The sequence below is a fragment of the Anabrus simplex genome, chromosome 12 (genome assembly GCF_040414725.1).
Source record: "Anabrus simplex isolate iqAnaSimp1 chromosome 12, ASM4041472v1, whole genome shotgun sequence".
NCBI classification, from domain to species: domain Eukaryota; kingdom Metazoa; phylum Arthropoda; class Insecta; order Orthoptera; family Tettigoniidae; genus Anabrus; species Anabrus simplex.
The window spans coordinates 55,189,969-56,298,743 of record NC_090276.1 but is presented as its reverse complement, the minus strand read 5'-3'; the positions used below and the strand labels follow the sequence as shown (position 1 = coordinate 56,298,743).

General features: G+C 40.9%; 5 protein-coding genes across 9 annotated transcripts; 4 read left to right on the top strand and 1 right to left on the bottom strand.

Moving 5' to 3' along the window:
- Positions 1 to 156,021: 156,021 nt before the first annotated feature.
- Positions 156,022 to 620,115, bottom strand: LOC136876209 (cell growth regulator with RING finger domain protein 1). 2 transcript variants are annotated; one of them, XM_068229884.1, is made up of 6 exons: positions 619,846 to 620,115; positions 570,062 to 570,213; positions 179,862 to 180,033; positions 169,752 to 169,893; positions 166,574 to 166,681; positions 156,022 to 156,987 (listed from the first exon to the last, which is right to left on the bottom strand). In XM_068229884.1, exons 1-6 carry the CDS (start codon positions 619,953 to 619,955, stop codon positions 156,622 to 156,624), a joined length of 1,050 nt encoding a protein of 349 aa, XP_068085985.1. In that variant the 5' UTR covers positions 619,956 to 620,115; the 3' UTR covers positions 156,022 to 156,621. The 2 variants fall into 2 exon arrangements, with proteins under 2 accessions (XP_068085985.1, XP_068085986.1); XM_068229885.1 differs by lacking the exon at positions 619,846 to 620,115 and adding an exon at positions 583,978 to 584,098.
- Positions 620,116 to 620,175: 60 nt separating this feature from the next.
- On the top strand, positions 620,176 to 633,309 carry LOC137502827 (acylphosphatase-2-like). 3 transcript variants are annotated; one of them, XM_068229887.1, is made up of 5 exons: positions 620,176 to 620,283; positions 620,373 to 620,486; positions 620,608 to 620,624; positions 622,036 to 622,145; positions 632,758 to 633,309. In XM_068229887.1, the coding sequence occupies exons 2-5, from the start codon at positions 620,429 to 620,431 to the stop codon at positions 632,870 to 632,872; spliced, it is 300 nt and encodes a 99-aa protein (XP_068085988.1). In that variant the 5' UTR covers positions 620,176 to 620,283; positions 620,373 to 620,428; the 3' UTR covers positions 632,873 to 633,309. The 3 variants fall into 3 exon arrangements, with proteins under 3 accessions (XP_068085988.1, XP_068085989.1, XP_068085987.1); XM_068229886.1 differs by lacking the exon at positions 620,176 to 620,283 and having other exon boundaries at positions 620,303 to 620,486; XM_068229888.1 differs by lacking the exons at positions 620,373 to 620,486; positions 620,608 to 620,624.
- A 45,783-nt stretch (positions 633,310 to 679,092) lies between these two features.
- On the top strand, positions 679,093 to 888,910 carry LOC136884356 (uncharacterized). Its single transcript, XM_067156478.2, has 4 exons — positions 679,093 to 679,153; positions 722,414 to 722,473; positions 881,715 to 881,832; positions 887,488 to 888,910. The coding sequence occupies exons 2-4, from the start codon at positions 722,459 to 722,461 to the stop codon at positions 887,685 to 887,687; spliced, it is 333 nt and encodes a 110-aa protein (XP_067012579.2). The 5' UTR covers positions 679,093 to 679,153; positions 722,414 to 722,458; the 3' UTR covers positions 887,688 to 888,910.
- A 36,265-nt stretch (positions 888,911 to 925,175) lies between these two features.
- Positions 925,176 to 969,224, top strand: LOC136884518 (endoribonuclease CG2145). Of its 2 annotated transcripts, none has more exons than XM_067156747.2 (5): positions 925,176 to 925,265; positions 948,615 to 948,765; positions 954,351 to 954,547; positions 954,671 to 954,903; positions 967,873 to 969,224. In XM_067156747.2, exons 1-5 carry the CDS (start codon positions 925,259 to 925,261, stop codon positions 968,104 to 968,106), a joined length of 822 nt encoding a protein of 273 aa, XP_067012848.2. In that variant the 5' UTR covers positions 925,176 to 925,258; the 3' UTR covers positions 968,107 to 969,224. The 2 variants fall into 2 exon arrangements, with proteins under 2 accessions (XP_067012848.2, XP_067012847.2); XM_067156746.2 differs by lacking the exon at positions 925,176 to 925,265 and adding an exon at positions 936,988 to 937,116.
- Positions 969,225 to 986,726: 17,502 nt separating this feature from the next.
- On the top strand, positions 986,727 to 1,099,570 carry LOC136884541 (probable 2-oxoadipate dehydrogenase complex component E1 homolog). The gene is made up of 19 exons (XM_067156792.2): positions 986,727 to 987,150; positions 992,553 to 992,673; positions 999,723 to 999,891; positions 1,004,360 to 1,004,579; positions 1,007,561 to 1,007,722; positions 1,013,348 to 1,013,421; positions 1,013,502 to 1,013,609; positions 1,019,137 to 1,019,358; positions 1,022,777 to 1,022,934; positions 1,033,273 to 1,033,408; positions 1,038,911 to 1,039,042; positions 1,042,551 to 1,042,671; positions 1,043,361 to 1,043,500; positions 1,070,942 to 1,071,098; positions 1,075,687 to 1,075,889; positions 1,079,162 to 1,079,282; positions 1,083,427 to 1,083,615; positions 1,095,944 to 1,096,029; positions 1,099,190 to 1,099,570. Exons 1-19 carry the CDS (start codon positions 986,946 to 986,948, stop codon positions 1,099,295 to 1,099,297), a joined length of 2,832 nt encoding a protein of 943 aa, XP_067012893.2. The 5' UTR covers positions 986,727 to 986,945; the 3' UTR covers positions 1,099,298 to 1,099,570.
- Positions 1,099,571 to 1,108,775: the final 9,205 nt, after the last annotated feature.

Genomic DNA, 1,108,775 nt, shown 5'->3' with positions numbered 1-1,108,775 from the left:
CGTACTAAATTTCTTCCGCTAGATTGTGCTGCTATCTTAGCATAACCTATACCCATGAACTTAAAGTACGAAGAATAACCATGTTTTAAAGCGTGTACACGTCACCTATCGATTTTGCATGCATCAAATATCGTACTAAACTTCTTGCGCTAGATTGTGCTGCTATCTTAGCATAACATGTACGCATGAACTTAAAGTACAAAGAATAGCCTTGTTTCAAAGCGTGTACACATTACCTAATGATTTTGCACGAAACGACTATCATACTAAACTTTTTCCACTAGATTGTGCTAAAATCGTGTAAGTGTGCTGCTATCTTAGCATAACCTATCGATTTTACATGCATCGACTATCATAATAGACTTCTTCCGCTAGAGCATGTAGCAATCGCTTGTGTGTATCCCTAACCCATGTGCTCGAACTTAAAGCACAAAGAAGAGCTATGTTCTAAAGCGTGTACATATCACCTATCGATAATGTATGTATCGAATATCGTACTAAACTTCTCCTGCCAGAGCGTACGACTATCGCTTGTGTGTGCGCGAACTTAAAGCATAAAGAATAGCAATGTATAAAAATCTTGTAAACAAAGCAGCAGCATTAAGTATAGCCATGTTTAAATGCGTGTACACATCATGTATCCATGATGCACGCAGTAATAAACTTATTCCATTAGAATGTACAAAGTTCGCATGTGTTTGTGCTGCTATCTTAGCATAGCCTATGTGCATGAACTTAAAGCATAAAGAATAGTTATGTGTAAAAAATCTTGTGAACATAGCAGAATGTTTACTACGTAGGTGTAGACATTGAACTTTGCATGCTGAGGCAGCATACTACGTGACCGTGACGTCACAGCCACGTGCTCTTGTTTGGTAAACATAGCCACGTGCTTTTTTGACAGCTGTCTTCTTGACGAACCCTAACCTCACTTTGAAGGACAATAGAGCGTCGCTAACCTCACTGCTGTCATCTTTATGGCGGTAAACCTCAAGGCTGCCACCTTATGCATGTTATAGCGTGGAATTTAAAATCCAACAACGGAACATTGTTAACCTCACTCTTGTCACCTTTACGGCAGTAAACCTCAAGGACTGCCACCTTATGCATGTTGTAGCGCGGAATTTATAATCCAACAACAGAACATTGCTAAACTCTCTGCTATCATCTTGAAAAGTTCAGTGTTCCAAACACTAGTTCGAAAAACGTAACTCATCGCACCTCGGGGATTTTATTAGGTAAGACGTAACCCCTAGGTTCCATTCCTTGTTCTGAACATGAAACCATTTACAAATAAAGATTAATTTTCTACACTTAACAAAGTACAAGCGTTCTTGCTGATAGCGATCGATGAGGTTGTTGCTCCTTTAGCCCTTTAGCCCATTAGCCCTTTAGCCCTTTTGCCCATTAGCCCTTAAGCCCATTAGCCCTTTAGCCAAGGAATGTGCGGTAAACTAATCTTCTTAGAACAAAGATATCCCCTGACATGTTGTATCGAGTACAGTGTTCGGTTCTACTTATTTAGTGTTCTAAACACTTCAATCAATGTTCCGATCACATGATAAAGTTAACGGCATAGAGTGCAGTTTTCGATTCCAGCCTTGTTACGTTTCTTCTGTGATTTGCAAGTCTAAACATGCTTAATGACGTCATCACTGCAGCACGTGCTTACTCTAGCTATTCCGATGCAGGTTTAAACTTGTTCGATAGAGCTATGCCTTGACATAAGAGGAGGCCTTAACAGCTTATGTATAGCCGCTATTGTCTAAAGATAGCCGCTGTGAAGAAAAAGCACGTCGAATTTTTCAAATTACCCGCCACCACATTTCAAGGGTATGAGGTTTAGTGCTGTAAAAATACCTGCACGATGCAAAGCTAGCTTTCTTCATCAGAGCAGCCACCATCTTGTGTAAGCACCTCTAGGCCGTATCATAAGCAGCTGTGTATAGTCATCGTCTTGTCGCTGCTACCTCCCGCAAGCACCCCTAGGGCGTCTCATAAGAGCAGCAGCCATCTTGTGCAAGCGCTCTTAAGCTGTCTCATAAGAAGCTATGTATAGCCGCCATCTTATAGAAATAGATAGCTGCCAATGCCAAAGGGCCTAAGTAGGAATCGAACCGTTGATCTCATCATTAGGCTACGTTTTTTTCTTGTTCCTGATACTGCAAACCTAGGTATCAGGTGGAAAAATTTTGTCCGTTTTCGAGATATTTAACATTTTGCATTTAAGCCCCAAATGTAATGAATCGAACCTGCACGGTACGTTATACTCTCTACCATAGCTAGACCTGATCATGTTACGAAGATTTGCTTCATTACAAGCTGAAACAGAGCTAATGCCAAAGGGCCTAAGTTAGAACCGAACCGTTGATCTCATCATTAGACTATGTTTTACTTGTTCCCCATACTGCTAACCGAGGTATTGGGTAGAAAACTTTTGTCCGTTTTGCTCTACGATGCACCGTTTTCGAGATATTTAACATTATGCATTTAAGCCCCAAATTTAATGAATCGAACTAGCACGACACGTTAGCCTCTAAGCTAAGAGCAGCAGCTATCTTGCGCAAGCACCCTTAAGGCGTCTCATAAGGAGTCGTGTATAGCCGCCATCTTGCGTCCGCCATCTTGCGTCCGCCATCTTGCGCAAGCATCCTTAGGGCGTCTCTAGTCATCTTGTGCAAGGACCCTTAAGCCGCCTCATAAGAGCAACCACCATCTTGCGCAAGCATCTCTAGGGAGTCTCATAAGGAGCCTTGTATAACCGCCATCTTGCGCAAGCATCCCAAGGGCATCTCATAAGAACCTATGTATAGCGGTCATCTTGCATAAGCACCTTTAAGGAGTCATGTATAGCCACCATCTTGTGCAATTAGCGTTGAGAGATGGCTGATGTAGAATTTTTCTTTTTAAATTATCCGCCACCATATTTCAAAGGTATGTACCTAAAGAGTGTAGCACTGAGCTCTATAGATTAAAGATGGCGGATGACAGCTGACAAAAAAGCGCGTGAGTTTGTTTACTAAACAAGAGCACGTGGAATTTTTCAATTTTCCGCCACCACATTTCAAAGGTATCTAGCCAACGATGGCAGCACGGTGCTCTCTTGATTAAAGATGGCGGATGACAGCTAACAGAACTTTTCAAATTGCCCGCTACTACAGAGAGCAGCACGGTGCTCTGTAGATTAAAGATGGCGGATGACAGCTGACGAAATTGCCCGCATGATAGCAGCACAGTGCTCTATTGATTAAAGATGGTGGATGACAGCTGTCAAAAAAAGCACGTGGCTTTGTTTATTAAACAAGAGCACATAGAATTTTTTCAAATTGCCGCCACCACATTTCAAAGGTATCTAGCTAAAGAGCGCAGCACTGAGGTTTGTGATGAAAGATGGCGGATGACAGCTGTCAGAAAAAAGCACGTGAGTTTGTTTCCAAACAAGAGCATGTAGAATTTTTCAAATTGCCGCCACCACATAGAGGGCAGCACGGTGCCCTCTTGATTAAAGATGGCTGCTGTCATGTGGAATTGCCTGCCACCGCAGGTATCTAGCTAAAGAGGGCAGCACGGTGCTCAAAGATGGCTGCTATCAAAAAGCATTTTTCAAATTATCCGCCACCACATTTCAAAGGTAAGTAGCTAAAGAGGGCACCACTGTGCTCTATGGATTAAAGATGGTGGATGACAGCTGCACGTGGATTTGTTTATCCTCGCGCTAGTGAGGTTAAGTTGGTAGCACTAAGGTTTAGGCCCGTTAAGATGGCAGCACTGCGGATGACAGCTGTGACGAATTTACATCTACTACGATAAAGAGGGCAGCACTGTGCTCTATAGATTAAAGATGACGGATGTCAGCTGTCAAAAAAGCACATAGCTTTGTTTCCAAACAAGAGCACGTGGAATTTGCCGCCACCACATTTCAAAGGTAAGTAGCTAAAGAGGGCAGCACGGTGCTCTCTGGATTAAAGATGGCAGATGATAGCTGTCAAAAAAGCGCATGGGTTTGTTTCCAAACAAGAGAATGTAGAATTTTTCAAATTGCCGCCACCACATTTCAAAGGTATCTAGCTAAAGAGTGCAGCACTGAGGTTTGTGATGCAAGATGGCGGATGATAGCTGTCAGAAAAAAGCACGTGAGTTTGTTTAAGAGGGCAGCACGGTGCTCAAAGGTGGCTGCTGTCAAAAAGCATTTTTCAAATTATCCGCCACCACATTTCAAAGGTAAGTAGCTAAAGAGAGCAGCACTGTGATTAAAGATGGCGGATGACAGCTGCACGTGGATTTGTTTACCTCACGCTAGTGAGGTTAAGTTGGTAGCCCTAAGGTTTAGGCCCGCCAAGATGGCAGCACTGCCGATGACATGTGACGAATTTTACATCTAAAGAGGGCAGCACAGTGCTCTGTAGTTTAAAGATGGCGGATGACAGCTGTCAAAACAGCACGTGGCTGTCAAAAAGCACGTGGCTTTGTTTACCTCGCGCTAGTGAGGTTACGTTGGTAGCACTAAGGTTTAGACCCGTCAAGATGGCAGCACTGCCGATGACAGGTGACGAAAGAGGGCAGCACAGTGCTCAAAGATGGCGGATGACAGCTGTCAAAAAAGGGCATAGGTTTGTAAAGCATTTAGAATTTGCCGCCACCACATAGAGGGCAGCACTGCTTAAAGATGGCGGATGACAGCTGTCAAAGGTAAGTAGCTAAAGAGGGCAGCACTGTGCTCAAAGATGGCGGATGACAGCTGTCAAAAAGCACGTAGCTTTGTTTACCTCATGCTAGTTAGGTTAAGTTGGTACCACTAAGGTTTAGGCCCGTCAAGATAGCAGTACTGAGGTTAGCGATGCGTTGTTGTCTGTCAAAAAGCACGTGGCTTTGTTTACAAATCTGTCAAAAAGCAGGTGGCTGTCAAAAAGCACGTGGCTTTGTTTACCTCATGCTAGTGAGGTTAAGTTGGCACTACTGAGGTTTAGGCCCGTCAAGATGGCAGTACTGTGGTTAGCGATGCGTTGTTGTCTGTCAAAAAGCACGTGGATTTGTTTACCTCACGCTAGTTAGGTTAAGTTGGCACTAGTGAGGATTAGGCCCGTCAAGATGGCAGCAGTGAGGTTAGCGATGCGTTGTTGTCTGTCAAAAAGCACGTGGCGTTGTTTACCAATTCAAATCTCGCGCCAAGATTCAAATTTCCCGCGGGAGGAGGAGGAGGAGGAGGCGGGCGGAGGCGGAGGCCGCCGAACCATCCAGTTATACTACTCTCGGCAGTTTCATTTCACGACATCATTTTGGTAAATATCAACGAAAGTAACCCTTAGGATTAATCATTTTAACCGTATTAACCTATGTAACATTCTCCAGAACTCTAAATTACGATAAATCGGCAATCAAAGTCAATATATTTTCCGTAAAGAAGTATGCATTTCTATCGCAAATAGGTCGGCGGCCAGCGCCACGTGTCGAGCTGTGTAACTATTCCAATTACAGTGCGTGGACCTGATTGTCAAGGCCGGTAACAAGGATCATGTAAGAGAAGGTAAGGAGCTAAGCGACGCATCAAGTCGGTCATGCACAAGCGATTGTCAAGGTCGATATAAGGGCGTATTAAAGTATTTGATAAGGAGCGCAGCGAGGGATCAGTCGGCCGTGGAACGACGTGTAATGTAATGTCGTATGGCTTTTAGTGCGGGGATATCCCAGGACGGGTTCGTTCGCCAGGTGTAGGTTTTTGATTTGACTCCCGTAGGCGACCTGCATGTCGTGATGAGGATGGAATGATGATGATGACAACACATACACCCAGCCCCTGTGCCATTGGAATTAACCAATTAAGGTTAAAATCCCCGACCCGGCCGGAAATCGAACCCGGGACCCTCTGAACCGAAGGCCAGTACGCTGACCATTCAGCCAACGAGTCGGACGTGGAACGACAAATAAGCATGCACACGACTGGCTAATGGCGTGCCGTGTTAATCGTCACATGGCAGCATATCTCTCTCACTTCTCAACTGGGGGAGAAGGAGTTATTCAAAATTAAAAAGCTTATTTGTCTCTCCGTCTCTCGTAGATACCATTTCTTCACTTAGGCAGACTGGCGGCGGCATTGTGTAGCTGTTTTCTGTTCGAGCTCACAATAAACTAACTCGTTAATTTGAACGAAATGCCGCGAGGGCTTTCTATGACATCATGTCATGAACCACCTCGTTCATTTGAACGACTCAAGGCTATGAACGGTATCGAGTGAACTAGTTTAAGCAAAGTTGAATACTTAACCGACAGATGGCAATACAAACCACACCTTTAGCACTCACACGGCTATTATGAAATCGAGACTTCTTACTGCTCCTTATAGTATGCGAACCAACGACATGAAAGATATTATAGACTGCTATCTGCCGACCATCTTTGAATCACTTTGAACTTCTGGCAGCCATGACACTTGTAGGCAAAAGAAACGAAAAGTGTCATGGCAGAGTGTCGGTACTTGTATAGACGTATACGTTAAATTCGTTATTCTTTGTGTTTCATGCAATAAAACCGGCCTTAGTTATGATAAAAATCTTTTTAAAATACATACCGTATATTAAATGTACAGTAGAAGTTGTGTGATGACAGTGTTTAACGAATGTGAATAATTCATTGGTTATGTGACAATAGACTGTTGGTTGTAAGATAGCTCCGGATTCCTGTAATTAACAATATTTAATGAAATAATGTTGAATGCTCAAAGTAAGTAGGGGGTTACGGTACACAAGCCAACCATCGCCAGTTCACTCGTAAGTGCCGTGAAATGCTATTAGATATGTTCATTAGGGAACAGTTTGCTAGGATATATCGGCTGTTAGCCCATATAAAAATGTAAACTAACAAAACCTCAAACTAATACAATAGGATGAAATATCTGATCATCTTGTAGGTACTTAACGCAAATATACAAAATTAATACACCATAAACCATATTATAAACACAACTTCTGTTAAAAATATCACTTCATAATTGACATAATTCTGTACTCTGTTGTACTACCTATAACCTCTAAGTACAGATGGAAAAGTTTATGCTCATTATAAAAAACCTAACTAAAATAATTGTACAAATATACACCATATTTTACACTGTGGTCTCTATATATATACAAGCAGGCCTATTCAAAAGTAGATTATAAATGCCATCTCCATAATACTTCAGAAACAATTTGCTATGATACCGTGTCGGCTGTAGCCTATATAAAAATGTAAACAAACAAACAAACTACTTCTAGTATAGTAGAATGAAATGTTTAATCCTCTTGTAGATTTTGAAAAATATACAAAAGTAATATACCTTAAACAATATTATAAGCACAGTTTATGTTGAAAATATCACTTTATAACTGACATAATGATATACTGTTTTGTAAGTGCCTACCTACTGCAGAACCTCCAAGTACAGTTGAGACAGTTCCTGATCATAATAAAAAAACTAAAACTAAAATAATTGTACAAATATACACCATATTTTATACTTTGGTATCTACATACACACACAAATAGGCCTATATAAATGTAAGGGGTTGAACTTAACATCAGATTATTAACGGCTAGTTCAGTTAAGTACAAATCAGATCATTAAAACTAATACAATATCTCAAATGAATCATCATTTCGATTTCCCCCTGTGGTTGGGGGTCGCAGATTTAGAATACATGGTATCCCCTGCCTGTTATAAGAGCCCACTAAAGGGAGCGACCAAGGGATGATATTAAACCCATGTGATTACTTGTGATTAGTACCATTATGTGCAGAACACCATGGGTCGACGTTACTTGCGACTAGTACCACCTTGCGAGGTCTACGTTACAAAGAAGCAGTACCATTATCCGAGAAACACTACAGGTCTGGGCGTTGTTTCTGATAAGTGTCATCGCGTGCATTCCACCAGTCGGTCCCACTGTGTTCAGCATGGGACTGTGTTACCTATAAGTAGTATCACGTTATAAGGAACAGCATGGGTCTGCGTTGCCCATTATGTGAGGAACACGATGGATTTGTGTTGCCTGTGGGCATTACCATAATGTGATACACCATGGATCTAAATTGCCTATGATTAGTATCACTATGTGAGCAATATCATGGTTCTGCATTGCTTGTGAGTAGAACCCTTATGTGCAAAACACCATAGGTTTGTGTTACCTGTGAGTGGAAACAGTATGTGTGACATACTATGAGTCTACATTACTTGTGATTAGTACCCACCAGTATAATAATATGAAATTTAGTGCCCATGATAGTACCATGAGCCTACGATACCTGTGATTAGTACCACTATAGGAGGAACAACATAGTCCTGCTTTACCATTGATTAGTTTCCTTAGATGTGAAGGGAAGTCAAACTTTGAGGGTACAGCATTATCCTTCAGGTATTTTCTGTCATTAGCATACCTGAAAAACATAAATAGATTTGAATTAATATTGTTTATATGCTGTATTTTACTGATCTTTGATGCCAGTTAGAGCAGTAATGAAAGAAAAATGTCATGGCACTTCAATTCTATCCCTGTTGGAATCTCAGTTTACTGGTTTCTCTGATCATAACTGAAGTGGTCACTGTGGTGGCTCAGTTGCTAAAATGCCTGCTTAGGTTAAAGCTGCTGTCAAACCTAGTTACCAGGTTCAGGATCTTATCAGAGATTTTCCCCTGCCCCTTTTTGATAAGTGTCTGGTAAGTAATAGGTAACCTGTTTCACCATTAAGGCATTCACCTCATTATCACTGACTTTAATCCTGTGAAAGACCTAGCAGTTACAACAGGAGCTTAAAGTTTAATTCATAAATGAAGAGTTTAACTTCTAGATTTAATTTCTCTATTTTACATGTTAGGCTCCACATATTGGAGGAGCTAAGCATCTTTCCCCTAATAAGGGTTAATATTGCTGTAGGCTAATAATAATTTTTACCTGAAATCTGAAGGTATAAAGTGATCTGAATATAATCTGCTTGCATTGGTTGGCTTCCAATGGTCTCTCCTTACTGCAATCAACCATTTCTTTAACAAAGGTGTATTGTTCAAAGGAAACCTTGAAGGAAAAAAATGTGTCATGATTAGAATGGCCTATGGGATATGGAATTGTGTTTAAGCCTATACTGAAATAATTCGCAAATACCGGTACCTAATTGTTCATACATACTTGTGAAATGTAACGTTAATCCCTTTCTGATGGCTATTGGTGCAGTTAAATGCTGCGCACGACGTGGGCATCTTGAAAAATAAAAACTCGTATTTTTACAACATACTACTGTTCATCTTCTTCCAACCAAACGGCCGCCAGATTTCGTGGGCTTATTTCATTAAAAGTCTTTTAATTATTAATGTCAACAGTGTCTTCAAAACGTCTGGACTCGCTATTTTTAAATAGGACTTCATTTTTGCAACAAAAATAACCACATCTACTCATGAACTGATAATACGACTGAGGCTAAAGTGACACGCGGCTTGGCCAGTCTCAAAGTGTCAAGTTCTCTTGCCTACAACTGTCATGGCGGCCGTAGTTCACTGAGCTTCAGACAGGGGCGCTGTAACGAGTATGTTTAGCAGTCTATATATCTTTAATGTCGTTGATGCGAACCTTTTCTTGAGCCCTGAACTCCATAGTGCTGAATGGGAACTAGGGCTCAAGATAAAGTTCGCGTACTAGTCTGCGTTCACAAAATACGACTCCGAGTAGAGTTGGAATAGAGTAGAGTATCGCGGAGTAACTGGTAAGGTTAACTCTGAGTAACGGTATTTCGTGAACGCTTAGAGTGAATACAGAGTAACAGAATATGGTTAATCAATATTAAGGATGGTTATATGTTTTACCATAACCTCATTTACGAGGAATTTAATGTCTAATTTCCAGGTGAGCTTTCTTCATAGCTGTGTGTTATATGAGTAAATGAGTTATTACTACTTTCCTCACCAAGTTGTGCCTTAAAACAGTATCCGTTATTCTTTATATCGTAGGAACAATCTGATGACATTGATGATGAATACTAATACATCGGCTACGCACTGGTGCACGATAAGCCATTTAGGACAACTAACTGTAAAGTACATCAGAGGGATATGTGATGATAAAAATTGGTTCATGAGGAGCCAGTATAGATTTAGGAAGAAATTTTCTTGTGAGGCACAACTGGAGGGAATAGGATTGGACGTAAGGGTTACACGTTGGGTAAAAACATTTCTAAATTCAAGGGTTCAGAAAGTCAAAGTAGGAATTAACGTATCGCAGGAAGAGAAAGTTTGGAAGGAAATTGCACAGGGTAGTATAATCGGTCCGTTACTTTTCTTAATACACGTAAATGATTTAGGGAATAATATAACATCAAAAATAAGATTGTATGCAAATGACATAATTGTTTATAGGGAAATAAATACCATTGAGGATTGTTCAGAATTACAAAGGGACCTTGAGAGTATCCAACAATGGGTTGAAGAGAATAACATGAAGGAGAATAAACAGCAACAGAGAAAATAAATGAAATGTTAGAGGGCATTCGACCAGTGCAGGTTAATGTAAATAAAAATGTGTGTGAATAAATTAATTCCATCCCCTGGTCTAAGGAGTTTGGACAGCCAAAGTAGGGGACTGCTTGTAGGGGTGAAGTACAGTGGGGACTTCGAGGGCCCTGGGACCGCTACGGTAGCTGTGAAGGCCCTTCAGGAACTCTGAAAAGTGGTGGTAAAAGGGGCTCTGGTTAAGACGCGGCAGGTCGTTATGCTACTTAGGTTCCAGAATGGGTAAAGAAAAGAAAAAGTAAATAAATGCAATGTAAATTTTAATCTTATACCAGTTGTACAGTATCATTTGAAGTAATTCCACATACTGTATATCAGTTGACTATATTTGTAAGTAGTACAGGATATATTATAAGTAGAATTTTGTAAACAATGTAAATTTAATAGAAAAAAATTGTTAGCGTAAATTATATAATATTGTATTATAGGAAAATTTTATTCTCTTGTTAATTTAACTTAATATTTAGTGCTTAACAATAATGTATTTTAGTGTACCATTTGCCACCGAGGTAGACACCTCATTTGCAAATAAAGAGATTTTGATTTTGATTATGTTGTTAACAGCTACAAGAAACTGAATTTAAACATTTCCGATTGCCGGGATCAGCATTCGAACATCTACTCAGAGTCATTGGTCCCTAAACTTTCTAAATCCAAAAATCGGGGAACAAGGAAAACCATTGCAAGACCCACGAAAAAAACTTCTGTTTGTAATTTGGCTCTTAGCACCTGATTCGTACAGATCCGTTTCGTGAGAGTTATCAGAAATACCACACAGTGCATTTATAATATAATTAAATGGTCTCATTCAGAAGGTCATCTAAAATATATTAAAAAAGGGTTACCTACGTATTATACATTTACCACGGAAATCTCATAAAGTTGAGGTCAATAAGTCAGCTGATCATTCATAACATGGGTATTCTAATAAAAATTCAATGATGTTATTTCCGCCGATTATTAAAATTGGCACAGTACCTATTTTTCCTGTTTTAAACAAAAATATCCCCTTCTTTATTCAATACATAACGCCCTTCTTTGTCAACAACTAGAAAATAATTTGAATTCATTGCCATGTCAATATACTCGCAGTTAATATTTTTGACCGCCACCAATGAATGCATTACTGCGCATGTCGAGTTAAATCTACCCACCTATTTAGGCAGAGTAAAAAGAGTATACTCTGAGTTAACGACCGGACCCGGGAACCAAGCCACCTTACCAGCCACCAGGAATAAGGACACTCCCATATATCCCATCAACCCATCCGCTCACCACCCTAGTTACTACCATTACTACCACCATTGCCACTACTCCTGCCCGCACCTACCCCTATCACAATGGTCCACTCCTCCCCCATCATGATGTCTCCCACCACCTACTCTCCCCAGCCCAACCCGGCCACCGATTGAAGAAGAAGCTCACAATGCTACCATGGAAACAGAAAGACCAACATCACCGCCACCAGCTCCCGAGTCCGAACCCAACAGAACAACGCCGCCGCCACCAGCACCAGACTCCAACACCAGCTGCGTCATCCGTGGCGTAAATCCAGCTATCCCGCCAGAACTCTTAATCCTGGAACTACGGCGAACGGGACTCCAACCGAAAAAAGCCACCAGGATCCATAACGCAGCCGGGCCTACCTGTATGGTACGGCTCCAACTCCACCTTCCCGAAGAAACCCATTGCCTCATACAACACGGGATCCAGCTCTTCGGGAAGCAACACAGGGTGGAACCATCACGCTCTCCCCCTCAACAACCCACCCGCCTCAAACCCAAACGTAGCCCATCTCAGAATCATTCCAGCCTCTCCCCCCTCCCAGCTCCTTCTACTACTACTCACCTCCCTAGCTAATATCACCTCCTTCTACCAGCAAATCATCCATCTATTCCTTCCGAATCACCGTACCCCACAATAGACTAGAATTATAAAACATGTAACTTGTAACTAATCAATAAAAAGCATGAGAGCACCCCTTAGCCAAGAGGCCGAATCTCCACATCACCAAATCAAAGCTCCCTCCTTTTTATCATCCAGCCCTATCAAATCCCCAAACCCCGCCAAATCTCCTGGCCAGAGAGAAGGCGTAACCTTCTAGGTGGCCCGCCCGAAGGGAAGGGGAATGAAAACATCCCCCTTGGTCCTTGGTATACTCTGAGTTCTGTGTAACAACCTGAAATCATTCCATATTTAGTAACGTGAATATAAAAACAGAGCCTCGGTTTTCTGAATAACTAAACCTGAAATCATTCACAATAAAACGCAAAAGAAAGCGTATTCCTTCGTATTCTAGCTCTAGATCAAACAGAGTGGTCTTTGTTATACCGAGATGCTTGTTACAAACACTGAGCTCTAATATATACTGGAGGTAGCACTGCATGATGGAAAACCGTGACGACAGAGTTAGCGGTCCGCCATGACAGTAAACGTATGTCTGTCTCTCTCTTACTCGAGTCCTGTACATAGTCATGCAAACATTACTGGAATCATAGAAAAATATTGGCCTTTTTAAACCACTATTATGAACGAATATTTTCAAATGTAAACGACTTGATGTTTTTAATGTAAGTTGTGACGAAAATAATTTAATACCAAAGCGGTTTGTTAAAATTATTCGTTTAATCTGAATCTGGTGTGAATGTACCTTGAAGGTAAACGGTAGTAAATAGTCGCATTTAAAAAAAAAAAAGCGGAAAATAGCTTTTCATTACAATCTTTGTGATATTACACTTTTCTTGGGCACTAATATTTTAATTATCTTGACGCTGTCTTAAGATTCTTTAGGCCTGTACCTGTGTTAACTACTTGCAACCAACCTTATGTGATCGCCCACCTAGGCAGGTTCGATCCTGGCTGTCCGGTGATATTTGTAGGTGTCAGCAGATTTACTGGCACGTTAAGGAACTCCTGCGGGACTTAATTCCGACACCTCGACGACTCCGAAAACCGTAAAAGTAGTTAGTGGGATGTAAAATCAATAACCTTATGTGATCAGCACACTTTTGGTAATGACTATAAAATTTGGTTGTTTGTTCTATTATTATTTAAATTTATATCTTCCAGTAAAAAAAGGGAACATTTTAATCTTCATATGTTTTAATAATAATAATACATTTATTGGCTTTAAGTCCCACTAATTACTTTTAGGTTTTCGGAGACGTCGAGGTGCCGGAATTTAGTCCCGCAGGAGTTCTTTTACATGTCAATAAATCTATCAACACGAGGCTGATTTATTTCTGCACCTTCAAATACCACCATACTGAGCAAGGATTGAACCTGCCAAGGAGGGGTCAGAAGGCCAGCGCTTCAACCGCGTGAGTCACTCAGTCCGGCAATCTTAATATATAATGTTGCTTCACATTACATTACACTCCCAATGTTCATGGCCCTTGATATTTCACAAACCCTACCTCCCTACGGTTAAATGCCCTTGTCCAATATAAGCATATATGAGAAAAGTATTTTCTATACAGTATGGGCCAGGGATTTAAAAACATAGACAGACGTACCTACATAGTTGTGGATATGTAGGATCTGGCTATGACAGCAGAGGAGAAGGTACAGATTCTGATTCCCTGAAATACATGTCCTAAATGAGTTAATTCATAATTTCAATATAAATGGAAATGATAAGTTTTCCAGCAAAGTCATTCTTGGTTGCCAGCATTTCTCCCCAGTGTGCCAATTTGGGCTCATCAGTTGGTAACTAGCACACCTACCAAGATGCATGGCTAATGCATGTAGTGGAGGCTATCTATTCAAGCTTTAATTCCTCCCCTACAGGGTGAGACAGGCCACCTAGTACGGGGGAGTTTAAGGTGATGTGTTAGATGTGGGGGAGGGTAAATAGAGATGATAGGAGTGGGAGAATGGATTGTTTGCGTCTTAGCTAGGGAGTCTTGTGGTATACACATTGTTCTGTACAATAGTCTTTCTATTTTTCTCTCTCTCTTCTGGTTTGTTAATTTTTATTTTTACTGAATTAGTTTTGTTGTCTTCTACCATCTATATGTGAACAGAAGATTTTGCTTGATTGCACATATCAAGAAACAATAATACAGGCTTATTTCTTTAACAGCAAAACCATAGAAACTTCACTATTTTCTGCAGTACTATTAATGAGAGTTATATACAAATACAAAATTAGTGTTATTAGTTATGAAACGAATGAATAAATTCGGCAACCTGCTAAGAAAATATTGAATGTTACAAAGTACTTGAACATAACATTGATCTATACCAACTATATACAATAGAATTTGGAACATGTACAGCTTGCCACATTTTAGCAATAGGCTACATCAGTTCTATACCTGGAACACATTGTGGGTTCTAATTTTGAGTTCTTGACAGCATAACCAATAGCAGCTTAGCTATTTTCGCCAACTAAATGAATAGACTTAGCCAGCGTTCTGATACATAATGTTCATTATACGTAAAGACTGTTGAAACGTACAATAACTGAAATTAAATCAACTATATGCTATGAACGTAACGTCTGAGTAAATAAATTGGTGAGAAAACATTGATCTATATTAACAACATATAACACAATTTTAGGAATATATACATCCATACAGAATGTCACGTTGTAGCAAGAAGCTGAATTTGTCTCTATGGCAGGAACACATTGTAGGTTCGAATGCTTGCTAAGTGTAACTAAAAGGGAGTGCTATTTCATGGTCAATGGTGAGGTGGTCGATGTAGTGTCTTAGGAACTGGAATATCGAAAAGTAATAGTGACCTACGAGATGGACTAGACAGCTAATGATGTGTGGAGAGGGTGTGTGAGGTACACAGTCATCTCTACAGGGGTGGCCGGTCTGTGGGTTGGATGAGGATGTGGTAAAAGTGGAGCGGGGATAAGCTATGGCGAGGGGCCTTAAAGGGTAGTGAACAGAGTGGGGATGTGACGGGGTTGTTGGGGATCAGGGCTTTATCGAGGAATCTTTGGAACAGGAGGGGGACGTGGGTGTTCAGTTTGGTAATATGATATAGTAGTCTTTGGTGCGATAGAGAGGTGGGAGACGGAGAACAATGCAAACCAGGCGACGTTCCATGGATGGAAGAGGCTGGTAGAGGGTGGGATGGGTAGTGGAGGCCACTGCGTAAGCTACTTGGAACCACAGGCAGTGCTAATGTACTATGAGAGACTTGGTCTCTTTTTACGAAAATTGATGCCTGCTAGGCCATTAAATGATTACCTTGCTAGTGGCTTTATGTCGCACCGACACAGGTAGGTCTTATGGCGATGATAGGATAGGAAAGGCTTAGGAGTTGGAAGGAAGCATTTGCCTGGTGTGAAAATGGGAAAACATAGAAAACCATCTTGAGAGCTGCTGACAGTGGGATTCGAACCCACTATCTCCCAGATGCAAGCACAGAGCCACGCGCCCCTAACCGCACGGCCAACTCGCCCAGTGTCCATTAGATGATACAAACTTTGCTTCTCATAGGGAACTTGAAATATTTGTCCCAGATGAGTAGTCTAAATTCACAATTTCTCTATAAATGGTCCGTTATTGGAAAGAATGAATTTCCCAGCAAATAATGTCCAATAACGGACCATTTATATTGGTATTATAAATTTGCTCATTCAGGACAAATATTTCAGATTCCCTATGGGAATCAACATCTATATCATCTGATGGCCAAGCAGGCATCAATTTTTAGTGATGAGACAAAGTCTCTTAGTGCATTGGCACTGCCGGTGGCTCCAGTTAGCCTACGCAGTGGCCTCCACGGTATGCACTAGCCAGCGTATTGGTAGGTGTGCTAGGTACCAACTGATGAGCCCACCCTAGCACACGAGGGCGAAACGCTGGCAACCAAGAATGAGCTAGCTGGAAAATTTATAATGTCCAATAACGGACCATTTATATTGGTATTATAAATTTGCTCATTCAGGACAAATATTTCAGATTCCCTATGGGAATCAACATCTATATCATCTGATGGCCAAGCAGGCATCAATTTTTAGTGATGAGACAAAGTCTCTTAGTGCATTGGCACTGCCGGTGGCTCCAGTTAGCCTACGCAGTGGCCTCCACGGTATGCACTAGCCAGCGTATTGGTAGGTGTGCTAGGTACCAACTGATGAGCCCACCCTAGCACACGAGGGCGAAACGCTGGCAACCAAGAATGAGCCAGCTGGAAAATTTATAATGTCCAATAACGGACCATTTATATTAGTATTATAAATTTGCTCATTCAGGACAAATATTTCAGATTCCCTATGGGAATCAACATCTATATCATCTGATGGCCAAGCAGGCATCAATTTTTAGTGATGAGACAAAGTCTCTTAGTGCATTGGCACTGCCGGTGGCTCCAGTTAGCCTACGCAGTGGCATCCACGGTATGCACTAGCCAGCGTATTGGTAGGTGTGCTAGGTACCAACTGATGAGCCCACCCTAGCACACGAGGGCGAAACGCTGGCAACCAAGAATGAGCTAGCTGGAAAATTTATAATGTCCAATAACGGACCATTTATATTGGTATTATAAATTTGCTCATTCAGGACAAATATTTCAGATTCCCTATGGGAATCAGCATCTATATCATCTGATGGCCAAGCAGGCATCAATTTTTAGTGATGAGACAAAGTCTCTTAGTGCATTGGCACTGCCGGTGGCTCCAGTTAGCCTACGCAGTGGCCTCCACGGTATGCACTAGCCAGCGTATTGGTAGGTGTGCTAGGTACCAACTGATGAGCCCACCCTAGCACACGAGGGCGAAACGCTGGCAACCAAGAATGAGCTAGCTGGAAAATTTATGATGTCCAATAACGGACCATTTATATTGGTATTACATACCACTTAGTCGAGCAGCTCTTCTTCTTTCTCTCAATTCTTCCCAACCCAAACATTGCAACATTTTTGTAACGCTACTCTTTTGTCGGAAATCACCCAGAACAAATCGAGCTGCTTTTCTTTGGATTTTTTCCAGTTTTTGAATCAGGTAATCCTGGTGAGGGTCCCATACAGTGGAACCAAACATCCTTACTACAACCCCTAAACACCCTAATAACCATGTGCAGAGATCTGTACCCTTTATTTACAGTCCCATTTATGTGATTACCCCAATGAAGATCTTTCCTTATATTAACACCTAGATACTTACAATGATCCCCAAAAGAAACTTTCACCCCATCAACGCAGTAATTAAAACTGAGAGGACTTTTCCTATTTGTGAAACTCACAACCTGACTTTTAACCCCGTTTATCAACATACCATTGCCTGCTGTCCATCTCACAACATTTTCGAGGTCACGTTGCAGTTGCTCACAATCTTGTAACTTATTTATCACTCTATAGAGAATAACATCAACCGCAAAAAGCCTTACCTCCGATTCCACTCCTTTACTCATATCATTTATATATATAAGAAAACATAAAGGTCCGATAATACTGCCTTGATGAATTCCCCTCTTAGTTATTACAGGGTCAGATAAAGCTTCACCTACTCTAATTCTCTGAGATCTATTTTCTAGAAATATAACAACCCATTCAGTCACTCTTTTGTTTAGTCCAATTGCACTCATTTTTGCCAATAGTCTCCCATGATCCACCCTATCAAATGCTTTAGACAGGTCAATCGCGATACAGTCCATTTGACCTCCAGAATCCAAGATATCTGCTATATCTTGCTGGAATCCTACGAGTTGGGCTTCAGTGGAATAACCTTTCCTAAAACCGAATTGCCTTCTATCGAACCAGTTATTAATTTCACAAACATGTCTAATATAATCAGAAAGAATGCCTTCCCAAAGCTTACATACAATGCATGTAAAACTTACTGGTCTGTAATTTTCAGCTTTATGTCTATCCCCCTTTCCTTTATACACAGGGGCTACTATAGCAACTCTCCATTCATCTGGTATAGCTCCTCCGACCAAACAATAATCAAATAAGTATTTCAGATATGGTACTATATCCCAACCCATTGTCTTTAGTATATCCCCAGAAATCTGATCAATTCCAGCAGCTTTTCTAGTTTTCAACTTTTGTATCTTATTGTAAATGTCATTGTTATCACATGTAAATTTTATTACTTCTTTGGCCTTAGTCTCCTCCTCTATCTCGATATCATCCTTGTAACCAACAATCTTAACATACTGCTGACTGAATACTTCTGCCTTTTGAAGATCCACACATACACACTCCCCTTGTTCATTAATTATTCCTGGAATGTCCTTCTTGGAACCAGTTTCTGCCTTAAAATACCTATACATTGTAACTTTCTGATGATAATAATAAATAAAATCATGAATAAAAATATATAAATAAAATTACTCAAAAACTTAATAAAATTAATAAGCATAATTAACCGAAATGTCCGTAGTATGGGCGCCAGAGTTCACCAGAATGGATCGCTCGAATTTAGATAAGAGCATGATAAACTTTATATCCCAGGGCGTGTACATAATGCTGCGTACTGGTACGTCTGCTGCAGGCCTTACCTAACCTCCTGAAAACGACTAACTAGGTAAGAACTGCACCTAGGTTCATCAATAACACTGATTCTAAAATAGCTAACTATATTCTGAACGAATTCCGTGCATGAGCACCTCATCAACATACAACATTATACATATAATACACACATAAAATATTGCTGGAAGACTCCATATTTACAACAACAACAATAATGAAAATCGTGGGAAAACGAAAGCGAGAACTAAGCTACCATTTGTAGATGGTCCGATGAACAATGTACATGTATGAAGATAAACACCCTTCACTGTCTCTATATCAATTCGACTTACCGATTCTCATAATTGGCAGTTATCACATCACACAGATACTGTACCTTGTACTACTGTGTTCACATATTTTAACACTTGTTGTAAAGATATATACACACGTCTGTCGATCCTCAACATAAATTATGGAAAGTCTGAGATAGCTTTCACCAACATATAATGCTAGGCCGCCACAAGTGCTACAATACTTAATGTGCAAGCACTCTCCACAATCAGCCACTTTCCACGAACATAACAAGACTACGCTCCACGAACGTTTGAAGTCCAGTCCATTGCAGCCGTGTCACTCCAGTACCGTGTATCAGCACCACTTCCTTCCCGTACAGTGTGTCAGTTGTAGTTCTCTTATACAGTGTCACTGGTTGTAGTTATCTTCCTTCTCGTTCCTTTACAATCACCTCGGTTGCCACCGTATGATCAACCTTTATAGACATCACTCCTCTCACATGATACATCTGGATTGGTGCTTGCCAGCCAATCATGAGTGAACCTCTTGTCAAGACCTTGCTCCCAAGAGATAATCAAACTCTGGGGTTTGCCTCGGATGAGTCAACGAACTTCCCTAATACAACAACAAGCTCATCTCATCAGGCTGGGATATATACATGACTCATGGAATATCCCGACACAAGTACATCACAACAAACACTGGGGTAGCCACATAACTCAACCAAATTACCAGAGTTATTAAAGCAATGTTTTCCCACTTGTGCAAAACAAATTACTCATACCTACATATGTGGATATCTTCCAGCTTACCAATATAAATGGCAAAATATACAAATGAAATACTGATAATAATAATGATAATAATAATAATAATAATAATAATAATAATAATAATAATAATAATAAATCGAATACTGACAATTATATCTCTAACTTCTACTTATAATTCGGGGGTGTGATATATGTACTATCACAACATACCCTTCCATTTTTCACTAAAATTTGTATGACTGCCAATTATGCTTGTCATCATGTTATCCTTAGCTGCCTTCTTTGCTAGATTCAATTTTCTAGTAAGTTCCTTCAGTTTCTCCTTACTTCCACAGCCACTTCTCTGAGTACTGTACTATTTTAAACATTGCTTCTGAAGCAAATTTAAGACCACCTCTGGAAACTTGCTGTGTAAAAGCAGTTGGATCTGATGTAGGAGTTTTAAAATAAGTATGATCTATGGTCTGGTTAATAGACACTGTCAACATTGCAGCATATTTACAGCGTTGTATGGTCTTTTTTTCTCTCTGTTTTTGCAATTGGCCTTACGTTGCACCGACACAGATAGGCGACGATGCGATAGGAAAGGCTTAGGAGTGGGGAGGAAGCGGCCGTGGCCTTAATTAAGGTACAGCCCCAGCATTTGCCTGGTGTGAAAATGGGAAACCACGGAAAACCATTTTCAGGGCTGCCGACAATGGGGTTCGAACCCACTATCACCCGGATGCAAGCTCACAGCTGCGCGCCCCTAACCGCATGGCCAACTCGCCCGGTACTGTATGGTCTTCAAAAATTTTTTAACAACAAAGCCAGCTATATAATAAACAATGTTGTTTACATAATCACACAGTTCTGCTGCATCCAGTGCATTACCGTACAATAAACTAAACATTCTGAATCCAAATAGTTATAATTATTTGATTCTGATTGCACCTTACGAGGCATGAACTGCGCAATAGAGAATTCACAGTTTGATTCTAAATTAATCACATTGGCATTTGAACTAGCTCAACAGTAATTTGAGAGCTGACTGAAACTCAGTGGCGTATACTGAGGGTTACCAAGGCTATCGGTGAAGCCCACACCTCAAATGAGAACGATGGAAATCTAAAGCACATTATAGTGTAAGCATCTGACAAATTGTTCCATTGACAAAATATCAAAGCAACTGGGGAAAAAAAAAAGTCGCACGTATTTCTGAGAGCAAGGCATCGGAGGCAGATATTGCAGCCCAGGCTCTGCGTTCCTTTCCCCTCGACCCACCTCGCGCGGCTTGCCGATGTTTGCCCGATAGGTGCAGGGACCGGTGGGGGGGGAATAGCTGTGCTAGGCTTCGGTTCATCAGATCGTCCCTGCTTACTAATAGCCATGTTTTCCTAAACAGAAATGCAATCTTTCAGGTTTAGTGTTCTCTTTTGTTGGTTGGAATCGAACCCATAATCATGGGTTGGACACCACCACTGATCTCCCGAGGAAGCTAATAAACCAGTGAATGATGTGTACGATCTCTGGTAATACTGTAAGATTCAACATTTGTATTTAATAATAATAATAATGGTCCATGGCATCTGTATAGGATTGGAGATGACCTAATGAGGATGAAATGAATGGCGAAGACGCCATAAACACCCAGTCCCCAAGCCAGGGGAATTAACGGTAGAAGGGGTTTGAATCTGAGAACTGATCCAGGGCCACTGGACCAGAGGCCAGCATTCTATCCATTTAGCCACAAAGCCGGACTTTAATTTGCTAACATTAGGCTACCATCTCCACTGATCAGGTGTTGAGTATTGACAGTAGCAGTGGCCAGGAGAGTAGCTTGTGAAGGAGCCTAGACAACACAGTAGGCTACAGCTCAAAACTCTTAAAAGGCATGAAATTCACTAAATCAACCATCGAAAAGGGGTAACGTAAGTAGGGAGTGGTAGCCCATGTCTTGGACTCAGCATATGCTGCTGCTGAAACTGTAGTGTGTCTGGATTATTATTCCAACTACCTCTAGCTTGAATACAGAAAAAAAAAAAAAACAATTCAGTATGATCTTGTAATACCTTGTATGTCAAAAAATATTTGAATGGGTCACTCTCTCTGAAAAAAAATTCTGGTACCAACATGCCTATACTTTTCATACAGAACAGGAAACCCAATGCGAATGTTTTACGGGGTTGTAACAAAACAGGACCATCATCAATAGTCGCTGACTTCAAGAAACTTTCCAGTTCATCAAAATAATTTTGAGAGAAGTTCACATTTTCTAACCATCCTACGTTGTTTGAATCCTTGACTCCTTGACTGAAGACATTTCGAGAATTAAGGATGTCAAACAACCTATCTATTTTCCTTATGAAAGAAACTGTTGCAGCTGAACCTTGAAAATCAGGACGCTTATGCGCCTCAAGGAATTCAAGTGCATCTGCAACACTTGAACTCAAGGTCTGAGCAGCAAAGGACACATCCATTTTTTGTTTGAAAATGCTGTTTGATAATGAATTGTCAAACTTTAAGCAGTCACTCTCTTGTAATGAATGACGTTTGACAATATAGTTCCATTTCATATCTCCATCCACAGTTTTAATTATTTTTTTCTTATCTGCTAGAGTATTTCTTACTAATTTCAGCAAGACATGGATCCAGTACGGTATTGCATAAACGTTACAATCAGTTGATGGGTGTTTAAAAGGAGATATACAACACACTCACCTTCATAACAGCATCCCAAGTTTCTCAGAGCTTGAAAATTAACAAAAGGACTATCACACGTAACAATACGTATCACAACACCAACTTCATAGAATTTAATATGACAAGTTTTTATTAACTGTGTCAGTAGATAAGCAGGAAACTTATTTACAAAATGATAGGCCACTAGTCACTTAAACTTTTTCCAGTGTGTCATAATTTGAAAAACTAGAGCTTCCCTAGCCAAATCATCTATCTCTATTGAAACCATCTGACCAAAATTAACATAAGCTCTTTTAACTTTATAACTATCATCACATAGTAACTGCTTTCTAATCAACATACTGTCTAACACGAAAGCACATTCTTTTTAACTTATCACAGTTTTCTTTCAAAAATTCAAACACATCAGAAACAAATCCTGGTTCACAATTCACTGATGAAATCCATGACCTAATGCGGTTAGGGTGTAGCAATGGAAACAGTGTTCTCGCATATTTGTATGCTCTTGGGGAATGAAAGTGCAATCTTAAATCAAATCGTTTCATGATATCACTGTACATTCGAACTGGTTTACCTACTTCAGAATTCTGAAACTGGTTCATTATGAAGTGCAACGGAAAGCCACTGAAATGAAATTTCAAAATGCTTTCTAAGTCAGTACTTAGATGCCCCTTATTTTTCATAACTGAAATTAATTCCGCCATGTTACTTAACTTCTTATTCCTGCTATAAACAATCATCTGAAGTCTTTTGATCTTCTTCACTGTTTTCACAGGAGATTGTGGGAGACTGTCTGTCCGAGTCTGATTGTCTATTTTCATATTATCAGGAAACTCTTGATCTTGTACAGAAACACCTGCCACTTCCTCTTATTTCTGCAATGAAAAACATCAAACATTTACATGCATAAGTATAATACCTTTGCAAAATGTATTTTTCTATTAAAAAATGTACAGGTCTCATACTAACCAGATTAAGGACTGGTCCTTTGAGAACCAGCTGTCGTCTTGTAACAATCTTTCTTTGAAGATGGCCTGGAAAATTGAAGATTGATGGCACAACATCTTCTTTCAGTAATTTTACAGGTGCGCAGTTCTTGACTGATAACTATTAAGTGTAAAATGTTTGCTGCATACTGTATTTTTTTAAAATACTATATGCTATAGGTAACCAATATTCTCTGCGTATTGCTTGAACCTACTTCTTCAGAATATCATGCCGAGAAAATGGAAACCTGTATAAACAAGCAAATCATAAAAATAAATACATAAGTAAATAGTCTTAGCCATGTACTGCTTGAGGTTGTGTCCGACATCAACCAGTTTGTTACGTGCTAAAATAACTTACCTGTGAAACTGAACTCCACATCATTTTCTCTGGAGCTCTTTACAACCATACGCCACGCAATATTTCACCATTTATAATTTGAAAAATTACGAAAACTCATCTAGAAATATATTTTCCAATAAGAATCGCGAATGACAAATTCACATTCAGTACGTACACAGTTGCCAACGTAACAAAAAAACGAACGTCACAATTTTTGCCATTTCAAAGCATAGCTGTTGTGTATCCTGTTTATATATTCATTCATTCATTCATTCATTCATTCATTCATTCATTCATTCATTCATTCATTCATTCATTTCAATTAATTCCAACGAGCCTGCAGGCTCATACATAGGAATTGTACAGGACATTACATACTGGCGGGCACTTACACATCAAAATATAGTTTGTGTATATAAGATAATTAGTAAATGGTTGAACATATAAACACATACAATATATAAAATATGTACATCATCAATATGAGGATTACAGAGAATTATTTCTGACTGTATTTACATTTACGTAACATGAAAGTTGCAAAGGTACAAGAATGGATTATGGAGTATTTTCATTTACATAAGAGTTGCTGAAGTACAAGAATAGATTTCAGATTATTTACAATTACATAACACAAAAGTTGCAGACGTACAGGAATTGATTACAGAGTATTTAGAGTATATAACATAACACAGAGTTGCAGAGGTACAAGAACAGATTACAGAGTATTTACATTTACATAACATAAAAGTTGTAGAGGTACAAGAATAGTTCCGGACAGTTTGCAAGATTGTTTGGGAGAATGCCTTAAATGACATCTGATCTTTTGATTTAAACAGCACTGTACCTTTCCCAAAAATAATGCTTGACTCTTTGTTTGAATTTTGCCAAAGTTGGTGCTGTTTTTATCTCCACAGGGATGTTATTAAATAACTGGATCGCAGAGAACTTCAAGCTGTTTATACCATATTTATAAGAGCAAACAATGTATAAGGCAAAGTCATTTGCATGCCTAGTACTATATGGATGGTTGTCAGAATTCAGAGTATATGTAGTGTTGTGTTGTATAAATTTATGTTTTATTTTATACATGAGTACAGCTGTATTGAATTCTGCACTCATGCTTAGGGGTGGTATTTTAGCACTTAGGTATAGATATTTTATTGGTGTTAAGTAGGGAAGATTAAGTACCATTTCTAACAGCTCTATTTTGTACTACCATTAGCTCATTCAAGTCGGACTTCTTACAGCGCATCCAGATTACATTCAAATATTGTAGGTGACTATGAATTAAAGAGTAGTAGATGTGGTTTAGAAGATGTTGTGGGATAAGATAACTAAGTTTCTTTAAAATTCCTGCAACAGGTGTGATCTTTTTAGTAATGTATTCAACATGGTCTGTCCAGTTATCAATCACCAACCCAAGATATTTGACAGTTCTAACTAGTTTTATTTCAGTATTCTGCATATATATTTTACTGTGTGGGATTTCATTCTGACCTTGTTTTGTCATTATCATATAATTAGTCTTTTGCACATTAATAGTTAATTTATTTGCTTGAAACCAAAAGCAGAGAGTATTGAGGTCTTCCTGCATATCCTTAACAATGGAGTCTATATTACTACCAGTATAGAACAAGTTTGTGTCGTCGGCATACAGTGTGATACGTCCTTTCAAGCGGCAAGTTGCAATATCATTGATGTAGACTAGGAAGAGAATCAGCCCTAATACTGACCCCTGTGGAACGCCATGGGTTACCCTAATTGCTGAGCTCCTACAGTTATTCAGCACTACATACTGTTTTCTATCGGACAGATAATTATCAAACCACTTCAATGCAACACCACGAACTCCTGCTCTCTGTAATTTAGCTAACAGTCTTTCATGGTCTACTGTATCAAAGGCCTTCTTTAGATCTATAAACAACCCACCAGCAAAACTATTAAAATCTATTGACTCTTGCAGCATATTTACGAGATCTACGGTTGCTATTTCAGTGTTAGAGTTCTCACGAAAGCCATATTGTGCATTGTAAAAGAAATTATTTTTGTTTAAAAAAGTGAGAAGTCTCTTTTTAACAATAGTTTCTAATATTTTGGAGATTATGGAAAGAATACAGATAGGCCTGTAGTTACTAGGATTCCTCCCGTCCCCACCCTTGAAGACAGGAACTACTTTAGCTACTTTTAGCTCACTAGGTAATGTACCAGATGCCAAGGATTCGTTAATGATATCTGTTAGCATCCCACTTAAAGAATCCTGGAATTCTTTTAGAAAGTTGGCCGTTATACCATCCTGCCCACAGCTACTCTTGTTTTTTAGATTTGATATTATAGATCTTACGTCTGTTTCATCAGTTGGATATAGGTAAAATGAGTTCAAGTAACTAGGAATTGCAAGTGTTTCAGTGCTCTGGGGAGGGATTGCTGAAGCCAGGGTTTTAGCAATATTTGTAAAATATAAATTTAATGATTCACATATTTCCTGACTGTCTGTAATTATCTTGTTATCTATTTCTAGAGATGTACAATTATCGCCTTTTGTTGTTTTTCTGTTATGTATGATTTCATTGATTATTTTCCACGTTTCCTTTGGGTTCTTGTTATGAATTCTAAATTTTTCAGAGTAATATTTGTTTTTTAAGCTCCTTTTTAGATTTGTCACATTATTTCTACACCTGCGATATTCCTGATTGAGATTGATGTTATTCTTTAGGGTGGGATTTTTAAGTTTTGCATGTAAAATGTCACGTCGCTTAATAAGGCTGAAAAGTTCAGAAGATATCCATGGCAAGCTACCAGTTCTTTGTGTTCGATGACTTTGTGCTTTCTGTTTTTGTGTACCAAGCGGTAGCTGGTCAATAAAGGAATTATACATTATGTCAATTCTACTAGTAGTGTTGTTTATGACTTTTGTGTTATGTTCAGTGATATTACTACTTTCAGGTCTATCATTATTTTGGTCTACATTAGTTGCTTTCAGCCTTTTCAGTTCAAGCGATTGTGATGGAGATTTAGAATTTGGCAAAAGAATATCAAATATTAATATATTATGGTCACTTATATAGCTACTAACATTTGATAAATAATAATATATTCCAGAATTATTTATAGACACATGATCTATTAAAGTGCTTGTGGTATCACATATTCGTGTTGGATATACATTATTGCATTGCTTGAAATCATAGCAAGAAAGCAGGTTCATGTATTTTCTTTTTAGTTGGTCACTAGTTAAGATATCAATATTCGTGTCACCCAAAAATAGGCATAAATTGTTAGTTGTTTTACTTAGAAAATATTCGAGGGATGCTAGAAATGGTATGGCATTATTCCTATTTGGGTTATATCCTGCAATTAAATCAATACTTTTATATTTACTACTACTAAATTTATCCCTATAAATTTCAACCCATATCAAGCTATGATCAAGTTCACAATTCATTTTCACATTTGCTTTCCAACAGTGCGAAATGTAAATACCTAAGCCACCTCCAGCTTTGCCGTCTCTGTGTGAAAAGATGCTTCTATACTTTGGTACGGTATATTATAGTATTTCGCCTCCTCACTTTTTACCCAAGTTTCTGTCACAACCAATATATCTACCTGGCCTATAATGTGCAACAGAATTTCTATTTCCTCAAGTTTGTTTCGGATACTCCTGCTGTTTAGGTACAAGCACCTAACCGCACTGTAAGATTTTGACGGGCCAGTAGAGCTGTTTCCGTCCAGGTGAGAAGCAACTGTATATGAACTGATGTTCTGTAAAACAAAATTATTTATGGAATCGTATTGTATTTCATAACAGCCTAATGGAAAAATGGAATATTTGTTGTAACACTTAGGTACTGCCATTAACGAGTGTTGGTATGATATCTTGGCTGTGCCGTTACACTTGTATCTTCGCTCTGCAACTTTCTAATATCATCAATGCTCCTAATTCGCACTGATCGATGGTTTTCAGTCCTTCTTACGTAGATTTTGCAGTCCCTTGTCCAAATATATTTATATCCATGTTGCCGTAGATCCCTGGCCATCTTGTGGAGATATTTATTCCCCGATGTCAGATGTTCGTTGATATATACAGCTCGGTTAGCTGCTTGGATACCTAAATCTTTTGAGCTTAGTGTTGATTTATTCTTCCTTGCTGCGAGCAGCTGATCCTTTTTTTAACCGGCTGCAAAATTTTACAAGGAGAGGAGGAGGGAGTTCCTGCTTCTTTTGGGGTAGACGACACGCATCAATATCACTGTCGGTCACTTCGACACCGAGCGCCTTGCCAAGTGCTTTCACAACTGCGACTGGATTCTCGTCACCAAGCTGAGGCAGTCCATGAATTTCTACGTTGTTCCTCCGGACGTACTGTTGGAGGTCTTGATTTTCCTCTCAAAGCTTAGAGACTTCTTCGTCTGCTATTGTCTTTTCCCTTTCGAGGACAGCAACCTTGGACTTCAATGCCGCTACTTCTGCCATAGCGTTTTTAAAGTCATCAGTTATTTTGTGCAGCTGACGCTTAATATCGTCAAAACTCTCAGCACAGAAGGTCACCGACTTTCTAATTTCCGCTTGTTCAGCTTCGATTCCTTCTAGTTTACACAACCTTTTGTGGATGTCCCTAACTACAGATTCCATATCCCCAAGCTTATGGTCACTCGGCCCTACAGCCAGATCACCATTCACACTATCACACTTGCCGCAGTACCACTTCTTTGATTTGTCCTAAATTAGTGTCTTGAATTCCCGTTTATCTGTTCAACTTCAGAACACTCCCCTTTCCGCCATTACAGATTATACAGCTGAAGGTAAAGAAGTTCACTGCAAGATATCGTAGTGATCGCAACCGTCCACACCTCTCCGGTTGTACATCCTTGAGTAGGCAACGGTGGCCTGTTTTCTAGCGTTATGTCGGTGCCGTGTTTACTTGATTATAGAAATCTGCGATACTATATAATGTTCATTGAGTAAACTGACTATATGTGATGGTGAAAAAAATATTTTTCTATGTAAAAACAGGAGGTATGAGCTTTAGTTGAAGAAATGAATTATATTCATTTGCAATCCCTACATTACTACTCCCAAGATTATAGCAAGTACGAATGCATAAATAATGACGTTTTCAAGTTTACAGCAACACCAGATTGGTCATATGCGGGAGTCCGGGTGTTCTAGACCCCTTCTCCTGCAGACCTAATTTTTGGAAGTTCCATTGAAAGGAACTTATATTACAACTGAAACTAAGTTATTTATTAGACTAATAGACTTTGTGTGTAGGAAATGTCCTGGTGCAGCCATAATTGGCTATGCTCCGGACTGCTGGAGGGATCTCGCCGTTTAGTACTTCACTACCGTTGCCTACGAGATATACAAGGCCGGAAAGTGTGCGCTAGTTCTGAGCGTGAAAAGCGTCCCCATCCAGATTCGCAGTGCCGCCGCCAAATGTCTCGACATCGTGCTGTAGTGTGTAGTGTATTACCATACCGGTATGGAGGAAAGTGTTTTTAATACTTTTACGTATATATTTCACTTACTGTTAGTGGTCAAATGATTCCAAGTAAATTTCATATACACTATAAAATATGGTATATCATACTGTAAGTCCAATTTGTCAAGAAAGGAGAACAAATGGAGTTTTCAATCATTTCCAACCGATCCAGTTTGAAAGGAGAAGTGGATAATTGCTACATCCAGATAGGAGGAACGGGGGGGGGGGGGCGGAAAATTAGGTTCGCTTTGGACGCCGGGGCCGTCATCCAGAGTCTGTAATTTACATTTTAAATATTGAAACTTCAGTTTATGGGTTACAGATATTCATTAGATCACTTCAGTGCCTCTGACTACCACATCAAAAAACACTTAACAATTAGAATAACATTCTTTATTAAAGAAACCCCTGTGGGTGGGGGCAGTAGAATAACACCCACGGTATCCCCAGCCTGTTGTAAGAGGCAACTAAAAGGGGCTCTGAACTTAGGATCTTGGTTAGGCGACCACGGGGCCCTTAGCTGAGTCCCAGCATTGCTTCCACTTACTTGTGCTAGGCTCCTCACTTTCATCTATCCTATCCGACTTCTCTTGGTCAACTCTTGTTCTTTTCCAACCCCGACGGTATTAGGTTCCCCAGACCTAGGGAGCCTTTCATTTTCACGCCCTTCATGGCCCTTGTCTTCCTTTGGCCAATATCTTCATTTTTCGAAGTGTCGGATCCTTTCATTTTTCCCCTCAGATTAGTGTTATATAGAGGATAGTTGCCTAGTTGTTACTTCCTCTTAAAACAAGAATCACCACCACCTCATTAAAGAAAACCTCCATTACGATGCCATGAATTTGAAATGCATGGAGGAAATGTAGGATCCCTTATCATAGATATAATGCCTATCAAGCTCAGAGTACACTATAATCATAATCTTGATCATCAACAATTCTGGAAATAGGCCTACTTGATGAGACGCTTGAAGGTAAGCTAATAATCAATTCGTGATTATTGTATTTTCTTTCAGATGTACTATTTTTAATAGGCCTAAAAAATCTGGATGTTTTTATTTTTTGCTATTGGTTTTACGTCGCAAACACACAGATATGTCTTATGGCGACGATGGGATAGTAAAGGCCTAGGAATTGGAAGGAAGCGGCCGTGTCCTTAATTAAGGTACAGCCCCAGCATTTGCTTTGTGTGAAAATGGGAAACCACAGAAAACCATCTTCGGGGCTGCCGACAGTGGGGCTTGAACCCACTATCTCGCGATTACTGGATACTGGCTGCACTTAAGCGACTGCAGCTATCAAGCTCGGTAAAATGAATATTACATGCATATATACATACATACATACATACAGAGCTACAGACGGTTATGCCCTTCAGGGTTCAGTCTGCAAGACTCTGTGAGTTAAATAATAATAATAACTTAGTACTTTATTGCTGTCAATGGGCATAATTTGAACATGAATATTTTGCATATTACAGCATAGTATCTTTCAGTTATTAATTATTATATATAATAAATGTACCAAACAACATTTCACTACTCACAATGGGGAGTAAATATTAGTTGCAGCAGAAACATGTCAGCGATTCTTTTCTCTGAGGACAGATAAGAGTGCGATGCCTATCACAAACTATAGCGCGTGGAGCACAGATACACTGAGGACTTGGCCCGTGGTAACTGAACGCTGAAAACTGCCCTTACTTTGTCATTCCGACAGATTTTGCTTTTCACTACCTTTACAGAGGGTTGTTCCTAGGCATTCCCTTCCTGCTTTTACTGCCGCATCTTATTGACAACCACTGAAGCTCTCAAAGGAACACCACAACAAGCAATAATCTCAATGTGGCGAGAAAAATGTCAACATTTGAGAGAAAGGATGGATCCAAAAGAAGAACTTCTTCCTGGACATTCTGAAAAGTGGACAACATGGAAGGCTCTCAATCGATTACGCTCCAGTATCACGAGATGCAAGACCAACCTACAGAAATGGGGCCTTCGTGTGGAGACAGTTTACTGCAAGTGTGGTACTAAGCAGACTAACGAGCATCTTCTACTGTGTCTTTCTTCTCCAGCCACTTGTACCATTAAAGACCTAATGAGGGAAACTCCAAATGCACTTGTAGTGGCCAATTTTTGGTCAACCAATGTTGAAAATTTCCTCGGTTTAATTTTTGTCTCATTTACTTTGTACTTCTGACATGATAAATAAAATAAATATTCTGTTTCTGTATCGTACGCCTGTATCCTTTACTCCATCACTTCCATAGGTCCGAGGCTTGCTTGAAGTGTTCCAAGCTTGGTCAATTCTGTGAAGCAGGATGCTACCTTACTTATAGTCCTAGTGAGGACCTCTCCCCTGACGGGTCCTAGCCACCTGAGCACAAGCAGGCCATGACTCGGAAAATTTTAGGGTATCTCGAGTCTAAGGACCACGTTATAGGCCACTCAGCCGTTGCCAGTTGTTCTTGAATTAGGAGGTGACTACAGTAACCCACACCCTGAACCACAAAAAATAATAATACATCTTGGGCTGTTATACAACTACTATGAAACTGATTGGTATTTCACAAGAGTTCATCATATTCTTGTAATTTATATGCTGAATTATTATAGCCTACCAGTTTTGCGTTTCATAGTACTATAGCATTGGCTTATTCAAAAAGCAATGTGTATAATTAATATGAATATTAAGTTTGTTTCAATAAACTCCTTTTTTAGGCTAAAACCCATTTCTGTGCCAACACAAAATCTTCCCAGCAGCAGCGTGAAGGGCATTTTGGGATCAAGAAAAAGTGCTGATCATTGCTGATGTGCTATAAGCTTGTATAGTTGGGATTATTGGTTGGAGGTGTTTCTCAGTTATATCTACATGTTCTGGTGATTCTATTGTTGCGAGAATGCTTCCAAATTTTTCTCGGAGCTTGGCCTTGCGCTCTTCTATGTCCTCACCTAGCCTTTTTTATTTTTCGGGGGATTGCGCAATTCCTTCAGAATAATGTCCTTTCCTTCGTTCGAAGGTGCTTCCTGAATGACTACATTTGTATCTGATTCTAAATTGTGTTCGTTAGCACCACCAATATATTTACCCACTAGGTGTATATGTTTGCACATATTAAATTTAATGAAAGAGTCGTGGCATGTACAAACATATGAATGAATGCAGGTATTGCACTCTGTACATTTCAAGTCACAGTCGCAATTCATTTCAAGTGTTTTTCTGACACCCCCTGCGGGTGGGGGACGCTCATGTAGAATACACCCGCGGTATCCCCTGCCTGTCGTAAAAGCGGCCCAAGGGGCTCTCAACTTGGGAGTGTGGATTGGCGACCACGGGGCCCTTAGCTGAGTCCTAGCATTGCTTCCACTTACTTGTGCCAGGCTCCTCACTTTAATAATGTTATTTGTTTTACGTCCCACTAACTACTCTTTTACGGTTTTCGGAGACGCCGAGGTGCCGGAATTTAGTCCCGCAGGAGTTCTTTTACGTGCAAATAAATCTACCGACACAAAGCTGACGTATTTGAGCACCTTCAAATACCACCGGACTGAGCCAGGATCGAACCTGCCAAGTTGGGGTCAGGAGGCCTGCGCCTTAACCGTCTGAGCCACTCAGCCCGGCGCTCCTAACTTTCGTCTATCCTATCAGACCTCCCTTGGTCAACTCTTGTTCCTTTCTAACCCGGACAGTATTAGAGCATTCAAGGCCTAGGGAGTCTTTCCTTTTCATGCCCTTCATGGCTCTTGCCTTTCTTCGTCCGTTACTTAATTTTTCGAAGACACGGATCCCTTCATTTTTCTTCTTTTTTCTCTCTCTCTCTACCCCCGGTGGGTGCGGGACGCAGACGAATAATACACCCACGGTATCCCTGCCTGTCGTGAGGGGCGACTAAAAGGGGCGACCAAGGGATGATTGTATTAGAACCATAAAAGTACTTTTGAGTTTAACTTTTTATTGCGCAGTGTGGTGGATATGTTTTTTAAATTGTGTTTACAAATCTTGGAATTTGTGACATTCTTGTGCACCTTTTCGTACTTTGAGCAGAATTTTTATGGAAACAAGAACAAAGTGATTTCTCGCTGTAATTTCGTCCTGGAAAAGGATTTTAATTTATGCGCTAATTAGTTTTTTAATGGTGCGGTGATTTGCTTTTCTTCCGAACAGGAAAAAAGGAGCAAAGGGACACTATCATTTCACGAATTCTCTGTAGACCAGGACAAAACTACGGAGTGGCTAAAAGCAGGTAGCACTCTCATCTGTTTCTATTTCGGGTATTTACCTTCTTTCTTTCTTTCTTTCCTATTCTGTTTACCCCTCCAGGGTTGGCTTTTCTCTCGGACTCAGTGAAGGATCCCACCTCTACCACCTCAAGGTTAGTGTCCTGGAGCGTGAGACTGCAGGTCGGGGGATACAACTGGGAAGGTTGACCAGTACCTCGCCCAGGCGGCCGCAACCTCTATGATGAACAGCGGCCTTGTGTTGGGGATGGGAAGATTGGAAGGCATAGACAAGGAAGAGGGAAGGAAGTAGCTGTGGCCTTAAGTTAGTTAGCATCTCGGCATTTTCTTGGAGGAGAAGTGGGGAACTATGGGAAACCACTTCGAGGATATCTGAGGTGGGAATCGATACCCCCCGTCTCTACACAGTTGACCTCCCAAGGCTGAGTGGACCCCGTTCCAGCCTTCGTACCACTTTTGAAATTTCAAAGCAGGGCCAACAATCAAACCCAGGCCTCCAGGAGTGGCAGCAAATCATGCTGATCAGGTATTTTTACCCATGAATTTTCTTTCATAGAATAATCCTTTAGGCGGTGTCGTATTTGCCATATGACAGCAACACAACACATTTTTATCCAAGATAATCTGAACTGTAACATTTAAACATTGACAAGTAAGAATCACTACTGCTATGACGGTAAGGCCAATGTTTGAAGTGTTGTTACCTGAGCAATGGGGCCGATGACCTAGATGTTAGGCCCCTTTAGACAACAAGCAACATCATCGAGCAGAGAAAAGTTTACAATTTATTTATTCAAAATATTTTTCTCTCACTGAATTTTTATTTAGAATTCTTCTTCTTCTTTTTCGCCTTTTGTTTTACATCGCACCAACATAGATTGATCTTATGATATGACGCCGGTGGAATAAGAAAGGGCTAGCAGTTGGAAGGAACCGGCCGTGGCCTTAACTAATTTGCAGCCTGATGTGAAAATGGGAAACCACGGAAAACCATATTCATGGCTGCCGACAGTGCGGTTCTAAGCCACTATCTCCTGGATGGAAGCTCACAGCTGCACGCCGCGTGGCCAAATTGTTCCACAGTACCGCATTTCAAGTCAAAATTATTGTCTGAACTTAGCACGGCCAACTTGCCCGATATTTAATATTCTAGTGAAAGGTATGAATGAAATGTAATATGAAACTATATATATTGAAATTAAAATTTAAACTTGTTTGAGTCAAAATATTTATCAATCAGTCAATCAATCAATACTGATCTGCATTTAGGGCAGTCGCCTAGGTGGCTGATTCCCTATCTGTTGTTTTGGAACCTGTTACTGCCTTAAAGTAACAGTACCTGTACATACTCTTCCATTTTTTACTAAAATTTGCATGACCGCCAATTATGCTTGCCATCATGTTATCCTTTTTTTTTCAAGTTGCTGTACGTCGCACCGACACAGATAGGTCTTATGGCGACGATGGGAAAGGAAAGGGCTAGGAAGCGGCCATGGCCTTTGTTACGGAGATATCCGTGGTAGGTAGAGGTGAAAGAAGGTGCGGGTGTGAATGGGTTTCAAGCTACGAAATTAACGTGCAATGAACAATTAATTTAAAATTTAACTAGGTTATATTTTCTTTTCAAAAACAAGAGATAACAATCATAACAGGTACAGAGTAGCAAAAATGTAGGTACAATATTACTGGGTTCGGGCTCAGTGCCCTTACTTCATAACTCTTGGGCAATCAGCCCCGCCTTACTCCCAAAGAAAATTTCAGCCAAGGGGCAGAAAACCCCATTCATGCCCAGGAGCACTGGCTCCAAACATTACACATAAAGCCTGCACGAGGCATTCAGAAACAAATTTCAAAGAGCGATCCGCTCTCAAAATTGTAAGCCTATCACAAGGCCACACCAAACTCTACCTTCAAGCTGTCCTCTAAGGACGTATTTACAGGGGTAAAATACCCAAACTACGGAGGTCTATTACATGAAAGGAAGGTTGATTACATGACCTCTAAAATAACAATTTGAGAGGAGGCGAACTTGCACTCCTAATACACTTTGTTTTTAAAACCTAATCTGGCTCTGGGCCACAAACGCAAGGGCTAATCCCATACTACAGAGGTGACTTAGAGAAGAACACTTTACATTACATAAACGAAGAATAGTTTGAGAAAATAAGTTCACCTCAAAACAAATGTGAGTGGGAGCTCGAGAGGGTTAGCACTCTCTATCCCAATATGTAGCTTTACAAGAAAAAGATGAAAAAAGTAATTACATTTTAGGAAAAGGTTACATGATGGAAATGCTTCGAACCCGCCGCGAGTGTTAAACTGCCGCCCTAGCAAGAAAAGAAGTTATTAATAGGCCATTACCTGGTGTTGAACGGCTGAAGAAGAAAGAGGCGCTTCCCGCCTCCTGCTATGTACTTAATACACTGAAAGATGGAACAGAAGTGGCCCGGAGACCCCAAAATCAGCAGTTTATATCCTCTCGCGGAAGATTCTAGGCGTTAGGGGAAAGAAAACACCCTCCCACAAAATCTTTATTGGCTAGGGAAAAGAAACCCCTACATAGAGGAAAAAGAAACACATTATTGGTGGAAAATTAATTAAAGAAATTCGGGATTGGCTAGATCCAAACTAAGGGGAAAAGGAGGGGTATACAGCCAACTTAAACAATGACAGAAGGAAATTTAACAAGAAACAACCTTTTGGAATAAAAATTTCTCCAACAAAATAGTTCTTTGACTCCGCACTAGGTCGCCCTATTGTTGATCTTCAGTAGTGTCCTCTAGAAGAGAAAGTTCACACTTCTTACTTCAAGCGAAACAAAAACACATCAAAAGTGACACAGTTCAAAAACTCAAAATTTTCCACGTGGTGACATCTTCTGAGAAAGTAGAGAATTAATAGAATAGATAAAGTTCAACCTTCCTCCAGAAGAGGAGTTTCAACTGGCGCAACTTTTAAATAAACGGTGTAGAGGTGTACCGCCCGGTACAGACCTCCCCCCCCAAAAGTTCCTCCAAGGGGTAACACAGAAGAACATAAGCTTTGGTTCCAAAATAAGGTCCAAGTTTTGATGTTGATATTAAGAATAATTGCGGAAGCGTTTATAAGATTTTAGTAATTTGGTTGGTTGCAATTTCAAAATTTTGTTGTTGCAGGTGCAGTAAAGTCTTTCTGTTTGTAGTAGTTGAATTTCTGAAGATAAACCTTTAATGCTTAAAAGTGAAGAAAAGTTTTGCAATGTCCACCAAATATTGTTGTTAAATTCCCAAATGTAGTTATCTCTTATAGTAACTGTCCATGTAGTTGATGTTGATGAAGTGGGATGGCCGGACCGGCCGTTGCAGCTTGCGTCCAAAAGGAGGCCGCTCGGACCCCTTAAGTACCCTGAGATACCGCTCGCCCGCACTATGAGGGGAGCAGAGGTGTTGAAGTACGCCGCGCCCGCGGTGAACAGATACAGGCTGCGGGCATGTAGTAGGTCGTGCGCCGCACATCAGCCTTGGCCAGGAGGAGAGCTCCGGCTCGCCGTGCACATGTCGTCCTCGCTGGAGAGGAGGGGGCCTATCCCCCTCCCCAGTCGCTGCACTGTGCTGCGCGGCTGCGGGGGCGCTGAAACATTAAAGCTAGGCGGCAGAATTGTGTTGGACTATCATCTTCTTTGAGGGTACAGGCTTGTGGAGAGGTTGAGGGGCCAGCGGCGTGTAGATATCCATGGCATTTACTATTATGAAGCCACAGTGTAAGGTGAAGCAGGAGACGGGAGCGTGGTAATGGCCGTGGCAAGAACAGGATGGCAGTTTAACGTTTCGGGGCAGGTTTTACACAAGGCTTACATCTAAAACCAAAATATTACAGAAGGGGCAGAATGCCTTAAAAGTGAAACTCAAAAAAAATATAACCTTCATATCCTTTCAAAATAATATGAAGCAAGTTAACACAGAAATTACACCGGTTTCACCTGGGACAGGTGAACTCTAAATATCCTCTCGGTGGCTGGATTACTTAGCAATAAGGTAACCGGCGTAAGAAAATCGAGAATGATACAAGGTCCATGAAATCTGGGGGCAAGCTTGCCCGCGGGAACAAAATTTTTGACCATAACCTGGTCACCTACCTTCAAAGTGGTGGGTCTCCGTCCACGATCATACCTTTCCCTAACCTTTTCATGAGACACTTTAAGATTGGCTTTAGCCTTCTTCCAAAGATCTTTAATGTTATCCGGATCTATTGTCTCGGGTAGAATGTCATTCAAAGACCAGAGGTTAGAGAGCGGCGAGTTGGGAACAAACTTGAACATCAAGGAAGCTGGAGTAAACTTGTGAGATTCATGAACCGCCGAATTCAAAGCAAAAGCTATCCAATGCAGGGACGTGTCCCACCTGGAAGGATCTTCATGATGATAGGCAATGAGTGCGGACCTGAGATTACGGTTAACCCGTTCAGCCAGAGATGGTTGAGGATAATAAGCAGATGTAGTTACATGAGAGATGGACAAGTCAAAACAGAATTTACGAAATAAATTAGATGTAAAAGCCTTAGCATTATCAGATACAATATATTGACACGGACCAAAAGAAGCAAAAATAGAATTTAAGCAAGTAATGGTTGACTGAGCGGTAGCCAGCTTAGTCGGGAATAACCAGGAAAATCTTGTAAAACCATCTACACACACAAAGATGAACTTGTTGGCATTGCCCTTTGACTGGGGGAAGGGTCCCACATAATCAATATACAGGCGTTCCATGGGGCGCGATGCTTGATGCGAAGACAAGAGGCCTACCTTGGTGGACATGGTTGGTTTACTGAGCAAACAAGATTTACAAGCTTTTACAAGTTCACGGATTTCACCGTCCATACCTTTCCAGATGAACATTTCACGAATCTTTTCACGAGTTTTAAAGATACCCAGATGCCCTCCTAATGGGGTCTCATGATAATACTTGAAGATCATAGGTACAAGAACCGCTGGAACAACAACTTTCATCAACTTATCATGCCTCGAAGGGCAACATAGAACACCATTCCTCAGAACATAAGGGACAACATGTTCCCCAGAAGAAAGGGTTTCCATTATAGGAGCCAGCGTCGGATCTTCACGTTGGTATTTCTCAATATCCCTAAAAAGCATGGGAGCATCTGTTAGGATGGCATTAACCTCGGATAGTATGGACTCGGAAGGTGATGAACTGTCAACCGGTTCGTGGGTTTCGACGTCGTTATGGAACATACGGCTGAGTCCATCAGCAACAACATTTTCGGTACCTCTGATATGTCGTACATCAAATCGGAAGGCAGAAATACGGATGGCCCAACGGGCTATACGACCAGTACGACGCGGCCTACCTAAGACCCAGCTTAAGGCTTGATTATCTGTCTCCAGGTCGAATTTGACATGTTCCAGATAGAGACGGAACTTTTCTAAGGCGAATAAGACTGCCAACCCTTCGAGCTCATAGATGGAATACTTGGCTTCTTGAGCCGATAGAGTCCTAGATGCATAGGCGATGGGACGCCTCCCTAGTTCAGTCTCTTGAAGAAGGACTGCAGCTACAGCTGACGACGACGCGTCCGTTTGGACGATGAATTTCTTCGAGAAATCAGGCATAGCGAGTACAGGGGCATTACAGAGAGCTAATTTAAGATCTTCGAAAGCGGCTTGTTGAGAAGGTCCCCACTCGAATTTGATGCCTTTCCTACGAAGAAGGTTTAAGGGCGCCGCTCTATTAGCGAAGTTAGGAATAAACTTCCTGAAGAAATTCACCATACCAATGAATCTAGCGATACCTTTGATGTCCTTAGGAGGTTTAAAATAACGGATGGCCTGTGTTCTAGAATGATCGACAGTTACCCCATCGGGTGACACAATATGCCCCAGGAATGACATTGAGGGCTTAGCAAAGGCAACCTTGGACAACTTAACAGTTAACCCAGCCTTACAAAGGCGATCGAGAACTTCTCGCAGATGATCTAGATGCTCTTCAAAAGTCTCTGAAAATACGACGACATCATCCAAGTAGTGATATAAGTACTCAAATTTGATGTCGGAGAAGACCCTATCTAGTAGCCTAGTGAGTACAGCTGCTCCCGTGGGGAGCCCGAAAGGCACGCGGTTGTATTCATATAAATTCCAGTCCGTGGCAAACGCTGTAAGGTGTTTAGACTCTTCGGCAAGGGGAATTTGATTATAGGCCTGATTCAAGTCCAAGATAGTGAAGAACTTGGCCTTACGAAACCATGAAAAGCAAGAATGAAGGTCGGGAAGGGGCACAGATTGCAACACCACCTTCCGATTGAGAGCCCTGTAATCAATGACAGGCCTGAAGCCTCCTTGGGGTTTCGGGACTAGAAAAATAGGCGATGAATACGCCGATTTAGAGGGCCTAATAATACCATCCTTCAACATCTGATCGATAATTTCTTTCAGAGCCTTCATTTTAGGTGGAGATAGCCTATACGGAGGAAAACGAACAGGAATCGAATCCGTGACCTCAATTTTGTATTCAATAAGGTCAGTAACACCAAGAGAATCAGAGAACACCTCGGGAAACGACTGACACAGTTTGCGAATACTATCAGCCTGCTCCTCAGGTAGATGTCTAAGGTCTAACAACATCTCATCCTGGGTAGGCGAAATAGAAGAACATGACACAGAATTACACTTTAATAGTGGTATTTTACAACTAGAAGCAAATTTGAATGTGCACGACCTAGACTGGAGATCGAGCACAAGACCAGTGTGAGAAATAAAGTCCGCTCCCAGTATGATGGGGCAAGACAAGTGCTTAGCCACAAACAGTTTAATTTTCCAGGTAAATTTAAAAATACGAATTTTGACCAGTACGGAACCTAGAATTTCTAATGGAGATGAATTAGCCGAAACATATTGAATACGAGAAGAGTCATAGACAGGTAGTTTACAAACAGATTTCAATTTCGAGTACCATACAGCCGAAATAATGGAACAAACACTGCCTGAATCTAATAGAGCTGTTATAGGCTCGTTATTTAACTCAATCTTAAGAAAAGGAACAGGTGCGGGGGTATCCGCCGCAATCCTAAGACACTCTCTGGGGCATTCAAAAAAAGAATTTGAAGATTGCTCCTTCCCTGAATTCTCGACCTTTTTGCCCGGGGCTGAGCCTTGGAAAGCAGAATTAGTCGACTCAGCCGAAGCCGCTAGTCACTTTTTATTATTGGCATAGGTGGAATTTGCACCAGAAGTTGAGCAGGAGGGGGTGCTATTTGAGTTTGGGCAATTCTTGGCGATATGTGAGAAGGCCCCGCACTTAAAACAGCCTTGTGATGACCCGGCTCCATTCCTTGTCCCACTTGACTTGATCAGTGGACATTTGTCGCGCAGATGGTCAGGCGACCCGCAAGCATAACATTTACGAGGATTGACTGGTCGGCGAGGTGGAGGCCGAGTGTTACTAAAGGAAGGCGGGGGTTCTTTCGCGACACGCAAAGAATCGGCGTATCTAACTCCTTCCGCTGAAACGGCCAATGCTTCAAGTTCAGAGAAAGTTTGCGGGCACGCCGCGAAACACAAATATGACCTATAGGGAGGTGAAATTCCCTCTACAATAGCCTGTACAATCTGATCTTCAGGAAAATGAAGGGCAAACACCCTAGTATAAAACTTAATGTCCTGTATGAAATCAGCCAAGTTTTCATCCAACCTCTGTACTCGATAATAGTATTTCTGAATCAGAGATGACCTCGCGCGGGCAGGAATGAAATTTGCAAGCAAGTGTGCGTGAAAATCTTCAATAGATGACTGTTCAGCAATGGCTCTAACTATTTTATCTGAGAGAACACCAATAGCATACGGATAGATAATTTGCAAAATCTGACAAGGGGAAAGAGAAAACACAAGGGCGTGATCCTGAAATTCCACTAGAAATCTTAAAAATGAAATTACTTCACTGGTGGTGTTGACAGAAAACTTAGAGATACCTCTTAGCAACATTGCCAATGGATGAGGCAAGCTACTAAACCCGGGTGACATAGTAGGTAAAGGTTTCAATGGCAAAGAAGTTAATTCAGAACGGATGTTACCCAACGATGCACGGCGTTCAGACTCGTTGTCCTATGGGGCAGAGATAGTTTGAGCAGCAACGGTTATCCTATTAACTTCTCCCTTGGGAGGCGCTTCCTCACTGCCTGCATTCACTATGGTGGGTTGATCAGATTTGGGAGGAGCCTCCCCCGTTAACAATAGAGTGACTTTACTAGACAATTCAGAAATAGTTTCAAGGAGCGTATTAGCTTCCTTCCTCTGAACGTCATTCACCTTTAGAGACAACAGATCATTAACTCTATTTGAAAAGTGATACAGTCTGCCTTGCACACGCTTAATTTGATTAGGAGATGGATCATTTTCATCAAAAAAACTAACTACAGAAGCTAGCCCAGTAATATTCTCCGTGATCGTGGAAAGAGAGTCGTCAATTTCTTTCTCTCCCAAATTGGGGACGGAAATGGGCAAATCAAGGGACTCTCTAAGCTTGTTAGTGTCTATTGCAACCGTGCCTCCAGATTGCACATTTCTAATAGTCAATTCATATATCAACTCCTCCTTGCGCAAATAGTTAAGAAGGAGAACATCGCGAGGGCCGGGCATGATGACAGAACGATTTTGAAAAACTCACAAATGCCAGCAACTGAGAAAATGGTTAGAGTTTGAATTAAAGCAATGTTTAACCGTCAAGAGGGGCAAAATTGAGACCCATTCAACCACGCTCTGCTACCACTTGTTACGGAGATATCCGTGGTAGGTAGAGGTGAAAGAAGGTGCGGGTGTGAATGGGTTTCAAGCTACGAAATTAACGTGCAATGAACAATTAATTTAAAATTTAACTAGGTTATATTTTCTTTTCAAAAACAAGAGATAACAATCATAACAGGTACAGAGTAGCAAAAATGTAGGTACAATATTACTGGGTTCGGGCTCAGTGCCCTTACTTCATAACTCTTGGGCAATCAGCCCCGCCTTACTCCCAAAGAAAATTTCAGCCAAGGGGCAGAAAACCCCATTCATGCCCAGGAGCACTGGCTCCAAACATTACACATAAAGCCTGCACGAGGCATTCAGAAACAAATTTCAAAGAGCGATCCGCTCTCAAAATTGTAAGCCTATCACAAGGCCACACCAAACTCTACCTTCAAGCTGTCCTCTAAGGACGTATTTACAGGGGTAAAATACCCAAACTACGGAGGTCTATTACATGAAAGGAAGGTTGATTACATGACCTCTAAAATAACAATTTGAGAGGAGGCGAACTTGCACTCCTAATACACTTTGTTTTTAAAACCTAATCTGGCTCTGGGCCACAAACGCAAGGGCTAATCCCATACTACAGAGGTGACTTAGAGAAGAACACTTTACATTACATAAACGAAGAATAGTTTGAGAAAATAAGTTCACCTCAAAACAAATGTGAGTGGGAGCTCGAGAGGGTTAGCACTCTCTATCCCAATATGTAGCTTTACAAGAAAAAGATGAAAAAAGTAATTACATTTTAGGAAAAGGTTACATGATGGAAATGCTTCGAACCCGCCGCGAGTGTTAAACTGCCGCCCTAGCAAGAAAAGAAGTTATTAATAGGCCATTACCTGGTGTTGAACGGCTGAAGAAGAAAGAGGCGCTTCCCGCCTCCTGCTATGTACTTAATACACTGAAAGATGGAACAGAAGTGGCCCGGAGACCCCAAAATCAGCAGTTTATATCCTCTCGCGGAAGATTCTAGGCGTTAGGGGAAAGAAAACACCCTCCCACAAAATCTTTATTGGCTAGGGAAAAGAAACCCCTACATAGAGGAAAAAGAAACACATTATTGGTGGAAAATTAATTAAAGAAATTCGGGATTGGCTAGATCCAAACTAAGGGGAAAAGGAGGGGTATACAGCCAACTTAAACAATGACAGAAGGAAATTTAACAAGAAACAACCTTTTGGAATAAAAATTTCTCCAACAAAATAGTTCTTTGACTCCGCACTAGGTCGCCCTATTGTTGATCTTCAGTAGTGTCCTCTAGAAGAGAAAGTTCACACTTCTTACTTCAAGCGAAACAAAAACACATCAAAAGTGACACAGTTCAAAAACTCAAAATTTTCCACGTGGTGACATCTTCTGAGAAAGTAGAGAATTAATAGAATAGATAAAGTTCAACCTTCCTCCAGAAGAGGAGTTTCAACTGGCGCAACTTTTAAATAAACGGTGTAGAGGTGTACCGCCCGGTACAGCCTTAATTAAGGTACAGCCCCAGCATTTACCTGGTGTGAAAATGGGAAATCACGGAAAACCATCTTCAGGGTTGTCGACAGTGGGGTTCGAACCCACTATCTCCCAAATACTGGATACTGGCCGCATTTAAGCGACTGCAGCTATAGAGCTCGGTCATGTTATCTTTAGCTGACTTCTTTGCTATATTCAATTTCCTAGTAAGTGCCTTTAATTTCTCCTTACTTCGACAGCTATTTCTAACTCTATTTCTTTCCAATCTGCACCTCTTACTTAGTCTCTTTACTTCCCTGTAATAATGTAGTGGATCTACATCATTCCTTACCACATTTAAAGGTACAAACCTATTTTCACATTCCTCAACAATTGCTTTAAACCCATCTCAGAGTCTGTGTACATTTTGATTTACCATTTTCCACCGATCATAGTTACTTTTTACAAACTCCCTCATGCCTGTTTTATCAGACATATGGTACTGCTAATATTCCTAATTTTAATACCTTCCTTTCTTTCACATTTATTTTTAACTACCACAAAAACAGCTTCGTGATCACTAATGCCATCTATTACTTCGGTTTTTCTATAGAGCTCACAGCACCACATCCAGAATATTCTTCCCTCTAGTTGGTTTCATCACTTTCTGTATCAGATGCCCTTCCCGTACTAACTTATTTGCCATTTGTTGGTCATGCTTTCTGTTGTTTGGATTACCTTCCCAATTAATATTTGGTAAATTGAGATCACCCGCTACAATCACGTTCCTTTCTATATCGTTTCCCAGATTTCTGAATCTGCGTCTGCGCTACTCTTTCTCGGTCTGTACACTCAAAAGACATCGAGTTGCCTATTATCTTTAGAGATGAGCCTTACACCTAGAATTTCATGTTTGTCATCTTTAACTTTTTCATAGCTTACAAATTCTTCTTTCATAAGAATGAATACTCCCCCTCCTATCATTCCTATCCTATCTCTATGATAAAAGTCAGTCGAACCAGCTCTGTCAGAACAACTAGTCTTCTTCACAATAGCCGAGGGGACATTATCAGCACGCTTTCTCACAAATTACAATCAACACTCGTGCATCAACTAATATCAAGAATGAGTGTCCCTTTTCGACCAGTAGCATAACAAGAGGCGGCAACCATAATTTAAATTAAAGGATACAACTACTTTTGCTCTGTTGAATATCCATTCTTACTTTTACAACGGAAATTAAGAAGAAAGCCGGATTAGAATAATATGTACTTTAATCATTATAATTATGTCAACATATCGTCTTCTAGATTGTTAAACAACCTTATATTTCAAAACAAATACTCATTCATAGGCGGCCACAAGAGACAGTTTAGCATCAATGATTTGTACGCAGGATTGCAAAAAGTTTCAATAAGGCAACAGTTTATTACGACCACAACCAGTTTGAAAGTTTTTAACCAGACTTTATTCAGTGTCCTAAACAAAAACAAATGTTCTCTAGTATTTAAAAAAAATCAATATAGGAATAGAATTTTAGCCATAGACATTCAGACTAAGCTTGAAAAATGGACAAGACAGTAAGTAAATTGTAATTTTTATTCATACGATCTCTTTAACAGTAAATAATCATTTCAGCCGAGGTGATTAATTAAGAACATGTAATATGGACTTCTTTAACTCTGTATAATATAGTATCTATGTAACATTTTGTACAAAATCAGGATCCTGATTAATGATATGAGGTACGAGATAAGGCTTATGATGCCCAGCTAGAGGGCGAAACATGTCCCATTAATGTTATTATGACAAGATTTAAATCTTAATTATAAGAACTTTACATTGTATTGAATAGGTGGTTTTTAATAAATAGACACGCTATTTGGACTTAATGTAAAATTCAGCATGGACCAACAATGAGAATGATTACATGTAACACACTCCAGTTCTGTGAGAAAATTTCTACATCCATTAATCATTTCTCAGCCATGAATCAACTCCTGTTACAATATCTGGTAAGAATATATATCTATTAAATTAGTTAATTATATTCCTTTCTTTACAATACTTCTACAGTTCAGCTCTAACATTTTTATGTCATCCGTACTTGACTTCCCCCTGTACCCTTATCACCGCTTCCTAGGCCACCCCGTTTCTCTCAATGTACCACCCTATAACCCTTCTAAAGAAATTTCCTAACTTATATGTACCACTGCAGTTTACGATCTAGAAATCTAACTCCCAGTTCCCCACACACCCACTCCATAGCCTCATTTAAATCCCCGTCACCTTCCAGTCGGTATGCCTCCTACACAGCATTCCACTAATAACAATCTCCACTTCCTTAAACTTACCCATGCTGCATTTACCAGATCCCACACATCTCCATTGGTACTAGTACCTGCTTGTCTTATGTTGTTAGTACCAACGTGAAACACTACCACCTTTAGGTTTAGAATCGCCATTAAAGAAAGTGTTAAACTTGGCATGAAAACGTTAGTCATACATAACACTGAAAATGGAAGAAAGTTGACGTGCCTGATCTGGTGACATGTGAACATATTCTACAAAGCTAGAGGAGGGTGCAATGAAATTGTGATGCAAATAATGATCATGGAACATAATTTAGAGTATGTTTATGGGCAAGCAGGAGAAGATAAAGAAAAAAAGTACTTGTGTTATTTCTAAATAAAGAAGTTTTGTGAGTTGGTACTGTACAAACCACACTCTATTTATAAGTTTAACTGTACAAGCTAAAACACTTTTATAATAATAACAGGTATAGTGCACAAATAGGGACTGCCTGGCCGAGGCGGTAAAGGCATGCTCGGTTCGCCCGGAAGGACGTAGGTTCGAATCCCCGTCAGGAAGTCGTAAAATTTAAGAAGCGAGATTTCCACTTTCGGAGGTGCATATGGCCCTGAGGTTCACTCAGCCTACACCAAAAACCAGCTTAATTCCTGGGGGCAAAGGCGGCCGGGCGTAGAGCTAACCACTCTACCCCATCATGTGCCGAGGTTAACAATGGTGGAAGCCTTTACCTTCCACTCCTCCAAGGGCCTTCATGGCCTGTACGGAGGTGACTTTGCTTTGCTATAGTGCACAAATGTGCAAAGTACATTTTGAGATCAAAAAGTTCCGTACAAAAAAAAAATTTGCACTGGTACATTTTCTCCACTTCACAGAGAAGCATAAGATCATGGATATGTTTTTAGACTTAGAAGATGAGAGCAAGTTCATTTGCACAATTCTGTGATGTTTTGTGTAGCGGAGGAAATCTATGAGTGAAAAGTGTGCTTGTCTGTAATGGAGCACACGAGTGTAGAGGTGTGATTAAGTATTTTTCATGAAGAAAAAGTACAATACTGATGGAATGAAACAAAGATTTGTTCACAAATTTATGTACAGTCATAGGTTGGGGTACATTAGTTATACTCGGTGTAATGGAGAATGATAGGGAAAGTACAAAACGTGCTGTTGAGTTGTTATCTGGTTTACATGGCGACTGAACACAGCATCAGCACAAGTACTACTCCTCATAGTGGAAATGGCTGGGTCATCATTTGATTCAAGGGCCAGTCTATCACACTTGAAGGAGAGAAACTCTTGACCAAGTGCTGACTTCACATCAATGTTCAAATCGCTACCAAGTATGATGGGTAGTAAATTATAATCATTCTCACAAAGCTTGCGTTCTTATAGGAATGTTGCTGGCCTAGTATACTTACATGATGAAAATGCTTGCCTCAGTTACAGTAGTGTCAGGAAACTTAGATGCTAATTCCAGATAGATTTCCAGCCCAAAAACATACCAAAGTTGCGTGTGTCACTTCTCACACATCATGACATGATATCTATCACATTATTTTTCCCATAACCAACAATTCCCTGTCTGCATCAGCCCTTGTTTAGAGCCATTTCTGATAAGCCTTCTTTTTATGTTTACAAGCTGCTCTCACTTCATCATTCCACCAAGATGTTTGTTTTTTCCCATTTTTACACACAGTTGTTCCTAGGCACTTCCTTGCTGTTTCTACTACAGTGTCCCTGTATGCCACCCATTCTCTTTCTATCCTCAACCTGCTTGCTGTCCACTGTTTGAAACTTCTCATTAATCATATCCATGTACTTCTAATTTCCTCATCCTAGATATTTTCTACTCTTATTCATTTGTAGACTGATTTCACATCCTCTATCTTAAGCCTAGAGATACTTGGATCACTACAGATCAGATAGTGGTCTGCATCATCGAAAAATCCCTGAAAATCCCATACATTCCTAACATTTCCTGAAGTCGTCCTGATATAGTCTAATATGGACCTGGTAGTGGTCCTGATATAGTCTATTATGGACCTGGTAACCCTACCCTCCCATGTGCAGTGGTGAATACCCTTATGCTTGAAGAAAGTATTCGTAACTGCTAATCCCATACTAGCACAGAAGTCCAGTAAACGCTTCCCATTGATATTAGCTTCCTTATCTTCCCCACATTTACCAATCACCCTATTGTATCCTTCAGTTCTATTTCCAACTCTTGCATTGAAATCGCCCACTAGCACTATCTTATCCTTGCTGTTGACCCTGACTATGATGTAACCCAATGCTTCATAAAACTTGTTAACTTCATCCTCATCTGCGCCCTCTCATGAAGAATTCACTGAGACAATTCTCATCCTAATTTCTCCAACTGCCAAATCTACCCTCATCATTTGCTCATTTACATGCCTAAGAGAAACTATAATACGTACAATACTATTCCTGATAAACAGCCCTACCCCACACTCTGTCTTCCCCTTTTTAACATCCCTCAAGTACACTTTATAATCTCCTATCTCTTCCTCGTTATCTCCCCTTACCTGAATATCACTTACTCCTAGCACATCCAGATGCATCCTCTTTGCTGACTCAGCCAGTTCTACTTTGTTTCTTCCGTAAGCCCCATGAATATTGACAGCTCCCCATTGAATTCCATTTTGTTCAGCAAGTTGTTTCCAAGGAGTACCTCGCCTGTCAAATGGGAGTGAGACTCCGTTACTCCCGTAGGTCCAAGGCTTGCTTAAAATGTTGTGAGATCGGTAAATTAGTGAAGCAAGATGCTACCCCACTTACACATAGTCCAAGTGAGGATCTCTTCTCGAACGCGTTAGGGACCACGGTGGACTGTACAGTCCTAGCCGCCTGAGCACGAGGGCCATGACTCAGATTATGTACTAGACGCCCACTCCCATTCCATAGCAACTGGTATCCCAACTATCAGGACCACTTAAAAGGCCACTTGTCCATGCTTCACAAATTAGGACATGACTACAGTAACCCACACCATGAACCAACTACAAATTAAAAACAAACTTAAACAATAACTTTATAAGCACAGTGCATCAGTTGCTCTGTATGTATAAAATAAACAGTAGCACCAGAAGCACGATCCATCACTTGCTCCATATGTATAAAATAAACAGTAGCACCAGAAGTATAGTCTATCACTTGCTTCACATATTTAAAATAAACAATAGCACTGGTAGCACAGGATGCAGGAGCTATGCAGATGCAAAACATACAGCACAGGACTGAGCCAGTTGGGGAAGATGCATTGCAGTGGCAAACCAGTCATTTAGAATGAATTACTCAAGGAGGAAGGAAAAGAAGAAGAAGAAGCACTGTCCATCATCTACTCCATATACATATAATAAACAATAGCACCTGACCACAGTCCATCAGTTGTTCCACCAGTAATGAGAGGTGCATGATGTATCAGTGTGGGTTTATCTTTATTCTGTTTTGTAAATAAAATTAAAATGTGAATGATAACACTTGTGTGAACGTGAAGGAAAGAAATCACACTAAAGAGAACTGGCCAAGAACTTTAACCAGCATAGTTATGTTCATTATCGCAAATGATAGAGCTGTGGATGCACTATGGTGGAATCAATGGTTTTATCCTGCACTTCATTCTTTTTAAGCTTTTTTGTAGATGACTTCTTTGTTGAGAAGAATGACTGTTTTTGAACCTTCTTGTTTGGAGGTTCACACTCTACTGTTTGTATTGGTTCATTCTTACTGTCATTAGAACAAAGTGATGCTGTAAAACCTTCAACAGATTTAAGCTGCTTCAGAACTTCTTTTAGCTTATGCTTATCATTTTGAAATAGTTCTAATTTCCCTATCGTTACCTGAATTGTTTTTTTATTTCATCCTACGGGAATAACAGAGTCCCACTTCCATTTGACAGGTGAAGGACTCCTTGGAAACAACTTTGCAAGAAATGGAATTTGATGGGGAGCTATCAATTTCAGTAGGGCTTATGGAAGAAAGTAGAACTGGCTGATTCAGCAAATATGTATGGGTTAATGATATTACGGTAAGGGTAGATAATGACAAAGAGTTAGTAAATTATAAAGTGTTCTTAATAGGTGTTAAACCCGGTCTCAAAAGCCCAGAGTAATAGCCAAGAGGATGCGTCGTGCCGACCACACGATCCCTCGTAATCTGCAGGCCTTCGGGCTGAGCAGCAGTCACTGGGCAGGCCAAGGTCCTTTCAAGGGCGTTAAGTGCTGTGGGGTTTGGGGTTTAATAGGTGTTGAAAAGGGAACGGCAGAGTGTGGGTTTAAGACTTATCCTCAGGAATACTATTGCATGTAAATGAGCAAATGATGTGGGTAGATTTAGCAGTTGGAGGAATTAGCAGGTATGAGAACTATAGCACTATATTTACCATGTGAGGATGCAGATGAGGATGAAGTTGACAAGTTTCATGAATCGGTGAGTGACATCATAGTCTGAATCAACTACAAAGATAAGATAAGATAATGCTAATAGGCGATTTTGTTGCGAGAGATAGAAATAAAACTGAAAGATATGACAAGGTGATGGGTAAATGTGAGAAAGATATGTAACAGAAAGCTAATAGCATTGGGAAACCTTTACTGGACTTCAGTGGTAATATTCAAGCATAAGGCTATTCACTGCTACACATGGGGTGTAAGAGCACCAGATCCATAATAGATTATCAAAACCGGCCTTCTGTTCAGGAAATCTGTTAGGTTGTTCAGCTATTCCAAAGATTTTTGATGATACAGACCATTATCTGATCTGCAGCGAACTAAATATCTCTAGTCCTAGGATAGAGAAAGTGAAATATGTCTTCAGACAAATAAGGGTAGAAAATCTGCAGGATGAGGCAATTAGACAGAAGTACATGAATATGATTACTAAAAAGTTCAATACAAAAGACAGTAAGTAAATTCAGGATATAGAAAGAAAATGGGTGGTGTACAGGGATGCTGTAGTACAAACAGCAATGGAATATCTAGGAACAACTATGTGTAAAGATGGGAAAAAGCGAACATATTGGTGGAATGATAAAGTGAGAGCAGCTTGTAAACGTAAAAAGAAGGTGTATCAGAAGTGGATGTTAAGATGTGTGTCACGCCATGGTGCTTCATGTCTTCCATCAACTCATTGTCGTTCAAGATAAGATGATAGTGGTAGATAACTCCACAAACCAGGTTCAAGGTTTTGTGCTCTTTCACTTTGATGGGGATTTTGCTAAAGTGGTTGCTGATCAGCTTGAAGTGGAGTGCGAGTCTTGAGTAGCAAACCACCATTGTGCACTCCAGTTTGTCTTAGACACCTTCAGTGTATCTACAGACTTCACCACCTTGAAATCTTGCCCATCAGTTCTGGTTGCACGCAGGAACCTAGGGAAGCTGTATCCCATACTTTCATGCTGCGCCTGTTCCCAAGGGGTTGCCCTCCTGAGGGAATCGCAAGTTAAAAGCTTCGGTGGCGGATGAATCTGGGCAGACCTGAGATGTTTTGAAGCCATGCCTAGAAACATTTCCCCAAATGCCACCGACTCCGATCAGGGGCTTCTGTAGCTGAACCAAGCTGCCAAGGCAATACCCACCTGGTTGTAGCAGGTATTGCCTGGGGTCCAATGTTGAACAGGCTGACTGAGGCTATGAGCAAAAGGACTCCCTTCTTCAAATCACTTGCAATAGCATGTACCCCATAGCGTACACAGAGTGATAAGTATAGATTTTTAAAAAAAGTCCTTCTGACATTAGGCTGTGCAGGGACCTGCAATGTAAAGCAGATACTACTGCTGAGTAAATGGCGCTCCCACCCAACTGGACTCTTGGGAAACCATCTGGGCTTTTGAGCATCATCACACACGTAAGAGGCCCCTCCCCAAGCTCCACACACATCAGAATTTTGATTCAGTCTACAACTAAACCTCAAGAAAAAATAAAATGATAAAGCGGGGACCAATGGCCACATGACACATTTAGTTGGTTTCTATGACAGGCAGGAACTACCTGCGGATGAATTCAGCCCCTCCCATCCACAGGGGGTACAGCACATGGTACTAAAGCCACAATCCATAATCCATTTCCGGTTGCCCCTTTGAGTCACCTCTTATTGCAAGCAGGGGATACCATGGGTGTATTCTTCATCTGCGTCCCCACCCACCGGTCTGTTTTCAATCCAACTCTGCTTTATGGAAGTGAAAGCTGGGTGGACTCAGAATGTATTATTCGTACATTGGAAGTAACAAACATGAATGTAGCATGAACGATTGCTGAAAAAAAAAAAAAAAAAAAAAAAAAACCCAGGTGGGAACAAGGGCAACAGGGCACTCAGAATGAGGAGATGAAGGCAAAGTGGACCATGTGAGGCATATGGAGGAGAATTTGTTACCTAGGAGAATAATGCACCGGTCCAGTAAAGAATCTGACCATCGCTAATTTGGGTTTCAGAAATTTTTTAACCTAGTGGTGAATCTTACCTTGTCCTAAGAAGGATCTTATGTGCAAAATTAATGATTTTTCACAATTTGTAAGTGATTATACTCGACACCTACGAGCATCAGCGCCCATATGACAGTGTGTAGGGGGGAGCCCAGACCTGGGGGTACGTAGTATTTTTAATATTTTGGAAGATAAATGGCGACTTGTATGCTGTAGTAGAATAACCCATGGTGTTCCCTTCCTGTTGGTAGGGAACGGTACTACTGCTTCTACGTAATACTGAGTTTTGAATCATTTTCTTGAAAGGAAAACACATGACTAGACTAGATTTTTGCCTTTCTCTTAGAGCTGGAGGGGGGGGGGGGGGTGTCGCGGCCCGACCTGGCCCCCGGGTATGGGCGCCCTTGCCTGCGAGGGCATAAAGGGAAAATAGAAAGAAGAAGTAAGTGATCATTAAATGAAAATATTTGCCAAGCTCTAAGACAATTTAGCCACGGTAGCCATGTTTATGATGTCATAGTTCACAGTCAACTTGATGAAGGTCACCACGATTAAATTATAACATCACAAGCCAACATATGACATTTAAATTTGCATAAAAACACAAACAAAGCACACCATGGATTACAGCAGAAAATGATTCCTTCACATCACAAACTACTAAGTTCACCACAGAGCTCACAATGTACCTTTTAAAGGACTTATTCATGGAGGATAAGAGAAGTACAGGGACACCAAGACATTGATGGTTAGACTCTGTTTCTAATGATAGAAAGATGAGATGTATGGAACTAAACGTGGTCACAGAGCTAGTTAGAAATATGGTAAGTTCACAGAGGTTTGCAGACTGAACGCTGAACAGTCTATAATGAAGATGTATGTAAATAAACTAGTGCATTGCACCATTGTGCATGTTTAAATCGCCAATGAATAGTAATTTTTTTTAAAACCATAAATTAATAACAGAATCTGAGAGAGCAAAATATGTAATTGAATGTTTGAGTGACATAGGGATTGTAGGGAAAGAAATATCTTACCTTGGAAGGAATCAAATATCAACTCTTGCTTAGAGCTATGAATTTGACGTTGTTCCTCAAGATGTGTTATTAAATCTACTTTGAAATGGAAGCTTGCAGTACACAGAGGTTTCAAACAGCGATTTATTACTTCCTCCTTCTCTCCATGGACTAATTGCATGCATATGCCCCACAATATTTTTAGAATTAATACTCGTATTTCACTGACAGCAGAAGGTCTGATAAGTTGACAAAGTCCATCCATACAGAATACAAGAGAGTGTACCAAAATTCAAATGGAGTTAAACGTAATAATGGATCAAGTGAAACATACCGAGCAAATTGATTTATTATTATTATTAATTAAAAGATCAGAGAACAGTAAATCGTGCAAATTTCATCCTGAATCCAAGACGATGTACCAAAAACCAAGCAGAGACAAGCCCAGAATAATAACTGTAAATTGAGAATTTCATCCAGAATCCAAGACAATTTTTAATGTAATAATAGATCAAGTGAAACACACACTGCCGTATACTGAGATCAAGACGTGGGCCACCATTAGACTTAGGTTACCCCTTTTTGATGGTTGGTTTAGTGAACGCCAAGCCTTCAGCGTTTTCAGTTGCAGCCAGTAGCCAACGGAGAAGCCTGCTGTGATTCAAGGCTGCTTCACAAGCTACTACCCTGCCACTGCCAATGCTCAACCCCTGATCAGAAGAGATGGTACCCTAAGGTAAGCAAATTAAAGTCCGGCTTTGTGGCTAAATGGATGGAATGCTTGTCTTTGGTCCGACGGTCCCGGTTCAATTCTCGGAATTCACCTGACTAAGGGGACTGGGTGTTTATGACGTCTTTGCCATTCATTTTGTCCTCACTAGGTCACAGCCAAGCCTATACAGATGCCATTATTATTATTATTATTATTATTATTATTATTATTATTATTATTATTATTATCATTATTATTATTATTATTCATCATCATCATCTGTTTACCCTCCAGGTTCGGTTTTTCCCTCGGACTTAGCGAGGGATCCCACCTCTACCGCCTCAAGGGCAGTGTCCTGGAGCTTCAGACTCTTGGTCGGGGGATACAACTGACCAGTACCTCGCCCAGGCGGCCTTGTGGAGGAAGAGGGAAGGAAGCGGCCGTGGCCTTAAGTTAGGTACCATCCCGGCATTCGCCTGGAGGAGAAGTGGGAAACCATGGAAAACCACTTCCAGGATGGCTGAGGTGGGAATCGAACCCACCTCTACTCAGTTGACCTCCCGAGGCTGCGTGGACCCTGTTCCAGCCCTCGTACCACTTTTCAAATTTCGTGGCAATTTTGAATTTTACTGCTGTCATACCCATTGTTCACTGGTTAATTAGCTTCCTTGGGAGATCAGTGGTGGTGTCTGACCCATGATCACGGGTTTGATTCCAACCAGCTAAAGAGAACACTGAATCTGAAAGATTGCATTTCAGTTTTAGCAGATCTACCTATAAAAAGAGAACTATATTACTCCTATAACAGCAGCCCTGCAGTGTCTTCCTACAAGGATGTAAAAGTAAACGGGATTAATACCAGCACTCTGTCATCTATATAATTAAGTCAGAAGTATGAGGTGAGGAAGTATATAGACCTACGCATGGTTGATAGTTAACTGTGGCGATCTGATATAGGCTACCGAAGCCTAGCACACATATCACCCCGGTCCTTGCTCCTATCCGATATACAGCAACAAGCCATGCGAGGTGAGTCGAGGGGACAGATACGAGAGTCTGGCCTGCAATATCAGCCTCCGATGTCTAGCTCTCAGAAATACGTGCGAAGTTTTTTCTCATTGCACTCAAGTTTTGTAAATGGAACAATGTGTCAGATGCTTGGATTATAATGTGCTTTAAACTTCCATCATTCCACACTGAGGTTTGGGCTTCACTGATAGCCGTGGTAGCCCTCAGTATACGCCACTGGAAACACATCGGACGCACAGAACGCTAAACAAAGTGGCAGGGTATTGCGCAACGCTACGAAGTACGGTACGTCCCTCTAAAAATTCAAATCGTCGACCCTTGCCGCCAAACGCTAGGAAGTAGAACGCGGTAAAAATCCAAATTCGCTAGGAAGTAGTAAGCGTTAGAAATTCAAATCGCCGGCTATTACCGCCATTCTAATAGTGTAGTTAAATGCTGACAGATGGCACATATAAACACAACTTTAGCGCTCACACGGCTATTACTGAAATCAAATACAGTAGAGACTACTGTATTTGCTGAAATCGAGACTCGAGAGGGTGTGCAGCGAGGATTCCAGGTGGCCGAGTGTTGGACTCGTATACGCTACTGGCTACTCAAATAAGCTCGCACACGAATGGGCAATGGTGTGCCGTATTAACGGTCACGTGAGAGCACACCTCTCACACTTCTCAACTGGGGGAGGAAAAGTTACACAAATTAGATAGCTTATCTGTCTCTCGTGGATACCAATTTCTTTACTTAGGCAGACTGGCGGCGGCATTGTGTAGCTGTTTTCTGTTCGAGCTCGTAATAAACTAACTCGTTAATTTGAGCGATATGCCGCGAGGGCTGTTTGTATGACCTCGTTCATTTGAACGACTCAAGGCTATGAACGGTGTCTAATGACTAATTTAAGCAAATGAACTATAGTTTAGTTGGGAGGCCTAAGATTCACCGCCATCTAGCACCACGTGTGACGTGTGACAAGAAATAATATCTTACTCCAGCACCAGCACCCGGCCGATAGACGCCAGCGGTTGCGCGCGCAATGGGACTCGCATTAATGTCATAATTTACGAAAATACTGACATGTACACTTTCACTATAGTACGCATTTTATAAATGAAATGAGATCATCCCCAGTAGTAATAATTATTGAAAATGGTTGAAAATAACTGGAAGTATATTTTAAAATTCGAAGTTTTTTTCTTCAGAAATGAAATGGCGTATGGCTTTTAGTGCCGAGAGTGTCCGAGGACAAGATCGGCTCTCCAGGTGCAGGTCTTTTGATTTGACACCCGTAGGCGACCTGCGCGTCGTGATGAGGATGAAATGATGATGAAGACGACACATATACCCAGCCCCCGTGCCAGCGAAATTAACCAATAAAGGTTAAAATTCCCGTCCCTGCCGGGAACCGAACCCGGGACCCCTGTGACCAAAGGCCAGCACGCTAACCATTTAGCCATGGAGCCGGACTTTTCTTTCGAAATACCTACAAATATAATTTTGATACTACAGTACTGTAAATATCACTTTGTCAGAAACATACTGCTCAACTTCAGCGGGTAGGAATATGCCATAAAATAATTGTATTGAGACCTTTTCTGTTAGTTTTGTGTCTTCAGTCAGAATCCTTGGAAAAATCTCTGTAAATAAAGAATATGCAAACGATATGTTTAAAATTCTGTGTATATTGTCAAAGTAAAACGAATATTCGGTTAGATATCAGTTGTCAGTAAATAATAAAATTGTACAAATAAAATACACACAGTCTTTATTCGTGAATAGCTAGTTATCTCCCTAGAAATTATGTCTTTAATTAATCTCGGTTTCAACACAAACTTCGTAATTATCTCTATTTCTGTTTATATCTCCATGATAGTGAGAAGGTGGTGGTGATCATTGCTTTAAGAGAAAATACAACTGGGCAACCATCAACGCTTAACAAACTGAACACAGGAAGAGATCCGACACTTCAACAAATGAAGGAATCGGTCAAAGAAAGACAAGGGTCACAAAGGGCGTGAAAATGAAATACTCTGTAGCATTCGCAGATGTAATACCGCCGGGGTCGGAAAAGAACAAGAGTTGATCAAGAGAGCTTGGACAGGACTGATGAAAGTGTGGAATCTGGCACAACTAAGTGGAAGCAATGCCAGGACTCAGCTAAGGGCCTCGTGGTCGCCAACTCACTCTTCAAAGATGAAAGCCCCCGGGACCCCTTTTAGCCGCCTCTTACGACAAGCAGGGGATACCGTGGATATTATATTCTACAGACCCCAAAATCTCAGAGGGCTCCATGAAAGCTATTATATATTACCAGCAATAAGCCTATACAGTACTTCAGTGAAACTTTAATATTAATGATTTCTAGATGGGATACTAATTCTGAATTTGACCGATGACCTAGCTGTTAGGCCCCTTTAAACAACAAAGAAACAAATAAACATTTATGAATTTTTTAAAATAATGTGCACAGCTATAACAGATGCAATAGGAAAGCAATAGTGCCATGAAATTTTCCTATTCTTGTTCCGTTTTACCCACATCTTGTGAAGACGGGTGCCAACTGTGCAGCACGTGTGGACTGGAGCTGCTTTACGACCGGATGCCCTTCCTAACGCCAAATATATGTGGAGGGATGTATTCAGTATTACGAGTACCGAGTTAGTTGGCCATGCGGTTAGGTTCGCGCAGCTGTTAGCTTGCATGCGGCAGATGGTGGGTTTGAAGCCCACCGTCGACAGCCCTGAAATTGCGTTAATACGACGTTAAACCACTAGCAAAAAATCCACCCAGTCCCCGAATTAAATTAACTAGACGCAGTTAAAAAGCGACCCGGCCGGGAATCGACCCTATGACGTTCTGAAATGGAGGTCTTGACGCTGACCATTGAGCTACGGAGCTAATAACAGCGTAGAATAATATGTGTTAAATAAACATTTGTACGTGTTATAGCTATGCATGTTATTTTTAAAAATTCAGAATTATAATATCCAATGCAGAAATCTTTAATATTAAATTTACACTGAAGTACTGTTTAGGCTTAGTGTTGGTAATATATAACGTTTTCATGAAGCCCTCTGAGGTTTTTAACAACTTGCTTTATGTCGCACCGACACAGATAGGTCTTATGGCGACGATGGGATAGGGAAGACCTAGGAATGGGAAAAAAGCGGCCGTGGCCTTAATTAAGGTACAGCCCCAGCATTTGCCTGATATGAAAATGGGAAACCACAGAAAACCATCTTCAGGGGTGCCGACAGTGGGGATCGAACCCATTATCTCCCAGATGCAAGCTCACAGCTGCGCGCCCGTAACCGCACGGCTAACTCGCCCGGTACCCTCTGAGGTTGCAGGGTCTCTAGAATATAATTATGTACGGTATCCGTTGCTTGTAAGAGGCGGCTAAAGGTGCATCTGGGGCTTTCAGCTTGGGGGCGTGTTTGGCGACCACGAGGCCCGCAGCTGAGTCCTGGCATTGCTTCCACTTAGTTGTGCCAGGCTCCACACGTTCATCAGTTCTGTCGAACCTCTCTTAGTCAACTCTTGCTCATTTCCGACCCCGGCCGTATTACATCTGCGAATGCTACGGAGTCTTTCATGTTCACACTAATCACCACCACCTTCTCACTGTCATGGAGTTATAAACAGAAATAGAGATAATTACGAGGTTTGGGTTGAAACGGAGATTAACTAAAGACATCATTTCTAAGGAGATAACTAGCTATTCACGAATAAAACCTGTGTATTTTATTGTACAATTTTATTATTTATTGAGAACTGGTATCTAAACGAATCTTCGTTTTACATCAATAATAAAGTTACACTGAATTTTATACGTATCGTTTGCTGCCATGAAAATATTATTTTTGAAACAGTGAATAACTATTCTTTATTTACAGAGTGTTTTCCAAGGATTCTGACCGAAAACACAAAACTACTGTAATATACCAGTTCTGAATAAAATTATTTTATGATATATTCTTGTCCCGCTGAAGTTCAGCATTATGTTTCTGACAAAGTGATATTTAATAACAAATTTATTGTGTACTTAGTATTTATATTTCTGAAAAGAAAAAGAACTTCGAATTTTAAAGTATACTTCAAGTTACTTTTAATAATGACTACTGGGGATGATCTCATGTCATCATGCGTCATCAGTGAAAGTGTATATTTCAGAATTGTCTTAAATTATTATATTAATGCGAGTCCCAGGGCGCGCGCAGTCGCTGGCCCCTGTCGGGTGCTGCAGTAAGAGCGGAGCGGAGTCGGCTATGTTCGGCTTTGCGTGACGTCACACGTGGTGCTAGATGGCGGTGAATCTTAGGCCTCCCAGTTTAGTTGAATACTGAACCAACAGATGGCATATACAAAGCACACCTTTAGCGCTCACACGGCTATTATGAAATCGAGACTTCTTTCTGTTCCTTACAAGCATTCACTTTGCTTACGAGTTGTACAGGAAAGAGCAGAATAGAGAGTGTGCAGCGAGGAATCCAGATGGCCGAGTGTTGGACTGGACTCGAATAGGCTACTCCAACCTCACCTCAACCGTTGCCTACGAGATACACAAGGCCGGGAAGTGTGCGCTAGTTCTGAGCATAAAATGCGTCCCCAACCAGGTTCGTAGTACCGCCGCCAGATGTTTCAACATCGTGCTATAGTTTTCATGTGCTGTAGTGTATTAACATATGGAGAAAAGTGTTTTTAATACGTCTACTTATAGATTTCACTTACTGTTAGTGTTCAAATGAACTCGAAGTAAATTTCATATACTCTATAAAATATGGTATATCGTACTGTAAGTCCAATTCGTAAAAAAAAAAAGAGAACAATTGGAGTTTTCAATCATTTCCAGCCGATCCAGTTTTAAAGGAGAAGTGGATAATTGCTACATCCAGAGTGGGGGGGGGGGGAGGGGAATTAAGTTCACTTTGGTCGCCTGGGACGTCATCCAGAGTCTGTTATTTACATTTTACATATTGAGACTTCAGATTATGGGTTACAGATTTATTAGATCACTTCACTGCCTCCGACTACCGCATCAAAAGACACCAATTAGGCCTATGTTGGCTTTTCGAATCGAGAAAAACTAGAATAATACCCCTCATTAAAAATCCCCCTGTGTGGGGGGCGGTAGAATAACACCCACGGTATCCCCAGCCTATCGTAAGAGGCGACTAAAAGGAGCCCCAGGGGCTCTGAACTTTGGAGCGTGGGTTAGGGACCACGGGACCCTTAGCTGATTCCTGGCATTGCTTCCACTTACTTATGCTAGGCTCCTCATTTTCATCTATCCTATCCGACTCCTCTTGGTCAACTCTTGTTTTTTTCCGACCCCCACGGTATTATGTTCCCCAGGCCTAGGGAGTCTTTCATTTTCACGTGGTCCTTGTCTTCCTTTGGCCGATATCTTCATTTTTTGAAGAGTCGGATCCGTTCATTTTTCCCTCAGATTAGTGTTATGTAGAGGACGGTTGTTTAGTTGTACTTCCCCTTAAAACAATAATCACCACCAACACCACCACCTAATGAAAGAAAATCTCCATTACGAAGCCATGAATTTGACATGCGTGGAGGAAACGTTAGGATCCCTTATCATAGATGAAATGGCTATCAAGCCCAGAGTACACTATAATCGTAATCCTGATCAGCAAAAGTTCTGGAAATAGACGAGACGCTCGAAGGTAAGCTAACTAATCAATTCGCGATTATTCTATTTTCTTTCAGATGTACTATTTTTAATAGGTCTAAAATATATGGAAGGTTTTTTTTTTTTGCTATTGGTTCTACGTCGCACCGACACGGATAAGTCTTATGGCGACGATGGGATAGGAAAGGGCTAGGAGTGGGAAGGAATCAGCCGTGGCCTTAATTAAGGTACAGCCTCAGCATTTGCCTGGTGTGAAAATGGAAAACCACGGAAAACCATCTTCAGGGCTGCCGACAGTAGGATTCGAACCCACTATCTCCCGGATGCAAGCTCACAGCTGCGCGCTCCTAACCGCACGCCCAACTCGCCCGGTAGTTTTATATTATCTTAGATGCTATTGATATTAAGGATGACACCATGCATTTTCAGAAAAACCTGTCACTCTGGAGTTGTCTTCCTTGGCCATGATATGTGGTTATCGTGTTCGAGTTGCGGAAGAAAATTCCAACTGTGAATCATGCTTGGGACAGATATCCTCGGCCACTACTGACAGTTCATTGATGTGCCTCATTAGGATGAAAGATCGTGGAGCATTACGCTACCCCTCAAAAGAATCTGTTTACTTCCTGCAAAATATGTTGAATTTTACGCGTCACTCATTACGTTATCTGGGAAATACGAATTTAGTTTAAAAACTTCACGTTTTTGTTGTTCCAAAGTTCGTTGAGGCATTCAAATGTGACGAGTGTGATCAGAGAGTACTGACTGCAACTCTCATTACAAAACTTTTAAAACCAATACTCTTCAATGAAGCTCATACAATTACAAATGTTCATGGCTTGGAAAAGAACTTCAGGACAAAGTCTTTAAGTTGGAAGATCTTAAAAATGTGAGTGATACGAGCAGTGATCACGGTAAGTCATTTTTAATGTATTACTTTTATTAATTATCGCACTTGACTTCGCCTAAAATGATTCCAAATACCACTTAAATGTGCTTTACTTCACACCCAATCACTGGTAATCACACTTAGGTGGTCCTAACATCATTATTTGTAGATTTTTACGTCTTTAGAAACCAACGTACTATTAATTGAATGTATATCGCGCGATCAGCATAGCAAGGTGTCGAGACCTCTAGCGGACGTTAAACTACTTGCGACCCGCATTTCTGTCGGTCCACTTCCCGGCCTTGTATATCTCGTAGGCAACGCCTCAACTGACAGTAAAACAACGCTCTGCATCCTAATTTTTTTTTCTGCTAATACAGCTTGAAATGTCTAGCACTTTAGGCATAACTAAATGTTAAGAAATTGTAAACGTTGACAAATAAGGGTACTGTAACAACCTGAAATCATTCCATAATTAATAACGTGAGTATAAAAACACAGCCTCGGTTTTCTGAATAACTCAACCTGAAATCTTTCATAATAAAATGCAAAAGAAAGCGAACAGAGTGGTCTTGGTGGTTATACCGGGATGCTTGTTACAAAAGAGCTATTCAACTTCAAAAACACTCCCTTTCCGCCATTACAGATTATTACAGCTGAAGGTAAAGAAGTTCACCGCAAGATATCGTAGTGATCGCAACAAATGGCCTGTTTTCTAGCGTTATGTCGGTGCCGTGCTTACTTGATTATAGAAATCTGCGATACTATATAATATTCATTGAGTAAACTGACTATATGTGATGTTGAAAAAAATATTTTTCTATGTAAAAACAGGAAGTATGAGCTTTAGTTGAAGAAATGAATTATATTCATTTGCAATCCCTACATTACTACTCCCAAGATTATGGCAAGTACAAAGGCATAAATAGTTTTCATATTTACAGCTATTTTGGAATGAAAACGAGCGGGAGTCGGGGTGCTCCTGCGCGAGATCCCTTCTCCTGCACCTCCCTAATTTTTGGAAGTTCCATCTAAAGGAACTTATTCTACATCTGAAACTAAGTTATCTATTAGACTGGTGTGTTGGAAATGTCCTGGTGCAGCCATAATTACTTGTGTCTCGGGAACGCAGGATGAGGAGCCATTCGGAACATCTCGGAACACTTCGGCTCTCTTCGGTTCCACGAACTATAGCTGGGAGCGGCTCTTTTAGGTTCATGAACTAGGCCGGACTGGCTACTTGTGTCTCGGGAACGCAGGACGAGCCGCCACAATCCTCTTTGTGAGGAGCCATTCGGAACATCTCGGCTCTGTTCGGTTCCACTCGAGATGTGGCCCTTGCAGGCTGCTTAGCGCGGCACGTTTTTACGTATGAGATTCTAATCCCGTATAATTATTTCTTCTGGCTCAGAGATTGGCTGTTAGTGTTTGTTCCAACACTTTCCTCTTAATAATATTCAGACAACGCACTGCACTTCCAACCACCGCAGAAACATGCAATAATGATTGCTAGGCCTCTGATCTTTTGGTGTTAAAAGGTTATTTTAGCTGCCTAAAAGACCCAAGTAGGTTCTAAAATACTTTTAGGCAGCTTCAATTGTACGTATTTTAATATGTATCAATTAAAATACCATACTTATTTTGCTTTTTTTTTTTGCTAGGGGCTTTACGTCGCACCGACAGATAGGTCTTATGGCGACGATGGGATAGGAAAGGCCTAGGAGTTGGAAGGAAGCGGCCGTGGCCTTAATTAAGGTACAGCCCCAGCATTTGTCTGCTGTGAAAATGGGAAACCACGGAAAACCATCTTCAGGGCTGCCGATAGTGGGATTCGAACCTACTATCTCCCGGATGCAAGCTCACAGCCGCGCGCCTCTACGCGCACGGCCAACTCGCCCGGTACTTATTTTGCTAATTGATAATAACTCGTTAAGGGGAAATAAACAACTTCACTCACCTCTTTGCTGCAAATGTCGCAGGAGCAACTCCTGTAACCACTTTTAATTAAAGAGGAGTTGGAACCTGACACTTTCGGCATAATTCACACACTGAACAAACGGGAATACCGAAATGTTTTCACAGAATGAAATGCAGTTCTTTTCTCCAGCAGATCAATGGCTACTTCCTCCTGCCTCTTGACAAACTATGGGAGTGTTGTAGGTTTTAAGGCATTTCGAGGTGTGTGATTTATAGCTTCCCGATTGTAATTTTGTTTAAGATACTGAAAACGAGTCAGCAAATATTTTATTTTCTCGGAATATACTGAAATGCATTTTTAACCGATTTAGGGATAAAAATACGACTTACAGATATAGGTTTTAACGCCAGTTTGGACATTTTTTAGGCACTATAGGACCAAAGTTTCTAACCTTATAAATACATGAAATGTGTAAATACAACTTCATTTTTACTCAATCCTTTAAGAACAAAATAGGTCTTTCCCTAAAATCCAAGGGCTGGTGATTACATCCCTCCATATAGAATTGGCATCAAGAAGGGCACTCAGCCGTAAATTAGAGTCATATCCATGTGCGAGCCAGGTCGCATCCCCTACTCCACATATATGGGAAAAGCAGTAGGATGAGAAGAAGAAGAATTTGGTTTGTTTTAAGTATTTTATTTTAATTTTTTCATCAAATAATATATTAACACAAATTTCTTAATATTCACAAACAATAGGACAATAAAAATATGTAATCAGTAGCTAACACACAATTTGACCACCTAAAACAAAAAATAAAGGACAACTTACATAAAGGCAATACTACTGTACAGCACTCAAAAATTCTCAGTTTTTGTTACATGAACAGCAGACATTGAAATTGATTAACATGAGCCCCAAACTACTAACTGCAAGAGCACTCCCTAAAATACACAAAATAAACATACCGGTACCTACGAGGCCCATTATCAGTTTTAGGAACAGTCCCACCTACAGAACTTCAATTTATTCCAAAATTTCTAATAATTTTGCAGTTACCTCATTTTTCCATTTATTACCACGATATCACCAACATGCATTTCAACATACTGATAGCTGAATCTCAATAATAATAGCAAACTGATTAAAATCGAAAGAATTCTTGTATGACTCCTTAAATTTCCTATTGACAACAACTACTTTTCTTTTACGAATACCATTTATGAACAGAATGGTCTTCGCATGGGATCCCTTTTCCAGCATATTAGCTGGTATTTATCTTCATAAATTGTTTTTCTTACAAGTTGCTTTACATTGCGTCAACACAGATAGGTCTAATGGCGACAATGGGGTAGGAAACCGCTACGAGTGGGAAGGAAGCGGAAGAGTCCCAGCATTTGCCTGGTGTGAAAATGGGAAACCATGGTAAAACATCTTCAGAGCTGCCGGCAGTGGGGATCGAACCCACTATCTTCCGAATGCAAGCTCACAGCTGAGCGCCCCTAACCACAGGCAAGTCACCCTTGGAAGTATTATTTTAAGAAGTAGTACAAGTACAACTGGGCAATCACCCCTTCTTAACACTAATCAGAAGGAAAAGAAAGTAGTGGTTTGATTCTTCAAAAAATAAGAATTAGGATTGATTAAGGGGGGTGAGGGTAAAAATATACTCTGCGTATTGCAAGCGTGATAACATTATAAGGAAGTAGAAATTATGCAAATGTTACGTGGAATTCCTTTCAGAGAACAGATGTGATAATTACAATGTCCAGAAACACATCAATACGCTCCCAGAAGTACATTTACTTTTTATAACATAATAAAGAGCAGCACTCACCATTCTCCATGGCTTTAGAAGCTACTAGCATTGCTACCGGCCAGTGTAAGATGGAGTGTGAAATAATTCCCAGCAATGATAAGAATTACATACCGTCATCAACCAGCGCATAATAAAAGCACAAGTAAATACACCCTGTAAAGGAGTATACTGTCCGCACGCCAAGAAAGAAACGTAATTTAGTAACTGTAACCTAATTTTGCACATCCAGGCCAATCTCTGTATGAGAACAGTGGCCCTTTTGGGGCCACACTCCCATTGAGAAAATTTTTTCTATGGCCGCGGTGGATAATCTCTGTACGGCAAGAAAAAACAAAAACATAATTCTGTGCTTGTCTTAGTTCCCAAGTAGACAAGTTGGCAGCCTTGTGCACCATCTGATCACGCCGTCCATGAGAGGTACGCCAACCCACACGGATCAGTAAATATATACTCACCACAACACGAATACTTACCTTGTGGACTCTACAGGAACAGGCTGAAAACTGCCTGGATCTGAACTCGTGCCTCTTAAATTACAGGGAGGAAATGGTAGAGGCATAACCCCCAATAAAAGGAAAGTGATCCAATAAAAGGGTTTATTAACATAAAAATGAAATTAAATGAGTCAATGAACAAAAGCTGGGGATACAAATAACAAATAATTTGCATATTCTGTCCAAGGAATAACGTGCATAGTCAATATTTCCTTTCAATTCTGAAAAAAATATCTTTTACAAACCTAACAGAGTTGTCATGGAAGCGTTGCGATGAGTGAGAATTACATCAATAAAACAAACCTTTTCGCGAAACATGAAGTCAAAATAGGAAACACCCCCTTTCTCTCTGTGAAAAGTAGAACAGGTGCAAAAGAACACATAACTCAGAAAATTGCATAATGGAGTATACAGCAATGATAGGCCTCAACAGCTACGTCCATTCAAAAGACGCAGGCCACTATAACAATAGCTCCATTGAGACTCACATCCCCAGCTACCAGAAAGGCACTGAGAAGCAAAACTCCGGCCGGAAAAAAAAAAAAAAAGTAGGAAGATGATAGGTAGCCATGGTTACCGAGATCAATAAATATCTCAAACAATGAAACATGTTAACTGAAAGAAAATATTTTTAAAATAAGCCGAAAAGAAATGCAATAAAGAAAATAAGGAAGGCACAAAAAATATATTTGCGAGATATGGAAACCAACACAAATCTCATCCATCAATGCACAGTCACATGCAGACACAACCTAGAGACCAATATGAGCAAATCCAAATAAGTATAGGGGTCAAGCTAGGATACGAGAATGCTCGCACTGCATGACAAATAAAACCAGAGGCTTGTGAGCTTGAACAAGATACACATATCACAATGTCGGATGGCCGCGCAGCAACCCAGGCTCACCCCAAATACAATAGTGATCCACACACATAACGCACGATACATTCCATACTCATATCACCTCTCATTTGGTGAACACGAGATGTGTATCATTAGCGTCAAAACATATAAAAATTTATAATGTCCAATAATGGACCATTTATATTGGTATTACAAGCTCAGCCAGTCGTAGACTCGAAGAGAATTAAACAGGGTCTCAAATCAAGGTCACAGGTTCACACATAATTTACACAGTTCGGTGTCAATCTCCGCTCTCGCATATAGTAAAGATACACATGGAACAAGCAATATGTAAATTAAAAAAAGAGGTCTGCAGCGACCAAAAAGATAGAGATCTGCAGAATAGAATCTCACACAACGCAAGATCACAATAACTATGACAAACCCAAAAGAAAAATGTAAATAAATACCTTAAAAGTTTTGTAGAATGAAATCTGCAGATTATGTAATAATCAACATTACCCCAGCGACAGTCATTCTGCGCACAGATGTTTGCGATACAAGTGGTGACCCGGAGCACTAATGTTCAGGTCCGCAAGATATAGTTTCAATGAATTCAGATAGGGAAGGAAACCAGTCGCAAATATATTTTTCATTTACCTGTTATCTATGGCGATATTAAATATGTTACATTATTTTAAAAAAGAAACACCTGTGTACCAATATCTTTGAACATACAGCCACCATGAAAATGTACAGTAAGTGTGATTACTGAAAGTACTTTAACGAACTCTGCAAAGTGTGATGTGTTAGTCTCACACATATATACATTCAGCTGAATAACTCTATACATTAAACGACGTCCTGAATGATTCATCTTCGTCGAGCCAAATATTTTTTATGCAATTATTTACATATGCATGATCTTCTTTGCTTTAATGTTTCTATCTCAATTCCCATTCTTTTTTTCATTTTCTTCATTCAGATAATATTTAATTAAAACATTTAATTCTTTATAAATGAACACATCCCTACAATTTACACATACAAGAGGGAGTGACACTTTTGTCTCGAGAACATGGCGTGGAGCCGCTCGGAACGTTTCAGCTCTCTTCGGTACATCACGCAGTGCGTGGAGCCACTTGGATTGTTTCAGCTCTCTTCGGTACAACATGAACCAGGCTAGACTTGGCTAGCATAAGGCGCCACTGCGAAGTAACGCGCAGGAGAAGGTTCACGCACAGTTTTTATATGTCTGTGTTCATATTTTCTAGGCTTTATTAAAGTTTTCCTGTGATTAAGAGTGCCAGGGGGCCGATGACCTCGATGTTAGGCTCCTTTAAACAACAAGGATCGTCATCATCTTAAGAGTGCCATAGTGAGTTGAAGGTATTAATACTGAAGGGATGGATAGGCGTAATTATCTTGTGTTTGTGTTCAGGTCCTCTAGGCATTTTAAAGTTTTCCTGTAATTTATAAGAGTGTCGTAGTTAGTTGAAGATATTATTACTGAACGGGTGGATAGTCGTAATTTATCTTGCAATAATGGATAGGTATAATTGTAATTTCTGCAGCGAGTCATTTAGTGTACATAAAAACTTACTGAGGCACATTAGTACCAAACACCGTGGCAACCAAAATGAGAGTTTTAAGTGCAACTTGTGTGATTTCTCCACTGCAAGACGTGGCAATCTTAAGCGGCATACATTCAGCATGCATGAAGAGGTTTCCGCAAAATTTGAGTCAAAAATACTTTCCCCATTATGTAAATATGACTGTGCATCACGAAGCGAGATGCTTCGGCATTACTCGTCGCAACATGATATAGATGTAGTTAATAGGTAGGTAGGTAAGGGTTATTCTGCCCGAAGGCAGGCCCGAACCTCCGCAGAGGTGTTCCTGAGCCGGAGTTTACGTGCGGTAGGGTGGCCAGTTCCTTTCCGCTCTTCCATTCCCTTACCCCCTACCAACAGCGTGTATCAAGCCATCCAACTCCTGACCACGCCCAATGTTGCTTAACTTCGGAGATCTCACGGGATCCGGTGTTTCAACACGGCTACGGCCGTTGGCATGTAGTTAATGAAACTGTGGAATTTTCTAGTGAGAGTGATTTCTATAACTGGAAATCTAAGGTCAAAAAAGATCATCTATGCGAGTTTGTATGCAGCAGGGGACGTTGGGTTAGAACTACAGATAACTGCTCAAAATTGTCATTCCACTGTCATCGTAATGGTGTTCATAAATCAAGAGGGCAAAACGAGCGCCACCAGAAAATATTGGGAAGTAACAAAATTGATGGATACTGCCCAGCCAGCATGGATGTCACATGTCATCCTTCTGGCGAAGTTGAGGTTTCATTCTGCAATACTCATGTAGGTCATCAGGCTGAGCTAGCCCGGTTAAGACTTTCAAAATCAGAAAGGGACGAAATTGCAAGGAAAATATCACTGCAGATTCCCTTTGACTGCATTTTAGACTCTGTTAGGTCTTCAATTAAAAGCAGCGAATTAGAGCGCAGCGATTTAATATCAAATAAAGATCTTCACAACATAGCGAGAGATTATAACTTTAAAGCCGAGGCAGTTAGACATGCGAATGACAGCACGAGTGTGTGGACTCTTGGGTGAAAGAAATGCAAGAAATAGATTCTGTAGTCTGGTTCTACAAACCTCAGGGAGTTAGTTTGGAAGCCCATCCACAGCTGCGCGAAGAAGACTTTGTCTTAATTGTAATGAATGAGGCGCAGATTGAAATGTTACGCGATTATGGAAACAATTGTATTTTCATGGACAGCACACATGGGCTTAATTCTTACGGATTTGAACTGACAACTCGTCTTTTGTTGGACGAGTTATTTCAAGGCTTTCCTTGCTCGTTCATGTTTTCGAACAGAGGAGATCTTCCGATTATGGAGATTCTTAACAGTTGTTCTGGATACTCTCCGTGCTCCACTTCAACCAAAAGTACTTATGTCTGATATGGCAGAAGTATTTCATAATGCCTGGTTGAAAGTTATGAAACCACCTCAACATCGACTGTTCTGCTCATGGCATGTAGATCGAGCGTGGAGGAAAAATCTTTGCAAGATTAAAGGACGTGAAAAACAAGCCAAAATCTATAAAATCATTAGAACGCTAATGCAGGAGAGAGATGAAGAGGCCTTTCGAAAGATGTTTGACGAGGCTCTACGGCTTCTGAAAGAAGACCCAGACACCTTAGAATTTGGTATATATTTTGAAAATAATTATCGGGCATCTGCTCCAAGCTGGGCGTATTGTTATCGTCAACTCAGGTCTCAATACAAACATGCACTTGGAGAGAATGCATGGAGTGATCAAACATATATATCTAAAGGGAAACAAGCCCAAACGATTAGATATTACCATCCATGCTCTAATGAGGTATCTAAGGGACAAACTCTATGATAGACTTATTCATCTGAATAAAGGTAAAGTGACCTCAAAGCTTTCGGCAATAAGGCAACGCCACAAATCGTCATTTCAGCTAGACCCTGAAGATGCAATATATGACAATAATGTGTGGATAGTGCAGTCAAAACATTCCAACAAACTCTACGAAATAAGGCGAATGAGTGAAAGCTTGTGCAAGTGCGAATTGCTTTGTACCGAGTGCGAGACATGCCTCCACGCATTCACTTGCAGCTGTCCAGATTCATCAATCAAGTTCAACATGTGTAAACACATTCATTTGATATGCAGAATAGCAAGTAGAGAGCCTTCGAGTGCAGCTGAATCTACAGACAATAATTTAATCATCCACGAGGCATCCACTACAGATCGAAAACAACATGCAATAATCCAAGAACTACAATGCCCTGGAGCAGCAAAGGCATGTGACAGTAAAGCGAAGAGGCGAGAAATGTTACTGGATAAATTCAGGCACATCCTAGATGAGGCTGAACCCGATGAAGACTTCGACATTAGTGATAAACGTCTGCAAAATTTATTGCCAACCATTCGGGCCCGCAAATCTGCATCTTCACTACCTCCAGTTTCACCAGCAAAAAAATCTAAATTTGAACCTCAGAAAGATTTAAGCCAACCAAGAAACCTCATAAAAAGATGTCGTTATCCATCGCAAAGCCCACAGCCACAGAAGAGCAAGACATTGCAATAAAATTACTGTTACCTAAATCTGAACGGCAGTGATCAATCATGGGTCTTCTAAACACAGTAGAAGGTGATAAATAACAATATTTATATTATAATTATTGGCAGGAATGTACTCCAAAAATAGTTCTCAATTAGCTACTAATAGACCAGTAATTAAGTTAGTGAAGTGTGTGATTTGTGAATTTAAAATCTCAAATTCATACATAGAGTATAAACTTGAAGTATGTCATCTGGAATCATTTTTCTTCAGTGGGGTTTTTCGAACTGACAACTGGAACTCAAGTCCATGATAAATATGCGCAGTTTCTGGGGTGGGGGACAGATTTTATTTGTACTATTCCTTAAGAATGAAGGAAATTCATACTTAAACATGGCGTGCTAAGCAGCCTGCAAGTGCCACACCCACCGCAACAACTGACGTACGCAGTGTATACTTCGTGGAATCAAAGAGAGAGGAAACGTTCAGAGTGGTTATACACGATGCGCTCCCGAGACAAGGGTGAACTGGTATGCTTTAGAAGAACAATATATATTGCAAGAGCTACAGTTTTATCGCTGTCAGTGAATCGCCTTCCTTTGCTCTTACGAACAAAGTTTTTCACCTGACCCTTAAAAAAATCATTTCAGTATGAGCTGCAATTAAGACTTTACTTTTCTCTAACCTGCACACCTCACCCTTCAATTTGTATAACATCATTATTAACACTTTTAGGACACCTTGCAGAAGTCTGTCTGTTGGCTGCACCTGAGCAGTACTGGTGGATGGAGATGTTCCATTTCTTCTTCTTCTCCTCTCTTCCTCTTGCGTGAACTCCCTCCTTTTCTTGATCTCAAAACGCCCTTCACGCTGCTGCCGGCAAGATTTTGTGTTGGCACAGAATTGGGTTTTAGCCTTTAAAAAAAAAAAAAAGAGTTCATTGAAACAAAGTTCATATTCATATTAATTATACACATTGCTTTTTGAATAATTCCATGTTCTAGTACTAGGAAATGCAAAACGGGCAGGCTGTAATAAAACAGCATATAAATTACAAGAATATAATGAACTGTTGTGAAATACCATTCAATTTCATACTAGATGTGAAACAGCCCCAGATGTATAATTATACTATTAATTTTTGTGGTTCATGGTGTGGGTTACTGCTGTCACCTCCTACTTCAAGAACCACAGGTAACGGCTGAGTGGCCTATAACCTGGTCCTCAGACTCAAGATACCCTAACATTTTCAGTGTCATGGCCTGCTTTGCGCTCAGGTGGCTATGACCCATTAAGGGAGAGGTCCTCACTAGGACCAGAAGTAAGGTAGCATCCTGCTTCACAGAGTGGTAGTAAATAGAAATGGCATATGGCTTTTAGTGCCGGGAGTGCCCAGGGACAACTTTGGCTCGCCAGGTGCAGGTCTTTTGATTTGACACCCATAGACGACCCATGCGTTGTAATGAGGATGAAATGATGAAGACGACACATACACCCAGCCCCAGTGCCAACTGAATTAACCAATGGTGGTTTAAATTCCTGACCCAGCTGGGAATCGAACCCAGGACCCCTGTAACCAGAGGCCATCACGCTAACCATTTAGCCATGGAGCCGGACACAGAGTGGTGGTGGTGGTGATTATTGTTTTTGTTTTTTTTTTTTGCTAGGGGCTTTACGTCGCACCGACACAGATAGGTCTTATGGCGACGATGGGATAGGAAAGGCCTAGGAATGGGAAGGAAGCGGCCGTTGCCTTAATTAAGGTACAGCCCCAGCATTTGCCTGGTGTGAAAATGGGAAACCACGGAAAACCATTTTCAGGGCTGCCAATAGTGGGATTCGAACCTACTATCTCCCGGATGCAAGCTCACAGTCGCGCGCCTCTATACGCACGGCCAACTCGCCCGGTGATTATTGTTTTAAGAGGAAGTACAAGTGGGCAACCATCCTCTATATAACACTAATCAGAGAGAAAAAAAATGGAAGGGGTCCGACACTTCAAAAAATGAAGGTATCAGCCAAATGAAGACAAGGGCCATGAAGAACATAAACGTGAAAAATGTCCTAAGCCTCCATACATAGGGCCTATTGCCGTTGGGGTCGGAAAAGAACAAGAGTTGATCAAGGGAGGTTGGATAGGATAGATGAAAGTGAGGAGCCTGGCACAAGTAAGTGGAAGCAATTCCAGGACTCAGCTAAGGGCCCCTTGGTCACGAACCCACGTTCCAAAGTTCAGAGCCCCTGGGGCCCCTTTTAGTCACCTCTTATGACAGGCAGGGGATACCGGGTTTGCTATTCTACCACCCTCAACCACAGGGGAAGTAGACTAAGCTTGGAACACTTCAAGCAAGCCTCGGACCTATGGAAACAGGCGTACGATATTGAAAGAGAATGGGTGGCACACAGTGATGCGGTAGTAAAAGCAACAAGGGAATGCCTAGGAACAACCCTCTGTAAAGATAGTAAAAAGCAAAATCTTGTCGGAATAACAAAGTGAGGGCAGGTTTCAGCGTTCAGTTACCACGGGCCAAGTATGCAGTGTATCTGCGCTCCATACGGTGGAGCTTGTGATAGGTATCGCACTCTTACCTGTCTTCAGAGAAAAGAATCGCTGACATGTTTTTGCTGCAAGTAATATTTACTCCTCATTATGAGTAGTGAATTGTTAAGTTTGGTGCATTCATTATATAATATTATTAATAATAATAATTAATTGAAAGAAACCATACTTTAATGTGCAAAATATTCATGTTCAAATTATGTGTATGTTATTCTAGTGTAACTTAAAAGAATTATGAACTGTAATTTAATCTTATGACCATTGACTGCAATAAAATACTAAATTATTTATTATTAATAATATTATTATTGCTTAACTCACAGAGACTTGCAGACTGAATGCTGAAGGGCATAACCATCTGTAGCTATGTATGTGTACTGTATGTAATATTCATTTTGTCTTCAAGCAGTAAAGGGAAGTTAAAAGTTTTATACACAAGAACTATTTATCATCATAAAGCATGAATGAAAATCCACAGCCTGTTTCCAGTCGTCCAACCGGGTCAGGAATGGAATGAAGCCCCCATCTAGGGATGAGGATAGGAATTGTGCCGGCTGCCTAAGCCTGTCGCACTCGTCTGGGGCAATGATTAATGAATGACAGATGAAATGAAATGATATTGGAGAGTGTTGCTGAAATTAAAGATGAAAGGGGAAACTGGAATACCCGGAGAAAAACCTGTCCCGCCTCTGCTTTGAGAGCGTTGAGAGGCCGGCGCGCTGCCACCTGAGCCACGTAGGATCTCATAAAGCTGAAAATTACAGGCCAGTCAGTTTGACATGCACTGAATGTAAGTTTTGGGAAAGCATTACCTCTGATTATATTAGACATGTTTGCAAAATTAATAACTGGTTTGATAGAAGTCAGTTTGGGTTTAGGAAAGGTTATTCCACTGAAGCTCAACTTCTAGGATTCCAACAAGATATAGCAGATATCCTGGATTCAGGAGGTCAAATGGACTGTATCGCGATTAACCTATGTAAGGCAGTTGATAGGGTAGATCATGGAAGACTACTGGCAAAAATGAGTGCATCTGGACTAGAAAAAAGAAAGTGACTGAATGGGTGGCTATATTTCTAAAACATAGAACTCGGAGTATTAGAGTAGGCAAAGCTTTATCTGACCCTGTAATAATTAACAGAGGAATTCCTCAAGGCAGTATTATTGGACCTTTATGTTTTTATGTGTAAAGTCCGACTCGTTAGCTGAACGGTCAGCGTACTGGACTTCGGTTCAGAGGGTCCCGGGTTCGATTCCCAGCCGGGTCAGGGATTTTAACCTTAATTGGTTAATTCCAATGGCACGGGGGCTGGGTATATGTGTTGTCTTCATCATCATTACGACGTGCAGGTCGCCTACAGGAGTCAAATAGAAAGACCTGCACCTGGCAAGCCGAACCCGTCCTGGGATATCCCGACACTAAAAGCCATACGACATTTCATTTCATATGTGTAAAGAAGTGGAGTCAGGGATAAGGCTTTCTGCAGACGATGTTATTCTGTACAGAGTAATAAACAGTGGCGTATGCTGAGATTAAGACATGGGCTGTCCGGCTCCATGGCTAAATGGTTAGCGTGCTGGCCTTTGGCCACAGGAGTCCCGGGTTCGATTCCCGGCAGGGTCGGGAATTTTAACCTTAATTGGTTAATTTCGCTGGCACGGGGGCTGGGTGTATGTGTCGTCTTCATCATCATTTCATCCTCATCACGACGCGCAGGTCACCTACGGGTGTCAAATAAAAAGACCTGCATCTGGCGAGCCGAACTTGTCCTCGGACACTCCCGGCACTAAAAGCCATACGCCATTTCATTTCATTTCAAGACATGGGCTACCACTAGACTTAGGTTACCTCTTTTCGATGGTTGGTTTAGTGAACGTCAAGCCTTCAGCGTTTTGAGCTGCAGCCTGTAGCCAACGAAGAAGCCTGCTGTGTTGTGAAGGCTGCTTTACAGGCTATTGCACCGGACTCTGCTACTGCCAATGCTCAACCCCTGATCAGTGGAGATGGTAGCCTAAGGTTTAGCAAATGAAAGTCCGGCTTTGTGGTTAAATGGATACAACGTTTGCCTTTGGTCTGATGGCCCCAGTTCAGTTTCCAGAATCAACCCCCTTATACTGTTAATTCCCCTGGCTTGGAGACTGGGTATGTATGATGTCTTTGCCATTCATTTTATCCCCATTAGGTCAACACCAAGCCTGTATAGTTGCCATGCCCCATTTTTTTTTCTATTTTGCTTTACGTCGCACCGACACAGATAGGTCTTATGGCGACGATGGGATGGGAAAGGCCTAGGAAAGAGAAGGAAGCGGCCGTGGCCTTAATTAAGGTACAGCCCCAGCATTTGCCTGGTGTGAAAATGGGAAACCACGGAAAACCATCTTCAGGGCTGCCGACAGTGGGGTTCGAACCCACTATCTCCCGGATGCTAGCCCACAGCTGCACGCTCCTAACCACACGGCCAACTCTCCCGGTCTCATTATTATTTTTATTATTATTATTATTATTATTATTATTTTACAGCAGTTGTACCCATCGTTCACTGGTTAATTAGCTTCCTCGGGAGATCAGTTGTGGTGTCCGACCCATGATCATGGGTTCGATTCCAACCAACAAAAGAAAACGCTAAACCTGAAAGGTGGCATTTCATTTTAACAGATCTACCAATGAAAATAAAACGATATTGCTCATCTAACAGCAGCCCTGCAGTCTCTTCCTACAAGGAGTAAACGGGAGTGAGGAATTCCCACACTCTCTTACCTATATCATTGAGAAGTATGGGGTGAGGAAGTATATAAGATGAATAACGCATGGTTGATAGTTAGCAGTGGCGAACTGACAGACCGAAGCCTAGCACACCTATCCTCCGCCGGTCCTCGCTCCTATCCGATATCCAGCAGCAAGCTGCGTGTGGCGAGTTGAGGGAAAAGGGGCAAGAGCTTGGGCTGCAATATCAGTCTCCGATGCCTTGCTCTCAGAAATATGTGCGATGTTTTTTCTCACTGCTTTCAAGTTTTGTAAATGGAACAATGTTTCAGATGTGCTTTAGACTTCCATCATTCTCAATGGAGATCTGAGCTTCACTGATAGCCTTGGTAGCCCTCTGTATATGCCAATGGTAATAAATAAGTTACAAGCTTGTGAGCAACTGCAAAATAACCTATATAATGTTGTGAGATGGACCGTATGCAACGGTATGATGATAAACAGGGTTAAAAGTCAGGTTGTGAGTTTCACAAATAGGAAAAGTCCTCTCTGTTTTAATTATTGCATTGATGGGGTCAAAGTTCCTTTGGGGGATCACTGTAAGTACCTAAGTGTTAATATAAGGAAAGATCTTCATTTGGGTAATCACATAAATATCATATTGTAAATAAAGGGTACAGATCTCTGCACATGGTTATGAGGGGGTTTAGGGGTTGTAGTAAGGATGTAAAGGAGAGGGCATAGGTCTCTGGTAAGACACCTACTACAGTATGGATGCAGCGTATGGGACCCTTAACAGGATTACTTGATTCAAGAGCTGGAAAAAATCCAAAGCAAAGCAGCTTGATTTCTTCTGGGTGATTTCCGACAAAAGAGTAGCTTGACAAAAATGTTACAAAGTTTGGGCTGGGAAAACTTGGGAGAAAGGAGACGAGCTGCTCGACTAAATGGTACGTTCTGAGCTGTCAGCAGAGAGATGGCGTGGAATGACATTAGTAGACGAATAAGTTTGTGTCTTTAACAGTAGGGAAGATCACAAAATGAAGATAAAGCTGGAGTTGTTTATAAGAAGAGGAGATAGGGATTGGAATAACTTACGAAGGGAGATGTTCAATACATTTCCAATGTTTTTGCAATCATTTAAGAAAATGCTAGGAAAACAACAAATAGGGAATCTGCCACTTGGGCGACTGCCCTAAATGCAATTCAGTAGTGACTGATTGATTCATAACTTACCCCTGACTATAGAGCCGAGGATTCCTAAAATCTGTGGATTGGAAGTGATCTCAACATATCATGTATGTGGTACTGAAGTAGATACCGGTAGATCCTTCTTTCTTGTAAATGTTATCAAAATCACCCACTGATCACACCTACAACAACAACAAAAACAACAAAATAAAATCTAACGTATGCCTGCAAGTATTACGCCATTGCCAACTTTCAATTTTGTACAGTAATTCATCCAAGATAAGAAAATAAGAATACTTGTTGACAACTGAATGTTAAACCTAATGTGATATTTTACAATATTGGAATTTACTTACACTGTTTTGTCTCGAGCAAAGCAGAAGAATTATGATTCCAGGTGACATACTTTAAGTTTATACTGTGTGTCACGTCTTGCAGTGGAGTAATCACATAAGTTGCACTTAAAACTCTCACTTTCATTGCCACGATGTTTGGTACTGATGTGCCTCAGTAAGTTTTATGTACACTAAATGACTCACTGCAGAAATTGCAATTATACCTATCCATTACTGCACGATAAATTACGACTATCCACCCGTTCAGTAATAATATCTTCAACTGACAACGACACTCTTAATAAATCACAGGAAAACTTTAAAATGCCTAGAGAACCCGAACACAAACCAAGATAATTACGCCTATCCACCCCTTCAGTAATAATACCTTCAACTCACTACGGCACTCTTAATCACACGAAAACGTAAGAATTCACCTACTAATCTACAACACACGCGAGTAACAGAAGAACACAAGGTACAAAGCTTCACGCCAGAGCAACCTGTAGACCTGTCAAAGTGGACCTGTAGTTGGTGACCTTCTACCACACGCACGTGAATCAAAGAGAATGACGTGAATAAAGTGTTGGTGTCCGAAATGGCGCCTTATGCTAGCTAAGTCCAGCCTAGTTCGTGAACTGAAGACAGCAGCTCACCTAGTTATAGTTCGTGGAGCCGAAGAGAGCCGAAGTGTTCCGAGATGTTCCGAAAGGCTCCTCATTCTGCGTTCCCGAGACACAAGTGCCATAATTGGCTATGCTCAGGACTGCTGGAGGGATCTCGCCGCTTAGTATATACTTCACTAAAGCGTCCCCATTCAGATTCGAACTGCCGCCGCCAAATGTCTCGACATCGTGCTGTAGTGTGTAGTGTATTAACATACCGGTATGGAGGAAAGTGTTTTTAATACTTTTACGTATATATTTCACTTACTGTTATACTGTAAGTCCAATTCGTCAAAGAAAGGAGAACAAATGGAGTTTTCAATCATTTCCAGCCGATCCAGTTTGAAAGGAGAAGTGGATAATTGCTACATCCAGATAGGAGGAGGGTGGGGTGCGGCAAATTAGGTTCGCTTTGGACGCCGGGGCCGTCATCCAGAGTCTGTAATTTGCATTTTAAATATTGAGACTTCAGTTTATGGGTTACAGATTCATTAGATCACTTCAGTGCCTCCGACTACCGCATCAAAAAGCACTAAAGAATTACGCCTATGTTGGCTTTTCGAAAGTAAAAAAAAATTAGAATAACATTCCTCATTTAAGATCCCCTTGTGGGTGGGGGCGGTAGAATAACACCCATGGTATCACCAGCCTGTCTTAAGAGGCGACTAAAATGCGCTCTGAACTTCGGACCGTGGGTTAGCGACCACGGGGCCCTTAGCTGAGTCCTAGCATTGCTTCCACTTTTACTTGTGCCAGGTTCTTCACTTTCATCTGTCCTATCCGACTTCTCTTGGCCAACTCTTGTTCTTTTCCGACCCCGACGGTATTAGGTTCCCCAGACCTAGGGAGCCTTTCATTTTCACGCCCTTCGTGGCCCTTGTCTTCCTTTGGCCGATATCTTCATTTTTCGAAGTGTCGGATTCTTTCAGTTTTCCTCTCAGATTAGTGTTGTTTAGACCATGGTTGCCTAGTTGTTACTTCCTCTTAAAACAATAATCAACACCACCGCATTAAAGAAAACCTCCATTATGATGCCAAGGATCTGACATGTATGGAGGAAATGTAGGATCCCTTATCATAGATATAATGCCTATCAAGCTCAGAGTACAGTATAATCATAATCCTGATCAACAACAGTTCTGGAAATAGGCCTACTTGATGAGACGCTTGAAGGTAAGCTAATAATCAATTCGTGATTATTGTATTTTCTTTCAGATGTACTATTTTTAATAGGCCTAAAAAATCTGAATGTTTTTGTTTTTATGTCGCACCGACACAGATAGGTCTTATGGCGCCGATGGGATAGGAAAGGGCTAGGAGTGGGAAGGAAGCGGCCGTGGCCTTAAGGTACAGGGCTGCCGACAGTGGGATTCGAACCCACTACCTCTTGTATGTAAGCTCACAGCTGCGCGCTTCTAACCGCACGGCCAACTCGCCCAGTAGTTGTATATTATCTTAGATGCTATTGATATTGAGAATGACACCATGCCTTTTCAGAAAAACCTGTCACTCTGGAGTTGTCTTCCTTGGCCATGATATGTGGTTATCTCGTTCGAGTTGCAGAAGAAAATTCCAACTGTGAATAATGCTTGGGACAGATATCCTCAGCCACTACTTACAGCCCATTGATGTGCCTCATTAGGATGAAAGATCGTGGAGCATTATGTTACCCGTAAAAAAATAAATAAATAAAATGTTTACTTCCTGCAAAATATGTTGAATTTTACGTGTCACTCATTACGTTAACTGGGAAATACGAATTTAGTTTTAAAAAACTTAATATTTTTGTTGTTCCAAATTTCATTGAGGTATTCAAATGTGATGACTGTGATCAGAGAGTAATGACTGCAACTCTCATTCAATTTTTGTTGTTGTTATTTTGCTTTACGTTGCACCGACACAGATAGGTCTTATGGCGACAATGGGACAGAGAAGGCTTAGAAGTGGGATGGAAGCGGCCATGGCCTTAATTAAGGTACAGCTCCAGCCAGCATTTGCCTGGTGTGAAAATGGGAAACCACGGAAAACCATCTTGAGGGCGGCCGACAGTGGGGTTTGAACCCACTATCTCTCAGATGTAAGCTCACTTCTGCGTGACCATGTAGTCTCCCATGATCTACCCTATCAAATGCCTTAAATAAGTCAATCGCAATACAGTCCATTTGACCACCTGAATCCTGGATATCTGCTATATCTTGTTGGAATCCTACAAGTTGAGCTTCAGTGGAATAACTGTTGCAGCCGATTTTTATATAAGTATTATTCCATCACCCTGTAGTAAATATACCTTATAGATTTCTTGGTTTCTCTATATATTTCTATTCAGCCTTTTCCCCCCACTTAGCAAGAATTCTGATTTTTGCAATGACCAGATAATGATCTGTGTATAAATCGCTGCCTCTATGTTCTCTGACATCTGTTACATCTGGGCCTAACTTCTTATTGACCATTATATAGTCAATGATTTATCGCTGTCCTCTTGCAGTCCCTGTAAATTTATGTATGTCTTTCTTCTCAAAGGTGTTAGTAATTTTTAATTGATTATAGGATGCAAATTCTATCAATAATTTAACCATTTCCACTGAAAGTTGGTTCACCTTTATTTTCCACTATGTATTTCTGCAATTGGTTTGTTCCCTACTGGAGTATTGAGATCACCAGCCAGAATAACAAAGTCACTTTTACATGTTATCTAACACTGATTGAAAAACCTCATAAAACTGTTCAAATTCTTTCTTTTTGTGTTCTTCAGGAGCACACACGGGTACCTCTCCCTACCTTCAACCTCAGCACTACAATCTTTTCATTTATAATGGTGTAGCTTTCTATTTTGTTTTTCCACTTCCTGTCTATTAATATTGCGACCCCTGCTGCAGCTCTTTTATCCTGTGTAACTCCACTATAAATCATCATCATCATCATCATCATCCTAAACCATCTCCAGTTTCCCAGGTGTGGTATATGAGCCTCCTCCATCTGATCCTGTCCTTGTACCATTCTTCCTCCACCAACTTGTCCCAATCATGACCTCTCAGCAGTACATCGCTCTTAACTAAATCTATCCATTTCCTTCGTGGCCTTCCCACGGGTCGTCTTCCTTCTACCTTTCTGTCAAATTCCTTCCTTGCAGTTCTGTTTACTGGCATCCTCTTCATGTGACCAAACCACTTCAGTCTTGATATCTGAATCTTATTGAGGAGAGAATCATCTATTCCTACTTCTTCTCTAATTTTCTCATTCCTAATCTTGTCTTTCCTGGTTTTCTGGATCATAGTGCGTAGGAATTTCATTTCAGCTGCCTGAAGTTTGGAATTATCTCTATTGGTCAGTGTTATGGTTTCGAGACTGTATGTAAGAATTGGTGTATAATAGGACTTGTACAATGTCATTTTTGTTTTCATGGGTATTTGCTCATCCCACAGCAGGTGTCTTAGCTGGTGGTAAAATTGTGTTGCCTTATTGATTCGATTGTTCACCTCATGTTTTGCTAGGTTGTCATTTGATATAACGCTACCCAAGTATTTGGAAACTGGAACACTGTCCAGTTGAGCTCCATTTAACATGACTATTGGTTCTGCCCCTTCCCCATACACTTTCATCACCACCGTCTTGGTCTTGCTGATGTTTAAACCATATTTCTTAAACTCCTCATTCCAGCTTTGTATTCTCTCTCCCAATTCCTCTTCTGAGTCACTCCAGATCGCAACATCATCTGCAAATGTGAAGGCTTTGATATCTCCATGTTCTTTCCTTTTAATAGATTTCATTACTACATCCATTACAATAATAAATAGAAGTGGTGACAATGAGCTGCCCTGCTGCACTCCTCTCTTTGTTTCACACTAGTCCGACAAACCACATCCTACTTGAATACAGCTTCTGTTCCCACTATACAACATTTTCACTTTGTCTAAGAGGCTGTCTCGCACTTGAAGTTCTTTCATGCATTGCCAAATTCTTTCCCTTTGTACACTATCGGATGCTTTCTCAATGTCCAAAAATATTAGAAATACAGGCTTGTTCTTCTCCCAGTATTTTTCCATTAGCATCCTAATTGCAAATATAAGGTCTGTAGTTGACCTTCCTGGTCTGAAACCATACTGCTCTTCTTCCAAAATTGGTTCAACAATATCTCTGATTCTGGTCTCTATTATTTTTTTCAATATTTTCAGGACATGAGACAGTATCCACTATAAATCATAGTGCATTTATCAATTTCTTTTGTCCCTTGTAATTTTGTTTTTGTCTCAGTAATTACAGCAACATTGATTTCTTTCCTAGCCAGCTCTCTATCCAGTTGTTTTTCTTTGTATTTCATGCCTCTCATGTTCCAAGTTCCCAACTTTAGTGTAATTCCAAATTGTATGTCCTTTGGTCTTGCCTTTGTCGTCATCATAGAATCCGTCCAGTTATTCATCTGAGATTTTTGAGCGAGTAAAATTTTAAGTGGAAGAGTTACCGGCTCTTTTCACAACCCCCAATCTGGAGGACCAGGGACTCATACCTTAGCCAAGGGACCCAGTTTTAAGGCGCCAGGTACTCGCCCTCACCCATCCCCATGTGGGGTAGGATTTGCTGGTTACATTAACAGATAGACTGCCAAGTGAAGCATTTCTTGAGTTTTAATGGCAGCACTTACTCGACATCAGTGCAAACCCTAAGGCTCAACAACCAGCCACTGACCCTTCTCCTTTACCCGGGCTTGGGACCGGCACTAGGAAATGTGAGTCATGAATCTGTCCGACTATACATTTCTTGCAGAGAAGTTAACTACAGCTAAATCAGAAGCATGTTTGAGGGCTTTCTCTTGCAACATTGGTTCACCTACAAGTAATCTCTTAGCACTTGCTTGATTGAATCGCTTGAAAACCACATCGCACACTTTTCCATATGGCTACTGCTGTCTTTCTTCATTAGCATTTTCTTTCTATTCCTTTAAAGTAAGAGTTACTATTTGCAAGAGAGTTTCAATTTGAATTTTTCTGCACTTAAACTGCTTTGCTATGTCATATTGGAGTTTCCTTTATTTCCATCTTTTATTACAGAAATTTGTTCTTCTGCCAATAGAACATTAAACTTTCTTCCATGCATACTTGCTACTATCTAGTCAGGGGGAAGGGGTGGACTTCTTAAGGCATGCTGACCAGCAAAAAAAACCTTTAACCTGTCAGTACATGCAGAATTTCTATCAATGGTGTTTGTCCATTTCATCAACTATTTGCAGCAGTTATGTCAAAATTATCTTGTTTGTTTTTTTAATCATTAAACTTTTGATAGAGAAGGTAGCAGGTAGGGACCTTCTTCGGAGGCAGCCCTACCCAGGGAGTGGCACCCCTGCCTATGCGAGTCCCAGAGCACATGACCCTGTGTGTAGCATCTGGTAAGGGTCTCAGCTCAGGGTTACAAGTGAAGACCTCAACGGAATCTATGATGGAGAAGGTGTACTTCGGTACGGTGAAAATGGTGGAAGATGTAGACACGAGGATAAATACGAGTATAATCTAGAGACCAATGGCTTTGGGCAGATGAGGCTCTTCAGGTCCCTTGGTGGAGGTAATACCACAAAAGGCATCTGTTTCCTTATGTTAGGGGCGGCCTTAAAAAATCCTGACAGTAGGTATTGTTTACCGTTAGATGTGGTCAGTCCATCGTACTAACAGCCTATAAAATGATCGAGTTGAGGCCTCGGAATTGTTTAGGGCGTTCCCCCAAAGCGACATGCAATTCCTGGCATTCTCATCCTTGGGGAACTTGGAAAAATAGAAAACTGTGGATTCACAACCCAACCCAGAAGACGGGAAACAGGAAATAAAGTAGAAGACTACACTTTTGCCAGAATCTTCAAGAATGGAAGAGCGAAGAAATGTGGTTCTCCAGATTTGTGTGGACATGATTGGTGACGCCAAACATATTATCCCACTTATGATTAGCCGAATGGTTATGCGGTTCCCTTAGTGCCTGCAATTCTTCCAAAAACATTTGCCTTTCTTTTCCCTACCTCCAGCCACCTCATAAACAACCCGCTGGCCAGCCATTCACTCTTCTGTCTTTCAAACCAGACCAAATGAGTTGTATTCTGTATCAATCACATCTTAACCTGTAAGTGACTACTCTGTGTTTGATAATAGCCCTAAAACACTTATTTAATCTGCTTCAATATTCACTTAAAATATCCTCCATGGTAAGACAAGGAAGGCTTTTTGTAGAAACAAGAGATCCCTGTATAATTAAATAACATACCAATAAAATTCATTCTCTCAAGGCTAGAGTGAAGTATTATTATTTGTGTTTTTGTGATAAGTATTTTGTTCAAAGATCCATTGAAGTTACAACTGTGTAAAGACACAGAAAAGCAAATGACTGACGAGACCCCATGGGATATTTTTAAGTTAAGAAGAGAATCAATATCAAATACATATAAAACTGCGTTTGTCTATAAATATCTGTGTCTGAGCATAACCTGGGAACTGCTGAACAGTTTTTAATGTGGTTTTAGTTGTTGCCTAAAGGATCTCATGGGAAAAGTTTGTGTGTGCTAAATATGAGGGGGGGGGGGGGATCAGATATAAATGGGATTTTATTTTTATTTAAATTCACTTATTGAAAAACACTAGGCAATTACAATTTATTTTTCCACATAATTTTGTGCTTTGGAAATGCATTTGTCCCAGCTTATGGGCAGCTTTTTGATGCCCTCATCGTAAATAGAACAGGGTCGTGTCACCAGCCAGTTGCGCACCAAGTCTCGTTATCTTCAAACCGTTGCCCTCCTAGAGCTTCTTTAAGCGCTCTGAACAAATGAAAATCGCAGGGCGATAAGTCCTGGCTTTAAGGAGGATGATCAAGTGTAGTCCAGTGCATTCCTGTAGCTTGGAGACAGAGCTGCGGTATGGGGCCACGCATTGTCGAATCGGTTGGTCTCGTCTTTTGCGGCAATATGCAGCAATATGCGACCCTTGCCTTGTTCAACAGCTTGCAGTAGTAAGCAGCATTGACTGTGCGTCACTCATGCCAAAAATCAATCAGCAATATGCCTCGCAGATTGAAAAAACCAGTTGCAAGAACCTTGCCAGCTGTCAGTTGAGTCTTGGCTTTCAGTGGTGCTGCCTCCCCTTTCCTCCGCCACTCCTTACACACATGCGTCCTGTGCAATCAATCTCTGGCAAATTTCCACCGCTGTAACTCCTTCACAAGCACGAAATTTTATAATTATGCGTTGCATAGTGGAGGGGTGCACCTGTTGCTCCGACATCGTGAGCGTTACTGAAGAAACGGCGGGAAATATGTAACAGCACACTCTCCCAACCCCTAGTGGTCCCGCCTAAGCATAGCAGAAGCACGGGTCCAGTCCTACCAACTGTTGATGATCATGAACAAAAATCGTGTTTATATTTGATCCACCTTCGTATTGAACTCAACTTTAATAACGCTGAGCATTAACATTTTTTGTGAAATGATGCTATGAAAAAAAAAATATCTTCTTACCTTATGCTAACTAAATCGTTACAGAAAACTAAGAACTGTATGGGTAATAAATGAAGCACATAGAAGTTCTACAAAAACTTCTGCAAGACACCATACCTGTCTTCAATGGCTTGCCAATAACAGTTAACATTAGAAACCTTGCATTAGGTACGGGAAGAGCATTCCTGAGGCATAGCTTAACCCTTGTGTTCCACTGACTATTTTATGAAGCTCAAAGGACACCTGTATTTCTTTCATTCCTTTACTGTGGGCTTCCTTTCTGTCTTCAGAGCAGGTTGTTCCAGTCTTCGTCTTCGGTCTTTCCTCTTGGTCAACTTACCATTTGTGATCTGAAGATTACCCTTTTTTGTACATCTGCTGGTGTGATTCCTGCAGGTTTCAAATTGATTTTGATTATTATTATTCTTATTATTACACTCTTTCTCTTCTTCTTCATGGCCTTTATCTGAATTTATTGGGGTCAGCACTTGATATGGGTTTGACGTAGTTTTAGGGCCAGATGCCCTTCCTGGGGCCATCCCTGTGTGGAGGGATGAATTCACTACTGCGTGTTTCAGTAGTGTGTTGTATTTAGACGAACAGTAAAATCCAGTCCCCGAGATTGAGGAATGAACCATAGTTAAAATAGCCTGTTCAGCCAGGAATCAAACCCGGGATCATCTGAACCGAAGACCAGTACAATGATCCTTCTGCCAAGGAACGGGATTATTACACTGTATTCATTACTATTATCACTGATTCATTAAAATTTAATTACAAAAAATATAAACTGTTAACAACAAGAGCTTCCTTGGCTCAGGCGGCAGCATGTCAGCCTCTTACCACTGGGTTCTGTGGTTCAAATCCCGGCCACTCCATGTGAGATTTGTGTTGGACAAAGCGGAAGAGGGACAGGTACTCTGGTTTACCCTGTCTTCTTTCATTCCAGTAAACCAAATTTCATTTCATCCGTCCCAGAGGATTGTGATAGGCTTTGGCAACTGGCACATTGCTCAGAATTTAAAAAATATGGTATTTCTGTATCAGTCGTGTCCACAGTAAAAAAAATGCATTTTTTAATTTAGCCGTAATTTCTGTCTGTCTCTGTATGTATGTATGTATGTATGTATGTATGTATGTACACGCATCACGAGAAAACGGCTGAAGAGAATTTAATGAAAATCGGTACGCAAAGTCGGGGAGTAAGGCGCTATAATCTAGGCCATAAATAATTTTATTAATACTGAGTGAAATTGAAGTTTAGGGGAAAGCCAAAAATGTAATTCTCAAATATTTATGTTTTTAGTGGTCATATCGATAAATACTACATAACTAAAGTTATATAGTATTGAATTTCCGATCATTTATGTCTTATACATTATTACCGTATAGGCTATTATCACAGAGATATTCATGAATTGGGATTTTTGTTACTAAGACTATATCAGCGCCGGGTCACAAGAAGATTGGTAAACAGAATTTAATGAAAATAGATATGTAAAGTCGGTGAATAATGAACTAAAATCTATGTTATAAATATTTTTTAAGATGCCCTAATATCACAGATTCGAAAGAAAACTAAATGTGAAGACCTACAATATAGAAAGCTCATAAAATTGATCAACAATAACATTACATTGACCGTTGTTTGTTGTGATGTGCTTTGTGTCTTCTGTTGCCAATCATCTCGGATAAATAGGATTACTGCTGCATACCGGTTTTTTATTTTTTTATTTTTAAGTTTGCTTACGTCGCACCGACACGGATAGGTCTTATGGTGACGATGGGACAGGAAAGGCCTAGGAGTGTGAAGGAAGCGGCCGTGGCCTTAATTAAGGTACAGCCCCAGAATTTGCCTGGTGTGAAAAAGGGAGACAACGGACTGCCATCTTCTGCGCTGCTGACAGTGGGGTTCGAATCCACCATGTCCCGGATGCAAGCTCACAGCTGAGCGCCCCTAAGCACACGGCCAACTCGCCCGGTCGTACCGAGTGTAACAGCCTGCCTGAATATTGGCGAGAAGTAGCTGGGGAGTTCGATAACTTTCCTCTTTAGCATGCCATTCCTGTGGTTCATAAATTTTCTGATAATATTGGTACGTAACACACTGGTTCATCATAGCATTCGAACTATTGAATCCCTACTCTGACGCACTGAATGGATTGAGCAGTGTGCATATGTAACAGAATAATGGCAGAGGAGTGTTCACGGCTCTCTGCAGCCTGGTCATTCCAGCTCTGGAACGTTGGACTGTTAGATCGGCACTGTGGTACTGTATTAAAGTTAAAAAAATTTTATTTTATAACCACCTATTCAATACAAAGATAATGCACTCAATTATTTATAACTTATTCATGAGGTACATTGGTTAATAGGACATGTTTCGTTCGTCTTTGCGAACATCATCAGCTATAAATAACAAAGCCTAAGGTCAGGGCCCTGAGTTTATTTAAATGGTTAAAAATGTCGTTATATTAAAAGAATGGTAAAATTGTGATAAAAGTAGTTGTATAGTATTAAAATTAGACTGTAACATAGTATAACGATTAGAATCAAGAATTTTTCATAAAGTACAATGAATATTGATAATCTGAAAAGTAAAAACAATCATAAGGATTATTAAATTAGAAAAGATGTAATAGTAGACATTAAAAAGACTTCGATGCTTGAAGCATGGATTAATTGTAGAGTTGTTGGGTATAAACTTGAAGTTTGAACAGTGTGAATAGGACAAGGCAGGCCACTTGTTATTGCCTCTAGTGAATTGTGTTGGGTTGAGACAGATAATATTGTAGGCACTAAAATATGTCCGTATGTGACGCGTGGATAATGTTGAAAGCATGAACTTTAAATTTTTAAATCTGCTGTGATAGAAAGGGAGTGTCCGCTGACGTTAGCTGCGTGAGGCAAACTGGCAAGCGGCTTTGTTATTGCTTCTTATAACATACCAATACAAAGTATATCAGCCATAGAACATTCTCGATATTCAACTTAATCAACACAAGAACTACAAGAGGATTGAAGAATGAATGCAACACAACATGAACTCAAATTCTAATAGACGTTTTTAAAATATACCATGTTTTAATGTGTTTAATGTGCTATATTTTTTAGTGTCTTATGATGTGGCATATATATTTTAATGTGTTTATGTACTCATGTCCATGCTCAATCAATAGGTTTTAGTTTATTCTAACCATCACCACTTTTAATCAGAGATATTTTAACGCAACATACTGCAATATATTTTACTTCCATTTTTTATCAGACATCCGGATGCTCTTACGTAACATCTTTGTAATTTTGTCCTATGACTGTAAATTTGTGTGCTAGCTGATGATGGTCAAGATAGGTCGAAACCGGTACTAGTGCTATAATTCATTCACAATAAATGTATTGATCGGTGGAACATTTTTCTTGTCTATTACAAGTACTACTCTTCATGTCCGACTCGTTGGCTGAATGGTCAGCGTACTGGCCTTCGGTTCAGAGGGTCCCGGGTTCGATTCCCGGCCGGGTCGGGGATTTTAACCTCCATTGGTTAATTCCAATGGCCCGGGGGCTGGGGTTTGTGCTGTCCCCAACATCCCTGCAACTCACAGACCACACATAACACTATCCTCCACCACAATAACACGCAGTTACCTACACATGGCAGATGCCGCCCACCCTCACCGGAGGGTCTGCCTTAGAAGGGCTGCACCCGGCTAGAAATAGCCACACGAAATTAAATTAAACTACTCTTCATAGTGGAAATGGCTGGGTCATCATTTGATTCAAGGGCCTGTCTATCACACTTGAAGGAGAGAAATTCTTGACCAAGTGCTGACTTCACATCAATTTTCAAATCACTACCTAATATGATGGGTAGTAAATTATAATCATTCTCACAAAGCTTGCGTTCTTATAGGAATGTTGCTGGCCTAGTATACTTACATGATGAAAATGCTTGCCTCAGTTACAGTAGTGTCAGGAAACTTAGATGCTAATTCCAGATAGATTTCCAGCCCAAAAACATACCTAAGTTAAGTGTGTCACTTCTCACACATCATGACATGATATCTATCACATTATTTTTCCCATAACCAACAATTCCCTGTCCGCATCAGCCCTTGTTTAGAGCCATTTCTGATAAGCCTTCTTTTTATGTTTACAAGCTGCTCTCACTTCATCATTCCACCAAGATGTTTGTTTTTTCCCATTTTTACACACAGTTGTTCCTAGGAATTTCCCTGCTGTTTCTACTACAGTGTCCCTGTATGCCACCCATTCTCTTTCTATATCCTCAACCTGCTCGCTGTCCACTGTTTGAAACTTCTCATTAATCTTATCCATGTACTTCTAATTTCCTCATCCTGGAAATTTTCTACTCTTATTCATTTGTAGACTGATTTCACATCCTCTATCTTAAGCCTAGAGATACTTGGATCACTACAGATCAGATAGTGGCCTGTATCATCAAAAAATCCCTGAAAATCCCATACATTCCTAACATTTCCTGAAGTCGTCCTGATATAGTCTAATATGGACCTGGTAGTGGTCCTGATATAGTCTATTATGGACCTGGTAACCCTACCCTCCCATGTGCAGTGGTGAATACCCCTATGCTTGAAGAAAGTATTCGTAACTGCTAATCCCATACTAGCACAGAAGTCCAGTAAACGCTTCCCATTGATATTAGCTTTCTTATCTTCCCCACATTTACCAATCACCCTATTGTATCCTTCAGTTCTATTTCCAACTCTTGCATTGAAATCGCCCACTAGCACTATCTTATCCTTGCTGTTGACCCTGACTATGATGTAACCCAATGCTTCATAAAACTTGTTAACTTCATCCTCATCTGCACCCTCTCATGAAGAATTCACTGAGACAATTCTCATCCTAATTTCTCCAACTGCCAAATCTACCCACATCATTTGCTCATTTACATGCCTAAGAGAAACTATAATACGTACAATACTATTCCTGATAAACAGCCCTACCCCACACTCTGCCTTCCCCTTTTTAACATCCCTCAAGTACACTTTATAATCTCCTATCTCTTCCTCGTTATCTCCCCTTACCTGAATATCACTTACTCCTAGCACATCCAGATGCATCCTCTTTGCTGACTCAGCCAGTTCTACTTTGTTTCTTCCGTAAGCCCCATTAATATTGACAGCTCCCCATTGAATTCCATTTTGTTCAGCAAGTTGTTTCCAAGGAGTCCCTCGCCTGTCATATGGGAGTGAGACTCCGTTACTCCCGTAGGTCCAAGGCTTGCTTAAAATGTTGTGAGATCGGTAAATTAGTGAAGCAAGATGCTACCCCACTTACACATAGTCCAAGTGAGGATCTCTTCTCGAACGCGTTAGGGACCACGGTGGATTGTACAGTCCTAGCCGCCTGAGCACGAGGGCCATGACTCAGATTATGTACTAGATGCCCACTCCCATTCCATAGCAGCTGGTATCCCAACTATCAGGACCACTTAAAAGGCCACTTGTCCATGCTTCACAACTTAGGACATGACTACAGTAACCCACACCATGAACCAACTACAAATTAAAAACAAAATTAAACAATAACTTTATAAGCACAGTGCTTCAGTTGCTCTGTATGTATAAAATAAACAATAGCACCAGAAGCACGATCCATCACTTGCTCCATATGTATAAAATAAACAATAGCACCAGAAGCACGATCCATCACTTGCTCCATATGTATAAAATAAACAGTAGCACCAGAAGTATAGTCTATCACTTGCTTCACATATTTAAAATAAACAATAGCACTGGTAGCACAGGATGCAGGAGCTATGCAGATGCAAAACATACAGCACAGGACTGAGCCAGTTGGGGAAGATGCATCGCAGTGGCAAACCAGTCATTTAGAATGAATTACTCAAGGAGGAAGGAAAAGAAGAAGAAGAAGCACTGTCCATCATCTACTCCATATACATATAATAAACAATAGCACCTGACCACAGTCCATCAGTTGTTCCACCAGTAATGAGAGGTGCATGATGTATCAGTGTGGGTTTATCTTTCTTCTGTTTTGTAAATAAAATTAAAATGTGAATAATAACACTTGTGTGAACGTGAAGGAAAGAAATCACACTAAAGAGAACTGGCCAAGAACTTTAACCAGCATAGTTATGTTCATTATCGCAAATGATAGAGCTGTGGATGCACTATGGTGGAATCAATGGTTTTATCCTGCACTTCATTCTTTTTAAGCTTTTTTGTAGATGACTTCTTTGTTGAGAAGAATGACTGTTTTTAAACCTTCTTGTTTGGAGGTTCACACTCTACTGTTTGTATTGGTTCATTCTTACTGTCATTAGAACAAAGTGATGCTGTAAAACCTTCAACAGATTTAATCTGCTTCAGAACTTCTTTTAGCTTATGCTTATCATTTTGAAATAGTTCTAATTTCCCTATCGTTACCTGAATTGTTTTTTTATTTCATCCATAATACTTTCTGGTGTAGCTTCTGCAGGTTTGTGCAACTGCTTCATGTGACATTGCAGTTCTAAGCATCCATCATTTTGTAGGGAAGAGGGCAGTGCTCGTTGAGAGGTACCAACAAGGTTTTGCGTTAAGTGCACGATACAGAAGCGGACATGTTTGCATATCATGGTTCTGGTAAGATAATCCAGGCAACTGCAGGAGAATGCATGCACACAGATTTTGCACTTATCACAGAGCAACTGACAACAGTTCTCCAGCAATTTTCTCTCAACATGGTACATGCCAACTTTCCATTCATATTCATTTTCATGAATTATTCCTTTCTGCACTGCCAATGCAGTTTCATGCCTCTTTTCAAACTCTAAAATATTTATGGTGCTTGCCTTTTATTAATTTCTGTATTCTGTCAAATTCCTTATCTTGCACTAACTGTAAAAGGGCATGTATACTCTTATAAAGTCTTTTAACACGCACACCTCCCAAATATTCATATTTTATTGTTTTGTGAACTCTTTCTAGGTGCATGTTTGTGCTTATATCACAACCTATTCTGAAGCATTTTGCCCACATCTATGGAATACTTCTATAATATCTTCCAAAATACAAACCGAAGTTTTGGGTCTCTGGAACTTGTGCACATTCTTCACAAAAATCTTCAGATGCCGATGAAAAATCCTTTTGATGAGGAAGAGACTGAAGAATCTTCAAGGAAGTCATGACCTTTTCCCGTTTTTTGCATTTTTAATTTTGGAGGAATTCTCAGTCCACGCTTTAAACACATGCCATAGACATAGCAATCTATGACCTGGCTCTCCCATGATACTCTTCCATGCCATGTAATACGTTTCAGTGATGTCACTCATAAAGAATTTGGTATATAGGGAACCAGTTCTTTCGTCAATTTTCATGAAGAGTAATTCATAAATATAGCAGTCTCTTTGATTCAAAAACATGAAAAATACAGGGAAACCTTCATTGTAGTCATCTAATACTAATACAGTTGTTAGTTCAAAGTCATAATCATTTAGGCCATGTGTTCCATCTATACAGATGGCATTCCTTGAAAATTTTATTAGCATATGCTTCTGTGCTTCATTCATCCCCCTGTTTTTTGTAAAATATCACAGGATTTTGTTCCCCAAGCTTCCTTCGTTTATTTTCGTTTATTTTCCTTTTTAAGTACTGTAGCAAGGATAGTTAGGTTTTTTTTAGGTTTATTTTATGCTGATGCCTAGGGGGGTGTACATATTGTGATATTAGCGTGTGGTCTTCGCGAGTGTGAAAATAATGTGTGTAAATAATGATCTTCCATTACGGGTGTGAAACATGGTTTTTTTTGTTTTCTTCTCAGTGCGTGATCTTCTAGCAAATATTAGCGTGTGCGTGTGTGAATATTTAATGATGTAGGAGGTATCAGTAAGGATTAGTTAGAGGGAATAGATAGATTAACCTGGCATGTCGCATGAAAGTTCATCAAGAAAATTTCCATGGCCAAAGTTTCGAACCTTGATCTTTCCGGCACATTACAGTGGGATTTTTGAAATAGATGTCATCAGTAAGTAACAGGTAGTGCTAACCAGTGAATTAAAATTTTGTGCTGTAGGAAATAAAGTGTCATTCTATTAATTTATCCGGAATATAGCTAGCTAGTATTGAAGCAGGGACCTCTAAGACACAGATTGCCAACCGCAGGGTCGAACCAATGATATTGTACAACGCCACAGATGTAAAATACCGGCATAGTGATATATGTGTTCCCGAGAATGTTGAATGAAAAAGGTAGTACAAATATACGTGAAAGATGGAACAAAATGAGATGTATTGAGAGTGTTATATATAATTAGTTACTGTTCGCACCGAGAGTAAGAATACGCAGATATTGTGGAGAAAACATATGGCTTCATTTAGAGCGGAGAGAGAGAGAATATTAAGTGGGTGCGGACAAATTAGAATGCCGTGTCAATGAAACGAGTGGGCGTGAGATAAGGCAGCAGACCGGGACGGCGTGTTGTGTATTAGAGAAGCTATGGTAGCTGTAGTAGGGTCTTATAAGTAAAATATATTACAGTCATTTGTTAGATAATTCTGTTTTGTAGAACTTAGGACAGCACAATAAAACTGATTAATAACAGATATATTTCGTGACAGTTTATTGCGGCAAGCATAATGATAGGTCACTGTAATGATGCCATGTTGAGGGTCGGAGTTCGATGCCCGGCCGAGCCAGTGTATAATGATTTTCCCTGTGACTATATGATTGAAATTATGTTGTGTTTGTTTATGTTATATGTTCTTCAATATGTGGGCAATGCAAATTTTGATTTTGCAGTTGCAATATTTCTTGTGATGTTGAATTCAGTTCACGATGGTTGTTTATACTTGCGGCAATGTGGTTTATCCCATTGTCTGTAGAATCAGTGTAGGTTAAGATGTATTTAACATTATAGTATAGGGTTTCTTGCTACAGGGTAGGCATATGTTTTGTGTATGATAAAACAGCTAATTAAGCATATGTGAGATATTTATCATTTTAATGAATCGGTAAATTAATTTAATTTATTTATGTCAGGGTTACTTTTCGATTTCGTGCGTGCGTTCCATATTATCAGCATTATATGAGGGGAGGATGGTACTGAGAAAGAATAAGTTAAATAGTTTCGGACTCAAATTTAGGGACTATTTTTATATAAAATTTGTGATGAATAATTTTATGATATATAAATTTTTGGATTGAATTACCAAATCTAACAAACGTGATTGGGTAAATTTATGATTTTCAAGGTAACAAATATACCGACATTGATAACTGCGAATTTGTAAATTATAATGAATTTAATGGATTTAATTAATTAAAAGATGAGTTGTGAATTACACGGCGGATGTTGCTTAATGAATTTACACAGTCTCATACATTTCATTTTGAAGAGTGTATTTAAATAAATAATTTGGTATTTAGTAAATGGTAACTACAAGGTTTATAATATGGTGAGGAAATAATTTAAAGGTATGGAGAGCAAATACGAATTTGTTATTCAAAGAATGAACGGAAGAAGTTTTGGTTGTATTAACATTTTAAAAAGGTACTTTGACAAATTAACAAAGGTCATGATGATAGATTATTATAATATTTTATTATTGAAAATTTTGAAATATGGTGGTACCAAAATATGAGTGGAATGGAATTGGATTAAAATTTTTGAAGTACTGAAGTAGAGTTGATGAATAAGATGAAAGGGAATTGTAATAAAGATGAAGTAATGTGTTTAGAAGGATTTGAAATCTATGAGTCATGAGGTTGATATTTTATAGTCGAGGGTGATAGAGGTTGTGAACGATATTTGGTCCGAAGAGTTTATTGTTTGTATAGAAGTATATTTGCTTTGCCAAAGTTTAGCCTTTTCAATAAATTTTGCATTCGTAAATGTTCTCATTCGGATTTTTATTTAATTATTTTATTTCTTCTCTTTTATCCTTCCCGCTTGATTAATTTTAAGGTTAGTTTATAATATCTGAAGATATCTCTGAGGGTAGTACCCAGTCAGCGACCCTGGGATGTCTCGAGCCGGCGCCACATTTCAAGGCAGGAAGGGTAGAGGGTTGAGTTGTCGCCCGTGACGTGGGGCACGATTGTGTGTTTACCCATTAAGTGAAACCAAGTTGATCATGGTGATGATAGAAATTTTGGAAAATTTTTTGGAAAATCCTAACTTTCGGGTTCCACGATTTTTGTTAGATATTTTATGAGTGACATGTAAATGTAGATTATTTTGCGAAACTGAATGAGAACAGATCGTGAGTACCATTGTTATGGACATAGGCTCATGGCAGTCACTTAATAGAAATGCCCAAAAGAATAGAGAGATTGTGTTAAATCCAAACGAGGGTAAAAAAGTCTGGTTTATTCTTCAAATAAATTCAGCCAGGGGCAATAGTTAAGAATAATTGTAGATTTTCGTGGAAGGATGAGATGACCTCGGTCTCAAGTTGTGGAAAATGACAGTAACAAATGTTATGGTGTCAGTTTACGACGATATGGGCCATTGTTTCGGTCATATCCGCCGTAATGCTGAGGGCATGTGTTTGTATACTGGCATGTACTGTATGTGAAGTACCTCGAAAGCCCAATGATAGTAGCGCGATATTCGGTGGTTCAATGTTAAATTTCTTTGGGGCTGTGTTAATTATTTGTTAGCGAATTTATTTCGGGTTTTGCTTTCTTTGTATAAAACTTTGGCAAAATGTAGATGAAATAGGGACAGCTTTTAGATGGCAATGTTTGGCCAAATTTTTGATTGATATTATCCACGGAACGTAAAGTAAAGAAGCTGGAATTAAATTATATGATAATAATTATGGAAATTTGAACTTATTCTTTCTCATATCCACGGCACATGGTTAGAGGGAAGGCCCGTTTTCTCAGTGAGATAATATGGTAGATGTGGAGGTGGTGAAGGGTCTTATGACCGAACTCATGAATGAACTGAGGGAGGACATGAATGAACAATTTAGGGAAGCGAAGGAGAGCACTAATGAACAATTTAGGGAAGTTAAGGAGAGTGCGAATGAACAATTTCAAGGTGTTAACCAACAATTTCAAGGTGTCAATGAACAATTTAAAGAAGTTAAGGAGAGTGCGAATGAACAATTTCAAGGTGTCAATGAACAATTTAAAGAAGTTAGGGACCAGATGGTCAGTATCAAGAATCAGCTATCGACAGAGATAACTATAGTTAAAGAGGGCTGTGATAGGAATGCTCAAAGATTAGAGAAGCAGATAGAAGAGGTCCGAATGGAAGCAGTTACCCGCAGTGACAAGTTGGAAGAAAAGATAGATCAGGTCGCTTTAACAGTATCGCAAGTAGATGCCAGGTTGTCGGAGAAACTGAGTCAAGTCGAAATAAACGTCGAGGGTCAACAGAAAGCTGTAAATTCGATCAAGGATAAGATGGTTGATATTGAGGAAGTGATCGTATTGACAGACGCCAAAGTCACCAAGCTACAAATAGAAACACATGAATCGTTTGTCAAGACTGCCGAGGGATTTAATGACCGGTTGTTGCAATTAAGAGATAATGTCCATGGAGAAGTTAAGAAGGTAGAAGATCAACTGAAAGAAGAGATGGCTGAAAATAGGAAGGAACTCTTGGAGGAAATAAATGGAGTGCAAGCGGATCTTCGAGCTGAAGGTTGCGAAGTAACTAAGCAAATTAGTGAATGGGCTCATAAATGCCATAAGACGGAAGTGAAGGTGGACATACACGAAGAATTAATGAAAGAAATGAAAGAGGAGATCGGACAAATCAAGGGACTTAAGGATGATGTCGAGATATTGAAATTACAGGAGACTAAGGGCGAACTGCTTATGCGATCAATGATAAATAAACAGAACGTCTTAGAGCAAGCAGGAAGCCATTCTAGTAGTGTAGGATTGGGAAATGGAGTAGATCAGACCCGTTTACCGGAAACTACCAACCAACCATTCGAAGAAAGAACTTCAACGCCACAGATTATGGGACCAATTCCATATTTTGAATTGATGAGATTATCAGAGGGAAAGCCAAGGAAATTTACGGGTGGACCCGAGATAACGCCAAAAAGTTTCCTTAGAGAGATGACGGAATATATTCAGGACAACAGAATTCATTCGGACAGACAGTTGAGAATCGTAGAGCGATTTTTAGATGGACAACCATTGATCTGGTTTAAAGCGTTTAAATATTGTTTTGACGATTACGAAGGATTCAAGCGTGCCTTTTTGCAAAAATACTGGGGACAGGAGGTTCAACAAGGACTCAGACTTGAACTGTATTCACGAAAATATCAGAGCACAGTACCCACGAGATACGCAGACTTTTTCAGTGGGCAACTTTTGAAGCTTAGGGAGTTAGACTGTCCGCCTCCAGAAGAAGAGTTAATTGCATCAATTGAAAGACAGCTACCTGTGGATGTGCAAAGGACATTGATAGCTGCGAACGTGAAAACAGCTGTAGAGGCCGAAGTATTGTTAAGGCAATTAGATCAAACATCGAGCTTGTATAATCCTAGGAGTCGGAACATTGAAACAGTCCATACCATTGACTTGACCAAGGAAGAAAATTCAACAGAGAGGAAGACCCAGGGAACCAACACGTACAGCAACAAGAACGATGATAATCAGAATAGAGAGTATCGAGGAGGATACCAGGGAAGAAATTGGAAAGCTCAATCATTTGGAAGAGGACGAGTCAACGACAGAAGTCATGAATCAAATTATAATCAGAATTATGGAGGAAATAGAAGACAAGGGTACCGATATAGATATGGAAGGTTTGGAGAGATGAGAAGACCATATCCACCATATAATAGACCAGGTGATGCAAGAGGTCGACCAAGAAGAGAAGAAAATGACAGAATGGATCTTCAAGAACGTAGGAATGAGTCTAGAAGATATGTTGAGGAGTTGGCCACGAAAGGAGTATCGTCGGACCAGTGGAAGAGTGCGATTCAGCAAGGGAATCAGGATAGAAGATGTAGAGATGAGATTGAGGAAAATCATGACATGACACAGAGAGAGGAAGCTAGGGGCTTAAATCCAAATGCTCTGGGTTTTTCCTTGGAAGGAACAGGAGTAAAGAAGAAAACACACTGTTGGTAGACGAAGATGATCTTGTAGGACATCCTGAAGAAGATGAAGGAGGAGAAGAAGACGGAGGAAAGGACGATAAAATGGAAGATGATGAGATGGAAGAAGAAGAAGAAGAAGATGTCATGTTAACCTACGATACTACATACGAGATGCCCAGAGGAGAGATGAAAGATGGAGACGAAGAAGATGTCATGCTAGCCTGCAATATCATAGAAGAAACGCTTAGAGGAAAAATGGATGGAAGTGGAAGTGGAAGTGCCAACGGAAAATATGCCTGTAAAGATTTAATGGAATTTAGAGAGAAGTTCAAGAAATTAGTTGAGCTGTTGAAGGAAAATGAGCGTCTTAAAGAAGAAAATTTGAGTCTAAAATCTGGATTTGTTAAGTAAATAATGGAAAGACAATGATATATTTGGAAGATGTGTGGTTGGAAAAATCCTTTGTCAGTAATTTTTCCAAAAAGAAAGTGGGGGAAAGATGAGCCCAATTGGCTCATATCATTGTCTTTAAAAATATTAGAAATTAAAAAAATGGCATATGAGGGAATAGCCGCAGTTACATTATAGGCCGGATGTGTGGCGCCATTTCGCTTGCCCAGGTTTAAAGATAGTTCCACGTGTCAAGGTCATCTTATGATGAAATGGAAAGCATTGGAATATTCCATGAGGTGTGATGACCAAAGTCACCAGATTTAAGTTGGCAACATTTTCAGGCAGCGAATCGCAACAGAGCAGGTTTTGGAATGATGGGGGTAAATTAAAGATGGGTGCCGCATACATGACTTCTAAAATAATTAAATCCACCAGGGGATAAGGTGAAAACAAGATTAAACCATTTTGAGAACAATAATTAAAGACGGCGTATTTGCAACAATTTATTGGAATAAATAATCGCAGGCATATGTGACGGGATGTTACATCATTGTTGATGGGGTTCCCCGAGCTCACTATCCAAGATCCAGCGTGCATGAAGGAGACGCGTGCCGCTGAGAAGAGGCACTCTGCTACGGAAATTTGAACGTGTCGGACGTACGTGTATGTGGTTCACGAGAACCCTAATCTAGAGCATTTCCTATCAAATAACTAGCTGTCGAAGATACTACGGGTCCGATAGACTTTGCATTTAACTCAATAATGACCGAAATTTTTGTAAATTCAAGAAGGTGAATTTTTACAACATTAACTGGAAAATTAGGATCGGAGCGAGATCAAACAAGGACGCATCGCAGTGCCACGTGTAAACTCGCGGAAAGCAGAGACAAAGTGTATATTACAATTGTGAATAAGTGTATGTGCTAGAATAATTTAACTATATCTGTGTTTTTTTTATATGTATTTTAGTGTAGTAAGAAGTGATGAGCGTGTGATTTCATGAAAGCAACAAGAGTGAAGACCATGGTTGTGGAGAATGGTATGGGTTCAGGTTCTCAGGCCGTTAGCATGATGGCTTAAGTACATCATGGGGCCGACCTGAAACCATGAGGCCGTGGAGCTGAGTATGGAGCGTCACCGAGTCGATAAGTACCCTGATTCATTATCTAGCATGTGCATGATTAGCTGTTAACTGTAAATAAATTAATGCATGATTATTCGTTTATTTTCCTTTTTAAGTACTGTAGCAAGGATAGTTAGGTTTTTTTTAGGTTTATTTTATGCTGATGCCTAGGGGGGTGTACATATTGTGATATTAGCGTGTGGTCTTCGCGAGTGTGAAAATAATGTGTGTAAATAATGATCTTCCATTACGGGTGTGAAACATGGTTTTTTTGTTTTCTTCTCAGTGCGTGATCTTCTAGCAAATATTAGCGTGTGCGTGTGTGAATATTTAATGATGTAGGAGGTATCAGTAAGGATTAGTTAGAGGGAATAGATAGATTAACCTGGCATGTCGCATGACAGTTCATCAAGAAAATTTCCATGGCCAAAGTTTCGAACCTTGATCTTTCCGGCACATTACAGTGGGATTTTTGAAATAGATGTCATCAGTAAGTAACAGGTAGTGCTAACCAGTGAATTAAAATTTTGTGCTGTAGGAAATAAAGTGTCATTCTATTAATTTATCCGGAATATAGCTAGCTAGTATTGAAGCAGGGACCTCTAAGACACAGATTGCCAACCGCAGGGTCGAACCAATGATATTGTACAACGCCACAGATGTAAAATACCGGCATAGTGATATATGTGTTCCCGAGAATGTTGAATGAAAAAGGTAGTACAAATATACGTGAAAGATGGAACAAAATGAGATGTATTGAGAGTGTTATATATAATTAGTTACTGTTCGCACCGAGAGTAAGAATACGCAGATATTGTGGAGAAAACATATGGCTTCATTTAGAGCGGAGAGAGAGAGAATATTAAGTGGGTGCGGACAAATTAGAATGCCGTGTCAATGAAACGAGTGGGCGTGAGATAAGGCAGCAGACCGGGACGGCGTGTTGTGTATTAGAGAAGCTATGGTAGCTGTAGTAGGGTCTTATAAGTAAAATATATTACAGTCATTTGTTAGATAATTCTGTTTTGTAGAACTTAGGACAGCACAATAAAACTGATTAATAACAGATATATTTCGTGACAGTTTATTGCGGCAAGCATAATGATAGGTCACTGTAATGATGCCATTTTGAGGGTCGAAGTTCGATGCCCGGCCGAGCCAGTGTATAATGATTTTCCCTGTGACTATATGATTGAAATTATGTTGTGTTTGTTTATGTTATATGTTCTTCAATATGTGGGCAATGCAAATTTTGATTTTGCAGTTGCAATATTTCTTGTGATGTTGAATTCAGTTCACGATGGTTGTTTATACTTGCGGCAATGAGGTTTATCCCATTGTCTGTAGAATCAGTGTAGGTTAAGATGTATTTAACATTATAGTATAGGGTTTCTTGCTACAGGGTAGGCATATGTTTTGTGTATGATAAAACAGCTAATTAAGCATATGTGAGATATTTATCATTTTAATGAATCGGTAAATTAATTTAATTTATTTATGTCAGGGTTACTTTTCGATTTCGTGCGTGCGTTCCATATTATCAGCATTATATGAGGGGAGGATGGTACTGAGAAAGAATAAGTTAAATAGTTTCGGACTCAAATTTAGGGACTATTTTTATATAAAATTTGTGATGAATAATTTTATGATATATAAATTTTTGGATTGAATTACCAAATCTAACAAACGTGATTGGGTAAATTTATGATTTTCAAGGTAACAAATATACCGACATTGATAACTGCGAATTTGTAAATTATAATGAATTTAATGGATTTAATTAATTAAAAGATGAGTTGTGAATTACACGGCGGATGTTGCTTAATGAATTTACACAGTCTCATACATTTCATTTTGAAGAGTGTATTTAAATAAATAATTTGGTATTTAGTAAATGGTAACTACAAGGTTTATAATATGGTGAGGAAATAATTTAAAGGTATGGAGAGCAAATACGAATTTGTTATTCAAAGAATGAACGGAAGAAGTTTTGGTTGTATTAACATTTTAAAAAGGTACTTTGACAAATTAACAAAGGTCATGATGATAGATTATTATAATATTTTATTATTGAAAATTTTGAAATATGGTGGTACCAAAATATGAGTGGAATGGAATTGGATTAAAATTTTTGAAGTACTGAAGTAGAGTTGATGAATAAGATGAAAGGGAATTGTAATAAAGATGAAGTAATGTGTTTAGAAGGATTTGAAATCTATGAGTCATGAGGTTGATATTTTATAGTCGAGGGTGATAGAGGTTGTGAACGATATTTGGACCGAAGAGTTTATTGTTTGTATAGAAGTATATTTGCTTTGCCAAAGTTTAGCCTTTTCAATAAATTTTGCATTCGTAAATGTTCTCATTCGGATTTTTATTTAATTATTTTATTTCTTCTCTTTTATCCTTCCCGCTTGATTAATTTTAAGGTTAGTTTATAATATCTGAAGATATCTCTGAGGGTAGTACCCAGTCAGCGACCCTGGGATGTCTCGAGCCGGCGCCACATTTCAAGGCAGGAAGGGTAGAGGGTTGAATACACACAGTCTTTATTCGTGAATAGCTAGTTATCTCCCTAGAAATTATGTCTTTAATTAATCTCGGTTTCAACCCAAACTTCGTAATTATCTCTATTTCTGTTTATATCTCCATGATAGTGAGAAGGTGGTGGTGATCATTGCTTTAAGAGAAAATACAATTGGGCAACCATCAACGCTTAACAAACTGAACACAGGAAGAGATCCGACACTTCAACAAATGAAGGAATCGTCAAAGAAAGACAAGGGTCACAAAGGGCGTGAAAATGAAATACTCTGTAGCATTCGCAGATGTAATACCGCCGGGGTCGGAAAAGAACAAGAGTTGATCAAGAGAGCTTGGACAGGACTGATGAAAGTGTGGAATCTGGCACAACTAAGTGGAAGCAATGCCAGGACTCAGCTAAGGGCCTCGTGGTCGCCAACTCACTCTTCAAAGATGAAAGCCCCCGGGACCCCTTTTAGCCGCCTCTTACGACAAGCAGGGGATACCGTGGATATTATATTCTACAGACCCCAAAATCTCAGAGGGCTCCATGAAAGCTATTATATATTACCAGCAATAAGCCTATACAGCACTTCAGTGAAACTTTAATATTAATGATTTCTAGATGGGATACTAATTCTGAATTTGACCGATGACCTAGCTGTTAGGCCCCTTTAAACAACAAAGAAACAAATAAACATTTATGAATTTTTTAAAATAATGTGCACAGCTATAACAGATGCAATAGGAAAGCAATAGTGCCATGAAATTTTCCTATTCTTGTTCCGTTTTACCCACATCTTGTGAAGACGGGTGCCAACTGTGCAGCACGTGTGGACTGGAGCTGCTTTACGACCGGATGCCCTTCCTAACGCCAAATATATGTGGAGGGATGTATTCAGTATTACGAGTACCGAGTTAGTTGGCCATGCGGTTAGGTTCGCGCAGCTGTTAGCTTGCATGCGGCAGATGGTGGGTTTGAAGCCCACCGTCGACAGCCCTGAAATTGCGTTAATACGACGTTAAACCACTAGCAAAAAATCCACCCAGTCCCCGAATTAAATTAACTAGACGCAGTTAAAAAGCGACCCGGCCGGGAATCGACCCTATGACGTTCTGAAATGGAGGTCTTGACGCTGACCATTGAGCTACGGAGCTAATAACAGCGTAGAATAATATGTGTTAAATAAACATTTGTACGTGTTATAGCTATGCATGTTATTTTTAAAAATTCAGAATTATAATATCCAATGCAGAAATCTTTAATATTAAATTTACACTGAAGTACTGTTTAGGATTAGTGTTGGTAATATATAACGTTTTCATGAAGCCCTCTGAGGTTTTTAACAACTTGCTTTATGTCGCACCGACACAGATAGGTCTTATGGCGACGATGGGATAGGGAAGACCTAGGAATGGGAAAAAAGCGGCCGTGGCCTTAATTAAGGTACAGCCCCAGCATTTGCCTGATATGAAAATAGGAAACCACAGAAAACCATCTTCAGGGGTGCCGACAGTGGGGATCGAACCCATTATCTCCCAGATGCAAGCTCACAGCTGCGCGCCCGTAACCGCACGGCTAACTCGCCCGGTACCCTCTGAGGTTGCAGGGTCTCTAGAATATAATTATCTACGGTATCCCTTGCTTGTAAGAGGCGGCTAAAGGTGCATCTGGGGCGTTCAGCTTGGGGGCGTGGTTGGCGACCACGAGGCCCGCAGTTGAGTCCTGGCATTGCTTCCACTTAGTTGTGCCAGGCTCCACACGTTCATCAGTTCTGTCGAACCTCTCTTAGTCAACTCTTGCTCATTTCCGACCCCGGCCGTATTACATCTGCGAATGCTACGGAGTCTTTCATGTTCACACTAATCACCACCACCTTCTCACTGTCATGGAGTTATAAACAGAAATAGAGATAATTACGAGGTTTGGGTTGAAACGGAGATTAACTAAAGACATCATTTCTAAGGAGATAACTAGCTATTCACGAATAAAACCTGTGTATTTTATTGTACAATTTTATTATTTATTGAGAACTGGTATCTAAACGAATCTTCGTTTTACATCAATAATAAAGTTACACTGAATTTTATACGTATCGTTTGCTGCCATGAAAATATTATTTTTGAAACAGTGAATAACTATTCTTTATTTACAGAGTGTTTTCCAAGGATTCTGACCGAAAACACAAAACTACTGTAATATACCAGTTCTGAATAAAATTATTTTATGATATATTCTTGTCCCGCTGAAGTTCAGCATTATGTTTCTGACAAAGTGATATTTAATAACAAATTTATTGTGTACTTTGTATTTATATTTCTGAAAAGAAAAAGAACTTCGAATTTTAAAGTATACTTCAAGTTACTTTTAATAATGACTACTGGGGATGATCTCATGTCATCATGCGTCATCAGTGAAAGTGTATATTTCAGAATTGTCTTAAATTATTATATTAATGCGAGTCCCAGGGCGCGCGCAGTCGCTGGCCCCTGTCGGGTGCTGCAGTAAGAGCGGAGCGGAGTCGGCTATGTTCGGCTTTGCGTGACGTCACACGTGGTGCTAGATGGCGGTGAATCTTAGGCCTCCCAGTTTAGTTGAATACTGAACCAACAGATGGCATATACAAAGCACACCTTTAGCGCTCACATGGCTATTATGAAATCGAGACTTCTTTCTGTTCCTTACAAGCATTCACTTTGCTTACGAGTTGTACAGGAAAGAGCAGAATAGAGGGTGTGCAGCGAGGAATCCAGATGGCCGAGTGTTGGACTGGACTCGAATAGGCTACTCCAACCTCACCTCAACCGTTGCCTACGAGATACACAAGGCCGGGAAGTGTGCGCTAGTTCTGAGCATAAAATGCGTCCCCAAACAGGTTCGTAGTACCGCCGCCAGATGTCTCAACATCGTGCTATAGTTTTCATGTGCTGTAGTGTATTAACATATGGAGAAAAGTGTTTTTAATACGTCTACTTATAGATTTCACTTACTGTTAGTGTTCAAATGAACTCGAAGTAAATTTCATATACTCTATAAAATATGGTATATCGTACTGTAAGTCCAATTCGTAAAAAAAAAAAGAGAACAATTGGAGTTTTCAATCATTTCCAGCCGATCCAGTTTTAAAGGAGAAGTGGATAATTGCTACATCCAGAGTGGGGGGGGGGGGGGGGGGCGAGGGGAATTAAGTTCACTTTGGTCGCCTGGGACGTCATCCAGAGTCTGTTATTTACATTTTACATATTGAGACTTCAGATTATGGGTTACAGATTCATTAGATCACTTCACTGCCTCCGACTACCGCATCAAAAGACACCAATTAGGCCTATGTTGGCTTTTCGAATCGAGAAAAACTAGAATAATACCCCTCATTAAGAATCCCCCTGTGTGGGGGGCGGTAGAATAACACCCACGGTATCCCCAGCCTATCGTAAGAGGCGACTAAAAGGAGCCCCAGGGGCTCTGAACTTTGGAGCGTGGGTTAGGGACCACGGGACCCTTAGCTGATTCCTGGCATTGCTTCCACTTACTTATGCTAGGCTCCTCATTTTCATCTATCCTATCCGACTCCTCTTGGTCAACTCTTGTTTTTTTCCGACCCCCACGGTATTATGTTCCCCAGGCCTAGGGAGTCTTTCATTTTCACGTGGTCCTTGTCTTCCTTTGGCCGATATCTTCATTTTTTGAAGAGTCGGATCCGTTCATTTTTCCCTCAGATTAGTGTTATGTAGAGGACGGTTGTTTAGTTGTACTTCCCCTTAAAACAATAATCACCACCAACACCACCACCTAATTAAAGAAAATCTCCATTACGAAGCCATGAATTTGACATGCGTGGAGGAAACGTTAGGCTCCCTTATCATAGATGAAATGGCTATCAAGCCCAGAGTACACTATAATCGTAATCCTGATCAGCAAAAGTTCTGGAAATAGACGAGACGCTCGAAGGTAAGCTAACTAATCAATTCGCGATTATTCTATTTTCTTTCAGATGTACTATTTTTAATAGGTCTAAAATATATGGAAGGTTTTTTTTTTTTGCTATTGGTTTTACGTCGCACCGACACGGATAAGTCTTATGGCGACGATGGGATAGGAAAGGGCTAGGAGTGGGAAGGAATCAGCCGTGGCCTTAATTAAGGTACAGCCTCAGCATTTGCCTGGTGTGAAAATGGAAAACCACGGAAAACCATCTTCAGGGCTGCCGACAGTAGGATTCGAACCCACTATCTCCCGGATGCAAGCTCACAGCTGCGCGCTCCTAACCGCACGCCCAACTCGCCCGGTAGTTTTATATTATCTTAGATGCTATTGATATTAAGGATGACACCATGCATTTTCAGAAAAACCTGTCACTCTGGAGTTGTCTTCCTTGGCCATGATATGTGGTTATCGTGTTCGAGTTGCGGAAGAAAATTCCAACTGTGAATCATGCTTGGGACAGATATCCTCGGCCACTACTGACAGTTCATTGATGTGCCTCATTAGGATGAAAGATCGTGGAGCATTACGCTACCCCTCAAAAGAATCTGTTTACTTCCTGCAAAATATGTTGAATTTTACGCGTCACTCATTACGTTATCTGGGAAATACGAATTTAGTTTAAAAACTTCACGTTTTTGTTGTTCCAAAGTTCGTTGAGGCATTCAAATGTGACGAGTGTGATCAGAGAGTACTGACTGCAACTCTCATTACAAAACTTTTAAAACCAATACTCTTCAATGAAGCTCATACAATTACAAATGTTCATGGCTTGGAAAAGAACTTCAGGACAAAGTCTTTAAGTTGGAAGATCTTAAAAATGTGAGTGATACGAGCAGTGATCACGGTAAGTCATTTTTAATGTATTACTTTTATTAATTATCGCACTTGACTTCGCCTAAAATGATTCCAAATACCACTTAAATGTGCTTTACTTCACACCCAATCACTGGTAATCACACTTAGGTGGTCCTAACATCATTATTTGTAGATTTTTACGTCTTTAGAAACCAACATGTACTATTAATTGAATGTATATCGCGCGATCAGCATAGCAAGGTGTCGAGACCTCTAGCGGACGTTCGTTAAATTACTTGCGACCCGCATTTCTGTCGGTCCATTTCCCGGCCTTGTATATCTCGTAGGCAACGCCTCAACTGACAGTAAAACAACGCTCTGCATCCTAATTTTTTTTTTCTGCTAATACAGCTTGAAATGTCTAGCACTTTAGGCAAAACTAAATGTTAAGAAATTGTAAACGTTGACAAATAAGGGTACTGTAACAACCTGAAATCATTCCATAATTAATAACGTGAGTATAAAAACACAGCCTCGGTTTTCTGAATAACTCAACCTGAAATCTTTCATAATAAAATGCAAAAGAAAGCGAACAGAGTGGTCTTGGTGGTTATACCGGGATGCTTGTTACAAAAGAGCTATTCAACTTCAAAAACACTCCCTTTCCGCCATTACAGATTATTACAGCTGAAGGTAAAGAAGTTCACCGCAAGATATCGTAGTGATCGCAACAAATGGCCTGTTTTCTAGCGTTATGTCGGTGCCGTGCTTACTTGATTATAGAAATCTGCGATACTATATAATATTCATTGAGTAAACTGACTATATGTGATGTTGAAAAAAATATTTTTCTATGTAAAAACAGGAAGTATGAGCTTTAGTTGAAGAAATGAATTATATTCATTTGCAATCCCTACATTACTACTCCCAAGATTATGGCAAGTACAAAGGCATAAATAGTTTTCATATTTACAGCTATTTTGGAATGAAAACGAGCGGGAGTCGGGGTGCTCCTGCGCGAGATCCCTTCTCCTGCACCTCCCTAATTTTTGGAAGTTCCATTTAAAGGAACTTATACTACATCTGAAACTAAGTTATCTATTAGACTGGTGTGTTGGAAATGTCCTGGTGCAGCCATAATTGGCTATGCTCCGGACTGCTGGAGGGATCTCGCCGCTTAGTATATACTTCACTAAAGCGTCCCCATCCAGATTCGCAGTGCCGCCGCCAAATGTCTCGACATCGTGCTGTAGTGTGTAGTGTATTAACATACCGGTATGGAGGAAAGTGTTTTTAATACTTTTACGTATATATTTCACTTACTGTTATACTGTAAGTCCAATTCGTCAAAGAAAGGAGAACAAATAGAGTTTTCAATCATTTCCAGCCGATCCAGTTTGAAAGGAGAAGTGGATAATTGCTACATCCAGATAGGAGGGGGGTGGGGTGCGGCAAATTAGGTTCGCTTTGGACGCCGGGGCCGTCATCCAGAGTCTGTAATTTGCATTTTAAATATTGAGACTTAAGTTTATGGGTTACAGATTCATTAGATCACTTCAGTGCCTCCGACTACCGCATCAAAAAGCACTAAAGAATTACGCCTATGTTGGCTTTTCGAAAGTAAAAAAAAATTAGAATAACATTCCTCATTTAAGATCCCCTTGTGGGTGGGGGCGGTAGAATAACACCCATGGTATCACCAGCCTGTCTTAAGAGGCGACTAAAATGCGCTCTGAACTTCGGACCGTGGGTTAGCGACCACGGGGCCCTTAGCTGAGTCCTAGCATTGCTTCCACTTTTACTTGTGCCAGGTTCTTCACTTTCATCTGTCCTATCCGACTTCTCTTGGCCAACTCTTGTTCTTTTCCGACCCCGACGGTATTAGGTTCCCCAGACCTAGGTAGCCTTTCATTTTCACGCCCTTTGTGGCCCTTGTCTTCCTTTGGCCGATATCTTCATTTTTCGAAGTGTCGGATTCTTTCAGTTTTCCTCTCAGATTAGTGTTGTTTAGAGCATGGTTGCCTAGTTGTTACTTCCTCTTAAAACAATAATCAACACCACCGCATTAAAGAAAACCTCCATTACGATGCCAAGGATCTGACATGTATGGAGGAAATGTAGGATCCCTTATCATAGATATAATGCCTATCAAGCTCAGAGTACAGTATAATCATAATCCTGATCAACAACAGTTCTGGAAATAGGCCTACTTGATGAGACGCTTGAAGGTAAGCTAATAATAAATTCCTGATTATTGTATTTTCTTTCAGATGTACTGTTTTTAATAGGCCTAAAAAATCTGAATGTTTTTGTTTTTATGTCGCACCGACACAGATAGGTCTTATGGCGCCGATGGGATAGGAAAGGGCTAGGAGTGGGAAGGAAGCGGCCGTGGCCTTAAGGTACAGGGCTGCCGACAGTGGGATTCGAACCCACTATCTCTTGTATGTAAGCTCACAGCTGCGCGCTTCTAACCGCACGGCCAACTCGCCCAGTAGTTGTATATTATCTTAGATGCTATTGATATTGAGAATGACACCATGCCTTTTCAGAAAAACCTGTCACTCTGGAGTTGTCTTCCTTGGCCATGATATGTGGTTATCTCGTTCGAGTTGCAGAAGAAAATTCCAACTGTGAATAATGCTTGGGACAGATATCCTCAGCCACTACTTACAGCCCATTGATGTGCCTCATTAGGATGAAAGATCGTGGAGCATTATGTTACCCGTAAAAAAATAAATAAATAAAATGTTTACTTCCTGCAAAATATGTTGAATTTTACGTGTCACTCATTACGTTAACTGGGAAATACGAATTTAGTTTTAAAAAACTTAATATTTTTGTTGTTCCAAATTTCATTGAGGTATTCAAATGTGATGACTGTGATCAGAGAGTAATGACTGCAACTCTCATTCAATTTTTGTTGTTGTTATTTTGCTTTACGTTGCACCGACACAGATAGGTCTTATGGCGACAATGGGACAGAGAAGGCTTAGAAGTGGGATGGAAGCGGCCATGGCCTTAATTAAGGTACAGCTCCAGCCAGCATTTGCCTGGTGTGAAAATGGGAAACCACGGAAAACCATCTTGAGGGCGGCCGACAGTGGGGTTTGAACCCACTATCTCTCAGATGTAAGCTCACTTCTGCGTGACCATGTAGTCTCCCATGATCTACCCTATCAAATGCCTTAAATAAGTCAATCGCAATACAGTCCATTTGACCTCCTGAATCCTGGATATCTGCTATATCTTGTTGGAATCCTACAAGTTGAGCTTCAGTGGAATAACTGTTGCAGCCGATTTTTATATGTATTATTCCATCACCCTATAGTAAATATACCTTATAGATTTCTTGGTTTCTCTATATATTTCTATTCAGCCTTTTCCCCCCACTTAGCAAGAATTCTGATTTTTGCAATGACCAGATAATGATCTGTGTATAAATCGCTGCCTCTATGTTCTCTGACATCTGTTACATCTGGGCCTAACTTCTTATTGACCATTATATAGTCAATGATTTATCGCTGTCCTCTTGCAGTCCCTGTAAATTTATGTATGTCTTTCTTCTCAAAGGTGTTAGTAATTTTTAATTGATTATAGGATGCAAATTCTATCAATAATTTAACCATTTCCACTGAAAGTTGGTTCACCTTTATTTTCCACTATGTATTTCTGCAATTGGTTTGTTCCCTACTGGAGTATTGAGATCACCAGCCAGAATAACAAAGTCACTTTTACATGTTATCTAACACTGATTGAAAAACCTCATAAAACTGTTCAGATTCTTTCTTTTTGTGTTCTTCAGGAGCACACATGGGTACCTCTCCCTACCTTCAACCTCAGCACTACAATCTTTTCATTTATAATGGTGTAGCTTTCTATTTTGTTTTTCCACTTCCTGTCTATTAATATTGCGACCCCTGCTGCAGCTCTTTTATCCTGTGTAACTCCACTATAAATCATCATCATCATCATCATCATCCTAAACCATCTCCAGTTTCCCAGGTGTGGTATATGAGCCTCCTCCATCTGATCCTGTCCTTGTACCATTCTTCCTCCACCAACTTGTCCCAATCATGACCTCTCAGCAGTACATCGCTCTTAACTAAATCTACCCATTTCCTTCGTGGCCTTCCCACGGGTCGTCTTCCTTCTACCTTTCTGTCAAATTCCTTCCTTGCAGTTCTGTTTACTGGCATCCTCTTCATGTGACCAAACCACTTCAGTCTTGATATCTGAATCTTATTGAGGAGAGAATCATCTATTCCTACTTCTTCTCTAATTTTCTCATTCCTAATCTTGTCTTTCCTGGTTTTCTGGATCATAGTGCGTAGGAATTTCATTTCAGCTGCCTGAAGTTTGGAATTATCTCTGTTGGTCAGTGTTATGGTTTCGAGACTGTATGTAAGAATTGGTGTATAATAGGACTTGTACAATGTCATTTTTGTTTTCATGGGTATTTGCTCATCCCACAGCAGGTGTCTTAGCTGGTGGTAAAATTGTGTTGCCTTATTGATTCGATTGTTCACCTCATGTTTTGCTAGGTTGTCATTTGATATAACGCTACCCAAGTATTTGGAAACTGGAACACTGTCCAGTTGAGCTCCATTTAACATGACTATTGGTTCTGCTCCTTCCCCATACACTTTCATCACCACCGTCTTGGTCTTGCTGATGTTTAAACCATATTTCTTAAACTCCTCATTCCAGCTTTGTATTCTCTCTCCCAATTCCTCTTCTGAGTCACTCCAGATCGCAACATCATCTGCAAATGTGAAGGCTTTGATATCTCCATGTTCTTTCCTTTTAATAGATTTCATTACTACATCCATTACAATAATAAATAGAAGTGGTGACAATGAGCTGCCCTGCTGCACTCCTCTCTTTGTTTCACACCAGTCCGACAAACCACATCCTACTTGAATACAGCTTCTGTTCCCACTATACAACATTTTCACTTTGTCTAAGAGGCTGTCTCGCACTTGAAGTTCTTTCATGCATTGCCAAATTCTTTCCCTTGGTACACTATCGGATGCTTTCTCAATGTCCAAAAATATTAGAAATACAGGCTTGTTCTTCTCCCAGTATTTTTCCATTAGCATCCTAATTGCAAATATAAGGTCTGTAGTTGACCTTCCTGGTCTGAAACCATACTGCTCTTCTTCCAAAATTGGTTCAACAATATCTCTGATTCTGGTCTCTATTATTTTTTCCAATATTTTCAGGACATGAGACAGTATCCACTATAAATCATAGTGCATTTATCAATTTCTTTTGTCCCTTGTAATTTTGTTTTTGTCTCAGTAATTACAGCAACATTGATTTCTTTCCTAGCCAGCTCTCTATCCAGTTGTTTTTCTTTGTATTTCATGCCTCTCATGTTCCAAGTTCCCAACTTTAGTGTAATTCCAAATTGTATGTCCTTTGGTCTTGCCTTTGTCGTCATCATAGAATCCGTCCAGTTATTCATCTGAGATTTTTGAGCGAGTAAAATTTTAAGTGGAAGAGTTACCGGCTCTTTTCACAACCCCCAATCTGGAGGACCAGGGACTCATACCTTAGCCAAGGGACCCAGTTTTAAGGCGCCAGGTACTCGCCCTCACCCATCCCCATGTGGGGTAGGATTTGCTGGTTACATTAACAGATAGACTGCCAAGTGAAGCATTTCTTGAGTTTTAATGGCAGCACTTACTCAACATCAGTGCAAACCCTAAGGCTCAACAACCAGCCACTGACCCTTCTCCTTTACCCGGGCTTGGGACCGGCACTAGGAAATGTGAGTCATGAATCTGTCCGACTATACATTTCTTGCAGAGAAGTTAACTACAGCTAAATCAGAAGCATGTTTGAGGGCTTTCTCTTGCAACATTGGTTCACCTACAAGTAATCTCTTAGCACTTGCTTGATTGAATCGCTTGAAAACCACATCGCACACTTTTCCATATGGCTACTGCTGTCTTTCTTCATTAGCATTTTCTTTCTATTCCTTTAAAGTAAGAGTTACTATTTGCAAGAGAGTTTCAATTTGAATTTTTCTGCACTTAAACTGCTTTGCTATGTCATATTGGAGTTTCCTTTATTTCCATCTTTTATTACAGAAATTTGTTCTTCTGCCAATAGAACATTAAACTTTCTTCCATGCATACTTGCTACTATCTAGTCAGGGGGAAGGGGTGGACTTCTTAAGGCATGCTGACCAGCAAAAAAAACCTTTAACCTGTCAGTACATGCAGAATTTCTATCAATGGTGTTTGTCCATTTCATCAACTATTTGCAGCAGTTATGTCAAAATTATCTTGTTTGTTTTTTTAATCATTAAACTTTTGATAGAGAAGGTAGCAGGTAGGGACCTTCTTCGGAGGCAGCCCTACACAGGGAGTGGCACCCCTGCCTATGCGAGTCCCAGAGCACATGACCCTGTGTGTAGCATCTGGTAAGGGTCTCAGCTCAGGGTTACAAGTGAAGACCTCAACGGAATCTATGATGGAGAAGGTGTACTTCGGTACGGTGAAAATGGTGGAAGATGTAGACACGAGGATAAATACGAGTATAATCTAGAGACCAATGGCTTTGGGCAGATGAGGCTCTTCAGGTCCCTTGGTGGAGGTAATACCACAAAAGGCATCTGTTTCCTTATGTTAGGGGCGGCCTTAAAAAATCCTGACAGTAGGTATTGTTTACCGTTAGATGTGGTCAGTCCATCGTACTAACAGCCTATAAAATGATCGAGTTGAGGCCTCGGAATTGTTTAGGGCGTCCCCCCAAAGCGACATGCAATTCCTGGCATTCTCGTCCTGGGGGAACTTGGAAAAATAGAAAACTGTGGATTCACAACCCAACCCAGAAGACGGGAAACAGGAAATAAAGAAGAAGACTACACTTTTGCCAGAATCTTCAAGAATGGAAGAGCGAAGAAATGTGGTTCTCCAGATTTGTGTGGACATGATTGGTGACGCCAAACATATTAACCCACTTATGATTAGCCGAATGGTTATGCGGTTCCCTTAGTGCCTGCAATTCTTCCAAAAACATTTGCCTTTCTTTTCCCTACCTCCAGCCACCTCATAAACAACCCTCTGGCCAGCCATTCACTCTTCTGTCTTTCAAACCAGACCAAATGAGTTGTATTCTGTATCAATCACATCTTAACCTGTAAGTGACTACTCTGTGTTTGATAATAGCCCTAAAACACTTATTTAATCTGCTTTAATATTCACTTAAAATATCCTCCATGGTAAGACAAGGAAGGCTTTTTGTAGAAACAAGAGATCCCTGTATAATTAAATAACATACCAATAAAATTCATTCTCTCAAGGCTAGAGTGAAATATTATTATTTGTGTTTTTGTGATAAGTATTTTGTTCAAAGATCCATTGAAGTTACAACTGTGTAAAGATACAGAAAAGCAAATGACTGACGAGACCCCATGGGATATTTTTAAGTTAAGAAGAGAATCAATATCAAATACATATAAAACTGCGTTTGTCTATAAATATCTGTGTCTGAGCATAACCTGGGAACTGCTGAACAGTTTTTAATGTGGTTTTAGTTGTTGCCTAAAGGATCTCATGGGAAAAGTTTGTGTGTGCTAAATATGAGGGGGGGGGGGGGGGGGGGATCAGATATAAATGGGATTTTATTTTTATTTAAATTCACTTATTGAAAAACACTAGGCAATTACAATTTATTTTTCCACATAATTTTGTGCTTTGGAAATGCATTTGTCCCAGCTTATGGGCAGCTTTTTGATGCCCTCATCGTAAATAGAACAGGGTCGTGTCACCAGCCAGTTGCGCACCAAGTCTCGTTATCTTCAAACCGTTGCCCTCCTAGAGCTTCTTTAAGCGCTCTGAACAAATGAAAATCGCAGGGCGATAAGTCCTGGCTTTAAGGAGGATGATCAAGTGTAGTCCAGTGCATTCCTGTAGCTTGGAGACAGAGCTGCGGTATGGGGCCACGCATTGTCGAATCGGTTGGTCTCGTCTTTTGCGGCAATATGCAGCAATATGCGACCCTTGCCTTGTTCAACAGCTTGCAGTAGTAAGCAGCATTGACTGTGCGTCACTCATGCCAAAAATCAATCAGCAAAATGCCTCGCAGATTGAAAAAACCAGTTGCAAGAACCTTGCCAGCTGTCAGTTGAGTCTTGGCTTTCAGTGGTGCTGCCTCCCCTTTTCTCCGCCACTCCTTACACACATGCGTCCTGTGCAATCAATCTCTGGCAAATTTCCACCGCTGTAACTCCTTCACAAGCACGAAATTTTATAATTATGCGTTGCATAGTGGAGGGGTGCACCTGTTGCTCCGACATCGTGAGCGTTACTGAAGAAACGGCGGGAAATATGTAACAGCACACTCTCCCAACTCCTAGTGGTCCCGCCTAAGCATAGCAGAAGCACGGGGCCAGTCCTACCAACTGTTGATGATCATGAACAAAAATCGTGTTTATATTTGATCGACCTTCGCATTGAACTCAACTTTAATAACGCTGAGCATTAACATTTTTTGTGAAAAGATGCTATGAAAAAAAAAATCTTCTTACCTTATGCTAACTAAATCGTTACAGAAAACTAAGAACTGTATGGGTAATAAATGAAGCACATAGAAGTTCTACAAAAACTTCTGCAAGACACCATACCTGTCTTCAATGGCTTGCCAATAACAGTTAACATTAGAAACCTTGCATTAGGTACGGGAAGAGCATTCCTGAGGCATAGCTGAACCCTTGTGTTCCACTGACTATTTTATGAAGCTCAAAGGACACCTGTATTTCTTTCATTCCTTTACTGTGGGCTTCCTTTCTGTCTTCAGAGCAGGTTGTTCCAGTCTTCGTCTTCGGTCTTTCCTCTTGGTCAACTTACCATTTGTGATCTGAAGATTACCCTTTTTTGTACATCTGCTGGTGTGATTCCTGCAGGTTTCAAATTGATTTTGATTATTATTATTCTTATTATTATTATTATTATTATTATTATTATTATTATTATTATTATTATTATTATTATTATTATTATTATTATTACACTCTTTCTCTTCTTCTTCATGGCCTTTGTCTGAATTTATTGGGGTCAGCACTTGATATGGGTTTGACGTAGTTTTAGGGCCAGATGCCCTTCCTGGGGCCATCCCTGTGTGGAGGGATGAATTCACTACTGCGTGTTTCAGTAGTGTGTTGTATTTAGACGAACAGTAAAATCCAGTTCCCGAGATTGAGGAATTAACCATAGTTAAAATAGCCTGTTCAGCCAGGAATCAAACCCGGGATCATCTGAACCGAAGACCAGTACAATGATCCTTCTGCCAAGGAATGGGATTATTACACTGTATTCATTACTATTATCACTGATTCATTAAAATTTAATTACAAAAAATATAAACTGTTAACAACAAGAGCTTCCTTGGCTCAGGCGGCAGCATGTCAGCCTCTTACCACTGGGTTCTGTGGTTCAAATCCCGGCCACTCCATGTGAGATTTGTGTTGGACAAAGCGGAAGAGGGACAGGTACTCTGGTTTACCCTGTCTTCTTTCATTCCAGTAAACCAAATTTCATTTCATCCGTCCCAGAGGATTGTGATAGGCTTTGGCAGCCGGCACATTGCTCAGAATTTTAAAAATATGGTATTTCTGTATCAGTCGTGTCCACAGTAAAAAAAATGCATTTTTTAATTTAGCCGTAATTTCTGTCTGTCTCTGTATGTATGTATGTATGTATGTATGTATGTATGTATGTATGTACACGCATCACGAGAAAACGGCTGAAGAGAATTTAATGAAAATCGGTACGCAAAGTCGGGGAGTAAGGCGCTATAATCTAGGCCATAAATAATTTTATTAATACTGAGTGAAATTGAAGTTTAGGGGAAAGCCAAAAATGTAATTCTCAAATATTTATGTTTTTAGTGGTCATATCGATAAATACTACATAACTAAAGTTATATAGTATTGAATTTCCGATCATTTATGTCTTATACATTATTACCGTATAGGCTATGATCACAGAGATATTCATGAATTGGGATTTTTCTTACTAAGACTATATCAGCGCCGGGTCACAAGAAGATTGGTAAACAGAATTTAATGAAAATAGATATGTAAAGTCGGTGAATAATGAACTAAAATCTATGTTATAAATATTTTTTAAGACGCCCTAATATCACAGATTCGAAAGAAAACTAAATGTGAAGACCTACAATATAGAAAGCTCATAAAATTGATCAACAATAACATTACATTGACCGTTGTTTGTTGTGATGTGCTTTGTGTCTTCTGTTGCCACTCATCTCGGATAAATAGGATTACTGCTGCATACCGGTTTTTTTTTTTTTTTTTAAGTTTGCTTACGTCGCACCGACGCGGATAGGTCTTATGGTGACGATGGGACAGGAAAGGCCTAGGAGTGTGAAGGAAGCGGCCGTGGCCTTAATTAAGGTACAGCCCCAGAATTTGCCTGGTGTGAAAAAGGGAAACAACGGACTGCCATCTTCTGCGCTGCTGACAGTGGGGTTCGAATCCACCATGTCCCGGATGCAAGCTCACAGCTGAGCGCCCCTAAGCACACGGCCAACTCGCCCGGTCGTACCGAGTGTAACAGCCTGCCTGAATATTGGCGAGAAGTAGCTGGGGAGTTCGATAACTTTCCTCTTTAGCATGCCATTCCTGTGGTTCATAAATTTTCTGATAATATTGGTACGTAACACACTGGTTCATCATAGCATTCGAACTATTGAATCCCTACTCTGACGCACTGAATGGATTGAGCAGTGTGCATATGTAACAGAATAATGGCAGAGGAGTGTTCACGGCTCTCTGCAGCCTGGTCATTCCAGCTCTGGAAATTTGGACTGTTAGATCGGCACTGTAGTACTGTATTAAAGTTAAAAAAATTTTTATTTTATAACCACCTATTCAATACAAAGATAATGCACTCAATTATTTATAAATTATTCATGAGGTACATTGGTTAATAGGACATGTTTCGTTCGTCTTTGCGAACATCATCAGCTATAAATAACAAAGCCTAAGATCAGGGCCCTGAGTTTATTTAAATGGTTAAAAATGTCGTTATATTAAAAGAATGGTAAAATTGTGATAAAAGTAGTTGTATAGTATTAAAATTAGACTGTAACATAGTATAACGATTAGAATCAAGAATTTTTCATAAAGTACAATGAATATTGATAATCTGAAAAGTAAAAACAATCATAAGGATTATTAAATTAGAAAAGATGTAATAGTAGACATTAAAAAGACATCGATGCTTGAAGCATGGATTAATTGTAGAGTTGTTGGGTATAAACTTGAAGTTTGAACAGCGTGAATAGGACAAGGCAGGCCACTTGTTATTGCCTCTAGTGAATTGTGTTGGGTTGAGACAGATAATATTGTAGGCACTAAAATATGTCCGTATGTGACGCGTGGATAATGTTGAAAGCATGAACTTTAAATTTTTAAATCTGCTGTGATAGAAAGGGAGTGTCCGCTGACGTTAGCTGCGTGAGGCAAACTGGCAAGCGGCTTTGTTATTGCTTCTTATAACATACCAATACAAAGTATATCAGCCATAGAACATTCTCGATATTCAACTTAATCAACACAAGAACTACAAGAGGATTGAAGAATGAATGCAACGCAACATGAACTCAAATTCTAATAGACGTTTTTAAAATATACCATGTTTTAATGTGTTTAATGTGCTATATTTTTTAGTGTCTTATGATGTGGCATATATATTTTAATGTGTTTATGTACTCATGTCCATGCTCAATCAATAGGTTTTAGTTTATTCTAACCATCACCACTTTTAATCAGAGATATTTTAACGCAACATACTGCAATATATTTTACTTCCATTTTTTATCGACATCCGGATGCTCTTACGTAACATCTTTGTAATTTTGTCCTATGACTGTAAATTTGTGTGCTAGCTGATGATGGTCAAGATAGGTCGAAACCGGTACTAGTGCTATAATTCATTCACAATAAATGTATTGATCGGTGGAACATTTTTCTTGTCTATTACAAGTACTACTCTTCATAGTGGAAATGGCTGGGTCATCATTTGATTCAAGGGCCTGTCTATCACACTTGAAGGAGAGAAATTCTTGACCAAGTGCTGACTTCACATCAATTTTCAAATCACTACCTAATATGATGGGTAGTAAATTATAATCATTCTCACAAAGCTTGCGTTCTTATAGGAATGTTGCTGGCCTAGTATACTTACATGATGAAAATGCTTGCCTCAGTTACAGTAGTGTCAGGAAACTTTGATGCTAATTCCAGATAGATTTCCAGCCCAAAAACATACCTAAGTTAAGTGTGTCACTTCTCACACATCATGACATGATATCTATCACATTATTTTTCCCATAACCAACAATTCCCTGTCCGCATCAGCCCTTGTTTAGAGCCATTTCTGATAAGCCTTCTTTTTATGTTTACAAGCTGCTCTCACTTCATCATTCCACCAAGATGTTTGTTTTTTCCCATTTTGACACACAGTTGTTCCTAGGAATTTCCCTGCTGTTTCTACTACAGTGTCCCTGTATACCACCCATTCTCTTTCTATCCTCAACCTGCTCGCTGTCCACTGTTTGAAACTTCTCATTAATCTTATCCATGTACTTCTAATTTCCTCATCCTGGAAATTTTCTACTCTTATTCATTTGTAGACTGATTTCACATCCTCTATCTTAAGCCTAGAGATACTTGGATCACTACAGATCAGATAGTGGTCTGCATCATCGAAAAATCCCTGAAAATCCCATACATTCCTAACATTTCCTGAAGTCGTCCTGATATAGTCTAATATGGACCTGGTAGTGGTCCTGATATAGTCTATTATGGACCTGGTAACCCTACCCTCCCATGTGCAGTGGTGAATACCCCTATGCTTGAAGAAAGTATTCGTAACTGCTAATCCCATACTAGCACAGAAGTCCAGTAAACGCTTCCCATTGATATTAGCTTTCTTATCTTCCCCACATTTACCAATCACCCTATTGTATCCTTCAGTTCTATTTCCAACTCTTGCATTGAAATCGCCCACTAGCACTATCTTATCCTTGCTGTTGACCCTGACTATGATGTAACCCAATGCTTCATAAAACTTGTTAACTTCATCCTCATCTGCACCCTCTCATGAAGAATTCACTGAGACAATTCTCATCCTAATTTCTCCAACTGCCAAATCTACCCACATCATTTGCTCATTTACATGCCTAAGAGAAACTATAATACGTACAATACTATTCCTGATAAACAGCCCTACCCCACACTCTGCCTTCCCCTTTTTAACATCCCTCAAGTACACTTTATAATCTCCTATCTCTTCCTCGTTATCTCCCCTTACCTGAATATCACTTACTCCTAGCACATCCAGATGCATCCTCTTTGCTGACTCAGCCAGTTCTACTTTGTTTCTTCCGTAAGCCCCATTAATATTGACAGCTCCCCATTGAATTCCATTTTGTTCAGCAAGTTGTTTCCAAGGAGTCCCTCGCCTGTCATATAGGAGTGAGACTCCGTTACTCCCGTAGGTCCAAGGCTTGCTTAAAATGTTGTGAGATCGGTAAATTAGTGAAGCAAGATGCTACCCCACTTACACATAGTCCAAGTGAGGATCTCTTCTCGAACGCGTTAGGGACCACGGTGGATTGTACAGTCCTAGCCGCCTGAGCACGAGGGCCATGACTCAGATTATGTACTAGATGCCCACTCCCATTCCATAGCAACTGGTATCCCAACTATCAGGACCACTTAAAAGGCCACTTGTCCATGCTTCACAAATTAGGACATGACTACAGTAACCCACACCATGAACCAACTACAAATTAAAAACAAAATTAAACAATAACTTTATAAGCACAGTGCATCAGTTGCTCTGTATGTATAAAATAAACAATAGCACCAGAAGCACGATCCATCACTTGCTCCATATGTATAAAATAAACAATAGCACCAGAAGCACGATCCATCACTTGCTCCATATGTATAAAATAAACAGTAGCACCAGAAGTATAGTCTATCACTTGCTTCACATATTTAAAATAAACAATAGCACTGGTAGCACAGGATGCAGGAGCTATGCAGATGCAAAACATACAGCACAGGACTGAGCCAGTTGGGGAAGATGCATCGCAGTGGCAAACCAGTCATTTAGAATGAATTACTCAAGGAGGAAGGAGAAGAAGAAGAAGAAGCACTGTCCATCATCTACTCCATATCCATATAATAAACAATAGCACCTGACCACAGTCCATCAGTTGTTCCACCAGTAATGAGAGGTGCATGATGTATCAGTGTGGGTTTATCTTTCTTCTGTTTTGTAAATAAAATTAAAATGTGAATAATAACACTTGTGTGAACGTGAAGGAAAGAAATCACACTAAAGAGAACTGGCCAAGAACTTTAACCAGCATAGTTATGTTCATTATCGCAAATGATAGAGCTGTGGATGCACTATGGTGGAATCAATGGTTTTATCCTGCACTTCATTCTTTTTAAGCTTTATTGTAGATGACTTCTTTGTTGAGAAGAATGACTGTTTTTGAACCTTCTTGTTTGGAGGTTCACACTCTACTGTTTGTATTGGTTCATTCTTACTGTCATTAGAACAAAGTGATGCTGTAAAACCTTCAACAGATTTAATCTGCTTCAGAACTTCTTTTAGCTTATGCTTATCATTTTGAAATAGTTCTAATTTCCCTATCGTTACCTGAATTGTTTTTTTATTTCATCCATAATACTTTCTGGTGTAGCTTCTGCAGGTTTGTGCAACTGCTTCATGTGACATTGCAGTTCTAAGCATCCATCATTTTGTAGGGAAGAGGGAACTGCTCGTTGAGAGGTACCAACAAGGTTTTGCGTTAAGTGCACGATACAGAAGCGGACATGTTTGCATATCATGGTTCTGGTAAGATAATCCAGGCAACTGCAGGAGAATGCATGCACACAGATTTTGCACTTATCACAGAGAAACTGACAACAGTTCTCCAGCAATTTTCTCTCAACATGGTACATGCCAACTTTCCATTCATATTCATTTTCATGAATTATTCCTTTCTGCACTGCCAATGCAGTTTCATGCCTCTTTTCAAACTCTAAATTATTTATGGTGCTTGCCTTTTATTAATTTCTGTATTCTGTCAAATTCCTTATCTTGCACTAACTGTAAAAGGGCATGTATACTCTTATAAAGTCTTTTAACACGCACACCTCCCAAATATTCATATTTTATTGTTTTGTGAAATCTTTCTAGGTGCATGTTTGTGCTTATATCACAACCTATTCTGAAGCATTTTGCCCACATCTATGGAATACTTCTATAATATCTTCCAAAATACAAACCGAAGTTTTGGGTCTCTGGTACTTGTGCACATTCTTCACAAAAATCTTCAGATACCCATGAAAAATCCTTTTGATGAGGAAGAGACTGAAGAATCTTCAAGGAAGTCATGACCGTTTCCCGTTTTTTGCATTTTTAATTTTGGAGGTATTCTCAGTCCACGCTTTAAACACATGCCATAGACATAGCAATCTATGACCTGGCTCTCCCATGATACTCTTCCATGCCATGTAATACGTTTCAGTGATGTCACTCATAAAGAATTTGGTATATAGGGAACCAGTTCTTTCGTCAATTTTCATGGAGAGTAATTCATAAATATAGCAGTCTCTTTGATTCAAAAACATGAAAAATACAGGGAAACCTTCATTGTAGTCATCTAATACTAATACAGTTGTTAGTTCAAAGTCATAACCATTTAGGCCATGTGTTCCATCTATACAGATGGCATTCCTTGAAAATTTTATTAGCATATGCTTCTGTGCTTCATTCATCCCGCTGTTTTTTGTAAAATATCACAGGATTTTGTTCCCCAAGCTTCAGTGATTCCTGCACAAAAATGTCAACACTACAGGAATCATTTACATGATGCTGCCCTGAAAAAATATTTAAATTGAATTCTTTTCTTATGTTGTTCAGGTCGATTCTTGTGACAAGGTCAGATCTCTTCACTTCAGAGCCAACATTGTCCTGAACAGAATTTAGCACTGTTTTGGCAGGCAGACCTAAACTCATCTGACCTGCTAAACACTCTCTCTCTGCCTTTGTAAGTTGGAATTGTTTTATTTCCTGCCCATGACCATAATGAGTAGCCCAAAACACTACATTTGTTTTTCTCCCCCACTGTCACTTTGCAATCGCTGGTGCAACCTGCATTGTCTTTGGAGATCGCTGTGCTTTAGAAGCTCTCTGCCTTGATGCTCTACATTCACGAGACTTTCCTGAGCGATTGCAGTCATAGTAAATAATTTTGGAACCATCAGTTCTTCTTCTTGTCCTGCGATAATACTGTGGTTGTTTTCTCGTTGCTTCTGTCTCAGCCACTTTTCAAAGTCTGAAAAAGAAAGAATTTAAATAACTATCACATATCTTCAAGCTCATTCATTTTGCATTATAAAATCATCTGGAATGGTTCATGGTGTGGGTTACAGTAGTCACGTCATAGTTCTTGAACTATGGGCAATGGCTGAGTGGCCAAGTAAGTGGTTCTGAGAGTCAGGATACTAGTTGCTATAGAATAGGAGTGGACATCTCGGACATATTTTGAGTCATGGACCCCCTTATGCTCAAGTGGCTAGGACTATACAATCCACCGGTGGTCCCTAATCTGTTAGAGAAGAAATTCTCACTGGGAATATGTGTAAGTAGGGTAGCATCCTGCTTCACAGAATATTTACGTAGAATGCTCAGAACATTTTAAAGCAAGCATCAGACCTACGGGAATAACAGAGTCCCACTTCCATTTGACAGGTGAAGGACTCCTTGGAAACAACTTTGCAAGAAATGGAATTTGATGGGGAGCTATCAATTTCAGTAGGGCTTATGGAAGAAAGTAGAACTGGCTGATTCAGCAAATATGTATGGGTTAATGATATTACGGTAAGGGTAGATAATGACAAAGAGTTAGTAAATTATAAAGTGTTCTTAATAGGTGTTAAACCCGGTCTCAAAAGCCCAGAGTAATAGCCAAGAGGATGCGTCGTGCCGACCACACGATCCCTCGTAATCTGCAGGCCTTCGGGCTGAGCAGCAGTCACTGGGCAGGCCAAGGTCCTTTCAAGGGCGTTAAGTGCTGTGGGGTTTGGGGTTTAATAGGTGTTGAAAAGGGAACGGCAGAGTGTGGGTTTAAGTCTTTTCCTCAGGAATAGTATTGCATGTAAATGGGCAAATGATGTGGGTAGATTTAGCAGTTGGAGGAATTAGCAGGTATGAGAACTATAGCACTATATTTACCATGTGAGGATGCAGATGAGGATGAAGTTGACAAGTTTCATGAACCGGTGAGTGACATCATAGTCTGAATCAACTACAAAGATAAGATAATGCTAACAGGCGATTTTGTTGCGAGAGATAGAAATAAAACTGAAAGATATGACAAGGTGATGGGTAAATGTGAGAAAGATATGTAACAGAAAGCTAATAGCATTGGGAAACCTTTACTGGACTTCAGTGGTAATATTCAAGCATAAGGCTATTCACTGCTACACATGGGGTGTAAGAGCACCAGATCCATAATAGATTATCAAAACCGGCCTTCTGTTCAGGAAATCTGTTAGGATGTTCAGCTATTCCAAAGATTTTTGATGATACAGACCATCATCTGATCTGCAGCGAACTAAATATCTCTAGTCCTAGGAGAGAGAAAGTGAAATATGTCTTCAGACAAATAAGGGTAGAAAATCTGCAGGATGAGGCAATTAGACAGAAGTACATGAATATGATTACTAAAAAGTTCAATACAAAAGACAGTAAGTAAATTCAGGATATAGAAAGAAAATGGGTGGTGTACAGGGATGCTGTAGTACAAACAGCAATGGAATATCTAGGAACAACTATGTGTAAAGATGGGAAAAAGCGAACATATTGGTGGAATGATAAAGTGAGAGCAGCTTGTAAATGTAAAAAGAAGGTGTATCAGAAGTGGATGTTAAGATGTGTGTCACGCCATGGTGCTTCATGTCTTCCATCAACTCATTGTCGTTCAAGATAAGATGATAGTGGTATATAACTCCACAAACCAGGTTCAAGGTTTTGTGCTCTTTCACTTTGATGGGGATTTTGCTAAAGTGGTTGCTGATCAGCTTGAAGTGGAGTGCGAGTCTTGAGTAGCAAACCACCATTGTGCACTCCAGTTTGTCTTAGACACCTTCAGTGTATCTACAGACTTCACCACCTTGAAATCTTGCCCATCAGTTCTGGTTGCACGCAGGAACCTAGGGAAGCTGTATCCCATACTTTCATGCTGCGCCTGTTCCCAAGGGGTTGCCCTCCTGAGGGAATCGCAAGTTAAAAGCTTCGGTGGCGGATGAATCTGGGCAGACCTGAGATGTTTTGAAGCCATGCCTAGAAACATTTCCCCAAATGCCACCGACTCCGATCAGGGGCTTCTGTAGCTGAACCAAGCTGCCAAGGCAATACCCACCTGGTTGTAGCAGGTATTGCCTGGGGTCCAATGTTGAACAGGCTGACTGAGGCTATGAGCAAAAGGACTCCCTTCTTCAAATCACTTGCAATAGCATGTACCCCATAGCGTACACAGAGTGATAAGTATAGATTTTTAAAAAAAGTCCTTCTGACATTAGGCTGTGCAGGGACCTGCAATGTAAGGCAGATACTACTGCTGAGTAAATGGCGCTCCCACCCAACTGGACTCTTGGGAAACCATCTGGGCTTTTGAGCATCATCACACACGTAAGAGGCCCCTCCCCAAGCTCCACACACATCAGAATTTTGATTCAGTCTACAACTAAACCTCAAGAAAAAATAAAATGATAAAGCGGGGACCAATGGCCACATGACACATTTAGTTGGTTTCTATGACAGGCAGGAACTACCTGCGGATGAATTCAGCCCCTCCCATCCACAGGGGGTACAGCACATGGTACTAAAGCCACAATCCATAATCCATTTCCGGTTGCCCCTTTGAGTCACCTCTTATTGCAAGCAGGGGATACCATGGGTGTATTCTTCATCTGCGTCCCCACCCACCGGTCTGTTTTCAATCCAACTCTGCTTTATGGAAGTGAAAGCTGGGTGGACTCAGAATGTATTATTCGTACATTGGAAGTAACAAACATGAATGTAGCATGAACGATTGCTGAAAAAAAAAACCCAGGTGGGAACAAGGGCAACAGGGCACTCAGAATGAGGAGATGAAGGCAAAGTGGACCATGTGAGGCATATGGAGGAGAATTTGTTACCTAGGAGAATAATGCACCGGTCCAGTAAAGAATCTGACCATCGCTAATTTGGGTTTCAGAAATTTTTTAACCTAGTGGTGAATCTTACCTTGTCCTAAGAAGGATCTTATGTGCAAAATTAATGATTTTTCACAATTTGTAAGTGATTATACCCGACACCTACGAGCATCAGCGCCCATATGACAGTGTGTAGGGGGGAGCCCAGACCTGGGGGTACGTAGTATTTTTAATATTTTGGAAGATAAATGGCGACTTGTATGCTGTAGTAGAATAACCCATGGTGTTCCCTTCCTGTTGGTAGGGAACGGTACTACCGCTTCTACGTAATACTGAGTTTTGAATCATTTTCTTGAAATCATTTTCTCTTAGAGCTGTGGGGGGGGGGGGGTGTCGCGGCCCGACCATGCCCCCGGGTATGGGTGCCCTTGCCTGCGAGGGCATAAAGGGAAAATAGAAAGAAAAAGTAAGTGATCATTAAATGAAAATATTTGCCAAGCTCTAAGACAATTTAGCCACGGTAGCCATGTTTATGATGTCATAGTTCACAGTCAACTTGATGAAGGTCACCACGATTAAATTATAACATCACAAGCCAACATATGACATTTAAATTTGCATAAAAACACAAACAAAGCACACCATGGATTACAGCAGAAAATGATTCCTTCACATCACAAACTACTAAGTTCACCACAGAGCTCACAATGTACCTTTTAAAGGACTTATTCATGGGGGATAAGAGAAGTACAGGGACACCAAGACATTGATGGTTAGACTCTGTTTCTAATGATAGAAAGATGAGATATATGGAACTAAACGTGGTCACAGAGCTAGTTAGAAATATAGTAAGTTCACAGAGGTTTGCAGACTGAACGCTGAACAGTCTATAATGAAGATGTATGTAAATAAACTAGTGCATTGCACCATTGTGCATGTTTAAATTGCCAATGAATAGTAATTTTTTTTTAAACCATAAATTAATAACAGAATCTGAGAGAGCAAAATATGTAATTGAATGTTTGAGTGACATAGGGTATGTAGGGAAAGAAATATCTTACCTTGGAAGGAATCAAATATCAACTCTTGCTATGAATTTGACGTTGTTCCTCAAGATGTGTTATTAAATCTACTTTGAAATGGAAGCTTGCAGTACACAGAGGTTTCAAACAGCGATTTATTACTTCCTCCTTCTCTCCATGGACTAATTGCATGCATATGCCCCACAATATTTTTAGAATTAATACTCGTATTTCACTGACAGCAGAAGGTCTGATAAGTCGACAAAGGCCATCCATACAGAATCCAAGAGAGTGTACCAAAATTCAAATGGAGTTAAACGTAATAATGGATCAAGTGAAACATACCGAGCAAATTGATTTATTATTATTATTAATGAAAAGATCAGAGAGCAGTAAATCGTGCAGATTTCATCCTGAATCCAAGACGATGTACCAAAAACCAAGCAGAGTTAAATGTAATAATAGACAAGCCCAGAATAATAACTGTAAATTGAGAATTTCATCCAGAAACCAAGACAATTTTTAATGTAATAATAGATCAAGTGAAACACACACTGCCGTATACTGAGATCAAGACGTGGGCCACCATTAGACTTAGGTTACCCCTTTTTGATGGTTGGTTTAGTGAACGCCAAGCCTTCAGCGTTTTCAGTTGCAGCCAGTAGCCAACGGAGAAGCCTGCTGTGATTCAAGGCTGCTTCACAAGCTACTACCCTGCCCTCTGCCACTGCCAATGCTCAACCCCTGATCAGTAGAGATGGTACCCTAAGGTAAGCAAATTAAAGTCCGGCTTTGTGGCTAAATGGATGGAATGCTTGTCTTTGGTCCGACGGTCCTGGTTCAATTCTCGGAATCAACCTTGTCATACTCGTAATTCACCTGACTAAGGGGACTGGGCGTTTATGACGTCTTTGCCATTCATTTTGTCCTCACTAGGTCACAGCCAAGCCTATACAGATGCCATGCACCATTATTATTATTATTATTATTATTATTATTATTATTATTATTATTATTATTATTATTATTATTCATCTGTTTACCCTCCAGGTTCGGTTTTTCCCTTGGACTTAGCGAGGGATCCCACCTCTACCGCCTCAAGGGCAGTGTCCTGGAGCTTCAGACTCTTGGTCGGGGGATACAACTGGGGAGTATGACCAGTACCTCGCCTTGTGGAGGGATGGGAAGGTTGGAAGGGATAGGCAAGGAAGAGGGAAGGAAGCGGCCGTGGTCTTAAGTTAGGTACCATCCCGGCATTCGCCTGGAGGAGAAGTGGGAAACCACGGAAAACCACTTCCAGGATGGCTGAGGTGGGAATCGAACCCACCTCTACTCAGTTGACCTCCCGAGGCTGAGTGGACCCTGTTCCAGCCCTCGTACCACTTTTCAAATTTCGTGGCAGAGCCGGGAATCGAACCCGGACCTCCGGCGTGGCAGCTAATCACGCTCAGTATAACCACTACACCACAGAGGCGGACATTATTATTATTATTATTATAATTAAATACAATTTTGAATTTTACTGCTGTCATACCCATTGTTCACTGGTTAATTAGCTTCCTTGGGAGATCAGTGGTGGTGTCTGACCCATGATCACGGGTTTGATTCCAACCAGCTAAAGAGAACACTGAATCTGAAAGATTGCATTTCAGTTTTAGCAGATCTACCTATAAAAAGAAAACTATATTACTCCTATAACAGCAGCCCTGCAGTGTCTTCCTACAAGGATGTAGAAGTAAACGGGATTAATACCAGCACTCTGTCATCTATATAATTAAGTCAGAAGTATGAGGTGAGGAAGTATATAGACCTACGCATGGTTGATAGTTAACTGTGGCGATCTGATATACCAAAGCCTAGCACACTTATCACCCCGGTCCTTGCTCCTATCCGATATACAGCAACAAGCCATGCGAGGTGAGTCGAGGGGACAGAGACGAGAGTCTGACCTGCAATATCAGCCTCCGATGTCTAGCTCTCAGAAATACGTGCGAAGTTTTTTCTCATTGCTCTCAAGTTTTGTAAATGGAACAATGTGTCAGATGCTTGGATTATAATGTGCTTTAAACTTCCATCATTCCACACTGGGGTTTGGGCTTCACTGATAGCCGTGGTAGCCCTCAGTATACGCCACTGGAAACACATCGGACGCACAGAAAGCTAAACAAAGTGGCAGGGTATTGCGCAACGCTACGAAGTACGGTACGTCCCTCTAAAAATTCAAATCATCGACCCTTGCCGCCAAACGCTAGGAAGTAGAACGCGGTAAAAATCCAAATTCGCTAGGAAGTAGTAAGCGATAGAAATTCAAATCGCCGGCTATTACCGCCATTCTAATAGTGTAGTTAAATGCTGACAGATGGCACATATAAACACAACTTTAGCGCTCACACGGCTATTACTGAAATCAAATACAGTAGAGACTACTGTATTTGCTGAAATCGAGACTCCTTACAAGCATTCACTTTGCTTACAAGTTGTGCAGAAAAGAGGGTGTGCAGCGAGGAATCCAGGTGGCCGAGTGTTGGACTCGTATACGCTACTGGCTACTCAAATAAGCTCGCACACGAATGGGCAATGGTGTGTCGTATTAACGGTCACGTGAGAGCACACCTCTCACACTTCTCAACTGGGGGAGGAAAAGTTACACAAATTAGATAGCTTATCTGTCTCTCGTGGATACCAATTTATTTACTTAGGCAGACTGGCGGCGGCATTGTGTAGCTGTTTTCTGTTCGAGCTCATAATAAACTAACTCGTTATCTTGAGCGATATGCCGCGAGGGCTGTTTGTATGACCTCGTTCATTTGAACGACTCAAGGCTATGAACGGTGTCTAATGACTAATTTAAGCAAATGAACTATAGTTTAGTTGGGAGGCCTAAGATTCACCGCCATCTAGCACCACGTGTGACGTGTGACAAGAAATAATATCTTACTCCAGCACCAGCACCCGGCCGATAGACGCCAGCGGTTGCGCGCGCAATGGGACTCGCATTAATGTCATAATTTACGAAAATACTGACATGTACACTTTCACTATAGTACGCATTTTATAAATGAAATGAGATCATCCCCAGTAGTAATAATTATTGAAAATGGTTGAAAATAACTGGAAGTATATTTTAAAATTCGAAGTTTTTTCTTCAGAAATGAAATGGCGTATGGCTTTTAGTGCCGAGAGTGTCCGAGGACAAGATCGGCTCTCCAGGTGCAGGTCTTTTGATTTGACACCCGTAGGCGACCTGCGCGTCGTGATGAGGATGAAATGATGATGAAGACGACACATATACCCAGCCCCCGTGCCAGCGAAATTAACCAATAAAGGTTAAAATTCCCGTCCCTGCCGGGAACCGAACCCGGGACCCCTGTGACCAAAGGCCAGCACGCTAACCATTTAGCCATGGAGCCGGACTTTTCTTTCGAAATACCTACAAATATAATTTTGATACTACAGTACTGTAAATATCACTTTGTCAGAAACATAATGCTCAACTTCAGCGGGTAGGAATATGCCATAAAATAATTGTATTGAGACCTTTTCTGTTAGTTTTGTGTCTTCAGTCAGAATCCTTGGAAAAATCTCTGTAAATAAAGAATATGCAAACGATATGTTTAAAATTCTGTGTCTATTGTCAAAGTAAAACGAATATTCGGTTAGATATCAGTTGTCAGTAAATAATAAAATTGTACAAATAAAATACACACAGTCTTTATTCGTGAATAGCTAGTTATCTCCCTAGAAATTATGTCTTTAATTAATCTCGGTTTCAACCCAAACTTCGTAATTATCTCTATTTCTGTTTATATCTCCATGATAGTGAGAAGGTGGTGGTGATCATTGCTTTAAGAGAAAATACTATTGGGCAACCATCAACGCTTAGCAAACTGAACACAGGAAGAGATCCGACACTTCAACAAATGAAGGAATCGGTCAAAGAAAGACAAGGGTCACAAAGGGCGTGAAAATGAAATACTCTGTAGCATTCGCAGATGTAATACCGCCGGGGTCGGAAAAGAACAACAGTTGATCAAGAGAGCTTGGACAGGACTGATGAAAGTGTGGAATCTGGCACAACTAAGTGGAAGCAATGCCAGGACTCAGCTAAGGGTCTCGTGGTCGCCAACTCACTCTTCAAAGATGAAAGCCCCCGGGACCCCTTTTAGCCGCCTCTTACGACAAGCAGGGGATACCGTGGATATTATATTCTACAGACCCCAAAATCTCAGAGGGCTCCATGAAAGCTATTACAGTATATATTACCAGCAATAAGCCTATACAGTACTTCAGTGAAACTTTAATATTAATGATTTCTAGATGGGATACTAATTCTGAATTTGACCGATGACCTAGCTGTTAGGCCGCTTTAAACAAAAGAAACAAATAAACATTTATGAATTTTTTAAAATAATGTGCACAGCTATAACAGATGCAATAGGAAAGCAATAGTGCCTGAAATTTTCCTATTCTTGTTCTGTTTTACCCACATCTTGTGAAGACGGGTGCCAACTGTGCAGCACGTGTGGACTGGAGCTGCTTTACGACCGGATGCCCTTCCTAACGCCAAATATATGTGGAGGGATGTATTCAGTATTACGAGTACCGAGTTAGTTGGCCATGCGGTTAGGTTCGCGCAGCTGTTAGCTTGCATGCGGCAGATGGTGGGTTTGAAGCCCACCGTCGACAGCCCTGAAATTGCGTTAATACGACGTTAAACCACTAGCAAAAAATCCACCCAGTCCCCGAATTAAATTAACTAGACGCAGTTAAAAAGCGACCCGGCCGGGAATCGACCCTATGACGTTCTGAAATGGAGGTCTTGACGCTGACCATTGAGCTACGGAGCTAATAACAGCGTAGAATAATATGTGTTAAATAAACATTTGTACGTGTTATAGCTATGCACATTATTTTTAAAAATTCAGAATTATAATATCCAATGCAGAAATCTTTAATATTAAATTTACACTGAAGTACTGTTTAGGCTTAGTGTTGGTAATATATAACGTTTTCATGAAGCCCTCTGAGGTTTTTAACAACTTGCTTTATGTCGCACCGACACAGATAGGTCTTATGGCAACGATGGGATAGGGAAGACCTAGGAATGGGAAAAAAAGCGGCCGTGGCCTTAATTAAGGTACAGCCCCAGCATTTGCCTGATATGAAAATGGGAAACCACAGAAAACCATCTTCAGGGGTGCCGACAGTGGGGATCGAACCCATTATCTCCCGGATGCAAGCTCACAGCTGCGCGCCCGTAACCGCACGGCTAACTCGCCCGGTACCCTCTGAGGTTGCAGGGTCTCTATACTGAAATGCAAGTCAAGAGCTTAGGAAAAGTATCCTTCCGCATGTGAGCACGTCCCCTGTTCCCCCTTCCCGTCTCGTCAGCGTTCTCCATCTCCATCTCCATCTCCGCCTTATCATTAACGCCGTGCGTCCATCTGACAAGTACAGTACTTCATTCTGAAATAGTGAAGCACCAAACGAAATCGCTTTCTTTCACGTAGCTGTACTTTGATTACGTACTATAACTATGTATTCCTTTATTGACCATGTAAAACCTACAGATTACTGACGAATTCCGAGGCAAGAGAAGCAAGGTTTATTTTTATTTCATAATGCAATTTGTGTGAGGCACATGGAGACTTACAACATAAGTATACGATTCCGCTCTCGTGCAACGACTGTCAGTGGCAGTTTCTCACAGTTAAAAAAGCTGAAAAACCCACCCGTGAGTGGGATTGCAAAATACAATGCTTCCAGGAATGTTATACATATTGTAGTCTCGTCATTCGGAAGGTAAAAACGAACTCATGATCCTCTCATGACAACATTTCTGCAGGTAGAGGGCGGTTACGAATATAAAGTAAAGTACACATTATTATTACTACTATTATTATTATTATTATTAGTATTAGTATTAGTATTATCATAATCATCGAATACGCCAAGGATCCTATTCCCATACCGTGTTAAGGCCCTTCCTGTTTAATCTACGGCGAGTGCTGAGCTGACACATCGATCTTTCGCTGGAGACTTGGATTTTCCGTGGAGTTTAAATTCCACGCGAGCGGCGTAAACACTGTACACAGGAACGCCGATCAGCTGCGCGGTCTTTTTCACGTCTTCCACAGTCCACAGTGGATTCTAACCTCGTAGGCTACTGTAAACGTTTAAAACAATTTGGTTTAGATTTTCTACTTTATTTTTCTCCACTTGTGTTAGCTTTAAAGTATTTCACAGGGGACTCAAGCGTTACAGCATCAGAAACGTCTTGCTCACAGCTGGCAGCCATTATGAATATTGAACACGCTGTTGCAGGCTGTATTGCCAACAGTTTTCTTGGATCCATCTTCAACGTCGCACATATTATGCGAACTTATCAGCAGTGGAATGAACTCGAACATACTAAGTACACAGTGCAATAAGATATCAATATCATATTAAATAATTATTATTTTGCTACATACACCACTGAGAACAATAACTATTCACAGCCATCTACGTATGAAATATAAGAGTTGGTAACGAACCCGAATAACATACAACCTGTGATATATTTTCCATATTTATGCAGGGCAAAAATTTTAATTCATCAAGTCAGTTCACCAGAATATCTAATCAAACTGAAGAAAGCTCCTGACTTCAAGAACAAGTAACAAACCTAGGGAACTATTTGGCCCTGCGGAAGCCTTTTCACCGACCAGAAGTCTGACTAACATCAAAGGGACCGCTAAGGTCTTGAGTTGACTCTCAGTATAGAATATAATTATCTACGGTATCCCTTGCTTGTAAGAGGCGGCTAAAGGTGCATCTGGGGCTTTCAGCTTGGGGGCGTGGTTGGCGACCACGAGGCCCGCAGCTGAGTCCTGGCATTGCTTCCACTTAGTTGTGCCAGGCTCCACACGTTCATCAGTTCTGTCGAACCTCTCTTAGTCAACTCTTGCTGATTTCCGACACCGGCCGTATTACATCTGCGAATGCTACGGAGTCTTTCATGTTCACACTAATCACCACCACCTTCTCACTGTCATGGAGTTATAAACAGAAATAGAGATAATTACGAGGTTTGGGTTGAAACGGAGATTAACTAAAGACATCATTTCTAAGGAGATAACTAGCTATTCACGAATAAAACCTGTGTATTTTATTGTACAATTTTATTATTTATTGAGAACTGGTATCTAAACGAATCTTCGTTTTACATCAATAATAAAGTTACACTGAATTTTATACGTATCGTTTGCTGCCATGAAAATATTATTTTTGAAACAGTGAATAACTATTCTTTATTTACAGAGTGTTTTCCAAGGATTCTGACCGAAAACACAAAACTACTGTAATATACCAGTTCTGAATAAAATTATTTTATGATATATTCTTGTCCCGCTGAAGTTCAGCATTATGTTTCTGACAAAGTGATATTTAATAACAAATTTATTGTGTACTTTGTATTTATATTTCTGAAAAGAAAAAGAACTTCGAATTTTAAAGTATACTTCAAGTTACTTTTAATAATGACTACTGGGGATGATCTCATGTCATCATGCGTCATCAGTGAAAGTGTATATTTCAGAATTGTCTTAAATTATTATATTAATGCGAGTCCCAGGGCGCGCGCAGTCGCTGGCCCCTGTCGGGTGCTGCAGTAAGAGCGGAGCGGAGTCGGCTATGTTCGGCTTTGCGTGACGTCACACGTGGTGCTAGATGGCTGTGAATCTTAGGCCTCCCAGTTTAGTTGAATACTGAACCAACAGATGGCATATACAAAGCACACCTTTAGCGCTCACATGGCTATTATGAAATCGAGACTTCTTTCTGTTCCTTACAAGCATTCACTTTGCTTACGAGTTGTACAGGAAAGAGCAGAATAGAGGGTGTGCAGCGAGGAATCCAGATGGCCGAGTGTTGGACTGGAACCTCACCTCAACCGTTGCCTACGAGCACCGCCGTCTCGATCCTCCTATAAGAGGATCGAGACGGCGGTGCCTACGAGATACCAAGGCCGGGAAGTGTGCGCTAGTTCTGAGCATAAAATGCGTCCCCAACCAGGTTCGTAGTACCGCCGCCAGATGTCTCAACATCGTGCTATAGTTTTCATCATCCATCATCCATGACGTCATTTCATTCCTCCCGAAGGGGAGGCGGGCCATCAGCTGAACAAAGCAGCTCTTCGGCCATAGGGTAAAACAATAAGTAGTAAAGGTGACATGTAGAAGGCATGTATCGTACACACCGAAAAGGGAAGAATGTAAGTGAAGTGGCGCAGGGAGACCGTGACAACAAGCCGGGACCCAGGGAGGAGCCACAAAGCACCCGATCGAGCGAAACCCCGCGAACACCAGAGAGAAGAGGGGCGAGAAATGTATTGACAGAGGAAGGTATCTCAGGCGCGCATTACAGAAAAGTGAAAGTGTTACAGTGAGTTATACAAAAGTACAGAGAGCCACAAAAGAGAGTATTACAGAGGGTGAGGTGGGGCAGGGTGGGGGTACGATGGAACAGTAGTGAAAGGAGAACAAGAGGGGTAAGATTGGAGGAGAAGATAATAGAGAGTAGTGGTGATATTGGTGATGGAGGTGGCAAGTAAACGGAGAAGTTCGAAAAAGGAAAGAGGCGGCGGGCTGGAAAGTGGGTGCGGAACAGGAGGGTAAAGAGCGTGCGACGGGGGGTCGGGTGGCGGTGTTGGTCGTGAACGGGCTGAGGGGGAAGGGGAAGGTGATCGCGCGGCACGGGGTGGGGAACGAGAAGGCTCCACACGATAAGTCCGCCGATGAAGATGGACGCCGTTGGTGATCAATCGTTGGACGTCTTCAGTGGTGGGAAGCTGAAGGCGAACCATGTACGTCGGCCCATGGATGCTGACGATGCGGAAAACTCGCCACGCCGGGACGCCTGCCTGATGGAGGTCGAGCAGGAGGTCGTGCTCAGTAATAGCTGGGTCAACGCCACGAAGAACACAGCTGAATGATGAAGACGGAGGATGTGTCGTAGTAGCGCCAGACTCGCGAACAGAGGCTGGCGGAGTGGCGCTGGCAGGAGCAACAGAATCGGCAGGGGGCTGCTGGGGACTCAGAAGAGTCGTAGATACGGAGGATACGGTGGGAGACATCAACGGAGAGGAGTGACTAGACGTAAGAGTGAGAGTGGAAGAAGATGGGGAAAGATGAACGGAAGTGGTGACGGTAGTGGTAGTAATAGTAAGAGTAGGGGAAGGATGTGAGACGGAAGTCATGGGGGGAACAGCTGTAGAAATAGGGAGGGAAGACGGTACAGAGAGAGGGAAGGCAGGATCAGAGGCCAGGTGCTGTAAAATATGGGCAGGGGTAGGAAGAACGGCATGCGCGACATTAAAGAGCACTAAGTCACCGCGAAGAAGGGCCAAAGATGCCATGTTGGGATCACTGAAGAAGACCACTATGTCAGGAGACGGCTGTCCAGAGAAGGCATCCTGAAGACGAAGGACCACTCGAACGTCAGTCCCGACGTCACAAAGCCACTTGCGAATTGCGGCGGGGGAAAAAGCAGTGTCCACATTCTGCACAAGACAAGAGGAAGTCATGGTGGGGAGGCGACAACCAACTAGGCGTCTGCCCGTTTGCTTGTTCTTGGGCCGGCTGAGGATGCGAGAAGGTGAGTGCCACCCAGCCGAAAAAACATGTGGACATACGAAGAGAGCGATGTATAGTTTCCATGTGCTGTAGTGTATTAACATATGGAGAAAAGTGTTTTTAATACGTTTACTTATAGATTTCACTTACTGTTAGTGTTCAAATGAACTCGAAGTAAATTTCATATACTCTATAAAATATGGTATATCGTACTGTAAGTCCAATTCGTAAAAAAAAAAAAAAAAAAAAAAGAGAACAATTGGAGTTTTCAATAATTTCCAGCCGATCCAGTTTTAAAGGAGAAGTGGATAATTGCTACATCCAGAGTGGGGGGGGGGGGGGGAGGGGAATTAGGTTCACTTTGGTCGCCTGGGACGTCATCCAGAGTCTGTTATTTACATTTTACATATTGAGACTTCAGATTATGGGTTACAGATTCATTAGATCACTTCACTGCCTCCGACTACCGCATCAAAAGACACCAATTAGGCCTATGTTGGCTTTTCGAATCGAGAAAAACTAGAATAATACCCCTCATTAAAAATCCCCCTGTGTGGGGGGCGGTAGAATAACACCCACGGTATCCCCAGCCTATCGTAAGAGGCGACTAAAAGGAGCCCCAGGGGCTCTGAACTTTGGAGCGTGGGTTAGGGACCACGGGACCCTTAGCTGATTCCTGGCATTGCTTCCACTTACTTATGCTAGGCTCCTCATTTTCATCTATCCTATCCGACTCCTCTTGGTCAACTCTTGTTTTTTTCCGACCCCCACGGTATTATGTTCCCCAGGCCTAGGGAGTCTTTCATTTTCACGTGGTCCTTGTCTTCCTTTGGCCGATATCTTCATTTTTTGAAGAGTCGGATCCGTTCATTTTTCCCTCAGATTATTAGTGTTATGTAGAGGACGGTTGTTTAGTTGTACTTCCCCTTAAAACAATAATCACCACCAACACCACCACCTAATTAAAGAAAATCTCCATTACGAAGCCATGAATTTGACATGCGTGGAGGAAACGTTAGGATCCCTTATCATAGATGAAATGGCTATCAAGCCCAGAGTACACTATAATCGTAATCCTGATCAGCAAAAGTTCTGGAAATAGACGAGACGCTCGAAGGTAAGCTAACTAATCAATTCGCGATTATTCTATTTTCTTTCAGATGTACTATTTTTAATAGGTCTAAAATATATGGAAGGTTTTTTTTTTTGCTATTGGTTTTACGTCGCACCGACACGGATAAGTCTTATGGCGACGATGGGATAGGAAAGGGCTAGGAGTGGGAAGGAATCAGCCGTGGCCTTAATTAAGGTACAGCCTCAGCATTTGCCTGGTGTGAAAATGGAAAACCACGGAAAACCATCTTCAGGGCTGCCGACAGTAGGATTCGAACCCACTATCTCCCGGATGCAAGCTCACAGCTGCGCGCTCCTAACCGCACGCCCAACTCGCCCGGTAGTTTTATATTATCTTAGATGCTATTGATATTAAGGATGACACCATGCATTTTCAGAAAAACCTGTCACTCTGGAGTTGTCTTCCTTGGCCATGATATGTGGTTATCGTGTTCGAGTTGCGGAAGAAAATTCCAACTGTGAATCATGCTTGGGACAGATATCCTCGGCCACTACTGACAGTTCATTGATGTGCCTCATTAGGATGAAAGATCGTGGAGCATTACGCTACCCCTCAAAAGAATCTGTTTACTTCCTGCAAAATATGTTGAATTTTACGCGTCACTCATTACGTTATCTGGGAAATACGAATTTAGTTTAAAAACTTCACGTTTTTGTTGTTCCAAAGTTCGTTGAGGCATTCAAATGTGACGAGTGTGATCAGAGAGTACTGACTGCAACTCTCATTACAAAACTTTTAAAACCAATACTCTTCAATGAAGCTCATACAATTACAAATGTTCATGGCTTGGAAAAGAACTTCAGGACAAAGCCTTTAAGTTGGAAGATCTTAAAAATGTGAGTGATACGAGCAGTGATCACGGTAAGTCATTTTTAATGTATTACTTTTATTAATTATCGCACTTGACTTCGCCTAAAATAATTCCAAATACCACTTAAATGTGCTTTACTTCACACCCAATCACTGGTAATCACACTTAGGTGGTCCTAACATCATTATTTGTAGATTTTTACGTCTTTAGAAACCAACATGTACTATTAATTGAATGTATATCGCGCGATCAGCATAGCAAGATGTCGAGACCTCTAGCGGACGTTCGTTAAACTACTTGCGACCCGCATTTCTGTCGGTCCACTTCCCGGCCTTGTATATCTCGTAGGCAACGCCTCAACTGACAGTAAAACAACGCTCTGCATCCTAATTTTTTTTTCTGCTAATACAGCTTGAAATGTCTAGCACTTTAGGCAAAACTAAATGTTAAGAAATTGTAAACGTTGACAAATAAGGGTACTGTAACAACCTGAAATCATTCCATAATTAATAACGTGAGTATAAAAACACAGCCTCGGTTTTCTGAATAACTCAACCTGAAATCTTTCATAATAAAATGCAAAAGAAAGCGAACAGAGTGGTCTTGGTGGTTATACCGGGATGCTTGTTACAAAAGAGCTATTCAACTTCAAAAACACTCCCTTTCCGCCATTACAGATTATTACAGCTGAAGGTAAAGAAATTCACCGCAACAAATGGCCTGTTTTCTAGCGTTATGTCGGTGCCGTGCTTACTTGATTATAGAAATCTGCGATACTATATAATATTCATCGAGTAAACTGACTATATGTGATGGTGAAAAAAATATTTTTCTATGTAAAAACAGGAAGTATGAGCTTTAGTTGAAGAAATGAATTATATTCATTTGAAATCCCTATATTATTACTCCCAACATTGTGGCAAGTACAAAGATATAAATATTGACGTTTTCATACTGCTATTGGAAAGAAAACGTGCGGGAGTCGGGGTGCTCCTGCGTGAGACCCCTTCTCCTGCCCTCCCTAATTTTTGGAAGTTCCATCTAAAGGAACTTATACTACATCTGAAGCTTAAGTTATCTATTAGACTTGTGTGTTGGAAATGTCCTGGTGCAGCCATAATTGGCTATGCTCCGGACTGCTGGAGGGATCTCGCCGTTTAGTATATACTTCACTAAAGTGTCCCCATCCAGATTCGCAGTGCCGCCGCTAAATGTCTCGACTAGGGATGGCAGTTTTTAAAAAAATACCGATATATCGATATTTCGATATATTGAAAACTTATTTTCGATAATCGATATTTATTGCACATAATATATCGGTATATTCAAGCGATATCGATATATCGTAACCAAAGAGTAACTACAATATCACCACCAGATCTCAATGCATATATATCAATATTGGTTTATTCTGCCTGTGCACGCGACTGGTTGGTTGAGTTTATCTTGCTACTGGAATTCGCGGTTTAATTATCCATGGAAATTATCCATCAACGGCTGCTAATTTCAGATGACCACTAGCCTGCACGGTTGCTAGGGTTATACTTCCATAACACAAATTTTCATTCACCCGCAGCCACAAGACAGCAGTCGAGGCATAGATCCTGAATAAATAGCTTTTTTAGAGTGAAAGAAGTAGTGTCAGTAATGCTTGATGTTCATATAAACCTCGTAAATTAGTAGAAATGGCTGAAAATAGTTAAGAATATGATGCAGCATCTACCGTGCAAGTATTTATGGTTTTATCATTGCATTGATAGGATAAACAAGGAAGAGGAAAGGAAGCGGCCGTGGCCTTAAGTTAGGTACCATTCCGGCATTCGACTGGAGGAGAAGTGGGAAACCACGGAAAACCACTTCGAGGATGGCTGAGGTGGGAATCGAACCCACATCTACTCATTTGACCTCCCGAGGCTGAGTGGACCCCGTTCCAGCCCTCGTACCACTTTTGAAATTTCGTGGCAGAGCCGGGAATCGAACCCGGGCCTCCGGGGGTGGCAGCTAACCACACTAACCACTACACTACAGAGGTCTTACCACGCTTACGTCTCTTGGTTAACTGTTTTGTTGAAACATTCAAATGTACGTGCAAACCAGATTCAGAATGACATAAAATCAAATGAAATTTTCCAATCATTTAGCAATACATAGAAGCAGATTCGAACAAATCAAAACATTGTTGATGGCTTCAAGCATGCTGCACATTTTAACAGACTTAAATTCTTAGCTGCCGCCTTATCTTATAAAGTAAGGAATCAATCAAATTCGGAATTATATACAAACAAGTTAAAATTTTTAATCATTCAGTATTATGTACAGATAGATACAAACAAATTGAATATTTCTTGATGGCTTCAAACAAGTTGCATATTGTTAATAGATCCCCGATTTATAGAACTTCAATATAATTTCAAATCCTTGTATTTTGGAAAAGAAATAATTTTATATCGAGATATATCACTATTTTGTTTTGATAGTAGGATAATATCGGCATGTCGATATCGAATGAAATATCGATATTTATTATATCGGAACGTCCCTAGGTGTTATCGATGCCTACAAGATAAGTAAAGGCCTCAGCATGCACGGTCTCTTCAAGTACTAAATTGACAAAGTAGCCGCAGTTCAAATATCGCCGCTGGATGTGAAGTTTTCCCTCCATTCCTCAGCACGATTCCAATTTGCATTACGATAATAATTTGCACATAAAAGCACATTACAAATATAAAACATTGCGTTTTGAGTAGGAAAGTGATGTTTCTATGATGTTTAATGAAGAAAAATAAATGTATCACCGAGTAATTCAAGATGAGCTCATACGAATCAGGTAGTATAATTGCAACCGGAAAGTACACATCCTAATAAAAATGAAAATACTTCATAGTATATTTTAAAACACTGCAGTATTCACAGAGCCTTCGTCGATGAATGCAGAGTGGGTCTCGGCCCACAAGTGGCCACGGCTGGTCCGTGGTCCAACAGCTCTGCACTCCGACCGGCCAACCGAGCAGAGGAAAGGGTGGCTCTTCGTCTCTGTATTCGGGAGACTGGACAGGGCTGGACCTCACGGCTGGTCTCCACTGTCGGTTTTCCTGAGAATGGTTTTACGTGGTTTTCCATTCTCCTGCAATAAGGCAAATGCTGGGAGGGTTCCTAGTATAGGCCACGGCCGCCAACCCCCTCACCATCTCCGAGCATCTCCTTCGCCGTAACAAATCTCCCGGCCTCACAGACGGCGTCACCATCTAAGAGGCCCGCCTCCTCCTTCAGGGGAGGAATTAAAACATTTTAGTATTAGCACGTAACCTAGTCTTGCCATGCAAATACCCTGAAAAAAAGTGTTGACATTGATTGCGACTAGTTTTAGTAGAAATGCTAAAACACGTGCTTCCAAAATGTTCACTACATACTACAGACTTCGAGGAAGGTTGCCACATGCTATTTTTCTCGTCACCGCGACATGACATAATTAAGACCCATTTTTCTCGTAGTTCCACATTTGCTCGTGGAAATAAATGCCACTACCTTTCTGAAGTTTACTTTTGCAGAATGGTGCACAGCAATAAACCATTGTTTATCACGCGCAATAAACATCTTGTGAATAGAATGTTTACAATAAATACTCTCTCGGCTCTTGTATATTTATCAATATGCACAAAACATTTTCTTAATGTAAATCCACAGCCTGTTTAGAGTCATTTGTCCGGGTCAGCAATGGAACGAATTAAGCCCCATCTAGCGGCGAGAATAGGAAATTTCCCGGCTGCCGAAGCCTGTCGCATTCCTCTGGGGCAATGATTAATGACTGACAAATGAAATGATATTTGAGAGTGTTGCTGGAATGAAAGATGGCAGGGAAAACCGGAGTACCCGGAGAAAAACCGGTCCAGCACAAATCTCATATGGAGTGACCGGGTTTTGAACCACGAAACCCAGCGGTGAGAAGTTGGCGCGCTGCCACCTGACTCGCGGAGGCTTCTATTTTCATAACTTTACGTTTATTTATAAACCATATACTCATCACAAGCTGAATACACAAATCAATGCCTTTTATAATGAATTTTAAGGCTTATCTCACCTAAACTTACCTTTTTCCTTCACAGTTTCCATATAGTCTGTGTTGTTAAATGGTGGAGGGCTAACACGAAGTCTAGCGGCGACTCTGGAACTAGAAGACTTCGATGTTTGAAGCATGGATTAATTGTAGAGTTGTTGGGTATAAACTTGAAGTTTGAACAGCGTGAATGGGACAAGGCAGGCCACTTGTTATTGCCTCTAGTGAATTGTGTTGGGTTGAGACAGATAATATTGTAGGCACTAAAATATGTCCGTATGTGACGCGTGGATAATGTTGAAAGCATGAACTTTAAATTTTTAAATCTGCTGTGATAGAAAGGGAGTGTCCGCTGATGTTAGCTGCGTGAGGCAAACTGGCAAGCGGCTTTGTTATTGCTTCTCATCAAAGTCTTTTTAATATCTACTATTACATCTTTTCTAATTTAATAACCCTTATGATTGTTTTTACTTTTCAGATTATCAATATTTATTGTACTTTATGAAAAATTCTTGATGCTAATCGTTATACTACGTTACAGTCTAATTTTAATACTATACAACTACTTTTATCACAATTTTACCATTCTTTTAATATAACGACATTTTTAACCATTTAAATAAACTCAGGGCCCTGACCTTAGGCTTTGTTATTTATAGCTGATGATGTTCGCAAAGACGAACGAAACATGTCCTATTAACCAATGTACCTCATGAATATTTTATAAATAATTGAGTGCATTATCTTTGTATTGAATAGTTGGTTATAAAATAAAAAGTTTTTAATACATTATCTTCAATACGGTCTAATTATGAGATTTATCACATGTAACTGTAGTACTGTTCGTTAAAAGTGAGAAAACGTGCTGTTATTCATTTGATCGAGTGTTTTATATGATATAACACTGCTTTTAATCGCTACAATCCTACTGACGTTTTTTATAGTGACCTATGTTGACTTCAGTTAGGAAAACTAAAAAAATCAGTATTTCTGAGAATCCCGTTGCGAAGCACGGGTACATCAGCTAGTTCATTCTATTCCTGACCCAGTGAAATGACTGGAAACAGGCTGTAGGCCTAGATATTTCTTTTCATGCAATAACAATTTTACATGGTAAGAAAAGGTATTATGGATATTTTCAACAGAACTGTGCCAAGCACTCTTAAATCTATAAATTCTATAGTTTTTAATGACCGGATAATTGGTACAGATTTATGGTCCCCTAGAACAGCTATCTTAATTAACATGCCTTAATTATTATCTTTGTGACCCTAAAGGGAAAATTTTACCTAAATAATCTCCATACCATAGAAGAACTGAAGGTCAAAATGGCTTATGCAATCTATTACTGAAGTGGAATTACAGAATGTGGCAAATAATTTGTTTAAACAATGTGTGGCACGTTGTACTGCAGAAGGAAGTCGTTTTCAATAGTACCTGAAATAAATGGTAATAAATATGTATACAGTATTTTAAATAATAATAATTCCGGGGATTTTTCGATGATACAGACCACTATCTGATCTGTAGTGAACTAAGTATCTCTAGGCCTAGGGTAGAGAAAATGAAATCTGTCTGCAAACGAATAACGGTAGAAAATCTCCACGAGGAAATTAGACAGAACTACATGGATATGATTAGTGAGAAGTTTCGAACAGTAGAAAGAGAATGGGTGGCATACAGGGTTTCTTTAGTAGAAAGAGCAAGGGAATGCCTAGGAACAACTGTGTGTAAAGATGGGGAAAGGTGAACATCTTGGTGGAATGATGAAGTGAGAGCAGCTTGTAAACTTAAAAAGAAGGCTTATCAGAAATGGCTCCAAACAAGGGCCGAGGCAGATGGGGATTTGTACACACATGGCCCGCGACCGAATTAAATGGAGACAACGAATCCACACAGCGGACCCTGCCACCAGAGGGGACAAACTCTAAAGAAGAAGAAGGAGAAGAAGAAAGAAACAGATCGAAACAAACAGATGTTCAATCCAAAAAGAAGTCGTGGGAAGATTTTTGTAATAACCTGGAAAGGCTAGGTCAAGCAGCAGGGAAACCTTTCTGGACAGTAATAAAGAATCTTAGGAAGGGAGGGAAAAAGGAAATGAACAGTGTTTTGAGTAATTCAGGTGAACTCATAGTAGATCCCAGGGAATCACTGGAGAGGTGGAGGGAATATTTTGAACATCTTCTCAATGTAAAAGGAAATCATCATGGTGGTGTTTCAAACAGCCAAGCTCATGGGGAGGAGGAAAATGATGTTGGTAAAATTATGCTTGAGGAAGTGGAAAGGATGGTAAATAAACTCCGTTGTCATAAAGCAGCCGTAATAGATGAAATTAGACCTGAAATGGTGAAGTATAGTGGGAAGGCAGGGATGAAATGGCTTCATAGAGTAGTAAAATTAGCATGGAGTGTTGGTAAGGTACCTTCAGATTGGACAAAAGCAGTAATTGCACCTATCTATAAACAAGGGAACAGAAAGGATTGCAGCAACTATCGAGGTATCTCATTGATTAGTATACCAGGCAAAGTGTTCACTGGCATCTTGGAAGGGAGGGTGCAATCAGTCGTTGAGAGGAAGTTGGATGAAAACCAGTGTGGTTTCAGACCACAGAGAGGCTGTCAGGATCAGATTTTCAGTGTGCACCAGGTAATTGAAAAATGTTACGAGAGGAATAGGCAGTTGTGTTTATGTTTCGAAGATCTAGAGAAAGCATATGACAGGGTACCATGGGAAAAGATGTTCGCTATACTGGGGGACTATGGAATTAAAGGTAGATTATTAAAATCAATCAAAGGCATTTATGTTGACAATTGGTCTTCAGTGAAATTGATGGGAGAATGAGTTCTTGGTTCAGGGTACTTACAGGGGTTAGACAAGGCTGTAATCTTTCACCTTTGCTGTTCGTAGTTTACATGCATCATCTGCTGAAAGGTATAAAATGGCAGGGAGGGATTCAGTAAGGTGGAAATGTTGTAAGCAGTCAGGCCTATGCTGACAACTTGGTCTTAATGGCAGATTGTGCCGAAAGCCTGCAGTCTAATATCTTGGAACTTGAAAATAGGTGCAATGAGTATGGTATGAAAATTAGCCTTTCGAAGACTAAATTGATGTCAGTAGGTAAGAAATTCAACAGAATTGAATGTCAGATTGGTGATACAAAGCTAGAACAGGTCGATAATTTCAACTATTTAGGTTGTGTGTTCTCCCAGGATGGTAATATAGTAAGTGAGATTAAATCAAAGTGTAGTAAAGCTAATGCAGTGACCTCGCAGTTGTGATCAACAGTATTCTGTAAGAAGGGAGTCAGCTCCCAGACGAAACTATCTTTACATCGGTCTGTTTTCAGACCAACTTTGCTTTACGTGAGCAAAAGCTGGGTGGACTCAGGATATCTTATTCACAAGTTAGAAGTAACAGACATGAAAGTAGCGAGAATTATTGCTGGTACAAACAGGTGGGAACAATGGCCGGAGGGTACTCGGAATGAGGAGAGAAAGGCTAATTTAAGAATGAACTCGATGGATGAAGCTGTATGCATAAACTGGCTTCAGTGGTGGGGTCATGTGATGCGAATGGAGGAGGACAGAGGAGAATAATGGAGTCTGGTATGGAGGGTAAGAGAAGTAGAGGAAGACCAAGAGGACAATGTTTAGTCTCAGTTTCTAGCGATTTAAAGATAAGATAAATGAGGCCACAGCATTAGTTGCAAATAGAGGATTGTGGCGACGTTTAGTAAATTTACAGAGGCTTGCAGACTGAACGCTGAAAGGCATAACGGTCTATAATGATAATGTATGTATGTATGTATGTATGTATGTATGTATGTGTATAATAATTAAACTGAAAGGCATTTTATTCTGCATTTGGTAAAAGTCTTGATTTATTGGTAATAATGGAACACACTGCCCGCTGGTGAAAGCAAGACATACAGGAAAGTGAGAGCCAGGGTTCCATTGTAATTTAGTTCCATTATTATATACACCTAGCTTCCCACGTTGCTGTTGGACAAGCAGAAGGACGGCCGGTGGCAGTGTCATGCAAAATTTCCCTGTAAAATGAAAGAACTATATAATTAACTGCTGTGAAATTGCTAGGCAGCTCGGAGCAGTTAGCTGAGGACTATCCAAAATAACCTTGTATGAGTGTGGGCACTGTGGAAATATACTGTAGTTCTATTTTAAATTTACATGAAACCCTCTGCACCAAATATACGATTCTACAATACGAATAGCATTTTACAGTTCATAAGGGCAATTTGAAAAAAGAAGTAAGCATTTTTTAACTTCTCTTATGCTTTTTGACGAATTATAATTTCCTTTTAATGGTCTTTTTGACAATGATGAGTTTTTTTTTTTTTTTTTTTTTCAGTACTGCAAATCGTGTAAGGCAAGTAATTAAATAATATCAATTTCACCTGACCAGGGGCTGCCTGGCCGAGGCAGCTCTAATCTGCTCGTCATATTCAAACCTTGGGTGTGCTCGGTTCGCCCTGAAGGACGTGGGTTCGAATCCCCGTCAGGAAGTCGTAAAATTTAAGAAACGAGATTTCCACTTCCAGAGGTGCATATGGACCTGAGGTTCACTCAGCCTACACCAAAAATGAGTACCAGGTTAATTTCTGGGGGCAAAGGCGGCTGGGCGTAGAGCTAACCACTCTACCCCATCGTGTGCTGAGGTTAACAATGGTGGAAGCCTTAGCCTTTACCTTCCGCTCCTCCAAGGGCCTTCATGGCCTGTACGGAGGTGACTTTGCTTTGCTTTGCTTTGCTTTGCTTTCACTGTCGCGAAGGACAGATGTTTTTGATAGCACTGCCTGTGTATTATACAGGATGGTAGGAAACAATGTGAAATGGCTATATGAGCATTAAAATAATAATAATAATAATAATCGTATGGCCTCAGCTACCTTGTGCAGACATTTCAATTTGACGCCATCTGGCTGTCTGCTCGTCAATTTCGACGTTCCGATTTACTCTAGGCTCCCACTAGATGGCAGACCGAGTAAACCGAAACTCTCTTGGGCGTCTATGGCTGAGATTTAACTAATTTTGCCGGGTAAACACCAAATGTGTCACCAGAGATCTTTTACATGCCGACATCGTACGACATGGAGTGTCGAATGGACTTTTTTCCGCCCTTCAAAAATCCGACTACCTCTGCCGGGTTTGAACCCGCTATCTTGGGATCCGGAGGCCGACACTCTACCGCTGATGAATAATCTGAAAAAAAAAAAGGTTTCAATATCTTGCACTTTGCATTTTATCAGCTGCTGAAGTTAGCCAATCAGATCACTTTGCAGGTGAATTCATATTACATAAAATCAGCTTCATGATCTGTATCGCACTTAAACAGATTCACAACTGAGTATTTTTTATTTTCCACCTTGTTGTTGTTGTTGTTGTTTGAGTCATCAGTCCATAGACTCATTTGATGCAGCTCTCCATGCCACCCGATTCTGTGCTAATCTTTTCATTTCTACGTAACTACAGCATCCTACATCTGCTCTAATCTGCTCGTCATATTCATACCTTGGGCTGCCCCTACCGTTCTTACCACCTACACTTCCTTCAAAAACCAACTAAACAAATCCTAAGTGTCTTAAGATGTGTCCTATCATTCTATCTCTCCTTCTCATCAAATTTAGCCAAATCATTCTCCTCTAACCAATTCGATTCAGTATCTCTTTATTTGTGATCCTTTAAGACTTCATTTCCTAATTTAATATTTCCGGCATCACCTACCTTCGTTCGATTGCACTCCATTACTTTTGTTTTGGACCTATTTATTTACATCTTGTACTCCTTTCCCAAGACTTCATCCATACCATTCAGCAGTTTCTCGAGATCTTCTGCAGTCTCAGATAAAATAACAATATCATCGGCAAATCTCAAGGTTTTGATTTCCTCTCCTTGGATTGTGAATCCCTTTCCAAATTCCTCTTTGATTTCCTTTACTGCCTGTTCTATGTAAACATTGAAAAGGAGGGGGGACAAACTACAGCCTTGCCTCACTCCTTTCTGGATTGCTGCTTCTTTTTCAAAGCCCTCGATTCTTATCACTGCAGACCGATTTTTATACAGATTGTAGATAATTCTTCGTTCTCGGTATCTGATCCCAATCACCTTCAGAATCTTAAATAGCTTTGTCCAATCAACATTATCGAATGCCTTTTCTAGATCTATGAATGCCATGTATGTGGGCTTGTCCTTCTTGATTCGATTGTCTAAGATCAGACGTAAAGTCAGGATTGCTTTCCCGTGTTCCTACATTTCTTCTGAAGCCAAACTGATCTTCTCCCAACTCAGCTTCAACTTGTTTTCCCATTCTTCAGTAAACAATACATGTTAAAGTTTTGCAGACATGAGATACTAAACTAATGGTGCGATAGTTTACACACCTGTCAGCACCGGATTTCTTGGGAACAGGTATAACAACATTCTGCCGAAAATCGGATGTGACTTCTCCTGTCTCATATATCTTACACACTAAATGGAATAACCTTGCCATGCTGGTTTCTCCTAAGGCAGTCAGTAATTCAGAGGGAATGTCATCAATACCAGGATTTTCCACCTTATCGATACACTAAATTGCTTAAGTTATCGTATTGGTTAAAAGTGCACGGCGGTGTTTCTAAATATGCGGGTGACTTAAGAACACGTTTCCGAACACCCTGCAGGAGTTTTAAGAAATAGTCCAGGTAGCATGGAATGACAAATTGCTCAAATGGTGGATTGTGTTTGACAGCATGAGCAATTCCAGAGAAAAGCAAAGTTGTCTCCTTGTTCTCTTGCCGTTTGTTTTGCTTCACCATGACTCGGAGAGGTCCTATGGTGATGATATGATGGGACAGAGGCTACATCTGGGAAGGAAGAGACTGTGGTCTTTATTGAAGTGTGAAAATAGGAAAACAATGTTCTCATGCCAACAGCAGGGTTTGAAGCTGCACACCTCGAACCATGTAACAAACTTGCTCGGTCTCTTGTTCTTGATGGTACTCGATACTGCTGTCAGGAAAGTAATGTAAAGGGATGCAATGCGGCCAATCATCTGTCTTGAGCACATGGAATATGCAGACGATTTATGCTTGCTGCTGCCTTTCAGGTTTTTTTACAAGGAAAGTATGAGCAGCTAATTGAAACTTGGCTTGTAAAAAGGAGGAACATGGTAGAATCTAAAAACTAACTGTCTTTCGGCTGGCAAAGAAGATATTATGTGATACTGCTCCCTAAAGTTGTCTATTGCAGCTGATTTGAGCATTTTCTTTGTGTTGTTTTCACGTCTCTTCATCTACTTTTGAGTACAAAAATAAGCATTGTGCCCATGTTTGTGATCATCACAAATAATTATAAACTACTTTGATTTTCTTCTCTTTCAATATTCCTGAGGAGAACTGTGATACTTGTGTTATGATTTTTTTTCTGCTTGTTTAATGTTGCACAAACACTGAAAGTTTTCTGCGATCGAAGGATGGAAAAGAGCTAGGATTTGGAATGTAGCAGCCCCAGCCTTTGTCTGATGTGAAAATGGAAAACCATGTTCAGGTCTGCCAATGGTGCACTTCAAACCCACTATCCCCTGAATGAAAGTTCACAGCAAGGCAACTAGCTTGGTGGATGCGCTCTCTGTAAAAATTCTTATGTTATCATCATGCTATCATTAATTTGCATGGTGCCATGGCTAAATGGTTAGCATGCTGGCCTTTGGTCACAGGGGTCCCGGGTTCGATTCCCGGCAGGGTCAGAAATTTTAACCATCACTGGTTAATTTCGCTGGCACGGGGGCTGGGTGTATGTGTCGTCTTCATCATAATTTCATCCTCATCATGACGCGCAGGTTGCCTTCGGGTGTCAAATCAAAAGACCTGCACCTGGCGAGCCAAAGTCCTCAGACACATCCCGGCACTAAAAGCCATATGCCATTTCATTTCATTAATTTGCACAATCCTAAATTAAACTCTAAACATAAAATATGCAAAATGCACTACACAGGTGTCGTTAAAGCGCTGTACTAGAGGTCTGCGCATCTGTGAAGAATAGGCTCCAGCATTCTGTAAATTTTTATGTGATGGTGTCGTATTTTAACGCAATTCACAACCCACTGGTAATTATAGTACTTAAGGTATGTGCTGCATTTACAATACGGTTAGGGGCTTGCATCTGGGAGATAGTAGGTTCGAACTCCACTGTCGGGAGCCCTGAAGATTGTTTTTTGTGGTTTACCCTTTCACACCAGGCAAATGCTGGGGCTGTACCTTAATTAAGGCCACAGCTACTTCCTTCCCACTCCTAGCCCTTTCCTGTCCCATCATGAGACCTATCTGTGTCGGTGCGACGTGAAGAAAATTCTAAACAATAAAATTGCAATGCAATGCAATTGGACCACTCAATAATCTACCTGTAAGTCACAGTGTAAAATTTTGAAATACTTAGGTAAGTTGTGTTGTATATGCTGATACTAGTAGTATTTCTTGCAATATTTTCTTTCCATAAAATTGCTTGTTGTACTCTTGTTGTTGTAGTAATTGTCATTGTTGTTGGGTAATGATGTTTTAACTTTACTTTATCACCATTGCCACTGGGATATTTCCCAACTGCGATGTGTTTGTTTATAACAATTGTGCTAGGGGCTTTGCATCCTGCTGTCAAGCAAAGCTTGTCCTGCCTGCCTCTACAACTGTATCCCAATCCTGCCCATCCTACATATTTTTACAGTAACTGGACAAATGGGATTGCAAACATGCAGCTATTGTTTTTAGTGTGGCGGAGATATAAAGGTGTTGCCAAGGTAAAGGTCTCATTTTCTCGTACACAGCACTTGGCTGCATTATGTTTGGTAAACCCACATACAATATCATGTCCATCCCTTTATAATATTTAATATTTTAATTGAAGGCTATTTAAAATCAGATTCTTTCCAGTGGTTACGAGTATCTCCGATGCTGTCAAAAACCACTGTTATAATTTTCTATTTACATGGAACGTAGCATCAGTCTGCTCGTACATCCCTTTCTTGTTGGTTACAAGGATAATGTCCAGATAGGGGAGGTGAGTAATACTAAAGAAGTATTGAAATTTACCTGTGATAACAATGACATTTACAATAAGATACAAAAGTTGAAAATTGAAAAGCAGCTGGAATTGATAAGATTTCTGGGGATATACTAAACGTAATGGGTTGGGATACAGTACCACATCTAAAATACTTACAGTATTTGGTTATTGTTTGGTTGAAGGAGCTATACCAAATGAATGGAGAGTTGCTATAGTAGCCCCTGTGTATAAAGGAAAGGGTGATAGACATAAAGCTGAAAATTACAGGCCAGTCATTTTGACATGCATTGCATGTAAGCTTTGGGAAAGCATTCTTTCTGATTATATAAGGCATGTTTGCAAAATTAATAACTGGTTTGACAGAAGGCAGTTTGGATTTAGGAAAGGTTATACCATTGAAGCTCAGCTTGTAGGATTTCAGCAAGATATAGCACATATCCTGGATTCAGGAGTCCAAATGGACTGTATTGCGATTGACCTATCTAAGGCATTTGATAGGGTAGATCATGGAGGACTACTGGCAAAAACGAGTGCTATTGGACTAGGAAAAAAGAGTGACTGAATGGGTGGCTATATTTCTAGAAAATAGAACTCAGAGAATTAGAGTAGGCGAAGCTTTATCTGACCCTGTAATAATTAAGAGGGGAATTCCTCAAGGCAGTATTATTGGACCTTTATGTTTTCTTATATTTATATATATATATATATATATCAATGATATGTGTAAAGAAGTGGAATCAGAGATAAAGGCTTTTTGCAGATGATGTTATTCTGTACAGAGTAATAAATAAGGTACAAGATTGTGAGCAGCTGCAAAATGACCTCAATAATGTTGTGAGAAGGACAGTGGGCAATGGTATGATGATAAACGGGGTTAAAAGTCAGGTTGTGAGTTTCACAAATAGGAAAAGTCCTCTCAGTTTTAATTACTGCATTGATGGGGTGAAAGTTCCTTTTGGAGATCATTGTAAGTACCTAGGTGTTAATATAAGAAAAGACCTTCATTGGGGTAATCGCATAAATATGATTGTAAATAAAGGGTACAGATCTATGCACGTGGTTATAAGGGTATTTAGGGGTTGTAGTAAGGATGTAAAGGAGAGGGCATATAAGTCTCTGGTAAGACCCCAACTAGAGTATGGTTTCAGTGTATGGGACCCTCACCAGGATCACTTGATTCAAGATATGAAAAAAATCCAAAGAAAAGCAGCTCGATATGTTCTGGGTGATTTCCAACAAAAGAGTAGCATTACAAAAATGTTGCAAAGTTTGGGTTGGGAAGACTTGGAAGAAAGGAGACCAGCTGCTCAATTAAGTGGCATGTTCCGAGCTGTCAGCGGAGAGATGGCGTGGAAGGACATCAGTAGACGAATAAGTTTGAGTGGTGTCTTTAAAAGTAGGAAAGATCACAATATGAAGATAAAGTTAGAATTCAAGAGACAAATTGGGGCAAATATTCGTTTATAGGAAGGGGAGTTAGGCATTGGAATAACTCACCAAGGGGGATGTTCAGTAATTTTCCAATTTCTTTGCAATCATATAAGAAAAGGCTAGGAAAACAACAGATAGGGAATCTGCCACCGGGGCGACTGCGCTAAATTCAGATCAGTAGTGAGTGAGTGATATGCCCTGTACTCAAGCCAGTTGCTACGTCTGACTTGTTCCATCCCATCCCATCCCATCCCATCCCATCCCATCCCACTTTCGGCAGTAGCCCGCGCTCATCCCATGCCCGCTCCTCTGTGAAATAGCCGTGCATCAGACCATGAAGAATCTCACATCGATACAGTTATGTGTACAGCGAATAACTTTGTGTCATACTACACGAGTGATTTGCAGCACACACATCATATCGATATCTAATTATTTAGAATTAAATGGTTTTTTTTTTACAGGTTTAAGAGTAAAGAAGAAAGATACAATAATGTCTGATCTTTCAGTCATTGAAAAACCATTATTTATTTTTCAAAAATTATTTTCAGAATTTAAAATTTTTCTTCAGTTTTAACAATAATATGTCCCATATGCCTGTTGCCTTTTGTTGATGGATGCAGTATTTTTGTATCTGTCTTTTGGCACAGGCCAGAGCAAAGTGTAGCTTCCACCAGAGTTCCAGTCTCATCCATGGCTGTCACAATATGGAAGCTGCTGGGGTATGGGTGGTGCTGAATAATGACATTTGGAGTACAACTAGTGTCTAAGTGTTATGAAAGGTGTTGCTCATAGGATCAGTTGTGCTGCAGTAGCAACTTCTTGTCCAGTGAGGAAAGCAATGGCAAACTACCTCACTCCTGTTCTTGCCTACTACGCCTCATTTTGGTGCTGCCATTGGTTTTTGCGGTTTCCCTATAACTGCATAGCCCTTGGTGGTCCTATTTGAGGATTCAACCAGCCCCTGGGCTGATGACCTAACAGACAGACAGACAATATGTCCCAAGGTATATTTATTTCTGATATTCTCATAGTGTCCTATATTAGTGTGTTTAATTTTATATTAATATGTGTTAAACTGTTCATGTGTTGATTTTTCGTAATTTGGTTAAAAAATTACAGAAATTAGTTTGAGCTGCTTCTAGCAAATCCCTGCATATAAGCTGAGTGCAAGAGGGTTAATTAAGGTACCGCCCAGCATTTGCCTGGTGTGAAAATAGGAAACCACAGAAAACCACCGTCAGGGCTGCCAATGCTTGGGTTGAAACCCACCATTTCCCGAATGCAAGCTCACAGCTACACGCCCTAGCCGCACGACTCACTCAATACAGTTCCTTTGGTAGGAGAAAAGTCAAATATAAAATTTGGTAATGCTACAAAAATATTTACTGTGGTGCTAATTTGTTTACCCAGAAAAATCTAATTTTATTGCAAATTCACGCAAAATTATTGAGCAGCTAAGGTTACAAAGAAAACTATCGTACTAACGCTGCAAAAAATTATGTTTTTTGTGATAGGTGCCTAAAACTTAATTTTTCATGCAATCAGGGATCATGAGAAGAACATTTGTTGGCTTAAACTAACCCACAGTAATCACGGTTACATGTTTCTTGAGGAGTATCCCACTGGAAATCATTTCACTCACATGCTCATGTGACTTTAAATATAGAACTCTTTTATTACAAGTTTGCAGACCATCTTTCTTTAGCACAATTACTTTCTTTCACTCACATACACACACTTCTTCAGGTACAAAGTCTCTGCACAATATACTGTACGTACAAACTATTACTTCAGTGCTTTTGCTTGTTTGTTTGTTTGTTTATCTGGCTTTGCAATTTTGTCTGTGTGCAAAATCAATTAGTTACAAACAAAATAAAGTTATAGTAAAGAAAAGCGAGTCATGTAATTATATGATTAACTATTCTACATCAAGGTTCTTGATTTTTTAAAATAAGTCTGTACAAAACAAAGTCATTAATATCTTTTTCTTTTTACAAAGCTTTAGAAGATGTATACCTGAAGACAAAATTGTTTGATGAGGTTTCTCACCGGAGATCACCGTTTATTTACAATTTACATAAAACAAAAAAGCCTACACTGTTCAATTCTCAGGCTTTTTGTCGATCTAAAATTAGTTCCTCGAGCACAAAACGTTGGTGCCGAGATGACTTGGGAAGGTTTCTTTTGACTTTTGACCCTTCATTTGGGTCTATATGACATTTTACAAGCACTTTCACTTGATCCACTAATTTCACCGTTGGAAACCTAAGAAGTCCGTGAGCCTGTCGTTGAGATCCTGAAGCCACTGCATGATGGGTGGGGGTTTCGTGGTGGGGGCACTGGTCTCCACCGGCATGTATTCTTCTCCGCGGATGCAGAAGTAGCTGCGTATAGGGCTGCGACACATGGGACAGCGGTCCAGTTTGCCGAAGCAGCTCGCGCAGATGCAGGTGTGTCGACATGGGAGGAGGGCTCGCGACAGAGGGAAGTACTGACACACCACGCAGAGCTGTTCGCTTGCGCTCGCCCACACCGAGCTGTCACTCCCGTCTGGACTGCAAACCATGGACGGATCCTCCTCATAGCCGAGGGGGTTCCCAGTTGCTAGATATAGTTGCTGCAACATATTCCACATCCAATGTTAGCTCAACCAATAATACAAGCATATTATTATTAAGCATATATACAAAGAAAATATACATATCGATGGGTTTTAGATGTTGTTTTTTATCATGAATTACTCCATTTCGGGTACTCAAGTTTCAACTTTATGAGCTGAAAATGACTTCAAGTGAACACAACGCACTGTCTATAGATTAAGTCTTACGAACTAAGGTGCACATAAATATCAAACATAAAAGAAGAAATATAATTTTAAACCGTTGGACAAACTTTCTGTATTGTGAACATTAGACGTCAACACAATGAGAATCAGGCAGCGGAAATAAGTTAAGGAATAGAACCTTTCAATTTATTAATCACAGAGTGGTTATTTCTGACATGCTTTTGTAATTCTATTATTTCTAGAGAATTTAATACGGAGCCTTTGGTTTCGGTGTTAAGACGTTTGAGGTGCTGATGGTTTATTATGAGGTGCTTAGTAATCTGCGACCGTGTGCATTTATGTAATCTCCATCATTTAATTTGTTCTTTCGTCCTGATTTTGAAGTTTCGTCCTGTCTGACTGACGTAAATGGAGTTGCAGTCTGCAATTTATATACACCACTTTTATTTCCCTTCCTGACTGTGTCCTTTATTAATTCCAATATAAATGGTCCATTGTTGGAAATGATCAATTTTACTGCTAACTCGTTCTTGACTGCTAGCGTTTCACCCTAGTGTGCCAATTTGGACTCAACAGTTGGTAACTATCACACCTACCAAGATGTATGGCTATCATTTTAAGAAATAAGAACTTAAGAACTACATGGTAGGTGTGCGACAAGTAACAATACCCTTTCTTTGTAGCAGAGTTCCTAGTTTTTCAGAAACTGGATCGTATGTGCATTTTTTCTTTTCTTGATGGAGTGATGAGTACACTGAAATATTTAATTTCTTCTGTTTTAATATCACTAATTTGTCAATTAAGTTTACTTTGTAGTCATTATTCACAGCAATTCCTTTATTATCCTGAAGTTCTTTATTGGAATCTGACCGATTTTGGGGTACGGAAGAAAGCTAACTTGTATTGGAAGGGGGTGGCATTACTAAATCTGTAGCTACTTTCCACAGCAGGATTAACAGGCTTGGGCCTTCTTTCTGTACCCCAAAATCAGTCAGATTTCGATAAAGTACTTCAGATTATTAAATTAATTACTGTGAATAACGGCTAAGAAACGAATCCTATTGATACATTAGGGACTTGAAAACAGAAGATATTAAATACAATTTCAGTGTACTCATCATTCCATCAAGAAAAGAAAAAGTGGACAGTTCTATCATACTACAGTCCAGTTTCTGAAAAAACTAAGTTTATATTTAGTTCTTATTTCTCAAAATTATCGAAAACAAAGGACACACAATCAGCAAGGAAAATAAAAGTGGTGTATATGAATTACAGTGCAACTCCGTTTACGTCCGTCAGACAAGACGAAACTTTAAAATCAGGACGAAAAAAGAATTAAAAGATCATGGAAATGACATAAATCCACAGAGTCGCAGTTCTGTAAACACCTCATAACAAACGATCATTTCTTCGATCGGAATCAGCATCTTAAAGTTCTTCACGCTGAAACCAAGGCCTCCACATTAAATTCTTTATAAATAACAGAAATACAAAATGGTGTCGAAAAATAACCATGAGACTTCCATCCATGAACACTCTGTGATTAATAAATTGTGCAGTTCCACCGTTTAACTTCTTTCCACTGCGCTATTCTCATTTGTCTGCAACGTATCTTGACGTCTAGCATTCACATCATAGAAAGTTCTTCAGATGGTTTTAAAACCTATTTCATGTTTGATATTTATATGTACCTTAGTTTGTACGGAGTCAGTATTTATGTAACAAAACTTAGCATGTTATTTGTGTTGTGCTTACAGGCTGAAGATGACTTTGAATGAAGTTTAAACTTCAGTACCTGAAATGGAGTAATACGTGGTAAAAACTACACCTAAAACACAACATTAAAGAGTAAATACCACAACATCTCTGCTAGAACCATTAAATATTATATACATATGTTTGGAATGAAGATTAACGCCTCAAAGACCAAGTGCAAAATCATCTCACAGTTTTCAAAGATTCTGCCGAACAAGTTAAAACATTCATCTACTAAGGCCGGCAAATTACCGAGGATGGTAGGTGTGCGACAGCTAACAATAGCCAGATTATGCAGAAGACTAGGCTACTGTGTACCGACCGGATAATCCTCTTCATAAAAGTTTCCTATGTACATGCCGCAGAAGCCTGCACGAGAAATGAAACCCATAAAAAACACCTGGAGGTTTTTGAAACGTGTTGTTCCTGCAAAATACTTGGAGAGATCAGATGACAAATGCTGAGGTTTTGTGTAGAGATCAAAAAAAAAAAAAAAAAAATCTCTGCTGCAATAAGTATAATCAACGTCTTTACTGGTTCAATAGCTCTTTAATAATAACAACCATCGTTGCAGGCTATGGGAAACTGCCTCGAAGAATACTTTTCCATGGTAAACTTTCACTGGAGACCCATACACTATGTTCTGTACACCACAATCACAGTGAGGAGAGAGTAGCTTATTCATCTTGTATAAAACAACTTTATTCCTTAACAGAATATAAACTTCTGCCTCCACCTGTTCAACAGACCCTTCACATTCGAACTAGGACATGGTTCGGTTCCTAGTGGCCGTCTTCAGCTACAAACATTCAATTGTTCTTGAAATGTTTAGAAACATTTTTTTCTGTCTTTAACCTGCGAGTGGTCGCTAGCCGAATTGTAACACGAGTGCTCGCATGTGAGACTTTCTCTCACATTAAACTACATTTAAAATAAATATATCTGGAATTAACCAATGAAGGTTAAAATCCCCGACCCGGCCGGGAATCGAACCTGGGACCCTCTGAACCGAAGGCCAGTACGCTGACCATTCAGCCAACGAGTCGAGCAAGAGTGAAAGGAATTACTGAAATAAGAAGTAAAGTCTGCGTTACAAGTTTGATATTTAAAAAAATTGAAATGATTAGCCTGTATTACAGAAACAAATTACTACTTGACGGGAATTAGTCATTAGTTCAGTCACATGGCAGTATGTAATATTCACAAGAGCGCCGGGCTGAATGGCTCAGGCGGTTAAGGCGCTGGCTCTATGAGCCTAAGTTGGCAGGTTTGATCCTGGCTCAGTCCGGTGGTATTTGAAGGTGCTCAGATTCGTCAGTCGTAGATTTACTGGCATGTGAAAGAACTCCTGCGGGACAACATTCCGGCATCTCGGCATCTGCGAAAACCGTAACATTGTTACTGATACAGAACTTTCTGAAAGACGCAATACAAACGCAAGATTAAAGTACCAACATTTGAGTTAGCTGGAGTTTGTAATAGAATAGCGCTTATTACCCAGCATTCTTCCTCGACTCATAAATTTTGAAGACTCATTTATGAGTAAGTAGCCTCCGTGGCTCAGGCGGAAGCGCGCCGCTGGGTTCCGTGGTTCAAATCCCGGCCACTCCATGTGAGATTTGTGCTTGACAAAGCGGAGGCGGGACAGGCTTTTCTCCGGGTACTTCGGTTTCCGTGTCATCTTTCATTTCAGCAACATTCTCTAATATTTTATTTCAACTGTCAGAGGAGTGCGACAAGCTTCGGCAGCCGGCACAATTCCTATCCTCGTCCCTAGATGGGGGCTTCATTCATTCCATTGCTGACCCGGTCGAATGACTGGAAACAGGCTGTGGATTTTAATTTTCATTTATGAGTAACTGCAAATGGATAACGTTTCGCGCGCGACTTAAGAGAACCTGTCACACAGGGCGCACGAACTCGTACGAATCTTTGTTCCGACTAGAGGAGGGGATGCTATGCTTACCCTTCACATGTGAATCGCCTTACTCACGACAGTTATCAACTCAGCTAGAAGAGGGAACATCACTGAGAAGTAAACTCACAATACAAAATAATGTGAGAGAAAATCTCATATAGCGATCACTCCTTTCGACCTTCACATTGGTTTAGTTTAGTTTACGCATGTTCATTGTATAACGTTGAACATTATTTACATCATTCTTGCACCACCGTTTAAGAATTATTTAGTCCCTAAATCATAAATTTTAGTCATGATTTCTGGGACTGATTTAATGTTCTTTGTAGTAAGGTACGTTGGCTGATAAGGCAAATGCTAGGATAGGCATCATTAGTTTAAACTTCGGAAGTTTGCGCGGCACTCGAATTAGATCACCACTTCTATGGGTATATAATGTCTTCCCTGACAATACATTTGATTTCAAAAATGATAAAATGACTAATCCACACAACATTATTAGTCCTATGATTCGGTTCAAAGTTTTCCTTTTGAATGCTCTTAACCCAATTTTGTCTTCATACTATGTCTTCTGGAAATGGGAACACTGAAGCTCTTACTCATCCAGGCACACAGCACATTAAACTACGTATAAACATATTGCATAGGTAACTAAAAATGAAGAAAAAACTTTCAGAGAAGAACACGAGAATCAACATTAACCTTATCACCACCGATATTGTTGGAATAAATAAGCTCTTTGAGAACAAATAGCTTCTTACGGCACTGAAAGATGATCTGTAACCTTCTTAAGACTATAAATAAATATAATGTACGATTAATAATATTCAAATTTCCGTAAATATTTGGTAACAACACGGCTTACACAAATCAAAACAAACGCATGCTAGCACTCCAGCTGCCGCTATTATGGACAGTTTCGATAGGTCGGTTAAGGTCTGAGATATTGTAGTTGGTCTTGCCCAACTACACTTCGTCTGTGTTTGTTACTAATTCGACAGTTACAGCAAGCCTCAGCGAAACAAATTCTTGCCCCTGAATCTCTATTTCATGTTTTCGGAGGCTATTGAGAGAACTCCTTGATTGTAAAGTGACGAAAAAGAAGAAGAAATCCAGTTAGAGGTCATTACCATTCAGGATGTACACAAGAATATTAAGGAAACGTCTCTTTTTACACATTACCAAACCATATGTTATGGTATCGCATATTTAAATAATCTGTAACAAAATCGACTTTGCCTATGTTTTGGATATCCCTTGCCCGCAGTAAAGCCAGCCTATTTTCAGTTCTTAGTTACAGTACTTCGCCTCTGTTAGTATGATATTGTAACGGCTGTTACACGAATGCGAGGTAGATGGTGAAAATCAATAAACTCTGTGAGATAACAGCTAACAGAAACTTGCAAATTTTATTGCAGACCAAAGAAACTCTAGAAAAACTAAACATACAATTAAAAACAAAGAGCAATCCCTGTTTTTCTTGTTATTTCACAATTTTGAATGTAACGGGTGTTAAAACAGTGGCAGAAAACATTATAACATTATAAGGTTATAACTGAGCAATAATTGGCAAAATGCTTATCAAATTAAAGGAGATAATAGTATGTAAGTACAAATGAATGTAAAATTGTTTGTTTAAATGAGTAAATTAAACATTTCAGCTCATAAAAAATTAACGACTTCTTAAAAATTGTTATTTATTATTTTATTATTACAGTAAATGCACATGTGTATTTATATTTATATTATATTTATTTATTTATTTATAATATGTTTATAATTAGAGATAAACTTAACATTCTTAAATTTCTATTTTTTCATTTTAAAACCTCAAAAACTGCATCTAAACTTCAATAATAATAATAATAATAATAATAATAATAATAATAAGTTCATCATTAGATATGGTTAAAATATGTACTGTTCATATTTTAAACCACTATTATTTTTTATAGTTACATGGGTGATGATGTATAAAAAATAAAATTAAAAAAACACGTTGTCGTTTGCAACTTGCAAGAACGACTGAACAAGCTGCCAACGCCCCCTTCATACTAATATAGTATATAGTTGCACAACAATAATTCAAAAATTATTTTCTGCAAAACTCTCCTGGCCAGGAGAGAAACCTCTGAGGGTGAACCCAGGGTATAGGGGGGGAAAGGGAAAGAAATTACCCCGGGTCCACCGCCCAGAGATTTTTTCACTCTCACATTCACACAGAAGGTTATACAACGGCGATTTCCATGAAGGATACGTGGCCGCAATATCCGACACGGAAATCTAGAGACTCGAACCTCAGAAGTTCTCGCCTCCCAGTCGTATAACCAACACCTAAACCACTCGGCCAAAGCAGCTAGGCGATGGGAGAGGGCGAAGTGCTGGTACTTACGTACAGCTGGCGTCAGTTCAGGGTAGCGCTACAAGAGGGCAGGCTATGTACTATGTGCGTAACAGTCTTGTTTGTACACCAACTTATTGCAACGAAATAACGGTTAAACTTTTGTATACAATTATTGTGTTATTTCTTTTGCTAATATTGTAATAGATACACCAATAAAGATTGGAAAATTTTTTAAAAATCTGTGATTTAACACAAATAAACCTACAAGCAATGTACCAAAACCGGGCGTTTCATCGTGCAATCTTGTAAAACACTTTTGTTGCCTTGAATTTCATAACCCAATGAGTATTAGACTGCCTTGCACCTTCGCTGCATGGAATGAACCAGTTTCTAACATAACTTAACTGCTCATGTGAATGAGGTTTCCTTGTATGAACCCTTCTTTTTATATCGACCCACAAATGTTCTATGGTGTTGCGAATATCAGCTGTGTGCTTGGGGTCGTTGTCTTGCTGAAAGATGTAGCGAGACCCCCAACCCCATTGTTCTATAAAATGTTTAATTGACCCCATCTGTCCATTGATAATTTCGATATTTCGCATTCCACAAGACGACATGCACCCCCAAATCATAATTGATCCGCCTCCATGTGTTACGGTGGGTACCGGTAGCGTTTATTGGCTGTATTTACTTTTCTCCACACATAACTGTTTCCATCCGAACCGTATAGAGATATTTTGGTCTCGTCTGACCAAATAACTGTTCCAGAACGTACAATTCTAGTTTTCATACTCTCTGAAAAATTTAATTCTGGCTTGTCGATTTTTCTTGGTAATAAATGGCCTTATCCGTGGTCGTCCACTGTGATAATCATATTTCCACAACACCCTACGAATTGTTTGACTTGACATTTTCTACTTCGTACTGGAGGCCCGGGTTCAATTCCCGGCTCTGCCACGAAATTTTGAAAGTGATACGAGGGCTGGAACGGGGTCCACTCAGCCTCAGGAGGTCAACTGAGCAGAGGTGGGTTCGATTCCCACTTCAGCCATTCTGGAAGTGGTTTTCCGTGGTTTCCCACTTCTCCTCCAGGCAAAAGCCGGGATGGTACCTAACTTCCCTCTTCCTTGTCTATCCCTTCCAGTCTTCCCATCCCCCCGCAAGGCCCCTGTTCAGCATAGCAGGTGAGGCCGCCTGATCGAGGTACTGGTCATCCTCCCCAGTTGTATCCCCCGACTCAGAGTCTGAAGCTCCCGGACACTGCCCTTGAGGCGGTAGAGGTGGGATCCCTCGCTGTGTCCGACGGAAAAGCCGACCCTGGAGGGTAAACAGATGATGATGATGATGATGATATTATTATTAATTAATAATAATAATAATAATCACCGTGCGAGTTGGCCGTGCGGTTAGGCTATGAGCTTGCTTGCATCCGGAAGATAGTGGGTTCGAATCCCACTGTCGGTAGCCCTGAAGATGGTTTTCCGTGGTTTACCATTTTCACACCAGGCAAATGCTGAGATCGTACCTTAAGGCCACGGCCACTTCCTTCCCACTCCTAGGCCTTTCCTATCCCATCGTCGCCATAAGACCTATCTGTGTCGGTGCGACGTAAAGCCACTAGCAAAAAAAAAAAAAAAAAAAAAAAAAAAAAAAAAAAAAAAATCTTCCTTCCCTCTTTATGCCGAATTAAAGAACGCGAGTGAAATTCCTAGCTTGGTCTAACGGCTTCTTCTTTTCTTTTTATCCTCCTCCTAAAGTCTCTTATTGAATTCGCTGTGGTGTTTTTTCCGTTCTGCCGCACACATTTTTCCAGTAGTCTTTTAAGCTTTCCCCACGAATGTGTGATTTGCAACCAGAATTCCAAATAATTTTACAACATTTTATGGAATAATAATAATAATAATAATAATAATAATAATAATAATAATAATAATAATAATAATAATAATAATGTCCGCCTGGTGTAGTGGTTAGTGTGATTAGCTGCCACTTCCGGAGGCCCGGGTTCGATTCCCGGCTCTGCCACGAAATTTGAGAAGTGGTTCGAGGGCTGGGATTCGATTCCTACCTCAGTGTCATCCTCTAAGTGGTTTTCCTAGTTTCCCCACTTCTTCTCCAGGCAAATGCCAGGATGGTACCCATCTTAAGGACACGGTCGCTTCCTTCCCTCTTCCTTGTCTGTCCGTTCCGATCTTCCCCATCTCCCACAAGGATCCTGTTCAGAATAACAGGAGAGGCCGCCTGGGCGAGGTACTAGTCCTCCTATCCAGTTGTATCCCCCGACCCAGAGTCTGAAGCTCCAGGACACTGCCCTCGAGGCGAGATGGGATCCCTCGCTAAGTCCTAGGGAAAACCAACCCTGGAGGGTAAACAGATTACGAAGAAGAAGGAAACCAATTAAATAATAATAATTACGGCACTTCCCTTTTACGACCAGCAATACAAGCAGGCAGCTTTGGCAAAAGAAATGGGGATGGGAGGGAGAGAGACATCGCTGCGTTAATTTATCTGTTATTTGCTTTACGTCCCACTAACTACTTTTATGGTTTTCGGAGACACCGAGGTGCCGTAATTTAGTCCCTCAGGAGTTCTTTTACCTGCCAATAAATCTACTGACAAGAGACTGACTTATTTGAGCACCTTCAAAAATCACCGGACTCAGCCAGGAACAAATGTGCCAAGTTGGTGTCAGAAGGCCAGCGCCTCAACCGTGTGAGCCACTCAACCCGGATGCATTAATTTCACCACGCCAGAAAGGGTGTCTTGTGAGGAATAAATGTCTTCAGTTACTGCATCTTGTTTTGTGATGAAAGTGCCAAAAGAAAAGAGCAGCTTGAGATATATATGGTACCTCTCTTAAGGATATGTTATTAAATGAGCGGGTATCCGGTAATATTGGCTATTCAACAGATGGTGCTGCCGTGAGCTATCAAGCGGGGAGAGGTTGCATGTACCACTTTAACCACATAACAGACCTCCTGACAATCTTAAATCTCTGGCAGTACCGGGAATCGAACCCGCGCATCCGAGAAGTACAGTTAATACGCTATGGAGGCGGACTACTGTCATTGGTGAAATGTGTAAAGAAATTTCAACATTAACAACATTCAAGAATAACTGGACATATTACAGCAGAGCACAGAGTAGACCCAAGTTCTCTGCTAATACATTTTCAGTCGACCTTTGTTACGCTTTAGAATGTAGCAATCTATCGTGCAATAAATTAAATACTGGCAATCCACTTTGGCCGGGTAAATATTGCCTAAATCAAAAGATCGGAAGAAGTGAATCAACTCTTGGAATAGAATTACAATGTATTTAAGAGTGGTTTTTTTTTTTTAATTTTGTGCATATTTGGAGCATTTTTGTAGTGCATAAAGATCTGAGCCGTAGGTTGTTACCTTTAGGCAGGAGAGTTGGCCGTTAGCTTGCTTCAAGTACTGAGCCAGGATGCTGGTGGGGAGGGTACAGACAGAATCCTTGATGTGGACCACGCTGATCAGTGCAACCTGCAAAACGAACATGCATACTTCGGAAATACAAACATAATACAGACAGGGTTTTCAAATTAAAATACTGCCGGCCGCAAAGCGCTCCCAGTCAATAATAAAGTAACCGCATTTTCTCGATATAGTTCTGATCCAGGCTTACGGAACTGTCTGTACCCTAAGGATACTTGCTATGTCGATCGGGAGCGCTCGCTCGCTCGCTCGCTCTGAGGTCTCTGCGGCCGGCAGCGTTTTAATTTGAAAGCCCTGCACCTTTGTTCACACAACTCTAAAAGAGAAGAGACATAGATTTAAAGTTGAATGCACGCGACAAAGGACATAACAGAATAGTCATAACCATCATCATCATAGTACCGCTCCAGTGTGCCGGATAGTGTGGTGTCGAACGGATCTTCGCCATCGTTGTCTCTCCAGAAATGTCGTCTCTCTCACCACTGACTCCCAATTCCCTTCTCTTCTCTCCCACATCGTCACTCAGTTGGTGTAGCCATCTCTTCCCAGTGGCCTTCTTCCTTCACCTGTTCTTTCTAGGCATGCATATGTTGTTCTTGTGCCAGTGTCCATGCCATGTTAGTCTCCAAGTCCTTCGCTTCTCTTCAACCGAGTCCACTTCCAGTTCCATTCTCATGTCATGGTTCGTTACAGGGTCCTTGCGTGTTTTTTCTTTCTTTCTTTCTTTCTTTCTTTCTTTCTTTCTTTCTTTCTTTCCTTTTTTTTTTTGGAAGGTAGTTCGTAGGAACTTCATTTCTCATGCTTGCAATTTACTAACTTCTCTCTCTTTCAGCGTACATGTTTCTAGACTTTATGTGAGAATGGGGACAAAGTATGACTTATACAGAGTCATCTTGGTTCTCATGGGCACTTTGTTAGCCTTACGAGGTTATTTATTTATTTATCTATTTATTTATTTATTTATTCTCCATGAAAAAGCCCTACTTTTTGTCTATCATATTAGGGCTGTAGGTTATAACTAGTTACCTTAAATAGTACAAACATATAATACAACATTTTTGAAGTGAGTGATTACACACACAATTAAACTGGGAGAAAAGTGAAACTATTCTTAATTTTTTCAAACATGAACTGCATAAACTTAATAAATTAATTCAAACAACAGATCTTGTGAAATATCCTAAAAATAGGTTTGACTAACATTACCGTACAACAATTTAATTGTCGTTCCAAAATATATCTAGCTTTGCTGAAGAATGGACAATAAAAAATAAGGTGAGTTGCAATTTCTTCATCTCCACAAACACAACTGTTATTACTACTAATTTTGAATTGATATGAATTAAATTTAAATTTTCCATGATCCAAAAGAAACTGAGTGCTGGTGAAGTTTTGTTTCAATAAACTGCAGTCCAAACGGTCCTGTACCGTGGGAAAAAAAATATTGTTCTTGCAACTTCACCCTTATTACTTGAGTTTTGACCATTCACTGATCGTGAATTTATATAAATCACGTTTCACTTTTGATATAGGGGCTCTTTTATACAGTTTCATTGTCACTCAAGGCTGCAAGTTTAGCAAGCTCATCTGCTCTTTCATTACCTTTGCCCTTTAACCCACTGAAAACAGATACGTCTTCCATACTGTGAGAGATCTGTTCTAATGCTACACACCAAAGAATTTAAATTATATTTGTTACTTATAGATTTCATAGCTGCTTGCGAGTCACTGTGTATACATGCACTAAACTTTCTTTCTTTTATCCACTGAACTGCATATTTTATAGCAAGAAGTTCTGCTTAAAATACATTTTTCTGCTTCATCTTCATACACAACAAAGGCACTTCCTACTAGATTAGTACAATCTTGAGCCATCTATGTAAACTTGTACCTCATGTGAGTGAAAACATTCAGTGATACCATAATCATAATGATATTCTGGATGACCACATTCAATAATATTTACTTTTTGCTCAATATCATATTCTTGTTTTGCCTTATTGCACTGTCTTCCTTTTTTAATGTTAGTCAATTCAGCTTTGGCTATGGCTTTCAGATGAAAACGTTCTATACCAGCTATAATAAGAGCAGCATCTATGGATATTGTTCTATAACCTCGTATTATTCTGAATATAAATCCTCTCTGAATTTATGCAAATTTGCATTGAGCCCATTTCTTCTCCAGGACATTTTGATATGCTGAAGCACAATATAATATCATTGGCACAAACGGTCCATGATATATTGTGCGTAAGATATCTGAATTCAGACCCCAAGATGGTTTACAAGCGATAGATAATCCTTGCAAGAATTTACCAGCCTTTTCAGCTAAGCACTGAAAATGAGCTCGAAGTTGGAACTGCTAGACACTCTTTTTCTTTATCTGCAGTACCCCTGCTGGAAATCATACTCCCAAGGTGTACCTGCGAACATTGAATGTTTTCACCTTCAAGTCTTATGTATCAGCCAGTATATTCCCTACTCATTTTCAGGGCAACAGTTTTTGTTGTGGTTACAGAGCAGTGTTGAAACTACATCGAGGCATCTGTTAGTAAGAGAACGCCAATGTGCTGCAGAACTGTGAAGACCTGCCACGAGCCCTCCCTGCCCCATTTGGATCGCCCGCCACTGCGTAATAGGATACACACAATGGCAGGTCACTGTGAGAGGAGAAGAGAAAAGGACAACCAATGAAAATAGAAAAGGTCAAAGATAACATCCACATCTCTCTCTCTCTCTCTCTCTCTCTCTCTCTCTCTCTCTCTCTCTGCATCAATCTCATTTCTTCTATCTTACATCCATTTCCTCCCAGTTTATGCTTCCCTGCCTTTCAAGCTGACCGCATTTCACTTCGTAATCCGCAGGCCTTAGGGCTAAGCAGCAATCGCTTGGTAGGTGGCGCCACTATTTGTTATAATAATAATAATAATAATAATAATAATAATAATAATAATAATAATAATAATAATAATAATAATAATAATAATAATAATCCGGGCAAAAAAACCGTCGTTTCTACTGAAGACACAGGGCAGCATCAAATTGTTTTAGGTTCCATTTATTTTCTTTATTTCTTAAAACAATATAAGTTGAATTAAAACAGTGTCCAAATACTCACCGTTTCGTCAGGATGCAAGGTGTGCGTGTCGCTGCGGATAAGGAAGACGACCAGAGGGTAGCACAATCTAGGAGGTGTCCCCAAATCCAGCGCAGGCTTCGGCAGGAACAACGTGACCACTTCGTCGCCGTGCACTGACTTGCTGAGAAAGTGGTTAAGGAACAAGAAAGTAATGCCTCGTTCACTAAAACATATCTATTTCTTTTTTTGTTCGAAAATATATATCTTAAACTGCCCTTAAAGATGTTCTGTTTTTCCTAGTCCCTCGACAGCTCGGAGTACCAATTTGCTGTCTGCTGTTAGTTTTCGTGAACCAAAATCTAAACTTAAGCGCTGAAATATGCTTCAACTGTACTTTGCGGATTTAGCCACAGAGCTACGTAGTAGTTATTCAAATTGAAATATGTGTATTTGTTGCAACTATACTCTTGGCTAACTAACGTCGTAAGAGTATTCGCATTTCCACGAATAGTGAAAACGAGATTATTTAACGGAAAAAAAATCCAGTATTCAACACAATATTGTTAACTGCAAAGTTCACAATTTTTGTTCGGCGGCCGATCGCGGCAGATTCGATATGAGCCCAAAGTGGACAATGCATCCAACGTTCACAAGATTTCGAAGAAGAATACAAACTGTTAGAAGAAATAAAGGCTGGGATCGTCGACATAGTCGTCAACACCCTTCACATCACTTTCCCTTTTTCCGCCTTTTTATGCAACAGCGAAATTTGTCTTTCTTTTTTGCCTTCCTGTTTCGTTTTTGCTGATAGACAGCCTTCCTTAACGGGCTGCATGTCGCTATTGTCGAAGATTTCGGGGTTTTCTCTTCTTTCCTCTGCATCCTTATGAACTCGGCGAGAATAATTTCCTTTCTTCGTTCCCTACATGCAGCAATTCTTGCTTCAGCTGTAGCAAGCCGTTCACGATCTGTCAGTGTGGATGGATGCATTGTAAGCAAATTATAATAAATTTACCGTGAATGTCAAATACATTTAATTCCGTTGGGTTACGAGTGGGCAAGCACAAGGGTAGATTAGTAGTACCAGTTCTTCTCTTCAAGATAACAAAGAAGCTTTGGTGCCAGATGGAGCAAAACATCTAGAGGAAACGTTTCTCAAGAGTGAACTTAGCACCCTCCTGGCCAGAAGGGAAGGAACTGCAGAACTTTGTGGAGAGAATAATATCGAAATATCGAAGCAGCATTTTAAGAACCAATTTGTGAGTTCTACCATGGACTTTCGTGTAGAGTGTACCGTTTTACATTTCGAATGATATGAATTCCAAGTGCTTGGCAAGGGGGATGAACTTAAGCGAAATCTTGAGCAAAGTGGTATCAAAAGATGAGCGATTTCCTATTATAGGGAAGTTGCTTCGTAGTGTGTAACTGTTATCTGTGTCATGTGTTTCTTGTGTGATAGGGTTCAGTTTAATGAAGCTACTAAAGAACAATTTGTGGTCATCAATCGGTGTCAGACAGCCTTAATAATTTAATGTTTATTAACAGGAATGTCCCATGATTAAAGAATATTGATCCATTCAGAACAGTGGAAAATGAGTATCTCAGTGCTGAAACTACAGGGCATAAAACACACACGGCTGGTTTGTTAAACTTGACATTTGTCGGCTTCATTTACTGTAATCTTCGAGGGATAAGTTTGTACTTCACATACCAGTATAACGGCAATTTACGGCCAAAATATGTAGGCCTATGTATCACACGGTGTGGTTTTCAGTGATGATGTTTATTGTTTAAAAGGGCCTAACAGCTAGGACATCGGCCCCTAATGGTACGAGGTGCAATGAAATCAAACGATAATTAAAACTTCAAAATGTTTCCAGTGAGTAAAATATAAAACGTAAGGTAAGGGTGTAATCTGCCCGAAGGCAGGTCCGAACCTCCGCAGAGGTGTGCCTGAGCCGGAGTTTACGTACGGCAGGGTGGCCAGTTCCTTTCCGCTCCTCCATTCCCTCCACCAACCCATCCAAATCTTGACCACGCCCAATGTTGCTTAACTTCGGAGATCTCAAGGGGTGCGGTGTTTCAACACGGCTACGGCCCTTGGAATGATGAAAAAATGACCATGAATCCAAAACAATCAGTGGATCCAATTCACAATGCCGTATTTTCTGCGATGATGCTTATTGTCCAGACGGGTCCAAAATCCAGGTCACCGACCCCTCATATTAGTATCTACTAATCACTGGTAAAGTAGAACAATGATGCTCCTCCCATAGTGTTACTAATCACAGGTAATGCAGACCCATGGTATGTCACGCGTAATGGCATCACTCGCCCATTCTGAATACAGGGGAACCGACACATTCCAGTGCCGATTGCCTGGCCCCCCGCTTCGGTGGGATACGCACGATGCTACTGACCACAGGCAACGCCCCGGCCCGTCATGTTCATGACTGCTCCTAGGCTCCTCACGTTTTAGTACTAATCACAAAGTAGTCTCATGGTCTACTCTCACGACAGGCACGGGATATCGTGGGTGTATTCTTCGTCTGCGTCGCCTACCCACAGGGGGCTGTGTGTTTGGTTAGCGAGAGCTATTTTATTTCGTTCAAGTCCGCCGGAGAGCCGGTTAGGACCCCTCTCCCCTAATCGCCACGTGGGATGCGCCAAGTGAGAGTATATATATCTATCACCTCTCCCCCAGCTACGACAGCGTAGTAGGTTCGTGGGATGCATTTCCTGTCACCAACTCCACGATAGACGACATGCACATGATTGGCATGACATGGGGTTTTATTGACACCAACATAAAGCTTCACTAACAGTGCCTTTTCTGGTAAAGTGAACATGCCTTGATTGCAGACGCATCTGCCGTCCTCCTTCACGGCGGCTCCTTTTATACCGTACAGGACCTCATGCGGCATCACTGACGTGTTGCTGTCCAGCGCCATCTGTTGGCCTGTTTGTGCACTCGTTGCTGGTGTCCATAAAACCACACCTCATGCCAGCGCCATCTGTTGGTCATTTTGTGTACATTATTTATTTACATTTTATGGCCAACATAGGACCACTCCACTCAAGTACACACAGAAAATTTAGCTTTTCTATGCTTCCAATATTTCTTCATCCTCTCAGATGCCGACATCCTTTCTTCAGTTTAGAACACACTACCTGTTACCCCTTTATTAATTGTGATTTGTAATTTCACATGCGAGTCGTTAAGAATCTTAATTTTGTCTGTTTTGTTCTTGAGATCATTTAGTGTTATCTGAAGTTCATTAATATCATCTTTAATTTCAGTGATCCATTTAATCCTTGTATTGCTATTCCATAATTTTTCTACTAATTGTAGTTTCCGGTGTTATAATAATAATAATAATAATAATAATAATAATAATAATAATACCGAAGATATTCGCAGTTGTTACAGTTTTAAGTTGGCAGATTTCAGTCTTGCTGAAATACGTTAGTCAGTCTCGTGTCGGTAGATTTACTGGCACGTAAAAGAACTCGTGCGGGACAAAACTGCGCCACCACGGCGTCTCCGCAAACCGTCAAAGTAGTTATTGGGTCGTAAAGTCAATAACATTATTTATTACCAACTTCCAAATACAACCTGTGACAAAGTTTGGTGAATGAAGTCAGAACGGCAACACTGGCGACACGCAACGCTACACATGTGTAGCAGCAGGTTTTGACCACCTACTTCCAACGTTGTTCAGTTTTTCATGGTGTGTGTGCCGTGTAAGACCTGTTTGACACAGTGCGTGTTTAGTGCGTTGGACCCGAACTGCGAACAGGAACACGAACGACCGAAAGATCAATGTATAGTTTTGTTGTAAGCTTGGCAGGACACCGAAAGAAACGCATGCGATACTGGTACGTGTTTATGATGATCAAGCATTGCCCTTGAAGTGTGTGTACGAGTGGTTCGCCCGTTTTCAAGGAGGCCGGGAAAGTGTTTCTGACAACCCCCGTAGCGGAAGACCGGCGACCGCCGTCAGTGACGAAAACATTGAGAAGGTGAGGACATTCATCACGAACGATCGGCGATTAACTGTGCGCATGGTAGCGGATGAACTGCAGATTAACCTTGAATCCGTGCGACAAATCGTTACCCAGAAGTTAGGGAAGAGGCAAACGTGTTCTCGTCTTGTGCCACATCACTTGACTGACGATCAGAAGCAGACACGTTTAGAGGCTTCACAGGATTTTGTCGAAACGGCGGATGCGACACCAAATTTCTTGAACTGTATTGTCACTGAGGATGAAACTCGGTGTCTCAGGTACGATCCTGAAACGAAACGGCAAAGCATGGAATGGCGTTCTCCGGGATCGCCTCGTCGGAAAAAGGTCAGAGCCGAAAAGTCACGCATCAAACTCGCTTTGAAAGGAAAGAGATTTGACGATATTCCTGACATCCAACGAAACGTGACGAGGCATTCGAACACCATCGCAAAGGAAGCCTTCTTGCAAAGTTTCCAGGATAATTTCGAAGAACAGTAAGATGACTGTCGTGCATTGTTCATGTATGTTGATAGTGCAAGACCATTCACTGCACTTTATTGTCATAGGTTGTATCTCCGAAAATACTTGTTCCATTTAAAACCTGTACACGACAACTAGTTATAGAATCTACAATTTGCGACCAGTGTTATGTCTCATACGTTTTTACCGCACAGGCTATGGTAACACACATGTATTAACCAATTTAGAGTTTTAGTACATCAGTGCCGAACATCGCTGACTTAATATTGTTCATTTTGTCATGATAAGGACCTTAAATAGCGATGACTGTCGCTGTTATCATGACTGCATTGATCATGAAGTTAAGGTAACCATCGAAATGAGACGGGAAGTTATTATTATTATTATTATTATTATTATTATTATTATTATCTTCAAATAGATCGCAATTAGGAAATATATCGGTAGCAATCATCACTTACAGTAGTCTAATGATGGAGTAAATGCGAAGAAAAAGTAACCGGAGGTAAGGTAGTTATGAAAGGATGTGGAAATTAAAAGACTCCCTTGACTTCGATCCGGAAGAAAATTAAATCCTGAACAACAATGCCACTCATTCTCTCTATTTATTTCCGGCTGCTACTCATTTTCGCAGGATGGCTTTACTGTTTTAATTCAACGAACTCGTGAATAACGGTTTCGAATAGAACCATGTTGTTTCGGTAGTAAGGGGTTACAACGCCAACTAACTTGACTAGTCTAGCTCGCTCTTCCGTAATGTAACTTCTAGGGGCTTCCACTAGGCTGGACCCCTAATGCTTATGCAGATCTCATAGCAACACTGTTGTCCGGGCTTGTAACATCAGGGCTCTAGTTTCAAAAGTTAACCGTACGTTAACTTAATTATCACTGAATACAGAGCAGAGACACCTCACAACAGATTAGAAAGTAACTCGCACCTCTTCTTAGGGCTCTACAGTCTCAACTAGCTCCCCTGTTCTTGGTAGCTGGTGCAAACTCACTGGATGAAGTGTGAACATTCATCAGTACTCCTGGGGGATGGGGGGGGGTGGGGGGAGGCTTGCTGCACCAGATGCGTGTGATCAATACAACAGCCGCAACGAGCACAGATTATTCAAATAGCCTGAAAACTATTTCACTGATACAAATTGGCGGTAGCATGTCACTTTAGTTACGGCCGCAGGATTCTTAGGGTTTCGTAGACTTACTTATTAAACTGTTTTCGCTGTTTCAATGTCTATTACGCCCTTTTCGTCTCATTTCTTTTATTCCTCAATCAGTTTTCTCGTTTCACCTCTTACTTTTGCACGGTTTTTGCCGAATCCTAATCAAATCTTTCTTCTGCATTATTAAATTCGTTATTCTATACAACTGACCACGATGTATTTGCAACGCCACGCAGAGCGTCATCTTGTGACAGAGTATGCGTGTGACGTTACATATCTAGCACAAATACTGTCTTACTTTGAAGCGCTATTTCATGAAAATTACGTTCCAGATTTTCTTTTTTTCAACAGCTACGTGTACTTAACGAGGATAAAGTAAATTCTACCCGAATGCTAAAAGAGTCTTGAAATTTTGCTTTCCACGTACCTGCTGTCCAGGTATGTAATTGTACGTTAAAATATTTCCCTCTGAAACAATATTTACCATGCCTTAAGAGAATAACAATAATATTGGTTGTACTTGGCATTAACTACTGGAGCGGTTTTTGGAGACGTCCTAGAAAGAGATTCTTTAACGTGTCGATTGTTACTTGTCTCTCGTCTTAGAACATACATCTGTTGTGCCGGTATGCCCCCAACGAGCTGTCAAAACCTCTCAACAGGCCATTACAGCGGCCTTCTGTTTGCTATTCGGAATGTTATGATTCCATTTGCGTGAGATTCTTCCAACATTCATTTATTGTCCAGAAAGCTGGCTTGGGGCAAGCTACTTCCTTATCTTCCCACGTGACTGGTTCCAGTCAGAGTACCGCCTTCTGTTTGAGGTCATCTGTTCCGTCTTGCTGTTATTAAGGGGAAATCCCTCGATATTATTTCTCGTTAGGACAGCCTGAGGGCCAGCCCGTTACTGGGACAAATAAGTCACCAAACAGTCGAGATTTGAACCATAAAGGGCATTGCAACCCAGGTCCGTAACGAATGTGCCTGCCTGCCATCATAAAAATTCGGTCCCCCTCAAAACCTATCAATAAATTAATATAATTACAGCAGGTGGACATAATGCAATGTATTGTCAAGTAATGTGAACAAAGGGATTACTCGATATTGTATAGTTATTATTAAATAATGTGTAACAGTTTAGTTTAGTTTCCAGGTTGAACACGGTTCAATCTGGAAAATAAACTGAGTAATTCTACACACCGTAGAAGCTTCACCTCTAAGATAATGTGTAAAAGGTGGTTCAACAATGGCTGAACTGCCAACCTTGCATCACTTCGGTGTTCGTACGTAACTTTAATTCGTGTCATTTTTCAGTAACTACAGAACTACACTCTGTAACAGATACAGAAGTGTCGGTTATAATAATTTATTCGATTACAACACATAAAAATATACCAACAAAATTACATCAAAAACTGTTCAAATAAAGTTTCAAAAATATGAAACCATACAATTTATAACCGTATTATTAATATCGCGCAAAAAGAGCTCGTTCAGCCAGTGTCAGGTGGTGGTGGCGATTATTGTTTTAAGAGGAAGTACAACTAGGCAACCATCCTCTATATAACACTAATCAGAGAAAAAATAGGGGTCCGACATTTCGAAAAATGAAGGTATCGGCCAAAGAAAGACAAGGGCCACGAAGGGCGTGAAAATGAAAGACTCCCTAGCCCTCGCAAACCTAATAGCGTCGGGGTCGGAAAAGAACAAGAGTTGACCAAGGGAGGTCGGATAGGATAGATGAAAGTGAGGAGCCTGGCACAAGTAAGTGGAAGAAATGCCAGGACTCAGCTGAGGGCCCCGTGGTCGCCAACCCACGCTCCATAGTTCAGAGGCCCCTTTTGGTCGCCTCTTACGACAGGCAGGGGATACCGTGGGTGTTATTCTATCGCCCCCACCCACAGGGGGATCAGCCAGTGTCATCGTAGTGTAACTGCTTTGGCGTGATCCCTCAGCTCGGAGGTCTGTATTCGAACCCCTCCCATGGCGCAGTTTTATTCTTCCACTGGTGTTCTCACCTACAGATTTAGCAACACCGCCGCGCAAAGCCCACTTGAATTCGCCCGCGAAGCGATCTGATTCAGCAGCTGATAAAATGACGATGTTCGAGATATCCAATTATTTCTTTCAAATTATTTATAAACATATCAGTCTGCAGTTATAAGAAAGGAGTGAGGCAATGTTGCAGTTTGTACCTCCCTCCTTGTCAGTGTTTATATATCTGAGAAGCTGAGGTATTATGCCGCCTTCGGGTCGGTCATGGTATAGCAACGCACTCCTACCTACTGAACGACTTGCGGCGATCATCTCGGAGTGCGTGGACCTGGCCGGTCTGCGTCGTAGTCTACAACTCCCGAATGCCATTTCCCTCATCTTACGAGATGACGAGCAGTCAGCAGACCTCGTCATCCGTTTTATGAGGGATATTGGCCTTCTTGATCGTAACAGTGTATTTTGTATTAGGATATTTTTGTTAACTACTCTTTTAGTTCGTGTTTGCGTATTTTAATGTGTGTATTTTAACGTCTAACTTGAATGATACATATCTCTGTACTTCAAGGCTATGCCTTATTCCATTGTAATATATATTTTCTATAATTTTATTAGAAAATAAGGCATTGCGAATTAGATCCAGTGATTGAGATTAAAATAATCATTTATCGTCATCATTTATTATAAATTCTAGTCAGTGGATATATTTTAAAATTTTAATTTTCATGTATTTTCGTTATGTGTCGTACCATTAGGGGCTGACGACCTAGCTGCTAGGCGTCTTCAAACAACAACAACAACAACAACAACAATAATAATAATAATAATCAGTGTTTATATAGAACAGGCAGTAAAGGAAATCAAACAGCAATTTGGGAAGGGAATCACAATCCATGGAGAGGAAATCAAAACCCAGACATTTGCTGATGATATTGGGTATTTTATCTGAGAATGCAGAAGATCTGCAGAATGGTATGGACAGGGGTACGAGATGAAAATAAACAAGTCCAAAACAAAAGATTAGGAAATTAAGTCTTGTAGGAAGTAGATGGATATTGTAACTTGAGTAGTAAAATAATTAGCGATCGCAGAAGTAAGGAGGACATAAAATGCAGGCTAGCACAAGCACAATTTAGACCCTGTGACCTAAATTCTTCGCGCAAGTCTCGGAGCTTTTCTAACATACACCATCTTATCCAAAGTATCTGGCGACATCTACAGTGAGTTTCTCTCATCGGTTGGCCGGCAGGCGCGTCCAGCTTATCTGCCTCCCGTTGACTCATCACTTCCCGTTACACAGCGCACTTCGCAGTTCAGGTCCGTGCTTGGAACGTGTATTAAGTGTTGATATGTCGCTCCAACTGTTCTCGAGTTGTGAAGTGTTACTTCGGGGTATCATTCTCATAATGCTCTCACATGTGTGCAAGGTAGAGGAAAAGTTACTTACGTACGAACTGATTGTACAAAAAAAATATCAGAACACTTTTCGTACATTTATGGCTCTGTTCTTTGCACTAAAATAATGTGTGGTTTTTTTTCTGTTTTACATTTGAAGAGCGTTTTGTGCGCAGCGCGATCACTAAGACGTTTTACTAACATCCGTCCTGCCGGTGTGGTTTCAGTCTGGGGTTCTAAATAGGCCATCAGTTTGTTCAGCTGTATTGTTGCCTCTCCACGAGTCATTGTTTCTTCTGATGGAGCGTTGGTTTCAGTTTCGAATTCACCATCAGTGAATTAATAGTGCGTTGCATTAAGAAGAACGTGGGTTCGAATCGCACATCAGCCGTCCTGGGAATGGTTTTCCACGGTTTCCCATTCTAAATTCCAGGCGAACCCCGGGACGGTACCATTGATAGATCGCGGTCGAATTACTTCCAATTCCTGTCGCTAACTATCCTTGGCGGATAAGACATTCAAGAAGAGTTGACGTCGTAAAAAAAAAATACTGTACAAGTAAAAATATTTTTTAAATTATTTTCGTTCCGGATAAACCGGAGATCCGGATTAATGCGGGCCGGATAAACGAGGTTCTTGTGTATACAGATATTGTATGATGATGATTCACAGCACTACAGTGTGAATGTAATTCTGTAATCATATAAATATACTAGGGGTGATGGTTTGGTCCTCCCTGTCAATATATTATTGAGTTTCTGGAGCCCCAACTCCCTTCATCGGCGATTTCTACCTCATAAAGTAAGATTCCCTTTATCTGAAAATATAACATCGTCAAGCTATATATATAACATCGTCAATATATATAACCTTATTTTTAACACACACACGCGTACAATAAACTTTCTTGATAATGTTTGTTATGTAATACGACATAAGAACCACCAGCTGAACTTTTTATAAGTGTTCTATTACGTATATGAACTTAGTCAATACGGACCAACTAAGGACCGAAAATGGTCAAATTCGTCGATCCTGTAATCAGTCAAAAAGATAAGACCTAGGCCAGCCAAGAATTCAGAAGGTATGGTGAAGTAAGGAAGGATACTTGAGCACTGTCCCCCGCTGCTGGTAGTGTCCCTGTAGCAGGCTGTCCTGAGACACTTGGCTCTGTAGAACGCTCCACGGTCGCCAGAGGAAGAGGTGCAGCTCTCTAATCGACACTCCCCAGAACGCTTGGAGGGTGTATGGCACTTGGCTTGAGATCAGGCACTGTAAATCTGAAACAACAGAGAAAAATACATGAGCATTTTGAAGAAAAATCTACAATTACAAATATCACAATGGAAATAACTTTGCTATATAACACTCCCATACAGTAACAAATGAGGTTGTGTGGCCTTCGGAGAGGTCGTGTGTGGTGGTGATAATGAGGTAGGAAGAGGGTGAACGCGGTGCCGGCACATAGCTTACACCCGAGGGGTCTGCTGAAGGCTGAACAGCTTCACATGACTTCACTTGTGGAGAGGTTTGGAATTGGGCCCCAGGCTTTCGGTACGCAATCTACTCATTAGAAATGTGTACCATCATCTCTCCTACCCTACGAGCCAACATTCTGGTGGTGATTTCTTTTTTTCCACTGATGGGGCTGGCAAGGTGTCAGATCACTAAAGACTTGGCGTTTAACCATCATGACCACCAGGCGGGCCTTATTAAAATAATAATAATAATAATAATAATAATAATAATAATAATAATAATAATAATAATAATAATACTTTCTATGGTCACGTGACAAGAATGATCCCTGCGGATCTTCTCCTATTTGTAAGATAAGAAAGCAACAGGGGCCTGGTTTAGTGAGGCAGAAAAAGATCTACAAGAGGCAGGCATCACACATGATAACCTGGAGCCCAACGTACGTAACGAGAAACTTCAAGACCACAAGAGTTTCCAATAAATAAATAAAAAAACCGAAGCTGAAAACAGGGAAGTCGTGGACCGAAGAAAGAAAGGAAGAACACCAACAACAAATGCGGGAGTACTGGGCAAATGTCAAAGCCTGGGGAAGGAGAACAGTTGAAATGACGTGATCCTTAGTTGGCTGAAACGACATGAATGAATAATACGTACTATGGCTTCAGCTATGGCGTGCAGACGTTTTTAGCTGACCCAATTTACGCTGCGTGAGGGCCAACTTGGACGTTGCGTTTTATTCAACCAGGTGGCAGAGAAACGAGGACTCTGATGCGCGATCTGTGGCTGAATTAGTAATTTTATGAGGCAAACAGCCTTTGCTGGCAGGACCTAGTGTTTACAGTGCACTATGTAATATGTAATAGCAACTCTCGCTCGGTGATGAAAGCAACGGGAAACTACCTCACTCCTCATTTCCCTAGTACGCCTCTTCAGTGATGCCTAGGCCGTCTATGACAGCTGATGGCAGAGCTGTTGAGGATCCCACCAGCGGAATCGCTGACGGACTGAACATACATACACATACAAACACCAAATATGTCACCAGAGATCTTAAACATGCCGTAAAAGATGTAAATTCGTATCCTCATCGGGACTCGGGAGGTGCTGCAACTCATTTCAGGCAGCTATTAGCGCTAATCATTACTCTGTCGGTATCGTAGACACGAAATGTCAAATTCATTTTTTCCAATTAACACTGCGGGGTCTGAACCCCAAATCTTGGGATCTAGAGACCGATACTCGTATCACGGATTAAGAGACAGCTATAATAATAATAATAATAATAATAATAATAATAATAATAATAATAATAATTATTATTATTATTATTATTTTGGGAAGACAAGAAGAAACGTTGTGCTAAATAAGTTCACACGCGCTCCGTAGTTAAGCATAACGAATAAAAAAAATACCAAATCTAACCGTTTTGCAGCACACTATAGGTTGTTTGAAAGTTGTTTTGTAGTACAGTAATTGTTTCTTTTCTTCAGTAAAATGTGAATTGTTTTTCGGAGTAATGAAACCTGTCACCGCATGCCACTACAAGGCGCAATATTTCAACACATCCTCGCTGCAAGAACGAAACCTTGAATGCATTGTAGACAAGATATGCTGCGGATAATGCTAAGAACATTTTATAATTAAACAATAAACATTCGTTCTCTGTTCTCCTATTTGTGCTGATTGTTTCATGTAAGAAGTACGACTGAGCAACCGTTTCCTCTCAAGGCTCACGAGAAAGTAAATACTTCTGATTCTTCGAAGAATGAAGGTGAAACAGTAAAAACCTCAAGTCCTTCCTCTACCAATGTATTCAAGTCTTTCTGAAGAGGTGGTGATAATGGGATCTTTTGAGTTATTTCGGACAGCGCAACATTGCTCGAACCGACAACATGCATTCTTAGGCACCATACAGAGTGCACAAATTATGTTAGGTTAAGAAACTAACAATATATTTAGAAACTTTATGGTATCCCCTTGAACTTCTGACTTATCTTCTCGGGTCGTCATATTACAGAAATGTAGCAGAGAAAGAGGGACAAAGGAGTTTAATTTCATTCCTTGTCGCCTACCCGGAAAACTAGAGTGTACCATCACGCACGCGAGTCGTGCGGGTGACCGTCTCTCCAGGATGAGCGCTATACAGCACACGCTCTAACAGCTCTTCAATTTATAGAACTAACACAATGAGGGTCACGGCACAATATATTGCGTCTCGCTTGCATTATTTCTGTGGTTACAACGCCATATAATGCGTGTCGAATTTGCAAGTGCCATATATTTACTCCTCTATGTTCGAGGAATGATTCAAAAATGGAAACTTGTTTAAAAGGACCTAACATCTAGGTCATCGGCCCCTAATGGCACAAAATGATACGAAATGTAAGGACAATTAAAAATCCATAATCCTCCACTGACCAGAATTCAAAACGTGAGGACGAAGAATGAATGGATGGATGGATATGAAGTTAAAACAATCAGTGGATCCGACCCGCAATGCCCTACATTTCCAGAAACTAGCATTAAACAATAGTGTTACTGACCAAGGGACTGCTTCTAAAGCACAATACTGAATCGATGATGCTTGTAGTAGAAACGGGTCCAAAATCCAGGTCATCGGCCCCTCATAATGGTACTTATCACTAGGAAAGTAGAACCATGGTATTTGTCATGTTGCGGTACTCGCGGTATTCCACACATTATGGTACTACTCACAGGTAACTCAATGAGCACATGTAACACAGACCTATGGTGTTTCGCACATTGTGTCCCTATTTACAGGCAACGTAAACCTATGGTGTTCTCCACATAAGTGGACTAACCACAGGGACTCTCACTATCCCGTGGTGTTAATCACATAGTAGGCACTAATCATAGGCAAGGCAGAAACATAGTGTCGCTCATATAGTGGTACGAATCATAGGTACTGTAAAATGCATCCTGAGCACACACTATTGCTACTAGTCACAAACCTATTGAGGACCTAACATAGTGGTACTACGCGCAAATAAAAGCGACCGATGGTGTTCCCTGTGTGGTGGTACTAATTACAAGTAGTATCATGGTTCTAATTCGTCCGGCTCCATGGCTAAATGGTTAGCGTGCTGGCCTTTGGTCACAGGGGTCCCGCGTTCGATTCCTGGCCGGGTAGGGAATTTTAACCATCATTGATTTAATAAAATCACGGGGACTGGGTGTATATGTCGTCATCATTTCGTCATCATGACGCGCAGGTCGCCTAAGGGAGTCAAATCGAAAGACCTGCACCTGGCGAGCCGAACATGTCCTCGAACACTCCCGACACTAAAAGCCATACACCATTTCATTTTTTTAATCCCTTGGTCGCCCCATTTAGTCACCTCTTATGATGGGTGCATTCTTCGTTTGTGCTCCCCACCCACAGGGAGTTGTGTGTTCGGTCCGCGAGAGGTATTTTATTTCCCTGAAGTCCGCCGACAGGCCGGTTAGGACCCCAATATCCGCCACCTGGGACGCGCCACGGGGGAGTATCACCTCTCTCCCGGCTACGCCAGCGTGGTAGAGTCGTGGGCTAGCTGACGACCGTGGCCACTCAAATTCGTGTTGGACTGTGAGAAGGTATTCGAAATGTTTATGAAAGATGGAAGTTAGGGTTCCGACTTTACTAATATCGATGAAGTTGATGACTTTCTTCCTGAAAATATCGTAATCAGGGTGAAGGAATAAGTGGTAGTTACAAAGAAAAATTAAAACCATTTCCTGCAAAGAGGTTAAAAATTTGTATCGTACACAGTTCGTGAAAAATAATTACCCAGGAATTCCTCCTTCAGCCCGACTGCAAGGATGGACTGATGTAACTGTGAAACTAATTCATGTATATTTAGGAATAATTATGCTAATGGGTATTGTAAACAAATTGACTACAGTAGTAGTAGTAGTAGTATTTATACATTCATCATGTCGTTTACATATTTACAGGACTGTTTTATATATACATAACTCTTTTAATAACATTATTACTTGAGAAATATTAATCTTGTAACTAAACCACATATATTACATAAGTAGTAGTATTATTATTAACATATTAATACTTAAAATAAATTGAACTTGTAACTATCTCTTGCACACATTAAATAAATTATTATTATTATTATTATTATTATTATTATTATTATTATTATTATTATTATTATTATTATTATAATACAAAATCACACCAACCTCAACAGAGTCGAGTAGATATCAGTAAAATACCACGTAAGGTGAAACCTTGCGTGTGGTAATTTAGAATATTAATTACATAGTGAGAAATATATTTTAAATGATGCCTGAAATACGAGTATGGGTATGAGTGAATGACGGATATGATCAACAGCACATGGTGGAGCATAGAATAGAAATTGGATATGGTGACGTGATATTCTCATTTAGTTATTTCTTCCATAACAGTTTTATTATCCCTAACAAAGGATTTAAGACACTTCAGACTCATTTTCTGACCTAATGAAGTAGTTTGTAAAGAACCGGGAAGGGCATTAAAGAATTTTGGAATGAAGTACAAGAAATTGCGCTTTGTTATGCTAAGTTTGGGTTTGTATAACATACAACGGTGGTACATCTTACTGCGTGTTGAATACTCATGTTTAATGTTATCAATTATATTTTTGTTTTTGTTAATATATTTGTATATTTCAAGGGCATAGAGCTGTTTTACATTAAATATATTTGCTTCAGCATATAATTGACTACTTGGGTATAATCTTCCTTTCTGATACATTATTCGTAATATAAGGTTTTGAACAACCTGTATTTTACAGAATAATAAGAATAGTGTTCCATCGATCTACTCATCAACACTCGTGCATTTTCTCGGCTCATGACCTCTAATCGCTATACAGCAAATCTACAGTTCACCGAGCTCGATAGCTGCAGTCGCTTAAGTGCGGCCAGTATCCAGTAATCGGGATATAGTGGGTTCGAGCCACACTGTCGGCAACCCTGAAGATGGTTTTCCGTGGTTTCCCATTTTTCCACCAGGCAAATGCCGGGGCTGAACCTTAATTAAGACCACGGCCGCTTCCTTCCAATTTCTAGGCCTTCCCTGTCCTATCGTCGGCATAAGACATATCTGTGTCGGCGCGACGTAAAGCAAAAAAAAAAAAAAAAAAAAAAAAAAAAAAAAAAAAACAATCTACAGTTCTTCGATTTCAGTGACATCAGTTCCCCACCTCAAGATGACAGACTCCTCTAAAAGGCCAGCCCAAAGGAGAACCTAGAGGACCGTATACTAGTGCAGATGCTGTAACAATATACTGTGTCCAGCACCATATTTCAAATAAATAATAATAATAATAATAATAATAATAATAATAATAATAATAATAATAATAATAATAATAATAATAATAATAATAATAATAATGGCACTGTGAAGAGGTGATAATTGTACTAATCATCCTTTCGAATACAGCTGCTATACCTAAAACTGCGGTGGAAGGACTGAATTAGTTTGATGTCAACACCGACATCTACAAGACCATGCGGAAGGCGGTGGTCATTACGACGACTGGAATTGTTCGGAAATTGATGGGTTCAAATTCTACGTAAAAATGTAGTGTAAATTAAGGTTCATTGTGCCTTGATTTCCTAAAAATATGTACAATGAATTGCTTGAATACCATTACCATTAAAGTGTGCAAAATAAATAAATAAATAAATAAATAAATAAATAAATAAATAAATAAATAAATAAATAAATAATAATGACAGATGTCCCCCAAACAAAATTCACCTTAATTGCCTAGCATTTGCTGATGACATTGTTATCCTATTCAAGAACAGACAGGAAGCAATCCAGTCTGTAGAAAATTCCAAGAATTAGCAGTCAAAACAGGACTCCAAATTACAAAGTATATGGAAGGGGCTACATTAGGTTTCAACAGTCAACCGTTAATCACCAAATATGGAAATATCGCTCAAGTAGACATCTTGGTGGAATTATTGAACCAGCAGGGTTAAATCAGCAGGCTAACAAAGGAAGACCTTCAAAATTAAAAAAAAAAAAAACATACAAAACTACTTGGAACACATTCAATAAAAGAAATATATATGTTACCGTGTTTTGGTGGTAGGTAGAGGTGAAAGAAGGTGCGGGCGTGAATGAGTCTCAAACTACGGAATCAAAGTTACTGTAAAATTTAACAAGGTTATATTTTCTTTTCAAAATTAAGTAATAACAAAGAACAGGTACTTAGTAGCCGAAACACAATTTGAAATGTACAATTACAGAGATTACAGAATTCGGGCTTCGAGCCCTGAGTTCACAATTCGTGAGCAACTAGCCCAACTTTCCGATATACAAATTTTAACCAAGGGGCAGAAGACCCCAATCAAACCCTGGAGCACTTGCTCCGAATTACACAGTAAAGCCTCCTCGAGGCATACAAAAATTGAATTCCACAAGCGCAATCTGCTCTCAAAGTGTAAGCCAATCACAGGCCACACCAAACTTCACCTTCAAGCTGTCCTCTAAGGACATATACACAGGGGTAAAATACCCAACCTACTGAGGTCTATTAAATGAAAAAGAAGGTTAATAAAATGACCTCTAAAATAACAATTTGGGAGGAGGCAAACTGGCACTCCTAGTACACTTTGATTAAGACCTACTTGGCACTAGGCCGTTAACACAAGGGCTAATCCCATACTAAAGAGGTGACTTAAGAAGAGAACACTTGTTTTACGTTATTGAAGAATAGGTTGAGAAAACTAAGTTCACCTCACAACAATATGAGTGGGAGCTCGAGAGGGTTAGCACTCTCTATCCCAATATGAAGCTTTAAAAGAGAATATATAAAAGAGTAGTTACATTTAGGAAAAGGTTACATGGTAGAACGCTTAGAACCCGCCCCGAAAGTTAAACTGCTGAGCTAGCAAAGAAAGAAGTTATTAATCGGCCATTACCTTGTGTTGAACGGCTGGAGAAGAAAGAGGCGCTTCCCGCCCCCTGCTATGTACTTAACACACTGAAAGATGGAACAGAAGTGGCCCGGAGACCCAAAAATCAGCAGTTTAAATACTCTCGCGGAAGTTTCTAGGCGTTAGGGGAAAGAAAACACCCTCCCACAAACTCTTTATTGGATAGGACCCCGCAACAGATTCAAGTTGGGGGAAGATACACCAGATTGGTCAGAAATTACTAGAAGAAATTCGGGATTGGATACATTCATAACAAGGGGAAGAAAGGGGTAAATATTGCCAACTTAAACAATGACAGAAAGAAATTTAACAAAGAACAAACTCTTGAAATTAAATTTTCTCCAAAAATATAGTTCTTTGACTCCGCACTAGGTTGCACTATTGTAGATCTTCAGTAGTGTCCTCTAGAAGAGAAAGTTCACACTTCTTACTTCAAGCGAAACAAAAACACATCAAAAGTGACACAGTTCTAAAACTCAAAATTTTCCACATGGTGACATCTTCTGAGAAGGTAGAGAATTAATAGAGTAGATAAAGTTCAGAGTTCCTCCAGCAGAGGAGTTTCAAAAGGCGCACATTTTAAATTAGCGGCGTGGAGGTGTACCACCCGGTACAATATAAAAAGGCAAAATTACGACATTATAACACAATAGTTAAAACAAAAGCACTTTATGCATCTGAAGCTCTTATAATTGGTGAAATCTCAAATAACGATGATAGGAAAACAAAGAGAGAGAAATCCTCAGAAAAATCTTTGGACCAAAATGCGAAATGGAATCTCGATAAAAAGGAAATCACACAAAATCTAATAAGTTATAGAGAAAAATCAGAAATATCATAAAAAAAACGGCGATTACAATTTTATGGTCACTTATATAGAATGGATAATACAAGGCCTTATCAACGAGAAATCAAAACAACTGGCTAAAAGAAATCAGTAAAGACCTAAAGGAAGTAGGTATTAATGAAAAAGCCATTCAAGATAGAATAAAACTCAGAAAGTTAATTCACAAACACAAATTTTTTGTAAAACCCACCCGACTAAATACAGGATGGATTGAGCAACGTAAAAAAGAACACAGCAAGAGGATGAAGAGATATTGGGAAGAGAGGAAGAAAAAGGTAATTTATCATGTACGTTGTGAGATTTTCATTACTTTAATTAACTAGACAATTAGAAATACTATATGCCTACACAGTACAGTATTTTATATTACGGTTTATTTATGCGTGTGGAAAAACCGAATTTGTGGGTCATGTTAGCGCTGACTCTCCAAGGGTTAATGTTTTCTAGTGTCCTGAGGGTGGCAACACTGGTTCAGCGAGTGTCTAAGGAGGAGCACTCAGAATGGTCACTATGACCTAGATTTCAACAGCCCAGTTCTCGCACCTCTGGAGAATTAATTCGTAGAACGGGCCAAGTGGAAACGTACCCAAGATTCACGTGACTGGCGGGGAAAAATCGATGGGTTTCGTGACGATATCTCGTACTAGCAGTTTAACACACAGCGACAAGGTGATGTTTCCGTCACGAGCACGCCTGATTTACATTCCAGATCGACAGACTGATACGGCAGACTCAAGCCAAGCTCCGACTTCCAACCCACTCCTTCCCACAAACAGAAACCCAAAAAAAAAAAAAATCGAGCATGACCCTTCAAAATATTCTTTATAAGGCTCATGGACGTCATAAGTCGTTAAAAATTCACGCTTTTGTATACCACTCCTTTGTGTAGAGGAAGCTTTCCTGAATACAAAAATATACAGGGTGATCCAGAAAGAATGCGACAACGTTATGCGAGAATGCAAACTGATCAATTTTTCAATAGGAGATCCATTTCTGAAAATGCATAATTTGGGCCTCAAAGTTTGATATCCGAGCGTCTTTTGTACAATTTGTAATTCCTCCAACATAAGTGTAATTTAAATGGCAGTAAATATGACTGTATCAATACCACTCCCCCTCAGCTCTCAATTAACATCACATCCGAAAGTAACATAAAAATCTTCAGGAACACTTTCCTCAAGAACCAGTACCTTTTGTTAATTGCCTGTATAAGCTACAACAAAAAAAATGCAAAAAAGTATCGTTTTTACTAATATATATAGTGTATGTACTGATGACTCAAACAACAACAGCTATTTGCTATACGTCGCACCGACACTGATATGTCTTATGGCGACGATGGGATAGGAAAGGCCTAGGAACTGGAAGGAAGCGGCCGTGGCCTTAATTAAGGTACAGCCCCGGCATTTGCCTGGTGTGTAAATGGGAAACCACGGAAAACCATCTTCAGTGCTGCCGACAGTGGGGCTCGAACCCACAATCTCCCGATTACTGGATACTGGCTGCACTTAAGCGACTGCAGCTATCGAGCTCGGTATTAAAATATTAGAATGGTACTAACCACCTCTTGTTTTTCCTCAAAACTTATTTTTCTTTTAATAATGTAAAATACTTTACACTTGTAAATCTTTATTGTAGGTACTAATGTTATCAACTTGTACAGGAAAGAATGACTACTCATAAATGTCTTCTTCCTGGCATTTTGCCGAATTACCTGCGGCCGAATGCCCTTCCTGACGCCAACCCTAAACTATCGCGTGTTTCAGTCGTGGTTTATCGGCGATGTGTTGTATGTTTTTGAAGACGTGTGCTAAAACAAACACACAGTCACCGAGCTACAGGAATTAACCGGCAACGATTAAAATCCCTTGCCCGGTCGGGAATCGAATCCCAGGCCTTGAGAAACGATGGTCAGTACGGTGACCACTGAGCCACGGAGCCGTACTGGAAATCATAAAGTAACATCTTCCGTGCAAATTGTACCGAAAGTTGTGGCAGAAATTGGAATCGTTAAATGTGATTTGTTGCCATTTGCACCCCTGCTGACAAACTGCTGATAAGCACGCATTTTGTCCTAGCTGATGTTTAAAAAAAGGTGAGCAAACAACTGGTTCCTAGATATGTACTGAAGACATTCAGGTTTCACGTCTAGATGCCCATAAATTGACATGGGCCATATAGAGTAACTCAGAAGGAAAGAGCATGTTATTTCTGGTCATCGTGAATAAACCACTTATGAATATGGGGTCGATACTGTTGTATGTCCGGCGCTCTCTTCTCGCTCAGCCAGCCAGCTGCACGCGCGCCTGTGTATCATTCTGCTAGCTTCGACGCGCAGCCCTCAGTGCGCGTGCCTGACCATCGAGTGTAGTATAAATAGGAGCTCCCTTCCTGCTCAATAGCCCACTTGCCCCGGTGTCCAGCTCCAGAATACACCCTACGTCGAGCACGGAGGCTACTCCTCTTGAAAATGTGCTTCGACCAGGTGGACTGAATTTCTGGCAGTACGAGGTTTCACCTCTGGTCACCGCTCCCTTACCTGTTTCCGCTGCCTATGTTCCGTAATTCTCTTACAAGCCATTTTCATTCCCTAACTTATGCAAGCTCCCTTAGTTTCGCTAGGTGGAATTTCTTCAATCAATTGAACTTGCCTTTTAGGAATTCAGGCACTTCAACAAACAAGGACTCTCTTGAACATTTATGTTAGTGTGCCAGATAGTTCTCGACTATCAACGTGTCAATTCTCAAGACTATCTTTTCAAGATAGAAGTGTATATAAAGACTGCAAACCTGTACATATTGTATAAAGACAGACTTTTCTCAAGATTCAATATTCCTTTTTGCTTCAAAATAAATTTCTGTTATTTGTGTAAATATCATAAAGTGAAGCAATAAAAGTTGTGTTCTGTAAACTTCAACCTTGGTTACAACAGATACCATATGGTTATCATATTTATTCACTTATTTATCCTGAGCCCAACTTGACAAGTTCGATCCTGCCTCAGTCTTGTGGTATTTGAAGGCGCTCAAATACGTCAGCCTCGTATCGGTAGATTTACTAGCACGTAAAAAAAACTCCTCCGGGACAAAATTCCTGCACCTCGGCGTCTCCGAAAACTGAAAAGTAGTTAGTGGGACGTAAAAACACTAACATTATTATTTATTGTCCTTGAAGTGTACATGTACAAGTCTCACGTACACAACAGTGCCACAATCTCTACCTCGATACATTTCCTATCGGTGGGTTGGGCGTGGCCACCCAGTTCTCCAGACCTTCACCCCTTGAATTTTTGCTTATGAGGTAGGGTGAAAGGTGAAGTCCACAGAAGGAAAGTAAATTAAAAAAAGAGACGAACGGCTTGTACGCATAATCAATGATTTTGCCAATGTCCAGGAACGCCACGATGATCTTCATCGAGCTGAAAAATGCATGGACGTACGAGTGGACTTTTTGAAAACTTGTAAAATCGTTGTAAACAGATTCTTCAACGTTTACATTCAAACACGTCTATCTCGATAACCGTTCGGTACAGAGTCTACGTTCATACGAACGTTTTTGTTTACAGTTACCAGTACTATTATCCCCCTGAATATTACCTGTTCCTCCTGGGCCAATCGTTTCCCACCATTCGCAAGATGAAGCTGTCCTCGACCATCACGAAATTTGCTACCAGTGGAATGTTCCTACGCTCTCTGTTGGTTGCCTCAATTATTCAAACAAGGGTCTAGCTGGTTGGTTATCTCAATTACTGAAACAAGAAGGGTCTAGCTGGTTTCCGGTCGCGAGCGAGCTTCTCAAGTACCGGCGCGGAGACGGAGTCCCCGACTCGTCCCATCTCATGCAGCAAGACTGAGTGTTATGTAAGAAATGAGTGGGTCACTACCATTCTCCCAGTTCAAAAGTGAAAGTTGTGAGCTAACACAGTTGCAGGCTGTACAGCAAGCCTGAGCAACACCAGCCAGCTTCCCTCATCTCCTCTGTCCACAATCCAGTCCGCCTGTCTTCCATTAATAATAATAATAATAATAATAATAATAATAATAATAATAATAATAATAATAATAATAATAATAATGGCGCGTGGCCTCCGAAGAGGCCTGGTACAGGTCTTTCGAGTTGACACCCTATAGGCAACCTGCGATTCTGTGAGAATGAAGCCCTTCCTACCTAGGATGAATTCTAACGCTGAAGACTACACACACACACAGTGGAATAATGGAATAACCAATGTAGGTTAAAATCCCCGACCTGGCTGGGAATCGAACCCGGCCAGCACGCTAACCGTTCAGCCATGGTGCCAGACGACTTCCAATAACACTTCCAGAAATGCAACAGAGGTCGCGGGCCATACAACTATATTTTTTGAACCAGTAAGTTCAGGGTTCAGTCTGCAAGCCTCTGTGAATTTACTAAACGCCGCCACAATCCTCTATTTGTAACTAGTTCTGTGGCCTCGTTTAGCTCTATTTCGTCTTGTTTTTAAATCGCTAGAAACCGAGTCTAACCATCGTCGTCTTGGTCTCCCTCTACTTCTCTTCCTCTCCATCACAGAGTCCGTTATTCTCGCAGGTAATCTATCCCCCCTGTGGGTGGGGGCAGTAGAATAACACCCACGGTATCCCCTGCCTGTCGTAAGAGGCGACTAAAAGGGGGATCTGAACTTTGGAGCGTGGGTTGGCGACCACGGGCGGGGCTCTTAGCTGAGTTCTGGCATTGCTTCCACTTACTTGTGCCAGTCTCCTCACTTTCATCGCTCCTATCCGACCTCCCTTGGTCAACTCTTGTTCTTTTCCGACCCCGACGCTATTAGGTTTCCGGGGGCTAGGGAGTCTCATTTTCACACCCTTCGTGGGCCGATATCTTCATTTTTCGAAGTGTCGGATCCCTTCCATTCTTTCTGTCTGATATACATGGTTGCTTAGTTGTGCTTCATCTTAAAACAATCACCACCAATCTATCCTCCTCCATTTACCTCACATGACCCCGCCATCGAAGCCGGTTTATGCGAACAGCTTCACCAACAGAGTTCGCCTATACCTCCTCATACAAAGTACCCTCTTGCCAATGTTTCCACCTGTTTGTACCAAAAATCATTCTCGCTGCTTCCGTGTCTGTTACTTCTGATAATGATGATGATTATGCTTGTTTAAAGGGGCCTAACATCTAGGTCATCGGCCCCTAATGGTACGAAATGTAATGACAATTGAAAAGTTCAAAATCATCCACTGAGCAGAATAAAAAATGTGATGAACAATGAAAGGATGGATATGAATTTAAAACAATCAGTGGATCCGACCCAGAAACTACCATAAACTGTAGTATTACTGACCATGTGACTGCTTCTAAAGCACAATCCTGAATCGAGGATGCTTGTTGTCCAAAATCCAGGACAACGGCTTCTCATAATGGTACTTATCGCCAGTAGAGTAGAACCATGGTATTTCGCATGTTGAGGTACTACTGAAAAGTAGCGTAGACTCACAAGTATTGAACGTCGCACAGGTAACGCAGACCTACGGTGTTCCTCACCTAGGTGTACTAATCATGGGTGCCGGTATTCCCGTGGTGTTCCTCGCATAGTGGGTACTAATCACAGGCAACGCTCAGGACCCGTGGTGTTTCTCACAATGATAAATCACAGGTACTGGAAACCCACAGTGAACCCCTCTCTGTTGCTACTAATCACAACCTATTGTGTACTTAACATAGTTCTACTACTCGCAAGTAAAGGCGACCCATGGTGTTCCCCGCGAGATGGTACTAATCCCAAGTAGTTTCATGGTTCTAATACAATCATCCCTTGGTCCCCTCTTTTAGTCACCTCTTACGACAGGCAGGGGATACCGTGGGTGTATTCTTCGTCTGCGCCCCCCACTTCTAGCTTATGAATAAGGTTTCCTCAGTCCACCCAGTCTCATAAAGCAAAGTTTATTTGAAAGCAGCCGGTGTACAGACAGTTTCGTCTGGGAGCTGCCTTCACTGTAGATCGCAACTGCGAGCTCACTGCATTAGCTTTACTGCACCCTGATTCATCTCACTTATTTTAATATTACCATCCTGGAGAACATACATCCTAAATACTTGAAATTATCTAGCCGTTCCAGTTTATTCCCACCCTGAGATTCAATGCTCTAACTTTTTTTTCCCAACTGACAACAATTTAGTCTTGGGAAGGCTAATTTTCATATCACACTCATTGCACCTATTTTCAAGGTCCAAGATATTACAGTAGATTGCAGGCTTTCAGCACAATCTGCCTTTAAGACTAAGTCATCAGCATAGGCCAGAATGCGGCAGTTCCACCTAACTGAATCCCCTCCTGCCACTTCGTACCTTCAGTAGATGATATATGTTCATGTAAACTATGAACAACACAGGTGAAAGATTACAGGCTTGTAAGTACCTAAGTACCTTGAACTAAGAACTCATTGTACCATCAATGCTAATCTAAATGTTTTAATTAATTACATTTTATAAATATTTTGTTCCTCGTAAGATTTGGACTTTTATACTTTCAATGTGCAAATACTGTATGTATATTGGAAATATGTTGCTCCAGTTTTCCTTCCGCATCGTGTTGTGTTCACTTGGAGCCACAAAGTCTGGCGGGGTAGTAACAGGAAGGCTGTGTGTACAAGGGGTCCGTTTATTTGTAACATCCTGTTTGACTTTGGCCTGCAGGATGAAGCTCCTTCCAAAGTCGCGCATGTTTCCGGGTATAGTCTTGACGCTCAAAGCATACCCACGCGGTATCCTCTGATCTCAAAACTTGGCCCACCCTGGTAATAATGAGGGTTGTCATTCTGCCCGCCCTAGTGATAATGAGGGTTGTCAGTCGGTTTCTTTCCTCTGGACACAAGAGGCGCGTGTCGTTTCAAAAGCAAGTGAGCTCTGTCAAAAGCAAGGTTGTCATATTTTGCGTCGATTATTTAAACATGTTAACATTTAATTTATTCTAAAGTCAAAATAAAAATATATAAACTTGATCATGAACCACAGCACACACAGATATCGCAGAATAATTTGTTTCGTGGTTAACACGTGCGGTGGTCGCAGATGTTGAAAGAAAGAAAGAAAGAAAGAAAGAAAGAAAGAAAAAACAGGAAGAAGGAATTGGCAAATAAACTCGACAAAGACTAAACTTAAATTGTACGACAGCCCCGTGTCGGTAGATTTACTGGCACGTTAAAGAACTCCTGTGGGACGAAATTCCGGCACCTCGGCGTCTCCAAAGACCGTAAAAAGTAGTTAGTGGGACGTAAAGCAAATAACATTATCATTAAACTTAAATTGATACCAAAGTAGGCCTATTAAAATATTATACGTAATTTCATGCTGCTAATATCAGTGTCTCGCTTTCAGTAAAGAAAGGAAAAGTACAACAATTATTTACAATTTGTTTTATGTCGCACCATCACAGATAGGTGTTATGGCGACGATGAGCTAGGAAAGGCCTAGGAGTGGGAAGGAAGTGCCCGTAGCCTTAATTAGTGTACTTCCCCAGCATTTTCCTGGTGTGAAAATGGGAAACCACGGAGAACCATCTTCAGAGCTGCCAACAGTGGGACTTGAACCCATTATCTCCCCGATGCAAGCTCACAGCGGCGCGCCCCTAACTACACGGCCAACTCGCCCAGCAAAGGAAAAGTAAAATCACGAACTAGGGACTGGGATGATGATGATGGTGATATAATAATAATAATAATAATAATAATAATAATAATTGTCTGCCTCTGTAGTGTAGTGGTTAGTGTGATTAGCTGCCACCCCCGGAGGCCCGCATTCGATTCCCAGCTCTGCCACGAAATTTGAAAAGTGGTACGAGGGCTGGAACGGGGTCCACTCAACCTCGGGAGGTCAAGTGAGTAGAGGTGGGTTCGATTCCCACCTCAGCCATCCTGGAAGTGGTTTTCCGTGTTTTCCCCCTTCTCCTCCAGGCAAATGCCGGGATGGTACCTAACTTAGGGCCACGGCCGCTTCCTTCCCTCTTCCCTGCCTATCCCTTCCAATCTTCCAATCCCCCACCAAGGCCCCTGTTCAGCATAGCAGGTGAGGCCGCCTGGGCGAGGTACTGGTCATCCTCCCCGGTTGTATAATTTCCATGTGTGATTCCCATGGTCTCCACATCACTGCATGAAGTGAAATGAAAAGCAACACACTTCACAAATATTAATTAACGAAGCAAAGAAATAATCCAAAACTTTCAAACAGCGAAAAAAGCAAGTGTGAATTTTCTGAGCTGAAAAAAGAGACTGACATCTGTTTAACAAGAGGTGCATTGACAACAGAGTTGTGAGGATTTCTGAAGGGAAATGCGAACTTCCGTTTTAAAGCCCACTGCCGTCATAAATCACCCCCTGCTAGGCAAGTGAGTGGCCAGGGAGATCAAACGTTTACCGAACTCTTTGAATGCCGCTGGGTGCGCTTTGCCCGTCTCAGCTATAGTTGCCATGACACCCAAGTTAAGAGTTCATGCATGGCTGAAACGTGTTTCAGATCGAAGTACATCTCCATTTCCAGAGCATACTGTGTAGTTGTTCACTGACACGACGAAACGGAGAGTAGCGGTACATTTTAAACTATCCCTTGCGCCTTCCCCAGTGTAGATATATCTTATTATTATTATTATTATTATTATTATTATTATTATTATTATTATTATTATTCCGTTACGGCCTCTGTAGGACCACGGGCAGCTTTATCATGGTGTGGGATTTTTCCTTCTCTTCGGAGAACCTTTTTATCCTCTCTCTCCTCTCCCGTTTTTGTGCCGAGATTTTGAGTACTCTTTTGTCTTGTCCCCCCTTCCCCCCATTATTCCTGTATCTTTTTCTGTCAATTGAGCTCTGGAATATTGGTTGGTGTGTATTCATTTCTCCAGTTCTCTGCCCCTTCCCAGTCCAGTCCATCCAGAGTTCGACAACCTATTTTCTTCCCGTCTTCCCTCTCGTCCTACCCTTTGTCTCCCATACTCTTCTAGTCATTCTCTCAATGTCCATAAAATCTTGCTCTTTTGAATCTTATTTGTTCGGAAATCGCCCTCACGCTTCTGTACAATTCGTTCCTCGATCTTCGTTCCCATCTATCACCTTTTTCTTTTGGGGTCCCAAGTGTAAATATAGCATTGTATCCTCCGTACTTTTATCAGTATTGTATTTACGAGTATTTTTTTCATTAGGTTAGAATGTAAACGTTTTTGAACAAGGCGCACGTATCAGCGAACCGCTCTACAGCTATGTAGGTGGGTTGCATAAATGTTAGGGGTTCTCTTAGTTCAGACTGCTAGTATTTATGCAAATCTCTCCGCAGATCCATTGTGCAGGTGGAGAACACTTGTGCCTTGGTTAAATACGTTTGCAGTCTAACTTATTCATGCCTAAGAACCATAGTCATTCTTCTTCTTCTTCTTCTTCTTCTTCTTCTTCTTCTTAATGCTAAAAATCACCCCGCGAGTGCTATGCGGTTTGGGTTAGGTATCTGTCAGCTTGCATTGGGGAGACAGTGTGTTCGAATCCCACTGTCGGCAGCGCTGAAGATGGTTTTCTGTGGTTTCACGTTTTCACACCAGGCAAATGCTGGGGCTGTACCTTAATTACGGCTACGGTAGCTTTCTTCCTACTCCTAGCCCTTTCCCATCCCATCGTCGTCAAGAAACCTGTTTGTGTCACGTAAAGCAACTTAATTTCATCCCACAGTATTCAAATCTAAAGGGACTCAATTAACTACCGTCGGCAATACTGGTGGACGATGCCACAGTCACGTTCGGCAAATGCACGCCAGCTCAAGACTACATTGGGCTGTGATGAATGGGTCCATGAGCCAGTTGGGAAACATTTTACAACATAACCGAGTCGGTGACTGATAACCGCACGTGATGGTATACAAACGTGCGTAAAGGGCTGCAGGACATTAGGGGCACGATAAGATCACTCGTCAACAACATGTCATTAAATTGCCATCAGTGTAAGACTACGTGAGGTTGTTGACTGAACCTAGGCTTGTTAACATACCTTTCTAGGAAAACAATAATTATACTGAGAAGTAGAACGGTGGAAAAATACCATATGATATGACTATGAAATGCGTATCTGGACTTTGTCTACGGCACATGTTAAATGTCTTCATTAAACGCCCGGTTTCTCCAACTCTGTGTTACAGTTCACATAACAAATTTTAACTAACAATTGTTATTAATTTAACACTTCTCTTAAAAGTTCCCTGTTCCACGAACGAATTTTCAACATGTGTTGGGAAACAATATTGTTAAAGACATATTAACACGTATCCGTGAGATTTCTGAACGCATTTGGCAGTGAGCGTCTTTTGTTTCTTTACGCACAGCGCTCCGAGCGGTATATATTGAAACTGTGAATTGTCACACATGGTTGACATTATTCCAGGTTGTGGTTAGCGGATACCTTCTTCTTCTCTTCTTTTCTAGCCTATTTCAATCCACTGCTGGATATAGGCCTCTTCCATATGCTTCCATCGTCTTCGGTCTTGAGCCACTTGGAACCAGCGTGTTCTAGCCAACAGCTTTATATCGTCGAGCCATCTCTTCTGGGGTCTTCCAATGCCTCTCTTGTGTGCCCATGGTCTCCAGTGAACAATCCTAGAGGTCCACCTGTTGTAGTCTTGTCAAGCTACATGTCCTACCCATTGCCATTTTAGTCTTGCTACTCTCTCTAGGATGTTTGTTACATCAGTTCTTCTCCTGATGTCCTCTGAACGGATCTTATCCCTAGGGCTGATCTCTAGCATCTGTCGCTCCATGGCTCGTTGTGTTCGCTGAAGCTTGCAAGCACTTTCCTTCGTCAGAGTCATCGTTTCCAGACCGTAAATAGTAACTGGCAGCACGCAGAAAATTATTTTTCATGACAATGTCAGCTTTTCTGTAATAATTTCCCCTTTGACCGTAATTCGTAATCGTAAGGTGAAATCCGTAATAATTACGGACAATCCGCAATAGTTGGCACCTCTGTAAGTAAAAATGAAGAGAAGTGTAATATGGACGGATCCTAACATTCAGACCCCGAGCCTGGCCGGGAATCGAACCTGGGGTCCTCTGAACAGAAGAAGCTAGGTAAGTCACCATCGGCCATCGATTTCTTCAAAATATTCGTCCAGCATCTCTGAACAAACTGTGAAAATCTTGGGTTCACCTCGTATACAGGGGAAGTCTCTCCTCTATGGTAAAACGCAGACTGGAGCGATAATAAAGAGGACAGGATGTCCCCTACTAACTCTGCAGGATTCTTTTTTTAAATATTCACAGCACAAATGAGAGAATGTGTCGAGAATCTGCTGCTTGTCTCTTACAATTATAAATATCTTAATATTGCTTTCGACTCCTGACAGCATCAAATAAAAAATTCCCTGGAAGGTTAAAGGGGGTGAGAAATATAATTTTCTAAAAAAAAAGTAAATGCTCTAATGAATGTTTATAATGATATCATTAGAATAAAGGATGTGTTGTGGAAAACAACCGTTTCTTTTTCATTTTTAAATACCGTAACCCTGTCGGTATTTTATGTCCTTACACCTGGGTCCTAATTCATAAAACTTGACAGGTGCGGTAATTTTGACAATTATGTCAGATTTAACAAATTTGTCAATATGGCATGTCATTTTTCTGTAAATTGTAGAACTTGTTTCATAAACGCGACAATTTTATGTCAGATCTGAAGTTTACTATATTTCGATCTAGATGATTCTGAAGAGCGATCATTGAATGCGATGCACAGACGATCGAATGCGATGCACAGACGATCGACTGTTATTACGAATTTAAGCTACAATGTGTTCCTATTCATTCAAGACAGAATGGCAAGTAATTTTAATAAGATTACGATATTAAACAGCCGATGCAGAGGAAACAAAAATTTGCTCTCGAGCTGTGAATGAATAACGTTTGTGCTTGTGGCTGCAACTGCTGTCTTATAGGGTTTACTGTATAATGTATTCAGCTGACGTCTTGCTAATACGAAATTTATCTTTGACTACAAAGTCACTGAAACTGAAGGTTAGGTTAGGTTAGGTTAGGTTGATCTGTTGTCTAAAAACCCGGCGTGGTCTCATTTCAATTTCTTGACTGCTGCTACTGCCGCTGTTGCTAGAGTTCATTATGCACAAGAGATTTTAAGTTGCAGAACATTTGCGAAAATAAACTCCCTAGCTATATACACATTGTAGGGTACGTTTGAAGGATTGATCACCTGTCACCTCCACAATGATAATTCTACAAATGAAAAAATGGCGTATGGCTTTTAGTGCCGGGAGTGTCCGAGGACATGTTCGGCTCGCCAGCTGCAGGTCTTTTGATTTGACGCCCGTAGTGACCTGCGCGTCATGATGAGGATGAAATGATTAAGACGACATACACCCACCCCCCGTGCCAGCGAAATTAACCAATGATGGTTAAAATTCCCGACCCTACCGGCAATCAAACACCATTTATCCATGGAGCCGTACAATCTACACCTTTGTAAATATGAAAAAAAAAAACAAAAAACGAATGACACATATTCTATCTGTTTCATAAACTATGTGTAGCCTACAATTTGACAAATTTGTCAGATTTTACATGTCAGTTCAAAAGTTTATATTTGTAAAATTGTCGTAGAACTCTACAAGACTTTTTTCAAATTTGTTTTAAGTCGCACGGACACAGATAGGTCTTATGGCAACGATAGGCTAGGAAAGGGCTAGGAATGGGAAGGAAGCGGCCGTGGGTTTAATTAAGGCACAGCGCCAGCATTTGCCTGGTGTAAAAATGAGAAACCACGGAAAACCCATCTTCAGGGCTGCCGGCAGTGGGGATCGAACCCACTATCTCCCCGATGCAAACAATACAATTTTGTAAACTTTTAAATGTTTATGAAACACAAAGTTGTCAACATTTAAACCTGTCTGACAATTTCCTATCACCTGTCAAGTTGTAAGTGTTGAGAACCAATTCATTGGGAAGTAATCACAAAGGCATGATGCCTTAAAAGCGACCTGCGTGTCTGTGAGGATGGGGCCTTATCTACGATGAATACTGAAGACCACACACCCAGCCTCCCCAGCCATCCGTTAAAATGAGCAGCGCGGCCGGGAATCGAACCCGGGAGGACCAAAGATTAGCACGCTAACCAGTTAGCGTTCCGAGGTAATGCAGCTTTTTCGGGCACTACCGGGAATCGAAGCCGAGCTCCTGAGGACGACAGCTAATAGTTATAACTGTTACGTTATGGACACGCTATGTTGACGAGCCCCGGGCGAACGTCTGCTCGCTCGTGGGTCACACGTACAGTACTAGCGACATTGCGACGTGTATCTAAATCATGCACACGATCGGTCGCGTTACACTGCAATTATTCATTTCGCGAATTATGTGGCGCATTTTATTAAGTCACCCAGGACGACTGCAGTGATAGTAAAGCAGGTTCCGATTAAACGCGTCTACAGATCTACAGTGGTGGTGGTTGTCGAGGTGGTGATTATTGTTTTAAGATGAAGTACAACTGGGCAACCATCCTCTATTAACATTAAGGATGGGGGGGGGCGAGCATGGAAGGGATCCGACATTTCGAAAAATGAAGGTATCGTCCAAGTAAAGATAAGGGCCACGAAGGGCGTGAAAATGAAAGACTCCCTAGGCCTCGAGTACTCTAATACCGGCGGGGTCAGAAAAGAACAAGAGTTGACCAAGGGAGGTCGGATAGGATAGATGAAAGCGATGAGCCTGACACAATTAAGTGGAAGCAATGCCAGGACTCAACTAAGGGCTCCACAGTCGCCAACTCACGCTCCCAAGTTAAGAGCCCCTAAGGCCCCTTTTAGTTGCCTCTTACATAATTTAATTTCATGGACTGCAAATGCTAAATACATGTAAGCTTTTTAGGATTTTTCAATCGTGAAATTACTAGCGTTTCGCCCCAGTGTAGCTGTGGGCTCGTCAGTTGGATTGCTACACCTTTCCAAGTCGCTGGCCTGTCTCTTATGTAGGACAACGTACTTGTAAATAAAGTGGCGGCACATGCTTCCCCTAGTGCACCGTCTCTGCATAGAGTGGTCATATTAACGAGGTTTAAATAATGATACAGATCTCTTCACATGGTTATGAGGGCATTTAAGGGTTGTAGTAAGCATGTAAACGAGAGTGCGCGCGAGTATCAGGTCAGCCTCGAATCAGAATATGGTTCCTTGATACGGGAACTGGAAAATATCCAAAGGAAAGCAGCAGCAGATTTCCGACAGATGAGTAATGTTACGAAAATATTGTAAACTTTGAGCTGGAAAGACTTGCGAGTAAGGAGACGAGCTGCTCGGCTAAGCGGTATGTTCCGAGCTGTCAGTGGAGAGATGACTGGGAATGACGTTAATAGACGAATAAGCTTGAGCCGAACTTTTAAAAATACGAAAGATCACAATATGAAAATAAAGTTGGAATTCAAGAGGACAAATCGGGATGGATTTATAGGACAAGGAATAAGGGACTGAAATAATTGATCAAGGGAAATGTTCGATACATTTCGAAGTGCTTCAAAAACATTTCAGAAAAGGCTAGCTAAAAGATTTTTGCACTGGATTTATTGCCTATTCCTCTACGTTACAGGTATCCTCCATTGTCCAGAAATAATAATAATAGTGTCGCTGTATGCATCTGAATGCCTTATCCTGTCCGAGAAATATTTGGTTGAGGATTTCGAGAGGAAAGAAAGAAAGATCCTACACACCATACTTGGCCCAAACTACAAAAATGGCATCTACATTAGAAAATCCAGGCAAGAAGTATACTCTAACCGTCTTACTAATAAAAAGTCCTTATACAGTTGTTTAACTCTTGTTTAGTTATACAGTGAATAAACCCTGTATAAGCGTTTTATATTTTTCTTACTAATAAACGTGGTATACGCATTGTATTACTATACAGCACGTATATACTCGTTCCAAGGCGTAGGAATCTCTTCCTGCAGTTCACTGGCGTTTTTCGCACGTTCACCGCCTTTATGATCGCTTCTTCTGGTTATCTACGAGCAAAACTTTCCGGAAAGTCGCGCAGTAGCACGGCAACACTAAGTGAGACAGCTGGAAATTGGCTTATACTGATATAATTTATTCAGCTTGCTTGTGTAATGAACGCCAAAAAATAAAAAAGTTTAAGAAAAGATCAATAGCTCCTAACCGGAATAGTACGGAAAACGTAAGGAATTGTAATTGAATCGGCGAGTTGAAAAGGGTACGGTACACATTCCAAAATCCTTACTTTTCAGGAGAAAGGAAAAACTGTTTTGTAGCTTAAAAGAAAGGTTTGATCAAAAAAGTTTCTATTAGGCATTTATACATCATATTCCTGCGTATTCAACTACACAGTATGGAAGTCATATTACGTACGGTTTTCAAGTTATACCATTTTATATGTCGAGGAACATGTCCCTGTTTAGGGTAGTCAAATTTGATATAGATCTTTGTAGAGGCAGATAATGTATAATAAACTCGCAATTTCAAAAGTCTATTAAGCAGTAACACATTACTACACAAAAATACGCCCAACCATCATTTCTTTTATAGCCATTCTTTGTCATTTATAGTTATTCATTGTCATTCAGTCTCTTTAAAGTGTTTTATTTTACGAAGATGTCTAGCCTCCATAACCTCTGAATGGTGTATGTCTTCTATGTTTAATAAACCGTGAAGATCATCAACGTTATCGTCCATTCTTTCAATGTGTGTTCAATGTTAAATGGATAAGTCGAATATTTCACCACGATTATATTACTGTGGACAACAAATACCACGAAAATAAACTGCTCACTCGTTTCTTTTTCCGCTACTCGCTGCTATACAGCGCTTATATGCAAGGGTCCTGGTCTGTATAAGCAATTCAATGAATAACTATAACAGATGTATACACAGGAGCACAGGAGGCTTATACGCGGTTTATTAGTAACGAATTTCACATAAACAGTGTATAAACATTGTATAAAAGTTATACACCGTTTATTTATTTTTTTTTTTTTGCTAGGGGCTTTACGTCGCACCGACACAGATAGGTCTTATGGCGACGATGGGATAGGAAAGGCCTAGGAGTTGGAAGGAAGCGGCCGTGGCCTTAATTAAGGTACAGCCCCAGCATTTGCCTGGTGTGAAAATGGGAAACCACGGAAAACCATCTTCAGGGCTGCCGATAGTGGGATTCGAACCTACTATCTCCCGGATGCAAGCTCACAGCCGCGCGCCTCTACGCGCACGGCCAACTCGCCCGGTCCACACACCGTTTATTAGTAAGACGGTAAGACAGAGAAGATCACGGACACAATGCGTAAAGGCAGAGTTCGCTTCTACGGTCATATACGACGGATGATCGACTCTCGATGGACGAAACGTATCTTCAGTATATTTGACTCAAAACCAAAAACGGCAATGCCATGGTACGTTAATGTCAAGAAAGATCTTAAAGAACTGGGCCTACAAACAGAAGATGCACAAGACCGAAATCCTTTCAGAGCAGCCATCAAGACTTTTGGGACTTTCCGAGATGAAAAACGGGCAACTTGTGCTAAATGGACAGAAGAACGTCGTGCTAAACACAGTGAGCTAATGAAGACGATGTGGATCAAGCGAAAAATGAACAAATGCCAGAATGTAAAGCGAGGCTTATCGTGGTCCCTAGTTGGCCGATTAGCGAAGTTGAATGAAATGAATGAAGTCTTATAAATCTCATATTTATTCCGTATTGGCTCAGCACAACTAAGGTTAAGTTATGAGTAGGTTCCCACCTTCCAATACTTATCAATTTCTATATAATAGGTTTATTAATTGCATAATATAAACCATATAATCTCTAGTACATGTTTCGTTCCGATTATGGAACATCTTCAGCTAAAATTTGACAAAATGGCAAGACAATTAAAACACATTGATGTTATGATGATACAAAAGCTAAAAGATATGATAAAATGGCACGAAGATTAAAACATATAATTATGATGATGAAATAAAGTTCATTCATGTTGGTTAAAAATTCAACAAGTCAGTGTTCAAATGACGAAGTAAAAACGGCGATAAGGTTCTTCTTCATGTTGGAGACGTGTACATTTTGTTAATCTTGAAGATAAATTGGAGAAATACAAGATTTTCTTAATGTATATTTATCGGGGGAACTCTTGATAAAATAACCGTAGTTGAAGTTGAGTTGTGGTTAGATTATTGAAATGAGTCTTATAGTCAGTCGTGTCGCATTTGACGTCCTCCCTTATGTCGTGTTGTTAACTGAGTCCTGTGTACGTGTGCAAGGCACTAAAAACTACTGGATATATTTCTACCAAACTTCGCGTTTAGAATCCACCAGGCCTCGGGTAGGTTTTAGGGCCAATATTGTTTCCAAATCCCTCGACAATGAGGTTTTATACTAAACCGTGATTTTACACTCCCACAAAATCTACAGAACCAAACTTAATGGAATTCTACCTGTTGTCATGCCATTTTAAGGTGGGTTAAGTAAAGAGCCATTTTACTCATTTCGACAGAACAGATAATGAGAGGTTTCATCAGTGTTCAGCCACAACACCACAATATGTAACCTAGAAATAGGGAGAACTACGCAAAACTTCAGACCAGGAACTGTACCCTTCAATAAACACTGTGATCACCCTCATTCTGTCTCACTTTGTTCAGTTTTATCGTACCTCACGTTACTACCACGCGATTTTGTACAAGAATATCAGTTTAACATGCCGTATTAAACGCTTGAATGCAGGGATATAACTTCGCATAAATTCATGAAGGAATCGCGAAATCTATTACCAATTCCCGTGCGAAGAACGGGTACATATGCTAGTATGAATAATAATAATAATAATAATAATAATAATAATAATAATAATAATAATAATAATAATAATCGCGCATCCGGGAGATAGTAGGTTCGAATCCCACTATCGGCAGCCCTGAAGATGGTTTTCCGTGGTTTCCCATTTTCACGCCAGGCAAATGCTGGGGCTGTACCTTAATTAAGGCCACGGCCGCTTCCTTCCAACTCCTAGGCCTTTCCTATCCCATCGTTGCCATAAGACCTATCTGTGTCAGTGCGACGTAAAGCCCCTAGCAAAAAAATAATAACAATAATAATCGCAATCGTACATGTAACTTTCTGAAAGTGGTTCACCCACAAGAATTAACCAGACGCGGCTACAACTGCCGACCTGGCCGGGAAGAGAACGGCGAACCCAATGAACCGAAGGCCACCGAATTCAACATTCAGCCAAGAAGTCAAACTGTTTTATCAATGACTTTATGCTAAAACAATACATTGCATTTATCGCTATATATGTCCGGCTCCATGGCTAAATGGTTAGCGTGCTGGCCTTTGGTCACAGGCGTCTCGGGTTCGATTCCCGGCAGGGTCGGGAATTTTAATCATAATTGGTTAATTTTGCTGACACGGGGACTGGGTGTATGTGTCGTCTCCATCATCATTTCAAACTCATCACGACGCGCCTGCATCTGGCGAGCCGAACTTGTCCTCGGACACTCCCGGCACTAAAAGCCATACGCCATTTCATTTCATAGCTATATATATGAGTGGGAAAGAAGTGGCTGTGGCTGCCGAGAGTGGAGTTCGAATTCACTATCTACCGAATGCAAGCTCACAGCTCCGCCTCTAACCGCACGGCAACTCGCTCTGTTTTGTTTAAATTGAGGCGTACCACATGAATCAAGGAGTACTGTAACAAAGATTGTTCTACGAGTCTTAACTTTAACTTCCGTTATTCTGACTTGTTTACAATTTGAAATTCTTTCCACGACAAAAAACTTTACGCGAAATGGAGGCATCAGTCAGCCGGAGGAGATTTCGATCTCAACAGGCACCCGTCAAGTAAAGCAACGAGCCTGTCATTCTTTTCAGAGAAAGACACGGTGCTTAGAATTCCGAGAAAGGAAAGTGACTTTAAAAGCTGTGAACTAAGAAGAGCGGTCACGCCCCTGATATACATCTCTCAAGAGATTAGAAAAGTACTGTAGTTTATGTCAGAAAAGTCAAACCACTCGGCAGAACTAGTTCCTTGTTCATAAAAATCGTAATACTGAGAACGCCAACGTCATATCGGACCTTCAAACAGGTTTCCCACCGAATGAATTGCTATATCTATGTTACAAGCAATTACAATCAATTACAAGAGTCACCTTGTCCACTTCCAGGCGAAGTCCTTCGTAACAGCATGAGCGTGTATCAGAGCAGGACCAATCATCGTGCGTCTGCATGTATAGTGATGATTAGACCTCGAATTGTAGGCAAAAGCCCATTCTGTTCCTTAAGAGAGAACGTAAAGCGAAGGTGTATTTACAAGTTCCGTGTATTTGCAAAGCTAAAAAACGGTGTTCCTATAGTGCGTAAAAATGGCTCAATTTATGTTAGAACCTGTATTTACCCACATTCGTATAATTCCTATATTTCATCCCTAAATTAATTAAAAACGCTTTTAATTCATTTCCAGAAACTAAAGTATTTCCCGACTTGTTTTAAGTATCTTGAACAGTATATTCCAGAAATATTTTTCAAACACAATCTTAAAATGGGGAAGCTATAAATCACAGTCCCAAGAAGTCCTTAAAGAACTTCCCGCAGTAAAATCTCTCCTAGTCTGTGTCGCATGTGTCCACTGACATGTTGTATCAGCTTCCTAGTCATCTTTAATTAAAAGGTTACAGGAGTTTCTCCACTCCGCATGGGACGGTAAATTATGTGCTGTGAAGTCGCTAGCAAAAGAGGTGAGTGAAATTTGTTTTATATTTCATCCTAAAGAGCTATTGTCAATTTAGCAAAATTTAAAAAATGATAAATGTCTATTAAAATGTGAAAGATTGAAGCTACTTAAAATATATTTTAAAACCTATTTTTTTCACATGTGAGAGCCTTTTTTTGGCACCTAAAATATATTTTTTTGCTATTGGTTTTACGTCGCATCGACACAGATAGGTCTTATGGCGACGAAGGGGCAGGAAAGGGCTAGGACTGAGAAGGAAGCGGCCGTGGCCTTAATTAAGGTACAGTCCCAGCATTTGCCTGGCGTGAAAATGTGAAGCCACGGAAAACCATCTTCAGGGCTGCCGACTATCCCACTATCTCCCGAATACTGGATACTGGCCGCACTTAAGCGACTGCAGCTATCGAGCTCGGTAATAAAAAAAATTAGCTCTTAAAAACCCGAGCTGTAGTGATGAAAAGGAGGCAGAGAGAAAGTGAAACCCGGTATCTGCACGTAGCCTACTCCTCTCAAATAATACCAAGGCTCAAGGCTTGACATCCCCATCAAACGTCCGACTCGTTGCTGAATGGTCAGCGTACTGGCCTTCGTTTCAGAGGGTCCCGGGTTCGATTCCCGGCCGGGTCGGGGATTTTAACCTTCATTGGTTAATTCCAATGGCCCAGGGGCTGGGTGTTTGTGCTGTCCCCAACATACCTGCAACTCACACACTACACATAACACTATCCTCCACCACAATAACACGCAGGTACCTACACATGGCAAATGCCGCCCACCCTCGCCGGAGGGTCTGCCTTACAAGGGCTGCACTCGGCTAGAAATAGCCACACGAAATTATTATTATTATTATCCCCATCAAACGGATTATCACTAAATTACGAAAGAGTGAGAGTAGAAAACTGATATTGATGATTATGATGGTCAATCAAACAATCGATCACCACTGATCTGCATTTAGGGCAGTCGACCAGGTGGCAGATTCCCTATCACTTGTTGGAAATTTATTGAACATCTCCCTTGCTATATTATTCCACTCCCTAACTCCTCTTTCTATTAATGAATATTTGCTCCAATTTGCCCTCTTGAATTCCAACTTTATACTGTGATCTTTCCGACTTTTAAAAACACCACTCAGAGTTATTCATCTCAGCTTCCCGAATGAACATATTAAATAAACATGGGAGCTATCACGAGCCTGAAGCAAACGACAGAGGGAGTGTTGATTAATGATGAAAGAATTCAATGCATCAGGTTTGCAAATTATATTGTATTAGGCCTACTAGCTGAATCCGAGAAGGAAATGAACAGAACGCGAGTGTGATGTCTTGGTTCCTTAATGAATATAGGTAAACATCAAAAAGACAAAGTAAAAACAGCACATTAGTCAAAAGAAACATCAAAATTGACAGCGCCACAATTGAACAAGTTTCTGCTAATACCAGAGCCTGATCACAGGGGATGGAGAAAGTGAGCATCCTTGCATTCTTGCAAAATAAAACAACTGACATTAAAAGAGAAAGGTTCAAAAGAGTCTGACCAAATAGCTTTCAAGGTGACGAAATTAAAGTAACCAGGTCCAGAAAAGAAAGAAAGCATTGATAATGATGATAATTCTAAAATTAACCCTAATGCATACTTACAATGCGAGTACAACATATTTGAACATTTACAATAATTGTAGAATCAACCCTGATACACAATTCTAGTCTAAGAAGAACAATATTTGACATGTTACTCACACATTCATACCTCGCGCGTCTTACAACTCAGTTTGATGAATCAAGTAAAGTACCTTCCGTAATCCACTTTAAATTTCTTGAGGGAAGTCGCATCCCTAATGATCACCTGGCGGCAGAGATTGGAAAAGAGCGGTTGTAGTACGGTAAAGGTAATAAAGGTATGGTGAGAGAGAAACCGGATCGTGTACTGTGATTACGATTTAATGAGAGGAATTTAAAATGAGTAGAAAGGTAATATGGTTTATCTGGGGAGAACAGATAATGGGTGCAGTGTAGCACGCTTTTGCACTCGAATACATGACAATTTCCTATAATAATGTCTTATATAACTATCCTAACGAAGATTAATATTTAGGCCTCCACCGTCGGCATAAGATCTATCTGTGTCAGTGCGACGTAAAGCAACGTGTACAAAAATAATAAAGAAAACATTTAGTTTGTCAAAGATCTGAACACTTATCCTAAACTAGGTGACCCCGATTTTCAAGGTCCGAGGGGAGGATCGGCTGCAACTGCGGTGCTCTTTGCGTTCCAAACACTATCTCCGCGCTAGAGGATTCCAGGGAACCCGAACGCTCATGCAGAAAAGAAACGCTTCCCCGATCTCCCGACGGCGTCTCCGGGTCATTTTGGGTTACCCAGACTCATTCGAGGGGCCCACCTAGTTACGGTTCCGCTGCCGGGTTCCGGAATAGAAATCGGATTCCCTTTCGTTCCATAACGTCCTAGCACTGTAGTCTCGGACCCCACCGGCATCTGATTTCTCCTAAGGGCTTACGATCGATTACTCGTGTGCAACGGCTGTTCACACTGAAACTCTTCTCCGCGACAGTCGTCCAGCGCCTCGCTGGCGTATTTGCTACTACCACCAAGGCGGCTCCAGACAGGCTCACGCCTAGACCCTTCTGCGCTCACCGCCGCGACCCTCCTACTAGTTAGGGCTTAACGGGGCGGACCGCCGAAGCGAAACCGTGCACCCCTCATTGCCGAGCTGACGGCAGAGTATAGGCAAGACTCTTCAGCGCCATCCATTTTCAGGGCTAGTTCGGACCAGAAGGCCAGCGCCCTAACCGTCTGAGCCACTCAGCCCGGCGATCATAAATATTGAAAAAACAAAGAATGGCCCATTACAGTCTATTTCTTCTTCTTTTCTTCAAACGCCTATACAAGACCGTAAATGCCATTGATTTACTGTGATCCATCCCAACCCACGACGTCTATAGAACTGCTGTCGTGTGCTTGCTTGTCATGAGTGAGAAGTACTGTATTCACATTCTTGTCGGAGCCGGCTAGATGTCGGGGAAGTGTGATATAAGCCTTGTGTCCACTAATACAGTGTCACGGTGCTCGACGATAGGTAACGCGAAGGAGCGAACAAGTTCTATCGTAAGGCGTGCGGGGAAAATAGTTGAGAAACGTTTCAATGGGCAGAGGGATTAGTACATTTTATTACAGACGCGTGTACACTTTAACGTCTCGTTCACTGTAACACCAACGTTGAGATTTAGAGTCGAGAGAGCCCCCCACACATAGGCCTACCACAATTTTTCAAAACTTTTTGCTGGTTAATAATAATAATAATAATAATAATAATAATAATAATAATAATAATAATATTGGCTTTACGTCCCACTAACTACTTTTTCACGGTTTTTACGAGGAAGCCGAGGTGCTAGAATTTAGTCTTCTTTTAAGTGCCAGTAAATCTACCGACACGAGGCTGATGTATTTGAGCGCCTTCAAATATCACCGGACTGGGCCAGTATCGGAACCTGCCAAGTTGGGGTCAGAAGGCCAGCGCCTCAACCGTCTGAGCCACTCAGCCCGGCGCCTTAATTGATGTAGAGCCCAATAATTTGCGTGGTGTAAAAAAAAAAAAAAAAAAAGAACCCACGGAAACACGTCTCGAGGTCTGCCGACAGTACGGTTCGAATCCACTCTCCTGCGAATATGAGCTGACTACTACAGGGGCGAAACCGCGCAGCCAACTCGCTCTGTAAACTGGTTTGCGTGGCGCATTTTGAATTCTAGAGTGAGCGCAGGTGTGATTTGAAAGTCTCCGCAGAAGCTTTAAAAATTGTCTCACAGGATACCGTGGTTCAAATCCCCGTCACTCCATGTGAGATTTGTGCTGGACAAAGCGGAGGCGGGACAGGTTTTTCTCCGGGTAAGTCTCCGGTTTTCCCTGTCATCTTTCATTCCAGCAACACTCCCTATTATCATTTCATAGCATTTATCACTCATTAATACGACCTTGGCAGTGGCGACCCCATTGTAATAATAGCCTATATGGTTCGTTCATTACATCCCTGGCCCGGTCAAAGACTGGAAAATAGGTTGTAGGTTTTAATTTACGTTCGAAACTTCTTTTAAACAAACTATTCCATGCCTACGATTACCATTTATGAAATAATATTCACATTTTATAAAAGTCTTGTAATTTATCGGGTTTGTGTATTACTCGTTTCCCGGATTCGATTCCTGGCAGGGTCGGGAACTTTAACCATAATGGTTTAATTTCGCTGGCACGGGGGCTTTCATCAAGACGCGCAGGTCGCCTACGGGAATCAAATTAAAAGACCTGTACCTGGCGAGCCGAACATGTCCTCGGACATTCCCGGCACTAAAAGCCGTACGTCATTTCATTTCATTTTATTTCATCCCATATTTTTTTTTTTTTTTGCTACTTGCTTTACGTCGCACCGACCCAGATAGGTCTTATGGCGACGACGGGATAGGAAAGGCCTAGGAGCTCGAAGGAAGCAGCCGTGGTCTTAGTTAAGGTACAGCCCGAGCATATGCCTGGTGTGGAAATGTGAACCACGGAAAACCATCTTGAGGGCTGCCGACAGTGGGATTCGAACCCACTATCTCTCGGATGCAAGCTCACAGCCGCGTGCCCCTGACCGCACGGCCAATTCGCCCGGTCACCCCTAATTTGTTAGATGTTTGATACGTCGGAAAGGGCAAGGCTATGATTTTGAAGCAAGCGGTTGTGACCTTAATTACGGTGCAGCCACCCAACCGCTTGCGAATTGTGTGAAATTGGGAAACCACGGAAAACCAATCTTTAGGGCTAGTGGTGGATGTGAAGAACATATTTTTTTGCTCTTAGAACTGTGATTTTAAAGAACAAACAAACAGCTCCTATTTTTAAGTTACATAAGATGTACTCGTGAGGAAAGCAACGGGAAACTACATCACTCCTCATTTCCCTAGTACGCCTCTTCAGTGACACCTAGGCCATCTATGACAGCTAATGGTGAACCTGTTGAGGATCCAACCAGCCTTCGGGCTGAATACCCAACATACATACAAGATGTACTCTGGCAGCATTTACCGGTATGTTCTCAACCAGTAGCGACGGACCTATTTCTGTTGGAACTTCTGCTGAGTAGGTCCGTGACCATACTGTTTGACGAGGTCACGCATACCCTTTCTGAGGAAGAACATTTCACCAGAAGACAACTATTTCTATATGGTATTCCTAATTACGTTGACAACCTTGATACGTTCAGCGAACCATACTGCTGGTTGGTGTACGTGCGAGGCGCGGAGTAGACAGAACACTTGTTGATATGAATCACTCACTTCCACTGACGAGGACAACTCTTGTGTTGTGACAGGAATGTAAAAGTCCTATTTAACTACTGTACTATAATGTTTTTGTTTGAATTAATTCTTAAGACAAGTTGTTCAAAATTGTATTTATACTGACAGGGAATTAAGTGTTCAATGAACGTTATATAATTATTAAGGGCACCTGAAAGTGGAACCTGCATGTTTTAAAGCATATTATGTAAGTTCATATGTAAGTAACTTCAAGACTTCCGAAGTTAGCCCAACTTTTACCGCCCGAAAACAAAATCCAAACCCCTTGGCCATCACTGCTCAGCCCGAAAACCTGCAGATCACGAGGTGACGCGATGTCAGAGCAACGCATCCTCTCGGCCGATACACTTTGCTTTCTAGACCGGAGTCCCTGTGTCACTGTTAAAGAGCTCCTCAATTGTAGTCACGCAGGCTGAGTCGACCTCGAATCAGCCTCAGACCCAGACCCAGATAAAAATGCTCTGCTCAGGCGAGGAATAGAACGTGGGGTTTCACGGTGAAAAGCAGGTTCGCAACTGCTAGAAAGCGGGGCGTGAACAACAACTATATATCTCCCTCAGTTCATCAACAGTGAATCAACAAATCGCATTTAACAACTCAAATTTCTGCCACAACTTTCGGTACAATTTTCGCACGGAAGATGTCACGAACCGGCTCATAGGGTCGATCGCTGCGTGCATTTTAGTGGGCTTGGCAGACTGACACGCAATAGCAACTGGGAAAGCAATGCGAAACTGCTTCACTCCTTTTTTCCCTACAATGCCTCTTAAGTGCTGTCTATGACAGGTGATGGTGGACCTGTTGAGGATCCAACCAGCCGTAAGGATGAGCACTCACAACATTCTTGAGTTCCAACTTATGACTAATATAGGCCTATCGTGAAAACAGACCGAAGTGAAGATAATCCACTTTCATTTGATCGGTGGATGGAGAATAGATTTTAGTCCACAAATGGCCACGGCTCTATCACGGCTCTACGCCTCTGTATTCGGGAGACGGAGAGGCGATGTTCCCCACAATCGGCTGTCCGGACAATGGTTTTCCGTGGTTTTCCATTCTCCTACATTAAGGCGAATGCCGGGATAGGCCAACCCCCTCACTTCCTCCGATACAGATCTCCCGGTCTGAGAGACGGCGTCATCGTCTAAAAGGAGGAATGAATATTTAGGATCTACTTGTCGCAGTTTTGTATTTCCTTCTTAACCTCTTAGATTTATTGTTAAGTGAGATCACGTTAGTCTGTAAAGGACAGAAGTATTTGCTGAAAACCCAAACTTTCTTTAACTTATCAGAGTTATTTCTGCGGTCGCTCAACAAAGTCATAGCTCATTGCAAGCTTTTGTCAGATGTTCAGGAGCGGTTGCGCGCTTCCAGACGCCACGCGACTTTTCAGGTGAATATTCCGACCCAGGATCCAAATCTCGGGCTTCTAAGTGGAAGAGCAGCAGCTAAACACCACCCTCAGTGTTTGTTAAGCAAGTTCGAAGATAAAGAACTTACGGTGTTAATCATCTCTATGGTTTACAAAACGGGACGTGTGTTCATGCGTATTGCAAACAGAACAGCAGTCGGTTACGGTACATGGCTCGTCACAGGCCATACAGCACAAGATCTGAGCTCACTTGTGCCACTATGTGCTAAATTTATGCCAGATTTGGTGAGAGCTGCTCTGGGATCATATAGTTTCCTATCATTTATTAACACAAATATGTACTTATTAGAGCCCGGATTTTGATGCATTAATAGGTTAGAGTGCAAACTTACTGAAGCCAGTAGCAAGTATCGTCTACCTTCCCAACGATTATGCTATGGGGTTTGCATATACATTAGGGGTACGGGCCATCATGACCCTATAGTTTATATTACTCTTGCTACATTATGGAAGAGCGGGTGGCCGACACTTCCTACAAACCAAATTAGTTTGCAATCTAACCTGTTACTGCATAAAAATTCGGGCTTTAGTAATTACTGTGGACGAAGAAGAAACTTCAGTCTATTCTGCCCCAAGTCAGTTCATCAATTTTGTTTAAATTTTTGCAGTAACCTACTACGATCAATGCTCTCCAACCTTTGACACTAACAAGTCAATTCGTCATAATACTGAAGAAATAGCCAAATTTTACTCCCAGATTATTCAAAAATATAGTACAGTCCTCGGTAGTGATGGGATAATCGAATATTTTTAATAATCGATTAACATCCATCCTACTGTTTAAATAATTGAATGAATTTCAAATATCATTGAGTTGTATCGCATAGAATATTCGAATGAGTCATGAATTAATTTTTCGGTTTAAGTGAGTCGGATGGATAATCGATTGAAATTAAGCGAACAGATGAACTCTTATGAAAAATAGAAATGCGCATTTTTCCAAACTGAATGGGTGAAGTAACTGTCGTAGAAACACCACTTTTCAGTCTATTATTTCGAAAGTATTCATTATTCAATTGCGTCATTCATTCGAACGAATAACCGAAAACAATCGAATAAGCTATTATTTTGTATTTGATTAACCCATCACTAGACCTCGGTAAGAATCCCGTAAGTTGAGTTATCTTGAATCAGTTAAGTTAGTCTGTCCTGTTGTTACTGTGAACGTGAACATTACTGTGTTGTGAATTCTGTCTTGCTTCGCTGTAGATGAGGAGCATGTCAACATACTCATCTGTTTGAATACATAGTGAAGAAATGACCAGCCCTGCTAGGCTGCAGACTAGTGCTCGAACGTGGCACGAATGTCCTTGTATTTGATCCTCAAATGTTAACATGTAAATAAAAATATTTAGCGCTCGTAGGATTTAAACCCAATTACCAACGGCACATGCGTCAGCACGTCTGTGCTTAGTCTATGGCACCACGGTGATCGTTGCCTCGAACTTAGCAAAAAGCGTACTTGGTGTAAACAAATTCCCATTTTACAAACTCACACATGTTTTCTATGAGTATACCGCCGCTTTTAGCTTTAATTTCATATACAATCGAAAGCATACATGTGTTTGCAAAAGTCTTGCTATGATGACGTAGTAAGTGCTTTAAAAGAGACTACAGCATGATATACGCCAAAGAAGAATCGACCATCACACCACCAGTGACGTTCGTTGGGATGCCTAACAACAGCAAAAGTCAGGCGCAGGGGACTCACGCGGTATAGAATCTTCGTAAGATCTACAGCTTCTATAGAACCTCTAACAGTAATCATACCGAGCGAGCTGGCCGTGCGGTTAGGGTCACCCAGCTGTGAGCTTGCATTCGGGAGACAGTGGTTCAAATCCCACCGTCAGCAGCCCTGAAGATGGTTTTCTGTAGTTACCCATTTTTCACAGCAGGCAAATGGTGGGGCTGTACCTTAATCGAGGCCACGGCTGCTTCCTTCCCAATTCTAGTCCTCTCCTATCCTTGCGTCTCCGAAAACCTTCGACGATGCGATAGTGCGACGTGAAACAAGAAGCAAACTCCACCCCTCCTACCAAACATCTACATTTCTTATAATTTCAATACAAAGTAAAAGGTTGGCAACATTGTAGCCGTAAGAGGAGAGCGTGTCACGAGAGTTGGAAAGTGATGTATCTCTACTTCCTGATATCCACCGCACGGTGTTCCGGCACGCTACATCACACCCGCATAGCCAGGGGCAATCCCGCCTTTCTGCATCACGAGATACCAAGCTCACTGCAGGATGGTCTGTTTTCTTTCTGTGTTTTTAACACCGGACTAGCACGTTCGGGGGATTCCATGTGACATCGGACAGAAAGAAAGCACCTTTGTTAAAAAAAAAGTGCAGTAATAGCGCAGAAAAATTACGTAGATTCATATATTCATTTCAACTTCTTTTTCTATCGCTCTTCTCACACCTGTGGGGTCGCGGGTGCGAACTGTGTTGCACATGTGGATTTGGCCCTGTTTTACGGCCGAATGCCCTTCCTGACGCCAGCCCTATATGGAGGGATGTAATCACTATTGCGTGTTTCTGTGGTGGTTGGTGGTGTAGTGCGTTGTCTGAATATGAAGAGGAAAATGTTGGGACAAACACAAACACCCATTCCTCATGCCAGAAGAATTAATCAGAGGGGATTAAAATCCCCGACCCGGCCAGGAATCGAACCCGGGACCCTCTGAACCAAAGGCCTCAACGCTGACCATTCAGCCAAAGAGTCGGACTCATATATTCATTTCAACATTCTTCGTTATACAAAATACTGTATATAGTGAGCCCATTTTTCCGACAGTCAACATTTTACAGAAATTATATAAATAATAATAGGCATAGAGTTAATTGAATTACGGTCCAACCTAACTACCTTTCTTTTGCGATTTTCGGAGACATGCAAGTCTCGTAATGTATTCCTCCAGCAGGAGGTTTTTTAACGTGGCAGCAAATCTACGGATACGGGGCTAACGTGTTTAAGCACCTTCAAATACCATCGGACTGAGCCAGGATCGAACCTCCCAAGTTGGAGACAGAAGGCCAGCGCCTCAACCGTCTGAGCCACTCAGCCCGGCTCCCTCAGTTTAATACAGTCAAAGTTTTACATCCAGCCTTTAAAATAAATAATAATGTTATTTGCTTTACGTCCCAATAATTACTTTTACGGTCTTCGGAGACGCCGAGGTGCCGGAATCTAGCCCCACAGGAGTTCTTTAACGTGCCAGTAAATCTATCGACACGAGGCTGTCGTATTTGAGCACCTTCAAATACCACCGGACTGAGCCAGGATCGAACCTGCCAAGTTGGGGTTAGAAGGCCAGCACCTTAACCGCCTGAGCCACTCAGCCCGGCCATTTAAAATCAACTGTTGATACCTTACGCATGTACAGTGGTTAGAGCTGCCGGCTTTTTAGCCAACGGCTGCGCTTTCCTTGCTCTCAAGGATTTCAGGCGTGTATTACATTCCATTGTATTGTTTTCCTGTAAATGGGAGAGAGTTAGCGCTGAAGTACGTGTTTCTTGGAAGTAAATAAAATGGGCTGCGTCAGGGTCAGGCTGCAAGTCTTGACGACACGGAACACGTGATACGTAGCATAGAAATAGAGTATTTTTTTTCTTTTTTGCTAGGGGCTTTACGTCGCACCGACACAGATAGGTCTTATGGCGACGATGGGATAGGAAAGGCCTAGGAGTTGGAAGGAAGCGGCCGTGGCCTTAATTAAGGTACAGCCCCAGCATTTGCCTGGTGTGAAAATGGGAAACCACGGAAAACCATTTTCAGGGCTGCCGATAGTGGGATTCGAACCTACTATCTCCCGGATGCAAGCTCTCAGCCGCGCGCCTCTACGCGCACGGCCAACTCGCCCGGTAATAGAGTATCTAGTCAGTCAGTAGTTTTAATTAATTTCTTGATAAAAAAGTTTACTTTTTTGAGACTAAGAAAAAAATACACATTTTCAAACGAGATCTCTAAAATGTGCGTAGTTCAGTCGTTGGGCACGATATTGATGTTAGCACCTCTGGCGTCTGACCACTTTCAACTGCTTCAATGGATGTGAAGCTCATTCCAGGCAGTTCCGACTTTGGGACCGAAGTTGTGAATTTGCACTTGAGAGATGTTATATTCCACCAACCCCACCATCAGCAGTGACGATGATTTTTACATCAGGCAAATGCAACGGCCCACGCCCCTTCCTTCTCAGCCCTAGCCTTTTCTCATCCCTGACGCTATTTGTCCACATACCGCCATTAGAGGTTACAGAGGAAAGGAAACAACAGCATACTACTACTACTACTACTACTACTACTGACGGCGCTATAGTGAGGCGGTTTTCTGTTGCTTTCCTCCCTGGGCCAGAAATATGGCTTAGACGCACTGGTCGTGCTTTGAATATCATTACCAGGCAAAAATGGCCTAAAAGGACTCAAAAGTGACTTAAAAAGAGCGAATAAATGACCCAAAAATATTAAGGAAAATATATTTACCCACTATAGTAAATACGTGCATTATCCACATTATCTAGAACTCGTAATGAGTGAATCAAATTAATAAGCCTGATCAAATAATTCTTCTCCCACCGCTTTTCCCACACTTGTGGGGTCGCGGGTGCGAACTGTGTCGCTCATGTGGATTTGGCCCTATTTTATGCCCGGATGCCAACCCTATATGGAGGGATGTAATCACTATCGCGTGATTCTATAGTGGTTGGTGGTGTGGTGCGTTGTCTGAAGATGAAGAGGAGAGTGTTGGGACAAACACAAACACCCAGTCTCCGAGCCAGAAGAATTAAGCACTCGAGATTAAAATCCCCGACCCGTCCGGGAATCGAACCCGGAACGCTCTGAACCGAAGGCCTCAACGCTCAGCATTCTGCCAAGGAGTCGGACCAAATAATGTCTGTCTGTTAGGTCATCAGCCCAGAGCCTGGTTGGATCCTCAAATAGCACCACCAAAGGTTATGCGGTTATAAGGAAACCGCAAAAACCAATGGCAGCACCAAAATGAGGCGTACTAGGCAAGACGAGGAGTGAGGTAGTTTGCCATTGCTTTCCTCACTGGGTCGGAAAGTACTATTGCAGCACGACTGACCCTATGAGCAACACCTTTCATAACACTCAGATGCACTAGTCGTGCTCTGAATGTCATTACTCAGCACCACCCATACCCCAGCAGCTTACATATTGTCACAGCCATGGATGAGACTGGGACTTCGGTGAAAGCTACACTTTACTCTGGCCTGTGCCAAGAGATGGATACAAAAGTACTGTATCCATCAAGAAATGGCAGCAGGCAAGAACAAATAATAATAATAATAATAATAATAATAATAATAATAATAATAATAATAATAATAATAATTCATATAGGATTTTATACTTCCTCAATTTGGAGATTGTCTAAAAACAAAGTATACCTAACACAACACAATATTATTTGTTCTTTTTCTTGGTCAGTATTTACATTCTCATTGATTATTTAAAAATATCCATTACAATAGCAAGTATTTGCTCCAATGTCCTTTTTCCCCATTTTTAAATTTATTTTTGGCAAATGTCTTGTATTACATTTTGTTGTTTATGTGCCTGTTTGTGGGAAATAAAGGGAAATAAATTGACTGATTTCTACTGAAATTCCATAAATAGTAGAATATTACCTAGGCCCTATTGAAAAATAAATAACTTCACTTACATTTTACTGAAAGAAGACCAAATGTCCATTTAAACGGACAGTCCTCATTTAAGCCCTTGGGTATCAATATATAAAAAAATTACTCCACAACACATTTTGCTAACCTATTACAATATATATAAACAAGTTTAATGATAATCTCTCAACCTGAGGATACAAACGAATATTGAGTAACGGAAAATAAAAGTCTATTGAATTTTAAAAGAAATCACCAAAGAATGTTTCTTAAAGTACTTATTGACGATGTCAAGGCGCGAAGTGCAATGTCAATAATAATCATTCATGTTCATTAGCTCCTCGAAAGGTAGGCGTCAGGAAGGGCATCCGGCCGTAAAACATGCCATACACATTCATCTCGCCTGAGCTCCGACCCCGTATTGCATGCCGTCAGGAGGCCGATAACCTACATGTTAGGCTACTTAAAGCATCATCATCATTTGTTGTCATACAAAATCAGGGACAGTCTGCAGTCTGTGCGTATCTAAGAGCAGCTATATTTGCTGCCTGTGTTTCCGCTGTTTTTCTAGTGTATCTAATTTCATTGCGTTGTTTTCCTGTTGGTGTTCACGGCAGAGAAAGCCTTAAAAAATCTTGAACATTTTGCATTGTCTCGAGAAGAGTTGCTCTCACACGCGCATTGTTGAGCCTCTTTTCACTCGTCTGTAATTGTATAATGGTATACGTGAGCTACGGTCACACTGCGTGCTCGCAAGGTCATGGCCCGATACGCGTCTCGTGTTGCTAAACATCTGGCTATTGGCAGAACGCAAAGTCCCCCGCAGTTTCACGTGTCTTTTGTTTCGGGCGGCCATTGCTTTTTGTTTTTTGTTCTCGTCATGCTAATTGTATTTCTTTACGGAAGAGAAGAAAGTGAACAAAAGAATTTCACCTAGATGGCAGATTCCCTGTCATCCGTTTACTTAGCATTTCCTTAAACGATTTCAAAGAATTTGAAAATTTATCGAACATACCCGGTGATAAATCATTCCAATCCTCTTCCTATAAACGTGTATTTCCACCAAGTCGTCCTCTTGAATTCCAACATTAACTTCATACTCTATTGTGATCTGTCCTACTTATTCCGCTACTGATATATCATCGCATGCCCTCCGTCCGCTGACAGCAGGCAACAAACCGCTTAGCCGAGCCGTTCGTCTCTTTTCTCCCAACTCTTTCCAGCCCAAGGTTTTGCAACATTTGTGTAACACCACTCGTTTCTCGGAAATTATCCAGAACAAATCGTGCTGCTTCCCTTTGAGTTCTAGAGGCAAATAATCCAGGTAAGGGGATCCATACACTGGAACCATACTCTAACGGCGGTCTTACCAGTGACTCGTATGCCCTCGCTATAATAATAATACTAATAATCTGTGGATTGGGGACGCAGATGCGAAATATACCCACGGTATCCCCTGTCTGTCGGAAGAGGCGACTAAAAGGGGCGACCAAGCGATGATGAATCCTAAACCACGTGATTACCTGTAATTAGTACCATCACGCGAGGAACATCATGGGTCTAACGTTGCCTACGGGGGGTACTATAATGTGTGATATACTGTGGGTCTACATTGCCTATGATTAGTCTCACTAAGTGAGGAACACCGCGGGTCTGTGTTACCTATGAGCGGTGCCACTATGTGTGACATACCATAGGTCTACATTATCTGTGATTAATACTACTATACGAGGAACACCATGGTTCTAATTTACCGGTGATTAGTACAATTATGAGGAGCCGGTGACCTGGATTTTGGACCCCTTTGGACAACAAGCATTATCTCGGAAAATACCGTATTTTGAATGGAATGTACTCATTGTTTTGGAGACATGGTCATTTTATTAATCATCATTCGTTTTAGATTGTAGTCAGTGGATACATTTTGATAATTATCCTTTCATTTCGTTGCAGCTCGTACCGTTAGGGGCCGATGACCTAGCTCTTAGGCCCCTATAAACAACAAACAATAATAATAAATTATAATAATAATAATAAATGATGATGATGATTATTATTATTATTATTATTATTATTATTATTATTATTATTATTATTATTATTATTATTATTATTATTATTATTCGTTCTTCTTATGTGAGATTTCCAATCTTGCTAACACATTATCTTACATGGCCACCGCACCGTGAATTCCAAAATACACGATATTGATCTCTACGAACACTGTCTGTAAACAAATCGCATTATTCACTGTCTGGTTGGATTCCTTGGTTCACGCATGAAGGCACTATTCCAGAAGTTGTGCTCTGCTAGATCTTTCGAACAGTCTAGCCAATATCACGAAGACGCATTCAGTTATATCGACACACATTTACCACCAGGAGACGGGAATACGATATATATATTTTTTGCTAGTTGCTTTACGTCGCACGGACACTGATAGGTCTTATGGCGGCGACGGGACAGGAACGGGCTAGGAGTGGGAAGGAAGCGGCCGTGGCCTTAATTAAGGTACAGCCCCAGCATTTGCCTGGTGTGAAAATGGGAAACCGCGGAAAACCAACTTCAGGGCTGCCAACAGTGGGGTTCGAACCCACTATCTTCCGGATGCAAGCTCACAGCTGCGCGCTCCTAACCGCACGGTCAACTCGCCCGGTGGAATATGAAAAGAGGAACGCGCGACGTCGCTCTCAAAGGCTAAACGATGGTTTACACCTAACGAGTATACTGGCGAAATGTTCGCTGTAGGCGCCTACACGTGTAGCAGAGGAGAATGAGGAAACTCTGCTATCTGAAGACGAGTAGGGGAATGGACAGAGGGAGATGTAGACTAGAAAGTGGATCCTCGTGGAATCTCCGATATACTGGAGATACAATCATGTTCAAGAGAATTATTAAAGGACCAATTTGATATGTATACTTAAAAACGTTGGTGCATACAAAACTCAATCAATTTAAAAATAATATTATGTCTTTACGTCCCACTAAATACTTGGACGGTTTTCGGAGTCGCCGAGGTGCCGGAATTAAGTCCCGCAGGAGTTCTCTTACGTGCCAGTAAATCTACCGACACGAGGCTGACGTATCTCAACACCTCGTGGCCATGATCGTTAAGTTTAAACGGTTTGACACCGAGGTTGGCAGGTTCGAGTCCCGTTGGTCGAAGGTGGCCGGAGGTGGTATACAATTTCAAATCATTAGATTGCATGCCAAAAGCCTGGATTAAATTCCAAACCTCTCCGCAGTGCTCATATGGAGTGAGGGCATATGACGCTGCTGATGGTGATTCGTCCGTCGGATGGGGATGTTAAGCCTTGAGCAAACCCCTTGGTGCTATTCGACAGGAGTAGGCTACGTGCCGGCACCCTCTCCATTCCTACTATCCTATATCGCGTCATTCATTTCATCTCATTAACTCCTCCGATGAGATTGACGTCAGGAAGGGCATCCGGGCATAAGAAACCCGCCACGACAGATTCATCTCACTACATACCCAACCCCGTAGACAAACGGGGCAAGGGTTGGACAAACAAACGTACAATTTATTCTGCATTGTTTCAAAACGAAATGTAAGTGTCGTGGTTTTATTAATGTTGGGAATCTTAATCTCTGCATGACCTGTCTGCCATTGTCGCACACAAGACACGCATTAGGAAGGATAAATCTAACTTTTACTCTACTTGCATCGCTGGCGATACTTATATCTGGTACGATGTCGTGAGAAAACCATTCACTGCCTTCGCCGGTTGGAAACATAGGTCGAAAACAAAAACGAATTCCCACTTGAATATCGATCCGGACGATACGAACGCGTTCGACCGATCGAGTCCATTAAAATATTTAAGGCATTCTCAGAACTGATAGAATTATTTGAACCGTTAATTCCCAGGTGTCAGCGGATGGCGCGACAGGAATACCACGCAGAGAGATATTTCTGCCTGTGCTGCTTTCTCTATCAAATACGTATCGCAGTAATATTCCTTAAATTAATACTGAAGGACGAAATTATAGATAGTCTTTTAAGCGGGAGGCACATAAATATATGCCTATGAAATTTCATTCTAACTCGAACAGTTTGCTAAAAAATTGCACTTTAAGTGTGTTAATAGGGCATTTCGGTACAGCTGAATGGTAACTGGTGAAACTTATATCTATACATTAGTGGTCCAAGTCCAGCAATCCTTATACTGCTTCAGTCTGCGAAGGAAAGGCAGAGCAGAGACAATGTAGACCAAGCTCAAGGAAATGTACGTCTGGGACCCTTAAAACAGAGGGGATACTTTCCCAGTTGTACCACCATCACCACGTTAAGAGATAATACATTGCCTAATGTGTTAGAAGTACAAGTAATGTTTCCTAGCTACGGTCTTGGACACGGTAACGGATGTAGAAACTAACGTGGTGGTAGTGCTGGTGGTGATTATTGTTTTGAGAAGAATAACAACGGGGCAACCATCCTTTATTAACACTAATCAAAGGGGGGAAAATGGAGGAGGTCCGACACTCCGAATATTGAAGGTATCGGTCAAAGAAAGACAATGCTTGTTTTTACGTCCCGCTAACTAATTCGACGGTTTTCGGAGACGCCAAGGTACCGGAAGTTTGTCCCGCAGGAGTTTATTTACGTGCCAGTAAATCTACCGACACGAGGTTGACATATTTGAGCACCTTCAAATAACACCGGACTGAGCCAGTATCGAACCTGCCAAGTTGGGGTCAGAAGGCCAGTGCCTCAACCGTCCGAACCATTCATTCCGGCTCCAAAGAAACATAAGAACCACGAAAGGCGGGAAAATGAAGACTCCCTAAGATTGGAAATCCTAATACCATCGGGGTCGGGAAAGAACAAGAGTTGACGAGGAGGAGTATGGCACAAGTAAGTGGAAGCAAAACCATGACTTAGCTAAGGAAATATTATATCTATCTAATCACGGTACTTAACTAAAGTTATACAAACTACAATTTCCAGTCATTTATGTCTCATACAGTTTTACCACATGGACGATGATAACAGAAATATACACGAATTTGCATTACGTGTTGTAAGTTCATGAATACTGAATCTCGCTGACATTGAACAAAATATCCATCATCATGCTGATAATTTATGGCAATCATGGTCGTTCTTGTAACTGTTTTTATAAGGTACACAACCGCTTGCTCATCAGCCCATAATGATCACAAATATAACGAAGATAAACATGGAAATGAGAAGGAAAATGCGAAGAAGAGAAAAAGGAGCCGTGAAAGGAGAGAATAATGAAAAACTCCCGTAGATTCGCTACCCACTTTACGGTCGTGTACGGGGCATTGCATAACTGGTAGGGGTTATAACAAGTCCTATCCACTAACATCTATGCAAATCTCATAGCTAAATCGTCGTACGGGCAAGAGGATACTTTATATTCATTTACATTCTAACATGTTAGCTGCATGAAAATCCGATCCCTACAGATCAGGAGAAACATTTTACCGACTTCAGTTAGTTGAGATGTGCTTTGTCTCTTCTGCTCTTACTAGGTGATATTAATCCAAGTTTTGTTTGCTTCCGGTCAAATCTAAGAGACAATCCACGACATCTCTCTTCGTCAAACACGAAACCTATTAGTAAGCATGAAAAGCACAGAAGGTGGCCTGAAGGAAGTGGATACTCTGTTGTCAGGATGTTTAGAAATGTGTACTTCCCCAGATAGCTAACCGCAGAAGCTGCCTTGTATTGAGTTAACGTGTTAAGACCGAATGCCTAGGTTTGTGGTAAGTTACTGCATTGTGTAGTGCACTGTTCATCAGAGGTATTCACTCGCTGTCTAGCTCCTCGCTTGAATGATCACTGTACTGGCGCCCGGTTCGATTCCTGGCTGGGTCGTGGATTAAATCTTATATTGTTACTTCCCTTAGCTCCGGGACTGGGTATTTGTGCTGCCTCAACAGCCCACCAACTGGCATGCCACACATAACATTATCCTTTGTCATAATATCACGCATTTTCACCATGCAGAGCAGATGTCGGCCATTCTCGTCTGAAGGTCTGCCTCACAAAGGCTGCAACCAGGCTGACAATAGCCACACAAATTATTATTATTATTATTATTATTATTATTATTATTATTATTATTATTATTATTATTATTATTATACTCATGCCTCTAGGCACATGGTGTAGGTGTTCCCAGATAATGTCTAAGGCGTATGTCATGACGGGTCTGTTTGTACGTAGACATTTTTCTCTTAGCAGCATGTACGTTATTAGAACCGCTCTGCCATCTGTTGAATATATTTAGAAGCTGGGAAAGGTTAGAGAATCAAAGAGTATCTAGCAGAGAATAGTATTATTCCGTAATCAGAGGAAGTGTATACTCTCTGGTTTGGCAGCTATACTGCTAATAATAAGAGTTGGTGCCTGACATTTCTTAGAGGGAGGTCCGTTTACTGCCTGCCGAGGCGGGATAAAGGGAGTGGCTGTGTGGTTGCCATGGAAACGAGGGTGGAGCGACTGCGGTTGCCATGGAGGTAAAACTTCAGGGCAGCTCGTCTTTCTGGGAGTTGCCAAACCTGTCACTGTCATTGATAAGAACCTGATTGTTTGTATAAGAGTGATCGCAAATGGGACGACACCACCTGGCCAGGTAGTCTACAACAGATCACAGCGGTCAGAATGAAGGAGGGAACAAGTGAGCCGGAAGCGAGGAGAAGAGTATGTAGAAAGGAATGCTGGAATGTGGCAACGTATATCAGATTATCAGTGAAGGTGTTAGTCGCTTAGCAACCTGCTAAGTACAAAATGTATTGCGGGTTAGGGTAAGCCTCGCCTACAATTATTGGAGTGATCATTAATGATTTGATTTTATGATTAATCAAAGTTGGCTGAACGTAGAAAGATATCATTGTCTCATGATTCACGGGCAGGTAATTCCAGAGAGAATAAAACAAAAATGAAGCAAACAGGTTCAGCAGAACGGACGGACGGATATGCCAAAGCTGTTTTTAGTATTTTTTTTTTTTTTTACAAGTTGCTTTACGTCGCACCGACATAAATATGGTATGTCTTATGGCGACGATGGGACAGGAAAGAGCTAGGAGTGGAAAGGAAGAGGCCGTGGCCTTAATTAAGGTACATCCCCAGTATTTGCCAGGTGTGAAAATGGGAAACCACGGGCAACCATTTTCAGGGCTGCCGACAGTGGGGTTCAAACCCATTATCTCCCGAATACTGGACACTGGCCGCAGATAAGCGACTGCAGCTATCGAGCTTACCAGATTGGAACAACAGACAGAAGATAAGATGGGCGAATACCAGGCAGGATTCCATTCACATCGATCGTGCGTGGAACAGATCTGGAACCTTAAGATGATACTCCAACACCGCTAGTCGAAACGTACAGTGGTCACTTTCGTAGATTTTAAAAAGCATACGACTCAATAGACCGTGCTACCCTGTTCAATGTCCTTCGAGAATACCGTGTTGATAACAAAACAGTCACGTTAATCCAACAAACTTTAACAGATGCAACCTCTAAGGTGAAGTTCATGGGCGAAATCTCTGCACCCTTTGAAATAAAAACAGACGTTAGACAAGGTGATGGAACGTCCCCACTTCTGTTCAACCTAGTACTGGATAAGGTCATTAAAAATGGGAGAAAGAAGTACCGGGAATAAACATGGGAACGAAAAGTAAACTGATTAGCATTAAATGCCTTGCCTTTGCTGACGATCTAGCAATAATTATCCGGACTCCCGAAGAAGCTAGGCACGCCATCGAGAAGCTTGCAATCAAAACTGGTCTCCACATCTCCTATGAGATCAATAACATCATAACATCAATAGCGACCAAATATGGCAATATTTTACAAGTCAAACAATTCCAGTAGGTACTTGGGTGAAATTATTGGTAATTTAGGCAATGAAAAAGCAGCCAACAAAATCCGCGCAGAAAAACTACGTAAAGCACACCTGATCACCTGGAACTTTTGCAATAAGAAATCAATATCCATAGAAGCCAAACTCCGACACTACCAGACTGTTGTTCTCCCTGAGGCACTCTACGCAACTGAGACATCATCACTCACCATTAACATCAAGGACATTGAGAAAACTGAACGACAGATACTGAGGAAGATATTCAGGCCCAAGTTTCAGGAGGGTATATGGATGTGAAAAAGCTCAGAAGAACTCTTATGCATTAACTGAGCGATTCACTTCAGGCGCACGCAAACGGCGTATGAAATTTTATGGACACTTAGCACGAATGGATAACTCACGACTGACTAAGAAAATATTTCTTATTATCAATGGAAACCAAACCAAAATTTCGCTGGCTAGTGGATGCACAAAAAGACCTCGCAAAAGTCGACGTTGATCCACAGGCAACCACAAGGAATACATACAGGCAAAAGATAAATTTGCACCCAAGAATCCATCTGAGAAAAGCTTGAAACTCAAAAACTCATGGACACAAGAAAGATGGCAGGCCCATAGCGACAGGATGAGGAAGTTTTGGGAAGATAAGAATAACAAAAAGATGAAGAATACCAGTGCTATTTAATGGTTCCATGTGCTCCTTAGGGGGCTAAACGAACGTATATAATAATAATAATAATAATAATAATAATAATAATAATAATAATAATAATAATAATAATAATAATAATAATAATAATAGTGCATGTTATCTGGATAGGTTTGGTGGTGATCTAATGAGGATGTAATGAATGAATGGCGAAGGCGTCATAAACACCCATTCCTCAAGGCAGGGAAATTAAGAGTACGAGGGTTGGTTATGAGAACTGAATCGGTTTGAGCTTCATTGGTAGCTTTGGTAGCCTCAGTTTACGCGACTGCGATGCGTAGGAAACTGCGCGTAATTGTAGTGGAGGATAGTGTTTTGTGTGTTGCAGGGATGTTGAGGACAGTACGAAGACCCTGTCCCCGAGCCAAGAGCCTCTGAACCGCAAAGCATTACACCGACCATTTAGCCAAGGAACCGGACGCTGCCAAGGGATGCCAAGAACTTACTTCTTCCCAAATTTAGAAAAAGAAAACTATTATTTCAAGGAACTACTGCATATGTGCGTGAATATGCGAGAGAGAATGAGTGAATGACACACCTGCAGAGTGAAAGGACTATGTGAGCGTACGAGTGAATACAATTGAGTAGTCAACTGGTCGAGCCAGAGAATTAATGAGCCATGATAATGTGTAGAGCCCGGATTTCCATGGAAATGCATGTTTTTAAATAAGCTAGTTACACATCTCAAACTTCGCAAATATTCGTTTTATGACTTAACGATTCCAAATAACTGTTCTTTTTCCCTGGATATTTGCGCCTTTTTAGGATACAATTCATGCATAATGCATATTTTGAAGATTTTGGATGTAATAGCGAATATTTGGACGTTTATATGGCATAGTATGACATTTCTTCTGACTTTGGCGCATATATAATGTTAAGTTGGATGATAATGCCTTTTATGAATTTTCGTTTGCAGAATTTGGGACCATTTTTCCACGTTATACAGTATCCGTCTTACTAATAAACGGTGTATAACTTTTATACAAGGTTTATACACCGTTTATGTGAAATTCGTTACTAATAAACCACGAATAAGCCTCCTGTGTATAAATCTGTTATAGTTATTCATTGAACTGCTTATACAGACCAGGAACCTTGTATAAGCGTTGTATAGCAGCGAGTACCGGAAAAAGAAACGAGTGAGCAGTTTATTTTCGTGGTATTTATTGTCTACAGTAATATAATCGTGGTGAAATATTCGACTTATCCATTTAACATTGAACACACATTGAAAGAATGGACGATAACGTTGATGATCTTCACGATATTTTAAACATAGAAGACATACACCATTCAGAGATTATGGAGGCTAGACATCTTCGTATAGTAAAACACTAAAGAGACGGAATGACAATGAACGACTATAAAAGAAATGATGGTTGGGCGTATTTTTGTGTAATAATGCGTTACTGCTTAATAGACTTTTGAAATTGCGAGTTTATTATACATTATCTGCCTCTACAAAGATCTTTATCAAATTTGAGTACCCCAAAAAGGGACATATTCCTCGACATAAAAAATGGTATAACTTGAAAACCGTACGTAATATGAATTCCATACTTTGTAGTTGAATACGCAGAAATATGATGTATTAATGCCTAATAGAAACGTTTTTGATCAAACCTTTCTTTTAGCTACAAAAAAAAAAGTTTTCCTTTCTCCTGAAAAGTAAGGATTTTGGAATGTGTACACTTTTCAAATCGCCGATTCAATTACAATTGCTTACGTTTTCCGTACTATCCCAGTTAGGAGCTTTTGATCTTTTCTTAAGCTTTTCCATTTCTTTTTTGGCTTTCATTACACAAGCAAGCTGAAGAAATGTTGATATCAGTATAAGCCAATTTCCAGCTGTCTCACTTAGTGTTGCCACTGCCTTTTCGATATGCCGTGCTACTGCGCGATTTTCCGGAAAGTTTTGCTCGTAGATAACCAGCAGAAGCGATCATAAAGGCGGTGAACGTGCGAAAAACGACAGTGAACTGCAGGAAGAGATTCCTACGCCTTGGAACGAGTGTATACGTGCTGTATAGTAATACAATGCGTATACCACGTTTATAAGTAAGAAAAATGTAAAACGCTTATACAGGGTTTATTCACTGTATAACTATACAATTGTATAAGGACTTTTTATTAGTAAGACGGTATGTCTATTACTGAGAGACGGGGAGAATGTATTCCTGGCATCCTATCTCACGACCAAAGTTAGTACATACGGCAGAAGTCCTATAATCCAATTAACAAAACACTTTCTTATCTGTTGCTTGAATAAACATTGATGTAAGCCAGAAGTCCCCAAGTCGATCTCTGTAATTCTTAGGAATAAGGTGTCCCAGTTATACACTGCTATAAATCGAACCTTAAGTTGTGCGTTACTCATTGACGTCTCCTTTGTTGTATCTCTTGTATCGCACTTATACGACGCCGCTTTACTGAGATAGCAGCTTACAAACCTTGATTTTGCACTGAACCCTCTTCTGTTGTTACCTACCCGGAACTCTTACTCGTCACACGTCTTTGTTATCGCAGCATGCAAACGATACCAGTTATTGAGGACTTTCAAACGTGTCTGCAGTCATCGCACGGAGAAGTAGCTGCGGCAGCTGGAGATACTGTAGGTCGAACAAAGTGATCCGTACAAATCCTGACTTTGAATTCGTCAAGCTTGTATAAGACGGACTGTGGTAAAAATGCAAAAGACGTATAATTTGACCACAATTTGTCCCAAATGACTTCATTTAAGTGTGTACCTGTCACTTCTGCTGACGTAGAAAGATCATTTTCTGTGTTTACGAATATGCTGACAGATAAAAGACGATTGACAGAGATTACGGTCGTTGTACAAAGTTTCAAAAGAAACTGAATTTTGATAGTGCATATTTTCCGGTTTATTGTGCATGTTTTGCCATATTATAGTGCATGGAAATCCGGGCTCTAACAATATGTATATACACATAACGGTAGCCGTAAATAGGAAGCGGATTCCTGGGAAGTGCGAGCGCGAGTTTATCTGTGCGAAGTCAGCTCGTCCGAAATCGTGCATACGCTGTGTGTGATCTTTGGGTACATTTTCAGTCGAGTGAATTAGTGCATATCTCAGATAATAGCGTAGGAACGAAACAATCAGACGAGAAAAAATAGAATTAACTTATGGTACGGCTACAGCCTATGATGTATAAGAGAGAAATCGGAAACTTAATTTGTCATCGTAATCTTCATTTTCCCTTTCCACCCTTTCCAGGGACCTCTATCGCTGCCCGTCTCTCCACCACTCCGACTCGTTGGCTGAACGGTCAGCGTACGGGTCTTCGGTTCAGAGGGTCCCGGGTTCGATTCCCGGCCGGGTCGGGCATTTTAACCTTAATTGGTTAATTCCAATGGCACGGGGGCTGGGTGTATGTGTTGTCTTCATCATCATTTCATCCTCATCACGACGCTCAGGTAGCCTACGGGAGTCAAATAGAAAGACCTGCACCTGGCGAGCCGAACCCGTCCTGGGATATCCCGGCACTAGAAGCCATACGACATTTCATTTCTCCACCACTCTTTTCCTTTTTTTTTTTTTTGGCTCTCTCTTCTCCCATTCTCATAATATGCCCATACCACTTTAGCTTTGTTGTTTCTATCCTGTCTTGATGTTTCAAGATTCTTGTCCTTTTCCTTCTCTCTTCATTTCTAATTCTATCCTTTCTGGTCTTGCCGTCGATACCTCTGAGGAGTTTCATCTCCTCTGCCTGTATTCTACTCTCCTCTTGTTTTGTTGTAGACCACGATCCAGCTGCAATAGGTTAGTATGGGTTCATAATAGGTTGGATATAATACTTTCTTACATTTCTTCGGGTCATCATGGTTCCACAAAATACCCTTACACTCTGGTAGAATCTGTTTGCTTATTGTATTCTTTTTTTCCAATTTCCTCGGTAATCTTTCCATCTTCTGTGATCACACTTGCCAAGTGCTTGAAACGTTTAACCACTTCCAGAATTTTACCATTCAGTTTTATGTTTCCTCTTCCTTCCTTTCTTCCTTCCTCCCTCCCTTCCTTCCTTTGCCTCGTCATCACTACTGTTTTACTTTTCTCCGTGCTTACTTTCATCCCAAATTTTTCTCTCTCTTGATTCCATACATGCACTTGGTTTTGCACTTTCGTTTCATCCTCACTCCATATTATCTGCAAACAACATAGCTTATATTGCCTGTGTTCCCAATCTCTTAATTTGTAACAACCCTAAAATGTAAAGTAGGCCAACCCAGACGAGGATATAGAAGTACTGCTATGATGCAAAAGACACTTAAAAGCTTTTCTTGTAAATCATCTTGAGACACAAAAATCAAGTGATTTAAAGTGAATTTACACATACAATGAAATGTACCAGGTTCATCCATTTTGGTCGCCGCCCATCTCCAGAACGTGATAATTAGTGAAAAGATAGCACATAGTTATTTTTATACATACATATCAGTATATGTATTTGGGGACATGAAATGATGCGAAAAAACACAATTTGTTGCACTTTTTTTTTGTGAGATTACTACATTTTCCACTCTTTCTATTTCATGCTTCAGCACCTTTCCCCACGAATTCTATCTGCGTTTTTAAAAGATTAAAGAGGATATTTTTCTCTTCTTTAACAGATTATTTTTTTCAAATATTGTTTAATCATAAGTCAAAATAGACAGTAAATATAAAAATATAATTTATGGAACCCACCAGTAATTCATATCTCAGCAACAATGACCAACTTGCAGCTATGAAATCAAATTAATATTTAAACAATGACGCTGCAACAATTTCAACTACGTTCAGTTTGTACTGGCATGAATTTAACGGTTCCACCAATCGACCGTGTTCTCTCTTGTTGGCCGTGTTAGTGTCTAACCAGTCCGGACAAGAAATATATTTTTCACAACACAAAATCATGCCGAAGGGTAAGAAAGAGAAGTTGTGTGCCCTTTCAGAAGAATTCAAGACGCAACTTAACGAAATTGATGACATCGTTCTTCGATGTGCCATCTGCGAAGTAAATATTGCAATGGACTGTCAGAAACAGTGAAATGTTGAGTGTAATTCAATATAAGACGTTTATTAACTTTCAGAACCCAGTACATGGGATAAAGAAAGTTCGCGTAACTGGTTCAAACATTAAAATTAGTTTCCTAGTGATAATTCGAGTTAGCTACGGGTTTGAGTCACGTTCCTACCTTCAGGAGATACTGGCTTCGAACTCCACTGTCAGCACCTCTGAAAGTGATTTTCCGTTGTTTCCCCATTTCCACACCAAGCGCATCTGTCCTGTCCCGTCGTCGCAATGAGCTCAGTTGTACGTCGTATAGACACATACAAACACCAAGAAGGAAGATTCTGGTTATATGTCCTATCTTGTACGAACAGTATCAGCTTTTCAACTTGCTTAGCAAAACTTCTTCGTCCGCAGAATCGAAACCTATCTGCAGGTATTTGTGCGTTCACCGAATAACAATGCCGGTTCTAACGAAGCAGTACAGTTTGACCCCAGCGATCGTGCCAGTTCCTCATTCCGCTTCCAACAGACGAGAGCCCTTTTCCATGAGACGTATTCCATGTAAGTGATATCTCGTTTTAAACACTGGTCTAGTCAACAATTTCTACGTACGGAGGCTCGTCCCCTCGTAATACTGAGAATACACTCGAATTTTCAGTATCTCGAAGTAACTTAAATGTCCAATTTTTCACGTGTATTTATTCCTCTGTTATTGGAAATATGGTTACACGAATTGCTCGATCTCTCGAAGCAAACATTTCCTCCCTTGAAGCAAAAAATACTCTGTAACTCGGATTTTGTGCAACATTAACTGTGCAATACGGAATTTGTGGTTTGTGGGGAGCAGTTAACAAGTAAAGAAAGAGTTACAGTGATGCAGGGAGCTAACATGACGGGAACCGAAAAACTAAAACTTCTAGTGATCGGAAAATCGGCGAAGCCTCGCTGCTTCTCGGGTGTGAATTAATTACCAGTCACGTACAAAAGCAACCCCCGAAATCGCGGATGACAAGCTCTATTTACGAATTTCGGCTGCGTGGAATTGACGAGAAGTTTCATCGTGAAGGGAGGAAAAGTTAACAGTAACAGACAGAAGAGACTAACAGATTTTTTCCAAAGGTGTTACAGGCGGTATGTTTCATGTTTCACTACTGTACGTACTGTATCCTGTCTTCTAAGAAGTTACTATAATAAGTGTTTAATAATGAAAGTGATGCCGTAAAATAGAGTTTGCTTGCATATTTTTAAATACTGTTAGAAATAATGTATTCAGTATAAGCCCGTAGATACGTATGATTCAATTATGCCATATACATGCTCTAAAAGGGGTATCTCTATATCTAGAAATTTCAAAATGTCTCTATATTTCGAAAAATCTTAAATATCTTACAGGATAAAAGAAACCTGCAGGGACGAAAACGGACATATGGTTAAGTCTACTTTTAGGAATTTCAGAAAGAGAATGTTTAAGAAAATATTTGCAAACAGCAAATACCGTATTAAGGAGTGATACCACCCGAGTTGCTAAATTACTGTACGAAGCTAGACGGGAAAGGAGTGGCAGCAGAAGCACCCGTACCTCACGCCTTGTCGGAGCCAAACTAATGTATGTGAAAATGTTTACTCCAAAATCTCAGTTCATCCTCTGGTTCTGAGGAGAGTAGCGCAAATGATAATTTAAAACATTAAATGTTAGTAAACTTTCAGATGCATCGTAAGATTGAAAAAATACAGTATAATATTTAAAGGGCTGTGTATGTTTATTCTATAAGAAGGAAGTCAGCTCCCGGACGAAACTATCTTTACATCGGTCTGTTTTCAGACAAACTTTGCTTTACGGGAGCGAAAGCTGGGTGGACTCAGGATATCTTATTCATAAGTTAGAAGTAACAAACATGAAAGTAGCAAGAATGATTGCTAGTACAAACAGGTGGGATCAATGGCAGGAGGGTACTCGGAATGAGGAGATAAAGGCTAATTTAGGAATGAACTCGATGGATGAAGCTGTACGCATAAACCGGCTTCAGTGGTGGGGTCATGTGAGGCGAATGGAGGAGGATAGGTTACCTAGGAGAATAATGGACTCTGCTATGGAGGGTAAGAGAAGTAGAGGTAGACCAAGACGACGATGGTTAGACTCGGTTTCTAACGATTTAAAATATAAGAGGTATAGAACTAAATGAGGCCACAACACTAGTTGCAAATCGAGGATTGTGGCGACGTTTAGTAAATTCTCAGAGGCTTGCAGACTGAACGCTGAAAGGCGTAACAGTATATAATGATAATGTATGTACGCATGTATGTATGTATGTATGTTTAATCATATAAATATGTGATCACATGAGCAAACACAGTCTCTAGTTGACGGATGTAGAGTGGTCCGTGGTCCGACAGCTCTGCACTCCGACCGGCCAACCGAGCAGAGGAGGGGTGGCCATGGCTCTACGCCTCTGTATTCGGGAGACAGAGAAGGGCTGGTCCCCACCATCGGCTGTCCTGAGAATGGGTTTCCATTCTTCTATACTAACGCGAATGCCGGGACAGTTCCTTCACCGATACAAATCTCCTGGCCTGAGAGACGGCGTCACCGTCTGAGGGGCCCGCCTCACCCCTTCAAGGCAGGAATGAAAAGTTGCAGTAGTAGCAGTACACAGTTACCTCAAGAAAAGCACGCTATCCGGCAATTTGTCTTATGCCTTATCTGATATGGCCATGCTTCATGTAAACAGAAGAAAAGTTTATGAAAAGTATTGTTATCAAGGTACTGAGGATAACTAGCACTTTGCAGAATCAACACAGCCACTTAAAGGGCTCAGATACTGACACTACTATAGAATATCAATAAATGAACAGTTCAATTGTATTTTACGAGTGAAAGTCTGGAACACGAGTTCACATATCTTGGCAGTAAAATAACAGCTGATGGAGGAAGTAAAAGAGAAATAGCCTGTCGTATCGGTCAGGCCAAAAAAGCCTTCAATTAGAAAAGTAAGCTCTTCGCATCAGTATCAAGAATGTACGTGTGGAAGTGACAAAAGACGGATTGCTCACTAGAGATCGTGTGCACGCCGACAAGCTGCCCTTCAGAAACCGTACTACCTCCTCTGTGTCTGAAGCCACGACCTGGGAAAAATCGACCCCAGTCTGAACACATTTTACTTCATACATGTTTACTTTACACATAAAATAACGCAGAGAAAGAAACAGAGGTAACTGCAATGAAATGCGGTGCTGTAAATATTTGCATGCAGCTTGCGGTCCTGAGAAACGTTTAAAAGTAACGTGACAAAAATATACGAGGGAATCATAATGATGAGTGGTTTTTCCTCACATTAAATATAAAGCCCCTACAAATACAAATAAACCAAGATGAGAGATAAACACAAGGCTGATTTTACAAGACGACATCGACAAAGATGTGAGCAGACAGTGGCACGATGGTAAACGGCAGTCAGGTTGTACGTTTCACCAAGAGGTTGTGCTGATGGGGGATCATCGTAATTGTCTGTCTGTTAGGTCATCAGCCCAGGGGCTGGTTGGATCCTCAAATAGCACCACCAAAGGTTATGCGGTTATAAGGAAACCCCAAAAACCAATGGCAGCACCAAAATGAGGCGTACTAGGTAATATGAGGAGTGATGTAGTTTGCCATTGCTTTCCTCACTGGGTCGGAAAGTACTATTGCAGCACGACTGACCCTATGAGCAGCACCTTTCACAACACTCAGATGCACTAGTCATGCTCTGAATGTCATTACTTAGCACTACTCATACCCCAGCAACTTCCATATTGTCACATCCGTGGATGTTGACTGGGACTTCGGTGGAAGCTACACTTTACTCTGGCCTGTGATTGATTTTTTTTTTTTTTTTTTGCTAGTTGCTTTATGTCACACCGACACAGATATGTCTTATGGCGACGATAATCACATTAATGAGATTGTAAAGAAAGGATACAGATAATGAAATAAATATGTAACTGGATTAAAGCCAATGCATATATCTATTTAATAAAGCCATTTTATTTTACGAGTGCACGCCTGGAAAGTTCACGTATCTCGGCAGTAAAATAACTGCTGATGGATCAAGTAAAACAGAAATAGAAACAGCTCACTATCGGAGGCAGAACTTGACATGCCATGATGAAGGCCAATGCATTTTGCCGGAAAGCTCGGCTTTATTAAATAAATAAATATATATAGTGGCTTTAATCAAGTCACACCTTTATTTCTTTATGTTAATACAATGAGCCACAAAAACGTACGTTCATTAAAGGATACAGATTTCTTCCTGTGGTTATGAAGGCATTCAGTGGTTATAGTAAGGACGTAGAGGAGACGGCGCATAAGTCTCTGGTAAGACCCCAGGTACAGTGTATGGGACCCTGACCAGGATTACTTGATACGAGGACTAGGAAAGATCCAAAGGAAAGCGGCACGATTTGTTCTGGCCAATTTCCGACAAAGGAGTAGCGTTACGGAAAGGTTGGAAACTTTAGGCTAGAAAGACTTGGGAGTAAGGAGACGAGTTAAATTATTTGCAAACATTTAAGAAAATGTCAGATAAACAATTAATACGGAATGTGCGACCTGGGCGAGGCGACACCCGTAAATGCAAATCATTGATTGATTGACTGGATGCCATACTGAACCCAATGTTCATGAAAATGAAGCGTTTGTATGAGAATGATATCTACTGTAAACCTTTCTCTGAATTCAACAACCTTGCTTGTTGTACTTATAAATGAATATCTAAAATGTTAAAAAAGAATTTTATTAATTAGCTTTTGTCACATCAGCCACGGTAATTATATAATTCACTTAATCGCTTCAAACGAACTAGTGAAAACAAGTAATTATCATCAGAACACGACGCACCATCATGGCAAGACTGAAAGTATAGCGGCAAAACACGAGATGTGGGGCGGTCAAAGCGCATTTCACATTTCCGTATCGCGTCTTTTGATTTGACGCCCGTAGCCGACCTGCGCGTCGTGATGAGGATGAAATGATGATGACGACACATACACCCAGCCCCCGTGCCAGCGAAATTAACCAATGATGGTTAAAATTCTCGACCCTGCCGGGAATCGAACCCGGGACCTCTGTGACCAAAGGCCAACACGCTAGCCATTTAGCCATGGAGCCGGACTCCGTTGAGGACTATGGAGGCGTATGCCGACCGCTGAGAGGAAGCGTGAAAACAGACAATGTCGCATCTTCAACCGCAAGGTCACAACAGGAAGACGACACATTCCACTGAAAACCGCAATTATCAAGAAACACTGCTTTGTATTGTGGTTTACTTCTTCATCACGCGGTGAGTGAGTCTCGGCCTTCACGGCTGGTCCGTGGTCCGACAGCTCTGCACTCCGACCGGCCAACCGAGCAGAGGAGGGGTGGCCACAGCTCTACGCCTCTGTATTCGGGAGACGGAGAGGAGCTGGTTCCTACGGTCAGCTGTCCTGAGAATGGTTTTTCCGTGGTTTTCCATTCTCCTGCACTAAGGCGAATGCCGGGATAGTTCCTAGTATAGGCCACGGCCGTCAACCCTCTCACCTTCACCGCAAATCTCCTGGGCTGAGGAGACGGCAGCATCGTCTAGGAAGCCCGCCTCCCCCTTCAGGGGAGGAATGAAAATATTTAGTAGTAGTAGTAGTTCTTCACGGCAGGAGACGAGATTTATTTCCTAGATCTGTTGATAATAATATTAAAACAACTCACGGTACAGGCTGGTATACTGTGGTACGGTCGCCTCTTACCTGGAAACATAGAGAAAACTCCATTAGAACATGTCTACCACTTCGTTAGGGACAGGAAGTACTACATCTCACACAGCATGTTTAGAAGGCAACTACCAAAAAACAAATCGAACAATTGAATCGGCGAATAAATAACAAACGAGTTATAAAAACAGCCACCTTCATCAAAACTCATTTTACAGGAGAAACAATCCCGAAACGTTTTCAATATACAGACATACAGACCTAAACATAACCATGTGACTTATTACTGTTACCAGTCAATATCACGATTATCAGCTCTGAAACGCGTTGTGGTATACAATAATTGTGACTGCTAACAGCACTAATTGTTTCATTACGAGACATACAGAAGGTTATATATTTTCCAAGCTCAAATTAGTTTAGTAACAGAAGTTGCAATCAGAGTTTTGTAACAATATTGTTCATTGCTTATTTTTCGATTTTCTTACAATGTAGAGATGGCTTGTTTTTATCATAAATACTTCATATATCGTTTCAAATAGAGTTAAATTTTGAAATGAATGACTCAAATAATCACAGAAAAAGTGTTGTTCTTATTTTTCTTCGAAGGTTGTTGATTATCCATGGCAATCTTTGCTTCCGAGATTGCTACGTGGGAAAAGTCGGAATTTATCACTCTTTCCGTTCACCGGTAGACACAAGTATCGAAGGCATAGAAAACACATTAATAAAATTATAAAGGAAAACATTTATCATTTTTACTGCATCAGATGCAGGCACTGAAAATGCCAATATGTACATAACATGGTCGATATTATACCCTACCTACATGAATGTTACTGCAGGTCTCTAGCTTCAGAAATCCCTTTCTGGAATAATGTTAGCATCAGAGTTAGGCTACATTCAAATATTTCTTTTATAGAAAGGCAAAAATTCACTGCAGACATGTGTTGATATCTTCAGTTTTCTTATGATTTATTGAACATTTTCCAGAGTATGCTTCCTTTTCTGACTGAGGAACCATGAGCACTTTGATAATACAGCTGTCTTTACTCTAAAAAAGAATTCATCTCACAGACAGAGATTTCTTGGTTCAGTATTCTCTGTAGTACGCAGTAGAGGGAAGTGACTTGTTCACAGTGCAAACGATGTATTTACTACGGGAGAATAGGAAACCAGAAAAGTGAATACTGAAAAAGTGGAGAAGACTAATTTCGAAATAAAGGATTCAATTGTAATGCAATACACGAACAACAACATCTAAGACGAAAGGGCTGGGAATATCCACTCTGTGGATTTTAACCCGAATTCCTTACTGTCTGATCCCCGTGTGGGCGGGGGCGGTAGAATAACACCCACGGTATCCCCTGCCTTTCGCAAGAGGCACTAAAAAGGTGCCCCAGCGGCTCTCAACTTGGGAGCGTGGGTTGTTGACCACGGGGTCCTTAGCCGAGTCCTGACATTGCTTCTACTTACTCGTGCCACGCTCCTATCCGATTTCCCTTGGTCAACTATTCGACCTCGACGGTATTCGATTGCGAATCCTAAGTAGTTTTTCATTTTCATGCACTCTTGGCGTCAAATTGAAATGTCTGCACACGGTAGCTCAGGCCATACGATTATTATTATTATTATTATTATTATTATTATTATTATTATTATTCTCTTTATTCATTTTTCGAAGTGTTGGATCCCTTACATTTTTTACCTGTGTTAATAGAGGATGGTTGCTCAGTTATATTTCCTCTTAAAATAGTAATCACCACCAACCTCTGAACAAGCGAGTTTATCCATTCCGCATGTCAGAGAGAGAGAGAGACACATTGAAACCAAATCAACCCAAACCAAACTCCATGGCACTACAGCCCTTGAAGGGCCTTGGCCTACCAAGCGACCACTGCTCAGCCCGAAGGTCTGGAGATTACGAGGTGTCGTGTGGTTAGCACGACGAATTCTCTCGGCCGTTATTCTTGCCTTTCTAGACCGGGGCCGCTATCTCACCGTCAGATAGCTCCTCAATTCTAATCACGAGGCTGAGTGGACCTCGAACTAGCCCTCAGGTCCAGGTAAAAGTCCCTGACCTGGCCGGGAATCGAACCCGGGCCTCCGAGTAAGAGGCAGGTACGCTACCCCTACACCACGGGGCCGGCTCAGACATACATGTAACTCTTTGATATTTACGTGTCTATCTCCGGAGATGATATTGTTTTTAGGCCCCTCCATGGAAGGAAAATATGTCATAAAAAAGCATATCGCTTTATGGGAACAAAGAAACAAAAGTTACCGCAGCGCTTTCAAGTGGCCTGGCACTGAAGTACGGCCTGTTGTTTTGATTCTAAACACTACCGCACTGAGCACGAATCGAACCCATCAACGAGGGCTAAGAAAGCCAACGCTCCGCTACCTCTCACTCAACCTAGCGATGGTAACGATGGCGGGGATTTGTCTCGTATAATAAAATATTGCATAATCATTTATCATTCATCATCAATATTTTGATTTTAATTCATTGTAAGGTAAGATGTCTCTGAGTCTGTGTGATATTGTTTTCGTGTAGAATTTTGTTGTTGTTGTTGTTGTTATGTAATGCATGTCCTGTGTCTTGACTGAACGATCAGCCTAGTGGCATTTGGCTCAAAGGATTTCGGGTTCCATTCCCGGCCGGATTGGGAGTTTTTGTCGTAAATGAGTCGTTCTTTTGGCTCGGGAACTGGGTATCTGCACTGTCCTCCAACATCACACTACACAATCCTCCACTATAACATCACAGTTTCCTATATACGGCAGATGCCACCACCCTCGTTGGAGGGTCTGCCTTACAAAGGCTGCATCCGGCTAAAAAGTTAACATGAAATTTTTGTACGTAATTTGTGTTTCAATTTATGAGGAGATAAAGGCAAAGTTTTTAAAAATAATTTGCTTTACGTCGCACTGACACAAACATGTTTTCTGGCGACGATGGGACAGGAAAGGGATAGCAGTGGGAGGGAAGCGGCCGTGGCGTTAATCAAGGTACAGCCCCAGCATGTGAAAGGTTAACTTAGAAGGAAACTCGATGTACGAAGCTGTACGCAAAATCCGGTTTCGGTGGTAAGGTCATGTGAGATGAATGGAGGAAGATAGGTTACCTAGGGGAATAATGGACTCTGTCATTGAAGGTAAGAGAAGTACAGGGAGACCAATACGACAATGGTTAGGCTCAGCTTTTGAGCATTTAAAGGCAAGAGGTGTCGAACTAAATGAAGCCACAGCAATAGTTGCGATTAGAGGGCTGTGGAGGCCTTTAGTTAATCCGCAGGAGCTTGCCGACTGAATGCTGAAAGGTATAATTACGCAACAACAAGCAATTCGATGGAAAGAAAATATTACAAAGAATACTACTAGCTTAACACCACAGGTCATAATAAAGTTAAATTAAGACATAATTACAGTATACATTACATATTACAGTATACAGGCATGTCTGCAGGAAATTTCCCAATTGCAATGCAGTTGTTAATAATAATAATGAAATAATAATACTAATTCAACGGCCAGGGCACAAATGGAGAATTATGAAGGTCATTGACAGAGCCTAGTGAACTGAACGCCGAAAAGGCCCAAAAGTATATAATGAATTTCATGGACTGTATTATGAAACTACGCTACTAAATTCCGACCTCACTACAATCTGAAGTAGGATCTCACTTTCTCTGCCCCGATAAGCGCCCCCGTTTGTTCAGTCGAGGGGGGACTATGGAACAATTCGCTTTGTCAGCCAGGAGGGCGCGGTCAACTTTCGCTTGTCTGGAATTACTGAGAAAGCTCCTCATCAACAGGTGATATGGCACATCTGTACAAGGGATTTCCATATTCCAAGTATAGCATGTAAGTATATCCATACAGGGCACATCTACACATTCAATAGTCCATTTCTGAAGACGTGATCCTCCTCTGAGCGTAAAAAGTAGCCTTAAATCAACAAGCCGCCCCTATTTACAGTCCAGACACCAACGGGAGAGAACTTCACTCTCATTACCGAGTGGTCAGTCCACTGAATCTCTACTGCTGCTCCAGAATTTCGCAGTATGAAGTATTGCAACTTTGATCTACCCAGAAGAGTGTGTGATAAGTAGAGCCCGGATTTTGATGCATTAATAGGTTAGAATACAAACTTACTGAAGCGAGTAGCACGTATCGTCTACCTTCACAACGATTATGCTATGGGGTTTGCATAAACATTAGGGGTACGGGCCGTCAGGACTCCTATAGTTTATGTTACTCTTGCTACATTATGGAAGAGCGGGTGGCCGACACTTCCTACTAACCAAATTAGTTTGCAATCTAACCTGTTACTTCATAAAAATCCGGGCTTTAGTGATAAGTGATGTAAGCTGTAGTGTTAGGCACTGGAAATACTTACGTTGTGAGTTAATTTGTGTATTATGATGCTGGAGTTAGAATGTTAAACAAGTAGTATTTCTTGTAATATTTTCTTTCCATCGATTTGCTTATTGTTCTGTTGTTACGTAATTAAGTTTCAACTTTACTTTACTGTAATTTAAGTTACCACTGCCACCGGGATATTTCCCAGTTTAAATGTATTTGTTAATAAGAATAATCATACAAAATATCTAGAATAAAATTCGGACCCGCGATGTCGCATGCTCTCCACAAGTAGAGCAAGTGATTGTGGTACTCGAGAAAGACTATCCAACATACTGTATAGCAGTGTTCCCGGAAAGACTACCACGGTAATCGATTTTTTGAACGTTACACCTGACTTAATGGACGATATCAAGGGACTTCGATATTGATACAGCATGTGAATTAAAGCTGCATTCTCCAGTGTGTAGGGTATTATTCCATGCAACATGGTTAATAATAATAATAATAATAATAATAATAATAATAATAATAATAATAATAATAATAATAATAATAATAATAATAGTTGAATAACTGCAACCAAAATATCTAACCACTTTTAGCTTCTCATGAATTTATGGTGATAGACTTTGCAACATTTCCTTGTTGACGACATTAATATTTTCCTCCTGATTTACGATCGGTTCACAGCCAAGGCCCTTGCGGTTTCCTGCTTGTTAGCTCGCTCTTTTTCCCCCTATGGCATATTATAATATTTCTGCGCTTTCACGAAGACGAGGGTAGCTCTTATTATTATTTTTTTTTTTACATGAATTGTTTATATGATCAATTTCGAAGTATTGATTTTAAGGTTGCTATTTTACAGTAAACCATAACTAAAAGCGCTTACCGAGGGCTACCGTTCACACCAGGGGGTGTAAATAAGCAGGCGTCCAAATAATTTCTGCAGGCCTCGAAAATTTAAAAAAATCATGGGCGACAGAATTTGAAAGAAAATCGCGGAAAATATTAAGTTGTTCATAGGATGTTTTAATTTTTAAAACATATTATTTTGCGGTGTCCAATCCGTAGCTTGGTTGTAATTCTACAAGTCAGAGCTGAACCTTCCGATACGCACCTGATCAGAGCCATACACCCTCTTCTCCGCCAGGAATCTTCGTTTACCAGTGAACAACCGAGCAGGCGATATTGCATCATTTGTATACAGTTGTGTGCCATCTCTCATTTGCGAGTTTTGTTTAAGAAGTAACGTATAACGAGTTCGTTCCATTAACCGGTGGTATCTCTCATCATATGTCCTTCTCTGGGAAGAAACGAACGATTTCCGACGAAATAGGAAGCACTGACTCGAATATTACATAAAATGTAAATGTGTTAACGTTTCCCAGCACACACATTTTCAACGAAGAGACTAAAAGTATACAGGTGACTCCATCCGAAAGCACTCCACCAGCAACGCCTAACGAAATGTGACAGAAAGTTTCGTTGTATGAATCGAATAAAATCTACCCACAGAAACACAAGCCTCAAGACGTAAGAGCCGCTAACAACTCCTATTACAGTGGACAATGACAACAATGCACCATCTTCGGGTCGGCACTCGCAGGAAATCAGATGCGAGCTCCCATTGGTTGAAACTAATATCAGACCGCGAGGAAATCCACGCGCATGCGTCCAGTTCCACATAAAAATGAAATGTGTCAAAGTTAAACACGTAGCTATCTTTAAGTATAAATATAGTAATAATAATAATTTCGTGTGGTTATTTCTAGCCGAGTGCAGCCCTTGTAAGGCAGACCCTCCGATGAGGGTGGGCGGCATCTGCCATGTGTAGGTAATTGCGTGTTATTGTGGTGGAGGATAGTGTTATGTGTGAGTTTAAGGGATGTTGGGGACAGCACAAACACCCAGCCCCCGGGCCATTGGAATTAACCAATGAAGGTTAAAATCCCCGACCCGGCCGGGAATCGAACCCGGGATCCTCTGAACCGAAGGCCAGTACGCTGACCATTCAGCCAACGAGTCGGATAATATAGTAATAATAATAATATTGTAATATATGTAAGAATTAGTTACGACATTACTGTAATTTTAGTATTGTGTTATTGGAAAAACCATGTATGTAAGAAACATAATCCTGTAAATATGTAGACAATGTAATGGGTAAATAAATAAAACTATTACTTTAGTTCTTTACATAAATTCTTAGGATTAATCCCAACTATGAGTTACAACAGAGATGCAGAGATCTCTAAAATTATTCACATGTTCCGTTTGTTAACTTAGCCTCTGTTTGGTGGAACTGCTTTGGTTTCCATCAGTGTTAGATTTGAGTAACGTGCTCCGCTTCACCGACTACACCGCAAGGCGTGGGCACAATTTTAGTGTTACTGCAGGAGCTTGTGTGTTTGTTTTCCTGGGCGCGGTGGGTGCACTCTGTTATTAATCCAATGACTGGTAACGCCTCGCCACACCTGTCAGTAGTGTCGCACAAACCCACGACTGCCCTCATTAGCTTAACGTCAGTGGATATTTCTCTTCACCAGCAAGTACTCTCGTCATTGAGACGCGGTGATTGATTGGGACAAAACTATGTTCCACCCAAGTAATTGATCCATGATTACTTTTCATTAACGCCAGACGAGTTATGGAGCGCGATCGCAAAATCAGTATAAGAAATAAAATATTCAGGGAACTACCATATACATACATAGTGAAAAGGTATACAGGAGAGATATAATTGATGACCGACCACGAGCTAGTGGCATATCTTTCGTCTTTAAGGTGTAAATTAACGAAATGTGGTCAAGTGGATTATCTCCCGCTATAAAATTTTGAAACTGGCTGGAAGGTGATCTCACAGCTGTTTTCTGTTAAAGCAGTCAATTAGGTTTTTTTTTTTTTTTTTTTTTTTTTTTGCTAGTTGCTTTGCGTCGCACCGACACAGATATGTCTTATGGCGACGATGGGACAAGGAAGGGCTAGGAATGGATGGGAAGGAAGCAGCCGTGGCCTTAATTAAGGTACAGCCCCAGCATTTGCCTGGTGTGAAAATGGTAAACCACGGAAAACCATTTTTAGGGCTGCCGACAGTGGGGTTCGAACCTACTATCTTCCGAATACTGGATACTGGCCGTACTTAAGCGACTGCAGCTATCGAGCTCCGTAGAGTCAATTAGTATAAATGTGAATTATGTGTTATTAGTATTAAGCTACCGTCTTGATAGCGTTTGGCCTCCGAAGCGATGTATACAGGGTCTCTCTTATAAACCCACACCGAACGCACAGTGTTTGTACTCTGCGCTACAGCAGCTGCCTCAGCCCAACTCACGTCGCGCGCGGCCGCCCTGCTTTAAGGTGTATACAATTTTATATGAAATCTTACCTTATAAAAGATGCTGGAAGTGTCATCCTTCATAATGAGAGACTTCATAAACACCATTAGAATCTTCTGCAAATCAATAGCGAGATTTATGACTGTTCACACGACCATTAAGATGAAACCAGGCCTCAGCTGAAAAGAACACAATCTGTGGGTCGAATAAACGATCATTCAATGATGCAAGATACCACTCACAATATCTCACTCTTGTGGCTGGATCAGCAGGTTTTAAATAATGGGCCCGTATAAACCTGTACGGTTTGATATGTAACGGCTTTGTAGCTCTATGTACAGAAGTAAACGAAACCCCTACTTGCTGTGCTAATTTTGTGAATGATATATTCGGTGGCCTTTCAAGACTCGCACCAATGTCATGTGGCTTTTCCTCAGTTAAAACGATTCGTGTGCGCACATGATTTTTATTGAACACTGAGCCAGTAGTTTCACATTTATTTATTTATTTATTTATTTATTTATTTATTTATTTATTTATTTATTTATTTATTTATTTATTTATTTATTTAAATCTGTGCTCATGAAGGTAGCACTTCACCAGGAAATTGCAGAACAAATTCATCTCGTACCCGCCGAGCCGATTCGTACTTAATGTTTACACCTGAGGTTCAGACTGGCTATTGATGCTAGGTCGAACACGAGCACGCTTCTTGTAAGGTCAAGAACTATACGCGCGCCTCCCGTACAGCTGCTTAGGTCTCGGAGAGTAGAATCGCTGCTAGACGGTCTGGGTTTATAAGACAGACCCTGTAGTTGTATTTAAGCAACATGAAGTGGAAACCTACGTCATGGGTTGAACCGGTCAATGTTGTTCGTCGACTGACGTAGGTCGACCGCCCTGCTAGACACAGGTCACATGATGAGAGAGAGAGAGAGAGAGAGAGAGAGAGAGAGAGAGAGAGAGAGAGAGAGAGAGAGAGAGAGAATCTTAAGCCGTGTCCACACTTGTATCAGATCAGCGTACCTCCATCATGATCCGCTTCGTAAAAACAAAGTTATGTATCAAGATCGTGTACCAAATACGATAATGATCAGATAGAGGATTTCTCCAGCGAGAGTCTGTTTTTTGCCGTCGCAACAAGGGGGAAGGTACGCGATACAGATGCAAACAGAGTGGACGGAGCGTTTCCGCGATCAGTACCCCGTATCATAGCCTGGTGTGCTGCGCATGCTCAGTACTCCCGTCGGTCTTTCCTTCGTCCCTGTCCTATTCACAGTCCTTTTAAAGAGAAATAAATGGATTCGGAGTGGTCCATGGAAAAAGTTCAACAGTTAAGTTATTTTATTTATCAACAAAAGACAGTTTTGTAGGACCGAAAGAATTCGCAACATTTCTCCGAGAGAGGAAGCAATGCCACTCAGCGCTACTTCTTATATCATACAATACACCGGGCGAGTTGGCCGTGCGGTTAGGAGCGCAGAAACGGGAGATAGTTGGTTCGAACCCCACTGTCAGCAGCGCTGAAAATGATTTTCTGTGGTTTCCCATTTCCACACGAGGCTATACCATATATATTTTTTTTTTTGCTAGGGGCTTTACGTCGCGCCGACACAGATAGGTCTTATGACGACGATGGGATAGGAAAGGCCTAGGAGTTGGAAAGAAGCGGCCGTGGCCTTAATTAAGTTACATCCCCAGCATTTGCCTGGTGTGAAAATGGGAAACCACGGAAAACTATTTTCAGGGCTGCCGATAGTGGGATTCGAACCTACTATCTCCCGGATGCAAGCTCACAGCCGCGCGCCTCTACGCGCACGGCCAACTCGCCTGGTATATACCATAATTAAGGCTACGGCCGCTTCCTTCCGATTCCTAGGCCTCTCCTCTCCCATTGTCGCCATAAGACCTATCTGTGTCGGTGCGACGTAAAGTAAATAGCAGAGGTTTAACAATACGGCAACTTGATGAAAATAGATGAGGACGAATTTATAACGTTTTGAAGAAGAGGAAGAAGAAAAATAATTTTCCCTTAACTGCCGTTGTGAAATACTTTACTCCGTTTAATGATAGCAGGAGCTATGTTGATGAAATTCGCAGAACAGGTGAAATATTTCCATAGATAATAGAGAATGACAATATCTGAATTAGTCATTTTGTGCCAGAACAACTTTATTTTAATTGGTGAATCATTTGATTTATCTACTGTACAAGCTCACAGTGTATTTCTGATAACTCTACCCATCATCATTGGCATATTATGACATCATCTTGCAGGCCTTCACATAATACAGAGCTGAGAGAAACGTTGAAATAACATGTTTAAGCTGTTAAATTTACAATGTTGAAGAAATAAGAAACATTTACTATTAACATGAAACAATATTGTTCAACCTCCCGATCCTTTTTTGTTTTTTTTTTTTTTGTTTTAATCTCGTCACTGACATTCCTGTATCGTAATAAATTAGTCGCATACAATTCAACAGCATGTTTGCACACAAGTGTTGCATTATTTATGAATAAGCAGTGCAGATGTAGGCGTCAGTCGTAGGCTTGGTTTATTGGAACAGGAACGGACATTGATTTAATAACTTATAACAATTTGTGCAGAGAGAATTGAATTGTTTATTTTTACGGTTGCAAGGAGTAAGACTTAAGACGGTTCATAACACAGAACTCGAGTCTCAAATAACATCGAACTTCTCAGTTTGACACATGTGAGTAATATGTGATCTACACTTTGTTCCTCTTTACATAGGGTCTGCCTTTCATTTTGAAACGGTGGGAATATCGGTTTAAGTTTCCCGTGTTCTGTTAAACCTGTGGTTATGTTTCCATGTGTTAAACACAACTATTTCAGGACGTGCACGAAAGTTCACCTGCTTTAGTGTATCTCATTCCCCCTAATACATAATAGTGTGTCTATCAACATCTACAGTGCACTCAAATAATGGACAGTAATGTTTTAACCACTGTCAGTAACCATTCTATTAAAAAGATATGTTTTCAAAACACATATTCAGAAGCAGTTACAGTTAATGCTGGAGTGGAGACAAAGCAGGACATTAAGATAAATTCTAGAACGTTAGTTCCTAAATATTAAACAGAGATTAACATAAATATTATTTCTAAATATCTGAGTGTGAATGGATAGAATCCTATGTTCTTAAAAGAACGAAACGTGTCATTTTTTGTTTAATACTGTGCATTTTTGAACCCTTGTTTAAGCATTTTTTACGGGTATGTTATAATGGTTAGAGTGTTCGATAGACTGAAGACCTTTTAAGTTGCACTGAACATTATTCAGGAAATACAATTATGCACAGCTTAAGACGAAAACTGAAATTACATTCATATTTGTTACGATTAGGTTTACATTTGGTCGATTATTTTAATAGAATCTATTAAGATGGTTTCACCTATTCCAGTGCATCTCGTTTGAACTCTTTAAAGAAATTGAGAACAACATCTGACACTGTTCCCCTTGCTCCAAAAAGAAGACTATAAACAGCAAACTTTCGATTTCCATACAAGTGAGAATTTGTTATTGTAAAAGAACTTATTTTTTCTCAGTTTCTTTCTCGTGAGGTACAGAGCATCAAATGGCTCATATCTTCTAATCAGAAGCGTGCCTTCATCTCCGAGCTTTGCGAGAACGTTCTTTTGTCATCCACTGAGGCACGATAGAACAAAGTTGCTTGTAGGCGTCTTCATTAATATGTTGGTCATTCCGGGAATCACCAGCATTTAATTTAAACAACCGTCACGGACTATGACATGGTGTCTCGTTCTGACATTGAATTTCGTGTCGACAGATGTTTCTTCCTGCGTATTTCTCCCTTTCTACCGCTAAAAGGTTTCAAACTTCGGTGAAATCCCCACAAAATAAGCATATATATCCTTTTTCTGTTGAGACATCTTGGTCACAAAGTGAACCAGTAAAAGTAAATGTGGATGGACCGGCCTAATTTTAATACAATGAGCTCTAAAATCATTCAAGAGAGAAAACGTCAGTGATGCTTGACGCTGAGTATTCTCCAAGTTATCAGACATTCGAGTGTTATAGCCCAAACACGGCAGAGGTAGTCAGTTTTGAACAGCGGGAAAAGTCTATTCCACGCTCAATTTCGTACGATGCGACCATACAGAAGATTTCTATAATAATGTTCTTGATGTAACGTCCCACTAACTATTTGATACGATTTTCGGAGTTGCCAAGGTGCCGGAATTCAGTTCCGCAGGAAATCTTTTAAGTGCCAGTAAATCTACCGACACGAGGCTCACGTATTTGAGCACCTTCAAATTCCACCGGTCTGAATCAGGATCGAACCTGCCAATCTGGGGGCAGGAGACCCGCGCCTCAATTGTCTGAGCCATTCAGACCGGCGCAAACTATTTTTGGTTACAGAACGTGTTTGTTTACCCGCAAAATAAAAAATAAAAAACATCAACAGACCTCCGCTACAGATCGCTCAGCAGAGTTCCAGTTGCTCTGACATCTGGTAGAGTAAAACGGAAGGTCGAAATTGACACGCTGTGATAGTACATATATCACACCCCCGAATTATATGTAGAAGTTATAGATATTATTGTCAGTATTCGATTTTTTATTATTATTATTATTATTAATAATAATAATTTCATTTGTATATTTTGCCATTTATATTGGTAAGCTGGAAGATATCCACATATGTAGGTATGAGTAATTTGTTTTGCACGAGTGGGAAAACATTGCTTTAATAACTCTGGTAATGTGAATGAGTCATATGGCTACCCCAGTGTCTGTTGTGATGTACTTGTGTCAGGAAATTCCATTAGTCATGTATATATCCCAGCCTGATGAGGTGAGCTTGTTGTTGTACCAGGGAAATTTGATGATTCATGTAAAACTCCCGAGTGTTTGTTTATAACTTGGGAGAAACAAGAGATCACTCATGATTGGCGGGCAAGCACCAATCCAGACGTATCATCTGAGAGGAGGGGGATGTTGATGTCTATAAAGGTTGATCATACGGCGGCAACCAGGGACATTGTAAAAAACATTGTAAAGGACATTGTAAGGGTGATTGTAGAGGTGATTGTAAAGGAACGAGAAGGAAGATAACTACAACCAGTGACATTGTATAAGAGAACTACAACTGACGCACTGTACGGGAAGGAAGTAGTGCTGATACACGGTACTGGAGTGACACGGCAGCAATGGACTGGACTTCAAACGTTCGTGGAGCGTAGTCTTGTTATGTTCGTGGAAAGTGACTGATTGTGGAAAGTGCTTGCGCATTAAGTATGGTAGCACTTGTGGCGGCCTAGCATTATATGTTGGTGAAAGCTATCTCAGACTTTCCATAAATTTATGTTGAGGATCGACAGACGTGTGTATATATCTTTACAACAAGTGTTAAAATATGTGAACACAGTAGTACAAGGTACAGTATCTGTGTGATGTGATAACTGCCGATTATGAGAATCGGTAAGTCGAATTAATATAGAGACAGTGAAGGGTATTTATCTTCATACATGTACATTGTTCATCGGACTATCTACAAATGGTAGCTTAGTTCTCGCTTTCGTTTTCCCACTGTTTTCATTATTATTATTGTTGTTGTTGTTGTAAATATGGAGTCTTCCAGCAATATTTTATGTGTGTATTATATGTATAATGTTGTATGTTGATGAGGTGCTCATGCACGGAATTTGTTAAGAATATAGTTAGCTATTTTAGAATCAGTGTTATTGATGAACCTAGGTGCAGTTCCTACCTAATTAGTCGTTTTCAGGAGGTTAGGTAAGGCCTGCAGCAGATGTACCAGTACGCAGCATTATGTACACGCCCTGGGATATACAGTTTATCATGCTCTTATCTAAATTCGAGGGATCCATTCTGGTGAACTCTGGCGCCCATACTACGGACATTTCGGTTAATTATGCTTATTAATTTTATTAAGTTTTTGTGTAATTTTATTTATATATTTGTATTTATGATTATATTTATTATTATCATCAACAAAAGTTACAACGCAGACAGGCTAAATGGCCCTCTATCGAAAGTAGTAGCATGATAGCTGAGGGATTATTATTATTATTATTATTATTATTATTATTAACAGGATTTCGTCTTTTCTACCATAGTCGGCACCTCACTTCGCGTTACCTTCAAATTTCTTTACCTCAAAATACTTCTTAGGAAAGGCTATCAAAAATAATTTACCCAAACTGAAATAAAATCACTTGGTATTTCGTTATAAAACATGTGAAAAATACTTGCAAAATGGCTAAAATAATAACATGGCCAAAAATATGCTTTTACGTAACTTTTTTAGTAAAAAATGATAACAGTAAGTGAAATATGCATTTATATGACCAATAAAAACAGTGTTTAACAAAAGCTAGAAATGTGCTTAACTTTGTAAAAAAAAAAAGAAAGAAAGCAGGATAAAAGCATGACATGCCTCAGATATCCGAGCCTTACTTATTATTACGAAAGCAGAACCTCTGCCAGTCCCAAGCCTGGGAAAGTTGGAAGGAATTTTTTAGTCTGCATCATTGTCCGTCGCCATTTTATAGCCTCTTTCGCCTATTCCGCAATTGGAAAGCATTATTTCAGGAAGGAATCGATTACCATGCAGTGCATCCTGAGAAAACTGAAGTGAAAGTTATACCAATGGCTCATTTGTACTGAAACTAAACGGATTTACATAAAGGAACCACTGGCTAGTGGCTGAGCATAAGGCGTCAATTTTCTATAACGCTGCAACTGGTGACTATGTGATTTCTTTCTTGTGGAATTGAAGTGCTACATTTCATGTCGAGAACAATGTCTAACAAGCATATTGTTTTATAATGAATGGATTTCCTCTGGAAAATTATGGGCTCTGTACAGACTGAAGGCGGATGGAAACTACAGAGCAACAAAGAAGTTTCCAGAAGGTGGAGAGAATCTCGGACGCCATGAAGAGGAGGAGGCTGGGGTTTCTAGGACATCTGTACAGAATAAACAGAAATAGACTTACCAAACAGATATTTGGTTACTTCTGGATTAAGAAGACCATTACAGCTTAGATTAAGCAAACACAGAAGGAATGGAAACATCTGGAAGGTCTAAATGTCAGATAGAAATAAATTCAGGAACACAGTCTAAGATTTGGAAGGATTTCAAGCCGAAGGGGGAAGATTGGAAGAGCCTGGACAGAAGAACAACGGAAGCAGGCCAGCCAATACATGGAGTGTTGGACACAGAGGAAATTATATACAAAGAGAAAGAATTAAAGTGTAGCTTGGTTATAAGGGGTCAATTCGCTTGAATAATGATGGAAGTGGATAAAGATCTACAGGAATCGGGAATAACAGAAGGAAACTTTAAGCATCTTCCTGATTGTTGTCCGATCCTTTAACATAAGGAGTTCCAGGACAGACTACCAACGAAGAAGACTGGCGCCCTTTGGACAAAGGAGAGGAAGGAGCAACACAGCCTGAGGATGCGCAACTACTGGACAAACATGAAAGCCCATTCCAAAATGTAATAGTTGAATGTCGTGGTCCTTAGCTGGCCTATACGAAATAATAATAATAATAATAATAATAATAATAATAATAATAATAATAATAATAATCTTAGGACTGCTTACTTTCGCTGAAAACAATGGTACACCAAAGCTGCTACTAAGTCATATAAAAATAATAATTTTGAGGGTTGTTTCTTTTCTCTTTAACGTCCAATTTACAAGCACTAGCTATCAGTTTGTTCTGCAATATACATGGTACACATGAAATTAACGACTCGTCTGATCTTATTGTGGAATGTACTGTACAAACCTGTTGAAAGACCCATTGTTTGCACTCCTGAAAATATAACTTTGTTGTCCATCACGAGATATAAAATAGTCTCAAAAGAGCAGCTGAATGCTGTCTCAGAAAGGCTAGTTCACCGAGCCGTACGTACTGTAAATAGAGATTGCGTGCCGTGTAAGTCAAGGTTTGTTGATCATCTCGTCACTTTCAGTGTGATCTAGGATCGACAGGGCTCAACATAGCTTGCGAGAGATCCGGCTAGTATCTGCACCCCGCGTGTAGGTAGACATCACCAGGCTCACTTGTGCTGACGCCGTGTTCATGTTTTGACGTCTGGGGGTCATCCGAAAATTTTTGTAACGTGACGCGACAAAATGTGTGACGGGAGTGACATCATATTAATTGTTGCCGTAGGCCTTGGTCGCCAAAGATGCTGCGGCTAAGTTCCTTTCACATAGAGTTGCAGTTCTCCTTGATATAACATTGAATTTCATTTCTTGATGGTGATGATGCTTGTTGTTTAAAGGGGCCTAACATCTAGGTAATCGGCTCCTAATGGTACGAAATGAGACAAAATGTAATGACAATAAAAGCCCAAAAACATCCACTGATCACAATTCAAAACATGAGGACGAAAAATTAATGGATGGATGGATATGAAGTTAAAACGATCAGTGGAACCGACCCACAGTGCCTCACATGCACAGATGCTGGACTGAAACAATAGTATTACTGCTTCTATAGCACAATACTGAATCGATGATACTTGTAGTCAAAAGGGGTCCAAAATCAAGTCAGCGGTCCCTCACAATGGTACTTATCGCTAGGAAAGTAGAACCATGGTATTTGTCAGGTTGTGATACTAATCAAGAGTAGCGCAAACTTGCGGTATTCCAAACATTATGGTACTAATCACAGGTAATGTAAAAGCCGTCGCGCTTTCGTTTGCTACTAATCACAAACCTATTTGGTACCGAACATAGTGGTACTACGCGCAAGTAAAAGCGGCCCGCGTGGTGGTACTAATCACAAGTAGTTTCATGTTTCTAATTTGATCATCCCTTGGTCGCCTATTTTTAGTCGCCTCTTACGACAGGCAGGGGATACCCTGGGTGAATACTTCGTCTGTGTCCTCCCACCCAGATGGGGTAATTTCATTTCTTGAAAGACATATTATTCATGATCATTAGCTTTCCTCAAAAAGGGAAACGTTTATTTTTAATACAGTTATCCAAAAGACGCACAAAATCATAATGGGTCATGGGAAAGTACTGATGGATCGTTTACCAGTTCTCCGTGACGAGTCCGAAATTCTATTTGTTTTGGTTTTTAAACATTAATACAGATGTCAGAAAATCCTTTGCAAAGTAGTTTTATGGGGTGCATTGCTTCATGGAAGTGGAAGTTGGACTCTGGGTAAACTTGAAGCTGCAGAAATGTGGATATGGCGCAACGAGCTGCATGGTGAGACAAACCAACCCGGAAGTTTTAAGGTAAGGCCATGAAAAGGGAAGATCATTAAAGGAAATGGAAAAGAGAAAATCAAAATTGATTGGCTATAAGATGACATTTGCATCATTAACATTCTTGAAGGGAAAATACTGGGGAAGAAAAGAAGAAGAAAAAGTAGTTGGAAGACATCGGGAAGAGACTAGCGTGAGCTGGGATTTAAATGAAACTCTAAAGGACAGCAAATGACAAGAGAAGAGAGTTAGTGTCGACAAGACGTTGCCTTTAGGATACGAAGGAAAACTTTTTATGTACGCAAACAGTCGACGGGATCGACCTTTTATATCCTTCTCTTCTTCGTCCAAAAGTACTGTTATTATTTATTCAACTGTTCACTGAAAACGACATGGCGGGTTTTCGCGGACGCTGCCTGCGGCACTGTGGAGGAAGGCACGTCCCAGCTCAGATCGGCGCGTTACGAGAGCAAACTACTGAGATCAGAATCAGAGACATCCGCAAGCAGCAGTCACGCTCAGCTGAAATACACGTCGAGAACAGTAAACAACGTCATTTAATTGTAAAGGTATTATATCTAAAGAACACATAAGTTAGAAATGTGTAAGTTCAAGGAGCGTCGTAAATAAAACACAGACATAAACGTGCTCGACCGTCACGTGTCTATATTTCGTCACCATCGTCCCCAACTGTCTATGGCATTATAATCGAGGTCAGATATAGTTAGGAAATGGGCCAACTAGTTGACCGTTACACCCATTACACAGAGAAAATGAAACTCTGAGATGTATTTAGGTGCACCTCCACACACGATACAGACATTCCCCGTTAGGTGGGACATTTTTCGGCCCTCATCGAACACAATCGAATTTTCTCTGCAGAGTTCGATTCTGTGTACTCATGAACAATACAGTAAAATGGAAATCTACTGTATTACGGGCCGTTTTCATCAACGAGGGTTAAACCTTAACCCCGACAGTTTTAACTCTGAAGTTGACTATTCATTCTGTTTCATCAAGAAGGATTAATTTTAATTCTAGGTTAAGGCCGGAGTTAAGTTAACTCCTCCTTTCACCAGCGTTTTACTGTTAACTGGAGGTTAAAAGCAAAATGCTCGCTGTAAATCATGCGTCTGAAGCAGAGTTGCTTTATTTAGATTTGTTAAGTGGTGTTCCTAACAGAAATAGGCCTATAATAAGAAGGAACGACTTTCAAAATCTATCTGAGAATAATTTCTGTAGAGGTATAGACCGTCAAAAGCCGTCGTCAGTGAAGTCGTCGATGCAATTCGCGAGAGGTTAGAATACACAACTGACCGAAACAGGCCTCCCTCTCCTATATTGAAGGTATTGATTGCATTAAGGATTTATACCACAGGGTCACTTCATATAATGGTCGGAGAACATAAGGGTTATTTTTCTGATTGTCAAGTAATCAGCGATTCTAACCTCAAAATTCCTTATATAGTTGCAAGATGGCGTGCAACGTGGGCAATGCTGTTGAATACTTTTCCTCATGAGTCCTCCTTTTCTTTTAATTTTACACTGTCAGTCTTCTTGCATTCTATAATGCTTTTTGGTACTCGGTGGCTAAGTCAATAAGTAATGTTTTTCCTAAAGCAGAAACTTTCGCACCCCTATTTCTCTTCTGAACGTCTTGCATTTTTCGATCACTGCGATCAGTTCGACCACGGAACTGAGGAAGAAAACAAAATGGCGCGCAAGAAATAAACAAAAGAACCACGCAAGAAGTGTGTTCATAAAGTCTGATTTTTAGTCACTGCCTCCTCGATCGGTACGGTAGCTGTTTCTGGCGAGGGTTCATACGGTGTTAATTAACCCTCTGCGAAGTAGCTTGGTGAAACGCGCGACTCGTAAGAATGAGTTAAAATATTAACCCTAAGTTAACAAACCCAGGGTAATAATATACTTAAACCACGTAAATGAAACCGGGCCTAGATGTCATATTGCTTTGTTATTGTATTTAGAATCTGTCCAGTTCGCGGACTGGGTGTTCGTGATATCTTTCATGTAATTGAAAATGTCTATTAAGACTATCACAGTGACGAACCACCACAAAAAACACGCAACGGTGAACACGTCCCTCCACAGAGGATTCACATTAGTGTGATCCTAGAAAATTGGGAAAACCGGCCAGGAAAGAAGAACTGTACTTTGCGTCTTAAAACATGACAGGATGTGAGATGCATAACACAAGGGCTGTGATTAAATAATAGTTCAGTATATTATTGACATATAGAGTAGGTATGCCGTTAACCATTTCAGAACTTACATTACTGAACTGTAGGCTTACATTGTTTAAAAAATTAAATAGGCCTACTGTATGAAATGAAATCGCTAACCTTAAGGGAAGATGTGTACGAAATATAGTTGCTTTTTATTAAATTTCCTGTAACTCTGACACCACTGGAGTTAGAATCATGAAACATTGCACAGTGATTTTATTTAAATAATCAGTTAATTTAGATGCAACGCTCTTGAAAGAAATATCCTTTTTTCAAATTTGAATTTTCGTCATATTGATGTACGTTTTTCTAAGCAACGATGAGGTGCTGGACGTTGCCCTTTTTAAAGTGTTTTCTAAGAATTTGATGATTTAATTCCTACAGGACCTTTTATAATGTCATGCCTATTTCGATTTAAAAAAATAGAATACCTTCTCAATTTGAAAAGTCCACAAAAATACATTATATCAAATTCTTAAAACAATAACATTACGTAAGTTGTAATTCCATTGCAAGAAAATGTGCGACAGTGTTTAACCTGCCTGTCTGTCAAGTATCGGGTTGATACCTTTAGTAGTTCCAGAGAAAAAGGTACTTTTGTCATGGAAAAAGGAAGTCTAGAAATGACCGTTGAATTTCTCAACACGCAACCTAGCACTGTACTTCTCAAATCAAAACCTTTCCACGGTAATCACCATGCTTGACTAACCGGAAATGAAGCTTCGCAGCCTTAAATAGTATTTTTAATTTTTTCACTTTCATTGTTAAAACTCGCAATCCTGTTTTTAAGAACACAACTAGTCTAACATATTGAAGTACAGAGTATGTTTCTTTTTTTTTTTTTTTGGCTTGCTCCGTGTGTGAGGGGAACACGCACGGAAGGCGATAGCGCGGCCGGGTGACTCATTTGCCGAGAGATATATTGCTTCATGACCGGGTAAGATGATCTAATGCAGTACGGTAGCGTACCCATTGCTTCACAGCAATAGTTTAGTTCAACATCTGTCGATCTGTGGTATTGGTAGCGTGTTCAATGTGTTAGCTTTAAAACAGCGCAGTTTCTGCAGGAATACTAATCGTGTGTTTAACGAATGATGTATACAGTAGAACAGCGTGTATTCATTGTGTTGTGTTATGCGAAGCATTCTTCTTATACAGAATGCCGCTTTCGATTCATTCGCAAATTTCCTGGCATCCTCCCTCCCCATACGAGTACGGTACGTAAATTAGTAAAGAAGTTCCGCACCACCGGGTAAATTCCTACATTCTTGACAAGAAATCACGCAGGAGATGAACCGTTTTAACAGAGGAAAAGCTTGATGAAATAGGAGCTCTCTTGGAAAGAACTCCAACAAAATCCCTGTCGCGTCTCGCCGTACAAGCTAATGTGCTATTATCTTCTGCCCACAAAGCAACAAAACTGTTTAAAGCAAAGCCGTACAAACCCACTCATGCCCAATATTTAGGAGGACCTGACAGTTTCGCTAGGGTTCAGTATTGTAACTGGTTGCTTCAGTCAGTTCACGATGGGTATGTTGACCCGGAACTTTTATTTTATAGTGATGAAACATGGCTGCACTTAAGTGGCTATGTAAATAGTCAAAACAATCGCTACTGGTGTGCAGAAAATCCCCACCAGCTGCATGTCCGTCCACTTCATGATGTAAAGATAGGAGTTTGGTGCGCAGCAAGTGCTCGCAGAATAATAGGGCCTATATTTTTCGGTGAAACTAAAAATGCTGATCAATATCTAGACCTCGTTCTCAGACCATTCTTTCAAGAGCTGACGGAAGATGAAAGGAGTAATGGTTACTTTATGCAAGATAATTCGACGGCACACACTGCTAATCGGTCTATGGAGGTAATACGGGAAGTTTTGGAAGATCGTATGGTTAATTATCCCCCTAGATCTCCTGATTTAAATCCCTGTGATTATTACCTGTGGCGGATGCTGAAGGGAAAAGTGTATGTGAACAACCCTCATACAAGAAAATAACTACAAGAAAACACTAAACAAGTGTCAGCAAACCTATTTACGAGGTGTCAGGCGTGTTTGACAGCTGAAGGACAACATTTTGAACATCAAATGTAATGCCAGGTAGGTTTTAGACTAACAGTTTCACTAGAAATGGATTTCTACAAGTGTGAATTGCCGTGAGTAGTGGGGAGGAAAAGCGCGCATTATACCGGCTAGCGATGGAGTGTCATTCCGGAGTGGTGCTGCGGAGCGAGCCAAAGAAAAAGACCCTGTACCTGACTATAAGCATACTTGACCTGAGAAATCGTTGGCAGTTCTCTGATCTTTGTTACCTACATAACAATCATGGCCATGCCAACATACTTCCCAATACACGTTCCCTCAGTCCAACACGCAACCGGCATCCATCCGCAAATCAATCAATGATCTGCATTTAGGACTGTCGCCCAGGTGGCAATTCCCTATCAAATGTTTACCTAAGTTTTTCTTAAATACTTTCAAAGAGCTTGACAATTTATCGAACATTTCCCTTCATAAATTATTCTAATCCCTTATTCCTTGTCATATAAATGAACTAGCAAGATACCAGTGCTTCGCTACGGTTTTAAACTGAAGGTTATTATTCAAAGTTTTATATTTTGGAGAGTCCACTGTCAGCTGAGTCTGTAAAACACGCCCTCAGTTCGTACGTCAAACGGTTTTGAGGAATGATTATTTATTTTAACATCCAACACCCATTTGAATCCCATACGGAATAATTTGAATGTTTTAAATCCTATCTTATTTAACATCTCGGACATAAAAGCAACCAACCTGTGAAATTTTGATTTTGTATCTCGAACAGTAGTGGAGGAATGAATGCTTTTTCAGGGGTGAATGTTTTCAAATATACAGGGTGAAGCGAAATTCGCGCACTCGGGCGTCGCAGCGCGACTCCACACATGCCAGCAAAAAAAAAAAAAAAAAAAAAAATCTCTCACAAAAATTCGTCCTGCGAGTATATCCGGGAGAAAAAGGACGTTGAAGAGTAACAATCTGGCAACAATGTAACAACATGTAGGGTAACTATCTCTGTCAGCACGTGTTAGCTGTGCTGTATAGTTGGTGCAGTGGATAGCATGCAGGAGGTCGAGGGTTCGATCCTGGGTTGAGGCGCATTTTTTATTTGCTAATTTCCGTCGGACATTACATACTGTAATACAGTGAGACACCGTTTCTTAGCTCACATGTCTCCTACATTTACAAAATTTAGTAACGCTGAACACGTTGTAACGCATCTAGTGGATGAAGTGGTGCGAATAAATTCACGCCCACGACGTGGAAGGGGCGTCTTTCAAAGCTGACCAATGAAAATGAATGCTCGTCCATTTCTAGGATCGTAGTATGTAAGTGCAAATGATTTCTAGAGGACCCGCTACAATCGCTGTTGACGATTAAGATGCCAGATACCATGCCACCTGGACTACATTTACGAAATAAAAACATACGCTTCAACGCAGGATCGACCCCTCGACCTCCTGCATGCTAACCCAAATCTCTATCCACTGCACCAACTGTACTGCACGACTAATATGTGCTGACAGAGGTAGCTACCGTACATGTGGTTACAGTGTTGCCAGATTGCTGCTCTTCAACGACCTTTATACTCGCAGGACGAACTTTTGTGAGAGACATTTTTTTATTGCTAGCATGTGAGGAGTCGCGCTGCGACGCTCGAGTGCGCGAATTTCGCTTCACCCTATATATTAAAAGATACAGAAGACCACCCTTCATTTAAAAAAAATAATAATAAGTCCGTGCTTGTAACGGTTTCGGGAGATTGAATATTGTGTTTATGAGAGTCAATCGCCATACAAACCCCTTAGGGGAGAAATATTTTGAAGTATACGATATTTTACACCTAGGACATAAAAGAAGACCCCTCTCGTAAAATTACAACTTTGTACGCCAAACGGTTTTGGAGGAATGAATAATTTCGTTTACGGAGCGAACCTCATTGAGCACTTTACGAGTGGAACGTTTAAAAATATTTCCTATTTCATACCTAGGATTCTATATGGAATTTTGTCTTCGTACGTTAAACCGTTTCGGAGGAAGGAATTAATGTATTTGTTTTCGGATCTTAACTCTCTGAGGCGTTATAGTTGTTTCAAACCTTCTGTTACTTATTACCTAGGTTATCATTTGAAGGCAACGGCCGTAGCCGTGTTGAAACACCGGATCCCGTGAGATCTCCGAAGTTAAGCAACATTGGGCGTGGTCAGGAGTTGGATGGGTTGCCACGCGCTGTTGGTGGGGGGTAAGGGAATGGAGGAGCGGAATGGAACTGGCCACCCTACCGCACGTAAACTCCGGCTCAGGAACACCTCTGCGGAGGTTCGGACCTGCCTTCGGGCAGAATAACCCCTATCATTTGAAATGTTAACTTCTAATTCAAACGGTTTTATATAAATGCATATTTCTGTCATCATTCCTCCCCCAGTCTAAACTCCTTAGGGGTGTATTGTTGTAAGTCCACTTCTCATAAAAATAACTCAACTCCTTTTACACCCCCTAAAGTTGATTATCCCCCCCCCCTGCCCATACATGTATTTATTTTTAAAGGAGATTCCAAGTACCAATTTTCACGACCGTAACATCCTTCGTTTTTGAGATATAAGTAAACTCATACAAATAATTCAACTCATTTTTAATTAATTTATCTCCTCCCCCTCAATGGAATATTTGCCCTTCTTGTATTCTAACTTCACGTTTCTACCTTTAAAATCTCCACTCAAGTTTATTTGCAGTAATGTCATTCCATGCCATCCCTCCACTGACAGCTCGGAACATACCGATAAGTCAAGCCACTCGTTTACTTACTACCAAGTCTTCCCAACGCTTTCATGGCTGTTCTCAGGGTCAGAATAAAATATATACTGTATGATATGTTGGACTAAACTGATGCTGACATAGAAAAAATTATACAGAAAGTAAGGCATACTCAATCATATTCTTAAAAATTCCCTCTCTGAAGAAGCTGAGCATTGGATTTATTAAAATTATTGATTTTTCTGTTATTTGCTAACACGCTGAATGTGTCCAATGTTAGTTTGAGTGAAAGTGTGTGAATTTGTTTTTAAAGATCCCATATTGTTTCCTTAGTCTCTGTGTTGGCTTGTTTGCCTCTAGCGACCGCCTGTTGGTGACGGTGGTAGAACACGTCGACGGTAGGCCTTACTCATGTGTCCCGTCCGCGCCTAACCTTAAAACAGCGCTCTACCTTCCACCGTCTCCCTACTCTTGGTAACTACCTGCCCGATATCGACATACTCACACCCTTTCAAACACAAAATTAAAGCATTCCTTTCGACTCCTCTCCAGATATCCATTTTCTTCCGCCCTTGCAATCTATGAGCTCTCTTCTTGCTAACTCTGCAACCGACACTACCAGTTAACGCTGCCATTCTTGTTTCATTACTATTGTTGTTAATTTACTGTTGACGCTTAGTATTGTTTACACAGACTGTTACCTTATACTTATTTAAATTTGTTATATTATTACCGTAAAATGGCCCTCTACCGACTGTATCTAATAAATAAATAAATAAATAAATAATAAATAAATAAATAAATAAATAAATAAATAAATAAATAAATACTTCCAAGTGCGGTACCGCCAACTGGTTAACAAACAAAAGAAAAGAGTTCAGCGAAGGTGACAAATAAATGCATGAAAAAAAGGCGGCGCATCACCTGATGCGCATGCGTTAGGAATTTAAATTTTTAAGTGCACTTAGGTGCTGACTTCAGCCAAATCATTTTGGGACTAGATTCCCTACATAATAAGCTAGCAATTTCAGCAATTTTAATAGTTTTGAAGGTTTTCATGTACGTCTCGCCTTCAGCGGTTCGCATTGGAGTTTCTTGTTTGCGAATAATTTCTCTCAATCGGTCATGGATTTCTGGGAAATTGTTTCTAATTCAGTTTTGTATATTGCTTCTCCTTGTTCGGTATTAAGGTATGAATTTCACCTTCCTCTTCCTAGATCTGGATATGATTCTTAACCCAGTATTTTCTATTTCTATTCATTCTCTCTCTCTCTCTGTCTCTAATTCTACGAATTATAAAAATTCTGCATTATCGTCCAAAGGCAACTCGAATTTAAAATACGAGTCCACCATATTCAATATTATATAAATCGATCATTTCTCCAAACTTTTCTCCACGTCTGTGTAACAGGCCTTAAAACCTACTTTCGAATTCCTTTCCAGGAGAATTGAAGGGGTCGTTTATAGGTACACCCACTTATCTTATCGTAAAGAGTGTGCAAGTCTCCACCCGTGTGTGTCATGTGTCTTTTGTATGTTAAATAATGGAAAGTTCGTTCACAGATAATGGTGATCATTGTTCTTGTCTGTCATAGCGGCACTGATCGATTTCGTAAGGTAAGAGCTGTGAACCCACGTGCAAGCGAGGAGACATCACTCTTCTTGCACTGGAGGGTCCTAGAGGTTATAACGCTCAATCCATCTGGATCTTAACTTCCAAGGGAACTGCTGGATTGGACCGGATCAATCAATCAATCAATCAATCAATCAATCAATCAACCAACACAGATCTGTATTTAGGGCAGTTGCCCAATTGGTAGATTTCCTAGCAGCTGTTTACCTAGACTTTTCTTAAATAATTGCAAAGAAGCCGAGAATGTATCGAATACCTTTCTTGGTAAATTATTCCAAATCTAATTCCTCCTCCTATAAACTATTATTTGAATTCCAAATTTATCTTCATAGTATGACCTTTCCTACTTTTAAAAGCTCCACCCAATCTTATTCGTCTACTGATGTCATTCCAAGCCATCTCTTGACTGACAGCTCGGAATATACCGCTTAGTGGAGCAGCCCGAATTTCTTTTGACGAAAATCATCCAGAACAAGTCGTGCTGATTTCCTTCGGATCTTTCCAGTCCTTGTATCAAGTAATCCTGGCGAGGGTCCCATACACTGGAACCACACGCTAATTGTGGTCTTACCAGTCACTTATAACACTCTCCTTTACATCCTCACAACTTAAATAGCCTCATAACCATGTGAAGAGATGTGTAACCTTTAACCCCATTTATGAGGTTAGCCCAATGAACGCCATTCCTTACATTAACACCTATGATCCCCGTAAGGAACTTTCATCCTATCAACACAGAACTGTCCCTCTTGTAAAACTTACAACCAAACCTTTCACACCGTTTATCACCATACCAACAATCCTCTAACTTATTTATTACTCTGTATAGAATAAAATCATCCGCAAAACAAACTTATCTTCTTTACTCAAATCATTTATGTATATAAGAAAACAAAGGTCCAATAACAATGCCTTGAGGAACTCCCATCTTAATCATTACAAGACCTGATAATGCTTCACCTACTCGAATTCTCAGAGTTCTATTTTCTATAAATTCACTCACCTATTCCGTCACCGTTTTGACCAATCTAATAGTTCCTATTCTGTCTATAGTCTCCCAGGATCTGCCTTATTAAAAGGCTAGGATAGGTCAATAAGTATACAGTCCACTTGACCTCACGGAACTAAAATATCTGGTATATCTTCTTGGAATCCTACAAGTTGAGCCTCACTCGGATCACCTTTCCTAAACTCGAACTGCCTTCTATCATACTGCGTATGCCTACGGTTGTTACGGACTGTCCACAGCATGACGAAACGACCGATTCTAAACAGAAATCCAGCTGTTCCCTCGTTTGTGGTAATAAAAAGTTATATTACCAGTATGCGAGTTTATATAGAGATACCATGATTTCGTGCTACGTAATTTATCTTTCATTAAAGACGATACAGAAGTATCCCTTGTCCCGTTTCTCTACGCGGTCGGGTGTGAAATGAGATGTATCATCTTGGAAAGTTCTTTACGACCGGATGCCCTTCCTGACGTCAATCTCCTCAGAGAAGTTCAGGAGATGAAATGAATGACATGGTGTACTGTATATGCTGGCAGGTAAGGAGAGAATGAAACGCGGTGTCGGAACGTAGCCTACTTCAGTAGAATAGCACCAAGGGCACTGTCAAGGCTTAACGTCTCCATCCGACGGGCGAATCACCATCAATAGTGTCATGCTCCCTTTTTGCACATGAACATTGCGGACAGGTTTGTTATTGAATCCAGGCTTTGGGTATTCATTCTAGCGATTAGAAACTGTATACCACCACCTCCCCTACCCTGCCGGCCAACATTCTGATGGTGAATTCTTTTTCGACCAACGGGACTCGAACCGGCTAACCACCGTGTCAGACCGTTTAGACTTCAACGCCTTAACGATCATAGCCAGTATGCAGTACGCAGTTTGACATTAAATGTGTAACGCACCAAGTATTAGCATCTCAGTCATATAGATATACTGTGTATGTGGTTCAGACTTGAGGCTAGTCGAAGTCAGCAAACCGGCTCGCCACTCTATTCCAACAGGACGTTCTCCGCGGCGAGTTGAATTAGCTCTGACGAGCTAGCAAGAGCGCGATGCATGCCTCTGGTTCCAAGGTACGAAGCTCGACGTTTGATTTCAACAACGAATGGATATTTGTAGCGGCGCAGCACGATGACGACTGCTTCAAAATGTCGCTACAAATACAAGACGCTGTTGACACCCAGTGTAGAGCCAGCTACTTTTGGAATATAAAGGACGAAAAGCGTTATGTAATTACGAGAACAGTTCCCGAACCTACGTTTATTACAGTCTTTCTCCTCGTATCGTCTGCAGATTGTACAACAGTTGTCAAACACCCTGCATTAGTAAACTCGGATGACTTTTCGTGCCTTCGATGCTTGAAAAATTTAACACGCATTATTATTATTATTTTGCTAGTTGCTTTACGTCGCACCGACACAGATAGGTCTTATGGCGACGATGGGACAGGGAAGGGCTGGGAGTGGGAAGGAAGCGGCCGTGGCCTTAATTAAGGTACAGCCCCAGAATTTGCCTGGTGTGAAAATGGGAAACCACGGAAAACCATCTTCAGGGCTGCCGACAGTGGGGTTCGAACCTACTATCTCCCGAATACTGGATACTGGCCGCATCGCATTATTAATAGAGAAGAATGAAAAGACTAGTGGAAATTGAATTGGGATAAGATTAATTTGGCTTCATAAGAAATGTAGAAACACGTGAAGCAAGCCTGATTTTACGTCCGATCTTAATTGATCGAATTAAGGATAAGCCAACATACACGGCTTTCGTAGATCTAAAAACGGCATTTAATAATGCTGATTGGACCAAGCCATTTGAGATTCTGAAGGTGATCTGGATCAGATACCGAGAACGAAGAATTATCTACAAACTATATAAAAATCAGTTTGCAGTGATAAGAAACGAGGGCTTTGAAAAATAAGCAGTAATCCATAAACGAGTGAGCGAATGTTTATATAGAACAGGCAGTAAAGAAAATCAAAGAGGAATTCGGGAAGAAAATCAAAACCCGGAGATTTGCCGTTGATATTGTTATTACATCTAAGCCTGCAGAAGATCTGGAGAAATTGGAATCTTGGATAAGGCATAATACAAGATGAAGATAAATAAGTCCAAAACAAAAGTAATGGAGTATAGACGAAAGAAAGCAGGTGATGCAGGAAATATTAGATTAGGAAATGAAGTCTGAAAGGACGTAGATGAATATTTTTACTCGGTTAGTAAAATAACTAACGATGGCAGAAGAAAGTGGCACATAAAATGCAGATTAGCACAAGCAAGGAAGGATTTTCTTATGAAAAGAATTTTCCTTTCTTCGAAAATTTGATATAGAATTATAAAGATTTTTTGAAGACGTTCGTCTAGATCGTGGCATTTTATTGAAGTGAAACATTTATTTTAATGGTCCAGAAAGAAAGAAAGAAAGAAAGAAAGAGAATAGAAGCCTTTGAAATGTGGTGTTACAGAAGAATACTGAAGGTGAGATGGATAGATCGAATTACGAATGAAGAGATACTGAATCGAATTGGGGAGAGGAGATCGATTAGGCTAAATTTGACGAGAAGGAGAGAGACAGAATGATAGGACACATCTTAAGAGAACCAGGGCATGTTCACTTGATTTATGAGAGAAGTGACAAGCAGATGTAGGATGCAGCACGCACGTAGTAATGAAAATGTTAGCACAAGATAGAGTGGCATGGACGACTGCATCAAACCAGTCTATGGACGGATGACTCAAACAACAACAACAACAACAGCAACAGAGGCTTATAAAATAGTCAGGCCTTTGGCGCTTTATTTTGTGTTCCGTCTGGCCGACTGACTGCGCTGTTCCGATCTAATTACGAGTTGGACCTGCCTCTTCGCCGAATCGAGAAGGATCTCTTTATTTTATTCATTAATATGCTAATGTAATCACCAGTGTGAACACTTCCATTACGTCCTGTATGCTCAAAGCTCTACAAATCTGACTTGAATTCATACATCATCACCGGTCCGGTCAAACTTCCAGGTCTTAAATAAGACTTCTGTCCTGTAAAATTCCTACAAATTTTATTCCGCTTAATGAAGACTTGCAGCATTATGACGGAAGGCTAAGCCGCCGATTTTCTGAGGTTCGAATCCCATGCAAGAATTTTCTCCTGAACGAACATGTGGAGTCAGGAATAGTTTTCGGCCTTAAACCCACTCTCAAAAATCTAACATCATTATTAATTAATAATAATTATTATTCTAATAAATAGCAAGCCCCCGTGGCTCAGGCGGCAGCCTCTCACCGCTGGATACCGTGGTTCAAATCGTAGTCATTCCATGTGAGATTTGTGCTGCGGGAAAGGTTTTTCTCCGGATACTCCAGTTTTCACTGTCATATTTAATTCCAGCAACACTCTCCATTAACATTTCATATGTCAGTCATTTATCATTGCCCCAAAGGAGCGCGACAGGCTTCGGCAGCCAATCCTCGCCGCTAGATTAAATTCAAATATTTAGGATCAATTACTGAACCGGATGGTACGAGTTCATCTGAAATTGAGAGAGGAGCGAGTAAGGGCTGGAGAACGACTGGGGCACTACATTCAGTATTATGGAGTAGAAACATTTTAAGCACAACAAACAAACAAACAAATCTACTATTCTGTAAAAAAAAAAAAAAGTCTTCTCCGTACAGCCCTTGGAGGGCTGGAAGGTAAAGGCGTCCACTATCCGTAACCTCGGCACTTGATGGGGTAGAGTAGTTAGCTCTACGCCCGGCCGCCTTTGCCCCCAGGAATTAACCTGGTACTCATTTTTGGTGTAGGCTGAGTGAACCTCAGGGCCATGTGCACCTCCAGAAGTGGAAATCTCGTTGTTTTTTTTTAATTTTCGCCTTCCTGACGGGATTAGAACCCACGCCTGTAACGCCTCGGCCGGGCAGCCCATCTGATATTCTATAGAGCATGATATTTTATTGTACGGAGCAGGAAACATGAACAATAAACAGACAACATGTCAAGAAATTATTAGCCACAGAGATGGACTTTTGGAGGAAAGCAGCTAGAAAGTGGGAATTGGATATAAAGTAAGAAACAATAAAATCATTGAGACAGAGAAGACAGTATTGGATGTGACTGAAGATTGCGGTTAGGGGCGCGCAGCTGTGAGCTTCCGTGAGAAAGTGGGTTCGAACCCCACTGTTGGCTGCCCTGGAATTGGTTTTCCGAGGTTTACGGTTTTACACCAGGCAAACGCTGGGGCTGTATAACGCCACTCCTAGCGCTTTCCTATCCCATCGTCGCCGTTAGACCTATATGTGTGTCGGTGCGGTATAAAGCAAATTGAAAAAAAAAAAAAATGTGAAAAGGATGACAGAATCTCCAAAATGATGGTAAACTGAAGCTGAGGGCAGCTGGAAACGGGGAAAAAGGTACGTAACAGTGGATCAATGGTGTAGGAAGGAGCATGGATAGAAAAGGAACATGCACAAGATTGAGAACCGTGGAATAAAAAAGTATATGGACATATGGGTTAAAGGAAAACTAAACATAATCTAGAAAATCTCTAAATTAATAATAATGTGATTTGATTTACGTCCCACTAACTACTTTTATGGTTTTCGGAGACGCCGAGGTGCCGGAATTTAGTCCCGCAGGAGTTCTTTTACGTGCCAGTAAAGCTATCGACAAGAGGCTGACGTATTTGAGCACCTTCAAATACCACTGGACTGAGTCAGGATTGAACCTGCCAAGCTGAGGAGAGAAGGCCAGCGCCTCAACCATCCGAGCCACTCAGCCCGGCAATTCCTAAATCAACAACAACAACAACAACAACAACAACAACAACAACAACAACAACAACAGGGTTGGGAATCTTCCATCCCTTCCTCTGAAAAAAATAAAAATGAAATGGCGTATGGATTTTAGTGCCGGGAAATCCCAGAGCGGGTTCGGCTTGCCAGACGCAGGTCTTTTTATTAGACTCCCGTAGGCGACCTGCGCGTCGTGATGAGAATGAAATGATGATGAAGACAGCACATACACCCAGCCCCCGTGCCAGGGAAATTAACCAGTGATGGTTAAAATTCCCGACCCTGCCGGGAATCGAACCCGGGACCGCTGTGACCGAAGACCACCATGCTAACCATTTAGCCATGGAGTCGGACATCCCTTCCTCTGATTAGGGTCAACGTAGGATGATTGACCAGTTATACTTCTTGGTATTTGTGTTAATAAGACCGATTCCTAAATGGATATACTGTACTGTACATGATCCCTTCACAACAAGGCAGGTCTCCAGCGGGATAGGTCAAACCAATATTGCCAGTGACTGCTATTAGCTGTCGTCTTCCTAATTGATTGCGCGACGTTGTGCCAGATACCTACCATGCGTCACGGATGACTTACGGCAGCACTTAACTACACCAGCCTATTACATGCTGACACCTGCGGCCGCAGCTAAAAAGGGGAAGATGTAACATCCGTCTCAATAAACTTACTGGCGTCAATTTTAGAAATACAACTTCTCCAAATGATAGAACATCCCTATCAGGAAGAAGAATCGGGGGGGGGGGGGGAGTTTTGTTTTTCACTTCTTAAAAAGAACAAGCTTTGTTGATTTTTTTTTTTTTTTTTTGCTATTTGCTTTACGTCGCACCGACACAGATATGTCTTATGGCGACGATGGAATAGGAAAGGCCTAGGAATTCGAAGGAAGCGGCCCGGCATTTGCCTAGTGTGAAAATGGGAAACCACGGAAAACCATATTCAGGGCTGCCGACAGTGGAGCTCGAACCCACTATCTCCCGATTACTGGATACTGGCCACACTTAAGCGACTGCAGCTATCGAGCTCGGTTGTTGTTGTACCTGCAACAGAAGACGGTATTGTAAAGGGTAAAGGGGTTGGGAAGATTGGAAGGAATAGACAAGGAAGAGGGAAGGAAGCGGCTGTGGCCTTAAATTAGGTACGATCCCGGCATTTTCCTGGAGGAAAAGTGGGAAACCACGGAAAATTACTTCGAGGATGGGTGAGGTGGGAATCGAAACCCCTCCCCCTCCCTCTACTCAACCGACCTCCGAGGCTGAGTGGACCCCGTTCCATACCTCGCAGCACTTTGCAAATTTCGTGGCAGAGCCGGGAATCGAAGCCGGGCCTCGAGGGGTGGCAACTAATCCCAATACATCACACGAGGCGGTCGTCTTCTTCTTCTTGGTCATTTCCCAATTTATTGCAATTATCACTTTGAGTGGATTTGGTCGAGTTTGACGGCCGGATGCACTTCCCGACTCTGTGTTGCTTGTAGACGAGATGTGTATTAAGACAAATACAAACACCCAGTCACCGAGCCAGAGGAAGTAGCCACACAGTTATAATCCAGGCCGGGAATCGAACCCGGCGCCCTCTGAACGGAAGCCCAGTATGCTGACCATTCCGCCAAGGAGACAGACTTGCAGAGCCCACCTTAATGGATACAAATGTACGTCCTCGTTGTGGATTCTTGTGTTATTAACATGCATAAAAAAATGTGACCCAAAAGAATATCTTCTGCGAAAATTATAACCTACGAGTTTGGAAGAAATTCGAATTTTTAAATGTGATATCTTGTTATTACTTTTTTAATGTCAAATTTCAAGGGGTTTTAGTGCATATTTTGAGCTTCCTGTGTTGCATAGTTTTATTCGTATTTTGCACTTTTTTTACTGGATGTAAATCCAATCCTCATTCCATAGTGCTTAATTTTAAAAGTACGAACGTGACACATTTGGCGGGAACTTGGAACGGCTGACCTATGTTGACGTGTGAGTTACGTCAGCTGATTCGAACAATGACCAATACCGCGTAAATACCGTAGACCAGAACTCACACATGCAATCTGCGAAATGTTAATATTATGTGGGTGGTCGGAAATAACATGAGCGTTAGAGGGTTGGTCACACTGATAAATAATTTTGAAAAATAATTCGATATCCCGCACTGTTGCCGTTTTATCAACTGCTGAAGTTAGCCTATCAGATGGCGGTGTTGCTAAATCTCCACGTTGACTTATGAACGGCTTGAGAGCACTTGCTATGTGTCAGCTCGGAGGTCTGTATTCAAACCCCTCTCCTGGCGAAGATTTATTCTTCGACTGGTGCTCTCATACCGGTCTCAAGCCACGTATAGATTTGGCAGCAGTGCCTTGCAAAACCCATTTGAATTACCCCGCGAAGTGGTGTGATTGGTTAACTTCACCGGCTGATGAAATGGAATTATTATTTTTTTCAAATTATTTATCAGTACGACCAAATACAGTAGAGATTTAGCCTTGTTAAAATGGGAGACAGTTCGCAAGTGGGGCTTCTAATGGCGTGTCTTGGAAATTTGCGCTGAATTCAAATATCAATGGAAATGTATATCCGGAAAAGGATAAATAAATTACGCCTAGAAAGAAAGTGTTATTAAGATATTAACTTCAAAGTTGGTAAAGCAATCCTGGATAAACGAATGAAGAATTATTTAATACATTATTATTTAAAGACTGAAATTAGATAATCAAGATGTTAAATGGACTGCTGTGAAAGGGCTTGAGCTTTCATTTATGCTTTACCTTCTTAGCCTTAGCATTCCTGCCTTAACTTTTACAGCTAGATTTGTCTTTTTTCTCATTTAAAAAAAGTTGTATCATCACACTAGGACACTTGTCAATAAAAATATCGCCACGTTCATTACACACAAGATTCAATGAATTAACATTTAAGAGCTGGACAATTTTCCTCAACTTGAAGCCTACTAACAGAAAAAAATCTATAAATTTAGCCTAAAAAACATTCAAACTTTCCCTATAAGCAATACTTGCCACTACATTGAGGTAAAGCAAATTTGCATCATCATATTTTTTCAACAAAATATGTACATTTCTTAAGTCACCCTTATTTTCTTCAGTGCTTGTTAACGAACGCATTACGGCATTTTCCTGAATTAAATCAAAACCACTGATCGCACCTACAACACCACATCGGCATTGAAGGTTAACTGCTGCACTATACAATAAAATAAGCTTATTATATTTTAAGTCAGTTAAAATATGGGTCGCGCAGGTTAGAAGGTTACGAAGTACTATAAAAATTTCGTTTCAATGGAAAAATATGTATGCAAACACAATATTTACTTACATTTTCTTGTCACGAGGGAAACGGAAGAAAGACCGCGAATCCTTCTGCACTTCATAGTTACTGCAGCCAAACACAGTACATATCTTCCCACTCATGTTGGGAGGAGATATAAAGGAATAACACACGCTACTATTTACTTACAGGGGCTGCCTGGCCGAGGCGGTAAAGGCGTGCTCGGTTCGCCCCGTCAGGAAGTCAGAAATCTCTTTTCTTAAATTTTACATTTCCGGAGGTGCATATGGCCCTGAGGTTCACTCAGCCTACACAAAAAAATGAGTACCAGGTTAATTCCTGGGGGCAAAGGTGGCCGGGCGTAGAGCTAACCACTCTACCCCATCACGTGCCGAAGTTAACAATGGTGGAAGCCTTTACCTTCCTCTCCTCTAAGGGCCTTCATGGCCTGTACGGAGGTGACTTTGCTTTGCTTTTTACTCTTTACTTCTGTCAACTTACTGCAAACGTGTAACATTGCCAAAAACTTCACAAACAAATACACGTGCCCTTATCACAGAATCATTCACTGCAGGTCACTCCGCTAGACAGCGCTCTAATCGCTGTCCGTCGATATCTCGCAGAGTGTCGCGTATTGTCTCTACTCCCCCTACCGCTCATATACCCGGTTCATGTTGTTCCCACACAATAAAAGCTAAACAGACTGCATTGGTTTTTCACTACCGCATTTACAATGAAAAAAAAAGCAGAAAACAATCTACAAGTAACTCCGGTTCAAATATCGTCAACGCAGCCAGAAGTAACATAAAAAGAGAGGGTATATCGCGCAGAACATCCATTATTTACCACACTTCACAGCTTGTGTTACACTCAGACTATGAGAAAAAATGAAAATCCACAGCCTGTTTCCAGTCATTCAACCGGGTCAGGAATGGAATCAATGAAGCTCCCAACTAGCGGCGAAGATACGAACTGTGCCGGCTGCCAAAGCCTGTCGCACTCCTCTGGGGCAACGATTAATGGAATGAAATATGACAGGGAAAACCGGAGTACTCGGAGAAAAACCTGTCCCGCCTCCGCTTTGTCCAGCATAAATCTCATATGGAGTGACTGATTTCAACCACGGAACCCTGTGGTGAGAGGCCACCGCGCTGTCGCCTGAGCCACGTAGGCACTTACACTCATACTATATAACTTCATTAATTCTTACAAACTCGACATTGCTTTCATACCTATTACTTGACGACGTCAATGTTCGTAGGGTAGTTGCTTCTCCCGAGCCCTTCATAACCTATAGCAACCTAAGGTGCCAATTTTGAAGAACGACTAGCTTTCCGTTCATTGTAGAGGTACAGAAATTCTTGTGCGTTTCTACTTTGTTCAGCATAACGAAATTCAGAAATGTATTGACACTATGACACAAAAAAACCGCTTGGCCGTGCAGCTAGGGGCGAGCACCTCTGAAGATGGTTTTCCGTGGTTTGCGATTTTCACACCAACCAAATGCTGGGGCTGTACCTAAATTAAGGCCACGGCCGCTCCCTTCCCACTCCTAGGCCTTTCCTATCTCATCGTCGAAATAATACTTATCTGTGTCGGCGCGACGTAAAGCCAATTACAAAAAAAAAAAAAACAACAACTGCACTTCAGAAGAAGTATATGCTGTCATGCTTACAAGGGTCGTTCCATTCCTTGCATATCTATTTCACTCCACATCATCACCATTGTCGAACAAAAAAAAAAAACTCGTCTCCTCATCCTGAGGTGGTGCAGCTCTTCTGAAGCACACCCCCAATAGATGTGAGCTGCATGTGCCATTACAACCACATACCACTTAGTCGAGCAGCTCGTCTCCTTACTCCCAAGTCTTCCGAGCCCAAAGTTTGCAACATTTTCGTAACACTACTCCTTTGTCGAAAATCACTCAGAAGAAATCGTGTTGCATTCCTTTGAATTTTTTCTAGTTCTCGTATCAAGTAGTCCTGGTGAGAGTCCCATACACTGGAATCACACTCTAAACACGGTCTCACCAGAGACTTATAGTAAGGATGTAAAAGAGAGGGCACATAAGTATTTATTGAAGATGAACATTACAGGCTTTTCGCCCAAAGACGTGTTCCCATTACAAAAATAAAAAATAAACTTAAGTCTACTATCTGGTCAATCACGCGGGTGGAAAACCAAGCCACATGTAAGCGCCACTGCTACATCTTCCTTAACTCTACAATCCTAACTTCAATTTGTGACCCCTCACACAGGCGGAAACCAGACCACATGTGAGGCGCCACCCCAATAACTACTGACCGGCCGTGCCATCCCGCCCTGGTAAACATCCTTACTACAACCCCTACATACTCACATGGCAATGTGAAGACATCTGTAACGCTTCTTAACAACAACCTCGTTAATTTGATTACCCCAGTGAAAATCATTCCTGATAATATAACCCCTAGGTACTTACATAGTACCTTATGGGGAACAATCACCTTATCAACACAATAATTAAAACTGAATAGTTCTCCTCTTGGTGAAACAACTTGACTTTTCATCCCATTGTTAAGGTGTCCATGCAGTCACTCAAAATCCTACGAATCATTTACCGCTCTATACACTATATCATCATCCGCAAATAGCCTTATCTGTGATTCCACATCTTTACTCACATCATATATATAAAGCAAAGCCACGTTCATTCTCTAAAAATAAACACTATAGTGATTAAACAAGAGGTGTTCACGACGATTACGTAAGTTCAAATCTCACTCTCAGCCCTTGCAATACGTGGTAATGTTACTGGTGTTATATCCCAACAACTACTTTTTTCTGTTTTCAGCGATCCGAGGTGCCGGAATTTTATCCCCCAGGAGTTCTCTTACTTGCCCGTAAATCTGACGACACGAGGGTGACATACTTGAGCACCTTCAAACATCGTCAGAATCAGCCAGTGATCGAACCTGCCAATTTCAACTCAGAAGAACGACTGAGCTATCCAGCCTGGCTCAAACCTGTAACGTGAGCAACAACTCCCTAAGCCAATCTGATGAGTGGGAACACATCTGAAAGGTTTCGACGTGATGATTCTTTCTACGTCTGGTTTCGAGTAATGGATGGCAGCAGCTCCCGCTGCTACCCCAGTATGTCGGCCTACGAGCGCACCGTGGATGTAGCAATTCTCTCGGCGAAAGGATGTTGAAATGCTTGTCTGAAGGCTACGAGGTTAGTAACGATTATTTATGCTCCGATTCCCATTCTAAACACGTTATTAGAAGTCATACATTTTACAGCACTTCCACGAACTTCTCTGAGAACAGTGAACGAGTAGGTCTATCTGTAATCATGCATTAATGGGAACTCTGAGAAATCGATGGTCTAAAAACAAAAATAATGTGCTCAAATCTGACTTCCATGGAATTGGATATTCATCTTCTAACAATGATTTATTTTCCTTCTTTGAACAACGAGCATAATGTGGCTGACTGCCAAGCGCAATCAGTTTCGACCTGACCTTAGATGATTACATCCTTATTTACCTTTTTTAATTGAAACCAAAGTAGAGGTATATTACTGTCAATAATATTATTGAAATTTATTTCCAATTAAATAAATGTGTTGATCAAATTAAAGCTGCTAACTTTTTATTTTAATGGTTTAATTCCACGAACATTTCTCAATTTATATAGTTTAAATAAAACGATGCAATACATTTTCATTGTATAAATAATATATGATTAATATTTATAAATACCTAAAAGTTAATCAACTTCCTCAACATCTTCAGTGTTGTGCTCTATATAAGCTATATAAGTATAAAAGTAACATGATTAATATAATCATTCATAAAACAAAACTATTATTCTGTCAGTTCTGAACTACCTGATAGAACCGAACAGACTGATTATAAATTAAGAACTTTCATCTTTATTTCATTATTCTCACTTATTCTATTTAATATTTTTTTTAGGATTATTCCCCTATATTTTTACAAGCTCTAGACACTTAGTGTTGACACTTGCATTAGCACTTCCTCTGTGATTATCTTTTGAGGAAGACGCGAATGTGTGTGCACTTAAGAATTTTTTAATATTTTCAAGAGCTCTTAAAGAATGTTATTATACAATTAAGGTCAGTTAATTAAGCATATGAAGAGCTATTCCGTAGTATATGAGCAATGCTTTTAGCAGTCTTGCCATTTTATGTTTTCGATGTAGATCACACCAAACTAACAACTATCTGAACATTAGTATGAGTTTTGTTACTCTGTTATTTCTATCAGAGTTTAGTTTTTTAAAGCACACTAACACAACCCAGTATTTTTAAAAGTCTGGTTATGTTGATGCTGGTGGTGATTATTGTTTTAAGAGGAAGTGCAACCGGTAAAAACGACTATTAACACGACCCAAAGAACAAAAAGGAAAGCGCCTGACTTCGCGAAGAACTAAGGTATCGACGAAAAAAGGGAAGGGCCATGAAAGGCAGAACAATGAATGTGAAAGACAGCGCAGGCTTCGCAAACCTAATGCCGTCTCGGTAAGAAATTTAAAACTGACGAGAGTGACAAGCTAGGGACATATGGTGGTCACCTACCTAACTAATCAACAAACATTAGTTGAGACTACATCGCCCTAAGAAGATGTACGTTCATTTCTCTGTGTGACTACTTTTTCATCGTTATATTTCTGGCAACAAGATAGGCCATTTTTACCAGAATTGTTCATTCTTGATACTGTCTAGTTCATATACTGTTTTTGTATCTCTGCTCTGCATTCGCTGATTATTCAGTTCATTGTCTACAACACTAGTGATTGACAGACAATTCCGGTAAGATGGTGAAGTTGAAGATTTCGACGATGGTGATCATCGGGATCCATTATGTGTTGAAATAGTTTCAATCATTCTTCAAAATCTCGTAAAAACTGGATTCGGTGTTAGTACTGCCTACACTGGGATCATATCGAGCTAACACGTTAAGTCGACTATATAATTTGCCGTAATTACTGCCCTCCCCAAAGAATTCGTTATGAACCATTTAAAATAGGTTATCGTTCTTTTGTGTCAAACAATGGGGAAACTTGCTCAATTACCTCTGCAGAACACGTATGGCAGAAAGGATTTGTTTAGTATTTCCTAGACCATACAATTAAAAGAACATCAGCAAAGCAAATACAGGTAGAGAAGGGATAAAACCAACCTTCAACGAATACAAGCGTCACGATCTCTTACAAATAATAATAATAATAATAATAATAATAATAATAATAATAATAATAATAATATTGGCTCTACGTCCCACTGACTAATCATACGGTTTTCGGAGCCTGGGATGCGACGTAGCGGGCGACACTTGGAACAGCTTCATTGATTGTCACTTCCCCATTGCTTATGAATGTAGAGCATTTTGCGCAACCTTTCGAATCACCCTATATTCATGTAGTGTCGTCTCCTCACTGAAGTCTAGCGACCTTCACTAAGTAATTCGTCCTCTTTTGTGATTTCCTGAATCAAAGTTGCCGTATGCCGGGCTGAATGGGTCACACGGTTCAGATTCGATCCTGACTCAGTCCGGTGATATTTGAAGGTGCTCAAATACGTCAGCCTCGTGTCGATAGATTTACTCGCTCGCAAGAGATCCAAATCACAGAAGCGCAGAGAAATAGGACAAGTGAAAGGATGAAGATGAAGAACGAACATGTGCTGAACAAGTCACTCCAGATAATAAGGGTCGAGACGAATACAATAAAATAAATAAATTACAGGCCGATGTTGAGGCATTTGTGAGTTAGAATGCGAGGCCACCGAAGTCAACAACAAGTACACTCTAGCCCGGACAATAGTTGTGCTATGAGGTTTGCATAAACATTAGGGACTATACTATTATAACCCCTAAAACAGAGCGTGCTAGGCGACTCATCCTACTAGACAAATTCGTTTGTATAATTAAATTATTCATTCCGGCACCTCGTTCTTTTGTGTCAAACAAGAATCTTAATCTTAGTATCGGTCCGTTTATGACTTTCGACGAGCCTTTTGTAAACAGATCTATCCCGCACAATCGTTAGTGGATACTTATCCATTTTGCAAATAGCCTTCTAATCTTCCCGTTAAGCATGCCACATTCCATATCTTCTTTGTTAACCTGTTGTCATCTAACCTTATCAAAAGTCCCTCAAAACTCAACCTTGTTTTCCGTAATACAGTTTAAATTGGTTCTACTTTCTCGTATAGTTTCTGCCTTGATCTATGCACCCATATTCACCCTGCTTTTCGATACCCTATATGTCTCTCAGGATCTTTCTTTCCTCCTTTCCCAATGGAATACAAGCTCTTTTGCCCAAAGTCATGTCCACAAGAGCATACATTGCAGCGTTCCGGATTGTCATCGCATAGTGTCGCAATTTGGCTTTAATTATTACATCGTTCTTTGGATAAATCAACAAGGAATAGCTCAAGCATTCTTCAGCACTAAAAATTGGATTTGGGTTCACGAAATCGAACAACCAACAAAATTACTACTCGTCTCTTTTTGGTCAGTTCACGATTTAGCTTACTTCTTCGCGAGCGTGCAACAATCGGACGCGACTATCTTATACAAGTGACCGCTGACCTACAACACGCTTGCCTTGGAGAGAAGTTGAACACTGTACACGTTTATTACCCGAGTTAACTTGCTGCAACTGCTCGTATGTAAAGCTTTACGACAGCTCAACGAGATCGCCTTGAGAACTCTGTGCATGTAGTGAACTGGCTCCCTGCCTGCAATAGAGATGGTGGAATGTCAAGATCATCAACACTTCTCAACATTAATCACAGGCCAGACAAGGCGGATGGATACAGCTCCCAATGCAGCCTGTAGAGTTGTTACAGGGTGCCTGAAGGCAACCCACACTGAGAAACTTTATTGCCTGAATGGTGTGCGGCAAGCTATGAGAGGACGAAGGTGGACCACACTGTTGGGTCATCGACCTCTATCTAAGAGGGTGAAGTCATGGACCAGTTTTCTCAATTGCAGCACTCCCCTGGACAATCAACTAACAACAGTTCGTCGGGACCTGTGGCGATATGGATGATGATGCCCTCTGGATCTGCATCTCCTAGATACCAGCTAGAAAGGGCAACATGAAGATCACTGAATCGCTGGAGGAGTTGCACTGGATTGCCCAGAAGCGGGGGAGGGGCAGTCTTTTTGGAGTTAAGTCCGGGGAAACTACAAACTATCGGACATATTAAGTACCGTATATAACTTGTTTATGCAAAGCTCATAGCAGAACTGTTGTCCAGGCTACAATATACTTGTTACCCGCTCTGCTCTGCCCTGCCCTGCCCTGCCCTGCCAACTGCATACTTCAAGCCTTCACTCAACAAGTCACTGAAGAGGGAATTGTTCTGACCAGACATCGTGCGAACATTGATTGTGTCGTAAAAGCCAAGCATTGCTCTGACATGAAATAATAATGATACTAATCACAAAAGAAAAGGGAAGCAGTTCTGCCTCTATCCGAATGATGAATAACGTAACAAAGGATATACTGAGAGTTATAGACTCTAATGGATGAATGAACAGATCATAATACTCTTGTCTCGCAATCACGGATGACCAGGATCTCGCGAGTATTTATTTATTTATTTATTTATTTATTTATTTATTTATTTATTTATTGTAATACTCTTAATTACTAGTGTTTGGAGTTACAATACCTCATGCTGCTACAGCTGTGGTGGACCTTGGAGCAAATACAGTAGAGACAATACGCGACACTCTGCGAGATATCGAGGGACAGCGATCATAGCTCCATCTAGCGGAGTGACCTGGAGTTACTGATTCTGTCATAAGAGCACGTGTAATTGTTCGTGAAGTTTTTGGGGTTATTTATGGGTTTGCATTAAACTGGCATAAGTAAATAGTAGCGTGTGTCATGCCTTTATATCTCCTCTCAATATGAGTGAAAAGATATGTGCTGTGTTTGGCTGCAGTAACTATGAAGTGCAGAAGGATTCGCGGTCTTTCTTTCGTTTCCCTCGTGACAAGAAAATGTAAGTAAATTCTGTGTTTGCATATATATTCTTCCAGTTACAAAGAGATTTTTATAGTACTTCCTAAACTTCTAACCTGCGCGACCCATATTTTAACTGGCTTAAAATATAATAAGCTTATTTTATTGTATTAGTGCAGCAGTTAACCTTCAATACCGATGTTTTGTTTTAGGAGTGATCTGCGGGTTTTGATTTAATTCAGGAAAATACATATGCATATGTGTGTGGCTGGTTGTGTTCCAAGTTACTCCATTTGGAATGCCGTAATGCGTTGTCAAGCACTGAAGAAAATAAGGGTGATTAAGAAATGTACGGTGCATATTTTGTTGAAAAAATATGATGCAAATTTGTTTTACCCTAATGTAACGGCAAGTATTGCTTATAGGGAAATTTTGAATGCTTTTGCGGCTAAATTTATAGATTTTCTTTCTGTTAGTAGGCTTCAAGTTAAAAGGAAAATTTTCCAGCTCTTAAATGTAAATTCATTGAATCATGTGTGTAAGGAATGTTCTGATATTTTTATTGACAAGTGTCCTAATGTGATGATACAATGCTTTTAAATGAGAAAAAAGACGAATCTAGCCGTGAAAGTTTAGGGAGGTACGCTAAAGTTAAAAAAGTAATGCATAAATGAAAGATCAAGCCCTTTCACAGCAGTCCATTTCACATCTTGATTATATGGCTAATTTCAGTCTTTAAATAATAACCTGTTAAATAATTCTTCATTCATTTATCCAGAATTGCTTTAGCAACTTTGAAGTTAATATCTTAGTAACACTTTCTTTCTGGACGTAATTTATTTATACATTTCCGTATATACATTTCCGTTGATATTTGATTTTAGCGCGAATTTCCAGGTCACTCCACTAGGAGCGCCACTTGCGAATTGTGTCCCATTTTAACAAGGCTAAATCCGGACGTGTCGCGTATTGTCTCTACTGTATTTGCTTGGAGTATTAAGCGACCGCTGCTCAGGCCGAAGTGACGCGTGCTCAGAGCGACGAATCGTCTCTACCATTATTCTTGGTCGTCTAGACCGTCTGTTAGCTCAAGTGTTCTCACGTAAGTTGAGTAGACGTCAAACCAGCCCTCAGATCCAAGCAGAAATCCATTGAGCTGGCCGGGAAATCGAACCCATGGCTTCAGAGTAATATGCAGGCTCGCCAGCCTTAGAACGCGAGGTCTAGTAGTAAACATATGCCAAATAACAAAATGTTACGATAATAAAGAAAATAAAATATAAGCAGGTATGGCGGCCAGCGAGAAGCTTGATCTACATGAAAACAAGCAGAATTTCTCTGAGGGTTTGTGCCACTGACCTTCTTTAACAAGAAACTTTATCCTTTGGTGTGCTATATATTTTCTGACGAACGGGCAATTCTATGTTGATTTAGTTACAAAACAGAGTACCTTGCCATTAGTTTGGATCAGTGGAACCCATTCACGCTTGTTGTGTGATTATGTGAACGACGATGGCACACATATACATTTCTTATAGGTATTACGTTAATATGATCGCCTCCTTATACTTTGAGTCTGGTAGTTTTGAAAAGTGTACGACGGTAAATGAAGTTTGCGGCGCGAAGCCCTGAATTATGTGTGTGTTTAAACCATTGGAAAAGTCTTCAAATTCATCTACGATTCAACCTGCCAAAGCCCCATATTATTTTTATTCTTTTTTCTTTTATCATAATTGCGGACTAGGATATGTACGGATTGACTCTAAGCTGCATTATAAATTCGTTTAATATCTTCCCGTCTTGCCATTCACAGCTTCACAGATCATCGCTTTTCCTGTTATTTGTATGGCCACTGGTACGGTTATGAGAGACAGACAGACAGACAGACAGACAGACAGACAGACAGACAGACAGACAGACAGACAGACAGACAGACAGACAGACAGACAGACAGACAGACAGACAGACAGACTATTCTTTATACTTTACGTTTTACAATAAAATAAATAAAGATTAAAAGACATTCATGTCTATAAATTGCTTTAATACTTTATTTACAACTACCTGTTGTTTGCGAGCAGTTGACTTATTTAGTTTAGTTTAGTAACGTTTTATTTTACCTGGCAAGATTAAGGCATTCAGGCCTTCTCTTCCATTTAGTCAGGCACTGAAATATACATATATTAATTACACTGTATTACTTCGCACTAATTATATTAAATACAAATTCAATTAATAATAATAATACAAGAATGGTGAGTAATTTACACGAATTAAAATGAAATAAATTAATAAAATTTTAAAAAATCTCGAAAGTAATATCCTACATGTAAAAAAGAGGTAGTACTTAAAATTTCGTAACATTTGAAAAACAAAACGGTTAAGAATTTTAAACTTTACCTCTACCAGGGCACCCATGAAAATAGAATGGTTGTGACTTTGTGAGTAGCAACATCTTTCTTTTTTTCTTTTTCCTGCCGCTTTTCCCACACCTGTGGGGTCGCGGGTGCGAACTGTGTCGCACATGTGGATTTGGCCCTGTTTTACGGCCGGATGCCCTTCCTGACGCCAACCCTCTATGGAGGGATTAAGCACTATTGCGTGTTTCTGTGGTGGTTGGTAGTGTAGTATGTTGTCTGAAGATGATGAGGAGAGTGTTGGGACGGACATATACACCCAGTCCCCGAGCCAGAAGAATTAATCAGAAGCGATTAAAATCCCCGACCCGGCCGGGAATCGAACCCGGGACCCTCTGAACCGAAGGCCAGGACGCTGACCATTCAGCCAACGAGTCGGACTGTGAGTAGCAACATCAAGTTTACAAATAGTCCTTACTGGTGCATAGAATGTCTGCAAAGTGCTTCTTTGGAAGTGCGAATAGCACTTAACCCTCTGCTACTTTCGGCAAGGAGGTTGCATTCGCGGCAGGCAATTGCTGTGAATGAATTATCATGGATGGCAGTTCTATGAGAAGGCAAAGCTAGGATGGAATTATTAGAAGATTTCGTGTTAAGATTGTGATAGGATCAGAGGTATTTGAGATATGAAGTAAGGTAAAATGGCTGTGAAGGATGAAGGATTGTATGGAGATGGCATAGGGTATGCACAGCGCGACGGATTTCTAGTCGGGGCCAAGTTAGGTGGTTATATGAAGGAGTTACATGGTCATAGTACCGTAGGTTACAGACGTATCTCACACATGCTCAATAACTTGCACCCAGCACCTCTATTAATCGCGTCACAGCAGTCGAAATGAGGGAAAACCAGAGCTTCTACCAGCATTTCTTTTAGTTTTTCAGGAAATAAGTAGTTATACCCGCGCAGCATGTGCAGTGCGGAGAATGTTTTTCGTAACATGCGTTTTCCATGACATGTCATCGTCGAAAGTAACACCTAGGAATTTTACTGATGACATGAATGGTATGGTAGTATTACATGACATTATAGATGGAATCTCTGGTAGATTTATCTTTAATACTTATCTGATTATTATTATCATCCAGCCCTGTGGTGTAGAAGCAGCGTGGCTGTCTCTTATTCCAAGGTCCTGGGTTAGTTTTTCGGCCACTTCAAAGAGTTTCATTCTGGACTGAGGAGTGGAACGAGATTCTTTTTCAAGCTCTTAGTTACAGGAAGAAAGCGCACAGTGACCTGACCTACTGCACACAGACGTACAGTGGTTGCCATGGTTACAATGATGGCGGGATACTGATGAGGCTAATTCCACATAGACCTTCACCCCAAAAACATGCCCATGTTATTACATGAAGGAACGAGCAGATCGGACAAGTAGGAAGAAAACAAAATCTGATAGCAGACAGTGCCTTAAGCCCCTAAAACTTATCAACAATAACATAAAACTGTCCGGGGAAACGGAGAGAAAAAATAAGCAAACAAAAGATTAGCCGGTGCACCTCAAGTCACAGACACCCACGTTAAAGTTAGGGACGCTAACCAGTGTAAATTGCCAACAGGCTGTCGAGATTACGTCATTTTCTCATTAAATCAGGGCCAGCGGCACAAGCATATGCTTACTTTTGACTGTTTGAACGGAATGGGCCGTGACTGCCCCTTGTTGGTGTAACAATACATTATAAGGTATTTGAAATCAATGCTTTGCTTATTTGTTTTTAATTTACTTTATTCCTAGTCTGTGAGCGACTAGAAATATATATTTCAAACCATACAACCATACGAATGAAAGACAAATTATCAGCAACAACATACGTGAAAGTACTTAAGTTTAAAATAAGAGCAGGGAGTACAACATTAAATTACAGTACAGGTCAAAAGTTTCGGATCACATGAAGAAATCTGGAAATGTCATGTAGAAAATCGTCGCTGCCGGGACAAAACCTCCTATATGATAATATTTTTGGAGGTATACTGACCGGCAGCACATACATTATGAAGAGCGAGAATGCCTTGATAATATTCACACAATATTGCACCTTAGATGACAGAACCTTACCGGCCATAGTTCTAAGCTAAAATATTTCACATAAGAGGTTTTGTCCCGGCAGCGACGAAATGAAGTTTTGCTACTAGACCTCTGTAATGCTCTTTTTATGAGCTTTTACATCTAACAGGATACATGTCGCCAGATTTCACTGAGTTAGGTCAAATATTGTTGAAGTTAAAAATGTATAACTGTTGGACGGTTACATCAGAAACTCAAAAGTTTTGGAAATGGCTACACCAAATGTAATACTCTTCCAGCGTACTACCCTATACACGTTCCTCCCCGTCCTACACGCAACCAGCGCACTCGTCACGTGTCCCGTCCGCGCCTAACCTTACAACAGCGCTCTATCTTCCACCGTCTCCCTACTCTTGGTAACTCACTACCCGATATCGACATATTCACACCTTTCGCATCCTTCAAACAAAAAATTAAAAGATTCCTTTTAAGTCCTGTCCAGGTTTCTATTTTCTTCCGTCCCTCCAACCCTCGAACTTTCTTCTTCCTAATTTCTGTAACCGACACTTGCTAGTTATCGTCGTCATTGTTGTTACATTGTTACTGTTAAAATTGTTAATTTAATGTTGTCACTTAATATACCTTTGTTATATTTTATACTTATTTAAACTACATCATCTTCTTCTTCTTCTTCTTCTTCTTCTTCTTCTTATTATTATTATTATTATTATTATTATTATTATTGTAAAATGGACGTCCACAGGCTGTACCAAATAAATAAATAAATAAATAAATAAATAAATAAATAAATACAATGTACTGTACACCCTAGTTTTTTTTTTTTTTTTGCTTTACGTCGCACCAACTCAGATAGGTCTTATGGCGACGGTGGGACAGGGAAGGGCTAGGAGTGGGAAGGAAGCGGCCGTGGCCTTAATTAAGGTACAGCCCCAGCATCTGCCTGGTGTGAAAATGGGAAACCACGGAAAACCATTTTCAGGGCTGCCGACAGTGGGGTTCGAACCTACTATCTCCCGAATACTGGATACTGGCCGCACTTAAGCGACTGCAGCTATCGAGCTCGGTACACCCTAGTTGACTGCAAGTATTGCCCCCCCCCCCAAGATTGTTTAGTAGACTTAGCAATAGTTGGGGATCATTTTAGTATAAATATAAAAACTACGAAAAAAATGCGACACCGGTTTTTGTGTGTGTGTTTTTTCAAAGCAGCGCCAAGATGGTCGATTTTTCCTTGCCTTTGTCATAGATCTCAGGGCAAGCTATCGGGGTCAGAAAGTAGATTTTGGGTGCCATGTGTAGAGTGCAAGTGAAATTGTAAGGGCAGATGAGTCCGACGCCGGTAACTCGTCCTGAGACCTATGACAAGAACAATGGAAAATCGGCCATCTTGGCGCTGCTTTTGAAAAGCCTACAAAAATAAGACTGCACCGCATATTTTCGGAATTTTCTATATTTGTACTAAAATGGCCCCCACCAATTGCTAAGTCTACAACAAAATCTTGGTGGTAATTCTTGCAATCAACCAGAGTATACACTACATTAAATTCTTCTTCTTAATCTGTTTATCCTCCAGGGTTGGTTTTTCCCTCGGACTCAGCGAGGAATCCCACCTCTACCACCCCAAGGGCAGTGTCCTGGAGCTTCAGACTGGGTCGGGGATAGAACTGGGTAGGATAACCAGTACCTCACCCAGGCGGCCTCACCTGCTATGCTGAACAGGGGCCTTGCGGGGGATGGGGAAGATTGGAAGGGATAGACAAGAAAGAGAGAAGGAAGCGGCATTTGCCTGGAAGAGAAGTGGGAAACCACGGAAAACCACTTCCAGGATGGCTGAGGTGGGATTCGAACCCACCTCTACTCAGTTGACCTCCCGAGGCTGAGTGGACCCCGTTCCAGCCTTCGTACCACTTTTCAAATTTCGTGGCAGAGCCAGGAATCGAACCCGGGCCTCCGGGGATGGCAGCTAATCACACTAACCACTACACCGCAGAGGTGGACCAGTACATTAAATTACCATTTTTATTTACAACGTATTTTTGGTGGGACCTTAAATCAGTAAAAAATTAATAACTTTTACAATACTTGGCCTAACTCATTGAAATCAGGCGACATAATATCCTATTAGACGCGAGAGCTCACAAAGAACATTACAGAGGTCTAGTGGCACTTTTTGAGGTTCTAGATGACAGTTTCCGATTTCTTTATGTGGTCCTAAACTTTTGACTGGTACTGTAAATATCTATTGATAGAAACTCGAACCCGTGCACTTTGCAATTTGGAGCCAGCACCTTGACCACCATGATATAAGAATACTTCTCTGAATTCTGGATTATATGACAACTTATAATTGGTATTCGCCACCCTGTAGTCTAAACGCAGTGTGCTAGCCTCTCATCCGGAGGTCACGGGTTCAAATGCCAGTCAGGTCAGGGATCTGAGGGGTTGTTCGAGGTCCATAACTCTGAACCTATCTGACGGAGAGGTAGCGACCTCAGTCGGGAAAGCCAAGAATAACGACAGAGAGAAGTCGTTCCCTTGACCACTTGTTATTCGTAATCTGCAGGCCTTCGAGCCGAGCAGCGGAGCTTGGTAGGGCTGTAGAGTCATGGGTTTGTTTGTATAATTGGCGTTCGAAATTTGAAACACTAAAATGAGTGAGAAGTTAAGCGCATTCGAGAGAATTTCTAGACAGGTTTTGATTTTGTACTCCTATAGTCTTACTAATAAAATCCCCTTATACATTTGTTTAACACTTAACATAGAATAAACCTCGTAAAAGCGTTGATTATTTTTCTTACTAATAAACGTGGTATACGCACTGCTCGTATAAACTAGTTTCAAGCCGTGGGAATCTCTTCCAGCAGTTCACTGGCGTATTTCTGCACGTTCACCGCCTTCACGATCGCTTTTGCTGGTTATCTATGAGCAAACCTTTTCAAGATGCCGCGTGGTAGCACGAACACAATAGAATAGAATGTTCGAATAAGCTAGAACAGAACAATAATACACATATTTCAGCGGTAGCTTATTCTCACTAGTAATAATTATGTCGGTGATAAATACTAACCTCACTCGTGTCCGTAGTGCTGTGAGAACATGAAGTTCGCAGGATATAGAGCCACCTCTTGGATCTTTCATGAAGTCATTTCTGTCTGTGCTAATGGCAATAGGAGCATAATCCATTGTCAATATATATTTCATTTTAAAATTTTCGTCATCTAGGATAAATGGGTCACTCCGACTCTTAAAGCGTTTTATTTTACGAACATGACCACCCTCCATAACCCATAATGTTCTATGCCTTCTGTGTTATAAATATCGTGGAGATTATGAACGTTATTTTTTATTATTTCTACGTGTACTCTTTAATGGATAAGTCTGCTATTTCACCACGATTATATTACCGTAGACAGTAAATACCACGAAAATAAACTGCTCACTCGTTTCTTTTTCCTGATGATGATGATGATGTTTGTTGTTTTAAGGGGTCTAACATCGAGGTCATCAGCCCCTAATGGTACGAAATGAGATGACAAATTTTAAAAAGTCCAAAATCCTCCACTGACCAGAATTCAAAGCGTGAGGACGAAGAATGGATGGATATGAATTAAAAACGATCGGTGGATCCGACCCACAGTGCCTCACATGCACAGAAGCTGGCACAAAACAACAGTATTGCGGACCAAGGGACTGCTTCTATAGCACGATGCTGAATCGATTATGCTTGGTGTCGAAACGGGTTCAAAATCCAGGTCATCGGCCCTTCATAATGGTATTTATCGCTAGAAAAGTAGAACCATGGTATTTGTCATGTTGCCATTGACAGGCAACGCAAACCTATGGTGTTCATCACCTAAGTGGACTAACCACAGGGACTCTTACTATCCCGTGGTGTTCCTCATATAGTGGGAACTAATCATAGGCAAGCCAGAACCATGGGTTCATTCATCCCATGGTGTCGCTCATATAGTGCTACAGGTACTGTAAAAGCCGTCAAGCCCTCGTTTGCAACTAATCACAAACCTATTTGCTACCCAACATAGTGGTATTACGCGCATGTAAAAGCGACCCATGGTGTTCCCCGCGTGGTGATACTAATCACAAGTAGTTGCAATGGTCTTACGACAGGCAGAGGATACCGTGGGTGAATTCTTCGCCTGCATCCCCCATCCACAGGGGGTTGTGTGTTTGGTCCGCGAGAGGTATTTTATTTCCCTCAAGTCCGCCAGCAAGCCGGTTAGGATCCCCCTATCCGCCACCTGGGACGCGCCACGTGGGAGTATCACCTCACCCCCCGCTACGCCAGCGTAGCAGGTTCGTGGTTTCTTTTTCGTCACTCGCTGCTATATAACGCTTAAGGGTCCTGGTCTGTATAAGTAATTCAGTAAATAACAGATGTATACACAGGAGGCTTATACACGGTTTATTAGTAACGAATTTCACATAAACGGTGTATAAACCTTGCATAAAAGTTATACACCGTTTATTAGTAAGACTGTTATGGATTAATCCTACTAGAATTCGACAAAGTCGGTCACTGCCACACTACAAACAACTCTTGCAAGCTTACGTACTGACGGTGGTTCCACATGAAATTAACTTCAGGCTGCTAAATATAACCAAACGCAAGTAGGTACAGGTAGTGTATTCAGGACAATTTGTTCGTCTGTTACAAAACAGCATCCCGACCAGCAGGATATCACTTTCACTGGATTACCTCATCGCAATATCGGTGAAAGTAAAGTATATCTCACATACACAGCCGCCCGCTCGGCATAACGTGCCTGTGGGCTGCCTAACCTGCGCCTTACCTGGTCTGCTCCCGATACAGACCTCGTTACATTTCGCATTTTTAAAAGCAATAATACAAACCCCTGTAAAATCGACTGCAGTGGTATAATTAACTGCTAAAAAATAGCTGGTCTGGCACATCTTCCGAAATGACAAATACAACGTGATACAACTGACAAACAAAGGAAACGCGAATGTGGGCGGAGACGGTGGTTCGATGTTGACATTAGTGGCCTAATGTTACGCCCTGCAGTGCGGGCGGATCCGGGGATTAAGGGGCCCACAGACTTCCCCACAAAGAGGAAATAAATGAAGAAATAACTATACCCCGAATGCCAGTCTGCGCGAGAAAGGATCGTTGCTTGCATCTGCCTGCAAATTATTGTTATTGCGTTGAGTCTAAGACAGCAGTCTCTCGTAACACAAACGGCACGCTCTCCTACAAGTATAATAATAATAATAATAATAATAATAATAATAATAATAATAATAATAATAATAATAATAATTTGTTCCGGGGTATCTGTGGAACGCAGATGTGAAAGAAGGTGCTTTGTAGAATGGGTCTATCTACGATATCAAAAATTGAATTAAAACTTTAAACAAAGGTTATATTTCTTTTCAAAAAACAAACTTAACGACCTTTCACTTAGTGAAATAACAATGACAAATTTGGGGATTAAAATAGAGCAGCCCAGAATAGGGAATTTAACAATTTTGGGCTTCGAGCCCTTAGTTTACACATTTACAATTTCAAAAGTGGAGTTGTTTAGACAAAGGTAGAAATCTCCCAAAATTCAGGGCTGGGAATTTTAACCACCATTGGTTAATTTCGCTGGCACGGGGGCTGGGTGTATGTGTCGTCTTCATCATCATTTCATCCTCATCAAGCCGTCAAATCAAAAGACCTGCACCTAGGGAGGCGAACTTTTCCTCGGACACTCCCGGCACTAAAATCCATACGCCATTTCAATTCCTATAGAGCAAGTGATCGCTGCACCGGAAGGCTTTCTCCGACACTCGCGCTCGGATGTCACCATACCGAGGAATCCTCATCTCAAGAGAAGTAGTCGCGGCTCTCTCCCTGATGTAACCAGCTGGCTACGTAACAGACTGCAGCGTCTGGTGAGCCTCTGGACCTTGTTTATAACAACACTAACAGCCTTTGTTGTTGTTGGGGTCATCAGTCCATAGACTGGTTTGATTCAGCTCTCCATGCCATCCTATCCTCGGCTACACTTTACATTTCTACGTACCTACTGCATCATACGCGACATCGACTGTAATCTGCTTGTCATAGTCATACTTTGGTCTACCCCTACCGTTCTTATTCCCTACACTTCCCTCAAAAACAACAAGAACTCGGTACCTTAAGATGTGCCCTACCATTCGATCTCTTCTTGTTGCCAAATCGTTATCCTTTCACCAATTCCATCTCACGTTCAGCATTCTTCTGTAACACTACATTTCAAAAGCTTCTATTCTCTTTCTTTCTGAGCTATGATCGTAATACAGAAAGATAAATTCTAAAAGTTCTTAGAGGGAGGTCCATTTACTGCCTACCTGGGTGGGAAGAAGGGAGTAGGGTTACCATGGAAATGTAGATGGGTCCACTGCTGTTGCCATGGAGATAAACCTGCTAGTGTTCTTGTAGTTGCCAAACCTCTCACTTCTGAGCGGTCTGAACGAACGAACAAGTGAGCCGAAGCGACGGAAGGAGAAAGGAATGTGGCAACACAGTGCAATGCTCCTCCTCCAGGCTTACCTGTCAGAATGCTCCTTTAAATATTACCGTTATCATTATCGTCCATGATTCACTTGCATACAACGCCATGCTCCAGACGAAAGTCTTCTAAAATATCTTAATTTCTATATTTATGTTCGAAGTGAGGAAATTTCTTTTCTTAAGAAAATTACTTTTGTTTTCGATTTATGAATTCTCATCTCGTACAGCCTTTACTTGCACAAACGTACGACAAATTCTAAAATTTTGAGATATGTAATTTTAAAATTCAGTAATAATTTTAGATATTGGCAGGGTTCTGCGCTAAGTAGACACTGACATACCTGCTGACAGCGTTGTAATCGACATAAGATTTACCGTCTTAAGAAATGTGCACAAATTGTAACCTCTGAGCCTTGGACTGTCTTCATAGCTCAGCCATAAATCGCTCAATAGAAATCAGGCTTAAAGCCCATTCACACTTGCCGGAAGGGAGACGCGGAGAGAAGACATTCCGAGAAGAATTTCTCCTGTGTGCGCTCATACGCATTGTCTATCAGTTGTGTGTGAAGCGTCGGCCCAGCCGAACGCAACTAATGAATCACATATTGCCATTGACGCTTTCACGGCCCGTACTTATTAGACATGATATAGGCTTTTGGGCTTATGCCGTGTCAAGAAAATAAGGTGAAATTCTTTATAGACATGATATACGTTTATAAACGTATATCATGTCTATAATGAGTCACATGTGAACTCTTGTTCTGTTGGTTGAAGATGCTGAAAGGGAAGACCAAAGGCGAAATCGGAGATTTTTGAGTTCACTTCTTCTTGAGGCGCCTTCTCCTAGCGGAGGTTGGCAGTCCACATAGGCACCTCCGGACGTGATGTTGCAGGATGGAAAACATCTTCTGAAGTGCAGTTGTGCCATATTCGGATGTCCTTCAGACATGAATTCCTCCTCCTGCCAACAGACCTTTTCCCCTGTATCAATGATGAGTTGTATTAGCTGGTATTTCTCGCCTCTCATGTGCCCTAGATATTGGGTTTCCTTTTTTTTTTTTTTTTTTTTTTTTTTTTTTACAGTAAGTAATAGTAATAGCTCTTTCTGTTTCTTCATGCGATGAAGCACTTGATCATTTGAAATTTTCAGCACCCAACGTATTCGGAGTAGGCGGCGATATAGATGATACATTTCAAAAGCATCAATTCTTTTTTCTAGGTTTTGGACAAGGGTCCAAGAGAAAAATGGAGAACACATAGTACCGAATCATTCGCATTATCAATTGCACACTTAGATCCGATTTTGTAAATAGCTGTTTCAATGCTAAAAAAATTGTCTCCTGGCCTGTTCAATTCTAGATTTTATCTCTCTCTTCGAATCACATTGATCATTAGCACAGTACCCACGTATTTGAAGGAGGATACTTGTTCAATCTTACTACCTTGTATTGACAAGGTTGCTTGGACTTTTCTTTTAGAAAAGACTACAACTTTGGTCTTGGAAGCGTTGACAAACAGGCCAAACTCTTCACTGTGCTGGACTAATTTGTCGATCATGCGTTGGAGCGCAGGTAATTCATTTGCTATGACAACAGTATCATCTGCGTACCATATATTGTTAATTGCCTGTCCATTTATGACTATTCCGCTGTTTTCTTTGAGTTCACTCACGGCATTATTTTATATGGAAATGTAAATGGTGAATTTTCTACATTGTTTCAATTGTTGTATTTCAACTGCTATATAATTTGACATTTTCATTAAGGAAAGTGACTTTTCAAATAATAAAATATGATTCTCGCACAGCCTAGTTCAAACGCCTCTCAGAAATGTGAATATCCGCAGAGGAAGCAAACGCCACGTACGGCATGGACTGGGCGCGATTGCGATGCAACCAATGGGAGAAGCGAAAGAAATTTTCTCGCCGAGCACCGTCGTCTTCTTCGTGCGTTTCCCCTCCAGTAGGTGCAAATGTGAACCACCACATCTATTATTTTCCTGCCTCCGCGCCGCGTCTCCCTTCCGCTAGGTTTGAGCGGGCCGTACTCTGCTAGAACGCCGTTACTGACGCGCAGGCAGCCCAAAGCGGAGTCGAATTAAAATACCTACAAACCATGTGTATGTTCACTCCTCAGCCCGAAGGCTGGCTGGATCCTACACAGTTCCACGACCGGGCGAGTTAGCCGTGCAGCTGTGAGCTTGCATCCGGGAGATAGTGGGTTCGAATCCCACTGTCGGCAGCTCTGAAAATGGTTTTCCGTGGTTTTCCATTTTCACACCAGGCAAATGCTGGGTCTGTACCTTAATTAAGGCCACGGCCGCTTCCTTCCAACTCCTAGGCCTTTCCTATCCCATCGTCGCTATAAGACCTATCTGTGCCGGTGCGTCGTAAAGCGACTGATAAGAAAAAAAAAACAGCTCCACGATTGCCTATCATAGATGGCCTAGGCTTCACTGAAGTGGCGTACTAGGGAAATGGGAATGAGATAGTTGCTTTGGTCACTGATCCAGAAGTTGCTATTGCATGTCAGTCCGCCAAGCCCATCAACCAACCCTATGAGCGACATTTTTGCACAATTCATAGCAGCGACTTGCTGCAAGAGGAATGGCATTACTAACATCGCTCAAACCTCAGTCACTTTCACATTGTCAAAGCCAAGGATGAGACTGAGACAGATCAGTGAAAGTAACAAAATTGTTCTAGCCTATACCAGAAGACATAGTGCACGGTAAACACTAGGTCTCCCCAGCAAAGCCATGCTACGACCATACTATTATTATAATTGTTTTAATGTCTTGGTGGAATACAACACTTCGGTTAGACTGACCTCGCAATGCACTTCAATATTTTGCTGAAATGTATTCAACTGCCTCCAGTATATAGCCCACTTCAATTGCTAAGTTGCATTGAGTCTAGTGTTTTTTTTTTTTTTTTTTTTTTTTTGCTAGTTGCTTTACGTCGCACCGACACAGATAGGTCTTATGGTGACGATGGGACAGGGAAGGGCTAGGAGTGGGAAGGAAGCGGCCGTGGCCTTAAGGTACAGCCCCAGCATTTGCCTGGTGTGAAAATGGGAAACCACGGAAAACCATTTTCAGGGCTGCCGACAGTGGGGTTCGAACCTACTATCTCCCGAATAGTGGATACTGGCCGCACTTAAGCGACTGCAGCTATCGAGCTCGGTATTCTAGTGTTTAAACGATAAAGACGACAAGATGATAGTATTATTAATAATAAGATGTATTTATTAATAAGATGTATTTATTTATTTATTTATTTATTTATTTATTTATTTATTTATTTATTTATTTATTGTATTCCTTAACGTCACCTATGGACCATGTTTACACAGTCCACCAGATCTATCTCTCAAACTAGCTGTTAAGCTCCATCAACAAACAAACAAACAAACAAACAAACAAACATAAAGATAACAAGAGAGAAGGAGACGCTGAGTGTTTAGATTATGATCACAGCCATCCGATCTTCAGTTAAAAGTGAAATCAGACTTTTCATTTCTAAAATTCGACATGCACTGGTTGGGCCGCCTTGATGGAAACCCGTTGACAATGTCAAAAGCTATCACACTCTCATTGAAAAGAGTAATGCTGTCGATACTGATACGTCTCTCTTTAAAGGTGTTCCGTACGGAAATTTCATTCTCAGTGTCTGTGTTTCACTTGCAGTGTTTATATCCACGGCGGAAGGTATCGACTTTCACGAGTTATCTAGTTGGTACCTTGTTTTTTACACCTCGCTCAGCCTTGACATTTGAGAGCGACATAGGAACTCTTGAGTCATGCACACTTGCACTTCAACAATGTGAGATCCAAAGTGGTGGTCTTTATGACGTGTAATGACCGACTTCCGTGTTAGAGATCACTCCTCCTTTATCCACCTTCAACGAACAGCTTAATACGTTCTACGTGACTCGAGCATCTCAAAGATACATCACTTTGATCAGTAAGATGGACATGGCACTACTTCGAACAAAAAAAATAAATAATTCTAACATGAACTTTACTAAGAACCGAAACATCAATATTGCAAAGGAACCAGTCTTTGTTAACTCTGATTTATGAAATGGGATGCCGCAAGGATCAGTTTATCACCAACCATTTTCAGTGTATATATTCGAATATCCTTACTGTACGGAAACATACATACATACATACATACATACATACATACATACATATTTATCGTCAAATTTCTCCGCAATGGTACCGGGTCATGGAAAATTAAGAGCTTTTTTATATAGTTTCAGAATTTTAGATAGTTCTATATGCCCACGAAATGCTAGTGATCAAGCTGTTGATCATTTATTATTTTACTGTGAATTACTTGAGAGAGAAAGAAGCGTCTTAATTAAAGATATTTTAGGGACAGAGTCATGCCCAATAATCAAAATCAGGTGAGTCACAAATTATTTTAAACAGTTCTTACGTTTCACGACCTCAACTTATTTGAACTGTAAAAAGGATATAGTTTATTTATTTATTAATTTATTTATTTATTTATTTATTTATTTATTTATTTATTTATTTATTTATTTATTTATTTATTTATTTATTTATTTATTTATTTATTTATGCATTTCATAACATCCAACGAATTAAGAATGTATCTCGCGTGTAGTATATTATCATGTACTGGGGCATGTTGTGACTAAATGTTAAAAAAAAAAAATACATACATACATCTTATTGAAGAGTTAATACGTGTTGGGATTTATTCCCTCTACAAATTATTAAATGTTTACATCCGTAGCGTAAAGTTTAGCGGTATTAACTGCCGTCTTCGGAGGTCGGGTTCAATTCCCGATACTGGCACAGACTTAACGAATGGCAGGAGAGCTCCTATGTGATTAAATTAGTACCTGCAGCTCACCTCCATAGGGGGTGTGCCTAAAAAAGAGTACACCAGCTTACTTCAGTCTCTATCAGACACCAGACTGAAAGTGAAAATCCACGGAATGTCTGTACAAGTAATGCAATTTGCAAATGATCCGGTAATACTGTCAGTAAATCGGTGCTCACTGCAGGCAAATGTTCTCAAAAATAACTTCGACGTTACAGAAGTAGGCAATGACATTGAAAAAAACTCCAAGACCAACTGCATTGCGATGACATCTCCAACGAATTTAAAGCTCTACGGTTCAGATATAAATGAAGTTCATCTTTCACCCACCTAGGTAAGACAATCAGTCGATGGAGGATACACAGGAGAGGTAAAATGCAATATTGGTTGAGCCAAAGCAGCTTTCACGGAAGAAAGGGATTACTATGTATTAGTGGCACTTGTGTACCCCCTCTCAAACAGATTTTTCAATTGCATCCCTTGATTTTGAAACATTACGCTGTTTTTCGTTTATAATGATATATTTGTTGAGTGCCTATCTTAACGTAAAATAGTAGAAATGAGATGGAAAAGGGACAGACCACAGATTTAATTGCACAACATTAGTGACAGAGAAATAAGCAGAGCTTCATATTACATATATGTGATCAAGTTCATCACAAAATCTTGATATAATAATACCATTTATGAATGTTACTTGAAATTTCTGTAATAATAGTTATACAGATCGCTAGAGAGAGGAAACACTGTTAATGAGATCGTTGAGCTTTCTTTAATGTACTTGTATTTTTTAAATCAGGTTCATGATGATGATACTTCTTGTTTAAAGGGGCTACCATCTAGGTCATGGGCCCCTAACGGTGTGAAATGAGACGAAATGCAATGACAACTTAAAAGTCCAAAATTCATCCACAGACCAGAACTCAAAACGTGATGATGAATGAATGGATGAATATGAATTTTAAAATAATGAGCGGACCTAACTCACAATACTGAAAGTTAAAAAATAATTACAAAATCGATCCACTGACTATTCAATAAGATGGCGATGATCAATGATTATGAACGTAGAACAATCAGTGGATCCGACCCGCAATGCCCCACCTTCCCAGAAACTATCATAAAACAATAGTATTACTGACCAAGGGACTGCTTACAAGGCACAATCCTGAATCGATGATGCTTTGTTGTCCAAAGCGACTCAAAATCAAAGTCAACGGCCTCCTCATAATGGTACTTATCGCTAGTAAAGTAGAACCATGGTGTTTCTCATGTAGCAGGTACTAATCAAAAGTAACGTAGACTCACGGTGTTCGACACATTATGGTACTACTCACAAGTAACGCGGACCCATGATGTTTCTCACATAGGTGAACTAATCACAGGCCCGTGGTGCCGAACTTTATTTTAACTCAACATTTAACTAGTCATGGAAAATTTAAATCGTATTTAGAACCCTTTAAACTTAATGTTACAGACGGCTACTTATGCTTTTGTGGATGAGTTCAGTGCACCATTTGATATTTGAGTGTCCAGTGTTTGAAATGGAGAGTTTTTTTTTTTTTTCAATGTCACTTGAATGGTTGTAACCTGGAATTTTATAAACCACTGTATCATGCACTCAAGAGACAAGGTTGTTATGTGCAGTTTGTCGCATTCATTAACATTTTTTTGTAAACCAAATTTATAAGAACATCTCTTTGTTGTGAGTTTAAACTATAACCCTAATATACCTCTGGTAAAATAGGGTTCCTGTATTGTTTTTGGATATTAAATAAATAATGAATTAACCCGTGGTGTTCCGCATATAGTGGAACTAATCACAGGTACTGTAAACCCATAGTGAACCACTCTGCTGCTACTAATCACAAACCTATTGTGTACCTAACATAGTGGTACTACTCACAAGTAAAGACGACCTATGGTGCTCCCCGCGTGATGGTACTAATCACAAGTAGTTTCATGGTTCTAATTCAATCATCCGTTTGTCACCCCTTTTTAAGCCTCTTACCACAGACAGGGGATAAAGTGGGTGTATTCTTCGTCGGCGCTCACCATCCACAGTCTGACGAGATGTAAGATACAGTCTTAAATTCTGGTTTACCATCAAGCTTGTTGCTTACTGGGTCAGCACGTATCCAGCAGTAGCCTGTGTCAAATGAGAAGCGTATCTGGCCTCGAGAGGCTAATCAGAACTGTACAAGCAAGCGGATGCTATACTGTCGCGTTATCTTCTTCTCCCCCCTGACACACGCACTGAATGCCCTACGATCAACGGAAAAAATCACTGCCTTAAATATCACTTGCGACTGGCCAAGATATATTCATTTTCTAAAAACAACCGAAAGGGAAACATATGACACACACTTATAGGCCTACTGACCGATTAACTGTTCACAGATGACCCCGAAAATATTCACACTTTGTTTCGAGAAGACGCTGCAGCGTCAGTAAACACATTTTTAACTCTGCTTCCGAAATACTGAATGTGTTCTTATAGGGTCTATGTTGTTCTGCGCTTCCTCTCTTTTTTGTTTTGCACATTTGATTTGTAGACTTCTTACCGGGCGAGTTGGCCGTGCGGTTAGAGGCGCGCGGCTGTGAACTTGCATCCGAGAGATAGTGGGTTCGAATCCCACTGTCGGCAGCCCTAAAGATGGTTTTCCGTGGTTTCCGCTTTTCACACCAGGCAAATGCTGGGGCTGTACCTTAATTAAGGCTTCCAATTCCTAGGCTTTTCCTATCCCATCGTCGCTGTAAGACCTATCTGTGCGGGGCGATGTAAAGCCACTAGCAAAAAAAAAAGACTTCATCTTTACCGATTATTACACTATTTTCCGCGTACTCCTCAATCCCAGGGATACACATACTGCCAGCGAGAGAACAGTGTATTAGCCAGTTAATTCTTTCCCTTCGACTGCGGCCATTACGCACATTTCTTTTCGTAAGTGTATTATACGCCTATAAAACATGGATACTATACACAAATTAAAGCCTTTGACATGTGGTGCTGCTGAAACTTTATCAATGCAACGCGGAGAAAGAAAATCTCTAACTACCAGGAATAAAACAAAATAGGTCCAGTTTACAAACAAGGTCGAGTCACATAATCGCCACTCAAAAATAATAATGCTGATTTTACATCCCACTAACTACTACGTTTACGGTTTTCGGAGAGGCCGATATCCCGGAATTTTGTCCCGCAGGAGTTCCTTACCGTGCCAGTAAACGTACCGACACAAGGCTGTCGTATTTGAACACCTTCAAATACCACCGCACTGAGGCAGGATGGAAATTGCCAAGCTGAGCTCAGAAGGCCAGCGCTCTACCGTCCGAGCTATTCAGCCCAGCAAAGTTAATGACAACGGTAGGAGAGGGCTTAAATGAAAAAAAAAAAGAGGGACGAAGAAGGAGGCATAGAAATTGACTGCTAAAACAAATAATGTCATTTGTCCATACAGAAAATTGTCATTAAAAAAGGCCACACGTAGTAGGAGATGTTTCCTTGTAACTGATCATTTTAGTATTTGAACTGAACTAGAAACAACATACTGAGTGACTGAGGCTACAGCGTGCAGATAGCATTCTGTAAGATACAATTACGTACCAGTAAATGTTGAGCGGAAACAGGAATCAAATGTTAAACAATCGTGTGTAATCCATATAAAATAAGTTAGCACCAATAACAGAAAGTGAGGAAGCAGAAGAGCAGACAAAACCAGAAAACGAAGTGCCGCAAGGATCTACTTTAGGACCAACAATTTCCAGTATGTACATATTCGAATCAATTTCTTCTATCAGCGTGGTGAAAGAACAGGCATTCACTGATATGTATAGGTTACGCTGTGCAGACCATAAATACTGCTATCTTATCGAACAGCGAAGAGAACCGTGAACTAATGCGCATTAAAAGCGGAGAGATTACGGAATCTATTAGGATGAAGGAAATAAACAGTAACCAAGACAGGGGATGTGGAAATGGCGAGGGAAGATGAACACCTATACAGCCTCCAAACGAAGAATTTAATACGTAGTTTGGCAATTAAAATTCCAAAAGAATTCAACATGTTGAAGTGAAGATGGTGAAATGTTGTCATAATAGCAGTTTCATTTCAAACAAAACGAAATCTACGCTGTATCGCCCAAGAAGGGGATTACTCATTTTATGTCTAGCCTCTGCAAGCTGTCGAATCATGCTGTTTATATTAGTCGAAAAAATTGGATCAAATCTAGATATATTCCATTTGTGTACCAAATATGTCCATGAGAATGAACAATACGGTTTATACTCAAAAGTTCAGAATATCTGTGTTAATGTCAGAGAAATGTGTATCCTCTTTGCAGTCCTTTTTAAAGCCTGTTGTACACGATCGAATTTTTGTCAAATTAAAGTCTTGAAAGTAAATTAGAACATGTTCTAATCGATCAAAGAATTGCCAAGTCTTTGACAGAATTGACCAATGGAATTCGAGTATTAACGGTGCGCGCTATGGCGCAAGGCATGCTGCGATTGGCGGGACGGGAATCAGAACAACAAAACTGGCTTCTTCATGACCGTGGAATGTTGTATGTGTATTCATTCCGAAGTATGAGGCACATCCCTGCTTATATTAAGTGGGTTCCGTAGAGTACCACAACAAAATGAATAAAACAGTAGCGTACGAGAGGATTGCAATAGAAATATCTCAAGGAAGTGGACAGCTTTTGTGTACGGTAATTTACAAATAAACACTGTTAGCAATGATCGATTTATGATGATCTCCGCATATAATAATCTTTTCACGAAGTAAGATAGGAATTTCCGTTGCATTGCTATCAATTTTATTCAGTTAACGTGAGTAAATGCAATGTTATGGCAGTAAATGCTTTGCAAAAATTACATTGATGATAACCACACTAATATTTTTGCCGTGAAAATTACGGTATATTATAAGTTTCTTTTAAAGAATGTAACCCACTGCTAGTCGAAACACCACAACAGCTGTTTGCCTTTCCTCCATGTTGAAACAAAATGCTATCAAAGCCTGCCATATCGTTTCAACTATTGTCAAACCTTCAGCAATGTGAACAATCTTTGACAAGATTTGACAACTTTTCTTGTGAAGTATTGAATTGAAAGAAAACTTTGATGGTGTACAACAGGCATAACTCAGGTCTATACTCTGAAGTCATTTCTTTCGAACTGCCCTTGAAGAGTTGACAAAGGACTCAAGATGAATGTGATGCAAATGAACACTTTGCGCTTTGCAGACTTCCTGATATTCGCTGACAATTCCTTCTGAACATCAACGAACTAATTAAGCAAGCAAGTTTGGCCTTAAACTAAACATTCAGAATACTAATTTCATGGTAATCAGGAAGCAGAAAACCACCAACGCTATCACTGGAGCTCGGATGTTTACGAAATATTAGGTTAGAATGCAAACTAATTTGGCTTAGAGGAAGTGACGCCTAGCCTGCCCCTCAGTGATGAAGCGAGAGTAACAATTTCTAGGAACTGCAATAGGCTGTACCCCTGATGTCTATGAAACACTCATAACAGAACTGTTATACAGGCTATGCATGGGTGGCGAACCTAATACACGTGTGCCACTAGGTGACACGCAACACGACTTCTGTGACAAGCCACACAACATACTGACATATTTTAATTCTTTTTCATGTAATAAATAGGTCGAAAATCTAGCAACATAGTATATTTTAACATTACGTTTTTCTAAAAGTATGTCACAATTCCATGGCCATATTGTTTTTTTTACAAATTATTAGGTTAAAGCAAAATTATTTTATATAAAAATTATTCTTAAAATTGACCTGTTTTTGAAATATAATTTTTAATGATGTTTGCAAAATAAAATGATGAAACATTCATAAGTAATGTAATCCAATGCCTAAATAAAGTCAAATGAGGGGTGGTTTCATGATGATTTCACGGAAAATAACCGAAGGCACACTAGACAGTAGGAAGTAGTAAGTGGTGGTGGTGATTATTGTTTTAAGAGGAAGTACAACTAGGCAACCATCCTCTATATAACACTAATCAGAGAGAAAAAAAGGAAGGGGTCCGACACTTCGAAAAATGAAGGTATCGACCATGGAAAGACAAGGGCCACGAAGGGCGAGAAAATGAAAGACTCCCTAGCCCTCGGAAACCTAATAGCGTCGGGGTAGGAAAAGAAGTGTTGACCAAGGGAGGTCGGATAGGATAGATAAAAGTGACACAAGTAAGTGGAAGCAATGCCAGGACTCAGCTACGGGCCCCGTGGTCGCCAATCCACGCTCCAAAGTTCAGAGCCCTTGGGGCCCCTTGTAGTCGTCCCTTACGACAGGCAGGGGATACCGTGGGTGTTATTCTAGTGCCCCCACCCACAGGGAATAGAAAGTAGTAAGGAGGACCTTAATTGACACGGTAGTGGGAATTGGTTTGCCATCCCCGGGCTAGAGTATACCTGTTCATCGCTTCAGTATGTTAGCATTCTAACCTATTACAGCCTAAACATCCGGGGTCTCTATCACATTGAACGGAAAAACCGACGAAGGGGTGTCACAATTCAAGTACCTAGGAAGTTGGTTAACACAGGACAGGGATTCGAATATTCACTCGAATTATTTACTATCTCGTGGCAAGAAATATTCATTTCAGGCAAGAGATCAGCAAAGCCCTCAGCACAACCCAGTACCTGCTTACACACTCTCTGTCATTGGTCACATCCATTAGACGCGTTAACACACGCACACATATGAAGAGTGAAGGAAGGTGGAGTAAACGAAGTACCGGTTCGAGGATATCTACAGTAGCATGAACGAAACACACGCGGAGGGGAAGGTACTTGCTTTCCCGCTTGCCCGCACGTCCCACAGGCTCGACAATGAAGGGAGAGGGGAATGAAAGGAGGAAGCACACGCCTCTTTCAAGGCAACAGACGTAACGTGTATGTCAACTCATTGAGGGTCAAAGTCTCCAGTTTCTTTGTAATTCTTCTGTGAGAGGTCTGGCTGAACTGTTAGCGGTCTCGACTATGACTTCATTGTCAAATGGCATCGCGCTCCACCACTCTAAGAAAGAATGACCCTTATTTTCGTCAATATAGGCTCTGTTAAATACTACTACTACTACTAATAATAATAATTTTTATCCTCAAAAACCAACGTAAAAATAACCTGGCAATAAATAATTATGGTTGTAAGAGACGCAAGGGCGTTTGAAAAACCGTATGTACAAAGTTATTGTCAGTGCTGATTACATCGTGCACACTTCATCGCAATTAAATTACAGTTAATAGTTTTCCTTGATTAGGAAAAGCTAGTATAGCCAGAATGTTTAACCATAGAAACATTTTAATCAGTTCCCGAAGAAAAAAAAAAGAACAAAAAAAGAAAAAAAAAGAAAAGAGTTGGGAGTAGCCTCTTAGTGCGCAATGTCAGAAGCCATACCTCCTGGAAAATGAACACATGTGACGTTGGCTTGGTTACTTCTCCTTCATCCTCAGGGTTGGCCAAAACCTTCGCCCAAACGTTACATGCTTTCTTTTCCACCCGAAATTCTTGTGATCACGATTGTACAAATCAAGACCAGGAATTAGAACATCTTGTGGGCATGCGTCACATTCTAATTAGCGACACTGAATCCAACCCAATAGTCAGAAAATAACTATAAAACACCACCTTCAGTATTGACAGGGGAGAAAGAGTAAGGTTGCACCCTTAGTGAATAAGCTTACATGGCAGCGAGTATAATTATTGTTATTCATCCGAGTGATGCTGAGATGGATTTAAGACATCGTTACTGTAACTACTTCCCCGAAGGTGCGCGGAATTTCTAACCGAGTTGGTGCGTGCGTGATCGGTAAACCTGAAAAGGCATAGGATTTTTTAAAGGGAGAGAGAGAGAGAGAGAGAGAGAGAGAGAGAGAGAGAGAGAGAGAGATGTCCACTAGTATGAATGAATGAATCTATGAATGAATGCTCTTCTCTCTCAGTCACGGATGACCACCAACTTGGCAGAGAGCATTCATTTACTGTGAACATAATTCACACTATTTCCCATAAATAATCCTTGGACGTATCTTTTAATTAATCATTATATAAAGTCAGTAGTTCAAGTACTTAATAAGACTGTCGGGCTGAGTGGCTCAGACGGTTTAGGTGATGGCCTTCTGACCCCAGCTTCGCAGGTTCAAACCTGGCTCAGTCCGGTGATATCTGAAGGTGCTCAAATATGACACACTCGTGTCGACAGATTCACCGGCACGTAAAAGAACGCCTACGGGGGAAAATTCCGGCACCTCGGCGTCTCCGAAAAAAGCGTAAAAGTAGTCAGTGGTACGTAAAGCGATTATTATTATTATTATTATTATTATTATTATTATTATTATTATTATTCCACAGTTTCGTTGTTCACCCTAGTGTCTTCCATTCTCTGTTTAATAATTTTACACTTGTTAAGTTCGGGTTCATTTTCGATTTTACCTATCTCCTTCTCATCAATATATTTCCCACTGATCTTTCTTGTTTCCTTACAGTATTTTAATAATAATAATAATAATAATAATAATAATAATAATAATAATAATAATAATAATGTTATTTGCTTTACGTCCCGCTAACTACTGCTTCCAAAGCACATCCTGAATCGATGATGCTTGTGAACGGTCCCTCATAATGGTACTTACCGCTAGTAAAATAGAGCCATAGTATTTTTCATGTAGCGGTACTAATCAAAAGTAGCTTAGACTTACAGGTGTTCCACACATTATGGTGCTACTCACAAGTATTGTACGTCCATACAGGTAACGCAGACCTATGGTATTCCTCACATAGGTGTACTAATCACAGGCAAATTAAGCCCGTGCTGTTCTGCATGTATCTACGTTCAGTCTTCAGCCCTAACGCTGGTTGGATCGTCAGCTGTCATAGATGGCCTAGGCATTACCGAAGAAGCGTACTAGAGAAATGAGGAGTGAGGTAGTTTTCCGTTGATTTCCTCACCGAACCAGAAGTTGCTATTACATATCAGTCTGCAAATGCATGCACCAACCGACCCTATGAGCAACATTTTTACACCATTCATAGCAGCGACTGGCTGCAGAAGGAATGGCACTACTAGTATCGCTCATACCTCAGTCACTTTCATATAGTCAAAGCCAAGGATAAGACCGAGACAGGTCAATGGAAGTAACAAAATTGCTCTAGCCTATACCAGAAGACATAGTGCGCTGTAAACACTACGTCCTGCCAGCAAGTGGTGCTCATCACAAGTACTGTGAACCCACAGAGAACCACTCTCTGGTGCTACCTAACATTGTGCTACTAATCGCAAGTAAAGGTGACTCATGGGTTTTTCCCGCGTGATGATACTAATAACAAATAGTTTCATGGTTATAATTCAACCATCCTTCGGTCGCCCCTTACGATAGGCACGGGATAACGTGGGTATATTCTTCATCTGCATCCCCCACCCACAGGGGGTCAAATGGCATTTAATTTATCAACGACAGCGCTTGATAGTCCGTGCATTTGCAAACAAGATATGCAAGTACATCATTTTCTTTGTACTTTGCTTCGCATTTACAAGAGTTACATTAGACAGTTTTCAATGAAAGATACGTGATCACCTGAGATATCGTATTATAAATGTAACAGTCATAATCATTTTGCCTTAAAATCAATAGTAGTGTTACATAGGTAAGCAAATAGCTGCGTTCTACTCACTACTCGACGCGGTTTAATCTCAATAATTCCAATAACAGTGGAGATATTGCAACAAAATTTGAACAGGACTCCCCTCACCCAACTTCTTGGCTTGTAATTCCCTGCTTATTACTACACTAATTTTAGTTTTGTTTGTACTCATCTTCATATTCCTGCTTAAGGGTCAAACTCGCATTTAAATATACCTACTGTATAGACAAAAAAGAGGCTGCCAAAATGGAACATCAGTATGGAAGGTATGAAAGAAAATAAATGCGATGAGGCCATCTAGGAAATGTCCTACCACCACGTTACACCACCGAGCACACGGAAATGCTGGCCGGAAATCTTTAACTTACAGTCTGACCGTGACAAATGAATACACAGCATTTCTTAATATTGAAGTCTTCGGTATTTCCTCCGCTCCAAACATTTGACGGTGTTGTAAACGTTTCATGTTTTCATTGGCACGAATTTCCTTATATAGTACGATACAACACATACAAGAGAATGAGTGTTTACTTCCGCTTCCAAATTCGTAAATGTTAACCATAAAGGTCACAGGCCCTGAGGTATACTGAAGTACGCAGCACGATTGATAGTTGTTATATTATGAAAAACACCCGGCCAACGATGCAGTTATGTTGATACAACCAATCCTTCGAAATCTCCAAACTTAAGTCACACTGGGTGTGCTACTGGATAGAGGAGAAGGAGGAGGGAATTATTCACCTGATGGCGTAAACTCTAGCTGCGAATGCCTGATTATGATGATGCTGGTGCTTGTTGCTTAAAGGGGCCTAACATTTAGGTCATCGGCCCCTAATGGTACAAAAAGAGACGAAATATATTTACAATTTAGAAGTCCATAATCCTCACTGACAAGAATTCAAAACGCGAGGACGAAGAATGAATGGAAGAATGAATGAATGGATGGATATGAAGTTAAAACAATAAGTGGATCCGACCTGCAATGCTCCCACATTCCCTGAAAGGAGCGTAAAACAATAGTAAGCTTATTACTGACCAAGGGACTGCTTCTAAAGGGGTCCAAAATCCACGTTATCGGGTTATCGGACCCTCATAATGGTACTTATCGCTAGGAAAATATAACCATGTTATTTGTCATGGTGCGGTATTAATCAAAAGTAACGTAGACTCGCGGTGTTCCACACATTATGGTACTACTCAGAGGTAATGTAATGCGCACATGTAACACCGGCCTATGGTGTTTCTCACATTGCGGCGCCATTTACAGGCAACGCAAACCTATGGTGCCCCTCACGTCAGTGTACTAACCACAGGGACTCGTACTATCTCGTGGCATAATCAGGGTGTCGCTCATATAGTGGTACTAATCAGAGGTACTGTAAAACCCAGCCGGAAGCACACACTGTCGCTACTAATCGCAAACCTATTGTGGACCTAACATAATGTTACTACGCGCAAGTAAGAGCGACCAATGGTGTTCCCTACTTTATGGTACTAATTTCAAGTAGTCTCATGGTTCCATTACAATCATCCGTCGGTCGCGGCTCTTAGTCGCCTCTTACGACAGGCAGGGGATACCGTGCGTGTATTCTTCGTCTGCGTCCCCCACCCACAGGAGGTTGTGTGTTGGATCCGCGATAGCTACTTTATTTCGCTCAAGTCGCCGGTTAGGACCTATCCGCCACCTGGGAGTATCACCTCTCCCCCTGCTACGCCTGTAGTGCCTCATTAGTGGCCCACCGAGCTCTCATTCAAACTAGCTTTTTTAATTACCGAATTTTTGAAAGGTAACAAAGCAAGCAACATTTCTAGCAAGATTTGGCGAATTATTTTCAGTCTTCTTAAATCATTTGCCTTCACACACACACACACACACACACACACACACACACACACACACACACACACACACACACACACACACACACACACACACACACACACACACACACACACACACAGTAAATCATATTCTGGACACCAACAGAGAAACACAACGTTAGTAGGACTACACTATGATAGTGTTACCACATTACCGGTTCGATAGTCGCATGTTCGAGGTCGGTTCCGTTCCATGATCACTTACCTAGAACAAAGAAACAAAACTCAAGGTTACAAAGTGATAATTAAAGCAAACCACATCATGTGTTGATTTTGGTTAGTTATGCTTTATCTTTTCTCAAATTATGGTATATTTTCATTTTTGCTATACGATGCAAAATGGAATGCATATATTCTAAATACGAAGTTTATTTATTTCTTAGTATTTACGAGTTTTATGAATAACTTTCTTTCATATTTAAACGTAAATCAAATGCCGTATTAAAATAATGTATTTACCGAGTGAGTTGGCCGTGCAGTTCGGGGCGCGCAACCGTGAGCTTGCATCCGGGAGATAGTGGGTTCGAACCCCACTGTCTGCAGCGTTGAAGATGGTATTCCGTGGTTTCCCATTTTCACACCAGGCAAATGCTGGGGCTGTATCTTAATTAAGGCCACGGTTGCTTCCTTCCCATTCCTAGGCCTTTCCTATCCCATCATCGCCATAAGACCTTCTGTGTCGGTGCGACGTAAAACAAATAGGAAAAAAATTTAAAAAAATGGATGGATGGATGGATGGATGGATGGATGGATGGATGGATGGATGGATGGATGGATGGATGGATGGCCAGACAGTGTTACCTAGCAACCGTGCAGGCTATGTCTTATGGCTGGCGGTCATCTGAAATTATGTCCGACTCGTTGACTGAACGGTCAGCGTACTGGCCTTCGGTTCAAAGGGTCCCGGGTTCGATTCCCGGTCGGGTCGGGGATTTTAACCTTAATTGGTTAATTCCAATGGCACTGGGGCTGGGTGTATGTGTTGTCTTCATCATCATTTCATCCTCGTCATGACGCGCAGGTCGCCTACAGGATTCAAATAGAAAGACCTGCACCTGGCGAGCCGAACCCGTCCTGGAATATCCCGGCAATAAAAGCCATACGACATTTCATTTCATCTGACATTAAAAGCCGTTGATGGACGACCATGGCCGAGAGACATAGGCCTACATTATTTATGATCATTTGAGTTTATCACAGGAAAATATGTCACCATTTTTCTCTATTTTTTCGATAAAGTGAAACATATGGGAAATGCCAGTGATGTACGTGTGAATGTGTAAAGACCAAGAGCTGATAATTAACTCTAGGGAGAGTTGCTATGGAAACAAAAGCTTTGCACATCTACCTACAAAAATCTAATTAGTGGCATTCCACTTTCTGGCTTAAAATAGTATTTTAGGAAAATATCTTCGGTGATTTTCTTTTGAAATTCAATAGGTATTTTTTCCTTTATACACTGTCAGCTCGTACAATTCTCTTTTAGGCAGCGTTTAAATTTACGAACTGTTACTATGTAAGAATTGCTGCACATAACAATACAAACCCAGTCCCGCCGTGTTAGCAAACAAGGACTGCTAACCTGCCAAAGAAGTGATTCTCTTCTATTTAAAAAAAAAAATGTGCTCCCCACAGGTTAAGTCTGTCACAGCCGGAGATCGGCCTCTTTGTTTACAATATGCATCATTACAGTCCTGTGAAATTAAGAACATTCCGGACGCACAATCTGAGTTCTTTACATAATAAGACAGAAAATGGTAGAATTCTTGTTTCTCATTGTCTGGTCTTATGTCTGAAGAAGTTAAAAGCAGATGGCAGGACGAACTAAGAGAGGAGAGATACGCTGCACAATGTTTGAAAGTCGAAGACTTCCATCTCTACGGGAAGTTGAAGGAGTTTGGGTAAGTGAAGGGTCTGGTAAGTTTGGAGGCCGGTATGGAATCATCAACACAAATGCAGGCCACCAGCTGCAACTGTCATAATGCTACGTGGAATAATTTATTCGATGGCATGAGAATGGGAGGACGACGCAGACAGCAGCCATATGATCGCCAAATTCGAACTGTCAAACAAGAAAGCAAAGAATGCAAAGTCTGCGGACCTTGATCAAGTTTACACGGAGGGGCTATCATTAAGTGACAAACAGGCGGGAAAGCAGCGACATCTCTTTAACAAGGTGTTCGATACCGCCAACATGCCATCTGACTGGCTAATGACAAAAAGCGATTTCCGTTTCCTTCAGGCACTGAATTAACGCCACACTATGGAAACTTAGGATCGGAAAGGGCAAATTGAGGACCAACGTTTGTCCGGTTTGAAAATGAGAAACAAAACAAACAGCTATTTTTGAGGCTGCCAACGGTAGTGTTCGAAGTCACGATCTCCTGAACGGAAGGTCACAGTCACATGACGCATACCGTGTAGCCAGCGCTTTGACTGTGAACTTTCATAATAAAAATATCTTATTCTTATTCCATCATGCAGTACCTATTCCTGTTTTATGTCTCCCACATCAGAGTTGCCGAACCACTATCTGATATTTTACTTTGCGGATATCTTCTACCTTGCCTTCTAAGTTCGGTCATATCAGGCTCTGTCCTTTCGGAAGATGTGCCGAAACAGGCTGCTTTCCTGCATCTTACTAGAGAAATGTGGTGTTGGCGGAGGATGCTACGAATACCTTGGACGGAGAAAACATCTAACTCCTCCGTAACAGAAGAGCATGGTGTCCCTGGTGTCTTGTTAGACGGAAAACCCTGCAGTTCTCAGGACATGTATTACGGAGAGAAAATAGCCTTGAAGAACTCGTTGTTCAAGAAAGAGTGAAGGGTATCAGGCCACGTGGAAGACATCCCAGAAGATGGAGACCGAGCTCGATAGTTGCAGTCGCTTAAGTGCGGCCAGTATCCAGTATTCGGGAAATAGTAGGTTCGAACCCCACTGTCGGCAGCCCTGAAAATGGTTTTCCGTGGTTTCCCATTTTCACACCAGGCAAATGCTGGGGCTGTACCTTAATTAAGGCCACGGCCGCTTCCCACTCCTAGCCCTTCCCTGTCCCATCGTCGCCATAAGACCTATCTGTGTCGGTGTGACGTAAAGCAACTAGCAAAAAAAAGATGGAGAGACCAGATCAAAGACGCAACTCATGGACCTCTTCGAATGTAGACGACCGAAGACAATGGCGACTGCTGGTGGACACCGTCAAATAGTACAAGTAAGCATGAGATCACGATACTCAGACATGAGAAGACGAGAGAGCCATAACAACGCCCGGTATTAGCAGTTGCGACAAGGCACGGGATAATCGAATACAAAATAATCGCTTATTCGATTATTTATTCGAATGAATGAGGCAACTGAATAGTGAATGCTTTCGAAATAATGGAATGAAAAGTGATGTTTGAAGAGAGTTAATTCACTCATTTAGTTTCAACATTTGGAGATACGTTTGGAAAAATGGCGTATTTCTATTTTTCATAAGAGAAAAATTGATTCATGACGCATCCGAATATTCTATGCGATGAAACCGAATATTTGAAATTCGTCCGATTATTTTATTTGATTAATTATTCTATTATTTAAAGAATCAAATGCAGGTTATTCGAATATTAAAAGTATTCGATTATCCCATTGCTAGTAGCGACCATTCCGGGCAGAGCCAGTCACGACACAAAATTTATAGCCTAATAAGTTACTTTATAGCAACATAAAAGCTCTTTCAATTAGTGCCAATATGCCATAAGCACGTAACACTTCACGTGAAGGTCGCTGCACATTGTATAACTCGCAGTACTTTGCTAATGGAGGTAATAAACATCCACCAGTCGCAGTCTTCTGTACTGCCGAATGAGCGAGGTCAAGTTCTGGTGTAGTTCACTCGCCCACCATTCAGCAGACTGACATGTGCATCAAGTACTATCCGCGAAACTTTTAGCAACACTTCGGTTCCCTAGTGCTGAATCGGTAGACCTCGGTTATCTTCAAGATACGGACAGGCAACCTCTGACACCAAAAGTGAATCGATTATGCATCTGTCATCTGGCGGTGTAATCGAAAACTTCGAATACCATTGTTATTTTTACAATAAAGCAAATAAATATAGGGGGAAAATGAAATTTTGAAACCTACTGCAACGGCTGAGGAAAATTCAAGTAGCCTACATCGCATGAACATCTTCGAACGCCTACTTGGAAAAGAACACCACGGTCTATACACAGTGAGGCCGGAAAGACGTAGAAGAGTGCTGTGATGCAGGAAAGAGAAAATAAACCAGTTGCTCTTCCCCTCAGTAAGGCGATTGAACGATCTGCCACAAACGGGAAAATATGTTTCCACAGTTAAGAGAATTCATTTCCTGCATCTGCACGCACACATAGTAAAAAGACGTAGGCCGCTCTAACTATTCCATTATGATTGATATTATTGTGGATAATGATTAAAAATGTGTGTGTGTGTGTGTGTGTGTGTGTGTGTGTGTGTGTGTGTGTGACGCAACTGTGGGTTTGGAAAATTCATATCGATAACACTATCAATTCAATTCAGATTTCAATTCCATTCGGTTGGCAGTTCTACTGGAAGAGTTGATTTCCTTCCTTGCTCCTCACCCCCGTAAAACGAAGTGTCACTAGTGTTTCCAAGTAAAAATTCACGCGAAATCCAACTCACTGACGCCAGGATGGCGTATTTCAACACATCTTCAAATACCACGGGAGTGAGTCGGACTCGATCCCACCACCTTTGATTCAGAAAGCCAGCGCTCTTACACTGTCCGAACCACTCAGTCCGGCCTTCGAGAACGGGAAAAGGTCCAAAGAAAAGCAACAGCACGATTCGCTCTGGCTGATTTCCGACAAAAGAATAGTGTTATGAAAATGCTGCAAACTTCGTGCAGGGAAGACTTGGGAGTAAGGAGACGAGCTGCTCGACTAAGCGGTATGTTCTGTGTTATCAGTGGAGAGATTGCATGGAATGACATTAGTAGATCAATGCAGTTTTAAAAGTAGAAAAGATTATAAAATCATGAGGAGAAACTGAGACAAATACTAGTTTATACGAAGTTAAGTTTACGGTTCTTAGATCTAGAGAAGGCATATGATACAGTACGCAGGGAAAAATATGTTAGCCTATTGGGGGACTACGAGATTAAGGTCGTCATCATCATCATCATCATCATCATCATCATCATCATCAACTAAAGGCAATGCACTGTCAATGTAGCCACATCTGACGATCTTCTGCTAGCCTCTTCGTGTTGCTCTATAAACCACAGGCCAGTTCATGGACGGAGTTCCTGATGTATGACATACCTGGTCGTCCCCTGGGTCTCTTTCCCAGCACGTGTCCAAGGAACTTTGTTTCCTTCTTCGTTAACGTATTTAATAAACATCGATTCTCCTTTACGTTATTTAGAACAAGGTCATTTTTTTTAATCCACCCAACCTGTTTTTGTAATTCTTTTCCAAAACCACATTTCTGCAGCCTCAAGTTTTGTTTCTTCCTGTTTCCCTAATGTCCAGGTTTGGCATCCATACAGTAGCACAGTCCAAACTAAGGTCTTGAGAAATGATTTTCTGGTGTCCAAACTGAGATGGTAGCTTAGCAAGGAACCTTATTTCGGAAGGCTTATTTTGCTACCGCCAACGGCCGTAGCTGTGTTGAAACACCGCATCCCGTGGGATCTCCGAAGTTAAGCAACATTGGGCGTGGTCAAGATTTGGATGGGTTGCCACGCGCTGTTGGTGGGGAGTAAGGAAATGAAGTGAGCGGAAAGGAACTGGCCACCCTACCGTACGTAAACTCCGGTTCAGGCAGAATACACCCTTACCTTACCTCTAATGCTACCACTATTCTTTTTTTTTTTCTTCCGAAATGGACCAGTTCCCAGAGGTAATTCATCATCATCACTGTCTAAAGGCAATGCCTTGTCTATGCAACCATTCTTTCCTATCCTCAGCTCCTCATTTCATTTCATTTCATAATAAGAACCATAACGGAGACTCAGTGCTAAGTCTTGAAGGAAATTTTTCCTCGGTCGTCCTCGGCCTTTCTTCCCCGTGATTTTTCCTTCCAGCAGATTGGTAAGAAAGGCATTGAGTCGCAAGATGTGGCCAGTGAATTTAGCTCTTCTCCTTTGTATCTCTTCCCTTGAATTTCTTCTAGAACGCTTTTGTTTGTTCTCTTTTCAATCCATTTAATCTTTAGCATTCGTCTCCAGACGCATATCTCAAACTCTTCCACTCGTTTCCAATTACGATCTCTAATTTTCCAACATTCACAGCCACACTCCATACAAAGGGAATCATACATTTCTCCCTAATTCCAAAATCTAAATTTGCACAGCACGGCCTGTGTTTCTCGTCGGTCTCGACTGTAACATACAGATGAAGGACGGAACATCTACAGTTTTTAAGTGATATACTCTGTATGCGCCTGCAAAAATGACCATGTGCCGATGTTGTCGGATGAATACTGACCCGCAGCACATAAAGTACGAGGATTCATTTCGTATAATTCGCACAATATCGAAACTTAGATGAAAGACCCTTTCCGGTCAAAGTTTAAGTTTAAATATTCCACATCGCGCAACGACAATGTAATAGGTATATTCGTAAGAAATACAGGCTAATGTCATTAAAAATAATCCCTTTACAAACATCTGACATGGCAGTCACGTGGCCCATGAGTTTACTGTGCGTACCTGCGCAGTAAACAAAACCACAATCCAACGTTTATGATCATAAAGCTCTCTCACTGAAGACTGAAATAGCTTTACTGTCACTGATCCGTGTGTTTATCAGCCACTGTGTAATCAGATTTACGACCAGCCATCAGCGAATGAGAGCCGTGTGTGTATGTGATGTACAGAAACAGCCACTGATCGGCTGTAGAAGGCAATACGCCAACTGGGGATACCAAAACAATTAAGAAGCTTCGAGAAACATCTCGGCCATCTCGTGCTGCTGTCCAAGTGCTGGATTCAAGCCCAGTATTAAGAACAGGTTCGGCGCACCAGTGGGAAGTCATTTGTTTACATCCATGAAGTACGTTAGTCCACAACGGTTATTATTGCGGGATTGTTCGCTGGGCTGAAGTTGTGCGTATGGTGGCAGCAATGCATCCATCTCTATCACTGCCATATTCATGTCTTTACAGTTGGACTCAAAATTATGTAGACTCAAGTTTAATCCTCATAAATACTGAGCAACTACTCCGATCTAAACTTAAAATACACAAAAATACATATCCTTTCTTTCTACGTTTAAAAGTGATATATGATATATTCTTGTATATTTAATGGTCCAGATATTTTGATGGGATTGAAAAGAAAAGAACCTGTTTCTTCACCGCCTTCAGGCGGATCTCAAATTTAAAAACAACACGTACAATAAAACCCTGTCACGCAATCACAATCAAATGTTAGTACGGTGGAATATACTGTAGATCCACATGTTCGTAACAAGCTTCTGAAATTATCTGACTTTTATGTTTACTAAAGAATTTTTTTTTGCTAGTTGCTTTACGTCGCTCCGACACAGAGAGGTCTTATGGCGACGATGGGACAGGTAAGGGCTAGGAATGGGAAAGAAGCGGCCGTGGCCTTAAGATACAGCCCCATCATTTCCCCGGTGTGAAAATGGGTTACTAAAAAAAAAAACATGGTGCAACAGCCCCGAAGGGTCTTGGCCTACCAAGCGACCGCTGCTCAGCCAGAAGGCCTGCAGATTACGAGGTGTCGTGTGGTCAGTACAACGATTCCTCACGGCTGTTATTCTTGGCTTTCTAGACGGGGCCGCTATCTCAACGTCAGACAGCTCCTCAATTGTTATCACGTAGGCTCAGTGGACCTCGAACCAGCCCTCAGATGCAGGTAAAAAAACTCGCCCACCTGGCCGGGAATCGAACCCGGGGCCTCCGGGTAAGAGGCAGGCACGCTATCCCCACGCCGCGGGACCGGCTTTATCTTTACTAACAAAGACGTTATCAATTTAGTGAAGAAACCTTTCCTCAGTATCGGCAACTCTAGATGGAATCACTAAGCTTTGTTACAAGTGCTCCAATGAGTGTTTCCATAAAGAATAATGTAGAAAGCTTAGATCGATACGGTGACTTGTTAAGAATACTTCGGGCTACGTTGCAATAAAATCTGGTTATGATCGAAAGGTCATCCTCGCTTGTTCTAGCCTCCACACCGCCATTATTGGCTATTCCACTGCTAAATAACCGTGTTCATCAACTACCTCCATGAAAAGCCCAAGTTAACACATTAACTCTAACCAGGCATGCCGGAAGTAATTAGCAAGCGGATCACATGAATGAATTCTCAAACAACCTGCGTTATGAAAGGATTGTTTCCTTATTGCAGGCCGTGAGACTTCGATGACCCCAGGCAGGTCGGGCTAACCGCTGTTTCGAGCGTTACATCACCTTCTCTGCTTCCTCTTTTCGACCGGCAGGGAACTACATGACCACGATCACACAAACCGCGGTCTTGTATAAAAAAAAAAAAAAAAACTTCTCCGCTCGTGGGATATTCTTGGAAAATAGCTGTGGCTAATTAGACTGTAGTATCTGTCTAAACCGGAGGTAATCAAAAGTGGGTTCACTAGCCAATAGTATACAAACCGATCTAATTCTTCTCAAAGTTGTAAACCGTATGACAGTGTACAATTTCGAAACGAAATACTGTAAGATACTGACCCGCAATACAAATATTATTCTTCACATTCTGTATCTTATCACAGTGCACAAATTATTGCTAAAGAGAACACGTTGAAGGAGAACACAGAACAGCATTTTAACTCTCCAGGTTCATCACGGTATGAAGAGCGGGGGGGGGGGGGGGGTTATTCTACCCGAAGGCAGGTCCGAACCTCCGCAGAAGTGTGCCTGAGCAGGAGTTTACGCACGGTAGAGTTGGCCAGTTCCTTTGCGCTCCTCAATTCCCTTACCCCCACCAACAGCGAGTGGCAACCCATCCAAATCTTGACCACGCCCAATATTGCTTAACTTAGGAGATCTCACGGGACCCGGTGTTTCAATACGGCTATGGTGTGAAGAGAACTATTAAATTAAATGAAACTTTGAACAACACTGACCCACAATATATTTCTTCTCCAGACTCATATGTTCTATTACAGCGTACAATTTCTTAAACTAAACTATGAAATATATTAACCCGTAATACAATTCTTCACTGGATTCTACTTCCTATTACAGTGCAACATAGGTACACCTTGAAATAGGCTATACTGGCCCGCATTACTATTATTCTCAGAGTTACGTATCCGATAACAGAGTACAGAAAATCTTCAAACTAAAGGAAAAATGAAATGAAATGGCGCATGGCTTCTAGTGCCGGGATCGTCCGAGGACATGTTCGGCTCACCAGATGCAGGTCTTATGATTTGACTCCCGTTGGCGACCTGCGCGTCGTGATGAGGATGAAATTATGATGAAGACGACACATACACCCAGACCCCGTGCCAGCGAAATTAACCAATTAAGGTTAAAATTCCCGACCCTGCCGGGAATCGAACCGGGGACCCCTGTGACCAAAGGCCAGCACACTAAAACTAAAGGAATATTCTATAGATATTAACCCGCTGCACAATAATTCTTCTCTGTTCTATATCCTACTATCCCACCGCTGTGTAAAACGTAATTTCCAAACTGAAGTACACTTTGAAAGATACTGATCTGCGTAACAAATCGTCCTTGTCGTTGCTGTTGGTATGTTAAAGATCTATCACACGCCAGACCTAAATCACTCCCTTAATTCGGAAATTATCTTTACACTGGGATAGGATATAGAACCTGAATGAAAAATACATTACCGAGCAAGTAGCTTTGCGGTTTGGATTACGCAGGTATACGCTTGCATTCGGCAGATATTAGGTTCGAACCTCACTGTCGGTAGCCCTGAAGATGGTTTTCCGTGGTTTCCCCATTTTCATACCAGGCAAATGTTGAGGATGTACCTTAATTAAGGCCACAGTCGCTTCCTCCCCACACCTAGTCCTTTCGCTTCCCATCGTCGACCTTTTTGTGGCGGTGCGACGTAAAGCAAACTGTAAAAACGTAATAATAAAAAAAAAGTATTGAGGGTCGGTATACTTCATAGTTTTCTGCCCCCAGAAATTCACGTGGCATTCATTTCTGGTGTAGGCTGGGTGAACCTCAGGGTTATTGCACCTCCGGAAGTGCAAATCTAGTTTCTGAAATTAACAGAAAATCAAACCCACGTTCTTCTGGGAATAGTTCACATCACAGCCTGCAAGAACACATCGAGAATCTGTACTCTAAAGCCCCTCTTTGATAACATGTCTCTCAGTCATTGGCCATCCATCAATACTTTATATCACAGCCTGCACTGTTGTCAGAGAACATCTCGCCACACATTCTGCATCGCTAATTTCGTCTCGCAAATTTTCAGATGACCCCCGGCCATGAGACATAGTTATGTCAAAAATTACAGGCTTGCTACAATCTCGATGATGGGGAAGGTTCTGGTCTTGCTGGAATCATCTTCAGCGAACAGGTTGTTGAATTAAGTGGTCCCTAGTATGCTGTTCTCCGCATGTTGAGCCCCCATGATACAATCTACGACTGCCTCGTCCGTAATACGTAACCACAGTCGGCGATTTGTGCTCACCAACTCCAGGTCTAACGAAGTCGCAGGTTGGCAACGCTGGTCAGCATAAAGAACACGGTTAAGGTTCATTTACAATTCTATTGGCAATTAGCAACTCTTGATGGGGAATAATAAGCAAGTGGAGTGGAATTAATTACTGGCCGTAAACAAATTACATTCACTCTTCAAAGTATGTGTCGTGACTCAGTCAAGATCGATGTGAGAGTTGATTTGGGCGCGTTCATTGGTCAAAACAGTTGTGACAAAATGAGCAATGGTGTAACGTCACTGGGTACCACTGGCCGACAAGAACATGTAACGTGCGTTCTCCTTGGGCACTATTTGTCCAAAGAGATCGATTCAGACTTCCTTATTACTTGTGTTTAACGAAGAACCAAGTTTACATAATTTGCTCGTTGTACTTCGCCGCTCTAACAAAAATAGATTTCTGGCGACACTAGTATAGGATATAGCTAAGACTGAGAACGCAGCGGCTCTGGCCGTATTTAAACCTTTCCTGTATCAATTCTCAGGCGCCTGTATGCCTCATTCACTAAAACTTCACTTCCATTACCGCTTAAAGATTCTATATCACTTTCGTGATGTATACTGAATTCGGTTTTTGTATTTCTACTCAAGGACGTCATCATCAGAACATACAGGGCTGATCGACAACCACGATTGTTGAAATTTTGCCCTGATTTCATTTCCTAAGCTTTCTTCATTCTACAGCATGCTAGTACAGGCAATGCGGAAACTCTAAAACTTCCAGAAGACTTGAACATGGCAGATACCGATAGTTCTTATGGTTTCGGGCGCTAGGAGCAGGAATGGGTTTAGATAATACATGCCCAATATTTTCACAACGCAAAACGGAAGGAAACTTGCATATTTACGTGACTATCGATAACATGATCACATCATCATTGAATTATAGAGAAAGTAATTAGAATTAATCCTAAAAACAAAAGGGAGTTATCGTATTCGTGAAATCACTTAATTATTCCTATGGTAGTTGCTATAGCACCAATAGCGCCAGTCAAAGGGCTATTCATTTCAAAATTCCCCGTGCATTTTCTTGGATTTTGAACCGCAGCTGCCTTCGTGAGAAACCAGTGATAAATCGCAGCCACATTTGTCTAGCGTGAAAATGGAATACCACGGACAAACATCATCATGGATACCTACTATGGCAGTGGTTCTCAAAATGTGCGCCGTGGCTGTCAAGGGCGCCACACCGAGATGGTTCTCACTGCTATATTGAGCCAAGTGTCGATCTTCATCATGCGAGATCACCGTTGTAGAGCGGAGTACAATATTCGGCTGCGGGGAACACAAAGCTGATCGCAGGAGTTCCGAACGTGTCAGCTGTTGCTTCCCAATTGGTGCCGCAGAATTTAAAAAAAAAAGATTATTTCGAGTGCTTAATTTCCGAGATATAATTTGAAGATGCGTCTTCAAAGATCCTATCCAGTGTCAATCCAACATATTTTGGGTGACTGCCATAGGGATACATTGCACTGTTCATATGAACTTCCAGTTCATAATCTGCTTATATAGTGTTTATAAGTAGCCGTCTGTTTTGTAAAGATTTTGTATGAGTCTTCACTGGATGAAATATATATGTAGTTTGTTAAGGTCAGCAGTTCAGAGTGTTCGCAGCAATTTTGAGCTCCTTATGTTGGTCAGTATAACCGAACTTCTTTGCACTGGTTTCAGGTGAATGTGAAATATAGATACTGAAAAGTACAGGAGAGAGTACAGATCCCTGAGGAATGCCATTATTTAGTTTCCTTCGTTTGTTTATTACATTACCGTGCAGGGCTCTCATTTACCCCCGTCTGGTATTGCTTGGACGTACTTCCACTTACGTCAGTCTCCTCAGTTTCGTCATTCTTACCCCATCCCCCTTGATCAACTCATTTTCTTTTACAATCTCGACGGTATTAAGTTTGCCAGGCCTTAGGGGTATTTCAGTTTCACGCCCCTCATTTGTAGACACTTTCATTTTTCGAAGAGTCGTGCCTCTTCCATTGTTTTACCATTGGATTTACATCGCACCGATATAGATAGAAATAGGAAAGGACTAGTAGTGGGAAGAAAGTGGCCGTGGCCTTAATTATGGTACAACCCCAGCATTTACCTCGTCTGAAAATGAAAAAAACACGATAAACCATCTTCAGGCTTGCCAACAATAGGCTTCGAACCCAGTATCTCCCGAATACAAACTCACAGCTGCGCGCTCCTAACTACTCAGCTAAGTCTCCACTCTCCCAAACTGAGAACCCTTGGAGCCCTTTCAGACGCGTATTTCGACTAGCGTCAACGTGTCTATTCTACGCCCCATCCAACACGACATTTTTCCGAGCAACGTGATGGATAAGCGAACATAGGCAAGTGAAAGCCTCAGCACTAAGTTTTGCATCCTTGAAGTGAACGTTCAGGAATGAAAAACAATCACCATTATCTTAAAGTTATGGTGGCCATAAATCACCTCTCATAACACAGTATTACGTTTGCTCTAGCAGGATCAGCTCGCCGAGAATGCGTGATCAAGCTTCTATGGCAACTGTCCTAGCCTCAACGTGATCTGGCTACATCACACTGGCATCCGGTAACTAATACCAGCGGAGTTTGTGTTCGTACGGCCATCAACTGTGCGCTACAAATGCTCGACCTAACTTGACACAGACATGCCAAAAGTCATGTGATAGCAGAATTTTAAGGTAACGGTTGCTGGTGCCATCCTACCGTGACGTCTTCTATCTATCAAATGCTTTCATTCCCCACCCTGAAGGGGTGGGGCGGGCCACCTAGAGGGTGTCGCCCTCTCTCTGGCCAAGAGATGCGGGCAGGTTGGGGAGATGTGAGGGAAGAAGGAGGTGGGTAAGGACTTGAAGAAGTAGGAGATGGGAGAGGATTTGCGTCTTGTCTAAGTGCTGGTATATAAGACTTTATTGATATTTTGGTGAGTTTTACAATGCAGACTGATGGATGAGGTGATACAATTCTTAAAGATGAGTATGATGTGCCTAAGTCGGTCGGACGTAGGGTTCGGGGTAGCTATGGGAGGTTAGGAACTGGAGGGTGGTGGTGATGTTATGGAGAGATAGAATGAGGAGGCGAAGAAGGTCGTATGTTTGGAGAGGTAGAGGGATGGGTCCAGTTGGGAGAGGGAACGGAGTTTGTTGTAGATATGGGGGAACACAGGGGAGAGTTGGCTGGGGGCGGCGGTGTGAATTGATCGATGGTTGGGGGTTTCGTGGAGGTAGGGGTGGGGTGTGGGAGGGCTCTACTCGATGGCGGCGACCATAGACTTGTGCGCCAGTACTGATGAGGTGCTGGGCGTCTTCTTTACTGGGCATCTGGAGGCGCATCATGAAAGTAGGTCCATGGCTGTTGTAAATTCTGATGGCTCTAAGTACATTGACTCCAGTTTTCCGTAGTTCTTGGATTATGTTTTGCTCGGTAACTTCTGGAGATATCCCACGTAGTACACAGCTGAAGACGGCTGGTGGGGGCGTCTGTTGTTGGTTTGCTGGTGGTGAGACTGCGGCGTCCGGCGGAAATTGCAGTGGTGGGGTGGCTGGGGTCTGCTGGGATGATGACATTACTGGGGATGGGTGGGAAGTTGTGACGGTGGTGAATATGTCTGGGGAGGGGGTACAAGTTGACGGAGTTATGGTTGTGAGGGTAGTAGTAGTTGTTGTTGTTGTGGGTAAGGTTGGTAGGGGCGATGGGGGCACCTGGATGATGGGGATGTGATAAGGGTCGGCTTTTATTTGGTTCAGGATGCATGGGGGGGTTGGCACCACTGCGTAGGTTTTATTATGGATGTTTCCTCCGGTGGTGAACAGGCGGCGTTGGGCTGCTTCTCCTTCTAGTTGGACTAAAACGTGAGTAGATGGTGCTGCGGTCTGACCGTCCTGTAGTCTGAAGGCGTTGAGAACTGGAACGTCGTCTGCTTGGAGGTCTTCAAATATGTGATCTTCGGGAATGTGGAGTTCCACGCCAGGGATGAGGCAGTAGGTCATGATGAGGATAGGCGACTGCCAACTAGGCGTCTGCCTGTTTGTGTTTATAGTGGGCCGACTGAGTGAGCTGTTAAAGATGATGGCCACCCAGCCGAAAAATTTCGGGCGTGTGTTATGTGTTTTCCCCTCTCCAACCAGAGCAGGTGTTCCTATTCCCAGAGCTCCTCCGTGACGTCTTTGAATTACCCAGACCTGTACCAGGTGTCATCTCGCATCTCAAGAGAGAGAAAGTTTAAACACTTTTGTGTTGATCGTGGCAAGGCGAAGTGAATTATCGTCTGTCGAACGGGGCACGATGGTAGCAGCCAGACGGATGAAACATTCTGTTTTGGAAGTTGTGCGGACATTCAACATTATCAGCCACAGTGAACAGCGCAGTGGACGACCTCTAATGTTAAATGATCGCAATCAGTAGCGTCTGGCTGGAATTGTGCGTGTGGCAACAGTCAAGCCACACTGGCTCAAACTACATCCACATACAAGGCAGGAAGTGCCAGACGCATATCCAGCAGGTTGTTTAACGTCAGTGGGATATGGGAGCAGAAGATCTACCAGAGTTAACACCACGACACGGGGCACAGCGTGTGACATTGCTAATTGGACCCTGGGGGACTGGTGACATGTAGCTTGGTTTCCATGAATCATTGTTCCAGTTGTTTCGAGCTGATAGTAGGGTTCGGATAAGGCGTAGGTCCTATGAAGTCATAGACCCAAGCTGTCACCAATGCACCATACAGACTGGTGATACGCATTATGGGCTGGATTCGCTGATCCACCTGAACAGGTTGAACTGCTTGGTGACCACTTGCGGCCCTTCATGAACTTACGACGATGAGATTCTCCAGCACGATAATGCACCGTGTCATTGTGTCCAGCTTGTTCAGAACTGGCTCGAGGAGCGTTCTGAAGAATTCCAATGACTACTGGAGCCACCAGGCTCACCTGATATGAACCCTGTCGAGCATTTTTGCGACGTAAAAGGACTATTGTAGGACAAAATTCGGGCATCTCGGTGTCTCCGAAAACCGAAAGAAACAGTTATCGGATCTAAAACTAATATACTAACATTCATCGTTCTCATTCTTACCTCCCCTCACGCAAGTTCATATGGAGTGAAAATCCACAGCCTGAATCCAGTCATGCGACCGGGTCAGGAATGCAATGAATCAAGCCCCATCTAGCGGCGAAGATAGGAAGTGTGTCGACTGCCGAAGCCTGTCACACTTCTATGGGGCAGTTATTAACGACTAACCGGGCGAGTTGGCCGTGCGGTTAGGTGCGCGCAGCTGTGAGCTTGCATCCAGAAGATAGTCGGTTCGGCAGCGCTGAAGATGATTGTCCGTGGGTTCCCATTTTCACATCGGGCAAATGCTGGGGCTGTTACCTTAGTGAAGGCCACGGCCGCTTCCTTTCCATTCCTAGGACTTTCCTATATCATCGTCACGATAAGACCTATCTGTGTCGGTGCGACGTAAAGCAAATAACAAAATAATAATAATAATAATAATAATAATAATAATAATAATAATGACTGACAGATAAAATTAAACTATATTCGAGAGAGTTACTAGAATGAAAGATGACAGGGAAAACCGGAGTACCCGGAGAAAAATCTGCCCCGCCTCCGCTTTGTCCACGTGGAGTGACCGGGTTTCGAACCAAGGAACCCAGAGGTGAGAGGCCGGCGCGCTGCCACTTGAGACACGGAGGATCTCACGGAAGTTCATATCCAACAAGCAAACTTATCAGAATATAAAAGACTCCATTAAAATATTATAGAAAACATTTTCTCTTTTGCTTCGGTCAAATAGGGTATCGAAAGATTTTAAGGTTTCAACCCACCCTTATGACGTGCATGCATTTCCCCCTCCATTGAGTCTCCTGTCGATCAGTCATATCGTGTTTCATTCTTCGTTGATTCGCATCGACAGCGGGTGAAGGCCGCATTTGACTGAAGCGAAGAGAATGTCCACACAGGAAATAACTTTCAATACCAATTACGCTAATGTTATGCAAACCTTCACATTTCCTAGCCAGTTTGTCCGGTCGATTCTCACTCACTGTATTACTGGGCGTTTTACATGGATATACCCTTCCTTTGTCCTGATGCCATGACGGGAAATCTATATGCGTACACAAAACAATCACCACCATCGTCCCCTCACCAACGAGGATATGAGGACTGAATAATAATAATAATAATAATAATAATAATAATAATAATAATAATAATAATAATATAATAAGGTGAAGTTCCACGGATGTCTCTCGCATTCCTTTGACATCAAAACAGGAGTCCGACAAGGTGATGAGCTATCCCCGATACTCTTCAACTGTGTTCTTGAAAAGATCATCAGAACCTGGCGGGTGAGATTACAAGAAACCAACTACAGTCCATTGAGAATAGGAACCAAATCCAAGGGGATCGCAACAGACTGCTTAGCATTTGCCGATGATATTGCTGTTCTCTCAAACGACATAGAAACCGCTAGAGCTCAAGTTGAAATTTTAAAGGAAATTGCCGAAAAAATTGGTTTGCAGATATCGTTTGAGAAAACAGAAGTAATGACTAACATCAAAGAGGCTCCACCAAAACTCCATACAAAATACGGGGACATCACCCGAGTAGACAAATTCAAATACCTGGGAGAGATCATCATGAAAAATGGACTGGACAAAGAAGCACTTCAGGAGCGAGTACGCAAACTGGAAATAGCCTACCAAACATCCCGCACAATCTACAACAAAAAGTGCCTTTCCCAAAACACCAAGATACGTCACTATGAAACAGTTCTGAAGCCAGTAGTTCTATAGGCAGCCGAAACCCTGTCTCTAAATGCCAACAAAGGACTGCTTGAAGAACTGGAGAAAAGAGAATACAAAATTGTGAGAGGAATCTTGGGATCAAAGTACAGAAATGGAATCCATCAAAAGAGATCCAACAAGGAAGTCTACAGCAAAATAGAGAAAATTACCGACACAATCAGAAAAAGACGGGCACGATTTTACGGTCATCTGAAAAGAATGGACGGAAGAAAATTAACTAAAGAAATCTTTCACTTTTTTTGATTCAAACCCCAAAACCACAATTGCCTGGTTTAGAAATACCAAAGAAGACCTGCAAATGCTACATATCTCAGCTGAAGACGCCCTTAACAGAGATGTCTTCCGCAAGAAAATATCGACGAACGGGCTAAACCGAGACGAGCAACCGAAGAGAAGACACGGTGCCCCTTGGACAGAGGCCCACTCACAAAGAATGTGGGAAATTTGGACTCTAAAGAAGGCCAAGTTCAGTGTCAAATGCAACAAGACTTAACGTGGTCCTTGATGGCCCCAGCGAATTATATAATAATAATAATAATAATAATAATAATAATAATAATAATAATAATAATAATAATACAAAGATTGATATAGACGTCGGCATTACCATGAGCTGTATACCACCACCAGCAGCCGGCCCTGCAGCCAGTATACTCTGACCTGCAGCAGCTGGATGACCAAACACAGTAGTTCCTCCAGGATGACTTTGAACTGGTGTCAACACATTCTGAAGCTGCAGCTGTCTTGAGAAGATCTTTAAAATAGGTAAAGATAATAAGACCCAGCCAACTTGGCTGAAGGAGCTGGAAAGGGACACACCTACAGGAGACGGCGATCACTTATGAACATATAAAAGAACACAACCCGCTCAGGAGGAAACCAAAAGATCACCAGCGTTTTCAAGAAAGGGCAAAGCTGAACACGGAGAAAGACGAGGACGGAGGAAAGAGAAGAGCAACACCGGCAACGAATGGAGGAACACTGGGCAAAGATCAAAGTCCAGAGAAGGCGGCTGAAATAACGTGCTCCTTAGTAGACCGATACGAACAGAGAAATAATAATAATGCCTGAGCTAGTGGGTGTCAGGAGCCTTATCGGAAGTCCTACTGTTGTCTAACAACGAAAGAATAATTTGGCGGACGGTTGCTGGCGGCGTTGGTGGTGATACAATTGGGCAACCATCCTCTGTACCACCTGTACACTAATCAGAATGAAAACTGAAGATACCCGACAGTTAGACAAATTGGCAAAAAAAAAAAAAAAAAAAGAGAGAGAAGGGTCACGAAGGGCGTGAAAATGAGATATTCCCTAATATCCTCGGGACCCAAAAAAAGACAAGAGTTGATCACGTGAAGTCGGATAGGAAACATGAAACTGAGAAGTCTGGCACCAGGACCCAGCTAAGAGCCTTGTGGTCGCCTACCCACGCTCAAAGTTGAGAGCCCCTGGTCCCCCTTTTACTTCACCTCTTACGACAGGCAGGGGATACCATGTGTGTTATTCTACCGCCCCCACCCATAGGGAGTATTGCTATGACCAGGGCTGGGATATCTATGTAAATACACATTGGGTTTTTTTAATTAGCTGTAGTAAAACATTTCTCATATCTTTACGAATTACGACATTTGGAGAGATTGAAATATGAACAAATAAGGGAAATGTTTTTAATCTTTTGGGCATTTTTTTTTTTTTTTTTACATATTTGAGAGAGAACGTCGCATAGACTGTATTTACATAATTTGCCAGGCTGAGGAGCTGAGACGGTTGACACGCTGGCCTTGTGACCCCAAGCAACAACAATCACACGGAGGGACAAGATTTTCGACCATCCTTCAAAAACCAGCTCCGTCATTCGGAACCAAATTCTGCAAACTTGGCATCGTGGATCGGAAACTTGAACACTGATCCACACAGGCGGTGGGTGGTGAAAAACGTCCACTAGCCAACCGAACTTTGTTAGGGGAATAAAGAAGAACGGAGCTATCGGTGGAACAGAGTGGAAACGCCACGAAGCTCGTAAAAAGTGGACACAATAAGCCTCGCCAACTTAACACCGTCGGAGCTGGAACAGAACAAGAATTGACTTTTTTTTTAGAATACGCTTTACGGTACCGACCCAGATAGGTCTTATGGCGACGATGGCATTGGAAAGGGATAGGAGTGGAAAGGAAACGGCCGTGGCCTTAATTAAGATAAACCCCAGCATTTGCCTGGTGTGAAAATGGGAAACTACGGAAAACCATCTTCAGGCCTGCCGACAGTGGGGTTTGAACCCACGATCTCCCAAACAAGGTCAGATAAGAAACATGGAAGCTGACAGGAGTCGCAGGGTCTAAATTGCCTCGTGTAATAGCCTGATACTATAAGCAGGGGACGTCGGGGATGTACTGTATCCCACCCCCTCTCCCCACTCACATTATGCATGTATAACTACAGCATGCGCTCGTGGACGTGAATGCAGCAGGTCATCGACAGACGTTTAAATGGCATTAATATTCCAAAGACAAGGTCAATGCATTTACCCTACACGTGAACGACAAGGTATATGTCGTCATACAATCAATGAATCACATAAAGCAGTTCAGCTATTAAGGTGTTCAATGTAAAGGTACCACGCATTTTTACATAATTATGATCTAGAAAACATTTTGAATCGATTAGACATCGCGAGGATAAACTTTTTCTCCAAAAAAAATGGGGGGGTTTCTTTACTCATCAAAGTTCACGCCACCCCATCTTGTATACGTGCTAGCCACGGAATCATACTACATAGAAGACTTGTATGCCCTGCAAGATTTATCGGCAACGAGGGCGGAAATCTGTGGCGGCTTCTTTTCCACTGATGCGATGATCTCCCAAGACTGGAAACGAGCAAATTACGAGCTGCGGCACGCAATGACTACATTCGCGGTGCATGGCTTCCAGCATGAGTTATGAAAAAAGATTAATGTTTCATCACCCTGATTCAGACTGTGTATGCTCTCGCTGCGGGGACGATCCTCGTTCTGGGCGACCGTCTGAATCAGTGACTGAGGAAAACATTGAAGCTGTGAGGAAAATGTTGCAGCAAGAGAGGCCGTTGACCTATCAGCACGTACAAGAGACCCTCCACATCCCTGCACCAGCTATTCATTCAATTCTACACGACCATCTCCATGTTAGAAAGGTTTGTTCCCTTTGGGTGCCCCATTCACTTTCAGAGGAACAAAGGGCACATCGAGTGAAATGGTGCTGAAATATGCTAAAACAGTTTGAAAATGGGATTTCGCGTAACGTCAATAGCATCGTTACAGGTGATGAAACTTCACTTTATTGTTACAATGTCCCAACAAAATCCCAGAACAAAGTGTGGCTGTTTGAAGATGAGGGTACTCCTGTGACTGTTCAAGTTTAAAAACTGCATATTAAATCCGTATTGAATCGAGAATCTAATGCGAACAAAAAAGTGGGCTCCACCTATTCAATACAATACAATGTTATAAAATGAATTATAACATTTTTTACTATTATTATCATTATTATGGATAATAAAAGGTTATAATTCATTTTACAACATTGTATTGTACTCGTCTTCAACCCCAAAATTTCCCCTCTGGAACTCTTTGTACCAGCGGAAAATTTTTGTCCGATGTGGACAGTCTATTTTCTAAGAAGTCTCGAAGGTTGGATTTTAGATTGTAATCTGAACGTACCATACGCTGTTAAACTGTTCACTTTGATTGTGTTGTTCTTGTTCTGTATTTTAATGTAAGATTCTGTAGTGTACTGCAATCTGAATATCAACATAATTCACTGTGTACTTATAATGACAAGTCTTGCATGCGCGCACCTTCATTTAACCCCCATCGCCCGATCCTGGCTACGTTTACTGGTAGACAACATGCCATTTCCTGCGGACAGAGACATGCATCAGTTTTGTTTGACAGAATTATAAGACTCGCTATGTATTTACTTGTACTTGTAATGCCCATTGACTGCAATTAAACTTTCATTCACAAAAATCCCATATGAATATTTGCAAACAGATTAATGAACGCGACAAACAGAAACATCAGACGAAGATGAATTACCGATACAGTCCGAGCAGGAACGGCATCGAACCACCAGTATTGACTCCCAATCCTAATAACTAACAGTAGAACTATTCCACTTCATACCCGCTTGATCAAGGAATAAACGAGACTTCGGCCTACTTGAACGGCTCATCAGATAAATTGGATTTCATGATAGGCCATCAATTTTTCACGGCTGGCATTTCTCCATTCTATCCTCTTGTCGTGAAAATTTTATGGGGTTATTTATTACATAGCCTTCCTCATTAGCTGGCAAAGTCCAAGTTTGATTGGTCACAGCCAGCCAAGAAGAATTGCTAAAGGTTGACCAGCGAACAGATAAAGAAAATTAAAAGAGATTGCCAGCTTACTCCCAGATTCCCTCCAAATGATCTGTACACTTGTGATGAAAACAAAGATCTTTATAGAAATGCTGGTAATAAAGGGTTTGTCTACTTGAATTGGTATAAAATGGAAATAAAAGAAACACGGTCTGGAGTTTTGGAGTTTTTACTTCTTTCTTTGAACTACAGGAATAACTGATCTTGTTGTTTGCCCTTTTTTCTTCTCCCCCAGAACTACATCATTTCACCAGATGTTTTGGGCCTTTTTATTTCATTGTTCCTGGAACCCTTTGAATTTATCATTCGTGGCTCGAAACCTATCTCCGTTCCAGATTTTTCAGGATTGATGGCAAATTGCTCCACGTCCTTCCTCGTTTCTTCTTCTGCAATTACTTTTATCTTTGTGATGTAGTTAAAGATTTTTTTCTTCGTTAGTTGACTCTCGTTCGTTCTCATGTAGTGCCCGTAGAAGTGTAATCTATTCTTACGTATGGCATCCTTGCTTATTATAAATATCAACAGCTGAATTTTACGAAATCGTCACAACACTTGAAATAATGTATGTTCTTATAAAAGGAGGTTAAAAAGTTAATTAACTTTATATCTAAACACTCCGATGTCTCAAAAAATACTTTTCACATTGAATAACACATTTTATAGTCTCAAGATACGGATTAGGCACTGAAATAACAAAAAATGTTAATATTACTACCATCTTCATCTTGTTCTCCTGTTACACAAAACGCCAAGAGCAACTCTTGATACTCGTGAGATATACCCTCCCGTTTGTATTTTCGTAAAATTTAACTTCAAATAATTTCAGGAGTTAAGAAAAGAAAGAACCGTACAGAGCTTTACATAAAAAGAAGCCACACCATATGGTATACTATAATGACGATCTCAGTAATAGAGGGTGGAATTTCTAAAAAATTAGAGGTGCCCGTCTTGGACTGGAGACAGAATGGTCCAAAAGAAAAATAGCAACTTTCTTTTGGACCATTCTATCTCTAGTTATCTCCTGAAACTGCAGCTTTCGAATAAACATAAACCCATCGTCTTTTAAATTCTAAAATGTCTACCTTCCCTACGCTGTTTCTTAAAAGTACGGACCGGAGCCGTTTCTTTACAAAACTCCCACAAGTCGAGCACAAATCATAATGACAAAACGATGACATGAACATTCTAGATAGAAAATTCGTATTTAACTCAATTTCGAGAAAACTTGACTTGATGTTCTTTCTTTATGAAGCAATTCACCTATAAGATGGCTCTAGAGCTCGCAAGTCTCTGACGTCAAACTAATTGTCGGAAGTGGTTTCAGACTTGAATGTCTTCCTCACTAATGCCCATTCTCTCTATATCGGTAGGTATCTTCATAAACCACCAAGGGAACAATCTTCTTTTCCCCTTCGAAATGTGTATGGAACTTTCGTGTCAACCTTTCTTAATTCATACGAAGGAAATGACTACGGAACTCTCTCCCCAATAACATTAGAGCCATAAAAAGCTAAAATTCCTTTAAGTCGTCTTGCCGTGAGCATCTCCTCGATGGGTATCGCCCGGTTCAATGAATTTATGAATCGTGTTCTATGCCTAAAGATGACAGAATACTGTCAATTTTTCCAACAACATTGCATTTGCTATCAGGACTAATTAATAATTTTAGAACTCCAAACGTTTTGCAAAATGAGGTTATTACTCTATCGTAGATCACAATGCATCAATAAGTTATAAACTATAAAGAGAAGAAACGTTATTTTGAAGGAGAAACCCATGTTCTTAAGATAGCGTTTAAATTCGGATAACGCGTATTTTATTTCTAAGGACGTATCTATAGGCATTCCCCAAATCCAGTTATATTTCTTAAAGATAGTACTTTACACAATAACCGTTATCGGCATTGCCATAACGAGATAGAAACCCTTTCTCATGGCCTGGGACACTGTCCCTGCGACTTACTAGACACCATCGCTCAGTGTTTACAAGACGCTGGTTACACTGTTCACGACGAGGTCCATGGATTGTCGGAGAACGGCAGAATCCGTAGGATTGATATAATAGCCTTCAAAAATAACAACAATGGATATATTATTGATTCTACGGTTCGGTTTGAATCGCACGCTAATTAGCCCAGTGAAGTACACGAGGAAAAGAAAACCATCTACGAACCAACTATCCCCTTCTACCGACGTGAATACGCACTGGGTAACATCAAGGTTACGGGCCACATGATCGGTACGAGAGGAACAATTGCTAAGTTCTTCGAAGAATTCTGCTCATAGTTCAATCTATCAGAGTCGTTAACGAGAAATGTGGTCCTCAAGGTCTTGAAAGGTTCATTATCCATACTGATTAATTTATATAGTTATAGTATACTTTGTACTTATGGGGGAAGTGTTTATTCCCTCCGAATATATATGTAACTTCAATTTCGAGAAATTCTTTACATTAAAGAAAATACGAAGTATTAGGCCGCGTGCACACCGAGCGCGCTGCGCATAGTGTGTCGCGTGTTGCTCAACGCTAAGCGTCACACTAAGCATAACCAGTGCTTTGTTCGTAATCCAGGTGTTCATACCGTCCGCGCTCTGCTGCGCTGAACGCCTATCTTACAGCTAAGCGAGGCGCCAGACAACGCGCAGTGTTGGTTAATTGCTTAGCGTTACCTAGCTGGTTCTGAATCCATGGAGGAAGAAATTGTTCACGCAGTGTTTCAAAGAGAAGAAATATCGAACCCAAGCCGCAAAAACTATAAAAATGTAACTGTTTTGCAAAATAAGTGGACTTAAGTATCTACAACAGTTGTATCGCATTCCTACAGTAAACATATACAGTAATATTACTTCTACTGTCACACTGGGCTTAACATTGTGACAGAATGAAATTGGGTATGGATTTTAGTGTCGGAAGTGTCCGAGGAGAAGTTTGGCTTACCACGTGCAGGTCTTTTGAATTGACGCCCGTAGATGACCTGCATCATGATGAGGATGAAATGATTATAAATACACACAAACACCCAGCCACCGTGCCAATGCAATTTACTAATTATGATCCCGACTCTGCCGGGAATCGAACCCGGGACTCTGTGACCAAAGGCCAGTACGGTAACCATTTAGCCATGCAGCCGGACACTTTGTGACAAAGTGCATAGAATCTCCCAGACTCTGTCATATCGGTTTATAATTTTGCCAATGGAGGGTGGTAACATGAAGAATATCACTCTGCAGGCTAGTAGTGGGCTTGGAAGTAAATATTTCTGTTTATTAATTATATTTGTCACACATTTACTCCACTTTTGTTACGATGATTAATTGTGTATGCTAATTGTAACAATATTGCAAAATACTATTTATAATTATTATATAAAGAGCGTGATTTAGCCAGAAATTTAATTTCCACGTGTTTGCTGCACGGTGCTCCTAGATAATTCGGAAAATTGAATTTCTCCCAATACTTCTCTGCTACTTGACGCCACATTTCAGTTGCAGGGTTTGGAAGGTCAAAGGTATTTTTTTGTCATTCTTAAGTAATCATAAAATTTATCGCGATAAAGTCTTGCACCTCTGTGCAAACGATGGAATTCTCTGAAAGTACCGTAATTCGTTCTTCATTAAATTCATGAACCCACTTTCGATTCTTTTTCCTAATTTTCAATTTTAGGTAACTGTTATCCATCAGTAAACTTTTTCTAGTTTTTAACGGCATTAGTTTGTGACCACCCTAAAACGCCTCGCACCAAACTAAGCTGAGAGCACGGCGTAGAGTTTTCGGTGTGAACAGCAAGCACGCCTTGCGCTATGCATAGCATTTCACGCTACACGCGACACACTAAGCGAAGCGCGCTCGGTGTGCACGCGGCCTTAGTCATGTTGCTATTGTTTTATTATGAATCAGTATGCGATTTCAAGCCAACGGCCGTAGCCGTGTCGAAACACCGGATCCCGTGAGATCTCCGAAGTTAAGCAACATTGGGCGTGGTCAGGAGTTGGATGGGTTGCCACGCGCTGTTGGTGGGGGGTAAGGGAATGGAGGAGCGGAAAGGAACTGGCCACCCTACCGCACGTAAACTCCGACTAAGGAACACCTCTGCGGAGGTTCGGACCTGACTTCGGGCAGAATAACCCTTACCTTTATGTGATTTCAAATCGACATTTTTAAAACAAGAGTCACAATAGTTGATTCAACTAATAAGTAAATGGTCACAAATCACACCTAGAAAATACAAATAGTCTCGAGAATGATATCTTGGTACAATCGTAATCAGTTCCGGCAGGTGCAGAATTGACATCAGAAGGAGAACTGATATGGCGAAACGTGACATGACACGATAATTATGCCCCGTAATGAAATAATAATTATCGACAGAACAAAAAGAAGTGCAATAAACACTGTTTGCAGCTGAACTTCCTCATTGAACATAATGCCAACATCTGTCAGATACTTCTGGCATCTTGCGTGACTACGTCATAGTACGTAGAGTCTTAAATCCCCTAAAGGTTTTCAATCCGTCGAACGCAAGGTACAAATTCATTACAAAGATACCTGAAAAAAAAACGTTTATTAATTCTTTTTCAGATATGTACGGTACTAGTTTTTCATCAATTTGTTCTGGACTGACCAGAAATCTTAGAGGTTATATTACCATGGTTGACAGCGAAAAGCATGACTTTCATCTAATCAAAATTGTATTATTATTATTATTATTATTATTATTATTATTATTATTATTATATTATTCTCTTCGATTTTATCCACTGTGCATCACGCAGTAACAACTACGGTATCCTGGATCATCTTTTACCTCCCCTGGCTTTGCACTTCTGCCAATGCAGCTCCTCCATTCGTTGCCTTATCTCCTTCATTTCTTTCCTCCAAAAATACCACTTTTGGAGATTTCTTTTCTATTCCTCGCAAGCCTCTGACGTCAAACTAATTGTCGGAAGTGGTTTCAGACTTGAATGTCTTCCTCACTAATGCCCATTCTCTCTATATCGGTAGGTATCTTCATAAACCACCAAGGGAACAATCTTCTTTTCCCCTTCGAAATATGTATGGAACTTTCGTGTCAATCTTTCTTAATTCATACGAAGGAAATGACCACGGAACTCTCTCCCCAATAACATTAGAGCCATAAAAAGCTTAAGTCGTCTTGCCGTGAGTATCTCCTCGATGGGTGTCGCCAGGTTCAATGAATCTTGCGGAGTGAATGTGCGTTTACTGTGCTTATGTTATCTTGCGGCATGCTACTTCTAGTCTGCAATCATAGTTTTTAAGATAATATTTATTGTAAGTGTTTGTTGGCGTTCGATTTACTTTTTAATTTGTAGCCTCTGGAAATTATGTCTAGGAATTATTCTGCCTTTTGTTGAAGGGAATACATTTTATCTTAATTCTAGTAAGGTAAGGGTCAGAACCAAAATTAGCACCCTTTTTTAACCTTGATATTCAATAAGTTACTTCCTTGTGCGATTTTCCTGATATTACAACGTGATCAATATGCTTCTCTCCAACTATGTTACCCGGCGATCTCCTTGTCTTATGTTTACGTGGGAGATGTGTAAAATTATTTGACATTAATTTTAATATGTATGTCTCACACAGATCGATCAACCTCTCAGCATTCACGTTAGTTCCATTATGGGCTGGATAGTCTCCTACTACATTGTTGAATTTCCTCTCTTTCCCAATTTGTCCAACCAAGTCTCCAAGTAGTATCTTGACAGTTTTGTCAGGTATCTTTGACATTTAATCTTCCAACAGTTCCTCCCAGAATTCTTCTTCTTATTTCGTTTCGGTCTGCTATGGACCACGCTATTTCAACCATTTTCTGTCTTGAGTATAAACACTCGCATCTTTCTTTGGTGAGTTTCCTTCCGTTCTGCGGTCCACGTCTTGCCTGTCTTCGTTTGTAAGTTTTGTTCGAAACCTCTGAAGACCTTCAACCTTCTTCCTTAAACGGCCACGTTGCAAGATATCATCACGTAAGATCCCCAATTCTTGTAAATCCTTTTCCACCTCGGTGAACCACACCTTAGTTTTCTTATTCAGAAAGTAGGCAAAGATACGAGTGAACAGTCTTTCTGGTCTTATTCGTGTTAAATGATCTTAGAAAGAAATCCTTTTCCTAATAGTGTCTTATTTTCTCCATATGCAGATATAGTTCATGATTGTGCCTTCTCTCAATTTCTGCACTTTCCTTTACTGGGGTAAGATCTTCCTCAGAATCTTCGTTTCTTTGGCTTCTACTTGTTCTGCCAGAACTTTCTTAATCATTGAGAAGCATTCAGCTGCATACAGACTGTACAGTAATGTCTAAGCTTGGATTTGAAAAATATTGACCGTCTGTTATAGATATCTCCGGTGAGCTTGTAGGCCATTTCCATCTTGTTGATTCTCGATTTGAATGCCTCTTTCTCAGAAATATTACGTTCTATCTACTCGCTTGGGTATTTTAATTTCTCTGCCCGTTTTATTTTGTTCTAACTGACCTGTATATTTCTGGGAGCTGTCTTCATGTTAGTTATGAACTGTGTTTTTCTCAAATGAAATCTGGAGGCCGGACTTAGTCGCTTGCATCTCATGTTTGTTTATTTTGTTTTTGGCTGTGCCAAGTGAAACAGAAAAAAAATCGCCAGATCATCTGCGAAGGCTAAACAATCAATTGATAGGCTCCTGCTCTTACTTATTATTATTATTATTATTATTATTATTATTATTATTATGTTTCAAAAATCCTGATGTTCACAAAGACCCGACAATTCCGTACATTCATTCAACGTAACACACTTTTTCGTGATAAGTTTGCAGCAGAAATTAGCACTGTATATGCCTAGAACGCTCGCGTACGGAGGAAGAACGGGCGAGCCGTGCCCCGACCTAGGACCACACACTTATTAATTCACGGGAAGTGCGTGCGTGCGCGCGCGCTCTCTTCGGCAACCTGCCATCATCACATGTAGACCAACCGACCTTCACCTCGAACAACAACAAGTGCGTGAACCCGCTCCGGACCACGTGTCGGTATGAACCTATCATTGGGATCACAGGAAATTCTCCACCAAAAAATGGTAATGGTAAATCTATATTCTCTGAATGGCCTTAGGTTCAAAGGACCCGCCGGGCCGGGGATTTTAACTGCTTATAGGTAATTCCTTGATAAGTGTGCCCCCAGGTCGTAAACTAGGCCAATTCCGCAATCCTGCCGACCCCAGTAAATTGGGATAAAGACCAGAAATAATAATAACAATAATAATAATTCCAAATTGAATTAGATTACGTCACAAGAGAACTGGGCTTAAATTTGAATGCCTCGCATTTGCAGATGATATAGTCTTTTTTGCAGAGAATTTGCAAATTGCAATTAAGCAGATTGAAGTCCTCAAAGAAACAGCAGACAAAACAGGATTGCAAATATCTTTTGAGAAGACGGAGTACGATGACATCAAAAGAGCTACAAAATTCAAGTGCCTAGGACAGATTTTGACTCCAAACAAGAATGAGAAAGCAGCAATTCAAGAACATGCAAGAAAGATGGAAACTGCGTTTAGATTATGTCAGAACACCTACAAATCTAAATCACTCTCCTACCAGGCCAAATTCAAGCACTACACCACGATAGTCAAATGTGAATGTTTATACGCAGCTGAGACAATAGCCACGAAGGGATTCTCAGATTTGGGAAGGAAGGAAAGAAAGAAAGAAAGAAAGAAAGAAAGAAAGAAAGAAGGTTCCTTAGAAAGATTCTTGGACCCAGAAAATAATCAGAAATTTTCGTTTCGTATGAGACCAAACCGAGAACTATACCAACAATTTGAAAACACCACCACCGCAATGAAAAGGAGGAGATTGACGTTCTACGGACATATTAAAAGGATGGAATCGGAGAGACTCGCCAACAGGATCCTCACCTTCCAGGAGAACAGGAAGACACAAGTCCCATGGGTAAAAGAAGTCCACCGAGATTTAGAAAAATGTGAGATCACGGCAGAAGATATAACAAGCAGAAAAATCTTCAGGCAGAGAGTTGCGGAGGTGAAGGACCTAGCTGATGAGAAAACGAGGAAGAATTGAGTATTCTCGGCAGAAGAACGAGCACGAGCAAGCTAACGGATGAAGGAATACTGGCGAAAGATGAAGGAGAAAGAACTTGAGGAAGCAGTGGAAGTTGCGTAATCGCAGCCCATAGATGACTGAAACGAAAAGTAGAAGAAGAAGAAGAATCTCAGTTTGGGGACAACCAACACATTCATAAATTCTCACTCACAATGGAAATGAAAAGGGGGCGTTAAAAGAGAGGGGAAGTGAGGAGGATGGAGATGGAGTAGGCCAGGCCACAGGAGCTCTGAATTTGGCAGCGTGGTTTGGCGGCCACGGGGCCTTTAGCTGAATCCTGGCATTGCTTCCACTTGGCTTTACGTCCCATTAACTACTTTAACGAAATTTAGTCCCGCAGGAGTTGTGTTACGTGTCAGTAAATCTACCGATACGAGGCTGAGTATTTGAGCACGTTCAAATACCACCGGACTGAGCCAGGATCGAACCTGCCATGTTAAGGTCAGAACCACTCAGCCCGGCGCTTCCACTTACTTGTGCCAGGCTCATCACTTTCATCTATCCTATCCGAGCTTGCTTGGTCAACTCTTGTTCTTTTCAGATCCCGACGGTTTTAGGCCTCCGAGGCCTACGGAGTCTTTCATTTTCACGCTCTTCATGGCCCTTGTCTTTCTTTGGCCGATACCTTCATTTTTTAAGTGTCGGTTACCTTCCATTTTCTTCTGTCTGATTAGTGTTATATAGAGGACGGTTGCCTAGTTGTATTTTCTCTTAAGACAATAATCACCACCACCATCAGAGTAGGCCATGATAAATACAAGTCCATCTGTATACTGGTAAGAAGGGAGTAGGGGCTGCCTGGCCGAGGCGGTAAAGGCGTGCTCGGTTCGCCCGGAAGGACGTGGGTTCGAATCCCCGTCAGGAAGTCGTAACATTTAAGAAACGAGATTTCCACTTCCGGAGATGCATATGGCCCTGAGGTTCACTCAGGCTACACCAGAAATGAGTACCAGGTTAATTCCTGGGGGCAAAGGCGGCCGGGCGTAGAGCTAACCACTTTACCCCACCACGTGCCGAGGTTAACAATGGTGGAAGCCTTTACATTCCACTCCTCCAAGGGCCTTCATGGCCTCTACGGAGGTGTCTTTGCTTTGCTTTGGTAAGAAGGGAGTACCTTTATGGAGCAGAAACACTGACAACGGTGGCAGACTCAGACCTTGATAAAAGAGAAGGGATTTCCTTCCGAAAAGCTTCGGTCCAAAGAAGTCGCAAAATGGTCAACATACACTGACTGACAGAGCAAATGCAACACCAAGAAGGAGTGGTTCGAAAGGGATGAAAGTTGGGGAAAAAACAGAGACGGCACGGACGAATAATTGATGTTTATTTCATACCGATATGCAGGTTACACAATGCGCACGGCATCGACTCAGTAGGATGTAGGACCACCGCGAGCGGCGATGCACGCAGAAACACGTCGAGGTACAGAGTCAATAAGAGTGCGGATGGTGTCCTGAGGGATGGTTCTCCATTCTCTGTCAACCATTTGCCACAGTTGGTCGTCCGTACGAGGCTGGGGCAGAGTTTGCAAACGGCGTCCAATGAGATCCCACACGTGTTCGATTGGTGAGAGATCCGGAGAGTACGCTGGCCACGGAAGCATCTGTACACGTCGTAGAGCCTGTTGGGAGATGCGAGCAGTGTGTGGGCGGGCATTATCCTGCTGAAACAGAGCATTGGGCAGCCCCTGAAGGTACGGGAGTGCCACCGGCCGCAGCACATGCTGCACGTAGCGGTGGGCATTTAACGTGCCTTGAATACGCACTAGAGGTGACGTGGAATCATACGCAATAGCGCCCCAAACCATGATGCCGCGTTGTCTAGCGGTAGGGCGCCCCACAGTTACTGCCGGATTTGACCTTTCTCCACGCCGACGCCACACTCGTCTGCGGTGACTATCACTGACAGAACAGAAGCGTGACTCATCGGAGAACACGACGTTCCGCCATTCCCTCATCCAAGTCGCTCTAGCCCGGCACCATGCCAGGCGTGCACGTCTATGCTGTGGAGTCAATGGTAGTCTTCTGAGCGGACGCCGGGAGTGCAGGCCTCCTTCAACCAATCGACGGGAAATTGTTCTGGTCGATATTGAAACAGCCAGGGTGTCTTGCACATGCTGAAGAATGGCGGTTGACGTGGCGTGCGGGGCTGCCACCGCTTGGCGGCGGATGCGCCACATGTCCCTGCGCCAACCATCTTCGCCACAGGCGCTGCACCGTGGACACATCCCTATGGGTATCGGCTGCGATTTGACGAAGCGACCAACCTGCCCTTCTCAGCCCGAACACCATACCCCTCGTAAAGTCGTCTGTCTGCTGGAAATGCCTCCGTTGACGGCGGCCTGGCATTCTTAGCTATACACGTGTCCTGTGGCACACGACAACACGTTCTACAATGACTGTCGGCTGAGAAATCACGGTACGAAGTGGGCCATTCGCCAATGCCGTGTCCCATTTATCGTTCGCTACGTGCGCAGCAAAGCGGCGCATTTCACATCATGAGCATACCTCAGTGACGTCAGTCTACCCTGCAATTGGCATAAAGTTCTGACCACTCCTTCTTGGTGTTGCATTTGCTCTGTCAGTCAGTGTACTTTCCAATTGAGAGCAAACCAGGAAGTCTATAAGACCATCGAAACAATTATGACGACGATGAGAAAAAGAAGACTGGCCTTTTTTGGACACAGTTTAAGAGGATGAATGAAGAGGTGTTGGCCAACAAAATACCTCTACAAGAAAAGTGGAAAATACAACCTGGGTGGCTTACAAAGGTGCACAAAGACCTAGCAGCAAGGGGATGTCAAGGAGGAGGAGACACAGGACACATTAACATTTGGAAAAAAAGGTTGCACATGAAAAACCACTGGCCAAGCCACGGAACATCTGAAGCCAAACACTTACGGATCTTTGGCGAGAGTGCAAAGAGAAGAGCATTAGTCAGTGACAAAAGAGCAGGTATACTGTATCGATGTATGAATTAATCAATTAATTAATTAAAAAATTAATTCCTGACGCCATGAGATTCTTGAGATGAACATCTCGAACCAGAATTGACCGGGATTCAAACCTCAGCCTTCTGGGTGGCAAGCCAGACGCTATATACTATTTCAGTAGTACAGATCCCTTTTGCGGTGCTCACAAGTAACCGATCGTGACAAATGAGCATTCAAAATATAGAGAATAGACATTAGCAGTCACGAATTGCACTCCCATTTTATAAATATCGATAATTTCTTTAAAACACGAGTTTAAAAAAATGTACGAAGTGTGCGATTTGCAAATACTGTTGCTGTAGGAAAATACGCGCCACCATTGCTGTCCAAATCATATTTTGGCCGCTGGGACGCCTGTTTGATGCCATTATAACATGATGTAATTATCAGTTAAGAAAGGAATGATCGTAAAACCAAAAATTACTTTCGGAACATTCATCATTATAATAATGCACTTGCATTTGCTTCCGTTCAAGTGGATACCACAAATGTTTTTTTAAAAAAATCAAAGATTACACTAAGTGGTAAGTAAGTCTGTCCAATTTTGTACTGATTTGTGTATTTGTTAGTTCACCAGTGGTTTACCAGGGGGCTACTCAACAACATACCTTATGAACATGCGAGATTTCTGGCACGGGTCCCCTAATAATATTATTATTAATAATTATTATAATATTAATAATAATAATGCTCCAACTACCGTGTGTAGGGTCTTTGATTTGCGTCATCTAGGCTGCCTCTTGTCAATTTCGACATTGCGTTTTACTCCACCAGATGGTAAAGAAAGGAATCCCCGCTAAACGATCTGTGGCTGAGTATTTTGTCGGGCAAATACCAAATGCGTCACCATATATCCTTTACATGCCAATATCGTAACGGCATGAAGTGCAAAAATTCGACTGCTCAAGATCTTGGGATCCTCAGGTCGGCATGCTTGAGATGCCGATCATACTGTACATCAATAACTAATATTTTACTTACCGTACACTCAAAAGAAGGTATTTCACATTTCGTAATGTTTCTTTTCATAATACTGGATTAATAACTAGAGCCCGGATGTTTAAACAGTAGCCTAATAGCCAACAAGCCTTCTAGCTCGCTCTTCCATAATGTAGCGAGAGTAACATAACTTCCAGGGGTTCTGATAGTCCGGACATGAAATCTTTATGCAACTCTCATAGAACTGTTGTGCGGGCTACGGTATACAGTACTTCTTACTTCCTATAGCAAGTCTGCATTCTAATTTATTAATGCATATATATCCGGACTCTATAACAACAACAAACAAACAAACAAACAAATTTACCTTCAATAATCACAAATAAACGACATGTTACTTTTGTTCAGTCCCCGGTAATAGAAAACGTAGGTGAACATCGATTAATATGCATACCTCGTAAAAATGAATAAAAATAAACTCCGCCATTACATCATGCTACTTCCTGTGCCACTGTGCGAGTTACAGGAGAGTCTGCCCACGGCAGTGGTCAATGACACCTACCATGCCTGGTCTACAGCCTGTAGGACAACCTATAGCCGCCATGATATGCAAGGCAGTATTGCAATCCCCTTATTTGTCTACTTACCCACGAAAACATAACAATTCTCTCCCTACCAGCCCGTACTTTGAGGGAATCTGAAAGTGTTCCAAACACAGAAATTCACATTTTAGAGCTACCAATGTTTTGTTAAAGTTTCCAATGGATTATGTTCAACTTTTCCTCAGCAGTTATTCAATGCTTGACCTTCATTTCTGCACAGTTCCATCATTCCCTTATTAAGAAATAAAATATTCTTGATTTAATCTCGTTTTTAAAATTTTAATTCGAATTTTAGAAAAAGTGATTTAAAAAGGACTAGAGACTTGTTCAACCATTTCTACCATTTTTCTTTCACCCCCACAAGAAAAGTTAACTTTAGGCCTATAATAAATAGATTTAAGTGGAGAAAATAATGATCATACATACATCGTTATAGACCGTTGTGCCTTTCAACGTTCAGTCTGCAAGCCTCTGTGAATTTACTAAACGTCGCCACAATCCTCTATTTGCAACTAGTGCTGTGGCCTCATTTAGTTCTTATCTTTAAATCGTTAAAGCATCGCAGTCTTGGTCTCCCTCTACTTCTCTTACCCTCCATAACAGAGTCCATTATTCTCCTAGGTAACCTATCCTCCTCCATTCGCCTCACATGACCCCACCACCGAAGCCGGTTTATACGTACAGCTTCATCCATCGAGTTCATTCCTAACTTAGTCTTTATCTCCACATTCCGAGTACACTCCTGACATTGTTCCTACCAGTTTGTACCAGCAATCATTCTTGCTACTTTCATGTCTGTTACTTATAACTTATGAATAAGATATCCCGAGTCCACTCAGCTTTCGCTCCCGTAAACCAAAGTTGGTCTGAAAACAGACCGATGTAAATAAAGACAGTTTCGTCCGGGAGCTGACTCCTTTCTTACAGAATACTATTGATCACAACTGCGAGCTCACTGCATTAGCTTTACTACACCTTGATTCAATCTCACGTACTATATTACCATCCTGGGAGAACACACATCCTAAATACTTAAAATTATCTACGTGTTCCAATTTTGTATCACCAATCTGACATTCAGTTCTGTTGAATTTCTCACCTACTGACATCAATTTAGTTTTGGAAAGGCTACTTTTCATACCATTCTCAGTGCACCTATTTTCAAGTTCCCATATATTAGACTGCAGGCTTTCGGCACAACCTGCCGTTAAGGTCAGACTGCTTACTACGTTTCCATCTCTCTGCCATCATTAGCAACAAAATTAATGTTCTTCAAAACTTTTCTTTTTGTTCACAATTTCCCTTACGTCGCCCCGACACAGATAGGTCATATGGCGGCGATAAATTAATATCTTAGAATCTCCTGAATATAAGTACATAATCTTAATTACCATTACTTAATAACACACGTACAATACAATGAGGTAGCGAGAGGGCGAATCCCGATGTCGGCACATGGCCTACTCTTGTCGAATAACACCAATGCTTAACGTCTTCATCCAACTGACAAATCACCGTCAACAGCATCATATAACTTCACTCCATATGAACTTTGCCGATATGCGGAGAGATTTGTATTGGTCAGGCTTACTGCCCAAATTTCACCTTCATATATATCTAAAAGTTTCTAAAGATATTTACGAAAATACAGTATCGAGAGAAAGTGATTTCAAGGTAAGACTTGCATCACCTCAAAATTTTAAAAAAGGACTAAGCGTATGTTTAAGAATTAAATACCCATGGAACATAATACAAGTATACAGCGTTTTGTTCAGAAAATTCCTGAGAATGTATTCCAACACAAAACAGATATATATTTATTTGATCCTTTCCCACTTTCCAATTTCCTTACCTAGTTCCCGTTACCCTGCCCCGCAACACGATGTCACATCCTTTGCTGCGGACGAACAAAGATTTACTTAGCTCAAGGTTAATTTCACTGAAGCGTGCACTCTTAATGGAATTTTCGTGCCCTAGTCGTTTCTTATCCGTGTGTAAAGAGCATCCGTCTTCCGTACGCCTGCACACACCGTCCCTGGTCCCAATATACTGTGTTATCCTTCTTTCAAAGAGCTAAGCCTTGCTTTTGCAGCCATAGTTTCCTTTCCTCAGCAGTCCTGTTCATCTCCAAGTAGGAAGAACACCTCATCTCATCTTTTTAAAAAAGATGTCCGTCGTGGCCTTTCCATTGTTTTCTTCCCTAAGATCCTGCCAACGAAAATGTTTTGTAAACGAGTGTCATGCCTAAGTAAATGTCCAATGATCTTTGCTTTGTGCTTTCCTATAATTTTAAGTAGCTGCAATGGACTTCTTCCTTAGCACTTGTCTTAAGATGTGTCCTATCATTCTATCTCTTCTTCTGATCAAATTTAGCCAAATGGACCTTCTCTCACCAATTCGATTCAGTATCTCTTCATTCGTGATTCGATCTATCCATCTTAGCATCAGCATTCTTCTGTAACACCACATTTCAAAAGCTTCTATGCTCTTTCTTTCTGAGCTGGTTATCATCCATGTTTCACTTCCATACAATGCTACGTTCCAGAGGAAAGTCCTCAAGAACATCTTTCTAGTTCTCATATCAATGTTCGAGATGAAAACATTTATTTTCTTAAGAAGGGTCTTCCTTCCTTGTGCTAGTTTGCATTTTATGTCCTCCTTACTTCTGCTATCATTAGTTATTTTGCTACCCAAGTAACAATATTCATTATTTCCTTTAAGACTTCATTTCCTAATCTAATATTTCCTGCATCACCTAACTTTGTTCGATCGCACTCCGGTAACTTCTGTTTTGTTTTATCATGGAAAATAATCACGAATCCAAAACAATCAGGGGATACAATTCACAATGCCTTATTTTCTAAGATGATTCTTGTTGTAGAGAGGGGTCCCAACTCCAAGCCACCGGCCCCTCATAATAGTACAATCACGGGTAAGGCAGAACCACCGTGCTCCTCGCATGCTGGAACTAATCACAGGCTACGTACACTCATGGTATTGCTCGCATAGTGGTACTAATCATAGGCAATGTAAACCAACGGTGTATCACACATGGTACTACCCATATACAACACAGATCCATGGTGTTCCTCACGTAGTAGTACTAAACACAGGCAACGTAGACCCATGGTTTTCCTCATATAGCGGAACTATTCATAGGTAACGCAGATCCATTCTGAATACAGAGGAACCAACACAATTTAGCGCGGAGCACGGTACCTACACCCGCACTGACATGAGTGCTTGCAGTCGAACACGCCCGCTTGGTGGGATGCACAAGATGGTACACCAATCACAGGCAACGTACAGACCCATGGTGTTCCTCATATAATGGTACTAATCGCAAGTAATCTCATGGTTCGAATTCCGCCATTTATTGGTGTATTCCTCGTCTGCATCCCCCACCTAAGTGGGTTTAACTGGTATCAATAAACAGGCTCCAGGGGCTGATAGACCACTCGGTATAGATGATCAAGATTTCACACCACATAATATTTTAACAGCCATTAAAACACGGTACAGAATATTATGAGATATTCACGTATAACGAACATGTTATTAAAACTGGTTTTTAGAGAGTGTAATTATTTTTGTGTTATCCAAATCTCATTTTCAGTATGAAGTGTTTTATGTAACTTTTTGTTCGAAAATTCACTAAAACAGGCTAATTAGCATGTGATGTAAATGGCATCCATTTAAAGTAGCGCAGTTATTGCAACTAACCATACTCGGATATCCATTGATATCGTATGTGGAACTATCCTCGAGTATTGAAAGCAGCAATCCTATATAGCAGAGCGAGTTTTTATTCAATATTTTATTACATATTAAGCATTTTGTGTGTTATTTTCTTGAAGTATCCAATACTCTTCTTCCCAAGAAGGTTTGAAACTTGTTGGCGTAGATGGCCTACGCTGTGCTGAACTCCCTTCCATACTGAAAATCCACAGCGTGTTTCCAGTCATTCGACCGGGTCATGACTGGAATGAATGAAGCCCCACCTAGCGGCGAGGACAGGAATTGCGCCGGCTGCCGAAGCCTGTCACACTCCTTTGGGGCAATGATTAATGAATGACAGATGAAATGAAATGATACTGGAGTATGTTGCTGGAATGAAATATGACAGGGAAAACCGGAGTACCCGGACAAAAACCTGTCCCGCCTCCGCTTTGTCCTGCACAAATCTCACATGGAGTGACCGGAATTTGAACCACGTACGCCAGCGGTGAGAAGCCGGCGCGCTGCCGCCTGAGCCATTGAGGCTCTCTTCCTTAGCAAATGCAACATTTATCGACTAGGCTTGAACGTCGCGTGGTGTGAGGATAAAGGCCGGAACACACTACTGTCACCTCACGTGAGTTCACGCGTATCGTGTCGCAATCTAACCTGTCCCGAAAGATGTGCCATACCTTTGCGCCACTGACCGTCAGTGCGTACTACGTCATGCGCTTCCCCTACTTGCTCGCTAACCTGCTCTCGCTCCTCAAGAGCGGAGAGCAAACTGGCTCCCAAGGCATTTCGCTCTCGATTGACGATGCCTGGCATAGGAGATTCCGAGAAGGGCGCACGTCACTGCCCAAGACAGGTCCATCAAGCCATTACTCCTACGCTTCAGCGACTTGGTTAGGAAACACTTCAACATCCTCTGTACATCCCTGATCTTTCACATTGTGATTTTCCCATTTTTGGCGACCTCAAGAAGGACATTTGTGCACGTCGGTTTCATTCGGGCGAGGAAGTGCGGTTGTGGATCCGTCAGCGACCTGCCTCTTTCTACAAAACTGGAATTGATCGTCTCGTTTTTGTTCGGTTTTCTTTTGACTGCCTCTTATACAAAATACATGTAAAAAAAGCCCTATTAAACAAGGAATAAATATACACATTGTTAATTTTGGCTTCCTTCTTAACAAACAAATAAACAAACAAAAAATATCAGCATGAACTCTTAATAACTGAGGATAACCTTCGTTGTCTTGTCTCCCTCTACTTCTCTTACTCACCACGGTCGAATTAATTAATTAATTAATTAATTCATTCATTCATTCATTCATTCTTTAAACCTAACAAAACTGTACCCGAAAATATAAAGTGTGGTTGAACAGATCGTGAAGAGAAGAGTAGAGTTCGATGGATATTACATGAGGATGGATAGGAAACGGCTGCAAAAACGAATCTGAGTTCCTCAGAAAACGGGAAACAGAGAGTCAAAATGTTTACTGAAGTTGAGGATGGACGTTTACCAAAACTGAGTTGAAAGAAGAAGACAAAGCAAAGAGAGAGAGATTTAAACGCCAAATCAAGGACCGTGGTCCGTAGATGACCCAAAAATTAATTTTCAATGTTCTAATAATGTCAAACCTGTGCTGAGAAGAAAAGGGAATTAATTAATGGGGAGAAGACTTAACAACTTGAGATTTGCGGATGATATTGTTTTACTGGCAAATGAGTGCGATTAACTACAAACCTCACTTAGAGATTGAAATGTCAGTGGGCTGGCTTAAACATGAAACTTTCCAAAACGAAAGTCATGTCCAATAAATTGGTCACCGGGTGAGTTGGCCGTGCGGTTAGGGCCGCGCAGCTGTAAGCTTGCATCCGGGTGATAGTGGGTTCGAACCCCACTGTCGGCAGCCCTGAAGATGGTTTTCCGTGGTTTCCCATTTTCACACCAGGCAAATGCTGGGATGTACCTTAATTAAGGCCACGGCCGCTTCCTTCCCATTGCTAGGCCTTTCCTGTCCCATCGTTGCCATGAGACCTATCTGTGTCGGTCGGTGCGACGTAAAACAAATAGCAAAAAAAGAAAAAAGTCCAGGATGGAATAGTGAAAATTAAGGACACACCATTAGAAGAGGTCAGTTAATATACCTACCTTGGCTAGATTTTTAATATGATGAGAAATATAAAACCAGAAATCTATCGGCACATTAAGCTTGAATGACAAGCTTTTGGAAAGAACTTAACAGTTTTTGTATCAAAATTTGAACAAATCCTTTTTTGATCAACCCATCCTTCCTGTTTCAACGTACGATTGGGAGACTGGGACACTAAACAAGTTTACGAAAGGAAAACTTCGGACAGCTCAGAGAGCCATGGCAAGGACAAGGAAAGAAAGGAAAAGAGTAGTTGACATCTGATCGATCACTAAGGTTAAGGACATCTTGGAGAGAGTACGCTCCTTAAAATGGCAGTGGGCTGGCTATGTTGCACGACATAATGGTGAAAGATGGACGAAGCTAGTGTTGGAATGGAGTCCGAAAGAACCTCGGAGACCTAGAAGTAGACCACTAGACAGATTGCTGGCAGCGAATCGCACAAAACCGTACCATATGGAGTCGATTTTTACAAGATTATTTAGATCTATGACTTGAAGAGGCCTCATCATTTAATGATTGATTTGGCAGATAGTGACAGTTATAATAGTCCACTTGTAGAGGGAAATTCTGAGCGTAAATCAGGTAACGCGTTGTTAAAGTTCTGAATATCGTTCGTTGCACGCCAAGCATAATACAAGGCAATTAAGGGAACGTGCAATATGAAAATGAGTATGAATTCCGTTAGTTTCAGGTCTGATACCCTAACATTTTTCTATCTGAGAAATGCTATATCTTTAGTTACCTATCCGAAGTGTCTATTCATGGCACATCCCTCGTTTAAATGGAAGAGTAGTTCTGGCCAGGTGCCATCAAACAAAAAACAAGATCCGCTAATTAACCAATAAATACTGAGAGAGAAATTCCAGAAACCAGGCTACTGAGACCGCATTCAGTCTGTAGTTAGCAAGACTGGTAGCCTTCCGTACCAGGCAACATGTGCTAAATGTCGCTAGGAAAACCAGTAAACCTACTGATGTAATGTATATTTTTAACAATGTAGCGTTCATTGTTGCCGTGCTACCTACAAGGGAGAGGGAGCTCCGATTTCGTTCAATCTGTAGGAAGCTGATCTATTACAATTTACAAATTTCATTATAATGGTCCATATTGATGTAATTTGACTAAAAACATTTCATTTGAAGTGTCCACCTAATCAATACACATCACAAGTGAAAATAGATGCAATTTTAATGTCCAAAATCACTACTGAATATCAGTACTAAATACATTGAGTACTATTGAGTACATCAACTTGTATTCTGAGGAATCATCAGAAAATGTCTGTGCGATAGTTTGTTTTGGTTACATTTTACAAAATTTCCCAAGAGTATTTTAAAATGCACAGGTAAAAGAACAACAAAAGTACATTCATTCTTTGTAAAAGCTTTGTTAAAAAACAATTAGCTGATTGTAGATTCCTGAGAAGACAAGTTGATGTATTCAATAGTATTCAATGGTGATATTCAATAGTGATTATGTTATTTTTAGAAACACGCTACGGCTGAAGAAGTCTAACACTGTACGGCCGCATTACGCTTAGACATGTATTTTCACTTGTGAAGTGATGCGTATTGATTAGATGGACACTTATTTTTTTTTTTTTTTTGAAGTTCTTAAGTTGATCTATGTCAAAAATAATGAGACAAGTTTGGCTGGGGGTTTGTGCCATTGACTCTTACGAGAACACTCCCCCTGAAGGAGGGAGTTCGCTACGTGGTTTGAGTCGCGTAGCAGTGAGATAGTGCCCCACTGTCGGCGGGCCTGGAAATTGTTCTCTGCGGTTTCCCACTCTCACACAAAGCAAATGATGGCACTGTACATTAATTAGTGTAAGACCACAGTCATTTAGTTCCCGGTCATAGGTTCAACGTAAAATGAGTTCAGCTCCTCTTGAATGACGTGCATCTCTAACTCATTTGCAATTGGTGGGGTTCACAACAGATTTGGCACATTGTTTCAGGTCTCTTCAAGGTGTGTGTGTGTGTGTGTGTGTGTGTGTGTGTGTGTGTGTAAATCCCCTAGTTCCCAATTACCTGAAACTGGACAGAGAGCATTCGCTTATGGCGATTCATTAAATTCTGTACTTACATTACATTCACATTTTTACAATTATTTGACTATTACTGATGCCTCTTGTTTAGAGAGTCCTAACATCTAGGTCATCGGCCCTAATGGTACGAAGTGTAATGCCAATTTAATAATAATAATAATAATAATAATAATAATAATAATAATAATAATAATAATGTTATTTGTTTTACGTCCCACTAACTACGTTTACGGTCTTCGGAGACGCCGAGGTGTCGAAATTAGGTCCCGCGGGAGTTCTTTTAATGTGCCAGTAAATCTACCGACACGAGGCTGACGTATTTGAACACCTTCAAATACCACCGCACTGAGCCAGGATCGAACCTGCCAGGTTGGGGTCAGAAGAAATTTAAAATAATCAGCGGATCCAACTCACAATATTGAAAGTTAAAAATAATTCCAAAATTAATCCACTGACTAGAATTTTAAAAAAGACGATGAACAATGATTGTTTTAAGTGCATAACCAGTGGATTCGACCTCCAATGCCCCGCCTTCCCAGAAACTATCTTAAAACAATAGTATATACTGATCACGGAGTTGCTTCCAAAGCACAATCCTAAATTGATTATGCTTGTCTAAAGGGGTCCAAAAAACAGGTTAATGGTCCCTCATAATGGTACTTATCGCTAGGAAAGTAAGAACCATGGTATTTCTCCTGTAGCGGTACTAATCACAAGTAACGTAGACTTACGATGTTCCACACATTGTGGTACTACCCACACGTAATGTATTACGCACAGGCAAAGCAAATCCACGGTGTTCCTCACATACTGTAGTGGGTACTAATCACAGGCAACGTATGCCCGTGGTGTTCCGTATATAGTGCTACTAATCACGGGTACTGAAAAACCCATACTGATTCACCCTCTGTTGCTACTAACCACAAACCTATTGTTTACCTAACATAGTGGTACTACGCGCAAGTAAAAGCGACCCATGGTGTTCCTCGCGTGGTGGTACTAATTACAAGTAGTCTCATGGTTCTAATTCGATCATCCCTTGGTCGCCTCTTACAACAGGGAGGGAATACCGTGAGTGTATTCGTCTGCGTCTCCCACCGACAGGGAGTATGACTATTACTACACCAAATATAATTTATTTTGTCCTAGACGTTACCAATTTTATGTAGTCTAGGACATCTTGGATCTTCCCCCTTCTTAAGCTTATTTACTGCTTACATCTGTGTCACAAGTCTTATGAAGTTATCCTACCATTGCAACAAACATTGTGACTGAAGTGAATGAGTGGATGACTGCATGAATTGGTAAATGGATGGTTTCAAGGTTGAACTGTGGTCGTGCATGAATTAATGACTCAGACGTGGCGACTTTCAAAAGTCAAAAATCAGGATGTTTTTGCGGCATATCCCAAAATGTTACGACACATCACTGATGACGTAACTTTGAAGAACATATTATACTACTCAATTAAGTATTTATTTATTTATCAATTTATTTATACTGAAATATTGCATGTATTTTATAAATACGGCGTGTATCTAAGCTTTAGAACACATGACTCTTCACACATTTCTGAACTAGATTTATGCTCAAAGAATTTTTTGATATACGCATTTATATAAGTGAAGGCACCGTCACTCCATTGTCCTACATAGGACGCTTGAAGTGGGGTCTCAACGGCGCACTAGCCACCAGCGTCTTGGAAAGTTGTAGCAATCCAACTGATGAGCCCTCTGCTACAGTGGGGCGACACGCTGGGGTATCACCACTGAAAAAGCCTCAAGACTTCATGATGCTAAAAAAACAGTCTCACAGTCGGCACTACTATGTGGACATGATAAAAAATGAAAAGCATTACGTTAGAGATTCTGTCACATTTAAGAACACTACTACCTGCGACAGCTCACATAACATAAATTCTCTCCAGCTACTTATGGAACGAGGAAAAACCTGGGATTCTGAAAAAAGAAACAACAACAACAACAACATGAATACTAAGTCTGGTCTCAAAATGGGGAGATAAGTGTCTGCGATCAGGACAGAGGGAGGAAGGGCCAAAAATAGGGAGTCCCGCTGAAATCGGGGGAGTTGACACGTCTGCGTAACACTCTTCTCACCCGGTCACGGATTGCCACTAACTGGAGAGAGAGCATTCGTTGATGAATGAGTGTGATAAAGTGAGCGCATTACTTGATGGCCTGAATTGAACATTGCATTATGAATGCGAATGAATGGATGCATGAATGAAAGCCACCAACTGAAGAGGAGTTTCATGCATTGTGAATTGATGAAATTATGCTTCCAACATTGAATTGTGTTCTTACCCGAACAAATGAATGAAACACTCTCCTCCCCCAGTCGCTGATAACATCTGTTACTAAACCGTTTTGGTAACGAACAGTTTTAAACGTGTGTTAGTAATACTCGGTGAAAACGCAGCTTCATGTCCTGCAAAGCAAAGAAGGCCCCTGAAGGGGTGGAAGGTAAAGGCTTCCACTATCCGTAACCTCGGCGGCCGCCTTTGCCCCCAGGAATTAACCTGGTGCTCATTTCTGGTGTAGGCCGAATGAACCTAAGGGCCATGTCCACCTCCTGAAGTGGTAATCTCGTTTCTTGAGTTTATCGACTTCCTGACGGGAGTGGAACCCACGTTCTTCCGGCTGAACTGGCAGCCTGCAAGGTCTTACGTAACAAGGAGAGCTGAGAGGAAAGTGGAGGGTCCCCAATACAGCCCGAGGCACTCTGCGTTGCACATTTCACGAGGCCGGAAGTGCAACAGCATTCAATCGGAGAAGTGATCAAATGATAACTAAAAACTGGTATCAAACAAGGGGAACTATGCAATGAAACAACCGAAACACTACGTAAGTACAGTAGAATTCTACAGTGATACCCTTCACCTCACAGGGCACAGCCCTATGAAAAACCACTTAGTGATTCTAAACTGTAACCTAGAATGCAGATTATGCAGAAAGAAACTATCAGTCATATAATCTGTAGCGCGCAAGGGATACGATGTACTCGCATACGTCACGCACCCTAATTTTTGATATGGAATTGAGGAAGAAAAGTAATCCCGGCTTATATTTCGCACAGGTTTTGGAAATACGGGTTGGAACGGATTTGGGAGAAGATCAATTTGGCTTCAGAAGAAATGTAGGAACACGTAAAGCAATCCTGACGTTACGTCTGATATTAGAGGATCGAATTAAGGAGGACAAGCCCACATACATGGTGTTTATGGATCTTGAAAAGGCATTCGATAATGTTGATTGGACAAAGCTATTTGAGTTTCTGAAGGTGATCGGGATCAAATACCGAGAACGAAGAATTATCTACAACCTGTATAAAAATCAGTCTGCAATGATGAGAATCGAGGGTTTGAAAAAGAAGCAGCAATCCAGAAAGGAGAGGGGTAAGACTGCAGTTTGTCCCCCTCCTCTTCAATGATTATATAGAACAGGCAGTAAAGGAAATCAAGGAAGAATTTGGGAAGGGAATCACAATCCAACGAGAGGAAATCAAAACCCCGATTTTTGGATGATACTTTTTTTCTGAAACTGCAGAAGATCTGGAGAAATTGCTGAATTGTATGGACAGAGTCTTGGGTAAGGAGTACAAGATGAAAATAAGTAAGTCCAAAACAAAAGTAATGGAGTGCACTCGAACGAAGTGCCTCTGTGGATCCGTGGTAGAGTGTCGACCTCCGGATCCCAAGATAGCGGGTTCAAACCCGGCAGAGGTAGTCGGATTTTTGAAGGGCGGAAAAAAGTCCATTCGACACTCCATGTCGTACGATGTCGGCATGTAAAAGAACTCTGGTGATACATTTGGTATTTACCCGACAAAATTAATTAAATCTCAGCCATAGACGCCCAAGAGAGATCCGGTTTACTCTAGGTCCGCTAGATGGCAGACAGAGTAAACCGGAACGTCGAAATTGACGAGCAGACAGCCAGATGGCGTCAAATTGAAATGTCTGCAAACGGTAGCTGAGGCCATACGAATATTATTATTATTATTATTATTATTATTATGTGATGCAGGAAACATTAAATTAAGAAATGAAGTCTTGAAGGAAGTGGATGAATATTGTTACTTGGGTAGTAAAATAACTAACGATGGCAGAAGTAAGGAGGACATAAAATGCAGACTAGCACAAGCAAGGGAGAGCTTTCTTAAGAAAAGAAATTTGCTCACTTCGAACATTGAGATAGGAATTAGAAAAAATGTTTTTGAAGACTTTCGTCTGGAGCGGGGCATTGTATGGAAGTAAAAACATGGACGATAATTAGCTCAGAAAGAAAGAGAATAGCAGCTTTTGAAATGTGGTCTTACAGAAGAATGCTGAAGGTGAGATGGATAGATCGAATCACGAATGATCGATTTGGCTAAATTTGACCAGAAGAAGAGATAAAATGATAGAACTAGACACCCAGGACTTGTGCAATTTTGTAGGGGTACACCAAGGTATGAATATGACAAGCAGATTTAAGATGCAGCAGTTACGTAGAAATGAAAAGGTTAGCACAGGATAGGGTGGCATGGAGAGCTGAAACAAACCAGTCTATGGACTGATGACTCAAACAACAACAGGTTTTTCTTAATGTGTCTCTATAAATACGACAAGGTACACGCATGCATAGAAATGGTGTCCCGACTTAAACAATCAGCTCTGTTCCACTCCAGTACTGAAAAGGAGTGGATGGAGTAAAGGGATAGTGCTGAAGGCACAGTGTTTGTATTACTATACATCCACCAATGTGCCCATTTCAATCACAACAAAGTCTTGTAGCGGGCTGTCTGCCAGCAGAAATGCGTTAAGCGAGGAGGTGGGGGGACGCCATGCTTTGTTTATATCGGGACACTATTTCTGTGCATGCGTGTACACACTGCGGCATGCATGCCAGCTCTCAGCTGAAGGTCGAACTGTCCCCTTATCTTAGTCGCAGCTGCTCTCTCCCCTCATTTGGTGGAAGGTGGTTAGGTAATTCCGGATCCTAAGGCATTCCCTGGCCTAATGAGCTAGATGGAATGAGTCACTGTTGAATTGAAAGCAATTCCACTGTACCAGTATGTGCGAGACATAAGGGCTAAAGATTGAGTCCTGTGTGTTACACAATACTGTAATTTGATTTTCAGCGTGATCTCCCTTATAGGAAAGTTATAGATAAGCGTTTTAAGTTTTTACTGCAGCTTTTAACATTCAAGTCATTCAATTTGCGGAGAAACCAGTTGATCCCGCCGCGGGACGAGAATTTAAGTTAACTAAGGCAATATTCAATAAACAGGTTCAGATATACCAATAAATAAAATAATATTACTATAACATTACGAGTACTGGAAGTAGGCCTAATATTTTTCTTTTCTTTTCTGTGCAATGAAATTGAAGTAGAAACAGCAGGAATATAATCGTGCAAACTTCATCACTTTTGTTAATATTCAATGACAATGTTACGGAATATAATACAAATCAATCTATTATGTAAAATCGAGAATTTCCATTACTTTTGAAAACTGTCTTAATTGTTATCAACCTTGCAACCCCCCATTTTTAAGCTGGAATTTTCAGGAAAGTTGTAGTACGAGATACACATGACTAAATATGGTATATGGTAATACACTGACTGACAGAGCAAATGCAACACCAAGAAGGAGTGGTTCGAAAGGGATGAAAGTTGGGGAAAAAACAGAGACGGCACGGAAGAATAATTGATGTTTATTTCAAACCGATATGCAGGTTACACAATGCGCACGGCATCGACTCAGTAGGATGTAGGACCACCGCGAGCGGCGATGCACGCAGAAACACGTCGAGGTACAGAGTCAATAAGAGTGCGGATGGTGTCCTGAGGGATGGTTCTCCATTCTCTGTCAACCATTTGCCACAGTTGGTCGTCCGTACGAGGCTGGGGCAGAGTTTGCAAACGGCGTCCAATGAGATCCCACACGTGTTCGATTGGTGAGAGATCCGGAGAGTACGCTGGCCACGGAAGCATCTGCACACCTCGTAGAGCCTGTTGGGAGATGCGAGCAGTGTGTGGGCGGGCATTATCCTGCTGAAACAGAGCATTGGGCAGCCCCTGAAGGTACGGGAGTGCCACCGGCCGCAGCACATGCTGCACGTAGCGGTGGGCATTTAACGTGCCTTGAATACGCATTAGAGGTGACGTGGAATCATACGCAATAGCGCCCCAAACCATGATGCCGCGTTGTCTAGCGGTAGGGCGCTCCACAGTTACTGCCGGATTTGACCTTTCTCCACGCCGACGCCACACTCGTCTGCGGTGACTATCACTGACAGAACAGAAGCGTGACTCATCGGAGAACACGACGTTCCGCCATTCCCTCATCCAAGTCGCTCTAGCCCGGCACCATGCCAGGCGTGCACGTCTATGCTGTGGAGTCAATGGTAGTCTTCTGAGCGGACGCCGGGAGTGCAGGCCTCCTTCAACCAATCGACGGGAAATTGTTCTGGTCGATATTGGAACAGCCAGGGTGTCTTGCACATGCTGAAGAATGGCGGTTGACGTGGCGTGCGGGGCTGCCACCGCTTGGCGGCGGATGCGCCGATCCTCGCGTGCTGACGTCACTCGGGCTGCGCCTGGACCCCTCCCACGTGCCACATGTCCCTGCGCCAACCATCTTCGCCACAGGCGCTGCACCGTGGACACATCCCTATGGGTATCGGCTGCGATTTGACGAAGCGACCAACCTGCCCTTCTCAGCCCGATCGCCATACCCCTCGTAAAGTCGTCTGTCTGCTGGAAATGCCTCCGTTGACGGCGGCCTGGCATTTTTAGCTATATACGTGTCCTGTGGCACACGACAACACGTTCTACAATGACTGTCGGCTGAGAAATCACGGTACGAAGTGGGCCATTCGCCAACGCCGTGTCCCATTTATCGTTCGCTACGTGCGCAGCACAGCGGCGCATTTCACATCATGAGCATACCTCAGTGACGTCAGTCTACCCTGCAATTGGCATAAAGTTCTGACCACTCCTTCTTGATGTTGCATTTGCTCTGTCAGTCAGTGTATAATAATCGAATCAAAGGAATTACATAAGGACTCATCACCGGGACTTCAAATTCTAGCTAAGAACACCAGTGTTGATATCTAACGGGGTAATACAGTAAACCTACATGTTGCAGTACATCCCGAACAAAAACGAAAGAAAAAAAAGATGCAATAATCTCCGTTTCATCCAATTCACAAGTTGTCTGGGAGGTAAGTACAAATGTTTTCTCCTGGATATTGGTAGGGCCCCGAATACATATGGCGTCTAAATAACGTCCTATTTCACAAATACAAAATATGAAGTTGAAAATTTAATGGTTGAACCTCGGGTAGATTTTAATGACTTTCCAGTGTACGTGCAACGTTTGCTTACAGCGTATGCATGCATACTACCTGATGATAATGATTGTTATTATTTCATTCATTGCGAATCAGCCATATTTGGGGTACGTCAGATCAATCACTTCTTAGATGCTTGTGCTCTTTTCTTCTCCCAATAGTTCTTCATTCTAACTGATCTCATCCTCCTTTCTTCCTCTGATATCTGAATCGGTTTTCTGGTGGTGTTTTTAACTTGGAACCGCGTAGTTTTGTCTTTGGTCACGGTTTTGGCTGTACCATTCTTTAACACGAGTTCGGTAATCTTAAGATCTCTCAGATCCTTTTCAACTTCCTTAAACCAATTGGGTTTAGCCTCTTATTTTATTTTTTTGTTTTTTTGTAAAAGAAGTCAAAGATCTGTTTAGTTAATCTGTCAGGATTCATTCGGAATATGTGCCCATAGAAATCAATCCTCCTTTTCCTCATGGTATCCGAGAGTCTCTCCAACTTTACTTTACTTTATTATTTTTAAATGGGCCTAACAGCTAGGTCATCGGCCCCTAATGCTTCGAGGTGCAACAAAATGAAAGGAAAATTAAAACTTCAAAAATATATCTACTGACTAGAATCTAAAACGAATCATGATGAAACGATCATGAATCCAAACAATTAGTGGATCCAGTTCACGATTCCTTATCTCCTGAGATTATGCTTGTTGTCCAAAGGCGTCCAAAATCTAGGTCACCGGCCCCTCATAATGGTATTGATCACTGGTAACGCAGAACCATGGTGTTCCGCACATATGGGTACCACTCGCAAGGAACGGAGACCCATGGTGTTCCTCCTATAGTTCTACTAATCACAGGCCATACTCATGGTGGTGTTCACATAGTGGTATTAATCGTAGGCAATGTAGACCCACGATCTATCACACATTATAGTACCACCCACAGTCAGCACAGACCCATGGTGTTCTTCATATAATGAACACAGTGGAACCAATCCATTCGAACGCAGCGCCGTTAGACACTAGTCTGTGCAGCCGAGCGCCTGCTCCCCCGCCTGGATGAGATGCACGCGACAGTACTATAACAGGCAAGGCCCAGACCCGCGGTGTTCCTCACCTAATGGTACTAATCACAAGTAGTCTCATGGTTTTAAGTCCATCATCCCTCGGACGCGCCTCTTACGACAGGGAGGGGATACCGTGAGTGTATCCTCTGTCTCCATCCCCCACCCACAGCGATTTATACTACCTGAAGGTGCAGTGCAGTAGTGATAATTGCTTATCGTGCCTACATTACGCACGCAGAATACGTCGTGAAACCTCAGACAAGAGATGAGGACAGCTGCAGTGCTGTGATGTACTTAGAATAATTATTGTTTCTTTCTCATTACGCATGCAGTGAAGTAATGCTCCTACGAAATGTTTCACACACATTATGCATGCATACAGCACGGTATGGTGGGTGGAATATGCCGAGCTGCAAAACCTATCTCACAAACATCGCACTCTATTTCAATTTTTTTTTTTGCTAGGGGCTTTACGTCGCACCGACACAGATAGGTCTTATGGCGACGATGGGATAGGAAAGGCCTAGGAGTTGGAAGGAAGCGGCCGTGGCCTTAATTAAGGTACAGCCCCAGCATTTGCCTGGTGTGAAAATGGGAAACCACGGAAAACCATCTTCATGGCTGCCGATAGTGGGATTCGAACCTACTATCTCCCGGATGCAAGCTCACAGCCGCGCGCCTCTACGCGCACGGCCAACTCGCCCGGTGCACTCTATTTCAAGCTCCTCCCCTCGGACAAACAAATCTTATCTTACGAACTGCGGACATTCATCCCTACCTTCCGTAAGGTTATTTTTACTCACCTCCCAAACACCCCACGCAGTGAACCTTACACTGAACAGTAAAGCAAGATGAGATTGTTGACATCTCTATAGACAAGGGACTTCCAATTTTATTTTCAAAGAGCAGATGCCCACGTTTATTAATTCAACCATGTTAGATGTTGCTAAACCCTTTATTTAAAAGAAAAAATATATATTTATTAACATGCATCGCTTTCACATTTAATACTGGTTGTATGCCTAGGCTAGCTATAAACAAAACACAACATAAATTTCACTTACTCTCGGTCAGGCAACCCGCTCATCAGACTTGTCTTGGGGTTTGCTTGCCTTCCCCTATTTTCTTTTTCACACCTTCTCCTCCCTGAGCCGAATTACAGATTGGATTTCGTTCAAACTATTTCCTAAACCCCTCTCAGGAGTAATAAGAACACCCAGAGATTTGCACCGCATGAAAATGACTGCAGAAGATCTGGAGAAATTGCTGAATGCTATGGATAGAGTCTTGGGGAAGGAGTACAGGATGAAAATAAATAAGTCCAAAACAAAAGTAATGGAGTGCAGTGGAACGAATTAAGGTGAAACATGAAATATTCCATTAGGAAATGCAGTCGAATATTGGTACTTGGGTAGTAAAATAACTAATGATGGAAGAAGTAAGGAGGGCATAAAATGCAGACTAGCACTAGCAAGGAAGGTCTTTCTTAACACAAGAAATTTCCTCAATTCTAACACTGATATAGGAATTAGAAAGACGTTTCTGAAGACTTTCGTGTGGAACGTGGGATGTATGGAAGTGAAACATGGACGATAACTCGCTCAGAAAGAAAGAGAATACAAGCTTTGGAAATGTGGTGTTACAGAAGAATGCTGAAGGCCAGATGGACAGATCGAATCATGATTTTCTTTAAATTTGCTTTAAGTCGCAACGATACAGATAGATCTTATGGTAACGACGGGATAGGAAAGGGCTAAGAGTGGGAAGGAAGCGGCCGTGGCCTTAATTAAGGAACAGGAATATTTGCCTAGCGTGAAAATGGGAAACCAGGGAAAACCATCTTCAGGGCTGCCAACAGTGGGGTTCGAACCCCACTATCTCCTGAACGCAAGCTCACAGCTGCGCGACTCTAATCGCACGGTCACTTGCTACGTCGAATTACGAATGATGAGATTACTGAATCGAACTGGTGAGAGGAAATCGTTTTGCCTAAATTTGACGAGAATAAGAGAGAGCATGATAGGACACATCTTAATTTGTTTTTGAGGGAAGTATAGGCGGTAAGAACGGTAGGGGCAGACACAAGGTGTGAATATGACAGCACATTAGAGCAGATGTAGCATGTAGTAGGTATGTAGAAATGAAAAGATCAGCGCATGATGGGGTGGCATAGAGAAGTCCGACTCGTTGGCTGAATGGTCAGCGTACTGGCCTTCAGTTCATAGGGTCCCGGGTTCGAATTACGGCCGCGTCGGGAATTATAATCGCTTCTGATTAATTCTTCTGGGTCGGTGACTGGGTCTTTGTGTCCGTCCCAACATTCTCCACTTCATATTCAAACAACACACCACATTACCAACAACCACAGAAACACGCAATAGTGATTACATCTCTCCATGTAGGGTTGGCGTCAGGAAGAGCAACCCGGCCGTAAAGCAGGGCCAGATCCACATGTGCGACGCAGTTCGCACACGCGACTCCACAGGTGTGGGGAAAAAGCGGTAGGAAACGAAGAAGAGGGTGGCATGGAGAACTGCACCAAACCAACCTATGGACTGGTGACTCAACAACAGACATCACCCTGGAGAGCGGTATGAAACTCGTCCCACTTTGAGCACAGGAAAGCACAATGTTGACGATAAAGCCAATAGCTCTACACATCGTCCATTGGCATGAACAATATTAGCTGCTAAATGAGCATTTTGTCCATAGGAGACCGGTGGCAAGTTGTGGTGCGGAAGCCTGTGGAGAGGAAGATGCTCCATACAAGATATGAGGATAAACCGTTACAGACACACACATAACAAATAGTCAATTCTATGAGAAGGAGTAAACCAGACACTATAATATGCATCGCCGATATTAAGTGAACCGTAATCACACTAGAACACACCCAGAGACAGATGTTTAGATCCGACATTCACAAATGGCAAGCTGAACAAGAGGACTAGTCCAACAAAACGACCGGAATAAGTTGGACCACAGCTCACACCAAAACAATGAAAGAAATGTGGGCACAAAGGAAGGCAAACAAACGCGTCTCACCTGAATGGGATTATTCGCAAATGATAAATATAAGTCGTCCACCGAATCGCAGTAGACTTTGAAGACATACAAGACTGACGGAATTTTGTCCGCCGGAGAGATTCTTACAGCCTAAGTTTTACCAGGAGCGAAAGTCCTCTCAAATTGAATTACTATGTTGATGGAGTGAGAGTACCTAGGTGTTAATATGATGATGATGATGATGATGATGATGATTATGATGATTATGATGCTTGCTGTTTAAAGTTACGTAACATCTAGGTCATCGGCCCCCAATGGTACGAAATGAAATGACAATTTCAAAGTCCAAAATCATCCACTGACCAGAATTCAAAAAGTGGCGATGAAGAATGAATGGATGAATAGGAATTTAAAACAATCAGAGGATCCGACCCGCAACGCCCCACCTCCCCAGAAACTCTCTTAAAACAATAGTATTGTTCACCAAGAGACTGCTTCTAAACCACAATCCTGAAACGATGATTCTTGTCTAAAGGGATCCAAGATCCACGTCAACGTCCCCTCATAGTGGTACTTATCGCTAGTAAAGTAGAACCATGGCATTTCTCATGTTGCGGTACTAATCAAAAGTAGCGTAGACTCACGGTGTTCCACACATTATGGTACTGTACTACTCGCAAGTACTGTACGTCGCACAGGTAACGCAGACATTACGGCGCCACTCATAGGCAACACAAACCCATGGTTTCCTCACATAGGTGTACTAATCATAGGGACTCGTACTATCCCGTGGTGTTCCTCGCATAGTGGGTACTAATCACAGGAAACGCAGACCTACGGTTTCATTCATATAGTGGTACTAATCACGGGCAATGTAGGCCCGTGGTGTTCCGCATATAGTGGTACTAATTACACGTACTGGAAACCCATACTGACTCACCCACTCTACTAATCACAAACAGTTTCATGGTTCTAATTCAATCATCCCTTGGTCGCCCACTTTAGTCGCCTCTTACGACAGGCAGGGGTTACCGTGGGTGTATTCTTCGTCTGCGTCCGCCACCCACAAGAGGTAGGTGTTAATATAATGGAAGATATTTATCGGGGTAATCACAATAACGAGGTTGTAAACAGAGGTTATAGACCTTATAGTTATCAGGGCATCTGTGGCTTGTAGTAAACATGCAAAGAAGAGGGAGCGTAAGTCTCTGGTAAGACTCCAGTAAGATTACGGATCCACACCAAGATTACTTGATTCGATCCGGCTGAGCAGCGGTAAGGAAATGTTGAGCTGAGAAAAAGACCTGCTCGACTAACAAGCGGTATATTCCGAGCTCTTAGTCCAGAGATGGAGTGGATTGGCATTACTGGACGAATAAGTTTGAATGGAATAACTAAAACTAGAAATTATTACAATTTGAAGATAAAGTTAAAATTCAACAGGAAAAATTGAGACAAATATTAGTTTATGGGAAGATGAGTTAGGAAATGATATAATTTACAAATGGAGATGTTCAATAAATTTCCACGTTTTTTGAAATCGTTAAACAACTGATACGGAATCTGCCTCCCGGCGACCGCACTAAAAGCAAATTAGTGGCGACTAGAATGACGACGCAATTGTCAGCCGAATGCTTACACATTCGATCCAATAACCGTTGAGCATAGGAGGTACGAGCTGACCAAGGGAGATTTCGGACATGAGACTTCAACGCGGTGCGAGTCCATCACAGGAGTGGATGGAGGGAACCGTCTAATTTTAACCTGAAAGCTAATCTGAAACGAAATCGACGTAAATGAATAATTTACGACTCAGCACGAAGTTTCAAATTGCAGACCGCATCGTCTCATGAATTACACAGAGGCAATACCTGGAACAAGCAGAGCAGCACGCACGAAGGTCTCATTGAAAACACAGTTTCCCACTCTGTAACCTATTTCGAGTGAGGCAGGAGACTTCTCCCGCGCACGATACTTCAGGTAGACAGGAAATACAATAAATGTGCCAACCTTTTTGAAATCCTTTACGGAAGGCTAGGTAAACAACTGATAGGGAATCTGCCACCTGGGCCATCCCTGTAAAATCAGATCAGTGGTGACTAGGATAAGGACATAGATTCCACGCAAATGTCAGCCGAATTACTTAACTCTAATCAGAAGGCGAAAAAGGAAGAGGCGAGACACTTCGAAGAATGAAGGCATCGGCCACGAAGGGCGACCGTCAAGGTCGGGAAAGAACAAGAGTTGACCAAGGGAGGTCAGACAGGAATAATGAAAGTGAGGAGCCTGGCACAAGTGCAAGCACTCCTACTTATTGCAAGGAGAAGGGTACTAATGTTATTTCAAAATAGAATATAATGTATAATAATACACAGGCAGACTAAAACAGCACTAATAGAATGAACATCAAAAACAAATAGAAAATTACTTAAATACCTCGTAATCTGCAGGCCATAACGCCATCTTTTCTTTTTAATCTTCTGTTTAATGTTACGCTAACACACATTGTGTGGCCTCTCCTTCCCTCTCCTGGCGAGAAAATAGGAAAGCACAGAAAAGTATTTTCAGTCCTGCAGACATAGGGGTTCGAACCCCGAATGCAAGCTTAGTGGGACATGGCCTGTGCTGCGAAACGAAGTCTCTCGCATGAGATGATGTGACAATCCTTTCCATGACATAGGCTTTTTAGGCCGCGTTTATCATACTGCAGCAACAGCTCCGCGCCTGCACTTGCGTAACGAGAACTGGCAAGCCCAACATGTTCTCGGACACTCAGGGTACTGAAAGCCATATGCTACCATTTAATGTTGACTTACGTTCCTCGACGTCCAGCTCCATGACTAAATGCTGGCGTTTGGTCACAGGGAAACCGGGTTCGATTCCCGGCAGGGTCGGGAATTTCAACCCATATTGGTTAATTCCGCTGGCACGGAGGCTGGGTGTACATGTCGTCTTCATCATCACGACACACAGGTCGCCGACGGGCATCAAGTCAAAAGACATGCACTTGCCGAGCCGAAGATGTCCTCGGATGCTCCCGGCACTAAACGCCATACGACATTTCATTTATCTACTTGCGAACGGTTTTCCGATAATCCCCAAATATTTATACCAGGACAATCCGTACTACTTGATGTCAGATTCGAATTCCATTTCTCCGCCAGTGGGCGTGATCAGCCTGACAGACACACGTTAGAAATCTTATACAATACCTATACTTATACAATACTTATACTATACTTATACTATACTCATCACTTAAGTTTACGTAAATATTATCATAAGAAAATCGATTTTTTAAAAGTATAAATCCTGAAACAAAACAATACAATAGAAATATGCGTAGTGTTCGGGCGCAATGTGCCTGTCGAGCATAAGGATGGATAATATTATTATTATTATTGTGAACATTTATAAACTGCATTATTTCAGTATCAAGCAAGTAAAATAAAAGATTCTGACGAACTGGCCGATATGGGCTTGAAGGTCACGCGGAAACAGGAAACTACTGAAAGGTGGAAGTAGCTGCCCGCCAATGACGAATACGAGATAAGATTTAACATGTGTGACAATCAGATCAGTTGCGCCCACGGAAGGTTAACACCGTGCGGAGGCTTATGCGCGACTAGAGGACACTAGATATACGGTATAAGTGAATACATTCATTAAGATATACTTCGCAATACTTCCCACTCTTTCAAGTGGTACAAAATGTCCTGGAACCAATGCCCTATACCGCTGTCACCCCAGCAACGTCGGAAATGTCATCACCGCAGCATGGCGGATATTACGTGAAACATGTCACGAGTTTGGGATGTAACCAGTGCGTGGAGGATTACGTCACATGTCATTGTGCTGGCGGACGAAAGGAAATAAGAAAATGGTTTTGTTTTCATAAAACCGGACCGAACTAGTTCCAAAACAACAGGATGGAGGAAAGGTCCTATCGCAGATAGCATCTCATCGTCACCGCGGCAGCCCTGGGGGCAGAGATTACGTGTATTTCTTTCATAATGGAAGGGAAAGTGAATTCCAGATGAAATGGACAACACGAAGAGTAAGCAGTACGGAAATGAACTTGACCAAGGCAGCAGGATGACCATGGAATAAGTTTTAATTTCACACACCAGTAACCAGAAGAGGGGTGAAACACTAACGATAAAGATGAAGGTTACGTCTGCTTTATACACTCAAGTCAGTTTTGACGTAGCAGGCCATGCAATGATGTCATTTACATGGCCTTCATACCCGAGTCATATTGCTTACGGAAGACATTCCTTTACGTTTGAAGGTTTGATATCTATATAAATAAAATCATACTTTCGTCTTTTACATGTAAAATGTTTTCTTCATACTTCCATTTTATCGTCGAAAGTAGGTTTTGTTACAGCTTTGTCTATCTGTTTGCTACATCATGTTTATGTTATTGCTTTTTGTCGCACTAACTACTTCTTTACGGTTTTCGGAGACGCCGAGGTGCCGGAATTTAATCCCGTAGGATTTCTTTTACGTGCCAGTAAATCTACCGACATGAGGCTGACATATCTGAGCATCTTCAAATACCACCGGACTGAGCCAGGATCGAATATGCCAAGTTGGGGTCAGAAGGCCAGCGCCTCAACCGTCTGAGGCGCTCAGCCTGGCAAAAATTAATATATATTTAGCCCACACTGCAAACCATTTGAGTAATTTAAATAAATGTTTCTTTGCAAGACAATAGTGTGTTGATTTATACTACGCGAGTCCGAATTACTTCGTGTTTTTAAAACGGACCTTTCATTGTTCAAAAAACAATCAAAGGGGAAATATTTTAAAGTATTCCCATCTCTCCTTAAACTATGTGATCTATTAAATTGTAATGCAATTAGTTACTATGAAATCCGTATTAAACAATTCGACAAAGATTTAGAAATACGGAAGAAGTGTCACCACATTAAGACATTTTTATAACGCCGTGTTCAGTAAATTTTGAGCAGGCTCCAGCGAAATTTCAAAGAGACGTGATACGGCGTCAATGTAACACCATTTTGTACGGCCGGATGCCCTTCCTGACGCCAAACCTATATGGAGGGATGTAATCACTATTGCGAGGTTCTGTGGTGGTTGGTGGTGTGTTGTCTGAATATGAAGGGCAGAGTGTTGGGACAGACACAGACACCCAGTCCCCGCGCCAGAAGAATTGATAAGACACAATTAAAATCCCCGGCCCGGCCAGGAATCGAACCCGGGACCCTCTGAACAGAAGGCCTCAACGCTGATCATTCAAAGAACGAGTCGGACAGCCACCTTGAGTTTCATAAGAACAGAAAAAAAAAGAGTTTCCGCGTATTCACGCCTTGGCGTGCAAATTAATTCCTATGTTTCGCTCTACATACCTTTGCGGACACACATTCTCAGTCTTGAACTTGAATAAGAGTTAACGCTTTAGGTCACATTTATTTGCTGTTGCATTGTTTCATTGTGCTAAAGCATTTTTCCCTGACATCACTAAGTTAGCGAGATCAAAGAAAAGACAGATGTCGTTCTAAACGCAGAAAAAGGACAGTTTTATTTTAGTGCATTTTTTTTCAAAGTTTGATTCTTGAATTCTGGCCCATAGTAAGATGCGCATACACCTCATTTCCCTCCATGTCTTCCCCACTTCGTATCTATAGCCTACGGGGCTCGCTGTCAGTGATAAGAGCGCCAGGAATGGCGTGCACTAGGCTAAGGTACACCGGGAAATTTTGAATAGCGGGGCAAATTTGATAATGGTAAACATTTGCGCTGCCTGCTGTCATTTCTTGATGGATACAGTACTTTTGCATCCATCTCTTGGCACAGGCCAGAGTAAAGTGTAGCTTCCACCGAAGTCCCAGTCAGCATCCATGGCTGTGACAATATGGAAGTTGCTGGGGTATGGGTAGTGCTGAGTAATGACATTCAGAGCATGACTAGTGCATCTGAGTGTTATGAAAGGTGCTGCTCATAAGGTCAGTCGTGCTGCAATAGTACTTTCTGACCCAGTGAGGAAAGCAATGGCAAACTACCTCACTCCTCATCTTGCCTAGTACGCCTCATTTTGGTGCTGCCATTGGTTTTTGCGGTTTCCTTATAACCGCATAACCTTTGGTGGTGCTATTTGAGGATCCAACCAGCCTCTGGGCTGATGACCTAACAGACAGACAAACATTTGCGAGAATTTTATCAAAACTGGAAACGCCATTTTGTGAGTGCAAGTTTAGCAGGGACCAGGTAGTATGCTTAACATATGCATAGAGTTTCTGAGAATATCTGTCAGCCTGAAAGTCTGTGGACGTATTTAGATTAACCAAGGTAAGCAGCGAAAGCTTCTCGTTTCTGTAGTTTATAAGATTAAGTTTTATCTCCTTGAGCTTTTATGAAATATGCGTAACAGAAGTGAAGTTAACGTAAGCAACCTATGATTGCCTCATACGTTAGCTGTCGCCACACCGGATAGTGGCGCATTTTGTTGCATTGGTATTCTACTACGTTATGATGTTTTCATGTCATCGCGCGCGGCAATTTGAGTAAGTTGTTCCATAACTTGGATGATGAATTCCTGGACTAATACGTATTTTTGTGTGCCAATTTAACACACATTTTAAGACACCTTACGAAGGGAAAGACTTCAGGTTTGTTCCTCTTCCCAGAACCTAGCTCTCAACATGATGTTTCTCGGCTTCCCCTCAACGTTGCCCGGCGTACGTACTGCAGCAGTCCAACAAATCCTTCGAAGTCCGAACAAGAAAGCAACTCCCACCCAAGCCAAGTCCAAACCTTGTCGTTCGACTTCACTTGAAAATATCGCCGCTGTTAGGAAGACACGTCTGCTGAGTACGAGCAAATCTTTCCACAAATTGAATAATGGCAATAAAGTCTAATATCAATGAGCTGGAGCTCATCAAGAAAACACGAGTTATAAAACAGCAATCAATGGAATTGATACCTCCAAATGGCCACGAGCAACTTACGTATAAGACCTATGTGTGCCAGTGCGATGCAAAGCCAATTGAAAAAGAGCCTTGGGTCTACGGGTACGACCCTGAGGCAAAATTCAACAATGCACACTACCGCACAATGTTTTAAAAAAACAACAACGCCACTACAACAACATCCAATGTTAACAAAGCACTGTCTCGTGGCACACCGGCTAATCAAAGTTGAAGGTAACTGCAGCTCAAACCTTGTACTGGCATCTGTTGGCGCACTGCAGAGCTAGTTCGAGAACGTTTTTGCGCATCAGGCACAAATATTGTAATTCCATGGTGCCTTCGGTTAATCTTAGTAAGAAAATTACAAGAATTCATAACTTTCTTCCGTTTTATTCTTCTTCTTCTTCTTCTTCTTCTTCTTCTTCTTCTTCTTCTTCTTCTTCTTCTTCTTCTTCTTCTTGCACCGCTTTCTCCACACCTGTTGGGTCGCGGGTGCTAACTGTGTCGCACATGTGGACGTGGCCCTGGTTTACGGCCGAGTGCCCTTCCTGACGCAACCTTATATGCAAGGATGTAATCACTATTGCGTTTTTCTGTGGTGCTTGGTAGTGTAGTGTGTTATCTGAATATGAAGAGCAAAGTGTTGGAACAAAAACACTCAGTCCCCAAGAATTAATCAAACACGATTAAAATCCCCAACCCAGCCGGGAATCGAACCCGAAACCCTCCGAACCGAAGGCTCAACGCTGATCATTCAGCCAATGATTCGAACAACTTTCTTGCGTTTATCGCAGTTATTTCTGGGATCGATAGAGCGACCCACGGTCATTTTGGCTTTGGCTACGGGTTTAAGGTCGGATGCTCGTTCTGACAGGATGCAACTTGTTAGGTGAACACCTGAACCGAGGATCGACCGGCATTCCACTTCTCAGCCTTCCTTGTCGGAAGGCAGCAGCTAAAATACTGAGATAACCCCCCTCCTTACCTCCAATTACAAGGATTCACTGAATAAATGGGATACGAACCCATTCGATTCTTACTTCGTTCACCTCTCTAATAACATTTAATATTATATTAACATTCCTCAGATTTCTCCTCAAGGCTGGAGAAAACGAGGGTGGTACGAAACATGATGATGATGATGATGATGATGCTTGTTGTCTAAAGGGGTCCAAAATCCAGGTCATCGGCCCCTCACAACGGTACTTATCGCCAGTAAAGCAGAACCATGGTATTTGTCATATTGCGGTACTAATCGAAAGCAACGTAGACTCGCGGTATTCCACACATTATGGTACTACTCACAGGTAATACGCACATGTAATGCAGACCTATGGTGTTTCTCACACTGCGGCGCCATTTACAGGCAACGCACACCTAAGATGTTTCTCACACAGGTGTACCAATCACAGGAACTCATACTATCCCGTGGTGTCGCTCACCCATGGTGTCGCTCATATAGTGCTACTAATCGCAGGTACTGTAAAACGCAGCCTTATTCACACACTGTCACTACTAATCACAAACCTATAGTGTACCTAACATAGTGGTACTACTCGCAAGTAAAGGCGACCCATGGTGTTCCCCGCGTGGTGGTACTAATTACAAGACAAGTAATCTCATGGTTCTAATTCGATCATCCCTTGGTCGCCCCTTACGACAGAAAGCTGATACCGTGAACGATGTGTGTTTGATCCGCGAGAGCTATTGAAGTCCACCGGCAAGCCGGTTAGGACCCTCCTATCCACCAGCGTGGTAGGGTCGTGGGGGGTACGAAACATACGTGATCGCTGAAACAACTTAAAGATATGGCCCCCTGATGACAGAGGCGAGCCTATCACATGTTCGTCATGTCCAGTCTCCATTGCTGATGGCTTATAAAATAATCCGTTAAAGCAAGCAGCCGAGACATCTGTACCATCACGCACTACCGTGTGAAATTAAGTCGCAGCTGAGTAAATAAAAGTAATAACCAGCTACATGACATGTTGCGTTCACCCGCAGAGCGCAATTAACTGCTTGATCGAGTTTGGAATACAGTACCTGAAGAGGTTCGTTAATATTATTAAGTCTGCCCGAGTGAGACCAACTGTAAGGTAAAATTCAGGAGCCAACTGGAGAAGAACTTCGATATTGCTACAGGGCTAAGGCAAAGAGATAGTCTGTACTCAACCGTTTTTAACAACATTCTAGAGAAGCGATTAGGGAGAAATGTTGAAAGAATCAAGGTCGGAGGGGAGAACATCGCGCACTTAACCAATGCCAATGACATAGTCCAGCTGTCCAGATCCGGGGTGGAACTGACGCGGATGTACGAAGCCACGGAGATTTCAGGGAGTACAATAGAGAAACGAAGCCAAGACTAAGTGCATTGTGAGAAATCGAGAAGAAGATGGGACAGCCTTCAGTAGCGTCCGCGACTTCAAATGCAGTCGAATCCCGCTAATCCGACGTCCTGCCGACCCGACGAAGAAAAAACAATATCGTGAATTGCTTACAGTTGTATTATTATTGATACAGCTGATATTTACATTCAATGTACAAGAAAATTAAATATTTGAGCACAAACGGATGTTGGTGTTGGCTGTCGCACATTTCCGTCAGAGGCGACTTTTCTTTGCCAGCCCACTGTCTTCCACACCGCTGTCACGTATTCTCTGTAGCTGTAACACATCAGTGCTGGAAATTTGGTCTTGTTGATCAACGCATTTCAATGCTGATTCAAGGGATTTGAATCTTTCATTATGTGTTAACTTGGCACTACCTTCTTGAACTAAGACTTCTTTGTCTTCATCAGTATTTGTTTCAAACTAGTCATCAAGGGCAAACTACTCTGAGGTCTTCATCTTTCGCATCTGCACATTCAAAGAATTGTTTCAGCAAAGGCAACATACTACGTTTCCCGTGCTAATTTCTTCACTGTCAGAAGTGTTCTCCGACTCCTCCTCACTTAACAATTTGCAATCTGTGTCGGATAAAAACGGAATGTCGGATAAGGGAAGGTCATTTAAGAACGTAAAATCAGCCGCAACACAAACACACAAGAACTTCCTGAAAGATACTGCTGAGAAAAATGGCTTACAGGTATCTTTAACGAAAACGGAATACGTCTCACAAATATTAAGGAAGCATCCCAACAGCAGAAGACCGATTATGGCAAAATAAACAAGGTGAAGAAATTCTAAGAGAAATAATACCAACTGAGCACTTCAGAAAAGGAGGCCAATCAAATGAGAACTAGGAAACCGTAAACTGCATTACAACTCACCAAATACTTGTATTTTAACAATAAAGCCATTTTTAGAACAGCAAAATTAAGACATTAGCACGCAGTAATTAAAATATACGTAAAGTGGATGTATAGAGTTGAAGTACGGTCAGAATCTTGGCATTACATGAAATGAAAAGGAAAATCATTCAACAACAAAAAAATTCTTGGTCCCAGGCAAGTCGAAGGAAGTGTAGACGAGCTTTGCAGTGAGATAGAGAAGATTACAGGTACTATGAGGTAAACGAGAGCAATGTTCCATGAACAAGTGAAGAGAATGGATTACACTAAATTAATCGTCCGACTCGTTGGCTGAACGGTCAGCGTACTGGCCTTCGGTTCAGAGGGTCCTGGGTTCGATTCCCGGTCGGGTCGGGAATTTTAACCTTAATCGGTTAATTCATACGGCACGGGGGCTGGGTGTATGTGTTGTCTTCATCATTATTTCATCCTCATCACGACGCGCAGGTCGCCTACGGGTGTCAAATAAAAAGACCTGCATCTGGCGAGCCGAACCCGTTCTGGGATATCTCGGCACTAAAAGCCATACGACATTTTTATTTACTAAATTAATTAAACAAATAGTTGAAATCTTTGATCAGAGATCTAAAACAAGCTTGAAATGATTCTGAGAAAGTAAGGATATATAAATAATGAACATAAATCAAGTTTTAATAACGGGGAGGAATTTAAAGGGAATCACTAGTCAGCTCCAAAGGTTTCCAGGTTATGGAGAACCGGTCAGACGAAACGAGGGAGGCTACCAGAAAGAAGATGCTCCAATACTGATCATTAAGCTACTTTGCGTGGCCCTAAACGTAGAACGTTATTGGTTTTACATTCCATAAACAATTCTTATGGTTTTTCGAAAACGCCGAGGTGCCGAAATTTTGTTCTGCAATGAGTTCTTTTATGTGCCGCTAAATCTACTCCCAAAAGGCTGACGTATTTGTGAGCCATTCAGGCCGGCGTTTGGAAGATTTTTTCCCTTCTGAGAAGTGTTTAAAAAAATATCGCTCAGTTGTAGCCTACTTCCCCTCAAAACAATATAATAATCACGACCACCACCGGCTCGAAATACGTCACCTCATTCATTTCCCTGGTACAGTACAACTCCAATTATCTGGATCATCAAAATATCCGGTTAGAGTTATTAGTTGCCACCTTGGAAGCCCGGGTACTAGCAGATATTTAAGAATGTTAGGAGGGCTGGTATGTGGTTAAAATGGCACATGCGGCTCGCCTCTATTGGGAATTATGTCTGAAAAGAGCTTCACCACATCCGGATGAGGCCAAGAGTGTACTTCACCAAAATATCCGGGGGTGAAACTGATTCCTGCACGCTGTGACAGATCTCTCTCTCTCTCCTAACCATGTACCCATCACAACGTGTGGTGGCACGTCATGTGTGGTTGCAGAGTTTTCTTAATGTTCACACCTGCATTAGATGCGCCGCTTGATGTAGAGATCTACTGACCAACTTCTCCATCTGGTCAATCCACCTTGCTGGAGCTCTTCCTTGGGTCCTTGTTCCTTACACTTCTCCACAGCTCCAAGTGGCATAGGTACTTGGATTCAAATACCAGCAATGAACTGAACGTCAGCGCTTGGCTGCCAGACTACCTCCTGGGAGAACTCCTGGCATATGACAAACAGATTATGGCTCAATGTAGCAGCTCGATTCAGAGCCTATTGACGAAGCCCTTGGGACCAGTTCTGAGAATCCTCCAAGTCGACATTGAGGGGATGCGTAAATCCAAGAGTGATTTCCTTTCCGAACTGTATTAAAGAAACTCACACTTCCGACGGTTCACAACTAAACTCTATTTATAGTTATAGGTTAGTTTGGAGCCACTTCCCACTAGTCCTACGGTCCTGCAACTTATGTTCGTAACTCTCTCGCCAGCGCTCATCTTGTAAGAATGTTCAAGAACCAACAATATAGAAGGAGTCGAAAGGACTTATTATAGAACAGGATACATGTACTATATAAAACTACCAACTGTCAAACTTGCAAACATGTATTTTTATCAATAAAAAATTATTTTTAAAATCTATTGAGACTTCACCCGTAATATTTAAAGATGCAAAAAAGAAATAAACAAGAACAAATAACAAAGAAAAACAAGAAAAATAGAAGATAAAGCAAAAGAGAAATAAAACAAAGAAATAGAAAAACAAAAAGAAAAACCAAAAACAATAAAAAAAATTATAAAATAAAATGAATAAAATAAGAAGGAAAAAGGAACAAGTGAAAAGAAAAAGAATAAACAACATAAAAAAGAAACAGAAAACAATAAAAATAAACAAAGAAGAAAGAAACCAAAAAAGGACAATAAGAAAAATCAAAAATAAAACAAAGAACAAATAAGTAAAAAAGAAAATAAAAGAAAAAAAATCTGATCTGAACAAATAACGATGAAGATGTGTTTACCAACCATCACAACGGAGATGTGAACATCAATAAACTTTGAACAGTGCTGAGGTCTGACTCTGTTCTTGCCACTTGTTTTCATCCTGCGGCAGTGGCGTCACGTGCCAGATTTTTAAAATCTGATGTATAGGCCGAAATTGCTCCTCGGTTGGTCAATACGTTAACAGAAGCTCAGTTAGCCTACATTGGGTCGACTCTTTGCTTCATTACGCAATAACCACGGACTCCGCGATACGTGCTGCCATCTTTAGAATTTAAAAAGAACCCCAGAGAAGGCACTGGAAGCGGGTCGGCGGTCCGTAATCCACTGCCTGCTCGATATGAACCAGCCATCGAATGCATGTCATCGAGAACGCAGTGCTGTGATCACACAGTAAATTGCGATCATATTCACCATGTCCACAGCACTGCCTCTTCAAGCTCTAGCTGTGCAATACGCCGAAGTTTGTAGTTCAAAACTGGCTTGTGATCGGCTAGCGTGGCGCGTGATTCAAATGGACACGGAAAGTGAATCGGCACTTACAACTTCGTAAATACGTTCTCAACGTACAGAAATCTTGTTCCTATCATACAATATCGTGTAGATTTCAAGAGTTTTGGGATTACCAGGGTGTTCACGTTCTCGTGTGATCCTTAAGACGAAACACGCCCCTGTCCTGTGGTATATGTCATCCTTCTGAATGGAAATGTTGGAATAATGATCGGTGTGAAGAAAGACTCATCGAATGGGCAGTGCTAAACAACATGCAGCTCATATTTGATCCCAAAGATTCCGATCCAGGGAGATGGAACTCTGAAACCGTGCTTTGTTTCTACAGATCACCTGGGACATAGTTAACCAGTTTTCCCTGATGTGCTCACTAACTTCCCACAAGACCTGTTCTCCTTGATGCAGGCATCCGGACACTGCTCACCAGATCAAAACACTCCCATGCTGCAGCTCTGATAAGGCCAACTGGGAAAAATATGCAAGTGTTCTTGACAGTAATATACGATGGATCCCACCATGTGAAAAGTAATTACTGCAGGTTTACGAAGGTCATGACTGCAGCAGCTATGAAGAATATTCCCAGAGGAAAATACAAGGTTGGAATGAAGCTTGTGAATATCAGAAGAACGAGGTAATGACGTCGCTGACGACCTCCTCCGTGCCTTAGGTAAATCCAGACTATGTAGACTGATTCAAATTATGCAGACTTCAAGCATTCCAGCAGAAAGGCTCGGAACCTTTTGAAGAAGCTGGGTAGAAGGCCTCATACTCCTCAACCCAAACCGTCAATTACACACCAACCAAGTCACCATTCCCGTTGCTAATTTGTCTAAAGAATGCCCTGATATGCACCATAAGACGAGAACTATACTTAATGGAAACACGTTGCATTTTCAACATCGTTCCTTTTACTGAAAATGGGGTTCTGCTAGCCCTGAAGGGGACGAGAAACGGAGAGGCTCCAGATATGGATAGAATACACCCTGAATTCCTCACACATTGTGGAAATAATGCAAGGCAATGGCTGTCAGTTTTTTTTTTCTAACTTACTGATAAACTTCCTCCAGAGTTCAAGTGTACCTTCCTTAAACCAGGGAAGCCTGCTGATCGTCCCGAAAGTTATTGGCCCGCTAAGTGCCCTACTGAGTTTGTTTTGTTTGTCCAACCCTTGTCCCGATTCTCTATGGATCGGGCATGAGGCGAGATCAATCTGTCGTGGCGCATTTTTAGGACCGGATGCCCTGTCTGACGTCAACCTCGTCAGAGAAGTTAATGAGATGAAATGAACGACGTGATATTTGATAGCAGGAAGGGAGAGGGCGAAACCCGGTGCCGGCACATAGCCTACTCCTGTTGAATAGCAACAAGGAGTCTGCTCAAGGCTTAACGTCTCCATCCGACGGCCGAATCACCATCAACAGCGTCAGATGGTCTCACTCCATGTGAACACTGCGGAGAGGTTAGAACTGAATTCAGGCTTTTGACATGCATTCTAGTATTTAGAAATTGTATACATCACCTCCCCTACCCTGCTAGCCAACATTCTGGTTGTGAAACTAGCTAACCTCGGTGTCGGACCGTCTTGACTTCAACGATTTAACGATCATGGCCACCAGGCCGACTAAGTGCCCTACTGAGTGTTTGTTATAAACTACTGGAACGTCTCCTTTATAATAGGATCAGTCCTCAAATTTTAACATCTTTCCAGAGAACAGGCAGCCGGGCAGGTTTCAGACAACATTCAAGTTGTGAAGACAAATTGTAGCACTGATAACTTGCATAGGGTCGGGCTTCGAAGAACGATTGAATAGTGGATCTGTGTTGGCAGACCTCACAGCAACATATGATACAATTATGAAAAATGGAGCTGTATGTAAGTTCTTTAAACTGACGAGATGCAAGTTAATGGTACAATTGTTGAGCAATAGGCTGTAAAACAGGAATCTTCAGGTAGTAATGGACAGTTCACATATTCGGAAGATTAATACTGTCCTAAATCAAACAATGCCTATTATGACAGGCACAGTTAATCCACCTTTCTCTCTCTCTCTCTGGTTGCCTGCACTTAGACACATCGAACCTCCTACGCGAAGAAGGAACAACTTGGTGCGAGATTACTCAAAAATAACAATGACCCGCGCCATCTTCCAATGAACAGCAAATTGAAAGTTCTCAATAACGGGCTCCCTCAAGGATCTGTGTTCCCACCATTGCTGTTTAAGTTGTACATTGCGGGCATGCCAGCCACTTCCTCCAGCCAGTTTGGATATGCTGATGATCTAGCACCTGCTTTTCCACACACCTCAGTGGATGAGACAGAGAGAAATATAAACAATAGCCTGACCTTTTTGAGTGTGTATTTTAGAAAATGGTGTCCGACTCCCAAGTACCAGCAAAACAGAGACCTGTTTCTTTCATCTAAAGAACAGGCAGCCAACACTATCTAAATTTGTCACTCACTGGGACTCCTCTACCTCACAATTCTTGGAGTCTCTCTCGATCAAATTTAAGTCTTTTTGTGAACATCTAACCGACAGTGCTACTAAACTGATAATGAGGAACAACATTCTTCACAAACTTGCTGGCTGTACATGAAAGAGCCTCTGCTCCCACGCTTCGCACCTGAGCCATTGAGCTGGTCTATTCAGCAGCGGAGTAATGCTCTACAGTGTGGATGAACAGCTCATATATTCAGAATATTCAAGTTGTCCTGAATCAAAATATGCGGATCATCACTGTCACAGTTAAATCCACCCCTCTCTTCTGTCTCTCACTGTCACATCGAACCTCCGAGATTATCCACGTTGATACAGCTAATGGGTTCCATCGTCTGAAGTGTAGGTCCCCACCGCTTCAAACAGCCCGAGAGCTCTTTTCAAGTAACTTCAGTGCTACAAATGAATGGCAAAGCGATTGGTGTTTCACATGGGTGGCAGTCTTTATTTAATGTACACCATCCCCTTCCTGGTTCTGATCTGCCACGGCAAAATGAACAGAGTTATTGGTTTTACGTCCCACCAACTACGGTTACTTTCTTGGGAGACGCCGAGGTGGCGGAATTTAGTCCCGCAAGAGTTCTCTTACGTGCCAGTAAATCTACCGGCACGAGGCTGACGTATTTGAGCACCTTCAAATACCACCGGACCTATTCTGAAATCGCCTTAAAGAGAATGGAACGACAAACTGAATGCTGTCCTGCGCAGATTCTTGCCGTGATACTCGGTTGTACGAGAGAATCACCCTAAAGCAACTTCGTTGCATATGTTTAAATAAGAAAAATGTTTTAGAGAGTACACGAATCTCGTCGCTACCGGGACAAAACCTCCTATGTGAAATATTTTAGCGTAGAACTTTGGCCGGTAAGGTTCTGCACTATTGTGTGAATACTGTCAAGGCATTCTCGCTCTTCATTCTGCATGTGCTGTGGGTCAGTATATCTCCAAAAATATTATCACATAGGAAGTTTTGTCCTGGCAACGACGATAAGCAAGTTTCTATTCTGTGGAGCAATATGAAGAGTTGCTTTTAATGTTTCCTTTTATGCCGGGTCGGTCTAGAAAGCCAAGAATAACGGCCGAGAGGATTCGTCGTGCCGACCACACGACACCACGTAATCTGTAGGCCTTCATGGTGAGCAGTGGTCGCTTGGTAGGCCATGACTCTTCGGGGTTGTTGCGCCATGGGGTTTGGTTTCTTTCTATGTCATATTTAGAAAAACGTCTGTGTTAACATATTTGAAAGTTGTGCTCTTTACTTTACTATCTAGTAACCTACTGTAAATTGACAATACAAGGGTATATTCGGATCATGCAAATCACCAATTACTCCCGACAATTCGAGTTCTATTGCACTCCTATTTTATTTACGACAACAGCTGGGCTGGGGAGACGAACTGCTCGACTAAGCGGTACGTTCCCAGCTGTCATCGGAGAGTTGGCGTCGGATTACAGTAGTAGACTAATAAGCTTGACTGGAGCTTTTAAATCAAAGGAAGCGTTTGTCTGTGTGTGCGCGATGCACAGCCAAATCTACAGCACGCAGAGGTCTGAATTGTTTAACATAAGCTTTTTGTTCGATGAATATTTATACAGACCTGTTTGCATGAATTGCTTATATTACTTTTAATAGTTTTATTTATTTATTTATTTATTTATTTATTTATTTATTTACCAGACAATATCATTAACTTCACACGGAACTTACACTCTGACCAAGAAGATACGGTGAGAACCATATATGGAACAACTAAATGGGTCAAGATTCAGTCAGAAAAGAGTACGGCAAGGCTGTATATTGTCACTGTACCTTTTCAATCTGTGTGCGGAACACATGAGGAATGTGTGGTTAGATGAAGAAGAAAGAGGAATCAAAATAGCTGTGTTACAATATAAACAACCTGAGATATGCACATGATACTATCCTGATGGCAGAAAATGAAGACAACTTAAAAACCCTCTTACTGAAAGTGAAAGAAGAAAGATCAAAGGCTGGACTAATGTTGAATGTCAAGAAAACAAAAATTATGGCAACTACACCTGTCAATTCGTGGCATGTAGGAGGAGAAAAAGTTGAGTAGTCTCCGTTTTCAACTATCTTGGCTCACAGATTTCTGCTGATGGTGACTGTAGCCATGAAATGAAAAGACGATTGCTACTTGGTAGAAAGGCAGTGGCCAACCTTGATAATATCTTAAGGAGTAGAAACATAACATTAACAACAAAGATCCGTATAGTAAGGGCCATAGTTTTTCCAGTTGTGATGCACGGAGGTGAGACCTGAGCCATAAGAAAAGCTGAACGCCGTAGAATAAACTCCTTTGAATTGTGGTGTTGGAGGGAAATCCTTAGAGTCCCATGGACTGCGAAGAGAACAAATAGGTCAGTTTTAGAGCAAATAAAGCCTAATCATGAAACAAAAACTAAGCTACTTTGGACACATCATGAGAAGAGACAATTCATTAGAAAATACCTTAATGCTGGGGAAGATCGAAGGCACAAGGAAAAGAGGGCGGCAAAGAATGAGATGGATTGATGGCATCACAGTACTAAATTCCAGCTTGGAAAATCTTCCGGAGGCAGTGCAGGACTGAAGAAATTGGCGTATTTTAGTTCATGGGGTCAGAGACAGAGAGAGAGAGATATTTACCCGATATTAATTTTATTCACTAAAATGTCAGAATACTACGAGGATATCAGGATATCAGCAATAAAACGTGAACCATATTTTATTTCAACTAACTCAATCTTATATTGTATTATTTTATATTTTATTCAGAGGAAACATAAGACAGATAAACAAGGAATAGTTAACCGAGGGAGCTGGCCGTGCGGTTAGGGGCGCGCATCTCTGAGCTTGCATTCGGGAGAACGTGAACTCGAACTCCACTGTCGGCAGTCCTGGAGATGGCTTTCAGTGGTTTCCCATTTTCACACCAGACAAATGCTGCGGTTTTACCACCTTAATTTTTTTTTTTTTTTTTTTTTTTTTGCTAGTTGCTTTACGTCGCACCGACACAGATAGGTCTTATGGCGATCATTGGACAAGGAAGGGCTAGGAGTGGGAAGGAAGCGGCCGTGGCCTTAATTTGCCTGGTGTGAAAATGGGAAACCACGGAAAACCATTTTCAGGGCTGCCGACAGTGGGGTTCGAACCTACTATCTCCCGAATACTGGATACTGGCCGCACTTAGGCGACTGCAGCTATGAGCTCGGTACCACCTTAATTAAGGCCACGGCCGCTTCCTTTGAACTCCTAGCCCATCGTCCCGTAAGACCTACCTGCGTCGGTGCGACGTAAAGCCAATTTTGAAAAAAAAAAAAAAAAAAAAAAAGTAGGAATAGTAACACATATACCAGTTAAGATGCCATTTTAAGTCCATGTCCCAAGAAGCTATTTTCGTTCTGTCCGTGAAATCCGGAAATGTTTGTCTCTATCTTATATTGTATTATTTTATATTTTATTCAGAGGAAACATAAGACAGATAAACAAGGAATAGTAAACCGAGGGAGCTGGCCGTGCGGTTAGGGGCGCGCATCTCTGAGCTTGCATTCGGGAGAAAGTGAACTCGAACTCCACTGTCGGCAGTCCTGGAGATGGCTTTCAGTGGTTTCCCATTTTCACACCAGACAAATGCTGCGGTTTTACCACCGATGCCCAGCCGAATCTACGGGACGTAGAGATCTGAAAGTTTTAACATACGTGGGCAGATCATTTCACCGATCACTCGTGGCTGTGTCAAAGAGCGATTTTTTCTTCAAGAAATGAAGCTATCCGGTCATCAGCAAACAACTTTTACGGTTTAATTGCATCTAAGGCGGTTGAATTAATAAACGCCGGCGAAGCAGCGGGCACATGCTAGTATGAAGATAAAATTGGAATTTGAGAGGTCAAATTAGGAAAAAATAATCATTTATAATAATAATAATAATAATAATAATAATAATAATAATAAGTGACTGGAATAATTTACCAAGGGAGGAGTTCAATATATTTCCAACTTCTTTGAAATTATTCAAAAAAAGACTAGGTAAACAACAGCTAGGGAATCTGCCACCTAGGTGTCCGCCGCAAGTGAAGATCAGTGTTGATCGATTTATTGCTTCCTGTATGCACGTACCAGGCTGGAATAGTACAAAGGAAGTCCGCTTGATCGAGATGGGTTTGTGGAAGCAGCGAAGATGTGTCTAAATATACCTCGACGCCGTGATAAATCTGAAGATGTGTTCACGTAACCTACTGACCGCAATGAAGTAAGTCATACCGGTTTACCAGCATTCTTATGGCATTGCGAACCGCTTTACCACACTCGAATACGATGCGGTCATTAGGGTTACAAAATGCTTCATAGTCTATGAACGGCTACAGACAGATCTCCTGTACCGTTAAGGAATTCTTCAACAACCATACAACACTGCGCTTGCATTTCCGAGATGTAGAACACAAAGTTAATACACGGGAGATAGAATGAATTCCTGGGACGTAAAGTGTATTATTCGAATAAATTACCGGAACGCATTATAATTATTATTCGTTTCGGCCTTCATTCTCTGCCGGTATCTTTTCATCCTTTCTCCTACTTCTTTATTCTGTTCTTCTGTATAGAACCTCCCTTTCCTCACTACGTTTCTCCAGTGTTCTGGAAACCGCGGAACTTTTTGACCAGTTGTCTAAATTTATTTCTCTCCATAATTACAATCTTCCGGAAACCCCATCTTCGTCTTCCTGAAGAATGCAAAGAGCCGATTGCAGAAACGATGACTAGTTTTAAGCCTTAGACAACGTCTACCTAAACAACATCTAAATCGAGCACGATCTTCCATTGCATAAACAGTGTTCAGCCGGTTTTTAACTAGACATCGTTTAAAGTTACAATATTGGTTGGAAAATGGAGATAGAAGTATCTTTTATGCAACTCTTTGCTTGTCGCAACCAATGAAATTCGTCGATGGGCGCGCTGAACGCAAGTCAAGCTGTTTGTCTTCCTACACATGACTCAAATATGGCTAAGCATGAGCATGTTTTGCCCACAGGTAAGAGTATCGCTTTCGGTGGAAATTAAATCTCATAATATTATCGACACTAAAGCGGCACGCCACCGTACGGAGAAGTGTAGCTTTGATTATAGCGTTGTTACGGTGAATGTAATTTACTCGTAAACAGCATCGACGAAGGGAAGATGAAACAATACTAAAGTGTAACCGAATGTGTTGTACGGGCCATTTACATGTAGCTTGCATTCTGGAGATCGTAGGTTCGAAACGCATCATCGGCAACCCTGAAGATTGTTTCCCGTAGTTTCCCTATTTTTACACCAGGCAAATACTAGGACTGTTCTTATGGGCACGGCTCTTCTTCCCCAGTACTCCTCTTTCAACAATAATCACCACCACTTACCTTTTCATATCTCATAGTCGCCGAAAACTAAACTGAATTAGCGCGACGATTTTATATATATATAACACATACAACCTTGTTTTTAGTATTCACTATTGTGTGCTTACTTGGCAGTAAATATAAGTGAATCCCTCCTGGTTGATGTATGTGACAGCCCTCTGACAACTGGGACAAGTAATTCTGACATGTTGTGACTTCCCCTCTTGGAGAACAATAATTGAACGAGAAATGCAACCATGCAAGCTAAGGGCGCCAATCTTTAAGTTGATGACTTAAAGATAAAAATTTATAATCAAGCTTGGACGGAATCTTATCACAGGGGTGGGGTGATAGTGCACTAATCATTAAGCAGGAGAATTAGAAATCAAAAGGCTAATTAAGGCAGATTGATTAAAGTAAACTAGGAAAATACTATTTATTATATTGAATATAAATGACGACGGTTTAACGAGAACTGAATTTAAAATAGGAAATGAATTTAACAAAAAGTTGAATGACTCTACTTCGCGAAAACTTGCAATATTTTTAACTCGCTTGCTCACCATGTAGTCTTGTTCTGCTGGTCCTTGGAAAGCTTCCATCCTTGTAGCTGGGACATCACCGGTCGTCTTTGAGATATCTTCATCTGCAGCTAAGTACCATTCCTGCCTTGCAAATTGCATCAACCACTAATTGGATGATGGCTTTGAAACTATCACTCCCTGTTATGCTCTATCCCATATATTGGAGATGAGCCCTAAGTCATAGTTAGAAAAACCTCCTTGGGTGATGTGGAGAGGATACTCAATTAATAATCCTTCCAACTTTACTGAAAATGTGCACTGAAGTTTCATTTCTATCTAGTTTAATACTACCTATTGTCTTAGACTGGTATAAACTGGTCTAATACAGAGCTGTTCGTACTTCCTGATGAGAGTGGCTATACACCCATCATTCAGAAATTCCTAAGTACCACGTCGTGGTAACGAAGTAATGAATGTAGAAGTGATAAACTATCACACTAGTCCACTATGGTACAACAACCATAAGATAAGTTATCAGACCTAAAGCGAAAAACAAGATAGAAGAATAATCAAGAAGATTCAGAAGAATGATGCCAAGAGCACCAACACGCCCTTTTATAACCTTTTCTGGCTCTAATTACAGGTCGCTACACGTGGTCCAATCAGTTGACACGTCTCTCCCCACTCCAGATATTAAAGTTGATGGGTCCCAACCATGATATCAACTGTTCTTCTACTAGCCCTTTCACTCAGTATCCATGGCAACATGACGCTCCTTTGAAAATATAGGCGGTGATCAGTTTGAATTATTCTGGTCGAAATACATTAGCTGTCGTTACAACGCTTGAACACGTGCTCGCTTTTCCCAGAATTTGATGTCTAAATTTGTCCTTCCTTCTTCCTCAGTGATGTGGCAAGATAGAGGAAAATCTACTGCAAGTTAAATTTAAACGAATGTCGCAAGAATCTAAGTTAATATTAGGATATTCAGCCCTCGTTTACAAGTCGTAGTTACAAAGTAATGAAATGATAGTGAGTAAATGATCAAACATGAATTATAATACAATTACATACCAAGATAAATATGATCACGTTAAATTCCTGAATTAATTACACATAATAAAATTAACATAATTACACTGTGACGTCTGGAACGTTACAATGTATGTATTCGAAGTGACCTATAAGTTCATGGAAATCATCCCATGCATAATAACATATATCGGTTGCCAAGAATTGTATTCAAGTTGACATTTACCCGCTGTCATTCTCAAGAAACAAGCGAAATCTTATTTTAAGCTCTACCTCCCCGTACATTTCAAATGAATTGCTGGGATTTCGCAGCGGGCGACCAACAGAGAGGCCGTCGGACTAACATTTCTTCCCAGAATCGTCTCAACAAGATAACACAAATTACATGTTTCATGGTACATAACCTCTGCTTGTGATTCTAGTTTTGTTTTTGTTTTTTGCTTTACGTAGCACCGACACAGATAGGTCTTATGGCAACGATGGGAAAGGAAAGGCCTAGGAATTGGAAGGAAGCGGCCGTGGCCTTAATTAAGGTACAGTCTCAGCATTTGCTTGGTGTGAAAATGGGAAACCGCGGAAAACCATTTTCAGGGCTGCCGACAGTGGGGTTCGAACCCACTATCTCCCGGACGCGAGCTCACAGCCGCGCGCTCCTAACCGCACGGCCAACTCGCCAGGTGCTTGTGATTCACTTCTCTCATTTGAGGTTAAACAGTGTTCTCAGCAGTGTTTAAACATGGCCGGTTGAACATCGGTTTTAGAGAGTGTGTAAGTGATAAATAACGTCTCTGGAAGGCGGCAGCCATACTTAGGCATTGTTTGACCATAGGCATCGTCTAAACACCGTTTCTGCAATCGGCCCAAAGATTCCCTTCGTTAGTCTGTTATTGTCCATCCTAACAAGTGTCCGTAGAACAGCAAACTTCACTTTCTCATAATTTCAACCACTCCTTCCGTTCTTTGATAAGTACAATTCTTTGTTAGATGTTATGCTTGATGGTGCTTGTTGTTTAATGGGGCCTACAATCTAGGTCATCCGACCCTAAAGGTACAAAATGTAATTATAATTTAAAAGTCCAAAATTCATCCACTTACCAGAATTGAACACGTGATTATTAAGAATGAATGGATGGATGAATATGAATTTACAATAATCAGCGGATCCAACTCACGATACTGAATGTTAAAAATTCCAAAATCGATTTAAAAAGACGACGATGAACAAGGATTATGAACTTGAAACAACAAGTGAATCCGACCCTCAATGCCCCAGCTATGGTATTACTGACCAAGGGAAAGCTTGAAAAACCTACAACCTGTTTTCCAGTCAATGACCGGGTCACAGATTCAATGAATCAAGCCTCCACCTTGCGGCGAGGATAGGAAATGTGCCGTCTGCAGAAACATGTCGCACTCCTCCGGGGCAACGATGAATGACTGACAGATATGATCGTGGAGAATGCTGCTGAAATGAAATATGACAGGGAAAACCGGAGTACCCGGAGAAAAACCTGTCCCGCCTCCTCTTTGTCCAGCACAAACGTCACATGGAGTGACCGGGATTTGAACCACGGACTGTTCCAATGTTATTAGGGGAGGGGCGAAAATTCCATATTCTAGCTCCATTCGCAACAAAGAACGGCTATATGCTGCTGACCTGCTGAGAGGGATAGCAGGGGTGCTGTATGCTGGCGGAAGGATAGGAAATTCAGTTGTGAAATAAGTAGTACGGCAAATTCTCATGTAATATTCGAAAAACTGAATCTTACACCTGGAGGAGTCTGTGCTGTTGGAATTTTAGGAGGGAAAGTTGACGAGAATAAGGAGTAAGATGAACATCATAGCGTAAGGAGAAGATAAAAGTAATACAAGAGTTCACAGTACATAATAATAAACCAAACCAAACCCCATGGTGCAACGGCCCCGAAGGGCCAATGTCTACCAAGCGACCGCTGCCCAGCGCGAAGGCCTGCAGATTACGAGGTGTCGTGTGGTCAGCACGACAAATCCTCTCGGCCGTAATTATTGGCTTTCTAGACCGAAGCCGTGAGATAGCTCCTCAATTCTAATGACGTAGGCTGAGGTGAACCTCGAACCAGCCCTTAGATCCAGGTAAAAATCCCTGACCTGGTCGGGAATCGAACCTGTGGTCTCCGGGTAAGAGGGAGGCACGCAACCCCTACATCAAGGGGATCAGTAAATAATAATATGGCATCGGCTACCTTGTGCACGCACGTTAATATGACACCATCCACGCTGCCTGCTCATCAATTTCGGCGTTCTGTTGTACTCCCCCAGATGGCAGAGTAAACCGGATCTCTGTTGGGCGTCTATGGCTGAGTTTTAATTATTTTTCTTGTGTGTAAACACCAAATGTGTTACCGGAGATATTTTACTTGCCGACATCGTAAGCATGGAGTGTCGAACGGACTTTTTCTGACTACATCTGCCGGTTTTGAACCCACGTTCTTGGAATCGTGAGGCTGACACTCTACGACTGATCTACAGAGGTCTGGAAAGTGTGTAGAGTGAATTCTTGCGGCATAAACCGTATTCATGACAAGTGCTAGGAATACATTTTTAATGTTATTTGCTTTACGTTCCACTAACTACTTTTATGACCGAGCTCGATAGCTGCAGTCGCTTAAGTGCGGCCAGTATCCAGTATTCGGGAGATAGTAGTTTCAAACCCCACTGTCGGCAGCCCTGAAGATGGTTTTCCGTGGTTTCCCATTTTCACACCAGGCAAATGCTGGGGCTGTACCTTAATTAAGGTAACGGCCGCTTACTTCCCACTCCTAGCCCCTCCCTGTCCCATCGTCGCCATAAGACCTATCTGTGTTGGTGCGACGTAAAGCAACTAGCAAAAAAAAAAAAAAAACCTACTTTTACGGTTTTCGGAGACGCCGAACTGCCGGATTTTACTCCCGCAAGAGTTCTTTTAGGTGCCAGTAAACCTACCGACATGGCTGACGTATTTGAGCACCTTCAAATGAATTGAAATCTAAATCTATATATTGCTGATCAATCTACTGCATATAGCCAATGCAGTCTAAAAATCCACTACACTATCCCCACACAGTTTCTCTACTTTTTCGGTTCTGTTTCAACTTCTCCCTTCCAGTCTCATTAAAGTCACAAGAGTCACTTTTTTCAGCCAATGTTCACGATATAATTCCAGCTTTCTCCTCCACGAATCTACTGTTAAAATGATCTTCTTCCTGTCTTTTACAATGACATATAATAGTTTCCTTCCAAGGTTCAGGCAGTCTTGTTTGAGTAAACAGTTTCAAAGCATCATATCTACTTACGCTACAGTGTATCAATTATTTTCAAAGCCATGTTCTCACAATTAAGCTGCAGTTTCCTTTCGTAATTTATGCTTTACTTGAGGAAAATGTACCAAAATAGCTCTTCCGGTTGTATAAGCGTGCGAAGAACTTGCACCGACCGCACAGCATTGAAACCCGCCTCTCTTCGCTGAGCGTGCAAACCAGAACTTGTGGTCTGGCAAAGTTAATTACCTTCCTTTTTTTCCTTTCTTTTCTCTTTTATTAATACTGTACATGCGTTCACCAATGAGTTATGCCCAGTGGCGAGAAGAATAGACATTAAACAGCAGCCCTAATGTTTGGACTTATTTGAAGCCAAATGCAGGGCTGTTTATCTAATGGACTGCTCTCAAGACCAAAAACGAAATCTGCGCTGAATCTACCACACAGTCTATTAAGCACATTGTGTCCGAATACAAGACAAGGACGTATCAAGGAGTCTTGTCCGATTCTTCAACCTTCAGTATCTACAGTCCTAGAATGGGTCAGCAAAGTAGATCGGAGACTATAAGCCCTCTTTGCTCTAGTGTTGGATCCCATTATACAGGATGAAGCGAAATTCGCGCACTAGGACGTCGCAGCGCGACTCCTTACATGCCAGCAATAAAAATGTCTCTCACAAAAGTTCGTCCTGTGAGTATATCCGGCAGAAAAAGGACGTACAAGAGTGGCAATCTGGCAGCACTGTAACCACATGTAGGGTAACTACCTCTGTCAGCACATATTAGTCGTGGTGTACAATAGGTGCAGTGGATAGAGTTTTGCGTTGGCATGCAGGAGGTCGAGAGGTCGATCCTGCGTTGAAGCGTATGATTTTTATTTCGTTAATGTAGTCTAGGTGGTATAGTATCTGGCATCCTAATCGTCAACAGCGACTGCAGCGGGTTCTCTAGAAACCATTTGCACTTACACACTACGATCCTAGAAATGAACGAAGAATCGTTTTCATTGGTCAGCTTTGAAAGACGCCCTTTCCACGTCGTGGGTGTGAATTTATTCGCTGTTGACGATTAAGATGCCAGATACCATAACGCCTGCATTACATTTACGAAACAAAAAACATACGCCTGAACCCAGGATCGACCCCTCGACCTCCTGCATGCCAACGCAAAACTCTATCCACTGCACCAACTGTACAGCACGACTAATGTATGCTGACAGAGGCAGTTACGCAACATGTGGTCACAGTGTTGCCAGATTGCCACTCTTGAACGCCCTTTTTTCTGCCGGATATACTCGTAGGACGAACTTTTGTGAGATACATTTTTTTTATTGCTGGCATGTGAGGAGTCGCGCTGCGACGCCCGAGTGCGCGAATTTCGCTTCACCCTGTATATTTATTTCCAGGAGTCTATAGAGATTCCTGCAATTAATAGACTCTTTAATATCTGGAATATAAATTACACAGCTTATCCTTATGTGCATATACCTACATGGGCGCAAAACAGAACTGTACCGCCCCCGCCCCCCCCCCCCCCGTGACGGATGACCACCAACCAGCTGTTGGATCCCACTACTGTACACGTGTTAAAAGAGACATTGACCAGGCGATTGACGTTTACACAGTTTTTTTTTATTTTACAAGTGGCTTTACGTCGCACCGGCACAGAGAGGTCTTATGGCGACGATGGGACAGGAAAGGGATAGAAGTGGGAAGGAAGCGGCCGTGACCTTAATTAAGGTACAGCCCCAGCATTTGCCTGGTGTGAAAATGGGAAACCACGGAAAACCATTTTCAGGGCCGTCGACAGTGGGGTTCGAACCCACTATCTCCCGAATGCTGGACACTGCAGCTATCGATCTCGGTGGTTTACACAGAAAAGAGATGTTTATGAACCGTGCCTCACATATTTAAGCGAATATTACTTGAACATTGGACAGCTAAAAGGATTGTTATTTGGTAGCAGGGGAGGCACAAAATACAATCAACAACAACAACATAACAGGCATTATCAAAGACTCATTAAGCATTCTACAGCTCCACCTTTATGTTTCATGATTGTGAATCTAACCCACTTTGTGTGATAATCCCCTATGAATGAGTTGCATTCCGTCAGTCCACGCAGTTCCGTAACATTACGTCTACTAGCGGTTTTGTAAAATGCGGGCTCCTTGTGCTCACATGTCTGCTGATATTCTTATGAAAATATATATTTGTACGAGGGGCGTTCAATATACAATGCAACACATTTTATTTCTCGGCCAATTTCGGTTTTTAAAAATTGGGATTTCGTTTGGGACACCTTTGAATATTCCCGCTTCGTCTCGCAGTTTCATTAATTTCTGATAGGTGGCAGCGCAATAACTAGCCTTCAAAATGGCGTCTGTAACGGAGGTGCTTACCAAACAGAGAGCAGTCCTTGAGTTTCTTTTGGCGGAAAACCAGGGCATCACAGATATTCATAGGCGCTTGCAGAACCTCTACGAAGACCTGGCAGTGGACATGAGGATGGTGAGCCTTCTCAACGACAACGCAAGACCTCGCACAAGTCTGCGCACTGGACAGGAGCTCACAAAACTTCCTCATCCACCGTACAGCCTGGATCTCGCGCTTTCTGACTTCTTACTGCTAGGCCCAATGAAGGATGCACTCCGCGGGAAGAACTACGTGGATGATGGAAGAATATATCGATGCAGCACGAAGTTGGCTCCGACATCGACCAGTCCAGTGGCACCGTGCAGGCATACAGGCTCTCACATTACGGTGGCTTACGGCTATAGCACTGAACGGAGATTATGTTGAAAAATAGGGTATTATAGTAGAAGGACTGGGGAATAACACAGTGTATTTGAATCCTCAATAAAAACAACGTGCTTTTCGAAAAAAAAAAAGAAGGTATTGAATTATATATTGAGCTCCCTTAGTACGTAATACAGCCAGACGATAAATAAAGACATACGTAACATCATCATTATGGCCAGAGTGGTGTAGGTCTGGTGCTTAATACTACTTCCTTTAAGAGTCCTTCTGTATATCGAATCTGTCGGTAGTAGGTAAACCTGATTGTAGTGCATGTGTACACGACATTGTCGAGCAGTTAGGATGATAAGACTGAAGAAATGTACGAGAAACTAGAATAACTACTCCATAAGACGAAGGCTACTGAGTTAGTCTGAAGTTTAGCGTTAGCAGCGAGAAGAATTGCTCGAAAATGGTCCGTTTACGTGGCACGATCCCAGCTCTCAGTCGTCCTCGTCGAATTATTCCGTTTGGCACAGTGTTAGTTTGAATGCTTTTACGTGTTTGTTCTCCGAATATTATTTTTGTTGTCATGAGTTTACCTTTGTTAACTAATCAGTGAATAGCTTACAATGATCTTAGTTTTATTCTTGAAGTGTTCCGTTAACCATCAGTATAACTAGACCCCGGATTTTTAGCTAGTAATAGTTCAAAATGCAGACTAAATTGTTATTAGTTCATTCCATGTTAAGAAAACAGTATTGCTCTTATGACAACAGGGTTGCCATATCGAACGTCTCTGTTCAACACCATCACGGGAAAACGGCGGCACATACATCTGTGGAATTCAGTATTTATGTTCAAGATAAAAAGCGGAAGAAACTAAGCTGAAAATTATTTTTATGAACTAAAGGGGACGGGTTATTACAGGGGCTATTTTTGGATTGTACAGAATCAGAGGTAAACTGCGGCACATACAAAAATATCAGCATTGAAGCGTACGGCGGCACATACATCTGTGGAATTCAGTATTTATGTTCAAGATAAAAAGCGGAAGAAACTAAGCTGAAAATTATTTTTATGAACTAAAGGGGACGGGTTATTACAGGGGCTATTTTTGGATTGTACAGAATCAGAGGTAAACTACGGCACATACAAAAATATCAGCATTGAAGCGTAGGGCAATTTGGGGGAGAAAAATATTTTTTATGAGCTCAAGGGATGAGGGATGCATTTAATTGCATTTAACAAATTTCCCCAGGCAACGCGGGGGTACAACTGTGCTGTCGTATCGCTCATAAAAACAATAGTAAAAATTAAATGCAGCCGTAAAAGGGTGGTAAAATCAAAATACGCTTAAGAAGAAAGAAGAGCTAAATAATAAAACCTAGCACAAATAAAACACACGGCAATTTTTTTTATCAATACAAGTTATGCCATGACGTATCGCTGCACACCACAACACCAACATCTTCATTAACAACGTCTGTGCAGTACGAAAAGAATAGAACACACAAAAATACTATACAATATACAACCAACTCTCACTCAACACGAGATAAGTACGCAGCCTAAAAATACACACGCAGCAAATAAATACTGCAGATCACTTCACTACAGAAGTGAGCTGCCGGCGGTTCACAGAGTGAGCGACTACACGGTCCTTGTACCAGAGCAACACAGAAGAAAGAAAATGAAGGAAGGCAGCGAAGCGATGGCTGTTCCTGCCACTGTGCTTCCTCCCTACGAATATATTTACGAAAAAAAAAAAAGGTTATGTAGTTATTTTAATAACTCACGGGCAAAAATGCCTCATCCTTTTTATCTGTCTTGCATAATATATTACAAAGTACAGTATAATATCCCTTAATCGCGAGGAATTATAGGCGTCTCAGAGGGGGTGTGTAGGTCCATAAGAACAATACTGTTTTCTTAACGTGGAATGAGCTCTAGTCCGCTCTTCCGTAATGTAGCGAGAGTAGCATGAAGTCATGAGCCGTACACCTAAGGTTTATGCAAAGCTCATAACACAACCGTTGTGCGAGCTACAGTATACTTGTTACACGTTTCAGCTAGTTTGCATATTGTCCTTATGACTGGCTGATGGATGTAACTTATACACTGACAGTAATTTTTATATGATATGCATTTCATGATGATAATCATGAGCAACTGATTTATTTTGTTATCGATTAAGAAGTCGCGGCGATGACGTGCTCTATCTTAAATGCCGAAATTATTACCACGAGCTTTTTTTTTTTTTTTTTTTTTTTTTTGCTAGTTGCTTTACGTCGCACCGACACAGATAGGTGTTATGGCGACGTTGGGACAGGAAAGGGCTAGGAGTGGGAAGGAAGCGGCCGTGGCCTTAATTAAAGTACAGCCCCAGCATTTGCCTGGTGTGAAAATGGGAAACCACGGAAAACCATTTTCTATTCTCCCGAATACCGGATACTGGCCGCACTTAAGCGACTGCAGCTATCGAGCTCGGTACCACGAGCTTAGGAACGGTTCAAAGCTTATTGAATTCCATTATCTAGACGTGCAAAGCCTCCGTGGCTCAGGCGGCAGCGCGTCGGCCTCTCGCCGTTAGGTTCCGTGGTTCAAATCCCGGTTTCTCCAAGTGAGATTTGTACTGGACAAAGCGGAGGCGGGACAGGCTCTTTTCCGGATACTCCGGTTTTCCCCTGTCATCTTTCATTCCAGCAACGCACTCCAGTATCATCTCATTCCATCTGTCAGTCATTATTCATTGCCCCAGAGGAATGCGACAGGCCTCGGCAGCCGGCACAATTCATATCCTCGCCACAACATGGGGACTTCATTCATTCCATCCCGGACCCGGTCACTGACTGGAAAACAGATTCTAGGTCTCCATTCACCTAGACCTGCATATTTCACTGAATTTATAGGCGGCGGTTACTATAGCAACTCAACGCACCTCGTAGTTACAGCTTTCGGCGCTAGAGTGTCAGACTTCAACTCTCAAGGGGCCCAACTATAATGGATCTTTAGCATTTCTAACTTTTTAACCAATATTGTGTGTTTAGCAGGAAGCAAGTTATTTCATTTATTCTGAACCGAGTCTTGAAGAATGTTCCAATGCGCTTTAGTAACCAAGGCAGCGGCCCTGAGGTGAGCCTCATATAATTGCTCATTCAAAAAGGTTTTTTTCTGATAAAGAAATGTTAACTCATTTTTTTTAAACAAAATGAAGCACATAGTGTTTCGAGACTATTCTATTTCATAATCTGTTGATTCTTTTAAATTCACTTTATATCATAAGTGAGCAAACCGGTTTGCGTATCTTTTTATCAGTTTATGGCATAAGACTCCCAAGCCTTGGACTTGTTGAAAATATGAACTTAGAGACAGTATTTCTTAACACTGTTTCATGTTGTTAGTATGGTTTTAAATTGTAATGAATTTGACGTCAATATAAACTTATATGATTGTCAATTTTCTACAAACTTCTATCAGCCGATGACGCAGTAGGGTGTCGAAACTAGTACTGATTGAAAAATATATGTTGTAATTACATCTACGCAACAATTTTTATGTACTGAATAAGGTGGACCCAAAATTATAATAAAAGTTGCAATCTGGGTTCAATACGGACGAACAATGAAGTTTGTTAATATAACTGAAGAAACCCACCAGGCAAAGATGGCAGCTCATCGGTTTTTGGGCTTAAGAATTAAGGTAGGAAAGATAGGCAAGGGTATAAAATTTATCAAACAATGTATCGAATTCAATCTGAGCCCAAATATGTTTAAAAGGGTATTTAAAACGAATCAGGTGCTTTCCCACCAGCGCAACGTACAGCAAAAATGTACAAGATTTTGTTTTAAAAAAATGAGTTAAAATTTCTTTATAAGAAAAAAACCTTTTTGAATGAGCAATTATATGAGGCTCACCTCAGGGTCGCTGCCTTCCTTACTAAAGCGCAATGGAACATTTTTCAGGTCTCGGTCCAGAATAAATTAAATAACTTACTTCCTGGTAAACCGTAATGGATGCTGGAATGCTCCGGCTGGAAAGAGACGAGAAGGACTCGTGGTCGGTCAAGTATGGGCTTGGTATCAGAAATGCACGATGCCCAGATCTCACAGAATTTTGTAATAACGAATGCCCGAAACATCCGTTATAACAATTCTGTCCTATTCCTTATGCAGCCAGTCCCTGTAAAGAATGGTGTGAAAATATAGCATTTCAGTGGGCTTGGCAGACTAATATGTAATAGCAAGTTCTGCCTCGGTGAGGAAAGCAACGGAAAACAACGGACAAACTATGTCCCGTGTCGGACACTTCAAGAAGTATCGAAATTCAGGAATGTCTCCCAAAACTGGGGACTGGTGGTTAGTCAGGCCAGACAGTGTGGTACTGGGAGGGGTGATTAATGTCTTGTCTCGGGAGCTTAATTAATAATCAGATAAAACAGTAACACATTACCGTTCGCTGAAGAAGAGCTCCTCACACTTGGCTGCAACTCACCTAGAACAAAGAAAAACCAAACCCAAGGTTAGGATAGTTTGAATACCAGCAGCGTTCCATAAAGAACATGATGCGTGCAACGTATACAAAGTACTCATCACTCGTCGTCTATTCTGCCAACACGTCAAGCATTTGATACACATCGTCAACACCACAGTCAACATAAGGTTCTGATCTCTATAATGCGCAACGTGAGAAATACTTTCCCACACAGTCAAAAGTGCATTCATGTATACTCCCCTCCACGTAAGCGAGTACACTAAAATGTAAATATGGTCACCCTATTTTAATACCACGTTTTGACTGTTGTGATCTTTTCAATTATGTGAGGCCACAATTGTCCCTAAGGCTAACGCGCTCAAAATGCATGTGTGAGATATATATGCAATTTTAAAAAATATGACCATGTGTCATCATCTTTCCTAGAACTAGAGTGGTCACGACTATGTACGTCGTAACCATCATACTTTCTCTTTCCTCCACCGAGTTCTTACTTCATCTTCCCCATCTTACCTTTCTTCGCTTTTCCATTACTTCTCAAATGTTTATAACACAGATGCAAGGGCTCAAACATCAAACCTCCTCGTCATTCCTCACCATTGAATTGTCGCATGAAAAAAATCATCTGTGTCCGCCGAAAGAGAATGGAACCGTTTACCGGATGACGTCAGATGAATACCAACCACAGGGTCATTTAAAATGTTAAGAGGTACAGCAGGATACGAGTGAACTGTGCATTTCTGGTGTATCATTGATCGTGTTATTACATTATCACTAGCTATTATTATAATTTATTTATCATCATCATCATCATCATCCGTTTACCCTCCAGGTTCGGCTTTTCCCTCGGACTCAGCGAGGGATCCCACCTCTACCGCCTCAAGGGCAGTGTCCTGGAGCTTCAGACTCTTGGTTGGGGGATACAACTGGGGAGAATGACCAGTACCTCGCCCAGGCGGCCTCACCTGCTATGCTGAACAGGGGCCTTGTGGAGGGATGGGAAGATTGGAAGGGATAGACAAGGAAGAGGGAAGGAAGCGGCCGTGGCCTTAAGTTAGATACCATCCCGGCATTCGCCTGGAGAAGTGGGAAACCATGGAAAACCACTTCCAGGATGGCTGAGGTGGGAATCGAACCCACCTCTACTCAGTTGACCTCCCGAGGCTGAGTGGACCCCGTTCCAGTCCTCGTACCACTTTTCAAATTTTCGTGGCAGAGCCGGGAATCGAACCCGGACCTCTGGGGGTGGCAGCTAATCATGCTAACCACTACACCACAGAGGCGGTAATTTATTTATTTATTTGTTTATTTAGTTTGTTTCGACCCATAAATTATCACATAAAGCAAATTATGATTTCTTATTTTTCTTGTTCTTCCAGAATTATTTCATCATGTCGCTATGTCTTTATTATTATTATTATTATTATTATTATTATTATTATTATTATTATTATTATTATTATTATTATAAGGATATATGCCTCACTGGGGTGGAATTTTATTTCTGTTATAAAATATGTTGATTGTTTTTAACTGTGCTTTATTTAGTATTAATTATGATAGCATTAATAATCATTCTAATGTATAATAATTGGTATAGTGTAAGAGAAGGCCTAATGGGCTTAACTACGCCAGTAAAGGCATCTATCTATCTGTATCTTTTTCTTTTTTTGGCTCATCATTGCTGCCAACTTGACTACTTACATATTCAAATCATGAGACATAACCATCAAAATCAACTTCCACGTAAACATCAAAACTGTCGGTTCCCTTACCAAAGTAATTGATAAAAGTTAAGATGAAATAAATCAAGATATTCATCGGTGTTCAAGCTCAATAAACACACCCTCTCACCCTCAGTCAAGTTAATGTTACATATTTCTGCCTTTAATTCGACATACGCATTACTATAACCGTATTACTGACAAAAGGGGATAGCCTACATCATGCAGTACGCAATTTATTTCATAAATAGGCCTATTTGTAGTGTGATTTTCGAAAGTTTCAGAAGTATATTCATGTCTTTCTTTTCTTTTGCGTGAATGATTTCTTCGCCTTCTGCAATAAACAGCAAAGGAGAGATATCTGCATATCTGCAGGCTGGTTATACATATACTGAGGCTTATCCAGAAAACTTATATGAGCACTAATGAGTAAAGAAAGCTTAGGTCAGGTTTCAAGTTCACTTAGGAATTGATTATCACAGTTTTATTGGTTTAATGTCCCACTAATTACTTCTACGGTTTTCATAAACGCCGAGGTCCCGCAATTTCTTCCTGCAAGAGTTCTTTTACGTAACGGTAAATGTAGAGACACAAGGGCAGCGTATTTAAGCGCCTCTACAGACCGCCTCTTTGCATCCATCATTGATGGTCGGAAGCATGTACTAGGTCGTACATTCAGTGAAATGATCATTAATATTTCTAAACTACAGTTTAAAAAATTACGAAACACACATCAAACACTATACATTAAAAGAAATTCAATTAAATGTTAAAAAGAAAATTGAAATAAGAGATTCAAACAAAACAAATCCACGGCGCTCAGCACTGATAGACCTTCGCCAACGAAGCTCAGCTGGAAGGCCTGCAGATTACGAGGTGACGCGTGGTCAATGAAACGAATCACATCGGCCGTTATTGGTGGCTTTCTAGACCCGAGCAGCTCATATTAGCAGGATAGTTCCTCAACTGATCTCACGGCGGCCGAGTGGAACTCGAACCAGCCCTCAATTGCGAGTAAAAATCCCTGACCTGACCGGGAACCGAACCAGACTCCTCCAGGTAAGAGGCAGGCTTGCTACAGCAAGCAAGACCGTGGGGCCGGCAAATTAAAAAAAAAAGTGATCTATACTACAAACTACTTAATATTAAACTTCAAATAATCAACAAAAATACCTTTCGTAAAGATGATGACCTTTTTAACACCATCCATTAAATTAGGCCTACTTCGTACTTAAGAAATCTCCAACTGTAAACTTGCAGACTGTGCGTGATGATCATAATGTCTTTCTTGCTACTTGTTTAACGTAATTACGATGTGTGTTCTCTGAGGATAGCAGTGTGTTAACTTAGACAGCAAAACTAATGCAGAGAGCTCGCAATTGTGATCAATAGTATTCTATAACGTAAGACAACGCCCGGACGAAACTATGTTTTATCGGTCTCTTTTCAGACCAACTTTGCTTTACGGGAGCAAAAGCTGGGTGAACTCAGGGTATCTTATTCGTAAGTTAGAATTAGCAGACATGAAAGTAGCGAGAATGATCGCCGGTACAAACAAGTGGAAACAGGTGGAAACAATGGCGGAAGGGTACTCGGAATGAGGAGATAATGGCTAAGTTAGGAATGTACTCGATGGATGAAGCTGTGCGCATAAACCGGCTTCGGTGGTGGGGTCATGTAAGGCGAATGGAGGAAGATAGTTTACCTAGGAGAATAATAATAATAATAATAATAATAATAATAATAATTGTTATGGAGGGTAAGAGAAGTAGAGGGAAACCAAGACGACGATGGTTAGATTCAGTTTCTAACGATTTAAAGATAAGAAGTCTAGAACTAAACGAGGCCACAGAACTAGTTACAAATAAAGGATTGTGACAGCGTTTAGTATATTCACAGAGGCTTGCAGACTGAACGTTTAAAGGTATATCGGTATGTATATGTATGCATGTATGTATGTATGTATGTACTAAGACATCGAAATGTTTTGGTGACGGAAAGATGGAGAAGAAGCGGCCGTGATCTTAATGTACAGCCCCGGCATTTGCGTGGTGTGAAAATAGAAAACCACGGAAAACTATATTCAGGGTTGCCGACCATCTCCCCGAATGCAAGGTCCCAGCTTCGCGACCCTAACCACGCGGCCAACACATCAGTTCCACCCACACTAATTAATGTCAATGTTCAGGAGATATATCCGTCCGCCGAGTTGGAAACTTACCGGTAAATTATTATCAGCTCTCACTATAAATATCTGGCTAAGGACGGCCAAGGTCGGAGACGGTGAAAACAAAAACACACCTACACGTGATGACGAGAAAACAGCTGCACTGCGCCGTGCGTTCACAGCTGTGCTCCCGGCTGCGTCCTAACTTAACAACCTCTTTTGTTCCGGTACCCTCAGGTACAACTCTGTCAGTAAAAACGACTGGGATATGTACATATGAGCTAAAGAACGTCAAAGTAAGGAATAAAATACGGACTACATATTTTATAAAAAAGGGGAGCAAAATAATGTAAAGAATACTACTTGTACCCAGCGCACCTGCTGGCCATGGTAGTTAAGCCGTGAAATCTAAACGGTCTGATACGGTGGTTAGCCGGTTCGAGTCCCGTTGCTCGAAAAAAAAAAAAAAAGAACCTTCACCATCAGAATGTTGGCCGGCACATAATTCCACACCTTTCCGCGGTGCTCATATGTAGTGAGAGCATATGACTCTGTTGATGGTGATTCGTCCGGCGGATGGAGACGTTAAGCCTTGAACAGACCTCTTGGTGCTATTCGACAGGAGTAGGCTATGTGCCGGCACCAGGTTCCACCCTCTTTCTTCCTACTATCATATATCACGTAATTTATTTCCTCGCATTATCTCTTCTGATGAAGTTTGACGCCAGGAAGGGCATTCGGTCATAAAAACTCGCTACGAAGATTCATCTCTCTACATATCCAACCCCGTAGAAAAACGGGACAAGAGTTGGACATACAGACTCGTATTGTACCACATTTTCATACGTATAAAACACAGTACAGTTGAAGATTTCTTGCTTAAAAATTAAAGCCACAGAATAATAATGGCATGTGGCCTCCGGGAAGGCCTGGAGCAGGTCTTTAGAGTTGACGCCTCGTAGGCGACCTGCGCATCTGTGAAGATGAGGCCTTACTTACATCCAGTACACCCAGCCCCCGAGTCATCGAATTTAACCAATTAAGGTTAAAATCCACAACCCGGCCGGGAATCGAATCCGGGACCTGTTCGAGTAAAGGTCAAACGCTAACCATTTACCCATGGAGCCGGACAGAATGTAAATGAAAGGCAGAGATATGGGTCACAGCGGGTTGAGTGACAAGGCGAAACCCGGCGAGAAAATTAAGAATGTACACGGAGCACAACTTGCTTTCCGAATTCCATTGCAATACCAGAATGTCGATTTAAATATTATTCTTATTCTTCACATGTGAGGCATCGGGTGCGAACTGTGTCGCACATGTAGATTCGGACCTGTTTTACTGCCGGATGCCCTTCCCGACGCCAACCCTATGTGGAGGGATGTAATTACTATTGCGTGTTTCTGTGGTGTGTTATCTGAATATGAAAAGGAAAGTGTTGGGACAAACATACACCCAGTCCCCAAGCCAGAACAGAATTAATCAGACGCGACTAAAATCTCCGACCAAGCCGGTAATCCAACCCGGAACCCTCTGAACCGCAGGTATCAAACTGGCCATTCATCCAAGGATTTAAAATATTGATGCTAGTAAAGTAATTGTTTTAATTATATTCTGACAAGGCTGAAACCACAAAATATGGAACATATTTAAACTAAAACGTTAAATTGTGTAAATACTGTATTACAATATGTGCTATACCCAGAGATTTGGACAAATATATAAAATACGAATATTGAATTTTCACGACCGAAATTTAAATATTTTTAATCACCCCAAATATGGCAACATTTTCACTGTAGCTAATAAACAAACAATAGCCCTGCATATTACTTTGTCTGGTGTCATAATTTACCCAATCTATACTTGCGATGGAAATGAATCGTTCACTATAGCACTTACTGCATTTATTTACAATATAATAAGACGTGTCATGACAGTTCATTGTATAATACAAAGAAAAAATAGACTGAACTGCGAACACCTTCGTCAGAATATGTTAACTGTCCCATAGACATGTTCACAGCTTTTGCATGCTGTAAATATTTTATTTCCTTTGATCAGAGAAAATCGAACATCTTCCTCACGGTTCTCCATTATTGTTTTTGAGTTGGTTTCGGATGTCCCTTTTCTTTTGAGGACATCGCCAAATTCGCAGAGTTTTATGCTATTAACAAGTGCTTCTAGCATGTGGTAAACTCAAAAACGCCGATGCACTTGCGGCATTCCTATTTCCTTAGCCAACATCAATAGAAACAGCTCTCCCTCTATTTTCCTTAAGCTTATGATGATGATGATGATGCTTGTTGTTTTAAAGGAACCTAGGCAGTTAGGTCATCAGCCCTTAATGGGACGAAACGCGCCCGAAATTTAATGACAATTTAGAAGTCCAAAATAATCCATGGACCAGAATTCAAAACGTGATGATGAAGAAGGAATGGATGAATATGAATTTAACAATCAGTGGATCCGACCCGCAATGCCCCACCTTCCCAGAAACTATCTTAAAACAGTAGTATTACTGACCAAGGGACTGCTGCTATAGCAGAATTCTGAATCGATGACACTTGTTGACTAAAGGGGTCCAAAATTCAGGTCAACGGACCCTCATAAGGTACTTATCGCTAGGAAAGTAGGATCATAGTATTTTTCATGTTGCGGTACCAATCAAAAGTAGCATAGATTCACGGTGTTCCACACATTATGGTACTACTCACAAGTATTTTACGTCACACAGGTAACACAGACCTATGGTGTTTCTCACATAATAACGCCACTCACATAGGTGTAATAATCGCAGGGACTCGTACTATCCCGTGGTGTTCCTCACATAGTGGTATTACTCGCAAGTAAAGGCGATCCGTGGCGTTCTCCGCGTGATGGTACTAATCACCATAGTTTCATGGTTCTAATACAATCATCCCTTGGTCGCTTCAATTAGTCGTCGCCTCTTACAACACAGAGGGGATACCTTGGGTGTAGGCCTATTCTTTGCCTGCGTCCCCCACCCACAGGGGGTTCTTAAGCTTATGCGGAACAATCTACAGGCGCTGACTGCGGTACAATCTATAGTATCAGAAAACATCGCTAACGGACGTTTTGTTCGCTTTCTCGCAGAATAATGACAGCCCACTTGATGGAGCGTGCCAGCACCTGGTTTAGCCGAGTTTAAGTGTATCGACAATAGGAAAATTCTAAGGAAATTACATTTACTCTACCTGAGATCATAATTTATTTTATTTTCACACTGGCTCGGTGATATCTTACAGGGCTAGGACCGAGAACGAACCGCCTATGGCCTTAAGGTTCAGTCCTAGCATCTGGCTACAGAATGGGGTGATCATAACTGACCCACGTACAACTTTTTATAATTTACGGATAAAGGAAGCGCATCGTTTGCAAATATCACCGAGAGTTCCTGGACTACCACTGCATTCTCCCGATCTCAGAAGCAACAAACTTCGTTCAAGACATTCTCTTCTCACACTTGGAAATAATCCCACTATAGCTCATTCCATGTTAAGAAAACAGTATTGCTCTTAGGACAAAGAGGTTGCCATATCGAACGGCTCTACTCAACAGCAGTATGTTCTACTACACATACAAAACCTCAGTATTCATTATTGAAGTTCAAGGCAAACTGGGAAAAAATAGACCACAGATAACGTTTTATAGGCTCGGGGTGGGGGATGCAGTTAATTTGCATTTAATAAATCTGCCCAGGCAACGCCGGATACTACTGTGCCGTCATATCGTCCCACGAAAAGAATGGTAGCAATTAAATGCGCTTGTGATAAAGTGGTAAAAATGTGGCAAAAAAATAAAATGTACTTAAGAAACAAAAGCTAAATAACAAAAATAAACACAGATAAAAATCATAGCTAATTTCTGTATTAGTTAAAGTCGTAATGTATTGCTGCACACTACAGTATCAGAATCTTCAGTAACAACTGCTGCAGCACAGTACGAGAATATAACAACACACACCTATATAAATATGACTTCTCTTCAACAGTGATAAGCTACCGGCGATTCACATCATGTACCAGAGCAACTCAGAAGGAAAATGAAGTAAGGCAACAAAGCGATGGCTGTTCCCGCCAGTGTGCTTCCTCCCTGAGAATGTATTTATTAAACAGATAATGTTAAGTAGTTATTAAAATAACTCACGGGCAAAAACACGACTCATCCATTTTCTTTCTTTCATAATACGATATAAAGTACATTATAGTATTCCTTAATTACGAGAAATTATAGGTATCTAAAGAGGGGGGGTGTTCACTCCTTGAAGATCCATAAGAGCGGTACAGTTTTCTTAACATGGAATGATCTATAGATTTAACATCGTTGATTCCTGGAGAAGAGAATGGCTTCATGTCAGCTGTTACCTTGCATCTCTGAGACGGTCCCTGGGTTTGACCTACCTCGCAAGGTGTCGGTCGAGAACAGGGCATGGAAGATATGGAGACTCCCCTTCAAGTGCGGAATGTAATCCTCACCCGCATGTGACTGCGGCGCACCACGGCAGACCATTCAACATAGTAGGGAAGACTGCAGAAACAGAGCTTACACCGAGCTCCATAGCTGCAGTTGCCTAAGTGCGGCCAGTATCCAGTATTCGGAAGATAGTGGATTCGAGCCTCACTGTCAGCAGCCCTGAAGATAGTTTTCCGTGGTTTCCCATTTTCACACCAGGCAAATGCTGGGGATGTACCTCAATTAAGGCCATGGCCGCTTCGTTTGCATTCTTAGCCCTTCCCTATCCCATCGTCGCCATAAGATCTACCTGTGTCGCAGTGACGTAAAGCAACGCGTATTTTTTTTTAAAAAAATGCTATTTGCTTTACGTCGCTCCGACAAAGATATGTCAAATCAAAGGACCTACATCACGCCTCTATTGGCGCAAGATTTAAATGCACGACGTAGAGGTGTACCTCCCGGTACAGACATGAATGTAATTTTGTACTTTTTCTCAGAATGTAATGTAACGTAATTTTTCTCACAATGTATCCAAAAATCCATACGCTAAATAAATAAAACTGAGCGATATTTTTGTAGCAAAAGTCTCAGCCCGAAGGTTGGTTGGGTCCTCAACTGCTCCACCATCAGATGCCACAGACGGACTGTGTACCACCGAAGAGGCGTACCAGCGAAATGAAGAGTGAGATACTTTACAATTACTTTCCTCGCCAAGCCAAAAGGTGCTGTTAAGAATCAGTCTGCCAAGCCTACCGAAATGTATACTCCAGCCGATCTATGAGCACCGGACGAGTTGGCCGTGCGATTAGGGGCCCGCGGCTGTGAGTTTGCAACCGGGAGATAGTGGATTTGAATCCCACTGTCGGCAGCCCTGAAGATGGTTTTTCAGGGTTTCCCATTTTCACACCAGGCAAATGCTGGGGCTGTACCTTAACTAAGACCACGGTCGCTTCCTTCCAACTCCTAGCCCTTCCCTATCTGTGTCGGTGCGACGTAAAGCCACTGGAGACCCTATGAGCAAAATTTTCAGATTATAAATCCTGGCTGCACCGCTATATTGAACTAGTCGTGTATTCAAAACATTAGAAATTCAATCCACCTTCGATGGAAGTCTCACCACCCCACACCCTAAGGAAGTGATGAGAGTAAAGCTAGGACACCTCAGTCTTCTGAGAGTTGTGAAAAACAGCTGAGGTTCTCGTGACAGACCCGCTCCTAACTTCACTTCCGAGCTTACGTAAGGAGATGGCTCCACTTCATTGACCATAACTATTTGCGCTTTCTCTGTCAGTGCCTCATCTTAACAAGATTCGTCCCGCGGTCGTAAATTGAGCAGACAGGACGGCCAGTTTGCATCCTGGGCGACACAGGAAAAATATTTTAAGAGAGGACACTTAACATGTCTCCGACTACACAATTAGCAAGAACAATATCCTCAAACTACCACCTTCACAGAAATTGGTTTAAATTGAAGGAAAAGTTCGTCTTCATTGCTGGTAAGTGGTGGTGGTGGTGGTGGTGATTATTGTTTTAAGAGGAAGTACAGCTGGGCAGACATCATCTATACAACACTAATCAGAGGGAAACCGACAATTCAGAAATTTTATCGGCCAAAGAAAAACTAGGGCCACAAAAGACCGTGAAAATGAAAGACTTCCCAGGCTTCGAACGCTTTAATACCGCTGGGGTCGGTAAAGAACAACCGTTGACTGAAGGAGGTCGGACAGGACAGATGAAATTGAGGACCCTGGCACTAGTAACTAGAAGCAATGCCAGGGCTCAGATAAATACCCAATGGTTGTCAACCCACGCTCTCAAGGTAAGGGCCCCTGGGGCGTATTTTAGTCGCCTCTTACCATAGGCCGGGGATACCGTGGATGTTATTCTACTGCCCCCACCCACAGGGGTCACTGTTGATAAGCCAACAATTCAATTAATGAAGTAACCCAATCTCTCACTGTGTAAATGTATCTGACTGCTATATACATATTCTGCACGTGGCTATTTCTTGATGCAGTATTTTTTCATAAGTTATCATAAGTTATCTGTGACCTGGATTCTAAGACGGTCTTTAAATTTTAATGTATTTTTATGTCACATAACCCATGTCAACCATTTTAAATGTATTTATAGGCAGATTTCATGTTGATTGTTGTTGAGATCCTTTTATTTATTTACTGTGAACTGATGATGATTCCAAGGGAATCTGAACCCGTTTTCACTTAATAAATGTTATGTATTATATATTGTGTTGAGTGGTGGAACATCCATCAATTAATTCTTCTTATATACAATACTTTTTGTCTCTGTCTCTTGATACAAACCTGAGAAAAGTACATAATATTCGTAAGTTAAGTTCTGTTCTGTTAAGTTCGCCCGAATGAAATAACTTGTAATGTCCTTCCCTTAAAACATGCACTTGTTGACTTCGCTCTTAAGTGGTTTTCCGTGGTTTTCCACTTCTCCTCCAGGCAAATGCCGGGATGGTACCTAACTTAAGGCCACGGCCGCTTCCTTCCCTCTTCCTTGTCTATCCCTTCCAATCTCCCCATCCCTCCCACAAAGCCCCTGTTCAGCACAGCAGGTGAGGCCGCCTGGGCGAGGTACTCGTCCTCCTCCTCACTTGTACCCCCGACCCGATGTCTGACGCTCCAGGACACTGCCCTTGAGGCGGTGGAGGTGGGCTCCCTCGCTGAGTCCGAGGGAAAAACAAATCCTGGAGGGTAAACAGATTTTTTTTTTAAACACCAAATGTATCACCAAGATATTTTTTTAAATGACTACATCGTACGACACCGAATGGATTTTGTTCCGCCCTTCAAAAATCCGACTACCTCTGCCGGGTTTGAACGCGCTATCTTGGGATCCGGAGGGCGACACTCTACCACTGATCCACCAGATAATAAAAATCTTGTGATTAATCCAGAAGTGAACATTATCCGAGTTTTGGAAATCTTAGATAATAGCAAAAGTAATTTACGTTCGTGAATACGGGCATTAGCAAGGAATAATAATAATAATAATAATAATAATAATAATAATAATAATAATAATAATAATAATAAAATATAATAATAATACGCGTATATGTAGTTACTTTATGGTGGCATTTTGATTTGACGTTATCTAAAAGTTGCCTGCGCGTCAATTTCAACGTTCTGTTTTAATTCGCCAGATGGCACAGAAACAGATTTCTGTTGGGTGATCTGTGGCTGAATTTTAATTAATTTATTTTTTCCAGGTAAATACCAAATGTGTCACCACAGACCTTTTAAATGCGGTCATCGAACAGCATGGAGCGTCCAATGGACACCCCCGTCCCCCCCCCCCTCTCTCTCTCTCTCTCTCTCTCTCTCTCTCTCTCTCTCTCTCTCTCTCTCTCTCTCTCTCTCTCTCTCTCTCTCTCTCTTCAAAAAGCCTACTGCCTCTGCCGGGTCTGAGGCCGGCACTCGACTACAGTTCCACAAGGGGGAGCTGTAGCACAAGCCGTTGCAACACCACACATACACACCCATTGACAAGAATTGTGTAAGATCGAGCAAGACTCCAGGTTTCACCACACTGCAAATCGTATTCTGCTCATCCAGTTGCGCCAGTTGAGAAAGGTTAACCAGCTCACCACTATCGCCCTGAAAACACATCTCCTAAGGACAATGTCGTCATCAACCTGGCGGGATCGCTACGTCCAGTTCCTCTGGAATGAGTGCAACAATTCTCGTATAGGAATGGTGTTCAAATTGACGGTGTTGAAAGTAAGGAGGCAGGATACTTTTTTACGCCTTTCAGTGTTCAGTCTGCAAGCCTCTGTGAATTAACTACACACCTCCCCAATGGTCTATGCCTATGTGGCTTGGTTTTGTTCCACACACCGCAACATTAAATCATTACAAAAACAGTCTAACCGTCATCACCTCAGTCTCTTTCTACTTGCCTTACCCTCCTTCGCCTTACATGACCCCACCACCTACTACCTCGTTTATGCGTACAGCTTCACCCAGTTTTAACCCTCAATCCAAGAAAACCTCCTGACACTGTTTCCGCCTGTTTTCTCGCAAACTTATTTCTAACTTGTGAACAGTATATCCTGATTCCACCCAGCTCTCACTCCCGTACAGCAAAGTCGACCTGAAAACAAGTCTACGTAAAGATAATTTCACACTCGAACCGACTTCCTAGTTACAGAATGCCGTTGATCGCAATTGCACTCCCGTAGCATTAACTTTGGGACATCTTTATTACTTGAAAGGATTTACCTGTTCCAGTTTTGTATTTTCTCCCTGACATTTCATTCTTTTATTTATTTATTTATTTATTTATTTATTTATTTATTTATTTATTTATTTATTTATTTATTTATTTTGATGTCGTACCGTCCACAAAGGAAACTTTAGGAGGGGAGTTCGGATACTCTTAATACGTGACAAAGAAGTAAAACACAAAGAAGGGGAAGTATTGCCATGCTTAGCTGTGGCCCCATACTTGCCCCCTCAGACCCTCGTCAATTACCCCCCCCCCCCCACCTCACGCACACAGACACCTATCGTATTTGTCAGTTCCTAAGGGGAGTGACGGAAGGGTATCTTGGACAGGGAAGAAACCAAGGTGGTGGTGGTGGTGATTATTATTATTATTTAATATTTTTTACAATTTGTTTTACGTCGAACCGACACTGATAGGTCTTATGGCGACAATGGGATAAGAAAGGACAGAGTGGGAAGGAAGCGGCCGTGGCCTTAATTAAGGTACAGTCCCAGCATTTGCCTGGTGTGAACATGGGAAACCACGGAAAACAATCTTCAGGGCTGCCGACAGTGGGATTCGAACCCACGATCTCCCGGATGCAAGTTCACAGCTGCGCGCCCCTAACCGCATGGCCAACTCGCCCGGTACTGTAGAAGTTATTGCCTTAATTTTTGGCTATTTATTCTTAGAATAATACAACGCCTAAATAACCTTATTCTTCTAATAGTTAAGAAACAAGCATTTTTTTTTCGTTCTCAGCCCCTTTCAACACGACAGGGTTTTTTTTTTTTTCGCGACTGTCTAAAGGTATGTCGGTGCCCTCTTCCTTGTTAATCATAATCTCCAAAGACAAAGCAGGCTGCCTTAACATACATTAGCAAACGAAAAACAAGAACTATGAAGATCTGATCGACGAGTTTACTACTGCCAACGTCAGATGAAAATCTTTATGACAGGCGAATTTATTTTCATCTTTAAAAGTTATCACGTTCTCGGGTGAAATTACTCGTACAGTGCACCATATTCTGCAGATGTTTCATGTGCTTGACAATTGTTGTTGTTGTTGTTGTTGTTCGGAGGGCGCGTACCTAGGGGCGCAGAAATGTGCCACTGGGCTCGAATGACCACGCTGCATATTTCAGTCGTAATGCTCGCTCCTGCAGTTATGTTACATTATGTAAGATGAAACTGAACAGCCATTTAGACAAACAATAAAGGTCTTGGCGCAGGCACAGCCCACTGAGCATGCTCTGAAGGAATGTAGGTGAGCGGTAGGCAGTAGGCGGTCGGCCTTCAGCAGGCCGTGGGAGCATCAACCTCTTGACATATCTGAATACCACCACAATTACGTTGTTAATAATAATAATAATAATAATAATAATAGTCGACTTTTTATGCAGTAATTTGTTAGAACATAATGTATTTAAAAAGTAAATTGCCATTTAACGGTACATACAGACTAACCCAAAATATCTATAACAAAAAATGTATCTCCAAGCTCACAAAACTAAGACATTACAATACAGTCATCAACCCAGAATATGTTCATGGACCAGAAACGCTAATTTTGAAGAGGAAAGCAGAATAGAAAACACTGAGAAAAAGGAACCAGCGCACCGACATGATTAACATGAACACAAGCATGTGAAATGCAAACATTCCTATATTAAAAAAAAAAGAACAATAATAATGGAGCTCGTTTCTCAAATACATTTTTGAACGAGTCTTATGTACGGAGTTTTCAATAATATTCTCAAGTAAACAGGAACATAGAAAGTGATTCAAAAATAAATATTTTGAAGTAATGATTTATGTACGGAAACATAAAAATAATCAATAAAAAATCTTCAGTAAAATAAATGTATTTATTCATGTTTATTATATCAACGTACTTACATGTACTGATATATTTGAAGAGCCACATACAATTCGTGACATATAACATATTTACAAAGTAAGACCCGATAAAGGCGTTTTTTTGGAACTCAACATTCGATAAGGAACTTTCATCGTGATAAGGGCGGGTTCTGCAAACGTAGCTAAAACTTTATGATAATTTTCGTCATTAATTGACATTATAATTGACATATTTTTATGATTTCAAAAAGCATGAACAATAAGAGAATTTTAATCATATTTTATGAAAATATAGAAAGATATCAATGTCAGTGATTAAACTCAATATCAAACTTAGTGTGATAAACTGGCGCGAAATTATCGGGAACAGTATTGCCAACAGTTTAAAAGAACACACTGTGAACCTGGAACTTTAAACATCGTTCGACTGCTTACTTCACAGAGTATTATTACGTTCCAGTTACGATGCCCCATGTTAGGATAAGACGGGTTTTGGAAAAGTCACCTAAATTTGTGTTACATTTTCATGGGTTCAAAGCGGGTTTAGGAAGAGTTTTCTTGTTGAAAAACATGCTACATCATATGAGTAATAGGGATAAGCTAATAACTTCAATTTTCATTTTAAAAATAATGGATAAGGCGGATTTTGGAACCGTGCGCATAAAATATTTTGAATTTATGTACGAAGATATAAAAAAATCACCAATACAAAATAGAACTTGCTTCATAAATAAATTTTGTTAATAAATATCCTATTACCGTACTGTGTACTGTTCATTTCACGATATGAAATGTGAAAAGCTCTACCGCCTGGAGTCTCCACTGGGAAATGTAATTCTCTGAAGGAATGCCGTTTTCCAATCTCATTTCTTGATATAAAATCATCCTACCACTTCTCCAGATTTAACCCCTGACCAACCTCTGAGGACTACCAAACTCCCCGTTTTAAGGGGACTTCAAGAATTTTAGGGAGGAAAAACGGCACTCTGCCCCACAAAGATCATTGGGGGAGGCGGGAGGTCAGAAAACGCCTCCCCCCAAGAAAATGTTCACGCCACTGAAAGGAACGCGAAATAATAAGAAACATTCTAGGTCCAAAACTCGCCGACGGACAATAGGGACTCAGAGGCAGACAGGAAATCAAACAATACAGTGACATTAGAAGACTAAGACAGACTTACAAAACCAACAGTCGAATTCTACGAAAACAGGACTAAAGCCAAAACATACATTTCTTCAGATCCAAACTTCACAAATGGCAAATTGACGAAGAGGTAAGACCAAAGAAGACGACTTGGAACAGCGTGGTCTGAAGACAGAAAAGAAGTCCACAGTAAAAGAATGGAAGAAATATGGGCAGAAAGGGAGGCAAATGCACGCCTCTAAGTACTTTGGGTACAGCTAATGGGCTTATTCGCATATGCCGGAATAATAATAATAAGAAGAAGAAGAAGAAGAAGAAGCCACGTGCAGATTTAGCAACACAGCACCGCCTCGCAAACCCCACCCGAAGTCGCCCGCGAGGATCTGATTGGCTAACTTCAGCAGCTGATAAAATGGCAACAGCACGAGATATCGAATTACTTGTTTCAAATTATTTATCAGCATGACCAACCCTCTAACACTGATATAGCCGGTTCATGTTGTTTTCGTGTCATCGCACTTTTCCGAGTAGCCTAGAAACAATAAATGTGGCGCTCAAAGTATTTCAGAATACAACTTGAATTCTGTTCCTGGTGCTGTAGGGGAAACGCTAATTCCCAGACGTGAACAGATATGTAAAATTGGAACCATTCTAAATGGAAAATCTTCAAATAATTTATATGAGTTACCCTTTATTACGAAACAATTAGCATCTCTAAGTACGCCCCAGAAATATCGTGTGACGTTTAGAGGAGTTTCACGGTATATATACATCCATCTTCAGAGATGACAGGCATTCTCTTAAGCTCTGCCATGTGGCTGTCGTTCTACTTCTCGACAGTATTAATATTCGTATTATTTATTTATCATAAATCTGTTCAGAAATCGGGAAGATTTAGTGAAAAATGGCGAGCCTCCATGCTCCCTAGACCTACCAAAAGATGAAATTTTATATAACATAGTTTACAATATACTTAAATAGTACTGTGCATAGTTTAGAGCATATTTTTTTTAAATGGTTAAGGATATGGATGCGTACATGTTACGTAGTTTTTTCGGGCATGAACTTCCGAGCACTAGTGATAAAACGGTAACGGAAAAACAAAAAGAAAATCACCTTTCACTTTGCAAAGATCAAATCTTCCGGCCATGGCCATCCATCAACGGCTGCTAATTTCAGATAGCAACCAGCCATAAGACATAGCTCCCCTGTGGGTGGGGGCGGTAGAATAACACCCACGATATCTCCTGCCTGTCGTAAGAGGCGACTAAAAGGGGACCCAAGGGCTCTAAACTTTGGAGCGTGGGTTGGCGACCACGGGGCCCTCAGCATTGCTTCCACTTACTTGTGCCAGGCTCCTCTCTTTCATATATCCTATCCGATCTCTCTTGATCAACTCTTGTTCTTTTCCGACCCCGACGGTATTACGTATGGAGGCCTAGGGAGTCTCATTTTCACGCCCTTCGCGGCCCTTGTCTTCCTATGGCCGATGTCTTCATTTTTCGAAGGTCGGACCCCTTCCATTTTTTCTCTTGATTAGTGTTATACAGAGGATGGTTGCCTAGTTATACTTCCTCTTAAAACAATAATCACCACCACCAGCACCCCCACCACCACCACCACCACCACCACCACCACCATAAGACATAGGTAGCGTGCACAGTTGCTAGGTAACACTGTCTGACCATCCATCCATACCTTACATCACTACCTGCACGGTCGCTAGGTAACACTGTCTGACCATCCATCCATACCATACATCACTACCTGCACGGTTGCTAGGTAACAATACCTTACATGACTGCCTGAACGGTTGCTAGGTAACAATACCTTACATGACTACCTGCACGCTTGCTAGGTAACAATACCTTACATCACTACCTGCACGGTTGCTAGGTAACAATACCTTACATGACTGCCTGCACGGTTGCTAGATAACAATACCTTACATCACTACTTGTACAGTCGCCAGGTAACACTGTCTGACCATCCATACATACCTTACATCACTACCTGCACGGTTGCTAGGTAACAATACCTTACATGACTGCCTGCACGGTTGCTAGATAACAATACCTTACATCACTACCTGCACGGTTGCTAAATAACAATACCTTACATGACTGCCTGCACGGTTGCTAGGTAACAATACCTTACATTACTACCTGCACGGTCGCTAGGTAACACTGTCTGACCATCCATCCATACCTTACATCACTACCTGCACGGTTGCTAGGTAACAATACCTTACATCACTACCTGCACGGTTGCTAGGTAACAATACCTTACATGACTGCCTGCACAGTTGCTAGATAACAATACCTTACATGACTGCCTGCACAGTTGCTAGATAACAATACCTTACATCACTACTTGCACGGTCGCTAGGTAACAATACCTTACATCACTAATTGCACGGTCGCTAGGTAACAATACCTTACATCACTAATTGCACGGTCGCTAGGTAACAATACCTTACATGACTGCCTGCACAGTTGCTAGATAACAATACCTTACATCACTACTTGCACGGTTGCTAGGTAACAATATCTTACATGACTGCCTGAACGGTTGCTAGGTAACAATACCTTACATCACTACCTGCACGGTCGCTAGGTAACACTGTCTGACCATCCATCCATACCTTACATCACTACCTGCACGGTTGCTAGCTTACACTACCGTCACACATTTTGTGACCCCCCCCCCCCCCAGCCGTAAGACATATTCATGTCAAAACGCCGCTCCGAAGTGCATTCAGCGACCTGTACGCAAGGAGCTCCTGACAGTCTTCCAACCGAGGTGCACTTTTGGCTTTCCTTAAGAGTTGCTTTACGTAATTAGAGAAAAAGCATAAGGAAGTAATTGGATGCGTTTTACATAAGATTTAAAACAGGAATGTGCAGTACTCTTCTCCCGTTATTGCGATAAACCGCTACAACCCACACCCAGTGTGACGATCTTGCTAACCGATAGGCAAACTAACGGCTCAGAACTCCACTGTGTCAGCCCAAAATACACAGCCATTAATAAGTTAACCGTTAGAAGTCACTGTCACATTTCCTGTGGTAACACCCGAGACCGGTATTGTTTCCACTTACATCAACAACTTTCTTCTGTATCATCTTTTCTGTCCATCGTTTATTTATTTATTTATTTATTTATTTATTTATTTATTTATTTATTTATTTATTTATTTATTTATTTATTTATTTATTTATTATATAATGCGTTTTGCACTCTAAGGAGCACGTAGAACCATTATTTAGCACTGGACTTCTTGTTCTGATCTTCCCAAAACTTCATCATCCTTTCACTATGGGCTCGTCTTCTCTCTTGTGTCCAAGCATTTTTGAGTTTCAAGTTCCTGGGTGTTGGGTTCTTGACTGCGAACTTATGTGAATTTATTTTCTATACGAATGTGCTCCGTGCAGTTATCAGTGGGTCAATATTAATTTCTGCAAGGTCGCTTTGAGTGTCTACCAACTCGCGTAATTTGGTTTGTCGGCTTGCGTTAATGATGAAAAAGATTGTTTTTTGGTCAGTCGAGAGTCGTCCATTCGTACTGTGTGTCCGTAACATTTCATACGCCTCTTCCGTGATAATGAGGAGAATCACTCAGTCATAGAATACAGTTCGTCCTTTCTTTCTTTCTTTCTTTCTTTCTTTCTTTCTTTACTTATTTGTTGACAAAGAATAAAGTCCTCCTCTGTGGTTTAGTGGTCAGTGTGATTAGCTGCCACCCCCCGAAGGCCCGCCCGGGTTCAATTCCCGGCTCCACGAAATTTGAAAAGTGGTACGAAGGCCGGAACGGGGCCCACTCAGCCTCGAGAGATCGACTGAGTGGAAGGGATTCGATTCCCACCTCAGCCATCCTCGAAGTGGTTTTCCGTAGTTTCCCACTTCTCCTCCGGGCAAATGCTGGGATGGTACCTAACTTCAGGCCACGACCACTTCCTTTCCTCTTCCTTGTCTATCCCTTCCAATCTTCCCATCACCCACAAGGCCCCTGTTCAGCATAGCAGGTGAAGCCGCCTGGGCGAGGTATTGGTTCTCCTCCCCAGTTTCATCCCCCGACCCAAAGTCTCATGCTCCGGGGCACTGCCCTTGAGGCGGTAGAGGTGGGATCCCTCGCTGAGTCCAAAGGAAAACCAACCCTGCAGGGTAAACGGATTAAGAAAGTAAGAAAATTATATCAATAAACTCCAGAACATTTACTCATCATCAAGGTGGCACCTGCTGCCTAGAGACATGTGTTTTGAACACAGTAAAATGTTTATTTAGGGACTAGTTTGCAGTCGCGTGTTCTGGAACTATTATCTACGAATTTTACTTCGTATGCTTTAAGACGTAACCTTGTAACCATGAGCTTGAATTAAAAAATCTCACCTGCCATCAGTCAGGGGATAACAGACTGGCTACAACGTTCGCGGCTAACCTCACAGCGCCAAGACGAATTGGGTTAGGCAAACATCATTTCTCAGAAACTGCGGGGGAGTCACAGGTGCATTGCGGGCCGTGTTGCAGTAACACAGGCAGTTCTTTCGTAAGGTGAAGGGGAGAAAGAGCCCTCATCAGGTTGGGCAATGTAACTTCTGTACCGTACTCCAGGAAGGGGAAACAAAATGTTCGCAAATAGCTGCTAATTGGTACGACAAACAAACTAACTAGGCTGGTGTTGAAACAAACACAGCCGCTTGCAGCACTAGCAAAAGTAAGTCAAATGGCTCTAAAAGGCAATGTTCCTTAACAGTAGAGCTTAAGGACGTACTTGGCTCATAAAATGAACACTACACTTAGTTACTGACATACAGGTGAGCCAGCGTATCGCACCGGTGGTACACGAAAAGAAAAGCAGAAAAGGCGGAAAGATGATGATGATGATGCTTGTTGTTTAAAGGGGCCTAACATCTAGGTCATCAGCCCCTAATAGTACGAAATGAAATGACAAATTAAAAGTCCAAAATCCTCCACTGACCAGAATTTAAAACGTGAAGACGAAGAATGAATGGATATGAATTTAAAACAATCAGTAGAACTGACCCACAGTGCCTCACATGCACAGAAGCTGGCACAAAACAATAGCATTACTGACCAAGGGACTGCTTCTATAGGACGATACTGAGTCGATGATACTTGTAGTCGAAAAGGGTCCAAAATCCAAGTCATCAGCCCCTCATAATGGTACTTATCACTAGGAGAACCACCGTATTTGTCATGTTGCGGTACTAATCAAAAGTAGCGTAAACTCGCGGTATTCCACACATTACGGTACTACTCTCAGGTAATGAAATTTGCACATGGAATACAGACCTATGGTGTTACGCACATTGCGGCGCCATTTACCGGCAACGCAAACCTATGGTGTTCATCACATACGTGTACTAACCACAGGAACTCGCGCTATTCCGTTGTGTTCCTCATATAGTGGGTACTAATTATTATAGGCAAACCACAATTATGGTGTAGCTCATATATTGCCACTAATCACAGGTACTGTAAAAGCCGGCAACGCACTCTTTTGCTACTAAGCACAAACCTATTTGGTACCTAACGTAGTGGTACTACGCGCACGGAAAAACGACCCACAGTGTTCCCCGCGTGGTGGTAACAATCACAAGGAGTTCCAAGGTTATAATACAATCATCCCTTCGTCGCCCCTTTTAGTCGCCTCTTACGACAGGCAGGGGATATCGTGGATATATTCTTCGGTTCTGGGACAAGAGGCCGTTGATGCTGATGAAATGGAAGACCCAACTTTGAGTTCAGAGCTTGACAGAGCTGTGAGAGACCTAAATAGGAACAAGGCGCCCGAAATTGATGACATTCCCTCTGAATTACCGACTGCCTTAGGAAAAAACAAGTATGGCAAGGTTATTTCCATCTAGTGTGGAAGATGTATGAGACAAGAGAAGTGCCATCCGATTTTCGCCAGAATGTTGTTATACTTATTCCCAAGAAAGCCGGTGCTGACAAGTGCAGAAACTACCGCAACCCGATACTCTGCCCTTCCCTTTCTAACATCCGTCAAGTACATTTTATAATCTATCTCTTCCTCGTTATCTCACTTTACCCGAATATTACTCACTCCTAGCACATCCAGATGCATCCTCTTTGCTGACTTAGCCAGTTATACTCTCTTCCGTAAGCCCCATTAATATTGATGTCAGGCTCCGTGGCTAAATGGTTAGCGTGTTAGCCTTTGGTCATAGGGGTCCCGGGTTCGATTCCCGGCAGGGTCGGGAATTTTAACCATCAATGGTTAATTTCTCTGGCACGGGGGCTGGGTGTATGTGTCGTCTTCGTCATCATTTCATCCTCATTACGATGCGCAGGTCGCCCACGGGAGCCAAATCAAAAGATCTGCACCTGGGGAGCCGAACTTGTCCTCGGACACTCCCGGCACTAAAAGCCATACGCCATTTCATTTCATTAATATTGATAGTTCCCTATCGAATTCCATTTCGTTCGCTAAGTTGTTTCCAAGGAGTCAAATGGGAGTGGGACTCCGTTACTTCCGTAAGTCCGAGGCTTGTTTAAAATGTTCCGAGCTCGGTAAATTCATGTAGCAGGATGCTACCCAACTTACACATAGTCCAAGTGAGGATCTCTCCTCTAACGGGTAATGAACCACCGGTGGATTGTATAGCCCTAGCCGCCTGAGCACAAGGAAGGCCATGACTCAGTATATGTCCGAGATGCGCACTACCAATCCGTAGCAACTGGTATCCCGACTCTCAGGACCACTTACTAGGCCACTCAGCCGTTGCCCATGGTTCACGAACTATTCACACCAATAATAATAATAATAATAATAATAATAATAATAATAATAATAATAATAATAATAATAATAATAATAATAATAATAATAATGGTGGACGGCATCTGTATAGGCTTAGTGGTGTCCTAATGAGGATGAAATTAATGGTGAAGACGTCACAAACACCCAGTCCCCAAGCCAGGGGAATTAACAGTACGAGGAGGTTGATTCTGAGAACAGAACCGGGGCCATCGGACCAAAGACTTTTAGCCACAAAGCGGGACTTTAATTTGCTAAACCTTAGGCTACCATCTCCACTGATCAGGTGTTGAGTATTGACAGTAACAGAAGCCAGGGTAATAGCTTGTGAAGCATCCTTTACAACACAGCAGGCTACTCCGTTGGCTACTGGGTGCATCTCAAAACGCTTAAGGCTTAACGAACGTTCACTAAACCAAACATCGAAAAGGGGTAACCTAAGTTCAGTGGTAGCCCAAGTCTTGATCCCAGCATACGCCACTGCCGTCCTGTTTATGAATTCGCCACTGTATCCACAGTTTCCTTCCCGTATGCAAACTCAGGACTACAAGCTCGCATGCATAATTCGTACAAATCACTAGTATAGTTAAAAATTTGGTCGACAAACCTACAATGTTACTCGTATTTTTATTCACTAAAAGAAGAAAATCTCCTTTGATTGACGTTATATTCATCAACGCTATGCGACAAGAGAATTGACTTATTTAAAGAGAACAGATGCTGTTGCATTTTGTACATTTCGTTTAATTAAGTTGTCGTCTTTTGTTAAAGTGTTTACATCACATCACACTTACGAAGTAGTTTTATTGGCCAGGTACATATAGCCTCCAATGCTTTACGCTTCAACTGGTTACTTATCTTACTAATAAAAAATCCTTCTGTTTAACATGTGTACAGCTGAATAAACCCCATATAAGCGATGCATATTTTTCTTACTAATGAACGTGGTCTACGGACTGTATTAATTTACACCATGTAAGTATCTCTTCCTGCAGTTCACTGACGTATTTCGACACGTTCGCCGCCTTTATGATCGCTTTTGCTGGTTTTGTAGGAGCAAAACCTCTCGAGAAGCCGCGTGGTAGCACGAATACAATAGAATGTTCGAATAAACAAGAACAAAACAGTAATACACATATTTCAGCGGTATCTTATTCTCACTGTCACAAATAAAAATTACGTATACTAACCTCATTCCGCGCTCATGTCCGTAGTGCTGTGAGAACCTGAAGTTCGCAAGGTATAATAGAGCTGCCTACTGAATCATTCGTAAAGCCATTTCGGGCATTCTTAATAACAATTCGAGCATACTCCTTCGTAAATCGATATTTAGTTTTAAAACTTTCGTCATCCAGGAGAAATGGGTTACTCCGTCTCTTAAAGTTTTTAATTCCATTTCCCGACTCTAAATGTTGTATGTCTTCTATATTAAAAATATCGTGAAAATCAACGTTATGGGTAAGTCGGATATTTTACCACGAATATATTCCTGCAGACAGTACATACCACTAAAATAACAATTGTACAACACTACTCACTCGTTTTTTTTCTTTTTTTTTTTTTTTTTTTTTTGGTCACTCGCTGCTATACAACGCTTTTACAATCGTCCTGATTTGTATAAGCAATTCAGTGAATAACAAATGTATACATAGTGCGCGTATACACAGTTTTTTTCTTTGCGTTTAGGCCATCTGTGGACCACGGTGCTTGTGTTCTAGCTGTGTTTTTGTCGTCGTCTGCCCCTTTTAGCATACTGATTTGTGTTCTTAGTGGCCTCTTGAGCCTTCCTGTTGGCCCAGTATTCCTTCACCGAGCTCGATAGCTGCAGTCGCTTAAGTGCGGCCAGTATCCAGTATTCGGGAGATAGTAGGTTCGAACCCCACTGTCGGCAGCCCTGAAAATGGTTTTCCGTGGTTTCCCATTTTCACACCAGGCAAATTCTGGGGCTGTACCTTAATTAAGGCCACGGCCGCTTCCTTCCCACTCCTAGCTCTTTCCTGTCCCATCGTCGCCGTAAGACCTATCTGTGTCGGTGCGACGTAAAACAACTAGCAAAAAAAAAATAAGTATTCCTTCATTTTCTCGCTGAATTATTTCCTGCGCTCCTCTGACCAATTCCCGGCTCCTTTGTGGCTAGCTGATGTAAGGGATGTTAGGAAAGGTTTAGTTTTGACCATTAAACGGTATGCATTTCTGTCAGTAATGGCGGCTTGATTAGTATTAAGCTCTGCAAGATCTTTGTCCACTTGTTTGGTCCAGGGGAATCCAGTAGCTTTGCCTTTGTTAGCACCCTTGAAGATCTTATGGGATAATCTATTAGGATCCATTCTGTATAGGCGTCCATAGAAAGTCAGACGTTTTCTCTTGATGGCATCTATGAGGTTTTCTTGATGCTGGTAGAGCTCATTGTTGGGTTTGATACCATCGCCTTCCATCTGGTAGGATCCTTGGCCCTATTATTCTTCTCAGGAATTTCCGTTCTTGCACTTCCAGGGCTCTCAGTGGTTTTTTTTTTTTTTTTTTTTAGTTCGGGATAGGCATTCTGCTGCGTAGAGGACTGATGGTCTGACTACTGCATTATAGTGTCTCAGTTTTACATTCTTTGATAAATGCTTTGAGGCATACAGTTTTCTGCAGGCATGGTAGGCCTTGTCTAATTTGATTCTGCTTTGTTCAAGAGTCATCGTTTCACTTAGGTCCTCCGATATCCACTCACCGAGGTACTTCACATTTTTAGCTCTCTTGATGTGTTTTGTGTCACTGACTCCCATTGTTGTAGGGGCATCTTTGATGTTGATCATAAACTCGGTCTTTCCAATGTTGATCATGAGGCCTGCTTTAGCTGCTATAGAGTGCAGTGTTTGAAGCTGCATAGTGGCCTCATGCATGTCGTTTGCTAATAAAGTAAGGTCATCAGCAAAGGCCAGGCATGGAATCCTCAGGTTGTCTGATTTAAACCCCATTCTTAATCCGGTGTTCTCAGGTAATGACCTGGTCCATTCTCTTATGATCTTTTCCAGGACACAGTTAAATAATATGCATGAGATACCATCTCCTTGCCTCACCCCTGTTTTGATTGTGAAGCTCTCTGATAATTGACCTCTAAACTTAACTTTGGAAGTGGTGTTGTGCAGGGTGGCTTGCACCAACCTATTAATTTTTTCGTTTAGTCCCAGTTCTCTTAAGGTGTTGAAGAGTGTGATCCTATCCACGGAGTCGTATGCCTTCTGGAAGTCGACAAAGATAGCTACCCACTGTCGGCATCTTTTCTTGCTATATTGAAGGATGGTCTTCAGATTTTGTATCTGCTCAGCACAAGACCTTGCAGTTCTGAACCCTGTTTGATATTCTCCTAATTCTTTATCCAGTTGTCTTGTTATGCGCTGTTCCAGAATCTTGGATACTGAAAGGAGTGATATTCCTCTATAGTTGCTGGGATCTGTTTTGCTTCCCTTCTTGTGGATTGGATGGATAACAGCTGATGTCCAATCATCTGGGAGCCTTTCCTTAGCCCATATGTCCATGTTTACTTTGTGTATGTGCCTGAATGTTTGCTCACCAGCTTGTTTCAACATTTCTGCCACTATTCCGTCTTCTCCAGAAGCTTTGTTGTTCTTGAGAAGTTGAATGGTCTCTCTTACTTCTTCATAGGTGGGAGGAGGGATGTCTTTGGTGTCCGGGTTAGCTGGTTCTCTAAATGGGAGGCGCTGCGCAGGTTCTTCAGCATTCATAAGTCCTTGGAAATAATCAGCTAGGGTCTTGATGCAGTCATCATCATTGAGACACAGTGATCCGTCTGTTCTCTGGAAGTGTAAAGTTTGAGGTGTGAACTGGCTCGTCTGTTGTTTTAGACCTTTGTATAAGTCTCTGGAGTTATTTCTTCCAAAATCCTCCCCGGCTTGCTTAATCAGTTCTTTGTTGTATTTTCTTTTCGCCCCTCTTATGATGCTGGAGGTGTTCTTTCTTTGTGTAATAAAGGCTTGTAGGTTGGTTTCGTTTTTATGATGGTTCCATTTGAGCCATGCTAGTCGCCTGGCTTCTATAGCCTCATCGCATTCGTTTGACCACCATGGGTGCTTGTTTCCTTTAGGTCTGTTGGGGATCGTCTTCTGAGCCGCGTCTCTTATACCATCCCGAAGTGGGTCCCAATTTGTAGTGGTGTTAATCCTATTGATGTGTTGGTTCAGACTCTCTTGGTAACTTGCATTGTCTTCTTTAAGTTTGGTGATATCAAGCCTAGGAATCTTCTTTTTCTTCATAAGCATAGCCTTGGTCTTATACAGTGGTTTCAGATTCATCTTAACCATGGACAGGTAATGATCGGAGTCTATGTTAGCTCCTCGTAAAACCTTCACGTTCATAATGTCGCAGTGGTGCTTCTTATCTATTGCTACGTGGTCAATTTGGAACTCGCCCATCATGCTGTTTGGGCTGCGCCACGTCATGGCCTTCCTAGGTAGGCGTTTAAAAGCCGTAGACTTCAAGAGTAATCCATACTTGGTGCACAGACTGATTAGCCGTTCCCTATTCTTGTTGGTTCTCTTATGGGCGGGGTATCTTCCTACAATCTTCCGGTATTTCTGTTCTCTCCCAATCTGAGCGTTTATTAGTAACAAATTGCACGTAAACGGTGCATAAACCTGCTATAAAAGTTATACATCCTTTAGTAGTAAAACTGTGTCCGTCTTACAAATAAAAGGTCCTTATACAGTTGTGTAACACTTGAATAGTTATACATTGAATAAACCTCGTATACGCGTTGAATATTTTTCTTACTAGTAAACGTGGTATACGCATTGCACTACTATACTGCACGCACACACTCGTTCCAGGCCGTATGAATCTCTTCCTGCAGCTCACAGGCGCATTGTCCGGCTCCATGGCTAAATTGTTAGCGTGCTCGCCTTTGGTCACAAGGGTCCCGTGTTCGATTCCCGGCAGGGTCGGAAATTTTAACCATAATTGGTTAATTTCGCTGGCATGAGGGCTGTGTGTATGTGTCGTATTCATCATCATTTCATCCTCATCACGACGCGCAGGTCGCCTACGGTGTCAAATGAAAAGACCTGCATCAGGCGAGCCGAACATGTCCTCGGACACTCCCGGTACTAAAAGCCATACGCCATTTCATTTCACTGGCGTATTTCGCACAGTTCACCGCCTTCATGATCGCTTTTGCTGGTTAGCCACGAGCAAAACTTTCCGAAAAGTCGCGTGGTAGCACGAATAAACTTAAAATATCAAAAAGGCCGTGAAGATCAGCCGAATCTCTTGTATCATTTGACAACGAAAGAAGAAAAGAAAGAAAAGTTACGATAGGAAGTTCGAATAAACAAGACTACAATAGTAATAAACCTGTTCCAACGGTATATTAATCTCATATGTAATAATGAGGTCACTAATAATAGTTACTTACCACATTCGGCGCCCATGTACGAAGTGCTGTGAGAATCTGAAGTTCGCACGATATAGTGCCTCCTCTTGGATCTTTCATTAAGTCATTTCTGACTGTGCCAATAACAATTCGAGCATACTCCTTCGTAAATAGGTATTTAATTTTAAAACTTTCATCATCCAAGAGAAATGGGTCATTCCGTCTCTTAAGTACCGTATTTTATTTTACGAAGGTTCCTAGCCTCCATAACCTCTCAATGGTCTATGTCTTCTATGTTTAAAATATCGTGGGAATCATGAACGTTATTGTCCATTCTTTCACTGTTCAATGGATACGTGTGATATTTCACCACGATTATATTACTGCAGACAGGAGAGATCCTCACTTGGACTATGTGCAAATAGGGTAGCATCCTGCTTCATGAATTTACCGAGCTCAGAACATTTTAAGCAGGCCTCGGACCTATGGGAGTAACGGAGTCCCACTCCCATTTGGCAGGCGAGGGACTCCTTGGACGTTTAGTAAATTCACAGAGGCTTGCAGACTGAACGCTGAAAATAAACTGCTCACTCCTTTCTTTTTAGTTACTCGCTGCTGTACAACGCTTATACGAGGGTTCTGGTCTGTATAAGTAATTCAGTGAATAGCCATAACAGATGTATATACAGGAGGCTTATACACGGTTTATTAATACGAAATTGTACACAAACCGTGTATAAACCTAGTATAAAAGTTATACACTATTTATTAGTAAGACTGTGTATGTTTAAAGTTTGTTCATTAGGCCCCCCCATTTTTTGTTCAGCATATGATTATACTTTATATTTGACCCCCACGGGCGACTTGCGCACCCGGTTGTGCGGTGCAAATTATTATTATTATTATTATTATTATTATTATTATTATTATTATTTGATTCGTTGTTCCCAACTGTGGAGCGCGTTTGAACTTATTTTGCACAATGTTTCTTCTTCTTTTCTTCCCAATATCTCTTCATTTTTTCACTGTGTTCCTTTTTGCGTGTTTCTGTCCAGCCTGTATTTTTTCTTCTTGGTTTCTCTCCAAATTTATGTTTGTTTACTAAGCTTCTAAATTTCATTCTATCTTGAATGGTTTCGTCCTCAATACCCATTTCTTGTAGATCTTCATGAATTTCTGCTAACCAATTGTTGCGGATTTTCAGGGTTAGAGCTAGGTTTAGAATTTTCTTTGTCAGCCTGTTGTTATCCATTCTGTGTAGGTGTCCGTAGAATTTTAGTCGTCTCTTTCTGATGGTATCTGATTTTTTCTGTGAAGTGAAAAATTTCGTGTGGTTTCTTTTTCATCCAAATTCCATTTTCGAACTTTGGTCCTAGGATTTTTCTGAGAATTTTCCTCTCTTGTTTCTCAATGCTTTTAATTTGTGACCTGCCGCCAATGATCAGTGTTTCAGATGCATAAATTGCCTCTGGGTTGATGACTGTATTGTAGTGTCGTAATTTTGCATTTTTTTAATATACATCCTTTGTTGTATCTGTTCCATGTGATTGTGTAAGCCCTCTGCAGTTTAGCACGTATTTCTTTGTTAGCTTCCTGATTTAACCCTGCTGGCTGAATAATTTCACCTAGATACTTTAATTTCTCTACTTGGGAAATTATTCCAAATTTGGTGATTAATGGTTGATTGTCGAATCATGATTTAGTTTATTAATAATAATAATAATAATAATAATAATAATAATATGTACGGAGAGGGTGACGCCCGGATTTGGCACGTAGCCTACTCCTGTAAGATAACACCAAGACGTCTGCCCAAGGCTTAACGTCTCCTTCAGACGGACACATCACCACCAACAGCGTCATATGCCCTCACTCCATATACGCACTAAGCCGGAGGTTAGAAAGTGAATCCAAGCTTTTGGCACGCAGTTTACACCACCTCTTCTACCCTGCCGGCCAACATTGCGTTGGTGACTTCTTTTTTTGTTTGCATCGATCGTCTTAACGATGATGGCCCCCAGACGGGCTACTAACGTGTTAATGACGCTAGAAAAATGAGCCTTTTAACTTTTAGAACGTTTTTTTTTCTTTCTCATTTGACTCGCATTGCTTATGACTGGCGAGGAATGAAACAACAAGGGCAAGGAGAAAAGAACTATTAAGAACAATACATGGTAATAGGGTACGTGATGCAATATACTTCTCCACCGCTGGTCATATGGGTCACGGCCGTTTCCTTCAAGTTAATTAATGACGCACAAATATCAAAACACTCAAGATATTATAACACACACACACGCGGGATAAGGAGAGGGCGGCGGGTGATGGGTAAAGGGTACGTAGTAGTGCTGGGCAAAACAGTTGCTATCCGACAACGGTTGCCGCCGAAATAGCTGCGCGGAGACAACCGTTTCATATAAAACTGTCGCAAAATAAGAAATAACGTACTCCTGCCAACATGTATACAAATGAGGTAGAACTGCGAATCCGTCTCACGACTTTCCCTGCACCGGCCAGCCAATAATCTATATTCTATCCAATGAAAATACAAAATGGCATAAAAGAAGTGCAGTAAATTCACAGTCATACAGCATAAACATTACATATATAAAGATTACAATGCGACCAAGGAGGCAATTTTCAAACCATCCTGAGCCAAATAAAAAAAAATAATGTCCGCCTCTGTGGTGTAGTGGTTAGCGTGGTTAGCTGCCACCCCCGGAGGCCCGGGTTCGATTCCCGGCTCTGCCAAGAAATTTGAGGGTATGAGGGCTGGAACGGGGTCCACTCAGCCTCGGGAGGTCAACTGAGTAGAGGTGGGTTCGATTCCCACCTCAGCCATCCTGGAAGTGGTTTTCCGTGGTTTCCCACTTCTCCTCCAGGCGAATGCCGGGATGGTACCTAACATAAGGCCACGGCCGCTTCCTTCCCTCTTCCTTGCCTATCCCTTCCAATGTTCCCATCCCTCCACAAGGCCCCTGATCAGTATAGCAGGTGAGGCCGCCTGGGCGAGGTACTGGTCATTCTCCCCAGTTGTATCCCCGACCAAGCGTCTGAAGCTCCAGGACACTGCCCTTGAGGCGGTAGAGGTGGGATCCCTCGCTGTGTCCGTGGGAAAAGCCGACCCTGGAGGGTAAACAGATGATGATGATGATGATGAAAAATAAATAATAAAAAATAAAAGAATAAAAAATAAAAATAATAAATAAATAAATAAATAAATACTGTTCTCAAGCCAGTAATTATGTATGCAGCCGAAACCCTATCCCTAAATGCTAATAAAGGACTCCTCGAAGAACTGGAGAATAAAGAGCGCAATATCATCAGAAGTATCGTGGGATCCAGTTACAAGAATAGCACTCATTATTTTAAAAATAAATCCAACAAAGAAGTGTACAGTAAAATAGAGAAAATTACAGAAACAATCCGTAAGAGACGGGCACGATATTACGGTCATCTCAAACGAATGGACGGAAACAAGCTGACTAAACAGATCTTTCACTTCTTTTAACTCAAAACCCAAAACCATGGCTTATGAACACCAAAGAAGACCTCCAAATGCTGCATATAAAACCCGAAGACGCTTTCAATAGAGATCTCTTCCGCAAAAAGATACTGACGAATGGGCTAAACCGAGACAAGCAACCGAAAAGAAGACAAGGTACCACCTGGACAGAGGAACGTAACCTGGCGCACTCACGGAGAATGAGGGAATTCTGGCCTGAAGCAAACTGCCAAATGTAACGAGACTTAACGTGGTCCTAGGTGGCCGCAACGAATAAATAAATAAATAAATAAATAAATAAATAAATAAAATAACAGCTTACTTCTTTGGAAACACAATTTGGAAATTTGTGAGCAATATGCAACATTCCATTGTATATTGTGTTAAAATATGGATACGAGCAGACAACGTGTTTACGGAGAAGCAGAGGTCGCCTCTTTAACCTGCCAGTGAATCTACCGACACAGGGCTGCTAATGTATTTTCAGCACCTTCAAATATCACCGGACTGTGTCAGGATCGAACTTGTCTAGTTGGGCAAAGAAGACCAGCATTCCATCGTCCGAGCCGTCGTGAGAGAGTCTTTATCATTACAACGACGGATTTGAAGTGTTCGTATTAGCCTGAAATGTAACGGCATCTGAACATCCATTAAGTTTGTATTAAATGACTCAGTGGAGTGTTTAGGATAACTAACGAGATTAACTCAAAATATGCTCGGCTAACTGTACCTTGCAACACTCCAGCCGTTGAATCTGGCGTAGCATTGTAGTCCTCCTCTAGGTGACGTCAGGCGCATCAGCCAATAGCAGCGTAGCTCTCCGGAAAGGCCTACCTGACCTGTGAGTTAATCTATTTTTATTTTATTTTTATAGTTACACTTAGTGGTCGAGACGGAGCGGTGCAGTTGTTGTGACGGTCATCGCCCGGTTGTACGGTTAGCGTGCTGGCCTTTGGTCGCAGCGGTCCCGGGTTCGATTCCCGGCAGGGTCGGGAATTTTAACCTTAATTGGTTAATTTCGCTGGCACGGGGGTAGGTGTATGTGTCGTCTTCATCATCATCCTGATCACTTCATACTCATCCCGACGCGCAGGTCGCCTACGGACATCAAATCAAAGGACGTGCATCTGGCGAGCCGAACTTGTCCTCGGACACTCCCGGCACTAAAAGCCATACGCCATTTCATTTATTTCTTTTTTTCCACCATAAAGTAGCGGCAAGTTTAAACACGTTATTGTTATGACAACGTAGAGGTATTTCACCCGTCTATTCAACGCCCTTTTCTCACAATATAACTGTTTTACTTAATACAGTAATTCTGTTTACTGCTGCAGAAGCCGACCTGCTCATTTCATCCTTGTGATGCCTCTTGATATGATCCCACAAATTTGATACACCACCACCCGTCGCGTAAATGCGGCCGCAAAATTTGCATTTTGCTGATTTTCATCATCAGTAATTTCAAAGAAATGCCATGAATCTGACGGTTTTCGTGGCATTTATGGTACAAATTTCTGTATAAATTTATTAAATTCCTTTAAATATTCTAAAGCATGAATACCATCTCAAATGGGATTAAATATCAAACTAATACCACAATTATTATCTAATATACTTTGCATTACCTACAAAACACAACAAGGGGAGCAAATATAGACGCAAATTTAATAAGCACAGACTGAATACAGGTACAGTACTCTTACAAGGGGAGGCCACGACGTTCGGATCACGGAGTATCTTCAAACTTTGTACACATTTAGTAGTCCATTAGGACAAAATAATGTGCAAGTAGTAAGGCGTACTACTTAGGCATTCTCGAGAAGATCGCGTGAGAAGTTTTCGCGTCCAATATGTACCGGTGCGTTGCCATCATGAGCACGAAACGGCGGAGGTCGAGTGGTTAGCGTTCACGCTCCGTAATCGCTGGTTCGAGTCCTGCTTGTGGTTTTGTTTTTCAACACTGGTCACTTAATAAAGACACAAATAAATATTCCTTCATACACGTTACAATTCAAAGGTAATATAATGAAAAAAGATGTATTTGCATGAACTTTTATTGGATTTCCAATATTATTTGGTTCCTACTCATTTTTATTATTTATTTTTTCCTCCCTTAATCTGTTTACCTTCCAGGGTTAGCTTTTCCCTCAACGGCAGTGTCCTGGAGCTTCAGACTTTGGATCGGGTATACAACTGGGAAAGATGACCAGTACCTCGCCCAGGCGGCCTCACCTGCTATGCTGAACGGGGCCCTTGGGGAGGGACGGGAAGATTGGAAGGGATAGACAGCGGCCGTGGCCATCACACGGAAAACCACTTCGAGGATGGCTGAGGAGGGAATCGAACCCGGGCCTCTGGGGGTGGCAGCTAATCACACTAACCACTCCACCACAGAAGCGGACTGCAAACAAATATATTATTTATAATTATCAACAAGTAAACGACCAAATGCACAAGGTTTCCTGAAAATACATGCCTGTCGTGATTTGCGAAATCCCTCATACCTGACTGTGAAATCGGGTACGGTACCCGGAACTGCTTTGCAACTGGACGCTCTGAGCTGCAGTATATATGAAAGAATATAACCAGTGTTGAAAAACAAAGCTATGAGCGGGACTCGATCCAGTGACCCAGGGATTACGGAGCTTGAACGCTAATCACTCAACCGTCGGAATCTCGTGCTCGTGATCGCAACGCACCGGTACACATTCGACACGAAAATTCTCTTGCTGCGATTTTCTCGGAAACGCCTAAGTAGTATGTTGACTTAATGGACTCTTAAAAGTGTACAAAGTTTGAAGATAATCCGAGATCCGAACGTCGTGGTCACGTGGTGTCGTGCGCTACACTGTGCTCTGGTCCTCCGCGAGTACTTGCAACTATAGTAGGGCCCACGAGAGTTGAAGTCTGACAGGTGAGCGGCGAAAGCTGTAACTACGAAGTACGCTGCGTTGTCATAGTTAACTCCATTTGCGGCCTACCACCCTTTCAGACAGGCCGAGTGTTTAATAAAACATGTAGGCCTAGGCCTAATGCAATTCATTTACCCTTGACCGGTTCCTAAGCTCGTGTTAATAATTCCAGCATTTAACACGACATTGTCGATATATATAAAAGATTTCATAATCACTTACAAAAACATCAGTTTCTGACAATAACCTCAACAAATGCACATGGTAATTACAGTATAGAACAACACTACCCACATTGATAGTTTTTTTATTACTTAACGCCGATTGTTAACGGTACTTGTACAATTCAGGAATAAACTACGGTATAATGAACACAATAGGAAGACGATACTTCATCGAGAAAAGAAATCAGTCAGAATATGAATGACAATAATGGAATTAAGGAGACATTTAGACTTTCCCCCGTAATTGCTCAGAAAATAGCAATAAAATGTACTGAGAGCAAGCCAACCCACGTGGTGATAGCGTCCTAAAATGTTGCAACTCTGTTATCGTTGCCATAGCAACAGGCCATTTTCGAACAGCGTTAGTCAACTTTTTCTCGCCGGTGGCGCTAAACGTCAGACTTCAACTCTCGTGGGCCCTACTGTATAAGCGGAGCGGATCGGTGGTGCGCTCTACCGCTACAACCGCATTACTCGCTCCGCTCCCAGCTGTAGTTACAGTACACTGGAAAACTCCAGTTTTAAGAAATGCAATGATTGCCAACGACGGTTTTGTATACGTACCGGTTGTAAAACTGAGAAACGGTGCTAGTGAAGAACGCAACAACAGGGTAGCACTACAACTGCAAACCGTTATTCGATTTCTTTAAACAACGGTTGTACTCCCGAAACGGCTGCGTTGCATTTGACCCAGCTGTAGTATGTAGTGATCATGAATGAGTCACTTAAAAGTATTGGCTGGCTAGATAATGTTTTAAATAAATACCTACAATATGTACACTTTCAATACCCAACTTCGGAAAAACACTGAATGCAAACACACGAATAAAAAAAAAATAAAGGGCTGAGTGAATATTCTGTGAAAGCCACTCACCGCGTGCTGTGGACTGCCTATTTATCTCCTTAACAAATTCAGTACATACCTGAAATAAAAGAGAGAAAACCACTCATTAAGACAGATTCGTAAAAACATACTAGTGTAGGCAATGTGTAGTATAATTTGTTTGTACAAAAATGCAAGCTTTGTTTAAACACTGAACTAGGTATTCAGAGGGAAGATGTCAATCATTAAACGCATTTAGTATTTGTGCAGTCTTATCTACAAGATGATAATTAAGCCCAGCTGTATGGCTGCAAAACCAGGGTCCTAACTAGGCGAGGAAAAAACTATTCATTTCTTCAAGAAAAGGCAGTCTGCGTGTGTGTTTTCTTAAATCCCTGGGGACTTTGCTACCCCTGAAGACTATGTACACGTGCTTTCACTGATCATGTCCACGCCTACAAGCCGTGATATGATGGGCGATTTGCAATTCTGATTTCCTTCAAAGCAAAGTCTTTGATCAAGGAGTTCGCTACTCCTTGCCTCCGAGGAGAGTTCTGCATCCAGCGTGATGATTGCCTGTCCAGTAACACCACGAGGTCTTATAACTCGAAATTACTTGTGCCACGCTCCTCACATCTACCCTGTCCGACCTCCCTTGGCCAACGCTGGTTCTTTTTCGACCCCGACAGAAATTAGGTCACGAGAACTAGGGAGGTTCATTTCCCCGCCATCGTGGCCCTTGTCTTCCTTTGGCCGTAATCTTCATTTTTCGAAGTATCAGATCCCTTCAAATTTTTCTCTTCTGATTATTATTAATAATAATAGAGGATGGTTGGCCATTTGTATTCCTCTTAACACATCTATCACCATCACTACTCTGAACGTCGAATCGCGACCAACAGCGTCATATGCTCACACTAAATGTGAGAACTAGTCTGTAGATGCAGAGTGAGTTTCGGCCCTTAAGTGGCCACGGCTGTTCCGTGGTCCAACAGTTCTGTACTCTGACCGGCCAACCGAGCAGAGAAGTGGCCACGGCTCTACCGTGGCTCTACGCCTCTGCATTCGGGAGACGGGACAGGGCTGGACCTCACGGCTGTCCTGAGAAGGGTTTTCCGTGTTTTTCTATTCTCCTGCACTAAGGCGAATGCCGGGAAGGTTCGTAGTATAAGCCACGGCCGCCCACCCCCTCACCTTCTCCACACATCTCCTTCACCGTAACAAATCTCCCGGCCTGAGAGACAGCGTAACCGTCTAAGAGGCCCGCCTCCCCCTTCAGGAGAGGAATGAAAACGTTTAGTAGTAGTAGTAGTAGTAGTAGTAGTAGTAGTGGTGGTGGTGAGAATTACTCCTGTGGAGCAGTGGCTGTTTGCGGATACCAAAATCGCTGATACAAACCCCGCAGAGGTACCACAGTCGAATATTTGAAAGGCGGAAAAGAAGCCCATTCGACACTCCATACTGTACCGCATCGATGTAAGATCTCTGCTGACAAATCTGGGTTTTGTCCGATTATTAGAGTCGCAGGTCGCCCAAGAGTGGTCGGTGTCACCCTGCCATACACGGACGTCGAAACCGACGAGCAGGAAGCCTAGATGGCGTAGCTGAGGCCATATTATTATTTGCTAATGGATTAACGTCGCAATGAAAGTTTTCGGCGACGCAGGAATGGAAATGGGTTAGGAGTGGGAAGAAAGCGGCCGTGGCCATAAATGAAGTACAGTTCCAGCATTTGCCTGGTGTGAAGATGGAGAAAGCATGGACGTATTATTATTATTATTATTATTATTATTATTATTATTATTATTATTATTATTATTATTATTATTATATTATTATTATTATTATTATTATTATTATTATTATTATTCCGGGAACACCATGGAACGCAGAGGTGTAAGGTGTCGGGATGAATGGGCGGACAAGGAAATGACCAGAGCATAAGTTGAGGAACTAAATTTTAAAATTTTATTTCTTTCCTCTCTTTTTTCCCCCAGGGGCTCTGAACTTTGGAGCGTGGGTTGACGACCACGGGGCCCTCAGCTGAGTCCTGGCATTGCTTCCACTTACTTATGACAGGCTCCTCACTTTCGTCTATCCTATCCGACCTCTCTTGGTCAACTCTTGTTCTTTTCCGACCCCGACGCTATTAGGTTTGCGAGGGCTAGGGAGTCTCATTTTCACGCCCTTCGTGGCCCTTGTCTTCCTTTGGCCGATATCTTCATTTGTCGAAGGATCGGTCCCTTCCATTTTTTCTCTCTGATTAGTGTTATATAGAGGATGGTTGCCTAGTTGTACTTCCTCTTAAAATAATAATCACCACCACCACCACCACCACCTCTCCTTTTTAGTTTACAATTTGATAGAAAATTTGAATAAACAACAACGACGACCCTCGCCGAAAATCTACATTTAAACCGTTATATTAGAACTATGCCTTTGCTGGCGGGACCTAGTGTTTACAGTGCACTATGTCTTCTGGTATGGGCTTGAGCAATCTTGTTACTTTCATTGATCTGTCTCAGCTTTAACCTTGGCTTTGACAAAATGAAAGTGACTGAGGTACGAGTGATGCTAGTAATGCCATTCCTTCTGCAGCCAGTCCCTGCTATGAATGGTGTGAAAATATTGCTCATAGGGTCGGTTGGTGCATGCATTTCAGTGGGCTTGGCAGACTGATATGTAATAGCAACTTCTGGCTCGGTGAGGAAAGCAACGGGAAACTACCTCGCTCCTCATTTCCCTAGTGCGCCTCTTCAGTGATGCCTAGGCCATCTATGACAGCTGATGGCGGAGCTGTTGAGGATCCAACCAGCCTTCGGGCTGAGGACTAAACATACACACAAACATACATATTAGAACTTTGCATAAAATGAAAGAGGTTTGAAACCTTCCCCTTAAGTTATCTGCCGGAGTTGTGACATGCTTAAGAAAATTCTGCCATTACCTTGTTTAGCTGGGCCTTCCCCTGCCTCCGAATAACACGCCGCACCCACAGAACTGGAAGCGATGAAGATGGCAATATGGTCTTAAAGCGCCCAGCTTTTATAGCATTTCGAGGGGAAGTTTCCAGAACTCTTAACAGATAGGCTGGATGCCTGTACACACCCCCAATTTTAATTGGCTAGGGCAAATAATCCAAAAATTCCTGATAGGTTAATAACTGAAGAAGAAGGAAGCAATAGGAGAGTTGACAACTTTGTTTTGTTCTTATGTCAATCTTCAAAAACTTGAGGTTTGCCAAACGTCACAATACAAATTTCTTAATAAATTAGAGTCCGACCAACTAGGGGGGCAACAAAACCGATGATAGAAACATCTAGCGATTGAAACTTCATGTATTTTGAATAACATTAGTTCATGTTCAATTACATAGATTACCTTATAAAAGGCACGCAGTTCAACAGGATAGAAAGGATTTACCCCCAGTACAATTATTATTATTATTATTATGGAATGAGAGCTGTGCAACGCGGCAGTAGTCTACGCAGGCCAAGGAATGACCACAATGGTCTGTCTGCACAAACGAGTGTTCTCAAGGCTAGTACACACCTAGCGACAAAGTCGCGGGACATTGTATGGGAACAGTTGCGAGACAATGTCCCGCGTCCTCATCTATAGAGCCAGTCGCACCACAGGCATCGGCGCGAAATGGCCAAAGAAACTGCTTTATGTGCTTTTAATGTTGCGAATCTTTTTCTCCAACTCGTGAATGGACATAGTGAACTTTTTAGCCAGAGACCCCATAGCTTCCCTCCTTTTGTCTCTGTTTTTATACTCGGTAGATATAACATCCCAAAGACAAAAGGAGGGTGTGTAAATCCTCAATGATTTTTAGAGTAGTTTCCATCGCAAAACAACAGAACACGAAACACAACATCTACACGTGGCGGCTATCTGCACACTGGTACCGGCGTGTCCCGGGACTTTGTCTCGCGACACGTCCAGACCACATCATGTTGAGCAACATTTGTATCATGTATCCCACTTCGAATGGGAGACCTGCGACATGCAACTTTTGTATCGCGACAGTCCCAAACACGGAAAAAATGTCGCAGGACATCCCTGGAACTTGTCGCGATCCACGTGTTCAGCAACTTTGACGCTTGGTGTGTGCTAGCCTTAAAGATGTCTCACAGAAAAAGGGAAGATCGAAAAGATCAACGGAAAATATTTACAAAGATCTGAAAAAGAGGAAGAAGAAATTCCGTACACAGCTCTGACTGGCTTAGTTCGCACAGCTGCTGCCCGCTCCACGACACACATATCGCCCTAAGCTCATTTTGCATGCATACTAAGGACATTGTCTCGCACAACAGTGTGGTGTGAGAAAGATCCGACATTGTTCCATCAAGTAGTGGGAAAACCCAGACCTAGTTCTTTGAAGCAAAGTTAAGGCAGAGAAGAGACCTTGTTCTGCTTGTGAAGTACGTTTAATAGGATTTCACTTAAAATGAAGGCATTAATTGTACCAAGGCTTTGAGTTGGACTAATTACATACAGATACTCCCATAAACATTCGGTCACTCTGATATTGACACACTTTCATTGGGTAGTTGTTCTTACACAATAATGATAACGTTTATTTGTTTTTGTTTGTTTTTTTGCTTTACGTCGCACCGACACAGATATGTCTTATGGCGACGATGGGAGAGGAGTGGCCTAGGAATGGGAAGGAAGCGGCCGTGGCCTTAACTAAGGTACAGCCCCAGCATTTGACTGGTGTGAAAATGGGAAACCACGGACAACCATGTTCAGGCTGGGTTCGAACCCACTATCTCCCGATTACTGGATCTGGTCGCACTTAAGCGACTGCAGCTATCGAGCTCGATAATGATAACGTAACATATAATAATAATAATAATAATAATAATAATAATAATAATAATAATAATAATAATAATAATAATTGTATGGGCTCAGCTACCGTGTGCAGACACTTCAATTTGACGCCATCTGGCTGTATGCTCAATTTCGACGTTCCGTTTTACTCTAGGTCTACTAGATCGCAGACCGAATAAACAGAAACTCTCTTGGGCGTCTGTGGCTGAGATTTAATGAATTTTGTCGAGTAAACACCAAATGTGTTACCACAGATCTTTTACTTGCCGACATCGTACGACATTGAGTGTCGAATGGACTTTTTTCCGGCCTTCAAAAATCCGACTACTTCTGCCGGGTTTGAACCCGCTATCTTGGGATCCGGAGGCCGACACTACCACTAATCCACAGAGGCAGCTAACGTAACATGTAGGAAAACATAATAACACGTTCTACAAACATCGCGGTGTAAGTCAAACTCTTCTGACAGTCATGATTACGCCATCTGCCGTGCATTAAATAAAAGCAATAATTCCACTACCCCCTAAAAAAATATTCGGCCACTATACAGAAAAAGCAACATAAACTCGCATAATTCGCAACCTTCTTACACAATCAGTACTTTGTAAGTCCACCCTGATGTTTTATGACCTCTTCCAGTCGATTCAGCAAACTGGCGATAACTTTCTTTACATAATCAGCGCTTAATACCGCCCATTGTTGTAGCAGTCTCCTCTTCAAGTCTGTGGTGTTGCAGAGCTGCCTTCATTTCACTCCACACATTCTCGATAGGGTTCAGGTCGGGTGATTGTGGCGGAGTCTCCAAAACATTCGGGCAATTGTACAGCCGCCACTCCCTGGCAAGGTACAGCTTGTGCTTGGCAGAACTTGAAAGTACGCTGTATACCAACTCGTTCCTCAGATTGTCCCAAATTGTTTTTGAGGACAGCAAAATAGACCTCTCTTGTCAAAGTATGTTCAGTGAAACTCAGTGCAACACCGCCGTTCGATGCAACACATCCTCACACCATTGAACTTTCTCCACCATGTTTACCGTTGCTTGTTTTCAGTTCCTCGTTACGTTTCCGTCGCACCAATTGCTTTCCATCGGACCCGAAGACGTTGAACTTGGACTCATCAACAAATAACACGTCCTCCCACCAACCGCTGGGTGTGCTTACGTAGGTTTATGCGAACTCTAGTCGCTTCTTTTTATTTACCGCACTAATGTATGGTTTTCTCTAGCTCTTCTACTAAAGAACTCATTCCTTCGCAGTGATCATTGTACTGATAATGATGATGCTTGTTGTTTAAAGGGGCCTAAAATCTAGGTCATCGGCCCTTCATAATGGCACTTATCGCTAGGAAAGTAGAACTATGGTATTGTAGCGTAGACTCGCAGTATTCCACACATTATGGTACTACTCACAGGTAATGTAATGCGCGCCATTTACAGGCAACGCAAACCTATGGTGTTCCTCACATAGGTGTACTAATTACAGGGACTCGTACTATCCCGTGGTGTTCCTCACATAGTGGGTACTAAGCATAGGCAAGCCAGACCAATCTTGTCACTCACAGAGTGTTACTAATCACAGGTACTGAAAAACTCACCCTGATTCACACACTGTCGCTACTAATCACAAACCTATTGCGTACCTAACATAGTGGTACTACGCGCAAGTGAAAGCGACCCATGGTGTTCCCCGCGTGGTGGTACTAATTACAAGTAGTGTCATGGTTATAATTCGATCATCCCTTGGTCGCCCCTTTTAGTCGCCTCTTACGACAGGCAGGGGATGCCGTGGGTGTATTTTTCGCCTGCGTCCCCCACCCACAGGGTGTTGTGTGTTTGGTCCGCGAGAGGTATTTTATTTCGCTCAAGTCCACCGGCTAGCCGGTTTAGGATCCCCTATCCGCCACCTGGGACGCGCCACGTAGGAGTATCACCTCTCTCCCTGTTACGCCAGCGTAATAGGTTCGTGGGCTCATTGAAGTGTTTCAGTACCCACTTTCTTTCCACACTCCTCTAAAACAGCTGCTGCCAGTTTCGGGGCAATATTTTCGGGTTTCGTTCCACATTCCGAAGCACAAATCGCTCCCCTCGTTCTGTCAGCCTTCTTGGTCTGCCTGTCTGAGGAACTGAATTAATTCTGTTTTCATTTTTGAACCGTCTTATTATATTTCCATCTGTTTTTCTGCTTATGTTAAGCATCTGAGGTATCTTTCTATGCGATTTACCTCGAGCATGATGGAATATCACGAGCTGGCGAAACGTGGTATTGTGTTCTCTTTTGTGCCTCATTTGGTACCAGTCGGCAACACTGTAGCAAATGAGTTCGGCACGCGTCTTGCAGCACCGTACTACACATCTGAACGTTTTGCAACGCTACTTGCCCTGTCGCCGTCAACGAACACAGCGGCAATCCCGGCCTTTCCGAGCAATCGAATAATGTATATTTGAGGCGTGTCATTTCACCCATGAACGCAATGTCCTTTAATTTACATAACACTGTACATCACTGCTCCGTGACTCTTCCAAATAAGCAACCACACACATTTGGTTTCACATTCTGCTCATGGTTGCGTTATTGCCATCACTTTTTTCGCGGATTTTATCAGTGGCCGAATATGGATGGGAGAGTGGCTGTATTTTTCTTTAAAACAATACAGTTTTCAAGTGGGTCACTCGAGCCCAACCATGACCCCAAAGTGTTGTACGAAAATGCCTTCAAATTTGCTTCTGATCTAGGTGCAGTTAATAACTTCGCTAGTAAAGGAGATACAATGTCGTCTTGCGAATACTGCAGTGCATAATGTAGTAGTAGTAAATAATATAATATTCCATTTAAGAAGACAACGCCTCTGAAAGACAGATTCTTGATTACTTATGAAGGCTGCTTAAAGAGGCTTCGCTGTAACAAATAAGCACCAAAATATGATAAACTCAGACTAGTGTTCCCATAATATCTCCGTGAAACTGAGAAAAATGATAGAAATGAAAGCCAACGAATTCAGATGCCGTAATTGCTCACTTCAGGTGGTGGTGCTGGTGATTATTGTTTTAAGAGGAAGTACAACTAGGCAACCATCCTCTATATAACACTAATCGGAGGGGAAAAAATGGAAGGGATCCGACACTTCGAAAAATGAAGATATCGACCAAAGTAAGAGAAGGGCCACGAAGGTTGCTCACTTCAATGTTATATCCATGAAACCACACTTCAAACTAGGACTCGAGTGATTACATGCACACGGCACCATTTAACTGTGTGGTTAATACGAAAATCACTTCGTGCTGAAATCCTACATTTCATGTGTAACAAATAACTTGATAGGTTCAGAAACTAATTGCTTCTTTCGTCGGTTTACAAGGCCATGAAATACGACTTCCACCGTAAGTGTTACACGAAAGAAAGAAAAAAACAGCGAGCAACGTGACATAGAGCAAGTATTAACTGTCTACCAGGTGCGGCGAATCAAGTAGAGATCGTACTTAATGAAGCGGTGGGTGGCGACATAGCGGACTCGCTCTTGGATGGATAACAGTCAAGTAAAACGGCTGACGTAATACAGTATATACACAGATAACAATAAAAACGTTTCCCCACCTCGTAAAACTTCTGATCTGCGAACAGGTTTCTCTTACGTCACACCCGAATGAATTATAACGCTCACCCAATCGCCCTTTCAAAGATAGGCCATGACCAGTGGGAGGAAGATTTAGTTCAGGAACGAAGTGGATTACTCTCTTCTGACTGGTATAGGCAGTCTACAGATTTTCTGTTTTCAAGAGCTGCAGAGTATGACGTTGGCGCTGATGTTGCGAAAAATTACGTCTTGTTGTCATGGCAACGTTGACATGCTTATGGCTCTAAACCGAGTGTTGTTTTTCTCGTGTCACTGAATCCTTTACCGACAAATTCTGTTTTGTGTTACCATAGGCCTATATACATATATTTGAGACCATATGACGCACTTTCGTTCTACAAAAAAATACTGCCTAAAATAGGTTGCGTCTTATGGTCCGAAGGTCTATCATACTAACAAGGACCAAGCTCGATAGCTGCAGTCACTTAATTGCGGCCAGTATTCAGTATTCGCGAGATAGCGGGTTCGAATCCCACTGTCGGCAGCCCTGAAGATGGTTTTCCGTGCTTTCCCGTTTTCACACCAGGCAAATTCTGGGGCTGTATCTTAATTAAGGTCCCTTTCCCACTCCTAGCCCTTTCCTGTTCCATCGTCGCAATAAGATCTGTGACCGTGCGACGTAAAGCAACTTGCAAAAACAAAAAATAAAAAATAACTTACAAGGAAACTCTTCCAACCGTAAGTCTCCAATCTGATTGAGGTTTGGTACAACGACTTCAGTAGCAATGCTTTATTGAGCCATATCAGAATTAGATGCCCAGTCGAATGTTTAGCACCTGTTTTGGGGTGTCAAAATTTGTTCATATGAGCACCGCGTAGAGAGGAGTGAGCGGCGGGAAGGAGGCAGAGGCGGGACGGCCGACCAGTTCATCTTGCACCGCTCTCACTCGCCCTCTCTAGCGTACACATGAACTCCCCACCTCTACTCTGCTTCCCGTCGCTCACTCTTGCCTATGCGGTGCTCAAATGAACAAACTTTGACACCCCAAAACAGGAGCTAAATACAGATTGGGTATCTAATTTTGATATGGCTCAATAAAGTACTCCTGCTAAAGTCGTTGTACCAAACTTCAATCAGATTGGAGACTTACAGATGGAAGTCTTTCCTTCTTAGACACTAAGTATATGTGATTTGCTACATCAATGCTCAAAACATTGTTCACAACACTCTTAGCTATTGGCCCCTTTTATTACTTTTGTTAAGAAACAGCGACTATGGTACATGCAAGCACAGAAATGGTGTCCCGACGTAAACAATCAACACTGCCCCACTCCAGTACTGGAAAGGAGGAGAGTGAGTGAACGGGTAGTTTTGAAGGCCACTTCAGTACCGAAAAGAAGGGGAAGGGAGTGAACGGGTAGTGCTGAAGGCACAGTGTCTATTGCTATACAACCTCAACAGTGTCCATTTCAATCACAACAGACTTGTAGCGGGCTGTCTCCCTGTAGCAATCCGTTAAGCGAGGAGGTGGGGGGATACCATGCTTTATTTATATCGGGACACCATTTCTGTGCGCGCGTGTACACCTGCATTTTTGTCTGACAGGAATGTGAGATGCCCGGAAATTTCTAACAAGACGGCTCGCAAGTCCTACACCGTACCAGGTGAACACGTTGACTACCGATATAGGTAAAAAGTGAAATGGCGTATGGCTTTTAGTGCCGAGAGTGTCCCGTACACAATCTCAGTTGTACAGAGTAAGTTTCTTTACGACGTAGTATTCCAGCTGTACGTCACGGAATACGCAAAATTACATGGTAATAGGAAGACAGTGCCTATTGCACCATCTACCGGTAATTTGTGTTTGTACACACAGTGAAATTATTTTTTCTCGAAATTTTCATAAACATATCGGGTGCGTCTTATGGTCTGAAAAGTACGGTATATTATTTTATCATTGTGTACGCATACAGTATTTGTATTGTCAGAATGCTTTTTATTTCATTCCACGTGTGCTGTATAGACATACTACTACTACTACTACTACTACTACTACTACTACTAACCCATTATTATTATTATTATTATTATTATTATTATTATTATTATTATTATTATTATTATTATTATTATATTGGATCTAACTACCTACTCCACTGCGACGCATTTAGTGCTGTTTACTTCTCGGCTCGAGATCTTATTACAGGAAACAATTCTACACCGGCTAGCGGCTCCGCATTCACTAGAGATACCAGTAATGCGCTATGATACCAGTTCAACATAAAACATCGCGAACATCAGCAGTGATACCCTTCCCCCTCCCTCCCAAAATACCGCAGCTATACAGTACACCATCAGAGTATACCGCAGAAAGTTTCACCACCATCCTTGAATATCCTGTCAAGTTGAAAATAATAATAATCATAAGAATAAGAAAGGGGAAATGGATGAGCTAGAGAAGAAGGAAAGAAAAGTCTTGAGAAAGATCTTAGGACCCGAAAAGAGAAAGGATGGTACATGGATGAAGAGAAGAAATGAATATCTATACAGGCAGAGAAGATCACAGAAAGACACCGAAGTTTTATGGGCACCTCACAAGAATGACCGAGAGTCTACTAACAAAGAAAATCTTTAACTACATCATGAAATTAAAAGCAACTGCTAAATGGGTAGAAGAAACAAGAAAAGACAAAGAGGAAGTCGGCATCAATCCAAAATAAATCTTTAATAGAGATATGTTTGGAGCTAAAATTGACAAATTCAAGGGGTTCCAGGAAAAGCACAAGGAAAAGTCCGAGGACATTTGGTCAGAAGAGAGCAATAGAAACCATAGCAAAATGATGAAGTTCTGGGAGAAGAATCAGCAAGTGAATTGTTTACCGTGCTCCAAAGTACAGTAGTCCGGAATCGAAGAAATAATAATAATAATAATAATAATAATAATAATAATAATAATAATAATAATAATATGGCCTGAGATACCGTGTGCAGACATTTTAATATGACGGCATTTGGCTGCTTGCACGTACACTTCGACGTTCCGTTTTACTCTAGGCCCACTAGATGGCAGAGTAAACCGAATCTCTCGTGGGCGGCATCTATGGCTGAGATTTAATGAATTTTGTCTGGTAAACATCAAATGTGTGTCACCAGAGATCTTTTACATACCGACAGTGTACGACATGGAGTATCGAACTGACCTCTTTCCGCCCTTCAAAAATCCTACTACCTCTGCCGAGTTTGAACCCGCTATCTTGGGATCCGGAGGTCGACACTAAACCACTGGATCCACAGAGGCAATGCAATTTTAAGCAACTCTCTGACGCAGTTACAATGTGACCTTTGGCGAGAGTGATGTAGAACGCATGGCACCGCACCTACCAGTCTCTATAATTAGGATGTGTACATCTGATGGGCCAGGACATTCACAGCGGACGTGCAACAGAACAAACCACAGAGAATTCTGACAACCATCCCCACAGCATAGGAAACACTACGATGACTACAGTACAGACGGTGTTTTTATAACAGACTTCGAGGGCTTGCAGTGGGGGACCAAGACGGTAAAGTTTAGCATTAAAAACTTGTGTCCGGAAACGTACCGTATTCCCGCCACCCGTAAAAAAACCACCACAGCACACGTTCAAATCGCCCGCGTTGTCGTCGCCACTGACTACAGTACGTACGTCAGTGAACGATCACGTGATATCCCATACTCCTACAGGTTTGCTGACATTCCATGCCATTCGTTTGAGAGCGTGACACTGTGTTGTATCTGTTGCTGTGTTTGTAATGTTCGTTCATACTACAGTACAGAAGTAATTCTTTACTACATACACAGCAGTGAGCTGTACGTACAGTAGTTCATCTGCACCAAAGATTTGCGCAATAGTGGGTAGGTCGTGGTGGCCCGCACGTTCACCCGACTTGACACCGCTAGACTACTGACTGTGGGATCACATGAAAACTTGATTTACGAGAGCCGTGTGGAATCTGAGGAAGACCTACTGGCGCGGGTTATGGCTGCGGCGGATGGAGGAGGACCAGGGATTGGTAGCCGTGTGTACGAGAACATGATACGTAGGTACCGTCCGTGTCTGTGTTGACGTCGGTGGTCGTCACATCGAGCCCCTGCTGTAAATGGACCCAAACGACAAGCAGCAGAAGTCGGACAGAGCTTCAAAAATCCGGGAACTGTGAAAGTGTGCTGTGGTGCTTTTTTTTTCGGGTAGCGGGACGACGGTACATTTCCGGACACAAGTTTTTATGCTAAACTTAACCGTCTTTGTCCCCACTGCACGCCTTCAAAGTCTATACTGTGAATTTAGAAACACCCTGAATACAGCACGCCAAATAAAGATCCTTTCTCTAAAAAATCACTGGAGGGAACAGGATATGCAGCGCAGTCACTAGCGCACGAGTTTCTCTGTTGAAGATTGCGGAATTTATATCCGGCAAACTTGGTGCGACGGTGTTTAAATGCCATGCAGTCACGTAAATACACCACAATAATAATAATAATAATAATAATAATAATAATAATAATAATAATAATAATAATAATAATAATAATCGCAAGGTACAATTCATTCAAATGAAGCGCCTCGAGGAATGCCATCTGAATTGAGAGGTTTGTTTTGCCCAGCAACGATATATATACACAACACATAATTTTTTTATTATTATTATTACTATTATTACTATTACTATTACTATTATTATTATTATTATTAGGCATACAGCAACAATCCGGTATAATCGGAATATAACTCGTACTTCAGCGGTACGAAGGTAAAACAGCTGGATTTTGAAATATATATTGAAATATATTACAATCAATATTTACTCCAAAATGTCATGATCACGATGACTAAACACGGTTGCAGTCACCTTATGCAAAAGAAACATGACATGAATTCGGCAAGCCATGGAAAGTGTAAGGTCACTAAGAACACGAGAGTTTAAAGCAGTGAATATTCCACAGTGATGCCATGGTCTTTGTTTTAACGGGCAGTCCTGTCCTCTGTTACGTAAAACGTTGATCAATGAGACTGGTACAAAACGAGAGCAGGCCTGCTGTGCCGTAGAAAGTGAAAGTGAAGCATGTGGCTCTGGCCGGCCGGTGAACTTGTTCGCTTTACCAAAGCTAACCATATTCTTGTACCGATGGTAAATGCAACGTGTGCAACCAGGGTGACCAACTGTTGAAGGAAGGAATGGGGGACAAGACATTAAAAAAGGAAGGGAAGGGGGGCGGAGGACATTCCACAATTCGGGGGACAGATAAATTTTTTGCAGTAATTTTCAAACGACAAAAATTTTAAAATTTCCAAAAGCATTGTGTTGCGACATTCCCTCTTTTTTCACCAAAATAACTCGTACTGAAATAATAACACAGAAAAACACATCTCATTCATCTTTTTTGTACAATTTCTTTTCCAGTCTCTAGGTTCAACACCATTCATCCATGAGATATACTGAACGTCTTCTTGCAAAGTTTACAAAACGTCTTGTCTAGATAACTTTGATCAGAAGATATGGTAAGTACGACGTGTTGATTTCCCACTTTCATGATATGCGCATACGCGATTATTTTCCCCCCTTCTGCTTTCTCGGGTTTAAATGATGACTTTCATTTTGGTGACGAGGTAGAAGTACAGTGCCATCAGTATTCCCGACGCCGAATCCATGTCAAAAATCACAAAAGTGTAAAAGAAAAGAAAAAACATCAGTCATGTTCATGAGCTACGCGCAACAGAATGTACACACACGCCACGCCAAGGACTAAAGGTAAGTCGGAAGATCTCCAAAGATGCTATAACCTGCTTCTTTACACTTTTAAAGATCATACTGTTGGCAACGGTTACGGTATGTTTAATTGAGGCTAGATGGCAGGGCAACTGCGTATTGTGAAAATTCGTACCGATGACAATAACACGAACATTCGTAGAACATTTACAAAATACCTGAAAATGCGAGACAGTTGTTCATCCCAAGAGCATCGCACTGTACCTTAAAATATTATTGACCTTAAGGGTCCTTGCTGTGTAGGAGTTCTGCCCAGGAAATGTCCACTTCTTCACCACAATTAGGCCCACAAGTTGGGATCGCTGATGCAGATTTTCTTTTATAAGAATCTGTGTTGTACCATCTCCTTCGCAAGCCCGCGTTGTTTTATGCTATCTTGAATGCCAGCCTCCCATCGTCTTATCTTACGCCCTCTACTCCTCTTTCCTGGCGGCAACATTTCCAGCATCCTCCTCCCTACATATTTCTGGTTCCTGTGCCCGTACCATGCGAGCCCGGCTTCGCTGACTGTTTAGGACTTTTGCATCACTTAAAACTTTTCTCTTACTACTTTGTTTCTTACTATACCCAGCCTTTTATGTCCTGCCGCAATTCTCAGCATTCTTATCTCTGCTACATCTGCTAATATTCTAAGTAATTAACAAGACATTAGAAACAAACGAACAAGTAATTAAATACATTCTGTGTAGAGTGGAACAGTGAAGGGGAGTGGATATTTGTGGACTAATGTATTATAGCCTGCTTGTCCGTAGGGCTTGTTCCGAACTACTGTCTTGTGGACCAATCTTCCCTTTCAATTTGTCTTGCACCTTTCTGTCACATATCCCACTGAATACCTTCCTCCAGTTCCACCATACGTATTATATCCCGCTCATTATTTCTTTCTCAAAGTCACCATCATGTTGGATGAATGCACCAAAGTATCTGAATTTCTTAGCTGTTCGGATTTCTATACCATTCATCTGCAAATCTCTTTCTTTCTCTTTCAGGCTCATTTAAACTCTGCCTTGGTTTTCCACAACCAGTGATCTCTATTCTTCTAACAATTTCTCCGGGTCATCATCGACCATGGTGCTTCTTTCCTTACACTCTCACTTGACACATGCATAACAACTGTAAACAGTAACGGACCGAGAATGGAACCTTGAAGGACTCTTACTTTAACGGGAAATGCGGTAGCGCTCTCCCTCCCTCCCTCCCTCTCTCTCTCTCTCTCTCTCTCTCTCTCATCCATGTACCGTTCACAGGGTATGGTGGTATGTCATGTGTTGTTGCAGAGTTTGCGCCATATTCTTCTATCCTGCGCTAGACGCGTCGTTGATGTAGAGACCTCCCAACAAACTCAATATGCCCAATCCACCTTGCTGGAGTTCTCACTTAGGTCCTTGTTGCTTCACTTTGCATCTACGATCAGGTTATCCATAGCTTCAGCCATCTCTGATATGTGGCCAAAGTATCTCAAATAGGCTAATCTTTATGAGCCTGTCCTTGACCTACGACAGAAGTGTTCGTCCGGTGACCCTATTACAACTCGGCGGAAGACCCACATTTACATCGCTTCAATCTTTCTCCTGTCGGCTTTATTAATTGTCCAGGTTTCGGCTGCTTATGTGGAGATGAGGAAAACTAGAGCATTTACCAGTCTGTTTTTTTGTGTTGCTAGTAATCGCTCTGTCTTTCCAGCTACCTATCTAATTAAGTTCCACAATTCTTCTTATCAGGCGAACATATTTCTCTCGCACCAGCTTTCGTCGTAGACATCTTCACATTTCTCGTCTTCGTTCACTGTCTTACGCCTTCTCAAGGTCAACAATTACCTTCCATGGACTTTTCTACCAAAACATGTTCTTTAACGACCTAGTAAATCTAATGACACTGATGTCTTGCTTTTACTGGAGACTTACTCTTCATCATAATTATATGAGTGTTTTTCTAATCAATGTCGAGGTGCCTTCAAGCTGTAATTAAAAAGGAAGGAAACCCAATGAAATACTTTTTTTAAACAGACCGGGAGACGTGTTTATGATTATGATTTTCGCAAATGGAAAAGTCGTTCTTTTTTCCTAACTTTCATTTCCACCTGTGGTTTTCGTCATAAAGTAGGAAGTCGATTATCTGAACCAACTGGCACTAGATATAGTTCGGATAACCGATCATCATAGAGCGCACAAAATTTAACTTCCGAAGATTTGGTATTAGCAAAGATTTGTTGGTTTTTTTTTTTTTAATACATAGTTTACGCCCACATTGGAGCACTTCAATCAGTCATATACAATAAAGTCTAATAGTAGAGTCAGCTTTTAGATTTCTTCTTCCGCTCCCAAAACTTCTTCATCCTATCAGATCTGGTTGCCTTTTGGTTGTTCAAATGTTATGAGTTTGAATGGCAAGTGTTTATTCCTTAGAATTCTCTTCTCTTTTCTGCCTTCAATTTTGAGCATTGATAAATTTAATTCCTCAAAATCATTTGCGATCTCTGTGAACCAAGTGTTCTTTGTTTTGATTTTCCAGAAGTAGAAATCGCACAGTTGGCTTGTGAAACAATCGCCGATTTTTCGCTCAAGACCTCCTTTCTAGCCGGCTTATTTTTTAAAAATTTGTTGATATTGTCAACTCTTTACGATATGTTTAACGAAAGATGTCCTGTCTCGTAATGCATATTAATAATAATAATAATAATAATAATAATAATAATAATAAACTCGAGCTAAAAGAAAGTAAAATTTAAAGAAAGATCATAGGACCAGGATAATAAGATAATATACGTCAAGAATGAAACACTCTACAAGAAAATTGAAAAACTCGCAGATACTTTGCGAAAAAGGACATTTTTACGGTCATCTTCTGAGAATGAACTCTAATAGATTAACCAAACAAATCTTTGACTTCTTCCGTAACCGCAAAACAAAACCCAACTGGTTTAAAGGAACTGAAAAAGACCTAGTAGAATAAAAAAATTACGGAAAATTTACTATGCGATCGAACAGCTAATGTAATAAGTAAAGACGAAAATATAAGGTTGTAAAGACAAATCTACATTAAAAGCCAAACCTATCATGTCTGAGGAAACACTGGGCACTAAGAAAAGAAGGAACATAGAAAAATAATTAATTCAACGTGAAACGAAAGAAGGAGAAAAATATTGGTTTTACGTCCCACCAACTATTTTTACGCTTTTCTGAGACGCCGAGATGCCAGAATTTTGTCCCGAAGGTAAAATACTGGAAAAGAGACCCAGGGGACGACCAAGGATGTCATACATCAGGAACTCCGTCGGTGAACTGGCCTGTGGTTCATAGGGCAACATGAAGAGGCTAGCAGAAGATAGATGTGGCTGCACTGCAGAGACAAGGCATTGCCTTTAGTAAATTATTATTATTATTATTATTATTATTTTACGTAACAGTAAATCTACCGACATGGGGCTGACGTATTTGAACACCTTCAAATACCACCGGACTAAGCTAGGATCGAATCTGCCAACTTGCGCTCAGAAAGTCAGCGCCTTAACCGTCTGAGCCACTCAGCCAGGCTACGAGAATTTACTAGTGTAAAACCTGTACGTAGTAGTCTACCTGGAGACGGGAACTTTGACTTCCCGCAAACAATAGACATTCCGATGGAGAGACATTAAGGTGGTTTTATGAAAGGTTCTCAACCGCGCTGAAAGCTAATTAGTGTCAGATGATTTCCGAGAAGATGAGTCTTTCACGTGGTTACAATGTACCGTAATCCATAACTGTTACTCTGAGCTTGGCAGCAAGGACATTTCTCAAGTTCTCAACACAGCGACAACAGAGAAAACATATCGTACCGTCCATTTAAAAATAGTCAAAAAGGAAAACAAAAACCGCGAAAATGTGAATTCGGATATTTTACGTGTCGGATAAACGTTCGGATAATCGAAGTCGTGCTGTAATTTTTAAAAAAATTGAAGATATCTGCGTGAAATTTTGCCTGGTACAGTACCGTACTTGGTTTTCATTAATTTGTAAAGCAAAGTATTAGCAAAAAGACATGTAGTGATGGTTATTCGAATATTAAAACTATTCGGTTATCCCTTCAACCGATTATTTAGATAATGGAATAAAATAATCGAATGAGTTTCCAATATCATTCAGTTGTATCGCATAGAATATTCGGATGCGTCATTAATCAATTTTTCGGTTTAAGTGTGTCGGATGGATAAACGATTGAAATAAGCGAATAGATGAACTCTTATGAAAAACAGAAATACGGTTTCTTTCTCCAAACGTTGAAACTAAATGAGTGAATTAACTGTCGTAATAACATCACTCTTCATTCTATAATTTCGAAAGCATTCATTATTCACTTGCCTCATTTATTCGAATGCAGTTTCGAATGAATGATCGAAAAATAATCGAATGGGAAATACAATCGAATAAAATGAAATAATCGAATAAGCGATTACTTTGTATTCGATTAAACCATCAATAAATACAGGCTGTAACAATAAGGCACGGGCAAACTTTCAGGACACATTCCTCACACGTAGAAGAAGAAAATATGTTAATATATGGACATGGGTCTGGAAAATCTTTATTTCCATGTTAGAACTCTTGTTCCACAACTCCACGTACCACATGAAAATCTTTCTTGCATGAAATACTCGAAGCGCCCTGATACATGCACAGACAGACACGTCAGGCAGCGGAATTCAATGCAACGGTGGGATTGATCCGTGTATTCATGATAAAATAATGAGATGTTAATGGTTTGTCTAAAAATTAGGCACTCGCTTATCGTTACAATAACATCAGAACAGCTGTTATTTAAGACTCAAGGTCTTGCCAAACTAAAGCAATAATACGCTTTTCAAAATTAAAATAACTTGTTCCTGCTCGGATAAATTAACTTTGTATAAAACTGAAATAGCTTGGAGGGGGGGGGGGGGCTGCCGGATATTTCCGGTCACTGTGATATACTTGTGCCCACTCACAGAGGTTATGTCTCAAAACTCACGACTACAAACTGGTAGCTAAAGTAAACATTCTAATGAGTCTCAAAATTCACGAATCCGGACAGCAGGTGCTAGCGATGACTGCTTGAGGGATGAGGTGCCCGGTGACTCACGCTTCCCTTCAACTCCTGTTTTTCCACCGACTTAGGGCACTCATCCTGGTAGCAGATTGCCTATCAGTTTTTATCTAGTCTTTTCTAAAATTTAAGAGCCCCTGGGGTCCCTTTTTAGTCGCTTCTTACGACAGGCAGGGGATACTGTGAATGTTTTTTCTGCCACTCCAACCCACAGGGGAAAAATAATGGTTAGTGAAAGAGAGACCGAGGTGTATTATTATCATCATTATTTTAAAATATTTTGCTGTTGTCTTAAAGCTAATATAATGCATTTTTTTTCCATTTCACATAAATTTATAATAATGACGTGTGGCCTCCGAAGAGGTCTGGTGCTGGTCTTTAGAGTTGACGCCGTATAGGCGGCCTGCATGTCTGTGAGGATGAGGCCACACTAAGATGAAGTCTAATGCTGAAGACGGCACGAACACCCAGTCCCCGAACCATAGGAATTAACTAATGAAAGTTAAAACCTCCCACCCGACCGGAAACCGAACCCGGGACCCCTGGATTCCTTGCACCAAAGGCCAGCATGCTAACAATTTATGCAATCAGCTGGACGACACAAAATTAAAGTAGATATATTGCCCGCTGCTAGTTGAAAGAAACTATCAGTTGGTAGTACTGAGGCTTAGTTCCATTATGCGGCCAGAAGGTGGCATTTACTTCAATAAGAAATTTTATTTAGATACTAGCTGATGTTCCCGTGCTTCGCTACGGGATTCTCAGAAAGACTGATTTGGTGGTTTTCCTAACTGAATTCAACATAGGTCATTACAAAAACATCAGTAGGGATGTAGAGATTGAAAGCAATGTTATCATATAAAATACTCGATCAAATGAAAAACCGCACACTTTCTCACTTTCAACGAACAGTACTATGGTATCGATCTTAACAGTCCAAAGTTCCAGAGCTGGAATAACCAGGTTGCAGACTGCCGTGAACACTCCTGTCATTCCGTTAAATATTCACACTATTCATTAAAATCAGTGCCTCAGAGTAGGGATTGAATAGCTCGAATGCTATGATGAACCAGTGTGTTACGTACCAGTAATATCAGAAAATGTATGAACCAGAGAAATGGCATGCTAAAGAAGAATGTTATCTAACTCCCCAACTACTTCCCGCCAATATACAGGCAGGTTGTTACACTCGGTACGACCAGGTGAGTTGGCCGTGTGGTTAGAGGCGCGCAGCTGTGAGCTTGCATCCGGGAGATAGTGGATTCGAAACCCACTGCCGGCATCCCTGAAGATGGTATTCCGTGGTTTCCCATTTTCACACCAGTCACACCAGACTGTACCTTAATTAAAGCCTAGGCCGCTTCCTTCACACCCCTATTCCTTTCCTATCCCATAAGACCTACCTGTGTCGGTGCGACGTAAAGCAAATTAAAAAACCTCGGTACGCTGCAGTAATCCTATCTATCGGGGATGAGTGGAATCAGGGGACAAAAAGCACATCACAACAAACAATGGTCACTGTAATGTTCTTGTTGATAAATTTTATGAGCTTTCTATATTGCAGGCGTTCACATTAGTTTTCTTTCGACTCTGTGATATTAGGGCGTCTTACAAAATTATTTATATCGTAGACTGTAGTTCCTTATTTTCAGACTTTACATACCTATTTTCACTAAATTCTCTTCACCCATTTTCTCGTGACTCGGCGCTGATATGGACTTAGTAACAAAAATCCAAATTCATGAATATCTCTGTGATTATATGCGGTACGGTAACAATGTATAAGACATAAGTGATAGGAAATTTAATAACTTCTTACATAACTCCTACTAACTTAGTATTTATCGATACAACCACTAATAACATAACTTATTTGAGAATTACATTTCAGGCCTTCCCCTAAACTACCATTTCACTCAGCGTGAATAAAATAATTTATAGCCCAGATTATAGTGGTTCATCACCCGACTTTAAATTCCGATTTTCATTAAATTCTCTTGAGCCCTTTTCTCGTGATGCGTGTACATACATACAGACAGACAGAAATTACGGAAAAGTAAAAAAATGCATTTCCTTGTTACTCTGGGCAGGACCGATACAGAAATACCATTCTTCTCAAATTCTGAGCAATGTACAGACAAAACTCTTATTTTATATACAGTAGAGTCTCGATTATCCGACCTAAACGGGACCTGGAGTACGTCGGATCATCGAAAATGTCGGATAATACAGAATAACTTCTAAAATGAACTGAAACAATCAGCAAGGCTATACTCTAGTACTAAAACAATGACATGTTTTACGGTACTCTGTTTATTGAATTATCAATTCAATTGTACAGTACATTCAGTATTGAACGAAAACATTCCAGATGTCTTACGAAAGGAAACTTTTCTCCACAGATATTAAGCTGCCTAATGCCGTACTTTTTTTTTCCACCGATCAAGCCACCCAGCACTGGCAGGAAAATTAGGGCCCCCTTCATTAAACCCCTTCTGGAAATACGCAGCCTTTTCCTGTAGAATGGGGCCAGATATTGGCAGGTCCTTCTCCCGGTGTTGAGATAACCAAATAAATAGTGCTTCACTTACTTTTTCGGACTCACATTTTTCATTTTTTCTCTGCTCTGGTAGAGCACCACTTTTAAATTTCTTCCCTCTGTTTTTTCCAGTCTGCCACAGTAACACATCCAACATCCATAATCTGGAGCCACATTTTGAAGAATTTCCCCTTTGTCCAGTCTCTTTAATGCACTCGTCTTCTATAGAAACAATCACTTTCTTCCGTTTACTCGCTATACTCACAGAGGATATGAAAACTAGAACATCCGCACCCAACCAATACTACATTGACTGAAGACTCACTGCACCTGTCCTTGAGAAAAAAACTGTCCTACCGCCAGCGGTCAGGCCAGTGCTTGTCCCATAGTCGCACCCTCCACAGCGGGTGTGCCTGAATTTAGTCTCCACCAAAAGTTCAAATTAAGTCTACCAGTGTCGGATAACACGGAATGTCGGATAAGCGAAGGTCGGATGAGCGAGACTAATTCACTCATTTAGTTTCAACCTTTGGGGATTCATTTGGAAAAAGACGTATTTGTATTTTTCGTAAGCGTTCAACTATTCGCTTACTTCAGTTTGTTATCTACCCGACACATTGAAACCGAAAAAAATATTAATGACGCATCCGATTATTCTGCGCGATATAACTGAATGATATTTGAAAATCAATCGATTACTTGATTTGATTATTCATTCGATTATTTAAATAATCGGATCGAAGTTATTTGTTTATTAAAAGTATTCGATTATCCTATCACTAACAGGGTGGACATTTATCCATTCAAAAAAGAACTGGCCCTGCTCGTGAATTTTGAGACTGGCCCAGGTAGAGAAACTTGTTCTTACTAATCCTCTTCATGGATATCGTGTGTTTTGAGACTCGTGAGTTTTGAGACGACACGCTCACAGAAATTCCCCAGCAGTCACAAGAGAGGTCGTGGTGGTGATTATCGTTTTAAGAGAAAGTACAACTAGGCAACCATCCTCTATGTAACATTTATCGGAGAGGAAAAAATGGAAGGGGTCCGACATTTCGAAAAATGAAAGTATCGGCCAAAGGCAGACAAGGGCTACGAAGGGCATGAAAGTGAAAGACTCTAGGATTCGTAAACGTAATACCGTCGGGGACGGAAAAGAACAAGAGTTCACCAAGGAAGGTCAGATAAGATAAATGAAAGTGAGGAGCCTGGCACAAGTACGTGGAACCAGTGCTAGGACTCAGCTAAGGGTCCCGTCGTCGCCAACCCACGCTTCAAAGTTTCGAGCCCCTGGGACCCTCCTTTGTCGTCTCTTACGTCACGCAGGGGATACCGTGAGTGTTATTCCACCGCCACCACCCACAGGAGGCAATCACAGGAGATTTGCGTTCACTCCAGCAGGGGTATCCCCATTATCCCCATTATCCTGCCTGGGCTCCTGCTCTCTCGCGCATTATTTAGAGAAACAATGTCAAAGTTGAAACACGTTTAAAAACGGGCACTTTTGCGTTCCACCTGCGATAAAAAAACATTAAAATAAGAAATTACACATTCTACCGTGAAATGAAACTAGGAAAATGACTGTGTTATTGAATTTTCTGTAAGCTTATTTTGGTCGACTAGAGTGAAGACCTCACTTTTCAGGAAACAGATACCTCTCGCACCTCGACCAACACAACCCGCGCACAAACACGTCTGAGTGACTCCAAATGTCCGTGATCTGTGGTGACCGCAAGATTATTATTATTATTATTATTATTATTATTATTATTATTATTATTATTATTATTATTATATTAGGCAAGACCTTGAGTCGTAAATAACAATTGTTCTCGGCGTCTTAGCTGCTGGCTTCCCACCCAGAAGGCCGAGGTTCGAATCCTGGGTCGAGATCTTCATCTTAAGAATCACGTGGCGTCGTCAGGAAGGGCATCCGGTCTTAACACCCCCCCCCCCCGGCCAAAATCAAAATGAACCTGGGAGCCTCCAGCGACCCCAGAAATAACTGGGATAAACTAAAGAAAAGTTTTTTTAAAAATTGAAATAGTTAAATATTATTTATCTACGCTACTAGGAGGCATTGTGTAGTAAACGCAAAACTATTTTAAAAAGACAATTTAAAGTAATAAAAACCAAATATTTAAAGTAATAGAAGGCTTGTATGCTTCATTCAGAGACCCCGTGCATGAACCGAAAAGCGCACTCACTAATACTTAAAAGAGAACGCAGGCTACTACGGAAGATCTTGGGCAACGGATGGGTTGACGGGCAGGGTCGACAGAAATCGAATAAAGAAGTATGTCGCAAGATGGAACCGATAACAACAGCTATCAAAAAGAGAAGATTGCACATCTTCCGTATGAATAATGACCGACTCACAAAGAAAATCTGGAATTTTCTAAAAGCAAAGGCATCTAAGTTGAGATGGTTCCAAGATTGTGAGAAAGATCCGAGAAAGGTGGACATTATGGAGGATGAAATCAATGACAGGGTTAGTTTCAGAAGAATGGTGAAAAGCTGTCAGGGTTTTATTGTGGAGACAGAGCCTAGAAGACGGAGAGGCCCTTTACCAGAGGAGCGGAGGAAAGAGCTGATCGACGGGCTCAGGAGATACTGGCAGGACGTCAAAGCCGGCAGACGAACAACACACAGACACAGAAAATGAGACTGGCTGTTAATCCGCAGTCCATAGAGACTCAATTCTAAAAAAAAAAAAAAAACACACACACACACAACACCAAAGACTAACATTTAACAAAGCTTTAAGTCCAGATTTTCTTGATATGAGGAAAATAATTTGTTTATTCAACAGTAAAAACAATGCTTAAACTTGAGATTAGAAGACTTTCTTTCTAGATTTCATATCGGACGCTCTTGATTCATAGAACTTTTAATGGTAGTTTCTAATCAGTTTTAACCGTTCATGGACTCATGATTGGAGCTCGAGGCACAATCCCTAAATTTCGTGTACAGCTATGGGATTCTCTCGGTCTCAGCCTGACACGACTTTACGACATCGCTATCGCCGCAATACGAGGTTCAAAGACCATACTCCGCAATCATCTATATCATCTATTCCTGAGCCTTGTGGTGATTTTTTAACCTGGCACACTAGCAAACTCAGCAGTAACTTATAAGACGAAATACTGTGTATTCGACATACTTTGTACTTGTAGCAGCCTCCGCATGGGGGAAGTTGTAATATTAATAATAATAAATTCAGAAAATGATATTTCAACTTTGACCACTGGAACAGTACATACATCAGGATAGCTACAAGTTAAAAATACTATATTCAATCAACAGTGGAATACCTTCCAAATATATATTTAATATGAGCTTCACTTTGAATAGGAACCACCCCGTAACTTCGGGGATCCACCGGTTGCACCAGTCTGGCTACACCCGTGCACTCTTCTTATCCACCCTTTCATTGTGCTTGCGGGAAAGTTGTCTATCAAATCAGCCACAAAAAAATCCAATATCCAATCTTTCATATCTGACTTTTCACGATACGAGCTATAATAATGGAGATGTTCACGAACATATTTTATTTTATATTGTTTTATATTAGAGTTTGTCAAGGGAAGAAACTTTTTCACGAGTTCAACTGTTGAGATTCCCTCGCTCTGCAAGTTTTATCCGAGATCCTCTCTCACGATTCCCCCTCTTGACCTTTCGATAGTTTATTTCCGTGTACCTCCCGGAGTGACTTCAGCAAACAGAGCTATCGACAGATCTTTCCGATGAAAAGGTCAGACACTTGACGCCTATAAATGTTCTGTCAGAGGGCAAGGAAGGGCAGTCAGTAGTCGGTAATGTAGTGATGTAGAAGTGTCGCTTTAAAAGACAATCACATGGTCTTATTTCACTACTGAACGTAACAGTCTGTTCCACACCATGTCTCGCCAAGACGCGGGGGGGGGGGCACGTTTAAATAGGAGTTATTCTAAAGTTCCCCTCTCCTCGCCTGCTTTTAATGTAGGAAACATTTGTTAGCAGACAAAGTAGGGGTCCCCTTACTATGGAAAACGTAAAATTAAGCAATTTTCTAAACTGCGCCATACGTTGAAGGACTAAAAAGGACTAAAAAGAATTTCGAAAAAAAATCTCCCGGCCTAAATGCAGTTCTGGAGAAACAGCCTAAAATCGATATTTTCCTTACTCGTTTTATTTTTTATTCAAATCTTAGCCAAATTATTTAAACAATTCTCTGTATAATGTGTTCCTTGGTTTAATACCCTCAGGCGTTTTTTTATTTTTTGAAAAAAAGGCCACAAGGTTGATGATGATGATGATGCTTATTGTTTAAATGGACCTAACATCTAGGTCATCGGCCCCTAATGGTAAGAAATGTTATGACAATTTAAAAAGCCATAATCCTCCACTGACCAGAATTCGAAAACGTGAGGAAGAAGAATGAATGGATGGATATGAATTTAAAACAATCAGTGGATCCGACCCGCAATGCCCTACATTCCTAGAAACCAACATTAAACGACAGGATGACTGACCAAGGGACTGCTTCTAAAGCACAATACTGTATCGATGATGCTTGAAGTCCAAACGGGTCCAAAATCCAGGTCATCGGCCCCTCATAATGGTACTTATCGCTAGAAAAATAGAACCATGGTATTTGTCATGGTGCGGTACTAATCAAAAGTAGCGTAGACTCGCGGTATTCCACACATTATGGTACTACTCACAGGTAATGTAATGCGCACCTATGGAGTTTCGCACATTGTGTCGCTGTTTACAGGCAACGCAAACGTATGGCGTTCTCACATAAGTGAACTAAGCACAGGGACCCGCACTATCCCCTGGTGTTCCTCACACAGTGGGTACTAAGCATAGGCAAGGCAGAGCCAGGGTGTCGCTCACAGAGTGGTACTAATCACAGGTACTCGAAAATGCATCCTGAGCCACACACTGTTTCTACTAATAGCGACCCATGGTGTTCCCCGCGTGGTGGTACTAATTACAAGTAGTCTCATCGTTCTAATTCGATCATCCCTTGGTCTCCCCTTTTAGTCGCCTCTTACGACAGGCAGGGGATACCATGGCTGTATTCTTCGTCTGCGTCCCCCACCCACAGGGGGTTGTATGTTTGGTTCGCGAGAGCTATTTTATTTCGCTCAAGTCTGCCGGCAAGCCGGTTAGGACCCCCTATCCGCCACCTGGGACGCGCCACGTGGGAGTATCACCTCTCTCCCTGTTACGCCAGCGTAGTAGGTTCGTGGCTTGCTTTTAATGTTGATCAAATTTCCTAGCAGACATAGAAGGGGTTCGTATACCACGAAAAACGCAAAATTAAGCAATTTCCTCAACTGTGCCGTAAGTTGAAACAGTAAAAGGCCCAGAAAGGTTTCAAATTGTGTCTTGGATAGCCCTATCAAATTAAAAAAATCGAAAATCACTTCCAACCTACATGCAGTTCTGGAAAAACAGCCTAGAATCGCTTTGTTTCCTTACTCGTTTTAATTTTTTTTTTTCAAATTCTAGCCAAATTTAAACAATTCTCTCTATAATGTGTTCCTTGGTTCAATACCCTCAGGCGTTTTTTATTTTTTTGAAAAAAGGCCACAAGGAATGTAGTTATAAGGTCTTCAGTGAAACTCTGCATTGACTCACATTAGCGCTCGTAGTGGTAGAAAAAGGCAAACTGCTAATCTAATCGACCGGATAACGATAATTAAAAAGAGGATTGTAATTTTAGGGAATAAATAAAGAATATATTTTCAAACCTCATTATATTTTATTCACTTAAAATTTCTAGCTCACATCCCTCGGATGTTTTTAACATCGAGTTGCTTGCTTGAAGGGTTAGAACTGTGGATTTTTTTAAAAATTAGACTATTCCAGCTTGTTGCAGCGGCAATATTGTTAAACCTCTAAACCTAAATACAGTTACATTTCTACAAGAAAATGCTAACTGATGCCGAAGGTAAGAAACAAGCGGAAGTTCGATGTCAACCTCTACACCAATTCTTATCGGGGGAGAGGGAGCGACAACTCACTCAGAAGAAAACACTTCGCACTGGAACATTTTCTCCGCTAGACAGAACAGCATAGAATCATGGATATGCTTTGGGATTTAGAAGGCGGAAGAGAGAGAGAGTTCATCCACATTTCTATGCTTTTCAATTTCAATTCCTCTTCCTTTCTTTCCATCATTTCGTTGTAGAGCCTCCGTGGCTCAGGCGGCAGCGCGCCGGCCTCTCATCGCTGGCTTCCGTGGTGTCACTCCATGTGAGATATGTGCTGGACAGGTTTTTCTCCGGGTACTCCGGCTTTCCCCTGTCATATTTCATCCCTGCAACACTCTCCCATGACATTTCATCTGTCATTCATTACTCATTGCCCCAGAGGAGTGCGACAGACTTCGGCAGCCGGCACAATTCCTATCCTCGCCGCTAGATGGGGGCTTCATTCATACCATTCCTGACCCGGTCGAATGACTGGAAACAGGCTGTGGATTTTCATTTATTTCATCCTTTCCCTGTGTTCTCTCTGTCTTGAAACCACTTTCTACAAGTTTTATTTTCCCCTTTGCCTTGGAATCCTCGCATATTTAAAACTTCATTTCTAAAAGAAATACATCGTTATTTCATTTCTTCTCTTACAATTTTTACTTCGTTCCAATTATTTCTCGATCCTTTAATAGCACTACTGGCATCAACATCTCAAAGCCTTCTTAGCACAAAGATGAAGCACTGGTTCCGGAGACGAGGCGGTGCACACATACATACTGCATAATAATGCTGTTTTTTCAAAATTACATCTGCACACTCGCATTAAATGTGAACGCAGCAGTTTGAAAAATGTGTAGTCCCTTTACCAGATAAATGCCCGTTACCACATAAAGGTAAAATCCGGGCGTGGTTAGTGTCTGGATGGGTGACCATCGAACACGACCGCGTATCTGAAACATTAATTACTGCGTCAGCCATACACTAAGGAATAATCATACGTGTCCTCTTCAACTGCCATTAAAAACTTTCAACATAAAAATCACTAAGCCATAGTTAAGCAACATAGGGCGTGGTCACCCATTGGATGGGTGACCAGACTCTTAATTCATTCACTAAATTACTCTTCACTAATAACTACTCTTCTCTAATAATCAAATACTCATTATGACAATCACTCAATTATATATTTCCCTAATACTATATTTAACTAAATAGCTGGGTGGGGAGCGTTTTAACGCACCGGTACCAGCAAAATTAATCAAACTCCTTCTCCCGGAAGGAGGAGGAGGAGGCTAAAATTCAGATATTGGACCTCGACTTCTTGGATCCAGATATTTACTGACTTAAAAAAAAAAAAAAGATATTTAAATTTTTTTAATAATGTGCATTCATCCATCTTAAAGATATACCCAAAACATACCATTCCTTATTGTATCCGTTATGTTTTCTATGTTCTGAGAGATTTCCTTATTACTACTTCTTAATTTGCACAATTATGTACCTTTCACTGGACCCATTATTTTTCTAACGATTCTTCTTTCTTTCAAGCTTATCTAATCGGTATTTTAACACTAGTCATTCAGGTGTTGGTGATTATTGTTTTAAGATGAAAAGGGCAACCAGGAAACTATCCTCTATATAACACTAATCAAAGGGAAATATGGAAGAGATCCGACACTCCGAAAAATGAAGACTCTCTAGGCATCGGAAACCTAATAGCGTCGGGGTCAGAAAAGAACAAGAGTTGACCAAGGGAGGCCGGTTAAGATAAACGAAAGTTAGGAGCCTGGCACAAGTAAGTGGAAGCAAGGCGCCGTGCTCGCTAACCCACGCTCCCAAGTTAAGAGCCCCTGGGCCCCTTTTAGTCGCCCTTTACGACAGCCAGGGGTTACCGTGGGTGTTACTCTACCGCCCCAATCCACAGAGAGACAGACACGCGGCTTGCTGACTGGCCTGAACCAGAATCGAACCCGTCAATTTGGGTTCCACCGCACACATCTGACAACAATACTTGTTACTGTCAACAACGAACCTCCCATTCGCTTTTCGAGCAGGCCACTTCGCTTGTTGAGAGAAGCAGACCAGCGAGGGAAGTAGGATAGCCGAGCCGGTAAAGTTCCCCTAGGAATGTGGATTACGTTCGAGCGCACGTAATAGTGCTGTAACAGGAAACCTGGCCTGTCAGACTTGTTCCTAGCTACAAACGTACATCGTGAAAGTCTTGTCCACCACTTTCTCCTCCAGCACATTAATCCCATTTGGGGATTCCACGAGGACAGACACCACTTCATATTAAAAGCCATAACAGCTGATCTTGAGAGGAACTACAATATAACACGTAATAGGCTATGAAACTCGCGTCCAGGCAGTAAAGAAAGCAAAGCAATAGACTTGGTTATTAGTTAAAGTAAACCAGCAGCTCCCACACGAGACCCACTCTTGGAGAATGAATTTAGTGGCGACCTCCTTCATTCACTTCGTTACTTTAATGATCATTATTCTGCCAAGTTCGCCCGCACATTTCAACAATGAGACAATACAATTTATTCAATCTCACTTGCTGTATAATTGGTTAAATAACCATAATGTAACGCTTATTTATATGTTATCAATCATCATCATCTTCTTCTTCTTAGCGTTTCTCCCGCTGTTTTGTAAGCCGATCTCCACTTGGTTCTATTAAGGGCATCATTTGGAACAAGACGAACATAGCTCATATCTTCTTGAAGGCGATCAAACGAGCCTTTCTTCATCCGACCACGCTGCCTATTTCCAGATGGCGTGATGCTAAGTGCCGCCAGTACAATAGATGAATCATCTCTGCGCATTACGTGGCCATACCACCGAAGTCGGGTCTCACGCATCGCATCTCACATGATTTTTCGCATTTCTAGGTTGGTTGGTGACATGATCTAGCCGTGTCAGTGTAAGTGACCAGCGAAGCATGTGCATCTACATAACATGGAGTGCTTGCTCGTGCTTGACTGTTGCTGTCCAGAATTGAGAGCCATGCAGAGCGGCTGGGCGAACAACAGTCTTGTAAACCTTGGACTTCAGGTGGATTGGCATCCGACGACCGCAGAGAACACCAGTGGTTTGCCGCCACTTCACATCCAGGCCGCATTTCCTCCTGCACGGGCGTCTGAAATAGTGTCACACCCAGCGTTGACCAAAGATCCAAGGTACTTAAACTGTTCTACTTTATTGAGATCTATTTATATATCATCAATATGTTTTTCATATAATTTGTTTTACATCGCACCGACACAGATCTCATGGCGACGATGAGATAGGAAAGGGCTAGGGGTAGGTAGGAAGCGGCCGTAGCCTTAATTACGTTACAACTCCTGCATTTGCCTGGTGTGAAAATGGAAAACCACGGAATACCATAATCAGAGCTGCCGACAGTAAGGTTCGAACCCACTATATCCCGACTGCAGGCTCACAGTTGCGCGACCCTAACCAAGAACGGGCGTGAATAGAGACGAGATTTTAGAGAAATTGTCTGTTTCTGTCTGCAACAGCTTATCTGAAGATGCGACGAAAGCGACATTTCGTAGATCGTTAGCAAGTTATTTACAGTTTGGTTCCTCTCTCGGTGATGATTAACAAATCACAATGTGTTATATTCTTTGAGTAATATCACCAGAGAGTATGAAATTATCAAAGTTTATCAGACATCTTAATATTATGTGTAACTAACTTACAACTAAAGACCGAACGACTAATTAATAGTTTACATGCATTCGGTACACTTCGGTGAAATAGCAGTTATTAGAGATAAAACAATATTCACCCTGAATCTCCCGCATAGCATCCCGCGATCTCGTTAAGGGTCGCGACTTACAGTTTGTAAAACAGTGTTCCAAGCAACGCCGTAATTGTAACTTCCAAACAGTCTTCTCCTTGCTGACCTGTGTATATACTATACGCGAACCTTTTCTTCATACCAGGTTTTACGGGGGTGAGGAGTAAGGAGGGAGCTCTCCCGGTTCCGGTTATACTACCAACTGATCGGAAATGAAATCTGAATTGAATCGATAATATGATCGATCGATATGAATTTTCTAAATTTTTATCTTAAGCGAACAACTGTGTCATACACAAATTATATAACATATAACATTCCTCAATGCGAATCTTGTTCCTAGCATGAATTCTATAGTTTGGCTTTGCTGTGTAAACAACAACTGTACTAGTACGTAAAGTGTACGCCAGATGTCTCACGGCGATGCATAACCGATTCATAGTTTGTGTTTCAAAGGTTGCCGATACGAATCTCGAATACGAGTTGCTTTACGTCGTACCGACATAGATAGGTCTTATGGCGACGATGGGACAGGAAAGGTATAGGAATGGGAAGCAAGCGGCCGTGGCCTTAATTAAGGAACAGGCCCCCAACATTTGCCTGGAATGAAAATGGGGAAACCACGGAAAACCATCGTCAGGGCTGCCGACAGTGGGGTTCGAACCCACTATCTCCCGAACACTGGATACTGGCTGCACTTAAGCGACTGCAGCTATCGAGCTCGGTACAGTATGTTCTAATCTAATAGTTGACCATATTCATACTGGCCCATCCATTCTCCAACACCACCAAAAACAGCTTCATTGCAGGCTGTCGAATCCTGTTCATTACATCCACTTATCTAAAACGTTCTGTCTTCTCTTTGCTCTCTTGTGCAACTAGTTTTCTGAAGGATCAAGCAAGCGTGAAAACGGGGGCAAAAAGGAAAAGTAATTGTTATCTTGTAATGTATCTACTATTGGAGGGGAAAAAATTCAGGAGTAGACGAATGTTGACTTTCCGTGACTATCGATTGTTTCACCATCAGCCATGAGAATACTCGAAGAAGTCGACGAGCGGAACAAATTAAATAATGGAACTCGTCAATTTTCTAGCTTCATTGCAGGTGAACATGAAACGATAATCAAGTAGGCAGTGATTGCTTTCTATCCGCTCTCTCATTACATAATTTCCTTCAGGATTGCCGTTTCAAGCTCGTTACATGCAGATTATTTGTACAATGATGACGCAATCTCATCAGCGAAGTCCCCTTCATTCCCAGCTGCACCACGATTACGGCGACAGTAGCACGTAACAGAAATAAATGCAGTTAAGTTTTAAAAAGCTCGCGGAATGTTTATATCACGAAATGAATAAAAAAACACACGATATCTCGATATCAAAAGTTTGAAGGATTCATAATGTTAAATAAGAACCAGTGCCTCAACCTCGCAGGAGCAGCTCCAGGCAGTTTTCGACGACCTGACAAAATGGGCACAATGCAAAGACATGAAAATTAATGAAGACAAAACTGTCTCCACGACTTTCAGGAAAGGAGGGAAGCAAGTTGATGTTGATGTTGTTGGATAGTACATGCTCAAAAAAGGGGGATGATTTCAAGTATTTAGGATCTTTTGCGTCTAAGGATGGCAACCTAAACATGAAGATTAACTACAGAGAGCAGTCTGCCTGGATGAACTGGGAAAAAAAAGTCTGGCATCCTGTGTGACAAAAGACTTTGCATAAGGGTTAAGGGAAAAGCCTACAAGACAACAGTGAAGCCAGCCATGTTGTGTGGTGCAGAGACTTGGGCAACAACAAAGGTACAATGTAATCAATTAGATGTTGCAGAGATAAAGATGCTAAAATGAATTAGTGGTGTCACTAGACTGGACCGCATCAAAAATGAGATATTCAGAGGAACAGTTAGTGACAGAAGTATCGAAGAAAGTACAGGAGAGAAGACAGCTATAGCATGGACACATTATGCGAAGGGATGAAATATGTAGGGAGGAGAGTGATGGATATGACAGTGGATGGGACTAGAAATAGGGAGAGACCAAGAAGGAAGTGGGCAGACAATGTACGAGAAGATCTGAAGGAGAAGAAGTTAGATGTGTTGGATAGGATAAAGTGGAAAAGACTTTGCAGAAACATCGACCCCGCTTGAAGCGGGATAAGATGAAGAAGAAGAAATGTTTTATTATACCTGACAAGATTAAGGCCTTCAGGCCTTTTCTTCCATCTAACCAGGCACTGAAATATGCGTATATTACATTACAATAATTAGATGAAATACAACATTAAATTAAATTTAATAATAATACAAAACACCGCTGGATACCGCGGTTCAAATCCCGGTCACTCGATGTGAGATTTGTGCTGAACAAAGCGGAGGCGGGACAGGTTTTCCTCCGGGTACTCCGGTTTTCTCTGTCATCCTTCATTCCAGCAACACTCTCCATTATCATTTCATATCATTTATCAGTCATTAATATCACCTTGTAATAATAGCCTATATCTGGTTCATTCATTACATCCCTGACCCGGTCAAAGACTGGAAAACAGGTTGTAGGTTTTCCTTTTCAATATACAAAAAGCCGGGCTGAGTGGCTCAGACGGTTAAGGCGCTGGCCTTCTGACCCCAACTTGGCAGGTTCGATCCTGGCTCAGTCCGGTGGTATTTGAAGGTGCTCAAATACGTCAGCCTCGTATCGGTAGATTTATTGGCACGTAAAAGAAATCCTGTGGGACTAAATTCCGGCACCTCGGCGTCTCCGAAAATCGTAAAAGAGTAGTTAGTGGGACGTAAAACAAATAACATTATTATTATTAATATACAAAAATGATGAGTGATGAAATTAAATTAAGTTTAAATAAATTAGATATAATAAAAGGAAAAATTCTTAAAACTAATATCCTACATGTACAAGAGAGGCAGTATATAAAATGTAATAACATTTGATAAAATAAAACGATTAAGAATATTCAAGTAATCTTCTACCAAGGCATTCATGACAATAGAATGGTCGTGAGTAGCAGCATCAAGTATACAGATGATCCATACTGGTGCATAAAATATCCCTAAAGTGCTTCTTTGAAAGTGAAAATAGCGTTTAACCCTTCAGGAAGGCAGGCGATCACTGTGAACGAATTATCGTAGATAGCAGTTCTATGGGTAGGTAAAGCAAAGATGGAATTATTAGTAGATCTTGTGTTAAGACTGTGATAGGATGAAAGGTATTTGAAATATGAAACAAGGTATAATGGCTTGAAGAATGAAGGATTTTATAGAGATGGCATAGGGTATGCACAGCGCGACGGATTTCTAGTCGGGGCCAAGTTAGGTGGGTATATGAAGGAGTTACAGTACATAGACATACTGCATCTCACACAGGCATTTTGACCGCGTTGCACTCTGCTCAGTAACTTGCGCCCAATGTCTCTATAAATCGTGTCACAATAGTCGAAATGAGAAAAAAACCAGAGCTTCTACCAGCATTTGTTTAAAAGTTTTTCAGGAAATAAGTATATATACCGAAGCATCATGTGCAATACAGAGAATGTTTTCTGGGTGATGTTCGTAATATGCGTTTTCCATGACATGTCATCATCGAAAGTAACGCCTACGACTTTTACTGGTGACATTAACGGTATGTACCGTTACATTACTTAGGGAAGAATCAACTCAAAGCAGTTACTAATTTCAAATATTTAGGAGTGACTTTCCAGACTCAAGGCAACAATTTCAGCTTACACCTAACGAACAGAGTGGACGCCGCAATGAAAGCTATGAATAATGTTAGATACCCAAGCAAACTATCCACTGCAACGGTCACGAAGGTTTTGATTTGAAGGTTAGACCAGTAGCTATTGTATATACGGCCTGGAAAATGCATGGCCATGCCTTCGAAAGAAACAGATGAATAATTAGAGAAAGTCAAAGCAGCAAATCTGAAAAGAGGACTGTCTAAATTCACTCCATCTCGTATCGAGTTAACGACAGAGCCTTTCTTCATTGAGGAGCTTCGTCTACACCGGCATTCTTAGACACTATGGCGTGTCTAAAGGCAAAGAAACTAGTTTTATGCAACAGATGCAATGATCAACCGTGAATGGATGCGAGGATACGACCTGTGACAAGATTATCCGGACGTGGTTTCCACTTCAAGCTTCTGGTTTGAAAAAATATCATGAGCCTGGCACAGTCTACGTGTGCAGAAGGTGTGCTCGACAAAGTGAGAGAAACCACGCCCTGACATGCAAAATGCGAACTGAATCCCTTAGAAAGTCTTGTACAAAAGATTGATTTATACTTACGTTTTGCACATTGTGCGCAATTTTAATTTATTTAATAAAAACCAGTGCCAGATTTAAACCTAGGCAGTCGGCTTTTTCTCGCATTTTTAAATGCATGGTGCAGTTGTTAAGCAGTGTACTTAATTTCACCACACTGAATACGTCAAGTGGAATTTACGCATACTAATGCTGTTCATGTCACTATCGAGTACTTACGATCGTTCAAGTAAGACACAACAGTATTAATGCAATAGAGTTCTCTCTGTGCCACATCTCGTGGAATTAGTTGTTCTGTGTATAAATCTTCAGTTGAAAAATGCACCGTACGGGTTGCAAAGAGTTTTGCTGGGTGAAATGTTAACAAGTGTGCGGTTTCATTATGCAGCCACAAGAAATGCTTCAGAGTACTTTGCACCAAGATATAGCTGAATCAAAAAGTTCAACATTTTTTGTATGCATTTTCAATTATATTCTTGATATCTGTGTCTATTTGCTTTGGTTTTAAATGGTATTGCCATGATTTGCCTGTTTTACATCAACTTGTAATTTCAGGATTTACATTTTGAAAGCATTAATAATAATAATGTTATTTGTTTTACGTCCCACTAACTACTTTTTAAGGTCTTCGGAGACGCCGAGGTGCCGGAATTTAGTCCCGCAGGAGTTCTTTTACGTGCCAGTAAATCTACCGAGACGAGGTTGACGTATTTGAGCACCTTCAAATACCACCCGACTGAGGCAGGATCGAACCTGCCAAGATGGGGTCAGAAGGCCAGCGTCTCAACCGTCTGAGCCACTCAGCCCGGCTTTGAAAGCATTAGCAACGAGTGAAGACACTAGGGTAACAAAATGAGGCGCGTCTATAGCGGTAAATGAACTACATGCAATTAATCATTACTTTTATTCGCCTTAATTTTAGTAAGAGATTGTTTAAAACACTTTTCTCGCTTTATAGACGCGAAGCTTAAAATTAAATGAAAATCCACAGCATATTTCCACTCATTCGAACGGCTCAGGAATGGAATGAATGAAGCCCCCATCCAGCGGCGAGGATACGAAATGTGCCGGCTGCCGAAGCCTGTCGCACTCGTCTGGGACAATGATAAATGACTGACAGATGAAATTAAATGTTAATGGAGAGTGTTGCTGGAATGAAAAGTGACAGGAAAAACCGGAGTACCCGGAAGAAATCCTGTCTTGCCTCCGCTTTGTCCAGCACTAATCTCACATGGAGTGACCGGGATTTGAACCACGGCATCCAGCGGTAAGAGGCCGGCGCGTTGCCACCTGAGCCACGGAGGCTAAAAAATTAAAATATAGTACATTTTTCAATTTAAAATTAAATTTGTTTCTAATCCAGTTGTTGGTTAAACATTTTGCAGGCAGAAGTTTGCTCTTGAACACCTTGGGATCGAAGCCGCATATTGTTCTCTTGTGGCATCGTTGCGGCGGAAGTAAAAGGAAAGCACGGAGCTACATGAATACTACAGTACAATAATAACGTTATTGGATTTACGTCCTAATAACTACGCCAAGGTGCCGGAAGTTAGCTCCGCAGGAGTTCTTTAACGTGCCAATAAATCTACCGGCACAGTACAAAAAATGCCTATGTTAAAACAAGAATGCATGGTTGAAAATCAAATCAGACATGTGTTCATTATTTATCGCTAAAATTTGGAACCATAATCCTACGTTACATTTCAAAAAATAAAACAATTGAATAGGAAATAAAGGGTGCACTCCATAATTCAATATAAAAAGATAACTGCGGAAAGATTTGGACTTTATTTTTCAATTTGTTTTGGGATTTTGGTCTCATGGAGAGATGCTGCGGAACACAAAGCATAACAAGATTCGGTCGCTGGCAGCAAATTCCGTCAGAAGGGTCGCCGAAGAAGTATGCGAACGTGCCGATGATGGTATCAGTAGGAGAATTCCACCACAGCCTACAAGGAATACAGGATATATTTATAGCAGATCCCATACTTCGTTTCGAAATCGCCATACACCAGCCAGCAGATACTGACGGGGAAAAGAAGCTGATCTATATGGACTGGCCATGCCTTACACTTACAGAAAAGATAAATTTGGATTGAGAGACATTAAAATGATAGGGGCTCGAGGAACTACTCCTCAACTTAGAGCAAATTTCTGGAAGCAATTTAGACTTTTCAGAATTGCAAAATATATAATTCAATTTCATTCCAGAGAAACCATTGCTAATTCTTGTATTTTTACGACATTATAATGTAATCAACAAATTACCACCGTAGGCCAAAATTATCAATTTCGTTCTCATTACATTCTTTGTGCATTGTGGCAACCTTCAACTGAGGCGAGTTTTGGAAAAAACAATCCTGTTAAAGAATTATATCGACAATGTCTATACCATTTGGAATGCTTAAAATAATCCATAACTTTTCACAATAGAAGTGTGTTTCGATAATGAGTAAAACTATGTTTAAGTAAATATGCCGATAGGTGGTACCGCATTCCTTAAGACTTTTGTAGTGAACAGCAAATCTTGAATGTCATAGATCACAATCATATGATGATTCCGCTAATTTAATGATTTAAAAAAGTGTAACATTTCATTTAAAAATAATGTAAACATAACATCATATAGCCGTTAGTAAATTATTTTCTTTCTGGTAATGGAGGGCGGGAAAATGTCCGACAGCGTACTGGCCTTCGGTTCTGAGGGCCCCGGGTTCGATTCCCGGCCGAGTCGGGGATTTTAATCGCTTCTGATTAATTCTTCTGGCTCGGACACTGGGTGTATGTGTCCTCCCCAACAGTCTCCTCATCATATTCAGACAACATACCACACTACCAACCACCACAGAAACACGCAATAGTGATTACATTCCTCCATATAGGGTTGGCGTCAGGAAGGACATCCGGTAGTAAAACAGGGCCAAATCCACATGTGCTACCCCAAAGGTGTGGGAAAAAGCGGTAGGAAAAGGAGAATGGAGGGCGGGAAAATTCGACACTGCCTAAAGGCGGGACTATACCTAAAATCCAGCGATGATGATGATGATGATGATGATGATGATGATGATGATGACTTCGTTTCGGCCAGCTATGGACCACGCTATTTCAACCATTTTCTGTCTTAAGCTTCAACACTCGCTCAGTACTCCCGAATCTTTCTTCGGTGAGTTGCCTTCCGTTCTTCGATCCACGTCTTGCCTGTCTTCATTGCAGGTTTTGTTCGATACCTCTGTAGACCTTCAAGTTTCTTCTTTAAAGGGTCACGTTGCAAGATGTCATCACGAAAGATCTCCAATTCTTCTAAATCCTTTTCCACCTCGGTGAACCATAGCCCTTTAGATTTCTTATTCAGAAAGTAGACAAAGATTCGAGTGAAAAAATGATCATAGAAAGAAATCATTCTTCTCCTAATGGTGTCTTATTTTCTCCATATGCAGATATAGTTCATGGTTGTGCCTTCTCCCATATCCTGCAATTTCCTTTACTGGGCCCAAGATCTTCCTTTTTCTGGCTTCTAGTTTTTTCTGCCAGACCTTTCTTATTAATTAAGAGGCATTCTGCTGCATATAGAGCTTCAATTCGAACTTACAGTAATATCCAAGCTTGGATTTGGAAGATATTGACCGTTTGTTATAGATATCATTGGTGAGGTGGTAGGCCATTTCTATCTAGTCGATTCTTGATTTGAATGCCTCTTTCTCAGATATATTAGATTCTATCCATTCGCCTAAGTATCTGAATTTCTCTGTCCGATTTATTTTACCCTGATTAACCTGTAGACTTGTGGGAGCTGTCTTCATGTTTGTTATGAACTGCGTTTTCTCAAATGAAATCTGGAGGCCTGCCTTAGCCGCTTGCATCAAAAGTTTATCATCATCATCATCATCATCATCATCATCATCATCATCATCATCATCTGAAACAATGTACGGAAGTATCCGGAGGACTGAGAAATTTAAGGAGGCCTACCAGGGTGAGATCCTTACTCCCAATGGCAATGAAACAGAGTCGCTAGGATGAAGAACAAGGATGGAAATGGCCTTTAAACTGTGTCATGATACCCACAGGTAAAGCTCGATCTCCTTCCAAGCAAAACTGAGACACGACTGCACAGCAGTCAGACCAGAATGCCTCCAAGCTGCAGAGACACTAGCCAAAATGGAAGATCCCACAATTGAGAAGCCAAAATGGAAGATACCACAATTGAGACAAAGGAAATGAAGTTTCTCACTCAACCTGAGGTCCAACAGCGAACTAACTGAGAGAATAGACAAGATTTGTTGCTAGTTGTTTAAAATCGCACTAACACATCGAAGTTTAAAAAACAACTCCATCAAGTAAAAAAAAATGCATAGTGCGCTATAAGGAATAAAAGGTAAATAGATTTATAGCAACGACAAGAAGAAACGGAAAGACTTCGGATCTCTCGAAGAAAGACGGTGTAGTTGAAAAACAGAGAAAGACAACGATACTGAAAGAAACCTAATAACGGAGTTATTGGCTGCGCGGTCTGGGTCACGTAGCTATCAGCTCGTATTCGGGAGATAGTCTGTTCGAACCCTACTGTCGAAAGTCCTAAAGATGTTTTATCGTGGTTTCCCATTTTCACAGCATCCAAATGTTGGGGCTGTATCTTAAGGTCACAGCCGCTTCCTTCCCACTCCTAGCCCTTTCCTATCCTATCCGTCTCTGTGCGAAGTAAAGCAAATTGTAACATTAAAAAAAAAAGCTAATATCGTCGGGCCCGTAAGACAACAAGCTTTTAACAAATACCATTTTTTTACGTCCCACTAACTACTTTTTTTTGACGGTATTCGGATACGCGAGGTACCGGAATTTATTTCCGCAGGAGGTCTTTTACGTGCCAGTAAATCTACCGACAAGAGATTCGCGTATTTGAGCACCTTCAAATACCACCGGACTGCCAAGCTGGGGTCAGGAGGCCAGCGCCTCAACCATCTGAGCCAATCAGGTCGGCGGTTTTACCAAAATTGGACAGGTGTCATACTCAGCTTGAAAACTGAAATACACAAAAATCTCGTTTATCCGGCCCTCATTAATCCGGATCTCCGGTTTATCCGGATCGAAAACAATAAAAATGTATTTTTACTTGTGCAGGATTCCTTTTACGGCGTCGACTCTGCTTGAATGTCTTTTCCGCTACGAACAGTTAAGACAGGAATTGGAATTAATTCGCCATAAAAGGTACCGTTCCAGCGTTCGCCTGGAATTGAGAATGGGAAACCGTGGAAAACCATTCCCAGGATGGCCAAGGTGCGATTCGGGCACGCTCTTCTGAATGCAACGCACTACAAATTCGCTGATGGTGAATTCGAAAATGAAACCGGAGCTCCATCAAAAGAAACAATGACTTATGGAGAGGCAACAATGACTTATAGAGAGGCAACAATGACTTATAGAGAGGCAACAATGCAGCTGAACAAACTGATAGCCTACTTAGAAACCACACCGGAAAAAAACTATTGTTAGTAAAACGTTTTCGTCATCGTGCTGGGCACAACGCTATACGAATGTAAAACAGGAAAACTCGCACATAAAACAAAGTCGTAAATGTAAGAAAAGTGCTCTTATTTTTTTTTTAATTTTACAATTGAGAAAAGATATTACTGTACAACTTATGTTAATAGATTATAATATAACATGTACTGAATTGGTTTTTTTGTCGGATTATCGGGATTTTGGATAATCCAGATCAGTTCCGGTCCCACTTAATCCGGATAAACGAGGTTCTCGTGGTACATAAGTTTGTCTGTCACAAATGTATAAATAACACTGCAAGAGAACATGCAGACAGGAGTTAATTAATGACACATTTAGTTGCTAGGTCTCACTGTTGTTTACTGCAAAGTGCTAGAAATTCTCTCATGATAACGAAAAGGCAACACTAATTATACACGAGAGGTGATTATCTTAATTGATATGTGACCTTGTCACACCTTCAACTGCAACGTAGCCTGTTCTTAGAAAACACCGTTCACTTCCTTGTCAGCTGCTTATTCTTGGACCAAATGTGAATTTGCTTATCAAGCTGATTAAAAGATGACAATCATTGTTCATTTGGTGGTATAATCAACGTATTTAGTCAATCATTCAGAACATTACAGGTCACGCCAATTGTTACGTATATGTAAAACATTAATTATAATATTCGTTAAAGTACTTTTGTCTGTTGACTAGATATAGCAAAGGGATGGTTTTTTCAGAAAACCACGGCCGCAACCATAGCAATCCTAGCACTTTCCGTTTCAACCATCACTCAAAACCAATTAGAATAACAGCCAGGTTAAACCAACTGGACGTAGTACCATAGGTCAGCCGATGTACGGCGAGACGGTCGCTTTTCGATTCAAGTGCATTCGTTCTGTATAACCTTAATTTTTTACCTGATAAATTGGAGAACGGTACATATCAAGTAGAATTCGCACAGGGACATACTTAACTAAACAAATATAAATACCAAGAAATCAACAATACAATAAAGTGATAGATTACACACAAGAAAGTAGTCCTACTACAGGCTTACCCGTTGAAAAATAATTGTCCCACCCAGTAAGTGGCTGTGCGGTTTCGGTCACATAGCTATTAGCTTGCATTCGGGTGTTAGCGGGTTCGAACTCCATTGTCGGGAGCCCTGGAGATGGTTTTCCGTAGTTACCCATTTTCACACCAGGCAAATGCTGGGGCTGTATTTTAATTAAGGCCAAGGCCACTTCCTTCACACTCTTAGCTTTTCTCTATCCCATCGTCGCCATAAGACCTATCTGTGTCGGTGCGACGTAAAGCAAATTTAAAAAAGTATATATATAAAAACTTGAAAATACACACACATGGTCTGTCTGTCTGTCTGTCTGTCTGTCTGTCTGTCTGTCTGTCTGTCTGTCTGTCTGTCTGTCTGTCTGTCTGTCTCGAATGGACTCAAAAACTACTACAGCGATCTGGCTGAAAAATTCACAATTTGTTCTTATTATTATTCGGAGGGTTTAAGAAGTGGTTTGCCGGACTGAGTGGCTTAGACGGTTGAGGCGCTGGCCTTCTGGCCCCAACTTGGCAGGTTCGATCCTGGCTCAGTCCGGTGGTATTTGAAGGTGTTCAAATACGTCAGCCTCGTGTCGGTAGATTTACTGGCACGTAAAAGAACTCTTGAGGGACAAATTCCGACACCTCGGCGTCTCCGAAAACCGTAAAAGAGTAGTCAGTGGGACGTAAAGCAAATAACATTATTATTAGGAAGTGGCTTGAACGAAATCTGACGGGTAGTTCGGCATAGGGGGGTAAGAAGGGTGAAAAAAAAAAGGGGGGGAAGGCAAGTAAACCGCATGGCAAGTCTGGTCAGTGGGTTGCCTAACAAACAGTATGTGAAGATGATGACGTGTTTCTTAAAACTTATTATTCTTCTATTTTCTTTTTCCTCCTCCTCTATGTACGGTATATAAGAATTAAAAGTCCAAGTTCAGTCCCCATACGGCGCGAGGAGTGAAGAAAGAGAATGTAGAAAATGACAGAGTACGGGTGAACGTGTGTGTATGTTTCAGCATAGGTCTCAACCAAACTAGACACACATATAACTTACTATCCGGAAAAATTACTTTTTTTTTCTTTTGCTATTTGCTTTACGTCGCACCGACACAGATATGTCTTATGGCGACGATGGGATAGGAGAGGCCTAGGAGTTGGAAGGAAGCGGCCGTGGCCTTAATTAAGGTACAGCCCCGGCATTTGCCTGGTGTGAAAATGGGAAACGACGGAAAACCATCTTCAGGGCTGCCGACAGTGGGGCTCGAACCCACTATCTCCCGATTACTGGCTACTGGTAACACTTAAGCGACTGCAGCTATCGAGCTCGGTGGAAAAATTACTGTAGGTGCAAGAGACCCCTAGCACCCCTAAAGGAAGGAGTGAAAAATAAAAATCCGACAAATGACATATTAGTGACGAATTCATAGTGTTTGGGGTAGCTGAGATGAACTATGACACTCTAGATGCCATTTGAGCCAAAGTTCATTCCCAATCGCGACTGGGGTTAGAAGGGGTGAATGTACATAGCTCTCAAGCAAACATGATACTCAAATGACTTAATGTTTGGGAAAGAAAACTGTAGGGTTCTTCTTCTTTCCTTCATAGGGCCTCTAAATATTAGTTCCTAATTAGCGTCGACCTCTAAGATCGTTTGCTACCATGTCTTTCCTTCATTCCCACCTAGATATACCTGCTCCCTTCATAAAGCTGCAGCTTATTCTTATTGGGTCTTCTTGGATTTGTTCTCTCTCTTCACCTGGTAGTCCTAGAGTGGAGAGTCTGCTTCTACCCAGCGCCTAACATTCGAAAAGTATGTGTTCAGCTGATTCCTCTGCTTCATTGCATTTCCTACATACATTGTCTCTTATTACTCCAATTTTATGTAGGTGTTTTTCCAGATGGCAGTGTCCTGTCAACAGTCCTACTTCCCATCTTATATTTTCTCTGCTGAGTTTCAACAGTTCTTTAGTATGCTTCTTGTTTGGTCCTTTTATCAGTTCCTTTGCAAGCCTGCGTCCTGGAGTATTTTTCCAGTTCTCCATTTGTTTCTTTTGTACCCATTTTCCTATGTAGAGTCGGGCTTGTCCATAGGAAATCCCGCATACAGGTTCTGGGCCTACAAAATGTGTTTCTGCCAACTGCAGGGTTAAGACGCCCCTACGGGCGGGATTAGAAAGGGGGTGAAATATTAAAATAAACAGAAAACGACCATAATGAAAAGTGAAAACTATAAATATAGTTTTTCTTTTGCATTTGATTAAACGATTTAGAAACATCTAACGCGGTTGAATTAATAAACGCGGGCGAAGCCGCGGGCAGCTGCTAGCTGTCTATATATTTAAAACACTAGGCTAATTTTTGTTAACGAGAGTTTGAGAGGACGACTGAACCGATTTACCTCAGGCAATGCAGAATAGTGGTAACAGTATATTCGAAGAGGTTCTCCTTCAGAAGTCGTCTCGCCCTCGCTGACGTCACCAAGGGGCAGCGAGCTGATACTGTTCCTGCTGACCTCCAGAATGCCCACGCGGAACTTCATCCCGGTGAGCAATGTATAATAAACACAAAACACGAGATCTGTCGTGCGATAGCACATTAGGCCCTACACGGAAGTTTCATGTTTTACGTTATGTAATAACCAGTTCAGGGCCACCCTCAGCAAGACGACAATGGATACTCCTCGCTCTAGGAAGTGGAATTTATATAACTGTCTGCATGTATGAACCCGCTGACCATGAACATTTCTGGAAGTTTTAAGTATCGGCTGGGTATTTTAGTAACAAGGAAATTCTACTTGTAATGTCTGGGGGAATAAATTAATATTGATTACAGTCGGGTTTTTTTGCGGTCGATAATTTTGGCCTGTCCTTCAGACTGGTTCCATTCCTTAGAACATGCTGGTACTAATGTTAACACATGACCTTCAATACAGGCTGTCCCAAAAGTTTAGTTTAACATCATGTAACTCTGCTTGTAACTGACACAGAAGGAGGGGGGGGGGGCACTTGATTTATTAGAATCACCAACTCAAAAAGTATTGTTCAGTCCACTGGTTGACATAGAATGGTTTCGGAACCGTACTTGGGCCGGTGGGTTTTTCGAAAACTTGAACATTTTAAATTCAAAATCATTTCTAGACACTATGTGACGACAATTGTTCGACATCTAATTTTGAAATTCACTCAAATGGATACATGGTTCATCAATTTCAACAAAAGACATTGAAAAACTGCCTCCTTATACTAAGCCCACCCTTGATCTTCGCAGTGCCTCACCCAGAGTAACGATAAGGACACCTTCCTCACATGTAGGAAATGGGTCCGGAAATTCTACAAATTTATATAGTAAATTAACCATTCGAAACACACAGATGGTGGTGCTGGTGGTGATTATTGTTTTAAGAGGAAGTACAACTAGGCAACCATCTTCTCTATAACACTAATCAGAGAGAAAAAATGGAAGGGGTCCGACACTTCGAAAAATGAAGATATCGGCCAAAGGAAGACAAGGGCCACGAAGGGCGTGAAAATGAAAGACTCCCTAGCCCTCGCAAACCTAATAGCGTCGGGGTCGGAAAAGAACAAGAGTGACCAAGGGAGGCCGGATAGGATAGATGAAAGTGAGGAGCCGGGCACAAGTAAGTGGAAGGAACGCCAGGACTCAGCTGAGGGCCCCGTGGTCGCCAACCCACGCTCCAAAGTTCAGAGCCCCTGGGGCCCCTTTTAGTCGCCTCTTACGACAGGCAGGGGATACCGTGGGTGTTATTCTACCGCCCCCACCCACAGGGGGAGATGGTGGTGCTGCTGCTGATCAGCAGCATCATCATCATCATCATCATTGTACCGGGGGTACACCTTCTGCGGCCAGTTAAACAGCGCGCCTCCTATACGGCCATTTATGTAAACAAACTTGAACTGGCGTACTACAAGATACTTTGGTCTTCAACTGTTAGATGTCTCTATCATCGGTTTAACTGCTCCCTCTAGCGGGATGAACTTAACTATTTTACAAAGGAATGTTTATTTTTGCAGTTGGCAAATCTTAGGTTTTGAGGATTGTTTTGTTTATGTACCGAAGTTGTCAACACTTTCAGCTGCTTCCTTCTATCGTAATCAACCTATCAGAAACTTGTACATACTTTCTGTAGCCAATTAAAATTGGGGATCTATCAATAAAGAGTTCTGGAAGCTTCCCGTTAAAAGTACTATAAAACGTGGACGCTTTAGGGCCGTATTGTCTGAATTGCTCCAATGTGAGGAGGGTGAATTGACGTGAACCAGGAGGCAGGGACGCGGCCTCTGTGAGGGAGGCCCAGCGACTCAAGGTAATGGCAGAATTTTCACAGATATGTGACAGCTCCTGTGGATAGTGTGAGGGGAAGGTTTCAACCTCTTATGTAATGTAAATTTCTAAATTTTATGGTTTATATTTTGGGCGAGTCTGAGGACTCTGTTCTATTGTCTACTGGGAACAAAGAGTGATTACCCTCTGTTCGTTCCCATTCAACTTGGCATGGGGTGACTATAAAAAAATGTAAACCTCTTTTGGCAGTCAGTCACCCCGGTGTAGTCCGGCCCCATGGCTAAATGGTTAGCATGCTGGCCTTTGGTCACAGGAGTCCCGGGTTCGATTCGCGGCAGGGTCGGGAATTTTATCCATCATTGTTTAATTTCGCTGGCACGGGGACTGGGTATATGTGTCGTCTTCATCATCATTTCATCCTCATCACGACGCGCAGGTCGCCTACGGGAGTCAAATCAGAAGACCTGCACCTGGCGAGCCGAACCTGTCCTCGGGCACTCCCGGCACTAAAAGCCACACGCCATTTCATTTCACCCCGGTGTAGAATAGGATTAGCCTGTGTATCGTTGGGCCATAAGCCCATTTAGGGTTTTAAAAATTTCTATGAGGAGGGCATGGTGTTTCGCCTCCTAGCCTTTTGTTTATGACCAGTCATGTTCAACCTTTTCCATTTACACTAAGGCCGCTTAGTATGGGCAATTATGCCCCTGTACATTTATTGGCGTGTTTGTGTGTGTAGAGTTTTTCTGGTGTTAGCTCCTTCTAGGAACAGTGAACTGTTGAGCAATAGGTAAGCATTCTATTGCATGTATCAATGCTAACGGAGGGTATTTTGAAATTTTCATGTAATGAAAGAGTTTCATATGGTATGCTGGTTCGTTCTGTCCCTCTGTTTTTTCCATCGTTTAGAGAGAGAGTTGTAGACAATGAGTTCTCAGAGTTTCCGGACCTGTGTCCATATAAAATACTTTCTTCTTCTACATCTGAGAAATGTCCTAAAACTTCGGCTGTATCTTATTGTTACATTCTGTATAACCGGTAACAACATCATGATCGTTTTACGAAGATTTTGAAGGGACGTGCCGCCCCAAAACCAGGAGCTAGCTCGCGAAATAAAACTGAAGTAGTCTATGTTTTAGATTTACAAACGAATGACATTGGACACAAGATATCCCAAAAATCCTACCGAAAGCAACTTCAACTTGTGCACTGCACTGTTAGTAAGACAATCCGTAACAATGTAAGGGTGCGTGAACTAGCAAGACGCTCGAATATTGATGAGGTCTATAAAAGTGCATAGCGGTCCAAGAAGAGGAAAATGAAAACCTACAACGTGTTTCCCAGTCATTGACCGGGTCAGGGATGGAATGAATTAAGCCCCCACCTTGCGGCGAGGATAGGAATTGTGCCGGCTGCCGAAGCCTGTCGCACTCCTCTGGGGCAATGATTAATGACCGACAGATGAAATGAAATGATAGTGGAGAGGTTTGCTGGAATGAAAGATGACAGGGAAATCCGAAGTACCCGGAGAAAAACCTGCCCCACCTCCGCTTTGTCCAGCACAAATATCACATGGAGTGACCGGGATTTGAACCACGGAACCCAGCGGTGAGAGAGGCCGACGCCCTGCCGCCTGAGCCACGGAGAAGAGGAAAATATAAATGGGTAAAAACCATCCTATGATCTCAATATAGAGTCCATACAGCGTCTGACGGCAATGTAAGAAGAAGTGAACTGCATGGCTGAAAATGGAAACACGAGAAGAATGGATAGTTTACCCATCGATAACGTTCTGTAATATTGCACCCCACATTACGTAGTCAGGCGAACAACAGCCGCACGATGTGCATTCTGAGAAGCAGGCAATCTACGTTCCAGTATCCAATTACATCATGGAGAAATATCATGTAAACTCAGTCACGGTTTACGGATTGTTAGTGGCTGCAAGAGGTACTATACCGGGGATGACGGCCGAGTTGCGGAAGAGGTTTGTCCTCAAGGCACGATTGCCGAAGCGGCTGTGACTGGGTCCTTGTTTCTTTTAAGGAACCGTTCATATTCCAAGACAAACTTTTTACAATGGCAAACACATTGAGGGTCACTTTCCTAAATAAAGGTCTATAGACGCTATTGTAACTAGAAGTGCACGCACATGTACAGGTACAAACTTGTTGGACACTGTATGGTCAACGAATGTTCATAACTGAATCAGTGAATTTTAAACAAATATCAGAGTTTCGTAATGAAATGCTGTCTTCTTAATTTATTGGGGTTCGGCAAAGGATGTGGATCTTGTCCAGTTTTACGATCGGATGCCCTTCCTAACCGCCAATCCTATATGGAGGGATGTATGGTTTATTGCGTGCCCCTATGGTAGATGAAGATAACTGTAGTAATACAAACACAACACACAGTCTCAGATGCAGAAAAATTAACCATCCACAGTTAAAATCCTCGACCTGCCGAGAGTCGAACCCGTGGTCACCTGACCCGAAGGCCAAACCCAGGCTGACTTGCGCGTATTTTGAATGACATACTGAGGAGCCTGTTCCACTTAGAGGTGATTTGCCTGAGCTAGCCAATACGCGCAGTACGTGACCCCAGAACATCACACACAACACGTTAAGTAAGCCATGTTTCTATAAACTGTCTCCACGATAGACATGTCGACACGTCTGTGTTGACGCTTTCTCAAGGCCACCACTACGTTATTAATAAACAGAGGATGTGGCACCGACCCCTCGTGCCTGCCTTATCCTGCGTTCAGACCTTTCATTCTTTGGATTCTCATGAAACCGTTCCTAATGTCCGTATTGCTACCAAAATTTTGGATGATCATCTTATCTGTACAAATATTCCAGAAAATACGAATTTAGATTGAAACCTTGGTAAGCCTCCGTGGGTCAGGTGGCAGCGCGCCGGCTTCTCACCGCTGGATTCCGCAGTTCAAATCCCGGTCACGCCATATGAGATTTGTGCTGGACAAAGCGGAAGCGGGACAGATTTTTTTCCGGGTACCCCAGTTCTCCCTGTTGTCTCTCATTCCAGTAACACTTTCCAATATCATTTCATTTCATCTGTCAATCATTTATCATTGCCCCAGAGGAGTGCGACAGACTTTGGCAGTCGGCACAATTCCCATTCTCGCCGCTAGATGGGGGCTTCATTCATTCCAATCCTGACGCGGTCGAACGACTGCGAACAGGCTGTGGATTTTCAATTTTCATAACAACCTTCCGATTTTTCCCTCCCCACTTCACAGACACAAGCTACCAGGCCAAAACATTTTTCATGGCTGCCCGTCAATACAACGTAGGGCCTATGTGTTAAACTTTCATTCAGCTGCTATTCTTTGTAAGAGAATTTGGAGCGCGATGACCTTTCATATTCTACAAGTTAGCGCTCGCAAGAACTCGGTATTTCACGTTCAAAGATCCAGAACATCTCATCACTTGAATTCACTATTTATTAAAATACTACATTTTGACAACACGTTTGCTGAAGGAATAGGTTTATTTTCAGAATCACAAACACAGACTGTCATTAATACACATTTAAAGACCTGTGTTTCTAATTTATAAATCCAGACGATGCTCCTTAAGGTATGTATTATTGTAGTCACTTATTACCTTAGTTTTTTTTTTCTAATTGCTTAACGTCGCACCGACACAGATAGGTCTTATGGCGACGATGGGACAGAGAAGGGCTAGGAGTGGGAAGGAAGCGGCCGTGGCCTTAATTATGGTACAGCCCCAGCATTTGCCTGGTGTGAAAATGGGAAACCATGGAAAACCATTTTCAGGGCTGCCAACAGTAGGGTTCGAACCTACTATCTCCCGAATACTGGATACTGGCCGCACTTAAGCGACTGCAGCTATCGAGCTCGGTATATTACCTTAATTGTATCCGTTTTAATTCCTATATTTTCATAGTATAGAAATATCTTTGATGTACTTTAGATCGTCATTTTCTCTGTATATGTATTTTCTTATTATTTTCTTTCTTGTTCCTTGCCTTTATTTTCATTACTTTTATTTATTATTCGTTGCATATGTATTAGAATTAGTATTGACGTATTAAGTAGGTACTGTATTGGGCCTACTGCCTGTGTACTTTCAAATAAATAAATAAATAAATAAATAAATAAATAAATAAATAAATAAATAAATAAATAAATAAATAATGGCATTACCAGCATCGGCCATTCCTCCGTCACTTTTATATGGTCGAAGCCACGGGTGAGACAAGACAAGTCAGTGGAAGTAACAAATTTGTTCTAGAGTCTAGACCATGCCCGAAGAGAAAGTGTATTCCAAATGCTAGGTATCGCCAACAAAGGCACTCTCAGTACGGAAATATACCTTTTTATTTTTGCATCTAAACTCTTTCGGCCGCAGTCTCGCAATATGGCGGCCGTGGGCTCCATCAGAAAAACACAGTCACGCTGTGCTGATTGTGCGGCCTATGGCCGAATGTATTAGGTACTGAAAATGTGTGCACGTAAGTGCGATACAGTGATAACATGAAAACGATGAGTGTGTGTTGATATAAGACAGCTACAAGTTGGTTGAAGTTCGTGATATTCGTATATCGGATTGGACACTGGAACCATCAGCTATGCCGGGCTGAGTGGCTCAGACGGTTAAGGCGCTGGCCTTCTAACCCCAACTTGGCAGGTTCGATCCTGGCTCAGTCCGGTGGTATTTGAAGGCGCTCAAATACGACAGCCTCGTGTCGGTAGATTTACTGGCACGTAAAAGAACTCCTGCGGGACTAAATTCCGGCACCTCGGCGTCTCCGAAGACCTTGAAAAGTAGTTAGTGGAACGTAAAACAAATAACATTATTATTATTATTATTATTATTATTATTATTATTATTATTATTATTATTATTATTATTATTATTATTATTATTATTATTATTATTATTATTATTATTATTTACCATCAGCTATATAGTCAATGAAATATTTTAATTTGTCATCTGACATCCAGGAACAACAATCTTCAGCAAAATTGTCACCTATTTTCTATGTAGCCAACAGCGGTAAACAACCGCAAGAAATGTGCTAAATTTGCTGGCTGGGGTTTTTTCCTTTTTTGTATAGTTTGCTTAAGTTCAATTTCTCTAATTGTCTTCAACCAGCTCGGTACTAGGGGAAAACGACATCCTCCACACACTACCTACACCGCATGGAATCCTGTATCAGTCACACAAAATACAGATGTCAATGTGCATTTACAACACTCATCCATCACATATTTCAGCGACTGGGCGTAGGTTTCATAGATTTCACTTAGAAGAAGGTAGGAAAACCAACGGTGTATAATAATTCTTATGTATTCGTCTACGAAACGTGAAAATTTGATAACATAATTTCAGGCTAGATTTACAAGTAGGTCTACCGTCGAGGAATATAGTATCCCCGTCATACCTTGCACGAACATTTCAAACTGCTTCGTTATGACACCACAAGCTCACTTGAAACAACTGCTGCATTACTGCGACCTGGAACTCAGCCAGGTGAACAACTTTCAGCGAAGCGAGTTAGTAATTTTGTAACTTAGCTCAATCAGGTGAACAACGTATTGTTCACGCACGGGAGAGCCCGTTCAAGCTTTCTTATCGTTCCTAAGCGTGGATCGTTCGATGCAATCAAGATTCAAACCAAGACTGATTTGTATTTCTTTTTCATGCGTCTCAAATGATTAACAAACTACATCCAAATCCGAGACACACCCAAAAGTAATTTATATGCCAATCAATTGAAACAAGCTTGCAGCTTAATGTGAATGTTCAAAGCCAGATCTCCGTGCAAGGCCATCAAGTACGCTTACAGCAATACACTGAGCGGCTAAATTAATGGATCACTAGAATTTTAAAGGTAAAAGCATGTAAACTGCGAAACATGTCCTTTATTATTAACACTGGTTATTTTCATGGAAAAAAAAAATATCGAAGTAATGCCATATGTCCGTTATTGCTACCCTTGGTTAATTAGGCAATTTTTCATTAAAATAATCAACGCAAATAATAAAACAACAGTTTCACAATTCAATATGCTTTTTTTTCTTTTGAAAATTCAAGTGATCTGTTAATTTTGCCGGTCAGTGTATTTCCTTCTCAAACATGAATACTTTGTAAAACCTCTGGCATATTCGGCTGTATCTTTCTACGCCTCGGTATTACACCATTCACTTCGACCTACATGGGCCCGCATTAATATCAGAAAACATTAAGTAGATCTCGTACAATTATAGAAACAGCTACATATTTTACTACATGAGAAACGAACTAGGTCCGCCTCTGTGGTGTAGTGGTTAGTATGATTAGCTGCCAACCCCGATTCCCGGTTCTGCCACGAAATTTGAAAAGTGGTACGAGGGCTGGAACGGGGTCCACTCAGCCTCGGGAGGTCAACTGAGTAGAGGTGGGTTCGATTTCAACCTCAGCTATCCTGGAAGTGGTTTTCCGTGGTTTCCCACTTCTCCTCCAGGCAAATGCCGGGATGGTACCTAACTTAAGGCCACGGTCGCTTCCTTCCCTCTTCCTTGTCTATCCCTTCCAATCTTCCGATCTCTCCGCAAAGCCCCTGCTCAGCATAGCAGGTGAGGCGAGGTACTGGTCATCCGCCGAAGTTGTATCCCCCGACCCGGTGCCTGAAGCTCCAGGACACTGCCCTTGAGGCGGCAGAGGTGGAATCCCTCGCTGAGTCCGAAGGAAAAACCAACCCTGGAGGGTAAGCAGAATAATAATAATAATAATAATAATAATAATAATAATAATAATAATAATAATAATAATTGCTTTAAGTCCCACTAACTACTTTTACGGTTTTCGGAGATGCCAAGGTGCCGGAATTTAGCTCCTCAGGAGTTCTTTTACGTGCCAGTAAATCTACTGACACGAGGTTGACGTATTTGAGCACCTTCAAATACCACCGGACTGACCCAGGATCGAACCTGCCAAGTTGGGGCCAGAAGGCCAGCGCCTTAACCGTCTGAGCCACTCAGAAAGAAAGAGAAATGAACTTACTGCAGACACAAAGTTGTCTGAGTGCAAATGAATCCGTTCGTATTTGTTACTGGTTTGGACCTTATTTGAAAATGGTCTGCAATTCTTAATTATGTCATAAAGTACACTACAGTTAAGTTCAGGGTTTAAGCTACAGATCAGAGGCCTGTTTTGTTGCCCTACATTCCGCCATTTTACCTTATATAGACAGATATAAATAGATAAGGCCTTTATTTGTGGCGAAGTTAGGGCTCAAGGCTCTCTCTAAAACTTCATCACTAAAAGAGTATGTATCTGCGTAACTTATAATCACAAATAAAAATAGCCCAAATAATATTAATAAAAATCACAATAGTAATAACATAATCCTTAATTTTAAAATATACTAAAGTATACAGTAATTACGTTAATTTATTCATTCGACGATTATCCAGAAAGTCAGCGGGATCTACTCAGCAGATGCTCGCGGCAGGGCACTTTTAACTTGCGATTTGAGGCAATGTCTCCCATGTTCGCAGGTAGCAAATACCATGATCTGGACGTAGAGGTTATGCAGGAGCGGTTGTAAGCAGTAGTGCGGTTTATAGGTATAGCAAGAGATAAGCCAGATCTTGTGGTCTTGATAGGACGATAGGTAAGAAAAAAGGTGAAGAAAGATAGTAGGGATTGGAACTCACCATCCCCCGGGTGAAAGTTCACAGCTGAGTAACCCTAAAAACAGTGCGGCCCCGCGGTGTAGGGGGCAACGCGTCCGCCTGTCACCCGACGCCGGGTTCAATTCCCGGCCGGGTCAGGGGCTTCTAATTGTAATGATTAATATCCCTGGCCTGGGGACTGGGTTTTTGTGACATCCTTAATCTTCCTTTCCTCACACACAACATTCCACACTACCGCTATTCCAATTACACGCAGGTTCATACAATATGGTGACAGCAGGGGCAAAAGATCCACATGGGTCGACGCCCCAAACAAATAACATTTTTTTAAAAACCTAACCGCAGGTCCAACTCACTCTGTATTATTTAATTTAAACAACAGAGTAGCTTCACTCACTTTCTGATGAAACAGTGTTGAATTACTGTAGCCTTTAAAAAAAATAATTAAAAAAAAGTTAAATTGGGAACACTTAGGCCGCAGACTGTGCACCGTTCCATTTCTGCCTGATATGTATTTTATTTTTTTATTTTATTTTTATGAGTAATAAAATTCAAACCGGGCCAGGACACTGGGACTGGGGCGTATGGTAAGCCTAACTTTAAGGTCTTTGGAGAAAAGGAAGATAAAGGATTCCACTATGGGGAACCTCGGCACTAACAGGGAGACCTGGCCAACGTTTCCTCATCGAGCTGGTCCTGCAGCCATGGCCGGAACTTTCACCGATTCAAATGACAAGGCGCAACTCTCCGCTTCACAAGCTCGTGATCCACGGATCGAATCTTGCCTGCCGCTCGACCAAGCGCTGTCTGTGGAGAGGATGGCAAGGATTACATTAATGATGCGGTAAACATGATCGGAGGAAACATCATAACATGAGGATCAAGTTGGAATCCAAGAGGACAAATTGGGGAAAAACCGAGTGGAGCGGCCATGGAGCCAAGCTCTGCACTCAGGAGACGAGTGGGTTCAAGTCCCACCGTCGGTCATCCTGAAAAGTTTTCCGTGGTTTCCCGTTTTCACTTCGAGGCAAATACAGGCAGAGTTCTTATTAGCATACCACAGACGATTCCCTCCGCCTTTTTACTCAATTCCATTCATCATATCTTCTTTAACTCCTCGACTGAGTATAGGTGGTATTTGACGGTGCTCAAATACGACAGCCTCGTGTCGGTAGATTTACTGCCACGTAAAAGAACTCCTGAGGGACTAAATTCCGGCGTCTCCGAAAACCGTAAAAGTAGTTAGTGGTACGTAAAGCCAATACTATTATTATTATTATTATTATTATTATTATTATTATTATTATTATTATTATTATTAGACTGGGGATGGCGACAGGAAGGGCATCCAGTCGTAAAAAGTCACGTAATTTCATCTCATCTCTCTCCCGACCCCGAATCAGAAAACGAGAGTAAGGGACAGACATGCAATTCGTTTATAAGAATAGGAATTTTGGACTGGAATAATTTCCCGACGGCCATATTTGATAAATTTTCAATTTTGAAAAATAGTTTAAGAAAAAAATAGGTAAGCAATGAATAGGGAATCTACCAGCCGGGCGACAGCCCTACATGCAGATCAGTGGTGATTGTTACTACCGGGAGTGCTAGAATGTCAAGGTTACACAACATAGGCTACACCGCTTTCTTTTGTTCGTCCTCGAATATCATGCTGTCCTTCAATAGCTCAACTCAAGCAAATCGAAAAACAATTATGTAAATTTATGTCGCTATTGGAACTCACTAAAAAGTAGACAAACTTGTGAAACATGTAACTCTCAGTGTTCCAAATAGTATCTGTAAAGTTTACAGTTTCGCAATAAGGAGCGCCGATTGTTGCATCATTTGAAAGATACTGCAACAACTTTGGTTGCCATTTGTAATTTTACTGATTCTATCTACTTGACTCGAATCTAGAGATAAATAGAGTGATAATTCGTAATGTTCGTAATGTTCGTAATTTCATGATAAATTTTATCTTCTCTGCCAGGGCGTGTACATGGCATAACCCTCTGAAAACGATTAAACTTCTGAGAATTGCACCAAGGTTATCTGCCTCAAATAAAACATCCAAAATGACTGGAATAAAATAGCTATATTCTAACATGACACAATTCAGCGAGATGAGTTTCATCAACATCTTACTTTTTTTAAGAAAAACATAAATAACCCTTCAAAATAAACAAACGAAAGACTGGAAAGTTTTCCCCTAACTCATTAACATACAACACAAATCTAAAGCTGAAATAAATTCCAGGAATGATCTCTGTAGTGACACATTCGGAGTTTACCCGATAAAATTAATTTAAAATCCCAATACACTACGGTATCTCTACCATCTGGAGCAGTAAAAGGGAATTCTGAAACATAAGAGCAGGCAGCCTAATTAGCGTCAAATGAAAATGCTTGGACACGGTAGATGAGCCGTTTGGACCTAAATAATATGTCTTATGACTGGGAGGGAGGGGATGTTCATCTGAAAATTAGCGCTGAGAAGTTAGCGTCACAAAATGTGTGACGAAAGACTACCCCTATTATTTATTTATTTATCGTATGATGTACACAGAAAGATTATATAAATAAGTATGCAATATATACACAATATATACAAACAGAAGCCTATAGTTCCAAATCAAGTCCATTGATCCATTTTAAGGCCTCCTCAGTTGCGTTATGAATGTCCTCCAAAGGACCTTGAAATGCTCTCTGTGGACACTCGACAATTACATGGTGGATGGTCTGTGAGGTAGCTCCACAATCACACCCAGGAGACTTCTGCCAGCCCCATTTATAAAGAGTATAGCCGCATCTTCCTTGATTGACTCTAATCCTGTTTAGAGTCCTCCATTGACGTCTGGGTAGATGGAATCCGGGAGGTTGAACATGAGGTAGGGTCACAAGATGTTGATTGGGAACAGAAGACTGTTGCCATTGATGTAACCAGGCGTTCGTGACGGAGAACCCAGATTCTTCCAGTGTAAGTGCAGCGCGCCAGGATGGAGATCTAGACTTAAGTCGTGGAGGGGCAAATTGATTAATATCTTGATGAACGGGGAGGTTGGAGTCCTGGCTGATCTTCTTCCACAATTTTAGAAGAGCTTCAGACCTTCTTAAGCAAGGCGGTGGAATATTGCTGAGTGTAGGCAGCCAGGCCACGTTTGTAGAGCGAATGCAACCAGTTATAATGCGCATTGCTTGATTCAGTTGAGCATCAATCTTCGCAGTATGAGCACTGTTCAGCCAAGTTGAAGCGCAGTATTCGGCAACTGAATAGCAAAGGGCTAGAGCAGTAGATCTCAACACTTGGTTGTTTGCGCCCCAGGAGGTGCCGGCTAATTTTTGAAGGATATTATTCCGACTTTTAATCTTGGCGGCTGTGTTGTTAATATGATGTTTATATGTTAGGGATCTGTCTAATGTGACTCCTAAATATTTTGGGAAGGGACAATGCTGTAAGGATTGATTTCTGATTGTTATTGAAGGCTTGTAGTTGGCAAATTTATTTCTGAGATGGAACCGTGCAAGCAGTGATGTAAGGTATGGATGGATGGATGACCAGACAATATTGCCTATCTGAAATTAACAGCCGTTGATGGATGGCCATGACCGAGAGACATATTTATGATTAGAGCCCAGATTTTGATGCATTAATAGGTTAGAATGCAAACTTACTGAAGCGAGTAGGAAGTATCGTCTACCTTCACAACGATTATGCTGTGGGGTTTGCATGAACATTAGGGGTACTGGCCATCAGGACCCCTATAGTTTATGTTATTCTTGCTACACTATGGAAGAGCGGGTGGCCGACACTTCCTACAAACCAAATTAGTTTGCAATCTAACCTGTTACTGCATAAAAATCCGGGCTTTAATTATGATCATTTGATTTTCGCAAAGGGAAAAGTGGTTTCTTTTTAGCGGATGGCATTTACTTCTGTTTATGTTGAAGGACATGCTCAACTCACCAATTCTGTAGCTGCTTCCCCGTTACACCCCATGGGGATGAGCTTTATGTACCGATGTGTGTGTGTGGGGCGGGAGGGTGTTGCCTGTGGTGTACGTGTACTTTTACGGGCTGGGGAAAGGACGAAAACGGCCGTAACCTTGAGAAAGGTACCATCGCCGCTATTTACCCAGAGGTGAAATGGGAAACCACGGAAAACCATTTCAAGTATGTTCGACGGAGAATCCGAACCCACCTGTCTCCCGAATACAGAACTAGTAACCATAACAAACGTGCCCGCAATGCACAGAGCTGTTTGGTTAACTGAGGTCATCAGTCGTTAGCGGTGAATACTTTATTTCCTCACTATCTTTTATTCGTAATCAGATAGTATGCAAAGGAGTATAATGAAAACTGCTGAATATTGAAGAAAATGGAGTTTAAAATTTAATATTAATATAACAAATGTAATTATGGGTAAAAAGGGATATACATTAAAGGAATATGGCGCTTGTATGGTATAGAATTAGAAGTAATTAATAAAATGGAATATTCAGGAATTATACTAGGACCTAAGGATAAACAGAATCAACAAATTAGACGAGCAAAACTGAAAGGATTAGCAGCTCTATCTAGCACGAAATGTCTGGAGAGGAAGATGCCAAATACCGAATATAAGTTGCGTAAATGATTCTAACTTCGCTCGTAAAATCCACAGTACTGTATGGGTTAGAAGTATGAAGAAAGCAGTAAAAGAACTAGAGCTAATAGGTGATAAGTTTTCTAAGTTAATAATGGGTCTGCCAAAATGTACAGCTAATAGTGAAATTAGAATGCTATTGGGATAAAAAGATCAAGAACGAAGATGAGTAAAAAAATAACTATTGAGAGTTAACGATTTTGAGAAAGAGATGATCATGGCAGAACGTAAGACAAAAAAACTAGATTAGAATTCTGTGAACTTATCCAAAAGTTGTCAACACATGTTTGTCCTAGAATATGTAACACTGTACAACATCCAGGACAAACAGGAAAAATTGTAAAAAGTGACTAGAAGAGGCAATAAACACTGAGTTTTTCTTGCTAGGGGCTTTACGTCGCACCGACACAGATAAGTCTTATGGCGACGATGGGATAGGAAAGGCCTAGGACTGGGAAGAAATCGGCCGTGGCCTTAATTAAGGTACAGTCCCAGCATTTGACTGGTGTGAAAATGGGAAACCACGGAAAACCATCTTCAGGGCTGCCGATAGTGGGATTCGAACCTACTATCTCCCGGATGCAAGCGCACAGCCGGGCGCCTCTAAGCGCACGGCCAGCTCGCCCGGTACTAATGAGTTTAAGTATAATGTAATGTAGTAATAGATCTTTAAAAAATGTGACAAGGAAGATCAAACGAATGTTCTCACCGCAGTTTCAGATGATCCAGAACTAGGGAATGGGAATGATTTTTTTTTTTTTTTCGCTATTGGCTTTACGTCGCACCCACACAGTTAGGTCTTACGGCGACGACGGGACAGGAAAGGGCTAGGACTGGGAAGAAATCGGCCGACAGTGGGGTTCGAACCCACAATCTCCCGATTACTGGATACTGGCCGCACTTAAGCGACTGCAGCTATCGAGCTCGGTATTCTAATCATTTATTCGTGATAATTGACATTTTCGTCTTAGTCTCAGATATTTCATGTTTTCTACATTCGTAATTCGTGTATTTTTCGAGGTATTACATTTTAGAAGCGATATGCACCGTGTCCCTGTTGTATCAGCTGCTTTCATAGCGACACAGTTCATAACGTTGGTCAACTTTAAAAGCTAACGTAAGCCATTCGGAGGATAGTTTTCTTTTCTGTTCGTCGCAAAGCATGTTGGCGTGAGGGGGGCCAAGAATCTGCGCTGCAGTGATGTAAGACAGGAGTCGTCGCTCTTGTTCCAGCAGTCTCATGAATAATGGGGGACGGAACGTACCGGCCGCTCGCTTGACCTAGAGAACACTTCACTTTCACGTGTGCCATGTGTCATCATCAGATGTAGCTCCCTTAAAGGTGACAACTTAAGACTCTTAAGGCTGTAAACCTCTGTGAATTAACAAAGTACCTCCACAATCCTATCTGAAACAAGCTCTATGATCTAATTTATTTTCATACCTGGTTTTTACCCTCCTTGTGTTCGTCTCTATCTACTTCCCTTACCCTCTTCAACTATCAATAATCTGCATTTAGAGCTGCTGCCCAGGTGGCAGATTCCACATAAATTGTTTGCTTAGCTCTTTCTTAAGCGTTTTCAAAGAACTTCGAACTTTATCGAACATTTCCCTTGAAAATGTATTCCAATCCCTTACTCGATGTCCTAAAATGAACATTTGCCCCAATTTCTCCTCTTGAATTCCAACTTCATCTTCATATTATGATCTTTCGTACTTTTAAAATCTCCGCTCAAGCTTATTCTTCTACTAATGCCATTCCAAGCCATCTCTCCACTCACAGCTCGAAACATACCACATAGTCGAACCGCTCGTCTTCCCAGACCGAAGTTTGCAACATTTCCGTACATCATCCAGAACAAATCGTGCCGCTTTCCTTTGGATCTTTCCCAGTTCTCGTATCAAGTAGTCCTGGTGAGGATCTTACCAGAGACTTGTACGACCTATCCTCCTTTCACCACATATGACCCAACCACCGAAGCCTATTCGTAACTAAGCTTTATCCATCGAAAAATCCTTTGCTTGCTGAAAATCTGAATACACGATGTTCTATTATAATTTCAATTAACTTTTGTTTTTAAATTTCGAAAACATTTAAAGTGTTTTATTGCAAATGTTTATACAGATCAAGGCAGCAGCCGTTTCTTAAGCTAGTAGTACAATTTATTTTGTAACAATATCATAGACTTCCAAGGAAGAACCACAAACGCTTCACGCTTTGACCAGTGTCTTCAATCGGACATTCCTACGCTAGTCTCTCATATCGTGCCAAATGTTTTACGCTTAAGTAGTATGCAGGAAGCGGCTCGGGTCATGAAGCTCTGGAGGTTGTATTCGGGAGATGGTGGGTTCGAACCTCACTGCCGGTAAGATTGTTCTGCGTGGTTTCCCATTTACATCCCATAGGTTAAATAAGGGCGCGGTCGCCTCCTTGCCTGTCCTAGCCCTGTTTCATCGCACAGCCACCAGGAGGCCCGTCTATACATTTTGGCTTTGTTAGTTTCTTTTTCCAACGTCACCACCTTGCTTTTCGCCATAGAGGAGGTTTTTTTTGTGGGTTTTTTTTTTGCTAGTTACTTTACGTTGTACTGACACAGATGTGTCTTATGGCGACGATGGGACAGGGGAGGGCTAGGAGTGTGAAGGAAGCGGCCGTGGCCTTACAGCCTGGTGTGAAAATGAGAAACCACGGAAAACCATCTCACCGGGAATGAGGTTCGAACCCACCATCTTCTGAATAGAACCTCCAGAGCTTCATGACCCGAGCCGCTTCCTGCAGTGCCGACAGTGGGGTTCGAACCCACTATCTCCCGAATACTGGATACTGGCCGCACTTAAGCGACTGCAGCTGTCGAGCTCTGTCCATAGAGGAGAGAGAGAGAGAGAGAGAGAGAGAGAGAGAGAGTCTAAATTTCTCTAATTCAGACGATAAAAATACTTTACTACGGCTTTTTCCGGTGGCTTTTCGTAATTCATAATGAAAATGAGAATATTATCCATTTGCCAGGTAGGAGTACATAACAGGGCTGTTTCTTTATTAGTGGCAACTATTAATTAAAACCAACACACACACACACACACACACACACACACACACACACACACACACACACACACACACACACACACACACACACACACACACACACACACACACACACACAGTACAACTCGTGGTTGTTGGTGTGCAAGCCCTAGTATCCCCATACCAGAGCCGGGTCTGTGGGTGGTGCAGAAGGAGCGATCTCTGACCTACAGAACTTGGAAGCAGCTCCTTCATCTTCATTATCAAATCAATTCACGAACGAACTGTCTCGGTTGTATCCGCTCCCAGTAACCCACCAACAAGCTTCATTCACGTCCTCGCCACTGGCCCACAGTGGCATGGTTCTGTCACGTAACGCCGAATCCCGGCACGCCACACAAGGATTTTCTTGAGAATGTCGTGCTGCAGGGCCGCGGGAATGTTCAGTTTTTAATCCAGGTACCCTGTTCCTGTTACGGCAACTTCTACAGTAAACGTTCGACTGGTCTCTGATAGACGACGCTACTCTTCGCAGCACGACGCATGCGCCCAGGAGTCCACGTACCGTGAGGCAGTTTGGGTACCGCGCGCACTGGTGTATGCGTGAGAAACATCGCCGTCTCCAGGTGTACATACGACAACATTGCCACAGATAGGGAGACAACCCTCGTATTACACTGACTGACAGAGCAAATGCAATACCAAGAAGGAGTGGTTCGAAAGGGATGAAAGTTGGGGGAAAAAACAGAGACGGCACGGACGAATAATTGATGTTTATTTCAAACCGATATGCAGGTTACACAATGCGCACGGCATCGACTCAGTAGGATGTAGGACCACCGCGAGCGGCGATGCACGCAGAAACACGTCGAGGTACAGAGTCAATAAGAGTGCGGATGGTGTCCTGAGGGATGGTTCTCCATTCTCTGTCAACCATTTGCCACAGTTGGTCGTCCGTACGAGGCTGGGGCAGAGTTTGCAAACGGCGTCCAATGAGATCCCACACGTGTTCGATTGGTGAGAGATCCGGAGAGTACGCTGGCCACCGAAGCATCTGTACACCTCGTAGAGCCTGTTGGGAGATGCGAGCAGTGTGTGGGCGGGCATTATCCTGCTGAAACAGAGCATTGGGCAGCCCCTGAAGGTACGGGAGTGCCACCGGCCGCAGCACATGCTGCACGTAGCGGTGGGCATTTAACGTGCCTTGAATACGCACTAGAGGTGACGTGGAATCATACGCAATAGCGCCCCAAACCATGATGCCGCGTTGTCTAGCGGTAGGGCACTCCACAGTTACTGCCGGATTTGACCTTTCTCCACGCCGACGCCACACTCGTCTGCGGTGACTATCACTGACAGAACAGAAGCGTGACTCATCGGAGAACACGACGTTCCGCCATTCCATCATCCAAGTCGCTCTAGCCCGGCACCATGCCAGGCGTGCACGTCTATGCTGTGGAGTCAATGGTAGTCTTCTGAGCGGACGCCGGGAGTGCAGGCCTCCTTCAACCAATCGACGGGAAATTGTTCTGGTCGACATTGGAACAGCCAGGGTGTCTTGCACATGCTGAAGAATGGCGGTTGACGTGGCGTGCGGGGCTGCCACCGCTTGGCGGCGGATGGCGGATGCGCCGATCCTCGCGTGCTGACGTCACTCGGGCTGCGCCTGGACCCCTCGCACGTGCCACATGTCCCTGCGCCAACCATCTTCGCCACAGGCGCTGCACCGTGGACACATCCCTATGGGTATCGGCTGCGATTTGACGAAGCGACCAACCTGCCCTTCTTAGCCCGATCACCATACCCCTCGTAAAGTCGTCTGTCTGCTGGAAATGCCTCCGTTGATGGCGGCCTGGCATTCTTAGCTATACATGTGTCCTGTGGCACACGACAACACGTTCTACAATGACTGTCGGCTGAGAAATCACGGTACGAAGTGGGCCATTCGCCAACGCCGTGTCCCATTTATCGTTCGCTACGTGCGCAGCACAGCGGCGCATTTCACATCATGAGCATACCTCAGTGACGTCAGTCTACTCTGCAATTGGCATAAAGTTCTGACCACTCCTTCTTGGTGTTGCATTTGCTCTATCAGTCAGTGTATACCGAAAATGTGAAATTGAAGCAGCAACCAAAATAACTCGTTGCGGATATTCATAACACGAAATACTGAACTCCAGACGTTCATAGTTATTATCATAATATTACAAAGGTAAGAATTAAACTTTCTCTACAAACTGCCCGGCTTAGTAGCTCAGACTGTAGAGCGCTAGCCTCCCTGAGCCAAAAATGGAGGGTTCGATTCCGGCTCAGTCCGGTGGTATTTGAAGGTGCTCAAATACGCGAGCTTCGTGTCGGTAGGTTTACTGGCACGTAAAAGACCTTCTGCGGGACAGAATTTCGGCACCTCGCTAGTAGTTAGTAGGACGTAAAACTAACATTATTACTGTATTTTCTTTACACAATCGTGGAAACCAAAGACTTCTGTATCAGCTGCAGTGGCGGCCGGTCAATACGTGCTACCGGGCTACAGCACGTAGCTTGGAAGTGTAAGGAATTAATTATATTCAGTACAATTATTCTGGTGTCTTTTCTTTGTTTTGAGTACAGTTTGAATTTGTGCTTTGTGAAAATCAGGGCGAGATCTGTCGAACAACTAGCGCCGTTCTCCCGCGGAACCTGGCTCGTGCTCACGAGAAATGAGCTCGGGCGTGTAGCCTGAAGGAAGCAATACGCAGGCGCAGCCAAGTTTGAAACACTCCCCGTAGCCGGTGGAGTATACCGTCAACCGGGATCAACTTTCTCTGATCCCGTCTATAGTTACTTTTTCTCCCGCAAGGGGGTAGAAATGCTCGATGCCTCTTGCTACCGTGATGTTCACGGCCGACTTGATGCGTCGCTCTAGCTAGCGGAGCGCAGTGAGGTATCCAGTCGGCCGTGTGATGTTGAACGTGATAAGCGATTCTGCCACCAGAGAGTAGCATCGTCTGGGCTCAAACTGTAACTGGGGGCAATCTATCACAAACATAATGTTGTTATTAAGGTAACCAACCAATGCTTATTAAAATATCCATCTTCCTTTTGTGTCAAAAATAAGGAATTCGTACGTGATTAAAAGAATCTTGGACTGACCCTAAATGTTATCCCGCATTAGAATGTATTTATGCTGGTAATAGAAGAGGTCTCAATGATTCTGTTGGTAGCACTTTCAGTTGCTTTGTGCGGTGTTTGATCTCGCGGTTATATTGTTGGTGCGTGTTTTTCTATCACTGTGTTGGTGCTTAAGTTCATACGGAGAATTATCCAATTATTTATCCTCTACAGTGTATATCAAGTGAAATTAAATTATTCTTAGTGAGGATTTATATTTCCATCATCCAATTTGGGAAGTGAGTATACAGCATGAATAGTGTGGACAGTTTGATGAAAGAACCATTTTCTAGGAGAACATTAGAAGAAAAAGTGAACATAAAAAGAATAGGTCGTCCCACTCCAGTCTTAAATTTAACTCAGAAGTCTTCGAGAGGGCGAAATTCCAGTTATATCAGGCATTTCAACTGTAAAGTTTACGACAATAACAGTTGGATATGTGGCTGTGATATAAGAAATGCTTTGTTTTGTTTTCCTTGCGTCTTATTTGGAAATAATGATATCTGGAGTACGAAAGGTGTGAAGGATCTGGGGCATTTGAACGAGTATATGAAGAAGCATTCGTCGAACAGAAAACACATCAATAATGTAGTGGACCTAAGTGCTCTAGGAAATGTGAATATTGCAACACAACTTAGTAGGGCATATCACGACAATTTGCAGAGACATAATGCAGAAATAGAGAAGAATAGGTATATTTTGTCTAAAATCATTGACTGTATAAAATTTTGTGGGGCATTCGAACTAGCTTTACGTGGTCATGATGAGTCTTCCGTATCTGAAAATCCAGGAGTGTTCTTGGGATTAGTTGATTTCATGAGCAGTCTAGACAGTGCCATTAAGGAACACATGGAATCCAATAAGGTATTTAAGGGCACATCAAAAACCATCCAGAATGAATTGCTAGACTGTATGCTGGAAGTCTGCCGTGAAAAGATACTGGAGGAAATACATAACTCTAAGTACACTGCTATTATAGCAGATGAAACTACTGACGTTTCTGAAGAGCTACAGTTAGCAATTGTGTTCAGATACGTATTAAATGGACAACCACTTGAAAGATTTTGGGGATTCTTTAATCCAGATGGACAAACTGCAGATGCAATATCTGAGTGCATACTGCAGCAGGTCAATAGCATTTTTCAGGTTAATCCAGATAAAATTATCGCCCAAACTTACGATGGAGCATCCGTGATGAGTGGTGAAAGAGGTGGAGTTCAAAAGAAAATCAAAGCTCACTATCCCCTAGCCAATTACATTCACTGCTACGCCCACCAGCTCAACCTCGTATTAGAACACGCGGCCTCTCAAAATCAAGCTGCGCGCGTATTTTTCTGCAGCCTATCTGCATTTCCTGCATTCTTTTCCAGATCTCCTCAACGTCTGGCAGCTTTGGAGAAAGTGGTAGCACGAAGAATTCCAGGATGTTCATCAACAAGGTGGAACTTCAAGTCTAGAACCGTCAATGTCGTGCATGAAAACAAAGATGCTTTGTTGCAATGCTTTCTGGACCTGGAACAGTCGAAATCTGTAAGGACAGTTCAAGAAGCACGTGGACTCAGGCACAATTTGGAGGACGAAGAGTTCTTATTTTGGCTGTCCTTCTTTCACAGAATTATGCCTCATGTGGATATTTTGTACTCCCAGCTACAAGCAAGATCGACAGATGCAATAAAAATAGGAAAAGCTGTTGGCATTTTTAAGAAGACTGTTGCTTTAGTCAGGGATTCTGTCGATAAAATAGCAAATGAAGTTTCTTTAGAAATGCCACAAAGCAAAAAACGCAGAACGGAATCCTACAGGACGGCTGATGCTAAGGATGTTTGTGATCGAATCACTGAAGAGTTAGATCGTAGATTTGAGTCTCTTTCTTATTTAGAGGTTGCAAATTTGTTAGATTCGATGAATTTTAGCGAATATTCAAAACAGTTCCCTGTAAAAGCAGTGAATACTGTGTGTGACGTATACAGACTCCCAGACAAGAATAGACTAATGACTGAGCTCAGCGTTCTGTATGAAAGAACTGATTTCAGAGAAATTGACGGTGCAGTTCCTTTACTTCAACTGATCCTGAAGAACAAACTGCAGGATACCTTCGCCCAGATAACAGAATTGCTCAGGATTTTGATTACGATTCCAATGACTACTTCCGAACCGGAAAGATGCTTTTCGAGTCTTAAAAGGATTAAAACGTTCCTTCGAAATACTATGTGTCAGGAACGGTTGAATGCATTAGCGATGCTATCAGTAGAGAAAAAGCTTATCTCGGAAATAAAGAACTTTAACCAAAAGGTGATCGACAAGTTTTGCAGCAAGAAAGATCGCCGTATGGACTTTGTATTTCGCCATTAGGTGAGTAAAAACAATCTTTCTCGAAATAACTATTTATCTCGTAGATAGTTGTCGAAGTATTCATCTGCTTCCAAATTAATGTTTTTGTTTGTTCTGTGTTATAAATTGTGAGAAATTATTATTATTATTATTATTATTATTATTATTATTATTATTATTATTATTATTATTATTATTATTATTATTATTATTATTATTATTATTATTATTATTAAGAAGTTTGAAGTAACTTGTGAGTTGTTCATCATGGCAATAAGCAGATTGAAAACAGCGTATTTAGGGTTTTTTGTAGCACGTAGAACGATTTTTTCACGAGCCGCCACTGATCAGCTGATTTCCAAAAATCAAGAAGATTCAATGGAACCACGTGAAAAGTAAATATTTTGAACTGTAATTTGGCAAACGCTCGAAACTAGTTTCTACAATGAGTTTCTCAACAAATGATTACACCACGTTCTTCTAGATATTGTTTTATTATTTTGTAAGCAGCAAATATTAGAGTGTCTAAGTTTTTAATTTTATGATTTCCGCGCCACATAAAATGTAGGTCTTATTTAAAGAAATTTCGTGAATGGAAGAACATCGTACAGTACAGAAACATGACAGATCAAGGCACCGTGCGCGCACGAGATTTTTAGTAGCTAGCGCCCCTAACGGAAACGTCTGCAGTCGTTTGATGGGGCACTCACGAGACCTTTGACAGTGCAGTTCATTGCAACCAGCGCAGTAAGCTTTGACTTGTGATTGTAAAATAAGGAGGTAAAGCCAGACAATGATGGCTTCGACAGTTGCAGCGACCACTATAATTTATGTAGGATTTGAGATAGTGCAACACTCAGATTATTTCCGGGAATCCACGCTAAAGAAAGGTGTAGATTTAAATAGTAGTAACTATGTCTTTGACGTGAAGGAAAGGTTAGGGCAAGGATTATACGGCAAGTGTCTAAGGCAAACGAGTATTAATCAGCCACCATACAACTTTGAAATCAATGCGTTTACTATATTTTATTCCTACTTCGAGAAATTGTTAATTATTTATTCACAATAACTTTAGTTATAAATTATTGAATCATTGCACCGGGCCATTGCATACACTGAGTCCTGTGAGAGTCGTAATCATGAATTTAAAGTCGTATGCTTTTCTGAAACAATTCTTTCAACTGAAAATCGCAGTTCAGTGACACTGGGGTTCAAACCACGGTCACTAAAGTCAGAGGCTAGCAGCTAAACTAACATAGGAAAAGCAAGCCAGTTATTCTACTATTATAAAGCAGCTAGCGATCGGTTTGCCTCAAGTTCCGGCGACTGTGGTTTAAATCCCGGCAGATTTTCAGTTTATAAATAATGAGTGAGGAAGGGCAACTTCTTCTTGAATGTACTTCCCCTGCCCAGGCGGGATAAGCTGTGAATGATGATGAGATGCTTTAAAGATTATAACAAAAATATTTAATTCTAAAAGGTGATGCGATAAATAATTCCACATTATAAGTATTTTTATTTATTTTCAGATTGACAGTAACAGGAACATTGTTGACGGTGATTGTGGATGCAAAGCAGGTCAGTCGAAACGCTGTAAGCACACTGCTGCTTTCTGTTCCTTTATTAACTCCGAGACGGACTCCTCCAAAACAACCATAGTACGACAATGGGAAAAACTGAAGTGTGCACGTAAGGATTTACTGTATATTCGAAAGGAGAGAAGATAGCAGAACTGTTGAAACCATACGTCACGTTGCTGAACAAACAGAATCAACCACTTTCAATAAAACTTGTTTGTACCAACGAGTAAAACATATTGAGTGTGCCTACATTGACATGCTTAAAGCCGAATGTGAGAGTGAAAATTACGTGGTGGCAAGTTCCATTCTACAAAACGTTATAGATGATGCTGTAGAACGTAGCGAAATTGAGGATTTGATCTAGTGTCTGAACGAAGTACAAAATCAGAATACTAATGCAGTCCATAGGTGCTATTTTGTTACGAAAATGTCCGCTGTTAGATTATCAATCAAATCCGTGAATAATCTCGATTTCTTGCCTCAAGATGTGCAACTATTTTATATCACAAACGTTACAGTTGCAACAGAACAGATGTACAAAATTGCATTTGACACAAGGTTTCAATATCGCTGTGCTGCGTGGTTCAAACAAAGAAAATTACGCTTATCTGCCAGCCAGCAAGCTCATCAGGTCATTTCTAATTTCCACATCCCTTATCACACCTGTGATGAGGTACGGTAGGAACACTGAACAACTAGCGATGGATGAGTACTGCAAACTCAATGACTGTTTTGTAAAACAGGTGGGAGTGTCCATCAAAAAAGAGCAGCCATGGCTGTGTTCGAGTCCACACGGTATAGTATTTCATCGCAATGGCTTTTCTCTCTTGGAAATTAAGTGTCCTTTTTCGTGTAAAGAAAAGCGTATTACTCAAGAGAAACGGAGCAATGTGTCGTATTTGTGTGTGACACAAGAAAGTGAAATTAATATTAAAGATAGTCACGTCTACTAAAGTGCAGATATCCATGTATGTTTTAAACATCAACTTATGTGAACTGTTTGTATATTCTCCTAAAGGAATTATCACTGTAAAAATTTCAAGGGATGAGCAATTCCTATCTACTGTCATTCCCTTACTGGAAAAGTTTTATTTTCAGTATTATCTGCCACTAATTCGGAATATGTAAAACTGTATTCTTAATCGAAGAATGGTCGTTACGGGTAGTGTCACATTGAGGGGCTCGTATGAACTTTCATCTTTTTATTTTGCTCACTGACGTACTTCAAAGTTGTCAATGCAGAAAACTAACAGTAACAAAAGTACATCGTATCAGGTCCCAAACGCTTTCAGGGGTTGAAGAGACATTGCTTTTTCTTTTTGGCCAATGTTGAGAGGCTTACCATGCTGTAAAAGCCACCTTATGTCTCATAATAAAACAGGGTGAACACAACGAGGCTACTTCATTTTAATTTGAAGGAGAAGTCCCCTTCAATAAATGTTAATGTCAATTCCTTGCTGGGAGATGAGTGAAAGTTTTGTTTGCTTTTACTCGTTCGACTCTCCATTCTTTCAGTTAACACCGACATAAACTAACTCGAGCGCTGGCCTGGAGCTTACCCCATCAAACGTTTTCTGAGGTAGTCGCAAGAGCGCACCACTCGCCATTCCCACGGTTCCTATAATTAAAGATTGTAACGCTCGGCCGTAGTTTATGGTCTTCTTATAGGCTGGCTGTCTTCTGTAAAGGCCACGAGTTCACCTCCGTGCTTCTTTTCTTAGTTTCAAATACCTCTTCATCATTTCCCGTCTGTCTTTCCTCCTCTCTTCCATCCAGATAATTTCAATAATCCTGTAAGAGAAATAATTTTAGAAGGATCAAATACTGAAAATAATTTATTCATCATTTTCAATTTACAGGCTTTATAGTTGCTCGCTTTTCCTCTTCTACTTACTTTGGAAGTGTTGTATCCTTCTCCTCACACTTCGTCTGTCTTATTGTCTTCTGTTATCCGATCTTCAATATTGTTTTTTATTCCTTGGATTCAGTAGTTGCCATTCTTATCTTATAAAAATTATTTTTTGTAAGTCTGCGTTTCTGTGGTCACGTAATGAGGATGGATTACAGCATTCTCCTCCTCCTGATCATGTCTGACAACCTTTCGTTTTCGTTGGCCTTGAACAGAACTTTATCCCCCCTATGGATGAAGTCATCTTTGAGCCTTTAAGTGGTCCCTAGATTTTCTCAGAATTTTTTTTGTCTATATTTCTCCTATTCGAATCAATGAAAAACTCTCCTCTCGCAGTCACGGATAACCACCAGCCGGGGAGAGAATATTCGTTTATTGCAATCATAACAATTACACGCAGGTTTGTTAGTATAACAACATACCAGAGATCATCAATTCCAATTAATAAAGAAAGAGGCAGTGGAAATGTGGCTATGGAGGAAGATGACAAGAACTAGCTGGATTGAGAAGAAAACTAATGAAGCAGTGCTTAGAGAAATAAACACCCAGAGACATTTAATAACAACGATAAAAAGGAGAAAAGCGTCCGTTTTTGGTCACATTCTCCGGCATAATGACTTCATAAAGAACTTGTTCGAAGGCAAGGTGATGGGAAAGAAAGGCAGAGGGAAACCACGGAAGAAGATCATTGAAGAGGTAGTTGAGATGATGGGATGCCAAGGTTATGGAGAGATGAAAAGGATCGCAGAGAGAAGAGATCAGTGGTTGCAGCGACATGGCAAAGCCTTTAGATAATGATGATGACAAGAAAGAATAACTAATCCAGCACATATCCCGTGAATATTACTTTGAAATACCTTTGTAATTTGGGCAATTTTAGCCTTCTGAGGTATTTCCTAGACTTAAACAGTCAAGGATACCTCCTCTGGTATATCCTTACCGTATTGTATGGAACTACTTTATCGTAGTAGATCTATTAGTCTGCATGTGCCCTATTTTTGCCGTATTGCCAATAGTCTGAAAAGACAATGCTGAGATTCATTGAAGTTTTGTTTGCGTTTTATATTAATATTCATTGATGTTTCGCTTTTTCTTTTTAAGTTCCATCTGTATGTATGTATGTATGTATGTATGTATGTATGTATGTATGTATGTATGTATGTATGTATGTATGTATGTTTAGTTTTCAGCCCTAAGGCTGGTTGGATCCTCAATAGCTCTGCCATCAGCTGTCATATATGGCCTAGGCATCACTGAAGAGGCGTACTAGGGAAATGAGGAATGAGATAGTTTCCCGTTGCTTTCCTCACCGAGCCAGGAGTTGCTATTACATATCAGACTGCCAAGCCCACTGAAATGCATGCACCAACCGACCCTATGAGCAACATTTTCACACCATTCATAGCAGGGACTGGCTGCAGAAGGAATAGCATTACTAGCATCGCTTATACCTCAGCCACTTTCATTTTGTCAAAGCCAAGGATAAGACAGAGACAGGTCAATGAAAGTAACAAAATTGCTCTAGCCCATACCAGAAGACATAGCGCACTGTAAACACTAGGTCCTGCCAGCAAGTAGTACTAATCACAGGTACTGTAAACCCACAGTGAACCACTCTCTGGTGCTACCTAACATTGTGGTACTAAGCCCAAGTAGTTTCATGGTTATAATTCAACCATCCCTTGGTCGCCCCCTTTTAGTCGCCTCTTACGATAAGCACGGGATACCGTGGGTGTATTCTTCGTCTGCATCCCCCACCCGCAGGGGGTTAAATGGCATTTAAATTATCAACGACACCATCTATCAACACAATTTCAACACTCATTTCAGGTTATTCTTTCTAATTTGTGTATGCTGCATGTATCACAAATTATGAAACGATTACAATAAATAATACCCTCTCCCTAATCTATGGTTTTCGATATTATGGGAGACGGGTATCTTCGATTTGATTTGTATATCCTTACCACATATTGACTACGTGTACTTTCTACTTTTTCGTCTTCTACAGATTTCTTCTCCCATATTCCTCTAATAATATTACATAATTTCGCTGTTTTTTTCCTTTTGATTTCTTCCACTTTAAATCTAATAGCTTAGCAAGTGTGTAAAGTTCACGTTATTTTTCAATTTTACCTATTAATTTCCCATCTATATGTTTTACAACAGATGTTTCACTTCCATTATGTTTATTGCATAAAATGCATTGATTGTCATATTTTCTTGTATACTTCCATCACCCATCAATTATCCCTCTCATTTCCCTTTTTGTAACATATGACAACTTAAAGTCATATTTACATTATTTTGCAAAATTACTAATGTTTCCATTCCTCCTATTTTCACACAAAGCAATACAAAAAATAAACAAATACATAATTAAATAAATAAATAAGGGCCAGAAAGACGGAGTTAGCGTATAGATGAGTACAGAGGGGAAATGGATGAGCTAGAGAAGAAAGAAATAATAATCTTGAGAATGATCTTAGGAGTCTAAAATAGAACAGGATGGTACATGGAGGAAGAGAAGAAATAAAGATCTAAACAGACAGAGAAGATCACAAACAACATACGTAAGAGGAGACTGAAGTTTTATGGGCACCTCACAAGAGTGAAGAAGAGCAGACTAACAAAGGAAATCTTTTAACTAAATTTTCAAATTAAAAGCAACTAGTAAATGCGTAGAAGAAGCCAGAAAGGCCATGGACGAAGTTGGTATCGATCCAAAATAAACATTTAATAAATATGTGTTTCGAACTAAAATTGATAAATAAACCCCTATGTGAGGGGACGCAGAAGAAGAATACACCCACGGTATCCCCTGCCTGGCGTAAGAGGCGACTAAAAGCGGAGACCAAGGGATGATCGAATTAGAACCATGAGACTACTTGTAATTAGTACCATCACTCAGGGAACACCGTGGGTCGCCTTTGCTTGCAAGTAGTAGGACCTAGGACAGGTTTTCATTCTCCTCCCCGAAGGGGAGGGGCGGGCCAACTAGAAGGTGACGCCTTCTCTCTAGCCAGGTTGCAAGTAGTACCTACCACTATGTCAGTTACACAAGAGGTTTGTGATTAGTAGCAACCGAGTGTGAATCAGGGTTGGCTTTACAGCACCCGTGATTAGTACCACTACGTGCGGAACACCACGGACTTACGTTGCCTGTAATTAGTATCATTATGTGAGGAACACCATAGGTTTGCGTTGCCTGTAAATGGCGTCGCAATGTGTAAAACACCATAGGTCTGTGTTACATGTCCGCGTTACATTACCTCTAAGTAGTGCCGTAACGTGCGGACTACCGGGAGTGTACGCTACTTTTGATTAGTACCGCAACATGACAAATACCATGATTCCACTTTACTAGCGATAAGTACTATTATGAGGGGCTGATGACCTGGATTTTGGACCCGTTTAGACTACAAGCATCATCGATTCAGGATTGTGCTTTAGAAGCAGTCCCTTGGTCAGTAATACTATTGTTTAACGCTAGTTTCTGGGAATGTGGGGCATTACGGGTCGGATCCACTGATTGTTTTAAATTCATATTCACCCATTCATTCTTCGTCATCACTTTTTGAAATCCGGGCAGTGGATGATTTTGGACTTTTAGATAGTCATTACATTTCGCCTCATTTCGTACCATTAGAGGCCGATGACCCAGGATGTCAGACTCCGTTAAACAACATGCATCATTGTCATCAAAATTGATAAATTCAAGGAGTTCCAAGAAAACCAAAATGAAAAAAAAAAAAGTCACACGAGGAGAAGAGGAAGAAGAAAGGAATAACCAGCAAGTCAATTGTTTACCGTGGTCCAAAGTAGACCGAAATCGAAGAAAGAAAACTATAAATAGATAAATAAACAAGTAAATAAATAAATATAGTACCTTCTGAGACGTACAAACACTCTGATTTTCCTTTAGTTTGAGAGTTCGAGTTTTCTCGCTCTCGATTTGTTTCCTTCCTCGCTTAGTCCATTAATCTGAATTATTTCCCCAACTTCAGTAACGTTGTTGATCTTTCCGTGCGCTGCTTTTAGTGCTGGTAGTTCGTATAATCATACTGTATGGTATTCGTAGGGAGCGTAGCCGTCTCCTACAACCCGCAGCTGCCTCACATTGTAATTTGATCAGCGGGCCATGAAAAGAGCGTTCACATTGTGAACAGACAGAGGAGGTGGAAGTTTGGGTCTCTCTCTCTCTCTCTCCCCGTTACATAACCCGCGATGGATGCGGCTGGTATAAAGGAGAGCAAAACTTGTACATTGGGAAAAGTGAAAGCGAGTCATGTTGCTCTGACCGGCCGGTAGCTAACTTGTTCATGGCTTGGTGTGCTCAAATCCCAGATTCTGTCTCGAATAGACTCAAAAACTACTGGGGCGTTCAGGCTTAAAATGTCACCATTTGGGGTGTCGCTCATATAGCGGTACAACTCACAGGCTACATCCAGACCCGCGGTGTTGCTCACATGGGTACTGGAAACCCCCAGGCCAGCCTCTTTACTGCTACTAATCACAAACCTATTTCGTACCTACTTTAGTGGTACTACTTGCAAGCACAGGCAACCCATGGTGTTCCCCGCATGATGGTACGAATCAAAAGTAGTTTCATGGTTCTTATTCAATCATCCCTTGGTCACCCCTTTTAATCGCCTCTCACGACAGGCAGGGGATACCGTGGGTGTATTATTCGTCTGCCTCCCCCACCCACAGGGGGTAAAGAGAGAGAGAAAAAAGAAAGAAGGGATCCATCACTTCGAAAAATGAAGTAAAGGACGAAGAAAGGCAAGGGCCACGAAGGGCGTGAAAATGAAAGACTCCCTAGGCCTCGAATGCTCTAATACCGTCAGGGTCGGAATAGAACAAGAGTTGACCAAGGGAGGTCGGATAGGATAGACGAAAGTGAGGAGCCTGGCACAAGTAAGTGGAAACAATGCCAAGACTCAGCTAAGGGCCCCGTGGTCGCCAATCCACACTCCCAAGTTTTGAGCCCCTTGGGCCCCTTTTAGTCGCCTCTTACGACAGGCAGGGGATACCAAGGGTGTGTTCTACATGTGCGTCCCCCACCCGCAGGGGGTCGAAGAAAAAGAAAAAATATTTTAGCGCTGTAAATTGTTGCTAATTAGAGGAGATCAAATCATATGCAATCTGAAAAGTATATTTTATGCTCAATATAATAAATAATATCGTTTGTTTTACGTCGCACTAAACTATATTTTTACGGTTTTCGGAGACGCCGAGGTGTCAGAATTTCATCTCGCAGGAGATTTTGTATGTGCCAGTAAATGTACGGACAGGACGCTGACGTACTGTATTGGAGCACGTTCAAATAAAACCGCACTTATCCAGGACCGAACCTGCCAAGTTGGGCTCTACCGCCAAGCTACTCTCATCCCGACATGCTCAATATCACGAGTTTTTCTTTATCTGGATACCAAGATACGAAGTGGCAAAACATTGCAGACATTGAACTTGACCAACGCACTTATTAGTGAGGGCATCCACAATTTGTGGAAACCCTGTTTAACCCTTTGACCGCCAGCCTCATACGCGGTGTCCATGTCCTATACCGCCAAGGCTTAATGAGCACTTTTTACCTTGTAGTAAATTAATCGCAATAACTTCTGTTCAATTTATGTAAATTGGATGGGCATTTTTTGTTTCGAAGGTAATGCTTCGGACATTTTATTAATGTAAATTAATTCACCTTTAATTTATAAATTTTTATTTTATGAAGTGATAATTGAAGTAAATATTTCCTTTCTTTAAAAAAAAAGGTATTTCATGATCAAAAACCGGTAAGAATAAAATATTTTTATTATCAAAAGCTGCATTATTTTAGAGATGTGGTGTTTCCTATGCTACATATAAAAAATAGAGCCTTATCTACAATATTACAGTTACAATATTTTATTATTATCATTACATAAACGTGAAATTTTCTAATCTGACATTATATGCAAATGCTGCAGTTCCTGGTTCGTTTTAAGTAAACAATTACTACTAATGTCTATTTCACACAGACTTAACGCTCAAAACTTCACTTTTTGCCTTAAAATATGATACAAGAAATTATTTACTAATATTTACACATGTTTATGACGTGTTCTAGCAAATATGCTTAGGGAGGCACAAAGGCTGTACACTCTTCTTACACTGTTTACAAATGTAACTGGTATTTCCCCCCCCCCCCCCCCCATTTACCACCTTGACTAGTACTAATCTTTCTGAAGACGGAACAGTTGCGTTCCTTTTTTTCGGTAAAATAGTAAGGGATTCGTTACCCGCCCGCGGGAGCTGAATGCCGCTTGGCCACCAAGCCACTCGGCAGCACGGTCCTCAACTAAACTTGTTGTATATAGTCTTATTAAATCCAATACTAGTCCAAAACATGTATTATACATTACTAAAACGAATAAATAACTTGGAAAGTATTTTTTCCGGAACGTCCGATCAATCGGACGTTGGCGTTTTTAGACTGAACCTCGAACGTCCGATCAATGGGACGTTCGCGGTTAAAGGATTAAACTGAACTTTGAAACAGTTTTGTGACAAAATATTTTCAATTAGTTTTGCCTCTACCTGTTCGTTATTTTCCAGCTCCATTTTGATAACCCTATAAATTCTGATGATACAACCCACTTTTTTTTTTTTTTTTTTGGCTATTTGCTTTACGTCGCACCGACACAGATAGGTCTTACGGTGACGATGGGATAGGAAAGGCCTAGGAATGGGAAAGAAGCGGCTGTGGCCTTAATTAAGGTACAGCCCCAGCATTTGCCTGGTGTGAAAATGGGAAATCACGGAAAACGATCTTTAGAGCTGCCGACAGTGGGGTTCGAACCCACTATCTCCCGATTACTGGATACTGGCCGCACTTAAGCGGCTGCAACTATCGAGCTCGGTAACTCACTTTTAGAACGGGATTCCTAACGTCTATATCGACTGACAACACAACACTGGGAATGGCTCTTCCGACAGACCGACTTGCAGGCATCCGAGTTCGAAAGTTCCGGCGTATTTCTCAGTGAAAAAAATACAACTAACTCGTGCGGCGGGACGTTCCCGGCTCTATTTTTTTTTTTTCCGCTCTGTCTTCTGATCCGAAGGCAGACAGTTTTACCAAAGGTCCGCAAAACTGCTCTAAGGAGACAGCACCAGAAGAACTTCAATTAAAACAACTGGTTGACCTTTTTCTACCCCAACGCCACGGTATAAGAGTTAATGCAACACGTAATTCATCCCCTCAGTCAGTTCCTTGACTAACACATTTTTGCAACATGGTAGCGAGTTTTAGACTGAAATGTTTCCGCTGCAGTTAAGGCACAATAGAAACAGGTTCTTCATATTCGCATCAGTGCGTTCTTAAAGCAGGTGGAGAAGCGCGGGAGGAAGTGGGACAAGGTCGCGCACGGCTCTGTGACGTGAGACACTCTCGCTTTCTCCGGATTACGAGGCATGGGCAGCAGCGTAATCCCCGTCACTGACCGACCACGTGCTGGCTGCACTGAGTGACCGTCTACTGAGATAATAAGGCAGCAATTCCCACCAAATCAGCGCCGGATATCCACTAGACTCCTACTAAAGTAAAATGCGCGGTCAAGGTCGTAAGACTTTTTGAGCAGACCCCTAGTGACTATCCGCCTCCACGAGTATCTGTTACGAAGATTTTGGATTTTCTTTTTCGTGATCGAACGAGAATCAGAACAACATGTGCCGATGAGATCAGCCAATATTTATTTATTTATTTATTTATTTAATTCGAATTCAGCTTCATCTGTTCCTGGGTTTAAATCCTCGTCCAGCACTTTTCACTCTGCAATCCCCTCCTTTCTTGCCATCTCCTCTTTTCTTCTGTTCACGGTGTTTGGGTAACGGATCTAATTTTTTCTTGAAAACTCTTGGGGGCCGATGACCTTAGATGCTAGGCCCCTTTAAACAACAAGCATCATCATCAAAACTCTTGGTGGTCTTGATCCTCTACTTGTAAGCATCCCTGCTGCTCATCTCCGTACCTTGTAGGCCTATTTCGATTTCTTCCAGGTCCTTCTTCACCTCTTGATCAGTGGCGACCGGTGGACTTTCTTTGCTACTGACCAGTACCACCCCACTAATTCAAGTCTTCCGCGCGCAAACAAATTAATTCACTGTTGCCAACCTTCACAAAACGCGAGATGCAAGCCAGAGGTCCAATTTGAATCAATATTCCTGGTCTCAAATGTTACATTTCAATATCATTATTTTTTTATTTTTCTTCTTAAAATATAAAGAATAGGACAAACAAGGTCATAAATTATTATTTAATTTTATTGCATGCGACAATGGAAATTTGTTTGTGAGGACATCTTTGCTGCTACCCTGCTACGGACGCAGCCCAAGTGAAACCCTCTTCCCGCACCCTTCCTCCCTCGAAACCGTCAATCGGCGCGCTTCCCCCTTATACCTCAACCCCCTCACCTAACTATATCCACGGACGGAAGCTCGAGAATCCGTGCACTATCTTCAACCTGAAATCACTTACCAGTGAACTGGGGCGTCGCAAGTCAGTCGCGTAAGTTTGATATTGCCGAACATTCTTCCTTTTTGATGAGAATTTACTGGTTTTACAATGAAATGTAATATTCTTAGCATTATTCGAGTCCAATATTTGACTTCAAATATAAAGAGAAAAGAACCTATTCGTTCTTTAGGGAGGACACCGTAAGGGAGCCCTTAAGGGCTGGCCGCTACTGCTCTTGATACTAGTGCACCATAGTTTTCTTGGTCACAAAAGAAACGTATTGTATCACTGGTCAGTTTTCCCGGGTACGTTTTGCAGGCATGTCGGAAAAACATGAATCTCCTCTTCCAGTGGTACCCAAGATCTTTTCTGTCTTCAGGTATAATTCTTGGTTCCTTTTTTCCCCTCTGTATAATCCATCCTCTGTTCCTTAGGGTCCCAGTATCTTACTCACAATCTTTCTCACCACCAGTTCCAATTTCTGAACCAATCCTGTTTTTATCAGGTTCAAACATTCAGCTGCATATAAAGCCTCCGGGCGGATGACTGTCTGGTAATGTTTGAGTTTTCCATTGATGGGGATTTTATTTATTTATTTATTTATTTATTTATTTATTGCATTTAATTTGCTTTACATCACACCAACACAGGTAAGTATTATGGCATCGATGGGATAGTGAAGGACCAGCAGTAGAAAGAAAGGATCCGTGGCCTTGATTAAGGTGCAGCCCCATCGTTTGTCTGATGTGAAAACGGGAAACCACGGAAAACCGTATTGAGGTTCGAATCCACTATCTCTCGAATGCAAGCCGACAGCTACGCGACTCGAACCGTGTCTAGAGCCCAGGCTAGTATAAATATATTCACATTAGTATACGAAACGGTTTGTTTTCACGTGCAGATAACGTGCGTCCGAATATATTACATGAAAAAAAAAACAAGATGTTTTCAATTTCATTAAATGTTTCCCCAGACTGGTGACTAACACTCTCGCAATCCCATGAAAATGAACCTGAGTTGCGCGCACGGAGGTTGCAAGATAATGAAGCTCTCCTGAATGCCAGTCATGAAATTCTAATTTCCACTTATGTAATCGCCAGGAATAATAAGCAGGAACTGAGGAGGAGGCGTGGGAGAGGAGATGGTGAGGAGTAGGAACATCGCATGCGCATGGAGAGCTTCTACAGACCTATGTCATGCTTCCATAAAATGTCCTGTCCTCCAGCAGGGCCTCTCCAAAAAACTTGATACTGAACATAAACAAAGCCCAACCACGTGCGTACAGTACTGCTGACTATTGCGAAAATATTCGCCATCTCACGGAATTGCATTCCCGTGTGAAAAAAAAAATATAACATACACAGAAATCTATAGGAAATATTCGTTTGTAAATCAGGGAACTGACGATTGGAATGTACCTACAGCTGTCTTGGAGCCTTTTCCCCAAAATTCATGATACTTCAAGAACAGACTCCAGCATTCTGTAAACAGGTGTCCATTTCTATGTGATGGTTATTGCAACGTTCAACCCACTGTAAACTGTAGTATATGCGAATTTATATATGAACGTGCTGTTTTCAGATAATAGTTAGTAATTGGACCTCCCAATCTATTGTAAGTCATAGTGTAAAATTTTGAAATACGGTACGTGTGAATTTGTACATGACGGTGTTGTAATGTTAAGCTCAACCTATAGTATTGTAAGCGGTAGTGTTACGAATCACAAGTAATCCCATGGTTCTAATGGCATCATCCCTTGGACGCCCCTTTTAGTCGCCTTCTACGACATGCAGGGGATACCGTGGGTAAATTCTTCGTTTGCGTCCCCCACCCGCAGGGGTTCTCCTTGATCTCTCGTGCTCTTTGCAGTTAAATATTGTTTTGTATTATTGCTGAACTTTATTTGATGTCTTCGTTTCGCTATTCTTTATTATTATCTTTTCACAGTTGGCTTTACGTCGCATCGACACAGATAGGTTTTATGGCGACGACGAGATCGGAAAGGAAGCGGCCGTGGCCTTAATGTACAGCCCCCGCACTTGTCTAGTGTGAAAATAGGAAACCGCGGAAAATGAAAAGTATAATAATGCACTTGCTAAGAAATCTTTCCGTGAACCACGGGTACTTCAGCTAGTTTATAATTAGAGAAGGAAGTGTTTGTCTGTGTGTCTGTGCGCGATGCCCAGCAAAATCTACAGCACGCAGAGATGTGAAGTTTTGACATAGGACAATCGCTGAAAGTTGCAGGACTCCATCTTCGAAAACGGTGCTTTTGCCATTGTCAACTGTTTGTTCAAGAGTTCGAAAGGCAAACACAATACAGTATACATCTTACCTCCAAATGGAAGGACATTAATATAGTTTATTCCGAAGCTCTAAGGAAACAATATATTTTGTATTATATAACATGGTCTTTTACATGGTTTTAATATTATCCGTACCATCCATCAACCAGCATTGAAAGAAACAATATAATTAAAAAAATGTATTTCATGAAATTTACGTCAAAAAGATGTGAGTTAATAAATGTAATACTTTAATGTGCTTTTAAATAAAGAGTTTCGAAACATCTAAAGTTGAATTACTAAACGCGGGCAAAGTCGCGGACACATGCTAGTATATTATAAAACACTAACTTTCATTAGTCACGACTGAGCTTCGAACGAGGAAACGTGCGGTTGTTCCAGTCGGTTAATAGTGCTCCCATTGTTTTTTTGTTAGTTACTGTAGCGAAAATGTTCGCGTTCTCCAATCTTCCGACATACTGGTTGAAACCTTCCTCCGCGGAGCTGTGGCAGAGTGTCGCAAGTTCAAACCCGGGCGGGGGGGTTAGTCGGATTTTTGACGGGCAGAAAAGAGTCCATTCGACATGCCACGCCGTCATGTAAAAGATCTCTGGTGACACACCTGGTGTTTATCCGACAAAGATGAATGAAAACTCAGCCACGGAACCGCCCCTCACAATTCTCCTTTCTCTGTCATCCAGTAGAGTTTAAACGAAACGTTAAAATTGGCATGGCCGGGTTGAGTGGCTCACACGGTTGAGGCGCTGGCCTTATGACCCCAACTTGGCAGGTTCGATGATGGTATTTGAAAGTGCTCAAATATGTCAGCCTCGTGTCGGTGGATTTACTGGCACGTAAAAGAACTCCTGAGGGACTAAATTCCGGCACCTCGACGTCTCCGGAAACCATAAAAATAGTTAGTGGGACGTAAAGAAAAATAATAGTAAATATGAAATTGGTATGCACGCAGCGTAAATGGCGTCAATTCGAAATTTCTGTATGACGATACCTGAGGTCACATTATTATTATTATTATTATTATTATTATTATTATTATTATTATTATTATTATTATTATTATTATTATCCATCATCATTATATAATGTTTTGACACAAGTGCTGTTATCAGTTCCGCTGACATGTCCAGGAATGCGTGTGTGCTGAGGTCGTTTGTTTTCTTCAACGCTGTGAATCAACAGCAACGTGAGCAAACACGAGTTTGACCGACCTTCGAGCCACACTGTTTACCGTTCATTAAATGTGTCGCACAAGCGCTTCCCTCTGAGTGATCGCCAGGCTCATGATGAGGATGGCAGAGAATTAAAAAACAAAACACACACACGGCATTCCTCTAGAGCAGGGATGGCGAACCTATGCCACGCGTGTCACTAGGTGACACGCGAACATGATTTCGGTGGCACGCCACATGAACATAATATTTTATATATACGTCTTGTACTATAGTGTTTCACGTGTAAGAAATAAATATCGAAAATCTCAATACTAGTTCCATTCGGACGTGCAATATGGCAACTGCTACACTGATAGGTCCGGATATCAAGTGAGATAGTGTCGTTTTCTGGTGGGTTTGTATACGGACATCGCAAACATGTTTTCGGTGCCAAAAAGAACAGAAACTTAACAAAGGTGGTGACCGTATTTTTTTTTTTTTCAAGAACTCTGGCCAAGGGAATTCGCACTGATAAACTTATGTGTTGCCTGTGTTCGAAAACAATTGTATCAACCACATTTAATGTAAAGCGCAATTTCGAGACTGGTCATTCAAATGTTTGTTGCATTTCAAATGAAGAAAGAAGAGAGTTTGTTTCACAAAATATCCAACATTACACAAAACAAACTAGTTCTTTTGTATCACCTTTCCGGCCAAGGAATAATATCAGCACGGCTGTTTCCATCTCTCACTGCATAGTACAGCATGCATGGGAAACAGATTTCTGACGGTGAATTGTTGAAAGAAAGTTTCTTATTAACGTTTGACACATTATTTGAAAATTTCCCTAACAAACAAGTAATAATTAACAGAATCAAAGGAATGCCACCCAGCTGAACTGCTGTCAAGGATAGAATAATAAGAATGAGTGAAGAAGTTTCGGAGCAGTTGAAAGCTAATTTGGATAACTCCCACATGTATGCAGTATGTTTTGATGAAAGCATGAATGTGACCTTACAAACAAGGATGGCTGCTTTTTTTTTTTTTCTTATGGAAATATGATGAAGAAGAAATTGGTTCAATTGTTGAGCGTACGAACTACAATATGGAAAGATAATGAAGCTAATGGAGGAAGTGATGTCCATTCTCAATATTAGAACTTCTGATTTTTATATCTAATAATTTGTTTTACGTGCACCAACACAGATAAGTCTTGTGACGACGATGGGATAGGAGAGCCTTAGGAGTGGGGAAACCGCCGCGGCCATAAATGAGGTACAGCCCCACGGAACATGTAATCAAATGTATTTAAAAGATATATGTATAATAAATAAATAAATAAATACATGATTGAATCAGTAAATGAATAAATAAATAACATATTGTGAAACATAAAAACATAATCCGCAATTTAGAAAGGAAGTCGCGGGGTGGGAGTTGTATGTTGTAGACATCCCGTAATGGAAATAAAAAAACAAGTGGCACAGTCAACAGATAAGAATAATAAACCAGAGTTAAAATGGCACACTAGTTGGAAAAGGTTCGCCATCCCTGCTCTAGAGAGGAGATGAGGCCTCTTTGATGAAAGAGCCTTCTATATGTCTCTTACCCGTAGTCATTCATTAATACTTCACACCACAGCCTAAATGATCACATCGATCACCTGTACTCTAACGCCCCTCTTTGATAATATGTCTCTCAGTCATGGCCATCTATCAATACTTCACATCACAACCTGCAAGACTTAGTGAAGGTCACACCAAATGGTCAAAATCTCGCTAAATTCTAGTCCATTATATGACAATTGTTACTTTGAATGTACTCTAGTGTGTTTTTACCAGTTATCTAATCATTGTTCTCATTCTTAACTAGTAATTTATACATGATGTATTGGTTCTGACAGGAATAAATAATAATAATAATAATAATAATAATAATAATAATAATAATAATAATAATAATAATAATAATCTATATATAAAAAATTAGTTTTCATCAAAGTCAGTCAGTCCGGCCATTCTATCCCGTCGATTTCCTTCATTCTTTTTTTAACTGAAAGGTATTCATGCACAGATTTGTCATCAGGTACTATAAATCACTTAACTTCCGCCTTCCTCAAATTATTTGATTTTCTCAATTTTTTGTCTCTTTGAAGCAATCATATATTTGGTTCTAATTGAAGTACGGAGTTCGTTTTGGCCTAAGAACACTCTGTGAATCAAGCTCTTTCGTTTCAGCTCTTAATTATTCAAATTGATTGATTCTGAGGACAGTTATGAGTGCACATTCAATTTGACGTCTCTTTTCTTCAACATTATTTTCTGATCGAAGCAATCATATCTTTCGTTCTAATTGAGGTACGTTTTGGTCTAAAAACACTTAGTGAATCAAGCGCTTTCTTTTGCGGTAATAACTACTTAAATTGGTAGATTCTGAGAAAAGTTATGAGTACATTTGTCTCCATAACGAACATCTTCGAAGGACTTTTTAACAGTTCGGCGCGTAGTGTTGTTCCAAGGAACGTTTAATTCAATTTCTTTGTGTGATGTATTTTCAAGTGTTTTGTTGACATAATATTACATTCTATTACCGCAGCAGATCATGTGCTTTATTTCATTAACTCGAAACTTTGCAAATACATCCGTGAGGATAGTAACGAACAATACCATACTTTGTACATTGCGGGCGGAGCCAGCGGGAAACTGATGATAATAATAATAATAATAATAATAATAATAATAATAATAATAATAATAATAATAATATTTGTTTTACGTCCCACTAACTACTCTTTTACGGTTTTCGGAGACGCCGAGGTGCCGGAATTTAGTCCCGCAGGAGTTCTTTTTACGTGCCAGTAAATCTACCGACACGAGGCTAACGTATTTGAGCACCGTCAAATACCACCGGACTGAGCCAGGATCGAACCTGCCAAGTTGGGGTCAGAAGGCCAACGCCTTAACCGTCTGAGCCACTCAGCCCGGCGGTAACCATCCTCTCTTAACACTACCGAGGTAAACAAGAGTTCCGAACCTTCGAAGAATGAGGGCTTGCGTGGCTTAAGGAGTCTCAATTTGCACATATTCTCGTTCTTATAATTCGGGTTAGTAGAGGATGGTTGCCAGAATTACGGCCGAGAGGATGCGTCGTGCTGACCACACGACCCCTTGTAATCAGCAGGCCTTCGGGCTGAGCAGCGGTCGCTGGGCAGGCCAAGGCCCTTTCAAGGGCGTTAAGTGCCGTGGGGTTTAGAGGATGGTTGCCCAATTGTACCTCCATCTCAAAAACAATAATCACCAATATTTCCGCTCCGAAACCTCTCATTAACCGACTAGGTGGTCTGCCCCACATCAATGGAAGAATCAGTGCGGCTTAAATCTCGTACAAATTATTGTGCGTAATCACATTAGTTTGTCTCTGGAGGGACCGTGGTGCCACCTGATTGTAGATGCAGAGCCGACAGACGGTGCCTTAAGGTCGCGAGTTACGTGATTTCTTCCGAGAACCTACTTGATAATGACAGGCAGGACATAGCGAGCTGGAGGCTATGTCAAATCTGGGCACGTAGCTGGTGATACTTAACAGTTTATAATTACCAGCACGCACACGCAACTTCTGGAGGTCAATCTATTGGGAACGTACGAAACAAAAAGGGCTGACAATGATACTTGCAGTTTTTAATTCGCTATTCCACTCCGTATAACATAAGCGTGCCCTATGTAAATGGAACAAAGACTGAGTGCCTGCTACGTAGCAGCAAAGATCGTACAGTTATATGAATCCAGACGCTGTCAGTAGACCGCGCGAGTAGTTTTACAAGGAGCGAGAGTCAGGTAAAACTGATAAGTCACAGTCAACTTCTCAAGTCGCGCCATCTGCCCAGACAGCTCAAGGACAGTAATCTTACCTGTGTGTTGCGTTGTACGGTTGCGAGAACTAGAGTGTCCGGAACCAGGATTACAACAGACTCCTCATTTTTAAAGGAAAATTTTGCTAAGGATATCGTGACCTGGATCAAGGGCACATCTCACGAATGGGTACACATGCATGGCCTGTGAATCTGATGGATCTTATCCCCCATGGGAGGATGATGATGATGATGCTCGTTTAAAGTGGCCTAACATCTAGGTCATAGGCCCCTTCTTCTTTAAGACGCCGTCTCAGAGCGGAGGTTGGCGATCCACGTAACTAGCTCTGATCTTGACAGCGCAGAATGGAATGCCATTTCTGAAGTACAGCAGTGCCATCTTCGAAGGTCTTTCAGCCATGAATTTCTTCTTCTCCCCTAATGGTACGAAATGAGACGAAATGGAATGGCAAATTATAAGTCCAAAACCCTCCACTGACCAGAATTCAAAACGTAAGGACGAAGAATGAATGGATGGATATGAATTTAAAACAATCAGTGGATCCGACTCTCAATGTCTCGCATTCGCAGAAACTGACGTGAAACAATAGTATTACTGACCAAGGGATTACGTCTATAGCATAATACTGAATCGATGATGCTGATAATGGTATTTATCGCAAGGGAAGTAGAACGATGGTACTTGTCATGTTGCGGTACTAAACAATCGGGAATCGAACCCGGGGCTTCAGGGTAAGAGGCAGGCACGCTACCGCTACACCACGGAGCCGGCGTGGTACTACTCGCAGGTAATGAAATTCGGACATGTATTACAGACCTACGCTGCTTCGCACATTGCGGCGCCATTTACAGGCAACGCAAACGTATGGCGTTCATCACATACGTGTACTAACCACAGGGACCCGCACTATCCCGTGGTGTTCCTCACACAGTGGGTACTAATCACAGACAAGCCAGAACCATGGTGCCGCTCATATAATGGTACTAATCACAGGCACTGTAAAAGCCGGCAACGCACTCTGTTGCTACTAATCACAAACCTACTTGGTACCAAACATAGCGGTAGTAGGCGCAAGTAAAGGCGACCCATGGTGTTCCCCGCGAGGTGGTACTAATTACAACGTAGTCTCATGGTTCTAATTCGACCATCCCTTGGCGGCCCTTTTTAGTCGCCTCTCACGACAGGCAGGGGATACCATGGGTGTATTCTTCATCTGCGTCCTCCACCCACAGGGGTTGTGTTTGGTCCGCGAGAGGTATTTTATTTCCCTCAAGTCCGCCGGAGAGCCGGTTACGAACTCCCTATCCGCCACCTGGGACGCGCTACGTGGGAGTATCACCTCTCCCCCTGCAACGCCAGCGTAGTAGGTTCGTGACCTGCGGGAGACCATTGAACAAACCAAGGATAAAGTGCCGTGATGGTAGGGTTGCCATAATTCAAAAGTCCAAAACCAGGACTATGTCGGAATTTGACAGTCCAAAAGACAGGACATAATGCACATAATAGTACGGCCGATATAAAAAAGCTTTTACCTGGAAGTCTAGATTAGAACGGAACGTCGAAATGGACGAGCAAGCAGCCAGATAAAGTCAAACTAAAATGCTTGCACAAGGTACCTGAGGCCATACGATCTTTTTTCTAAATTATTATTATTATTATTATTATTATTATTATTATTATTATTATTATTATTATTATTATTATTAAGCGTAGATCTCACTCTGCACACCGAATTGCGTGTGGCTGAATACTCCCTGCGTCAGTAAACGAGGAGGAGACATAGCCCTTGCGCTATGTCGGAAAGAAATGGTCAAGTTTTGAACACACATTGAAATACATGTTCTTAAATATTATTTTTCATTTTATAACAATTTTGCTTGACGTCGCACCGACACAGATAGGTATTTATGGCGACGATGGGGTTCGAACCAACTATCTTCCGAATGCAAGTTCACAGCTGCATGACTAACCGCACGGCCACTTGCTCGGTTTTACTTTTGATTGTGTTTGATGAAGCTAATGATGTCCACTTGATTGCACGGAACACAAGATCGTGTGTTCAATTACAGTACGTATTTTATTCCAGTTCTGACGTCCTAACTCCCTCCTTGAATTATACATGGTGTTCGACCGACTGGAAAGATTTTGACGTTCTCACTCTAAACTCTCAAATATCGACACTGGAAAGCACGGTTTCTGACCAATAGTATCATTAGAACAGCGTCAACAACTGACAACATCTAAGGAGCAATCACCAGTATACACTGATCAGCCAGAACATGACATTACGACCACCTTCTTACTATCGATGAAACCCCCGTCCAGGCGATACCAGGAATGACTGCTAGTCAGAGACACGCTCAGTGCAGGTAGCATCAGTGAGCGTGAGCTCAACATCGCAGGATGTTACTGAAGCATAATGAAATACGTCAAATCATTAAGAGTTCAATTGAGGCTCACTTTTCTGTCGCTTTATACGCATCTGTCTCTTTCTATACAGCTTACCCTCCTGATTCACATAAATATATATTTCTAAGAAAGATGACTGTAAGAAATTACAGACAATTAGGAGATGTGAAAAATCCATCTTTGAGAGGACTGAAAGCAGATATGCGAAAATGGAACAAAAAATATGACAAAAAACACGAAAATTCACGGGGAAATATGACCATAATATTAAAAATTACCTGAAAATGACGAACAATATTAAAAGAGCATATGACTTTATATTACACGTGAAAATTGCATCATTTTAGTCACCGTACATAAAAAGAATCATTAAGTTGTATTTTCTATCGAAATAATGAAGAAATAAAAAATATGACATGTCAAAAACATCCGGGCCCTATATATATATATTCTTAAAGTAAGTTAAAGCAATATTTTTAATTTAAAACCAAAAAGTGAAAGACATGTCATCAAGTAGCACCAAACTCATTCTGAAAGAATTTAAATTACAACTCAAACACTTTAAATATTATGAGTGTCTTTTGAATGATTATGTTGCAATATTTTAGCGCCCAATGTGCGGCCTACAATCAGAACTATTAAATAACGGAAAGGAACATCTTAAAAAATCATCTGACACATTACCGCTCTTCCAGGCCACATAACCGCTAATATATGGGCCACGACTCACCTGTAACAAGAAGAAAAAATCTGCGTTAAGATTACAACAAATATAAAATGAAATTAATTTGCACACACAGTCATCAAAATTCAGAATATGACAATCGCCAAAGAAAAAAAAGGAACACACAAATTCGTCAACTATTTTTCGATTTCTGAGCGTAAGAATTCGAAAACAAATATAACAAAGAGTGTCAGTCATAAGACGTATGAAAATCAAATTGTGGTGGGGGATTAAGCAGACAAGGCATAAGGACATGTCACTGAAACAATTTTTCCACCGGGAAGAAGAAATTGTAAAAAGTATAATATAAACCTGAGGTGCTCAGTTGGGGGCCCGTTGAGGCTAGCCCAGTACGGCCGGGCTGGCGTGATGTAAATGCGGGCAGCTTACGTCACAGTGAGGAGAGAGAGCCAACACACTATGCACTGACGTTCACTTGTCATTAGGAAGCTCTCCGCCACTACTCAGCGAAATGCTGACTGGAGTGAAGTGTTTGAAATAAAACGGTAAAATCGCAAGGAAAAGACCTGACTTTTTCAAGATATTCCGGACTGATTTATACCGCACTCGATATAAACAGTTTTATTTTCTTACATTTATTCATTCAAAGAAAACCGACACGTTTTTAATTTACAAAAGTATGCCGACAGGGTTTAAGCGTAGAAGCTACGATTTACTCTTCCTTGGATGGACATGACAGTATTTCCTCTATATTTGAAGTAAAATTCCTTTTATTCATTAAGCAAAAAGTAATATAATTACATACTTCAATAAGTTTACTGCTTGATTTTGCACAGTGTTGTAGTGTTGTGTGACTTTCTCAGTTCACTGAATTTCTGAAAATAGTATTTAAAATTTAACAGATGTCTGATAATGGCGGGAGGGAGTTTCATCACGAGTGAGGACAGACACTTACAATCCAAGATGAAAGTACAAGAACAATGTAAATTATCTACCAGATAGGTTATTTATCTAACTACCGAGCTCGATAGCTGCAGTCGCTTAAGTGCGGCCAGTATCCAGTATTCGGGAGATAGTGGGTTCGAACCCCACTGTCGGCAGCCCTCAAGATGGTTTTCCGTGGTTTCCCATTTTCACACCAGGCAAATACTGGGGCTGTACCTTAATTAAGGCTACGGCCGCTTCCTTCCCATTCCTAGCCCTTTCCTGTCCCATCGTCGCCGAAGGACGTATCTGTGTCGGTGCGACGTAAAGCCAATAGCAAAAAAATATATATCTAACTGGTCCGACTCATTGGCTGAATTGTCAGCGTTGAGGCCTTCGGTTCAAAGGGTCCCGGGTTCGATTCCCGGGTGAGTCAGGGATTTTAATCGCCTCTGATTAATTCCTCTGGCCCGGGGACTGGGTGTTTTTGTTTCACCCGACACTTTATTCTTCATATTCAGACAACACATTGAGTAGTATAATAGACGGGTTCGGCCGCCTCCTCCTCCTCCTCCGGCTCTCGGAAGAGGCCTCCTCCTCAGCCAGTGGCCTCCTCCTCCTCCTCAGCCAGTGGCCTCCCAGTGGCCACCTCCTCCTCCTCCTCAGCCAGTGGCCTCCCAGTGGCCTCCTCCACCTCAGCCAGAGGCCTCTTCCAGTGCTGCCAACTTAACCTAACTAGCGCGAGATAAACAAAGCCACGTGCTTTTTGACAGACAACAACGCACCGCTAACCTCAGTACTGCCATCTTGACGGGCCTAAACCTCAGTAGTGCCAACTTAACCTCACAAGCGCGAGGTAAACAAAGCCACGTGCTTTTTGACAGCCACGTGCTTTTTGACAGATTTGTAAACAAAGCCACGTGCTTTTTGACAGCTGTCATCGACAACAACGCATCGCAAACATCAGTACTACCATCTTGACGGGCCTAAACCCCAGTAGTGCTAACTTAACCTAACTAGCATGAGGTAAACAAAGCCACGTGTTTTTTGACAGCCACGTGCTTTTTGACCGATTTGTAAACAAAGCCACGTGCTTTTTGACAGACAACAACGCATCGCAAACCTCAGTACTGCCATCTTGACGGGAATAAACCTTAGTGGTACCAACTTAACCTAACTAGCGAGAGGTAAACAAAGCCACGTGCTTTTTGACAGCTGTCATCCGCCATCTTTAAACCACAAAGCACTGTGCTGCCCTCTTTATCGCAGTAGCTGCAAAATTCGTCACCTGTCATCCGCAGTGCTGCCATCTTGACGGGTCTAAACCTTAGTGCTACCAACTTAACCTAACTAGCGTGAGGTAAACAAAGCCACGTGTATTTTGACAGCTGTCATCCGCCATCTTTAATCTATAGAGCACAGTGCTGCCCTCTTTAGCTACTTACCTTTGAAATGTGGTGGCGGATAATTTGAAAAATGCTTTTTGACAGCAGCCATATTTGTACACCGTGCTGCCCTCTTTAGCTAGATACCTGTGGTGGCAGACAATTTCACGTGACAGCAGCCATCTTTAATCAAGAGAGCACCGTGCTGCCCTCTATGTGGTGGCGGCAATTTGAAAAATTCTACATTCTCTTGTTTGGAAACAAACCCATGCGCTTTTTTTTGACAGCTGTCATCCGCCATCTTTAATCCAGAGAGCACCTTGCTGCCCTCTTTAGCTACTTACCTTTGAAATGTGGTGGCGGCAAATTCTACGTGCTCTTGTTTGGAAACAAAGCCATGTGCTTTCTTGACAGCTGACATCCGCCATCTTTAATCTATAGAGCACAGTGCTGCCCTCTTTATCGTAGTAGATGTAAATTCGTCACAGCTGTCATCCGCAGTGCTGCCATCTTAACGGGCCTAAACCTTAGTGCTACCAACTTAACCTCACTAGCGTGAGATAAACAAATCTACGTGCTTTTTTTGACAGCTGTCATCCACCATCTTTAATCTATAGAGCACAGTGCTGCCCTCTTTAGCTACTTACCTTTGAAATGTGGTGACGGATAATTTGGAAAATGCTTTTTGATAGCAGCCATCTTTGAGCGCCGTGCTGCCCTCTTTAGCTAGATACCTGTGGTGGCAGGCAATTCCACGTGACAGCAGCCATCTTTAATCATGAGAGCACCGTGCTGCCCTCTACGTAGTGGCGGCAATTTGAAAAATTCTACATGCTCTTGTTTGGAAACAAACTCACGTGCTTTTTTCTGACAGCTGTCATCCGCCATCTTGCATCACAAACCTCTGTGCTGCGCTCTTTAGCTAGATACCTTTGAAATGTGGTGGCGGCAATTTGAAAAAATCTATGTGCTCTTGTTTAGTAAACAAAGCCACGTGCTTTTTTTTTGACAGCTGTCATCCACCATCTTTAATCAATAGAGCACTGTGCTGCTATCATGCGGGTAATTTCATCACCTGTCATCCACCATCTTTAATCTACAGAGCACCGTGCTGCTCTCTGTAGTAGCGGGCAATTTGAAAAGTTCTGTTAGCTGTCATCCGCCATCTTTGAGCACCGTGCTGCCATCTATGTGGTGGCGGTAAATTCCACGTGCTCTTGTTTAGTAAACAAACTCACGCGCTTTTTTGTCAGCTGTCATCCGCCATCTTACATCGCAAACCTCAGTGCTACACTCTTTAGTTGAAATATGGTGGCGGATAATTTAAAAAGAAAAATTCTACAGCAGCCATTTCTCGGCGCTAATTGCACAAGATGGTGGCTATACATGACTCCTTAAAGGTGCTTATGCAAGATGGCCGCTATACATAGACTCCCTTGGGATGCTTGCGCAAGATGGCGGTTATACATGGCTCCTTTTGAAATATGGTGGCGGATAATTTAAAAAGAAAAATTCTACATCAGCTATCTCTCGACGCTAATTGCACAAGATGGTGGCTATACATGACTCCTTAAAGGTGCTTATGCAAGATAACCGCTATACATAGACTCCCTTGGGATGCTTGCGCAAGATGGCGGTTATACATGGCTCCTTATGAGACGCCCTAGAGATGCTTGCGCAAGATGGCGGTTGCTCTTATGAGGTGGCTTAAGGGTCCTTGCACAAGATGACTAGAGACGCCCTAAGGATGCTTGCGCAAGATGGCGGACGCAAGATGGCGGCTATACACAACTCCTTATGAGACACTTTAAGGGTGCTTGCGCAAGATGGCTGCTGCTCTTAGCTTAGAGGCTAACGTGTCGTGCTAGTTCGATTTATTAAATTTGGAGGCTTAAATGCAAAATGTTAAAATTCTCGAAAACGATGCATCGTAGAGCAAAACGGACAAAATTTTTCTGACCAATGATTTAACAGCTGCTGTTATGCATGCGGTGGAGGGCAATTTGAAATTCTATGTGCTTAATCAACAGAGCGCCCTGCTGCCCTCTTTAGCTGAAATGTGGTGGTGGATAATTTGAAAAATTCTTTTGACAGCTATCATCTTTAAAAACAATGGCGACTATACATAGGCTGTTAAGGCCTTATCATGCTCCTCCTCCTCCTCCTCCTCCTCCTCCTCCTCCTCCTCCTCCTCCTTCTCTACCTCCTCCTCCGCCTCTTATGTCAAGGCATAGCTTTATATCGAACAAGTTTAAACCTGCATCGCGAAGGCAAGCGTGTGCAGCGATAACATTATTGTGCATGTTTAGACTTTCGAAACATAAGAAGAGTAGAATCAAACGCTGTACTCGATACGACATGTGATCAGAACATTGATTGATGCGTTCAGAAAACAAAATAAGTGATCAAGACTAGAATCGAACACTGTACTCAATACATCATGTGTTTAGAATATGTCATGGGATACCCTTGATCAGATTGAAACATAACAAGACTAGAATAGAACACTGTAATCGATGTTGTTAACTTCAACATGTGATCAGAACATTGATTGATGTGTTCAGAACACAAAATAAGTGATCATGACTAGAATTGAACACTGTACTCGATACAACATGTGATCAGAACATTGATCGATGTGTTCAGAACACAAAATAAGTGATCAAGACTAGAATCGAACACTGTACTCAATACAACATGTGTTTAGAACATGTTAGGGGGTACTACAACCTCATCGATCGCTATCAGCAAGAACGCTTGTACTTTGTTAAGTGTAGAAAATTAATCTTTATTGGTAAATGGTTTTATGTTCAGAACAAGGAATGGAACCTAGGGGTTACGTCTTACCTAATAAAATCCCTGAGGTGCGATGAGTTACGTTTTTCGAACTAGTGTTTGGAACACTGAACTTTTCAAGATGGCAAGAGTGAGGTTAGCAATGTTCTGTTGTTGGATTTTAAATTCTACGCTATAACATGCATAAGGTGGCAGCCTTGAGGTTTACCGCCGTAAAGATGGTAAGAGTGAGGTTAGCAATGTTCCGTTGTTGGATTTTAAATTCCTCCGCTCTAACATGCATAAGGTGGCAGCCTTGAGGTTTACCGCCGTAAAGATGGCAGCAGTGAGGTTAGCGACGCTCTATTGTCCTCCAAAGTGAGGTTAGGGTTCGTCAAGAAGACAGCTGTCAGAAAAAAGCACGTGGCTATGTTTACCAAACAAGAGCACGTGGCCGTGACGTCACGGTCACGTAATCAATCCTTAGCTCGACGTCGTTAAGAGCAGCATTAAGGTGAGCTATGCTTAGAAGTCTTGGGAACAGAGCAGCAGTATGAATTGCCATGTTTCAAAGCGTGTACACATCACCTATCGATTTTACATGCATCGACCATCGAACTACACTTCATCCGCTAGATCGTGCTGCTATCTTAGCATAACCTATACCCATAAAATTAAAATAAAATGAATAGCCATGTTTCAAAGCGTGTACACATCACCTATCGATTTTACATGCATCGACCATCGAACTAAACTTCATCCGCTAGATCGTGCTGCTATCTTAGCATAACCTAAAAGTACAATGAATAGCCATGTTTCAAAGCGTGTACACATTACCTACCGTTTTTGCATGCATCGACTCTCGTACTAAACTTCTTCCGCTAGATTGTGCTGCTATCTTAGCATGACCTTAAGGTACAAAGAATAGCCATGTTTCAAAGCGTGTACACATTAACTATCGACTTTGCATGCAACAAATATCGTACTAAACTTCTTCCGCTAGGTCGTGCTGCTATCTTAGCATAACTTATACACATGAACTTAAAGTACAAAGAATAGCTATGTTTCAAAGCGTGTACACATTACTTATTGATTCTGCAATCATCGAATCTCGTACTAAATTTATTCCGCTAGATTGTGCTGCTATCTTAACATAACCTATACCAATGATCTTAAAGTACAATGAATAGTCATGTTTCAAAGCGTGTACACATCAACTATCGATTTTACATGCATCGACCATCGAACTAAACTTCATCCGCTAGATCGTGCTGCTATCTTAGCATAACCTATACGCATGAACTTAAAATAAAATGAATAGCCATGTTTCAAAGCGTGTACACATCACCTATCGATTTTACATGCATCGACCATCGAACTAAACTTCATCCGCTAGATCGTGCTGCTATCTTAGCATAACCTATACGCATGACCTTAAGGTACAAAGAATAGCCATGTTTCAAAGCGCGTACACATTACCTATCGACTTTGCATGCATCGACTCTCGTACTAAACTTCTTCCGCTAGATTGTGCTGCTATCTTAGCATAACTTATACACATGAACTTAAAGTACAAGGAATAGCCATGTTTCAAAGCGTGTACACATTAACTATCGACTTTGCATGCAACAAATATCGTACTGAACTTCTTCGCTAGATTGTGCTGGCATCTTAGCATAACTTATACACATGAACTTAAAGTACAAAGAATAGCTATGTTTCAAAGCGTGTACACATTACTTATTGATTCTGCATTCATCGAATCTCGTACTAAATTTATTCCGCTAGATTGTGCTGCTATCTTAGCATAACCTATACCAATGAACTTAAAGTACAATGCATAGTCATGTTTCAAAGCATGTACACATCAACTATCGAATTTGCATGTATCGACTCTCGTACTAAACTTCTGCAGGTAGATTGTGCTGCTATCTTAGCATAACTAAGACGCATGAACTTAAAGTACAAAGAATAGCTATGTCTCAAAGCGTGTACACATTACCTATCGATTTTGCAAGCATTGACTCTCGTACTAAACTTCTTCCACTAGATTGTGCTGCTATCTTAGCATAACCTATACGCATGACCTTAAGGTACAAAGAATAGCCATGTTTCAAAGCGCGTACACATTACCTATCGACTTTGCATGCAACAAATATCGTACTAAACTTCTTCCGCTAGGTCGTGCTGCTATCTTAGCATACCTTATACACATGAACATAAAGTACAAGGAATAGCCATGTTTCAAAGCGTGTACACATTACTTATTGATTTTACATTCATCGAATCTCGTACTGAACTTCTTCGTTAGATTGTGCTGGCATCTTAGCATAACTTATACACATGAACTTAAAAGTACAAAGAATAGCCATGTTTCAAAGCATGTACACATTACCTATCGATTTTGCATGCATTGACTCTCGTACTAAACTCCTTCCGCTAGATTGTGCTGCTATCTTAGCATAACCTATACGCATGACCTTAAAGTAAAAAGAATAGCCATGTTTCAAAGTGTGTACACATCACCTATCGATTTTGCATGCAACAAATATCGTACTAAACTTCTTCCGCTAGATTGTGCTGCTATCTTAGCATAACTTATACACATGAACTTAAAGTACTAAGAATAGCCATGTTTCAAAGTGTGTACACATTACTTATTGATTTTGCATGCATCAAATATCGTACTAAATTTCTTCCGCTAGATTGTGGTGCTATCTTAGCATAACCTATACCAATGAACTTAAAGTACAATGCATAGTCATGTTTCAAAGCGTGTACACATCAACTATCGAATTTGCAGTTATCGACTCTCGTACTAAACTTCTGCAGGTAGATTGTGCTGCTATCTTAGCATAACTAAGACGCATGAACTTAAAGTACAAAGAATAGCTATGTCTCAAAGCGTGTACACATTACCTATCGATTTTGCAAGCATTGACTCTCGTACTAAACTTCTTCCACTAGATTGTGCTGCTATCTTAGCATAACCTATACGCATGACCTTAAGGTACAAAGAATAGCCATGTTTCAAAGCGCGTACACATTACCTATTGACTTTGCATGCAACAAATATCGTACTAAACTTCTTCCGCTAGGTCGTGCTGCTATCTTAGCATAACTTATACACATGAACTTAAAGTACAAGGAATAGCCATGTTTCAAAGCGTGTACACATTACTTATTGATTTTACATTCATCGAATCTCGTACTGAACTTCTTCGCTAGATTGTGCTGGCATCTTAGCATAACTTATACACATGAACTTAAAAGTACAAAGAATAGCCATGTTTCAAAGCATGTACACATTACCTATCGATTTTGCATGCATTGACTCTCGTACTAAACTCCTTCCGCTAGATTGTGCTGCTATCTTAGCATAACCTATACGCATGACCTTAAAGTAAAAAGAATAGCCATGTTTCAAAGTGTGTACACATCACCTATCGATTTTGCATGCAACAAATATCGTACTAAACTTCTTCCGCTAGATTGTGCTGCTATCTTAGCATAACTTATACACATGAACTTAAAGTACTAAGAATAGCCATGTTTCAAAGTGTGTACACATTACTTATTGATTTTGCATGCATCAAATATCGTACTAAATTTCTTCCGCTAGATTGTGGTGCTAAATTAGCATAACCTATACCCATGAACTTAAAGTACAATGAATAGTCATGTTTCAAAGCGTGTACGCATCAACTATCGATTTTGCATGTATCGACTCTCGTACAAAACTTCTTCAGGTAAATTGTGCTGCTATCTTAGCATAACTAAGACGCATTAACTTAAAGTACAAAGAATAGCCTTGTTTCAAAGCGTGTACACATTACTTATTGATTTTGCATGCATCAAATATCATACTAAACTTTTTCCACTAGATTGTGCTAAAATCGTGTTAGTGTGCTGCTATCATAGCATAACCTATCGATTTTACATGCATCGACTATCGTACTAGACTTCTTCCGCTAGAGCATGTAGCAATCGCTTTTGTGTACCACTAACCTATGTGCACGAACTTAATGCACAAAGAAGAGTTACGTTCTAAAGCGTGTACACATCACCTATCGATAATGTATGCATCGACTATCGTACTAAACTTCTCCTGCCAGAGCGTACGACTATCGCTTGTGTGTGCATGAACTTAAAGCTTAAAGAATAGCAATGTATAAAAATCTTGTAAACAAAGCAGCAGCATTACGTATAGTCAAGTTTAAATGCGTGCACACATCATGTATCCATGATGCACACAGTACTAAACTTATTCCATTAGAATGTACAAAGTTCGCATGTGTTTGTGCTGCTATCTTAGCATAGCCTATGTGCATGAACTTAAAGAATAAAGAATAGTTATGTGTAAAAAATCTTGTGAACATAGCACAATGTTTACTACGTAGGTGTAGACATTGAACTTTGCATGCTGAGGCAACATACTACGTGACCGTGACGTCACGTCCACGTGCTCTTGTTTGGTAAACATAGCCACGTGCTTTTTTCTGACAGCTGTCTTCTTGACGAACCCTAACCTCACTTTGGAGGACAATAGAGCGTCGCTAACCTCACTGCTGCCATCTTTACGGCGGTAAACCTCAAGGCTGCCACCTTATGCATGTTAGAGCGGAGGAATTTAAAATCCAACAACGGAACATTGCTAACCTCACTCTTACCATCTTTACGGCGGTAAACCTCAAGGCTGCCACCTTATGCATGTTATAGCGTAGAATTTAAAATCCAACAACAGAACATTGCTAACCTCACTCTTGCCATCTTGAAAAGTTCAGTGTTCCAAACACTAGTTCGAAAAACGTAACTCATCGCACCTCAGGGATTTTATTAGGTAAGACGTAACCCCTAGGTTCCATTCCTTGTTCTGAACATAAAACCATTTACCAATAAAGATTAATTTTCTACACTTAACAAAGTACAAGCGTTCTTGCTGATAGCGATCGATGAGGTTGTAGTACCCCCTAACATGTTCTAAACACATGTTGTATTGAGTACAGTGTTCGATTCTAGTCTTGATCACTTATTTTGTGTTCTGAACACATCGATCAATGTTCTGATCACATGTTGTATCGAGTACAGTGTTCAATTCTAGTCATGATCACTTATTTTGTGTTCTGAACACATCAATCAATGTTCTGATCACATGTTGAAGTTAACAACATCGATTACAGTGTTCTATTCTAGTCTTGTTATGTTTCAATCTGATCAAGGGTATCCCATGACATATTCTAAACACATGATGTATTGAGTACAGTGTTCGATTCTAGTCTTGATCACTTATTTTGTTTTCTGAACGCATCAATCAATGTTCTGATCACATGTCGTATCGAGTACAGCGTTTGATTCTACTCTTCTTATGTTTCGAAAGTCTAAACATGCACAATAATGTTATCGCTGCACACGCTTGCCTTCGCGATGCAGGTTTAAACTTGTTCGATATAAAGCTATGCCTTGACATAAGAGGCGGAGGAGGAGGTAGAGAAGGAGGAGGAGGAGGAGGAGGAGGAGGAGGAGGAGGAGGAGGAGCATGATAAGGCCTTAACAGCCTATGTATAGTCGCCATTGTTTTTAAAGATGATAGCTGTCAAAAGAATTTTTCAAATTATCCACCACCACATTTCAGCTAAAGAGGGCAGCAGGGCGCTCTGTTGATTAAGCACATAGAATTTCAAATTGCCCTCCACCGCATGCATAACAGCAGCTGTTAAATCATTGGTCAGAAAAATTTTGTCCGTTTTGCTCTACGATGCATCGTTTTCGAGAATTTTAACATTTTGCATTTAAGCCTCCAAATTTAATGAATCGAACTAGCACGACACGTTAGCCTCTAAGCTAAGAGCAGCAGCCATCTTGCGCAAGCACCCTTAAAGTGTCTCATAAGGAGTTGTGTATAGCCGCCATCTTGCGTCCGCCATCTTGCGCAAGCATCCTTAGGGCGTCTCTAGTCATCTTGTGCAAGGACCCTTAAGCCACCTCATAAGAGCAACCGCCATCTTGCGCAAGCATCTCTAGGGCGTCTCATAAGGAGCCATGTATAACCGCCATCTTGCGCAAGCATCCCAAGGGAGTCTATGTATAGCGGTTATCTTGCATAAGCACCTTTAAGGAGTCATGTATAGCCACCATCTTGTGCAATTAGCGTCGAGAGATAGCTGATGTAGAATTTTTCTTTTTAAATTATCCGCCACCATATTTCAAAAGGAGCCATGTATAACCGCCATCTTGCGCAAGCATCCCAAGGGAGTCTATGTATAGCGGCCATCTTGCATAAGCACCTTTAAGGAGTCATGTATAGCCACCATCTTGTGCAATTAGCGCCGAGAAATGGCTGCTGTAGAATTTTTCTTTTTAAATTATCCGCCACCATATTTCAACTAAAGAGTGTAGCACTGAGGTTTGCGATGTAAGATGGCGGATGACAGCTGACAAAAAAGCGCGTGAGTTTGTTTACTAAACAAGAGCACGTGGAATTTACCGCCACCACATAGATGGCAGCACGGTGCTCAAAGATGGCGGATGACAGCTAACAGAACTTTTCAAATTGCCCGCTACTACAGAGAGCAGCACGGTGCTCTGTAGATTAAAGATGGTGGATGACAGGTGATGAAATTACCCGCATGATAGCAGCACAGTGCTCTATTGATTAAAGATGGTGGATGACAGCTGTCAAAAAAAAAAGCACGTGGCTTTGTTTACTAAACAAGAGCACATAGATTTTTTCAAATTGCCGCCACCACATTTCAAAGGTATCTAGCTAAAGAGCGCAGCACAGAGGTTTGTGATGCAAGATGGCGGATGACAGCTGTCAGAAAAAAGCACGTGAGTTTGTTTCCAAACAAGAGCATGTAGAATTTTTCAAATTGCCGCCACTACGTAGAGGGCAGCACGGTGCTCTCATGATTAAAGATGGCTGCTGTCACGTGGAATTGCCTGCCACCACAGGTATCTAGCTAAAGAGGGCAGCACGGCGCTCAAAGATGGCTGCTATCAAAAAGCATTTTCCAAATTATCCGTCACCACATTTCAAAGGTAAGTAGCTAAAGAGGGCAGCACTGTGCTCTATAGATTAAAGATGGTGGATGACAGCTGTCAAAAAAAGCACGTAGATTTGTTTATCTCACGCTAGTGAGGTTAAGTTGGTAGCACTAAGGTTTAGGCCCGTTAAGATGGCAGCACTGCGGATGACAGCTGTGACGAATTTACATCTACTACGATAAAGAGGGCAGCACTGTGCTCTATAGATTAAAGATGGCGGATGTCAGCTGTCAAGAAAGCACATGGCTTTGTTTCCAAACAAGAGCACGTAGAATTTGCCGCCACCACATTTCAAAGGTAAGTAGCTAAAGAGGGCAGCAAGGTGCTCTCTGGATTAAAGATGGCGGATGACAGCTGTCAAAAAAAAGCGCATGGGTTTGTTTCCAAACAAGAGAATGTAGAATTTTTCAAATTGCCGCCACCACATAGAGGGCAGCACGGTGCTCTCTTGATTAAAGATGGCTGCTGTCACGTGAAATTGTCTGCCACCACAGGTATCTAGCTAAAGAGGGCAGCACGGTGTACAAATATGGCTGCTGTCAAAAAGCATTTTTCAAATTATCCGCCACCACATTTCAAAGGTAAGTAGCTAAAGAGGGCAGCACTGTGCTCTATAGATTAAAGATGGCGGATGACAGCTGTCAAAATACACGTGGCTTTGTTTACCTCACGCTAGTTAGGTTAAGTTGGTAGCACTAAGGTTTAGACCCGTCAAGATGGCAGCACTGCGGATGACAGGTGACGAATTTTGCAGCTACTGCGATAAAGAGGGCAGCACAGTGCTTTGTGGTTTAAAGATGGCGGATGACAGCTGTCAAAAAGCACGTGGCTTTGTTTACCTCTCGCTAGTTAGGTTAAGTTGGTACCACTAAGGTTTATTCCCGTCAAGATGGCAGTACTGAGGTTTGCGATGCGTTGTTGTCTGTCAAAAAGCACGTGGCTTTGTTTACAAATCGGTCAAAAAGCACGTGGCTGTCAAAAAACACGTGGCTTTGTTTACCTCATGCTAGTTAGGTTAAGTTAGCACTACTGGGGTTTAGGCCCGTCAAGATGGTAGTACTGATGTTTGCGATGCGTTGTTGTCGATGACAGCTGTCAAAAAGCACGTGGCTTTGTTTACAAATCTGTCAAAAAGCACGTGGCTGTCAAAAAGCACGTGGCTTTGTTTACCTCGCGCTTGTGAGGTTAAGTTGGCACTACTGAGGTTTAGGCCCGTCAAGATGGCAGTACTGAGGTTAGCGGTGCGTTGTTGTCTGTCAAAAAGCACGTGGCTTTGTTTATCTCGCGCTAGTTAGGTTAAGTTGGCAGCACTGGAAGAGGCCTCTGGCTGAGGTGGAGGAGGCCACTGGGAGGCCACTGGCTGAGGAGGAGGAGGAGGTGGCCACTGGGAGGCCACTGGCTGAGGAGGAGGAGGAGGCCACTGGCTGAGGAGGAGGCCTCTTCCGAGAGCCGGAGGAGGAGGAGGCGGCCGAACCCGTCTATTATACTACTACATTGCACTACCGACCACCACAGACACACGCAATAGTGATTACATTCATCCGTCAGGAAGGGCATACGGCCGTAAAACAAGGTTAAATACACATGTGAAACACAGTTCGCACACGCGACCCCACAGATGTGGGAAAAGCGGTAGAAAAAGGAGAAGAAGAAGACTGTATATATAACTGATGTTATTCCCGATTGTTGGTCAGTGTATCAGATAATTTAAACCCAAACAACCACAAGCCTTAGCTTGTCCGCCTTCACTATTTGTTTTACGTCCCACTAACTACTCTTTTACGGTTTTCGGAGACACCGAGGTGCCGGAATTTAGTCCTGCAGGAGTTCTTTTACGTGCTAGTAAATCTACCGACACGAGGCTGACGTATTTGACAGCACCTTCAAATACCACCGGACTGAGCCAGGATCGAACCTGCCAAGTTGGGGTCAGAAGGCCAGCGCCTTAACCGTCTGAGCCACTTGCCCCGGCACGAGAGAAATGTTTCTGAAGAACCTTAATTAATTACGTGCATTATAATAATATTTGAGGTTGCAGGCCTGTTTATTATAACCGGCCAAAATACATAAAGTGCAATTAACGTAAAAAACTTAATTTCTTACAACATAAATGTAAAATGACGTGGATTTCTGCCCTCTTTCTTTCATTATTTTCTGTCTCGATTTCAAACTCGGGTATCGCCCAACCTTCACGGTCAGTGACGTAGCCACTACGTCATTGTGACTGAATAGCATAACGCTCATCGCCTGCTTGCCCGCCCGCAGGACGGAATTCCCAGCGTGAGCACCGCTGATATAAACAAAAATAAAAGAACAATACATCAGCAAAAATATAAATGTATGTCAACACCTCAGTCCTGTTTCCCGATTGGGGATGAGGTGAAATGAAACTACGTGGCAAGGTTTTACGACCGGATGCCCTTCCTGACGCCAACTCAGTAGAGAAGCTAATGAAGTTGAAATTAATGATGGTGAATGAAATTGCGTAAGAGGGTAGAAGGATACGGCTGTGGCCTATAAATAGGCACTGTCCTGGCATTTGCCTCGAAGTGAAAATGGGGAACCACGGAAAACTATTCCCAGGGCAGCCGACGGTGCGATTCGAGTCCACTCGTCTTCCGAATGCAGAACATGGCCACTCCGCTCGGTAACACAATAAGTGTGAAATATAAATTCAAACAAACAAATCTAGAGGTTCGGTTCCTCTCAAATTAGTCCACACGTAATGCATTCATTTTTTTAAAAAAATTCGCACACTAGAAGTATTCTCGCAATTACTTTGGGGATGTTGGATGCATTGTTTGTTCAAGCTTTTATAAAAGTAATTTCGTTCATTTTTAATCTGTCTTAATCTGAGTCCAATTTCATCTTTGAGGATTGGTATTGGAGACAAACACAACAGTCATCTCTACACTCCATTACAGAGCATAATCTCAGAGAGGTTATGTCAGTTTGTGACTGGTGGCTTAGATTTAAAGATACGTGACACCACACGGCAAAACGGCGCGATGTTTACAAACAAGACAAGACTGAACGAGACCTGACGTGACTGAGCCAGACGTAAACAATAAAAACAACTCGTTCTGCGATTGATGTATTAGTCTGTTCTTTCCATCCAAGACGTTTTCTTGAATATGCCCACATATCAAAGACAGAGTGTATCCGATCATTACTCCTATGTCCTATGCCAATCTCTGTTTCTGATAAAGTGATAGTACAATAATTTGTTCTCAAATTCATGTATTTCTGTATTTTGCTGACAGTATGATTCTTAGTCCGAAAGCCATTAAAGCAAACTTAAAAAAATTAGAAGAGATCACGTCAATATTATCAGATAAAATAAAATTTAATATAATTTACTCCTGTAGACTGAAGTGCAGTTCCGCGATCCGTTAGTGAAAGCTGATCGATCACACAGTGTTCCTTTTGTTCGTCCAAAGCAGGTTCACTTAACCGCACGGCGCTAGAAGTAAAAATGAACATTCAGTCACTTCCGTATTAAGTACAGCTGGTCTGATGTTCCATGCCTAGTTGACAGTATATTTAGTGCTTATTATAGTCAACAATAAGGTAGGTATAATCTGCGTCTCCAAGATTAGTCTCTACAGCCGCCTAAGAACCCATAAAATCTGAATTTTGAAGAAGAAAATCATACTCGTTAGTGAGTGATAGCCCATCATTATCGTCAATTACTTTTCTTCCTTCCAGCTTATGTTCTTTACTGAGAAGATGGCTAGAAGATGCGATTTCGTATCGGCCCGACTTCCTGCCTGAATCATCGCGATCGAAGAGTTCGTCGAGCATAGTCGCCAAGGTCAGATCGGCCGTCTCGCTCTACACTCACTCACTACCCCGCTCAATAACTCGTATAAAGAAACATCGAATAAAGGGTCGTAAGAACCAAAAAGCCGAACACTCGTTTCAAACATCACGGCACTTGACTGACTTAAGACCCGCTTTAACTGGTCACCTCCCTATTTTTCGGCCTATTCTAAATTAAAACGCCGAGTCACTACCAAAATTAATCCCTGAAAAGGCCAGTTTGTTAAGAACCGAAGGTTTCTCCCCCCGTCCCTTCTTCTCAAAATTCCAAATTAAAGAGAGTTAACAGCATTAGAGAAGAGGGCGTTTCTTTTCTGACATGAGGTAAATACCGCCTCCATGACAGATTGTTTTCCCCCCGCCAGTGAATGTTGATTGACTGACTGATGTTTGTTGTTTAAAGGGGCATAACATCGAGGTCATTGGCCACTAATGATCCGAAATGAGACGAAATGAGATGGCAAACTGAAAGTCCAAAATCCTCCACTGACCAGAATTCAAAGCGTGAGGGACGAAGAATGAACGAATGGATGGATATTAAGTTAAAACGACGAGTGGATCCGACCCACAGTGCCTCACATGCACAGAAGCTGGCACAAAACAATAGAAGTACGGACCAAGGGACTGCTTCTATAGCACGATGCTGAATCGATTAGAATAATTATGCTCGTTGTCGAAACGGGTCCAAAATCCAGGTCGTCGGCCCTCATAATGGTACTTATCGCTAGAAAAGTAGAACCATGGTATTTGCCATGTTGCGGTACTAATCAAGAGTAGCGTAAACTCACGGTATTCCATACATTATGGTACGACTCACAGGTAATGAAATTCGCACATGTATTACAGACCTAATGTGTTTCGCACATAGCGGCGCCCTTGACCGGCAACGCAAACCTATGGTGTTCATCACCTAAGTGTACTAACCACAAGGACTCGTACTATCCCGTGGTGTTTCTCACATAGTGGGTACTAATCACAGGCAAGCCAGAACCATGGTTTCCGTCATCCCATGGTGTCGCTCATATAATGCTACTAATCACAGGTACTGTAAAAGCCGTCGTGCCCACGTTTGCTACTAATCACAAACCTATTTGGTACCCAACATAGTGGTACTACGCACAAGTAAAAGCGACCCATGGTGTTCCCCACGTGGTGGTACTAATCACAAGTAGTTTCATGGTTCTAATTTGATCATCCCTTGGTCGCCCCTTTTAGTCGCCTCTTACGACAGGTAGCGCATACCGTGGGTGTATTCGTCTGCGTCCCCCACCCACAGGGGGTGCCAGTGAACGTGATGGAGATTTTCCGACTCATCGGCATGATGAGCAGAAGGGCATAGTTTTCGTCCTGGGACTCGCATGTACTCGCTCCCAACAACAACAACAACAACCATCAATAAATAGAACAAGGTTCGAATTAGCAATCATTCTCGGAACTGAAAGACTAACTACAGGATGGCAACAATAAATATGAATGCTCTTCATACTGCCACGGTGCCGGTGATCTTGATGTTAGACACAGATAATAATAATAATAATAATAATAATAATAATAATAATAATAATAATAATAATAATAATGTGTGTCCAACCTTTGTCCCGTTTCTCTACGAGGTCGGGTATGCGGCGAGATGAGCCTCCTTAGACGATTTGGTGAGATGAAATTAATTACGTGATATATATGATAGTAGGAAGGAAGAGGGTAAAACCCAGTGCTGGCACATAGCCTACTCCTGTTGAATAACACCAAAGGGTCTGCTCAAGTCCGATGGACGAATCACCAACAGCGTCATATGCCCTCACCCCATACGAAGGCAATGATCAGAAATGTTCATCTTTCATATCCAATCTTCCTTCTTTGGCCGATACCTGCATTTTTCGAAGAGTCAGACCTTTTCCTGTTTTCCTTCTGATTAGTGTTAAGAGGATGGTTAGCCAGTCGTACTTGCTCTTAAGGAAATCACCACTAGGACCCGCCAGTGCGCCTCTGAGAAAAGGTCTGACTAACACACTTGAAGAAACAGTCAAAGAAGAGGGCGAATACAAGAGGCTACATAGCCAGGAGCTCTATAATTATATGGGAAAGATCACAGACGTAACCAGGAAGAGACATTGATCTCCTCCGGTCATATCTCGAAGATTAAGTGCGCCAGGCTGACCAACCGGCTTCTCACCTACTGGAAGTGACTAAAGACTTGTAGGGACTGGAAATAACAGGAAGCGACATCAAGTGGTGGTGACTCTTGTAAGAGGAACTTTGCAACCACCCACTATTAACAGACTACATAACAAAAATTATATATTCAACGAATCAATGAAGCCAAAACTCCATGCATGAATGCGAAAAGCCGAAACGGCATGAACACGTCAAAGGGAACGCAAATTCCGTGATTAACAGAATGCTTGAAATGTTCTTGTATTTGATCAGGCCATTCTCGCACATACAGCGAATGACGAGATCAGCAGTATTGTCGTCATCGGCTACTACGAGTTACATCTTAAGCCGGATTCACACGGAGCCGTGAACTAGTGGAGAGCACGACCCACCGGTTACGTGTCGGATGAGACCACGCCAAAATCTTGCCGCATGCGACCAATCAATCAGTCAATCATTACTGATATGTATGTAAGGCAGTCCCCGAAGTGCCAGAATATTTGCCCCATTTTTTTCCTCTTGAATTCCAACTCATACTGTGATCTGTCCTACATTTAAAAGCACCGCTCAAACTTATTAATTTACTAATATAATTTCACGTGCCAGGAAGTGACGTCAAGTGGTGGTGATTGTTGTAGCAACAAATATAACAACGTCCAGACACCAGGATATTGAAACAACTATTTGATTACTTTTTGAAAAATAAAATCAACAATAACTGGTTCAAAGAAGTTCAGGATGACTTGGATATAACTCGGCAACAAATCAAAGACAGAAAAGGGAAGAGGATTTTGAAGAACAAAAGCATAAGTCTCAAACTAAAAACAGTTGAAGGGAAACAATATACTATATCGGACACACAAAGGGCTTCCAGGTCGGAGAGGATAAGAAAGTTCTGGGCGAAGAAAAAGAAGACATTAACTCAAATGTATTGATTTAAGTGCTCCAATGTGGGCGTAAAATATGTAAATAATAAATAATAACTGAACGTGTGTTATTCTAGTATTTAGCATAGAATTACCTGACTGTACAATTACCCCCACTGTTTTAGAGTTTTTTTTTTTTTTTTTTTTTTTTTTTGCTATTTGCTTTACGTCGCACCGACACAGATATGTCTTACGACGACGATGGGATAGGAAAGGCCTAGGAATTGGAAGGAGGCGGCCGTGGCCTTAATTAAGGTACAGCCCCGGCATTTGCCTGGTGTGAAATGGGAAACCACGGAAAACCATCTTCAGGGCTGCCGACAGTGGGGCTCGAACCCACGATCTCCCGATTACTGGATACTGCCCGCACTTAAGCGACTGCAGCTATCGAGCTCGGTGTTTTAGAGTTTTGACTTTAAAATCTGTCTTGTGATGTAATGTATGCATGTTTTATTTAAACAAATGTACTCATTAATTGTTATTTATAAACCTTTCACAGAATCGTTGGGACTGTTCCCCGTAAAAGCTTATATAAGTTGTACTAATTCAGTGTGCATAATTAAACGTTGTGCGCTATTTGAACAGAACAAAGAACAATTTCATTCCCTTCCCGGTAAACAGTGCTATAAATGTTTGGCCTATTTTCTAACCTTTCCTGGTTGTGACTTAGCTTGGATGATGACGTAGCTAATAAGAAGTGGATTGTCAACACCGGTCGCATCCGGCACGGTTACAGGTTATGCAGTCGCACGCGGCACGACACCGACCCATCGGCCAGCCGGTCGTCATCACCACCTCGTGTGAACCTTCGGTAGTTGGAGTGGTGTCGTGCCGGATGCGACCGGTGTTGACAATCTACTTTTTTTATTTTAATAAGCCATGTCATCATCGAAGATAAGCGAATGTACATCAGAATACATTTTTTTTAAATGTTATTACCGGGCGAGTTAGCCGTGCGGTTAGGGGCGCGCAGCTGTCAGTTAACCCGGAGATAGCGGGTTCGAATCTCACTGTCGGCAGCCCTGAAGATGGTTGTTTTTACCTCCCACTAACTACTTTTTGACGGTTTTCGGAGACGCCGAGGTGCCGGAATTTCGTCCCGCAAGAGTTTTTAACGTGCTAGTAAATCTACCGACACGAGGCTGACGTATCTGAGCACCTTCAAATGCCACCGGACTGAGCCAGGATCGAACCTGCCAGGTTGAGGTCAGAAGCCAGCGCCTGAACCGTCTCAGGCACTCAGTCCGGCACTTAAATCGGAACCAAAAAGGTTAGAAAATAGGCTAAAAATCTACAGCATTGCTTATTAGGTAGGGAATGAAATTTTTCTTTGCTCTGTTCAAATAGCGAACTGCTATAGCCGCAAACCGTGCACATCAATCTAATTATGCATACTGAATTTGTCTTCCGGAAAAACGGCCTATATAAGCCTTTACGGAGAACAATCCCAATGATTCCGTGAAAGGTTTACACATAATAATTAATGAGTACATTTCTATGAGAATACATACAGCCAACTCAAGAACTCGTCGTTGAAAATTAAATCAGTGTAATGTATAATTATTTGGAATGCCATAAACAGAGATATTCCTTCCCCAGAGAAAACAGAGGGGTCATAAATAATGCAAGAGATATTTTAAAGCCCTAAATACGTGGGTAGGGGGTTGGTGTACAATCAGATAATCCTATACTGAATGCTAGAATAACACAAGTTCATTTATATGTTAGCGAATATTATATTTGTTTTACAGTTACCTTATCTATAAATGCACTTCTTGGGCATCAACAGGATCAGTCCCCGGAATTTTGGTAAACAGAAATGAGAGAGGAGCAACTTCCTAAGCTGCTTTTCAACAATTTACTGCGGAGTACCAGCACAATGCGCAATGTCACTTGAACCACTCCCATAGGCAGCTACTGCCCCTACTTTACGTAACACTCCTGGGGGAAACTGGTAGTTTTTGCGTTTACGTTTTATCCTACAACATGCGCACTTAGAGAGCTGCGTTTTCATGTCTGGGACAAGCTACCAAACAGGTTATCTCAGTGAGTTACGGCACTGTCTATTAAGGCTATTTCGGCAGACGGCTGGGTTCGAATCACCCGTCGGCCATCCTCCGAAATGATTTTTCGTGGTCTCCTATTTTCATCACCGGCCAAATTTCGGGATGGTACCTTTGCCATGGCCACTTCCATTCCTAACCCGTACCCACCTACACCCACAGACAACAACCTCACACAGCAGCATAGTACATATAGCTCACTCCCATGGGGTGAAGTGAGAAAAGTAGTTGAAGATCTGGCCAAGCGAATATGTCCTCGGATACTCTCGACACCGAAAATCATACGCTTAAAAATAAGAAAACGTTCCAAGTAATCATAAGAAGTGGTAGCATTTATTCAGATACTTTGAAGTTTCGTGATATCATGTGACAATCAAAGCACATTCCAGGATATACAGAATGGAAGGTAACTGACCCACCAAATTAACACAGTAGATCTTTGAGAGAGGCTCACAATGCCGAAATGTTTACGTCTGTAGCTTGCATTACACTAAGACAGGGCCTCTCAAACGCCCAAAATCTCACGCGTGCAGATCGAGGCGCAAGAGCTCCGTGCACTGTGCATCGGTGCCGCTCGGCGTGGCTCGGATCAACGCTTCGTTCTGGGCTACTCGGCTAAGCTCGGCTATACTCGGCTCAACTCAGCCCGGATTTGGAGCGCTACGGCGCAAGTGGGGCAGAGGGAGACAGGCGTAAGGAAAGAGAGAGTAAGCGCTATTGCTCCAAATTGAGGAGTGGGGGGTCTGCACTCTGGTCAACCAAGCCAAGCCGTCTTTTGCACCGTGCACAGTGCATGCACCCTGAGAGGCCCTGCACTAAGACTTGGGAGTAAGAAGATAGGCTGCCCGACTAAGCGGTATGTTCCGGGCTGTCAGGGGAGAGATAACGTGGAAGGATATCAGTAGACGAATAAGTTTGGGTGGTGCGTTAATTCAAGAAGACAAATATTCGTTTATGGGAAAAGGAGTTAGGGATTTAATTTATCCTTTCTTAACCAGTTTACCCTCCAGGGTTGGTTTTTCCCTCGGACTCAGCGAGAGATCCCACCTCTACCGCCTCAAGGGCAGTGTCCTGATGAATCAGACTTTTGGCTGGGAGAATACAACTGGGAGGGGGGGGAGGACCAGTACCTCGCCCAGGCGGACTCACTTGCTATGTTGAACACGTGCCTTGTGGGGGATGGGAAGTTTGGAAAGGATAGGCAAGGAAGCGGCCGTGGCCTTAAGCTAGGTACCATCCCGGCATTTGCCTGGAAGAGAAGTGGGAAATCACGGAAAACTACTTCGAGGATGACTCTAGTCAGCTGACCTCCCGAGGCTGAGTGGACCCTGTTCTAGCCCTCGTAACACATTTCAAATTTCGTAGCAGAGCCGGGAATCGAACCCGAGCCTCTGGGGATGGCAGCCAATGTAACCACTACGCCACAGAGGCAGACATGGGAAATGTTATATAAATTTCCAAATTCTCTTAAATTATTTAAGAACAGAGTAGGTAAACAGGCGATGGTGACTGACTGATTGGCTCATTGGTCACATCCGGCACGTAACTGTGGGATTAGGGGTCGAGCGCGCCCTTCGAAAAGGCAGGTCCTCAGATCTCCGACTGGCTGGATTGAGCACGACCACTTCAGACGTATTCCTGCCAAAGGGGTGACAACATGTCTGCAGCGCGCAGGTAATGAAGTTTGTCGAGTTGTATCGCGAAAGGTAATGTCTGTGGAAAATAAATTACGAAACGAGAAAGAACCGACATGCAAGGGACGAAGCATTACGCAGCGAACATCGTGAACTGGCACAAAAAAATAAAATAAAAAATATATCTGCCTATTATCAGCAAATTACAAAATACTACGAACTCGAAGAAATCTGTAGCATCTGCTGGTGATATATAAACTTAGGGTCCCAAGGTTTTGATGACAATGATTATTGCTGTTTAAAGTGGCCTAACAGCCAGATCATCGGCCTCTTAGTGGTACGAGCCTATAAGGCGCAATGAAATTAAAATTAAAACTGTATCTACTGACTAAAATCTAAAACGAATGGTGATGAAAAAGTGATCGGGAGACAAAAACTGTCACTATGTCTTAATTACTGCGAATATACTATCTAAAGGGGTTCAGGATAAAGGCCCCTCATAATGGTACTAATCACTGGTAAAGCAGAACTATGATGTTCCTCCTATAGTGACACTAAGCACAGGTAAAGTAGACTCGTGGTGTTTCTCACATGGTGGTACCAATCACAGGTAATGTAGACTCATGGTGTTTCTCGCATGGTGGTACCAATCACAGGTAATGTAGACTCATGGTGGTACTAATCACAGGTAATGTAGACTCATGGTGGTACTAATCACAGGTAATGTACACCCCATGGTGTTTCTCGCATGGTGGTACTAATCACAGGTAATGTAGACTCATGGTGGTACTAATCACAGGTAATGTAGACTCATGGTGGTACTAATCACAGGTAATGTAGACTCATGGTGTTTCTCGCATGGTGGTACTAATCACAGGTAATGTACACCCCATGGTGTTTTTCACATGGCAGGACTAATCACATGTAATGTAGACCCCATGGTGTTTCTCGCATGGTGGTACTAATCACAGGTAATGTACACCCCATGGTGTTTCTCACATGGCAGGACTAATCACAGGTAATGTACACCCCATGGTGTTTCTCGCATGGTGGTACTAATCACAGGTAATGTACACCCCATGGTGTTTCTCGCATGGTGGTACTAATCACAGGTAATGTACACCCCATGGTGTTTTTCACATGGCAGGACTAATCACATGTAATGTAGACCCCATGGTGTTTCTCGCATGGTGGTACTAATCACAGGTAATGTAGACCCCATGGTGTTTCTCACATGGCAGGACTAATCACATGTAATGTAGACCCCATTGTGTTTCTCGCATGGTGGTACTAATCACAGGTAATGTAGACCCCATGGTGTTTCTCGCATGGTGGTACTAATCACAGGTAATGTAGACCCCATGGTGTTTCTCGCTAGGTGGTACTAATCACAGGTAATGTAGACCCCATGGTGTTTCTCACTTTATGGTACTAATCACAGGTAATGTAGACCGCATGGTGTTTCTCGCATGGTGGTACTAATCACAGGTAATGTACACCCCATGGTGTTTTTGACATGGTGGTACTAATCACAGGTAATGTAGACCCCATGCTGTTTCTCGCATGGTGGTACTAATCACAGGTAATGTAGACCCCATGGTGTTTCTCGCATGGTGGTACTAATCACATGTAATGTAGACCCCATGGTGTTTCTCACATGGCAGGACTAATCACATGTAATGTAGACCCCATGGTGTTTCTCGCATGGTGGTACTAATCACAGGTAACGTAAATCCCCATGGTGTTTCTCACATGGCAGGACTAATCACAGGTAATGTACACCCCATGGTGTTTCTCACATGGCAGGACTAATCACAGGTAATGTACACCCCATGGTGTTTCTCGCATGGTGGTACTAATCACATGTAATGTAGACCCCATGGTGTTTCTCACTTTATGGTACTAATCACAGGTAATGTAGACCCATGGTGTATCTCATAACGTGGTACCGCAGATCCATTCTGAACACTGTGGAACACACACGATGACCATTATGACAAACAACGCCCTGACCCGTAGTGTTTCGCGCATAACGGTACTGCTCCTATGTAACGTGGACCCATTGTTTTCCTCGCAAGGTGGTACTAGTCGCCCATGGTGTTCCGCACGTAATGGTACTAATCCCAAGTATTCTCATGGTTCTAATGTCATCATCCCTCTGTCACCCCTTTTAGTCGCCTCTTACGACAGGCAGGGGATACCGTGAGTGTATTTGTCTGAGTCTCCCACAGAATTGAATAATGCATTCGAACCAGGAAAAGAGTGAAACTCAAATCTGGATTCAGAAGTTACAGAGTGAGATGGCCGTGCGGTTAGGGGCACGCACCTGTGAGCTTCAATTCATGAAGTAGCCCTATCATACTTCTGTTAAATGTATCCTTAATCCACTCCAGGACCCTGAACACTGCGTCTCTTGCTGATCTGTTCTGTGCGAATTGGTTTATGTTCAGCAAATTGTTGCTATACATACATCATATCGTAATCTGTTTACCCTCCAGGGTTGGTTTTTCCCCTCGAACTCAGCGAGGGATCCCACCTCTACCGCCTCAAGGGCAGTGTCCTGGAGCTTCAGACACTGGGTCGGGGGATACAACTGGGGAAGATGACCAGTACCTCGCCCAGGCGGCCTCACCTGCTATGCTGAACAGGGAAGATTGGACGGCCGTGGCCTTAAGTTAGGTACCATACTGGCATTTGCCTGGGGGAGAAGTGGGAAACCACGGAAAACCACTTCCAGGATGGTACTCAGTTGACCTCCCGAGGCTGAGTGGACCCCGTTCCAGCCCTCGTACCACTTTTCAAATTTCGTGGCCTCCGGGGGTGGCAGCTAATCACACCAACAGAGTGCTATGCATAACCACAGCAGTTTACCAAGAATCTGAAAAAACTCTTAAATGAAAGCATTTGTTTGTTAAACACTTTAAGAAACAGGTTTAATTATAGCATCAATGCCGAGAGTCCGCTCGAATGAGCAATCCAGCGGTTTTATTTTCTGCAAAACTCTCCTGGCCAGGAGAGAAACCTCTGAGGGTGAACCCAGGGTATAGGGGGGGAAAGGGAAAGAATTACCCCGGGTCCACCGCCCAGAGATTTTTTCACTCCCACATTCACACAGAAGGTTATACAACGGCGATTTCCATGAAAGATACGTGGCCGCATATCCGACACGGAAATCTAGAGACTCGAACCTCAGAAGTTCTCGCCTCTCAGTCGTATAACCAACACCTAAACCACTCGGCCACAGCAGCTAGGCGATGGGAGGGGGGCGAAGTGCTGGTACTTAGGTACAGCTGGCGTAAGTTCAGGGTAGCGCTACAAGAGGGCAGGCTGTGCATTTCTGCGCTCCGCACAGCAGTCAGTTCTGAAGTGTGGTATACTGTATTAAATGTTTCCGATAAGGGAAATAATAATAATAATGATAATGATAATAATAATAATAATAATAATAATAATAATAATAATAATAAGGCCAGTATCAAATGCAAGAAGACTTAACGGGGGCGTTGAGACAGCTTGTTCAGTCGTAACCTTGGCACGTTTTTGTAAACTTAGTGATTATTATTATTATTATTATTATTATTATTATTATTATTATTATTATTATTATTATTATTATTATTATTATTATTATTATTATTATAGTTTAGATGCAGTTTTTAAGGTTTCAAAATGAAAAAAGATTTTTGTAACAATATTAATGCTAGATTTTGTTTTACGTTTCTCTCTAATTATAAATATGATTCTAATGTGTATTTAATAATAAATAACAATTAAAATGCAAGGAAAATGCTTAATTATTTTACTCATTTAAACAAACAACCTTACTTTAATTTGTCCTAATATACTTTTATTTCCTTTAATCTGATAAGCATTTTACCAAGTTTTGCTCGGTTATAATACTTTCTGTCAACTGTTTTAACGCTAGTTACATTCAAAATAGTAAAATAACAAGAAAAACAGTGATTGCCCTTTTTTTTAATTATATGTTTAGTTTTCCTAGAGTTTCTTTGGTCCGCAATAAAATTTGCAAATTTCTATTAGTCCGCCTCTGTGGTGTAGTGGTTAGCGTGATAAGCTGCCTCCCCCGGAGGTCCGGGTTCGATTTCCGGCTCTGCCACGAAATTTGAAAAGTGGTACGAGGGCTGGAACGGGGTCCACTCAGCCTCGGAAGGTCAACTGAGTAGAGGTGGGTTCGATTCCCACCTCAGCCATCCTGGAAGTGGTTTTCCGTGGTTTCCCACTTCTCCTCCAGGAAAATGCCGGAATGGTACCTAACTTAAGGCCACGGCTGCTTCCTTCCCTCTTCCTTGCCTGTCCCATCCAATCTTCCCATTCCTCCACAAGGCCCCTGTTCAGTATAGCAGTTGAGGCCGCCTGGGTGAGGTACTGGTCATTCTCCCCAGTTGTATCCCCGACCCAAAGTCTGAAGCTCCAGGACACTGCCCTTGAGGCAGTAGAGGCGGGATCCCTCGCTGAGTCCGAGTGAAAAACCCCGACCCTGGAGGGTAAACAGATTAAGAAGAAGAAGAAGAAGAAGAAGAAGAAGAATCTATTGGCTGTCAAGAAAAACTCACAGAGTTTATTGATTTTCACCATCTACCTCAACAGGTGGGTTGCATTCTTGTAACACCCGTTATAGTATGTTTTTTGAATATTTAAAATACTGGGAAAATATTTATTTCAGAAAATAACAGCCCACAACACACACAAAAGTAAGAGCTATATTTCGGAAATTAATGAGATTTTGATCAATTGTTATTTCATTCTCCAAATTCGTCTTTGTAACTGTTCAACTGTGAAGCCCGCTGCAATGGAATGCCTGTAGTCCAATCACTCCTTCGATAAAGACTTCTATAAAATTCGCCGGGGGGTGGGGGGAGGTTTCACCCCCCACCGATGATTACCTTAGACATTAGACCGCATTAAACAACAAGCATGAAAGCTTCCTCCCCACCAAAACTGCTCAGGGAAGGGGGGAATCTTTCTTTATAAAATAATGAGGGAAAATGTAGAACTTTATGTCTTTTATTGTGCATATATTTATAAAAACATCAGCAATAATACACATAATATAGAAATAATAGGATGACTGCCAGACTTTGTGCAATAAAGCACAGTAGCGGTGGCAACTTCGTACATACTTCCATATTTTTCATATACCCACACCCGCCGGGTACTGCCGGGAATAAACACTAATAGTTAAGCCCTATAATCCTTCTCCTCCACCCCTGCACCACTTCTTTCTGCGTTGATGGGGTGAAAGTTCCTTTTGGGTATCACTGTAAGTACCCACGTGAAAGATCTTCACTGGGTAATCACATAAATGAGAATGTAAATAAAGTGTACAGATCTTTGCACATTTAGGGGTTGTAGAAAGGATGTGAAGGAGAGGGCATGCAAATCTATGGTAAGAACCGAACTAGAGTATGGTTCCAGTGTATGGGACCCTCACCAGGATTTCTTGATTCAAGAACTGGAAAAAATAGAAAGGAAAGCAGCTCGATTTGTTCCGGGTGATTTCCGTTACAAAAATGTTGCAAAGTTTGGGCTAGGAAGACTTGGGAGAAAGGAGACGAGCTGCTCGACTAAGTGGTGTGTTCCGAGCTCTCAGAGGAGAGATGGCGTGGAACGACATTAGTAGACGAATAAGTTTGAGCGGTGTCTTTAAAAGTAGGAAAGAGCACAATATGAAGATGAAGCTGGAATGAAGAGGACAAATTGGGACAAATATTCGTTTATAGGACGAGGAGTTAGGGATCGGAATAACTTTAACAAGGAAGAAGTACAACAAATTCCCAATATCTTTGCAATCATTTAAGAAAAGGTTAGGAAAACAACAGATAGGAAATCTGTCACCTGGGCAGATCATTAGTGATTGATGGATTTCGCACCCTGAGTCTGTCTGATGTATAGTGAGACACAGATACTGCAACTCAGTAAGTAAACTGATCAATTATGAGTGCGACTAATTTTATTATTTAGTTGTCTGGCTCCTTGGCTGAATGGTCAGCGTAGCCCTCTTCGGGCCCCGGGTTCGATTTCCGGCCGGGCAGGAGATTTTAAGCTTTTGATTCCCTTGGGTCGGGGACGAGGTGTCTGTGGTATCCCAGCAACATTTCCCCAACACCATACACGACATTATCCTCCACCACAATAACACGGCAGATGCCACCAATGCCACGCACCCTCATGGGAGGGTCTCCCTCACAAGGGCTGCACCAGGCTATCAACAGCCACACGAAATTATTATTATTATTATTATTATTATTATTATTATTATTATTATTATTATTATTATTTCTTTCTTCGTTATGCCCAACTAAGGAGCGCGACTGAAGTTATTTAGCTGAAATCGTTGCCCTTTTCTTCTCCCCAAATCTCATCTTCTCGCTGTGGCTTTTCATGCGATCTTCTGACAGATTTTGTTGGTGTTAGTGCTTGTGTGACTTCCCCTCTCGGAGAACAATCATCAAATGAGAAATGCAACCAAGCAAGCAAAGGGCGCCAATCTTTAAGTTGAGGACTTAAAGATAAAATTTATAATCAAGCTTGGACAGACTCTTATCACAGGGGTAGGGTGATAGTACACTAATCATTAAGCAGGAGAATTAGAAATCAAAAGGCTAATTAAGGCAAATTGATTACAATGAACTAGAAAAATACTATTTATTATATTTAATATGAATGACGACGGTTTAACGAGAACTGAATTTAAAATAGAAAATGAATTTAATAAAAAACTGAATGACTCTACTTCGCGAAAACTTGCAATATCTTTAACTCGCTTGCTCACCATGTCGTCTTGTTCTGCTGGTCCTTGGAAAGCTTCCCTCCTTGTAGCGGGAACATCACCGGTCGTCTTTGATATCTCTTCATCTGCAGCTCAGTACCATTCCTGCCTTGCAAATTGCACCCACCACTAATTGGAAGATGACTTCAAAACTAACACTCCCTATTATGCTCTATCCCATATATTGGAGACAAGCCCTAAGTCATAGTTAGAAGAACCACCTTGGGTTATATGGAGAGGATACTCAATTAAGAATCCTTCCAACTTTACTGAAAATGTTCTCTGAAGTTTCATTTCTATCTAGATTAAAACTATCTATTGACTTAGACTGGTTCAAACCGGTCTTATAGCCGTGCTGTACGTACTTCCTGATAAGAGTGGCTATACACCCCTCATTCAGAATTTCTAAGTATCGAGACGAAGAATCAAGTAGAAAATCAAGTAGAAGCTGTAGAATAACTCGTAGAATAATGTAGAGAGCGAATAAGAATGAATAAGTATCAATAAGTCTGATTAAGTGATGCCACGAGCTCCAACACGCTCTTTTATAACCTTCTCTCGCGCTAATTACAGGTCGCTTACACGTGGTCCAATCAGATGACACCTCTCTCCCCACTCCAGATATTAGAGTTGACGGGCCAAAATCATGATATCAACTGTTCTTCTATTCGTCCTTTCACTCAGTATCCATGGCAACATGACGCTCCTTTGAAAATATAGGCGTTGATCAGTTCGAATAATTCTGGTCGAAATACGGTAGCTTACGTTAGGACGCGTGAACACGTGCTCGCTTTTCTCAGAACTTGGTGTCTAAATTTGTCCTCCCTTCCTCCTCGGTGATGTGGCAAGATAACTGAAATCTACTGCAAGTTAATTTTAACCAACTGTCGCAAGAATCTAAGTGAATATTAGGATATTCAGCCCTCGTTTACAGGTCGTAGTTACAAAGTAATGAAATGATAGTGAGCAAATGATTAAACATGAATTATAATACAATTACATACCAAAATAAATATCATGACGTTAAATTCCTGAATTAATTACACATAATAAAATTAACATAATCACACTGTAACGTCTGGAACGTTACATACGCCCCCATGAGTTCTTAACAAATATCATATGAGTTGAGAACTCACACACTTACTCCCACATTGACTTGAAATACCTCTATTACCTGCCCATAACGAGCGACAGTATTTTCATACAATTAATTATCTCTCACTCTTTCCATCATATCTCTCTTAGACTGCTTACCATTGCGACTGTCTGTTATTTCAGTTCATCTTGAGGTTTAGATGCTAAATTATGCCCAACATGAGCAACTTTTCACTTTTGTAAAAAAAAAAACAAGATTATCCTAGAAAATATAACATAATATATATACAATTTCAGATTATAGACTCTGCCGAGTGTCTATCTGTCCTTTTACTCCCCATCTCTCCGACATTCTTTGCTAGATAGCAATAACACGTTCTCTTCCAATCTATTACATTAGAAACATGGAAAACAAATGATACAAACAATTTACACTTTTATCACTCTTTCGAATGTTTCACACTTATCTTGAAGCAGGATGTAATACACTTCACTCGAATACACACGTGATTTAAGCTCACGGTAAAATTATTGCAAGTTAGAAATGCACATACGGGAAAATTAATTATTTGCCGTCGTCAGCTTTAATTAGCCTTATGTAACCTCTCAGAAAACAAATATATAAAATTTCATGGCCTCACATACGGAAAACAGATGATCTATCGTCAATGAACGCGTAAATCTACCGCCACACAAACACTTTCCTTGTTTTCAAACACAACTAGGAAATACCACCACAATTGAGACGTAAACACATACCGCTCGAAGTCTGACATAACAAGTAGCAACTTCCCCGAGTTACTGACCTATATCTCACAATCCGGTTCAGCCACCTCACCCGACAGGTATCTCCTTAAACTACTAATGTTATATGAACCATTCATTACGCTCTCGCCATCCGCTAACTTGTAAGCACAGGGTCCAAGTTTTCTATGTACTTTATACGGGCCTTGATATAAAAGAAAAAATTTCTTCGTTACCTTATCCTCACAGTTTGACAACATGGGAACTCTCACCAAAACCATATCACCTACTTCAAAATTATCAAGTACCTTACGTTTCTGTTGTCTTTTACGTTTATCTCCAGATTGAATCAGGTTCTCCCGTGCCAGTCGGTCGTAAAATTCAACATTACGAGGTGGTTCCTCAGGCAAACCTAACACTCTCACTAGTTCATTCTGAGGCTCTAGTAAGTTACCAAATCTCACTACAAATCGTCTGAAAAAATTACATACACCAATATACGATCTGAGCTCCTTAATATTTCTAGGTGTCGTAGTATTCAATATTTTTTCAATTCTTGTGCTCTCAGGCGTCACTCCCATTGCCGATACACGGTGCCCCAAAAAAGTCACCTCTCGTCTACTGAAAACACATTTGTCAAGTTTCAGAGTAAAACCAGCATACTCTAATTTAGAAAAAACCCTCTCCAAGTGGTCCAAGTGCTCTTCAAAGGTACTAGATCCTATAACCAAATCATCGATATAAATAGTAGCATAATCTCCAGTATCATCTCCCAAGGCAATACTAAGTGCGCGAATAAGAGCTGCCGAACTCGTACGGGTCCCAAAAGGAACACGCCTAAATTGGTACAAACTATGCTTATAGCTGAAAGCAGTAAGAGGCCTGTCTTCTGATCTCAAAGGTATCTGCCAAAAACTACTCCTAAGATCTAACGTAGAAAACCAACTCTTACCCTGAAAATTCTGTATCAACTCTTCAATGGTTTGTGATCTCAACTGATCAGCACCAATACGTCGGTTCATCTCCCTGCCATCAATACACAAACGTATTGATCCATCAGACTTAGGCACAACAATTAAGGGATTAACATATTGACTGTTTGATAATTCAATCACATCGTCTGCTAACATAGCTTGAATTTGATCCTCTACGGCTTTTGCATATTTGTGTGGTATCGGATATCGCGGTCCGCTGAATGGAGTCTTATCCAGCACAGAAAAAGAATGTTCATACAGATGGGTAACACCAGGTTTCTCGGAGAAAATCTCCACGTGTTCACATAACACTTCAAATAACTTGTCCTTCTGGACTTCATTCAACTCATTTCTACTTACGGCTTCTTTCAAGCCACATATTTTATCCTCATGAATCCACAACTGACACAACTTCAGGCCCTCACTAGCCTCTTCATTTACTTTAGAAACCTCTTTCATTCTCCACACTGTACTAACTTCCGTTTTCCTCTGAATTTCCTCCTCAAACTTGACCTTAATATCCTCATTATTCCACCTCAAATTTAGCACTAGATCATTGTAATTTAACTGAGCCAATTTTAACGTTAACCAGTCAGATCCCAAGATAAGATCAAATATTAAATGCGGAATTACCAAACATATCTGAACGCTAATAAAATTATTAATACAGATCGGGACAGCTACTTGTTTACAAATTTGCTTAGACCTCTTTCCAACAGCCGTAATGATGAAAGTAGACTTAACAGGCATTTCCTCCAACTGAATACCCTGTTTCACTAATGACTCATACCACTGAGAACTAATACATGATATTTGGCTACCAGAATCAATCAAAACTTTAACCCACGCCCCCCAAACTTTCAATTTAACCACGGGATTGACTACTTTATTACTTGAATCTCCATTATTCTGCTCGGGTTCATACAACAAATCGTCTCTAACATCGAGGTCATATGGTAACACTTTCATGGCAAGACACTTCGCTACCTTCTTACTAGGCTGGAATTCTGACCTAACATTACAGCCTCTCGTTAGTTTAAAGGTTCCCTTTGTGTATTGACGTTGGACTCATTAGTACATTGCTCTGGCCTCCGTTGGGAATTTCCTGTCCTATATTCAGCTGCTCCGCTCCTGCTGTTCTGCTGAGGTCTGAACTGATTGCGAGTTTCGTGATTCTGTGTACTACCGTTATGTCTCATTCCGTTGTGATGACTAAAGTTCTGAATATTCTCCGTTCTACTCCTAAGGTTACCTAAAGCATCAAAACTGCCTAGTAGGTTCTCCATCTCCTGAATAGTTCCAACTTTTTGCATACAGGCCGCTTCTCTCACCCTATCCGGAAAATGTCTCAAAAGTAGTCTTACTACATCAGACCCCTCGGTTATACCATCTAAGTTCTGACAAATCATGACATGTGCCAGGAAGTACTCGGTCATAGTAACTCCCTCATGCTGTTTGTACCTCCCAAATACCACCCTTTCTCTCTCCCTAGCTTGTATCGCTTCATTCCAGAATTTCTCTCTAAATTTATTTCTGAATTCTTTCAGGTTCGTCATCGTCTGCCTATATACCATGAACCAAGACCGAGTTTCTCCTACAAAAGCATGGTCAATATTTTCCATAACGTCTTCCCAGTCCATAGACCCTTCCTCTAGACGCTTTTCAAATCGTTTTTCAATCAACTTAAGGAAATCTAGCGGGTTCGTTTGTTTCCCATTAAATTTAGGTAGTTCAATTTCCCTAATGTAGCTATTTCCTAGACATTGCCTTCCCGTGAAAACCTGTTTATCCTTTGCCACCTGTTTTAACTGATTTTCTGCTTTCTCCATCCGGCATTCTACATCTCTGTCTCTCCTATCAATTTCGCTCTCCAAGTTAACCTGCTTCTCTTTCAATGTCCTAATTTCAATCTTATTCTCTTCAGCTATCGCAAACCTTTCTTCACTTGCCCGGGTCTCATCTTCTATTCTAAGCTTTACCGTGTCAATCTCTTGTTGGACGTGGTCTTTAAATACCCGTATTTCCCCTCTTTGAGTCTCAACTCTCTTATCAATACTAGTGACGTGCCTCATTACTTCCTCCCTAGTAGAGTTGTTTTCCTTCCCCATTAATTCCAGGAATTCACTTCTCTGTTCCGCAAACTTTTCTTCTACCTTTTTCCCTTGCCGTACATATTCACTTTCCTGGTCCTCTAATCGCTTACTAAAATGTTCATTTTTTACCACCAGATCGCGTAACTGCTTACTGTGTTCGTCCATTCTCCGATTCGCTTCCTCCTTATTTTCCCTCATCTCCCTGCTTAATTCAGCTTTAGTTTGCTCTAACTGTTCTTTAAGTTCATATTTAATATTCTCAATTTTAGTGTTAGTTTGTTCCAATTCACTTTTAAGCTCAGATTTACTGTCCTCTATCTTACTTAACATTAATTGCATCATTCCCATTAACTGATCATTATTATTACTTTCATTGTTAGTGTTCACTTCCGCTTCGCCCCCCATCCTACTATCATCTGACTCCATACTGACTTCTTTCTGCTTGCCTTCACTCTCCATACTACTTACACTTCTATCTTCAATTTCCTCTACAAGACTACACAACTCTTCCTCTGAACTCAATACGTTATTGCCTTTTATCGCCCGTCCACTGCGCAACATCCTCTCCTCTTTCGTCTGATCAGCCATGACCCTTCCCACAATCAAACACTCTTAATGAAACGTGGATATCCAAATTTTGCCCATAATACGAATTCTGATATCGTTACTGTCATTAACTGCTCCGTACTTAATGATTTTCTCGCCACACGTTGGAGCGGCATTTATGTGACTTCCCCTCTCGGAGAACAATCATCAAATGAGAAATGCAACCAAGCAAGCAAAGGGCGCCAATCTTTAAGTTGAGGACTTAAAGATAAAATTTATAATCAAGCTTGGACAGACTCTTATCACAGGGGTAGGGTGATAGTACACTAATCATTAAGCAGGAGAATTAGAAATCAAAAGGCTAATTAAGGCAAATTGATTACAATGAACTAGAAAAATACTATTTATTATATTTAATATGAATGACGACGGTTTAACGAGAACTGAATTTAAAATAGAAAATGAATTTAATAAAAAACTGAATGACTCTACTTCGCGAAAACTTGCAATATCTTTAACTCGCTTGCTCACCATGTCGTCTTGTTCTGCTGGTCCTTGGAAAGCTTCCCTCCTTGTAGCGGGAACATCACCGGTCGTCTTTGATATCTCTTCATCTGCAGCTCAGTACCATTCCTGCCTTGCAAATTGCACCCACCACTAATTGGAAGATGACTTCAAAACTAACACTCCCTATTATGCTCTATCCCATATATTGGAGACAAGCCCTAAGTCATAGTTAGAAGAACCACCTTGGGTTATATGGAGAGGATACTCAATTAAGAATCCTTCCAACTTTACTGAAAATGTTCTCTGAAGTTTCATTTCTATCTAGATTAAAACTATCTATTGACTTAGACTGGTTCAAACCGGTCTTATAGCCGTGCTGTACGTACTTCCTGATAAGAGTGGCTATACACCCCTCATTCAGAATTTCTAAGTATCGAGACGAAGAATCAAGTAGAAAATCAAGTAGAAGCTGTAGAATAACTCGTAGAATAATGTAGAGAGCGAATAAGAATGAATAAGTATCAATAAGTCTGATTAAGTGATGCCACGAGCTCCAACACGCTCTTTTATAACCTTCTCTCGCGCTAATTACAGGTCGCTTACACGTGGTCCAATCAGATGACACCTCTCTCCCCACTCCAGATATTAGAGTTGACGGGCCAAAATCATGATATCAACTGTTCTTCTATTCGTCCTTTCACTCAGTATCCATGGCAACATGACGCTCCTTTGAAAATATAGGCGTTGATCAGTTCGAATAATTCTGGTCGAAATACGGTAGCTTACGTTAGGACGCGTGAACACGTGCTCGCTTTTCTCAGAACTTGGTGTCTAAATTTGTCCTCCCTTCCTCCTCGGTGATGTGGCAAGATAACTGAAATCTACTGCAAGTTAATTTTAACCAACTGTCGCAAGAATCTAAGTGAATATTAGGATATTCAGCCCTCGTTTACAGGTCGTAGTTACAAAGTAATGAAATGATAGTGAGCAAATGATTAAACATGAATTATAATACAATTACATACCAAAATAAATATCATGACGTTAAATTCCTGAATTAATTGCACATAATAAAATTAACATAATCACACTGTAACGTCTGGAACGTTACACTTGGATGGTGTGTAAAGCGGCGATTGTCAACTAATTTTCTGAACTTAGATCTAACACAATGTCATCTGTGATGCCTATTTCCTAAAGATCTATTCCAACTTCGAGCAGCAAATTGTTTTTCACTCTCGCTGATAGGGCAAGGTTCAGAATTATTTTGGTCAATCTCTGATTACTCATTCTGAGAATATGTCCATAAAATTTCAAACGTCTTTTCCTAAACGTGTCTGAGATTTTCTCTGAGTGTTGGTAGAGGTCATGAGATTTCCTTCATCCAAATTCTCCCTCTACAGATTGGTCCAAAAAAATCCTTAAGGTTTTTCTGTCTTGCTTTTCTACAACTTTAATAATTGATTTGCCCGAATTATTATTTATTTATTTATTTATTTATTTATTTATTTATTTATTTATTTATTTATTTATTACAAATTGTATATATATATAAAATCTGGGGATGGTGAATGGAGAAAGGTGCCGCCATCCCTACTTAAAATTACAGAATTAAATAATTACAATTATAGACTACAGAATATCTCTGTTTTCTGTTCACGCAAAAACTGTAAACTGATGACGCTAATTCATGACAGACGACCCAGTCCAAAAACATATCAATGTTCAAAGTTGACTGTTGTGGTCCTTTATTGGCCCATTAGAATGCAGAAGAAGAATAGCTGTGGCCTCAGATATCACGTGCAGGCATCTTGATGTGACGCCACTCGGGCTGCAGTTTTGACGTTCACTTTTAAGGCCGGACTACATGCTACGATTTATCATGCAATAAAAGAATCATGCAAGACGTTCGTCTTGTCGAGTGTCTACACAGTTCCGTCTTGTTACCCTTCTGTTTCCTGGCACCCATCATGGAAGAATTAATTCTGTGGTCCGTCTATGCTAGTTGCATTGCACAACACAGTGTGGAAGTAAACGTACATCGATCAAGATGAAGTAGAGAATGGCTGTTAAAGAGAGATTAATTTTTCCCGCGTGAAGCTACTACGAGAACTACGTGATGGAGCCGGAGAGTGGCGTAATTACTTGAGGATAGATGTTGAGACCTAATTGCCATTGGTTTTTTTTTTTTTTTTTTTTTTTTTTTGCTTACGTCGCGCCGACAGAGATAGGTCTTATGGCGAGGATGGGATAGGAAAGGCCTAGGAGTTGGAAGGAAGCGGCTGTGGCCTTAATTAAGGTACAGCCCCAGCATTTGCCTGGTGTGAAACCACGGAAAACCATTTTCAGGGCTGCCGACAGTGCGATTCGAACCCACTATCTCCCGGATGCGCGCCCCTAAACGCATAGCCAACTCGCCCGATTAACTGCCATCTGCCGTATTTAATGACGCCTTAGTTTTCCTTTAAACGCTGAAAACATGTCTCAGCAGACCAACTATGGTCCCGATACTAGGAAAAAGGTCAAATTAAGCAACTTCCTCAATTGTGCAGAACGTTGAAGGGCTAAAAGTTCCGGAAAGGTTACAAGTTGTGAGTCTTGGATAGCTCTATCACTATAAAAACAAATTTTAAAGGTCACTTCCGGTCTAAATGCAGTTCTGGAAAAACAGCTTAAAATCGCTTTGTTTCTTTACTTGTTTTCTTTCCGATTGAAATCCTAGCCAAATTATTTACAAAAAAATTTCTGTAATGTGTTCCTTCGTTAAATACCCTTAGGCGATTTTTTTAAAAATTTTTTTGAAAAATGTCCCCACCGAGTGTAGTTATAAGGGCTTAACTGAAATTCTGCATTCACTTGCATTAGCGCTACTAGTGATAGAAAAGGGCAAACTGCTAATCGAATCGATCGGATAACAATGATTAAGAAAAGAATTGTAATTTTTAAGAATAAATAAAGACTTATTATTCTCGAACTCTATTATATTTTATTTACCTGAAATTCGTAGCTCGTATTCCTAGTATGTTTTCAACATTGACTTGCTTAATTGAAGGGCTAAAACGGTGGGTTTATTTTTTTGTTTTTTTAAATATCTCTTTGTTGACTGATACATCTACATCTCCTTTTATTTTTCAATCATGGCCTCGTACGGCTCGCTCTCCTTATGGCGAGGAAAACTGCGATACAGCTCTATAAATTCACAAGAACACTGGCGGAGATCGGACACATGTACTAGTAACGTTACGCGATACAGACAACACTACTCGGATTATCCGTCAGAGGACAAAGAAATTGAACAAGAGGAAGATAGTCCAGACGATCCGCCTTGTATCAAATCTCTGAAATTCATCCTCTCGCTCTCAGTCTGTCGTCCAACCTCATTCCGTACGTTTTTCAGTGCACATGTTCCGTCTTGATACGATTTGTCTGAATCGGCAACACGTACGATAAACACTTCACAAAAGAAATCTGAACTGTACTGGGACTACCGAGGCACTGGGGATGGTCGAATGCTGTAGCTTCATTACACTGTTTAAGCAAAAGGCGTCTCCTCTAACATGTAACACCTCACCTCACCTCGGCAATTACGTCACCAAGAACAAGCGAATGCACTTTCTAATGGACTTAACAAGTCCGTGCCTAATAATAAATATAATCATTGCTATTACGGAAGGTTTCCATGACTAACACTCTAATTAAATTGTCCTGATAATCTAGAAGTCTTTAATTAGCCTTATGGTCGCGCTATCCTGGGCTCTGCACCGGATATGTCGACGTTATCGTTGTACTCTGTCATTCTGACCTGCGAGTATCACGTCAGTCTGTCACAGCTCGAAGAGACGATGGTATTTCAAGCAAAACAAGCTTGATGACGTACTGGACGGTTAATCGTGAGGTTAATAATAATAATAATAATAATAATAATAATAATAATAATAATAATAATAATAATAATAATAATAATAATAATTCTGTAATCAAACCTGAAGCAATACATGCATTGGAATAGCGATAGATCACTAATTAAAGCCACGGAAAAGCAAATATAAATGTGCCTCTAATCTTATGGTGGTTCATCCTATATAAGAAAATGTCTGCTTTCAAGAGGAGTTATTACTGTACGTCCAACCCTTGCCCCGCTTCTTTCCGGGGTCGGATATGAAGTGAGATGATAATAATAATATGGCCTCAGCTACCGTGTGCAGACATTTCAATTTGACGCCATCTGGCTGTCTGCTCGTCAATTTCGACGTTCCGTTTTACTCTAGACCTACTAGATGGCAGACAGAGTAAACCGCAACTCTCTTGGACGTCCATGGCTTAGATTTAATGAATTTTGTCGGGTAAACACCAAATGTGTCACCAGAGATCTTTTACATACCAACATCGTACGACATGGAGTGTCAAGTCCCGAATGGACTTTTTTCCGCCCTTCAAAAATCTGAGTGCCTCTGCTGGGTTTGAACTCGCTATCTTGGGATCCCGACACCGACACACTACCACTGATCCACAGAGGCAGCTTGAAGTTTATACGACCTTTCCTCACGTCAATCTGATCAGAGGAGTTACAGAGATGACATGAAATGAATGACGTGATATATGATAGTAGGAATGGATAGGGTGAAACCCGGTGCCTGCACATAGCCTACTCCCGCCGAATAGCACCAAGGGGTATGCTCCTGACTTCACACCCTCATCCGACGGACGAATCACCATGAACAGCATTATATGCCTTCACTCCATATGAGCACTGCGGTGAGGTTTGGAATTTAATCCAGGCTTTTGGCACGCAATCCAGAGATTAGAAATAATAATAATAATAATAATAATAATAATAATAATAATAATAATAATAATAATAATAATAATGTTCTTGTTTTTACGTCTCACATTTCTACCTGCATGGTCATCGGCGGCAGTGTGTTACAGATAAGATAAACAAATCAAGTTGGCAGTCCATGCAGTGTGGTGTGCCCCAAGGGTCGGTGTTAGGACCCCTTCCTTTTTTTTCTATTTACATTAATGATGTCTTCCAAAACCTAACGCACTGCAAAAACCATATTTACGCTGATGATGTACAAATGTACCTCCATACATCTCCAGATCTAATATTTTCGGCCATAGACAAAATCAATCAGGATCTAACATAGTTTTCTTCTTGGTCTTTGAGATGTGATCTTACGTCAAACCCAGCAAAAACGGAAGCCATCATCCTTGGATACCCGAAACTACTCGCGAAGGTCAATTGACCAGAGATTCCATCTATAAGGTTATGTAATACTAGCATACCATTCACGTCATCAGTAAAAGCCCTAGGCGTTACTTTCGATTATGACATGTCATAGAAAACCCATATTACGAACATCACCCAGAAAACATTTTCTGCATTGCACATGCTGCGCGGATATAAATACTTATTTCCTGAAAAGCTCAAGAAAATGCTGGTACAAGCTCTGGTTTTCCCCTCATTTCGACTTTTGTGACGTGATTTATAGAGACGCTGGGTGCAAGTTATTGACCAGATTACAACGTGGTCGAAATGCATGTGTGAGATACGTCTGTAACCTACGGTACTATGACCATGTAACTCCTTCATATAACCACCTAACTTAGCATATGCCATCTCCATAAAATCGTTAATTCTTCACAGCCATTTAACTTACGTCATATTTCAAATACCTATCTTCGTATCACAGTCTTAACACCAGATCTACTAATAATTCCATCCTTGCTTTACCTGCCCACAGATCTGCCATTCACCGTAATTGCCTGCCCTGAGTGGAACCTCCTTCCCGAAAGTAGCAGAGGGTTAAGCACTATTCGCACTTTCAAGGAAGCACTGTGGAGGCATTTTATGTACCAGTAAGGATAATCTGTAAACTTGATGCTGCTACTCACAACCATTCTACTGTCATGGATGTTCTGGTAGAAGATTAGTCTAAAATTCTTACCCGATCTGTTTTTCAAATGTTATTAAATTTTATGTACTACCCTCTTTTTTTTACATGTAGGATATCAGTTTTAAGAATGTATACTTTTATTATATCTAATTTATTTCATCTTAATTTAATCTTATCACTAATCATTCTCGTATTACTATTAACTTAATTAGTATTAAATCTATTATTGCAAAGTGATGCAATGTAATATATGTATATTTCAGTGCCTGGTTAGATGGAAGAGAGGGCCTGAAGACCTTAATCTTGCCGGGTAAAATAAAACGTTACTAACTACCGGTAACTGTTTTCTTTTTTTTACATTTTTCGAAAAGCCCATGGGAACAAACTTTTGGATGGCTGTTAATAATCATTTTGTTTATCGTGTGGCTTTTAGTGCTGGGAGTGTCCGAGGACATGTTCGGTTCGCCTGGTACAGATCTTTCTATCTGACATCCGTGGGCGACCTGCGCGTGTGGTTGTGAGTTGATGACAGTGAGGTATGGAGAGGCTGAAAGCCCGTGTCGGCATATAGCCTACACCTGTCGAATAATAGCAAGTGCTTAACGTCTCGACATGACGGACGGATCATCATAAACAGTGGCATGCCCTCACCCCATCGGAACACGGTGGTTTGAAATTGAATCCAGGCTTTTGGCACTCAATCTAGTGATTAGAAATTGTATACCACATCCCCTCCTCTGCCGACCAACATTCTAATGGTGATTTGTTTTTTTCCCCATCAAGGGGACTCGAAGAGACTAACTAACTACAGTGTGAGATCCACGCCAGAGATTATGGCCAGCAGCCGGGCATCGCTTTAGTGAGCAGGCTGATGCTACTCACGCAAAAGTTTCAAGAAAAAGAAAAATTGAGACCAATATGAACACCACGCATTACGTCGTATTTTTTGCTGTATTTAATGTTCCTGCTATTCCGCAAATTGCTTGTTTTTTCTTTTTTTTACTGTGTGACAGCTATTACATTAGTTCAGATGATGGACAGAGGCGCAATAACTGAAGATTAACACGAAGATAAATTGCTTTCGTTTGTACATTCCTCACACTGACGCAACAAACATTTATCAAATGTCTTTATGTGATCGTGAGTAATTATGTTGGTCGAACAACAATTTGTTACCATAACTTCTTTCGTAACCAGTCACGGAGTGTTTGGCCTTGTGGATGACTGCCAAAAATCTAGCTAATTTGTCAATAGAGCATTATAAAGGCGTAATCTTCAAGAGACCCGGATTACAAATAACCCCGCAAGCAAGTAGTCACAATTTTGTTTGCAGTCAGACAGACAAAATGTAGTTATCAGCAATGTACAGTGCAAAAACCATCACGTTCGGGCCGAGTAACACAGACTGTACAGCTCAGTCGCGAGGCTATTCCCGCACCTCTGCTTCTCGTAACAGTAGAGCGAAGTGTGGGGCGGGGACACAGACATTTATAGAAAACAAACAAGTAATATAGTAGAGGTAGAAAAGTACTGAAAAAATATCTAAGTATTATTACCATGAGCAATCCAGACCAGAAATTTGTAATTCCTTTAAAAGTACCCGATCATGGGTACGTTCCGTGTGCCTTTTACTTTACGTTTCTTAAGCTTTTCCAACAACTTTCTTAAGGTGGAAGTAGCATCTTTAGAACAGACACTCCTCGATTACACATGTGGGCAACTAAGATTTTGTCCCATCATATACCAATTGCGCTTCTACGCGATGCTGCGCGGGTCGCGACTGCGTGCTGTGGCGCTGAAACATCGGTTAGCTGCGTCAAATGACATTGTGTGCGTATTTCCGCCAAGTATTATTTTAATATTTAAAGAAATTAAAGGAAAGGATTAGGTATTGAATAACAAGTTTTGTGCAAATTGTTATTATTTAAAAAATAATTCCTACAGGTGGTGGTGGTGGTGGTGGTGGTGGTGGTGATTATTGTTTTAAGAGGAAGTACAACTTGGCAACCATCCTCTATATAACACTAATCAGAGAGGAAAAATGGAAGGGATCCGACACTTCGATCGACCAAAGGAACACAAGGGCCACGACGGTCGTGAAAATTAAAGACTCCCTAGCCCTCGCAAAGCTAATAGCGCCGGGGTCGGAAAAGAACAAGAGTCCACCATGGAAGGTCGGATAGGATAGACGAAAGTGAGGAGCCTGGCACAAGTAAGTGGAAGCAATGCCAGGACTCAGCTAAGGGCCCCGTGATAGCCAACCCACGCTCCAAAGTTCAGAGCAAGGGATACCGTGGGTGTTATTCTACCGACCCATCCCACACGGGCAAATAATTCCTACAGTTACCCAGCTCCATAGCGGAAGTCGCTTAAGTGCGGCCAGTATGCAGTATTCGGGAGGTAGTGGGTTAGAACCCTATTGTCGGCAGCCCTGAAGATGGTTTTTCGTGGTTTCCCATTTTCACACCAGGCACATGCTGAGGTTGTGCCTTAATTAAGGCCACGGCCGCTTCATTTCCACTCCTAGCCCATCGTCGCCATAAGACCTATCTGTGTCGGTGCATCGTAAAGCAAGTTGTAAAATCACTGGTGGCGCGGCCGTGGTGTTTTCGAATGAAGAAGCTCTTATTATTACGTAGATGATTCTATCAGTAAGGTATTAAGGATCTCGTCATGTCAACTGTTCTCAAATGTATTTCAATTCAACACAAAAACAGAACAGAGATATTTTCATTTTCCCTCATGACCCTATAACCGCATATAATATTAGTTTTACCGTCCAAGCACTGATTGTTGAGGCTGATGGAAATATGGGCCGAAGTTGAGAAGCGAAGTGTGATGCTATTTTACCATTTCTAAAGGGTGCATCAGCACCTCAAAAAGTCGCAGAAAACTACGCGAGTTGTGAATATGCGTTGTATTGGTGTACGAAAACACTAGGCCACGCTGTCACTAACACGCGTTGAGTCCAGGACCTAAGACCTAGGGAACGTTTTCATTGGCGAGGCACCTAGAAGGTAATGCCTTCTCTCTTGCCAGGTTGAGTCCATACATGACATCAACTCACCTTTTGGGCTATTCTGGAAGAGCGAACATCTAAAAGGACAGCGGTGTTCAGCAAGCAGTCATGTTTAAACGTCAGACATTTTACAATGATTCCTTCTACTTATGCGAAGAATGATGCCTTGCCATACCGTTAAAACAAGTATCAAGACAAATACAGAGAGAATGTATTTACGCAATAACAGCACCTGCTTCCTCATTTACTGAACCACCGTCGTAGATATGTAAGTTGTTCGATCTAGACTTCGCACGGACACAGGCAGATCTTAAAGCGACGATGGCACAAGAAAGAGGTAGAAGTTAGAAGGAAGCAGCCGTGGCCTTAATTAAGGTACAGCAACAGCATTTGCCTGGTGTGAAAATGGAAAACCACGGAAAACCATGTTCAGGGCTGCCGACAGTGGGATTCGAATCCACTGTCTGCCGAATACCGGATACTGACCGCACTTAAGCGACTAAAGGTATCGCAAAGACCGTAACATTTCTCAAGCGCAAGTTATCAAATAATAATACCGAAGTGAAATAGATTATACCAAAACTTAATTTATTTATATCAGTAGTTAAAATATTCAAAACGAGAACATTTTCATTTCTAATTACCACGATATGAAACACGCCAAGCCTTGGCTGCTACAATATTACCGCGATGAAAGTTGTGTACAAGGGAACAGCAGGGCTTTTAATCAATATGGTTTCGTTATTTAGACAGTTAATCAAAACAATCACCAGGACGATCAGTGCTAATTTACCTTCCCTAAGATAATAAAATAGGTGTGGCGTGAAGGACTCCGTTAAAAAGGCGGATGTCTCGCCATCTGGAACAACACACGCTAAGCACAGAAAGCGGAACTGCACTGTGATTTCTATAAAGTTGTCAGGGAGTATATGTAACTTTGTAAGCAACATACTACTACTACTACTACTACTACTACTACTACTACTACTACTACTACTAATAATAATAATAATAATAATAATAATAATAATAATAATAATAATAATAATAATAATAATAGACTAACAAAGAGAATCGTCGAATTCTTCAGGAATAGGAAGATAGAGCTAAAATTGTTTCCAGAAGAGAAGTTGGGCTTGACGAACGTGGGGCTTCCGGAAGATATCATGGACAGAAATCGATTTAGACAACTTGTCAAAAAGTTCCGTGGTTTCAAAGAGAGTCGGGAAACACTAGAGAGAAAAGAGAGATCTATACAGAAGAATAGACGAAGGGCGTGGGAGAAAGGGTGAAAAAATACTGGCGGAGAATGAAGGCAGAGACGGCTAAAAGTACTGCACTGTCAAAAGTGGTCCATAGACGGCCGAAACAATAAATAAATAAATAAATAAATAAATAAATAAATAAATAAATAAATAAATAAATAAATAAATACCTCATATTTTACGGGATACATAGAAATGACGGAAGAATCAAGACTAACAAGCGTAAAAAAAACATTAACCCCATGGCATTACAGCCCTGAAGGGCGTTGGCCTACCAAGCGACCGCTGCTCAGCCCGAAGGCCTACAGACTACGAGATTAACAAGCATAATGCACGGAGCCAAATCATGTAAGGAAACAGTATCACTTTGATACAAATAGGTCAAACAAGATCTTTAACTTTCAACGTCTCAGGAACATTCATAGCCGACAGAAAAACTTTCCGGAAAGCAATTCAAGAAAAATCACAAATCGAGTTTAGGACGGGGTTGCCATGAAAGAGATCAAAAATAATGTAACCAACAACAAAGCCAAAGAAAGAAAGAAAGAAAAGAAGGAAGGTGGTGGTGGTGGTGGTGGTGGTGGTGGTGGTGGTGGCGATTGTTTTAAGAAATACACCTAGACCAGTGGTCCGCAAACTTTTAATGTCGCGGCCCCCTTCTGGAACATAAAATGCTTAAGCCCGTCTTTATTCTTCCTTGCTCCAAATTATTACTAGTGTAGTTTGCACAAAAATCGGCACTTCAGAACTTCTCTTCAGGTCTATATAATAATAATAATAATAATAATAATAATAATAATAATAATAATATGGGAGACGGGGTAACACAGTCACTTCATTGCTAGCTTCCCATCCGGACGGCCGAGCTTCCAATACCTGTTACACGGGGTTGAGATTTTCCACATGAAAAATTATATGCATTCAGGTGGTGGTGGTGGTGGTGGTGGTTGATATTGTTTTAAGAGGAAGTACAACTAGGCAATCATCCTCTATATAACACTGATTAGAGGGAAAAGAATGGAAGGGATCCGTCACTTCGAAAAATGAAGTAACGGACGAAGAAAGGCAAGGGCCACGAAGGGCGTGAAAATAAAAGGCTCCCTAAGTCTCGTAAACCTAATAGCGTCGGGGTCGGAAAAGAACAAGAGTTGACCAAGAGAGGTCGGATAGGATAGTTGAAAGTGAGGAGCCTGGCACGAGTAAGTGGAAGATTGCCAGGACTCAGGTACGGGCCCCGGGGTCGCCAACCCACGCTCCAAAGTTTAAAGCCTCTGGAGCCCCTTTTAGTCGCCTCGAACGACATGCAGGGGATACCGTGGGTGTTATTCTACCGCCCCCACACACAGGGGGATATGGATTCAGCAAGGGCACCTGAGTGTACCTATATTTATGCACGACCATGAAACAATTGAGAACTTTCACTTACACTAAAACTAAATAATATCTTAAAATCACAGCAAATTTCAACAGTTTTATGCAAAATAATCTTGTAATTGTTTTACCCAAAAGGCAACAAAGATTTCATATCTAACTGGTAAATTTTAATGGTTGCATGCGCAGTAATCTGGGGATGAGCAAACAGTTCACTTCACTTCAGAAACGCTATCACTAAATCGTTCTTCGCTAGTTCGCATCTATGTTGCTTAGTTCAATCTGAAAGCTTGTGAATGTTAATAACGTTACCGAAACACGAAATATCACAATATACAACACAAAAATGTCTTCGCTAAATATGAAGTATGAGTCGCATCATTAACCCCCACGCCCCCTTACTTTGCGGTAACCATCTTCTATACAACATTAATCCGAGAGAGAAAATGAAGGTATCGACGAAGGTAAGACTAGGGTTACAAAGGGCTCGAATGGTCTAATACCGTCAGAGTCGGGAAAGAACAAGGTCAGATAAGAAAGATGAAACTGAGGCACCTGGCACAAGTGAATGGAAGCAATGCCAGGACTCAGCTAAGAGCCCCGTGGTCGCCAACCCACGCTCCCAATTTGTGAGCCCCTGGGGCCCCTTTTAGTCGCCTCTTACGACAGGCAGGGGATGCTGTCGGTGTATTCTTCGTACTGAAAATGAAAATCCACAGCCAGTTTACAGTCATTCGACCGGGTCAGGAATGGAATGAATGAAGGAGTTGTGCCGGCTGCCGAGGCCTGTCGCACTTTTCTGGAGCAATGATTACTGACCAACATATGAAATGAAATTACATTGAAGAGTGTCGCTGGAATGACAGGGGAAACCAGAGCACCCAGAGAAAAACCTGCTCGCCTTCGCTTTGTCCAGCACAAATCTCGCATGGAGTGACCGAGATTGGAACCATGGAACCCAGCGGTGAGAGGCCGGCGCGTTGCCGCCCGAGCTACGGAGGCTACTTACATCCGTGCTACAATCACTAAACACTCCTATAACCTGTAACCTTTATTTACGACCTCATTAATTTGATTTCCCCACAAAATGACCAATGACTCTTTAGACCTTCCACTTTTTACGTCCATTATTATATTTTTGCAAGCTCTTACAGATTTAAATTATTCAAGGAAGTCTTTACACTTGTTTGGGACACACCGGATTTTACTGATGGGCTCACTCCTGGAACGACGCGACAGACATATTCTACGAGGAATCTTCAGTGGAAGACTACAAACTCACCTGAGTAGGAAGACTTTGACGTCTCCTGCAGCTTGAAGGTGAAGGGGATGTGAACTTTCATCATCTTCATCTGCGGGATCTGAGGCTGTACCTGGTGTACGGAACTTCCGAACATGAGGTCGTCTCCGTGTAGTCGGAACACCATCATGTTCCTGGAACAAATACAACAACACATTAGTTTTGGTACAGTTGCATCCTATCTCTCACTACCTACTGTAAAATCGTGTCGTTCATAGCGTTAACCGTAACACGAAATGCAAACCGGCATAAGAGACAAGAACGACCTTGGGTGTCCGTAAAATCTCATATCATTTGCACGGAGAGCATAGGTAATGCCTATCTCCGCCACGTGCCTACAGTCAAGGTTTTACGTATGTACTGTACTTGTGAAACATACATAGAACCTACCACAAATAAAGAGGTTCTAGAGGCCATCCGAGATGCAAAAAGTTAAGAAAGCTTCCGGCACCGATAATATATACAATGAACACCTGAAACAAGCAGTCTGAGTCTTCCAAAAGGTATGGGCAACCATGATGACGGAATATCTAGTAATGGTATACATTCCAGACGACTGGTGATAGTCCAGAATAAAGATACGGGAATTGCACTACGAAGCACAATGTACCAAATATTCAAACAAGATTTTGACAGCACGACTCACGAAATTAGGTGAAGACAAAATACCAGAACCACAATTTAGCTTCCCGAAAAGGCAGATCTACTATACAAGTAATATCACGTCTCCTCACAGACATCAATGAAATGAAATGGCGTATGGCTTTTCAGTGCCGGGAAATCCCAGGACGGGTTCGGCTCGCCAGATGCAGGTCTTTTGATGTGACTCCCGTAGGCGACCTGCGCGTCGTGATGAGCATGAAATGATGAAGACAACACATACACCCAGCCCCCGTGCCAGGGAAATTAACCAATGATGGTTAAAATTCCCGACCCTGCCGGGAATCGAACCCTGGACCCCTGTGACCAAAGGTCAGCACGCTAAGCATTTAGACATGGAGCCGGACACACATCGATGAGGCACCGAAACACCCCAGATTAAAACTGCATACAGTTTTTCATCGGCTACACCAAAGCATTCGACTTCATCAATAAAAAATTACTGACACGGAGTACGGCGCCATGACTAAATGGTTAGCGTGCTGGCCTTTGGTCACACGGGCCCCGGGTTCGATTCCCTGCAGGGTCTGGAATTTTAAGCATCATTGGTTAATTTCTCTGGCACGGGGATGGGTGTATGTGTTGTCTTCATCATCATTTCTTCCTCATCACGACGCGCAGGTCGCCTACGGGAGTCAAATCAAAAGACCTGCAGCTGGCAAGCCGAACATGTCCTCGGACACTCCCGGCACTAAAAGCCATTCGCCTTTTTATTTCATTTTACTGACACGAAAGATGGAAACAATAACTGGGAAAGAACACTACCTAACGAAAATAATCGTGAACATTTTACACAACAATCACGTAGAGATCGACGACGTATCAGAGTATCAGGTCACATTGAACAAACAAATGGCGTGCTTCAAGGAGACCACCTGGGTCCCTTACTATTTAATATAGCAACTGCGGATATAGCTGAAACTATTCCAATAGATAACACACATTTACATTACATTATATTACATACATACATACATACATACATACATACATACAGGGTGGTGGGAAATAACGTGAACCGGGTACATTAGCGTTATAGGATTGGTCATACTTATGATTTTTTAAATAATTCTATATCTCATGCCGTTGTTATTTTATCAGCCGCTGAAGTTAGCCAATCCGATCACGTTGAGAGTTACGCCGAGAAATCAGCATCAAACAGATCGCAGCCTACTTGCTGTGACGCGATCCTGTCAGCTCGGAGGCCCGTGTTCAAATCCCTCCCCGGGTGACGATTTTCTTTATTCGATTAGTGCTCTCAAGCCGGCGTTAAGCCACGTACAGATTTAGCAACACCGCCCCGCAATGCACATTGTGCGCAATTAAATATTTATGATTATTTGTGAAACACAATGTGGAGGCCTTGGGAACGTACTGCAAGTGTAATGCTGAACAACAACCTAAGTGCAACAGAAACTAGTGAAACAACACAAAATACACATGACAATGGTTTTATGCTTTTTTTTCTTTCTTTTGCTTTACGTCGCACCGACACAGATAAGTCTTATTGCGACGATGGGATAGGAAAGGCCTAGGAATGGGAAGGAAGCGGCCGTGGCCTTAATTAAGGTACAGCCCCAGCAGTTGCCTGGTTTGAAAATGGGAAACCACGGAAAACCATCTTCAGGGCTGTCGACAGTGGGGTTCGAACTCACTAACTCCCGATTACTGGATACTGGCCGCACTTGAGCGACTGCAGCTATCGAGCTCGGTAATGGCTTTATGTGAACAGGCTGTTTACATAATCACAAAGCGAACCGGGAGTTAATGTTTCAAACGTGTAGACTATAATACAATAATTCTGACACCTCCACAGCCCAAACAATCTAATTTAAAACCGACTACTTGCTCCAGTTTTAAGTGCCTTCGACCTGGCATTCTACAGTCGAAACTCGATATCTCGAAGTTCCATTCCTCGAATTTTCAGTATCTCGAAGTAACTTAAATTTCCCGGCCAACTGTCCCATTCTTCACGTGTATTTATTTCTCTATTACTCGAAATTCGGTTACACAAATTTCTCGATTTCTCGAAGCAAACATTTCCTCCCTTGAAGCAAAAAATACTCTAACTCGAATTTAGTGCAATATTAACTGTGCAATACTTATTTGTGGTTTGTTAAAGAAAGGGTTATAATGATGCTGTGAGCTAACATGACAGAAACAGAAAAGCTAAAACGGAAAATCGGCGAAACCTCGCTGTTTCTCGGGTGTGAGTTAATTACTGGTTACGTAAGAAAGCAACCCCCGAAGTCGCGGATGACACGCTCCATTTACGAATCTCGGCTGCGTGGTATTGAGGAGAAGTTTCAACGTGAAGGGAGGAAAGGTTAACAGTAACAAACAGAAGAGACTAACGGATATGTTCCAAAGATTTTAACGGAGGTATGTTTCTTGTTTCACTACTGTATGTTATGATTAAACGGATGCCGTAAAATAGAGTTCGTTCGTATATTTTTAAATACTGTTAAAAATAATGTATTCAGCATAAGCCTACAGATACATATGATTCAATTATATACTATACATGCTTGTGTTGTATGTTGGGTATTCAGCCCGAAGGCTGGTTTGATCTTCTGCAGCTCCGCTAACAGCTGTCATAAATCGCCTAAGCGTCACTGAAGAGGCGTACTAGGGAAATGAGGAGTGAGGTAGTTTCCCGTTGCTTTCCTCATGCTTAAAACCGGTATTCTCTCTGTCTCGAAATTCCGATAACTCAAAATAAAATTTAGCTCCCGAGGTGATTACAAATATCGAGGTTCCACTGTATATCCTTAAGATTACCTGCTATCTGCTTCACTATCGGTAGGAAATGTGTTCAATTCTTCTACAAAACACGCCGGCATTTCTCGTCACTGTTCTTTTCCAGGACACTGCGCAAGAGTAACGTATAGAAACTTCTAACTCTTCGATTGCTTCACACGGGATGGTGGCGTTGGTTAATACTTCAAGGAGAACTGTAAGGGGACAATCAAGTGAAAACGGTTTAGTAGAACGTTATTTATTTATTTATTTATTTATTTATTTATTTATTTATTTATTTATTTATTTATTTAATCAGTTTACTCTCCAGGTTTGGTTTCTCCTCTGATCTCAGCGAGGGATCCCACCTCTACTGCTCTATAATAGTGGTGAAATGGTTACGGGAACGCCTCAATGGAAGATCTCAGAGGGTGCGCGTGGGAGAAAAGCTATCTTCTCCAGTAAACGTTATTGGGTCAATTCTTTTCATACTTTTCATGAATGCTATGCCTGATTCGATGAAATCGGAAGTGCGCCTCTTTGCTGATGTGTCGCAAGGAGATAAAGACAGAGGAGGACGAACTATTGCTTCAGCAAGATTTAGATACGATTGCAAAATGGGCGCGTGAAAACCGAATGAAAATCCACAGCGGGAAAAAGCAAGAAATTGAGTTTCAGTAAATAAAAATGACAGGAAAGAGGGATTACGAACTTGGGGGAGGGGGGTGGTGTTGAAGTTGATAGTTGTAAGTACTTAAGTGCTACTATTAGAAAAGACAAACTGGTCAGAGCTAGTGGAAAATGTAGTTAAGAAATCCTGAGATCGTTACATTTTATTATGCGGAATCTCAAGAAAGCTAATTCTGGTGCCAAAAGTAAAACATATAAATGTTTGGTAAGACCGTTTCTCGAATATGGGTCTGAGTGCTGGGATCCATACAGGGTAGGTTTAATAAATACCCTAGAAAAGTTCAAAGAAGAGCGACGTGTTTAGTAAAAGGGAATAGGAGGAATACTATTAACTGGGAAAGTCTTCAGTCTACAAGAACTAGAGCCTGAACCTCGAGCGGCAGCTGTGGATTTTGATTGAGATCGCCGACCTCATTGGGTCTTTTATCTCACTTTGATTTGGGGCTCTTAGAGCGTGGACATTTGGTTTTATTGGGTGCAAATATTTGTTATATACATTAGTGAATTCAAGTGTTCGCTAGTAAAATATTTAGTTTTCTAATGTATGTTTGCTGGAAGGGTCTCGGCTGGGCATGCAGTTTTTAAAAAAAAAAATTTGAAGGTAGTAGGGGAAAATTTTACTGTACAGTGTTTATGTACATAGGTGTTATGGATTGTAGTATTTACAGGTATTTACACTATTTACAATATTTACTATATTTACAAGGAGTTTTGTTTGGTTTTCTGACTACCTATGGGGTTACTGTATTTATAATATTTACATTGGAAATGGTTTGGTGTTTGGTTTCTGCTGCGTAGTTATTAATTGCTGGGTTAAGTTGGTGTATGTTATAAGGGGTATTGAGCTCGCCTGTGTGGTCTTTATAAGAGCTATACGGGAAGGGCTGCCTGGAGTAGTATTAGGAATAGGTTGGAACCTCCCTCGTACTTATCGAGAAATGATCACAAGCATAAAATTGGGGCCAGAAACCAGCATACTGATGTGGGCAAGTTTTCCTTCGTAAACAGGACCATAAGGGATTGGAATAACTTACCTGCAGCAGTCTTTGATAGATTCCCTTCCGGTATCAAATCGTTTAAGAAGATCATTAGTGCTAGTATCAAGCGAAAAGTAAAAGCTGTAAATGATGGACACTGAATTTGTCATTTTCTGCTGGATTTAGAATGTTAAACTAGTAGTACTGCTTGTAATATTTTCTCTTCATGGAATTGCTTGTACTCTTGTTTTTTTGCTATTTTGCTTTACGTCGCACCGACACAGATAGGTCTTATGGCGACGATGGGACGGGAAAGGCCTAGGAATGGGAAGGAAGCGGCCGTGGCCTTAATTACCGCACAGCCCCAGCATTTGCCTGGTGTAAAAATGGGAAAACATCTTCAGGGCTGCCGACAGTGGGATACGAACCCACTATCTCCCGGATGCGAGCTCACAACTGCGCGCTCCTAACCGCACGGCCAACTCGCCCGGTTGTACACTTGTTGTCGTAGTTGTCGGCCGTGGCCTTAAATTAGGTACCATGCCTGCATTTTGCCTGGAGGAGAAGAGGAATGCCACGGAAAAACATCTTCGAGGATAACTGAGGTGGTAATCGACCCCCGCCTCTACCCAGTCCTCTAACCACTTTTGAAATTTCGTGGCAGAGCCGGGAAAAGTAATCACAAGAACTGTTCAGCCATTTACCTCATTGGGTAATTAGATGATTAACCCCATTCTTGAAAAATCTTTCGCCAGCTGCATACGTCAACGTACGCTACAAACAGATGCCACCTTTGTCCCGGACCTGTGTACGATTTTACATCGTCGCTGGAAGTCCGGCCGCAGATGAAAATGTTCATCGCGTGTTTTCGATTCTCCTTGTGAAATGGTATTGTCTCTCAGGAGTTCTTTAAGGTGCCAGAAAATGCGAACACCTTCAAATACCACCGGGCTAAGCCATATTCATATTCATCTGAAAAGGAATGCCCCAAGAGGGGATACTGCTGTACACTTAACATATTAATCTTATTTCAGTAAAATAACTTATTTAAAAATGTCATGATAGAAAACGTGTGGTTTTTCCCTCTGGCAAATATTAAAAATTTCCAGAATCAGAAGGAACCTCTGATGTTGGCAACACTGATCTAGACTGAACTTGTGATGCACTTCACACATTTCAAAAGGGAACAGTCATTAATAACCGTTGCGCACCACCAATCAACATTATCTTCCTCTGCCCGAGATAAGGTTTCGACATGTGTTCTTGGGGCCTAATGAGCATCTATAGTTGGGCCCACGAGAGTTGAAGTCTGGCGTTTAGCGCCACCGGCGAGAAAAAGTTGACTAACGCTGCTCGAAAATGATCTGTTGCTATGGCAACGATAACAGCGATGCCACATTTAAGGAAGCTATCGCCACGTGGGTTGACTTGCTCTCAGTCGCTTTTGTGATTTTATTCGGAGTGGTACTGTGTTAGCTAATGCTGGTTTATGTCATAATTTAAGTGTTTGTTTCCTGAATATTATTATCGTTGCTAGTTTATTTTGTTGAAAGTAAATCAGTGGCTGGCTGTACAGTTCTGTTCTCTATTTAACATGTGCATTTCTTCAGGTTATTATCAGTTTAGTGAATATGACATTTCACATTTATCGGCAATGGCATTGATGAATTCTCTTGAGATACACTGACTGACAGAGCAAATGCAACACCAAGAAGGAGTGGTCAGAACTTTATGCCAATTGCAGGGTAGACTGACGTCACTGAGGTATGCTCATGATGTGAAATGCGCCGCTGTGCTGCGCACGTAGCGAACGATAAATGGGACACGGCGTTGGCGAATGGCCCACTTCGTACCGTGATTTCTCAGCCGACAGTCATTGTAGAACGTGTTGTAGTGTGCCACAGGACACGTGTATAGCTAAGAATGCCAGGCCGCCGTCAACGGAGGCATTTCCAGCAGACAGACGACTTTACGAGGGGTATGGTGATCGGGCTGAGAAGGGCAGGTTGGTCGCTTCGTCAAATCGCAGCCGATACCCATAGGGATGTGTCCACGGTGCAGCGCCTGTGGCGAAGATGGTTGGCGCAGGGACATGTGGCACGTGCGAGGTGTCCAGGCGCAGCCCGAGTGACGTCAGCACGCGAGGATCGGCGCATCCGCCGCCAAGCGGTGGCAGCCCCGCACGCCACGTCAACCGCCATTCTTCAGCATGTGCAAGACACCCTGGCTGTTCCAATATCGACCAGAACAATTTCCCGTCGATTGGTTGAAGGAGGCCTGCACTCCCGGCGTCCGCTCAGAAGACTACCATTGACTCCACAGCATAGACGTGCACGCCTGGCATGGTGCCGGGCTAGAGCGACTTGGATGAGGGAATGGCGGAACGTCGTGTTCTCCGATGAGTCACGCTTCTGTTCTGTCAGTGATAGTCACAGCAGACGAGTGTGGCGTCGGCGTGGAGAAAGGTCAAATCCGGCAGTAACTGTGGAGCGCCCTACCGCTAGACAACGCGGCATCATGGTTTGGGGCGCTATTGCGTATGATTCCACGTCACCTCTAGTGCGTATTCAAGGCACGTTAAATGCCCACCGCTACGTGCAGCATGTGCTGCGGCTGGTGGCACTCCCGTACCTTCAGGGGCTGCCCAATGCTCTGTTTCAGCAGGATAATGCCCGCCCACACAATGCTCGCATCTCCCAACAGGCTCTACGAGGTGTACAGATGCTTCCGTGGCCAGCGTACTCTCCGGATCTCTCACCAATCGAACACGTGTGGGATCTCATTGGACGCCGTTTGCAAACTCTGCCCCAGCCTCGTACGGACGACCAACTGTGGCAAATGGTTGACAGAGAATGGAGAACCATCCCTCAGGACAACATCCGCACTCTTATTGACTCTGTACCTCGACGAGTTTCTGCGTGCATCGCCGCTCGCGGTGGTCCTACATCCTACTGAGTCGATGCCGTGCGCATTGTGTAACCTGCATATCGGTTTGAAATAAACATCAATTATTCGTCCGTGCCGTCTCTGTTTTTTCCCCAAATTTCATCCCTTTCGAACCACTCCTTCTTGGTGTTGCATTTGCTCTGTCAGTCAGTGTATTTCTCTTGCAATCTCCCTCGTACGCTGTCGTGTTATTCATTTTATTATGGTACTCTGTGGAGTCCACTGAAAATAGACAGGGACGTGCCTCATACTCAGCAATTAATACACACACAACATCCCTCGGTCATGAAGGCAAAACAATTTTCGTTGTTTTGATACCTAGCGGCAAAGCGCGCACCGCTTTTTAATTCCATTCGTCAATTCTGTCAAAGTCTCGGCAATTCTTTGATCGACTAGAACAGGTTCTAATTCACTTTCAAGACTTTTGAAGTATTGAAAATTCTTTTGAAGTCGTGAATTTCACAAATATTTGATGGAGTACTAACCGAAATCGAATTTCAATCTGTTAGGTCGTGTTACGCTCATTAGATCTTTTCCAACAGAACAAAGATGACCTAAGCCACCATAGCTCAAGTGTGGGTTCGGATTCCACTGGCATCCAGTTGGCCATTTTTGTTCTGTACTTAACATCTATTCAACACGTACTATATGAACGTAACACGACCTAAAAGGTTAAAAGACGATTTCGATTACAATGAGCTCGTGGAAATCCAATATTAATTGAGTACAACAGGCTTAATAAACAACAATAAATCAGTCTCGCTCAAATTTTGGCGATAACTACCTGGACTTTTCCTTCTACGTGAGAATATTTTTCTCATCACAAACAGAACACACGTTAAAACAGAAACAGAACTGCCCGTGACATAACAATCATAACAAGTAGTCTGATTCCGGGTTATGAAACGTTCGATTTCAACAGACTGGAAAGTGAAACCAGCGCACCACGAGCCTTGCAGTCACTATATAAATCTCACTTTATGTACGTAGATGCTGTAACATGGGTTATACGAGCTTCGACCTTAGCCCCACGATATTTCTGTTTATGTATTTACTGTATTCAATTAATTATCTGACCTAAGATCCTAGGTTTGCCAAATGACATAGAAGAGTTCGCAAATTTTGATATAAAAATATGTTTAGAAAATGGATATCTTGAAGAGCAGACTTCTTAAGTACTACGCACATCACGTGCGGTACCGGTACAGTAAATGATACCAAAATACCGCTACCGAATACTTGGTAAGATGACAATTTAATCTTGTAACTCGAAAATCCACAGCCTTTTGTCAGTCATTCGACCGGGTCAGAAATGGAAAGAATCTAGCGGTGAGGATACGAAACGTGCCGGCTGCCGAAGCCTGTCGCACTCCTCAGGGTCAATGATTAATAACTGGTAAATGAAATGAAATGATATTGGAGTGTGTTGCTGGAATGAAAGATGACAGGGAAAACCGGAGAACTCGGAGAAAAACCTACCCCACCTCCGCTTTTGTCCAGTACAAATCTCACATGGACTGACCGGGATTTGAACGAAGGAACATAGTGGTAAGAGGCCGGCGCTCTTACGCCTGGGCGACGGAGTCTTTTACCTTTGCAACTTTCACCTAATAAATTAAAGAGCGGATTCGTATGAAATATATTACTGCAATGTTAATTCTTTCTATTGCCTAATTTTCCTATTTTCACTTACCCAATCTTGGAGTTCGAAAAGACATAAATAGAGAACGATATTAAAATTAGCATTTCCAAACCTAAAGTGATATCACTTGGGAAGAAAGATTAGAGGCTACGACGGCGGATCGAGAATACAAAACTGAAAATTTCTACAAAGTATCAGCAGAAGCGGATTTTCAGTGTAATAGGCTACTAGGCACATGCCTAGGGGGCAATACATTTTGACTAACACTATTTTTTTGTATGCTTTGAATAATCAGATTTAGAAATAATTCACTTTTTTTTTCTTAGACAACGACCACCCGAGTAAATTTACAACCGACACATACACACTAAATACTTGTCATTCTCAACCATTTTCATCATGACGGTTTTGTTTCTCGAGATATCGCTATTAGTTAACGGTATGTGGGCGACTCCTTCCTTAACCATAATCTCTAAAGAGGGGCGGCTTTTATGGCATCTACAGGTTTTACATTTTCTTGGAACATTGACAGTGCTATTTGGTTTACGTCGCACCGACACAGACAGGTCTTACGGCGACGATGGGAGAAGAAAGGGCTAGGAGTATGTAGGAAGCGGCTGTAGCCTTAATTAGAGTACAGCCCCCAGCATTTGCCTGGTGTGAAAGTAGGAAACCACGAAAAACCATCTCCAGGCCTGTCCACCACCTCCCGAATTCAAGCTAATAGCTACGTGACTCAAAGGCGTGGCCACTTGCTCGGTAAGTAAGTGTGCTAAGTATTTCGAATACAACCGTCATTTTAAAAGCAAACTCTACAATTTATAGGAATCAGTTTAAAAGGGTTGCGGAAATGTGAACAAACTGGGCAACTGCAGATAAAGACAAGATGTAGGAAAGCAGTGTTGCGCCACTGCCTCAAAACAAATAGTTGAAAATAAAGCGCATTTCTCCTGGCCAGAGAGAAGGCTGTACCTGCTAGCTGGCCCGCCCTAAGAGGAATTAAAACTTTTCATGATTATGCATTTCTCGTTAACACAGGCCAAACGAGCTCTACATTCCCTGGCTATCATCACAATATCAACAGGAAGCTCGATTCCAGAGAACAAAAGTGGAAGAAGAATAAAAATTAAATTTGGTTAAAACTGTGTCAATGTATGATTCCGATATCCTATTCATGACCAAACAAAATCCCATGGCGCAACAGCTCCGAAGGGCCTTGACTTACTAACTGACCGCTGCTCAGCCCGAAAAATCCTCTCGGCCGTTATTCTTGATTTTCTGAACCAGGGGCATTATTTCACCATCAGGTAACTCCTCAATTGTAATCACGCAGGCTCCGTAGACATCGCAACACTCCTGAGATCCACGAAAAATCTCTGGACTAGCCGCGAATCGAACCCGGGCTTCCGGGTAAGAGGCAGGCACGCTACCCTTGGACGAGGGACCCCACTGTGCTACTGTTTCATGATACAACCTGATTTTCAGACATTTTCAGTATCTTCCCTAAATATTAAACGCAATGCAAGAGAGACGAGATGGGCTAGAGAGAGGGCGTAACCCTCTAGGTGGCCCGCCCCACCCGTTCAGGGTGGGAAAGAAAAGCTTTTGATGATAATGATGAGACGAGATCAGGGACAATGGGAGATAATCCATGCTACTCTTTCAACTGATAGGGAATCTGCCACCAGGGCGACTGCCCTATAAATATATTGATTTATTTTGATAAGATCTTCATACATTGAGGAAAAGATCTGAGCGAGATTAGTACCGTTTTGCTGAGGTATGCGTCATAAAATGTAAGTCCTAATTACGTGTGTGGGTCCGCGTGTTTGTGGGAGCAACTCTCGAGACCTACCGAACAGGTTTACATGCAGTATTCACCGTTGTATACAGTACTAATCAACCGAGGAAGGTTTAGGTGTATGGAACATAAATCTACGAAGTAACGGAGCCGAGCAGTGGAGACTAAGTATGGAAGAAATGTGTATAAAAACCTCTACAAGAAATCTGCAACGGTATATATCTATCAATCAAAGACAGCAGTCAGTCAGTCAGTAAGAGTTCTTTAACATTAGATTTCGAGAATTGAGTAATCTTTATCACTTGAATAATCGTATTAGGATAAAAAGAAAACCTAATCTGTAATCTGCACGCACGCTTTATGAGTTAACGTCGTTTTAGGGAAAGCACAAGAACGGTTTAAATATCACATGGGAAGAAATGAACGAGGTAACAGGCAGGCAGCCCGAAGACCCTTGGAAATCGTCGCTCCAATAATAATAATAATAATAATAATAATAATAATAATAATAATAATAATAATAATAATAATAATAATAATAATAATAATAATAATAATCGTATGGCCTTGGTCCGGTTCTTTGGGTGAAAATGATCGGCGTATGGAATTCGATTTAGGTTTAGAGGGCCCCGGGGTTCGATTCCAGGCCGGGTCGGGTATTTAAACTGCGTAAGGTTTATTCCTCTGACTCGATAACTAGGCATTTGTGTTCGATTTAATACACACATTTTAACACGTCACAGTACCAACCACCACAGAAACTCGGAAAGCGAATACATCCCTCCATATAGAGTTGGCGTCAGGAAGGGTATCAGACCGTAAAACTGGGTGAAAATCCCATCAAACTCCGACCCCCATAAATTGGAATAAATGCCAAGAAGAATTAGAATAATCGTATAGTCTCGACTATCGTGTGCAGGCATTTTTAATTTGATGACATCTTGGCTGCCTACGACTCAATTTTGATGTTCTGTTTTACTCTACTAGATGGGAAAGTAAACTGGAACTCCGTTGGGCGATCTATGACTGAGGTAATTTTGTCGGGTAAGTATCAAATGTGTCATCAGAGATCGTACGACACGAATGTTGAATGAACATTTTTCCGCCCTTCAAAAATGCGACTACCTCCGGTGTGTTTGAACATGAGATCCTCTGGTCCGGAGGCCCATACGCTACCTTGAACTCCAACTTTATCTTCATATTGTGATCTTTTCCACTTTTAAAGACATCACTCAAACTTACTCGTCTACTAATGTCATTCCACGCCATCTCTCCACCGACAGCTCGGAACATACCACTTAGCTGAACAGCTCGTCTCGTTTCTCCCAGGTCTTCCCAGCCCCAACTTTGCAACATTTTTGTCGGACATCACCCAAAACAAATAGAGCTGCTTTTCTTTGGATTTTTTTTTTTTTTTCATTTCTTGAATCAAGTAATCCTGGTGAGGGCCCCTTACCCTAATTGGGGTCTTACCAGAGACTTGCATTCTCTCTCCTTTACATCCTTACCGTACAACCCTTAAATACCCTCATATAATCATGCGCAGAGATCTGTGCCCTTTATTTACAATCCCATGTCCAGTATATGATTATCCCAATGGAGATATTTCCTTACATTAACACCTAGGTACTTACAATGATTCCATAAGGAACACTCACCCGCATCAAAACTGGAATTCAAAATGAGAGGACTTTTCCTATTTGTGAAACGGACAACCTGACTTAATAATAATAATAATAATAATAATAATAATAATAATAATAATAATAATAATAATAATAATAATAATACTTAATGGTAGTAATGTCCGACTCGTTGGCTGAATGGTCAGCGTACTGGCCTTCGGTTCAGAGGGTCCCGGGTTAGATTCCCGGCCGGGTCGGGGATTTTAACCTTCAGTGGTTAATTCCAATGGCCCCGGGGGCTGGGTGTTTGTGCTGTCCCCAATATCCCTGCAACTCACACATAACACTATCCTCCATCACAATAACACGCATTTACCTACAAATGGCAGATGCCGCCCACCCTCATCGGAGGGTCTGCCTTACAAGGGTTGCACTCGGCTAGAAATAGCCACATGAAATTATTATTATGGTAGTAATGTTTTGATACTTCACCTTAGAGACATTCGACTGTATTACTTTATCAATTATATAAACATAGTAGTAGGCCTAATTGCAATTTTGTCTTATCAAGTTTAAGGAAGGGGATGCAAAATTACTTGGGCGCCAGAGGCATTGCAGTAGTTGATTTCGGCTCTGCCTATCACAATAAATTCACAACTTCGCATATGCAAAAGCGTTTCCGTAGTTTTGTAATAAAATGCAATCAAACGGAAATGTAATCTGGGTCGCGGTTGGTTAAGTTGTTTACGATTTTAAAAAAGGAACAAAGAATTAAGATGACCAGCTCCAGCAAATGATGACTGCCTACACAATCTTACCTGTAATAACGCTGTTCCATAGCGATGAAGAGCCCACACATTCAGTCGGCACGCACGCAGTATTGCAAGCAGCTCGTTCCACGTACAAACTCACAATACACACAACTCGCTCCCCTTACTGGGTCAAGACAAGTACAACACATGACGAGCGGACGAAATGGAATGGGACCGTGACTCATTCTGCTGGGGTCATTCTAAATGACGAAAAATATTGACAATGTGTGTGTAACCACCCATAAATAGAAGTGTATGTCCACATTTCCACACTTGTAGTTTAAAAAAATATTACACGTTATGTCGTAATGGATACATATGACAATGTCTAATTATGACGTACAAAATATCGGCTTGGTACGCATTTTCCTCGAATTTAGTCTGTATGGTGATAACCAGCGTGACATGTTTTTTCCCCACTAGCTTTTAACGTCACACATATAGACTTACAGTACATGTACATTTTTGGCGACGATTGGATGGGAAGGTAACGTGATTGTTATTACCTCACAACCCCGAGATCTGCCTGCTGTAAAGATGGGGAAACAACAGAAAATCATCCTTAGGACCGCCGACAGTAAGGTTCAAAACACTCGGCGGCAGTGGTGGGTTTTGTTTTAAATAGAAGTAAGATGTGACAGGGTGTGTGTGGGGGGGGGGGGTGCTTGTGGAACCTCGTAGTGTTGTCATCGGATGTAGCAACTATTTGTTTGAAGTATTCATGCAACTGGCAGTGGAACTTCACAAGATACACTATTATACAATATACTATAAAGAAGATGGCTGCCAGTCTCGTTTGAGGACGCTGAGTTTAAATCTTTCACGTTTAATATCGTAAGTTATTATCATCATTATCATTTAATCCATTTGCCATCCAGCATAGATTGTTCCCCTAGGACTCAGCGAGGGATCCCACCTCTACCGGCTCAAGGGCAGTGTCCTGGAGCGTGAGACTGAGTCAGAGGGAACACCTGGGAAGAAGGACCAGTACCTCGCCCAGGCGCCTCACCTTCTATGTGGGTGACAGGAAGATTGGAAGGGATAGGCAAGGAAGAGGGAAGGAAATGGCCGTTGCGTTAAGTTAGGTACCATCCCGGCATTTGCCTGGAGGAGAAATGGGAAACCACGGAAAACCACTTCGAGGATGGCTGAAGTGGGAATCGAACTCCCCTCTACTCAGTTGACCTCTCGAGGCTGAGCGGACTTAAAATAGATAGGTACCTCGTACCACTTTTCAAATTTCGTGGCAGAGCCGGGAATCGAATCCGGGCCACACTAACCACTGTACCACACAGGCGGACAACCCCAGACTAATATTAGCTAAAATAATAATATCTTGAAATTTCTTCCTGAAAGATGAATTTATCTCATCCCACCTTGAGTCCGCCTAGTGGCCATCATTCTTAAGGCGTTGAAGTCAGACATCTTGGTTCGAGTCCCATTGGCCGAAAAAAACGTTCACCATCAGAATGTTGGCCAGCACGGTACGGGAGGTGGTGGTATACAATTTCTAATCACTCGATTGCGTGGATTCAATTCCAAACCTGTCCGACTCGTTGGCTGAATGGTCAGCGTACTGCCCTTCGGTTCAGAGGGTCCCGGGTTCGATTCCCGGCCAGGTCGGGGATTTTAACCTTCATTGGTTAATTCCAATGGCTCGGGGGCTGGGTGTTCTTGCTGTCCCCAACATTTCTGCAACTCACACATAACACTATCCTCCATCACAATAACACGCAGTTACCTACAAATGGCAGATGCCGCGCACCCTCATCAGAGGGTCTGCCTTACAAGGGCTGCACCCGGCTAGAAATAGCCACACGAAATTATTATTATTATTATTATTATTATTATTATTATTATTATTATTATTATTATTATTCCAAACCTTTCCGCAGTGGTTCACGCCGAGGTACTAGAATTTTGTCCCGCAGAAGTTCCTTTACGTGCCAGTAAATCTACGACACGAGGCTGACTTATTTGAGCACCTTCACTTCATATGGAGTGAGGGAATATGACGCTGTTGATGGCGATTCGTCCATCGGATGGGGACAATAAGCCTGGAGCAGACCCCTTAGTGTTATTCGACAGGAGTAGGCTATGTGCCGGTACCGGGTTTCACCCTCTCCCTTCCTACCATCATATATCACGCCATTCATTTAGAGGCATTAACTCCTCTGACGAGGAAGGGCATCCGGTCATAAAAACGCGCCACGACAGATTCATCTCACCTCACCTCATGCCCAACCCCGGAGATAAACGGGACAAGGGTTGGAAAAACAAACGTATCCCATTCCACCTTACAACTAGGCAATCGAGAAGAAACTGGAAGACGCCCAAACTTTCGGAGAATGAGATCCAGTGGCGTGCGGCGAACAGCCACAAAAAAGTTTTTTTAAATATTAACAATCGTAGCCCCATTACACTCTCTAAAGTCAACATTACCATTTTATAAGGCTGTATTTTTCGTGAAAAGGTCTACCTGAGAAAGAACTTTCAAGAATATTTTCAACCACACGCTCGCACATACACTGACTGACAGAGCAAATGCAACACCAAGAAGGAGTGGTTCGAAAGGGATGAAAGTTGGGGGAAAAAACAGAGACGGCACGGACGAATAATTGATGTTTATTTCAAACCGATATGCAGGTTACACAATGCGCACGGCATCGACTCAGTAGGATGTAGGACCACCGCGAGCGGCGATGCACGCAGAAACACGTCGAGGTACAGAGTCAATAAGAGTGCGGATGGTGTCCTGAGGGATGGTTCTCCATTCTCTGTCAACCATTTGCCACAGTTGGTCGTCCGTACGAGGCTGGGGCAGAGTTTGCAAACGGCGTCCAATGAGATCCCACACGTGTTCGATTGGTGAGAGATCCGGAGAGTACGCTGGCCACGGAAGCATCTGTACACCTCGTAGAGCCTGTTGGGAGATGCGAGCAGTGTGTGGGCGGGCATTATCCTGCTGAAACAGAGCATTGGGCAGCCCCTGAAGGTACGGGAGTGCCACCGGCCGCAGCACATGCTGCACGTAGCGGTGGGCATTTAACGTGCCTTGAATACGCACTAGAGGTGACGTGGAATCATACGCAATAGCGCCCCAAACCATGATGCCGCGTTGTCTAGCGGTAGGGCGCTCCACAGTTACTGCCGGAATTGACCTTTCTCCACGCCGACGCCACACTCGTCTGCGGTGACTATCACTGACAGAACAGAAGCGTGACTCATCGGAGAACACGACGTTCCGCCATTCCCTCATCGAAGTCGCTCTAGCCCGGCACCATGCCAGGCGTGCACGTCTATGCTGTGGAGTCAATGGTAGTCTTCTGAGCGGACGCCGGGAGTGCAGGCCTCCTTCAACCAATCGACGGGAAATTGTTCTGGTCGATATTGGAACAGCCAGGGTGTCTTGCACATGCTGAAGAATGGCGGTTGACGTGGCGTGCGGGGCTGCCACCGCTTGGCGGCGGATGGCGGATGCGCCGATCCTCGCGTGCTGACGTCACTCGGGCTGCGCCTGGACCCCTCGCACGTGCCACATGTCCCTGCGTCAACCATCTTCGCCACAGGCGCTGCACCGTGGACACATCCCTATGGGTATCGGCTGCGATTTGACGAAGCGACCAACCTGCCCTTCTCAGCCCGATCACCATACCCCTCGTAAAGTCGTCTGTCTGCTGGAAATGCCTCCGTTGACGGCGGCCTGGCATTCTTAGCTATACACGTGTCCTGTGGCACACGACAACACGTTCTACAATGACTGTCGGCTGAGAAATCACGGTACGAAGTGGGCCATTCGCCAACGCCGTGTCCCATTTATCGTTCGCTACGTGCGCAGCACAGCGGCGCATTTCACATCATGAGCATACCTCAGTGACGTCAGTCTACTCTGCAATTGGCATAAAGTTCTGACCACTCCTTCTTGGTGTTGCATTTGCTCTGTCAGTCAGTGTACTTCCAAATTGATCGACACCATCATAAATTTATAGCAGATTTTAAACAATGTAGGGCTACTTACAGTTTCATCCGGTGACGCTTCGTTATGGTACAGTCATGGTTTTCACAAAAATACACTGGTACTAACTATTTGTTTTTAATTTAAAAAGCCTAATCTAAACTAACCGCAAGATTTAACTGGTATTTTACCGTCGCCGAAGTTTTATAGTTTCACTCGTATACTGAGTGTACTTGCATCAACGACAAACGAGGAAAAATACTTGTCACGATGCCACAGAACTCGCGAAACCTTCACCTACAATCCAAGAGTAACACTACAAAAATTCACTATATACCACCATCACAAACAACCATTCGCGTTTAACTCTGTGTTCATGCTGGGCAACCTGAATATTTTTCTGCGGCTATCGCAACACATACTCTACACGTGCCATCAATGAATTGATGGAAAAAAAAAACAAAAACCTGTATACATGCCGGAACCCAAGACTAAAATCTATTCTTCTATATTACAATTGATTTCATATACTGGCTGTTTTTTTATTAGCAAGACGATGTGCAAGTGGCTATAAAGATGATGATATTTTTCTTACAGTCTCTAGTGTGTGGCGCTCAAGACTTCGAGTGTCAAGTATTAAAACTAACACCCCTTACCTGAGCTAGCTGCCCTGTCGCCGTCAAATTGCTGTCGGGGAAGGGGCCACAGCTCCGCCTCGAGAAAGCTTCAAGTGCATGCGTCAAGCAAGCGACCTTAACCCTTTCGCACTCAGCGCGAGAGGTTATGGCGAAAACGCTCACGGCGCCGATACATCGGCTCTGTCTTATTTACGGATTTTGGTCATTTGCGTAGCTGTTAAATCGTAACAGCTGATCGTGACGGTACCTTAAAGTGTTGAATTTGCGTTTAACTCAACAGATATATCCACCAGCCCTACAAAATATTTTTATTTTCGACAAATGAAATATATTAACCGTGAATGTTTATGTTGTGGTTATTTGAAGTTATTGCGTGGATCTGTTTTGATTGGCTTATGAATACAACACGTTTATCTTGCTATGAGTTTTGTTTATAGTTTATTTCGTTTCTTTGGTATATCGTGTGTTCGATGTACTTCGTAAACTACAATTTTACTCCTTTTCATAACTCCGTTGTTGCACGTGCTTGCGTCATCTTTTTACCGTAATGGCTAGGCCATATTCAAGGCCGAATGAGACCGATATCCTTGAATTTTCAGATGATTTAGACAGTAGTAATGACCTTTTGCCGGAAGTGATTCCCGTTATGTGGGAAGTGACACGGTCGTAACTGCTCATCCGTGCATAGGACCGTGAGGACCTGACATCGATGACCGTTACATGTACACTGAATAACTTTGTGCAATGCTTCATGAGTGAATTGCAGCACACACATCATATTGATATCAAATTATTCAAATTAAATGTTCTTTCGTTCACGTCTAAGAGTAAAGAAGGAAGACGCAACAATGTCTAATTTTTCTGTCATTGAAAACAATAATTTATTTTTTAAATTTATTTTTGAAATTTAATAATTTTTTTTGGCTTAACCAATAACAATACATCCAAAGTATATTCATTTCTGAAATGCTCATAGTTTCCTGTAATTTTATGTTAATGTGTGTTAAACTCTTTACGTGTTGAATTTTTGTAAGTTGCTTTGGAAAATCACAAAAAATGGTCTGAGTGTCTTCGAGCAAACACCTGCATATAGGCTGAGTGCCAAAGGGTTAAATTTCGCTGGGGTAGCTCTCTATCGCGCCGGCAAGGAAACCCAGCTCGCTGGAGAAGCTTAACTGCGGTACTGCGAGCGGATTGTCGAAGACAGCTGTACTTGGCTTGGCTTAGATGTTCGCAATGTTTTAAACATTATAAAAAGCGTTCTAAGGAATAATTAGAAAATGTTAATATTAAGTTCTTTATCCCAGCAGCGCAGATGGGTTTCAGTGCACGCCACTGATGAGATCGGTGAAGGAGATGAAAATGTTCACGAAGATGGTAAAAATAAGAGACTCCCTAGGCCTCCCGAATCTAAAACCATCGGGTTCGGAAGAGAACAAGACTTGACTAAAGAAGGTCGGATAGGATAGATGAAAATGAGGAGTCTGACACAAATAAGCGGAGAGAATGCGAGACTCAGGTTTCGGCCTCGAGTTCGCCAAGGCACCAAGGCCAAGGTTACAACTTCACGCTCCCTACCGCGTACCCGGCAATTCGCTCGTTCTGGCGGGTCGTTGATGAGCTCGTGTGTACTTAGCTGATAAAATCGAGAAATTCCTCGAGCGCAGATAACACAACACACTAATTAGGTTACTGACTTAAAGGAGACACGCTGAAAAGTTAGAATGAAACCGTATTTGTATACAGAGTTATCCAATTAAGATGTTACATCAAAATAACTTTTTTTTTACAAGCTGCTTTCGGTCGCACTGACACAGATGTCTTATGGCGACGATTGGATTGGAAAGGATAGGAGTGGTAAGGAAGTGGCCGCGGACTTAATTAAGGTACAGCCTGGTGTGAAAATGGGAAACCATGGAAAGCCATCTTCAAGGCTGCCGACGGTGGGGTTCGAACACACTATCTCCCGAATACTGGATAATGGCCGCACTTAAGCGACTGCAGCCATCGAGCTCGGTGAAGATAAGTTCAAACCGTTACAAATTCACACAAGTGATTAATAAAACCGATACATCGGGCAAGTGAAATGTCAAATTCAACTTTCAATTCTAGCAGCTCAAAGTGGGTGCTAGTCTTGGCGTACCAGACAGGGTTCGCTGGTGCAAGGACGTGTGGACTGGGCATCGGAACATAATATACGATGTTCTGTTTAAACATTATTACGCAAACAACAAAAGTTTTTTCACTTAGGAACGTTGTACGCAACGAATTGTTTTCCTTCAGTACCATACCCTATACCAGCAATTCCCAAACTGTTGTCCGCGGACCCCTGGGGGAGGGGGGGAGACGATAATACTGTATTTAAATAGGGGAATGTTATTGTAGACACACAATTCATAGATCATTATTCTAAATTTAGGAACTATGTCCGTCCACCTATATTGGTCAAACAGGTAGAAACTTTGACACGAGGTATTTAGAACATGTAAATTCATGTAAATATAATAGATTCTCAGCTATGGGAAAACATATGATGGACTCAAACCATAAATTCAGAATATTGATCAAGATATAAAAATTCTTAAAAATGGTTAATAAGGGCTGTCTGCTAAATATATTTGAGAATTGTTTCATCCACCTGGATCAATTCTTTAATCCCACTTTCAACCTTAATGAGATATCTGAAAAAAACAAACCCTTTATTTGATGTATTAATTCCAATTTTCAATAAAAAGTAATTAAGTACTCTAAACCCCCTTCCAGCAATCATCCACCATTCCATATCCCTCAGCCCCACCTTAGGCATTTTTTGTTGTTTGAAACAATGAACATCTCAACACTTTCCTATCAACTTCATTCTGTTCACACTTGTTTCAGCTGAGCGGAGTTCTAGTAGATTACTCAAGTGCTGGTATTTTTAGTGTTTCACCTGGTCTTCTGTGACGTACAGTCTTCAAATTGGAGTAAAGCTGAGAGCTTGCACAGGACATGTAATTGTGATGAATGTTTCTCAAATCTTGATTTCATGTTTTCTTCATAAATTTTATCTATATTCATGTCTTGCCTTTATTTTGAACTGATGATGGTCTCTGGTAAGACCGAAACTAGTTTCAACAAATATATGTAACTTTTTAAAGGTTATAAAACATAGTATTGAATAGGTGGAAACCTTTAGCTTTTGTTTTACACTTCCATGAAGTATATTATGTAATTCTTGGTTGGCAGTATCTTGTGAAGACCTTGTATCACAACCCCAGGTCTCTGATCGACTTTTAGGTTCATGACATCTCCTATACCCTACAATTGCTAGAAACAAAATTCTGCGTTTAATGCCTCTGTGTGGTATAAGGATAGACACTATTTTGCTATTGTGTGTTTGTGTACTTTTGTATCAACACGATTGCTTGAGGAGATGCTACTTTTATCATGCCAATTTCTTTTGTTTAAGTTCGTAAAATAATTAGGTTTTGTTCCAGAACGTATTTAGTAGCGGCATAGGATTCGGTATTATTGTGCCTCATAACTGTTCATATCAGCGTTGAGTATGTTACGGCCCTAAATGCATTTTATTTCGCGCTTCATCGGTTATGACAACTTTTAAAATAATAATTAATTTTCCTGGTACACGGTGATTACAATGCATTTTGCTCGGCACATTCTATACAAACGCCCTGCTGAACACATTTAATTATGAATGTCCTCGCATGTTGGGTATTCAGCCCGAAGGCTGGTTTGATCCACCACAGCCCCGCCAACAGCTGTCATAAATAGCCTAGGCGTCAGTGAAGAGGCGTTCTAGGGAAATGAGGAGCGAGGTAGTTTCCCGTTGCTTTCCTCACCGAGCCAGAAGTTGCTGTTACATATCAGTCCGCCAAGGCTACTGAAATGCATGCACCGACCGACCCTATGACCGATATTTTCAAACCATTCATAACAGGGACTGGCTGCATAAGGAATGGTATTACTAGCATCGCTCATACCTCAGTCACTTTCATATTGTCAAAGCCAAGGATGACACTGAGACAGGTCAATGAAAGTAACAAATTTATTCTAGCCCATAGCAGAAGACATAATGCACTGTAAACTGTCCTTATACGAAAGAAAATATACATGTACTGCACAGAGTATCGTAGTCATGAAGGTGTAATGTACACCCCTTCAGGCTCGTAACAGCTGTTTCTCCTGCACGCAGAGTTGTCAGTCAGCTCGTGACCTTGACATGCCTGCCCTATACCTATAGCTTATTGCATGTTAAGAACACAGTATTGCTCTTATGGACCTACAAGGAGTGAACACACCCCCTCTTAGACACTCATAATTCCTTACGATTAAGAAATATTTATCAAATTTATATCGCATTACGAAAGAAAAAAATGGATAAGGCATGTTTTTTGCCCGTGAGTTATTAAAATAACTACTTAACATCCTCTATTTAATAAATACATTCGCAGGGAGGAAGCACAATGGGGGTAACAGCCATCCCTTTGTTTCCTTACTTCATCTTCTTTCCGACTTGCTCTGGGACGTGTTGTGAATCGCCGACAGCTTATCTCTGTTGAAGAGAAGTCATCTACTTCTTGATGAGTGCGTTCTAATATTCTTGTACTGTACAGCAGTTGTTACTGTGGTGTGCAGCGATACATCACGGTACGACTTGTATTGATACAGAAATTCGCCATGATTTTTATCTGTGCTTGGTTTTGTTATTTAACTCTTGTTTCTTAAGCGCATTTCATTTTTGCCACATGTTTACCACTTTTTCACAAGCGCATTTCTTTGTTACCATTCTTTTCGTGGGACGATACGATGGCACAGTAGTACCCGGCGTTGCCTGAGCAAATTTATTAAACACAATTAACTGCATCCTCCACCCCGAGCCTGGAAACATTATTTGTTATCGATTTTCTCCCTGTTTGCCTTGAACTTCAATATTGAGGTTTTATACTGCAGTAGTTTACCCATGTTGCTGTAAGAAACGTAATAACCCCCTCCCCCCTCCCCGGCGTCCTACAAACCATGTACCCTAGATTTCAAGAAAATAATTTGCAGCTTACGTTCTTCATCCTTTTATTTTTAACTTAAGTACTGAGTTTCACCAGTACATATGCCACGGTTTTCCCGTGATGCTGTTGAGTAGAGCCGTTCGATATGGCAACACCGTTGTCATAAGAGTAATACTGTTTTCTTAACATGGAAAGAGCTATAGAGCCGACCTAATAAACTGGAGAAAAGCTCAAGAAAAAAACTAAGAAGACCCTTCTTTACTACCTAACAGTAGTCTATTCGTCCAACGTATTAACAGTTCATATTCATGAACTTTCTTAATACAAGAAAAAAGTTTAGGTTAAATACTGCTGTCTATGCATTTCTGTATTCACATGTAGGAACGTCACTTTGTAAACAACATTATTGCTTTATTAATTTTAAAAACATAATCCTTCCTTCGCCGACTTCCGTTCACCTGTCATAAAAGCGTTGCAAACCAAAAACGGATAGCTCACACAGTGTTTACGAGACATGACTGCACTCTTCAGTACCAGTTGAATGGCTGAGCAGATTAGCGGGGATATCCGGAGATTGAGCCAATGAGGCGCTGCTGCAGTGACCGCAAATATCCTGTGACTGAGCACAAGTATATCTCAGAGCCCTCAAATATCCGGCAACCTATAAAACTACTCCATTCTCCTAAACGTGTTCCTTAAAAATTCATTTTTAAACAGTTGGAGATGAACCCGTAAGGATAGTTGAACGCGGGCAAAGCACGAGACTTTGATAAGTTATTGCACAAGGTGTTGAGAACTTGATGATAGCGATCAAAAGTCTCGATACATAATTTATAAGAATAGGATTGAAATATGTTGTGTAGTGGCCTATTTCCTTGCAACAGTCTTCTCTGTACACGTTAGCTACCACGTATTCGCTCCTAGTTAGATGGTGTGTATCTCTGCTGTGCTAGTCTGTATAGTTTTGCAGTTAGTGCACCAGGCCGTGTGTTACATATTGGGTAAAAGAACAGAGTTACGTGGCGAACTAAAAAATGTAATTGTATCTCTCGGATTGCAAGGGCATTCTCAGCGGGAATTTTTTTTTTTTTTTTTTTTGCTAGTTGTTTTACGTCGCACCGACACAGATAGATCTTACGGCAATGATGGGACAGGAAAGGGTTAGGAGTGGGAAGGAAGCAGCCGTGGTCTTAATTAAGGTACAGCCCCAGCATTTGCCTGGTGTGAAAATGGGAAACCACGGAAAACCATTTTCAGGGCTGCCGACAGTGGGGTTCGAACCTACTATCTCCCGAATACTGGATACTGGCCGCACTTAAGCGACTGCAGCTATCGAGCTCGGTGGCGGGAAATCTGACCCAAAGTAAATAAACCCGCATTCCACAATACACTATGTGTTGAACAAATTCAGATATAGAGGAACCACAAAGAATTTGCCACGGAAAGTAAAAGGAAAGATACTGATTAGGCGAGATGAACGTTATATTGTGAAACAAGTAAAACAGAACCCACAATAAGTGCGGCTAAGATCCGCGTAATGCTGGCAGGAAGTACGAAGAAGAAAATATCAATTCGTAGGGTATTGTGGAAATACGATTATCGCGGTAGACGACCACGGGTAAGGCCATTTATTACCACGAAAATTTTTGCAGAGATTATGGAAACAAGGATTGTACGTTGTGGAACAAAGTTATTTGGTCAGGTGAGAACAAAACATCTCTATACGGTTCGGATGGAAACAGTTATGTATGGAGAAAATATGCTACCCACCGTAAAACATGGAAGTGGATCAATTATTATTTGGGGGGTGCATGTCGCCTTGTGGAGTGCGAAATATCGAAATCAATGGCATCATGGACAGATGGGGTTATTTAAACATTTAAAAGAACAATGTCACACAGAGTGCATAAAAATGGGGTTGGGGGTCTCGCCAGATCTTTCAGCAAGACAACGGCCCCAAGCACACAACTGATATTCGCAAGCAGTGGCTGATATGGAACGTACCAACGCAACTGGGAACTCCTGCCTAATCCCCTGACTTGAACCCCATAGAACATTTGTGGGTAGATCTAAAAAAGAAGGGTTCATGCAAGGAAACCTCAATCACTTGAGCAATTAAGGAGTACAGTTAACGAAGAAGGGGAAAAACCGACCCAGAAAGATGTGAAAAACTGGTTCATCCCATGCAGTGAAGGTGCAAAGGCTAGAGGATACTCATCGGGTCATTAAATCCAAGGAAACAAGTGTTTTTGAGTGAAATTTTAATTTTCATCTGCAAGTGTACAAACAAGATTGTTGCACGATGAAACGCCCAGTTTTGGTACATTGCTTGTATTTGTGTAGAACTGTAAGATCACAGATCTGTTTTTTTTTATTATTTACATTGTTTATTAGTGCATCCATTACGATATGGACAATAAAATACATCACAATAATTGTATACAAAAGTTTAACCGTTATTTCGTTGCAATAAGTTGGTGTACAAACAAGACTGTTATGCACTGTATATTGTCTTCATTTGCTATAATCTTCGAGGGATATCCTGTACATTAAGTTACATTTTTTAAATTTTCATACCAGTGACTTAAGGGCAAACCATGTAGGCCTATGCTTCATGTCGTATTTGTATTGTTGCGGCACCTGTCTTTTTCAGAACTGGCGCCTAGGTTCCAGCCCTGCCTTCAATGCATTTTCATTGTGTACTTTAGGGTACAAAACGAACGCTGCGAGTAGATTCTTCGTGCCATGGCTCTAAGAATGTTTATAAGACTTCTCTGACTCTCGTTAAAATTCGACCACCCAACGTCTAAAGCCAAAAGCCGCCCCTGATTTCAGCGAGCACCGTGCACTCTACATCCACGTCGGAATGAGGGCAATGTCCTCTCCAAGGATGGTGCACGCACGATGCATAACGACCTTTAAAAAGTCGTTCTACGTCGGCTAAGTGGCATTAAAATCACATTACACTGTCGTAAATGGGATAGCAATATCCAAACTACGTGAGCACATCCAATCGTAGCAAAGCCAGCAACGCAATATCAGAACAAAAAATTAATAAAATCAATCTATCACCGAGAAGATTGCGACATATTGGTTTTCGTTAATCTATAGGCTATATATAAAATAAGAGTTTTGTCTGTACATTACTCAGAATTTTAAAAGAATGGCATTTCTGTAACTGTCATGTCCATAGTAACAAGGAAATGCACTTTATAATTTTCAGTCATCTCTGTATGTACGCGGAATCACGAGAAAATGGCTGAAGAGTATTGAACGAAAATCGGTATCTAAAGTCGGGGAATGAGGCACTAGAATCTAGACTAAATAATTTCATTCGCGCTGAGTGAAATGATAGTTTACACGAAGGCCTAAATTTATTCTCGAATATCTTTGTTTTTAGTGGCCCTATCGATAAATACTACATAAGTAAAGTTATACAGAATTAAGTTTCCGATCATATAAAGGCCAATACATCTTTTTTTGCTATTGGCTTTATAGCGACGATGGGGCAGCAGAGGGCTAGGACTGGGAAGGATGCGGCTGTGGCCTTAATTAAGGTACAGCCCCATCATTTGCCTGGTGTGAAAATGGGAAACCACGGAAAGCCATCTTCAGGGCTGCCGACAGTGGGGTTCGAACCCACTATCTCCCGAATACTGTATATTGGCCGCACTTAAGCGACTGCAGCTATCGAGCTTGGTAACCGACTATGGTAACAGAGATATTCATGAGATTCGATTTTTGTTACTAGTCTCATTGGGAGGAGAAGTGAAAGGCTATTCCCGTCGCCGATGGGTTGAAAGTAATAAAAGGGACAACAAAGGAATGGAGAACTTAACGTTTGGGCTTCTCGGAAAGTGCTGGCGGTGTCATGCCGTCTACGGCTACGCATCGGTCACGGTGCAACTATGCACTATAATTGAGGATCACATTTTAGCTTGTTATAACTTTTAAGTATTTTCTTTTTATAAGCTTACTTTCTTACTTTTATAATTCGAAAAATTTCTTTTTTGATTTTAAGTACATCTGATCTCTATTTTTATAATAATAATAAAATAATAATAATAATAATAATAATAATAATAATAATAATAATAATAATAATAATAATAATAATAAATAGCTCTTCCTTCCTTTTCCTGGTAGAGATCCTTCAGCCTCAAACAACTTCTTACAATTATCCGTTCTTTCGCAGACATTTTAGGTCCTTCTCGGGGGAAATCATTTACCCACGCAATTTTCCTGATGATGATGCTTGTTTAAAGGGGCCTAACATCTAGGTCATCAGACCCTAATGGTACGAAATCCAAAATCCTCCATTGACCAGAATTCAAACGTGAGGACGAAGAGTGAATGGATGGATATGAATTTAAAACAATCAGTGGATCCGACCCGCAACGCCCCACATTCCCAGAAACTGACGTAAAACAATAGTATTACTGCCCAAGGGACAGCTTATAAAGCACAATACTGAATCGATGATGCTTGTAGTCTAAACGGGTCCAAAATCCAGGTCATCGGCCCCTCATAATGGTACTTATCGCTAGGAAAATAGAACCATGTTATTTGTCATGTTGCGGTACTAATCAAAAGTAGCGTAGACTCGCGGTATTCCACACATTATGGTACTACACACACGTAATGAAATTCGCACATGTAACAATACCTATGGTGTTTCGCACATTGCGGCGCTATTTACAGGCAACGCAAACCTATGGCGTTCCTCACATAAGTGGAATAACCACAGGGACTCGCCCTATCTCGTGGTGTTCCTCACATAGTGGGTACTAAGCACAGGCAAGGCAGAATCATGGTGTCGTCTGGCTCCATGGCTAAATGGTTAGCGTGCTGCCCTTTGGGCAGAGGGGTCCTGGGTTCGATTCCCGGAAGGGCCGTGAATTTTAATCATAATTGGTTAATTCCGCTGACACGGGGGCTGGGTGTATGCGTCGTCTTCATCCTCAGCACGACGTGCAGGTCGCGTACGGGCGTCAAATCAAAAGACCTGCATCTGGCGAGCCGAACTTATCCTCGGACACTCCCGGCACTAAAAGCCATATGCCCTTTCATTTACCCATGGTGTCACTCATGTAGGGGTACGAATCACAGGTACTGTAAAATGCATCCTAAGCCACACACTGTCGCTACTAATCACAAACCTACTCTGTACCTAACATAGTGGTACTACGCGTAAGTAAAATCGACTCATGGTGCTAATTGCAAGTAGTCTCATTGTTCTAATTTGATCATCCCTCGGTCGCCCCTTACGACAGGCAGGGGATACAGTGGGTGTATTCTTCGTCTGCGCCCCCCTCCCACAGGGGGTCGATTTTCCTGAAACTCATTATGTCCCAGCTATCACCCATTGTAATTTTTTTTTTTTTTGCTAGGGGCTTTACGTGGCACCGACACAGATAGGTCTTATGGCGACGATGGGATAGGAAAGGCCTAGGAGTTGGAAGGAAGCGGCCGTGGCCTTAATTAAGGCACAGCCCCAGCATTTGCCTGGTGTGAAAATGGGAAACCACGGAAAACCATCTTCAGGGCTGCCGATAGTGGGATTCGAAAATACTATCTCCCGGATGCAAGCTCACAGCCGCGCGCCTCTACGCGCACGGCCAACTCGCCCGGTCATTGTAATCTTGGCTCATTTCATGTACACATGCATTTCTTAAAGCCAGGGACATTGCTTGTACGGTAAAATGTGTGAGATATAAGGGACTGGAAAACTTATTTTCTGAAATACTGTTGTCATGGAGATTTTACCGAGCGAAGTGGTGGTGGTGGTGATTAATGTTTTAAGAGGAAGTACAACTAGGCAACCATCTTCTATATAACACTAATCAGATGGAAAAATGGAAGGGATCCGACCCTTCGAAAAATGAAGATATTGGCCAAAGGAAGACAAGGGCCACGAAGGACGTGAAAATGAAAGACTCCCTAGCCCTCGCAAACCTAATAGCGTCGGGGTAGGAAAGGAACAAGAGTTGACCAAGAGAGGTCGGATAAGATAGATGAAAGTGAGGAGCCTGGCACAAGTAAGTGGAAGCAATGCCAGGACTCAGCTAAGAGCCCCGTGGTTGCCAACCCACGCTCCAAAGTTCAGAGCCCCTGAGGCCCCTTTTAGTCGCCTCTTACGACAGGCAGGGGATACCGTGGGTGTTATTCTACCGTCCCCACCCACAGGGGGAAACCGAGCGAAGTGGCCGCGCGTGTTAATCTGTGGGCTGTGCTGAGAATGGTTTTCTGTTGTTTCACAGTTTCACTTCCAGGAAAATGCCAGGGCAATTCCTATTCACAGGCTATGGCCGATTCCTTCTACCTCCTTACCCAGTCTCATTCACCATCATTCATTTAACCCTCATTAGCTTCTCTAATGAGGTTGGCGTCAGAAAGGGCATCCGGTCGTAAAACATGCCATATAAATTCACTTCATTTCACTTCACCCCTGACCCTGTATCAAGGAAGGGGACTAAGCGGTAAGATGTTACGATTTTCACTTCTTTCGAAGGATGACATTTTGCTCATCAGACTTCCTCTTCTAACCCAGGCGAGCTTCGATATCTCGAAGTGCCTACGGAGTCTGAAAATTCTTCGAGGTATAGAAACACGCACATAATACTTTGGCTCCACAAAAAAAAAATCAGCTGTACTGTTATTTACTTCCTAATTTTTGATACTGCTTTTTCTTCAACATCTACAATTTTAATATTATTCGATATCGTATTAAAATATTTATTTTCCCATAAGGAGCAACATTCTCATTTTAGAATACTTATAAATTCAAATATTTAAAAGCAATTCAGTCATTTTGATTTTAAACGCAGAAATGGAATATTTTGCCTAAAACCGTAGCTTCTTTCTTCTTTCAACCAATCCCTTTTCCAGATTCTCTCTGGGTAGGGTAGTGTACCAAAGTCCTTCACCTTACTCGATCTTTCCACCATTCCTCTTCTAGTACTTTATTGCTATCGACTCCTCTATTTGCAGTACAGTCCACAACAGAGCTCCTCATCTCATTCCAGGCCGTCCCCTAGGCCTCTTTGCAGTCTCTGTATCCATGAATGTTCTCTTTGGTATTCTCTCCAGTGGCGTTCTCATCATGTATCCACACCATTTTACCTTTGCTATATCAGTCTCTTCTTGAAGTTTACACACTCCCACGTTTCTCCTTATTTCCTCATTTCGCATTCTACCTCGTCTTGTCTTTCCCTGTATGCTCCTCATGAACCTCATTTCAGCTGCTTGCATCTTACTTTGTTTCCGCTTAGTCAACGTCCAGGCTGCTGAAGCATAGGTCAGTATAGGTTTATAATAAAAGAGTATAAAACCTTCCTGCTCTTCATTCCCACATCATTGTTCCATACAATGTCTCTCACACACTGGTAGAAACCTAACGACAGCTGTATTCTTAAATCAATTTCTCCATACAAATTTCCATCTTGCTGCCCGAATATTTAAAAATTTTCACTACTTCAAGAGGTTACTGACGTGATCAAAGTCTTACTTTTCGCAGCACTAATCTTCATTCCAAAATTTCTTATCTCCTCATTCTATAAATCAACTTGTGTCTGTACTTCCTCTTCATTATCTCCCCAAACTACGATGTCTTCAGCAAAGAGCATAGACTTTACTTGCTCACCCATCATATTCAACATTATGTAGAATTCTATCCATGATGATAATGAAGAGTAAGGGAGACAATACATTTCCCTGTCTTAAGAATGTCTCAACTCTGAAACATTCAGTTTGATCCACTTTGGTTCGAACACAGCTTTCACAATTTTGATACAATGTTATTACCATCTGCATTGTTTCATTCCCAATTTGTCCCTCATCGTCGCCATAAGACCTTTCTGTGTCGGTGCGACGTAAAGCAACAGCAAAAAAAAAAAAAAAAAAAAAAAAAAAAAAAAATTGTGCCTCTGGCAATGTTTTACACACCAAATTTTCAATATCTAGAAACGGCACTGCCATGTCCTTACCATATTCCCAATACCCTTCCATCATTAGACACAATGTAAATATTAGGTCAAATGTGGACCTGCCTCTTCTGAATCCATACTGGTGTTCTGCCAATTTTTCCTCTACTCTGTCTCGTATTCGTTTATCCAAGATTCTTTCAAGGATCTTAGCCGTATGAGGCATCAATGTCACTCCTCTGTGATTTTCACATTGTTTCCCGTCTCCTTTCTTGAAAATTGGTATAATGACCCCTTTCGTCCACTCTTTTCTCTCCATAACACTCTGAGGAGTCTATACAACCACTGTAGACCAACTGCTCCTGCTGCTATGATCATTTCTATGGTGAACTCGTCAATTCCAGCTGCCTTGCCTCGTTTCATTCTTTAGTGGCCCAGTCAATCTCTGCCACGGACACCTCGTTTTCCTTATCTTCCATCTGCGCTACATCTTGTTCTTCGATTTTTCGTTTTACCGAGGTATTTTGCACGTTATAAAGCTGTTCATAGTATTTTCCCCACCTCTGCAATACATCCTGCTTCTGTGTCATCGCTCCCTCCTGTTCATTTTTAATGAAGTTAGCACCTTCACCTGTGTTTTTCTTCTTTTTTACCCACTGCAATAAGATCTTTTTGTTCCCGGTTATATCTTCTTGCAGAGATTCAGTGAATTTTTGCCAGCATATTTCTTTTTCTCTTCTTGAACCACCTTGGAGCATTCATTCTTGCAGTGCCCGTATTATGTTTTGCATTCTGTTGTTCTGTTTCTCAGCCATCTCTTCCAAACTTGTTTCTTTTGTTGAACTATATATTTTACCCTGTCATTACACCAGGGCGTTCCTTGATCTTTCTTCCTTCCTGATACTCTCCCACAGGTTTTTTCTGCAGACTCCACCATACTATTTTAAAGTACGCCCATTCTTCTTCGACCCTTTCGATGTCTTCCTTAGGTATACTTATTTTAATATGTGTCTAGAACTCTTCATTTATTACCTTCTCGTGCAATTTCCACACCCTTAGCTTTCTCTGCCTAATCTCAGTCATCGTTTGTATCTTTCCCATCTTTAACTATGTGATCTCTTTCAAAAGATTCACTTGGAAGGACATCTACCAACATTTTCCTGTTACCTTCCTCGACCAAAATGTAATCTATCAGAGTTTTGATTTTGTTATCCCAACAACTGACTGTTTTTCTTTCGAAACCACGTGTTACCAATGATCAGCTCATTTCTTCTACAAAAATCTACCAAAATATCTCCAGCCTTGTTTCTCTTCTCATATCCAAATGGTCCTATAATCTCTTCATCTCTTTTTTTTTTTTCCTGACCTACTTCGGTATTCATGTCTCCTATGATCACAACTTGTTTGAGCTGTATGGCCTTCCAGATATTCAAGGTATTCCTCTAGATCTGTATTTCCTGTTTGTGGAGCATACCCTTGAATTATATCTGTAACGCCAGTTTCAAGTCTCAACCGTAGCTTATTTATTTTTAATCCTATAACTTCCCTGTGTTGTTTTCTCTGTATCCGTGTGCTCTCTACAACATTCTTTAAGAGATTCACAGGATCATATGCGTCCTCCTCAAACTGAGGACTTGTCAGCTCATACTGTAAACCGCTTGCTGGATATTGCTAAGTGGTCTAAAGGAGGGTTTTAAGTTACTATGGTACGTGGCTACTCAATGTCGCAAATGTTCATACGGCTACTAAAACAATACACTTTTCCAACTAAAATGTAGAGAGTGTAATTTTGTACAAGGAGACGATTTACGTTTCTCCTACAGAAACTAATTTTATCTGGGAATAATCAATTACACATTTGTGTTCTGCATATAGCCTACTTCGAATTACAGAAAAATATTTCACAACTGGCCTTCAAATATCCTTAGATATATCGAAGAATTCAAGTAATAGAACTTAGACTTAACATGAATTACACAGGATTTCGTTGGGAAAAGATATTGCTAAGTGGTCTAAAGGAGGGTTTTAAGTTACTGTGGTACGTGGCTACTCAATGTCGTAAATGTTCCACCTTTGAAATAGGCTATAGAAAATTCGAGTTACAGACGTTCGAGATCAACTATACTTCACACGGAGGTAGACATGCCGACTGTAAGGAAAGTGTATCTGGCTTGACATTCCAATACCCAGCTATTTTGAGCTTCAGTAAACAAAGATATCGGGTTGCTACGTGGAACGTTAACATCCGGAAACGAAGAAGCACTGCATATAACCTGAAATAGTCGGTCGGCAGAAGAAGAACGCTCTGGTATAGTCATTCAATTACTTCTGTAGTTCCACATTCTGCCGCTACGGCTAACTAGCAAATAATTACAGTTCTGCATACATAGCTGGACATGAGAAGGGGCCGATATAATTAGTATTCAGTTCCATTCAGCACGCGATCTGAGCCTAGTCGGAGAGCTCGCTTGCATTATACAGCAAATTAAACCGTAAATCCCTTACGTAACCGTGCAACCACCAGTTCGAACCGTTCCGCTAGTTGCTCGATTAAGCTGTTTAACGGATACAATCCAGTGAATTTAAATGCTCTTTTTAAAGTAAAATAGTTCTGTTTTACTACTGACTGGCGGTGATGGTGGCTATTGTTTTTAAGAGGAAGAAAAATTTAGTTACCGCCTTGTATTAACACTAAGCGGATTGTAAATAAAGGGTACATATTTCTGTGCATGGTTATGAGGGTATTTACGGATTGTAGTAAGGATATAAAGGAGAGGACATAAGTCTCTGGTAAGACCCCCAACTAAAGTATGGTTCATGTGTACGGGACCCTCGTCAGGATTACTTGATTCGAGAAATGAAAGAATACAAAGAAAAGCAGCTCAATTTGTTCTAGATGATTTCCGACACAAAAAAAAAAAAGGAGCGTTACGAAAATACTGCAACGTTTAGGCTGGGAAGACTTAGGAGAAAGAAGATGAGCTGCTCGACTAAGTGATATGTTTCGAGCTGTGAGAGGAGAGATGGCGTGGAATGACAATACAGTAGTAGACGCGTAAGTTAGAACGGTGTTTTTAAAAGTAGGAAAGATCAAAATATGAAGATAAAGCTGAATTCGTGAGGGAAAATTGGGGCAAATATTCGTTTACAGGAAGAGGAGTTGGGGATTGGAATAATTTACCAAGGGAGAGGTTCAATATAACTTCTTTTCAAATTCTTTGCGATTATTTAAGAAAAGACTAGACAGACAACAGATAAGGATTCTGCCACCTGGGCGATCATGCTATGTGTAGATCAGTGGTGACTGATAAATCAGAGTGAAGAATGGAAGGCAAAGGAAGTACGTGAAAACGCAAGATTCCCTAGGCCGTCGCGGTCGGAACAGAGTAAGAATTGAGTTGACGAAGGGAGTTCGAACAGGAAAGAAGAAAGAGAGGAGCCTGACAAGTGGAGCTAATGCCAGACTCAGCTAAAGGAACCGTGGCCGCCATAATTTGAGAATCCCCGGTTCCCTTTTCAGTCGCCTTTCACGACAGGCAGGGGATATCGAGGGTTCTCTGAATGAGAAGATAAGCGCTAAGTTAGGACTGAACTCGATGGATGAAGCCGTACGCACAAACAGACTTCAGTGGTTGGGTCATGTGAGGAGAATGGAGGAGGACAGGTGACAGTACCTAGGAGAATAATGGACTCCGTTATGAGGATAAGAGAAGTAAAAGGGAGACCAAGACGACGATGGTTAAATTCAGTTTCTAATGAAATGAAATGTCGTATGGCTTTTAGTGCCGGGATATCCCAGGACGGGTTCGGCTCGCCAGATACAGGTCTTTATATTTGACTCCCGTAGGCGACCTGCGCGTCGTGATGAGGATGAAATGATGATGAAGACAACACATACACCCAGCCCCCGTGCCATTGGAATTAACCAATTAAGGTTAAAATCCCCGGCCCGGCCGGGAATCGAACCCGGGACCCTCTTAACCGAAGGCCAGTACGCTGACCGTTCAGCCAACGAGTCGGACACAGTTTCTAATAATTTACTGTTTAAAGGTATGGAACCAAACCAGGCCCGGCGACAGTTTTCTAGGGCCCGTAAATCCCGGTACATTCCACCCCCTCATTTACCTCACTTAGACCAGAACTGCAAGGTAGCAGATTATTTTATAACCAAGACGTACCTGATTATCAGCCATTGGCGGTGTAGTTTACATTGCAAACATTTTTCTCGGTGCAAACGTGATGTATTCGTGGGGCTAATTTGGTGCAGAAGCGACAATGGATGTACCGATTCAACACCAATGAAAAATGCACCATAATTACACCACATATTTATTCATATTCATTTATACCATTGTTACACCAAGGAGTGACATTTTCCACCATAATTACACCAAAAATGAAGTTACATTAATCATCTAATTTCTGCACCAATTTCGCGCAAAAAATACACGATTTTTTCTTTCAACTTTCTTTATTGTCAACACCACTGTTGAACCAAATTTTTGCTTAAAAATGCTCCAAAGTTACACCAAGAATCTGGGTGCATTTGTGGAATCACCTTGATGTCATTTTTCTCCAGATTTGTGCAATTTTCTTCGTATTGTATTCTTAATATTTTTTTAATTCATGTTTTGGTGGGCTCGGGCCTCTGGGCATTTGCCCCCTTCCCCCCCCCCCCCCCGCCCTGAACCAAGCGATGCCAAAGAGGTAGTTACAGGACTGTGGACGCACTTCAAAATCGTCTATAAGGAAAATGTATGTATGCATTATTTTATCGGTCCATACTTGTATTAACAGAGGCTGCCTGGCCGAGGCGGTAAAGGCTTGCTCGGTTCGCCCGGAAGGACGTGGGTTCGAATCCCCGTCAGGAAGTCGTAAAATTTAAGAAACGAGACTTCCACTTCCGGAGGTTCATATGGCCCTGAGGTTCACTCAGACTACACCAAAAATGAGTACCAGGTTAATTCCTAGGGACAAAGGCGGCCGGGCGTAGAGCTAACCACTCTACCCCATCACGGACCGCGGTTAACAATGGTGGAAGCCTTTACCTTCCACTCCTCCAAGGGCCTTCATGGCCTGTACGGAGGTGTCTTTGTCTTTGTCTATACTTGTATTAACATATTGATGAGAATGTCAGGTGAAAAGATACCCAAATCAGATACTTAAGGAAACAATGATAGGAAAGTGGGTTAAAGACCGGCCTAGACCTACATGGAAGGACACTGTGGGGGAGTGCAGTAAAAGCAGAGGCGTCACCTTGAACAGTGTGTTGCAAGAGAAATGGTGATAGGAAAGAACAACGTAGAGTGCTTTGGTAAAGTAATTAGCAGCCGTACAACAATGACTGTTACGACTGGTGTTTGAAAGAGCGTTCGCTATAGATGAGGAAATGATGAGAGCGAAAAAGAATGCTCTCTACTGCTTCCAAAATTAATAATAATAACATTCAATTTAAGTATTTTGAAGAGATCATTTCCTTTAACCCATCACAGAAATCAGCCCTGAAATATCGGACCAAACGCACGGAAACTGCTGTTCACCTCTGCTCCAAAGTTACACCAAGAATCTGGGTGCATTTGTGGAATCACCTTGATGTCATTTTACTCCACATTTGTGCAATTTTCTTCGTATTGTATTCTTAATATTTTTTTAATTCATCAGTGCAGTTCGTTCTCCCGGGACATTAAATACCACCACTACACCGCTTGGCTCTCAATAATGTACAACGGGTGATTGTTTGGTCCGCCCTGTCAATATATTATTAACATTTGAATAATTTATACGTACATGTTTCGGGAGCCTTAACTCCCTTCGTCAGCGTATTTACATCAAAATCTACCTTACCCAAGTCTCAAGATACAACATCTTATCATATTACATTAAGCAATGTCCTGTATAACCTCAACTCTTTTTTTTTTTTTTTTTTACTAGCGGATTTACGTCGCACCGACACAGATAGGTCTTATGGCGACGATGGGATAGGAAAGGCCTAGGAGTTGGAAGGAAGCGGCCGTGGCCTTAATTAAGGTACAGCCCCAGCATTTGCCTGGTGTGAAAATGGGAAACCACGGAAAACCATCTTCAGGGCTGCCGATAGTGGGATTCGAACCTACTATCTCCCGGATGCAAGCTCACAGCCGCGCGCCTCTACGCGCACGGCCAACTCACCCGGTAACCTCAACTCTAGAACACTATATGTACACTTTGCGTTTTTTGTATAATAATGCATGTTGTAACCCAAGCACTTAAGACATGGAACATATTTAAAAACACTCTTGAATCGTCCACTCATTCCTCCTATCCTTTACACTCATACAACGTGTATCATCACCCTGGATGGATCCATTAGCTGAGTCAGCCACTGATAAAGTGTTACTCGTCACTGCTTGTATTGTTGCTGCCACTACAAAGCTACCATATTATCGTCCAATTTGATTTCCTTTGAAGTTAATACCCATATAGGTTGCATTGATATGGTCAAAAATTTAGCCATGCTTGTGCCGTCAGGGCAGGTGACGTTTGCTCGATTGTTGCAGGACCGGACTTTTTGAACCAGAGCGGAACAAACCTCCCGTTATGTTTCTTCAAATGCTCCTCTAGTACTATAAAAAAGAATAAAGAATGAAAAGCTATTTTAGCCAGTTAAAACATATATTCAAATACTTCATGATATAAAATATTAGGACTTACGTAAAATGATAAGGCGGAGGAAAACTATCCGCTTGCCGGCCAGTCACTAACTTGAGACTTGGGTAAGGTAGATTTTGTTGTTGTTGTTTTTTTTTTTTTTTTTTTTTTTTTGCTAGTTGTTTTACGTCGCACCGACACAGACAGGTCTTACGGCGACGATGGGAAAGGAAAGGGCTAGGAGTGGGAAGGAAACGGCCGTGGCCTTAAGGTACAGCCCCAGCATTTGCCTGGTGTGAAAATGGGAAACCAGGGAAAACCATTTTCAGGGCTGCCGACAGTGGGGTTCGAACCTACTATCTCCCGAATACTGGATACTGGCCGCACTTAAGCGGGATTTTGATGTAAATACGCTGACGAAGGGAGTTAAGGCTCCCGAAACATGTACGTATAAATTATTCAAATATTAATAATATATTGAGAGGGCGGACCAAACAATCACCCGTTGTACATTATTGTTATTACGAGTCAATACGGACCAATTAAGGACCGATATGGTCAAGTTTGTCGGCTTGGCCCTCAGTCACCACGGTGAGATGGAGGTCATCCAAATAAAATAAAATAAAATAATAAGAATTATTGAAAAATTACGGAACAGTAAGAACAACATTAGATGGATTATTGAAATCAAAGATGATGTGAGAGAACTACAAATTACAATAGACAAAAGACAAAATCAAGAAACAAACCAGACTACAAACCGAGATCAACAGACGGACAATGGTATGGGAGACTTCAGACGAAGAAAAAGATCCAGGAGAATGAAGAAGTAATGATTGGGCTGACAAAAAGTTGCAGAACTCTCTTTAAAAAATTGACTAAAGTGGCCCAATGAAGGCCATAAAATGTAAATTAATAAAAAATAAATCCCTACTAAAGATCTCGGCTCCCACCAAATTTCTGACAGCGAATTTCGCTTGAGATCAAACTAATAATAATACTAAATGTTACTTGCTTTACGTCCCACTAACTACTTTACAGTTTTCGGAGCCGCCAATGTGCCGGAATTTAGTCCCGCAAGAGTTCTTTTACGTGCCAGTAAATTTACCTACACGAAGCTGACGTACCATCGGACTGAGCCAGGATCGAAGCTGCGAGTTGGGGTGAGCGCCTCAACCGCCCGAGCCACCCAGCCCGGCTGGAGATCAAAAGTAAAGCTGTGCGTAAAACTTGAAAAGCTGGCACCTTCTTTGAGGAAGCGCTGTTTTGCAAATAGACATAAATGATCCACTAGACGAGAGTAACAGAAGTTTTAGCAGCCCATACTGACTAGTACATTTTTATTTTTTCACTCCATTAACAAAATCTATTCGTAATTCCCGATAAACAGATACAGGTAACGACCATTCCACTTGGCTGCTCGCTCGCTTCGAGAATAACACTTCTCTCGCGCACATTATTCAGAGACTTAAACATTCTATATCGAAATTTCCGACATCTGATCGAATCCAACTTTTATTACAATATATATTGGGATATTTCATACTTTGTTTATAAATTGCTGAATTTTATGTTTCCAAAATCATGGCAGGTTTTTGAGAAGCAATGTCTTAAGGTTGTGTTCCATCTGCGATAAAAAATATTAAAATAATAAATTATACATTCCAAACCTACATGACCTAACGTGAAATGAAACTAGGAAAATTATGGTGTTATTGCAGTTTCTGCAAGCCTATGGGTTATTTCATAAACAACCTCCCAACTCGAGTACACACAATATTTTGGTTGACCGCACTTCTTCGGCCGATCCAACCCCGGCACGAACATATCTCAGTGACCGCAAATGTCCGGACACCGAATGTTTAGGCAATACTAGGGTAGAACGCAAACTTACTGAAGGGAGTAAGAAGTATACTCTAGCCAGCACAACGGTTCTGCTATGAAATTTGCACGGCCTATTGGAACCTCTCGCTACATTACGGAAGCGTACTAGAAGACACTGCTGCTAGTCAAATTAGTACGCATTCTAACCTATAAAAATCCCAGATAGAATCATCCCCTAATGTTTGTCCAGCTTGCTTGCCGGATTTGGTCAAAATCGCATCTCTTCAGCGCTACCACAGTGACCTGTTTTCTATTATTTCTAACAGTTTAACGTAGCAATGAGGAGGGGGTGCTCCATCAACCCGTGAAATCATGTGAGGTCTTCTTAACCCTCGCAAAACGTAGTGAAGCAACCTATTTCGGTCACGATCAACTCTGATCGCCAAAAAAACACAAAATAGGAAAGCTTTTTTTTTTCCATGAAGAGACTGCACCAGAAGAAGAAGCAGCAGCAGCACTAGCACATACAGGTTTTCTGTCTTCGTGGATTAGAAGAGGGCCAGGACTGAGCACGAAGCCGGCCGGCGTGATTAAGCTTTAGCCCCGGTGATTGTCTGGTGTAGAACTACAGGGTCTTTCACCACTGCCTTCGTAATATACAGGCCGTACTGTAGAAAGCGCGCCAAGCCCATCAGCTGAACGATTGAGGCGAGCCAAGTGAATGTTACAAGTTGTACTTGTGAATGTAATCCATAAGGATTGGGGGCATTCTTAGGATAATTGTGACCGTTGAGAGACAAAAATTTATATTTAAGTATATTGCACGTTTTTATCTTTAAATCCCATCAGGATTTACGTAAACAGCTGTTATTAAGATAATGAGTCCTCATAGTTTAGGTTAGGCATGATATCTTCACGTGGTAGATAATGTAAATTCTAGGGACGTAATAATTCTCGTGTAATTTATTCATTTAATTGTTATCGTACAACACGCTTTTGTGGAAATATAATATGGTACAAATTTAAATACAGTGTGCGAAAGTTCGCATTTGCCACAACGCTGATAACTTATGCGTACTACGGCGAAAATACAACTATACAAGTAAATAGACATTAACATTTTCATTTTCTTCGTATAGAGGCAGGTAACCTTTAAGAAAAACGAAAATCCCAACCGAAAAAATAACTATTACGAAGAATAAAGGTGTATATTTCACTCATTTTCCAGAGCAGATGATGAGTTCTGCTTTTGACTTTCTTGTTTCACAGATTTACAGCAGAGCTTTTTATTGTTGGTACAGAACAAGTATAAAAGTGGACAGTAACCAATGGAACCTTCATACGGTTATTTCTTGGGTTCGTAATGTTGAGTACGCGCTGCCTTTTCTCCCCAAAATTAATGCGAGTAAGAACCATTCCTCGGCAGATTCCGTGAATGTGGGAAGTAACTAATAGATCTGGATGATCAGTGCATTAATATTTGGGAAAACATGGGCTATTCCTAAACAAAGTGATACAAATATTTGTATTGAAGAAAGGGTCTCAAGGAAGTACTCGAAGGATACTGCCAAAAGTGTTTACAATAAAAAAAAAAGCAAGAAAGCTACTGTATTTATGGCCATCTAGAGGTATAGAAGTAAAATTTATTATTGCACGTTTGTTGTCTCCATATTTGTATTAATGCATAATAATTATTTGTTGGGTACATTGACGAGTGAAACACAAGCTTTGACCGCGTAGATCGCACTTCAAACCTACTTCTCCTAAAATTACATAACCTAACTTACGACTTATGATGCGATTATAGGTTTTAGTGATCTCACCTGTAATATTAATACAACATTTGTAAATATTTCATAATTACAAAAGGTACAGACGCATCACGTCCTTGCATTACACGGGTCGGACGGAGGAAACAGTTCGCCTTTTTGTGTGACGTCATCGGAGGTACAGTACGGCCTGTACATCACGAAGGCGGGGTGCTTTCACTCAAAAACGGCCGGCGCAGCGCAGCGGATAGATGGGCGAGCTGAAGGTCAGACGAGCACATAACTCGCTGAGCTTGGGGCCGGGAGAGCGCCCGTATGAATCGCATGTAAATAGCGAACACACATAATAACGCATAATCAAAGTAAAATACTTTCTCACCTTGTCACAGAATATGTTGAAAATGTCTTCCACCCACTTCTATGCATTTCTGGCTTCATGTAAGGAAATTTTCATCCATACGCATTACTTAATCTACCAAGATAGCCTCAATTTCTCTCGTAATATTTTGAGTTCATCTACAGTGTGAAAATGGGAGTGTTGGCCGCAGTAAGCGCAGACAGGATAATAGTGTCTATATTTCTGAAACCAGAATCACTGGGCAGAGATATAGGAATACCGGGCGAGTTGGCCGTGCTGTTAGGGGCGCGCGGCTGTGAGCTGGCATCCGGGAGATAGTGGGTTCGAATCCCACTGTCGGCAGCCCTGAAGAGGGTTTTCCGTGGTTTCCCATTTTCACACCAGGCAAATGCTCGGGGTGTACCGTAATTAAGGCCACGGCCGCTTCCTTCCAACTCCTAGGCCTTTCCTATCCCATCGTCGCCATAAGACCTATCTGTGTCGGTGCGACGTAAAGCCATTAACAAAAAAAACAAAAAACAAAAAACAAAAAAAAACAAAAAAAGAAGGAGATATAGGAATGACATTCTCGTACCACTTTTAACAAATGACGGACAATGAATGTCAATCTTGACATATCCAGCAAGACTCGGCAACCGCGCATACGGCTAACGAGCCATTGACTTTAATTGAGGAAACCTATGACAACAGAGTAATTGGTAAACCATTGTGGCCCGCAAGATCCTCAGATCTTACGGTGTGCGATTTTTATTTATTTTGTGGAAAAATTGAAAAATAAGGTTTATGCAACAAACCCTCACAATCTATACATTAAAAAAATTGATGAAAACTAAAGTCAGTCAGTACGGCCATTCTATCCGGTCGATTTCCTTCATTTTTTTAACTGAAAGGTATTCATGCACAGATTTGTCACCAGGTACTGTAAATCACTTAACTTTCGCCTTCCTCAAATTATTTGAATTTTTCAATTTTTTATCTCTTTGAAGCGATCATATCTTTGGCTCTAATCGAGGTACGGAGTTCGTTTTGGCCTAAGCACACTCAGTGGATCAAGATCTTTCATTTTAGCTCTTAACTATTCAAATTGGTTGATTCTGAGGAAAGTTATGAGTGCACATTCAATCTGACGTCCCATTTCTTCAACATTTTTTTTTTCTCATTGAAGCAATTAAATCTTTCGTTCTAATTGAGGCACGCGGTTCGTTTTGGTCTAAAAACACTCAGTGGATCAAGCGCTTTCTTTTGAGGTAATAACTACTTAAATTGCTAGATTCTGAGAAAAGTTATGAGTACATTTGTCTCCATGACGAAGATCTTTCAAGGACTTTTCAACAATTCAGCGCGTAGTGTTGTTCCAAGGAACGTTTAATTCAATTTCTTTGGGTGATGTATTTTCAAGTGTTTTGTTGACATAATATTACATTCTATTACCGCAGCAGATCATGTGCTTTATTTCATTAAGTCGGAACTTTGCAAATACATTCGTGAGGATAGTAACGAACAACACCATAAATTGTACATTGCGGGCGGAGCCAGCGGGAAACTGCTAATATAGATGATACATACATACATTATCATTATAGACTGTTATGCCTTTCAGCGTTCTGTCTGCAAGCCTCTGTGAATTTACTAAACGTCGCCACAATCCTCGATTTGCAATTAGTGTTGTGGCCTCATTTAGTTCTATACCTCTTATCTTTAAATCGTTAGAAACCGAGTCTAACCATCGTCGTCTTGGTCTACCTCTACTTCTCTTACCCTCCATAGCAGAGTCCATTATTCTCCTAGGTAACCTATCCTCCTCCATTCGCCTCACATGACCCCACCACCGAAGCCGGTTTATGCGTACAGCTTCATCCATCGAGTTCATTCCTAAATTAGCCTTTAACTCCTCATTCCGAGTACCCTCCTGCCATTGTTCCCACCTGTTTGTGCCAGCAATCATTCTTGCTACTTTCATGTCTGTTACTTCTAACTTATGAATAAGATATCCTGAGTCCACCCAGCTTTCGCTCCCGTAAAGCAAAGTTGGTCTGAAAACAGACCGATGTAAAGACAGTTTCGTCTGGGAGCTCACTTCCTTCTTACAGAATACTGTTGATCGCAGCTGCGAGCTCACTGCATTAGCTTTACGATACCTTGATTCAATCTCACTTACTATATTACCATCCTGCGAGAACACACAACCTAAATACTTGAAATTATCGACCTGTTCTAGCTTTGTATCACCCACCTGACATTCAACTCTGTTGAATTTCTTACCTACTGACATCAATTTAGTCTTCGAGAGGCTAATTTTCATACCATACTCATTGCACCTATTTTCTAGTTCCCAGATATTAGACTGTATAAACGGATTAAGTGCAGAATGTGCGAGTTTTTAAGCAAAAAAGCATACAGAAAGTAAAGGTAAACCATCTTCAGGACTGCCGATAGTAGGGTTCGAGCCCACTATCTCCACAATGCAAACTCACAGCTGCGCACCCGTGACCGCACAGCCAACTCGCTCGGCAATAAGCATTTATGAAAGGTTACCAAGACGAAGGGGAACTCGCAGTACAGCAGAATATCACACCTACACAAAGTGTAACCGACAACACAATTACCGCAGTGATAATAAATCTAATCTCTTCTTTTAATGGCACTTCAGAGCACAGTGACAAGCACAGCGCAACAGTTTAAGTCAACAGCACGTCCAAGCACTTTATAGCTTCCTGTAACACGAAAGACAAAAAACAAGATCATCAAGTGATATCAAGAAGCCTGCGCTGACGCACAACCTTAAAGAAAGACCTCAACGATGCACACGGCATTCTAACGAACGAGGAATCAAACTTACGCTGACAAGGGGACGCGAGTCACAGATTTCGTTCAAATACTGAGAGGTAAAAAATTAAACAGATCGTATCCGAAGGTGTGCGCCATTCAGAGGCGTAACTAGGTAATATTATACGAGCCCACATGCAGAAATTATATTTGGACACCGCCCCCCCCACACACACACACCCCCTCAAAACATTGTATAAAACCTATCGAAAAAAAATATATATATATATTTAAATATTAAAGATCCACCTTTCCACCACAACAAATAATCCTTTGATTGTTTTATTCTTATGAAAACCTACAACCTGTCTTTCAGTTAGTGGCCGGGTCAGGGATGGAGTTAATGAAGCCCCATCTTGCGGCGAGGATAGGAATTATGCCGGCTGCCGAAGCCTGTCGCACTCCTCTGGGGCAATGATTACTGACCGACAGATGAAATTAAATGATAGTGGAGAGCGCTGCTGGAATGAAAGATGGCAGGGAAAACCGGAGTACCCGGAGAAAAACCTGTCGCGCCTCCGCTTTGTCCAGCACAAATCTCACATGGAGTGACCGGGATTTGAACCACGGAACCCAGCGGCGAGAGACCGACGCGCTGCCGTCTGGGCTACAACTGTTTTATTCTTATATTCACATGAACACTGCGGGACATGTTTCGTCCTATGTTGACATCATCAGCCGCATTCCCTTAGTACACATTAAAATTAACACAAAGTATAGGTCCTTACACTCAACAATGAACACACAGATAATTAAAACGTGTTATGCTTATCAAAGTAAATGGATACAAGTCTAATGAGTCATTTTTTCCCTTCAGGTGTGTAGCCACCTCCTGTTTGAGTAATACGTTACCAACGTGTTTAAGGGCAATTTTTATGCTCCACGGCGTGGTATATTCCGAGTCGGTGTAAAATGACATTAGGGTAGACGAATAAGCTTGAGCACCGAGTTCGATAGCTGCAGTCGCCTAAGTGCAGCCAGTATCCAGTATTCGGGAGATAGTGGGTTCGAACCCCAACGTCGGCAGCCCTGAAGATAGTTTTCCGTGGTTTCCCATTTTCACATCAGGCAAATGTTGGGGGTGAACCTTAATTAAGGCCACGGACGCTTCCTTCCCACTCCTAGCCTTTTCCTGTCCATCGTCGCCGTAAGACCTATCTGAGTCGGTGCGACGTAAAGCAACTTGCAAAAAAAACTTGAGCGGGGCTTTTAAAAGCAGAAAAGATCACAACATGAAAATAAAGTTGGAATTCAGGAGGACAAATTGGGACAGATGTTAATAAATAATGTTATTGTTTTTACGTCCCACTAACTACTATTTTGACGGTTTTCGGAGACGCCGAGGTGCCGGAATTTTGTCCCGCGGGAGTTCTTTTACGTGCCAGTAAACATACCGATACGAGGCTGACGTATTCGAGCACCTTGAAATACCTCCGGACTGAGCCAGGATCGAGCCTGCCAAGTTGGGGGTCAGAAGGCCAGCGGCTCAACCGTTTGAGCCACTCAGCCCGGTGGACAGATATTCGTTTATAAGACGACGTGTATGGGAATTTAATAATTTATCAACGGAATTGTTCGATACATTTCCTACCATACTTCCTCGCAACAATATTCTTTCTATCGGTCAAGGTAAATTTTCAATTGCTACAATACAAGAGAAAGAGTTTTGCTGACACCCGTATGCCACAAGCTTATACTTTTCGAATTGAAATCTAGCTGCAAGAGTATAGAATGTTTTAAATGCCTTTCCATAAAATATTAAAGCTAGCACACAACATGAGCGTTTCAGGAACACTTTTGCTAGTCCTTTATTGACAAAGATTATAATGCGGTTGTGCAACATTTGGACAAGTAAGACTTTTACTCCATCCAGTCATGAATGTACAGAATATACATTTGCATTCTAATCCAAACTGTCACACACGTTGCATATTATATTATCTTCTTATCGTGTTTCAGATAGGTATTTATTATCATTAAGCATAATCCAACAGTAATATTTAATATGGATACTTCTCCTTGGCCCTTTCCCAATTACCTGGTGTTGGCACTTTGAATGGATTTGGCCTAGTTTTACGGCTGGATGCCTCCGCCCTTTTAACTACTGCGTGATGGGTTGTATGTATTTGAATACGTATATTAAGACTAACACAAAAACTAAGTTCCCGAGCTATAAGTTGTAAATATAAATATATGATGCTGGGTTTTTTTTTTTTTTTTTTTTTTTTTTTAATAAAGAAAATACTGTACTAAACAAAAAAGTTTACTAACGTTTCACGGGATTCCGCTGCTTTTTCAACTTTATGAGCGACATGTGACGATGGCATCACAAAACGTTCTAAGACATCCTCTAATACATATACCGGTATACATGTTGATTTTTATTGGTCTGGTATCACAAGCGACTGCTTGCGCGGCGTAATTGGTTTGCGCATAAGGCTGGAGGTTCGGATCCTGGCGCAACTGGCTGGCAGTCTTACCCGGAGACCGGTATTCGATTCCGGCCAGGTCAGGGATTTTTACCTGGATCTGAAGGTTGGTTCGAGATTTACCCAGCATACGTGATTACCGATTACAATTGTTGAGGAGCTATGTGACGGTGAGATGACGGCCTCGGTCTAGAAAGTCAAGAATAACGACCGAAAGAATTCGTCGCGCTGACCATATGCTCCACCTCGTAATCTGCAGGCCTTCGGGATGAGCAGCGGTCGCTTGGTAGGCAAAGGCCCATTACGGATAACTTACAGAGACGTGGGCATTTTAATGCAAAAGACTAGTGTAAGATCAGTTGAACGTTAAATAATCATTTTAACAAGGTTAAAATCCGGCATTTCAATAGTAAGAATACTGACAATAGTAAGAGGCAATAGCGGACTATTGTTGCAGTTTTCATCATCATCATCATCATCATCATCTGTTTACCCTCCAGGTTCGGCGTTTCCCTCGGACTCAGCGAGGGATCCCACCTCTACCGCCTCAAGGGCAGTGTCCTGGAGCTTCAGACTCTTGGTCGGGGGATACAACTGGGGAGAATGACCAGTACCTCGCCCAGGCGGCCTCACCTGCTATGCTGAACAGGGGCCTTGTGGAGGGATGGGAAGATTGGAAGGGATAGGCAAGGAAGAGGGAAGGAAGCGGCCGTGGCCTTAAGTTAGGTACCATCCCGGCATTCACCTGGAGGAGAAGTGGGAAACCACGGAAAACCACTTCCAGGATGGCTGAGGTGGGAATCGAACCCACCTCTACTCAGTTGACCTCCCGAGGCTGAGTGGACCCCGTTCCAGCCCTCGTACCACTTTTCAAATTTCGTGGCAGAGCCGGGAATCGAACCCGGGCCTCCGGGGGTGGCAGCTAATCACACTAACCACTACACCACAGAGGCGGACTGTTGCAGTTTTACAAATGCATAAAGAACTTGGTCAAAAACTGAATAGGCTGCATGGCTCAACAGCGGTTTTGCATAGGCTACATGACTGCCGGAGATAACGCAGGAAGCACACAAGTGCAGCCTGATAACATTGCGTGATTCGGCACAACTTAAGTAGCGTTAATACTATCACTACGATAAGCAAAGCAACGTGCTTTCTCCGTTTATATCAATTAATAATAGGAAGACTTGGCAGAACTATTTCCTAACACGAAATTAATCATGCAGCATTTGTTTCGAAATAGCTGTTCAAAACCTATTTTGTCCATGTTTGTACCATACGCACAGAAGCTATTCTTTTTTACTTTTACTGCGGAACCGATAAACCATTTCACACGATACAAAAATGAAATTGATCAAACCGAGCTCGATAGCTGCAGTCGCTTAAGTGCGGCCAGTATCCAGTATTCGGGTGGTAGTAGGTTCGAACCCCACTGTCGGCAGTCCTGAAAATGGTTTTCCGTGGTTTCCCATTTTCACACCAGGAAAATGCTGGGGCTGTACCTTAATTAATGCCACGGCCGCTTCCTTCCCACTCCTAGCCCTTTCCTGTTCCATCGTCGCCATAAGCCCTATCTGTGTCGGTGCGACGTAAAAAAAAAAAAAAAAAAAAAAAAAAGATCAACCCCTAACACTGACGTTCTTCGTCGCCGTCACAAGGACATATGACCAGCTCCGTTTAAAAAGTAATTACCTATGTGTCAGGAGGGTCATTCTTATTTACATATTTTGTTTTCGTCTTGTACTTTACATAGGATTGGAACTCACAGCCCCAATTCAAAACGAGATTTGATAGTTATGACACACTGCAGTCACCGAACAAGATCTAAAATATACCTCTTACTGTCGAGAAAATAAGATGTTAGAAGTACGGTATGCACAAGCTCAAATTTCTCTATGTAAAACTGAGTGGAAGTGGGGGATTGGAAAAACACGTAATGAGACTGGCGAGACTAGCTTCCGCCAATGAGAAGTGGAAAAGCAATATTCATAGCAATTATATGCAAGGGCTACATTTAAATATAAAGTCGAAATAGACAGGGAGAAACTGACGTATGCAAATGCCAAGTTGAAAATGATAAACACGATCAGCAGAAACGAACAGATGATCACAAAATTTTAAAAACACATACACTTATTCGAATTCACTAATGATCTTGTTGTGATAAAACCAATGCAAATCTGTCACTGTCTGTGCCCATGCCTCGCTCCCTGTCAAATCGCCTTTACATGTTTCACATCACAATAGCATTTCGGAATATCGTAAAAACTAGAGCAAATAATAGTATCTGGTGACTTTCTGAGGAGAAATGAACGTGAATACAATTATAGCTTTTCAAGACATCTGTAACTACTCAATCAATTTTCAGCACGAACTGTCACAATTATTGTTTACAATTTTCATGATCATATGATCCACATAAACTAAGAACAGACACAAAATTCTCTACTTCAAATAAACAGGAAATAACGCAAGCATATACCATTAACTTAGGGATTAAATATGAAATGTTTGTTTACTCACCTCATTATAAACAGGACCATGGCACAAAAACAGATCAAAACTGCTAAAACTGAAAAAATGTTTGACAGTTCTGCCACAGACACAAGCATTGCTGTCATCCCTACCATCATTCTTAAAATTTATTATATAAAAAAACTGTAAGCACTGATGGAAATCTCGAGGAAGCCCTAAACACACACGGAACTTCGCGGTATAAGCATTTTAGCAGGCATCTCGAAGCCGACTGCCGAATGTGAAAGTATTTCAGCCAGAACTACTCCACAACTCCACCAACGAGCTGTCCTCCATTTCTGGGAACGTCATATGTTGCATCGTACGCGCTATCTACTGCCCATCTCAGTAACTACAACATTACATGGTTGACATGGTATACCAAACGTGCCTGGAGGTCACAGCTATTTTACAGAGATACAAGCGATCATGAAACTATCACTAGACGTACGTATAGAATTTCCATGACATTTTCAAATCTGGTTTTCAAACTTCAATGCCGGACGGAAAATTTATTGTGTTTGTCTTGTTGCTAGGGTTACATACCGCACATCAAGAAGAAGATTTCTGCACAGACCAAGATTTTTGTAACATGTCATCTAATAAGAAACTAGTGAAATTGGACTTCGAAGTATTTGGAATAGTTCAAGGTGTCGCTGTGACCATTTAAATTAGATACACATAATAACAGAATGATATATTGAAGTTATCTTAGTTGTGAAGTGCCATGGTAATTCTATGTCTAAAATGCCCTTTATTTGTTTATTTCAGGTGTGTTCTTTAGAAAGGTATGTACAACCTCATAACCTCAGTGTAGTTATAAAATACTTTTTGGCTTAACTTCATCTGACTTGTTCGAATAGATCTACTGGCATGTTAAAAATATACCTGACAACGTCTATTCAGGGTAAAGTTGAGTAAAAATCTCGAACAGTGATTATCACTGACAACTCGAAATAATTATACACACACCTGAATGAAGTCTAACCTCTTTTATCGAACGAATGGTGATAAGTTAATACACCCACCCACTTTTACATCTGATGTAACCTCTTATTATTAGCAAGAGACTATGACCTGAACGAGGTGTAACCTGATGTAACCTCTTATTCCTAGAAAGTGACTATGACCTGAACGAGGTGTAACCTGTTATTCCTAGCAAGAGACCAATGGTCTTGTTCCTGGCTTTCTTCCCAATTTATTGAGATCGGCACTGGATGTGGATTTGACCCAGTTTTACGTCTTGCTGCCCTTCCCGACACCAACCATATAGTATGTATTGACTTGTGCATGTTCTTCATCTGATGGTTGGTAGTGTGGTGTGTGTAGATGAAGAGACATGTATTAAGACAAACACACACACACACACACAAACAGGGAAAAAATCCTCGAGCCAGAGGAATTAACCATACACAGTTAAAATCCCCAGCCCAGTTGGGAATTGAACCCAGGGCCCTCTCAACCAAAGGCCAGTTCACTGACCGTTCAGCTAAGGAACCAGACTGAGAAACAAAATGATTGTTTATTAATATACACTCAAAACATAAACAAAGCAAAGGAAGAGACCATAATTTGACATTTCACATGAATTTATCATCACAGTTCTTTGACTAATGATGTGGCTTAACATCTTACTGTAGCTCCAGTTGATTTATTGATACTACTGCAATATGAATAATGCCTAGCAAAACTGAAAGGACTGGACAAGTTGGCCATGCGGTTAGGGGTACGCAGTTGTGAGATACTGGGTTTGAGCCCCACTGTCAGCAGCCCTGAAGATGATTTTCCGTGGTTTCCCCTTTTCACACCAGGAAAATGCTGGGGCTGTACCTTAATTAAGGCCACAGCCGCTTCCTTCCTATTCCTAGGCCTTTACTATCTCATCGTCGCCATAAGACCTATCTGTGTCGGTGCGATGTAAAGCAAATTGTAAAAAGGAGAAAAACAAAACTGAAAGGTATTAAATCACACTCCTCACTACACTGATCCAGCAACAGTGGCAAGATTTCACACTTAATCTTATGCACGGGAGAGTTTTGTGAATTGTTGCAGTAGTATTGTTGCCTAAACCAAGTTTTATTTCAAGATATAAACAAAGTAAAGATAAATATGAAGGTGTATGCAGTATATGTTTATGGGCTAGTATGAGCCTTCAGTGTTTTACAGTTTTTCATATTTTATTCTAATTTGCTGTTACAGAACACTGTGATGCAGGGCAAGAAACTGGGCCTTCGAGGATGGTGCATGAACACTTCGAGAGGCACTGTGACTGGCCAGCTTGAAGGAGAACCGAGCAAAGTGGACGAAATGTAAGTTACAGCTTCTCCATAATCCAGTGAGTGTGTTAAAATTATGAGGAAGAATTGCTTATAGCAAATCTTGAGAAAGATCCCCCCCGTCCTGCTATGAAGAGGGCTGGTGCACTCGCTGGCATTTTGTTAGAAAAGAGTTGTGGGGGCTGCTGTGGCATATTGATAAGGAACACATGGAAAACAGAAAAATACTTGTTTTTCTGTGTGACACTCTCATAGCCATTTCTTTTCACTGTTCTCCTGCAGGTTAAATTTTAACTGCTTATAACCTTCTGTGCCAGGGTTTCCCAACCCTTTTGCGTCTGAGGACCCCCTTATAATATCACATTCACGTCAAAGGATCCCCTAGCCACAGAACAGGGTACGATGCGCATTGGTATCACCCAAATATCACTATAAAATTTGTCACAAATGGAACATAATAATTGCTTTTACACATATCAAGTGAAAAATCTGCGGCAAATTAAGAAATACCGTCGTTATTTGAGAAATATGAAAACATACTTAAGGCTTGTAGACAGGACTGGTTTATGTCGTACTCCGCTGCTGGTGCCGTCTTTTGTTACTTTCTTCAGGTCCAGGGCTAGCACCGTGGAATGGGAGTGCTATGTCTGTAGATTCTCATTATCTTTGTCCATATGACTAGAGCGTCCAGTTCAAACAGCAAAATGGAGGTCAACAGAAAAATAGCATGATCCCTGGACCAATAAATATTTTTATTTCTGTTCGAACGAAAGTAGCTCGATCCCTGGACCAATAAATCACTAGTCCACTGAATTTTTCTGATGTACATTGGCCATACCATTTTGTCGCCTATTAAATATTGCATATCACGATATAATTCATGAAATTATGTCATTGACAAGTGAAGCAATGAAACGAAAGCAAAGAACTTCAGTGAACACAGATATCACACACAAAATTGTTGAAAGTGTAAAACAAAAGACATACGTGTGTCACTGTGAGCGCAACACCAAATGTACTTGTAAAGTGGTAAAGTACATATACATACTATTCTCCAAAAATCAAATATTTCTTAATTTGCTGCAGATTTTTCACTTGATATGTGTAAAAGCAATTATTGTGTTCCATTTGTGACAAATTTTATAGTGATATTTGGGTGATACCAATGCGCACTATACCCCACAGAACATAACACTGTACTGAATTCAGTGAACAAAAAACAGATTTTTAAAAAATGTTAACATGTTTGACTGTATTCGCATAATTTAGAACTAAAATTTACTTTCCTTTAAATTTAAATTTAACTTCATTTACATAAAGATACATAGATATATGCATAGAAATTATAAGACATTGTTACACTTGGCTAATAAGTACATAAGTCTGGATCTGGAAACTTACTTGAGTAAATTCACATGTAAAGTTGTTGGATCTATGGTGCTGTTTTCCAAGCGCGGTCACCCGAACCAAAGATCAGCCTCAACATTAGTTCCGTTTCTGTACTTTGTTTTCATTTATGTGAAAGCAGAAAAGGTACACTCACACAGGAAAGATGTCACGAAAAACATTAAACGTAGTATTTCCTTTCTTGAAATTTTAGGGTATAGTGGATGTTGTGGACCTAAAAGTCGATCAGAGACTGGAGTTGTGATACAAGGTCATCATAAGATACTGCCAACTTGTACCATTCATCGGCCAAGAATTACCTTACATATACTGTATGTAAGTGATACAACAGTGAAGACATATGTTCCTAAATTTAAAATAAATACTTACAGTGTACATTGTTATTGCGGACTCCTTGGATTATCATCACGGCCCCTCCAGGGGGTCCGCAGACTACAGTTTGCGAATGGCTGTTCTACGCTACATAATTCTAAGCTTGAGACTGCCCACGATTTTCAATTCATCCTCGTAACATCATAGTTCTGTTGTCTGTGGTGCTTCGGGCTATTGTGTCATGTCTTGGATTATTGAGTGACCAATGTTTCGTCATCATTGTAGTCACATTGTTATGGTTAACGGATTACCAGAGCTGAAATGTAGATGTTTTTTATATTTGGAGGTTGGACAGTTTAGTGAAAGTGCTGCCATCTGGGGTAGTGTAGGGCCTTGTGCTTGTAATGCACGTTTTGAGACATTCTCATCTCTGTTGAATTTATTTGGGTGTTTCAGAATTTCTATGGCTTCTCCAATATTTCTTTGGTAAAGGATATGGTTAGAGGCTACGAGCTTGGTTTAATTAAACAGGATGGGATGTCTGCAGTAGAACGTGTGTTCGCCTGTGGCTGATTTCAAGTCATTGAATCAAATCAGTCGCCTCTGATCTGCATCTAGGGCTGTCACCCAGGTGGCAGATTTCCTATTAGTTGTTCACATAGTCTTTTCTTAAAAGATTTCAAGGAGGTTGGAAATTTATCGAACATCTCCCTTGGTTAATTATTCCAGTCCGTAATTCCTTGTTCTGTAAATTAATATTTGCCCCAGTTTGTCCTCTTGAATTCAACTTTACCTTCATATTTTGATCTTTTCTACTTTTAAAAACTCCATTCAAGCTTATTCATCTGCTAATGTCGTCTCTCCACTGACAGCTCAGAACATAGGCCCTACCGTTTAGTCTATCAGTTCATCACTACCAGCAGTTTGTCTCCTTAATCCTGAGTATTCCCAGCCAAAAATTTGCACCATTTTTTTAACACTACTCTTTTAAGATATTTTTCTTTTTCCTTTGTAAAACACTATTCTTTTGTCGGAAATCGCCCAGAACAAATCGTCGTGCTTTCCTTTGGATCTTTTCCAGGTTTTGAATCAAGTAATTATGGGAAGGGTCCCAAACTTGCACCATACTCTAATTGTTGTCATCATACCAGTGACTGTCCGACTCGTTGGCTGAATGGTCAGCATACTGGCCTTCGGTTCAGAGGGTCCCGGGTTCGATTCCCGGCCGGGTCGGGGATCTTAACCTTAATTGGTTAATTCCAATGGCCCGGGGGCTGGGTGTTTGTGCTGTCCCCAACATCCCTGCAACTCACACACCACACATAACACTCTCCTCCACTACAATAACACGCAGTTACCTACACATGGCAGATGCCGCCCACCCTCATCGGAGGGTCTGCCTTACAAGGGCTGCACTCGGCTAGAAATAGCCGCACGAATTTAAAAAAAATAACAGTGACTCATTCGACTTCTCCTTCACGTTCTTACTACAACCCCTATATACCCTCATATTCATATGAAGAAATCTTTAACATCCTTATGGACTCATTGGACAATATTGATTTAGATTTCCAACCATGTTTATGTATCTTTGCCCACATGTCTTTCATTTTCTTAATATCGATAGCTGCAGTCACTTAAGTGTGGCCAGTATCCAGTATTCGAGGGCAGCCCTGAAAATGGTTTTTCCCGTTGGTTTCCTTTTTTTTTTTTTTTTTTTTTTTTTTTCGTCGCACCGACACAGATAGGTCTTTTGGCGACGAATGGGACAGGGAAGAGCTAGGAGTGGGAAGGAAGCGGCCGTGGCCTTAATTAAGGTACAGCCCCAGCATTTGCCTGGTGTAAAAATGGGAAACCACGGAAAACCATCTTCAGGGCTGCCAACAGTGGGGTTCGAACCTACTATCTCCCGAATACTGGATACTGGCCGCACTTAAGCAACTGCAGCTATCAAGCTCGGTGGTTTCCCATTTTCACACCAGGCAAATTCTGGGACTATACTTTAATTAAGGCCATGTCAGGTTCCTTCCCTCTCCTAGCCCTTTCCTATCCCATCGTTGCCGTACGACCTATCTGTGTCAGTGTGATGTAAAGCAACTTGTAAAAATAAAACCGTAAACCATTCTCTTAATGTGAGTATTTTTGTTGTCCTTTGACTAGGGAAGTCGTTTGGCTGGTTTGACGTCACCTTCAGGTACCGCCCAATCGTGGATTTTTTGTTTAAAGATGTGTCTATCGAGGACATCTTGTTCACTCTTTAATCGTCAGCCACTGCTTGGTGCCATCTAGGTCTGCAGGTTTGCCTGGGAGATTCCAAACTTATGTTGGAATCTGTTTTGTCAGCCTACTAACAGACATACGTAACATGTGACTGAAGAAAATCAGCCTTCTTGTCCCGATGATGTCTGATACTTTGCCCACTTTGTTATGCACTTAATATTTTTCCCATTTTCGTTCCTTTATAATGGGTTCCGAGATCTTTCTCCCTATCCTTCATTCTAGTTCCTCCAGTTCTTGTTTTGAGGTTTTATTTCTCAAGCTTGGTGTTTCTGATGCATATATAAAACTTCTGCTCTTACAACTGTCTGATAGCATCGTTTCTTTGATCCCCATGATATTGCTGTCTTATTGTATGTCTCAAGAATCTTCATGTAAGCTGACTTCACATAAAATGAATCTTGCCTCCACACCTTGTTTCTCATTATTTCTCATATCTAGCCACTCTCCAAAATATTTGAAAGTTTGACCTTTTGAACATCGTACTTTGTTGTTTTTATCTTAGATGGACTGTCCTTAATATTTTGTTGTTTCAATTGAAACCTTGAGTCCTATTTTGCCTGCCTGATGATATAGTTCCTCAGTCTTTTGGTCAGCTGCTTTAATGGGCAATGCTAGGATTGCAAAAGTCAGGAAATCTAAATGAAATCTAATTTTAGATTCCCTGAAACTGAGTCCTCTTTGGATTCTCTTTTCTTTGAGGGCTTTTCTCCATTCTGTGATGACCTTTCCTAAGGCACAATTAAAAAGGATAGGTGATAATCCACCCCCCTGTCGGACTCCAGTTTTGATGTTAAAGGGTTTTGAAATTTCACCTAGAATCGATTGTAACCTTTCTTCTTTTCCAAATTTGGCCATCTATGGACCGCATAGAACTTAAGGCATCTTGGCCTTTCTTCTCTTCTCTTGCCAAAGTCTCTTCATTCTCTCGCTTCTCATCTTTCTCTCCTCTTCGGAAATGATCCATTCGGGCCTCCGTTTTAATGGTTTCTCTTCAAATGATTTTGGACTGTCCACTCGTCTTCCGAACTCTCTTCTATTGTGGATCATCTGTAGTGTAATTCCAACTTCTTCTCCATCCCTTATGACATCTTCTACCCACTTGTAGATGGCCTTTAACTCCTTTTGGTCAGCCGTTTGTCATAAATTCTTACTTGGTGTCTGTAGAATTTCAGCCTTCATTTCTGCATTGTGTCCATGATCTTTTCAGTGGACTCGTAGAGCTCCTGATTTCTCCTTTTCTTGCAAGTTCCATCAGTAGTCTTCTTTGGTCCCAGAATTTTCCTCAAAATCTTCCTTTCTTTCTTTTCGAGTTCTTGCGGCTCTCCTTTTTTATTTAAAATAAGGCACTCTGAAGCGTACAGTTCTTCCGGTTTTATTACAGAGTTACAATGTCAGATTTTGGTCTCGTACAATATTGCCCTTTTGTTATACCTGTTTTGTGTTAGCTTGTAGGCCAGATCTAATTTTCTGGCTCTTGCCTTGTTTGCCTCTTTATCCATTCCATTGAGTTGGATCCATTCACCAGGTATTTGAACTTGTCTGTTCTTTTAATCTTGCCATTTTTTACCTCCATATATCTTTATTAACAACTTTTTTTAAAAATTTACCCCAGTGAACACCTAGGTACGTACAGTGTCCCCATGAGGTACTTTCACTCCATCAACACAGGTTTTTTTTTTTCTATTTGCTTTACGTTGCACTGACACAGATAGGTCTTGTGGCGACAATGGGACAGTAAAGAGCTAGGACTGGGAACGAAGTGACCGTGGCCTTAATTAAAGTACAACCCCAGCATTTGCCTGGTGTGAAAATGGGAAACCATAGAAAACCATCTACAGGGCTGTCGACAGTGGGGTTCAAACCCACTATCTCCCGAATACTGGATACTGGCCGCACTTAAGCGACTAACATGGTAATTAAAACTGAGAAGACTCTTCCTCTTGGTGAAAATTACAGCATGATTTTTTACCCCATTTACCATCTTACCACGGTAAAGAGTTAGTAGAGACATGATATTCTGTATACCATTTTCCATTGAAATAACTTCTCCCACTGTGAAATAGAATAAGCCATCATACTCAAACCGAAACATGTCTCACACACGATGGAAGACAGGAAGCACAAAGCTTATCTACCATATTATGTAAAATTTGTCACATAGAGGATAACCAAAGTATTGAAGAAACACAAAATATACATCATTCAGCTCTGGATTGAAGGTATGTGATCTCATCTGAAGGATAAAAGACATCCTCAAGCTCTGATGAGAAGGAGTATACAGAATACCATGCATCTGTGGAGGGGTCTAGAAGAGATGGGCCATTCCATAGCAACAAAATGGATGTAACACATTAGAGACACACCCACACATTTCTAGTAGCTCTTGAACTCAGCCAAAGATGAACACACGTCACATTGCAGACATCCTGTCTCGTTTGATTAACCAAGCTCTTAGCCTCTGTCTCTTTCGCCAAAGAAAATTTAGAGAATTCATAGAAATTCTAAAACTCCCAAATAACTTCATTGTAGATCTGGTAACTCCATACTCCCTCAGATGGCAGCACTTCCACTGCATAGTCTGACTTTCAAGTATAAATCCTTCTGCCTTTCATCTCTAGTAATCCGTAAAACTTGACAAAACCAACCTCATCAGGGACTGAGAAGAAATAGATGCAAGATTGTGATTGATGAAGAATGAGCTCATTTATTTGAAAACAGGATTTTATGAAGTAGTCGGGATTGTCCTTGTGTGTTTTCATGTTAGTTCTAGTTGTCTCCTCCTGTTGTTTGCTCTTTCCACATTGACCTATCATTTGTTTTTAGTTCTGTGGTGTGTTCCTTTTCATGTTCCCATCTTTCTTTATACGGCATATTGTGACAGAGTGCATGGATTTTCTGTGAAATATCTGGAGCTGTCCACTTGCATCTCTTCCTTCCCAAAAAATATGCTCACAGCATTCATTTTCAATTGCTGCTAGCTTTCTTCCACCTCATTTTCCAATGAAACGACTACTCTCTCCATCTTCTGTCTCGGTATTGGTATTATGACCACTTTATATGTTACTATCTTCCTCTTCCCTATCACTTGTATCTTCTCCAACCATTCTGTAATTGTGCCTGTATAATTTGAATCACATACACGGCCACATGCTAAAGTACTGGCTTGTTGTAATGTACAGTTGACTGTCAGTTACAAACCATTGATATGCAGTCACTTGAATCGTTATGAAACATAACTGGTTGTTATCATGGCTATATGGATACTTCTTTTTCTTTCTGGGCATTATTCCTGTCAAGGTTTGCAGTCCACCATTCTGCATCTTGTCCTCCATTTAATTCGATATGTGGCACCCCAGTTTCTAGGGGCTTAATAATACTTAATATAATACTGGGATGCCCTCTCTCCAGGGGTCCTCCACGGAGGAGGCAGCCCTGTACTCTGGTTAAGTGGACATTCCCTGCCAGAGGGCAGCAGGCCCAACAGTACGATGTAGTGGCATGTGAGGATGAACTTCACTAGCGGCACTACAGTGGACATAGGAAGCACAGGTGTAGCAGCCTCAATGGTTCCCACTCTGTGACGTAGAAAGGAAATGGAAGTCCTGCTGCACTATCTTTCCAAAACATTCAATATGATTATGGTAAGAGTTATTAAAGCAACGGCCCTCAGTCCGGAGCACGACTTAACGCTCTCACTACCAGACCATATTTATGTACACTATGTTCATAAAAAACAGAACACCTTGAAAGACTAGAGATAGGAAGTTCATATTCAAAGTATGTTCTGCAGAAACGATTAGCATTTCAGTCACCTAGGTTCAGCAAGTGTCCTGTTGCCTAGTAGGTATTGGGTCCTCCATGCGCACTGATAACTTGTTCAATGCGTGATGGCATCGACGCGTATAAGGCGCAAATTGCATACTGGGGTATAGCCATTCATGCTGCATTCACCTGGTTCCACAGTTCATCTTTGGTGGTTGGCATTGGATCACAGCACCGCACCCACCGTTTCACCATATCCCACACATTTTCGATTGGCGACAAGTCCGGTGATCGGGCAGGCCAGGGCAACAGTATGACAACAAGAAGGCACGTGTTCGTACAGCAACATGTGGTGGCGCATTGCCCTGCTGAAATATGGCGTCTGGGGTGTCATGCAGAAAGGGCATAGCTACGGGTCACAGGATGTCATTCACATAGATCAAACTGGTCACAGTGCCCTGGACACACACCAACTGTAATTTGTGGTTGTACCCAATAGGACCTTACACCATAAGGCCTTGAGTTGGCGCTGTATGTCTTGTGCGAATACAGTCAATGTGATACCTCTCCCCATGTCTGTGGCGAACCAAAATGAGGCCATCATTTTCAAACAAACAGAACCTGGATTTGTCCGAAAACACTATCTGCTGCCATTCCTGTCTCCAGTGACATTGTTCCATACATCATTGCAGTCTAGCATGTTTATGGACATTAGTCTAGGTGGAAAGTGGATGACGTGCCAGTAACCCAGACCGTAATAAACAGACAGACTGTCACTCCTGATAGTGTATGATGTGTTACACTGTTCCACCAGAGCCAAGGAGGATGCGGATCTGTCCTGCAATGCCATTCGGATGAGGTGTCGATCTTCTCAGGGGTGGGGGGGGTGGGGGGGTGGTCTGGGTGGTGCGACTAGACCCACCTTCTCTTGTTTTATGGCTTTCTGTGATCCATTCTCTACACACCTGTTGCACTGCCTACACACTTCATCCCACACGAGCAGCAATTTCCTGGATGGATGCATCACGTTCTCTCGTGCCAATAATGCGCCCTCTTTCAAACTCACTCATTTAGCGGTATGGTTCTCGCATACATCTGTGAGGCATCCTGCACGTCTGCTCAAGTCACACTGATCCATTACCTTCGGTTTATAGTGACAACAAGAGCTGGAGGCACATCTGACCAGTCGGCAGTGGTGCGCCAAAATATCGATGTGGACCTTGAACCTGCAGGCCAATGTGGTTCAAATTCAAATCATTTCTTCAGAACATACTAATGTACATGTCCTGTATATATGAACTTCTTATCTCTAGTCTTTCAAAGTGTTCTGGTTTTTATGAACTTGAGTGTACATGTCCCTGGAAACCAAGCATTTTCTGCAATATTAAAATTTATTTTCTCTTGTAATTATGTTACAAACTTTAATGAAAGTTATCATTTCAAAGGTCTATTCTTCTGCAATAAGTCATAAATAAATAAACACAATTATTTCCAATAAATCTCAATTTTATGGGGATTTTTCAACCACATAAATATCACAATAAAAGTCCAACAAAGGATCACTGTTCAAAGGCCCCAAAGGCCTGCAGATTACGAGGCATCATGTGGTTATAAGCTATAAATTTCGTTTTTGTTCCGTATTGAAGTGCAATTATAAGAAATAAATTGACCAGAGGGTCCACCTTTTCAATACAATATATCAAGTAAATAATATAACATCAGTCTTGGGACTAGATTCAGCCACTTAGTGGCCATCTTCAGCCAAATAAAAATTAAACAGATTATGTGATAACTAATAATAATAATAATAATAATAATAATAATAATAATAATAATGGGGTATGGCTTTTAGTGCTGGGAGTGTCCGAGGACATGTTTGGCTCACCAGATGCAGGTCTTTTTTCATTTGACTCCCGTAGGCGACCTGCGCGTCTTGATGAGGATGAAATTATGATGAAGACGACACATACACCCAGCCCAGTGCCAGCAAAATTAACCAATGATGGTTAAAATTCCCGACCCTGCCGGGAATCAAACCCGGGACCCCTGTGACCAAAGGCCCTATTTAGCCATTGAGCCGGACTATGTGATAACTAAAATAAATGTATACCAGACAAAGACTGTTGCAAGAATAATTATTATAACATTAAAATACATAAACAAAAATTATGGTTATGATGATCTTGTCATAATATGATGTCTTTTAGTTGACTTAGGACCTCAGGCAAGGAAGTAAATCTGGAAATGGTAGCCAGAAATGAATAAACATACAGAAAATAAATTAAAAAGGAGAATTTTTTTTTATGAGACTCGCTTCTAATGTTGTAGGAAGCGAGCAACATGGCCTGCTTCCTACAACAAGTCAGTGCTTGTTCTGCATCAGACATTAGATATACTGTAGATTTCACTATAGAGGTGTCTCATAAATAATTTTTCAAGAAATACTACTAGTTTAACATTCTAACTCCAGCATCATTGTATACAAATTCACACCACAACGTAAGTATTCCCAGTGCTTGACACTACTTCTTACACTATTGTGTTTCTTTGTGGTGGTTGGTAGTGTGGCGTGTTGTATGAATATGAAGAGGAGAGTGTTTGGACAAGCACAAACACCCAGTCCCCGGGCCAGAACAATTAATCAGACTGTATTAAAATCCCTGACCCAGCAGAAATCAAGCTCGGGACCCTCTGAACTTAAGGCTTCAATGCTGGCTATTCAGTCAACTTCCACTTGTTCAGAGAAGATGGTGTCCTAGTTGTACTTAGTCTTAAGACAAAAATTACCACCATCACCTATCCTTTTTCTTGTACAGCCCTCTTATGTTATTCATTTTCTTTTACCTTGTATATTTAATTGAACATAATTTGATATCTGTTTCAGGAAATATTGGTTGTCGAACATAGGCAGCAAGAATTCTCGGATCGACAAAGCCGAATTCCGAAATGAGAAAGAAATCTCTGCCTACTCTTTCACCGACTTCACCGTACGCCATTAATGGAGTGACACACCTTGCAAACATGTTTACCAAGTCGTCCCCATTTGACACATAGTTCACTGTTTAACTCTGGAAATTTGATCTTCAGTGCCCTTTTGATATTGGCATTAGGAAATAAGTATTAAAAAGTATTAGTAACATACTGTGTATTTAGTAAGAGTCATCTTCCAGAGTGAAAGTGACGTGCAGAAATGACTAAATTAATGGACTTGAAAGATGGTGAGATGCTCGATTGTTATGAGGCAGCTGATGTTTTCCTCCTTCCATGCTCAAACTCTTTATTGTTCCTGTTAAATATTTTGTATTGCCAGTTCTAGTCATAAATGTGTTGTATGGTCTGGTAGCAACTTTCAGAATAGTGAAATGCTGAAGCTGCAGTAAAACACACACTGTATTACTTGTGTATTGATGGAATAAAAGAAATTTTATGCATTGTTTGACATTTATTAATTGATAGTCATTCATATTTTGATGAGCAGAAAATTCTAAAGGTGTAACACACTTTGATTGGTTTAAAAAAAAAAAGTACAGTATAGTCTCTTTCTTCTTTTATAAAACATATATGTCGGAATTGGATCTAGAAGGAAATTAAAAGATTTACGAAAGAGAAAAAAAAGCGATGACCATGTGTTGGCGGGACATACTGTCGTCGTCTGATGAGAAGTTGCGGGAATGCGGGGTAAGAGGCGCAAGGGGTAAGCAGGTTAAGCATGGCTGCCGTGCATGCGCCCACTTCAAGGCCTGGCAATAAACATCTCTTCCGTACGCGGTGACTCTTGCGAATTGAGGTGCTTTCATGAAGTTTCACAGTGGTAGTGCTATCGTGTCTTAGTTACACATTTACTGTATAATGAACAGTTTGATCATGAATATGCATTGATTCAGAGAGCTTGCATTGTCTGTCAGGACTGATGTTTGTAGCTAAGAGTGTAGTATCTTATTCCTGCCGTACCTACAAGCTGCCACGCCTTCTTGTCAGACGCAGGTAGTATATGCTAGATGTGAAGTTACCGAATGGATTCTTACTATTTACTTCATTTTATGTTTCATTTTCATATTTACTCTTTAATCCTGTACAAATTTTGCTTCCTTTTAAATAAATCTGACCAGGTTAACTCTGTTATGGTATGGAGTAGACCGTACTGCCAGTGACTCAACGGCGAGTGTTGGGTGGCAGGAAATAACCTGGGCAGATGAACTATCTTAGGAGGGTGATGGACCATTGATTTCCATCGGGCAGCATCTGTTCTCTAGGTTAGGAGCGGCTACCAGAGGGGTCCGTGAGGTTGCCAAGATAAGCAACCCAATCGGTCCTAGACTGACCTCTTAACCTTAGTATGAGAAATCGTCCGTAAAGGCAGATGAACTGGATTGACCAGTCAGTGGCATAGAATCAGGCAGGCTAGGGGAAACCACCTGATTATCTCGTTTCCGTGTGTGCTTGTCATGAAAGGAGGCAATAATGGATTGATGTTGCTCAGTGCTACGGCTGGTAACCAGTGCTATTCTGAGTCCGGATCAGGCAATGAGAAATGGGCTAACACCCCTGTTAATGTATTATCGGCACACTTTATCTGGATGCATTTACACCCTAGTGCTGAATTGATCGACCTCGGCAATCTTCGAGATTCGTACTGGCAAACTTTGAAACAAAAAATATGAATCGCTTAAGCATCATTGTGCAACATCTGGCGTACACTTTACGTACTATTACTGTTGTTTACACAGCAAAGCCAAACTATAGAACTCATGCTAGGAACAAGTTTCGCATCGAGTAATGTTATATAATGTGTACGTGACACAGTTGTTGGCTTAAGATAACAGTTTAGAAACTTCATATCGATCGATCACATTCTCGATTCAATTCAGATTTCATTTTCATTCAGTTGGCAGCACTACCGGAACCGGGACAGCTCCCTCCTTACTCCTCACCGCCGTACACAAATGCATCCAGATAAAGTGTGCCGATAATAGGTGACCAGGCACAACACGCAAAATATATGACTTGAAGGAGAGAGAAATTTCAAGCCCGTAAAATAAGATCAAGATAGAGACTTGGAATGTGAGAGGTCTACTACAGATGGGGAAACTCCACATCTTGGAGCGAGAACTGATGAGGGAGAACATAGCTGAGACACACTGGAAGAACCAGGGACACTTCACCACAGAGAACCACGTGGTGTACATCTCAAGAGAGCAGAACACAGGCAGGAATGGAGTGGTGGTCTTGGTGAACATTAGACTGGTAAAGTGCATTCTGGCGTATGAGCCCATCAACAACAGAATTTTAAAGCTGATGGTGGAAGCCAAACTGGAAAACTTTCATGTGCTACAGATCTACATGCCTACTTTGGATGCTTTAGATAATGAGATAAAGCAGGTGTATGGCAGGATTGGAGAGGAGATTGAGAAAATCCTGATGAAGGAACCTGTCTACATCCTAGAGGACTTCAACACAATAGTAGGCTGCATCAAGATTCACCCTCATCTTCGAGATTTAGGTCAATTTGGACTTGGTGAGAGAAATGAAAGGGGAGATTGCTTGATTATCTCATTTCCGTGTGTACATGTCATGAAAGGAGGCCAAGGACAATAACCTGGTGATTGCAGTCATGTCACCCACGCGACTATCGACTTGGACTAGTCCCAACAAATAGCATAAAAAGCAGATCAGCTTTGTACTGGTGAGTAGGAGATGGAGAACATCTGTCATGAGCTCCAAGGCCAAACCTGGGACAGACAGTAGCTCAGACCATTAACTTCACATCCTGCGCGCTCAAACTCCACACCAACAGGAAGACGAAGTAGACAGTAAGGATCTGTGTCTTGAACCCAGCGGAGCTCCAATTAGGCCTATATCTCCAAAGCATGGCAAAACCTCAAACGACTGAAAACACAGTCGTGGAAGCAGGTCAAAAGCTGGATCGAAGAGGCAGCTAAGAAATGTGAACCAATTGCATTGCAGTGTTTATATGTTTCGTTGTCTTCAAAAAAGCCTTCGAGAATGTGAGATGAGATGCTCTCTGCGATATACTGTGGGAAAAGGAGAACTCCAGAAAACCTCATAAATCTAGTCAAGGCACTTTATAGTAACAACAGGTCCCATGTTCGCATCAGCGATGCTCTCTCAGGACCATTCAAGACTGAGGCTGGTGTCAAGACAAGGGTGCATCCTGTCGCCTCTGCTCTATAACATTTACCCAAGCACATAATGAGGACAATACTGGAAGACCAGGAAGAAGGCATTCGAGTGGGAGGAAAACGATCGGCAACCTGAGGTATGCAGACGATACCCTCATCGTAACATCGAGTGCCAGGGAGATGGAGATTGTCATGGACCGGCTCACAAGAGCCAGCAGGGAGTATGGAATGGAGATCAATGTTGGCAAGACAAAGGTCATGATCGTATACTGGGCAAAAAAAACCACCTTGCCATACCTGAGAGAAAGGCTTTGAGATGGTGAGCAGATACGTTTATCTTGGTGCCCTGATAACGAGCGATGGGGGCTGCTCAGATGAGATCAGGAGACACCTTGTGATAATGAAGATCTGTAAAGACAGGCATTACTAAGTACACCAAACTAATGCTGGTAAATGCTCTGGTTTTTTCCCATCGCCACATATGTATCTGAAACTTGGACAATTCTTAAAGCTGACAGGAAGGAGAAGGTTGAAGTGGTGGAAAGGTGGGTCTTCCGCTTAGTGCTAAGAGTATCCTGGACCGAGCACCAGACAAATGCTTTTATCTTAGAAAAGCTCGAGGTCAAGGATGAGCTCATGAAGATTAGTCAGGTCTATTTCTGATACTTTGGCCACATATTAAGGAGGTCTGGAGCTACGGAAAGGCTGATCATAGAGGACAAAGTGCTAGGAACAAGTACCCAAGGAAGAGCTCCAACAAGGTGAATCGACCAAGGAGGTCTCTACATCAAGCGATACATGTAGCGCAGGATAGAAGAGCATGGCAAAATCTCTGCCACTGCACATGACATGCCACCATACCCTGTTAAGTGTACATGGATAGAAGAGAGAAATAAATCCCATATTCATATGGAAGAAAGAAATCTTTGGATATAAACTTTTAACACATAGAGGGCAACATATTTGCCAATCAGAACATGTTTGTTGTGTAAAACTGTATAACATTCCAATGTCCTCATCTCAATCAATCATCATTGATCCCATTTAGTGCTGCTGCCCTACTTCTACTACTACTACTACTACTACTACTACTAAAACGTTTTCATCCTTGAAGGGGATGACGGGCCTCCTAGACGATAACACCGTCTCTCAGACCAGGGAGATGTGAAACGGTGAAGAAGATGTGCGGAGAAGGTGAGAGGGTTGGCGGCCGTGGCCTATACTAGGAACTGTCCCGGCATTCACCTTAGTGCAAGAGAATGGAAAACCATTCTCAGGACAGCCGACAGTGGGAACCAGCCCCTCTCCGTCTTATGAATACAGAGGCTTAGAGCCGTGGTCACCCCTCCTCTGCTCTGTCGGAGTACAGAGCCGTCGAACCACAGACCAGCTGTAGCCACCTATAGGCCGAAGCCCACTCTCCATCCACCGACACACAGTTCCCTATCAACTGTTTACGTAGTTTTTTTGTAAATGTGAATGATTTGTAAGTGATTTCAAAGAACATTGATATTTATCAAATATTTTCCTTGATAAATTATTCCAATACCTAATTTCTCTTCTCATAAATTAAAATGTCCTCCACTTTGTCCTTTTGAATTCCAACTTTATCTTCATATTATGATCTTTCCTACCTTTAAAAGCTCCACTCAAGCTTATTTGTCTACTATTGTCACGATAAAGTTGTTGATTCCCATAGGGAATCTGAAATATTTGTTTCGAATGAGTAAATTTATAATACCAATATAGTTGGTCCATTATTGGACATTATAAATTTTCCAGCTAACTAAAAATATATATATAATATCCAATAATGGACCAACTATATTGATATTATAAATTTACTCATTCGGAGCAAATATTTCAGGTTCCCTGTGGGAATCAACATCTTTATCATCTGATGGCCAGGCAGGCATCAATTTTTGAAAATGAGACAAAGTCTCCTATACTGCATTGGCATTGCCGGTGTCTCCATGTAGCCTACACAGTGGCCTCCACAGTATGCACTAGCCATACATCTTAGTAGGTGTGCTAATTACCAATTGATGAGCCGAACTTAGCACACGGGGGTGAAACGCTGGCAACCAGGAATGAGTTAGCTGGAAAATTTATAATGTTCAATAATGGACCAACTATATTGGTACTAATGTCATTCCATGCCATCTCTCCACCGACACCTTGGAACATACCACTTAATTGAGCGGCTCCTCTCCTTGCTCCTCTAGTTTCATTTGACGGAGCTTATATGGTAGAGTGTCAAATACGAAAAAGTAATTCATTCAGATTGACTTCTTGTTTTTATGGTCTGTCGGAGTTCCCACATCCTTCGGCCCCTCTGAGCAGGCTCTGTCCTGTATGCACTTTCACATCATGTTGACATTAAATAAGAGTCTTCACAGTCCGACTCGTTGGCTGAACGGTCAGCGTACTGGCCTTCGGTTCAGAGGGTCCCGGGTTCGATTTCCGGCCGGGTCGGGGATTTTAACCTTAATTGGTTAATTCCAATGGCACTGGGGCTGGGTGTATGTGCTGTCTTCATCATCATTTCATCCTCATCATGACGCGCAGGTCGCCTACAGGCGTCAAATAGAAAGACCTGCACCTGGCGAGCCGAACCCGTTCTGGGATATCCCGGCACTAAAAGCCATACGACATTTCATTTTCAGAGTCCTCACAAATGAAACAAGAGGAGTTCCCACAATTAAATTGCACATCAGTCCATTTCACCTACAGAGTAATAACAATTTTTTAAAGTAATTTACCCTGCACCAGCACTCAATGCAGATGATATCACTATCATAACAAGTGGTAAGGACTTAACAAATGTGGAAGATAAAAGGTTAGAGATGCTCCAGAAATCATCCAATTGGTTGCAGACTAATAAAATTATTTTTAAATAGTAACAAGACAGAAGTTATTTATTTTCACTTAATTAACCTCCTGAGGCCTGGCGTCCTTTTAAAAGGACACTGTTTAAAAATGGAATATCATGTAAAAGAAATATTTTAAAAATAAAATAAATAAAAATTGACCTTTTGTTGGTGCTCCATTTTTTTGGGAATTCATTTACCTTGGTGTGATATGCTTATCACTTTACTGTCTCCAACCAAGACACCGTTAAAGAAGTATACACTTTTAGGACATTTGACCAAAAGAGAAATGTTCTGGGCCTCAGGAGGTTAAATCAAGTTTAGATGAGAATGAACATATTTCTGTCAAATTATTGGGAATACATTTGGATTCTAAGTTAACCTGGTATACTCACACACAAAGGTTAATTAAAAGAGTGTCTAAAGGGTTATTTTTACTTCAAAGATTGAAAGAGTCATTTAGTAGTAATCAGATGTTGTGTGTGTACTATGCTTTCTTCCATTCACATTTATCATACAGTACCATATTATGAGGAAATTCGACAGGTGCACAAGATGTGCTTAAGTGGCAAAAGAAGGCAATAAGATGTATAAAAGGCAAGACCAGCAGGGAGTCATGCAGGCCTATGTTTCAAGAAACTGCTATTATGACTCTACCATCACTATACATATTTCATTGCATTAAGTCAAAGAAAATCTTCATGATCTGACATCTCGTAGAAATGTACTTTCATACGATACACAGAGAAGGAATGATTTAAATTTAACACGCATTAGATTGAAAAAGACACAAGAAAATTATAGATATAATGGGATTAAATTATTCAATAAGCTACCTACCTAGTGGAAAGATATGTCCTTAAGTAACTTCAAAACATGTCTCATAAAATGGGTGATATTAAACACTTTTTATTCACAGTCTGAATTTGAAGAATTGTCAAGGTATGTAACTGTGGTAGTTATGATCAGCTCCACGGTTACAATTCCATGATGATGATGCTTGTTGTTTATAGGGGCCTAACACAGTTACTATTTAACAGACAAGAAACCTAAAGTGTCATGATAAGCTTTTATTTTACTTTTCAGTGTTTACAGTATAAATCTTTTATATGTTTTTATGTTTTATATGTTTTATCTGTTTAATGACAGATGTATTTATATTTTTTAAACTGTAACTTATATATTATATTTGATTTTGTTTATTGCAACTGTATGTTGTCAAATGGCAATAAACTATATTATTAATATGATAATGTCCGACTCGTTGGCTGAATGGTCAGCATACTGGCCTTCGGTTCAGAGGGTCCCGGGTTTGATTCCCGGTCGGGTCGGGGATTTTAACCTTCATTGGTTAATTCCATTGGCCCGAGGGCTGGGTGTTTGTGCTGTCCCCAACATCCCTGCAACTCACACACCACACATAACACTATCCTCCACCACAACAACACACAGTTACCTCCACATGGCAGATGCCGCCCACCCTCATCAGAGGGTCTGCCTTACAAGGGCTGCACTCAGCTAGAAATAGCCACACGAAATTAAATTAATATGACAATAAGCAGTGATGGGGGAAAAGTACAAAATAAAAGTAATTGGGCTCTATTACAGTTACCTGAGAAAAATTACTCAGTTACAATAACTAATTACTTTTTCAAAAAAAAATCACTAAAATTACAATTACTTAACAGAACACAAGTTTTCAGGGAATCACTGACATTTTTGCACATGGAGATGGAATGATACCAAAGTTTGGAAGGAAAAATGCAATATTCCATTTTATTTATTTTTCTTAGTATAGAGACATTAAGTGGCTATCATCACTGGGGGAGACTAATCAGACTTTCAAAATGATTGCTCCCAAGCAATTATTTCATTATTTTCAGGATAACTTTTTTTTTTAAATAGGAGAATGGAAATGCCTTAAACCATTCATCGTCACATGTTTATTCTGTCTCCATTCTTGACCACATAACCCCTATGGGTGGGGGCAGTAGAACAACCTCCATGATATTTCCTTCCTGTAATAAGAGGTAACTAAAGGGGAGACCAAAGATTCTGAACTTGGGAGGATGCGATGGCGACCGTGGTTCTGCTAGGTGAACCTGGGATTGTTTCTACTTGTAGCATTGTCCTCGATTTCATCTTTCCTGTCTCCTTCCCTCTTTTCATACCTAGGTAGTCTTTCATTTTCACGCCCATCGTGGCCCTTTCTTTCTTTTGATGATACCTTCATTTTTTGAAGTGTCAGATCTTCTTTTTCTTTCTAATTACTGTTAGGATGGTTGCTCAGTTGTTCTTCCTCCTAAAACAATGATCACCACCACCATTTTGACCACGTAGTACTGTACATGATTATCTAAATCTCAACTAGTAACCACAAGAACCTGTGAGTAAATGAACGAGTCCACATCGTATCCTCAAATTATACCCTTACCCTGGCTCAAATGTTGCCAGGCTCTCAATGTGATGTACGTTTCTACGAAAATAGCTCAAAATATGACCTTATGACAAAAAATAGCCAAAATATGCATTTATATGACAAATAAAGATAAATTAGTTGTGACCATAATCACCTAATTTCCATGAAAATCCAATCAGGCAAGAAAATAGATACAAAGAAAAAAATCACTTTTCCTAAACATCCGAGCCCTACTCATAATTTATCTCCGAAAATAAAATTGTAATCGTTGCATTCTAGTGATCGATGTGATGCCTCTGAGAATGGTTTTCTATTCTCCTACACTAAGGAGAATGCTGGGACAGTTCCTTGTATAGGCCACGGCCGCCAACCCTCCCATCATCTCCGAACATTTCCTTCGCAGTATCACATCTCCCTGGCCTGAGAGATGGCGTTACCATCTAGGAGGCCCACCATTCCCTTCAGGGATGGAATGAAAACTTGTGTAGTTAGTTAGTCAGTCTACGGAAACATTAACATCCTTGCCCTTGATGCTGATGGTGAAGTACTTGTTTTGCGTCTTTACCACTACTAAAAATGGTCCTTCATAAGGGGGTTCAAGAGACTTTTTCACTTTACCTCAGGACAGCCAACAGTGGGGACTAGCCCTTCTCTGTCTCCCACATGCAGAGGCGTAGAACCATGGCAGAGCCGCGGCTCGGTTAGTCAGTCAGAGTCAGAGCCGTCGGACTAGCCGAAGCTCACTCTGTAACTGCCGATCCCCCCATAGACAGGTTCAAATCAGCTTATGTACTGGTGGATGAAGACACAAATCAAGGTGCAATGTCAAACCCCCAAACAAACTTGAGTGAAATTTTGTGTTCCTGAGCAACACTGTGATAAGCAGAGACAGGATAACAACTGTCAGTGCAATTAATGTGTGAAAACCTCACAAAAGGACAGAGTGGTGGTATTTCTCACTTTATCCCTTCCATCCTCCTTCAAATCCACGTCTCAAATGCTTCCAGTCTTCTTTCTTCTTTCTTCCTCTTTGCTCAGAGTCCATGTCTCATCTCCATACAATGCCACACTCCAAACAAAGCACCTCACCATTTTCTTCCTCAGGTCCCTGTCCATGCACCCACCAAGAAGCCCCCTCTTCTTATTAACAGCCTCCTTGACAACCTTCTGCTTGCATCTCATGTCTTCCATTATTATATTTCTCATATATTTGAAAGCACTTACTTGTTCTATATGTTCCTGTCCTAACTTTACAGTTGTCCTTACTTTTCTTGCACTTATCACCATACATTTTGTCTTTATCTTATTGATTCTCATTCTGAATTCCTCACAAGTCTTATTTAAATCTTCTATCATTCCATGCATATCTCTTTCACTCTCTGCCAATAACACCATATCATCAGCAAATCAAATACATTCTATCCTCCTGCCACCAAACTGCACTCCCTCTTTTTCCTTCAATACATTTCTGAATAATATGCTCCAAATACATGTTAAACAGTATTGGGGAGAGAAAACAGCCTTGCCGTTCTCCCTTCCAATTGTGCTTTCCTCTGTCATCTCATTCCCAATCTGCACTCGTATTTTCTGGTGGAGGTATACATTCTCAATCAGCCTTTTTTCTCTCCAGCCAAATCCATTTTTCCTTAGAATGTCCATTAATTTATTCCACTGTACTCTGTCAAAGGCTTTCTCCAAGTCAATGAATACGGTATAAATTTATCTTCCTCTTTCAGTGTATCTCTCACCTATAGTTCTTAACAGTCCAGTTTATCTCTTCTTTATATAACAGGATATAGCACACAGGGAGAAAAGGAAACACAATGACTGTATATTTGCAGTTCTTTGTAATATTGGTATTGTTGTATACAAAGAAACAGATTTATAAAACACAAATAAAATGTTTATTATTGAAGCTATTTTCACTCTGTTCAAAATAAAAGTTTCCCTAACTTGCTTCTTTTGCTGAATGTACATTAAATCCGTAATCTGAATAAACATGGGGATATTTTAGAAAAACGATACATATATGCAAATCTAACCTAATATGTACAATAAGTTTCTCGTTGCCAGAACACAACGCAAAACAGTATCCCTATAACTGACTGCCTATGTTGATCATGAGAAGAGTTCTAGCAGAAGATAAGTTTACAATTTTAGTACGACTGATGTCAGTAAAGGAACTGTATCAAGTGATAGAGCCATATAGAGCAGATGGAATTAGGCTAGAGAGCTTATCCTGGTGTGAAACCTCCCGGCTAGCGTTGGTCCACCAGTTTGGTGCACATTTTCAAGAGGCATGACGTCCGTGTCCAACTTACGGTGTAGGCTTAATTGTTAGACAGCTGCTAACAGCCTGCCTGTCTCTTCCGCCTGTTTGCCTATATATATACCATAGTCTCGTCTTGTCGGCGTGCTGGCTGGGAAATACGTCATGTTCCCGAAGAAACGCTGTCTAACACGCTGAATTCAAACAGGTGAGGTGACCACCACAACAATAATGGCAAGTATTAGTTATACTTTTATTTCATGAAGTTTTTTGTGCCATTATTGAGGCTATATTAATGTGAAAGGTAAATCAGTAAGTAAAGTAACAAAATACTGAATATACCGGTAGTTCCTTATTATAATAGTTTGTGCAGCACTAAGTATAATTAGTTGTTATACATAATTTATAGGTAATTAAGTTAGTGTGTTTTTGTGAAACAGTGAATGTGACGGTATTGCCCATGTCACGAGGTCAATTCTGCTATACTAATGGTATAATAGCGCTATCCGCAAATTTAATGGATAGGCCTACATATCGATAGTCTTGGATGTCAAATGCACAATTACAATTGTTTTCAGGAGAATTTTGACCACTGCATTGGGCCCACTTAGAGCAATATGTGCATCTATACCACAATTCATTGTTCTTTCCATATTCATCACATATAATACATAGATTCTTTTTTTTATTTCTTCAAATATGGCTTTCATACATGCAGATGTAAGAAATTCTCTTTAAAAAGCCATAAACCCAATCTGGACCAGCCAGCTTTGTTGTCCAGTTGAAATTATAAGCAATCCCATTTGCTTCTGTCAGATCAGTGCCAGACAACGAAGTTCTACGATGGAAAATCCATAAAACATATGTGATAAGAGCAACAGATGATCAAGAATTTCTTCTTGTTCTTCAGAAATAAAGGTTTTCACCTCAACACAGGTTTTTCTAATTTACTATCTTTGAGCCTATCTCCTAATGTTGTTCTTGGTATGTTGAACGTCTTAGACACCCTTTTAATAGACTGGCCATCATTCACTGCTTTAATAGCTTTCCACAAATTCTCTGCAGTCCATTTAATCTTTTCTGTTCTCAGTACATTTTGAGGCATCTGCAAATAAAAGAATGTAATTGCACCCACTGAGGCACACAGCTATCTTTGGATCAAAAATGCTACCTAACCAACAAATCGAACAACACAAAAGTTTATTATAAAATACTTAATACTGATCATACTTTTATAAAATATAATCATAATTTTATTATCACTAATTTAAACTACCCTTACCTCAGTTTATTTCATGTCACAAAATAAGATGATAAAGGATGATTTTATATTTTTAATCTCCACGTAGAAACACGTTTGCTTACAGGAAACTGACATACATTGCAGTGTTTCGGTAATCATCCGCTAGAGATCACGCTTATTTGCGCACATGTTTGACGTGCGGTTATTCAAATTTAACTGGTGGCAGAATTCCCCCACCTTCCTCTTTCTTATTGTATTACTCTATATAAGTTTAGGCCCATGGTGTTATATTGTACTCATGATTTACAGACATTCAATTGTTTTAAAGCATGTGTCATTGGTTTCAAACAATCTTTTAGAATTAATGATTTAACGTACAGTCATCTTTATTCCTACATATGTCTGTGCATCATCATCGTCATCACTGGTGGTCTGCCTATCGGCAGGTCTTTGCATGAATTCTCCACGTTTTTCTGTCTTCAGCCATTCTCTTTGTCTTCCAATAGCTTCTATTTACCTTTACACTGTCCACTAACTGATACCTCTTCCTTCCTCTTTTTCCTTGTATCTTCCCTTCCAATGCTTTGGTTATTGAACAATTTCATCGCAACCAGTGGCCTAACCAATTTTTCTTCCGTCTTTGAATGCATTCCAATATCGTTCTCCTTCCTTCACCCACTCTAAAATACTTCCTCATTCCTTACTTTTTCCTGCCAGCTGATTTTCTCCATCTTCCGCCAGATCCATATTTCAAATGCTTCTAGTCTTCTTCCTTCCTTCCTCTTTTCTCAACGTCCAAGTCTCAGCCCCATAAAGTGCCACAGTCCACACAAAGCACTTCACTAACCTCTTCTTAAGGTCCTTATTTAGAGGCCCACTCAACAGTGTCCTTTGTTTCATAAATGCTTCCTTGGCCATTACTATTCTAGTCTTTCTATGCATCAAAAGGTTGTTGTTGTTTTCTCAGTTGTTGTCAAACAGACATTTATTAAACATTGTTAGAACATGTATAATAATAATAATAATTATTATTATTCATTAAGTATTGTTTACCAATGTGCCCATCGTGGATAATAAAGCATTTTGAACTTTAAAATTCAAATGCCTCAGAATAATGCAAAGGTGACATTCATCGTTATTCCCCCATGTCTGCATTTGTTCAACTAGCTCCTATACATGTGAGTTTTTACTGTATTTGAAGTCTTTAAAAAATGTGATTGATAATGAATGAGAAGCAGATTTTAAGCTTCATAGTTAAGTCTGTATTGACCTCCAATCAACTTAAATTGAGATAGAGTTTCCATGTATTCAAAAATAAAGTATTGACCATTACATTATTAGTTTATTTTTCATTACGAAAGGTAAGAATAACACATTATTTTTACAATTGTTACAAACTTTAGCCATGACAAAATAACTGCTGTGCTATATTTCAGCCATCCCTACAGTAGGTAAGCTTTTAGAAGAAGGTGAAATCTGATTAGCAGCGGACCAGGTGCCCAAAATGGTCTGGAATTGGGAATTACTAAAATCATGTGTGGGTCTTTATAAAGAGCGCAATTGCCTCGCGTTGGACAGACTCAAATGGGTCAATCGTGAGTGAAAGTATGCAAATACAAGATGATCAGGAGTCTGTAACAAGCAGTTTATCGGGAGTGAGTCCATCAGACGGCTACGCGGAGTTCAACTACTAGGCTTGCTAGTTGGAACTACACTGCTCTGCTGTGGAGAAACCTTTGAAAATAATTGTTCAATAAATTTAGTAGATATACAATCAATCAATCAATCAATCAATCAATCAATCAATGACCTGCATTTAGAACTATAGCCAGGTGGCAGACCTAGACTTTTCTTCAATGATTTCAAGGAGCTGCAAACTTAGTGAACATTTCCCTTGATAAATTATTCCAGTAACATATTCATGTACTAATGACATTCCACGCCATCTCTCCACTGACAGCTCCAAACATACCACATAGTTGAGCAGCTTGTCTCCTTACTCCCAAGTAATCCCAACCCAAAGTTTGCAAAATTTTCGTAACACTATTCTTTTCTAAAAATTACCAACAACAAACTGCGCTGCTTTCCTTTGGATATTTTCCACTTCTCGTATCAAATAGTCCTGGCATGGGTCCCACAGACTAAAACCCTATTCTAACTGGTCCATGCCAGAGACTTATACAACCTCTCCTTTACATCCTTATTACAACCCCTAAATACCCTCATAACTATATGAAGAGATCTGTAACCTCTCTTTCCATTCTTGGTAATCTGATTACCCTGATGAATATCATTCCTTACATTAACAACTTACACTGATCCCCATGAGGTACTTTCACCCCATCAACACAGTAATTAAAAATGAGAGGACTTTTTCTCTTTGTGAAACTTACAACCTGACTTTTCATCTTGTTCACTATCATACCACTGTCTGTTACCCATCTCAAAACACTGACTAGGCCTCTTTTTTTTTTGGGGGGGGGGGGTCACTCACAATCTTGCAACTTACTTACTGCTCTAGGTAAACAGCATAGCATCGTCTGCAAAAAGCTTTCATCAGTGATTCCACTTCTTTACTCATATCATTTATATATGAATATTTAAAAAAATCTACAACATTCGGAGAAGAAGCTATGCAAGAACGAAGAGTGCAAGTTTACGCTTTCACCTAGAAGCAACCTGAACCCTCCCTGGGATGAAAGTATACACGTGTCATTAATGCAACAGTGCGTTTTCGCGAATTGTTGTTCCAGAAAAACACCATTGCATTCACTCGGGGGTGAGACTACACAAGTGTACAATATGCAGTAATACGTTATCATGAAAAAACTACAGATTAACCAATATAACAATGCTCTTCAGGACCTGCTCACCTGATGAGTTAAACTGAGCACTGTCCCTGCATTGCAGGAGGCCATAGCCCTTAGGGGATTTATATGGCTAATTTATTTATTTATTTATTTATTTATAAAAAACATAAATCTCTAATAATACTGCCATGTTTGTTGATGATCTAGCTCTTCTGGCCAATGATTTTCAGGAAACAAAACAACAAATAAAATCATTATAGGAAATAGCTCAAAATATTGGTTTGAAAATTTCATTAAAAAAAAAAGAAAGAAATTATGCTAACTCAACGTCTGCTTGCAAACAAGTTGGAAGACAAAAAGTGAAAATTGTAAAAAAATTTAATATTTACGTAGAATGTTTGTTCAACTTATGTTTGCATTTTTGAGGTCCGTTCGAAGTTGGTTAATCCACGATGTTGAGTTATTATTATTATTATTATTATTATTATTATTATTATTATTATTATTATTATTATTATTGCAGGGAAGAAAGATGATTTATTGTGCAACAATCAACTTCCTGGATGATCCGGTAAGTTAGCCGTGCGGTTATGGGCGCGGCAGCTGTGAGCTTGCATCCGGGAGATAGTGGGTTCGAGCTCCACTGTTGGCAGCCCTGAAGATGGTTTTCCGTGGTTTCCCATTTTCACACCAGGAAAATGCTTGGGGTGTACCTTAATTAAGGCCACGGCCGCTTCCTTCCCATTCCTATCCCATCGTCGCCATAAGACCTATCTGTGTCGGTGCGACGTAAAGCCAATTTAAAACAAAACTTCCAGAATGTATATTTTGCCACTGTGGACAAACTCGTGTGATAATTATTACATATGACGCTTTTCAAACCTGCAATCAGGATCGTCTTCAAGCAATAATTTTAACAGAATGGACTGCGATATACTGAGTAGATCAAGGCTACGCTCCATAGTTAACTCGTCAACATCTTTCTCCTTGATTCTGGAGGCCCTGGAATAAACTACTTTTCTGACAAGGTCTCTCTACCATGAGTCTGGTTAGTATGGAGTGACAGGTGCCAATACATTATTTGTTATTGTTCTGAAGACGATCCTGTGCCAGGTTGGAAACGCATCAACATAGGCCTATACTAAATATTAAATGACCTAACATCCCCAGAATGATATATTATAATGTCATATAGTGGTCGTGAAAGTCTACCTCTTAAAATTATCATTATCATTATTATTATCATCATCACCTCTGATCTAGATTTAGGGCAGTCGCCTAGGTGGTAGGTTCCCTACCTGTTTTTACCTAGTCTCTTCTGAAATATCCCCCTGTGGGTGGGGGCGGTAGAATAACACCCACGGTATCCCCTGCCTGTCGTAAAAGGCGACTAAAAGCGGCCCCAGGGTCTCTGAACTTTGGAGTGTGGGTTGACGACCACGGGGCCCTCGGCTGAGTCCTGGCATTGCTTCCACTTACTTGTGCCAGGTTCCTCGCTTTCATCTATTCTATCCAACCTTCCTTGGTCAACTCTTGTTCTTTTCAGACCTCGACGGTATTACGTATGGAGGCCTAGGGTGTCTTTCATTTTCATGCCCTTCGTGGCCCTTGTCTTTCTTTGGCCGATATCTTCATTTTTCGAAGTGTCAGACCCCTTCCATTTTTTCTTTCTGATTAGTGTTATATAGAGGATGGTTGCCTAGTTATACTTCCTCTTAAAACAATAATCACCACCACCATCTTCTGAAATAATGTCAACGAATTTGGAAATTCATCGCATATCCCCCTCGGTAAATTATTCCAGTCTCTAACTCCTCTTCCAATAAACGAATATTTATCACAGTTTGTCGTTTTGAACTCCAACTTTATCTTCATATTGTGATCAATCCTACTTTTAAAAACACCTCTCAGACTTATTCGTCTACTAATGTCATTCCACGCCATCTCTCCGCTGACAGCTCGGTACATAACACTTAAGTCGAGCAGCTCGTCTCCTTTCTCCCAAGTCTTCCCATCCAGAACTTAGCAACATTTTCGTAACGCTACTCTTTTGTCGGAAATCACCCTGAACAAATCGAGCTGCCATTTTGTGGATTTTTTCCAGTGAGGGTGAGGGTCTACTGGAACCATACTCTAAATGAAGTCTTACCAGAGACTTATATGCCCTCTCATTTATATTCTTAATACAAATCCTAAATATCATCATTACCTTGTGAAGAGATTTGTAACCTTTATTTTTTATCCCGTGTAATAATAATAATAATAATAATAATAATAATAATAATAATAATAATAAAGACTCCAGATTTCTATTCTGAAGACAAAATATATGACAAACATCTGTGATCGACCTGAATGGATGATCACTAATCTTGGAAAAATCGGTCGTGTCAAGAATTTCAGATATCTTGGTGAAGTCATCCAGCAGAATGGATTAGAAGAGGAAGCAATGAATGTCAGGATGAGGAAGTTAGACCAGGCATACGAAATGACAAAAATGAAATGAAATGGCGTATGGCTTTTAGTGCCGGGAGTGTCCGAGGACATGTTCGGCTCGCCAGATGCAGGTCTTTTGATTTGACACCCGTAGGTGACCTGCGCGTCGTGATGAGGATGAAATGATGATGAAGACGACACAGACACCCAGCCCCCGTGCCAGCGAAATTAACCAATTAAGGTTAAAATTTCCGACCCTGCCGGGAATCGAACCCGGGACCCCTGTGACCAAAGGCCAGCACGCTAACCATTTAGCCATGGAGCCGGACACCAAATGACAAAGAATATCTATAATAAAAAGTCCATGAGTATAGGGGCCAAGTTCCGACACTATAACACAGTTGTAAAACCTGAGGGATTACTGTATATGCGTCTGAAACTTTGACCTTAAGTAGTAAAGGTCAAGCTGACCGGCTGGAAAAAAGAGAGCGCAGGATCATCATCATCATCTGTTTACCCTCCAGGGTCGGCTTTTCCCTCGGACACAGCGAGGGATCCCACCTCTACCGCCTCAAGGGCAGTGTCCTGGAGCTTCAGACTCTTGGTCGGGGATACAACTGGGGAGAATGACCAGTACCTCGCCCAGGCGGCCTCACCTGCTATGCTGAACAGGGGCCTTGTGGAGGGATGGGAAGATTGGAAGGGATAGGCAAGGAAGAGGGCAGGATACTAAGAAAAATCCTAGGTAATAGGTGGGTTTATGGACAGTGGCGAATGAGACCAAATGAGGATTTGTACAGCAAGACAGAACCTCTCACAGCATCAATTAAGAAGAGACGGCTACTATTTTACGGTCATCTCTTGAGGATGACTGATGATCGACTAACGAAAAGAATATGGAATTTTATTCAGTCTAAGACAACAAGGCCGAGATGGTTCCAGGAATGCGAAAAAGATCTGAGGCAGATTGGTGAACAACTACCAAGGTTTCCAAATGGCATCAACTTCCAGGAAAGGACATTTGTCTGAAGAGCATAAACAGGCACTTGTCGCTGGGCTCAGAAGATACTGGCAGGAAGTCAAAGCCGGAACAAGAACAAGACCTATAGACACTGACATGAAGTTGGTTGTTACCACGCAGTCCATAGAGGCTCAACTCGATGTATTAAAATAATAATAATAATAATAATAATAATAATAATAATAATAATAATAATAATGTCCGCCTCTGTGGTGTAGTGGTTAGCGTGATTAGCTGCCACCCCCGGAGGTCCGGGTTCGATTCCCGGCTCTGCCACGAAATTTGAAAAGTGGTATGAGGGCTGGAACGGGGTCCACTCAGCCTCGGGAGGTCGACTGAGTAGAGGTGGGTTCGAATCCCACCTCAGCCATTCTGGAAGTGGTTTTCCGTGGTTTCCCACTTCTCCTCCAGGCGAATGCCGGGATGGTACCTAACTTAAGGCCACGGCCGCTTCCTTCCCTCTTCCTTGCCTATCCCTTCCAGTCATCCCATCCCTCCACACGGCCCCTGTTCAGCATAGCAGGTGAGGCCGCCTGGGCGAGGTACTGGCCATTCTCCCCAGTTGTATCCCCGACCAAGTGTCTGAAACTCCAGGACACTGCCCTTGAGGCGGTAGAGGTGGGATCCCTCGCTGAGTCCGAGGGAGAAACCGAACCTGGAGGGTAAACAGATGATGATGATGATGATAATAATAATAATAATAATAATAATAATAATAATAATAATAATAATAATAATAATAATAATAATAATAATAATAATCTTTCAAAATGAAACTAACGATATAAATATTGGCAGATGTCTCCAAAACAAAATTCACCTTGCTGATAGCATTGCTATCCTATTCAACAACAGACAGGGAACAATTCAGACTGTAGAAAAACTCCATGAATTAACAGCCAAAACGGGACTTCAAATTGCTTATGAAAAGACAAAGAATATAGAAGGGTTTAGATAAGGTTTCAACAGTGAACCGTTAATCACCAAATATGGAATTATCGCTCAAGTAGACAAATTTAAGTAGGTGAAAGTATTGAACCAGCTGGGTTAAATCAGCAAGCTAACAAAGAAAGAACTGCAAAACTCAAAGAGCATACAAAATCACGACATTATAACACAGTAGTTAAAACAGAAGTACTTTATGTATCTGAAACTATTATAGTTGGTGGCAAATCTCGAATAAAGGTGATCGAAAAAACAAGAAAGGAAAATAATCAGAAAAATCTTAGGACGAAAATGCAATTGGGATGAAAAAGAAATCGTATCAAAACTATCAAGTTACAGAAAAAAGTCGCAGATACCATCAGGAAACGGCGATTACAATTGTACGGTCACTTATAGAATGGATAATAACAGGCTCACTAAGAAAATGTTAAACTTAGCCTTATCGATGAAATATCACATTAATCGGTTAAAAGAAGTCAGTGAAGACCTAAATGAAATTGGCATTAACAAAGAAACCATTCAAGATAGAATAAAATCCAGAACCTTAATTGACAAACACAATTTTTGTGTAAAGCCCACACCAGACTAAATACAGCATGGACTAAACAACATAAAAACGAAGACAGCGAGAGGATTGAGAGCTATTGGAAAGAGAAGAAAAAAAGTGCTAATAAGTTTACTTGGGCGTAACGAATAAAAAAAAATCACTATGGCAGGGTACTGTTAGAGGAACTGGTGAATTTGTCCCTGAAGCTTCAGGACAGAGACATTGTAGAAACTCGGCTTGAAAAAAAAATAATCAAAAGAGCTTTCCAAATTGTTGGAACTTTGGAAAGAAATCCAGGAGAAAAGTAAAAAGAAGCGAATATGACATGCGTACTCCGCCTGACAACACAAGTGCTGTCAGTACCTTAACGTGGCCAGCGCTTCACCACTATTGCGTCACTTGGAAGCTAAATTGACTGAAGTGAAAAATAAATCCAAATGTTGACAGAGTTTGAAGTGTTAAATCTCGACACATGGCCTGAAGGCAGAGGCATAATACATATGAGATATGGTGAAAAAAAGTTATAATACAAACGTACTCACAATTTCGACTTGCTAACGTAAGGACAGCACGAAGTGGGTTTAGACGACGGTGGCAAGAATCTTTGTAACACCTTGATACACTTAAACAAACGCAGTTAAATCTACACCGTGGAGAACAGTTGTGTGTGGACGTGGTTTCAATGCTATGAACATAATCGTCAATAAACTTCAGAACAAAACGGTTGATAAGTAATCTTTCGTCAGTGATGTTCATAAAACTCGACGGACCACCAGTTTCTAAATGGAACACTGCACCATAAGTTACTGTAGGTTATGGCTATTACATCACCGTTCGGCAGATGACCACCAGTCGCGACAATCATCAGAAGGCGAACAGCTCTTTGGATTGGGTATGTCCACATAATTATTTAATTTATTTGCATGTGATAAGTGTGGATTAATAATCTTTTAGTTGCACTGCTACTATTCTTTTCGCGATGCACCGTGGCACTATTTTCTTACGCTGTCGATGTGCGAAGAAGGAGCAATAGGAGTAGGTATATTAATTAGCTCGTTAATACAACCCATTTCGCTTTCTCAGAAGAATGTCACGGCTGTTCTGATAAACTTAAGGTTCAATGTCAAGTTTATTTACAGTTTGTTCTTTTTCATTTACCAGCACTAATTTGCATTTTGTGCAGTCAGCCAGGTGGCAGATTGCCTTTCTCTTGTTTACCTTGTATTTTCTTAAATGATTTCAAATAATTTGGATATGTATTGACAATCTCTCTTGGTAAGTTATTCCAGTCCCTAATTCCTCTTTCTGTAAATGAATATATCCCCAACATATCCTATTGAATTCCAGCTTGATCTTGATGTTATGATCCTTCTTGTTCCTGCGGGACTAAATTCCAACACCTCGGCATCTCCGAAAACCGTAAAAGTAGTTAGTGGGACGTAAAGCAAATAACATTATTATTATTATTATTATTATTATTATTATTATTATTATTATTATTATTATTATTATTATTATTATTATAGAGCCTCCGTGGCTCAGACGGCAGCGCGTCGGCCTCTCACCGCTGAATACCGTGGTTCAAATCCCGGTCACTCCATGTGAGATTTGTGCTGGACAAAGCGGAGGCAGGACAGGTTTTTCTCCGGGTACTCCGGTTTTCCCTGTCATCTTTCATTCCAGCAACACTCTCCATTCTCATTTCATAGCATCTGTCAGTCACTAATAAATCACTTTGGGAGTGGCGACCCCATCGTACTAACAGCCTATATCTGCTTCATTCATACCATCCCTGACCCGGTCAATGACTGGAAAACAGGTTGTAGGTTTTCATTTTTCATTATTATTATTATTATTATTATTATTATTATTATTATTATTATTATTATTTCATAATGCCCATTCATAGAGCACGTTGGAACATCTTCATTGGCTTGAATGACTTTCGCCTTCCTATTCTTCCCAAATCTCTTCATGAACTCACTGTGTTTCTTCTTCCGTTCTACTGACCACTTTTTACCAGTCCTGCTGCTACTTTTGACCAGAAATGTGTGTTTATTTACTGAGGTCCTGAAGACTTTGCGTTCTTATTTTTTCAGTATCTGCAATTTTAGAATGACCTCCTAAAGTTAAGGTTTCTGATGTTTATAGAGCGGCCGGTAGAACTGTTTTGTAATGTTTCAATGTTGCATTATGTGACATGACTCGTTTATTGTAGTGATCCCATGTCAGTCTAAATGCCATCTGAAGTTTTGACGCCCTTTCAGTATTGATCAAACTGCCTAATCCCGAAGGAATAATTATTTCTCCTAGGTATTTAAAAAAAAGATACCTATGAAATTGTCCCCTATGCCGTTTCAATTGGATCTTTCTTGCACTTTGCTGAAAATGTTGCATGTATTCGGTGTTCTCGAATGATAGGCTATCTGAAGGCATGCCTATGATGCTATTCTGTGTAATGTCTCGATAGCATACCTAGTTTCCTCCTTGTTCTTAGTGGTGATAGCTAGGTCATTTGCGAAAGCCAAGCATTTCATTTTGATTTTGTTCCCACCAGTCCCGATGGTTATGCCTGTGATACCCTTTTCCCACTCTCTGATGACTTTGTCTAAAACCAAGTTAAACACCTCCTTGACGAACACCTGTGCGTACTTCAAAATGATCAGAACTTTCCCCCAAAAAAATCACCTTAGATATTGTGTTTGTGAGTGTCTGACGTATCAGTTCTCTGGTTTTTCTGTCCACTCGAAGTTCTTCTAGCGTGGCCAACAAGGTCTGCCTGTCCACAGAGTCATACGCCTTCTTCAGGTCCACGAAGGTGACTATCGTGTTGTTGCTTCTGAGGATCTTCAGAATCATCTTCAAATGATCTGTTTGTTTCTTTAGTCGGTTTAGGAGGGCTTTAGATAGAACATTATAAGGAACGGGCTGTAGGAATAGACCTCTGTAGTTATTCAGATCAGTTTTGTCACCTTTTTTATGCAAAAGATGAATCAACGAGCACTTCCAGTCCTGCGGGATCGCTTCTGTTTTTGCATATTTCTGCCAGGATTGCGTGAATTCTTCTAGTAAGCTCTTCTCATCCAAGTTTCAACATCTCTGAGGTAATCTTCTCCCGGTGCTTCGTTATTTTTAAGAGATCGAATGATCTCTACTCTTTCTTCCAGTGTCGGTGGATGTGAATCTGGGTCTGGCGTGGGCTTTTCAAAGTGCAATTTCTCCTTTGGTGGGTCACAATTGAGTAGGTCTTGGAAGTAATTTGCTAGAATCTTGCAAGTTTTCTTTAGTGTTTGTCTCCAGTGTACCATCTGACCTACAGACACATATGCTTGGAGGCTGATAACTGGATAGTGTCTCACGGAACGTCTTGTAGAAATTCCTACAGTTATTTTTGATGAAATGCTGTTCTATGTCTATGAGTTTGTTCCTGTCGTATGCGCGCTTCTCCCTGCGAATTATCTTAACTGTCAATTTCTGAGTCTTAATGAATGCCTCCCATCGTTCAGTCGTCTGGTGTCCGTTTCATTGTTTCCAGGCTTTGATTCTGTCTTTAATTGCTTTATCACAGGTTGTATTCCACCATCTGTATTTTCGTTTGCTCGGGAGCTGTCCTAACTTCTGTCCTGATCTTAGAATTGTATACCGCAAGTGAGGCCAATCCTTGGGATTTTGTTCTTTTATGCCCCGAAGAAATGCATTTGAGTTTTGTTTAAAGTATTCAGGATCCAATCTTGGTGTAATCTATGAAATTTTGGCTTGGGTCTATTAGGTTGGAATTTCATTTTGACTTGGGTTAGGTAGTGATCAGAATAAACCACTCCCTTATGCACTCTAACATTTTGGACTTCACACATGTTCTGTTTGGAGACTGCTAAAAGGTCGAACTGAAATTCCCCTAATAAGGGATTTGGCGATTTCCATGTTCTTTCTTGTGTGGAGGACTGGAGAAATATGTAGACATGAGTCGCAAATTAAAGGATTTACAGCAATTTATTAGGTGCTCACTATTCTTATTTGCCCTCTGATGTGCCTGATGGTGACCTACGATCCATCTATACTTTCTTTCTCCACCAATCTGTGCATTAAAATCACCTAGCAAGATCTTCACATGATGTTTAGGGATGCTGCTGATGGTTTCCCCAAGGAGTTCCCAGAAGTCTTGAACTTTCTGAGGATTTCTTTTATTGTCACTGTTTATGAGTGCATGAACATTAATCAAAGAATTTGGTTTGTTACTCGGTTTCACTGTGAGCACAGAGATCCTTTCAAAGGGGGGTGTAAAATTGAGCACTGAATTTGCTATTAATTTTATTATCAAAAAGGCTGTTCCAAATTGTGGTAGATTCTCTCTAATTTGTATGGCTGGTTTACTCTTATATATCCTAAAGTTTTCTGAATCAAAATGGTTTTCGTCTTGGAAGCTTGTTTCCTGTGTTGCTGCAATTTGAATATCAAATGTATTCAGGATGTCAATTAGTTGTTTGAATTTGCCAGTTTTCAGAAGGGTGGTTACGTTGACTGTACCAATAAGTTCTTTTTCTTGGGACGAAGAGATTTTGAGAAACTCCGACTCTTCTCAGCATGACGCTCCCGATCCCTCAGAATCCGATGATCGGGAGAATCCGAACTGTGTGGGTCCAGGACCTGGGACAGTTGCTTTGATCGACTACGATCCATCATGCCAGGTTCACAATTTGAAAGTGAGTAGTTGGAGTGATCGCTTTAGATGATCACATGATTACAACTCGATTGTTTAGATCGAGAGGTGCCTCTTGATGTTCTGCGGTTGTTTAAAATGTGTTTCGTCCGTGAGAGCTATTTCATTTCGCTCAAGTCCTCCAGTAAAACGGTGAGGACCCCCCTATCGGCCACCTGGAACGCGCCACGTGGGAGCATCACCTCTCCCCCTGCTACAGAATCGTAGTAGGTTCATGGATTATTATTATCCTTCTTAGGCCTACTTTTAAAAACTCCGCTCAACATTATTCTTCTACTAATGTCATTCCACACCATCTCTCCACTGACAGCTTGGAACATACCGCTCTGTCGAGCAGCTCGTCTCCTTACTTCCAAGTCTTCCCAGGCCAAAGTTTGCAACATTTTCGTAACACTACTCTTTTGTCGGAAATCACCCAGAACAAATCGAGCTGCTTTCCTTTGGATCTTTTTTAGTTCACGGATTATTTATTTATTTATTTATTTATTTATTTATTTATTTATTTAATTAATTAATTTATTTAGCGTATGGCTACATCACTAAAAGTCAATTATCTCAAATTACAAACTAACATCCAGGCCATGAATGTAGTCTATTGATCCCTTTGTCATAACCAGGAACCGTATTGGGTCGCTAGGGAAAGCTGTCAGAGGACATTCTGGAACAGTCTGCTTTACAGCGCCAAAGTCACAATGTTTGCAGGAAATCAGCACACCTACCAGTGCTGGTTCTTTTTCCGTCGATATGCACGGCATCTTAAATTGTTCCGTCGTATCACTGATCTCTTATGTTCATCTCCAGCACATATTAGTATTAAAGCCATTGTCAACACATCCTTGCAGTTTCCAGGGGTGGGTGACGTGAGGGAAGCCTTCCATTACTGATGGTTGGGATATCTGCACGAACAGGAAGGTGAGGTTTTTTTCTGTAGTTTTGTTGTACTTCCGTACAAGTGCACTTTCCCGCCTCATAGAAGGAGGTGGTATGTGGCTAGGTATGGGTAGCCAGAAAGTAGGCGTAGGTCCGATTGTGCCAGTGCATATGGATGGTTGTTGCTCACGTCCGCAGGTTTAAACTTCTAATTACATTGGAATCATACCCTATCAAGTAAACCTGGTGTGGCCCCGTACACTGGTACCATACCCTATCAAGTAAACCTGGTGTGGGCCCGATACACTGGAACCATACCCTATCAAGTAACCTGGTGTGGGTCTCTTACACTGTAACCATACCCTATCAAGTAAACGTGGTGTGGGCCTCATACACTAGTACCATACCCTATCAAGTAACCTGGTGTGGGTCTCTTACACTGTAACCATACCCTATCAAGTAAACCTGGTGTAGGCCCCGTACACTGGCACCACACCCCATCAAGTAAACCTGGTGTGGGCCTCATACACTGGTACCATACCCTACCAAGTAAACCTGGTGTGGGCCTCATACACTGGCACCATACCCTATCAAGTAAACCTGGTGTAGGCCCCGTACACTGGTACCACACCCCATCAAGTAAACCTGGTGTGGGTCTCATACACTGGTACCATACCCTATCAAGTAAACCTGGTGTAGGCCCGATACACTGGTACCATACCCCATCAAGTAAACCTGGTGTGGGCCTCATACACTGGTACCATACCCTACCAAGTAAACCTGGTGTGGGCCCCGTACACTGGCACCATACCCTATCAAGTAAACCTGGTGTAGGCCCGATACACTGGTACCATACCCTATCAAGTAAACCTGGTGTGGGCCCCGTGCACTGGTACCATACCCTATCAAGTAAACCTGGTGTGGGCCCCGTACACTGGTACCATACCCTATCAAGTAAACCGGATGTGGGCCCCGTACACTAGTACCATACCCTATCAAGTAAACCTGGTGTGGGCCCGATACGCTGGAACCATACACTAACTGAGATCTTACCAGTAACTTGTACACCGTCTCCTACACCCTTACTATCAGGGATGCAGTGGTACCGGAACGCACCGGAACGGAGTCTAAAACCTATCTGGAAAGGCGGATCGTGGTCTGAAAGCCATTCCCCTTTAAACTGACTGAAATTGCTTTGTTTTATGGCTTTTTTCTGTTTTAAATCTCCCACAGTATATCAAAAGCCGATAGTGAAAAACTTCTGTATGAAATCAATACTGCCAACTGTATTTTTACTTACACTGCTTCATCAAATCTCTGGAATGTGTGATATTGAATATTACCCACTTCAAATTTCTAAGCGTGACAGAACTTCTAATTTTAAAAGCATTTTCAGTAGTATAATTTCTTTCTTTCTTTCTTTCTTTCTTTCTTTCTTTCTTTCTTTCTTTCTTTCTTTCTTTCTGTTTTTTTGTGTGTGTGTGTTATTCCTTGATCCCGCTTGAGTCGATTTTTGCTTCTGGAAGTCTTGAGTCTTGATCAAGTTTATAAAGTATATAAAAAGTTAACTTTAATAAACAGCAGGTGTCTATTTCACGAAGATGAAGAAGACGTTGTTCAGTTATTTTAACAAACGGACAGACTGTAAGGAATCTGGAGAATCTACTCACAAAAATATAAGTTAGAGATGATGAGCACGTAGTTATTGTGTGTGATTTAAGTTCAGATGCCAGTAGTAGTTCTACCCGTGTAGCATCTGTAAGATAAATTTTGCCTTCATATCCAAAATACTGCAATGCTCGACAATCAGGATTTTTTTAATACATACACTTGGCTAGTTATTGAAGATCAGACAGTTTGTTATATGGTTGTCCAAAGGGAATGGAAATTCATTTCGGTGTTGAAAGAGCATCAGAGCTCTACATTTCAAAATAATAGAAAACACTGTGGTTACATATTATGGAAGCAAGAAAGGGGAAGGAAATATTTTAATCATAAAATGCCAAGGCAAACGGAACAATCTCAGATAAATTTACCCTTGCAGAGAAGCAGCACTTACAACAGCTTATTGGTCAACAACTCAGTACACCGCATGATGATACCAATAAGGTTTTTCGTACAGCATACAGTGTAGAAAAATGTTGCATTTCATATGATATAACAAATACCCTGATTTAATAAATCTACAGGTAGCCAGTGAATTAGAAAAAGGTATCGGACTCCAGAGTCCTACATCAGACTCAAGTATAATTATTTTCATTAATATTATGCGAGGAAATAGTTGCAGCTGATTCTAAATTGTCCAATATTATAGATGAATCGACAACAATATCATCATAAATACTTTTAATAATATATATACGTGCATATTTCACTGGTGACGAAATAATAATATTTTTCTTTAAATTGCTGCACAGTAATTGGAGTTTGTTCCTTCTGAGAGTATACTGAATACCTTTTCTAACTGATTTTCGTATTCTAGTGGCCTCTCACATGAATTTTTAGCAAAACATTTGATTGGTGTATGTAAAGATGGCGCGGGTTCTATGATAGGTGTGTAAAGATGACTGAGTCTGAAATATCCTACTATTACCAAGTAGTATTATAGTGTAGTGTCATAGAATACAACTGAGTGGGGGTAAAACCGTAAACTCCGTCTCTGGAGTAAATGAATTTTACGTTTTCATGGATAAAGTCTATTCATTGTACCACAGATACCCAAACAAAATCACTATCAACTGCAGGCGAACGACGTAGGACTGCGAATAGCAAAAGTAGGGAGAATTCTATATGTGCGCTGGGTAGTTTTATCTCAGAGCTGCTGATGCAACCGTAAAGAGTTACAAAGCTCTGTATGAACATGGCATCAGATGATCGGAACCACAGTTCTAAAGAACGTTCAATGTATAAAGGTCGCTCTCCTTTTATTTGTTCACACGAGTTTGTTTTTAATTTAGCATTACTGTGATTCTCAAAGTGATGCTCACAATACATTAGAGTTCAAAACACTGATTGAACAAGTCAAGTAGAGGTAGATATTCCATGGCTTGAAGGAGAGAACACATTTGCACTACGATGTTAAAGGTCCTGCATGCCATTCGAAATGGTTCTTGAAGACTTCAGGGATTTTATAAATAGTAATGGCAAATGTGTGAAAGTTAATTTGAATATACCAATTATATATCAATCAATTATTTGGCTATACCAACATATGCCAATAACTTAGCACTGTTTGTGAAATGGAATTTAGCACTTTGAATGTCATCATGTCACCATCCAGGAACCGTCTTGTGATTGAATATATGCATATATGTTAAGAAAACAGTATTGCTCTTATGGACCTACAAGGAGTGAACACACCCCCTCTTAGACACCCATAATATCTCGTGATTAAGGAATATTATAATGCACTTTATACTGTTGTGATAGTACATATATCACACCCCCGAATTATATGTAGAAGTTAGATATATTATTGTCAGTATTCGATTTATTATTATTATTATTATTATTATTATTATTATCAGTATTTCATTTGTATATTTTGCCATTTATATTTGTAAGCTGGAAGATATCCACATATGTAAGTATGAGTAATTTGTTTTGCACGAGTGGGAAAACATTGCTTTAATAACTCTGGTAATTTGGATGAGTCATGTGGCTACCCCAGTGTTTGTTGTGATGTACTTGTGTCGGAAAATTCCATGAGTCATGTATATATCCCAGCCTGAGGAGATGAGCTTGTTGTGGTACTAGGGAAATTCGTATGACTCATGTGATATACCCGAGCGTTTGTTATTGTCTTGAGACCAAAGATGAGTTCAGGGCTTGGTCTTGACTAGAGATCACTCATGATTGGCGGGCAAGGACCAATCCAGACGTATCATCTGAGTGGAAGGGGAATGCCGAAGTCTTTATATACTCCTACATCACAGCGGAAGGGAACTACGACTACAACTACAAGCAGTAACACTGTATGAAGGAACGACAACTGACACACTGTACGGGAAGGAAGTGGTGCTGATACACGGTACTGGAGTGACACGGCTGCAATGGACTGGACTTCAAACGTTCGTGGAACGTAGTCTTGTTCTGTTCGTGGAAAGTGGCTGATCAACAAATTGTGGAGGGCGTATGCATTAAGTATTGTAGTACTTGTGGAGGTCTGGCATTATATGTTGGTGAAAGCGATCTCAGACTTTCCATAATTTATGTTGAGGATCGACAGGCGTGTGTTGCTAAAATGTATGTATCTTTACAACAAGTGTTAAAGTCTGTGAACACAGTATTGCGAAGTACAGTATCTGTGTGATGTTAGAAGTGCTGATTATGAGAATTGGCAAGCAGTATTGATTCAGAGACAGTGAAGGGTATTTATCTACATGTATGTACATTGTTCATCGGACTATCTACAAATGGTAATTTAGTTCTCACTTTCGTTTTCCCACTGTTTTCATTATTGTTGTTGTAAATACGGAGTCTTCCAGCAATCTTTTGTGTGTGTATTATATGTATAATGTTGGATGTTGATGAGGTGCTCATGCACGGATTTTGTTAAGAATATAGTTAGCTATTTTAGAATCAGTGTTATTGATGAACCTAGATGCAGTTCCTACCTATTTAGTCGTTTTCAGGAGGTTAGGTAAGGCCTGCAGCAGATGTACCAGTGCGCAGCATTATGTACACGCCCTGGAATATAAAGTTTATCATGCTCTTATCTAAATTCGAGGGATCCATTCTGGTGAACTCTGGCGCCCATACTACGGACATTTCGATTAATTATGCTTATCAATTTTATTAAGTTTTTGAGTAATTTTATTTATATATTTTTATTCACGATTTTATTTATTAGTATTCATCAGAAAGTTACACTGTATTATGTAAGAAAGAAAAAAGGATGAGGTATTTTTTGCCCGTGAGTTATCAAAATACCTACTGAAGCTTTTCTGTTTCATAAATGCATTCCTAGGGAGGAAGCACACTGGCAGGAATAGCCATCACTTTGTTGCTTTCCTTCATTTTCATTCTGTGTCGCTCTGGTACATGTATCGCATATTCCCTTACTCCGTGAATCCTGGCACTTTATTACTGTTGTAGAGAAGTCGTCTATTTATGTATTGCGTATTTTTTTTAGTGTTTATATAAGTATGTACTTGTCTTACGTTGAGTGAGTGTTGGTGCAAGTGTAATAGACTAGTATACCTTGGAAACAATTCTTTAACCCAAGGGTAAATAATGGAAATATCGAGCTCGATGATGATGATTATTATTATTATTATTGTGATTATCATTATGACTTGTGTGTTGTGGCTATGCAGTTGTTTACATCTATTAGCATTAGTATTATTATTATTTACGTAGTTATGTACGGACTTTATTTGGTATTGCGACCGTATTACTTGTGAGGTTATGCCACAAAACATCTGCTGTATGTATATTAATATAAGTTTATTTAATGTAAGAACACGTAATTAATAGTATATAATTTATTATTACCTATATATAACGTATATTTCATGATGGATACAGTACTTTTGTACCAATCTCTTGGCACAGGCCAGAGTAAAGTGCAGCTTCCACCGAAGTCCCAGTCTCATCCTTGGCTGTGGGTGGTGCTGAGTAATGACATTCAGAGCACGACTAGTGCATCTGAGTGTTATGAAAGGCGTTGCTCATAGGGTCAGTCGCGCTGCAATAGCACTTTCTGACCCAGTGAGGAAAGCAATGTCAAACTACCTTACTCCTCGTCTTGCCTAGTACGCCTCATTTTGGTGCTGCCATTGGTTTTTGCGGTTTCCTTATAACCGCATAACCTTTGGTGGTGCTATTTGAGGATCCAACCAGCCTCTGGGCTGATGACCTAACAGACAGATATAATGTATACATCCAATGCAATATTGTGCAACACACGGTAATAGTCCAGAGCAATGTATCTTCGACACTAGAGAGTTACAGAAAATTCCAGTCATTGTAAATAGGCTATTGGAGATTCTCGAAATTACGAGAAAACATGTCGTGTCATATTCTTCTAGAAGCCTGCCAGGCAATGTATATAAAGTGGCAGTGGAGTTGTTAACGAGAGTTGCTAGTGAAAGTCATGAACTCATGTTGAGATTCTGTTGACATGATAATGGAGCAGTCTTCGTAGTAGTAGTAGTAGTAGTAGTAGTAGTAGTAGTAGTAGTAGTAGTAGTAGTAGTAGTAGTAGTAGTAGTAGTAGTGCTTTGTTCAAGATGGCAGTTTATTAGTGCGTGTGTGTGTGTAATATGTATATACTGTTCCTATAATTTGTAAATGAAATAGTTTAAACAATTGACAGCATTTCGTGTGTGCATCTTTGTGGTAACAACAATGTAATGTGATTAACCAGCCCACGTGTGCGACTTCTTTCTTTAATATTTGTTCTATGGATGAGGGTGAGGAAGAAACAAAAAATAAACTTTGCTTAATTTGCATCTTACTTTCTTGAACTTAACAGAGTTTTACAAATTTATTTACCGCTTTTTTCCCGTTAAGTTATAAACATCAAAATGAGCCCCTCTACCCCCTACCTCCCCCTTACCATGCAATAGAGTTCATGGATATAGTTTGCAGCTTACTTTCTTACGCCTTTTATCTTGAACATGAAAAATGAGTTTCACAAATATACGTGCCATCGTTTTCTCCTGATGCTGTTGAGCAGAGCCGCTCGAAATGGCAACCATGTCGCCATAAGAGCAATAATTCACAAATGAAGATATTTTCAGAGAAATCCAACTGCTTCAGCAAGGAAAAGCAGCAGGAAGTGATCAAATTACTGGGGAGGTATTAAAGACAATGGGGTGGTATATAGTGCCTTATTTAAAATTTCTCTTTGACTATGTCATAAATAATAGTGTGATACCAAAGGAATGGAAGGAATCTATAATAATACCAATTTATAAAGGAAAGGGTGATAAAAGGAAACCAGAGAACTACAGACCAATCAGACTGACCAGTATAGTTTGTAAAATACTTTAGAGTTTAATAGCAAAGTACATCAGAGGGATATGTGATGATAAAAATTGGTTCATGAGGAGCCAGTATGGATTTAGAAAGAAATTTTCTTGCGAGGCACAACTGGTGGGATTTCAGCAGGACATATCAGATCAGTTAGATTCAGGAGGCCAGTTAGATTGCATAGCCATAGATCTTTCCAAAGCCCTTGATAGAGTGGAACATGGAATATTATTAAAGAAATTGGAGGGAATAGGATTGGACGTAAGGGTTATACGTTGGATAAGAACATTTCTAAATTCAAGGGTTCAGAAAATCAAAGTAGGAAATAATATATCACAGGAAGAGAAAGTCTGGAAGGGAATTGCACAGGGTAGTATAATCGGTCCGTTACTTTTCTTAATATACGCAAATGACTTAGGGAACAATATAACATCGAAAATAAGATTGTATGCAGATGACATAATTGTTTATAGGGAAATAAATAATATTGAGGATTGTTCAGAATTACAAAGGGACCTTGACAGTATCCAGGAATGGGTGATTAATGGAGCCAAATCAACTGTTACAACTTTTACAAACAGGAGCTTTAAAACTGAATTTGAATATACTTTGGATGAGGTAGTTATCCCAAAAGATGGCAAGTGCAAATACTTAGGTGTGAGATTTGAAAGTAATTTGCACTGGAAGGGTCATGTTGATGACGTTGTTGGGAAAGCATACAGATCGTTACATGTCATAATGAGGCTACTTAAAGGATGCAACAAAGAATTAAAAGAAAAATGTTACTTAAGTATGGTTCGTCCATTATTGGAATATGCAAACAGTGTTTGGGATCCTCACCAAGAATACCTAATAAAAGAACTAGATGGTGTGCAGAGGAAAGCAGCAAGGTTTGTAACAGGGGATTTCAGGAGAAAGAGTAGTGTATCAGAAATGTTAAAGGAACTTGGGTGGGAAACCTTAAGTAAGAGAAGGGAGAAAAGTAGACTTATAGGATTATATAGAGCCTATACAGGAGAAGAAGCATGGGGAGATATCCGTGAGAGGCTTCGGTTGGAAAATAATTATATTGGTAGAACTGACCACAAGTACAAAATTAGAAGGAATTTTAGCAGAAGCGATTGGGGTAAATTTTCTTTCATTGGGAAGGGCGTGAAGGAGTGGAACAGTTTACCAGGGGTAGTGTTTGATCCTTTTCCAAAATCTGTACAGATATTCAAGAAGAGAATAAACAACAACAGAGATAATAAATTAAATGTTAGAGGGCATTCGACCAGTGCAGGATATTGTAAATAATAAATGTGTGTGATTAAATCAATTCCATCCCCTGGTCTAAGGAGTTTGGACAGCCCAAGTAGGGGACTGCCTGTAGGGGTGAAGTACAGTGGGGACTTCGAGGGCCCTGGGACCGCTACGGTAGCTGTGAAGGCCCTTCAGGAACTCTGAAAAGTGGTGGCAAAAGGGGCTCTGGTTAAGACGCAGCAGGTCGTTATGCTACTTAGGTTCCAAAATGGGTAAAATATAAATATGTAAATAAATTCAATGTTAATTTTAATCTTATACCAGTTGTATAGTATTATTAGAAGTAATTTCACATACCGTACTGTATATGAGTTGACTATGTTTGTAAGATATTATAAGTAGAATTTTGTAAACAATATAAATTTATTAAGGATGATGTGTGTGTTTAATAGAAAAAATTATTAGCGTAAATTGTATAATATTATATTCTAGGAAAATTTTCTTCGTCTCCTGTTAATTTAAAATTTAGTGCTTGACAATAATGTATTTTAGTGTACCATTTGCCACCGAGGTAGACACCTCATTTGCAAATAAAGAGATTTTGATTTGATTTTGATAATGTTTCCTTAACGTGGAATGATCTATAGTTTGATGTTCATCAAGTTATTTGAGCTGCGAGTTCTGTGGGATCCAACAACTTATGTAAAAGAATAAAACATAGGTCGGCTGATGACACAAGATGAGACAGTGTCAGCTTCAAGAAAATGAAGGATACAAGACTCTGTGTAAGGTAGTTTGACTGTGAGTGTTTGTATTCTATTTCCGTTTGTAAGTATTTTTCATATAAAGTCTTATCATGACAAATACTGTGCAGCTTTTAAGCTATTCTTTGTTATTTTATGTTATGTAGAACTACATTATAGGTCAGTTAAGTTGGTATTGAAATTATATATGAATTTGAAAATTACCTTCATTAATGTTTTGCTATTACTTTTATTATTATTATTATTATTATTATTATTATTATTATTAGTATTATTATTATTATTATTATTATTATTATTATTATTATTATTTACCAGATAATCTAGAAAATTAGTAAGATGTACGTATAATAACCAATTGACAATGCCAGTGGCAAATATGTCTTAACTAGCAAATGTACCTGTGCTTCACTACGGTTTTCTACATTATATATGAATTTCTACGTGAATTACTATACATGCATATAATAAGATTTTATTAAATTGTTTATCTCTTAGCGTTCTTCGAGAAACACCACGGGGAGTTTCCCATACCTTTTTTCAGATATAAGGTGCACGTTGGTGAGTTTTGATGATCAGACTCTTTTCTCTGTGGTCTACATGGTTGGCCCTATGATATTTTCTCGTATCTCCTCTATTTATGCTTTGACTGATTAGGAACTATGAATGGGGTGAAATTTTGGTACAGTTTTCACACGTTGATTTATTTTTCTTATACTTACGTGGCAACTAGATTCATAAACTTTAGCTCGCATATGGGCACTGTTTGTGCCAATGGGCTACACTCTACGGTACTGTTGAAATATTGACAGCCACCCTTAGTACTATTCGAAGACGATTGTAACCTCCAACGGTATTCCGAAAATATCCCGCAAAATGGCAGCTTGACGTCTCTCTTGCCTTGTATCCAAGGAACAACCACGAGCTCAGAGGAATGATGACGAAAATGGCATTACGTTACTTCCCCGCTGAGAAGCAGCCAGAGACGTTGCCATGGTAACCGAAAGGTTTGTTGTCGGTCTGCGAAAGAGCATGGAACCCACATGAAAATAGTAATTTTCTCCGTCATATGAAGAGTAAGCGAAATTATGGAGATAAAAAAATAGTTAAAATGAAAGGACGTTTCACATGTGGTCTGCAGATTTCACAGAAATCAATAGTGTATGAGAAAATATCAAATAACTTGTTGATCTCCCTGTAAACCCCCAGTCTGATCCGTGATTTTAGAATTATATGCGCCGGGCTGAGTGGCTCAGACGGTTGAGGCGCTGGCCTTCTGACCCCAACTTGGCAGGTTCGATCCTGGCTCAGTCCGGTGGTATTTGAAGGTGCTTAAATACGTCAGCCTCGTGTCGGTAGATTTACCGGCACGTTAAAGAACTCCTGCGGGACTAAATTCCGGCACCTCGGTGTCTCCGAAAACCGTAAAACTAGTTAGTGAGACGTAAAGCCAATAACATTATTATTCTGTCTGTCTGTTAGGTCATCAGCCCAGAGGCTGGTTGGATCCTCAAATAGCACCATCAAGGGTTATGCGGTTATAAGGAAACCCCCAAAACCAATGGTAGCACCAAAATGAGGCGTACTAGGCAAGATGAGGAGTGAGGTAGTTTGCCATTGCTTTCCCCACTGGGTCAGAAGTACTATTGCAGCACGACTGACCCTATGAGCAACACCTTTCATAACACTCAGATGCACTCGTCATGCTCTGAATGTCAGTACTCAGCACTACCCATACCCCAGCAACTTCCATATTGCCACAGCCATGGATGTTGACTGGTACTTCGGTGGAAGCTACACTTTACTCTGGCCTGTGCCAAGAGATGGATGCAAAATTACTGTATCTATCAATAAATGACAGCAGGCAGACATTATTATTATTATTATTATTATTATTATTATTATTATTATTATTATTATTATTATTATTATTATTATTAATTATTATTATTAGAATTATATGCATATCAAAACCAGCTCCTGGATGAGTATACTCTAAATATTAAGTTTGGTCGAGACCTATCAAGCCGTTTTGCCGTGATGGTGGAATAGACAGACAGACAGACAGACAGACAGACAGACAGACAGACAGACAGACAGACAGACAGACAGACAGACAGACAGACAGACAGACAGACAGACAGACAGACAGACAGACAGACAGACAGACAGACACGCAAGCTAAAAACCACTGATATAGTCTTGAGTTGACATAAAACGAATAAATATCTGAAAAATTGGCAATATAAATGAAATAGACATAGGACCCACTAGAACTTTATTTATATAGTTAAATTATATTTTTCAATCGAAAGGCTTCAAGCCAGGTGTTTACCGAAGTCATAAGAATCAGAATATTCCAGGTCTCATTTTGCGGATGGCATCCTTCTGCTCACACTGACTCCTGCAAGCATGCAGGGAAGTATAAATAAAGTAGTAAATTACTGTAAAGAGTGGAATTAAAAATTAATGTATAGAAAACTGAAAAGGGATATATATTGTGAGAGAATGAAAAGTAGTGGATGGGTGAGGCGAGCTTAGAAGTTGTCAAGAAAGTAGAGTATTCGGGTAAGATATTAAGTGGAAATGGAAAATGGTCAGAGCAGATAAGAAGTGCTAAACTAAAGGGTAAGAATTCCCTAACCACTATTAACATTTCGGATAAAAAGATGCCCAACCCGCTGATTGCGGAGTGTATAAAAATATTTTTAATGCATTAGTTAAACTAGGGCGTTGTTCGGAGCAGATATCTGGTGAGTTGAGGGGAAAGTTTATACACTTGATGCAATTACAAGTAGATTTGCTGAAATAATTATGGGACTGCCCAGTTGTACAGCTAACTGTGAAGTGAGAATGATGTGCAATGATGTAAGTCTTCAGGCATAAACATATAATCAAGTTGGATCAGGTGGCGAAGTGTTACAGATACCCTACCAACACCAAATGAAATATCAGAACCAAGGATACTGGGTGGATGGGGTACGGAACATTTTGGAAACGACAAGAATGGTATACTACTGGAAAAGGGGCTGCATAGAGCAGCTAAGAATATGTTTTTAAAAAGTTCTAAGAGTTAAGGATATTTAAAAGCAACAAATTGCTTCACAGTGTAAAAATAAGAGGTCAGTAGAGGTATTTTCCTTTCTAAAGAACCAGAGAAACAAGGAAATGCCATTTTGGTCCTTGTTTCAATGACGGTGAAATCCTGACATTCACCTCCCCGCGGTAGAGAGGAGGCGATGACTGCATATAAAAATAATATTTTATATGCAGGCGGCTAACGAATGAAGGGACCGATCATCTCCCGGTATAAGGAGATCCCCTATACCAAGTGCCAACAGTCTCTTTGAGAGTGGATGAGCGGGTATGGGTAAGGGCACTCTATTGTCCTGGGGACAAGAAATTGTTCCCAAAGGCGGAGGAACCAGTTTGGTCAACGGCATTAGGATGCAGGCGGCAACGGGAAACCACTGCATTAAAGATCCTGAGAGATATTCCAATAAATCCACATGGCATGGCTGCAACATCAAGATCGGAGCTGGCCGTGTGGATCGTCTACCTCCGTTTGGAGATGACCTCGTAAGAAGAAGAGGAATTTTGTAATGCAATGGGGAGAATGAGGATAAATACAGATAAAAGGAAATGAGGGGCATAATATGGTGGTTAATGGTGGTACACAAAAATAAAGTATACAGTATACAGAGATGGGATGGGCACACCTTATAAAAGATTGTTTGGAGACAAGGGAAATAAGAGAGAAATTTATAGATGAGGAGGATATACCGGTAAGAAAAATCGGTAACGAAAATCAGCTGTATATGATTGTAAATTTATTGAACAGAGAGTGGATCCACCCGGGAATAACTGCAAAAAAATTATTAATCATTATTAGGGGAAAGTGGAGCAGTAAATTGGTGGAAGGAAAAGACGTGATACATGTTAGTGAGTAACAGAATTGTGCCTAAGGTAACTTAGAAAATATAACTCCTTTAAAGTCGAGAATAGTTAGGTAGATTATAGTTATTGCGTATAATTAATTTATCGTCGTAGTTCTATTAGTCTGCATGTATTTTGTTTTTCTTTCGATACTCAATATTAATATTCATTTCAGGTGTCTGACATGTTATGGAGGGACTGAGGATGACTACTCTGGTGACCTCTTTGGGGGTCATGTTTCTGGGGTATCTGGTGAACCTCGATAGCATGTCCGAGAAGTTTCATTTCTTATAATAATGTGTCTAATACATTTTTCACGTCATTCTTTCTCTGTTCAATTTCTAAATCACTTACAAATGTTAATATTTTGATTCATGATGTTTTCCGGACACCTTATTCTTTATTTGTGTTTTTACAGCATGTTTTTCGGTTATACTATATTCAGTTTTGTGAAGTGCATGTATCGAAAATTAAGATTAAAATAATCAATACTCTCACGCGGATCAGTGGTTTCCGAGATTATGGAAGATGGGTATTATCTTAAATCTCCTGCTAACCCTATAGTTATGAGTTTTTATATAACCCATCAGCTACGGCTAGTACAGATAGTGTAAATATGTTTAGCCTCCTAGATTTGATTGAATATTAAATAATACTACAGTTAAGAACAGCGATGTTGAATTTTATTTAGCAAGTATGATAGGGATAGACAAAATTATCCATACATAGATTTTATGACCATCCATTTATACCAACATTTACAATTGAAGCTCTTCATCGCAACTGAACGTGCATCATTTTGTCGATTCACCGCACGTTTCTTTTCTCTTGTCAGATAGCGGGTAGAACTTCTACTAAGTCCAATCTGTCGCATCTGTAGTATGTTATAAATCCACGAAGAGCAGCAGCAGCAGCAGCAACAACTAGAGCAGAGAAAAGCATTGAAGAAACATTTTACACAACACCTTTCAGCAGATCTACCCTGAAGATATGAGAGAAAGTTACTCTGATAGCTTTCTTTATTGTGAAAGTGGTCCACGATTTTTACCCATGGAGATGATCTAGAGATTCAGAGCTTTTGTTTCCTTCCTAGAATGTTTTCGAACGCCAGTTTGGAAGTTAGGAGGAAGCTGGAAGGCACCAGCGCTCTCGCAGGCAAGGGCAGTAGGAGAATTCTTTCAGTCTTGTTCTAACTGACTATTGCAGCAAGTTGCAATGGTCGCTACCATTCCGAGAGAGAGAGAGAGAGAGAGAGTTGCGCTTTGTCTCCTTTCGGAAGCGATTCGGTCGCAGACTGATCCTCAAAACAGATCAACAGTCCTTGACCTCGTCTGGAGTTCGGCTGTCACCCCAAAGACACCACCAAATACGATGAGGGTGTCTTGCTTCCTTGACATAATGCAGGAAGCTTTCGTAGAGGTGATGGCCCCTCCCCGCCATCACCCGTGGCGACCATCCAGTATGTCGATGCGCTTTGTCGCCCCCGGAATCCTTTCGGACGCGCACCTCATCCCGAGTATTTGCTAATATCCTCGAAGTTTCAGCCATTGCCGACACTCGGGACTGAATCCCCAAACAGAGAATACCCCTGTTTTGAGGAGCAGTGACCTCGTGTCGAGTTCGGCTGTCACCCCGACGATATTAACAAGTACAGTGGGGGAGTACCAGCTACGATCGCAGCAGGCTTCCCCGTAGTGATGGCCCCTCCCCGCCATCACCCGTGGCAACCATCCAGAGAGTCAGCACGCTTGATTGCCCCCGGAATCCTTACGGACGCGTGCTGAGTGAACGGGGAATAGTGAAAATCTTCCTTACCTTCTTATATTAACTGAATGCGGACTGCACAGTAAACGACCTGTTCAACAATAGTATGCTTCTCTCGTGTCTTGGTGTTGACTGTGCACCGACTGGGCGTCGTGATGAGGATGAAATGATGATGAAGACAACACATACACCCAGCCCCCGTGCCGTAGGAATTAACCAATTAAGGTTAAAATCCCCGACCCGGCCGGGAATCGAACCCGGGACCCTCTGAACCGAAGGCCAGTACGCTGACCGTCCAGCCAACGAGTCGGACAGATCTTAAAATTATGTTACACTAACGAATAAGGTCGTAAGAAAAAATAAATGAGTTTCTCTCGTATAGGCCTATTATATTGTTTCCTACCGGAGGTTTGTTGAATTGGGCTGTGAAACTCCTGCTGTCGCATTCTATTCTGGACACACATTAATTTAAGGATATGAAATACTGTAGTAGTGTTCTACCTCAATCGTGTAGATGGTACATCACGCTCAATGATCAGTGATTACAGATTACTATATATAGCATGCATTACAAGCTGTCATTTCCTCGTATGTGTTTTTGTGGTAATAATACGTTTGTACGTTTCCTTAGAAACAAGTCCGACATATCAAGCTTCCAAAAATCGAACCGCAATATTATTTCTAGTTATTCAGAGCAGTTTCTTCGTGATATACAGGCCGTGTCGAGGCTTTCATTGACGCGAGAGTACACATGCATGTCCCATAAAATCTAAATACTCACTTAAATAGCTACAGAAAATGTTCACATATCTCACCTTATATCAGAAGTAATCATAAATAACATGTTCAATTTAACGTAATTTTAACATAATATGTACCGGCTTGAGTTCTCGCTTTCTACGTGTAATTTCAATAATCATTCAGTAGCCGCAAATTAATCCATTCCTTTCGGTAAGAACCTGTGAATTTTATTGTTATACAAGAACATGAAAGCCCCAGGGGCGCTTAACTTGGGAACGTGGATTGGCGACCACGGGGCCCTTTTGTGTCCTGGCATTGCTTCCAGTTACTTGTGCCAGGCTCCTCACTTTCATCTATCCTATCCGACCTCCATTGGCTTCCGACCCCGACGGTATTAGGTTCCCAAGGCCTATGGAGTCTTTCATTTTCACACCCTTCGTGGCCCTTGTATTTCTTTGGCCGATACCTTCATTTTTGACGTATCGGGTCCCTTCCAATTTTTCTTTTTGATTACTGTTAATTTATATTGAGGATTGTTGCCTAGTTGTACTTCCTCTTAAAACAATAGTCACCATCACAAGAACATGAAAATCATTAACATCGTCATTTTTTTGTTCTATTCTTTTGCTGGTAGACCTACAACTTTCAAAATCTACAGGAAATATTATATGTAGGGTTGGTAATATATTTGCCTTTTGAAGTCTTAAATTTAGCAACTTTTAGCGTTTATACATTTCGAATGAACTTTTTATAGTATTCTGAAGAAAGAAAATGTTAGTTCAGTAATCAAAAGAAATAATATTAACGTGAAACTAAAAATCACATTTGCACAGAGCTAACAGTAAAATAAGAATGAATAAAGTGCAGTAGAATTGTACATTCATTTTAAATTTTAAAGCATAACACAGACAAATACATACTGTATTTATAATTGACTAGCAAATGTACCCATGCTTCGCTACAGTGTACGGATTTCTACGTAAATTACTGTACGCGCAGTAAGAAAGATGATATTAAATTGCATGTCTCTTAGCGTTATCCTAGAAAAACCACGGGGCCGACCCCATACGTTGCTTCCGATGTACGATGCGCGTGGGAAGTTTTGATGATAATAGCAGGTCACGTTTCCTACTGCCGTTCACAATTGAGTGCGAGAATTTCCACTATAACGGCAGGCTCACTTGTCTAATGCCATTCGAATTGGAAATGGGGAGTTTTCATTATAAAGACAGGAATACACCGCAGAATGGCAGCTTGGCGTCTCTCTTGCCTTTTACCCAACTAACAACCACGAGTTTATAGGAACGACGAGGAAAACGGCAGTACATTTCTTCCCTGCTGGTAAGCAGCCAGAGACGTTGCCATGGTAACCAGCAAGTTCGCTATCGGTCACTCAAAGCAGAGCATGAAACCCGCAGAATATAGTAATTTTCTCCGTCATTTGAGGAGTAAGCGAAATTATAGACATACAAGAAGTTGTTTAAAATGAAGGTACGTGTCACATATAGTCTACGAATTTTACAGAAAATCAATAGTATAAGAGAGAAAAAAACTGTTCTGGTCTTCCTATAAACCCCCAGTCTATTCTGTGATTTTTAAAATCATATGCATATTATCTATACCTGCTCCTGGACAAGTATCTTCTAAATATGAAGTTTAGTCGAGATCTATCTACTGTAGCTGTTTCGCCGTGATAGTGGAACAGGCGGACAGACAAGCACGAACGCTAAAAACCACTGATACGGTCTTTTTTTTTTTTTTTTTGCTTTACGTCTCACCGACACAGATAGGTCTTATGGCGACGATGGGACAGGAACGAGCTAGGAGTGGGAAGGAAACGGCCGTGGCCTTAATTAAGGTACAGCCCCGATATTTGCCTGGTGGGAAAATGGGAAACCACGGAAAACCATCTTCAGGGCTGCCGACAGTGGGGTTCGAACCAACTATCTCCCGAATACTGGATACTGGCCGCACTTAAGCGACTGCTGCCATCGAGCTCGGTGATACGGTCTTGAGTTGACCTAAAACGGATAAATATCTGAAAAATTGGCCAAATAAACGAAATTACAGATAGAAAATCCCCAACAGCTGTATTTATATAAATATAGAAACCAACTGCAACTGACAAAGCTATTTTAAATAACTGATCAACCCTTGAGTTACGGTAACACAGCAAAATAATTCTAATATTTTGTTAAAGTTGTTGAGTACAGCTTTCTTGCCCTTCTGATTTTGTATTTTCTTAGTATATACAGTGGTATATTGAGACATTTAATTAAAATACAACTAATTTAATACAATTATTTTCCTGTTTTAATTGGTGAAAAGCCCTTCTAAGTAACCCGTCGTCATATTTACCTTGTCAGTTGACGAGTGGAGCTGAGACCTATTTCTGTTACCACCGCAACCCTGCTTACTACAACCCATAAATAAGCATATGAAGAGACCAGTGACTCTAATTTACTACCTCGTTAAAGTGATTAACCCCCTAACCGGTACAGATCACTGCACATGGTTATGATGGTGCTTAGGGGTTGTAGTAAGGATGTAAAGGAGAGGGAATTTAAGTCTCTGGTAAGTTCCTAACTAGAGTATGGTCCCAATGTATAGGACCCCCACCAGAATTACTTGATTCCAGAACTGAAAAAAGTTCAAAGAAAAGCAGCTCGATTTGTTCTGGGTGATTTCTGACAAAATTGTAGCGCTACAAAAATGTTGCAAAGTTTGGGTTGTGAAGACTTGAAAGGAAGGGGACAAGCTGCTTGACTAATAAGTGGTATGTTCCGAGCTGTCAGTGGAGAGATGGCGTGGAATGACATTAGTAGACGAATAAGTTTGAGTGGTGTTTTTATAAGTAGGACAATATGAAGATAAAGTTGGAATTCAAGAGAAAATATTGCGGGAAATATTCGTTTATATGAAAAGGAGTTAGGGATAGGAATAATTTACCAAGGGATATGTTCAATAAATTTCCAAATTATTTTCAGTTATTTAGAAAGGACAAGGTAAACAACAGATAGGGTATCTGCCACCTGGGCGACTGCAAATCCAGATACTTTCGGAACCTCCCTGTAGAGATAAAAACAGCACCAACATTGGCAACATTGAAACGAAGAATTAAGCACTACTTGTGGGAAAGATACAGTGCTGTTTAACACAAAGTATAGGATGTAATTTAGTACGTTCTCCCAAACGATCTTGTTAAGTGTCCGGAACTCCCCTTTATGTATCTCTGCAACTTTTATCGGCTTATCGAAAAGAAATGTAAATACTCTGTAAATATGCTACTGCTCAATTAATTTTGTGTGGGATATGAACTTCTTCTACTCATCATCGAGGAGAAAATTGAAGAAAAACAATCTGTGGGGGGGGGGGGGGAAGGAGGAATTCCTGGCTTAAAGACATGCGGCGCTGGTGTGGACGAACTTCCATTGAAATCTTTCGAGCGGCTGTTTCGCGAGTTATCATAATCAATTAGAATCCCAACCTTCGCAAGGATACGGCGTCCTAAGAAGAAATTTGGTGTTCTTAGACATACATAAGAAATAATTGCTTGGACTACTTCATGTTGATGATGTACAAATTTAATGTACTGTAGTATATGTTTATATGCTCAACAACTTATTAATAGGCCTATTAATAATCTATATCTAACTCTGTAAGTGCCCGCTAGAATGTAACGACCTGTACAATTCCTCTGCATTAGCCTGCAGGCTCGTTAGAATTAATTGAAATAAATAAATAAATAAATAAATAAATAAATAAATAAATAAATAAATAAATAAATAAATAAATAAATAAATAAATAAAAACAAACCCCATGGCACTACAGCCCTTGAAGGGCCTTGGCCAATCAAGCGACCGCTACTCAGCGATAGCAATACAGAGCGAGTTGGTCGTGCGGATAGGGGAGCGCAGTTGTGAGCTTTCATTCGGGAGATAGCGGGTTCGAGCCCCACTGTCAGCAGCCCTGAAGATGGTTTTCCATTTTCACACCAGGCTGCACCTTAATTAAGGCCACGGCCGTTTCCTTCCCACTTCCTGCCCTTTCCTATCCCATCGTCGCCATAAGACCTATCTGTGACGGTGCGATGTACAACAACTTGTAGGCCTAATATAAATGAAAAATAATAACTATTAAAATGGTTTTTTTTCTTCTGAATATCAACTTATTGCGTTTGATTTTTACTTGTTTTCCATAAGTGAAATGAAAGTAGTCCACCTCTGTGGTGTAGTGGTTAGTGTGATTAGCTACCACCCCCGGAGGCCCGGGTTCGATTCCCGGCTCTGCCACGAATTTTGAAAAGTGGTACGAGGGCTGGAACGGGGTCCACTCAGCCTCGGGAGGTCAACTGAGTAGAGGGGGGTTCGATTCCCTCCTCAGCCATCCTGGAAGTGGTTTTCCATGGTTTCCCACTTCTCCTCCAGGCAAATGCTGGGATGGTACCTAACTTAAGACCACGGCCGCTTCCTTCCCTCTTCCTTGTCTATCCCTTCCCATCGTCCCATCCCTCCGACAAGGCCCCTGTTCAGCATAGCAGGTAAGGCCACCTGGGCGAGGTACTGGTCATTCTCCCCAGTTGTATCCCCAAACCAAAGTCTCACGCTCCAGGACACTGCCCTTGAGGCGGTAGAGGTGGGATCCTTCGCTGAGTCCGAGGGAAAAACCAACCCTGGAGGGTAAACATATTAAGAAGAAGAATTGAAAGTAATGTTTATAACATTTTTACACAAATAATAAACATGTGGGTGGGGGCGTAAGAGGCGGCTAAAAGGGGCCCGAGGGGCTCTTAACTTGGGAGAGTGAGTTGGTGACCACGGGGCCCTTAGCGGAGTCCTGACATTGCTTCTACTTAATTGTGTCAGGCCCCTCACTTCTATCCTATCCGACCTCCATTGGTCAGCTCTTGTTCTTTTCCGACCCCGACATTAGATTGCAAGACTTAGGGAGTCTTTCATTTACACGCCCTTCGTCTTGGTCTTCCTTTGACCCTTTGATCCCTTCCAATTTTTCCCTCTGATTAGTGTTATATAGAGGAAGGCTGCCTAGGTGTACTTCTTCTTAAAACAATAATCACCACCACCACCACTTACACAGATAAACATATTTTACCTTTCATACTGAGAGAGGGAGGTAAGGGGGAGTTGCAGAGTTCTCCCACGGGTACGCTAATCTTATTTAGCTGCGTTCTATGTAGAGTTCTCAGTATATAGTCTAAAAATAAAATGCACACGTTTAAAGCGATTGTCGCGCTGCATATAGCAGCTAGTGCAATAAAAAATTCATCTCTGCTGTTGAAATGAGCGTACGACACCCGCATAATCATCGCTCTTGCCCATAGCTGAGTCAGCTCCAAGGCTGTGCGTGGGAGTGACCGCAATTGTCTCTTTAATTATTGAACACTCAGCACTCCTCGCGGTGTGCGAGGGAACTACTCGAAACAAACACCCGTCTCGCGGTGCAATATTATTGCTGGCTGCCCATTGTAGTAGTGCGTGTTTCCAAACTGTACACTATTGCAGTGCATCGTGTGTTCTCAGTTATACGGCACTGCCAAGGATTTCAGGGTAAGTAAAACACACTTTCACTTGCTGATGGAGCGGGGAAATTGAAAATAAATATCTACCGGTTTTTACTTCATGCAACGGCTCCTTGTTGTATGTATTATTGCAACCGCATATCGAAACAATGGACGGTTTAGAAGCATTTCATAAACTAGTCCATTCTCGAGCTATCATGTTAATTAATTAATTAATTCATTCATTCATTCATTCATTCATCGAAACGGCCATCTGTGAACCACGATTACACAATCGGCCTGCCCTTCTCTTTGCATTTTTGCCAAAGAAAGTGTAAGGTTCAGTCAAACAGAAAACGAACTGTCCGCGGGCGAAATGATCACATACCATCACGGACTGCGGTAGTCCAACAGAATGCGGACACGTCAGGGCAAAACAGTATGTTAATAATAATGCTATTTGCCCTATGTCCATCTAACTAATATTACGGTTTTTTGGAGACGCCGATGTGCCGGAATTTAGTCCTGCAGGAGTTCTTTTTACATGCCAGTAAATCTACCAACACGAGGCTGATGTATTTGAGCAACTTTAAACACCACTGGACTGAGCCAGGATAGAATCTGCCAAGTTGGGGTCAGAAGGCCAGCGACTCAATCGTCTGAGCCACTCAGCCCGACTCAAACCAGTAAGAAAGCAGTCGCAACCAAGTGCGTACCAATTTCATTCAATATCTTCTTTCTTGAACTCGTGTTTTTGTTTGGTTTTAATCAAATGTCCAGCTGCTCCTCTGACGAATTACTACTTCTGTTCGCTTTGAGTAAAGGAAAACGAAAAAATAAAATGGGTGCCATGAAATAATTAAAAACGAGAGAAGTGTCGTGAATTGATTTTATTTGAAGACCGATTTTTCACATTTATGTATTCAGCTGAAATAAATAAATAAATACATATTTGTATTGTACCAGTAAAAGAGCCCGACTTTAAGATTTCTTTTCAACGTAAGCATGGAATAGTTCTCAGGGCTAAACTGGATGAATACTAGCTAGGGCTTGGTACAGGAGGCAGGGTCCTATCTACAAGAAAAGTTTGAATCTGATTTGATAAGAGTTTATTCATGTAATGCATATTAAATTGCACATCACCTCATGGTAGATAGGGGTTGTCTTCCACATTGTCCTTTAAATGGCCCGGGTCTCCAGCTCACCAGGCCGCACCGGCTGGAACACGTTCCAGAAGATGCCCAAGTACTCCGTCAAGATGCGGACGGACCATCCAGGTTGGTTGCATGGAATACGCCTCAAATTCCCGATGCTCGGGATGACCTCCGATGGTTCCTGACCATGTTGCAGGTAATCACATTACCCAAGTACAATGAGGTTGATAGAATCAATGCCCACAAAACTCCAAAAATGTGTTCTTCGTCACTCGCAGAATTTATAAGTCAAAGTTCATGAAAACCTTGAATAATTAGTTTTCTCACCACTAGTAAAATCACTAGTCAATGTTCATCAATGGCAAAAATTACAAGTCTTTAAGTAATCACTGGCAAAAATCACAAGTCTGTGCTCATGAAAACTTCGAATAAATTTAGAGTTCATCACTCGTGAATATTACAAGTCTTTGAATAATCACTGGCGAAAAGTTAGAGTCCAACACTGGTCAATATTACAAGTCTTTGAAAAATCACTGGTGAAAATTTAGAGTCCATCACTGGTAAATATTACAAGTCTTTGAATAATTACTGGCGAAAATTTAAAGTCCATCACTGGTAAATATTACAAGTCTTTGAAAAATCACTGGTGAAAATCACAAGTCTATGCTCATGAAAATTTTGAATAATGTTAGAGTTCATCACTCGTAAATATTACAACTCCCATTTATAAAGACTTAGAAGAATTCAGAGTTCCTCAACACTCGTAAATATTACAAGTCCCATTTATAAAGACTTAGAAGAATTCGTTCCTCAATACTCGTAAATATTACAAGTCCCATTTATAAAGACTTAGAAGAATTCGTTCCTCAACACTCGTAAATATTACAAGTCCCATTTATAAAGACTTAGAAGAATTCGTTCCTCAACACTCGTAAATAAAGACTTCGAGGAAATTCAGAGTTCCTCAGTGAGACTATAACCACACGAAGATAGCCTCCGACGATTATGGCAGCGAGAAGAGCCACGCTGACTACTCGACTGTGACTGACTGACTGAGATATCAGGCTATATTGAGCCCTCCTTATATTCGGTTTGGGGACATCTACGTCACATATCCTGTGAAGCTGGTTATCTCCTGAATCCCTCGACGGATTTTCTTGAAATTCAAGCATTGCGACGTTTATGTGATTCCCTATAAAATGACATGTTGCTCAAGTCGCTACCATAATTATTATAGGAGGTTTACATTTTTTCTCCGTCGAATGTTCGGGAAGGTGTGACGCTTGAATCTAGAACATACGAGTTCAGGCCAGCTGCACGTGGCATGACAGGCGGGTGATCTAACTAGCCCCTGCAGCTACGTCACACATACAGCTGTCCTCAGCTTGTCGCTCGTCCCGCTGAATGTAAACAAACCAGGCTTGCACGGAGTAATACGCGTGATGATTAAATACAATTAACTCTCAAAAAATATGCATGTACATGTCGTAACCGGTACAGTATGAAATAAATAAATCTAGGCCTATTCCTTCCACGTTTCCGCCTACTTCGACATACCTTTGTAAATCGGCGTGGAATGTGTCGTAAAAGTGTTCGTGACTAAGCACTAGATCAATTAATTTCTCCGTTTCTTCACTGTTGCCCGCGCGAATTCTGTAGAAAGTTACAAGCCGAAGACTGTCCGCTGCGGTCTCGATCGCACCGCCTCGTCAGCTGGCGTAGTGTTAGTTCAGAACGATGCCATGTTGCAGGAGATAGTGCGTGCGGCATGCAGTGCGATCTGACCGCGCGGACAGTTCGCTTTCGGTGTGATTTAGTAATGGATAGTTCGCGAACGAACTAGTTCTCGGGAACTACTTCACTCCCACGAACTAACTACTTCGCGAACTGTAGAACTTGAGTGTGAAGGAAATGGGAAGGAATTTGTTCACGGACGAACTAGATACTTCAGCGGTTGCAGTGTGCTCAGGCGGGAAAATAACACATTTTGAAGTAGTTCGTGAAGTAGTTCTTTCTTGGCAGGGTTTAGCGCTACCGGCGAGAAAAAGTTGACTAACGTTCAGATGTTATAAATTGAAGTTTCAGTCAGGGGATGAAATCACCACCAAGAAAATTGTCCTCTTGCGATAACAGATCAGCGTTTAAAACATCTTCATTTTCAAGTCGAAATTTTGATTGTCTTTGAAAAGAAATAGATTTTTCCTACATTTACTTTCCTGAGGGTTTGGAGCTGGGGTGAGAGAGTGTGAACTGACATTACCGGTAATAGGAACGTTCATCTCTGTAGCATCTGTACGAATGTTACAGAGAAGTGCACCTGCTTGCTACCTGTTGTCCACTTTGTGTAGTTCCTCGTTCTGGAAAGCTCGCGAAGCGATGAAGCCTTGTGCGAAGGGAATGAGAAGAAACTTGTTCGCGGACGAACTACTTCAGCGGTTGCAGAGAAGTAGTTCGCGAAGTAGTTCTTTCTTGGGAGCGAGAGTGAATGAACTAGTTCCCAGAGGTGAACTGCTTCTTCCCATTACTAGTGTGATTGAACCTCAAGTCCTTGGCTCCTTGTTGCCACGTTGAGGGAATTTTCTCATGGACGAGGGAAAAATCGACGAAGTTAAGGAATTGTGGGAATAAGAAAAAACCGTAAAATCGTGGGATATGTTAACGTCAACGCTATCATATTAAAATAGCATATATGAATGTTTGGTCCTCAGCCCTAAGGCTGGTTGGATGTTCAACAGCTCCGCCATCAGCTGTCATAGATGGCCTAGGCATCAATGAAGAGGAGTAATGAAGGTATTTTAATATACACTTATATTCTTAAAAAATAGAACACCATGAAAGACTTTTTTTTTGCTAGTTGTTTTACGTCGCACCGACACAGATAGGTCTTACGGCGACGATGGGACAGGAAAGGGCTAGGAGTGGGAAGGAAGCGGCCGTGGCCTTAATTAAGGTACAGCCCTAGCATTTGCCTGGTGTGAAAATGGGAAACCACGGAATACCATTTTCAGGGCTGCCGACAGTGGGGTTCGAACCTACTATTTCCCGAATACTGGATACTGGCCGTACTTAAGCGACTGCAGCTATCGAGCTCGGTCCTTGAAAGACTAGAGATAGGAAGTTCATACTCGTATTCACAGAACATGTTCATTAGTATGCAGAAACGATTAGCATTTCAGTCACCTAGGTTCAGCATGTGTCCTGTTGCCTAATAGGCACTCTGTCCTCCATGGGCACTGATATGATAACTTGTTCCATGCGTGATGGCATCGACGTGTATAAGGCGCGAATGGCGTCCTGGGGTATAGCCATCCTTGCTGCATTCACCTGGTTCCACAGTTCATCTTTGGTGGTTGGCATTGGATCACAGCGCCGCACCTGTCGTTTCACCATATCCCACTCATTTTCGATTGGCGACAATTCCGGTGATTGGGCGGGCCAGGGCAACAGTATGACAACAACAAGGCACGTGTTCGTGCAGCGACATGTGGTCACGCAATGTCCTGTTGAAATATGGCGTCTGGGGTGTCGTGCAGAAAGGGTATGGCTACGGGTCGCAGAACGTCATTCACGCAGGTCAAACCGGTCACAGTGCCCTGGACACGCACCAACTGTGATTTGTGGTTGTACCCAATACCACCCCACACCATAAGGCCTTGAGTTGGCGCTGTATGTCTTGTACGAATGCAGTCAGTGTGATGCCTCTCCCTCTCTCTGCGGCGAACCAAAATGCGGCCATTATTTTCAAAGAAACAGAACCTGGATTCGCCCGAAAACACTACCTGCTACCATTCCTGTCCCCAGTGACGTCGTTACACCATTACAGTCAAGTATGTTTATGGACATTAGTCATAGGTAGGCGGAGGAGTGGACGACGCGCCGGTAACCCAGACCGTAATAAATGGTATCGGACTGTCACTCCTGTTAGTGTACGATGTGTTACACCTTTCCCCTGTTGCGCCAGAGCCGTGGCGGACGCAGATCTGTCTTGCAATGCCATTCAGACGAGATGTCGATCTTCTCGGGTTGGTGGTGGTGGTGGTGGGGGGGTCTTGATGGTGCGACCAGACCCAGACCATTCTGTACACTGTACATACCCTTTGCACTGCCTACACACTTTGTTCCACACGGGAAGCAATTTCCCGAATGGATGCTACACGTTCTCCCATGCCAATAATGCGAACTCTTTTGAACTCACTCATTTGACGGTACGGTTCTCGCATACGTCTGCGAGGCATCCTGTACGCCTCCTCAAGTCACACGAATACATTACCTTCGGTTTATAGCGACAACAAGAGCCGCAGGCACATTTCACCACTATGTGGTGGTGCGCCGAGATATCGATGTGGACCTTGAACCTGAGGGTCGGCATGGTTCAAATGTTAATCATTTCTTCAGAACATACTAATGCACGTCCTGTGAATAGGAACTTCCGATTCTAGTCTTTCAAAATGTTCCGGTTTTTATGAACATGAGTGTATAATTTGTTTAGGTAGCGCCCTAGTGTAGGCACTCCAGTATATAACACACAACTTCGCGAAGAAATATATATGAATTGTACATTAAAATTCTTTTAAAAGAGAGATGTGTTCATTACCAATGCCAGGGACTCACCAAACCCGCCGAAAAAGGTATTTTTACTTTTAAAACACAACGAAAGTTTTCACGCGCCATTGACCATTAACCGGCCAGCTACGAGCACGACCATTGGCCGACATGACGTTATTTCCATAATTCCTAACTCACTGCTATCGTTACCAACCCGCGCAGAATAAAAACACAGCAAGAAACACGCCAAGAAAAACATGTAGGCTAATTTAGTAGCTGTAGCCTATCTTAACAAATCCAGGTAAAGGTATGTCATGACGGGGGCCACACTCCCCTCGAGGGCTCTTAAATACTGCCCGCACGGCAAGGAAAAAGTAATTTAGTGGTTGTAACCTATAATAAATTTTGCAACAACAGTTCGTTGGACATTTCCTTAACAGTTGGCAACAATTCACAGATCGTAAAGGACGCTCCTATCGGCAATCCCGTGAACTAAAAACAAAAGAGCATCACCGGCCGCCGAGCTTCCGTGTACAGCGAGCGGAGTGAGTGGAGTGCCTACAGTAGGGCTATGCCTTTCTGTACATGTTTAGACAAAATGAAATGGCCTGTTAATATGATGATGATGATGATGATGATGAAGATGCTTAAAACTTATTTTTATTAGCTGTAGTGGCCGTTGTTAGCTGCACAATCATATAGCATATCTAACTCCCAAGCTGCTTTCCGCCAATATTCAGACAGGGTAGAGCCTCCGTGGCTTAGGCGGCAGCGCGTCGGCCGCTCACCCCTGGGTTCCGTGGTTCAAATCCCGGTCACTCCATGTGAGATTTGTGCTGGACAAAGCGGGGGCGAGACAGGGTACTCCGCTTTTCCCTGTCATCTTTCCTTCCAGCAATACTCTCCAATATCATTTCATTTCATCTGTCATTCAATAATCGTTGCCCCAAAGGAGTGCGACAGACTTTGGCAGCCGGCACACTTCTTATCCTCGCCGCTAGATGGGGTTACATTCATCCCATTCCTGACCCGGTCTAATGACTGGAAACAGACTGTGGATTTTCATTCCGGCAGACTGTTTTACTCGGAACGCAGCAGTAATCCCATCTATCGGAGATGGGTGGCAACAAAAGAGAGAAATCACATCACAAAAATGGTCAATGTAATGTTATTGTTGATCAGTTTTATGAGCCTTCTATATTGTAGACCTTACCTCTTAGTTTTCTTCCGACTGGGAATGTAAAGGCAATCCTTCCTTTATGTTTTTTTTTTTCATTTTTCTAATCATCTTCAGATTTTTCCTTGTCTGTACTGATCCAAGACCACGCGGCTTTACACAATAAGACAATCATGACAAAAGCCATCGCCAGTTAACACGATTAAACAGTATTTCCTTGTTAACAAGGCTTGGCGTTGACATGGAATAAGTAAGTTAACAAAAGTCTAAATTAATTAATCTACCATAGTCGGTACGGTAAAACTGTATAAGACATAAATGATTGGAACTTGTATTCTCAATAACTTTTGTTACGGTATGTAAAAAGTTTGGCTAGGACCAATAATATATATATACAGGGTGTTAGGGGTATAGTGCAGATATTAAGCTAGTCGGCAAAGAAAAATACATCTCACAATATATGCTATGTACTTTTTACCTTGTCCTATTAGTTTGCCCATAACTGAGCCAAATATTTCAGGAGCTAATGTGTTTTGAACGGCCGTAGTAGGATACGCCGGTTACGTCATTCTGTCCACGCGTAGTGGAAGTACAGTAGCAGAGTATAGGACTTGTTGAACCTGTTTCTTATCGCAGGCCAACACATGTTGTTGTGCACTTCCCCTAAAGGAGAGGTTGACTCACGTGCCTGGCCACTTGCTGTACTCGAAAACCGGTCTAGGGTAGTCTGTGTGAAAAGTACACAGAATTCTTACAGTGACGTCGAAGATCCGTACCACCACATGCATGCGAATCAAGTGTTGTGTAGTTGTGTGTGATTTATAAGACGTCATTGGCATTACTCAGTGATCCAAGCTGACAAAATTAAAGGAAATAGTTAATAAGTAATGAAAAATGGGCGCAAAATTTCTGTGCTGTTATTGCGACACTCTACGATGAACTTCTGACAATAGACAATGCGAGTTGTCTATGCTTATTCATAAACTTTTCAGGTCAATGAAAGGACGGTGGGCACTGAAAGAAAAGACTATAAGTATTCGGTGAAATTGTTATTAATGAGACAAATTTCAAAAACCGTAGTTTCATCCATCGTGAACATTGCTCGAAGGGAAAAGAGCTACTGTGGAATTGCCGCCGGGCATTTGTAATAGAAGGCTTATTCTGCCTTTTCCTAATATGTTTACCCTCCAGGGTTGTTTTTCGCTGGGACTCAGCAAGGGATCCCACCTCTACCGCCTCAAGGGCAGTGTCCTGGAGCGTGAGCCATTGGGTCGGGGATACAACTGCGGAGAATGACCAGTACCTCGCCCAAGCGGCCCCACCTGCTAGGATGAACAGGGGCCTTGCGGGGGATGGGAAGGGATAGAAAAGGAAGAGGGAAGGGAGCGGCCGTGGCCTTAAGCTAGGTACTATCGCGGCATTTGCCTGGAGAAGTGGAAAACTACGGGAAACCACTTTCAGGATGGCTGAGGTGCGAATCAAACCACCTCTACTCATTTGACCTCCCGAGGCATAATGGGCCCGGTTCCAACTTTCGTACCACTTTTCAAATTTCGTGTCAGAGCTCGAAATCGAACCCGGGCCTTATGGGGGCGGTAGCTAATCACACTAACCACTATACCACACAGGCGGACAGAAGGCTTATTACTGGACAGTGAGTGCCGATAGGTAAAGTGATGACTGTAATGGACCCGCTTAATTAGAATTTCCGTAATCATAATAATATTACTAATAATAATAATAATAATAATAATAATAATGTCTTTACGTTCCACTAACTAATTTTCACGGTTTTCGGAGACGCTGAAATGCCAGAATTTTTTACCGCAGTGTTTTTTAGTGCAAGTAAATCTACAGACACGAGACTGGCTTATTTGAGCACCTTCAAAAACCACCGAACTGAGCCGCCTTCGAACCTGTCAAGGTGGGATCAGAAGACTAGCGCTCTATCGTCCGGCATTAGAGGTTAGAATAAGTTGGTCGTGTGGTTAGGGGCGCGCAGCTGTGAGTTTGCATTTTGGTGATAGTGGATTCGAACTCCGCTGTCGGCAGCCGGGAAGATGGTTTTCCGTAATTTCCCATTTTCACATCAGGGAAATACTGGGACTGTACCTTTATTAAGGCCTCGAACGCTTCCTTCCCACTTGTATCCCTTTTCTCTCCCATCGTCGCCGTAAGACCTACTTGTGTCTGTGCGACGTAAAACAATTTGTAAGTACATGTTTCGGTAATTCCGGAGACATGTCCGCAATTATAAGATTAATAATAATTCGGACTTGTTAAAAGTTCAGTGTTTTCTGTAGTGTTTTCTGACAGAGTACCAGCTACGGAGTTTGAGTGGGGCGTTTAACTTTTATTTTAGTAATAGTTAGTAATAATGGACTAACACAGTTTTTATTATAATATTGGTAGGTGGCTTTACGACGAATGCAAGCTGACAGCCGCGCGCTCCTAATCACACGGCCAACTCGCTCAGTAATAATAATAATAATAATAATAATAATAGTAATAATAAATGTTTACGTGCCAATGGAGACGCGCGGTTTCGGAATGTTGCCCACGGGTATTCTTTAACGTGCCTGTAATTCTACCGATCAGAAGCGGACGTATTTGAGCACCTTCAAATACCAGCGGACTGAGCCAGGATCGAGCCTGCTAAGTTCATGAAACCAGAGCTTGAACCGTCTGAGCCACTCAGACTGGCAACGTTTATTTTGATACGTTCAATAGGCACTGCAAAAGCAGAATGCTTTAATTTACCATTAAACAAGTTCTTTTCATTTGGAAGCACGAAGAGGAGGTACGTTTAATTAATTTATTTTTATAACATGTCCCTTATTGATATGAAGCAAAACGTTCGATGTGCTTTGACAATTAAATTCTGATACTACTCACTTGGAAATCCTATCCCACGCATTCTTTCGTTTACGTAAGAAACTTTATTTACGTACACGTCAACACGGGGTGTTTCTGTATACGACGAGTTGGTCTCCCAAGAATCCATGGTATTGAAATCACACTGTGGGAGAATATTTCACGTAAGCAGTTTGACAAATTCACTAGACCTGTCACGTGCCGGTTTGGTCGTGTGCTGTTCCTAGCGACGGGGGTGTGGTGGGACGGGTTCCCGCCCCTACACGAAACCACCGGACTAGAGGTATGAGCTGTCTGTCTGACCTTGACCTGAATAACAGCTGTCAGAGAGGCGAATTATCGTCCGTACTTGTACGCGAGTTACTTCGTAGTAGTACGAGGGCTATTTTTTTTTCAAGGTCCGATCGGTCGCGACAGTCAAACGCCCGCGAATATATGATGAACCGCTGCGCAGATGTGTTGCGCAACGTCGTTGTATTTGAATAATTCCAGTGTATGAATACCACGAATACCATGATATGCTGCTAGTGTATCGTGTGGCAGAACAGAACACGGGTCGCCCTCCATGAATCTATCGGAAAAGGCTTCCCAACAGACGGGTGCCGAATCCAGCAACGATACTAGCTGTACTGCAGCGTATTCGCGATGCAAGTTGTGTTACATCACGCTTTCAGAAGCGATGGCCTAAACGGCCACGTGTAATTCTAGACGCGGAAGAAGACATCCTGACAATAGAAATGAAATGGCGTATGAATATTAGTGCCGGGAGATCCCAGGACGGGTTCGGCTCGCTAGGTGCATGTCTTTTGGTTTGACTCCCGTAGGTGACCTGCGCACCTTGATGATAATCAAATGAGGATGAAAACAACACATACACTCAGCCCCATGCCAGGGAAAATAACCATGATGGTTCAAATACCGACCCTGCCGGGAATCGAACCCGGGACCCCTGTAACCAAAGGCCAGCACGCTAACCGTTTTGCCATGGAGCCGGGCATCTTAATAATAGTAAACGATGATCCCGGGCGCCGTACGCGTAGTATAACACGTGCCGTTGGTGTACCAACTTGGACCATACGTAGGACACTGCATGAAGAACTAGTGCATCCTGACCATATTCAACGGGTGCAGTGTCTTTGACAGCTGAATACCATTTTCTTACGAGTTGATGTACGTCGCCACGACACAGATAGATCTTACGGCGACGACGGGACAGGAAAGGGCTAGGATGGTGAAGAAGCAACCGTGGCCTTAATTAAGGAACAGCACCAGCATTTGCCTGGTGTGAACATGGCAAACCACGGAAAACCGTCTTTAGGGCTGCCGACAGAGGAGTTCGAACCCACTATATCCCACTCATGGGCTGTGGAACATCCCCATTCAGTAGGAGAAGGCAATTTCCAGCACCGGTTATGAATTAATACCTGGATGGGTGTAGTAGGAAGTCGGTTACGTGGACTAATCATCTTTTTATTAATGTTACCTTGTTCCTGTAGATACAGTACGATACTTGACCTTTCAGAGGACGTGTCGCTTCGACTACGCAGAACCACGTGGATTTTACACGATGGTGCAGACATTTCCTCAACGGTGGACAGGACGATGTGGAACTATCAATTGGCCAGCCATATCTCCAGACCTTATTCCAATTGACTTTAATGTCTGGGGGAACATGAAACACAAACTATATCGAACTGAAGTACCCACTTCGGACGACTTCCGTGAACGTATTGTTTAAGCAGCAGAGGATATTCTGAACAACCCTGGTGAAATGAAATGAAATGAAGTGTCGTATGGCTTTTAGTGCCGCGATATCCCAGGACGAGTTCGGCTCGCCAGGTGCAGGTCTTTCCATTTGACTCTCGTAGGCGACCTGCGCGTCGTGATGAGGATGAAATGATGAAGACAACACATACACTCAGCCCCCGTGCCATTGGAATTAACCAGTTAAGGTTAAAATCCCCGACCCGGCCGGGAATCGAACCCGGGACCCTCTGAACGGAAGGCCAGTACGCTGACCATTCAGCCAACGAGTCGGACACAACCCTGGTGCCTTGGCTCGAATGCGTCGCAACTGGATTCGGAGAAGTGAAGCCTGCAGGGAAGCCCAGGGTGATCACTTTGAACAATTGCTACGAGTTTTACTTTGGTATGTCAGATGTTACGCCATTTGTGCAACGTAATGGCTTGGGAGTAGAGTACAGTATCGTTATAGTATTTTGAGTCTCGATAGGTCGATATTCTCATAAATCCGAGCAGGGAAACTTATGTACCGGTAACAAAAATTATAATCGAGAGTTTCAGTGCGCGAGTGCGGAAGACGTGCTTGTTAAAATGCTAGACATTGACCTTGAACGCATTTCGGCAGTTGCTCAATCCTACACTGCATGTTGTTTTCTTTTTTTTTTTTTTTGCTACTTGCTTTACGTCGCACCGACACAGATACGTCTTATGGCGACGATGGGACAGGAAAGGGCTAGGAGTGGGAAGGAAGCGGCCGTGGCCTTAATTAAGGTACAGCCCCACCATTTGCCTGGTGTGAAAATGGGAAACCACGGAAAACCATTTTCAGGGCTGCCGACAGTGGGGTTCGAACCTACTATCTCCCGAATACTGGATACTGGCCGCATTTAAGTGACTGCGGCTATCGAGCTCGAGTTAAAACAGAAGACACTTTGCGTTTTTAAGGGCCGATGACCTTAAAACAGCAATCATCATCATCATTAACACGTATAAAAAATTCAAAAATTGCTTGTTTTATATTCATCACTACTGAAATATGAAAATAATTCAATCAAATTAGTTATTTCATTCCCACACTCGTAGAGGGGTGGGTGGGCCGTCAGCTATACGTGTAGCTCTTGGGCCATGGAGTAAGGAAGTAGAGTTGTGAGGATGAAATAATTCAAGTTGGACGTATGTCTTGTACATACAATAAATTGAATTGAACATGTTAGTAAATACCTGAACGCACAGAGAGATAACCGCAGCAACAACACGGACCCCAGAGTAGGCCCGCAGAACATACCACCCAGGACAGAGACCCCCCCAAACACCCCGTTTATTGAGTAAATGTTCGTGGTACGATGTTGACATAGTAGGCCTACAATGTTGACATACATACCTGGGTAAATAAATAAACAAACAAACAGATAGAAGTAGTTGGCCTTGAACTTGCTGTGCCGAGTGAGACGAGTTCTTAGTCCAGATATGTGAACAAAACAAGCACTGAGGTCATTGACCATGCTACACTTTTAAAGGCTACAGAGCAGATTAAAGGCGATCTATCACAAGGCCAAACTTAAACATGTAACAGAACGTAAGATGTAACTCTGTCACATGAGAAACGAAGTATACCGGCACACGACACAAACGTTGAATTAAAGACGGAAAAAGTATTGTGTCACATGCAGCTAAACTAAATAATAAAAATAATAATATAAAAATAACAATAATATTAATAACAAAACATCAAATATGAATAACAAGTATACGACTTAAAAGGAGAGTAAAAAGAGGAATAAGACGAAAGTGTGAACAGGTGAATAATAATAATAATAATAATAATAATAATAATAATCAAACGAGAGAAAAAAGAGTAATAAGAAAAAGTTCAATATGAGTAGTAGCAATAATAATAAGACTGAATAATAATAATAATAATAATAATAATAATAATAATAATAATAATAATAATAATAATAATAATACCGGTACGGTTATTTGCTTTACGTCCCACTAACTACTCATACTGTTTCTGGAGGCGCTGTAATTTAGTCCCGCAGGAGTTATTTTTACGTGCCAGTAAATCTACCGACACGAGGCTGACGAGCTCCTTCGAATGCCACCGGACGGACCCAAGATCGAGCCTGCTAAGTTGGAAACAAGAAACCAGTGCTTTAAACGTCTGAGCAAGTCAGACTGGCCACTTTTATTTTGCTTTATTTTACCATTACACATATGCTGTTCGTTTGCAAGCACGAAATAATAATGTAATTTTTACGTCCCAATAACTACTTTGGCGGGTTTTGGAGATGCCGAGGTGCTGGAATGTTGTACCGCAGGACTTTTTTTAAATGCAAGTAAATCTACAGACACGAAACTGGCGTATTTCAGCACCTTCAAATACCCCCGAATTGAGCCTCCATCGAACCTGCCAAGATGGGATCAGAATACCAGCGGTCTATCGTCCGAGGTACTCAGCCCGGCATTAGAGCTTGGAATACGTTGGTCGTGCGGTTAGGGGCGCGAAATTGTGAACTTTCATTGGGAAGATACTGGGTTCGAACTCCACTGTCGACAGACCTGAAGATGGTTCTCCGTGGTTTCCCATTTTCACATCAGGAAAATGCTGGAGCTGAACCTCATTTAGGTCACGAACGCTTCCTTCTCACTTCTACCCCTTTTCTGTCCCATCGTCGCCATAAGACCTATCTGTGTCGGTGCGACTTAAAGCCAATTTTGAAAATCATCATAATTAGGACATTATACAACTGTCGAGATCCATAGTTATAAACGATGAGAAGTATTTTCTAGGCAGACATTATTGGCGAGTAGTCAATAATAATAATAATAATAATAATAATAATAATAATAATAATAATAATAATAATAATAATAATAATAATAATAATGGTATTTGCGTTACGTTTACGGTTTTCGGAGACGATGAGGTGCCGGAATTTAGTCCCGCAGGGGTTCTATTTACGTGCCACTAAATCTACCGGCACGAGTTGACGTATTTGAGCACATTCAAAAACTACTGGACTGGGCCAAGTTCGAACCTGCGAGGTTGGAGTCAAAAGGCCAGCACCTCAACCTTCTGAGCCACACAGCCCGACAGGAGGCACGAAATGTAGGTACGTTTAATTTATTTATTTGTATAACATGTCCATTATTCGTTTGAAGTAAAACGTTGGCTGTGCTTGCCTAATTCAATTCAATCCCATGCTTGCTTTCGTTGGCGTAAAGACATAGGTTTCCAGGTCATTTCCATACTCACTAGACCACGGGACTGACGACCACAGATATCCCATTCCCCTAAGTGACGTAACAGCAAATGAACCAGTATTAACGCTGACAATTCGATACAGCTCCAGGGTCCGAAACCGATAACTAGGGTTGTCTGACGGAAACTAAATACTAACAACAAAACCAGTCTGGCGAGAATGTAACGTAACATGGTGAACACCGGTAGCAGCCTTCAGCTGTTATCGTAGTTCAGTTGCTCGTAAACATAAAACCAGTTTGGCAAGTATATTACGTAACGTCTCGTGGCATTACAAAGGTAGCGTTCAGCTGTTACAGTAGAACCGGTTTGGTACGGATGGCGCGTGACTTGCCTGTTGTCAACGGAAAGCTATTCATTCGCAGAACAAGGCATACTACCTATTCTAAAAACATCATATCACTTTGCTCTCGAAAATAACTTCCGCGGATTACTAAAAGTTTGATATATAGTGGTTCGTCACATCGTTCTCTATTGCTACAAGAAATATCTGCACGTATACACCTAACACCCTGTATATATAAGGAAATTAGGTGCCTTCCCCTAAACTACCATTTTATCCAACGTGAATTAAAATTGTTTACATCCCAGACTGTAGCATCTTATTTCCAAACTTTACATACCGATACCGTGTGTTCACCCATTTTCTCGTAGTGCGGCATTGATATGGACTTAGCAACAAAAATTGAAATTCACAAATATCTCTGTTATCATAGCCGGCACGGTAAAAATGATCGGAAATGTAATTCTATGTAACTTATGTAGTATTTATTGAGAGTACCATTAATAACAATACTTCAAGCATTAAATTTTAGACCTTCCCCTAAACGACCATTTTACTCAGCGAGAAAACGTCATTTATAGTATAGACTGTAGTGGCCCATTCCCCGACTTTACATACCGATTTTCATTAAATTCTCTTCAGCCATTTTCTCGTGATGCGCATGCAGACAGACAGACAGATGACGGAAAATTAAAAAATGCATTTTCTTGTTACTGTGGACACAACTGATACAAAAATACCGTTCTTTTTAAATTCTGAGCAATGTACAGACAAAACTCTTGTCCTATATATTGTATATAAACGTATCGTGTGGCTTTTCGCGCCGGAGTATCCGATGATATGTTCGGCTCGCCTGCTGCACGTCTTTCTATTTGACTCCCCTGGGCGACCTGGGCGTCTGGATGTGGGATGATAATGAGGTAGGGAGAGAATGAGAGCCGGTATCGGCATGCACCTACTCCCGTGGAATAACACCAAGGGGTCTATTCAAAACTTAACGTCTCCATCCGACGGACGAATTATCATCAACAGCGTTATATGTCCTCACTCCATATGAGCACTGCGGAGAGGTCTGGAATTTAATCCAGGCTTTTGGCGAAGCTTTATCTAATCCTGTAATAATTAAGAGGGGAATTCTTCAAGGCAGTATTATTGGACCCTTATGTTTTCTTATATATATAAATGATATGACTAAACAAGTGGAATCAGAGGTAAGGATTGTTGCTGATGATGTTATTCTATATAGAGTAATAAATAAGTTACAAGACTGTGTGCAACTGCAACGTGACCTTGATAATGTGAGATAGACAGCAGGCAATGGTATGTTGATAAATGGGTTTAAAAGTCAGGTTGTGAGTTTCACAAATAGGAAAAGTCCTCTCAGTTTTAGTTACTGCACTGATGGGGTGGAGGTTCCTTTTGGGGATCATTGTAAGTATCTGGGTGTTAATATAAGGGAAGATCTTCATTGAGGTAATCACATAAATGGGATTGTAAATAAAGGGTACAGATCTCTGCACATGGTTATGACGGTATTTAGGGGTTGTAGTAAGGATGTAAAGGAGAGGGCATATAAGTCTCTGGTAAGACCCTAACTAGAGTATGGTTCCAGTGTATGGGGCCCTCACCAGGATTACCTGATTCAAGAACTGGAAAAAATCAAAAAATGCAGCTCGATTAGTTCTGGGGGATTTTCGACAAAAGAGTAGCGTTACAAAATGTTGCAAAGTTTGGGCTGGGATGAACTGGAAGAATGAAGACGAGCTGCTCGACTACGTGGTATGTTCCAAGCTGTCAGCGGAGAGATGGCGTGGGATGACATTAGTAGACGAATAAGTTTGAGTGGCATATTTAAAAGTAGGAAAGATCAGAATATGAAGATAAAGTTGGAATTCAAGAGCACAAATTGGGGGCAAACATTCATTCATAGGAAGGGTAGTTAGTGATTGGAATAACTTACCAAGGAAGATGTTCAATAAATTTCCGATTTCTTTGAAATCATTTAAGAAATGGCTAGGAAAACAACAGATAGGGATCTGTCACCTGGGCGACTGCCCTAAATGCAGATCAGGATTGATTGATTGATTGATTGATTGATTGATTGATTGATTGATTGATTGATTGATTGATTGATTAATTGATTATTAGAAATTGTGTACCAGCATCTCTGCTACCCTGCCGGACAACATTCTGATGGTGATCGCCCCTGTTGTAACTCCTCGGTATGTCTTTTATTATGCACGCAATCTTCCGCATTTTTCCTTTCCAGGTTGGCAAACCGTCCGCATTGGCACATCTCTAGGCTGATAGGTCTGCAGTTAACAATCTGGAGGTTGTTAAAGTCTTACGATGTTCAGTTTTGTGGTGAAGCAAGTAACACAATAGTGGTTTGGTTTTATTGATGTGTAATGGCTCCTAAACGTAAATGCAAGTTCAACAATACATTACCGTACGAAATTAATTTCCATTTTTAAGGGAGTACTGAATAAGGACAAAGACAACAAACCCATAGCGTTTTTAAAGTGTAATAGACCGAGCGAGTCGACCGTGCGATTGTGAGCTTGCATCCGGGAGATAGTGGGCTCGAACGCCTCTGTCGGCAGTCCCGAAGATGGGTTTCCGTGGTTTCCTATTTTCTCACCAGACGAATACCTTAATTGAGGCCACGGTCGCTTCCTTCTCACTCCTAGCCCATCGTCGCTATAAAACCTACCTGTGTCGGTGGTCATTTGGTGACATTTTTTAAAGATTGAAATTGAAAGGATTGAGTTTCATTTTTCTTGTCACGAAGTTATTCCGCTGAATTCAAACAATTTATCACTGTAATAATGCTTTGTTTGCCAATTGTAATTTTACATTTAATCCTATTTTTCTCCCATTACCGGGCGAGTTGGCCGTGCGCGTAGAGGCGCGCGGCTGTGAGCTTGCATCCAGGAGATAGTAGGTTCGAATCCCACTATCGGCAGCCCTGAAGATGGTTTTCCGTGGTTTCCCATTTTCACACCAGGCAAATGCTGGGGCTGTACCTTAATTAAGGCCACGGCCGCTTCCTTCCAACTCCTAGGCCTTTCCTATCCCATCGTCGCCATAAGACCTATCTGTGTCGGTGCGACGTAAAGCCCCTAGCAAAAAAAAAAAAAATTCTCCCATCATATTCTGCTAAATGTAACAAAATTTGTACGGTATATGTATCACAGCTATATTAAGAAACCTGCGTATGGAATTTTTGATTGCAGAATTTTTTCAAGTAGTAGGGATTTTTAAGTCCAAAATTTTAGAACGTAAAAATGATACAAACTTTAGTACGATTCTATATCTCCTTATATAAATTATGTACAGAAAAATCGATTCGTAGTGCTTTTAAAAGAAGTATTATCTACCTAATTACGAATTTGCATTCATTTGTCAATTAAATTTAATGAAAAAATATGGAATTTAAAATTTCTTCTTCTTCTTTATCTGTTTACCCTCCAGGGTCGATTTTTCCCTCGGACTCAACGTGGATCCCACCTCTACCGCCTCAAGGGCAGTGCCCTGAAGCTTGAGACTCTGCGTCGCGCATACAACTGGAGAGGATGACCATTACAGGCGGCCTCACCTGCTATGCTGAACAGGGGCCTTGCGGGGGGATGGCAAGATTGGAAGGGATAGCCAAGGAAGAGGGAAGGAAGCGGCCATGGCCTTAAGTTAGGTATCATCCCGGCATTTGCCTGGAGGAGAAGTGGGAAACCACGGAAAACTACTTCCATGATGGCTGAGGTGGGAATCGAACCCACCTCTACTCAGTTGACCTCCCGATGCTGAGTGGACCCCGTTCCAGCCCTCGTACCACTTTTCAAATTTCGTCGAAGAGCAGGGAATCGAACCCGGGCCTCCGGGGATGGCAGCTAATCACACCAACCACTACACCACAGAGGCGGACTATTAAAAATTTCAACAACAAAAACATTTTGGAAAAACTATTAATTGCATATGAAAGAAATATTCGTGATATCTCTACTTTATTTAGGTGACATTCCCACAAAATTTCGTGAAAATCCATGCATTAGGTAAAAATATCGTTTTATCTCCGGAGTGTCACCTTAACTTAAATTGGTTATTTCCGATGGCTCGGGGGCTAGGTGTGTGAAGTCATCATTAAAATCATTAAAATCCTCTGTACGGTGTCAACTCTAAAGACATGCATCAGGCCTCTTCGGAGACCACACGTCATTAAATTCACACGAGAAAATTGATTAAAAGCTCAGCAACAGATCGCTCAACAGATGTCAGTTTCTCTGCCATCTTGTACAGTAAAAGTGACAGTTAAAATTGACACGCAGGCAGCGTAAATGCCATGGAATTAAAATGCTTACACCCGGTAATTGAGGTCATTTTATTATTATTATTATTATTATTATTATTATTATTATTATTACTTTACTAGTGGCTTTACGTTTCACCGACACGGATAGGTCTTATGGCGACGATAGGATAGTAAAGGCCTAGGAGTGGGAAGGAAGCGGCCGTGGCCTTAATTAAGGCACAGCCCCCAGCATTTTCCTGGTGTGAAAATGGGATACCATGGAAAATCTTCAGAGCTGCCGACAGTGGGGTTCGAACCCACTATCTCCCAGATGCAAGCTCGCAGCTGCGCGCCCCTAACCGCACGGCCAACTCGCCCGGTCATTTTATTATTCATGGTTATTGCTTTGTCCAAGTCGCATACCTGCCAACCCTTACTATTTACCCGGAAACTTTCCGTTTTTTAACTCGTCTTCCGATTTTCCGATTTATTTTTAACCTCTTCCTATTTTTGACCAATACAACCTTCAGTAAGGTCAATACTCTTTCTCTAGGATAAAGACTTACGTGCTTGTGTAATTTACGCAAACTCATTTTCAAGCGTATTTACAGTATTTGACGAGTGATTCGTCCGTCGCTCTCCTGTATCGTATTTTCCGCTCACTATAGCAGCGTGTGTGCTTTACAGCTGCGAATTCGACGTTGTTAATCACAGTTAATCGGGACGAAAGAATGAGTTTGTTAATGTGTGGTTCGCGGGCTGTTAACATCGTTTCTGTTCGTAGTTTCGTAGGAGTTTCTTTCTTGCGGTTCAGTGCCTTTCCCCCTGTCGAAGTCATATGTTAATAATATACGAGACATATTGATCTGTTTTGTAAGTGGTATGTATGTTGGGTATTCAGCCCGAAGGCTGGTTGGATCCTCAACAGGTTCACCATTAGCTGTCATAGATGGCCTAGGTGTCACTGAAGAGGCGTACTAGGGAAATGAAGAGTTTCCCGTTGCTTTCCTCACCGAGCGAGAAGTTGCTATTGCACATCAGTTTGCCAAGTGCACTGAAATCCGTGCACCAACCGACCCTATGAGCGACATTTTCACACCATTCATAGCAGGCACTGGCTACATAAGGAATGGCATTACTAGCATCGCTCATACCTCAGTCACTTTCATATTGTCAAAGCCAAGGATAAGACCGAGACAGGTCAATGAAAGTAACAAATTTATTCTAGCCCATACCAGAAGACATAGTGCACTGTAAACACTATATCTCGCCAGCAAAGGCGTTTGTAAGTGGTAGTTTCGCATATTTCATTGCATTTGTGTTCACTCTTAGTGAGCTGGTGACAGTTTCTGGTATGTTCTCTTCACATTATGGCCACAAAACATAGCAAACGTTATCTCCAAGTGTTCAGAGATACCTATTTCCGTTCATTTTACAGTCTAATAAAGGAAACTATTATGCATTTTGTTCCCTGTTTACTACCTTTTCTCGTAACCATTTTTATGGTTTCTTAGTTTAAGATCTTAAATTTAACGGTCAATTCACATTGTAACTGTAGATATGTAAGCCTTTATCTTGTCTTTTCTCACCGAGACCGTGGCGCAAAATACGCGATGAAATTCAAGAATATCGTCCTATTTTTTATTTCTAAAAGTTGGCAGGTATGCAAGTGACTTGATGCCTTTCCTAATGGTCAGTATTGAGACCTTCAGTTCCGAGCGTCCTGGGTTCAATTCTTGGCTGGATCGAGGATGTTAGTGGCATCTGGTTAATTGTTCTGGGTGTTTGTGTTTGTCCCAACAAACTCTTTTTCATATTCAAATAACATACCACACTTCCAATCACCACACAAAGACGCGATAGTTATTGCATCCCTTCCCATAGGGTCGGTGTCAGGTAGGGCATCCGGTCGTAAAACAGGGCCAAATAAATAAATAAATAAATAAATAAATAAATAAATAAATAAATAAATAAATAAATAAATAAATAAATAAATAAATAAATAACACACAAGACGAAGAAAAAGAAGATTATTCTACTACAGAAATACCATCTCTATTTCCTTCAACAAAACAAAATAAAGAATCCTGTACGCAAAGCATATTAGAGTCTTGACCTGCCACGACGACTGCTGCCCACCTAGGTGGAGCTGCATGGGTCAGTTTGATTTTTTATTTCCCAATTTTTCCTTACGTTGCACCGACACAGATATGCCTTATGACGACGATGCCTTATGGCGAGTGGGAAGGAAGAGCCGTGGCCTTAATTATTTCCTCTTGGCAGAGTAAAGGATTGATCCCATTCTTAAGTACATTTATATTTCTTTTACGAAACAAACAATTAAATTACTTTTTCAAAGATCTTGTGAGCTATTCTGTGTCTTTCAGCAAACACGTATTAGTGAAAATCCACAGCCTGTTCCCAGTCATTTGACCGGGTCAGGAATGGAATGAATGAAGTCCCATCTAGCGGCGAGGACAGGAATTGTGTCGGCTGCCGAAACCTGTCGCACTCTTCTGGGGCAATGATTAATGACTGACAGATGAGATGAAATTATATTGGAGAGTGATGCTGGAATGAAAGATGGCAGGGAAAACCGGAGTACCCGGAGAAAAACCTGTCCCGCCTCCGCTTTGTCCAGCACAAATCTCACATGGAGTGACCGGGATTTGAACCACGGAACCCAGCGGTGAGAGGCCGGCGCGCTGCCGTCTGAGCCACGGAGGCTGTATTAGTGTCAGAATAAATTTAATTATTTATTTTCATTTTATATTTCGTATTGAGGAAGTTGTTTTCAATAGTTCTAAATCTAATTTCGCGGCACCGTGAGGCAATTTCATGGCACACTCTTTGAGAATATCTACGGTCAAGTTTCAGGAAACATTTCACCAGTTAGAATCACCTAACGTAGGCGGAACTGGTGTAGTGTCATGTGGACTGTCTCGACCTTGTTTTAAATAACACACCTGGCTGGCTCCAGACGAAACACGAGAACATAATTCACTCGTGATACTGATAGCAACATTTCTTAGAATTGTTGAGAAATACAAGAAAAAACGTTCACAACCAGTAAGGAAAATTTTAGGCTATGTTCGCTGTCCTCACGAGATTTTTTTTGTTGTTTCAACGTACAAGTTGTGAGGAACGGGGCCTAACAAGCCGAGGCGGTTAAGACGTGGGTTCGATTCCATTTAAGGAAGTCGGATTATTCAGGAACAAGATTTCCACTTCTAGAAAGGAACATGTCCCTGCGGTTCATTGCGCCTACACCAATATGAGTACCAGTTTAATTGTTGGGGACAAAGACAACCTGGGATAGAGATAACCACTCTATCTCTATTATTATTATTATTATTATTATTATTATTATTATTATTATTATTATTATTATTATTATTTCTTTATCTCTCAATCTGCTTACCGTTCAGGTTTAGTTTTTCCCTCGGACTCAGCGAGGGATCCCACCTCTACCGCCTCAAGGGCAGTGTCCTGGAGCGTGAGAAATTGGGTCAGGGGATACAACCGGGGAGGAGGACCAGTACCTCGCCCAGGGGTCCTCACCTGCTATTCTGAACTGGGGTCTTGGTGGGGGATGGGAAGATTGGAAGGGATAGACATGGAAGAGGGAAGGAAGCGGCCGTGGCCTTAACTTAGGTACCATCCCAGCGTTTGCCTGGAGGAGAAGTGGGAAACCACGGAAAACCACTTCCAGGATGGCTGAAGTGGGAATCGAATCCACCTCTACTCAGTTGACCTCCCGAGGCTGAGTGGACCTCGTTCTAGCCCTCGTACCACTTTTCAAATTTCGTGGCAGAGCCGGGAATCGAACCCGGGTCTCCGTGGGTGGCAGCTAATCGCACTTACCACTACACCACAGAGGCGGACATTATTATTATTATTATTATTATTATTATTATTATTATTATTATTATTATTATTATTATTATTATTATTATTATTGATTTTGTCCATCTACGGACCACGGAAAGTAGCCCTGTACATTCTTGACCTTTCTTTCCTTAACTTACAATAGGTCTCCATCCTTTCTTTTTACTATTTTATTTCAATTTGCTTTACGCCGCACGGACACAGATAGGTCTTATGGCAAAGGAGAGAAAAGGAAGCGGCCGTGGCCTTAATTCAGGCACAGCCCCAGCATTTTCCTGGTGTGAAAATGGGAAAGCACGGAAAACCATCTTCAGGCCTGTCAACAGTGGGGTTCGAACCCGCTATCTCCCAAAGGCAAGCTCACAGCTGCGCGACCCTAACCGCGCGACCAACTCGCTCGTTTCCTCCTCTCTCGTGTCCAGATGTTATTTGTTATCTGTCCTCTTCTCCTTCTCCTGGAAATATTCGAAATTTTGTATCTATCTTGTGGAAGTTGTTCTGTCTTTTATTATATCTTGTGTTATTCCAATCTCTGTCATCTTCTTTTACTCCTTGGATCCACTGGTTGCCATTCTTCCTCTTGTAAATTATGTTGAACTCTCGTTTTGTTGATCTACTGTTATCCATCCTCATTATGTGACCAACAAATCTACTTCTCCTCTTTCTGATTCTATCTGACATCTTTCCATTCTCCTCGTCCTTGTATAGATCTTTATTCCTCCTATGTTTAAACTCTCCTCCCTGCGTTTTCAATGGTCCCCAGATTTTATCAGCATCCTCCTCTATCTCTTCTATTTCTCCGGTTTTCATAGAGAACATTCTTTCTGTGGCATACAGACTCTCTGGTTTCATTACTGTGTTGTAGTGTTTGATATTTGTTTTCCTTGAGTGATTCTTCTTATTGTAGGTTCCTTTAGTCAGTTGGTACACCAGTTCTAGTTTGCTTCCTGACCGAGTCCATTAATCTGAATTATTTCACCTAGGTGTTTAAATTTATTAACCTTGTTGAATTTCCCGTACTGTGTTTTTATCGCTGTTGGTGAATTCCTAATATTGGTCATGAATTTAGTCTTCTCAAAAGATATATGAAGTCCAAATTTTCCTGCTATTTCTTTCAGAGGGTTGATTTGTTCTAAGGCAGTCGCTACAATTCCAGAGAAGATTGCTATGCCATCAGTGAAGGCCAAATTGTTTTGCACCAACCCCTTTATGCTTTGAACTTACCTTATCTCATGATGGATCCCCCCAACAATTTTTTAAAAGTTTTTACTTTCCATACTATTGCCCTTTCCAGGACACTGTTGAAAAGAACCAGGGAAGGGCCAACTTCCTGCTTGACACCGGTTTTAATTTGAAATTCATCTGAGATTTTTCCCATAAATTTCACTCTGGACTTTGGGTGAGAGTCTGGTTGATTATGTTGATTGGTTTTGTGTCAGTTCCAAATTCCTCTAAAATGTTTGGTAGCTACTCAATCGTACGTTTTTTAAAATTATTATTATTATTATTATTATTATTATTATTATTATTATTATTATTATTATTATTATTATTACTATTAAACAGCTTCCCCATGAGAAGGCTGCCATAAGGAAAAGTACATCGATTACAAAATGTTTTATGTCTTCGAGTTCACTGTTTCTTCTTTTTCGTCTACTGCTTTTCCCACATATGTGGAGGCGACGGTGCGAACTGTGTCGCATATATGGATGTGGCCCTGTTTTGCGACCGGATGCCCTTCCTGACGCCAACCCTACGTAGAGGGATGTAATCACCATTGCGTGTTTCTGAGGTGGTTGTTAGTATGGTGTGTTCTCTGAATATGAAGAGGAGAGTGCTGGAACAACCACAAAAACCCGTCCCCGAGCCAGAAGAATTAGACTCATTTAAAATCCCCGACCCGGCCGGTAATCGAACCGAAGGCCTTAATGCTGACTATTCAGCCAAGGAGTCGGACACTGGTTAGATTTTTTTCGTTTACAATCTGCTTTACGCCTCAGGGAGACAGACAGGTCTTATGGCGACGATGCGATAGGAAAGAGCTAGGAGTGAGTAGGAAAAGACCGTCGCCTTAATTAAGGAACAGCCCCAGCATTTTTTGGAGTAAAAATGGGAAACCGCGGGAAAGTATCGTCGGGGATGACGACAGTGGGGTTCGAACTCTCTGTATCCCGAAAGCAAGCTCACAGTTGCGCGCCCCTAACCGCACGGCCAACTCGGTTTTCATCATCTATAACATTAACCAAAAACTGTAATACTTTGAAGAGAAAAGGGGCGAAAGTGACTGAACTGGAAGTAAAAGTGTGCAAGTGATTGCAGGTGTTCACGAAAAAAAAGTTTATCTTATATAATACAAATGTAGAACACATTTTTAATTCACGTTCGCCAGAATTTACAGTAGGATCCAAGCTTTTCCCCGCTTCATTTTTGGCAGTTACACCCTTTTGCTTCTAATCCCCTCAATTATTCGATATTGTTTCATGATTCTATAGCAAAGCAAAGCAAAGTCACCTCCGTACAGGCCATGAAGGCCCTCGGAGGAGTAGAAGGTAAAGGCTTCCACCATTGTTAACCTCGGCACGTGATGGGGTAGAGTGGTTAGCTCTACGCCCGACCGCCTTTGTCCCTAGGAATTAACCTGGTACTCATTTTTGGTGTAGTCTGAGTGAACCTCAGGGCCATATGAACCTCCGGAAGTGGAAGTCTCGTTTCTTAAATTTTACGACTTCCTGGCGGGGATTCGAACCCACGTCCTTTCGGGCGAACCGAGCACGCCTTTACCGCCTCGGCCAGACAGCCCCTATGATTCTATAGGTTGTGTTAAAACTTTGTATGCACATATTTTCGTGATACTATCCCATATTGTTGAATTCACTAACCATTAAACGACTACTAAATCAATACAAGGTGTACTGCACCTTTATGACCTTGTCGTCAGCGAACATGGTAAATAAATAATTTTTAATTGTAGTACGTGTCTCGTGGAAGGTTTGGAGCAGACTATGTTACTGACATCATATCTTCGTCTCAGATAACCTTGAGGATAGTCCTCGAGTTTACTAACCTCAGCTTAAAAAAATGTGCAGTTCTAGTGTACCTGCACCATACTTCATCGCTTTCTTTCGGAACTACAGGAATGAGGAGACAAAGATTAAATTAGAAATGATCTCGATGAGGAGCTTGATGCAAGTGTAATGGACTAGTATAACTTGCAAACAATTCTCTAACCCATGGGTAAATCATGGAAATATCGAGCTCGATTATCATCATCATCATCATCATCATCATCATCATCTGTTTACCCTCCAGGTTCGGCTTTTCCCTCGGACTCAGCGAGGGATCCCACCTCTACCGCCTCAAGGGCAGTGTCCTGGAGCTTCAGACTCTTGGTCGGGGGATACAACTGGGGAGTATGACCAGTACCTCGCCCAGGCGGCCTCACCTGTTATACTGAACAGGGGCCTTGGAGGGGGATGGGAAGATTGGAAGGGATAGGCAAGGATGAGGGAAGGAAGCGGCCGTGGCCGTAAGTTAGGTACCATCCCGGCATTCGCCTGGAGGTGAAGTAGGAAACCACGGAAAACCACTTCGAGGATGGCTGAGGGGGGAATCGAACCCACCTCTACTCAGTTTACCTCCCGAGGCTGAGTGGACCCCGTTCCAGCCCTCGTACCACTTTTCAAATTTCGTGGCAGAGCCGGGAATCGAACCCGGACCTCCGGGGGTGGCAGCTAATCACGCTAACCACTACACCACAGAGGCGGCTCGATTATTATTATTATTATTATTATTATTATTATTATTATTATTATTATTATTATTATTATTATTATTATTATTATTTACATAGTTATGTACGGACATTATTTGGTATAAATAGTGATCGTATTATTTGTGTATTGTGTAACAAAATATGTGAGGTTATGACATGCTACATCTGCTGTATGTATATTAATAAGAGTTTATTTAATGTAGGAGCACGTAATTAACAGTATATACTTTATTATTACCTGTAAATATGATGTATAAATCCAGTGTAATGTTGTGCAACATAAGGTAATAATCCAGTACGACGCATCTTGTCACTAGAGTTGTTAGCGAGAGTTGCTAGTGAAAGTCGTTAGTCAAGTATGTGAACTTATGTTGTGATTTTGTTGTGTTGGTAGTTAGTTGATATGCGAATGCTGCAGTCTTCTTCTTCTTCTTCTTCTTCTTCTTCTTCTTCTGTATATAATGTGTACACAGTTGACAGCATTTCGTGTGTGCGTCTTTGTGGTTACAACAAGCTGTACGCATAACCCGGCTTCGGCGGTGGGGTCATGTGAGGCGAATGGAGGAGGAAAGGTTACCTAGGAGAATAATGAATTCGATCATGAACGGTAAAACAAGCAGAGGGAAACCAAGGAGATATTTGTTTTCAGATGAAGTATAACTCTTCCATTAATACTAATCAGAAAGGGGAACTGCTTTTGCTGGCGAGGCATAGTGTTTACAGTGCACTACAGTGTTGATCAAGACGATAAGGACACCACTCATAAAGTAAGTTCGTCCTGTCTGCATTACAGTAATAATGATTACTGAAAACTTCAGAGAATGAGCAGACTTATCGTAAAAGAAACATGGATATTGGTCGAAAAATAACGAAGTTATAGGATTCTTAAAGTTAAAAGAAGAAAATAACAATTTTCAGCATGGACATTTCATATTAAGTGTAAACTTTGGCACTAAGAGACTTGAAATCTGGCGTATCATAAGATTCTTAAAAAGCTATCAAATGTATAACCAAAAAAATTGGGAGGAAATGTGACGGCGAGTGAGAGCGTCATGTATCTCTTCGAGATATTCAGGAAAACCCCCAATTATTGATAGTCTGTTTAAAAAATGTATAAATTAGGTGCCAGGGATTAATTGTTGTCAAGGCCTGTTTGATGCACGTCTGTTTAGGCGGGAAAGGACATTTGGGAACAACAATTAAGCACTGGCGCCAACTTTACATTTTTAACAGAACATGAAAAAGTTGGGTTTTTTTCTGAATATTTGGAAGAAATATATGAGGCTCTCACTCGCCGTCATATTTTAGGCTACACGTTTGATGGGTGTTTGTGAGGTTTATTGATACGCCAGATTTCAAGTGTCTTAGTGCTACCGTTTTCCCTTCTTTTGCTGTACGGCACTTAAAACATTCAGAATGCTATAATTTTCTTGTTTTTCAACCAAAATTCATGTTTATTTTATAAAAAAAAAGCCTGTTCATTCTCTGTGTACTAATAATTCGACCGACAAGAGAAAGACTTTATGAGTTGTGTCCTTATTGTTTTGATAACACTATATGTCTTCTGGTATAGGCTAGAACAAATTTGTTACTTTCATTGACCTGTCTCTGTCTTATCCTTGTCTCAGTCGATATGAAAGTGACTGGGGTAGGAGCAATGGTATTAATGGCATTCCTTATGCAGCCAGTCCCTGTTATGAATGATGTGAAAATTTCACTCATAGGGTCGGTTGGTGCATGCATTTCAGTAGACTTGGCAGACTGATCTGTAATAGCAACTTCTGTGTCGATGAGGTAAAACAGGAAACTACCTCACACATCATTTTTCTAGTTCGCTTCTTCAGCAACGCCTAGACTTCTATCGAACAACACCAAGGATTAACGTCAACATCCGCTGGACTAATCACCATCAACAGCGTAATACTGTGTGTTCTCGCTCTATATGAACACTGCTGAGAGGTTTGGTATTGAATCTAGACTTTTTTACGCAAACTAGTGAATAGAAATTGTACACCAACACCTTTCCTCCCTGCCGACCAACAATCTGATGGTGAGAATTTTACTTCTAAAGGGACTCGAACCAGCTAACCACGGTGTCTAACCATAGAGATTTGACGCCTTAACGATCAGGCCATCAGGCGGGAATGTTGTTGATGCAGCGTTCCATGCCACCCTATCCTGTACTAACCTTTTCATTTCTACATAACTGCTGCATCCTACATCTGCTCTGGTCTGCTTGTCATATTCATAGCTTGGTCTACCCTTGTCGTTCTCGCCGCCTACACATCTCTCAAAAACCAACTGCACACGTCCTGGGTGTCTTAAGGTGTGTCCTATCATTATATCTCTTCTTCTCGTCAGATTTAGCCAAATCGATCTCATCTCACCAATTCGATTCAGTATTCCTTCATTCGTGATTCGATCTATCCATCTCACCTTCAGCATTCTTCTGTAACACCATATTTCAAGAGCTTCAATTATCTTTCTTTCTGAGATAGTTATCGTCCATGTTTCACTCCCATACAATTCCATGCTCCATACGAAAGTCTTCCAAAACATCTTTCTAATTCCTATATCAATGTTTGAAGTGAGCAAATTTATTTTCTTAGGAAATACCTTCGTTGCTTGTGTTAGTCTGCATTCTATGTCCTCCTTACTTCTGCCACCCTTAGTTATTTTACTACCCAAGTAACTATATGGCATCTACTTCCTTTAAGACTTCATTTCCTAACCTAATATCACCTGCGTGTGCTAACTTCCTTCGAGTGCACTCCATTACCTTTGTTTTGGACTTATTTAGTTTCATCTTGTTCTTCGTATCCAAGACTCGGTCAATACCATTCAGCAACTTATCTAGATCTTGTGCAGTCTCAGTAAAATAACAATATCATCGGCAAATCTCAGGGTTTTGATTTCCTCTCCTTGGATTGTGATTTCCTTTCTAAATTCCTGTTTGATTTCCTTTACTGCCTGTTCTATGTAAATATTGAAAAGGAGGGAGGACAAACTGCAGCTTTGCCTCACCCCTTTCTGGATTGCCGCTTCTTTTTCATAACCCTCGATTCTTATCACTGCAGACCGATTTTTATATATATATTGTAGATAATTCTTCGTTCTCGGTATCTGATCCCGATCACCTTCAGAATCTCAATTAGCTTGGTCCAATTCACATTATCAAATGTCTTTTCTAGATCTACGAACGCCATGTATGTGGGGTTGCCCTTCGTAATTCCACCCTCTAAGATCAGAAGTAAAGCCAGGATCGCTTCACGTATTCCTACATTTCTTCTGAAGCCAAATTGATCTTCTCTCAACTCACTTTCAACTTGAAATAATACGTATTAGAATTTTGCAGGCGCGAGATACTAAACTAATGGTGCGATAGTTTTCACACCTGTCAGCACCGGCTTTCTTGGGAATAGGTATAACAACATTCTACCGAAAATCGCATGGCACTTCTCTTGTCTCATACATCCTGTACACCAAATGGAATAACCTCGCCATGCTGGTTTCTCCTAAAGCAGCCAGTAATTCAGAGGGAATACTATCAGTTCCAGGTGTTTTGCTCCTATTTAGGTCTCTCAAAGCTCTGTCGAATTCTGGCCTCAAAATTGGGTCACACATTTCATCAGCATCAACAGCCTCTTTTTGTTCCAGAACCATGTCATCTACGTCCTCACCTTCCTGCCTTGTCTTCTTTCCCTAGAAGTGGTTTTCCATATAATAATAATAATAATAATAATAATAATAATAATAATAATAATAATAATAATAATAATAATAATAATAATAATAATCTTCCTTCTTCTACCGAGCTCGATAGCTGCAGTCGCTTAAGTGCGGCCAGTATCCAGTATTAGGGAGATAGTGGGTTCGAACCCCCACTGTCGGCAGCCCTGAACCTGGTTTTCCGTGATTTCCCATTTTCACACTAGGCAAATGCTCGGGTGTACCTTAATTAAGGCCACGGCCGCTTCCTTCATAGTCCTAGCCTTATCGTGTCCCATCGTCGCCATAAGACCTATCTGTGTCGGTGCGACGTAAAGCCAATAGCAAAAAACAAAACAAAAAAAACTTCTTCTACGGCTTTCCCCGCAGCTGTGGGGTCGCGGGTGAGAACTGCGCCGAACATGTGGATCTGGCCCTGTTTTACGGCCGGATGCCCTTCCTGACGTCAACCCTATGTGGAGGGATGTAATCACTATTGCGTAGTGCCTCTGTGGCTCAGGTAGCAGCGTGTCGGCCTCTCACCACCGGGTTCCGTGGTTCAAATCCCGGTCACTCCATGTGAGATTTGTGTTGGACAAAGCTGAGGCGGGACAGGTTTTTCTCCGGTTTTCCCTGTCATATTTTATTCCAACAACACTCTCCAATATCATTTCATTTCGTCTGTCTGTCATTAGTCATTATCCCAGAGGAGTGCGCCAGGCATAATTCCTATCCTCGCCGCAAGATGGGGCTTCATTCATTCCACCCCTGGCCCGGTCAATGACTGGAAAACAGGTTGTAGGTTTTCATTTCCAATCACTGTTGCGTGTGTTTGTGGTGGTTGGTAGTGTGGTGTATTTGTCTGAATGTGAAGAGGAGAGTGTTGGGACAGGCACAAATACCCAGTCCCAGAGCCAGAAGAATTAATAAAAAACGATCAAATTCCCCGACCCGGCTGGAAATCGAATCCGGGAACCCCTGAGTATAGGGCAGTACGCCGACCATTCAGCCAGACAATAATAATAATAATAATAATAATAATAATAATAATAATAATAATAATAATAATAATAATAATAATAATAATAATAATCTTCCAATTGACTAAAAATATCTATAATAAGAAAATGCTAAGTTTCGGAGCCAAATTAAGACATTATAGCCAGTGGTGACTCCTGACTTCTGGTTTAGGGGATGTAACCGAAAAAAAAATTGCAAACATCCGTCATTCCAAACACATTTTTCAAGAGAAAACAACAAACAAGGCCAACAGAAAAGTTTATTTAATATCTCACATCAACTAATCCAATGGTCTGTTTCATAAATGTTTCTGTTGAAATGAACACACGACTTACGACTTAAGTTGTGCAGTTACATTCAGAGTTGGACGCGGTTGTCTTTCATTTATACTTCTGCTTTTCTCCGTAAAATAAAGTATACTGAATGGTTCTCTTAATAATCGTTCAATTACATAATGGTTAGAATTCAATTCAGATTGCGCGGAAACGCCCACCTCTGTGGTGTAGTGCTTAGTGTGATTAGCTGCCACCCCCAGAGGCCCGGGTTCGATTCCCGGCTCTGCCCCGAAATTTGAAAAGTGGCACGAGGGCTAGAACGGGGTCCACTCAGCCTCGGGAGGTCAACTGAGTAGAGGGGGGGTTCGATTCCCTCCTCATCCATCCTGGAAGCGGTTTTCCGTGGTTTCCCACTTCTCCTCCGGGCAAATGCCGGGATGGTACCTAACTTAAGGCCACGTCCACTTCCTTCCCTCTTCCTTGTCTATCCCTTCCAAACTTCCCATCCCCTCACAAGGCCCCTGTTCAGCATAGCAGGTGAGGCCGCCTGGGCGAGGTACTGGTCATCCTCCCCGGTTGTATCCCCGACCTAGAGTCTGAAGCTCCAGGACACTCCCCTTGAGGCGGTAGAGGGATCCCCCACTGAGTTCGAGGGAAAAACCGACCCTGGAGGGTAAACAGATTACGAACGAGTAACAAACACAGTAAGGAAAAAATTGCCATTTTTTGGACATATCTATAGAATGTATGATAAAAGATTGACAAAAGAGATATTCAAGTAACTTAGGGAGAAAAAGTCAACAACGGACTGGATACACGAGGTCAAGAAAGAAATAAAATGAGAGAAGAGGAAACTATAGAAGAAAGAAATTTAAAGAAATAAAGTTTAATGGAAGGATTGCAAGGATGAGAGCTCGACTAAGTGGTATGTTCCGAGCTGTCAGTGGAGAGATGGTGTGGGTGGACAACAGTAGACGAATCGCGATTGACCTGTCTAAGGCATCTATAGGGTAGATCATGGGAGACTACTGGCAAAAATGAGAACAATTGAACTTGACAAAAGAGTGACTGAATGGATGGCTCTGTTTGTAGAAAATAGAATTCAGAGAATTATAGTAGGTGAAGCTTTATCTGTCCCTGTAATAATTAAGAGGGGAATTCCTGAAGGCAGTATTATTGGACCTTTATGTTTTCTTATATATATAAATGATATGTGTAAAGAAGTGGTATCAGAGGTAAGGCTTTTTGTAGATGATGTTATCTGTACAGAGTAATAAATAAGTTACAAGATTGTGAGCAACTGCAAAATGACCTCGATAATGTTGTGAGATGGACAGTAGGCAATGGTATGTTGATAAACGGGGTTAAAAGTCAGGTTGTGAGTTTCACAAATAGAAAAAGTCCTCTCAGTTTTAATTACTGCGTTGATGGGGTGAAAGTTCCTGTTGGGGATCATTGTAAGTATCTAGGTGTTAATATAAGGAAAGACCTTCATTGGGGTAATCACATAAATGGGATTGTAAATAACGGGTACAGATCTCTGCACATGGTTATGAGGGTGTTTAGGGGTTGTAGTAAGGATGTAAAGGAGAGGGCATATAATTCTCTGGTAAGACCCCAACTAGAGTATGGTTCCAGTATATGGGACCCTCACCAGGATTACCTGATTCAAGAATTGGAAAAAATCCAAAGAAAAGCAGCTCGATTTGTTCTGGGCAATTTCCGACAAAAGAGTAGCGTTACAAAAATGTTGCAAAGTTTGGGCTGGGAAGACTTGGGAGAAAGGAGACGAGCTGCTCGACTAAGTGGTATGTTCCGAGCTGCTAGGGGAGAGATGGTGTGGGAGGACATCAGTAGACGAATAAGTTTGAGTGGTGTCTTTAAAAGTAGGAAAGATCACAATATGAAGATAAAGTTGGAATTCAAGAGGAAACATTGGGGCAAATATTCATTTATAGGAAGGGGAGTTAGGGATTGGAACAACTCACCAAGGGAGATGTTCAATAAATTTCCAATTTCTTCGAAATCATTTAAGAAAAGTCTAGGAAAACAGCAGATAGGGAATCTGCCTCCTGGGCGACTGCCCTAAACGCAGATCAGTAGTGACTGATTGATTGCTGAAACCGGGGCAAAGTGGTGTGAGGAGAGAACAATGAAAAACAGTACAATCGTGAAGGAATACTGGATAGAACGGAAGAGCAAACAAAAAGGAAGGATGAATTGAATTTGGCATGTCGCTAGCTGGCCTCATCGTAAAGAATAATAGGTAATAATGATGATGATTATGATGATAACTTCGTGCAGCGAACATAAAGACGCTGATCACTCAGCCATAAAGCCGGACAAGGTTAATCAGCGAGCTAAAAATGGGAACAAGCAATCGTCTGAACGTTACTGGAATACGAAACTGCTGAACACATTGTAATCTGAGCATGTGATAGGTATAGTGTGCATGTGTCATCTCTTTCCTGGTTGGCGGCGATGGTGGGGGACAGTGAGTGTGTTTAGTTCACCTTGGATGTGAACAGGTTCTCACTGTCCGCTGTCAGTCTGCCTCCTCTTTGCCGTGCTATCGCTGTTTGTGTGAAACTGTTGACATTGTCAACCCACAAAGTCCGTGTGTGCTCCACTTTAGGAGACGAACGCTGTCAGAGATACAAGGTACAGTATTTAGTTTGTCAATCACAACGGGCATTGCAAATTTGTGCAGAAATTCTGATGATAGTGCCACATTGTAAAAAGGCTAATTTATTAGGTAACATTTTGTCGTTTTTTGCCATTTTGCATTTTTAGACCATTTTCTAAAATTATACTGTACGTCATTATTTGGTTATTTTATGGAATTTACTAGGCTATTTTATACTTATTTAATAATTTTCTTACATGTTTAATGATTTTGAATCATTTACGCGTGTGGTGTTGGATATTATCGGAATTTTAAGTAAGGAGGAATACGGAGACTTGAGAATCTTCACAACGCTTTGTCAATCTTGGAACTAAAAGAACTTTGTTCACCACTTACTTCTTCGAAATATAACATAAAAAGCTTCCACTCTATCACACACACAACATTTTTTTTTTTACAATTGGTTTTACATCGCACCGACACAGATGGGTCTTACGGCGACGATTGGATAGGAAAGGCCTAGGGGTGGGAAAGAAGCGGCCGTGGCCTTAATTAACGTACAGCCCCAGCATTTGCCTGGTGCGAAAATGGGAAACCACGGAAAACCATCTTCAGCGCTGCCGACAGTGGGGATCGAACCCACTAACTCCTGGATGCAAGTTCATAGCTGCGCGCCCCTCACCGCTCGGCCAACTCGCCCAGTCACAACAATTTCTATATAAATTATAACACTATAAACATACCTGTAAAATACACACTGTTAGGTATACAAAAAATGACAAATTTTGTTCTACAAGAACTTCCTCAGATTCTATCAAATCACTTAAAAACATGCGTATATGTTTACATTGCGTAAACTTGTCAATGATAGAGAGATAAGTGATAATATGAACAAGTGTTGACAAATAATGAATTTACAAGTATTTATATAATGAAAAAACCTTCTGTACTTTTTTGAGAGTGTTTAGTTCACTTTGAAAGTGAACAAGTTCTCAAAATACGTACTAATATGTCCTGAAATAGTGTTCGGTGACAACGGATTTAGCATCGGCAGTCCACTAATCGAGCTGGCACAGCCTATATTTATGTTATGGATATTATAATAAAATTTTGGGCTGTTGTCATGTCGAGAAATTAAGGAGAAATTCTCTACGTTTCACACAGAACTTTGCCCCGTGTCTTCAGAAGAAAATCTCGACTGTTTCCGAGGAACACTTCTCCTGGAATGTAGACATTTCCAAGATTATTTTTTTAAGAATGAAGCCATACTTTTCAGTGTCGACTTAGTAAAATGTAACATAAAAAGTTTCCAGTCTGTCAAACACACAACAATTTTAATATAAATTATAACACTATAAACATACCTGTAAAAATACACATTATTATACAAAGAATGACATGTTTCGTTCTACAGGAACATCCTCAGTTTCTACCAAATCACCGGGCGAGTTGGCCGTACGGTTAGGAGCGCCCGGCTGTGAGCTTGCATCCGGGAGATAGTGGGTTCGAATCCCACTGTCGGCAACCCTGAATTTGGTTTTCCGTGGTTTCCCATTTTCACACCAGGAAAATGCTGGGGCTGTACCTTAAATCAGGCCATGGACGCCTCCTTCCAACTAACTCCTAGGTCTTTCCTATCGCATCGCTGCCACATGACCCATCTGTGTCGGTGCGACGTAAAGCCACTAGCAAAAAATGTACTGTTAAAAATAATGTTTCAGTATAATCCATATGATCCAGTTATGTGCTATGCTCAAAAATGGTACTGTGTATATCTCGAAATTTCGATAACTCGAAATAAAATTTAGCTCCCGAGATGATTCGAGATATCGACTTTCCACTGTAGGTCGTTTTTGATTTTTTATAAATGCCACTCCTTCCCCACTCCAGCACTAGGGGTGCTACGTGTGCCCTACTCCCATGTTTAAAATGGGAAACCATGGAAAACCATCTTTAGGGCTGCCGACAGTGGGGTTCGAATCCACTATCTCCCGAATACTGGATACTGGCCGCACTTAAGCTACTGCAGCTATCGAGCTCGGTACTCGTACGGTATTTCTCTCCAGATGGTATTAAGTAATATGTGTACCAAGGTTTGCCTATAGTCACCGTCATTTTTAATCCTTTAGTGGGCCGATGGCCTAGATGTTAGGCCCCTTTAAACAACAATCATCATCAACATCAATCTTTTAGCTTCGATGTCTTTACGTACCGGTAATGATATTGCTCCTTATAGTTCCGTTTTTATGAGTTTCGACTTGACAGTTAGCCGGAAGTCAGATGGTGGTGCCAAATTGCTACAACACGAACAGAAATGTAAATACCGGAATATAAGTCCATAATCAGTTATTCTTTGTAACAACATACACGATTCACATTAGATATAGGATAAGGCTACAAGATAAAAATATGTCAATGCTCGAACAGATAAAACGTGAGAAAAATTAAATTTCTACTCACCATGTAGAAGATCTCGCGTTGCTGTTAGATTCAGTTTCCCGTAACGAAGGAAATAATCCTTCAAAGCGAATATACCACTCATTTCTGAGTCACTATCGGCATTGTCATCGTCTGTTGAGGTTTCACTCTCGCTTGACCCTAAAGAGATAATAAAGTTTTCAACATAATCGTCTGTGAGACTTCCTTTCTTCTAAGCTTTAATTATCTCGGATTTCGTGTGTCTCACAACGTTGCTCCAGTCCTTCGCACTTATACGGCCTACGGCTTCGAAAATAAGTCTTTCAACTTCCGAAACTGTGAAGAGTCGGTTATTCTCAGCTACATAATCCTTCACTTGGGCCCAAATCAGTTCTATGGCGTTAAAATGGCAATGGTATAGTGGAAGGTGAACTACTTTATGCCCGTTCCTTCTGGCTTTTTCATCCACCACATAAACTGGGCACTGGGGCTTGTTTTGTTTCAAGAGATGCATAAGACCCCCTTCCCCATGGCATCGCGAACCAAAATATTGTGCCCCTTCAACCACTTAATCAACTCATTTTTTCTAGCCGCCATTTTTGGTGCTTTGTCAAGAATGACTCTCTAACATTACAAACAATTTCTCGACCGAAGGGCTTTCTTCTCTTGGGAGCTTCATACTTAGACGTAGGCGTCAACGTGACAGAATATCAAATTCACACACGGGCCTAAAATTAACCTACTATATAACTACCGAACGAAATATTAAACTAAGCTACTATATAAACTAGATCACCTGTTATACACTATTCACAATATAACGCGTTATACTATTAAAAATACTAAACAATTCATTTATAAGCTCTACACTACGAAATATAAAAGAACAACAACCTAGCACAAAGACACACAATACAACACACAGTTGATAGCACGTGGTTACAGTAAAGAACAGATCGACAACACCGCTAACCAGAACTGGAGTCTAACGCGCTCTATCGGAGCGATCGGCTGCCTATGATTGGCTGTTGATTAATTCACTTACCCTCCGCCAAAAGGCAGCGCTCAAACGTCAAGTCGAAACTCATAATAACTGAACTATAACTGTGTGCAACCCGCTAAGTACAGAATGTATCGCGGGCTAGTGTAAGTCTTCGCCTGCAGTCATTAGAGTTGATCCTTTAATGAATAGATTTTAAGATTTCTCAAAGTTGACTGAATTTAGAGACCTAACAATACTTGATAATTCACCGATACGCAATTCCGGAGAGAATACAACAAAAATGAAGCAAATCGGTCCAGTAGAACGTACGGACGGATTGGACAGAGCTGCTCTTAGAAAACTCTTTTAATATATACAGATAATCAAATACTTGTGAAAAATACACTATTGAACAAAGGACGACACGTTTTGTTCTTGAACGAACAATCAGATTCTATCGGAATTGTTTAGAATTATAGAAACATGTATGTTTAAATTCTTGAAAGTTATATCTTGTCCGCCTCTGTGGTGTAGTGGTTAGCGTGATTAGCTGCCACCTCCGGAGGTCCGGGTTCGATTCCCGGCTCTGCCACGAAATTTGAAAAGTGGTACGAGGGCTGGAACGGGGTCCACTCAGCCTCGGGAGGTCATCTGAATAGAGGTGGGTTCGATTCCTACCTCAGCCATCCTCGAAGTGGTTTTCCGTGGTTTCCCACTTCTCCTCCAGGCAAATTCCGGGATGGTATCTAACTTAAGGACACGGCCGCGTCCTTCCCTCTTCCTTGCCTGTCCCATCCAATATTCACTTCCCTCCACAAGGCCCCTGTTCAGCATAGCAGGTGAGGCCGCCTGGGCGAGGTACTGGTCATTCTCTCCAGTTGTATCCCCGGCCCAAAGTCTGAAGCTCCAGGACACTGCCCTTGAGGCGGTAGAGGTGGGATCCCTCGCTGAGTCCGAGGGAAAAACCGACCCTGGAGGGTAAACAGATTACGAACGAACGAAAGTTATATCTTACCATACTGAAGAGTTCTAGTTGTGCTTTCTCTTTGTGATGGATTTTTTACTAGCAATTTTCACCAAGTTATATTGAAAAAAGGTATGATTTTATAGAATCTGACGATGTCCGTTCAAGTAAGAAACATATCATTCTTTGTTAATAGTGTTTTTACAGGTACAGTAGAGTCTCGATTATCCGACGTAAACGGGACCTGGAGTACGTCGGATCACCGAAAATGTCGGATAATACAGAATAACTTTGAAAATGAACTGAAACAAACAGGAAGGCTAAAATAATGACATGTTTTACGGTGCTCTATTTATTAAATTACCAATTCAATTGTACAGTACATGCAGTATTAAACGAAAACTTTCCAGATGTCTTACGAAAAGAAACTTTTCTCCACAGATATTAAGCTACCTAATACCGTACCGTTTTTGCCACCGATCACGCCACCCAGCACTGGCAGGAAAATTAGGGTCCCCTTCATTAAACTCCTTCTGGAAATACACAGCCTTTTCCCGCATAATGATGCCAGATATTGGCAGGCCCTTTTCCCGGTGTTGAGATCATCATCATCATCATCATCTGTTTACCCTCCAGGTTCGGTTTTTCCCTCGGACTTAGCGAGGGATCCCACCTCTACCGCCTCAAGGGCAGTGTCCTGGAGCTTCAGACTCTTGGTCGGGGGATACAACTGGGGAGTATGACCAGTACCTCGCCCAGGCGGCCTCACCTGCTATGCTGAACAGGGGCCTTGTGCAGGGATGGGAAGAGTGGAAGGGATCGGCAAGAAAGGGGGAAGGAAGCGGCCGTGGCCTTATGTTAGGTACCATCCCGGCATTCGCCTAGAGGAGAAGTGGGAAACCACGGAAAATCACTTCCAGGATGGCTGAGGTGGGAATCGAACCCACCTCTACTCAGTTGACCTCTCGAGGCTGAGTGGACCCCGTTCCAGCCCTCGTACCACTTTTCAAATTTCGTGGCAGAGCCGGGAATCGAACCCGGGCCTCCGGGGGTGGCAGCTAATCACACTAACCACTACACCACAGAGGCGGACCCGGTGTTGAGATACCAAAGAAATAGTGCATCACTTACTTTTTCGTACTGATATTTTTCATTGTTTTTCTCTGCTCTGGTAGAGCACAACTTTTCAACTTCTTCAGTCTGTTTTTTCCAGTCCCCCACTGTAACACGTCCAACACCATAATCTGAACCCACATTTTGAAGAATTTCCCCTTTGTCCAATCTCTTTAATGCACTCAATTTGTGTTCCATAGAAACAGTCACTTTCTTCCATTTACTCGCCATACTCACAGAGGGCCAACGGCCGTAGCCGTGTTGAAACACCGGATCCCGTGAGATGTCCGAAGTTAAGCAACATTGGGCGTGGTCAGGAGTTGGGTGGGTTGCAACGCGCTGTTGGTGGGGGGTAAGGGAATGGAGGAGCGGAAAGGAACTGGCCACCCTACCGCACGTAAACTCCGGCTCAGGAACACCTCTGCGGAGGTTCGGACCTGCCTTCGGGCAGAATAACCCTTACCTACCTACCTACCTCACAGAGGATATGAAAACTATAACATCCGCACCCAACCAATACTACAATGACTGAAGACTCACTGCTCCTGTCCTTGAGAAAAACCTAGTCCTACCGCCAGCGTTCAGGCCAGTGCTTGTCCCATTGTTGCACCCTCCACAGCGGGTGTGTCTGAATTTAGTCTCCACCAAAAGTTGAAATTAAGTCTAACAGTGTCGGATAACACGGAATGTCGGATAAGGGAAGGTCGGATGAGCGAGGCTCTACTGTATGTTGTAGTGTTATAGTTCGGCTCCATGACTAAATAGTTAGCGTGATGGCCTTTGGTCACAGGGGTCCCGGGTTCGAATCCCGACAGGGTCTGTAATTTTAACCTTAATTGGTTAATTTCGCTGACACAGGGGCTGGGTGTATGTGCCGTCTTCATCATCATTTCATCATCATCATCATCATCATCATCATCACCACCACCACCACGACGCGCAGGTCGCCTACGGGAGTCAAATCATAAACCTGCACCTGGCGAGCCGAACTTGTCCTCCGACACTCCCGGCACTAAAAGCCATACGCCATTTCACTTTTTTTTTGTAGTGTTATAATTAGTGTTTGAGGGAAGTGGCGGCGATTAGGAGGGGGAGGGGTGAAGCTGCCCCCACCCACTTTGTGGAGAAAACATTACATTTTTATTCCATTTTAGCCACCTAAAACTAGGAATTTTAAACAAAAGCAATGTGTACAAACCCTGTTTTCTTACCTAATTGTTTCATTTAATTTCTTTAAATGTTAAAAAAGTACTTAGTAGAAATACGCATAAGATGTCACTTGACGTAGCTAATCGATTCCTAGAGCGCCACAGCAAGTAATGGAGACTCGCGTTTAGAAGCGCGATTAGTATCTGACGGCACAAAACCTTAGTTGTGCACATGTGTATTAGTTCCTTTGGGGAAAATTGTATTGTATAGTAAAACCTCAGAAAACGATTATTATCGCAGTTAAGTTGGTAAACTGTCAACCTTTACCTTTCTGTAGAAATTCGCTCAGAGAGCATCAAAACCTTGCCAATTTCTAACTATTTTGTTTCAATTTTGTTGTCTACACCCCACTATATTCCCCACACCACCGGTACTTTTTCTTGTCTATAAATTTCTGTGTCCCCCTCCGACCCCTCACCCCTAATTCTCAAGCTGTTTGTAGAACTGGAAAACTTTAAATTTACTTGTTCAGTTTTGGTCAGATTTCAGTTGAGAAACTTTTTTTTTTTTTTTTTTTTTTTTTTGCTAGGGGGTCGCACCGACACAGATAGGTCTTATGGCGACGATGGGATAGGAAAGGCCTAGGAGTTGGAAGGAAGCGGCCGTGGCCTTAATTAAGGTACAGCCCCAGCATTTGCCTGGTGTGAAAATGGGAAACCACGGAAAACCATCTTCAGGGCTGCCGATAGTGGGATTCGAACCTACTATCTCCCGGATGCAAGCTCACAGCCGCGCGCCGCTACGCGCACGGCCAACTCGACCGGTGGTTGAGAAACTAATTGGAACGATACCATCGTATCAAAACCAAAGCTTACTTGTCTTTTTTTTTTTTTTAATTGGACACGCGGTCCGCCTCTGTGGTGTAGTGGTTAGCGTGATTAGCTGCCACCCCCGGAGGTCCGGGTTCGATTCCCGGCTCTGCCACAAAAATTTGAAAAGTGGTACGAGGGCTGGAACGGGGTCCACTCAGCCTCGGGAGGTCAACTGAGTAGAGGTGGGTTCGATTCCCACCTCAGCCATCCTCGAAGTGGTTTTCCGTGGTTTCCCACTTCTCCTCCAGGCGAATGCCGGGATGGTACCTAACTTAAGGCCACGGCCGCTTCCTTCCCTCTTCCGTGTCTATCCCTTCCAATCTTCCCATCCCTTCACAAGGCCCCTGTTCAGCATAGCAGGTGAGGCCGCCTGGGCGAGGTACTGGTCATTCTCCCCAGTTGTATCCCCCGACCAAGAGTCTAAAGCTCCAGGACACTGCCCTTGAGGCGGTAGAGGTGGGATCCCTCGCTGAGTCCGAGGGAAAAGCCGAACCTGGAGGGTAAACAGATGATGATGATGATGAAATTGGACACGCTCGGTTTTGGTCCGACTCGTTGGCTGAATGGTCAGCGTACTGACCTTCGGTTCAGAGGGTCCCGGGTTGGATTCCCGGCTGGGTCGGGGATTTTAATCGCTTCTGATTAATTCTTCTGGCTCGGGGACTGGGTGTTTGTGTCCGTCCCAACACTCTCCTCTTCATATTCACACAACAAACTACACTACCAACCAGCACAGAAACACGCAATAGTGATTACATCCCTCCATATAGGGTTGGCGTCAGGAAGGGCATCCGGCCGTAAAACAAGGCCAAATCCACATGTGCGACACAGATCACACCCGCGACCCCACAGGTGTGGGAAAAAACGGTAGGAAAAGAAGAAGAGGACACGTTCGGTTTTGCCTGTCAGTTCCTCAGATTACTTCAGTTAACAAAGTCTAAGCCGGGGTTGTTCCAGTGAACCCCGCAGTAAGCTTAAGACAGTGTCAGTTCTTCCTGTTACCAAGCGGGACACACGTGTTATGAACGAACACGATGATCTCCGGTTCGTGGAAGTCCGACATTCCTCTCGAATATCAATTTATGTAGCTTGACGCAGGAACACCTGTCGTTACCAGTGGATGTTTGTGCCTGTCAATTGCAACACATTTAGTTCAGATCAATACCTGTGTTCATTACTCCGTTTGTTGTTCACAGCGACCAACTTGTCGAGTCATCTTGGTGAGCCACGACCGACCACGTATGACCGAAAATACAGTAAGTTTTACAGTATTAATTATTATTTTGTCACTTCTCTGACCTTGACACAGAACTTGTGTTTGATTACTTCTAAACACACACAAATATTAAACAATTTTCACGTGCACATTTTACTGTTACTGAAAAAAAGTATCCTCTAAATTAATTTCAATTAAGGACAATGCACTGACAGAATTAATGTTCATTAGTTCTTCACTAGAATAAACAATGCTGAGTTCATTCTTTAACTTTTCTACTTCTATGAAAAGGTAATATTTACACAACATTCGCACTAATCATCAGAAAACCTACACTTTTTGTCACTGGATTTTGCCACGTTAACTAAATTGAAGCACTATTAGATGTTGTGTTTTATCACATCTTTCTTCGGCTTGCTGAAGAATTACATCGCAGCGTTCAATAGTACGTGCATTTTTATTAACACTTCTTTTCCTGTTTTCGAAAGAAACGGACCTCTCTGCTAGTGAGTTACTTATTTCATTTCTAATATTACTAACGATGTAACAAAATTTACGAAGACGTTCATTCACAGGTACCACAATCGTAACTGCAGAATGCTGTGAAACATTACGACTAAGGCATAATTCTCCTTTAAAAAATTCAAGAAAAATAGAACTTCTCATCTTTAAGAACATGTATTAGTCCAGTTGTTTCTCTCATTGATCCTGAATCCCATGAGTCATCGTCTTGAATATTTTCGAAGCACTCTATCAAGGCTTCCATTAACTCTGAAATACAAACGACACTAACCCTTAACTGAAAATTCCACCTTGTTTGACAGGCTTGAGGTAAACGTCGCTGACACACCGTATTAAGTAAATCTGTTCTCTTGCTGGATGACGGAAATAATGTAGAAAAGTTTGATAAATTAAAAAAAATCTGATGGCTGTGATAGTAGATCGCACTTGTTCCATTATGAGTTTGAGTTGGTGAGCATAACAGTGAAGAAAATAAGCACATGGATAAAAATCTCTTAGAAGAGTTTGGCCTCCTTGACGTACTCCGCTGATTCGCCAAATCATCCTTCGGCATGCTGAAGATTTAGATCGCAGCATTCAATAGCTCATGTATTTTTATTAACACTCCTTTTCCCCCTTTTCAAAACATTACACGAAACGGAGCTCTTTGGTAGTGAGTTGCTTATTTCATATAATATTAATTTCCCTTCACTTTTTTAAAAAAATTGCTGTATGTCGTACCAATACATATAGGTCTTATTTCGACGATGGGCTAGGAGTGAGAACAGTGTTGCCAGGAAATTTCAGGAGAACTCCCGATTTTTTCAACACACGAGAAAACCAGAAAAGAACAAAAAATCTCCCGAAATGTCTTCTAATCCAAAGTTAAGGAAAATGATTAATAATTATTAATTGTACATAACATATTTGTGCCGAGAAACTCTTTCCTCGTTTCACTGCGTGATGTTTTATCGATAACACCGCTCGTTAGGTACTTCCCCGTATTCATTTTAGACTCGAATTACGTAATCTCTCCCCTCTTATTGAACTCAAAACTCACGCTTGACTGCATCATTCGAAGGGAAATCCCCGACCTGCATATAGAATACCAAATCTGCATCTTGCTACGACTTCAATATTAGCACACAGTTTCTACGCCTGATGAATAAGTACATCTACAAGAAGAGTGGGGAGAAAGATAATAATAATAATAATAATAATAATAATAATAATAATAATAATAATAATAATAATAATAATAATAATAATCATAATAATCATAATAATAATAATAATAATAATAATAATACGAGGGCAGATCAACAAAGGCTGAGACTGATTTTTTTCACAGATGTTTATTACTCCATTTTAATGTTTACATGATATTTTTCAAGGTAGTCTCCCCCCCCCCCCCCAACTACTTCAATGCGTCTTTGCCAGTCCTTGAACACATGCTGCAGACCATTCTTTGTCAGGTCCTTGAGATTCGTCTCACTTTTCTTGAGCATTGCTTCGGAGTTCTCAAATAGAATGCCCCTAATCTTTGCCTTTAGTGATGGGAATAAAAAGAAATCACAGGGTGCATGATCAGGGCTATAAGGTGGATGCGGTACACAGGTAATGTTGAATCGAGCCAGAAACTGCATGACTTGATTTGCGACGTGAAGCCGTGCGTTGTCATGATGAAGTCGCCACCCAGTCCGAGAAAGCTCCGGTCGTTTCCTTGCAATGTGCTTCCTCAGTGTAGCCAATACTGCCGTGTAGTATGCTGCTGTACCAGTACTGCTCCTCTCGCGTCACCTCCATTGTCTGGTATACGAAATGCACGTAGCGTCTATACTAGACTTAACTAAAGTTGGCGTCTGACAGGTAAGGTTGGAGGGAGGAGCACTGCACGTGCCATTTCACGATGTTGCCACATTCCAGGATTCCTTTCTACATGCTCTTACCCCTCGCTTCCGGCTCACTTATTCCCTCCTTCATTCTGACCGCTGTGATCTGTTGTAGACTACCTGGCCAGGCGGTGCCGTCCCATTTGCGATCACTCTTATACAATCAGGTTCTTATCAGTGACAGTGACAGGTTTGGCAACTCCCAGCAAGACGAGTTGCCCTGAAGTGTTATCTCCATGGCAACCGCAGTCACTCCACCCTCGTTTCCATGGCAACCACACAGCCACTCCCTTTATCCCGCCTCGGCAGATAGTAAATGGACCTCCCTCTAAGAAATGTCAGACGCCAACTCTTATAATTAGCAGTATACACAATAGAGCATTACTACCAACCTACCAATACGAGAGTGCTGCCGCCTACGGACATTATACATAAAAACCCGCTCTTTTCAAATATTTATGATACAGATAGGAAATCATCACGTAAGCTACAGGAGAAAATCAGTCTCAGTCTTTGTTGATCAGCCTATGTACTTTCATTGATCTCTCTCAGTCTCATCCTTGGCTTTGATACCATTTCTTGTGCGGCCAGTCCCTGTTATGAATGGTGTGAAAATACCGGACATAGGGTCGGTCGGTGCATGCATTTGAGTGGATTTGGCGGACTGATATGTAATAGCAACATCTAGCCCAGTGACGAAAGCAACGGGAAACTACCTCCTTCCTCATTTCCCTAGTATGCCTCTTCAGTGACACCTAGGCTATCTATGACGGCTATTGGTGGAGCTTTGAAGGATCAAACCAGCCTTCGGGCTGAATACCCAACATACACACAATGGCTACACCACCATCACCGACTTCCATCCCTAATTCAAAATTGTTTCATAATATGCTATTACTTATATATTTACAGTATGTACATTGTAAAATAATACATTTGATTTCATGTTTCGTGGTCGTCTTTTGTCAATACCGCAAAATTACTTATTAGCCATGTCATTTATGTTAAGTTCATAACTTCTTGTCTTCAACAACACACGAGAAACAGTTCTGAACCAAGACGGTTTCTAACTGTTGATTTCACAACGTTCATTGTAAAAAACAGCTGCTCGTAGGCGTATGATGACCCAAACAAAGCGCTATAGCAAGTTTCTTCATGGCCGAAAACATTTTTGGCAGACTGTTCCACTTTGAAATAATAACATTAAGTTATTTATTAGGCCACCTAATCAATACAAAATCGTCTTGGATGATTTACATAAATTTGTATTGATTAGGTGGTCTAATAAATAACTTAATGTTATTATTTCAATCTAATATCATCAATACGGACCAAAAATGATATTTATTACATGTAAAGACTGTTCCACTGTTCAAGTATTGAGTTCTCCGGCTTCTGAGAGAATTTTTTTTTTTTTTTTTTTTTTTTGCTAGTTGCTTTACGTCGCACCGACACAGATAGGTCTTATGGCGACGATGGGACGGGGAAGGGCTAGGAGTTGGAAGGAAGCGGCCGTGGCCTTAAGTAAGGTACAGCCCCAGCATTTGCCTGGTGTGAAAATGGGAAACCACGGAAAACCATTTTCAGGGCTGCCGACAGTGGGGAATATTCACCATCAACAGCACACTCGATTTGCACCAATGCTTCACCAAGGTGTACGAATTTGTTTACCCATGTTCTGCTTTCTTGAAATTCAATCAACTCCATTTCCGAACTGTCAATATCTAACCACTCAAAAAAAATTGACTTTAACGGGAGGCGCCGGGTTCGATTCCCGGCCAGGCCAGGGATTTTTACCTGATCTGAGGGCTGGTTCGCGGTCCACTCAGCCTACGTGATTAGAATTGAGGAACTACCTGACAGTGAGATGGTGGCCCCGGTCTAGAAAGCCAAGAATAACCACCGGAAGGATTCGCCGTGCTGACAACACGACACCTCGTAATCTGCAGGCATTTTCGGGCTGAGCAGTGGTCGCTTGGTAGGCCAAGGCTCTTCAGGGCTGTAGTGCCATGGGGTGAGTTAGTTCTATTGATTGAATAATGAAACATTGAAAAAAACCTCCAATAGTTTATAAAGCAAAAAAAAAAAGAAAAAGAAAAAGAAAAAGCAAAGTCATCACCGTACAGGCCATGAATGCCCTTGGAGGAGTGAGGAGTGGAAGGTAAAGGCTTCCACTATCCGTAATCTCGGCACTTGATGGAGTAGAGTGGTTAGCTCCACGCCCGGCCGCCTTTGCCCCCAGGAATTAACCTGGTCCAATAGTTTATATCTGACTGAAAAACACGGAGTTGTCCTTAAATATATGAGTATTTTTGAGAAGCTTACCAAATTATAGTCCAATAAAATGAAAACTCTGCCGGAAGGAACATTTTCCATGCAACATATAAAAATAATTTGTCAAATAACTTTGCAACCACTTAACTAAACAAGTCCAATTTTTTGTTCTTTTTTTTTGCTAGGGCTTTACGTCGCACCGACACAGATAGGTCTTACGGCGATGATGGGATAGGAAAGGCCTAGGAGTTGGAAGGAAGCGGCCGTGGCCTTAATTAATGTACAGCCCCAGCATTTGCCTGGTGTGAAATGGGAAACCACGGAAAACCATCTTCAGGGCTGCCGATAGTGGGATACGAACAGTCCAAATTTTAAGTAGGGCTATACCTTCTTAACATGTGCTTGTATTTTAAACTTGGTTTTGATAAGTGGTAGCAATGATCCGTCTACGGAAGATCTGGAAAGATAACAACATCACCATTAAGACAAAAAAAAGAAGCTCGTTGAATCTCTAGTCTTCTCAGTTTTCTTGTATGGCCCAGAGACGTGGACCATCCTCAAACGTGATCGTGAACGGATAGAAAGCTTTGAAATGTGGTGCTGGAGGAAAATGTTAAGGATTCCTTGGACAGCTCATCGCACGAACACATCAATCCTGAAACAACTTCAGATAAAAGTTCGTCTATCGTGTAAGGTCGCTCAGCGGATTGTACGCTACTTTGGACATATAATGCGCCGAGATGGTAGTCTTCAAAAGCTGATTGTTGAGGGCAAAGTCCAGGGAACCAGACAACGAGGATGAATACCAACGCGATGGATTGACATGGTGAACGGCCCCCTACAGTGTTCTCTCAGAGTAACCACATTGAAAGCTTTAGGTAGGGAAGAATGGCGGAGTATGGTTCATCGGCTAGAGGGCTGAATATTATGATAGTCACGACGCCTCAGTCATGAGGCAAAACGAAGAAGAAGAAGTGAAATTGTAGAAGTTCAAACCCCCCTTAAACAACATTCCAACATTGTCGCCGGCATCTGAGCAGAGAACATTTAACTCTTGTTGAATTGAATTTCCTACAGTGATAGGGAGTTAATTACTGAATAGTTAATCGCCTAATTGTAATTATTCACTTTATGACCAGAAAGATCGCCGTGCCTAAGACTATGAGTCAGTCTGTTACAAACTCTCTTGAGTATTGTGCAGTGTCCGATCCAGTTAACAGCATTACAACATGAAGGTACAGGTTGTACCTCTTTTAAACATTTCATTTAGCATTGCTAGATTGCATCCATTATTCACCATCGCAAACCCCCTCCGAAATAAAAGTGAAGTTGACAGATTTAAACAGCATATACTGGTTTTGAAATAGCCTTCAATAAATTAGAAATATTAAAAAAGAACAAGCATTTGCAAAATAAACAAGTGATTTTAACTTATTAAACATGTGCCATCAAAAAGTGTCTCTCTGTGAATATAGTTAACAAATTTACTGAAAACATAAATGGAAATTTTAATTTTGGCGAGATGTACGAATTGGCTTTTTTTATGTTCTTAATAGTTTTTGCGAGCTTGCATCCGGGAGATAGTAGGTTCGAATCCCACTATCGGCAGCCCTGAAAATGGTTTTCCGTGGTTTCCCATTTTCACACCAGGCAAATGCTGGGGCTGTACCTTAATTAAGGCCACGGCCGCTTCCTTCCAACTCCTAGGCCTTTCCTATCCCATCGTCGCCATAAGACCTATCTGTGTCGGCGCGACGTAAAGCCCCTAGCAAAAAAAAAAAATAGTTTTTGCACAATAAAAATCAATTTCAATAAACATATAGAAATATTTTCATATCAGCCAGTGCAAGATGTTTAAAATATGAATTAAACATCTAAATATGTTTAATATTTACACTGAAACTAGGTGTTACCTTCATTTTTAAACAAATGACAGAAATCTTTGTCCAACGGACCGCCATGAATTTACCATTCTTCTTCTAGCGTTGAGTTGTAAAAGGTACTGCTCTAAAACTATTTCAATTTTTATTTCTCTAAAATCTATTTGAAAGTAAAAACATATGTGACAATGGTTTTTGATTTCGGAAGCTCCCCCAATCCTAACCCCCTTCGAAAAATGTCCTGGATAAGGCCTTGCACCATCGTTAATGATCTGTTTACATTTTGAAGTACCGTATTTTTGGAAAATACAGGGTTATTCATGTTCTGCTTCTTTTTCTGCTTCTGACTATTATTATTATTATTATTATTATTATTATTATTATTATTATTATTATTATTATTATTATTATTATTATTATTATTATTATTATTATTATTATTATTATTATTATTATTATTATTATTTCCGATGAGGCCTGCTAAGGACCACGTGCCAATTTCAATTCAGTTCTTCATACTTTGTTGTTTTCTCTTCCGTTCCTTCCAATATTCTTTCATCTTTTCACTATGCTCTTTCCTTCTGTCCTCAGACCACTTCGCACCGGGCTTCTTGTTCAATCTTCCTTGGAATCCTTCCATACTTACTACCCTCTTTCTAAAATTTCTCTGTCCATAATTTCTTCTTCTCTTATGTTATTTCTTTCTAAATAAATAAGTTACAAGATTGTGAGCAACTGCAACGTGACCTCGAAAATATTGTGAGATGTACAGCAGGCAATGGTATGTTGATAAACGGGGCTAAAAGTCAGGTTGTGAGTTTCACAAATAGGAAAAGTCCTCTCAGTTTTAATTACTGCGTTGATGGGGTGAAAGTTCCTTTTGGGGATCATTGTAAGTATCTAGGTGTTAATATAAGGAAAGATCTTCATTGGGGTAATCACATAAATGGGATTGTAAATAAAGGGTACCGATCTCTGCACATGGTTATGAGGGTGTTTAGGGGTTGTAGTAAGGATGTAAAGGAGAGTGCATATAAGTCTTTGGTAAGACCCCAACTAGAGTATGGTTCCAGTGTATGGGACCCTCACCAGGATTACCTGATTCAAGAACTGGAAAAAATCCAAAGAAAAGCAGCTCGATTTGTTCTGGGTGATTTCCGACAAAAGAGTAGCGTTACAAAAATGTTGCAATATTTGGGTTGGGAAGAACTGAGAGAAAGAAGAAGAGCTGCTCGACTAAGTGGTATGTTCCGAGCTGTCAGCGGAGAGATGGCGTGGAATGACATTAGTAGACGAATAGGTTTGAATGGCGTCTATAAAAGTAGGAAAGATCGCAATATGAAGATAAAGTTGGAATTCAAGAGGACAAACTGGGGCAAATATTCATTTATAGGAAGGGGAGTTAGGGATTGGAATAACTTACCAAGGGAGATGTTCAATAAATTTCCAATTTCTTTGAAATCATTTCGGAAAAGGCTAGGAAAGCAACAGATAGGGAATCTGCCACCTGGGCGACTGCCGTAAATGCAGATCAGTATTGATTGATTGATAAATCTTTCTTTACGCTTTGAATCCAGCTAGTTATTACCTTTTGGTCCAAAAGGTACTTGAAAATCCTTTTTGTTAATCTGGAATCATCCATTCTGTAAATATGTCCAAAAATTTGCAATCTCCTTTTTCTTATGGTTTCTGTTATGTTTTCTATGTTCCTGTATATTTCATCATTAGATCTCAATTTCCATACTTCTGTTGTTTTCACAGGGCCTAAGATTTTTCTCATGATTCTCCTTTCTAGCACCTCAAGCTTATCTAATCTATAGTTTAGTACCAGGCATTCACTTGTATATAAGCATTACGGTTTCACCACTGTAGTGTAGTGCCTTATTTTAAGATTTTTAGATAGACACTTTTTGTTATAAAAATTCTTTGTGATACCGTATGCCCTTTCCATCTTGTGTACCCTTTCTTCTACTGCAGATTTGTCTAAACCATTTTCTTGAATTGTATCTCCCAGATATTTTAATTTCGTTACTCTTTCCACTGGACCAATATCTGTTGCCAAAAATTTTGGAGCATTCTTGATGTTTGTAATAAATTTTGTTTTTTATATGGAGATTCTCAAACCTGTCTTGTTGGCTACTTCTTCCAAGAGATTGATTTGTGTTGTTGCACTTGTTATTATTTGATCGATTTTGGGCATCTTAGGACCATGTAAAATAACTCACTGCTTTCATTTCGGTTTGTTTCCTGCTGCCTTTCTTGCTTTCCAATCGTTATTCATTATTTCACTATGCTTTCTCCTCCTTTCTTCTCTCCAGATGTTATTCCGTTCCTTCCTTTCTTTCTCCTGGAAACACTTGAAATTTTGTATCAATATCCTGAAAGTAGTTCTGTCCTGTGTTATATCTGCTGTTATTCCCATCTCTCTTTATACTTTGCATCCACTGACTACCGTTTTTACTCTTGTAAACATGATTAAAAATTTGTTTTGTGAGTCTGGGATTATCCATCCTCCTTAAGTAACCAAAGAAACTTTATTTATTTTTGTATAGGTCTGCATTCTTCCTGTCTCTGAACTCCCAATTTACAGTCTTTAATGGGACACACATCCTGTTTCTCCAGCTCTTCTATTTCTCCTGTTTTCATGGAGAAAATGCACTCTGTAGCATAAAGATATTCTGGTTTAATTACAATGTTGTAGTGCTTGATTTTAGCCTTGATGGGGGGACTCTTCTAATTATAGATATCCTAGTTGACTTGGCAATCTTGTTCTAATTTCCCTGGTCTTGATTTATTTGCATCTTTGTCTAGACCATTAATTCGAATTACTTCCCCCAAGTACTTAAACGTTTCTACCGTGACAATGTTTCCATATTCTGTTATTAACACTGTAGGTGAATTTCCAACATTAGTCATAAATTTGGTCATCTCAAAAGATATCTGAAGTCCAACTTTCTCTTCAGTTTCTTCTAATTTTTTGTTGTTGTGTTGTTTGTATATTCTCAGAAATGATTGCAATATCGTCAGCGAAGGCCAAACAATTTATACCTACTCCTTTATAAATTTCGAACTTAGCCTTATCTCATGGTCGATTCTTCTTTCTTTCAGCTTTTCTTCCCATACTCGCATTACCTTTCTCAAGACACCGTTAAAAAGAATCGGGGGCAATCTATCCCCCTGTATCACATCAGTATTAATTGGAAATTTCCCTGAGATGTCTTCTGTGAATTTCACCGTGAGAGTATCACTGATTATATTGATTGATTTTGAACGTACTCCGAATTCCTCCAGAATGTGAAATAAGGAAGTTATATCTATTGAATCATAAGCTTTCCACGAAGATTGTGACGTAGTTCTTCTTACCTTTGTGAAGCTGAGATGTTTTCTATTCCGTAGACCACTTGCGACGAATCTGTTGCTGAATGGTGGGAATAAAATCCATCCATGGGAGTTGCAGCGCTGTAAACATATCTCCAGATGCACCACGTTTGGCGAGTACCTCAACATTTTCATTACTCTAAAATTCCATAGCGTCCTTTATCCCATAGAAATGCTTAATAACTAGTTCACTAGATTATCTCAGACGTAGAAGGTGAATTGGTTTAAAATGTAGTAAAGGAAATAGACAACTGTGAGAATTTGGCCTGTTAGGATATATGGATATTCTATTGGTCGTGCGACAATTCACGTTAGGAGCGCCACGGTGGACACTATATTGATCAGATTAAGATTTGGTTAATAGGATATAGCTGAACTGAATTCAAAACTTTAAAAAAAATTAATTTCGTGTGGCTATTTCTAGCCGGGTGCAGTCTTTGTAAGGCAGACCATCGGATAAGGGTGGGCGGCACCTGCCATGTGTAGGTAAATGCGTGTTATTGTGGAGGAGGATAGTGTTATGTGTGGTGTATAAGTTACAGGGATGTTGGGGACAGCACAAACACCCAGCCCCCGAGCCACTGGAAGTAACCAATGAAGGTTAAAATCCCCGGCCCGGCCAGGAATCGAACCCGGGACTCTCTGAACCGAAGGCCAGTACGATGACCATTCAGCCATCGAGTCCGACAATTCCAAACTGAAGAGTAAATATCTAAAGCACAGTCCACGATGTCATACAAGAAATCATGCCTTCGGAAATTCCAGTGAAGATTTTGTCATTTCTGAACAACACTTTGTGAGTTTGTAATGATGAGAGGAGAACTGAACCGCTTGCGTTGACAAAATCGAAATGCAGCACGTATGGCAAAAAATTTTCTTCTTTCTTTATTTCTTTCTTTCTTAATCCATTTACCCTCCAGGGATGGTTTTTCCCTCGGACTCAGCGAGGGATCCCACCTCTACCGCCTCAAGGGCAGTGTCGTGAGACTTTGGATCGGGGGGGTAAAATGGGAAGGAGGACTAGTACCTCGCCCAGGCGGCCTCACCTGCTATGCTGAACAGGGGCCTTATGGTGGATGGGAAGAGGGAAGAAAGTGGCCGTGCCCTGAAGTTAGGTACCATCCCGGCATTTCCCTGGAGAAGAAGTGGGAAACAACGGAAAACCACTTCGAGGATGGTTGAGGAGGAAATCGAGCCCCTCTTTACTCAGTTGATATCCCGAGGCTGAGTGGACCCCATTACATCCCTCGTACCGCTTTTCAAATTTCGTACAAGGGATCGAACCCGGTCCTTCGGGGTGGCAGCTAATCATACTAACCACTACAACACAGAGGCGGGATAAAATGTTTGCTGTATACATAGATGTTTCAGGCGGTAGTTTGATGACAACACTATCTCCCGACTGTTGGCGGTAGTTTATTCAGCTAAAATATTCACTTAAAATAATTCGTGAACTGTTAAAGATACTGACATCCTGTTTTCACTCTCACTGATGGTATTAAGGGAAGTGCACTACTTTTCCCAGGTTGTCAATATCTGCTGTGATAACAATACTAACTTGTTTGTTTTTTAAATTTAATGGAACTACCCTATTTTCCACACCTAAACTTAAGCGTGCGGTCATTAAAAATTCACTGCTGTGATCATTCCGTAAATCGGACAAGTACAGTGGTCTATCACATTAGTATACTCACTGTCTCCATTGTTTTAAATACGTTTGTATGTTGTTCAAGGAACAATGGAGAGGGATCAACACGTTTGTTTTAAGTAACTAACTTCTGTCTCAAACAAATATTATGTACTGTCATACTTGATACTGTCCGACTCGTTGGCTGAATGGTCAGCGTACTGGCCTTTGGTTCAGAGAGTCCCTGATTCGATTCCCGGCCGGATCGGGGATTTTAACATTGGTTAATTCCAATGGCCCGGGGACTGAGTGTTTGTACTGTTCCCAACATTCCTGCAACTCACACACCACACATAGCAATATCCTCCACGACAATAACACGTATTTACCTACATATGGCAGATGCCGCGCACCCTCATCGGAGGGTCTGCCTTACAAGGGCTGCACTCGGCTAGGACAGACACACGGAATTATTATATTACTTGTTGCCATTGATGCTTTAACGGCTTTAACGGCCCCGTATAGACACGGTACAGCGCTAGCGTTCGAAGCGGAAGCTGACGGAACCATCAGAATCAGTCTGAGAGGGTCCCCGTTCCGCGTCCGGGGAGCCATCTGGTGACGAATGAACGTGCCACTTCCACTTCTATTATAACGTTTAAATTCAAACCTCATTATTTGAGAAGCCTTTCTTGTGGACAGTCGAGATTTTGTTCTGAAGACGCAGGGCAAAGTTCTCTGCGAAAAGTAAAGAATTTCACTTTATTTTCTTGACGCGCATAAGCCCAAAAGTCTATATCATGTCTATTATATTACTTGATGCTGTTCCGTGATATAGGGCAAAATCTGTTACAATTATCACATAGTATGAGAAAATTCATGTCCAGGACTGGCCACCAAGTTCTCTCGATCTGAACCCAATAGAAAACATTTGGATGGACCATAAGAAAGAAATTAAGTGAGCAGGGGTTATTATCAGCAAGGATATGCTCATAGAAAGAATGAATGAAGCTTGGAAATAAAATGCATTTCAAGAGATTGCAGCTAAGGATGACTTCAGATAGTAAACACTTTAGTTTGTTCAGTGTGGAGAAAACTGGTGAGTATCAAATTGATTTTCTTGGAAATTTATTCTAAATCACATAAAAATATTCAAACAATAGAGGAAGTGAAATCTTTCGCCAGTCCAAAAAGTTTAGAAAATATCTTATTCTCCTTGTCAGTACAATAATTTGGCAGACAACTTTACTTCTCGAGAAAATGAAATGTATTCAAACGTGCTTCGTTTGCTTGCAGTAGGCTGGCCTCCTCAATAGAATCACAACACTGCCGCCAAAAGACGCGCTGTGTACGAGCTGTTGATACACTGGGTTCTTTCAACCTCTAATAGTTAGATAAACTCACTATGATAAATATTGTATAATTTAACATCTTCAGTATCGCCGAAGGGAACAGGTAAAGGAAAAAGAATTGCCTTTGGGAAAATGAAATGATCATAAATATGTCTTTCAGAGAAATGTGTGACGCATTGTTACTTAGCAACCGTGCAGAATGCAACGACGTAAAAATAAAGACTGCTAATCTGCTGGCCATCTTCGAATCTACTTGAGCCACTGGCGGCCATGACACTTGAAGGCAAAACATATGCTTAATTTCACTGAATCTCCCACAGACAGGATCTGTAGTTGTTGTGTGATGGAATACGGTCTTTAAGAAGGCATACAAGGCTAAAATAAATAAATAAATAAATAAATAAATAAATAAATGTAGGCTATGAAGTCAGGCGAGGGCTGACCAAGAAAGGTTCGATAGAAATATTAAAGCGGTGTGAAATGGCGAGTGTCCTCCGGAGAGGCCAGGTGCAGGTCTTTTGATTTGACACCCGTAGGCGACCTGCGCGTCATGATGAGGATGAAATTATGGTGAAGACAGCACATACACCCAGTCCCCGTGCCAGGTGAATTAACCAATTATGGTTAAAATTTCTGACCCTGCCTGGAATCGAACCCGGGACTTCTAAGACCAAACGCCAAGCACGCTATCCACATTAAAGCGGTGAAGCTGGTAAAATAGTACCGTATGTGCGAGGAATGCTACACTCAGCCAGGGTTCTTGTGGTCTCAAGTTTAGAATCTGGGGTTACCCAGCGTAGTGGCCCCTTACGACAGGCTGAGGATGCCGTAGGGACGCCGCAACCAACGGGCGTATGTGCTGTTTGTTGCACAGCATTCCTCAAAAGTAGTAAAATTCATAAAACTTAACAAACTAGACCAAGAAACAAAATTCAAAAATTATACCAGAATGACACTGAAGGTGTGGTATATTTCTCTACGCGTGCGAATTCCTCAATGAACTGCTGTACGTGTGTATGTTTAGTCATCAGCCCGAAGGCTGGTTGGATCCTCAACAGTTACGCCATGAGCTGTCATAGATGGCCTAGGCATCACTGAAGAGGCGTACTAGGGAAATGAGGAGTGAGGTAGTTCCCCGTTACTTTCCTCACCGAGCCAGAAGTTGCTATTACATATCAGTCTGCCAAGCCCACTGAAATGCATGCACCAACCGACCCTATGAGCAATATTTTCACACCATTTATAGCAGGGACTGGCTGCGTAAGGAATGGCATTACTAGCATCGCTCATACCTCAGTCACTTTCATTTTGTCAAAGCCAAGGATAAGACAGAGACAGATCAATGAAAGTAACAACATTGCTCTAGCCCATACCAGAAGACTTAGTGCACTATAAACACTAGGTCCCGCCAGCAAAGGCATCTGCTGTACGTATAACATGTCTTTCTATAGTGAATGACTTTATTGTTAATGTATCATCCTTCTGCATACGCAATTCTTCTTATAACCAAGCAAATGCCTACCGTCTTCACTGCGCTTATTTCATTGTAGCATTAATTCAACATGAAGAGTGTTTTAAAATGTCGTGTTTATTTTTAAATAAAACTTTAATTTGCAATAACAATCTCATCAACTCATTGAACTGATAATATGGCTGACTATCAAGTGGCGGCTACCATGACAGTTACAAGCGACAGTTAATTCGCTGTGGCGCTGTAACGAGTATGTTTAGTAGTCTGTATCTTTCATGTCGTTGGCAGAATGTGATTTAAAGTATTTATGGCTGGCCATGACATACAGATTTACAGCTCTCAAGGTACTGTTGCTAGGTAACATGGCGTCACGCATTTTGTGAGATGACACTATTCCGTTATACCAATTTTCGGACGTCCCCCATCCCTCATCTCTAGCACATACAAAACGGATGTGCGATGGGTTTCCTTTCCCGTCCGAGAGCGCTTACTCATCTCTTGTTCTTATCGACCAAGACTGTGTACGACGTTTGCGAGCCCTAGGGAGTCTTTAATTTCCACGCCCTTCATTGCCATTCTCTTTCTTTTGATCATTCTTTTCTTTTCCACTCTGAAATGAAATGGCGTATGGCTCTTACTGCCGGGAGTGTCCGAGGACACGTTTGGCTCACCAGGTGCAGGTCTTTTGATTTGACTCCCGTAGGCGACCTGCGCGTCGTGATGAAGATGAAATGATGAAGACGATAAATACTCCCACCCTCGTGCCAGCGAAATTAGCCAATGATGGTTAAAATTCCCGACCCTACCGGGAGTCGAACCCGGGACCCCTGTGGCCAAAGGCCAGCACGCTAACCATTTAGCCATGGAGCTGGACTTTTCCACTCTGATTAGCGTTAAGACAGCGTAGTTGCCGAGTCGCACTTCCTCGTTAAACAAAACCATCACTACCGGTACTTTCAAACATACAGCGTCATGAAATCCTCAGCCTATTTCCTGTCATTCGACCGGGCCAGGGATGGAATAAATGAAGCCCCATCTAGCGGCGAGGACAGGAATTGTGCCGGCTGCCCAGGCCTGTCGCACTCCTCTGGGCAATGATTAATGACTGACAGATGGAACGAAATGCTATTGGAGAGTGTTGTTGGAATGAAAGATGACAGGGAAAACTGGAGTATCCGGAGAAAAACATGTCTCACCTCTGCTTTGTCTAGTTCAGATCTCACATGGAGTGACTGGGATTTGAACCACGGAACTCAGCGGTGAGAAGCAGGCGCGCTGCCACCTGAACCATAGAGGCTCCTTTCAGTGTAATATATATAAATCAAATAAAGTGTGTAATATTGTGTGATTAGGCACGTTATGTGATAGTCCGACTCCTTGGCTGAATGGTCAGCACGAGGCCTTCGGTTCAGAGGGTCCCGGGTTCGATTCCCGACTGGGTCGAGGATTTTAATCGTTTCTGATTAATTCTTCTGACTCCGCGGCAGGGTGTTTGTATCTGTCCCAACACTCTCCTTTTCATAATTTCAGACAGCATACTACACTACCAACCACCACAGAAACACGCAATAGTGATTACATCCCTCCATACAGGGTTGTCGTCAGGAAGGGCATCCGTCCGTAAAACAGGGCTAAATCCACTTGTGCGACACAGTTCGCACCCGCGACCCGACAGATATGGGAAAAGCGGAGGAAGAAGAAGAAGAAGACGCGTTATGTGATAACGGCGGGTGCATTCTTGTTACCAGGCGAGTTGGCCGTGCAGTTAGGGCCACGTAGCTTTGAGCTTGCATCCGAGAGATAATGGGTTCGAACCCCACTATCGGCAGCCCTGAAGACGGTTTTCCGTAGTTTCCCCATTTTCACTCCAGGCAAATGCTGGGGCTGTACCTTAATTAAGGCCGTGGCCGCTTCCTTCCCACTCCTAGACTTTTCCTACCCCATCGTCGCCATAAGACCTGTCTGTCGGTGCGACGTAAAGCCAATTGTAAAAAACAAAAATGTATTCCTATTGTGAGTGATAGAGAGTATTATATACATATAAATAATTCAATTGCTTGTTTACAATACAGCAGATGTCTCTGTCTACGGTCTATGTTGAGCATAGGGTGAACTATGTTATTTCAGGTGCAAACTAGAAGTAGTACTTACAGAGCAGTTCTAAATTGAGCTAGTGTTTATGTTCCATGTGTAATGCACATTTCCCAGTTTGAATGAGCCACAATATTGTGCCATCGATTCACGGTGGACATACGCAAGTAGCAATACCACGCACCGCAGGGGTTAGCCAAAGTGCAGTGTCAAAAACGTGGAAAAGGTATCATGAGACCAATGATGTGACTGACAGACTGTGATACCCTCGCCTCTCATTAAGTTCCTCATTGATGCACCTGTAATTTTTGGAGATTGCATCATTGATCCCACTTATGGAGAGCATCTGCGCCCCTGTCATGGTTGGTCCGTATTCTATTTAAGGCAGACCAAATTCTGCGAGGCTGTTCAAATGCAGGAGATTTCCTCGCGATGCAGGGTAGAATTTGACAGCTTGCAGGTAATGAATATGGTGGCGAGTTCATTTTAGTCGACAACAATGCTCACCCGCTTCGAGGTGCAGCAGTGAGGAACTTAATAAGAGAGGCGAGTATCAATCATATGAATTGGCCACCTACTTCACCGGATGTGAACTGTATTGAGCATGCATGGGACAGGTTGAAAACGGCTGATTTTGATCATCCATAACCCCCACAGACAGTCTCAGGTGTCATTAGATTTGCCGAGACGGAATGGGACATTCATCCTCAAGATGTCGTCAATGTATTGATCGCAAGCATGCCATGCCACAGCCTGTCAGAGAACTGAACAGTGCCAGAGGAGGCCTTACACGGTATTAGGCAAAGTGAAGAAGGGACGAACTTTAGCTTTAGCTTCGATATCTTGACAGGAAGATATTGCTCCTAAATTGTATGCAACCTGCTAAGTACAGAATGTATTGCGGGTTAGGGTAAGCCTTCGCCTGCAATTATTGGAGTGATCATTTAACGATTTGATTTTAGAATTATTCAAATCAAATCGTTTTCCGCGGTTTCCCATTTTCACACCAGGAAAATGCTGGGGCTGTACCTTAATTAACGCCAAGGCCGCTTCCTTCCAACTCCTAGGCATTTCCTATCCCATTGTCGCCATAAGACCCATGTCGGTGCGACGTAAAGCCACTAGCAATATATATATGTAAGAGAACCCGTGCTACTCCGCAACATTCGTCATCAATAGGTCAGATAACTCGTCTTGATATGTCTGTTGTAGTAATATTGTTTTGCCTGCTCTTTTCAATGGTTTTTATGAACATTTAATAAGAAGCGCGTAATGGTAAGCCGCAGTTCGCAGTCAGAATTCATCCATTCTGACATCATCATACCGTCTGTTTGGTAAAAATCTATCCATACATTCGCTTAATGTAAAGCTTGGTATTGCGCCGTAGATTTATCTCAGAGGAGTAGGGAGAGGTATTTAGACTACGGTGTATGATCAATCACTAATGATCTGCATTTAGGGCAGTCGCCCAGGTGGCAGATTCCCTACCTGTTGTTTTCCTAGCCCTTTCTTAAATGATTGCAAAGATATTGGAAATTTATTGAACATTTCCCTTGGTAAGTTACTCCAATCCCTAACCCCCCTTCCTATAAATGAATATTTTCCCCAATTTGTCCTCTTGAATTCCAACTTTATCTTCATATTGTGATTTTTCCTACTTTTAAAGACACCACTCAAACTTATTCGTCTACTAATGTCATTCCACGCCATCTCTCCACTGACAGCTCGGAACATACCAGTTAGTCGAACAGCTCGTCTCCTTTCCCCAAGTCTTCCCAGCCCAAACTTTGCAACAGTTTTATAACGCTAATCTTTTGTCGGAAATCACCCAGAACAAATCGAGTTGCTTTTCTTTGGATTTTTCCAGTTCTTGAATCAAGTAACCCTAGCGAGGGTCCCTTGCACTGGAACCATACTCTAGTTGGGGCCTTACCAGAGACTTATATTCCTTCTCCTTTACATCCTTACTACAACCCCTAAGTACCCTCTCATGGTGTAGACGTTCTGCAGACGAACTATTTCAGCCGTGTGTTTGGGGTCAATTGTCCTGTTGGAAATAGAACTTTCCTCCTAGTCCTAGCTTTTGTCGCAATTTTCTACAGGTTTTATCGTAGGATATCTTTGTAGACAAATTCTCAATTGGTCTATCAATATAAACAAGTTCACCCACTCCAAGAATTCAATACAATACGCCCATCCCCTAGTTCTGGATCACCTGAAATTGGCGAGAGAGCATTCATTTACTGTAATACATTGCTTGTACAGGAAATACTATTTATTCATACCAAGTCCGATACATGCATGTCCACGCCGTGGCCCCTGGGCAACGGGTACACTGCGTGTACACGGCTAAGTCTTGTAAGGGCGAAAAAGTGAGTTCCCGACGCTTCAAAGTGGGGACCCACCAGCTAAGGGAGACAATCCCGAAAGAAAACATCGTCCCTCCAGGATTGCTGGGGGTTGGCGTTGGGCTGACAACCCAATCTGTAAAAAGAACTCTCGTTACGAAATCTGAAGAAGAAATAGCCGGCCTGGCCTTTTTACGACGACCTCGCAAACGTGTAAAGGACTTGAGAATTGGTTCGTGGATAACGAACCAAACATTGTTAACTATACAAAGATCAGAAGGTTGGAATGGGCAGGACATGTGCTGCGTGCTAATGATAGAATGATAAAGAAGATATTTAATGCAGTGCCAGAAGGAATCAGGAAAGTTGGCAGACCAAAGATAAGGTGGGAAGAAGGGGTGAGAGAGGATGTAAAGAGAATTGGAGGAGCTCTGCACTTAAAGGAAAAAATGGGGAAAACTTCTTCAGAAGGCCAAGGCCCTCAAAGGGCTGTCAAGCCAATGATGATGATGATGATGATGAATACATTGCTTGTACATGCATTTGATTTTCCTTGTTACAATTTTCTTAAAATCTATTACTAGATTAAATTATATTTAAATCCAATAGTGTTGGTTGCCTCTTGTAGTAATTACGTTTTTCCTCTTTGTCCTAGACGTTATGCAGTGTTACACATTCTATGAAAAGCATGTAATCACCGAGTTAGTCGGACGCGCAGCTGTGAGCTTGCTTTAGGGCGATAGTGGGGTCTAACCTTACTGTCGGCAGCGCTGAAGATGGTTTTCCACGGTTTCCCTTTTTCACACCAGTCAAATGCCGGGGCTGTACCTTAATTAAGGCCGCTTCCTTTCCACTCTTAGTCTTGTCCCATCGAAGAAAAGCATGTTTCCGATCCTTCATCATCCACTCCAAATGCTGCCATGCATCCCCAAACCATAACGCCTCCACAGTGGATTGAATATCATGCACTTCCCATTCTGTATTCTTGTTCCGCCATGCCAGAATGCGCCCACCACTGTTAAAAATGTTGAATTTACTCTCATCGTAAAGAATCACGTCCGCCTTTGAAAACTGAAGTCGTTTCTTCCTATTAACCTTATTTGCAAAATGGATTCCTTCTTGGCACTCTTGCATAGTATCCGCTGTTGTGTAGAACTCTTTGGATGCTTCGGGGGTGAACCTATTTCGTGCAATTCTTAGTGTTGGCAAAACTTTTCAAAATATCGATATATCGGTTTTTCGATACATCGGTGTTAAAATATCGATGTCATTGAAATATCGGTCTTCAAAATATCGATATATTGCCGATATATCGGTTTTTAAAATATTAGTGCTATTATCCATTATTGTAAGTCTAGTTTTACATTTAACACTATGATTAAAGGATTCATTAGATTTAATACGTCTTGACACAGATCAGAAAACAAGCTTAAAACAATGACCAAGTAACATGACTTTTTCGCTACAATGACACATTCTAAAAAACGTTTACAGCCGAAATATATTATGATACATAGAAAAACAGTATATAGGCCTACAAGGCGTCCAGTAACGAGCTAATAACTTACACCGGTAAACCATATGAAAAAAAAAACTACAAACGTATAATTTGTGTAGGAAGTACATCTGATGATTATCAGAGCTCTATAAAATAATAAAATATTTTCTTCCCAACTTCTTCCTCAGCACTGCAATTCCATTTGTTCGTGAAAATAAAAAAAACATGATGATCTCTTAGGTCAATTTCCAGTACCTCTTGGGTAAGTCATTTAAAAAAAACAGCTTGGATAACATTTTGCCATTTAATCGTTTCTCTTTTTCGTGATGGTGTTACCGGCCTTTGAAAACAGTCTCTCTGCTCAAGTACTGCCTAGCTAACGTGTAAAGCTATGCATATAAGGTATGCACGATGAATAAGTTGTGATATTATCACTGTGTTTACCGAAGTGAATTGAGAATTAAAAATGCAATTTTCGTAACTGTAGCATGCAGATATTGAAAGGGTCTGAAAAAGAATCAAATCGTAGCCAAAAGTATTAAATTAGACATAAATATCGGTATATTGGGCACAAAATATCGATATCGACAATATATCGGACCTCATAATATCGATGTCGATATATCGATATTTCCATCTCAAAATATCGATATTTCCGATATATCGATATTCGTTTGCCATCTCTAGCAATTCTGCAGTTGTCTAACGTCGCACTGACACAGATAGATCTTATAACGACCGTGGTCTGAGAAATCCTTGCTGCTATAATCTTACAGTCTTTCTGCACTAGACAGATTATATACTGGCGGAAAATGAAAACTCAACACCAAGAAGGAGTTGTGCTAAATAAACGAAATTCGGGACGCGTATTTGCACACCTGAAAGATGACGCCTACACAAATTTGCGCGCTAGTCGACGAAGAGTGACGCTAGTAGCGCCACCAAGATCATGCAACGCAAGTTTCCTTTAAATACGGGCTGTACAGTTCGTGGGCGTTATTCATCGTACGTTGTTGACGTTGCGAGATTGGGGTGAGTCAAGCATGTCTAAGGAGACAAAGAAGGCATTGCCAGCAGCTTACTGAGTTTGAACGAGGCCTTGGAATAGGACTACGAGAATGTGGATGTTCTTTCCTACAATATTGCGAGATGACTTGGCAGGGATGTATCCACAGTACATCAGTGTTGGCAGCAATGGCCTCTGGAAGGCACTGTCTCAAGAAGACCGGGGTCTGGCCGGACACGGGTCACTACAGATTCCCCGCATGGCTGTGGTGGATCCTTCTGCATCTGCAGCAGCTGTTAGAGTTTCAGTTGGTACCAGAGTAACACAGCAAGCTGTAGCAAATTTATTGCTTGAGAGACAGCTCCGAGCCAGACGTCCTGTAGTGTTCATGCCATTAACTCCGAATCACTGCTATCTGCGATTTCAATTGTGTCAAACTAGAGCTCATTGAAGGGTGGAGTTGAGATCTGTTGTGCTCTCAGATGAGAGCCGTTTCTTTCTTGGTGCCAATGATGGCTGTAGGTCGGTAAAATGAAGTCCAGGTGAGCGCTTGGAAACAAACTGTTGCTTCCTGCCATCTCGCCGATCAACTGTGCTTTTTAAACTCTTCTTCCTTCGCCCTGGCGGTCAAGCGCATACTAAAATCAATTGAAATACACGCCACGTGTCCTGCACAATCACTGCAGTCCGGTGTAGCGCCGAAAAAACATCAAATACGGTCAGGGATAACTAAAATACGAACCCGCACAATTGTGCGTACTCGGTCTGAAAGGGATACAATTGGTCAGCCTAAACTGCATTCCTCTAAAGTAATGTCTTCTTGGTGTTTGGTTTTCATTTTCAGCCAATGTAGTTCTCTTGTTCTTACTGTCGAGTTTAGGATGGCCATCCTGTTTTAACCCTTCTTACTACTGATTTTTTTGATAATTCTTAATGACAGTTCGATCTGTGTAGTGACTTCTCCTGGTAACATTTGCGGTCTCTTTGTACGATTTATGTTGACTACGAATGCATAGACTATCAGTCTCATTGTCCTTGCCGATACCTGTGGTGCATGTGTTTACCTGCGAATATGAACTAAACAAAATCTAGGCACGTTCTGTCTCGTATGCGAGGCATAGAGCACGGTGTGCTTATGCTGGCCTATCATAGAGAACCCCTGTGAGACATATCGCTGTACTATTTTGTAGTCTGTCCGCAATACAATTATCTCAATGAGCAGAATTATGCAGTATAGGACGTACACTGTTTATCAAAATACATATGTTTGTTTGGTGGGTTGTTGTTTGTATGTATGGTACTTGCTGTAGTACCCGCTCCGCTCGGGTAGGTTTTTGAATGCTTACTTTTAGGATTTGTGTTACCTGTTTGAATTTTTGTAGATTTATTTATTGTGACATTGATTGATACTTTACGAATTAGTGTCATGTGTTTAATTTCAACTTTTAGTTTGAGATTATTTAGTTTCGCGTTAAACTTTGTTCTTGCGGCAGCCCAGTAAGTTGAACCGTCTCGCTATAGATATGATGTACACGATTCTGTCACTGGGACTGTCACCAATCAGCCTAGCAAGCCCGGAAACTATGGATTCGACACTAACATCGGTTTTTTTTTAGTTTATTTTTACATGTCACCCCCTCCTCTTTGGGTACTAAGGGTGTCTTACCCCCACACGGTTTTTTTTTTCATAAAGTAAGTCATGTGTACCAAGTCTGGTTTATAGCTGTGCTGAAACATACACACATACATCCACAAAGTCGGTCATTTTGGACATTCTTTTTCTTATCTTCTCAACCCCATGCGTATGGGGACTGAACGTGGACTTAAATGATATCCGGAGTGATACGTTTCATCTCAACGACCCCGAGAACTACGGATTCGACACTATTTTCTACTTTTTACGTCCCCTCTCCCCACCCCTAACGTTAGGGCTGTCGTAACCAAACAGTATCTTTCTGGAGATAATAAGCCATAAGTGTTCCAAGTTTGGTTTAAATTGCTCCAGTGATTTAAAAGGTGATGTAGAACATGCACTCATACATCCATTTTGATATCTATATAGATTCACAGTAGATGCTGAAAATGAACTCCATCTGCCCGTAGACACATCCATACCTGCAGTTGCACTTTTTCGGTAGTTCGCCGCTGTACCTCTGAGTCAATATTGTTGATTTCGGTGACAGTATTCTACTTTAAATCGTCTATTGTTCTTAGCCGATTACGATAAACAGGATCTTTAAGGTAACCCCACAAGAAAAATCTAGTAGCGTGAGGTCAGGCGATATGGGAGGCCATAATGTTCGTGAAATTATTCGATGATCAAAGAAACTTTATATTGGGGTGAGGAAACAAACGACGTAATCCTGTGAGTCTTTCTTTGCGCTTTATTTTATTATTTCTATTTCTTCTACCACATTCGTCCCTGGTTCGTCTGATTACCTTGCTGTTACTTCGCAATGCACATACGGTGTAACAAGAAACATCTCAACTGGAGTTACATGGTGTCGTAAGCTGCCACTTGGAATGCTAGCGTACAGTACTATAGACCACTGGTAAAGCATTCTAAAATTCAAACCTTCATTATTGGGAGCTCTTCCCCGTGAACAGTCGATATTTTCTTCTGTAGACGCGGAGCGAATTTCTCTGCGAAACTTAAAGAGTTTCACTTTGTTTTCTTAACGACGTAATAATTTACGAGAAGACTGCTCTAGACGGTCCCGGACATCTTCCGCCATGTTTTGCTAACGAGATATGCGATACTTAGCAAAGAACTTGTTGCTTGCAACTTCCGTACTGTCAGGATTGTGGCTCTCTTCGGAATAACGGGTACACCATATTCTCTTCAGAATGTATTCTGTTTAGCAGTTATGGTGTTCGATTTCGAAATGAAGGAGAACAAAAAGAGTAAGGTATAGCCTATGGCGATATCACTTCCCTAGCTTGAAAACAAAAACCACCAGAATCCGTGCGGTCTGAACAAAGATAAATCCGTTTTATATGGATCACTGTACTAAAGGCAAGTGACGCTAGAAATGCTATTTCCGTGGCGGCAGGCTGTGGTATCCTTGGAGACCGTCTTCTAAGTGGGAATTTCCTAAGTAGCCGCTCACATCACTTTATCCCAGCAGTGTCGGTGCGTTTCTTCACTTTGAGCATAAAACAGCCTTAAGAACCACCTTTTATGCCAGCAGAAGAAATCCTCACATTTTCCATCAGATCCGGTCCGCTGACCTCAGAGGCTCATTGTGTATTCAGTTCAGCTCTTGGCGGAGATCCAGTGCATCCAGAAGCGCATGCCTAAGAAACAGGAATGTTCTCTTTAATTCGCATTACAGCTTTTTGAGATATCAGAGAGACTTCATTCACACTCAACGGATAGTCTCACAGATCCTTTACTTGAAATAACATAACTTGCAAATACTCGTGTAACCAGCAGTGGTGGCTGGTGATTTAAAAGTTCAGTGGTGCACAATTTTTACCATTGATATAATATGATTACAGGCTAATTTTCAAATCCAGGTACATCAGCAATACTTTTTATTATTAAAAATAAAACAAACATTTTACATTTCTATTTTCAGGAATATTACTACAACCCAGTAACTTTCTTTTTTTCATTTAAGAATCCTTTTACCATATTGAAATGAAACACTTTGAGGTAGCCTAGTTCCGATATTGCATCTGGTTTCGAAATTAAACGTCGCGTGGACCTACTCATTCGTTCCACCTCGGATTTTTCTTCGGCAGTCCGTTGCGGAAACGGCCCAGACATTAAAGACTGCACCGAATTCATGATCTGGCAAAATATCACTAACTGATAAAAACGTGCAATAATAATAACACACGCTGACACGAATGTTTACACAGTGAAATCAATAAGCTTGTACGCACATAACAAAGTTCACAACTATACTGAAGGAAATAGCGGTTTTTATTTTCAATTTTAAAGCCATTAATTATATATCCAGCAGATGAACTTCCATCCAATGTCGCTACTGTAAGTGACATCCCTATTCTATAACAGACTCTCACATTGAGCGCCAACGGTCTCTAGCCACTTTGCTATAGTAGGGCCCACGAGAGTTGAAGTCTGACAGGTGAGCGGCGAAAGCTGTAACTACGAAGTACGCTGCGTTGTCATAGTTACCTCCATTTGCAGCCTACCACCCTTTCAGACAGGCTGAGTGTTTAATAAAACATGTAGGCCTAGGCCTAATACAATTCGTTTACCTTAACCGGTTCCTAAGCTCGTGTTAATAATTCCAGCATTTAAGACAGAACACGACATTATCGATATATATAAAAGATTTCATAATCACTAACAAAATCATCAGTTTCTGACAATAACCTCAACAAATGCACATGTTAATCTCAGAATAGAACAACACTACCCACATTGATAGTTTTTTATTATTTAACTCCGATTGTTAACGGTACCTGTACAATTCAAAAATAATCTACGGTATAATAAACACAATAGGAAGACGATACTTCATCGAGAAAAGAAATCAGTCAGAATATGAATGACAAAAGTGACTGAGAGCAAGCCAACCCACGTGGTGATAGCGTCCTAAAATGTTGCAACTCTGTTATCGTTGCCATAGCAACAGGCCATTTTCGAGCAGCGTTAGTCAACTTTTTCTCGCCGGTGGCGCTAAACGTCAGACTTCAACTCTCGTGGGCCCTACTTTAGTATTTGGTTACGTAGAAACACGGCCGACTGGATCCCTCGCTGCGCTTCAAGGAGCTAGCTAGAGCGACGCATAAAGTCGGCCGTAGTAGGAGGAGTCAGGCTGATAAACTTCCATTTAAGCAATGTATAAGAAGCCACGCCTATCTTTTCCTCTCCCCGCGCACCCCTCTAGCAGCCTAAAAGCACCCCTCTGGTAGCCAAGGTTTCATCCTACCACAGGTTGACTCTCTGCAGCAAACTTTTCGGCTCCTGCAGTGAACTTCTAAGAGTACCGGCTTGTAAAGTCTCCTGTAGTCAGTATTTGCTCTTTCAAGCTCTTGAAAGGCTCGTCTTGTTCAATGAAAATATAGTTGAGTAATCAAAATTATAAAACTTTACCTAAAATAAACATAAAACATGAATGGGGGTAGCGCAAACCTGCAACCTTATGGAGAAACCGCCCCTGGTAACCAGTCTCCGAGAACGCATAGGAGTTGTTCAGATCTCTCTCTAATCGTTTTGCTCATGACTGAGCATCGTGACGTCATACATGTGGTGCCAATTTGTTCTCCACATGACCTGCTGCTTCTTTTCCATTCCAATATTCTGCCTCTCGTATGATCTTCCTTAAAGGCATCTGGGTGACCTCAGTCACCTGATCAACATATCTGCTTGGTGCTCTTCCTCTTGGCCGACATTGACTGTTTCCTGTGCTGTAGCCTTCTCTATGTTGTTGCCCCACTGTCGCCTTGTGATGTGGCCAGAATACTGCAGTACCTTCTGTTAGCATAAAACGAGAAAGGGGTGTTCTCATGCCCAACTCACTCCTGATTGACGCACTCCTTCTTTGTGTCTATAGTATTCTCAGCATTCTTCGCCAGTACCACATTTCGAAGGCGTTGATTCGCTGATGTTCTCCAGCTTTGATTAGGGGAGCAGTCACTCCAACCCCCCACATTGTGGAGAAAACATTACACTTTTATTACATTTTACCCTCCTGAAACCAGGAATTACAGGGATTATTTAAAAAAATTCAAGTTGTCCGACTAGTTGGCTGAATGTTCAGCGCACTAGCTTTCGGTTCAGAGGGGCCCGGGTTCGATTCCAGGCCGGGTCGGGGATTTTAATCGCTTCTGATTAATTCTTCTGGCTTGGGGACTGGGTGTATGCGCCCGTCCCAACACTCTCCTCATCATATTCAGACAACACACTACACTGACAACCACCACAGAAACACGCAATAGTGATTACATCCCTCCATATAGGTTTGGCGTCAGGAGGGGCATCCGACCGTAAAACAGGGCCAAATCCACATTGCTACGCGCCCGCGACCCCACAAGCGTGGGAAAAAGCTGTAGCATAAAAAAAAAGCAAGTTCTGCAAGTCCTGTGGTCTTATCAGCTAATTCTTACCTTTCATCTCTTTAATTATTAACAACATTCTTAGCGTAAATACGTACACAATGTCCTTCGTATAGCGCCACAGCGAGTAGTGGGAATTTTGCATGTGCTGTGAGGAAGGGTAGCAGGGGTATATTTTTGCCAAGGTGATGGACGCTGATGTATGTTTCTCCCTCTTGCCGCGCACATTCGTCAGTCTGGCAGTCTCTTTAGTGTCTGTTAGTTTGTTAATGTGTAGTCAAATATAAATTATTTTTATTGTATAATTACGCTATACTTCTATTTAATTGTAATGCATGCGTGATTATCCTTCCCGTTGTGAAAGTTTTGTTGTATAGTATGGAATCAAAAACTCGAAAAAACTATACCGCATAGTGTTGGCATCAGGCAACATGTAACTTTTCACCTGTCAGATTGTGGAGAGAGGTGGTTTTACGGCACACCTTTAACTGTACAGTCAAACACATATACCAGTGATGCCTTGTGGTTTTTTAAACATAAGATACGACAAAACAGCCCTACAACCAAAGGTAGTCCTTCAACCCCGTCAACATCCATGCGTACCAACCACCGTTTATTTTCCGTGGGCCCTCCTCATCACATTACCATAGGCTTCAGGAGTACCACGGGCTCAACCTCAAAGACATTACCGACCTACGGTCGTGCAAGTATTCTTGCACCTTGCAATACGTACCCATGGCCAGTAGGCAGTACTGATCAGTCTTTGAATGTTAAAAGCTTAGCGTAAAATCGCGAAAAATCGTATATATATCCCATTATGGAAAACCACATCACATACGAGTGTTCAGGTATTAGCCCCAGTCTAGGTTTGTCGACCGTGCAAGAAGATGGAAAACACGAGAGTTCGTACCAAGCAGATTTGGGTATTTCTAGATATTCGTCTGTATCGTTCAGGATTAAGCCTACATCAGTAGGCCTATACATGCACAACTTCAAGATGCGGCAAGAGATCAGTGCCACGGTCAAATCAAATCAAATCAAATTCAAATCAAAATCTCTTTATTTGCAAATGAGGTGTCTACCTCGGTGGCAAATGGTACACTAAAATACATTATTGTCAAGCACTAAATTTTAAATTAACAGGAGACGAAGAACATTTTCCTAGAATACAATATTATACAATTTACGCTAATATTTTTTTCTATTAAACACACACATCATCCTTAATAAATTTATATTGTTTACAAAATTCTACTTATAACATCTTACAAACATAGTCAACTCATATACAGTACGGTATGTGAAATTACTTCTAATAATACTATACAACTGGTATAAGATTAAAATTAACACTGAATTTATTTACATATTTATATTTTACCCATTTTGGAACCTAAGTAGCATAACGACCTGCTGCGTCTTAACCAGAGCCCCTTTTGCCACCACTTTTCAGAGTTCCTGAAGGGCCTTCACAGCTACCGTAGCGGTCCCAGGGCCCTCGAAGTCCCCACTGTACTTCACCCCTACAGGCAGTCCCCTACTTGGGCTGTCCAAACTCCTTAGACCAGGGGATGGAATTAATTTAATCACACACATTTATTATTTACAATATCCTGCACTGGTCGAATGCCCTCTAACATTTAATTTATTATCTCTGTTGTTGTTTATTCTCTTCTTGAATATCTGTACAGATTTTGGAAAAGGATCAAACACTACCCCTGGTAAACTGTTCCACTCCTTCACGCCCTTCCCAATGAAAGAAAATTTACCCCAATCGCTTCTGCTAAAATTCCTTCTAATTTTGTACTTGTGGTCTGTTCTACCAATATAATTATTTTCCAACCGAAGCCTCTCACGGATATCTCCCCATGCTTCTTCTCCTGTATAGGCTCTATATAATCCTATAAGTCTAGTTTTCTCCCTTCTCTTACTTAAAGTTTCCCACCCAAGTTCCTTTAACATTTCTGATACACTACTCTTTCTCCTGAAATCCCCTGTTACAAACCTTGCTGCTTTCCTCTGCACACCATCTAGTTCTTTTATTAGGTATTCTTGGTGAGGATCCCAAACCCTGTTTGCATATTCCAATAATGGACGAACCATACTTAAGTAACTTTTTTCTTTTAATTCTTTGTTGCATCCTTTAAGTAGTCTCATTATGACATGTAACGATCTGTATGCTTTCCCAACAATGTCATCAACATGACCCTTCCAGTGCAAATTACTTTCAAATCTCACACCTAAGTATTTGCACATGCCATCTTTTGGGATAACTACCTCATCCAAAGTATATTCAAATTCAGTTTTAAAGCTCCTGTTTGTAAATGTTGTAACAGTTGATTTGCCTCCATTAATCTTCATATTATTTTCTTCAACCCATTCTTGGATACTGTCAAGGTCCCTTTGTAATTCTGAACAATCCTCAATGTTATTTATTTCCCTATAAACAATTATGTCATCTGCATACAATCTTATTTTCGATGTTATATTGTTCCCTAAATCATTTGCGTATATTAAGAAAAGTAACGGACCGATTATACTACCCTGTGCAATTCCCTTCCAGACTTTCTCTTCCTGTGATATATTATTTCCTACTTTGACTTTCTGAACCCTTGAATTTAGAAATGTTCTTATCCAACGTATAACCCTTACATCCAATTAGTTATTAAAACACACACTACCTATTTGAAGTGTGAGCATAAAAACTGTATTGCTAAGTGCAAAGAGCATATTAAATTTCGGTGCCAAGCAACATGGCAAGTAGAGATAGCGCCAACATGCACTTTATGTACTATAAATTATTCTTCTTGTTATTAACAGATAGCGCAGTGATGTAACTTCTGGCGTTGTGACGCACATCCGTTCTACACCACCCCCTGATTGTTATAGCTCAATTGTACTATTTCCATTCCCAATACATTCTAATTATTTTCACTTATTACGTTCTAAATAATGATGACCCCTCGTTCTTATGGCATACTATGTTTTTGAGAGCATAACCTCAACCATAACATCACGCCACAAAATAGCCCTACCTTGATATGGAAGATTGAAGTAAGCACTGCATACACAGACGTAGGGGCAATCATTTGGCGCCAGCCCTGATAATCACTCATTTTTGCTAAGGGCCACTCACTCCTTAAATCTGCAACAAATGATACAAATACAATTAGAAATGTTGAAACAATATCATACAGCAGAAGGAGTAAAATAGCAGCAGTATACGTTAGTGCTTACATGCTGTATAGTTAATGTAACTTAAAAGCTTTTTAGTTTGCAACATTTTCTTAACAATACTCGTTGGTCAAAAACCACCCAGAACAAACAGTGCTCCTTTCCTTAGGATTTTTTCAGCTTTCGTATCAAGCAATCCTTTGTGTTTCATTGCCTCTGTACATTTATACTGGATAAATAAATAAATAAATAAATGAATAAACAAATAAATAAATAAATAAATAAATAAATAAATAAATAAATAAATAAATAAATAAACCTAGTGGAGCCATACTCTAATTGTGGTCTTACCAAAGAATTATACGCTCTCCCCCTCATATCCTTATTACAACCCCTAAATACCCTCATAACCATATGGAGAGGTCTGTGACCTATATGCATAACCTCGTTACTGTGATACCTCCAATTAAGGTCACAGCACTCATCATTACTTCACTCTTCATGGTTTGTTCGTCAGTTTATTTGTTCATTTCATTCATTACATATTTACATGACTCCGTTTCGCATATGCAAAGCTACACAATTCCCCTCTAACAACATTCATGTTTGGTACCTTTGTTTTTTGTTTTTTTTGCTATGAGCTTTACGTCGCACCGACACAGATAGGTCTTATGGCGACGATGGGATAGGAAAGGCCTAGGAGTTGGAAGGAAGCGGCCGTGGCCTTAATTAAGGTACAGCCCCAGCATTTGCCTGGCGTGAAAATGGGAAACCAGGGAAAACCATTTTCAGGGCTGCCGATAGCGGGATTCGAACCTACTATCTCCCGGATGCAAGCTCACAGCCGCGCGCCTCTACGCGCACGGCCAACTCGCCCGGTTTTGGTACTTTTAAGAAACTAGCTCTACTACCCAGCGTTGTAGGTTTTGTATGATTGCAGCAATAATTCCAACAACCGTCAGTTTAATGTTATTGTTGATCAGATTCATGGGAGCTTAGGGCATCGTAGGTCATCACATTATTTTGGTTTTCTTCCTGCTCAGCGATAATTAGGACATCCGAGGTCGAGGGAGTGTATCATTTCCCCCTTCCCGATTCCCTTTCTCGTGCTCTTCGAGTGATCGGTACCTCACGGGTTCGTTTATTTTTTCTGCCTACTATGACCAATTCTCTACAGCGCTTTCGGAGAACTGACGATGACCGAAACCTTGGCAAGTACGAACATGGGACTCTCAAGTGAATGGAGAATTGATATATGTACACTTTGAGGTCAATTCGGAACAGGCTTTGGTGGCGAATGTGAGGGGGAAAAAAAAGCCGTCTACTGCCCATGTGTCCATCACTTAAGTAAGAACTAACACAATAAAATTGGTTACGTATGGGAAGTAAGGAGACTTCTCTTCGGAGCCAGGGGAATTTACATCTTTCGTTAACTATTTTGAAGGATTCGTTGACAATATACTAAGCCACCATTTATATCATTACATAACAATGATTCGTTATGTTACATTTATATTATACATTTAAAAGGTTGCATTGTTTTCCGAATCCTTGTGACAATTGCGGCCGGATGTATTCTTCGTTGAAAATAAATAAAATGAAGTCTGTTGACGATCAAGCAATTCTAACAGGTTATCCAACGACGCTATAGTCAATGACGCTGAGAATTTCAAATACTGTAAGAACATATGGAATGAAAATCAACACCTCAAAAACTAAATTCATGATAATAGCACACACGCCTGTAAATCTATATATATAAGAGTTTTGTCTGTACATTGCTCAGAATTTAAAAAGAATGGTATTTCTGTATTGGTCGTGTACACAGTAACAAGGAAATACACTTTTTAATTTTCCGTAATGTCTGTCTGTCTGTCTGTCTGTCTGTCTGTATGCATGCATGTACACGCATCACAAGAAAACGGCTATAGAGAACTGAATGAAAATCTATATGTAAAGTCGAGGAATAAGTCGCTTCAGTTTAGGCCATAAATAATTTTATTCACGCTGAGTGAAATGGTAGTTTAAGGGAAGGCAAAAAATTAGGATCGATTCAGGCTCAGTCCGGTGGTATTTGAACGTACAGTACTCAAAAACGTCAGTCTCATGTCGGTAGATTTACTGGCACATAAAAGAACTCTTTCAGGACCAAATTCCGGCCCCACCTTGGCGTCTTCGAAAACCGGAAAAGTAGTTGGTGGGCGTAAAGCCAATTATTGCTTCCTTGCCACTCCTAGCCCTCTCCTATCCCAACGATGCCAGGTCTGTGCGACTTAAACCGAAATGTAAACAAAATTGCCAAGATTGAATAAAAATGAAAAAAAATATATCTTTAAACTACTCCATTTATCAAAAACCCTGCTTCTACCGAGCTCGATAGCAGCAGTCGCTTAAGTGCGGCCAGTATCCAGTAATCGGGAGATAGTAGGTTCGAGTCCCACTGTCGGCAGCCTTGAAGATTGTTTTCCGTGGTTTCCCATTTTCACACCAGGCAAATGCCGCGGCTGTACCATAATTAAGGCCACGGCCGCTTCCTTCCAACTCCTAGGGTTTTCCTATCCCATCGTCGCCATAAGACTTATCTGTGTCAGTGCAACGTAAAGCAAAAAAAAAAAAAAACTGCCAATACCTAAGCAGTTGTTTCTGTATTATTGGAATGAAGATGAAATGTAATTAAATCCTAACCCTGATTATGATTTTAGTATGGATATGGATTACCTGTCACGTAATTCTTAAAATGAGATTGTTGTGTAAAGTCACAGAGCGAGCTCTGGAGCTACGCGCGAGGTATTGAATGAGGCGGACGGGGAGGAAGAAGATGGTGCAGTCATTATTTTTCAATTGGCTTGTTCGCTCGTCCCGCCACTAGAGCATGGCCTGGTATGCAGCCTACGATATTGCGCCCGCTTGCTATCCACACGGCACGTCAGTACGTCACCGTGGTTCGACACAGCCGGCCGTGGAGTGATGAGTTCCTATCGCCAGTGCAATGGGAACAGCTGACTGACACATACGCATCATGGAATTTTCAGTCTTCCGCGGCGCCACTAAGGTAAACACCGCTTTTTCATATGACTCACTTGTGTATATATTCAACGTTCGTTATCTTTATGGATGGTGCCCTTGGGAATTTGATCGCCAGATGGTTGGTAAATTTCAAGCGTGACAGAGTTCATTTCGTATAATAAAAAATGCGGTTCATTGGTCATACTGTATTTTCTTGTTATGAGTATATCAATTAAATGAAATTGCGATGGCTGTTGAATAAAAAGACGCTTCGTTGATATTCTGTGTCTTCACGATACTGACAGTTTTAACTTCACCAACATGATCCACATTTGGCATAATAATAATAATAATAATAATAATAATCGTATGGCCTCAGCTACCGTGTGCAGACATTTCGATTCGACGCCATCTGGCTGTCTGCTCGTCAATTTCGACGTTCCGTTTTGCTTTAGGCCCACTAGATGGCAGACAGAGTAAACCGGATCTCTCTTGGGCGTCTATGGCTGAGATTTAACTAATTTTGTCGGATAAATACCAAATGTATCACCAGAGATCTTTTACATGCCGACATCGTACGACATGGAGTGACGAGTGGACTTTTTTCTGCCCTTAAAAAATCCGACTACCTCTGCCGGGTTTGAACCCGCTATCTTGGGATCCGGAGGCCGACACTCTACCACGGATCCACAGAGGCAGCTACATTTGGCACAAAACTTACGGGACACCGTGAATTCGGCCCCATAGTATATATAAAAAAAGAAATTTTATTTATGACTTTCAGCCTGGTGATGAACATAAAACCAGCACAGATACATATTCTGAAACACGTTAAAATACACAGATACACTCAACTCTTGATTAACCGGGATAATGAAAGGTTAAGGCTTCCCGGATAAGTACAATCACGATTAACCCGCAACATTTTTTTAAAAAAGAACAGGCGTACGGAAAGTACAGTTAAAATGATGATAAATGATACCACTGTATTGTTTATTATTAACCTACCCAATGCGTTGCAGCGAAAGTAGCACTTAGCACAACTAATAAATGGAAAAATAAACCGAACTTTTCGTTGAAACTAATAAGGCAAAGAAAAATATTCAGACTACCTAACTTTACTGTTTCTGAAAATAATCAGTGATGGTTTTCTGCTTTTGCACCGGGAAACACTTTTTCTTTATTTTTCTTCTCAAGTTTCTCAAAACAAGTTTTTCGGTGATGAGAACATCATCCTGGCAATATTATTCCGACCCTTCGTAGTTCTGTATTACTGTAACTCCTAACACTCGTGCATTTTTAATGTTTTTGATATCGCGGTTAAGCCGCAACGCGGTTGATCCGATTGCGGTAAATCGAGAGTTTAGTGTTCATTATTAGTGATTTAAGCCCAATAGGGAGCGCAAATGGATAGTTCTTTTTGGATGCTCGCTTTCCTTCCCAAAACCAATTGAGTCCTGTTAATAGTTTTTCCTTTATTTCCTGTGAAAGAGATTTGCGAGATTTAACAACTCTTTAGTAGAGGGGACCACGAACTTATCAATTTACAGAATTTAGGGCGGTCTGAGACATCAGTACCAGAAATCCCAGCGGAAGCTAAGTCTTTTTTTTTTACTTCATTCAGTCTAAAAAGTGATTCATTGGACATTATTTCTTGTTATGAGTATATCAATTTTATGTCTTTACAGTGTAAACACGTGATATAACAAGTGTTTATGATGAAATTGCGTTGGCTGTTGAATATAAAGACGCTTCATTGATTTTCTCCGTCTTCAGGAGACTGCCAGTTTAACTTCACCGTTTCTGAACCCAAAATGATCCACAGTTGACATAAACATGACAGATACATAAATTGTACACAATGAGAGCCTGTTGTTGACATCATGATTGACGTCCCAGATTTACATACAGACTGAGGACGTAATATGATAAATGGTCCTAGAATGTATTATAAACAGAGGCCTGTATTCTTCAGAAATGTCTGGATAGTGGAGTACACCGCAGGGCGTTTGGTAGCGAGCAAAGTTGATATTCTGGTTGGAAGTAATCCGTGTAATTCTACTATTGTCTTTAGAATTGTTTGTTGCGGATAAGTAAATGGGTTTCAGTGAAAAAAAATATACGATCTGGATTCTCCAACGACTCTGTCATGTACAGTACGGGGTGTATGCAGCATGAATACGAAATAGATGCCTGCGGAAGTTACCGTGGTTGAATCTGATTTTGATGATGGTTGTAATGTATCGCCTGTTGGAATTCCATTTAGAGAACCTGGGCTTCAGCGGTGGATGAGGCTGTATCTGGCCCCAGAGTTAAACATAAGATCTGAGAAAACATGAAAGCGAAACTCCTTTCCGATATGTACGAATTCGGCCTCAAGCTGTAATTCCGATTATATCTTGCGCGTAATCATCTTCTTCTTCTGTGAATCTGTCTTGAGACAGGTATCAGTTGGACAGCCTCCATGATTCTCTGTCCTGAGCATCTTGCTTCAGTTGTTCATAGCTTCTCCTTTGTTTGGCATCTGTTAACATTCCAAACCTTCTTCTTACTCTTCCTTTTCTTCCATCTATTTTTCCCTCCATCACCCTCTGTTGAAGACAATTTCTACGCAGTATTTGGCCCAACCAGGATATTTTCCTCTTCCTTATCGTTTTCATCAGGTGTCTCTTCTCTCCTACTTTTCTTAGCACTTCATCATTTCTCACTTTATTTGTCCACTTCACTTTTTCAATTCTTCTCCACCACCATATTTCAAAACTTTCCAAATACTTTGTTTCTTTCTTAATGTCCATGTTTCAGCTCCATATGACACCACACTCCAGACAAAACACTTTGCGAACCTCTTTCTTAAATCAATAGGGATTGCCTTAGATGTCAAAAGCCCTCTCACCTTTCCGAAGGCTTCTTTTCCCATAGATATTCTGCTTCTTATTTCTTATGTACAGCTTCCACTCCATGTCAACAAAGTTCCCAAGTATCTGAATGATACTTGCTCCAATACCTGCACAGAAGTAGATCATTTATCATGATGCTGATTGGAAACTTTACATCCAAAATAGTTAGCAATCAACATAACTTTAGGAATATTAAAATACAAGTAACATGGATGTGAAAAATATGACGTGAATGCGCGCACACGTAACTTTCATTACGCTGTCTGTTGGGTTGGCGACCACAAGACCCTTGCCTGAATTGTTTCCGGTTACTTGTGCCAGGCTCCTCGCTTACATCTATCCTATCCGACCTCCCTTGGTCAACTCTTGTTCTTTTCCGACCCAGACGCTATTAGATTTCCGAGGGCTAAGGTGTCTTTAATTTTCACGCCCTTCGTTGCCCTTGTCTTTCTTTGGCTGATACCTTCATTTGTCGAAGTGTCGGATCCCTTCCATTTTTTCTCTCTGATCAGTGTTAATAGAGGATGGTTGCCTAGCTGTACTTCCTCTTAAAACAGTCATCACCACCACCGCCCTCACTGTGCGATTTTGTTAAACATATGTGTACTGTATAATAAACCACCATAACCTAATAATATTCTTGCTTAAAGTTCAGAGTTACAAAAGCTAAACTGTTATAGGACTACCAACTCATTAATATTACAGTACAGCTGATAATTTTTGTGCAGCCATAGTAGTATGTACTTCTTGCTATACCTCGAATTTTCGATAACTCGGAAGTATTTTTAGCCTCCGCAGACACTTTGAGATATCGAAATTCGACTGTATTTAATATTACATAGCCAAACGTGCATATGACGCTGTTGAAATGTGAAATGTCGTATGGCTTTTAGTGCCGGGATATCCCAGGACGGGTTCGGCTCGCCAGGTGCAGGTCTTTCTATTTGACTCCCGTAGGCGACTTGCGCATCGTGATGAGGATGACATGATGATGAAGACAACACATACACCCAGCCCCCGTGCCATTGGAATTAACCAATTAAGGTTAAAATCCCCGACCCGGCCGGGAATCGAACCCGCGACCCTCTGAACCGAAGGCCAGTACGCTGACCGTTCAGCCAACGAGTCGGACATATGACGCTGTTGATGATGATTCGTACGGCGGATGGCGACGTTAAGCCTTGTGCATACCTCTTTGTGTTATTATTCAACAAGAGTAGGCTATGTGCCGGCACCGGGTTTCACCCTCTCCCTTCCTACTATCATATATATCACGTCATTTATTTCATCTCATTGAATGTTCAGATGAGATTGACGTTAGGAGGGGCATCCGGTCGTAAAAACTCGCTATGACAGCGTAGGGAAACGAAACAATGGTTCGACACACACATTACTTGTATGTTTAGTCCTCAACCCGAAGGCAGATTAGATCCTCAACAGCTCCACTACTACCTCTGATAGATGGCTTAGCTATACTAAACAGGCGTACTAGGAAAATGAGGAGTGTCGTAGTTTCCTGTTGCTTGCCTCACTGAGCCAGAAGTTGCCAGCTGCATAGGGAATGGTATTACAGCATCGCTCATACGTCAGTCACTTTCATATTGTCAAAGCCAAGGATGAGACTGAGACAGATCAATGAAAGTCAAAATTGCTCTAGCCTACACCAGAGTGCACTGTACCGGGCAAATTGTCCGTGCGGTTAGGGGCGCGCAGCTGTGAGATCGCATCCGAGAGATAGTGGGTTCGAACCCCATTGTCGGCAGCCCTGAAGATTGTTTCCCATGGTTTCCCATTTTCACACCAGACAAATGCTGGGCTGTACCTTAATTAAAGCCATGGTCGCTTCCTTCCCAATCCCTAGACCTTGCCTGTCCCATCGTCGCCGTAAGACCTATCTGTGTGCTTATGTGCACTGTAAACGCTAGGTTTCGCCAGCAAACACATACGTATTACAAAGTCGATCTTAACTAATATAACTACTACTACTAAAAAGTTATCATTCCTCTCCTGAAGGGGGAGGCGGGCCGCTCAGACGGTGACGCCATCTCTCAGGTCTGAAGATTTGATACGGTTAAGGAGATGTGCGAAGAAGGTGAGGGGGTTCCTATACTAGGAACTGTTCCGGCATTCGCCTTAGTGCAGTAGAATGGAAAACCACGGAAAATCATGCTCACGACAGTCGACGGTGCGGACCAGCCCTTCTCCGTCTCCCGAATACAGAGGCGTAGAACCGCGGTTGACCGGTCAGAGAGCAGAGCTGTCGGACCAGCCGAAGCCCACTCTGCAACCGCCGACAAACAGTATCGCTCTCATGACAACAGGGTTGCCATATTGAACGGCTCTGCTCAACACCATCACGGGAAAACGGAGGCACATAAATTTGTTAAATTCAGTATTTAAGTTCAAGATAAAAAGTGGAAGAAATTAAAGCTCAAATTATTTTTATGAACTAAAGGGGATGGGGATTTTACAGGGGCTATTTTTGGTTTATACAGACTCAGATGTAAACTACGACACACACAAAAAACCTCAGCATTGAAGTGTAAAGTAAATTGGGGGAGAAAATAGAAAAATAATATTTTCTATGGGTTCGAGGGGTGAGGGATGCGTTTAATTGCATTTAATAAATTTCCCCAGACAACGCGGGATTCTGCTGTGCTGTCGTATAGCTCACACAAACAATAGTAAAAATTAAATGCGGTCGTAAGAAAAGACACTGGTAAAATTAAAATGCGTTTAAGAAAGAACAGGTAAATAACACCAAGTACAAATAAAACACACGGCAATTGTTTTTTATCAGTACAAGTTATGCCATGACGTTTCGCTGCCCACCACAACACCAAAATCTTCAGTAACAACTTCTGTCCAGTACGAAATTAATAGAACACACACAAATACTATGCAATATACAACCAAGTCTCACTCAACACAAGACAAGTACGCACTGATTTAAAACCTAAAAACACCGAGCTCGATAGCTGCAGTTGCTTAAGTGCGGCCAGTATCCAGTATTCGGGAGATAGTAGGTTCGAACCCCACTATCGGCAGCCCTGAAAATGGTTCTCCGTGCTTTCCCATTTTCACACCAGGCAAATGCTGGGGCTGTACCTTAATTAAGGCCACGTCCGCTTCTTTCCCACTCCTAGCCCTTTCCTGTCCCATCGTCGCAATAACCTATCTGTGTCGGTGCGACGTAAAGCAACTAGCAAAAAAAAAAAAAAACACATTTAAAAACGCATATGCAACAAATAAACACTGTAGATGACTTCACTACAGAAGTTAGCTGCCGGCGGTTCACAGAGTGAGGCACTACACGATGCTTGTACCAGAGCAACACAGAAGGAAGAAAATGGAGGAAGGCAACGAAGCGAGGGCTGTTCCTGCCATCGTGCTTCCTCCCTACTTATATATTTATGAAAAAAAAAATGTTATATAGTTATTTTTACAATTCACGGGGAAAAAAGCCTCATCCTTTTTATCTCTCTTTCATACTACGTTACAAATTGTCTGATTTAAGCTCATCCGTTTATCTGACAGCACATTCTTATACACAGAAAATGGTCTTTCTACGTCACAAGAGAAGACAGGTGCATACTTAAATGAAGACATTTGCGACAAAGTGAGGTCAAATTGAACGTCTTTTGCACGCAGTAAGTCTTTTATAAGCTTGACGAATTCGAAATCACTTTGTTCAGCTTATCTCCAGCTGCCGCAGCTACTTCCCAGTGGGATGATTGCAGACTCACTTAAACGTCTTCGATAACTGCTAAAGATTCGAGAAGGGGTAGACCGGTACCTTCCAACTTTCTTATCGTAGCAGGCAATTTTCCAGAATTCCATTTTATGTCTTGCTGTACAATCTTTTCCCTGAATTCCACTTGCACATCTTTAATGCAAGCAGCGTCATCTATTGGAAAGCTGTCTACGACCTAAAACCGTCAATAAAATCAATTAATCAATTAATATTACTCCTAATCAGTGCTATTAAGTTCGTTGATGGCAAATTCAAAAATTGGATTAATTGGATTATAAGATCTCTACCGTATGTATTAACTTTGGTTGTCACATAGGATGCCAGGAAGACATTCTAGTACAATATAGACATATTCCAAATTATAGCACTTAACATTTAACCCTGAAAATATCCGTTTCATAAAAGCTTCTTCCTCTTCACTTTTATTAAATTCTACATTCATTTTATACCAAATTAGCAGTGAAGAGGGGGTTTCTCCTCTGGCTTGGAGAAAGAATTTGCCTTCAAGTCAGATAGTTTTCCGTCACCAGTGTAGTGAGTTGAGATTTTCCGATTCATCGGGTACTCCTAGGAAACAGATTAGTAAAAGGGCATAGTTTATGCCCTGGAATTCTCCACTATTCGACCCCCCCTTCCCTCCTCTCCGAAAACAGACGAAGAGTGTTCACGTATCACGGCTGTCTGCGGCTTGGTCATTCCAGCTCTGGAACTTTGGACTGTTAGATCGGCAGCGTAGTAAGTTACTGTTCGTTAAAAGTGAGAAAAATGTGTGGTTTTTCATTTGATCGAATATTTCATATGAAAGCATTGCTTTTATTCGCGCCATTCCTATTGACGTCATTATAAAGACCTATGTTCATTTCATTTGGGAAAACCACTAACACAGTCTTTCGGAAGATGTAAAAGGGCAGGTGGAGAGTGAGTGCCTGACATTATAATGAAAACTCCCCAACTTGATTGTGACTGATGGTAGGCAAGCACCTTACAATGAAAATTCCCTAACCCAGTCTTCGTATGAGAAAAAGACGTTTGGTGAATTCCCTGTCGCGTTTCTAGGGTAGCATTAAGAGCTATGCAATTTAATACAATCTTGCTCACAACGTGTACACCACCTAACCTAGAATTCTGTATACAATGTAGAATTCCGTAGCGAAGCACGGGTACATCAGCTAGTTATGAAATATAAACGTCCCAGTATTCACTATTAAATCCAAAATCATCAAAATATGCATTATGCATGAATTTTCTCCTAAAGAGGCCAAAACATGCAAAGATGCAGAGAAAAAGATCGATTATTTGGAACCATCAAGTCATAAAAGGATTATTTGCTAAGTTTGAGAAGTGTAAATTCGGGCTCTAGTGCTCTAATTTCCACCGACAAATCAGTGTAATTGAATCTTTTCTCTGTGTGTATTGCCTGCAGGTTGTGTGAACTAGGGCATGCAATATCTATGATGTAGCAGGTTTCCTTCGTCTTATCAACTAGCACGATGTCTGGTATATTGCGTGGTATCGTCTTATCAGTGATGTGACGGGCTGAGTGGCTCAGACTGTTCAGGCACTGGCAGGTTTGATCTTCTTTGAGTCCAGTAGTATTTGAAGGTGCCCAAATACGTCAGCCTCGTGTCGGTAGATTTACTGGCAAACAAAAAGTTCCTGCGTGACTTAATTCTCGCACCTCGGCGTCTCCGAAAACCAAAGAAGTAGTAGTTATTGGCATGTAAAGCCTATAACATTATTTGTTATTATCAGTGGTGATACTTTTATCCCATTAAGGTCTGACGTTAGTGTGTACTACCAGTAAGGTGTTGAGTGCTTAATGAGTACACATTTCCATTTATTTAGGAACACACTCCTGTATTTACAGCCTGCCACTAAGCACAATGTAAAACATATCAAATTTTCGGTACAGTTCTAGAAAACTGTAAATTATAAAAGAACAGTATAATTAGTGTGGCATGTCAGAGCTATAGCTGTAGAGATGATGTCTCAGGATCTTGATGGAGGCTTGGTGGACGAGAGTAGCATTTTCCGGAGTGAGCATCATTGGGAGTTGGTAGCACTTCCGCGTGGCGACCTAAAGTCTTTGGTGGCCACAAAGTGACGAGGTACGGGACCGCGAGCTCCGACCATTATCCCTATTACTTCAATTTCCTGAAGGTGCTACTTAGATTTGTAGTAAGGAATAGTGGGTTTGTATTTTTTAATCTTTTCTAGATTAACGTCCTCTGGCTGACCGCTATGGTGTTCGAACCTGACAATCGGATCTAACAAAGATGAATCCTCGACAACTGTTGTATTCAAAGGCTATGATACCGGGCGAACTGGTCGTGTGGCTGTGAGCTTACATCCGGGAGATAGTGGGGTTTGAATCTCACTGTCGGCAGCCCTGAAGATGGTTTTCCGTGGTTTTCCATTTTAATAATAATAATGTTATTTGTTTTACGTCCCACTAACTACTCTTTTACAGTTTTCGGAGACGCCGAGGTGCCGGAATTTAGTCCCGCAGGAGTTCTTTTACGTGCCAGTAAATCTACCGACACGATGCTGACGAGCACCTTCAAATACCACCGGACTGAGCCAGGATTGAACCTGCCAAGTTGGGGTCAGAAGGCCAGCGCCTTAACCGTCTGAGCCACTCAGCCCGGCAGGTTTCCCATTTTTACACCAGGCAAATGCTGGGGCTGTACCTTCAATAAGGCCACGGCCGCTTTCTTCCAACTCCTAGGCCTTTCCTATCCCATCGTCGCCATAAGACCTATCTGTGTCGGTGCAACGTAAAGCTACTAGCAAAAAAAAAAAAAGCTATGATGTCAATTCTCTGCGAACTACCGTTCTTGGCCAGTCCGTGTACCTCCGTATCTACATTGAATCCCTTCTTTCTCAGTTCTTCGGCAATGAAGGATCTGATCTGGTGGTGCCGCGTGTTTCATAGGAGCTCTCCGCATGTGCAGAATCCCAGTTTCTGATATCTTATTTTTGCTACTTATTTATTAAATGCATCCAAATGGCTAAGAGGGCTTACAATTTTATTTTTGACATTACTTACTTTATGTTTATTATCCAGTTTATTCTGAACAGAATTTAGTTATCGATATCGTCCTATTTTTACAATTTCCAGTGTGGTATCGGTCACAGGGCTTATCGCATGCAGTCTTCACTTGTGTCGCGGAAACGTTTGTTAACACACACCTTATGATGAAACCCGTGCACTGCGAAACACGTGACTAAACATCTTAATTCATAATTTGATTACTGCCATTCGTTTTTCCTCATAGCGTTCCTAATGTTTGAAGGGTAAGCGTGCGTTGACATAAATAAGTCATATGGCTGGAAGTCATCTGAAAATTTACCTTACAGAAGTTAGTGTCACAGGGTGTGTGACAGAAGTGTAACCTAGCAACCATGCAGGCAGTGATGTAAGGTATGAATGGATGGCCAGACAATGTTACCTACCAACCGTGCAGGCTGTGATGTAAGGTATGGATGGATGGCCAGACAATGTTACCTAGCAACCGTGCAGGCTGTGATGTACGGTATGGATGGATGGCCAGACAATGTTACCTAGCAACCGTGCAGGCTGTGATGTAAGGTATGGATGGATGGCCAGACAATGTTACCTAGCAACCATGCAGGCAGTGATGTAAGGCATGGATGGATGGCCAGACAATGTTACCTACCAACCGTGCAGGCTGTGATGTAAGGTATGGATGGATGGCCAGACAATGTTACCTAACAACCGTGCAAGCTGTGATGTAAGGTATGGATGGATGGCCAGACAATGTTACCTAGCAACCGTGCAGGCTGTGATGTAAGGTACGGATGGATGGCCAGACAATGTTACTTAGCAACCATGCAGGCAGTGATGTAAGGTATGGATGGATGGCCAGACAATGTTACCTAGCAACCATGCAGGCTGTGATGTAAGGTATGGATGGATGGCCAGACAATGTTACCTAGCAACCACGCAGGCTGTGTCTTACGGCTGGTTGCCATCTGAAATTAGCAGCCGTTGATGGATGGTCATGACCGAGAGACATATTTGTAAACATTATTTTGGCAAAGGGAAGAGTGTTTTTTGTTGTTGTTGCTAGTTGTTGGAGGTTTTTGATAGCTTTTATTGCTGCTGCTGCTGCTCTGTGTTATATGTGAATACTGAATGATCTGAGCGTTATTTGTAGAGTAATACCGAGGTACAGTACTTCAATTTTGGTGGATTTTCTAATCGTTTGTCTGATAGTGCCAGGCTGTCTTTTGTTGCTTGTTTACCTCGCTTTCTGAAATCTATTTCTGTTATCTGATGATTTATTTTTAGGTTATCTTCTTCTGCCCACATCTCAAGATCATCTGGAGCCTGCTGATGCTCTTCTATGTCAGATGATCCTACCGCCATGTCATCTGCTGTACATCATTAGTATTGCCGAACGGCTGCTGATGATCTTAGGGATGCCTGTCATCATAATGTTGACTCGTTGCAAAATCCCGTTCGTTTGCACAATTTTCTTGGATAGTGTGACTTCATCGCATATTTGGATGTAGTTGTAAATTAGAATGTCCGGTATTATTGCCTTTAGTGAGTGTGATTGTCCAATCATGAAGCTACGTTCCTTGATTAACGTTTCTTTGCTTACTAAGTCTGTAATGAATAAACACTACATGATACTTCTGTCCTATATGACGCATGGCCAAGTGCATCAACCTTGTTTCAGATTCGGCTAACCAATGATCACGTAAACTGGTTACATGGAATCGTGAAGCACCATTCTTAATCAGTGATTACTTAAGCATGTTTAGTTAGCAGTGGAATTAAACATTTTTTAAAAACTACTTGCTTTTCGTCGCACCGACACAGACAGGTCTTATCGCGACGATGGGACAGGAAATGGCTGTGAGTGGGAAGGAAACTGCCATGGCCATAAGGCACAGCCTCAGCATTTGCCTGGTATGTAAATGGGAAACCACGAAAAAACATCTTCAGGGCTGCTGACAGTGGAGTTCGAACACACTACCTCCCGAATTTAAGCTCACAGTTGCGCGACCCTAACTCGCTGGGTGAATTTAAGCACTACCGTGAAGTTTTGCTTGCGAATGGGAAGTTACTTTATTAATTGTGTGTGTGTGTGTGTGTGTGTGTGTGTGTGTGTTAGCCCGAAAATATTCCGTTTTCCATTGCTGAAAGTATGTTTATCAACATGGAGGAACAAAAGGAAGTCGTCTAATTTTCCGGTTTTGAAACCAATATTATAACAGAAGAGATATGAAATGGTTTTAGTGCCGGGAGCGTCCGAGGTCAAGTTCGGCTCGCCAGGTGTAGGTCTTTTGATATGACTCCCGTAGACGACCTGCGCGTCGTGATGAGGGTGAAATGATGATGAAGACGACACATACACCCAGCCCCCGTGCCAGCGAAATTAACCAATGATGGTTAAAATTCCCGACCCTGCCGGGAATCGAACCCGGAACCCTGTGACCAAAGGCCAGCACGCTAACCATTTAGCCATGGAGCCGGACTGTAACAGAATTAGGTATCACACACACAAAGACGTGATTGAAAATAAAAATACAGATGGAGTCACTATAAAACAGAGAGAAGAAACATGGAATAAAACCTGCAGATTGATAACAGAAACAGGATAATTTCACTGGTTTGAAAAGTGTAGCTTATTTCTGTATCGATTCCAGAAGAAATAAAACTGTTTAGATAAACGAAACCTTTCCACAAATTTTCTATGATTAAGTTCTTCAAATTGATCGCCTCTCTCCACTATTATACCTTTGCATTATTTTCCATCCTGTTTCAGATATTCCAGATACCTTCTGAATCATTTCCAAATCTGGCAGCCATTTTACGTTCATTGGTAATCACTCGTCCGCCTCTGTGGTGTAGTGGTTAGTGTGATTAGCTGCCACCCCCGGAGGCCCGGGTTCGATTCCCGGCTCTGCCACGAAATTTGAAAAGTGGTACGAGGGCTGGAACGGGGTCCACTCAGCCTCGGGAGGTCAACTGAGTAGAGGTGGGTTCGATTCCCACCTCAGCCATCCTGGAAGTGGTTTTCCGTGGTTTCCCACTTCTCCTCCAGGCGAATGCCGGGATGGTACCTAACTTAAGGCCACGGCCGCTTCCTTCCCTCTTCCTTGTCTATCCCTTCCAGTCTTCCCATCCCTCCACAAGGCCCCTGTTCAGCATAGCAGGTGAGGCCGCCTGGGCGAGGTACTGGTCATACTCCCCAGTTGTATCCCCCGACCAAGAGTCTGAAGCTCCAGGACACTGCCCTTGAGGCGGTAGAGGTGGGATCCCTCGCTCAGTCCGAGGGAAAAACCGAACCTGGAGGGTAAACAGATGATGATGAACAGATGGTAATCACTCACTGTTTGTTTGGTAACCGCTCTAAATTGACTGTTCCAGTGCGGTCGGTATCCAACATCCCGGAGATAGTGGGTTCGAAATCCACTGTCGGCAGCCCTGAAGATATTTTCCCGTGGTTTCCCATTTTCTCACGAGGCAAATGCTGGGGCTGTACCTTAATTAAGGCCACGGCTGCTTCCTTCCTACTCCTAGCCCTTCCCTGCCCCATCGTCGCCATAAGACCTATCTTTGTCGGTGCGACGTAAAGCAACTAGCAAAAAAAAAAAAAAACTTCCTTCCCACTCCCAGGCCTTTCCTATCCTCTCGTCGCCATGAGACCTATCTGTGTCGGTGCGGTGTAAAGCAACTTGTAAAAAAAAAAAATGACTGCTTAAAATCAACTGGCAATATCAGAGATTTAAATAATAATCAGCAATGATATTCCGCATCTTCATTTAAACAAGGTTTAGGAAGAATCATACACGCTGTTTACGCTAACCAAGGTTCGTGCACTTGGCCATCAATGTGTCTTCTCTCATTTTTGCTACTTATCTGTAGTCTGCGTTTGCCGATAATGTGGTGCATTGTCTCGCTGGATGTGGAGCATCGGTGACAGAGTCCGGCTCCATGGCTAAATGGTTAGCGTGCTGGCCTTTGGTCACAGGGTTCCGGGTTCGATTCCCGGCAGGGTCGAGAATTTTAACCATCATTGGTTAATTTCGCTGGCACGGGGGCTGGGTGTATGTGTCGTCTTCGTCATCATTTCACCCTCATCACGACGCGCAGGTCGTCTACGGGAGTAAAATCAAAAGACCTACACCTGGCGAGCCGAACATGTCCTCGGGCACTCCCGGCACTAAAAGCCATAGTCCATTTCATTTCATCGGTGACAGAAAACAGATTTTACCGATTGGTCCTGCAGTATATTCTTTCTCTATATCACAGTTGCAATAACTTCGTTCTGAATGGCAAACATAAAGCCTTCTGTTTCCCGGCATACTTTTGAGTGTGTCAGCCAGGCGTGCGATGCTCTGTTATCAACATCCGGCTAATCCAACCCATTCGGGTACCGCCCGTACACACATTGTGATGCTGTCTGCTCGATGGTGGCAACCTGAGGTGAGGAATATTCTGTAGCTGTGTTCAATTCTTGTCTGCGGCTATTACTACATTGTGCTTCTTTCTCTAGAAGTAGGAACTCAGTGATACAATCTGTGAGTAGCTATCAGCTTGCATTCGGAGACAGTGGGTTCAAACCCAACGTCGGCAGCCCTGAAGATGGTTTTCTGTGGTTTCCCATTTCATACGAGGCGAATGCCGGGGCTGTACAGTACCTTAAGGCCGATGGTGATGGTGATGATTATTATTTTAAGAGGAAGTACAACTAGACAACCTTTCTCTATATAACACTAATCATAGAGAAAAAATGGAAGGAGTCCGACACCTCGAAAAATGAAGATATCGGCCAAAAGAAAAGGGCCACGAAGGACGTGAAAATGAAGACTCCCGAGCCCTCGCAAACCTAATAGCGTCGGGGTCGGAAATGAACAAGAGTTGACCAAGAGAGGTCGGATAGGATAGATAAAAGTGAGGAGCCTGGCACAAGTAAAGGGAAGCAATGCCAGGACTCAGCTAAGGGCACCGAGGTCGCCAACCCACGCTCCAAAGTTCAGAGCCCCTGGGGCCTCTTTTAGTCGCCTCTTACGACAGGCAGCGGACACCGTGGGTGTTATTCTACCGCCCCCACCCACAGGGGGAAAATTAAGTCCGGTTCCATGGCTAAATGGTTAGCGTACTGGCCTTTGGTCCAGGGGTCCCGGATTCGATTCCCGTCAGGGTGAGAATTTTAACCATAATTGGTTAATTTCGCTGGCATGGGGGCTGGGTGTATGTGTCGTCTTCATCATCATTTCATCCTCATCACGATGCGCAGGTCGCCTACGGGAGTAAAATCAAAAGACCTGCACCTGGCGAGCTGAACAAGTCCTCGGACACTCCCGGCACTAAAAGCCATGTCATTTCATTTTTACCTTAATTAAGACCACTGTCTCTTCCCATCGTCGCCATAAGACCTATTTGTGTGGTGCGACGTAAAGTCAAATGTTAAAGAATACAATCGGGCCGATGACCTCGATGTTAGGCCCCTTTAAACAACAAGCAAAGAATACAATCTGTGAGTTATGTAATTTTTCTATGCCTGCAAATTATTATTATTATTATTATTATTATTATTATTATTATTATTATTATTATTATTATTATTATTATTTACACTGAGGCCTGCTAGGGACCATATCTCAATTTCAGTTCATCCTTCCGTGTTTTTTCCTGTTCCGTTCTCTCCAGTATCCCTTCATCATTGCGTTATGTTTTATTCTTCTCTCGTTTTCATTCTTGTTTGGAATCCTTCTATTCTTCAAAACCTTTTTTTTAAAATCTCTCCTTCCATAATTTCCTCTTCTCTTATTTTATTTCTTTCTAAATCTCTCTTGACCCCTTGTATCCAAGTTATTGTTGAATTTTTCTCTCAAATGTACCTCAATATCTGTGTTGTCAATCTGTTATCATACGTTCTATAGATATGTCCAAAAAATGGCAATCTTATGCTTTTATTATTGTTTCTGTTATATTTTATTTTCTCATTATTATTTTCTCTAGTACTTCGAGTTTATTTATAGTTCAAAACTAGGCATTCACCTGCATAAAGACATTCTGGTTTTATCACTGTATTTTAAGATTTTATATAAGCACTTCTTGTGAAAATTCTTAGTGATGCCATACGTCCTTTTCATCTGGTGTAACCTTTCTTCTGCAGAAAGTTTTCCTAAACTATTTCCTTGCTTTGTTCTTCTTCTTATTAATATTATAACTTTAACTTTTCGTTACGGCTGTCTGTGGACCACGTTTGACAATCTTTGCAATATTTTTTTAGCCTTCTCTGCCAATATCTTTTCATCCTTTCTCCTGTCCGGCTCCATGGCTAAATGGTTAGCAACCTGGTCTTTTGTCACAGGGGTCCCGGGTTCGATTTCCGTCAAGGTAGGGAATTTTAACCATCATTGGTTAATTCCGCTGGCACAAGGGGCTGGGTATATGTGTTGTCTTCATTATCATTTCTTCCTTTCTCCTACTTCCTTCTTTTGCTCTTCTGTATAGGATCTCCCTTTTCTCCCTAGCGCTTCCCCACTCTCCTCGAAACCGGGGAAATTTTTGACGAGTTATCTAAACCGATTTCTGTCAATTGAGCCCAAATTTCCCTCATTCTCTGTGAGTGGACCAGCTTACGTTCCTCTGTCCAGGTGCTGCCTTGTCTTCTTTTCGGTTGCTTGTCTCGGTTTAGCCAATTCGTCAGTATCTTTTTGCGGAAGAGATCTCTATTGAAGGCGTCTTCGGGTTTTATATGCAGCATTTGGAGGTCTTCTTTGATGGTCACAAACCAGGCCATTGTGGTTTTGGGTTTGGAGTCAAAAAAGTGAAAGATCTGTTTAGTCAGCTTGTTTCCGTCCATTCGTTTGAGATTCTGTAATTCGTTTCTGTAATTTTCTCTATTTTACTGTACATTTCTTTGTTGGATTTTTTAATAATGAGTGCCATTCTTGTAATTGGACCCCATAATACTTCTGATGATTTTGCGCTCTTTTTCCTCCAGTTCCTCGAGGAGTTCTTTATTAGCATTTAGGGATAGTGTTTCGGCTGCATACATAACTACTGGCTTCAGAACAGTTTCATAATTATGTAGTTTAGTATTTTGGGACATACATTTTTTGTTGTAGATTGAGCGTGACGTTTGATAGGCTATTTCAAGTTTGTGTACACGTTCCTTAAGTACTTCTTTGTCAAGTCCAATTTTCATTATGATCTCACCCAGATACTTAAATTTTTCTACTCGGTGGATCTTCCCGTATTTTGTCTGGAGTTAGTCATTACTTCGGTTTTTTCAAAAGATATCTGTAAGCCAGTTTGTTCAGCGATTTCTTTTAGAAGGCCGATTTGCATCCTAGCAGTTTCTACATCGTTTGACAGAATGGCGATGTCATCAGCAAACGCTAAACAGTGGATCATGATCCCCTTCGATTTTGTTCCCATTCTCAAAGGACTATAATCAGCTTCTAATAATTTTGTTCGCCATTATTATTATTATTATTATTATTATTATTATTATTATTATTATTATTATTATTATTATTATCTGGGAATGGGCAGTTTTACTTTCCTTTCACCGTTGATTATTATCAAGGAAATACATTCTATCGTTGTACATAAAAACTTGCCAGTCTGGCCTTGAGCAACAAAGTGTGGTCGTTACGAACGGGTTTCCACGTTGCAAGAGGATTAGAATAGCATCGTGTGCGAAATCTTACGATTTCTCTCTCACAGTCATTCGCTCATCCAGTCATACAAATTAGTCAGCTGCATTCTGCAGGTAGTCTCGGCAAGCATAGTTGGGCCCACGAGAGTTGAAGTCTGACGTTCAGCGCCACCGGCGAGAAAAAGTTGACTAACACGCCTCGAAAATGACCTGTTGCTATGGCAACAATAACAGCGATGCCACATTTAAGGAAGCTATCGCCACGTAGGTTGACTTGCTCTCAGTCGCTTTTGTGATATTATTCGTAGTACTGTGTTAGCTGCGTTAGTTGTTGCTGGTTTATGTAATAATTTAAGTGATTGTTTCCTGAATATTATTTTCGTTGTTAGTTTATTTGTTTGTTAGTTAATCAGTGGCTAGTTGTACAGTTCTATTCTCTACTTAATATATGCATTTGTTCAGGTTATTCTCAGTTTAGTGAATGTGAAATCTCATATTTATCGGCAATGACGTGTTCTGTCTTATATGCCGAAATAATTAACACGAGCTTAAGAACGGGTCAAAGTTTATTGAATTACATTAGGCAAACATAGTTGATTAAATATTCAGCCTGTATGAAAGAGTGATATGCTGCAGACTGAGGTAACTGTGACGACGCAGCGTACTTCGTAGTTACTGGTTTCGCCGCTCAGACTTCAACTCTCGTAGACCCAACTGTAGCTCTGTGGGTTCGTTTAGATTGGTTTCCATCTACTTCTCATAACCTCCATGTCAGAGTCCATTATTCTCTTAGGTAACATAATCTCCTCCATTCGCCTCGTATGATTCCATCACCGACGCGTACTGCTTCATCAATCGACTTCATTCCTAACTTAGGGCCAAAGTCATAGTCAGCACTTACACATAAGTGGAACGCTTAAGTAATAAGGGATCACTTATAATAAGTATTCAGTTATATGAGTTTACGGGCCGAATTTATAGACAGCACTTATATATAAGTGTCCCTTATAAGCCAGGTTTCATTTCATATTACCTACTTAAGTGTCCCACTTATTGCTATAAGTGGACCTCCCCCACACACTTAAGTGTCTCACTTGTGTTGCAGTAAGATGGAGGATTATGATTTTGCTGAATATGTTGCATGTCATTCACAGAATGCTTTCCGTGCACACAGTAGAGATGGAAAATCCTGTCGAAATGTTATGTGACCAACAATTTAATGAAGCTTTCGTTTTAGTAAAGTGAGAGTTATGAATATTCTTGTTCCTTTGATTGAGAGAATGAACATAACCTCTAGAGGACTCACTATCTCATCATTAATGAAGATATTGTTTTGAGATTTTATGCCACCTCTTAATTTCAGGTTATTGTTATTATTACTGTTATTATCATCACCGTCATCATTACCGGTATTTCGCTTAATTAATTGGAAACGTGTTACAAGTTGATAAGTTATCAAGACTGTAGGCCTACGGAATAGTAAAGAACTGTACTGAGTCCGAAGAAAAATGAACGTGTTGCACTACACCATTGGTTTTAAGGTTGATCTTTGCTAATTATATCAGGTTAGTCAACGAATCGTTTGCCGGATTATATCAAAAGTTTCTGAAATTATGGCATCACACATCAAAACATACTATTTGCATTTTATTGGGGAAGTAATTAGGCCTATTACAACATAATGGCTACGGATATACTTGTCAAATCATCAAAAGGGTTGCAAGGCTAGATATTCTACATTTCGATGAATATTTGTATAGGTTCGAGTACCTGGATAACTATAAACATGTTAAGAAGAAAATTAGACCCTGGGCATTTTCGTAGTTTGCATTGTCCACAACAAGTTTTTCCCACGTCATTCATATTCTGATGAAAAACTGCGTCGGTCTGTTTGTTCTATATTATGCGCAAGTTGTTGCAGGTGTCGTCTCAGCTCGCTGTTTTGTTATCCATTCTGATAACCAAATACAATATAGACGATCCTTTAACCTCAAATATTACCCGCACGGCCGTGCGATGTCCTCCGATAAACAAAGCACAATACATCATTCCACTATTCGGTAGCGAGAACTGTATGTGTACGATCCAGGAAGCATGGGCATAAAATACTGCATTGCCACATCTCCAGTGAAACTTACTGTATCAATGAGTGTGCTCTTTAAGAGCTGTCTATGAAATGTAAACTCATATAAGTGAATACTTATTATAAGTGATCCCTTATTACTTAAGGGTTCCACTTACGTATAAGTGCTGACTATGAATTCGGCCCTACATTTCATAGACAGCACTTAAAGAGCACACTCATTGATACAGTAAGTTTCACTGGAGATGTGGCAATGCTGCATTTTATGCCCATGCTTCTTGGATCGTGTAGTTCTGGCTACCGAATAGTGGGATGATCTATTGTGTCTTGTTTATCGGAGAACGTCGCGCGACCGCGCGCGAAATTTTTGAGGTTAAAAGATCGTCTATATTGTATTTGGTTATCAGAATAGATAACAAAACAGTGAGCTGAGACGACACCTGCAAGAACTTGTATCGAAGTACATGCACATAATATAGAACAAGCAGACCAACGCAATTTCTTATCGGAATGTGAATGACATGGGAAAAACTTGTTGTGGAAAATGCAAACTACGAAAATGCCCAGAGTCTAATTTTATTCTTAATATAATATGTTTATAGTTATCCAGGTACTCGAACCTATACACATATTCAACCAAATGTACAGTATCTATCCTTTCAACGCTTTTAATGATTTGACAAATATATCCGTAGCCGTTACGTTGTAATAGGCCTAATTACTTTCCCAATAAAATGTAAATAGTATGTTTTGATGTGCGATGCCATAATTTCAGAAACTTTTGATATAATCCGCCAAACGATAGGTTGACTAACCTGATATAATTAGCACAAATCAACCTCAAAATAAATGGTGGTAGTGCAACACGTTCATTTTTCTTATAACTTAGTATAGTTCTTTATTATTCCATAGGCCTACAGTCTTGATAACTTATCAGCTTGTAACACGTTTCCAGTTAATTAAGCGAAATACCGGTAATGATGATGGTGATGACAATAATAACAATAACCTGAAATTAAGAGGTGGCATAAAATCTCAAAACAATATCTTCATTAATGGTGAGATACTGAGTCCTCTAGAGGTTATGTTCATTCTCTCAATCAAAGGAACAAGAATATTCATTACTCTCACTTTATTAACACGAAACCTTCATTAAATTGTTGGTCACATTACATTTCGACAGGATTTTCCATCTCTACTGTGTGCACGGAAAGCATGCTGTGAATGAAATGCAACATATTCAGCAAAATCATTATCCTCCATCTTGCTACAACATAAGTGAGTCACTTAAGTGTGTGTGGGAGGTCCACTTATAGCAATAAGTGGAACACTTAAGTAGGTAATATGAAATGAAACCTGGCTTATAAGGGGCACTTATGTATAAGTGTTGTCTATGAATTCGGCCCTTAGCCTCTAATTCCTCATTCCGAGTACCCTCCTCCCATTGTTCCCACCTGTTTGTACCGGCAATCATTCTCACTACTTTCATGTCTGTTACTGCTAATTTATGAATAAGATATCCTGAGTCCACCCAGCTTTCACTCCCGTAAAGCAAAATTGGTCTGAAAACAGACCGATGTAAAGATAGTTTCGTCTGGGAGCTGACTTCCTTCTTACAGAATACTGTTGATCGCAACTGCGAGATCACTGCATTAGCTTTACGACACCTTGATTCAGTCTCGCTTTCTATACTATCATCCTGAGAGAATACACATTCTAAATTCTTGAAATTATCTACATGTTCCAGCTTTGTATGCCCAACCTAACATTCAATTATCTTAGATTTCTTACCTGTTGACATCAGTTTAGTTTTGGAAGGGCTAATTTCTATACCATACTCACTGCACATATTTTCAAGTCCTACCAGTAAGATATTTTACTGCAGACTTTTGGCACAATCTGCCATTAATACCAAATCATCAGTATAGGTCAGACTACTTATGCATTTTCACCTTACTGAATACCTCCCTGTCACTTAAACCATACCGTTCAGCTGATGATCCATGTAAACTGTGAACAAGAAGGTGAAACCCCTGTAACTACTTTGAACCAAGAACTCATTCTGCTATCAATTTTCACTGCAGTCCAATTGTCAACATAAATGCCTTTGATCGCATTTAATACTCTACCTTCAATCCCACAACTGCCCAGAATGGCAAATATCTTTTCCCTCGGTACTCTGTTACATGCTTTCTCTAGATCTACGAAACATATGCATAACTACCTATTCCTCTCGTAGCACTTTTTTCAATTACCTGGCACATACTGAAAATCTGATCCTGACAGCACCTCTGTTTCCATCCAACTTACTCTCAACCACTGTTGCCCCCTCCCTTCCAAAATGCCTGTGAACAACACTGATCAAAAAGATACCTCGATAGTTGTTGCAATCCTTCCTGTTCCCTTGCTTATAGATGGGTGCACTTCAAGGTAGGGGGTGCAAGTACTGCTTTCGTTCAATCAAAAGGTACCTTATTAATATTCTTTGCTAGTCATATTACTCTATGAAGCCATTTCATCCCTGCTTGTCCTATTATTTCTCACCAGTTCAGGTCTAAGTTAATCTATTCCTGCAGCTTTTGACAGTGGAGTTTATTTACCATCCTTTTCACTTCCTCAAGCGTAATTTCACCACCATAGTGCTCCTCTGCATGAGTTCAATTGTTCGCGACAACAACAGGAAGATTTCCTTTCACTTCGAGAAAATTCTTCAAAATGTTCCTTCCACCTGTCCAGTGATTCGTTGGGATCTTCCATGAGTTCAGCTGCCAGAGAAGTACTTCAGTTTCACTAGCAGTTTCCCGCTGGCTCCGCCCGCAATGCACAATGTATGGTGTTGTTCGTTACTATCCTCACGGATGTATTTGCAAAGTGCCGACTTAATGAAATAAAGTCCGACTCGTTGGCTGAACGGTCAGCGTACTGGCCTTCGGTTCAGAGGGTCCCGGGTTCGATTCCCGGCCGGGTCGGGGATTTTAACCTTAATTGGTTAATTCCAATGGCACGGGGGCTGGGTGTATGTGTTGTCTTCTTCATCATTTCATCCTCATCATGACGCGCAGGTCGCCTACAGGAGTCAAATAGAAAGACCTGCACCTGGCGAGCCGAACCCGTCCTGGGATATCCCGGCACTAAAAGCCATACGCCATTTCATTTCAATTAAATAAAGCACATGATCTGCTGCGGCAATAGAATGTTATATTGTGTCAAGAAAACACTTGAAAATACATTACACAAAGAAATTGAATTAAACGTTCCTTGGAACAACACTACGCGCCGAACTATTAAAAAGCCTTCAAAGATCTTCGTCATGGAGACAAATGTACTCATAACTATTCTCATAATCTACCAATCTAAGTAGTTATTACCTCAAAAGAAAGCGCTTGATCCACTGAGCCTTTTTAGACCAAAACGAACTGCGTACCTCAATTAGAACGAAATATATGATTGGTTCAATGAGAAAAAATGTTGAAGAAATGAGACGTCAAATTTAATGTGCACTCATAACTTTGCTCAGAATCAACCAATTTGAATAGTTAAGAGCTGAAATGAAAGATCTTGATTCACTGAGTGTTCTTAGGCCAAAACGAACTCCGTACCTCAATTAGAACCAAGATATGATTGCTTCAAAGATACAAAAAATTGAAAAAATGAAATAATTTGAGGAAGGTGGAAGTTAAGTGATTTATAGTACCTGATGACAAATTTGTGCATGAATTCCTTTAAGTTAAAACAAAAATGAAAGAAATCGACCGGATAGAATGGCCGGACTGACCGACTTTAGTTTTCATTAAAAAAATTAATATATAGATTTGCGTCCGCTGCGGGCCACCATTGTCATCAACAATACGCCGTAATGTGACGGTTGTCTGTCACTGATCTTGCCCTACAGGATCATCTATAGCCGAGCTTTCATTTCTCCAATTCCTTAACATCATGGTTTAAATTATCGAAACCAGAACCGGGAATCCAACTGAGTATATAGGAAACTAATATGTTTGTCCTTGGAGCATGCTAGTAGACTTTATGAATAGGCTGCACAGCTGTCGACATTATTTTGAGCAATAATCGATGTTTTGCTATATTTATGATACTCGCTTAAAGCTTACGGTTGAACTTCTTAGATAATTTTGCAAGAAACCTGGAACATCTGAAACCGATGTCGCAGTACTGGAATTATCCGGCCCCATAGCTAAATGGTAAGCGTGCTGGCCAGCATTAGAATTTACCAGGCCTTTTTGGAAGCCGCACCCCAATATTATTAGTACTGGAATATGGGATAATTATTTCCTTCCTCGACTCACAGGCCATGATTTGGCGCAGATTCAAGTGCTTCCTCCGCCTTGTCGACAACACATGATTAAGCTATCAAAGATGACTGGCGCATGCCATACTTTGTGTTCCATTCTGCAACACTGAACTGCTCCTGATGACTCACTTTAATACTGAAATTCTTTCTTGGCTGTGTAGAAACACTATGCATATCAATGAAGGACGGTTATGACCAGGATTGTATGTAAAAAGACGCGAAATATATTTTTCCCCATTCAACACATAAAAAAAAAAAAGTATTTATCAATAACGCTGCAACCAATCAACTACAAGAAAAACATTAACTATAATGGTCGACCTATTCAGTACATTTTTAATTGTGTAAATATTATCCTACATTACATTGCAATTCAATACGGACTACCATGATGTTTATAGCTTATGACCAATCAACTAATTAACTTCAAATTTTGTGTGGAACTATATATTTGTAATATGTGCTTGTTTTAAATTTGGTGGTAAATCTCAGAAGTTTAAAATTTTCAGTCATGACTCCCATTAAAGTCGCCCTAACACATCCAAGTTTTTTCGCCGACGCAAGGATAGGAAAGGACTCGAATTGGGAAGGTAGCGGCCGTGGCCTTAATTAAGTTCAGCCCCAGCATTTGCCTGGTGTGAAAGTAGGAACTCTCTCAGGACGAAATGGAAAAAAAAAAAAAGAAATGAGCCACCTGTTTAGGGTGTTTACTGAAAATTACGTTATAACAGATGAATATGACTGGCAGGTGGAGGCAATACCCGACTGAGCTAGAGATTCAAAGTCTCCTGTTGTGAATCGTGTTTCGAGGACTGAAGTGGGAATCTGTTCGAACAAACTCGGATGTTTAGAAATAGCCAGTCAGCTCGTTTGTCGAAGGATAATTAAACCGTTATCAGAACGACCCCAGTTTGACGGGGATCTTTGGGTCAAAGCACAGAAGTTAGAGATAAGAGATAAAAATAATTAAACGGATGCACGCCCAACGAAACTGAGCATATGATTTAGATTCAAATAATTATATCAGCAACAGTTTCTTTTCAACATGTATATATTTACTGGGATGGGTCTGTCTGCAATTAACATCACCGGCCGGGAATCGAACCTGAGACCCTCTGAACCGAAGGCCAGTACGCTGACCATTCAGCTAACGAGTCGGGCAAATATTTGTATGAAATTCGGAGTCAAATGTAGTAGGATTCAGAGCATCTAAATGGGGAAACTCACTCAGAGCCTATAAAACTACCATGAATGAAATCATCGGCTCTCTAGCTTATGTTGAGATAGGCACTCTTCGATAATATGTCCCTCAGTCAAGGCCATCCATCAATACTTCACATCACAGCCTCCAAGATCACATCGGCCATCTGTACTCTAACGCCGCTCTTTGATAATATGTCTCTCGTCATGGCCATCCATCAATAACTCACTTCACATCCCGCACGGTTGCTAGGTAACATCGTGTCACACGATTTGTATAGCAAATTTTGTGGCGCAAAATTTCAAATTACTTCCAGCCATACGACATATTTATGGCAAAAAAGGTGGACTTATCCCCTTTCCTACCCTAAGACTCTCGATTGCAAGAGTAAGGCGTGTTGGAGTGTACTATTAACTGCCGTGCTACGAATGAAGTCTAATAGCTCAGTAATTAAATCGCAGATCAATTTCTGGCAAAATCTACTGTTTACAAAGCACTATGTTTTCTAGTATGGGCTAGAGCAAATTTGTTACTTTCATTGACTTGTCTCAGTCTCATCCTTGTCTTTGGCACTGCTATCAATTGTATGAAAATGTCGCTTAATAGTGTCGGTTGATGCGTGCATTTCAGTGGGATTGGGAGACTGACGTGCAATAGCAACTTCTGGGTGGGAAAAGCAACGGGAAACTACTTTACGCCTCTTTCAGTGACAGCTCGGCCGGCTCGGTCTGAGGACTCAAGACACAACTCGGTAATTATGTTTTCCCTTCTCTGTATACTGTACAGTTTTGTCAGAAAGTTTAGGGACACATTATGAACATAGGTGACCCTGGCGGTATATTATTAGATTAAATAACAATGTTCTTAACTGTTAATTAACAATGGAAGCGAGTAATAGGCGTTTCTACGACTATGGTTATTCTTTGAAAAAATGTTTATTCCTTGTAGAAAATGTTACAGATTTTTAAACAAACAAAATTTTTGACATTTTTTGACAATAAATTACAAAATAACAATAATATTGTGGTGAAATTTTGATGTATTGCTGGATTGTTTCTAATGTATTATATTTTAAGTTAGCAAGGATGAAATGTTTCTTGAAGAATTATTTCGCAAACGGGAAGCATTTTCTGAACGAAATCATGGTATAAGTTGTTTGAAGTGACTTTTGAATGGAAGCACTTTGCACACGCGAAACTTGTCTCGCTTTCCAAGCGAATCCCAAGGAACGCTGCTGTGCCAACCGCGGCGTGCTTGATGCTTCTATTCAGAAGTTATATGTAATGAAATATACCATGATTTTCCCCCAACCTTGTCTAGAAAAAGAATCTCAGAAGATCCTTGGCCGTTTGCGTAATAATTTTTCAAGACATACTTCAAGCTTGCTAATTTAAAAATATAATAAGTTGAAAACAATCGAGCAATAAATCAAAATTGCACAACAGTTATTCGGTAATTTTTGATTTTATTGTAAAAATGTCTGTTTCTTATTTCTCCTATGTTTGGATACAGTAGTAGCTGACATCCAGACGCCATACCTGTGGAGCATCTTATATGCTGATGATGTGTTCCTTGCGGATCAATCCTGAAGGAATCTGGAAAATCTCCTGCAAATTTGGAAAAACAAGAATATGGTTTGCGTCTTAACATCAGTAAAACCGAGTACCTCTATGTGCAATGTGGCTTGCACACTACTGATACTATTCGCATCGCCGGGCAAGACCTAGTGAAAGCCAACCAATGTAAATACTTTGGATCACTCATCGCCTCAGATGGAAAGACATTACCCGACATCCGAGCGCGAGTACATGCTATATGGCTGAAGTGATGTAAGGTCACTGGCGTGCTATGTAACAAGAAAATTCCCACCCATCTGAAACGAAAAGTCTACAAATCCATGGTCCGACCAGTTGCACTCTTTGGGTCGGAATGCTGGCCTACAGCTAAGAAGCATGAGCGGGTTCTACATGGTATGGAGATGAAAATGTTACGTTGGTCACTGGGTCTGACAAGACTGGACCATATCAGAAATGAAGATGTCCGAAGGCGATTGGGAGTGGCACATATCCCAGAGAAGATGCGAGAAGCAAGACTTAGATGGTTAGCCCTGCAGACTCAATGATACATACAGCCCTTCAGTTTGATCTTGGAGGTTCTCGATCCCGAGGATTTTGCAAGAAGCGATGGCTCGACTGCATCAAGGAAGACATGCGTCTTGTGGGCATCACTGAAGCTGACACTCTTGACCGCAGGAAGTGGAAGATGGCATATTTAAAAGCGGATCCTGAACCAATGCGGGACAAAACGCTAGGAAAGAAGAAGAATTGTAAAAAATTATAAATTTTTCGTTTGCTTAAATTTGAATTTCTAGAAGAGGTAACTATCGTCATAGAAACGCCTTGTTGGGGGTGAAACACATACTCGTTTGCCATTGTTAATTAACAGTTAAAACATTGTTATTTAGCCTAATAATATAAGGACAAGATTGCCTGTGTTAAAATGGCAGTGGGTCCCTAAACGTTCTGACAAAACTGTGTGTGGAATTGAGTCGTGAGTATGGACTGGGGCTCAACTTCAGTAAGTCCAAACTCATGGGGATTGATAGAGAAGCACAGGTTGAGCTCACAGGCCGTTTGGAAGAGCTAGAGTAGTGCACGATTGTTCATATTCTTCTTCAACAAACAGTAAGTTCCGAAAAAGAGATGAGAATTTTGCTAGGACGAGTCGCTATGAAGTAAAATTTGGCAGAACTGGGAATTAACTAATAGTTCTAGTTGAGACATGTGTATTATCTGAGACCTGGACCATGAAGACTTGTGACAAAAAAAAACAGCGCAACGAAATCTTTAAAATGTGGTGCTGACGGAGAACGTCACGTGCACCTTAACCACAAGAAGAACCAGTGCGTCCATACATCAGGAGCTGAAGATTTTAAAATGCCTTTCTTGGAAAGACTCCTTCAGTTCTTAGGACACATTGCTAGACAACCTGGAGAAAACGAGAGAAGTTCTTCAAAGCCCTTTGGGTGCGGGACGCAGATGAAGAATACACCCACGGTATCTCCCGCCTGTCGTAAGAGACGACTAAATCAGACGAGTAAGGGAGGCTGGATCTTGAGCTATGAGATTACCTGTGTTTAATACCATCACGGGAGAAACACCCTGGGTCGGCTTTACCAGTGATTAGTTCCATTATGACCTGGATTTTGGACCCCTTTAGACAACAAGCATCATCGATTTAGGATTTTGCTTTGCAAGCAGTCCCTTGTTCAGTTTATATCATTGTTTTAAGTTATACTGGCGGAAAATGAAATCGTAACACCAAGAAGGAGTTGTGCTAGATAAACGAAATTCAGGAGGCGTGTTGTATTGTATTGTATTTATTCTTGAACAAAACAGGCGTTCAGCCCCAAATACATGTTCACAAAAAGACAACTTACAAAAAGAGGAAAAAGGAACAAAGAAAAACAACACGAGACTCTTAGGGCATGCCATGAGGTCCATCAGATACTCCGGAAACGTGACACTCCCTAGAGAGGGTCACCACAGCAGTCATCCTCAGTACCTACATGCCATGTCCATCGACCCCGCTGGATATAAAGTAAATAAAATAAATAAACAAATAACCAAAAAATTAAAATAAACTATCGTCCTACTACTACTGCTGTTCGGCCATGTCATCATCCCTGGTCAGAAAAAGACCGCCCCAGGAGGCGTCTTGCACGTCTGAAAGATGACGCCTATTCAAATTTGCGCGCTAGTTGACGAAGAGTAGTGCTAGTAGCGCCACTATGACTTTGCAAAGCAAGTTTGCTTTAAATATGCCTACGCGTTGTACGCTTCGTGAGCGCTATTCATCGTCTGGTATTGACGTTTTGAGGTGGGTGAGTCAAACATACCATAAGGAGACGAAGAAGGCAGTGTCAGTAGCTTACTGAGGTTCAATGAGGCTGTGTAATAGGGCTACGAGAAGGTGGATATTCTTTCCACGATATTGAAGAAAGACTTACCAGGGATGTATCCACAGTGAATCGGTGTTGGCAGCAATTGTCACGGAATGGCATTGTCTCACGGAGTAGGAAGAACACCGCATTCGCTGCATAGCTGTGATGGATCGTACTGCGCCTGTAGCAGCCATTAGAGCTTCAGTTGGCAGAAGATTGACACAGCGAACTGTAAGAAATCGTTTGAGGGACAGCTTCGAGCCAGACGTCCTGTAGGGTTCATGTGAATAACTCAGAATCACTGCCAACCACGACTTCAGTGGTGTCAAGCTAGAACTCCCCCTGAAGGGCGGAGTGAAGACCTGGTGTATTCTCAGATGAGAGCCGTTTCCGTCTTGGTGCCAGTAATGGTCGTAGTTTGGTCATGAGGAGGGCAGGTCAGCTGTCTACGGCGTCGACAAACTGGATCTACACCAAAAGTTATGGCGTGGGAAGTGATTTCCTTTGACAGCAGGAACACTCGCATAGTTCCGAAGAACAGGGCATTTTTACGTCAGACTGGTGAATGAACTGGTTGTGTTGTCATTACGCTCGTCCTCATAAAGCTCTTGTCACCCAACGTGCTCTACAGAGCGTCGACCAGTTGCCTTGGCCTTCGAGATCACCAGACCTTTCACCTATTGAGCACGTATGGGATATTATGGGACGACAAATCCAGCGTCAACCAATACCAGCATTAACCGTTTCTAATTTCACTGACCAAGTGCAACAGGCGTGGAACTCCATCCTACAAAATGATATGCAGCACCTGTACGACACAATGCATGCATGTTTGGATGCTCACATTCAAAATCCTGGCGAATACAGCAGTAATTAATGTACTACCATATCACATGTCCTCTCGCGCATACTTGAACCTGTGATCTAGTTTAATCAAATAAGTATGATATGTTGACAGTTGTTTAGCCTAAATTGCATTCTTTTAAACTAATGTCCTCTTGGTGTTGGGATTTCATTTTCCGCCAGTGGATTTTATGGGAAGGAAGGGCTTAGCGGGTCGGAGCCACTGATTGTTTTAAGCTCAAAACCATTGTCCATCGTTGTCTTTCTGAATTCTACTCAGTGGGTGGATTTTGGAATTATTTTAACTTTCAGTATTGTGAGTTGGATCTGCTGGTTATTTAAAATTCATATTCATCCATTCATTCGTCGTCATCATGTTTTGAATTGTGGTCAGTGGATGAAGTTTGGAATTTTAATTGTCTTTTCATCTCGTCTCCTCTCGTACCATTAGGGGCCGATGACCTAGATGTTACGCACCTTTAAACATCAATAGTCATCATCGGAAGTTCATCATGGGAGCGAAGGTTGAGGGCAGTAGACCACAAAGAAGTAGTGAAACCAGATGGATGGGGCAAGTGAAGACTACCACCACCTTGTCTTTCCAATGTGTCATGAGGAAAGTCAAGGACGGTTCAGTACATCAGGGATGTGACAGAGCGTAAAACCAGCCAGTCATGACCTTCAGACATGAGTAAATCAATTAGTGATGATTAGAGCCCAAATTTATTCGTAGTAAAGTGTTAGAATGCACCCTTACTGAAGCGAGTAACAGGTATACTTACTTTATCGTGCACAATTGCTATGCTATGAGTTTTGCATACATATTAGGGGTATGGATCATCAGAACCCCTAGAATTTATGTTACTCTCACTACATTAGAGAAGAGTGGATTAGACGACACTAACTTCCTAATAACAAAAGTAATTTTCATCCGAAAAGGATAAATAAATAAATAAATAAATAAATAAATAAATAAATAAATAAATAAAGTAACGAATAAATAAATAAATAATTAAATAAATAATTGAATAAATAAATAAATAAATAAATAAATGTATGAATGAAGGAACGAATAAATAAATAAATAAATAAATAAATAAATAAATAAATAAATAAATAAATAAATAAATGAGTAAATAAATAAATGAGTAAATGAGTAAATGAATGAATACATGAATAAATAAATGAATGAATAAATGAGAGAATAAATAAATAAATAAATAAATGAGTAAATGAATGAATAAATGAGAGAATGAATGAATAAATAAATTAATGAATTAATAAACGAATAAATATATAAATGAATGTATAAATAAATCAATAAACGAATGAATTAATTAATAAATGAATGAGTGAATATGATAATAAATAAATAAATAAATAAATAAATAAATAAATAAATATTACTGCCTAAAAATCCGGGGTCTGGTGCGGTTTCGTGGAACGCAATCCTCAAGTTTTGCCCAGGGGTTTCATTACATCTTGTTTATTATGCAGCATATAACTAATTAGTTTATCATGAATCACAGACGTTTGTGGACGTGAATACCGGGAACAGATTAGGCTTTCGAGGTCCTAAGCACGTCACATTCATCGTTAGTGCCGGAGGTTAAGGAAGTGCGGTACCCTTAGGGCCTCCTGCGCTACTACACCGGAATCACTGGGGAAAACAGTTAGGGAACACTCACATCTCATTATCTCATTAGCAGGAAGGTGAAGGTGCGAGTAGGTCAACGAATCGTATTGGAGTACCGTCAGTGTCAACGACAGATTTACATTCGAGAATTGCTCCTGTTTCCTCGTCAAAATCTAGTGATCCAGTGAGCAGAGTGGAGAAATAAATCATGTAAGTCATTCTTGAAGGCAGCTACATTTTTACCTTCCGTGTTATTGTATATGAATTTTAAATGTTCTCTTTGAATTTGAAAATTCCTTAAATTTTTGACGGGACCGGATGGAGTGGCAGTTCGTGTTGACCACACCGTCGGCTGTCCTAAGAACGGCTGTCTGTAGTTTCCCCTTGTTACTTCGAGGCATATCAGGGGAGGATTCTTGTTCATAGACCACAGCAGATTCCTTCCACTTCTTTACCCAATTGAATTTATTGTTATCAATTTCATCTTCATTACCTCCTCAACTGGGGTTGGCGTTAGGAGCCGAAAACACATTCCACAAAATGCCATGTGATCTGGCAGCCTGTGGTGTGAAATACTGATGGATGGTCATGGCTGAGAGATATATTATCAAGGAGGGGCATTCGAATATAGATGACCGATGTGAATCTTGCAGGCGGTGATGTGATTTCATGGTGGTAGTGATTATTGTTTAAAGAGGAAGTACATCCTCTATATAACACTAATCAGAGTCAAAAAATGAAAGGGATCCGGCACTTAAAAATGAAGGTACCTGTCAAGCAAAGACAAGGGCCACGAAGTGCGTGAAAATGAAAGACTCCCTAACCTTCCATTCATGATACCGTCGGGGTCGGAAAAGACTAGAGTTGACCAGAGAGGTCGAATAGGAGTCTGGCACAAGTAAGTGAACGTAATGCCGGGACTCAGGTAGGGGCCCCGTGTTCGGCAACCAACGCTCCCAAATCGAGAGCCCCTGGGGCCTCTTTTAGTCGCCTCTTACTACAGGCACGGGATACCGTGCGTGTTATTCCAGTGCCCCCACCCACAGGGGGATGGATGGCCATGACTGAGAGATATATTATCAAAGAGGGGCGTTAGAGTACAGGTAGTCGCTGTGACCTTGCAGACTCTGATATGAAATGTTAATGGAGGATCATGACTGAGAGTTGGTCGATGTGATGTGGCAGATTCCGAAGATATTGGGTTGGGGGCCAATGTGTATAGAACCTTTTTTCCTTAGTTTATTGCATGGTGCCTACTCTTAAAATTTTGGAACCTTTTTCTAGAACACCCTGCATACACCTTGTTCTCCACAAAACCAAGGTGTTGCTATCTATCAGCAGACGGCATGCGGCACGGATTTTGCACTGACTAAATTTTACCTAAATAAAATTGATCGGCCGTATACTGTTAATCCGATTACTGAATGTATTTGTTCAAGTAAGTCGGAAAAATTGAAATCATAGAAGTTAGTGTGGAGGACATACTGAACTTAAAAAATTGGTAGTCCTAGGAAGGACACGATTTTAATGGAAAGGCAGTCCTTAGCAGAGGACAAGAAAATCCATTCTGCAGTAGCTTCTTCATGTCAACTTATTTATGAGTAGGGCCCGGATGTTTATGCAGTAATGGGTTAGAATGCAAACTTACTGAAGCGAGTGACAAGTAGAGTCTACCTGCACGACAGTAATGCTATGAGGTTTGCATAAACATTAGGGGTTCGGTCCATTACAAGCCCTAATGTTTATGCAAACCTCATAGCATTACTGTCGTACAGGTAGACTCTACTTGTCACTCGCTTCAGTAAGTTTGCATTATAACCCTATTACTGCATAAACATCCGGGCCCTATTTATAAGTCACAAAATCCCAGTTCAATAGTTACTTGTATTTTAATTTTTACTAGATGATGTACCCGTGCTTCGCTACGGAATTCTCAGAAAGACTGTCTTTGTGGTTTTTCCCAACTTAAGTCAACATAAGACATTAACAGTGATGATGTTAGTAGGAAAGTAGCGATTAAAAGCAATGTTATCATACAAAATACTCGATCAAATGAAAAGCCGCATATTTTTTCACTTTTAACGAACAGTACTACGCTTCCGATCTAACAGTCCAAAGTTCCTGTGCTTGGAATGACCAGGCTGCAGACAGCCGCGAACAATTCTCTGCCATTATTCCGTTAAATGTGCACACTGCTCATTCAAATCAGTGCCTCAGAGTAGGGATTAAATAGCTGGATTGTTATGATGAACCAGTGTGCTACGTACCAGTAGTATCAGAAAATGTATGAACCAGAGGAATGGCATGCTAAAGAAGAGAGAGATCAAACTTCCCAGCTACTTTCCACCAATATTTAGGTAGACTGTTATACTCGGTAGGCAGTAGTAATTCCATCTATCGGAGATGAGTGGCAGCAGAAGACACAAAGCACATCACAAAAAACAAAGGCCAATTTAATGTTATTGTTGATCAATTTTATGTGCTTTCTATATTGTAGGCCTTCACAATTAGTTTTCTCCCGACTCTGTGACATTAGGGCATCTTATACAATTATTTATAACGTAGACTGTAGTTCCTTGTTCCCCGACTTTACATACCGATTTTCATTAAAATCTGTTTATCCATTTTCTTGTGTCTCGGCGCTGATATGGACTTTTAGCAACAAAAATCCAGATTCATGGATATCTCTGTTATTATAGCCGGTACGGTAAAAATGGTATCAAGTCCGCAAATTGTTTGGTTGCTGATGAAGAGGACAAGTGAAGTTCTTGAAACCAGTAGCGACGATCGAGGGGGGGGGGGGGGACATTACATTTTTATTCCTTTTTAGTCGCCTGAAAGTAGGAATTATAGGAATTATTAATAACAAAGTAATGTGTACAAGCCCTGTTGTCTTATCGCCTAATTCTACCCTTTATTTTCAATAATTATTAACAAAATTATTAGCAGAAATACGCACAAAATGTCGTGCGTCGCAGCTAATGCTTTGTATAGCGCCATAGCAAGTAGTGGACACTTTGCATGTGTTGTGAGGAAGGGTAGTAGGGGTATATTTCTTTGCCGTGTTCATGGAGACAGTGAGGTAAGATTCACCCGCTTGTCTCGCGCATTCGTCAGTCTCTTTAGTGTCTGTTAGTTTCTTAGTGTGTAGTCAAATACTAAATGATTTTTAATTGTATAGTCACGTCGTACTTCTATTGAATTGTAATATGTGTGCAACTTGGTGAAACTTTTGTCGTATAGTATTGCATCAAAATGTGAAAAAAACTTCAACCTTTACCTCTCTGCCGAAATTCGCTCAGAGAGCATGTAGCATGTTTTTCAATTTTGGTGTATATACCCCCATTACATGTTATAAACCTCATTGTAGGTCCGTATTGAAAATTTACAGTTCAACAATAATAAAGGTGTTTTTAATTTGTTCCACCTATTCAATACTTTTATTTTCACTTATAGTGGTTAGATAAATAGACTCTTAGTTCAATGGGACATGTTTCGCCCACAATTAAGAGCATCTTCAGCCTAAAAACAATCATCAAGAATACAACTAATATTAAAAGTGGAAGCTAAAAGTTTAGCCAGTTATTTATAAAAATGTGAAAAATGATACAATATATAAAGATGCTAATGGAAAACTGTCTATGATTAAACTATAATCTTGTCGGAGACTAAAACTTCTTCCATTAAAATTCTAATTAAAAATAGTTTATTTAAAATATTAGTGGAAAACCAAAGTGGTAATAATATAAAGCCAACGACATGAGGGCGTGAACACAAGTATAAACATGATTGTCATAAATACAATTTTTCCAAGGCCGCTGATGAAATTCGTCAGCAAAAAGTGAGACAGAAGCATCTGTTGAAAAATTGTAAGTGGCCCTTAGCACCGGTAGGTAATACAATTGGCTGCAACCTTGCCAGGAAATGTCAGTAGATACAGAAATAATGTTTTATGTTAGTGGAAGTTGTTATTTGTTATCTACTGTTGTGTTGGTTGCTGCCCGTCTGTTGGCTCTGAGTCTGGTGTTGTAACTGTGCTGCAGAGGCACTATATACCCCCACCCGCTATATCCCACAAACACGGGTACTTTTTGTTCTGTGTGTATTTTTTTGCCCCCCGCCCTCCCCCATTTATATTTTCCACTCTCCGCTACTGCTTGAAACATGTACGACATTTTGTGAAAATAGATTAAATAACTTTGTATAGTATTGACAAGGTGCACATAGATTTTTACCAGCGATTTATAGCAACCCTAGTTAAGAGTTGAGCGTTTCAGGACAGAGAGAAAGGAACATCATAAAGATTTCTTTGTCGAAATTGCAGGCGAAGGAACAAACCATCATGATTTGTTGCCTCTTCTTCGCAAGGAACTACGCGCACATGATGGCTACTCTTCACAAAGAACCAGCCATAAATATTGCTGTTTCAGAGACGGTGATGGTATAATGATAGGGAAAGTAGCAACCTGCCAGTGTGGAACTAATGAACGTCCCAGGTTATTATCATAAGGAAAGTTACACAACATCGTGGAGTTGCGATATGGTGAATGGAATGTGACCTCCACTAAAACACTTACCACAGGGAACTGCCGAGGAAGTAGTGTTTGTTCTGCCTCGAGTAGTATTAGCTATAGAGAGGACTGTACAGTAGGGCCCACGAGAGTTGAAGTCTGACGTTTAGCGCCACCGGCGAGAAAAAGTTGACTAATGCTGCTCGAAAATGGCCTGTTGCTATGGCAACGATAACAGAGTTGCAACATTTTAAGACGCTATCACCACGTGGGTTGGCTTGCTCTCAGTCGCTTTTGTCATTCATATTCTGACTGATTTCTTTTCTCGATGAAGTATCGTCTTCCTATTGTGTTTATTATACCGTAGTTTGTTCCTGAATTGTACAGGTACCGTTAACAATCGGAGTTAAATAATAAAAAAGCTGTTAATGTAGGTAGTGTTGTTCTATTCTGTGATTACCATGTGCATTTGTTGAGGTTATTGTCAGAAACTGATGATTTTGTTAGTGATTATGAAATATTTTATATATATCGATAATGTCGGGTTCTGTCTTAAATGCTAGAATTATTAACACGAGCTTAGGAACCGGTCAACCTAAATGAATTGCATTAGGCCTAGGCCTACATGTTTTATTAAACACTCAGCCTGTCTGAAAGGGTGGTAGGCCGCAAATGGATGTAACTATGACAACGCAGCGTACTTCGTAGTTACAGCTTTCGCCGCTCACCTGTCAGACTTCAACTCTCGTGGGCCCTACTATAGTTCAGTACTGCCCGAGCCATCTTCAGTCACAAGCCAGGGCAAAAGAAGAGCCAACACTGTAGGAACTGTCAAGTGGTGGTCATGAGAGAAGCGGGCGTGCCTGCTGCAGGAAATATTGCCAGTAAACGTTCGAAATACTTCCGTTTTTAAAAGTTGCTTTATAAGATAAGTCTTATGGTGATGATGTGAAACGACGCAATACCATCTTCAGGGCTGCCAACAGTGGGGTTCGAACCCACTATCTCCCGGATGCAAGCTCACAGCTGCGCGCCCCTAACAGCACAGCCAGCTCACTCGGTAAACTACAACTTGCCCGCAAAATATTTATAAGACTAACGCGGAGTTGATCCTTGTTAATAAACAGGAGAACCGCCCATCACAGGAAATGCTGGCAACCGTGATTTCGATGCACCAATCGGTTGCTGACAGATGTCGGCGCGTGCGCAGTGTGTGTGAGTGAGTGAGAGGACCAGACGTGTTTAGTGACAAGTTGAATGGTGCTCACGGTAAAACAGCGCGTCTTCATCGTCGGGTGTTATTTTTAAGAAAAATGAAAATCCACAGCCTGTTTCCAGTCATCGGACCGGGTCAAGAATGGAATGAATAAAGCCCCAATCTTGCGGCGAGGATAGGAATTGTGCCGGCTGCCGAAGCCTGTCGCACTCCTCTGGGGCAATGATTACTGACTGACAGATGAAATGAAATGATAGTGGAGAGTGTTGCTGGAATGAAACATGACAGGAAAAACCGGAGTACCCGGAGAAAAACCTGTCCAGCACAAATCTCAGATGGGGTGACCGGGGTTTGAACCACGGAACATAGCAGTGAGAGGCCGGCGCACTGCCGCCTGAGTCACTGAGGCTCAAGAGTTAAAAACTGGAAGTATTTTGGAAGAACCTCCAGCAAAGTGTGCAGTGCAAAACTTAGTGGCAAAATGGCGTGAAAGGGGCTCTGTAGCAAGTAAAAATGGTAACTATCCGAAAAGACTTCGAACATCAGGAAACATTGCTCAAATCAAGTAAAGTCTGGAACGAATTCCGACTTAATCTCAACTCCGTTTATCTGTGCAAGAGGGAATTACAAGATCGTTTTGTCGAGACATTATCAAAAAGGAGCTGCATCTGTTTTGATAGTACATATATTATTATTATTATTATTATTATTATTATTATTATTATTATTATCATCATTTTTTTACATCGTTATGCCCTACTCAGGAGCACGGTTGAACTTGCTTAGCTGAAGTGTTGGCCTTCTTTTCTTCCCAAAATCTCTTCATCCTCTCGCTGAGCTTCTTCCTTCGTTCTTCTGTCCAAGTTATAGTAGCTTGGTGTTGGGTTTGTCTTCAAAGTGGTGATTGTCGATTTTGGTTCTGAATTTACATCTGCCCTGTACAATGTCTTCTGAGATGTTGATTTCCTGGAGATCTGTTTCAATTTCACGAAGCCAGCTGTTCTTGGTTTTAGACGAAAGGGTCAGGTTGAAAATTCTTTTAGTTAGCCTGTTAGTGTTCATTCTGATGTGTCCATAAAATTTCAATCGTCTTTTCCGAAAAGTGTGAGAAATTTTTTCAGAATGACAATATATATCCTGGGATGATTTTTTCCTCCATATTCCATCTATACAAACTGGGCCAAACATTTTTCGTAAAATTTTCCTTTCTTGTTTCTCTATGTTTTTGGTTAAAGATCCACCACCAATGATTAAGGTTTCTGAGGCATATAACGCGTCAGGTTTGATCACTGTATTATAGTGTCTAAGTTTTGCATTCCGAGATATTGATTTTTTATTATACCTGTTCCAAGTGATCCTGCATGCTTTCTGTAATTTGGAAATTCTTTCTTTATTTGCTTCGCGGTTTAAACCAGAGGGCTGAATAATTTCTCCCAAATATTTAAATTGGTTCACTTGAACAATTTTGCCAAATTTAGTTATCATAGGTTGTCCATCTAAGTATCGTGAGGCTCCTTCCATGTACTGAGTTTTCTCATATGAAATTTGAAGCCCCGTTTTGATGGCAATTTCATGCAGTTTTTCAATGGAATGAAATGCTTCATGCCTATTATTGGAAAGGATTGCTATGTCATCAGCAAAGGCCAGACACTGCACGTGAATTCTGTATTATTATTATTATTATTATTATTATTATTATTATTATTATTATTATTATTATTATTATTATTATTATTATTATATAATTCGCTGGGGCCATCAAGGACCACGTTAAGTCTTTTTGCATTTGACACTGAACTTGGCCTTCTTTAGAGCCCAAATTTCCCTCATTCTTTGTGAGTGGGCCTTTTTACGCTCCTCTGTCCAAGGGGCACCGTGTCTTCTCTTCGGCTGCTCGTCTCGGTTTAGCCCGTTCGTCAATATTTTCTTGCGGAAGAGATCTCTGTTAAGGGCGTCTTCAGCTGAGATATGTAGCATTTGCAGGTCTTCTTTGGTATTTCTAAACCAGGGAATTGTGGTTTTGGGGTTTGAATCAAAAAAGTGAAAGATTTCTTTAGTTAACTTTCTTCCGTCCATTCTTTTCAGATGACCGTAAAATCGTGCCCGTCTTTTTTCTGATTGTGTCGGTAATTTTCTCTATTTTGCTGTAGACTTCCTTGTTGGATCTATTTTGATAGATTCCATTTCTGTACTTTGATGATGATGATGATGATGATTATTATTATTATTATTATTATTATTATTATTATTATTATTATTATTATTATTATTATTATTATTTCATTTGTATATGTATGCTTAATGTTTTAAGCTGGAAGGTATATGTGATATGAGTAATTTTACAAGCGGATGGAAAAAGGTGATATTATCGCATGTGGTGGCTTGGTGTCTTATATGTTGGTGAGAGGTATAGGGGGTACTGTATTTGAGGCTTTTCATAATTTATGTTCTGGAAAAACAAGCGTGTGTTGCTCAAGTGAAACTATCTTTAAACCAAGTGTTAGAATCAGTGAACACATAATTATAAAGGTACAGTATATGTGTGATATAACAAGTGCCAATTATGAGAATATGCCCACTGTGTTGTTACCCAGTGACAGTGAAGGGTGTTTAATAATAATGTTATTTGCTTTACGTCCCACTAACTTCTTTTTAAGGTCTTCGGAGACGCCGAGGTGCCGGAATTTAGTCCCGCAGGAGTTCTTTTACTTGCCAGTAAATCTACCGACACGCGGGGCTGTCGTATTTGAGCACCTTCAAATACCACCGGACTGAACCAGGATCGAACCTGCCAAGTTGGGGTTAGAAAGCCAGCGCCTTAACCATCTGAGCCACTCAGCCCGGCGGAAGGGTGTTTATCTGTGCTTTAGCTGCCTCTGTGGATCAGTGGTAGAGTGTCGGCCTCCGGATCCCAAGATAGCGGGTTCAAACCCGGCAGGGGTGGTCGGATTTTTGAAGGGTGGAAAAAAAGTCCATTCGACACTCCATGTCGTACGATGTCGGCATGTAAAAGATCTCTGGTGACACATTTGGTGTTTACCCGACAAAATTCATTAAATCTCAGCCATAGACGCCCAAGAGAGTTTCGGCTTACTCGGTCTGCCATCTAGTGGGCCTAGAGTAAAACGGAACGTCGAAATTGACGAGCAGACAGCCAGATAGCGTCAAATTGAAATGTCTGCACACGGTAGCTGAGGCCATACGATTATTATTATTATTATTATTATTATTATTATTATTATTATTATTATTATTATTATTATTGTTATTATTATTATTATTATGTGTGTGCTTTGTAAGAGGAAAAGAAGGTTAATAGTAAAAAAACAAACAAAAAACCAGAAGAGACTAAAGGAGCTTTTCCAAAGGTGTTAACGAAGGTATTTTTCTCGTTTCACTGCTGTATGTACTGTTACTTTAATAAGGGTTACAATTAATGTGATCCCGTACAATACAGGTTTGTTGGTATATTTTAAATACTGTATTCAGTATAAGTCCGTAGACACATGTGATTCAATATGTGCTGTACACGCTCAAAAACGGTATTCTCTATATCTTGAAATAAAATTTAGCTCCCGAGATGATTCAAGATATCGCGGTTTGCACTGTAGTTGAAGGTTAACCCTCGCCGCAAACGTAACGTATCCCTGAGGACTGACGATGCACGCTTTCATCAAAACATTTTCAAACCCAGCTGCTGCGTAGTCTAGTCTACAGTAGTGAGTTGTGTATTATCTGGTGCCAGGCCTTTCGTCGATAAGATAATACAAGGTTTGTTTTGAAGTTATAAAGGTTCTTAATTTAAATGATAAATCGGCTAACGTGTAAGTTGTACGTGTAATCTAATCTATACATATAACTGTGAAGAGCCTGTTTGTTTGGGGGCCGATGACCTATATGTTAGGCACCTTTAAACAACAAGCATCATCTTCATCATCACCGCCTGTTTCTTTGTTTGTTTGTTTCTTTGTTTGTTTGATTGTTCGTTTGTTTGCTTGTTTGATTTTTGTTTGATTGATTGTGTGTTTGATTGTTTGATCGATTGTTTGTTTGTTTGTTTGTTTGTTTGTTTGTTTGTTTGATAGGGAATAAGATTTTTAGCTTTTTATGTGAACACTGGGACCAATATTTCAAAAAGTATCTGTCGTGTGTTACCTCAGCATGCAAAACCGGCTGCTCTGATTTAAATTAATTTCATACTTAAGTTTCTGTTAGACCAGATTTCGATATACAGTATGTTAAATTTTGCTTTATTTGTTGAAACAAACTTCCAACTTATTAGGTGGTGTTGAGTCCAATACAGTACTGTACATGCCAGAGATGTTAAGTAGAAACGAAAATGTTCAACCGGGAGTCAGTCGAATCTGAACCCATAACCTGCGGCCTTCGCATCGAATGCTCTATCCTTTAAGGATCCAGAGGGTCGTAAGTTGGGAGCGTGGACTGGCAATCACGGGGCCGTCAGATGAGTCCTGCATTGCTTCCACTTACTTGTGCTACGTTAATCTTTCCTATCCGATCTCCCTTGGTCAACTCTTGTTCCTTTCCGACCCCGAAGGTATTACAGCATTTGAGGACTAGGTAGCCTTTCATTTGCCCTCCCTTTGAGGCCCTTGCCTTTTCTTTTGCCCGATTGTTTCATTTTGCTTTTTCCCTCTGATTATTAGAGTTAATAGTCAATGGTTGTGCTTCCTCTTAAAACAATACTCACCACCATCTCTGTCGGTTAAATTATGGTGGCCTAGGTTTTGTTCTGTTGGAAAGGATCTGAGCTGCAGGTCTGAAATTTGATTTTAGCAAAGCGTTCAACAGGATCAGTCATAGGCATCTTTTAGCCAAATTAATGGGGCAGATGTGGGACTGGTTCCACAGCTATCTTTCAGAACGTTCACTTGCGGTAACATATACTGGTCAGTTGTCCAAGACATTTACACCTGTATCTGGAGTTCCACAGGGATCTGATTTGGGACCGTTTTGGTTCAAACTGTTTATCAATAATATTGCTGAATATTTTGACATATTTTTTTATGTTTTGCTGATGTTTTGAAATTATTTAGAGCCGTGTATTCCGTTTGCACTTGATCGACTTGGGCAGTGATGTCAGCAAAATGATATGAAAGTCAGCGCAGCCAAAATTAAAATGGTTACCAATCATAGGCAGACTGATCTATTATTTCTGCCTACACTTTTGTTGGGGTATCTATTGAAAGATGAAACTATATTAAAGATCTTGGAAATATTTTCGTCTCATCACTGGATCCTGGTAGAGATATTGCATCATTATGTTTTAAAGCTTCACAAATGATTGGTTTTATGCTCCGCTCTGCAAAATATTGCCTGAGCAATAGAGCTTTAATTCGTTTGTGAAAGTCTCTCGTTCGCCAAACTGTAGAATATGGCTCAGGTGTTTGGTGTCCTTACTAGTGGGGTGGTATTGATGATTCAATGCATTCAGCGACGGTTCATCAGAATTCTTGAGTTTTGTTTCTGAGTCTGAAGCAAATTTCGGCCTGCAGCAGTTGTCTGAGAGGAGAATGACTGCTGATCTGTCATTTTTATACAGGGTGGTCGGCAACAATGTGAACCGCATATAAAAGCGTTAGAGTAAAATGAAATGGCGTATGGCTTTTAGTGCCGGAAGTGTCCGAACACATGTTCGGCTCACCAGGTGCAGGTCTTTCTGTTTGGCTCCCGTAGGCGACCTGCGCGTCGTGATGAGGATGAAATGATGATGAAGACGGCACATACACCCAGCCCCAGTGCCAGAGAAATTAACCAATGGTGGTTAAAATTCCTGACCCTGCCGGGAATTGAACCCGGGACCCCTGTGAGCAAAGGCCAGTACGCTAATCATTTAGCCATAGAGCCGGACAAGCGTTAGAGTACTGGTCATGCTGATAAATACGAGGGCAAGTCAGTAAGTATCTGGAATCAATTTACAATTTGTTACAAAAAGAGTACACATGTTTTATTGATATCAGTTTTCAACATAACACCCTGCTTTTCAATGCACATGGTCCACCGTTTCACAAGCTTTCTGATACCCTCTGCAAAAAGACGTTTGGTTGCGCAGCAAGCCACATATGCACCGCTTCCTTCACGTGTTGATCGGAACTGAATCGACGGCCTCTTAGAGCATCTTTAAGTGGACCAAACAAATGGTAATCCGACGGGGTGAGATCGGGACTGTACAGTATGCAGGATGCTCCAACACCTCGAAACGCAGCATCTGAAGAGTTTGGGCGGTGTGAACGCATTATCATGCAACAAAAGAACTTCTTCCGACAATCGACCTCTGCGTTTGTTTCGAATTGCAGGTTTCACCTTGTTTGCCAGCAGATCACTGTAACGTTTACTGTTAACTGTTCCTCCCTTTTCGTGGTAATGTTCCGTGAACAGTGTCCCAAAACACCGTGAGCATCACTTTCCCTGCAGAAGGTTGACTCTTGAACTTCTTTTTGACTGGGGATCCGGGAGGGTTCCATTTCCGTGCTTTGACGTTTGCTCTCTCCTTCTAAGTTTCATCTCCAGTGATGATCCGTTTCACATTCGTTAGCATGACGGTCCAGTAAGTTCTAACAGATTCTCACACAACTGCGCTTCTGCTCTTCATTGAATTGTTTTAGAAAGTTAAACCTGTTATGCACGATTTCATATGCAGAACCATGGCTAATGAGCACATGGGTTGCCACGTCATCAACAGTCACTCGTCTGTTATTCAGGATCAATCACGCACTTGTTCAATATTGGCGTCAGTTACGGCTGCAGATGGACGCCCGAATCTTTCCTCATCCTTCACGCTCGTGCGATCCCTTTTGAACTGTTCAATCCACTAGTAAACACTTCGCCGTGGCAAAACATTGTCCCCGTTTCGTGCTGAAAGTCTTCTATGAATTTCCACTCCTGGTACACCCTCAAACCACAAAAAACGGATTAAGGAACAATGTTCTTCCTTGGTGCAAACAGTGTGTGGTGCGGACATGTTTACGCAGCAATAGCGCAAGCTGTACTGATCTGATGTCGCAACAGAGCATTTGATAACGCTGAAACCTACCACAGACGTAGACGACAGTGCCATCTAGCGGCTAGTGAGCACACAACGCCACAGAGCCAACCTAAAGACAATTAAGAGTAAAAATGCAAATACTTATCGACTTGCGTACGTAATTTGAAAGAAATACGTAGTTCCATATCTCGCAACGTTGCGAAAGTTAGCCAATCGGATCGCTTCGAATTCAAATGGGCTGTGCGAGGCGGTGTTACTAAATCTGCACAAGACTTAAGACGGACTTGAGAACACCAATCGAAGAAAATATTTCGCCAGAGGTGGGATTTCAAGACTGGTCTCCAGTTGACAGGATCGCACTACGGTTACACTGTTAGAAACCCCCAGTGTGTTTGATGCTAATTTCTCGGCATCGGTTGCTGCTAGGCGATCGGTCCTTCACGGAAATCTGGCAAGGGTACAGTGGACTTGGACTCACATTGCAACGCAAGCTAGATGCGGACAGTAATTTAGTGAAAACTAAATTTTAAACTTAATTTTAAATGACTTGCAGCGTGTGAACTGCAACTTTAGTGGTAAGTAAACGATTAAGCAACACTTCAGTTTTTGCAATTTGTTTTACGTCCCACCAAACCTTCTGTGGGTGGGGGACGCATACGAATAATACATCCACGGTATCCCCTGCCTGTCGTAAGAGGCGACTAAAAGGGGCGACCAAGGGATGGTCGAATTAGAACCATCAGACTACTTGTAATTAGTACCATCACGCGGGGAACACCACGAGTCGCCTTTACTTGCGGGTAGTACCACGATGTTAGGTACACGATAGGTTTGTAGTTAGTAGCAGCAGAGTGTGATTCAGGGTGGGTTTTACAGTACCCGTGATTAGTACACCTATGTGAGATGCGCCATGGGTTTGTGTTGCCTACGAATGGCGCCATTGTGTGACCAAGCACCAAGGGGGATGTTTTCATTCCCCTCCCCGAAGGGCAGGGAGCGGGCCACCTAGAAGGTTACGCCTTCTCTCTGGCCAGGAGATTTGGCGGGGTTTGGGGATTTGATGGGGGTTTGAAGTTAAAAGGAAGAAGCTTTGATTTTGGTGATGTGGGGGGGTTTGGCCTCTTGGCTAAGAGTGCGGTGTCTGCTCTTTTGCTTTTCATTGTATTTGAATTACATGGTTTACAATTCGTCTTACATTACATTTGGTACATTACAATTATAGATGTTTACTGTTGGGAGTTTGGAAAAAGGAGGTTGAGGGTTTGTTGGTAAAGGGAAGAGAAGTTTAGTAGGGAGATGAGGAGTACCTGTAGGCAGTGATGTAGTTGGAACAAAATATTTACAGGAACTCGCCTTATTAATTCAGCAATTTCCAAATGGACTCGCATTAGGTGTCAAAATCAGCGGCCTTATCTTTCCGACAAGTTGTTTAATCAGCTGAACGTTTCCCCTTTCGTAGCCATGACTTGACATATGGTTGTGGGTTAAATATATGCAGAGGTCCAACGCTGCTTATGAAAATAAGTCCGCTTGATCTTGCAACCAGCAGCCTATTTCTCTTTTCGGCGTGGATCTCATTGTACACCCATGACGTTTCAGCGCTATGTATAGATTATAAGATGTTCTTACTGAATGTAAAAAATGTTTCGTCATTCTAAAGCGGCAAAATATTTTCCGGAACGGCGTTCCGGCCCGTTCCGGTCCAACTAAACCACTGCCTGTAGGGTGTAAGAGGTAGGAGCGGTTGTGGAGTTTCCTAGGGGGGGATCGGGATGGCTCCACTCTACGGTGGCGGCCGAAGAGTTTGACCCCCTGTTGGATTAATCGTTGGACGTCCTCGGTTGTTGGAAGCTGGAGTCGCAGCATGAAGGTGGGCCCGGCTTCGTTGTGGATCCTTGAGGCTCGTTTGATGTGAAGTCCGGCGAGGCGCAGTTCTTGGCTGATGATGTTGATCGGGATTCCTGGATTTACGCCCCTCACGATGCAGCTGGGGTTGCATTCCGGTGGTGGTGATGTTCTGATGGATTCGGGCGGTGGTGGTGGTGTACTGGTCTTGCTGTTTCAGGTGCTGTTGCTTCCTTGGTGGGTGTGGGTGGCCGAGCTGCTGGGTTGGGTGAGCTGATGGGATACATCATTATAGGGGAGGTATGGGTCTGGACTGTGGTGGTTGTGGGGGTTTTGACGGAGGTGGGGGTTAGATAGGTAGCGGTGGTGGTGGTAATAGTTGTAGTTGGAGTTGTATGTGTATAGGACGGGAGCTGTTGTGGCGGGATGTAGGGAGGTGGCTGGGTGCGAGGTTTCGGTGATGGTGGGGGAGGAGTGTAAGGAGGCGGCTGGGTTCGCGGTTTCAGTTCAAATTCCATTTCCAGATGTTTTGGGCAGGGATCCGTGAAGAATTGCCGTCCATAGATGTATATTCCATATATCAGCGCCTGCCGGACGTCGTTAGGCGTGGCTAGTTGTACCAGGAATTCTTCAGTAGGTAGGTTGTTTTCCAGTATCCTGGAGGCGTTAGTGGCTGGTACGCCGCTGTTACGGAGAGAGCGGAGGATTGACTCATCTGTTTCCCTGAGATCAACGCCTTTGAGGATGATGTTAGGCATTATGGGGAGGTCGACTTTCTTTTGGTGTCTGGCCTAATTATGCTAGTTAGGACGGCAGGGTACAGAGGTTAGAGTTGAGAGGTTCCCCTGCCGTAATAAAAATAGGCGTGATCGTTTCCGACTTTGGAGAGGCGATGCCATTGTGTGAGAAATACCATAGGTCTAAGTTACCTGTGCGACGTACAATACTTGTGAGTAGTACGATATTGTTTGGAACACCGTGAGTTTACGCTACTTTTCATTAGTGCCGCAACTTGAGAAATACTATGGTTCTACGATACTAGCGATAAATATCATTATGAGTGAGCGTGGGCCGATGACCTAGATGTTAGACCCCTTCAAACAACAAGCCCAAGTGACCGTTGACCTGGATTTTGAACCCCTTTAGACAACAAGCATCATCGATTTAGGATTGTGCTTTGGAAGCGGTCCCTTGGGTAGGAATATAGTTTCTGAGAAGGTGAGGCACTGTGGGTCGGATCCACTCATTGTTTTACATTCATTATTCATCATCACGTTTTGAATTCTAGTCAGTGGATGAATTTTGGACTTTTAAATTGTCATTGCATTTCGTCTCATTTTGTACCATTAGGGGCCGATGACCTAGATGTTAGGACTCTTTAAACAACAAGCACCATCATCGATCTAGCCACTTAGTGGCTAAATTGGCAACCCTGTCCAGTACTGTTCGATGCTCAGAAACATGTTTGTAATGTCAGTGGAATTGTTTTACCGCGTACTGTTTTTTTTGTTTGTTTGTTTTTTTTCCTTTTTTTTCCTGTTAGTGGCTTTACGTCGCACCGACACAGATAGGTCTACTGTCCTTCACACTACTTGTCTGAACCATGAATCATGTAGAGTGTTACATATTTGTTATCTTTTGAAACTTAACCCCAACATAACAACAGCAAGCATGGCTGTTGATACTGCATCGTAACCACGTGCACACCAGGTTTACATGGAATCCTAAGCACAGACACGTGATCCGACCTGCATTGACCGTATTTTGGATCACGGTCACTAAGCCGACAGCAATACCACGCTGCATATATAACACGTTCTAAGCCTCCCAAAAGAAAGTCTGTTGAATTCGAAAGAGAACAAGAATAGACCAAGAGAAGTTGAAAGTGAGGAGCCTGACACAAAAAGTGGAATAGGTATTAGAATCAGTTACGGGCCCCGTGGTGATTAGTTTTCAAGATGTAACTTACAAGCGTTTCAGTCTCTTGAACGCACTATAGAGGGGCCGGCGTAAGGTTGCACTTGACAGTTGTATTTCGTGTTGGCACCACTACAAAGAGTAAAAGAGGGACGTCACCCGTCCATCATGTTGACTAGGGTCCCAAAGTTCATGGCCTAAGAAGTGCAAAATACGCCTTCTAATTATGACCTGAGAAAATATAATATGGCTTAAACATCTCAGGGATAGGTAGCACGAATTAGAGTATTACTAATAGTAAAAGTCTCATTGAAGCGATGACATAGCAGACACACTTATTCATGCAAACAAGAGAGCTACCACGGCCGACTTGATGCGTCGCTCTAGCTAGCTGGAGAGCAGCGAGGGATCCAGTCGGCCGTGGAGCTACAATAGGTACAGTACGTTAAACCTTAATACATTCATTCAGTATCATAACAATTCTGTTTTCCTATCAAACAGTCGAACCTTATCTCGAACGAACTTCAATTTCCCGGCCGTTTGTTCTATTCTTCTATTTCTCTGTTACACGAATTTCTCGATTTCTCGAAACAAACGTTTCCTGCCTTGAAGCAAAAAAATACTCTGTAATTCGAATTTTGTACAATATTAACTGTGCAATACAGCATTTGTAGGTTTGTGAGGAACAGTTAACAAGTAAAGAAAGGTTAACAGTGATGCTGGGAGCTGATATGAGGGGAACCGAAAAACAAACTTCTAGTGATCGGAAAATCGGCGAAGCCTCGTTGTTTTTCGGCTGTGAATTCATTACTAGTCACGTACGAAAGCAACCCTGGAATTCGTTCTTACTATTCTTCTTTCTATTTTTAAAATTTTGTCTGTTATTTTTTTTACCTTAGTTTAAATAATGTTTCACTTCCATAAGTTATTTCAGGTTGGACTACAGTCTTATAATGTTTCAATTTTGTATTTATTGACAAACATTTCTTGTTGTATGTATTTCTGGTTACTTTTTGGGCTCTGGATAATAATTTATTCGTTCTCTTTGTCCAATAAATATTTTATTTAAATTGTGTTATACTTTCTCCAAGGTATTTCAATTGTTTTACAATTTATATTTCTTTCCCACATATCAGAACACTGCTTATTAAAAGGGGATCTATTGCCATTATTTGGTTTTTCAAATGAAATTGTTAATCCTATTTTTCCAGCAATAGTTTTGAGACTTGTGATTTGATTCCGAGCTTCGTTAAGGTTATTAGCTAGTAGTGCTAGATAATCTGCAAATCCTAAGCAATATAGATTAATTTCATCTTTAGTGTATCCCATTGTTATATTTTTGTTATTCTCTTTATACCGTTCTCGCATCAAGTATTCCAGAGTACAATTAAACAAAAGTGATGATAATACACACATCACCTTGTCTTATTAGTCCTGTTCTGATTGTGAATGCTTCTGATAATTCTGCTCTAAAATTCACCTTTGATTTAGTATTTGTTAAGGTTAAACTTATCGTTTTATATCTGATAGCTCCTTTTATAAATTGTTTCCTGTAGTCTATTACGTAGGCCATTCAGAAATAAAATTTCGCTATTTCTTTTTTTTTTTTTTTTTGTAAAGTAAACGTATTTAGCCGGGAAACGTAACAATCATATAGCGCCGGACAAGCCTCGCCAGGTGTCAGCAGCGCAGCAACAGTGGCTTGTAATGGCGGCACGTATTCTTTCTCCCGCCACCTGCGAGGTTCGGTCTTTGATAAAGTTTCTACGGAAATTGCCATTCAAAACAAGAGGCGTGGAATGCTCAGTGCAGGTGTTGAGCTGATACATGGCAATGCCAGGCGCTCAGCAACTGTTCTGCAGGTGTTTGATCACCCACCGTACGGTCCTAATCTTGCTCCCCGTGATTTTCATCTTTTCTTACATCTCAAAAAATTCCTGTCCTGTCAGCATTTTCACACGGACGAAGAACTGAAGACGAATGCCACACGCCGGTTCCATTCCCAAGCGGCAGACTTCTACGACAATGGCATACAAAATTTGATCCAACGGTATGACAAGTGTCTCAATTCTGGTGGTGATGTTGTCGAAAAATAGCTACATCATCACTGTATCGGGTGCCCAATAAAGTTTTTCATGTAACTATATTGTCTTTTTTTTAAGTAGGGAAACTTAATTTCTGGATGGCCCTTGTAATATTTTCTTCATTTTTATCATACGTAAATATCTATAGAAAAAAGTACTAGTGGCCAGTTTAGCAACAGCCCAATCAGACATCCAGAGCACATGCCCCGTCTACCAACTCCCGCCCCCCCCCCCCCAACATCCGTTGTAGTTACGCCCCGGACTTCAATGAGTAAGAAACTTTAAAGTACTGTTGCTACGGAGCAAACGGAAAATAGCGACAAAAAGACAGACGCGTGAAGGTTAATTTGAATTCCGAGTCTCATGAAATTCTACTGAGCCGCCTTAATTCGGCCGTGCCTGCTTTGTTCTCTCTCAGCTCCTATAATTAGTGTGAACGTACGATAGCACCTCGTCCTTATCGGTCAGGAAAGAAGAATTGCTCATGAGAACTTGAATCACTTATCAACGACTTCATGATGAATTTCTCGATATGTGAAAAAGGAACTGCTTGTGCTGGATCAGTGAAATTTGGCAGAATAACCAATTAAACTTTTCAAATCTCCACAGACTTGGGTTGTCACCTTCATCCCGAAACTACTATCGTCGGCTCAACAATGACCCGATAGACTTTCGTCGTGTTTTATTTTTACGCATTTTACTTGAATAGCTCAACTCGTTCAAAAGTATGTTTACAAATAATCAGAGGTCACTGGTTCTCATTCACTTCAATATTCCTCTTTATTATCATGTACTGAGTCTTTTGGTCGTTAATTCTGAGGCCTAATTTTAATGCTGTCCCCTCAAGTTCAATGAACATTTTCCGTATTTCAATCTCATTTCTCCCTATGAGTACAATATCATCTGCGTACGCAAGCATTTTATGATACTCTCCGAGATGTATTCCCGCCGGAACTAATTTCAGTGATCTAATAACTTTTGCAAAAGCAATATTGAAAAGAAGAGGGGATAAAGCATCGCCTTGTCTTAAACCAGTCCTGTTTTCTCATTGGCGAGAATTCTCCTTGTATTGTCATCCATACACAGTCTACACAGGTTAATGAGTTTAAACCACGAACCTACTACGCTGGCGTAGCACGGGGAGAGGTGATACTCCTACGTGGCGCGTCCCAGGTGGCGGATAGGGGGGTCCTAACCGGCTTGCCGGTGGACTTGAGGGAAATAAAATACCTCTCGCGGACCAAACACACAACCCCCTGTGGGTGGAGAACGCAGACGAAGAATACACCCACGGTATCCCCTGCCTGTCGTAAGAGGCGACTAAAAGGGGCGTCCAAGGGATGATTGGATTAGAACCATGAAACTACTTGTGATTAGTACCACCCCGCGGGGAACAGCAAGGGTCGCAATTACTTGCGCGTAGTACCACTATGTCAGGTACCAAATAGGTTTGTGATTAGTAGCACTTTATGAGCGACACCAGGGTTCTGGCTTGCGTATGATTAGTACCCACTATATATGGAACACCACGGGATAGTACGCGTCCCTGTGGTTAGTACACTTATGTGATGGAAATCATAGGTTTGCGTTGCCTGTAAATGGTGCCGCTATGTGCGAAACACCATAGGTCTGTATTACATGTGCGAATTTCATTACCTGTGAGTAGTACCAAAATGTGTGGTATACCGCGAGTCTACGATACTTTTGACTGGTACCGCGCCATGACAAATACCATCGTTCTACTTTCCAAGCGATAAGTACGATTATGAGAGGCCGATTTTGGACCCCTTTAGACTAAACCCATCATCGATTCAGTATTGATCTATAGAAGCAGTCCCTTGGTCAGTATTAGTATTGTTTTCCGTCAATTTCTGAGACTGAGGCATTGTGGGTCGGCTCCACTGATTGTTTTAACTTCATATCCATCCATTCATTCTTCGTCCTCACGCTTTGAATTCTGGTCAGTGGAGGATTTTGGATTTCTATTTTGTCATTGCATTTCGTACCATCAGGGGCCGATGACCTAGATGTTAGGCCCCTTAAAACAACAAGCATCATCATCATCATCATCATCATCATCAGCTGCCTCTGTGGATCAGTGGTAGAGTGTCGGCCTCCGGATCCCAAGATAGCGGGTTCAAACCCGGCAGAGGTAGTCGGATTTTTGAAGGGCGGAAAAAAGTCCATTCTACACTCCATGTCGTACGATGTCGGCATGTAAAAGATCTCTGGTGACACATTTGGTGTTTACCCGACAAAATTAATTAAATCTCAGCCATAGACGCCCAAGAGAGTTTCGGTTTACTCGGTCTGCCATCTAGTGGAGGCCTAGAGTAAAACGGAACGTCGAAATTGACGAGCAGACAGCCAGATGGCGTCAAATTGAAATGTCTGCACACGGTAGCTGAGGCCATACGATTATTATTATTATTATTATTATTATTATTATTATTATTATTATTATCAATGAGTTTAAAAGGGAAGCCAAATTATGTCATCAATAGTAATATTAACAACCTTTAATATCCACACTTTACTTTCACTGCTTGCCCATCTGGCTCTTTTTTCAGGAGTTAACCAGTGACAGGCAGAGATATCAGGATATCACTGCCGTGTGTCATTCTATTCTTTCTCTTATCGTTCCATGAATCTCGAAGATCGTGATCTCTGAGGAGGCTATTAATCAGTTGCCTCCAGTTCTTGCGGTGTCTGCCAGACGTGCTGCACCAAAGCGTTGTCCCGCTGGTGCAGGTCTCGGGCGTCAGCAGGTTGCAGGCCGACGATTTTTAAGTCACCATTTATCGTTTTTTGCCAACACTGCTTTGGTCGTCCTCTGGAGGACAGAGTTTGCAACAGTACCAGGCGGTGAACGCAGAGAATGTCCATACAACCAAAGCCGGTTTTCTTTCATTTCATCCACAACTAGCTGTAGTACCCGGCGTTGCCCGGGTAGCTTTATGATGTTTACCTTTTAGATTTGCATTACCAGTTAGTTATGTGTGAAGTGAATTTGTATAGAATTCCCTTTTGACTTGTTGATTGCTATTTTACGATCTATTATGTAGTTTTAAAGTTATTTAGATGTGTTAGATTTCAATTTTTAGATTATTTAATTTTCGAGTGAAACTTTGTCCTTATGGAAGCTCGAATTGACTGGGAAGTATTTGATCCTGTCAAAAATTAATAAGTGATAACTATATGCATTTAGCCGTCGCACTATAGATACGATGTACAGGATTTCAACTATCAATGAGACTGTCCCCCTCTCGCCCCCCACCTCTAAGAGATACAAAATCTGGATTGTCACTATTCATCTCACCGACCCGAAAAACTATGGATTCGACACTATTTTACATTATTTTTATAACTTACCCCCCCCCCCCGCCGCCCGTCCTTCGCCCTTAAGGGTGCTAGGGGTGTATTACCCCCACGGGATTTTTCTCCTCATACTAAGTCATAAGTGTACCAAATTTGGTTGAAATCGCTCTGTGACCTATCTGTGTCGGTGTAACAAGAATATTCTCCATTTATGGTTTTCAGCTGCCGTAGGAGTCTACCTTGGAACATATTACGTTGCCTTTAGAATTCCACGGCGATAGCATTATTGACGGAAAAGTTTAAGTTTCAGTGAATTGGATGTTTGCAGTTTTGATGAAAGATCATATACTGTATATTATATATTATTATAAAAACAATATCGTGTAAATAATATTATTTGTGTGCGTCTGAATGATGGAGTAATCCCGTTATTTCACAAATTGGTCTCACAACTTAATATGAAGATCACTTTCAAAAATTGCTGAAACTACAAATACAAAACCTGTAGATGTTTTCTCACCGCTTTACTTCAAGGAAATAATAATAATAATAATAATAATAATAATAATAATAATAATAATAATAATAATAATAATAATAATAATAATGTTATTTGCTTTACGTCCCACTAACTACTTTTACGGTCTTCGGAGACGCCGAGGTGCCGGAATTTAGTCCCGCAGGAGTTCTTTTACGTGCCAGTAAAACTACCGACACGAAGCTATCGTATTTGAGTACCTTCAGATACCACCGAACTGAGCCAGGATCGAACCTGCCAAGTTGGGGTTAGAAGGCCAGCGCCTTAACCGTCTGAGCCACTCAGCCCGGCACTTCAAGGAAAATGTAGTAAGTATTCTCCAATATTTAAGTTTTTTTTTCTCCTATTGGCTTAACGTCGCTCTAACACATAGATTTTCGGTGACGTAAGGATAGGAAAGGGCTGAAATTGGGAAGGTAGTGTCCGTGGACTTAATGAAGGTACAGCATTTGCTGAACAGGGAAAGAGGAAACCACGGAAAATCATCTGAGGACTTTGTCTAAGATATTTGATGTAGTGTAATACACAGCATGACGAATATAAGAACAAATGTGAGGACTCCTCTAAGTTCAAGCGAGCCCCGTCAGGCAGCGCTAGAGTAGGAATGACGCCAGAGGAAACGTCTTGCTCCGCAACTGATAACTGTATACACTGTCTTTTAAAAAAAACAATGAAAGATTATAATTACATTACCACGGCTGGGTACAATGGAGAATATCACACATGGAAATAAGAGCTAGGGCCTTCATCACATGTTGCGGAAAGCACAGGTTACTGGAGTGTACAGATACAGATAAATAACACATAGCTCCCAGCGCATTAAAACAAAAACCCATGGACATTAGACTGACTTTTTAACTCTCCATTCGCTGCTGCACTGCCGTCTTCAATCTTCTTTCTTCTTTTCCTGATGGTGTTTAGGTTATTTTTCCTGTTGGGAGTTTCACGGGACTTAATCTCACTTGAAACGTATTTCGGCAAATTAGGGAAAATATGACGCACTGCTTCTGGACGTAATTTCCATCTCAAACGATATATATAATACAACTGGCTTTACGTCGCACCGACACAGACAGGTCTTATGACGACGATGGGATAGGAAAGGAGTAGGGGTGGGAAGGAAGCGGCCGTGGGCTTAATTAAGGTACAGCCCCATCATTTGTCTGGTGTGAAAATGGGAAACCACGAAAAACCACCTTCATAGCTGCCAACAGCGGGGTTCGAACCCACTATCTCCTGGATGGAAGCTCACAGCTCCGCGACTTTAACCGCACGGCCAACTCGCCCGGTCTCGACGAGAGATATCCACTTTTTCAACATTCACTATATAATTATCTGATTTCACTATCAAATCATCAGATAAATGAACATGGCCAATTCTGCTATTACGTGTTAAATCCTCCTGTGGAATAGGTATGGCCCATTTTTCAAATAGATTTCTATCCTTCGGTGGTGAAAACAAAATCGCGTATTATCAACTACTCTACCATAGCCTGAGTTACAGCCAGGCACAACAAAGTACGGCATGCTGAACTATTAAATTAATCAAGCCACATAAGATACATGCTTGAAGTACATAACACACAATGAACTGAGTTTAGGAACTGAAAGCAAAAAAAAAAAAAAAATCAACATATTCACTGAAATATCTCGCATAGTAACGTCTCCCGCACTTTTCTATACCCGGATTTCCGGAACTACTGGAGCACATATTGGATATAATCGCTTGCAGTGGCGGGACCACGAACTACCATGTTATATTGGGTGAGTCCTCACAATTGCTCTTATATTTATGGTAATAGCAAACCTTTGGTTACAACATGGAGTCAAATGTTGATCACATTTGTACCGGGAGGTACACCTCAACTCCGCTCATTCAAAATAAGCACCTTGATAAACTCCTCTATCGACCAAAATGTGAAATGGCTACCACATTAATTTGAGACTTTAGTCGGAAGATGTCACCACTGAAGTACTAAGTAATTGTGTTATTGTGAAGTTTCCTAAACTGATTGAATTTCTCCTTGTTTTGTTTGCTATACATCAAGAAGTTTGGACATTTTTCCACAGATGTCACTACCAAAGACTCTGATCATGCACTCTGGTGCAAGATGGAAGAACTTATAACTTGAAGAAGTTTCGTATTCCTAGGTTTTCCATAACCGAATTTATGTTCATTTATTTTTGGGTTGACAACACTTCTTTTTATTTCCGCCAGTTTTGAATCTAGCCAATCAGGAATTTTTGTAATTAATTTTTAACCAATCCCACGTTTCTTGTTCACCTTGTGTTAACTAATAAAATTGAGAGGGTGTGGCCGGATTAGTCCTGCATTCTCTCGAACCTTCTCTGAGGGTATATAAGTTGCGGTTTTTCGAGTTTCCTTGTCAATTGATCACCGTCTTTCTAAGTATGTGTGTTAAGGCAGGAGGCGGGGCGCCTCTTTCTTCGGCCGGCAGTACATCCACAAGGTAATGGCCACGTAAATTCTATCTTTCTTGCTGTTTCCGCAAATTCATCCGAGGGGAAGGTAACTTTCTAAAATGTAAATTTTCTTTCGGCTAATGTAAAACTTCATAAAATCTTTAACTGTAAAGCGGGGAGAGAGAGTAAGTTACCCTCTCGAGCTCCCCTTTATCTTGGTTTTGAGGTGTCTACGATTTCGCAACCTTTCTTTCCTGTAATGTATTACAGTTATTTCCGTGCGCGCCACCTCAGTAGTTTGGGACTAGCCCCAATTTCATCGGCCGAGAGCCCTGTAGGGTTTAATATTTCATTATCTGGGAGCGCAGTATATGCATCCGTTCTGGTTGTGTTCGGGCCGTTTATTTAACCTGTTCTTTTTCGCAAAGGCCCTGTAGGTTGGGTACTACATACCCCTGTATAAAACTATTTCTATTTGTAATTCGTGCCTTGTGAAGGCCAGAAAGTGTAACATTTTGATGTAATAATGCCTTGAGCGGGCTGTAAGAAACTGAGAGCCTGTTAGCTCTTTTCAAAGTTTTGTAATAGTAAAGAGTGCCTCTGGATGGCTAGATATTGTATTTAGGGAGCAAGTGCTCTTGAAGTAGGGGATTTCTGCCCTTAACTAAATTGTTCCTCATTTTGAATTGAAATTTTGTAAAGTTGAGTTCGTAGCTCAGAAATTGTAAATCGAGGGCTTGAAGCCCAAACTTGTTAAATTCCCTACTCTTGGGGTGTTCCACCCTTATTTGCTTTTGTTCCTGTCATGTTGTTATGTTCACTAAGTGAAAATTTGTTAAGTTTTTTTTTTTTGAAGAAATATAACCTTCAGTTCAAGTTTTAAATTAATTTTGATATTGTAGATATGCCCATTCACCCCAGCACCTTCTTTAACCTCTTTCTGCTCCACAGGTATCCCCGGAACAACATTATTTGATCAAAGTTATTATCCAAGTTCTTTGGTAGTGTAATACCGGGCTAAGCCAATCGGATGGCCGTTTTTCTTTGACTTCCCTCACTAGAACGGCCACAAAGCAGCTCTCTTTACCGTATATTAATGTTCTATGTATTTCAAACTTCCTCAATACATTTTATATACAACAGTGAAAACAGCATTGACCTCACGACCACAGACACTCACCGGAGACTTTATTTTATTTTATAACAGGGGCTGAGCCAGGGTGTTTACTTGGGATTAGAACTCACCGCCTCCCCGCCCCCCCCCCATGGAATTTTTACAAAAAGGAAATATACGGAAACTGACAATAAACTAAATAAACATTCAGAGGCATAACCAAGAGATCCGTAATTTACTTGTATCAGTGTCCTTGTAATGACAAATCATTCATGCACCTTCATCATTTTGTAAGTATAGCCCCTCTCCCCCCGATCGTCCCCCTGTGGGTGGGGGCGGTAGAATAACACCCACGGTATCCCCTGCCTGTCGTAAGAGGCGACTAAAAAGGGCCTCAGGGGCTCTGAACTTTGGAGCGTGGGTTGGCGACCACGGGGCCCTTAGCTGAGTCGTGGCATTGCTTCCACTTACTTGTGCCAGGCCCCTCACTTTCATCTATCCTATCCGACCTCTCTTGGTCGGTCAACTCTTGTTCTTTTCCGATCCCGAGCTATTAGGTTTGCGAGGGCGAGGGAGTCTTTCATTTTCACGCCCTTCGTGGCCCTTGTCTTTCTTTGGCCGATACCTTCATTTTTCGAAGTGTCGGACCCCTTCCATATTTTCCCTCTGATTAGTGTTATATAGAGGATGGTTGCCTAGTTGTACTTCCTCTTAAAACAATAATCACCACCACCACCATCCCCCCCCCCCATCGTCTGCCCCCGTCGGCTTTTCTGGCTACGCTATTCGATAATGCAGTGGAACCTCGAAATCTCGAACCACCTTGGAAGCTAAATTTTATTTCGAGTTATCGAAATTTCGAGATATAGGCCTAGAGAATACCGTTTCTGAGCATATACAGCGCATAATTGAATCATATGTATTTAAGGGTTCATACCGAATACAATATTTTTTTTACAGTATTTAAAAGTATACTAACAAACTCGTAGAGCCTCCATGGCTCAGGCAGGAGCGCGCCGGCCTCTCATGGCTGGGTTCCGAGGTTCAAATCCCGGTCACTCCATGTGAGATTTCTGTTGGACAAAGCGGAGACGGGACAGGTTTTTCTCCGGGTACTCCACTTTTCCCTGCCATCTTTCATTCCAGCAACACTCCCTACTGTCATTTCGTTTCATCAGTCATTGCCCCAGAGGAGGGCGACAGGCCTCGGCAGTTGGCACAATTCCTATCCTCGCTGCTAGATGGTGACTTCATTCATTCCATTCCTGACCCGGTTGAATGACTGGAAACAGGCTGTGGATTGTCATTTTCATTAACAAACTCGTATTTTACATTATAGCTTTAATTACGACCCTTATTAAAGTAACTTTTTAGAAGATAGAATACAGTACATACAGTAGTGAAACAAGAAGCATACCTCCGTTAAAACCTTTGGAAAAAAATCGTTACTCTCTTCTGTTTCTTTTTGTTTGTTTCTTTTACTGTTAACCTTCTTTTCTTCCACATACTGTTCAACATTTATTGCCGTGAGAAACATTGTCATTTATATTAGACTGACTCTGTATGTAGGTTCGAAACACGCAGCCAAGATTCGTAAGTGGAACTTGTCATCCACGTAAGTGACCGATAATGAATTAACACCCGAAAAACGAGGCTTCGACGATTTTCCGATCACTAGAAGTTTCTTTCCCGGTTCCCGTCATATTAGCTCCCAGCATCACTGTAATCCTTTCTTTACTTGTTAACTGTTCCTCACAAACTACAAATGCCGTATTGCACAGTCGATGTTGTACAAAATTCGAGTTACAGAGTATTTTTTGCTTCAAGGAAGGAAACGTTTGCTTCGAGAAATCGATAAATTCGTGTAACCGAATTTCGAGTAATAGAGAAATAAATACACGTGAAGAATAGGACAAACGGCCGGGAAATTGAAGTTACTTCGAGATACTGAAAATTCGAGTAATGGAGGTTCGAGATATCGAGGTTCGACTGTATGTATAGAAGATGGAACAACAGTTCATTGAAGAAAATCCCGATCTCGGTTTACCTGCAAGATTTCATGGCCAAAGTCTGGCGAGAATCGCTAGAAACAGCTGTGTGTGTGTGTGTGTGCAGAATGCCAGTGAGTTGTTTCGTAACGAGATGAGCAAACAGAAACCTATCGCAAGGCGTTGGTGTCTTGTTTATTTACATGAAGTTGGCGTGAAGACAATATATTGTTTGTGCTCTTTAATGATCCTTGCTTTGAAGTACATTAGGAGCGAAAGGGGTACAACTTCACCTAAGGCTCACCAGCGCGGAACCGCTGTTTAATGTTCATTTGCCATTGATTAGTTTATAGTGTGACGTACCAATGTCTTCGTTGCTATGGTAATCAATAAGTTACTTTTGAAAACGGACGTCGGTGTTTGTGGACATTGCAATTAAGGTACGTCCAATGTCGGTATAAATGTTTCTTTTTTCTATATCCTTCTTTCTTTGTGTGTATGAAATAATGAACATTAAGCAGCGGCTCTGCTCTGGTGAGCCTTATGCGAAGTTATACCGCGAAAGGAGAAAAGAAGTATTATTAATTTCTCACATAGCTTGGAAGATGTTTTTTTTATTCTATCACTACTACCACTGAAAAAGTGGTAGCGTATTGTGATATGTTATTGTGTACATAAGTGACTCTGACCGAACGTAACTAAGATACGAGTGTTTGCAAGGTGTTAATGCGTTTTCAAGCATTGCTATCCTAAATGGAACGGTCAAAACACTACAGAACTTTCCACACATTGTAACACTTATTCACTGATTATGTTGTTGAATCGGTCGTGTTCTTGCTACGCGTCAAAGGTAATCTTCATCAAATGTTGTGAAATCCAATTGAATTAGAGTACTATTTCTCAACATGAAGGACGGTTTCTCAGCTGGTCTTACTTCATTTTAATATTTCGTATTTAGTATGCGCTCTTTACCAAGATGGTAGTATACTTACCAGTAGTGAAACTGAACCTTGGCGCAGCACAGATAATGCAATGAACTCTCGGACGAAGCTATATTTTGCTGTTCGGTGGTGAACATGGGTGGACTTGGGATATTTCATTATTATTTTATTAAGGAGAGTAAAAGTTGAAGGTGTTTGCCTAGGTTGGGCAATATTATTTTTCTCCATTAAGGATCGCTAAGGTAGAAAATATTGTAGATCTGGAGGGAAATAATAATAATAATAATAATAATAATAATAATAATAATAATAATAATAATAATAATAAAGACTTGGGATATCTTATTCTTAAGTGGTGGTGGTTGTGATTATTATTTTAAGAGGAAGTACAACTAGGAAACCGTTCTCTGTTAACACTAAACCAAACCAAATGAAACAAAGCTCGAAGGTCTGCGGAATATGAGGTGCCGTGTGGTCAGCACGACGAATCCTCTCGACCGTTACTCTTGGCTTTCTAGACCGGGACCGCCATCTCACCGTCAGATATCTCCTCAATTGTAATCACGTAGACTAAGTGGACCGCAAAGCAACTCGTATATCCAGGGAAAAATCCCTGACTTGGCCGGGAATCGAACCCGGGGCCCCCGGGTAAGAGGTAGGTACGCTAACCCTACACCACGCGACCGGCATTAACACTAATCAGAGGGGAAAATGGAAGTTCTGACACTTAAAAATGAAGGTATCGGCTAAAGAAAGACAAAGGCCACGAAGGGCGTGAAGATACGATACCTAATACCGTCTACGTAGGAAAAGAGCAAGAGTTGCCATACCGAGCAGGTCTGCTCAACAGCATACGGGAAAACCGTAGCATATATATTGACGAAACTCCGTACTTAAGTTCAAAATAAAAGGAGGAAGAAAGTAAACTGCAAGTTATTTCTTTAAATTTAGGTTTCAGAGGTTGTAGGAGGCAGTTAATTGCATTTAATAAATTTGCCCAGGCAAAGCCGGGTACTGCTGTGCCGTCATATCGCCCCACGAAAATAAATGGTAACAATTAACTGCGCTTGTGAAAAAGCGGTCAAAATGTGGCAAAAATAAAATGCGACTAAGAAACAAAAGCTAAATAAGAAAATCAAGCACAGATAAAAATCATAGTGATTTTCTGTAGTATATCACTACAAGTCATGCCGTGATGTATCACTGTTCACCACAGCATCAAAATCTTCAGTAACAACTGCTCTACAGTACAAGAATATTACAGTACACACACAGATAAATAGATGTCTTCTCTTCAACAGTGATAAGCTGCCGGCGATTCACAGCGTAACAGATTACACGTAACATTTACCCTAGCAGAGCAACTCAGAACGGAAATGAAGTAAGGCAACAAAGCGATGGCTGTTCCCGCCATTGTGCTTCCTCCCTGCGAATGAATTTATTAAATAGAAAATGCTAAGTACTTATTTTAATAACTCACGAGCAAGAAAAAGCCTCATCCTTTATTGTATATTTCTTTCATATTACAGTATAAAGTACACTATAAGATTTCTTAACCACGAGGAATTGTGAGTTTCTAAGAGGGGGTGTGTTCACTTCTTGTAGGTCCATAAGAGCAATACTGTGTGCTTAACATGGAATGAGCTATAGGCAGCAATCATCTCTTAACATTGATCACCGGGCGAATTGGCCATGCGGTTAGGATCGCGTAACTGTAAGCTTGCATCGGGAGATAGTGGGTTCGAATCCCATCGTCGACAGCCGTGAATATGGTTTTACTTGGTTTCCTATTTTCACACCAAGCGAATGCTGTACCTTCATTAAAGCCACGGTCGGTCCCTTCCTAATACTAGCCCTTTCCTTTTCTTGAGTTGCCGAAACTTTCGATGTGTTAGTGCGACGTTTTGGCGGTAGGCTGTCATTATTGTAACGGCTAGAGGGTTTTGTAGACTTACTTATTACAAATAAAAGACAAATATTATGTGGATAACACATTTTATTCAATAGAATGTGGGTAATAACTCGGTGTAGTACAGGGGGGTGCACTCAGCCGTGCGCAGAAGGTGTTGCATTTTCCTCGCTTAGCGCATGACGTCACGGTGGAACAGCTAGCCACGCGGGACCAGGGTAGATCGAGGCAAATTCTTCAGTTATCACATGTATCGGATGTATTCGTTTACCTTTAAAGTGCGTGGGTGTTTAAAAGAGTGTCAGAGGACCTAGTTTCTTTTTTCGTTTGTGCTGTTCAAATACATGGAATCTTTCGGCGTTAAATACATTCTCCCCCAACTTGGCAGGTTCGATCCTGGCTCAGTCCGGTGGTATTTGAAGGTGCTCAAATACGTCAGCCTCGTGTCGGTAGATTTACTGGCAAGTAAAAGAACTCCTGCGGGACTAAATTCTCGCACCTCGGCGTCTCCGAAAACCGTAAAAGAGTAGTTAGTGGGACGTAAAACAAATAACGTTAATTATATTAAATACATTCTCACAGCAAGTTTGAATCAAGATTGCCTGGAAAATTTCTTTTCGCGCCTAAGAGGTCTTGGGCATTTTTACGATCATCCATCTCCACCTGATGTGAAAAATAGCATCAGACTGTTGTTGTTGGGAGCCAATTCCAGCGATATTCCTCATTCCAATGAGTCACCTGTAGCTCCTGCCGAAGGAGGAGAATTTGTTACATCGGCTATGTTTGGCAACATCCTCCCGGATATGACAAGCTCTGGCGATGACTGAGGGTGACAAGGATATTAATGACATTGAATTGCCAGCTGTTGATAGTGATGATCTATCCTTACAGGAAAATACTGAATGTAGTGTGGAGGGATTCAAATACGTTGCAGGGTTCATCGCATATCGCTGCCGAAAATTTCACAGGTCCCTGGGCACGCCTACAGGAGAGTTGTTGATACCACCTGATGACCCAAGTCTGGGGTGGGTACACGTGCTGTTTCGGGGAGGTTTACTCGTCCCTTCCGATAGTTTTATGGAAATTATCACTAAATTCGAACTGATATTTGCTGAAGTTCATGGACGAACAGATTTGAACAGGGAACCAGAAGTTGTGAACAATATGTTTGTGAAGTTGAAAAGCCGTTTTCCTGACGTCCATCCACAAGTCTTGAAATCATGTGCTAAGATCCGAACCTTACTCCGTTTGCGATGGTTGGCTGCAAAACAGAAATAAAAAATAGAGGCTTCCCGTAATAATTAATTAATGCTATTTGCCTTACGTCCCACTAACTACTTTTATGGTTTTCGGAGACGCCGAGGTGCCGGAATTTTGTCCCGCAGGAGTTATTTTACGTGCCAGTAAATCTGCCGACACGAGGCTGACGTATTTGAAAACCTTCAAATACCACCGGACTGAGCCAGGATCGAACCTGCCAAGTTGGGGTCAGAAAGCCAGCGCCTCAACCGTCTGAGCCACTCAGCCGGCAAAGAGGCTGCCCGTAAGCGGAAAACGAGAATGTGGAATTTATCAACAAAGTAAATGTCAAGAAATGTTCGTTACCGTTGTATTTGTTGTTTTAAACTTCGTGTGCAAAGCCACGGGACCTTTGCCTTATGCGCAGAACTCGGAAAAGAACTTATTTCATACCCTATCTCGCTTTCATTGACTACGATTCGAACTGTAGTCCTTTTGATGAAAATCGGATAGATAGTGAATATACTAGACTGTGATACTCTTCTGGACTTATGTTAACGGAAAGAAAGACAAACCGTTTATTTGGTGCTAGTGTTCTAAGACTTGAAGTTATTACATATCGCAATGTATCCTGTAAGTTTTCACCGTGAAGTGTTGAACAAATTAACTGTGTTTGTGATATAAAACAAAACCCATCTGTCAGTCAGAGTGAGGTGCAGATTCCATGCATTTCGTCAACATCATCTTCACTGAGGTAAGAGTGAATAACAGTAAATAAAAATAGTCTTATTTGTCCAGAATCTGTTGATTTAAACCTAACATATCGCGCACTTCTAAGTACCTCTTATTTTGTAGCGCTACGATGTTATACGTACTTTATCTTGTACAGAATGTATGTTTCTATAGAATATATTGTATGACGTTCAAAAATTCTAAAATATCACTTCGGTATATTATTAAAATGTGAAACATTACCCGCGCGCTAATACAGTCTGCCGTCAGCGGCTACCAGCTATGTTCCATGGTGACGTCACAGCGACAGCCAATGGTAGCCCGTAACGCGGAATGACTAACCTTACTGTTCTCTATTAACCTTGGGTGTAGTATGGGTCTGTGAAATGAGAAATAAGAGGCATGATTTAAGATTTCGAGGGTAATATTAAGATAAAAATGAAGTAGAGAATCCGTGCTACTCCGCAGCATTCGTTATGAATAGGTCAGATAACTCGTCTTGATATGTCTGTCGTAGTCATATTGTTTTGGCTGCCCTTTTCAATGGTTTTATGAACATTTAATAAGAAGCCCGTTATGGTACGCCGCAGTTCGCAGTCAAAATTCATCCATTCCGACGTCGTCATGCCGTCTGTTTGGTAAAAATCTATCCATACATTCGCTTGTTTTCCTGCAGTTCTTGATGTAAAGCTTGGAAATGGTATTTTCAATAGCAGTTCTTCTTTATAGAAAGGCTGTATTGTGAGCTCATACGTTTTGTCTCGAAGGAGCGCTTTTTGCCAGGTTATCCTTCGATAGGTGTTTCCAGATAACGTCTGTTTGTACGTAGACTTTTTTCTCTTAGCAGCATGTAAGTTATTAGGAACACTCTGCCATCTGTTGAATATATTTGGAAGCTGGGAAAAGTTAGAGAATAAAAGAGTATCTAGCAGTACCTATCCTTGACAGGGAGTAATCAAACATGGCTGCATGCAATGACATTACTAAGAATGAAAATCACACATCAGAATATTAATGAAAGTGTTGGTCGCTTAGCAACCTGCTAAGTACAGGATGTATCGCGGGTTAGGGTAAGCCTTCGCCTGCAATTATTGGAGTGATCATTTAATGATTTGATTTTATGATTACTCAAGGCTGGCTGAACTTAAGAGACCTATCATTGTCTCATAATTCACCGGCAGGTATTTCCGGAAAGAATACATGAAACAAAGCTGAAGCAAATCGGTGCAGTAGAACAGACGGACGGATTTGCTAAAGCTGTTTCTTTTTTTTTTTTTGCTACTACTTGCTACTTGCTTCACGTCGCACCGACACAGATAGGTCTTATGGCGACGATGGGACAGGGAAGGGCTAGAAGTGGGAAGGAAGCTGCCGTGGCCTTAATTAAGGTACAGCCCCAGCATTTGCCTGGTGTGAAAATGGGAATCCACGGAAAACCATTTTCAGGGCAAAGCTGTTTTTAGTAAACTCTTTTAATATATAGATTGTCCAATGTGCTGGGACAATTGTTCGGCACAACATTCCAATGAAAGTGATGTTGAAAAATCAACCTCCAACTGAGCGCGCAGGTCAACACAGTGCCATTTTATAACAGAGTATGCGTGTGACGTCACATATTTAGCACAAATTTTGCCTTACTTTGAAGCGCTATTTCATGAAAACTACGGTTTTTTTTTTTTTTTTTTTTTTTTTTTTTTTTTTTTTTTTTTTTTTTTTTTTTGCAGCAGCAGGTAACTTCCTTTTTTACTTGTCAATTGAGACATTAAACATAATCGTACTGTCGGCGATATACGTGTTCTACCCAAACACTAAAAGCGTCTTAAAATGTTTATTTCCATGTACCCGTTGTTGAGGAAAGTAAGTTTACGTTAAAAGAAAAAAAGAAGACCGGGCAGTTTTACCGTGTAGGTTTGCGTATTATCCCGATTAGTGAATTAAAAAAAAAAACTTCCTTTCTTCATTAATACCGAACGGAGGACAACTCTAATTTTGGCGTCCACACCCACAAGAAGAAATGATGAGTATTTTTCAGTTTCACATAATGCATTGTTGACATGACAAAGCAAAGGCGATGTACAGTATCTATAGCTGTCCCGATAAGTGGGCCAGTCACTGTATACTTCCTTCTGAGAAGTGAAAGCTCGCTCTTTGTGTGTGCGAGGTAGTATACCGATCACCAGGCTCAGTCGTGTTGTGCGCTGTATTAAAAGTGAACGTACCACGATGGTGTGTCAGGAGCATAACTCTGTGAGTACTAAACTATACTTTCCTTTACTTTCTGTGCGCCTTCTTAAACGTAACAGAACACAGTGCGTTTTGTTGGCGGAAAACTGCTTATGTCATTATTTTTAAATCCTCTTATTGGCGACAAAAATACAGTGAACTTCTGCCGTTTCGACTACAGCTTATCCAATAAGAGAAGGGTTTTAACAGCTGCGGCCATGACGAGAATTATCTCAAGAATAATGGCGCGCTGCGTTGCGAGACACCCATCAGCTGATTTGTCTTTGAATCTCCAAATTGGTATTTCTTCGTCAGTTCTGTGATAAAACTTTGCTTAGGCTTCTTATGTTCTCTAAGGTACGAAATTCACGTATTCGACCAACCGATATCATAGATTCATAGCTATTATTACCGGTACTGTAATGACATTGTCATGTAATTCAATATTAGCTGAAAAAAATGCCATCTGATGACATAACGCCCTCAACAAAGTCATAATAACGAAGTCATAACATTCCTGAAATACATACAAGCTTTGAAATGACAAGCTGCAATTCATGAAGGCCTATACATGGAATGGCTGCCGTGAATAACAGATATTCGCCTACTTCTAAATCTGGTCAGCTCTAAAATTAAAATAAAAAGGAACTGAATTCAGAGACCTTCTATCGAATATACTTTAAATATCGAAAGAATGACCATACTTAACCTGATAACCTAAAGATTAAACTGAACTGATTCAAAAACTTTTAAAAACCAAGATAAAACGTATAACACACGAATAAACGGCAATAATACAATAACGTACTTGGAAACAATCAGGGATAATAGGCCTAAGATTAGAAGAGGGACAAGATAAAACAATACATACTTGTATTGCAACCAGAAAAACAACTTAACGTGGAAACGCACGGATAAATAACATCTGACGGAGAGATTGTAGTGCTCAAATGTCAAAACCCTTCTCTCGTTGGGCAAGCTTTAGGCATGCGTGTATTTTTAAACTCTCATTAATGCCAGATATAATGTATAAATATTATTAAGAAAGTATGTTTGGGAGTTAATGTGTATATGGAGGTAATGTTGGGAACTACGCAACCGATTTCTGTAATTATTTTACCATTAGAAACATTATTCAATAATATCTGCCTATATACAGTACAGTGAAATCTCCGTGCTGCGATTGCCGATGCAACGATAATAACCTCAATAATGATAAAATATCCTGTTGCTGGCATTAATCCAACTGATTAAATATAAAGTTCATATCTATTTAACGATACTCTCCGTGGGTTACTGTAGTCACGTCCTAGTTCGTGAACCATGGGCAACGGCTGAGTGGCCTAGTAAGTGGTCCTGAGAGTCGGGATACCAGTTGCTATGGAATGGGAGTGGGCATCTCGGACATATTCTGAGTCGTGGCCCTCCTTGTGCTCAGGCGGCTAGGACTACACAATTCACCGGTGGTCCATAACCCGTTAGAGGAGAGATCCTCACTTGGACTATGTGCAAGTAGGGCAGCATCCTGCTTCATGAATTTACCGAGCTCAGAACACTTTAAGCAAGCCTCGGACCTATGGGAGTAATGGAGTCCCACTCCCATTTGACAGGCGAGGGACTCCTTGGAAACAACTTGGCGAACGAAATGGAATTCGATGGGGAGCTATCAATATTAATGGGGCTTATGGAAGAAAGAAGGTAGAACTTGCTGAGTCAGCAAAGAGGATGCATCTGGATGTGCTAGGAGTAAGTGATATTCGGGTAAGGGGAGATAAGGAGGAAGAGATAGGAGATTATAAAGTGTACTTGACGGGTGTTAGAACGGGAAGGGCAGAGTCTGGGGTAGGGCTCTTTATCAGGAATACCATTGCACGCAACATAGTTTCTGTTAGGCACGTAAGTGAGCGAATGATGTGGGTAGATTTGTCTGTGGGAGGAATTAGGTCAAGAATTGTGTCCGTGTATTCACCATGTGAGGGTGCAGATGGGGATGAAGTTGACAAGTTTTATGAAGCATTGAGTGACATCGTGGTCAGGGTCAACAGCAAGGATAGAATAGTGCTAATGGGCGATTTCAATGCGAGAGTTGGGAATAGAACTCAAGGATACGAAAGGGTGATTGGTAAATGTGGGGAAGATATGGAAGCTAATGGGAATGGGAAGCGTTTGCTGGACTTCTGTGCTAGTATGGGTTTAGCTGTTACGAATACATTCTTCAAGCATAAGGCTATTCACCGCTACACATGGGAGGCTAGGGGTACCAGATCCATAATAGACTATATCTTAACAGACTTTGAATTCAGGAAATCTTTTAGGAATGTACGAGTTTTTCGGGGATTTTTCGATGATACAGACCATTATCTGATCTGTAGTGAACTATGTATCTCTAGGCCTAGGGTAGAGAAAGTGAAATCTGTCTGCAAACGAATAAGGGTAGAAAATCTCCAGGACGAGGAAATTAGACAGAAGTACATGGATATGATTAGTGAGAAGTTTAGAACAGTAGACAGTAAGCAGGTTCAGGATATAGAAAGTGAATGGGTGGCATACAGGGATGCTGTAGTAGAAACAGCAAGGGAATGCCTAGGAACAACTGTGTGTAAAGATGGGAAAAGGCGAACATCTTGGTGGAATGATGAAGTGAGAGCAGCCTGTAAACGTAAAAAGAAGGCTTATCAGAAATGGCTCCAAACAAGGGCCGAGGCAGACAGGGATTTGTACGTAGATGAAAGAAACAGAGCGAAACAAATAGTTGTTGAATCCAAAAAGAAGTCATGGGAAGATTTTGGTAATAACCTGGAAAGGCTAGGTCAAGCAGCAGGGAAACCTTTCTGGACAGTAATAAAGAATCTTAGGAAGGGAGGGAAAAAGGAAATGAACAGTGTTTTGAGTAATTCAGGTGAACTCATAACAGATCCCAGGGAATCACTGGAGAGGTGGGGGGAATATTTTGAACATCTTCTCAATGTAAAAGGAAATCATCATGGTGGTGTTGCAAACAGTCAAGCTCTTGGGGAGGAGGAAAATGATGTTGGTGAAATTATGCTTGAGGAAGTGGAAAGGATTGTAAATAAACTCCATTGTCATAAGGCAGCAGGAATAGATGAAATTAGACCTGAAATGGTGAAGTATAGTGGGAAGGCAGGGATGAAATGGCTTCATAGAGTAGTCAAATTAGCGTGGAGTGTTGGTAAGGTACCTTCAGATTGGACAAAAGCAGTAATTGCACCTATCTATAAGCAAGGGAACAGGAAGGATTGCAACAACTATCGAGGTATCTCATTGATTAGTATACCAGGCAAAGTATTCACAGGCATCTTGGAAGGGAGGGTGCGATCAGTCGTTGAGAGGAAGTTGGATGAAAACCAGTGTGGTTTCAGACCACAGAGAGGCTGTCAGGATCAGATTTTCAGTATGCGCCAGGTAATTGAAAAATGCTACGAGAGGAATAGGCAGTTGTGTTTATGTTTCGTAGATCTAGAGAAAGCATATGACAGGGTACCGAGGGAAAAGATGTTCGCTATACTGGGGGACTATGGAATTAAAGGTAGATTATTAAAATCAATCAAAGGCATTTATGTTGACAATTGGGCTTCAGTGAGAATTGATGGTAGAATGAGTTCTTGGTTCAGGGTACTTACAGGAGTTAGACAAGGCTGTAATCTTTCACCTTTGCTGTTTGTAGTTTACATGGATCATATGCTGAAAGGTATAAAATGGCAGGGAGGGATTCAGTTAGGTGGAAATGTAGTAAGCAGCCTGGCCTATGCTGACGACTTGGTCTTAATGGCAGACTGTGCCGAAAACCTGCAATCTAACATCTTGGAACTTGAAAATAGGTGCAATGAGTATGGTATGAAAATTAGCCTCTCGAAGACTAAATTGATGTCAGTAGGTAAGAAATTCAACAGAATAGAATGTCAGATTGGTGATACAAAGCTAGAACAGGTCGATAATTTCAAGTATTTAGGTTGTGTGTTTTCCCAGGATGGTAATATAGTAAGTGAGATTGAATCAAGGTGTAGTAAAGCTAATGCAGTGAGCTCGCAGTTGCGATCAGCAGTATTCTGTAAGAAGGAAGTTAGCTCCCAGACGAAACTATCTTTACATCGGTCTGTTTTCAGACCAACTTTGCTTTATGGGAGCGAAAGCTGGGTGGACTCAGGATATCTTATTCATAAGTTAGAAGTAACAGACATGAAAGTAGCAAGAATGATTGCTGGTACAAACAGGTGGGAACAATGGCAGGAGGGAACTCGGAATGAGGAGATAAAGGCTAATTTAGGAATGAACTCGATGGATGAAGCTGTACGCATAAACCGGCTTCGGTGGTGGGGTCATGTGAGGCGAATGGAGGAGGATAGGTTACCTAGGAGAATAATGGACTCAGTTATGGAGGGTAAGAGAAGTAGAGGGAGACCAAGACGACGATGGTTAGACTCGGTTTCTAACGATTTAAAGATAAGAGGTATAGAACTAAATGAGGCCACAACACTAGTTGCAAATCGAGGATTCTGGCGACGTTTAGTAAATTCTCAGAGGCTTGCAGACTGAACGCTGAAAGGCATAACAGTCTATAATGATAATGTATGTATGTATGTATGTCTCCATAGCGATAAATCTCACTATTACGATTGCTTTTTCAGACTTCTTTTAGTAATTTGTTTTACATCGCACCGACACAGATAGGTCTTATGGTGACGATAGGATAGAGAAGGCCTAAGAGTGGGAAGGAAGCGGCCGTGGCCTTAATTAAGGTACAGCCCCAGCATTTACCTGGTGTGAAAATGGGAAACCACGGTAAACCATCTTCAGGGCTGCCGACAGTGGGGTTCGAATCCACTATCTCCCGGATGCAAGCTCACAGACGCGCGCCCCTCACGGCCAACTCGCCCGGCTTTTTACAGACTCCAACTGACGTGCTTTTCTCCCAGTACTACGATAATACGAACCGGGAAAGAGTCAGGAGAACATATCGCCGTCATTTGAAGAGCAGAAATTTGAATGAACCACCGTTATTACCGACAGGATCTATTGCGTCCTGTAAAGCACTTACAAATTTTGTGTAGAGTTTTGTTGTGTTGCCGAGAATCATTTGGTGAATTTCGGGTGCATTAAGATCTTTGTGTGTTCCCTTGCCTGTAAAGAATATGAAACAGACACTCATTTCAGATGTTTGCAATAGTGTTGAGCAGTGCTAACAATATAATGCTGTGAATCTTGTAGCTCTTTGCTAATATGGAAAACAAGTTTGTTCAAACAGAACAAAAATGAGTTAACGTCTTAAATAACAGCCCACAGTATACTGTTGTCTATTGAAGAGGAGGTAAGCTATTCTAGTTCTCCTCAAATCTCGTCTTTGACGGAATTAAACGTTATAAATTGGGAAGTAATTAATGTAGCTCAATAGCAGGATGTTTAAGTTGGAAAATTTGTCGGTCTGGGAGCGTTAAAAATGAATACGCTGCCTCAACTGTTGATCCTAAACAGAATGGAACACACAAAATGTACTCGCACGCAGTTTTCTACAAACAAGAAGTACATATTGTTACAAATTAAACACCATTTTATTGAACTAATTTAATCGAGGATAACACAATCAGCACACACACACACACACACACACACACACACACACACACACACACACACACACACACACACACACACACACACACATATATATATATATATAATTATATTCGACAATGAATAACGACACTTCACTAACTACTATTTACAAACACCTCTTGTCTCAACCGGCCTTCGGCTGGCAGTCTAAACGTGGAACGGCGATCCTCCGTCATCTTCACTGACAGGTTTCAATTTTCACTTTCACTTCACTTCACTTCGCACGCACCACAGTCATTTTACACAGAAGTCAGTTACGAACACACGTCTGTTGGCTATCACAATAAACCGAGCAATTGGCTGTGCGGTTTTTCAATTATTATTATTATTATTTATTTTTTTTTTTTTTTGCTAGGGGCTTTACGGCGCACCGACACAGATAGGTCTTATGGCGACGATGGCATAGGAAAGGCCTAGGAGTTGGAAGGAAGCGGCCGTGGCCTTAATTAAGGTACAGCCCCAGCATTTGCCTGGTGTGAAAATGGGAAACCACGTAAAACCATCTTCAGGGCTGCCGATAGTGGGATTCGAACCTACTATCTCCCGGATGCAAGCTCACAGCCGCGCGCCTCTACGCGCACGGCCAACTCGCCCGGTGGTTTTTCATTCGGGAGATAGTGGGTTCGAACCTCACTGTCGGCAGGCCTGAAGCTGGTTTTCCGTAGTTTCCCATTTTTACACCAGGCAAATTTTGGGGCTGTACCTAAATTAAGGCTACAGTCGCTTCTTTTCCCCGCTCCTAGTTCTTTCCTATCGTCTCTGTAAGACCTATCTGTAACGGTTCGATGTGAAGCGAATTATTGTAAAATTGCTATCACAATAAACTTGGCTCGACTCCAGACAAGACCGATAACTCTCACAATCATTTCACATTTTCACTCCACACTGACCTCTCGGTGCAAGACTCGTAACTGACTGTTCAAAACATATCATTCAACAAAACAACAATATGCACAACTCTTCGAGGCGAGATAGCTCTTATGGTGACGAAAGGATATGAAAGACCTAGGAGTGGGAAGGAAGCGGCCGTGGCCTTAATTAAGGTATAGCACCAGCATTTGCCTACTGTGAAAATGGGAAACCACGGAAAACCACATTCATGGCTGCCGACAGTGGGGTTCGAACCCACTATCTCCCGGACGCAAGCTCACAGCCGCGCGTCTCTAACCGCACGGCCAACTTGCCCGGTGTGTTCTAGTTTCGGCATCCAGTAATTATATATGATATTATTCCTCATTCGGTAAGAAATTATGAAAGTCTTCTTCCTAATATTCCTCTTATGGCCCAGATTTTCGTCCGGATGCCCTTCCTGACGTCAATCCAATATCGAGCGATGTATTCGCGATTGCGTGTTTCTGCGGTGGTTAGTAGTGTGATACGTTGTCTGTAGATGAAGAGATGTTTGTGTTAAGATGAATATTAACACCCAGTCCCCGAGCCAGAGAAAGTAATCATAAGCAGTAAAACCTTCGGTGCAAAATGAGGCCCTCTGAACCGAAGACCAGTACGTTGATTATTCAGCTAAAGAGTCATATATTAAATAATAACAATAATAATGATGATGATGATGATGATGATAATAATAATTAATAATCAATGGAAAGAAAATAATTCAGAATTATTGGATTCAGAAAAGGAAGAAGCAACGAGCTCGTTGGGAAGAATCAAAGAAAGCAGAAAAGTACGAGTAACGTACCTCACTTGAACTTTGTGTACGGACTAACTAATGTACCCGTGCTTCGCTACGGAATTCTACACTGCACATGTATAGATAGCTCAATTGGATGTGCATAATTTAGATTCCATATTCGTTATATCAGTATCGTAAAGAGTGTGTCAATACCAACTTGGACTCGCCCGTTGCACGAACTTACCGATCATGGATGCTAATATCCATTATGATTTACTTTATAATCCTTTGTTGTGGTACTATCGAATTAATGCACGACACTAAGGAAGGGCGTTACCTTTCTCACTGAGAATATACGTAACTACAAGATCTTTGATGCTCTAAGCTGGTGGTTCTCAAACTAGGAACCTACAAGTAACTTACTTGGAAGAAAAAACAACGTGTGATTTGATAAACAGACAAATACTTGCAGACATTGTTAAAACTTACGGCCTCTGTCCATCTTTTGATTGGAGGTCTAATATATCTTTTCCCAGCGGGGGGCTTGCTTCCGTAACCGCCTGCAGTTTTGTCTGTGTACTGAAGCAGCGGTTGAATTCTTGAAGGTAAATTATCGTTCTTTAAGTTTTCAGGTAAAATGGTTTTCCGTGGTTTCCCATTTTCACACCAGGCAAATGCTGGGGCTGTACCTTAATTAAGGCCACGGCAGTTTCCTTCCAACTCCTAGGCCTTTCCCATCCCATCGTCGCCGTAAGACCTATCTGTGTCGGTGCGACGTAAAGCCCCTAGCAAAAAAAAAAAAGTTTTCAGGTAAAATAACATGAGTTCAAATAATTAATAAACTAATTATAGAATAGAGTACAACACTCCCATCCCACTACCTTAAATATTATAATTACCCCTACTCACTATTGGCATCCGATTTCTAAATTGTAGTTTTTTTTTTTTTTTTTTTTTTTTTTTTTCCTAGACGTTACATGTTGCCCTGGACTATATAACAATGTTATCTTTCCCCTATGTATTTGTGTTAGTGCAAGTATTTATTTGTATCATGAGTTGAACAATGTTATTCTTAGCTTACAATAGACGTTATGAATTAACTGAATGTATGAAAGAATGAATGGTGAATGAATGATGAATGAATGAATGAACGAATTATCTGAGTTGATTATATTCATACATGCATGAGTGCAAGCACGGATAGCCACCAACCGGGGAGAGAACACTCGTTAAAGAAAGAATGACTGAATGCATAAGTGATTGAATGTTCTCAGCCTACATCTATGAACTCCAGAAGATAAGAAGAGAACATTCTATGTGGATGAATGCATAAATAAATGAATGAACTGGTTTCATGCATGCATAAATAAAGGTCTATATCCCAGTAGTTTAGATTTGAAGCAGGAGCTTGATATTGACCCTTGATGTAAGATTGATTTTTTACTGATAAATTCATGAAACTACTTTTTAATTTCTTCTTCTTCTTCCTTTTCTACCACCGCTTTTCCCGGTGCTAACTGTGTCTCACAGGTGGATTTGACCCTGTTTTACGGCCGGATACCCTTCCTGACGCCAATCCTACATGGGGGGGATGTAATCACTATTGCGTGTTTCTGTGGTGGTTGGTAGTGTAGTGTGTTGTCTGAGTATGAAGAGGAAATTGTTGGGACAAACACAAACACCCAGTCCCCGAGCCAGGAGAATTAATCAGACGTGATTAAAATCCCCGACCCAGGTGGGATACGAACCCGAGACCCTCTGAACCGAAGGCCTCAACGCTGACCATTCATCCAAGGAGTCGGACTGATAAATTCATAAGACTACATAGGTTAAAAGACTAGCTAGCCAATATGAGTTTTCACTGCTATGAAGTCCGGCTCCATGGCTGAATGGTTAGCGTGCTGGCCTTTGGCCACAGGAGTCCTGGGTTCGATTCCCGGTAGGGTCGGGAATTTTAACCACAATTGGTTAATTTCGCTGACACAAGGGCTGGGTGTATGTTTCGTCTTCATCATCACGACATGCAGGTCGCCTACGGGCGTCAAATCAAAAGACCTGCACCTGGCGAGCCGAACTTGTCCTTGGACACTCCCGGCACTAAAAGCCATACGCCATTTCATTTTTTATTTTTATTTTTTTACTGCTATGAAGTGGTGTTCGAGCCATGGATAGATAGCCCTTTTTTTAATTTGCTCCTGTGAATTCTTAGAAATCATTCGAAGGGCCACCTAAATAACTTAAATAGTAACAAGAATTACCACTTGAAACTGAACTAGAGACTGATGGCGAGAAGCGGGCCAGTTATTTCCCACATATTCCTTACTTGAGTGAGAGATATAACGCAATGGATTATACAGGAGAGGTAAGGGGGTCTTCTTTCCGATGCTCGTGGGACATATTTTATGTGGCGGGTTGAGGCATGTATCAATGCTAACAGAGAGCATTTCGAACATTTAATGTGAGAAAGAGTTTAATGTGGTATGCTGGTACGTTCTGTTGCCGTGCGTTTCCCATGATTAATGTACTGTCTATAGTTGTAGAAAATGAGTTCTTACATGGAAACAATGCGTTTCCGGAACCATGTTCATATAACATTATTTTTCTGACACGTGTGAGGAATGTCACCTGAAATTTCGGTTGTACCTTGATGTGAGTGTGTAATGGACGAGTATAACTTGGACACAATTCTCTAAACCCATGGGTAGATAGTGAAAATATCGAGCTCGATTAATATATGTTATTATTATTATTATTATTATTATTATTATTATTATTATTATTATTATTATTATTATTATTATTATCTACGTAGTTATGTACGACGGTTGTCAGTACGGACTTTATTTGGCATAAATCTTAGTTGTATCATTTATTATTTGTGTGTCGTATGATCTGTCTTGTGTAAGAAAGCCTGTGAGGTTATCTTACAATACTTTTGCTGTATGTATATTAATAAAACTTTATTTAATGTATGAGCACGTAATTAATAGTATATAATTTATTATTACCTGTAAATGTGATGTATAAATCCGATGTAATATTGTGCAACACAGGGTAATAGTGACGACACATACACTCAGCCCCTGGTGCCAGCGAAATTAAGCAATAGTGGTTAAAATTCCCGACCCTGCCTGGAATCGAACCTGGGACCCCTCCGACCAAAGGCCAGCATGCTAACCATTTAGCCATGGAGCCGGATATTATACTTTAGAAATTGGCTAAAAAGAGTTAATAAGTTAAATTGTTATGTTTAATATAAGGAAATGAATGTATATATCAAAACACAATAATAATAATAATAATAATAATAATAATAATAATAATAATAATAATAATAATAATAATAATAATAATAATAATAATAATAATTACTCCCTCCCCAATTTCAGGTGATGTAAGTATTCTATTCTATTCCATCACACGACCTAACATCCCCAAAATGATGTATTATAGTATAAATTATTTTTCTGAAGGTTAGTAATCATCAGTTCAAACTAATTTTGATAGGGGAAATCAAGCCAGTCGTGTCCAAAAGTCCTCTTTCTTAGAGTTCTAGATCAGAGAACTTAGTTTGTCAGTGAAATTTTTCAGAACTCCTCTCGCAAAGTCTGGCAATTTGAACATTTCTTGCTCATGTAACGTTTAGCGGTCGACCGAAAAATAATACCGCGATCGACTTGTTGGCCAAGCCTATGCTGAACTTCACGAATGCAACCTGCCCACAGTCACCTTGACTGGGTGAAAGGAATGTTGTGTTCAGAACAAGTTTCTTCCTCAAACGCGCCTGAGTTCACTTCTCAGGAGATCGTTCTGCCCTGCATTGAAGCGATCCCGTTGCTCGCATTTCAAAACGTGAAAGTCTCAAGAAGTACTTCCTCGCCCATCAAGGAATTAGCAGACATTACAACTAGTTTTACCTTCTTTTTTCCTGCCCGTTTTAAAAGATGACCACAAACAAAGAAAGACTTGCAAATGTAGAAGTTAGACGTGTGGAGTGGTGATTAATGGGAATAAATATACAATAATGAACTAGTATTTGTTCCAAGAATGAACTCGTATCAAAGAACGGACAAGCCAATATGCTACGCCAAATTTCACTCTCATTGATTTGATGATCCCTGATATATCATGATGAGTAAGAGTATGAATGGTGTTCACTTTATAGAGATGAAAAAGCTGATTCACACAAATCTTAATGAAAGAGCTACATGTCTTAAGAATCTATAGGGTGAGAGATTCACTTAGAATCAAGAATTTACGAGATGTACCTCTTGCCATTGCCTGTTGGGACATGAACAGCAGGCAATGGTGTGGTGATAAGCGGGGTTAAAAGTCAAGTTGTGAGTTTCACAAATAGGAAAAGTCCCCTTAGTTTTAATTACTGCGTTGATGGGGTGAAAGTTCCTTATGGGGATCATTGTAAGTACCTAGGTGTTAATAGAATGGAAGATCTTCACTGGGGTAATCACATAAACAGTATTGTAAATAAAGGGTACATATCTCCGCACATGGTCATGAGGATTTACGGGTTGTAGTAAGAATGTAAAGGAGAGGACATATAAGTCTCTGATAAGACTAGAGTATGGTTATAGGGTATAGGACTCTCACCATGATTACTTGATTCGAGAACTGGAAAAAATTCCAAAGAAAAGCAGGTCGATTTGTTCTGGGTGATTTCTGACAAAAGAGTAGCGTTACGAAAATGTTGCGAGGTTTGGGCTGGGAAGACTTGGAAGAAAGCTGCTCGATTAAGTGGTAAGTTCCGAGCTGTCAGTGGAAAAAGGGCGTGGGATGACATTAGTAGACGAATAAGTTCGTGTGGTGTTTTTGAAAGTAGGAAAGATCACAATATGAACAAAAAGTTGGAATTCAAGAGGACAAATTGGGGCAAATATTCGTTTATAGAAAGAGGAGTTAGGAAGTGGAATAAATTACCAACGGAGATATTCAATAAATTTCCCAATTCTTTGCAATTATTTAAGAAAATACTAGGTAAACAACATATAGAGTATCTGCCACCTGGGCGACTGCCCTAAATGCAGATTAGTGGTCTTCTTCTTCTTGTCCGTTTCACCCTCTTTGGGGTACGATAGATCTATCACTGGTTAGTGAGTCGTGTTTTCCTGTCCTCCCAGTACTTTTTCATCCTTTCAGATCTTGCCTTCCTCTCTTCTTCAGAAATTCCGTATAGTCGTTTGGGCTTCACCCTGTCCTGAAACCTTTTTATTTTATCTTTGGTTATTTTCTTTTCAGATCCATCTACAAGCATCTCTTCTGTAATTTGGAATTTATTAATTAATTTATTAATCGATTGGTTGATTTCATTAAAATCAGGTGTGGTGGTGGTAGTGATTATTAAGAGGAAGTACAACTGGGCAACCATCCTCTGTTAACACTAATTAGAAAGAAAAATGAAAGGGGTCCAACTTCGATAAATGAAGGTATCGGCCAAAGAAAGACAGATGCCACGAAGGGCGTGAAATGAAAAACTCCCTAGGCCTGGAGTGCTCTAATAGCGTCGTGGTCGGAAAAGAACAAGTGTTGACCAAAGAAGGTTGGATAGGATTGATGAAAGTGAGGAGTCTGGCACTAGTAAGTGGAAGCAATGGCCAGGATTCAATGAATCTGTCACCCTATAGACTAAAGATTAAAAGAGAAAGAGGGAGAATGTTCTACAAAATTGTCAGCGGCAAAGATGTGATTTTTTTTATAATGAAAAAAGGTGGTAGAGGAAGCTCCCTCCGTCGATCAGTGTTGGAGTGTCGACCTCCCGACCGAGGCAGTAATCGGATTTTTGAAAGACACTCCATGTCGAACGATATCGGTATGTGAAAGATCTCTGGTGATGCATTTGGTGCTTACGCGGCAAAATTAATAACAATCTCCAATCGCCCAGTAAAGATCCGGTTTCTCGGCCATCTGGTAGTTGTCGAAATTGACACGCTGGCAAGTTAAATGGCGTCAAAATCAAAATGTTTGCAAGAAGATATGTACTGTATGTAGGGCTACATCAATTAACGAGGCCACCACACCAGCATTCTGGTGCCTTGTGATACTACTGTCAAAGGGGGACACAGGAAGTTACATGGTGTTATTTGTGGGTGGGAGCTCCACATACCATCGTGCTCCACCGACTGCTTGTTCAGTTATTAGCTTACAGTTCGCGTATGTCAATCAGTCAGGCCACACACTTGTCATGATTAGCGAATCGTGTCGCATTTAAGTCCTTGAATGCTCTGGAATCTGTTTCCTGTGCAGCAGGACCGTACCCATGGGGGAGGTTAGGAGGGGTTCAAAACCCCTCCGAAACCAAAGTAAACTTGACAAATTCAAACAGCATGCACGGGTTTTGAAATATCATAAAAACATACTTTTGCCAAATAAACAATTGAGTTTAACCTATAAAATCTGTGCCATCTTTAAATGTTTCTCTATGAATATAGTTAACAAATTTACTGAAAACATAAATGGAAATTTTAATTTTGGTGAGGATATACGGATTAGTTTATGTTATCTTAATACGTTTCGCAGCATAAAAACCAATTTCAGTAAAGATATAGAAATATGTTCATATTATCGAGCCGCTAAGAGATATTTTAAAAATGAATCAAACTTCTAAATATTTTTAATACTCACAATGAAACATATTTTTACCTCCATTTTTAAACAAATGACAGAAAACTTGGTGTCGCACTGCACGCCCGTGTTAAAGCGTGTTTCGCCCACCAGACCGCTATGGATTTACCTATCCACTTCACCCCTTGAGTTGTGAAAGGTACTGCTCTAAAACTATTTCACCGGGCGAGTTGGCCGTGCGTGTAGAGGCGCGCGGCTGTGAGCTTGCATCCGGGAGATCGTGGGTTCGAGCCCCACTGTCGGCAGCCCTGAAGATGGTTTTCCGTGGTTTCCCATTTTCACACCAGGCAAATGCTGGGGCTGTACCTTAATTAAGGCCACGGCCGCTTCCTTCCAACTCCTAGGCCTTTCCCATCCCATCGTCGCCATAAGACCTATCTGTGTCGGTGCGACGTAAAGCAAATAGCAAAAAAACTATTTCAAACTTTTTTCCTGTAAAATCTATGTGAAAGTAATTGTTACTATAGTTTTTATTTCCGAAAGCCCCTCTCAAATCCTAACCCCCTCCTGAAAATTTTCTGGATACGGCCTTCTTGTGCAGCAAGCCCTTTTCCGGGACCCTGGAATTATTTTTTTTTTTTGCTAGGGGCTTTACGTCGCACCGACACAGATAGGTCTTATGGCGACGATGGGATAGGAAAGGCCTAGGAGTTGGAAGGAAACGGCCGCGGCCTTAATTAAGGTACAGCCCCAGCATTTGCCTGGTGTGAAAATGGGAAACCACGGAAAACCATCTTCAGGGCTGCCGATAGCGGGATTCGAACCTACTATCTCCCGGATGCAAGCTCACAGCCGCGCGCCTCTACGCGCACGGCCAACTCGCCCGGTATTATTATTATTATTATTATTATTATTATTATTATTATTATTATTATTATTATTATTATTATTATTATTATTGAGCTTTTACGGCCGCATTGGACCACTGTAGTCAATTTCTGTCCGGTCTTCTATGTTGTTTTATGTTTTTTCTTTTCTATTCTTCCTCTATTTCTTCATTATTTCTGATCTCCGTTGTCGTTCTTCTTCTGAAAATACCCTTTTACTTGTTTCTCTTTTATCACATTTTGGTAGGAATCTAACTTTACTATTCTTCAATTTATTTACTTTGTTTGATTTATTCTTTAAATCCTCCAGTGTTATGACTAATTCTTTCATGTCTTCTTTTATTTCTTTTATCCAGACAGGTTGTTGTTTTTGTTTCCAAAGCTTTTTCCAAAATTCTGCGTATTAACCTGTCTTGAGGTGTTCTCAACAGATGACCAAAGAATGATATTCTCTTCTATCTTATAAAATCCGTTATAGGTTCTATTTCCTGATATACTGCTGCATTTGGGATGATGCGCCATTCTCCTTCTGTTTGGTCCTTCTTATTAATGCATGTTCTTACTATTCTTATTTCTATTTTTTTAAATTTTGTTTATGTTATTCTTTTGCTTTAGTTTAAATGTTTCACTTCCATAAGTTGTTCCAGGTTGGACTAGTCTCATAATGTTTCAATTTTGTATTTATTGACAAACATTTCTTGTTGTATGTATTTCTGGTTACTTTTTGGGCTCTGGATAATTTATTAGTTCTCTATGTCCAAGAAATTGTATGTTATAGATTCTCCAAGGTATTTAAATAGTTTTACAATTCCTATTTTTTTCCCACATATCAGAACATTGCTTATTAAAAGGGAATCTATTGTCATTATTTTAGTTTTTTTCAAATGAAATTGTTAATCCTATTTTTTCCAGCAATAGTTTGGAGGCTTGTCATTTGATTCCGAGCTTCATTAAAGTTATTAGCTAGTAGTTCCAGATCATCTGCAAATCCTAAGCAATTTAGGTTAATTTCATCTTTAGTGTATCCAATTTTTTTTATAATTTTGTTATTCTCTTTATACAAGTATCTCACAAAGTGTTACAGAGTACAATTAAACAAAAATGGTGATAGTACATCACCTTGTCTTAGTCCTTTTCTGATTGTGAATGCTTTGGATAATTCTCCTCCAAACTTCACCTTTGATTTAGTGTTCGTTAACGTTAAGCTTATCATTTTAACTAATTTAGGATGTAATCCAAAATTTCGTAATATTTTTAATACTGAAGGTCGAAAGTCTACGAAAGTGATAATCATTTCTTTCTGTCTTCTTTTGTAGATGTCCATTAGTAATTTTAGAGTTTTGATTTGATCTGGTCAACTACTTTGTATATTTATAGATATGTTTATTTTTCTTTTAATTAGAAGTAGATCCTTAAACATCTGTGAATAGAAGAAGCATCTCTTCCTCATGGATTTGGCTCATGTGATCTGTTATTTTCAAGCTCCTTATGTTCGCAGCTGTCGGATGTCATGCAAAGTACAGCTGCCACGGATTAGTCCACCATCTTGTCAGGTGCAAACATAATGACGAAACATGTTGGTCTATGTAAGATTTTCATAGAGCCAAGATGAAATTGCACCCGCCATTCCGGTGTTAATGGAAGTTTGGTTAACGGGGTACTCGACATGTAAATTCGGATGCATGGTGTACAATTACAACGCAATCCATTGTACAATTATTAGTGGCTCCTAAAAATATGGCAAGTGTCATATTAGGAAAGACTGCAATATAACATGCAAAAGAGATAAAAAGCAGGATAACATAAGGAAAAGTCGCTTATTGAAAAGTTAAAGAACTAAGTACAAGAACTGCTACTTCAAGACTACGAAGCTGATTTTCCCCTTTATCGGGCGAGTTGGCCGTGCAGTTAGGGGCGCGCAGCTGTGAACTTGCATTCGGGAGATAGTGGGTTCGAACCCTACTGTCGGTAGCTCTGAATGTGGTTTTCCGTTGTTTCCCATTTTCACACTAGGCAAATGCTGGGGCTGTACCTTAAAGAAGGTCACGGTCGCTTCCATCCCACTCCTGGCTCTTTCCTCTCCCATCGTCGCCGTAAGACCTATCTACAACTCAATTTTGTAACCTGACACACACAAAAGAAAACACTCATCGTGAATGACGTACATTAGAATAGAATCCCTAGACCATTTACAAATTATAATATTTGACTAATCAAATGAACGCGGTAACCTATAAAGCCTCGGAAAATATGGACACAAATTTCCAAAAAGGTAAACAAAGAGAGAAGAAAGGCACGGGAAGGACCAAGGACGGGAATCACAATAATGGGAGTCGCCTGAGTATAAACATTGCCAAATGCAGGAACAGTTTTATGTGATAAGTTGTACCGTCCAGGCCACAAGTTCAATCACTCACCAACTCTTGAAATTGGATATTACTCAATGTTCATTTGTTAAGAAAAAATATCACTCATATCATACTTAAAAGAAAACCGGCCACAACAATGAGGATAACTCCAAAATCCATAGGAGGAAAATAATAGTGGTAATTATAAAATAAATACTCTGTTGCTCACCCAATGCAGCAAATAAAAGAAGTGGAGCTTCCCAGCAAATACTGGGAAGTCCTCAGACGACCCTCCAACCACACTCGGAATCAGTGCTGGACTGAAGACCGAGTATGTGGGGGAAGCCTTTATACCGCTGCAGAAAGTTCCGGAAAAAAGTACACAAAACGTCGAGAAATATCGGACACTGACGTAGCAGATGACGTAACGCAGAGGAGACTCAGTGTGTAGTTAGCAGTTCACCAGGACGGATGCACGGCGCGGCAGCAGAGAAGGTCCAAGGCCGGTTAGATGAATGAAGTATCGGCGAGTATATGAACATAGATGAAGTTCCAGATGACGGTAGCCGAAAATAGGTGAGTGATCGTTACAACCACCAACAAAGCTCCAAAATATTTTGATTTACTTTAGAAGTATATTTACTTATCTGTGCAAATAAAATACAAATTTGTTGGATTGCCTATAGTTAAGTCAAAAATAGGTTCAGTTCAGTTTCTGTCAGTCATATCACGGGAAAATCGCTTAACAGAATTTCTCGAAACTCTGTGTTTAGTGCAGAACCCAACTATTCCTGGACTTAGACTTTATATCATTTGATTAATACAGTCACGAATAAAAACTGTCTTTTTTATCGATCTAATTGAATTTAGGATGACCCTGTTGGTACACACACAGTTATATTCAACCAAGAATGACCACAATTCACCAACTGGAGTCTCTCTCCTCCACACACCACGTAGTCCGTTTCGCCGGTATTACCTGGAAGGCCGAAATCCTGATTGAAAACCCACTCCACCTTGCTTTCACTTCGCCTCGCAAGTCCAGTCACTCCGCACAGCAGCTGCATGCAGACACGAATACGGGGCTTTCGGCCACCACACGACGACTGTTTCTCGGCTGAATCTGAATTGAATCGATACTATGATCGATCGATGTGAATTTTCTAAACTGTCGTTTCCGTGCAGGAGTTCTGGGTTGTTCTTGTAAAGTACTTTGATTTTCCTCACTCATGTTCAAGCTTAACCTATATTTTTACTTTGCTGTGTAATAACAACAGTATTTAAAGTGTTGCAATTATACCGCCAGATATCTCACAGCGATGCATAATCGTTTTTTGTTGTTGTTGTTGTTTTTTGTCAGAGGTTGCCAATACGAATCTCGAAGATGACAGAGGTCTACCGATTCAGCACTAGGGAGCCGGAGTACACTAAAAGTTAACACTGGCAACTAAACAGTAGTATCTCAACAGTGCTAACCAACATTACATTATTCCTCACAACGAAACTGCACCATTCCTCATACCAACTGTTGCAAATACAGACTCCAATTCGGCCTACAGTCCCCGGCAGCACACACACTGCACACCATCTTCGGTGGTACATTGATGACAGCCAGCACTACTACCGTCCCAGTCCACCTACTGAACTCGACATTCCTACAATGCAACTCCTCGTTCGGACGGCCACATATTTATATCTCGGGTGATGAAGTACTGGAATTTTCGTTACGCGGCTAGAGAGGGATGTTTCTGATTCCCCGTTCCAGAAGGCTCACGGGGAAACAAGACGAAATCACAGTATAAGGAGAAGATGGCAATGCCCTCCAGGCTGGCTGGGAGGTTCCCGGTCTGACTCACTGATCCCTTCCAAGAAATATCAAAGGGGCGACGAGAAGCCTGATGTTCGTTTAAGCACGTAACAGTATAAAGTGGGCCAAAATAGGAATTTATAGTTTGTCCTCCTTTTAATATTAGATGCATTGAAAAACTGTAAATAATATAAGTTGTGGTAAATATAATTTCCGATCCATTGTTTCACTCGTTTTAGCATACGAGATATTCGCGATTATTACATTATTCATAAACTTCAAGATATCACTCGAAATATGAAGTCTACCTAAAAACTGTACAGAATCAAATTTATTCTCTGCATAATTCTCATTGAAATGAGGATGCCGAGGCACCTAGTGAACTTGACTAAGCAACTGTACTGTTCAAATACAGTGGTGGTGAGTGTCAAAGACACTCTTTCGGATACCTCTTCAACTGCTGCTGGAGTGAGGCAGGGGTGCATTTTGTTTCCCCCCTCCTTTTCAACATCTACAGTGAGCATAATCATGAGGAAGGTCCACGAACTCCAGAATAGCGGCATCGCAGTTGATGACAAGCAAATTAGGAATCTACGTTACGCTGACGACACTCTAAAAATATCCAATGATGAATATATTAGAGACGGTCACGCGGAGTCAAGGAAATCGGAGAAGAGTACATGGATCCAAAATTAACAGTTCGAAGACCAGGTATTACTAATCATGTAGGCAACGACCAGAGTAATCATCTTAGAACACGCTGGACGCTTCCTTATGATGCTCAGATGTCATTAGGTGCACTACAAATGCTGCATCCATGATCTACCAACGCCACTGCTTGTACAACGTCTTGCCGGGCTGAGTGGCTCAGACGGTTAAAGTGGGAGTCCAACTTGGCAGGTTCGATCCTGACTCAGTCCAGTGGTATTTGAAGGTGGTCAAATACGTCAGCCTCGTGTCGGTAGATTTACTGGCAGGTAAAAGAACTCCTCCGGGTCAAAATTTCAGCACCTCAGCGTCTCCGAAAACCGTAAAAGTAGTAAGTGGGACGTAAAGCAAATTATTATTATTATTATTATTATTATTATTATTATTATTATTATTATTATTATTATTATTATTATTATTATTATAGATATGGTTTATTTTAACTGGAAAAGTTATACATGAATAACAAAAAATAAAAATATAAATACTGAACAAATGAAAAAAGAGACTGAAACAAATTACTATGCTATCCTACTGTACATAAAAACATATATTATAATACACAATATAAATTAACATTTTGCTTCCTAAGTACAATAAATTACGCTGCCAGAGAGAGGATGCTGAAGTTCTGGGCTGTGAGGAAGGCTTCCAGAAACATGTAATTGTTATCTAACGTGGTCTCTAATGGCCGTAAACGAATATATATATATATATATATATATATATAGTAATATAGATAAACCTACTAATATTTATAATTAATTTGTCCAATTCCAGAAATATATCACGTTATTAAATGTTAAATAATTAATTTATTGAAACCACCTATTCAATACTAGTAATTAAACAACATTAACAATTGAATTTCAATACGATCAATATGAAAATAATCACTTGTAATATATCACGTTGACAAAAGTTACAGTTTTCGTATGCTTACTGTGGGTGAAAAACATTACAAAAAAGGGAATTGGGATAAGGATAATTATGCAGGAAACCACAGCAGAGTACTCTCTAACACTATTGAATAATAATAATAATAATAATAATAATAATAATAATAATAATAATAATAATAATAATAATAATAACAAGAAGAAGGAGGTGGACCATGAGAAGAATAATAATTATAATAATAATAATAATAAGAAGAAGAAGAAGAAGAATAAGAAGAATAAGACGAAGACTGTCGTACTACGAACTCGTTTCATAGGGTTATTTTGAGCTCCTACTTTTAAATCTTCTGTGGTTTGATATCCCTCTGACCTGCGGAAGGAAGTTCCGTTCACGGCTGGCCACAACAGTGAAGGAATTGTTGTAGGTTGATGATTTATGCTTAGGAATAGCGAGCAAAGTCGAGCTCAGCGCTCTGGTGTTTTTATCATGTTCAGAAAGGCTATGAAATCATTCGTACAGGTAAGTTGGGAATTGTAATGTAAGGATTCGGTGCAATGAAGTCAAGGTATGCAGCTTGCGTCTGTCTTCAAGACGTAGCCACCCGAGGTCGACGTAAAACTTGGTAACATGATCTGAAATTTCTGATTACATATACATCTTACACAGGCATTCTGTGCACGTTGTAGTTTATCGCGAAGCTCTGTCTTCGCATCTTTGTAAACTATGTCACAATAATCAAATACTGGAAGAGCGAGGGTTTCAACTAGTTTCTTCTTTAAACTGAACGAGAAAGTAAATTCGTTTAATATGTGCAACATGGCAAAAACTCGTCTACTCACAGATATTGTCTGATCCGTCCACGAGAGGTGCTGGTCACTGATTACTCCGAAACTTTTTACGCTCTTGCAAAAGGGCAAAATTTGATTTTGAAGTCGTACGTCAGGGATGGACATGCGGTAAATACGGGAAATAAGTCTTGGGTAGGCAATTGCTATGGTTTGGGACTTTTTCGGGTTTAAAATAAGTCCATGCTGGGAAGACCATTTACTTATGGCCTCTAGATCCATGTCAACTGCTGTGAATACCTTTCAGTCGTCACTAACACTGGTGACTGCGAGCCTGAAATCCACAGGCACATCACAATGGCCAGAAATGCGACAGCAAAGCTGACTCGCATCTAGAAAAGTACCTCCGTCACCATCAAGACGAAACTAAGATTGATACGATCTCTTATCTTCCCCATCGCAACACATGCAGCAGAAATTTCGTCTGTGAAGATGACAGACCATCGCAGGATCGATGCCTTGCTACAGAAGGCTGTTACGAATACCATGGATGATACACCACACCAGCGAGTCGACCCTGGGACAAATCGGTGTGAAAACAAGAATGTCGGTCCTTGTGAGTCAACAGTTTTTGAAATATTTTAGGCACATTGCTAGGAGATGGAAAAATTGATCATCGATGGGAAATTTTGAGGCCAAAGATCCAGAGGACGCGTACGATCGAAATGGTATATCAACTCAAGAGCCTGCAAAATGCGATCCACTATGCTCAGGATAGGGAACCCTGGAGAAGAACTGCCAGCATGCCTTTGCATCATGATGTCCCCTTACCTTTACGTAGGGTTAGAACATGAGAGCGAATCAAATCTACAGACAATTTATCATTCAGTCTTCTATACTGGCTTTAATAATGGAGATATTTACGAATTTAAATTTGTATTATGAATTATCAGTGGCAAGTATCACTTAAACATAAATATTGATTTGTTCAGCCGTCTAGGTAACAAACTATTTGACAGTGGTTGATGTTATTCTTGTTAAAAAGTGTAAAACCTCGCGGTTGTTAGTCCTGTTGATAAGAAACATAGTGATGACTATCGAATTGAGAAGGAAAGCTTGAAGGAACCATCCCTCGAGGAATAAGGATGGGAAATAAGTCATAAAGGGAAGTGTCTCAAAGCGTAGGTCTGCAATGTTCTAATTTCCTAATAGCAAATACTTTATATGGCATACGGGACAGCTGTACGTCGAGTACATCGAGTGAAGTGTGAACAGCGATGGTTGTGACATCTAGCGGTGTGGTGTGCAAGCCCGGTAACTAGGCTTTGCTACCGTTGGATAAATGCGAAATATTTGTTTAAATAATCGGACAATATAATAATTAAGAATTATAGTTTAAATTTCACAAACACCTTCGAACTTGCCATCGCTTAAAAATGAAAAACTGAACTTCGTTTGAAGATATAGGCAGCCTCCCAATGGATAATTTAACAGCACACCCCACATGTTTTACTAAGATTTCAAAAAAGAGAAGCTCTGATTACGCATTGCAAGGAATGATGACACAACATAACAATTCATAAACGGGAAATGGTATTGTACTGCTCTTTCAATTCATCCCCAAATATATTTAATGTGCTTATGTTGAGAAGAGTTAGTGTAAGAGTGTAAGAGTTAGATACTTGTTGAGGAATGTCAAATTGTTGAAGTATTCTTGTAAAAATTGCCAGTGGGAAGAAGACTCTGTAAGTGCTCTTCAAAATACTTTATGGTTACTCAACTGATTTCAACTAAATACATCCAAAAAGGCTGTCAAATATTTTAAATAAAAATGACTGTCCTATCAATGCAGCTAGGAAGGTGGGCAAAGCACAACCGCGTTGGTAAGAGGGATGTTGAGGTGTACGGTACCTGATTTTTCTTTATTTACATTTTCTATTATAACACTGTTTAATATCCCAATAAATGTTTTGTTCCTAATACTGATCATTATAGTGTATCTTTTTGGAGTTATTGTGAACTGATATAAGCAAATGTGCTGCATCAAAAGAAGTGTGAATGGTTTCCGGTCAGATACATTTAACTATCTGCGTAGCTTCAAGTTATTTTACACTTTATGACTGGGTAAACATTCAAAAAGTGTTTCCTCTTGCGTCGATAGTACAGATTTCATGGTGTTAATATTCATCGTTATACTTTCATTGAAAACTCGTATGATTACAGAACTTAATTGAGGCGACAAATATTTTTACACGATTCTTGGTTCCCACATTCCAAGGAGCTGACCCAAACCCGGGCCTTTGCATCAGTTTGGGAAGGAAGCGGTTAAGCCACTCAATCTGCTTCCTCGTTTTTGCTGTGGTTTGAACTTTTCGTATTATCTTTCAAGATAGAAATACTGAGATAAAACGTACGTGAGTTCCGTACGGATATCGTCATCAGGCGAATTATATGCTCCTGACAAGGAAAAAACGTCAAGGATTTGCTAAAGTTCCTTTCAGAAGATAATTGCGGAGACATTCTCATAATTATGTTCTTTTGAATATGCAAATAATAGAGTGAAATAATTTTCTTACAAACCGAGAGAGTTGAGGGTCGCGCAGCTGTGAGCTTGACCTCGGCAAATGATGGGTTTGAATCCCACCGTCGGCAGCCATGAACATGGTTTTCCTTGGTTACCCATCCTGGCGTCGCCAAAAACCTTCAATGTGTGTTCTCTCTCTCTCTCTCTCTCTCTCTCTCTCTCTCGTCGTTACACTCAAGACTGAGTATCGTGACCCCAGGACTTTGTTGCTTCTTCCGGACAGAAGTACTCCGTGCCAAGTTAGTGATCTGTCTGATTTCATCAATCTATCTTTTTTCGACCCATCCTCGTGACCTTTTGCTTAGACTGTTACTTTTTCGACGTTCTCATCCTTTCTCCTCATAATGTGACAGACGAATTGCAGGATTCTCTGGTACACAACTCGGCATAGACTGTTTTGTGGGTGGGAGTGGTAGAATAACAAACACGGTATTCCTCACTCTGTGAACCGCCAGCAGCTCACTTCTGTAGTGAAGTCATCTACAGTACTGTGTTTATTTGTTGCGTGTTCGTTTTTAGCCTTTAAATCAGTGCGTAATTGTCTTTCGTTGAGTAAGAGTTATGCGATAAGCCTACGTGTGTGATTTCTTTCTTTAACATTAATACTGTGATCTTTTCTAGGGTCATCTACAATATTTATTTGTTGCGTCTGTTTTCCAGCCTTTATTGCATGGAAAAAATTATTAAATGCATTTAAATGCATCCCTCATCCCTTGCGCCCATAACAATTATTTGTCTCACCCCCAGTTTGCCTCACACTTCAATGCTGAGGTTTTTTGTGTGTCCTAATTTACATCTGATTCCGTACAAACCAAAAAAGACACTGTAAATCCCCCGTTCTCTTTAATTCATAAAATTAATTTGTAGCTTAGTTTCTTCCGCTTTTTGTCTTGAACTTAAATACTGAATTTCACAAGTTAATGTGCCGCCGTTTTCCCATGATGGTGTTGAGCAGAGCCATTCGATATGGCAACCATGTTGTCATAAGAGCAATACTGTTTTCTTAACATAGAATGAGCTATAGGGAGCCTTTCATTCTAACGCCCTTCATGGCCCTTGTCTTTCTTTGGCCGATACCTTCATTTTTCGAAGTGTTGGATCTCTTTCTTTCTTTCTTTCTCATTAGTGATATACAGAGGATGGTTGCCTAGTTGCACTTCCTTTTAAAACAATGATCATCACCACCACCACCTGCTTGTCTTGTCCGGTAGATGGCATTACTGCTGCAAATGGACAGAACATACTAACCTGTCAAGGACGAAATAAACAACAGCTTGTCATTTTTTGGATTCGTGCAGTGGCGGCTCTTTTGCCTCTCTTCCTTTTGCAGGCGTAATACTGTTACCATATGTTTTCTCTTTCAGGTACTCAAAGTTAATTTTGGCAGACTGAACAGTCTAACAGTTATAAAATTCCCTTTCTTCAGGTGAAAGGACGATTGTAGGGGGTCTTGTAACTTATAAGTCCGATCCACAAGCAACGACCTGTTTGCGCATGTTAGATCGTTGCGTGTGGATAGGAAAAACTGAGAACTTCCCAGCGATTGGAGTAGGAGTTGAGGTTTGAAAACAACAGCAAGCATGTCTGCACAAACCACAGACGAGTCGTTGCCTGTGGACGTTCCAGTTCAAATATTGTCACACATCTTCTTCAATTTGCCTAGTTTGTGTGTATGTGCACTATCAGATTACCGTTTACCTATGGCAGATCTTCATTAATGAACACTTTTTTTTTTCGGAGTTCAATGATTTATACAAGAGACTTCCGTGTTTTTGGAGTATTAAATCACGCCTATGTCGCTTTGGTGCTGAAGTACAAAGAGATTGATCAAGCGGCAAGCAGAGAAGTGGTCACAAATGTAAACTCTCAGGACTGTCTACCGAAAAGAGTGGGGAAAATGAAATAAGACAATTCTTTCAAGCGCTGGCGATAAGGACGTATATAAGCCGATCTTGAAATACAATGGGTGACCAAAAGTCATGGGAAGACACTGAATGTGATGATGATAATAACGAGTTGCTCCTCTACGAGCCCTCAAAATGGCAGCAGTGCGGCGAAGCATCGACTCTACGAGGTGTTGAAATCGTTCTGGAGTGATCTGGAGCAACGCATCTTGCACTGCATCCCACAATATTGCTCTTGTGTAGTTGGTGTGGCGTTCATGGAGTGTACACCAACATAGGCAGTATCCTATAAATGCTCGATTCGATTAAGATCGGGGGATCTGCAGGGCCAATCCATGGTCGTAACTTCGCTGGAGTGCTCCTTCAACCACCGGCGTGCCATCACAGAGCGGCGACATGGCGTATTGTCCAGCTGAAACATGGCATCTACATCAGGGCATTCTAGGGCCAGAAAGGGAAGCAGATGATCTGAAAGAATGTCCACATAACGTGCACCTGTCAGCGCTTTCTGCAGCCGGACAATTGGGCCTAATTGCGACCATGAGAACGCCGCCCAGACCAAATCTGAGCAACCTCCCGCCTGGACACAACCTTGTTGACACGCAGGATTCATAGCTTCATGGAGCATACGCCACACTCTCACGCGCACATCAGCTCGATACAACTGGAACCGGGATTCATCGGACCATACCACACCCCGCCACTGTTCTATGGCCCGTTGCCGATGTTCGTGGGCCCATGCACGTCGTTGAGCTCTGTGTCGAGGTGTCAGCAAAGGGACACGAGTTGGTCGTCGGCTGGTGAAGTCTATGCGATGCAGTTGCCTCCTCACAGTCCTAGCAGAAATGGGTTCCTGACTACCAACATTCAACTGGGCGGTGATCTGACTCACAGTAGCCCGTCGAGCGCCCAGTATGGTTCTTCAGAGCAACGTGATGTCCGTTCGTTAAACACTTGTGGTCTTCCTGTGCGGCGTTATACGCGGGTGGTAACATTCTCTCTGCGATATTGAAGATCCACCCTCGACACTGTTGACCTCGGAAATCTCAGATGATCATCCCACGTTCAAAGTCGATTAACTCGTGACGTGTTGCCCTCTTCACGACACTGGTGTCTGCAACAGACTGCTCAGCTACGACGTAGCTAGCCGCAACGCTCAGGATCCATATACGGCACATTTTCTTATGGGACACCCATTCCCGTGACTTTAGGCCACTCAGTGTATTTCGATTTGTTCCGATCTTTAAGTGACCATGTAACGGGAGTCTACAAATACAATGGATGAAGTTTATTTCCATAAAACTGAGTGGTAAAAGTGGCGTGCCATGTGGACACGTTTGGTTTTTACAGTCTTGTTTGCAACAGTCTGATTTGCGCAGACAAGTCGTCGCGTGTGGAGGCGCCGAAGATGTTGTCACTTTATAATCCCCGATCAGCACACCAGCTGTCAGGTGGAAAGAGCCGAGGTGAACAGCCTCTTGCGATATGAAAGTGAGTAGCAAACACTTTCACTGTCAGTCGTGCTGCACCCGTGAGGCCTATCACATAACGCGCCTCCTCAGGAAGAGAAATGAGTGAGTGATCTTTACACACAAAGAGTAGGTAGTGTTTCCCAAACTTTTTTGAACATGGTACGCTTTTCGTTTAAGGGAATATATTATATGGAACACTCATACTCACAGTAAAAAAATCATAACTTTCTTTGCGATAGATTTTAAAAACACACCCAAGTTATTAAATGTCGGGCTGAGTGGCTCATTTGGTTGAGGCGCTGGCCTTCTGACCTCAACTTGGCAGGTTCGATCCTGGCTCAGTCCAGTGTTATTTGAAGGTGCTCAAATACGTCAGCCTCGCATCGGTAGGTTTACTGGCACGTTAAAGAACTCCTACGGGACTAAAATCCGGCACTTCGGCGTCTCCGAAAACCGTGAAAGTACTTAGGATTATTATTATTATTATTATTATTATTATTATTATTATTATTATTAAGTTGTTTACTTAATGAAGACTGTTTTACTATGACCTCCTAGCCTAGAGTTGTGTTCTTCATTTCCGTAAGAGTTACAATTTCATTTTCAAAAATCAATCACCGGACTCTTGAGTCATATTAGTTAATGAATTAATTAATTAATTAATTAATTTTATTTATTTATTTATTTATTTATTTATTTATTTATTTATTTATTTATTTATTTATTTATTTATTTATTTATTTATTTATTTATTTATTTATTTATTTGGCGTATGGCTTTTAGTGCTGGGAGTGTCCGAGGACATTTTCGGCTCGCCTGGTACAAGTCTTCTTATTTGACTCCCATAGGCGATCTGCGCATCTGAATGTGGTGGGATGATGATCATGATGGGGTAGGAAGGGGGTGAAACCCGATGTCGGCACGTAGCCTACTCCTGTGGGTGGGAACGGTAGAATAACATCTACGGTATCCCCTGCCAGTCGTAAGAGGCGACTAAAAGGGGACCCAGGGGCTCTTAATTGGGTGCGTACCGGGCGAGTTGCCCGTGCGATTACGAGCGTGCAGCTGTGAGCTTGCATACGGGAGATAGTGGGTTCGAATCCCACTGTCGGCAACCCTGAAGATGGTTTTCCGTGGTTTCCCATTTTCACACCAGGAAAATGCTGGGGCTGTGCCTTAATTAAGGCCACAGCCGCTTCCTTCCCACTCCTAGGCCTTTCCTATTCCGTCGTCGCCATAAGACCTATCTGTGACGGTGCGACGTAAAGCAACTTGCAAAAAAAAAAAAAAAAAAAAAAAAAAAAAAAAAAAAAAAAAGGTTGCCTCCTAATAGCCGCTGTAAGACCTCGTAGCGGTCATTCCTCAGTACGTCGCCGATGGGGGAGATCTTTCTGCATGTCATTGTAGTCACGAGTTCGATGTTAGCTTTTATCCTGCTCAGCACTTCCACATTTTTGTTAGCCGAGCAACCCATGAAATCTTCAGCATTCTCCGATATTTTGTAAATATACGAGTGCCAATTTAATTTACTTGTAGTCATTTTATTTTCTATTATTTATTTTCTCTTAATTTAGCATATTTTTTAAAAACCAAGACTGGTATAATTTCCTCCACATTAGCGAATTATATTTTACAAAAATATTACTTAATTTTATGAAAATTAATGGTCTTCAAATTAGGATCAATTTTTATCAAAATGGTTTATTTTTGTCAATTTACAATCCATTTTTAACAACATTAGGCCGGCTGAGTGGCTCAGACGTTAGAACGCTGGCCTTCTGTGCTCGAGTTGAAGGGTTCGACCCTTGCTCAGTTCAGTGGTTTTGAAGGTGCTCAAATACGCCAGCCTCGTGTCTGTAGATTTAAGGTCACATACAAGAACTCCTGCGGGGCAAATTCTAGTACCTCGTCTCTCAAAACCGTAAAAGTAGTGTATCGAGACTCACATCATTATTATCGAGTTTAGTTTCACATGTTTCAAATTAGCATCTACAGGGTGTCAAAAACACCGGTAATGTACTAACACTCCGAATGACCACAAAGTTTTGTTTTTGTTTTCAGGTGTAACTAATGTAACAGCATGGCAGGAAATGAACTTAGCTTTGAAGAGAGAAAGTTTATATACAATAATAAAGTTTTATTATGAATCCACCTGTTCAATACATTATAATGTTGTCACATTTGAAGTTATTTTAAATGTGACAACATTATAATGTATTGAACAGGTGGATTCATAATAAAACTTTATTATTGTATATCAACAGATTTCAATACGGATTAAAACATGAGATTAGTCACTTGCAAAGAGATAAAGTTTATCCTTAAATGTTATTGGAAAACCGAAAACGCTACAGAAGTGCAAATGTACTGTTTCGTGGCGCTTGCGAATCCATTGGTTTGCGTTATGTGCGTTGTCTGGACAATAACGGTCATCAATTTGAACATTTGTTAACATGATTCTGTATATAAAAGTTTCTTCTGTCATTCAAGCCCTCAAACTTGTGTCCATGTCCACAAATAATGACTTTACAGTCCTTGTAAGTGTCGGAACATTATTTTAATACACCCTGTATTTAAAAATATGTATATTTTCTGAAATGTGTGTCTTTCATTCACACGCAGTTTAGTTTAATATCATAATTAGTATTTATTTTCCCTCATATTCTATTTTCATCGAACATGACATCTGTTATTTATATCAAAACTGGCCTCTATACTTTTTTCAAATGTCGAGTTTATTTTTATGAAAATTAATTTTAATTCCTTCGAATTAGCATCCATTTTTATCAAAATAAGTTTAATTTTCTTCAGATTAGCATCTGTTCTTGTCAAATACAGGATCGATGTTGATCAAAAAGCGTTTTGATTTTGATTTAAATGTAACAACTGGTATTTATATCGCGATAAGTACTTATTTTCTCAAAATATAAATCTGTTTATATCAAATAGAGCATCTATTTTTAAACTAACATTTTTTCTCCAAGTTAGCGTCTCTTTTTTATTAAACGTAGCACCTTTTTAAAAAATAATTTATTTCTAATTAATATCTATTTTTCTTCAAACTAATTACTACTTGACAGTCAAATACACGAGGGAATTTTTTTGTTTGCGATTTGATTTACGTCGCACAGACACATATAGGTCTTATGGCGACGATGGGATAGGAAAGGGCTAGGAGTGGGAAGAAAGCATCCATGGCCTTAATTAAGGTACAGGGATTTGCTTGGTGTGAAATTGGGAAACCACGCAAAACCATCTTCAGGGCTGCCGACATTATCTCCCGAATGCATGCGTAGAGCTGCGCGACCCTAACCGCACGGCATGAAGGAATTCAAGTTGCACCTTCTGACCATTACCGTTGCACTATAATGGGGATAATACCTACTCGCCATCAACATTGTTTGTCCGAGTTCATAAATACAGTATGTCGACTCCATTATTAAGCTGACATGTTAAACTCAGACTGACCCACAGTTAATGCTTGCATAACATCATGTGTATCATTTGTCATTATCTGGTTTTGAATTTCATTTTGGAGAGAATCGTATCCTGATCGGATTTCTTGACGCAAAGTGTTCTAATATTACCACAGAAGATTTTTAATCTCGTCTGCGTTATCATTGCTATTTAATATTATGTCTTATGGACATGATATTGCTATGATAATCCTCCTTCCTCTTCTCCTTGCACCACTTAAGTGAGGGATGTTGCACTCTGCCTCATTTGGACACTCGTCGAGGTTGATCTCGACAAGCTCGAGGTATTCCAAATGCAGTGTCTACGTCAGATACAGGAAATTCCTATACGCGGTCGTTTTCAAACATCGGAATATACTCAAAAGCAGCGATTGCAATGGTTCGGTCTTGTTTGTCAAATAAGCATAACTCGGCAACAGCACCGACTCCCTTGGCGACAGCGACCAACCCAATGGAAGATTGAACGAGTGCCCCTAAAGAAGACAAATCGAGGTAGATCTGAAGGCCCACCGTCTAAACACCAGTAACGCCAAGTTCTTAGTCACCAACTACAAGAAATGGAAGCATGTCATCCACATTGTCCAGAATCCAGCGGCACCCACAACAATGTTACTGGTTACGGCGCTTGCTCTGGCACCTGATTGCTCTTTAGGGTGGAGAGAGACCAGTGGAGGTGGGATGATTTGGGCAATATTTCCTTGGGACAGATTGGAGCCCATCATCTCGGTGCACAATTCCCTCTCCGGTATCTGAACGTTATTATGAATCAAGTTCAACCGTTCATATCACCATTGTTCACTGTTGGTGACGGCCGCTTTCAACTGGCCAATGCATGTGCCACTCTGCCAAGATTGTGAAGGGTAGTTTGAACAACAAGACAGTGAATTTCCCTTAACGCTGTGGTGCCCAAATTGCAGGGATACGAAACCAGTTGGGAATTTATGTTTCGACCTGGAGAAGTTACTTTATCACCAGTGTCATGGCCATCTCGGTAGGTAGTTCCGGCCTGCTACACTTGACAGTTCCATAGGGATGACGTCACACTTTTAGTGCTTCGATATGGAGGCATGAATATTGTTTTCATGATGGTTTGGTAGCATGTTATTGTTATTTCAACATTATTAGAGCTGTTCGTTGGTGTTTTAAAATGACAGCTGTACGATAAAGCTTCAGTAAAAGATGCATTTTCAGCAGTAGTATGTGTTTGTTCAGCAGTAGTATGTGTTTGCTACTACAGCAATGTAATTTGAGCAGCCTGATGTTAGGAAGCATTCTAGGTTATGTGATAGATCAAGTAAACCTACTAAACTATTATTGTCTAACGTACTTTTAAGTTTAACATTTCATTATTTATTTATGATTAGTATTATAATGTATTAGTATACGCTCCTATTTGCAGTATGTGTATGGTTTTACGTCTAACTATCCTTCATATTAGTAAGGGGGCAATCTTAACATTTGCGCGTCCTAGCGATAAGAGAAGCGAGATAAATTGCTTCATGTTATACACCGAGCTAATTTTGAACCCAGTATGCCTATATGCCTGTGTCGAACATTTTTCTAAAAATCAAATAATTCGTGTAGACTCGGAAAAAAGACCAGACGGTTCCGTTTCAACTGTGCCCAGGGGAAAGCCAAAATTAACTGACGATGCTGTGCCAACAATATTTCCTAGGCAGGCGTTATTTATATCACAACACAGTGGAAAGCATAGTGATTTTCTTTTAGTATTTTGAAAATGAAAGTTGAAGAACCTGGCCAATTTTTGTGACATGCGTGGGTGTGTGGTGTAGAGTTAATGAGTGTTGTGTCCAATATTCGTCATATTTTGGGAAACTTTTAACAGCTATTCTTAAATAATTAACAACAATACAATGTGCTCAAACAAGCATAAAACAATGCCATTATTTTGAGAGATAAAAATGTCCATAGTGACCATCAACGTACAATCCAGAGGAGTAGTCTTCATTCGAACATTTTACAATATGTAATATACCTTAAGAGCCGCCTCTGTGGTGTAGTGGTTAGTGTGATTAGCTGCCACCCCCGGAAGACCGGATTCGATTCTCGGCTCTGCCACGAAATTTGAAAAGTGATACGAGTGCTGGAACGGGGTCCACTCAGCCTCGGGAGGTCAACTGAGTGGGTTCGATTCCCACCTCAGCCATGCTGGAAGTGGTTTTCCGTGGTTTTCCACTTCTCCTCCAGGAAAATGCCGGGATGGTACCCAACTTAAGGCCACGGCCGCTTCCTTCTTTATCCCTTCCAAACTTCCCATCCCCACCCAGGCCCCTGTTCAGCATAGCAGGTGAGGCCGCTTGGGCGAGGTACTGATCATCCTCTCCAGTCTGAAGCTCCAGGACACTGCCCTTGAGGCGGTAGAGGTGGGATCCCTCGCTGAGTCCGGGGGAAAAGCTTTTTTCAATGTTATGCGTTCATGGGCTTATTATTTCATTTCTTTCACCATATTGCGATAAGAAGTCTCGTATCAATGGTGTAGGACTTAAACGCGACGAAGAAAACTTAGCACTAAGTGTGTGACGTCACAACTCTTGGTAGCAGGATTCTGTATCAACTGGAAGATACGCGAACTGGAAGACCTGTTGTTGCACTTGTGGTATGAGATAACCTAGAATCGATGCTTCGCCGAGTAGCCGCAGTTCTGCAGGCTAAAGATGGACCTACACCGTATTGGGTAGGTGATCATAATGTAATGGTTCATGAGTGTAAACATCGAACAATACTGCCTCTTAACAATTGACAATTAAGTTGAGGTAATGTGTTCAGCACATCACATGCATTGATTCCCAATGATCACTTTTAATGTTTCATAACGTATTGTATTATGGAGCCTTGTCACCGTAAAAGCATCTTGGATGAGTGGGTTCGTGCTTCATCACCACTGCCCTGCAGTGCATGCCAACTGTAAGACCTGCTGTTCCTCTTATGGTATAAGATACCCCAGGATACCTTCCGCCACCTCGCTGAATCGATGCTTCGCAGGGTGGCTGCAGTTCTGCAGGCTAAAGATGGTCTTACATCGTGATCATAATGTACTGGCTTATGGGTGAACAACAGACTCTTAACAATTAGCAGTCAGGTTTAGCTCAGCACATCACATGCATTGATTCCCAATGACCACTTTTAATGTTTCGTAACACATGGTTATGTATTGGACCTTGTCACCTTAACAGTAGCACATTATACTTCTTTTAGTGCCTCTCCAACAGCGCGTGAGCGGTTTGTAACATTCTATTTCGTAACATTTGACTGTTGCAACAAACAACTTCGTATCAAATGCAGCTGAAGCCTGGAACTGAATAGCGAAAACACAAATCTCAAAATTAAGTTGTACATGATATTTGATGCTGTGGTAAATGCAAGGGACCTCCATTTGTACGTGGATTCCGAACCATTCTCCATTTCAAAAATCCTGCATCAGAATTGGGTATCGAAATCATCGGACATGACCTGAGATCTATGAACTTCAGTTCTTACGTATTAAATTTTATTTTTAATTTATCGTCAACGGCCGTAGCCGTGTTGAAACACCGGATCCCGTGAGATCTCCGAAGGTAAGCAACATTGGGCGTGGTCAAGATTTGGATGGGTTGCCACGCGTTGTTGGTGGGGGGTAAGGGAATGAGGAGCGGAAAGGAACTGGCCATCCTACCGTACGTAAACTCCGGCTCAGGCACACCTCTGCAGAGGTTCGGACCTGTCTTCGGGCAGAATACACCCTTACCTTATTTATTTCGGAAGTTTATTCTCCGGGCATAGGATATTTATTCTCTATTTCTCGCCTCGACTGCGGGTGTGCCTGAGAAAAGCTGCACCACCTCGATATGAGGACACGAGTTTACTTTTAGCCCGGATGTGTGGCTAAATGCTGGCCTTTGGTTTATGGGGTCCCGAGTTCGCTTCCCGGCCGGGTCGGAGATTTTAACTTCCATTCCTCTGGCTCGGGGCTGGGTATTTGTGCCGTCTTCATCATTAGAATTCATCTTAGGGAGGGCCCTATTCTCACAGAGGCCTATAGGGCGTCAAGTGGAAAGACCTACAACAGACCTCTCCGGAGCCCACACGCCATTATTTTTATTATTATTTTTATTATTATTATTATTATTATTATTATTATTATTATTACCATCGCCGAAAACATGCACCTACGTGTGTTAATACACCGATGAAAGAAACACCAGCAGAAAATAAAACATCCTGAGAAGATAAACCCATGTGAAAGGAAAACCTTAATCAGTACTTCAACAAGGCCACTGTGGTCAAAATGTGACATTATTTTATTTGGTGGAATTTGGGAGTAGCTGTACACTTTGTCTTGGTCCCAATAATAGCTTTGCAGTTTACGCTGAGTTCTGTTGTGAGCAAGTGGGTCGGGTTTATAAAATTATTACTAATACTGCTGCTACTACTACATGTGTTTATTCATCCCCTGAAGGGGGAGGCGGGCCTCTTGAAAGATTATGCCGTCACTCAAGCCAGGAGATTTGTCTTGATGGAGATGTGTGGAGTAGGTGAGGGTGTTAGCGGCCGTGGCCTATACTAGGAACTGTCCCGGCACTCGCCTGTACGACAATGGGAAACTACTACTCAGGACGGCCGATGGTGGGGACCAGTGCCTCCCCTTCTCCTGAATACAGAGGCGTAGAGCCACGGTAGAGCTGTGGCCAGCCCTCCTCTGTCTGCTCGGTTGGTCGGTCAGAGTGCAGAGCCGTGGTCACTTGTAGACCGAAGCCTATTCTGTAACCGCAGACCAAATTCTGCTTTAATAAAACTGGGCAAGTGCTGTACCTCAACAGTTCATCAGCACAGTGAGCGAGATGACGGAACTGAAATTCCTAGAATTAAATGGAATTACATTGCTACTTCACCCAGCATTCAGTACAAATGTGCAAGAAATTACTGAACTTTTATTGAAAAAAAAAAATGCTCATTTTCCCCTGAGTTTTGCGATTCCTCTCCACCATTCCAATTCCATTATGCGCTGTGAAATTCCGTTACAGTTGGCAGCAGTGCGTGTCAGTGAGGGACTTTGATGGACATCGTGCTGTGATGAACTCGGTACTGATTTATATAATATCCTTCAACACGTCGCAACCGGGGGAATCACCAAACCGTGGAGAGTTTTTACTGGTGGAGTAGGCATCACTGTCCCGCAATTTTATTATTATTATTAACAAATACATCGCAATCGGGAAATATTCCGGTGCAAATGATCACTTACAGTAGTGTGGTAGTAAAGGAAAGTTGAAACACAATTACCCAACAACTACAACAAGCAATCCCATGGAAAGAAAATATTACAAGAAATACTAACATTCTAAATCCAGCATCATCATATACAAATTCACACACAACTTAAGTATTTCCAGTGCTTACAATACTATAGGTTGAGCTTAACATTACAACACCGTTATATACAAATTCATACGTACCTTAAGTATTTCTAAATTTTACACTGTGTCTGTGGTGTAGTGGTTAGTGTGATTAGCTGCCACCCCCGCAGGTCCGGGTTCGATTCCCGGCTCTGCCACGAAATTTGAAAAATGGTACGAGGGCTGGAACGGGGTCCACTCAGCCTCGGGAGGTCAACTGAGTAGAGGTGGGTTCGATTCCCACCTCAGCCATCCTGGAAGTGGTTTCCCGTGGTTTCCCACTTCTCCTCTAGGCAAATGCTGGTATGGTACCTAACTTACGACCACGGCCCCTTCCTTCCCTCTTCCTTGTCTATCCCTTTCAATCATCCCATCCCCCACCAACGCCCCTGTTCAGCATAGCAGATGAGGCCGCCTGGGCGAGGTGCTGGTCATCCTCCCCAGTTGTATCCCCCGACCCAATGCCTCCCGCTCCAGGACACTGCCCTTGAGGCGGTAGAGGTGGGATCCCTCGCTGAGTCCGAGGGAAAAGCCAACCCTGTAGGGTAGGCAGATAAAGAAGAAGAATAAGAAGAAGAAGAAGAAGAAGAAGAAGAATTACAGTGGACTGAGCGTTGCACCATCACGTAGAAATTTACACACAATTTACAGAATGCTGGAGTGTATTCTTGAAGCTGCAGGTAATGCATTCCAGTCGTCATTTCCCCGATTTACAAACGAATATTTACTATAGTTAATTTTCTCCGATCTACCTTCTAATTTATGCAGATGATTTGTCCTGCTTATGTAACAGGACTGGTCAACTCTCTCCAAGCTTGCTTATTCGTGTAAGGCTTCGATCACATTGGAGCCACGCTTGTGCAAGTAATTTGGGAAGCTGGCGTGAACAGCAATATGCTCACACTAAATGCAAGCAGGAGCAAGCAAATACAGTATTTGGTGCAAGTTAATTATTATAAACAGGTCAGTCGAAATGGAGATGCCAGACGATGAGGACATTGTTTTCGAAAATGGTGTTTCAAAGTTTTTTTTTTTTTTTTTTTTTTTTTTTTGGATGAGCAGGAAATCAGGGAAGAGTGGGTGAACGAGTATTTTTTGGACAGACAGGAAGATGGAGAGTATGCACGAATATTCAACGATTTGCTTAGACAGCCTGATAAGTTTTTTGAATACTTCAGAATGATACTTTCTACTATATACTGGAAAAAATCACACCTAGAATAAAGAGGCAATCTAATTTCCGAAAGTGTGTATCACCTGAAGAGAAGCCTCGATGGTCAGAAATCAACTGAGATCACGCACGCTTGCAACTACAAAACAAATATTTTTGTTTCGAAGTGGAGTCGGATCAAGCTTGCGCAAGCGTGCACTTGCTTGTGGCCGGCAGTGTGAGCGACGATGGACATGTCACCACTGCACTTGTTTCCGTCGCTCTCCTGCAGATTTTGTTTATATGTGCACGCTTGCGCACGCGCGCGGCACCAAATTACTTGCACAAGCGTGCCTCCAATGTGATCGAAGCCTAAGTATCATACATGGCACATAACCGTGTTCGTATCCTTCTAGGGCCCAGTGTTTCCCTCTCAAGTTTTTCTATCATACTTGTCACACTACTTCTAGGACTGAAATAATTAAGTACGAATCTTGCAACCATTCGCTGTACCATCTCATTTTCCTTAATGAGTCCTGGGTGGTATCGATCCCATGCGGATGTTCTTTACGTGGATTTCTATGTACTTGCATGAGTGACTTTCTACCAGAGCGTCCGATCCAAGGCATTATTGAAAGTCCCCTTGCCTATATTTCTTCCCCATTCTCATGAGACTACATTTTCGAAAATGTATTTCCATTTTGTTATCGAGTGCCCACTTATGGAGTTTATATCGGCTTGTAATAACATATTATCGCTAGTATCCTGTACTTTTTTGTATATTATGCAGTCATCCGCAAACAATCTGCATTCACTTCGAATTTCGAATTACTTGGCTAGCTGAAAATTTTGTCCAGGCAACACAAAATTTGTTACAGTTATGATTTTGTTGCTGTTGCATTAAAAATGTTACATCTTATCAGAATATATATATATCAATTTGCTTTATTTAATGGCTTCGTAAAAATATTTTCCACCTAATTGATACCTTTTAATTGCCTTTGACAATTTATAATATCATTAAAAATAATAGTACATGTTTCTATACACACAAGCTTAGATTTTTTAAAAAGCATTAAAGTAAGCACATAATAAAATCCTTGTTGACTTTAAAACTACTGTTAGTAAAGGATGTATGGTTTGGAGGAGGGGGATGGGTGGGGTGTTGCGGCGGGAAGGGGCCCGGTGTTACAAGGAACTTATTTTAAATTAAGTTAAAAACTTCTGTCTTATTAAGCCAAAATGTCTTCAGTATCTATTTAAGTCCCGAAGGCATAATTAAAATTATTATTATTATTTTTTTTTTTTTGCTAGTTGCTTTACGTCGCACCGACACAGATAGGTCTTATGGCGACGATAGGACAGGGAAGGGCTAGGAGTGGGAAGGAAGCGACCGTGGCCTTAATTAAGGTACAGCCCCAGCATTTGTCTGGTGTGAAAATGGGAAACCACCGAAAACCATTTTCAGGGCTGCCGACAGTGAGGTACGAACCTCTTATTATTTTAATACTAGAAGTGGGCGTTGTAATCTTGAAGAAATGTATTTAACTAGAATGTGCTTCTTCTTTCATTGAATTCTAGTCTTCTTCCTAGTCGCATTGTACTGTGCTGGAAAATGTGTAGAAAAGGTTGATCCACTTCTTTGTCCTTTTCTACGTTCAAAAGGTGGATTCACTGTTGGTTTAAGTTAGGATTGTGTTCACAGACATTTCAGGTTGGATAGCTTATTGCATGTTCCCTGTCCGATTCACTTTCTTTACTAATCACGCGTGTGGGTCTGTATCTACTGCTCTCTACCTTGTGTAATAGCGGTGTGATCTTCAGGGTTGCCGACAGTGGGGTTCGAACCCACTATCTCCCGGATGCAAACTCACAACTGCGCGCCCCTAACCGCACGGCCAACTCGCCCGGTTTTCTCAAATTTAGAGCAATGAATAGCAGCCAAGAATTGCCTGGCTGAATCTGGCATTGTGACCACTTATTTTATAAGTAATAATAATAATAATAATAATAATATAATAAATGAAGGCGTGACTTAATTGCTGGCTTCTCACCCGGACTGCTAAGGTTCAAATCCCAATCAATCCTGGGTCGAGATTTTAATTTCAAGAATCACGTGGCGTCAGGAAGGTTATCCGGTCTTAAATCCCCGGCCAAAACCAAAATGAGGCTGGGTGCCTCCAGCGACCCCAGAAATAACTGGGATAAGATGAAGAATGTTTAATAATAAATAAATATTTTATTATTATTATTATTGTTATTATTATTATTATTATTATTATTAACAAATACATTACAATTATGAGTAGTACATCAACAAAGTTAAACTGAAATATACATTTAAAATATAACAAAAGAAGAGCACTAAAAATAAATATGTATGTCGAACCCTACACAAGAAATTAAAAACTAGAAAATTAAAGTTTACTTGCGAGAAGTGTACTTTAATTCCAGTCAGTTGTGTAGGAATTTATACTGGCTTCTCACCTTCATCTTTCCTATCCGACCTCCCTTAGTCAACTCTTGGTCTTTTCCGACCTCGACGGTATTAGTTTTACGAGGACTAGGGAGGTTTTCATTTTCACGCCCTTCGTAGCCCTTGTCTTTCTTCATTTTTCCAAGTGTCCGACCCCTTCCACTTTTTCTCTCTCCGATTAGTGTTACATAGAGGATGGTTGCCCAGTTGTACCTCCTCCTAAAACAATAATCACAACTACCTCTAGGGAATCGTTTTTTTTGTCGAAATTTTAGTTCTTCGAAGGGCCTTCGTCCTCTTTTTACTTCTGATGCTGATGGTAGCGCTTCTCTATTAACCCTAGAACACTAACCCTTCGTAAATTTTACAACGGTAGGTAGCAGAACGGTATAGTTTATTGCCTCCCGCGCATGCGTGCCTGCCGTTATTTTGTGTAGCTGATTTTTCCGCACTGTGGCATGTGCGATTATTGATATCTTTGCTCATTCTTACAATAATTGGGTGGGTGTCGTCATATCGACGAACGGCTAGTGATAGTGTGAACTTAAGTATAATGTGCCTTCACGCCTTTTTTACATTTATACTTATTTTATTTATTTTCTTGGTAGTTTTGGTTTCTTTGCGATGTAAATAGCCCACATTCATAATTTTAAGGGTTTATTTGAATATGTTGTGTTATAAAATTAATTTGTAACTGAAGATGGTTTTCCGTGGTTTCCCATTTTCACACCAGGCAAATGCTGGGGCTGTACCTTAATTAAGGCACGGCCGCTTCCTTCCAACTCCTAGGCCTTTCCTATTCCATTGTCGCTATAAGACCTATCTGTGTCGGTGCGACGTAAAGCCCCTAGCAAAAAAAAAAAAAAAGCTTATAAGACGTGTTCATTTAATATTTTTTGTGTGTCAAGTTTTCTATATTTAATAAATAACCACATACAGTTATTTAATATCTACGTATTTTGATTCATGTTAAGTTTACGACACTACATAAACTCTAAATAACCGAAATCTTGCTAAATATAAGCTGTTACTTAGAAAATATAACAATTATAAATTGGAGTAGTCAAATTTATGAAGAGTTAGTAATAATGTGTGGCGAAATAGGGTTAGTGTTCTAGGGCTAAACGAATGAGTTGTTTACTGCCCATCACTTGTAAGCTGTAATAAAATCGTTAAGTCAAAAGAAATTGGAACAGCTTCAATCAGCTGACGGCAAAGGCATTTCTTCTTACAGCGACACGAAAGGCACCGATCGCCAACGAATGTGCACGAATGTCCATAGTCTCTTTTATTCCAATATCGCCATTTTCACTTGTGTAGAAATACTATACAAGGAATACATGATTCTTTTCCAATTCGATTAGATAAGATTCCGTTCCAAAATTAATGTTATTCTTGAAGATGTGCTTCATAAATCGTCTTTCTTAGATAGGAGAGACTGACTTTCCTGTGGAGCCCTGGCGGGTGTAATGTGGAACAAATTTGTTATTTACATTGAACATTTGACGGTATGAAAGTGACTGAGGTATGAGCGATGCTAGTAATGTCATTCCTCATGCAGACAGTCCCTGCTATGAATGGTTTTAAAATGTCGCTCAGAGGGTCCGTTGGTGCCTGCATTTCAGTGAGCCTGGCCGACCGATATGTAATAGCAACTTCCGGCTCGGTGAGGAAAGCAACGAGAAACTACCTCACTCATCTCCCTTGCACGCCTCTTCAGTGACTGCTGATGGAGGGGCTGTTGAGTATCCAACTAGCCCTTGGGCTTTGCACTCAACAGATGTAGGAGATGTTGCAGTTTAAGCAATTAAGCTATAAAGAGTGAACATTCAGACGAGCTTTTACACTTATTTAATGATTTCAAGGAAACAGAACAGAAAGTAGAACAGTCTTTACTATATTTCCTCCTTCCTTCTTCCACTTTCCTGAGGTCGAAACTTTGGATTGAGCCCCGTTTTACGGTCGGGTGGCTTTCTTGACGCCAATCCTATCTGGAGGGATGTAGGCTATTTTTACTGCTGCGTGTTTCGGTGGTGGTTTGAAACGTGATGTGTTGATTGATGATGTTGATGATGATGATAATAATAATAATAATAATAATAATAATAATAATAATATCAAGAGTTCGCTACGCGGTTTGGGTGACGTAACTGTTAGCTTGCATTCGGAAGGTAGTGGGTTCAAACTCCACTTTCGGCAGTTCTAAAATGAGTTTCCGTGGTTTCCAATCTTCACTCCAGGTGGGACTGTACTTTAATAAGGCCACGGTCGCTTCCTTTCCAGTCTAGCCGTTTCCTATCCCATCGTCGTCGTAAGACCTGTGGGACGTAAATAATAATAATAATAATAATAATAGAAACCAGAATGCTTATATGCCAGTGAATGCTTAGTACTCAAATATAAACCTGAAACACTGGAAGTACTAGAAAGAAGAATTATAAGAAAAATATTAGGCCCTCTAAAAACTACAGAATTTTGGAAATTAAGAAGCAAAAATGAATTTATCAGAACATAGAAAACATAGGCTATCTATAATAGTACGGTAGAGGAGACTGCTATTTTTTGGATACGGTATATTTACAAAATGGACGACAGTAGACTAACCAAAAAGATCTTCACTTTGGAAGAAAAAGTCAACAACCATCTGGATTCAAGAGATCAAAAAAGACCTGGAAAGAAACAACGTCAGAGAAGGAGAAGTAATGGAAAGAGATATTTTCAGGAATAAAGTTTTAAATATGGAAGGATTCGAAGGGAGGTAAAGAAAACCGGCACAAAGTGGTCTGAAGAAAGAAAAAAAGAAACATGGTTAAACAATGGAGGAATATTGGAAGAAAAGGAACAACAACAAATGATGAAGAATTGAAATTGGAACGTGGTCCCTTGTAGGCCCTAACGCGATAATAATAATAATAATAATAATAATAATAATAATAATAATAATAATAATAATAATAATAATAATAATAATTTGAATGGCGTGTGGCCTTCGGAAAGACATTATGCAGATCTTTCGAGTGACACCCTACAGACACCTGCACGTCTGCGAGTATGAGGCTCTCCCTATGATGAATTCTAATGAGGAAGACGGTACACATAGGCTACCCAGCCCCCGAGCCATCGGAATTAACCATTGAAGGTTAAAATCTACGACACGGCCAGGAATCGAACTTGGGCCGCTTGGACCAAATAATAATAATAATAATAATAATAATAATAATAATAATAATAATAATAATAATAATAATAATGTGTGATTACTGCCACCCCCGGACGTCCGCGTTCGATTCCCGGCTCTGCCACGAAATTTGAAAAGTGGTACGAGGGCTGGGACAGGATCCACTCAGCCTCGGGAGGTCAGCTAAGTAGAGGCAGGTTCGATTCCCACCTCAGCCATCCTCGAAGTGGTTTTCCGTGATTCCTCACTTCAATACGGTCCCCAATATGAAGTTTATAACTTGCAACGAGAAATACTTGTCAAATGTTGAAAGCAATGTCCGCAACTCTAATTTTAGATGTAGAAAACGGTGTATTTCCGGTTGAGAATACAAAGTAGTGTCATTAGCTTATCTCAGCAGATATTCATACCTTCGAAATATAATGCACATTGAATTATGCGCCCCTTGGTAGGCCTAACATTACTGAAAGTGAAAACATATCTTTAACGGTTTAGGAGTATTATTGTTCATTAATTAATTAAATGTATTTACATAACCCTTTACTGCATTATTGTCTTGATCTCAAAAACCGAGTAGAAAAACCTCGAAATTAGTCGGTACCTATATATGTTGAGAAAAATACCCTTAGGGAATTTTCAGCTCATAAGCGTGGTAACTCTGATCATTAGTTGGCCCGGCTCTGTTGAGAGCGATAAAGACATTCATGCTTTTTATCAATGCTTCGTTTTATGCTCTCGTTACTGTTTTATTGGTTTCTTCTTTGTTTATCAATGTCCCAGTCAATGTAAGACAATGAGATAACGAGAATCCGTCCAGTTGTTTGGTCTGTAAATGGCACACACATCGCCTATGTTCTGGCTGTATTAATGAGTTTGGAAATAAAAACAAGTCGTTTTGAATTATCGGCTACAGAAGGAAGCGTTTATCATTTCTACGGCAGGTCGATGCTCTATTACAAAAACTAAAATTTTACCCCTTGCCAGCTAAGCCTCTGACGTTCCAATGCTCTTTGCAATCCTAAAAACCATGAACAGAGCATGAAGCGCCTCAGATGAGTGAGAGATAAGATACAGGGTTTAATCAGACGCGTAGCTACGAAAGATAACCGGGATTAAGGGATAACAAACGGGAAGGGAAGGTATGATTACAATAGTTGGGCCCACGAGAGTTGAAGTCTGACGTTTAGCGCCACCGGCGAGAAAAAGTTGACTAACGCTAATCGAAAATAGTGTGTTGCTATGGCAACGATAACAGCGATGTCACATTTAAGGAAGCAATCGCCACGTGGGTTGGCTTGCTCTCAGTTGCTTAGGTGATATTATTCGGAGTGGTACTGTGTTAGCTGCGTTAGTTGTTGCTGGTTTATGTAATAATTTAAGTGTTTGTTTCCTGAATATTATTTTCGTTGTTCGTTTATTATTTGGTAAGTTAATCAGTAGCTAGTTGTACAGTTCTATTCTCTATTTAACATGTGCATTTGTTGAGGTTATTTTCAGTTTAGTGAATATGAAATCTCATATTTATCAACAATGACGTGTTCTATATTAAAGGCCGGAATTATTAGCACGAGCTTAGGAACGGCTCGAAGTTTATTGAATTGCATTAGGCCAACGTACAGTAGTTGATTAAATATTCAGCCTGTATGAAAGAGTGATACGCCGCAGACTGAGGTAACTATGACAACGCAGCGTACTTCGTAGTTACTGCTTTCACCGCTCAAATATCAGACTTCAACTCTCGTGGGCTCAACTATAAATGCTAATTACCTTTTGATTTTGAAAATTGAAGTAGAACGTAGTAAATGCCGCTGCAAATGCAGGACAATGCTGACATCGTACGTCGGCCCTGGTACCTGGACAAAAAGCTGGAACGACATTTTAAAGGTAAATGAACACACCGTGTATACTAGTGATCAACATAGTCATAGAAGTAGAATGTTCTATGTGGCCATGAAAACCTCTATCGTGAGGACATTTTTGGTACTAGAGAATCATTTCTCCTTTGATAGGATAGAATCCTTATTGCTAGCTAGTCATGACTGTGTAGACGTTCCCCTGTGGGTGGGGGAACAACATACACGGTATCCCCTGCCTGTCGTAAGAGGCGACTAAGAGGAGGACCAGGGCTCTCAGCTTGGGAGCATGGCTTGGAAGTCCACGGTTTTCCTTAGCTGAGTCTGGCATTGCTTCCACTTACCTTGCCAGGTTCTTCGCCTTCATCTTTCCTCTCTTGGTCAACTCTCTTCCTGGCCCTTGTCTTTCTTTGGTCGATACCTATATTTTTCGAAATGTCGGACCCCTTCCATTTGTGGAAATGGTCTGCTTCTCCTAGACAGCGCCTTGGAAAGGCAGGCCAGTCCAAGTGTTGAGCTCAGTGACACACACACACACACACACACACACACACACACACACACACACACACACACACACACACACACACACACACACACACACACACACACACACACACAAGACCAAAAGATTCTTAATGCCGTGATTTTTTAAATATTCAGTAGCTTTAAAATGTGGTTAATATTGCTTATAACAGTTATTTATAATACAAAAGTTCTTTTTTAAATCTGTGGGATATTGTTGGCAACGATGTTCAGCGACATAAGGACATTGTAGTATTTGCTATGTATTACTGAGAAATTAGCAATATTTTATTGTTGCATGCTAAGTGGTTGCCGGCCCCGTGGTGTAGGAGTAGCGTGCCTGCCTCTTACCCGGAGGCCCCGGGTTCGATTCCCGGCCAGGTCAGGGACTTTTATCTGGACCTGAGGGCTGGTTCGAGGTCCACTCAGCCTACGTGATTAGAATTGAGGAGCTATCTGACGGTGAGATAGCGGCCCCGGTCTCGAAAGCCAAGAATAACGGCCGAGAGGATTCGTCGTGCTGCAGGCCTTCGGGCTGAGCAGCGGTCGCTTGATAGGCCAAGGCCCTTGAAGGGCTGTAGTGCCAAGGGGTTTGGTTTGGTTTATGCTAAGAGGTTATTAAAATTCCACATACTCCAGATGTTTTTTCTTTCGTACTCTCATTTCTTTCCGTGCAGATATCGACCATGTTGTATAATTATATTCTAGGGGAAAAGAGTCTCGTTAAATTATTGATAATTAATATACCTTAATTTAAAAGAACTATAATTAATGTTGAAAGTTCGGATTTCACAATGGGCTATGCTTCAGAATCCAAGCCTTCGAGTTTCTTATTGCTCCTCACCTCGGCATTGAGCGGAATAGGTTGGTTAGTCTTATGTCTGGCCGCCTTTGTCTTCCAGAATTAAATACCGTATTTACGCTAATAATCCCCGCCACCGAATAATCCCCGCACCCTAACTTTAGGAAGGATGAGTTTGAAAAAAAAAAAAAAAAAACAACATTGACTCAAATAAAAACCCGCACCCCAATTTCGTGTCTCAGTTTTTTTAAATATGCGAGTATTATTCGCGTAAATACGGTACATAGTGACTCATTTTTGGTGTAGGCTGAATGAACCTGCGGGCCATATGCCTCTTCGGGAGTGTAAATATACTTTCTAACGACTTCGTAACGGGGAATCAAATTCGAGCACGCCTTATTAATATTATTATTATTATTATTATTAAACATAACGATGGCATAAGTAAGGAGAACATAAAATGCAGACTAGCACAAGCTAGGAAGGACTTTCTTAAGAAAATAAATTTGCTCACTTCGAACATTGATAGAAAGATGTTTTGAGGAATTTTGTTTGGAGCGTGAAACATGGACGATAACTAGCACTAGAACGGCCGAACTTTCCTCATACCTATAAAGGCCACAGGCGGTCATTTTGACCGCTGCCACTTACTGACATATATCTAGCATCCAGGATCTGGGAAACATGCGAATGTTCAATTATTAATTTTAAAACAACATAGTTGACAATTGGGATGTATTGTATACAGATCAATCCATTGTTAAGTATTAATAATTGTTCATATTCTCTCACTTCTAATAGGTAACAATGAAATATTTTGACGGACTTGCTATTGAATTCCTTTATGAAAAATGATAAAAATAACAGTCTCAATTTGTTTACAAGCCTATTTTGGCACTTGACAAGCAATTTATGCAAGTTATATAAGGGACAATATCGGTGTTCCCTTATCAACTACGGATGTAATTTTTGGCGTAAATGTACATAACCCTAAAAGATTAAAAGTCACAAACGCACAACCTCGTGCATTAAAAAGTACGAGCGTGGAAATACCTTGAAATTCGCTAACGGTCAAAATGACCGCTCTGGCCGTTCTAGTGCTAGTAGAGAATGGAAGAAAATAGAAGCTTTTGAAATGTTGTGTTACAAAAGAACGCGGAAGGTGAGATGGATTGATCGAATTAAGAATTAATCGAATTGGTGTTAGGGGAACTATTTGGCTAAATTTGACGATAAGAAGAGATAGGATGATAGGACACATCTTAAGACATCCAAGACTTATTCAGTTGGTTTTGAGGGAAGTGTAGGCGATAAGAACAGTAGGGGTAGATCAAGGTATGAATATGACAAACAGATTAGAGCAGATGTAGGATATACAGGTAGTAGTTACGTAGAAATGAAAAGGTTAGCACAGGGTAGGGTGACATGGAGAGCTGCATGAAACCATTCTATAGACTGATGACTCAAACAAACTACCGTATTTACGCGAATAATCCCCGTACATTTCTATGTTGGATATACAGTTATGTTTTGTGTAACCGCGGTTGGAAGAAAACTGCCCCCATATGTCATATTTAAACGGAAAACAAATTCATACTTTAAATTTAAGACTGCACTTATACTTTTTTAATAGTATTTTACAGAGTAATTTAAATTCAAAATTTCTCGGTGTTACGATAGAATGCGTCTTCCGGAACGTGCAGGGTTAGCTTTCCGCACTTTCTTTCACTTCAGTGTGTCGACAGTGTGTTTCACAGTTGCTAAGTTCGAGTGCGTAATTCTTTTGTATTCACCGTTTTAAGGAACCCTACAATATCACGCAACATGTAGTGTGTGGAGAAGCAGAACCCGCTAACACTGGCCTGAAATGTTTGTTTATGCCTTCGTTACTCTTTCGATGGAAGGAATTTTAGTTCTTTTTTTTTTTTTTCAAAATGATCCTTCCTAAAATTAGGGTGCGGGGATTATTCGCGTAAATACGGTACTACGGTATTCTTTGCAGCCCAGTATCGTTACATTCTCCCTCTGGCAGCCTGTCTCTCCTTTCTGCTGTCCACCCGCTGTTAAGCTGTTATTATTATTATTCACGTCCGACTCGTTGGCTGAATGGTCAGCGTACTGGCCTTCGGTTCAGAGGGTCCCGGGTTCGATTCCCGGCCGGGTCGGGGATTTTAACCTTCATTGGTTAATTCCAACGGCCCGGGGGCTGGGTGTTTGTGCTGTCCCCAACATCCCTGCAACTCACACACCACACATAACACTATCCTCCACAACAATAACACGCAGTTACCCACACATGGCAGATGCCGCCCGCCCTCATCGGAGGGTCTGCCTTACAAGGGCTACACTCGGCTAGAAATAGCCACACGAAATTAAAAAATTAATTATTATTCACGAAAGCACTTGAAGTTACTGATCTGGTGTCGCCACTTTAACAGAACCATGTCTTCAGGGTTTAGTCTTTTTTCTTCTTTTTCAGATCCTTCCTGACCTCCCTGAACCACTTATCACATGTGTTAGGTCTGTCAAACCTGGTTAATAAATAATAATTTCTTATAACATAGTAGAATTAGACCATAGCTAAGTATTAGATTAATTAAAACATTTAATTAATACCTTAAGATATTAAACTGTAGATAATTTAGTGCATATTTAACTTTTCATGTAGGTGTATGTATGGTCGGACAGAATAGCAGGCTTCATAGTCTGAGTCCCGCCATATAAAACAAGACAATAAATAAATAAATAAATAAATAAATAAATAAATAAATAAATAAATAAATAAATAAATAAATACTGTCAAGTATGGTGAAAAAAAATTCTTTGTCAACCGCTTGTCTTCCATTCTAAATAGGTGGCCATAGAACTTGAGTCGTCGCTTCTTAATGAATTCCATCAGTCTTTCGGTTTCCTCTCGTCCTCGCAACCTGTATTTTGCAGCCACGATCTTTGGGCCCATTATCTTCCAGTCAGCTTGGCTCTGAACTGAGTAAGACCTGGACATTGCCCTTCGTGAGACACTCGGGGTGGGGAACCTCAACCCCGACTCGCCGCGTCCCAATGACTGATAAGGGAGGTTTCTATGGATATATAGGGTAGGTGCGAATAAGGCTTAGCCAAATAAGCACGCGCGGATCAGCTGAGGTAAAGAGAAAAATGGTCAACGGTCACAATGGCGAAAGAGAAAAACTCCCAACGGCAGAGAGCGCGGAAGAACCAGCTCTGCGGCTCACGGCCGTAGTTCTAATGACCGGCAGAGCAATCTGTCCTACCAAATGAATGTGAAGTAACAGTCTGAAAACAGATAATTATTATTATTATTATTATTATTATTATTATTATTATTATTATTATTACAAAACACACACACCCATGGCGCAATGCTGTTAAAGGTCTTCGCCTACCAAAAAGTTTTCTGCCCATCCAAATGACCTGCAATTATTGGAGCGTCACGTAGTCAGCATGACGGGGCACCTGTGAGCTCAGTACCTTAGCTGCTAGCTTAACCACCCTGAAGATGAGGTTCGAATCCCGGTCAAATACCGGGTTGAGATTTTCGTCTCGATATTCACTTTGCGTCAGGAATGGCTTCCGCCATTGAACTTCGGCCAAAACGAAAATGAACCTGCGTGATTCCAGCGACCCCAGAAACAACTGAAATAAGCTGAAGAAAGTTTGCGTGTGCCCGCGGCTTCGCCCGCATTGGATGTTTCTAAAACGTTTAATTAAACGCAAAAGAAAATATATATTTATTAGCATACGTCGTTTTCTATTAATTTAATAGTTTACCCTCTTTCCACCTGCCCATAGGGGTGTCTTACCCTACAGTTTTCTTTCCCAAGCAGTAAGTCATATGAGTATCATGTTTGGTTGATCACGGTCATTTTGGACATTCCTTTCATTCTTTCTAACCGCCATCCCGATTGGGAATTAACTTTGGCTCAAACGGCATCCAGAGTGTCACAGCTCATCTCAGCTACCCGAAAGACAATGAACTCGCCACTAATATCGGTCATTTTTCGGATTTTTACATTTCACCCCTTCCTTTGTGCCTTTGCTGGCAGGACTTAGTGTTTACAGTGCACTATGTCTTCTGGTGGGCTAGAGCAATTTTGTTACTTTCATTGATCTGTCTCTGTCTTATCCTTGGCTTTGACAATATGAAAGTGACCGAGGTATGAGCGATGCTAGTAGTGCCATTCCTTCTGCAGCCAGTCCCTGCTATGAAAGGTGTGAAAATGTTGCTCATAGGGTCGATTGGTGTATGCATTTCAGTGGGGTTGGCAGACTGATATGTAATAACTTCTGGCTCATTTCCCAAGTACGCCTCTTCAGTGATCGCTAGGCCATCTATGACAGCTGGTGGCAGAACTGTTGAGGATCCAACCAGCCTTACGGCTGAAGACTTAACAACAACAACAACAACAACCCCTTCCTTTAGGGATGCTAGGGGTTTCTTGCCCCTACAGTAACTTTTTTCAGATAGTAAATTATGTGTGTATCTAGTTTGGTTGAGAGCTATGCTGAAACATACACACACATTCACCCGTAATCTGTCATTTTCGACATTTTCTTTCGTCTCTCCTTCTCACTCCCTATGCCATGGGGACTGAACTTGGACTTTTAATTTTTATATACCGTTTATAGAAGAAGGAAAATAAGATAAGTTTCAAGAAACACATCATAATCTTCACATACTGTTGGTTAGGCAACCCGCTGATCAGATTTGTCATGCGGTTTACTTACCCTCCCCTATTTCCCTCCACGCCCCCACCCTTCTCACCCCCTATGCGGAACTACCCATCCGATTTCGTTCAAACCACTTCCTAAACCCTCCCAGGAGTAATAAGAACAAATTGTGATATTTTCATCCAGATTGCTCCAGTAGTTTTTGAGTCTATTCGAGACATACATACAAACAAACATTCATTTATAGATAGATAGATTACTAATGTACCGGTATATATTTCTGAGAGTGCGAGTCCTTTCAAATGGGGTGGCGCACTACGTACAACCTGAAGGTAACTATGAGTGGATAACTAAGTTTGTTTCCTTTCGAGGAGTTACCACTAGTGAAACTCGATTAGAACTCTGTGACCTTGCCCACTCTGTATCCGCAAACATTTTAGAGATGCAGCGTGGAATTTCCGACCTTGTGAAGCAATCGTTATCAGTCACTAATTTACTGCGCAATTTGAAACATTGTATAAGTTTGTGCAAGGCTATCACAATATTTACACAAAGACACGTTGGACGCGTCCCGTGAGCTGAGAACTTCTCGCCCTGAGTTGATCCTTGATCCACGGTCTTATCTCCAGGGTCAGGGAGCAAGGTCTCCAGTCAGCATTTCATGAAGCTTCAATCCCGCTGAGTATTCAAAACATGACGACTTCTTCAAGTGCATCGTGCCTGCCTGCCTGTCTTTTATTGCCAACCAGAGTTGGGAATTACTTGAGAAAAAGTAATCTAATTACTTGTATCGATTACATTCTTAGTAACTTGTATCGAGTACATTCTTAGTAACTTTACTTGTATCGATTACATTCTTATCGACTACATTCTTAGTAACTTTACTTGTATCGATTACATTCTTAGTAACTTTACTTGCAGTCGTTACTCTTTAACATCACGCGGTAGCAGAAACGTGAAAAAAATAAATTGTGATGAAAATAGCTTTTTCAGCACTACAGCGGAAGAAAGGCAGATGTAGATATAGGGAAGAACATACAGTCATAGAAAAAAGTATTCGTACACTTAATACTGAAACAAAAATACTTAGTACACTTATTGTCATGTACGTTGTATACCATCTGTACACTATGTAAAGATATTTACATCATAAAACATACAATTGATAGACGTCTCTGTCATTAATACATAAATAAATGAAAATACCATGATTTCATACTCATAAAAAGTATTCGTACAGTCTGGTTTTACTTTCATTCCACACTGATTTTTGTGCACATTTAGTATTTTGTTGGCAGTCCTTTTGATTTTACAATGGCCTCAAGCCGCCTAGGCATTGAATGAACTAGCTTGTAGGTGAAGGTGGGCTCAATCTTACCCAATACTTCCAAAAGAGCCATTTTCAAAACTGGCTTTGTTGAAATATTTCTTCTGCTCAGTCTCTCTTTAAGATAAGCCCACACATGTTCAATCGGATTCAGATGCGGGGATTGGGGGGGTGTTACCATATATTTGGGTGGGTTGTATAAAATCCACAATCGTGTATCAAGGGCCGTATTCTTTGAATCATTATCCTGCATGAATACATAATTACACAGAAGTCCCATTTTTTCGGCACTAGATGCTAGATGTTTCTTCAAAACTTCAATGTAGTATTTACGGTCCATCTTTCCATCTATGAATTCTAAGGAACATACTCCAGCTGAGCTAATGCACCCACAAACCATTAAACCACCTCCAGCATGCTTCACTGAAGGAAGCAGATTTTTTCTTCGAGTTCTGTGTTCGTTTTCCTCCACACATTTTTGCCATATTATTGAAAAATGATCAATTTACTTTCAACCGTAAATAACTCGGTCCTAGAATTTTAGAGAAGCATGTTTATAGTCTATAGCATATTGTAGACTTTTCTTCCTATTTGCTAGGGTAATTCAAGGTTTTCGCCTGGCATTTCTACAATGATACCCATTCGTATATAAAAATTTTTGAACTGTGGAAGCACAGATATTAAGTTCTAAATCCTTTCCTAGCTCAGACGTCAGTTTTGCAGCACTGATTCTAGGATTTTTCGTAACTTTCCTGAGGATTAGTCTTCTAGTTCGTTCGTCTAGTTTGCATGAACGTCCACATCTACGTGCATTTCTGATATATTTTCTCTCACCATACCTGTCAATAATTCCCTGAATAGAAGATCTTGGTCTCTTCACAAGTTTCGATATTTCCGAGAGCGATTTACAGGAATTATGAGCCTAGATTACAATCCTTCTCTCTTCTTCTGTTGTTTCTTTCATTTTGCGGCCCATCTTACTGATTGACTGTATCACTTGTTGTTTAAAACGACTGAAGCACAACTGACTTGGTACAAGACGTGACCTTTACTGCTTACCTGGGTTGCAAGGGGTGTTATCAAGGACTTTGATGTGAGATAAACCATCTGTACGAATACTTTTTATGCATCTATGTTTCGAACTTACTGGATGACACGTTTGTTAAAACAAACATTTCTAAAGTACTATTGTTATTTCCGGTACGTAGTCATATTCATGTTTCGCGAAATACCGAAATATAGAAAAGTAGTCAAATTTCTAGCAGCTTATGGACAATGAGTCAACTACAAACGACAACATTGCTTAACGTTTAAGGTGTACGTATACTTTTTCCCATGACTGTAAGTGAAAAGGAGACCAGGCCAGAGGACGAAGTAGCCTGTTTGATCGGCACCGTAGTAGGCTACTAGTCGTTAAAAGTGAGAAAATGTGCGGTTTATCGCTTTTAATCGCTACATTCCTACTGACGTTTTTGTAATGACCTATGTTAACTTCAGTTAGGAAAACCACAAAGTCGGTCTTTCTGAGAATCCCGTAGCGAAGCACCGATACAATCAGCTAGTCTATGATAATATCTTTCGGTTCCAGTAGAGTTTGATCACGTCAGTTTCGAGTACAGTTTGAGGGATGTGCTTAAAATATGGAAGTCTTTCATCAACCAGTCTGTATTTAATAGCAAGTTCTTCGTGTAAAATCTTGGCAACCGAGTCGTGGCGTTCCTTATTCTCCCTTCCTGAGAAGTGTGAGCATCCGTAAGTAACGTGATGGATGGTTTCTTGCGTTTGGCAGCCATATCGGCAAGAGTCCCTCATGACTAATGACTGTTGGGTCTCTCACCAGGTTTTTCAGGAAGCTTCTGGTTGGAATGACTTGGTCTTGTATAGCCAAATGAAACCTTCTGTTTCGGGGAACATTTTTCCTGCAGTCAGCCAAAAGTTCCATGATTGTAAATTGGCATTTTATTGTCTAAGTAGTAGTAGTAATAGTTTGATGCTAAACAGTAAAAGGTTGTGACAAAGAAAATAGTGTAGTACAAAAAGTTATCTTCATCTCCGCTAAATCGTGCACGTAGAAATAAAGTTTTTACTAAAATTATTATACTTTATAGTTACGTTGGGACAAGAAATTCGTGTTTATGAATTGTGTAATGAAATGTTTAAAAAATATTAAAATACAAGAATTTTTATCACAAAGTATAGTAAAAATTATTGCATTTTTTATGAATTTTACACGAACCTTTGTCTACGTGTATTAAAATCTAACAAAATGACAAAAAATGAAATTAAAGCAATAGATTAACTGACATATGAACGTATGACATATTTACAGGAAATAAAATAATTTTATTTTCAAATCATTATAATATATTTTTTAGATATTAACTCTAACTTAAAAGTAGAACTTCTGTATATCAATAATTCATTAGGGGGCGTGAAATATTTTACGGATGCAATGGGGGCGCAGGCCCACAAAGGCTGAGAACCACTGACTTACAGTAATATACCAAGAAGTAGAATTAAAACATAAATTACAAGACGATAACCAACAATAACAACAAACAATTCCATGAAAAGCAAATATTACAAGAAATTTCACGATAACATCAAGAAGTGCGATAAGACAAGAAACAAAAGAAAAAGACTTGACATATAACAAGACACACGAGTAGAGTAACATAATAATTAAAAGTAATCGCAAAAGAATCAGTACGAAATTTGTGGAAAATAACTTGAAAGATTCCCTCACATACATCTCTTCAACACGTACTAAATGTACGTAACACGACCTAATAGGTTGAAAGTCGGTTTCGATTACAATGCGGTCGTGAAAATTCAATATTCAATAAACCACATATTCCTCACACGTAGAATGGGAAAATATCGTCGCTGTTCGGGTAAAAGGTCATATCTCACAAAGCTCTTCCTATCCATTATTTCCCTTAAGACTGGTCACACCTCTCAGCCACACATCAATATGCAGCACATTAGAACATTTTTCGTTGTGTTCATTTTCGTATGCTAACGTGTAAAAGGAAACTGAACCATACGTACATTATACTGTAGCAGTGCTTAAATAATTCATGCGAACACACATTCCTAGAGTGCGGCCTGCGCAGATACAAGGAAAGTGCGTGTTATTTTATCAGCTTTATCTGAGTTCATTGACTTCTATCTTGATGTATCCAAAATGTGTACCAAGCAACTGATTACGCCATGACTCCTTGTTACGTATTCTGCTGTTTAAGGAGGCCAAGAAATGTGGCCAACTTGGCTTTCTTTGTCCGACAGTCACGTGGCCTGGCTCTGTCTTCCGCAACGAGCTGGTTGGCAAATGTCCTTCCCAGCTTCTCAGATCATTAACTGATACTCCCAGCATTGAAAGTGGAAGTTTACCTTTAGAAATAAGCATTGCTCTAATAGGGTTAACATTTTTGTTGGACACTCATCTTAGTTTAGGATCTTCAATATTCCATCGAACTCCTCGAAGGTACGGTTCATCTCGATTTCACCTTTTCCTGCATGCAATTTTATCTGCGGACCTCGCCCTTTAAAACCCAAGAGATGGACGTAGTCAGAGGTGGCCCAATACAGGAAATAAACACCAGATTGCTGACCCTTTCAATCTGAAGACAGTTCATCTTCTTTGTTGTTACTTCATGTATTGCCCTTAATGACCTTTCGCATTCAGGAATTGTATGAACAAGCTGTACTAATGTCTCCAAGTCTTTGTGTTAATGGGTTCCCTAAAACATTAATGAGGACATGCCTCGACATCTCATATGGTGCTTTCATCTGGTTTCCCGCCTGCCTTCTGGAAGACGAAACGAGAATGTCCCTCCCCTAGCGGAGCCCCGAAGATTCCAGTACCCCATCGCCAGCGATATAAAAGGAGGCTAGCTGCGAACGAAGGGAGCAGTTGTTTTGTTTTTAATTTATTTTTTAATTTCCGCTTCTCGGATAAGTGGAAGATTTCGCACAAGTTATTTACACTGCCCACTTAACTTGCTGGCGAGATCTAGTGTTTACAGGGCACTATGTCTTCTGGTATTGGCTTTGACAATATGAAAGTGACTTGAGGTATGAGCGATGTTAGTAATGTCATTTCTTATGCAGCCAGTTCCTGCTATGAATGATGTGAAAATGTCGCTCGTTAAGGTTAGTTCGTGCGTGCATTTCAGTGAGCTTGACAGTCTGATGTGTAATAGCATATTCTAGCTCGGTGACAAAAGCGACGAGAAACTACATCACGCCTCATTTCCCTAGTACGCTTCTTCAGTGACGCCTATGCCATCTATGAAAGCTGATGGCTGAGCTGTTCATGATCCATTTTTACACTGGTATTTTAATATAGGTCAGAGTAACATGTAGCTTCTACCGAAGTCTGTCTCTTCAATGGCTGTGACAGTATGGGTGGTGCACAACTTGAATGCATCTGAATGTTATGAATGTGCTACTTATCGGGCTAGTCGTGGTGTAATAGCACTTTCTGGCCGAATGAGGAAAGCAATGCCAAACTACCTCATTCCTCATCATGCCTTGTACATCTCATTATAACACCTTCACTGGTTTTTACTGCTTTTCTATTAACACATATTCTTTGATGGAGCTGTTTGAGGATCCAACTAACCTCCGGGCTGAAAACTGAACAGATACATTATGCCAGTTTCTGTTGGACATTGTGTACTTATCAACTTTATATCCTCAAACAGAACTTCCAATTTGTGATAAATCTTGCCTGCTGATCTTTAGATTCTCAACCGATCTAAGCTTCAGAATTTCAGTCAGACACGCAAACAACTGACCACTTCTGATGTGTACAATTTTAATGTTAGAATCCGTACGCCATCACCGTAGTGCAGTGAAAACGTTACGGAAGAGACAAATAAGATCGGTTTGAATGAGTACTTTGAAATTTTTTTAGAACATTTTATTGTTTATGAACATAGTCTGTTGGAACCAGAATATTTCGGGAGGCCGTGTGTGTGTGTTTTTTTTTTCGGTATAGTGTATTGGTCCGTACCTGCTCAACTAATACACAGGAAAGAAGGTTTTGCATGCAAACGTTGAATGGTTGCGAAGTTATTTGGTTTCTATTTTCGGAAACGCCGAGGTGCTTAAAATGTTGCCTCTCAGGAGTTGCTTTATAGTCCGGCAAGTCTACCTACTCCAGGCTGTCATATTTGAGCACCTTAAAATACCATTGACCCGCGAGGAACTCGGTACCTTTGGCTTAAAAAGGTAGCGCTCTATAAATATACCGGCATAGCATCATCAACCCATTACTTCGCCTGATTGCCTCATTCATAACAACACTCGGCTATGCGAACTGCCAATGCACTAATGAGTGCGGATCACTTTCACTCCGCGTAAAAACACAGGAATACTATACGCTACGGTACCTGCTCGCTGATATTCGCAAATGAAAGTCATAATAACTCTTATTCTCACGCTCGCCTGTGGCAGTCATCTGGAAAGTTACACTTCGAGATAGTTCTTATTGCAGCTCCTAATCTTGCCGCAACGTAGATGGGGGAAAGTGAGGTTATTATTGGATTCAAATAAACCGAGGTCATGTACCAGTATATACCGAATGCAGTCAATCTTAACGACGTATAATGCAAATGTAATACTGCTAAAGAGTTCAAACCACAATTGGTTCCACAGTTATGCAGGGTTAGTCAGCTGAAATGTTTTTCTAACCACTAGCTTTCACCTTGTATTCACACCAGGAAAATGCTGGGGCTGTACCTTAATTAAGGCCCACTTCTAGCCCTTTCCTACACCATCGTCGCCATAAGACCTATCTGTGTCGGTGCGACGTAAAGCAAATTGTGAACCAATAAATGAACAAGATAGCCACAGTGAGTTGAGTGACAAGGCGAAAGCCAGCAAGAAAGAAAAATGTGTGTATAGAGCAGAACTTGCTTTCCATATTTCACAGAAATACAAGAATCCAGTTTTAAAACACTCTTAGACTACTAGTAAAATAAATTTTAAAATAGATTCTGACAAGAATAAGTCCGACTCATTAGCTGAATCGTGGTCATTGAGGCCTTCGGTTCAGAGGGGTCTCGGGTTCGATTCTCGGCTGGGTCGGGGATTTTAATCGCGTTTGATTAATTATTTTGGCTCGTGGACTGGGTGTTTTTGTTTGTGTTTGTCTCTACACTTTCCTCTTCATATTCAGACAACACACCACACTGCCAACCACCCCAGGAACACGCAATAGTGATTACCTCCCGCCACATACATCAGAAAGCCCATAATACAGGGCTAAATCCGCATTTGAGATACAATTCGCACTCGGGATGAGTGGAAAAAGAATAATTCTGACAAGAATAACTTTGAAACCTTAAAATATGGAGTAGTCTATACTTAAAATAAAATGTTAAATTGTGTAAATATGTCAGTTTCCTGAAATGTGTAAACAAATATAAATGTACTGTAGCCGGAAATATGGGCAAATATGAAAAATAAAATAGCCTATATTAATTTTAATAATTCCAAGTATCCTAATTCATAAACATGTAACAATATTTTTACTGTAGCCAATGAGAAAAACAAATATGTATTTAAGTAGAAATGCTTAGGAGATATAACATTCTTAATACTTTAGGCAACCTTTTTTTTTACGACACCGATATGCTGGGTTGCACAGTCACAAGTCTGCACGAATTGAGAGGGGAAATGTTGTCTTAGAGTTATACGTTTGCGGCAATACCCTTCCTGTCCATTATTTTCCTTGAGACTGGTCACGCCCCCAGGACGTGGTACAACGCTAGCGTTCGAAGCGGGGGCCATCTGGTGATGAATGAACGTACCATTTCCACTTCTACTTCTATTATAACGTTCCAAATTCAAAAGTATCATTGTTTAAGAAGCCTTTCTCGTGGACAGTCGAGAATTCTTCTGAGGACGCAGAGCACGGTTTTCTGCGAAACGTTAAGAATTTCATCTTATTTTCTTGACACGGCACAAGCCCAAAAGCCTATACAATATCAGTTCTCGTTGTGTTCATTTTCCTTTGCTAATGTGTAAATAAAAATGAACCGTAAAATAGAAAATAATTTGAATGTGGCCCAATATGGACTTCTCTGGGACTCATGAATTGTTATGATGGACTGCATGTGCATACTTAGCTTGGAGGCGTGGCGAGTTTTAAAGATAATAGTGGATAGGAAGAGCATTGTAGGATACGACGTTTTGTTTGTTAAATGACGATATGAGTTTGTAACAATTGGCATATCTGAAACTGGTAACTGTGGTAATTCACCTGGTACCTCATCTGCACGTTGCTAATGTTGTGATGTTCTTGTTCAACAGATGGACAACGCGGCCTTTGAACGGGAAAACAGCAGCACCAGTGTTCCTGTCGAGATGGGAGAGGAAGGCGCCATGTCTCAAACACCTGTAACTACAGTCAACGCGACGCCCGTCAACGGTACGAAAAGCATCACTACGTGGCAGTACAGTATTCTGGGGCCAGCCCGATCATCGCTGTGCTAACTGGACAGGAAGCAATTTCTTTCTCTATTAAAAAAAGTCAATATACAATCAAAATCAAATCCCAAGTTTTCCATAATTGTTCTTTATAAGAACACTAATTGGAACGCTTGTAACGACGCGAGTTTCCGGCACCGAGAAAACATTTCTTCACTAAATTGGTAACTCCATTATTAATAAAAATAAGTCTATAATTTCAGAAGCTTGCTAAGAACACTTGGAGCTACGTTTCCTTTCTTTCTTCCTTCCTTTCTTAAACTTTTTACCGTTTCTCTTCTGGACTCAGCGAGGTATCCTACCTCTACCCCCTCAAGGGCAGTGTCCTGGAACGTGAGACTTTGGGTCGGGGGAATATAAGCGGGAAGGAGGACCAGTACCTAGCCCAGGCGGCCTCACCTGCTATGCTGAACATATGGTGGTGATGGTGATTGTTGTTTTAAGAGGAGGTACAACTGGGCAAACATCCTCTAAAAAGTATATAACACTAATTAGAGAGAAAAATTTGAAGGGGTCCGACACTTCGAAAAATGAAGGTATCGACCAAAGGAAGACAAGGGCCACGAAGGGCATAAAAATGAAAGACACCATAGGCCTCCATACGTAATACCGTCGGGGTCTGAAAAGAATAAGAGTTGACCAAGGGAGGTCGGATAGGACAGATGAAAGTGAGGAACCTGGAACAAGTAAGTGGAAGCAATGTCAGGACTCAGCTAAGGGCTCCGTGGTCGCTAACCCACTCTCCAAAGTTCAGAGCCCCTGGGGCCCCTTTTAGTCTCCTCTTACGACAGGCAGAGCATACCGTGGGTGTTATTCTACCACCCCCACCCACAGGGGGATGCCATGTGGGGGATGGGAGGGTTGGAAGGCATAGACAAGGGAGAGGGAAGGAAGCAGTCGTGGCCGTAAGTTAGGTACCATTCCAGCATTTGCCTGGAGGAGAAGTGGGAATAAATGAAAAACCACTTCGAGGATAGCTGAGGTGGGAATTGACCCCCCCCCACACACACACACACACTTTTCTCAGTTAACTTCCCGAGGCTGGGTGGACCCAGTTCCAGCCCTCGCTCCACTATTTTAAATTTCGTGGCAGAGCCGGGAATGGAACCCGCCCCTCCGGGGGTGGCAGCTAATCACACTAACCACTACACCGCACAGCCGGACAATAAATATTACGGAATATTTACTTCACATAAAGCTATAATATTTCAGAACCGTATAGTGAAGCATAAAATAACCTATTCTCTGGTGCATTGTAAAGTTTAATATTTAATTTAATATCGTATGGCCCTTGGAGAAGCCTGGTGCAGGTCTTTTCGAACGTCTACAGGTGACCTGCACATCTGAGAGGATGGTTTCTAATGCTTAAGACAGCGCAAACAACCAGCCTCCGATCCATCGGAATTAACCAATTAAGGTTAACCCGACCCCGCCAGGAATCGAATCCGGAACCCCGTTAAACAAAGGTTAACATGCTAACCATTTAGCCATGGATCCGAACAGTTTAATATTAATTGCTGCTTGAATTGCGTTGCTAAAGCAACACTGCAATCCCTGGACAGGGCAGGTTTTTTTTAACTTCAGTCGTCAGCGAATCACCTAGAATTATATTTGAATGTTACTCGTACATGTACAGCGACCATGATACATGTCCAACTGCCTCAGTCAAAGATAACATAGCACATATATGGAGAAAATTATTACCCTTAGCCCCCTGTAGCATCATTTCCGGAAGAACAGATGTCAGAGATATTATGCACATAGTTAGGTTTGCCATCTTTTATGGTTACTGAACTACAAGAAGAAGAATATTATGTAGCAAAAATGCTACACTATGCAGCGTAGAATTAAATAAGAAGTGGTCTTAAAAGAATACATCCCTAAGGATTTTTGACCGGAATTGTGAGGACTGAAAATATACATATTCTTATCCGCGAAAACTTTTGACAAACGAGGTTGAAATTCCACATGATTGTTACTCATATATGTCTTAGATTTTAAATAATAAGTGGTCTTAAAACAATCCCTCCGTAAGGGGTTTTTGATTGCCAGACACGGTTTGATGACAAACAATATTTGGCTTATGGAGTTTACATTTCAAATGATATCCTAGGTGTTTATAACAGAAGGTTTGAACTCCCTTAGGGAGTTGAATGGGGGTTAAGATTCGAAAACGGAAATATTCATTCCTACGAAAACGTTTGACGTACGAACTTAAAATTTTACATGAAGGTTGGTGTTCGATGTCCTAGATGTTAAATAAGAATTCATTCAACATTAAACCCCTGAAACAAAATATTCATTCCTTCATTACTGTTCGATCCACGAAGTCACACTTTCACAGCTTTGTCGCTTCTATATCCTAGATGTTTAATAAGAAAGGGTTTTGAAACATTCCAACTATACGGTATGGGGTGCAAATGAGTATTAAATCCGAAAAATAATCATTTCTCCAAAACCGTTTGATGTACTGTACGGACTGATGATATATTTTACAGGCTCAGTTCAAAACCGTAGCAAAGCATGGTTATCATGCTAGTATGCTAAATAAATAACAGATTTCTCTTCGTTTATATAGGAAATAAAATAAAATAGTTGATTAAATAAATAAATAAATGAATAAACACAATATAAAATATTGTCCAAATCAAGGGGTCAAATTGAGCTCGAAATAAACTTTCCATGTACTGGGTCATTTTCAGTACATGTACCATATCTCTAAATCACTTCTCCCGGAGGAAAACAGATGTCTTTATTTATAAATTTTTAATTACTGAGTTTAGTGCCTTCCATCTTTTGACACTAGTGAGTAAAAGTAATTTCTTCATTTTAATTCCACATAATTCAAGAATAAAAACCAGTGCCCGGTAAGAACCGAATAAGTTGAGTTATCTTATTTATATTCTGAATGTCGTTAATAAAAGTGGCTTCAGACACATGTCAGTTTGTCTTGGGTGTTGTAATTCTTTTTCTGGTATTGTGGGCGTGGACACAGTTATATTGTAAATCCATTACTGATAGTGAACTCACACAGGTGTCTTTGTTAATATTAACTGTTAAATCTTACTAGTTAGGAATGCACGAATGTGACTTAACCCTCAGTTACCCTAGTCATACGAGGACTTACTTACCCAGGTCCGGTCTGACAGACCTCTATATACTTTCGCGTACTACGAACAAGTGAATTCATAAAATGGGTCCGAACTAAACTATACACACTATGTCGTGTATATATTGAGGTAACACACATATAAACAAGAAACATCACATACATTATTTATATTAAGATTTCTTTGAAACTCTGCTCACATTGTGAATTAAAGTAGTGTGGAAACAATATTGGAGATGATTTCTTACTTATTCGCATAGGACGATATTGAACACAACATGGCATAATGGCCAGAAAATATAAGGAAAAGTAGTAAACAAATAAAAAGTACAAGTAATTTATTGACCATATGCTACTGTTTTAATCCAAGGATCTGAGTCAAGGTTGAATATTACTTTCAACAAACTAAGTTCACATTCGTAAACAATAATATCTATAGCTTATCGCTGCATCCTCGAAACATGCATATTTCACTTTCAAAATTTTCATCAACGTCGTTTGCTTCATGCGAGCTTCTGAATATGAAAGCCGTAACCAATCACTACTGATCTGCATTTAGGGCAGTCGCCCAGGTGGCAGTTTATCTGTCGTTTTCATAGCCTTATCTTAAATGATTTCAAAGAAGTTGGAAATTTATTGAACATCTCTCTCGGTAAGATATTCCAATCCCTAACACCCTTTCCTACAGATGAATATTTTCCTCAATTTGTCCTCTTGAATTCCAACTTTATCTTCGTATTGTGATCTTTCCTACTTTTAAAGACACCGCCCAAACGTATAACTTAACACCGATACCCACGTCCGGTCTGGCTATTTTTTTTTACTTCATTTCCAAATTCCTTCGTTGAATAAATATTGTTTTATTTTAAATTTCTTTTCCATTTAATTCGTTCAGAGAGGATGATTACCTCGTTGTACTTCCTCTTAAAACACCCATAAAAGATTAAAGAACACGACGATTTTTTTTCCGGTTGCTATGAAGTAGAGAAACAATCACTGTTGCCAGCTCGTGCCGTCTAGCAGACTGGTCCTGGATACTTGTGGGTTAACACAACTTCGGTTTTGACTGGTCCACATAAGAAAATAATGCCAGGTCATCATACGACAAGTCAGTTTCACTCACGATACAAAGCAGAAAAACCATTCATTTTGAAATTAAACAAAACAAATCCAAACGCACAATGCTTTGACAACATTTGGTGACGATCAGTGTACTTGAATCAATCAATCACTACTTATCTGCATTTAGAGCAGTCGCCCAGGTGGCAGATCCCCTACCTGTTGTTTTCGTAGCCTTTTTTTTTAAATGAATGCAAAGAAACTGGAAATTTATTGAACATCTCCCTTGGTAAATTATTCCAGTCCCTAACTCCCCTTCCTGTAAGCGAGTATTTGCTCCAGTGTGTCCTCTTGAAATCCAGTTTTATCTTCATATTGTGATCTTTCCTACTTTTAAAGACGCCACTCAAACTTATTCGTCCACTGATGTGATTCCACGCCATCTCTCCACTGACAGCTCGGAACATACCACTTAGTCGGGCAGCTCGTCTCCTCTCTTCCAAGTCTTCCCAGCCCAAACTTTGCAACATTTTTGTGACGCTACTCTTTTGTCGGAAATCGCCCAGAATAAATCGAGGTGCTTTTCTTTGGATTCCCCCCCCCCCCCATTTCCTGAATCAAGTAGTCCTGGTGAGGGTACCATACACTGGAACCATACTGTATTTGGGGTTTTACCAGAGACTTATATGCCCTCTCCTTTACATCCTCACTACAACCCCTAAATTCCCTCATAGCCATGTGCAGAGATCTGTACCCTTTTATTTACATTCCCATGTATGTGATTACCCTAATGAAGATCTTTCCTTATATTAACACCTAAGTACTTACAATGATCCCCAAAAGGAACTTCCACCCCATCAACGCAGTAATTAAAACTGAGAGGACTTTTCTTATCTGTGAAACTCACAACCTGACTTTCAACCCCGTTTATCATCATACCATTGCTTACTGTCCATCTCAGAACATTATCGAGGTCATTTTGCAGTCGCTCACAATATTGTAACTTATTTATTACTCTGTACAGATAACATCATCTACAAAAGGCCTTATCTGTAACTGCACTCCCTTACTCATATTATTTACACATATATTAGAGAACATAAATGTCCTATAATACTGTCTTGAGTAATTCACCTCTTAATTATTACAGGGTCGGATAAAGCTTCGCCTACTCTAATTCTCTGAGTTCTATTTTCTAGAAATATAGCCACTCATTCAGTCACTCTTTTGTCTAGTCCAATTGCATTCATTTTTGCCAGTAGTCTCCCATGATCCCATGATTTCGTATAGTTTAAAAACAAAAGCGTGCTTCCCGTAAAAACTTCAAATTTTTACTTATCTTGTTATACCGTAGGATGAGTGAAATGTATAAATAACTAAATTATATTCACAGAGATTTCTAATGTTTTCTTTTATCATTGTTCACAGGTAACGCTCCCGCGCAGTGTTCGGAGATGTGCCAGTCACTTCACTTACAGCACCAGACACACTACCCGGAGAAGAAACCCGCAGCGCCACCAGAGAGTCCGTGGCATCGCCTCAAGACGATTTTTCTCATTGGCATCATTATCTTCCTCGTCTTGTGGATCTTTGTGTATACTCTTTTAAGTCAGTTCCATCTGCTTTGAGAATGTTCGATGCTGGTACTCTGTACATAATTTTCACGAACCGTCTTGAACATTGCCTGAAGAGTGTCTGCAAGTTCTGTACCAGGTGAATTATACTGTGAGATATTACTCGTCCGCTCATCAGGATGACATCGTGTGTTTCTAACACGACATTGTCCATGGCATCCATGGCCCGTGCCTCAATATTTTAATGCCTTCAAGCCTCTCATAGCTAATTACAGTGGAGCTTCGGTTAATCCGGGCTAATTGAGGGGAGAAGTTGACCAGGTTAACGACATTCCTGATCTGTTTTTGAAATAACCTAAAGAAATAGTAGAAACTGAATTTAAACGTCGTCTTTAGCAACAAACCACTTTTTTACCGTGCATTTTGAAGACATAGGCCTTAAAGAAATACACACATTCGCTATGTTATGGTGTTTTCGAAGGATGAGCCAGGCTAAACTCAGGCCTCTCCCTTCTCTCTATTCTTTTCTATATTAAAATTGTGGCTTTCGGTCTTAACGACAATTTAGCCAGCCACAATTTTGGATATTTCTGATTATTAATTGTCAATTTTTGTATGTTTCTGATTAATTATGAATCGACTTTGATGAATTGATCTTATATATTTAAGACGAACACAAACAACCAGCCCCTGAACCGGAGAAATTAACCAAAAAGAAGTTAAAAGCCCTGCCTGACCCGGCCGGGAATCGAACCCTTGGCCCCAGTGACCAAAGGTCAGCACGCTAAGCATTTAGCCATGGAGCCGGACCGTTCCCCTCTCACGCTTCTCCGCGCCTCAAATCACTGCAACACATCTCCTGGCCTAAGAAAAAGCGTCACCCTCTAGGAGGCCCGTCGTACCCCATGAGGGTACAGAATGAAAGCTTCCAATAGTAGTAGTAGTCACCATAAAATTCATTCCGAACTTCTTTGCCAGTCTCGCTCCACTAGGGTACTTACTATTATGCTTCTCCAAACGTCACCATTTGATGCGGCTTTGATGTTCCTTGCCCTGTTGCCCGCCAATGACAGCTTCAGTAGGCTAGGAGGGAAATATTATTTAATTCAAGCTGCACCACTGAGAGCTCTCTGGTATCCAATGAAAACCTGAGAATGCTGGATGACAGTTCCTTGTCAACTTTACGTGGAATGACCCGCTGGGTTCCCCTATCTTGTCGTATCGTTATTCCATATCTCACAGGTTCGATGTAAGTGATTTGGGTACTAAAAAACATTCACAACCTTGATCAAACCATAAAATCTATCTATCTTAATCTGTTTACCCTCCAAGGTTTTTTTCCTCGGACTCTGCGAGGGATCCCACCTCTCTACCGCCTCAAGGGCAGTGTCCTGGAGCGTGAGACATTGGGTCGGAGGATACAACTGGGGAGAATGACCAGTACCTCGCCCAGGCGGCCTCGCCTGCTATGCTGAACAGGGGCCTTGTGGGGGGATGAGAAGATTGGAAGGGACAGGCAAGGAACAGGGAAGGAAGCTGCCGTGGCCTTAAGTTAGGTACCATCCCGGCATTTGCCTGGAGGAGAAGTGGGAAACCACGGAAAACCACTTCCACGATGGCTGAGGTGAGAATCGAACCCACATCTACTCATTTGACCTCCCAAGGCTGAGTGGACCTCGTACCACTTTTTCAAATTTCGTGGCAGAGCCGGGAATCGAACCCCGGCCTCCGGCGGTGGCAGCTAATCACACTAACCACTACACCACAGAGGCGGACAAACCATAAAATAAGAAATAAAATAATGTTATTTGCTTTGCGTCCCAGTAACTACTTTTTAAGGTTTCCGGAGACGCCAAGGTGCCTGAATTTAGTCCCACAGGAGTTCTTTTTACGTGCCGGTAAATCTGGCTGACGTATTTGATCACCTTCACATACCACCGGACCGGGCGAGTTGGCCGTGCGCGTAGAGGAGCGCGGCTGTGAGCTTGCATCCGGGAGATAGTAGGTTCGAATCCCACTATCGGCAGCCCTGAAAATGGTTTTCCGTGGTTTCCCATTTTCACACCAGGCAAATGCTGGGGCTGTACCTTAATTAAGGCCACGGCCGCTTCCTTCCAACTCCTTGTCCTTTCCTACCCCATCGTCGCCATAAGACCTATCTGTGTCGATGCGACGTAAAGCCCCTAGCAAAAAAAAAAAAATATATATATATATATACCACCGGACTGAGCCAGGATAGAACCTGCTAAGTTGGGGTCAGAAGGCCAGCGCCCCAACCGTCTGAGCCACTCAGCCCACCAAACCATAAAATAAATATGAAGTGAGCAGCAAATTTGGAACAAATAAACACTGCACTGCAGAAAGAAAACTGACAACATCGCATTCCATCCCACTCACTTCTAAGCAACCCTTTGAGGTGCTAGTTCTTAACCTATAGACGAGCCCAATAATACCTGCACTCGTAGAGAAAAATTCCAAACACTACCAATGTTTTTTTGTCACGTATGGAGTAGGGGTGGGAGGGGATACGTTTTCGTTGAGTAGCTTGATGAAGCCGCGCAATAACAACATAATGAGTGTAATAACATTTCCCATGTGTAATTAAAAAAACTCACGCAATATGTATACTTAAAATCTGCTCTCATAATCTAAAAAGAACAGAAATTTCTTCAGGCGTTTGCGGACCACACAAAATTCTTACTATCCATTGTTGTATCTCGGAAGTCAAAGAACTTCACTCTTGTGTGTCATAAACTCAAAGAGGAAAAACACAGAAGCTGTAACGTGATGCAACAATGGGAAACGAGGTTTGGTTTGCACCGAATATCATGCGGATGCTCATTTTTTTTATCATGATCACGCTTTGTTGTCAGCGTAATCTACTAAAATGTCGCAGAAGCGCGCTCCCCACTCGGCTAAGAATCGATTCAATAAGGCGGAAGATGACATCCTGGGGTTTCTCATACCACAGGTGCAACAGCAGGTCTTCCAGCTGGCGTACACTACGGGGCGGTGCTGATGTAGCATGGACCCGCTTCTTCAAGTCAGGCTATTTCGGGGTCACGGCCATTAAAAAGCAAATTCGCCAACATATTCCCCGAACCAGTCGTCCACAATCCTGTCAGTGTGGTTTTACGCATTTACCTGTTAGAATTGGCCATCACCACTGCTGATATGAACGAATTAACTTGGTTTCCATTAGAGTCCAGATACCGGACAACTGTCAGGGACTGGAGCGCCATAATAATAGGCTACACTGTGGCCCATGAAAACATCGCCCAGACAGTCACACCTCCTCCACCAGACTGTCTCCGCCCAACAAGGTGCCATAGCCTCCGATGGTAATCGGCGTACACACGCTCAGCCATCGATGTGATGCACCAAAAATCTGGATTCAACGGACCAGGTAACCTTTCTCCAATCATCCACAATCAAGTATCGGTGGTTTTGTGCCCATCTCCTGCGCTGCTGTCAATGGAGAGCAGTCATCATTAGGTTACGACTAGGTCTTCGACTCCTCAGCCCGATGCGCAGCAGTGTTCACTCAAACGTGTGTAATGGAATATTACCCTGGTCAACACTGTTATACCTGTGAGCGGCAGCCTCCGCTGGCCTCTGGCGTCAGTGAGCCGTTATGTACCAGCAACTGGACGACATGTCGTTGTTTGCCTATCGTTGTTCCACTTTTGATACGTATTCACAACAACGACTCGAGAGCAACCAACCAGATGCTGGTACCAAGACGCTACGCCGTCACAATTTGATCTCTATCAAACTCTGGGAGATCGACCAATTTTACCATTCTGACGCCGGAGACACGATTAAGAGTGAGGCTGCAGACTTATGCTCTACATGTCATGCTACCAGCTTGCCACGTACACCGCTCCACGCTCCAAATGCGATAAACATTCCCGGATGTGGGTGGTCATAATGTAATAGCTCATCGGTGTATAGTCGTGGAATAAATATAACACACAGTTTTACAGACCGAAAGCATTTTCAGTTATATATTTTTTGATTGAAGATCTTCCCGCAGCATTTACCGGTTGTTGTGATGACAAAAGAGTACCTGAAGAATAATGCAGTTCGTTATTATATTTTTAAAATATTAATCTGCTGGAAAATACAAGTGACCATAAGGATGCAGAGTACCACAACAAGTCTACAGCAGTTATGCATGAAGGAAATGAAATATCAGAGATATGTCATTTGCGGTGCTTTGGATGCGTTAACATGAGGATTAATGTAAATGAGTCTAAATATCTTCATTGATTGTGCTGTGAGGGGAACGGCATGGATGATGTTGATTCTGAGTCTCTTGGCAGAAGTTGGCAGAGAAAGACGTAATTGTGGCTCTGGCTCCGAACATAAGTCCCGCAACTTTAAGGTTCTTGATGTGATATTTATTACCTATTTACATATCGATATTCAGAAAACATATTTTTAACAAATCTGGGTGAAATAACTGATACGTGTTAAAGGCCTGCAAGCATGGTTCTTAAACGTACAAATAAAACAGGGATGCAAACATTAACAAATCACATCTAAAAACTCAAATGTCTACCACAACTTTAGGCAAAATTTTCACGGAAGACATTACTTTATATCACTAACCAAACCCCATGGCACTAGAGCCCTTGAACGGCCTTGGCCTACCAAGCGACCGCTGCTCAGCCCGAAGGCCTGTTCATTATTTAAAGAGTCATCATCATCATTCCGTGTCCGGTCAGCATTTCCAAAATGTAGCAACTCTGATGGCCTTGTTGTTCACCTCGATCAGGTCATGTGTAGTGCAGGGATGTTCTAGTAGGGGACAGATGAGCAGGTGGTTCGGATCTTGTGTTACACCACACTCGCAGGATGCGTCTCCATCAGCTGGAAGTACGGCCCATTTTTGCATGTTGGTCTTGCAAAGAGGTACGCCCACCCTAAGACGATTAAGTGATCTCCAAATAGGGTAGGGCAGGTCATTTCCTGGAGCTAGCTCTTCCTTTGCAGGAGTATCAGGCGGCAGCATGCTCTTCCACCTGGTGATGCGGTTAGACTCAGGTGTTCCTACCAGTGGCTGAGTCCTGGTGATGAAGCTCTTTCTCGACTTCAGTCGACAGACTACAGCCTGGTGATCATGCAGTGGGTGGCGAGAATCATTAGTCTGCTTTGTCCTCTCTGCATCAGCAGCAACAGCCCTTCTGATAGTGGGGGGAAGCTATTCCAACAATCGGGTAGAGTTTGTCAACTGGGGTTGGCTTCAGACATCCCGACAAGATACGCACTGTCTCGTTGATTGCATTGTCAACCTCCTTGGTGTGAGTGGATGCACTCCACACAGATGAAGCGTACTCTGTAGCGGACACACACACACAAAGCAAGAGCAGAGGTTCTCAGGACGTGAGGGCTTGCTCCCCAGGTGGTGGCTGTGAGCTTTCTCAAAATATTGTTCCGTGAACTAACTTTCAGCCTGGTGCTGTGGCAATGTTTCTTGAAGGACAGTGTTCGGTCAAGAGTAACACCTAGATACACAGGTGTTGGACAATGTTCTAGTCGTTTGCCTTGCCATATAATGTCCAGTTCCCGCCGAGCTTCTCTATTCCTTAAGTGAAATGCGCACACCTGAGTCTTGATTTGGCTTTAGATGATTGCCCTCATAGTAAGAGCCAAGAGTATCTAGTGCAGAAGTAATAATTATTATTGGGCAAGTTAATAGCACCTACAATAAAGACTTACAAGTAAATCCAAATTGTAGCTCACCTTATTAAAAAGAAATATACGACGTTTTATTTATATGCTCTTACGGTTCCTGTGAAAAGCGTAATACGTCAGTCTCGTGTCGGTAGATTTACTGGCACGTTAAAGAACTCCTGCGGGACTAAATTCCGGCACGTCTGCGTCTCCGAAAACTGTTAAAGTAGTTAGTGGAACAAAAATCCAATAACATTTTTATTACTGGAAGAGCGTATGTCACTTTCGGAAATTTAATTTTGGCTAACAGCAGTGGTGTCACCATATTTAAATAACCATTTAAAATACACGGTTGATGCAGAATTTTTGGATTAAGGAAAGCTCACTCTATTGAAAGATGTGAAAAGCCACTTTTCACATCCAGGTGTCCATAAAGTGCCTTTACTTGCTGAGTTGTGGCACGACCTTAAATGAAGAACTCTAGTCTTCTACTGTAAACTACCATGGGCCATGGAATATTAGAGAAAATTGATTGTGTATCACAAAGATAAAATGGAAAAATGTACAGAGTCTATCCATAAGCATTTTACGTGAGTATTTTAAATATTCTCTCGACTGTCCATTTTTCTTCTGTGTAAGTGGTAAAAGGATGAGTGAATTTGAAGAAGCGTTAGTTGAGGGGGGGGGGGGGGGACTATACGGTGTTTTACAATTGAGAGACAGAGAGATCATTTGAGTACCAGTATAGACCTTTTTTCAGTCTTTTGCAGTTTTGTGATATGCAAACATTCCGATTGCGATGAATATTTGTTCAGTGTTTTTCGCTGATAATTATGCAGCTATGTTATTTAGTCTCGAACAGTGTGTTGTTTCTCGTGTGTGACATGTGAAGCCTGAACTATTTTATTAGTGCAACGTAAAATTCATCAACAGAAAAAGGGGGAAAAGTCTTAATGAGTGTTTGTGTGTTTTGGTATTATTATCAATCTACAATGAATGAATGGAGAAGTATGTGATTAAAGACTGATATAAGTCATTATAAAAGAAGAAGAAATGTTTTACCTGTGTTCTTTTATCCTTAGGCCTGTACAGCATGATAGGCCTATAACAAATGGTCTATATAACAGTCTTGGACTGATTGAATGTAATAGCAAAATTGAAGTCAAGGATGTATTAGGTGCCTCGTGAAATTGTCTCGGTAAGTGTATGTACAATTCGAAGACTATTCTGTTCCGTTGTATGTCTTTGTGCAGGCGTAACTTCACGACTCTCCGACTATATATAAATATATTTTGTAAAGTTTTACTCTGTTTCACTGTATATGTGTGCACATTTCTGTTGAATAAAACTCTACTTGTTTTATTTGGATTTTAATAAAATTTCACAAAGTCAGTTTCCTATTCCTGCGTCCAGTTTAGAATGTACAATCGCTGAAAGGGAACAAGTGCATGGTATTGTATAAGTTCTCGCAGGTACATTATTCTCAGAAACAACTGAACCTGTAGATATTTTTGTTCTGGGTATCCACATCCACAGGGGTTGTATCTATATGGGAGGCAAATTAAATTTTGATAATAATTGCAAGGAACACACAATACCATGTTTGTTTTGAGCGAATATACAAAGGGAAGCCAAGCGGAATAATTATTTATTATCTGCGCACTGTTTAGCGATAGATTTACACCCTAGTGCTGGATCGGTCGACTTCGGTTACGTTCGAGATTCGTATTGGCAACCTTTGAAACACAAACTAAGAATCGCTTATGATCGCTGTGCGACATTTGGCGTACACTTTACGTACTCGTACTGTTGTTGTCACCGCCGTCTCAATCCTATATACTGCCTGCTCTATGCTATGCGGTTAACGTGCTTCTCAGCGTGAGCTCTTAGTGTCACGAAACTCCGCTAGGGGCGCCAGCTAACGCACCCAACTTATCTCCGTACCCACGTTATTGTGTTCCAGTGCGTTTGCATCAAGCAGTGGCGAAGCGTGAACTTAGTAAGGGGGTAGACAGAGATTCTTTTATTTAAACTGTTTTAATCATATTATTATATGGAATTTTGTTTTCGACGCATACATCTGTATTCAGTATTATATTAATGACTGAAAATAAGACAAACCCTATAACAACCTATAACCCTACGTGCACTTGCTTTATTTTTAAATATAGACGAAATAGGCCGCGGGAGTTGTCAAATAACAACATACTTTTAGAATAAAGATAGCAATATATTTCATTGTTGTGTAGATTTAATAAGAGAAATAAATAGTTGGCCGTTCAGGTCACCTTAAACAATATTCTTGTAAATGAGTTTAATTCGCCTGTCCTTCATTTCGATAGGTAAAATATATCTATTACTGTCGTCTTGAAGTCAGGCGTCTTGCTAAGATTCCACAGAAATTTCTTCTCTATAGCTAGAGTCCCTAAGTTAGACAGTCTCTGGTTGGTCATCCAATTCCTTAAATACGTTTTTATTCATTTGAATGTACTCATAGCGCGTTCAATAGAAATTGACTTTAACGGAATATACAGCATCAAGTTAAGCAATTTTTCCGTATGCGTACTCTGGAGTACCTTATTAAGACTGGAAGCCAATAGTCGTTGGGGTTATAATACCGCAACTGATATTGGCGGGCAAGAGAATGAACGTACTTGAAGGGTTTTGGTGCTGTCATTCATTTATTAGGTGTAAGTTTACTATACTTCGTATTTAAATATTATTAATTTTTTTAGACGTGTCTTATAGTAAAGTAAATTCAAATTAATAACATTAAAAGCATGTCTAAGATGGTAGCCAATAAGAGCACCTTTATAAGAGAGATCCAAATACTAGCCAATGAGAGCAAGAAGAGACGCTGGTAAGTCTGTCTACTGGGCGGAGACATCTCGCTATAGGAAAGTCATAGTTCCACAGTCAGCACCTACAGATAGCGTTAGTGTTGCTCTATCTGAAAGCTTTGAAAATCAAAGGGAAAATACACAGAATGGACAGCGTCTACTTTCGCCTACGTGCTTCGTGTAACTAACAAGAGCCTTAGCATTGCCGAAGTACGACGAAAATAAGTAAAGCGGGGAAATACAATAATGTCACGAATCTGGGAATAATTAATGTTCTAAAAAGTAATTGAATTAACTAGACTATATTTCTTTCACAAAATGTTAAGGGTACACGCTGTCTACCCTGTCTACCCTGACGCTTCGCCCCTGGCATCAAGCATTTATGTGTGTGTCCCTGGTTGTAAAATGATTAATTGTTGTGTTCTTCTCTGTATATGAAAGCAGGAAATCCAGATTCTTCAGGTGTGAGGATTCCTGTTATCCACCCAAGTAAAGAACTTTGGTAAAATTGGCTTAACGCTATATCAAGGCAAGAATAAACCAAGGGTAATCAATGGATTTCATCCGATTATTCCCGTGTTTGAAGCCTCAATTTTAGAGATGGAGGTAAAAACTAAAACTAAAATAAAAACATATTGAAGCCAGAGAGCGTGCCTAGTCGGTCTTCGAATTATCCCCATTACCTTCAAACCAGAAAAATAGCTCCACGAAAGACCAGACAGCGACAAGATATTTCTTCGGAAGAAATCTGTGATGAAACATGCTCTTCAACCGCAGGAAATAGTATCAATCGAAGTCAATATTCTAACGAGTAAGAATGACAGCAGAGGTCAGAAAATCAGACATTAGAGGCTACGATCAAGAATTCTGAGACTGCGATAACAGCTGATGACTAACCATAATAAAGTTAAAAGACTACAGAGACAATTCGAAGACAACCCAGAAATTGATCGTTTGAAAAAAGTAAAGGAAGCAGCCAAATATAATGGAAAAACGACCATTTTTAAAAATCAAATCCAAAATTTTCGCAAGCCAAAATCCGGGCAGTCAGAACAAATCACGCGCTACTACGTGGCGTGGGGAATGGTATCCCAAACGGTTATGAATATGGCAGAACTCTGGACAGGTAGCGTAAATGGAAAATGTTGATTGTATTTGTCGGGATATCCCAAGGAAAGACTTAGAGCAGAATGTAAAACTCTCAGACCAACTGACAGGAGTGTAACTGATCGCTGATTAAATGGCTAATTAGGTACGGCTCCTCTAGAACCGAACCAGTGACAAGTTTGCTTGTGTGGTCAATGTTGAAAGTGTATGCGGCACAGGTATTGTAAAATCTCACGCTCTCGCGAATAAACTGTTGTGTTTTCTTGTAATCCGACTTTCAGAGAAGTTATCTAGTCCTGCTGCCTACTTCCTCGTTAAAGGCTTAGAAGTCTCCGATCTATCCCTTGTAGTTCAGAAATGATTACTGTAATGCCTTTCGGAAAAACAATCTAGATTTTGTGCATTTCTATTCACCAGCAGATAAAATAGTTGCAATGGTTGAATGATGATTTCATCAAGTACGTTAAAATAATTCGGTTGGAATCAAAACGTGAAAAACTGAAGTGTCTCACTAATGAGACGGCAGATGCTGTCTCGCTAACTGTGAAATCTATAGTGGAATGTGTCTCTTATCTGTTACAAAATCGGTTATTTTATGTTCTCGCTAGATGATTTTCTGGAGACGCAATAGATCTATTTAGTTCAGTGAGATTGGGTGGTGGATTTAATGACATGACGAACGCACGCACTGCATTATGTGCTATAAAATGTATCCTGAAAACTGGTCATAAACAAAGGGTCAGCGAAATAGTGATTTTTTTTTTTTTTTTTTTTTTGCGCCCACTGCTGGTAAATAACAGTAAGAAAAGTACGGAAAAGGTGCTCCGTTATTCGTGTCGAGAAAATTCTGAAATTGGCATGTACCATGCAGCATGGGATGATCCTAATATAATATCTACTGTATTATTTTACGTTTCTATATCTTAAGCCAAGCTCAAATGTCGAATGTTAGTTTCTGTATGTGCATTATCCTCTCAATTAGTAACATGTTAAAGATTATTTTTCATTTATATTGATCTTACGGACCAACTCCATCTAACCAACATGTTCTCTGGGTGCGGTAAGTGCTGCCATCTGCAATGTCGCTGTAAACGCAATTCTCGTGGCCACCGCCAGACGGCGGTGCTCGTGGCACAGAGCAGGCAGTATATAGAGATTGAGACGGCGGTGGTTGTTGTTTATACAATAAAGCCAAACTATAGAATTCATGCTAGGAACAAGTTTCGCATCGAGAAATGTTGTATAGTATTATATATATATATTATGTGTGCGACAGTTGTTGGCGTAAGATAATAAAGGTTTAGAAAATTCATATCGATCGACCATATTATCGATTCAATTCAGATTTCATTTCCATTCAATTAGCTGTATTACCGGAACCGGTAGTGCTCCCTCCTTACTCCTCAACCCCGTACAAAAATCTATTACTAAAAAGTGCGCATACAATATGTAATATTGTAATAAAGATAGTAAACATGGGCGCCGGCAAGGGGGGGGTGCGCCTCCCCCCCCTCCCCCACCTGGAATTCTGAAAATATTGATGTTCAATTGTTTAATATCATACCAGATAATTCATAATTTCATAAACTGAATTTGCTGACAGTCATCTAGCATCTGTTGTAACCGGAAATGTCTGTAAACAATGTAATGTTGCAGACGTTTTATTGGTTTTTAAATTCAAGAAAATTGTTAATGTGCTCCTCCCTAGAAAAGATCTTGCGGGCGCCCTTCATGGTAAAGTATCTCTGTTCCGTAGGATTGCCAGCTATTTCTTCGACATTACTTAGATTGTCTGTCGGTTTTTCGGTCAAAAAAGTCAGAAATAAAGACTTTTTCGGCACAACAACTCTTTTACGTTGTATTATTTTTTCTGAGTTCCGTATGAAAGGATTCGTGAATGGCTGTGATTTTTCCAACGAATTTTGTGTGTGTTCGGAACAAACAACACTTCTATGAATTGTTTATAAACACACAGTTTTAATTTACGGTTTTTGTATTCTCCACAGACTTTCCACAAGCAAGGAAGACTTCTGTGGAGCTCTATGAACTTTCCTAAGTTTTCCCTTGTGCATGACATGTGTATTTTTAGATAACACAAAGAACACCAAGAACGAGAACTGATGCGTTGAACCAAGTTTTTTCATTCCTCCTTTTTAGTACATTTTAGTAGCAGTAATTTGCCCAAATTCTCGGTTACGAACTGTCCGTGCCAGGGTACGTATACAATAGGCTCTCTTACGCCTAGTCTCTGTTATCTTGGGCCGTTCGATTCTAGTTGCCTTATCCATAGACATGGTTATGGACTGGATGACTGTCTAGAATTATCGTCGACATTTTTCAGACACCACGGTAACCATAGCAACCAGTGTACGTCATCTATGTCCAGTGAAATTCAAACTTCTTGCTTGGCGTACCCACAAAATCCAATTGTTTTCCCTTCGTACCCGCGGAGTACGAGTAAACTGCGATTATACCAGGAATAACAAATTATTGTTGCTGGATGCCAAATAATATTAACTATAATCATCACCATCATAATCATCCTCCGCAGGTTATCCCGCTTGTTCAGTGTCCTTACACGCACTGAGGCATAAGAGATGTAGCCGGGTATTTAAGGTCACATGCCCTTCCTGACACGAGGAATCAAACCTCGGTCGCCAGTATGACAGGCAAGCAGCTTATTGTTCCCCAATAATAGCAATAATGTATTGTATATATATTATACACTGCCGAAAAAAAAGCAATGTAACATCCTACAGGACTGTTTTCAGTGGCACCGTGGTATTATATGCGCACACTGAGGGGTTGTTGTGTTAGTGATTCATTTGCCACGGACATCGCCGCTCAGGAGACCTGTCCGTGCACACACTGTTTCGACTCTGCAGGCAGTAACTATGCTTAGGTTAGAAATGAACAGCGTTCCCAACATTCCTTCTACGGTACAATGATGCCCCGCCGACGAGTACGTGTTTCTGTTGAACAACTGCAGCCATTTGAATGAGGTCGAATTGTGGACCTGCGGGAAGCTGGATGGACGTATCGACGGACTGCTGCACATACTGAGCACAATGCATCAGTGGTGTGTCGCTGCTCTCAGCAGTGGTCTGTGGAATAATCCCACACCCGTAGACCAGGCTCCGGACGTCCACGTAGTACAGACGCACGTCAGGATCGACGCATTGTGCGAGAAGCGGGGACTGACCGAACGTAATTCAGGAACGAAATCCGGTCACATGTTGCACCTGCTGGGTCACCAAGGACCATTGAGAACCGTCTGCTTGCAGCAGGATTACGATCACGTGTGCCTCTGGCTACCACTGACACCGCCAACCACGGCTGCTCTGGTGTCTTGAAAGAGTCGAGTGGAGAGGGGAATGGCGCTCTGTTGTCTTCAGTGACGAGAGTAGGTTCTGTCTGTATGCAACTGATGTACGCACACTGTACGGCGCAGACCTGGTCAGCAGCCTATTCCAAAGGGCATTCGCCACGACACCCAGGTCCCACCCCAGACTTCATGGTGAGGTGGCCATCAGTTACAGTTCACGGTCACAGTTGGTGTTTCTGCAGGGTAGCGTAACCAGTGCCCGCTACATTGCACAGGTTGCGTCCAGGTGCTACTGCCATTTCTTAGACAGGAATGTGATGCGCTTTTTCGGCAGGACAATCAGTGCACATCTATATACAGCTGCTGCGACGCAGCGTGCTCTACGTGGTGCGTAGCAACTGCCCTGGCCAGCAAGATCACCGGATCTCTCGCCAATTAAGCACGTATGGGGCATGATGAAGCGGGAACTCACGTGTTCACCAGAACCTGCAAGAACCATTGCCGAATTGTATCAAAAGGTACAAGATGCTTGGGCCAATCTATCGCAGGATACCATTAGGCACCTTTATGATCGTTTGCATGCGCGAATACACGCCTGCATTGCCACCAGAAGGGGTACACTGTGTACTGATGCGATTGTTTGGGCATCCTTTAATGTGACATATGTATTTCATTTGGTGTGAATTTGCAATCATATACTCCTGCAATGATGAATTACCTGGTCACATCGCTTGTGAATAAAATGACCTTGTCCTTGAGGATGCTGCATTGTTCTTTTTTTCGGCAGTGTATATATAAGGATATATTTTGTAATGCAACAATTAGTATTGTACTGTGCACACAGCTACTGAAAAAATTGAAGTGAATGAATGGATTTCGAAACAAAAATGTAAAAAAAAAGAGCAAATGCAGCATGAGTTAGCATTTTTACATACCTGGTCATTGGGATGGTGGTGGTGATTATTGTTTTAAGAGGAAGTACAACTAGGCAACCATCCTCTATATAACACTAATCAGAGGGGAAAAAATGGAAGGGGTTCGACACTTCGAAAAATGAAGATATCGGCCAAAGGAAGACAAGGGCCACGAAGGGCATGAAAATGAAAGACTCCCTAGCCCTCGCAAACCTAATAGCGTCGGGGTCGGAAAAGAACAAGAGTTGACCAAGGGAGGTCGGACAGGATAGATGAAAGTGAGGAGCCTGGCACAAGTAAGTGGAAGCAATGCCAGGACTCAGCTGAGGGCCCCGTGGTCGCCAACCCACGCTCCAAAGTTCAGAGCCCCTGGGGCCCCTTTTAGTCGCCTCTTACGACAGGCAGAGGATACCGTGGGTGTTATTCTACCGCCCCCACCCACAGGGGGAGGTCATTGGGAGGTACAAACTGATACGTATTTTAGAATGAATAATTCAGAAAGAAGACTGTGTAGTGGTAGACAAAAACACTAAATCAAAGCAAGAGATTATTGAAAATGAGCAGTCTCAACTCTTTTCTGAAGTGCTCATTGAAAACAGTTGGAAGCTACGATGAGAACACTTGGAATAACACTGCCATATATATTGTAGGACAGGAAAATATACAAACTTTTCACGTTTTTGAAGGATTTTAGGGTTTATGAAATCTAACTATCTGTCTTTCCAATCTTACGGGGAAAAAATGTGGTTACTCTGTTTGCATGTTCACCCCACGGCATGCTAAGTGCCAAGATATAGCCTATACGTTTTTCTTTTACTGTTTGACACGCAAAGACAGTAGTCAGGGGCGAGTTTCAACGCATGTGCACTGTTGCTTCAACAACTGGCTGTACAGTCCAAGCCGAGCGGCTTTTACAGCAATCTTCATAGTTAGACTAGGTATTATAACAAAAATTGAGGATCTCTCACCCCGCAGGAACCTTCAAACATGCTATACATTATTTATTTTTAGGTCCTTAATCAAGTACGGTATATTAAATATTAATATATTATGTAAATAAGACGATCACCAGAAAATAGAATCAGTAGCAAAATAATATAAAACATATGGAAAAGTGTAAGAATAATATCAGATAGATCACAGAACTTAAAGAAGACATGAGAGAGTTACATATTACAACAGAAGATTTAAAATACTACACAAATACACTCAAGATATTGAGTCTGACGATTGCAGTCTGTCTTGGTGAGTTGGCCGTGCGGTTAGAGTCGCGCAGCTGTGAGCTTGCATCCGGGAGGAGTTCGAATCCCACTGTCAGCAGCTCTGAAGATGATTTTACGTGGTTTCCCATTTTCACACCAGGTAAATGCTGGGGCTGTAACTTAACTAAAGCCATGGCCACTTCCTTCCCACTCCTAGGCCTTCCCTATCCCATCGTCGCCATAAGACATATGTGTCGGTGCGACGTAAAGCAAAAAAGAAAAAAAAAACAGGATCACGTCATTCATTTCATCCCATTAACTCCTCTATTGAGGTTGACGCTAGGAAGGACATCCGGTCGTAAGAATCGCTTTACGAAGATTCATCTCACTTCATTTCCGACCCTGTACAGAAAAGGGACAATGTTCGACATACATTCATGAAGACGACGTTCTCCATCTTTGGGGCTAGGCAACAATTACTTCGTTAAATCAAGATGGCCACGACTAAAACTGTTATTTTGATCGACTGGAGGAAAAATATGAACACTACACAATAAGCGTACGTCATCCTGGTCTGCCTTTCTGATTGGCTGAAAAGTGAAGGTTACCCAAGAACATCATCACTCCTCCCTGTGAATTCCTCTGTTACCGTGGTTTTTGTCTGCTGAACAGTAGTGAGTTAACAGTATCAGTGTAGATTGAAGTAGAGATAAGCAGTGATATAAAGATGTCTCCTTATCAGTTCGCTAATGAGTTACCAGACGTACTCGGACAAAGACATGTGTATTTCGCCTCGTAAATGCTCAGAAACGTCAACATGAATATCACTGATTCTCAGTCTGATAGTTCTCTCTCAAATGAAGGAAGCAAGAAAATTTGGCGGCATTTACAGGTGAGTACAACTAGTTCTTATATTCTTGGAGAGAGTTGAAATGTGGTTGTAAGAACATAGGAGCGATAAGCACGTTATCAGATAACCTTGTGCTCATTAGAAGAAAAACATGTTTTAGGGCAGAGTTTTTGAAAAAAAAATGTTTTTAAGTCACTGTCAGACCAAATAACCATCCGGATATTACAAAATGCTATTTGGACTCTACAATTCATTGACATAGATTGGAATATATATATATTTTTAAAAACCAGATACGGCGCGCAGTTTTCACATTATGTTAAATAAAGCTCCAGTTCATGTACTTACGCTACAAGGTAACTGTTGTTTATGGGCCAGAAATTTAATCAACAAAATGTTGCTGTTTGTGGTAATGAGCACATTCAAACAACAGATGATTTATATACGATACTAAATCGACTGGTCATCATATGTACAGTATGGTGTGTTCACTACATTGATTTGATAAAGGCGACTTCTAAAACTTCCGAGTGATTGTTGAGATGAATCGCCGTTGAGTATTCCCTTGGACATTGCTGGAGATTCTGTTCGATCTTTAAGTAATAAATGTTACTTCCCACTTCGTCGTCCACTAAATATAGGCTCTTTTGTACATAATTACTGTTGAAGTTGCTGGCAGTATTCATGACCTGTCTACTAATGCATGGTTCCTTCGCTAAGGCATCTACGTGTTCATTATGTGGTATCCCTATGTGAATCGGTAAGGACAGTGACACTTTTACGGTAGAATTGTCCGGCATATTTGAGGGCTTCTAGAAAAGCAACAACTTGTGCTGCATATGTTCTAACAAAATGGTCAGAAGTCCGGCGCCTCAAACATCTGAGCCACTCAGCCCGGCTGTGAAAATGGGAAACCACGGAAAACCATCTTTAGAGCTGACAACAGTGAGGTTCGAACCCACTATCTGCCTAATGGACGCTCACAGTTGCGCGATTCTAACCGCACAGCCAACTCGCTCGGCAATGAACCTTTTTTGTTGTAAGTTTAAGGCTTAAAAATTCATTCATTTATAATGTTGGTAACAGTGAGATATGTCATCTTTCATGTTATCTTGTAAGAATTATCTATGTTTTTAATTTTTTATTACAATTTAATCAGCGATTCTGATGGTAGAAGCAGCTCGATTATTTAGGTCAGTTAAGTGTCACCTTTTGTCGACAACAATCGGAACTGATTGCTCAAAAGGCTGAGCTCTGTGGTCTGGTGATGGACGTTGACAGTTCAGCAAGGTTTTCTATGAGTGATTACTGATCTATTATTATTGACATGATGGAGAATTTTATCTTACAAGAACGTAAAAGCAAGAGCGTAATTTTAGGTGAACTTCGAACGTGACTTTCCATTTTTGAACTCCCTACATTTATCCGCTGGAACTCGAATCATCACAGGCGTCTTGTTAAGAAACCAGAGATGATATAATTACTCCCCAAGAGTGATAAATACGTACCTTCGGCTCGTATAAAACACTGATTAAGGCAAACGATTGCATATACGACACATCTTCCTACAGACTAATTTCCGATGATTACGATTTTTTAATATATCAATATTTATAATGTGATGAACTTCTATTTCCGTTCAAGGGGTTTACGAACAGTGGTTAAAAGCCATACTATTTATATGTTAGTCCTTTTCTTAGCTTTTAGGCAATTAAAGAGGCTTGCTCTTAGTTCTTGTGGTTTCTGAGAAAAGTGTGCCTAAAATGTTAAAATGTCATTTTCGGCAATGCTGTGTTAGCTGAGGGAGAGTGGTTGAGGTGTCGCCATATTTCAATAGCCAATCAACATACACTTTCGTTGTAGGGACATACACATGGTGTATACAGTACTTGTTGGGTTCAGAAAAACTTACTCTCTTCACATAAGTAAAAAAAAAAAAAAAAAAAAAATGACATTTTTAGGGATAAATAAGATATTTTAAGTATCAAATATATCCGACTTATAGCCCAAAGATTTTATGACACCGTGAGAATTGGCTGTACAATTTGTAGCTGTTTGCTTACATTCGGGTTCGAACCTCCTTGTCGGCAGCCCTAAAGTCGCTTCCTTCCCAGTCCCAGCCATGAGACCTGTCTGAATTAGTGAGACATAAAATAAACAGCAAAGGTTAAAGGCCTGTAGGGGGCACGACTTTGGGTATGTATTTTTATATGAAACACAGCGTCAAATATTTTCTACTACAAATAATATGTAACGACTGCACTGCAATTAGGAACCACTTCCTTGCCGGAAATGTGGTCGCTTATCGAACACGTTAACAACTGCTATGGGTATTGCCAGGTCTAACAAACCGACCGTAAACAACAGGCCTGATGCCGCCTGTTTATAGAGGACATGTCTAGATGACAATCATCAGCTAATATGTCCGGCTCCATGGCTAAATGGTTAGCGTGCTGGCCTTTGGCCACAGGGGTCCCGGGTTCGATTCCCGAAAGGGTCGGGAATTTTAACCATAATTGGCTCTGGGGCTGGGTGTATGCGTCGTCTTCATCATCATTTCATCCTCATCACGACGCGCGGGTCGCCTACGGGCGTCAAATCAAAAGACCTGCATCTGGCGAGCCGAACTTGTCCTCGGGCACTCCCGGCACTAAAAGCCATTCGCCATTTCATTTCATTTCATTTCATTTCATTTCATCAGCTAATATGGCTGCCCTTTTCCACATCCAGAGAGGAGTTACATGTGGTGAATCCTGAATCAACAACTTACGTTCGAAGGACACTGAAAATACTTAGCACGTAATTGTGAAGATTTCCCCAATTTAATAAGTACAGAGAAATGAAGTTGTGAAACTAGAGGAAAATTCTGCTTTATTATAGGTTATATTTTCTTATAAAGGAAATGGGACTGTGATTTATTTATACATACCGTCAAACTTGGACATTCAGGGTAACTTTGGACACAATGCAGGTCTTTCCTTTTTTTTCTCTGGTCTCAGATTAATCATGACAAAAGGTAATTTTTAGTTTTGTAGTATTGCTAGGAACACAACTACTGAATTTACATCACCTCCTGTTGTGCTCAGTTGTTGTTTTTTATTTATTTATTTCAAAAGAGGCACCTGAGCCAAGGCTCATAATGGTGCAGTACAATTAATTACATTTGGCAACAAAGAGGAGACTTGAGAACATCAGCTTCAAGGCAAAAATATAATATACTGTACAATGAATAATAATAATAATAATATTAATAATAATAATAATAATAATAACAATGTTTTGGAGATAAAGAATGATCCAGCATTGTTTCTGCTCTTATTGAAATATATGTCAAACTTTCTATAGGCCTACATCTCCCCAATGTAGCTTAGAATGATCTGTCTTCACAGATACATTGTTGATATGTTTAAGATAAATTTTCAACAGTAATGAAACTGATGCAGTCATTGGGTTTCCTAATAATGGAGGTTCATTTTTCCGGGGATAACTTTGGACGTTTACCACAAATAAATCCCATATCATTAATGCTATTTTAAATTTGTATTGCTCATTGCATTGTTATTAATTACAAAGTTAGCAGATAATTTTGTGTGATCTCTGTTTTCCTGCATTTTTGGACCAGCTTATGTCCAGATTTCGCGAAGGGAGTCCTCTTGATGAAGAGCATGTGCTCAAGCAGGTGCCAGAAGAGAGGACTGGTAATGGTACCATAGAGCTTCAAAGTCCTGTTTCCTCTGCTGCGGTAGACATTCTTAAAAAGTTGCATTGTGAGACTCCAACAAGGAAGAACGGAAGAAAGAAAATTAATGTTTAGCCTAGAAAAAGTATTACCAGCGAGGATATATCATCACCAGAACTTGCGACTGCTACCACCAGTACGCCTGCCAAGAGAAGAAGATTGACACCTCCACCAAGTGCTGCTAGCAAAGATGCTCACCCAAAACAACTCATTCATGCATCCGCCCTGAAATCATCCTCCAGTAACCTTCGCCTTGATTTATTGCGTATGGTTTATGCGATTATAATTATCAAGCGTAAAACTGAGTTTCTCCCTGTGGGCTCTTATTTGCATGAAGCTACCTTCTACATATAATACAAAGGACTATGCAGTTTTGGCTTCAGGATTCTGAATAAGAGATAGTATTACGATGCAGAATAACACAAACGATGATATAATACCAATCAACATCATTTTACAGTTCAAGTTTCCCGGTTACTATTGGCGAGCCTCTTCCATTATGCTTTATTGAGATACGTTATGTCCTTAATGATATCCTCCAGTGTCCTTCCTCGATCTGCAATGTCCATCTTTACGATGTCCATCCAGTCGGTTCTTGGTCTTCCCACCATCCGTTCTCCAAGTTACCATAAGCTGTGCTTGTTGGCTCCATTCTCATTACATGCCCAAACCACCTCGGTCTAGACATGCTGACCCGATCTAAAAATGATGCCTCAATCCCGGCTTCCTTCCTAACCACGTCATTCCTTAACTTGTCCATATTGTTTTTTTGAATTGTGGATCACAGGGATTTCATTTCAGATGGCTGCAACCTTGATGAGTCCTCCTTAGTGAGAGTGCAGGTTTCGATACCATAGGTTAATTGGTGTGAAGTATTGATTGAACATCACCAGCTTTGATTTTGTTGTTGCTTTGGAATCCCAGAGGAGTGTTCGTACTTGCTGGTAAAAGTGAGAGCTCTTGTGCACTCTATTTGCCACCTCCTTTGTGGCTAGTGTATCTCGAGATACTACACTGCCGAGGTATGTAAGGTTTTCCATGCTTTCCAGTGGATGGTTTCGTAGCATGATGTTCGCTTGTTCTCCCTCTCTGTTTGTTGCCACCACTACTCTTTTGGGTTCGCTTATCTAGACATTGAATTTCTGGAATAATATCATTGGTTTTTATGTCCCACTAACTACTACTACACCGGGCGAGTTGGCCGTGCGCGTAGAGGCGCGCGGCTGTGAGCTTGCATCCGGGAGATAGTAGGTTCGAATCCCACTATCGGCAGCCCTGAAAATGGTTTTCCGTGGTTTCCCATTTTCACACCAGGCAAATGCTGGGGCTGTACCTTAATTAAGGCCACGGCCACTTCCTTCCAACTCCTAGGCCTATCCTATCCCATCGTCGCCATAAGACCTATCTGTGTCGGCGCGACGTAAAGCCCCTAGCAAAAAAAAAAAAAAAAAACTACTACTACAGTTTTCGGAGATTGAGTAGAAATGAAATTACAAGAAGGTTATGGCTGGTGTCAAGTGGGTGGATATCTAACTTGCAGATTACTTTTCTCACACGGCTCAGTCTTTATCTCTGATAACTGGTCAATGCTATCATAATAGACGTCATTGTTAATGTCCATGGTTTTTTCTATTGTTGCTATCTCGTTATCACCACAATTTCTTTCTTTCTTTCTTTCTTTCTTTCTTTCTTTCTTTCTTTCTTTCTTTCTTTCTTTCTCTGCATGGATGTAGGACACGGCTGTTCCGCCAGACAACAAGCTAGAAGGGAAGCTTATCTCCAACGATCTTGTCGTCCGACTCGTTGGCTGAATGGTCAGCGTACTGGTCTTCGGTTCAGAGGGGTCCCGGTTTCGATTCCCGGCCGGGTCGGGGATTTTAACGTTAATTGGCTAATTCCAACGGCCCGGGGGCTGGGTGTTTGTGCTGTCCCCAACATCCCTGCAACTCACACACCACACATAACACTATCCTCCACCACAAAAACACGCAGTTACCTACAAAGGGCAGATGCCGCCCACCCTCACCGGAGGGTCTGCCTTACAAGGGCTGCACTCGGCTAGAAATAGCCGCACGAAATTATATAACGATCTTGTCGATCTTTCAAGAGGTTGCTAAATCCCAATGTGCCTTGGCGTACCAAGCGACTGCTGCTCAACCCAAAGACCTGAAGATTTCCTGTCACAGTTACAGGAAGTATCAAAGACCCAAGCCTTCAGTTTTCATGCTAGGTTCAGTACGAAGGAATTACGATAAGATTAACGATACAATAAAATATATATTGCCGGGCTGAGTGGCTCAGAAACTTAAGGCGCTTGCTTTCTGAGACCAAGCTGGCAGGTTCGATCCTGGCTCCGTCCGACGACATTTGAAGGTGCTCAGATATGCCAGCCCTTTATAGATAGATTTGCCGGCACGTAAAATAACTTGCGTGGGACAAAATTCCGGCACCTCGGCGTCTCCGAAAACCATAAAAATAGTCAATGGGACGTGAAGCCAATAACAGTATTAGTATACTTTCTTCGTTAAGCCCGGCTAAGGAGCGCGACTGAACTTATTTAGCTGATGTGGTTGCCGTTTACTTCTCCCAAAATCTCTTCATCTTCTCGCTGCCACTTTTCTTACGATCTTCTGACCAGGTTTTGTTGGTGGCAGTGCTTGTATGGTGTGTAAAGCGGTGGTTGTCGACTAATTTGGTGATAACTATTTCCTGAAGACCTTTTCCAACTTCGAGCAGCCAATTGTGCTTTTTTATTTGATTTTTCATTTTTTGGCTTTCTTTAGTAGGGCAAGGTTCAAAATTATTTTGGTCAATCTCTGATTACTCATTCTGAGAAAATGTCCGTAAAATTGTACACGTCTTTTCCTAAATGTGTCTGAGATTTTCTCTGAGCTTTGGTACAGGGCATGAGATTTCCTTATAATCCAGATTTCCCCTGTACAGACTGGTCTAAAATTGTACTTAAAAATTTTCTTTCTTGCTTTTCTACATCTTCCATCAATGATCTACCCCCGCAGATCGGTGTTTCAGATGCATATAGTGCTTCAGGCTTGATTAAAGTGTTGTAATGCCTTAATTTTGCATTTCGGGATATGGATTTTGCATTATATCTTTTCCAAGTGAGTCTGTATGCTCTTTGTATTTTAGAGATCCTTACTTTGTTTGTTTGACGGTTAAGTCCTGAAGGTTGGATGACTTCTCCCAGATATTTGAATTTGGACACTTGGGATATTGATTATTATTATTATTATTATTATTATTATTATTATTATTATTATTATTATTATTATTATTATTACAATAAAATATTATGATAATGTCTATGCAATGCGTCACGCTTGCGATGATGGCACACAATGATAGTTGAGTACTGTCCAGATCGATCCTCAGTCAATATATGTGAGATTTTATAAACAGGTCACATAGCTGAGGTTGGAATATTACTCAAAACTCTAAAAAGATTCTATGCCTTACGACCATAGCAATTTAAGTCACATGAAAAGGCAAGCTCATAGATTCTTTTTTTTTTTTTTTTTACATTAGTTTGTTATGGTTGACTTCTATTGCTAAAAATACCGGGGTTCATAACTTATTTTGTTGCTAATATGTGTGATGGGGGTGGCGATTTTCCCTAGTATTTGTCAACTTCATTCTGCCATTCCATACATTCCCAAATGCATTGTCCGCTAAACCATCCCACTTTCCTTAGACAATTCTTTCTTCCGATTCCGATTATCTTGGGATCGTGAGGCCTACAACTCAACTCATTTCACATCCTTCGCTCCTTTCCTTTCTTTTGCCGATCCTTTCATACTTCGAATCAATCATCACGTCCCCCTGTGGGTGGGGACAACATAATAACAGCCACGGTATCCCCTGCCTGTCACACCCTGTGGATGGAGACGGCAGAATAATATCCACGATGCCCCTAGTCCGTCGTAAAAGACGACTGAAAGGGGCCACAAGGGCTCTCAACTTCGGAGCGCGGGTTGGCGACCGTGGGACCCTTACCTGATACCTGGCATTGTTTCCACTTACTTGTGCCAGCCTCCTCACTTTCATCTATCCTATCCGACCTCCCTTGGTCAACTCTTGTTCTTTTCCGACTCTGACAGTATTACAGCATTCGAAGCCTAGGACGTCTTTCATTTTCATGCCCTTCATGGCCCTTGTCTTTCCACTGGCACGGGGGCTGGGTGTATGTGTTGTCTTCATCAGCTGCCTCTGTGGATCAGTTGGTAGAGTGTCGGCCTCCGGATCCCAAGATAGCGGGTTCAAACCCGGCAGAGGTAGTCGGATTTTTGAAGGGCGGAAAAAAGTCCATTAGACACTCCATGTCGTACGATGTCGGCATGTAAAAGATCTCTGGTGACACATTTGGTGTTTTCCCGACAAAATTCATTAAATCTCAGCCATAGACGCCCAAGAGAGTTTCGGTTTACTCGGTCTGCCATCTAGTGGGCCTAGAGTAAAATGGAACGTCGAAATTGACGAGCAGACAGCCAGATGGCGTCAAATTGAAATGTCTGCACACGGTAGCTGAGGCCATACGATTATTATTATTATTATTATTATTATTATTATTATTATTATCATCATCATTTCATCCTCATCACGACGCGCAGGTCGCCTACGAGCGTCATATCAAAAGACCTGCATCTGGCCAACCAAATTTGTCTTCGGACATTCCCGGCAATAAACGCCATACGCCATTTCATTTGGTCGATACCTTTATTTTTCGAAGTGTCGGACCCCTTTCATTCCTCCCCCACTGATTTGTGGTAAGGCGACACTCCGGAGATAAAAATCGATATTTTGGTCATTTTGGTGACAATTTTTTATGACAAATTAAAAGGATTGAGTTTCTTTTTTTCTTGTCACGAAGCTATTCCACTGAATTCAAACAATTTATCACTCTAATAATGCTTTGTTTGCCAATTGTAATTATACATTTAAATGCCATTTTTCTCCCACAATATTCTGCCAAATGTAACAAAATTTGTACGGTATATGTATCACAGCTATATTAAAAAACCTGCGTATAGAATTTTTGATTGCAGATTTTTTTTTCAAGTAGTAGGGATTGTTAAGTCCAAAATTTTATAACGTAAAAATTACACTAAGCTTAGTGCGATATAACTTTTTATATAAATTATGTACAGAAAAAACGATACGTAGTGTTTCCAAAAGAAATATTATCTGCCTAATTACGAACTTACATTAATATGTTAATTAAATTTCATGAAAAAATGGAATACAAATTTCAAAAACAAAATTTTGGAAAACTATTAATTGTATATGAAAAAAATGTTCGTGATATCTCTACTTTTATGTGGGTGCATCTATCGGGAGTACCTTGAAATGATAACAAGTGAGAATCGTTGAAATGTTAAATTTGGGTATAGCTACGTGGACGATTATTGTTTATAAACATGTTTTGTATGAGAGAGAGAGTTTAAGACAACCATATTAAATGTCTGAAATTTTATTTATACGATATTTCATGCAGTACCATAGATTTCCAACAACCCATATCTGCACTGATGTGCAAAAAAGTGTAACACTTGGATTTTTTAGAGCAATGCAAATTTAATGTAGTAAAATGGTACTCTTAATGCAATGAATATTCATAATTTTTGACCAAGCTCGATAGCTGCAGTCGCTTAAGTGCGGCCAATATCCAGAATTCGGGAGATAGTGAGTTCGAACCCCACTGTCGGCAGCCTTAAAAATGGTTTTCCGTGGTTTTCCATTTCCACACCAGCCAAATACTGGGGCTGTACCTTAATTAAGGCCACGTCCGCTCCCTTCCCACTTTTAGCCCTTTCCTGTCCCATCGTCGCCATAAGACCTATCAGCTCGGTGCGACGTAAAGGGATAATTCATATCAACACCCTGTGGATAGGGGCGGCAGAATAACACCCACGTTATACCGTGCCTGTCGTAAAAGGCGACAAAAACGGGCCCCAGTGGCTCTTAACTTGGGAGCGTGGGTTGGCGACACGAGGCCCTTAACTGAGTCCCAATGTTTGTATATTCCTTCACTCACAAGATTGTAAATGGAATGAAATAATGAACGAAGGAAACAATACAAAGCATTGGCTCAGAGAGCGTGCGGTTAAAATTTGCCGTGTGTGATAGGTATTGAAGGGATTTTAATTAATCGTCAACACGATTTCCGGTTCCGATGTAATTAACCGCAATGAATCAGAATATGCTCGCCTCAGTGATGTAGTGGTTAGTGTGATTAGCTGCCAACCCCGGAGGCCCGGGTTCGATTCCCGCCTCTGCTACGAAATTTGAAAAGTGGTACGAAGGCTGGAACGGGGTCCTCTCAGCCTCGGAAGGTCAACTGAGTAGAGGTGGGTTCGATTCCCACTTCAGCCATCCTGGAAGTGGTTTTCCGTGGTTTCCCACTTCTCCTCCAGGAAAATGCCGGGATTGTACCTAACTTAAGGCCACGGCCGCTTCCTTCCCTCTTCCTTGTCTATCCCTTCCAATCTTCCCATCCCCCACCAAGGCCCCTGTTCAGCATAGCAGGTGAGGCCGTCTGGGCGAGGTTCTAGTCCTCCTCCCAGTTGTATCCTCCGGCCCAATGTCTCACGCTCCATGACACTGCCCTTGAGGCGGTAGAGTGGGATCCCTCGCTGAGTCCGAGGGAAAAACCAACCCTGGATGGTAAGCAGATTGAGCAGAACATAATATTTTGGTAACTACGATTTGTATAGCATCAATAGGCGTACGCAGCATAAGTTTAGGGTATTAATGAAACTTTTAATTAGTAATACATGTTTCATGCAAAAAGCAAAATATTTCAGGACATAACGTCTTCAGAATCAAAGGAAACTGGTTCAGTTTAAACTAACTGCAACTTATATTCTCTCTGTGTCATTTCTCATCTTTTAATAACTTCTTCGAGCTGCAACCGTATGCTTTAAAAAGGGAAGTCGCGATGCCTCTATTTTACATATATGTTAACATCAAGTAACAATACATTTGAACATGTTATTTTCCAAAGCAGTGAATCCCCAGACGTTTTATCCACACGCCGCCACTGCTTACAAGTAAATTCAAAAAGTATTTTATCCTAATGAAATGGGCTCTCAAAGAAGATTTCCCCTCATAAATTTGGAGGTGATTATAGCCTGTCTGTCAAGTTGATGGATTTTTCCAGCCTATTATTCGAAGACTTCCTCTTCAACGGGACAGTCATGAGAGAGCGGAAAATTCCTACCACCCCTAGCAATACAATAGCAAACACTCGAAAACGAGTAGGTTGGTCTTCCAAACAGAACTCGTCTTCATCTGTGAGTCCCTAGGTGACTGAATATCCCAACACGGGAGGCACATAATTTACCGCAGAGATGGCAGATAGTCCCAGGTGAAGCAGCCATTGTTCTCCTATTTCGTTCTTTTTTTCTTTCTTCGTTGCCTCTTATCGTTCGCTATTCGCCTACGGTTTTCTTCGAAAAGTAGTGTGCCGCGATGAACTAAAGATCTCAAGTGTGAACGGTTGAGGGCTAAGTTGTTAACATCAATGTGAGACATCTTCATGTTAACCTTAATTACATCATTAAATCGCTTCTTCTGACCTCCCAAACAACGTCTACCCTCTGTTAACTCAGAGTAAAACACTTGCTTGGGAATGTGATTATCGGGCATGCGTATTACATGCGCTATCTATCGTAGCTGAGGTCTTAAAACCATGACTCCTACACTGGTGGTCTGTGCCTCTTCAAGTAAGCTGACATTTGTGCGTCTATCTTGCCAAGTTATATGCAAAATTCTCCTTAAACATCGCTGGCGATATTGTTCCAACTTTTAAATATGCCGTGTATAGAATGTCCACGATTCAGATCCATATAGTAAGCTGAAAACTACAAATGAATTTTATACAAGGATCTTTGTTGTAACATTGATATCATGGTTGTTAAATGCTTGGGGCCGTACTTTGGCGAAGGATGCTCCAGCACGGTTGATTCTAAATTGGATTTCCGAATCTATATTAGCTCTTGATGAGAGGATGCTGCCAAGGCAAGGAAAGCAGTTTATTACTTGAAGGCTCACTCCGTCGATGGAGATATTGATCTGTCTATGTCCTTCTCCAGGGGCTCGTTGATAGAGAATATGTGTCTTACTGGTATTCAGTCTGAGACCAATCTTTCTGGATGCAGTTGAAAAGGCATTCAGGATTAACACTAGTTCTTCAGACTGAGTTACAACTGCATTATCATCAGCGTACCGTAACTCGACTAATGCTGTAGAACCCCTAGCAGACAGCTACTAGGGATGTGTGCGAATGAAACGTGAAATCGAGAGTGCCATCTCCAGCGACTCCGAACACCGGGGTCAGTTCGCATGAAGCCTCGTGACTCCAAGGTAGCCTGACGCCGATTGCGGGGCCGTGCGCATGGCGAAGCTCCGAAACATAATATGAATATAATATGATGTATGTTCTCACTCATTTCCCCTGTGGGATTTCAAGAGTGTTGTAGAATGAAGTGTCGTCAAGGAAGACGATGAGCGTAGTGGTATAGCTTTAAATACAATGAGTCTCAGAAAGCGTCAGCGTAATCGACCACGGGCATTTAATTTCACGTCCTTATTTGTCAAAAACAGAAAAAATTGTAAACAGATATCGATGGACACAGGAAACCGAATTTTAACTTACAATTTATCAAAAATGATCTTACAACTGGTCAACCCCCTATTGTATCTTTTCAAAGTTTTGGGGTAAAAATGACTTAACGTTAGAAAAGTCTCAGATGATACTTTAAATGACTTTTAAGTAAAAAATAGGTTTGGGGGTAAAAAGATCCCTTAACTTAAAAAATTATCACCTAAATCGGTGGTCATAGGAAACTGTTCCATAGTTTAACATGTTTAGTTTAGCTTGCCCTACATCATAGCATATCGTTTCTACCTTTTGCCCATATATTTTTAAAATAAGAGGTAGGGGTGCGTAGATAATAAGTCATTTAATATCTATTCTCGGCTTATCTTATTTGACGCATGCTCTTGTATTTATTTTGGTTTAACATGTTTTCCTGTACAGGCCATGATAACAGAGATAATAGTGAATGAATACTTTTACAGAATTCTGAGAAAATGATTGAACAGAATGTAACAAAAGATAGAACGTAAAGGTCAAGAATAAACTGCTAACACGTAGACAAGAAATTGTTTATTTATGCTAACTGAAATGGTAGTTTAGGCGACAGTCTAAAATTTTATTCGCGTGTAATTGCATTTGTAGTAGTTCTATAGAAAAATACTACATAACCAAAGTTTAGAAAATAACATTTCTAATCATTTTTGTTTTAACATGTTTTTTCTGTACAGGCTATAATAACAAAGATAATCACGTATTTAGACTATCACAGAACTGTGATAAAACAAATTACTGTCAACAAATTTACTGAAAACATAAATGGAAATTTTAATTTTGGTGAGATATCTGGATTGTTTGTTTCTTTATGTTCTTAACACATTTTGCAGGTTACGTAGCCCAAAAGTATCGGCGAAATATCACTGTAATATTTGTCCCAAATTGAACATAATAATTGCTTTTACACAAAGTCTAAAATCTGCGGTAAATTAAGAAATAGTACGAAATATTTTACTTGCAGGGAATAATATGGATACATACTTTACTACCTTACAACTATTTTTTTTTTCTGCTACGTCGCAGCGCTTCCGTATGTGTTTTGTTTGTCTAACACTTTCGTGTGTGATGTCTTTACTCACTGAAGTTTTTTGAATTAATTAGGTGTTTTCAGGTTTAGACCGTTAAAACATGGTTTTCGGGGCCCGTAGGGCGTCACCGAATTTTGTTCTACGCATCGTGAGACTTAAAATGAGTTTTGTCTTGTCCTTGTACGACAAATTTAATATTTCGCCTATATTAGCCTATGTTAATGTGCCAAAGGGCCTAAATGTAGGAAATAGTGAGGGATGTTAAAATTTCTTGTAGATGGGGTTACCCGCAGGGTCCTAAAAGGTAAGTATACAAAATTTGGTTCAGATTGGTGTAACGGTATGGCTTTGTATAAGGAACAGACATTCTGCTTTATAACATATATATAGATAGATTTGTGCGCTGAGGATTTTTCAAGGCAAGACAATTTTCAGTGACATAAGGCCGTTAGGCATAACTTCAGAATGTTCGCGTGCAGTCAATGTTCTGCTGGTTTTTGTTTTTTGTTTTTTGTTTTTTTTTGCTAGTTGCTTTACGTCGCACCGACACAGATAGGTCTTATGGCGACGATAGGACAGGGAAGGGCTAGGAGTGGGTAGGAAGCGGCCGTGGCCTTAATTAAGGTACAGCCCCAGCATTTGCCTGGTGCGAAAATGGGAAACCACGGAAAACCATTTTTAGGGCTGCCGACAGTGGGGTTCGAACCTACTATCTCCCGAATACTGGATACTGGCCGGACTTAAGCGACTGCAGCTATCGAGCTCGGTCTGCTGCTTTTAACAGATGCGATAATCTCGCACGTCATGTACATTCTAAACACATTTGTTCAAGTAATCTACTAGTAAAACGCTTAGAAACTGTCCATGAATGTCGGTAGCGTAATATAAAGAAGCGTGTGTTCTAAGCGATACGACAAGTTTTGTTCCATCTGAAGATAAGGAGAACCAAGAAGAGGAGATGCAGAAGGATGAAGAGGAGAACGAAGAACTCAACGTTTCTTTGCTATTAGACATTTTAATTCTAAGCCTTCTATAACTTCTGTCGCCGTGTAAACATCTCACGAAGAAAAGTAGCAAGATAAGGTAATGATGAAGAATAAGAAGGCAATAAATAAGACGATTTCAACGTCTCTTTACAATCAAAGCAAGTTGAGTTTGTACTTACAAATGCTATTGTACCTGTTACGTCAAAACAAGATCTACCTTCCCTATCAGAGGTTATGAACCCAGCAGAGTATCTGTCGTAATCAGTTAAAGACATTTATTCAAAATACTTATTATTCACTCTTTACTCCTTATATAGAAAATCACTTTACAAGACGCACCGACACAACCTACGGTATTCGCTATGTTTTCGTATTCGAGATGCTGATGTTAAGATGAACAGCGACAGTCTCATCGAAAAAGATGTTACCTACAAACCTACTAAAGGTCTCTTAGAAGAGTACAATTACGCGAGATGATCGTAGGAAGTATAGACAATTCTTTTTTCTACTAAAGTTGCTCGACGTAATTACCGAAGGAGAGAAGCTGTACATGCAAGTAAACGTCGCAGTTATTAAGAGTTTATGTGTAAGCTGTTTCATTCACATCGACTGTCTGCATGTAGTATTAACCTCATCAACAACCTGCTCGAAGAGCATCCGCAACTGCTAAGAGGCTGTCAGCTTGCTGGTCACACAGGTCATAAATCAGACATTTTAGAAATTACGTCATGCTAGTATTATTGAGTAATATACTCTGAAAACAAATCCTTGCTGGTAAAGATAAGCATTGCTCACCATCCCGTCACAGACGTGTCATCACACGTAGAAAAAACAAGCTCACTTAGTAGAAATGATTTCTTATGCTTCTAGAAATAAAGGGTATATGTATCTATTTTCTGCTATCGATGTGTACTCTAAGTTTGGCTTATAGAATGAATAAAATTATTTATAGCCTACACGATTGCAATTTATTTCTAAACTTTAAATTCTGTTCAACCATTTTCTCGCAATTGAGCTAAAGTCTAAATTCACGATTATCTCTGTTATTATTGTACAGAAAAATCTGTAAAGACAAAAATGATTAGAAATGTTATTTACTACAACTTTGGCTATGTCCTTTTATATATATATAGAAACGCTGATAATACTAAGATAAAATTTTAGAATTTCCCTTGAACTACCATTTCAGTTAGCACTTTTTTTTTTTTTTACAATTTGCTTTACGTCGCACTGACACAGATAGGTCTTATGGCGACGACGGGATAGGAAAAGGTTGAGAGTGGGAAGGAAGCGGCCGTAGCCTTAATTAATGTACAGCCCCAGCATTCGCTGGTGTGAAAATGGAAAATCCTCTTCAGGGCTGGCGACAGTGGGGTTCGAACCCACTATCTCGCGGATGCAAGCTCAAAGCTGCGCGCCTCTAACCGCACGGCCAACTCGTCCGGTAGTCCATATCAACGCCGTGCATTGCTAACATGGGAATATTGTGTTAACTGGCAAAGATTTTTGTCACGATTGTCTTAAGGTGTAAAACAGCGTGGTCATTAGTCCATATCGACAAGAAAAATTGTGAACATGATCATAAAAATGAGAAAACCCGTAAAGGAACGATCGCTTGAAGAATTAGACAAGAGGGAGTCATAAAAGGAGGAAGTTCGATAGCTGCAGTCGCTTAAGTGCGGCCAGTATCCAGTATTCGGGAGATAGTGGGTTCGAACCCCACTGTCGGCAGCCCTGAAGATGGTTTTCCGTGGTTTCCCATTTTCACACCAGGCAAATACCTGGGAACGAAGCGAGCGTGGCTTTAATTAAGCCACAGCCACAGCATTTGCCTGGTATGAAAATGGGATACCGTGGAAAACCATCTTCAGGGCTTCCGACAGTGGTGTTCGAACCCACTATCACAGCTACGCGACCATAACCGCACGGCTAATTTGCTGGATAATTTATTTTTCACACCACCCTCAATATTACCAACATCTTGTTTCAATGAAAAACAGGACGGCAAATTTTCAATTCAAGTGAGGCAAAAAGTAACTGTGCCAGGCTGAGTGGCTCAGACGGTTAACGTGCTAGTCTTCTGACCCCTACGTGGCAGGTTCGATCCTGGCTCAGACCGTTGGTATTTGAAGGTGCTCAAATACGCCAGCCTCGTGTCAGTAGATTTATTGGCATGTAAAAGAACTCCTGCGGGGCTAAATTTCGGCACCTCGGCGTCTCAGAAAATCGCAAAAAGTCGTTAGTGGGACGTAGAGCCAATAGCATTATTATTATCCATATTATTATTATTATTATTATTATTATTATTATTATTATTATTATTATTATTATTATTATTATTAAGAGTAACTGTAGTTAGTGTATAATGATTAGCCTCTTATTTTCTGGGTTGTAATTGCCAGATATACTTCAGTTTTAGTAGGAATGTAGTTCATTACTTAAACATACTCGTTTCTTGTTATTTCTGTAAACTATAAAAATGTGACACTAAAATTTTGGTGCAACACCCAGTTTCAGATACCACCAGCCGTCACTGATATAATCTTGTAAATTGAATGTCAGATTGGTGTTGCAGAGCTGGAACAGGTATATCATTTCAAGTATTTACGATGTGTGTTCTCCCAAGATGGTAATATACAGAAGTAAGGTGCAATAAAGCTAATGCAGTGAGCTCGCAGTTGCGATCAACAGTATTCTGTAAGAAGGAAGTCAGCTCCCGGACGAAACTATCTTTACATCGGTCTGTTTTCAGGTCAACTTTGCTTTACGGGAGCGAAAACTGAGTGGACTCAGGATATCTTTTTCATAAGTTAGACGTAACAGACATGAAAGTAGCGAGAATGATTGCTGGTACAAACAGGTAGGAGCAATGGCAGGAGGGTACTCGGAATGAGGAAATAAAGGCTAAATTAGGAATTAACTCGATGAATGAAGCTGTACACATAAACGGGCTTCGGTGGTGGGGTCATATGAGGCGAATGGAGGAGGATAGATTACTTAGGAGAATAATGGACTCTGTTATAGAGGGTAAGAGAAAGACCAAGACGACGATGGTTAGATTCAGTTTCTAACGATTTAAAGATAAAAAGTATAGAACTAAACGAGGCCAAAGCACAAGTTGCAAATAGAGGATTGTGGCTTGCAGACTGAACGCTGAAATGCATAATGGTCTATAATAATGATATATGTATATGATCTTGTTTCTAAAATGTAGTTGGTTTTCTTTCAGGGCACCCAGCCGTGTGCTCCTAACACTAGCAGGAGAGGCACACGTCCCGTTCTCGTCGGCTGGGACACCATGCGTTCCAGGGTTATGATAGGACTCCTCGTAGCTTTCATCGTCTGGGCCGCCATTTTCTTCCCACTCATCTTACAGAAGTGAGTGGTCTTGCTTACCACGAAGAAACAGTTCAAAGAGAAAGGCGTGAGGACAGTCCTGCTGCGTGTGTTTCAACTTAGTAATTGTGCAGATTCAAAGCACGCTGTAAAGGGGAGTTTCGAGTGCATGTGAGAAACTTTTCATGGTTATGTTTGACATGTCTGTGAGAATAAAGAGACAGTAAATGGATTGTTTGATCATTCACATTCCTACAGCCGTGGCCGTTTATCCGGGTGGAAACTAAATGCAAAGTGGAAGAATGATCAATATTTTGAGCCTGTTCATATAAAATACAGCTACAAACATGTATACAGTACTCTGCCCCAATAATAAACGGATATCCTCTAATGTATTTCTTATATAGTGCTGTAGTCAAGCTGTTATGCCGTGCCATAAACACACATGGTTAGCGTACTGCAGTGGCGTATGCTGGGATCAAGAAGTGAGCTACCACTATAGACTTAGCTTACCCCTTTAGGATGGTTGGTTTAGTGAACTTCAGGCTTTAAGCGTTTTTAGCTGCAGCCAACGGATAAGCCCGCTGTGTTGTCAAGGCTGCTTTACAATAGTGGTGGGATATTCGATTTATTTTACTGAATCGATTCATTTGATTCCGTTCACGTTACTGAATAGATAGTGATCCGATTCACGGCACATTATAGAGTTACCGTTCCTATATATCACATCTGTGTAGTGTCTACTGATATGACAGCAGCAACTACATTCAAAGCTTGCTGCTGCCATCTGGTCTTCATTCTATGAACTGCTTTACTACGCGTTATCTAGTTTTCAGATTCAGGTTTCTCCGGGTAGCCACCTTTTCGCTTCAATTTTTTTCTTTTTTTGTTACAAAGCCTTTCCCCCACAGTGACATCTCCATTAAATAAGTATATAGAATTAGATGAAAACTATCTGTACGCGCAACCATCAGTGATCTACATTTAGAGCTGCCGCCCAGGTGGCAGATTCCCTATCAATTGTTTGCCTAGTCTTTTCTTAAATGATTTCAAATAACATGGGAATTTCATTGCATTCACGGTAAGTACACAATACAAAACAAATAAGTTAAAAATGAAATTCAGGGAAAAATAGGCACTTGTGTGGTACAATACATGCTCGTTATATTAAAGTACAAAACTTACGTATTTAAGCAGAAGAAAAAAAGAAGAACTCACATAACTCAAATTTTATACACCAACTTAGGGTTTTCCCTAAATTCTCTCTATTATATATACAGTATAAGATGTAAAAAAATACATGTGTTCGCAATACGTAGGCTTCATATTAAATATAAATCAAATAAGTTGCTTTACCTCGTACCGACACAGGCAGACCTTATCGCGACGATGGGCTTAGAGTAGAAAGGAAGCGGCCGTAGCCTTAATTAAGGTACAACACCAGCATTTACCTGGTGTGAAAATAGGAAACCACGGAAAAACATCTTAACGGCTGCTGACGGTAGGATTCGAACCCACCATCCCCAGAATGCAAGTTCATAGCTACGCGACCCTAACCTCATGGACAATTCGCTCGGTCATCTTTGAAAATATGTTTCTTTCTATCAGCAGAGTGTTTTTTTTAAATCGTAATATTGTGTAAAGGCTACCCGAGATGCAGAGTAGCCCTATGGTTTTCTGATTCAACATCTTTTTATTTAAGTTATTGCGTCACTCACTTACCCACTGTCCACGATTCCACGTACACCGGTGATCTCGTAATTCGATTATTGAAGTCTTGTGCAATGATGTGACATACGAACTGAGAAAATACTGAGCGGTTCTTCCCAATATAAAACAGATAATTTTGAGTGGTCAGAAGCTTGACTCATATTCATACGGTAGGCTAGAGAGTTGAGTCGAATTAATTGTCGAATGTCAACTAAGTTACAATATTGATTCATTAAACGAATACATAGAAGAACCTAATAGCCTACCTATTTACTAGCTAGTTATTTTGGAATTATGTTTTGACTACCTGTTTAACAGTGCAGATAAATCCATATTATTTAAACCTCCCTGTAAGCAGAGGACAGCGAATGCAAATGGGTATTATTTTCAAATGAGCTGAGAGCGAGAGCCCGTCTTAGAGTACGATTCTTTCAGTGTGCTATGGCTCTGTACAAAGGGCACTAGGACAGTTTTGCAATATGCAAAAACGGTTGGCTGGACACCCCTGTTATGGTGAGGGATGAAAAGAGGGGTGAAAAGCGGTCTAGAAGACAGCAAGGCGCCACCTCCACACCAGTTGTTACCAAGCAGTGGGATTGAAATCAAGTTAAGATGTCAGTGTGGTCTAAAGGTGAATATCGCGCAATTATCCGCTACAATTTTGCTCGTGGATTAACTGTTGACCAGTGCCTGGAGGAAATGACTCCTGTGCTGGGGAAAGGCTGCCCACATCGAACAACAATTTTCCGCTGGTACAAAGAGTTCCAGAGGGGAAATTTTGGGTTGAAGGCGATTCTCGTTCTGGGCGACCGTCTGAATCAGTGACTGAGGAAAACATTGAAGCTGTGAGGAAAATGTTGCAGCAAGAGAAGCGGTTGACATATCGGCAGGTAGAAGAGACCCTCCACATCCCTGCACCAGCTATTCATTCAGTTCTACACGACCATCCCCATTCACTTTCAGAGGAACAAAGGGCACATCGAGTGAAATGGTGTCAAAAAATGCTAAAACAGTTTGAAAATGAGACTTCGCGTAACGTCAATAGCATCGTTACAGGTGACGAAACTTGGCTTTATTATTACGATGTCTCAACAAAATCCCAGAACAAGGTGTGGCTGTTTGGAGATGAGGTTACTCCTGTGACTGTACGAAAGTCAAGGTCAGTGAAGAAAAGGATGATTGCAGTATTCTTTACTAAACGGGGCATCCTGACTCGGGTTATGCTAGAAACACAAAGGACAGTTACTGCGAAGTGGTACAGTGAGACTTGTCTGCCTCAGGTCATCCAGGCTCTCGAGCAGCTCCGTCCAAGGTCACGGCTCAACACTTGGCTCTTGCATCACGACAATGCTCCTGCACGTCATGCTAATGTAACAATGGATTTCCTTGCCAGATCAGGGTTGACTGTGCTTGATCACCCTCCATACAGTCCTGACCTTGCCCCATGCGACTTCGCACTCTTCCCAGAAGTGAAGATGAAGCTGAAAGGGCGGCGTTTTGCATCCGACGAGGAGCTTCTGGCAGCGAGAGATCAAGAGTGTGAAAATGTAACCGAAGAAAAGCGGCAGAGTTGGTTCAGCCTCGCAGCGTGGGATGAAGAGTGTGAAAATGTAACCAAATAAAAGTGGCAGTGTTGGTTCAGTGGCTGGTTTCGACGTACGGAGAAGTGTATTGAGTGTGGTGTAAATTATTTTGAAAAAGTATAAAGCGTTCACTCACATTACAAAATGTTTCTAGTGCCCTTTGTAAGTAAGTCTAGGTACTGCAATAAACTAGATACATATTAATATTACTTTCACTAGATCACAACCTCAATCAATCAATCAATCAATCAATCAATCAAGCAAATCCAATAGAAATAAATTGGGAAAGGTACTGACATCTAACGACAATAATTATTACTACGTGACCGTTCGTGCAGGAAAGAATCTGAGACCGTTTCCAACTGTTCCTAACTCGCGCATACGCTCTTGTAAAAATCACGCCACAGTTTTGCTGCACGAACAAAGCTAACGACTCGCCCAAGCACTTTATCACTACACAGGAGATAAAAGATAATTGACAAGTAGTCACTATCACATCAGGAGGATTGCGCTGACATGGCATTTTGAGCCAGACAATGCCCACGACATATTAATAAAATCCAAGTATTAAGACTACGCCACTAAACAAAGTGCTATTGGAACACTTGTTTACGTTATCGATCTCACAAAAGGCTGCTTCCTGCTGCATTGTTTAGTCATGTCAGGTAATGTACCACAATTTTTCATTCAGTTTAATGCTTGCTCCGATACTACGACTGAGAGGTAGGCCTAGATGCCACGGTAGCTTTAGCTACCGTGGTAGATGCTGTATTGGAGAAGGTGATAAGTATTCGGTTTATGATCACTTATATTTTTTATTTACATAACTGCTTCCCAATGGAGGTAGCCCCAAAAAGAATATGGTGTGGTGGTGGTCGTTGTAACTGCGGGGTTTTTGTTTTTTGCTACTTGTTTAACGTTACGGCTTTCGGCGACAGAGGTACTCAAAACCACTACCTCCCGAATTCTAGCTCGTCGGATTACTGTTGAGGTCGTGGCCTTAATTGAATCGATTATTTCAGAAACCAGTTAAGCGCCAAGTCTGTCATTTTTGGGAAAATGAAAAAAAAACTGTCTAGCAACAGACGAAATGTTATGGTAGGGGATTTAATATTTTAGCTTGAAAGTATTGTGCCATTTAATACTTTCTATCTAAGGAAAACTATTTTGTGCTTATTAACTTTGCTGTAAAAATATCCGAAACATTTTCCACTTAACTGGTTTCTGAAATAAACGAGTGTTGCAAACATATTTTTGTGGGATAATTATTGAATTTTGAAAGGATTTTGTCATAAACTCCATATTTGTGGAAACAGAAAATAATTGCATAGGTTTAGACTACAAATATAATTATTAAAAGGATGAAATCAGCAATGCCTGCTTATTATGACAGGAGGTAATTAATCCTCATAAACAAACTCCACACCATATTCTGTCCCTGCAGTAGGCCATTGTAAAATGCTGTCCTAAAACTGTTCATATCCTATCATGTAAGGTTTTAAGGCATTTAGGTCACGTATCTTCTTGATATTGATGGGCACATAAAACAAACAATAACAAAGAATAATGTAGGGCTCAGACCAGGTATTTCCTTTCCTGAGTAAGAAAGATGACCGTCTCCTTTTATCCTGGCATTTCGAATAATATTACGCGTGTGAGTTTGTGTGTCTACCACTCCTCGTTTCCTTTTTGATACAGGTTCGTCTTGTGAACATTCAGATATAAGCTATCACTACTATTATAAAAACACTGCACTAAACAAGAGAAACACTTTTTCAATCAGTTGTTCAGATTCCAGAAACACAACAATGACAATATGAACAGCTGGCTGTTCTGGTTTCAGAGCAGCAGTGCCAACCGGCAAGGTGCGGCACATCACAAAATGTACCAGCAGTTTACTGCAGAAACCAGCCAAGTGATGTCACTTAACTGGTTTCTGAACTAAATACGAAATTCAACGTAATGCCTGACCATTATAGGAGGACGTTTCTTGACTGGTTTCAGCAGCAAAATATGCGTATACCTTCCTAGTAACATATTCTGCAATTAACTCATTTTTTCATTTTTTGGTACTTGACTGCTTTCTGAAATAATCGATTAAATTAAGGTATAGCTCCAGCATTTTCCTGGTGTGAAATTGGGAAACCACAGAAAACCATCTTCTTTTTTTTTGCTAGGGGCTTTTCGTCGCACCGTCACAGATAGGTCTTATGGCGACGATGGGATAGGAAAGGCCTAGGAGTTGGAAGGAAGCGGCCGTAGCCTTAATTAAGGTACAGCCCCAGCATTTGCCTGGTGTGAAAATGGGAAACTACGGAAAACCATCTTCAGGGCTGCCGACGATAGGATTCGAATCCATTATCTCCTTGAATGCAAGCTCACAGGATTACTCCCCTTGTGGGTGAGGGTGGTATCCCCTGCCTGTCGTTGGTTAATTCCCCTGGCACGGGGACTGGGTAATTTTATCTTCATCACACGCAGGACGCCTACGGGAGTCAAATCAAAAGACCTGCACATGACGAGCCGAACTTGTCCTCGGACACTCCCGGCACTGAAAACCATATGCCATTCCATTCCAGCCCCAGGGTCTCTGAACTTTGGAGCCTGGGTTGGCGACCACGGGGCCGTTAGCCGAGTCCTGGCATTGCTTCCACTTACTAGTGCCAGGCTTCCCCCTTTCATCTATACTATCCGACCACCCTTGATCAACTCTTGTTCCTTTCTGACTCCGACGGTATTAGGTTTCCGAGAACTAGGGAGTCTTTCAATTTCACACCCTTCGTGGTCCTTGCCTTCCTTTGGCAGATATCTTCATTTTTGAAGTGTCGGATCCCTAAATCTGTGAATCAAATATTCAGTTCGAATAATATCAAATAGTAAATGTGAGTATAGGGATGGAACCCTGCCTCACACCATGTCAAATACGGTATTTTGCTGGCGTTTATTAGGTCATCAAATTCCAGACCCTGGCCAAAAATCATCTGCTGTATTGTTATCATAGTTCACCAGAGTATTGTAGTTGGTCTTGGTTCACCAGGGAACGAGTCAGTGCTCCGTGCAGAACAAGGCGGCCTTGAAGTATGCTCCCAGCTTTTTTTCTGATATATTGGGCGTTGCGAAGAAAACAAGCTGAACACACAAAGTGTTATGCCTGCTGTTATAGCCGTCTGTAGTACATCAATTATCTGCATTTAGGGCAGTCGACCGGGTGGCAGATTCTCTACCATTTTAGCTAGCCTTTTCTTAAAAATGATTTCCTTATGTACTGTAGACGGCTATGCTGTTGTACACCATTACATTTTTCCTTGTCAAAGACTCTTCAACACTGCTGAAGGTTTGACAAGATTTGAAAAGATTCGGCAAGGTTTGATAGGATTTTATTTTAACGTGGAGGAAAGGCAAGCAACAGTTGTGGTTCTTGGTCTATCAGTGGGATAGATTCTTAAAAAGAAGAAAAATCCGCAATAAAGCATAATTTGCATTGGGAAAAATAAACATAACATAGCATCATTTGCAGAGGTTATGTTATATTGCCTTTACTCACATGAACTGAGTAAAAATGATAGCAATGCAATGGAAATTCGTATCTTATTACATTAAAACGTATTAAGGATTAATAATAATAATAATAATAATAATAATAATAAAACCGAGCTCGATAGCTGCAGTCGCTTAAGTGTGGCCTGTATCCAGTATTCGGGAGATAGTGGGTTCAAACCCCACTGTCAGCCATCCTGAAGATGGTTTTCCGTGTTTTACTATTTTCACACCAGGCTGTACCTTAAACTAGGCCGCGACCGCTTCCTTCCCATTAGTAGCCTTTTCCTATCCCATCGTCGCCATAAGACCTCTCTGTGTCCATGCGACGTAAAGCAACTTGTAAATAATAATAATAATAATAATAATAATAATAATAATATGCGACGATCGTTATAAATTGAACATTGCTGATGGTGTTTATTTATAGGTTACCGTTTAGTAATAAACATAAAAGATGTCCACTTCCTTGAGATATTTCTCTTGCAATCTCCTCGTAGGCTGTCGTTTTATTAATTTTATTGTGGTACTCTACGGAAGCCGGCCCCGTGGTGTAGGGATAGCGTGTCTGCCTGTTACCCGGAGGCCCCGAGTTCGATTCACGGCCAGGTCAGGGATGTTTACCTGGATCCGAGGGCTGGTTCGAGGTCCACTCAGCCTACGTGATTAGAATTGTGAGGAGCTATCTGACGGTGAGATAGCAGCCCCGGTCTAGAAAGCCAAGAATAACGGCCGAGAAGATTCGTCGTGCTGACCACACGACACCTCGTAAACTGCTGAGCAGCGGTTGCTTGGTAGGTCAAGGCCCTTCAAGGGCTGTAGTGTCATGGGGTTAGGTTAGGTTACTCTACGGAGCGCACTGTTTTATGGATGATTATGTTGACCTTGTTGATGTTATACTTAAACTAACTGATGTACCCGTGCTTCGCTATGGAATTCTACACTGTATACAGAATTCTAGGTTAGGTAGTGTACACGTTATGAGCAAGATTGTATTAAATTGCATAGCTCTTAACGCTACCCTAGAAACGTGATGGGAAAGTCACTAAACGTCTTTTCTTTTGGGAAGACTGGGTTAGGGAATCTTTATTGTAATGGTAGGCCCTTTGCCTACCATCAGTCACAATCAAGTCGGGGAGTTTTCATTACACTTAATCTCCACCTGCCTTTTTACATCCTCAGAAAGGCTGTCTTAGTGGTTTTTGTTGTATGTCCGTCGCTCCCTTCTCGATCCGCCAGCCAGCTACACGCGTGCCAGTGTGTTATTCTTCGAGCCTCGACGCGCAGCCCTCAGTGCGCGTGCCTGGAACGTCGTGTGTGCTATATAAAGGAGCTCCTAGCCTGTCCAGACGCCCACTGACCCCGGTGTCCAGCTCCAGAATACACCCTACGTCGAGCACGGAGGCTACTCCTCTTGAAAATGTGCTTCGGCCAGGTGGACTGAATTTCTGGCAGTAAGAGGTCTCACCTCGGGTCACCGCTCCTCTTGCCTATTCCGCTGTCCATGCCCAGTCTTACCATTATATGCCACTATCATTCCCTAGCTAATGCAAGCTCCCATTATCGACTTAGTTTCGCTAAGTAGGAACTCTTCAGTCATTGAACTTACGTTAATGAACTCAGACACTTCAACAAGGAAGGACTCTCTGAGATATTTACGTCAGTGCTTCTGATAGTTTTCGACTATCAAGAACTTTTCATGTCACAAAGACTATCTTTCCGAAATAGTAGTGAACGTGAATACTCCAACGTGTATATAGTGTACAAAGACAGACTCTTTCTCCAAATTCACAGTTCAATTTGCTTCGAGATAACTTTCAGTTGTGTTAGTGTAAATATTGTAATTTTACATGTGAAGCAAATAAAGAAGTTGTGCTTTTTGTAAACCCAACCTTGTTTACAACAGTTTTCACAACTGAAATCAACAGAGATCAGTACAATGACGCCAGTAGGAATCTCGCGATTAAAAGCAATGCTATCATATGAAATACTCGATCAAATTAAAAACCGCATGTTTTCTCACTTTTAACGAACAGTACTACGCTGCCACTCTAACAGTCCGAAGTTCCAGAGCTGGAATAACCAGGCCGCAGACAGCCGCGAGCCGTGAACACTCTTTAATTTCGGGTGGTGGTGGGGGGGGGGGGGTGAAGACGGGAGAAGGGGGCGAATAATGTTGAGTCCCAGGGCAAAAACTATGCCCTCTTACTCATCTGTTTGATAGGAGTTCCCGAAGAGTCGGAAAATCTCAATTCACTTCACTGGCCGCGGAAAACTCTATCTTATTTGGAGGCAAATTTTTCCTCCAGGCCAGAGGAGAAACCCCCTCTTCGCTGCTAATTTGGAATAAAATTAATGAAGAATTTAATGAAATGAAGAGGAAGAAGTTTTTATTAAGAAACGGCTCTTTTCAGGGTTGAATTTTGAGTTATTTAATGAGTTGTGGTGCTATAATTTGGAATAGGCCGTAATTGTAATTTTATACCAGGTTATACTACTACTACTACTACTACTAAGTGAGGCTGTGCCTTAAGTGTGCACACGGCCAGTGACACAGCTCATTCAAAAAACGCGTCAGAGTAGGGATCGAATAGCTTGAATACTATGATGAACCAATGTGTTACGTGCCAGTATTATCAGAAAATGTATGAACCAGAGAAATGGCATGCTAAAGAAGAAAGTTACGTAACTCTCCACCTATTTCCCGCCAATATTCAGTAAGGCTGTTAAACTCGGTACGCAGCAGTAATCCCATCTATCGGAGATGAGTGGCACCATAAGAGACAAAGAACGTCACAACAAACAATGGTCAGTGTAATGTTATTGTTGATCACTGTTACGCGCTTTCGATATTGTAGCCTTCACATTTTGTTTTCTTTCGACTCTGAAATATGCCCCTATCACTCTTATCATAGACGATATGGTAAAACTGAATAAAACATAAATGATCGGAAATTTTATTCTCTATAACTTTTGTTATGTAGTACTTTTCGATAGGACCAATGACATAGGTATTTAAAAATTACATTTTAGACACCTTCCCCTAAACTACAAGTTCATCCCGGGTTAATAACATTTTTTATAGCTTAGACTGTACTTTCTTATTCCCCGACTCTATAGGCCTATACCTACTTTCATTAAATTGTGGTAACCCATTTTCTCGTGGCTCGGCACTGATATAGAGTTAGCAACAAAAATACAAATTCATGAATATCTATGTTATCATAGCCGGTACGGTAAAAATGTATAAGATATAAATGATCGGAATTTAATTCTATATATCTTTAGTTACGCAGTATTTGTCGATAGGACCACTAATAATGTAAATATTTGAGAATTAAATTTTAGGCTTTCCCCTAAACTACCATTTCACTCAGCGTGAATAAAATGATTTAGAGCCTAGATTGTAGTGGCTCATACCCCAACTTTTCATACCGATTTTCATTAAATTCTCTTCAGCCGTTTTCTCGTGATGCGTGTACATACATACATACATACATACATACATACATACACACAGACAGACAGACAGACAGACAGACAGACAGACAGACAGACAGACAGACAGACAGACAGACAGACAGACATTACGGAAAAGTAAAAAAATGCATTTCCTTGTTACTGTAGACATGACTGATGCAGAAATACCATTCTTTTCAAATTCTGAGCAATGTACAGACAAAACTCTTATTTTATATATATAGATAGCTTATGTCAGACCACACCACTGAAGATGTTGGGGAAGTTGTTGAACTTTCAGGTATTCATCAGTATGAATATATTATTTATACAATGAAAATGTATTCTTTTGTTTAAACTATGTATATTAAGAAATGTTTATGGAATTATAAACCATTTAAATAAAAAGTTAGCAGCTTTAATTTGATCAACACATTTCTTTTTTAATTAGAAATAAATTTCAATAACATTATTAACAGGAATACACCTCTATTTTGGTGTCCGACTCGTTGGCTGAACGGTCAGCGTACTGGCCTTCGGTTCAGAGGGTCCCGGGTTCGATTCCCGGCCGGGTCGGGGATTTTAACCTTAATTGGTTAATTCCAATGGCACGGGGGCTGGGTGTATGTGTTGTCTTCATCATCATTTCATCCTCATCATGACGCGCAGGTCGCCTACGGGAGTCAACTAGGAAGACCTGCACCTGGCGAGCCGAACCCGTCCTGGGATATCCCGGCACTAAAAGCCATACGACATTTCATACCTCTATTTTGGTTTCAATTAAACTGGTAAATTGGTAAATAAGTATGTAATTATCTAAGACCAGGTATTTAATATACACATCCATCAGTCATGAAAGACTTTTTTTTTTTTTTTTTTTTTTTGCTACTTGCTTTATGTCGCACCGACACAGATAGGTCTTATGGCGACGATGGGACAAGGAAGGGCTAGGAGTGGGAAGGAAACGGCCGTGGCCTTAATTAAGGTACAGCCCCAGCATTTGCCTGGTGTGAAAGTGAGAAACCACGGAAAAACATTTTCAGGGCTGCCGACAGTGGGATTCGAACCTACTATCTCCTGAATACTGGATACTGGCCGCACTTAAGCGACTGCAGCTATCGAGCTCGGTAGTCATGAAAGACAAAGCCAGTTTTGTTGTTTTGATTCCGGAGCGAATCATTAGATTTGTTCGTGCAGCAAATCTGTGATAGCTGGTTTACCTGAGAGCAATGTTGAAAGAAATAGGTTACACGAGATGTCAGAAGAGTGGTACTCCTCGTATTAAACAGAAATCTGCCATCTGAAGGCAGCAACATTGTAAGCTTCATTCACCGTAACCGCATTAGCGGCCCCCACGTAAAAATATAGATTAGATTAGACAACAATCCGAACACAGGCTGACACGAAGCGATATGAACGGAAAAAAAAAAAAAAAAAAAAAAAAATCCTTCGAGTGGGCCGATCGAAACTAGCAGTTACTTCAATAGGAACACTATGCCGTTAGTTATCGGATATTTGTAACTGGCACGTAATTGCTTAGGCTACTCCGCAATTTTGTGAAGTTCGCACCGACGGATAAGAGTAGGCTTAATATGCTTCGGGACACATGGAGATCCGAAACGCGAGGAACGTGTTAAGGAAACTATCGCCACGTGGTCTGGCTTGCTCTCAGTCGCTTTTGTGCTATTATTCGAAGGGGGTATTGTGTAAGCTGTATTAGTTTTTGCTGCTTTATGTATTTACATGTTTGGTTTCTGAATATTATTTCCGTTGCTAGTTTATTTTTGTAAGTTAATCGGTGGATAGTTGTACGGTTCTGTTCTGTATTAAATATGTGCATTTGTTGAGGTTATTGACAGTTCAGTGATTATGAAACCTCATATTTATCGGCAATGACGTGTTCTGTCTTAAATGCTGGAATCATTAGCACGAGCTTAGGAACGGGTCAAAGTTTATTAATTTGCATTAGGCCAACGTGTTTTATTAAACACTCAGCCTGTATGAAAGGTGATATGCCGCAGATGGAGGTAACTATGACAACGCAGCGTACTTCGCAGTTACTGCTTTCGCCGCTCTAATGTCAGACTCCAACTCCCAGGGGCCCAACTATACATCTCGTCAGTTAAGGCGTTCTCTTTCTATACAGAGCGGTCGGAAACCACGTGAACCGGGTATACGAGCGTTAGAGAGTTGGTCATACTGATGAATAAATTGAAAATCGATACCTCGCGCCGTTATCAGGTGCTGAAGTTAGCCAATCAGATCGCTTCGCGGACGAATTCAAGTGGGTTTTGCGAGCCTGCATTGCCAAATCTGCACGTGGCTAGACCATCTTAAGATTATTGTTATTTTTCGAACAACGGTCTGAAAACGGCTTTTTTTTGTGAAAGTGCTAAAGGGTATCCTACAAAGTATTGACTATTAAAACATTGTCTTATTCGAGATTGCTAAGGAACCACCTGCAGGTGCAGTATATTTCATGCACGTTTAAGATTAACTTATGAACTTTCTTTGTAAACATTAATTTATTTTATACCTTAGAAGAGACATGTGTCTTTGTTAAAACACAACCAAGACAAACATAAAGGAACAATGATATTTTTTGTTGAATCCAAATAAAGAAAGTTTTTCCTAGTGTGTCTGTGTCTGTTAGGTCATCAGCCCAGAGGCTGGTTGGATCCTCAAATAGCACCACCAAAAGTTATGCAGTTATAGGGAAAGCACAAAAACAAATGGCAGCACCAAAATGAGGCGTACTAGGCAAGACGAGGAGTGAAGTAGTTTGCCATTGCTTTCCTCACTGGGCCAGATAGTGCTATTGTGGCACGACTAACCCTATGAGCAACACCTTTCATAACACTTGGACACACTGGTTGTGCCCTGAATGTTATTACTCAACTCCACCCACACCCCAGCAGCTTCCATATTGCCACAGCCATGGATGAGACCGGGACTTCCGGTGGAAGCTACACTTTGCTCTGGCCTGTGCCAAGAGATGGATGCAAAATAAACTGTATCCATCGAGAAATGACAGCAGGCAGATTCCCTAGTGTATGAGTATCATTTTGACTCATATATATCTGGCTTTCTCATCATTCCACACTTCCCAGATCAAGACTGAAGATCTGTCAAGATGCCCGCCCTCTTCGTGAAGCTGGGAAGCAGAAACGAGCTTGTGGGGACCGAGAAGAAATTATTATGCAGTTGATGAGGAGAGGCAATTTATTTGTAAATGGCGCTGTATGGAGATGTGGAGATTGTCCTCGTTCTTTTTGTGTTTTCATGTTTGTTGTTTTCTCCTCATCCCACACTGACCTAACGTTGTGTCCCTATCCCACAACCAGTGTTGCCAGACGCCTGGATTTTACGGGACGGTACTGTTTTCGTCTTAAATGTCCCACGTCCCGTACGTTCCTATTCGGGACGGCAACTGTCCCGCATTTTGAACCTCGAGAGAAATACACCAGTTTTTCCATCTCTGATAGGGGCCGATGACCTTCGATGTTAGGCCCCTTAAAACAACAATGATCATCATCATCATCTCTGATAAGTACCAACAGCTTTTCTTCTTTGTTTCAAAGAGGATAGATTTCTTCACTTCTTGGTTTCTTTATCTGGTGTGAGTTCGTAGATTTATAAACATTGTTTGTTATTGTTTGAAGTTCTCGGGTTGTTCATCCTGACGAATAAGACGCGTAATAGTGGACAGCTACCTGAGATAGTCCGAGTCCACCACATGTTCGTGTGAAATTGTCAGCTGTGAGAATTATTATATTTTGTTGATTTGATTAGGTCTGAGCTGTTCATTGCTGTAAATTTTTCTTCAATGTCAGATGTTTATGAAATTGCTAGGAATGACAAAAAAACTGTTAATAGTACTTCAAAGAAATGAAAATAAAATTGAAAGAACTGGTATGAATAAATAGACAAAGTTTTCCTATTTGTTTTACGTCGCACCGACAGAAGAAGGTTCTTACGGTGACGATGGGATAGAAAAGGGCTAAGATTTGAATCGACCATGGCCTTAGGAAAGGCTACAGCCCCAGCATTTGCCTGGTGTAAAATGGGAAATCACGGAAAACCATCTTTGGGCTCCCCACAGCGGGGTTCGAACCGATCGTCTCCCGAATACAAGTTACATGACCCAAACCGTGTGGCCAACTTGCTCGGTGCTGTAAGTTTTACTCTGAGTTAAGCATGCATTTATAAAATGCACTATGATGTCAACACAATAATACGCGTATCGTTTCGAAACGAAGTTTATGACTTGTAGAATACGAGCCCGTTGATTTCCTCGATCGCATATCTGTCCCGTGTTTTGATTTCAGATATCTGACAACCCTGCCGGCCTCTGTGGATCAGTCCGACTCATGGTCCCAAGTTCGCGGGTTCGTTCCCGTTTCCGACTGTGGTAGTGCACCTTTCAAGGGCTGCCAGTAACCTCAGCACTCCATGCTATTGTTGTATGCATGTTACCGATCACTCGATGTCTTCTTTCTAACTTTCTTTCTTTCTTTCCTGATCTGTTTAACCTCCAGGGTTGGTTTTCCCCTCGGACTCTGCGCCTCAGGGCAGTGTCCTGGAGCGTCAGACTTTGGGTCGGGGATACAACTGGGGAGGATGACCAGTACCTCGTCCAGGCAGCCTCACCTGCTATGCTGAACAGGGGCCTTTGGGGGGGGGGGAGGGGGTTGGAAGGAATATATACGGAAGAGGAAAGGAAGCGGCCGTGGCCTTAAGTTAGGTACCATCCTGGTATTTGCCTGGAGAAGAAGTGGGAAAACTGAGTGGATCCCGTTGCAGCCCTCGTACCACTTTTAAAATTTCGTGGCAGAGTCGGGAATCGAACCAGGCCTCCGGGGATGGCAGCTAATCACGCTGACCACTACACCACAGAGGCGGCCTATCACTCGATGTCACCGGATAAAATTAAATCCACTCAGCCACAGGAACCTCCAGTATATTTCTGCTGGCGCTACTTCAGAGGGCCTGCAACTTGGTAGCTGGTGCTATACGATTATTATTATTATTATTATTATTATTATTATTATTATTATTATTATTATTGCTGGGTTCAGCTCGGTATCCGAGGGACAATACCTACTGTACGTCAAAGCGGGTGTTGCGAGCCTTGTTTGTGGTATTGTGAAGGTACAAGTAAACACGAGACTGGTTCTGTATAATCATGGTGTATGTAAGAACATTCTTTGTGTAAGAAAAAACAACATCTGACCGGTGATGGAACAGCTCAACAAGCTGAAGAAAAACAGGGCGAATAAAAAAGGGAATGCTGCAGGTCAGCGAGAAACTGACGTCATGTTATGTTGGTGCCGATGATTAGTGAGGAAGGCGAGGCCAAGCCGAACCGCACCGCGCATACCCCCCCCCCCCCCTCTCCCTACCCTACATCTCGCACGTTTCGCTTGCTGTGAGAGGTTAGATAATTCGTGTTGCAGAACTCTACGATGAAGGGTGTTTGTCTTATACTGCTATTTGTCTCGACTCTAGCTGTCGTGTGGGGTAAGTGAACCCAAGACATTTTGTTGAAAACAGCATTCTGTTTGCATGTGTACCGGTACTACGGTATGTTGATACTCGGATCTGGTTGTTGATCCCAACGAAACGCGGTATTGTTATCTATATTTCCGTTAATAAAGTATTATTATTATAAGGGACGGTACCGCAGCCCACTTCTAATCCATATGATATATTTAACATAAATTTAAAAAGAAAGCTGTTTGTGTCTCTTTGTAAACACCATCGTACCGGTACTTTTGGTCGCGTAGTCTCGTACGGTATGTTTTACATTTTCAGGCATAACCGTTGAAGAAAACTAGTTTTTCAAAGTTACATGTTTTTTCTTTAATATAGAGAACGGCTAATCTAATTTTATCCGTTTGTTATGGTCAGTGTATTATCTGATAAAAAATAATGTAACTCAGACTTCTTTTTTATACGTTTCTTCCTTCGAACATAAATATAATGCTTAAGATTGTCGTAATAATGGGCCTTCACGGCTCGAAATAAAGTCAAGGCCATAGTAAGGACAAGTGAAACTTGAGTAGGCATGGATGCCAAGGTCATTGTTACTTGTTTATGATGTCAAAGAAAAGAGAAAATAATTATACTGTTGAAACAGTATACTGTATTGTACATCATTGGTTTACAGTCCTAAAGACTGATCAGTTGCCATAAAACATTTCCAGATCGTCCTGTCATCTGCCGCTTCCTTTATTGAAAGACTGTGCGAAGGATTAATCTCCGTTCATTCACAGTGTCTATAACTTACGTGGTTGATAAACTTTATTTTTATAGCGATATACTAATATTCTAACATAACCTCTAGAATTGTAACATTCCGAAGGACATTTTTTCTCGGCTGGGATTCCCTCTCTTCGCTCTGTACGCAGTCTAACAGTCTAACCGTACTGTATAACATTTGGGATCATGTTTATTTATAGCACATTAGTTCTGAACGGTGAAGCATCCCTAGTATATGATTTCTGTTATTATTATTACAAATGTATGCGTATTTTAAAAATATATCGTTGCTAAATATTTGATTGGGAATTTGTCATTGTTGCCAACTGTGTTATTTTCCAACCAGTTTAATTTCATTTGTTTAGGGAAATGGCCATGCAAATTCTTTTTAGGAGGTTAATGTAATTGAAACTAAAACGAATAAAGAAAGGCTATCTGACAGTGTGGTATACTTTTATTTGTTTAAGCCTACAAATATTCATATTGTGATAAGGTTTGTAATATTCACGAAGTTACTCCCAGGGACTCGCAATTTGTGCGACATCAATATAGTTTTAACGTAGCCCGCCTGGTGGTCATGATCGTTAAGGACCGGGCGAGTTGGCCGTGCGGTTAGGGGCGCGCAGCTGTGAGCTTGCATCCAGAAGATAGTGGGTTCGAACCCCACTGTCGGCAGCCCTTATGATTGTTTTGCGTGGTTTCTCATTTTCACACCAGGCAAATGCTGGGGCTGTACCTTAGTAAAGACCACGGCCGCTTCCTTCCCATTCCTAGGCCTTTCCTATCCCATCGTCGCCATAAGACCTATCTTTGTCGGTGCGGCGCAAAAAAAAAAAAAAAAAAAAAGTCTGACACCGTGGTTAGCCGGAGGGTAGGGAAGATGGCGGTATACAATTTCTAATCACTAGATTAGGTGCCAAAAGCCTGGATCAAATTCCAAACCTCTCCTCAGTGCTCATGTAGAGGGAGATCATGACGCTGTTGATGGTGATTCGTGCGTCGGATGGGTACATAAAAGCTCAGGGGAGTAGCCAAAAGGGGGGGGGGGGGGGAGGGGTTACTGGGGTTAACCCCCATGGAATTTTTACAAAATAACATAAACAGAAACTGACAATAAACAAGTGAAAGTCAATGGGGTGGCTCTTTTTCGATGGCCGCCGGTTGACTCAAAAGGTCGAGGGGGGGGGGGGGGCGGCAGCCACAGTACTTTTTCCCACAAATCTTTCTTTGCTACTGACTCATTCAAGTACACCGTGTGAAAACAAACTAAACCACTGCTGCCAACCCTCACAAAATGCCAATCAAAATTCCCGATCCCTTATGTTACATTTCAATATAATTAATTGTTATTTTTCTTCTTAAAATATAAATGACACATCGAACAACATCATAAATTATTGTTTAATTTTATTGTATGCAACCATGGAGATTTGTCTGGAGCATGCTCGTTTAGGGGTTTGTGAGGACATCTTTACTGCTTCCCCACTTACATCTCAACCCCCTCACTGACACTACATCCTCGCACGGAAGGTCAAGAGTCCATGCCTTATCTTCAACCTGAAAACATTTAGCAGTGAACTGCGCGATGAAAGTCAGTCACCTAAGTTTGATAACTTATTGACGAACAGTCTTCCTTATTGATGAGAATTTACAGTTTCACAATGAAATGTAATTTTCTTAGCATTATTCAAACCCAATATATGACTTCAGATGTTGAGAGAAAATTAAAAAAAAACTTTTTGTTTTCTAGGGAGGACACTGTCCAGGAGTACTTAAGGACTGGCCACTACTGCTCTTTTGAACATTCACAGGGACATAATTGTAAAACCAACAGATATCTTGAATCTGTTTTCTAAGAAGCCTCAAAAGTTGGATTTTAGATTGTAATCTGAACAGACTATTCTCTGTAAAACTGTTCACCTTGATCATATTGTTCTTATTCTGTATTTTAATGTAAAATTTTGTAGTGTACCGGTACAACAATCTGAATATCAACAAAATTCACGTATATCAGTGTCCTTATGATGACACTCATGAATGTCACCCACAACCCTCAGCTGAGTCCTGGCATTGCTTACACTTACTTGTGCCAGGCTTTCTCTCTCTCACACACACAAGTACCTTCATTGTATTATATCATCATTTTTGTAACTACAGGGTCTTTTTTATGGCTTGTTCCATGTGTCAGGGGAACACGCATGGAAGGCGATAGCCGGTTGACTCATTTTTTTTTGCTAGTTGCTTTACGTCACACCGACACAGACAGGTCTTATGGCGACGATGGGACAGGAAAGGGCTAGGACTGGGAAGGAAGCGGACGTGGCCTTAATTAAGGTACAGCCCCAGCATTTGCCTGGTGTGAAAATGGGAAACCACGGAAAACCATTTTCAGGGCTGCCGACAGTGGGGTTCGAACCTACTATCTCCTGAATACTGGATACTGGCCGCACTTAAGCGACTGCAGCTATCGAGCTTGGTGGGTGACTCATTTGCCGAGAGATATATTGCTCTGAGTGGTGCTGCGGAGCGAGCTAAAAAACGGACCCTATATAACCCCCCACTATTGGTCGATCCTGACTATGCTACTGTAAAGCCTTGGTCTATTCGACAGGAGTAGGCTATGTGCCGGCACCGGGTTTCACCCTCTCCCTTCCTACTATCGTATATAATGTCATTCATTTCATCTCATTTAACTTCCCCCTGTGGGTGAGGGTGGTAGAATTACACCCACAGTATCCCCTGCCTCTCGTAAGAAGCGACTAAATGGGGCTCCAAGGTCTCTTAACTTAGGAGCGTGGGTTGGCGACCACGGGACTCTCAGCTGAGTCCTGGCATTGCTTACACTTACTTGTGCTAGGCTCCTCACTTTCATGTATCCTATCTGACCCCAATGGTGTTAGAACACTCGAGGCCTGGGGAGCCTTTCATTTTCACGCCCTTCGTGGCCCTTGTCTTTCTCTGCAGATGATGATGATGATGATGCTTGTTTAAAGGGACCAAACATCTAGGTCATCGGCCCCATTAGGCCAAAACTAGTACAACGATTAAAATAAATTGAAGTACTTTTTTATATTGTATTGATTCGGTGGATTACCTCATTTATCTACAATAATTATATTGTCATCAATACGGAACATGAAAATCATAAACTTTGATACTACTATCCCTATATTGTCCGCAAAGACTAGGCAGTTCACCTGTGCGCTGTTACCCAGATTTCAGTTTGTGAATTTATAATCGAATCGCATGAAATGAGATGCTTTGGTATTATTTGTCCAAAGATAATGAAATAATTTATCAGTAATGAGCACAGTATTTGTAATGTATTCATTTCAATTAAAGAACTGGCTGCTAACTCTACCATAGCAATTACACTACTTCATCAATGAGAGGATCATCATATTTTGGCCTCATAGTAAGAAGAAACAATTTCGAACCCTTGCTGATAGAGGGAAAATTAAATGGTAGGAGACCAGAAGCTGAACAGATCTGCCTAACTACTGATAACAATTTTCAAACTGCTGCAGCAAAAGATCCCAACAACTGGAGGAGGATTGTGTTGCAGACAGTTGCCATACCCTTCACAAGACGTAGGGAATGGGGAGGAGGAGAACGTAACCATATTCTATTACATCTTATATATTTCCTGTAGCAGAAATTCAATTACGGTTTTAACATGTGTTTTATAGTTTTCCACTTAAAAGTTTATAAATAGGCCCATTAACAAAGTGATTTGTGTTTCCTAACATGAATAATAGTCCTCAAAATAGACATTCTGTAATTGGTAGAAATTCAGGCAGACTTCTATTTGAAGCAAAATGCATACTGCTTTCTTTAGAGTCTATCATCCTATTTGAGATTGCACCATGTTCTTTTTTTTTGTATTTTCATGTATTGTTCATGCAGTTTCACTGCAAATTAAACGTATAGTAAAATGATTTGGGCTTTAATGTTTTAAGCAGTCGCTGAGACCTAACACTGACGTTAGTGTTACAGATAATATGTGCACGTTGTTAAGGGTTAAGAGCCAAACTCGTAGTATGTATGTCACATTCAAAGCTGACAACCTCAATGAAATAAAAAGGAAGGAGAACTTTGATGTATTCGCAAAATCTCCCTCCTTTGAGTGATCTATTATTTTGATAAGACAGTAAGCACATACATACTACTGTTGGAAAATTTCCATTTAGATGGTTTATTTACGAGTCAGAAACATCACAATAAACAAATTAGCACTTTTCATAACATCATAAGAAGTTTAACAACTGTTTTAACCTGCCGCAAGTGACAATATTGAAGTACCTTGGCTCCACGATCGCTGATGATGGCTGACTTGTCGAAGAGAAGGATATCCACAGCTGGGATGAAATGGTGAACAACTACTGCCGTCGCTTGTGACCGGAGGATGAAAGATAATCTCAAAAATCAAACACCTAGCTTACTGTCATCCGACCTGTTGCACTGTATGGTTGCGAATGTTGGCCAACTACGACTGAGACAGAACGTTGACTAGGTGTTATCGAGCTATTAAAAACTATTTAAAATAGTATGTGCTTGGTCGACCCTGTCAATACACTTTACTTTTACAATTGAAAATCATTTATTCAAACATGTTTCACTGATGAAGGGAATGTACTATGTTTGAATACTGTTTTTAATACCTTTAAACAAGTCAGTACAAGAACAAATGCAAATACCTATTATGGTTAAGTTTATCAACAGTAGGTATCGTGGAGACTAAGATGGTGAGATGGACAGCTGGCGTCACTAAACTGGATCGCATCTCCATTGAATCCATCAGAGAGAGATTTGGTGTTGCACCGATTCAAGAAAAAATGCGCAAGAGTCGTTTATGATGGTTTGGACATTTACTAAGGGCAGGTACAGACACTATCGCAAAGACGGGTTACATGTTAGAAGTCACCGGTAGGAGATGAAAAGGACAACCAAAACGGCAGTGGGCCGATACCCTTCACAAAGATCTGACTGAAGAGCGTCCATTTCCACCCTGACATGGCCAGGTCAGAACTAAATGGAGACAATGAATCCATGTAGTGGATCCCACTAGCAGGAGGGACGAATGCTGAAGAAAAGATTAATATTAGTATTAACTTTGGCCACATTGGACCACTTGTCATTGCACATTCACTTTCTCTTTGAGGTTGTACTGTTTGGTTCTTACAGTATGCCCAGTACTTTTTCGTTCGTTCCAATCGTACTTTTGTCACTTAGTCTCAAATTGCTATAGCCCTTCTATGTGTCATTACTGCTGAAAAAATGTAGGTCTTACACAGGGTGTTAATTTTATTTTTGTTCTCTGCATCTACTATCTCGAGTCCAGCTACTTTTGAGATCTTGCAGCGATGTAAAAAAAACAATAACATTATTATTATTATTATTATTATTATTATTATTATTATTATTATTATTATTATTATTATTATTATTATTATTATTATTATTATTATTATTATTATTATTATTATCGAAATCTTGCTGAATTTCATGGATCCATTGTCCTTCCATCTTCCTTCCAAGATTTCTCATCACTTATTGTTGAAAAATCTGGTTTCCTGGCAGTCTCAAGATGTCAAAGAAATACGAGATTCTTTTCTTATTAATTGTGCTAGTGATTGGGTCAATTTGTCGATAGACAGTTTCATTAGGAAGGTGACCTGGTATTTTTTATTTATGCAACTTCTGGTGAATCTTCTTTCACTTTTGAGGAGCTGATCAGCTGTAAACATTACAATGACTTTGGTATTACAGGTGATTAATAACTAATAATGAATAAATGAAAGCATCACATTTAGATAGGAATCAGTGCGTGGGCACTCCTTGAAACAGTGTGGAAATAGGGTAAAGTCATTATAATTCCATCAGTGACATTAGTTTCTCTTGTTGTTTCCAAGAACCTGGTGATAATAAATGGTAATAACATCCTGCTCTTGTTTTGTGCTGCATTGCCAACTCTTCAAAATGAAATCCGTCCATTCTTGGATTGTAATCGGCTAGTGAAATAGTGTTCTTGTTATTATTTTTATCCTATTGAACAAGCAAAGATAGTGTTGTTTCCAAGAACCTGGTGATAATAAGATAGTATTGTACGAACAGAATTACCTGTTTGCGTGGTGGCTTTTTGTCAGTAAACACTTTGTTAATCTCTTGCATACAAGAAAAATTGAAAGTAGGAATCTTCCTTGGTTCTTCGCAGAGTTGGCAAAGGAAGTGATTTATTTTTAAGAAATCAAATATATTAGATTTTTTTTATTTCAGTCAGATATTTGATTTACCTCAGATTTTCCACCTATCTGTAATTTTCTCATTATCATCATAATTTCCATTTAATCTGTTCATGCTTGTTTTTCTAGTAAGTCTGCTAAATAAATTAACAATTTTGCTCCATATTATAATACAGTGAGTTTCTCTCATAAGTTGGTCTGCAGGCACGCCCAGCTTATCTGCCTTCCGTTGACCCATCACTCCCCACTCCACGGCATAGTAACAGGGACAGCACTTCGTTCCCTTTATCCGTGCACGACATGAGATAACGATTAAAATTAAGTAATCAATAATCAAGAAAGAAAGTTTGTACTTTATGACACCTTATTCATACGCATGAGTTCATCTTCCTAATTGAGGCTATTTTAACATTTTCGTACCCCGCCATGCTGAGCTCTTCGATTCCCCAGCTTCTTGTCCAAGTTGTCTTACGGATTTTGTAGGCGTATGTTCTAATCTTTCTGCAATTTCATTTACTTTTCCTCATTAAGTAGGTCTACACTTCTAGGCGTATGTTCTAATCTTTCTGCAATTTCATTTACTTTTCCACCGAGCTCGATAGCTGCAGTCGCTTAAGTGCGGCCAGTATCCAGTATTCGGGAGATAGTAGGTTCGAACCCCACTGTCGGCGGCCCTGAAAATGGTTTTCCGTGGTTTCCCATTTTCACACCAGGCAAATGCTGGGGCTGTACCTTAATTAAGGCCACGGCCGCTTCCTTCCCACTCCCAGCCCTTCCCTGTCCCATCGTCGCCATAAGACCTATCTGTGTCAGCACGACGTAAAGCAACTAGCAAAAAAAAAAAAAAAAAAAAATTACTTTTCCTCATTAAGTACACTTTTTTAACACTTTGCTTCTTGTCAAGTAAAGAACCAGTTCTTCTCAATTTGTTTACGAGTTTCCGCACGGTTCTCTATGTGGAGGGAGTATGCCTGGAAATTGTGTTATAAATCACCTAATGACCTCCCTGCAAGAATGTGTTTTCACATAATTATTGTACATAAATACCCTTTCCTCTACCGTGTACACATGTGGAGGCATTATGAGAATTATACCCCGAAGCAACACTTTACAACTCGAGAACTGTTGGAGCGACAGATCGACACTTAATACACGTTGTAAGCACGGACCTAAACTGCGAAGTGAGGCAGATACGCTGGGCGCACCTGCCAACCAACCGATGAAACTTTTTTTTTTTTTTTTGCTATTTGTTTTACGTCGCACAGACACAGATAGGTCTTATGGGACGATAGGATAAGAAAGGTCTAGGAAGTGGAACGAAGTGGCCGTGGCTTTAATTAAGTTACAGCCCCGGCATTTGCCCGGTGTGAAAATGGGAAACCATGGAAAACCATTTTCAGGGACTGCCGACAGTGGGGCTCGAACCCACTATCTTCCGATTACTGGATACTGGCCGCACTTAAGCGACTGCAGCTATCGAGCTCGGTGTGAGAGAGACTCACTGTAGGTACTTATTTATGGGGAAGATATAGTATTGACTTTTGTAGATATAGAAAAAGCATATGACAGTGTCCCAAGATATCTAGTGTTGATGACTTTGGAAGAAAAACAAATATATAAGGACGTAATACAAATGAGTAATACTGTGTACCAAAGTTGTGAAAACTATCTGAGAACTAAGTTAAGTCGCACAAGGTGGTTCAAAGTAAATACATGACTGAGACAATTTTAAGCAGATCTAAACAAATGTATTCGTGGTATAAAAGTTGCATTTACCGGGCGAGTTGGCCGTGCGCGTAGAGGCGCGCGGCTGTGAGCTTGCATCCTTCCAACTCCTAAGCCTTTCCTATCCCATCGTCGCCATAAGACCTATCTGTGTCGGTGCGACGTAAAGCCCCTAGCAAAAAAAAAAAAAAAAAAAAAGTTGCATTTCTATGTTTTGACTTCTTGCGCTACCTATTGGTCTTCTTAACAAACTATGTTATGCAGCAGTTGGCGTCTTCACCACTCGATGTCATGAAAACTTTGTACAGAGGGTAAGAACATTAGTGAAAGCTGTAATTGCATTTCTCTCAAAATAATTAATATCTTCTGAAGTATTGCACCTAGAAGCATGGCCGGGCTGAGTATTGTGCCGGAATATGGTTAAATAGCTCTCACTGCAATCTAATTGTTATCCAACTTCGCCAGGCTATGCGTATTGTATCCGGCACGCTGTACTCAACTCCAGTGCAATGGTTACCTGTCCTTTGCAATATCTCTCCCCCTCATATAAGGAGACAACAAGCACTTACTAGCTTATGGTGCAGAATAGTGAAGAATGAGGTCCTTCCTATACATCAAGATATAAAGCAGCACACTACAACTAGGCTGAAATCAAGAAAACCAGTGGGGAAGTTGATTCTTGAACCATATCTTAGGTTGATAAGTAGCCTCTAAGTTGTTCAGATGGAATGCGGTTACATCACGCAACAGAAACCATGACAAGAGTAATGGATTGGATAGCTCCTGCAATTGAACACCTGATCCCAATAGAGCAAGCTGGGTTCCGCCCCAAGCGAGACTGTAGTGATCAAGTCCTTGCCTTAACATCATATCTGGAGATGGTTTTGAGAAGAAATTAAAAAATGTTTCTGTCTTCCTTGATCTGTCAGTGGCCTATGATACTGTCTGGAGAGAGGGTCTCCTCCTGAAGCTCATCAAGATTGTACCTTGTCTTAAGGTGATTACTCTCATTGATAATTCCAGGTAATCTCTGAAAATTCCAGGAGTAGATTTCATAAATTGAATAACGGCTTACTGCAGGGTTCAGTCTTAGCCCCTATACTGTTCAATATGTACATCCATGATATTCCAGAAACTACAGCTCGGAAATTCATTTATGCCGATGATATAAACCTAACAGTACAGAGATCTACTTTCAAGAAGGCTGAGGATATACTGTCTGAAGATCTACGGGTGATGGATCAGCTGTAGAATACACCATGGCCAAGGTGGTAGTTTGCAAAGTATTGGCATCAGCTCCCCGTGAAGTTCCAGCTAACTTGCTCAGCAGATTATTCTGGGTCTTAAGTTTGGCTGCTGTTTTTTCTATGTGACTTCTATATGTCAGTGATCTGTCTAATGTTACATCTTATGTTAGCTTCAGTGAACTCATCCCTGATAGATGACATAGTGTGAAAGACATTTCCACATTTCCCACCCTTCTATTTATAGATTCTTTCTCATTTCCATTCGGGGTGAGAATTTCTCCCACGTACTGGAATTCCTGAACATGGTGGATTTCCCCAAATTTGGTTTTGATTCTGTCTGTGAGATCTGTTTTCTCTGAGACCATAAATGCAGCTTTTACAGAAGATATTCTTAAACCAGTTTTGGTGGCCACATTTTATAACTCCTCTACTTGTTTTGTGGCTGAGTGTAGATTGTCAGCTAGGAGTACTACATCTTCTGTGAAAGCTAGGCAATTGAATATGATTGAACTTTTTCCACATCCTCTCTGTATCCCGTTCTCTTCTCCCCTTTCAGTTGTTCTTGATCTCCATTCTCTGATTACATTTTTCAGGATACAATTAAACAGCAGTGGTGAAAGCCACTCAGGCTCATTTTTATCTCAAATGGTTCTGAGATTTCATCTATGAATTTAACTTGGGATGAGGTGTTTGTCAATGTCTCCTTGATTAATGTAAGGGATTTATCTTCTAAATCAAACTCATGAAGGACGTTAACTACTACTACTACTACTACTACTACTACTACTACTACTACTACTACTACTACTACTACTACTACTACTACAGGACCTGTGCTTTCATTATAAATAGGTCAGATTACTCGTCTTGATATGCCTGTCGTAGGCATATTGTTTTGCCTGCCCTTTTTAATGGTTTTATGGAGATTTATTAAGAAGCACGTTATGGTATGCCGCAGTTTGTTGTCGGAATTCATCCAAGTGTTCCCTTTCAGTCAACATCTGCATGATGAGTATGCTATGATATGCTATTGGTACCCCAATTTTTCAAGAGGACAGCAAAGTTCATTAGACTGGATGCATATGTAACTGGTTTTATGAACACTCCCCCACCCTAACATCTCAATTGGCCTGCAAAATCACCTGACTTGAACCACATTGAAAATCTGTGGGAGGCGATGGAACAGCGGGTAAAGTGCTAAGAGCAGCATCCCCGCCATTTGGTGGAATTTGTGCAATCTAATCCTCAGTGAGTGACTTAACCTGGATGTGATGTACTTGCGCAACCTTGTGGACTCGATTCCTAACTGAATCTAGGCAGTTATCAAGTCCTGAGGTGGGTTTAAATAGTATTAAATGATACTTGCAATGATTTCTCCAGGAGTGACTAATTGTTTGTCCGTTGAGCTTATGTTGTTCTAGAGTTTGGTCATCCTGATCAGTTCTTGTCTTGTTTGAGCTGGGTAAATGGTATTCTACTGTCTTGTTATCTTGTTCTTTGTTGTAAATATTTTACTGAATTCATTTGGTTTTTATGATTCTAGGAGCTACAGTTGGGAAAGTTCCTGATGAGGCATTACAGAAGTTCAGTGAGGAAATATTTGATAAGGACGTCAACAATGCATACAAATTTATCCGGGTCAACTATCAATCTCGGACCAGGTCCAACAGCCTCAAGGACGAGGCTCCACTGCCGTGAGTAACAGTTCTGTTAAAGTTAAAAATCTATATATATATGAGGGGCGTTCAATAAATAATGCAACACATTTTATTTCTCGACCAATTTCGGTTTTAAAAAAATTGAATTTTGTTTGGGACAACTTTGAATATTTCCGCTTTATCTTGTAGAGTTTCATTAATTTTCGATACGTGGCAGTACTATAACAAGCCTTCAAAATGATGTCTGTAACATAGGTGTGTACCAAACAGAGAGGAGTTATCAAGTTTCTTTTGGTGGAAAGCCAGGGCATCACAGTTATTCTTAGGTGCTTGCAGAATGTGTACGGAGACCTGCCAGTGGACAAAAGCATGGTGAGCCTTCTCTACGACAATGCAAGACCTCACACAAGTCTGTGCACTCGACAGGAGCTCACAAAACGTCTGTGGATTGTTCTTCCTCATCCACCCTACAGCCCGTAACTTGCGTCTTCTGACTTCCATCTGTTCAGTCCAATGAAGGATGCACTCTGCGGGAAGCACTATTTTGATGATGGGGAAGTTATCAATGCAGCACGACGTTGGCTCAGACATAGACCAGTAGAGTGGTACCATGCAGGCATACAGGCCCTCATATGACGGTGGCATAGCATAAGGCATTGAACGGAGATTATGTTGAAAAGTAGGGTATTGTAGCAGAAGGATTGGGGGATAACATGGTGTATTTGAATCCTCAATAAAACCAACCTGCTCTTAGAAAAAAATGTGTTGCCTTATATATTGAACTCCCTTCGTAAAATAAAAGTTGTGTCTGTACATTACACAGAATTTTAAAAAGAATGATAATTCTGTACTGCTCGTGTCCACAATAACAAGGAAATGGCACTTTTTAATTTTCCATCATGTCTGTCTGTCTGTCTGTCTGTCTGTCTGTCTGTCTGTCTGTCTGTCTGTCTGTCTGTCTGTCTGTACGTACGTACGCGCACCACGAGAAAATGGCTGAAGATAATTTAATGAAAATCGATGTGTGAAGTCAGGGAATAAGGCATTACAGTTCAGGCTATAAATAATTTTATTCATGCTGTATGAAATAGTAGTTTAAGGGAAGGAACCTAAAATTTAATTTTTAAATACCTTTGTTATTGGCGGAGAATGCTCCGTATACCACGGACAGAAATAAGAACAAGTGTCTCCATTATAGAAGAACTGAGCATTACAAAACGTTTATCTTTCCGCGTTAGTGAAAGTTACCTCCAGTTCCTGGGACACATTTTGAGGAGAGAAGGAGACAATTTAGAAAAGACCATTCTGCAAGGCAAAATTGAAGGCACCAGACCAAGAGGCAGAACAACAAGTAGATGGTTAGACCAAGAAAAGAAGATCACCGGTCTGCCTCATCACAATATCTTAAGAAGAGCTGAAGACTGCTCAGGATGGAAAAATCTCGTTAAGGATGCAGTTACTAATGAAGTGAAGAAATGAGGTCACAACGCTCAGCAATGAGTAAACTGACTGCTGATGATGATGATGATATTAGTCCTATCGAAAGGTACTACATAACTAAAGTTTACAATTTTCGATCATTTATGTTTTATCCAGTTTTACCGTACCGACTATGATAATAGACCTGACGACTTTTGTTGCTTAGTCCACATCAATGCTGAGCATTGCCAACATGGAAATATTGTTCAATTGTGTTAACTGGCGATGGTTTTTGCCAATTGGTCTATATCGACAAGGAACATTGTGAAGATGATTATTTAAAAAAATGAGAAAAATATTGTAAAGGAATGATCACTTGAAGAACAAGACAACAGGGAGTCATGAAAGAAGGAAAGGCTCCCTTTACACTAGATGCCCTAATATCACAGAGACGGAAGAAAACTATATGTGAATGTTTACAATATTGAGTGCTCATAAAGCTGATCAACAATAACATTACATTGACTATTGTTGTGATGTGATTTGTCTCTTTTGCTGCCACTCATCTCTGTTAAATGCGATTACTGCTGCGTCCCGAGTAAAACATCCCACCTGAATATTGGCGGGAAGTAGCTGGGGAATTGGATAACTTGATTGTCCTGTGAACGATTACTTCATTATTCATAAATTCCTTCACAGGCTTTTTCTTGATAGAAATGGTTCTAGGACTGCTGAGTCTTTCATTGTATTACACAAGAAGGTTTTTATCCTCTTCAGAGTACTCGCACTCCTTTCAGAGGAAGCCGTGATCACAGGAACACTGGTTCGAAATCATTGAGGACAATATAATATAAAAGCTTTTGAGGGGACAGGTGTTTTTCTATATCAGAAAAAATGTTTATCAATTCATTTTCCAGTATTTCTCTATTAAAAAGGGGTTATATGTTCACAAGATTGTTCAGTGTAATAGCAGGGAAGCTCTCTTTGTAAACTATGAAGTAGACCCTATAACAAAACGAATATTGTGTATGCAAAGGAAATTGAAATTTTCTGGCTACTTTACCGTCAAAATAGTTAATATCTAAATTAGGCAAACATGTTTTTATTTTGGCTTCACACTTCTCTTCGTAAGTCCAAAAAGGGAACAGTTTACATTCTAAAGAGTTCAAAAGACTTGTAATGTTCCCAAAACGGCCTGCTTCACTCATTATTTAAACGCGCGTTTCAGCCAGATGATTTCAGTCTTGTTTTACGCAACAGAAATTCAGAAAATGAACTGGTTGTTTCCATGTTGAATTGTCACTAATATTGCAATAATGCACTGATTACCTACTAATTCGAAAAAATAGCATGCGCACTTACACAATTAACAATACGTACTTCATTGTTGCCTTCACGCTAGGAATTTCTACACACTCGAATAGCAGAAGAGGCATGCCTCAACGGGCCACATAGACTTAGCGGAGAGTGGGGGCACGGGCGGTAACCTAACTTTCCTCCACCACCCCATTCCAAGCTGGCGAAACGCAAACAAAACAAGAAGCCCTGGGTGAGTCAAGTTATTTGCTGCCTTGCTGTCAGAACAAGTAGTCTGCTGTTACCATCTAACAGGCGATCAGCGAAGAACATAGCCTGCTCTCAACCATGTAGTACATATTAAATAGATTGTAGTTTCAGTACAATAACAGCAGCGGATAAATTTGTTACAATATTTATATAATTTAATCGTATTTCTTAGGGTAGGCATTGCTTCTAATGACTCCAAGTAGTTTTGCCACTGGAAAATTGTAAAGATGACTATCAAAATGAGAAAAAGTCATGAAGAAACATAATGAAAGGGGGAAGACAGACTCCCTTTACATTGGATGCATTAACTTTTCAAGTGGTAATGACGGAATAAATCGTCATAGACGCATGGCTTCCTAAGTGGCCATTACGGAATATTTCGTCATCACATTGTAAATGTCTTTCGGCAATGGGTATGATGACTTATTCAGTCGTATGTTCCGAGGTCGCTTTCCTTTATGCGTGTATGTTAATTTCAAGCTTTGTCTACAGCAGCAGCACTCTCCTAAAACCACATGACTGGGCGAAATCCTTTTGTTCCGTGCGTAGCTGGTTCCGGCTGAGAGTGGTAGATAGTGCATTGCGCCAGGTGCAAGCGGAGCTCTGAAACATCTGCGAGAAGAACTGTTTGATTTATTAAACTGTGACAATTCGGAGAGTGATGTGTCATCTGATAGTGAGACTAATGTTGAAATGTCAGGAAATAGCGAGTGCAACAGTGAAAGCGACTCAAGTAAACGTGACGGTAGCACTAGCGGTGATATTCTGCTTGATGTATGGACAAAGATAGGATCTGAACGGCCGAGATTTACATTTACGGGGCAACCTGGACTGAATGTACAAATTGAAGACGTAAATAATCCGCTAGAATATTTTCAAAATACCTGACCAATTAAAAGGATCTCACCATAAGTTCCCGTTGCTTTCCTCAGTGAGCCAGATGCCTTACCCTTCATACTATGATCATTTTTGACAGCTTGATACATATTCTGTACTTTTGAACCCGATAAAAATACTATACTACACAAGAGTATCGCACTATAGGTTACTTCCCAGTACCTTATGGAAAATGTGCCACTGTGTTAGTAGCTCATCAAAAGAAATGTACCGCTTGACAGGTTAATATCACATTCAAAAGAAGAGATGGTTCATGTGACACTTGTTAATTACTCCAAACAGTTTCAAGTGCTTTGTTAAGGGAGGCCTCAAGTTCAAAGATTGATTGATATATGCACTCCACGGATACATCAGTGCATCCAGGTGGCAGGTTCATGTGTTTCCCATGATTATTGTACCGTGTAGAGTTGTAGAAAATAAGTTCTAACATGGAAATTAGAGATGGGGAATCTGATTCATTTAGAAGAACTGATTCATTTGAAACAATGCGTTCAATACAAACCATTATTCTCATCGTTGTGTAAACTTTGTGATTAACGATTCGTTCATTCGATTACCACGTGAGTTGTTCTGTTATCTTCTTTGTAACTGCTACTGCTTTACAAGTTATAAGAAGTGAAATGTTGAAGGTAATCACTAGCATTTTAACAAGAGTAATATCCTTTCTAGAGGTTACAGTCGAAAAATGCTACACTACTTTCCGACTAATCCTTTCCAAACTTAAGTAGGTTAGGAACTGCCAACGCTTAACTGTGATTTTAAGAAAGTAATGTACATTCTTCAAAGCTACCATTCGAAACTATACGACAATAGAATTTGAAATTTGTAGTAGATATGAACATTTTGTGGCATTTCAAAAGTGAATATTGACAGCAGCTCACCATCAGTTCTTTACTTTTCATTCTTTTTTAGTGAAGAAATATTTTAAAAATAATCAAATAATCAAACGTGACAATAGTAACTGCTACGTTACGTTTTTTTGAACTTGATTTGTTCTTAACAACATTCCTTTCCATTTTCATTAAGTTCACAAGCTTATCACTACATAGCAAATTTAGGCAGGTCACTCCCTCTCTGTAGTAGGCAGTGCAATAATAGGAAACAAATCTGTGCCGGGCTGAGAACGAGAACGGAGAAGCTTCCATATTCCACACGTTAGTTGACTTAACTTCACGAGAACGAGAACGGGAACCATGAAGTAAACTTAACCTAATATTTCGCAAGGAGCTGGAAGTTGAGTGTATATTACAGTTCCATGAAGTGTGTGACTTGAAACGACGTGATAATATTTAAAAAACATATTTTTTCCTGTAAGGTTAGGTTAGGAGTATTTCACTTGTGAACCAGACTTTTAGTTCCAGTTAAACAAAAAATAACAGAGTCGTTCTACACAAGTTGTCATTGATTCAAAAATGATGGATGCCCGGTTTGGTGATATGAATCAGAATAAACGAGGAACCAAGGAACGAGGTGCGGCTGCCATCTCTCGATTCAGCTTTCGATTCACAATCGAGTGTAATGATTCGTTCATTATGAATCACTCATTCAGAATCTTCCCATCTCTAATGGAAATGCAGTAAATCATTTTTGGACCCATAACCATATAATATTTTTTTCTTCTACGTGCAAGGAATGTGTCATCAAAGTTTGACTCTAACTTATATTTCTACATTTGAGTGTCAGCTGAAATTCGATCTCTGAAAAAAGTCTGTATTGTTTTGTGAAATTTCTGCTTGCAGATTGATCACTGTTGACACCAAAGCCTTGCAGATACCAACAGTAGCCAAGGTGCGTGTCATGTACAACAACTACGTCCCTGATACATTAGTCAATGAACAGGTCACCAAGGAAGAAATATCGGAGGAGGACAGTCTGTTGGACACCTTCATCAAAACTCCTATCATGGTTCATACCATGAAATTCCTGGCTGATAACCGTAAGTGTCATGGTGTAAGGTTGAGGAAAATATATTTCCGAGAGCAATTTTATTATATATGTCATTGTCGATAATCATTAAAGTTTTGACAATGTCGTTGACTATTGTTTGTATCCTTTACAGGTCTAGTGAAACGTGACCCGAGAGCATTCAAGGAGTTTCTGCGCAAGTTGTGGTTTGGATTGTACTCTCGAGGTAATCGCAAGGTCGGTAGCAGTTCTTTCGAGCACATATTCCTTGCAGAACTGAAGCGTGGTGAAATATCTGGTATGCACAACTGGATCTATTTCAGCAATGAGGAGGCCAAGAAGACAGCTGACTACTTGGGGTACATGAGGAAACTTGAACTTGGTGGGGTAAGTATGGATTACAGGCTACTAAGCATGAGTTTTGTGCTTTTTGGCTTGGTTTAATGAAAGCAATGGGAAGATTGATGTTAGAGCATATAAATCCATCCTCCATTAGGACAACTGAGGGTTTAGAAATAGCTCAAAGAAGGTACGTGGATCAGATTAAACAACCATACTCTAAATCAGCTGTCCCTACATACACTATTGAAAATGAAAATATGAGAAATTGTGTTTCTTAACAGCAAGCTTAATTGATCTCAATGTATTAAGTTATGTGTATCACAGTACATTAAAAGAACTACACAACAAGAAGAAATATGGAGCTCGTTTTACACCATGGATGCTATGACGACTCAAGATTGGCAACGTTCAAATTACAACCTGCGACATATGACACAATTCGCTGTGCATGGATTCCGTCACAAAATACGAGACAAGACATCACGACCCTACATACAAATTGTGCAAGAAACAATGCGATCGGGGTCGGAAGTGTACGGAAAGAACAACGTTGTAGTGAATGAGCAATGTACGATATTGTATTTATTTCGTGGCCATTATTATAATGTATTAGATTAAAATAAGGAGAGAGAAGATTAAAATGTGCACAGAGTGATTTGTATCTGTTCCCTCAATTCTCCAGTCTCGGAGTGGTGGCGGCGGCATTATTCAGCAGAGCAGTTAATGCTTGTCCTGCAATGATTAGGAACATCCATTCCCATGAATAACAGAATAAGCAGTGCCATTGATAGGAGAACAAGCAGGTTTCAGAGGAGGTCAGTCTACTGTAAATCAGATTAACACACTAAGACTAATCATTGAACGATTTGCTGAATATCAGACATCTTTGTAATACTTTTCATTAATTTTGAAAAGGCCTTTTTGATTCTGTCAACCAGAGGAAAATGTGTAGGGCTATGGAAAATTTGGAATCCCACAAAAGATAGTCCATCTCAAATAGGCAATGTATGATGGATATACTTTTCAAGTAGAACATAAAGGGAAGCTGTCTGAACCTTTCGCTGTGAAATCTGGAATAAGACACGGATGTCTCCTGTCGCCATTAGTTATGACATGATTGTATGTTGAGAGAGGCAACGAATGAAAAGCAGGGCATTTAGTGGGATTAACTAACCGATTGGAAGAAATGGATGATCTCTAAGTAGCTTAAAGATAAATAACAAAAAGACTAAGAAAAAACGCATAAAACATCGTAACAATTCTAGCTTGACTCTAGATGGAATTGATTTAGGTGCTTTTGAGATGTGTTAAAGGAGTATAAATAAATAGCCTCCGTGGCTTAGGCGGCAGTGCGCGGCCTCTCACCTCTGAATACTGTGGTTCAAATCCTAGTCACTCCATGTGAGATTTGTGCTGGACAAAGTGAAGGCAGGACAGGTTTTTCTCTGGGTACTCCAGTTTTCTCTGTCATCTTTCACTGCATTAACATTTCATTTCATCTGTCAGTCATTTATCATTGCCCCAGAGGAGTGCGACAGGCTTCAGCAGCCGGCGCCATTTCTATCCTCCCTGCTAGACGGGGGCTTTATTCATTCCATTCCTGACCCGGTCAAAGTACTGGAAACAGGCTGTGGATTTTCATTTTCAGTATAAATAAAGCCAAAGGAGCCCTTGCACAGTTACAATTACAAAGTCTGAATGTTATTAGTTTTCCACAAATTGTAGATACAATTCAGGGATGGTGAATGGAGAAAGAGTATAGCCTCATATACATGAAGATGCCTCTGTTGTAAACAGGATAAGGTTTACCAGAACACAACTTGTTTATTTGCTTCACATAGAAATTTACAAGAATAAACATAAAATTGTCTTGAAGCAAAGTAGATAATTAAGCTTGGGAGAGTTTCTGTCACTGTACACTATATACACTTGGAATGTATTTACACTAGCTTCTATCTTGAAAAGATAGTTCGTAGGAATGTTCAGTTCGTGATAGTCGAAAACTATCAGTTTCACTAGCATGGATTAGTGAAGTTCCTTCTAACTTGCAGTGTTTTGAGTTTATGAGCTTGCACTGAAGGAAAGCTAAGTACACTATTAGAGAATCTAATGTGTATGTGTCGGAGCCTGAGGGAGATAGGGGATGTGTAGAGTACAGCATCGGGGCTCGACTTGGATGAAGGAACGGGAACTTGGAACAGTGACCTGAGGTGAAACCTCATACTACCAGAATTCCGTCCACCTGGTCGAGACACATTTTTAAGAGGAGTAGCCTCCGTGTTCGACGTACAGTGTATTCTGGAGCAGGACACTGGGGAGAATCCTGGAGAGTGGTAGGCAGGGAGCTCCTTTTATACAGCACTCGACGGTACAGGCACGCGCACTGAAGGCTGCGCGTCGAGTCTCGAAATCTCCACGCTTGCATGCGTGCGGCTGGCTGGCGCTGAGCGGAGAGAGCGGAGGACATACAACACCCTCCCCTCCTAAATACGCCGATACGGCGTGAAGCGGCGGCGGCTGTGATGCTGGGCAGGAGCTTCTGACGTCACTGTTGTATTGTCCGGAGCTGTGACTGGGCGGAGTGGCTCTGCATCGTCCTGAAAGGAACCCATGGTTATTAAATGGTCTAAAGCTCGTTCAGCAATAGATTTATCTGGCTTAACAAGAGAATCAATAGCCGGATATGGACGGGAGCGCAGGCGTATCTGGTCCTGGTGGCGGCAAATACATTTCTCAGCAGTCTGAATCTCGTAGAGACGATGGCCCAAAGATCTGCAGATGACACCAGGTAACCAGAGCGGGTTTGACTTGAATGTCCTGATGTAGACTCTGTCGTTGACTGTGAACTTCGTTGGCGATGTCTTAGGCTGGGCCGGAAGAGGCTACAACAGAGAAAGTAAAGTTCTGTGAGGTCGTCCATGAAGCTTTTGTGCGGGAGTGACATTATCAGCGCCGGGCAGAGTTCTGTAGTTGCTTAAGAGTTGTAGCAATGCTTGGTCTTTAGTTAAGCCTGAAGAGACAGCTTTTTTCATACTTTTCTAAAAAGTTTGTACAAAGCGTTCAGCTTCACCATTAGATTGAGGGTGAAAAGGCGGAGCTAGGATATGGCGAATTCCATTATATGTATAGAAGTTCTTAAAAGCAGTAGCTGTGAATTGCGGTCCCTTGTCAGAAATTAGTACTTGAGGTAATCCTTCAGTTGTAAATATTTTCTGAAGAGCACGAATGGTAGCTTCTGTAGTAGTAGTCGAATGCATATCCACTACATGGGGAAAGTTAGATAGAGAATCGATGACGATGAGCCACATGGAATTGAGGAAAGGACCTGCGAAATCGATGTGAACTCGTTCCCATGGAGAAGTAGCAGGAGGCCATGAAGCTAGATCAGAAGACGGGGCGTTCTGATTAATTTGACATTGTTCACAATGGCGGATGAGCTTTTCGATGGCTGCATCAATACCAGGCCAGTAGCAGTGTTGACGTGCCCCAATGACTTTGGTGTAACAAGTCGAGAACTTGTTTCCGTAGACTAAGTGGGATAACCACTCGGAAGGTGGTGCCGGTTTCCAGGAGTATAATTCCGGCACGAGTCGTAAGACGATGCTGAATACGATGATAAGGCGCAAGGTGGGCAGGAAGTTTGTTCTGAAGAGGCCAACCGTTGCGGATGTAAGTACGTACTGTAGCAAGTGTACTGTCCTTATCCGTAGCTTTAGCAATGCAGGTAGCGTCAATAGGAAAGCTGGATACGGTGTCTTCGAGTTCTATATCTAACTGAAGACATTTGGATTCTTGAGAATCGAAGGCGGTATCGGGACCTACTGGTAGGCGAGAGAGGGCATCAGCATTACAATGCTGGGATGCGGCAAGATAGGAGATCTGATAGGAATAATCAGAAAGGAACATGGACCATCGTTGAAGCTTTCTGAGGGAATGCTCAGGGATCTTATTACCAGGATGGAATAAGTGTACTAGAGGCTTGTGATCAATAATGATCAGGAAATGGTTGCCATAGAGATATTCATTGAAACGGCGAATACCAAAGATGATGGCTAAAGCTTCTTTTTCTATCTGGGAGTACCGACGTTGATGCTCATTAAGTGTCTTCAAAGCGAAGGCGATGGGACGTCCGTGACGATCCTTCTGGGAGAGAACGGCACCGACGCTGTAATCTGATGCGTCAGTAGCTAGCGTGATGAGCTTGCCAGGCTGAAAATGAGTGAGTTTAACAGCTTGAGCAAGGGCTTTGTTGATCGTTTGCCAGGCCTGTTGGCATTGCGGAGACCACTGAAATTTAACACCTTTTTTGCGTAGGGCGTGTAATGGAGCTGCAACTGAAGCGAAGCGGGGAATGAACTTGTTATAGTAGTTCGCATTGCCTAGGAAGGATTGGAGCTGCTTGATGTTCTGTGGTACAGGCATGTTTACAATCGCCGAGACATTCCGTTCACTAGGTTGAATGCCGTTTTTATCAAGGATGTGTCCCAGGTAGTGAACTTGCGGCTGAAAGAAAGTGCATTTAGCGAGATTCGCTCGTAGGCCATTGCCTTTCAACTTCGTGAGAAGGAGGCGCAGATTATGGAGATGTTCTTGGTGATCTTTGCCGGTTACAATAATATCATCAAGGTAGTTAGCACAACCGGGAATGGAGGCGGTGAGTTGAGCTAAATAGCGTTGAAAAATAGCAGCTGAGGAAGAGACGCCGAACGGGAGACGCTGGAGCTGGAGCAGTCCGATAGGAGTGTTGAGTGTGAGAAATTGCTTGGATTCTTCGTCTAAAAGTAGTTGTAGATAGGCTTCTTTAAGGTCCACTCTAGAGAAGAATTGTCCACCAGCTAGACGACGGAATAAGTCCTCTGGACGGGGAATTGGGAAGACATCTGTGTCGATTTGTGAGTTGATCGTAGATCGGAAATCACCACAAAGTCGTATGTTGCCATCAGGTTTCTTGATTACAACTAAAGGAGTGGCCCATTGACTGGAATTGACTGGTACCACTATTCCGTCTTCTATCCATCTTTCTAACTCCGTAGTGACCTGGTCTTGAAGTGCTAGGGGTACTGGACGTGTTTTGAAAAAGCGCGGCTTAGCGCCGGATTTCAGCTGTATGTGAGCTGTATAGTTTCTGGCGGTTCCGAGCGTAGAGTCGAAGACTTCAGGAAACTGCTCGAGGAGAGTCGTAATCTCAGAAGTAGGTTGCAAAGTAGAGACTACGTTGACATTGTCATGAATCTGGAAGCCGAATAAATTAAAGAGATCCATGCCCATAATGTTCGATGCGGTGTAGTTGTTGACTACGAGTAGTGGAATGACCTTCTGAATTCCTTTATAACTGGCTGGAAGCGTGATTTGGCCTTTAATATCAATCTTCCGTTTGTCAAATGTAACAAGCTGGATGTCAGCTGGAGAGCATACCTAAGTCGTGATATTTAGCCAGGTTAATGATAGAGACAGGTGATCCAGTGTCTAACTGAAAATCGATAGAGCGATCAGAGAATGATAGAGGAACGATGATCTTGTGAGAATTCTTGGTAGGAAGAATAAGATTTATCTGATCAACTTCCATGTCCTGTCGGGGCTGTATACGTGTCGGGCGCGCTGCAGGAGTCTTAGCAGGGCGGAGCGAACTCTGACATACAGTCTTGATGTGTCCTACTTTATTACATCTTTCACAAGTGGCTTTGAAAAAACGACCTGCACGACGTTCATGATGTTTGAAACATCCTCTGCAGGAAGGCAGGAGTTGCAACTTGCTCTTCGAAGTGGGCTTCTGTGTAGAAGAACGAGAGGGAACCGGGCGAGAATGCTTGGCAGAGAGCGACTTGGCTGCGCGGTTCAAGGTAGCAGATGACTGGCGGGCTGGAGTAGAGACTTGAGCGACTTCGTGTTGAGAAGCTATTTCTGCGGCAGTTTTAGTAGTAAGTTCGTATACTGTAGCAATACGCTGGACGTCTTCTAAAGAAGGGTTACTCTTCTTGACAGCGTCAAAACGAACTTTGTCCTCAGGAGTATGCAGAATGACCATATCCCGAATGAGGGAATCGGTATAGGGCGTACCACAACCGTCCTTGGAACATATAAACTGGCAGGGTTTAGCTAGACCTCTTAATTCTGCTATCCACTCAGCATGGGTCTGATGCGGTTGCTTTCTGCTCTGAAAAAATCTGTAGCGAGCAGCCACTATGTGTGGGGCTTTAGCATAGTGTTCAGAGCTGTGCGAACGGCACTTCAGAGAGTTGCTCCTCTGGACTTAATTTTTGTAGTAATTCACACGTAGCATTGCCAACCGAACTGAGAAATAGAGCACGTTGGCGCTTGTCATCCGTGATGGAATGCCATATAAAATGCTGCTGTAGGCGGGCTAAATAGACTGACCATTCTTCCTTAGCCGGATCAAAAGCAGAGAACGGAGGAATTGCTGAGGGCTGTGTAGAAACAGAAAGAGCTTGAATAGCTGTGAGCAATGCTGCTTGTTGCTGCTGCATGAATTGCTGTTGCTGCTGTTGGAGAGCCTGCAATACGGCCGTGAGTTGCTCGGCTGTAGCCATGTTGAGAGGCGTGAGAGAAAAGAACTTGTGGAGCAGCTTGTACTGAGCTGGCTTGAGGTGCGACCTTCACCGGAACAGCTGGGAGTGTGTGAGAGAGCACACAAGCTGAAGCGTGCCAGACAGGTGGTGTGAGCGAGAGAGAGAGAGAGAGAGGGAGAGAGAGAGCCTTGGAATGTAGGCTGACTGTCCGTAGTTCGAAGGAGGCTAATAGTTGCACTAACTGCTGGTAGAGTCCGTACAGATTCCAATGTGGAATGGTGATAGTTACGGAGTATAGTGTCCTTTGCCAATGAGTTGACGATACACTGTAAGAGTTTGTTTCTTTGTCGCAAATGAGTTGACGAAAGAATGTAAGCAGTTTTGAACCTCGCTGCGAATGAGTGGGCGACACACTGATCACTGTTGTACTTCGTCGCCAATGTGTTGGGGACAGATAGCGCACAGTTTTGTACCTTGTTGCAAATGAGTTGGTGGCAGATAGCACGTAGTTGTTTTACCTCGTCGCCAATGAGTTGCGTTGTAAACAGGATAAGGTTTACCAGAACACAACTTGTTTATTTGCTTCACATAGAAATTTACAAGAATAAACATAAAATTGTCTTGAAGCAAAGTAGATAATTAAGCTTGCGAGAGTTTCTGTCACTGTACACTATATACACTTGGAATGTATTTACACTAGCTTCTATCTTGAAAAGATAGTTCGTAGGAATGTTCAGTTCGTGATAGTCGAAAACTATCAGTTTCACTAGCATGGATTAGTGAAGAGAGTTCCTTCTAACTCGCAGTGTTTGAATTTATGAGCTTGCACTGAAGGAAAGCTAAGTACACTATTAGAAAATCTAATGTGTATGTGTCGGAGCCTGAGGGAGATAGGGGATGTGTAGAGTACAGCATCGGGGCTCGACTTGGATGAAGGAATGGGAACTTGGAACAATGACCTGAGGTGAAACCTCATACTACCAGAATTCCGTCCACCTGGTCGAGACACATTTTTAAGAGGAGTAGCCTCCGTGTTCGACGTACAGTGTATTCTGGAACAGGACACTGGGGAGAATCCTGGAGAGTGGTAGGCAGGGAGCTCCTTTTATACAGCACTCGACGGTACAGGCACGCGCACTGAAGGCTGCGCGTCGAGTCTCGAAATCTCCACGCTTGCGTGCGTGCGGCTGGCTGGCGCTGAGCGGAGAGAGCGGAGGACATACAACAGCCTCCATCCCCACTTAAAATTACAGTATTCATTTAATTCTGGACTGAGGAGTAGAACGGGGTTCACATGATACCGAGATTTTCTCAAGCTCTTAGTTACAGGAAGAAAGCTCACAGTGAGAAGATGACGCTACTGACCGAGTGTACATAGACGAACACGAGTTGCCATGGTTACAACAGTGAGGAAATTTACGATGTCGATTCCAGATAGATACCCAGCCTGAAAGCATATTCAATTAAAGAAAAGTTTTTCCAACAACCCCAAATAAAATTGGAATGGAGGTTTTGAGAATAAATAAATGATATGAGTAAAGAACTGAAATCAGAGGTAAGGCTTTTTGTGGATGATGTGATACTGTATAATGTAATAAATAATTTACAAGATTATGAGCAACTCGACAATGTTGTGAGATGGACTGCAGGCAATTGTATGATGATAACGGGGTTGAAAGTTAGGTTGTGAGTTTCACTAATAGGAAAAGTCCTCTAAGGTTTAATTACCGTGTTGATGAGGTGAAAGTTCCTTATGGGGATCACTGTAAGTACCTAGATGTTAATACATGGAAAGATCTTCATTAGTGTAATCTCATAAACGTTGTTGTAAATAAAGGGTACAGATTTCTGCCACATGGTTATGAGGGTGTTTAGGGGTTGTAGTAAGGATGTAAAGGAAAGGGCATATAAGTCTCTGGTACGACCCCAACTAGAGTATGGTTCCAGTGTATCAGACCCTCGCCAGCATTACTTGATTTGAGAACTGGAAAAAATCCAGTGAAAATCAGCTCGATTTGTTCTGGGTGATTTCCGACAAAAGAGTACAAAAATGTTGCAAGGTTTTGTCTGGGAAGACTTGTGAGAAAGGAGAGGAGCTGCTTGATCAAGTGGTATGTTCCGAGCTGTCAGTGGAGGGATGGCGTGGAATGACATTAGTAGACGGATAAGTTTGAGTGGTGTTTTTAAAGTAGGAAAGATCAAAATCTATATATATATAAAATATGAGTTTTGTTTGTACATTGCTTGGAATTGAAAGAGAATGGTATTTCTGCATCGATCTTGTAATAGTAACAAGGAAATGCATTTTTTAAAATTTTTCGTAATTTCTGCCTGCATGTATGTATATACGTGCATCATGAGAAAATGGCTGAAGAGAATTTAATAAAAACCGGTATAATAAGTCACTACAGTCTAGGCCATGAATAATTTTATTCACTCTGAGTGAAACTATAGTTTAGGGGCAGGCCTAAAATTTAATTCTCAAATATTTGTTATTAGTTGTTCTATTGATAAATACTATATAACTAAAGTTATATAGTATTAAATTTCTGATCTTTTATGTCCTATACATTTTTATCATACCGGCTATGATAACAGGAATATTGATGAATTTGAATTGTTGTTGCTAAGTCCATATCAACGCCGAGCCATGAGAAAATTGGTGGACAGAATTTAATGAAAATTGGTAAGTAAAGTCAGGCAATAAGGAACTATAGTCTACGCTGTAAATAATTTTATTCACCCCGGTGGAAATGGTGGTTTAGGCGAAGGCACCTAAAATTTAATTTTTAATTACCTATGTTATTGGTCCTGTCGAAAAGTATTACATAACAAATGTTACAGAGAGTACAATTTTCAATCATCCTCTATATGACACCAATCAGAGAGAAAAAATAGAAGGAACCCAACACTTTGAAGAACAAAGGTAACGACCTAAGAATGACAAGGGCCACGAAGGACATGAAAATGAAGGACTGTGTAGGCAACCATACATAATACTGTCGGGGTCAGAAAAGGACAAGAGTTGACCAAGGGAGGTTGGATAGGATAGATGAAAGTGAGGAACCTGGCACAAGTGGAAGCAATGCCAGGACTCATGGACAAGGGAAATTTTGAAGATGTTTATAAAAATGAGAAAATATTGCTATCCTCTTAGGAACGATCGCTTGAAAAATAAGGGCACGCACTGACCCTCTTGCACCTGTGAATTACTGCCACTGCTCTTTGGCTAGGAACTGATGAATTACTTTATCAAAGGCTTCATTTTTCTTTTCCAGGTAATATCTTCTAGACAGGAGGAATCAGTATTTAATATGACCTTAATTACCTGAGTCAATGCTCCTTAAATATCATTAAAATCAATTAATCTCAGACTTGTGACTGTTTTAACAAATAAGAAATTATTAATGGTTGTTATTTATCTGAGTTTATATTGCTATGATTGCAGTCATGCTGAGCATTTTGTAAAGAGCATGAAAAGAATATAAACTGGGAAGAAAATTGCTCTTACTGTATTTCTCAGTGTATAATAATAATAATAATAATAATAATAATAATAATAATAATAATAATAATAATAATAATAATAATAATAATCTCATCAGTATTGTTTGTCCCTGCAAGAAATATATTTTCTTAAATTATTGATGATAAGAAGACAAAACCGAGCAAGTTGGCCGTCTGGTTAGGGTCACATAGCTGTAAGCTGCATTTAGGATATGTTGGGTTTGAATTCCACCGTCAGCAGCCCTGAAGATGGTTTTCCATTTTCACACCAGGTACCTTAATTAAGGCTGTGGTCGCTACCTTCCCATTCCTCTTAGTTGCATCGCCAAAAAGCTTTGATGTGTTAGTGCGATGTTAAACCACTAGAAAAAAATAAAAATCCTTGCCCTCCGGAGAATTGACCTTGTCTAATCGTAAAACCTAGTTTATTGATAGGATGGGTCACCTCTTTCAAATATTTGGGATGTTCGCTTTTTCACTACGGTTGTTTGGATGTCTGTAGAAAAGATGAAAAGGCCATTGATGAAATATGTAGGACACAAAAGAGTGTTTGAATTTTACAAAATTATGGTATTTCCAATGCCAGCTTATGGTTCACTGTTGCAGGACCATTAGTCATGTGAACTATATCAAAATGAGGTTACATTCTCCTTGACAAGGAAATGAATCAGCTGTGACCTACTGCATGATCAAAACGTTATGGACACACAATAACTGCCTATACAGGGTCTCTCATATAAACCCAGACTGAGCGCACGGTGTTTGTAAACTGTGCTACAGCGCTGCCTCAGCCAATCTTACATTGCACACGGCTGCCCTGCTTTAAGCGTGTATACAATCTTATATGAAATTTTACCTCGTAAAAGATGCTGAAGTGTCATCCTTCATAATGAGGGACTTCATAAACATCATTAGAGTTTTCTGCACACCCGTTGTGAGAGTTACGACTGTTCACACGTCCATTAAGATGAAACCAGGCCTCATCCAAAAAGAACACAAATTGTGGGTTGAATAAACGATCATTTAGTGATGCAAGATACCACTCACAATATCTCACTCTTGTGGCTGGATCAGCAGGTTTTAAACAATGGGCCCGTGTAAACCTGTACGGTTTGATGTGCAACAGCTTTGTAGCTCCGTGTGCAGAAGGAACCGAAACCCCTAGTGTTGTGCTAATTTTGAGAGTGAAATTATTCAGTGGGAAGATTCGCACCATTGTCATCTAGCTTTTACTCTCTTAAAACTGTTTGTGCGTGCGGATGGTTTTTATTGAGCTCTGAGTCAGTAGTTTCAAATGTATTTACAATTACTTGAATCTGTGCTCATGAAAGTGCCACTTCACAAAGAAATTGCTGAACGAATACATCACGTACGCATTGAGCCAACTTTTACATATGAAAATACGGTGTTGCAATGATAACTGTCTCACCACGTTAACAGCTGAGATTCAGACTGGCTACTGATGCTAGGTCGAACACGTGCACACTCCTTACAAGGTCAAGAGCTATGCGCACCTCCCGTACAGCTGCTTAGGTCTCCGAGAGTAAAAACACTGCTGGACGCTCTAGGTTTGTAAGAGAAACCCTTTACCTATAGAAGGGCTCGGTGTCACTGTTTATTTTGATGGATGACTCAAGTACTGTGTGTGTTGGATATTTCATTAAGAACAAGAAGGAAAATGGATGAGATGAAGGCCCTGGAAGAGAAGGAGAATAAGATTGGTGGTGTTTATTGTCTTAAGGGAAAGTACAACAAGATAACCATCTCTTCTTAACACTCATCACAAGGGAAGACGTCCAACTCTTTGAAGAATGAATCTATCTGCAAACTAAAGGGAATGGAAATAAAGAATGCCTAGCCCTCGCAGTCGTAATACTGTCGTTTAATCCACAGGCCTTCGGGCTGAACAGCGGTCATTTGGTCGGCCATGGTCCTTCGGGGCTGTTGTGCCATGGGATTTGGTTTGGTTTGGTTTGGAACAGAATGAGGTGGCCAAGGGTGGTTGGACAGGAAAGATGAAAGTGAGGAGGCAGGCACAATACCAAACTCGGCTAGTGGTCGCCAACTCATGCTCTCAAGTTGAGATACCCTTTTAGTCACCTGTTACAACAGGCAGGAGGTACTGTGGATGTATTCTCCACAGGGGAATTTGTTAACTGAACTGAAAGATGTCTTTTTAAATTGATTTTTGAGTTTTTAAGAAATAGGAGCTCAATTTCTTTCTGTCTTGCATGGACTTAACACCATTAATATAAAATAAGCTATGATACCTGTAAGTGCCTGAGAAGAAATTTGAAAAAATCTTCCTGGAATGCCCAAATAGGATGTTTGATTAAAAATATTCTTGTACCTATCTTCATGTTTATTACTTTATTAGATATTTTTGTTCATTCCATTACCTATATTAATCTGTTGAGATCCCTTTTTACCCTTCTGCGCTTGTAGCATGTTCCTAGTCTTTTACCTCCTGCATTCCTGTGACGGCTCATGAGTTTTGAGACTAGGGGTTCAATGAAAGGTAACAAAATACGCTATCCTCGTTTTGGTCCAACTGATCTAGTTGACAACACAAGAACAACTGAATCACTGGATGCAAGTGACAAATTGCCATTTACCACTGTACTAAACGCTGTCTTACACTTAAACTAGCCCACATGAGTTAAGTTGTAACTAAACACTGTCTACGTGTAAACTGGCCATTACCGTACGTACAAAAGAAGTGTCCTAGGAGATAACTCAATTTTTTAAAATGGAATTCTCAAATAGGATGCATGATTATTAAAAAGAAAAAGGAATATGACTTTATTATTATAATGTTGCTTGCATGAAGACAACGTCTAACCAATTACAAGGTAAAGAAAGGCTTACGAGTAAAGGTGCTTTACTAATCAACAGTTATGAATGCCATGCATTTTTATACACTGGGAAATACGGTATGTGACGGCCTTGGAAATTTTTATTAATGTAGTTTCCATTTCAGAAAGGAGCCATTCTAAAGCTTCATTATAAGTGGTCGAATGTGATGAAGCCCGTGGGCACCATGTTTGTCGGTACTAGTCCCGAGCTGGAGATGGCCCTCTACACCGTCTGCTTCATGACTCGTCCCGACGAGAAGTGCTCTCTCAAGTTGGGCGGCAAGGTGGTCGGCATCAAGACCCACACCTTCCGCTACAAGGGCTACAACTACATTGGAAGTGCATTCCCAGATATCTAAATTATTTCTCTGATGATAAGACATCACATATCAGGTGCTATGTCTCACATTGGATAAGTTAGCATCAGCCTTGAGTGAAAGGAAATAAGACTTATGAGACATTAGTAATAAGTGTTTTTCCTGAAACAAAGTTGAAAGTGAAATATTTGTTTAGAAATATACATTTTTCTCATCATTCCCAGTCATAACTAGAATTTGTGGTTTTTAACATTTGCGGTAAATGTAAAATGTGCCCAAAGCACTGAAGACTGTGTGTGCTGTTTAACTGTTTTCAATTAGTATGAAAGTACAAAATGGGTTCAAAACATTGAGTGACTGGTTTTCTGCAATATAAACCATACTTTTCCCGTGAAGTACTTTATTCTCTTTTTAAAAATTGTTGTTTTTCAGTAGAACGTTGTTTATCCGACTCTGTTCATTGTATAATCCTGCGACCATTCCATTCTTTATTTAATCAATAATGCAAGCTAAAATTATATACGCCTGTTAGATTAAAATAAAGATAAGGTAGAAAGCATCCCCTGTCCAAGGCTACAGTTGCCATTCACAACACGTAGTATTCTCACATGTTGCGCGAGTGAGAGCCTTACTGGCTGCTGTTGAGACTAACCTACCGAACACCACCGGTCATTCACTAACATTTTAAAAAGTCAACCATTCACAAGTATAGTCAGTTTAGCTTCAGTTCTCTGTTAAAAACTTGTCTGCAATGCGGTGTCTTCAAAAGAAGTTAATAAAAAACAAAAACATTATCGTGATGATCACGATGACGAGTATTTAAACTCGTGCACTGAGTAATTTTCAAAGCCTATTAAAACACAAGTAACTTCAGTTCCACTGTCTTTGAGGTCATCAATCTGGGCACTGGTTAGATCCTCAAATACTACCACCGAAATGTACAGTGGTGCCAAGTAAGATGAGTGCAATAGTTCGCCACCGCTTTCCTCGCTGGGCCAGAAGGTGCTATTTCAGCACAGCTGATCCTGTGAGTAGCAGCTTCCATAATGTCACCAGTGTGAATGACACTGGGACTTCGGTGGAAGCTACATTTTGCTCTGACCAGTGCCAAGAGACAGATTCAACTACACCCATCAAGAAATAGGCAGACTTATTATAACAATGGTGTCCGACTCGTTGGCTGAATGGTCAGCGTACTGGCCTTCAGTTCAGAGGGTCCCGGGTTCGATTCCTGGCCGGGTCGGGGATTTTAACCTTAATTGGTTAATTCCAATGGCCCGGGGGCTGGGTGTTTGTGCTGTCCCCAACATCCCTGCAAACTCACACACCACACATAACACTATCCTCCACCACAATAACACGCAGTTACCTACAAATGGCAGATGCCGCCCACCCTCATCGGAGGGTCTGCCTTACAAGGGCTGCACTCGGCTAGAAATAGCCACACGAAAATTAAATAACAATGGTTTGAGTATATTTTCACATCTTTCTTCATAGTGTTTAGTAATGTTCATTACTTGTAAATCTTCCCAATATAGTAATACAGTAGGACCGCGATACTCCAGCATGCTTGGGGTCTGCCAATGCCACATTATCAAGGTCAGTTTTAAAAACCTGGTTTAAACAAGGTGATATAAATAAAGACCACAGTTTTAACGTACAAAAGTGAATAATTATTATTTATTAAACACAACAGAAAAAATTACAGTATAAAAAAATTTAAAGTTCATGGCACTGTAAAAAAAGAACCGAATTAAAAATCAAACACTGGACTGCACTGTGAAATCAGTTTAGGGCTCAAAATTTTGGAAAGTTAAACAGATTTGAAAGGAAACAAGAACAGGTTAATTTTAATCAAATAAAAGTAGTTAAATGCCAGGAATTTGGTACAGTTCAATCTGAATCACTGCCTATAAGCCTACCATAGGTGTCCAATGATGTTGAGGGCATGGAACATGTCAGAGTGCTGTCCACTACTGATGGGATAGCTTGAATTTCCTTCTAAGCCCCCAGAAACATTGTAGGGATTGTTTCTTGGATTTAGCTCTTTTTAGACAAAAATTATTTTGTATAATGTGGAGATTCATAACTTCAGAAATGTCGTATTGTTGCCTTCTTTCTCCGAATTTCACAAAGGTGTTAAAGGTTTGCGAAGACTCATAAGACCTTTGGTTTAAATAACATATTATAACTGTACGTTCAAACTTCTCACTCTGCTGTAGTCTATTTGACAATCGTACACACAGCTAACTTTGATACATAACATTTAATTAAATATAAAAGAAAACTGCACCGTGCTGATGTAAATGTAAGTACTGTAATCATAGGTCTACATGAGCGAAGAGTTGTAGTGATACTACTACTACTAAGCCAAGATAGCAACTGGCTGATCCTGGAGGGAACATACTCGCACAGCGAGCCAGACAGTAGTGACTGACGAAACACTGAATAGTTCTGATATATCCTGAATGCGTCGAACTGTACTACCAAGCGTGCCAAGCACTAAATCCCTCAAAATATGGGAGAAAATAATTTTCTGATGCTTGCCGGATTATTGCGGTCCTGCTGTAGTGATCAGAAGTAAGGATAAAGCAGAATACTGAAGTATGTTACTAAACTGTAATATTCAAAGCAAGTTGTTAAGTTTAAATATTTTTCATAATCATTGTATGGTATTCATCCAGTGATACATTTTTTCTTGTAAAATGCTATAAACCACAAACTCCAGGTATTAAATACTCTACATGTAAAACATGTCCTGTTTTGTGATATTCAACTGTTCTGTATTGGAAATCATGTAGGATTAGTATGGAGTGGTGTGACAGTGATTTATTAACTTTCATTTGTAGTTGACAAATGTTTATTTTATATAGTTATGTGTTCGGAACATGACTTAAGTTTGCAGCTGTCATCAGTGCAGTACAGGTTGGAACAGCGTAAAGCACTCAACATATTTTCAGTCTGGGTATTAGGAAGATATTACTTTTACAGTCAAGTTGATCTGCTCTTCACATTTGGAACGCCTTTTTCTTGAAGCACGAAACTCATGCCATACACTAAATACTGTAAGTTTAATTCCTTGGAGAGAAGCTTTGGAGACTTAGGTGGCTGCATAATTAAGTTGACATTATTGTTGTGGAAAGATCGTACAACTTTACGGCACCACTACAGCTCTGGTAATTTACAAAGTTCTTTCGTGGTGTCACATAATTGAAAGAGATTTTCTAAAAAAACATATTCATCCATTGGTAATTCTTCCTCTGCATAATACACTCTTTAGAAGTGGTGAGTAATGATTTTAGCTGGATGCATGTACTTGAAGTATTGTACAATAAACTCTTTATTATTCACGCTTTTGGAGGGGACAGAATTAAAAAATAAAAACCCCAGAACCAACTGTAACAGGGCGTTAAGTATTACCGTACCTTGCAGATGCTCCTAATTTCAGGTTTATATATTAATCAAAGCAGGTATAATTCACACACAATGCTCATTTCAAAAGCACTTGAAGTACAGTATGTTGACCTGCAGGCAAAATACACTCCCACGGTTTTGATTCATTTATTGACCAGAGCTGATAGCATACCTCACCAATATAATTGCAGTTCAACAGCCTTAAATCAATCTAAAAAATTGATATTCTTCATTTATTAACATTTTTAGTGATACTTATCACTTCAGTAACTTCACTACCATTACCTATTTCCATCACTCTTTTTGGCAACGAGAAGAAAAACTACCTTGCATTGATACAGAGTTGCAAATATTGTTATGTTAGTAGTATTAAATTGACAGTTATTGTGCTTTTCAGTTATCCATGTAAGAGAAATAAACTCCACGACAGATACTGGAGGTTTTACTTATTGCTAATGATGGTGCTACCTTTTAACTTCAATCAGTTGGGACCTTTTAAATGTATTTTTTACATATATTACTGTACAAATTTTTATATGGTACATAGAAATAAAGCTATTTTGTAACTTTCCTGATTGGTGTTTTAATTTCTTTCAATGTACATACCAGAAATATTGATAGAGGCATGATTTTTTTTGCATTAACGATAAGCGCGACAAAAAACATTTTGAAACGATTTTGAGATATCTTAACGAATTATATGATTCTAGTCAAGAAATTAGTGATTTTATTTTCGCGAATTACAGCGAATTAAATCGAAAAGGACAGTTTAAAGCGAAATTTACTTATTTTGCGATATGTACGAAAATGCAGCGAATTTCATGGAAAATAACACGCATGAAATTGTATTCCAATATTAAGTATGTAAAGGGAAACAGAAGACAGAATAAGGATTTCTCATTTTGACAGAAATATCTCTTCGTTTTAATATTCTATAAAATCCCTTAATAGTATGGCCATCATATAAGGTGAAAGCTACGGCCGTATAGGGTGAAAGGGTAATTTTGTTATGTAATCTTGATTAGGCTATATTATAGTTCTAATCAAGGTTACATAAGGAATAATGAATGGTTATCAATATTGTTTATCTTTTTCTTTCACATAAATAATTCACAAATCGAATGAATTAAACTTATTATGAATAATTTTAGGAATGATAAACGTGAAATTGAAGTGACTGTATCAGCCGTATTTCGCGAAATAACATGAAACATTGTTTCCTTTTCGCGAAATCGAACATAAATTAATGCGAAAAATCATGCACCTAAATATTGATATCTCTGGGATATGCTTGTTTACTTTTTGTGTCCGGATTACATGAAGTCCAGATTTAGTGCCCTGATACCAACAATTCCTTCTCAGACAATGAACAGTCTAAAACCAATATATTAAAGTTGCATTACGCTCATTTTGGGGCCCTGAAAAGAGGACACCACTCGACACAAGTAGATAATATAATTTGACTTGCCCATATAGTGCAGTGTAGCCTTCTAGCAAGTATTTAAGTAACTATTTTACATGCATTGAAAATGGTTTCTGATGATATATTCTTATTAAGAGATAAGAATTTCATATTGTTCCATATTGAAGCGAGTTCAATATTAAGTTAAAAGAAGGTATATAATGGTTCCACCATACATTTCTTATTTTAATAGTATTGAAAGTTTACATTCCTATTTAATTAAAATTGGTACCGTTTAATAGAATTGAAAGGGGGAACCATTATATACCTTCTTTTAACTTAATATTGATATATTCTTGTGGTTCATGTTTGTGGGTTACTGTAGTCACGTCCTAGTTCGTGAACCATGGGCAACGGCTGAGTGGCCTAGTAAGTGGTCCTGAGAGTCGGGTACCAGTTGCTATGGAATGGGAGTGGGCATCTCGGACATATTCCGAGTCTTAACCCTCCTTGTGCTCAGGCGGCTAGGACTATACAATTCACCGGTGGTCCATAACCCGTTAGAGGAGAGATCCTCACGTGGACTATGTGCAAGTAGGGCAGCATCCTGCTTCATGAATTTACCGAGCTCAGAACACTTTAAGCAAGCCTCGGACCTATGGGAGTAATGGAGTCCCACTCCCATTTGACAGGCGAGGGACTCCTTGGAAACAACTTGGCGAACGAAATGGAATTCGATGGGGAGCTATCAATATTAATGGGGCTTATGGAAGAAAGAAGGTAGAACTGGCTGAGTCAGCAAAGAGGATGCATCTGGATGTGCTAGGAGTAAGTGATATTCGGGTAAGGGGAGATAAGGAGGAAGAGATAGGAGATTATAAAGTGTACTTGACGGGTGTTAGAAAGGGAAGAGCAGAGTCTGGGGTAGGGCTCTTTATCAGGAATACCATTGCACGGAACATAGTTTCTGTTAGACACGTAAATGAGCAAATGATGTGGGTAGATTTGTCAGTTGGAGGAATTAGGACAAGAATTGTGTCTGTGTATTCACCATGTGAGGGTGCAGATGAGGATGAAGTTGACAAGTTTTATGAAGCATTGAGTGACATCGTGGTGAGGGTCAACAGCAAGGATAGAATAGTGCTAATGGGCGATTTCAATGCGAGAGTTGGGAATAGAACTGAAGGATACGAAAGGGTGATTGGTAAATGTGGGGAAGATATGGAACCTAATGGGAATGGGAAGCGTTTGTTGGACTTCTGTGCTAGTATGGGTTTAGCTGTTACAAATACATTCTTCAAGCATAAGGCTATTCACCGCTACACATGGGAAGCTAGGGGTACCAGATCCATAATAGACTATATCTTAACAGGCTTTGAATTCAGGAAATCTTTTAGGAATGGACAAGTTTTTCGGGGATTTTTCGATGATACAGACCACTATCTGATCTGTAGTGAACTAAGTATCTCTAGGCCTAGGGTAGAGAAAGTGAAATCTGTCTGCAAACGAATAAGGGTAGAAAATCTCCAGGACGAGGAAATTAGACAGAAGTACATGGATATGATTAGTGAGAAGTTTCGAACAGTAGACAGTAAGCAGGTTCAGGATATAGAAAGTGAATGGGTGGCGTACAGGGATGCTGTAGTAGAAACAGCAAGGGAATGCCTAGGAACAACTGTGTGTAAAGATGGCAAAAGGCGAACATCTTGGTGGAATGATGAAGTGAGAGCAGCCTGTAAACGTAAAAAGAAGGCTTATCAGAAATGGCTCCAAAAAAGGGCCGAGGCAGACAGGGATTTGTACGTAGATGAAAGAAACAGAGCGAAACAAATAGTTGTTGAATCCAAAAAGAAGTCATGGGAAGATTTTGGTAATAACCTGGAAAGGCTAGGTCAAGCAGCTGGGAAACCTTTCTGGACAGTAATAAAGAATCTTAGGAAGGGAGGGAAAACGGAAATGAACAGTGTTTTGAGTAATTCAGGTGAACTCATAATAGATCCTAGGGAATCACTGGAGAGGTGGAGGGAATATTTTGAACATCTTCTCAATGTAAAAGGAAATCATCATGGTGGTGTTGCAAACAGTCAAGCTCATGGGGAGGAGGAAAATGATGTTGGTGAAATTATGCTTGAGGAAGTGGAAAGGATAGTAAATAAACTCCATTGTCATAAGGCAGCAGGAATAGAGGAAATTAGACCTGAAATGGTGAAGTATAGTGGGAAGGCAGGGATGAAATGGCTTCATAGAGTAGTCAAATTAGCATGGAGTGTTGGTAAGGTACCTTCAGATTGGACAAAAGCAGTAATTGCACCTATCTATAAGCAAGGGAACAGGAAGGATTGCAATAACTATCGAGGTATCTCATTGATTAGTATACCAGGCAAAGTATTCACTGGCATCTTGGAAGGGAGGGTGTGATCAGTCGTTGAGAGGAAGTTGGATGAAAACCAGTGTGGTTTCAGACCACAGAGAGGCTGTCAGGATCAGATTTTCAGTATGCGCCAGGTAATTGAAAAATGCTATGAGAGAAATAGGCAGTTGTGTTTATGTTTCGTAGATCTAGAGAAAGCATATGACAGGGTACCGAGGGAAAAGATGTTCGCTATACTGGGGGACTATGGAATTAAAGGTAGATTATTAAAATCAATCAAAGGCATTTATGTTGACAATTGGGCTTCAGTGAGAATTGATGGTAGAATGAGTTCTTGGTTCAGGGTACTTACAGGAGTTAGACAAGGCTGTAATCTTTCACCTTTGCTGTTTGTAGTTTACATGGATCATATGCTGAAAGGTATAAAATGGCAGGGAGGGATTCAGTTAGGTGGAAATGTAGTAAGCAGTTTGGCCTAGTCTGACGACTTGGTCTTAATGCCAGACTGTTCCGAAAGCCTGCAGTCTAACATCTTGGAACTTGAAAATAGGTGCAATGAGTATGGTATGAAAATTAGCCTCTCGAAGACTAAATTGATGTCAGTAGGTAAGAAATTCAACAGAACTGAATGTCAGATTGGTGATACAAAGCTAGAACAGGTCGATAATTTCAAGTATTTAGGTTGTGTGTTTTCCCAGGATGGTAATATAGTAAGTGAGATTGAATCAAGGTGTAGTAAAGCTAATGCAGTGAGCTCGCAGTTGCGATCAGCAGTATTCTGTAAGAAGGAAGTCAGCTCCCAGACGAAACTATCTTTACATCGGTCTGTTTTCAGACCAACTTTGCTTTACGGGAGCGAAAGCTGGGTGGACTCAGGATATCTTATTCATAAGTTAGAAGTAACAGACATGAAAGTAGCAAGAATGATTGCTGGTACAAACAGGTGGGAACAATGGCAGGCGGGAACTCGGAATGAGGAGATAAAGGTTAATTTAGGAATGAACTCGATGGATGAAGCTGTACGCATAAACCGGCTTCGGTGGTGGGGTCATGTGAGGCGAATGGAGGAGGATAGGTTACCTAGGAGAATAATGCACTCTGTTATGGAGGGTAAGAGAAGTAGAGGGAGACCAAGACGACGATGGTTAGACTCGGTTTCTAACGATTTAAAGATAAGAGATATAGAACTAAATGAGGCCACAACACTAGTTGCAAATTGAGGATTGTGGCGACGTTTAGTAATTTCTCAGAGGCTTGCAGACTGAACGCTGAAAGGCATAACAGTCTATAATGATAATGTATGTATGTATGTATGTATGTATGATATATTCTTATGTTGGTATATATATATTTTTGCTATTTACTTTACGTCGCACCAACAGATATGTCTTACGGTGACGATGGGATAGGAAAGGCCTAGGAATTGGAAGGAAGCGGCCGTGGCCTTAATTAAGGTACAGCCCTGGCATTTGCCTGGTGTGAAAATGGGAAACCACGGAAAACCATCTTCAGGGCTGCCGACAGTGGGGCTCGAACCCACTGTCTCCCGATTACTGGATACTGGCCACACTTAAGCAACTGCAGCTATCGAGCTCGGTATATGTTGGTATAAGAAACTACAGTATTGTACATTATTTTGAAGAATGTATATTGTTGTAGTATGACATAAAACCCATTTACGATCCAGAATATTAATTAGAAACATTTCGTGGGAAATAATAATTGGCAAATTTCTAGGTGAAACTGAAGTTTGTAGTTGAGTGATTGACTGTGTTCCATGACAAGATTATCCCAGCGGCTTTTAGGGTAGGTGAATATTGGACCTATCTTGTTCTATGCTTCGGCAGCCTGGACCTTGACTAAGCAGAACCAAAGAAAGATCCAAGCAGCCGAAATGAGTCTTGAGGATTATTTAATTTATTTATTTCAGTGCTGGGAGTGTCTGAGGACATGTCTGGCTAGCCTAGTGTTAGTCATTCAATTCGACGCCCATGGGTAGCTTGCATGTCTGGGTGTGAGGAGATAACGATGAGAAGGTAGGGAGAGGGTGAAGCCCAATGACAGCATATAGCCTACTCCTGTCGAATAACACCAAGGGGTCTGCAATTGAATCTAGGCTCCTGGCATGCAATCCAATAATTAGAAATGATATACCACCACATAGACTTGACCCCTTGCTTACATACAGGAAAGGCAAGATGAGATAAAATACAAAATGAGGGAATAAGGGGAAGGGTGGGAGTATGTAAACTTCAAGAAGATTTTAAAGGGTTTTTTTATTTATTTTTTATTTTTTACAATTTGCTTTATGTTGCACTGACACAGGTAGATCTTGTGGCGATGATGGGAGTGGGAAGGAAGCGGCCTTGGCCTTGATTAAGGTACAGCCCCAGCATTTGCCTGGTGTGAAAATGGGAAACCATGGAACACCATCTTTAGGGCTGCCGATAGTGGGATTCAAACCCACTATGTCCCGGATGCAAGGCTCACAGCTGCGCGCCCCTAACCGCACGGCTAACTCGCCCGATCAAGAAGATATTGGACATATGATACCAGTAGCAAAGCTGAAATGGTGTAGACTCGTGATGAGAATTCCAAAGAAATCATTCTTGGATACAGCGACTGGGAAGAGGGCTAGGGGATTGCCTGAAATGAAATGGAAGAGCTCTGTAATGGAATGTATTGAAACTAGAGAAGGTGGTAGTGGTGGTGATGATTATTGTTTTAAGAGGAAGTCAACTGGACAACAATCCTCTATTAAGACTAATTAGAGGGAATACATGGAAGGGGTCCGTCACTTCAAAAAGTGAAGGTATTGACCTACGAAATGCAAGGGCCATGGAGGGTGTGAAAATGAAATTCTCCCTAGGCTTCCATATGTAATACCATAGGGGACAGAAAAGAACAAGAGTTGACCAAGTGAGGTCGGATAGGAGAGATGAATGTAAGGAGCTTGACACAAGTAACTGAAAGCAATGCCAAGACTCAGGTAAGGGCTCTGTGGTTGCCAACCTGCACTCCTTTGGGGGTCCTTTTAGTCGCCTTTCACGGCAGGCAGGGGATTACTGTAGGTGTTAGTCTACTGCTCCCACCCACAGCGGGATGAAACTAGGGAAGTTAATAGCAATGGCGTTGGTACACTACCCTACCCAAAGAGAATCTGGAAAAGGAAATGGATGAAGAAGACACTGTAGAATCTTAACACCAATTAAAAAGGAAGAGGCCCATCTCCATGAGGAAAGATGGTATCAGCTAAAAAAGAGAAGGGTGTGACAATATATAGCATTCCCTAGGTCCCACAAACATAACACTATTGGAGTTGGAAGAGAGCAAGAGTAGAGCAAGGAAGATCAGATAGGAAAGTTGAAAGCCAGGAGCTTGGCACAAGTAAGTTGAAGCAATGCCGGACTCTGCTAAGGGTCCTGTAGTCACTGGCCCATGCTCCTATGTTGAGAGCCCCCAGGATCCCTTTTCAGTCACCCCTTACAATGAGCATGGTACCCTGGATGTATTCTACTGCCCTCAACCAAACAGGATAGAAAAGAGAGACAAAACAGGTGATTGCATGAAGAAGAAAAAGAAGCCAGGTTTAGTATTCCTTACAACTCCGATACATCCCGTATTTTATGGGATTGTCGCCAATTTTGAAGTTGTTTCCCGACGTCCTAATATTTTTTCTTCTGGGCACAATATTGGTCTGTGTTTTGTAGATTTGTTTTGAACCGGAACATAATTGAATAGCCCAAAAATCAGATTCAGAAGTCCACGTCTCGTTACTAAACATTTCTACCAGTTAGCAATACTGTCATTTTGTACGAACAGAGGTTGATTAGCGCAAAAATCAGAAATCGATGTCTCATTAATAAAAAGGTCTAGGTGGCGTGATTAGATTTTTTTTACAACTTGCTTTACGTCGCACCGACACAGATAGGTCTTATGGCGACGATGAGATAGGAAAGGCCTAGAAGTGGAGAGGAATCGGCCGTGGCCTTAATTAAGGTACAGCCCCAGCATTTGCCTGGTGTGAAAATGGAAAACCACGGCCTGATTGGCACAGTGGCTTACTGTAGCTGCTGGCTTGCCACCAGGAACGCGAGAACGACATCCGGTCTTAAAACGCCGAGCCAAAACCAAAATGAGCCCGGGTGTCTCAAGCGACCCCAGAAATAACTGGGATAAACTGAAGAAAGTTTTTACTAGTAATAATTTCTATCAGTTGGCAATACTGTCACTTTGGGAGAACACTGGCACCAGCGCCTAGTCGACTTCATTTTTATCGAAACCAATCTCACTTGGGAAAATGTGCAGAAAAGTGTTGGCCTATTATTGAAGAGGTCAGCTCAGGTACAAGAAAAAATGCAATTGAAAAATATCTGATGAGTTGGTGATGTTGAAAAAAACAATTATGGATGCGGAAGGCAAAAAATCTACAGGAGACAATTGGTTTAAATTGCTTAGCAATTCTTAAATTTAAGGAAGATTGTTGACTTCTGCTGCTGCATTCCCGGCGATGTGTTAAGTGTTAATAATGTTATTGGTTTTACGTCACACTAACTGCTTTTACGATTTTCGGAGACGCCGAGGTGCCGGAATTTAGTCCCGGAGGAGTTCGTTTAAGTGCCAGTAAATATATCAATACTAGGCTGGTGTATTTGAGCACCTTCAAATACCGTACCACCGGACTGACCCAGGATCGAACCTTCCAAGTTGGGGTCAGAAGGCCAGCGCCTCAACCGTCTGAGCCACTCAGTCCGGCTGTATGTTAGTAATGAATGGCTGTTTTTCCTCATGAACTGCTTTTGGTCAAACGATAAGAAGGTAAAACTTTGCTGTAAAATTTTACTAACGGGATTGGAAAAGCGAGGTTAGGAATCGAACACGGTGCGACTCACGTAACGTCACATTGCGCTACACAAGACTATTATTTACGTCCGGCCAGTGCAAGATCACAGACCACTGTCTAAATTGGTTAGGTCCAGCTAGTGACAAGACCATTGGGCTCGACTGGGAACCGGCTTCGAAATCTCTCGCACAAATTCCATACCGATTCAAACGCTAAATGAACCCGCGATTAACTAAATAATCTGTGAATTTCACTTGTTAGGCACTTAATACAGTAACGTCGCGGATACTGCAGTTATCATTTGGCTGGGGGCAAGCAAAGTGAACATGGTGAAGTAGTGGGAGGGGACTCCCAGGTTAGAGCTTCTGTGACAATATTGTCTAGTAACAACAATATGAATCAGCGCATTCTCTGTTCGACAGTGGACAAAAATTCAATATTAATGAAAATATTGCCTTACCCAGTATGGCGGGGGATACAGTATGCTAGCTGCGATGTTTATTGCACACGAAAATGAATGTTGTTCCACACACTTTAACTCCGAGATCTCTCACACAAACTCCACACCGATTCAAACGCTTAATTAACTCTTGATTAACTAAATAATCTGTGAATTTCACTTGTTGGGTATTTAATACAGCAACGTCGCTGATACTGCAATTACACCCGCTACACACCATGACATGTCACTTTCAAACTGCGCGCTTTCATTAATTTCATGGCATGTGGCACCCGTGAACCAGACATGATGCGGGCTCTAGCGGAACAATAGCAAACTGCTGTCCCGAATTTCAAACAATACGCTATTCCACGACACGACACTTTAGTATTGTATATGTCTTTAATCTTTGCTTATCAAATTTGCGTCTATATTTCCTGTTAGTTTTTTGTAGATAATGTAAAGTATATTAGATAATAGTTGTGGTATTAATTTGATATTTAATGCCATTTGTAGATGGTATTTAAGTTTTTAGAATCTTTAAAGGAATGTAATTTTTTTTACAAGAATTTGTACCACAAATGACACGAAAAACATCTGATGCATGGCAGTTCCTTGAAATTACTGACGATAAAAGACAGCAAAATGCAAATTTTGCGGCCGCATTCACGCGACGGGTGGTGGCATATCAAGAAGCATCACAATGATGAAATGAGCAGGTCGGCTTCTCCAGCAGAAAACAACATTGCTGTATTCAGCAGAACAGTTATGTTGTGAGAAAAGGGAATTGCATAGAAGGGTGAAATACCTTTAGGCTACAATGTCATACCAATAACGTGTTTAAACGTGCCGCTACAGAACATTCACTCGGTGGTTTTCCGTGGTTTCCCATTTTCACACCAGGCAAATGCTGGGGCTGTACCTTAATTAAGGCCACGGCCGCTTCCTTCCAACTCCTAGGCCTTTCCTATCCCATCGTCGCCATAAGAGCTATCTGTGTCCGTGCGACGTAAAGTCCATAGTAGTAGACATTCACTCGGTATACAACCGGGTGATGACGTCCCAACACCTGCTCCGCACCGCTCCGTCCCCGCCACTACTGTGTTCCTTTCTTACTGTGTAGTCAAATACTAAATGGCTTTGTTATTGTATAATCACGCCGTGCTTGTATTTAATTGTAATACATGTGTAAATTCTCCTTTAGTGAAATTGTTATTGTAAAGTATTGAATCAACATCGAAATAATAATAATAATAATAATAATAATAATAATAATAATAATAATAATAATAAAACTATTATTACCGGAGTTAACTTGGTAAACTGCCAACCTTTACTTCTCTGTCGGAATTCGCTTAGAAAGCATCAAAGATTTACCATTTTGTTGCTTTTTTTTCTTCAACTTTGTCGACTGACCCCCCCCCCAATCCCCCCTAATCGCCGCTATTAGGTCTAGGGTAGGGTGACCAGATTACAAACATGAAAATACAGGACGTTTCGACTGCTGTTGATTATTAGGCCCTATTTAATATCAGAAGTTCTTAACACGAGCCACAATCCGACTCGTTGGCCAGTCTGAATGCGTACTGGCCTTCGGTTCAGAGGGTCCCGGGTTCGATTCCCGGCCGGGTCGGGGATTTTAACCTTCATTGGTTAATTCCATTGGCTCGGGGGCTGGGTGTTAGTAGTGTCCCCAACATCCCTGCAAATCACACAAAACACGCAGTTACCTACACATGGCAGATGCCGCCCACCCTCATCGAAGGGTCTGCCTTACAAGGGCTGCACCCGGCTTGAAATAGCCACACGAAATTATTAATACGAGCCACAGACATCACAAAGAGTACCATTTATGTATAGAAAACCAGTACTTCTTCTTCTTATTATTTCGTTATGCCCATTCATAGAGAGGGTTGGAACTTTCATTGGCTTGATTTTCGTCTTCCTATTCTTCCAAAATCTCTTCATGAACTCACTGTGTTGCCTCTTGCGTTCTTACTACTACTACTACTACTACTACTACTAAAATATTTTCTCCACCCCCCCCCCCTCTGAAGGGGGAGGCGGGTCTCTTAGACGTTGACGCCGTCTCTCTGGCCGGGAGATTTGTTACGGTGGAGGAGATGCTCGGAAAAGGTGAGGGGACTGGCGGTCGTGGCCTATACTGGGAAATGTCCCGGCATTCGTCTTAGTGCTGGAGAATGGAAAACCACGGAAAACCGTTCTCAGGACAGCCGACGATTGGGACCAGCCCTGTCCCGTCTCCCGAATGCAGAGGCACAGAGCCACGGTAGAGCCGTGGCCACCCCTCCTCTGCTCGGTTGGCCGGTCAGAGTGCATTGGGCCACGGACCAGCCGTGGCCACTTCTGGGCCGAGACCCACTCTGCATCTAGCGACCTTCTGTTCTGACCACTTTGTATCAGTCCTGGTGCTAGTTTTGACGACAAATTCGTGTTTATTTACTGAGGTCCTGAAAACTTTGCGATTTTTGATTATGTCTTCCCCGATGTTCAATTCATTCAGATCTCCTCTTGTTTCCTCCAGCCACTTTTTCACCTGTTTTGGGAATTTATTACACTGAATAACCTTCTTGTGAGAATTATTATCCATCCTAAAAATGTGTCCAAAAAATATCAAACGTCTCCTCCATACAGTGCCTTTTAGTTGTATACATACGTCTTTTCCGGTTTAACTAAGAGATTGCGCCAGCGAACAGTACGCAGCGTATGAATTTGACACATACGTCAGTTTGTTCGTCTGACATTAACTTACCAACACACACAAGCTGAGTCCGCCAAACACTAGCGTCTGTGTTGTATCGTTCAGTGATCATGTCGACGTTTGTGCTTGAAAAAGAACATTTGCGGCACGCATTGCTTTTCTTATTTAATCAAAAGAAAAAGGCTGTGGAAAGTCGTCGTTTGCTGGTAGAAACATATAGTGAACACGCTCCATCGATTAGAACGTGTGAGACGTGATTTCGACAATTTAAACATGGTGATTTCGATGTGAAATACAGTGAGCGCGCTGGCAGACCACAAATTGCAATTGAAACCCGGCCAAACCGTTAATGCACAGCGCTATCGCCAACAAATGATTAATTTCAATCACGCATTGATCGAAAGACAACCGGAATGGGCCAGAAGACATGGCAAAGTGATTTTGTTACACGACAATGCGCCGTCTCACACAGCAAAACCAGTGAAATACACCTTGAAATCGCTTGGATGGGACATCCTTCCGCACCCGCCGAACTCTCCCGACCTGGTGCCATCTCATTATCACCTCTTCGCATCAATGGGGCACGCGCTCGCAGAGCAGCACTTCAGCAACTTCGAGGAAGTTGGAAAATGGCTTGACGAATGGTTTGCCGCAAAAGACAAGCAGTCTTTCTGGCATGGTATTCATAACTTACCTGAAAGATGGGGCAAGTGTGTAGAAGCCGATGGCCAATATTTTGAATGAACGAAAAATGAATTTCCCTTGAAAATTACGTGTTTTCTTTACCACAAAAATCGGCAAAAACTTACGCATATACCTGATATTAATGAAACTACCTGTGTAACTATAGAGGTCTGCAGTTCGCCATTTGATCCAAATTCCATTTTCTTGTATGGGACCGAACATTTCTGTAAGAATTTTACGTTCTTGTTTTTCAATATCTGCAATTTTAGAATGACCTCCCAAAGTTAAGGTTTCTGATGTAGAATAACTGTTTTGTAATGTTTCAATTTACGTAACAAAAACATCATATGTTGCAAAAAACAATGTTAACTATGCAATTTTTACATTTTATATAGGTACGTCTGTCTCAGTCAGCCTCTGCGGTGTAGTGGTTAGTGTGGTTAGCTGCCACCCGCGGAGGTCCGGGTTCGATTCCCGGCTATGCCACGAAATTTGAAAAGTGGTACGAGGGCTGGAACGGGATTCACTCAAACTCGGGAGGTCAGATAAGTAGAGGGGTTTCGATTCCCGCCTCAGCCATCCTCGAAGTGGTTTTCCGTGGTTTCCCACTTCTCCTCCAGGCGAATGCCGGGATGGTACCTAACATAAGGCCACGGCCGCTTCCTTCCTTCACTCTTCCTTGTCTATCCCTTCCAATCTTCCCATCCCTCCACAAGGCCCCTGTTCAGCATAGCAGGTGAGGCCGCCTGGGCGAGGTACTGGTCATTCTCCCCAGTTGTATCCCCCGACCAAGAGTCTGAAGCTCCAGCACACTGCCCTTGAGACGGTAGAGGTGGGATCCCTCGCTGAGTCCGAGGGAGAGCCGAACCTGGAGGGTAAACAGATGATGATGATGACGCCTGTCTCAGTCAGCCTCTGCGGTGTAGTGGCTAGTGTGATTAGCTGCCACCCGCGGAGGTCCGGGTTCGATTCCCGGCTATGCCACGAAATTTGAAAAGTGGTACGAGAACTGGAACGGGATTCACTCAACCTCGGGAGGTCAAATGAGAAGAGGGGTTTCGATTCCCGCCTCAGCCATCCTCGAAGTGGTTTCCCACTTCTTCTCCAGGCAAATGCCGGGATGGTACCTAACTTAAGGCCACGGCTACTTCTTTCCCCGCTTCCTTGCCTATCCTTTCCAATCTTCCCATCCCCCACAAGGCGCCTGTTGAACACAGCAGGCGAGGCACTGGTCCCCGACCAAATGTCTCACGCTCCAGGACACTGCCCTTGAGGCGGTAGAGGTGGGATCCCTCGCTGAGTCCGGGGGAAAAATTAACCCTGGAGGGTAAACGGATTAAATAATACAACAACAATAATAATAACCGGGCGAGTTGGCCGTGCGGTTAGGGGCATGCAGCTGTGAGCTTGCATCCGAGAGATAGCGAGTTCGAGCCTCACTGTTGGCAGCCCTGAAAATGGTTTTCCGTGGTTTCCCATTTTCACACCAGGCTGTACCTCAATTAAGGCCACGGTCGCTTCCTTCTCATTTCTAGGCCTTTCGTATTTCATCGTCGCTATCAAGACCTGTCCGTGTCGGAGCGACGTACAGCCAATTCTAAATAATACAAATAATAACTTTAATAGATTAACCAAACAAATCTTTGACTTCTTCCGTAACCGCAGAACAAAACCCAACTAATTTAAAGAAACTGAAAAAGACCTAGTAGAATTTAAAAATACAGAAAATTCACTATTAATCGACCAGCTAAAGTAATAGCTAAAAACGAATATATAAGGTTCCAAAACACATCTACATTAAAAGCCAAATCTATTATCTCGGAAGATGAGAGGAATGGAGAAACACTGTGCACTAAGAAAAGAACAATACACAGAGAAATGACTGATTCAACATACCCCAAGAGGGTGTGGTGGTGGTGATGATTATTGGTTTAAGAGGAAGTACAACTAGGCAACCATCCTCTATATAACAATAGTCAGAGAAACAAAAGGGAAGGGATCCGACACTTCGAAAAATGAAGGTATCGGCCAAAGGAAGACAAGGGCCACGAAGGGCGTGAAAATGAAAGACACCGCAGGCCTCGAGTGCTCTAATACCCTAGCTCTTGCAAACCCAATAGTGTCGGGGTCGGAAAAGAACAAGAGTTGACCAAGTTAGGTCGCATAGAATGGATGAAAGTGACGAGCCTGGCAAAAGTAAGTGGAAGCAATTCCAGGACTCAGCTTAGGGCCCCATGGTCGCCAACCCACGCTCCAAAGTTCAGAGCCCATGGGGCCCCTTTTAGTCGCCTCTTACGACTGGCATGGGATACCGTGGGTGTTATTCTACCGCCCCCACCCACAGGGGGGTCAAGAGGGTGAAATGAAAGAATAATAATATACGTCTATCTCACTGGTTTGTAAAATTTTGTGCCAACCAAACAAACTGTAATTACTTTACACAATGAAAACTAAACATCAGAGCTTTGCAATAAATAAAGTTTAAACAAAAAATAATATACACCGGACGGCTCAAGAAAAACGAGACAGTATTCGTCCCGTATATTTTTTTGCTGGGACAACGGGACACTAGAGAAATAAGCGACGTCTGGTCACCCTAGCCTGGGAAGGTAGGCGAATGCCAATGATGAATGAACAACTTCAAACCATTCAAAAGAAGGCACTGATAAAGTTAAAACGCCCGCTTTACACAATAGATATAGGCCATCGTTTATCTCACACGGACGTCACGAGCTAGAAGAGGAAAAACAAGAACAACACTTGGATTATTTCCATCAAGGACGCTCATCAAGTCAGAGACCTTACGTCTTCTCTCGTGTGTCGCCTCGGACCTTCTATTTGCATAAACGGCCTGTTACTACCGGCGATGTTTGTGTGCAAAACATAAATAAAGTACATTAGCTGTGATTAGGACAATTCACTTCTGTTACCTGTTCAAAAATAAATCATGCTCAGCGTCCAGTGACAAGTACAGAGTTACTTCGCAAGATTCTTATCTACTGTACAATGCAGAAACTACTACGCTACTCGTACGGGACTTGTATACGGAGATGTTCGGCTATCAAGTACCCGCTTGCACCGCCAAAAAGGGACTATGACACGTCGAAAAAGATAAATAATTCCAGATATAAGGCTACCATCCATCATCGGACCTATCACTCTCAAACTGGAGTTTATGGATACCGCCCAGAACCGAAGAAGGCGTATGAGGGTAAGTCCGATAATTCCAGAATGCATTCACAAGAAACAGAAATAAAATGAACTGCATGGATAGTACAAATGAATAGTAGGCCTATCCTATAATTGCGCGGATGAGTCCGTTCGTTCTTGCTTGTATCATCAGTCCATGGAGTAACTTAATGCAATCCTATCCACTGCTAACATTTTCATTTCAACGTAATTATAGTAAACTGCATCTGCTTTAATCTGTTTGTCGTGTACTTTCCCTACCATACATTTAGACTATATCTTGGCTTATTCTATCTAGAAAGCTCGTCTTCCTTCCCTTGGCCTTCCGTATGCCTGGTGTTAGAAATGGGTTCGTCAAATTCATGTCTTGATCTCCTCTCCCACTGTCATATTCATGTCTTGGCCTTCTCTACCATCGTCGTATTCATATCTTGGCCTTCTCTACCATCGTCGTATTCATATCTTGGCCTTCTCTACCATCGTCGTATTCATGTCTTGGCCTTCTCTACCATCGTCGTATTCATGTCTTGGGCCTCTACCATCGTCGTATTCATGTCTTGGCCTCTACCATCGTCGTATTCATGTCTTGGCCTTCTCTACCATCGTCGTATTCATGTCTTGGCCTCTACCATCGTCGTATTCATGTCTTGGCCTTCTCTACCATTGTCGTATTCATGTCTTGGCCTTCTCTACCATCGTCGTATTCATGTCTTGGCCTTCTCTATCATCGTCGTATTCATGTCTTGGCCTTCTCTATCATCGTATTCATGTCTTGGCCTTCTCTACCATCGTCGTATTCATCTCTTGGCCTCTACCATCGTCGTATTCATGTCTTGGCCTTCTCTACCATCGTCGTATTCATGTCTTGGCCTACCATTACAAAAAATGGCGGTAGGCTGTCACTAGAGTACCGGCCGCAGGATTTTGAGGGTTTCGAAGACTTACTTATCAGAATCTGACCGCGATGTATTCACAACGACAGTTAACCTCCAACTGAGCGCGCGAGTCAACACAGCGCCATCTTATAACAGAGTATGCGTGTGGCATCACATATGTAGCACAAATGTTGCTTTACTTTGAAGCGCTAATTCATAAAAACTACGTTCCAGATTTTTTTTTTTTTTTTTTTTTTTTTTTTGCAACAGATAGCCTCCTCTTTTACCGAGAAAGATCTTTTGCGCCAACGTGCACCATATGAACCTGCGGAATGGCTTGCTGGCAAGATGTAGTGTTTACAGTGTGCTGTGTCTTCTGGTATGGGCTAGAGCAATTTGTTACTTTCATTGACCTGTCTCAGTCTCATCCTTGGCTTTGACAATATGAAAGTGACCGAGGTATGAGCGATGCTAGTAATACCATTCCTTACGCAGCCAGTCCCTGTTATGATTGGTGTGAAAATATCGCCCATAGGGTCGGTTGGTGCATGCATTTCAGTGGGCTTGGCAGACTGATATGCAATAGCAACTTCTGACTCGGTGAGGAAAGCAACGGGAAACTACCTCACTCCTCATTTCCCTAGTATGCCTCTTCAGTGACGCCTAGGCTGTCTATGATAGCCTTTGGTGGAACTGTAGAGGATCAGACCAGCCTTCGGGCTAAATACCCAACACATAACCTGCGGAAGTGTAAAGTGTTGAGGAACGTTAAGGACGACACAAACACACAGTCCCCAGGCCAGGGATATTAATAATTTACAATTAAAAATCCCTGACCAGGCCGGGAATCGAACCCAGGACAGGCGGACACGTTGCCCCCTACACCGCGGGGCCGGACAGACATTAAACATAATCGTAACTTCAATACCCTCGGCCGCATACGCGTTCTACCCAAACACTAAAAACATCTTAAAATTTTTCTTTCCATGTATCCGTTGTCAAGGAACGTGAGTCTACATCAAAAGAAACAAATCTCATGGCTTTTTTAAAAATTGCATGGCCTCAGTTACCGTGTGCAGACATTTCAATTTCAAGCCATCTGGCTGTCTGTTCGTCAATTTCGACGTTTTGTTTTACTCTAGGCCCACTAGATGGCAGACCGAGTAAACCGGATCTCTCTTGGGCGTCTGTGGCTGAGATTTAATGAATTTTGTCGGGTAAACACCAAATGTGTCACCAGAGATCTTTTACATGCCGACATCGTACGACATGGAGTATCGAATGGACTTTTTTCCGCCCTTCAAAAATCCGACTACCTCTGCCGGGTTTGAACCTGCTATCTTGGGATCCGGAAGCCGACACTCTACCACGGATCCACAGAGGCAGCTACATGGTGCTACAGTGCTACTGGATCTTGGCTTACCAAGTGACCGCTGCTCACACCGAAGGCCCTGTAGATTACGAGGTGACGCATGGTCAACGTAACAAATCTTATCGGTTATTATTATTGGCGTCTTAGACCGAGAACGCTATATCACCGTCAAGTATCTCCTCAATTGTTCCCACATAGGCTGAGTGAACCTCGAACAAACCCCTCAGATCAAGGTAAAAAAATCAAGAATCGAACCGAGGGCCTCCTGATAAGAGACAAGTTCACTATCCCTAGGCCGTGGGGTGGGCCCACCTTTATCAGTGTCACATTAATTCATGTCCGACTCGTTGGCTGAATTGTCAGCGTACTGGCCTTTGGTTCGGAGGGTCCCGGGTTCGATTCCCAGCCGGGTCGGGGATTTTAACCTTCATTGGTTAATTCCAATGGCTCGGGGGCTGCTTGTTTGTGCTGTCCCCAACATCCCTGCAACTCACACACCACACATAACACTAACTTCCACCACAACAATACACAGTTACCTACACATGACAGATGCCGCCCACCCTCATTGGAGGGTCTGCCTTACAAGGGGTGCACCCAGCTAGAAATAGTCACACGAGTTGGTCGTGCAGTTAGGGGCGCGCAGCTGTGAACTTGCATCCGGGAGATAGTGGGTTCGAACTCCACTGTTGGCAGTCTTGAAGGTGGTTTTCCGTGGTTTCCCATTTCAGACCAGGCTCTACCTTAGTTAAGGCCATGGCCGCTTCCTTCCCACTCCTAGGCTTTTCCTGTCTCCCATCATCGCCGTAAGACCTATCTGTGTCGGTGCAACGTAAAACAAATTGTTGATATAGATGTTTTATAATGTCCAATAATGGACCATTTTTATTGGTATTACAAGCAAATTGTTGTCATTTTCTTGTCTTGGCCTCTGTGCTCTGTCATACTCATATTTAGACCTTTCCTACCATTGTCATAATTAACTTCTGTCATCATAGCGTCCCTCTAATATCGAAATGAAGACACATTCTACGTGCTTGATCATGCAGTGAATGTGATAACGAGTAACTTTCCTCATCATAATCGAATAGATTTAGAACTTACAGACATGCGCGAAGAAACACAGCGGAATGTGCACTCTAGAACCACTCTAATGAGGAAGATGAGGGGACCAGAGTGGTTGTGGTGGTTATTGTCTTAAGAGGAAGTACAACTTGGCAAGCATCCTCTGACAACACTAATCAGAGAGAAAACCGTGATATGCGTGCCCTTGGGAGTACGGCTGATAGTTTTAGTGGAGTACATGAGCAGCCTTCAGGGAAAAAATGAAGAAAAATTGAAATATGGAAATAAATAAGAAGAAAGTTGACCTGGGAGTGGTGGCATGGAGTCTTTTGTGACCTGGTGCGAAAATTATTTTGTTAGATTGCACTTATTTTTAAACTTAAATAATAATGTTATTGTCTTTACGTCCCACTAACTACTTTTTTGGTTTTCAGAGATGCCGAGGTGCTGGATTTAGTCTTGCAGGAGTTCTTTTACGTGCCAGTAAATCTACCGACACAAGGCTGACATATTTGAGCACCTTCAAATACTACCGGACTGAGCTAGGATCGAACCTGCCAAGTTGGGGTCAGAAGGCCAGCGCCTCAACCGTCTGAGCCACTCAGCCTGGCTTTTTAAGCTTAGAGAATTTTGGCTGCTGCCACATACCTCTCTCTCCCCACATTTCTTGCCTTTAATCTGAGGTCAGGGGCATTGTAGTGAAGGGTGATGATTCTTAGAAAAAAGGATTACTGTCAAGCGGTGTAATAAAGTGACTCGTTAGACTCCGCGCTACCAGTCCTGTTCATCGGAAGTACAACAGGAACAGTGTTGAGTGTAACCAGTGAGTTACTTGTGTTAGGAATTCATTCAGTCAATCCCTTATCGCTGAATTGAGTTATGAAGTGTATGAGGCAAGGGTGTTATCTCTTCTACGTCTGTGGAAGAGGAAGAAGTTTTAGTGAGAGTGAGAATGAAATAGAAGTAGTAGACTAACAGTGGTACAGGACAGAGTGCTACTGAAGAAGGAGTAAACATTAATGATGATGATTTACCTTCCTCAGCAGTTTTCAACCATACCAGGAAAGGATGGTGTAACAAAATGGACAAACATTCCTCCTCCTAAAATCTGACGTATTTGAACCCACAACATTGTCACTCCTTTACCGGGAGTGAAACTCTTAGCAAGAAGTGCATCATCTCCTAAAGAAGCATGAAGCATTTTTTTTTCATGAATGATGATAGGTTGGAACTTACTGTAAACTGTACTAATCTGGAAAATGAAAAATTCAGAGGAAATCATATTTGCAAATGAATTACTTATCACGATATGAATTGTCATGAAGAGAATAATTATTTCCAGTAGCGTAATTATTTTGGAAGGACCCCTCCCCACCACCTAGGGAAATACTGCAGGAATAGCATTGCATAGTTAGCAGAATCTGAGACTGTCAGCTGACTCAAGATAAGGTGTTTAATAATGATTATTCTTGTGCATGGCAAGTTTTTATTTTTATAACATTCATATGCTGTGAATCTAATTATTATTTGTTATGTACATTTATTTTTGATAACATATCATGCTATTGAATTCATAAACCTAATACATCAATATATGATACATAAAAATGAGTAATTTTGTTATTAGAGCAAGTTCAATGATAGTGGTCAGAAAGTACCCCACACCACCACTCACGTTGCAGCAACGAGGTTAGTGAATTGTCAAACCTTCCTACGGACTATGCTTGTAGCGTGATGAGAATGTCATTATGGCCGCTGTGAACTATGCCCACAATTAGACTGGAATGATTTAAGTGGGGTGAGTGGTGTGTTATAAGCGAGTAAACACGGTACATTCAATTTGCAGTGGTTCCGGACTTGCAGAATGTATGTCCCATTACAATCTCATCTTAGTCAGTGGGGAAATTTTATTCATCATTAACTTATCACATCATCAGGGGCTGATAACCTCGATGTTTGGCCCTTTAAAGCAGCAATCATCATTATCATCATCACAATTACAGTATTACTAGTTACCAAATACATTTGTTGCAAAACTACAGATTTAGTGCAAATTAATGTGGTTTTTGAAACAATATTTATATATCTTGAACATTTTTTGTTTGTTGTTAGTCCCCCAGGAAGTGCTGGACTCAAGAAACTCTCAGAGTAACTTCTATCGCTTCGTAACAGCGTACCGCCAGCATGCTCACAAGAAAGCTAACACAAATCCTGTCTCCATCTCAGAAATAAGGTTTGTTCTGTGTCTTTACCTCAGAGATAACAATTCTATTGATTATCTTTTGTGTAATCTTATTCTGATAGAAAAGAACAAACTAACTAAATTTGTTACTTGTTTCTTCCTTTTCTTACTCACCCTTTGGGTTCCTTTTCTCCTTTTGTGTTTGTCCTGTATCAGCTGTATGTGTTCCTAGTCTCTGCGTACTGTATATTCTGAGTCATAATCTACATAAAAAATTAAAGCCATTGTAAAGAGTGCTGATGGCATGATACACTTACTAAAATTAAAGCAGTCTATTATCAGCACACATTAAAATAATTTAATCCATAACTGGTTTTCAGAATCTTAGTTCCATCACCTGTGGATCATTCATTCATTCATCATCATCAATGTCCCACTCCAGTCGCCCGGGTGTGGTTAACAAGACTCCTCCACTCCTTTCTGTCCTTCCACTGTTCCTGTTCCATTACTTCTGCCACATCCAATCCAGCTTCTCTAATGTCCTTCCAAATCTGATCCATCCACCTTCTTCTCAATCTTCCAACTGGTCTCTTTCCCTTAATTTCTCTTTCCAATTCCATTCTTGCTACCCACTCCTTTCCCTTTCTTTTTACATGTCCGAACCATCTCAGTCTTGCTTTCTGTATCTTCTGTACTAACGGTTCTATCTTTAGCTCTTCTCTGATTTTAATATTTTGAATTTTATCTCTTCTTGTTTTTGTAACCAATGTTCTTAAAAATTTCTGCTTGGATTTTACTCTCTTGTCTCTTATTAGTTACCAGCATTTCTAGTCCATATGTTACAAGTGGTATGAAATATTGTTTATATAATGTTAATTTTGTTCTCTTGGGTACTTTGTCATCCCATAAAAGCTCCCTGACTTGATGATAAAATGTTGTACCTTTACATTAATTTCAGGGTTGATTTCATTGCGTCCATTAATAATGCTACCCAGACATGTAAACTCTTGTACATTCTGTAACCGTTCTCCGTCTATGTTCACTTGGCTTCTCTTTTTATCTTTTCCACAGTGCATGACTACAGTTTTCTTTTTACTAATTACCATTCCAAACTTCTTCGATTTTCATTCCAAATGTCCAGTCTCCTTTGAATTTCCTTTTCTCCCTTTCCCCAAATCACCTCATCATCTGCAAATACTAAAGCATTCACTTCATCACTACTGATACTCTGTTTTACACGTTTTATGATTTCATCCATCAATATAAGAAACAGTAATGGCAACAGTGCAGTTCCTTGATTGAGACCTTTTTTGTATAAAAAGTTTCAGTCACAACTCCCCACTTGTACACTGCTTTTACTCGCATGATACAAAATTTTTATCTTTTTAATTAATGATTTTGGTATATTCCTTTTCATACATGTTTTCTCTTAACTGTATGATAAGCTTTTCCCAAATCCAAAAAGATGAAGATGATTTCCTTGTTCCTTTCCAGTTGTTTTTCCATTATTGTTCGCACTGTAAATATCAAGTCTATTGTTGATCTATTCGGTCTAAAGCCATATTGTTCTTCCTCCACCTGTGTTTCTATTATATCCCTCAGTCTTGAATTTTGAATTTTTTGAATTGTGAATTTTAATTTGTGCTGATATAAACAGTTTATTTATCTTTGCCTTTTTGCATCTTCAATTTTTTCTGGGATTATCTGACTGCCTGCTTATCCTACACTTCCTATATGAATACTTCTTATCCAATTTCTATCCTGGGTGCTTGTCCATTTGGAGATGTTCTAAGGAATAGTCGACACTACAAGATTCGACACAGGATGGCCTGCACTCACAAAAAACGAGGCTATATGGTCTACGAGGAAGGGTCTGGATTGGTGGAAAATGGATGAACCAGGTGAATTGATAATGTAACTGCTCTTGAGAGCTTAACATAAAACAATTAAAGAAAATAAATTTGAAACATGAAAATAAATTTAAAATCATTCAAGCAACAAAATTTAAAAATAAAGTTAGGATACATTACAACTACTGGTAGGATGTGGGAAGAGTAGGAACCCTAAGAGGTAGTGGAAAGTAGCCTTTTGTGGCTAAAAATTCAGAGCAATAATTTTCTAGGAGCTAATATTTTGCTTCAGTTAACATGTTCAAAACTCAAAAGGCAAACAAGACTCTAGTAGGAACATGATTGGGAAAAGGAGTTAAATATTAGTTGAACATACCTCAACACATGTGCAGCCACTAAAACAAATAATTTACAGTAAGTTACATGTGTTTGGCACCTGAATGAAAACATGTCAAAACCTATTTCAACGATTCATGTCTCGGTTACAGAGGGCTAGTCCTATTCTACACAATCCAAGAGTAAATTAAAATATACATAAACAAAGATGTGAAAGAATAGAAGAAGATTATGTCATAGACTAAAGCACTCCAGGAGATGATCATTAAAATAAATTGTATAAATGTGAAACAAAAACTAACAGATGGCAAACCTGATGGATAAATTAAAATTAATACAAATGAAAATGTTAAAAAAAAAATGTTGTCTCCAACAAAAATGTAAATGTTCTTAGCTGAGAAGCTAAGTTATTATGAAGTTAAAATTAGCAGTTAATGTAAGACCAGAGGGCAAACTCCTGCATATTTAAAGAAAAGTATTACATTTAAAATTTAAGTGGAGTTACAACCAAACATGAAAGAAATGAGAGTGCTTACCCTGGGAACATGGCACGAGCACGTCTTGGTTACATCACAATATTGTTAGCATATACAATATACAATATTGTAAGCATATACGAGCATGTCTACTCGCTAAGGTAGTCAGCCAGGAAAGACAACAGATGCTCTGCCTCCACCAAGGAGTGATAAAGTTTGAGAAACAGGAAATTGAGTAAGCACAAAAGGAGACCAATAAGAATGAAGAATTAACCCTCAGAACCTTACATTAACCAATAGGAAATATTTTTATTTCATCCAATTATATCTCTCTTCTTTCTTGCTGACGCTGTCAGTTGTACAAGTTCTGGAAAAGTGCAGGCTTAAGAAATAGGAAATAACGCTTCCTGTTACAAGATCAAATAATAAATTTTCTATACAATCAAATAAATGAGAGTTTCAATAAATTCCAACTGCTGTCTTCCCACTGGTACAGATATCATAGCGTTTAAACCGGAAAGCAAGAACAGAATGATCATTGACCCAACTGTGCGATTTGAATCGCATGCTGGTCAACTGGAAGAAATGGATTTAGAGAAGAAGAGTACTTATGACCTTACAGTCTCGTATTATAAAGGAAAATATGGACTGCAAAATATATCAGTCACAGGGTTAATGGCAGGAGCGGGGAATTCCTAAATTCTTATCCCAGTTTTGGACTTCATTCGGCATAGAAAACCATCTGCTGTCAAACATAGCGGTAGCTGCCGTCTGCGGTTCAATATTCATTTTCATTTTGAGAAACCATCTTTCATTGTGTGTTGCATACTCTTTGCTTCTTAGTTCCTGCTTTTAAGTTGTCACTACTGTCTGTGTTACTTAAACCAATCAATCAAAGCCCAGCTCACCCCTATAAAAACTGGTATCTTGGACCTTATGGATTTATCTGGATATTGTACTGTGTGGCGATAAGTGAGGTTCTCCTCCTAGGAAACTACAGATGGGCTGGAGCAGCATGTAAGGTAGGCAGCTATATTTTGATCTACTTGTGAACTTATTTGCATGTAGAAGCAATAAATTTCGTGGTTAGGCCCATATTGATGGATATGACTTACTTTGTACAAAACTTAAATTTATTCTTCAAACCAAACCCTATTGCGCAACAGCTCCAAAGGGCCATGGCCTACCAAGCGACCGCTGCTCAGCACGAAGGCCTGCAGATTACGAGGTGTCGTGGTCAGCATGAATTTATTTGCATGTTATTTGGCCGTTATTCTTGGCTTTCTAGACCGGGGCCGCCATCTCACCATCAGACAGCTCCGCAATTGTAATCATGTAGGCTTAGTGGACCTTGAACCAGCCCTCAGATGCAGGTAAAAATCCCTGACATGGCTGGAAATCGAACCTGGGCCCTCCGGGTAGGAAGCGGGCATGCTACCCCTAAACCACGGGGCCGGCAAGTTTATTCTCCACCTAATCAATACATAGTTTTACTCTCAAACAGTATACTAGTTAAGACCGTACATAGCGCTCATCCTCAGGTATTCATCATAAAAATTGGAATTAAAGGGACATAGTGTTGTCATAAACAAAAGGGGAGTTAAACCTCCTGAGTTAAGATTAAAAATACAAACACATAAAATACAATAATGTTATTTGCTTTACATCCCACTAACTACTTTTATGGTTTTCGGAGATGCCGATGTGCCAAAATTTTGTCCCACAGGAGTTATTTTTATGTACCAGTAAATCTACCGAAATGAGGCTGACTTATTTGAGTACCTTTAAATACCACCGGACTGAGCCAGAATTGACCCTGCCAAGTTGGGGTCAGAAGGCCAGGGCCTCAACCGTCTGAGCCACTCAGCCCAGCAGTCCAAACATTAGACACTTGATAATGGTCAGGTAGACTTGGGTAAAAAACGAGTAGATCACAAGATTAATGAAACATGAAAATGATTTCAGTGTAACTGCACTTGTGTTTAATAAGGGTGATGTAAAGTGCCATTGTCTATTGATAGTCTTTCACCATAGGTCATTCCAAAATATACATTACTTGAGAATGTCACTGTGTTGATGCAAATATAACTGGTTAATTGTTTGTTTTGCAATTTGCTTCACGTCGCACCAACACAGATAGGTCTTATGGCAACGATGGGACAGGAAAGGGCTAGGAATGGGAGAGAAGCAACCGTGGCCTTAATTAAGGTACAGCCCCAGCATTTGCCTGGTGTGAAAATGGGAAACCACAGAAAACCATCTTCAGGGCTGCCGGCAGTGGGATTCGAACCCACCATCTCCCGAATACTGGATACTGGCCGGGCTTAAGCGAGCTCAGTCTGGATAATTGTTAGTGTGCATGCCAACAGCCATATCATGGAAGAAACAATCTTCTTTGGTTACAATAAGTGAAGGATATCCTGGTGTAATTAAAGCAAGTCTATCTGTCCGTGAGGGGGGTAATGGGAAAATGTCTAAAAGAGAAAGAAAATTACTTGACCGAATTGAAACAAAATCATCAGAATGTGACTGATAAAAAAGACAAAGCTTCAATGTTAAAGTGGTGCACCCAGCACCATGCACGGCATTTTACTTGGTGCACCATTCCACAACGGTGGTTTTCGACAGACATGCTGCCCCATACACAGTCTTCATTCTCCAATGGATGTCCACCGGTGACAGAATAACAGCAGGTTGGTCCTGTTTGGACGCATTTGGTAATAACGTCGCCATAGTTAACTCGGCCGCATGTAACGCACGCACCTCAACACGACATGACTGCCACACCTGTCCGTGCTTATATACCCGCATCGGAGTCACGCTACATTGCATGTCCACTGTAGCAATGCCCTCAAACAGAAACATTTTTATTATGCCTTATACTCAAGATTTAACAGAAAGTTGGAGACCAGGGAAAACACAAAAGTATAAGAACACTCTCCAAATATTTGAGTCGTATAGTTCCAAAACCTGCCTAATCCATTTTTTTAATTTTTATAGGAAAGAGCAAAAACTGTTTCAACATGATATGTTGAGGTATACCTGACATATGTTACATGTTTAAAACCATCTTGAATTGTAGAAATTAATTGTATGTTGAAAAGTTATTCACATAAGTGTGTATTATTTATATTTAAGTTTTGATGAAGGATAAGGCAGCTTTTGGAAATGCACATGGCTGTAGGCAGGTTTTGGAACAATGTCCACTGGATAAGGCAGTTTATGGAACAATCCCTTGAAATATGCAAAAGGTAGTTTTGGGAATAACAATGATGCATGCAGGCTTTAGAATGAAAGAATCATGGTTGCGTCGTAACCTTTAATGATAATGTATTCTTTTGTGTATTGATAAAGGGTTAGACAATACAAAACCGTATGAAAAAGGGGTTTGATGTCATCATTGGTCAAAAGATTTTAAACTCTTAATTCATTCTCCTAAGAATCATCTTCATGTTCGCACACTTCTTCGTCTTCAACATTTTCACACCCTCTGTCCAGAATGAGAACACAGATAGCCAGATCTAGATTATCTCGCCAGTTTTCTGCAAAATGACTCGATAGGAGCTCATTCACATTGTTTAGCTTCGCAGGTTTTTTTTATTTAGTCCACTCTTCTTCAATTATTTTTCTTTTACGACCTCTTTCTTGAGGACGAACAAAACTATTATTATCCATTTCGGATTAAGAGGTTATATTCTTCTTTGTACCTATCAGAACCGGGGCTCTATAATCACAACCTCATGCAACAACGATGCAACAAAACAACACTCTATTATCAGCCTCAGCTACTCTGTTTACAAATTAATAAGCGGTGTAAACAACCTGAAAAACGAAAACATGCCAGCCAAATCTGTTATTGTGGCAAATTAGTCACGATTGATACAGTATAAAGTTAATAAATACATTACATGGAATAGACACGTTTTGGAATTACAACTTCCTTCACCATATTTATGCACCGCAGCATATGGCAGTTTTTGGAATGGAGTGGAGAAGGCGTGTTTTGGAACAAATTAGTTGAGGATTAGACTCTTTTTGGAATAAACTCAATATTCTGTCAGTGTTTTTGCCTGAGATAAGATTTTTTTGGGAACAAACCAAGAGTTGATATCTGTAGAGCTTCCGCCATTTTATAATTTGGTGTCAATATCTCTTTTTATTATTATGGAGGAGAAGGCAGGTTTTGGAACTATACGACTCATTTATACACTGCCATCTTCAAATAAATTGACTCTATCCCATGTCTTCCCTATCCATTTCTTCTCAGCACCCGACGGACTCATTTCTTCTTCCCAGCTTCATCACGAGGGCAAGCTTCAACATTCTTGATAGTTCTTTAGTTTTGATGTGGAAAGTGTAGGATAACCAGATAAGCATAAGACAAGGAAAGAGACAAGATGATTAGAGAAGATTCTCATATCAATGTAATATGTTACAGTTATGTGCCTGAGCTAGACTACAGACGCTATGGGCTGAAGGAAACTGACAGAGTTAGGTTCAGAGGTATATTATCAGGACTGGGTGAAGAAGGAACTGTTGCAGAAGCTGCAGACTTCCTCAATAATGCTTATGGAAACACCTTGAGTGCAGAATTCTTACACCTTGAGGTAAGTTTGAGAATTAGGTGTGCTTAACTTGTCAGAAGCTTGCTCAATTAAATGTTATATACTCAGAGGCAGAGAGAAAGGTAATGAAGATGATAAGAGGAAAGAAAATGAGAACCGAGCTCGATAGCTGCAGTAGCTTAAGTGCGGCCAGTATCCAGTATTCGGGAGATAGTAGGTTCGAACCCCACTGTCGGCAGCCCTGAAAATGGTTTTCCGTGGTTTCCCATTTTCACACCAGGCAAATGCTGGGGCTGTACCTTAATTAAGGCCACGGCCGCTTCCTTCCAACTCCTAGCCCTTCCCTGTCCCATCGTCGCCATAAGACCTATCTGTGTCGGTGCGACGTAAAGCAAGTAGCAAAAAAAAGAAAAAAGAAAATGAGACAGTGATCTCAACATGGTGATGAACACTGAGTTCTTATTTTGAAAGGGAGCAGGGGGTTGTCCAAGATCATTTGTCACTGAGTTGATATTTTGCAGAAATTTTGTGGATTCAGAATATAAACATTTAACCCTCCAAGTGCCAAGTGTTTTCCTCTAAAATGCCAGGTCATTTACTAAAGCATTGCACAAAGATTTTTAAAAATGTTAATTCACTCTTAGAAAGACAAATGCTTGATATGCAGTGCACCATTTTACAAAGAAAATTATATTTTACATGCTTAGGTGCCTCTGTGGCTCAGGAACTTCTCACCGCTGGGTTCCGTGGTTCAAATCCTGGTCACTCCATGTGATTACAAAGCGGAGGTAAAACAGGTTTTTCTCTGGGTACTCTGGTTTTCCTTGCCACTTTTCATTCCAGCAACACTCTCAAATATTAGTTTATTTCATCTGCCTGGCCTGAGTGCTCAGACAGTTGAGACACTGGCCTTTTGACCCCAACTTAACAGGTTCGATCCTGGCTCAGTCCTGTGGTATTTGAAAGCGAGCCAGAGAATGAAGGAGTATTGGCGTAAAAAATAAGAACATTAACAATCAAGGAAGTTGTGTAATTGTAACCCATAGGAGGTTGAAACAACCCTAAAAGAAATAATAATAATATTGGTTTTTATGTCCCACTAACTACTTTTACGGTTTTTTGAGATCTTGAGGTGCCGGAATTTAGCCTGTCAGGAGTTCTTTTACATGCCAGCCAGTAAATCTACTGACATCAGGCTGACATGTCTGACCACCTTCTTGTTCTCCTGGGTTCCTCTACGAACAGATCCATCACCTCCGCAATTTTCCTCCTGAACACTGTTCTGTTTGTGATATCTCTTTCTTCAGTGCCACACTTTTAAGATCCTGATGAACTTCTTTCAGCCATGGTACTTGGTTCTTTCTCCTTTCCTGGAAGATGAGGATCTTATTTGCTAGGCATTCCGGTCCCATTCTTCTCAGGTGTCTACAGAAAGTCAGTCGCCTTTTTCTTATCGAGATTGAAAAGTTTTCGCATTTTTCATACAGCTCTTGATTTGATCTCGAACGGAAGGTAAACGCGTTTCCTGTTTCTTTCTTGCGTCCCAGAATTTTCTTCAGAGATGTATGCACTTTATTTTCTATTTTAGTAATACCCTTTCTGGCAATTGCCTCTGCTGCATAGAGGCATTCAGGTTTCACCACGGTATTACAGTGTCCGAGTTTGGCTTGATAGCAGAGGAATTTGGACTTATAAGTTTCCTGGCATAGTATGAATGCCATCTTCATCTTCTTTGCTCTTTCTTCAATCGCTGGCTTCTTGTTGTTGTTGTTCGGAGTCAGAATCTCCCCATGACATTTGAATTTCTTGACACTCTTTATGTCACCATACTTGATATTCATTATCCATGTTGGTTCTTTGGGATCTATGTTCATGTACTTAGTTTTCTCAAAAGATATCTGCAGTCCTGCCTTTTCTGCTGTTTCTTGAAAAACCTCTATCTACAGTCTCTAGATTTTCAGCAAAGAACACTAAGTCATCTGCAAATGCAAGACATTCAAATTTAAGCCCAGCTTTTTCGTGTCCTATCTTGATTCTATTCGAGATATTCTGCTGATTCATTTCTTTTTGCCATTCCCTTATCACCTCCAAGACGCAGCTTGGAGGGCAGAAGAACCAGAGCAATGCCCTGTCCAGGAGTAATATATAATAATTATTAATTATATATTATTATTATTATTATTATTATTATTATTATTATTATTATTATTATTATTATTATTATTATTATTATTATTATTATTATTATTATTATTATTTCACCTGTCAGTCATTAATCATTGCCCCAGAGGAGTGCGACAGGCTTCGGCAGCTGGCACAATTCCTATCCTCGCCACGAGGTGGGGCTTCATTCATTCCATTCCTAACCCGATTGAATGACTGGAAACAGGCTGTGGATTTTTATTTTCATGTAAGTACTAGATTATTCGCTTACACATTCTGTGAGTATCAGACCATCAAAATTTTGAAAAATAATTGCATTTTTGTTATGCAGATTTTCATGTTTTCCACTAGTAAAATAATCACTTATTCTAAAAAGTTACTGCATACACATACACAGAATTTCCTTTAGGTTTCAAAAAATACATAGTTCACTCAGTGTAAATACAGGAAGAAAAGCATAAGAGAACTCAAATACTGAGCTCTGCCTCTCTGCCTCAAAACCTGAAGAGAATAGGCATTAAGGACCTCATGTGCTGGACATGGGACAATGTAAATAAACACCTCTTGAGGAAATCCTGGAAGGAATTATATGAGTCTCACCAACAGAAAAACAACTCATGACTGATATTTGCAGTACTTTGTGTACCTGTGTAACCAAACACAGTGAAGTACCCAGTGATGTAGATAATTTTTCTGTTTAGTTTGAGAGGAGGATCAGTTGTTTTAAAGTTCCAAATTTTGTTATCAGGCTGAAATGTCAAACTGCAATCACTACAACTCATCGTCATCGGCTCTTTTCGTTTACATAAAATCAGCTTCATGGTCCGTATTTGCACTTTAACAGATTTACAACTAAGTATTTTTATTTTCCACCTTGTCATGTTAATTTTAAGGACACTTCCTCTCAAGCATTGATACTTTGTCAATATATGAATTTTTCATCTAAACAGTGTTATGTGGCTGAAGATGTTAATAATATACGAAACATGTACCACTTTTAACCAATAAGTTGCCTTAAGCAATTAATGTATCGACAAGGTGGAAAATAAAAATACTTAGTTGTGAAGGCTTTTTTCGTTTTGAATAATTAACTTCTTCCTGTAATTCACTTCTGTGGATGTACTTTTGATGACTGAAGAGACCAATTCTAGCATGGAATAAGTGTCCACACATATTGAACAGAATTGTTGGAGGATGGCGTGGTTGTGCTGCATGGAGTTTTCATGCTTCTCTCCTGGCCTCTTCACATCTGCGTCATTACCCTTCAAACACATTGATAGCAGCAGGGAGGTTCTGGTGCCAAATTGTACGGTCTTGAGCAACACCTCTTGTTCTGGCACCAGACCTCGTGGAGCCCCCATGAGGCACTACAAGGGCCAAATTAAGCACACTATAAAGATGAGAGGTCTCAATCCACAAAACCTGGGACATGCTTGCTCAAGACCATAGCCACTATAACTAACATTAAATTAAACCTCAACGTATGAAGCCATTCTGTTCACAATTATTTCTAAAACTCATAAATATTACACAAGGGTGCTGCAGAAATGAAAAGTGACTGTGTTTGTTATTAGTACAACTTCAGTCCAAAATAATCTATATAAAATGACAATTAATAATATTATTATTTCATATCAGAGGGTTGATACAATATGAACAGTACAGATGATGATGATGATTAGGTGCCATCAAGTCGAAATCCAATCATCGCGAGTGCATGGATAGACTGCCTCCACGTGTTTTGTCTTCAACTATATACTTCAAATCAGTGACAAGTTCATGTTGGATGTGATGGAGTCTCCGAGACCCCTCCACTTTCCAAAGCATAATAGTCTTTTCCAAGTAGTCAGGTTGTCTCAGACACATTACTTTACACAAAATACACTGCACTTAACAGGTATAATTTGTTCGGTCACGCTGAGTCGACCCAATAATCAGCGACAGTAATTCCCTCTTGGTCACTTGAAGGAGGTTTTGAAGTGCACTTTGGACAGGGCATAGTTGACAGTTGTACATGTATGAGGTAGATTGTTTTTCCCCACAATCACGAAGTTTTGCCTGTTTTCCTAAGTACCCCCACTTCTTGAGCTTGAGATCTCTACTGGTGAATAGGGCCCACATAGTGTTGAATAAATTTTTGGCTTGCCCAGGAAATAATCTAGAACAATAAGCACATAGATACTGTATGCAGCAATGATGTGTTTTAGAAGTAATTTCTGATAATCCAAAAGTTTGACCATCTGAACAGCCCCCAGTCCCAATTAATTAGAATTATCAGGACTTTGTTGTAATGATGGGAATGATAACTTCTTATTGTCATTATTAATATTATTATCATGTTTTCTAGGAAGAAGAGGAGAAGGACTGGTTTGCCCAGAGAATGGAGGAGTTGACCAGAACGGAGCTGGACGATGAGACAAGGAGGCAGCTTGCTGGAGACATGCTCAAGTCTCAGGCGTTTGACAAGTTCCTGGCCACCAAGTTCGTGACGGTGAAGAGGTACGGAGGAGAGGGAGCTGAAAGCAAGATGGGTTTCTACACGGAGCTCTTCAAACTCTGTGCAAAAGGTACAGTAACTTTACAGCCTTGCTATTAGTCTAGGTGGTTAAGAAAGGGTCAACACATTGTAAAACATATTAATGTGTCATTGACAAGAAGAAAATAATACCAATCTAGTTGGTCCGTTATTGGACATTATAGATTTTCCAGCTAACTCATTCCTGGTTGCCAGCATTTTGCCCCAGTGTGCCAATCATCAGTTGGTAAATGGCAACCCACCAAGACGCATGGCTAGTGCATACCGTGGAGGTCTCTGCGTAGGATATTTGGAGCCACCAGCAGTGCCAATGCACTATGAGAGACTTTGTGTCATTTTCATGGCTGCCTGGCCATTAGATGATAAAGATGTTGATTCTCATAGGGAACCTGAAATATTTGCTCCAAATGAGTAAATTTATAATACCAATATAGTTGGTCTGTTATTGGACATTATATAAATTTTCCAGCTAACTCATTCCTGGTTGCCAGCGTTTCGCCCCAGTGTGCCAAGTTGGGCTCATCAGTTGGTAAATGGCAACCCACCAAGACACATGGCTAGTGCATACCGTGGAGGCCACTGCGTAGGCTACTTGGAGCCACTGGCAGTGCCAATGCACTATGAGAGACTTTGTCTCATTTTTAAAAATTGATGCCTGCCTGGCCATCAGATGATAAAGGTGTTGATTCCCACAGGGAATCTGAAATATTTGTTCCAAATGAGTAAAATAAGAAAGGGACAAGATATGACAATGAATTCCTTTTAGATAGTCTCTTGGTTAAAATTAAATCACCTAAGGGCTATAGACACTGTTTAAGGCATGACATGCTTCCTCTTCCTTCGAAGGCTTACCTGCGAAAATTAGTTAAAGATTTTAAGTGCCCTTATGGGGTGAACACCCATGCCATTAGTGGTATTGAGAACTATTTCTGCGATGAAAAGAGTGAAATCAATCGCATGGGAATTCTCATATTTGTCAAAGTAAAACTAAGAGAAGAGGTTCAGTTCAATACCAACACATTAAAAGTTGATGGATTCGTAAATTTAGGAGAACACACCCAACAACACAGGAAAAATACACTCTCAAACCATGCATCAGTGTTCATATTTGTGTTCCTACTGCATAATTGGGTTCAACGGGTTGCTATGTATGCAAGCTGAAATTCCACACCTGGTGATATTTTATCACAAATTTTAATCCAGATGGTCTTACAACTAGAGAAAATTGGCGCCAGAATTATTGGTTTCACCTCAGACGGAAGTTGTAACAATGTTGTAACAAGACCTTAATTAAGGCCTAGCCCATCATCACCATATGACCTATCTGTGTCGGTATGACGTAAAGCAACTTGTAAAAATAATATTCGTCCCTGATTTGTCTATGACTTTGCTGTTTATTTTGCATGCACACATGACGGAACAAGAAACATCTTAATTGGTGCTCAGAAGGCTAGCACACAGTGAGTCATCTAGTGATGAACGAGATTATCACTTACTATAGACCAACAGTAAAGCATTCTTAAATTTAAACCTTCATTATTGTAGAAGTCTTCCTCGTGAACAGACGAGATGATACATTCTGTTCTTGTGTGTTTCCCATGATTTATGAGTTGGAGACAATGAGGTGTAACATGGAAACAAAGCATTTCCGGACCCATGTTCATATAACATAATTTATTCGTCTACATGTGAGGAATGTGCCCTGCAATTTGTGCCGTACATTTTTGTTACACCCTGTTTATGTGTGGGACTAGTTTCAACCTGAGTTGGGGTCATCATCAGCCTTATAAGTTAACCTAAAAATCAAATTGGTATTGTACAGAATAAGATGTTGTATTGACATCCTCATGTTTAGTGTTGGCCAATTTTGAACATTCTAGCATATCTGAAATATAGTAATACAAAACACAATGGTGAACTATCAGTTATATTTGGCTATGAAACATGGAGTGGAAATACACATTGGTAATATGTACAATTAAGGATGCTATTTGAGAGTTAGATATAGTTAAATACTGTTACAGTGGTGGTGGTGATTATTGTTTTAAAGGAAGTACAACTAGGCAACATTGTTTGTGGGTCCCTTTAACATATCATAAGCCATGATTTGGTTGTGAAATATGAAAATATAATACATTTGACTGCTAGAGATTGTAATTTGAATTTTGACTACATATTATCACAACTGGCACATTGTTTATGAGTCGCTCCAACTGTTAGATACTCGATTGGTTAAATTTGAAAGATACAAATTTCATTATGGTCCATATTAAACTGAGATCACAATTAAAATTAATAAAATTATGTAATGGTTCCACCTTTTCAATACATGTAAACTTAGTAATGTAAGGTTACATCACTTATCTTATAAATTATATTATAAATTATATTATAAATTAAGTTCACATGAGGTAAGATTGGAGTTAAATTGTACAAATCACCATGGAAAAGGAGACATCATGTTAATAGTACATTCAAGGAAGCACAAATCTTATTATGTACTATAGTGATTTGGTTTCTAGGTTAACTTACAAGGCTGATGGTGACCCCAACTCGGGTCAAAACTAATCCCATATCTATGTATATATCCGTGTAAATAATACAGTGATTTAGTAAACAAATTTGTATTGATTAGGTGGATCTAACTCCATACCACAGTTGTCTATCATCTATATGGTACATGAAACTTATCTACCTTGAGAAAAAATGAGTTAATCAATTAGTTGAATGTAGAACAGTTCTTTGGCACTGACACTGAGTTACATAATGGCTAACTGTAAGTGGAATTGCAGCAAATTTGTTTGAAGAACTGAAGTTTGGAATCAATTTTAAAATGCCGAGGAGTATGGGACACTGAAAGTGTCAGCCAAGAATGGATGGTATATGCACTGGCACCAATGACTTAAATTCTCAGATTGCATACACATATTTTTGACCAGATATAAAACTGACTTGAAGATCCTGACACTGCTTTATTTAACTGCTTGCTAATGGGTATCTTCCATCCCACAGACGGCGTACAGCAGGTGGTTGTTTGCATGCCTCACCGTGGACGACTCAACTTTCTCACAGGACTCCTACACTTCCCTCCAGCCATGATCTTCAGGAAGTTAAAGGGTCTGCCAGAGTTTCCTGATGGTGTCAAGGCTACAGGAGATGTCGTCAGTCATTACAGTAAGTGGATGTAAATCAAATCTCCTTAAATTTCTTGTTTCCTGCTGACCAAAGACAAATTCCTTTACAGCTTCTTTGTTTGGTTTGTGTGTCATATGAGCCGCTCATCACAGGTGTTCTTTTATTTAGAATGAATTGTGTTGAACAGAAGCAGGTGTAAAGTTAAAAAGGACCCCTTCTCTTTGGCATTTAACAGTACGGCCAAAGAATCAATTTAGTCCAAGTTACTAACTTATTAGGACTGCGAGTCCTTCATTTTTGCACCACCGGGTGAGTTGGCCGTGCGGTTAGGGGCGCGCAGCTATGAGCTCGCATCCGGGAGATAGTGGGTTCGAATCCCACTGTCGGCAGCCCTGAAGATGGTTTTCCGTGGTTTCCCATTTTCACACCAGGCAAATGCTGGGGCTGTACCTTAATTAAGGCCACGGCCGCTTCCTTCCCATTCCTAGGCCTTTCCTGTCCCATCGTCGCCATAAGACCTATCTGTGTCGGAGCGACGTAAAGCAAAATAGCATTTTTGCACCTGCACTTGACATGCTCATTTTGACGTAAATTAATTAATTTCACACTACATGACTTTCTGTCCCGATTACAGTTGCAACTTCATATAAACTACAATTAACATGGCCGTACTTATATATAAAAATTATGTTCTAATTTTATCTCATCTAATCGCCTAAAATATAAAATAATTTACATATCTAAAAACTAAAGAGCCTTATGTTAATATCGTGAAAATAACACTCGACAAGTAGAGGGACAAAAGAAATGAAGCAGTTCACGTACAAGCATACACCTTACAATACACACTTCTTTTTTTTTTTTGCTAGGGGCTTTACGTCGCTCCGACACAGATAGGTCTTATGGCGACGATGGGATAGGAAAGGCCTAGGAGTTGGAAGGAAGTGGCCGTGGCCTTAATTAAGGTACAGCCCCAGCATTTGCCTGGTGTGAAAATGGGAAACCACGGAAAACCATCTTCAGGGCTGCCGATAGTGGGATTCGAACCTACTATCTCCCGGATGCAAGCTCACAGCCGCGCGCCTCAACGCGCACGGCCAACTCGCCCGGTATATACACACTTCTTACGGCTGAAATGTGTGACATGATATTACCTACCAACAGTGATGTGAAGTAGTGATGGATGGCCATGATGGAGAGACATATTTATGTTAATTTGATTTTGCCAAATGGGAATTTTATACCATTTTTTTATGTCTTGAATCACTTGCTTGTTCCTTTCCATTACTTACAAAGGAAGAACACGTACCAGGGAATCGCCAATCTTACGTAAATTATGCACACACATTAAATGAGCCAACAATAAAACATTGGCCAGAATACTCCTTTCGGAAATTAACTTCTGCAACCTACAGAAAGTTTGTATGTTTGAATTAGTGCACTTGGCTATGCAGGCTGCTACTCCATACCCAACCCGCAACTTGCACTGTCCAACAGCTGATTTGAGGGCATGCTGACATACACTTATAGTCGTATGGGACAATGGATAATGGTAATCAAATTAGGCAAAGTTATTTTTGCGCTGGAAAAAAAGCATGGAACATGTGATATTAAGCCCTTATCCTTGCTTCGTTAGGTGAGGTTGGTGTAGAACCACTGTGTGCTTTCAACATTTTTCCCAAGAGCATCAATGTTGCAAAAACCTGTAAGGAGTAACTTGCTTTCATGTGTAACGTCCCTTGTTATACTGATTAACCTTTATTTTCACTGTAACAACCGTGTTCTATTGCCTTTATTGACCCACAATCAATGCAGGAATTAAATTATTTCTCTTAATGCTGCTACATCATTTTTACGGTGTGCTACGCAATTACTAACAGAATAGAAAAGAAAATCAGTGACACAGTCCCTCGACAAGTGAACCAGCAATAATAAGATATCTATTAGGTTCAACCTTTTCAATACTAATTAGGTACGTGTTTATATTACAAATACCTTTTATTCAACTTTGGGACCAGTTTTGACATATATAATGTCATCATCAGCCATAAAATGAATCACAAATATATAAGCAAAGACATAATCTGTAAATGACTATTCACACCATGTGTCATAACAGAAGAGTAACGGCTTAATAATTAAATCTGGTGCAGTAATACATTGAAGTAAACATGAAGTCTCTCATTATTCAAAGAATAAAAGAAGGTTCTTCAATATATAGTCTTTGTGCATCCGTTCAATAGAAGGATCCGATAGGCTTCCAAAGTAAAGAGTCATTTAAAACACTCACACGTGATATGCGTCAACCAGAGCGTCGAGAACTTATTTGAGTCACTAGTAATTTATACCTGATAAAATTTTAATTCTGATGAATATGAAATCAGTCAGTGGTAAAAGACGTTAGTCTTGTGAGAAGGAGATATAAAATGTGGTAGGTCTGGAGGGGAGGAAAATGGGGGGGGAAAAAGAAATCTTGTTAGGGGATTAGTACTGTACCAGGAAATGATTATGGGGCCAGAGCATGGGAAGGATCACAGGTAGTGTGCGGTTACTTATTGGAGGAGGTACAGAGAAGGATATTTTTGCAGGGTGAATAATAAATGGTAAAATATTTTGACAATATTTATTGAAATTTTCATGTAAATCACCCTGCAGTTGAATTGTCAAAATTAAATTTTCAGTCAACCTTTTCAAAATGCACAAATGAAATATTGGCGCTGTTATATTCTGAGACATCCACTTGATGTTAAAAATGTCCAAAAGGAATACCAATTTTCTGAGATCATAAACACCCTACAGTTCATCTAAGATCTCTTATATAGCTTTAAATTTCAAAATAACACTTTGCACATAGTACTTCATTTAATCAAATTTCTAGGTTGCGTAAAAACCAAGTCCATCACTGTGATGCAAACCTACAATTTTTCTAAGATTTTAAACATAATATTAACACACACTTCCATTAACGATCTGATAGTTCAAATAAAAGTATTCACTCACTTGCTGTATACTCCTGCCAAAACCAAACCAAACCCCATGGCACTACAGCCCTTGAAGGGCCTTGGTCTACCAAGCAACCGCTGCTCAGCCCGAAGGCCTGCAGATTACGAGGTGGCGTGTGGTCAGCACGACGGATCCTCTCGGCCGATATTCTTGGCTTTCTAGACCGGGGCCGGTATCTCACCGTCAGATAGCTCCTCAATTCTAATCACGTAAGCTGAATGGACCTCGAACCAACCCTCAGGTCCAGGTAAAAATCCCTGGCCTGGCCGGGATTCGAACCCGGGGCCTCTGGGTAAGAGGCAGGCACGCTACCCCTACACCACGGGGCCGGCTGTATACTCCTACAGTTCATCTAAATTGATTTTATAATAAAATAAAATAGTGCACTTGCTTTATGGCAAACCCTCTGTAGTTCATCTAAGTGAAATGACTTTAATTTATAAAAGATTTTAAAGAGAAATCTACAGTTCAAAAATAAGACATGAAGTCTTCTTGAATTATTAGGAATGGTAGGATTAAAATTCACACGAAGCACTTTTCTCTTGACAAATGTAGCACTATAAGTGATTGAGTGCTTTGTTAAAAGTCAGATAGTGTCTAAGTGGAATTACTCATTCAAAAAATACATGAAAAACACTTATATCACCTGCAATCTGTTTATAAGGATTGATGAAGTACTGTCCTGCGGCTTGGTGACTGGAACATTCTGCAGCGTGCAGCCAAGACTCTAACTCAGCACCAGCAGCGTGACGCATCCATTCAATGAAGACACCACGTTATTATCCCTCGTCGAAATCACGATCAATCCCTTGCTTGAGATGACGATTGAAGAAACCACGTTTAATCCCACGCTGGAAATGACATTCTACGCAGTGTAATATCACGACACTTCGCCAAGATTTCCGATGTTCTTTTTAAAGAACATGTTGAAACGCGGAAAGTTCAATTGGCACAATATAATGGGCTGTAGAACTCGTAATTATTATTAAGATTGGTATTTTACACTGACACAAGTCTTAATGCACTGTTCGTATTCTCACTTCTGTTTTACGATGTTAAATACATGACTCAGAATATCACAGTCTATGCTACAGTATGATCTATAAGTCAAGTTAATGCAGTAGTGACCTACAGTCAGTTTCAAAATGGAAAACACAGTCTTTCACTCACAGTTTATAGAATAAGAATTGAACACTGTCACTGTACATAACAGTCACTGATTATGTCTTAGGTTCAATTGCAAAGTAATCATCACAGTCCATGAAACACTCGAGAAAATGCCATTAATATCACTCCTATAACAGTCTCTGGAATAATAATGTTCATGGATGAAGTTTTTTTGACTGAATTTGCATGATACGAGTTTGTATGACCTAATATTGCCATAAAAAGTCCTTAACATTCAGTTACTTTCTCTGGGTAATAATCAAACGTTAGAGAAAATACGCAAAAAATAGTCACTTTTAGTCCTGTTATTAGTTGAATATTTAGTGGAATAGTATTTCACACAGTTCATAATCGTACTATCATACGAGAAATACGTCTCAGAATTAATTAAATTGTTATAAATTGGAAGTTCAGTTTATCACACACAATATCCTAGTATGCTGTCACTGTCAATGACAAAGTTCAAAATTATGAGAGATTGACAAAGTCCACAATACCGTCAACTAGTAAATTAAACACTTGAATTCCCAATTATACTTCAGTGCACAGTCTCTATCATAAATTCACTTAGTTAAGACACTTGTAAATCTTATACAATGATGGTTTAATCGGAGAAAATTTTATAACATTTCACACGCCATGACGCGGCTGAAACTTTACTTGCGACTTCTTCGCACAATTCAAAATTCTAGAGTGTAACTTTTATGTCTCTCGCGAAGCACGACGGAGCATACTGATGTCTTGTCATGATCGTAGAGTTTAAGATATACTGACTATACCCTCGGTTCGTCGACCTATTTATATCCGGCTGGGAGCAGCACTCTGAGCCGGGCGATAGAGGGTTGATAATACTTCCCAAACTTCAACTCGTTATATCTTTGAAACCACTGGATGGATTAATCTCAAATTTGCAGGGTTGTACTTTTAAAATGTGGGCTACAATTTGGTGTTAGTCTCATATTTATTGGTTCAGTCATTGAGAAGCTTAAAAAATAGTTTCGAGACGTTTCTGCGGGGAGGTGAGCTACAAGCAGTGCTGATGTCACTCGACCTTGCCCTTCTCGTGCTGTCTTCCTCACGCAGTGCAGTAGGGATGAGAACATTCTCTTGCACAGCTGTTCGTACATAACAACTTAGCTGTTCACTCATAAATAAAGATTTTATAACTCATATGTGTCAGGGCCTATGCCTTCCTGGTACAGTACGTTTAAGGTGGGTCTTGTGAACAATGTGAAGGGGGTTTTTAACGTGGAAGTGTACTGTGTATCGTGGTAAATATTGACCTCCTATTTGGAAGATTAAAGTACTTAAGTACTTCTTCCTTATTTCAGATATTTTTTAGACATATTTGTAATTCGAATACAGCTAAATTGTTTTGGGATGTAAAAGTAAAAACTCCAAAGATCTGAAGTAGCCATTGAAATTTTTGTCAAAAAATTGAAGTTTTAGGGTGGAGTCTCCCTTAATATAATTGTTTGTTTCTTTGTTTGTCAGTTAGTTCTGTCGACCTGAATATCAACAAGAAGATACTTCACGTCACAGTGTTGTACAATCCTTCACATCTAGAGGTAAGATTCAGAAGGTATTGTTGTCTAGAATTATCGATATTTAATAACACTGAACTGGTCAAGATCTTGTCTGTCTGCAGGCAGTGAACCCTGTCTCCATGGGCAAGACGAGAGCAAGGCAGCAGTCCCTGGGAGATGGGGCCTATTCAGACACTGGACGATGGAGTGACAAAGTTGTCAATCTTCAGGTAAAATTTAAAAGAATTAATTTCATTTTTCAGCTGTTCACCATCAAACTAACAGACACAGATTTTTGTTACTAGGAAAGGGATAGGAGTTTGTGTTTTTGATAAAGGTACAACTCAGCACTTTCCAGGTGTGAAAATTGAAAACCACGATAAACCATTTTCAAGGATACCAACTAACCTACCATCTGATGTAGTCAGATGTTTGTCATATCATACAATGTTGGCATGTAAGGATCGCTGGTGACACATTTGGTGTTTACCTGACATAATTAGTTAAAACTAACACCCAAGAGAGATCCAGTTTACTCTATCATCTAGTAGGTCAAGAGTAAAAGGGAACATCGGAATTGATGAACATGGAGCCAGATGGCATCAAATTTAAAATGTCCACACACGGTAGCCAAGGCCATGTTATTATTATTATTATTATTATTATTATTATTATTATTATTATTATTATTATTATTATTATTATTATTATTATTATTATTCAATCAATCACCACTGATCTGCATTTAGAGCAGTCGTCAAGGTGGCACATTCCCTGTCTGTTGTTTACCTAGTCTTTTCTTAAATAATTGAAATGAATTTGGACATTTATTGAACATCTACCTTGGTAAATAACTCCAATCACTGTACTGTTCCTAATAAATAAATAATGAATTAAATAAATAAATAAATAAATAAATAAATAAATAAATAAATAAATAAATAAATAAATAAATAAATAAATAAATAAATAAATAAATAAATAAATAAATTATCATTATAGACTGTTATGCCTTTCAGCGTTCAGTCTGCAAGCCTCTGAGAATTTACTAAACGTCGCCACAATCCTCGATTTGCAACTTGTGTTGTGGCCTCATTTAGTTCTATACCTCCTATCTTTAAATCGTTAGAAACCGAGTCTAACCATCGTCGTCTTGGTCTCCCTCTACTTATCTTACCCTCCATAACAGAGTCCATTATTCTCCTAGATAACTTATCCTCCTCCATTCGCCTCACATGATCCCACCACCGAAGCCGGTTTATGCGTACAGCTTCATCCGTCGAGTTCATTCCTAAATTAGCCTTTATCTCCTCATTCCATGTACCCTCCTGCCATTGTTCCCACCTGTTTGTACCAGCAATCATTCTCGCTACTTTTATGTCTGTTACTTCTAACTTATGAATAAGATATCCTGAGTCCACCCAGCTTTCGCTCCCGTAAAGCAAAGTTGGTCTGAAAACAGACCGATGTAAAGATAGTTTCGTCTGGGAACTGACTTCCTTCTTACAGAATACTGCTGATCGCAACTGCGAGCTCACTGCATTAGCTTTACTACACCTTGATTCAATCTCACTTACTATATTACCATCCTGGGAGAACACACAACCTAAATAGTTGAAATTATCGACCTGTTCTAGCTTTGTATCACCAATCTGACATTCAATTCTGTTGAATTTCTTACCTACTGACATCAATTTAGTCTTCGAGAGGCTAATTTTCATACCATACTCATTGCACCTATTTTCAAGTTCCAAGATATTAGACTGCATTCTTTTGACACAGTCTGCCATTAAGACCAAGTCGTCAGCATAGGCCAAACTGCTTACTACATTTCCACCTAATTGAATCCCTCCCTGCCATTTTATACCTTTCAGTAGATGATCCATGTAAACTACAAACAGCAAAGGTGAAAGATTACAGCCTTGTCTAACCCCTGTAAGTACCCTGAACCAAGAACTCATTCTGCCATCAATTATCACTGAAGCCCAATTGTCAACATAAATGCCTTTGATTGATTTTAATAATCTACCTTTAATTCCATAGTCCCCCAGTATGGCGAACATCTTTTCCCTTGGTACCCTGTCATATGCTTTCTCTAGATCTATGAAACATAAACACAACTGCCTATTCTTCTTGTAGCATTTTTCAATTACCTGGCGCATACTGAAAATCTGATCCTGACAGCCTCTCTGTGGTCTGAAACCACACTGGTTTTCATCCAACTTTCTCTCAACGACTGATTGCACCCTCCCTTCCAGGATGCCAGTGAATACTTTGCCTGGTATACTAATCAATGAGATACCTCAATAGTTGTTGCAATCCTTCCTGTTTCCTTGCTTATAGATAGGTGCAATTATTGCTTTTGTCCAATCTGAAGGTACCTTACCAACACTCCACGCTAATTTTACTACTCTATGAAGCCATTTCATCCCTGCCTTCCCATTATACTTCACCATTTCAGGTCTAATTTCATCTATTCCTGCTGCCTTATGACAATGGAGTTTATTTACTATCCTTTCCACTTCCTCAAGCATAATTTCACCAACATCCTTTTCCTCCTCCCCATGAGCTTGGCTGTTCGCCACACCACCATGATGATTTCCTTTTACATTGAGAAGATGTTCAAAATATTCCCTCCACCTCTCCAGTGATTCCCTGGGATCTATTATGAGTTCACCTGAATTACTCAAAACACTGTTCATTTCCTTTTTCCCTCCCTTCCTAAGATTCTTTATTACTGTCCAGAAAGGTTTCCCTGCTGCTTGACCTAGCCTTTCCAGGTTATTACCAAAATCTTCCCATGACTTCTTTTTGGATTCAACAACTATTTGTTTCGCTCTGTTTCTTTCATCTACATACAACTCCCTATCTGCCTCAGCCCTTGTTTGGAGCCATTTCTTATAAGCCTTCTTTTTACGTTTATAGGCTGCTCTCACTTCATCATTCCACCAAGATGTTCACCTTTTCCCATCTTTACACACAGTTGTTCCTAGGCATTCCCTTGCTGTTTCTATTACAGCATCCCTGTATGCCACCCATTCACTTTCTATTTCCTGAACCTGCTTACTGTCTACTGTTTGAAACTTCTCACTAATCATATCCATGTACTTCTGTCTAATTTCCTCGTCCTGGAGACTTTGTACCCTTATTCGTTTGCAGACAGATTTCACTTTCTCTACCCTAGGCCTAGAGATACTTAATTCACGACAGATCAGATAGTGGTCTGTATCATCGAAAAATCCGCGAAAAACTCGTACATTCCTAAAAGATTTCCTGAATTCAAAGTCTGTTAAGATATAGTCTGTTATGGATCTGGTACCCCTAGCCTCCCATGTGTAGCGGTGAATAGCCTTATGCTTTAAGAATGTATTCGTAACAGCAAAACCCATACTAGCACAGAAGTCCAGCAAACGCTTCCCATTCCCATTAGCTTCCATATCTTCCCCACATTTACCAATCACCCTTTCTTATCCTTCAGTTCTATTCCCAACTCTCGCATTGAAATCGCCCATTAGCACTATTCTATCCTTGCTGTTGACCCCGACCACAATGTCACTCAATGCTTCGTAAAACTTGTCAACTTCATCCTCATCTGCACTCTCACATGGTGAATACACGGACACAATTCTTGTCCTAATTCCTCCCACTGACAAATCTACCCACATTATTCGCTCATTTACGTGCCTAACAGAAACTATGTTGCATGCAATGGTATTCCTGATAAAGAGCCCTACCCCAGACTCTGCCCTTCCCTTTCTAACATCAGTCAAGTACACTTTATAATCTCCTATCTCTCTCTCATTATCTCCCCTTACCCGAATATCACTTACTCCTAGCACATCCAGATGCATCCTCTTTGCTGACTCAGCCAGTTCTACCTTCTTTCTTCCATAAGCCCCATTAATATTGATAGCTCCCCATCGAACTCCATTTCGTTTGCCAAGTTGTTTCCAAGGAGTGTCCCTCGCCTGTCAAATGGGAGTGGGACTCCGTTACTCCCATAGGTCCGAGGCTTGCTTAAAGTGTTCTGAGCTCGGTAAATTCATGAAGCAGGATGCTGCCCTACTTGCACATAGTCCAAGTGAGGATCTCTCCTCTAACGGGTTATGGACCACCGGTGAATTGTATAGTCCTAGCCGCCTGAGCACAAGGAGGGCCACGACTCAGAATATGTCCGAGATGCCCACTCCCATTCCATAGCAACTGGTATCCCTACTCTCAGGACCACTTACTAGAGCACTCAGCCATTACCCATGGTTCACGAACTAGGACGTGACTACAGTAACCCACAAACATGAACCATAATAAATAAATAAATAAATAAATAAATAAATAAATAAATAGATAAATCCAATCCAATCCAAATCCAATCCAATCAATTAATTCTCTTCCCATAAATAAATATTTGGCCCTATTTGTCCTCTTGATTTCCAACTTTATATTCATATTGTGATCTTTCATGCTTTTAAAAATACCATTCAAACTTCTATTAGTGTCATTCCACGCCATCTCTCCACTGACAGCTTGGAACTCGGACCATACCACTTGAACTTTTTGTACGAAAGTGTATTTTTGACTGTAATGGACAACCTTGATCTTCTCTGTCCTTAATTTTTATTCAAAGATAAACCTGAAGGATATTCTGGAATTCTTTTGCCAGTTCAGATGACATTTCTTCTTTTTTTCCTCATTTTTTTGGAGGGTTCTGATAATTGCTCAACATACTAACAGTGAAAAGGTTAAGTTGTACAATTAAGCAGAAAACTTTCCTTACCACACCACAAGTGATCTGTTCTTGTGTAGCGTACAGTTTCCAGTCACAGTCTGCTTCATGATGACAATAAGTAAACCTTTTCTTTCTTTCTTTCTTTCTTTCTTTCTTTCTTTCTTTCTTTCTTTCTTTCCTCCTTAATCCGTTTACCATCCAGGGTTGGTTTTTCTCTCAGACTCAGCAAGGGATTCCACCTTTAACACCTGAAGGGCAGTGTCCTTGAATGTGAGACATTTGGTCAGGGATACAAGTGGAGAGGAGGAGCAGTACCTCACCCAGGGGGGTCTCACCTACTATGCTGAACAGGGGCCTTGTGGAGGGGTGAGAAGATTGGAGGGGTAGGGAAGGAAACGGCCGAGGTCTTACGTTAGGTACATCTCGGCATTTGCCTGGAGAAGAAGTGAGAAACTACAGGAAACCACTTCAAAGATGGCTGAGGTGGGAATTGAACCCCTGTCTACTCAGTTGACCTCCTGAGGCTGAATAGACCTCGTTCCAGTCCTAGCACCACCAGGAATTGAACCCGGGCCTCCAGGGATGGCAGTTAATCACACTAACCACTACACCACAGAGGCAGACAATAAATAATTTGTCAGGACAAACATAGAAAATTACAAGGATAGATTCCACACTCACTGCATTTCACATGATCAGTTGTCTGCCTCTATAGCTTGAGGGCCAGATTCAGTTTCCGGCACTGCCAAAGATTTAAGATTGGCAGGAGATTGGTGCTTACAACTCAACTCCATTGGGGGTTTGTGCCTAATAAGAGCTGCACCACCTTGGGCAAGGACACTTTTCTTTTTTACATGACAAGTTACATGTTGCCTTGTTGAGGGTAAGTTGTAGCAGAAGTGCTTTTGCTTGTGTTCCTGAAAATACAACTAAAAGTATTGTGTTTTAGGAGCCACTGAAATTATTTCAAACTCTAAAATGACATTGACAATTATTATTGTGATCTCATACAATTCCATGTGACTTTACAGGTTCACGGAGATGCTGCTTTTGCAGCTCAGGGCATTAATCAGGAGATGCTGGGGATGACAAAGGTCCCACACTTTGAAGTTGGGGGCTCAGTTCACCTGATTGTCAACAACCAGGTCGGCTTCACCACTCCTGGCGACAGAGGACGTTCTTCCAGGTACTGCTCGGACCTGGCCAAGATGATTGCTGCTCCAGTTATCCATGTCAACGGAGACTTTCCTGAGGTACTTTTTTTTTCTTTACACGATTTGCTGTATGTCGCACCGACATAGATAATGTTATGGCAACAATGGGGTAGGAAAGGGCTGAGTGGAAACATAGCGACAGTGGCCTTAATTAACCTTTCTCAGCACAGCTTCTAATTTGAACGCACAGGTAGACACGATAGTTACATTCCGCGGAATTGCCATGCATACTGAACTTGCGTAAATCGAGAGTGATTTTGTATGTAAAATATAGGGTTAAGTGTCTCTTTACTCACATATTAAGTTTAAGATAGCAGAAATTCTTAGTATTTATAAGAAAAAAAAAAAAAAAAAAAAAAAAAAAAAAAAAAACCATTATCATGTTTCTGAAACACATTTTAAGGCAAAATTAAGTCCATCTACAATCCCTAAATAGGCTCTGGATCATCTACATCAGAAGAATGTGATAATGCTGTAGTTGGTTCAGTTTCCATCGCGGATTTCCTTTCGAAAAATCTTTGTAGCTGAAGTGTTCTCGCTAGGCACTTAACAATCATTATTTCACAAAGAAGTGTTTAATTGTCAACTATGTAGTCTTCTTTGTCAGTTGATTATCGTCGTCATCGGCTGTAACTCGATCCGAGTATATATAACTCCTTCCTGCATACATTGACCAGTTCAACTCAGTTTATGGATGTGTCTACAATGACTAAACAGACCAATCCTGGCATAAAACATATGTCCACACAAATCACACTGAATAGATGGAGGAGGGTGGGGTTGTAATTGACAAGAGTTTTTTTGCTTGTTGCTTGGCCTCTTGATGTCTGCAGCATTCTCTTTCAAACAAGTTGACAGCAGTGGATGTAGTGTTCCGCCACGGTGAGCGGTCCTCAGCACATTCTTCCCATGTCTGTATATCTATATCAATTGTCTTCACGATGTGTTTCAGCTGGTCCTTAAAATGCTTAAGAGGGGCTCCATGAAGTCTACTGCCGGAGCAAAGTTCACCATAAAGAATTTTGCAAGGAAGCCTGGTATCATCCATGCGGTGTATATGGCCTACCCATCTCAGTTGATGAGAGATGATTGTTGCCTCAATGCTATTTTGCTGCACTTTGTCGAGAACTGCCGTGTTGGTCACATAGTCCTCCTACTTAATATTCAAGATGAATCTCATTTCCTGTTGGTGGAAGCGCTCAAGTTTTTTGATATCACGGCGATAGTGTGTCCAAGTTTCACAGCCATACAGCAGCATGGAAATGACAACAGCTTTGTTCACCATGAGTTTGGTATGCAGTTTAAGTCACAGTTGATTATACAGCTCCTTGTAACATTTAAGACAATGTTCAACTTCTCTCTTCACTATTGCACTCCTTACATATACAGGATCATGTTCTTCAAAAATTGCCATTGCAATATCGATTGTTGTGAAGGTCTTGGCCATTTTCTTCGTTGTCAGCTTTCTAAGGGGCTGAACTTCCTCGACTTCTGTTTTTTCATTGTTACTGTTCTCACTCAAAATGATCAAATCTTCACTGCGCAGATCTTCAGAATGAGAGTTTAAGGAGGGCACACACATTCTCTTCATCGCCATCAGTGAATCCAATCTGCCCTGCCATGTCCGCAATTTATCTTGTTCCACTGATGACGTCACTGATCACTTCATCATCTGGCACTGGCACAGCATTGGGCCACAATTTCTTCCATACACCATTTCAGAGTAATGTCAGTCCACGTGTCTCTAATAATATCAATCGCCATCTTAATATTAAACTGTCGCCACAAAATCTTGATGGTAAGTTCGTCATTTGAATCACATTCTTCTATGAGACTGGAAAAAGTTTCATGCAGATTGACGTAGCCACATAGACGTACACGAGATGCTGTCAGTTGGTACAGTACTTTTATTTACATATATTCACGAACTAACACACACATAACCTTAATCACAGTATCACAACAAGACACTTCACTTCGAGACTATCAATAAAGCCGCCATTATTAAAAACAATTGCCAACACAGCACAAAAAAACTACCTTCTTGAATATTCTAGAGTGCCCAATACATAGAAATAGTGTACAGAATATTCTCATTCATTCTGGAAATTACAGTGTGTTTCACAATTATGAATTACAATTTATATATACAGGTAAGAATAAATTACCATATAATATTAATTTACAGGTATTTACATTAATGGAACTGATATCAATGTCATGAACATCCTCACACAATAAGATCATTCGACTACGTAAATAATAATAACACTATAATAATAACACTAATACTTAAAGACATAATCTCACACACAATGTGATCGTAATAATAATAATAATAATAATAATAATAATAATAATAATAATAATAATAATAATAATAATAATAATAAATGGATGTATCACTTCACAGCTATGCATACACTAATAATAATCATGATCTTAAAATAATAATAATAATAATAATAATAATAATAATAATAATAATAATAATAATAATAATAATAATAATAATAATAATAATAATAATAATAATAATAATAATAATAATATTTCAAGCTCGATATCTGCATCAGTTACCCATGGGTGAGAGAATATTGTTTTCAAGTTATACCTGATATCACACTTGCATCAAGATAGTATGTTTTGAATGTAGAAATAACTCCCTGGTCCACAGGTTGTAGGATAGACGTAGTGTTCGGTGATAGAAATAGGACTTCAGTGTTTAAATTTTAAGCAGTAATGGAAAGTGGATGGCTAGGAACATTATCGAGGAGGAGAAGAATTTTGAAAGGAATTTTTTCTTTCTCACTGTAGGCCTTCAATTCTGTATTCAGTTCATTAACAAAAATAGTCACTGAAAATAGCAGGAGTCATCCAACCTTTTTTATTCCATCTCCAATTTACTCTCAGCCTGCTCTTGTCACAACCCTTTAATGCCCTAGGATTTTGAGAGTGGTAGGTCATAAGGCTTTTTAATTTGCGATCTCCTGCAGCATTTGCTCCAAAAAAGGAGGGTGCATCAGTCCTTGGCAGCCTTAAATCCTGCTAGACACACGTTTCTAAAGTAAGCCTATTTCATCAAGATTGAAAACCTGCAATAGCATTGCTGTTACTTGCTTATGCTATGCCCGGAGCCATGACTAGGAGAATGACTGACACCCGATGAAATGTTTGTGCTTTAAGAGGCTACAATCAGGCAATAAATAACGGTGCAAGTTCTTAGAAGGAGAGCTGTAAACAAGCAACATTCTTGTTCTATTAACAGAAGTTCGCTAAAGGGAAAACCTTGCAGAGATGATCAAAATATAAGCTAGTACGTACAACTCGGCACGGCGCGTGAATGTCTCATAATTTGAGTTTAATGCCCGGCCATTGCTCGCATGAACGCCACGTCAGATGAGTCGAGTGGGTTAAGCATGTTACAGACGTTTATGACAGACTGCATTGGTTCCAGATGGTGGTGAAAGCTGCCCGCCTTGCTGTTGAGTACCAGAGAAAATTCCGCAAGGACGTCTTTGTTGACCTGAACTGCTACCGACAGTGGGGACACAACGAGCTGGACGACCCGACCTTCACCAACCCGACCCTCTACAAGCTCATACAATCAAGAAGGCAGGTTCACCTCCAACTATTATAATTGAGGAATTCTGTAGGTAACGAAACTCAAATAATAAAACTGATTAACTTTTAGATTGATGCTTTCAAGGCCTATAATTGTAGACATGATAATAAGCTTTCTGGCTTTTGCTATATCAAGAAAACAAAGTAAAATTCTGTACATTTCATGGAGAATATTGCTCCACATCTTCAGAAAAATCTTGTCTGTTCATGAGGGAGACTTCTCTAAAGCTGAATTCACACTTGTATCAGATCAGCAACAAGAGTGGAACAGCGTAGCTCCAACTCAATGGCAGACATTGTTCAATTATAAGAATCTTCCAGCTGGCTTTGATTTGCCCCGCAAGACATGGGTAGCCCTCACCAGAGTCCGTACTAACCACGGGAGATGTGGTTCAATGATGTTAAAATGGGGTATGAGATCTTCTCCAGCCTGTGGCTGTGGTGCAGTTAAGCAGACTATCGACCATATTGTCACTGAATGCATTGGAAAGGCATTCGCTGGATCCAGCCAGGACTTTGTGGTGGCTTCTGCTGAGGCCATACAATGGCTAGAGAATTTAGATCTAACTCTTTGAACCCTTTTGCTTGCATGATTGTTTTCAATGTTAAAATGTGTATATCTTGTAATTATGTATATAATAGTTTGTGCTTACTGTTCATGTATATTTAATCTTTGTATTGTTTTGTGTACATTACCATATAATAATAATAATAATAATAATAATAATAATAATAATAATAATAATAATAATAATAATAATAATAATAATAATAATAATAATAATAATAATAATTTTTTTTTTTTTTTTTGTGAGGGAGTGTGGAAAATCTTTCATAAGACGCTTGTGAGGGTCCGCACTCAACAAGTGTGTGGAGATTCTTACCCACTAAAAACCACACTCCCTTTTCCCACGACGTTTATCTCCGCCCCGGAAACCGCTCTCGCATTACTTCAGGGCGGATGTCGTGCTTAATGCATCTTGTGCTTCATCTTCCTTCTTCTGCTTTACTATCTGTCGTAATCGTCCAGGTCCTTCTTCTTCTGACGCAGAATATTTTCTACGTAGACTGCCACCTGGTCCCAAGATTCTCGACTTCGTAGCATTACTGACACGATCCCTTCTGGCGTCAATTCTCCGTGCATAACTTCTGAGCATCTTCTTTGTGGCAGCCAATAAACACACACAAAGAAAGTATGTGATACGTCATCGATATCACGGCAGTATATGCACACCGGACTAGTTGCTAGCCCTAGCCTATGAAGAAATTTTCGGAAGTATCCATGACCTGTCAAGAACTGTGTGAGATAGTAGTTCACTTCACCATGATTTCGGGCAACCCATACGCCCAGAGAAGGTATCAGTCTTTTCGTCCATTTCCTTCTAGAATCATCTTCCCATCTTGTTTGCCATCGTTCCATTCTGCGACTATGAGCCAAAGCCTTTGCCCTTTTCCTTCCTAGCTCTTCTTGTGTGAGCCAAATTTCTTGTCTTTCGAAGGCCAACGAGTCAATGGGAGCTACTGCTGCTACTACTAGAATCGCGGGTTCTGATACTGTGCGATATGAGCAAGCAATTCGTAAAGCTGCTCTCCGTTGTACAGCCGCAATTCTTCTCCGATATTTCACAATTTTTAACGATTCAGCCCAAATTTCCGAACCGTATAGCAGTATAGATTGAACAATCGACATGAGAAGCCGCCTTTTACTAGATATCGGTCCCTTGATATTTCCCATGAGTCTGCTCAGTGCAGTCATGGTTTTCGCTGCCTTATCTGTTACCCGTTGGATGTGGTCCCAATATGTAAGCTTAGTATCAAGCGTTACACCAAGATATTTTGTGCTCCTAGTTGTTTCGATGGCTATCTGTCCGATCTGCATCGGTACAACAGTATTAATCCTTTTCCTTGTCAGGAGGACAATTTCCGTTTTGTGATCTGCGAGTTCTAACTTGTGATTTATCATCCATTCTTTGACACGTCGCATCACCTGATTCAATTTAAATTGAGCCAGCTCTAGGTTACGGGTTACTATCACAGCAGCCACATCATCAGCATAACCCACAAGTTTTACATCTTCTGGCATCTCCAGCCGTAACAAATCATCATACATGATGTTCCAAAGGTGTGGTCCGAGAATTGAGCCTTGCGCTGCACCAGCTGTGAGCCGTTTTCTTCTCTGACCGTCTTCCGTGTCGTATAACAATGTACGGTCTTTCAAATAGTCTCGTAGTATATACATGAGATATTCTGGTAGCTTGAAAGTGTCTTCTAGAGCTTCCAAAATATCACTCCATCTTGCCGAGTTGAAGCCATTTTTAACATCTAGAGTCACAAGAAGCGTCAGTTTCCTAGAATAATGATTACCCGTTTGAGCTCGTTCTGCTGTCTTCACCACTTCCTTCACAGCATCTAGAGTTCAGTGACCTCTGCGAAATCCATGTTGTTGGTCGGATAGGTCGCCAGCTAATCGGACTGCTGCTAGTATTCTCGGTTGTAGGAGCTTCTCTAAACCTTTCCCGGCAGTGTCCAGCATACATAGAGGTCTGTAACCCCCAGTTTTCCTTTTACTGATCAGAACCAATCTAGCTATCTTCCAACGAAATTCCCGCTTTCAAACAATGATTATACATTCTCAACAACAGTTGAGGACATAATTCGACTGCCACCTTTAGTACTTCTGCTGGAATACCATCTGGACCAGGGGCTTTCTTATTTCTAAGGGAATTAATTGCTGTTATCAATTCTTCAATTGTAAAAGGTGGTACATTGTCTAGTTCTTTCTCGGCCTCATCATCAATCCTCTCTGCATGATCAGGGAATAGTATGTGTACTATTTCTTCCATGGTGCGTGGATCAATGATAGGGCTTGGTAGCATCCCGAATTTCTTCATGACAATTTTATACCCTAATCCCCATGGATTTTCATCCACTTCCTTAGACATTTCCCACCACTTGTCGGCTTTACTGTTTTTAATTGTATTTCACAGTCTTTTCTTCATAGTCTTATACTCTACTGAGAGAGCTGCGTCGTTATGTCGTGCTCTTTGTGTCCTTCGTCTGAGTCGCAGGCATTGTTTCCTCAACTCAGCAATTTCTTCATTCCACCAATATGCTGGACGCTTGCCTCTCCGTTGTTCGATTCTGGTCATTGATGCGTCGCATGCTTGCTGAAGGAGTCTCATGGTGTGTTCCACGCATTTATTAGCAATAATGCTTCTTTTGCCTCCGTGACATGTATCCGTCATACAATTCATTCCATTCTGTATTACTTCATGAAATTTTTCTCTATCCATAGTGGCTATGTTCCATCTTTCTGACTTGGGCGTGGTAATCCTTAGATTCGGAGTCTCTTGAAGTACACGAAAAGTGATATACTGATGATCGCTTCCAGTATATTCTTCAATTACTCGCCATTCAGTTATCCTAGACGCAATGTCTTCAGAAGCAAAGGTTACATCTGGTATGGTTCCCTGACACCCTGGTCGCCGAAAGGTTGTCACATTATCAACGTTGATAACCATTAATCCCAATCTCGCGACCATCTCCATTATACGCCGCCCTCTAGAATCTGTTTGAGGCATGTTCCATTCAACTGCTTGAGCATTAAAATCACCAGCAACAACTAGGTTAGTGTTCATCCCTTGCAGAGTATCTTCAAGCCCATCTAGTTTTGTCTGAAAGTCAGAAGTAGCCTCGTTCGGGGTAAAATAACAGCTGACAAAAATTACCTTCTCAACTTGGACCCAGACGAACCCATCTCCGTATCCTTGATTTGTAACTGAGTATTTTCCAAGGTCTGGTACCCATATCGCAGCTGTCCCTAGATTGTCTGAAAACCAGCCTGGTTGTTCTCTGTCTTGATATTGTTCGCTGAGAATCAAGATGTCTGCTCCTATCTCAGAGATCATCTGCGTCAATAGATCATTGGCAGTTAGACTCCTGTGTATATTGGCTTGAAGGATCTGTACCATTCACCACTGCTTTTTGGCCTTTTCTAGCGCTTCACGAAACACAATACACTTGCCTGAGCCAAGAGCATGATGTCGTTTTGACTCTTCAACGCCCATATCTGTGCAAATTATGCATCATGGATTCATTTTGCATCCTACTGCCTTGTGACCAGCTTCTCCGCACTTAAAGCAGAGTTTACTTCTGTCCAATCCTTGACAGTTTCGTGCTTGATGCCCATATGACAGACATCTAAAGCACCGAGGAACTACGGCCCACCGTCTTACGCTGCAGTATAGCCAGCCTAGTTTAATTTTACCTATGTCTAACAGCTTTCGTGCCTCGCTATCTTCTATCTCCACGATGGCGAGTTTTTGTCCCCTGCTGTTCGGATTTGTGATTGAGACCTTCAATTCTTGATTAAGATTTTCTAATTCTCGTCTTACAGCCTCCTCTACATCGGAAATAGTGGTGGCTCTGTCCATATCCCGAATTTCCAATGTAGTTCTAGGCGTCAAAACCTTTACTTCGCCATCATGTCCAAGAGCGCCTTTAAGTGATTTATGAAAATTGTCTCTATTCTCCTTTTCCGTGGCCTTATTAAATTCAAGAAGAACTGCTCCAGACATAGTTTTCCTGATCGATCTAACACTGGCGCCACTGTCTTCTGGGTTCACCTTGCTGCAGATATCCTTCACAACATCTGCAAAGGTCTTGCCATTCATCGGTTTAATAAGTACGGCTTCTGGGCGGCTTCTTATAGTTGAACGTTTCCGTTGCTCGTTCTTTTTAACAGTTTCAGATACCGGTACTGGTTCAGGTTGAGTACCTTCATCTGCCTTCTTCTGCCTCTGTTCCCTCTTCTTCTTCTTCTTCTTCTTCTTCTTCTTCTTGGATAACGCTATTTCCCAGTTATCCTGTTCTACATTTCTGTTTGCGGTGCTCTGTTCTACTTTCTCTTGATCGGGCAAATCCTTTTGCATTAATGCTCTAGTTGCTTTCCAGGCTTTTCTGTGCGTAGATCCCGCATCTAGGGCTCCCTCCAATTTCCTTAAACCTTGCTGAATTTCAATCTTCATATTTTTCTGCTGAATTGCAAGAATACTTTTCAACAGGCCCCTGGCGATTTCCAGTTGTTCTTCCTCTTTTAGCATATCCTCCATAATTTGTTGAGTGATATCAAGCCTCAGATTCATTTTTGCATTCTGCTCAATACTTCTATTGCATGTATCATGCGTGCGCTCCACGTCCATGATATTGTGGCCATGTTCCATAGATGCTGGATTCAAATCCACAGAGTCGCACTGGATTCCAGTTCCCGACATCGTGCCGTGAGTAGGGAGTCCAGCTGGCCGTGACTCAGGTCGCAGAGATATATCTATTCTCTGTTATTTTCTATGACGAAGCTAGGGAACCTTTAAACGCATTTTCACTAACACACAATGTCAATGTCTTGAACTTTTCACCCACTACCGTAGTTTATCCTATTAAATATTGAAAGCACGGATATTAAATATTACTTACACTCACTTTCCATGTCAATATCCGGATGATTACCAACGAAATCTTCGATCATTTCATTTTCTATGACGAAACTAGAACTAGGTAACCTAAAAACGCATTTTCACTAACACACAATGTCAATGTCTTGAACTTTTCACCCACTACCGTAGTTCATCCTATTAAATGTTGAAAGCACGGATATTAAATATTACTTATACTCACTTTCCATGTCAATATACGGGTGATTACCAACGAAATCTTCGATCATTTCATGCACAACAGACTTACTGATCTTGTCACTACCAAGACGGAATCATCATCATCCAATAATAATAATAATAATAATAATAATAATAATAATAATAGCGTATCTGTATCAAGATCGTGTATCGAATATGATACAACGATCAGATCGGGGATGTTTCCACCGAGAGTCGGTCTTTTGCCGTCACATCATGTGATACAGATGCGAACAGTGTGGATGGAGCATTTCCCTGATCAGCACTCCGTATCATCGTCTCGTGTGCTGTGTATGCTCAGAGCCCTCGTCACTCTTTCCTTCGCCCCTTCCCTATTCACTGTCCGTTTAGTAGGGCCCAAAGAATTCGCACCATGGTAATCAGTTGAAAAAGAAGGAAATTGTGAATGACGTTGGGAGCCCGATCAAATCGTGCCAAAAGAAAGTGGAGTATCTGCTCGTGGCTCATAGAAGAGCTGACAGCAGCCAACTGTAGCCATTGTCACTATATTGTAGGCAATACTCAACTGAAGGTACAAGACCGATGGGTGGAAACTCGTAAATACGCATAGACGATACAGATACATGATACAGGTTGGGCAGCATTGCCAAAAGACGACTATATCATGATCGCGTATCAGTTCTTGATGCAGATACACCAATCTGATACAAGTGTGGACCCGGCTTAAGAATGTCAAGAAAACAAGGTGAAATACTTTATGTTTTTCAGAGAACTTTGATTAGCATCTTCAGAAGAAAATCTTGTTTGTTTACGAGGAAGACTTCTCTAAGAATGTGAAGAAAACATGGTGAAATTTTTTATGTTTTGCAGAAAAATTTGTTTGGCATCTTCGGAAGAAATTTCCTCTATTCATGAGTAAGACTTGACTTTGCAAAAGCCCAAAAGCTTATCATCATAGCTATGATTAACTTTAATAAGTGTAAGATTTTAAAGTGACAAATCAATTCATGTATAGAAAGGAGGATCATGAAAAGGAACACATAATAGTATAAACACAATGACAGGTCAGTGTTGGAAGAAGGAGCGAAGAAAAGGCTAGGAAAACAACAGATAGGGAATCTGCCACCTGGGTGACTGCCCTAAATGCAGATCAGTATTGATTGATTGTAAAGAACGAGGATACAAGGACAAACTCTTTATGACGTTGATGGCATGGAAGCAGTGAGGCCTTGGTAGGTCGCTGGAGGGAGTTGGCACCACATCTGCACACACAAGTCACCTAATTCTTGTAAATTCCAGGGAGGGTGGAGATGAGTTCTTACGCCATGTTCAATCACATCCCAGATGTGTTCGACCGGGTTAAAATCTGGTGAGTTGGGGGCCAGCACATCAATTGCAACTCACCACTGTGTTCCTCGAACCACTCCATAACACTCCTGGCCTTGTGACATGGCACATTATCTTGTTGAAAAATGCCACTGCCGTTGGGAAACATGATCGTCATGAAGGGGTGTACGTGGTCTGCAACCAGTGTACAATACTTCTCGGTCATCATGGTGCCTTGCACGAGCTCCACTGAACCCATGGATGGTCACGTAAATGTTCTTGAGAACATAATTAAGTCGCTGCCATCTCGTCTCCTTCCCGCAGTACAGGTGTCAAGGAGCTGTTCCCCCGGAAGACGACGGATTCACACCCTCCTATTGGCATGATGAAGAAGGTATTGGGATTCGTCAGACCATGCAATGGTCTGCCACTGCACCAACGTCCAGTGACGATGGTCACGTGCCCGTTTCAGTTGTAGTTGCTGATGTGTGTACGAGTGTACTGGCCTCATTTGTCAGTTGCTGAACTTTGATCTGCATAGCCTGATCACTTGGTCCATGAACATGATAAAGAGGGATTGGTTTAAGCTGTCCCCTTGTCTCACATCTCTGACCAATCTCACAGATCAAGAAAAATTCCATTAACATGCTTGTATAGACTTTGTATTTCTCTGATCAGTTTTTCTGCTGTGATATCTCTTAATGCTTCCAAAGCTTTGCATATTTCATTTTATGGAACCATGTCAAGCCCTACTCCAGTGCCAAGAGAGCCCAGATATATGGCTTTTTTCTTTCTTGCTTTGCGTTGCACAGACACACATAGGACTTAGGCTACGTGCACACTGAGTGCGCTTCGCATAGTGTGTCGTGTGTTGCTCAACGCTAAGCATAATCAGTGCTTTGTTTCTAAGCCGGGTGTTCACACTAACCGCGCTCTGCTGCGCTGAACACCTACCTTATAGCTAAGCTAAGCGTCAGACAACGCGCAGTGTTGGTTAATTGCTTAACATTACCTAGCTGATTCTGAAGCTATGGAAGAATAAATTATTCATTCTGCCAGGAATCGAACCCGGGACTCTTGTGATCAAAAGCCAGTACGGTAACCATTTAGCCATTTAGCCAGACACTTTGTGACAAAGTGCATAGAATCTCCCAGACTCTGTCATATCGGTTTATAATTTTGCCAATGGAGGGTGGTGAAATGAAATGGCGTATGGCTTTTAGTGCCAGGAGTGTCTGAGGACAAGTTTGGCTCGCCAGATGCAGATCTTTTGATTTGACTCCCGTAGGCGACCTGCACGTTGTGACGAGGATGAAATGATGATGAAGACGACACATACACCCAGACTCCGTGTCAGCGAAATTAACCAATTATGGTTAAAATTCCCGACCCTGCTGGGAATCGAACCCAGGACCCCTGTGACCAAAGGCCAGCACACTAACCATTCAGCCATGGAGCCGGACAATGGAAGGTGGTAACATGAAGAATATCACTCTGCAGGCTAGTAGTGGGCTTGGGAGTATATATTTCCGTTATGAATTATATTTGTCACACATTTACTCCACTTTTGTTATAATGATAAATTGTGTATGCTAATTGTAATGATATTGCAAAATACTATTTATAACTATTATATAAAGAGCGTGATTTAGCTGTAAATTTAATTTCCAGGTGATTGTTGCCCGGTGCTCCTAGAAAATTGAATTTCACCCAATAGTTCTCTGCTACTTGTCACCACATTTCAGTTGTAGGGTTTGCAAGGTCAAAGGTACTTGTATTTTTTGTCATTGTTAAGTAATCATAAAATTTATCATGATAAAGTCTTGCATCCCTGTACAAACAATGGAATTCTCCAAAAGTAATTCGTTCTTCATTAAATTCATGAACCCACTTTCGATTCTTCTTTCTAATTTTCAATTTTAGGTAACTGTTATCCATCAGTAAACTGTTTCTAGTGTACTTGGATAAAGGCATTAGTTTGTGACCACTCTAAGACGCCTCGCGCCAAACTAAGCTGAGGGCACGGCGTAGAGTTTTCGGTGTGAACAGCAAGCACGCCTTGTGCTATGCATAGCATTTCATGCTACACGCGACACACTATGCGCAGCACGCTCGGTGTGCATGCGGTCTTATGGTGATGATGGGACAGGAAAGGGGTAGGAGTGTAAAGGAAGTGACCATGGCCTTACTTAAGGTACAGGCCCAGCATTTGCCTGGTGGTAAAAAGGAAAACCATGGAAAACCATCTTCAGGGCTGCCGAAAGTGGAGTTCAAACCCATTACCACCCGAATGCAAGCTCACAGCTGTGCAATCCAAACCCTGCAGCCACTTGCTTGTTATATGGCATTCCCTCTGCTGTTTGCTCCCTGTGAGATACTGAAGGCAGGGTCTGTCGTTGTGGGCAGGTAGTTGGTACTCTATGCTCCCAGCTAGGAGTCCCCTGGAGTACCTTTATATGATAGCGAGGGGTACCGCAAATGTATTTATACCTCCTCCTTCTTTCCCCTTATCCAGCTCCTGCCAGGTTTGGGTATTTATGACACTTCTCCACCTTCTTCTTTCCTTCCACAATTCTCCGTCCATCATTTTGTCCCACTCTAGTCTTCTTGTTCTTGCACCCCTCTTTATTGATTCAATCCACTTTCTTCTACGTCTCCCTGTCGCTCTCTTTCCCTCAAACTTCATCTCCATCATCTGTTTTGGTATCTTTTTCTCCTCTCCCTCTTTACATGTCTTAACCATGCTATCAATTCTCTCCTGTAGGTCTTCTATTCCGACCTTCTTTTTCACATCTTCGTTTCTCACTCTGTCTTTCCTATCATACTTCTTAGGTATTTGATTGAATTCTACTCTCTTCCCTACTTGTCACTGCGCAGGTCTTAGCCGTATAAGTCAATATGGGTGCATAATACATTTTGTACATTATCTCTTTACACTTCATTGGTACTTGGAGAAGGTTTCTTACACTCTGGTAGAATGCATTGCCCTGTTGCACCCTCTTGCTAATCTCCCTGTCCAGCCTCATATTGTGCATTAATTCACTCACAAAGTATTTGAAACTGTCAACATTTTCAACGCTTTGACCACCAATTTTCACACTCCATTGTCTTTCTTCTCTTGATATCACCCTGGTCTTGCTTTTCTCTGCACTGATTTTCGCACCATATTTTTCAATTTTCTTGTTCAGTGCAACAAGTTAAAAGAGGTGACAGCGTACTTCCCGTCGTAGTCCAATTTCATTTCTAAACCATTCCGTCGTTTCAACCAGAGGCTGTATGCTTGCACCATGTGTAACCAGTATTTTATACTTGTATTAATAAAATGGTCTTCATTCTCTTGTCTTGTTTCCAGGACTGTTCCTGACAAATATGCAGAACTGTTGATCAAGAGTGGTATTATGACTGAAGAGGAAACTAGGAGGATAGTCAATGACCATTCATCTTGGCTCAATGAAATTCTCAAAAATCTCGATAGCCATGTTGTTAAGGTAAGACTGTTTCCATTGATATCATTGTTAGTGACTAATTGCTTATTCTTGCATGTTTGGTGTTTAGTTGGGTTGTGTTGTCTTTTTAAAGGATATCCGCAAGCCTGTTTCTTCTGCTACCTTTTTCAACACATTATTATTATTATTATTATTATTATTATTATTATTATTATTATTATTATTATTATTATTATTTAAGGAAGATGAAGCACAAGATGCATTAAGCACGACATCCGCCCTGAAGTAATGCGAGAGCGGTTCCGGGGCGGAGATAAACGTCGTGGGAAAAGGGAGTGTGGTTTTTAGTGGGTAAGAATCTCCACACACTTGTTGAGTGCGGACCCTCACAAGCGTCTTATGAAAGATTTTCCACACTCCCTCGCAAAAAAAAAAAAAAAAAAAAAAAAAAATTATTATTATTATTATTATTATTATTATTATTATTATTATTATTATTATTATTATTATTATTATTATTATTATTATTATTTGTGAAAGAGTTGAGAAAAGTGCTTATAACGTAACATTAACAAAAATTAACACACATGCTCCAGTTTATTTACATAAAACGTGTTTACTCACTGCACTCACCAAACAATACATTAGACAGCATGATCTTCACTACAACCAAAGATTACACAAACAAGATAAACAGTATCGTGTCCCTTGTAACATCCATAGATACACCAGTAAGATATGGTATGCCAGTCCATGGAATAAATGTGGTTTCACAACAGAAAGATTGAGTAGGAATGTTGATTAATTCATGTTTTATAAAGTGCTGTTCTGAGTACCCTCTTCCTCATCATGCCTACAGTATGTTCAAGTGCGATATTTGTAACATCCTGCGTAGAAGTCAATTTGAAGGATATATTTCATCATTGTTACTTGGCTACAGTTCAGGCTTGTAACCTGTTTATTTAATAAATAACTGTTTTAAGATATGCTGATGGTTGTCTCATAACGGCCTCATGTGCTAGGGTAATGGAAATCATAATGGATCGTCTCGGAGTATGGCCTCGAGATACACAATGGCAAGACAAAGGTAGTGGAGAAATACAGGGTGTATCAGAACTATACCGACAAAAAATCATGGATTCTCTTCGTGTTATATTAAGAACGATGGTGCAGTCGGATTGGCGTAGAAATTTTTTAATGAGAAAATGAGGGTACCTTGTTACTTGAGGGAGCACAATTGAAATTGACGAACTTGCCATATTCGCTATGCCAGGGCACAAGCCATTGCCTTGCTTCAGGGAAGAGAAGGGGAGGTGGGGTGTATGATGGAGACAGAGATAGCGCTCTGCGCGTATGCACAAAATTTCCTCGTTTCATTCGCATAGGATTGTCCTCATCTCTTACAGTCAATATCTACAGTTTGTTTATTAAACAGACGTAAGTGCAAACACAGTACAAGAACTCACTATAATTAAGACACACTTGTCAGTCAAGGAATGCACCAGATCATTTCCCCTCTCGTCTGTTGGTCACAGTCTTCTCTCTTCATCCATTCCCTTTTCCACATTCACTCTGGGTAGGGTAGTGTACGAAAGCCCTCCACCTTACTCGATCTTTCCACCATTCCTCTTCTCATACTTTATTGCTATCGACTCCTCTATCTGCAATACAGTCCACAACAGAGCTCCTCATCTCATTCTAGGCCGTCCCCTGTGCCTCTTTTCAGTCTCTGTATCCATAAATGTTCTCTTTGGTTTTCTCTCTCCTGGCATTGTCATCAGGTGTCCAAACCATTTTAGCTTTGCTATATCAGTCTCTTCTTGAAGTTTACACACTCTCACGTTTCTCCTTATTTCCTCATTTTGTATTCTATCTCGTCTTGTCTTTCCCTGTATGCTCCTCAAAAACCTCATTTCAGCTGCTTTTATCTTACTTTGGTTGTGTTGTGTTTAGTTAACGTCCCGGCTGCTGAATCATAGGTCAGTATAGGTTTATAATAGGACGAGTATAAAACCTTCTTGCACTTCACTGGCACATCCATACAATGTCTCTCACACACTGGTAGAAACTTGCAGACTGCTGTATTCTTAAATCAATTTCTCCATCAAAATTTCCATCTTGTGATATCATGCTGCCCAAATATTTAAAAAATTTCACTACTTCAGAAGGTTAATTTCCTATTTTTATCACTCCCCTGGATTTTCTGTTACCTCTCGTCATGATCAAAGTCTTACTTTTTGCAGTACTAATCTTCATTCCAAAATTTCTTATCTCCTCATTCCATAAATCAACTTGTGTCTGTACTTCTTCATTATCTCCCCAAACTATGATGTCATCAGCAAAGAGCATAGACTTTACTTGCTCGCCCATCATCTTCTCCTTGATATTATGTAGAATTCTATGAAGAGTAAAGGAGATAATACACTTCCTTGTCTTAAGCCTGTCTCAACTCTGAACCATTCAGTTTGATCCACTTTGGTTCTAACACAGCTTTCGCAATTTTGATACTGTGCTATTACCATCTGCATTGGTGGTTGAAATAATGTTCTTTATAAATTAGCATGCTCAAATATGCAGTGCTACCATCCCACAGTTGTGCATTCCTTTATTCACAATATTGTAAATGGAATGAAATACTGAATGAAGAAAACAATACGCCCAATGGTTTTATTACTAGAGATGTTCAATATGCCCCCCACCCCCCCTCTTACTTCGATGCACAGTTTGCAAAAGTATAGTAGTGTCCTTCAGACTCTGTTCAGAATGTATGGTGTCTCCCACTTCCCCTCCCATCCCTCTTCTGACGCACAGAAACAGGCAGCAGCTGGCTCTCTGGCATAACAAATACGGTGAGTTTGTCGACTTGAATCGCACGCCCGGAAGTGACAAAGTGACCTCCTTTTCTCAAAAAGAATATCTTTCCCCACCAATCCAATTGCACCATCATTCTTAATATAGCACAAAAAGCATCCCTGATTGTTTTGTCAGTCTAGTTCTGATACATTCTGTATGTACACCTACAAACCATAGTCATGAACAATGGAGGTTGCTTGAATGAGATTGAGGAATGTCTTGCAATGGTTCGCACAACTGCGAAGCGAAAGGAGACCTGGGGAGATAGGAAGGAAAATCACAAAGAACTCCATACTGAAGTTGGCTGGTGCTTTCTGACTGTCATGTATGCCACTGAGACATGGACTATCAAGGCAGCTGACAGGAAGAGGATGTGAAATCTTGGACATAACACACACCAGCAGATCAGTTCTGGAAGACCTAAAAGTTAAGGGCAGGCTGATGACAAGGATTAACTGGTCCTTTGTAAGATACTTTGGACACATCTCTGGACAAAAGCAAGCAATGGAGAAGCTGGTTGTAGGAGGAAAACAACCTTAAAAGACAAGCGCCAACCAGACAAAAAATCTCTAGATCACACTATGCAGTTGGTTCAGAACTGCAGATTATTTTAGAAACTTTCAAGTTCTTCAGGGCATGTCATTCCACCCAGTCATCTGAAATAAAATTAAAACCATATCTTTACGCTACTGTTTTTAGTAACTATTTAAGTACAACCTATAATTTGACCAAAGGTTTGAATACATAGCATATTAAAATGAAGTTACTAGCTTGTCTTGTAGACTCAGGATTCTGCTGTTGATTAGCAAGTTGCGGCAGTTTCTCTGATAGCGCTCAAACATCCAACAGCATTGAGATGCAACATATTTCATTCTCATTCTCTTCCATTTCTTTAAACCACATATTGCATAAAAATGCAACCAGCAATGCCTTCATTTTTTTTTTTTTCACTATCACAATTCCTGATCCACTGTGTAATGGCTTCTGAAGATGAGATATGACACTGTTCACAATGGGAATTGTCTTTGGACATTAAAAATAAGTATAGGGTAATAAGTAAGTTAAATGATTGTGAGCAACAGCAAAAAGATCTGAACAATATTGTGAGATGGAAAGCAGGCAATGGTATGATGATAATCAGAGTTTAAAGTCAGGTTGTGAGTTTCACTAATAGGAGAAGTCCTCCCAGTTTTATTTACTGTGTTGATGGGATGAAAGTTCCTTATGGGGATCACTGTAAATACCTATGTGTTAATATAAGGAAAATGGCCGATGACCTAGCTGTTAGGTCCCTTGTAAACAACAAACATCATCATCACTATAAGGGAAGATCTTCATTGGGGTAATCACATAAATGGGATTATAAACAAAGGATACAGATCTCTGAACATGGTTATGATGGTATTTAGGGATTATAGTAAGGATGTAAAGATCTGGGATGCCTGGAAGACATGCATCTAGGTGGGTGTGCTATTTATCAACTGATGAGCCCAATTTAGCACACTGCGGCAAAATGCTGGCAACCAGGAATGAGTTAGCTGGAAAATTTATAATGTCCAATCATGGACCAACTACATTGGTATTATAAATTTACTCATTCGGGACAAATATTTCAGATTCCCTACGGGAATCAACATTTATGTCATCTGATGGCCAGGCAAGCATCAATTTTTGGAAATGAGACAAAGTCTCTCATAGTGCATTGGCACTGACAGTGGCTCCAAGTAGCCTATGCAGTGGCCTCCACGATATGCACTAGCCATGCATCTTGGTGGGTGTGCTATTTACCAACTGATGAGCCCAATTTAGCACACTGGGGTGAAACGCTGGCAACCAGGAATGAGTTAGCTGGAAATTTTATAATGTCCAATAACGGAGCGACTACATTGATATTATAAATTTACTCATTCGGCACAAGTATTTCAGATTCCTTATGGGAATCAACATCTATGTCCTCTGATGGCCAGCCAAGCATCAATTTTTGGAAATGAGACTAAGTCTCTCATAGTGCATTGGCACTGCCGGTGGCTCCAAATAGCCTACACAGTGGCCTCCACGGTATGCACTAGCCGTGCGTCTTGGTGGGTGTGCTATTTACCAATTGATGAGCACAATTTAGCACACTGCGGCAAAACGCTGGCAACCAGAAATGAGTTAGCTGGAAAATTTATATTGTCCAATAACGGACCAACTACATTAGTATTAAGTGTTGTGTTCCGGGATATCAGTGGAGAGCTGGTGTGGAATGACGTTGGTAGATGAATAAGTTTCAGTGGTGTGTTTTAAAGTAGGAAAGATCACAATATGAAGATAAAGTTGGAATTCAAGACAACAAATTGGGGCAAATATTAATTTATAGAAACAGGAGTTAAGGATTGGAATAATTTACCAAGGAAGATGTTCAACAAATTTCCAAAATTCCTTGAAATTATTTAAGAAAAAGCTTGGAAAACAATAGATGGAGAATCTGCGAACTGGCCAACTGCCCTAAATGCAGCTCATTGATTGATTGATTGATTGATCGATCGATCGATCGATCCATATGCATGCATTGCTTTCTTTGTGGCCTTCTTCATTGTAAGATTCGTTCAGTCCCGCCTTGCTGCTCTTGTTAATTGACATCCTTCTTACTACGCTCTCATTTTCCTGTAAATAATTAAATAACAACTCATGAACTCTTTCTGTTTTCAGAAATCATACTTCAAGAGACAGTGGTCCGGCATACAACAAGCCCCTGCTGCCATCACCTTGTGGGATACGGGCGTTGACCAGACAACTCTCCATTATATTGGTGCCAAGTCCGTGGCATATGATGAAAAATTTGTAAGTCCCCTTTCATGATCTTTGGCATAGCCTGTTTGGATAACAGCAAGGTTCACAAACAATATAAACAGTGTAAATATCGTAAATGTCTTAAATATGACTGAAAATTTCTCAAATAAGAAATTATGATGGTTGGATCCACCTATTCAATACTTTATACAATCTTTTAAAATAGTACATGTTTCGGTCTTATTTACACCATCTTCAGCTGTGAGCACTAAAATAATGAAAACATTCAAAAACATAGAGCCTTTGCGTCTCAAGCAGGAGCACGCCAGCCTCTCACTGCTGGATTCTGTGGTTCAAATCCCCGTCACTTCATGTGAGATTTGTGCTGGACAAAGCGGAGGTGAGACAGGTTTTTCTCCGGGTACTCCGTTTTCCTGTCATCTTTCATTCCAGTGGCACTCTCCAATATCATTTCATTTCATCTATCAGTGATTAATCATTGCCCTTGAGGAATGCGATAGGTTTCTGCAGCTGGCACAATTCCTGTTCTCGCTGCTAGATGGGGACTTCATTTATTCCATTCCTGACCCAGTCGAATGACTGGAAACAGGCTGTAGATCATCATTTCAAAAACATAACGTTAAAATGTGAACAAGACTAAATGCAAAATTGTACTTCAAAAGGTTAAAAATGTCCTCTTGAAATCAGATAATACACAAATGAACACTGAAAGAACATTATTATATTAAGATTAAAATCCATATCGTAAGTGCGTAGTGTTGGCTTGAATGTTAAATCTCGCTCCTTCGGCTCGAGTCAGTCCAAAGCAATGCCGGGTATTTCTGAATGCATTCAAGATGGGGATCGAAGTCATTCTCTCGCACATGGGTGGGTGTAACCCCCGAGTAATTCATGGTAGAAGTATGCAACCAGAAGGCAATGTTTAACCCTTAGCACTCAAATATCTCTACTCATATTTATTTTTCTGGAAGTGTGTGGCTATACTGCTATCTGTTCTTAACACTAAAACAATTGATTCTGTAAAATTCAAGTTGGAATAAATGCCTCGACATGCTGACACTGAATATGCAGAATATATGTGGATGGCTAATGATATGATAGTTTACTCTGAATAATAAAGCAGTAAATCTTGTACATAACTAATGTTCCATTTAATGTGTGTACGTGTAAGTATACAATCATATCATTAACCGTCTTTGCTATGGAGCAATTACAAGAACAACTACAATGATTACAAGAGCAAAATCACCTCCTACAACAACTCCAGCAGCGAATGCCACTATCTTTATCCACACACTGTAGTGAACAGTGTTGGAGTTAAGTTATCTGTTTTCTGGCCAGACAAGCCAGCGCTATGGATCGCTCAGGCAGAAGCGCAGGTCAATATATCTGGTATCACACAAGAGGAAACAAAATATGTGTACATTGTTTCCCAGGTAGACCGTCGCTATGCTGCGGAAATTGGAGATATCATTACCAGCCCTCGGGTACAAAATGCATACGTGTACTTGCGTACCAAACTCACTTGGTATCTTTCCCTATTGAAAGAGCAATGCGTTCTTCAGTTACTTATGGAAGAAGAGCTCAGCGACCGTAAGCCATCCCAGTCCTTACGACACCTTAGATCTCTCGCGGGCAGCACACAAGTACAGAACAACCTCCTCAGACAGTTATGGATATAGCGTCTACCATCAAAGTGCAAGCCATTTTACAAATGCAAAGCGAGATTCCATTAGATAAAGTCGAAGTCTGCATAGTTGAAATACTTCAGACAACAATGTTATGCACTGTAAATCACAGCGTATATCACAGAATGTGGTGGTGTAACTATTTTCATGTTGCCCCCATGCCCTGAAAATGAAATAAATAAACATTACTAAATAAAGTTAATATAGAATCTGTCTTTAAATGCCTATTATGTAACACAAATAGTACACAAGAACCTCGTTTATCCGGATTAAGTGGGACTGGAACTGATCCAGATTATCGAAAATCTGGATAATCTAGAAAAAAACTAAAAATCAAATACAGTACATGTTATACAATCTATCAACATAAGTTGTACAGTAAGTTAATAGCTTTTTTTCAATTGTACAAAAGAGTATAAGAACACTTTTCTTACATTTATGACTTTGTTTTATGCACTAAAAGAATGTGTGAGTTTTTTTTGTTTTACATTTTGTACATCGTTTGCGCGCAGCATGATCACGAAGACGTTTTACTAACATAAGTTCTGCCGGTGTGGTTTCAGTCAAGGATTCTAAATAGGCCATCAGTTTGTCCAGCTGTATTGTTACGTCTCCTTGGGTCATTGTTTCTTCTGATGGAGCGCTGGTTTCATTTTCGAATTCACCATCAGTGAATTAGTAGTACGTTGCGTTCAGAAGAGCGTGGGTTCGAATCCCACCTAGGCCGTTCTGGGAATGGTTTTCTACGGTTTCCAATTCTCAATTCCAGGTGAATGCCGGGACAGTACCTTTGATAGACCATGGCCAAATTACTTCCAATTCCTCTCCTTAACAATCCTTGGCGGAAAAGATATTCAAGGAGAGTTGACCCCGTAAAAGTAATTTTTATTATTTTCAATCTGGATAATCCGCAGATCCGGATTAATGAGGGCCGGATAAATAAGGTTCTTGTGCAGATAGTGTGTCACCAAGTACTTCTCCATGTTTTCCATTGTGATGTTTTGGCTCTGATCCAATAAAATTCTCTTGTATCCTAGAGGTGAAGCTTCCATGGTGTATAGAATTATTTAGTTCTTTTTCCGAATTGAATTGCTGCCTGGGAGACTGATTATCTCAGATTGAGTTGGGGTATTTCAGTCGCCTTGACAAAGAATATTGCAACGTACTTGAAACGTTGGCAAACTGTACGGAATGTACAGGAAACAACAACATGGTTCAACCCGGAGAAAGAACTAAAAGAACCATTCAGTATCGCAGGAAGTCACCGGTGCATATTTTAAAACATAAAATCAGCTGGGTGAAATATCTTTCAGGGGCTCTTCTTGTTTACCAGTAATGATCTTGCAAACAGATAGAGAACTTGAATAACCTAGATTTCGTTTCAAGGCTGCAAGGAGTTCGTTAGAAACTCTGATCAATGAAAGGCACCAGCCATCCCACATTCTGAGAAAGGATTAGTGCTACTGTATGTAGCTGAGGCACTCTGACCTACTGTATTGCACAGACAAAGGGTTAGAATCCCCTATTTTAAAGGAATGTCAGAGCCAACTTTAGCAATTGAAATATATTTTATGTGAGATGAAATGTGCCAATTATTTTACTATAGACTGAAAATTAAATGAGCTGACACTGTTCTTTAAATAATTACATAGATATATACAAAAATGTTGTTCTTCACATAATATGTAAAAACTTGTCAAATGAAACACAAGTGTTACAATACAGACATTTTCAGTTGTCCACAAATAAAGGAATACAGAATGTAATTACGTAATTATCCGGGGCCTAATGATGAGTGCATCAATTGACAGAGTTTTGTTACAGTTACTTTGGTGTGAACTCTTTTTCAGAATCTTCATCCTCACCTACTGAAGACCCACGTTAATTCTCGGCTCAATAAACTGAACGAGGGAGCGAAGCTTGACTGGGCCACAGCTGAAGCGCTAGCGGTGGGATCTTTGCTCTACCAAGGTAAGTGCTGCTTGGACAGAACAAGTTCCTGAACAGACTAGATAACTTGATGTCTGCATTATGGACACAGTACACCCATTTTTAACACCTTGGCTATTTACCAACACGCATGTGAAGCATACCATTCCCGCGCTACATGCCGTTGACGTGCATGTGTGCCCTTGTATATTATCCGGTGTTGCTTATCTTTATTGGTTGGCAAAGTGATTGGGCTTTCTTCTTCAGTGGTGGCACTCAGATTAAGGTTCGAGTTAGCTATTCAGAATTTATTATTTTAAACATGTTGGTTCATTCTTGTCCGTATTGATTTATATTCAATTTCTATGAAACACTTTTCTGCCTTGTCAATACTTTACATTTTATTATAATTATCTACCATACATGTTTCGAGAGCTAATGCTCTCTTCTTCCAAGGTGTCAAAACATCAAACTAAATTCTTGGACTTGATACATTTGTACAATACAGTCATCAACAAAACAAATTATACATAAATCTTGAAATCGTTACAGTATTTCTTTTATGTCTAAATAAACTGTTCACTTACACTTACTATGTCATTTAGTAAAAACTTTAAAAATAGGATAATTTATTATTATTATTATTATTATTATTATTATTATTATTATTATTATTATTATTATTATTATTATTATTAAATATAATGCTGATTTTTATCTTCTCTTGGAAGGTTTCTATGTAAGGTTGAGTGGCCAGGACGTTGGCAGGGGTACATTCTCACATCGACACTTCATGTTGGTTGACCAGGAGACCAATGATATGTACATTCCACTCAATCACCTCATTGAGGGACAGAAGGCATATCTGGAGGTGAGTCAGTATGAACTATCATCATTATTATTTTCACTCATCCAGCTCCAGTCAGATTGTGGAATTTATGGTACCGGTACTCCTCCACTTTCCTCTCTCCTTCCATCTGTCTTATCCTGTAATTTTGTTGCATTCCAGGTTCCTCCTTCTTGATCAACTCTATCCATCTTTCACTGGGTCTCACTCTTGTTTTCTTTCCCTCAAACTTAGCTTCCTGGGAGACTGATTACCTTGGATCTAGTACGAGTATTTCAGTCACCTTGACAAAGAATACTGGAATGTGTTCAAAACGTTGGCAAACTTTACGTAATGTACAGAAAACAACAACATGCTTCAACCCGGAAAAAAAGAACTAAATGAATTCTCTTGTAGGCTGAAAAGGCTGCTGAAGCATAGGTCAGTATAGGTTTATAATAGGACGAGTATAAAACCACCTTGCACTTCGTTGGCACATCTTTGTTCCATACAATGTCACTCACACACTGGTAGAAACTTGCAGACTGCTGTATTCTTAAATCAATTTCTCCATCCAAATTTCCACTTTGTGACATCATGCTGCCCAAATATTAAAAAATGGTCACTACTTCAGGAGGTTTATTTCATATTTTTATCACTCCCCTGGATTTTCTGTTACTTCTTGTTCTGTTCAAAGTCTTGCTTTTTGCAGTACTAATATTCATTTCAAAATTTCTTATCTTTTCATTCCATAAATCAACTTGTGTCTGTACTTCCTATTCATTATCTCCTCAAACTACAGTATAATCAGCAAAGAGCATAGAGTTTACTTGCTCTCAGCAAAGAGCATAGAGTTTACTTGCTCACACATCAACTTCAACATTATGTAGAATTCTGTCCATGATGATAATGAAGAGTCTGTCTCAACTCTGAACCATTCATTTTGACCCACATTGGTTCTAACACAGCTTTCACAATTTTGATACAATGCTATTACAATCTGCATTGTTTCATTCCCAATCTGTGCCTCTGGCAATGTTTTCCATACCAAATTCCTTGGGACACTGTCATATGCCTTTTCAATATCTAGAAATGATCCTACCATGTCCTTTCCATACCCCCAATACCTTTTCATCATTTGACGCAATGTAAATATTGGGTCAAATTTGGACCTTCCTCTTCTGAATCCATACTGGTGTTCTGCCAATTTTCCCTCTACTCTGTCTGTTATTCGTTTAGCCAAGATTCTCTCAAAGATCTTAGCTGTATGAGGTATTAGTGTCACTCCTCTATAATTTTCACATTGCTTCCTGTCTCCTTTCTTGAAAATTGTTGCATGCTGCCTAATCCTAATCCTTTCCACTGCATTACTTTCCATACCTTTGCTCTACGAAGACTATCGTAAGCCTTTTCTATTATTCTGCAAGAATGCTACAATCACATTACGCTTCCTGGCAGCCGTATCATTTGAAGACAGATATTATGAATGCTACAAGCAAATCTCAAAATTCTTCAGAAGTACAAGACATGCAAATGAAGGCGCTTTTAATCTGAAACTACAGGGTGTGCTTGAAAAAGGTGTCAGTATTTACAGAAGAGGCAGCATGCAACAAGTAAAGGAGAAAGGTTGTATAAACATCGGTTGCAAACTCAATATCTTTGAAGTTATGGTCTGCTATGATTGCCATCAATGATCACCCTGTCTTCGATCTACTCTTCACAAAATGTGCTCGATGTCACCACCTACCTTCCTCCCTACGTTGTATGGAATCACGCATTCAGTGGAACACCCCTGGCTCTTGCTGGATAACACAACACGGCAGTAGGTTTAAGACAAATGTTTAGATAGGAATGTATTTCCAGCTTTTGTTGCGCACATCATTATCATCTACTAAAGGCCTTGTCGCTGTAGCCACATCTGAAGATCTTCTGCTAGCCTCTTTGTGTTGCTCTATAAACCACAGGCCAGTTCACTGACGGAGTTCCTGATGTATGACATCCTTGGTTGTCCCCTGGATCTCTTCCCCAGCACTTTACCTTCAATGATGGTTTGGAGAAGAGTGCAATCAATCAATCAATCAATCAATCAATCAATCAATCAATCAATCAATCAATCAATCAATCAATCAATCAATCACTCAATCAATCAATCAATCAATCAATCAATCAATCAATCAATCAATCAATCAATCAGTCAATCAGTCAATCAATCAATCAATCAATCAATCAATACTGATCTGCATTTAGGGCAGTCACTCAGGTGGCAGATTCCCTGTCTGTTGTTTTCCTAGCCTGTTCCTAAATGATTTCAAAGAAATTGGAAATTTATTGAACATCTCCCTTGGTAAATTATTCCAATCCCTAACTCCCCTTCCTATAAATGAATATTTGCCCCAGTTTGTCCTCTTGAATTCCAACTTTATCTTCATATTGTGATCTTTCCTACTTTTATAAATGCCACTCAAACTTATTCATCTACTAATGTCATTCCATGCCATCTCTCCGCTGACAGCTCGGAACATACCACTTAACATAAAAACAATATATATACAATTCTCCACCTTATCAATACGAGTTTATTTTACATTACAAATATTCAAGACTAGTTTCGACCCCTATGGGGTCATCCTCAGTTGACAATTGTAAATTGTTCATAAAAACATCACATAGTAAAAATTAGACTAGTTTAGGCTGATCATTAATGTTTGGTGTGTCTAGTACATGACTAGTGTGCATTGTTCATAGAGACACGTATTACCTTACTGCTACTACTATCCAATTTTAAGTTATATAGTATGGAATACAGATATGTTTGTGTAATTCTACAGTGACAAGTTCAAATATTTACAGAATTGGCTGTTGATTAGTCACAATGATATAATAGAACACAGGCTTGAACATTTTTGATTTAAGTATCAGTGCAATATCTTGCTTTTGTACATACTAGAAGCTAAATTCATTTTGTAAAGTCATTACATACTGATTGAAACTTAGTGTGAGGTTAAAATTGAATAAAAATATATGCTAATGTGGATATTAAAATATTGTTAAAATGGGCATATAATCAAAAACAGTGGTATGTATGCCACACATGTCTAGTATAAAAACTCATTACACTGGTGCTGTTAGTGTGCAGTACAGCATATACACTGATTTGGAATAAATGGATTTGTATATATATCGTTCCAACAAAGTGGATCCATAAAAATATAAGATGTATAGGTAATTAGTATTATAATGATCCACTGCAAATTAGGTAATGCTGTTGTTTATCTGAAGATCTATTGGCAGCTACAGATGTTAAAGTTATTAAAAATGTTAATGGAGCATGTTTTCTTCCGTAGACGCGATGTTTAAGATTGGTGGCATTAGTCAAATATGATGAAAGTTATGCGTCTTGGTGCGTTCTGGAAGCTGGTATGTTATGAGAAACCAAGGTGGAGTGTCTGGAAATAGAAATAAAAATGTGATAATGTTGTGGATAGAAAGTGTGATAGTGAAACGTATGTCGTTTACTTACGTAAAGTGCTGGAGCCGTGCGTTCTTAGTAGCTGCCTGTTGGGATCTGGTGCGCGTAGCTCTGAGATTGTAGTTAGCGGCGGTAGAGGGGAGGTTTGGGGGGATAGGTGGAGTGTTAGTAATAGGAGTGGGGTTGGAGGGGAGAGGGTTTTGAGGCGGTTGATTTGAACATATCGATTTTTGCTTGTTTATTCTTTTGATATAGAAATCTTTTAATAAGGGAATTACTGCATGAAAAAGAATGTTGTTTCTGTCTATACTTTCATTTAGGTTGGAGTTTGGATTCACATATTTGTCTAAATTTATATAAAATTCTTCTATTATACTGAGTAAGGGACTTTTTGGGTTCATGTTAAGGATTTGCATGTCGTTCTTAATGTCTGTGAAATTATGTTTTTGATCGTCAATATGCTGACCCATAGCTGAAAAATGTCTGTGTTTGACGGCGTTTACATGTTCATTATATCGTATTAAAAAACTTCTACCGGTAAGTCCTATATAGCTGGCTTGGCAGTCGTTACATTTTAGGCGATAGACTCCTGAATGATTGTATTTGTTTGTGTTATTAACTAATTTGGAATTGTATAGTATGTTGGTGTTGTTGCGTGCTGTTTTGTATGCTATTTTTAGGCCTTGTTTTTTGAAGATGTTTGTTATGGGATGTATATGGTTATTGTTATAAGTAAACAGTGCATATTCTTTTTTATTTTTAGTGATTCTGGTTAACTTGGTTTTAGGTTGATTTTTGACTTTATTGATGATCCGGTTTATCATTTCTCTTTTGTATCCATTTTGTTTTGCTATTTCATGGATTGTGTTTAGTTCTTTATTTAGATTTTCTTTTGAAAGTGGAATGTTGTATGCTCTATGAATCATACTATAGTATGCAGCTCTTTTATGGGCATGTGGGTGGGTGGAGTCTATCTTTATTGTATTTGATGTATGGGTAGGTTTCCTATATATATTGTATGTTAGGTGGTTGTTATGTCTGGTTATGGATATATCTAAGTAGTTTATGGTGTTGTTGTGTTCAGTGTCCATGGTAAATTTAATGTGGGGATCTATTTTATTTAGTTGTTCTAGGATTATGTTTTCATTAGTATGTCTGTTGTCCATGATTATAAATGCATCATCGACAAACCTGCACCAATAGATTATATTTTCTATTTTTTTAATTTCTTGATGTTCTAAGTGATCCATATATATATCAGCTATTATGCCTGATATTGGTGATCCCATGGGTAATCCTTTTTGTTGATAAATAGTGTCATGGAACTTGAAATAGTTGTTATTGATAGCAAATTGTAGAAGTTTAATAAATTCATCTATTTCCAATTTGCTTAGCTTACTGTGGTTATAAAGGTTGGATTCTATGATAGTGATAGTTTTTTGTGTGGGTATATTAGGATACATGTTTGTTATATCATATGTAGCTAGCTTGTAAAAATGTTCTATTCTAATATTCTTAGTAATGTTGCAAAAATCTATTGAGTTTTTTATGGTTTTGTTTGCTTGAAAAACATAATGTTTTTTGAGGAATTTTTGTATGTATTTGGATAATTTATAAATAGGGCTTGGTCTATAATTTATTATGGGTCTCATAGGAATGTTGTTTTTATGGATCTTAGGATAAGCTTTAGCTGTAGGTATCCCTGGATTCATAGTGGTTAATTTTGCAGTTTCCTGTTCGTTCATAAGAAAATTGGTGTTTTTTAGGAGAATTTTTAAGTTTTTCTGGATACTGTTAGTGGGATCTTTAGTCTTAATTTGAAAGGTTTCATCTTGAAAGCAGGTTTTTGTTTTTGTTATATATTCCTCTTTATCCATAATAACTGTAGTGTTTCCTTTATCTGCCTTTGTTACTATTAAGTTATTTTGCTGTATTTTATTTTTGAGTACCTTAATTTGTGTTTGGTTTGTGATATCTTGATTCTGAGGTTTTTGAGTGATCTTATCAACATATTGTGGTAGTGTTTTTTTGATTTCATATCTAATTTCATTTTGTTTTTCTTGGGGTATTTTATTTAGAGCATCTTCTGTTTCAGTAATAATGGTGGCTATGTTTTCAAATACTGAATAGTTTTTCCAGTTATGTTTTGGTCCCTTGCTCAGTATAATTGTTTCTTTTTCATTGAATGTTGTGTTAGTTAGGTTTTGGAGTGGGGGATGGAAAGTATGTTGGTTGTTATCAATAGAAACAGTAATATGTTGTCTATGTTGTGTATGGTTGGTTTGGTTTAGTGATGTCTTGAGTGCGTTAAGTTTCTTGTTTAAGGTATTCTGCTTCTGTATGGCTATGTTTTCTATCTTTTCGTTAGTTATTTGTTGGAAATTGCTCCAGTATGTGTGTGGTAGCTCATGTGAGGCTTTAAGGTGCGCTTCATACATTTGTGTGTTTAGGTGTTGTTTTTTCCTATACATGAATTTAATTTCTTCTTTCAGCCATATTCGATTGGTTTTGTTTTGGGTGTTTTGGGTTTGATATGTGCTTCTATGTTTATTATTATATTTCCTAAGAAATTTAGGAGTTAGATTATTAAGTAGGCATTGTTTTAAGAAAGTGATGTTTTTGACAATATTTGTGATCTTAATCTTCAGATTTTGATATCTGTGTGCTATTCTTCTTGCCTGGTTGGCTTTTCCACTGTTGTTTATAAGTTTCATTTCCGTATTGATGGATATTACTTTACATAAAAACAATATATATACAATTCTCCACCTTATCAATACGAGTTTATTTTACATTACAAATATTCAAGACTAGTTTCGACCCCTATGGGGTCATCCTCAGTTGACAATTGTAAATTGTTCATAAAAACATCACATAGTAAAAATTAGACTAGTTTAGGCTGATCATTAATGTTTGGTGTGTCTAGTACATGACTAGTGTGCATTGTTCATAGAGACACGTATTACCTTACTGCTACTACTATCCAATTTTAAGTTATATAGTATGGAATACAGATATGTTTGTGTAATTCTACAGTGACAAGTTCAAATATTTACAGAATTGGCTGTTGATTAGTCACAATGATATAATAGAACACAGGCTTGAACATTTTTGATTTAAGTATCAGTGCAATATCTTGCTTTTGTACATACTAGAAGCTAAATTCATTTTGTAAAGTCATTACATACTGATTGAAACTTAGTGTGAGGTTAAAATTGAATAAAAATATATGCTAATGTGGATATTAAAATATTGTTAAAATGGGCATATAATCAAAAACAGTGGTATGTATGCCACACATGTCTAGTATAAAAACTCATTACACTGGTGCTGTTAGTGTGCAGTACAGCATATACACTGATTTGGAATAAATGGATTTGTATATATATCGTTCCAACAAAGTGGATCCATAAAAATATAAGATGTATAGGTAATTAGTATTATAATGATCCACTGCAAATTAGGTAATGCTGTTGTTTATCTGAAGATCTATTGGCAGCTACAGATGTTAAAGTTATTAAAAATGTTAATGGAGCATGTTTTCTTCCGTAGACGCGATGTTTAAGATTGGTGGCATTAGTCAAATATGATGAAAGTTATGCGTCTTGGTGCGTTCTGGAAGCTGGTATGTTATGAGAAACCAAGGTGGAGTGTCTGGAAATAGAAATAAAAATGTGATAATGTTGTGGATAGAAAGTGTGATAGTGAAACGTATGTCGTTTACTTACGTAAAGTGCTGGAGCCGTGCGTTCTTAGTAGCTGCCTGTTGGGATCTGGTGCGCGTAGCTCTGAGATTGTAGTTAGCGGCGGTAGAGGGGAGGTTTGGGGGGATAGGTGGAGTGTTAGTAATAGGAGTGGGGTTGGAGGGGAGAGGGTTTTGAGGCGGTTGATTTGAACATATCGATTTTTGCTTGTTTATTCTTTTGATATAGAAATCTTTTAATAAGGGAATTACTGCATGAAAAAGAATGTTGTTTCTGTCTATACTTTCATTTAGGTTGGAGTTTGGATTCACATATTTGTCTAAATTTATATAAAATTCTTCTATTATACTGAGTAAGGGACTTTTTGGGTTCATGTTAAGGATTTGCATGTCGTTCTTAATGTCTGTGAAATTATGTTTTTGATCGTCAATATGCTGACCCATAGCTGAAAAATGTCTGTGTTTGACGGCGTTTACATGTTCATTATATCGTATTAAAAAACTTCTACCGGTAAGTCCTATATAGCTGGCTTGGCAGTCGTTACATTTTAGGCGATAGACTCCTGAATGATTGTATTTGTTTGTGTTATTAACTAATTTGGAATTGTATAGTATGTTGGTGTTGTTGTGTGCTGTTTTGTATGCTATTTTTAGGCCTTGTTTTTTGAAGATGTTTGTTATGGGATGTATATGGTTATTGTTATAAGTAAACAGTGCATATTCTTTTTTATTTTTAGTGATTCTGGTTAACTTGGTTTTAGGTTGATTTTTGACTTTATTGATGATCCGGTTTATCATTTCTCTTTTGTATCCATTTTGTTTTGCTATTTCATGGATTGTGTTTAGTTCTTTATTTAGATTTTCTTTTGAAAGTGGAATGTTGTATGCTCTATGAATCATACTATAGTATGCAGCTCTTTTATGGGCATGTGGGTGGGTGGAGTCTATCTTTATTGTATTTGATGTATGGGTAGGTTTCCTATATATATTGTATGTTAGGTGGTTGTTATGTCTGGTTATGGATATATCTAAGTAGTTTATGGTGTTGTTGTGTTCAGTGTCCATGGTAAATTTAATGTGGGGATCTATTTTATTTAGTTGTTCTAGGATTATGTTTTCATTAGTATGTCTGTTGTCCATGATTATAAATGCATCATCGACAAACCTGCACCAATAGATTATATTTTCTATTTTTTTAATTTCTTGATGTTCTAAGTGATCCATATATATATCAGCTATTATGCCTGATATTGGTGATCCCATGGGTAATCCTTTTTGTTGATAAATAGTGTCATGGAACTTGAAATAGTTGTTATTGATAGCAAATTGTAGAAGTTTAATAAATTCATCTATTTCCAATTTGCTTAGCTTACTGTGGTTATAAAGGTTGGATTCTATGATAGTGATAGTTTTTTGTGTGGGTATATTAGGATACATGTTTGTTATATCATATGTAGCTAGCTTGTAAAAATGTTCTATTCTAATATTCTTAGTAATGTTGCAAAAATCTATTGAGTTTTTTATGGTTTTGTTTGCTTGAAAAACATAATGTTTTTTGAGGAATTTTTGTATGTATTTGGATAATTTATAAATAGGGCTTGGTCTATAATTTATTATGGGTCTCATAGGAATGTTGTTTTTATGGATCTTAGGATAAGCTTTAGCTGTAGGTATCCCTGGATTCATAGTGGTTAATTTTGCAGTTTCCTGTTCGTTCATAAGAAAATTGGTGTTTTTTAGGAGAATTTTTAAGTTTTTCTGGATACTGTTAGTGGGATCTTTAGTCTTAATTTGAAAGGTTTCATCTTGAAAGCAGGTTTTTGTTTTTGTTATATATTCCTCTTTATCCATAATAACTGTAGTGTTTCCTTTATCTGCCTTTGTTACTATTAAGTTATTTTGCTGTATTTTATTTTTGAGTACCTTAATTTGTGTTTGGTTTGTGATATCTTGATTCTGAGGTTTTTGAGTGATCTTATCAACATATTGTGGTAGTGTTTTTTTGATTTCATATCTAATTTCATTTTGTTTTTCTTGGGGTATTTTATTTAGAGCATCTTCTGTTTCAGTAATAATGGTGGCTATGTTTTCAAATACTGAATAGTTTTTCCAGTTATGTTTTGGTCCCTTGCTCAGTATAATTGTTTCTTTTTCATTGAATGTTGTGTTAGTTAGGTTTTGGAGTGGGGGATGGAAAGTATGTTGGTTGTTATCAATAGAAACAGTAATATGTTGTCTATGTTGTGTATGGTTGGTTTGGTTTAGTGATGTCTTGAGTGCGTTAAGTTTCTTGTTTAAGGTATTCTGCTTCTGTATGGCTATGTTTTCTATCTTTTCGTTAGTTATTTGTTGGAAATTGCTCCAGTATGTGTGTGGTAGCTCATGTGAGGCTTTAAGGTGCGCTTCATACATTTGTGTGTTTAGGTGTTGTTTTTTCCTATACATGAATTTAATTTCTTCTTTCAGCCATATTCGATTGGTTTTGTTTTGGGTGTTTTGGGTTTGATATGTGCTTCTATGTTTATTATTATATTTCCTAAGAAATTTAGGAGTTAGATTATTAAGTAGGCATTGTTTTAAGAAAGTGATGTTTTTGACAATATTTGTGATCTTAATCTTCAGATTTTGATATCTGTGTGCTATTCTTCTTGCCTGGTTGGCTTTTCCACTGTTGTTTATAAGTTTCATTTCCGTATTGATGGATATTACTTTACATAAAAACAATATATATACAATTCTCCACCTTATCAATACGAGTTTATTTTACATTACAAATATTCAAGACTAGTTTCGACCCCTATGGGGTCATCCTCAGTTGACAATTGTAAATTGTTCATAAAAACATCACATAGTAAAAATTAGACTAGTTTAGGCTGATCATTAATGTTTGGTGTGTCTAGTACATGACTAGTGTGCATTGTTCATAGAGACACGTATTACCTTACTGCTACTACTATCCAATTTTAAGTTATATAGTATGGAATACAGATATGTTTGTGTAATTCTACAGTGACAAGTTCAAATATTTACAGAATTGGCTGTTGATTAGTCACAATGATATAATAGAACACAGGCTTGAACATTTTTGATTTAAGTATCAGTGCAATATCTTGCTTTTGTACATACTAGAAGCTAAATTCATTTTGTAAAGTCATTACATACTGATTGAAACTTAGTGTGAGGTTAAAATTGAATAAAAATATATGCTAATGTGGATATTAAAATATTGTTAAAATGGGCATATAATCAAAAACAGTGGTATGTATGCCACACATGTCTAGTATAAAAACTCATTACACTGGTGCTGTTAGTGTGCAGTACAGCATATACACTGATTTGGAATAAATGGATTTGTATATATATCGTTCCAACAAAGTGGATCCATAAAAATATAAGATGTATAGGTAATTAGTATTATAATGATCCACTGCAAATTAGGTAATGCTGTTGTTTATCTGAAGATCTATTGGCAGCTACAGATGTTAAAGTTATTAAAAATGTTAATGGAGCATGTTTTCTTCCGTAGACGCGATGTTTAAGATTGGTGGCATTAGTCAAATATGATGAAAGTTATGCGTCTTGGTGCGTTCTGGAAGCTGGTATGTTATGAGAAACCAAGGTGGAGTGTCTGGAAATAGAAATAAAAATGTGATAATGTTGTGGATAGAAAGTGTGATAGTGAAACGTATGTCGTTTACTTACGTAAAGTGCTGGAGCCGTGCGTTCTTAGTAGCTGCCTGTTGGGATCTGGTGCGCGTAGCTCTGAGATTGTAGTTAGCGGCGGTAGAGGGGAGGTTTGGGGGGATAGGTGGAGTGTTAGTAATAGGAGTGGGGTTGGAGGGGAGAGGGTTTTGAGGCGGTTGATTTGAACATATCGATTTTTGCTTGTTTATTCTTTTGATATAGAAATCTTTTAATAAGGGAATTACTGCATGAAAAAGAATGTTGTTTCTGTCTATACTTTCATTTAGGTTGGAGTTTGGATTCACATATTTGTCTAAATTTATATAAAATTCTTCTATTATACTGAGTAAGGGACTTTTTGGGTTCATGTTAAGGATTTGCATGTCGTTCTTAATGTCTGTGAAATTATGTTTTTGATCGTCAATATGCTGACCCATAGCTGAAAAATGTCTGTGTTTGACGGCGTTTACATGTTCATTATATCGTATTAAAAAACTTCTACCGGTAAGTCCTATATAGCTGGCTTGGCAGTCGTTACATTTTAGGCGATAGACTCCTGAATGATTGTATTTGTTTGTGTTATTAACTAATTTGGAATTGTATAGTATGTTGGTGTTGTTGCGTGCTGTTTTGTATGCTATTTTTAGGCCTTGTTTTTTGAAGATGTTTGTTATGGGATGTATATGGTTATTGTTATAAGTAAACAGTGCATATTCTTTTTTATTTTTAGTGATTCTGGTTAACTTGGTTTTAGGTTGATTTTTGACTTTATTGATGATCCGGTTTATCATTTCTCTTTTGTATCCATTTTGTTTTGCTATTTCATGGATTGTGTTTAGTTCTTTATTTAGATTTTCTTTTGAAAGTGGAATGTTGTATGCTCTGTGAATCATACTATAGTATGCAGCTCTTTTATGGGCATGTGGGTGGGTGGAGTCTATCTTTATTGTATTTGATGTATGGGTAGGTTTCCTATATATATTGTATGTTAGGTGGTTGTTATGTCTGGTTATGGATATATCTAAGTAGTTTATGGTGTTGTTGTGTTCAGTGTCCATGGTAAATTTAATGTGGGGATCTATTTTATTTAGTTGTTCTAGGATTATGTTTTCATTAGTATGTCTGTTGTCCATGATTATAAATGCATCATCGACAAACCTGCACCAATAGATTATATTTTCTATTTTTTTAATTTCTTGATGTTCTAAGTGATCCATATATATATCAGCTATTATGCCTGATATTGGTGATCCCATGGGTAATCCTTTTTGTTGATAAATAGTGTCATGGAACTTGAAATAGTTGTTATTGATAGCAAATTGTAGAAGTTTAATAAATTCATCTATTTCCAATTTGCTTAGCTTACTGTGGTTATAAAGGTTGGATTCTATGATAGTGATAGTTTTTTGTGTGGGTATATTAGGATACATGTTTGTTATATCATATGTAGCTAGCTTGTAAAAATGTTCTATTCTAATATTCTTAGTAATGTTGCAAAAATCTATTGAGTTTTTTATGGTTTTGTTTGCTTGAAAAACATAATGTTTTTTGAGGAATTTTTGTATGTATTTGGATAATTTATAAATAGGGCTTGGTCTATAATTTATTATGGGTCTCATAGGAATGTTGTTTTTATGGATCTTAGGATAAGCTTTAGCTGTAGGTATCCCTGGATTCATAGTGGTTAATTTTGCAGTTTCCTGTTCGTTCATAAGAAAATTGGTGTTTTTTAGGAGAATTTTTAAGTTTTTCTGGATACTGTTAGTGGGATCTTTAGTCTTAATTTGAAAGGTTTCATCTTGAAAGCAGGTTTTTGTTTTTGTTATATATTCCTCTTTATCCATAATAACTGTAGTGTTTCCTTTATCTGCCTTTGTTACTATTAAGTTATTTTGCTGTATTTTATTTTTGAGTACCTTAATTTGTGTTTGGTTTGTGATATCTTGATTCTGAGGTTTTTGAGTGATCTTATCAACATATTGTGGTAGTGTTTTTTTGATTTCATATCTAATTTCATTTTGTTTTTCTTGGGGTATTTTATTTAGAGCATCTTCTGTTTCAGTAATAATGGTGGCTATGTTTTCAAATACTGAATAGTTTTTCCAGTTATGTTTTGGTCCCTTGCTCAGTATAATTGTTTCTTTTTCATTGAATGTTGTGTTAGTTAGGTTTTGGAGTGGGGGATGGAAAGTATGTTGGTTGTTATCAATAGAAACAGTAATATGTTGTCTATGTTGTGTATGGTTGGTTTGGTTTAGTGATGTCTTGAGTGCGTTAAGTTTCTTGTTTAAGGTATTCTGCTTCTGTATGGCTATGTTTTCTATCTTTTCGTTAGTTATTTGTTGGAAATTGCTCCAGTATGTGTGTGGTAGCTCATGTGAGGCTTTAAGGTGCGCTTCATACATTTGTGTGTTTAGGTGTTGTTTTTTCCTATACATGAATTTAATTTCTTCTTTCAGCCATATTCGATTGGTTTTGTTTTGGGTGTTTTGGGTTTGATATGTGCTTCTATGTTTATTATTATATTTCCTAAGAAATTTAGGAGTTAGATTATTAAGTAGGCATTGTTTTAAGAAAGTGATGTTTTTGACAATATTTGTGATCTTAATCTTCAGATTTTGATATCTGTGTGCTATTCTTCTTGCCTGGTTGGCTTTTCCACTGTTGTTTATAAGTTTCATTTCCGTATTGATGGATATTACTTTACATAAAAACAATATATATACAATTCTCCACCTTATCAATACGAGTTTATTTTACATTACAAATATTCAAGACTAGTTTCGACCCCTATGGGGTCATCCTCAGTTGACAATTGTAAATTGTTCATAAAAACATCACATAGTAAAAATTAGACTAGTTTAGGCTGATCATTAATGTTTGGTGTGTCTAGTACATGACTAGTGTGCATTGTTCATAGAGACACGTATTACCTTACTGCTACTACTATCCAATTTTAAGTTATATAGTATGGAATACAGATATGTTTGTGTAATTCTACAGTGACAAGTTCAAATATTTACAGAATTGGCTGTTGATTAGTCACAATGATATAATAGAACACAGGCTTGAACATTTTTGATTTAAGTATCAGTGCAATATCTTGCTTTTGTACATACTAGAAGCTAAATTCATTTTGTAAAGTCATTACATACTGATTGAAACTTAGTGTGAGGTTAAAATTGAATAAAAATATATGCTAATGTGGATATTAAAATATTGTTAAAATGGGCATATAATCAAAAACAGTGGTATGTATGCCACACATGTCTAGTATAAAAACTCATTACACTGGTGCTGTTAGTGTGCAGTACAGCATATACACTGATTTGGAATAAATGGATTTGTATATATATCGTTCCAACAAAGTGGATCCATAAAAATATAAGATGTATAGGTAATTAGTATTATAATGATCCACTGCAAATTAGGTAATGCTGTTGTTTATCTGAAGATCTATTGGCAGCTACAGATGTTAAAGTTATTAAAAATGTTAATGGAGCATGTTTTCTTCCGTAGACGCGATGTTTAAGATTGGTGGCATTAGTCAAATATGATGAAAGTTATGCGTCTTGGTGCGTTCTGGAAGCTGGTATGTTATGAGAAACCAAGGTGGAGTGTCTGGAAATAGAAATAAAAATGTGATAATGTTGTGGATAGAAAGTGTGATAGTGAAACGTATGTCGTTTACTTACGTAAAGTGCTGGAGCCGTGCGTTCTTAGTAGCTGCCTGTTGGGATCTGGTGCGCGTAGCTCTGAGATTGTAGTTAGCGGCGGTAGAGGGGAGGTTTGGGGGGATAGGTGGAGTGTTAGTAATAGGAGTGGGGTTGGAGGGGAGAGGGTTTTGAGGCGGTTGATTTGAACATATCGATTTTTGCTTGTTTATTCTTTTGATATAGAAATCTTTTAATAAGGGAATTACTGCATGAAAAAGAATGTTGTTTCTGTCTATACTTTCATTTAGGTTGGAGTTTGGATTCACATATTTGTCTAAATTTATATAAAATTCTTCTATTATACTGAGTAAGGGACTTTTTGGGTTCATGTTAAGGATTTGCATGTCGTTCTTAATGTCTGTGAAATTATGTTTTTGATCGTCAATATGCTGACCCATAGCTGAAAAATGTCTGTGTTTGACGGCGTTTACATGTTCATTATATCGTATTAAAAAACTTCTACCGGTAAGTCCTATATAGCTGGCTTGGCAGTCGTTACATTTTAGGCGATAGACTCCTGAATGATTGTATTTGTTTGTGTTATTAACTAATTTGGAATTATATAGTATGTTGGTGTTGTTGCGTGCTGTTTTGTATGCTATTTTTAGGCCTTGTTTTTTGAAGATGTTTGTTATGGGATGTATATGGTTATTGTTATAAGTAAACAGTGCATATTCTTTTTTATTTTTAGTGATTCTGGTTAACTTGGTTTTAGGTTGATTTTTGACTTTATTGATGATCCGGTTTATCATTTCTCTTTTGTATCCATTTTGTTTTGCTATTTCATGGATTGTGTTTAGTTCTTTATTTAGATTTTCTTTTGAAAGTGGAATGTTGTATGCTCTATGAATCATACTATAGTATGCAGCTCTTTTATGGGCATGTGGGTGGGTGGAGTCTATCTTTATTGTATTTGATGTATGGGTAGGTTTCCTATATATATTGTATGTTAGGTGGTTGTTATGTCTGGTTATGGATATATCTAAGTAGTTTATGGTGTTGTTGTGTTCAGTGTCCATGGTAAATTTAATGTGGGGATCTATTTTATTTAGTTGTTCTAGGATTATGTTTTCATTAGTATGTCTGTTGTCCATGATTATAAATGCATCATCGACAAACCTGCACCAATAGATTATATTTTCTATTTTTTTAATTTCTTGATGTTCTAAGTGATCCATATATATATCAGCTATTATGCCTGATATTGGTGATCCCATGGGTAATCCTTTTTGTTGATAAATAGTGTCATGGAACTTGAAATAGTTGTTATTGATAGCAAATTGTAGAAGTTTAATAAATTCATCTATTTCCAATTTGCTTAGCTTACTGTGGTTATAAAGGTTGGATTCTATGATAGTGATAGTTTTTTGTGTGGGTATATTAGGATACATGTTTGTTATATCATATGTAGCTAGCTTGTAAAAATGTTCTATTCTAATATTCTTAGTAATGTTTTTCTTAATTTTCTTATGAACGAACAGGAAACTGCAAAATTAACCACTATGAATCCAGGGATACCTACAGCTAAAGCTTATCCTAAGATCCATAAAAACAACATTCCTATGAGACCCATAATAAATTATAGACCAAGCCCTATTTATAAATTATCCAAATACATACAAAAATTCCTCAAAAAACATTATGTTTTTCAAGCAAACAAAACCATAAAAAACTCAATAGATTTTTGCAACATTACTAAGAATATTAGAATAGAACATTTTTACAAGCTAGCTACATATGATATAACAAACATGTATCCTAATATACCCACACAAAAAACTATCACTATCATAGAATCCAACCTTTATAACCACAGTAAGCTAAGCAAATTGGAAATAGATGAATTTATTAAACTTCTACAATTTGCTATCAATAACAACTATTTCAAGTTCCATGACACTATTTATCAACAAAAAGGATTACCCATGGGATCACCAATATCAGGCATAATAGCTGATATATATATGGATCACTTAGAACATCAAGAAATTAAAAAAATAGAAAATATAATCTATTGGTGCAGGTTTGTCGATGATGCATTTATAATCATGGACAACAGACATACTAATGAAAACATAATCCTAGAACAACTAAATAAAATAGATCCCCACATTAAATTTACCATGGACACTGAACACAACAACACCATAAACTACTTAGATATATCCATAACCAGACATAACAACCACCTAACATACAATATATATAGGAAACCTACCCATACATCAAATACAATAAAGATAGACTCCACCCACCCACATGCCCATAAAAGAGCTGCATACTATAGTTTGATTCATAGAGCATACAACATTCCACTTTCAAAAGAAAATCTAAATAAAGAACTAAACACAATCCATGAAATAGCAAAACAAAATGGATACAAAAGAGAAATGATAAACCGGATCATCAATAAAGTCAAAAATCAACCTAAAACCAAGTTAACCAGAATCACTAAAAATAAAAAAGAATATGCACTGTTTACTTATAACAATAACCATATACATCCCATAACAAACATCTTCAAAAAACAAGGCCTAAAAATAGCATACAAAACAGCACGCAACAACACCAACATACTATACAATTCCAAATTAGTTAATAACACAAACAAATACAATCATTCAGGAGTCTATCGCCTAAAATGTAACGACTGCCAAGCCAGCTATATAGGACTTACCGGTAGAAGTTTTTTAATACGATATAATGAACATGTAAACGCCGTCAAACACAGACATTTTTCAGCTATGGGTCAGCATATTGACGATCAAAAACATAATTTCACAGACATTAAGAACGACATGCAAATCCTTAACATGAACCCAAAAAGTCCCTTACTCAGTATAATAGAAGAATTTTATATAAATTTAGACAAATATGTGAATCCAAACTCCAACCTAAATGAAAGTATAGACAGAAACAACATTCTTTTTCATGCAGTAATTCCCTTATTAAAAGATTTCTATATCAAAAGAATAAACAAGCAAAAATCGATATGTTCAAATCAACCGCCTCAAAACCCTCTCCCCTCCAACCCCACTCCTATTACTAACACTCCACCTATCCCCCCAAACCTCCCCTCTACCGCCGCTAACTACAATCTCAGAGCTACGCGCACCAGATCCCAACAGGCAGCTACTAAGAACGCACGGCTCCAGCACTTTACGTAAGTAAACGACATACGTTTCACTATCACACTTTCTATCCACAACATTATCACATTTTTATTTCTATTTCCAGACACTCCACCTTGGTTTCTCATAACATACCAGCTTCCAGAACGCACCAAGACGCATAACTTTCATCATATTTGACTAATGCCACCAATCTTAAACATCGCGTCTACGGAAGAAAACATGCTCCATTAACATTTTTAATAACTTTAACATCTGTAGCTGCCAATAGATCTTCAGATAAACAACAGCATTACCTAATTTGCAGTGGATCATTATAATACTAATTACCTATACATCTTATATTTTTATGGATCCACTTTGTTGGAACGATATATATACAAATCCATTTATTCCAAATCAGTGTATATGCTGTACTGCACACTAACAGCACCAGTGTAATGAGTTTTTATACTAGACATGTGTGGCATACATACCACTGTTTTTGATTATATGCCCATTTTAACAATATTTTAATATCCACATTAGCATATATTTTTATTCAATTTTAACCTCACACTAAGTTTCAATCAGTATGTAATGACTTTACAAAATGAATTTAGCTTCTAGTATGTACAAAAGCAAGATATTGCACTGATACTTAAATCAAAAATGTTCAAGCCTGTGTTCTATTATATCATTGTGACTAATCAACAGCCAATTCTGTAAATATTTGAACTTGTCACTGTAGAATTACACAAACATATCTGTATTCCATACTATATAACTTAAAATTGGATAGTAGTAGCAGTAAGGTAATACGTGTCTCTATGAACAATGCACACTAGTCATGTACTAGACACACCAAACATTAATGATCAGCCTAAACTAGTCTAATTTTTACTATGTGATGTTTTTATGAACAATTTACAATTGTCAACTGAGGATGACCCCATAGGGGTCGAAACTAGTCTTGAATATTTGTAATGTAAAATAAACTCGTATTGATAAGGTGGAGAATTGTATATATATTGTTTTTATGTAAAGTAATATCCATCAATACGGAAATGAAACTTATAAACAACAGTGGAAAAGCCAACCAGGCAAGAAGAATAGCACACAGATATCAAAATCTGAAGATTAAGATCACAAATATTGTCAAAAACATCACTTTCTTAAAACAATGCCTACTTAATAATCTAACTCCTAAATTTCTTAGGAAATATAATAATAAACATAGAAGCACATATCAAACCCAAAACACCCAAAACAAAACCAATCGAATATGGCTGAAAGAAGAAATTAAATTCATGTATAGGAAAAAACAACACCTAAACACACAAATGTATGAAGCGCACCTTAAAGCCTCACATGAGCTACCACACACATACTGGAGCAATTTCCAACAAATAACTAACGAAAAGATAGAAAACATAGCCATACAGAAGTAGAATACCTTAAACAAGAAACTTAACGCACTCAAGACATCACTAAACCAAACCAACCATACACAACATAGACAACATATTACTGTTTCTATTGATAACAACCAACATACTTTCCATCCCCCACTCCAAAACCTAACTAACACAACATTCAATGAAAAAGAAACAATTATACTGAGCAAGGGACCAAAACATAACTGGAAAAACTATTCAGTATTTGAAAACATAGCCACCATTATTACTGAAACAGAAGATGCTCTAAATAAAATACCCCAAGAAAAACAAAATGAAATTAGATATGAAATCAAAAAAACACTACCACAATATGTTGATAAGATCACTCAAAAACCTCAGAATCAAGATATCACAAACCAAACACAAATTAAGGTACTCAAAAATAAAATACAGCAAAATAACTTAATAGTAACAAAGGCAGATAAAGGAAACACTACAGTTATTATGGATAAAGAGGAATATATAACAAAAACAAAAACCTGCTTTCAAGATGAAACCTTTCAAATTAAGACTAAAGATCCCACTAACAGTATCCAGAAAAACTTAAAAATTCTCCTAAAAAACACCAATTTTCTTATGAACGAACAGGAAACTGCAAAATTAACCACTATGAATCCAGGGATACCTACAGCTAAAGCTTATCCTAAGATCCATAAAAACAACATTCCTATGAGACCCATAATAAATTATAGACCAAGCCCTATTTATAAATTATCCAAATACATACAAAAATTCCTCAAAAAACATTATGTTTTTCAAGCAAACAAAACCATAAAAAACTCAATAGATTTTTGCAACATTACTAAGAATATTAGAATAGAACATTTTTACAAGCTAGCTACATATGATATAACAAACATGTATCCTAATATACCCACACAAAAAACTATCACTATCATAGAATCCAACCTTTATAACCACAGTAAGCTAAGCAAATTGGAAATAGATGAATTTATTAAACTTCTACAATTTGCTATCAATAACAACTATTTCAAGTTCCATGACACTATTTATCAACAAAAAGGATTACCCATGGGATCACCAATATCAGGCATAATAGCTGATATATATATGGATCACTTAGAACATCAAGAAATTAAAAAAATAGAAAATATAATCTATTGGTGCAGGTTTGTCGATGATGCATTTATAATCATGGACAACAGACATACTAATGAAAACATAATCCTAGAACAACTAAATAAAATAGATCCCCACATTAAATTTACCATGGACACTGAACACAACAACACCATAAACTACTTAGATATATCCATAACCAGACATAACAACCACCTAACATACAATATATATAGGAAACCTACCCATACATCAAATACAATAAAGATAGACTCCACCCACCCACATGCCCATAAAAGAGCTGCATACTATAGTATGATTCATAGAGCATACAACATTCCACTTTCAAAAGAAAATCTAAATAAAGAACTAAACACAATCCATGAAATAGCAAAACAAAATGGATACAAAAGAGAAATGATAAACCGGATCATCAATAAAGTCAAAAATCAACCTAAAACCAAGTTAACCAGAATCACTAAAAATAAAAAAGAATATGCACTGTTTACTTATAACAATAACCATATACATCCCATAACAAACATCTTCAAAAAACAAGGCCTAAAAATAGCATACAAAACAGCACGCAACAACACCAACATACTATACAATTCCAAATTAGTTAATAACACAAACAAATACAATCATTCAGGAGTCTATCGCCTAAAATGTAACGACTGCCAAGCCAGCTATATAGGACTTACCGGTAGAAGTTTTTTAATACGATATAATGAACATGTAAACGCCGTCAAACACAGACATTTTTCAGCTATGGGTCAGCATATTGACGATCAAAAACATAATTTCACAGACATTAAGAACGACATGCAAATCCTTAACATGAACCCAAAAAGTCCCTTACTCAGTATAATAGAAGAATTTTATATAAATTTAGACAAATATGTGAATCCAAACTCCAACCTAAATGAAAGTATAGACAGAAACAACATTCTTTTTCATGCAGTAATTCCCTTATTAAAAGATTTCTATATCAAAAGAATAAACAAGCAAAAATCGATATGTTCAAATCAACCGCCTCAAAACCCTCTCCCCTCCAACCCCACTCCTATTACTAACACTCCACCTATCCCCCCAAACCTCCCCTCTACCGCCGCTAACTACAATCTCAGAGCTACGCGCACCAGATCCCAACAGGCAGCTACTAAGAACGCACGGCTCCAGCACTTTACGTAAGTAAACGACATACGTTTCACTATCACACTTTCTATCCACAACATTATCACATTTTTATTTCTATTTCCAGACACTCCACCTTGGTTTCTCATAACATACCAGCTTCCAGAACGCACCAAGACGCATAACTTTCATCATATTTGACTAATGCCACCAATCTTAAACATCGCGTCTACGGAAGAAAACATGCTCCATTAACATTTTTAATAACTTTAACATCTGTAGCTGCCAATAGATCTTCAGATAAACAACAGCATTACCTAATTTGCAGTGGATCATTATAATACTAATTACCTATACATCTTATATTTTTATGGATCCACTTTGTTGGAACGATATATATACAAATCCATTTATTCCAAATCAGTGTATATGCTGTACTGCACACTAACAGCACCAGTGTAATGAGTTTTTATACTAGACATGTGTGGCATACATACCACTGTTTTTGATTATATGCCCATTTTAACAATATTTTAATATCCACATTAGCATATATTTTTATTCAATTTTAACCTCACACTAAGTTTCAATCAGTATGTAATGACTTTACAAAATGAATTTAGCTTCTAGTATGTACAAAAGCAAGATATTGCACTGATACTTAAATCAAAAATGTTCAAACCTGTGTTCTATTATATCATTGTGACTAATCAACAGCCAATTCTGTAAATATTTGAACTTGTCACTGTAGAATTACACAAACATATCTGTATTCCATACTATATAACTTAAAATTGGATAGTAGTAGCAGTAAGGTAATACGTGTCTCTATGAACAATGCACACTAGTCATGTACTAGACACACCAAACATTAATGATCAGCCTAAACTAGTCTAATTTTTACTATGTGATGTTTTTATGAACAATTTACAATTGTCAACTGAGGATGACCCCATAGGGGTCGAAACTAGTCTTGAATATTTGTAATGTAAAATAAACTCGTATTGATAAGGTGGAGAATTGTATATATATTGTTTTTATGTAAAGTAATATCCATCAATACGGAAATGAAACTTATAAACAACAGTGGAAAAGCCAACCAGGCAAGAAGAATAGCACACAGATATCAAAATCTGAAGATTAAGATCACAAATATTGTCAAAAACATCACTTTCTTAAAACAATGCCTACTTAATAATCTAACTCCTAAATTTCTTAGGAAATATAATAATAAACATAGAAGCACATATCAAACCCAAAACACCCAAAACAAAACCAATCGAATATGGCTGAAAGAAGAAATTAAATTCATGTATAGGAAAAAACAACACCTAAACACACAAATGTATGAAGCGCACCTTAAAGCCTCACATGAGCTACCACACACATACTGGAGCAATTTCCAACAAATAACTAACGAAAAGATAGAAAACATAGCCATACAGAAGCAGAATACCTTAAACAAGAAACTTAACGCACTCAAGACATCACTAAACCAAACCAACCATACACAACATAGACAACATATTACTGTTTCTATTGATAACAACCAACATACTTTCCATCCCCCACTCCAAAACCTAACTAACACAACATTCAATGAAAAAGAAACAATTATACTGAGCAAGGGACCAAAACATAACTGGAAAAACTATTCAGTATTTGAAAACATAGCCACCATTATTACTGAAACAGAAGATGCTCTAAATAAAATACCCCAAGAAAAACAAAATGAAATTAGACATGAAATCAAAAAAACACTACCACAATATGTTGATAAGATCACTCAAAAACCTCAGAATCAAGATATCACAAACCAAACACAAATTAAGGTACTCAAAAATAAAATACAGCAAAATAACTTAATAGTAACAAAGGCAGATAAAGGAAACACTACAGTTATTATGGATAAAGAGGAATATATAACAAAAACAAAAACCTGCTTTCAAGATGAAACCTTTCAAATTAAGACTAAAGATCCCACTAACAGTATCCAGAAAAACTTAAAAATTCTCCTAAAAAACACCAATTTTCTTATGAACGAACAGGAAACTGCAAAATTAACCACTATGAATCCAGGGATACCTACAGCTAAAGCTTATCCTAAGATCCATAAAAACAACATTCCTATGAGACCCATAATAAATTATAGACCAAGCCCTATTTATAAATTATCCAAATACATACAAAAATTCCTCAAAAAACATTATGTTTTTCAAGCAAACAAAACCATAAAAAACTCAATAGATTTTTGCAACATTACTAAGAATATTAGAATAGAACATTTTTACAAGCTAGCTACATATGATATAACAAACATGTATCCTAATATACCCACACAAAAAACTATCACTATCATAGAATCCAACCTTTATAACCACAGTAAGCTAAGCAAATTGGAAATAGATGAATTTATTAAACTTCTACAATTTGCTATCAATAACAACTATTTCAAGTTCCATGACACTATTTATCAACAAAAAGGATTACCCATGGGATCACCAATATCAGGCATAATAGCTGATATATATATGGATCACTTAGAACATCAAGAAATTAAAAAAATAGAAAATATAATCTATTGGTGCAGGTTTGTCGATGATGCATTTATAATCATGGACAACAGACATACTAATGAAAACATAATCCTAGAACAACTAAATAAAATAGATCCCCACATTAAATTTACCATGGACACTGAACACAACAACACCATAAACTACTTAGATATATCCATAACCAGACATAACAACCACCTAACATACAATATATATAGGAAACCTACCCATACATCAAATACAATAAAGATAGACTCCACCCACCCACATGCCCATAAAAGAGCTGCATACTATAGTATGATTCATAGAGCATACAACATTCCACTTTCAAAAGAAAATCTAAATAAAGAACTAAACACAATCCATGAAATAGCAAAACAAAATGGATACAAAAGAGAAATGATAAACCGGATCATCAATAAAGTCAAAAATCAACCTAAAACCAAGTTAACCAGAATCACTAAAAATAAAAAAGAATATGCACTGTTTACTTATAACAATAACCATATACATCCCATAACAAACATCTTCAAAAAACAAGGCCTAAAAATAGCATACAAAACAGCACGCAACAACACCAACATACTATACAATTCCAAATTAGTTAATAACACAAACAAATACAATCATTCAGGAGTCTATCGCCTAAAATGTAACGACTGCCAAGCCAGCTATATAGGACTTACCGGTAGAAGTTTTTTAATACGATATAATGAACATGTAAACGCCGTCAAACACAGACATTTTTCAGCTATGGGTCAGCATATTGACGATCAAAAACATAATTTCACAGACATTAAGAACGACATGCAAATCCTTAACATGAACCCAAAAAGTCCCTTACTCAGTATAATAGAAGAATTTTATATAAATTTAGACAAATATGTGAATCCAAACTCCAACCTAAATGAAAGTATAGACAGAAACAACATTCTTTTTCATGCAGTAATTCCCTTATTAAAAGATTTCTATATCAAAAGAATAAACAAGCAAAAATCGATATGTTCAAATCAACCGCCTCAAAACCCTCTCCCCTCCAACCCCACTCCTATTACTAACACTCCACCTATCCCCCCAAACCTCCCCTCTACCGCCGCTAACTACAATCTCAGAGCTACGCGCACCAGATCCCAACAGGCAGCTACTAAGAACGCACGGCTCCAGCACTTTACGTAAGTAAACGACATACGTTTCACTATCACACTTTCTATCCACAACATTATCACATTTTTATTTCTATTTCCAGACACTCCACCTTGGTTTCTCATAACATACCAGCTTCCAGAACGCACCAAGACGCATAACTTTCATCATATTTGACTAATGCCACCAATCTTAAACATCGCGTCTACGGAAGAAAACATGCTCCATTAACATTTTTAATAACTTTAACATCTGTAGCTGCCAATAGATCTTCAGATAAACAACAGCATTACCTAATTTGCAGTGGATCATTATAATACTAATTACCTATACATCTTATATTTTTATGGATCCACTTTGTTGGAACGATATATATACAAATCCATTTATTCCAAATCAGTGTATATGCTGTACTGCACACTAACAGCACCAGTGTAATGAGTTTTTATACTAGACATGTGTGGCATACATACCACTGTTTTTGATTATATGCCCATTTTAACAATATTTTAATATCCACATTAGCATATATTTTTATTCAATTTTAACCTCACACTAAGTTTCAATCAGTATGTAATGACTTTACAAAATGAATTTAGCTTCTAGTATGTACAAAAGCAAGATATTGCACTGATACTTAAATCAAAAATGTTCAAGCCTGTGTTCTATTATATCATTGTGACTAATCAACAGCCAATTCTGTAAATATTTGAACTTGTCACTGTAGAATTACACAAACATATCTGTATTCCATACTATATAACTTAAAATTGGATAGTAGTAGCAGTAAGGTAATACGTGTCTCTATGAACAATGCACACTAGTCATGTACTAGACACACCAAACATTAATGATCAGCCTAAACTAGTCTAATTTTTACTATGTGATGTTTTTATGAACAATTTACAATTGTCAACTGAGGATGACCCCATAGGGGTCGAAACTAGTCTTGAATATTTGTAATGTAAAATAAACTCGTATTGATAAGGTGGAGAATTGTATATATATTGTTTTTATGTAAAGTAATATCCATCAATACGGAAATGAAACTTATAAACAACAGCACATACCACTTAGTCGAGCAGCTCTCCTTCTTTCTCTCTCAATTCTTCCCAGCCCAAACTTTGCAACAATTTTGTAACGCTACTCTTTTGTCGTAAATCACCTAGAACAGAACTTTGTTTTCCTCTTCTTTATCGTGTTTAATAGACATCAATCCTCCTTAATGTTCTTTAAAACGAGGTCATTTGTTTTCTATCGATCCAACATTTTTTTGTAATTCTTCTCCAAAACCATGTTTCCCCAGCCTCAAGTTTTGTTTTTCATGTTTCCCTAATGTTCAGGTTTCGCATCCATACAGTAGCACACTCCAAACAAGGTCTTGAGAAATGATTTTCTGGTCTCCAAACTGAGATGGTTGTTTAACAAAGTTTTCCTTATTTTGGAAGGCTTGTTTTGATACCACTATTCTTCTCTTCTTTTCTGAAAGGGACCTGTCATCAGAAGTAATTACACTACCCAAATAGGAGAATTCTGTGACTTGTTCTATTGGTGTATCCTTTAATTTGAAGTTGTTTCTAACTCTAGGCTTCTTTTTGTCTACTATCATGAATTTTGTTTTCTTTATATTTAGTTTTAGTTTACATTTTCCTAAGGATTTGTTGAATGTGCTTAGCACCTTACTCATATCCTTTTCAGAATGAGCTAAGATAGCAATATCATCTGCATACGACCCTCTGTAAGTTATTGGAACATCGTGATCATTGATAGTAGGGGTAAAGGTCCATAACTCCGAAGATGTTGGGTTTGCAACCAGTGTTTATAGGACCTTTCTTCCTTCATTTGTTGTGCGTGGAATTTTTTTCAAGGACACCCTGCAAAATCACACAGAGCAATCACTCATCATCATCATTATCCTTCTTTCCCCTTATCCAGCTTGTGCCAGGTCGGGGCATTACGGCACTCCTCCACCTTCCTCCCTCCTTCCACCATTCTTCCATCATTTTATCCCAGTCCAGGTTTCTTCCTCTTGCTCTCTTCCCCTCAAACTTCATCTCCATCATCTGCTTTGGTAATTGTTTCTCCTCCAAACCATCCAAACCATCTTAGTTTACTCCTATCAAATCTCTCATTTAGATTTTCCATTCTGACCTCCTTTCTCACATCTTTGTTTCTCACTCTGTCTTTCCTCTCATACTTCTTAGGTATTTCATTTCACTGGCCTGAATTCTACTCGCCTCCCTACTTGTCATTGTTCAGGTCAATATGGAAGCAATTACTACTGTTTTTTTTAAACAGTGCACAGAAAGTGTGGCATCTAAAAATGTATGGAATGTGTAACAAACTGTTTCCAGATGGGAAAATAGTTATTTGCTGCATATTTTCATTTTAATTTACTGTGAGCCTACTGCAACTTCTCCTTGCAGATTGCCAACAGCACGCTGTCGGAAGAAGCTGTTCTCGCCTTTGAATATGGCATGAGCATTGAGAGCCCCAACAAGCTCATCATCTGGGAGGCTCAGTTTGGAGACTTCTTCAATGGGGCCCAGATACAAATAGACACCTTCGTCACCAGCGGAGAAAGTAATGAATTAATTCAAATCTTATCTAGAATTTTTAGAAACATCTTTCATTTAGAACCAATGCATTGATTTGTATTGACTAAGAAGGACCAGTTAAATGTCATCTTTTTACTGTACAGTCAATACAAACAATACAAATACTATTAGATTCCTATATAGCAAAATTAAATATGACCCCTTGCACACAAAGGGACAATGGAAATTTTATAGCAGATCTGAACAAACTTGTCTGTGGTGTAAAAATTGCATTCTTATGTTTTGACTTTTGCACTACCTATGGGTTTTCTTAACAAACTAAGTTATGCAGCAGTTCGAGTCCTCTCCACTCGATGTCATGAAAACTTTGTACAGTTGATAAGAAAGTTAGTGAAAGCTGTAATTGTGTTTTTTTAATAACAACAGTCAAGTATTGCACTTAGAGGCATGAACTCATTTTTTTAATGCTTAGTATTTTATGCAAATTTTATAACTACAAAGAACTCAAAAATGAAAAATCCAACTTTAGGTCCCTTTCCACGCAGTAGGTCACAAATACAGTAGAATTGATTTGGCACCCATTTGTATAAAGGTCCTTTTTCATAACTCATGGCAACTGTGTTGTATCTTCTGATAAAGCAGCAGCAATGTAAATTCATTATAAGTGTCTGAAGGCTGCTGGAATATGTTTTTCAATGTTAGCAACATATTGGGTGCTAACTTTAATTTGATCCAAATTCTGGGTCCCATATTTTATAGCATTTGTCCCACTTTACATTTCTGAAAACACCTAAGCAGGCCTCGCTGTACATTAATAACACAATTGTTCGGCAAGTCTCATCCTTCAAAAACCTTAGGACTATAGTGAATAAGAATTGCGATCCCTTGACTGAAATCTTATCTAGAAATGGGCAAGCCAAACATTTGTTCAACAGAATGAGGGCCCTCTTCACCAGTAGGGATCTCAACCTTCAGCTCCGAGTTCACATATTGCCTTCTGTATGGTTTTGAAGGCTGAACGCCCAGTTGTTTGCTGGGGAAGTGGATTGAAGCTTTTGAGATGTGCAGAAGAATGCTTTGAATATTCTGGTTAGAAAGGAAGATCAATGAGGAAGTCCTCAACTTGTTAAATAAGAAAAAAAAAGAGGTTCTAACAACCATCAAGGAGCGAAAGCTCAGGCACATCATGAGAGGTGAATGATATGAACTTCTCCAGCTCATCATCGAGGGGAAAATTTAAGAAAAACGGTTTGTGGGGAGTCAGAGAAATTCGTGGTTTAAAGACCTGCACCGCCAGTATGGACAAACTCCTACTGACATTATAATAATTTATTTATTATTATTATCATTATAAATATAATAATAATAATAATAATAATAATAATAATAATAATAATAATAATAATAATAATAATAATAATAATAATTAATAATAATAATAATCAGAGTGTAAAATTTCAACTGAAAATTCATTTGAGCACTTTTATTATGTTCAGATAAAATAAATGCATTGTTATACAAATTATTTTTGTTTAAGATTTTGTGGTTTGGGAAATATTAAAAGAAAATGATGGATTTGGTACTTTTTGGCACTGAAACTCTAAATACCTTCACCTGAAAGACATAAATTTCACTGCAGTCATCAGAATCTTCAATAAAACTGACTGTATTTAGTTATACAATAATTAGATTTAAGGTATTTACAGTGAAGGCATAGATTATTTAAATAATATTAAATAAAATTGAACAAAACAATGAAAATAATGCAAAGTACCAGTACTGAACTTAGGGAATTATGATTGTGGTTTGTGTCTAAAGAACATGAATATAGTAAATAACTTGTGAACTAGACAATGGATAATATTATCCAGTACACTGACAACACCACAATCACTTCTAGCTTTATATTTAATCGTCATTTTCTTTGAAACACGCGTACATTGTGTCTTTTGATTAGGCCTATCGATGCCTTTCTGGTGATACAACATCAATATACGAAGCAATTTAATTTTTGAGAAACAGCATCTTTATTCTCCCAGAAGGCACCGTGAAAAACGCTACTATTTCTTGTTCTGTTGAATCACGGGCTCTACAAAACTCACCGACATTTTGGAAATAAGCAATTTTTGGTTTAACACTCGCTTTGCTCTCGTATTTTTGCCAATACCCTCTTCCTTGCTTTATTTACTTCTTCAGGAGTATCACAGTACTCATCTGAGATATCTGATTCCATACTTTTGAAAAACAAATAACACATAGTAACAAAACCAACTTCGTAAGAAAACTGTCACTTCACGTCCTGTAAACATAGCGCGGCAATTTTGCTGCTGTTCACGTGACCCAAAATGGCCTCTCATTGGCTGCACGGATACGGTACGTATTGGCACATTCAGGGCACAGGATTTGGTACTTACTGGTATCAAACAAGATTTTTAATGCCCTGTTTGATATGGATTTAGGTCATTTTGGCTATTTCTTTTTCTTTCGTATGATGGAGCTACCTACCAACGTACATTTTCCGTCATAATATCAATTTCGATTTTTTAAAAATTTTATTTGGTACCTTGTGGAAATAAGCTTCACAATTGTGAAACACACTGTAACTTCCAGAATGGTAATAGGCACGAGAACAATTGAGAATATTCTATACATTATAACCTATGTATTATACATGCTAGAATTTTCACGAAGATATATTTCGTAATGTAACTTTCTAGAAGCCTGGCCACGTGTTAGTTGACATGCCGAGGTAGGCTCTCAGTAGTCATCTGTTTTCAACTGTGTTTCATAGTTGTAATCTCCATGTGCAGTGATTGATAGTTCTTTTTAATAATGGTGGCTTTGTTGATATTCTCGAAGTGAAGTGTTTTGTTGCGATACTCTGATTAAGGTTATGTATGTGTTAATTTGTGAATATATGTGAATAAAATTAACTGTACCAGCTGACAGCATCTCATGTGCGCCTGTGTGGCTACGTTAGGAGGAGAGTAGAATTCAAGTGAGCGAAATGAAATACCTAAGAGGTGTGATGGGAAAGACAAATTGAGAAATGAAGATGTGAGAAAGGAAATCACAATAGAGAAACTAAATGAGAGAATTGATTGGAATAAATTAAGTTGGTTTGGGGATGTAAAGAGAATGGAGGAGAAAAGAATACCAAAACAGATAATGAAGATGAAGTTCAAGGGGAAGAGAGGGAGACGTAGAACAAGGGGGAATGCAAGAAAAAGAAACCTGGACTGGGACAAAATGATGCAAGTGGAATGTTGGAAGGCGAGAGGAATGTGAAGAAGTCTCATAAATGCCCCAACCCGGCAAGAAAATGGGAAAGGGGGATGATGACTGGTGGTACTTGCTTTCCGGTACAATTCCAAAAGTTAGCTGCTAATATGGCCTTGTCAGTTGCTTATCAGGTCTTGCACTGTACACGGATGATCGAGTCGAGGCAGGTGGCTGGGATCCTGGACAGCCCCTTTTCTCTTGGTTGATCTTGCTGTGTGGCACTTCCACTCTTGTACGGTTTAACGTCTCCCACACTGTATAGGGCAGGTCATCACCAGGTGCCAGGTCGTCTTTTGCTGGGATGTCGTGCTTAGCTGGCTCGCTTCTCCACTTGGCGATGTGCTTTGCTTCCTGTGATCTGTCCAGGAACCGTGTTTGACACAGGAAACTCTTCCTGGATGATGCGGGCCAATGTCTTGGAAATCTGTCTCATGCTTTGTCATCTTCATAGCTGAAACAAGGTCCCTTTGGATGTGAGGTCGGTCTATCATGATGAGTGGGTACAGTTTCTGTAATAGGATTGGCTTCAAGCACCCAGGCACGATCCATGCAGTTTCATTAACAGTAACATTGCTTTGCATGAGCAGAGGCCTTCCATACTCTGAGGCAGACGTGTTTAGTGCCAGGGCTGATGTTCTTAGTGTCCATGGGTCGGCTCCCCAGGCTTTGCTTGTCATCTTCCTGATGATGTTTCAAGCAGACACTTTACTCATGGTATTGGCACATTGCTGCCTGGTTGTAGTGGCGATGGTGGTTATTGCTTTAAGAGGAAGTACACCTGGGCAACCATCCTTTATTAAGAGTAATCAGAGAGAAAGTGTGGAGGGGATTCAACACTTCATAAAATGAAGGTATCAAACAAAAAATGACAAGGGCCACGAAGGGCATGAAAATGAAAGACTCCCTAGTCCATGATACCTAATACCGTTGGAGTCGAAAAGAACAAGAGTTGACCAAGGGAGGTCAGATAGGATAGATGAAAGTGAGGAGCCTGGCACAAATAAGGGGAAGCAATGCCAGGACTCAGCCGAGGGCCCCGTGGTCGCCAATGCACACTCCCCAAGTTAAGAGCCCCGTGGGGCCCCTTTAGTCACTTTTACGACAGTCAGGGGAGTCAGAGGATACAGTATATACCAGGGGAATTGTTTGAAGTTTCACTACCAAATCCAACATTTCCTGTGTAACAAGTTGATATATAAAAGTAATTTACCATTTTTCTGTGTCACTTTGGCTACAATGAAGGAAATAAAATATACACTAATAGTTCCACATCCTTTATTGTCTCCTCAGATTAAACAATTTCAAGTTCGTTGTTATTCTGTTTGTTGTAGCTAAGTGGCTGTCCTGCAATAGTCTTGTGATGTTACTGCCCCACGGTTATGACGGAGCAGGACCCGAACATTCTTCTTGTCGTATGGAGCGGTTCTTACAGCTGTGCGACTCCAAGGAATCGTATCCAGATGGTGATGATGTCAATATCCATATCGCAAATCCTACAACGCCAGCCCAGTACTTCCATCTGCTAAGAAGACAGGTAAGCGCTTCTCTGTGGACAGAGTGCTGTTGCTTAGTAGTGGTGAAAAAGTGCAGCTGGCCAACTATTCTCTTTATAAGATAAAAAATGGAAGCAGTACAACCCTTTGAAGGAAGAGGGTATCGGCAAGAAGAAGAGAACGGCCACAGAGGGCGTGAAAATGAAAAACTCACTATCCTCTGAACATTATAGCCGATTTTGACTCTATCTGGTGACTATGTGCAGCAACACAGACGTCCAGCCAATTCCAAACTGAGTGAGATCTCAAAACCTAGTTGCCTACTACATTGTGTACATTCAGCATTACAATGCTAGAAAGAAAGATGTTCCACCTATTCAATGCAATAATATTGTTGCATGATTTAAAAAAAATTTTTTTTTTGCTAGTTGCTTTATGTCGCACCGACACAGATAGGTCTTATGGCGATGATAGGACAGGAAATAGCTAGGAGTGGGAAGGAAGCGGCCATGGGCTTAATTAAGGTACAGCCCTAGCATTTGCCTGGTGTGAAAATGGGAAACCACGGAAAACCATTTTCAAAGCTGCCAATAGTGGGGTTTGAATCTACTATCTCCCGAATACTGGATACTGGCTGCACTTAAGCGACTGCAGCTATCGAGTTCGGTGTTGCACGAATTAATGTAGCAACATATTTAATATGTTATGGGACCGGTTTCGACATATGTTCATGTCATCATCAGCCGACACAAAAATGGCAAGAAGTCAACACAATTGTAACACTTATGACACTTTTCTTGAATTAAAAATAGAAGTTCATGTAGAGGTTCTTGAGCACTCTTGCTGTAGATCTTGAGGTTAAAAAAATGTGTCGGCTGATGGACATATGTCGAAACCAGTCCCATAACATATTACGTATGTTGCTACATTAATTCGTGCAACAATATTGTAATTATTAGTTCAATACGGATCAGTGATGAAGTTTTTAACTTTAAATACATTCAGCATGTCGTTAAGCTACTTCGCTCGGTGTGTATGATATTCAGTATGGTTCGCGATCAAGTGCATTTTCTTTATTAATTTGTGTTTTTCATATTCGTATTTCTAGTCTTTACCTCTTTAGTATAGTATAACATAGTGTACAGTTTAGCATAGTGAAAATTAGTAAGGTTTAATAGTTCATTGTAGCTGTAGTTTTATTTACATCGATGTGTTGGTTAGTGTATAATTCGCATATGTACACCACGTCTTGGTGTAGTTCATGAAGGACGAGCAGCAAGTTAGTGACTCTGAGATAAGAGGAGTGTTTCCTTTGTAGGGGTTAACTTCCTTGCTGTGTCAGCCATAAGCCGAGAGTAATTTGTTACTACTTTTATTCTTAATAATGTATTCTCATCTTAGTGTCAGATGTTGTTTGTAAGTGTAGTTTTTGTGAATTTGTTTTCACTCATGATTCATTAGTTTTTCTATTACATTTTACATACCAGGCAAATGCTGAGGCTGTCCCTTAATTCAGGCCACAATCCCTTCCTTTCTTTCCTATCCAATCATTGCCATAAGAATCTCTCTCTCGTCTTCTATGCTCAAAAAAATCTATCCGTAATTCTATGCTTGTATGTGTAGCAAAGAAAGTGTACGAGTGAGAATTTTTCTTGTGGTTACAGGCCAGACTTGTCTCAGATTTTTACGTTTTTATTTATTTCAAAGTTGAACAATTGGAAAACAAATTCTGTGAAAACAGGGGTAGTTAGTTTAGTGGTTGGAAAACAGAATGCCATTTGTCGCAATAATAGCAACGCCCTCGCCGTTTGACCACTGCTACAGTTATAGGGTGAGGGAGGGGTCACCCAAAATTGGTCAACAAATTCTTGAGGGCAAAATAAAGCCAATTGCAGAAAAAAAAATAGAAACAATTCTTAATTCAGATGTTTTGTATAGTGCTGCTGTTATAATTAAATGTATAGTATTTTTCTTTATAAATTAAGACAGAATATTTACAAAAATTAGAATATTTACAACAGTGTGTAATATTTTATTCACTGTTGGAGGTGCACATGGTCCTGAGGTTCACTCAGCCTACACCAAAAATGAGTACCAGGTTAATTCCTGGGGCCAAAGGCGGCCAGGCATGGAGCTAACCACTCTACCACATCAAGAGCCGAGGTTACAGATAGCGGAAGCCTTTACCTTCCACCTTCATGGCCTGTATGGAGATGACTTTGCTTTGCTTCTTTTAATCATATTTTATTACAAATTTTTTAAACTAAAAATAAATGATGTAATTTACACATTGGTATTCTATCATAATAATAATAATAATAATAATAATAATAATAATAATAATAATAATAATAATAATAATAATAATAATAAACCCCATGGCACTACAGCCCTTGAAGGGGTTACCAAGCTATCGCTGCTCAGTCCGAAGGCCTGCAGATTGTGAGGTGTCGTGTGGTCAGCATGACGAATCATCTCAGCCATTATTCTTGGCTTTCTAGACCGGGGCCGCTATCTCACCACCAGACAGCTCCTCAATTCTAATCACATAGGCTGAGTGGACCTCGAACCAGCCCTCAGGTCTAGGTAAAAATCCCTGACCTGGCCGGGAATAATAATAATAATAATAATAATAATAATAATAATAATAATAATAATAACAATAATAATAACAATAATAATGTGTGTGGCCTGGTGCAGGTCTTCCAAATTGACACCTCATGATAGGCTACCTGCACGTCTGTGAGGATGGGACCCTGCCTGTGAAGAATTCTAATGCTGAAGACGGCTCACACACCCAGTAAATGATAATCCCCAGCCTGTTTCCAGTTTCAACTAGATCGGGAATGGAAGGAATGAAGCCCCATCTAGCAACAAGGATAGGAAATGTGCCGAAGCCTGTTGCTCTCCTCTGGGGCAATGATTAACAACTGACAGATGAAATGAAATGATATTGGAGAGTGTTGCTGGAATGAAAGATGGCAGGGAAAACTGGAGTACATGGAAAAAAACCTGTCCTGCCTCTCCTTTGTCCAGCACAAATCTCACTTGGAGTGACCTGGATTTGAACTACAGAATCCAGCGGTGAGAGGCTGCCTGAGCCATGGAGGCCCATCTCTTGTTAACAAAAAATGACAATGACACAAACTGTTGAAAATATTGACTTATCTCTTTATTTTTGTTATAGATCAGCCTCCGAAAGTTTAAATGACTTTGGTGATGCCATAGTTTTGGCCTCCCCTTGTTAGTTTCTAGTTATATCTGAGGTCACAGTAATGTTTTGCACTTATGTCAGCTTTGTACTTCATTGCAGATGCTGAGGAATTTCAGGAAGCCCTTGGTGATCGTCACTCCAAAGACACTACTCAGGTTACCAGAGGTGACGTCCAGTTTTGCTGAGATGGCCCCAGAAACAACCTTCATTCCTGTCATAGGTAAGTTCACATCACGAATTACTAATCAAGTGGACAATTTTTTTAAATAGTTTTGTATAACAAGGGCCCATCGGTATTGCACTGAAGATTATTGTACTCCCTTGTTTGGAATGAATACTAGTACATTATTCCCATGCTCTTAGCTAAAGTATACAGTCCTGGTAATGAGTCTGTGTTTAGTGATGGTTGTGGAGGTAACTGATTTAAAGGAAATAAAACTGAGCAACCATGCTCTCGTAACTCTAACTGGCAGCAAAATGGTATTACTTTTTTTGCTATTTACTTTACGTCGCACCGACACAGATAGGTCTTATGGTGACGATAGGATAGGAAAGGCCTAGGAATCGGAAGGAAGTGGCCGTGGCCTTAATTAAGGTGGAGCCCCAGCATTTGCCTGGTGTGAAAATGGGAAAACACAGAAAACCATCTTCAGGGCTGCCGACAGTAGGGTTTGAACCCACTATCTCCTGGATGCAAGATCACAGCCACGCGCCCCTAATGGTGGTGGTGGTGGTGATTATTGTTTTAGGAGGAAGTACGACTAGGCAACCATCCTCTTTCCAGAGGGAAAAAATGGAAGAGATCCGACACTTCGAAAAATGATCGGCCAAAGGAAGACAATGGCCATGAAAGATGCGAAAATGTAAGACTCCCTAGCCCTCGGAAACCTAATAGCATTGGGGTCGGAAAAGAACAAGAGTTTTCCAAGAGTGGTCGGATAGGATAGATGAAAGTGAGGAGCCTGGCACAAGTAAGTGGAAGCAATGCCAGGACTCAGCTAAGGCCCCCATGGTCGCCAACCCACGCTCTAAAGTTCAGAGCTCCTGGACCCCCTTTTAGTCGCCTCTTACGACAGGCAGTTGATACCATGGGCGTTATTCTACAGTCCCTACCTACAGGGGGAGCGCGCCCCTTACCGCACGGCCAACTCGCCCGATGGCAACAAAATGGAAGAGGTCCGACACTCTGAGAATGAAGGTTCAGAAAAAGGTATGTGTAAATTTCTGTGTGACACAGGAAAGCATAGAATCGTGGATATATATTTGGGCTTAGACGACTAGAGAGAGCGAGTACAGATTCTTTGGTTGTTCCCCTTTTAGTAGCCTCTTACGATATACAGGGGTACAGACAATCCATCCTTTCACTCCATCCACAGGGGAGATAAAGAGTTCCATTAAATCAAAAGAAATATGTAGCATCATGATCTACATTCAATAGTCTGGCTCCATAGCTAAATGGTTAGCGTGGTGGCCTTTGGTCACAGGGGTCCCGGGTTTGATTCCCGGCAGGGTCGGGAATTTTAACAATCATTGGTTAATTTCACTGGCACTGGGGCTGGGTGTATGTGTCGTCTTCATCATCATTCCATCCTCATCACGACGCGCAGGTCACCTACGGGTGTCAAATAGAAAGACCTGCACCTGGCGAGCCGAACATGTCCTCGGACACTCCCGGCACTAAAAGCCATACGCCATTTCATTTTTACGTTCAATAGTATGGCAGCTGATCCAGCACACAACATTCCATGCCCTGTCACAAGATAACACCACCCATCGACAAAACGCGCTGATTTAGCACACAATTTTATGGCCATAAATATTTCCACGATATGTATTATGACAAAAATTCTGCTGTCTTCGGTGACGATACCGTGTGTATGGGGTTTTGCTGTGATCTAGTCAAAATGCCAGTCAAAGCGTGGAAACTCGTTTAAAATACGGTGCCATTTGTGTGATCTGGCACACGTTAACCTCTCAACGTGGAGTGCCGTACACTGCACGCAAGTAGCAGCTTCTGATTTGTGCTTCTATCTAGCGAATATTTCTAGAACTACTACAAATGTAGTAAGCTATAACTGTACACGAAGCATCAGTCTTTCATTTCGTGCATATATTTATTGAGTATTTATCGATTACATATGATACATTGCGTCTGTAAAACCAACAAGTTCTGTTGTTGATATCATGGCAGCTAAATGTCTTTTTGTGATCGCAAATTTGAAAATTAACGATGTTTTACCAAATGATGATACGGAAAGTTTAGTTTTGTTAAGCAAGGACTAGGATATAGATTTTGAGAGTGAAAGTAGTGATTGTGATATTGATGTTGCTTTTGATACACAGGAAAATATCGGCCGTAATGTTATTGATGGTGGGTTTGTGTGAGAAGACATAGATAACTACAGAGGCCAAAGGGAAATGTTTACGCAAAAATTATGGGTCTCAGAATGCTGCAAATAACTGCTCATGTCCCGTGTGAAAAATTTCAGTTGTTTTCTATTGTCAAGTTCGTAAAGATGATAGTAGTATTGGCAGATATTTATGCACAACATCGTGTGCGGTCACACGGCATGATATTTCTGTTCCGATCGAGGGTAAATGAATGTGTACCGGTTTCTGTGGAGGAAATATATGTAGCTTTTGCATTGTGTATGTTATTGAGCATAGTAAAGAAATCTGTATTCAGACATTAGTTCTCAAAAAATCTGGGTACTAGCTATTTCTGTATTTGGTTCAGCCATTTTTCAGGTCCATTTGAAAGCTCAGAAGATTCCTCCACTTCACTGACCTTAGATAATTCCAATAAATTATGCTTTTTGTATGTTTATGCACTAATAACATACTGAACATTTTGGTAAAATTCATTGAACCGCTTGTCATTTACGCCCGATTAACTAAGAACCTGCACTCGTAGCATTCTTGTAGCTATACTACTCCCGCAACACAGGGTAGCCAGGGAGTGAAAGTCGTCCCATGCTGAGAGGAAGAAGATGATAAACACTGGTTGCCATAGTGTCGGTTTTCCATCCATGCAAAATTCTCTATGTTAAATTTATAAGACTAATTCTGCATAAACCCCAGCATGAAAACATATCCATGCTAGAAGAAACACAAGGGTTACAAAGGCCATGATGATGACAGCTTGCCTAGGTCTCTCAGACCTTCTGTAAGTCTGTTTAATTCCTTTGGTTCAATATATATATTGCCAAATATATTGTACTTCCTGTGGGCTACAAATTGTATGATGGGTAGTCTGTATTCCAGATTACTCTTTAGAGATCACAGGTGTGGCTGCACTTTAGTAATGTATATGATCCTTTCATAAATAGCTTCCCATGTTTGACACCTGTGGTTGCTTTCCACCTTGGAGCAGTTCTTGATCACTTCCCTGATGGAACACTTGGACATTCCAAAGAACTTGTTCGGGTCCTAGTAAACATAATGGCGATCTTTGTCAAGCAAGTACTTTGGGCTATTAATTTGTCTCAATGTCTCTGTAACCTACATCATTGTGCTCTCCAAGGTTCAACAGCGAACTGAGGCATTCCTCTACCAGCTTAGAAGTCACTTTGGGACCAAGTGGTGCTTCGCTCTCTAAGAATGTAAGAACCTGCTTGTTTATAAAAGTTCTTCTTATGTATTCATCTGTGTACAGCAAGATTGTATATATCTTATGTACTCACCTTTAATGTCCACCACCATCCTCCTTATCCCTTATCCAGCTTCTGCTGGGTCGGGGCATTCATGGCACTTCTTCACCTTCCTCTGTCCTTCCACCATTCCTCTTCCATCTTTTTGTCCCATTCCAGGTTTCTTCTTATTGCACACCTTTTTATTGAATTCACCTCATTCTAGGTCTCCCTCTCCGTCTCTCCCTCGAACTTCATCTCCATCATCTTTACATGTCCAAACCATCTTAGTTTACTCCTATCAGTTCCCATTTAGGTTTTCCATTCCTTCCTCCTTACATCTTCATTTCGCAATCTGTCTTTCCCATCACACACTTCTTAGGTATTTCATTTCACTGGCTTGAATTCTACTCTCCTCCCTACTTGTCATTTTCCGGGGTTGTCAAATCTAGCATGGCAGCTAATGTGTAGAAATAGAAAGAATCAGTTTAAAATATTTGATTTGAAAAACAAGCCATCTCTAAATTCTATTGCAAGAAATCAAAATCAAAAAGTATGTAATGAACAATATTTTACAAAACTGGCATCTCGTGTAACTAATACTACATGAGTCTGGAAAAAAATAAAAACCTTTATATATCTGTTGAGTATTGAAAAAAAATGTTTTCTTCCCTGTAAAATTACTTTTAATGGAGAACATTTGTCAATTTTATTGCACGTTTCTCTGCTTTGCAGGAGATCAGTGGAGTAAACCAGATGAAGTCAGGAAAGTTATTTTTGTTACTGGTAAACATTACTACGCCCTGCATAAAGAGCGAGAGCAACTACAACTGAAAGACGTGGCGATCATCCGTGTAGAAGGATTAGCTCCATTTCCAACGTATCACCTGCACAAGGAGATGGAAAAGTACTCTAATGCTCGATGTAAGTTCTACTGAAATTCATATCTAAATAATGTTGTTATATTGGGGGGAATACATCTGAAAACCTCCTCGGTGAATCGTGGGGAAGCTTGCGTGTCCCAGTGAAGCAGATAGCCGAGCCGCAGGTACAACCATATCGGATGGGTATCTGACGAGAGACCAAACTAACTAATGGTTCATCAAAAGGGGGGGTAGCAGCTTTCTGGAAGTTGCAAGGACAACAGTCTGGATGATTGACTGATATGGCCTTGTAATAATATGGCTTAGCTGTGTTAATAATGCTACACGGCTGGAAGCAACAGGAAAATAAAACTTCCGAGCACATGCAGCTCTCTCTGTATGAATTACGGTATGTACTGATGGTGGCTTCTTCCCGGATAAAATATTCTGGAGATAGTCCCCCATTCTGATCTCCGGGTGTGGACTATACGAGAGGGGGCATTCATCAGGAAGAATGATACTGATATTCTGCGAGTTGGAGTGTGGAATGTTAGAAGTTTGAATCGTGGTAGGTTAGAGAATCTAAAAAGGGAGATGGATAGACTAAAGTTAGATGTAGTTGGTATAAGTAAAGTACTTTGGCAGGAAGAGGAGGATTTTTGTTCAGGCGACTACAGAATTATCAACACAAAATCAAACAGGGAAAATACAGGAGTTGGTTTATTAATGAATAAGAAAATAGGGCAGTGGGTAAGCTACTATGACCAGCATAGTAAAAGGATTATTGTTGTCAAGATAGACACCAAACCAATGCCCACCACAATAGTGCAGGTCTATATACCTACAAGTTCAGTGGATGATGACGAGATAGAAGATTTAATACAATATGTAAAATGTGACGAGAATCTAATTGTGATGGGAGGCTGGAGTGCAGTGGTAGGCCAAGGAAGAGAAGGTAATGCAGTAGGAGAATTTGGATTGGGACAAAGGAATGAAAGAAGAAGTCGGCTGGTTGAATTCTGTACCGATCACAATTTAGTCCTTGCTAATACTTGGTTCAAACACCACAAACAACGGCTGTATATGTGGACGAGACCTGGAGACACTGGAAGGTATCACATTGACTTCATTATGATTAGGTAGAGATTCAGAAACCAGGTATTGGATTGCAAAACTTTCCCAGGAGCAGATGTGGACTCTGACCATAACTTGCTGGTCATGAAATATCACCTCAAGTTGAAGAAACTGAAGAAAGGAAGGAAGGTGAGGAGATGGGATCTAGACAAGTTGAAAGAAAATAGTGTGAGGAATTGTTTCAAGGAGCATGTTGCACAAGAACTAAATGAAAAGGCTGAAGGAAAAACAATAGAGGAAGAATGGACAGTCGTGAACAATGACATCTCCAGGGCTGCTGAAGAAATGTTAGGCAGAAAGGAAAGATCAACTAAGAATCAATGGATAACTCAGGAGATACTAGACCTCATTGATGAACGACAAAAGTATAAGAATTCAAGAAATGAAGAGGGCAGAAAGGAATATAGGCAATTAAAGAATGAAGTGGATAGAAAGTGCAGGACAACTAAGGAAGAATGGCTGAAGGAGCAGTGCAAGGATGTTGAGGGTTGTACGGTCCTAGGAAAGGTAGATGCTGGATACAGGAAAATCGAGGAAACCTTTGGAGAAAGAAAAACTAGGTGTATGAATATTAACAACTCAGTTGGAAAACCACTTTAGGGAAAGAAGACAAGGCAGAAAGATAGCAGGAATTTGAGATTCTGAAGGTGATCGCGATCTGATACAGAGAACGAAGAATTATCTATAATCTGTATAAAAATCAGTCTGCAGTGATAAGAATCGAAGGCTTTGAAAATGAAGCAGCAATCCCGAAGGGAGTGAGGCAAGGTTGTAGTTTGTTCCCCCTCCTTTTCAATGTTTATTTAGAACAGGCAGTAAAGGAAATCAAAGGGGAATTTGGGAAGGGAATCACAATCCAAGGAGAGGAAATCAAAACCCTAAGATTTGCTGATGATATTGTTATTTTATTTAAGACTGCAGAAAAGCTGGAGAAATTGTTTAATGTTATGGACAGAGTCTTAGGTAAGGAGTAAAGCAAATCAAAGTCACCTCCGTACAGGCCATGAAGGCCCTTGGAGGAGTGGAAGGTAAAGGCTTCCACCATTGTTAACCTTGGCACGTGATGGGGTAGAGTGGTTAGCTCTACGCCCGGCTGCCTTTGCCCCCAGGAATTAATCTGGTACTCATTTTTGGTGTAGGCTGAGTGAACCTCAGGGCCAAATGCAACTCCGGAAGTGGAAATCTAGTTTATTAAATTCTACGACTTCCTGACAGGGATTGGAACCCACGTCCTTCCGGGCAAACCGAGCATGCCTTTACTGCCTCAGCCAGGCAGCTCCTCTTAGGTAAGAAGTACAAGATGAAAATAAATAAGTCCAAAACAAAAGTAATGGAGTGCAGTCATACAAAGTCAGGTAATTAGGAAATGAAGTCTTAAAGAAAGTACTATCCGCACACTTTATGTTGGTACATTTGTGTACGGGGTGAGGAGTAAGGAGGGAGCTGTCCCAGTATCGATAGTGCTGCCTGGTGCTGCCAACTGAATGAAAATGAAATCTGAATTGAATCGATAGTATGAGCGATCGATACTACACCTTTATTTACATTAATGTACAGACAAATCCCTGTCACATTGAATGTGTATATTTATGTGCTACACCTTTATTTACATTAATTTACAGACCAATCCCTGTCAAAATGAATGTGTATATGTATGTTCTACACGTTATTTACATTAATTTACAGACCAATCCCTGTCACAATGAATGTGTATATGTATGTGCTACACCTTTATTTACATTAATTTACAGACCAATCCCTGTCACAATGAATGTGTATATGTATGTGCTACACCTTTATTTACATTAATTTACAGACCAATCCCTGTCACAATGAATGTGTATATGTATGTGCTACACTTTTATTTACATTAATTTACAGACCAATCCCTGTCACAATGAATGTGTATATGTATGTGCTACACCTTTATTTACATTAAGTTACAGACAAATCCCTGTCACAATTTATTTGTATATCTATATGTTACATCTTTATTTACATTACATCTCAGACAGATCACTGTCACAATCGTCACTGCATTCTCCTGTACTATGCATTATAATGTCGTCCATGGCTATTTCCATTACACCGTCGTGTCTCCAGTAGTCCTCCTCCAGTTCTTTCACTTTCCGGCAGTACCCTTTCCAATCTTCGGCCGATACGGAACGGAATGCCTCGATGGTTAGTCGTCGAAGGTTAACGGCTGACATGTCTCCCGTAATGTTCCGTCCTTTGAATTCTCGTTTGATTTTTGCCCATGCCAATTCAGTGGCGTTCAGATCACAGTTGTATGGAGGGAGACGAAGGACGGCGTGTCCTTTTTCAGCCGCCATGACGTCAACAGCATAAATTGTATCAGGAGGCCTGTGTTCCTGAACTAATCTATATAGAGCCTCTTTCCTTTGATTTGCGTCACAGACAATGCCTTTCCCCTGTAGCCACTGGACCGTTGTCACGCGTGTCATACCTCGATGGTATTTTATCCACCTGTCGAGAATGATATGGTGCATTATCCATCACTATCACAGATGCAGGAGGCAAATTAGGGAGCACAGATGTTTGGAACCATTTCTCAAAATTATGGGCATTCATTTGGCCATGGTAATCACCTTGGGTACTTCTGGCATCAAATATTAATTGTGCTTCTCTAATGAACCCTTTCTCAGATCCAACACTTGCAATTATTAGCCTTTTCGTAGAGTTTCCCCAGGATGTAACACCCACAACATCGTTTCCTCTCTGCCAACATTTTCCAGTTGTTGTATTATTGTCAATCCAGGACTCGTCCAAGTAAAATACTTCCTTGCCTTCCTCCCTAGCATGTTTAATTTGGACGAGGAAGCGTGCCCGCCAATCAATGACGTCTGCCCTCTCCAGCAATAAAACACGTTTGTTTTGGACTTTCTTCCACACAAAACCCATACCTTTCAAAACTTTTCGGAGGGACGTTGGGCTCCACGACCACTTAATTTCTTTCTGCAGCACAGGGATCAGTTTCTTCACGGTAGGCACCACTTTTTGGACGGTACAGAAGTTTTCGATGGTGTCCCTTATCACTCGTTTGTCACTATCACTCAGTTCTATCTTCCCTTGCGTTCTCACCCTACGAGCAAGAGGAGAACAGCATATAACACTTGCACATGACAACCTAATAGTATCCATCATGATATTGGTTAGAACTGCTTAGATAGACTGGTCAGAGGGACCTACCTCTTTTTACCAGGGGAGCGTGGAGATTCGCCGGGGTGAGAGGCAGAATATGCCTTAATCCTATTAATAGTCGAAGCAGATTTTCCTGTATACGTTGAATAGCCTTGTTGAGGGGGACGAGGAGCTGTTTCTGTTTTTTCTCCAAGGCACAGCATTTTGCAACGTTTGCTATTATTTTTCGTGCCTCGCTGTGTATAACCAGCTTTAGTCTTTTCCTTGGAGGAGTTCCAGGTGCTTCCTTGGATGTCGACGGATGTTCCGAACTCATGTTCCCTACTAACCTATAATATATGGGGGGGCTTTGTTATATGCACAACAACAGTACGGAACATGTATGCCAGATGTCGCACGGCTTTGTTATGTCAACAACAACAGTACGGAACATGTACGCCAGATGTCGCACGGCGATGCTTAAGCGATTCATAGTTTGTGTTGCAAAGGTTGCCAGTACGCATCTCGAAGATCACTGAGGTCGACCGATTCAGCACTAGGGTGTAAATGCACCAAGATAAAGTGTGCGGACAGTAGATTAATATTGTTACTTGCGTAGTAAAATTACCAACAATGGAAGGAGGACATAAAATGCAGACTAGCACAAGCAAGGAAGACCTTTCTTAAGAAAAGAAATTTGCTCGCTTCGAACATTCGTAAAGGGATTAGAAAGATATTTTTTAAGACTTTTGTCTGGAGCATGGCTTTGTATGGAAGTGAAACATGGATGATAACTAGCTCAGAAAGAAAGAGAATAGAGGCTTTTGAAATGTGGTGCTACAGAAGAGTGCTGAAGGTGAGATGGATGGATTGAATCATGAATAAAGAGATACTGAATTGAATTGGTGAGAGGAGATTGATTTGGTTAAATTTGACCAGAAGAAGAGATAGAATGATGGGACACATCTTAAGACACTGAGGACTTGTGCAGTTGGTTTTTGAGGGAAGTGTAGGCAGTAAGAACAGTAGGGGAAACTGATTACATATAATCTTAAAAATATTTGTTTAATGTCAACCTAGTCAATACTTACTATTACCACTATTGTGGTTAAATGATCATAAATAATTGAAATATCGTGAACATGTTTCACCCTTCTTAACGGGCATCATCAGCACTATGAACAACTTTAAAAATAATAGTTACATTTAAGACTGTCTTACAATAATCAATCATATAAGATTGGAATAAAATGTGACATTAAAAGTTGTTTTTGATACCATTATTAAAAAGTTATAAGTGAATCTTATAAACAACAAGTTAAAACAATTGTAGGTCAATCTCTCAGATTACCGCTAGCAACAGAACAAGTTAGACACTCTATGGCATTCAATCTATCCAACATTCTAATCATTGAAAATTTACACAACAGAGGGGATACTACAATTATATTGATAAATATCTTCAATCCAGTGCATCGTCGTGAATTTACGACGTGTATTTTTAATTCAACGTATTCTTATTCAACTGGTTACATAACCAGTTTAACTCAAGAAGAATTACCATGATCATCCCTAACCTAACCTTCTACTATATGATTAATTAGAGCCCTTGTTTTGTATATATTTTGTTCTTCGAATTTCTACTTGCTGATGAATACAGCTTAATATGGACCTTCACCAAATGTTAAAGAAAATGGATCCATTTCAATTCCAGACGAATGCCGTTTGACAATCTTCCTACCAACATTAACATATATATTTTTTAGACTAGATTATGAGATTGACCTACAATTGTTTTAACTTGTTGTTTATAAGATTCACTTATAACTTTTTAATAATGGTATCAAAAACAACTTTTAATGTCACATTTTATTCCAATCTTATATGATTGATTATTGTAAGACAGTCTTAAATGTAACTATTATTTTTAAAGTTGTTCATAGTGCTGATGATGCCCGTTAAGAAGGGTGAAACATGTTCACGATTTTTCAATTATTTATGATCATTTAACCACAATAGTGGTAATTGTAAGTATTGACTAGGTTGACATTAAACAAATATTTTTAAGATTATATGTAATCACTGTCGTCAATACGGACCAAATATGAGATTAATGACTTGTAAGGGGAAACTGAGGTATGAATATGACAAACAGATTAGCGCAGATGTAGGATGTAGCAGTTACGTAGAAATGGAAAGGTTAGAACAGGATAGGGTGGCATGGAGGAGCTGTATCAAACAAGTCTATGAACTGATGACTCAAACAACAACAACAACAACAACAACAACAACAACACATTTGAAAATGGGGTGGTCTATGGTCAGATCAGTTGGATAAGTAATTAGGGGAATGTTGGAGGTGACCCACCCCTGTTAGTGAGCTGTATAGCAATGTGATATCTAGACCTCAGGTCTAGTTTCTAGGTTATCAAAATCTTTACCTAAAATAGAATAGATTTTACTTCAAAATAGGTTCTCAAAGTGGTAAAATAAGCTATCAAAAACTTAGATTATATTTATAATCTATGTATGTATGTATGTATGTATGTATGTATGCCAAAGCTTTTTCCTCTTTCCCTACGTGTTCGGGTGTGAAGTGAGATAGATGAATCATCGTAGCAAGTTACTCAACTGGGTGCCCTTCCTGAAGTCAACCTTGTCATACTATATAATAGTAAGAGGGAGAGTGTGAAAACTGGTGCCAGCATATAGCCTACGCCTGTCCAATAGCACCAAGGGGTTTGCTCAAGGTTAAACTTCTCCAGTCAACGGATGAGTCACCATCAACAGCGTCACATGCCCTCATTCCATATGACTGGGCCAAGTGGCTCGGCTGGTTGAGGCGCTGGTCTTCTGAGCCCAACTTGGAAGGTTTGATCCTGGCTCAGTCCAGCGGTATTTGGAGGTGCTCAAATACGTCAGCTGTCAATTTTCTTTCTATATATATTTCGATTCAAAATTTCTTCAGGTTGAATTTGTGCGTTCTTAATGTCTGCTTTTGTTTGTTGTGTCCAAGGGAAATTCTTCACTTTATTAACTCTTTCAAGAATTTGGTGGGTTAGTCTGTTTTCTGGAAGCCTCTTAACATGTCCATATAATTTTAGCCTTATTTTCCTGAGATCTGCCGCAATATTAGATAATTTTTCTGTGGATTTCTGGGATTGGAGGTGGTAGCCTTCTTCCATGTGTCTTGCTCCTAAAATTTTCCTCGTGATTTTTCACTGTTCTTTTAGGATATTTTCAAGCTCACCCTTTTTATGAAGCATTAGAGTTTCCCATGCATATAAAGCCTCAGGTTTAATTACAGTATTGTAATGTTTAATCTTAATGTGGAGAGACATACATTTTTGTTGTAGATTTCTCCCATTTGCTCTTCTGAGTTTTTGGACACACTTGTTCAGGGCTATTTTTCCTTGTCTGGTTGGTTCGAGGATTTCGCCCGGGTATTTGAAGTGAGGGACTCTGTTGATTTGTCCGTATTTTGTATTGAGACTATGGATGGCTAATTTTGAACAGAAATCTTCAGTTTTCTGGAAGGAGATATTCTTGGAGAATTTCAACTTGCTTTATCACTGTGACTTCATTGCTGGACAAAAGGGCCAGGTCATCTTTGAAGGCTAAACATGGAATTGCAAGCTTGTTTTTTGTGTCCCAATGGTTCACTGGGTTCCAACTATTTTGCGCTTTCAGTTCTTTTTCGCATTCCCTCCTCACCTTACCTAGGACGAGGTTGAAGAGGAGGGGTGACAATTCATCTCCTTGCCAGGCACCAGTTTTTATCAGGAATTCGTCTGAGATTTCTTCCATGAATTTCACTCTTGACTGAGGGTCTGTTTGGTCAAGGTTAGCATCTTAGAGTCTAGTCCTTGTTCTTTCAGGATGTTGAACAGAGATTAACGATCAACTGAATCATAAGCCTTTTTGAAATGTATGGAGGTACAGATGATTGGGAGGTTTCTGAGGGCCTTGAATTTTAGAGCAGTTTTGAGGTTGAAGATCTGTTCAGTGCATGATCTATGAGGGCAGAACCCAGCTTGATATTCACCAATCTTATGCTTGAGTTGTTCTTGTATTCTTTTTAACAGGCATGCAGAGAAAATTTTGTAGCCGACTTCAAGGAGGGAGATTCCCCTATAGTTGTTGACATTAGTTTTATCTCCTTTTTTGTGAAGTGGGTGAATCAAGGCACATTTCCAGTCTTTGGGGGTTTTTGGTTTTTCCAGATTTTCTGTATGATTTCTGTACGTTCTTTGAGGAATTTGGACCAAGATTCTTAAGGAATTCTGCAACAATCCCATCTCTTTCTGAGGTTTTGTTGTTCTTTAGTCATTTAATGTAGCTCTGAATTTCTTCGTGGTTTGGTGGAGGTGCTTCTTCAATAAATCTTTCAGTGGGTTAGGGGCAGTTAAGAAGTTCTGAGAAGTATCGTGCAAGTTCTTGGCAGTTTTCTTTATTAGTAAGCGTCAATTTTCCGACTTGTTTCCTGAAACATAAGTTCTATCGAATGTATCCTCAGATTTTTTCTGTGAACATTCTGTAGAAATCCCTTGTGTTGTGGTTTCTAAAGTTTTCTTCAATTGAGTCCAGTTGTTCAGGTGCTTTCTTTTGTCTTGCCTGATGATTTTGGATACTTGTTTTCTTGTAGAGTTTTCTGGGATTTTCTGCTGTTGTATTTCTTAAATGCAGATTTTCTTATCTCTAGGGCTTGGTCGCATGTTGAGTTCCACCAGAGGTGTTTTGTATTCCTATTTTAAGGGTACCATTTCTCGTGCCTTCTGTAGGCTTTTGGTGTGGAATTCTTCCCATGTTTTTGCTGGTTGATTTTCCCATGCTTCTTTTAGATCGGTAACAGAATCCTTTTCTTGTCAAATTTCTGTTGTTGGATTTTCTTGTGATGGTATTTTCTTGGAGTAAATTTTACTTCAACTCTTGTCAGATAGTGATCAGAGTCGATGTTTGCTTCTCTTCTCACTTGTACGTCCTGTACCTCTTTCTGTAGTGGATATGAGATAGCTACATGATCAATCTGAAATTCGCCAATGGATTAAATGTTTCTTGGGATGCTTGCTGAGGGATGTAGACATGATTTTAAGGTTGCACTGTTGACATAGTTCAATGAGTCTTGAACCGTTTATGTTGGTAAATTTGTGCACCAGGTAGAGACCGACGGTTTTCCTATGTTCCTTTTCTCGGCTGATTTGTGCATTGAAATCGCCTAAGAGAATTTTGACGTCATCCTTTTCAAGTATGTTCCAAAATTTGTCCATGTGTGGGGGTTCTTCTTGTTGTTTATATTTGTAGGGGCATGTGCATTTATTAATGTATTTTTTTTATTGTCACACTGAATCCTCATGGACATTAGATGATTGTTGATAGAGTTAACTTCTTGGATCGAGTTCAGTATACATGTTTGGTACTACAAAGCTCATACCAAATGAAGGGGTCCTATTTAGAATCTTTGGTGTGTTTTACTCTTGAATATATGATAATTTCCATAATCCAAGGTGGCATCATCGGTAAATCGAGTTTTCTGCAGGGCAAGGATAAGAATATTTTGCTGATCAAGTTCTGTGAGTAAATTTAGTAATTTTCCTGGTTGAAACAAAGTGTTGATATTGAATGTACCAATTTATGTGGGGGTTTTGTGCGACAGTTTACCAGAGAGCTCGGACTCTCTCCCATGTTTTTGTGTTCGTCCAGGCTCCCCAGAATCCGATAGCTGGTTGCCGTCTAAATGCGACAGGTGGATTGGGTACTACCTGGGGTAATGTTGTTACTACGCTCACGAATCATATTTGTCTAGTAATAGGAGATCCATCAGTGCTGGGTGCTTAAAATCTGGGATTATTAGTTCCTGGAGCTTGGTATTGCCACCGCACCCACAAAGTGCCAGATGCGGACCAGGAAGCCGGTGGATACCACTCAGACACACCTGGATTTTAGATAGGCTTTTTATTCCTATCCTAAGAGGCAAGGATGCCTCTTCTGCCAGTTCTGCCATACCAATGATCTTCATTTCCGCCTTCACTGCCGTTGAGGTCTTCACTCGTAACCCTGAGCTGGGACCCTTACCAGATGATACACACCGGGTCAGTGTGCTCTGGGACTCACATAGGCAGGGGCGCCATTCCCTGGGCAGGGCTGCCTCCGAAGAGGGTCCCTACCTGCTACCTGTTGTTGTTATCATCATCATCATCGCTCCACATGAACAATGTGGAAAGGTTTGGAATTGCATGCAGGCTTTTGGCATGCAATCTAGTGATTAAAATCTGTATACAACCACCTGTGCCAAATTAAAAGCACCTTGGTGGGAGATATTTGTGGCATCCTGGCACTTTACACTATCACATAAAAGAAAACCTACAACCTGTTTTCCATTTAGTGACTGGGTCAGGGATGGAATGAATGAAGCCTTCATCTTGTGGCGAGGATTGGAATTGTGCCGGCTGTCGAGTGGAGAGTGTTGCTGGAATGAAAGATGACAAGGAAAACCGCAGCACCTGGAGAAAAACCTGTCCCACCTCCACTTCGTCCAGCACAAATCTCACATGGAGTGACCAGGATTTGAACCACAGAACCCAGCGGTGAGAGACCGATGCACTGCCGCCTGAGCCACGGAGGCTTCATACTATCACATAATCACTGTGAAAACTTTCACATGTGATTGAATGCAAAATCTTACTTCCTAGCACTTTCTCCAAAGTGATTCGCTTGAAAGTTTCCGACTGTTTTGTGTTCACTGTGGGAAGTTGACAAATCAGTCACTTAATGACTTCCAAGACTTCTTCAATGTGTTCATTTATTGTCGTGGGGGTGGTGGTGATTACTGTTTTAAGAGGAAGTACAACTATGCAACCATACTATATACTATATAACACTAATCAGAGAGAAAAAAATGGGAGGGATTCGACACTTCGAAAATTGAAAGAATCGGCCAAAGGAAGACAAGGGCCATGAAGGGCGTGAAAATGAAGGATTCCCTAGGCCTCGAGTGCTCTAATACAGTCAGGGTCGGAAAAGAACAAGAGTTGACCAAGGAGGGTCAGATAGGATAGATGGAAGTGAGGAGCCTGGCACAAGTAAGTGGAAGCAATGCCAGAACGCAGCTAAGGACCCCGTGGTCGCCAACCTACGCTCCAAAGTTCAGAGTCCCTGGGGCCCCTTTTAGTTGCCTCTTATGACAGGCAGGGGATACCGTGGGTGTTATTCTGCTGCCCCCACCCACAGGGGGATCATTTACTGTCGTATGGGTTCACCGTTGCATCAGGGACCAGTACAAAATAACATGTCTATCTTATTAATTGAAAATAACTTCAAAATAATGAATCATCATTGAAAATGTATTTTACTGTTCTCTTACAAGCAAGAACTTTTTATTGGAAAGCTTAAAATGTGAAATAGGCAAAAATATAATGTCAGTTTAAGCATTTTTAGAGACAATCAGATAACCAAATTTACCGAGCGAGTTGGTCGTGTGGTTAGGGGTGCGCAGCTAAAAGCTTGCAGTCAGGAGATAGTGAGATAGTGAACCCCACTGTTGGCAGGCCTGAAGATGGTTTTCCATGGTTTCCCATTTTCACACAATAATTAAGGCCAAACCGCTTCCTTCCCACTCCTAGTACTTTCCTATTGCATTGTCGCCATAACACCTATCTGTGTCAGTGCAACGTAAAGCAACTTGTTTTTTTTAAAAAAAAGAAAAATATAGAGAAAGACCAGTTTTGACTCTAAATAAACTTTCAGTGAACATGACCTAATAGGTTGAAAGTTTATTTTGAGTACAATGCGGTCGTGAAAGTTCAATATTCTTTGACCACATACATTTACCACATATAACTTTGATTTTAGTAAATGAATGTGGAACAAAATAGATTTTTGCCTAAAATCCAAGGTCTAAAGACATCTGTTTGTCAGCGTAATGAGACAGTTGATGGGAGTGATGGCTGCCAGTTGTTTCTGTTGATGAGTCATTCAGTGCCACGTCTGAACGGTCCTCTAAAGATTCCTGCCTTGTTAATAGCGTGTTTGAAAGGTAGTAAATACAATAAATCTTAATTTTATTGTATTCTCTTGGTGATGATGATTGTTACACAGTTTTTTTTTTCTTTCAACAGTCTTCATTTGGAGCCAGGAGGAACCTCAGAACATGGGAGCTTGGAGTTATGTCCGTCCCAGATTTGAAAACTTGGTTGGCAGAAGAGTAAGTTCTTGTACAGTGTTACATAACACGAGGTAGGATCCAAAAGTTCAGGGACTTGACGTATAGTTTCTTAAGGCTCATTCACAATGAAAATGTTAACATGAGGACATAAACATAAATGTTCAAACAAAAGAATTGAGTAAAAATGGATGCTTCCATGATAAATGACAATTTATGTTTCATCCTAATGCATTAGCTTATGTTTGTGGTATCCTACATTTGAAAACAAGGAAGTTTAGAAGTAGACAATGGTGGGATCATTCATTGAACTAAAGAAAAGAAAGATCATACAGAGGGATTTCCATAATCTTCTGTGCGTAATGCAAGGTAATGGCCCTAAATAATTTCGGCATTACATGAGGTTGAATCTAGTGCAGTTTGATCAAGTATTTAATATTGTATCTTTATAGCAGTTAAGTCTTATGCTATTAAAAATAGATGTGGTGGTGGTGATTATTGTTTTAAGAGGAAGTGCTGGGCAACCATCCTCTATCAACCCTTAGAACTCGCACAGATCCACTATTTTCTCTGCTGTATAACTCAGGTTACACACGCGTGAATCACAGGTGCAGTAAGCTACAGCCATCTGTTGACAATAATTTGAAGCCTAGTATTACTATAATCTCTTTGAACTCAGGCTTTTTGGAGGATTCTTTGAAGACCATGCAAGTTTGTAAACAGACGTTGCCTTGCATGAGAAGTAATTAGCAGGACTTATAATTCGAGTGATAGTGGGAGCAATTTTTAATTAAGTGGTGATGAAGTTATTGCGGAATTTGGTTGTGTTAAGAATTTAGTGATGAAGACCCCAATAACGAGAAAATCATATGAAATGACAGTGCTGACGTCTTGTTATAAACCACAACATGGGACCAAACCTAAGAGTCAATGTTATTCTTGACTGACAGGTTATTGATGGAAATTGTGCGCAAAACTAAACGGTATGCCAATGTAAATATTCAAAGGGTTATGCCTCCAAATGGTCGAAATGGCCGTTCACACTTCATTTCACTTCTGAGGTGGTTGGTAGTGTAGTGTGATCATGTGAAAGAGAGTGCGTTGGGAAAACACAAACACCCAGTCCATTAGTCAGAGGAACAAACCAGGCGAGGTTAAAATCCTGACCTAACTGGGAACTGAACCCGAGACCCTTGACGCTGATCATTCAGCCAAGAAGCCATACATTTTATTAACTACTTAACTATGTAAAAATTAAATGATCTCCTTAACATTGTTAAATAGGGGTTTAACTGCATTTAGAAGAACTACTGTAAAGAGAGAAAATAACATTTTGTGCATTTAAACAGGCATTTATAGGCACTAACATATGCATTTTGTTGGCCATAATTTGACCAAAAGGGGATTTTAAAATTTTCTGTATGTGTTGAGCACATTTGTTAACAGACAGACATTTTTATTTATTTTTTCCTACTTGTTTAACATCACACTAACACACCTATGGTTTTCGGCGATGGAAGGATGGGAAGGTAGCGGCCGTGGCTTCATTAAGGTACAGCCCCAGCACTTTCCTGGTGTGAACAAATAGGCATTTGAGGAAATATTCTCGTCAAAGACAGCTCCTCATTCAGACCTTGATGGGACACTAGCAACAGCCAACACCTCTGCTGTCCTCAGCCGAGCCAGCAAACTCCAACTCACTGAGTGTCACTCGGAGTCTAACACTGACTGACGGTCCACGGCTAGCCTCCCTTTTTATAGCTTGGGTGATTTGAGCCAGAAATTTCACGATGTCACTAGAGGCAGAACATTCCCGTTGAATCTCCAAGAAACTCACAGGTAAGCCAGCCGACGAGAACAATACACAGAAAGGCCGGTCCTACCCTATAAGCTGGCTGAGAGATCCTAGGTAGTGCGAGTCACTAGCCCCTCCCTGGAAATATTGAAAGGGGCTACCATGAGGCTGGCATGTAACAATATTTTTCCTTTTTTCCACCAGCAGGACTCAAGACAGCAAATCAAAATGCCTACCCTTGAAAGCTGTCACATCATCATCATTATTAATTCCGGGCGAGTTGGCCATGCAGTTAGGGGCACACAGCTGTGGGCTTGCATCCTAGAGATAGTGGGTTCGAGCCCCACTGTTGGTGGCCCTGAAGATGTTTTTCCGTAATTTCCCATTTTTACACCACGCAAATGCTGGAGCTGTAACTTAATTAAAGCCATGACCGCTTCCTTCTCACTCCTAGGTCTTTCCTATCCCATCGTTGCCATAAGACCTATCTGGGTCGGTGCAACATTAAACAAATTATGTTATTATTATTATCATCATCATCATCATCATCATCATCATTATTATTATTATTATTATTATTATTATTATTATTATTATTATTATTATTATTATTATTATTATTATTATTATTATTATTATTATTATATGGAAGGTTATATACCAGTAATAGGTAAGAAGACCCTGTATTCTTCTCATATCGGTATGCTTCATGTTAGGAAAGACCAGATGAGACAGAAGGCCAAGGGAGGAGATACAGAAAAGAGTAGGTGTACATAAATTGCAATAAAGAACTGACAGTGTAAAGCTATTCGGACATGTGATGTAAATGCAAAACAAGAGGATTCTGAAGATAGAATGATCACTGGAAAGTGAGAGGAAGAGAACGAGCTCGAATGAGATGGGGTGGGGGCTCTCTAGTGGAAAGCATAGAAACAAGAGCTGTAGACAGCAACAAAGTGATTGCTGGAAAGAGAGAATAAGGTGGAGGACTTTGTGATACATTAACAAATTGACCAAGGGAGGTCAGATAGGAAAATTGAAAGTTACAAGCCTACACAAGTAAGTAGAATCAATATGAGAGTTAGCGACCTCATGGTTGCCAGTTCATGCTCCAAAGTTGAGGACCACTGGGGATTAACCCTTTCCATCCCCTCTTATGACAGGCAGGCAAGAGAAATGTGTCTGCATGTGCTGCTGGTCACAAGTGAAACCATTGTTATTATGGAAGGGAGGAACACCTTTTCTTTGTTGCCAGGTGCATACAGTCCCTGAATCTTTGGATCCTACTTTGTAACTAACCAGTGAAACCAGTTCACGATGTTGAACTATTTATTTTTAACAGTTTTGTTTAAGAACACATTGATTCTTTCTGTATTGAATCCTCATCATTTGCCTTCTCTCCCACAGTTAAGGTACGTCGGACGACCACCGCTAGCTGCACCTGCTGTTGGTGTTGGAATGATCCACCAGAGAGAAGCACAGGAAGTGATCACGGCACCATTCAAAGTGCGGTAACAAAGTTGCTCTATAGGCGAACACATAAGGCGGGATTTTAAAAGAATCAACTGTGAAAATGAACAAAACAAAATCAGAGTAACTTGTCAAGGCTAGAAATTCACATATACAAGGGTGATTTCATAAGCAAAGGAAACTGTGTTATATCTTATGAGAAAGCTGCAGCAATGTAAATCCATTTGATGATTTTGAAGTCTATTGAGATGTGGTTCTCAATGTTAACACCATATTAGGTTCAGGTACAGGAGCAAATGGCAAGGGGCAATAAAAAAATAATAAAAATCATTGCTTTATTATAAACACAGATTCTGCAAGGCCTGTTGTAAAATTCAGAACACTATCAACCTGTATGTGTGGATAATTCCTATGTAGCCTAACATCAGTCTTCTGGAAAGTACTTCTTGATAATGGCCACCGACACCTCTGTATGAGCGGATGTGGGACGTCCACTCTGCGACAGTTGTTACAGGTCTATGTTTGAAGGCCTTGAAAGATTTATCACTTAATGCTTTTCTTTGCTCAACATGACACTGATGTAAGCGTTGTTCAACTTTACTTACATCCACCTTCGAGCACGGTCGGTATCACACAAACTTTTTCATATGTTGTTAACTAGTCACCAATACACACAGACGCCATCAGTCAGTGGCATTTAGTAGAGGACTACACATCTGTGTTCCCACATGTTCAGGAGATATAACCCAGTTGTCAAGTCTTATGAAACAACCCACTATCAATATCATCTTCATTAGCGAGAACAGACGAAGAGACTGGCCTTTCCTCGGTAAGTCTTCTCAAGTTTAAAGGTGGATTCACGTGAAGCCTTCCGCGTAACCTCACATTTAGACAAAATTACAATGGACAGGTTATAACTCTGCCGCTGAGTAGCCGTGGCCTTTCTAAGGATTTGAAAGGTCAAGCAACTCTCATCATTGCTATTCCAATTCCAGTGACATTTCCTGAGTAGTTGGAACACAGCCAACTGTGCAAGTAGCACTTGTGCTGAAATTTGGCTTCTTCCTTTAATTCCTGCCAGATCACTGTCAGCATAATTCTATAATACTGTCATTGTGTTAAGGTCACTTCTAATGTAAGGGATTTGAAGATACCATCTGTCATACCTAAAATTAAAAATAAAAGACCCGGGCTGAGTGGCTCAGGCAGTTGAGACGCTGGCCTTCTGACCCCAACTTGGCAGGTTCCATCCTGGCTCAGTCCGGTGGTGTTTGAAGGTGCTCAAATACGTCAGCCTCATGTCGGTAGATTTACTGGCATGTAAAAGAACTCCTGCGGGATTAAATTCCGGCATCTTGGTGTCTCCGAAAACCACAAAAGTTGTTAGTGGGACGTAAAGCAAAGTCAATCAATTACTATCAATCACTACTGATCTGCATTTAGGGCAGTCACCCAGGTGGCAGATTCCCTATCTGTTGTTTTCCTAGCCTTTTCTTAAATGATTGCAAAGAAATTGGAAATTCATTGAACATCTCCCTTGGTAAGTTATTCCAATCCCTAACTCCCCTTCCTATAAACGAATATTTGCCCCAATTTGTCCTCTTGAATTCCAACTTTATCTTCATATTGTGATCTTTCCTACTTTTAAAGACACCACTCAAACTTATTTGTCTACTGATGTCCTCCCATGCCATCTTTCCACTGACAGCTTGGAACATACCATTTAGTCGAGCAGCTCGTCCCCTTTCTCCCAAGTCTTCCCAGCTCAAACTTTGCAACATTTTTGTAACGCTACTCTTTTGTCGGAAATCACCCAGAACAAGTCGAGCTGCTTTTTTTCCTTCATTTTTTCCAGTTCTTGAATCAGGTAATCCTGCTGTGGGTCCCATACACTGGAACCATACTCTAGTTGGGGTCCCACCAGAGACAAATATGCTCTCTCCTTTACATCCTTACTACAACCCCTAAATACCCTTATAACCATGTGCAGAGATATGTACCCTTTATTTACAATCATATTTATGTGATTACCCCAATGAAGATCTTTCCTTATATTAATACCTAGGTATTTACAATGATCTCTGTACCGGGCGGTACACCTCTACTCTGTTTATTTAAAAGTTGCGCCAGTTGAAACTCCTCTTCTGGAGGAAGTCTGAACTTTATCTACACTATTAATCTACTAATTTCTCAGAAGATGTCACTACCTGGAAATTTTTGAGTTTGTGAACTGTGTCATTTTTGATGTGTTTTTGTCTCGCTTGAAGTAAGAAGTGTGAACTTTCTCTTCTAGAGGACACTACTGAAGAATTACAATAGTGCAACCTAGTGCGAAATCAAAGAACTATTTTGTTGAAGAAATTTTTATTTCAAATGTTTGTTCCTTGCTAAATTTCTTTCTGTTATTGTTTAAGTTGGCTGTATACCCCTCTTTTTCCCCTTAGTTTGGATCTAGCCAATCCCGAATTTCTTTAATTAATTTTCCACCAATAATGTGTTTCTTCTTCCTCTATGTAGGGGTTTCTTTTCCCTAGCCAATAAAATTTTTGTGGGAGGGTGTTTTCTTTCCCCTAACGCCTAGAATCTTCCGTGAGAGGATATAAACTGCTGATTTTGGGGTCTCCGGGCCACTTCTGTTCCATCTTTCAGTGTATTAAGTACATAGCAGGAGGCGGGGAGCGCCTCTTTCCTCGGCGACGGTCAACAATAAGGTAATGGCCGATTAATAAATTCTTTCTTTTCTTGCTCAGCAGTTTAACTTTCGGGGCGGGTTCTAAGCGTTCAACCATGTAACCTTTTCCTAAAATGTAAAAACAACTGGTATCTATTCTATTTTAAAACGACATATCGGGATAGAGAGTGCTTAACCCTCTCGAGCTCCCACTCACATCGTCTTAAGGTGAACTTATTTTCTCAACCAATTCTTCCGTAATGTAATGTAAATTGCTATTAAGTCACCTCTGTAGTATGGGATTAGCCCTTGTAATAACGGCCTAGTGCCAAAGTAGGTTTTAAAAAATCAAAGTGTATCAGGAGTGCGGTTAGCCTCCTCTCAAATTGTTATTTTAGAGGTCATGTAATCAACCTCCTTTTCATGTAATAGACCTCAGTAGGTTGGGTATTTTACCCCTGTGAATACGTCCTTAGAGGACAGCTTGAAGGTAGAGTTTGGTGTGGCCTTTGAGAGGCTTAAATTTTAAGAGCGGATCGCTCTTTTGAAAATGGAGTGTCATATGCCTCGTGGAGGCTTTTCTGTGTAATTCGGAGCCAGGGGCTCCTAAGGATGAATGGGGTTTTCTGCCCCTCTGTTAAAACTTGTGTTTGTGGTAAAACTGAGCTGATCGCTGAAGTCAGGGCGTGAAGCCCCAAAACCTGTAAATATTGTAACTCCCCTTGTTTTGCTACATTGTACCTGCCATGTCTGTTATTGCTTTGTTTTTGAAAAGGAAATATAACCTTGTTAAATTTTAAATTAATTTTACATGCACTATAATTTCGTAGCTTGAAACCCATTCACACCCGCACCTTCTTTTACGCATAACTACCGCTAAAACACGGTAACAAGTGGTAGCAGAGCGTGGTTGAATGGGTCTCAATTTAGCCCCTTTTGACGGCTAAACATTGCTTTGATTCGAACTCTAACAATTTTCTCAGTTGCTGGAATTTTTTGAGTTTTTCAAAATTGTTCCGTCATCATGCCCGGCCCTCGCGATGTTCTCCTCCTTAACTACTTGCGCAAAGAGGAGTTGATATACGAGTTAACTATCAGAAATGTGCAATCTGGAGGCACGGTTGCAATCGACACCAACAAGCTTAGAGAGTCCCTTGATTTGCCCATTTCCATCCCCAATTTGGGAGAGAAAGAAATTGATGATTCTCTTTCCACGATCGTCGAGAATATTACTGGGCTAGCATCTGTAGTCAGCTTTTTTGATGAAAACGATCCGTCTCCTAATCAAATTAAGCGTGTGCAAGGCAGGCTGTATCACTTTGCAAATAGAGTTAATGATCTGTTGTCTCTAAAGGTGAATGACGTTCAGAGGAAGGACGCTAATACGCTCCTTGAAACTATTTCTGAATTGTCTAATAAGGTTACTCAATTGCTAACCGGCGAAGTTCCTCCCAAAACTGATCAACCCGCCACAGTGAACGTAGGTAGCGATGAAGAGCCTCCTCCTCAGGGAGAAGTCAATAGGATAACCGTTGCTGCTCAAACTATCTCTGCCCCATCGAACAACGAATCTGAACGCCGTGCGTCATTGGGTAACATCCGCTCTGAATTAACTTCTTTGCCATTGAAACCTTTAACGACTATGTCACCTGGGTTCAGTAGCTTGCCTCATCCATTGGCAATGTTGCTTAGAGGTATCTCTAAGTTTTCCGTCAACACCACCAGTGATGTAATTTCATTTTTAAGATTTCTAGTGGAATTTCAGGATCATGCTCTTGTTTTTTCTCTTTCGCCATGTCAAATTTTGCAAATTATCTATCCGTATGCTATTGGTATTCTCTCTGATAAAATCGTAAGAGCCATTGCCGAGCAATCATCTATTGAGGATTTCCATGCCCATTTGCTAGCTAACTTCATCCCGGCTAGGGCCAGGTCCTCCCTGATTCAGAAGTACTATTACCGTGTACAGCGCTTGGATGAAAACTTGGCTGATTTCATACAAGATATCAAATTCTACACTAGGGTGTTTGCTCTGCACTTTCCTGAAGATCAGATTGTGCAGGCTATTGTAGAAGGTATTTCACCATCCTACAGGTCATATTTGTGTTTCGCGGCGTGTCCGCAAACCTTCTCTGAACTTGAAGCATTGGCCGTCTCAGCGGAAGGAGTTAGATACGCCGATTCTTTGCGTGTCGCGAAAGAACCCCCGCCTTCCTTCAGTAACACTCGGCCTCCACCTCGCCGACCAGTCAATCTCCGTAAATGTTATGCTTGCGGGTCGCCTGACCATCTGCGCAACAAGTGTCCACTGATCAAGCCAAGTGGGACTAGGAATGGAGCTGGTTCATCACAAGGCTGCTTTAAATGTGGGGCTTTCTCACATATCGCCAAGAATTGCCCAAACTCAAATAGCACCCCCTCCTGCTCTGGTGCAAATTCCACCCATGCCAATAATAAAAAGTGACTAGCGGCTTCGGCTGAGTCGACTAATTCTGCTTTCCAAGGCTCAGCCCTGGGCAAAAGGGTCGAGAAGTCAGGGAATGAGCAATCTTCAAATTCTTTTTTTGAATGCCCCAGAGAGTGTCTTAGGATTGCGGCGGATACCCCCGCACCTGTTCCTTTTCTTAGGATTGAGTTGAATAACGAGCCTATAACAGCTCTCTTAGATTCAGGCAGCGTTTGTTCCATTATTTCGGCTGATTGGTATTCTAAATTGAAATCTGTTTGTAAACTCCCTGACTATGACTCATCTCCTGTTAAATATGTTTCGGCTAATTCATCTCCATTAGAAATTCTAGGTTCTTTACATGTCAAAATTTGTGTTTTTAAATTTACATGGAAAATCAAATTGTTTGTGGCCAAGCATTTGTCTTGCCCCATCATACTGGGAGCGGACTTCATGTCTCACACTGGTCTGGTGCTCGATATTCAGAGTAAGTCGTGCACATTCAAATTTGCCTCTAATTGTAAAATCCCTCTATTAAAGTGTAATTCTGCATCATGTTCATCTATTTCGCCTACCCAGGATGAGATGTTGTTAGACCTTAGACATCTACCTGAGGAGCAGGCTGATAGTATTCGCAAATTGTGTCAGTCGTTTCCCGAGGTGTTCTCTGATACTCTTGGTGTTACTGACCTTATTGAATACAAAATTGAGGTCACGGATTCGATTCCTGTTCGCTTTCCACCGTATAGGCTATCTCCACCTAAAATGAAGGCTCTGAAAGAAATCATCGATCAGATGTTGAAGGACGGTATTATTAGGCCCTCTAAGTCAGCGTATTCTTCGCCTATTTTTCTAGTACCGAAACCTCAAGGAGGTTTCAGGCCTGTCATTGATTACAGGGCTCTCAATCGGAAGGTGGTGTTACAATCTGTGCCCCTTCCCGACCTTCATTCTTGTTTTTCATGGTTTCGTAAGGCCAAGTTCTTCACCATCTTGGACTTAAATCAGGCCTATAATCAAATTCCCCTTGCCGAAGAGTCTAAACACCTTACAGCGTTTGCCACGGACTGGAATTTATACGAATACAACCGCGTGCCTTTCGGGCTCCCCACGGGGGCAGCTGTGCTCACTAGGCTACTAGATAGGGTCTTTTCCGACATCAAATTTGAGTACTTATATCACTACTTGGATGATGTCGTCGTATTTTCCGAAACCTTTGAAGAACATCTAGATCATCTGCGAGAAGTTCTCAATCGCCTTCGTAAGGCTGGGTTAACTGTTAAGTTGTCCAAGGTTGCCTTTGCTAAGCCCTCTATGTCATTCCTAGGGCATATTGTGTCACCTGATGGTGTAGCAGTCGATCATTCTAGAACACAGGCCATCCGTGATTTTAAACCTCCCAAGGACATTAAAGGTATCGCCAGGTTCATTGGCATGGTGAATTTCTTCAGGAAGTTCATTCCTAACTTCGCTAATAGAGCGGCGCCCTTAAACCTTCTTCGTAGGAAAGGCATCAAATTCGAGTGGGGACCTTCTCAACAAGCCGCTTTCGAAGACCTTAAATTAGCTCTCTGTAATGCCCCTGTACTTGCTATGCCGGATTTCTCGAAGAAATTCATCGTCCAAACCGACGCGTCGTCGTCGGCGGTAGCTGCAGTCCTTCTTCAAGAGACTGAACTAGGGAGGCGCCCCATCGCCTATGCGTCTAGGACATTGTCAGCTCAAGAAGCAAAGTACTCCATATATGAGCTTGAAGGTTTGGCAGTCTTATTCGCCTTAGAAAAGTTCCGTCTCTATCTGGAACACGTCAAATTCGATCTGGAGACAGATAATCAAGCCTTAAGCTGGGTCTTAGGTAGGCCGCGTCGTACAGGTCGTATAGCCCGTTGGGCCATCCGTATTTCTGCCTTCCAATTCGATGTACGGCATATCAGAGGTACTGAAAATGTTGTTGCTGATGGACTCAGCCGTATGTTTTCTAACGACGTCGAGACCCATGAACCTGTCGACAGTTCATCACCTTCCGAGTCCATACTATCTGAGGTTAATGCCATCCTAACAGATGCTCCCATGCTCTTTAGAGATATTGAGAAATACCAACGTGAAGATCCGACGCTGGCTCCGATAATGGAAACCCTTTCTTCCGGGGAACATGCGGTCCCTTATGTTCTGAGGAATGGTGTTTTATGTTGCCCTTCGAGGCATGACAAGATGATGAAAGTTGTCGTTCCAGCTGTTCTTGTGCCTATGATCTTCAAGTATTATCATGAGACCCCATTAGGAGGGCATCTTGGAATCTTTAAAACCCGTGAAAAAATTCGTGAAATGTTCATTTGGAAAGGTATGGACGGTGAAATCCGTGAACTTGTAAAAGCTTGTAAATCTTGTTTGCTTAGTAAACCCACCATGTCCACCAAGGTAGGCCTGTTGTCTTCGCATCAAGCGTCGCGCCCCATGGAACGCCTGTATATCGATTATGTAGGACCCTTCCCCCAGTCAAAGGGTAATGCTAACAAGTTCATCTTTGTGTGCGTAGATGGCTTTACTAGATTTTCTTGGTTATTTCCGACTAAGCTGGCTACCGCTCAGTCCACCATTACTTGCCTAAATTCTATTTTTGCTTCTTTTGGTCCGTGCCAATATATTGTATCTGATAATGCTAAGGCTTTTACATCTAATTTATTTCGTAAATTTTGTTTTGACTTATCAATCTCTCATGTAACTACTTCTGCTTATTACCCTCAACCATCTCTGGCTGAACGGGTTAACCGTAATCTCAGGTCCGCACTTATTGCCTATCATCATGAAGATCCTTCCAGGTGGGACACGTCCCTGCATTGGATAGTTTTTGCTTTGAATTCGGCGGTTCATGAATCTCACAAATTTACTCCAGCTTCTTTGATATTTAAGTTCGTTCCCAACACGCCGCTCTCTAACCTCTGGTCTCTGAATGACATTCTGCCCGAGACAATAGATCCGGACAACATTAAAGATCTTTGGAAGAAGGCTAAAGCTAATCTTAAAGTATCTCATGAAAAGGTTAGGGAAAGGTATGATCGTGGACGGAGACCCACCTCTTTGAAGGTAGGTGACCAGGTTATGGTCAAAAATTTTGTTCCCGCGGGCAAGCTTGCCCCCAGATTTCATGGGCCTTGTATCATCCTCGATTTTCTTACGCCGGTTACCTTATTGTTAAGTAATCCAGCCACCGAGAGGATATTTAGGGTTCACCTGTCCCAGGTGAAACCGGTGTAATTTCTGTGTTAACTTGCTTCATAGTATTTTGAAAGGATATGAAGGTTATATTTTTTTTGAGTTTCACTTTTAAGGCATTCTGCCCCTTCTGTAATATTTTGGTTTTAGATGTAAGCCTTATGTAAAACCTGCCCCGACCCGTTAAACTGCCATCCTGTTCTTGCTACGGCCATTACCACGCTCCCGTCTCCTGCTCCACCTTACACTGTGGCTTCATAATAGTAAATGCCATGGATATCTACACGCCGCTGGCCCCTCAACCTCTCCACAAGCCTGTACCCTCAAAGAAGATGATTGTCCAACACAATTCTGCCGCCTAGCTTTAATGTTTCAGCGCCCCCGCAGCCGCGCAGCGCCGTGCAGCGACTGGGGAGGGGGATGGGCCCCCTCCTCTCCAGCGAGGACGACATGTGCACGGCGAGCCGGAACTCTCCTCCCGGCCAAGGCTGATGTGCGGCGCACGACCTGCTACATGCCCGCAGCCTGTATCTGTTCACCGCGGGCGCGGCGTACTTCAACACCTCTGCTCCCCTCATAGTGCGGGCGAGCGGTATCTCAGGGTACTTGAGGGGTCCGAGCGGCCTCCGTTGGACGCAAGCTGCAACGGCCGGTCTGGCCATCCGACTCAATCTACATCAACTACATGGACAGTCACCATAAGTAATGATTACACTTGGGAATTCAACACCATATTTGGTGGACATTGCCAAATTTTTCATCACCTTCAAGTATTAAAAGTTTATCTTCAGAAATTCAACTTCTAAAAACAGAAAGACTTTACTTCACCTGCAACAACAAATTGTGAAACTGAATCACACAACATTCTGAAAATCTTGTAATCTATTTTCATATTCACTTTATAACTTGGAACTTGTTTCAAACTGATTTCATGTGTCACCCCTGGAGGAACTTTTGGGGGGGGAGGTCTGTACCGGGCGGTACACCTCTACTCTGTTTATTTAAAAGTTGCGCCAGTTGAAACTCCTCTTCTGGAGGAAGTCTGAACTTTATCTACACTATTAATCTACTAATTTCTCAGAAGATGTCACTACCTGGAAATTTTTGAGTTTGTGAACTGTGTCATTTTTGATGTGTTTTTGTCTCGCTTGAAGTAAGAAGTGTGAACTTTCTCTTCTAGAGGACACTACTGA

Excerpts from the sequence above, each read along its gene's own strand:
- LOC136876209 (XM_068229884.1), bottom strand. The coding sequence starts at position 619,955 with ATGATGGTAGGGATGACAGCAATGCTTGTGTCTGTGGCAGAACTGTCA. Across the intron at positions 169,894-179,861 it reads CAGCGGGGGACAGTGCTCAA|CAAGTCAGTGCACGGCGACG; the intron begins GTATCCTTCCTT and ends CCACTTTCTCAG. Across the intron at positions 156,988-166,573 it reads GCCAACTCTCCTGCCTAAAG|CAACTATATCTAGCAACTGG; the intron begins GTAACAACCTAC and ends AATATGTTGCAG.
- LOC137502827 (XM_068229886.1), top strand. The coding sequence starts at position 620,333 with ATGCCGGACGGAAAATTTATTGTGTTTGTCTTGTTGCTAGGGTTACAT. Across the intron at positions 622,146-632,757 it reads CCGAGCAAAGTGGACGAAAT|GAAATATTGGTTGTCGAACA; the intron begins GTAAGTTACAGC and ends TATCTGTTTCAG.
- LOC136884356 (XM_067156478.2), top strand. Across the intron at positions 881,833-887,487 it reads CAACGCGACGCCCGTCAACG|GTAACGCTCCCGCGCAGTGT; the intron begins GTACGAAAAGCA and ends CATTGTTCACAG.
- LOC136884518 (XM_067156746.2), top strand. The coding sequence starts at position 937,062 with ATGAAGGGTGTTTGTCTTATACTGCTATTTGTCTCGACTCTAGCTGTC. Across the intron at positions 948,766-954,350 it reads AAGGACGAGGCTCCACTGCC|ATTGATCACTGTTGACACCA; the intron begins GTGAGTAACAGT and ends TTCTGCTTGCAG. Across the intron at positions 954,904-967,872 it reads GGAAACTTGAACTTGGTGGG|AAAGGAGCCATTCTAAAGCT; the intron begins GTAAGTATGGAT and ends TTTCCATTTCAG.
- LOC136884541 (XM_067156792.2), top strand. The coding sequence starts at position 986,946 with ATGCAGAAACTACTACGCTACTCGTACGGGACTTGTATACGGAGATGT. Across the intron at positions 1,039,043-1,042,550 it reads TGGCATATGATGAAAAATTT|AATCTTCATCCTCACCTACT; the intron begins GTAAGTCCCCTT and ends ACTCTTTTTCAG. Across the intron at positions 1,042,672-1,043,360 it reads GGGATCTTTGCTCTACCAAG|GTTTCTATGTAAGGTTGAGT; the intron begins GTAAGTGCTGCT and ends TTCTCTTGGAAG.